Raw genomic sequence first — 1,153,433 nt, forward strand, 5'->3', positions numbered from 1 at the left:
ACCACTACCTCCCCCTATCTTTTATTTCTTCCAAGCAATGTTGGGGAACAATTGCAACATTATTCAGGGGGCCATGAGGACCTAATTTGACAGGTTACTAAAACCCTCTTCCTCAAGGTAGCAGAATTTCTCAAATATGACATATTTGCAACATATTTAATACAGAGGGCCATGCACTTATACAGGCTCGATGGGTTTCCCAGAGTGCAGGGGGATATCGATGGAACGCACAGATCCTGAGCTGTGTGTGCCAGAGGTAAAGAGTAGTGCATGTTCATATGGCTATTACTTAGAGAAGGCAGGGTTGTCAGAGGGCAGCTTGTGGAGAAGGTGTTGACTGAGCAAGAGCCCCCATAAAGTCTGAGCCTTTCTGTAGAGCCACTCATAATTGGGCTTGGTGAAAAATAATCACACATCTCTCAATTTAAGTGCAAATACAGTATTCAGGAGCTGCTCCCACCGTTCCTCGATTTTATCCAGGCAAAATTACTTGCTCCGGTCCTGATAGTCATCTGTGAAAAGGGAAATGCCGTTTGTTTATTAAAATCTTACTTAAAATCTGACAGTTACAACTTTCTAAGACATGTCTTTTTATATTTGTTCATGGGATATGAACATCACTGACAAGGCCAGTATTTGTTGCCACCCCTAATTGCCCTTGAGAAGGTGGCGCTGAGCCACTTTCATGAATCACTGCAGTCCATGTGGTACAGGTACACCCGCAGTGCTGTTAGGAAAGGAAAGGAATTGATGCAGTGACAGTGAAGAAATGATGCGGTAATTCCAAGTCAGGATGGTGTGTGGCCTGGAGGTGCTGCGCTTGTCCTTATAGGTGGTAGAGGTCATGGTAGAAGGTATCTTGGTGAGTTGCTGCAGTGCATCTTTCAGATGATGTACACTACTGTCATGGTGGACTGGTGGTGGAGAAAATGAATGCTTAAGATGGTGGATGGGGTGCTGATCAAGTGGACTGCTTTGTCCTGGATGGTTTCGAGCTTCTTGAGTGTTGATGGAGCTGCACTCATCCAGGCAAATGGAAAGTATTCCATCAGACTCCTGACTTGTGCCTTGGAAATGGTGGACAGGCTTTAGAGGTTAGTTACTTGCTGCAGAAGCTTCTGACCTACTCCTGTAGCCACAGTATTTAAATGACTGGTCTAGTTAAGTTTCTGGTGAATGGTGACGCCCAGGATGTTAATAGAGGAGGATTCAGCAATGGCAATGCCGTTGAATGTCAAGGGGAGATGGTTAGATCCTCTCTTGTTGGAGGTGGTCATTGTCTGGCACTTGTGTGGCGCAAATGTTACTTGCCACTTATCAGCCTAAGCCTGACTGTTGTCCAGGTCTTGCTGCATGCAGGCATGGATTGCTTCAGTATCTGAGGAATCACGAATGGTACTGAACACTGTATAATTATCAATGAACGTTCCCACTTCTGACCTTATGATGGAGGGAAGGTCATTGAAGAAGCAGCTGAAGATGGTTGTGCCTAGGACACTACCGTGAGGAGCTCCTGCAGTTTTTCCTGGGGTTGAGATGATTGGCCTCCAACAACCATAACTATCCTCCCTTGTGCTATGTATTTTCTGTTTTCATTTCAGAGTTTCAGCATTTGCAGTATTTTGCTTTGATAAATTCAGAAATAACTTGCTGTTTCATGAAATTTCATGCCTGAATTCAGAGTGCTGGATTGGTGCTCCTCAGAACTGAATAGTGCCAGTTCAACATTCATTACAGTGATACAATTTCCCTTGGAAAGAAAACACGCTTCAGTATTGCCCAAACCAGCACCTTTCCAACACCAGTCACACACGGAAAACTGCCTAACTCAATCATGACATATATTGTCATGTCCAGGTTTTTCTCCTTTCCATACTGTAGCAATTTCACAACAAAGCTTTCTTCAGCAGCATAGATGTACAATGCATATGGAAAGTCAGATGCAAGAATTAAAGTGCATTATTTAGTATAAAAAATAAGCTTAAATTTTAATCACACATCTCTGTATATTATTTGCTCCTTAAATTTGTTGTTTATCCCAAAATAAATTAAATACTATAGAGGTCAAAACAAATAAAATTCAATTGTTTAAAAAAAGAAATTAAGGCCTACATTGCATGTATTAATAATTGTACTAACATTTAGTACATCAGATGAACAATGAAATATAATTTTTTTTCTAGTTCCAAATAAATCCTTAATATTTGTATTGCTTCCTGAGTTTTGGCATTTAGTTTTATTGACTTTTTATTTAACATGTTCATTTTTTAAAGATGGTTTGCTCAAACACCGTTAAATTCAGTCTTCAAATAGTTTCTAGCATAGGCAACTTTTGATAAACATAAATCTAATAGTAAAGCAAAGTATGAAGCAATATAAAACTGTGAAGAGTAAAACAGTAACTCTGCATAAATAGCGCACAGAGGAATGTTATGCAAACTTTTAAGGTTTCATGCACTAATATTGCAAACAGTACTTTCTGGCTATATATCAAATTTGTAATAAATCATATTGTCCATAAGTGCTTCCTTTGATAGAAAATAGGAACATAGGACTAGCCTGTTTAACCTTTCTTCATAAGCTAAGCCCTTCGTCCCTGGAATGAATTGAGTGAATCTTTTCTGAACTGCTTTTAATGCAATTATATCCATTTTCAAATAAGGAGACCAAAACTGTACACAGTATACCAGATGTGGTCTCACCAGGCCCTGTGCAACTGCAGTAACACTTCTCTACTTCTATATTCTATTCCTTTGTAATAAATGCCAACATTCCATTTGCCTTCCTAATCACTTGCTGTATCTGCATGCTTTTGTGATTCATGTACCAGGATACCCAAATTCCTCCGCACAACCAAGTTCTGCCTTCAGTCTGCATTTAAATAGTATACTGCTTTTCTATTCTTCCTGCCAAATTGGGCAAGTTCACATTTTCCCACATTATATTCCACCTGCCAAATATTTGCCTATTCACTTAATCTATCTATATCCACTTGTAGACTCTTAACCTCCTCTTACTTTCCCACCCATCTTGGTCACATGAGCAAATTTAGCTACCATACATTTGGTCCCTTCATCCAAGTCATTGATATAAATTGAAAATAATTGAGGCCACAGCACTGACCCCTGTGGCACTCCATTAGTTACAGCTTGCCAACCTGAAAAAGGCTCATTAATCCCACTCTCTTCTTCCTGTTAGCTAGCTAATCCTTTATCCATGCTAATATGTCACCCACTACACCATGAAGTCTTATCTTGTGTAGTAACCTTTGATGTGGCACCTTATCAATTGCCTTTGGAAATCCAAGTACACTGCACCTACAGGTTCCCTTTTGCCCATCTTGCTTGTTCTTTCCTCAAAGAGCTCTAATAAATTATTTAAACACAATTTCCCTTTAACAAAGCCATGCCAACTCTACATAATCACATTATGATTTTCTAATCATTCTACTATAACTTCCTTAATAACTGATTCTAGCAATTTCCCTAAGACCAGTGCTGGCTAACTGACCTATAGTTCCCTGTTTTCTGTCTCCCTCCTTTCTTGAATAAAAGTGTCACATTTGTTATTTTCCAATTTGCTGGGACCATTTCAGAACCTAAGGAATTTCTCTACTATCTCTGCAGCCACTTCTTTTGAAATCCTAGGATGCAGGCCATCAGGTCCTGGTGATTGTTTTAAGTTCCTCCCTTCATTTCACCTCTTGTTTTTCAAGTATCTTTGGGAATTTTTCTGTCTTCTACAATGAAGACAGAAACAAAATACACGTTCAATGCTTGCACCATTTCCTTGTTTGCCATTATTAATTCTCCAGACATCCAGTTCTGAATGAGCAGAAATTTTCTCCGACCAAATATCGGGAAGACCAAAACCTGCCATGATCTCCACTTTCTTGCCACTGATCCTTTCTCTATCCCTGTCCACTGTGGATGAACCAGACTGTTTGCAACCTTGGCATCCCATGTAATCCTGAGATAAACTTGCAACCACAGATCTATTCCATTACCAAAATCACCTACTTCCCCCTCTGTAACATGGACCATCTCCCAACCTGCCTCAGCTGATCTACTGCTTAAACCTCATCCCTGCCTTTGTTACCTCTAGACTTGACTATTCTAATGGAATCCTGGCCAGTTTTCCATTTTCCACCCTTCATAAACAGAGCTCACCCATAAGTCTGATGCTCGTTTCCTAACTTGCATCAAGTCCCACTGATTCATCATTCCAGTGTTCTGATCTGGTAACACCTCAATTAAAAAACTCTTATCCTTGTTTTCAAATCCCTCCATGGCCTTGCTCCTTCCCAATCTCTGTAGCCTCCATCAGCCCTACAATCCCCTGAGATCGCTGCATTCTTGCAATTCAGGCTTCTTTCGCATCCTCAATGTTGATTGTTTCGCCTTTGGAAACCATGTTTTCAGCAGCCCGAGGCTGAAGCTCTGGATTTTCCTACCTAAACCACTCTGCTTTTCTCTGCTCCCATAAGACATTCCTTAAAACCTGCCACCTGTCCAAATAGGTTTTTATGTGAGTTAGTGTCAAACTTTGTTCGATAATGTACCTGTGAAGCTCCGGAATATATTATAGTCACTATTAAAATACAAATTGTTATTATTGTTGTCTCAGCATTAGCTAAGTTTTGCATATAATACCTAAAATTGCAATACAGTCTTGGGGAGTTTATTTTCAAAGCCTATATTCAAAGCCCATATTCATTCTATCAGCAGTAGGCCTTCAGTATTAATGCTGTACCTTAGTGACATGAATATAAAGAATTCATACAACCTCTTACTGAATGGAAAGTGAATATGTTGTTGAACAGTGTTGCTGTCTTTAAGGATGCTCTAGCATCACCTCTGTGATCTGCTGCAATGCAACACCATTCTTGTTCCAGTTTTTGTGTCTTTCCAGTTCCGAAGTGCACTGTGACAAATAAACAATTTCTTTCTTACCTCCAAGTTACAATTCCTATGCTGTACAGTACTCGCAAGGAGATCTCTAATGCAGATGATTCTGTTGTAGGAGGCTGAGCAACTCACTTTGTACATAGACAGCAAGCAAAAATAAGGGCAAGAATTTTACACAGCTTGAGTGGGCGGCCGCCTGACCCGAACTTGTGTGAAATCGCGCAAGAAGAAGTCGGACACACATCCTGATGTCATGGCACCCTCGCGTGATATTAGGGTCAGCGGGCACACGTGAGAGTCGGAAGCACGCCCACCAACAATTAAAAGGGCAATTAAGCCCATTAAACATGCAATTGTCATGAATTTTACGTGGCCTGTTCACTTTTTTGCTTGATGCATGGGCCAATTGGCCAGGCGGCGTTCACGTTTTTTCACCATTCTCAATCCAGGGTGGGATAAGAGATTCTATAATTCACTGCTGTCAGTTGTTTGCTGTGTCATTATAGATAGTTTGGGGCATTTTTTTTGTGTGCTGATATCCCTCCAACTATCTTGCAGCTCCCTGAGGCATCTTCACAACAGTTGTCAGCCTTTAGGGAGATTGTGTGATAGTGCCCGCCTGCATGTTCACTTGTCTCAGCACCTGCCCTTCCCGCAGCCCTCTATACCCCCCACTGCTGAGTGCCTTTCATGCTGACCAGCAGTTAATTGGCCAGCCAGCGTGAAATCGCTGTCGGGAGACGACGAAGGGTGGGAACAGATTTCACATCCGCTTCCGGTCCTGCCAATTGTGCTCCCACGCCAAGCATAAAATTCAAGCCAAGGAGTCTTTTCAACCCGCCTTCCTATTTAGCTTGACAAATTAAAAAGTAACTCAGCAGTTTTTGATTGACCATGTGTGGTGATTTCAAATTTACGCACATGTGACTAGCCCAGCCAATCAAAACTAGCTGAACAGATATGAAATTAACATCAGACTAGCTCTTCAGATGGGAACATACAGATACAGTGAGTGACTCAGTAAGGCACAGAGCTGTACAAGCATATGTTGCATGTTGAATCTAGGCCTCTCCCAGTGATAAGATTTTTGATATGTATGCTGCCACATCAACTGTGGTTCAGCATAGAACAGGGATTGAACGTGTAATCTTCCTGGTCTGCCTAAACTAAGTGAAGTGCATTTTTAACGCTGTCACTGTCAGGTCACAGATGAAGCATGGTAGAAGATATGCAACTGATCTTGCTTTTGAACAAACTAAAATATACACAACTCCTGGATAAGTTCTATGATATACTGATTGCATTAAAGCATATATAGGAACTTTTACCCTTGACTGTTGGAAAGAATGCAGTGAATGTTGATCTATCATTTATTTGGATCCTACTTCAAGATTATTCCCTTCTGGGAAAAGACCTCAGGAATGATTAACTGAATTTAGAGACAAAAGAATTCTATGTGAGCTTCTTCATTGCCTCCTTGCTGTCCCCACGGAGACAGTTTGACAGATTGTACCTGTAAACTGCCGCAATTAGTGCAGATCCATACAATCAAGTGGAGGTCTCCCAAAGTCAGCATGTTTTATGGAAAGGTTCCTTTGCTTACTTAGTCAGGGGTAACATTATATGACTGTACTTATAATAATTTTAAAATATTGTGGATTCTGTAGGTGTATGATTATTCTTCTAACTAATGTATACAGCATTAATTAGAAAGGGAAAAATCATAGGGGCCATGTTGCAAATTGGTAATTTCCATTTTCCGTTGCAACCCGATGCACTGTTTTTTTATGTTTATTATTCCCTTGATATGCCGGAGAGGAAGGATTTCAGCACCTTCATTTTCCCACCCTTGTAGTAATTTCAGTTGCAAGCTAAACACCCACTGGAGTTAAAAACGGAAAATGCTGGAAATACTCAGCAGGTCAGGCAGCACCTATTGAGAAAGAAACAGAGTCAAACGTTCTAAGTCTGTGACCTTTCCTTACCAGTTCTGTTGAAAGGTCACAGACCTGAAACATCAACTCGCAACTGAATTTTGTGAGGTCCTGCCATCGGGACCAGAAGCGGAAGCCACTAGAGGTTGAGCAGGGATTGACCAGCCAAACATGACCTTCCAGCAGCCGGCCAATTAAAATTCAGCAGTCGCAAGGACTGACCACTGAGGGAGCAGAGGTGGGCAGAGATGGAATTGGGTCACACCGCAGCAAATGTCATGTTTAAGGGGCTGCCAGCTCTCAATATAATGGGTACTGCTAGGACCTGTTTAGAGGAAGGAAAGCAGCAACAGAGAAAATGGCAGCGGGAAATCCCCAAATGACCCCATAGTTCAGTGGGTTCAGTGATGCCTTCCTGCAGGTTCTCCTGCCAGGGCAAAGGAAGTGGTCTTGTTAACAGTTGTGCTATCTTTACCCCCCCAACAAGATTAACCTACCAGTCAAACGTATTGTTAGAATATTCCCCCCATTGGGGGGCTTGTGCGGGGGCAGGCACGGACCCGATCGACGCCCCAATTGGGTCTGCGCTGCCATTTTACGTGGGCGGGCCAATTAAAGCCCACCCAGCGTGACGCGCATCCGGAAGTTCCTTGCGCTCTGTGTGCGGGCGGGACGGGAGTTTCCTGAGTCGGGAGTGCCTCAGAGGTGCCTCAGGGACATTAGTTTAAAGTTTCTAAAGTTTAATAAAGGAGAAAAGAGAAGTAAATATTCAACTGAATATTCAATTTAAATAAAGCTACATATATTCCCCATGCTTCTGTGTAGTGTATTTTTTCTCAATTCCATTCATTTAATTAACACCTTAATTTCTCCATTAAATAGATCACTTCCTTTAAAGTCTTCCCAGGAATAGGAGGAAGAGACCAGTCCGACTGATCAAGCAAGCCTGGGCGGATGATCCAGCAGGGGGGTGAGTCTGGTGGGCTGGCCTTCTAATGATATGCTGATGTATTACAGTGAGGTTCCTAATGTCCGATGGCAGGAAATGCGGCCTGCCATTGGCGGGTGGAGCAGACGATCACTAACTGGTTTCATTATGTCATGAAACCGATTTTTGACCTCCTCGGCTTATTGTCCACTCACGCCACCGATCACGCCCGACACTAGCGGGCACGGAAAATCCCAGCCTAGGTGACCTTAGCAAAAATATGCCAAGAAAAGCAAAGGCTAGAGTTTCAGGCAAGAAAGGAGGACGAGAAAGGCAGGAGGGAAGGGAAGAAGAGGAATGGAAGACAGAATTCCAGGAAAAAAAGAGAGGTTATGGTAAAAAGAGAGAGTATTCCAGAGGGAAAACTTTAAGAAGGAATTACAAGCACAAAAAGACAGTGAAATGAGACAGATTGAATTAGTTAGGGAAAAACTGTCGTTACATATTTCAGAAGCCACTGGTATTTCAAATGACCCAATTCAGAGACAAGCTTTTATTTTTTAACCTATTCCCAGTTAGCACCAAAATTTAAAGGGGGTGACATTGAAACCTCTTCACAACCTTTGAGAAGATTGCAGACAAGTTAATGTGGCCTGATAAAATTTGGACTTTCCTAATGCAGGGTCAGCTAAAAGGAAAAGCCCGCAAGGTTTATTCCATGTTGCCTGCAGAGAGCTCTTCAAACTCTGAACAAATGAAAAATGCTACCCTGAGTGCTTATGAGTTAGTACCAGAGAGTCAGGTTGTATAAACGGACCACCACTATGCTTCAGGGACTTAGAAGTCTATCAATTTCTTAACCCGTAACTCTGTAATATGCAAACAAATATTTCCATGTATTGTAAATAGTTATTGTTCTTTGTAAAGGGGGGTTATTTATTTGAAAAAAAGGTCATGTTGTGGTACATCTTTAAGTGGGCGTGTTTATGTTTTTTGTATATGTTACTGGAGAGGAAATGATGCAATGTATCATGTGATTCAGACTTAGTTGTAGTTTATTCTGAGGAAGCTACCAACTCAAACTTGTATACAAGTTTTCCAACCATGTAATACTGCTACCGACTTCTCAAATCCTTAATGAATGAACTTACATATTTATTTGTTAACCAATCCCTTATGCCTGTTTGGTGCCTTGATGTTTATCCAATAAGCAAACACAAGGAGAAGAAAAACACCACAGATGTGATCTGAAATTGTTGAATTCAATGTTTAGTCCAGCAGGTTGTGAAGTGCCTATTTGAAAAATTAGGTGCAGTTCCTTGGGCTTCCGTTGATCTTCATTGTAACAGTGCTACAGATCGAGGACAGAGTGACCAAAGTGGGAGTAGAAAGGAGAATTAAAATGGCAAGTGACTAGAAAGTCAAGGTCATGCATGCCAAGCAATCATCCAACCTGTATTTCACCTTCCCTATGTAGAGGGCACTACATCGTGAACAATGAGTATACTACACTAAAATAAGTACAAGTAAATTGTTATTTCACACAAAAAGAGTGTTTGGATAATGGGAAGGTAGGAGATGAAAGGGCACATATGACATCTCCTACGCTTGCATAAGAAGGTATTGGGGGAAGGGGAATAGGTGTTGGGAATGATTAAAGAGTGGATAAGGACATTGTGAAGGGAGCAGTCCATTCAGAATACTGAATTGGAGGTCGTAGGCACATGATAACTGGATTTCTGTATAGAACCAATTAGGGACAGACTCTGTGATGGATAGCTTTCCCTGTTTCTCCAGTTTCATTGGTGATTGCCAACATCGACTATGAAAGATGCAATTTATTTTCCTTTATTTCTGCATCATCCTCAAAGATTGTAACTTCTCAGACAACCTTGTGGAAGTTCTTCTTCAGAGGCCTTTGAGATAAGGCTAGAAACACTATGGTTTGAATTTTCAGATTCCTCCAGGGGTGGGAGCGGAAGCAGAAGGGGGCCTAGATGACTGGCATTAGTCGATGTGCAGGTTTTCTGAAGTCATTTTTGACACCAGACATTTTCACCAGGGCAGCATGAGGGCAATTTTGCGATCCTGCCCAATCCCTGATTAAGGTCAATTAAACTGGTTGAAGAGCTCATTAAGAGCATATTAATGAGGGATGTTGTCACTTTCATAGGGGTGCATGGGCTGCACATGCTGTCTGGGGCAGTCCAGGTGGATGGAGCTGGTACACAATGGGGAACTGTCATTGCCACTCCAGGGAAGTATCTGGGCCCCCTAAAAAGGTCAATGGCACAGAGGGGGTCTTGGCCATTCACAAACAGATGCCTTTGGTGCAGCACAGGTGGCAGGGAGCTTGGACAGTAATGTCTGGGCAATGCAAGGTGTTGTCAACCTCTAGCATCATGGGGGTATAAGAGCGGGGGCGAGACTACAAAGGACATTTGTGTGGCCACTTGAAGGTTGCAACTGACAATGGGGGTTTGACTGACAGATTTTGGGCCCAGTGGTGATGAGGAGCAACAACGTTTGCAGATAGGGAAGTTTTTCAGACAGTCATCAAAGTTATTGTGGCCTTGAAACTCTTTGCTTCTGGCTACGGCCAAGGATCAGCTGTGGACCTTGGCGCAGCCTGTAAATGGCTGCACACCATGCTTCTCGCAGGTGCCTGCTTCCACTCCCTCAGTGTTCAACTGGTTTGAAACCACGACAAGAGCTTCCTCCTTATATGCACATGCTTTCCTGGCAGCTGCCATGACTCCTTCATTCTCTTCTGATCCAGGCTGCTGCAGTTCTTCACGTCACCTGCCCAAAGTCCTTGGATTGATTCTAGAGTGCAGGGGATATCCAATGAAGAGATGGCCTATCACCCCTCTACAGGAGCCCCAGGCTGAGGGCCAGAGGCGCTACAACTAAAGCCACTTGCTCACCAGGGACCACCATTGAGCTGGGCACTGGGCTTCTCAAGATGTGGCTCGGTGCCTGGACCAGTTAGGTGAACGGTGCCTTGTAAGGGGTGACAGTGCTTCTTTGGTTCCGTTGTGGTCATCTTGGGCTGCTGATGGGGACAGAGAAGGCCTTGTGGGTTAGACCTTGGCACCTGTGTGAGACACAAGAAGAGATCATGAGAGCTTGTCTTGGAGATCGCAAACCCCTGTAGTGTTGAGGTTTCCCAGTGCACTTCAATGTTCAGAATGCTGCTGAATGGCATGGAGTGCATTGCACCAGCTTAATGACTACATTGTAATCGCCATCACCACCACGAGTGCCCATTTCACCAAGATCCACTCTCTCAATGTCCATGATTCCTGGCTATTTCCATCACCTGCTCCTCCATTGTCATGATGATTTGCAGATTGGGTACCTTTCTGCCCGTTTGGTCCTTTTCTCAGGCATTATGTGCCTGTTTCTCCTGCAAGGATGAAAGTGAGTGTGATACTGCTGTCCTCTATAGCCAATTTCATCATGCAGGTTATTAACAACACTATGGCTGGGATTTTCCAGCCTCATCATAGTGGGACTCACTGCAGGAGGTTTGGCAGCCCAACCAAAAGTCCATTGACTTTCAGTGTGACTGGACGATCCCGGTGGTGGGCGGGGCCAGAAAATTCCACTCTATGGCTCATTGCAATTCTGAAGGATCAGTAAGTAATGGCATGTGCACACACCCCTCCTATGTTCAGGAATAACATGAGCACTGAAGCTCCTCAGCTGTTGTGTCTATTGGAAGGTGAATGCTCAGAGACCTGACCTGAGGGTCAAAGCATATAAATTCATTATACCTAATCCTGCACTGAATCCATCTTCTTTTCACTGTGCTTTTGCTGCTTAAAGTGACAATGATTTTCTACCTGATCTGTGTGGATGCCCACCAGCAGCCCCCCCGAGGCATTGTTGCAATGAAGTTTATTGTGAGACTTCAATGTCCATTCTGGTCGCCAAACTCACCTCTATATCAATTAACATGTTGCCTCTGTGAAACTCAGAGCTCATTCTGCTTCCTCCCCTGCTGGGGGATTTGGGACTGGGATACAGTCTCGATTTCTTTTTCCTGCCACTACAGTGAAAATCCAGATGTTGTAGGGTGACCGAGTTCTACTATGAATGATAGAGTTGATCTGCAGACACTTCTTGGGTGGAAACTTTAAGTTTACTTACAATATACTCAGCAGCAATTACACGGGTGCTTTCAACTCCAACTCTAACTCTAACTCTAACTCTAACTCTACACTGACTCTGAGGTAGCCCGCGCTACTCTCCTATTGGTGACTACAGATCATGTGATCTTCCCTAACAAATATTATTGTTAAAGGTATATTACACACAAAATAAAACCATAATTACTACATTCCTCCCCCTTTAACTCAGCTATACATGTTATATTTACAAGTACATATTTTTCAAGACAACATAATATTTACACTGGGTAAGGAACTTACAAGTTCAGTCTTTCAGCTCATTTCCTGGTACGTGTGGCTCCACAGCTTCAGATTCTTTGTCAGGAACCTCCTTTTCCGGAGTTGCCTGAACATCAGGTGCTTCGGTGGGCACTTGCAGTTCTGTAGCCTCAACTCTTACAGGAACATCAGACATGTCAGTCCTGGGTTGAGTATCCTCAACAGAAAACGCAGACACGGTCATGATCACTGGTGGAAACAAATTTTGGTGATTTGTCTCTGTCTTTCTTAAATGGTCCGCATGTTTCCAGATGATCCAGCCTTCCACCTCTACGTGGTAAGATAGAGGTCCAGTCACTGCACTTATTTCACCCAGTAACCACTTTGGTCCTTCCCTGAAGTTCTTCATGTATATCGGCTCTCCCACGGTAAATTTCCTCTCATGACTATGCCAGTCATGTCTTGTTTACTGGCTTCCCTGACTCCTTTCAACCTTCCCCTCTAAATTCGGCATTATTAAGCTCAATCTCATCCTGAGACAACGTTTCAATAATAACTCCGCAGGTATGACACCTGTTGTTGTATGAGGGGTAGTCCTGTAATGAAAAAGAAAGCGTGCTAGCTTGGTTGCTATGGAATCACCAGTTAGCTTTTTCATGCCTGCCTTGAACGTCTGAACAGCCCTTTCAGCCAGTCTATTCAAGGAAGGGTGGTAGAGTGCTGTTTTGGTTTGAGTAATACCATTGAGGCTGATAAACCATTGAAACTCAGCACTCGTAAATGCCTTTATTGGAAACGACTAGTTCTGGTAGTCTGTGAATGGCAAAACTCTGACGTAGTTTCCAAATTGTAGCAGCCGACGTTGGTGACTTCACCTCACATATGTCCAATCATTTTGAATGGGCATCGACAATGAGCAGAAAATTGTTCCCTGGAAAGGTCCAATATAGTAATGTGTAACCACATCCAGGGTCTACCTGGCCACTCCCATGGGTATAACGGAGCTGTTGCTGGCAACTTTTACAGTTGTTGACATTGCACACAGTGCTTTACTAAACTCTCGATTTCACCATCCATCCCAGGCCACCATAGATAGCTGCATGCTATGGTCTTCATTTGGAAAATTTCTGGATGGGCACTGTGTAGTTCAATTAAAAGTGGCTCCCTTCCCTTTGGAGGAACTATCACTCGTGCTCCCCACAGTAAGATGCCATCCTGGCTTGTTATTTCATGTCTTCTGTTGAAGTACAGTTTCACTGGTGAGATAAGGGCTCCTGTGACCAACCATGTAGCACTTGTTCTCATACCTGAGAAAGGACTGGGTCCCGACTTGTTCAGTCTCTGATCTGTTGAGCACATACCGATGAGGAACTGAAGAAATTTAACAGTAAAACAAGTTCTTGTGGAACTGGGACGTGCTCATCATTTTCTTGTAAAGGCAAATGACTAAGGACGTCAGCTTTTGTGATTTGATTGCCAGGCCTATGTATGAAAGTGTATTCATATACTGCCAGAATTAAAGCCCATCATTGTATTCTTGCTGAGGCTTTGGGTGGTATAGCCTTGTCCTCACTAAACAATCCTAACAATGGTTTGTGGTCTGAAACGATTGTAAAATGGCAACCGTGTACATACTGGTGAAATTTCTTGACACCAAAGATGTTCTTGATATGGAACCTATTGGCCCTTTCATGCCGTCGTCCATCTGATGAGAGGGCACTGCTCCCACTCCGTAGGAAGATGCGTCACATGTCAGCGCCAACTCTTTTGTCTGGTCATAGTGCATTAATAGATTGGATGAGTGCAATAATTGTTTCACCTTAATGAAAGCTTCTTTCTGGAGTGCCTCCCAAGACCAGCATTGGTTCTTTTTGAGTAGAGAATGCAGGGGGGCCAGCTCTGTAGACAAATTGGGTAAGAACTGCCCATAATAGTTGATCATTCCCAGGAATGATGTGAGATCTGAAGCGTTCTTTGGCGCAGGTGCCTCTCTTATGGCTCTCATTTTCTCCTCAACTGAGTGGAAGCCCTGCAAATCTATCTGGTGACCCAAATAGGTTACTTCCCTTACTGGGAATGTGCACTTTTCTTTTTTTAAAAGCACTCCAGCATGCAAGAAACATTTTAAGACTTCTTCTAAGCTCACCAAATGCTCTTTTTCAGTGAATCCTGCCACCATTACATCATCTAAATAGACTACAACCTGGGGCAGTCCCTGCAGTAAGCATTCCATCATTCTCCGAAAGATGGTACAAATGGAGGAGACACCGAAAAGCAATTGTGTATTAATTGTGACAAATTCGCGGGAGGCATTAACGAACTCTAGGGGGAGAACCCGGGTTGTTGGGCAGGAGCGGGTGCGGGCAGGCGCGCAGCCGATCGCCGCACGCAATCGGCTGCATGCTGCCATTTTACGTGTGACACGCACCCGGAAGCGCTGAGCGCTCCCTGTGTGGGCGGGGGGAGTAGGCTGAGTCAGGGCCTGCGCTCTTTCACGCATGCGCACGAAAGAGCACAGAAATCACCCTGAGGCAAAGAGCTGTCTCGGAGATCAGTTTGATTTTTAAAAATTTTAATAAAGACAAATTTTTTTTAAGACATTCCCTCATGTGGCAGTGTCACATGAGCTGGGACATGTCAATGAATTATATGAAAAAGTTTTATTAAACTTTAAAAACCTTCATGAAACCTCATCCCGCCCATCGATGAGGTTTCATGATAAATGAGAAGGCCGCCTGGGCTCTTCGCCTGCCCGCCAACCTTAAGATTAGATGGGCAGCTCAGTTAAATATTTTAATTAATATTTAAATGGCCTTAATTGGCCTTTGACAGTTTGGCAGGCGTACAGCCGACTCCGGTGCACGCCCACCGAACTGAATATCTAAATGACGTGTGGTGACGTGGGGACACATGCCCGACGTCACAGCGGGTCATTTTGCGCCTCGGCGAGCAGGGCCTGCCCCTGCTTGCTGACCTGAAGATTCTGCCCTAGTTCTTGATAAACATGATTCATGTCAAGCTTTGTGTACATTGTCCCTCCTCCAGCTTGGCATACAGGTCTTCGATTTTTGGAATGGGATGTCTGTCTAGCTTAGCTGTTTTATTAACCATCAGTTTGTAGTCTCCGCAAATTCGGATGCTTTGGCTGGGTTTAAAGATGGGGACTATGGGTGCTGCCCATTTTCAGAACAGAACAGGTTGTATAATGCCTAGTTTCTCTAGTCTGTTCAGTTCAATGTCAACTTTTACCCGCAGGGCATACGGCACTGGTCTCGCCTTCATGAAGCGAGGAGTTGCTTCCGGATCCACATGAATCTTGGCCTGCAGGCCCTGGATTTTCCCTCGTTTGTCCTTAAAGATGGCGGTGTACTTTCTAATTAGCTCTGGTAACCCACTTGTTCTCAACTGGAAATTTTCAGCCCATTCTAACTTAAACTCCTTTAACCAATTTCGCCTCAGGAGGCTTGGCCCTTCACCTGCTACCCATCATCAAGGGTAGCTTTGCCGATTGGCTTCCATAATAGACAGTTACTCTGTTTATGCATTTTACTTGAATGCCTTCACCTGTATATGTTTGGGTTTGGCAACTGTTTCTTCTAAACTTAATTGATGTTCACCATTATTCAAATATCTGAAGGTATGTTCCCCAATTACTGTAGTGGAAGCTCCCGTGTCCACTTCCATTCAAACAGGTTTGCCTTTTACTTTCATTGTGACAAATCTTGGTTCTGTCTTTCCAACTTTCATATTAAACGACGAGTAAATGTCTGAATTTGTTGTTTCAGGCTCTCCTACTTTGTAGATTTCATTCAGCATCTTCTTTTGTTTGCAAGCCGACTTGAATCTTTCCTTGCATTGTCTCATCGCATGTCCATTTCTATGACAATAGTAGCATTTGATTTTTTTAAACTGCCAATCACTAAAAGACTGATTGTTTCCACCTCTATCAAAATTATTCTTTATTTACTATGTACTCAGCAGCAACTACACGTGTGCTTTCAACTTCTGCTCTAACACTGCACTGACTCTGAGGCAGCTTGAGCTACTCCCCTATTGGTTACTACAGATCATGTGATCTTACCTAACCAGCATTATTCTTAAAGGTACATTACATACTAAATAAAACCATAATTACTACACCAGCCCTATGGTTCTGACATAGCTTCACATATAAGTTGTGTTATCAATCTTGATCCACTCTAGTATGTTGTCAGAATGAGCAAAATGTTGCACTGTTTGTTACTTTTATATAGATCAGTTATAGGTAAAATTCTAATATACTGTCTGTTGCTACAACTTATCCATTACTTTTATTAGAGTAGTTCTTCAGCTTACAACTTAAGTCATGATCTGAGAAAGTGTACTATCACTTTTCGAAGTCAAAGGATTCCAAGGAGGTAAAATACAGGAAAAAGGATTCCTGTTGACTCCTGGTAATACTAGGTAGTATGCATGGAAGGTCAAACTTCATTTCCTTGGTAGTAAGCTCACTTCCAATAGTCCTTGATGCTGAGCATGATAGAGGTATTTGAGTAAAACACAAAAATTAAATACATGATCTACTAAAGCTTTACATGATTTCCAATTACACTGTCATTATAAAAAGTCAACTGTGCTTTGAGGGAAATGAAGTTTTCCATAGGATCTAATATTACTTCTGAGATTTTTCAAATGCATTTATGGCCTTTAAAGTTCCTTTTCCCATCACTCATGTCCTTGCTTGATCAAATCTTATGTCATAAACTGCGAAAATCAATAGCATTTCCAAACATTCATATGCAGCTGCATTTTGCAAGCCTACATACTCTCACATACCTTAATAATCAAAAGCTGGAACCTGCCTTAACAATAATATGATTTCTGCAAAATTATCTCTTTAAGACATTTATATTAATAACCTAATTAACTGTAAACTGAATAAAAATATTTTCTTTGACATGAATGCAAATTTTATTCTGAATTTCGTTAGTAAATCTGGAGAATGGGCTTAGACTGAGAAGAGTCTGGATTTCCCTGTCCTGTATGTGTGGTTATTAAGTGAGGGATGACGTTGCTGAGAATGAAACTTTTATCCACATTACTCCTAGCAGAAGGAACCAACATCTCCAGATGAAAAGATCTTGCCTTCTAACTTGACCCGTTTCCTCATCCTACCATGTATCTTTAAACAGGCAGGACTAACTTTCACTTCTGTTTCACAGTCCACTGCACAAGTAGAGCATGGTCATATTTCAAATACATTGTAAACTTTGTAGTGAACTTGTACATTCTGGTGAACTATATTTGTAAAATAGATGGCACATTTTATTGGAGGAGAACCGCAATGTTCATATTTCAAATCCAATATTAACCTTGTGGTGAATTTATATTCAGCTTGCTTGTAAGAGAGGTGGTGCCCTTCATTTGAGAGATGCAAGACAAGTCATATTTCAAACACAATTTAGATTTGACAGTGTATGATATATTCTTCTAGCACATGCCTGTGGTAGACATATGAGGTAGACTATGTAGGCGATTTGCATCTTTCATATTTCATATATATTGTAAACTCTGTAGAGAATTACATATACAGCTGGTCTGAATATTTATAACTTCTGCTGAATCCAATGTGCATGTGGCACATCAAATTTAATAGTAAATTTAATAATTAGACTTTAATAGATGTAGCATTGACCTTTGTACATTTAAATAATTGTTAGACAATGACGCAGTCCATAGTTCTACTTAACCAAACATGGCAAGTAAATGTGATTTTCAGTAGGTTAAATAATTGACCTTTATCTTATTAAACAAGTTGAAGACATTGACAGATATTTAACTTCCAGTACAGCTTCTGCATGCAGTTCAACTGGAGATGTGAAACACTTCCTTTTTAGCTACATCACCCAAACAGATTGCATGACATTCACTGACATACTTTTTCCTCTCTCTTGCAGGACAAGTTGGCGCATAACTGGAGGCAGCATGAGCTAATCGGAGGTGGACAAATGTACATGCATGTCCTAACCCCCTTGGTGGTGCTGGCCATTATTGGGGAGGTCACTGCTGAAGACATGGTTAGCACCAGGGCTGAAACCATTGAAGACAATGATATTCTCACACTTAATCCTCCTTCTCACATCCCACTTCTCTCTCATCCCACACTCTTTTTTTTTAAATTTACAAGCTGTAACTGAGATCTGCTGCTGCTGACCCTCAGGCAGCTTCATGCTTTTACCCCCTATCCCACCCCTCCTCACATGCCCACAGCGCTTCCTTACCCTCATGCCTTTCTCCTTTGAGATATCCAGGAAGTGTGATCTGACCAGGCAGTGGAGGAAAATCAAGAAGACATCAATGAATGAGGAGCGCTCTGTCACTCAATTTCACACTTGCAGCCACCAGCTCAGGTACTGACACTGCATGTAATCTAGAGGATAGCAGAGAGGTGGGATGACACACCAATCATGAGTGGTCTATAGCCAGGGCAAAGGGGCAAGGATATGCAGGTGCAAGCTTGCTGGAGAGTTAGGTTGCACACATGTTCTGCTGCAGAGGACCCAGATCAGTGCTTTGATAGAGCAGCCTATTGAAAAATACTGATGGGTATGAGCAATAAAATATGTGCCTTGGGAAGCTTGCCAGAAATCCTGTGGTCAATGTAAAGGAGCGCAGAGCAACTTGGCACCAACTTAGCACCGGGCTTGGTGCAGATCCTGCAGTCCATCTTTCCAGTGTGGAAGTGGTGGCCAAACCTATTTGCCCACATGTGGGCTCAATCATAATGCAGCATCTGATGGCCGCTGCCACACCCAGGCTCCTAGGCTTTGCACTGCTTGAGGTTATCCAGCAAAGTTATCTGCAGTCTCCTCCACTAAGTCAGCACACTTCCACAAGCCATGCTGCAGCCACTGGGGTCGGGCTGCATAGGGGCACTAAGGCAGGCCAAGGCACAATGAAGACAGAACTAAGGGATGGGCGATTATTGACTTTTATATGCAATTTGATAATATTTTAATTAACCAAAAAGTTTTGTTTGGTATGTTTATTTATTGGTGGCTTTTACTTCTGTTCTGTGGCTAAGTGAACGCTGTGTTGGCCATTGACAGAGGGAAGGTCAGGTGTGGGACTATTCATGAATGGGGTTTTGGTGATATGGTTACTGTTATCGCACTTGGATTAGTTCTTCATGATCAGTGCAACCAGGAATGGGCTGTCTAGATTGATACCTCCCTGCCTTTTCCCTCTCCTCCCCCTGTTCCCCCACTGCTAGCTGTATAGCTAGTGGCAAGAGCGGTCCCCTCGTAATGGCAGGGTTATGCAGCACACAGTAGGCTACCATGATTCTTGATACATGCTCAGTTCCACTGAAAGTTTACCACGGGCTGGTTGGCATACAGCCTCACCCCACACCACCCCTACTACCCACCCCCCAGCCTCCTCACCCCTCCAAAAGCCTGAAACCTTCCCCCACCCTACCAACAGCTCCTAACCTCCCCCATCCCACTAACAGGCCCTAACCTTCCCCTATCCCTCCAACAGCCCCCAACCTCCTCCCATCCCTCCAACACCTCCAACCCCCCCACCCCTCCAACAACCCCTAACCTACCCCCACCTCTCCAACAACCCCTAACCTACCTCCAACCTCTCCCACCACCCCTCCAATACTTCCCATCCTCCCCTGACCATCTTCCTTCACCTCCCTCCCCCACCCCAGCATCAAAAATAAATATTTGACTTACCGTTTTTCAAGCAAGAACTCTCTCAGTTGCTGAACTGCTGCTGCTGACCCTTGGGCAGCTTCGTGGTTTTCTGGCAGGATTTTTAAAAAAATCAGAATCACAAAGCTGCCCAAAAAGTTGGAAGCAGCAGCACAGCAAATATTCAAACTGACCAGCTTTATAAAAAATCAGAGCTCTGCCTGAAGGTGCCAATTTTTTAAAAAGCCAGTCTTTCAGGCCTGAAACTCTGCCTCTGGTTGCTCAGGCTGGGGTATAACAAGAAATTTCATTTAGAGCAGCAACCCAGGGCCCCGGTGTCTGGCACCATCTGCATCCCCCTCTCCCGGGCCCTATTGGAATAAATGGGGGCTTGACATAGTCTTTAGCATTAGAACCATGTCCTTCAATACATTGACTATTAGCCACGTGTATCTAATTTGGAAATCTAATTTGCTGCTAGTGGCTACTCCTACCAGGAGATCTACCGTCATGGTTATGTCGCGCTCATCTGTTTTGTGCCACCCTCACACATCCACTGTCTTTTGTCTGCAACCACTCAGTGACGTCAGTCATCCAACTATGCCTTGGTCGGCCCCTCTTTCTGCTTCCTTCCACTTTGCCCTCTAGAAGAGATCTCTGCGGTTTTTTTTAGCTCTGGTCAAATGGTCAAAATGCTGACATTTTCTTTTCTGGATGTCACTTTTTGGAGTTCCTTTGGTTCTTGCAATTTCAAGTATCACTTCATTGGTCTAATGGTCTGTATATGGAATGCTTAGCATATGTCTTAGCATCCACATTTCAAAGGCCTCTATTTTCTTCCACAGATCTTGATTTATTGTCTAGATTTCTGAGGCATAAAGGGAAGTGGATAGAATGTAGCATTTTGTAAGTTTTTTCCTTGTTACAAGCGTAAGTTTCTTGTTATTAACATGTCTTTCATCTTTACAAAATTACTTTTGTCAATCTCTATCCTTCTTCTAATTTTGGCTTCACATCTGCCACCTTCTGATATCATTTGTCCTAAATAGACAAACTTACCTACTTGTTCCAGTGTGACACCATCCACTTCAACCTTCACTTTAGTTTCTTCTAATGTATTCCTTCTAATTACCATCGTTTTCTTTGTCTTTTTGGTGTTCATATTCAGTCCATATTCCAAGCTTCTAGATTTTACTTGATCTACAATATTTTGTAGAGCTTCTTCTGATTCTGCAAGTAATGCTGTGTAGTCAGTGTACCGCAAATTTGTTTTTTTCTTGCCTCCAATCCCTGGAAGTTCATCTAATTCTCTAAATATTTGTTCTGTGTACAAATTGAATAAGTTTTTTTTAATTCATTCATGGGATGTGGGCTCCGCTGGCTGGGCCAGCATTTATTGCCTATCCCTAGTTGCCCTTGAGAAGGGGGTGGTGAGCTGCCTTCTTGAACTGCTGCAGTCCATGTGGTGTAGGTACACCTACAGTTAGGAAGGGAGTTCCAGGATTTTGACCCAGCGACAGTGAAGGAACGGCGATATATTTCCAAGTCAGGATGGTGAGTGACTTGGAGGGGAACTTCCAGGTGGCGATGTTCCCAACTACCTGCTGCCCTTGTCTATCTAGATGGCACTGGTTGTGGGTTTGGAAGGTGCTGTCTAAGGAACCTTGGTGAATTCCTGCAGTGCATCATGTAGAATGTTACACACTGCTGCTACTGTGCGTCGGTGGTGGAGGGAATGAATGTTTGTGGATGTGGTGCCAGTCAAGCAGGCTGCTTTGTTCTGGATGGTGTCAAGCTTCTTGTGTGTTGTGGGAGCTGCGCTCATCCAGGCATCACACTCCTGACTTGTGCCTTGTAGGCGGTGGACAGAATTTGGGGAGTCAGGAGGTGAGTTACTCTCTGCAGAATTTCCAGCCTCTGACCTACTCTTGTAGCCACAATATTTATATGGCTATTCCAGTTTAGCTACTGGTCAATGGTAGCCGCCAGGTTGTTAATAGTGGGGGATTTAGTGATGGTAATGCCATTGAATGTCACTGGGCAATGCCACTTGGCAGCCCGGATATTGTCCAGGTCTTGCTGCATTTGAACATTGACTGCTTCAGTATATGAGGAGTTGCAAATGGCACTGAACATTGTGCAATCATCAGCAAACATTCCCATTTCTGACCTTAAGATGGAAGGAAGGTCATTGATGAAGCAGCTGAAGGTGGTTGGGCCTAGGACACTACCCTGAGGAACTCCTGCAGCTGTCCTGGAGCTGAGATGACTGACCTCCACCAACGATAACCATCCTCCTTTGTGTTAGGTATGACTCCAATCAGTGGAGAGTTTTCTCCCTGATTCCCACTGACTCCAGTTTTGCTAGGGCTCCTCGATACCACACTCGGTCAAATGCGGCCTCGATGTCAAGGGCAGTCATTCTCACCTCACCTCTGGAGTTCAACTTTTTTGTCTATGTTTGAACAAAGGCTGTAATGAGGTCAAGAGCTGAGTGACCCTGGTGGAATCTAAACTGAGCGTCAGTGAGGTTATTGCTAAGCAAGTGCCGCTTTGGCGACAGCCTCATCATACTCCCCTATTCACTTGAAACATACTTGATTGTCCATCTTCGAGCCTGATGGATATCAGATAGCGCTAATTTCATTTTTGACTAGTAGATAAAAAAATGAGTAAAAGATACTGTCATTAAGCATGAGATCTCAATAATCATATTTGCATGGCATTTGTATTCATGTATTTTAACTTCTTTGTGTATTTGTTAACAAAATGGCAAAGTGAAAAAGCAGAGTGTATGAGTTTTTTTTAAATTGTTTTGTGTGCTTTGCTTCCTTGGCTAATGCTTATTTGTTATTTGCTAAAATGGTGTGTAATGCAGGTAAAAATGTCAGGCTTCAGCATCATGGAAACATCAGCAATATTGTATAGAGTGGGGAGCTGACATGGTCAGCTTAATGTGAGTTTGTTTCAATCGAATTGACCATTATTTCTAATTGTTTTCAAAGCAATGTACCTCTTGTGCTGCTTAAATAAGCTGTTTTTTTGGATAACTTGAATTTTCCAAGTTAAAGTGACTTTGAATTAACAGGTTCACTGTATAGTTCATCCACTCTGCTCTTAGAGATTTTTTGTTCTGAAACATCATTTTCTATTTAATATTAAGCAGAACTATTTTCCTGCAAAGGGAATGAACAGAGAACACTTCTTGAAAATAATATTAATTCAAGTGCAAATATCAGCCTCGTTATGTTTTTTATTTTCTGTACTATATTGTTGGTGAAGGATCATGTTATAAAATTAGTTACATAAGGGGTCTGGTGAATGGAAGAATACCATCACAGGAACCTTCTCTTAACAATCCAGGAGAAAGACAGCTGTATTTGCTACTTTATTGTTTCCATTCATGCATCTCCCTACAAGTATCTCTTACCATTCAACCAACAGTACTGCAAATGTCTTAATATAACTACAAATAAAGCAGTGTCTAAAATTTTATATAACAAAGCCACAGTATCAACAAATACACATCAAGTCATGATAGTATTTTATTTTTGTATTACTCAATAATAACGCGCAAGGTAACCTACTGAAGTCTTTGTAACTCCAAATTATTATACCAGGTAACTCAGTCATCTAAAAATTTCCACCTTCTAAGTGTAACCTCTGTGTAATCTTTAGAATTTCAATACAAGACTGTGTTTGGGAAGGGTGGAAGAAGGGGAATAATATAACATTAGCAATTGATTTGCTCTTTTTATCGACTATATTTGATTTGGTAATAACAGAAAATAAAATACCTTTTCTTAAAAGCTTTTGTACAAACCATTTATATTCTACATATTTACAAATGTAAAACTGGCATTAGCAAAGATGTAAAGAACAGGCTTTATCATTAGAATGAGAAATTTTGTTGCTTATTGAAAGCTTTGAATGTTCTGCAAGATTCAAGTCTCTCAGCTTTTGGCCACATGATGGCATACTTGCAACTGTTTAGGAGATGGAATGCCTCAACTCATTATGGACGTCTTATTGTTATCATCGGTTCCCTTTGGATAAGTTCTCACATTAACTTGTAGATATGTGACTAGAAAAAATTGAATTACTCTGCAGGACTGGAATATAACATAAGAAAGATTCCTCAGGAATTATTTCGATCCATACCAGGGCGCTCTGGCAAGGCTGAAATTTATAGTTATAATGACACTAGTTTTTTTGCAGATATATGCCAATGATACTGCTCCTTGTTTCAGTACATTGTGTGCAGTTCCATGAGTGTGTATCTAATTGTTGCCTGAAGAATGAATGTTGGAAGATGCAACAATAATGGAGTTTAAAAGAGATTTTAACCATAAGTCATTGAAAAGTCTTGTATGTGAATGTTTTTTCCTTTGGGGAAATCAAATTGAAAGAGGGCATTAATGTATTATGATTTTTTTTGCATTGTAAAACAGGATGTGGTAAATGTAACCCTGATTTATAACAACCTTGTTGCAGAGAAGAGATTCACTCAAGCCCAAATGTTATTTGAGGTTGTGGCAATTTGCCAATAAAAGACTTGTTATGTCCGAGCTTTTATTGCCTGATGATGCATGCCTGATCTCTGCTAAATTGTGAATCATTATATTGTCAGCTAAAATTAAAATATATCTATTGCAAAAGCAAGGTTCTCTTGATGCAGGGAGTTAAGCTAATGTGCAACACATGATAAATTGTGATAGATAACACCACAGATGTTTTGCAAACACATTCTACTTTTGAAAAGACTTGTAAAAATTTGGTTTATTTAATTGATGTAATATAATGCGATGTCAGAGAAGCTGGATGGTTTTAAATTTGCAAACTACAGTGCCTGATTTCTGACATAAAGGATGTACATCATAATATATATATATGCCATCACCTTTGTGCAAGTGACAATACAAAAGTAAAAATAAAATAAATGTGTGCACTTTAAATGTCTGTTACCATCTCATCAAGTATTAACATATATAGCAGTGGAGCTAAATGAAACACACATGCATAAAGCTGTGGATGACAAATGCACAATTGGAATTTTGATTTTTTTTAAAGTGGGTACTAACAGGTCGATGTACTCCCAAAACAGTTTACTGTTCCTTTGAAAATAATCTTGGACCTGGCACATGAATTTCAAGTCCTTTTTGCCAGTCATCAGATTCATAATCGCTAATGTGCTGTTCCTGTAGATTTCTTGCAGCTGCCCTGGTACTTCTGTACTTCCACAACAGTGGTATTTAATGCTGGGTTCTGAGAGTTCTGGACTATTAGTTTTGTCTTTATCAAGGTATTTTGAGTTTTCTTTCTTTTTTCTTTTATTTTAAATGGTTCCCGATTCTATTCATCCTCCTCTGGTTCTTTCTGTAATATAGGCATTTCTTGCTTGAGGCACTCTCTGAAAAAGTTGAGGACAGCACTGTACATATGTCGCTTGCTTTTTTCAGCTGTAATAAAATGGCCTTCATCTGGGTAAATCTGTCTCATCAACAAAATAAAAGGTTAGTGAGACATGTGATGAAATGCTACTAAGTACATATTAGTTAGCTTTAACCATGACAATATATTTGAACTGAACCGACAGTTATGGGCATTCCAATTATTGGTACTTATTTAGACAATCGTATGTCAGTTTAACACATTTCAGATATATCATAATTACATAAATGACACTCAGTGGTAACAGCAGTTGTTGATTTACAAAGGCTTTATTATCATCAGCCAGCATATAAGAACTGCATTGCCTTTTAAAAACTATTCAATGGAACCCATTTTGTGCTCCACACAAGGTGAGAATTGAGAATGTTGTTCTTTCTGCCAGTCCAAAGGGGGTGAATTTATCGTTCGAAAATTGGGCGCGCTGCCCCCGTGCTAACATAAAATCCAGCGTGATGGTGTCGGGTCGCCAACTCAACGTTACCACGCTGGTCTCCGATAATATGGAAATCAGGCCGTTGTTGAAATTGGCAGCCTGCCCGCCATTTTTAAAAAAGCTAATTAAAAGCTAATTACAACCCAAGTGCCTGCAGTTTTACATTGCCTGTTGGATTTTTCGGGCGTTGGATCAAAAGGTGTTTAACGACAGCAATGATCAGGCAGCACAAGGATGGCAGACGAGGCCTGCCACTGGGGACCATGGTTGAATGTACCAGAAGGTTTTGCTGGGGAAATTGGTATGTATGATCTTTAATGGCACTTTTAAAAGTATTTTTGTGCCTTCAAAATGATTAATAAAGACTGATTCTGAGAGCCGGGGGACTTTACAATTCTAGCCGTGACCACAGCATTACCCTTTTTTTTATTCGTTCATGGGATGTGCGCATCACTGGCTCAGCCAGCATTTATTGCCCATCCCCAATTGCCCTTGTTCAGGGGGCATTTAAGAGTCAACCACTCTGCTGTGGCTCTGGGGTCACATGTCGGCCAGATCAGGCTGATTTCCTTCCCTAATGGACATTAGCGAACCAGATGAGTTTTTATGACAATCAGCAATGGTCTGTCATCATTAGACTTTTTTAATTCCAGATTTTTGATGGATTCAAATTCTACCATCTGCCGTGGTGGGATTTGATTGCCAGAGGATTACTGGGTCTCTGGATTACCAGTCCAGTGACAAGTCCACTACACCACTGCCTCCCTACGCCTTCTGCCATGTGATGTACTGGCCTGCAGTGCGATTCTCAGAATGCACACAACAGGGTGTTCACACTACAATGTAAATGTAGTCGCAACAAAAATTCAACAATACATTACTCATTATATTAACTCAAGTCACGATGGTTCAGCATTTAAAAACAGGCAAGAGAAACTGGTGTACTAACTGCAAGCTTAGGAGGGAGCAAGGGGACGGGTTTGTGGTCAGGAAACAAGCTCTATGCAGCTTTAATTGGCTGGTTTCCTGCTGAGTGGCTGCTAATTGGTCACAACAGACTTTATTCAACGTCTATAAAGGGCAGGGCTGGGAGTGGCGGACCGTGAACTTCCAGGTCAGCATTTCGCACCTCACCATAAAATGTAAAATTCACCTCATTGTTTTATAAAATATTACATCAATTAAACATTTATGAGATAGCATAGATGCAATGCAGAGTTCTTTCTGCATTTGTTTCATAGAGTCATAGATTGTACAGCACAGAACCAGGCTCTTTGGCCCGTCGTGTCTGTGCTGGCTATCAAGCACCTATCTATTCTAATCCCATTTTCCAGCACTTGGCTCATAGCCCTGTATGCTATAGCGTTTCAAATGCTCATCTAAATACTTTGTAAATGTTGTGAGGGTTCCTGCCTCTACCACCCCCTCAGGCGGTGTGTTCCAGGTTCCAACCGTCCTCTGGGTGAAAACATTTTTCCTCAAATCCCCTCTAAACCTCCTGCCCCTTACCTTAAATCTATGCCCCCTAGTTATTGACATCTCCGCTAAGGGGAAAAATTTCAATCCCTGAAGTTTCAATCAAAACATAAAAGAGTGCTCCCTTTTGGACCAGTTTAATATTTCAGGCTTCTTGTCATCTGGTCTGATTACATCTTTAAAAAAAACTAAAATAGCAGTAAATTATGAGAGATGCTTTGTGCTCTAGTTTCTAACCACTGGAAACTCGATACAGGTTGTCAAATTCCACTGTTATTATTTGTCAGACATCATCGTCATTCAAATATCACCAAAGTTCAGGTGCTCTTTCACTGATTTGTTAAGTACTGAAGCTGCGTAACCACTTTCAGGATGTGGACACCATTCAGGGATTAGTCCATCTTCTTTTTGATGGCGTTTCTATCAAGGGTTCCATTACCTTCCTCCTGGTGCTCATTCGCCCAAGGCTGTGAACACTTTCTGGACATGGCTAGGTTGATTAACTGCTACCTGACACTCAGTGTTGATGCATCACAGGTAGTACGATCTACTGTTATTACCATGGTAGATCTTAAAACCTGACACCATTGTCAAACATAGGTAATTTTGATCTTACTCCAGAATTGGAACAAAATGAGGTGCGAGTATCACCATGACATGAAATGGATAACCACCAGTGTTCCAAGGGGGATATGGTGGGGCTTTGAAGCAATGCTCAAAAGCATTAATTCATTCAGTTACCTCAACTTCTAGGTTTGTTGCACTGCCAGGTCAAATATACATTAATTATAAATTAAGTACCTGTATACTGTAGTTTCTTTCAGCTTTCACCAGGTGTTGTATCAGCTCTGCTGTGTGCTGAAAATGTACATTCGCTGCAAAAAAGCAGTTAAACGGGTGATAATTGAAAATGAAAACTGGCCTTTATTCGATGTTCGTCAAGGCAGATTGCACCAAATCTAATAAAAGATACTTCAAAATTGATTTTAATTAATTCTACACCTGATTTATTGTTATCAAGGTCAGCCCGAGATAGACAAAATTCTACTGGATGCTCGTAAAATGTATTAAAAGTCACAAGTCTGTCAGTCACCCAGCTACCTTCTTAAGTCAAATCAAGAAGTATGGAACATCAGCATCCTGGTCTACCCCAAATTCAGTTTCCTCTGCCAATATCTGCTCTCAAAACAAACATCTTTCATTAATACTCAAAATTCATCACTGGCCTCTCTCTTTAAATTATCATCTACAAGTTTCAACTCATCCACATTGCTGTGGCTTCCATCCCTATCTGCTCTAATTCATACACACTCCCACCTCTCCAATCTCTACAGGTTTTTTATGTTGGTTTCAAGAATTTCATCCTTGTTTTGCAATCACTTCAAGACCTTGCTCCATCCTTCATTGAGACTGAAGATTGTGCTGGAAGAAAACTGCAGTTCATCTGGGCAATCTCAAAAATACACTTCAATCACCCATCTTTTCTATTTTGGGCCTTCGTTATGGTACCACACGGTAGGCGCATGACAAAGGTTGGGGAAAATGGAGTCAGCTGAATGAATAGCAAAGTGAATAGAAAGCAGAGAGTTGTGGTGAAAGTTAGTTATTCGGATTAGAGGAAGATAGAAAACAATGCACTACAAGAAAAACTGGAACCATTGTGCTTCATAATTTACACTAATGATTTGGATTAACATTGAGGAAGAATGTAATAGCAATCAAGATGAAATTGGAAAACTTGTAGACAAGGTAGTTAAATGGCAAATGAACTTTAACATAAATAAATGTGGGGTATTCACTTTGGTAGGGAAAACAAGAACATCGGGCAGAATTTTTCACTGAGCAGGTGGGCACATGGCCGACCTGCTCAAGTGTAAAATGACACATGATGATGTCGGGCAAGCGTCCAGACATCATCGCGCACTTGCACTTGATTTTGCTCGGCGGGCGCGCACGATAGTCGGAGCCGCGCCCGCCATTAATTAACGAGCCAGTTAAGGTCCTTGCCAGCCCAATTGACGGTGAATTAACATTACCCATGCAATTTTTCGCTCATTGCATTAGCAAAAAGGGCAGGCGAGCAGGCCACAATTTGCAAATCTTCATCCACGGGTGGGATAAGAAGGGTGAGCAGCGTTGTCACTGTGAATAGTGAGGAGTTTTGGAGATAACTTGCTGCTGATGGCTTATTGATACTTGTCAGCTTAATCTCTGATTGGGGCTTTTTTTTTAGAATTTTCATACTTCATTTCTGGACTCATTGGTGTCTTCCAGGCCCCCTGAGGATTCAGACTGCATGGATCCTTCCAACTATCAGACAGCATTCCCTTACCATGGTAATGGGGATTGTGATCTCCGCTGGAGGCACCTCCTCTGAGGAGGAACAAAGGGGCAGAAGGGAGAGGAGGCCAGGTGTCCCAATGCAGCTTCCAAGGAGAGGGGCCTGTGGGAGGAGAGCCACAGGCACAAGGGGCGCAGGGCCAGCAGGAATTCCATGGTGGAAGGGGCCGCAGAAGACGCCACTATTCTGCTCCCAAGGTTACAGACGGTGATGCAGCTGCCTCAATATGTTTGAGGTGCAATGCCAAAGGAGGCTCCGCCTCTCAAGGAGACCGTGACCCTCATTTGTCAGATGATTGGGCCTGAGATCAGCTCCGACTGTGTAGGTGGGCATCCCATGCCTGTGGCTCTGAAGGTCACAGTGGCCCTCAACTTCTATGCCTCCGGCTCTTTCCAGGGGACAGTGGGGGATCTTTATGCAGTCTCCCAATCAGCTGTCCACAGTTGCGTCAAGCTGGTGACAGAAGCTCTGTTCAGGTGGGAATTGACTTTCATTCATTCCCATACGGATGAGGCCAGCCAGGCTGAGCAAGCCAGAGGGTTTGAAGCGATTGTTGGGTTCCCCTCCGTCCAGGATGCCATTGACTGCACACATGTGGCCATCAAGGCGCCAGCAAGTCAGCCAGGTGCCTTCGTCAACAGGAAGGGCTTCCACTCCATGAACGTGCAGATAGTGTATGACCACAGGATGCAGATTCTGCAAGTCTGTGCAAGGTACCCTGGCAGCTCTCATGACTCTTACATCCTCAGACACTCCCAGATGCTGAGGCTCTTCAGTGCTCCAGCCCGGCTATATGGATGACTTCTGGGTGACAAGGGCTATCCCTTGAAAAGGTGACTCATGATGCCTCTCCGCCACCCAAGAACAAAGGCGGAGCAGCGGTACAACAAGAGCCATGCCTCCACAAGGGCAGTGGTAGGGAGAATCATAGGTCTTCTCAAGATGTGCTTCCAATGCCTGGACCATTCAGGGGGTGCACTGCAATATTCCCCAGAATGGATGTCACTGATAGTGCATGCTGCGCTCTCCACAATCTGGCACTGGCAAGGGGGGACCCACTGGAGGAAGAGGTCCATGACGCAACTGCACAGGCCACAAAGGATGAATCTCGTAGTGAATCAGAGGAGGAGCACGGTGAGGGGAAAGCTGAGGGTGTGGAGCCAGACCTTAGTAACCTGCAGGGAGGCAGGGACACCTTGATCAAACACTCCTTCAGCTAGGCTGACAAATAAGAACTACCACCTCATGACAGGGCTGCTGCCTCCATCGTGGATCGCAGAAGTGACCCTTTCCTTGGCCCCCAAGATACACTCAGTGCCTGTGCAATATAGGTTCGATCCACCCACGTCCAGCATTACATACTGGCCTACCCTGCACCCACAAAATAAATGAAGCATACTCAGGCCAATAACACAAAAGCAAATGTAATTTTATGTTGGAACTCACATAGTATTGAACGGAAAAAAAACGGTGTTGGTAGTCACACCATTAAAAGGAGAAAAAAAATGGGGGAACAAAAGATCACTTGAGATCAGTCCCTCTTGTGCTTAAGGTGCTTTAAACTTACGTTTACAGGTGCTATGTCTAGGTGCTGCCCCTTCGTTGGCACTGGCATCGGAGGCAGCCTGCTGACTCTGCTGCCTTGTTGGCCTTGATGACCTTGGTGGCGTCCTCAAACCAGTGGAGCCTGTGCTGGCCCCGCCTGGGAGGGAGCGGCCAGGGCCATGGCTGGCATCTCCCCAGTCGTCACAGCCTCATCAGATGTGACGGTCACTGGCAGAGCGGCGGAGGAGCTGCTGCCATCATCCAGAGTACCCTGAGAGGAGCCTGCAGAGATGGCAAGCAGCTCATGCGCCAACGTGAGTTCGCTGTGGACCTCCCTGCTCGCCACTGATGGACAGGCACCTTACTGGGATACTGCGTGCCCCATCCATCTCACACATGGACACTGACCAGCTGAGGTCAGTGCCTGTGTGAGGGCTTGCAGGTCGGAGCGCAACCCCAAGGGCCCCAGATTCTGTCCCTGGAGCTGCCTCTCCATGAGAGTCGCCACTCTCTCCATGGAGGAGGCAGTGCGCTCGGCCATGAAGGTCAACGGAGTGCTCACACTCTGCAGGGACTCCTCCATAACGGAGATCATGGCACGCATACCCTCTTGGGTCTCCGCTAGATCCTCCCGCACACCCTGCTGGACGTCCAGCACCTGCTGCTTAATGGACAACTCCAGAGGCCCATTATCAACCTTCGACTGAGCATTGTCCTGGTCTCCAGCTGTTCTCTGACTGACAGCGCCCTGGGTATTCTCTACCTCCGTCTGCACCTCAAGCGAGTGTAAAGTGCCCTCACCAATGTGCACCAAGATACTAGCCGCTGAACTAATGCCCACCGAGGTGCTGGTATCTGCGCTGGTGCCTGGTTCAGAGAGCTGGTGTGATGCAGGTGCTTGGGGAGCATGGTGGTCCTCCGGTGTCAGGGGCGGCCCTTCAGGATCTGGAAAGCGAACGCCTGCTGGTGAACCTAAAAGGGAGAAGGAGCACATGTCATTAGCTAAAGTCATCACACTGTCACTGTGCATGCCAGGCACCCTGGTGAGTCAACAGAGATCTGCATCATGGTGCACTCGCCTTTCAATGGTCAATGGGGACTCCAGATTCAAGGCTCACATCAATGAAGAGACTACACTAGAATAGTTACACAAGCTGAAATTCTCACCTCAATGTACTGAACTCTTACCTCCGTCCAACACCCCAGCCTCACCGCGGCTGCTTGATGAAGGTGCATGGCGCCTCTCGAGCTCCAAGGCCTCCTGCTCGTACCGGGAGAGGATGAGAAGGTTTGGGGGTCCTCTGCCAGTCTGCGACCTCTCAATATTGTTATGGGATGTCTTCTCCTGAAAGGACAGAAGAGCATTGATTAGTCCACTCTGTACCTGTAGTGCCGTTGCAGCCTGGCCAACCCCAGATGAGGAGCACTTTGCAGGGCAGATCTAAGTCCTGGCCCTTGAGCCGCAAGGCACTCACTCAGTCAAAGCAGCCCGGGCTCAGCCCCTTGGCTAGCACCTGCATGATTGACAGTTGGCACTCACAGTCTAACACCCCTGATCTCCACGGGGGGATGGCCAGCCTAAAACAATTGAACACACTAACCCATGCCAAGACGATACTCACCCTTCCTGAACACAGCAGGTCATTAAAGCGCTTCTGGCACTGCACCCAGGTGCGCCGCACCATGTCGTGGCTGCTCACCCTCTGTGAGGTGCGGCAACCTCCTCCTCCCATCTCTGGTGACAAGGGTGGCCCTTCTGGCAGTCACCTCCTCCAGCAGGGCAGCAAGGCACTCGTTGGAAAAACCCGACTTGCTCTTCCGCCTGGCATTTGCTGCCACACTCAATTCCACCTTTGCAACAGCAGACAGATGTCCTTCCCTGGCAGCCTTTCTGGGGCTGCCTGGATCGTTTTTAAACAGGCCGCAGGGTCGTCATTGGACCTGGTGGCCGACAGGCCCCTGCCCCCGCTCGGCCCTTCCCGGCCAGTGACTAGCCGCATTTCACACTGGATGGGCCTTAATTGGCCCACCAGCGTGAAATCGCGGTGGGGCCCTGATCATGGGCAGTGGTTGGATTCTTGGCTGCTCCCGCCCATCCCCTGCCGAGCCCGCCCAAAGAGGGCAAAATTCTACCCATCACTTTCACCTTAGAAAATAAGAAACCAAGTGGGATAGAAAAGCAAAGTGATCTATGGATACAGGTAAACAAATCATTACAAACAACATATCAGGTTAGCATCCAATTCAAAGTGCTAACAAAGCACTGGGATTTATTTCTAGGGGTATGGAAGTCAAAAGTAGTGAAGTTATCCTAAGCCTGTGTAAGACCCTAGTCATGCCACCCTTAAGGTACTGTGCAGTTCTACTCTCCATACTACAAACAGATCATAGAAGAATTGAGAAAGTGCAAAAATCATTTGCAGGGATAGTATCAGAAAATAAGAGATTAAGGTATCAAGACAGATTGAACAGATTGGGGATGTTTTCTGGAGAAAATAGAAGACTTAAAGGGGATATGATAAAGATCTTTAAAACTAGGAATGGGTTGGATAGTGTACAGGTGGACAGATTATTCCACTTGTGGGAGAATCCAAAACTAGGAGTCATAGATATAAGATAGTGACCAATATGGAAATAAGGAAAAAAATTCTTTACTCAGAGGTTGGAACACAGAACTCACTCCGATAGGAATTAGTTGAGGTAAAGAGCTTCAATGCTTTCGAAAGACAACTTTACGAGTACATGAGAGAAAATGTAGAAAGTTATACTAAAGGCTGAGGTGAGGTAGATAGAATGGGAGGAAACTCATGGAATATAATTACCAGCACAGACGAATTGGAACATCAGGCCTGCCTCTGTGCTTGATAGTCTGTGTAATTAACATTCAAAATTTTGCTTAACCTTTTCCACTCCAGCTACCCCCATGAATAGTCCATTCCTCACTAAATAAAGCTAAAATCTTTCCGCACATTCTCTCTTATAAGCAGAACCCCATGTTTCCTGGCTCCAGAATTTGTGGAAATTACAAGCATATTAATGGAGTTCAATTTTTCTACCTTCTGAAGATTTGGAATACTTGAATAACATCTTCCTTGAGCCTGCTCTTCTCCAGAGTAAACAATCTGAGGTGCTTAAACTTCTCCTCACAGCTCAAATGCCCTAAGTTTGGTTTAGTTTAAAATGCAGTGTCTGAAGATTTTTTTAAAGCAATCCAATCAACATCGTTTTCATGCAGGTCAGAAATTCCCTTTAATTGATGGGTTTACAGCAGAGTGGGAATATTGCGCAACAATTTTAATCAACTGCTAATCCACTGCAAATTTCCATGCAGGGCTCTCCTTTGTTATGCGGCTGAAATTTAAAGTGATAATGTCACCCCTGATAGATTTCCTATGCTGGGAATGACAGGAATGCAGCTTTTAAAAGGCTGCAGCAGTTAAAGAATGACAACACTTTTCTGCAAGCATTGTAAATGGTGAGATTTCTTCAGGGGTCTTAGCAGCTAAACAGGCTCCTGAGTTCTCAGGTATATTTATAGAGGTATTTTTTTTTAACAGAAATGAATGAGATTGTTTATCACTAATTGTAGGGTGGGGCATGTAGAGTAAAGGCTTAACATCAGTAGCACCTGATACTGGTGTAACTACTGATGCAACTATGATACAATGACACATGACTAAGAGACTGAGGTCTGGTGGGTAGCAGAAATTCAACTGTTCTGTAGAGTACTGAGATGTATATAGATCTGTAAATAAACAAGAATTTTTTTATGAGTAACAGTCTATAGTAGCATTCTTAGGGTAATAGGCAAATCCTAAAGAAACCTCATAAAGACAAAACATGGTGGCAGCGGACAGAGCCAGCAAAAACTCAAAGAGAAGGCTGTAGACCTGAAAGACCTACAAACCCTTCGAAACAGGACAAGAAGAAAAAAGTTTGAAGACTCACCTGAGAACAGAGCATTGTAGGTGTTGCAGATGCAAGCAGACACACAAACCTGGAGTCCAGTGAGTACAGACCACAATCTACAAGCTGAACTACTGAAGCAGCAGGTCCAGAGCTTAGGATAAGCAAGAGTCTACATTGCCACTCCCAGAATCTTTCCAAAGTGCTGAAAGCTTGCAACAGACTTAATGCTGGGACAGTTGGAGGAAGAGATTCCCCAGACACAGGACAGCTTCAGGTTTGCATGAGAAAGATCAGAAGGACCAGGTCAGTACTCTATGCAGTAGGAACCATAGAAACAATGTTACTGCAAGAAAGAGTGTTGATGAGATTTCGAGCTCATGTGAGGAATTGTATCAGACATTCAATTCAAACTTCAGTGCTCGCAAAAAATTTGATCATTGAGCATGCAAAATTTAATAAAAGGAAGCAAAAACTGGGTGAATGCATGGATTCATTTACTAATGACCTATAGTGACTCACGGAGAATTGCAACTCTGGGATCCCTCAGAGATGGATTAATATATGATCGTATAATAGCTAGGGTCTTAGATGAAACCCTTTCAGGTCTTTTGCAAATGAGGGCCGATTTAACTCTCACAAAGGCGATAAAAATTGTGTGACAGGCCAAGCTTAGGAAGCTAAACAGGATGGTTGTTCATGGGGAAAGTGATGTCCCTTGGAAAAAATGAGTGAAACCATTCAATTTGTCAGACAAAAAATTGAAAGCGCAGTGAAGCAAAGGTTCACAAAATTGAGAAGAAGTGCATTAGCTACCATCTTGAGATGCTCTTGGTGTGGCAAGAAAGCCCTCCACAAATGGGAAGAATGCCCAGCACAGGGAACTGAGTGGCACAACTGTGGGAAGTTCGGACACTTTAAAACACTCTGCAGATCCAAAGTTCCTATAGCTCATGGGAACAAAGAGATGGTAACAAAACAAATAAAATCCAAAAAGTGGAAGAGCCACAGAAAAAAAGAACAAGTAACCTTCTTAGGAGAAGTTAATGAAACAGAAAATAATTATTGGAGCATTATTTTCTGTTGATGGTTACTCCGCAGAATTCAAGCCAGATACTGGGGCAGATAGACTCATAGACATTTGCAGCACAGGAGGAGGCATTCGGCCCATCGTGTCCACGCTGGCCAACAAAGATCTGACTAACTAATCCCATTTTCCAGCACTTGGCCCATAGCCCTGGAGGCTATGGCAACGCAAGTGAATATCTAAATACTTCTTAAATATTATGAGAGTTTATGACTCAACCAGATGTTTCAGTATCATCTGATGAAGTTAAATGATTTAAAATAACTTTACAGCCATCCTCCATTCATTTGCAAGGTCCAGGAAGGACTACATTGAAATTAATAGGTCAACACTTGGCAAGATTAAAAGGCAAGGACAAAGATATTGAGGAATCCCAGTATGTGATAAAGAACCAGGAGTCATCATTACTGAGTAGAAAAGCATGTTTGCAGCTGAGGCTCATTTACAAAGATGATGAAATTGCTGATAAGCAGCCCAGTAATGTACTCAGAAAGGAATTTCCATCTATATTTTCAGGCTTAGGAAAGTTGAAGACAGAATATCATCTAACCCTAACGGCAGATGCTAAGCCTATATGTCTCTTCACAGTGAGGAAGGTCCCTCACCCACTCTTAGACAAAGCTGAGAGTGAGATTGAACACGTTACAAGGGGGCCATCTCTCCAGTAACCATACCGATGAAGTGGTGTCCTGGAATGGTCACAGAACCAAAGCTTAATGGCTCAATTAGAATCTGCGTGGGCTTGATTCAATTAAACAAGTCAGTAGAGTGTAAGAACCACCTGATGCCATCAGTAATTAGCAAAAAGCACCCTCTTCACAAAACTGGGTGCAAACAGTAGCTTTTGGAAGCTTCCTCTGGACAAAGAATCCAGATTGCCATCTACTTTTATCACCCAATTTGGTGATTATTATTTTAACAGGTTATCATTTGGAATTGCTTCTGCACCTAAGATATTCCAAAGAAAGGTGTCTCAGACCCTGGAAGGCATGGAAGGTGTAATATGCCATAGGGACAACATTCTCATATATTGTTCATTGAGGGAAGAACATGACCATTGAGAGCCACAGGCACTGACTCCTTGTTCAACCTCCATACTCCTGCCCTCTAGAATTGTCGACCCTGTTCCCTCTGCTTTGCTTTCTCCTGCTGTGCTTTCAAAATTCTCCTTCAAGCCTTCTTGTTCAATTGTACTTCCAGTTACCACATTCTAACTTCTTAATTCCCCTCCCCTTTCCCTAAACTCGATGTCTATTTGATCCCTTTCTTTCTTATTTAAAGAACTCAGATGCCTTCCTGCCTATGAGAAGGACGACATAAATGCAAGTTTCTCTTAAGCGTTATTTATCTTGTTTAAAATGCACAAGCAATAAGATAATAAGGGGAAACCCATGAAATCTTTTATTTTCAACAGCACTGACTGTATGTAGTTAAGTTATTAAGTTAAGTTATTAAGTTATTAACTTAAGTTATTAAGTTAAGTATGTAGTTAAGTATTGAGTTTACATTAATGCTTTCAAATCTTCAAAGGCAATTATATCTCAGTAGGTGAAATTGTCAAATGCTAGGATTTCATCCATGATCAAATATAAATTAGCACCCACCTAAGAGATTGCCACGTAAGAATAGTCAATAGGCTGAATTTTCAGCTCGGTGGACGGACGCGATCGGCGAGCCAGGGAGCGGCTGAGAAACAAGTTCCTGACTGTGATCGGCCAATTAAGGCCCGCCCCTGTGAAATGCGGCTTCCCACTGGTCAGGAAGGGCCGGGCGGGGGCGGAGATCTGTTGGCCACTGGGTCCAATGGTGACCTGGTGGCCAGTTTAAAAACAGTACAGGCAGCCTCTTGAAGCACACAATCTGCGTTGCAGAGATGGTACCTATGGCCTCGGCAGTGGCTGCAGATGTCAGGTGGGAGGGAAGGTGGGGTGGGCAATCAGTAATCGCTTTTTGGATGAGTGCTTTGTGGTCCTCTTGGAGGAGATGGCTGCCAGGAGGGACACTCTTGTACCAAGGGATGGAAGGAGGAGGCCACCGCAACTAACAAAAAGATCTTGGGAGGAGGTGGCAGTGCAGGTCAGCAGCCATGATGTTGTGCGGTGCACACGGAAGCAGTGCCGCAAGAGGTTCAATGACCTGCTGCGCTCAGGAAGGGTGAATACCATATTGGCGTAGATCAGTGTGGAGAAGTGTTAAGGGCTGGCTGTCCCCCCATGGAGCTCAGGAGTGTTAGAACCTGAGTGCCAACTGTCAATGACGCTAGAGCTGGCCAAGGGGGTGAGCCCTGGCAGCTGGGATTGATTGCCTTGCGACTCGAGGGCCACAACTTGGATGTGCCCTGCAAGGTGTTCCTAAGGTGGGGTCGGCCAGGATGCAATGGCGCTGCAGGTAGAGAGTGGACTAATCAATGCTCCTCTGTCCTTTCAGAAGACAAGCCATAGCCAATTGGAGAGGTCGGGTGGAGACCCATCCAAGCTGCCGCTGACCAGGTTTGAGCAGGACGCCATGGAGGTGGAGTGCCGGCACACTCCCCGTGCAACTGGTCGTGGAGAGGCAAGGGTGTCAGACGAAGATAAGAGCACACTGTACAAAGGTTAAAGTTTTGACTTGTGCAACTATTCTAGTGTAGTCTCTTAATTGATGGGAGCCTCAAACCTGGAGTCCCCATTGATCATTGAAAGATGATGGCACTGTGATGTGGAGCTCCATCGTGCATGCCAGGTGAGACATGACAGAGTGATGACTTTAACTAATGACATGTCCTGTTCTCCCTTAGATTCGTCAGCACATAGTCTTTCTCAGGACCCAGAAGGGCCACCCATGCCGCCAGAGGACCACCGGGCTTTATCTGCACCGATGTCACACCCGCTTTCTGGGTCGAAGGTAGATGATGAGTCTCTGGAGCCATCCATTAGGCAGCAGATGCTGGATGTCTAGTGGGATGTGTGGGATCCATGAGGGTATGCGTACCATTGTCTCTGTTGTGAAGGAATCCATGCGGAGTATAAGCACTGCGTTGACCCTCATGGCTGAGCGCACCGACTCCTCCATTGAGAGAGTGGCAATTCTCATGGAGAGGCAGCTCCAGGGACAGAATCAGGGGTTCCTGGGGTTGCGCTCAGACCTGCAAGCACTCACACAGGCAATGACCTCAGGTGGTCAGTGCATGTGTGGGAGATGGGTGAGGAACTCAGTTTCCCAGTTAGGTGCTGGTCCATCAATGGCGAGCAGGGAGGTCCAGAGCAACCTCATGTTGGCTCACGACCTGCTTGTCATCTTTGCGGGCTCTTCTCAGGGAGCTCCGGATGACGGGCAGTAGGTCCTCCGTCCCTCTGCCAGCGACCACGGCATCTGATGAGGCTGCGATGGCTGGGGAGATGCCAGCTGTGGCACTGTCTGCTCCCTCCTGAACAGGGCCAACACAGGCTGCAATTGCCAGAGGATGACTGCCAAGGTCATCAAGGCCAACAAGTCACCAGAGTCAGCAGGCTGTCTCCAATGCCGCTGCTAGTGAGGCGGGGTGGGGGGAGGTGGTAGGGGGGCACCAAGGCACAGCTTTCGCGAAGTAAGTTTAAGGCACCATGAGCACAAGAGGGACTGTTCACAGATGATCTTCTGTTCAGTTGTGTTTGGTTTATCTGTCTTACCTGTGTGAACATCAACACCAGTAATGGTCACGTCAATGTGATTTGAACGTGACAATAACATTAAATTTGCTTTTGCACGGCATCTGATGAGGCTGCGATGGCTGGGGAGATGCCAGCTGTAGCACTGTCTGCTCCCATTGGCTTCTTGTCCCACCCCCCACCTTAAACCAACTTATATTTCACCTCTTTTCTATTTTTCCTTAGTTCTGTTGAAGGGTCATTCGGACTCGAAACGTTAACTGTGCTCCTCTCCACAGATGCTGCCAGACCTGCTGAGTTTTTCCAGGTATTTTTGTTTTTGTATTAAATTTGCTTTTGTTGTGATGGGCTGAGTATGCTTCACCTTTTATTTTTGGTGCAGGGTATGCCAGTGTGTAATGCTGGACGCGAGTAGCTCCAAACTTTATTGCTTAAGCAATGAATGGGCTTAGGTTCACATGACAGGGGTATTTTGGACATCCTGGATGGAGGCAGAAGCCCTGGCATGAGGTGGGCGCGGTTATTTGGCACCCTAGCGTTGGATCAAGGCGTCCCTGCCTCCCTGAAGGTTACAGAAGTCTGCCTCCACACCCTCAGTGTTCTTCTCACTGTGCTCCTCTTCCGACTCACTACTGGATTCATCCTCTGTGGCCTGTGGAGGTGTCTCAAGATCCTCTTCCTCCAGTGGGTCCCCCCTTGCCAGAGCCAGATTGTGGAGAGCGCAGCATGTAACCACGATCAGTGACACCCGCTCTGGGGGGTATTGTAGTGCTTCCCCCTGAATGGTCCAGGCATCAGAAGTGCATCTTCAGAAGGCCTATGGTCCTTTCTATCACTGCCCTTCTAGAGGCATGACTCCTATTATTATGCTGCTCTACCTCTGTTCCTGGGTGGTGGAGAAGTGTCATAAGCCACCTTTTCAACAGATAGCCCTTGTCACCCAGCAGCCATGCATCCAGTCGGGCTGGAGCACTGAAGAGCTTGTGCACCTGGGAGTGTCTGAGGATGTAAGTGTCATGGGACCTGCCAGCGTACCTTGCACAGACTTGCAGAATATATGTCTTGTGATCACCAACTATCTGTATGTTAATGGAATGGAATCTCTTCCTGTTGACAAAGGCACCTGGAAAGAACCGGAAGCATAGAGGTTGAGGATCATTGTGACCTTCAGAGCCACTGGGATGGGGTGTCCACTCACACAGTCAGGAATAATCTCAAGCCCAATAATCTGACAAATGGAGGTCACAGTCTCCCTTGAGAGGTGGAGTCTCCTTTGGCATTGCACCTCGGACATGTTGAGGTAGCTGCATTGCTGCCTGTAAACCTTGGCAGCAGGATACTGGCTTCTCCTGCGGCCCCTTCCACCTTGGACTGCCAGCTGGGCCTGTGCCCCCTCTGCTTGAGCCTCTCCTCCCACAGGTTGCTCCACTGGAAGCCTCATAGGGACACCTGGCCTCCTCTCCCTTCTGCCCCTCACTTTCTTCTCAGAGGAGGTGTCTCCAATGGAGATCACAATCTCCATTACCAGGGTAACAGAAGGTTGTCTGGTGTCTGGAAGGGTCCATATGGTCAAAATCCTTGGAGACACCAATCAGTCCTCACATGCTGTCTGGAAATGCTAACAATGAAGCCCTGAACAGAGAAGAAACTGCCAAGAACTAATAAGCAACCAGCAGCAAACTATCTCCAAAACTCCTCACTACTCACACTAGCAATGCTGCAGTCCCTTTTTATCCCACCCTTGGATAAGGTTTTGCAAATTGTTGGCTGCCTGTCTGCCTGTTTTGTCCATGTGACAAGCGCAAAATTGCCTGGGCAATGGGAAATCTTGGTCAATTGTATTTTTAATGGCCTTTTAATTGATAGTGGGTGCAACTCCAACACCTGCGCATGCCTGCAGACCGAAATTTCACGCCCGATCGGGTGGGGGGGTGTGCCTGCCCGATCAGCGTAAAATTCAGCCCAATGTGAATAGTCTAGTGGTGGGAAACGTAGACCAGAAGGTCAGAGATTCTAGTTCCAGGGATGCTTTGCTCTACCAGCCCGTCTTTGGATAAGCTTTGTGTTCAGCCAGAGTGGTAAAATATAAAGTGCTACAGTGCAGCAACCAGTTCATTTTCACTGTCATTAGACATAGCTCGGCTTTTCAACCATTGGAAATATAGTCCAGATCGATTCTGCCCTGGCTACATTTCAACAGAATTTTTGATATGGGTTAATAGAAAGAGGCTCTGGGAGGGGTTTTCCGGCCGCCTGCAGCAGGGATTGTCTGGTCCCACCACAATGGAACCGGGAAATCCCAGTCACTGTCTGAATTCTGAAGGCCCATTGTAACCCCTGAATACAATCCCAGGTGAGCTCAACTAGCTCACAACAGTTTGGCAATCAAAACTGGAACCGTGTTTAGTTTGTATTGTTTAGTTTTGCACATTTTCCAACAGAACAACTGGGAAGCTCTATTCAGTATTCCTGCGGGTGTTGTTTATACCTGCTCATCCCTTTGTGTACCAATGCAAAATTTTTACATCATTGAAGAAAGGCAGGGATTCTCCTGATCTGTGCTAACTTTGGTGGGAGACCAGCAGGGCCCCCAAAGAAATGGTATGAATGGCTGAAAATATTTCTTTATGTTGCTTCACTTGGTGTTCCGGTTTTCAATTGGGAGATTGGCAAAACTCCAAAGGAATTTCCAGGTCAAAATCTCTTTTTTATGCTGATTAAAACAATGAAGTAACAATTAATTGATTTTTCCTGCTCCAAGTCCTTCTTACAGGGGGCACAGCTTAGAGACAGGGCTACATTGCCTGTGAATATGGCCCTCCATTTGAAACTTGGGGAAGGATTCTCCTCCCGTCGGGGGGCGGGTTGTGCAGGGGTGGGCAGGAGCAAGCGCAAACCCGATCAGGTGCGTGCCGCCAAATCTTTCCTTGAAGTTCCAGCCCACACCCCCTCCATCTTGTTTCACTCAGTGTATCTTCTGCCATACTGGCCCCCATCTGCTTCCAAGCTAAGTATGTGGGAGCCTCTGTCATTGAGAGTATTTTCCCTGACTCTACCCATCTTGTATTGATGGTCTTGTTTGGCGGGGGGGTTCTCAATGTTCAAAAGAGCTTTTGGAATCTTTAATGTAAGGCCAGGAACCGGGCCTATATTGGCCTGTTTTGTCATAGAATTATACTCTCATAAAAGCACAGAAAGAGGGCATTCTGCCCATTGTGTCAATGCGAGCTCTCTGTAGAGCAGTCCAGTCAGCCCCATTCCCCCTCTCTATCCCCGTAGCCCTGCAAGTTTATTTTCCTCAAGTGCTTATGCAGTTTCCTTTTGAAATCATCGATCATCTTTGCTTCCACCATCTTCGTAGGCAGTGGGTTCATTATAATTCACTGCGTAAAATGTTCTTCCTCACGTCTCCAGAATCTCTTACCCAAAACCTTAAAGGTACATCCCCTAGTCCTTGTGTTATGATCCCCATAGAGACCAGTAACTTTTAAAAAGAAATTTAAACTTCCAGTTAATAGCTGAAAGGATGGCATGACAATATTTCATGTTTTAAGATGTTTACTATAATAAGCAAACCAGGAGCAATATGACTAAATATTATTCATGTAGGTAACGTATACTTTAAACTACCAAACAGAATTTTCCCCTTTTTTTAAACACAAATAAAAATTCCACTTCACAATTATACTTTACACTTTCCCTTAGGTAGATATCCAATCCTCCCAGGACCAGTCTGAAGTGATTCTTAGCTCCAAATTTCTGTTTTTTTTCTTTTCCAGCCTGGTAACTTCTAACACCAGAACTGTGTTTTACGGTGAGGGTTTTTCCAGGAGATACTCCCTCTAGCGTATGCTGGGTGAATCTTCCAGCTCAATTTCAAATCCTCCCGAATTTGGTCTTTTCAATCGAAGTGTGAGCTCCCACCCATGTTCCTGCATGGTGAACGTTAAAGACTTTCAGCCTCTAGCTGCGCTCTCTCTCTCTTTCTCTCTCTCTCTCCTGGATCCTGGCAGACTGCCTGTGTTTGAGATTCAGGGATATCTTAGAAACTTCCCCTCTTAAAGCCATCTCCATGGCAACATGAATCACATAGGCTTTGTATTCAGGCAGAAATGCTGATTAGCTATCCTTCAAACCCCAACTATCTTTTATCTTGGAAGTACATCAACAGTTTAAAGCATAATTGTTTACAACCTGACATTCTCAACACCTTCCTGGGACTTTGGAGACTTACTGTTGAACCATTGTAAGCATAGATGCTGTTGCCATTGTCTCATTCATTCCAGCAAAACAACCTGGGTCTCCACTTAATCTTTGACAGCCACGTCACTCAGGCCTGTAGTTAGGCAGAATTCAGAAAAGGTCACATGACCCCTTCATTTTATCCTGAACTAAAGTCACGGTCACAAAACATAATAATCATATAAACTTCATATTTGTAACACTTATACCATCAGATAATGTGTGCATCTTTTCTTTGCCTACCTTATCCAAACCTAACGTAATCTTGTGCAGCTCTATCAAATCTCCCCTCAACTTTCTTTTGTTCCAAGGAGAACAACAGTTGTAAATTTTGCTATTTATGCTGTGGCGGAGAGGTGAAAAGTGAACAACCTTTGCACAATTGACCCCTAAGAGAACCAACATAGTAGGAGACAGTAACAGAGAGAAGCAAGCAGAGTAACAGAGAGATAGAAACAGAGAGAGTAAAGGAGGGAAAGTTGTATCCATTCCGGAGTTCTGGCAGACATGCCATGGATTTACTTTAGGCCACAATAAAGAAAAGTTTTCAACTTTAACCAAAAACTTGGATACAAAAGTAACTATAACTCTAATAGCAGCATTTTGAAACTACTATTGAAAAACAGTTTAAAGTACTTTGGGGGAATAGCAAACAGCATTATGCTCGAATTTGAGAGGTATGGTAAAGTAAGTCTTACCATCAGCAGTCCCATGTACAATCAGAAAACTCTCATCTTTAATTTCATCAACGTTTTGTAGCACACTAGATTCCTATAAGCAATCAAAAATTGAGTTACTAATATGAATTTTAAACACACTATTCTTTGGTTATTTATATTAAAACATAATTAGCACATCTAAAGGCACAGCATAAAAATGGGACTAGAGGGAAATTAGTTGTGAAACGTAAGTGTTAAGGGAGGATTCTCCTTTGTGGGTGGAGTTTCAGCAGGACAGGGCTTTTGTCTGCCCCTCTATCCCCGTTCTGACTTATTTTCCTGGATTGAGGTTCATTGTATAACTACACTGGGCTCCTGGTGGGGCTTCCACCATTAAGAGGAAACTTGCTTGTGTGAGTGAAGAAATCCCAATGTTGGTGCAGCAATGATATTACAAAGAGACTGTGGCCTGCAACATGTAAGACTTTGGGGAAGAATACAATGCAAGGAGGCACAATAATACCCTTTCCTTCCATATAGGGAGCTCTGGGTCTTTATCACTGCTTCAAGGAATCTATTAGCACCTTCTAAGTGGCAGCATTGGGAGACAGTGATAACTGTGGCAGAGAAGAGAGAGATCTGCTGGGTCTATGCCTCATGGCTATTTGCATGCATAGGTGGGGATGAATTGGCCAGACCAATCTGGTGGAAGCAGGGTAGGGACATCCTGGTTGGGATAGTGAGACAGTGGTAGGTTGTTCAGCCATCATCCTTCAGACATTCTCATCTATAATACCTTCTGATTTTCGGTGGGATTGTGCTGAGCATTTCTGCCCTAAATTTCAAAACATTGAATTGGTACTTAGCCATTGTGCCTTTTGAGTGCTTTTAAAGAACTCACTTGATAAATATTTTCATCTCGTGATGGTAATCCGAGGTATCGCTCTGTGAATGCTGAAGCTGTAAGAAGAAAAATCAATTTAATCCACTTTTTCATGGTGTCTTCATTCTTGTGAATGAACTATTGCTAAACAACCAACAATAACTGACCCAAACCCTCAGCCTTTTTCCATGAAGTGGTCAGTCCTCTTAGGTGCCAGCTCTTCTACTTAATAATTAATTTGTGGCTAACAACATGACCGAATAGCAAGATAAAAGCAAAATGCTTTGAAGAAGGTGCTCTGAAGAAGGGTCATACGGATTCAAAACGTTAACTCTGTTTCCCTCTCCACAGATGCTGTCAGACCTGCTGAGCTTTTCCAGCATTTTCTGTTTGCGTTTACAACCGAATACCAAACTTGATTTAACATAAAATGGAAATCAGTGAACTGATTTCTCAAGAGGCAGTATTAGCCAATCACCTTGCCTCGTGTTTATCAAGACACCTTGAATACCACTTGGGCACAATGTCATACTGGAATAGCAACAGGGCAATGACAATGTAATCAAGGTTTCATGAAGGGTCATTCAGACTCGAAACGTTAACTGTGTTCCTCTCCGCAGATGCTGCCAGACCTGCTGAGTTTTTCCAGGTGTTTTTGTTTTTGTTTTGGATTTCCAGCATCCGCAGTTTTTTGCTTTTATTTCATTGAAAGACTCTATTGTTTGCCAAATTCCCCAACCATTCTAACTGCAGTTATTAGTATGGTATGGAACTTTAATTTTACTTCCTATCGTCGATATGAACTGAATAATGAATACTAAAAATTCCAGCAAAAAATTGAGAAGTTCATTTTAATCTAGCTTTAAAATTTTAAAGATGCCTCTGACATGCCATTTAAATTCAAAATCTAGGAAGAAAGCTGACAGACTAGCTAAGTCTGGGAGAAAGCTTTTCATGAAACCGAATTTCCTTTCTAATTTTGCTCATTCGCTTTTAGTTTATATCTATAGGTGAGATTTTAATTCATTTAAAACCCACCCACTTGCAAAAGGTTAAACAAGGCCCTTTATGTCAGCAGTCAAGAGGTGTGGCAGACAGCAGCAGAGCCTGAGTTAACCTGTCAAGATTAGAGTGATGAGTGTCTGGCTGAGAAATTAGCTGGTCTTCATTTCAATAAATAACGTGTGACTGAATCTATAGAGAAATGTTAAGCATGTCATCAATTGCAATGGCAGCTCAACAATTACTGTCCAAATAGAAAGGCGTTGAAGTCAATAGGAGAAGATAAATGACTGACACTCAGAATTTCTCAAGAGAACCATGAATATGCACTCTTTTCTGGAAGTAGAATCTATAGTCCAAGGACAGATATTTGTCATTATTAAGAAAATATATTATTAGTGACCAGTATGGCTTTTAAAAACTCAAACTTATTTGACCTTCATCTGGCTTCTCAACTACAATTTATTTAATTATCTCAAATATTCTTCAACTCATAAACAAAACAAATCAAGGAATTTGATAATCTGATAAGTTATATATACTGTCCATATAACATTACACAATTGCACCTCCATAAAATTCCCATGCACGTTTCCTCTCTGAACACTTCTATAAGACTTAATATCCTGTGCTTTGGTCGCCAGCAAAGTAAAAGAAAACCACTGTATTAAGAAGCAAATGTCTGTGAATTATTTTTTCTCAGCATTGACTTCATTTTTGGCAACAAGATCCAAAAATGTAGATAATCAGAAAGCCAAACTGATATTTCTGCAGTATCATAATACAATGTAAGGGATGTTATTGCAGCCTCTCCAATAGAGCTTTGGGGAAAAAGTTGAAGACCTGTATCTCCCCAAGAGTGAATATAAAGTTACTCGGCAAGGCCACGGACAACAGATGATTATTTCATCATTAGATACCCTGAGATTGACCCCTCTGAGTCAGTGCACACTACACTAGCTGAACAAAATAAATACATTGCTTGGAAAAGCCTTTCCTTGTTGGCTTCGATCCCTGCATTTAAACAAATGGTCCCAAGGCTTACCTGACATTTAAATTTAAATTATTCAAATTATGCCAATGAGCTGTAGCCACCTAATAGACATCAGACAGCTCACCAGTCAAGACAATTGAAAAATTGAGCTACTGTGATGCCAGTAGCAGTCCTCATGTAAGTGGATAAAGTTGGAAGTTGGGTGATTAGGAAGAGGGGAGACAGAAGCAGGAAGAAGTGTGGTTGAGTTGGAAAGGGATATGATCATATCAGGAGGAAGGCTATCAGATCGGAAGAGAGGCTCATGGTCGGCGGAGATCATGGAAGGCTGAAGCCAGGATAAAGGGGGAGCACTCCTGTTCCATCCAGCTCCAGGTTCAGCTGTATTTAAAAAAACAGAATTACCTTTGTGATAGCACACTTTAAGGACCACCTGCTGGGCCACAAGACAAACTGATCTTGCACAGGCACCTTCAGGTGTCAGGCCCGTTATTTGCATATGCAATGAAATTTTAACTAAGAATACACGTTCAATACTAATGGGGTTGACATACATATTGGGTGGGAGTGCAAAATGGATGAGGGTGCATTGGCCACTTGTTCTACACCAATGAAACTAATCAATGGATGTGGTGTCTGACAGATACCAATATAACACTGTTCCTTTTGCACTATTGCCTAAGTTGAATTTGTACCCCAATGTATTGTTTGCAATCGTAAAGTTCAAACATTGACTGGAGATATCTCTTTTTTGGCACAGACTGTAAGGAAAATATTTGAACTTGCAGCATTGAATTAGTTACATTTAATGATTTATGATTTTTATTGTTTACTTACCATACAACTTCCAGTCAGTAATTGGTGCTACGGCGACTCCACATTTGAAGATTCTGTCAGTGGAACTAAGAATCATGGATGTGACATAGCCTCCATATGCCTGTCAAAGTGAGACAAAATCTTAACACTTTATAAAAATTCTGTTTTTAAAATGTTTAAGAATAAATAACTAATTCAGGTATAACATCTTTTTACATTGTTACTACTGAAAGTTCACTTTAAGTTAGATCTAAAAATGCAGATTTATTTTGAAGTAATTGAAAATTTCATAAACGATAGAGTCTAATGGAAGTAAATTGGGTAAATTTTCAACTTTGATGAAATGGAAAACTGACAGAAGAAGATTGCCAGCCATTATACACCCCAGCCAATTATCCTTTCCAGTGACTTAATGGGTGGCTAATCTAATACTGTCAATTTTCTGCCCTCTTTCATGGTACAAATGACCTCCAGAATGTGTATAGTTGAATGTTTATACAAACGTTTTCCTAACCATTCAGAGGGTGGAAAATTTAATGATCATGGCAGTGGGATTGTCCATTGGCTAGAGAGCCAATGGCAATCTGCTGAGGCTGTTTCTGGGAGACCTGTTGGGATTAAGTCCCAATCAGGCAACCCATGGGTGTTGTCAGAGTTCCTGGATCCATGGGGGGCCGCTTACCACCAGACCCTGGTGGGGGGTAGATATCCCACCCCAGAGACCTGTTGGCCACTCAGAGGATAGCAGCTGTCCATCACTGGCACACAGCAGGAAGTGGAGGCCATTGCCTGCATTGCAGTGAGCTCTAGGAGCAGGATCATCACAGGAAGCTTGGGTGAGTTGGGATCATCGGGACCAATCAAGGAGGCCTGGCAAGGGTAGGGAGGGTGTTTGGGTTAAAGGACAGGTGGGGGTCTTCCTGCATGTGTGGTGCTTTCTGCCAGTGGGTCTCTCTGTTGGGCATGGGTTGCTCAAGTAAGAGGGAGGCCCCACTAGGTTGCATGTATAGTTGCCAGGGATTATCTGGTGGGGTGCGCACATGGTCTGGTCATGGACCCTTGGGCCTCAATTGGGCCAAGATTTTTGCAGAGTCATGGAGACTCTGCACCTTAACAAAATGCTGCCGGATCACCGGATCAGGAAGTCCTGCCCCCATTTGGGATAGATCCTTTTTTTCACTTGAGGGGCTGGGGTTGGGGGGGTGGCGGGGAATGTGGGGAGAGGGAGGTGATTCATATATATGGGAAACTCAAACCCAGCAGGGCAATTTGAACTCAGTGCTGAGTTCAAACAGACCAATTTTTGTTGGAGTGAGGTCTATGTCCCACAGTGTGTGTCTTACAATTTTTAAGAGTAGAAGTGAACATGTATAAAAGGTGGATAAGATATGTAGAACTATAAAGCTGTCAAGTTATTTAAATCCCCTGTTCTTTAAATTTTGTATACAAAACAGCCTAATGTGTCTCAGAGTTAAAAAAAGCCAGTGCTTGCAACTTTAATAGCTGTTTGTTGACAAAAGCCTGAGGGCTACCATTATAGTATTATTACTGTTTGACTGCTTCCACAACCTATCAGTATCACAGTGGGGGGCCTGTAAATTCACAGTTTGATTGACAGCTCCAAGAGGTTATTAAGGGATTAGCTATGATAATAAATGTTTGTTTTTAATCAGGGATTAAGTACCTGAAGGGATTTAAATGCATTGAATGGATTTTTAATCAAAGAGTGGTTTTTTTTATATATAGTGAAGTTTATAATAGAAACCTAAAACTTTGTTTTAATCATCTCAACATGGCTCCTGAGGCCTGCCCATGATGGATACTGGGTGAATTGACATGGAGGGTATAAGGGCAAAGGGTGGGGGACGTGGATAGGCATAAATTGGAACTGTTGGCATAGGGGCTATAAGGGTCCATGGGGGTGAGTGGGGGATCATGAGTTGCACGAATTGGCACTAAGTTAGCAAAGAGGCTATAAGGGCCCATGGGAATGGGTAGAGGGGCATGGGTTGGCATGGAGGCTATGAGAGGCCATGGAGGATGGACAAAAGGGCATAAAGGGGGTCATGGTTGTGGGCGGGGGCATCGGTTGGCATGGGTAGGGGTAGGAGGTGAGGGGGTGTGAAGGGTGAGGGTTTAACTACTTTTATTACCACTGGGACAAGGTCCAGATCTTCGAGGCAGGCTTTATTAACTAGCCCGCCTTGGCACTCAGAAGCCCCTGGGGCTGCCTCCAAACTTTTACTGGGGTTGGCAGGCCTGACTCCAGCATGCACCTGCCACCCAGCCCCACCTCCGGAACGAAAATCCAGCTGTTTAGGGCTGTTTTCCTGAGGCTGGTGCAAGGTATTTTCCTGACTCTGTGCACCTGCCTAAGGAGCGAAAATCTAGCCGTGGTCTCTGGGCAGAAAAGCCATCCTCGAACCTTCCCATTATACAGGCCCCCACCACTTCCCCACCTTCCATCCTTCCTGAGCAACTGTACATTCTCTAGGGGACTTCAATTGGCAAGACATGAAAATGGACAGAGGTTGTTGGGGTTATGCTGTTACCAAGGACTCTGTGTGATGATCAGCTACTTCCAACCTAAGCTGTATGACAAGGTGTCCTGGAGACATTGGAGATCACACCACTGGCACCAGCTAGATCTCATCATCACAAGACGTACCACCCTCAACAGTGCCCTCATCACTCGTAAGTACCACAGCGCTGACTGTGACACTGACCACTCCCTGGTGTGTAGCAAGGTCAGATTTCAGCCAAGGAAACTATATCAATCCAAGAAGAAAGGTCATCCTCAGATCAACACTTGCCATAACACTGACACTGAAAGGACTCAGGAGTTCCCCAACATCGTTGATCAAGCTATTTTGGACAACAACTCCCAAGGCAAGAGTGCGGTGTCAATGTAGGATCATCTGAATTTCCTGTCCTGGAGGAACCCAACATAGTAAAGCTCAACAAGCCCATTGACCATCGTGCCAGTGATCAAGCCCCAGGAAATGATAGCATTCTACTTTAGATTTCAAAAGTGGACAATCAGCATTGCTGTAGCGCCTACATGAACTTTTGTGTCTCTGCTGGAAAGAACAATATGTGCCTCAACAAAGGGGATCGCAGTGACTGCAATACTTTCCGAGGCATCTCCTTGTTAAGCACTATGTGGAAGGTCTTTGCTCGGGTTGCTCTGACCAGACTGCAGACCTTGGTATCACACATCTATCCCAAGTCTCAGTGAGGCTTCAGCGCTGGTAGATCGATAGCGGACATGATTTTCTCACTTTGGCAGGTACAGGAGAAGAGCTGTGAACAGTGCAGACCACTGCCTTGATTGACCTCACCAAGGCCTTCAGCAAGAGATGGAATTTTTAAACTGCTGTGGAAAATAGACTGGACTCCTGGGCAGGAACGTGCAGTTTGGTCAGTAACAATGGAGCATCAATAGAGGCTTTCAAGATTAGCAGCACGGTAAAGCAGGGCTGCATCCTGGAGTCAAATCTCTTAGGCATATTTTTCCCCTTGCTTCTATTGTATGTTTTTGGTGATTCAAACGAGGGTGTCTACCTGCATGATAGAGCCAATGGCAAGCTGTTCGATTTGGCAAGATGCATGCCAAGACCCAAGTGCATAATGCCCTAGTTCATGACTTGCTGTTTGCTGATGACACCATGCTGGAATCCCATACTGAAATTCACTTGCAACAGCTTGTAGGTCGATTCTCCTGGGCCTGCAAGGACTTCAGACTGACAATCTAAGTCAGGAAGCCCAAAGTTTGGGCCTGGATGTAGAGACTCCACCTTCAATTAACATCGAGAACTTCACTCTGGAGGTCGTCGACAGCTTCACGGACCTTGGATTAACAATTACTTGAAGCTGGAATCAGCACTAGGATGCCCAAGGCCACGGTTGTCATGTCAAAGTTGAGAAGTCAAGTGTGGGACCAACATCAGAAAACTAACTGAAAATACCAAGTTCCACGTGTACCAGGCTTGTGTTCTCATCACCCTCCTTTATACTAGTGAGGCATGGTCAACTTATGCAAGTCAAGAAAGGTAACTGAAAGGCTTCCAACTCCGCTGCCTCAGGCAAATATTGGGCATCTCTTAGCAAGACAGAGTGCTGAATATGGAAGTACACTAGCACGCTGGGATCCCCAGCATGTTTGCCCTCTTGAGTCAGCAGCGACCCTGTTAGCTGGATCCTGTGGGCCGAATGGATGAGAGCCGCATCCCCAAAGGCATGGTCTGTGACGAGCTTGCTATTAGCATGAGACCAACAGGCCTACGTCTGTGATATAAAGATGTCTGCAAGCGAGAGTTCAAGTTGATCAGGATCGGAGTTGATGCAAGTAAAGTCCTTGCTGCTGATCAGAGTGCCTAGAGACAAACAGCCAGGAAGGGCATGGAAAAAGCAGAGGACAAAAGGAATGATTGCTGGAAGGAAAAAAAAAAATCAGTCAACCTCAGGCCAACGCTATTGATTTGTGCCAGCTGCGGAAAGGACTGCCACCTATAAATTGGTCTCGACAGGCACAACAGATGATGTTCAATACAGAAGTGACATGCACCCTGGGCACAGTCCATCGTTTCCTGAAATGGACGATGCCAAAGTCAAAAAAAGATTAAGCACTTGAGATTTTGTTGATTGTACCTGATTGATTTTAGTATATGGTGATCACAGAGAATTGAAGCAGATGCTGCGAAAATGATAAAAATTATTATATTATAAATCGCTAAGTCAGGTAACCAAAAAAGGGCTTTTGCACTTTATCTTGAATGTAATTGATTCTCTGCTTTCAGCCCAAGGAAGAAATAGCTTGTGATGCTGAAATATACTGTAAGAAACAAATTCCTTTGCAGAATTATCATGAAATACTAGTGTACCAGTGTGAAAGTACACTCAAATAGATTTAAATTAATAATTATTTTTTGGGTAAGTAGTCTTGTGCACTGCCAAACAAAATAGACCAAACAATGCTGTAAGGCATAGAGCACTGTGTAAAATTCATCTCAACTTGTTGAGAGCTATAATTTGTTACAGCTGAAGTTTACCTTCCCGTAAACACCTATTCTGTTTGCATCAATAAATGGTAATTTCAACAATGATCTGAAATAAAAAAAAGAAAAAAATGAATTAAAATATTTAAGTTAAAACTTTTCCCATCTTAAAATAATAAATATTTAAGTTATCACAACTGCGACAAAGCTTGGTTTGTAATATGGACCCCATTAAATTAACATTAATAACTATGTGAAATGAGATATGAAGTGAACTGAAAATCTCTAGTTGCATCGAATGCTTGTATTATGCTCAATGCGGATCATTTCAGGTTGGGGAGGTTTTTTCTAATCAAAAAAAAGACATCAAGTTTGGTACATGTTACATGTAGCACTATAAGCTTCCCTACCACGACTAGTGCTACAGCAAAACAGTCTTTTCAATAACTTGTTTGCTGCTTGGCAATCAGATGTCATTCTTGGTGGAGAATATGTGAACTTGTGCAGTCTGAACAACTTCTCATCCACAGTAAATCCAAGCTCCATCTGGGCTTCCTTTGACCTCTCTCCTCAATTCACTGTGCTCTTGTCATTCCCTAACCTTCTTCTCCATATTCCCATATTCCTGGCTAGCACCTCAACTTTACAATCTGATGTGACTCCACTAGTTTCATTGTCCCATTCACAGGTGAGGTCATCTTAATTCCTTATTTCCCTCATTATCCATGTTCCTCTATAGCAGGCACGATGCTTTTGCAGCCACCCTAGCAAAATCTCTTCTCCAAGTTAATTAAAACTGCATTTTCAAATGCGTTACCCACTAGAATTTGGTCCTTTGTTTACCATAGTTTAGCCATTCATTGGCTCTCTGAGTTCATCTTGTACAATAGAACCAGTTCTTGCTCTTGTGACCCCATTAAACTGCTGACCATCCAAATTCCCTTCTCGATCTTCATGTAAGCTGATATTGTAAATAGTTCCTTCCCTTTTCTCAGATAGTGCCCCCTCCCATTGAAAATCTTCATCATCGCCCCACCTCCTCATAAAATTCATCCTTCACCTCTCTGTCCTTGCAAACTACAATACCATCCTCTCCAAAGTCCTCGAACACATTGACACTGCCCAACTGTAAGCACACAACTCCATCAGTTAATCTTGTTAATCATCTCTGCCACAGCTGTAAAATGGCCCTAATAAAAATCACAAATTACATTTTTTGTGACTCTGACCACAGTGTGCAATCCCTGCCCAACCTTTCAGGAGCCTTTGACATGACTATTCACTTGTAACACATTTCCTCATTGCCTAACTCAGTGGGATTGCTATTGTTTGGTTCTGCCCTTACCTTCAATTGAAGTAAAATAAGCTCCAACAATGGCTCCTCTGGAGATCCCAAAGGGACCATTATTGGATCCGTCCTCTTCCTTAACTACATGCTGTCCCTTGGAAACATAATTTAAAGATATAAGATCAGCTTCCGCCCATACACTGATGATGCCCAGCATTACCTCTTCGCTACCTCTCCACTGCCTCCATGTTAGCAGATTGCTTGTGCATCATCCAGTCCAGCTTGAACACAGTTAAACATAGCAAAGGCTGAAGTCACCATCCTTGAGCTTGTCACAAACTTCATACCCTTGCCACCGGTTCAATTGCCCCTCCATGGTCACTGTCACCAAACTGTTTGCAAGCTTAACAATTGACTTGTTCACAAGCTGAACTTTTTAGCCCACATCCCCTCCAATGCTAAGGCTGCATTAATTCCACCTCTGTAATATCACCCATCTCTGCCACTGCCTCAGCCCATTTAATTCCAAAACTCTCATCCATGTCATTAGGATAGCTGACTAAAAGTGTATAAATGTAAATTGTTGTTGTAGTGAAGGATGGTTACACGCTACTGGTGAACGGTATAATTTCAGCAGCCAGGGAAAATGGTGGCCGTGGCCTTATAGTAGTAGTTCACTCATCGGATCCCTGGTAGTCTTAGAGGCACCACTGTTAGTAATATCATTAGCAAAGTTATGCAACTCAAAATAGCAGCTTAACTTTGGACACTGGGGATGGAATCGTCCCAGATTTGCACTATGTGCAGTAGCGGGTGGGAAAAAGGATGTTTTACCCGCTGGCCACAATGGCGGGTTTTCATGCCGCATTGTCCCATTCCCACCTCATTAATTATGCATTCCCAGGAAACACGCTGGGTCGCTGGTCCTCTGATTCACCGTCCCGCATTCACCTCAGTCCTTCACCAAAACGGGTTGCCATATTTAAAGGCTGCTCCTGCAAAGAGCGAGCGCTCTTTGAGGGATAGGAAGCTGCTGGGAATTGATGGCTGCCAAAGGGAGGAAACATGCTGCCCCCAAGATTTAGCGATGCCTCCCTGAAGTGGCTACTGGATGCCGTAGAGGCCCACGGTGAAGTCCTCTACCCCTGCTCTGGGCGAAAGCCAACAAACAAGGTCACCAATCCAGCATGGGAGGTGCTGGCAGCGGTGATCAGCACCAATGCCCTGCAAAAGAGGTCAGTCATCCAGTGCAGAAAGAGGACAAATTCTTTCATCCATTCCGCCAGGATAAGTCACTCTTCTCACCACTATCAACTCACACACTCACAAACCCATCATGCATCCACAGGGATGTCACACCTCAATGGACAACACCACTAATTCCCATACACACCCTCACATTTCCATCAGGCTCATATCCTCTGGAGTTCGTGATCTCATCCTGTCCATGGTTCCACTCACCACACAAACATTCCATGCAGCACCATGCATCCTGCTCACACTCTCTCCATCTGTTTTCATGTAGGAGAAGCTGGCTCAAAGCAGCAGGGAGAGGGCCCAGACTGGGTGCAGTGGCCCACATTAGGCCCCTCACTCACTTTGAGGGGCATTCCATCACGCTGACTGGTGAGGATGTGGCATGCCTATGGCGACGGTGAGGTCAGTGGCAAACACCCACATGAGGATCCTGCACCACATCAGCCCTCTCTCAACGCAACTGTGAGTGCTCTCTCTCCTGCTTTTGACTTTGCTGCCATGCACTAATTATCTCTACTTTGATTCACAGGGAGCTCTGCCAAGCGACCAACATCCTCAGCCAGCCAGTCCCTCAGCTCCATCCAAGTCCTCACCTCTAGCCAAGAGGACAACTCCTCCATTGAAGAGCTGGGAATAAGCAGCCTGGAAGACCGGTCACAGCACTTACCCACACCCTCCACCAGCGCAGAGGCACACACCTCAGTGGGACCTGGACCTAGAGCAGGCTTGGGTTCACAATCTGGTGGTCACCATACGTGTCCGCAGCAGGAGGAGGCAGGTATAACTAAGCTATCCGGCACCCAGAGGGCTGCTGGGGAAGAGGCATCTGTAAGGTCTGAGTCAGATGACGAGCCTCTAGATTCAGCCTTCCAACTTATCGTGGAGAGTCAGCAGAAGGCGGGGCAACATCACGCAGAGCTGTTGGAAGCCCTCAACAGAGTGGCATGCAAGTTGGAGGAGTACGTCCACCTGCTCTCTGATGAAATGGTGCACACATGTGTACGTATGGAGGTCTTCACTGGAAGGATGGTGGCTGCCATGGAGACCTGGTCCAGCAGAATGCGGAGATGCGCGCACTCCATCAAGGTAGCCACGGTTGAGTTCCGGCAGCGACAATGCGAGAGGGAATCAGGCCACCTCGATGTCCTTGAGGTGCTCTTCCCCTCAAGCAGTCAGGTCGGAGCCTTCAAGAGGAGGGGGAGCAGCAGCTAGACACCCCTGGGTCATCCACTCAGGAATCTCAGAGGCTGTCCTCTCCCTCTGAGTCCCCTTTGCCTGTTACCCCCTCAATTTTTTCTCTGTCATCATAGAGGGAGCAGCTGGCCCACAGGAGGACAGTCAAAGCAAGCTGGGGCTTTCAAAGCTTGGACTCTCCAGAGGACCCACACCAAAGTTATCAGAGTTAACAGGGCCAACCATTGCATAGCCTGTCTAACCATTGCACAGGCTGTCATCACCCCTGCTGCGGATGTCAGGGCAGCACCTAGAAGAAGTGGTAGGCCTAGAAAAGTTAAGAATTTCTGATCACAAGTGGTTGCACGGGTGAACACATTTTGTCACTTTATAATTTGAAAAGATATTCACTTTCACTGAATAATGTGTAATGGTCTCTTTCAGCTTCATTTACAGGCTTCGTGAGTCCTCCCCCTGCATACCCACCCACCAGTACTAACAGTTCAGCTGCATGCAGGCAGCCCACGGGTGACTCTGGAGGCAGAAGTGTGTGCGCGACAGGGCCTTTCGAAGCCTTGTGCAAGCACTCTCCCATGCCCACGGAGCCTTCATCCATCACCTTCATCTCAATGTCCAGAGCATTTTTTATTCTGCCTGCTTGGGTTCTCTTTCAGTTGTCCATCTGAGCTCAACTGTATCTCTACCCATCCACTGAACACACTCCCATGCAGCACCTGTGCCCACCCAACACGAGGCTTCTTTCACTTTTGATTTTAAAAGAAGGTTGTTGTAAAGTATGTCTTCCGCACCCCCATCCTTTCGCCCCCACCCCCCCAGTCACTTAACTCCTTTACTCCATCACTGTTGACACCCCCTGCATCACCTTCCACCTCCCCACTGTCACCTACCAGCCGGAACTCTTCTTTCTGGGATGTCCAGGTGGATGTGCAAGTTCCCTATCTTCCCGAGAATCCCATCCCCATCCACATTGACCCTGACCTCCTCCTTCCCACTCCAAGGGTCTGTGTCTGCCTCTGAGTCCCCACCAACCACCCTCGCAGTCCCTTCTACCGCTAGTGTTGCACCCTCACCTTCCCACCCTACTGGCTCCTCTGCCCTCTCTCATTCTTGCCATTCTCTCCTACCATGACCATCCTAATTTCGCTCCCCAGGAGGCAGTCATCGACTCCACAGACCCCTCCCTTGCACATTCACCTGGACATCCCTCCCTTTACTCCTTCCTCGCTCCTTGCTCCTTCCTCCACCCTTACCTCTTCCTTCCCTCTAATTCCCTCCTCCCTCCCTCCCCCTGAACTCCTTTCTCCTCAGTTGCCGTACTCTCCCGTTACACCCTCCTCTCCCGTACTCCCTCCCCACCATACCCTCACCGCCCAGCACTTTCATTCCCCCCTCCCAACCTCACCCTGCCCTCACACCATCGTTCCCACCTTCCCAACCTCACAACCCCCCACCCCCGACCCCCGTACACCTTCCTCTCCAAGTCAAACATAGACCATCCTCTCCATCCCCTCGACCATTGTCTATGGCAGACCATGGCTAAGACACTGATGTCCCGAAGCAGACCCCAGATGCCAGTGGTGACCTTCCACCTTCCGTGAGCCATGTCCATCGGAATCCACCCAGCGTGCGATGAATGTGTTCCTCCAGGGTCCGGTAGCTGTAGGGCTCCAGCATCTTCTGCTCCTTGGATGTCCACAATGTGAGCAAGGCCCTAATGGTAAGTTGCAACTTCTGCACATCACACTTGTCAAGATGTGTTCTGGGCTGACGTGTTTTGCTGCCGATGTGGGTGCTAAATTTGACATGGCGGGGATGATTCCAGCGAGCAGGGCTTATAATGAGATGCAGGTGTATTAAAATGACATTCCTGGCGTGTGGCGGTGGGAAAGGTGGCCTGTCATTAACGGTTGAAGCGGACGATCGCAAACTGGTTTTACAACATCATGAAAACGATTTTTGGCCTTCCTGCCATATTGTTCACTCATGCCCGCCATGACGCCTGACACCAATGGGGATGGAAAATTCTGGCCTAGGGGTTTGATTTTGTAAAGAGGCAAACATTGTCATTCAGAAAAGATAAAACTGAAATCAACTTTCAGTCTCAGTAACAATGGGTTTGTTCATTTCTTTTAGTAAAATTAAAAGCAAATATGCATTGATTCCAAAATAAAACTTTGTTTTAAACCAGGCAAAACCGGGCCTGGCCTATTTCTGAAGCATAATTATCCAAAGTGACATTTGCAGTCCTTGAGGATACATTTTGCCAGTGCGATGTTAATTGTAAGACTGGCAGCAAGAGAAAATTCTCTGCAGTGACAATTCCTGACTTCTCTCAATTAAGGGCACTCATGTTGGGATGATGAGATGGGATGGAAAAGTCAAAAGAGATCATAGACCGCAAAGAACTTATTATCAAAATGAGTAGCTCAAAATTACACTTCATGCAACATTAATAATATGCATTTTTCATAGACTTAAGCAACTTCCTTTTTGATGAGAAATCACAATTAAAGCTAGAGTGGGAGTCAATCTATTGAACCAAAAAAAAAATTATGCAAATGCATTTTGGTTGAAATGAGCACTGAACTTAAGAAAAAGTGTAAATAAAAAGAAAATGCTTTGTAAAGCAGGCAATGCAATGATATAAATTGTACCAAATCACATAATCCCTTCACACCATCAGAGGAAAAAAATGACATTCACTCCTTTTATACATCCCCATGCTTCAACAGATAAAATTTTGCTTATTTTTTTTTTTATTGAAGACAGTGAACCTTGATTGAAAGGCAGAAAAACAATCCAACAAAATTTTAAATACATACTGCACTGCTGTAATTTGGTCTTTGACTTCCACTGTCCCCAACCTTCGATGGATGTCCTGCAGAATTTTAAGCCCTTGAAAACCACTCCCACGGCCATCAAAACGAGCAAGGATGACATTATCAGAGCTGACAAGTACTGAATCCCAGTCAATCCAAAACTTATCAGTAACCAGCTGGCTCCCTGGGGCTCCGTCACTGCAAATACCAATACAAGAATGGTAATTATTATCGACATTCCTTTAGCTTGTTATGTAAAGCATTAGGATTTAAAACCCCGGAAAGATGTCATAAAGAAACTGCATTATTGTTTTCTTATTAGCAACTTAGATCATTATCTAATTTAGGTCGTACAAAGCTCTATGGCAAAACTTTGATAGCCAGGCAAGGAATATGTCTATCTATCTTAACCACAACTGGTTTAGCATGTGTCTTGGCAGAATAAACTACTTTCTACCGGAGATCACTGTTCAGGTCAAACTGTAGCTCTGTTTACATTACAGCCATAAATTTTGATTTGCCTACAGTTTAGGATTGTTCTATGAACACACCACAGAAATGGAGGAAAGGTATCAGCTTTTATTGATGTCAGCTACCTTCACATCTACCAGCCAAGAGAAAGTGTTCCCAAAAAGTTAGGTCTAAAATATTTTTGTGAGGCCCAAACAAATCTCTGGGCTCCACAAGAATAATCTGGCCCAGGTCACTCTGGGCTCCCCCTAACTCCACTGACCTCATCATCCCTCTTCTTAAATGGAGTCTGGAAGTACCTTTTTGCTGGCCTGATACTGTGCAGTCCTGAGGCCTGCTTGAGGACATGCAGCTCACCTGTGGACTGTTGATGAAGCTTGACCCTTGAGATGGACCAGGCCATCTGCTGGAGGGAATGGGTGGCCGTCCACCTGATACTAAAAGCCCTTCATCCTGGGTTAAATTTTAACTTTCACCAGTGGGATGAATCCCGTGGACAGTTGTCAGACGCAGCTCAATGCAATCACTCTCTCCTCAGAGTCAAAAGGTTGTGGCTTCAAATTCTACTCCAGTGTCAGGAACACAAAATCTAGGTTGATACTCCAATGCAGTACTGAGGGAGAGCTGCACTGTTGGTAGGGCTGTCTCTCGGATTAAACTATAAACCTAGGATCTGTTCTCTTTCTCTCTGGTGAGCATAAAAGAAGAGCAGTGAAGTCCTGGGTGGCCTGGACAATATTTATCCCTCAGCCAACACTCACTAAAAACACAAATTATCTGGTCATTATCTCATTACAGCTTGTGGGATCTGGTCATGTGCAAATTTGCTTTTCTACTTCCCTTTATTACTACAGTGAATACACTTCAAAAGTTGGCTATGAAGCACTTTAGGAAATCACAAGGTTGTAAACGTGCTATATTATTGCACGTCCTTTCTTCCCTTCATTACATATTCCACTCGATTTAGTCATAGCCTGAGGTTCTTCAAGTACTATTTCTTCACTGGCCAGTTAGTGGACTGATGTGAGATAGCAAATGGGGAACACTTGCTTAGAATATTTTTCATTTGTGCTTCTGTATTCCTCGTTTGTCCTCTTCACCTCCTACTCCTCTTTGTTTAAATATACCAATAAATGACCACAACACTTTGCTTTTTGACAGGAAACTTTTCTATACTATTTATCTTCATAATATTCCAATTACAATGTCAGGTCTCAACTGGAGAAAAATACCTTTTGTTGTGACTCTGTAACTACATGATGCAACTTGAATAAAAGGAAAACAATGTGAATGCTGGAGATCTGAAATAAAAACAATAAGTGCTAGAAAAAGTGAGCAGCACCTCTGGACAGAACAGTTCTGAAGAAGTATTGGCCTCAAAACGTTAACTCCGTTTCTCTCTCCGCAGATGCTGCCAGGCCTGCTGAGTTTTTCCAGCACGTTCTGTTTTTATTTATAATGCAACTCGAGTTTATCATTGATGACTAAGGTTAGAAATTTACCTAAAAATTATGAGACAGTTTTATCTAATGTTGAGAAAAAAATTGTGAATTTGAAAATAGCTAATTGTATTGGTAGAAACCTGGTATAATGATTTGAATGGAATTTTCTGTTTTTTTTTAACTTCAATCAAAACAAGTAGTACATTTTGAGATAGTTTGAAATCAAGGATCAAAGGCTGAAACATCCGTTGTACTGGGTCTGCGAGTACTTTACCATGATGGCTGCAGATAGCTATAATGGCTATGCTACAACTTTCTTTAATTCGTTCTTGGGATATGAGCACTGCTGGCAAGTCAGCATTTATTGCCCATTGCTAATTGCCCTTGAATTGAGTGGCTTGCTAGTCCATTTCAGAGGGCAGTTCAGAGTCAACCACATTGCTGTGGGTCTGGAGTCACATGTAGGCCAGAATGGGAAAGGACAGCAGATTTCCTCCCATGACGGGCATTAGTGAACCAGATGGTTTTTATGACAATCTGGCAGTTTCATGATTATTATTAATGAGACCAGCATTCTACTGCAGATTTATTAATTAATTGAATTTATTAAGTAAATATATTTAAATTGCTCCACTGCTTTGGTGGGATTTGAAATCATGTTTCCGAAGGATTAGTCTGGGCCTCTGGATTGCTCATCCAGTAACAATGCCACTCTGCCAGCACCACATACACAATGGGAAGTGCAGGAGTGGGTGCGGGCAGGTGCACCTCCGATTGGCACACTCGATCGGGGGCGCGCCACCATTTTACGTGGGCGGGCCAATTAAGGCCCACCCAGCGTGACGTCCGCCAGGAAGCGCTATGCGCTCCCTGTGCAGGCAGGGGGATTCCCTCAGCCGGGAGTGCGCCCTTCTGCATCTCCCTGAGGCTAAGTGCTGCCTCAGGAAGATCGGCTCAGAATTAAAACTTTTAAGGTAAATGTTTAAAAAATTTCCCTGACATGTCCCTTCATGTGACACTGTCACATGAGTTGGGACATGTCCATCACTTTAACTCAAACCTTTATTAAAATTTTAAAAACCCTCATGAAACCTCATCCCTCCCATGGATGAGGTTTCATGCTTTCTCGAAGCCCACCAGGGCTCACGGCCTGCCCGCCAACCTTAAGGTTGGATGGACATCCCTGTCAATTACCTAAATCGTTTTATTAATGGCCTCAATAGGCCATTGACAGGTTGGCAGTCGCACAGCTGACTAGGCTGCGGCCCTGCCGACCTGTCAACGGAAATGACGCAGAGTGACGTCGGGAGTTTCGCCCAATGTCATCCCGCGTCATTTTACACGTCGACGAGCGGGCCCCACCTCGCGCTCACCAACCTATAGATCCTGCCCTATACCAGCTGATCTTCATGATAACGTTTTGATTTTACATTATCATTAATAACACAATGCCCTTAGATTTTGTGATCAGCAGTGAATGAACAGTGCCCTCCACAAGGTACCATGAACAGAGCAAGCAATGCTGTGTCTCCTCACCAAATCCGACTGGGCCCTGATGATGCAGTGGCAATGGTGCTAGAACAGTCAGCGTTCAGCACTGTTATTCCACTGAAACTGACAGCAACTTCGGGAGTCCACAGAATAATGCGGAGATCCAGAAGTTGCTGTCAGTAATTCTATGCTCCTCCAGAGGATCCTGTCAAGATTCACCCATAAATGCAATCTCTAAACAATCAGTGAATTGACAAAAACTTTCATATTTACACTGCTGGTTTTGGTGTAAAAACACTTGGGCCTGAATCTTCGGCTTGGATGGTGGGGGTGGGGCCTCTCGCTGAGGCATAAAATGACACGTAGTGACATCAGGCGTGCGTCCCGACGTCACCGTGTGTCGTTTAGATTTTCAGTTCGACAGGCGCGCAGCTGACTCGGTTGCGCACCCGCTGAACTGTCAAAGGCCTATTCAGGCCATTTAAATACCAATTAAATGAATAAACTGAGCTGCCCGTCCAACCTTAAGGTTGGCAGGCAGGTGAAGAGCCCAGGCGGCCTTCGCAATTATCATGGGCGGGATGAGGTTTCATGAAGTTTTAAAACATTAATAGAAATTTTTAATAAAATTCCTAGACATGTCCCAGCTCATGTGACACTGTCACAGGAGTGGACATGTCTTTAAATTTTTTTTTCATTTATTAAAATTTTTAAAAATCAAAGTAATCTCCATGAGGCAGCTCTGTGCCTCAGGGAGATTTCTGCGCTCTTTCGCGCGAATGCACGAAAGAGCGCAGGCCCCGACTCAGCCTACTCCCTCCGTCTGCACAGGCCCGTGTAAAATGGCGGCATGCAGCCAGTCAAGGGCAGCGATAGGCTGCATGCCCACCCACGGCCACCCAAACCCACCCCCACCGACAGGGAGAAAATTCTCCCCTAGATCTTTGTCCGCAGCTTTCTATAAGGTCAGCGGTGAGCATCCTTGTTTTGCTGTTGACTGCAAAATCCAGACTATTGAAGAATCCATACTAAATCATAAAGTGTAATTAGAATGTAAAATCGTATACAGAAAACAAAATGAAGGATGGGATTCAGAGAGAAATATAAAAGAAACAAAAATAAAAAGTTAAAAAAAGTTTTTGTTTTCACATTTTAAGTTTTTAAAATATCCAACAATGATTAAAATCTGAAGGGATGAGACATTAGGCTTGCCAATGGCCGACAGGTTGTTTGGCAGTAATTAATGCATACCATACCATTAAAATTTCATTTTCACTTAAATGGAAAAGCCCTAACTTTTTCTGGTGTGTTTAGCAGCTTTGTGGTGGGTAAGTACCCTTACTTTGAAAAAACTTTTTCATACGAGTGGTTCGGGTCTGGAATGCACTGCCTGGAAGTGTGGCGGAGGCAGGTTCAATTGAGGCATTCAAGAGGGCATTAGATAATTATTTGAACAGAAACAATGTGCTAATATATCTCGAGCAGCAGATTTTTAAAGATAATCCCATAAAAAGCTATATTTAAAATAATCATGCTACATAGAAGCCAATCAGGTAAAATTACAAAATCATGGAATGCCATGCTGTGACAAATCACTAGCTTTATGAATGATCTTGAACAGGTCCATAACTCATTAAATTGCCTTTTTTTTCTGCCTTTCAGTAATTCCTTATTCACTTTGTTGATGGTAGGATTGTCCAAAGCAATCAGCACTTCCTTCCAACATTTCAGCTGTCTTTATACATATCAACTATTTCACTAAGTTTAGCAAACATTGGGATGCCAAGCTCATTGGGCTGGATTTTACATTGGGGGTGGTGGTCCTCCACCCCAAGTGTAAAATCTGGAGGCAGGTCCCCCTCCAATTGGCAGGCTCGTCCTATAGGCATTTATTGGCCAAATGGCCGTTAATTGGCTTGGGAAGGGACTTCTGCCCCTCGGCACCAGGAAGTTTTGCCTCGGAGAGCTGCCGGCCAATCAGAGGCTGACAGCTGTCCAGCACTGGCAGTGCCACAGGGGATGGTGGCCACTGCCAGTTTTGCAGCAAGGTCTGCAGGAAGTCACCTACATTGGAGCCAGGATCGGAGGTAGCTCTGGGGATCTCACAGGGACCAGGTTGGGAGGCCTCAGCAAGGGAACCGAGTGGGTTGGGGACCAGGGTAAACAGGCCAGGGGTGGAAGGCATGGTGGATGGAGTGTCCACTGATGGGCCCAGGCAGCCCATTAAGGATGGACTCCCCTTGCCCATCACCAGTCCACTCATAGAATGCTGGATGCATGGCGTGGGCCTAGGGGCTGTGGATGAGGCACATTAAATGGACATTAATTGGCCACTTAGGGGCCTCAGTTGGCCCACAGGTGGGTTGGCTGCCCCACACCACCCTCCACCCCTGGTGAAATAGTGATGCGGGCAGGATGGCCGTGTATCATGGCACTCATGATATTTTACGGGCCTCTCCTCTGGCAAACCCGCCACAGGGGCTTGGGGGAAAATAAAATCCAACCCATAGTATTTAAGAGTGAAATAAGCATTGTGTGCCTATAACTTAATGATGTATTTGTCAGCAGCGATTTTGAATCTTAAGTGACAGGATTACTTACACAACCAGCAGAACAGGATATTGATTGTTTTCATCAAAGCCCTCAGGATACAACAATTGCAGAGTGAGTTCTGAGAACAAAAGGTACAAGCAGTGTTCAGAGTTATTGTTTCAGAGGAAATCGCACATAAACATCACATTTATGTTTGGCTAATATTCATGAAATCTGAAACAAGTTTCCTCACGATGCGCGTAGCTTAACAACAGTTTACAATTACAGACAATGTGATAGGAGGAATTGGCAATGAAAAAAACAGTTTAAAACAGACATTAGTATTCGTCATAAAATAACTATGTATTTCACAATGTTATATTTTTTCCAGGCTTTTCCTTGTCATGGCAAGTGAAAATTAAATGAGAGCCATCTGTTACTGAGGTCACAGTAATGGAAAGACGTTATTGGGGAAAATCGGGATACTTTTCCCTGTTGGGTTCAGGAAAAGGAATGTGTGTTTCCTGTTATCCAAGGGGCGTTTCCTGTTATCCAAGGTGCATTTCCTGGTCAGCAAGCGTGAATGTGGCTTAGATCTCTGGCTAATATTTTGCACATATGATAAGGTCCTATGTTCCATTTGGCTTCATGTCAAGTATTATTTGTTAATGCAGATATTATTTACTGCTGTCATTAGTCATTTTGGAAACCTTCTCCCCCCCCCCCCCTCCTTGAGTAGTGTCAGTATGACGCATTTTGCAGAGAGGAAATTACATCCTAGATTTGATTTGTTAGTGATCACCAAACTCTGCATCTAACATTCCTTTTTTACTAAAGTAAAACTACATTGAGAAGTCCATTATGCACCATAAATTCATTTTTAATGTTTCAACTCAAGAATAAATGCAACCCACAAGAAAGAAGAACACAAGAAAAAGGAGTAAACCATATGGCCCTTGAGCCTGCTCTGCCATTCAATACAACCATGGCTGATCTTGGGCTTCAACTCTATTTTCCCACCTGCTCCCCATATCCCTCAATTCCCTGAGACACCAAAAATCTGTCTATCCCAGCCTTAAATGTATTCAATGATGGAGCATCCAAAAGCCTCTGAGGTAGAGAATTCCTAAGATTCACAATCCTTTGAGCTAAGTAATTTCTCCTAATCTTAGTCGTAAATGGTCAGACCCTTATCCTGAAACTGTGCCCCTGTGTTTTAGACTCCCTGACTAGCAGAAACAATCTCTTAGCATCTACCCTATCAAGCCCCTTCAGAATTTTGCAGGTTTCAATGAGATTGCCTCTCATTCTTCTAAACTCCAGAGAATATAAACCCAATTTACTTAGCCTTTCATCATAAGACAACCCACTCATCCCAGGGACCAATTTAGTGAACCTTTGCTGTTCTGCCTCCAATGCAAGTATGTGCTTTCTTAAATGCGGAGACTAAAACTGCACAGTGTTCCAGATGTGGTCTCACCAAAGCCCTGTACAATTGTAGCAAGACTTATTTATTCTAGTATTCTAATCCTCTTGCAATAAAACAGCACACCATTTGCCTTCCTATTTGCTTGCTGCACCTCCATGCTAACATTCTGCATTTCTATGATCACACCCAAGTCTCTTGGAACATCAACACTTAGAAGTTTCACAGCAATTAAAGAATATTTTGCTTTTCTATTCTTCTGGCTGAAGTGAATAACTTCACATTTCCTGATATTATACTTCATCTGTCATCTTGTTGCCCACTCAATTAACCTGTATATATTGCTTTGCAGCCTCTCTGTGTTCTCCCCACAGCTTACCTTCTCACCTAGCTTGGAATCATCAGCAAACACTGATACATGATGCTCTGTCTCTTCATCTAAATCATTAATATATATTGTAAAAGCTGAGGCCCCTGCACTGATCCTTGTGATACACCACTATTCACTCCCTGCCAACTTGAAAAAGACCCATGTATGCCCACTCTCTGCTTTCCATCCATTAACCAATCCTCTACCATTGCTAAAATTTTACCCCAACTCCATGAGCTCTTATCTTGCTCATTAATCTCTTATGTGGCATCTTATCGAAAGCCATTTGCAAATCCAAGCGTATTACATCTACTGGTTCCCCTTTATCTGCCTCACTAGTTACATCCTCAAAAAAACACCAATAAATTTGTCAAATAGGATTTCCCTGTAGTAAAATCATGTTGACTTGTTCTGATAATACTTTGCTTTTCTAAGTGCATTGTTAAGGCCTCCTTAATAATAGGTTCTAGCATTTTCCCAACAACTGATGTTAGACTGACTGGCCTGTAGTTCATTGTTTTCTCTCCCCTTTTTTTGAGAAGTGGCATAACATTTGCTAACTTCCAATCTAGTGGGACCATTCCTGTATCTAGGGAATTTTGGAAAATCATAGCCAGCACATTCACTATCTCTCTGCCTAATGGTTGGCAGGCAGGCAAAAAGGCCAAGCAGCCTTTACGTTTTTTAGGAAATCTCATCCATGAGCAGGATGAGGATTCCTAAAGCTTTAACAAATTGAATAAAAAAGTTTTCTGAAATAAAAAAAATGTCCCATCTCATGTGACACAGTCACATGAGGAGACATGTTTCATTAAATTTTTATTCCATTTATTTATTTATTTTAAAAGCACTTCAATCTCCCTGAGGCAGCTCTGTGAAAGAGCGCTGGCCCCTCCTCTCCAGGTAGCGTTGAACTCTACCGCTCGCGTATTATGCTGGGTGGGCCTTAATTTGCCCACCTGCGTAAAATGGCGGTGCGGAGCCAATCGCGGGTGGCGGTCAGCTCCACCACCGCCCCCGGCCCGCTCCCGTTCAACGCGGGGAAAATTCAGGCCATAGATCATTACAGCAAAGAAGGCCATTCGGCCCATCATGTCTCTGCTGGTTCTCCTAAGAAATAATTCACATACTGCCAATCTCCCTCCCTCTCCCCACATCCCTGCACATTCCTCCTTTTCAGATATTTAGAAAATTTAGAAAATGTAGAAAACTTATGGCACAGAAGGAGGCATAATGATGATTATAATAAAAAGATAAATGGTAACTTTAAATCTGATGAGAGTACAATAAGACTGGAGAAATTGCATACTGTACTGTCAAGCAAGCTAAGGTTTCACATATATTAAAGTATTTTGAAATGCAATGGTCAATTCTGCATTTCAAATAGTGCATCATGGAGACAGAGTGACAAAGAATATTTGGAAAAAACACCAAAGTGGGGTGGGGGGAGGCAGCAATTTGTGCTGTTTTGCGACTAGCATCCTGAGTGGGCATTCTTACATTCCTGTCTGATGAAAATAGCTATAGCAAGACAGCACTTATTTCCTGGTAAAAATATATTGATTTGGCTGAAGCAGCAATCTCATTTTGAATAAAAGCAATATACTGTGGATGCTGGAGATTTGAAATAAAAACAGAAAGTGCTGGAAAGCACAGTAGGCCTGGCAGCATCTGTGATGAGAGAAAGAGTTGACATTTTGTGTCTAATATGACACTTCTTTGGAACTCTCATTTTGGAAATTGCTTTGGTCACAGCTTTAAACAATTGAGGGTGCAAGGTTGCAAACGTTTTTTTTAATGTTACATGGGAAAATATCCATTCTGTGATCATGCTTAGGCTTTATAACAGTGCAGTGCAGGACAATCTGACCTGTCAGTCATCCCAGAATTATACAATTCTAAACAAATGAATGAATTGCTGAATTGTGGTAAGGAAACCTAAAATGCAAAAAATATCACAGCAGAATAGAAATGAAAACTAAACTACACCAATTTAACAAAACAAATGCAATAAAACTAAGTACTGTGCAAAGTGAGCTAATATCTATGTGAGAAATACTATAAATGCTGGGTGTGAAACAAGATAATCTATAATTACCAATAAGTGACAATTAATCCAATTTAAATATAGATGCTCACAAGGCAAGCAGACATGTGAAGTCTTTCAAAATGGTGAGAATGATAGAGTGATCAACAAGAAAATTATTTAAAAATAATCTACAGAACTAACTGATTTATCTGGCCCTCCAGTCAATTTTTCTGGTTGCTGTAGACTTCTATTTTCATTTGTTGACTGTGTCTGTCTTATCACATACTTAAAGTGTTATAATGAGACATCTGCTGTGAATTGATTTCTGCTCTGGCTCTCCATTTTATTTCTTTGAAATTAATTTTTGCTTCCTCTTTTATTTAAGGTCACAGCAATGAATAGAACATTTTATGAGTATTATCACAAGCAATCTAAGGTCATGCTTAACGCATGCTGCCTGGAGGATAAACCTCACTCTATCCCAACAATGTGCCCCAACCTCATCCTCAAAGGAGAAACCTGTGTTGATAGATTTTCGTTTCATATGCAAACCAGCCTTATGGCCTTTCTGAATGATCTTGCTAATTTATGGATAAATTTAGCAAGATGCGGCTCGGGGAGTGGAGCACCATTCCATGTGAATACAAATTGGGATATTGTTCCTGGAGGTCAATGTGCCTGATTCATGGTACTACAGACGTCCAAGCACTGTAACTTTAGTAAAAACCCCAGAGAAATAGTGCTTCTGGCTAATAATGCTGTTTTTCTGGGGGTTCTGCCGATCTTCTGCCAAAGCCATGGGAAGAGATCAGTAGAACCTCCATGGAAATTCCAGGCAAAGATACCTTGTTCAGATAAGGAGGTACCTTTGTTCTGCCCCTTAGACACAGAAACATAGGTAATGCTAGATGAAGAAAAGACTAAAGTCCATCTAGTTCACCTTCTACAGTCCTGTTAGTTGCATGATACAAATGATAATGGATATGTTTAACTAATCATAGAAGTCAATCTCCTTCAATTAGTCTATAACAGACGCAGAAATGTTACAATGCAAGCCCCAGCAGTAGGGAGCTTTAGGGGCCAAAGGTCTAAAGTAATCTTTTTCTCCCAGCATACAATGCTTAACGCATGTCACAGCTCAAATTATTAGTATACTATATGTTCTAGTGCATGAATCCCAAGTGGTGAAGGATAGAACTCGAACCTAATCATTACACACTTTTATCACATTTTATTTTAAGTGATACACATTACAAACAAGCATCCCCTAACCTAGCCTTCACAGTTTCAGTTACTTCATTTCTATAGGAGCACACCACCTGCATACAATTAAACATACCAAACCTAAAGCAAGTTGTATTTTTACATTCCTTAACCTTGTGTTGAACCTCACCACATGGTGAGTCAACACATCAATCAATCAGTTCCACATACTGTGGAATTATAAGCACCAACTGATACAAAAAAGGACTTGCATTTATAAATCACTTTTCATAACCACTGGATGTCTCAAAGTGTTTTACAGCCAATTAAGTACTTTTGAAGTGTCGTCATAATTGTGACGTAGGAAATTACATAATTAAAGTCCAGGACTAGCACTTTCATCACAAGACTAAATCGCTTTTTGAGCAGTACAATTTGTTCAGATTAAACTATATCTTCATCATCTTCTTCAGAATTTTCTTCACCCTGTGTCATTTCTTAGACCTTGCCCCTTCACTTTTGGCATTTCACAGCATCGTGACACTTTAAGTCACATCTGGAGCACTTATTAACTGTTCCTTGGACATTCCTAGGATTCATTCACCATTTATTGTTGTTCAGATTCTCTCTTCTGCTCTAACAGCCAGATCTGCTAAAGGCATTTCCATGCTTATTCTGTCTGTCTTTAAGTCTTCTGTTCTATTGACGCTTGTATCTGGAGCATTTCAAAATCTGGAAATCATTGAGTCTTCTGTTCTTTGTGTAACTGCAGAATGTCTCATTTGTCCCATGAAGGCTGAAGGTAATGACTGTTTCTCCGGGAATATTTTAAGGCAGCAGGTATTTATTCCAAAAGAGTATCCTTCTCCGAGAACTGCACACCAGTTAGAACCAGGAGCCTGTACATCTGAGACACCTTAGAACAATTCACTAATTTAAGCCCTAGTACTGATCCAAAGATCTAAAATTGAACTTTGTCAACCTTTTATATAATCTGTTAAAATTCATGACATATTCTTTCGCGGAATCGGTTTTCTGAAATCTATCAAATTCTGACCATGCTTCCCAGGCATTTACAAGATCATTTTTCTTGAGGGTTTCATCCAGAAGCTTGAATAGAAGGTCCAAACCTTTATCACTATTCAACGAAACGGCATCCATTTCGCAAAATATTTTCTCTCTCTCACTCTTCATGTAACATTCTCATTGTCCAAGGGTTGCCAATCATTACTCAATGATGCCATGACATCACAATGGGGCAAGTAGAAGAGGCAGGCCCAAGAACTACAGCTGGTTACAGGGACTGAACCTGTACCTTCATTGAGCATCACATTCTAACCAACTGAGCTAATTGGTCCTACCCACAAAATGCTTTAGTTCTGATTTTATTTGTTGTAGAAAGTGACAATGTCAAGACGAAGACTTGTTTCTTCTTTGGTAGAGTTGTAACTTGTGTCCACATATGGCCAGTGAAAGAATGAAGTGGGTATGGTTCAGACTCCGAGAACTTTGGAGGGTAATAATGCCCTGACAATTTAAACTTGTTTTCTGTTTTTTTTTCTCAACGGCAATTGGAAGTTTAGCTTTTTTTTAAACCTGAATTTTGTCTCTTAGTTTTTACCTTTCACCTTTAGGCAAACATTATCTGCTACCACGTTCTAATCTATGAAGTCAGGCGATGAAGGGTAGAATTGGAGCCTATCTTTACACACTTTTATAAGCATTTATTTACAGGCTTGCACTACAAACTTGCACCTCCTAAACAACCACTAACAGTTTCAGTCTGTCCCTTTTTATAGGAGCACAAGTGAGTCCCCAGTTAATGCCCACCATCTCCACACAATTAAACACTCAATTCATATACAACATACACAATATCCCTTCAAATTAGTGTTAAAATGAAATACCCATCTGCTTCAGGTAGGCATATCATTTGCCAATGGTCCTGCCCACTTTAAAATGCATTACTGCGAAGTGGGAAATTTCCACCTTCCAAAATATTTGAAGTAAAATCTACAATTATGCATTTCTATGAGAAAAATTAAGATTTCATTAGGGCCTAATAGAATTTCATGCTGAATGTACTTTATTGTGGATTTTGGTAACTCACATATACTTATTGTTCTGTGCTCAACAATACTGAATTTTGATGTGTGTTTTTTCGGATTACATGGAACCTTGTCGGTTTCGTTTTTAATTTTTATCTTCATTGGACACTTCTTAGTAGCCACAAGAGCAACAAATCGTAGAAGCTAGATTGTGCAACCCATTGCTACATAATTAAATGAGATAAAATAAACATAATGAACGCACCATAATCAGCAATATGAACAGTCTTGTATTCTGGTTTGTGGATCCTTTTTCCTTTGATACATTCATGCAGGGCAGCATTATTTTCCAGTATGTAGGAGTCTATATAATAAAAATGAAATAAATAAGTTTGTTTATGCATCATAAAAAGCATGACAGTTTTTGTACCAATCTAGAAGGTTACTAAACATTGCAACACCATTACCAAGTACATCACATTTATTACAGCACTCAGGATACAGCACTTTTATGACTGACAGTAAAATATCACAATAGAAACTCACTTACTAGGCCCATGCAACTGTAACCACAAGGTTAATAAAATTATGAGAACAATTCACAACAGAATTGAACCTTTTATATTATTTTATTTACTAATGCATTATCTAGTGATAGAAATTTGTTAATTTGGTTTCACTTTACATTAATCTTATTTTATGACCCAATCTTGCTCTCATTATTCAGGGCAATACATTTCATTTGAAGATGACAAGGAAACCAGCCCTGTCACTTTTATCTGAGTGACAGTAATGCTACGCTAACATTATTGATTCTGAATTTAATGATAAACTTCAAGAGGCGTGAAACTAACAATGTTTCATCTGAAAGATGGCACCTCTAACAGTACTGCAGTCCCTCAGTACTGCACTGAAGTGCCAACCTAGGTTATGCACTCAGTTTTTGGCCTGAGGCTTAAAACTCACACAGCTTTCTGACACAAAAATCAAACATGCTACCAACTGAACCGAGACTGATGAGACTGAGGTACTTAAATTAAAAACAAATTAAAGATTTAGTTTGCACTTCTAATGGACAATTAATAACTTTGTGGCTGGCAACAGAAAGCTAACATCCTATACCATCAAAAAGAACATTTCCACTTGATTTTTTTCCTCCACTCCACTCATGGCTTCATGTAAATAACTTCAACTCTGAGATCAAGGCAATCATTTGTAAATTTTAAAATGAAGAAAGTTAAGATCACTAAAAATTGATCACACCTACTCTGCTGCTTCTACAGTTTTCAACAGAAAACTGGGTTACATTCTTGACATCTATGGGGATAATCTTCAACAAAAAGCTACTTTGCAAATCTTTCCTCATTTGTTTACAAACACAGCTGGCAGTGAGGCAAATCCAATCCAAACACCACATCTCACCAGCCATATTGAAAAACAATGTTCCTCCAGAACAAAGTTGAGGGACAAAGGAGATGGCCTGACATCTTTTATGATGCAGTGACATTTCTCCACTGCATACCAACAAGAACTACACATAACGTAAGCTCTTCAGCTCTGCTTTTACTATATAATAATTGGGTTTCACTTGCTCTTTTTGGATTCAGTGGGTTTATTTGCATTGAAAAGTGTTTATGAGTTTATGATCAAATGAGTAATGTACTAAATGCCCATTAGCAAAGAATTCTTAAATGGTTCTAAGTAAATTAATTTTATAGATGAGAAGTTATATACTTACTGTTTGGATTGCTTATGCTATGGACAGAGACCATTGGTATATTTGGACCTGCATGAAACATAGAATATAAGAAAATATTATTCTAATATTCTACAGTATTGGTTTAATTCTTTTACATGCTCCTCTGCTTTGTAAGGTGGAATTGATAGAATCCTGATAGTCCTCACAAAACATTTTATCTTCTGATTGGAAGTAATATCAAGGAGACAAAGAAGGTCATAATTTATGGGTGTACATTTCATTTTACAAGGTTTACAAGCATAACCATACTAATATGATCCTTATGTTAATTTATGTAATCACACGATTCATAACATAACACTCCTGTATTTTGGAAACAAAGGTAGAAACACAACTATTTTCAAACTTTATCTTTTTACGGTGCAAACTTTAGAAGTTAAAGTTGAAGAAAAAACAAACTTCAACCAGTACCAACCTAAAATGCATTTGGGGTCCTTTATACATCATGTGCATATTACAAAGGCCTACCAACTGAAGCTGGCAGCTGCAATGGACTTCTGACATTGACCCTTTTCAAAGTGGAGGTGGCTACAGAGTTACGGTTAAGGGGAAGTAAGGATACTGACCCCATTTTGAGATAATTACTGCCTCATTAATGTCAGTCAGAGCAAGTGGAAAACAAGTAGAAAATATCACTACTGGTATGAGATAGTTGACAGAAATATTTGCTTGCATCTAAAATTGGGATGATCCCTGCACCTGAATGGATAGGCCTGAGATATACCTAATATTGGACCTCGATCTGGACATTGCAGGCAGTTCGCTGAAGAAGAGGCCTTGAAGATTGGGCCTCTGTGTCACCAGGTAAGCCCTTAACAGGACTGGGAGAACTGGGAAACCAGGAAGGGGGTCAATTGGTAGATAGGGTCAACTGGCTATGAGAGGAGTGGATGTTCAGGACAGGGAGCTACTGGGAGTTGGAAGGTACAACCAGGAGAGGGGGCGCAGCCAGGAGAGTGGCGATGGCCAGGGAAGCAGTGTTTGGAAAAGAGGACGATCTGGAAGGAGGGTAGCAGGATCACGAAGGGGAGCAGTGGCTATGATGAGGGCGGATGGCAGCAGTGATCAGGGTAGAGGGGAAATTCGGTTTGCAATTGGTGGAAGGGAAAGTCGTGACCAGCAGCAGTCTGTGTAGTTAGCATACAGAGCCAGAAGGAACACTCCTGTGGGTGACTAACCTGCTGTCCAGAGGTGTGTCAGTTATTTAAATATATTAAAGAGGCTGTGTGCCTCAAATCTTAACTGACATTTACATTTAATGTCTGCAGGAAGGGAATCAAGGGAGGCAAGAAGGGCAAAATTCAACAGGTAAGTGCTTGTTCAGCACTGCTTGTGAACTAGGGAGAGCCAGAACTGCTTCCCCACAGTGGCCCCAAGCAGACCTGCCATGATCAGCATGAACTGAAGCTTCTGGAACATACTTTTTTAAAGCTTTTATTGCAAGCATCACTGGCAAAGTCAGCATTTGCTGCCTAGAATATGTTCCCTTCAGAAGGTGGTGGTGAGTCGGCTTCTTGAACCACTGCAGTCCATGTGGTGTAGGTTCACCTACAGTGCTGTTAGGAAGGAATTTCCAGGTTTTGACCCAGCAACAGTGAAGGAATGGTGATATAGTTCCAAGACAGGATGATATGTGGCATGGAGGGAAACTTGCAGGTGGTGGTGTTTTCATGCATCTTCTGCCCATGTTCTTGTACGTGGTAGAAGTTGCAGGTTTGGGAGGTGCTGTTGAAGGAGGTTTGGCAAATCGCTGCAGTGGGGATGGTACACACTGCTGCCATTGTGCATTGGTGGTGGGGGAGTGAATACTTTTAATGGTGAATGGGGTGCCAATCAAGTAGGCTGCTTTATCTTGGATGGTGTTGAGCTTTTTGAATGTTGTTGTATCTGCACTCATCTGGGCAAGTGGAGATTATTCCATCACACTCCTCAACTGTGCACAGTAGATAATGGACAGGCTTTGGGGTGTCAGGAGGTGAGTTTTGCACCACAGGACTCCCAGCCTCTGACCTGCTCTTGTAGCCACAGGTCCAGTTCAGTTCCTGGTCAATGGTAACCCCCAAGGATGTTGATAGTGGAGCATTCAATGATGGTAATGCCATTGACTGTCAAGGGGAGATGGCTAGATACTCTCTTGTTAGAGATGGTCATTGCCTGACACTTGTGTGGCACAAATGTTATTTACCACTTATTAGCCCAAGGCTGATTGTTGTTCATGTCTTATTGCATATGGACATGGAATGCTTCGGTATCTTAGGAGCTGTGAACGGTGCTGAACATTGTGTAATCATCAGTGAACAGCCACACTTTTAACCTTATGATGGAGGGAGGGTCATTGATGAAGCAGCTGAAGGTGGTTGGGCCTAGGACACTACTCTGAGGAAGTCCTGCAGCAATAGCCTGGGACTGAGATCTTTGGCCCCCAACAACCACAACCACTCTCCTTGTGCTCGGTATGGCACCAACCAGTGGAGAGTTTTTGTCCCGATTCCCACTGACTTCAATTTTGCCAGGGTTCCTTGATTCCACACTTGGTCAAATGCTGCCTTGTTATCAAGGGCAGTCACTCTCACCACACCTCTTGAATTCTGCTCTTTTTTCCACCTTGCATTCTCTTAACTGCAGCCCCACCTCGCAGACCCACAATATTCCAGCTACAACCTTCGAGCGCAGGCCTTCCCATTTGATAGCCAGCCAGCATCTCAAACTGGTAGTCTGCTGCTGGGAGATGGAGAGAATAATGAAATAAGGTCCTGCTGCTAAATATGGAATGACTTGGGTGTTACCTGAATTTTGAGGTTTCCCGGTCATTACAACCCCACCCTGTTAGCTCCTTGCAATTATTGTAGCCAATGATTCAGCTGAAGCATTAAACGAAACAATGTGGGTTTGTGCAAAAAGCAGGATGAAAAATGATCAGCTTGAGTTATAAAGTAAATCCTGGAAGATGGAATTAAAATAAAAACATTTTAAATGTATGATTAAATAACAAATAATATAGTTCTATCCTGCGGAATTAAGCATTAGTTGGCCAGCTTGAGGACTTGATTTGTTATCCTACTCATTGGGCAGAATTTTGCCGTTGGCGAGCAGCGGGCGGGGCCCGCTAGCCGATGCATCAAATGACGCAGGATGACATTGGGTGGAACCCCCGACGTCACCCCGCCCCATTTAAATTTTCAGGAAGGCGGGGGCGCAGCAAAATCAGCAGCGGGCCTGCCAACCTGTCAATGGCCAATTGAGGCCATTGACAGGATCATTTAAACAATTAAAGGACCTGCCCATCCAACCTTAAGGTTGGCGGGCAGGCCAGGAGCCCTGGCGGCAAATAGATAAAACATGAAACCTCATCCACCGGCGGGATGAGGTTTCATGCAGGGTGTTAAAAATTTTAATAAAGTTATTCTGCAAATTATGAACAGGTCCCATCTCATGTGACATTGGGGGACATGTTAGGGAACTTCTTTTTTCTATTTTTAATATTTTTCAAAGTTGAAGCGATCTCCCTGAGACTAAGCGCAGCCTCAGGGAGATGTGCGCTCTTGCGTGCGCATGCGCGAAAGAGCGCACTCTCGCTTTTAGGGAATCCCCCCTGCCTGCATAGGAAGTGCATATCGCTTCCCACCGGACGTCACGCTGAGCGGGCTTTAACTGGCCCGCCCACGTAAAATGGCGATGTGGTCCGCTTCGCTGGCGGCGATTGGCTCCCCACCTGTCGGAGATTGGGTTGGGCCCGCCGACAGGCAGAAAATTCTGCCCATTAAATAGCTTGTCCTGTATTGTTGAAAGTAGTATCAGCTCTGCTATCTTATTCAATGAAATGTATATGATACATGTTCTGTAACAGGCATTTCAACACACCACCCTGCTCTCATGTCCACATGTCCGTCCTTGGCCTGCTGCAATGTTCCAGTGAAGCTCAACGCAAACTGGAGGAACAGCACCTCATCTTCTGACTAGGCACTTTACAGCCTTCCGAACTTAACATTGAGTTCAACAACTTCAGATCATGAACTCTCTCCTTCATCCTCACCCCCTTTTTTATCCCCTCTTTTCTAATAATTATTATATATTTTAAATATATTTTTCTTTGCCCACCTATTTCTATTATTATTTTAAAATTTATTTCCATCCATTGTTTTATCTCCACCTTTTAGCCTATTTTGATTTCTTCCCCCCCACCCCACCCAACCCAGGTCATCTGTCACTTGCTCATCCTGCTTTCTACCCTTAATGTCACCATTAGCACATCCTTTAGCTAATATCACCACCGTCAACACCCTTTTGTCTATGACATCTTTGGTAATCTCTCCTTTGCCCCCACCTATCATTGGCCCTCTATCCAGCTCCACCTGTCCCACCCCCCTTAAACAGCTTATATTTCACCTCATTTCTATTTCTCTTTAGTTCTGATGAAGAGTCATATGGACTCGAAACGTTAACTCTGTCTTCCATCTATTTTTGTTTTTGTCTAACTTAAGAGATGATCAGGCACTCTTACTGAATAATGTTACACAATATCAGTGAAGAACATGTTAGGTGTTTTTACAACACGGATCCCTCCACTATTGAAATTAATTGAAAACAAATTGGTTTATGGCTTTCTAAACATAGCAAAGGGATTTTACAGAACATGTAGAGACATTCATTAAGAGTAATGCACTGCATGATTTCAACCCCTGCATTTTCCCATTGGTTTGTCTTTTGTCTAGGCTGTATTTTTAAAAATTGATCCATATTACAGCTGTGAGATAGAAGTTAATTAAGCTTGCATGCTGCAAATTACAAAGCCCTATTATAAAGCATGGATTTTATTCTGTTACTTTGCAATTAATGTGTTCAAATAATTTCCATCCTATAAAGTCACTGACAGAAGGATGCATGATTGATTCAAAAAGAAACAATGTAATTTTGAAAATCAAAAGATTTTTGCTGCACAACGAACGAGCTGCAATATCTGATATTCAGTCTTTGCTTTCTCAAAACAAAAAAACTTTTTGATGGTGAGTTTGTGCTATGAGAATCTGGAAAATGCTAAGTAAGGCCAGAATTTACCTCATCACATTTGGGCGTGTCACTACCCAGATTAGCAGTTCTCTTGCTGGAGTGTGTCTCCATTTCATTGCCAGGTTGAGTAACTATAAGGGGAGTAATGTCTTGCTTTATTGTCACTTCCAGCCTGATGGCACATAGAAGTTGTTTCACTTTTGGAGTGTGGTCAATTAATAATTCAGTTTTCAGTCTCATTCAGAAAGCAGGGATGGAATACGACTTTCCAAGCTATGCAGTCACTTCATTCACTGGAATGCATTATAGCACCCTCTCTCCTAGTGAATATATTGAATTTTATCTAGTGGCTGAATCTTACCTGTGTCGGGCAGGCTGGGCAGGAGAGGGCGGGGACGGAGCCAATCGCCGTCCGCGATCGGCTGCGCGCCGCGATTTTATGCGGGCAGGCTAATTAAGGCCCGACCAGCGTAATACGCGTTCCGTAGCATTCAGCGCTACCTGTGCGGGCAGGGGGAGGAGAGAGTATGCGTGCGAAAGAGCGCAGCAATCTCCCTGAGGCACAGAGCTGTCTCAGGGAAATTAAGTTGATAATGAAACTTCTTAATAAACAAAGTAAAAAATTATTTAAACATGTCCCATTATGTGACAGTGTCACATGAGCTGGGACATGTTTGCGAATTTTGCAAAATTTAATTAATTATTTTATACAACTTTCAGGAAACCTCATCCTGCCCGTGGATGAGGTTTCCTGAAAAACGTAAAGGCCGCTTGGGCTCTTCACCTGCCTGCCAACCTTAAGGTTGGGTGGCCAGCGTGGTTAACAGCTTTAATTGTTTTTTTAATGGCCTTAATAGGCCGTTGACAGTTTGGCGGGTGCACAGCAGCCACTGGCGCATGCCAGCCTAATGAAATATTGAAACGACGCGCGATGGTGTCGAGACGCATGCCCGATGTCACTGCGCGTCATTTTACGTGTCGGTGTGTCAGGCCCGCCCCCGCACGCCAACAGCAATATTCTGCCTTAGGATACTGACTAGCTAATTTTTTCTTTCATTTTGACTGTTCTCTGTAAACGTCTGAATTGGCCACAAAGAGACATGTTAGAGTGGTCCCAAAACCTTCTCTAGTTTCCTCCCATTCCTTTGGTGTAGTACCTAGATTCTTTTTGCCACCTCCCACAGCAATATAGCTCAAACCAGAAGCTGGGCAATGCAGGAGGTAGTTTCCGCACCTACCCCTCCACCAACCCCAAACAGGAGTGACGATGTGCACAATGCTACGTTCCACCACTTGTAAATTTGCAAATTCTGCAAATATATGGCTAAGTTCAGCAAGACCGCATTTCCAATGTAATATAAACAGAGCACAGGTTGGAGAATCAGTACTGTACTGTAATGGCCTCATCCATGACCTTCATTCCCATGTGGTGAAGCTCTGTGCTGGAGTGTAATCTGATGAATTTACTCTTAAGGAGTATGCAGGTTTTTAGTGCAAGTCAGTGACTGATGACCAAGTCCTCAGATTCTCTTCTGCTGGTTTACCTGATTTTGTATCTAACCACTAAAATACATCAAGTTATAGGTTAAATTTGCTGTGCATTTTAAGGTCAGTCACTAAATTTACCGCATCAAGTGCTGATTTGTGCAGACAAACAGGCATTATGAAGTGACTCAGAAAGCATAATGGTAAGCATTCCTTAAAGGGCAAGAAAATCTAATTTTTTTTTTGTTTGAAGTGTTCTACCATTTTATGAAATTCTGTTTGTGTGTTTTTAAAAAAAAACGTTAATCACTTTGCCTGACCAGAAACCCAACAGGTTTCGTCACCTCCTCGTTGCTGGACGTTGCTGTCATATCATTACTGTCGGATAGTATTTCCATTAAAAGACATGGGGGCATGATTTCAGACTGGTTTGAGAACTGAACTAGATGTGCCCAACCCTATAATAAAAAAGTACTTGCTCGATATACATATCCCCATTAATTCCACGTAACCAACAGCTCCAAATTGCAATGAAATACGAATATGGAGGTATCCAGCTAGTTTGATTACCGCTAGCAACAAGAGTGCTCAGTGTTTCACTTGAGGGGAGCATGGATCAGAAAATTGTTGTTCTGCAACCAGTCATGCTGATTTTGTAGTCCCATTCGTACAGCTATTCCTATTTGTATTGCTTTTTAAAAATTTTTACTGAGCAGTAAAGGGAGATGCTTTTAAAAGCTGCAAGATGGGAATCATAATGCAAAGCATAACTTAACTCATAAATGTTTGCAGTTGACAGGGAAGATGAAAAATTCCAATCACTGTCATTAGGAAATAGTAGCTTTGTTTCAGGAAGGAACAATCTAAATTACTCTGCTTAACATTGTAAAAGAATAAAGCATAATTAGTGTGATACAATAGTCCAGCATCTTCTCGGACTTTAACAAACAACCATCAAGTAATTTAAAAATGCAGAGAACATCTTCTGACAGGCTCTTTTACTTTCAGACAGTGAACACTTTATTAATAATAACAGGGCGGAAACATTTGGAAAAAGAAAATCTCTTCCAAAACAAATCATTAACCTGTTTATAAAGAGGGTGGACAAAGCACTCGGAGAAAATCTTATATCACGGATTTAAATACCAGTGTAATTTAACTTCACCATTTAAAACCTAGGCATTCTACATAATAACCTGATAAAATAGTTTGCCACATCATTAATTTACATCAGAAAGGACATCACTACAATACACTACAGCCTATAACCATTGGTTTCCCTCTTTAAACTATTGTTTAAAACCTCCCACCCTGGCTTCAATGACATGATATTGTTAGACATTGAAATATGTGACTTTACTGCATATTTCCTGGTGTCACTGGTGCACATTGAACTAATCAATTGTAAGGTAAAGATAATTACTATATTGACATGCTGCAATTTTAGCAATGTGAGCAAAAATGCTTCAACAAGTATTTTCTTTGCCTTGATTAACCTGCTTCAGATGTCTTACACTTTATTTTTCAATAGCATACATGCCAACCGACAAAACCTGAAAGGCTGATGAGTAGCTTCAAAAAGGTTCACATTAACCCACAAAAAACAATGCACAACTGGAAAAAAAGGTCATAAAAAAGATCCAGGAGACTGAATAGATTAAATAGATTGAGATTGGTATTTAGTGGAGGTTATAGGGGTCTTGCCTGCCAGCTAGAGAGTTGGTAAGGTCCCTGCGTTGTCTCCATTGGGGAAGGCCCATCACACTAAGTGCTTCTCAGACACTTAACTGAGCAGCAGTGGGCTTTCCCGAAATCAAGGACCTGGGGGCAGAAATCCCACCCTCCTAGAGTTGCCAGCTAATCAGAGGCCAGCAGCTGTCACTACAGGCAGCGCCACAGGGGGAGCAGTGGTAGCTGCTGACAATGCACCCAGAGAGAGGCCTAGGATCAGGGAAGGAGGCAGGCCACAGCTGAGTGATGGTAGGATGGGGTTCGCGGGGTGGGTGTTGTGGGGGCAGGGTGTTGTCAACAGCAAGAGCTTGGGGGGGGGGGCATTGAACAAGGGACCCTGTCCCCACCCCATTCCGGAAGCCCATGAGCAACCCCAACAGGATTTGCTTCCAGGGCATGATGAGTCCCTTGTCCACCATTGGATGAATACCAGCTGCGGCAGGATGAGGCCCTTAAGTGGACATTAATTGTCCACTTAAGGGACTCAGTTGGTAATGGTGCAGGAAGGCTGCCCACGAACCTCCTGCCCTGGTCTTAATTGGGGCAGGAAGGCAGCGAGGTTCCCACCCACCACCCTCCCGCCCAATTAAGTGTCCCCCCCATAACCCAATTCACCTCAGGAAGGGCATTAAATTCCATCCTAAATTTCTGGATTTTTATAAGTATTTATGGATTACATCGCACAATTTTTTTCGATGAAAAGTCCCAAGTATGACACCTGAAAAGAGGCAATAATAATCGAAGAACAGTGGGACACAAAGTTGTCATGACTTGAGGTGTAGCTGTACCCATTATTTCATCAGTTGTATCATAGAGAAAAAAAATCTTAAGTTCACACATCCATTTTTTGCAGCGTTGGAGTTAGAAATGGTGGAAGGACAAGTGCATTCTAACAGTAAAAATATATATATTTCTGGGTTTTCCTGTGTTGGAACTTTTGATTTTGACACTTTTTATTGTTGTGTTTTCCAGTCTTGAAGCGGACTGTGATTTGGCATTTGAAGCCAAACATAGTTTATTTATTATATACAACAAAATTGCAGAATATTGCTGAAAAAAAGAGACTATTTTTGTCAAAGCTTTTTGTCTTGCACTCATCAGGACTGATGAGTGCAAGATGAAAAGGTTTGATGAAAAAATATCTCTTTTTTCAGCAATACTCAAGCTCTGTACTACTAAACAACTAATTGTAGAATATATTAATTATGGCTTCAAATGCTGAATCTGAGTCCACTTCAATCTTGTGTGCCTCCATATTTTTGGCTTTTTTATAATCATGGCGCCAAAACACAGGAACAAACAGCAATATTCTATATGTAACAAAAGAAGAAATAGCAAAATAGCAATCATTTGGGAAGAAGTTGCCCGAAGCATTGAAACACAATCCATAACATAGTGTAAAAGTCGCAGTCCGACTGATACTTTATCTCATATGGTGATACTCTTAAACCTGAAACCTTTCTTCTTCTGTCAGTCGATATACTGGTCATCATGTTCAATTATCTGAATGAAAACACCAGTCATCCCTTGATATTTCAGACTGAAGTGAGGCAGAGCATTAAATGGAGTATAGGACTGAAATGGTAATTCCTGCAGCAAACATGATCTGAATAAATGCAGAAACTCAAGCAGAAAAACCTGCATGTCTTTTCAAATTTTAATATGAAGAAGTAATGAATATCATAACCTTATAAAAATCCAATGACACAGTGATGTAAACGTTATAAATCCTTGCGCAATATTACAATTGAACTTAGTATGCAAATTGTAAAGGTTTCATAGTCATGCTCCACAAGAACACTCCTAGAGTTAATTGTTTTTATCGTCATTCACATTTGCATTTGTAACCATAATTAAATGGTTGCCATCATCCCTGATTCACCAATGTAAAACAATCAATCAGAGGCACACACAGGCTTTGTAGCTTTCCCCCACCCAAACCATCAGTGGTGCCATATGGTGGTGAGAGAGATTTTTCAGGGTTAGCACCAACCCTGAAAAGGCTGACCTTAGGGGCACAAGCAGAATGATCAGTGACTGCATGGAATTGCTAATCACTTCAACAGAAAGTGGACAATTGGCAACAATGTGATAGATGCATGAATAAATGCTAAATCAATACACGTGAGACCTTACATTTGATCTGTAGCAAGTAGACTTGCCCTGGATAAACCATAACTGGTTTTTCCTACTTACAGCAGCAGAATGTTTTAATTATGGAAGAACAGCTAATCAATTGTATTTATTGTATCTCTCAATTGACTCAGAGCCTACCTTCACAGTGCAGTATGAAGTGTTCGTTACTGGGGCTGAAGTGGGCACTGAAGTAAGTACAATTATCCCTATGGAAAGTGCAGGAAAGACACTGGCGGTGAAATGACCCCACAGTGTGTACACTGTAAATAGAGCAAGCATAAGGAAGCAGGTTAGAACATTGAACAGAGAATTTTCTACCACTGTGCTGTTACTGATATGCCAGTGCAGCCAAAATGCAAATGTAATATGTTTTCACCAACAAATTAACCAAACATTTGCCCAAAAACTAAAGCAAAGACTGTCAATGTTGGGAATCTGAAATAACAACAGAAAATGCTGAAAGTCAGGTGGCATCAGAGGAGGTAGAGATAACATTTCAGGTCGATAACCTTTCATTAGAACCAAGAGGTGTTATAGATGAACAGTTTATGAGGAGGTACAAAGCAAAAGAAAAAGGTGACAGGGAAATTGGTCTGTGATTAGGCAGAGGGCAGGAGATGATTAAGTGACAGGAGTGATAATGGTGTGACAAAATGAGGCAATGATGAGGTAATGAGGAGACAAATTAGAGAAATAAAAGATGTATCCATAGCCCAACGGATGTGTCAATTGTAAAGAACATATCCTTATATTTCTGTTGGACTGTGGGTTAAATTATAATGGCTGCAGTTTGAAAGACATGTCTACTAGAACAGTGTGAGGGATATATACAATGTTGCTGTCCTGAAACGGTGTGCGCCATGAAAGACAGGTGCTAAGGAGGAGTCTGGTCTAATGGGGAACTGCCTGGCAACAACATTTTAACTGCTCCTAATCAGGTGACCAGGGTTTGTGTGAGATCAGTGCAGCAGAGAAAGAAAGCTCCTAGTCTGAAAAGAGAAAAGCCTTAAAGCCTCTTTCTCCTGTGTGTGTAAGGTCCCAGTAATTCTACAATAATAGCTAGTTGTTTTCTTTTCTCATATCTCTATAACCTGCTCTCTCTGAAAATCCCCTGTCAAGAGGAAAAGGGGGAAATCACCATTAGAGACATTGAAAAGCAAATGCTCAACCAGTGAATTAAAGACTGAAAGTGCTGTGAATACCATCTTGTGTCATCAACAAAGAACAGAAAGGAATTTAGAAGACATTGATCAAAATCAACCCATTGATTCCTGTACTCCAGGATTGGTGCTATTAAACTGTTTTATCCCACCCTTAAAATCCATATTTTTGTGTGTCTTATGTGTCTTGTATATAGGGATTTAAGAAGGAGTAGAGTTTAGGCTGTAGAGTTAGAAATTAGCAGCCCATATTTCTTTCTTTTGCCACTGGTTAAAGACAATTTGTTCAATAAACAAATATTTACTTATTAAGCTTACAAACCTGGTGCTCGTATTCTGTTAACCTAAATTAAATAATTAGGCAGTTTGATCAAACTTTACACATTTGTCGCAGCTCAGGGGGCAGTGGGGCTTGATATTGCAGCGCACTACCCCCAGTGATTTATGACACAATGGTATAGAATAGGAAAATCTGGCTCATGTGGTCTGGGAGTATGGTGGAAGATAAAGGCAGGTGAGTGCAGAGCATGGAGACCATCCTGCTCCTGCCTGCCATGTACTGATGGGGTATTGCCCTCTTTTCGCTTGCTCTGTTCCTCCATATAAACTACTGATCTGTAACATCTCCATTTTTTTACCCTAACTTTAAGGATACTGCATTCTGAACTGGTGGCCTTATTCATCTCACACTGGAGGAAACTAAGATAACGGCAGACTGTAAAAGATAGATTGTAAATATCTGCAATTTTTCATTTCAACTTTAAATTTGTGCTACCAAACTGATAGCAATTTAAAAGAATTACCCATCTCAACTTCTGCTGTGTCAGAGATAGTAGTCCACATATCTCTGACATGGAGTTTTACAGTTATTGAATTGTTAGTGCCCAGCTCTTGGTCTCAGCTGGGGTTCAGACAACAAGCTTTGTGCTTCATTAATTGTGGATGAAATAAGTGGCAGCTTAATCTCCTGACCGATTTGACCTTTTATGTAAACTGAATTCTCACTCGCACAGCAAACTCCCTGTCAATTCCGGCATTGGATTAAAAAACAAACTTGAACTCCACAAACACAATTTTGTATTCTCCACAAGGTGAACAATTTTGCTCAAGATATGAAATATTTGCTAAAATAGTATAGTTTTATTTGATATTACTCATAGAAATATGCAACACAAAGTTGTATTTTTTCATATTGTTAATTCATTATAACGAGTCCCTGCAGAAAGATATCTCTTCAACTCAAAATTCTTTCAGCCATCTTATTTATTTTAATGTATTTGTAAAGTGCAACTTTGGGTCACTTGCTAAATAATCCGACTTTACGACAACTCACTCAGCACAGCATGCAGATTTTTATCTTGGATTTGTCTGTTTGGCAAATATCATTGATGAAAAAGGACAATACATTTTTCCTATCAAAATTACTTTTCAACCTTTCATGCTGATTGTGATTGTGAAAGAAATATAATTAACTTTCAGCATGAACCACTGGCGTACTTGTGTATCTGTCTTGATGTTCACATCAGCATGCAGTAAAATGCCGTGGGTTTAATTCTGATCAATACTGGGCAGATCAAATTTGGTGATAGTGCATGTCCCACTACAAAAATGAATGAAGCAAATCAGATAAGGACAACTGCACATTGACTAGAATCGAGGCCCAGACAGGGATGGAATTTCATTGGAAAGCTGATTGAGTGCAAATCCTTTATACTCCAGTTGAAACTAATATCCCTTCACACTCGATTAATCACAACTCTTATTTTTAAATAGGGATGTTTTGACCTGATTCTGCTTACCTGTACAAGTGCCTTCCTCTTGGTGAATCTTCTGTGCTCAAAAAATATCTAATAAATGAGATTAGATTGGCAAACCATTAGGTTACCTTCTCATACTAAATTATTTTTATGAAAACTAGAAATTGTGAGCAGCTATTTATAGAAACGGTTAATGTAGTAATGTTTTGTGGCAGAAAATAATATGTTGAGTTGTCTGTAGTAGCCCAAGTTAAAAATATTTTAATGAATATGTCTTGCAACATTACATAGCTTTTTAAAATTCTTTCACGGGATGTGGGTGTTGCTGGCTAGGCCAGCATTTATTACCCATCTCCAATTGCCCTTGAGAGGCTGGTGATGAACTGTCTTCTTGAACCGCTGCAGTCCATGTGGTGTAGGTACACCCATGGCGCTATTAGGAAGGGAATTCCAGGATTTTGACACAACAACGGTGAAGGAACAGCGATATAATTCCAAGTCAGAATGGTGAGTGGCTTGGAGGGGATCTTCCTGGTGGTGATGTTGCCATGCATCTGCTGCCCTTGTCCTTCTCGGTGGTAGAGGTTGTGAGTTTGGAAGGAGAATATTTGAAGTCTTATAAAGTTAAGAACATGAATTTATATTGTGGTTTTCATGACCTCAGGACATCCCAAATCATATCACACAAATTAATTACTTTTGAAATGTGGTCACATTTGTGATAATACATATTGCAAGATCCCATAACATTATTTCAAGCTGGCTGCTAGGTGGACAACCATGACCCCACATTTCCTTCCCTCACTGTTGAAACACAAGTATCTACTCATAGCTTATAGGTGAGATCATGAGTTCAGCACAGTGGAGGACCTGAGCTTGTGTCACTACAAGTGGGCAGTCAGTCAGCTTTTTGTTATCTGCCCAGTGTTCACAGGTTTCAGTCCCAACACAGTCAACCTCTTGTGAGCCGATCATGTAACAGCAGTGATGGAGCTGAAGGGGAAAGTTGAAGGCAAATACAATGTCCATTGACACTGCACTGCACTTCTCATTTTCTTGATGCGACACCAGGAAGATTTGGCTCTGCCTTGAAAATCCCACAAACTGGGTTGGGATTAATTAAAGAGACTGAATGCCAGCTAGGTTCCTACAACTGTCATCTTAATTTTTTAGTGGGGTAGTTTAAATGTTAATCTGACCGCCTTATTACTAACCACTGGGCTGACACATTTATAATTGTTCTATTATTATAACTGGTGTCATCATTCAAAGACGCAGTTTGACTGTGTAGAATGGACTCACATCTTCTGATGGACTTCGTCATATCCAAGGATTTCAGTGACCTCCCAGTTTCCTGATGTCAGGTGGCGCACGCTGCTCAGTTCACTTTTAGGCTGCAAATTTCAAGTGGAGACATTAATAATACAAAGACCATGAGTGGAAGGACCAAAACCACAGATACATCGGTATAGCAGACTAATCTCTGGCACTTTAGACACTGTGGAATCAAAAGGAAAACAGACTTTAATTGTGAAATGCATTTACCAAATTGGATGATGGATTTACAATATTCTGTCTTTAATAATGCTGAGAAAATAAAGTCTTTTGCCCATTTAATTTTATATTTCTGATTATAAGGCATTTTTTTATGCTTTGCACTTCAGTGATATCCATGTACCAAGTTGAAGTCATGTACAGATGCAAAAAAACATTTTTCTCCAGTATGCTGATCATGTGCCAAACTCCAGATTCACACACTATGGGAATGTGAATTTTCTGTATAGTAAAGGGTTAATGGTTATGTTAATGAGACAATGAGGTTGATGATGTAAGCATGACATCAAGGGTAGAATTTTACATTCCACGGGTGGTTGGGCGCTCGACCTGAATGGGTGTAAAATTGCGCGAGATGATGTCGGGCAAACGTCCCGATGTCATCGTGCACTCGCGCGATATTTCGCTCTGCGGGCATGCACAAAAGTCAGAACAGCGCCCACTGACAATTAAGTGGGCAAATAAGTTTATTAACGGCAATTTAATTGTGAAATGCATTTACCAAATTGGATGATGGATTTATAATATTCTGTCTTTAATAATGCTGAGAAAATAAAGTCTTTTGCCCATTTAATTTTATATTTCTGCTTATTATAAGGCATTTTTTTCTGCTTTGCACTTCAGTGATATCCATGTACCAAGTTGAAGTCATGTACAGATGCAAAAAAAAAACATTTTTCTCCAGTATGCTGATTATTAATTAAATTAGTAATTAAACGACAATTTAAAACAATTTTTCATGGCCCGTCCAACCTTATGGTTGGCGGATGGGCCAATTGGCCAGGAGGCCTTTACATTTTTGATGAAACCTCATCCAAGGGTGGGATGAAATCTTTGTCAGGATATAAAATAAAAATAAATATCTGGCGACACCATTTTTATGAACTATGCTTTCAGTTGCTTGATTGTGCTACATAGACATTTTTTGCAGCATATTTGTGCTTTCTTTTATTCTATATAGGTCTGCAGCTCCATGAGGCATCTGTCTGCCTTCAGGGAGCTCAGTGGAAGCGTTCACCCATGCCTGCGGTGACGTCGGCACCCGCCCTCTTCCCATCCCCACTGGCAGTGCTGAGCCTTTCTCAGTACGCGTTTCATGTTGGCTGGCCGTTAATTGGCCAGCCAGTGTGAAATCATGGTCGGGGGACCGTTTCCTGTCCGCTTCTAGGCTTGCCAACCGATGAGCGCAAAACTCAATCCCAAGATTCAAATGACCAAGAGGCTCCAAGAGAGCAAGACGCAGAACTGTCTGTGTCCTGAAGGCCATGTACTCATCATGAGGTCTTAGTAAATAGCTCTTACTGAATAGCTTCAGGAAGACCATCTCAAGTTTCTCATAGAATAAACAAAACCTCATCAAGACATGGCAACACACCAAAACATGGTGACAGATTGAAACATTTTCCACTTCTTATTTTGCCTGAAAAGCATATGTAAACTACATTGCCACGTGTGTTCCATTTGAAGGTAGCTTTATGACGTGGATCCAAACTTGCTAAAGCTTTCACTCAAGTTTTGTCAGATATAATTGTACAAACTTTCATTCCATCAAGCTGGGTTCAAATTCAGTTTTGGGAAGTAGTGAAGATGATGTATCTCTAACAGCTTCTAAGGGCCTGAAATGACTTCTGTTATTATGCATGTGTATGTACATGTATTACACTTGCATGCACACATTCAATAAGCTGGACTTAATGCTCACCACTGGCAGCTTTGATGACGGGAGGTGCACATTAAATCCAGTGTGTGGCTTGTCCTTCCCTCATCCCTACCCCCATCACAATTAGACCAGCGGTGAGAATTATGTCAGGTGGCTGACCATCAGTGGGCCGACTGAGGCCCTTAAGTGGGCAAATAATGCGCACTTAAGGGTCTCATCCCATCGCTATTTAACAGGCAGTGGGAAAAGGCCATATCAAGTGGTCAGCCCGGTAGCTTTCCCTGCCGGTGGGTGGCGGGGTCCCTCCTTAGCTGATCCCCTGGGACCATCGGAGGACCCCCCCACCCCCACCAAGGTGTAATTCCCCAAGCCCACACCCCCTACCCCTGCCAAGTTGTCCTCCTCCTGTGGCCTCTCAAACCCCAGCCACCACTTGCTGACACCCTTTGCTGACCCCAAAACACCTGCAAAGTTCTCATCCATCACAGATCGCCTCCTCATTGCCCAACTGCAGTACCATCAGTGGCCACCACTCTCACTGGTGCTGCCTTAATTGAGAGCTGCCAGCCTCTGATCAGCTGACAGCTCTCTTAGGTGGAATTTCCTGTTCCTGAGGGCGGAAATCCAGCCTCTAGCCTATTACCAGCTTTTGTTACAAGAGTATAATAATTTTCAAAATATTTTTCAGGTTTATTGTAAAGTAGGATTATGGGTGTGAGTATAGTTGGTCCTGTCTGTGAGAGTTAATTACATTTGGAGTCAGGTAGACTGCAAGCTTGGGATTATCAAAAGAAGCTAGGTGTAGAAATGTGCTTGAAATGCTAATGAGTAAACATGGATGCTGGCTTAGCATGTAAGGTGTGGATGGAATTTGCAATTTTAGATAAATGAAGGGATTGTTTGGATTTCAAAGGGTTGTTAGTCTTCTTACAACTAACCAGATAAGCAAGGCAAAGGAGTGTGTTTATTTCTCCCAAAGGTTACTGACAATATTGGCAACACGCAAGTTTTTATATTTTGAGAAAGACACAGGCCATAATTTTCCCATCGGCGATTTGGGGGCGGGGCCCGCTCGCTGACGGGAAAATGACACAGGATGACGTTGGGAGGAACCCCCGACGTCATCCCGGTCCCTTTAAGTTTTCAAGAAGGCGGGCGGACAGCGAAATCAGCTGTCCACCCGCCGACCTGTCAATAGCCAATTGAGGCTATTGACAGGGTACTTAAAGCCATTAAAGGGCCTGCCTGTCCAACCTTAAGGCTGGCAGGCAGGCCAGGAGCTCCAGTGGGCTTCTGATAATACATGAAACCTCATCCACTGGCGGGATGAGGTTTCCTGTTCCTTTTTAAAAACTTTAATAAATGTAATGTGATATTTATTAACATGTCCCATCTTGTGTGACATTGTCACATGAGGGGGACATGTTAATAATATTTTTATTTTTCTATTTTTTAAGATTTTTAGACTATCACTAATCTCCCTGAGACAGCACTTAGTCTCAGGGAGCAGTGCGCTCTTTCGCCTAGCACTTCCTGTTGGACAGGCTGCTGGGTGGACCATAATTGGCCCGCCCACTCAAAATGGCGTCGGGCCCCGTTTCGGAGGCGGGGGTCAGCTGTCCGCCCGCTGCCGAGCCGGTGGGGCCCACACGCCCACCAAGGGCAAAATTCTGCCCACAGTTTCAAAGGCATATGAACCAATAGAATTTACATATTAGAGAAAGTGAAATATATATAAAGGAGAATGAAAGGCTATGTGAGGAGAGGGCCATGTAAGATCTAACAAGGGTATGTGAAACAGCCTTCAAGAAGCCTCCAGCTATTTGTGCATAAGTCTGCTATGTAAAGTAACTGAAGTTGGGGAAAGCCATTTCAAATTCCACTGTCAAGTGGGTACTGTGTTAACTTTCTGGTTTTGTTTTAAATCTAAAATCTATTTTGGGCTGTTGCCTTAAAGCGTGTGTGTAATGTGGAGTCGGGTTAAGTAGGAATTTTAGGAGTTGTTATAATAGTAAGTAATTGTAGTTTTATTTATGTACTTGAAATCTTTTATTTTGTTAATAAATATTTTAATTAAATTTTTCAAATCTCTAACGGTCTTGGTGGACTTATTACTTCTGAATTCAGTGCACTCATCTTCTCGTAAAAAAATACAAATTGCAAAACCATTCTGATAACGCGACCAAGTTTCCCCTGTGGATTTGGTCCATTTGGCACACATCATCTGCCAAATCATAACACTTGAGTGACTGTGGGACTGCTGTTCTTCCCTGGGGTGGGATCCTCCCAGACTTTTTAGCCGGAGAGACGGGGACCATGACTCCCTATATTATCAGCCCAATGGAAAAGAAAATTCAAGAAGGACCTAAGACAAATGGTTGTTCCACTATGGCAAATTATGTGCCCAGTGATTAAAGTTAAAATTACTTAACTCACACACAATAAATATACTGATAAGTGAATTGTCACTTTGTTCATCAATCACCCTTGTTCTCACTGACATATATTGGTTCCCGGTTAAGAAACAGCTGAATTTTCAAATCCCTCCATTTACTTTCCCCTCCCTTTCTCTGCAATCTGCTTCAGATTTACAACCACTGTGTTCAATACAAGAGTCACTTTCAAGGAAAGCATGCATGGTTTTTAACACTTGTTTAATATCTTTAATACATATGACTGAACATATTCAGTTTATTGTGCCTAGACAAAAATATATTAAAAATGAGAAACATTATAAATCTTGTTTAGTTATTATAGCAATCATGGAGTGGAAGGGGAGGGGGGTGGCGGGGGAAGTAAAAAGAGAATGCAATTTGTGGTGTTCAGAGTTTATGTAAATCTCTAAGAGTTCGACTTCTATCTAGGTGACCTCAAATTCTAATGTTGGTTCACAATTCCACTCACACTATCCTTGAAGGATTAACTTTTCTCACTACAACTGGGCAGCCTGAAAGTTGAATCTTCAAAATATATAATTGGTAGAAAAATAAAAATTAAAAGGGGTAATGGTTGAATTACTGAATGGCTATTTTCCAGAGGTATTTACTTATTATTGTGTTAAAATGAAACAGTGTGATGGAATGGTTGAAGATTAACAAGTACCCCTGGGTAACTGGCATACATTCAAGGATGCTAAAAGCTTGGGAGGAAATTTTCAGAGCATTGACTTCAGTCATGAAATATGCCAATTTGCCTCCAAAATGGTGTCACCTGGTGCAAGCTGTTCTGGACCACATTTTGAGGAGTGGGTTCATGCGTGTACAAGAAGTGTCCGCTGGAAGTATGCAGCGTAATCAGACTATGATGTTATTCAGCTTGCTTTTGACACCTGCGCTGCCATTTTAGAGCTCAACGCTCTAGCTAAGGTCTTCTTTTAAACTTGCGCAGCTGAATATGTGTTCAGGAACAAGAAGGAACCATGACGATCCCCATAGGGAAGCCATAAACCAAAATAACCGATTTTACTGAATGACTCTCAAATGAAGAAATTACCAACAAGATTCCACTTTTTGTAGCTTTTACTTTAACATGAATCCAAACCAACACAAAGTATGCATAAATTGACAGGCAAATGATAGTTCATATAAAAAGATAAATTTCACTTTGAATAGTTGATACAATAAACATACAGCTTATACAACCACAAACGTCTGCATTCTTCCCTGCACTAATGTTTTTTTTTATTCATCCATTCATGGGATGTGGGCTTTGCTGGATGTGGGTCAGCATTTATTGCCCATCCCGAGTTGCCCTTGAGAAGGTGGTGGTGAGCTGCCTTCTTGAACTGTTGCAGTCCATGTGGTGCAGGTACACCCACAGTGCTGTTAGAAAGGGAGTTCCAGGATATTGACCCAGCAACAGTGAAGGAACGGCGATATATTTCCAAGTCAGGATGGTAAGTGACTTGGAGGGGAACTTCCAGGTGGTGATGCTCCCATGTGTCTGCTGCCCTTGTCCTTCTAGATGGTAGTGGTCATGGGTTTGGAGGGTGCTGTCTAAGGAGCCTTGGTGAATTCCTGCAGTGCATCTTGTAGATGGTAAACACTACTGCTACTGTGCGTCAGTGGTGGAGAGAGTGAATGTTTGTGGATGGGGTGCCAATCAAGTGGGCTGCTTTGTGCTGGATGGTGTCAAGCTTCTTGAGTGTTGTGGGAGCTGCACTCATCCAGGCAAGTGGGGAGTATTCCATCACACTCCTGACTTGTGTCTTGTAGATAGTGGACAGGCGTTGGGCATCAGATTACTCATCGCAGGATTCCTAGACTCTGACCTGCTCTTGTAAGCCACAGTATTTATATGGCTAGTCCAGTTCAGTTTCTGGTCAATGGTAATAACCAGGATGTTGATAGTGGGGAATTCAGTGATAGTAATGCCATTGAACATCAAGGAGCGATGGTTAGATCTCTCTTATCGGAGATGATCATTGTCCGGCATTGTGTGGCATGAATGTTACTTGCCTTTTGCCAGCCCAAACCTGGATATTGTCCAGTTCTCGCTGCATTTAGACATGGGCTGCTTCAGTATCTGAGGAGTCATGCATGGTGCTGAAGATTATGCAATCATCAGCAACATTCCCATTTCTGACCTTATGATGGAAGGAAGGTCATTGATGAGGCAGCTGAAGATGGTTGGGCCGAGGACACTACCCTGAGGAACTCCTGCAGTGATGTCCTGGAACTGAGATGACTGACCTCCAACAGCCACAACCACCTTCCTTTATGCTAGGTATGACTTCAACCAGTGGAGAGTTTTCCCCCCGATTCTCATTGACTCCAGTTTTGCTGGGGCTCCTTGATGCCACACTCGGTCAAATGCTGCCTTGATGTCAAGGGCAGTCACTCTCACCTCACCTCGGGAGTTCAGCTCTTTTGTCCATGTTTGAACCAAGGCTATAATGAGGTCAGGAGCTGAGTGTTCCTGGCAGAACCCAAACTGGGCATCAGTGAGCAGGTTATTGTTAAGCAAGTGCCGCTTAATAGCACTGTTGATGACCCCTTCAATTAATTTACTAATGATCAAGAGTAGACTGATGGGGTGATAATTGGCCGGGTTGGATTTGTCCTGCTTTTGGTGTACAGGACATACCTGGGCAATTTTCCACATAGCTGGGTAAATGCCAGTGTTGTAGCTGTACTGGAACAGCTTAGCTAGGGGCGTGGCAAGTTCTGGAGCACAAGTCTTAAGTACTATTGCTGGAATATTGTCAGGGCTCATAGCCTTTGCAGTATCCAATGCCTTCCACCATTTCTTGATATGTGGAGTGAATTGAATTGGTTGAAGACTGGCATCTGTGATGCTGGGGACCTCCAGAGGAAGTCGAGATGGATCATCCACTCAACACTTCCGGCTGAAGATTGAAGCAAATGCTTCAGCCTTATCTTTTGCACTGATGGCACCACGTGCAATCTCACAGTATCTCTAACTCAGCCTTTTGTACTTCAGATCTTTCACTTTCCCACTCAATCAATTCAACCCTCGAGTCACGTTCATCAGCAGCTGTATTCCATCAGAGGTCAGCAAATATGGTTAATGTCAACAAGGCACACGTCTACGAACCCTCTGTCACTCCAATCATGTCAGTCTTCATGGCATGGCTTTCCAGAGTTCCTTTTCAACCGATCAATCAACATACCCAGTTCATGATCTGGTCCTCTTTCGCATGCTGGAGCCATTCACACTGCTTTTAGGATTCAGTCCCTTTTAGCTCAGTGGTACATCGCTTGCCCATGAGCTTCTGGAATTTTATGTTTTCATCTTACTGCAAAACAGAAAACTGACCTTTCTTTTGAGAGCTGCGCTTGTTCCTAAACACACCAGGAGTTTTATAACTGTGTCTTGACTGCAACAATTCTTTGTGTCTGAATCTGTGCGCTGATTGCCTTCTGCTTCCAGCTCTCCTTTGTGTCTGCAGCCACGTGGCTTCTCATCTTATCTTCCTCCCTGTTGGTACTGCTTCCAGGTTAAGATTTACCAGGTCACCTGGACTAGTGTTTCTGATTATCGAAGAAAATTACAATTGATCCTTTTTGAGCGAACTCTTAAAAGCCCTTTTCAAACATCCTTAAAAACAGTTACAGATTCCACAGTTTTAGAAATGAAAAAAATTACCTTAATGTCTTGCTTCTGAGTCAAAAGTCATCACAAGGCCCACCTGTTCTATGTAAAGGAATCATCAGCTACTTTTTGATTAGTTGCTGCCTGATTTCTACTGCCTGTTGCTGTGATTGTAGAAGTGTTTGGGAGTTTACAGATTTGTTTAAAGTTGCTGAAATCTACAGGTGGTGGTGTGGCATGTGCTATGGATAGAGTGGTATGGATACCCCTTTGGCTACAGCATGAATGGGAAAATGAGCAGAGGTGATGCAGAACAGGACAAGCTATGGGAAGAGGCAGGCGGAGGAGGGGGAAAAAGGCACTGAGTTGGATCCACATCCACTTAGGGCATGGATAGAACAATTCTGCTACCTCAGATCAGTGAGAAATAGTGGGGCAGAATTTAATGTTATTGATGTGGGTTCAGCCCACTGGCTAGGGAGCCAGTAGGACACTCTCATCACATCTGAGGGGGAGGCCCGACCAGATGAAGTGCCTGCCAGGCACTTAACTGGCCAGCATTAGGCCTTCCCTCAGGTTCTGCAGCCCAGGGGTGAAAATCCTGCCCGCCAAGAGCTGCTGGCCAGAGGCTGGCAGCTCTCCATAACAGGCAGTGCCACCAAGAGAGGTGGCTACTGTCGGTAGTGCACCCAGGAGAAGCCTGGGATTGATGAGGGACCCAGGCAATAGGTGAGGGCTGGATAGGGATCCCAGGGTAGAAGTTGCAGAAGGGGTGAGTGGGGGGGTTGAAGGCAAGAGCCGGGGAGTGCCTTTCAATGGCCACCTCCCACCCCCCCGTCCGATACCAGTCAATTGAGCACTATGTAACTTTGAAAGGGGCACCCCCTCCCCTTCCTGGCAGACGACTATGGGCAAACCCAACCTGCCAACCTTCTGGAGGCACTGGAAAGCCATGCCACTCACTTTTAAGTCCTGAGCCACACTAAATTCCGGTGGGTGGTGTAAATTGGCTCACTGATGAGCCTAACGACGCAGGCAGGGGAGTTTCCCTCATTGCCGTTTCTGCCTCCAACTTAATTGCGGGAGGTTTTCTCACTGATAGGAAACTGACATGCAGCCTTTACCGCCATTAAATGTGCCCGGCTGCCATGTTTTCCAACATGACGGGCTGCAATGTGTTAGATGTCTCTGCTTCAATAAGAATATTCTCACTGAAACCTGCCACCCACTCCAGCCAAACTGCAGGCTTATAAGGGGGTGCAGATGGCATTGCCAGTGGCTGAAAAATTGGACTCCTTTTGGGCTAAAGCAGGTGATATTTGTAAGATCTCCCTGTTTGCTGCTGATTGTTGCAATAGGGAGGCCAGTGAGGTGCTGAATTCCAAAAGAAAGGAACATATTTTATTCTTTCTAGCCAGAGAGAAGCAGGCAGAGTGAGCATTTGGCCTTGTGAGGACTGCATGCATTGCCCCTAGTGCATCGTGCCATTGACTGCATGCATGTCACATTTATATGACGCATGTCAACCCTGAGATGTACCACAACTGAAACAAATGCCATTCCTTCAACATCCAGCTGGTGTGCAGCCATGCAGAGTATATTTTGCAGATCAATGCCTGAAATCCTGATAGCAGTCATGATGTTTTCATTGTGCAGCAACTTTGAGGCACCATTACAAAACAGAGGGCAGTGACTAGATGACAAGGTTTTTCCTTTAACCCTCTAACAATGTGGCTGATGCTTCTGGAAGTCAATTCCAACACAATGTAGGCGGCAAACATACAAGAGCTTTGTTGCCATATGAAATGGGATTCAGCAGACCATTGGGCTGTAAAAACATTTCTACTGTTTAGACTCCTCTGGAGAAGCCCTGCAGTATTCGGCTGAGCACATATCAAGTCTTGTGGTGGGCTGTTGAATTCTGCATATGTTTGCAACCATGAATGGTCAGCCCTTGCCACCAACTATACAGTTACCAGCTGAGAGGAGGAGGAAGAGAAAGAGGAGGAGGATGACGAAGATGGGAGGAGGCAACCAACACATCCCTTTCCTGGACGCTCTGTTCATGATTAGCTCACCTGATTGCGATACCAGTAAACACAACTCCAGTTTTCCATTCATTAACAGTTCCACAACCCATTATCCCTCATTTACTAACTGCCACAGCATCCGCTCGGCCAAAAAGTAAAAAATAGCCATTCCAAATCAATTTTTTTAAGTCAGACCATTGTATATTGCAAGCAACCATCATCTAATCACCCTTTCACACTCCCTTCTTGGCTGTCTCTCACGTGCCTTTGCCCGGCCTAGTGCTCTTTTGCAGCGGGTCCAGCATGGCTAGTGGGCTGCTGACTGTCAGTGGACGAGACTGCAGATGGCCTTGCAGGATTACCTTGAGCAGTTCAGGCCCTAGAAAGCCAAACTTTATATCTGCACCATTTTAACTTGGGTGGCTACAATCTGGGCTGGTCAGCTGACAGACAACTGGCAGTGGTGGGAGGACAAATGGTGTCATTCTTAGAGAGGACAGCAGGTTTGTGCACTCTGGAGCCACTGCCACTCTCCCCCGGGGGCTGCCTCAGCAACCCTTGTAATCTATTGGAGGACAGATTGTGGGACTGCTGCAAGTCCATTTGAACACTGGTATCTGCAGTTATGATGGCAACAGTCAGGGTTTGCAGGGCAGCAAACTGATCCGCACAATGGCAGTCTGAGCTTCCACTGCAGCAACCAGATGTTGCTTGTGCTGCTATGGAAGCTGAGACATCAGATGCCACATCATGGATGGGCCTATTTTTGTCCTCAATTATTGCCACCACTTCCATGCTGGAAAGGATGGGCCCCAAGTTCTGCACAAAATTCTTCCATGTTCCTTGAAATTTGTGGAAGACCTGCTAATGCAGCAGCATTTCACTGTGCATACCCATCAGTGTTCTTCTGCCCCATCAAAGTGCTTATCTGAATCCTCTGCAGCAGAAGCTGTATGCGACCTCACCCTCTGGAGAGATGACACCTGTAACACTCGTTCCCTCTGCCTTGGTCTACAATTGTGTTTCGAGGAAAATCCTGCCTCTAAGCTACCCTCTGAATTATGTGTGGTGTCAGTAGCTGAGTTGTTGGCCAAAAGTGTAATGCTGTTTTATCTTCATCACTGTCTTCCTGCTCTTCCACCAGGTTGCAGTTCTTGGGTATCTGAAAGGAGAAAGGCCCAAGGATAGCGTTGTGGTGAGGTATGGCAGGGAGGCAGGGGCCGGGAGCAAGATGCGCATGCTTACACCATCTGCAGCTTGTAAATCAAAAGAGATTGTGGGTTGAGGGGCAAGTGAGATGTGAGAACCAAGTATTAGGTATGAGGATACGGTCATCTTCGATCAACATGGCCTCAGTTATCGCTGCTGCAATGATGGCAACCATCTTCTCTGTTGGATTAAGGATATGCAACAGTGCCTGTCCCTTGCTGATTAGGTGTAGCTTCCTCTGGTTGTGCATCACCTTGTCCTGCAAGAGAGAGGAATGTGTGTCAGTGAGTGTTGTGCAATGCATCTGAGTGATGTGGCATCCATGGTTGTACAGCTGTAAACAAGTTGTGAGATGTGGGTGTGAGGTTTGCAGCAGTGCTAATTGTGTGAGGGTGAGGTGAAGCATATGAATGTTAGGTATGAGTTGTGATTGATAGAGGTTTGTAGGTGAGTAGGCAAGTGAAATGGGTGTTGTGCATTTAGTAGTGTGTGAGGCTAGTGGTGCGGTTGGTAGGATATGGTCTTAAAGAAGAATTCACTAACCCTGACTATGTGTGTATAGTCATTGAACATTTTGCAGCACTGCATCCAGGTCCTTGGGGCTAGACGCTTGGAAATGACTGCTACTGCTATCTGGTCCCCCTGTGCTCACAATGTTTGTCCGGAGGGCTGCCTGCAGATGGTGTTCAACCTCTTCTGTGCAGCATTGGCACTGACCACCGCTGCCTCCGCCTGCCATGCTGGAATGGTGATGCCACTGCCCATCTTACAGCCAGAGCTGGGGTAGAGGACATCACATGGGCCTTCACGGCATCCAAGTGGCATTCCAGTGACGTGCCATTAAACCTGGGGGCTGCAGTCTTTTTGCCTTTCGTGGGTATCTTCCCTGCAGTGGTTGTGGGCTGAAAGTACGAGATGTGTACGCGGCTGGACTTTAAATATGGCGCCCAGCGTGATGATGCAGCGAGATGATGGCGGGTGGGTCAATGAGAGCCCACCTGCCATCAAAATGGTGTGTTTCCTGGGAATGCATAAATGATGTGGTAGGATTGGGATGATACAGCGTGAAACCCCGCCATTGCGGCCGGCGGGTAAAATGTCTTAGTGCAAATCTGGGATGATTCCGCCCTTTGAATCCAATATGACTCTTCTTTGGAACTAGAGACAGGTAGAAATGTGCTGTTGAAAAAGGTGGGAGGAGCAGGCAGAACAAAATGGAAGGTCAAGGGTAGGTTAGAGGGCAGGAGAGATTAAACGACAATGATGTCATGGAACACAAGACAAAGGATGATAGTATAAAGATGAAAGTTTTGGTCCAGAATGATAGCAGAATAAAGGTCAGCAATGACTGAAAGCGAAATAGAAGAATGTGTAAATGTTTTATTAGCAGAAAAAGGGTCAGCACTGTCTGAAAGCAAAACATGAGAACAAGATACAGGCTGGGACTTGGGGGAAAAATTCAAAATGGAAGACAGAGTTCATGGTCTGAAGATGTTGAACTCAATGTTGAGTCCAGAGGCTGTGAAGTGCCTAATCAGAAGATGGGGTGCTGCTTCCAATATTGCCATGGGGAATGAACTAAGGAATGGTGGTCCCCCCAATCTTATGTTAGTTAGAAAAGGCGTAATGCATGGATATGCTCCTTATGTTTGCAAAGGACAATGCACTGTCTGTGAATATATGTGGCTTTTAACATGCGTAAATGAGCCCAACTGATAATCTTAAATTAGTTTGCAGTGTAATTCTTAACACAATCAGGATTGCTTAACAATGTTGTCCAATGGTGGAATCACATATAATGTTGGCCACTATGTTTTGAGTTTTGCAAGGGCGGGCTGGTTGGGTACGGCCAGTACTTTGACTGTTATGAACAGCGGAATGGATGTGCTATTCGATACGATCTGCCAGTCATTGAGACATACGATCTACATACCCGATATCACACTGACACTGAAATTCACTCATTAGTGTGATAGGCAAAACATTTTTTTGGCTCAACAGCAGCTTCCAGGGTAATCTGAAGTAGACTGGGCACTTTTCAGGGCCGAAAGTGGTGGCCTTAAGCCCATTCATGAGCTTGCATAATATACAGCGAACAATGATCTAATCAGGGCAGCTGTTATCCACCAGGGTGGCTTTGATGCGCCCTATTTCAGCATCAAGTTTGCTCGGTGGGCAGGTAGCTTGGGCCGTATTTACAAGTTGCCGACAAGGAGTCTCAATGTACATATTGACCTGTGAAGGGTAGGCTTGTCGTAGACAGTAGTAGAGAACCCATTGACAGATTTCTCAACTAGCATGTCATGGACAGGGAGCTCATTTGACTGCTCCATTTCAAAGGTGAATTTGAGCGTAAGATGGGACATATTAAGGTGTGTAAAGTAGTTCTTACATATAGCTGCAGATTCAAATATAGAAACATATCATCTACATATCAGAAATATGCAAGGGGCAAGAGGTTAGGTGTCATTACATTGAAGATGTGTTTCTCATGGAAATTGACAAAGATGTTTGCAAGAGCTGGGCCTAGAGGGGATGACATGGCAACACCATCTATTTGGGCACACATGGTGTTGTTAAAACTGAACTCAGCTGCACGAGTTGCTGAGTTCATAAGTTCAATGGATACAGGTTAAGACGTTGGTTGTGGACCTATATCACCATGATATGGTAATATGGTGCAAATGTCTATGGCTTCCCTGAGTAGTACATTGGTGAATAGGGTAGTAATGTGGAACAACACATGGGGCAGAATTTTGCCCTTGATGAGCGGGCGGGCCCCACCGGCACGGCGGCAGGCAGGTAGCCGATTGCCGCCACCGAAACGGGCCCCACCGCCATTTTAAGTGGGCTGGCCAATTAAGGGGGGATTCCCCAACTGTCAGAGTGTGCTCCATGCATGCGCGTGAAAGAGCGCACATCTCCCTGAGACTAAGTGCTGTCTCTGGGAGAGCGCTGAAAGTTTTTGAAAGTGTAAAAATAAAAAAATAATTAACATGTCCCCCTCATGTGACAATGGCTCACTTGCAACATGTTAGAAGCCACATATATTCACACACAGGGCCCTGTCCTTTGCAAACAGAAGGAGCATGTCCACATATTATTTCTTTTTCAGCTAAACAAATGTTTGGGGGACCGCCATTCCCTGGTTCATTCCCCATGGCAATGCCTCGATCAATCAGAGTGGACCTGCCTTTTTGAATTTGAAACAAAGGTGTGGCAGTTAGTAATTCTCTGCTGCATTCCCCATGGCAACACCTCTACCAGAGCCCACTTGCCAACCAATCAGCACTCCTCTCATGCAATATAAATTTATTACTGTCGATTTATCTTGTGTAGATGTCCTGATGAGTGTAAGACAAAAGCTTTAATAGCTTGTCTCTTTTAGGCAAGTTCTGTACTACCAAACAACTATTGGAGCTATATGTTCTTTCAGAGAGTGCTGTCATCCATTAACAACACAAGAACTTGTACATAAATGGTGCCTTTAACGTAGAAAGAAGTCCCGTGGTGTCTCCAGAAGCAGGAGGAAAAATGAATTGACGTTGAACCAAAGAAAGAGATATCGAGGGGTTGACCAAAAGTTTTCCCAATGGATTTTAAGGAAACTCTTAAAGGGAGAGTTGGAAAATTCAACGGAGTTAGGAAAATGCATGGGGCTTAGGTAGCTGAAAGTACAGATACCAATGGGGCAAGAGGCAGAAGTCAGACACAGAAGGATGAAACCATGGAGTGATTTAAACACAAGGAAGAGAATTTTAAACTTGAGCCCTCAGGGGACTGGGAACCAGCATAGGTCAGTGAAGGCAGGAATGATTGGTAAACAGGACTTCATGGGCAAATAGGATATAGGTAAGGTGAAACCACGTATGTTGGAATGTCAGCTAAGAGCATTGGAATTGTCGACTCTGGAAATGACAAAATATGGATTTGTCTACATCTGCCAACCATAGTAAACTGACATGTCAAACTATGGTAATAACAGTCACTTCATCTGATTTAAAGTTTATTTTACTCAGTCGAACTCATTACCAATAAACTTTAGCTTTTTTAGCATTGCACTTGAAGAAGTACTGTAATGGCAAAACAAAATAGCTATATTATCACACTAATGCCCTTAACTGCCTTCTGAAATGGTCTAGCAAGACGTTTAGTTAAGGGCAATTAGGTATCGATAATAAATGATAGCCTTGGCAGCTTTACCAACATCATGAATAAAAAATCTTAACATTAAGGGTCAACCACTAAGATATATTCATATTTTTGTTTGTTGAACAAGTGTAAACATTATTAAATATGTCTATACCACTGGATTAGAAAAATGTACAGAAAGGTAAAACGTTTCTCAAATCGGTCCTAGACCAACCTACTGAATGAATTGTAACCTGTCTCAATTTCTTATTTTGATGCAGGAATGTTACTTTTAAAAGAGGAAGTGGAAGCATATTAAAGCAGGCTGTAACAACTGATCTGCAATGTTCAATTCTGTCACTGGCTAATTGTGGTGTTGCAGGATCTCTCAGCATTGTTCCCGTTACGAAGTTGTCCTTGAATTGTGCTATTTCAGCCTTGGTAATTCTGCTAAAATTGTCATTAAGTGCATCTGATTTACATGCTTTTTTATTCACAGGATCTTCTCCAAAAAATATGCTATTCCCAAAAGCAAAAATGAATTTTGCAGCATAAGCAGAAATATTAATTCTACATAGAATGCAATTTCTTTGTGATTCCTTTGAAGGTGATGCCACTGAAAGGGTCACCACTTGAGATGGAATAAAATACATCAGCATCTATGTTCTGCCATAATCTGCATAGCTCATCAACTGGCAGCTCAAACAAGAGTTTAGTTGACAAATGATATATATATATATCCTCTCCTGGGAACCTACAGCTACAGGCCAAATTTTCTAATCCTGGTACTTAAACTGTTATGTTATGTTGTGAGTTTTGTGCTTTTGTGTTTCAGTAATGATTGACAATGCAGATCTTCAAAGGCTACCTTAACTGCATATTTAATATAGAGAAATTTGATACAGTTGCGGATTTAAGTGTTTTTTTTTCTGCAAGAAGAGGCAGAAAATGAATGCAACTGCTGAAGACAGTACAGCTCCTACAAAGAGTACTTTCAATCACTGATGCAGAAAAAGGCGATTTTTAAAATAATTTTGGTAAGGTGGGTGTCACTGGCAAGTTGCCATCCCAAGTTGTCCTAAGAAGGGCTACCTTCTTACAACCGAATGGTTTGTTGGCCACTTTTGTGGGCAATTAAGACTCAGCCACACTGGTAATTGCACAATAATTGCACATTAAGCACGTTCCTTGTGTTTTTTTTCTACACAAGCTGTAGGGCTGTCTTTGAGATATCTGGAGATTGATAAGGATGAGTGTAGACTGAAGTTACAGAATTAGGGAGGCCAGTGGTGCTAGATACTGTGCTCATTAACTCTCTTCCAAAGTGCGCTCTTAACACATCGTAGTAGAATCCAGTGTCAGCTTGGATCGAGGCAGGAGCCTTGTAGACACAGTTTGGGCTATTTACTCAAGCATGGTTTCAATTATTCTGTCCAGATGTGTAAACCACCATTTTACATTAATATATATATTTCAACTTAAATGGGCTTCTGCTACACTTTAGCATTACTGTGACAGCACTACAGAGATGAAAAAGGAAGTAACCTTGTGTCATGCAATATAGTTTCTCCCAATCTTTTTGGAATACAATACATTGCCATCTGGAAACAGGGAAAAGATGTTTTAAATTAGGTTGTTTTACTAGCTGCATTGTCAATATTCTGCTTTGTATAAAATGGGTTAAATGATGCCTTTTCAAGGTATTCAACCTTTCACAATAAACACCATGGAAAGACAACTGGGAAGAATAATTCAAAATAGTTGACTTGCAGCAAAATGTATTTCTTGGGATCAATGTATGAAACAAAATAAAACAGAAGTTACCCTTTAGGGCAGCTTTTACACACTATGTTACAAATGATCAGTCATGTCATCACTTAATCTTGGTTTCTCCAATGACAATATGTTCATTTCTGGAAATCTCTTGTCATAGCCTAGAGCTCCATGTCCTCAAATCATTTATGTTATTCATTTCTGAACTCTCTCCTATAAGCAGTGCATTTTGGAGGTAGATTGCCCCAAATTGCAGATATTGGCTGGGAATTTGCAGCTGTAATAATGGCAAGGCTGTCAGTGTTTGTCATTATGAATGGGTAAATCTGACACCAACTCCTGGGCCAGAAATTTCCACCCCGTCGCGGGGGTTGCGCAGGGGCGGGTGCGAACCCGATCAGCGCCGCCGATCGGGGTCGCGCCGCCATTTTACACGGGCGGACCAATTAAGGCCTGGCTGAGTGCTCCCTGTTGTTGGGGGGGGGATGAATTTGCATGCGCGCGAAAGAGCACAGAGATCTCCCCGAAGAACGGAGGTGCCTCAGGGAGATTTGTTTCAGTGCTAAAGTTTTAAATAAAGGTTTTTAACACTTTTAAAACGTGTCCCCTCATGTGACACTATCACATGAGCTGGGACATGTCAAAGAATAAAAGTATAAGTTTTTATTACATTTTAAAACACTTCATGAAATCTCATCCCGCCCGTGGATGAGGTTTCATGAAAAACGCAAAGGCCGCCTGGGCTCTTCGCCTGCCCGCCAATCTTAAGGTTGGATGGGCAGCTCATTGAATTGAATTAATTAGGTTTTAAATGGCCTTAATAGGCCTTTGACAGTTCGGTGGGAGCACAGCCGACTCAGCTGCGCGCCTGCCGAACTAAAAATCTAAATGACACATGGTGACATCGGGATGCCCGCTCAACGTCACCGTGTGTCATTTTACGCATCGGCAAGCGGGCCCTGCCCCTGCTCATCGACGAGAAAATTATTTTCCTGATGTTTGCACGTGCACTGCTAAATCCTGAAATGTGGAACTTGCTGTCTGCTATACCCTGCTCCTCCACAGGGTGTCCTGTTGGAGTCTTCACCAATGAAATCAACACAGAGCCTGTGAAATTGGACAGGTCTCGAAAAGGAACAGAGATATCGCCCACATAATTAACACAGGCCTGTTGCTTCTGATGCAGGCAGTATGTTAGTGGGTCATTTCACTTGATTGTAACAAATGACTTTCAACCTCTTAGTCTTAGCAAAGGTCCCTGCAGTTTCTTCTCTAGAAATATGACTAACTGTGTCCCTGTCTCTGTGTCTTAACTCCCACTGCTCACAGCATAAAAAGGATCAAAGACTTTAAAACACAATGAATATGAAATGTTTTACTAATGCAGAGACAATCTAATAAATTCATTTACAGTTCATAGGGAATGAGCATCAAGCTAGCTTGTGTAACCTGTTAATTTACATGATAGCTGTATGCAGCCGGTGCCAAACTGGTGATCAACTTCATTCACATATTTATGAACCCAAAGGTTATGCAGCATTTAATAGCGGGCCTTGTAGCGGGGCTATATAGGCTCAGAGCTGCTTGAGGTTGTCCCCCTTGGCCATCTGCAATCACCCCCACCAAATGTGAGCAGCCTTTCACCAGCCATGCTGCTGCCGTGGGGCAGAATTTTACCGTCGGTGAGCAGGGGGGTGGGGCCCGCTCACCGACGTGTAAAATGATGCGGGATGATGTCGGGCAGAACCCCCGACCTCATCCCGCCCCATTTAAATTTTCAGGAAGGCGGGGGCACAGCAAAATCAGCTGCGGGCCCGCCGACCTGTCAATGGCCAATTGAGGCCATTGACAGGATCATTTAACTAATTAAAGGACCTGCCCATCCAACATTAAAGTTGGCGGGCAGGCCAGGAGTCCCGGCGGCAAATAGAGAAAACATGAAACCTCATCCAGCGGCGAGATGAGGTTTGATGCAGGGTTTTAAACATTTTAATAAAGTTATTATGTAAATTATGAACATGTCCCATCTCATGTGACGTTGTCACATGAGGAGGAAACGTTAGGGAATTCTTTTTCTATTTTTCATATTTTTCAATGTGGAAGCGATCTCCCTGAGGCAGCACTTAGCCTCAGGGAGATGTACGCTCTTTCATGCGCATGCGCGAAAGAGCGCACTCTCGCTTTTGGGGAATCCCCCCGCCCGCACAGGAAGCACATAGCGCTTCCCGCTGGACGTCACGCTGTGTGGGCCTTAATTGGCCCGCCCACATAAAATGGCGGCACGGCCCGCTTCTCCAGCGGAGATCAGCTCCCCGCCCGCCGGAGATTGGGTCGGGCCTGCCCACCCGACAGGCAGAAAATTCTGCCCACGGACTTGGGTAGAACTGCATACAATGCTAGGACAAAACTACATGGACACAGGCACAAAGGGAATGCACGAGGATGAATAGTTGATGGTTATATGCAACATGGAGTGATTTGATTTCTAAATCTGGATTGGAATATTTATTTTGTAGTGGTTTTTATTTTTACCCTTTGGCCAAGTAGACACTAATAATCCCTAACTGAGGGGAGGAAAGATGTGGACTGTTGGTGAATGGGGAATTGGGGTTGTGTTTACATGTATCTCAGTTGAATGAGTTGATTACGGACAGCCTGTCCAGAAAGGGACGAAGTTGGTTGTCTCATTTCTTCCTGTTATTCCTCTTTCAGTGTAGTTCAGGGACAAAATTCTCCCCCAAAAAGCTGGTATAAAGCTTCCAGAGTTGCTGGTTTGGTGAAATCTATACTAAGAGACAAGCTGCTCTAGTGAAAGAAGCCTATTGAATAAAAATGCTTTTGTTGCTTCAGTTCTTGTGAAAAATTCTGTTAGTCCTTTACACTCATTACTGTGCCCCTTTCTTGTACAAATTGAGGATTCCAACTACCTCTGTAGTTTTCAAAATCATTTGTCGATGGGCCAGTGTGTACAAAGTAAGAATCTCTCATTTAACTGATGATATAACTGTTCCACGTCACCAGCAATAAAATAAGAAGCCTCACAGAGGAATCTGCACCCTCCTGTTTTTCCTGTGATTGTATTTTAGTTATGAATTTGAATCTGTCGCAGAGATTTTCTTGAAGGAAGTGCTGTTAGTAACTTTCTAAGTGATCTGACCATTTTACTTTTATTGAAGTTTTCTCCACTGCCCTATATTTACTTGTATAATAGCATTACTGGGTTGGTGAGGGAATATAACCTATATACCTATTTAACCGGCTGACCTGAACTGGATATTCATGACTTTCACAAGTACACTCATTCACCTCTCCAATCTTGACAAAAGCAGGCTTAAACAAACATTGTGTAAAATGAGCCCTGATTCCAGTTGCTTTATTCCACAATGAGATGAACATAGTTATCAAAGTTAGGATCAAACACAATCAGTACAACTTGTCCTTACATAATAAAACAAACTGAAGAGCACACCTCACTTCTCGACACCAGCCAGTCATTTTACTTGACTTTAACAACTGATTTTCAACCTCTTAACCACAGTGAAGTTCTCTTCTCTGCAGTTTCTTCATAATAAAATTCACTGATTTTTCTCTGTGTCTTAACTTACACTGCTCACACTATGAAAAGGATCAAAGACTCTGAAACACAATGAGGGGTTTTACTATTGCAGAGGCAGTCTAAAGTATTTATTATTTACAGTTCATAGGGAAAGAACATGAAGCTAACTCATTACCATTTTAACTACTTACCATTTTAGTTCTTTTTTCATTTGTGTGAATACACAGTGCTTTCAGAGCCCCAACATTAAAAGTAAATTTCCCCCCAAATTCTTCCTGTGAACAAATGTTCAACAAGTCTGAAAAGTTACAAATCTTATTAATGCACAATTGCGTTTCCAGTCCTTCCACCCCTCTCTCGGCATAATGGAGCTATACCTTTTTACCAGCTCCCTGTAAGATTGCAAAGGTGGCCAGGCTGTTGCTTGGGGTATCACTGTAATCGCAGCTATGGCACAGCAGCTGAAGTTCATTTAAACTAACAAATAGATCACCGGCATGTAAATCACATCTTCTGGCTGTTACCACAAGTCGTCAGAAGCTACCAATAAATCCCACCCAATTATTTTTTAAAAATCTTTTGCTCTCTCGAGGTTTGCTCAGTCTACCTGCTCCTTTAATCATAGTTAAATTTAAAGCATAGATTGCTCCTGATCTTCCTGTCATCACTGGCCCACCATCCAATCCAGTGCCTCCAGCTGTGCCTGACATTCCCCTTTTCAATATAACGAGAGTCAGTTAGAAATCCTGGTGTTCCATTGCTTCCTTATAACACTAACACCTTGTATCTATACACAACAACTGCACAAAATGGACTTTTAATGTACTACAGACATGTTACCATCCAAACAGCGTGTACTTGAAAACTCTCCTGTCATGCCATGACCATGTTTCCTCTCAATCCTCAAACAAGCATTGTAAAATCCAGCTATCCCATGGGCTGTAAATGAAATTGCCAATTTAGTGCCAATTAATACCAAATTAGAGGCATTTCAATTCAATGCATATCAAACCTGGATTGAGGCTGTCCAATCTCTTTCCACATAGATGCCCCACGATCAGCACTCACCCCATTCATTTGACTAGATTTGTTTTTTTTTAAGAAGAAAAAGGTCCGTGATATTTTGGGTCACTTTTATTGAGCAATGTTTAATGAACCTTCAATGACAGGTATAAACACATTTTCCATTATTACATGAAGAGAGTGATATTTAAAAGACAAAGGGCAGAATTTAACAGGTGATGGGGTTTCCCACCCTGCAGAAACAGCAGGCCAGCTGCCCCACAGCCATTTAAAGCTCTGAGGAGTGTTCATTTCCTGGAAGTGAGACTTCTGCCCCTCACTCAGCAAAAATCCCACCTCAGGGAGCTGTGTGCCAATCTGGTTGGCCAGCAACTCTAGTAGTCCACAGATTCTAAGTCCAGGAGTCAGGATGGAGACAAGTGTTGGAGTCTTGTGGCTGGGATGGAAGGGGAAGCTGAGGGGGTCAGGGGGTGGTGGAGTAGGGGTATAGAGAGACTGTGGTTCATGTTGGAAAGACCAAGGGGAGGGCTGGGACGGAGGAAGATTTGGGTGGTGGGGGGGGGGCACCCTATGTGGAAATGGGGCTGGTGAGGGAAGCATGCTGAGGCTCGAGCATGGTTACCTTCCAGGCTTCTCCCCTACCCCTGATCTCCTCCTGCTGGCCTCAAAGTTGTTTTTTTTTGTAAAAATATACTTTATTCATAAAAAATCTTCAATCACATTCAAAACCATTTCAAAAACAACATTACAAGGGTACAATCCAGGTTAAACTTTTACAAAATGTATCACCAGGTGCATCAGTACAAACAATATTACAATCATTTACAGCCTTTCATTTTGATCTGTACAGCCCGAGGGGCTCTAAACAGTTCCCAGTCTCTCGGTGCGCTGTGGTAGAAAGGTCTTAGACAGCGACCCTTCCCCATTGCGCCTTTGCGGCAGCTGCCCCAAGCTTTAGTGCGTCCCTCAGCACGTAGTCCTGGACTTTGGATTGTGCCAGTCCGCAACAATCGGTCGGGGACAACTCTTTGTGCTGGAAGACCAACAAGTTTCGGGCAGACCAAAGCGCGTCTTTCACCGAGTTGATGATCCTCCAGCTGCAGTCGATGTTTGTCTCGGTGTGTGTCCCTGGGAACAGCCCGTAGAGCACAGAGTCCTGTGTCACAGAACTGCTCGGGATGAACCTCGACAGCAACCACTGCATCTCTCTCCAGACTTTCTTTGCAAAGGCACAATCCACAAGGAGGTGAACAACGGTCTCTTCCCCACCACAGCCACCTCGAGGGCATCGTGCAGAGGGGGTGAGACTCCTGGCGTGTAGGAAGGATCTGACGGGGAGGGCCTTTCTCACCACCAGCCAAGCTACGTCTTGGTGCTTGTTGGAAAGTTCTGGCGATGAGGCATTCTGCCAAATGACTTTGACAGTCTGCTCGGGGAACCATCCCACAGGGTCCACCCTCTCCTTATCCCTCAGGGCCTCTAGGACGTTACGTGCTGACCACTGCCTGATGGACTTGTGGTCAAAGGTGTTTTTCTGCATAAATTTTTCCACCAGGGACAGGTGGTACGGCACGGTCCAACTACTTGGAGCGTTCCGCGGCAGCGTGGCCAGACCCATCCTTCGCAACACCGGGGACAGGTAGAACCTCAGCACGTAGTGACACTTGGTGTTTGCGTACTGAGGGTCTACGCACCGCTTGATGCAGCCACACACAAAGGTGGCCATCAGTATGAGGGCGATGTTGGGCACGTTTTTTCCCCCTTTATCTAGAGGCTTGTACATCGCGTCCCTGCAGACACGATCCATTTTCGACCTCCAGATAAAGCGGAAGATGGCTCGAGTGATCGCCATCGCGCAGGAGTGTGGAATGGGCCAGACCTGCGCCACGTACAGCAACAGCGAGAGTACCTCACACCTGATGACCAGGTTCTTACCCGCAATGGAGAGGGAGCGTCGCTCCCACATGCCCAGTTTCCTTTTCACCATAGCCACTCGCTCCTTCCAGTTTCTAACGCATGCCCCGGTCCCTCCGAACCATATCCCCAGCACCTTCAGTCCGTCAGCCCTGACAGTGAAGGGGACAAAGGATCGGTCAGCCCAGTTCCCAAAGAACATGGCCTCGCTCTTCCCACGATTTACCTTGGCTCCCGAGGCCAGTTCGAACTGGTCGCAGACGTGCATCAGTCTGCGCACCGACAGCGGATCCGAGCAGAAGACGGCGACGTCGTCCATGTACAGGGAGGCTTTTACCTGAGTGCCTCCACTGCCTGGGATCGTCACTCCTCTTATGCCCGGATCCTTCCTGATGGACTCGGCAAAGGGTTCTATGCAGCACACGAAAAGGACAGGCGAGAGAGGGCAGCCCTGCCTGACTCCAGATTTAATCGGAAAGCTATCTGTTTCCCACCCATTGATTGAGACTGCGCTACTGATGTTAGTGTAGAGCAGTTGGATCCAATTTCGAATTCCCTCCCCAAAGCCCATTTTGGAGAGCACATCCCCCATGTAGGTGTGCGATATTCTGTCAAAGGCCTTCTCCTGATCCAAGCTGATGAGGCAGGTATCCACACCCCTGTCCTGTACATAGGCAATCGTATCCCTGAGCAGCGCCAGGCTGTCAGAGATCTTCCTGCCTGGCACAGAGCAGGTCTGGTCAGGGTGAATCACCAATTCCAGAGCGGATTTGACCCGGTTGGCGATGACCTTGGACAGAATCTTATAGTCCACATTCAACAGTGAAATGGGTCGCCAATTTCTAATTTCCTCCCTTTCCCCCTTGTGCTTGTAGATGAGGGTGATGATGCCTTTCCTCATGGATTCTGACATGCTGCCGGCCAGGAGCATACTCTCGTACACTTCTAGCAGGTCTGGGCCGATCAAGTCCCACAGAGCCGAATACAACTCCGCCGGCAGGCCGTCGCTTCCGGGGGTTTTACTCTTCTCGAAGGACTCGAGGGCCTTAGTCAGTTCGTCAGGAGTTAGCGGTTTGTCTAGGCTCTCCCGCGTACTGTGGTCTAAGACCTCCGTGATAGAGGACAGGAAGGACTGGGAGGCCGTGCTGTCCGTGGGCTTCACGTCATACAGACCGGCATAAAAGGATTTGCTGATCCTCAGAATGTCGGACCGTGATGACTTTACTGAGCCGTCTTCTTCCTTCAGGCTGCTGATCACAGAGCGCTCTCTGTGTACCTTTTGGCTGGCCTCAAAGTTTAGGCTGGGCAGGAAGTGGCCCTTAAGTGGTCATGAATTGGCCACTTAAGAGCATCAATTAGGGTGAGGCCTCTCCACCCCCTATATAGTTGAGGGCAGGTTGGGTTGGATGAGAGGGAGAGGAATTTTACGGGCTTCCCCATCTCCAAATCTGCCGGTAGGGACCCATAAAATTCTCCCAATGGCTTTTAAAGTCAGTGACTTTGAAGTCATGGACTGACTTTCCTGCATAATAGTTCAACTGAGTATCAATTTTTCTAAGAGTAAATTTGAATTAGTCTTAAAATAGACCAATAATATGGAAATTGATCATTCTAGCTTCATTATTCTAGTTGATCATTTTAGTTATGAAAGAAGTCCGTATATGTTAAGTAAGGGAGTTAAGATTAGATTTCTTTCAGCTACAATGTTGAACCATCGGGGTCGAAATTCATCACCAGTGGTAGCTCAAAATGGGTAGTATTGGATCAGCCGCCCGCTATACACAAGCTTGATACTTAATTCCACTTAATGGCACTGAATATCAGGTGATGCATATAACATGCAGTTGTTGTGATACTACTCCCTTTGAGCCACTACCCAAGTCGAATTTCTACCCCAGTATGTTAATAGTGCACTAATCAAAAATTCGGTATTGCAGTAATAGCTTAAGTAAAATCCTACTGCAGCCTATTACGCAAAGCGACAATAAAACTTTATAAAAGTTTGATGAAGCAGAAAATGAGATCAATTCTAATAATAATTTTCCTATAATCAAATGACTGGTCAACTGTAGGAATTTTCATGTGTTGGCCAACAATTGTTCTTTTTCATCTTTCATCACTTAACCAACACTAATCAAAACTTGGAGCAGTTAACAATAACAAGTGTGAAAATGATTGGTATTTCAAGGCTGTAATGTTTCTTGATGTTAATTAATGAAGATGCAGTTGGTTTGACAGAGAAAAAGCAATACCATCTGGAGTCTTGTGATCTGTATTAAGTGCTGTCATCTGAATAACTATGAAGCACAATTCACAGTGTCTCACCTGAAGCGTGAACATAGCAATATGATGGAATTCTCCACGACCACCTTGTTTTACAGGCACAGTCATAAAAAACTTGCTGCCATCCTTTGAGAACACTGGTTCCTCATTCTAAAAATATAGAGAAGTGCCACAATATTATTGAAAAATATAAAAAAATTAAAAACAAGATCCATGAAATCCAATTAATTTTCCTTTCTAAAATGTGTAATTCATTATTCTGGAACCATCAGCTGTTGTGCTTTTAGTTCTCATAGATCAGATTAATAATGTTCTAGATGTTAGATTTCTCAAGAAAATGCATGAAAGTTACTCATTTTATTGCACAGAATCATGCAGCACAGAAATAGACCATTTTGTCCATTGTGCCTAGGCCGGCCCTTTGAAAGAGCTGTTCAATTAGTCTTACAACCCTGCTCTCTCTCAAAATCCTGCAATTTTTTCCTTTTCCAATATATATCAAAGAGCGTTACTATTGATCCTGCTTCACCACCTTTTAGGGCAGTGCATTTTAGTTTATAACAACTCACTGCATAAAACAAGTCTTCTCATCTTGCCCAGTTTTTTTGGCCAATTATCTTAAATCTTTGTCTTCTGGTCACTGATCCTTTTGTCAGAGGAAACAGTTTCTTCGTATTTACTCCTCATAATTTTGAACAACTCTATTAAATCTCCCATTAATCTTCTTTGCTTTTAAGGAGATGAATCACAGCTTCCCTAGTCTCCTACATAACTGAAACATAACTAAATCTCCTCTGCACCCTTTTCAAATCCTTCTTAATGTGCAGTGCCAGAATTGGATACATTACTCAACTGGGGCCTAACCAGTGATTTATTAAGAAGGCTTGCCATAGCCTCCTTGCTGTGCCTCTGTTTATCAAGGAACCATCCCACATGCTTTTAACAGCCTTATCGACTTGACAAGCCACCTTCAAAGATTTGTGTTTGTGAGCTTCCAGGTTGTTCTGTTCCTGAACCTCCTTTAAAATTGGACCATTGAGTTTATCCTCATTTCTGCTTGCAAATTATAAAACTTTACATTTCTCTGCAATAAATTTAATCTGCCATGTGTCTGCCCATTTCACCAGCCTGTTTGTGTCCTCCTGAAGCCTGCTACTATTCTCTTTACTGTATATTTGAATATCCTCTTCCTCCTTCAGCAGACTTCAATAACCAATTTATAGCTGGTCCTTCAGCAAGAATACATTCAACTTCAAAGAAGCCAGCAATTTAAAAGCCAGAAAAAGAAGGTACTGCTAAAAAGGCTGTTTGCGATGGACAATTTCCAGAAATTAGCCAAACCCTGCCCCCGAGTATTCCATGGGACCTTGAAAACCTGCCATAGACACGATGAGCGACATTTTTCAAAATACTAGTCACGAGACAGCTAACAAAACCATCAGACCATACAATGGGTAAGCGTCTACAAACTGTAGAACTGTAAATAATACCTACAGATTTGGAGTCACTGCATCTGAATGTGCTCCCACACTCTTTGAAAATGCTAATCCCAGAGAACTTTTTGATCGAAGCACAACCTACTGGATATCTTAACTAGGGTCTTACGATTGAAACTACCTTCATATGTTTGAGGACTATTCATGAACCAGGATATGGGATTGTTACAATATGCAAGACGACACAGATCTGGGGAGGGATTTTGCGACAATCTTTGTCACAGGTGTGATATTTTGGTGGTTTTAAGAAACATGTATTTTTCGCGGGAAGGGCAGTAGTGGTAGTAGCAGATAACAGTAACAGCTGAAGTAAACGAGAAAAAGCAGCTGCTGACAGCATTAGCAGCACTGCATAGTATACAGCTCTCAGAAAATACATTTAGGGAATTGGATGAACTAAAACAGGACATCTAAGCTAAAGGAATAGCTGGAACAGAAGCAGTAACTTTTCAGAAGCAGCAATTCAAGGGTTAACAGAGAGGGTGCAGCTCAGAAGTTACAGGAATAATACTTGTGAGTATGATATTGATTTAACTTAAAAGGGGAACAGGGTACTGATGTTTGCAAGTTTATCAATGTTTCAATAAACTATTTAAACGGGAAGCTGTGAGCATTAACCGTTTTCTTCACTTAGGCACTTCAGGCTGAACCTTAGAGTTAGGGGTAGAAGAGGAGAGGTGTGGGTTCATCCACCTACAAATTGTTTGTATTTACTGAATTCACAGGTTTAATGTATTATTAAACACAGAATGCTTCCCCAATGATGCCCAACACTACACTAAAGAAAGTACATAAGGTCAAAGCATAACTCAACACAAAAGCACAATTTGAAAGAAATCGTGAACTGGTCTTATACAAGTTGTTCACTGGATTACAACTTTAGATTTTCATCAATATTCCAGTTTTATAAGAGCTGTTATCGACAATATGATTTTCTTTCTCCAGGACCTTTCTCAAGTATCTAATGGACATAATAAATGGAATAAAGATAATCTGAAAGTGTTTTCATCATCCAGGGCCTGAAACACTCCTTTCAGGTGAAACAACAATTCACTTGTACTTCTTCTAATTTAGTACGCTGTATTTGCTGCTCCCAATGCAGTCTCCTCCTAAATTGGGGAATCCAAGGGCCGACTGGGCAATAGCTTTACTGAATACCACGTTTCAGTTCACCAGTGTGACTCTGAGCTTGCCATTTTAATTCTTCATCTCACTCCCACTCTGACCTCTCAGTCCTTGGTGTCCTACATTGTTATAGAGTCAGAGGGCGGAATCGACCATTCCTGCTGCCGTCGGGCGTGTTCGGTGGCGTGAGCGGACAATATGGTGAGAAGGCCAAAAATCGGTTTCACGACACTGTGAAGACAGTTTTCGATCATCCGCTCCGCCCGCTGATGGCGGGCCGTGTTTCCCACCATCATATGTAGAGAACCTCATTGTAATACATCTGCATATCATTATAAGTCCAGCCCACTGGAATCATTTCCACTCCTACCCCCACCGCCGCTGGATTGTCCACCCACGTTAGTGTGATTGCACACCAACATGTTTCACATCAACATGTAAAAGATGTGCACCTGGTAGGCTGCATTTTGAGAGGAACTCGGAGGTGAGTGTTATGTTGTTACAGTTACGTTGTGGAGCCCGGGTCGCTTGTTGGTTCAAGGTTGAGGTGCAATGGGGAGGGGGGGATGGTGGGCTGCTCTGTGGGTGAGGCGACTTGGGAGGGGGGGTGGCAAGGGCTGCCCTGCAGTTGAGGTGACTTGGGGACGTGGTGGGTGGGGTGTGGGGGTGGGGGGCAAGGGCTGCCCTGCAGTTGAAGGTAGCGCGCACAAGCACGTGCAGAGTGGGATGGGTGGTGGGCAAGGAAAGTGGCCACGCATTAGGGAAACTTTGTATAAAGTGACCATTCCTCCGCAGCTGAGAGAGTTCAGGCGCAGCCACATTGATATGATTGGAGTCGGGACTCTAGCTTCTCTGCCCACTCAAGCAACCCAGAGACATCAAAGTGCCACCAAGTACCCCAGAGCTTTTCACCCCCTCAGTCACAGACTGCAAACTAATGAGCATTTTAGTGGACTGCAGAACTGTTGGATGACTGGGCACATTGTACAATCTCCTTGCTCAAGCTGGCCATGGAGCAGTCACTGGTGGAGACACTCATAGCCCCTTGCAATATCATCATCCCGGCTTGGACCAGTCTCTCCCATGGTTCAAGCTAACAGTGCAACCTTGCAGTGCAGGTTAGGAGAATGTCTGCGCCTGAGCTGAGAGCACAGCATGCAGTCTAATGGGCAAGGCTACCACCAATTGGTTGGGTGGAGTGGGGCGGAGATGGGCGGGTTTTCAGGTAGTCATGCAGCATACTAATTTCTGGCCAACCAAGTGGTTTACAGACAGCAAAGATGACAGGGAAGAGAGCAACTGAGGTGCCTGGCAGTGCAGAGGGAGGAGCAGCACTCTCTGGAAGAAGAGGCGGCTGGGGCTCCAGCAAATGCTGCTGAAGAGCCACAGCGAGCTGTGCTAGTCAGTGTCTAGCTACATCAAGGGTATATAGACACTGCCTTTCATTCCTGCAGATGACCAAGAACCAGTGTCATCGAAGACTGCGCATACCTAGGGAACTGGTTGGCCACATCTTCCACCTGCTGCAGGATTTGGCTTCACAGAGATGGCATCCACTGCCAGTGGCTGTGAAAGTGACCGCAGCGCTCAATTTCTACACCAGTGGCTCATTTCAGGGCTCCACAGGTGACCTCTGTGGGATATCACAAGCCTCCATGCACAATTGCATCCATGAGGTCACGGATGCCATCTTCTCCATGGCACACAACTTTGTGCATTTTGCCCAAGTCTAGGACAGCCAGGATGCAAGAGTGATTGGATTCGCCCAGATCTTGAGTTTCCCATAAGTACAGGATGCCATCGACTGCATTCACATGGTGCTCAGATCTCCGTCACAACACGTGGTCAACTATATCAACCACAAGGGATTCCATTCGGTGAATGTGTAGCTGGTGTGCGACCACCAGAAACTCATCCTGCAGATCTGCGCACGGTTTTCAGGCAATGTACACAACTCCTATGTTCTCAGTTGGTCAAGATCCCCGAAGTCTTATAGGGTCCACAGAGGCTGCAGGGATGGCTCCTTGGGAACAAGGGCTACCCACAGAGGATTTGGCTAATGACACCCGTGCAGCAGCCTCAGACTGCAGCAGAGTGAAGTGATAATGAGGCTCATGCTGCAACTCGCAACTTGGTGGAGCAGACCATCGGATGCTGAAGGTGAGGTTCTGGTGCCTGGACCAGTCTGGTGGAGCCCTGCAATACAGTCCAAAGAGGGTGTCACGCATTGTCATCACCTGCTGTGCCCTTTACAACTTGGCGCTGGAACAGGGAGAGGGGCTGGCTGAGGAGGAGATGCAGGAGCTGGAGGTCTCCTCCGATGAGGAGGACACCGATGGGGATGAGGGTGAGGAGGTCCTTGGAGGTGACGATGACGGGGTTGAGGCCCTTGCACTGGCCATATGAGGCAGGCGTGCTCAGAAGGCCCTCTTAGCTGCTAGATTTGTGAAGGATGATGGCGACATGAAGTGAAGAGACACCATAGATCCTCACATTGCATCTGTGAACGTTTGACTCCAGTCTGGCTTATGGCAGTGCACATACCCTCTGTGATAAGGCTGCTGTCATGGAGATGTAGTGAAGGCCCTAAAAGTCGCTCAGTTGCAGGATGATGACGACATGCAATGAGGACACTTCATAAATCTTCACATGGCCTCTGAGAATGTCTGACTCCTGTCTAGCCAAGGACAGCTCGCTTGCGATCTGTGAGCAAGGTCATATCATAGAGACGCAGCCATGAAACTTTAAAAGCTTCTGATCCTTTGTCCACCTTCAGATCCTGACCCCTTCGGGAGCACAGCGTCACTGGTTACAGATGCTGGAGAGATGGGGGTCAGCCTCACTTAAAGGTGCTGAGAGCACACGGAGAGAATGACAGAACTCTCTGACGCCTGCCCATGACATCCTGGCATCAATGACAAGCACCATCGAGGTACAGGCATCTGTAATATGTCCAGTGAGTGTGAGGCCAAGCCATCACTTTTGTCCGAAGGCTGCACAAAGCACAGACCTGAGGCCCTGGACTGAGACACCTGCCTTTTATCTTGTGCAGAAAGGTTTCACATCTGAGTGACATGAACACTGCTCATCAGAAAAAGGAGCCATAGGCAGGGAGACATTCTTGGGAATTTATTGACAATAGGCAACAGTATGTACAAGTGATTAATATACATGCCCAGGCTGTGCAACTAATTCTTATTAACTTTCCTAACACTGCTGCTATGTCTTGGTGCTCCCTGGCCATCCACAGTGGAGGTGGAGGCAGCCTGCTGACTGCTACACCCTTTCTGTGATCAACTTGGTGGGCGTCCTCTGGAGGGCTGAGACCTAGAGGACCCCAGCCTGCTTTTGGGGTCGTGCCGTGTGGCAGTGGCACCCTCCTCAGCCTGTGAAGCTGGAGCTGCTGAGGTCAAAGGAAGAAGTGATTCAGATGGGCCGGGCACTCCCAGAGTCACCTGGATGGATGGCCCCGGGGAGTACACCTGTTGATCCTCCTCCCTATGGGTGCCCAGGGGCCCCTGGCTGACTCCTTGTGGAGAAGGGGCAGCTGGAGTGAGATCGAGCTGCCCTGCGCCCCTCTTGTGTACACACTGTTGGAGGCCAACTCAGTGATGGAGTTGAGTCTGCACGGCAGTGTGGGACCGATGTCCTGGACAAAGGTCTCCATGGCGGCTGCCATCCTACCGGTGTTGACCTCGGTGTGGTGGCATGCTGGTGCTGTTACTTCAGAGTGAAGATGAACAGACTCCTCCATCGTGCCTTGCAATCTGAGGAGAACAGCGGACATCCCTTCCTGATGTTCCCTTTGCAGCTCCAGCAACTGTGACATGACAGAGTCCAGAGGCTTGTCATCCGACTCGGACTCAGCAAATTTCTGGCCTCCAGCAGTCCTCCGAGTGCCGGACATCTGGGAAGTCCCTGCCACTGCCTGCTGCAGATCAGACAGTGTGATGTGCTCACCAGATTGTGACCCCCAGGCTACTGTAAAGCTAGCTCTCACCAAGGTGTGTGTCTCTGTGCTGATGGATCGTGTGGGTGAGCGCTGTGATGGAACTTCAAGGAGGGTGCCTTCAGATTCCTCTTCAGAGGTTTCTTCGGGGCTTGATTGGAGGCTCTGGCTCTTGGACTCTGTCGGCTGTTTCCCAGATGTGCCTGCGAAAGCAAGGGGAGATAATTGGTGCATGGCAGTGGCCTGTGAAACAGGACACACCACTCACAGCATGGTTGTCTGATGGATGTTGCACAGCTGGAACCTCACTTGGTAGAGCAGTGCCCAACTCACCGTCAGCACAGGGACGGTCTAGATCCTCGCTGGCCAGCTGGCTCTGTTTTCAAAGTCCGTAAGGACCTTGATTTCAGGAATTCCTTCACTAGCCTGTGACCTCTCCCTCTTGTTGCGTGCCAGCTTGTCCTGCATGAAAAGAGATGGAGAGAATGTGAGCAGGACCCCTGCCAGGCCAGATGATAAATACACCTGGCATGAGTGGGTGGTGAGTGGTCCCATGGACAGGATGAGGCCAATGAAGGTGTGTGAGAGAGAGTGAATGTCCCATGAGCCAGCAGTGATTGAGGGCCCTGTGAGTGTGTGATGGGTTTGTGAGTGTTTGAGTTGAGAGTGTGAGAAGAGTGACTTACCCTGGCAGAACGGAGGAGATCATTCATCCTCTTGCGGCACTGGGTGGCTGTCCTATTTTGAAGGGCATTGGCGCTGACCACCGCAACCACCAAGCCAGATTAGTGAGGTTGCTGCCTATCCTGCGGACAGGGTGGGTGTAGAGGACATCACGGCAAGCCTCCACTGCGTCCAAAAGGCGCTTGAGGGATGAGTCATTGAACCTGGGGGCCGCAGTCTTTTTGCCTTTCAGGACCATGTCTTCTTTGCAGTAGTTGTGGGCTGGAAGCACTGAGATGTGTGCGCGCGGCTGGACTTTAAAGATGGTGCCAGGTGTGCTGAAGCGGCGAGGTGATGGTGTGGCAGGTGAATAAGAGCCTGCCGCCATGGAAACAGCATGTTTGCTGGGAATGCAAAATGAATGTGGTGGGTTTGGGACGATACGGCGTGAAAAGCCGCCGCTGCAGCCGGCGGGTAAAATGTCGCTTTACCCGCCTGCTACCGCATCTGGGTCAATTCCACCCATAGAGTCATTTACGGCACAGGAAGAGGCCACTCAACCCACCAGTCAACGTCAGCTCCCCATGGAGCAATCCAGTCAGCCCAATGACCCAATTGGTCCCAGTAGCCCTGCAAGTTTACTTCCTTAAAGCACATACAGTTTCTTTTTGAAATCGTTGATTATTTCTGCATCCACCTCTTCTAATGAAGCTCTGTGCAACCTTGAGGAACAACAACTCATCTTTTAATTAGGCACTTTATAGTCTTCTGGACTCAACACTGAGTTCAACAGTTACAGATCATAACTACTGCTCCCATATTTTTGGACAACTGGTGCTGCCAATAGTTCTGCCGTTGCTATATACAACTCCGCTAGGCCCCTCTTTTGTTCCTTTATTTGTCTCATTATCACCCCATTTTTGCCTTGCACCATCATCCCTTTTATCTTTTAATCACTCTTGCTTTCCAACCCATCCCAGATCTTCCCTTTTTTCCTTCTCCCCCTCCACCCCTCTAGCTCCTTTTCCTGTCCTTACTCTTGTTTAAAACCTCTTACACCTCTAAATTTTCCCAGTTCTGATGACCGATCACCAACCTGAAATGTTAAGTTTCTTTCTCACTCCAAGGGTGCTGAGTACTGCCAACATTTTCTGTTTTCATTTCAGATTTCCAGCATTCCAATATTTTGCTTTTGTTTTGTGGTCCTAGAATGCTTTCAGACTACATTATATGGAAGTCGCTATATAATATGCAAAGCCAAAATAAAGAAAGGATTTTTGTTTATCTATGATGTTTTCTTATGTATACAAATGCCTTCAATGCACAAATAAAATCCTTTCAAATTCTTTTCAGGTGAGGGACTGAAAATGGAATATGTTGTGTCTAAAGGGCCACTTGGCTTTGGTCCTTTGCAGAAATTAGATCAATTAGCATAATTGTAAAGTGCTAAATGTAATGTTCTTTTGTGTACTATCCCCTCCAGTTCAACTGTCTGGACAGCACATAATAAATGATGTCACTGTATCATGTTAGATAATAGCACAATTTTATTTGTGATTAAATAGTTTTGCTACTCTGCTTGAGAGCTTTGAATGATGAATACTGTTTTCTAAGATGACAGGGCTACTAAATTTGTTTGATTTACTTCTCAGGAATCAGACATATAAATATTACAGATATGGCTGTTAGTTTTCGATTCCTATTGGTGCAGCGCAAGTGCTCCGTAAATGTTTGACCTATGTACCAAATCGAAGAAATGGTGACAATTCAAGGTCTTGTAGATTTACCTGTACCTGGAGGTACAACAGAAAGGAGATTTGGAATATTTCATGGACATGAAGTCAAAAGGCTGAAGTGGGCAAACTGGGCTAATTGTTATACCCAGAAAGAAGGGAAAGACATAGGGTTAATTTTAACTTTTATCTCTGGGTGGAAATAGGATGCCCATTTTAGACGTTGCTCGAATTTGCTTTACATTAAGTGCAAGGAAAAGAAACCAATAAACTGACAGCTGATTTGCTACTGCATTTTTTTGCCCAGCAATTGAAAGTTCAAATTACTCCACATGGACTGCAGGTTGCTAGGGACACAATCTAATTACAGAATCTCTCATCAGACTGATGGAGAAAAAGGTGCTCCAAAAGACTTGAATTGTACCTGTTGTGTACGTAGCTATCACTTTTGGAGTCTTTTTTATGTTGTTTACTCTTCCTGCTATTGCAACAGTGTATGAAGGTGATGGGCACTGTTCATTTAGCTTGGGAGGTTCTAGTGTGTGTCTGAGGAGCTGGTTGGGGGTTATCTTTTTGGCTCCTAGTAAACTGTCTTTGAAGCCACCCACAATCTGTGTCCTGTGTCTTTCTTGGAAAGGTACAAACCCAAAAATTTGGCGACGAATGGGATTCAAAATAGATGTATAATGAATTGAACAAAATGTCGGACACGGCAGGTTCGAATCTGATTCAAATCCATCAATTTTTGCCATCATTTTTGCCAAATTACGATGATAATTAGGAATGGGATCGTTAGATTGAATGGTTTGCATTGTATGCCATCACAAATGGCTTGAAGGTGCCTAATGCAGACAATATTCCAAACAACGCACAGGTAGTGGCTATTCTGCTGAATTCAATAATAGCACACTACTTTGGAGGAGTGCAAGACTTGGTCTTGCTAGGCAAACCCATCAGTAAATGATATGAAACTGTAAAGGTGGGACACCGGAAATGCATGGCAAAAATTTGCGAGTGACAGAGGCAGAGAGATAAAAATTTATTCCTCGAGATCAAAGACAGACAGAGTCTACCAGTGATTATGTTATGCAGTTAAAACACATCGCTAAATTGCAACGAAGGGAAAAGTTGGATGGATACCTGTGGGATTATTTCATTGGTGGTCTACGAAGTGAATCCACACCAATCAAGCTTGTGGAGAGAATGAGTGCAGTCCCGAGGCTGACAATTCAAGGGGCAGCTGACCACACATTCACACGCAAAGAAATAATGGGGAAACATGAGTGATGAGAACTGAACCATCACAGATGGGAGTTGTGCTCATGCAAGGAGGATCAGATGCCATGGTACATGCCGTGTATGGAAAGTTATGGAGGAATTCGCAGGACAAAGAGAAGAGCGGTGACAGGCAAAAATCATTCTTTCAATATGGAAAGAGTCACCACTCTGATACGTGTTGGTTTAAATCAGCTACTTGCAGATGGTATTCAGAAACATTTAGAGGAGATGTCGAAGGCCAAGAAAGGTTTCACAGGCACAGCAGAACCACACAAGTAATCAGAGGATAAGACAGAGTAAACAAAGACACAGTACAAATAAAGACATTCACAAACTGGATGAAAGTATGGTATTGAGAGTGAGAATAATAGTAAAGATTAATATGACTTTACTAGTTGTGCGATGATGCAAGTTTTAGCTAAAAGGGCAGTAGTAGCTCCAATTGAGAGGGTAAGCTTGTTGCTATGGAATTTAATTCTGTGTCCAGTGTAATAATGGTACTTTTGGTTTTGTTTGAAGCCAACTTAGCTCATTTACCAATGTTAGAAGCAAACAAATCATTTGTCTGTTTCACAGGGGAAAGTATCTAGCCACTGGAAAGGTAAAGATGAAGTTTAGATATGCTAACTTCAAAGGTGAGCTGAGTTTTTAATATTGTAGATTGTACAATGTGCACTTTACTGTGTTGGGATTGGTTGGAAGTAATTCCTTTAAAGTGGGAGTCTCTAGGCAGGTCAGTAGATCAGAGGTCTACAATGATGGGAGAAGTACATAGAAGTCAGAGTTTTTTGACAGGAAGTTAGGTAAGCTCTTGCATGTCAAGGCAAAGGTGACTGTGAAAGAGGGTGCTCAACCAGTCAGACTGAAGCCAGGGCAACCCAGGAAATCGGGAAGAACTGAGGAGGCTGCCGGTTATGGAGATGAGCTGAGCGGAAGGCCTACCTCGGGACTCCAGAACTGCGTCCAAAGTTGAAAAATAAAGAATAAAACATGAAACATCCCTCCAGCCCTCACCCTTCAACCCCCCTCACCTCCTATACACTTCCCATGCTCCATCCATGCTAACCATGTCACCTCATGGCCCCCACCCATCCCACAACCCCTCATACCCTCCATGCCAGCCTATGCCCCCCACCCAGCCCCCATGGCCCTTTATAGCTCCTATGCCAGCTTAGTGCCAACTCATGTCAACCCATGCCCCCATCCGCCCTTACACTTATCATGTCAACTCGCCTAATATCCACCTTGGGCAGACCTCAGGACCCATGCAGGAATGAGACAAAATAAAGTTCAATAAAGTTCTAAGTGTCTCTTTCATTCTTCAGCGTATTGAAAAAACACTCTCTTTCATAGAAACCTATTTACTACATTTACATTCCTTCAACTAAATAAAGCCTTATAAAAGCAAATATTTAAATCGATGTGCACATCCCCTCATAACAACAAGAATTCACATTCTCATATCAAAAAGAATCTTTAACCACTTGTGGGTGTCAATCAAACTGTGAAATGGCAGGCACTCTACTGTGTTAATGAATGGGTTGTGAAAACAGTCATGCAGCAGTAATCCAGTAATGGAAGCCCTCAGGCTTATGTCAACAGAGTGAAAAGGCAAGCAATTATTTTTTTAACACTCCAGACATTTTTTAAGAGCTTTAAAGGATGGGACATTTAAATGCCTTGACAGCTGCTTGTGGCAGGTGCTTTTGACAGTCCTTCTTGACACTTTTGAAAGGTTCCTTCGACAGTGCTTCTGAAGTTTTGACAGTTGATTTTGACAGTACTGTTGTAGTTTCAATAAGTTTGACAGTTAATGCGTTTATGCACTTTGTAGTATATTTATGCCTACTTTTAACAATTCCAAAGGGCATTTGACCTTGGCTATCCAAATGAACCCACAAAGTTCAGGCTCTCTCTTACCGGTCTAATCTACACACCGGGTTTCATTTTCCAAATTTACCAAAATGCCATTTCAGTGGAGGCAGCTGATGATTTAATTGGTCAGCTGCCTTTGAAAGACATGCATGTGCGAAATGCCTCCCCCCGTGAAATTGGGAAGTGCTGTGTTAGTTTTATGACTTTCAGCCACTTTTACTATTTTTGCCACAAAAATTTGGGCCATAATGTCAAGTTTGAGTGGAGGAGCAATATTTTCTAAATTAGAGCTAGTGCATGCCTACAGTGAGTTAGAGTTAGATGAAGAGTTAAAGAAGTACTGGGTCCTTTCCGCCCAGGAGAACGGATTAGTATATGGAATTATTGCTGCATCAGCTATTTGGCAGAATGCAATACAACAGGTTTCTTCAAAACTGCCTGAGGTTCAGGCATACCCGGGGAGTTGTGGCATAGTGGTAATGTCACTGGACGAGTAATCCAGATCCCAGGCTAATACCTGAATGATTATTTTTTCAAAAAATCTGGAATTAAAAGCTGGTGTCATGGTGCCATGAGAATATTAATTGCCATAAAAACCCATCTCATACACTAAGGTCCTTTAGGGAAGGAAAATCTGCCATCTTTACCTGGTCGGGCCTACATGTGACTCCAGACTCACAGCAATGTGGTTGACTCTAACTGCCCTCAGAAATGGCCTAGCAAGCCACTCAGCTCAAGAGTAGTTAGGGATAGGCAACAAATGCTGGCTTTGCCAGCGATACCCACATCCCATGAAAGAATAAAAAAAAACTGGATAACACTTTGGTCACAGGTTATTCACAAGAGGAGCACATGACAAACCTAGACGGAGTGCTAACGCTCAAAGAGGAGCAAGGTCTGATGCTCAAGAAAGAGAAGTATGAATGTAGTTGATGTGGCTTGGTTGAGTTCTTAGGACTCAGGATAGATGAGCAAGGGGTACACAATTCAGAAGAGAAGGTTGAAAAAATTTAAAACGTGCCTAGATCCCCAAGTGTGTCTCGGTTGAGATCATACCTGGGTTTGTGTAATTATTATTGGAAATATGTACTGGATCTAGCACACAAAATTGCACCATTGGCTACACTGTTAGAAAAGACTCGGAAAAAGAGTGGTCACAAGAAGTAGAAGATACATTTTGTGATTGAAGCAATTAAAGCTGGGATTTTTGAGACACTTTGACCCAGAGCTGTCGATAACGATTGCTACAAATGTACGTCCTAGTGGGGTAGTAGTGGTTCTTTCACATGACTTTCAATGGAGATGGGAATGCCGATACAGCTTCCGTCAAAAGTGTTTTCAAAGTGGAAATATCCTCAGATAAAATGCAAAGCTTTGGCCATTGTGTTTGCATTGAAAAAGTTTTACATGCCTGTATACTGATGCAAGTTCACACTCATAGATAATAAACTGTTAGCTTTGCTAGGCTCACAAAAAGGGTTACCATACTTGCAGCTGAGAGATTGCAAAGATGGGCAATGTGATTAACAGGGTTCAAAAGAAAAAGCCAATGTGGATTACTGGTCAAGGTTGCCTGATATTAACACAGATCTGCTAATGTGCAAATCAAATGTGTTGTTATGCCTCTTGTTAAATATATTTCCCCACAGAAGTGTGTGCAATAGTAATTAAAAAGGTGTCTGTAAAGGTTATCCATGCCTTATGGCACTCGAATGTCTGAAGCTTAGTGCAAGCGGCTCTCAGGTTCAGAAGGTTTGGCCACCCCTTTTTTAGTGTCTGACAATAGGACTCAATTCACATCAGAAGAATTTCAATAGTTCATGCTCGTGAAAGATATAAAGCACATGTTCAGTGTGCCAAATCACTCAAACACAAATGTACAAGCAGACCATTTTGTTCAAACATTCAGGCAGGCATTTCAAGTAGCTAGTCAGGACTGAGGTTCAATCCAGACCAAGCTAGACAAGTTCTTGCTAGCATACAGAAACACTACTTATTCTGTTACAAGGGGATCACCATCCACCTTGCTCACGGGCAGATCTCTATTCATACACTTAGATAAAATGTGTCCAAAAATTGAAATTCGGTATTGTTACGATTAGGTGAGGAGGGGTTGAATGGCTCCCCTCTTTTCCTACTCTTTGTCTGATTGGAAGAGGTTCTTTTAAAAATGGATATGCTTGCTAATTCAGTTAATATTTAATTGTTTACATGCTGTGACAATAAAAGACAAAAATAGACAGGTTTTGTTGAGTCTTAAAAAAGAAAAGAGAATAGTATTTATTGTACTTAACCCAGTCTAATAAAAATAACATAAATACTCCGTCTTTCTCACAGACACACACACACTAACATAAATACTCCGTCTTTCTCACAGACACACACACACTAACATAAATACTCCGTCTTTCTCACAGACACACACACATACACACTCAAAGTTCACACAAACACAAATAGGTTACAAAGTGGGAGAATAAATTAAGCAATTTAAACTCCAGTAGAGTTAAAAGGGTGGACGATTCTTGAAGGTTGGTGACTTGGATGGCTTCAGGCTAAACTCAGTGGTTATTCTGTGTCATTGCGAGGCAGTTTAAAGATGTAGTTGGATGATTTATCTTTTCTTTTGAAGATAGCAGATGCGGGATTGAGTTCTTTTTTAAAATCTCTGCCTGTGGCACATGTCAAAAAACAGCGGACAGGGTTAGAAACTTGCAAGTTATCTGGAGAGAGAGAGAGAGAGAGAGAGAGAGAGGGAGAGAGAGAGAGACCTGCACAGGGATTTTGCTTCTTTAGCATCTCGTGTGTCTAAACACACAAAGAATTAGCTTGCTGGTCATATGACTCTCTCTCTCCAACTGCCCAGTGACTCAAATATAGTCATGGCTAATGTATTCCAGTTATAATTTGATTAGATTATAGCTGGGAATTCCTCTCAGTCAGGATCCTTTGTCTGAAGTGATTATGGCTAATGTTGGTTTGGCTCCACCTAGTTCAGTATGTAGGTGTCCTGTGAATGGGGACAGGAAATGTGGTTCATTCACATTCACCTAAAGTAATTGTCTTTGATGGGCTCTTACAGATAGATAGGCTTCACTTGCAATGTGCAGCCATCTTTGACTGTGATTTCAAGTCCCTGGAATGTGGCTTTAGTCTTTCTCAAAAATTCAATTAATGGCTTCCAGCCAGGGAATTCATAAAGTCATTTTCTTTTTATAAAGCATGGTTCACAACCAATACAAAGAGCCATTGTACAAACAGATATGTGATTGAGATAAGCATTGCAGGGTTTGCAAACTGAAAGAGTTCTAATGAGGAGAGTTGGTGCTTGTTAGAAATTAGATAGGCAAACAGAAATGAATCTCTGGAACCCGAGCAGAGCAGAAAGGTTCACTCAATTATCAGATCCAAGTGCAAACAAGTCTTTTTCTTGGTTCATGTTAATATTTTAGAGGTAATGTTTAGTTCTGGGAAGATTATTGTTGTAAAGGTAAGGTAACTAAAATGTTGGGCTTTAGTGAATGCCAGAAAACGTAAAAAAGGCAGCTCAGATTGTTACCTCTACGTTTGTTTAAACGAGTCAGAATAGACGTGATGGAGTTATAAAACAGTAGGAGGGCTTAATGAGCTGGAAAAATTGTAAATAAGGGATAATTGATTTGGAGGTCAGTTTGAGGATAGCAGGTTATGTCGTCATGGAGATGGATAGATTTTAGGAAGTCTTCAATTTATCTGGGTGTTTGCTGGGAGACATTTTTAATTGCAGTTTGAACCTTGTGTAGTTTGCAGCTCACTGAGAGAAGTTAGCCAAAATAAATTACAGTTAGATACATCTGCACTGTAAGGAGTGTTAAACACTCATCATTGACCGTGTGGAAGAGGGTGAGGCTTGATCTCAGTTTGAATTTTGAGAGGTACAGAAACTGGAAGATTGTTTTTCTTGCCTCATTTTACATTTGTTACAGATTAATTGATGGAGATTGATTGTTATTATTAGTCAACAACTCTGTTATCATTATATCATATGACTACAGGGTGGTAGAAGATACACTAGATGGACCTTGGTGTTTTTTGTCTTGTAATTCCTATCAGCAGAATATAACTATGTTAACTGTAGGTGACCCTGAACTTCCAGTTACCTGCTATTTTAATTCTATCTACCACACTTCCACTCTAACGCCTCTGTCCTCGGCCTACTACACTGTTCCAATGAAGCTCAATGTAAGCTCGAGGGACAGCACCTCATCTTTCGATCAGGCACTTTGAAGTCTTCCAGACTCAACAATGAGTTCAACATATTCAGATCATAATCTCTGTCCCCATGTTCTCAGATGGCAGCTATTTCTGCTATTTCTCATTTACTCCTCCTCCAATCATTCATTTCGTTACTTGTCTCATTACCATCTCCATTGTCATACATTTTGTCATTTAATCTCTCCAGACTTCCACCCTATCATAGACTTCCCCTTTTATTCTTTCCCCCCTCCCCTCTTTCACTACCTCTCCAATTGACCAAACCCAATTGCATCTCTAGCTTTTTCAGTTCTAACGAAAGGTCATTGACCTCTGTATCTTTCTCCATAGATCCTGTATGATCTGCTGAGTATTTACGAGATAGCAACACAGCTGTAATAAAAACAGAGAACGCTGGAAATACTCAGCAGATATATGTATCCTTAATATCAATTAGATGAATTAATTCACATTAACTATGATTTTATGATGAATTCATTTTAGTCAGTAGTTTTTCTTACCTGTTTAGAAAGCCAGAGTTCAGACACTGTCTCATGTTTCTAAAATGGTCACAAAAAAGGAATAGAATGAAAATGCATGCAAAACACAAGTAATAATCTATCTGGAAGAATTTATTTCCATATCAGTCACTGAGCCTTGTAAAATACTTAATATAAGATGCGCATATGTTTATACCTTTATTTTAAACTGCAACACGAGTAACCACACATAATTTACAAGGATACTGTACAGTAACAGTTCAGATAGGTTCTGTTCACTGCGTCAGAATTGTCACACAGGATTCACTAACAATTTGGTGCCAGTCCAGATCATGAATCCATTTTTAATATGATTGATGGTTCATGTGGCTATGGCATGCAAAAATGTAACAGAGAATAAAAGAACTGCTTTATGAAAAGGTTTCCTGATCTGAGCCAAATTGAGCAGGGAGGTACTGAACAGTGACTGCAGTAGCCACCAGCAATGTGAAGGAACAAGGAGCTGAGTGTACTACTCAGCAGGTGAGCATAAGCAGTATTGGCAGTGGTTTAGTAGCAGTGTCCACCCTTGATGCTACATCAGGCAGAGAAAGAAAATGAGATAAAAATGCAATCAAGTAATAAAAATGTTCAGTGGGAGACATGAATTCTGCTTTTGACAGTGCCAGAGGATGTAAATATGGTTCAGTATATTTGACCAATTACTACGTTTTGCTGAACCTTATCTATTTATTTTAGCTTCAAGTTAATTTCCTACTGAAGGCGTTTTTTCCCATCTATTTTGGACTAGTTTTTTTTTCTGAACGAGTCACATGTTAACCCTGAAAAAACCAGATTTCCTATTCCTAGCATGTACCGATGGTGAATCCATAATCTTCCACTTGTTATACATATTCTTTTAGTAGACCTGTCACTTATCACAAAACATTGTTCAGCTCTTCTTACGGGTAAGCACAAAATTTCATTCTGCTTTGGGTCCTAAAGAAAGCAAAATTAGCTGAGATAAAAACTGTGACTTGCTTAACCAGAGGGAAAGCTGGACTTTGTTATGTAAGTAGAATTATTAAGTTAGGATCTTAGACTTAGTAGAGAAAATTTTCCCATACAGTCTCCCTGCCCCCACCTCAACAGCCACAACCCCAACAATCTCATTCACAGTGCTAGCACTGAACAGGAGAAACACACCCAAAATCCCAGAATTTTCTGTACCAGTCCATTAACATGGCCCAGGGTAATCCCAGCAGAGGGCCACCCCCTCGAGATCAGTAGACATAAAGTGGATCCGACTTTGACTCTGTAAATGAATGGGTTTTGAGTCAGTTAAAGTCCAGCCTAAAGCTTTGATTACACGCAGACAATAAACTGGGCTGGAAGGGTTTAAATCTTGGCTATTTTACTTTTCCTTGTATCCTTGGCCTGCCCCCAGGGCCCTTGCCAACCTATTGAGGACATAACAGAACCATTTTTATCTGAATACTTCTGTGCGAGAGTGCTCGGTGAGTTATCACCCAGAAAAATGAGGAGAAATGCAGGAAAATTTCTTTGCACCTGAACACTGTGCTTACCCCAAATGCAGACACTGCCCAGCTCTTCTTCTACTGATTCCATTGAGAAATTCCAGAAATCTGGCACAAAGTAAAAGATGCAAGAGAACCAGCATCTTGTGTTGGAGAAATGGGTGTTTCTGGGATTATTGGTAAGCAAAGTGAGCCCTATTTAGTTTGTGTCTAATGAATAGCACTCACTCACTAGTCAGCATACATAACTAAGTTAAACACTTAATGAAGGAAAGGGGTATGCCTCCATGTTTAAATAAACACATCAGTTTAGAATTTTAACTTAATTGGAAATGCCAGGCTGCAGCAGTTAGCTAACTCTGCACTATTTTGACAGATAAAAGAGAAAGCTTGATAAAGGTAAGGTTGAACTCAATTTACTTGTAGGATTAGAAATCATTTATTGGCAGGTGTGATCAACTTCAATTCGTTTAAAATTTACTAGTTGATTACAAGTCTTTTGACAAATGATCTCTGCATTTAGCAGCATTCAATAACACCACAGTTCATGAAAATGCTTCACATGAACAGAATGTCCTACCTTAGAACAAGCCCCAGTTGTAATTTCGCATGTAGTAAGAATGGAGACATTTTGAGGTCTGTTCAGCCAGTTTACGACAGTCTTTGTGCTGCTGACCCACTTTACCATTGTGATATAATATTCCCTTGTTGAAAAGAAATCCAATCTCAGAATTGATAAACAAAAGCTCTGTTAAAACTGCACATTAATATTGTTAACCGTGGTGCTGTAAAGCACATCTAACAAATTTGACTCTCAAATAACAAAGAGCCGAAATCAAACAAAAATATAAAAAAGTCCTTCATCAGAAATAAACTATCAAGCTTGATTTTTAGGTGCATTTCCTCCATACTGTTTTGCAACATGCTAATGTTTTCATTGTGCAGACTGTTGTACATCTCTATTTTGATAAAACTAATTATCAATAACTCGACATGCAACTGACTTTTTCGCACAGGCACTGCTTACAGCTTGTGGATACAAACTGGGTCTAGGCAACAAACCAGATTACTTCTTAATCAATAGTACTGAATAGTATTGAAACAAGAAATAAGATTGTAGAAAGAAATATTCATAGTAGTGTTCACCAGCCTAAGATTTTATTAAAATGATTGGGGAAGATTGAAGGTTGCTGAGTACAGAGCAGTAAACTTTGGCCTCACTGTCTAGGCTGGCTTATGGGCAAGAAATCAAGGAGCCTGGCAACTGTGCCAATCTAATTTTGAGGGAAGACAGTGAGGCCAGAGTCAATTCAGCCATCAAAAGAGGTCTTGATTTTCCTTTTATCCCCTCACAGCTAGCACACACTGCTGTCTAGTTTCCTGAAGCTGAGAAGCAGAATGATCTTGGCAGCTAAAACTTCCAGTATAGCCTCATGATTGACTGACAAGTATCATTATAACTACTATGTTGAATGCAGCGATGGAAAGGATCACCTGCTGTTGTGTATCTATCACTTGTCAAGGCTTGCAAGTTGTAAAAGCGCAACTTGTGTTAAGGTGCAACGTATAGTTGGAACTTACCATATTTGCAGAAGAAGAATAGGACTTTGTTAATTTTCCCATCAACTGGAATGGTAGTAGTTATGGTTATGGTGGTCAGTATCCTCAAAATTCTCCCTCTGTGTAGGCAGACATTGTAGCCTGTTGGGGCAGTAGCAGATTGCTGTGCTGATCCACTGCACCACAGAGGGGCAGAGCTGTGCTTGAGATTCCTCTTCATTTGTTTCCTACTTATCCCAGCTCAGTTACTAGGAATGTATGAGCTTTACTGGTGCCAGAGATTTCTTTGCATAGTTGGGGAAGGGATTGGTTTAACTTGGGTTCCTTTAATGAACTGCCTAACCGACAGTCACAAGTAGCATTGACAGAGATGGATTCACCATCTTAACGATTGTAGTGTGTATTACAGACAAAAATGTGAATGGGAAATTTGAGAAAGAACAATGGAAAGTTGACTCATTAGATGGTAGGTTCTAGGTTGGAGCCTAAATCTCAAAATTATCATTCAGTTGTAGTCAAGATGCACATGTCGTATGTGCTTTACTACCTCTGTAACCAGACTCCCAGAAATCATTATTTTTAAAGTTATAAAATCAGGGTGACTGTGAACCCAGTCTTACTTGGACTTGAAGCTCTCTGGTGGCATCAGTTCAAGGGTATGAGTTGGTCCATAAAGGTTCACCACAAACAGCTTCACTATTGGATTGACTTGTCCTGCCTGATTAAAAAATAAGACAATTAGTAAAATATGCTGAATGACAGATGATCACATAATGGGCTGGATTTTTATCCTCGAGGTGGCTTTCGGAGTTGGGAACATTCCCACTCGGTCCGCCCGCCTCAGGAGGAAGTGCCCGCAAAGGGGGGATTTTCATTGTGGTGGGGTGTGGTTGGGGGATGGGGGTTGGTGGGCATGGGGGTGGTAGGCTGCAGTTGGGCCAGCAACCTGAGAAAAAGTTCTGAGGCAGCCCAGGGGCTGTCTGATTTGGAGGCGGACTGTTTAAAAGGCCCGTCTCAGTGCTGTGGGACTTTGCCCCAGTTATAATAAAAACAGAAAGGCTCTCCAGCCTTCACCCCACACACTCCTCATGCCCCATCCATGCCACTTCCTGCCCCCCACCACCCTCCATGGTTCATGCCCCCATGCCAAAGGATGCCCCCCAAAAAGCCATATTGCCTCTCATGCCCCTATGCTAAGATATGCACCCCCAGCAACTCACAAGGCCACTTATGCCCCCCAATCCAAGGTATGCCACCCAAACAACCCTTCTGGCCCCACATGGCACCATGACAAGGTATGCCCCCACGCACCCCCATGGCCCATCATGCCCCATGTCAAGGTATGCCCTCCAAACAACCCCTATGGTTCCTCATGGCCCCATGCCAAGCTATGGCATTTTCTTCCCCTTTTGCCCACTGTGGACTATATAGAACCAATGAGCCCTATAATGACAGTGGGATGTGTAAAAAAAAAACTGGAAAGAACAGTCATTCATTGATAACTTCCAATTCTCTTTAAAAAAACTCCTTTTAACTACAGGCCAATGAAAGTATCAATTATCCAGACCCTTTAATGTATCAGTATCAGAAACTGCAAGCCTTTGAAACTTCTTCATCTTGCGTAAATAAATATTGTGGCATTAACAACACAGATCAGATAGCCAGAGCTGCTAATCAAACAATGTTTTCCTGGGGCTCAGGTGTTTTAGTACACTATTGTATGTCTGAGCTCCCAGCCAAGAATACTTAATGAGGCTTGGTTGAGAGCTCAGAAATCCATTAGCCTGTTGAAACACCTGAGTCCCAGAGGAAACATGGGGATGGCTCTGAATCTCTGATCTATGCATCAATTGTCAAGAGGGAGACAGAAAGCGGGACAGTCTAACATCTGACATTGGGGAAATGTTAGAATCTATTATTAAGGAGATAGTAGCAGGACATTTAGAAAATCATAACACAATCAGGCAGAGTCAACATGGTTTTTTTGAAAGGAAATTTTGATTGCCAAATTTAAATGACTTTTTTGAGGATGTAACAAGCAGGGTGCATAAAGGAGAACAAGTAGATGTAGTATATTTGGATTTCCAAAAAGCATATATGTTGCCACATAAAAGGTTACCATGCAAGATAAAATCTCATGATGTTGGGGGTAATACATTAGCATGGATGGAGGATTGGCTAATAGGAAACAGAAAGTCAGGATAAATGGATAATTTTCAGGTTAGCAAACTGTAACTGGTGGAGCATAGTGATCAGTTACTGGGGCCTCAACTATATAGCATAATGACTTGGATGAAGGGACTGACTGTATTGTAGCCAAGTTTGCTGATGGCAAAGATAGTTATAGGAAAGCAAGCTGTGAGGAGGATACAAAGAATCTGCAAAAGGATATAGATAGGTTAAGTGAGTGGGTAAAAATTGGCACTGGAGTATAATATGGGATAATGTTATGTCATCCATTTTGGCAAGAAGAATAGAAAACCAGAATTTTAATTAAGTGGAGAGAGACTGCAGAATTCTGCAATACAGAGGGATTTGGGTATCCTTGTACATGAATCACAAAAAGTTAGCATGCAGGTACAGCAAAAAAATTAGGCAGGCAAATGCAATGTTGGCCTTAATTGCAGGAGGATGGAGTATATAAGTAGAGAGGTCTTGCTACTGTATGGGGCATTGGTGAGACCGCACCTGGAGTAGTGTTCAATTTTTACCTCCTTCCTTAAGCAAGGAAGTTCTTGCACTGAAATCAGTTCAGAGAACGTTCACTAGGCTGATTTCTGGGATGAAGCGGTTGTTTTATGAGGAAAGTTTGAGTAGGTTGGGCCTATATTTTTTTGAAGAATGATAGGTGATGTTATTGAAATATATAAGATTCTGAGGGGGCTTAACAGGATTGATGGTGAGTGTTTCCCCTCGCGGGGAATCTGGAATTAGTTGACATATTTTCAGAAAAAGGGCTTGCTAATTTAAGACAGAGCTGAGGAGGAATTTCTTCTCTCATGGGGTTGTTACTCTTTGGAATTCTCTTCCCCAGAGAGAAGTGGAGGCTAGGTCATTGACTATATTCAAGGCTGAGTTAGACAGATATTTCAATTATTGAATGGTTGAGCAGGCTTGGTGGGCCAAATGGCCTACTTCTGTTCCTATTCCTTATGACCTTATGTAACTTTTTCCAGGGTTTTTATTGTGGAACTAAGTATTTGGGTTTCACTGATTGCTTAAGGATTGCACTCCAAGGGTTGCCTCTACAGCACACACTCTGGAGGACCATAGAATCCCTCTGCTCCTCTATCCCATTTAGACTCTTATTTTCAAAGGTGAATGCAGCCTCATTACTCTGCTTAACATCTACCAACTCACAATTATTTTCATTGACATTAATTTGCCAATTATATGCACATTCTGGACCTTTATTAGCGTCTTCTTGAATTTTGTTGCAATCCTCCTCAATATTAACTACACTCCCCAATTTTGTGCCATCATCAAATTTTGCAGTTGTATTATTGATTCCCGAAACAATTCATTAATATAAATAATGAACAACAATGGTCCCAGCATTAATGATGGATAATGGAGGCTTCCATGATTTTCAGATCGTAGATTTTTAAAATTACATCTTTAAGTAAGAAACCATTATCTTTCTTACTACTGATGTTAAGCTAATTGGTCTATCACTTTTAGACTTGTGGTACCGTCCTTTTGGAATATAGGAATCACATTAGCTCTCCTTCAGTCCTCTGGCACTATTCATTTTTCTAATGCATTTTGATATATACTGCTGCCTTTTCCCTAACATCTTTTAATATGCATAAATGGAATCCAGCCAGACCAGCGGTGTTGTCCTCTACAAGTTCAATTAGTTTATTAATTATCTCACCACTTTTTATCTAAGAGTCTTTGTATTTTTTTAATCCCTTTATCTAATGTCATGTCCACCATGTTAATCTTCCTGGTAAGTGCTGAAACAAAGAAATTAGGTAATATTTCTGCCATTTTGCTTACATGCGAGTTTATTGTTCGTGTCAATTAGTGGCCCTATTCCTATCCTAATTTTTATTTTCTTATTGATGTGTCTGTAAAATACCTTACTATTTATTTTTATATTGCTTGGCAATTTAATTTTGTAGTTCATATTTGCCTTTCTAATGGTTTTTTAAAATCTTTTTCCTCATTCCCTTTTGCCCCCTATAAATTTCAGTTGACAACATAACCTATGAGATGGTATGGTATCAAAAATCTGTGAAGAGCTTGATCACTGAAGAGTAATGAACTGTTAAAGGAAAATAAGGAACCTGTATTTATATAGTGCCATTTACATCCTCACATTGTACCAAAGGGTTTCACAGCCAATGAATTACTTTTGTGTAGTCACTATTATTATGTAAGCAACTGTGGCAGTCAATTTGGTGCACAGTATGTTCCATGGACAACACATGAGATGAATGACCAATTAGTCTGTTTTTTTGGTGGTATTGGTTGAGGGAAGAATATTTTTCAGGGCACTTGGAGAACTCATGCTGTCCCTCAAATAGTACGCAAGGATCGTTTAAATTTACATGAATCGGGCAATAGGGCTATGGTTTCCACCACATCCAATAAATGGAAGAGAAAAATTGGTCTTGCAATTCTATATCAATAAACAAAATAACTGATGTAAAATAAGAAACAAACAGTAACTGTATATCATTCTCCAAAATGCATATATTGTTTATTTATTCTGCCGCCTTAAAAATAGTGTATATTCATTTTCAAGCCAAAAGAGAAAATGACTCTTTAAATTGAATCTTGTTAGCAACTACTAATAAGACTGAATTTTAGTCCGACATTTCCTAATTACATTATATCCCCCTTAAGATAAAGGGCCAGTAATAATGTGCTAAAATTATTGATCCAGATCTCTTCAAACAGCAGTGACTTCAGGAAATCTTTAGAGCTGTGTGATTCTCATTTATAGGTTATTTTACTGAGTAGCTTATCACTTGGACTTATTCTATTAGCAACAGTCAAAGGTGCAGGTCAGATACATGTCATTAATACTCCATCAAGATGGAATTGAATTGGAAAAGAAGTATCGTTGATGTGATTTTTCTACTTATCTACATATCTTTCTATCATTTATATCATTTATACCATTTTCTTCATGTTTCTTCAAATACTTAACAACAGTTATTGTTGCCAGTTTAAACTTTTATTCACAGATGATACATTCAATAATATTCAGCTGCATGAATGCTGCTTGAATGTGCTGACACCCCTTACACTCATCATAATTACAAAGGGAGCAGCCAATTCCTGACATGCTAATTCAAGTTATTTTAAGTTAAAAACAATCTGTACAAAACAGTGGATCACAAAATTTAGTCCAGGGAAGGAAGTCCTGATAATTTCAAACTGCTAGTAGTTATAAGTACCAGTATAAAATTATTTGAATCTACTTTATTCCTTTACAAGGAATTAAATTCCCAAGACCATATCCATCCAATATAAAATACGTTGTAGCAGTGAGCCACAGAACTGAAGTGTAGTGTCAATTTGTGACTTAATAACAAATCGGTCACTGGGAGGTTTGTAAAATGACTCAAATACATTTTAGCAGTGCTGTCCAAGTTGTGACCCACATGGCAAATATGGGGTCTTACACAATGGTGCGACTATAACTCATCGATTTTGACATATTTTTCTAGTTAACACTCCTTGAAGCTGTTCATCTCTGCACTTTGGTTAATTTTATGACTCCATACCTCCTGAGAAGAACCTCATGGTCAGCAGTATGGACTAGTTAAAGTACCACCTATATTCTGGGTGGAAGTAATTCCAAAATTTTCATTCTAAAATTTAATTTTTCAAGTTAGCCATTTGTCAGGAAAGGAAATAGAATATCACAATAATGAGTAATGATTGCTTGCAGTGTATAATATAAGATGAAGGTTTATCTGTTTGTGGTTCATGGAAAATCCCATGGCTCTTTTGGAGAAAGAGTAGGAAGTTTTACCAATCACCTAATCGTTATTCATCCCTCCTCCAAAATCAGATTAATTTTCGATCATTCCATTATCGTTTGTGGGATCTTACTTCAAATAAGGTGGCTCCAGAGCTTTCATTCATAACAGCCATCCCTACACTTCAAAAAATCCTTCCTATTGTAATTGGGAAAGAGCTTTGTCATGTTCCTGTGTAATGTGATTAGGTGCCGTAGTAGGAATGCAGAATTTTCTTTGATCAGTCTTTGTCTAGCTTCAGGTCAGTTCAGGTGAATTTAAGAATACCGGCCCCCAATTTATACACTGTTTTTCAATGAGTGTTTAGATTAGAATCAGTGTACTGGCAGTTTAGTAGGTAGGTTTTGGGATGGGATCCATTTTCACCAGCTTTCTGTCTTGCGACTCCTGACCGATCTGAGACCTTCCAGCCTGCAATGCTGCTGGGAACTCATTATCTGCTAAGAACTTGAATTTATGTAGGACTTTTCATGACCTCAGGATATTCCAAAGCATTTCATAGCTAATGAATTTTTTTTGAAATCTTTTTGAAATTTATAATATAAAGAAATGCAGCAGCTTGTGTGAGGCAAGGTTTCACAAACAGTAATGAGATAATGACCAAATAATCTATTTTAATGATGTGAGGGATAAATTTTGGCCCAAACGCCAAGAACATCATGCTAGTCTTCAAAATAGTTCCATGGGATCCTTTACATTCACCTGAGAGAACAACAACAGGATTGGAGTCCCCAGATCCAGTGCACTGCATTCAAATTGCAGCAAGCATAACTTAGAACAAAATAAAGGAGCCAATACTGGCTTTATAGCACTTTAAAGTGCTTTATATTGGAGCATGCAGACTGAGGAAACTTTCAAAGGAGATTGCTGGAGGTACAGGAGAGATTTAAAGCCTCTTTTTCTCCTTGCACCTTGTTTGAGCTGCACATGCCTCTGAAAATGAGACTTCCGGGAAACCTTTGCTCTGACTGACAGTGAAAGGCTCTAATTATTAGATATAGAGGGGCTAAAAATTTGCGTGTGTTTTTACTTCAAAGCAGTGCTACATAGGCTACATTGAATTGTCATGGACAGACAGTGCCATGTGCTGCTACCTGCGTGACATGCACAGGACTTCTCATTGACATAATTCAAGAAACCAGCATGAGCTGCAGCCTGTGTGGCCCACGGATCCCTCTGCCCCTGGGGAAATCAACGTAGTTTACAAAGAATCACCTTGAAGCGGTGCTAATTTTTAACCCAGAATTCCTAATAAACATTCCCTTCCATGCAATTATAATGGGGGACAGGAGCAGTGTAGAAGAATGGAGCAACATTTGATAAAGTCTGTGGCCTGCAAAATATTACACCATCCCCCCTAAAAAAATTGCAGACCATGCAGACAAATCCATGATGAGCAGCTCTGTGCTACAAGAGCGGCATACTTTACCACGGAAGGCAGCTGTGCCAGCTACTACATAGAGAGGTTGTGCTCATGGTCATCGGCCTGAAAAGCTATGTCCTCGCCTTTTCATGCCACAGGCTCATTTGAAGCAGCCATGGGAAATCTGTGCACTATCAACCAGGGAACAATCTGGACATGTATCGCTAAAGAAACTGATACATTTTTCAGTAGAGCTAGGGAATATATTCAGTTTAGCATGACAACAGGGCAACATCATGATAGGATCATACAGTTTTATTGTGTTTCTGGCACCCCCGAAGCAGGGTGCCCGAGGCCTCACCCACCCCTCATAAAATTGCAGACAGGTCGGGGTCAGATGGGAGGGCCACCCTGCAAACCTGCAAGAAGTGGGTTGTGAAATCCTGCCTTTGGGAAAAGTACCAGATGGATGCTGGTTCCCTTGGAATGGTCTGTCATCAAAGGCAGTGTCATCAAGAGGAAAAGGAAGAAAATGGTATTGCACCTGTAATACACAGTGAACCAGGTGGAAAGAGCGTTTGGGTAATTTCCACTGGAGTTTTTCCGATTATCCACTGTAGCAGTGACGGGAGTGCTGCTTAAATGCAGGAAAAATGGTGGAAGCAGCATTTATGCTGTTTTTCCAGTTTGAACAGCTTTTCTGCCTGTTACTGTGGAGATGCAGGAGAACGCATGGAGGATCACCTCCATTGTGTCTAGTGTCGGAGCTCTGTAAAACTTTTGCTGTAACTTTCAGCTAATAATGCTGATTGGGTTCAGAATCAGTGAGTGAGCTGTCAGGTCACTGCTTTTGTGTATCACCCTCATGTGACGAGGCAATCTGTTTTCATGTTTGTATGACAAATGAAACAATGCAAATAAAATAGAAAAACATACTGATCACACACACCTGACCTGCACTGTGCTTATGAGAGCTTAAATAATTTATTTTATTAGACACATTCTATAATTCCTGAGTTGACAGGCTGCTCCATTACAAACATGAAACAATATAGAGATTAATGGATACTTGGGAGTGATTACAAGGAATTAATCAAATTGAAGAACCCATGGGACATTATAACCAATCCCAGGAACACTAGAGCAGCTTGCAATGATTGCCTGAACCCTAAGTTTATTGTGTTGAAATCATGCCAGGGTATCTGTTTTCATTATTGTTATACTGTGAACTAGGAGTGGATTTTTCATATTTTGTTTCATCTTAATATGCAGATGTTTTGTCTTGATTCCTCATGCCCTTAACACTTGCTGTTTTCAATGAAGTTTGATGAGTCTGATATCATTAGGCCACATGTATTGAATCATTGTTAGCGATTAGCAGGAAATCCAATAGCCAATTAATATGCTATGAGAGTGGTGAATGCACCTTTATAACATGGAAATGGATGAAAGAGTCATTTCAAATATATCTTGAACTTTTGAATGACTGGACTCTAGATTTTAATTACAGATTGATATTGTTGCTGTGAAATAGCTCAATTTACTTCATTCCTTCCCAGGTATTATGCAGTCATTGAAGTTCACCACTAGATGGCAAATGATGAATGGTTCACAAAATTGTTTTCTAGTAACAGCATTTAAAGTTCATTGCAGTTTAAATCTCATATGCTAAACTTGCATTGACCTGGTTGCTAAAATACAATCATGTCATTTTAATAACAAGATCCACCTTGTATTCATGAATAATGGATTAATTTACAAATCTACGAGTTCAGTGTGGTAAACTGCAGTACAATCTGCCATACTTTGACTTTAATTGTCATCTGACCTGTATGTTCAAACTGATGTATATTTTACAGCCACTACTCAGTAGTCATTCGTCCTTGCTGGATGCAAGACACAAAAAAATGCAGCCTGCTTCAATCTCTCTTAGAACTTGGCTACTCTGAGACAAGGGCCACCATTATCACAAAAAGGCTCTAGAACACAGCAGCTTCACACACTCAAATTACCCTGGAAACACCAAGGTTTGAAAAGGCAAAGAACAGATACCGATGGGATGGATGTTGTGAAGAATTAGTAAAGCTGCACTATGAACAGACTTTCATCAAAATTATTGGTTGCACTAAAGTTAATATTTGAAAGGTCAGGTCACTGCTTTTGGAGAGCCTCCTGCTCCATCTAGACTTACAAAAATATTTAAAGGAAAATCCCACAAATTCTTATCTTGTCAAGAAGCCTCCGACAGTCCTTTGGATCACCTCAAAACAGGAGCAATGGGACTGACATACAGTGTACATGGTTCTTCCATCTCTCGCTGAAAGATGTACCACTGGGGGTTCGACAGCAGGAGGGGGACTCCAACTTGCGTATCTGAATAGTCTCCCACCTGTTTTGAGCAGGAGTGTTGGAAGCCCATTTGAAGGTCTGTCTGAAAATTAATTCAATTGGACAAATTGATGGACAGGTTCCCTGACAGATTTTCAACAGCTGTTCCTCCCTCCCACCTTCTCTTACTGGTGAGAAACAGACAGTCAGCTGTTGAAAGTCTCTCTTCATGTTTTCATAGGTGAAAATGCTGCATTACATATCCTTGGGCACCCGAGAATCAGTTGAAAAAATGACTGATAGCCTGTGGGAAATCTTGGCCACATTGCACTAAACAGAGAGTGATTATTTTTAAATGCAGGAGATGGTCCCACCAGCATTGGTGAAGCAGGCAGAAACTTAAAATAGTTTCTTTAACATGTTGCTAGGTACCTGCTCTAACTACTCAATTTTCCTTTCAGTCTTTCTCACTGCTGCATAGTGAGACATTTATTCCCCTCTATTTTCTGAGTTTTGGTTGGAAAGTCAGAGAGTATTAAGGGCTAACCATGCTCTTGGATGTAGGGAAGGGAGATCTTAAAAGGAAATTTTTATTCAAGGCAATTTTCCAATAATGATAGGGTTTGCTTTTAAAGTGTCCCAATCATGGGTTTTCATGCTTGAATTGCTGCAAGGTGAACAAACTCATGCCAGAGAGATCAACTGGCAGCACAGCTGATCTGCTTGTGTTCACCATTATGCTACAAATTGCATCTACAGGTCCTGGCACACTTACCTGATAATGACTGAAGGCAACTGTTTCTGTAGACACTAAATCAGCACAGAGAAAGTTGCAGAGATATGATATTTGCTATAAGAATGTTTGCTGAAAATCTGAACCACAGGCATCACTACCAGTGGCAGTCAAGATTGAATCCTCCCTTAATTGTTAAGCCTCCTTCCTCCTTTCCGGTTAACTTACATATTATCTGCAAAATGAGCCATTTTGCTACTATAGATGCATCAACCGAGTGATCTATGCATTGTTCAACAGGGCCGGCACTGACAGCTCCATTGAGCAACAACAGTCCAATGGATGTCCCATATCACACAAAATGTAGCAGCCAGCAATATCATCTTTGTTTCTCTGTTCCTCTGAATCCCTTTACCTTTCCACTGGTGGCAACGTCATCAGCACCTGGTTTCTAATCCCTGAAATTCCTTGCCTAAATCTCCCTGCCTCTTCACCTTTAAAAACTTCCTAAAGACCCATCTGTTGGCCTAGTTTTTAGTCACCCCACCTAGTCTTTTCTTTCCAGGCTTGGTGCCTGTTTTCCATATCTTCATCCGTGAAAAGCCTCGGGGCATTTTCACATTAAAGACATTAGATAAATACATATTCTACTGGGCATGGCTTATACAAACTGAAAAGAATTCCATAGCATCAATGCCAGTGATTAACAATATCAGATCCTGAAATGCCTGTTTCTCAGGTAATGATCACCATGTTTCTTTCCCTAGGATGGCTCCTTAGAAACTAAGGTTACTCTTTTCAGTCCCAGCTAATAATATTTTTGTGTCAGGCACAGACAGAAGTATAGTGCAGATATAGCCCCCATGTAATTTCTAGGATAACAATAATGTATTTTGTCCCAGATGCTTTGACAGATCGGGAGCATCTTACAGTGCAACCCAACCAAGGTTGCCTAGATCATAGTGTTTGCTGCATATTCTTCAATTTGCCAACAAATAATCCTAACTAAAGAGAGCCAAGAGGCAGCACAGCACCCCACAATTAATTGAGCAATTCATCAATTCATTAATCAATTGTGACAAAGGGGATATTGCTACATAAATGCTCAAACTGTTAAAATGGCCATGCTCACAGAAGAGACATTCAGCTGCTCTAACCCAAAATACATCACCAACATTATAACTTCTGCCAATTCAACAATGGATGTTCATGCTTTATTATGATAACAGCATATTCTGCAACATTGCAAAGAAACTCCCTGGATAAAGTTAACCTGAAGTGCAAACAATTTATTCGCCTATTTGTGAAATGTTTATGGCCAGAATTTTTACGTTGATAGTCGTGCGGGTCCCACCGGCTCAGCGGCGGGCGGGCAGCCGAACTCTGCCACTGAAACGGGGCCCGCCGCCATTTTGAGTGGGTGGCCTGCCCGACATGAAGTGCTATGCACTTCCTGTGCGGGGGGTGGAGGGAATCCCCATCTGTCAAAGTGCGCTCTTTCGCACATGCGCGTGAAAGAGCGCACATCTCCCTGAGACTAAGCGCTGTCTCAGGGAGATTACTGACAGTATAAAAATCTTTAAAAATAGAAAAATATTAAAATTATTAACATGTCCCCCTCATGTGACAATGTCACACGAGATGGGATATGTTCATAAGAAGCACACAAACTTTATTGAAGTTTTTAAAAACGGACATGAAACCACATCCCGCCAGTGGATGAGGTTTCATGTATTATCAGAAGCCCGCTGGGGCTCCTGGCCTGCCCGCCTTCCTCAATATTTAAATAGACCAGGATGACGTCGGGGTACCTCCCGACGTCATCCCGTGTCATTTTCCCGTCGGTGAGCGGGCCCCGCTCCCAAATCGCCAACGGGAAAATTCTGTCCTATGTGTCTATTGAGTTTCTTGCTCTAGTGCATCCACAGCTGATTGTCTAAGCTGTATGGTGTACTTATCCATCTTAAACTGCTTACCTCTCAAATGGAAGGAATATCTGTGGTGGATCAGTGAATCCGCCTGGGATTAAGATGGCCCTGTATCTCACTCTAAGCATATAATCAAGGCGGTTTGGCAAGGGGTGATGATAAGTGGTGTTCTTGGCCTTCTGCCTCATTTTTATATCCATTTGTTTAGTGGTCATCCAATTCCAGTGATGGCTGAAGAAACCAATGTTTGTTATCATTCTCCCCTTTTTGGTTTTAATTCAAGTGTCAGACATGCTTGACTGTACAATGTGAAGGCCCATTTCCTTAATAGACAAACCATAAGGACCAGTTTCATTTATTTACTTTCCTGAAAGTACATTAGTTAATTCAAAACATGATTATGGATCCACATTTTTGTGGTTCTAATATATCATTGGTCCAATTAATGTGCTGATATTTATATAGTTGAATACACAATGAATCATTAGACTATAAGTCTTGAGGCTATCATAAGTGCTCTGGTCAGACCATATCTTAAATACTGGGGCCTTAATTCATGTAATCCAGCATGATCCATGCAACCAGGGCATATGGAAAAGTCTGAGGACCATCCTAATTTGGTACTTGTATCTCATCATGATAATTCAGGTAGTCCTTTGGTAGTACAGAACTTGAGTATTGCTGAAAAGAAGACTTTTTTGTCAAAGTTTTCATCTTGTACTCATCAGGACAATTCACAAGAATACCAAATGTAAAGGGAACAACAATTTATGCTACATGAGAAGAGAGTGCTGATTAGTTGGGCAAGTGGACTCGAATTAGTAGACGCATTGCCACGGAGAATGTACCAGTTGATGGTGACTGACCAAGCATTGTTTGGAATTTAAACCAGCTTGACTCTGATCAAGGCATTGCCCTGAGGAACGAACCAGTGAATGGCTGTCACTTATTTTGCTTAGCTGAAACAGGTGCAACATTCTTTCTGTCTGTTCTGTGTATTAATGTATGTACACGCAAATGCGCCAACTGCGAGCCTGACCGACAATCTTAAATTGGTTGTCAGCGTAATTCAGGCAAAACAAAACAAGTAACAGCCATTTACTGGTTCATTCCACAGGGCAATGCCTTGACCAATCGTAGTCAAGCTGCCTGGTTTAAATTTCAAATAAGCTCGGCAGTTAACTATCAGTAACCATCAACTGGTGCATTCTCCATGGCAATGCCGCTATCAGAGTCCACTTGCCAACCACTACCAATCAGAGTCCACTTGTCAACCAGTTAGCACTCTCTTCTCATATAGCATAAATTGTTGTTTCCTTTACATTTGGTATTCTTGCAAATTGTCCTGATAATTGCAAGACAAAAAGCTTCAACAAAAATTGTCCCTTTTTTCAGCTATAATTCAGGTATGCGATCCAGTTTCTGGTTAGGGTCTGACTACATTCAAGGGGCTGGGGAGGTGGGAAGGTTATTGAGGGAGGGGTGAATATGGGCCATCACTGGTCAGAGTCTTAACATGAAGCATTGGTGTTTCTCTTGTTTCTCATTAAGATTGCCAGTAGTTAAAAAATAATACCTGCAGGCTTCTTCTGCAGCCTCCAGTCATCTTTAAGGGCTGCAGCAGAGCCTAAATAAGTAGTTGGAGCTCTCTTCAATTTCATGAATAGCTCTGGGAAAGGGTACAGGGGCCTTATTTCAAATTTGAAATGAGACTTGGCCTTCAGAGGACAAATCAGACAAGGGCCATCTCATTGCTGAATTTGTATTGTTGCACCCTTTCCTGCACAACAGAGTTTAACTTTCTCCTTTCTTTTGGGTCCTGGTTATTGAGGCACAAAGTAAAAATCCAAGTGCTGACAGTGTTGAGGAGGAGGGCCATTAGGCAGATTCACAATATTAAATAAGTGAGTTATAAGGAAAAGTTTGGAAAAACTGGGGAGTCTATGTTTTTGTAAAGAGGAGAATGAGAGGGGACCACATAGCTGTATATAAAATCTTATACAAATACAAAATGTTAATCTTCAGCACTATTTTGAGCAAAACCATGACACAGGACAAGGTGACATTAGTTTATGCTGTAAAAGGCAACACCTGGGCTAACGTCAGGACAGACTTAACATAAAAGCGTGATCAATACTTGGAATGGTCTTCCAGCTAGAGTATCACTCAAGACACAGTTAAATGCTGTAATAGGGAAATCATAGAATTCTATGGAAGAATAAGCAGATGGACTAGTTAGTCTCCATCACTTGTAATTCTTTTAGCGTAGCAGGACAAATCCAACCCGGTCAATTACCGCCCCATCAGTCTACTCTCCATCATCAGTAAAGTAATGGAAAGGGTCAACAACAGTGCTATCAAGCGGCACTAGCTTAGCAATAACCTGCTCACTGATGCCCAGTTTGGGTTCCACCAGGGCCACTCAGCTCCTGACCTCATTACAGCCTTGGTTCAAACATGGACAAAAGAGCTGAGCTCCTGAAGTGAGGGGAGAGTGACTGCCCTTGACATGAAGACCGCATTTGACCAAGTATAGCATCAAGGAGCCCTATCAAAACAAGTCAATGGGAATCAAGGGGAAAGCTCTCCGCTGGTTGGAGTCATACCTAGCACAAAGGAAGATGGTTGGGGTTGTTGGAGGTCAGTCATCTCAGCTCCAGAACATCACTGCAGGTGTTCCTCAGGGTAGTGTCCTCGGCCCAACCATCTTCAGCTGCTTCATCAATGACCTCCCTTCCATCATAAGGTCAGAAGTAGGGATGTTCATTGGTGATTGCACAATGTTCAGCACCATTCACGACTCCTCAGATACTGAAGCATTCAATGTCCAATGCAGCAAGACCTGGAAACATCCAGGCTTGGGCTGACAAGTGGCACGTAACATTTGCGCCACACAAGTGCCAGGCAATGACCACTTCCAACAAGAGAGAATCCAACCATCGGCCCTTGATGTTCAATGGCATTACCATCACTGAATCCCCCACTATCAACATCCTGGGTGTTACCATTGACCGGAAATTGAACTGGACTAGTCATATAAATACTGTGGCTACAGGGGCAGGTCAGAGGCTAGGAATCGTGCGACAAGTAACTCACCTCCTGACTCCCCAAAGCCTGTCCACCATCGACAAGGCATAAGTCAGGAATGTGATGGAATACTCCCCACTTGCCTGGATAAGTGCAGCTCCCGCAACACTCAAGAGGTTTGACACTGTCCAGGACAGAACATCCCGTTTGATTGGCACCACACCCACAAACATTCACTCCCTCCACCAGTGACGCACAATAGCAGCAGTGTGTACCATCTACAAGATGCATTGCAGGAATTCGCCAAGGCTCCTTCGACAGCACCTTCCAAACCCACAACCACTACCATCTGGAAGGGCAAGGGCAGCAGATAGATGGGAACACCACCACCTGGAGGTTCCCCTCCAAGCCACTCACCATCCTGACTTGGAAATATATCACCATTCCTTCACTGTCGCTGGGTCAATATCCTGGAACTCCCTTCCTAACAGCACTGTGGGTGTACCTACACCATATGGACTTAAGCGGTTCAAGAAGGCAGCTCACCACCATCTTCTCAAGGGGCAACTAGGGATGGGCAATAAATGCTGGTCCAGCCAGTGGATGAATAAAAAAAAACACGTCAACTGCACTTCTATAATATAAGTTTACCTTTGATAGAATTTGATGCAGGCCATCGACCATGATATATCTGGCAGAATCTAGACAGCTTACTACATGATTGCTGGGAACATTTTCACTGGCAACAGGGAACCAGATTATGTAGGAAAATGCAAAACTCACTAGGATCCAATGGCTACATAGATGGGCTTTTTATGCACATCTTCTGTAAGAGGTATTGGAGCTTTCAGATTTTCTATTCAACATGGATCAGAAATTAACTGCATTTGAACCACAAAAGTCACTGTAACTTGAATATTAAGCATCTGTCCATTAAAAAAAGGTGTTGTTATGGTCTACCTGCCATTTCATGGACAAGATGATACATTCTTTGTTCCAGTCCTGCTCAGATCCCCTCCCTTACCTCTTTTTTCCAGTACACTGTTGATTGTATTGGCGCCATTTCCTGCTCTTGCGCTGAATTGGAAAATTTCATGAATTTTGCTTCAATTTTCCACCCTTCTAATACCTTCAGATTGTTCATCTCTGACTCTTCCCTTCCTCGACTTCTCTGTCTCCATTTCCGGGAATAGTCTATCAACGAATAATCACTCTAAGACTCTCAAAGCTATCTAGACTACAATTCCTCCCACCCCACTTCCTAAGGGCTCTATTTCATTCCCCTGTTTCTTCATCTCTGTCACATCAGTTTTAATGATTACGTCTTCCTTTTTCCTCAATCAAGGATTGCCCCGTACCTTGGTTGACAGTGCTCTTAACCGTGTCCATCCCACTCTTGCACTTCTGCTCTTACCTCTTCTCCTCCCTCCCAGAACCACGATAGGCTTCTCTTTGTCCTCACCTTCCACACCACTAGCCTCCACAATGATCATACCCTGCCATTTCCGTTACCTCCAGCATGATACCATAACCAAAGACGTCTTCCCCTGCATTCACCTTTAAGCATTCCAAAGGCACTGTTTCCTCCACAACACCCTGGTTGGGGGTTGGTTATCTCAGTTGGCTGGATGGCTGGTTTGTGATGCAGAGTGATGCTAACAGCGCGGGTTCGATTCCTGTACCCGGCGGAGGTCATCCATGAAGGCCCTGCCTTCTCAACCTCATCTCTTGCCTGAGGTGTGCTGACCTTCAGGTTAAACTCACCACCAGTTGTCTCTCTCTAATGAGAGAGCAGCCTATGATCCACTGGGACTATGGCAACTTCCTTCCTTTGATCACCTAATACCCATTCCCCTTCCCTCAGCACCTTCCCATGCAAATGTAAGAGATGCAACACCAGCCATTTTACTATCGAACCCTCTTTCTAGATGAGCCATTGATTTACTTGCACTATATTCAATTTAATATACTGTATTCACTACTAAAGATGGGATCTCCTCTACATTGGGGACACCAAAACTCAGATTATGTGTCTACTTCGTGAAATACCTTTGTTCGGTCTGCAAATGTGGCCTTGAGCTTCTAGTTATCAATCTTTTTAATTATCCACACTATTCCCATTCTGAACCACCGCACACCCACACCACCCCTCACCCCGTCCTCGGCACCCTACACTGTTTTAATAAAGCTTAATGTAAGCTTGAAGAACAGCACCTCATCTGTCAGTTAGACTCTTTACAGCCATCTAGACTCAATGCTGAGTTCAACAATTTCAGATCATAATCTTTGCCCGCATTCTTTTTCTCTTGAAAAGCAGCTTCTTCCCATTTGCAGCTCCTCTACGCCTATCTTTTGTTTCTTTACTCGTCCCCTAACCATCACCTTTTGCCTTGCACTATCTTCCCTTTGTAACTTAATCTCCCCTGCCCTCCATTCCATCACATACCTTTTCTTTTGTTCCTTCTCCCCTGCCTCTGTACTTGTTTAAAACCTGTTACCTCGCTATTTCTAGTTCTGACGAGGGGTCACTTACCTGAAATGTTGACTCTCTTTCACTCCACAGATACTACCTATCCCACTGAGTGTTTCCAGCTTTTTCAGATTTTATTCTAGATTTCCAGCATCTGCATTATTTTGCTTTAGTAAATAAAAGTGTTTAATTTCTGACTGGATGATTCATTGTTATTTTCTTCTATAACATGGTTTGATGGGCTAAGACAGTTTTCAGCAATCTCTGTAGGGTGCTTTAAATATACAGGGAAGTGAAAATTGATCATCTGCCACAGCCCAGTTTTCTTTCTGTATCAAAATAAGCAGGTTGTCACATTTCATACATGGGCCTGTATCATATGGAGTACAGCACTGACTCCAATAATGTAAAAGACAGGTTCCCTATAACATCATGTAAGTTACAATTAGCGCCCTATATGGTATATTTCGCACGGACCTGATGGGAATATTTACTTTCTTTTGGTGAGAGAATATTTGAAGACTCTGACCTACTTCACTCCACCTGCTTGTCAAACCCATTGAAATTTGCTGCCTCTGCTTTATGCAGATAGCTTAAATATGTGTAAACAGATTCAAAGGGCAAGGTACATTTTCGATGCACACTCAGTTTACTTATGCTCCTTTGGTACAACTGCAGTATTCATGGAATAATTCAAAACATGGAATAATTCAAAATATGAAAAAAAGCATCCACTTTTAACCATTTCTCAAAATGCACAAAGACCAACATTTACTTTTCTTCTTATTCAAGGCAAATATTTCAGTATAATTAGATCCCACTGGACTAAATCGATTACGCTTCATACAGCAACAACAACTCTGATTACATAATTATTTATTGCTCAGTAAGTATTTGTTTTAAGATTTGAGTTTCTGTTTCTTACCTTAGGATATGGGTATTGCTTTCCTTTTGGGTACAGATTACCAGTAAAGCGTGGAATCACCATATTTGGTACCAAAGTATCATTTATCATCAGGAATGCCAGTCGCTCTCCATTTGGGGACCACCAATGAGTAACATGGGAATGCATCAACTCCTCTGCAACCAAAGCATTATTATCAAAGTAAGAGAATCAATAAAAGCAATTAACCCATCGAATGTAAGAGGCTCCGGAGCAATTTGCAGCTAACAGATGGCTATGAATGTTGGAAGGTTTAAGTGCAGAATGAAATATTTAATACTCAAATATATTTTATACATTGCTTCTGAGAAAAATAATGAAACAGAATGTAAGATAATAACCTTACTGTAATTTGTAAGTGAACGGTACACACCACCAGTCAGATTGATTTCTGATGCAGTTTTGCCTCTTGTGCATTATTAAGCAGTCTTTTTGGAAGTGAATAATTTTGATGTAAGGTACAACTGAACCCAGTTCCCCGACTGTTTTCAAGTACAAACTTCTTATTTTTTTAAAAACACATTCCTGAATGAACATAAAGTGTCATGACACTGGTGTACCTAATCAACTTATCCCTGATGAATTCTCAATTTCATTGTTTAATTCATTCAATATTTATCATCCATTCCTAAGTACCTAGGGCATTAAGGTTTGACCATATAATGTAGGATTAAAGTCACAATGCAGAGTCGACCATTTGGCCCCTTACACCTGTTCAGCCACTCAGTATAATCATGGCTTATCATCAGCCTTAACTCTACTTTCCCACCTGCTTGATTCCTCGATTCCTTGAGACACCAAAAAACTGTCTATCTCAGCCTTAAATACATTCAACAATGGAACATCCACAGCCCACTGGAACAGAGAATTCCAAAGATTCACAATCCTTTGAGTGAAGAAATTTCTCCTCATCGCAGTCCTGAATGATCAGCCCATTATTCTGAGACTACCGAGAGCCGACACAGACTTGATGGGCTGAATGGCCTCCTTCTGTGCTGTAATACTTCTATGATTCTGTGAATATTTTTGTGCAAACTTGTTGTCACAGATTGGTTTTGTTGACAGGGTGATCACAATAGTGGCCCAGTGGTGATACATTGCCTGAAATGCTAAATGCTTGCTGAGGAAGATGGCCACTCAAATCAAAAAAGGACATTTGCCACCCTCAAGAAGTTAGCTAAATTAGCTGAAGTAAATTAATTCAGCGTTTAGCTGCATCTGGTAAAATCATCCTCAAACAGACGCATCTTCATACGCATGCACTGCTCATTTGGTATACCCAGCCTTACTAGCACCTTATATTAATGTGTGACTCATCTTGTGCTTTCTTTAAAACCTTGCAAAATTTGGGTTTCTTAATGTCTTCACCAACAACAACCTATAAGCTGCGTAATCATAGGCAGAATCTAGTGAAGCACTCAGGAGCAGGAAACGAGGCGGGCGGGGGCACTTAAATGTGTTTGAGGTGAAATGTCAGTTTCCCAATGGTGGCATGAAAGTTGGGAAGTGAGGTGGTGGGTTAAAGGTGGATCGTGGTTCCCAATGCCAAGTGGCAAGAACCTATTTTTAATGCATTAACATGACATGCAAACTCATCAAAACACATCAGCCCATAAGTTCTGATCTCCGGGGTGTTGTACCCAGGGGGTACCCCAAAGATGCACTGGGGCATGGCACCCCCCCCCCCCCCCCCCCCCCCCCCAATATTAGATGGCAATTGCCCGAGAAGTTCAAGCTTCTGCTGGGCAATTGCCCAGCACTGGAAACCATCCAATACTCAAATTTAAATCATAGTCTTTGGATGGTTCCTGTCTTACAGGAATAGTTACCTAGGAAAGGTTAGAAGAATTAAAACCACTTCTAACTCCTGGCTAACCATAGTACTAACAACCCCTCAACCCCCCCCATGAACTAGTGCTGTAAAAAGCGGGTGTAGCTTCCTTCGCCCCCCCCCCCAACTCTCTGGCACTCGACTGAAGGTGTCGGGAACCTGCTGCACTGCACTTTTCTCACCCAGCCTGACTTGGAAGGTCAGGCAAGAAAGGTGCTGCTGCATTTTAGTGTAAGTAAATAGGAGCAGAGTGGCAACTTGACTGTAATTTCCACTGCACAGAAGTTATGGCCCATCATTGCCAGGTTAAATTATACCTTTGTGATTAAGTCAACAGCAAATGAGAAACATGTGCCTTCAGATTCACGATGGTTAAAAGTGGCCTGCAGCAGATTAGATAGTCTTCCTGGTAGATGTGAAGTTTGTAGGGGCTGATTTTCTTGTATGGGGTCCTTTGTTGGATCAGCGGAGAGGAGACTGAGCTGTTGCATAGAACCGGGGTGGCAGCTTTCCAGAGAGAGCAGGGCATGGCTGTCCGTGGAAGGGAGGTTGGTTCGTGATGGCCCCAAGGAGGGTCGTGGCGGACACAGGGAGTAAATTGGATGGCAGAGGGGAGGTCAATCTGTGCTAAAGGCAGCTCAAGCATGATAGAAGGAAGATCAAAGGGTGATTAAGGGCAGGTTAATGGTGAGGCTGGTAGAATTGAGGGTAGGTTAAGGTGCCAGGGGCAGCTTGATGGTGACAGTGGCAACTCTAGGTTGGCAGGCAGATGATCAAGGGTGATAGTGGGTGGCTTGAGTGTCCTAGAAGGCAGGGCTAGGGTGATGAAGGGAGGGTTGAGGGTGATGCAGGGAAGGTCAAAGGCTGTAGAGGGAGGCTGCAGAGTGATGGCTTACAGCACCAGTGATCCAAGTGTGGCAGGTGGGGAGAGGTTGGCACCTTCCTGCCCACCGCCACCAGACAATTGGCTGTGATCATTGACTGTACATAGCTAACTGGCTGGCCGCCATGTGATTGTGCATGGTTAGCCATCCCACCTCCAAACGGAAGTCCCACTCACTTCCGGTCCTGCCATCGGGGCAATAACCACTGCAAAAAGATTCTGTCCATGGTCTTCGATATGTTTTTGGTAAAAGAATAGCCACATTCGTACTATGTCAGACCTCTTCAACTTGGCAGCGCTTCACCAAGTTGTCCTTGATAGTGGGAAAAAGCAGCTCATAATGGGTGAGAAATATGAGCAGCTGAAGACAGCTCATCCAATTTGATGCCATTAACTAAGTTTGAAGAAATAACCTTGCAAATATTGGATCTGGAATGTAAGAACATTTGGCAAGAGGGTGTCAGGCTCTTGCAAGCCAACATCCATTATTGATGCTTATTTGACCTTTCACATACTCAAGGTGATCTTTCTATTCACTAACTCCCATCATGCATTGGGAAATCACAATTTTTTTTTACAAGGAATGTGTTACTCATTCTGCAATAAAATTTGGTTATCTTCCGTTTCTATCGGTGTTGGCAAGGAACCAGCAGTGTGCTGCCCCTAAAGAAGCAGAACCTACCACCTCACAGCACACAGTGCACTCAATCCACATGTAGGCAGTACTAGAAATGGTACATATATTCCAGGGGAACCAGATTTGCCTTTGTGGAGGGAGCAATAATTGAAGCAAAGAATGTAAGTGAGGATGATGGTAGTGGTAATGGTAGCAGTGGAGCAGAAGGGAAATTCTGGCCTGCTTCGACTAGCCCTCACATGTGGGTTCCAACATTGACTCCATCCAGGCACAACACAGAAAACAATATTGCTTTTTGAACATTGTCTATTCATTGATTTATTTAACATCATCAGAAGTGCTCCGTAAGATATGATGCACTGTATGGAGAAGTCCTCAAGATTTATCTATGAAGTTGCATGTTCTTTGACTCCTCCTGGAGAAGCATAGGTTATGGATGTAGGTCTCTTTAACATGGCCAAGCTCTAATGGATTCTACAGATTTACCTCCTTGAAATCATGGCTATCTATCTCAGATGCAGGAAGGCTTGTCCCTGGACATTCCTTTAGAAGCCTTCCCCATTCTGAGTTCCCTAAAGGAATATTTCTCCTCCAAACTAAGGTTGCTGAAATAGAAACTTAAACTCCCTGCAATAATGGGAGGTGAAAAAGGAAGAAACTAAAAATGGCTGAATACAAATACTGAAGCAAGATTGACAAAGAAAACAATGTAACCAACTAAATGGTTTGAAAATGACTTAAATAACTAAAACTAAACAGTGAAAATCTGTAATTCTAAAACAAATCAAAAGTTTACTATGAAATCCTAGGCAAATCTAGTTTTAACTCCTGTAGATCAAAACAGACAAAATGAGCGTAAGTGATTTCTGAACTTCTGATTGAGTTCATGCCTCTAATGGAAGCAACATGGACCCAAAGCAAATATTCAATTGGAGTGCTGAGCAACTTTTCAGCTAGTGGATGGTCTGTCCCTAACATTGTAAAGCTTCCTCTAATATTCTACTCACAGGATCACCGAATATTCAGAAATGATTTTAAAAATAATTTATTTATAAAAAAACATACTTTATTTTAATTCTTATGGATGCAGTTACGCGGTGTTTTCATATCAATGCATTGACGCAGAAACAGCAACATAACGCAAGAATCAACCCTTGACCTGACTCCTGAGCATAATATAACTGATGGTTTGTAAGACCCTTTCCAGGTGGCCATGGAACACCGGTTAGAATTTGCACCGAGCCCATTACAACTCCTAGTCTTTGTAACCAAGTTTAATTCTAAACATGGCACTTCATAAACTTAAAATGCTGGAAATACTCAGCAGGTCAGTCAGCATCTGTGGAGAGAGAAATAGACTTTCAGAACTGTTCTGATGAAAGATTATCAATGGGAAACGTTAGCTCTGTTTCTCTTGTGATATGACGTATATGCACCTTTAGGGAAGTATCTTAAACTACTGTCAAACACTGTCATCGAGGCAGGATGTGATGTAGCAGTCCCATAGCTCTGTACTCAGGATACATTAGCAGTACTCAAAGGCAGATGTGTCTTCTCAGCCTCCCAGTTAAAACTATGTATCTAGTCCTATCTTTAAATAAATAACCCACGTTATTGTTTTGCCAATCCTTGTCATGTGATGGGTAAGTTTGCGACAAATAGAAGAATATAACATGGTGGCAGAGTGGTTTTGAACATTTGGCTGAAAAGTATACAGTCATTACTTGTCGACACTGCCAGAAGGACAAGGTGCATTAATCGAAAAACAGGGTAAGACGAATGGTGCCCACAACTGGCACGCAAGTAACAAATTACCCAACCTGAAACACTGGACAAAAGTTTGAGTACAACACCAGGCTGATGACACCTGGAATCCAGCATAAATCACCAGCATATGCCCAGAACCAAGATCATATCAAATATGATCAACACCAAATGGGATGACAATGCAACAAAACAGATGCCAAATCAGAAAAACACCACAATCAGAAATACCGAGTATTCCTATTGCAAACAGAACATAGTCTAAGATGCAGCACAAACACTGCAACCCTGTAACAATGCATTCTGAAACTATGCAGCAGACTCCAGCAAAGATCATTGTGACTAAGTCTGGATGGATAAGGAAACCCCTGATACATTTCAGAGACCGGTAAATTTATTGCTTTGTATCAGGGTATTTTCAGGCATAATGTTATCTTCTTTTGCTGTCATATAAATAGTTTGATTCTAGTTCAGAAAAAAGGGGATTTTGTGATATTGGGCAGAATTTTCCCAGAATTGCACTAAGTGCGGTAGTGGGCGGGTAAAATGGAGTCCTACCTGCCAATGAAAATGGCAGGTTTTCATGCCGTATCTTCCCGAGCCCGTCACATTTTATATTCACTCCTGTGAAACACGCCGTTTCCATGGTGGGCAGGCTCTCATTCGCCTGCTTGCCACCACTCTGCTGTTGCATCACGCTGGCTGCCATCTTTAAAAGGCAGCCACCAGCAAAGCACTCATCACCATCAGCTCACCACCGCTGCCCAGGAGACATGGCCAGCAAAGGCAAAAAGACTGTAGCCCCCCCGCTTCAAAGATGGGTCCCTCGAGTGACTGCTGGATGCCGTGGAGGCCCGAAGGATGGATGGATGCCGGAATTCAAAGCTCTGACAGAATTTGAAAACAGAGCCATCCAGCTGGCTGGTGATGACCGGGACCAATCCTGTGCTGACGGTGAGGTCAGTGCTGCTGTACTAAGTGAGGATCCAGCAGTGCAACATCCATCAGGCAACCATGCCGTGAGTGATGTGCCCTCTTTCACAGGCCACTGCCATGCACTAATTATCTCCCCTTGCTTTCACAGGCACATCTGCCAAACAGCCGACAGAGTCCAAGAGCCAGAGCCTCCAATCAAGCTCCAAAGAAACCTCTGAAGAGGAATCTGAAGGCACCCTCCCTGACATCCTGTCACAGTGCTAGCCCACACCCTCCACCAGTGCAGAGACACACACCTCAGTGGGACCTAGCTTTAGATTAGCCTCCTTCTGGGTGAGCACTTCGCACTTTCTGATCCACAGCACTTTGCACTTTCTGATCCACAGCACTTTGCACTTTCTGATCCACAGCAGGCAGCTGCATATGCTTCCCAGGTCCCCGACACTCGGAAGACTGCTTGAGGCCAGAACGCTGCTGAGTCAAGTCAGATGACGAGCCTCTGGACTCGGTCATGTCACAGTTGCTGGAGCTGCAAAGACAAGCTAGGGAACAACAGGAAGGGATGTCCGCTGCACTCCTCATATTTGAAGGCACGATGGACTCCATCCGTCTTGAGGCTGAGGTGATAGTGCCGGCATTGCAACACACTGAGCTCAACACTGCAGGATGGTGACTGCCATGCAGACCTTGGTCCAGGACGTCACTCCTGCACTGCTGCACAGGCTCAACTCCATCACTGACACCATAGTAGGCCTCCAACAGTCTATACGTGAGAGGGGTGCTGGGCAGCTCGACCTCACTCCAGCTACCCCTGCCGCCCAGAGTCAGCCAGGGGGCCTCAAGCACCCATAGGGAGGAGGATCAGCAGGTGCACACTCCGGGGCCATCTACCCAGGTGACTCTGGGAGTGACCGGCCCATCGAAATCCTATTTTCCTGTGACCTCTGCAGATCCAGCTTCACAGGCTGAGGAGGGTGCCACAGCCACACAGCAGGACCTCGAAAGCAGGCCGGGGCCCTCCAAGTCTCAGCCCTCCAGAGGACGCTCGTCAAAGTCATCACAGACAGGGTGTCACAGTCAGCAGACTGCCTCCACCTCCACTGTGGATGCCCAGGGAGCACCAAGTGTAGCGGCAGGGTTAGGAAATTTAGGTAAAAGTAGTTGCACAGCCTGGCCACAGGTGTTGATCACTTGCACATACTGTTCACTATTGTCAATAAACTCCTAAGAATGTCACCCTGCCTATGGCTCCTTGTTCTGATGAGCAGTGTTCTTGTCACTCAGATGTGAAATCATTCCACACAAGATAAAAGGCAGGTGTCTCAGTCCAGGGCCTCTTCCCTGTGCTCTGTGCAGCCTTCAGACCACAGTGATGGTCCAGCCTCACACTCTCTGGAAACATTACTGATGCCTACACCTCGGCAGAGCTGGTCATTGCTGCCAGAATGTAGTGGGCAAGCGCCACAGAGTTCTCTTATTCTCTCTGTGTGCTCTCAGCACCTTTAAGGTGGGGCTGGCCCCCATCACACCAGCATCTGTGACCAGTGATGCTGTGCACCAGCTCCTTAAGAGCTGAGGTGCTGAAGGCACCACACAGCATCAGATGCTTCTAAAGTTTCATGGCTGCGTCTCTGAGATGGCCCTGATCACAGGTCGCAAGTGAGCTGCCCTCGGCCGGACAGGAGTCAGTCATTCTCAGGGGCTATGTGAAGATGTAAGGAGTGTCCTACCTGCATGTTGTAATCATCCTCCTGTGCATCTCAAAGACAGGAGCATTCTCACAGAGGGTATTGGCGCTGCTATAAGTCAGACTGGAGTCAAATGTTCACAACTGTGATGTGAGGATCTACGAGGACACCTCACTGCATGTCGTCATCATCCTCCACAAATCTGGCAGCTATGAGGGCCTCCCGAGTGCACCTGCCTTGTCTAGCCAGTGCGGGAGCCTCATCCCCATCGTAGTCACCACCAAGAACCCCCTCACCCTCATCCCCGTCAGCGTCCTCCTCATCGGAGGAGATATGCAACTCCTCCATCTCTTCAGCCAGCACCTCACCCCATTGCAGCAGCGCCAGGTTGTAAAGGGCGCAGCAGATGATGACAATGCGTGACACCCTCTGCGGACTGCATTGCAGGGCTTCACCAGACTGGTGCCGGCACCGGAACCGCATCTTCAGCATCCCGATGGTCTGCTCCACCAAGTTGCGAGCTGCTGCATGAGCCTCATTTTACTGTTGCTCTACGGCAGTCTGAGGCCTCCACAAGGGTATCATCAGTCATGGCCTCTACAGGTAGCCCTTGTCCCTGAGGAGCCAACCCTGCAGCCTCTATGGACCCTGGAAGACTGCAGGGATCTGCGAGCGACTCAGGATGTAGGCATCGTGCACACTCCCTGGAAACCGTGCGCAACCTGCAGGATGCATTTCTGGTGGTCACATACCAGCTGCATGTTCAGTGAGTGGAAGCCCTTGCGGTTGATGAAGTCCACTGAGTGTAGCGATGGAGACCTGAGTTCCACATGAGTGCAGTCAATCGCACCCTGCACCTGTGGGAATCCCGAGATCAGGGTGAATCCAATGGCCCTTGCATCCTGGCTGTCCCGGTCCCGGGCGAAATGCACAAAGTTATGTGCCATGGAGAAGATGGTATCTGTGACGTCATGGATGCATTTGTGGGTGACGGATTGTGAAATCCCACAGAGGGCACCTGTGGAGCCCTGAAAGGAGCCACTGGCACAGAAATTGAGCGCCGTAGTCACTTTCACAGCCACTGGCAGTGGATACCCTCCATGTCCCCTTGGCACCAAGTCCTGCAGCAAGTGACAGATGTGAGCCACCAGGTCCCTAGACATGCACAGTCGTCGGTGCCACTGGTTCTCAGTCAACTGCAGGAATGGCAGGCGGCGTCTATAGGTCCTGAGTGTCACTAGGCGCCGACCAGCCACGGCTCACTGTCGCTCCTGGGCAGCGTGTGCGGGAACCGCTGCTGCCCCTTCTTCCTAAGGTTGCTGCTCCTGCTTTTGCACGGCCAGGAGCCTCAGTCACTCTCTCATCCGTCTTCTATGGTCTTTGTAGGCCATCAGGCATACAGCTAGGTCACCAGGATCCATGATCCTGATGTGGTCCTCCTGCAGCATAAAAGAGAGAGAGAGAGACGTGGTTATCATGGCTGTACTTAGCACCTTTCCTGGCCCTGTGTGACTGCCCCTTAATGCTTTGCAGAGAGTACTGGTCACCCCTCGGATGGCCAGAGATGAGTGCGCTGCATGGCTGCCCAGTCAACCTGTGACATGGGGGACACTGGTTCAAACCAGGATGTTGAGATTTCAAAGGACTGTGAGTGTCTCCAGCAGTGACTGCTACATGGCCAGTGTTGGAGTGTACAACATGTGCAGTCCAAGTGCTCTGCAGACTCAAAGTCTGTGCCAGAGGCGTGGTGGGGGGGGGGCGTCAGGGGCCGTGGGAGGGGGCCGGCATCGGGGGTGTGGAGGGTGGCCGGCGTCGGGGGCGTGGGGGGGGGGGGGGGGGGGGGGCCGGCGTCGGGGGCCTGATGTCGGGTCGTGGGGGGGGGGGCCGGCGTTGGGGCATGGGGGGGGGGGGGCGACGTCGGGTCGTTGGTGGGGGCCGGCGTCGGGGGCCTGATGTCGGGTCGTGGTGGGGGGGGGCCGACGTCGGGTCGTGGGGGGGGGGCGGCGTCAGGGGCGTGGGGCATGGGGGGGCCCGACGTCGGGTCGTGGGTGGGGGGCCGGCATCGGGGCATGGGGGGGGGGCCAGCGTTGGGGCGTGGGGGGGGCCGGTGTCGGAGGTGGGGTTGGGGGAGGGTAAGGTATGGAGCACTTGGTGGCTCTTTGGTGCCTCTGCATTGCTTGCATGGATGGGCAGGCTAGGAGCCCGAACCCAATCATATCACTGTGGCTGAGCCTGATCTGTCTCCGTTGCAGAGGCTCGGTCAGTTTATACAGGTCCCTACTGCGTGGCCACTCCCCTTGTTTACCCTGCCCCCCCCCCCACCTCGATTGTCTGTGCGCGGGTGCAGTGCCAGGGCAGCACTTGATCACCCCCCCCTTTCAGGAGTTGCCTCCGAGGCTGGCCAGCACTAGCCACCGGATACCATCCCGCCTTTCTCAGCAGTCGCCTCCGGGGCCAGGCATCAGTTGCCCCCGCCCCCCTGAGGCCTGTAAACAATGGGCTAGCTGTGTAGAACGCTGCTGCTCACTCACCTCAGTTTCCCCAAGTGCATGTCGCCTGTGCGCTGTTGAGAAACACATCGGTGTGCTTTCCCGCTGATGTGGACGGACGACATAGAGGGGCTACAAGAGCCTGGTGGGATGGCCTTTTAATCGTATGTTAACGTGTTACAATGAGCTCCCCACCGACTGATGGAGGGAAACGTGGCCCGGCGTTGGCGGGCTGAGCTGGAGATCGCGACCTGCATTCACACCGTCATGAAGCAGCTCGCGCCATATTTTCCGCGCACACCACCTATTACACCTGCCACCAGCGGGCTTGGAAAATTCCATCCATTATGTTCATGTGCTCTTAAAGGTCCATATCTTACACTGCTGTCCATCACTACCACAGAGACATGATGTGATGTACTAGTCCCATGACTCAGCATACATTGACAGCACTCCAAGGTACATGTGCCTGCTCAGCCTCCCAGTTAACACTAATGTATCTAGTCTTATTTTTAAATAAAGAACCCACATTACTGATTTACTAATCCTTGTCATATGACTGGTACAATTGTGACAAATACAAGAACATAACATCCCTCTCCACAGATGCTGCCTGACCTGCTGAGTATTTACAGTATTTTCTGTTTTTATTTCAGATTTCCAACATCTGCAGTATTTTGCTTTTGTACTTTATAAACTTACTTTTTTACATTTTTAATATTAGGAAAGGTTGGTCGCTTGCATTAATGCTTTCCGAGCATTCAACATGAGCTGATGGGGTACTAAAATTCTGCATGTTCACCCGAGCAACCACACACTGAGGTTTTGTGTCATTCATCTCAGTGCGCCCCACAATGATCCACTGCTGGCAACTTGTCACCACTCTGCCACAGATACCAGTCTGAGGCTGGTCACTGCCATATTAATATAGTTTTAGATGTTATCCTGTGGTATGCTATCTGTGAAAGGCTAATAAAGAGGACATTGATATAGCAGGTGGAATTATTGTGTCCTGAATGATCAATACTATATGAACACTATTTTATTCTCCAGCAGAATATAGGAAAACGTACTATAAACCATGTATAACTAATATTACGGGTGGTATGGTGAAACTATGTGGGATAATTCTATTGTGAAAGTAATATTCATATCATGGAGTAAAATTAGCTGAAGCATAAATAAGATTTAGTGATCTAACAGATATAATGAACTGTGATGGTAAAAAGATATCAACGCACATATGGTAAAGATTTGTGTATCACTGCTGTAAATGTGGTTCAGAATATGTTACATACTCAAAACAAAAATGGGGATTTATTGGTTAAAATCCCAACACTCTACCTGTGATCCATAAAATTCAAAATCATTTTGCTTCTGAAAAATTCAATCTTTGCTGAAGCACATGGCTAACCTGTACTGACATTGAGAGCTATTTAATTAAGTAAGAGTATATTCTCTAAATACCCCTATCTGCAGCCTGGTTTATTGGATTTCAGCAATTTCAAATGCAGAGAGAATGGAATGAATGATTTCTGAGACTGATTATGAGTTTTGTACTTCATGGCCCATAAAAAACTGCCATGCCACAAAATAGAAGGTTTGAAGATCATGAATAATGGAGAAGCATCATCTGGATTACAAGAAAGGTTTTGGCTCTGCAATCGTGGATTATTGTATAAAAAAACGAGAAAAAATGTGCAAACTTTCTGTACACTTGGCAATCAAAATGAAGCTGAAATTCTGTTCTGTTCAGAAGAAATCATGTTCAATCTGTATTCATATATACTTTAAATAGAGTGGTTATATATCACTTTGATCCACCAATTAAGTAAACAGAAGACATTTAATGGTAAACTGGAACATGGAATTTATTTGTGAGGATAACCCATTGAAAGAACACTTTCCTTATTAAGTGTTGTATGCTTACAATCATTGCTGTGCATTTATCTTTATGCAAAACATGTTAGTGTACAATTAACTATTTAAAACTAATAAACTGTGTAACTTCACTTCATCATTTCACTTAAGACGACTAATGGAGTGCTATCCTTTATTATGAGAGGGATTGAACATAAAAGTAAGGATGTTATGCTTCAGTTATACAGGGCATTGGTGAGACTGCACCTCAAATACTGCGTGCAGTTTTGGTCTCCTTATTTAAGGAAGGATGCAGATGTATTGGAGGCAGTTCAAAGAAAGTTTACTAGATTGATACTTGGAATGAGTGGGTTGCCTTATGAGGAAAGGTTGGACAGACTGGGCTTCTTTCCACTGGAGTTTAGAAGATTGAGGGGTGATTAGATTGAAGTATACAAGATCCTGAATGGCCTTGACAAGGTAGACGTCAAAAGGATGTTTCCTCTTGTGGGTGAGTCCAGAATTAGGGGGCACTGTTTTAAAATTAGGGGTCGCCCTTTTAGGACAGAGATGAGGAGAAATTTTTTCTCTCAGAGGGTTGTGTGACTTTGGAACTCTCTGCCTCAGAAGGTGGTGGAGGCTGGGTCATTGAATATTTTTAAGGCAGAGGTAGATAGATCCTTGTTAGGCAAGGGAATCAAAGGTCATCTGGGTTAGATGGGAATGTGGAAAGCGAAACACAAGAAGATCAGCCATGATCTTATCGAATGGCGGAGCAGGCTCGAGGGGCCGAATGGTCTACTGTTGTTCCTATTTCTTATGTTCTTATGTTCATCACTTGTACACCCATATATTTGTGCAAACACTATTGCCTAAGAAATTAATTTTAATAATGGCGTAACAAAGTTTTATTGTTTATTTTTTGAACTTCAGACCAGATTGGTCAGTTTATTTAATTATCAAATGGCTCTTTTGATCTAAAGAAAATGTTTATTCTTCTGTGAATCTTCTATGATTGATCAGACATGTGGGGATGAAATTCGAATTTGGCAGTGGAGCTAATGGCCAATAATTAATCGTCAGTTGATTTTCTTTTGCGTTGACTTTTAAACCAAATATGGTTTTCCAATAAAGGAAGTCCTTTCAAAATACACACAGGTCAGTCAGTGAGAAAAAGAGTGGAATTTCAGGTGAGATCCTAATTTATGCTCTCCAATGTAAAGCAATCACAGGTCTTTCTCTTTCAGAGCATTTGCGCAATATTTTTCCATCACCTGAGATGCAAACTCTGTAGCACAAGCCCAGCTACTATGATAAATGCTATGACTGGAGCAGCACAGATGTGGGGATTTGGGTTCCCATCTACAGTGATCAGCCTTGTCTCCATTCACCCTGTTGGAAATCAGCTTGAGACAACCGTTACACAAGCCCAAGACTTCAAAACTTCATTACTATACAATGGTCTCTGCTCATCCAGATAGGTAGCTGTGTGCAATGTGATGTCTAACAACATATGAATAACAGGAACTTTGAAGGATGCTAAGATATCTCTCTCAGGACAACACTGTTACTAAACATTCTTGTCACCTATTTAATAACCAGAATATTAAATAACTACAATGTTGTTCCTAAACAGACCCAGGCATCTATTATGTCACTTGCTATGATACCTGGAGCAACATTGGCTGATCCAGGTCAAGTTGGTGCTGGGCCTCTTCCATCCCTAGAAGGAAATGTTAACAGCCAGAAACCATCTGCCTCCTTCTATCTCTGCGCCACTGGGTGGGGTGGTGGTGGAACACTAGCACATGACTTAGAAGTAAGAAATTCAGACCATATACTTTCTTCAAATGTAAGTACGAAGGAAAAACATATCAAATGTGTCTGCACTGTATACTGTAAGTGATAAAGGTTACCTTGGCTTGAATGTCCATTTTCTTTGGTATGAGGAACTTTCAAATTGTTGGGAGGGAAATATTGCAGCTTTCATTGGTGTTGATATACAAGTGGCCCAATGGGATGATGGGGGCTAAATTACATAGCCCCTGAAAATAGTGATGGGACTGGTGATAGGCAATTTACCCACACCCATTGATTGCAATGCAGGCAGCATGCCAACTCTGTGCTTGCCTGTTCATTTCAATGATTTTCGTGTCCAGCTAGTGCTAACCGGGTTATTAATTAGCTAGATAGAACAACAGGGGCCAATATTGTGAGTGATAGCAGCACTTAAAGCTAGCATTGCTTAAAGCTAGCATTGCTTAAAGAGGAGGTGCACTGTGGCTGGACCAGTTGCGAACAGTCATGCAGGAAGTGACTCTGACCTAGGAAACATTGAGGAAGGGCACAACATGGGGACTGTGGGCTCCAAGGTTTGTGGATACCGTACTGGAGACCATTGGTAGAGCGGGTGGAAAGGAGGAGAGATGACCTATTTCTGCAGGGGTCCAGGAAGCCCTCCAGACACATGTGCAGAAGGGCAAAGGGGAAAGATAACTGCGGAGGTCAATGGCATGAGTCTTGCCCTGGGAATCTGGAAGCAGAACCACAAGGAATTCAATAGCCTCAAACAAGTGGTCAAAGTCAGTGAATGCACCTTCAAATATCGTATTAACTCACTAACTCAACCAATGTGTCAGATACTGCTGAAATCAGCACACCAATTCAGATATCATAAGCTGAGCAGTTGGATGGGTCTCGATATGGAATCTTGAACTTAGACAAAACCTACGCACGAACATACATACTTACGAATTAGGAGCAGTAGGCCACTCGGCCCCTCGAGCTTGCTCCACCATTCAATAAGATCATGGCTAATGTGATTGTGACCTCAACCCCACATTTCCCGCCTACTCCCAATAACCTTTCACCCCCTTGTAAATCAAGAATCTATCTCGCTTTGCCTTAAAAATATTCACACTGCTTCCACCGCCTTTTGAGGAAGAGAATTCCAAAGACTCATGACCCTCTGCGAGAAAAAAATTTCTCCTCATCTCTGTGTTAAATGAGCGACCCCTTATTTTTAAAGTGACTCCTACTTCTAGATTCTCCCACAAGAGGAAACATCCTCTCCACATCCACCCTGTCAAGACCCCTCTGGATCTTAAAGCGCTTACATGGAACACTGGCCGGCATTCCTTCTTTGTTCTTCCTCCTTTGCCTCTTGAACTTAATGAGAGGTATTCCTCTATGCCTACCTTAACTGGAGTGAATAAAATTCAACATAAGCTTCATCTCTGCAGTCACAGATAAAGGATGCAGTATAGCTTTAAATAGCTTTTGGCATGGTTCCAGAAGATTCCTTAGTTCATCAAGGCTCAACTTGCTCCTACAGTTTATATCTGTTTTTGGAAAGCCTTTGACAAGAGTTTGCAGCAGAACGCCTAATAAAAATAAAAATGACTATCCTCATTTGATGAACTCCTGCGGCCAAAGTTCTAACTATTTTCTGTCTTTGCATCCTTTAATGGTGTGATGCAGCCCTTTCAGGTCTGCCGGTATGCTGTATTTTATATTTTCAGCAGCTGCAGGTTAAGCTCTTTAGGCAAGCTTTTCATATCTCAGTAGCCTGCTCAATTATATAGGAGGGAGCTGACATGGTTTGTCCATTAAGCTGCTGAGCACATAAGCCTGAGCTTGAGCTAACTCAACCATTCTCAAGTGTTTATTTTCTATTTAAAGATAAATAAAACGTATTCCATTAAAGAATTGCACACATAAACATCACAGAGCATTGCAGGCAACAATTCTTCCTTTCGTGGTGTGTCATTGGAAGTCCTTTTGCAAAAGATGATCCTCAGGAGAGCTGTCCTATTTGGGGCTTAGCATTTGTTTCAGCAGCACAGTGGCCAAGGAATACAAGTACTTAGATCTCCTGGCAATATAAAGTTTAACTTATTTTATGAATCTACAGAACCCTTATGCAAAATATGTACTATAAAAAACACATGGGGGTTGAATTTCTACGTGCACTTTTTGGATTGTATGCTATAACTTTGGTGGAGGATCCCTGTAAATCTGAAAGAAATTGGGGGCTTCATGCCCTTTTTCTGAATACAGCAGGTGATCAGGAGAACCAATTGTGGAAACTGAATTCCAAAGTTCATTTTTCCAACCTATTAGTTTTCTTTTGTTCAGCTAAGCATGACTTAACTATAGCTTTGTGGTACTGTGTGCTCATTTACTCACTTTTTTGCAGTTTGCTAACGCATTCTAAATTACTGGTTCCTGCATTCATACTGACCTTCAACTGTAATCTGCTCTTTGAAGAAATGTAATCATTTTGCAACTTGCAATACAAATAGTTGGGTACCATTAAGACAAAAACAGATTGAATTTGATGAAAGAAGAGATGGACATTGAATGTAACATATGATTCATTCTTTTTTATGGAACATCCTGTATTAATTTATGTGATTAATTTGTTAAATCAAAAGAAGCTGTGCTTTTTCAGGCTAACACCTATTTTGTGCAGTATCATAGAACAGTGCAGCACAGGACGAGAGGCCATTTGGCTTATTGCTTCTGAGTTGGTTCTTTGAGAGAAAAATCCAGTTAGCCATACTCCCCCATATCTCTTCAATTTGTTCTCCATCAAGTATTTATCCAATTATCTTTCAAAGACTGCTACTGAATCTGTATCACCCACCCTATCGGGCAGTGCAATCCAAATTCTAAGTGCTCATTGCCTACACATGTTTTTTTGCATGTTGTGTCCGATTCTTTCCCAATCACCTTAAGTCTATCCCTTCTGGTTATCAACCCTTTGCCCAATGAAAATATTTTCCCTTTATTTACATTAAATAAGCCCTTCATGATTTTAAACAACACCATTAATTCTTCTCTAGTAAACACTTCTGCACCTTATTCAAAGCTTTCACACCTTCCTAAATTGTGGTGTGTTGATTTGGGCAACATACTGGAAGTGGGGCCGAACTAGTGTTTTATATTGGTTTAGCATAAATACTTGGCTTTTGTACTCCATACCTTTACTTAAAAAGCCAAAGATCCCATTCCCTTCATGGCTACTCCTTGAACCTTCAATTAAACACATTTAAAACTCATCTTACATCTTAGTCTGAAGGCCAAAAAGGCAACAGATATGCAATTCTTCATGGATTTATTCTGAGAATGACAAAATAGCATTTCTTTGGAGTGGGAGCAATGGAGAAACGGAGATGTTATTAGTATATGACGGGAACAAAGTGAAATTTGGTTGCTAATTTACCATGCAACAAGAAGTAACTTACCCACTGCAGAGAACATACAAGGAATAATTCCACAATGCTTTTTCCACTGAGTGCCTTGTAGATTGGAGATTGGTTCACTACACTGTAACTGATTCTCCAATCTATTTCCTGAGAATGTGATATTGCTGCTACAATCTAATACATCCCGCTATTTATGAAGGGGGAAAATATCTTTAATTTGGCACTTTATGAAAACAATCACTCACTTTCTATCCTTTACAATAGATTGGGCCTTCAGTGTGGGTTATGGTGTGCAGCAAAATTTTTGACAAAATAAAAAAAAAAATCCAATGCAGAATTAGAAGCTATGAGGAAGTAGATTGTGAAGAAGAAAACAATAGATAGAAAACACTCCAGTAATGAGGAAAAAAACTCCTGGTGGCTCATTTGCTGCAGGTCCTCTATGGTGCAGAACTGAGCTATAATGATTGTAAAAATCCCCAACTTTGCACTCAAAAATGTGCTTATTAAACTGATTTCACATAGCATTGCAATATTTATACTATAATTAGCCTTAGTGCCCTAGTCTAGGGAGTGTAAAATCATCCCAATGAGCTCTGCTGGAATCTGATGAAAGGTGGTATTGGATGAAGGCAGGATTGGGTCAGCTGACTCTGTGACAAAGAAGACCCATTCCATTCCAAGTTCTAAGAATTTCCACATTCTATGAATTCGCTTGAATTTCTGACTAACCTTAGGAATTTTGAAATAGAAACAGTGCCTTCTGCTCCTGTCTGTTAAGAATTGTTGGCGGTGATCTTAGAGCATGATTACTGTGCCTCTACAAAAATACTTGTGACCTTCTGCCACACCTCCCCCTCTCTTTGATTGGTCTGGCCTCACTTTTAATGGTCTTTTTCCAGCTTAGTTAAATGTTGGGCCATTGAATTTCCCACTCTCCCAACCACTACCAGTCAGCAAGTTTATCATCAGTGTTTGGTTAGCACTGGCTTCTTGCTGCATTCATTTAAATGAGGCCCAAACATGAAAATGGTTTGGTCTCTGGTGATTCACATCAAGCAGGAACTGGGATTGTTCTGCCTATTGCCCACCTGGATGTGCAACACATCAAGTTCTCTATCCTGCCTTGAGGAAAGGGTTAACGGAATTTTAAAGGGGATGCATGGGTTTCAGGAGGTGTTTGTTGCAGATCTTCTAAAGGTAGGTAGATACAGAGTTGGTCAGTCATGGCTTCCCATGGGCATCACCCCAGCCCCAGAAGAGGATCAGTGGGGCAAAAGAGCCTTGGAATTTGATAAGGAGGTGCCCTTCACATTGTGCAAGTGGCAGGGAGAATAGGAACTCAGCGCTCAGGCACTGAGCAGGGTCATCACCCTTTCCTGGCATCGTGGAGGTGCAGAAGAGAAGGGGACAAGCCTGCCAAGGACAATTGGATGGCCATCTACAGCTAGTACTGGGGCATGCCTGTCAAATCTCGGGACCAGTGGTGATAAAGGGCAGCACCTTTTACAGGAAGGAACCCCAGAGCAATAGGAGGACATGTGAGAGAAAAGAGGGGCAGGAAAGCAATACTCTCAACAAAGACAGATCTACCTGGAGATACCAAGACCCACATATATGAATCTTCAGGCAGATGAAGACCTTGCGCCTTGCTGCCCCCTGTTTGCCATGCCCTGCCAGTGGCCGTCAAAGTTATCGTGGCCTTAACTTCTTCACTTCTGGTTCCTCCCAAGGATGAGCTATATATCTTGGTGGAATCTCATAAACTGCTGCACACCACTATATCTCGCAGGTCACTGATGTGCTTTAACCTAGAGCTGGATAGTACATTAATTTCATGAATGACAAAGCTTCACAGGAACAGGGTGCATTGAGTTGTGCTGCTATTGCTGAATTCCCCCAGAGGCAGGGCATCATCGATTGTACCTACATGGCCATCAAGGCACCCAGCTACTGCCCACTCAGATTCATCAAGCTCACTCTATTTCAGCAGGTGTACGACAACAACAAGAGCTTCTGCCGTGTGTGCTAGCTCTTCTGGTAGCTGCCATGACTCCTTTATCTTCTGCCAGTCCAGCTTGATGTAGGTCATCACTCCAACTCCATTGTGCATAGATAGATTCTAGGGGACAAGGGATATCCCTTGAAGAGATGGTTACTGTTATGTTCTACTATGGGGTCGCTTTGCTCGCGAACTGGTTGCCTGCTTATCTGTCAGCAGGTGAGTCGATTACAATATACTATAAACGCAGAGACCAATATGAAATGAAGCACATGCTATTTATTTACACAAACAACAGAGCACTAACATGGTGTGTGCTTCTCCACCAGACCCTGCTCTAGAGTAACTTTAACATGGTAGCCCACACTACACAGCCATTGGGTCTTACAGTCACATGGTCAATCTGCTCACATTCTCTTAAAGGTGTATTACACCTCAGATTACCACAGTTACTAACCCTTCTATGGGAGCACCAGACAGAGGTGCAGAGGCGATGCAACCAAAGCCACCTGCTCAGTCGGGCAATCACTGAGCGGGCCATTGGACATATGAATCTGTGATTCTGGAGCTTGGATCGTCAGGGTGCACCCTCAATACCCTCCTGCAAGGGTTTCAGTCATTATGCTGGTCTGCTGTGTTCTCCACAGCATGGTTATCCAGAGAAGTGTGGACCTTGAGAATGGTGCAAACCTGGTAGGAGGCAACTCATTGGGGAAAGAGCAGGAGCAGCAGTTGAGAAAGGGGGAGGAGAATGATACAACAGAGAAATGCCCCTGTTGCACGACAAGTTGGCTTCCTTCCACCACCCTCCAGGAAGAAGAGGCATATTGGCCTCAAAGTGTTAACTCTTATTCTCTCTCCACAGATGCTGCCAGATCTGCTGAGTTTTTCCAAGTATTTTCTGTTTTTATTTCAGATTTCCAGCATCCGAGGTATTTTGCTTGTATTTTAGAATTAATGTTGGTTATGTTGGTTACTTGGAGTTTCCACAACTATTTACTATTTAAAGCCACATATCTTAAATGGACAAGGTCATCAAAACTGTAAAAAAAAAATTCACTGCGAAAAATTATTAGTTTATTTATGGAGTCATAGGACTGTATTTTCAATGCAGGGTCAGGAACATAACACCTGAATAAATTTGAATATTGTGAAACTATTTTTACATTTAAATGGCTTAATTGGCCAGGAGGTGAGTTTGGCTTCCAATTAGAGGCACTGAGCATCTCCAGCAGGTGCGAACTGCCTGCTTAGCTCCAACGGCAAAGGCAAATGGCAGCTATTTTGGGGCTGCGGCTGCCTTGCCGATTAGAGCAGACAGTTTCTCAGAGGACCAGGAGGTCAAAAGTGCCCATGAACGATGAGGTTTGGTACAATGCTCATTAGTGAGCTCAAGGGACCGTTAGTTGGCTGCGAACCTGTTTCCTGCTCCCTCCCCACCCCAGCTGGCCCTTTGAAAATACAAAACTGTCCTGAAGGCATCAGGATCCCAAAACGACTTCCAGGACAGTGATTTTTAATTCCCGGCCGCACTGGGACCCGACCCTGTAGCCCTTCGAAATTCCGGCCCATAGACTCATAATCATTACGGCACAGAGGAAGGCCATTTGACCCATCAAGTCCATGCCAACTCTCTGTAGAGCAATCTAGTCAGTCTCATTCCTCTGCTGGGTTCGCAAAGCCCTGCAAGTTTAATGAATCGTGTAGAGTTTATTGTGGCCTATCGTCAAAATATTCTTTGACAAGAAGAAAACATTTTATTCTCACTTCTTTTATTTGTCACTTATGGAAATATTGTATTAAGGCCAATATTATTTCATGTATAAGCAATGCCTTTTGTGATTAATTTGATGATGCAACTTTCAGAATGTCAGCTGCTACCCATGCATGAAGTAAAAGTACAGCTTCCACTACATGGAATGGGAAATGTATTACCATGACTTTATTTGCTTTGAGTTTTACTTCAGACATTTGTGCTGCAATAAACTTGGTGTCTCTTACCTTCGTATAACCAGTCAGCAATGCCATTGTAGATTATCCCCTCTTTTCCCGAAGAGGTAAGGCGCAGAGCACTACTCTTTACTTCAGTTTGGTAATAGATGTTATTTTCAAAAATATAGACCTAGGAATGAAACAAGGGAACATATACTTATTGGATGAATCGAAATCTCAAAGTTTGCAGTGTAGCTCTTGATCTACCTCTACTTGCTAAGTTTGAAGTGTATTAGGAGTGCCCATTTTCTGAAAAAAGTTAAGGTCTGCTTCACTTTATAAAGTGCTTATGAGGTCCAATTAACCCCAAAGTAATGATGATGCATTGTCTGATCTTGGATTCCCTGGAGTCTTGACTATCACCATTTATAATATATTTATTTGATTATTTTACTGCACAAGGCTGTTATATTAATGCAATTATTACTTTGGTAAAAAATGAGAAAATAGTTTACATGTGATTACAGGGAGCTTGAGATCCTCTTTCTTTGGAGATCGTGAATAATAACTTGCTATACCACTCATTGTATTATTAGTTATATTTCATCATTACTTATACTTCATAATTGTTCTATTACATTTGAAGAATATTGATTGTAACAAGTAAAGTGATAACTGTTACAACTGAATCATCTAATAGATTAATTATTTTATGCCTTATCCAACCATGCATCCAAATTCCCCAGAACGATTATTATCTGGAAGGCTTACTTTTCAATGTTAAAGCACAGCATTGATCCAAGAATAACAATTTACCTCTACTGAATACTAGCGTATTAAACATATTTAGCCCTGTTCCAGATTATTACAACAATTGAGTCAACAGTGTATAATGATGGTTGGAGTACTTAGTTCATATATAATGCATTTTAAATTAATGGTATATAAAAATGAATTTGCCTGAAATGAAAAATGCATAATTGTAAAAGTAATAATTGCAGATATTCCAAGTTATTCAATTTTAGTGTTTCCTTCAATAAAGATTAATGACACGCAAGGCCCAGAATGAATAAATAATGTGCTTAGGACTGGCCTACAATTTAATGGGTGAATTATTTTATTAGACATGGGATAAAATTAAATTTTGTACATTTCATAATGTAATCTGCTCGTTTAGATTTTTCACATAGCTAACAATGTTCAACGAGAAGAATAATGTAATTAATATCTCTTTATATTTAATATATAAACTTGCATTAAAATTAATAATAGTTGTTCAATGATAAATGTAATGTAATTAATAACTATTATATATAATACATATGCCTATATCTGACCATCTATATCTCTATCAATACAGAGACAAAGAGGTGGATAGAGACATTTATATTAATGCCTAGACGAACCTAAACCATAGCCAACTTATTAAATTGTAATCAGATGTTAAACTTACACATTTAAGTTCTAAGAAAGCAGAAACGTTTTCAATAGATATTGAATGCAGGCTTAAAAGAATAGGATTCTTTACAATATTTACATACTGATGCCCTGATAATTTTCAAATACAATTTGAGAAACATTGCAATGAAAAGCTCAAAATGTCATGTAGCACATAATAATTTAATTATATAAATGAAAATTTTGGTGGCCTCACCAAATCTGACGCATAATTTAAAATGGAGATTGTCAAAAGTATATAAAATGTAATTATGGAAAACATAGTTCAGTAAATTTTCATCTTTATGTATAACTATGAAACATACAAGAAATCAGACCCATTATTCATGCACTGGCTTTGAGTGTACTTGATTACAATTATACAGGAATTGCCCTGAAATTCTTTGCCGATTTTTGCACCAACCTTACCAAAAGAAATTTCCTGTGCCATTCACTTGCCGATGCTGGAATGTTAAAAATTGGCATAAAACAACTGCTGGTACCATTAACAGACGTAATAGTGAGTGGGCTGTCGTAAGCAATGGTGCTTCACTCCCAGAGCCCCTTGCCTTTGCTGTTCCTTTTCCTCTCCATTATTATGCACAAATGGAAAGGTCATTCCAACTGCTTAGTCCCTCTAAGCATGGGTCCAAAACATTTTAATGCAATTAAATTGAAGACACTTTGGTTAAGAATAACACAGGTCTCAGTAAGAAAAACAGCAAAAATAAATGCAAAAGAAATTAATATCAAACTCCACAAATCTCAGCTACACTGATAACAGGTGTTAAAAAACTGGCATAAAACAACCACAAATACACTGCCATTAATAGGGATAATAGTGAATGAGCTGTTGTCATTGTGTGCCTATGTATTTTGGGATAAACCTAAGCCAGTGTATTGTATGTGTTAAACCAGGAAGCTCGCTTGAGCTTGCTTTTTGCATGGAGCTGTTATAAATTAAGGTTTCAGCCTATGGATCTGGGAAGTGGAGCAATGGCTGAGGAAATTTGCACGCACAAATATTTGAGTTTAAAACTGCGTAAATCAGTTACTTGTGAACTTCCTCGCAGAAAAAATATCTTGAAAGCATTGTAACAGTTTCCTCTCCTTAGCCTGCCCCTCTACTGATCTTGCTTTACTCTTCAAATCTTACGACGCTGTGTGCAAATTGGCTGCCGGGTTTTCTACATTACAACAGTGACCATATTTCAAAAGTGCTTCATTGGCTGTAAAATGCTTAGAGACGTCCGGTGGTCATGATATATATAAAAATGTTTCTTTATAATTTCTAACCTCGGCCCCCACACCATTACAGCATTACTATCATTTACAAAAAGTCTAGCAGAGTCAATAACAGAATATATTGTCTTGAGCCTATGATTGACAGAAGGTGTATTGCTTCCTGGGCAGATATAAATTGCAGTCTACCTGCAGGGTAATAGGCATCTCCTTGGTGTACAAGTAAACATTTGTTTTTGTACTTTTGTCAAACAGTAACATATGTATGACATGGTTACCAACATATGACACTGATATCCTTGCCTCTGTTGCTACTTTTCCTCTCCATTTCTGACCTTGTGTTGGAGGTATGGTCATTCATAAGGCAGCTGAAAATGGTTGGGCCTAAGGCAGTGACATGAAAGCAAAATGTTAACTCTGTTTCCCTCTCCACAGATGCTGCCAGACCTGCTGAGTTTTTCCAGCATTTTCTGTTTACATTTCAGATTCTACCAATATTCATGACAGGCCCACCGACTCCAATAGCTACCTCAACTAAAGCTCCTCACACCCAGTAAGGATTCAATCCCATTCTCCCAGTTTCTCTGCCTCTGTCACACCTGTTCAGATGATGCCACCTTCCAAAACAGCGCTTCTGACATTCCTTAACCGAGGTTTCCACCCCCAATGTGGTTGACAGGATCCTCATCCGTGCCTGACCCATCTCCGCACCTCTGCCCTCACCCCTTCATCTCCCTCCCAGAACCATGCTAGGGTCCCCCTTGTCCTCACTTTTCACCCCACTAGCCTCCACATCCAAAGGATCATCTTCTGCCAACTCCACCACTAAACCACATCTTCCCCTCACCACCCCCCACTGTCAGCATCCCTCCAGGACACCCTGGTCCACTGCTCCATCACCCCTAACTCTTCATCCACTTCCCACGGCACCTTCCCATGCAAATGCAGAAGGTGCAACACCTGTCCCTTTACCTCCTCCTTCCTCAGCATCCAAGGCCCCAAACACTTTTTTCAGGTGAAGCAGCACTTCACTTGCACCTCCTTCAATTTGGTCTACTGCATTCGCTGCTCCCAACGTGGTCTTCTCTACATTGGGGAGATGAAACACAGTCTGGGTGACCGCTTTGCAGAACACCTTCGGTCTGTCCGCAAGCATGACCGAGACCTTCTTGTCACTTGCTATTTCAACACACCATCCTGCTCTCATGCCCACATATCTGTCCTTGGCCTGCTGCAATGTTCCAGTGAAGCCCAATGCAAACTGGAGAAACAGCACCTCATGTTCCGATTAGGCACCTTACAGCCTTCCAGACTGAACACTGAGTTCAACAACTTCAGACCATGAACTCTCTCCTCCATCTCTACTCCTTTATTAATCCAATTTTTTTTGTTTTTTATTTATTTACATTTTTATTTATTTATCCACCTTTTTAATCCTTTTTCCCCAACCACCACTCCACCCCACCCCACTCCGGCCCACAGGGCCATATATCACTTGTTCCTATGTTGTGCTTTCACAGAGCGCTCACCCTTGTTCTGCTGTTAATACATTCTGCCACTATCAGCACATTCTTTAGTCCTTACCACTACCATTAACACTCCCTTTGTCTTGTCTCCATGACACCCTTGTCAAATTTCTCTTTAGCTCCCACCTATCCCTGACCTTCTGTTTTGCTTCATCTGCTCCACCCCCTCTTAAACAATATAAATGTCTACATTTCTACTTCTCCTTAGCTCTGAAGAAGACTCAACTCTGTTTTTCTCTCTCCACAGATGCTGCCAGACCTGCTGAGTTTTTCCAGCATTTTCTGTTTTTATTCCTGCAGTGATATCCTGGGCTGAGATGATTGGTCTCCAACAACTACAATTGTTTTCCTTTATGTTCCTCCGCCTGATGTGGTTTACAGCACTAAAATACTGATAAGTGCTTCATGCTAAATTTTCCATCACCATAATTTTAGCTGTACTATTGGCTGTAAAATTCTTTGATATTTAATTTCACTTCAGTGCATTCACTATTTGCATGGTATGATTCTTTCAAACATTATGAGTGCTATTGCACTGATTTGTTTTTCCAAATGTTCAATATATCTGTCACCCGCAGCATATAATCATTCCGATAATGGGATACTAAAGGAGAAACATGATTTATGAGTAAACAGCAAATCACCTGAATCAGGCAACAAAATTTCTATGACAGTTGGTTTGAATTACATATCTTTACAATTAATATTTTTGGAATCCACCTGTTTACCAACATCTCAAAAAATAAGATGAATGCTGGATTTTTTTCCCCATGTGATTAGGCGAAAATAATTCATCTTCATTTCATTGCTAATCTGAGATGCACAACCTATTAGAGAGAATGACCATTCCTTGGAACACACAAACAAGCACAGATAACATTTTTACATGTCACCATTTAGTACTGAGAGGCAAAATGTAGCCTGATTAGGCAGATTTATGGCCTAAGTAGCTCCAAGTTTCATAATCTTCAGTTTTCACTGATAGTGGGCTGCATTTCCTCTGATAAACCACCTGCTTTTCAGCAACACAGCTGATTCATTACTGCATTACCACTCTTAAAATAGGCTTTCTCTGTATCGCTTTCTCTACTATAACCCCAACACAAAGGAGGAATTTGACTGCTTTGATCACCTTGATCACCCCACTGCAGTTAAATGACAGCAAATAACTGTATCGAGAGAAAGCAACTGATCTCTCTGTCTTCCAGTGACTCATAGGGCAGGATTTTCTGTCAAATCGGCAAAGTCCAAAAGCAGGCTGGGAAATCGGTGTTTGACCCGCTAACGGCAATTGCGGCTTTTTCCACCGTATCGTGCACCACATTGTTCAAAAAATTGAGAGGCGCAGGTTTCACATCAGATCGCTGGCGGGGCAGCCTCTGATTCATCCGTCCCACCGTCACCTCAGGTCTTCTGTAATCTGGGCGCCATATTTAGTGGCCGCCCCTGCACAGAGCTAGCACTCTCTAAGGGATCGAGGAGAATCATGGCTTCCAAAGGGAGGAAATACACTGCCCCTAAACTTAGTGACGCCTCTCTCAAGTGCCTACTGGATGCAGTGGAGGCCCGCCACAAAGTCCTTTACCCACTTTCTGGGCAAAAAACCTTAACCAAGGTGACAAATCCAGCATGGGAGGCGGTGGCAGTGGTGGTGAGCGCCAGCACCCGATAAAAGGAGTCAGCCACGCAGTGCAGGAAGAGGATGAGTGAGCACCTCTGTTCCGCCAGGGTAAGTCACCCTTCTCGTCACTCTCAGCTCGCACACTCACAAACCCATCACACATCCATAGGGATATCACTCACAGCCAGCTCAAGGACGCCAACAATCACTCTCTCACACAAACCAACATCTCTGCGGATCGTGTCCTTATACCATCCATGGCACCACTCAGCACCCACACATGCCAGGCATCCTTCTCATCTGGCCCGGCAGGCATCCTGCTGACACTTTCTCCATCTGTCAGCAAAAGGGAGAGGTCCCAGACCAGGGGCGGAATGCCTCAACTGAAGGTTGAGAATAGAGCCATCCAGCTGGCTGGCGAGGATGTGGACCGTTCCTGCGCAGACAGTGAGGTCAGCGACACTCTACCCAGTGAGGATCCTGCACTTCACATCCATCAGACAACCATACTGTGAGTGATGTCTCCTGTTCCGCAGTCCCCTGCCATGCACTAATTATCCTTCCTATCTTTAGCAGGCACAATCGGGAAGCATCCAGGGACATCCACGAGCCAGGCCCTCGAGTCGAGCTCTGAACACACCTCAAAGAGGAATGTGACGACACCATTATTGAAGACCTGTCACAGTGCTCACCCACACCCTCCACCAGCACAGAGGCACATGCCTCATTGGAACCTAGTTCTTGGGTAACCTCAGGGGTCACAATCTGGTGCTCGACCAGATCCATTCGAGGCACTGGAACCTCATTTTAAGAACCCAATGGTCTGCTCCACCAAATTCTGGATGAGCCTCTTTGTCCCTTCTCTCAGCTGGAGTCTCAGGCTGCTGCACAGGCATCACCAGCCACATCATCCTTGGGTATCCCTTGTCCTCAAGGAGCCAACCCTGCATCCTGTGTGGTCTCTGGAAGATGTCAGGGATCTGAAACCTGCTGAGGATGCAAGAGTCATGGACACTTCCGGGGTATCTTGCACACACCTACATGATCTGTTTTTTATGGTCACAGACCAGCTGAACATTGAGTGAGTGGAAGCCTTAGCAGTTCACATTCTGGACTGCTTGGTATGGAGATTTTAGAGCTACATGAGTTCAGTCAATGGCACCCTGCGCCTGTGGGAACCGCAAATCTCAGTGAATCCCAATGCTTTTGCCTTCTGGTTGAAATTGACAAAGCTGTGTGCCTTGGCGAAGATGGTGTCCGTGTCCTCCTGGATACATTTGTGGGTGGCAGCTTGAGATATCCCGTACAGGTCACCACTGAAGCCCTGGAAGGAGTCACTGCCCTAGAAATTGAGCACGGTGGTCACTTTCAATGCCACTGGCAGTGGATGCCCTCTGAGTCCCCGAGGTGCCAAATCCTGCGGAGGGTGGCATATGTGAGTAACCAGTTCCCTTGATAATCGCTGTCTATGGCGACGGTGGTTCTTGCTCATCTGCAGGTAGTACAAGCGGCATCTACATACCCCTGAGTCTAGTGAGACATCTACGAACAATAGCTGTCTGTGGATCTTCCTCTACATGCAGAGGAGGCCCTGCTGCATCTAGGCCTTGAGGGTCGTGCTCCTTCCTTTGCTGAGGCAGGTGCCTCTGTCACATTCTATTCTGCCTATAAGCCATGAGGCAGACAGCGAGATCACCAGGTTCCATGCTCCTGATGGTCTCCTCATTGCAGTATCAAAGAAGAGACGTTCACTCACCCTTGCCCCAATTCAGGCCTGTAAATAGTCAATTACCGACCATAGGGCCATATTCTGCCCGGCTGCAATTTTAAAGCTGGTGGGAGGAGTTCAAGGATGGGGGGAGGCAAGCCCGGCATGTTAACCTGCTTGGGCCTCAGGTGGGAAAGGAGGGACCCCTCCATCATTCGTCCCTTTCCTGATCGGGGGCACGCCCCCACCAAGGTCTGCTCCCCCCCCAGATACTACACCCCCCTTTTACCCCGGCCTTTCCAACATTACCTTCTCCACACTTCCCCCCACCGCCAGGGCCTCCCTTCCTGTCCCCATTGTGAGCCCTCCATACTTATCTTTGCCCTGGTTGTAGTCCCAGCAGTGGCCACCACTCACAGTGGTGCTGTTGGGACTGGAGAGCTACCGGTCAATCTGATTGGCCAGCAGCACTCTGAGGCGGGACCTCCTCCTGAGTGAGGGGTGCAAGTCCTGCCTGCAACCAATTCATACTGAACTGAGTGGCAGCCGACTTGGCGGGGATGCGTTCCCTGTCGACTTTGTCGGTGACAGGGCAGGAATACCCAACATTCAAAAAATTTTGCCCATGAAGTCAACAAAGAGGAAAATCAGGCAGAGTGTATAACAAGCTGCCAGTCCAATACCGCCCATTTTGTGCCATTACCATCTGCCGTGGCCATGAATTTCCTAGATCGTACATACTCAGGAATGACACTAATATTTATGGTAGTTTGTGTATTGATCTTGCCATTGGGAATTTACAACCAAATTTGCTGCAGTGCTCATTAACCCAGGCTGGAAAGTAAAAATCAGCCTAAACCAGGGCAAGGCAGTGGCACTAATAGGGGAAGTAGGTTGATGTCTTCTGGCTCCTTACCAGAGGGTATTGGTACTGCTGCTCCTGTCCCCTATTGTCATGCAGAACAGAAATTGTCCACTGGAACAATCATTTTTGTTGGCTAGTTCTTCCAGACATGTAGAGAAGAGGTGCAGGGATCTGAAACATTTTGGTGCCCTGAGACTGACAACACTTTGGTTAAGTATGGTGAAACTTAGTAAGATATATTTTTTTAAAAGAGGTAAAGAAAATTGCTATCAAACTACAGCATTCTTAGTTACACTGATATCAGATGGGCCAGAATCTTCAGGTTGGCGTGCAGGGGTGGGCCCTGCATGCTGACGTGTAAAATGACGCGCGATGATGAGTCGGACGGGCATCCCGACGTCACCGTGCATCATTCCGATTTTCAGTTCGGCGGGCGCGCACCGGAGTCGGCTGCATGTCTGCTGGACTGTCAAAGGCCTATTAAGGCCATTTAAAAACTAATTAAAATACTCAACGGAGCTGCCCATCCAACCTTAAGGTTGGCGGGCAGGCGAAGAGCCCAGGCGGCCTTAGCATTTATCATGAAACCTCATCCACAGGCGGGATGAGGTTTCATGAAGGGTTCATAAATTGAATAAAACTTTTTATTAAAACATTATAACATTTTATTAAAGTTCATTGACATGTCCCAGCTCATGTGACACTGTCACGTGAGGGGACATGTCTCAAAAAATTTTTTCTTCATTATTACCCGCACCCGCTCCCGTTCAGCCCCTCTGACGGGGAGAAAATTCTCCCCAATATTTTGGCCTTAAAACTGCACCAGTGCATTACATCCAAGGAATTTCCATGAACTGATTTTTTGCATGTGGGATGGGACTATGGAAATGAACAGGAGAGGGTTTCGGCAAACATAGCTACAAATCTGGTCACAAGAACGCAATGCAACAATACTCTTATGCCATAGTTACACTGAAAAATATACACCAGAACACAGTTATAAACTACACAATGAGCAAAAGTTTAATATTACAACAAATTTGGGAATTAAGTCCCAATGTAGTTCAGAGAATGTAAGTCTGTGTCATGGTCAAATGATTTCCTTTACTTTTTTCAACAAGATATTCAGCGCAGTATTTTATTTCACCATTTCTGCTTAATTTGCTGTCTTGGTTACAAATTCTAAGGCAGCTGACAGTGTGCTTCCAACGTCTTCTTTCATCTTTTGATCATGTGTCCAACCTCGATCATTTCAACATAGAAAGTAGAATCCAGGAGATACTGAGACACAATTATTGCTGGAAAGAAACTGAAGTGGAACTTTGACTAGCAATTCCTGCTCAGGTTCCCGTAAATATTAAAATAGCAACAGGGAATAAAGAGCTGTGAGTTTGCAATACAATCAGTAAACAGTATAGCTTCCAAAACAAAATTCAGCCCATGGTTTGAGAGAGGCGTACAAGGTTCGGATCTGTAGTCTTTTGTGTTCACAGTGGGCTGAATTTTGCTGTCGGTGAGCAGCGGGCGGGGCCTGCTTGCCGACGCGCAAAATGACGCAGGATGACGTCGGATGGAACCCCTGACGTCATCCCGCTCCATTTAAATCTTCAGGAAGGCAGGGGCACAGCCAAATCAGCTGCGGGCCCGCCGACCTGTCAATGGCCAATTGAGGCCATTGACAGGATCATTAAAACAATTAAAGGACCTGCCCGTCCAACCTTCAGGTTGGTGGGTCGGCCAGGAGCCCCGGCGGGGAATAGAAAAAACATGAAACCTCATCCACCGGCGGGATGAGGTTTCATGTCGGGATTTAAAAAGTTGAATAAAGTTTTAATGAGATTTATTAACATGTCCCATCTCGTGTGACATTGTCACATGAGAGGGGCATGTTAAGGATTTTTTTTTTCTATTTTTAATATTTATACAGCTGTCAGCGATCTCTCTGAGGCAGCACTTAGCATTTGGGGAATCCCCCCCCCCCCACCACCAGCACAGGAAGCGCACAGCGCTTCCCGCCGGGCGTCACGCTGGGCGGGCCTTAATTGGCCCGCCCACTTAAAATGGCGGGGATCGGCTCTCCGCCCGCCAGAGATTGGGTTGGGCCCGCCCGCCTGGTAGGCAGAAAATTCTGCCCAGTCTGATTCTGTCCTTGCACTCTACTCCTTTCATAGTTTTAAAAACTTTTTATTTATAATACCTTGTGACCAGGCCAGGCCTGAACTTTAAACAGAGAAAACGCTGACCCTATCATTCACACATGGAATGGAGGTGGGAGCTCGTACCCAGTTTGAAAGTTCAGTTTAAACAGCTGGAGAGTTCACTCAGCTGAAGTTAGTGGAAGAATTCCCAGGGAAAACTCTCATGATGCAAGATAATATTGGAATAGTAAAAGAACAGAAATAAACCCTTGGAAGCAGCAAAACACTTAAATCAGTTCCAGGAGAAGGAACGTCCACTTAAGAGACTGAGTAGTGGAAACAATTGGGGTTTTCGTTTGTTGATAAAAGTAGAAAGGGGAAAACTCTGTTCAGTTATTTAAAGTATAAGTAGCCTACAAAAAGAAAATGATGTTCAAAAAATAGCATTCTGTCTTTTGTCATCAAGACAGTAAAAGTTCTCTTAAAGTGTGAAATCTTGACTTCTCATACTTCCGGCTAGTAACTGGAAGTTCAAATGTCTCTTTAAACCACCATCAGACTCTACGGAGATCGGAACAGCTTTTATATTCCGTGGACTGCATTTTCATTTTGGAGGCAAGATTCAGGATTTGGGCCATTTCCTAATGTTATGATCCCACCTCCTGTTTGCAGTGCCCAGCCACGCTATCTTCATGGTGGGGTGGTGGGAACGGGCTGGGTTCGTGGCCGCCACCTCCGGAAGCAGGTCCAAGGCAGAAATGTAGGTGGATGGATACCAAGATGGGAAGATTAAAATGCCTCCATTCATTGGGACATCATTCCAGTTCAGTAGATGAGTGTGACACCCCATGACTCTCATCCCCAACTCCTCACCCCCTCATCCCTTTCATGTACTCTCACCACTCACACCCTCCGTACCCCATCCATACACCATTCATACCCACTCATCCAGTATCTAGCGTGTACAAAACTAACAAACTTTACAATAACATTAGGAAGTCTTTGAGACGCTCATGGAACTGTCAAAATAAACAATTGGCGCTTCAAAACGCACTTGAAAAAAAAAATAATCATAAAAAAAATCATAAAACTATCAAGACAAACAAAAACTTATTCAAAAACCACTTGAAAAAATATAATCCTATTGGAACCTCATAAAACATAAGATAAATAGTCAGCCAAAGGTTACTTAAAAAAAAACATAGAAATCATAAAACTGTCAAAATAACCAAGCTCACAGCCCCATTGACAGCTGCCTCAATAACCCCTGCTGAGCTTAATCTGATAACAGGTTTGGAACTCAGCCAAACATTCATAATAAAATTCCATTGCACAACTGTATCAACAAAACCAGAGTTAAATACATTAAAACCTTTGAAGTTATTCAAAGAGCTCAGCAATCTCTTCAAGCTTTGAAACAGTGAAACTGATGGCTGAGTGGATAATGTACTGTAATGATTCTGAAGGCCTTTTCACTTTTTTAAGCTGGTCAATTTAATGGTCACTTACCTTTTATGAACAAAGTCCTATCATAAATCATTGTGCTTAAAAACATATATAGCTTATTATACAGCATTTCATTATGACATGAAGTTGGCAACACCTTTTGAACTTACCTGTCAAAAGGCTCTCAATTCAAGAACAGGGTTTTCACATGGCTCACAACACCCCTTAGCTGATCTGAACCATGTCACCTTCAGAAGCTGGGCCAACTCCATCAGAATTATGGAAGGTCTGAAATGCCCACCTCCACAATGGAGTCGACATCATCGGCACAGCTGTGTGTGGGCTCGTGACCCTTATCCTGCCCTAAACAAAATTGCCAGTCATGGGAATGGGGGTGGGAATTCTTGAAACAGGCTCCGCCGGCCATTTTTAAAGCCACATGTGGGGACAGGAAAATCCAGTCCTCTATCTTGTGTTATAAAAATCCAAACCCCCAATGTCCTTACCTTACCGCTTGTTCAACCTGAGACACTGGATGGTATTTAATAGAGGCTATTGGGCTGCAGAGCTGGCAAGAGCCCCGCGTCGCCTCTTTGAGGGAAGGCTTGCGGTGTTAAGTGCCACTCAAGCACTTAACAGGGAAGCGGCAGGCTTCCCCCAGGATAAAAACATCTCCAGAAGCAGAAGTCCCGATGAGATGAGAGCTGACAACCAATAGGCTGTCAGCTCTATCGTAAGGGAGCGTAATGGGGAGGCAATGGCTGCTAGTGGCACAACATCCATCCGAGGCCCATGTTTGTCGCTGGATCCCAGGCCACAGGTGAGTGATGGCAGGAGGGAGCTCATGTTTTGGGGTGGGAAGGGAAGAGGGATGGGAAGAGGGAGCGCTTCGGCAGCAAGGACAGCGGCAACCCCCTTCCCAATACAGGAATCTTTGATCAGGCACTGAGTGCCTTTAACGGAGGACCCCCACCTTCTCCCCAACCCAAGAGCCCTCATGCAACCCCACACAGGCCTGCTGGTCATGCTACCCCCATTTGGCAAGCCATCTGCCTGCCACTGGGTTAATACCAGCATTAGCAGAATAAGGCCCTTTAAGTGGGCATTAATTGCCCACTTAAGGGCCTCAATTGGCAGCTGAGTGGAAAGGTCATCCATGGGCCTTCCTGCCATGGACTTAATTGGGATGGAGGTGGAAAGGTGGTAGGGTCTATCCACCATCCTCCTGCCTGGTTAAATGGCCCTCCACCACCAAAGCCCCAGGAGGTAGGCATTAAATTCTAGTCAGACCCTACTCCTGGTCTAAAGTTTCCTGTGTCTCTACTCTGGATGTCAATGACATATGGCAACTTGGATGAAGTTCCACCAAATGTGATATACCTTTATTAAACCTCTAAACGATAGTACATACTCGCGATAATACCAGTTGCTTGGCTTCCCTGTGAGCTGGACTCCGTCCCGGTGGTCAATCCAATGAGGAATTCCATGCGCCTCTTCTGAGTGAGCAAGTCACTCTAACCCACTGCAGTAAAATGTGTTTGTGGACTCTTTCTTTATACCTTTTTTGGCTATAGCCATGTGGAGGACGCAGATGAGGATCAGAGTGAGGAGGTCCTCGAAGGCGACGATGACGGGGATGAGACCCTCGCACTGACTAGACAAGGCAGGCACGCTCGGGAGGCCCTCATATCTGCTAGATTTGTGGAGGATGATGATGACATGCAGTGAGGAGACAGCCATAGATCCTTGCATTGAATCTGTGAATGTTTAACTCCAGTCTGGCTTATGGCAGCGCGAATACCCTCGGTGAGAATGCTCCTACCATGGAGACGAAGCAGAGGCCCCAGTAGTCACTCGATTGCAAGAGGATGATGAAGACATGCAGTGAAGACGTTCCAGAGATCTTCATATAGCTTCTAAGAATGTCTGACTGATGTCTGGCCGAGGGCAGCTCACTTCCGTTCTTGTGATCAGCGTCATATCATAGAGATGCAGCTATGAAACTTTAGAAGCATCTGATCATTTATCTGCCCTCAGTGCCTGAGCCCTTCAGAAGCACAGCGTCACTGGTCATGGAGGGCCCCGACCTGCTTTCAGGGTACTGCAGTGTGGCAGTGGCACCCTCCTCGGCCTGTGGAACAGGAGCTGCTGAGCACACAGGAAGAGGGGATTCGGATGGGCCGGACACTCCCAGAGTCGCCCAGATGGATGTCCCTGGGGTATGTTTCTGCTGATCCTCCTCCCTATGGGTGCCCGAGGGCCCCAGGCTGACTCCTTGAGGAGAAGGGGTAGCTGGAGTAAGATCGATCTGCCTGGCACCCCTCGCGTGTACACATTGTTGGAAGCCAACTATGGCATCAGCGAAGGAGTTGAATCCGCGCAGCAGTGCAGGAATGGCATCCTGGACCAAGGTCTGCATTGCAGCCGCATCCCACCAGTGTTGACCTCGGTGCATTGGCATGCCAGCACTATCACCTCAGAGTGAAGGCGAACGGACTCCTCCATCGTACCTTGCAATCTGAGGAGTGCAGCGCACATCCCTTCCTAATGTTCCCGAGCTTGCCTTTGCAGCTCCAGCAACTGTGACATGACCAAGCCCAGAGGCTTGTCATTTGACTCAGACTCAGCAAATTTCTGGCCTCCAGCAGTTCTCTGAATGCCAGGGATCTGGGAAGTCCCTGCCTCCACTTGCTGTGGATCAGACAGTGCAATGTGCTCACCAGATTGTGATCCTGAGGCTATTCTAAAACTAGGTGCCACTGAGGTGTGTGTCCCTGCACTGGTGGAGGGTGTGGATGAGCGCTGTAACAGGACTTCAAGGAGGGTACCTCCAGATTCCTCTTCAGAGGTTTCTTTGGGACTTGATTGGAGGCCCTGGGTCATGGACTCCGTCAGCTGTTTCCCAAATGTGCCTCTGGAAGCAAGGAGGGAGAATTAGTGCATGGCAGTGGCCTGTGAAAGAGGAAACATCACTCACAGCATGGTTGCCTGATGGATGTTGCACTGCTGGACTCCACTTAGTAGAGCACCGCTGACCTCACCATCAGCACAGGACCAGTCCAAATCATCGCTGGCCAGCTGGATGGCTCTGTTTTCAAAGTCCATGAGGACCTTGATTTCAGGCACTCCTCCACCAGTCTGCGACCTCGCCCTCTTGTTGTGTGCCAGCTTGTCCTCCATGAATAGAAATGGAGAAAGAACAGAGATGGAGAAAAGTGTAAGCAGGACGCCTACTAGGCCAGATGATGAGTATACCTGGCCTGTGTGGGTAGGGGTGGCCCATGGACTGGATGAGGATAATGACGGTGTGTGTGAGAGAGAGTGAATGGTGGTGTCCCTTGAACCGACAGTGAATGAGATCCCTGTGGATGTGTAATGGGTTTGTGAGTGTGTGAGTTGAGAGTGATGAGAAGAGTGCCTTACCCTGGCGGAACGGAGGAGATTATTCATCCTCTTGTGGCACTGGGTGGCTGTCCTCTTTTGAATGGTGTTGGCGCTGACCATCACTGCCACCGCCTCCCAAGCTTGGTTGGTTGTGCCGCTGCCCATCCTGCGGCCAGAGAGGAGGAAAAGGACATTCCGGCGGGGTCTCCATGGCATCCAAAAGGTGTTGCAGCGTGTGTCGTTAAACCTGGGGGCTGCAGTCTTTTTGCTTTCGTGGGCAGCTTCCCTGCAGCAGCTGTGGGCTGGAAACACTGAGGTGTGGTGTGCATGACTGGACTTTAAATATGGCGCCCGGCGTGATGAAGTCGCGAGGTGATGGTAGGCGGGCGAATGAGAGCTGCGAATGCATAAGTAATGTGGCCGGTTTGGGACGAAACCAGCCATCTCGGCCGGCAGGTAAAACGTCATTTTACCCGCTCGCTACCGCACTTAGTGCAAGTCTGAGACGATTCCACCCACATTCTTTAATGCCCTCTGAATCTATGTCCCTAAATCCCGCTGCTCTTCGTCCGCACCAAGTCTACTTCCAATCAGTATAATTATTGTTGTTTCTCGTAACGAAAATGATCGCCTCACAATCACTAACATTGAATTCCAACTGCAACTTTTTAACCCGTTCATATCTTATTGATACCCTTTTACACATTCCTTTGGTCTTCTGAAGAATTGACCTTACTTCCTATTTTGATTTAATCTACAAATGTCAACACCATACCCACCCGACCTATACACAAATCATTCATATACACTATTCCAGTTGTTAAAGTGTCTTGAACAAGGCGCTTTTCTACAAGAGATTTAGAACTGAAAGCAGAAGACACTTCTTAACACAGTTTTAAAATCATTGAATTCACTTCCAGAATTAGTACTTCAGGCAGAAACTACGACAGCATTCAAGATTAGATAGGATGATTGGTGAAGAAATAGGGTGGGTAAGTGCGATGAGAACTTTGCTCACATGGAGGGTAAACATTAATACGGACTGGTTGAGCTAAATGCCCTGCTTCTGTGTTTCTTCTTTTATGTATTATTATATTTCACATTGGCAGAACTAGCAAATGTAAATATTGTTAAAATGTAAACACTTTAACACTTATGAATTGAGCACATATTTGATTAGTATTAATAATAATACTTTTTTAATAATAGAATCTCATTTACACAACTTTTCTTCAATTTATTACTCTTCAATATTTAATAGAACATCTTTTGTAAGGGTTTTAAGAGCTTTTGTTTTGTGGTTTTATATTTTGTCAGTCCTTATACTGCAATTTTTAATAGGCTATGTGGCAATTCCACTGGGATCCATCTCACTATATAGGTGACATTCCAAACAAGTAGAAATACACACTGGCTGGTGCTTTTACCTGAGTTAGGCATTATTGGATTAGTCAGTTTTACAACTTTATTTCTACAGGAAGAAAAACATGTTTCTCTATGGTGATAAATGTTTCAACATCAATTATTACAAAATACACTTAGTAATCTTTATGTGGTGCAGTCACAGTCTACAGTATCTGTTGTCATGGTGAATTATACGAACAACAGGCGGTATTTCCATGCCCCAGGTAAGGAGTCCCTTTTAAAAAAAATTGGGAAGTTCTTGAGCTCATGCTGTAGTTCAGGTTTAGCAATATGATCTGACCATTTTTAAAACGATTCCCTAACTTAACTCACGTGCCTCTAACTCTTGATAAATTGAGAATTGATATAAATGATTTTTGACTTTGTTTTGTTTTTGGGGAGTCAGTGTTGCTGGCAAGGCCAGCATTTATTGTCCATCCCTAATTGCCATGGCATCAGTATATCTTGCACTGTATTGCAGTTAATACCATCAGCCAAGAACTCCAAGTATAAAGGAATTATTTTTTAGTCTAACCTTAGGTTGTGGCCTGTACACCTTTAATTAGACCCTCTGGTTCACCCATTTTCCTTTTCAACAAAATACCAACTTGTATCTGAAAAATCAATTCATTTCATTATTTTAAACTTCTACATCATATTTGTCCCATCAACCTTTTTTTGTAATGTAACTGCATTTAGCTTAATTTGCTGCGTAATGTAATCTATTAGTCGGATCCTTTTTCAACTAGAAACAATACTCCTTCTCAGAATGTAAGCATTACTTTCATGGAATTAGCTTCAATCACATGGCAACTACAACCCAACCCTCGTCCTGCCTACACTAAAAAGAATGACTTGCACTTATACAATGGCTTAGCACATCTATGAGAAAGGTTTCAAAACACTTCACATAGACATTTTCAACTGTTCATTAAACTGTTACATATCTCAAGATTTTTTTCATCTTATTTATTGATAGCTCCAGGGCCTTTATTATTTAATACCAAACATGTCTTTGTTTATATATATATCAATTTTATAAATGATTATCCTTTTTATGTGAACATCCCACTTCCCAAATAACTTGAAATTGTCTGTAAAGGTAAAGTATATTGCTATTAATAGCTTTATAAACACTATTCTTCATTTTGCCACTTTATTGTCCAGTTACTCCTTCTGTCTTTATTCCAAGAGCTTTTGTTTGAGTCACATAGCTCTTGAGGGAAAACTCAATAAATGCTTTCTGAAAGTCCAGATTACAAAATCCAGAAGTGAACACCTTCCACCCATTCAATCATATCTTCAAAAGGGAACAAATATATTTGTTAGAACTCACCTGCCTTTCATATACTTATGTCAACTTTTATTACATATATTTTTGTTAAAAATGTAAGTACTTATCTATTTAAAACTTAAACATTTTCCTAAAATGATTGACAATCAACATTATTGACTGAAGGGAACAGTAGCTGTTCCCCAATATTCTGGCATGATCTCTATATTTAATGAGCTGTGAACATTTATATCCACAGCTCACTACTGTAGCCTCATTTCCTCAAGTATGCTTGGATGCAGTGCATCTAGTCCTTTTGCATTATGAATATTCAAGCACTAGATTTTACTGACTATTTCTTTCTAACTGCTGTTTTCTAAATGAATGCTAGTGTACCGCCTAAATGTTCAAACTCTGATAAACATATGTCTTTCTTTTCCATTGTGAAAATGTGTCTTTCTTTTCTCTCTCTACCTTGCCTATTTTATTGTGAGGAGCTTTAGATTCCTACAGTTAGTCTTTCAAAACCTTTCTACTAAAAATAAACTGAAAATTGTTTTTCCAACATTGGCATTTCAGTTCGGAATACCATTCTAATCAGTATTGTATTTATTTTCCGATCTCACACATTTCTGGGTCACTGTAAGAGTCAGCTTGGCTCACTGGCAGCTTTCTCTCATCTTGGTGAAAAGCTGCAGCATTCTAGTCCTGATCAAGGACTTGAGCACATTATCGAGACTAATATTTCAGTGCAGTGCAGAGGAAAGTTGCACTGTCATTTGGATAAGACTTTAAAGGTCCCGTTTGCCTGTTCTGGTGGACATAAGTGATCCCATGGCATTATTTGAAGAAGGACAGGGGCATTCTTCTGGTGGTTTGACCACCATTTATCCTTTAAACTAAGCCCCTAAAACAGTGGCTGGGATTTTCCAGTCCCAACAGCAGTGGGTTTAATGGCGGGCGGTGGGGGTGCAATGTGACAGGAGCTGAAAAATTGGTTTCCCACCAGTGTGAAATGGTGGTGCCAGGGGGATATCACACCAGTCTGGAACATGTCTGGACATGTGGGCATGTCAGGACTCACTGGAAGAAGGCCTGGGGCAGCTTTTAGAGAGTAGAAGGTGGAGGCCTGTAGTGACCATGGACCCTGGAAGACCTTGTGCAGCAGTGGGTGGGTGGAGCTTCTACCATGTTGATTTTCGCTCTGCAAGACCTTCCAGGACATGGATTGTTGCTCCGCAGGGGCTTCCAGGGACATGGTCCTTCACGCTGCAGGAGCTTCCAGGAGGTGGATCTTAGCACCGTAGGTGGCCGGCTTCATGAGGTACTGTTGGGTGGCAATGGTCTGTGCTGGGGGTGAATAGATGGGGAGGGGAGGAATGAAGAGGTGGGGCGAGTGTGGAGGCCTAGAGGGGGATGTGGGGGAGGTTGGGGTGGTAGGGGAAACAGAGAGATGCTGTGGGGCTTGTGGAAAGCGGTAAAAGCTGTGTTTGAGTGTGGGTGGGGGGGGGGTGGGCATGGGATGTGAGCAGGCATGGTGGGGTTCTGCAGGTGTGAATGGGCATGGGGTTGTGCTGATATGAACGGGCATGGGGGGGGAGGAGAGGGGAAACGGGTTCAGAGGGAGAGGTCTGTGTTGTCAATTGATGAGTCCTGGGGGGCATACTGAGGGAATTGTTGATAGGAACGGATGGTGATGGTTAAAAGTAGAAGTGGGAGCTGGTAGAGAGAGGGTAAAGGGTCCTGCGATGATGGATGAAGGGATGCTGAGGGTTGTTGGAGGGGACACAGAAGTAAATCTGGATTCTGGGGGTCAGCAGGATGAGGGGGGGAATGTCTATTGTCACAGTGGTGGGCAGCTTGGTAAGGTAGGGGTCATGGACATTCACCTGCGCATGATGGCAGGTGATGGGGAAGGATTGCAGGTCGCTGTGGATAGTCAAAGGTCACACTAGGAGGGTCATTGTTTGGGGGGGCGGTGTTGAGGGTATGGGTCATGGGGAGAAGTTGAAAGTGTTGGACTCTACCTGAAAAGTCACATGTAGCATGGCGGCTTGCAACTATCTGGAGACTTGAGGTGACGATCTGGAGATGCTGCATGGGAGTGGGGTCAGCGGGGGTGGGCGGAGCAGCAGGACTATAAATAACACACTCTGGGTGGCCTAAACATGCTGAGGGGCAGACTTCTGCCCCTTAGTTGGAGGAAATCCCGCCCTCAAGAGCTGCCAGTCAATTTGATTGGCTGCCAGCTCTAGCAGTCCCTGCAGTGTCAGGACTCAGTAATAGGTGCAGCTGGAATTGCAAGATGGAGAACGCACACAGCTAAATTCCAGGCTTTATGGGCGGGGAGGGATCGGGCACCCTAGGAAGCAGATTGGCACTTCTGATCCAAAGAATAAACTGCACCATTGGGTTTCCTATCCTGCTTGCTATTTTTTTTAGAATATTTCACAGTTACAACTCTCCTGTCTATTTATAGCTTTATTAAAACGATTAAGGCACAGCAATTACCTGGCTGAAATAATAGCAACTTCATGTGCTTAAAGAGTAAAAATACTGTGAGTAGTCAGAGGTTAAAATACATACAATTGCAATTAAATTACCAGAAGTATTGCAGGAATAGCTGTTATATTGATCTGACAGAAAAATTATATTGAAGCAGTTAGCAGAATACCTAATGAAATTATTTTAACCTTTTGCAGAAGAGTGCTGTGTTTTCCATCTTTCCCAGAACCTAAGCTGAAGGAAATCTGGTTGATGAAATGTAAGTACCCTAAGAGGCGTTTAGCATTTATTGAATTGATATGATACATGCAATAGAAACTTGGTGGGGAGAGGAGGCGGGGGTGGGGGGGCGGGGGGGCAGGGGGAGGGGCAATTTTAACCCTGAAAAACAGATGGGTTTGATTTGAGTGAGAGATTGAAATACTGAAAATCTGAAACAGGAACCCAACCCACTTCGAACAAGCCCACTTTCTGTTTAACGGAAGTGGGACAAGGGGCATGTGACCAATCTGCTTGCAAGAGATATGTTGATCATTTAATCTTTTATTGAGGCTGCATGCCTTAATTTTACCAATGATTTCTTTTGAAACCCTAGTTGGCCTGGTTTCCAGGCCTCAGAAAAGCCAGCAGGTGAAAGCAGGTGAGAAGGCTGAATCTATCAGATAAATGCCTTTAAAGCACTGCTTGTGGGGTAAGAGCTGCAGAAGTATTTCCTCCAAACCCAAGTCACCCAATAAACACCTGGTCTGTCTCCCCTATGTGCTACAACACCCCTGACCACCACTGTCCCTTATGACCAACATGTACTACCCTCCCACTCCCCAATTTGATTTCTCTCTCTGCAATCTGATACCCCTCCTGTGAAAGGATGACCCCTCACTGCAGCAATCAGATATTTCATCCCTGAAATTGTAGCCAGCCTCCTCACTACAGTTGGACAACCCATCTCTGTAATCGGTTTACACCGTTGTGATCGAATGGTGGCTATCACCTACAATGCTCGCACCCGCCCCCACCACCCCCCACCCCCCAATGCCCCTTGATCTCTCCTACCTCCCAACCCCTGTAGACCGACCTGCTCTCTGACCAACTTGGCTATGACCTTGTAATGCAGGCTTGCACAACTGGCAGCCAGACTGTCAATCTAGCTACCTGCAGGCAGGGAACCTGCAGAACAAAAAAATAAAGTTATCTGGCAGTTACAAACTCCAGGACGCTCAGGAAACCTATGCTTCTGGATTTTAATGCTTTGAAGGAGTGGAAAACCTTAATCAAAAACATAAAAATTTGGCTGTTGGTGGTTTTGCTAACGGTCTAACAAACTGAGAAATAGCAGGGCTACACACAGCAAAGCAGTCATCAAGTGAAAAGACTTCCCCAGTTTCTGAAAGTTTATACAATTCTCAAAAAAGTTCATTAAACAGTTGTGGAAAAAATTAAAGCCTTTAATTAGTAATTGGATCTGACTATGTATGATCATGGTGCATTTTATGAATGTCTACGTGGTTTGAAAACAGCTATAGGTACTTTACTACAGGGCAGTCAGAGGAAGATGAGCAGTTTTCTGCTGCCGTAAGCAGTTATGAATCAGGTGATAAATTATAAATTGAGCTGAATTTATTTGAAGAATGCAAAAACAAAATAATGTGGATGCTGGAAATCGTCATCATCATTTCTTTATTCACTCCTGCCCTCAACCTAAACACGAATTTGTTCTTTTCCTGTCCTGTTTCCTTGCCTCTATAATTAAAAGCTGTTCATCTCCAATATCTCCCAATTCTGCTCAAAATCATTGACCTGATATAGAAACACTTGGGAATTCAATGCTCATGGCCGTCCATTGGCTGGAGAGCCGGTGGCAACCTTCCCGCAGGCATTTCAAATCCTCCCCCCACCCCCGACCCCCCACTCGACCTGATTTAGTGGCAGTGGCAGTCAGGCACTTACCTGGGGTTCTTGTCGTGTTCATAGCGGATATCCCACATCTGAGAGATACCTGCCAGTCAAAGGCCGGCAGCTCCACAGTACTGCCAGCACCGCCGGGAATGATGGCTGCTGCTGGTAGTTCACTAGGCCCATGCTGCAGGGTCATCACTGGGGCCTGGAGTGAAGGTAGGTAAGATGAGCTTGCTGCGGCAAGTTGGGGAAGTCCCAGTGAGACAGAAGAGAGGGGCTGGCTTTAAGGGCAAATGGGGGTCTTCACCTGTGGCACGCAGACCTTTCAGTGGCTCCTGGGGGGGAAGGCTGTTGTTAATCCTTCTCACCGTGGGCTTAACCAGGGGAATCGTGAAGGTGACAGGGTCTCCACTCAATTCCCTTTGATAAACAAGCCCTCCCCTGCCCCACCCGCTCGCCTCCAGGTAGAGAACTAAATTCTGCCCTGGTTCTCTTTCCACAGATGCTTTCTACCTGCCAATTGCTTGCAATATTATCTTAGGTTAACGACGAGCCAGCTAAACTCTTTGGCAGAGTGTATGTTTAATGCCGATTTTATTAGGCAGTTCACATTGGTGGGGGAAAGGTGACTGTACAGGCTGCATTTGACATTAGGACTGAATTTTCGCTCCCAAGTCAGCAGCAAAGGGTTGGGAAGATTCCTGACTCTGAAAATCTGACTCAGGAGAAAGTGCCCTGACACGTTAGACTTTTGTTCTGGGGATGGGGGGAGGTGGGGACGATGGGGAGGCAGTATTAACTGGAGCTCGGCCCATCACCCCTGGAAACAGTGTGGAGGCTGCCACAGGGGATGGTTAAAAGGCCTGCCTCAGTGCTCTGGGACTTTGTCCCAGTTTAAAAAAAACAGCAAAACCAAGAACAGCCCTCAAGCCATCACGCCTCACACCCCCTCATCCCCCACACACTCCCCACACCTCATCCATGCCAACTCATGCCACCTCATGTCACTCACCCACCTTCCCATGGCACCTTCCATGCCACCTCATGCCCCTCTACCCATCCCTATGACCTCTCATACCCTCCATGGCAACTTACTGCTGACACATGGCAAACCATGATCCCTGACTTAATCCTTAATCCTTTATAGAAAGAAACATTTCCTTCAAGTACTGAATCCTTTATAAAAACAAATATTTTATTCATAACCCCACATCAAGGACAACTAATATCTTTATAACCATTTGGAGCTGTCAATCAAACTGTGAACTTACAGACCCCCCACTTTGATAATGATAGGCTGTGGAAGCAGTCAAGCAGCACAAATCCGATAATGATAACCCTCAGGCTTATGTCAGTAAACATCTAGTGAAATTGCAGGCATCATTTTTTTTCAACTGTGGGCTGGTAGCTATTTTTCAAAATGTAAAAAGTCTGAGGATTTAAATTACTTGACAGCTTGTCAGTTCCCAGAGCTTATCCACTTTATATGCACATTCATGTCTACTCTTAACAATCCCAAAGGGTACCTGAACTCTCCCAACTTACCTTTCCAAAAGGGGTACCTAACCTCTCCCAAAAGGAATCTGGCCTCTCCCAAAGAGTACCTTACCTCTCAAAAACAGTACCTTACCTCTCTAAAAGGGTAACTTTTCAAAGAACTCCAGTAGGTTTGGGCCTTTTCCTTAAACGTCTAAAGCCAAAGGCGTGCTTCTGAAACTTCAATGACCAAAATTGCTTTTGTTGATGGCAACTTCATTTCTAAAAGTGCTGCAGCCTCCGTGACATGGATGTGTCAAAAAAGTTCCGACCCCCATTCCTTCCCACCGGCAAAAATGGTGGGTGCTGGGTTTGAGGTATGGCTTCCGGAATTGAACCTCCGGCGCCATTTTGGCTAAGGCACAAAGCCCTTCCGACTTCAGGAAAGTTCAGGCCTAAGCATTCAACTCACTGTCTGCCATTGGGTTTTTTAACAGCTGTGGTATGCTCACTGGCACTTTAAACAGATGAACAATAAACTAATGAAAACGTCAAATTGCTATTGAGCTGTATGCTCCGTTGACCCACAATGGAAATTATTACAGCACAAAGAGGGGCAGAAACAATCAAAAAATTAATGCAACTTAGAATGTTTAATTCAGGCCAGGAAAATAGATGCTGCACACAATTAACTTGTATTTTACCCTGCCGTTGATTTAGAGACAAAAATGTGATTGCATACAAAGCCATGGAGCCATAAAACAGACTTTAAAATTCAAAACAGCTCTGATTGCAAATCAGGCAGTATGACTTTGCTGCTTCACTAAATTTTTTATAGTTTCTTGCTCTCAAGATCTGAATTAACGTCCTTAGCTTTTAATTGATAAAGTTAGTTGCTGCAAAACCTTTTGAAATGCACGGCATGAATATTACTGCAGACCAGCCCTGATTGGCAGCTTCTTGCTAGTAAGGCTAACAAAATTGCAAACGACGAACTCAACAAGCATACAACTGAAGTAATAAACTCAGTGACAAAAAACAAACAAGATTAAAATTAATATACTTGGTTTCGAAAAATCAGAAAACATTCCCCATCGACTGCCTTAAACACGATAGGTTACAAAGAGGTAGTTCTTATCTAGCGAAGGATACCATGATACAATGGCAATGTTTCTGCAGGCCGTTTGTGATAAAAAGAAAAACCTTTCATGACCAAGGACATTCCAAAGCACTTTACAGCCAATAAGGTATTTTGAAATATAGGGCGGAATCTTCCGGACCTGCCAGCAGCTGGAATTGTGGCGGGTGGGGGCACTTAATTTGGCGGGAGGCAAAAATCTGTATCCCGACAGCGGGATAAACGGTGTGAACTTTGTTCTCTCGACTGTCAAGGCAGGTTAAAGGCAGGTCGGGTTTCCCAACGAACAATGTCGGGAATCCCATTTACATGCATTTGCAACTCATACATGCTCATTAAAAGGCCACCTCACCAGGATTAAGTTCGCCCTCCAAATTAAATTCTCCACCAGCGAGAATGTAGAACGTTCAGTTTTACGACTGTATTTCAGCGGTGTTACCTGGTGAGCTTCACTTGTTCCATGACTTTGAGGTCAGTAGATGCTGCTTTTACCTTCTTGAGGACCACGCATAACTTCACTCATGTCAACTGTGGGTAGCAAAAGCTGCACCGAGGCTGGACACGGGAGGCAGGTGAAGGCCGGAATGGGGGATTAGAGTGGAAGGGTGAAGTGAAGGCTGGACAGGGGAGGAGGGAAAATTGGGAATAGGTGGGGAGATTGCCTGGGGAAGGGGGGTGGGGGTGTGGAAAGAGTGCCTGGAGATGGGGTGGGGGGGAAACTGCCCAGGGAAGGGAGTGGGGGGAGTGACTGGAAAAGGGGGAGAGAGAATTGCTGAGGGTGGGCGGGGAGAAGAATGACTGAGGGAGGTCATGGGAACAGTGACCGAGGAGGGGCAGGGAAAAGTGACCGAGGAAGGGGGAGGGAAGAGTGACTGAGGAAGGGGGGGAGAGAATGACTTGGGGGTGGGGGGAAGAGTGATCGAGGAAGGGGGCAGGGTGAGAGAGTGACTGAGGAGGTGTGGAAAGAGTGCCCGATAAAGCAGTGGGTGGGGAAAGAGTGGCTGAGGAAGGCGGGCGACGAGTGTCCGGGGAAGTGGGTGGGGGGTTGGGGGGGTGGTTAAGAGTGTACGGGGAAGTGGGGGGAGGAGTGTGGGAGTATCCAGGGAAGGGGAGGGGGTAGAATGTTCGGGGAAGTGGAGGGGAGAGTGTCTTGGGAAGTGCAGGTGGGTGGGCAGTGTTGGGAAGGAGGTGGAAAGAGAGTGTCCAAGAAGTCGGGATTGGCAGTGCCGATGGTGGGGTCCTGGGGTGTGAACTCAGGGTACTGGTAATGGGAAGGAACAGTCACGGTCGGGGGTAGTGGGATACGATAAGGTGGCAGGTCCAGAATGAGAGTCTGGTAGGTGAAGGTCTCACGGGTGGGTCATGGAGGCGATTAAGACGCGTGGCTCGGATAATGGGAGGGGGAAGGGTCAGGGTGGGCTTTGGGATAGTAACAGGTGTCAGCTCTGACAGGAGGGAAGGCATGTGGAGGTGGATCAAGATAGGGTCCAGGGTAATGGGGGAAGTTTCAAGTGTGACAGAGGTGAGAGAAATGGTAATAATGAGTGGGTCAAGGGTGATGGGGGCAAGTTGGTGGGTGATGGGGGAGGGTAGAAGATGGTGGACCGAGTCTGGAAGGTGACGTGCATTTTTCAAATCTGACCTTGACCACACAGTTGGTCAGTCAGCGAGATCCCTCAAAATGAGAGGAGGGTCTTTTCAGGTGGGTGGAGTTTAAGGTCAGCAGAAGTGGCCGACTAAAGGGATACCCTAATAATTATGAGACAACTGGATATCAACCATGCTCAGTTGTGTTCTCATCTCTATGGTGAAGCCCGCACAGCAGTAGGTTTGTTCTCAACTCATGGTTCTCATAACATTGTTATGACTGCAGCTGATATTAGTGCTGAGCAAGCGAGATCTCAGATTGAAATCCGTCTTGGCTGATAGTAGTTTTTTTTCTGTACTGTAGAAATAGGGAGGGAAAGCTACTGAACACAAAAGCGCAGGACTCCAGTGGTAACTTTTAAAACATGAAGAATTAAAAATGTTTATTAAAAGAATAAGAAAACAAACTTAAACACACAAGATAAAAGATACAGAGTTAGAAAACAAATTACAAAATAACCCACAAAATGCTTTATCAAAGGTATGCAATAAAACTGTATTTTTTAGCAACAGCCCTTATACATCCTTAAGCATAAAATCCAGGAAATATTACCCAAACCAAGAAATTACTTTCACTTTAAACATGAAAACAATCCACGCAAATGTTGGTTTTCCAAAGGGAGATTTAAAACAAGTTGTTTCTCAGGACAAATATTCTCCTAGCCCAAAGCTGAGTTGCTTTCTTCAATTAAAAGATTTTCACAGCTTTTCAGCACACCACACAGACAGGAGGTAGCCTTCAGTGGGACTCCCCCCACCACCCCCACCAGAGCAATTACTACAGCTAAAAGCCCATTTTCATACATTTTCACCCCTTTCATCTTAGTTCTCCATTGTCTTTAAATGTTTCTTTCAAAACGCAGGTTTCCAAATATCAAAACCTTTCATGTTTCTATTTTAACTCTATCTTGCGTCAATAAAATTTAAAACGCCTGCCCCTGTTTACTCACAAATCTCCTGTAAAATGCAAATGTCCTTTTATACCTTTGAGACTCCTTTGAAATGCAACAGCTACAAATCAATTTTAAAACTTATCCCCAAATGCTAATTTCAGATCTACTCTGTATCCTTGTAAGTTAACACCCACCATAAGGCCTCATTAAAAAACTCAAGAAGATAACACCATTAGTCTTTCATTCCTTTATTTCTACAGACAGTCTGACTCCAACAACCTCACCTTTGATTAACCCAGGACATATGCAGGCACAGCTTACCCTTACCTACACAGAATATATACATAACCACAGAAATGTAAGAAATATACACATATCATCACAACATGGAGATCCCAGCAAGGAGTGGAGCTGCTGTCCATGCTGTGCCATTTGCCATCGGCTGCAGTCAGAGGCAGGGATGAAGGGAGGGACAGAGGTGGATGCCTTGAGAGGCATGGAGAGCAGCCAACTCGCGACTCTAAACATCCTGAGTGAATGGTCATGGCTGACAAGGGCTCATTTGTTTAGTCTTTCTATGCTGCCAGAGCAATGGTCTCTCTGTAGGGTCTAGAGGATCGTTGAGTTAAGCGGAATAGTATCATCTTGCACATGGCTCTCATCACCCTGGTCAAAAAGCAATGTCTCCATGCGCAGTCATATATGAATGAGGGGAACACCTAACTCTGGTCCTCCAGGATGTCCTTCACATGAAAGGGGTAGGGTAGGGATTCCATGTCAGATGGAGGTCAGATGAAGGGCTTAGCATTGGTCTGCTGGCTTTGAGATGGAGGGAAACCTGTAAAGATGTACTGAGGCATCAATGATGCAGGCTGCAGGCAACCCTGCTTTGGTAATGGCTGTCATCCAAATGAGGAGAAGGAAGGCCCGTCGCTGGTTGGAACAGGGCCAGGAGGAGCAGGGGCCTGAACAGCAAGAGGCAGTGGGGCCTCTAGAAGGTCAAGATGCTGGTGAACATAGTCCACAGCAACGGTGAGCATTGGCCCGACCATGGATATATCACTGTTATGGCACAGCCAATGGTGAATGCCGAATTGTTCAAATCCCAGAAGGAAACTTGAGGCAACTGCCACAACTGTTTTTGTAATTTATAAGTTTTGAGATGCGGGCTTTGAATTCAGCAGTAATAAGACCACCAAGCCTTATAGGGTTTTTTTTTTACAAAACTAGATTAAACTTCTTTTAATAAGAGAAATGATCTGAAGCACATGCATATGTCTACAAATTACTACTATAATAACTTCTAAATCCCCTAATTAATCTGACTCCCAGTTACACCTCCATTAAGGCAACTGTAAGATGCATAGATTTTAAAAGACCAGGCAAAGAAACATGGTACCCTGAACAATCCAATTCAAAGTGAGTTTTCTTAACTTCAGTTCATTGTAAACAGCAGCTTGAGGTGTAGATGCAAGGTTTTTCACACTTGTTAGATGTTAAAATGCCTGCCTTCACACACAGCCTTCTCTCCTTTATACGTATTTCCCCCTTTGAATGCAAATTCCCATTGTATCACTATCTCTTTGGACTTAACCTACCTGAGCTAAAAATTTATTAGAGTACCAATTTACCAACAATCTTTGGGAAAAATAAACACACTGTTTCTTAACTCCTGCTGGTTAGATGTAATATTTCACTCCCTCTTTGGAATTCAGTTGGTTTAGTTTATTTAAAAATGCAAATATCCTTTTGCACCTTACATTCTGACCTTTACCTACTTAATATTTCAAACCTAGCTTATCTTCAAATACATCAAAGCCTTCAGACGAGCTGCCACGTACACACACACACATACACACACACACACACACAAACACAGGCCTGAATTCTTCAGGTGGTGGGCAGGCTTGGCCGTGGGCGGTCGTGGAGCCAATTGTCGCCTGCGATCGGCTCCGTGCCACCATTTTACGCGGGCAGGCCAATTAAGTCCCGCCCAGCGTGATACGTGATTGGTAGCACTCAGCACTACCTATGCAGGCGGGGGGAGGAGGGAGAGTCAGGGCCAGCGTTCTAACGTGCATGCGCATGAAAGAGCACTTCAATCTCCCTGAGGCACGGACTGTCACACATGAGATGGGACATGTTTTTACATTTCTGAAAAAAGTTTTATTTATTGAATAAAAGCTTTAGGAAACCTCATCCTGTTCATGGATGAGGTTTCCTAAAAAAACGTGAAGGCCGCTTGGCCTTTTCGCCTGCCCGCCAACCTTACGGTTAGACGGGCAGTGTTAACAATGACATTAATTACTTCCTTAATGGCCTTAATAGACCGTTCACATATCGGCGGACACTCAGCCGACTCTGGCACGCGCCCGCCAAATGAAACATCGCTACTCAGCGCGATGACGTCGGGACGCATGTCTGACCTCATCACGCATCATTTTACATGTTGGCGTGTCGGGCTTGCCCCCGCACAGCGACTGAAAAATTCTGCCCCTATAGACCCAGACACCACTATTTTACAATAAATTCCAATAACATTATTATATCTTCCTAACAATCACCAATAGTGCTCTTAGCTAGAAATGAGCGAAAGGCAATGACAAAGGCGTCTTTGTATGTCCCGGGATGTGGTTGCTCACTTCTGCCAGCTTCTCTAGTATGAGCAGCAGCCACAAGGACTCTGGAGGAGTAATGTGGAGCTCCTGGCTTGCATTAAATGAATGGCTGTCCTTGTGGCATTTAATTTGGTGCACGGACCTTGGACCCCATGAGGTATTGATGGGGCTGGCAACTTCCTGCCCGCCCCGCCACGAGATTCGCTGAGCTCCTTGTGGATGCATAATTAATGACCTGAACAGCGGAAGATCGCACGTGTTCAGCTGTCAACCAACGGTAATCACGCCGACTTTCCCGCCTGCCACCAGACTTAAGACTCCAGAATGGAAGATTCTGCCAGTCGTCTCTGTATTAACGTAAGAAATGCGACTACCAATTTATGCACAAGCTCCCAAAACAGAAATGTGACAATGACCAGATAGTCTGTTTTTGTGCTGTTTATTGAGGAATAAATATTGGCCAGGTCACTGGGATTCCTCCCCTCCCTGTACGAAACAGTGCCTTTTTACACCTGTCTGAGATGGTAGACGGGGCCTCAGTTTCACATCTCATAAGATAGATGGTATTGTAAGAAGCTGTAATATTTTTGACTAACTTATTTGTACTTTAAATGAAATTTTTGTTGAGAGTTGCAAAAGCTATTCAATAGAAGAGTAACACTGATAGTTTAAATGAAATACAGAATGTTGTTTGCTGCAGGCAGGTGTACAGAAACTGACTGAACCTTACCAGCATGCATTACAAAGGCCAAAAAGCTTTTCAAATTAAAGTAGCCTGTTAAAAGCTCAAACTGCTTTTTGTTTTACGGCTAGACAAAATCACTGATCTGTAATGAAAATTAACACTTTCGAGGCTGGGGAATGTTTAGCATGAGGCACAAAGACATAAAACAGGTTGAAACCAACAAATAGACATACTTCAAAGCTATGTTTGCTTTGAAGCCAAGTTAGAACTTTGGTGAAACTTTATGAGCTGGGTTTTCTTCCGCGAGGAGGGCAGAGGGAGTCAGGAAAATTCAGGTCTAGGTCTTGAAGCAGTCTATGTCCATATGCAGCAAGACCTGGACAACATTCAGACCTGGGCTGCTAAGTGGCAAGTTACATTCACATCACACAAGTGCCAGGAAATGACCATCTCCAACATGAGAGAATCTAACCATCTCCCCATGACATTCATTGGCATTATCATTTCTGAATTCCCCCATTATCAACATCTTGGGAGTTCCCATTGATCAGAAACTGAACTGGATCAGCCCTATAAATACTACGGCTAGAAGAGCAGGTCAGAGGCTCAGAATTCTGCATTGGCAACTCACCTCCTGACTCCCCAAAGCCTTGGAAAGAAGGGTATACAAATCATTGTAAAAAGTGATTTGGCGATTCAGCCAAGCAATCTGGTCAGTTGCTGAAGAATATGATCACTGGCAAGTGAGCGTTCATTGGATGACCATATGTCTAACGTCTTGTAATGTATTTGTGACTAACAGGTGTATTGCTAATGGGTGTATTGTATTGTTAACTGCCGTTCCTACCAAATCTCGTGAAGACATTAGTGTTAAATTTGGATTTTGATTGTTGTCTCATTATTTCTCAAAATTCTCATATCTGAATAGTAGACCAACCTGTCAAGGGTAGAAGGTTGTGTCTTACAGGATCAAAGACACTGAAGCACTCCCTTAGTATTGCATTGGAGTGTCGGCCTTGATTTTTATGCTCAGGTCTTTATTATTTTCCAACTTCAACTTGGTTAAGAGAAGAGTTCTCTCAAATACTTGGTAATGCCAGGCTTTCAAACTTTTGCATCTTAATGGTCAACTCAAAAGCTAAGAGATCTACTGGCTATTAAGTTGTGGCTAGAGGACATTATCCAAGAGCTGAGTTTATATAGTGTTGAGTGAACTGAAGAATGCATGTGAAAAAATGGATTTGACACACTTTTAAGGGTAAGTCTAAATTCAGCTTCTCTCACATTGATTCCAAAGGTTTTAAACAGTTCCATACAATGCATTGATATATAACAGTTATGACAAGTTACCACTCTAGTCGATTCACTATTTTAACAAATGGAACAAATTCACTCTGGAGACTCATGGAACGTAACATTTATCTCACAGTTCAAGCAACTATTGTCCAGCAGCTGCAGAGTAAAAATCATCACTCAGCTTACCAGTGTAATACTTGTGCAACAAAAATCATCTAATCTCATTTTGACAGTTTGAATTTATTTGGCCAGTTTGACTGGACAATTAAACAAAACAGAACCAGTTCTAAATACGGTGCCATCTCAAGGATTGCCTGAAGTGTATTATTGATATACATGACAATGTTTCATAGCTTACAATTACCACAATTTCTTTTCATAGTGTAACATTTTGAATATACAAAGTACCCACTTCTAAATTATTGTACCACTAAAAGATGAGTAAATCATACCAACGTGGAGATGAGTTAATTTTTGTACAATTGATTTTATTCATCTTTTGTAATTGTTTTTCTATTATTTCCACTCGGTAAGCATTAGGCACCATCAAATAGAGCATGCTTCAGGCATAAGCTAAAGACCTCAAGGTCATTTCAACAATATGCTTGAATACAAACCTCAGAAGACTACCCATGTTGCAGCAATGGGATAGTTCTATTTTCCACAATTTGATTATTTCTCTATGAATTAAATTGGCAAATTAGTTTACGAGGGCCAATTTATTATCTGCTTTGATGAGTTATGATGGGTTGTGTTAAGTTTGTTCAAATTAATTTCACATAAGATTCTAACAGTTTTGAGTGAGAAAACATTGCCATCGATTCAGTCTAGCCTGAATTTAGAGTCCGATCTTATAGGGAAAAGAACAGCATTCTCACTCTCAGGATATGCATGAGTTTACTCACAGATTCCAATAACGCTGTTTATGTAGTTAAACACACAATTTGCCTACCCTGTTTTTAAATGAGCAAAGTGAGAAAACCAACAGTTCTTGCCTCTACACTTGTTAAGAAAAACACAACTACTGCAAATGTTAAAGTAGCTCTTACCAGCTGCTGTCCTGCTATGCCCCATGCTGCATATTGTAATACAGAATTTGCCACCTCTGGGGGATTCAGTTCCCTCACTTCCCTTTAGTAAACAGAACATTGAAAAAAAAATTAGTGGATTTTGCATAGCTTTTAAGAAAATGGAGTTGAATCAAATTTTGCTAACATCAACTAAAAATGATATTTCTAAAAGGAAACCTGTGACATCAATAAAAATTGCATTAGTTGCAAATTAAAAGTACATTAGTAAAAAGCTATGTGTTTATCCTTAGAGAATAGAAAACAACTGAGCTAGTAAGAATTTGGATTAACTTTGCATTCAGATAATGATATGAATATAATGGAATGCAAACTCTCTGAAAAGAAAGTTAAATGTTTTGGCTCACTTCTACCCAATTTTAGCCTCAATAAGTCTTCATAAAGAACACCCTTCATTGCTCAATGTTGTTCAACCATTTTGACGGAGATAATTTTTTTTTCTCTGCCAGCTTGGCTGGAATAAATGGATAAAGTTGTTGCCTCTCAGGGTAATGTCACATTCAGCCCATAAAGTATCTTGTCAAATGGTAGGAAATGAATCAGAATGTGAGCAGGACTAGACAGTCACCACTGAATCAGTGGTACATCCACTGGCACAAAGTAGAAGAAAACCACCTCAATCACAAGAGGGTCATACAGACATGCTATGTCATTTATTCCTTCCACTGGAGAAACACCTAATAGGACCATAAAAATAGGCTCTGAAGGAAACACGCTTGTTCACATGGGGAAGCACAAGAGTACAAAACACTGACCGCACAGCAACTAATCACAAGCTTAGTGAAGAAATTAGTTGCATTTTATTTCAATTTTAAGCAAAGAGTTTCTGCCTGTTTATGCAGAATGAAGTTACTGCAGATGCAAGGATGAACTTCAATTGTAACTTAATTAGTGCAGTGGACAATGTTGGGGATGTTTTTGATTTCGCTACAAGGCTGGACCGCACTTTGGCAAGTCTATTTGTGAGATAAGGTCAACCATACAGGTCAATGTCTGGCTACATAGCTTTCTTACAGCAATGTCGTAAAGGTTAATAGCAGTATGGTCTTACAATACAGGCTAAAGTTAGGCCTTTTCAAATGGCAAAAGGTGAAACATGCAACGGACAACAATGATCTTTGTGTCCATTGTGGGCCAGTATTTTAAGTGTCTCTGAATGCTGTTTGAAGATGCTAATAGTCCCTTCTATGATTATCCAGATAAATGTATGGCACCATTGAACCTAAATCCAGTTTTTTTTCCCCAAAGCTGTCATTGGCCAGGGTCCTTAGAATAGCCTTTTGTCCCCTATGCACCGTCACTGAAGTTTGCCTTCTCTTTCAAATAATCCATGCAAAGAGGGTTACCTTAAAATAAATGATTTATAACTTCTGCCTGGAAATGGGCATTGACCTGCATGCATTCATGTTGCTGATCTTGGATCACCTGGACATTGGTGGTGTGAATGTCCTTATAGTCATGAGTGCTATACCATAATGTCGCAGAATCCAGGACACCATTTGTGCACCATCAGTAATGCTCTGGACTTTTGCAAATCTTCTGATTGGAAGAATTGCATTGTCTTGTCATTCTGCTGTTCTTTATCCTTCAAATATTTGCCCTGGTGAATAAAGTGTCAGTGACCTGTGTAATAGATAAAAGCAAAAAACTGCGGATGCTGGAAATCCAAAACAAAAACAAAAATACCTGGAAAAACTCAGCAGGTCTGGCAGCATCTGTGGAAAGGAGCACAGTTAACGTTTTGAGTCCGCATGACTCTTCAACAGAACTAAGGAAAAATAGAAAAGGGGTGAAATATAAGCTGGTTTAAGGTGGGGGGGGGTGGCAAGAAAAGCTGGATAGAGGGCCAGTGATAGGTCGAGATAACCAAAAGATGTCACAGACAAAAGGACAAAGAGGTGTTGAAAGTGGTGATGTTATCTAAGGAATGTGCTAATTAAGAGTAGAAGGCAGGACGAGCAAGGTACAGATAGCCCTAGTGGGGGTGGGGTGGGGTGAAGGAATCGAAAAAGGCTAAAAGGTAGAGATAAAACAATGGATGGAAATACATTTAAAAATAATGGAAATAGGTGGGAAAAGAAAAATCTATATAAATTATTGGAAAAAACAAAAAGGAGGGGGAAAATCGGAAAGGGGGTGGGGATGGAGGAGAGAGCTCGTGATCTAAAATTGTTGAACTCAATATTCAGTCCGGAAGGTTGTAAAGTGCCTAGTCGGAAGATGAGGTGCTGTTCCTCCAGTTTGCGTTAAGCTTCACTGGAACAATGCAGCAAGCCAAGGACAGACATGGGGGCATGAGAGCAGGGTGGAGTGTTGAAATGGCAAGCGACAGGGAGGTCTGGGTAATGCTTGCGGACAGACCGAAGGTGTTCTGCAAAGCGGTCACCTGCGTAATAGATCTTTGCATTACTGATTCACTGATACAGCAGGGTCCACTGTGGCATACCAGGAGGACCAAGAATGAGGCCAGTTATGACCTTGATTGCCATTGGTGGTGTAGTTCTATGGTTGAGGGATGTTTCCGGATCAGCTTGTAGCAGGTCGCACAACTCCATCACTGTCTCCATAATAATCCATAGCCCTCTTCCTACAGATAGTTCAGTTTCCTAATGTGCAGGTTTGAAGGGTATCAAGTGCAGTCCATGCACAGGAAGCTAGAAACAAAGGCCTCCTACTGTTGGCCAGTTTGCGGGAAATTAATTTGCTGGACCAGTTTTCCCACTAGAAATCTATTCCATGTTAAAATGCTGACAACCCTCCTGCACACTCCACACGCTCCCAACCATGCTCCACTGGAATCATTTCATTACCAAATAGGAGGCTATTATAAAAGGTATATAAGTTAAATAGAGGAAAACTACTCCTTAAATAAGTAAGGACCATATATTTAAGATGATTATCCGCAATGATGAAGTAAGAGGTTAGGACAATATTTTGTTATGCAGACAGATGCTAGGACATGGAATGCCTCAACAGAAACATTGATAAATGCAGTATCCATAAATGATTTTAAAAGAGAAGTCAATATATATTTGAAAAGCAAAATTTATATGGACAGGAGATTTTGGATAGATTTGTCAGAGTCAGCACAGGTTTGTGATTCGTGATTCTCATTGCAGAAATATCACAGATTGTCCAGGTGTCTCACCACTATACATCTGGCCATTGCCTGCCTATTAGATCCAGAAATTGGATGAATAATTCACTATCTTTAGGCTAACTTCCAAGATTAACTGCTCCTGAATTAGATGCGTCTGGATAGAATGGGGTCTTTGTGAAACAAATTTTAAAAAAGATTTACCATGTTTGCTTGACGCCTATTATGATGGTGGAGAAATGCATATATTGATGCACTTTCCCTATTTCCCTTTCTGCATGGATGCTTGTGTGTGTTTTTAGAGGAGCAGCCCATCCAATCTGACTGAGTTAGACCAAATTTTATGGGTAAATAAGTCACAATTAGTTCAGTTGCATTCACCGCCATTTATCCATAATTTTAAATAAAGCAAGAGAAACTTTGATGGAAGCAGCTTATTATTTATGATTTAGTGCAACATTATAATCCAGAATTAAAGGTGTAAGCAAGGTGGCCTAATCCTTCAATGCTCTCTTACAAAGCTTTTTCACTGGCTTGCGGCAGGGATTGATGAATACATCACTCACTGACACTTTTGCTTCTGTTAGAAGTAATAAAGAAATCTAATGATTCTTGTTCTCCCTCCCAACAATTCTTGATTGGTGGAGGATAGTATGGAGGATTGCAATTGTAAAATAATGAAAGACGAGGGGCAAATGGCAAGAAGGACTGACAAATTAATGCTATATGGAAAACCTTAAAAGCATTCAATCTGTGTTACCATCACAAAATGGAATGTTTGCCTGCAGTTAAAATCTTTAATATTTGATTCAATTCTTACAAACTATAGAGAAAATTGGAGCTTTTTGAAATAACTTCACAATGAGATATTTCACTGACCTGGTATGTATGTCGTAAATAGCATATGATGCAGTGTAAGAATGGTGATAGACCTGTAAAAGATTTAAAAAAAAAAATCATTGCATTATACAAAGTAATGGCTTTGCTGGCTTTTTGTGCTTTATCTATTTGGATTCTGCCCTATTGAGCATTCGCTTTCCTTTGAATTTAGTCACATGACAAAGAAATGAAATGCAGTGGTTATTAATTTGTTGATATTGTTGAGGAAAAGAACATTTAGCCAAAATGCAGTATATTTTCTTAATAATTCTGATACATATTATTACTACATGTATTTTTCAAAACATAAGTGTTCATATCACAATTCATACTTACATAACTAGAATTTTAGGTATTAACAAGAGCAAAAGTATTCTATTGCTAATAGCCTTGATCAATTTTAAACATTGGGACAGATTTTAACTTGGGCCATTGGGTGCAAAAGGAACTGCAGGAGCCTGAAAATAGCTCACTACCTGCTTATGTCAGCACTTCGGCTGCTGCCATCTTTAAAGGGACTTTCCTCCAAAACACCTGCCTGCTTCAGGTAGTAGCCCTTTCTAGTATTTAGGACACTGATTGCCATTTTTCCCATCAACCAGGCAGACCATATGCTGTGTTTGCTTTTCAGGACAGTACTGCAAAAGGGGCACCAAAAAGGTACATTTCCAAATCTTTGTTGGGCCTGGAGGAATGACTGCTTGCCTGCCCGCCAGAGCTTTATTCCTGCTAGTGAGGATACCCTCCGGGCCACCCTACCTGAAGCTGGTGAGCTGCAGCACGCATCCATTTGGTGCCTGCACTTGCTGGCAAGATGTTAATGAGGCCTGATGCTCGAAAGGGCCTCCTACCTGGAGGATGGGGCGTGCTCTGCTGGTCAACTGCCTGACTATTAAAATCGCTCTCATTGAGTTTCACATCAGGTCTGTAGATCTTGACATATCGCTGATGAATCATTCAATGTATTTAAATCTTAAATTTCAGGAAATAATTTCTTCCACTCAATAATGAGAGTCTCCTGAGTAAAATAAGTGAATATATTACAGCTTGCTCTCAGACAGTGTAATTAAGCTCAAAGAGTTAACTCTAATGGGAATTCTACAATCTCTAGAAGTAATTTTCAAACCACTGTTCCTATAAATATTTCACATTTCTAGCGCAGTGAGATAATGGATAGTACCCTTTCAGTGGTTACAGTAGCCTTATTACAATCAGATATTACACAAAACATAAGGTTATCAAAAATTGCACAATATTATGTTATGGAGCACCACAAACTGCAATTAAAGGATCTAGGGAAGTTTAAATGTTGAAAAACCCTAACATGCTACATCTTCTAAATGAAAGATATGTATACATATGATTTTTCATGAAAAACCTGCCAAGGGAAAATATATAAATATTCTGTAAAGAAACAGAAGTCTACAACATAGAAGGAAGCTTTCCAGTCCAGCATGTCTGTTCCATTTTTCTGCTGGCACAATATAAATTTCATCCTACTGCCCTGCTTTCTCCTTATATGATATCTTGTGCTACAAATGTTTAACTAGATTTCCTTAAAATATCTAACGGTTTCTGCCTCACTCTATTTCCTATGTACAGAAATTTTTCACAATCTGTCTACCCATGCGTATTGACAGTTTTAAATTGCCGATGCCTTGTCAGTGGCTTCACAACCAGAGGAGCTATGGTTAGATGAAAGAGGTAATTACAGAGATTATCTGAAACATCATAACTGGTGTTTTCTCTTACAAATGCTGACCAACTTGTTGTGTACTTCCAAAAATTTATGGTTTTTTTTGTAATAATTCTGTCACAGCCCATCAAAAAACTTTATTAAATCTCCTCTGAGCCAGCTCTGCTCCAGCAGAAATAGTGTTGTAAGTCTCTCCTTATAGTTATAATTTTTATCCCTTGAATCAGATGAATCCATGTCTTATTATTTCTATGGCTTTAATGTAACACCTATAGTATAGGCCCAAAACTAAACACATTTCTCTAATTGTGCCTTAACCGCTGCCTGCACAAATTTATCATTATCTCTTTACTCATACGCTCTGAGCTCCAACCATAAACCCTAATTTATACTGATTTTAGTAAGGCTAATCTACCTCAACTGTGAAGAATTACGTATTTACACTCAGAGATCCCGCTGCTCCTCCTTTCCCATCAGGAACAATTTATTGAGTGTTAAAGACCAAACTCACCCGACAACAATTGTTAAAGTTCATTTACATAATACAACTGTAACACCTGCTGCTCAATTAGGCCAATTTGGAGAGCATGGCAAAATAGTTTAAATTGTCTGGGGATACAATTGGCAATCATGATTAGTTAATTAATTGAAGTTACTCCTTGAATGGAGATTGGAATCTTGGGCAAAACAAAAATAAAAATACCTGAAAAAACTCAGCAGGTCTGACAGCATCTGCGGAGAGGAACACAGTTAACGTTTGGAGTCCGTATGACTCTTCAACAGAACTAAGGGAAAATAGAAAAGAGGTGAAATATAAGCTGGTTTAAGGGGGGTGGGACAAGTAGAGCTGGATAGAGGGCCAGTGATAGGTGGAGATAACCAAAAGATGTCACAGACAAAAGGACAAAGAGGTGTTTAAGGTGGTGATATTATCTAAGGAATGTGCTAATAGGTGACATTAAGGGTAGAAAGCAGGACGAGCAAGGTGCAGATAGCCCTGGTGGGGGTGGGGTGGGATGGGGGGAAGGGATCGAAATAGGCTAAAAGGTAGAGATAAAACAATGGATGGAAATACATTTAAAAATAATGGAAATAGGTGGGAAAAGAAAAATCTATATAAATTATTGGAAAAAAGGGGGATTGGAAAGGGGGTGGGGATGGAGGAGAGAGCTCATGATCTAAAATTGTTGAACTCAATATTCAGTCTGGAAGGCTGTAAAGTTCCTAGTCGGAAGATGAGGTGCTGTTCCTCCAGCTTGCGTTGAGCTTCATTGGAACATTGCAGCAGGCCAAGGAGGGACATGTGGGCATGAGTCCAGGGTGGTGTGTTGAAATGGCAAAGCGGTGACCCAGCCTGCGTTTGGTCTCTCCAATGTAGAGGAAACCGCATTGGGAGCAGCAAATGCATTAGACTAAATTAAGGGAAGTGCAAATGAAATGCTGCTTCACTTGAAATGAGTGTTTGGGCCCTTGGACGGTGAGGAGAGGGGAAGTAAAGGGGCAGGTGTTGCACCTTCTGCGGTTGCATGGGAAGGTGCCGTGGGAGGGGGTTGAGGTGTAGGAGGTGATGGAGGAGTGGACCAGGGTGTCCCGAGGGAACGATCCCTGTGGAATGCCGTCAGGGGGAGTGAAGGGAAGATGTGTTTGGTGGTGGCATCATGCTGGAGTTGGCGGAAATGGCGGAGGATGATCCTTTGAATGCGGAGGCTGGTGGGATGATAAGTGAAGACAAGGGGGACCCTATCATGTTTCTGGGAGGGAGAGGAAGGTGTGAGGGTGGATGCGCGGGAGATGGGCCGGACACGGTTGAGGGCTCTGTCAACCACCGTGGGTGGAAAACCTCAGTTAAGGAAAAAGGAAGACATGTCAGAGGAACTGTTTTTGAAAGTGGCAACATCAGAACAGATGCGACGGAGGCGAATGAACTGAGAGAATGGGATGGAGTCCTTACAGGAAGCAGGGTGTGAGGAGCTGTAGTCGAGGTAGCTGTGGGAGTCGGTAGGCTTGTAATGAATATTGGTGGACAGTCTATCAACAGAAATTGAGATGGAGAGGTCAAGGAAGAGAAGGGAAGTATCAGAGATGGACCATGTGAAAATGATGGAGGGGTGGAAATTGGAAGCAAAATTAATAAATTTTTCCAGGTCCAGACGAGAGCATGAAGCAGCACCAAAGCAATCATTAATGTACCAGAGAAAGAGTTGTAGGAGGGGGCCAGAGTAGGACTGGAAAAAGGAATGTTCCACATACCCCATAAAGAGACAGGCATAACTGGGGCCCATGCGGGGACCCATAGCCCCACCTTTTATTTGGAGGAAGTGAGAGGAGTTTAAGGAGAAATTGTTCAGTGAGAGAACAAGTTCAGCCAGACGGAGGAGAGTAGTGGTGGATGGGGATTGTTCAGGCCTCTGTTCGAGGAAGAAGTGGAGAGCCATCAGACCATCCCGGTGGGAATGGAGGTGTAGAGGGATTGGACATCCATGGTGAAGAGGAGGCAGTTGGGGCCAGGGAACTGGAAATTGTTCATATGATGTAGGGTGTCAGAGGAATCACGGATGTAATTGGGAAGGGACTGGACAAGGGGAGAGAGAATGGAGTCAAGATAGCAAGAAAGGCAGGAACAGGCTGACACGATTGGTCTGCCGGGACAGTCCTGTTTGTGGATTTTGGGTAGGAGGTAGAAGCGGGCCGTCCGAGGTTGGGAGACTATGAGGTTGGAAGCTGTGGGAGGAAGATCTCCAGAGGAGAAGAGGTCAGTAACAGTCCTGGAAACAATGGCTTGATGTTCAGTGGTGGGGTCATGGTCCAGGGGGAGGTAGGAGGAATTGTCTGTGAGTTGACGCTCAGCCTCTGCAAGGTAGAGGTCAGTGCCCCACCCCACCCCCACTAGGGCTATCTGTACATTGCTCATCCTGCTTTCTACCCTTAATGTCACCTATTAACACATTCCTTGGATAATATCACCACCGTCAACACCTCTTTGCCCCTTTGTCTATGACATATTTTGGCTATCTCCACCTATCACTGACCCTCTATCCAGCTCTACTTGTCCCACCCCCCCCTTAAACCGGCTTATATTTCACCTCTTTTCTATTTTTCCTTAGTTCTGTTGAAGAGTCATGCGGACTCGAAACGTTAACTGTGTTCCTCTCCGCAGATGCCGTCAGACCTGCTGAGTTTTTCCAGGAATTTTTATTTTTGTTTTGAATTTCCAGCATCCGCAGTTTTTTGCTTTTATCTTGGAATCTTGGGGTCACTCCACCAGTCTTTTCTTTATATTACTATACATGGCCACAGATAAGGGACGGTTGTATTCTTATGAATCTCCAAAAGCTTCAATAGGCATTTTAATGGATTATCTGAAATGGTGTGCAATACAAAACTCATTCAGCTGCTGTTTCCTAAGAAAGTTAAAGCTAAAAATATTGCATTGAGGACAAGTTATTATTTAACCAATAATAATTTGGAATAGAAACAATATCACTAATTAAGCAGTAAATGTATGAAACCTGCAACATAGGTAAATAGCAGAAAGAAACAGGGGCAGGGCTGGAAAATAAAGCAGTTTTAATTTTGATGAATGGTGTGCACTCAAAAAGTTAACATAATCTGTACTCTCCATAGATGCTTCCTGACTGGCTGAGTGTTCCAATAAGTTCTGTGTTTGTTTCGGGTTTCGAGCAGCTGCAGTTTTTTTCTATCTGTTTACAGTCAAATGAATCCAGCCCAATGAGAAAGCAGATTCTGTAAATCTAATTCAATCACTCAGTTCATATGGTTTTGGATGTATCCATGTGCTGGTTATAGAAGGGCAAGTAGGAAGCTTCTCTCAATCTATTCTTGAGCAAATTCATTCATTTAAAATAATAATTGAATATCAATGAGCACTAAAAATGTAAAATAAACCTAGTTTCCATTTTATGTACAACTTGTATTTATAGCACCTTTAACATAGTAAAACATCCCAAGATGCTTCACTGGAGCATTAATTAAACAAAATTTGACACTGAAGTACATTAGGTGATATTTGGGGAGATATCAAAAAAAAAACGGTTGTAGTAACTAGGTGTACTGTCCCTCCCTCCTGCCAATCACTCATCATGTGATGGAATTTCGGGGGCTTGGACCAATGAGTTTATTGCGCAGGTAATCCGGTGGGTGGGGCTTCTGGCGGAGAGAAGCTCAGTTCTAAATAGTACAGTGAGTTGGTGGAACTTGTGAAATCGCACTTTCAGCCCAAACTGTCTGTGATCATGCAACTCTTCAAGTTTAATTTGAGAGTTCATTTCCCAGGAGAGTCCATTGCGACCTTCCTGGCGAATCTGAAACAGTTAACTGAATATTCTGAGTTTGGGGAGGCCTTGAATGATATGCTGCGGGACAGACTTGTTTGCGGAGTCAAGGACGACGCCATACAATGCCGCTTGCTAGCCGAATCTGACATTGATTTTAAACGGCCTGGAACTTTCTCTCACTATGGAAAGTGCTGCAAAAGACTTGCAGGGTTTGCAGAATGTGGATAATGATGATGTACTCCATGTTGGGCAGGAACCTGCCGGTCAGCGTGGCGCGAACAGCAGATTTTATGCCCACTACACAAAGACTTAGGACACCTAATGGTAACACATCAGCTAATAAGATGCAAATTTGCTACAGATGTGGAGGAAATCATGGAGCAGCCATTTGGGGATTCAAAGGGGCAGAATGCAATTATTGCCACAGGAAAGGATACCTGGTTAGGCAGAGCAGAACAAAAGATAGGCAAACAGCAAAACAACAAACGAATCTGGCTGAGCTCACTGATACAGCAAAGTCTCAGGCTGCCACTACTGATGTATACTCTCTGTATCATACGGCTGCTGTTAAATCTGAGCCCATTACAGTGACAGTGTGGGTGAATGGCAAGCAACCGCAGATGGAGGTGGATATTGGTGCTTCAGCTGCCGTTGTCGGGGAGCACACGTTCAAGTGCCTCAGTGAAGGGAGTCAGCCACTGACATTGGAGCAGACGTCCGCCAAACTGAGAACTTACACTGGAGAATCCATTTAGGTCAAAGGCATTGCTGCTGTCCCAGTCTGCTGCAAACAACAGACAGCCCAACTGCCTGTGATAATCATAAAGTGGGAGGGGCCCAGTCTTTTGGGTTGAGATTGGCTGCAGAAAATAAAACTTGACTGGTCTGAAATATTCCATTTGATGTCCGTTGGGATTCCAGAGCTCTTGAAGAAATATGACACAGTTTTTCAAGGCGAATTGGGAAAACTGAAGGCCATGCAATCTAAAATGCCCGTTGATCCCCAAGCAACACCACGTTTCTTCAAGGCCAGACCAGTGCCTTACTCACTAAAAGAAAAAGTGGAACCAGAGTTGTGCAGTTTGGAAAACTGGGAATAATTCAACCTGTCCAGTTTTCTGAGTAGGCCATACCTGTAGTCTCAGTTGTCAAGCCAGACCAAACTATACATATATGCGGTGACTACAAACTGACAGTTAACAAAACAGCAAAGTTAAACAAACACCCCATTCCTAGAATCAATGACTTGTGCGCCAAGTTAGCAGGAGGCAAGTCATATACAAAACTAGACATGAGTCATGTCTATCAATAATTGGAATTGGATAGCATGTCAAGAGAATACGTGACAATTAATATCCATAAAGGCCTCTACCAGTACACCCGATGACCTTTTGGAGTTTCATCAGCATGTGCTATTTTTCAGCGAACCATAGAGAGTCTCCTGCAGGGACTTCCACATATGGTTGTGTACTTAGATGACATTCTCATCACTGGACTGACAGAAGCTGAACATTTAGTCAACCGCAAGGAAGCGCTGAAAACACTTATGGAAGCAGGTGTGCATTGAAGTGAGGAAAATGCAAACATTTCAAACATCAGAGGTAACTTAACTAGGTCACAGAGTGGATGCTATGTGGTTGCATCCTGTTGAAGAAAAGGTCCAAGCAATTAAAGATGCACCATCACCCTCTAATGTGACAGAGCTGAAATCTTTCCTAGTTATGATAAATTACTACAGCCGTTTTTTACCTAATCTATCCACTGTACTGGCATCATTACATTTGTTGCTGAGAAAGAACCAATGCTGGTCTTGGGGTTCACAGTAAGAAGAAGCCTTTGCAATAGTGAAGAAACTGCTTCAATCGTCATGCTTGTTGGCACATTAAGACCCACCTAAACAGCTAGTGTTGACGTGTGATGCTTCTCCTTATGGTATAGGAGCCATTCTATTACATCAAATGGAGGACGGATCAGAAAGACCCATTGGCTACATTTCAAGAACACTTTCCCAAACTGAAAAGGGCAACTGTCAGTTGAAAAAAGGATTGTCATTGTATTTGGTTTCAAGAAGTTTCACCAATACCTACACGGGTGACATTTTACAATTGTGTCTGACCATAAGCCACTGACAGGTTTGTTCAGCGAAGACAAAGCTATTCTGCCCATAGCTTCAGTGAGAATCCAATGTTGGGCTTTGATGCTATCAGCTTATGAGTACACATTCATGTACTGCCCTGGCTCGCATATAGCCAATGAGATGCACTTAGTCGTCTTCTGTTACTGGGTAGTCTTATCAATACACTGAGTAGTCTTGTCAATACAAGAGTTAGTATTATTGTTAAATTTCTTGCATTCATCACCTGTATGTGCCAAACAGATCGAGAATATGACGAACAGAGACCCAGTACTGTCAAAAATCAAATAATTGTTTTACAAGGATGGTCAAGAACACTTGTGCCTGATCACCTAGGATGATTTTATTCCAGAAACAGTGAACTGTGTTGTCCAGATAGAATTTTGCTGTGGGGTTCAAAAGTCGTGGTCCCATGAGCGAGAGTCACTCTTGGCAAAGCTCCACAGTGCAATCTCAGGCATATCGAAGATGAAGATGCTGGCATGTAGCTATGTCTGATGGCCAGGAATAGACAGTGACATGGAGAGCATGGTTAAACACTGTTCCCTTTGCCAGCAACACCAGAAACTACCTGTTTCAGTTCCTCTTCACCCATGGGAATGGCCTGGTCAACCTTGGGTTAGGTTGCATATTGACTATGTGGGTCCGTTTCTAGGCACCATGTTCCTATTAATCATCAATGCACATTCAAAATGGCTTGATGTCTATGAAATAAAAAAGCCAACTTCAGCCGCAACTATTGAAAAGCTGCGTCATTCCTTCAGTATACATGGTTTACCTGAGACTATTGTTTCTGATAATGGAACAGCTTTCAACAGCATGGAATTTCAGAGATTCACGGACCTGAATGGTGTCTGACACATAAAGACCGCTCTCTGGCATCCTTCATCCAATGGTCTCGCCAAAAGAGCTGTCCAGGTCTTTAAAGCTGGTATGAAGCAGTTATCCGGAGGTACTCTGGAGTACCGCCTTTCCAGATTTCTCCTAAGTTACTGTATAACACCACATACTACTACGGGCTCAACAGCTTCAGAGTTACTGATGAAATGCTGTTTGCTTACGTGTTTACACCCACACTTGGTGTTTCCAAATCTAGAGTGGAAAGTGACATAGAGCCAGAATAATCAAAAACTGAACCACGATCTACACAGCAAGGCTCGTACGCTCCATGTAGGCAACCCAATGTACGTGCATAATTTTGGAAGTGGACCCTGTTGGACTCCAGGAGCCATCATTTCAGAGACTGGTCCATTGTCTCTTCAAGTGCAAGTCAAAGATGTAATTGTATGTAAACATGTAGATCCTATTAGGGCTAGAGAACCATCCCAACGAATGCAAGATCAACCTGTGCTTGATGTTTCGCCGCCGACTTCTGAGGTGTGTGATCATCCTAGAGTTGACATTCCAGACATATCTAATGAGTTGCCAAATACAGAACTATCCAGTTCCAAAGATGTATCTTTTAGTGCAGCTCCAGGTCCTGTTCATCCTGTTCAGGAACCTCCTTCGGGAGAGCTATGCCGTTCTAACTGTCTCCGCCGAGCTCCTCAGTGACTTGATCTGTAATAACCAGAGGCTGTGCAAATGTTTGCTCGTTTTTTTACTGTAACTGTAAGGGGGAGAAAGCAAAGTAACTAAATGGGTCGTCCCTCCCTCCTATCAATCGATGTGATGCGATTATGGGGGCTTCGACCAATAAGCTTTTTGCACAGGTAATCCGGTGGGTCAGGCTTCTGACAGAGTAATCACGTCTAGCGTGCAAGCACTTCTACATGTCTCCTAAATAAGGTTTAGCCTTTTCTTCAGCTGCTCCAACAAGTTATTACACTAGTCAAAGAGATAGGTTTTAAGGAAAATTGTAAAGGAGTAAAATGAAGTAGAGGCGCAGAGGTTTAGGGAGAGATTTTCAGAGCTTACAGCCTAGGAATCTGAAGCAGGACTGCTAATGGTGGAGTGATGAAAGTCAGGGTTGCTAAAGATGCCAGCACTGGAGGGTGTAGAGATCTTAGAAGGTTGTAGGGTTGGAGGTAATTACAGAGATAGCAAGGGGCAAGGTCACAAGGTCCTTGAAAACAAGGATCAGAATTTTAAAATTGAGGCGCTGCTTAACTTTAAGCCAACATAGATCATGAATATAGGGCGATGAATGAACAGGACATCATGCAAGATAAGGACACAAGCAGCAGAATTTTCAATATCTGCAAGTTTACAGAGAGTCGAATTTGGAAGGCTGGCAAGGAGTGTGTTTGTAATAGCTAAGCCTCGCGCTAACAAATGTATGGAGGAGGGTTTTGGTAGCAGATGTGCTGAATCAGGGGTGAAGCTGGGCGATATTACTGAGGTGGAAATAAGTGGGTTTAGTCATGACATGGATGTGTGTTTGGAAGCTCATCTCAGTGTCAGATCGGACAACAAGGTTGCAGACAGTCTGGTTCAGCTTCACAGTTGCCAGGGAGAAGGATAAAGTCAGTAGCTAGCCAACAGAGTTTGTGGCAAGGACCCACAAAAAAGTAAATATTTTTAAACTTCTTAAAAAATTGCAATTAAAACAAATAATCTAATTTTGATACGGGGTGAAGAAAATTTCATCCCATTTGGAAAATCTAATAGTTCCACTATACCTGATCTAGTACAGTAAACTGAGCAAATTTTATTCTGTTTGATTCCAAATGAATTGAACAAATATCAGATCAATAAAAGTAAATTCCCAGTTACCTAGGTAAACATGAAAACAAAAGAAAACTACAAGTTCAGATGAGCCGGAAGTGGGTTTGTGTTACGTCTAGAATTTGAACAACTTTGATTGATGCAACAGCTAATTAAGCAACTCCTCCATTCAATCTTAATTTGGAATCACAGCAGATTAAGAGTGTCAAAGGAAACATACTCTAACTGCTGCCAGAGAGTAAACACAGCAAGTTCATTAAGATAAGAAAACAATTCTAATCTATGGAGACATATATCACAGGGTTTTAATTAGTGGGCACAACAGTTTAACTAAAACCCTATTACAGCAAGCAAATGGAATGAATATAGATCAGGTTTGATCCACATCTATTTGCTCCATTGTGTCTTAATACTCCATTTACACGGGGAAGTAGCATCTCTTAATCAGTATATTGATGCAGCTATCAATGCCTTATGCCTCCCAATACATCAAGTATGTCAACAATATAAATTGCACCTGCAACATATATAATGGACTGTGGCATAAGTAAACATATCTTGTGTTGGTTCAAGCATTCATACTGTGTCATTTCCTTGACACCATTTATTGTGATCTTGTAGAACAACTACACCTTTATTAGAATTGTGGTTGAGTTACAAGGCCACTAACCACTCTGGTTAACTTTCATTTGATCTGAACAAAGCACTGGCGTGAACAGCTGCAAATCCAGTTACTCCACATAGATTATTAATAACACCATTAGCTTTGCCTTTTCAGAAATGATGATGGTGATGACATTTCAAACATTGCTAGCATTTCATACTGTTGGCTAGAAAATAATGAGCTAACCTGGTTTTAATTATTTAATTTCATTTGACCTGAGTGGAGATGAGTGAATCAATTTATATAGTTTTTTACAACAAAAGAACAGGCCACTCGATCCAACAAGTTTATGCTCCATATGAGCCTGTGAACGTGAATGTGAATTTAGATTCACATCTCCTACTAAAATTGTGATGCGAGTTGAAACAACAAATGTTCTGACCAAGGAATTGACCTGTGCATTGGCTACTTTCAGTTGCTAAGTGGCCTCTTAAGCTTTCAAAGGTAGAAGAGACCCGTTCATTATGAGCCAGTAGTGCACCACTGTTACGTTGATAAAGGCTGAAAACTGAGCCTTAGTCCCTTTGCACATTCAAATAAGGGTCCTAAAGTCTTTTTGAGGTTCCCACAGCAAAATTGGTTTGCTCTGAAGCAGCCAGCACAGGCATCAAAAACAAAAACAGAATTACCTGGAAAAACTCAGCAGGTCTGGCAGCATCGGTGGAGAAGAAAAGAGTCGACGTTTCAGGTCCACACGACCCTTCAACAGAACTGTTTTTGTTTTGGATTTCCAGCATCCGCAGTAGTTTTTTGTTTTTATCAGCACAGGCATCAGTTGCACTCAGGAAAACCAGGTCTATATGCGACTTAATACGTTTTTAAACATACCCTTCCTGATTGTATAGCCAGAAGGAAAAGAAATGCTTCTCCAGACTCAAAGAATGTGAGTCGTTACCAGACCTCGCTCTCACCTTAATCACCACCAGCCATCACTACCTACTACCTGCTCCACCACCACCCAGATCACCCCCTCCTGACCAGATCATCCCTCTTCTCAGTCCCTGTTAATCACTGAACTGAGAGCCACTGATGGCATCACAAAATCCCAATTTTGCCAGCAAGCCGCCTGTAATTGTGCACAGCTCACTGGCTTGATAATAAAGAAGGCACATGGATCATAATCCTCACCATTTAGGCAAAGGGATTGAGCCTCATGCTCCTCTTATGTGCCAAAATTAAACATGTATGAATCTCTGGTCCTTTGTTTTGGTTCAACAAGTTTGAAGTTTCAATGTATAATCTCCATTAAGATAACTGCATTCCTGGCCCCACCAGCCATTCAACTATTTCCCATGCTGACACCAGCCAGCTGGGCCTGACTGTCCCAGCCAACACTGAGATGCTGCAGACTACAGTCACACCTTCTATTGCTAGAACTCCTTAAAGTCATCCATCATGGCCATCTGAAAAGTTTCAGTAGACGGTCAGAAGCCTTCCACCTCTCAAATTGCAGTGTAACACCTTATGGGAGCATCAGGTTTGGCAAAAGAAAGCTTTTGACAGACATTAGGGGCTTGCATAAGGGTGACCTTTACTTTTGCAACTCATTTAATCACAAGTGGAAATAAAAAGTTTTGAACCAGTTCCTTGGTGAGCACTGTTTATATAGATTGGTGTTTCTTTGACCATGGGCTAGAACTTGAGCCTCCACCGGATCCGGAAACAGAGCCAGGCAAGCACAAAAAATAGCACCACCAGCTGACTTGCCAGTTCCCTGGCTTAATCCTGCACCTTCCAGCCACTAGAGGGATTGGCGGGGAGGAAGGCAGAAGACCTATCTGCCCACATGGGGTGGGTAGCAGATCCAACTAATTAAGAACCACTTCAGGCCAATTAAAGGAGGCTGACTAGGATTTTTCAGCTGGCCTCTAGCTTCCCGGAGGCTAGTTTAGCTGCCAGGAAGTGGCTTCGTAGTGGAAGATCACAGAGGCAGTGTTACAGGCAGGGCCAGAGGCCCTCCCTGCCTGCCTGAGTGCATCGGCAGCCTTAGGCGAGCCTGTGGAGGAGCATTCTCCAAACAGCGGTGGCCTTTCTGCAAAGGCCCTTCTTAATTTAAACTTTGAAAATGTGGGAGAGAGGGCACCTCCATTTTGACGTGCCCTCTCCTTCGCTTACCAGTAAGGGCAAACTGCTGCTCCTTTCAAGTGGACGCCCTCTGATTAAACCTCCAGCTTCAAGAGCCCACGCATCATCTTTAATTGGGTGGCAAGCCTACCACCCGACCATTGATTGGCCACGCTGGAGAAAACTGAGTGATTGCTTCCCACACAATGCAGGCATTTGGCCTGTATTTGAGCCTGAAAACGGGGTTCTGAAGCTCACAGGGGAAGTCCTGCCCCATATCTAGTCAAGTGATAGCAATACCTATGCAGGTGTTGAAGTTGAAGATATTTACCTAAAGGGACTGTGTGTTGGCAGGAGTGAATGTTGGAGCACAGGGAAGAGTTGCTTCAATTCAAATATTCCTCGATGATTTACTGCAGTTATGTTCTGACAGCTACTAGCATTAGTGACCCTTGCTCTTACTCAGCATGCTGTTCACTGCTCCTGCGTCCTTATTTCTTCACTCCCAAGTAGCTCGCAACATTGTCGGTTTAGCAGGGCAACATTATAGCGCAAGCAACAAATTATGACAAATCTAGACTCTTGGGGCTATTAATTGCAGGACTCCTCCAAACCCATGACTGCTACCTTCTAGAAGGACAAGGGCAGCAGATAAATGGGAATACCACCTCCTGGAAGATCCCCTCCAAGTCACTCACCATCCTGACTTAGAAATATATCGCCGTTCCTTCACTGTCACTGCGTCAAAATCCCAGAACACCGTCCCTAACAGCACTGTGGGTATACCTACACCACATGGACTATAGCAGTTCAAGAAGGCAGCTCACCACCACCTTCCCAAGGGCAACTAGGGATGGGCAATAAATGCCGGCCCAGCCATATCCCATGAATGAATTAAAAAAAAGGCCTATCCAGGCAGCACAAACATTATTTTGAGGTGGCAATTTTCAGAGCTCTGGTAGAAGAATCTGATTGCAGTTCATCACCTCCCCTATGGTCAGATTTCTGGCAGTTGTGATGAGTCACATACTTAAGGTATTGCCTTAAGCGGCCAGATGGTTTGGGTGGAAGGGGGCGGAATTGAGGACCGATGCATGATAAAGACATGATGCTCCTCGATAATGCTCCTATGAAGCACCTTGGGATGTTTTGATACATTAAAGGCACTATATAAACATAAATTGTTGTTGTTGATGGAAACTGGGCATAGACATGCATAGGGTGCAGCTTATCGTCCCTCGCCAGCTTAAGGTTGATCAAGTGGAAGCCCTTCCTGTTGATGGTGAGATGAGAATGACTGCCCTTGACATCAAGGCAACATTTGACCGAGTGTGGCATCAAGGAGCCCTGGCAAAACTAGAGTCAATGGGAATCAGGGCGAAAACTCTCAGCTGGCTGGAGTCATATCTAGCACAAAGGAAGATGGTTGTGGTTGTTGGAGGTCAGTCATCTCAGCTCCAGGACATCAATGTAGGAGTTCCTCAGGTTAGTGTCCTCAGCACAACCATATTCAGCTGCTTCATCAATGATCTTCCTTCCATCATAAGGTCAGAAGTGGGGATGTTTGCTGATGATTGCACAATGTTCAGCACCATTTGTGACTCCTCAGCTACTGAAGCAGTCAATGTCCAAATGCAGCAAGACCTGGACAATATCCAGGCTTGGGCTGAAAAGTGGCAAGTAACATTCATGCCACACAAGTGTCAGGCAATGACCATCTCCAACAAGAAAGTATCCAACCATCGCCCCTTGATGTTCAATGGCATTATCATCACTGAATGCCCCACTGTCAACATCCTGGGGGTTACCATTGACCAGAAACTGAACTGGACTAGCCACATAAATACTGTGGCTACAAGAGCAGGTCAGAGGCTAGGAGTCGTACGAAGAGTAACTCACTTCCTGACTCCCCAAAATCTGTGCACTGTCTACAAGGCACAAGTCAGGAGTGTGATGGAATACTCCCCACTTGCCTGGATGAGTGCAGCTCCCAGAATACTCAAGAAGCTGGACACCATGCAGGACAAAGCAGCCCACTTGATTGGCACCACATGCACATACATTCACTCCCTCCACCACCGACGCATAGTAGCAGCAGTGTGTACCATCTACGAGATGCATTGCAGGAATTCACCAAGGCTCCTTCGACAGCACCTTCCAAACCCACGACCGCCACTACCTAGAAGGACAAGGGCAGCAGATAGAAGGGAACACCACCACCTGGAGGTTCCCCTCCAAGTAACTCCCCATCCTGACTTGGAAATATATCACAGTTCCTTCACTGTCGCTGAGTCAAAATCCTGGAGCTCTCTTCCTAACAGCACTGTGGGTGTAACTACACCACATGGACTGCAGCGGTTCAAGAGGGCAGCTCACCACCACCTTCACTAGGCCAGCGAAGCCCACATCCCATGAATGAATTTAAAAAAAATGTATGCTCTGTGTTTTGCAGCACTCAACGCTATGTGGGTGCTGTCAATTATGTTCTGCACCTGGTGGAAAGCCTTCTATCCTGTTGAAGCTCAGAACTCTGTCTTCCTGTTTTGTTGTTTTAATTGGAAAGAAATAAATTTGTTTTGCTGTGGTGCATCAATGCATTCCAAATTGATAAATGTTCCCAATGTTAGCTGTTAAAATCTGTAATGACCCTGAAGCATAGAAATTCAGAGCAACAATAACCTTCAGAGCAACAGGCTATGAGTTGTGAGGGCTGGTGTGGGGCTTTAATTGATTCTGTAACAGGATCATAGGGATTAGTGCTGGGGCCACAATTATTTACAATATATATTAATGACTTGGATGAGGGAAGTGAATGTACTATCGCCAAGTTTGCAGATGACACAAAAATTGGTGGGAAGGCAAGTGGTGAGGATGACACAAAGAGTCTACAGAGGGATATAGACAGGTTAAGTGAGTGGGCAAAAAGGTGGCAGATGGAATATAATGTGGGAAAGTGTGAGGTTATGCACTTTGGCAGGAAGAATAGAGGAGCTGAATATTACTTAAATTGAGAAAGACTGAAGAAAGCTGCAGCACAGAGGGATTTGGGGCTCCTCGTGCATGAATCACAAAAAGCTATATACAAGTTCAGCAGGTAATAGGTAGGGCAAATGGAATGTTGGCCTTTATTTCAAAGGGAATAGAGTATAAAAATAGGGAAGTCTTGCTAAAACTATATAAGACACACCTAGAATACTGTGAACGGTTTTGATCCCCTTATCTAAGGAATCTAAGGATTCCTTATCTAAGGAAAGATATACTGGCATTGGAGGCAGTCTAGGTTCACTAGGTTGATCCCAGAGACGGAGGGGCTTTCTTATGAGGAGAGGCTGAGTAGTTTGGGCCTATACTCATTGGAGTTTAGAAGAATGAGAGACGACCTTATTGAAACATATGAGATTCTTAGGGGACTTGACAGGGTAGATGCTGAGAGGTTGCTTCCCCTTGTGGGAGAGTCTAGGACCAGAGGGTGTAATCTCAGAGTAAGGGGGCGGCCATTTAAAACAGAGATGAGGAGGAATTTCTTCTCTCAGAGGGTAGTGAATCTGTGGAATTCTTTACCGCAGAAGGCTACAGAGGCTGGGTCGTTAAGTATATTCAAGGCTGAGATAGACAGATTTATAATCCATAAGGGAATCAAGGATTATGGGGAAAAGGGAGGAAAGTGGAGTTGAGGATTATCAAATCAGCCATGATCTCAGTGAATGGCGGAGCAGACTCGATGGACCGAATGGCCTACTTCTGCTCCTACGTCTTATGGTCTTATGGACTGTCACAGCCTCCCTGGTGAAGTAGAGTTGTTCCACAGTTTCTGTAAACCTATGCGATGTGAGGCTTCCCATACCTTCTTCTTCCAGCAGCTGGAGGTCCCTGTATGCTTCCTGAGTCAGAAAGAAGCCTAAAGGTCCGCAAGCAGCGTGAAAGAATTAACTAGAGGCTACTTTTATATAGTTAAAGAACATAGGAAGAGAAGTACGCCACTCAGCCCTTCAAACCTGTTCCATCAATCATTGAGGCCAGGATTTTACATTGGTTGGGCGGGCTCGGCGGGAGCAGTCACGGAGCCGACCGCTGCCCGCGACCGGCTCCGCACCGCGATTTCGCGCTGATGGACCAATTAAGGCCCGCCCAGCATAGATCGTGAGCGGTAGCACTGAACACTACCTGTGTGGGTGGAGGGAGGAGGGAGAGTCGGGTCCAGCGCTCTTTTGCACATGAAAGAGCGCTTCAATCTCCCTGAGGCACAGAGCATGAGATGGGACATTTTTCACTGTGAACAGAAATTTTTTTTGTTTAATTTGTCATAGTTTTAGGAAACCTCATCCTGCTCATGGAGGAGCTTTCCTAAAAAATGTACAGGTCGTTTGGCCTTTTCGCCTGCCCACCAACCGTTAGGTTGGATGGGCAGCGTAAATTTGAAGTTAATTAGTTTGTTAATGGCCTTAATAGGCCTTTCAATTATTGGCGGGTGCACAACCGATTCTGGCGTGCACCCACCGAATGAAATATCGTGAGACAGCGCGATGACGTTGGGATGCACGCCTGACATCATCGCGTGTCATATAATGTTCTGGCGTGTCGGGCGCGTGCCCGCACACCGAATGTAAAATTCTCCCTATAAATCCGATTTGTATCCTAAATCCATCCACCTACCTTGGCTCCATATCTCTTCATAACTTTGGCTAGCAAAAAAATCTATTGGTCTCAGATTTAAAATTATTACTTCAGCTATCATTCACTGTTTTTTTGCAGGAGAGAATTTCACACCTCCTGTGCATGACAAAGGGTTTCCTATTTTTTCTCTTGAATTGCTTGGCTCTCATTTAAGATAACATCACCTTGTCCTAGACTCTCCTACCATGAGAAAAAGCTTCTCTCTGTCTACTGTCAATTCCCTTCAAAATCCTAAAAACCTCAATCAAATCATCCCTTAACCTTCTATACTGCAGGGAATACAAACCTAGCTTTCATAATCTCACTTCACAATCTAATCTTTGGAGCCCTAGTAATATTCTGGTGAATCCGCACTGCACTCCTTCCAAGGCCAGAATATCTTTCTATGGTGTGGCACCCAGAGCTGTATATGGTACTCCAGGAACAGGAGTTTATGGTTCCCCATCAGCAGGTTTGCAGGCGCGGGTGGCCCTTAAAATTCCCCAGGTGGCTTCCCTGCCACTGAGCTGTCTGCAATTTTACAAGGAATGGTCCCAGCTGAGGCCCTTAAGTAGCCAGTTATTGGCCACTTAAGGCTGCAATTTTTTGGCCATCAGGAAGGGTTCAGGGACAGGCAAAGCCCATATCACCATGTAGCCAGTCAGGTAAGGTAGGGGGTGGGTACCTCCATCGCAGGCTGACTTTCTTGATTGGGCGTGCCCCCCCCCCCCACCCCTCCACCACCCCTAAGGTCTTCCCCCTCCCACATCTCCCCTTCCCTCTTCCTTCATCCCACGGCCTTCCCTTCTCATCCCTGCCATGGGACCCCGCACCTAACTGGTCCTTTGGGCTCCGAGACCTAGACCCATGCGACTGCTTGTGGTCCCAGCTGTAGGCACCACCCTTGGTAACGCTGCTGGGACTACAGAGCTGCCGGCCATTCAAATTGGCCCTTCTGAGTGAGGCGTGAAAGTTCCTTCAATCAATGAAGTCCCAGTTAATTAATGCTTCTTGGAGTGTTAAATGGTATTGGGGCAGTTGGCATTGGCAGGGATACATTCCCTGCCAACTCTCCCGGTGGGATGGGAAACTCCACCATCTGAAAAATCCTGTTCCAGATGTGGTCTAATCAATGTTTTGCATTTAATATAGCAAAACATCCTCCCGTTTATATTCTAACCCTCTAGTTATAAAGGCAAACATTCCATTAGCCTTTTGATTTTACGTCCCTGGGCAGTAAAATGATCGATCAATTGATTAATAGTAAAGGAATATGATGCAGAATCGGAATGGCCAAACAATCAATGACTGCACCAATAATATTTGCAAAGGCAAATCTGTAAGGAAAATGGCTAAGCTTAGCTTCTTAAAGCTTTGGTGTTTCCTATTGCTATTTCTGGTGCAGAATGTTGGGCCATGTGAAAGATAGTCAGGAAAAAGATAAGCTCTTTTGAACTTTGGTGTTTCTCAAGGATGCTTAGGATGCAATGGACTGAGAGACGTACAAACGAGTAGGTATTACAACATGGACAGTGTGGAGTTGACAACACAAACTGATTGTAATCAGTGGTGGACAGGCAGAAGTTGAAATACTTGGCAGGGGGCAATGGTATAGAAAAGATGATGCTGGAAGGAATAGGAGAGAGAAAATGTAGTATAGGTAGACAGGAGACCAGATAGACTGATAACATCATGGATCTTATGGGCTTGAGTTTCATTAGGGCACTGAGAGTGATATAAGGTTGATGGAGCTGGAGGGGGAGAGTGCATGTTGCCACAGCAACTCAGCTCCCTGAGTTGTCTGCACCACCACATGCAACTTAGTAATTGTGTGCATAGAACCTTAAATCTCTTTGTACCTCCACTGTTTATAGCACTTTAAATAACACAGTGCGGCCTCCGTCTCAACTGTTGCTGCCAATGGTTTGTAGAATGAATGAGTCCAAGATGATTGGCAGAAGAGTCCTTAATCAGGCACAGGACCTTTAATTATATATATTTATTTGGCTTCTGATGTGGCCAGGAAGGCGCCTGAGAAAATATGGCATCCGGTACACTTCCTGCGCAGTTTGGACATGGAAGATTACAACATAAACTTCAGAGATCTGGTGCCAATTTTAAGCGAGATATATGGATGACCATGAATTAAATAGCTTCTCCATGGTTTCTTAAATTTTAAACAACATGCTTTCTCCATCTTTTATTTACTATTTTCTCTGTGTTTGCGCTGGTTCTATTTTCTGTTGTGACTTTCACTATTTTTTACACCCAATGTTTCTTAATCCTTGTTCAGCTTAGACCAGAAACACAGAAGATCTTTTCTTTTCAAGTTCTTTTCATGTTCTTTTTCCTTCTCTAGTTTACTTAATTTAATTATTTCTACCTAATTTTTTTTTCATATATTTCTGTTTGACATGTTTCCCCATTGTTTTAATTTTTGCAATTACCTTTTGAATTTCTTATATACTTTTGATATTTTGTCTTCAGTTCTTATATTTCTCATTTTTTCCTTTAATTGTGCTGCCAAATAAGCATAATGATAGGATGCAGTGTAGTGAAATGAGGAGGCACAATATCTAAATTAATTAGTTTAGTGCGAATGCATAAAATGAGTCTATAGAGAGTGGTTTTGCACCTGCACTGAAGATGATATGTACAATGTCTGGGGATGTGTTATTTATGTTAGAAGAATCATAGAGAATATGGATGAAAATCAGTGGAAAAATCAATTACAGTTGAGTTGGAATGGGCATGCATGCAAAAGATTTCAGAGATGCTTTTTAGATTCGGTAGGCTTGTTGCTAGTTTCATTCGAATGGACCAGTCATAAAATTCAGAACAGTGTTTTATCTGCCACAACTTCCAAAGATTTAGAGTTAAGATTCAAATAAAGAATATAGTTTGGGAATTTTGTGATTTTCTAGTTTACGTGAAATTGTGACATAACTGTGCTGACAAATGCATTTTAGGCCATGACAATGACTGATTTGAGCTATTCAAAAGGTGACAACTGTAAAGCCAAACAGTCCACAAAATATTTCAGATAAAGTTGTTATAAAAAGGTGAGAATCCGACAATACTGAAAAGTAAGAAGTCACAGACCATTTTCATGCCATCATGGACTTTGAACCTCGTATTAATTCTTTAGATTCATACACAAGCCCTTGGTCTCAGATCTCATTAAATGTGATGACGCAGGTACTGTTATAAGGAAAACAAGTAGAATGAAATATTGCTATTATCTAGAAAAATTGCTATTGATTTTTACAAGGTGCCAGCCAAAGGATCAACTCACAACTATTGGTTGTTATCTTTACAGTCTTCTACTGACATAATGATTGAAAGGATGAGAGGTCCCAGTTTTCAATTTGAACACCAGTCCCTGCAGAATTATTTTAAAAAATGTTATCACTGCAGTAATATTAAAAGTGTAGAATTTAGGAAAACTTTTCAGAACTTCAAATAGAGTCAGTGTATTTTGACAAGTTTCAGACTCTAGGGGATCAGCATTGAAGGGAAAAATTGCTGAATGTCCAGTGCTGCCACAACGTATTGAAGAATGGAAAGGAGACCATTGGCCAGCTGCTCCTGGCTGGTTAGGATTCTCACACGTGGGCCGAATCAGGTTTCCTCCTCTGTGACAAATATGGTTTCAGGGTGGCATTTAATCGGACTGGAGGATGGCGGGTGGGGATCCTGCCTCCACCCCGATTAAGTCTGTGATGCGAAAGCCTGTGGACGGCCTTCCTGCCCCTCTGCCAATTGAGACCCACTTAAAGGCATCATCCCGCTGCTCTGGTATTAACCCAGTGCGGGCAGGGGACTCACCATGCAGGTAGCTTGACAAGCAAACTCGCATGGGGATATCAGGAAAGGGGAAGTCTCACTGAGAGCTGCCCCACTGAGTGCCACCCCCTGCCCTTGCTAACAGTCCCCTTCTCCCTGCCCCACAACCTGCAACCCATGACCACCCTCCCACAATCTCTCATCTCTGGCCTGGGATTCAGTGATGATACTAGGCCTCAGCTGTGTGTCATACCAGCAGTAGCCAACACCTCCCTGGTGGCGCTGCCATTCAATAGAGTTGCCGGCCTCTGATTGGCCAGCTGCTCCTGGCTGGTTCGACTTCTGCCTCTAGGGTTCTTGGTCCCAGGCGAAGGTCTGATGCTGGCCTGTCAAATGCCTGAGTAGAACAAGATGTGGCAGGTCTTCCCAAAAAGAGATGATGCAGGGCTCTTGCTGACTCTCCAGGCGGTGGCCAAGAATCAACACTCTACAGTCAGCCATGAAGCATGTCACCTACTCAATGGATATTGAGCTTTCTTGCAGGAGCCTGTGGCACTAGTAGCAGCATCTTTCAGGGATGCTCATTTTCAAAATCATTAAAACCCTCTATTCCCATGTAGAGATAATCCCAGAACGGAAGCAAGAACTTTCATTTAAATAGCATATTTCATGACCCCAGGACATTTCAGAAACTTCCCAGTCAATTAAGTACTTTTTGAAGATTAATAATGTCAGGAAATGCAGTAGCAAAGCTTCGCACTAAACTGGATGCAACACTCCAGTTGAGGCTGAACCAGGCATTTATACGGGTTTAACATAACTTCCTTGCTTTTGTACTGTATGCCCCTATTTTAAATCCAGGATGCCAAATGCTTTATTAACCACGCTCTCAACCTGTCCTGCCACCTTCAATGATTTATGCACATATACATCCAGGTTCCTCTGCATTCTTCCTACCAAAATGAGTCACTTCACACTTCTCTGCATTAAAATTCATCTGCCACTTGTCTGCCCATTCCACCAACCTGTCTATGTCTTTTGAAGTTCTATGCTCTCCTCATGATTCACTGTAAAAACATAAGAACATATTGCCATGTTGCTCCTGTCCCTATTATTCCATGAGCTCTAACTTTGCTCTCAAGTCTTTTGGGCAGCAACTTCTCAAGTGCCTTTTGGAAGTCCATGTACACCACATCAACAGCGTTATCCTCATCATCCCTCTCTTTTTATCTCATCAAAAAAATCTCAAGCAAGAGTTAAACATGATTTTCCCTGAACAAATCCATGCTGGCTTTCCTTAATTAGCTCGCATTTGCCCAAGTGACTATTAATTTTGTCCCAAATTATCGTTTCTAAAAGCTTCCCCAGCCCTGAGGTTAAACTGCCTGGCCTGTACATGCTGGGCTTATCTTTACAGCCTTTTTTGTCTTGAGCGAAGCAGAAAAATTAACTACAGTAGTCTCTCGATTAGAGAGGGAAATATGTCACATGTTTTCTAAAAACAAAAGTCAGAGTTTATTTTAAATTGTTCAGCAATGGCTGATGTCAAAGATATATTTATACTGTTTTGAATCACGAAGACAAACTACATTCCTTCAATGCATGAGTCACTTTAAACTAACAGTTGAAGTTAATTTTCATGGCAGTAATACATGTACAATTATGACTGTGAGTAAAATGTGCCTATCTGACAAATTGTTAAATGGACCAGTGATTTGCTTCTTTGACAATATAAGTGAAATTTCAAATAGCTTAAAAGGGATTTACCTTGCACATGAGTATTGAAAAAAAACCCTACTGCTCAAATACAAGAAGCTAAATTTTAACATTTTTGGTGCAATAGCAATCGGGAAGCCTGGTAGCATACAGGCAACTGAAGCTCACACTGCATATTTGCCAATGGTTTTTTCATGCAGCTAATATATTTCTATCCAACTTCTGGGTTTCCTGAGCAATTAGTGCAAGCAGGTGTGACGATGACCCACGTGAGTCAACTTCTGCTGAAGTACCTGATCAGGTCCGGAAAGGTGTGTACAATGACACGTTCAAGTATATCCTGATGTGTATATCACCCCAAACCCCTCATTCTACTTTCCCAAGGCTATTCCTGCACACCACTCCTCATACCCACTTACCTTGCACATCACTCCTCATACCCACTTACCTTGCACATCACTCCTCATACCCACTTACCTTGCACATCACTCCTCATACCCACTTATCTTGCAGGTGAGCCCGCCCTTGCTTTCTCGGCACCTCTTCACATCCCCATCTGAACCGCCACCATTGATGCTCACCCTCATCTGAATGCAATGTCACAGTTATACCTCACAGACTCTCCACAATGTTTTCCATCCATCCACTCAACACACTCCATTACTTTCAGGCATAGGTCTTTTCTTTCTTTTGTTTGAGGTGAGATTTGATAGAAGTGTGCAAGATTATGACAGGCTTAGATAAGGTAGACAAAGGAAAACTCTTCCCATTATTTGATGGTACAAGAACAAGGGGAGACAGATTTAAGATTTTGGGCAAAAGATACAGGGGGAATGTGAAGAACCTTTTAATGCAGTGAGTAGTAATGACCCGGAACTTGTGGAAATGGAGAAACTGATTTCAAAAGGATTAACACTTGAAGGAAATAAACTTGCAGGGCTAGTGAATAGAGTGGGGGAGTAGAACTGACTGGCTTGTTCCACGGGGAGCTAGGATGGACTTGTTGGGACGAAGGGCCTCCTTCTGTGCTGTACATGGCTCTACGATTCTCTTCTTTTCTTTTCCTTGCAGAAGACAACATAGAACACCCAAGAAAGGCAGCACAACAGAGGTGGCCCTCCAGCCATTTCCATACTGACAGCTGCAGAGGAGGTGGCATTGGAAATAACACAGTGTCACAGTGTGCCTGACCATTGGAGATGGAGAGATGGGAGGGTCTCCCAGCTACCTAGTGACAGAACTAAATACCAAATGTCCAAAGGTGCAGATAAGCCAGTGTGTACTGGTGCCAGTCCCCAGGCCAATTAATGGGGAGGGTAGCAACAGGAAGGTGTGCAGCTGTAAAACCACCTGCCAAACCCAAAATATGATGGTTGATCTTTAAGGTGTGATCAACCAGCATCATGGTGACCCCATGTAACGGGGGAAAAGCCAAGAGACAAAGGAAGGATCACAGCCGCATAGCAGACAACACTCACTCAAGATGACTTGCTGTCAGTGAAATATGATAATGTGCACAATGTTGACTTAACGCCTTCTTACCTTGACAGTTCAAAGTCATGCTTTCATCTCCCACATGCCCATCAAGCATCACAAAGGAATTGGTGCAGGAGGAGGATGAAGATTCCTCTTCCACTCTGAGGAAGCATTGTCACAGAACTCATGCAGTCTATCCATCAGCTCAGATACACACACCCTGGTGGGACTGGCAAGACAGGTAGGTGGGTTCTCACATGATGTCTCACACACCACAAGTAAGCAGGAACAGGTTGCAGAAACAGGGACAGCAACAGAGAGTCTCTGTTGGAGGACTCTGCTTAAACCAGCTCTACTCCCACCTTCCCAGCCCCTGACACTGTCCTAATGCTGTCTCCTGTCCTGATGCCCAAGTCTACCCCTGCACAGATGTGGGCGGGGCAATCTTTGCGGGCCCATCAAGGGCTTGAAAACACACAGTGCTCCGGCAAAGAGCGTCTCAGCAGTCAGAGCTGGGGTATGAGTAGCCTGCCTCTGGGTGAAATCGTCCCAGGTTTGCACAAAGTGTGGTAGCGGGCAGGAAAAAAAGTAGTTTTACTCGCCGGTCGAAATGGCAGATTTTCACGTCATATTGTCCCATTGCCAGTGTGTCCCACCTCATTAATAATGCATTCACAGGAAACACTTTGGATTGTTGGCGGGCGGGCTCAAATTTCCTATGCCGCCGTGACATCATCGCTTCCTCGCCCTGGGGCCAGCTCGGTGGGCAGGCGCCGTTGGCGGGCATCCGGGGGCAGTCAAGAAATGGACCGCCGGCTGCGATCGGCCCCCGACCACGATTTCACGCTGACTGGCCAATTAACGAGTTCTCCCACTGCACCTCACCCCCACTAGCAGTTCAGCTGCATGCAGCTGGACCACGAGTGATTCTGGAGGGAGAAGTATGTGTGCGGCAGGGTCTTTCAGAGCCTCGTGTAAGCACTCTCTCACGCACGCGGAGCCTTCATCCATCACACTCATCTCACTGTCCCGAGCATTTTCAATGCTGCCACCTAAGGTTCTCTTTCAGTTGCCCAGCTGAGCTGATTTGCCCACCTACTGATCACATTCCCATGCAGTACCTGTGCCCGTCCAAAATGAGGCTCCGCTCACTTTCAATTTAGACAACGGTGGTCGTAGTCAAGTTTTTGTTCTGCTCCCCCATCCTTTCCCTTCCCCACCCAATCATGTCCTTTCCCCCATCACTGTTAACCCCCCTGGCATTACCTTCCACTTCCTCACCGTCACCTGCCAACCAGGGCCCTTTTCTTTCCAGGATGTCCAGGTGGATGTGCATGTTCCCTACATTCCTGAGAATCCCATCCTGATCCACAATGACCTCCCAGACATCCTCCTTCCCACCCCCAGGGTCCATGTCTGCCTCCAAGACCCCAACAACCACCCATGTCATCCCTACCATGCCCGCCCTCAGTTGATGCCCCAGAAAGCAGTCATTGACTCCACAGATGCCTCCCTTCTCTAACCTTACTCCCTCCTCCCCCTTGAAACCTTCCCCCTTTAGAACTCCATCCTCCCCCCACCGGACACCTTCCAACCCTCCGGACTCCCTCCTCCATCCTTACTCCCTCCTCCTTGCGGACACCTTCTCCCCTCCAAACTCCTTGCCCCCTCTGAAGTCCTCTCTCCTTGAATTCCTTCCCTTACACCTTCCTCCTCCCCCTCACATCTACCACCCCCACTTGCTGCACTCTCCCCTGGTACTCTCTCCTCCTCCTTCCAAAACTCACCATTGATACCTTTGCTCCCCCCTCACAACCTCAAACCCAACACCTTTGTCCTCCCCACAACCTCACCCCCCACGACACCTTCAGCCCGACCGTTGCACCTCACACTTGTCCAGACGTGTTCCGAGTTGACAGGTTTTCCCGCTGGCGCTGGGTAAATCTGGCGTGCAGGGATGATTCTGGTCAGGCTAAGGCCATTAGTGGGATGCAAATTAGATTCATGCAGGCCTCCAGCGGGATTTGCCTTCCGCCATGGCCGACACCGTCGCATGATCCCGCTGTGCTTTCATGCTGGTGTGAAACCAATTTTTGGCCTTCTCACCATACTGTTCGCCACCACCCTGCCCCAACACCCCCCTCGTCTCGGCCCACCATGATGTCCGACGCCAACAGGGCCGGAAATTTCCAGCCTCCAGCTCTGCTGAAGCCACAGGGATTGCACTGTTTTAGTAGCAGAAAAAAGAAGATTAAAGGCTTGTAGGCGTACAAAGGTATACATGTGTGTTTAACAGCATGTTAGATTGTTACATTTCTGTTTAATATTCTTGGATGGATAAAATTATTTGTTTGGACCATTTTCTCACGTTTTGCATTTTTGCCTGCTGTCTATCAAGTGTCCTGTTCACTCATCCTGAATAGTAAGAAAAGAGCTAAAGCTGAACAATGTGTTCCTGTGACATGGCAGCTTGTTGATTGTAGGACTGCTACATCTTGGGGGTTGGAGGTGCCAAGTGGGTTCAGATTTTGGCTGCCCAATGGGTTCACTGCTTCAGTTTAACTGAAGCATGCCAGAAGTAGGGTATCCTGGGCAGCATTGTGTGGCCCTGCTGATGCCCTCATTACATCACGGGATGAATTTTTCTGCAGGGACAGGAAAATATGAGTTGGGCCATTTTCCAACATCAGAAATTCAAGCCCGTCACCTCTGCCCATACCTGTCATATTTTCATCTCCTGGAGACGTAGGCAGGCGGCGTTCCGGTTTTACAAGTCCAGGGACAGCGTTGGAGGAGTGCGGGTGCCAAGGCGAACTGGTTAGAAGGCCCATCTCAGTTCATTGGAACATTGTTTCAGCTCTCAAATATCGTTTTTATGCCCCATAACCATCAGCCCTCAACCACCAGCTGCCCCATTCCCCCTCCATGACCCCTCATAATCCCATGCTTCCTTCATGTCCTCTCATACCCCCATGCCTCCTCCATGCTCCCTATGTATCCTCCAGACCTGCTCACCCAGAATCTACTGTGGGCAGACCCCTGGAGTCATGTTATTGAAATAGACATTAAAAAAAAACTTCTGATGGTTCAATAGAGCTGTCATTCAAACACACTTCATACTGAAAGAAACTCTCATTCCAAAAAGGCATTAAAAAATTTAAATCCCCTCAAGTGGTCAACCTGTTGTAAAAACAAACATTTAATCACTTACCACATGAAAGACAGATAATTATTTACTAACATCTTAAAAATTAGAATCAAATTGTGAACATAGCCCCCACCGACCCCTGCTGTTGTGTTACGATCCCAACTGATATTACTACTGGACAAGTCAAATCCCAGTTTGGAATTCGGACCTTAATAGATCCTCACTTATGTTTTATGCTTAGAAACGCGGAGAGTGGCGACTGAACAGACTCACAGGAGTCAGCTGATGAACTTTCAACAAAAGAATGAAACATTTATTAAACAAGAAAAGATTAAATATATTACAATGCTTTTTCACCCGCAACCATACCTTTACAGCTATATACCCATTTGTAAGGATAATACAAGTTACAAAAGCTATCTTATACTCTAATATTCACAGTAAGTACACAGTCCATGTAAACCAGTAGGTGACCTGCAGTCAGACAATCCACACTCTGAAACCAAGGGCTGGGTTTTTAGCTCGGCATGTGGGTGTGCACCCGGCACGTATGAGCTTGAAATAGCGTGCGATGCCGTTGGGCAAGCATCCCGACATCATCGTGCACTTGTGCAATATTTTGGTTGGTGGGCATGCACGGGAGTTGGCAGCACGCCCGCTGACAGTTAAGAGGGCTGTTAAGCCCATTAATAAGTTAATTAAAGTGAATTTTTCCTTGCCTGTTCAACCTTATGGGCGGGAAAAAGTTTCCGATGTTAATTAAAAGTAAAATAACAATTTTTAAATCTCATTTTTAACATGTCCCTGCTCATGTGACAGAGTCACATGAGGGGACATGTTTACCTTAAATTTAAAATCTTTATCTTTAATGTTAGAAACCTTCAGCTCCCTGAGGCAGCTCTGTGCCTTCAGGGAACTTTCACTGAGTGCACCCATGCACATGCGCTGACTTCCGCTCTCGCCCTCCCCTTTGTCCCCACTCCCAGGTTTTTGGGACTTATTTCTATTGTTTTGGGAAATCTGCTCTTGGCAATTCCCGTTCCTGTTCAGCTTCCTCACACTACAGACCAACTGTTTCTGTTTCCCTCTGTCTGTCTGTGTGAGCCTCCTGTTGCTAGGCAACAGCCCAGTTTTTTCTAGTTTGTTCTAACTTCCTTAAACCACTTCAAGGATTGTAAAACTTCATTTAAAATGCAAGTATACAAATAAACCCACAGACTTCCTGACTCCACTCTAAAAATGAAACCAAAAAACCAGGCTTCACCTTTCTAACACGCAAATAAAAAAAAAATCAAACTTAAAATTAAAGCTATAGATTATTTCTAACACAGACAAATAGAAATATAAATTACTTAAAACTGTCTCTAGTTCCTAAAAATATGCATTTGAAACTTAGCCAAACATTCATAATAGCCCCAGCTATCAGTACAAACCTTTTGAAATATAAACAATGGAATCTGTTGAAACTGAAAAACAGCTGGTAGTTTTTCTAAGCTAAACCAGATGTCTGGTCAATCAAAGAGTCCAGGAACAAGCGGTTGAGTTTTTTTTCTCTAAGGGAAATCTGTTTATTTTCAATTTCAGAGGGCTCTGGGAATTTAAATCACTTACATTAGAGATCTATTACATTAGAGATCCTAAGGAGTGTTTTTTTCAGTTTTTAATGCATAAGAGCACTTTTCCCAATGATTACTCGAATGCATTTCAACACTTAGATAATGTTGATCAGTGTAATGGTGAACCTACCTTTTCATGAAAGTGCTCTATGATCACTGCAATTAAAGTACATCTACATTATAATAAAGCATCTAACTTTGATGTTTGAAGCTGTCAAAACATTTACCATTTACTGTAAGAATATTGCTGACACCTCAGCAAGCTTTCTCACAAACTTTCCAATGAGGTAACTATTTTTTAGGGCTTCCAAAGCCCACACTAGCTCACAAAAATAACAGAGGCGAGGGGAGGAAATTCAATTTCCCTTAGGGCTCACAATGATGATCCCAAGGTCAGTAGAGATGCTTGCGAGGTCATGACCCAAGGCATTCCCAACCTGCAAAAAGGCCACATAAAAATAACGCGGGTCAGGAAGGCACTGCAAATCTGAAATTACTGCAAAAATTCTAAGTTTTTGTCATCCCTTACCCCATTCGTCCCTCCAACACCAAATGAAAATCTGGCTCCAAGTCCCTCATCCTTCTGCTCCTCATGTTACACTTCCTCTTTTGAAGAGGCAGAGCACTCACCTGCTTCTCCCTCTTGGTGCTCCAGTCCTCACTGCTGTGCTATATTGTGGAAGAAACACAGTACTGTCCTTCTGGACACCCAGGATGATGCATAGTGAACGTGCCCCAAGAACTTCTCAGGCACACAAAATACATCTTCAGCATCCAGATTGCTTGCTTGATGACCGTTCTTGTGGTCAGATGGTTTGACTGTCTCTCTCCTGGGTATCATTGTTTGGGCTCCTCATGGGTGTCATCAGCCATGTCTTCAGTGGGGACCCCTTTGAGTTGTGAAGAACTCAGGGAGGCTTGAATGATGCAAGATTCAACTATAATGGCAACTCTCTGGGAATCTTGCACAAACATGCACAATGCCCTTTTTCTGTTTGTGTGCAAGCTGTATTGATGGAGTTGAGTCCTTGCGGTTAATGAAGACTCCAGGGTGATCTGGGGGTACCTTGATTGCCAAATGTGGGCAACTAATGACTCCCCAGACCTATGGGAAGCCAGGTAAAATTGCAAAGCCGAGCACCCACTCATTCTGACAGGTCTCAATGGTTGCAAAGTGCATATAAGGCCAAGCCCTGGCAAACATAGCATTGATCACCTGCGAGATGCACTTGTGAGCAGATTGCAAGGTTCTGCAAATATCTTCTGCTGATCCCTGGAAAGAACCAGAAACAAAGAAATGAAGGCCGATTGTGACTTTGACAGCCACTAGCATTGTGTACCCATCTGGTCCACTTGACCACAGGTCTTCTTCCAGGTGGCTGTGCACAGCTAATTGCGCTGAAGCTAAAGATGAGAGTTGATGGGATGTTGCCAGGTTCCTGACATGTCATCAATTTCAGCCCTTCTAACCAGTTGCCTGCTCCCAAATGCACTCACTTTTCAAGTAAAAATTCCACTCAAGGTGTCAGTGATAGCACTTTGCCTTCAAGCTCAACTCCTGAGACTTGAGCACATAACATGGATCAACACTGCAATGCAGCACTGAAAAGTCCAGAAGTGTTGAAGGAGCCATCTTTCAGATGAGTTGTTAAACTGAGTCTTCCCTTTCAGAAGGATGTGAAAATCCCATGGCACTGTTCAATGAAGGTGAGAGGACTTCTTCCTGTGTCCTGGCTAACGTTTATCCCTCAATCAACACTTTAAAAACAGTTCATCTGGTCGTTGAATTCATAATTGTTTGTGGGACCTTATTATGTACAAAATGGCTGTGCATTTACTCCATTTCACAGTAGTGACTACACTGTAAAAGTGCAGTTCATTGGGTGGAAATAATTTTGGGATGTCTTGAGATTGTGAAAGGCCCTGTAAAATACATATTTTCTTCACCTTTTTATAATGCTAGAGACCTACTGGAATCATTCCATCACTTTGGTAACACTCTATACTCTCACTTAATTATAAAACTCTTCACAATAAATTCAATGTCAAAAAACTGCTATACCATAATGGAAGTTATCAAGGAGGTAAAACCACTAAATGAATCAGCTCCAAAAATTAATCCATCATGTGATGCCTGGCTAAGCTTATAGTTGAAATTATAACACAAATTCTTTACATCTTCATGTCCTGTAAAAGAAATTACTAGGGTAAATTTCAGGAGGAATTATGAAAAATTATCTGAAAACACTCTCCTCAAGGAAGTATGATTATCTAGCAAAATTCATCCATTTGTCACACATACTTTGTTTGGTATTATAACAACAGGAGTGCCTTGGGCACAGTCATATGAAGAGTGTGAATGAAGATGGAAACCTAAGGGTTCAAATTCATAATATATGATATACTATATCATGACTGCAAATAGATAAAGGTATTAAAAAAATAACATTTTGGGTTTATAAGCAGCAGCCTTGAGTAAAAGAATATAACAGTTGATGATAAATGTGTGTATAGCAACAATTAAACAGAAAATATATGCGTAGTATTTGGTTCCCCCATTAGAGAATTTAAATTAAAGCCATAGATTACGCTAAGTGTTGATTCACCAGATTGATGCCAGGAATGAGGAACCTGAGTTGTGAAGAAATATGTGAAATGCTGGCACTATTACCACTGGGGCAGAGAAGGCTCAAAGAAAATTAAATAGAGGATTTCAAAATTATGTGGTTTCAACTGGTTAGGAATCAGTGATGAGGGATCATCAATTTAATTAATAGTGTCACCAAGAACACGAGGAGAGAGGATGAGATTTTTTTTTCTATATAAGGACCTTTTTGGAGCATGAATATTTGCCAAAGGCTGAGGCAGAGACCACTGCATCTTTTAAATGAAAAATGGATATAAAGTTGAACCAGTGAAATACAGTTCTCTAACAGAGAACCAGACAGACATAATGCGCTAAATGGCCTCCTTCTGTACCGTCAATCTCTAAGATTCTTAATACCATATTTCAAGGTTTCTGCACATATACGGCAGTGGGATTGTACGTTCCCGATGTCGTCAACGGGATTTATAATGGCTCGCCGCATTTTATGGCCCCGTCTTCGCCGAAACGGGGCCGTAAAATTCTACCCATAGATTTCAGAAAAATTAGAGTCTGGAAAACATTGATTCAAAATGGTTGTCGCATAATTAAGACGTTTAGTTTTTTTCACTCATTCATGGGATGTGGGTATTGCTGGCTTGGCCAGCATTTATTGCCCATCCCCAATGGCCCTTGAGAAGGTTGTGGTGAGCTACCTTCTTCGAATGCTGCAGTTTATGGTCAGAATTTTTACCTTGTTGGGCGGGCATGGTGGGCAAGCCCAGGAGTGGTCACAAAACTGATCGCCATCCGGGATCAGGCCCTAACATCAATTTCAGGCTGGCTGGCCAATTAACAGCCAGCCAGTGTGAAAGGCACAGTGCAGCACAGAGCTGCCTCAGGGAGCTGAAGATTTATTACATTAAAAATAAAGAAGTTAGCAATGTTAAAAACATGTCCCCTCATGTGACTCTGTCACATGAACAGGGACTTGTTATGGATGAATTTAAAAAAAAATTATTCAATTTTTAATTACTGTTGGAAACCTCATCCCGCCCGTGAATGAGGGTTCCTAAAAAATCCAAAGATTGCTTGGCCTTTTTGCCTGCCCGCCAACCATAAGGTTGGGCAGGCAGTGAAAAATTTCATTCAATTAGAACTTTAATGGTCTTAATATGCCTATTAATTGTCAACGGGCGCGCTGCCGACTTTCACGCACGCCTGTCGACCAAAATATCTCGTGTCGTTTTACGCCCGCTCAGTGCAAATTTCTGCCCTATGTGGTGTAGATACACCCACAGTGCTGTTTATGAGGAAGTTCCAGGATCTTGACCCAGGGGCAGTGAAGAAATAGCAATACATTTCCAAGTCATGATGGTATGTGGCTTGGAGGGGAACTTCGAGGCGATGGTGTTCTCATGTGCTGCTGCCCTTCTCTTTCTAGATGGTAACATTTGTGAGTTTGGAAAGTGCTGTCTAAGGAGCCTTGGTGAGTTCCTGCCGTGCATCTTGTAGATGGTACACAATGCTGCCACTATGCTTCAGTGGTGGAGGGAGTGACTGTTTGTGGATGGGGTGCCAATCAAGCGGGCTGCTTTGCCCTGGCTGGTGTCAAGCTCCTTGTGCATTGCTGAAGTTGTACTCATCCAGGCAAGTGGAAAGTACTTCAGCACACTGCGGACTTGTGCTTTGTAGTTGCTGGACAGGCTTTGGGGAGTTTTAGGGTGAGTTAGTCCAGTTCAGTTTCTGGTCAATGATAACCCCCAGGACGTTGATAGTGGGAGATTCAGCGATGTTAATGCCATTGAATGTCAAGGGCCAATGGTTCGATACTTGTTTGTTGGAGATAGTCATAGCCTGGCACTTGTGTGGCCTGAATGTTACTTGCCACTTGTCAGCCCAAGCATGAATATTGTCCAGGTCTTGCTGCATTTGGACATGGACTGCTTCAGTATCTGAGGAGTCTCAAATGGTGCTGAACTTTGCACAATCATCAGTGAACATTCTCACTTCTGACTTTATGATGGAAGGAAGGTCATTGATGAAGTAGCTGAAGATGGTTGGGCCAAGGACACTACCCCGAGGAATTCCTGGAATGATGGCCTGGAAATGAGATGATTGACCTCCAACAACTACAACCATCTTCCTTTGTGCTAGGCATGACTCCAACTAGAGGAGAGTTTTCCCTCTTATTCTCATTGACTCCAATTTGCTAGGGCTCCTCAATGCCACACTCAGTCAAATGCTGCCTTGATGTCAAAGGCAGTCATTTTCATCTCACCTCTGGAGTTCAGCTCTTTTGTCCATGTTTGAACCAAGGCTGTAATATTTTCAAAAACCCATTACAGTTTTTAACATTTTGGTTTGGCATTTAATGGCGCTAGAAATCAATTCTTGTGTCCAGAAACCATAATTTTTCTTAAATAGTTGTAATGAATAAAATATATTCGTGGAGTATTGGTGGAAAATGTTGGCAGATAAGACGGCTTTAAGGTTGTCTATATCTTCCAGAACTGACTCACAAACATCTGTAAATATGAGAAGGGAAACAAATTTGAACTCCTGAATCGTTCTGAAGGTCATTATTCGCAGGAAAGGATGGTCTAAAAGTACGGGACCTAGTTCAAGACTGGTTTAACCCGAGGTAGTGAATTTACAGTCAGTTACTGGCTATGTCTGAAGCCAATGCATAGGAGAAGGCTTATTTCCTCTGGGAAACTGCCATGGTGCCTGGCCCTTGCAGACTGGCAGTTAACGTTACCATTAGATGCAGATCCAGGTCAAAAGAATGGCCTGTTCTTCAAATTATACCAAGTGTTTAATTTATAAAATTGTACACAGCGGAGTGGGACCAGCAATTTTCAACATTTATCTTCTGCTGTGTCTGTCAACATTGTTTATTTATTGGTAGTAAAAAAGTCCCCCATAAAAGCCTGTAATGAAATAAGAAACTGCACTGTAAGTGGAGTGACACAGAGGCTTGCAATTTAATCTATATGTATCTCATCATTCTCTCACTTGTCTGGAAGAAAAAAGAAAGTTAATGAAAGGCTGAAGAGGAATACAGATTTTCATGGCACAGGATTTATTTTATATGTTCATATGTGATTTTCCTTGGCTTCAGAATATGGTAGGCTGAACACCCTGCAAAGCCACTAGTCTGGGTCCTCCAAGTGTTGATCCCTTTGTCAAACATGGTTGCTTGTCATATATGCTGAAAATATGCTTCCACAAGTTCTCACTGTTCTTCAATATCTTGCCCAATTATCCAGTCTTTATAGACAGTGAGTAGGATAAATTTCTCATGGAATTATCCTGCCTATCTGCTGTAACTTTGACAGAGAGGCATACAAATCCTGGGAGAATGACATGAACAATATATACACTGTTTTTCTGGTGTTTCCACAGCTCCTGTGCTGAAGTTACAGCAGACAAGCAAGTGGGAGAAGTCCTACAGAAATTCATCTCTGTAGGCCAGCAGGCTATGAAATCACGGGAAGGGGGCATGAAAGCTTGGGCAATTGTAATTTTTTTAAAGGTAGTCATTCAGTCACTTATTTTTCACTTTCTTAGCCTGGAAGTTCATAACCAAGTAAGGCTCTGATGATTGCACTAGCTGATGTCAGCTAATCAGCACAGAATTAGAATCTGGAACTCTTCAGTGCCTGTGTGACTCAATTGATACATTCATTAATTGAACTACATTTAGCATATTTCTTATATGCTGTGAAATAGGGAGAGATTGTTTCTTCTGATTTTATGGTGAGAGTGAGCAGGATTTTTCAGTTATATACATGTGGGAGAATGCAATTTTCACAGAGGAATTTTTTCTAGGTTAGCCTCACCTTTTAGGAAGAAGCAATTAGTTTTCTACACCATTATTTGAGTTTAAATATTTTCCTTCTCATGTCATTCAAAGCCCTAATCTTGCAAAATAATTCAAAAACAGACACTTTGCTGATAGCTCCTTCATGATGATAATCTTTGTGAAACCTGCTTTCGCAAATCCGTCAGCCTCATCAAATCAATATTAGAAATCATGAGGTGCAACATACTGTGGATTTTAGACATGTCATAAAGAGTGCCTCTTATGAATAGTTGTATCTTATCTCCACCAAAATCCACTGATGCATCAACTTTAAAAAAAGTACAATTTATAATTGAAAACAAGTTCTACCAGCAGAACTGAGAGGCTTTTGCATCCAATCATCCTCTGTCGCTTGAGGCTGTCAAATTTCAACAAGGACGCAAGAGTACTGGCTCACACACCGGGTAAGATGGAGCGCTGCTAATAACATAATAATACCGAATTTTATGAGTAGTGGTACAATGGGTTAGATAATGTCCTTTCACCTCTGGGACTTGGATTTGAATTCAGCCCAGACAGATGGAATGAGAAGTCTCTTCTAGTTACACCTCTTTACTCAATTATTTTTATTCAGTTCCCGGCAGGCACTGGTTCAGAATACAAAGCTGCCCATAATTTGTAACTAATTGGACAGATTGACTCAGGAAGATCATGACTTGTTTGATGCAAGAATTGTCATGATGGAGGTAAGGGGGTGGAACAGAAGCTCTTCTGAAGTTCGGCAGGACTTTCAAGGCCAGACAATGGGGTTTTTGAAAAAAAAATTGCCAAAGCTTGCAAATATACTGAAATGAACAGAGCTGGAATAGATTTAATTTGCAGAGACACCCAGCAATGGGCACCATTATAAATAAATGCAACTTGTCAGGCACTGCACTATTCTTGTCCTAATGAAGTTTTAAACCATTTAGCTTGTGGCATTTTAAAGGGGATACAGAGTTTATAATGATTAATTTCCTTCCTCTCCTCATTTCTGAAAACAATTTTTAAAAAAAATATATATAACTACCTAGAATTTACAGCACAGAAATAGGTTACCCAATTGGTCTCTGGCAGTGTTCATGCTCTGCATGAGCCACCTTCTACCCTTCTTCATCTAACCTTATCACCATATCTTTCTACATTTCCATGCTTTGGGCAAACTACTGGCTTAAAGATAAAAACAAAAAGCTAAAAGCTACTGCGGATGCTGGAAATCCAAAACAAAATAAAAACAGAATTACCTGGAAAAACTCAGCAAGTCTGGCAGCATCGGCGGAGAAGAAATCAGTCAACGTTTCGTTCCGTTTCTTTTCCCCCCCCACCCGCCTTTTTTTTCAATAATTTATATAGATTCTTCTTTCCCCACCTATTTCCATTATTTTTAAATCTAAAACTAAAACCTTTAGTCCTTCCACCCCACCCCCACTAGAGCTGTACTTTGAATATCCTGTCTTGCATTCTTAATTAGCACTTTTCTCAGACAAAGACCGCCACCTTCAACACCTCTTTGACCCTTTTGTCTCTGACATCTTTTGATTATCTGCTCACACCACACCCTCAATGTGTCTCTTCCCCCCCACCCACCTTAAACCAATTTATATTTCTCCCTTGTTGAAACTATGCTTCAGTTCTGCTGAAGGGCCATGAGGGCTCGAAACGTTGACTGATTTCTTCTCCGCCGATGCTGCCAGACTTGCTGAGTTTTTCCAGGTAATTCTGTTTTTATTTTGTACTGGCTTAAATGTCTTATTTCTGTTTGAATTACAGAGCCTGGGGGGGTTTGTTCTTCATGCTGCTGTCTCATTAATGGATAGTTCCTAAATCAGAACACCAAGATCTACCCATGCTTGTGGCATTATATGGAGGTATTTTTTTGAAGCAGAATAAAAACATAAAATCTCAAATGGAAGTTTTAATGCATTTAAGATAGGTTTGTGGTGTGTGCTTATTAAAAAATGAATTTACAATACCTATACCTTTGGTAAATTGTCTATGTCTAAGTACAGCTGTCTGTAAATGACCTGTGAGCTCAGTGACTTGCTTTAAGTACCTACACACTTCACAAACATCTGAGCAGCTGGCTGCTAATTGAGAGATGTAAATTCATCAAACAGCTTCATTTTCATTGCTATATTTATCTCTGTATCTATCTATACTTCTATTTTTTTAATTAATATATTATTTCATTATTCCTTTTGCTAACCCTAAACTCTGCATCCATTTACTAGGTCTATTAATAGAATAATAAATTACATTTTTCATATCAGAAAATTCAGTCCACATTTTAAACATGCAACTTCCATTAAAGATCCTTTAGAGCTGTCATAAGTTTAACTGCAATTTGCAAGAAAAAGATGATATTGAGTACTACATGATCTTATCAAAAATTACCCATTGGAATGCATGAAGCTTTTAAACTGTGCCCAGCAGCCACATGCTATTCCTTTTACAGTGCTTAGACAAAAAAATGTGCATCTCATAAACGTCTGATGCAGCTTTGTCATTTGGCATTCCAGTGTTTTAACCTGTTTATTACTTACTTATTCTCTGCTGTGGCTCTTGCCTCATATAGACACAGAAGGTGGAAGGGTTGTGGCTGCCTAACATCATAAGGAGTTATTATATTATAAAATTCTTGCACCTAGAATTAAGTGGTCCATTTATCTTAATATATTATCTATCAATTAAAACAACGTTGTTGGTATTGAAGGAAGTACACTTGTTCACGCAGCACAAATCAAAACTAAGTGCTCTGGGCAACTGATGAAAGTGACATTACCACTTGTATAATTCCAGGCAAAAAAAAAGCCTCACGGCTACAAAAATGTAAATATTTGTACTGTATTAAATCTTGAAGTCATTGGTCAAACATTGCAAAATTTATTATCTATTCTTGGTATAGAGTGACACTTAAGACAGTTACAAACAGTTTATTGCATCCATGATGCTTCCAAAATCAATTAAAAACATGCCCTTAAAATGATTGACACTGCTCTTAAAGCTGTTGCATGATGTTCTTGATGTTTAAATAGAAGATCAAGAAGTCAAATGGTTGAACCATTTCTTTTCTAGTACTGTCCTATTATGAAAATATTCAAAATTTTGTAGTGGACGTCAATTTCATAATGTGACTGGTAATGTGGTTACATGATTGACCTTTTTACCTTGCTCCAGGCTCTTGTCAACCACAGAGCCATAAACAATAGCCACACGAACAGCAGCTGAAGTAACCATGCAGTACTGCACTGAAAATGATTACCTCGAGGAAAGCGGAATGTCTTTGAATGTTGTAGTAGTAAACTTTGTTACCAATGTGAGAGGGTATGTTTTGTGGTTATCTATAGCATAGAAATTGTTGTTGTTGTCCTATTCAAGAGGGATTGAACAAGTAAGGCAGTGTAGTGGTTATAAAAACAAAAAGCTAAAAGCTACTGCGGATGCTGGAAATCCAAAACAAAATAAAAACAGAATTACCTGGAAAAACTCAGCAAGTCTGGCAGCATCGGCGGAGAAGAAATCAGTCAACGTTTCGAGCCCTCATGGCCCTTCAGCAGAACTGAAGCATAGTTTCAACAAGGGAGAAATATAAATTGGTTTAAGGTTGGTGGGGGGGAAGAGACACATTGAGGGTGTGGTGTGAGCAGATAATCAAAAGATGTCAGAGACAAAAGGGTCAAAGAGGTGTTGAAGGTGGTGGTCTTTGTCTGAGAAAAGTGCTAATTAAGAATGGAAGACAGGATATTCAAAGTACAGCTCTAGTGGGGGTGGGGTGGAAAGACTAAAGGTTTTAGTTTTAGATTTAAAAATAATGGAAATAGGTGGGGAAAGAAGAATCTATATAAATTATTGAAAAAAAAGGCGGGTGGGGGGGGAAAAGAAACGGGGTGGGGATGGGGGGAGGGGGAGTTTAAGATCTAAAGTTGTTGAATTCAATATTCAGCCCAGAAGGCTGTAAAGTGCCTAGTCGGAAGATGAGGTGCTGTTCCTCCAGTTTGCGTTGGGCTTCACTGGAACAATGCAGCAAGCCAAGGACAGACATGTGGGCAAGAGAACAGGGTGGAGTGTTAAAATGGCAAGCGACAGGGAGGTTTGGGTCTTTCTTGCGGACAGACCGCAGGTGTTCCGCAAAACGGTCGCCCAGTTTGCGTTTGGTCTCTCCAATGTAGAGGAGACCGCATTGGGAGCAACGAATGCAGTAGACTAAGTTAGGGGAAATGCAAGTGAAATGCTGCTTCACTTGAAAGGAGTGTTTGGGCCCTTGGACGGTGAGGAGAGAGGAAGTGAAGGGGCAGGTGTTGCATCTTCTGCGTGGGCATGGGGAGGTGCCATAAGTGGGGGTTGAGGAGTAGGGGGTGATGGAGGAGTGGACCAGGGTGTCCCGGAGGGAACGATCCCTACGGAATGCCGTCAAGGGGGGTGAAGGGAAGATGTGTTTGGTGGTGGCATCATGCTGGAGTTGGCGGAAATGGCGGAGGATGATCCTTTGAATGCGGAGGCTGGTGGGGTGATAAGTGAGGACAAGGGGGACCCTATCATGTTTCTGGGAAGGAGGAGAAGGCGTGAGGAAGGATGCGCGGGATATGGGCCGGACACGGTTGAGGGCCCTGTCAACGACCGTGGATGGAAAACCTCGGTTAAGGAAGAAGGAGGACATGTCAGAGGAGCTGTTTTTGAAGGTAGCGTCATCAGAACAGATGCGACGGAGGCGAAGGAACTGAGAGAATGGGATGGAGTCTTTACAGGAAGCGGGGTGTGAGGAGCTGTAGTCGAGGTAGCTGTGGGAGTCGGTAGGCTTGTAATGGATATTGGTGGACAGTCTATCATCAGAAATTGAGACAGAGAGGTCAAGGAAGGGAAGAGAAGTGTCAGAGATGGACCATGTGAAGATGATGGAGGGGTGGAGATTGGAAGCAAAATTAATAAATTTTTCCAGGTCCCGACGAGAGCATGAAGCAGTACCGAAGTAATCATCGATGTACCGGAGAAAGAGTTGTGGGAGGGGGCCAGAGTAGGACTGGAACAAGGAATGTTCCACATACCCCATAAAGAGACAGGCATAGCTGGGGCCCATGCGGGTACCCATAGCCACACCTTTTATTTGGAGGAAGTGAGAGGAGTTAAAGGAGAAATTGTTCAGCGTGAGAACAAGTTCAGCCAGACGGAGGAGAGTAGTGGTGGATGGGGATTGTTGGGGCCTCTGTTCAAGGAAGAAGCTAAGGGCCCTCAGACCATCCTGGTGGGGGATGGAGGTGTAGAGGGATTGGACATCCATGGTGAAGAGGAAGCGGTTGGGGCCAGGGAACTGGAAATTGTTGATGTGACGTAAGGTGTCAGAGGAATCACGGATGTAGGTGGGAAGGGACTGGACAAGGGGAGAGAGAAGGGAGTCAAGATAACGAGAAATGAGTTCCGTGGGGCAGGAACAGGCTGACACGATCGGTCTGCCAGGACAGTTCTGTTTGTGGATTTTGGGTAGGAGGTAGAAGCGGGCCGTCCGAGGTTGGGCGACTATCAAGTTGGAAGCTGTGGGAGGAAGATCTCCAGAGGAGATGAGGTCAGTGACAGTCCTGGAAACAATGGCTTGATGTTCTGTGGTGGGGTCATGGTCCAGGGAGAGGTAGGAGGAACCGTCTGGGCAAACTGGGCGACCGTTTTGCGGAACACCTGCGGTCTGTCCGCAAGAAAGACCCAAACCTCCCTGTCGCTTGCCATTTTAACACTCCACCCTGTTCTCTTGCCCACATGTCTGTCCTTGGCTTGCTGCATTGTTCCAGTGAAGCCCAACGCAAACTGGAGGAACAGCACCTCATCTTCCGACTAGGCACTTTACAGCCTTCTGGGCTGAATATTGAATTCAACAACTTTAGATCTTAAACTCCCCCTCCCCCCATCCCCACCCCGTTTCTTTTCCCCCCCCACCCGCCTTTTTTTTCAATAATTTATATAGATTCTTCTTTCCCCACCTATTTCCATTATTTTTAAATCTAAAACTAAAACCTTTAGTCTTTCCACCCCACCCCCACTAGAGCTGTACTTTGAATATCCTGTCTTCCATTCTTAATTAGCACTTTTCTCAGACAAAGACCACCACCTTCAACACCTCTTTGACCCTTTTGTCTCTGACATCTTTTGATTATCTGCTCACACCACACCCTCAATGTGTCTCTTCCCCCCCACCCACCTTAAACCAATTTATATTTCTCCCTTGTTGAAACTATGCTTCAGTTCTGCCGAAGGGCCATGAGGGCTCGAAACGTTGACTGATTTCTTCTCCGCCGATGCTGCCAGACTTGCTGAGTGTAGTGGTTATGTTGCTGGGCTAACAATGCCTGGACCAATAACCCAAGGAAGCCAAGTTCAAATCTCACCATGGCAGTTTGAGCATTTGAATTTAGTTCAAAAGAAATCTGGAAATAAAAATTTGGTATCAATAAAATTTTGAAATTTGATAAAACCTCAGTTGGTTCACCAGAATCACAGAATGGTTACAGCACAGAAGGAAGCCATTCAGCCCATCATGTCAGTGCTCTGTAAGAGCAATGCACCTAGTCACTTTCCTCCACCTTTTCACCAAAGCCCTACAATTTTTTTCTCTTCAGATAATCATCCAATCCTCTTTTGAAAGCCATGACTGAATCTGTCTCCACCACACTCTCAGCGGGTGTGCTTCCTCATGTCGCTTATGTTGCTTCTTTTGCTAATCACCTTAAATCAGTGTCCTCTGGTTCTCAATCCTTAAGTCTTCCCCCAATCCCACTACTCAGAAGTACCTTGTGCTCCTTTCAGAGATAGAAAATGTGGCTGACAACACCAGCATCAGTCAGCCAACACAGTCCTGCTGACTCACATTCAAGGCTCTTAAATCCACAGCCTAAAGAGATCCAGATGCACCAGTGTCCCAGCTCATTATTCAAATCTTTCAATCAGACTGCAGAGTTATGTGCTCGAGAAGATAATCACTCAGGAGTGTTAGGTCACATTAGAAACAAAGTGCAAGCAATAAATCTGCTATCAATTAATTCAGATGTGTGAACTGATATTTTAAAATGCTAAAGGATCCTTGATAATCAGCCTCACTGCTTCTTTTGTTTGCTACTGTCCAGGGTTGGTGCCTGAGTGTTAAGATCCAAGGTTGCATGTAGTAGGTTTAGTATCCCTGAAGTCATTCTTCCACTCTTAATTTTCATTCAAATGCGAAAGACATATAAAATAAAAACAGATAGTGCTGAAAATACTTAGTAGGCCAGTTTTGAAGAAAAGTCATATTCGACTTGAAACATAACTCAGTTTCTCTCTCCACAGATGTTGTACTGGTAACGTCACTGGACTAATAATCCAGAGGCTCAGGCTAATACTCTGGGGACATGGGTTCAAATTCCACAACAGCTGGTGGAATTTAAATTCAATTAATAAAATCTGGCATTAAAAGCTAGTCTCAGTATTAGTGATGATGAAGCCGCTGTCGATTGTTGTAAAATCCCATCTGGCTCACTAATGTCCTTTAGGAAAAGAAATCTGCTGCCCTTACCTGGTCTAGCACACATGTGATTCCAGACCCACAACAATGTGCTTGACTCTTAAATGCTCTTTCAAATGACCTAGCAAGCCACTCAGTTGTAACAAACCATGAAGAGTCTAAAAGGAATGAAACTGGACAGACCACCCAGCATCAGCCTAGGCACCAGAAACGACCATGGCACATCTGCCCTGTCAACCCTGCGAGGTCCTCTTTACTAACATCAGGAGGCTTGTGCCAAAATTGGGAGAACTGTCCCACAGACTAGTCAAGTAACAGCCTAACACAATCATACTGACCAAATTAGACCTTACAATCAATATCCCAGACACCACAAACACTATTCCTGGATATGTCCTGCCCCACCGGCAGAACCAGCAGAGGTGGCGGCACAGTGGTATACAGAAAGAAGGGAGTTGCCCTGGAGTCCTCAACATTGAATCTGGACCCCATGAAGTCTCATGGCCGCAAGTCAAAAAGGGGGAAGGAAACCTCCTGCTGATTGCCACCTGCTATGCCACCCCACCCCCCTCCCCCACCGCCCCCCAAACTGAGCTGATGAATCAGTACTCCTCCATGTTGAACACCACTTGGAAGAAGCACTGAGGGTGACAAGGGCACAGAATGTACTCTGGGTGGGGAACGTCAATGTCCATCACCAAGAGTGGCTTGGTAGCACCACTACAGACCGAGCTGGCTGAGTCCTAAAGGACATAGCTACTAGACTGGGTCTGCAGCATGTGGTGATGGAACCAACAAGAGGGAAAAACCTACTCAACCTCGTCCTGACCAATTTACCTGTTGCAGGTGCATCAGTCCATGGAGCACTGATAGGAATGATCACTGCACAGTCCTTGTGGAGGCGAAACCCCAACTTCACAGTAAGGATACCTTTCATCGTATTGTATGGCACTACCACCATGCTAAATGGGATAGATTTCACATATATCTAACAGGTATAGCAACTCAAAACTGGGCATTCATGAAGCATTGTGGATATTGGAAGCAGAAGAAATGTATTCAACCACAATCTGTAACCTCATGGCCCAGCATATCCCCACTCTACCATTACTATCAAGCCGGGGGATCAGCCCTGGTTCAATGAAGAGTGCAGGCGGGCATGCCAGGAGCAGCACCAGGCATACCTAAAAATGAGGTGTCCACCTGGGGAAGCTACAACACAGGACTACTTGTATGCCAAAGACCAAAAGCAGCATGTGATAGACAAAGCTAAGTGATATCACAACCAATGGATCTGCAGTCCTGCCACATCCAGTCATGAATGGAGGTGGATAATTAAGCAACCAACCAGAGGAGGAGGAGGCTCCACAAATATTCCTATCCTCAACACATCAGTGCAAAAGACAAGGCTGAAGCACTTGCAACCATCTTCAGTCAGAAGTGCGAGTGGAAGTGCAGGTCAGAAGGTTAGGAAGAACATAAAGAACAGCAAGGAATGACAAAAATATTAATAAGGAGGGAAAAATTAGAATATGAGAGAAAGCTAGCTATTAATATAAAGACGGATAGTAAGAGTTTCTTTAGATATTTAAATAAGAAAAGTTAACAAAGTGAGTGTTGGTCCTATAGAGGGTGTGTCTGGGGAATTGATAATGGAAAGTAGGGAGATGGCGGATGAATTAAACAGGTATTTTGCTTCAGTCTTCACTATAGACAACCCAAGTAACATCCCGGAAATAGCTGTAAATCGGGAAATGGAAGGGAGGGAGGAACCCGGGAAAATTACAATCACCGGGAGGTGGTATTGAGCAAATTGTTGGGCTGCGGGCTGACAAATCTCCAGGTCCGGATGGACTTCACCCTAAAGTCTTGAAAGAAGTGGCTAGTGAGATAGGTGATGCACTGGTTTAATTTTCCAAAATTACCTAGATTCAGGGAAGGTTCCATTAGATTGGAAAGTAGCAAATGTAAATCCTTTATTCAAAAAGGGAGGGAGACAGAAAGCAGGAAACTATAGGCCAGTTAGCCTAACGTCTGTCATAGGGAAAATGTTAGAAGCTATTATTAAAGATGTTACAGCAGGGCACTTTGAAAAATTCAAGACAATCAGGCAGAGTCAATGTGGTTTTGTAAAAGGGAAATCATGTTTAACCAATTTATTGGAGTTCTTTGAAGGAGCCACATGTGCTGTGAATAAAGGAGAACTAGTGGATGTACTGTACTTAGATTTCCAGAAGGCATTTGATAAGGTGCCACAGCAAAGGTTATTGCAGAAAATAAAAGCTCATGGTGTAGGGGGTAACATTTGGCATGGATAGAAGATTGGCTAGCTAACAGGAAGCAGAGAATTGGCATAAATGGATCTTTTTCTGGTTGGCAGGATGTGATGAGTGGTGTGCCACAGGGATCAGTGCTGGGGCCTCAACTTATTACAATTTATAGAAATGACTTGGGTGAAGGGACTGAAGGAATGGTGGCTAAATTTGCTGATGACACAAAGATAGGTGGGAAAGTAAATTGTGATGAGGACTTAAGGAGGGTACAAAGTGACATAGATGGGTTAAGTGAACGGGCAATGATCTGGCAAATGGAGTATAATGTGGGAAAATGTGAAATCGTTCATTTTGGCAGGAAGAATAAAAAAGCTTATTATCTAAATGGTGAGAGATTTCAGAGCTCTGAAATTCAGAGGGATCTGGGTGTCCTAGTGCATGAATCACAAAAGGTTAGTAGGTAATTAGGAATACTAATAGAATGTTATCATTTATTGTGGGGGGAATTGATTACAAAAGTAGGGAGGTTATGCTTCAGTTGTACTTCAGTTGGTGAGACCACATCTGGAGTATTATGTACAGTACTGGTCTCCTTATTTAAAGAAGGATGTAAATGCGTTAGAAGCAGCTCAGAGGAGGTTTACTAGACTAACACCAGGAATGGGTGGGTTGTTCTATGAGGAAAGGCTAGACAGGTTAGGATTGTATCCACTGGAATTTAGAAGAGTAAGAGGCGACTTAATTGAAACCTTTAAGATCCTGAGGGGTCTTGACAGGGTGGATGTGGAGAGGATGTTTCCTCTTGTGGGAGAATCTAGAACAAGAGGTCACTGTTTAAAAATAAGGGGTCGCCCATTTAAGACAAAGATTAGGTGAATTTTTATTTTCTCTCAGGGCGTTGCAAATCTTTGGAATTCTCTTCCCTAAAAAGCGGTAGAAGCAGAGTCTTTGAATATTTTTAAAGCAGAGCTAGATAGATTCTTGATTAACATGAGGGTGAAAGGTTATCGGGGGTAAGCAGGAATGTGGGGTTGAAGTTACATTCAGATCAGCCATGATCTTATTGAATGGCAGAGCAGGCTCGAAGGGCCGAGTGGCCTACTCCTGCTCCTAATTCAAAAGATCGTATGTATGTTCACATGGATGATCCATCTCAGCCTCCTCCAAAGGTCCCCAGCATCACAAATGCCAGTCTTCAGTGAATTTGATTCACTCCACCTGATATCAAGAAATGGCTGAGGGTATTGGACATTGCAGAGGCTATGGGCCATGGCAACATTCTGGGAACAGTACCAAAGACTTGTACTCCAGAAATAGCCACCCCCTAAGCTGTTCCAGTACAGTTACAGCACTGGCATTTACTTGGCAATGTGGGAAATTGCGTAGGTATGTCCTGTCCTAAAAAAGCAAGACAAATTCAATCTGCCAATTACTGTCCTATCAGTCTATTCTCAATCAGCAGCAAAGTGATGGAAGATGTCATTGACAGTGCTTTCAAACAGCACTTACTCAGCAATAATCTGCTCACTGGTAATCAATCTGAGAGGCCAGAATCTTCGGGTTGGTGAGCTGTGACTGTCACATGAGGGGACATGTCTTAAATATTTTTTTCTTTCTTAAAACTTTCAAAAATCAAACTAATCTCTTAGGAGATTAGGAGATTTCTGCGCTCTACCGCATGCATGCACAAAAGAGCGCAGACTTCGGCTCAGCCTACTCCCCCCACCCACACAGGGAGCGCACAGTGCTTCTAGGTGTGCGTCACGCTGGATGGGCCTTAATTGGCCCGCCCATGTAAAATGGCGGCGCGCAGCCAATTGCGGATAGTGATTGGCTATATGCCCGCCCTCGCCCACTCCTGTCCAACCCCTCCCGACGGGGAGAAAATTCTCCGCAGAGAAAAGTTATAGCTCACGGAATAAAGGGACAGTAGAAACGTGGATACAAAATTGGCTGAGCAATAGGAAACATATGGTAATTGTCAATGGATATTTTTCGGGCTCGAAGAAGGTTTATAGTGGAGTTCCCCAAAGGTTGGTATTGGGACCCTTGTTTTTCCTGATATATATTAACATTCTAGATCTTGGTGTCAGGGGACAATTTCAAAGTTTGCGGATGATACGAAACTTGGAAGCATTGTAAACTGTGAGGAGGACATTATAGAACTTCAAAAGGACATCGACAAGTTGGTACAGTGGATAGATAGGTAGCAGATGAAGTTCAATATAGAGAAGTGTGAGGTGATGCATTTTGATATGAAGAACATGAAGAACATGAAGAAACAATATAAAATAAGGGGTGCAGGAGCAGAGGGACCTGAGTGTATATGTGCATCGATCATTGAAAGTGGCAGGACAGGCAGGACAGGTAGAGAGAGCATTTAATAAAGCATACAGCATCCTGGGCTTTATTAATAGGGGCATAGAGTACAAGAGCAAGGAGATTATGCTGAGCTTATATAAGACACAAGTTAGACATCAGCTGGAGTTTTGTGCACAGTTCTGGGCACCACACAATAGGGGCAATGTGAACACGTTGGAGAAAGTGCAGAAGAGGTTTACAAGAATGGTTCCAGCAATGAGAAACTTATGAAACTTACTGCCATTATCCTGTTTGGATAATGGAGAGTTTGGGACTGTTATCCTTGGAGAGGAAAAGAATAAGAGGAGATTTTATAGAGATGTATAAAATCATGAGAGGGCTGGATAGAATAGATAGGGAGAAACTGTTCCTGCTCATAAAAGGATCGAGAAAGAATGGGCATAAATTTAAAGTGATTTGCAAAAGAAGCAAATGTGATGTGAGAAAAAATTTTTTCACATGGCGAGTGCTTCGAGTTTGGAATGCACTGCCTGGAAGTATGGTGGAGGCAGGTTCAATTGAGGCATTTAAGAGGCCATTAGATGATTATTTGAATAGATACAATGTGCAAGGGTATGGGGAAAAGGCAGGATACTGGCACTAAGCCATAATGCTAATTCGAAGAGCCAGTGCAGACATGATGGGCCGAATAGCCTCCTTCTGCACTGTAACATTCTGTGATTCCGCCAGGGCCACCCAGCTTCTGATGCCATTACAGCCTTGGTCCAAACATGGACAAAAGAGCTGAACTCAAGAGGTGAGGTGAGAGTGGCTGCCCTTGACACCAAGGCAGCATTTAACCGAGTGTGGCATCAGGGAACCCTAGCAAAACTGGGGTCAATAGGGGAAAACTCTCCACTGGTTGCAGTCATACCTAGCACAAAGGAAGATGGTTGTGGTTGTTGGAGGTCAATCATCTCAGTCCGGGGACTTCGCTGCAGGAGTTCCTCAGGGTAGTGTCCTCCGCCCAACCATCTTCAGCTGCTTCCCTCTTCCCTCCATCATGAGTTCAGAAGTGGGGATGTTTGCTGATGTTTGCACAATGTTCAGCATCATTTGTGACTCCTCAGATACTGAAGCAGTCTTTGTCTATACATAGCAAGACCTGGACAACATTCAGAGTCCATATGATTCTTCTTCAGAGCTAAAGATAAGTAGAAATGTGATGGATTTTATACTGTTGTAGAGAGGGGGTGGAACAGGGAGCAAAATAGAAGGTTGGGGATAGTTGGGAGCCAAGGAGAGATTGACAAAGATGTCATGGATACAAGACAAAGGCAGTGTTAAAAGTAGTGGCAAAGACTAAAGAGGGTGTTGATAGTGGCATAACGGTAAGAGCAGAATGTGTTAATAGCAGAATAAGGGTCAGCGCTACATAGAAACCAGTGACAATTGTCCCTGTGGGGGGGGGGGGAGGGGAGCATAAAGAGGTCACCCAGTCTGCGTTTAGTCTCCCCAGTGTAGAGGAAACCGCATTGGGAGCAGTGAATATAGTAGACCAAATTGAAGGAGGTGCAAGTGAAGCGCTGCTTGATCTGAAAGAAGTGTTTGGGCCCTTGAATAGTGAGGAGGGAGGAGGTAAGGGTCAGGTGTTGCACAATCTGTAATTGCATGGGAAGGTGCCGTGGAGAGGAGTTAGGGGTGAAGGAGTAGTAGACCAGGGTGTCACGAGGGGAACGGTCCCTATGCAATGCTGACAGGGAGTGAGGGGAAGATGTGTTTGGTGGTGGCATCACGCTGGAGCTGGCAGAAATGGCAGAGGATGATCCTTTGAATGCTGGTGCAGTAAAAAGTGAGGACAAGAGGGGCCCTATCATGGTTCCAGGAGGGAGGGGAAGGTGTGAGGGCAGAGGCATGGGAGATGGGTCGGACACGGTTAATGGCCCTGTCAACCACAGTTGGGGGGGAAACCTCGGTTAAGGAAAAAGGAAGACATGTCAGAAGTGCTGTTTTGCAAGGTGACATCATCTGAACAGATGCAACGGAGGTGGAGGAACTGAGAGAATGGGATGGAGTTCTTACAGGAAGCAGGATATGAGGAGTTGTAGCTGAGGTGGCTGTGGAAGTCAGTGGGCTTGTAATGAATATTGGCAGACAGTCTATCACCAGAAATAGAGACAGAGAGGTGAAGGAAGGGAAGGCAAGTGTCGGAGATAGACCATGTGACGGTGAGGGAGGGGTGGAAATTAGAAGCAAAATCAATAAATTTTCCAGGTTGAGTCAAGAGCATGAAGCGGAACAGGCTGACATGATGGGTCTACTGGGACAGTCCTGTTTGTGGATTTTGGTCTGAAGTTGTTGAACTTAAATGTTAAATACGAAAAACTGTAAAGTGCTAATTGGAAGATGAGGTATTGTTCCTCCAGTTTGTGTTGGGCTTCACACCTTTGCTCAGTCCACAAGAATGACCCAGACATTCTTGTCACTGGTCATTTCAGCTGACCATCTTTCTCTCATGCCCTCATGTCCATCCTTGGCCTGCTGCAATGTTCCAGTGAAGCCCAACACAAACTGGGGGAACAGCACCTCATCTTCCGATTAGGCACTTTACAGCCTTCTGGACTTAACCTTGAACTCAACAACTTCAAACCATGAATTCTCTCCTCCATCTTTACCCCTTTTTTAATCCAATTGTTCTTTTTAAATTTAACTTGCATTTATTTTTATTTATTTATCCATTTTTTATCCTTTTTCCCCAACACCATCACCCCTCCAAACCCGCAACCCACCAACCCAAAGGGCCAGCTGCCACTGGTTTCTATGTAGTGCTTTCCCAGAGCGCTGATCTTTGTTCTGCTGTTAACACATTCTGCTCTTACCTTTATGCCACTATCAGAGCCTTCTTTAGTCTTTACCTTTGCCATGAACGCTCCCTTTGTCTTATGTCCATGACATCTTTGTCGATCTCTCCTTAGCTCCCACCTATCTCTGACCTTCTAACTTTCTCTACCTGCTCCACCCCCTCTCAAACAATATAAAATCCGGCACATTTCTACTTCTCTTTAGCTCTGAAGAAGAGTCACACGGACCCAAAACGTTAACTCTGTTTCTCTCCTCACAAATGCTGCCAGACCTGCTGAGTTTTTCCAGCATTTTTTGTTTTTATTTCAGATTTCCAGCATCCGCAATATTTTGCTTTCACTGGGACAGCATTCAGTCTTGCATTGTTAAGTGGCCAATAACATTCGCATGATACAAGTGCCAGGCTATGACCATCTCCAACAGGAGAGCATTAAACTATCTCCCATTGACATTCAATAGCATTACAATCGCTGAATCCCTGACTATCAACATCCTGGGAGTTACCGCTGACCAGAAACTGAACTAGCTATATAAATACTGTAGCTACAAGAGCAGGTCAGAGGCTGGGAATTTTGCAATGAGTAACTCATCTCCTGACTCCCCAAAGCCTGTCTACCATCCACAAGACACAAGTCAGGAGTGTGATGGAATACTCTCCGCTTGCCTGGATGAGTACAGCTCCAAAAACACCCAAGAGGCCCAACACCTAGGACAAAGCAGCTGCTTGATTGGCACCCCATCCACCATCTTCAACATTCACTCCCTCCACCAGTGATGCACAGTGGCAGCAGTGGGTATTATCTACAAGATGCATTGCAACAACTCACTAAGGTTCCTTCAACAGTGCCTTCCAAACCAACGACCTCTACACCTAGAAGGACAGGGGTAGCAGATTCATGGGAACACCACCACCTGAAAGTTTTGTTCTAAGCCACACACTATCCTGACTTGGAACTAAAGCACTGTTCCTTCACGATCACTGGGTCAGAATCCTGAAACTCCCTTCCAAACAGCACTGTTGATGTCCTTACACCACATGGCAACTCACCACCACCTTCTCAAAGGTAATTAGGAATGGGCAAGAAATACTAATCAGTGTCATCCACATCCTGTGAATGGATACAATTAAAAGTTCCAGCATCTGCAGTGTTTAGCTTGAAGGAGGGACATATGATAGTGTTAACATGAAGGTATTATAAGGACTTCCAGAGAAGCAAGCATTGGCTGACCTAATTCTCGCCTGCTGATTGTGTATTGAAATTTTTAAAATCCCTTTTAATCCATATAGGGCACAGGATTGTGCACAGGAGTTTGAATGATAACTTTGGATATAGGTAATCATCTTTTGAAATCAAGGAGCCAACAGTTCTGTAGAAGTGTGCTGCTGTCTCATGTCGCTGCCGTTGGTTAGTGATTAAAGTGATGAAGTCATTGGCCTGTTGAATTATACATCTGTAAGCTCTTTGATAATACTGTGGATAGAAAACTGACTGACACTGCAGAGGTCCCCAGTGCAAATCTAGAAGGAGCCTGACGCATAAAAATTGAGCACAACTTTGACCTTGGATACCAACAGTGTCTATGGTTGCTCCAAGACATAGATGATCTTGAATGGAGTGTATAATCAAGCAGGGTATAAAATGGATGTCTTACCTGACCCCACCCTATTCCTGCCTGGCAATTAGATTAAAATCAGGTCAAGAGATTGTGAGACCCCATGGCTGGCATCACAAAATAGTTGATTTCATCTTCTTTGTTCATTTTTACTTACCTGCCTTTTAGAAGAGCAACAACTTACAAATACTTATTTCTTCAAAAAGCACATATCCCTTGTCTCACTCAAGGCACAATCTCACTCCAGAACTCTAAAGAATTAACAAGCAGACATGGGACTTACTTATATTTCATGAAAACCATTTTTAAAGGTTTTCACTTTATTTACTTCAGCACATTCCAATAGTCAAATGCATCTGAGGAAATCTTATAGTAACGCTAGAGCATGGACTGGTTGATATACAGTCTAAGTCAGTTTAAAATACATTTAAGCCTACATATACTTATGCTACAAATATTTCAACATTAGGAAATATGTCAGTAGATATGAACATTTGAATGTATTCATAGTTTGATGTGGTAATACAGTTGATAAAAATCTGAACAGGTTGAAATATTTATTGGCAGTGGCCAATTCATGAAAATTGCAACATTCTGAGATGATTAAAATTCTACAGTTCTGTGTGTGCAATACAGAATAGCTGATACCTCAGAGTGACTTTATAACTTATGCACTGAACATTTTACTGTAATTATTTCAAGTAATCCATTGTAACTTAATCTGCCCTATTTAAAAAATAGTTGATTTGAATAAAAATAATAAAAGTTATCTCTCTGTAACTGTCTTCCAGCTTGAACCCAAATTTCCAGTGCTCCCTGTCTTTCTTTCTGCTCTTCCTGGAGCTGTCTTTCTGTCTGCCTGTTTCTGTGGGTTTCACAAAATTTGTGTCATTAAGCTGTATCCCTTTGCCTCAGAATATTTTTCTTATCGTTCTCTCTTCCCTTTTCTGTCAGTCATTTCATTTTGTTCTTCTGTGGTTGCCATCTGCACTGTTTATATGCCTCTCACACATTTTCTGTTTCTATGCTTTTTCTTTCTGTGAATCTCTGCTTTTCCTCAAATGTTCCACCTACTTTTGAGTCAGAACTTAGTGCTCGGTCCTTCATTTAGTTGTAAAGATGATGTTGGGCGTAATCTTCCCAGAAATCGACAAAGTCCGATATTGGACAGGGAAAGTGGCCCGCCGATGCTTTTTCCACTTTATAGTCCAGCACTTTGTTTCGAAAATGCAGAGGTCACAGGTTTCTCGTTGAATTGCTGGTGGGGTGGCCTCTGATTCACCCGCCCCACCGTGACCTCAGTCCTTCAGTAATCCTGGCACCATATTTACAGTGCACAGGGCTAGCACTCTCTAAGGGATTAAAAGCTACTAGAGTGTCATGGCTGTCAAAGGCAGGAAACCTGTGGCCCCCAAATTTAGTGACGCCTCACTCATGTGCCTACTGGAAGCAGCGCAGGCCCGCCGTGAAGTCCTCTACCCCAGCTCTGGGCGAAGGCCAGCAAGCAAGGTGAAAAATCCAGCATGGGATGTGGTGGCAGTGGTGGTCAACACTAATGCCCTGCAACGAAGACAGCCACCCAGTGCCAAAAGAGGATGAATGAACTCCTCCATTCTGCCAGGGTAAGTCACTCTTTTCATCGTTCTCAACTCTCACAATCACAAACCCATCACACATCCACAGGGATCTCGCTCACTGCCAGTTGAAGGGACATCACCATTCACTCCCTCACACACACCGTCATCTGCCCTACAGACCATGTCCTCTTTCCGTCCATGGCACCACTCAGCATTCACCCACACATGCCAGGCATCCTTCTCCTCTGGCCTGGCAGACATCCTGCTTACACTCTCTCCATCTGTATTCATGCAGGACAGGCTGGCACACAACAAGAGGGAGAGGTTGCAGACTGGTGGAGGAATGCCTGACATCAAGGTCCTCACAGACTTTGAAAATAAAGCCATCCAGTTGATCGACGATGATCTGGACCATACCTGTGCTGACGTTGAGGCCAGCAGCACCCAACGGTCATGAAGATCTGGTTGCACAACATGGGCATGGGTGTTAATCACTTGTATCTAACGTTAACCATTGTAAATACACTCCCAGGAATGTCTCCTTGTCTATGGCTCCTTGTTATGATGAGCAGTGTTCATGTGAATCAGGTGTGAAACCTTGTTTCCTGCACAAAACAAAGGCTACTGTTGCAGTCCAGGGTCTCTCACCTGTGCAGTGTGCAACCTTTTGGACAGTGATTGTCCATCTTCAAAGTCACTCTCCAGATTAGTGATGTGTGCACTTCCACGTGGCTTGTATTAGCTGAAAGAATCTTGTACCCAAGCATCACTGGACTCTGTGATGTTCTCTGTGTGTTCTCAGCACCTTGGAGGCAGTGCTGTTCCCCCTCTCATCGCCATTCCTGACAGGTGAATGTGTGGTGCTGAAGGGAACAGATGATGAAGCCTGACAAAGGATCAAGTTGTCTTAACGTCCATGTGGCCACAGTTTCTCAGCAATGTCTCGATGATATGAGTCTCTTCAAAAAGTGTATGTGCACTGCCCTCAGTCAAACTGGTGTCAAACATTCCCAGATGCAATGTGAAGACCTCAGGAATGTCCTCACTACATTTCGTCATCATGCTCCTGGAATCTTGTGGCAATGAGGGCCTCACAACTACACCTGCCTAGTCTGGCCAGTACAGTGGCTTCCTCGCCTTAACCCTCGCCTTCCAGGACCTCATCACCCTCATCCCCTTCAACTTCCTCCTCATTGGAGGAGACATGCAGCTCTTGCATCTCCCCGTCATCCAGCTCATCCCCCTTTTGCATCGCCCGGTTGGGTTCTGCTCCTCCCTTTGGCGATTCAGGCGCCTCCGTCACTTTCTTCTCTCCTGTCTATACACAATCAGGCAGACAGTGTGATCACCAGACTCTGTAAGCAGAATTTTTCCCTTGTCAGGTGGGTGCGCATCCGACTTGAACTGGAGAAAAATAATGCATGATGACATCAGGCAAACATCCCAACGTCATCGCGCACTTACAAGATTCTTTCAGCTGCCACCTCTTGTGGGTGCCCGCTAACAATTAAGAAGCCTATTAAGGCCCTTAATCAATTAATTGAATTTAATTTTTCACTGCCCATCCAACCCTATGGTTGGTGGGTGGGCGAAAAGGCCAAGCAGCCTTTGCATTTTTTGCGAAACCTCATCCGATATGAGGTTTTGACCATTGATTAAAAAAAAAATAAAAACTTTAAGAACTCGTTTTTGACATGTCCTTGCTCATGTGACAGAGTCACATGAAGGGACATGTTTTCCTTAATTTTAAAATCTTTATTTGTGAAGTTAGAAACCTTCAGCTCCCTGAGGCAGCTCTGTGCCTTTAGGGAGCTTTCTGTGAGTGCACCCACGTGAATGTCCTGACTTCCACGCTCGCCCTCCTCCCCACCCCACCACCCACCCACTCGGGCAGTGCTGAGCGTTTCAGTGCGCGATTCATGCTGGCTGGTCGTTAATTGGCCAGATAGTGTGAAATCGCTGTTGGGGCCCGATCGCGGTTGGTTTCGTGGCCGCTCCCCGGCCCGCCTGCTGCACCCGCGCCATGAGGGGATAATCCTCCCCCATGTTCCTGATGGCCACTTCACTGCAGTATCAAAGAGAGAGATGCAAGGGTCAGCAATTGTCTCCTGAGGACCACCCTTGGTCAAGTCATTGCCTGTGGCTGCCACTCAAGGCCCCCTAACGCATGCCAAAGAGTCTAGTCCACCACATAATGCCCAGCATTTAGGGCACAGGATGGCTCACCATGCCCACACCCAGCACCACCCCACACCACATGACCAAGTGGCGGCAACTTTGGCCACTGAACTGCATCCTGAACTCTCATCTCAGGCGGAGACATTGTCCTAACCTTGGCTCCAAGGCTTTGCGCTTTGCTTGGACCAGGAGGACTACTTTTCAATGTCAACTGAAACATGATGAAAGGGACGAAGAGTGCATCCCTTCATTAGTGTTCGATGGCCAACTTTCCCAACAGGATCCTCAGGCTTGCCCAGGCACACGATGGTTCTGCAGCACCATAGCACTCATTCTAGTTTGAAGTGTGTGCGTGAAGGGTTAAGAGTAGAGGAGCAATCATTGGCACTGTCAGGGATTAGTGCTGCTTGAGTGGGCACAGTTGCTCAATTAGGCTTACTCCAAGCATGTAAATTAAGCTCAAGCTAACCGCTCTCAGTGCTCATCTTTGACATGTTTTGCCATTAGCCGGGTCAGTTTCTTACCTGCCCGCCGCCACCCCCCCGCCCCCCACCCCTCCCCCCCTCCCCCCACCCCTCCCCCCTCCCCCCACCCAACATATGTTTGCGCTCAAATTTCAGTTGGTGTTGCTATGACCACCTCCACCCCCCCACCCCCGGCACTTTTGCACTTGCCCCAAGTTTGCCTTATCCCCCTTCCAAGTTTGCACTGTTGCCCTTACCCCGGCACCGCAAGCCAGCCATGAAGAAGACACTGTAATGACTTGCCTGTGCCCCACCAAATTCACGGAGCCACTGGGACCCTCGTAAGCACTGCACAAAGCTGTATGCACACACCTCCAAGTTCCCCTTGAAGTTGAGGTCGCCAGGTTCACGCCTTATAAAGGTACTTGTAAATCATGCCTACGTGAAATCACGCCAACGTGGGATTTAAATCTGACGTGGGAGATGATTCTGGTGTGTGACACAATAATTAGATGCTAACTTCTTCCAATTAAGTTCCCGACATTCGACGGTGGGTCAATTGACGGTTCCTGGGTGGCCAATGATGGGGAGGAGGGGATAATCGTGTCCTGGATTTACATAATTGCCCATAGTCAATCAGATGGTCAATCGGATCAGATGGCCAATTAGTGGCCACTCAGCGGGAAGAAGGCCAATTAGAGATGTAAATGGGGTCTCTGCACCCAATCTGGAGTCTAGGCTGGGAAGTCATGCCGCAGAGGGGTTATGTCATGGCGACAAATTTCAAGGCCCCCACTCTCTGAACCTGCCATTTTAAAAATATTTCAGGCTCAATAAAGTCAATAAATTAACTCAAAAGTCATACAGACCCTGCCACCTTCACCCACAGAATCTGCTGCTACATTCAGCCATGGTCGCGATGGCAAGCCTTTTCTTCCACCCTTGTGCTACCTTATCATATCAGCCTGAAAGCATTCCCAAACTTTTTCCTGTCTGATGTCTGAAAAATGCATCAAGCCATGAAAAATTGCATTCAAATAGCTCTTTAACAAGCTCAATAGCTTGTTTATCAAAATGGCTGGTGCGCGGGCTTCCAAGTTGAGCGCCCACTCACCTAATGTACTATCAGAGACTGGCTTGAAGACATTGTATTGTTAACTCAATGTTATTACGCTTTATTTTAACTTCACATGGGGTGGGGAAGGGGTGGTCTGCCTGATTTTGGCTGTAAACTCCAGCCTTTGTTTCTACCTGGCTCTACTGCCTTCTGTGGAAAGAAGTTATCTGTTATCCTACAATCAACCTGCAACCTACTCAGCGCGAACAAAGTGGGCAAGAGGTCACTGCAAAGATATGTGGCAAGTTAACATCTAATGCTTTCAGTTCACTTGCATTTGGTGCCATAGCTGGAGCTGTTTAATAATAATCAACCATAATTGGTTTATGTAATCCCACTTTTACTGTGGTCAGTACTGTAATCCAGTATCTAATTTCAACAACATATTGTTTACACTCAACAATTGCTTAAGGTCTGATTCCACAACTGAATGATCCAAAGAGAAGTAGCACTCTCAGGGAATATTAGTTAGGAAATTATGAAATCTAACTTGATTTCCAGCCCATTATTTTTCAGCAAGCCCCATTCATCACTGCCAGTGCGCAATCATCAAATCAGGCCAGCCTCAGTATTTTCCTTGCACATCCAACAGAGTTGGTGTGGGTTTTTGAGAGCTCTGCTGCATGGAAAATCCTCCCTTTCCTGCCCATCAGTGAAAGGGGCAAATTGAGTTTCATGACTGAAATTCCCTTATAAAATGTTTGATCTGAGTCAATCTTCCTAGGCCCCGACCACTGGCTGTTATCGTGGAGCAAAAATTTCTCAAATTTGTCTTCTAGCTGGTACGTCATGTTACAATGTATTACTAAGTATTTACAGCACAGAAACAGGCCATTCAGCCCAACAGGCCCATGCCGGATCTGGTTTCTGGGGGTCTTATTGTAAAACAATGAAAATTGATCTACATATTATAATATATCTATGTGATTGCTATAAGCACTTATCACTGCAACCAGAATAGCTTTCCAAGCTTGAACAATGGTACAACTGTCCATAATTTGCTGCTTGTATTTTCTTTGATTTCCATTTTGATACACAAATAAAATAAATATAACCATTGGAACTATTTGTAAATGTAAATAATAAAGGTTCATTTATTGCCTTGTTTGGTATTTTATACAATGAAAAAATCCAATTGCTAGCACTACTTTTCAAAATAGTCTCCCTGGATGATAATGCCATCAGGTCTTCACCATCGCAGTGCAAGGGTCACAGCTCTCCGAGGCTCTTGTGCATCCCTGATTTTACTTGCTCCACCATTGGTCGCAGCACCTTCAATGCCTAGAGCCCAAGCTCTGGACTTCCCTCGGCTCCCTACCTCGCTTTCCTCCTTTAAGACACTCCTTAAACCTACCTCTTTGATGAAGCTCATCTGACCTAATATCTCCTTATGTGGCTCAGCGTCATTCTTGATTTATAATGCTCCTGTGAAGTGCCTCGGGATTTTCTATTTTGTTAAAGGCGCTATATAAATACATTGTTGGTGTGTTGATGTATCCTGTTAAGCAGGTGGCCAATTGTTCAAAAGTTAAAGTTTAAAAGTTTCAGTGAGGAAAGAGATGGAAGGAGAGAGGAAAAAAAAGGATTTTTGATTAAGATAGCTTTGGGAAACACTTTTAAATTCTTTAAGAAGCTCAAAATAGAACAACTGATTTTATTGGAGAGGAAACAGTTAACAGAATGGACCGCTGAGATGTTAAAGAAAGTGACTTGCTTTTCTTTCTCTCAAAATCCTGGAAAATGCTTGAGCAGAGATGAATTGGAATGTAATGTTATGTAAAGCATATTCCATAACTTTGCAACTAAACTCCAATATAAAAGATGATTAGTAATGGCAGCAGACTACAATGTTGTGTAGTCTACATAATTTATTATTTTTTTAAATGCAGCTGCAGTTGCCCAGTAGCAATATGAATAACAATAGGGACAGAGGAGATCCCTAAACAATTAAAGCAACTGCTTGATAATTATAGAATACGCTGTAATTCATAGAGAAGATTGAGGTTGAATCGAACTGTTAGAACAAAAGCTGCTACATTTGGAAAGTCTTCTAGTATCATTCTAAGATATGTTACTGTGTGAAAAATTTAAAGTAGTTTTTAAACAGTGTTGCTAGAAATGTTTCTGACACATTTAACAATTTCTATAAGCGAGACATTGATTACTAACCCTGGTATTTGGAGGAATCCTGGCTTATTTTGGAAGCAAAGTCAAACTAAAATCACTGAAGGCATAGGAAATTTCTGTTAAGACATCAAGGTACAGTATTAATGTAATGAGCCTCAGTCAACCACAAAATGTTAAGCATCTGATTATACAGTGCTGTGCACTAGAACAGGGTGTAAAGGGATCGTGGACCATGCATTGCAACTTGTTTCCTTCAAGGCTGACATTCTGCAGTTAGCTGTATTTTATGTACCGGATTAGAATACTTGTACTCTATTCATACTTCAGCCTCATTAAGGCTCTAGAATTATGCAAACAAGTTTAACTGAACACCTAGCACAATACTAAACATTTTTCCTTAGAATTGTTCTTTTTTTCTTTATGTGCAATTTTCTTAGAATCATTGAATTACAGAATAGACTATTCTGCCCATTGTGCCTATACCAACTCTTTGAGAGAGCTATCCAATTCATCCCACTCCCAAGCTCTTTCAGCATAGCTCCGTAATTTTTTTCCTTTTTCAAATATATATTCAATTCAATCACCCTTTCAGGCCATGCACTTCAGATGATAACACTCACTCTGTAAAAATAATTCTTCCTGTCTCCTTGATTCCTTTGACAATTATTTTAAATCCATGTACTCTGGTCATTGACTCTCCTGGTGGTGGAAATACAATCTCCCCATTTACCCCATCCAAATCCTTCATAATTTTTAATTCCTCTCTTAATTCTTCTTTGCTCTAAATTGGATTGGAGTAAGCAAAGCTCCAGTGAATGAAGGTGCCCTTTTTAATATGATACTGTTTTATTTGACACTTTTTAAAACATTTTTTGATTTTTTAATAAATATTTATGTAAAAGGATGGTCCTTTTGTCATTTCCTTATTATAAGTTTCATTTTAAAGTGCTTTGAATCTAAAATGCTAATGGGCAGGATTTTGCCCTTGTCGGGTGGGCACGGCGGCCGGGCCCGGGAGTGGTCACGAAGCTGATCACCGCCCGAGATCAGGCCCCGACATCGATTTCACCAATAAACGGCCAGCCAGCATAAAACGCGCGCTGCAGCGCTGCCGGGGGGAGGCGGGAGGAGCACGAGCATGCAAGTGTGCGCATGCGCGGAGGTGCATGCAGTAAAAGCTCCCTGAGGCACAGAGCTGCCTCAGGGAGTAGGGACTATGGGCAATTGCTGCGTCTCCATGACAGGAGCCTTATCACAGGGGGTATGTGCACTGCTATCAGCCAGATAGGAGTCAAACATTCACAGAGCTGCCTCAGGGAGCTGAAGATTTATAATAATAAAAATAAAGATATTAAAAATAATGTAAACATGTCCCCTCATGTGACACAAACAGGGACATGTTATATATGAGTGTTAAAAGTTTTTAACTTTTGTTTTAAATCACTGGTCGAAACCTCATCCCACCTGCGGATGAGGTTTCGCCAATAACGCAAAGGCCGTTTAGCCTTATCGTCCACCCACCAACCAAACGGTTGGATGGGCAGAGAGAAATTCGAGTCAATTAATTAATTAAGGGCCTTAATAGGCCACTTAATTGTCGGCGGGCATGCTGCCGCCTCTCGTGCATGCCCGCCGAGCAAAATATCACGAGAATGTGCGCTGATGTCGGGATGCTCGTCCGACGTCATCACGCACTATTTTACTCTCGTTCGGGTCGGGTGCATGCCCACCTGACGAGGGAAAAATTCAGCATGAAACAACACAAAATGAAATTAAGTGCTCCAGGATATTGGCAAGCTCTAGATCTACAGAGTGTGACACATCTATTTACTAATAAGTAGGACAATTGTTTCATCTTTCTTCAGGTTCAGCAGGGCCTTACCAGTAAAGAAACAAACAATCAAGTTGCAGTATGGAACTGGTACTGCCAATGTTTGCCAAGATAATTACTACTATCTACTATTATGCCAGCGGCCCATTCAGCTAACACTGCAATATAAACGCACAGATCGACTAAGAGACTGATCCATCCAGTACTTTCACTAATCTTATGACTGATAGCATGGCACAGCTGCCCAATGCCACCACAATGATACAAATGCAAGGATTCATTGACGTTTGCCAGATTCCCATCTTAAAGCCCATCCTAGTACACACCAATGTAGGATCCCACCCTGAAAGTTTGTTGCTTCTGTGGTTCATGAAAGTTGAAAGACTTGGCAGGGTGTGAGCAGTAAATTTAAAAGAAGATGACAAAGTATTTTGTGACATGCAATGTAAATTGAGCCATTTACATGGCACTATTGGGCAGCCTTAACCATATTCTGTAACATATGCTGTTCCCACTGCATCAATGTCTATATCCCACCTGTACTTCATAAGATCACTATGGCTTCTCCCTCCGGCTGGGCATATTGCACTGCCATCCTTTGGGAAGGTGTCCTGGTGTCACTTCACGGAGCAGTACATCTTGCCAGCCATCAATATTAGGTCAGATGTAGTGCCACTGTGCCACATGTCCACAGAATCCATTTTGTGCCTCAGCACTAGTTTTGTCTTCCCTGGCCTTTAGACTGCCAATTCTTTTCTTCTCATAAAGCCTTTGGAAAGGCTTAATTTTGAAAATTATTTTCAGGCTTTCTAAAGACTGGAAGAATTTCTACTCCATTCCCACAGCAAAAAACACCACTTAGTTTAAATTAACTTTAATAATATAAGATACGCTGATGGCAATGTTCTTATGGCTGACTCTGAAGAGAAACTGCAAAAGCTCGCAGTGTTCAAAAAGAAAATCGTACCAGAATGCAAGATCACAGTGAAGAATGAAAAGATCAAGCAGGTAGACAAATGTTGTTCCCTAGAAAGTATGTTAACATCAGATAGAAAGTGCAGCCAAGAAATAAGGTAAAGGATTGGAATGCCAAAGATGTATTTCAAAAAATGAAAAAGACTGATATCCACTCAAAATTAGCCATGGAAACAAAGCTGAGAATTCTGGAATGTCACATCACACCAATTTTGACACATAGTAGTGTGTTGGATGATCAGTGAAGCAATGCAGAGAAAATTTGAGGCTGCAGAGTCCAGGTTTTTGAGGCGAATAATGAAGATATCTTACACAAGTCACACTACCAATAAAGAGATGCTAGTAAAATCTGAGACCAAAAGAACTCTGCTGACCAAGATTAGGAAGAGACAGTTGGAATTTCTTGGTCACATATTAAGAAATCATGATTTAGAAATACTGATGCTCATGGGAAAGATCAATGATAAAAGAGATTGAGGTAGACAAAGGACAATCTCTTTAAAGAGCCTCACAAACTGGATGAATGTACCACCAGTGAAGGTGATCCACACCACTCCAGCAAGATTAACATGAAGGTCCATGGTCGCCAACATCTCTGAGGGCATAGTACTTGAAGAGAGGGAGAGTTTTAAATTGTGAGAGATGTTCCAATTCCTCCATTTGCGTTTTTTAATCATTTAAATGACATTACTTCAAGCTCCGATGAGGACAGGGAAGCATGTGTTGCATGAGAAGAGCAGCATTGGATCAGGAGAAGTTAAAGTTTCTCCGCTGCATCTCCGTATATGACCCTGTTCACAGAGCGCAAGTGAGGTGCTATCAGCCAGACAGAAGTCATATCGCCTATAATGTCGGGACTATGGGAAATTGCTGCATCTCCATGACAGGAGCCTTACCACAGGGAATATGTGCACTGCCATCAGCCAGAGAGGAGTCAAACATTCACAGATGCAATGTGAGAATCTATAATGTCTAAGCTTATGTGAGGATCTATGGAGTGTCCCCACTGCATGTCGTCATCATCCTCCATGAATCTATCAGCTATGAGGGTCTCCTGAGAGCAACTGCTTCATCTGGCCAGAGCAATGGCCTCGTCACCGTCATCCTTGCCTTCAAGGAGCTCTTCACCCTCATCCTCATTGACGTCCTCCTCATCGGAGGAGATGTGCAGCTCCTCCAACTCCTCCTCAGTCAGCTCCTTTTCCCTTGGCAGCACCAGGTTGTGAAGGGTGCAGAAAGCAACGACGATGCATGACACCCTCTATGGACTGTATTTCAGGGCTCCACCAGACTGGCCCAGGCACCAAAACCTTATTTCTACACTCCAATGGTTTGCTCCACCAAGGTACGAATTGCAGCATGAGCTTTGCTGTACCTTCTCTCTGCTGCAGTCTGAAGCCGCCGCACACATGTCATCAGCCATGTCCTCTGTGGGTAGTCCTTGTCCCCAAGGAGCCAACCCTGCAGCCTCTTTGGACCCTGGAAGACATTAGGGATCTGAGACTTACTGAAAATGTAGGATTCGTGGATACTCCCTGGGAACCGTGCGCATGTTTGTGGTAGTCACACACCAGTTGAAAATTCAGTGAGCAGAAGCCCTTGCGGTTGATGTAGTTGACCACTTGTTACAACGGAGATCGGGGCACCACATGACTGCAGTCGATGGCACCCTGCACCTGTGGAAAACCTGAGATCTGGGCAAATTCCAGCGCTCTTGCAACCTGGCTTTCCTGCTCCTGGGCGAAATGCACAAAGTTGTGTGCTTTTGTGAAGATGGCGTCCGTGACCTTATGGATGCATTTGTGGGTGGAGGCTTGCGATATCCCACAGAGGTCACCTATGGAGCCCTGAAAGGCGACACTTGTGTAAAAATTGAGCGCCGCGGTCACTTCAACAGCCACTGGCAGTGGATGCCCTCCATGTCCGTGTAGTGCCAAATCCTGCAACAGGTGGCAGATGTGACCGACCAGTTCCCTAGACTTGTGCAGTTTTCAGCAACGATGGTTCTCAGTCATCTGCAGGAATGACTAATGCTGTGTATTGACCCTGGGTTTAGCTAGGAGCCGACCAGTGACAGCTCGCGGAGGCTCTTCAGTGGCATGCGCTCTTCCTGAGGTTGCTGCTCCTCCTGAGGGTGCTGCTCCTTCCTCTGCCCAGCCAGGTGTCTTTTCCCCTTCATTTCCACTTTCTGTAAGCATTAGGCATACAGCTAGTTCACCAGGCTCCATGCTGCTGATATACTCCTCCTGCAGGATGAAAGAGAGAGATGTGTGAGTTAGCTTGGCTGTATTAAGAACCTCTCTTGGTTAAGTCTGAAGGCCCCTTAACGCATCCCAGAGAGTGCTGGCCACCATATGGATGGCCAGAGATTAGTGCGCTGCATGGCTGCCCGAAACCCCACCCACCTTCACCCCACTCCACCTGACAGATTGGCGACAGCTTTGTCCATTGGACTGCATGCTGTGCTCTCAGCTCAGGCACAGGCATTCTCCTAACACGCACTGCAAGGCTTGTTAGCTTGAGCCAGGGGGGAGGCTGGTCCAAACCTGAATGATGACATTTCCAGGGGCTGTGAGTGCCTCAGCCAGTGACTGCTCCATTGCCAGCTTTCGCAACGAGAGTGTACAACTTGCCCAGTCGTCCAATTGTTCTGCAATCCACTAGTTCATTAGTTTGGAGTCTGTGCCCAAGAGGTGAAAACCTTTCGAGCATTTTTGTGGCACTTTCATGCCTCTGCATTGCTTGAGTGGACAGATAAGCTAGAGGTTCGACTCCAAGCATGTCAATGTGGCTGTGCCTGAACTGTCTCAGCTGCGGGGGAATGGCCACTTTATACAAGGTTTCCCTAATGTGTGGCTGCTTCCGTCCCGCCCACCACCCCACACGTGTTTGTGCACTACCATCAACCGCAGTGCAGCCCTTGCCACTCCCCCAACTCGCCTCAACCGCAGGGCAGTCCTTGCCCTGACACTGCACTGTCAGCCAACTGGGAAAATGCGGCTTTCCTGTGCCCTCGCCTGAATGCACAATACCTCAAACTTGAGATCCAACAGGTAACCCTCGTGAGCTCTGCACAATGTTACTATGCACGCAATTCTGAGTTCCCCTCAAAGTGCACGCCATATAAATGCTATTGTAAAACATGTCGGTGTGCAATCACGCCGACGTGCTTGGACTATCCAGCATGGGGGCATGATTCCGGCAAGCTGGGCTTATAATGGTATGCAGGTGTATTACAATGAAGTTCCCAATGTGTGGCGGTGGGAAACGTGGCTCAGCATTGAAGGGTGGAATGGATGATTGCAAACTGGTTTCACAATGTTGTGAAACCAATTTTTGGCCTTCCTGCCATACTGTCCACTCACACCCTCCATGACGCCTGACGCAAGTGGGCACAGAAAATTCCATCCTATAAGTAATCACACAAACAGATCTAACCAGTCACTATTTAAAGACTGTCTAAAGTAATAATCCTTAGAAATCGCTAATGGAAGACGTATTCTTCAAAGGTCAACAAATTGCTGAATCCAGTTTGGATGGGCTACAAATGCCAATGGAAGGCACAGAAAAGAATTTAGCTCATAGTATCCAGAGATAAAAAGAGATTACATTGATACACTTACACATTTGTAGGCTGATTTTATTAAATAAGTGGAGCAGCTGATGTCAATGGAGAATTGAACACTGAAACTACTTAAGCACAGTTGAACAATGCAATGATCTCAATATCTTCAATAACAGTGCCGTAATTAAGTGCAAAATGTTGAGTGTTACTGTTTCCTTTACAAGATTAACTCATCTTAAATTAATCTTTCTAATTCAGTAGAACATCTTACACTACTTTTCCTTCTTCGCATAGAAGTCTATTTTCACTTGAAAAAAAAACAATAATAAATAAATTTTGTTTAATAGTTGTAGCATTTTTCATACAATGGGTGGAAACTTGTTGAGGCATCAGTGGTCTACCCTGTCAGACAGCCAGCGACAGACCAACGCTTCATCTTTTTGGGAAGGCTTGTCGAACCACAGGCCAATCAGGCAGTGGCTAGGCCAACGGTGGGCCTTCCCCTGGAATCAAGGCCCCGGGGGTGGAAGTCTCACCTACCGAGTTGCTGGCCAATCAGGGGCTGGCAGCTCTTGTGCTCAGTCGTGCTACTGGGGAGGCCACAGCTGCTACCAGAAGAATAGACACCAGTGTCCCAGGATCGCAGTGCGACCCAGGCCGTAGGCAAGGAATGTGGGGAGGGAGGTTTTGTGGGGTAAGGGTTGCAGGGAGAAGGGTGTAGGAGGGTCAGCAGCAAAGGTGGGGGCTGGCTCTCAGCAGGCCCCCCTCCACCTCCTTCCCGATGTCCAGTCCCTTGATCAGGCATCGAGTGCCTTTAATAGAGGGAACCCGCTCCCTCACCCGGAGGTGGCAAGCTGCCCACACAGGTTTATCTGCCATACATGCCATATGGCAACAGGCCATCCTGCAGCTGGGTTAATACCAGCAGCGGCAGGATGAGACTCATGTGGTCATTAATTGGGGCAGGAAGATTGATCTATTGGCCTTCCCACCGAGAATTTAATTCGGATGGAGGAGGGAAGGTGGCAGGGTTCCGGTACATCACCATCCCACCTAAGTCCCTTCAGGCCTTCAAGCTCACCACCAGTGAGAGCATAAGATTCTGCCCAATGTCTTTGCTCACTTATACAAGACATTCCAACACTTCAGAAACAGACATTTTTGACAGCGAAATTTGGTTTAAATTATAGAACAGAATCATAGAAATTTATGGCACAGAAGGAGGCCATTCAGCCCTCCATGTGTGTGCCAGCTAGAAAAGAGCTATCCAGCCTAATCCCACTTTGCAGATCTTGGTCCATAGCCTTGTAGGTTATGACATTTCGAGTGCATTTCCAAGTACTTTTTGTATGCAGTGAGGGTTTCCACCCTTCAGGTGGTGTTCCAGATCCCAAATATCCTCTGGGTGAAAACATTTCTTCACAATGCCACACTAATGCTTTTACCAATTACTTTAAATCCCTGGTTATGGACCTATCTGTTGGTGAACATAAGAACATAAGAAATGGGAGCAGGATTACGCCATTCGACACACAAGCCCACTCTGTCATTCAGTGAGATCATGGCTGATCGGATTGTGGCCTTATTTCCACTTTCCTGCCTGTCCCCCATAACCTTTGGCTCCCTTGTCAATCAAAGATCTGTCTAACTCCGCCTTGAATACGTTCAATGACCAGCCTCTGCTGCTCGCTGGAGAAGAGAATTCCAAAGACTAACAACCCTCTGAGAGAAAAAAATTCCTCTTAATCTTAAATAGGAGACTCCTTATTGTTAAACTGTGCCCCCCAGTTTTAGATTTATCCTTGAGAGGAAACATCCTCTCAGCATCTACCCTGTCAAGCTCCCTCAGAATCTTATCTGTTTCGATAAAATCACCTCTCATTCTTCTAAACTCCAATGAACAAAGGTTCAACCTGTTCAACCTTCGCTCATAAGGCCAATCCCTCATCACAGGAATCAGCCTAGTGAATCTTTTTTGAATTGCTTCCAATGCAAGTATGTGCTTCCTCAATTAAGGTGACCAAAACTGTACACAGTACTCTAGGTGTGGTAATAAAAAGAAAATCTTTTTATTCATTCTATCTACAGACTTCATAATCAAAAATAATCACAGCAATATATTAAACTGCCTAACCAGCAGTATATTTGTAATGGCTATTAAATAAATAGTAAATTGCTCTTTGTAATAAAACAAGAAATTACTTTAAAAAATCATTCCCAAGGGTATTACTGGCTCGGCCAATATTTATGTCAATGTTAATATTCTAACAGTTTTGATGCAACTGAATGGCTGGTAGGTCAATTCAGAGGGCAGTTGAGGGATCATCATTTGGTGTAGGACTAGAACCATAAATAAACCACATCAGGCAAAATGCCTTCCCTAAAGGGTTGGGCTTTTACAACAATTAATAGCTTTGGGCTCATTTTTTAAAACTGGTATTGGCTTTATATTTCCAGGTTTCTTTTAACTGAACTCAATTTCTCAAACTGCCATAGTGGAATTTAAACTCTCCAGCCTTCTGGGTTACTAGTCTAGTAATATAACCATTGTATTACCATAATCTCATTATTCCACAACAACTAATCCAACAGAGGTTGATTGACAGTAGCATCAATATGGTGTTAATTTTTTTACTAAAGGAATCAGTTTATTTCAGAAGATAAACTCAACTTCCCATAGTGTTTTGCTTGGATGTTCTGTCACTTCACTACATAGCATAAAACAGGATACATTTCTTTACTATTATATATATGATGCTAATTTTATATCCTCAGCAAATTCTCTTAATGTTAAGGAGATGCATAGGGGAACCATACAGAGCAGGAAGGTCTCAGGTTCAATCTACAGTAATTTCTGAATTATCTGGGACAGAGGTGAGGGGCAGGTGGAGCACAATGATCCTTGATCCCTTTGGTTTGCAACGGGGGTGAAATCTATCAGTATGGCTACTCCTGATCGTTAGCCAACTCTCCTGATGGATGTGCACGTGAACTGGTGCTAGATTTGAGCAATATTAGACTCAGCTCTGATGTCTCCTGCAGCAACTGCCCTGCCACACACACTGCCAATTTTCATACTTGCTCTAGGTTCAGTAGTTTGACTGGGTCCTGTACCTCAGCATTGAATCAACATCTTTAGTTCAGCAAAGAAAGCAAGAGGGGATAAATGGTTATAAATAAAGATTAGGAAAAATATTACATTATGGAGGTCATTATCCAATTGCAAGCTACTGGGACGGTCCTTTGTTTGCAGTGCAAAATCAGATAATTGTCATTATAAATGTAGCTGCAAACATAACAATCTAAAAAGCTTTATCTGTAAAACACTTCCTAATAAATAAAGGCAAAATCTACAAATAAGTTAGGCGGGTGCTTTATTAAAATGAAATGGAATACTTGAATTCCTGGATGAACTTACCGTAGCACAGCAGGGCTGTTTGTCATGACTCTTTCTTATTGGCATGGGATACTTGCCTTTATTAGCCAAGTCATAGAATATAAGAGCAGGGAGGTTATGCTGGAACTGTATAAAACACTGGTTAGGCCACAGCTAGAGTATTGCATGCAGTTCTGGAATCCGTATTATAGGAAGGATGTGATTGCACTAGAGAGGGTGCAGAGGAGATTTACCAGGATGTTGCCTGGGCTAGAGAGTTTTAGTTATGAGGAGAGATTGGAAAGACTGGGCAAAAACAGAATTACCTGGAAAAACTCAGCAGGTCTGGCAGCATCGGTGGAGAAGAAACCAGTTGACGTTTCGAGTCCTCACGACCCTTCGGCAGAACTGAGAATAGTTAGGAGAGAGGTGAAATATAAGCTGGTCTAAGCTGGGGGGCGGGGGGGAGACCGCCCCCCACCTTAGACCAGCTTATATTTCACCTCTCTCCTAACTATACTCAGTTCTGCTGAAGGGTCGTGAGGACTCGAAACGTTAACTGATTTCTTCTCCACTGATGCTGCCAGACCTGCTGAGTTTTTTCAGGTAATTCTGTTTTTGTTTTGGATTTCCAGCATCCGCAGTAGCTTTTAGCTTTTTGTTTTTATCTTGGAAAGACTGGGGTTATTTTCACTGGAGCAGAGGAGATTGAGGGGGGACATGATTGACGTGTATAAAATTATGAGGGGCACAGATAGGGTGGACAGGAAGGAACTTTTCCCCTTGGTGCAGGGACCAATAACCAGGGAGCATAGATTTAAGGTAAGGGGTAGGAGGTTTAGAGGGGATGTGAGGAAGAATTTTTTCACCCAGAGGATGGTGGGAATCTGGAACTCACTGCCTGAAAGGGTGGTAGAGGCAGAAACCCTCATAGCATTTAAGTATTTGGATGTGCACTTGCGATGCCATGGCATACAAGGCTATGGGCCTAGTGCTGGAAAATAGGATTAGAATAGTTAGGTACTTGTTTGACCGGCGCAGACTCGATGGGCCGAAGGGCCCTTTTCTAGACCTCTATGACTCTATGACTATGACTCTATTGCATTATATTTAAGGTTTGTTTTTCCTCAAACTATGCAAATTGAACTTTTATTTACCTACTCCACAAAATTATCACCAAAATTCTTCGCATGTAATGATGGGAGTAGCTCATATTGAATTTATGTTGTAACATCGACCCTGAAAATTAATAACTGAATTAATATTTTATTACTGTATTAATCCTGATGAACTACTGATATATTACAAAGTTTATGATTCAGCATTGTTGATCAGAAATGAGAAGTGATCATCAAGAGTTTTATCTGGAAGAATCACGTAGTGATTGAGTTTTTCAATGCCAAGTAGTGTCACATTGAGATAGGTGCTGCCAAAACTAATATTTATTAAGTGCCATCACACACACTAGAAGTAATGGGCAATGGCAAAGAAAATACTTCAGTATGTCTTTTTAAGGGGTGCCCATTTGTCTGGGCTGTATGACTTGTCAATTAGAGATTCGATACAATAGACAGAGCAGCACAGCCATCAGTCTGAAAGAGCAGAAAGCCACTGTTTTCATCAGCACATTGACAAACCAGTCAATAATATGCAGATTTGCCCGTAAGTTAGTCAATGGCCTGAATCTCCCGAGGAGTGGCACTCACAGTTGGGTAGCCACTCCGTTCCTACTTTTCTCAGCCACGCCAGAGATCCGCATTTCTGGCCGGGTCATCAATCCTGGGCTCTATAGAAATGCGGAGCATACCTGAAATGGAGTTGCTTCTTCGTAGCGTTGGATTGTCGGGAGAAGACAAGCCACTCCCTCTTTTTATGGCACTAGCTGGCGTATTCTGTGAGTATTCTGTAAGTAAAGAGTTTAAATGACCCAAAGCTTCTTTGAAAAGCTATGGAGAGAAAGTAAGTGCGTAAGGGGGTAGGATGGGTCAGGTAAGTGGGTAAGGTGGCAGGCAGGTCGGTAGGGTGGCAGATGGGTGAGGTGGTAGGGTAGTTGGTCGGTAGGGTGGTAGGTGATGAGGGGGAGGATGGCAGTTGGATAGGGTGGTTGGCGGGTAAGATGGCAGGTGGGTAGGGGAGCAGGGTGGCAGATGGGTGAGGTTATAAATGGTGAGGGGGAGGATGGCAACTGGGTAGGTTGGTTGGTGAGTAAGGTGGATAGGGTAGCAGGGTGGCAGTTGGGTGAGGTGGGTAGAGTGGCAGGTGGGTAGGATGGCAGAATGGCAGGTGGGTGAGGTGGGCAGATGGCTAAGGTGGCAGGTGGGTGAATGAGTAGGTGGGTCTAGGGCATTCGGGTTAGTCGGGAGGGGTTGTCAGGTCAGGGGATAGTCAGGTTAGGTCAGGAGTAAGTTGGGGGGGTCAGGAGGGGAATCGCATTGAAGGCAGAGTCGGGTCAGGTCAGATGGTGGGGGAATTGGGTGATGGGGGCTAGTCTGGTTGGGTCGGGTGAAGTTAAGGGTGTCAGGGGGAGTTGGGGGCTTGAAGGGGAAGTCGGGGGAGGGGTCAGTGTGAGTGATTGCAGAGTCAGTTGCATAGTTATCCAGGTGTTAGACCAGATGTTTCTCTATTAAACATTTCTTGGGTAACTAGGTAAGTAAATAGGAATTGTCAGAAGTCTCCAGCTTTACTACACTAGTGGTATTCTGCAGGGATCAGTGCTGGGACCTTTGCTGTTTGTAGTATACGTAAATGATTTGGAGGAAAATGTAACTGGGCTAATTAGTAAGTTTGCAGACGACACTAAGGTTGGAGGAGTTACAGATAACGAAGAGGATTGTCAAAGGATACAACGGGATATAGATCGTTTGGAGACTTGGGCGGAGAAATGGCAGATGGTGTTTAATCCGGACAAATGCGAGGTAATGCATTTTGGAAGGTCTAAAATACAGGTAGGAATTATACAGTAAATGGCAGAACCCTTAAGTGCATTGACGGGCAGAGGGATCTGGGTGTACAGGTCCACAGGTCACTGAAAGTGGCAACGCAGGTGGATAAGGTAGTCAGGAAGGCATATGGCATGCTTGCTTTCATCGGCAGGGGTATTGAGTTTAAAAGCTGGGAAGTCATGATGCAGCTGTATAGAACCTTGGTTAGGCCACACTTGGAATATTGCGTTGAATCTGGTCGCCACATTACCAGAAGGATATTGAGGCGTTGGAGAGGGTGCAGAGGAGGTTTACCAGGATGCTGCCTGGTCTGGATGTAATTAGCTATGAGGAGAGGTTGGAGAAACTCGGATTGTTCTCACTAGAGCGACGGAGATTGAGGGGCGACTTGATAGAAGTTTACAAAATTATGAGTGGCATGGACAGAGTAGATAGTCAGACGCTTTTTCCCAGGGTGGAAGAGTCAATTACTAGGGTACATAGATTTAAGGTAAGAGAAGAAAACTTTAGAGGAGATGTGTGGGGCAAGTTTTTTATGCAGAGGGTAGTGAATGTCTGGAATTCGCTGCCAGAGGAGGTGGTGGAAGCAGGTACGATAGTGGTGTTTAAGAGGCAGCTTGACAAATACATGAATAGGATGGGAATAGAGGGATACGGACCCCGGAAGTGCAAAATGTTTTAGTTTGACAGGCAATACGATCGGCGCAGGCTTGGAGAGCCGAAGGGCCTGTTCCTGTGCTGTACTTTACTTTGTTCTAACTCAGAGTTGGAGACGTTTTTGGAGTGTCCCAGGGAGCAGAGGAGTAGCCCATTGGAAGCTCAAACTTGCTGGGGACTTCCCATGGAGTCACTGCATTGGGACTGTCGAGGGGTCCTGTAGCGCATTGTCTGGGGTACATCTGGTGTCCGACCATCCGGATACTGGAAGATCTGGTCCAATATTTAATCATTTTCACAGATTTCTCCTTAGCTAATTCAAATAAGTTAATAAGTTGTTTGAAAAATCTATCTTTATATTTTTATATTCACATCATAAACAAAAGGGCAGAATTTTACAAAAAGATAGTGAACATATTATTAACCGTGATTCCAGCTGGGATCATGCCCAAAAGTACCGGCCAGGGACTGTGTGAGTGTACTTCATTTGCTTGAGTCAAGCAGGTATAGATGTCACTTCTGGAATAACTCCAGTATATGTCTGTCCATAACCCTGCTAACAACCACATCACCCATGGAGGGGTGGGTTTGCTCAGACATCCTTTCCACCAATTCAGACACTAATTCTGTCAGCTCCCTGAGTAAGGGAGTCAATCTATAATCTTTTTTGAAAGAAGTGAAATACTTGCTTGGACCAAATCACAGAGTTTGTATTTAAAAAAAATATCTTTCATGGACGTTGTTGGCAAGGCCAGCATTTGTTGCCTATCCTTAATTGCTTTTGGAGCTGAATGGCTTGCCGCACCATTTCAGAGGGCAGTTAGAGTCAACCACATTGCTGTAGGTCTGGAGTCACATGTAGGCCAGACCAGGTAAGGATGACAGATTTCCTGCCCTAAAGGCCATTAGTGAACCAGATGCATTTTCACAACACTTAATGATAGTTTCAAGGTCACCATCACTGAGACTAGTTCTCAATTCCAGAATTGTTAATTGAATTCAAATTGCACCATGGTGGGATTTGAATCCATGTGCCCCAGAGCATTAGCCTGAGCCTCTGGTTAGCTCATTGACATTACCTTTAAGCCACCATCTCCCGCTACTCCTACATGGGTCTCCTCCATTCACTTGGTGTACCAGCCCCACTACTATATCAGATTTCTTTCCAGGTCTAGAAGTTGGACTTTCTGACTTGAGAAGTGTTTACTCTAGCCAGTATTTGCTTTTTAAAAGTAAATGGAAGGCTGGCCAGCCACAAGGCAATTTGAAAACTACTGGAAATGGTGAGCATCTTGAACAACTGGGTCTCTCAGCTTATCTTGGGGTCTTCCACTGGTCTCCTATTGGAGTGGGTTTGGGATACCAGTGGAATCCTCAGAATTTCTTCTAATTCTGAAATAACTCACATCCATATAAGCCAATAAATTATTTGATGAATAGATAAATGACAATTTTCTTAGTATTTCAAATAGTAGAAAAAAAATCTTTAGGTTAAATCCATGTATTAAACAAGAAGAAATGCTGAGGATATTATTTTGGTTTGGCTATCAACAAGAAGTTAAGTGGTAGTCAGAGATGTTATAAAATTTCACCCTCCCATTTGAGAGCAGTGTTTGGTTTAATGGACACGGATTATGGAGCAGAAGAGCAGGTGACAAAACAAGAAGGAAAAAGGCCAGAGATGCAACAGAAAGATTTACCTTGAATTGTAAAGATCAAAGTGTGCATTAATGATAAAGATAAATAATTCAGCACTGGGCCTGCTGTTCCTTCAGCGCTGCAATTGGCCTGTGATGATCTAATGCTGTGAAGCACAGCTAGTTTTAAAAAAAAAAGTCAGCTGTTGAAATGGAAATGGAAAGAATGGCATAAGGCAAATACAAATGCTGTACCACCAACAGGAGAAATATACTCGGGCTACTGTCCGTTACCACTGGCACCTCTTTCTCAGAACCTCTTACCTCTGCTGCTCCTTTTGATTTTCATTATTGTGCAGAACAGCGCTACGCCCATTGGGAATGATATTCAAACTGCTTCTGAACATGTACAAAACAGTTTGGTTGCAATGAGACAGATGGCACTTTGGCTAAGTGTGGCACAATCCTCAGTGAGAAAAAATTCAAAAACACCACAAAGAAACTCACTATCGAGCTCCAGAAATATTCATTATGTCAATACTAGATGACTTTGGGCCATGCTGCATTTACATTCTTATGTGAAAATTTTTGCCAGTGATACTCTGCATGAATCCAAGAAATTCATGGGAGGTGCTATTTTGCATGGGGTCGGGGAGGAGGTCTTGGGATGGTGGGTAGAGCTATGTAAGTGAGAGTTTTGGTGGATCAATCCTGCAGGGGCACAAATAATTGTAGCAATTTATGTATCTGTCATGAAAATATAGTACTTTTCATAATATTATTGTAATTTATTGTAAAGGTAAGTTAATAGTGGGGTATGGGTTAGTTTATCTGTGTGTAAGTGTGTGCGTGTGGGTTTTAATTGAATTACAGACAGATGGTCTGGGTGCTTTGGTGTATCAGGAGGGAAACTAGATTTGAAATGCTAAATACATAAACATAGCTGAAGCTTTAGAATGTGAGGTGTGAAGAACATTTGAATTTTTAGATAAACCAGAGTTGTGAATTTCATAGATGGTAAGGTATTACAGCTAGCCAACAGAGGCTAAGCCAAACAGTGTGTTTATTTTTCCCAAAGATTACTGATAATATGAGCACTATGAAATATTTATATTATGGAAAAAGTAAAGTTGCAAAGCCATATTGGAACAATGGGATTTATATTAAAAAGGAACTGAGAAAACTTGAACTGGAGGCAAAGGAAAAGGAAAAAGAATTGGAAATGAAAAAATTGGAACGAGAGGCAGCAGGAAAAGAAAGGGAAAAAGAGAGATTATTTCCAAAGGAAATGGAAATGCGAAAACTTCATCTCCAGAGGGAAAAGTTAGCAATGGAAGAGAGAATGAAGGAAAGAGACAGAGAGTTATCGGCTTAAAAAGCTGGATTTTAAAAGGAGACATCAGATGCTGAGGAAAGTTCTGATGATGAGAAAACTTTTAACCTAAAACCCAGTGGGGAGTTATTTAAATTTGTACAAGCACTTCTGAAGTTTGAGGAAAGAGATGTTGAAGCATTCTTTATTTCATTTGAGAAGATAGCTAAATAGATGAAAAGGCCACAGGAAAACTGGACATTGTTGTTACAATCAGGTTGATGGATAGAGCACATGAGTTTATGCTTCACTGTCAGAAGAAATGTCAGTGAGCTATGATGTGATAAAAACGGCTATTTTGAGTGCATATGAATTGGTTCCTGAGGCGTACAGGCAGAAATTTAGGAATATGAGAAAACAGCCTGGGCAAATTTATATTGACTTTGAAAGAGTAAAACAAAGTAATTTTCCTTTGAGACAAGTAATTCTTTTGGAAGAATTTAAAGATTCATGAGAACTCATGTGGAGAAACAGAGGATTAAAATGGTAAGACAAACAGCAGAGATAGCTGATGATTTAGTTCGTGGAGCTTAAACCTTTCCTGCATCACCCTTTTAAATCAGAGAAGGATATAAAGTGGGAAGATGAACAGATGGTGGATAGTCAGGGAAGAGGAGTAGGTGGAAATTCCCAGGAAGTTTTTTCTCGGAATAAAAAGGAAGGTGATGAGGGTAGAAGTAACAGTCGAAAATTGCGGTGTTTTCATTGTAATAAAGTTGAACACACAAAGTCAATGGGCAGAATTTTTCCGTCAGCGAGCTGGGGGCGGGGCCCACTCGCCGACACGAAAATGACGTGGGGTGACGTCGGGGGGAACTCTCAACGTCATCCCACCCTATTTAAATATTCAGGAAGGCGGGGGGACAGTGCGATCAGCTGTCCACCCGCCGACCTGTCAATGGCCAATTGAGGCCATTGATAGGGTAGTTAAATCAATTAAAGGCCCTGCGCATCATATTGTTATACAATTTGAATATAGAAATGAGATTCTGAGGATAGCTCATGAAATTCCAATGGGGGAACATTTAGGAATTAGAAAGACACAGGCAAAAATACAAAAGCATTCTTATTGGCCTGGATTGCATAAAGATGTAGTCAAATTCTGTGGAACATGTCACATATCAGGTGATAGGGAAACCACAAGCAGTGATTAAGCCAGCACCTTTAATACCAATTCCAGCATTTGAAGAACGTTTTAGTAGGGTCATGATTGATTGTGTAGGATCGCTCCCTAAGACTAAAAGTGGAAATCAGTACATACTGACAATAATGGATGTGTCTACAAGGTTTCCTAAAGCGATACCTTTGAGAAATATTACAACAAAGAGAACTGTGGAAGAGTTGACTAATTTTTTTTTACAAGATATGGTTTACCAAAAGAAATACAATCAGATCAGGGTTCAAATTTCATGTCACAACTGTTTAAGGAAGTAATGAACAGTTTGGGGATAAAACAGCTTAAGTCAACATCTTGAGCCACAAGGGACTTTGGAAAGATGGCATCAAACTTTAAAAACTATGATGACAGCATATAGTCATGATTATCTATGGGATTGGGTTGGGGAATCCATTCCTGTTATTTGCTATTAGGGATGCTCCTAATGCATCGACTGGTTTTAGATCTTTAGAACTAGTTTATGGTCATGAGGTAAGAAGACCACTGAAATTGATTCATGAGAAATTCATGAAAAATTCAGAAATTATTCTCCTGGGTTATGTATTAAACTACAGAGAAAGATTGGACAGAGAATGTGAGTTAGCTAGGGAACATTTAAAGATATCACAGAAAGTGATGAAATTGTGGGCAGGCAGGAAAGCTATAGCTCGTAGTTGTGTTGCTGGGGAAAAAGTGCTATTACTGGATGACTCGTTAAAGGCAAGGTTCAGTGGGCCTTACAAGATTGAAAAGAAACAGAGTGAAGTAAATTATTAATAAATACTCCAGATAGAAGAAAGAAGCAGAGGGTGTGCCATGTAAATGTGCTTAAAAAGTACTTTGATAGGGAAGAGTACCAAAAGGAGGTGTTAGTGGTGGTAGATAAAGAGAAAGGGGTAGAAATGCAGGATTCTGAAATTGATTTTCCTCTAATCAAGTTGGATAATGAGGGGTACTTGAAAATTTAAAGGTAATATTGAGTTACCTTCCAGACAAGTGTCAAAGTGATTTGGAAAAGCTATTGCAGTCACACAAATCTATTTGTGGGAATAAGATGGGGAGGACATATTTAGCTTTACATGATGCATGTGTAGAAGTTTCATCTTCAATACAGTAACATCCTTGTAGATTAAATCCGGCAAAGTTATCACAAGTGCAGAAAGAAATTGAATTCATGCTTCAAATTGACATCATTAAGTCTAGTTGCAGTAACTGGAGTTTGTCTATTACACTGGTACTAAAACCAGATAGAACACAAAGACTGTGTGTGGACTATCAAAAGGTGAATGCAGTGACAAAAGCGGGTTCCTATCCTATACCATGGTTGGAAGATTGTATTGAGAAAGTGGGACAATCAAAATTTATCACAAAAATTGACTTGCTAAGAGGGTATTGGCAAGTACCATTATCGGAGAGAGCAATGGAGATATTGGCTTTAGTGACACCAGATGGACTATATCAGTTTAAAGTGATGCCATTTGGTGTGAAAAATGCACCTGCAACATTTCAAAGACTGACAAAGTAATTGCAGGTCTGAGCAATTGTGCTGTTTATATTGATGACTTGATAATTTTCAGTCAAACTTAGGAGGAGCATTTATAACATCTGGAATAATTATTTAATCGATTACAATAAGCTAATTTGGTGATGAACTTGGCTAAAAGTGAAATTGCAAAAGCGCAAGTTACATATTTAGGCTATACCACTGGACATGGTAAGGTGACTCCGAGAGATGCGAAAGTCAAAGCTATTGTGGATTTCCCCGTGCCTACAACAAAACAAGAGGCTTTGAGATTTCTGGGCATGAGTGGATTTCATTGGAAATTTGTACCAAATTCCAGGTTTGTCGTAACTGTTCAAATGACTATCAGAAGAGTCATTTGTAAGCTGTACTGAAGCAGAGACACATAATTGTATAGCTCTGTACCCATCATAAGCATAAAGTCACTTAACTACTCTTATTACTACCATATATATTACTATGACCAATAAGTACCAGTATTGTAGAAAACATAATTGGGTTAGGACAGATCTGGGTAATGGCATTGGTTTGCTCTGGTGAAATAAGCAAATTAAATGAGTGAAACATATTTGACATACAACACACACACGCGCACGCACACACGCGCACACACATGCACACATGCACACAGGCACACACGCACATACAAACACACACACTCCAGCTTCCAGCTCTGTTTGAATCTTATATCCAGCACTGCAGTGTTTAGGATCTCAGAATATAGTCCGGAATCGTAGGACACAATTAATGATAGTTGCTAAGAGATGGGGATAAATGTTTGCTGCAGGGGAGCCAGAGTTCAACCTTCATGTGGAATTCACTGAAGAATGTAGCTCTTTCCTCCACACCCTCATCTATCAATATCCCCTCAGGGTAGTGTCCTAGGCCCAACCATCTTCAGCTGCTTCATCAATGATCTTACCTCCATCATAAAGTCAGAAGTGGGAATGCTCGCTGATAATTGCACAACGATCAGTGCCATTCGCAACTCCTCCGATAATGAAGCAGTCCGTGTCCATACGCTTGGACTGATAAATGGAACATTCACGCCACACAAGTGCCAAACAATGACCATCTCCAACAAGAGAGAACCTAACCATCTCCCCTTGACATTCAGTGGCATTACCATTGCTAATCCCCAACTATCAAATCCTGGGGATTACCATTGACCGGAATCTGAACTGGACCAGCCATATAAATACTGTGGCTACAAGGGGAGGTCAGAGACTGGGAATTCTGAGGTGAGTATCTCATCTCCTGACTCCCCAACATCCACTCACTATCTACAAGACACAGGTCTGGAGTGTGATGGAACACTCTCCACTTGCCTGGATGAGTGCAGCTCCAATAACATTCAAGAAGTTCGACACCATCCAAGGCAAAGCAGCCCGCTTGATCAGCATTCCTCCACCCACTCAAGCATTCACTCCCTCCACCATTGATGCACAGTGGCAGCAGTGTGAACTATACACAAGATGCAATGCAGCAACTCACCAAGGGTCTTTTGACATCACACTCCAAACCTGTGACCTCAACCAACTGGAAGGACAAGAGCAGCATCACTGTTACTGGATCAAAATCCTGGGACTCCTTTCCTAACAGCACTGTGGGAGTACTGGCACTAGATGGACTGCAGCGGTTTAAGAAGGCAGCTCACCGCCACCTTCTCTAGGGCATTTAGTGATGGGCAACAAGTGCTAGCCTTACCAGCGATGCTAACATCCCATAAAAGAATAAAAAAAAGGGACAAAATCGCTGCCACATTCCCAAAGCTACAGTTTTCCTGGTGCATATTAAGGTAAGAAAAGGAGCAGGAGCCATGAAGGTAGCATCAGCCCTGCCAGTACAGTTACAATGCATGGATCACCTGCAGAACGGGAGTGCACACATGCAGGGGCATGAAGAGCAGCACAAAGTAAGTGTGTATTCAAGATTACTTACTAGATTACTGCAGTTTTGATTTGCATTTTGGTTTTCCAAGTACATAGACTGGAATTTCAAAACTTCACCTTACTTTTCACTTAGGTTTCAAAAATCTTTTTGAAAAGTCAAGTCAACTGCTTTACATCATTTGTTTCCCCATTTTCTCATCTGAATATGCTAATTCTTGATGATGTCTGGTGCCATGGGCACTGACAGGTTATGGGTATTTAACTATTCTAGTGGGAAAAGACACCTTTGAGTATATTATGATGCTAATGCAGAACTGAGGGTCCCAGGTCTTCATAGGACTGCAGAGTTAATGTTGTTACAAGTTTGAAGTTTGTAAGATTGATACGTTTTTGGACACTGTTTTTAATTTAGGGGGAAAATGGAGGAATGAAGAGTCAAGTGACCTGTTTTGAATTCTGCCCAACAACAGTGGCTTTTTTGTTAAAAGTTACAGGTGGGGGGTTAGGTTGTCTACAGGGAAGAAGATACAAGATATTCACACCTGCAAACAATGAACAGGGCAGCAGTGTTGATAGTATATAGACTGTTAGTCTCCAACGTCCACGAAGGTATAGGAATATCAGATTTTATAAACTATCATACTCTAAACTGTCCATTTAATTCCAAGATAGAATGAATGTGGGATTCTAGAGGATAGCTAATTAGCATTTTTACCTGGACTATGTGATTCATGTTGCCAAGGAGATGGGCTTTGAGATGGGAAGAAGCCACTGTCGAATCTAGTTGCAGCTTTTCCTAAAAATATCAATGAACCTCACAGGCAGGGTCAGGCTACAATAATCCAAGAGAGAGAGAGAGAGAGAGAGACACACAGAGAGTGTGTGCACAAAGAGATAAAGGCAGCCACTCTCTATTGTTCACCACACAGAATGCAGGTGGGAGCTTGTGCTCAGATTGAAGAGACAAAGTTTATGAGGGTTTAAACAAAGTTGGAAGATTCAGCTAGCTTTGGCTAGAGGGGAGGTTCTCCAATTCATTCCTCACCATGAAAGTTAGTTCAGGGAGTAGAAGTTATCTGGCTTGTAAAGGAAAAGGAGATGAGAATAGCTTTGGTCTGGTTCCTAGAGAATGAAGTCACGGAATCTTTACAGTGCAGAAGGAGGCCATTTGGCCCATTGAGTCTGCACTGGCTCTCTGAAAGAGCATTCCACCTAGTCCTAGTGTATATTAAGGGTCAGAGTGAAGTATAGCCATGGCAGGGGCATTTTCAGCCATTGTAAAAGTTAAATAGGTGATTTTATCTGTAGTTTAGAGTATGAGTTGCCTACTGAAATAGTGTTTAGTCAATGTAGCTTTCAGTTTGTTTGTTGCAGTAAAAGTATTAACATTTGAAATCTTGTCATTCATTGAAAGTTTGAACTTCTTTTTAAAAGTTATTGGTTTCTACAGGGATTCTAACAATGTTGGTTGGCTATTTCGTACTGTAGCCAACCCCTGTTCTATCCAGAACCGATGCACACTTCCGAGCAGGTACAACCACCATTCCTTTCTTCCCTGTCCCTCTCTTGCTGCTGAGGAAGGCAGGACAACACAAGCTGCTGTCCTGGTTTAGATCAGCTAACTATCAGTACAGACCAGGATTTGAACCTGAAACCCTCAGTTCTGCATTGGCATAGTAATACATTGAAGGGTGTCTTTCCCCACGAGAGTGATTATATATCTATAACTGATTACAAGACCTTGCATCTGTTTGTACATCCTGCCAACTTTTACATTATAAATTCCTATAGCCACATTTATAATGGTACCAGGGGTGAGGAACTTCAGTCAAGTGGGGGGATGAGAGAGCTGGGGTTGTTCTCCTTAGAAAATACTAAGTTAATGGTGGTGTTACTGGGATGGGGTTGGTGGGGGGGGGGGGGGGGGGTGGTTTGGTGAGGGTGGGTGTTGAGATCAAATATTAAATTTCAATTTCATTTGCTAGACTCACATATGGAACTCTTTTTAAAACGGGAGTTTTGACTGTTAAAACAAAGACGCTGCAAGAGGTCTCTTGACATGTCTGCAACTGCAAGCTGCTTAATTTTCCGATGGAGATGACAATTAGGACATGTCCAGGTAGCCCTCCTGTTGAATTTCACACCTGCTGCCGTCAAGGATTACTTCAAAGATGGATCAAATATTAAAATGGCTGCCACAACTTGCATCAATATAGAAGCCACATTTCATTCCATTCAGCTGGAGAGTCTACAGAGACAATGGCTACCTTGGAGGTGTTGATATGATCTTCCTAGCTCATTACATGGAAGACTGAATCACTCGGAAGTGATGCTTTGACATCAAAAATTAATCACCTAGGCTGCAACTTAATAGCCAAGGTCTCTCCAGACATGAGCTGATCAATTACCTTCTGTGGAATATGCAATCATGTGATTGAGGTCTCTATTTTGAAATGTCTTTTATTACAACAACCTGCTTGCTTTTGGGGCAATCTAGAGAAGGAACATCTGAATGCAACAACAAAGCTGCATGTTTCTCTCTCTTTCAGCTAAGCTGGATCCTGCCTGCTTATAAAATATCATACTGTGAACAGCAGATATAGAAATTCTAAAGATAACTTCAAATTCCAAAGCAACGTTTCCAGGAAAAAAAAAATGACTACCACTTTAATAACTGTCATAGCCATAAACAACAGTGAAGGACTATTAATCAGTGAACTATTTGACTTTTATATTTGTCTTTTATCATTGAATCTTAATTTGGTCAAAGGTTAACCTCCTCTACTTTGTAACTTGCATTTTTGCATGTGTGTGTGTGCTGCGATAGTCAGAATGTGTGTCTACCTTTATAAATATTTTTACCTGATGGGTTTTTAGCACAATAAAAACTAACCCCTTACATTTTTAAACTGAAGAAAGCCTGTCTGACTGAGTTTTTTGTAATCAATATGTAAACAGTTAAGTGCATATACTGAATTGGCACATTCATCCTTATGAATTTCAGAAAACCCTGTTATGTATGATCAACCAAGGAATGGGAAAAAGTGAGGAATCCTTGCACCCTTCCTCACCTGATCGTAACAGTAAATTTAATCGAGGAGTTCAAAATCATGAAGGATATTGATTATGCAAATAAGGAGAAGCTGTTTATGGTAGCAGAAGGGTCGGTAACCAAAGGACACCGATTTGCAGTATTTGGTAAAAGAACCAGAGGGTAGCAGATTCGTAGACCCAGCAAGAATGAGATCTACAATTCTCCGGCTGGATAAGGGAGAAATATAGAAGCATAAATGCTGCACTACCCGCAGCAAGTCCTAGGATCTGTGTGACTGAAGGTCCTAACAAGCAATCTCGGTGATCTGTCAACAAGTCCTTCCACCTTGATGGATGGATCCTGGAAAATTGTACATTTTAAACGCTGGTGCGCATTTTCAGGGATGAATGGAAAACCAGAAATCCCGAGACAGTTGTGGCTCTGTTGATGGCATTCTTGCCTCTGAAACAGACAGTTCTGAATTCACGTCCTACAGCAGGACATGAGCACAAAAATAAAGGCTGATGCCCCAGTGCAGTACTGAGAGGTTATGTAGATTCAAATCTATGATTAGTTCAGAACATCAAATACTATTTTGGCTGTCACATAGAGACCTGACTGTATCTCTCTGCATCAATTTTCTGGTTTCATTTTTTGCTTCATTCAACCTTCTCTGGCCGCAATCCACTGTTCACTTAACCTCTCTAATCATAAAAAAATAAGAGAATGTTTCTTGTTTCCCATAAACTGCTTCTCAGGATAGTGCTGCAAGCATGCTGGAGGGCCAGAAAATGCAAGAAATTAACAGAAAGGGCTAGCATAACAAAACATTTCTAAAATTAAGATACCAGCTTCAAGGAAAAACACAATACAGAAAAACTGGATGACTTTATGCTTTACTGAATGAATCTAACTTCTCAAATAGCCGCAAGGTGGCATAGAAAATCCTTGCTTTGTTCGGCTCCATTTGTGTGTGAGCAAACATTTTCCCTGCTGAAATACAACAAATCTCACGACAGATCCCAGTTAACTGACCAGCACCCTGCTCCTTATTGCAGATTTCCACAACAAGAATAACACCGGACTTAAGATTCATAGACACTTACAGCATAGAAGGAAGCCATTTGGCCCATCGTGTGTGCACCGACGAACAAAGATCTGACTACACTAATCCCACTTTCCAGCGCTTGGTCCATAGCCCTGGAGGCTATGGCAACGCAAATGAATTTCTAAATGCTTCATAAATGTTACAAGAGTTTCTGTCTCAACTACACATTCAGGCAGTAAGATCCTGACTCCCACCACCCTCTGGGTGAAAAGAATTTCTCCTCAACTCCCCTCTTAAGCCTTCTACCTCTTACCTTAAATCTATGCCCCCTGGTTATTGACCCCTCTACTAATGGAAAAAGTGCCTTCCTACCAACCCTATTTGTGCCCCTCATAATCTTTTACATGTCAATCAGGTCACCTCTCACCCTTCGCTGCTCCAAGGAAAACAACCCCAGCCTATCCAATCTTTCCTCATAGCTCAGACCCTCCAGCCCAGGCAGCATCCTGGCAAATCTCCTCTGTACCCTCTCTAGTGCAATCACATCCTTCCTATAATGGGGTGAATTCCATTTGCTACTGCTCTGCCCACCTGACCAGTCCACTGATAGCCTCCTGCAGTTTATAGCTATCCTCCTCACTATTTACCGCCCTACCAATTTTCGTGTCATCCGCGAACTTCGTGATCATGCCCCCTACATTTAAGTCCAAATCATTTATTTATACCACAAACAGCAAGGGCCCCAGCACCGAGCCCTGCAGAACCCCATTGGAAACAGACTTCCTGTCACAGAAACATCCCTCTACCAGCACCCTCTGCTTCCTCCCACTCAGCCAATTTTGGATTCAATGTGCCACTTTGCCTTGGATCCAATGGGCTCTTACTTTCTTGACCAGTCTGCCATGGGGGACCATTTCAACAGCCTTGGTAAAGTCCATGTAGATCACATCAAATGCATCAACATTCCTGGTGACCTCCTCAAAAAATTCAATCAAATTTGTCAAACACGACCTTCACTTAACAAATCCATGCTGACTATCGATGATTAATCCGTGTTTCTCCAAGTGCAGATATATTCAGTCCCTCAGGATTCTTTCTAGTAACTTCCCCACCACCGAGGTTAGACTGACTGGCTTGTAATTTCTGGTCAATCCCATCCTCCCTTTTTTAATAAACAGACAATGTTAGCAATCCTCCAGGCCTCTGGCACCTCATCTGTGGCCAGAGAGGATTTCAAAATTACTGCCAGGACCCCTGATATCTCTTCCCTTGCCTCCCTCAACAGCCTGGGATACATCTCATCCGGGTCTGTGGAATTATCGACTTTTAAGGCCGCTAAACCCGCTAGTATCTCTTCTCTCTCTATGTTAATTTCCTCTAATATTTCACAGTCCTCCACCCTGATGTCTATACCTGCGTCGTCCTTTTCCATTGTGAAGACCGACGCAAAGTATTCATTAAGGACTGCACCCACGTCTTCCGGGTCCACACACAGATTATCTTTATGGTCTCTAATTGACCCTACTCTTTCCCTAGTTATTCTCTTGCTCCTTATATATTTAAGAAACCCTTTGGGTTTTCCTTTATTCTACCCATCAATGCTTTCACATGCACTCTCTTAGTTTTCCTAATTTTCTTTTTAAGTTCATCCCTGCACTTTTTATACTCCTCTAAGGACTCGGCCGTATTGAGCCCTCAGTATCTGCCATAAATTTATCTTTCTTCCTTAATCCTAATCCTTGTCCCTTGACATCCAGGGTTTTCCAGACTTGGGCCCCCCACTTTGTCTTTATGGGAACATATTTTCCCTGTACTCTCACGATTTACTCCTTGAATGCCTCCACTGCTCTGACACAGTTTTATCTGCAAGTAGCTGCTCCCAGTCCACTTGGGCCAAATCGTATCTCATTTTAATAAAATTAGCCTTTCCCCAGTTTAGAACTTTCATACCTGGCCCAACCTTAACCTTTTCCATAACCATCCTGAATCTAACTGAGTTACGGTCACTACCTCCAAAATGTTCCCCTACTGATACGTCTTCCACCTGCCCGGGCTCATTTCCAAATATTAGGTCCAGAACTGCCCCCTCCCTTGTTGGGCTTACTGGCTAAAAACGTTCTCCTGGATGCAACTTAAGAATTTTGCTCCCTCCCTACCTTGCAAACTAAAACTATCCCAGTTAATGTTTGGGTATTTAAAATCCCATACTATTACTGCCTTATTTTTCTTACACTTCTCTGAAATTTGATCACATATTTGATCCCCTATCTCTCCCTGACTGTTTGGGGGCTTATAGTACACACCCAACAGTCCCTTTGGTGTTTTTTACTTTTACCCATATGGCCTCATTTGATGATCCTTCCAGGATATCATCCCCCCTCACTGCTGTAATTGATTCCTTGATCAATATTGCAACCCTCCTCCTCTTCTATCCCCCTCTCTATCTTTTCTGAACACTCTATAACAGGAATGTTGAGCTGCCAATTCTGCCCTTCTTTTAGCCAAGTCTCAATCATAGCTTTGATGCTATTGTAAAGAGGATGACAAACTGTTCATGTTAAGCCAAGAGGTTGTGAAAAAGAGTGTACATCTGATTCTGTAATGCGTTGCTATGATCGTATAATAATCATAATAATAAATGTTTATTTGTACCAAAATTTATCTTCATTTTAATTGGTGATGCTTGAACATTTATGGCTGGCCTCCCCAAACAATTTCCATACTAAGATGTGTCCACCTCTGGGTTGGGAAGAAATTATAGAATGGTGGAGCAAGTATTTGCCCCTACAGTGCCTCAAATTGCTCTGTTCATTAAAGACAACGTTAGCACAATAGAGAGGAATGACCTAAGTTCAAGAAACCAGGATAGAGAAGTGGTTTGGGTAGAGATGAGAAATGATAAAGGCAAGACGTTACTTGTGGGAGTGGTGTACAGGCCCCCTAACAGTAATTGCATAGTAGGACAGGGTATCAAAGAGGAAATAGTACTAGCTCGTCAGAAAAGTATGGCATTTATCATGGGTGATTTTAATTTACATGTAGACTGGAAAAATCAGATGGGCAAAGGTAGCGTAGATGACAAATTCCTAGAATGCTTTTGGGGTAATTTCTTAGATCAGCACGTTCCAGAGCCAACCAGGGAGCAGGCTATATTAGACCTTGCATAGTACAAGACAGGATTAATTAATGACCTCATACTGATGGTGCCCCTAGGTAGCAATGATCATAGTATGATTCAATTTTACAGAGAGAAGAGTGGGTCCAAGACTAGTATTTTAAACTTCAATAAGGGCAATTATGAAGGCATGAAAGTAGAGCTAGCAAAAGTGAACTGGCAATATAGATTAAAGGATAGGTCAATAGAGATGCAGTAGCAGACATTTAAAGGGATATTACAGAGTATACAGAATAGATACATTTTAATGAGAAAGAAAAATTCCAAGGGGTGGATAGTTAAAGTTAAAGATAGTATCAAATTTAAAGAAAAAGCATATAATTGCACAAAGATGGGTGTCAGGGCAGAAGTTGGACAGAATACAAAAAATAGCAATGAATGACAATATATTAATAATGAGGGAAAAAAGTAGAGTGTGAGAGAAAGCTAGCTGGAAATATAAAGACAGATAGTATGAGTTTCTATAGATATTTAAAAAAGAAAAGAGTTAACAAAGTGAGCATAGGTCCAATAGAAATCGAGTCTAGGGAATTAATAATGGAAACTAAAGAAATGGCAGATGAACTAAACAGGTATTTTGCATCGGTCTTCACTATAGAAGACACAAGTAACATCCCAGGAATAGCTGTAAATCAGGAATTGGAAGGGAGGGAGGAACTCAAGAAAATTACAATCATCGGGGAACTGGTACTTAGCAAATTGTTGGAGCTGCGGGTTGACAAGTACCCGAGTCCTGGTGGATTTCACCCTAGGTTGTTAAAAGAAGTAGCTAGTGAGATGGCTGATGCGTTGTTTTTAATTTTCCAAATTCACTAGATTCAGGGAAAGTTCCATTAGATTGGAAATTAGCTAATGTAACTCCTTTATTCAAAAAGGGAAGAAGGCAGAAAGCAAGAAACTATAGGCCAGTTAGCTTAACATCTGTCACAGGGAAAATGTTAGAAGCCATTATTAAAGATGTTATGGCAGGGCATTTAGATAAATTCAAGGTAGCCAAGGAGAGTCAACATGGTTTTGTGAAAGGGAAATCATGTTTAACCAATTTACTGGAGTTCTCTGAAGAAGCAACATATGCTGTGGATAAAGGGGAACCGGTGAATGTACTGTACTTAGATTTTCAGAAGGCATTTGAGATTATTGCAGAAAATAAAAGCTCATGGTTTAGGTGGTGATGTATTGACATGGATAGAAGATTAGCTAGCTAACAGGAAACAGAGACTAGGCAGAAATGGGTCATTTTCTGGTTGTCGGGATGGGACTTGTTGTCTGCCAAAGGGATCAGTGCTGGGGCTTCAACTCTTTACAATTTATACAAATTAATTGAATGAAGGGATCAAAGGTATGGTTCCTAAATTTTCTGATGACACAAAGATAGGTAGGAAAGTAAGTTGTGAAAAGGGCGTAAGGAGGCTACAAAAGGATATAGATAGCTTAGGTGAGTGGGCAAAGATCTGGCAAATGGAGAATCATGTGGGAAAATATGAGGCTGTCCACTTTGGCAGGAAGAATAAAAAGGAAGCTTCTTATATAAATGGTGAGAATTTGCAGAGCTCTGAGATGCAGAGGGACCTGGGAGTCCTAGTGCATGAATCGCAAAAGGCTGGTGTGCAGGTGCAGCAAGTAATTAGCAAAGCTAACATAATGTTATCGTTTATTACAAGGGGAAGAGTAGGGAGGTTATGTTTCAGTTATACAGGGCATTGCTGAGGCCATATTTGGAGTATTGTGTACAGCATTGGTCTCCTTATTTAAGGAAGAGTCTGTTCAGAGAAGGTTTACTAGATTAATACCTGGAATGGATGGGTTGTCTTATGAGGAAAGACTGGACAGGCTAGGTTTGTATCTGCTGGAATTTAGAAGAATAAGAGGCAACTTGATTGAAACATGTAAGATTCTGAGGGGACTTAACAGGGTGGATGTGGAAAGGATGTTTCCTCTTGTGGGAAAGTCTAGAACTGGGGGTCACTGTTTAAAAATAAGGGGTCGCCCATTTAATACAGAGATGGGGGAAAACTTTTTCTCTCAGAAGGTTGTGAGACTTTGGGATTGTCTTCCTCAAAATGTGGTGGAGGCAGAGTCTTTAAAGCAGAGGTAGATAGCTCCTTGATAAGTAAGAGAGCGAAAGGTTATTGGGGGTTGGCAGAAATGTGCAGTTGAGGTTACATTCAGATCAGCCATAATTTTATTGAATAGTGGAGTAAGTTCAAGGGGCCGAGTGGCCGACTCCTGCTCCTAATTCGTATGTTCATGTGTTGAGTTCTGAATCACTGAATTGCTGCGTACTTATAAGGGGATGGCTCAGTGTCTTTGACAGATGCTTGCGTACAGATTACTTTTATAGCTGCAGTTTTACCTAAGGAGAAAAAGTGAGGAGGAGAAAATAATTTGAAAAATAGGATTGTAGCTTCATTCAATACAATGGAATACAGTAAATTATAGGCTACAAAAAAAACAAAACTTCCAAAAAATAAATCTCTTCACAGCTGTTTCACACAGTGCATGAAACAGAACATATTGTACCGCAGAATATGAATGGTAAACAATAACTAATAATAACAGAATTGAATCTAACACAAGGAAATATTTGCAAGCAAGTAACACCAGCAATGCCACATCAATCACTACCAAAACCAGAAACAAAAACAAAAATTAAATTTTGCATACTAACGTGTAGACATGAAAAGGAATCCTGCAGAAAGAAATTGGTTAGAATTCTTCAGATCAAATTACTAGTATATAAATCCTAGGGACAATATTCCAGGTTTAGCGGTACATAGGGCAGGATTTTTACCTCGTTGGGGGGAGGGTGGGGCGTGGTGGGTGGACCCAGGAGCTGTTGCAAATCCGGCCACAGCCCGCGATCAGGCCCCGACGTCAATTTCACGCTGGCTGGCCAATTAACGGCCAGCTGGCGTGAAACACACACTACAACGCTGAATGCTGCCAGGGTGGGGGGCGGGAGGAGGGTGAGCACGGAAATTTGCGCATGCGCGCGTGTACGCGCAATGAAACCTCCCTGAGGCTGCTCTGTGCTGAAGATTTTTAAAATCAAAAATACAAAACTTAACAAATTTTAAAAACATGTCCCCTATGTGACTCTGTCACATGAGCAGGGATATGCTATGAAGTATATTTCGGCATTTTTTTTTTCATTTTTAATTCCTGTTGGAAACCTCATCCTACCCATGGATGAGGTTTCATAAAAAATCCAAAGGCCGCCTGGCCGATTCGCCTGCCCACCAACCGTAAGGTTAGACGGGCAGTGAAAAATTTAATTCAATTAATACTTTAATGGCCTTAATAGGCCTGTTAATTGTCGGCGGACACGCTGCTGACTCCCGCGCATGCCCGCCAACCAAAATATCGCGCATCATTTTACACTCGAGTGGGTTGGGTGCATGCCCACCTGCTCAGCAAAAAATGCAGCCCATAGATTCAGTGGACAGGCCTTATTTATACCGCTGGTATTCAGTGGGAGATCTTGACAGTCATAATTCAAAATAAAGTTGTATCATATGCTGCAATGACTGTATGCCTTGCTGTTGTATTTTATAGCACGCAGATGGACCATAGGCAATAGGAGCTTCTACTAAACTTGATTTACCACACAGGTTTCTTATTAGAAACAGTAAACTTTATTTACAGAGCTCCTGATGAAGCTACATGCTTGAACCAGGTCCACGACTAGAAAGCTCCGCCCCTGAGATCACCCGTGCTTAAGGCTGATTCGTTAACACAACCATGTGATCCCTAAAACAGTGTGAAAGCTTTTACTTACAATCACTACAGGGGCGTAAGTGTTAGCTGGGTAAGGCCTAGAGTATGCTGTTAACTGCCCAATATCCAGGAAAATTTGGTGAGCCCAGAAATTAAACAAAGAATCATCATCATTCCTTTCTGACTTAATGATTTGCCATTTGCCCTCACATGGTTTCAAATATATTGAACATCAATCAGATAAATGACCAACTAAAATAGAAACAGGGGGTGGAATTTAATGCTCCCCCTGGAGATGGGCTGGGAGGTGGGGTGGGGGTGGTGTGTAATGTGGCAGGAAGATGAGGAGTGGAGACCCCATTGCCTTCCAGAATCCATTCTCCCCACCCACAATGAAATCCTGATTAAATCTGGGCTGGGAAGGGTTGAGGATGGTCTTCCCACCTGGAGGGCAATTGAGGCCACTTAAGGGCACTGCAAAGGCCTCAACCCACCACTGCTGGTATCCTGCCAACAGCAGGCAAGGGCCAGGCCATGTTGGGGGGTGGGGGATGGTGGCAGACTGGCCATGGCGGGGTTGCCACCAGCTCTCCAACCAGTGGATAGGCTCACTGCACGGCCGTTGTTGAATTTTGCCCAGTATATTTAAGGAAATTACAAACTTTATTATTTTGCTCTTAAAGGGAAGTTGTACTAATTCACAAGATGCTGCTGCTGACTACCATTGTGGCAACTGCCAGGATATGGAATGGCAGGGCACAGTTCATGGATGCAGTGCTGGAGGCCTTCATCATGGAGGTGGAGAGAGGGAAGAAGGCGAAAGTTCCACAGGGTGACCTCAAGGAACGCCCTAGGAAGGGAATGGGAGCCAAGGATTGGCAGCAGTGCTGCAAGACGTTGAATGACTTCATGGGTGCTCAAGATCAGTGTATGCATCTGCACATGATATCTCACATCTGCCACAGCACAAATTTCTCATGCTGCTCATTGCACCGCTCCCCCATTCCTCATACTGCAGAAGTCTCTAGCACTCAGACCACATGCGTAATATTCAGATACTGCATCTCACACTCACACACATCTTCCACTGAACTCAGCCTTACATGCACCTTGCACTGACTCCACATATCTCCAACTATTCAGCTATGGGAGGCAAATCATTCAAACACGGTGCTGCACAATCACTGACATTCTCACCTCTCTCTTCCAGGACTAGGCACAAAATACAATGGTATGGCAGAGAAGCAGTGGGGTCCAGGCCTGCATTCATACACTCAGCCTGATGGAAGAGATGGTGTTCCACATCATGGGACAACTGCAGCATCACCAAGATCATTCATGTTGACGGTACGTGACCGCCATATTGCCCTTCTCAACTCTCTCATTCCACCTCATCCAATTTTCTGCCATGACGTGGAAGCTGCAGATCGTGTGACCACGGACCTCTTACTTACACCTCAACACCAAGCACACCACCCCAACACTCCCCCACTGATTTTATGATTCCAGATACCCAAAGAAGAGATAAAGCAACCCCACACAAGTAATGATGAAGCAAAATGACTTGAACTGACACCACTGCACGTACCTTTGAGGCTGGTGTAGGGTTGGCCTTAGCAACATGGTAAATCGTTGGGCAGGAGTGGACTGCACCGGGGGAAAGGGTAGTGTGTGTGTTTGCTCCTTGGAGGGCGAGGCCATGAGTTCTGCTATGGAGGGCTCCAATGTGCACTTGGATGGGGTGGTGTACAGGTGTATGCTGATCACCATTTGGAGCAAGATGCTTGGTACATTGAAAGGGCTGTTAATCAGCCACCTGTCATTGTTCAGGAGCTTGGAGGAGTCCAGCTCTAACATGGCAGAGGGCAGCACGCAGAGATTGGAGCTCTCCACCATGGAAATGGTGGCCAACTCATGGGACACCAGAATTGGTGAGGAGCACAGGTGGTATTGTAGACCCCATGTTGCACTATTATCTGGTCACTTATTTAATTGTTGTCTTTGTTGCATGCAAATTGACTGCTGCATTTCCCTATGTCACAACAGTGACTATACTTCAAAAAGTATTGCATTGGCTATAAAGCACATGGGGATGTGTTGAGGTTATTAAATGCACTATATAAATGCAATTTTTAAAAATCTTTTGCTTTGGTTTCTTTAATTGTGAATGGCTATAAATCTCCTCCAGGAGGCTGCTTTCTGCATAGGTTTGGAATGATCATTTTAAAAAATTTTCTATTCATTAAATGTAAATGGTATTGAATAGGTCGTGACCAACTGTCAAAATCACCTACATCAGGAACAAACATTGTGAAGAAGTTCCCATCAACAAATGAAAAAGCCTTGTTTGCTTTGGCAAAATACTTAAAATTTAAATACTTAAAATTTAACCAAAAGTACAAACCAACACTGGAAAATCTACTAGGTTCAGTCATTTTCCATCCTAACTATTTCATGACTTTTGGCAATTGTGGTCACACCAATTGCATTATTCATTGCTTAGCAAAGAAGTCAAATTTAAACTTATGAATAATAGTGGAGCTATCAGTAAAACAAATCTTTCACAAGACAACACAGAAGAATAGTTGCCAATAGGTAGCACAATAGGATACCACATCACTTTTTCACCTATTTAGAGAAAAGCAGACAAACAATATGTAGTATTGCACCTGCTGCGTTTACATTTCAGTTGAAAGATATATCAGATATATGCTTTGATAAGAATTCACTTTTTTTTTCCAGACACAGAGCCTGTAGGTGCACTTTAGATGTGAATGGTTAGTGACAGACTTTAGTTCAATGGAAAGAAACACTGAAGCTGCAGTTATACCAAAAGCAAACTACTGCAGATGCAGGCAATCTGAAATAAAAACTGAAAATATTGGAGATACTAAGCAGACCAAGCAACATCTGTGAGAGAGAAACAGGGTTAAGAGCTGGATTTTGTGGTCAGCACTGTGTTTAAGGACTGCAATCAATTCCCCTCACAACAAATGATAACATTCTGTTATCTATTAGCTTTCCTAATTACCTGCTGTACTTGCATACTAATCTTTTGTGATTTATGCACAAGGACACCCAGATCCCACTGAATCTCAGAGCTCTGTAATCTCTCACCATTTAGATAATAAGCTTCTTTTTTATTCTTCCTGCCAAAATGAACGATTTCACATTTGCCCACATTTATTCCATTTGCCAGGTCTTTGCCCGCTCACTTAAGCTACCTATGTCACTTTGTAGCCTCTTTACGTCCTCTTCACAACTTACTTCCCTACCTATCTTTGTGTCGTCAGTAAATTCAGCAACCACTCCTTCGGTCCCTTCATCCAAGTCATTTATATAAATTGTAAAATGTTGAGGCCCCAGCACTGATCCCTGTGGCACACCACTCGTCACAGAAAAAGACCCATTTATGCCAACTCTCTGCTTCCTGTTAGCTAGCCAATCTTCTATCCATGCCAATGTGTTACCCCCTACACCATCAGCTTTTATTTACTGCAATAATCTTTGATGTGGCACTTTGTAAAATGCATTCTGGAAATCTAAGTACAGTACATCCACTGGTTCCCCTTTATCTACAGTACATGTGACTCCTTCTTTCTAGCCAAACACATGTGTATGAAATGATTCAGCTTCTTGCAGTTAAAACACTGCTTTCCCCAGGCTGGGAAATCCTTCCTTTCCTTTGTATTTGCATCCTGCACTTTGTCTGCAATTGCTCTGCTATTTCGGCCTGAAATGGCTCTCAGCATAATGTATCTCCTGGTTTGCTCTGCCATACATATGCTGATGTTTCACAACTTCTGTATTTCTATCCATGTCTATCACTTTCTTAAGCATCAGTTTCTCATCTTTCAGTAGACTTGCTCTCACCACGGGGTGGTGAATGCCTAAGACTAATCTATTTTTAATTAGGTCATCTTTTAGTTGTACAAATTCACATGAATACTGCAATCATGTACTGTTCAATGGTTTTCTGTTCACCTTGAGCTCTAGTATTGAATACACAGTGTTCAGAAGTAACACTCACTCGGGGTTCAAAACATTTGATCAAGGCTTTCAAAATCTCTGTTGTCTGTTTTCTTTGTTCTTCAGTTAGATTTAGAGTGGTATACACTTTATAGCAGTCCTCCCCAACAGTGTTAGAAGTGTGGCTACTCTTATTGGTTCTGACTTGTTAATTAAATCTGTTGCCATTGCAAGTGGAAAAACTGCCAATTCTTCCACATATAACCTTTCATTTCGACAGGAGCTGAGAGAAGGAACTGTACAGCAGCCATGTTACTCACTCAGTATTTTACTTGCAGTTTTTGGTATGTGCTTTTCCTTGTCCTTTTTTTTAGCAGCTTTTAGTAGATTTTAACATCACTGTGTGCTTTTCTGAGCTCTGCCTTCTCTGGAGCCTGTATTTCACTTGTAGCTTCAGTTTGTTTCCTTTTCCTTGTCCTTTTTTCAGCAGATTTTAACATTGCTGTGTACCTGGGTTCACAGTGTCTTCTCTGCAGCATTTCTAGAATTTTAAATCTCTGATTTATGTCCACTTCCTGACGCCATGTTAAATGTAAAGATACACAGGGGCTGTAGTTATACCAAAAATAAACTACTGCAGATGCTAGTAACCTGAAATAGGAACAGAAAATGCTGGAAATACTAAGCAGGTCAAGCAGCATCTGTATAGAGAGAAACTGAGTTCAAGAGCTGGATTTTGTGGTCAATGTTATTTCGTGTTTAAGGACTGCAGAGCTTCTCAGTGTCTGTCTCAGAGAGAGGTCTTTACTGAACTGACCTCAAGGTGGCTGCTTACAGAGACTGCCTCATGGCAGAGGTCACCTGACTCTGGAAAGCCATATGAGACAGGTAGAACTGATTTCATTTCAAACCCAAACAAGTGTTGAAGCCACGAAGAGTTAGCATGGACTTTCCCTTCTCCAATGTCAGAGTGAACTTGGTGCCACCACAGGGGGATCAAGCAGGGTAAGCAACCAACCACACTGACCTATTCTCACAGCTAACTAAATAAAATCCACGGAATTCCTTCTTTTTTAATTTTTAAAGAAATGAAAAATACATGGATTTTTTTTATCATAATGGAGAAATTTGATATTCAGCAAATACAAAATTACTCTTGCAGAGCCAATAAGACTATGTTGCAATAATTATGAAATCAGGATGTGGTTAAAAGCCCAGTTGCATCTTGTTCAACAAGATGTAACTTTTTCAAAGGTTTTTACAGCAGGACTAAAAGCATATGGGTGGATGTTCTCATCAGTTCAATGATTTTGAATTGATTGTATTCTGGAGGACCCCAACAGTGTACCTCTGGAGAAGTCTGGAATCACTGACAGCAACTTCTGGACTTCCACCGTATTCTGCATACATCGGGTCCAGAAGATGCTGTCAGTTTCATAGAAGTAGTGACAGGGAATTCTGACAGTTTCACCATCATTACTGCTGCAGTATCTGAGCCAATTTTCAGGTTGATGATCTTCCATCAGAATTGGAAGAAGTTAGAGATACAACAGTTTACAATCAAGTACAGAACCAAGGAAGACGGTTATGTGGGAGAAGGGAAAGAACAAATGGAAAGGCCTGTAATAGGGTGGAAGGCAGGAGTGTTTAGTTAACAAAAAAGGATGATGGTGCAAGGCAGAAAGTGGTAACAGAACAAGAAGTCAAAAATGGATTTAGAAGGTGTGTAAATGGCAGCAACAGAATCATTACTGGCATTTTTTCTACAGAAAAGTTGCTACAGTGGTTATCATCTGATATTGCTGAACTCAATGTTGAATCTGGATGGATGCAAAGTGCCTAATCAAAAGATGAGTTACTGTTCCTCAGAGCTTCATTGGAACAGTGTATGTGGCCAAGGGCAGAGAGGTCAGAGTGGGAGTTAGACGGAGTATTAAAATGGCAAGCAACTAGAAGATCAGGATCAGGCTTGCAGATAGAACAAATGTATTCAGGAAAGCTACCACCCATTCTGTGTTTGGTGTGTCAGCAGTGAATACAGCATACTAAACCAAAAGTTTTAAATCACTGTTTAATTTGGAAAGAGGCTTGGGGCTCTGAAGGTGGAATCAGTCTCATTCATGGAGGACCCTATTTCTAATGCTCATATGCTTGAAGTTATTTTCTTGAGCAGAATGTTCTTTTTGTAAAGATAATACTGTCTTATATTGTATTCTTCCTTTCATCTCTATCCAGAGTTCAAACCCATAACAAAAGGCTGAAACTTTGCTGTAAAGGAACTATGTTTGGAAAATAGAGCAGTGCAGCACAGAAAAGCTCTGAGCATAGAAATTCCAAACCTGGGGCACAGGAAATGCTAGCAAGTTGTCGTAGGAGGGTTGAAATTTGGGGTAGATTTCTGCACATTCAAGAAGAGAAATAATATTTTGATCCTGTGTGGGCAGGCACTTCATTTGGTTGCCATACTAATATCCTGGTAACATTAGAGGTTTGTCTGGGCTGTTCCTGAATTACTCCCTTAGGTCTATTCTGTATCATTCTGTACCAGTGAGTAACAATCCTAAACTAATCCTATTCTGCTGTTTTCTCTCCATAGCCCTGTATTGTATTCAAAATATGTTTTACCTTAATAAAGGACCAATATACATCACTATGGAGAAAGAGCTTCATGTACCAAATAAAAGACCCATTGTCGATAAAAGTCACAGATAACGTAAAATTAAAGAGTCAAAGAATTGCATAAATCCACGGGACTTCAGGAGATATGAGAGCATATGAGTCACAAGTAGACCCCACCACACATATATTATACAATGAATCAATTTCCTTTCAAATTAAGTCTCCCAAATTGTGCCCTCATAAAAAATCTTTATCACTGCCTATGTTCGTTACACCTACAGGCCTCTGTTATACAGAGTGGCAAGATGCTGATCCAATTTTCCTTTGGGCTGGGAGGGTGGGAATTCCTGTTGCACCACTGCAATGTGGACACACAACTTTTTTTTATTCATTCACGGGATGTAGGCTTTGCCGGCTGGGTCAGCATTTATTGCCCATCCCTAGTTACCCTTGAGAAGGTGGTGTTGAGCTACCTTCTTGAACCGCTGCAGTCCACGTGGTGCAGGTACACCCACAGTGCTGTTAGGGAGGGAGTTCCAGGATTTTGACCCAGCGACAATGAAGGAACAGCGATATATTTCCAAGTCAGGATGGTGAGTGACTTGGAGGAGAATTTCCAGGTGGTGGTGTTCCCATCTATCTGCTGCCCTTGTCCTTCTAGGTGGTAGTAGTAGTGGGTTTGTAAGGTGCTGTCTAAGGAGCCTTGGTGAATTCCTGCAGTTCATCTTGTAGAGGGTACACACCGCTGCTACTGTACATCAGTGGTGGAAGGAGTGAATGTTTGTGGATGGGGTGCCAATCAAGTGGCTGCTTTGTCCTGGACGGTGTCAATCTTCTTGAGTGTTGTGGGAGTTGCACTCATCCAGGAAAGTGGGGAGTATTTCATCACACTCCTGACTTGTGCCTTGTAGATGGTGGACAGGTTTTGGGGAGTCAGGAGGTGAGTTATTCATTGCAGGATTCCTATCCTCTGTTTATTTTGAATGCCACTGTTTCTTTAATTTGGAACTCCTTCAGGTTAAAGTAGTGAATGTAAATTCTGTTCCATTCCACTTTTGTGCAGCACAAAAGTGCCAAGGGTATTTCTTCCCCTATCTTAAATACATGACACAGAATATTTCATCCTCAAATGCTGAATGTTCACAAGCAGTTCTTAATGGCAGTAGCATGAGTTAGAAGAAAGAAAAACCCTGAAAATATTCAGACCACAAACGTGACACTTAAAAATGGTAGGACTCAGGAGTTATCATCAAGGAGAATATGAAAAATTGAATGTCAGATGTAACAAAAAGACATTTCAAAACTAGTTAGTGCCAACTGAATTGTGAAGAGCATGATGTATACATTTTCATTTTATTCATTGAAGTTAAACCTCTGAAACATTGACACTGCAGATTGGTTGTATATTTCCAACCTATGATATCTAACTCCTCTATTTGCAGAAAAAATAATTCTATGCCAAGGAATTTGTCCTAAGGGAACTTGGAAAAAAAATGGAAAATCTGCAGAAAAGGTTATGAACACACATTGATGTTCAAGGTTATTAGAGTGCAGTCTCTTACCTCTAATGATATTCTGAATATTGATTTTAAATGTAGTCAAAGCTGAATAGGTTGACGTTGTGAGAAATAGTATCAAGGTGGCAGAATAGCAGGGGAGGATGTATTATTGATTACCGTGCCATACAGCCGCTTTATTTAGTAACCAATTTTGTTGAAGGTGAAGAAATCTTCATTGTACTTTAGTGCTCATCAAGACAATTTATCTTTCCCATAAATAATAACGTCACATTTCAAAATGTGCCTGCTATATTGTGAGCACAACACTAGTCAGAATTATATTGCCCTCAATATTTAGAATAATTGCTCCCTTTATTACTCACAACAATTGCACATTCTCCTGCTACATACTGCCAAACGGAAAGCTAGTTAGTTTTGTTTGTTAATCTAGGAGCTACATATATTCACCTTAAAAACAAATGTTAAACAAAGAAAGTAGATGACCAATACTAATACTGAGATACAAACACTAAAGATATTCTGTAGCTCAAGAAAACAGATGCTAATCGTGCAGGATTTGATTTGTATGTCCTTCTACCTTTTCAGCAGTGAGAACTCATCTGCATTCTCCCTCAACATACTGATCTATTCCATTAATACCACTGACTACCTTCATCTGTGTTCATCTCCACCCCAGTTATCATCAACTGCTTTAAATGTTTACAAATGTCATCCGCCTTTTCTTCAGTATCAATTATTTCTGCTTCAAGGCCATCATATGTTTGGATCTCACATACCTGATTCACTAAGATATTTGCAATTCTATCGATTTATTTAAATGTTGGGTTGTTTATTGTTAGTTTGAGCATATATGTAGATAAAATATTCCATTCTGCATAGATAGCAATATATCAACAAATAGAACCGTTTTCCTTGTGACTCCTAAATAAATTGATAGATTGTCCTTTCACCTGTAGCAATGACATTCAAGTTAGTGTAAAATTCTGAATGATAAGCCAGTTAACATTTTAGCATCTTAGAGCAACTGAACATTCTCATCTGATAAACTGATTTGTACCAGATAGGCATGTAATAAATTAACATATTTATTAACATATATGATAAATTATTGAAATCTCATGATTGGGCGCATGCACCGTCAACTTGCTCCATTGTAAATTCCCGTGCCACATTTAGAATGAAGACTGCCCATGGAAATGCATCAAATGGTAATTACACCCTCCTTCCAGCAGAGGTGCTGCAATAGCATGACAAGCAGGAGGGTGTAATTACACCATGACAATTAGAAATAACATCCTGCAATGTGGACATAGGAATTTATAACTGCAATATAAAAGTAACCACTAAAGAATGATTTTCAAATGGTACTGAATTAGACTGTACATCTTAGCCCATTAATTTTCCTGTCCAATAATCCTACTTCACCTGAAGATGATTCTGGGTCTTGACTCTCTGAGTGCAATGGCATGGGACTAGTATAAATATTAGAAATCTTCCATCTGGTGCTGTGTCACATCTTGAAGTATCGTTTTTGAAAATATCACATGTGTACTCCTATGTTATAAGCATGCACAGTGTTCAATGATATAATAAAACAGTGAACTGGCCATCTTTGTGTCTGTCTTTTGGAAAAATGACTCTCAATTTGCAACATATTTTGGCGAGGAGATGGAATGACAACACAAAAATGTTGGCAGCAAACAGCTGCAGGGACTATGATTAGCTTGTTCCCAGTGACCCAACTGCTCAGATGGTGGAGGTTTTGACTGGATTGCATTGAGCCTCACTGTTCCGAACATCGCGTGGCCACACTCAGTTGAATGGGCTGCTGCAAGGTCCTAGTGTCCATCTTTATCAATTAATGACTAGGCTGGCTTTGATGAGTCTGTTCCGAATAGAAAACTTAGAATCCGTATCACAGTACTGGGTCACAGTTACATTTGGAACAGGACAATTGATTGCGTTCACGAGACAGGTAAGAATATTTAAGAAATAGGAGCAGGAGTAGGCCATTTGGCCCCTCAAGCCTGCTCCGCCATTCAATAAGGTCGTGGCTGATCTGATTGTGGCCTTAAGTCTACTTTTCTGACTGGCCACCTCAGGCCTTGACTCCCTTGTAGATACACCAGAAGGCTAGGAATATATGGGAGAGCTTGAGAACCATTCAGCTCATGTATTGAAAGAATGGATATGTTATTCAGGGCTAACAACATTTTAGAACTCTAAAATGAAAGTGAAGTGAAGTGCAGAATATGATATGGCAAATCTTGAGTGTAAGGAATCAATTTTGCAAACAGAAATTGGCCCGAAAGTGTATGGCACGTCAACAAATCTTCTTCCTCCCAATATGTGAAAAGACGCACTATTGAAAATAATCATCCACAATTTGGATTACCATTTCAATCCTAAACCATTGGGGATAATGGAACGCTATAAATTTGGAACCAGAAACTAGAAAAGTGGCAAAACAGTTAGTGAGTGCATTGTGACACTGAATAATTTATCATGACTTTTCAACTTTGGCATATCCTTAGACTGTGCATTACGAGACAGATGTGTATGTGGATTGGTGCACTGAAGAGTCCAATCGAAGTTACGGAACCCACAAATCTTATATTTGAGCTAGCATGTTTTTTACCATGGTAATGGCATCAAAGGATGCTCGGAAATTTCAAGCTAATTTTCAACTTCTCAAGGTTTGTGTGTGAAGTTAACAGGATCCAAGCTATTCATGAAGCTGCATTTGTCTTACATTTCTGCAAAGCTCAACCTGGAATAAGAGCCAACAATACCTCACAATGCACACTCAAATGGGGCATATACCTAGACAAAGTTGCCTTATGTTGTGAAGTCTGCTCCAAAAATCTTCCAAGCTACAATGGATTTGGCAAGGACTGCCCCATTTTTTGCCTAATCAGAATGATATGTTGATTGCAACGACAGCATAGGAGGAGAATCTTAAAGTGTTGCATGAAGAGTTACAAAGGCTCTATGATCACAATGTGAATTTGCAAAGAGGTTAACAGTGCTTTTGTGCAATCTGAGTACCTTGACCTAAAAATTAATGGAAAGGGGCGACAGCCATTGAAAGAGAAGGTGAAGTCTAAAGTCAATGCCCAAAGCCAAAAAATGCGCTTGAGCTTAGAGCTTTTCCAGGCATGGTCCAATATTACTCACGATTTCTGTCTGAGCTTGCTTCTGTATTAGCTACATGACATCAGTTGTTGAAGAAAGATGTGTAATGGGAATAGCCTAAAACACAGGATACTTTTTTTAATTAATTCATTCACAGGATGTAGGTGTAGCTGACTGGGTCAACATTTATTGCCCATCCCTATTTGCCCTTGAGAAGGTGGTGATGAGCTGCCTTCTTGAACTGCTGCAGTCAATGTGGTGCAGGTACACCTAAAGTGCTGTTAGGGAGGGAGTTCCAGGATTTTGATCCAGCGACAGTGAAGGAATGGTAATATATTTCCAAGTCAGGATGGTGAGTGACTTGGAGGGGAACTTCCAGATGGTGGTGTTCCCATGTGCCTGTTGCCCTTCTCCTTCTAGATGGTAGTGGTCATGGGTTTCGAAAGTGCTGTCTGAGGAACCTTGGTGAGTTCCTGCATTGCATCTTGTAGATGGTACACACTGCTGCTACTGTGCGTCAGTGGTGGAGGGAGTAACTATTTGTGGATGATATGCTTTTTCCTGGATGGTGTCAAGCTTCTTGAGTGTTGTTGGAGCTGCACTCATCCAAGCAAATGTAGAGTATTCCATCATGCTCCTGACCTGCGCTTGTGGCCACAGTATTTATATGGCTAGTCCAGTTCAGTTTCTGGTAACCCCTAGAATGTTGATAGTGGGGTTTCAGTGATGGTTAAGCCATTGAATGTCAAAGGGTGATGGTTGGATTCTCTCTTGTTGGAGATGGTCATTGCCTGGCACTTGTGTGCCTCAAATGTTAATTGCCACTTGTCAGCAGCAGCGTGGATATTGTCCAGGTCTTGCTGGATTTGCACATGGACTGCTTCAGTATCTGAGGAGTCATGCATGGTGCTGAACATTGTGCAATCATCAGCGAACATCCCCACTTTTGGCCTTATGTTGGAAGGGAGGTCATTGATACAGCAGCTGAAGATGGTTGGGCCGAGGACACTACCCTGAGGAACTCCTGCAGTGATGTCCTGGATCTGAGATAATTGACCTCCAACAACCACAAACATCTTCCTTTGTGCTAGGTTTGACTCCAATCAGTGGAGAGTTTTCCCCTAATTCCCATTGACTCCAGTTTTGCTAGGGCTCCTTGATGCCACAGTTGGTCAAATGCTGCCTTGATGTCAAGGGCAGTCACTCTCACCTCACCTCAGGAGTTCAGCTCTTTTGTCCATGTTTGAACCAAGACTGTAATGAGGGCAGGAGCTGAGTGGCCCTGGCGAAACCCCAACTGACTTGCTCAAGTTGAGCAAGTTATTGCTAAGCAGGTGCCGCTTGACAGCAATGTTGATGACCCCTTCCATCATTTTACTGATGATGGAGAGTAAACTAATGGGGCAGTAATTGGCTGGGTTGGATTTGTCCTGCTTTTCATGTACAGGACATACCGGGCAATCTCCATATTGCCGGGTAGATGCCAGTGTTGTAACTGTACTGGAACAGCTTGGCTGGGGGTGCGGCAAGTTCTGGAGCACAAGTCTTCAGTACTAATGCTGCAGTATTGTAGGGGTCCATAACCTTTGCCGTATCTGGTGCCTTCAGCTGTTTCTCGATATCGTGTGGAGTGTATCAAATTGGCTGAAGGCTGGCATCTGTGATGCTGGGGAACTCTGGAGGAGGCCGAGATGGATCATCCACTCGGCACTTCTGGCTAAAAATTTTTGCAAATGCTTCAGCCTTAACTTTTGCACTGATGTGCTGTGCTCCCACATCACTGAGGTTTGGGATATTTGTGGAGCCTCTTCCTCCAGTGATTTTTTTAATTGTCCACCACCATTCACAACTGGATGTGGCAGGACTGCAGAACTCAGATCTGATCTGTTGGTTGTGGATTCGCTCAGCTCTGTCTCTTACTTGCTGCTTATGCTGGTTAGCACACAAGTATATATGAACATATGAATTAGGAGCAGGAGTGGGCCACTCGGCCCTTCGAGCCTGCTCCATCATTCAATAAGATCATGGCTGATCTGAATGTAACCTCAACCCCACATTCCTGCCTACCCTTGGTAACCTTTCACTCCTTTGTTAATCAAGAATCTATCTAGCTCTGCCTTTAAAATATTCAAAGACTGCTTCCACCGCCTTCTTTTGAGGAAGAGAGTCCTAAAGACTCACAGTGCTCTGAGAGAAAAAAATTCTCCTCATCTCTGTCTTAAATGAGCGACCCCTTATTTTTAAACAGTGACCCCTAGTTCTAGATTCTCCCACAAGAGGAAATATCCTCTCCACATCCACCCTGTTAAGACCCCTCAGGATCTTAAAGGTTTCAATTAAGTCACCTCTTACTCTTCTAAATTCCAGTGGATACAAGCCTAACCTGTCCAGCCTTCCCGCATAAGACAACCCACCCATTCCTGGCATTAGTCCAGTGAACCTTCTCTGAACTGCTTCTAATACATTTACATATTTCTTTAAATAAGGAGATCAATACTATACACAGTACTCCAGATGTGGTCTCATCAATGCCCTGTACAACTGAAGCATAAACTCATAGACTCATAGACGTCTACAGCACAGAAGGAGGCCATTTGGCCCATTGTGTCTGTGCCGGTCAACAAAGTTCTGACTGCACTAATCCCATATATCAGCGCTTGGCCCATAGCCCTAGAGGCTACGGTAATGGAAGTGAATATCTAAATACTTCTTAAATGTTACAAGAGTTTCTGACTCAACCACCCTTTCAGGCACTGAGTTCCAGACCCCCACCACCCTCTGGGTGAAAAAATTTATCCTCAACTATGCTCTTAGCCTTCTTACTTCTTATCTTAAATCTATGCCCCCTAGTTATTGGCCTCTCTACTAATGGAAAAAGTGCCTTCCTATCCACCCTAACTATGCCCCTCATAATCTTATACACCTCTATCAGGTCCCCTGTCAGCCTTCGCTGCTCCGAGGAAAACAACCCCAGCCAGTCCAATCCTTCTTCTTAGCTCAGATCCTCCAGCCCTGGCAGCATCTTGGTAGATCTCCTCTGCACCCTCTCCAGTGCAGAGTGGAGTAATGTGGTGACCAGAACTGCACGCAGTACCCCAGTTGTGGCCTAACCAGCGTTTTATACAGTTCCAGCATAACCTCCCTGCTCTTGTATTCTATGCCTTGGCTAATAAAGGCAAGCATCGCATTTGCCTTCTTAACCACCTTATCTACCTGCCCTGCTACCTTCAGGGATCTATGGATATGCACATCAAGGTCCCTCTGATCTTCAGTACTTTCCAAGGTCCTACCATTCATAATGTAATCCCTTGCCTTGTTAGCCTTCCCCAAGTGCATTACCTCGCCATTTTCTGGGTTAAATTCCATTTTCCACTGCTCTGCCCACCTGACCAGCCCGTTGATATCCTCCTGCAGTTTACGGCTATCCTCCTCACAATTCACCACCCTACTAATTTTCGGGTCATCCGCGAATTTTTTGATCATACCCCCTACATTTAAGTCCAAACCATTTATGTATACCACAAACAGCAAGGGCCCCAGCACCAAGCCCTGCGGAACCCCATTGGAAACAGAATTCCAGTCACAGAAACATCCCTCTACCATCACCCCCTGTTTCCTGTCTCTCAGCCAATTTTGGGTCCAACATGCCACTTTCCCTTGGATCCCATGGGCTCTTACTTTCTTGACTAGTCTGCCAATGAGGGACCTTATCAAAAGCCTTGCTAAAGTCCATATAGGCCACAACAAATGCATTACCTTCATCAACACTCCTGGTTACCTCCTCAAAAAAATTCGATTAAATTTGTCAAACACGACCTTCCCTTAACAAATATATGCTGACTATTCCTGATTAATCTGTGTTTCTCCAAGTGCAGATATATTCTGTCCCTCAGAAATCTTTCTAGTAACCTCCCCCACACCGAGGTTAGAGTGACTGGCTTGTAATTTCCTGGTCTATCCTTTCCTCCCTTTTTTAATAATGGGACAACACTAGCAGTCCTCCAGTCCTCTGGCACCTCACCCTGTGGCCAGAGAGGATTTGAAAATTACTGCCAGTGCCCCGATTCTTCTTCCCTTGCCTCCCTCAACAGCCTGGGATATATCTCATCTGGGCTTGCAGATTTATCCACTTTTAAGGCCGCTGAACCAGCTAGTATCTCCTCTCCCTCTATGTTAATTTCCTCTAATATTTCACAGTCCTCCACCCCAGTGTCTATATCCGCATCAACCTTTTCCGTTGTGAAGACCGACACAAAATATTCATTGAGGACTGCACCCACGTCTTCCGGGTCTACACACAGATTTCCTCTATAGTCCCTAATTGGCCCTATTCTTTCCCTAGTTATTCTCTTGCTGTTTATATATTTAAAAGAAAAACCCTTTGGGTTTTCCTTTATTCTACCCACCAATGCTTTCTCATGCACTTTCTTAGCTTTCCTAATTTGTCTTTATGGGAACACATTTATCCTGTACTACTTTTGTAATCAATTCCCCTCACAATAAATGATAACATTCTATTAGCTTTCCTAATTACCTGCTGTACCTGCATACTAATCTTTTGTGATTCATACACGAGGACACCCAGATCCCTGTGAATCTCAGAGCTTTGAAATCTCTCACCATTTAGGTAATAAGCTTCTTTTTTATTCTTCCTGCCAAAATGATGAACGATTTTGCTTTTGCCCACATTATATTCCATTTGCCAGATCTTTGCCCACTCACTTAACCTACCTATGTCACATTGTAGCCTCCTTACATCCTCTTCACAATTTACTTTCCTACCTATCTTTGTGTCATCAGCAAATTTGCAACCATTCCTTTGGTCCCTTCATCCAAGTCATTTATATAAGATTGTAAAAAGTTGAGGTCCCAGCACTGCTCCCTGTGGCACACCACTCATCACATCCTGCCAACCAGAAAAAGATCCATTTATGCCAACTCCCTCCTTCCTGTTAGCTAGCCAATCTTCTATCCGTGCCAATATATGTTACCCCCTACACCATAAGCTTTTATTTTCTGCAATAACGTTTGATATGGCACTTTATCAAATGCCTTCTGGAAATCTAAGTACAGTACATCCACTGTGACTCCTTCAAAGAACTCCAGTAATTGGTTTAGCATGATTTACCTTTTACAAAACCATGTTGACTCTGCCTGATTGCCTTGAATTTTTCTAAGTGCCCTGCTATATAACATCTTTAATAAGTAGTCTTGTGCTGTAGCCTCACCAAGTTGACACCTCATTTTTAGCTATGCCTGGTGCTGTTCCTGGCATGACCTCCTGCACTCTTCATTGAATCAGAGTTGATCCCCTGGATTGATGGTAATGGTAGAGTGTGGGAAATGCCAGGCCATGAGGTTGCAGATTGTGTTTGAGTACAATTCTGCTACTGCTGATGGCCCTCAGTGCCTCATTGTTGCCCAGCCTTGCTTTGCTAGGTGTTTTAATATCCCAATTTGCACTGTGGCAGTGCCACACAACATTGTGGAGGGTATCCTGAATATGAAGACGGGACTTCATCTCCACAAGGACTGTGTGGTGGTTACTGTCATGGACAGATGCATCTGCGGCAGGCAGGTGAAGATAAGGTCAAGTATGTTCTTCCCTCATCATCTGCTGCAGACCTAATCTAGCAGCTGTATCCTTCAGGGCTCAGCCAGCTCTGTCTTTGGTGATGCTACCAAGCCACTCTTGGTGATGGACATTGAAGTCCTCATCCAGAGTACATTCTGCATCATTGATACCCTCAGTGCTTCCTCCAAATGCCGTTCAGCATGGTGTACTGATTCATCAGCAGAGGTGGTGGGGGTGGGGATGCATGGTACATGGTAATCAGCAGGAGGTTTCCTTGCCCATGTTTGACTTGATGCCATGAGGCTTCATGGGGTTCAGAGTCTATGTTGAGGATTCCCAGGACAACTCCCTCCCGACTGTATGCCACTGTACTGCCATCTCTGTTGGGTGTGTACTCCCAGTGGGACAGGACATACCCAGGGATGGTGATGGTGGTGCCTGGTACATTATCTGTATGGTATGATTCCATGAGTATGACTACATAAGGCTGTCATTTGAATAGTCTGTGAGATAGCTCTCCCAATTTTGGGCACAAGCCCCCAGATGTTAGTAAGGAGAACTTCACAGGGTCGACAGGGTTAAGTTTGCCCTTGTCGTTTCCAGTGCCTAGGTTGATACCGGGTGGTCTGTCCGGTTTCATTCCTTTTTATTGACTTTGAGATATTTGTTACAACTGACTGGCTTGCCAGACTGTTTCAGAAGGCATTTAAGAGTCAACCACAATTGCTGTGGATCTGGAGTCATATGTAGGCCAGACCAGGTAAGATCGGCAGATTTTCTTCCCTAAAGGACATTTGGATTTTTACGACAATTATTTCATGATCATCATTAGATATTTAGTTCCAGATTTTTATTGAATTCAGATTCAAATTTGGCATTCAAACTCACCACCAGAGCATTACCCTGGATCTCTGGATTACTAGTCCAGTGACAATACCACTGTGCCACCGCCTCCCCTAATGCTTATGCTTACATGCTTATGATGCACGTAAGAGAAGGTTGACCAGTGATGCACTACTCATTCATTACATCACAACTCATGAACTGAAGCTAGCATGTGGTGTTTCAAATTATAGAGTTGGAGCAGTGATCAGCCATGTCATGGATCAGGGCCAAGAGGTGCCTATAGCATTCACATCGTACTAAGAGTGAACACACAAATAAAAAAGAAAGCACTTGGAATCATCTTCAGAATCAAAAATTTTCACTAGTTTTTGCTGAGCAGAAACTTCACGCTGGTAACAGATCATAAACCGCTAGTAACTATTCTGAGACCAAAATTTGCAATACTGATGAGGGCAACATCAGGAATGCACCCACAAATTGTATTTCTCTCACACACAACTATGACATTGAAAACTGCAGTTCAAAAGAGAATGCTATCGCTGTTGCATTTTTGTGTTTGCCACATGAGGATTTGGATCTCGGCTTTGAATGTGCAATCTTCACAGTAGCAATAGGTAAGGACTTTTCAATCACAGCAACTGAAATTGCAGCTGGAATTCAGAAAGGCTCAGTGTTGAAAAAGTGTCCATGAAGAGACATTGAAGGGATGGACAAAATTTGACCAGTCTACAGAGCAGGAACTGAAACTGTTCTGCAATCATTGTAATGAGTTGTCATGTGAACAGGGCTGCGTCAAGTCAGGTCACTGAGTGTTGATACCTAGTTCTTTGAGAGATAGGATTCTGGCAGAACTCCAAACTGAACACACAGGAATAGTCAGTATGAAATAAGAGGCTTTGTTTATAGGCCTGGTCTAGACAGAGTTCCATAATCAACGGTTATCAAATATACTATCTGCAAAAACAAGTTGCCATGTCATGGCATGGTCGAGTTGTCCATTTCGGAGTGTTCATGTAGACTTTTATGAAAAGGAAAACAAAAGATGCAACTGGAATTGAACCAAGAGAGGGAGGAAGACTTAAACAGCATGAAAGCTAATTATAAAAAGATAATTAACTAACACAATGATGTCATAAACATGTAAACTGGCCATCTTTGTTTGTATATTTCTTTCAAAGTGCCTTTCAATATGTAATATGTTTTACTTTATTTATTCTTTCACAGGGTGTGGGCGTCGCTGACTAGACCAGTATTTATTGCCTATTCCAAATTGCCCTTGAGAAGGTGGTGGTGAACTGCCTTCTTGAACCGCTGCAGTCCATGTGGTAGGTGCACCCACAGTGCTGTTAGGAAGGGAGTTCCAGGATTTTGCCTCAGCGACAGTGAAGGAACAGCGATATATTTCCAAGTCAGGATGGTTTGTGGTCTGGAGGGGAACTTGTAAGTGTTCGTATTCCCATGCAACTGCTGACCTTGTCCTTTGAGGTGGTAGGGGTTGTGGGTTTGGAAGGTGCTATCGATGCCTCGGTGAGTTGCTGCTGTGCATCTTGTAGATTGTACATACTGCTGCCACTGTGCACCAGTAGTGCAGGGAGATAATGTTTAAGGTGGTGGATGGGGTGCCAATCAAGCAGGCTGCTTTTTCCTGGATGGTGTCCAGCTTCTTGAGTGTTGTTGGAGCTGCACTCATTCAGGCAAGATGCTGGAAAGGGTTTGGGGAGTCAAGAGGTGAGTTACTTGCTGCAGAATTCCCAGCAACTGACCTGCTCTTCTAGAACAAAAACAGAATTACCTGGAAAAACTCAGCAGGTCTGGCAGCATCAGTGGAGAAGAAAAGAGTCGACGTTTCGAGTCCTCACGACCCTCCAACAGAACTGAGTATAGTTAGGAGAGGGGTGAAATATAAGCTGGTTTAAGGTGGGGGTTGGTGGGGGGGAGGGAGAGAGAGAAGTTGAGGGGGAGGGGTGGTTGTAGGGACAAGCAAGCAGTGATAGGAGCAGATAATCAAAAGATGTCACAGACAAAAGGATCAAAGAGGTGTTGAAGGTGGTGATATTATCTAAGAAAATGTGCTAATTAAGAATGGATGGTAGGACACTCAAGGTACAGCTCTAGTGGGGGTGGGGTGGAAAGACTGACAAGGTATTAGTTGTAGATTTAAAAATAATGGAAATAGCTGGGAAAAGAAATGGTCCAGTTAAGTTTCTGGTTAATAGGTCTGCTTATAACACCTCTTTGCAAGGAGCACTTGTGCAGGAAGAAGATTGGGAGTCTGATTTTCAGACTGCTCCTGATTGAGGTGTGCCCACCATAAGGTATTCCCTAGATTCTGGGCATAATTTTGGATGAAGGATTTCTTCCATATTGTTAGTGGGCTCCAAAGCCTCAGTTAGCGGATATGCTGAAATTACAATGACACGCCTAAGAGGTCTGCTGCACTGAGGGTAGTAACGACCTCTGAGATGTCTGTAAAATAGCAATATATAAAAAAGCATTTGCTCTCCTGTTTAGCCTGTGTGAAGTCATAATCAGTGAGTGCTTGCACAGACCCCAGCTGCTGAAAGGATTTATATAAACCCTCAGCCATCTACAGTACTTTAGATGCTTTGGCTATAAAATGCAGCTCTTGTGTTCAATGTCAAGAAGTGCATCAGAGGATATAGATCTCTTACCACGTGCCTATCCACACATGGATGCTTGTGTTTTACACAGCCAGGACCTTTTTATTCTTTCATGGGATGTGGGCATTGCTGGCAAGACCAGCATTTGTTGCCCATCCCTAATTGCTCTTGAGAAGGTGGCAGTGAGCTGCCAATAAGGGTACTCCCACAGGCACAGAAGGAAAATACAGTAAAAACTGGGAAATAAGAACTGGTCTCCTATACCTTAAAATGGTGCGAGGGTCAAGGATGTCTCAGAGCAGATACAGGACATCCTGAAGGGGGAGGGTGAACAGCCAGTGGTCGTGATACACATTGGTACAAATGACATAGGTAAAAAAAAGGGATGAGGTTCTAAAAGCAGAATATAGGGAGCTAGGAAGTAAGTTGAAAGTAGGACCTCAAAGGTGGTGATGTCAGGATTGCTACCAGTACCACGTGCTAGTCAGAGTAGAAATAGCAGGATATATCGGATGAATATGTGGCTGAAGTGAAGGTGTGAGGGGGAGGGTTTCAGATTCCTAGGACATTGGGACTGGTTCTAGGGGAGGTGGGTCCAGTACAAACTGGACGGGTTACACCTGGGCAGGACTGGGACTGATGTCCAAGGGAGATATTTGCTAGAGTGGCTGGGGAGGGTTTAAACTAAAATAGCAGGGGGATGGGAATCTATGCAAGGAGTCAGAGGAGGGGGAATCAAGGACAAGAACAAAAGACAGAGAGGGGAATAAGAAAAGTGATAGCCAGAGAAATCAAGGGCAAGAATCAAACAGGGCCTCAGTGAAAAATAATGGGAACGGGACAAGTAATGTTAAAAATACAAGCCTTAAGGCTTTGAGCCTTAACGCGAGGAGCATTCTTAATAGAGTGGATAAATTAACCGCACAAATAGATGTAAGCATTTATGATATAATCGGGATTACAGAGACATGGCTGCAGGGTGACCAGGATGGGAACTGAACATACAGGGGCATTCAGTATTTAGGAAGGACAGACAAAAAGGAAAAGGCTGTGGAATTGCAATGCTGGTTAAAGAGCAAATTAACGTAATAGTGAGGAAAGGTATTAGCTCCAACGATGTGGAATATGGGTAGAGCTGAGAAACACTAAGGCCAGGATATTGAGGTCAGTGAGAGGGGGGTGGGGCCTGCTCACCGACGCGCAAAATGATGCGAGTAGAACTCCCGACGTCACCCCGCCTCATTTCAATTTTTAGGTTGGTGGGGGCGCAGCTGAATCATCTGTGCACCCGGCGACCTGTCAATGGCCTATTGAGGCCATTTAAAAGCTAATTGAACTAGTTAAAGGACCTGCCTGTCCAACCTTAAGGTTGGCGGGCAGGCTGGGAGCCCTGGCAGGCTTCAGAAAAAGCATAGAACCTCATCCACGGACGGGATAAGGTTTCATGTAGGTTTTTAAAAATTTAATAAAAGTTTAATTAAAAGCGATGGACATGTCCCAACTCATGTGACAGTGTCACATGAGGGGACATGTCAGGGAAATTCTATTTTTCTACATTGAACATTTTTAAATTTGGCGCCGATCTTCCTGAGGCAGCACTTAGCCTCAGGGAGATGAGTGCACTCTTTCGCACACTCTCGGCTTAGGGAATCCACCCCCCGGCGTGCACAGGGAGCGCTCAGCTGGCGGACATCACACTGGGTGGGCCTTAATTGGTCCAGCCACATAAAATGGCGGCGCGCCCCCAATTTGGGGTGCCGATTGCAGGCGCGCCCACACGCACCCGCTCCTGAACTTCCCCCCCAATGAGGGGAGAAAATTCTGCCCTAAGGGGCAAAAAACATTAGTGGGGGCTGTATATAGACCCCCAAACTGTAGTGGTGATGTCGGTAATGCCATTAAACAGGAAATTAGAGGTGCATGCAATAAAGGAACATCTGTAATTATGGGTGACTTTATTCTGCCTATAGATTGGGCAAATCAAATTAGTAACAATACCATGGAGGAGGAATTCCTGAAGCGTATACGGGATGTGTTTCTGGACCAATACGTTGAGGAACCAACTAGAGAACAGGCCATCCTAGATTGGGTAATGTGTAATGAGAAAGGAATAATTGGCAATCTAATTGTGCAAGGCCCCTTGGGAATGAACGACCATAATATGATAGAATTCTACATCAAGATGGAGAGTGACGTAGTTGATTCTGAGACTTGGGTCCTGAATCTTAATAAAGGAAACTACGATGGTATGAGGCGCGAGCTGGCTATGATGGATTGGGAAACGTTGCTTAAAGGGATGACGGTGGATAGGCAATGGCAAACATTCAAAGAGCGCATGGGTGAACTGCAACAATTGTTTATTCCCGTTTGGCACAAAAGTAAAACAGGAAAGGTGGCCAAACCAGGGCATACAAGGGAAATTAGAGATAGTATTAGATCCAAGGAAGAGGCATAAAAATTGGACAGAAAAAAACAACAGACCTGAGGAATGGGAGCAGATTAGAACTCAGCAAAGGAGGACCAAGGGATTGATTAAGAAGGGGAAATTAGAATACGAGAGTAAGCTTGCAGGGAACATAAAAACTGACTGTAAAAGTTTCTATCGGTACGTGAAGGGAAAAAGATTGGTGAAGACAAATGTAGGTCCTTTACAGTCAGAAACAGGGGAATTATAATGGGAACAAAGAAATGGCTGACCAACTAAATACGTACTTTGGTTCTGTCTTCACAAAGGAGGACACAAATAACATACCAAAAATGTTGAGGAACACAGGGTTTAGTGAGAGGGAGGAGCTGAAAGAAATCAGCATTAGTAGGGAAATGGTGTTGGGGAAACTGATGGGATTGAAGGCTGATAAATCCCCGGGGTCTGATAATCTACATCCCAGAGTACTTAAGGAAGTGGCCCTAGAAATAGTGGATGCATTGCTGGTCATCTTCCGAGATTCTGTAGACTCTGGAACAGTTCCTACAGATTGGAGGGTAGCTAATGTAACCCCACTATTTAAAAAGGGAGGCTGAGAGAAAACAGGGAATTATAGACCAGTCAGCCTGAGATTGGTAGTGGGGAAAATTCTAGAGTCCATTATAAAAGATTTAATAGCTGAGCACTTGGAAAACAGTGGCAGAATCAAGCAGAGTCAGGATGGATTTATGAAAGGGAAATCATGCTTGACAAATCTACTGGAATTTTTTGAGAATGTAACTAGTAGAGTTGATGAAGGGGAGACAGTGGATGTGGTTTATTTGGACTTTAAGAAGGCTTTCGGCAAAGTCCCACATAAGAGAATAGCGTGTAAAATTAAAGCGCATGGGTTTGGGGGTAGTGTATTGAGATGGATAGCAAACTGGTTGGCAGACAGGAAACAAAGAGTAGGAATAAACGGGTCTTTTTCCGAATGGCAGGCAGTGACTGGTGGGGTACCGCAGGGATCGGTGCTGGGGCCCCAGCTATTCACAATATATATATTAATGATTTAGATGAAGGAACTAAATGTAATATCTCCAACTTTGCAGGTGACGCAAAGCTGGGTGGGAGGGTGAGCTGTGAGGAGGATGCAGAGATGCTTCAGTGTGATTTGGGTAAGCTGAGTGAGTGGGAAAATGCATGGCAGATGCAGTGTAATGTGGATAAATGTGAGGTTATCCATTTTAGTAGCAAAAACAGAAAGGGAGATTATTATCTGAACGGCTATAAGTTGAGAGAGGGGAATGTGCAATGAGACCTGGGTGTCCTTGTACACCAGTCACTGAAGGTAAGCATGCAGGTGCAGCAGGCGGTAAAGAAGGCAAATGGTTTGTTGGCCTTCATAGTGAGAGGATTCGAGTACAGGAGCAGGGATGTCTTGCTGCAATTATACAGGGCCTTGGTGAGACCACACTTGGAATAATGTGTGCAGTTTTGGTCTCCTTATCTGAGGAAGGATGTTCTTGCTATGGAGGGAGTGCAGCAAAGGTTTACCAGGCTGATTCCTGGGATGGCGGGACTGACATATGAGGAGAGATTGAGTCAGTTAGGATTATATTCGCTGGAGTTCAGAAGAATGAGGGGGGATCTCATAGAAACCTATAAAATTCTAACAGGACTAGACAGGGTAGATGCAGGAAGGATGTTCCTGATGGTGGGGGAGTCCAGAACCAGGGGTCACAGTCTGAATTTATGGGGTAGACCACTTAGGACTGAGATGAGGAGAAATTTCTTCACCCAGACAATGGGGAGCCTGTGGAATTCGCTACCACAGAAAATAATTGAGGCCAAAAGATCGCATGTTTTCAAGATGGAGTTAGATATAGCTCTTGGGGCGAAAGGGATCAAAGGGTTTGGGGAGAAAGTGGGAGCAGGCTATTGAGTTGGATGATCAGCCATGATCATAATGAATGGTGCAGCAGGCTTGAAGGGCCGAATGGCCTACTCCTGCTCCTATTTTCTATGTTTCTATGTTTCACCCAGTAAAAACTGGGAAATAAGAGTACTGGTCTGAACTGTTTTTTCCTTCTGGGAGAGTGTTGTTAGGGAGTTCCAGGGTTTTGATCCAGCGAAAGTGAAAGAACAGCGATAAAGTTCCAGGTCAGGATGGTGTGTGACTTGGGGGGATATTTGCAAGTGGTGGTGTTCCCATTTGTCCTTCCAGGTGGGGGGTTGTTTCTGCTGGCGGGTTTGGAAGGTGCTGTCAAAGGACACCTGGTGTGTTGCTGTATTGCTTCACGTATGTATACACACTGCTGCCACTATGCACAGTGGTGGAGGGAGTGAATGATTTGGTTAATGGATGGTGTGCTGATTAAGTGTCCTTGTCCTGGTTGGTGTTGAACTTCTTGTGTGTTACTGGAACCCCTCTCATCCAGGCAAGTGGGGAGTTTTCCTTCACACTCCTGACTTGTGCCTTGTAGATGGTGGACAGGCTTTGGGGAGTCAGGAGGTGAGTTACTCACCACAAAATTCCCAGTTTTTGACCTGCTCTTGTAGCCACAGTATTTATATGGCTGGTCCAGTTCAGTTTCTGAACAATGGTTACCCCCAGGATGTTGATTGCAGGGGATTCAGCAATGGTAATGCCATTGAATGTAAAGGGGAGATGGTTAGATTCTCTCTTGTTGGAGATGGGCATTGCCTGGCACTTTTGTGGCATGTATGTTACTTACCACTTATACGCCCAAGCCTCAGTGTTGTCCAGGTCTTGATGCATATCTAAAATGGACTGCTTCAGTGTCTGAGGAGTTGCAGATCGTAGTAAACGTTTTACAATCATCAGCGAACGTCTTCACTTCTGACCTTATGGTAGAGGGAAAGTCATTGATGAGGCAGCTGAAGATGATTGGCCTTAGGCCATTACCTGAGGAACTCCTGCAGTGATGTACTGGGACTGAGATGACAAGCACAACTATTTTCTTTTGTGCTAGGTACGACTCCAACCAATGGAGTTTTTCCTTCTGGTTTCCAATTTCCTTCAACTTTCCAAGGGTTCCTTGATGTCATGCTTGGTCTTGATGCTTGATGTAAAGGGAAGTTATTCTCACCTCCCCCTCAAGTTCAGCTCTTTTGTCTCTGTTTGGACCAAGACGATAATGATGTCAGGATCTGAGTGGCCCTGGCAGAACCCAAACAGCTTCAGTGAACAGGTTATTATTGCTATGCACATGCTGCTTGGTTGTACCTTCGACAACACGTTTCATCATATTGCTGACGATTGAGAGGTGTGGCTGTAATTGGTCGGGTTGGATTTGTCTTGCTTTTTGTAGATAAGACATACCTAGGAAATTTTCCACATTGCTGAGTAGACATCAGTGTTGTAGCTATACACAGCTTGGTTAGAAGTGTGGTTAGTTCTGGAGCACAAGACTTCAGTATTATTGCTGGAATGTCATCAGGGCCCATAGCCTTTGCAGTATCTGGTACGTTCAACTATTTCTTGATATCACGTGGAGTAAATTGAACTGGCTTACGGCTAATATCTGTGATGCTGGGGTCCTAAGGAGGAGCTTGAGATGATCATCCACTCACCAATGGGAAATAGTGCACAGAGGTCACATTTGGGTGTGGTCCCAACCATTTTCTGCCTTTAAGTCAACTGAAAAATGGGCTGGAAGGGGGTTGGAAAATCTATGCCTCATGTTCTTCTCTCATCCATTCAGATCTAATGATATCAAAAGGTAAGCTAATTTAAATACAGCTCCAACTAAATATCAGATAGCTTTCCTCCAGGCCATTCCTTTACAGAAAGCACTGACTACTTTTAATTAAGACATTGCATTTTTCATAACACTGTTGTCATTATAAAACAGCTCATTCTCTGACTACTGTGAAGAATGCCTTATGAGGGCCATTAGCTTTACACGAAATTTTAGTATGCTTTCTTCCCTAACTCTCTTATTTTTTCCCTTTCACACTGAAATTTAGGCCAGCATCTTCAGTTCAGCAAGCGGGGGCGGGCCCCGCTCGCCGACGTGTAAAGTGACACGTGGTGACGTCGGGTGTGCGTCCCGACGTCACCGCGCGTCATTCGGATCTTCAGTTCGACGGACGCGCAGCAGAGTTGGCTGCACGCCCGCCAAACTGTCAAAGGCTCACTAAGGCCACTCAGATTCCAATTAAGATAATTAACTGAGCTGCCCGTCCAACGTTAAGCTTGAGGGGCAGGCGAAGAGCCTAGGCGGCCTTTGCGTTTACCATGAAACCTCATCTACGTGCGGGATGAGGTTTCATGAAGGGTTTATAAATTAAATATATTTTTTAATTAAAATTCGTTGACCGGTCCCACTGTCACTGACACTCACATGAGGGGACATGTCTTAAATTTTTTTTTTCTTTATTAAAATTTTTAAAAATCAAAATAATCTCCCTGAGGTAGTTCTGTGCCTCAAGGAGATTTCTGCGCTCTTTTGCACGCATGCACGAAAGAGCGCAGGCCCTGGCTCAGCCTACTCCCCCCGCCCACACAGGGAGTGCTCAGTGCTTTTGGGTGCACGTCATGCTGTGCGGGCCCTAATTGGCCCACCCACGCAAAATGGTGATTGGCCGCGCGCCCGCTCCTGCCCAACCTCCCTGACGGGGAGGAAATTCTCCCCTTAGGTCTATTATAGTCATGAAACTGGAACACAATTCTCCAAGTTTCAAGTCAAAATTCCCAGTGTAGTGCATCTATTGGTTTTCTAGTGGCTTTTTTTTTAACCTTTTTTAAGCGTTTTGAAGAAGGGTAATTGAAGTTAACTTTATTTGGAAGATTGTAATTTTAGATTACTATGAATCTATGAAATTCATATTTTTGTGATTAAACATAAATTTGATAATATGTAGGCTTTGGAGCCAAGTAATAATGAATCAGTGCTATCTACATTGTAAATGTCTGTGAAAAATAAACAGATGACTAATTTTCCTGATGGATAATAAATCAAAACTGCCCTCTAAAACAAAATGATTGCTAAACAGAAGAACAAGGTGTTGAAATTCCACAAGGTCAACTCCAGTGGCAGAAATGTGATGGAGCAAAATCCCTGATCACACATGGGACAGTGATGCAGATCCTAACCCAAATTTCTGGGACGGGGTCATGCAAATATTCAGGCTATGTGGCATACCTGTAAGGATCATCAGAGGTTCAACCCCCAATCCATTAGCCGTGTTGGAGTGGTTCACTGGCAGATCAGAGGCCCCAAAAGGATAAAAAGGAAGACAAAGCATTGCATAGGTGCTGCTAAAAATGCAAAGGCCTTTGTTGTAAAGGTAATTAATCTCCTCCAGAATCAACTACTTTTACACTTTAGTAGCTACTGGAGTCGTTCCAAGGACTTCAAGACTACCCGCCCCAGATTTTAGCTTTATTTTGTGGAACTTTCCTCCCCCAACTGGAGTTTGGCTCAAAGTTAAACAGGGCATAAACAGAGTAAGCATGCTCTGCTCCAAATTACCCACGTCGTCAGTTATTTGTCCACTCTCCAGCCTTTCTGTCTCCAAGGCTTTTAGAGAAATCATGGTTATGGAAGAGGGCGGAGATTATCTGCCAAAAAGAGTTTTAAAGATGAATCTGACAGTCAGCCTGTGAATTGAAAGATAACCTGGAACTCCATGAAGATAAAGAAAATCTTAGATGGAATCAAAGGAAGTTGTGCATAAAAACAGGGTGCATTTATACTACAAATTAAGCATTGGCACCAATCAATTTCAGCTTTCAATTAATGCTAAACCTGTGTAGTAAAGATGGTGTAAAACAAAAGCACTTAAACCAGCACTGCAGTCACAGCGTAAGTGCAATCTGAGATGAATTCACTGACTAAGAATGAAAGTAAACATAAAACAGAGGAAACGATTTTAACTCCAAGTGGGTTTTGGGCAGTTCTGTGGCAAACTAAGTTAGAAACTAGGCACTTTACAGCCTTCCGGACTGAATATTGAGTTCAACAATTTTAGATCTTGAACTCTCTCCTCCATCCCCACCCCCTTCCCGTTTCTTCCCCCTCCTTTTTGTTTTTTCCAATAATTTATATAGATTTTTCTTTTCCCACCTATTTCCATTATTTTTAAATGTATTTCCACCCATTGTTTATTTCTACCTTTTAGTATTCCCCCACCCCCACTAGAGCTATCTGTACCTTATCTGTCCTGTCTTCTACTCTTAATTAGCACATTCCTTTAGATAATATCACCACCTTCAACACCTCTTTGTTCTTTTGTCTGTGACAGCTTTTGGTTATCTCCACCTATTACTGGCTGCTTGTCCCAACAAACCCCTCCCTCCCCCCCCTTAAACCAGCTTATATTTCACCCCTTTCCTATTTTTACTTAGTTCTGTTGAAGGGTCATGAGAACTCGAAACGTCAACTGTGCTCTCCTCCGCCGATGCTGCCAGACCTGCTGAGTTTTTCCAGGTGTTTCTGTTTCTGTTTTTGTTTTGTTTTTAAGTTAGAAACTTCCTTACTGCAGCAAAAAACAAGATCGGGCTAATTTAACTTGTGAGTTTTATTAACATATGCCAGCCCCTCTCCCACAGAATGCCAAGGAGGTTTTAAAAATTGCATTGTTTTGGAATTGATTCAGGTGTGTTTAATCACTTTGGGTGAGAAATGGTAGAAAGAAATGTTATTTGGTCTTGTTAGTTCAAAGCAAAAATACTAATTAGATCAAGCAGTGGAAAGAATCAAAGTGCATCATATTCAGGGAAAAATGACAGACTAAATCTATAAATAATGGAAATTGGCCGTTTTTCTATGACGGCTGGAGAAATCTTGTCTAAGCATGATATAAATATTCCTTGGCAAACTAGCTAACAGTGCATTAGGAATTGAGACTATGGGCTGAATCTTGACAAGGGTGGGCTGCAAAGGTAGTGATGGCAGAATTCCCTGTCAGGAAATCCGGAACTGGGTTTTCTCATACACTGTGGAGTTTTGACTCAACAGCAATGCCATTTTGGTTTGACAGGAACACAAGAACACAAGAATTATGAGCAGGAGTAGACCATACAACCCATCGAGTCTTCTCCGTCATTCAATATGATCGTCACTGATCTTGGGCTTCAACTCCACTTTCCTGCATGCTCCCCATATCCCTTGATTCCCTGATAGACCAAAAATGTATCTTGCCCAGCTTTAAATATAGATATATACAATAGTGCACCCACACCCTTCTGGGCAGAGAACTCCAAAGATTCACAACCCATTGAAGAATTTTCTCCTCGTCTTAGTCCTAAATGATTGGCCTCTCATCCTGAGGCTGTGTCCCCATACTCTAGATTCCCCAGTTAGCAGAAACAACCTCTCAGTGTCTAGTTGTCAAGCACCTTCAGAATTTTGTGTGCATCAATGAGATTACCTCTCATTCTTCTAAACTCCTGAGAATATAAGCCCAATTTACTCATCTTCTCATTATACATCAACTCTCTTATCCCATGTACCAAACTAATGAACCTTCTTTGGACTGCCTCCAGAGCAGGAGGAGAGACTTAGGTATGCCGTACAAAGAACTCAAAGTTAGCATCCAGGTACAGCAAGCAATTGGGAAGGCAAATAGCAAAAATAAGAAGTCTTGCTACAATTGTCCAGGGATCTGGTGAGATCACACTTGGAGTACTGTGTGCAGTTTGATTTCCATATTTAAGGAAGGTTATCGTTGCAAGTTTCTACTGTAAAGACAGATTCAAAATATTTGTCTCCGATATTGCTTCATTCCCCATAATAATTTCTCCTGTCTCTGCTTCCAAGTGACTGATATTTAGCTATTCTCTTTTGAGTTTCTGAGACTAGGGGCCAGATTTTCCCCTTTGAGGTTGAAATTGCTAGTCAGGAGATTTTCCACCTCCTACCTGGCAGTACCCGTCCATTGTAGTTTTCTGTAGATTGTTGGCAGTGGGCTGGTGTTGGGGCTGCCATCTCCCCCAGCATGCCTGAGGTAGGATGTAGTGGGGAGCATGACAAGTTTGGCAGTTTAGAAGACCCACCTCTGTTCACTGGAACATCAACCTAGTTCTGTACAAGAGTGTTAGGCACCCTAGTTCCCATTCCTCACCCTCTCACACCCTTCATCCTGACCTGCATCATTCTCCCAGACCCCTCGATATCCCCCAGTGCTCCCTTCATATCCCCTTATTCCCATGCCCAGTAGTCATTATCAAAATAACTCATGAGTTCTATTGGGAAGTCTTTGAAGCTGATAAAAATAAACACACAGCAATTCAATCTCCACTTGGAAAAATCATTAATCCTACTGTGGTCATAAATCTGTCAAAAAAAACCAAATAGACATTCAAAAACCACTTCATAAACATAATCTACTTAGGAGTTCATAAAACTGTCGATCAAAACAAAGCTCACCATCCCCTTGACAGCTGTATCAGCAACAACTACAGAGCTGAATCCATTAGTAAGATTTGGAGTTCATTCAAACATTCACAATGAGATTCTATTGCATATGTGTGTTAGCAAAACCTCTAGAAGCAGAATACATTAAAACTTTTGAAGTAACATGAATAGATGGACATCTGCTTCATTGCTTCAAAGGCTGAACGGAGGCTGGGACGTCAATCAAAGATATTATCCATATCTTCAGCCATTTCAAAGGTTCAACAGAGGGCTTGACAGGCAATCAATATAAAGATCAAAGGACAGGATACAACTGACACGTTAAAATCTAAATCTCAATACTGTTAAATGCAGGAGAGCACTTTACCCACTGGATAAAATACTCTAATGCATTTGAACACTTTCACAATGCTGGTCAATTTAATGATTACTTATCATTTAAGAACAAAACCCATCAATCACTGCATTAAAACATACTTAAATTATCACACAACATCTAATTATGATATGTGAAATTGGCAACACAGTTTAAACTTCTTGACCTGGCATGAACCATGTCACCTTTATTTTCTGAAGCTGGCAGAGTACAATAAAAACTGTGAAGGTTCTGAAATCACCAGCCCCGCAATGGAGCCACTGGCATTGGGGCTGTTGAGTGTGAAACCATGAGCGTGAGCTCACGCTCTGTGGCCTTGAAAATAGCAGAGTGTGGGAATGAGCTTAGGAATCCTGGAATCAGGTTCAAACTGCCTCCTTTCCCCCTTACCTGACGTGGGCAACATCCAGCCCTAGGAGTGTTCAAGTACTTTTGGTGGGCTTACTGGTGTGTATCCAGGAGCCCATCTAGAAACAGACAAAGAATACCTCAGAGACCTGCTTCAGTCCAGGTTAAGCAGTGGATTTGATGCAAGCAAAGAAGGGAAACTTTTTTTTTTCTATGTTTCACTCGTGGGCTGGGGAGTCAAACTGATTGCCCCGTGATTGATTCAAAACCTTTCAACAGATTTACAATTTCAATATCTTCTCTCTGCTGTTCAAAGAATAGAAATAAGAATTGAAGAGGTGTCTTTGGTACCCAGTGCTGCCAAGTGCAAATGACGGAAAATACATCATACTTGCTCCCATTATACTTGTTTAATTATATGTCGACCTGTCCACATATGATCAAATATTTCTTAAATTGCAACATTCTGCCTGATGAAACTTATGGTTGAAAATGCTGGAATGGCTGGGTGAACAGGAAACAGGCTGAGTGGTTGCAAGGCATTTCCTGAAGTGACCGCACCTGGGAGTAGGAGTGGGTTGAGCAGAAAATTTAGCCCTAAACATTTTTTCTCAGTCTTCAAGATGGAAACCATCAAAATTGCTTGAATATTTCTATGCTGATTAGTATAAAGTCGCACTACAGAAATTCCTAGAACAAAAGCATATGTCTTAACTTACAATATTTTTACATTTTTAATATTGTGTAGAAATATTAGGGTTATCTTCAGAGAGATAATGTTAGGATGACTATTTGTCAGACATATTCCAAAGATAGGAAAATGTTAAAGGGAACTCAGAATGCTGCATTATTCGCAAAGATATAATGCACAATTCAGCTTCTGATGGGATAAAATGTGATGACAAATGATCGGATGAAACCTGAAGTTATAAATAGTTAAGTGCCTAGGAGGTGATGACCATAATGGTCCTGGGAGTGAGGCAGATAAAAGTTCTATTTGAAAGCTAATCTGTGAAAGAAGTAATGTGGTGTGGCATTTTGGGTGACAGATAAAGATCCACAATGAAGCTGGAATAAAAGCAAAAATAGAAAAAAAAATACTTGGACAAGAAATAGGAAGACAATCTGCCCTTCAAATTTAGGTCAGGGTGACAGCATAATGAATAGAAATGACATAGAGGCAAGCAGGGATTTAAAGGAAATGACACATTTAGAGTATTGAGTAAATACATCTCCTGGTGTTGCAATGTTTAATGTACTTAGCTGCACACCCTACAATAGTTAACTAGGCTAACAATATGAGAAAGGTGATTGAATGGCAGTGTTCTGGGAACATGATACTCAGAGAGGAGTAGTATTTTTATATAGTGTGAAGTGGAATATATTTGTCTTTGATTAACCAGAATTTTTAAAAATTAATTCATGGGATGTGGGCTTCGCTGGCTGGGTCAGCATTTATTACCCATCCTTAGCTGCTCTTGAGAAGGGGGTGGTGAGCTGCCTTCTTGAACCGCTGCAGTCCACGTGGTGTAGGTACACCCACAGTGCTGTTAGGTAGGGAGTTCCAGGATTTTGACCCAGCTACAGTGAAGGAACGGCAATATATTTCCAAGTCAGGATGGTGAGTGACTTGGAGGGGAATTTCCAGGTGGTGGTGCTCCCATCTATCTGCTGCTCTTGTCCTTCTAGAAGGTAGTGGTCATGGGTTTGGAAGGTGCTGTCGAAGAAGCCTTGGTGAATTCCTGCAATACCTCTTGTAGATGGTACACACTGCTGCTACTGTGCGTCGGTGATGGAGGGGGTGAATGTTTGTGGATGTGGTGCCAATCAAGCGGGCTGCTTTGTCCTGGATGGTGTCAACCTTCTTGAGTGTTGTGGGAGCTGCACTCATCCAGGCAAGTGGGGAGTTTTCCATTACACCCCTGACTTGTGCCTTGTAGATGGTGGACAGGCTTTGGGGAGTCAGGAGTTGGGTTACTCATCACAGGATTCTGAGCCTCTGACCTGCTCTTATAGCCACAGTATTTACATGGTTAGTCCAGTTCAGTTTCTCATCAATGGTTACCCCCAGGATGTTGATAGTGGGGGATTCAGTAATGGTAATGCCATTGAACATCAAGGGGCGATGGTTGGATTCTCTCTTGTTGGAGATGGTCATTGCTTGACACTTGTGTGGCGTGAATGTTACTTGCCACTTGTCAGCCCAAGCCTGGATATTGTCCAGGTCTTTCTGCATTTGGACATGGACTGCTTCAGTACCTGAGGAGTTGCGAATGGTGCTGTCATCAGCGAACATCCCCACTTTTGACTTTATGATGGAAGGAAGGTCATTGATGAAGCAGCTGAAGATGGTTGGGCCGAGGACACTATCCTGAAAACTCCTGCGGTGATGTCCTGGAGCTGAGATGACCAACCTCCAATAAGTACAACTATCTTCCTTTGTGCTAGGTATGACTCAAACTAATGGAGAGTTTCCCCCCTAATTCCCATTGACTCCAGTTTTGCTAGGGTCACACTCCATCAAATGCAGCCTTGATGTCAAAGGCAGTCACTCTCACCTCAGCTCCTTTGTCCATGATTGGACTAAGACTGTAATGAGGTCAGGAGCTGAATGGCCTTGGCAAAACCCAAACTGAGCGTCAGTGAGCAGGTTCTTGCTAAGCAAGTGCCGCTTGATAGCACTGTTGATGACCCCTTCCATTACTTTACTGATGATGGAGAGTAGACTGATGGAGCGGTAATTGGCCGGATTGGATTTGTACTGCTTTTTGTTTACAGGACACATCTGGGCAATCTTCCACATAGCTGGGTAGATGCCAGCATTCTAGCTGTATTGGAACAGCTTGGCTGGGGGTGCGCAAGTTCTGGAGCGCGCAAGTTCTGGAGCGCATGTCTTCAGTACTATTGCCGGAATATTGTCAGGGCCCTTAGTCTTTGAAGTATCCAGTGCCTTGAACTGTTTTTTGATATAACGTGGAATGAATTGAATTGGCTGACGGCTGGCATCTATGATGCTGGGGACCTCTGGAGGAGGCCAAGATAGATCATCTACTTGGCTCTTCTGGCTGAATATTATAGATTCCCTGAGGATGCCTTATCTTTTGCACTGATGTGCTGGGCTCCCCCATCATTGAGGATGGGGATATTTGTGGAGCCTTCCCCTCCAGTGAGTTGTTTAATTATCCACCACCATTCATGACTGGATGTGGCAGGACTGCAGAGCTTACATCTGATCTTGGGTTTGCATAGCCCTGTCTAGCGCTTGTTGCTTATGCTGTTTGGCACGAAAATAGTCTTATGTTATAGCTTCACCAGGTTGACACCTCATTTTTAGGTATGCCTGGTGCTACTCCTAGCATGCCGTCCTGCACTCTTCATTGAATCATGGTTTTTCCCCTGGCTTGGTTGTAATGGTAGAGTGTGGGATATGCCAGGCCATGGGGTTACAGATAGTGTTCGAGTACAATTCTGCTGCTGCTGATGGACCACAGTGCCTCATGGATGCCCAGTCTTGAGTTGCTAGATCTGTTTGAAATCTATCCCATTTAGCACGGTGGTAGTGCCACACAACACAATGGAGGGTATCCTCAATGTAAAGGCGGGACTTAGTCTCCACAATGACTGTGCGGTGGTCACTCCTACCAATACTGTCATGGACAGATGCATCTGTGGCAGTATGTTTTTCCCTTTTGTTGGCTCCCTCACCACCAGCCACAGACCTAGTCTAGCAGCATTTAGGACTCAGCCAGCTCGGTCAGTAGTGGTGCTATCGAGCCACTTTTGGCGATGGACATTGAAGTCCCCCACCCAGTGTACATTCTGCACCCTTGCCACCCTCAGTGCTTCCTCCAAGTGGTGTTCAACATGGAGGAGCACTGATTCATCAGCAGAGGGAGGGTGTTACATGGTAATCAGCAGGAGGTTTCCTTGCCCATGCTTGACCTGATGCCATGAGACTTCACTGGGTCCGGGGTCAATGTTGAGGACTCCCAGGGCAACTCCCTTCAGACTGTATACCACTGTGCTGTCACCTTTGCTGGGCCTGTCCTGCTGGTGGGACAGGGCATACCCAGGGATGGTGATGGTGGTGTCTGGGACATTAGCTGTAAGATATGGTTCCATGAGGATGACTATGTCAGGCTGTTGCTTGACTAGTCTGTGAGACAGCGCTCCCAAATTTGGTACTCACCCCAGACGTTAATAAAGATGACTTTACTGGGACTCAATGAAGTTTCATGGCAACAGTTGCAGTTGTCGTTTCCGGTGCCTAGGTTGGTGCCGGGTGGCCCGTCTGGTTTTATGCCTTTCTTGTGATTTTGTAGCAGCTTATTACAACAGAGTGGCTTGCTAGGCCATTCCAGAGGGCATGTAAGAGTCAACCACGTTGCTGTGGTCTGGAGTCATGTGTCTGCCAGACCAGGTAACAACGACAGATTTCATTCCCTAAAGGACATTCGTGAACCAGATGTGTTTTTACAACAATCAACAGTGGCACCATGGTCATCATTAGACTTTTAATTCCAGGTTTCTATTGAATTCAAATTCTGCCATCTGCTGTGGTGGGATTCAAACCCGGGTCCCCAGAGCATTACCCTGGGTCTCTGGATTACTAGTCAGTGAAAATACCACTACGCCATTGTCTCCCCCAATGTATAATCAAACTGCTATAATTAAAATTAGCAAAGACATTAGAATTAATTGTGTGAAGCTTGTGGAAGGGAAGCCATTGGATCAGATGAATAGATTGAAAGTGTGCTAAGCACTGAATAATTTAAATAAAATACTTTAGGCCGGAAGAACAAAGATTAATGTTGTCCTCTGGGACTTTTCCAGAATCGAAGGATTCTTGGAAGATTACTACCAGTGCTTCCACTATCTCTGTAGCTACTTCCTTTAATATCCTAGGATGCAACCCATCAGGTCCAGGGGACTTAACAGCCTTTAGCCCCATTAGTTTCCCCAGTACTTTTCCTCTAGTGATAGTTATTGTATTTATTTCCTCCCCCACATTTGCCCCTTGATTATTTAGTATTTTTGGAAGCAAAATATTTATTTAACTCCTCTGCCATTTCCTGATCCCCCATTGTTATTTCCCCAGCCTCATTCTCTAAGGGGCTGATGTTCACTTTGACCTCTCTCTTTCTTTTTATATATTTAAAGAAGCACTTACTGTCTGTTTTTATATTACTTGCTAGTTTACTCTCAAAGTTTGTTTTCTCCCTTTTTATTATTTTTTTGGTCAACATTTGTTGGTTTTTAAAACTTTCCCAATCCTTTGGCTTACCACCAATCTTTGCCACATTGTATGCTTTTTTCTTTCTATTTGATACTGTCCTTAACTTCCTTGAATCCTTCCTCACTGGGATATATCTTTGTTGTGAGTCATGATCTATTTTCTTAAATGTCTGCTATCATCAACCGTCTTTTCTGCTAAACTCTTTTCCCAATCCACTCTAGCCAACTCTACCCTCATTCCTTTGTAATTACCCTTATTTAAGCTTAGCACAGTTGTTTCCAACCCAAATTTCTCACTCTCAAACTGAATGCCATATTCTACCATGTTATGGTCACTGTTTCCTAGGGGATCTTTTGCTCTGAGATCATTTATTAAACCTGCCTCATTACACGTTACCAGATCCAAAATAGCCTGATCCCTGGTTGGATCCAAAACATATTGTTCTAGGAAACTGTCCCGAAAACAATCTATGAATTCTTGCTCATGGCTACTTCTGCCAATTTGATTTTCCCAATCTACATGAAGGTAAAGTCACCCATGATTAATGTACTACTTTTTTTTACATGCCCTCATTATCTCCTGATTTATTCTCTGTCCTACAGTCCTACAGTTAGAGGGCCTATAGACTGCTCCTGGCAGTGACTTCTTCCCCTTGCTATTTCTTACCTCCACCCATATGGATTCTACATCTTCCGATCCAAAATCATTTCTTGCTATTGTACTTATTCCATCTCGTACTAACAAAGCTACCCCGCTATCCTTTCCTTCCCACCTGTCCTTTCGAAAAGTCACATACCCCTGAATGTTTAGTTCCCAGCTTTGATTTCCTTGTAACCATGGCCGGGATTTTCTGGCCCCGTCGCGGGTGGGACCCGCCGCAGACGAGGCGGTGCCCCAGCCAGAAGTCCATTGACTTGTGGCGGGACTGGAAGATCCAGGCAGCGAGCAGATGTGGAAAATCCCACTGTATGTCTCTGTAATGACTATAAGATCATACCACATCTATTTGTGCCGTTAATTCATTTATTTTGTTCCCAGCACTACGTACATTTAAGAAAAGAGCCATTAATTTTGTCTTTTTACCATTTTTTCCCTATTTGGCCCAATTTGGTGCTTTTTAAAAAATGTTTATACACTCTCTCCCTTCCTGTCACACTCTGAGTATCATTACCTAAATAGCTGCCCTGCAATGCTGCCATATCCTTTTGCTTTGTAAGCCTACGTACCCCCCTCTCCAGAACTCTCCCCCTCTCTATTTAGTTTAATGCCCTCTCTCCAGCCCTAGTTATTCGATTTGCCAGGACACTGGTCCCAGCAAGGTTCAAGTGAAGCCCATCCTACCGGAACAACTCCCTTCTACCCTAGCACTGGTGCCAGTGCACCATGAACTGAAAGCTTTAACTTGTTCAATAACTACATTGTAATGCTGATATTCATGATTTAATATTCCAATATCCAACAACAACTTGAATTTATACAGCACTTTTAACATTGTAAAATGTGCCAAGGTGCTTTATCGGACCATTATTAATGAAAATTTGACACTAAGCCACATAAGAAGGTTTTAGGATTGATGACAAAAAGATTGGCCAAAGACGTAGAGTTAAAGCAACATCATAAAGGAAGAGAGAGAAGTAGAGAAGTGGAAAGGCTTAGGCAGAGAATTCTAGAGTTTGGAGTCTCAGGCAGTTGCTGCCCAGGCCATGGTGACAGAGGAGGAAACTCAGTCACTGGAAGGATTTAAAATTGATAAGGAGGAGGTATTGGATAAGCTGTCGGCACTTAAAGTTGATAAGGCACCGGGACCATATGAGATGCATCTAAGAATATTGAAGTAAGTGAGAGTGGAAACTGCAGAGGCAGTGGCAATAATCTTTCAATGTTCCCAGGATTCTGGGGAGTGCGGAAGGACTGGAGAATTGCAAACATTACTCCCTTGTTCAAAAAAGGTTGTGAAGATCTACCCTGCAAGTACAGACCAGTCAGTTTAACTTTGGTGGTGGGGAAACTTCTAGAAACAATTATTCGGGATAGAATTAATAGTCACATGGAAAAATGTGCATTGATTCGGAAGAGTCAGCATGGATTTGTTAAAGGAAAATTATGTCTAACTAACTTGCTGGAGTTTTTTGAAGAGGTAACAGAGATGGTTGATGAGGGCAAGGCCGTTGATGTGGTGTTTATGGACTCTCAAAAGGTGTTTGATACAGTGCCACAGAACAGACTTGTGAGGAAAGCTATAGGTCATAGATTAAAAGGGACAGTAGCAACGTGGATACAAAACTGGCTGAGGGATAGGAAACAGAGAGTAATGGTTAATGGGTATTTTTCAGCCTGGAAGTAGGTTTGTAATGGAGTTCCCCTGGGGTCGGTATTGGGACTCTTGCTTTTCCTGACATATATAAATGATCTAGATCTTGGTGTGCAGGGGACAATTTCAAAGTTTGCGGACTTGGGAGAATTGTAAACTGTGAGGAGGACAGTGTAGAACTTCAAAAGGACATTGACGCATTGGTGGAGTGGGCAGATGGGTGACAGATGAAGTTCAATGTGGAAAAGTGTGAGGTGATACACTTTGGTACAAAGAACATGGAGCGACAGTATAAAATAAAGAATACTATTCTAAAAGGTGTGCAGGAACAGAGAGAACTGGCTGTATATGTACATAAGTCATTAAAGGTGGCAGGGCAGATAGAGAGAGCTGTTTCTAAAGCATTAAGTGTTCTAGGCTTCATTAATAGGAGCATAGAGTACAAGAGCAAGGAGATTATGATGAATTTATATAAAACACTGGTTAGACTTCAGCTTGAGTATTGTGTACAGTTCTGGGTGCCACACTATGGGAAGGATGTGAATGCATTGTAGAGAGTGCAGAAGAGGTTTACGAGAATGGTTCCAGGGATGAGACACTTCAGTTGTGAGGACTGTTTTTTTTGGAGAGGAGAAGGCTAAGAGGAGACTTGATAGAAGTTTTCAAAATCATGAGAGGTCTGGACAGAGTAGATGGGGAGAAATTGTTCCCATTCGTAAACGGATTGAGAGCCAGAGGGCACAGTTTAAAAGCATTTTGCAAAAGAAGCAAATGCGAGGTGAGAAAAAACTTTTTCACACAGTGAGTAGTTAGGGTTGAGAATGCACTGCCTGCAATTGTGGTGGAGGCAGGTTCAATTGAGGCACTAAAGAGGGCATTGGATGATTATTTAAATAGAAACAATGCGCAGGCCTATAGGGAAAAGGCAGGAGATTGGAACTAAGTTAAAATGCTCAGAGAGTCAGTGCAGGCACAATGGGCCGAATGGCCTCCTTCTACACCGTAACAATTCTGTGATTCTGTGAAGTCATGGCCATTAATGGTGGAATGCTTAAAACCATGGATCTGCAAGAGGTTACAGTTTCATGAGTGTAGAATCTCTGAAGGTTATAGTGCTGGACGAGGTTACAGAGATAAGGAAAGGGCCAGGTCATTGGGGGATTTTGAAATAAGGATAAGAGTTTTAAAACTAAGGTGCTGCTGAACCAGGAGCTAATTTAGGTCAGTGAGCACAAGGATCTTGGGTAAATGGAATTTGGTGTGATTTAGTACAAGGACAGCAGAATTTTGGATGAGTTTAAGTTTACGTCGAGTGAAAGGTAGGTTACTTGCCAGGAAAGCATTGGAACAGTCAAGTCTAATGGTAAGAAAGGTATGGATGAGCGTTTCAGCAGATGAGCTGAGGTAGGAATGGAATTGGGCGATGCTGCAGAGGTGGAGACAAGTTGTTCTAGTGAAGAAGCGGATATGTGGTCAGAAGCTCACCTTGAGATCAAATACAACACCAAGGTTGTGAACGGTCCTGTTCAGTTTCAGACATTTGCCAGCGAGTGAGATTGAGGTGGTAGCTAGGGAACAGAGTTCGTGTGGTTCAGTCTTCCCAATATTTAACTGGAGAACTTTCTGCTTATCCAGTACTGGATGTCAGACAAGTAGTTTGTGTGATAAAACAGAGACAGTGGAAGGACTGGGAGAGGAGGTAGTGAGGTAGAGCTGAGTGTATATCCATGCCTTCAATAATGTTACCAAGGGGCAGCATGATGAGAAACACAAGTAGGTCAAGGATAGATCCTTAGGGGAATCCAGCGTAATGTTATTGGAATTGGAAGAGAAAACGGCGAATTCTTTGGCCATGACTGGAAATATAAGAATAAAACGAGGCAAAGGAATACCAATCAGCTGGATGATAGAGGAGAGACATTGTTAGACAGATTTTTGATCCTCAAGGGAGTCAAGGGTTATGGAGGACAGGCAGGAAAGTGGAGTTAAGGACACAATCAGATCAGCCGTGAACTTATTGAATGGTGGAGCAGGTTTGAGGGGCCAAATGATCTACTTCTGCTCCTATTTTACATGTTCTCGTGTTGTGTTAAAGGTTGCAGGCAGTTTACTATGCTCACAGTCACATAGGATGCCATTTGTGACTTTGATAAGGACTATTTTTTAGTGCTGTGGAGGAGCAGATGCAAACATGGAGCTGCAGGAAAGATGGGCATCGATTTGGGAGACACCAGCATATTCAAGGATTTTGGAGAGGAAAGGAAGGTCAGAGATGTGACAGTTTGCAAGAGCACATAAGTTGAGGGTAGGCTTGTTCGAAGAGAGATGATGGCAAATTTGAATAGGAGGGAAGCAGTACCTGAGGAGAGCAAATCATTAACAATATCAGCTAATGTGGGCGCCAGGAAGCAAAGTTGGATAACTTGAGGTCCAAAGGAGCAGAGGTATGTCTCATGGATAGGATGAGCTCAGAGAGGGCATGAGAGAAAATAGGAGAGAAAATAAGAAATATGGGAGTTCAGAGTTAAGGCAGCTTTAGGGGAGGTTTAGTCGAGTGGGCTAGAGGAACGGAGTGAATTAGCAGAAGCACCTGAACAGGTAGCCTCAATCTTAATGATAACGAAATCCATTAGCTCCTCACACTTGTTGTTGGATGTAAGGGTGCAGGAAGAAAGGGGGAAAGGTTGAAGAAGATAACTTTTAGTGGAGAAGAGAGTCTCTCAGGATGATTCTAAAATAGTGAGTAATTATGGCAATGGAGAGCAGGACCTAACGGTGCTTCACTTGCTTCAGCCACGTCTTGTGATGAGCGGCTAAACTAATTGCCCAGCATTAATTTTCAAGTCTGCATCCCTTAGTCTTAAGGTAGCAGAGCTGAGGGCCGTAACAGGGAGAATGACCAGACAGTGAGAGAGTAACAGTTTTAATAGGTATAGGGCATTAAATATGGAGGTAAGGCAATGATTGAACAGATTGTTAGCTGCAGAAATGTTTTGGTAAATGGAGAACCAATGGCTAGACTGTTAGAAATGTGAAAGTACAGTCGTAAGTGACTTGGGTGGGAATTTCTTTTAGGGGTAGTAGCAGACAAAAGTGGGTTTGGGCGGGAGATATGGGTGAAAAGCAATCTGAGCAAGTGATCAGAGATGGTGTTATCTGTGATTGACATGATGGAAGGCCACTTGAAATGGGAAGGTCGAGGCAGTGGATATGAATATGAGTAGACGAGTTTATATGGGCAGTGAACTCAAAGGTGAGAGAGAGAGAGACCAATAACTTGAGATGGAGGTTGGAATCACTGAGACTGAAAACTCGCAAGGTGCAGAGGCTGAGGGAGGAAAACAGCTAGAAGATACATTGATGAAAATCTTATGGTAATTGGGTGGGTAGTAGAGAATGAAGATTTTAAATAAAGGGGCGGTGAGAGGATGGAAGAAGTTGAGATGCTCAAAGGAGAGAAGGTGTCAGAGGAGAAGGAGGATAGCCCAGGTTGTGATTTGGTGATAAGAACTACATCATCACTGTTGCGGTTTGAGTGGGGCTATTGGTGGAAACTATAGTCAGGAAGGGAAGCTTCATTCAGAGGGAAGGTGTCATCATCCACCAACCAGATTTCTGTCCTGGCCATAATGTCAATGCAATCACCCGCAGTAAGTTCATGGATGTCAAGGGTTTGATTCATAAGTGAATGGACATTCTAAAGATAGCTGCAGAGACTTAATTGTACTGATTTATTTCTCATTTACAGAAGTAAGGCCTAAATGTGTAAGAAAAATATTTTTTGACTACTTTTATGCAATCTCAATGAAACCATTGGAAATCTGTGGCTTCAATCATGCAATTTGAGAGAATGCTTCTTTTTAATGGCAAAGGACAAGTAACAGCCAATCACAAGGCAACTACAATAATGATCTGTACATATTTAAGAAGCTAACAAGCTGGTAGCTGCTATAAATTTTGAACACTGAATAATCCAGCTGTTGTGTGCACAATTAGTAAAGGAAATGTTTTAACACCAGCAGAGAAATGTCTGATTTAGCAATCAGGCACCCTAGTGGTGGTAAACACAGTAATGGAAGAACAGATGCTCAATTTTGATTCAAGACAAAAAAGAGCAGCCCTTCATAGGATAGATTACTGCCTTTATGAGTCAGAGTATCGGAAAGGAGTGTTTTTTCGAATGTTTAAGGAATTTTATCTTAACTTCAGGCACCAGTGATGTAATAGATCATAAGTTGCTCCAACACAATCCATTACTGAGCATGTGGCAATACGGATATTATCTTTAGCAGTGCTCTGAGTCGTGTACTCATGCATAAGTTATATTGGGTGCTGCCGCAGAAAGCATTGTACACACATTGGCTGCACTATCAGAGTCCCCGGCATGTCCATCAGAAATAATTGTAAATACAGCCACTGACCCTCTGCATCCCCTGCAGCTTGAGAGTTGGCTTTGCAGCCACCCACAAGTGACACTGCTTCAACTAAATGAGTTTGCAACACCTGAGGGGCAAGGATAGCAGCAACACACACACATATACATCATTAGCACGATACAGCTTAATAAAAGTGCTTTTTAATACTCCCTGCACCAGTCTTCCAAAAGCCATGGAGAAAAAGCATGTGCAGACTGCGCATAAAACTAAACATAGCTGCAACTGGCAATTCTGTAAATTCTATATTCAACTACCAATTCTGTTAAAATATGATCTAAAGAAAATAACAATGACAAATAGCGGAGTTCAAGATATGGACACTGAGACTCTCACTCATTGGACAGAATTTTCTCACCTTAGTCCCTGCCAAAACGATAGGACCATTGGCAGATTGGGAACCCTGTGAACTCTACAGTGGGCTTTGCCAAGGCTCTTTAACTGAGCCTTGAGGTTCCCCAGTCAATCAAGGGAGGATGGCTGCGATGACACATTGGGCGGAATCGTCCCAGATTTGCATTAAGTGTGGTAGTGGGTGGGTAAAACGGTGTTTTACAATGGCGGGTTTTCACACCGTGTCATCCCAAACTCACCGCATTAGTTATGCATTCCCAGGAAACACTCCGTTTCGATGGTGGGTGCATTGTCATTTGTCCACCACGCCACCACCTCACCACTTCATCACACCGGGCGCCACATTTAAAGTCCAGACGTGGGCACACCTCTCAGTGCTTCTAGCCCAGGGCTACTGCAGGGACGATGTCCATGAAAGGCAAAAAAACTGCAGCCCCCAGGTTTAGTGACACAGCACTGGAACGCCTTTTGGATGCCATGGAAGCCCACCGTGGTGTCCTCTACCTCCACTCTGGCTGCAGGATGGGCAGCGGTGTGACCTGCCAGGCTTGGGAGGTGGTGGCAATGGTGACCAGTGCCAATGCTGCACAGAAGAGATTGGCCATCCAATGCAGATAGAGGATGAATGATCTCATTCGTGCAACCAGAGTATGGCAACTATCTCATTCACTGGCATCTCACTGACAACCAGCTCAAGGGGCATCACCACCCATTCTCTCACACATACTCTGAAATGCCCATCTGCCATCATCTCCTCTGGAGACTTCTTCCTCAGCCCTCACCATATTGAGCCATTTGCACAGATCAACAAGTGCCCCCACACGCATCCTGGGCTACCCTCCTTCCCCAGTACAGCCCTCGTTCTGCAGCGCCTTCCCTTGCCTGAGGCTACTTCTTGTCCATCACCAAGCAAGCCCTAGCCCTGCAGCCATTGAAAAGCCACCTAAATATGGCTGATCTAGTAGGTAAAGACCTGCCATGAGCCCCCTAAAAGTGATGTGGTGCTGTCTGTGAAGCCTGGCACTGATGACTGCGAGTGCTGACTAAAGCAAGGTAGGCAAACAAACCTTGAAGTCCTGAGTGAAGTGCAGCCCGCCAAGTGCACGTTGCTTATGTAATGTTGTGAAACACGTCAGTGTGTTTTCCGGCGGGTGGGGTGATGAGTCCTGCGGCCTGGCCTTATAATGATCTGCTGATGTATTACAATGAGGTTCCCGACATCTGATGGTAGGAAACACAGCCCGCCATCGGAAAATCTCGGGCATTGATTCTGCCAAAGGAAAGATTTCTAATTATAGAGACCTTAGTATGGGTTAGAATGGCTCATCTGTACATGGGGTTCTCTGAGGTTGCAGCAACCAGAGGAGACCTGGGAAGGCTATTCACGGGTCTGTCATACTTACCTGGAGGTCCTGCTATGGGATCTGATGAACAAACTTGACTACAATACAGTCGTTCATGCAAACATATGGGGCAGAGGTTTGTCCTTGTCGGGCAGGCTTGGTGGGGGTGGCCAGGAAGCCGACTGCTGCCCGTGATCGAGGCCGGAAGGCAATTTCACGCTGGCAGCGCTGCCTGTGTGACAAGACGGGGGGTGTGGGGGAGGAGGATGAGCGGGGCGAGAGCAAACTTCGCGCATGCACATGAGTGTGCACTTGAGAATCTCCTTGAGGCACAGAACTGCCTCATGGAGACCAAGAGTTTTAAAAAAAGGAATAGATTAGAAAAATGTTATAAAACGTGTCCCCTCATGTGGCTCTGTCACATGCGTAGGGACATGTATAAGTGAAATTTAAAAGATTTTATTTCATTTTTATTTGATGTTGGAAATCTCATCCTGCCCGTGGATAAGGTTCCCAAAAAACTGCAAAGGCCACTTGGTTTTTCACCTGCCCGTCAAGTATAAGGTTGGACAGGCAGCAAAAATTTAAGTTCATTGTTCCTTTAGTGGCCTTACTAGGCCTTTTAATTGGTGGCGCGCACCTGCTGACTAAAATATCGCGCGACTGCGCGTTGACATCGGGGCGGTTTAAGAGAGTCGGGGGGCAGAGGTGAGTATGGTGGCCATTACCAAGGAGAAGGTGCTAGGAAAACTGAAAGGTCTGAAGGTGGATAAATCACCTGGGCCAGATGATTTACACCCCAGAGTTCTGAAGGAGATAGCTGAAGAGATAGTGGAGGCGTTAGTGGTGATCTTTCAGGAATCACTGGAGTCAGGGAGGGTCCCAGAGGACTGGAAAATCATTAATGTAACCCCCCTGTTTAAGAAGGGAGTGAGGCAAAAGACAGGAAATTACAGGCTGATTAGCCTGACGTCGGTCGTTGGTAAGATTTTAGAGTCCATTATTAAGGATGAGATTTCAGAATACTTGGAAGTGCATGGTAAAATCGGGCAAAGTCAGCATGGTTTCATCAAGGGGAGGTCATGCCTGACAAATCTGTTAGAATTCTTTGAGGAGGTAACAAGTAGGTTAGACAAAGGAGAGCCAATGGATGTTATCTGCTTGAACTTCCAGAAGGCCTTTGACAAGGTGCCGCACAGGAGGCTGCTCAGTAAGATAAGAGCCCATGGCGTTAGAGGCAAGGTATTAGCATGGATAGAAGATTGGCTGTCTGGCAGGAGGCAGAGAGTGGACATAAGGGGGTCCTTCTCAGGATGGCGGCCAGTGACTAGTGGAGTTCCGCAGGGATCAGTGTTGGAAACACAACTTTTCACTTTATACATTAATGATCTAGATGAAGGAACTGAGGGCATCCTGGCTAAGTTTGCAGCTGATACAAAGATAGGTGGAGGGACAGGTAGTATTGAGGAGGTGGGGAGGCTGCAGAAGGATTTGGACAGGTTAGGAGAATGGGCAAAGAAGTGGCAGATGGAACGTGGGGAAGTGTGAGGTCATGCACTTTGGTAGGAAGAATAGAGGCATGGACTATTTTCTAAATGGGGAGAGAATTCAGAAATCTGGAGTGCAAAGGGACTTGGGAGTCCTAGTCCAGGATTCTCTTAAGGTTAACTTGCAGGTTGAGTCGGTAGTTAGGAAGACAAATGCAATGTTGGCATTTATTTCGAGAGGACTAGACTATAAAAGCAGGGATGTGCTGCTGAGGCTTTATAAGGCTCTGGTCAGACCACATTTAGAATATTGTGAGCAATTTTGGGCCCCGTATCTCAGGAAGGATGTGCTGGCCCTGGAGAGGGTCCAGAGGAGGTTCACGAGAATGATCCCAGGAATGAAAGGCTTAACATATGAGTAACGTTTGAGGACTCTGGGTCTATACTTGATGGAGTTTAGAAGGATGAAGGGGGATCTGATTGAAACTTGCAGAATACTGAAAGGCCTGGATAGAGTTGACGTGGGAAAGATGTTTCCATTAGTAGGAGAGACTAGGACCCGAGGGCACAGCCTCAGAGTAAAGGGAAGACCTTTTAGAACAGAGATGAGGAGAAACTTCTTTAGCCAGAGAGTGGTGAATCTATGGAACTCATTGCCACAGAAAGCTGTGGAGGCCAGGTCATTGAGTGTATTTAAGACCGAGATAGATAGGTTCTTGATTGGTAAGGGGATCAAAGGTTACGGGGAGAAGGCGGGAGAATGAGGTTGAGAATCTTATCAGCCATGATTGAATGGCGGAGCAGACTCGATGGGCCAAATGGCCTAATTTCTGCTCCTTTGTCTTATGGTCGCCTGACATCAATGCGCGTCATTTTACGCTTGAGTGGGTCGGGTGCGCGCCCCCCGCTTGTTCAGGAGCAGCAAGAAGCCACTTGGTCCTTCTAGCATGCTCTGCTATTCAATAAGATCATGGCTGATCTGATTGTAACCTCCCGCCTATCCCTGATAACCTTTCACCCCCTTGTTAATCAAGAATCTATCTAGCTCTGCCTTAAAAATATTCAAAGACTCTCCTTCCACCGTCTTTTGAGGGAGATTTCCAAGCACTTAGAACCCACTGAGAGAAAAAATTTCTCCTCATCTCTGTCTTAAATGAGCGACCCCTTATTTTTAATCAGTGACCCCTAGTTCTAGATTCTCCCAGAAGAGGAAACATCCTCTCCACATTCACCCTGTCAAGGCCCCTCAGAATCTTAAGTGTTTCAACCAAGTCACCTCTTATTCTTCTAAACTCCAGTGGATACAAGCCCCACCTGTCCAACCTTTCTCATAAGACAACCTGCCCATTCCTGGTATTAGTCTAGTAAACCTTCTCTGTAGTGCTTCGAACACATTTGCATCTTTCTGTAAATAAAGAGATTAATACTGTACACAGTACTCCAGATATGGGGCAGCATTTTCCAGTCGGTGAGCGGGGGCGGGACTCGCTCGCCGACGCGTAAAATGATGCGGGGTGACGTCAGGCTTGCGTCTAGATGTCACCCCGCGTCATTTAGATTCTCAGTTTGGCGGGCGCGCAGCCGGCTCCGCTGCGCACCCACAGGCGAACAGCCCAGGTGGCCTTCAGAAAAAACATGAAACCTCATCCACGGGCGGGATGAGGTTTCATGAGGGATTTAAAATTTGTGTTACATTTTTAATAAAAGTATTTGACATGTCCCAGCTCATGTGACAGTGTCTCAAGAGGGGACATGTCAATAAAATTTTTCTCATCATTTATTATCTTTTTAAAAGTAACACTGATCTCCCTGAGGTAGCACTTTGCCTCAGGGAGATCTGTGAGCTCTTTCGCGCGCGTGCGGCACACTCCCGGCTCAGGGAATCCACCCCCCCCTCCTGCCCGCAAAGGGAAGCGCTCCCTGGCGCACGTCATGCTGGCCCGCCCATGTAAAATGGCGGCGCGCCCACAACCGGGGGCACCGATCGGGAACCCGTCTGCTCCTGCACAACCCCCCCGAAAAGGGGAAAATGCTGCCCATGGTCTCACCAATGCCCTGTACAACTGAAGTATATGCTCCCTACTTTTATATTTAATTCCCCTCACAATACGCAATAATATTCTATTAGCTTCCCTAATTACTTGCTGTACCTGAACACTAGCCCTTTGTGACTCATGCAGTAGGATACCCAGATCCCTTTGAATCTTAGAGCTCTGCAGTCTCTCACCATGTAGATAATATGCTTCCTTTTTATTCTTCCTGCCAGAAAGAACAACTTCACATTTGCCCACATAATACTCTACTTGCCAGGTCTTTGCCCACTCACTTAACCTGTCTATGTAACTTTGTAGCCTCCTTATGTCCTGCTCACAGCTTACTTTCCTATCTTTGTGTTGTAAGCAAATTTTGCAACCATACCATCTGTCGTTTCATCCAAGTCATTTATATAAATTGTAAAATGCTCCCTTTAATCATCCATTAATATAGATTGTAATTAGCCAAGGCTCCAGCACTGATCCCTGTGGTACTCTGCTACTTACAGTTTGCCAACCTCAAAATGATCCATTTATTCCGACTCTCTGTTTCCTGTCAGTGAGTCAATCTTCTATCCACGCTAATATATCATCCCCAAAACCATGAGCTCTTATTTTATGAAGTAATATTTATGTGGCACCTCATTTTGGAAATTCTATTACACCACATCTATTGGTTTCCCTTTATCTACCCTGCTTGTTACATTCTCAAAGAAGTCTAATAAATTCATCAAACATGATTTCCCTTTCACAAAAGTATGTTAAATCTGCATGATTGTATTATTTTCCAAATGTCCTGCTCCTACATCCTTAACAATGGATTCTAGCCTTTTTCCAATGACAGATATAAGGCTAACTGGCCTTCCTGCTTTCTGTCTCCCTCCTTTCTTGAAAAGCGGTGATAGATTTGCAGTTTTCCAATCTGCCGGGACCTTTCCAGATCTGAGGGATTTTGAAAGATTACAACCAATTCATTCACTATCACTTGTGGCCGTTTACTTTAAGACCTTTGGGATGCAGGCCATGAGGTCCAGGGGGCTTGTCAGCCTTTAATCCCATTAGTTTGCCTAGTACTTTTTCTCGTTTTAAGTTCCTCACCAATCTGTGGAAATGCATTTTGATCAATGAGAAATAAGTTGTGTGCAACTTAAGTTGTGTTACTTTAAAATGCTTCTTATTCTGGAACAAATTTACATGGGGGATAACAAGAGTCCATTGTATAAACTAAAGGAAAACTGGCTTAATACCCATTTTCTACACTTGAGCAGCGACTAGGCTTCAAAAGTACTTCATTGGCTGTAAAGTGCTTTGGGACGTCCTGTGTTATTAGAGGTGTTATATAAATCCAAGTTTTACACATGGCACTACAAAGTAATGCAAATACTTGTTTGATAAAGACTGAAGAATAAGAAGCATTTTAAAGTAACCTAATAGTGTCTTGTATTTCATTGCACAAGACTCATTAGCTGCATATAATTAGAAGAAGAGTTGCTTCCAATTGGGCTGCACTGCTGTATTATCTAATCTACCTACTGATAGAGGGCAAATATATTAAAACCTTGTAATTATGTCATTATGCTACTTTAGCATTAACCCATTTATTGTAAGCAGATTAAATTCTCTGCTAATGGAGGGAAGAATTTTTTCAGTTGAGTGCATTAATGATTTGTACGTGACTATATGGTACTGTAATTTCAAAGCCTTCATTTTTTAGATTTTTTTTGTTCTTTCACTGGATATGGGTGTCGCTGGCTAGACCAGAATTTATTGCCCATTCCTAATTGCCCTTCTTGAACCACTGCAGTCCATGTAATGTAGGTACATCCACAGTGCTGTTAGGAAGGGAGTTCCAGGATTTTCACCCAGCTACAGCGAAGGAACGGCAATATCGTTCCAAGTCAGGATGGTGTGTGGCTTGGAGCAGAACTTGCAGGAGGTGCTGCCTAAGTCATTCTAGGAGGTAGAGATCACGGGTTTGGAAGGAAGATTGGTAAATTGCTACAGTGCATCTTGTAGATGTACACATTGCTGCCACTGTTCATCGGTGATAGAGGGAGTGAATGTTGGAGGTGGTAAATGGGGTGCCAATCAAGCAGGCTGCTTTGTCCTAGATGGTGTTGGGCTCCTTAAATGTTGTTGGAGCTACACTCATCCAGGCAAGTGGAGAGTATTCCATCACACTCTTGACCTGTGCCTTGTAGATGGTTGACAGGCTTTCAGGAGTCAGGATGTGAGTTATTTACCGCAAAATTCCCAGCCTCTGACCTGCTCTTGTAGCCACAGTATTTATATGACTGGTCCAGTTCAGGTTGTGGTCAATGGTAACCCCCAGGATATTGATAGTGAGGGATTCAGCAATGGTAATGCCATTGAATGTCAAGGGGAGATGGTTGGATTCTCTCTTGCTGGAGATAGTCATTGCCTGGCACTTGTGTGGTGTGAATGCTACTTGCCAGTTATGAGCCCAAGCCTGAATGTTGTCCAGGTCTTGCTGCATATGGGCTACTGCTTCAGTGTCTGAGGAATCACGAATGGTCCTGAACATTGTGCGGTCATCAGCAAACTTCTCCATTTCTGAACTTATGATGGAGGAAAGATCACTTTTGAAGCTGTTGGATGGTTGGGCCTAGGAGACCATTGTGAGGAACTCTTGCAGTGATGTCCTGGGATTGATTGACCTCAAACAACCACAACATCTTCCTTTGTGCTAGGTATGACTCCAACCAGTGGAGAATTTTCCCACTGATTCCCATTGTCTTCAATTTTGCTAGGGCTCCTTGATCCACACTCCATTAAATGCTGTCTTGATGTCAAGGGCAGTGACTCTCACATCACCTGTTGAGTTCAGCTCTTTTGGCCACGTTTGGGCTAAGGCTATAATGAGGTCAGGCGTTGAGTGGCCCTGGCAAAACCCAAACTGAGCGCCTGTAAGCAGGTTATTGCTGAGTAAGTGCCACTTGATAGCTCTGTTGACAACACCTTCCAACACTTTGCTGATGATCGAGAGTAGACTGATGGGGCGGTACTTGGCCAGGTTGGATTTGTCCTGCTTTTTGTGGATAGGACATACCTGGGCAATTTTCTACATTTTTGGGCAGATGCCAGTGTTGTAGCTCTACTGGAACAGCTTGTCTAGGGGCATGGTTAGTTCTGGAGCACAAGTATTCAGTACTTTTGCTTATTGTCAGTGTTATTCAGTATTCAGTCCTTTCAGCCATTTCACATGGGGTGAATTGAGTTAGCTGAAGACTGACATCTGGGATGCTGGGAACCTCAAGAGGAGGCCATAATGGATCATCCACTCAATAGCCCTTTAGCTGAAGATGGTGTAGTGGTACTGTTGCTGGGCTAGTAATCCAGGGACCTAGGGTAATGCTCTGGGGACCCAGGTTCTTATCCCACCATGGCAGATGGTGTAATTTGAATTCAATAAAAATCTGGAATCGACCATGAAATCTTTGCCGATTGTCATAGAAACCTGGTTTGCTAATGTCCTTTAGGGAAGGAAATCTGCTGTCCTTACCTGGTCTGGCCTACATGTGACTCCAGACCCACAGCAATGTGGTTGGCTCTTAAATGCCCTCTAAACAAGGACAATTAGGGATAGCTAGTGATGCCCACATCCCGTGAATAAATTTTAAAAATGCTTTAGCATTGATGTGTTGGGTATCTATATCTATAAATAATGAAAATATCAGTTCTTAGGAGAGATTTTGATTCAAATAGAGAATGCATTAAGTCTGAAAAATCTTCCAAATCTCCCCGGCCCCAACATTCTGCCACTCTTATCAAGTAGTCAGAAATGTTTCAGAAAATTAACTTCTTTATAAATTAACTTCTTCACTTACATAATTATATCCCAGGGGGCCTTGCACTGCATTACACAAGATAACTAAGGAAATTAATGAATTACTATTTATAAATTAACTGTGTGCTGCTTACAAAATTTCACTGCAGGGGTATTTGTACAACATTAACAATAGACAAAAGCAATTGATGTTGTAATCTACTTGAATAATTTTTCAGGTTGATTCTTTTTTCATCCTGGAAGAGTTTATACCATTGTAAGGACATTTTCAAGGAGGAAAACTAATAGAGGTCGAATCTGTGATGGTGAGAAGTAGTCAGTCTTTCATGAGCGTGCACGACACATTGTTTGTACAAGTGAAACAATTGGGGAAACTTATTGATGCCACAGGAAAAATTAGTGCATGCATAAGTTTATTATTTTATTCCTAAATTATAATTATGTAATTTAAGAATATATAATTCAATCTCTATTTACAACTCAAATAGGCAGAGGAATTGCCCAAAGTAATTTCAAATGACAACATTGTGTCCAGCATTTAAATTTTCCTGATTATCCATCGGCATTTTATATAGTAAATGAAAAAGGGTTTTTTTTGTCAAAAATGCAGTATAAAATAGCAATTGTCTTGGGCCAACATGACCAACAAATGGATGTTTTAATCTTGAGCCCTTTTCCAAGTTCTTATCTTTTCTATTCCTCCTCTTTTTTCCTGTCCCCCGCCCCCAACATGTCCACCAGGAGTTACGAAGTATTAAGGGACCATGATGGATTAGAGCATGAAATGCGGTACAGGCAGAAAGACGTATATGGATACTAAATTCAGTCATATATCATTTTTGAAACAAAGAGCATAACAATCAATAATCTAAAGTACACTGTGCATGAAAGAGTTTTATTTGACTCACATTGCCTTTTTAACTGTATGCACATTAAACAATGCTATAAGAATCGGATTATGTACCCTATCTATTTTATTTCCAGTTTAGTGCCATACGCAATCCATGGTTACACTGAGTGATAACAATGTTCCTCTTGTTTCAATAAATTATTTTAGTTTTCTTTATAGATCCAGTACTTCATCTAAACTTGATAATAAATATATAGTTACAATTACAATTTTGAACAGGATAAAGATGTAGGCAGTGGGTGCATGGGTGGGTGGAAGTCCCACTCTGTAGCAGATCGAGGTTCCAAGGCCTCTGCAGGGATTTTTTGCTCTATATCTCTCGTTACAAAACCAAAGATTCCTAAGTCATATTTTCGCATCTATTACCCTTTACTGACAACTGAGTGCCCCCTATCTTATCAATTTTTAGAACTAAAAGCAAGAGCGATTTAGTTATTTTTCACCCCAAATTACTTCCAAGAAACAGAGTCTAAAGAATTTAAATCAAAATTTGACATTCTCTGAAATAACCCCAAAATACAAATATAGAATTCCGTATCTCAGAAAGCTCAGAGAAGAACTGGATATCCTGCAAGTGTTATTTTAAGGGTAATATAAACAAATCATTCCTGGATAAATCTGAGTTCAGGCAAATGAAAATAAAAGAAAAAAGGAAGACAATCAGAGGACCTGTAGTCTTAGAGGGATGGCAGTCCCATCGGCAGAGGTGGGCGCTGAGGTTTGAACTTTTCAAAAAATAAACTATATCCACAGCTGCCAGCTAGTCTGTTGTTGTAGCCTGTTGTCGTAGTCATGAGCAACTGATTCTGGCACCTCTTGAGGAGATGGAAGGGGAGCTAACAAGGGCCTTGTGGGCCCACAGCATGCCGAATCCAGCCACTGACTAGGCTTTGGCTCTGGCAGGGAGCTGTAGGCTGCCAGGAGTATGCTGGTAGCATCCCCAATCTTCCCCTGCCCTGGAGTATGCCGATTGGCTACCCACCCCTGCTGCATAGGTAGCGTTGCCGGCTTCACCCCGCCAGAGACAGGAATGTGACATCCATCACCCTTAACGCTCTTCTAGTGTGGCCGTCAAAGCTGCCTTGGCAGGAACAGCAATATTCCACCCCATGATTCTGGTGCTGTGAAGGTAGTATTGGCCGGAGGATAGCAAAGGATTGAACAGTGGAGATGAAGGACAGATGGATATTTTGTAGTTAGGTTTGATTACATTAGAAATTGGGGAAACTTCTGCAGAATTTTCTCAGAAGTAAAAGAAAGAACTTGCATTTATTTAATGCTTCTTACATCTCAGTATGTCAATAGTCCCAAAGAACTTCACAATCGATGAATTACTTTTGAAGTGCAGTAATTACTCTGATGCATCAATCAATAGTCACACATAAGAACATAAGAACTAGGAGCAGGAGTAGGCAATTCAGCCCCTCGAGCCTGCCCCGCCATTCAATACGATCATGGCTGATCTCATTTCGGCCTCAACTCCAATTTCCCGCCCTCTCCCCATAACCTTTCAACCCATTATTAATTAAAAATCTCTCTATCTCTTCCTTAAATTTATTCATGTCCCGGCATCCACTGCATTCTGAAGCAGTGAATTCCACAGATTCACGACCCTTTGAGAAAAGTAATCCCTCCTCATATAAGATAAAAGCAAAAAACTGTGGATGCTGGAAATCCAAAACAAAAATAAAAATACCTGGAAATACTCAGCAGGTCTGGCAGCATCTGCGGAGAGGAACACAGTTAACGTTTCGAGTCCGTATGACTCTTCAACAGAACTAAGTAAAAATAGAAAAGAGGTGAAATATAAGCTGGTTTAAGGGGTGGGGGAAGGGGGGGGGGGGTTGGTGGGACAGGTACAGCTGGATAGAGGGCCAGTGATAGGTGGAGATAGCCAAAACATGTCATAGACAAAAGGACAAAGAGGTGTTGAAGGTGGTGATATTATCTAAGGAATGTGCTAATTCAGGGTAGAAAGCAGGACAAGCAAGGTACAGATAGCTCTAGTGGGGATGGGGTGGGATGAAGGGAAGAGATTGAAATAGGCTAAAAGGTAGAGATAAAACAATGGATGGAAATACATTTAAAAATAATGGAAATAGGTGGGAAAAGAAAAATCTATATAAATTATTGTGAAAAAAAAGGGGGGGGTATTGGAAAGGGGGTGGGGATGGAGGAAAGAGTTCATGATCTAAAATTGTTGAACTCAAAATTCAGTCCGGAAGGCTGTAAAGTGCCTAGTCGGAAGATGTTCCTCCTGTTTGTGTTGAGCTTCACTGGAACAATGCAGCAGGCCAAGGACGGACATGTGGGCATGAGAGCAGGGTGGAGTGTTGAAATGGCAAGCGACAGGGAGGTCTGGGTCATGCTTGCAGACAGACCAAAGATGTTCTGCAAAGCGGTCACCCAGTCTGCGTTTGGTCTCTCCAATGTAGAGGAAACTGCATTGGGGGCAACGAATGCAGTAGACTAAATTGAGGGAAGTGCAAGTGAAATGCTGCTTCACTTGAAAGGAGTGTTTGAGCCCTTGGACGGTGAGGAGAGGGGAAGTAAAGGGGCAGGTGTTGCACCTTCTGCGGTTGCATGGGAAGGTGCCGTGGGAGGGGGTTGAGGTGTAGGAGGTGATGGAGGAGTGGACCAGGGTGTCCCGAGGGAACGATCCCTGTGGAATGCCGTCAGGGGGAGTGAAGGGAAGATGTGTTTGGTGGTGGCATCATGCTGGAGTTGGCGGAAATGGTGGAGGATGATCCTTTGAATGCAGAGGCTGGTGGGGTGATAAGTGAGGACAAGGGGGACCCTAGCATGGTTCTGGGAGGGAGAGGAAGGTGTGAGGGCGGATGCGCAGGAGATGGGCCGGACACAATTGAGGGCCCTGTCAACCACTGTGGGTGGAAAACCTCGGTAAAGGAAGAAGGTAGACAATCCCTCCTCATTTCTGATATAAATCTACCACCCCTTAGCCTAAAACTATTGCCTCTCATTCTAGAATGCCCCACAAGGGGAAACATCTGCTCCATGTCTACTTTGTCTATCCCCTTTAGCATCTTATATACCACAATTAGATCTCCTCTCTTCCTTCTAAACTCTAGCGAGTATAGGCCTAAACTGCTCAATCTCTCCTCATAAGACAAGCCCTGCATATCTGGAATCAATCTAGTGAACCTCCTCTGAACTACCTCCAATGCAACTACATCCTTCCTCAAGTAAGGGGACCAAAACTGTGCACAGTACTCCAGGTGCAGTCTCACCAATGCCTTGTACAGTTGCAACGACACTTCTCTATTTTTATACTCTACTCCTTTAGCAATAAATGCCAAAATTACATTTGCCTTCCTTATTACTTGCTGTACCTGCGTACTAGCTTTCAGCAATTCATGTACAAGGACACCCAGATCCCTTTGCACTGAAGCATTCTGAAGTTTCTCTCCATTTAAATAATAAGTCGCCTTTTTATTCACTCTGGCATTGCAACATTTCTTCAATACTACAAAGAAGTAGCAACCTCGGTTAAGTGCTGGAGGTCTGGAGTGGGCCTTGAACTCACAACCTCCTGAACCAAAAGCATCAAGTGCTACTGAGTTAAACCAAAACCTGGTTAAGTGGCTGGAATGATATCCATGACAGAATCTATGGAAGGAACAGGTTTGCTACAGCGGATGGCCTTGTCTTGTCCCCTGCTATCTTATGTTCTATTGTTTTAGTTCTTAAGTTTGATAGTCTAGATTGCTATAATGTGTAAATACATACAAAAAGAGAATTCAAGTTATTTTCCCTATCATGTTATGTGAATGGCAAATAAGTATTATCCCTGTTTATGGTACAACATTGCATCAGACATAGTCATATATGGATGTGCACAAAGAAAGTGCTTAATTTATATGATTCATGTTTGGCTAGGCAATAATCTTTGTGATAACTAATGCTACGTGTAAGAAATCAAGGTTGATCTGCTCCAACTTGTAGAAATATTGAATTTAAAAAAAAGATTAATTGTATAGCTATGAACAAACACTTCTGATTTAAACATAAATGGGACTGATTGGGTTCTCAACAAATTATGATTGATGTCATAGGGTTAGCAGATTTGATTAGCAAAGGCTGTTTTCTATATGATATCTCTTTCAGTATTCATCTCTTGTAGATGTTTAGTTGACAAACATATCTAAAAACTGGCTATGTAGTCAGTTGATATTCAAGAATGTGAAATCTCAGTACTTCAGAATTTTCACAGGCATTCAGATAATTTGAATAGGTCCTTTTCAAATTTGTTTGTGTAAAAAGGATAAAATAGCAACATGGAGCAGACAAGAAAGTGAAAAGAGAAACCAAGAGTGGAAAGATTCGAAAGACTAAATAGAAAAGAGAAGAAAATATTGGCAGGAAGACTTTGTACGATGAAAGTGACCTCTTGACTAGTGTATTATATCTCATGGGGCAATGTTCTTGGTTACGCACCATAGCAACAGCATATTTTTCATTAAAGCTACTGCTTTGCATCAGTGGCAGTCACTACCCACACTTCATCTAAATTCCTTCCCTGAAATTTATTAGGAATAGCTCTTAAATACAATGACTGTGCTGAGACTACACAGCATTTTAACCATATGAAAAGGATAGCTGATACTTTTCTTCATTGTCAGTAACTCAATTGAATTACACATCAGCACTGAAATTTATCCTCTATTCAAACAGACTGAAGGCTACCACAGACTGGAGGCTACATTATAGAGATATTGGTGGCAAAATTAGTCTTTGGCAAATTTCCAAAACGTTCAATAGCAAAGAGGCAGGTTTTAAACCACGCTCGATTTTCTCTCTAATTGATCTCAATGGAAGGAAAAATCAGGTATGGAGTAAACTGGGTCCCAATTTTATTGCATGTTTTGCATTTTTGAAAGGTCAATTTCAGCACCAATGATCAGTGAGCAGAAGCTAAGAAACTAGGTGAACTCAATAATTGTTTAGTTCCATGATTGGCGTCATTTCTTTTGAGTATACAGACATTGGAGTTGATTTTAACTGCTGGGTAGGAATGCAGCCTATAGAATGGCCATGAAGCATTGATGGGTATGCCCAATCGATTTTAGCAACTGACCCTAAGTAACGCACACTGCTGGCTAAGGTCTTGATCACGATGGACCAGGAAATTGGAGGTAAGTTGTTGCCTGGCACCTAAAATCAGGCAGAAAACTACCATCATGGACCAGCAGAAATGTTCCCTGTTACTAAGGCAGCTGGTAAAGAGAAGGAAGGTGGCCTGGGGATACAACGTTTCCTTGGTAGGCCCAAAGGAACAATCCTGCTCTTCCTGGTCCACAAGTTGATTACAAAACTTTTAAACAAATCCACTTTGCTGAGCCTTTTCTTACCGGAGCTTCTGCTTCTCTGACCTTAAATCGCAGAGTCTTTACAGTACAGGAGGGGGCCGCTTGGCCCATCGAATTTGCACTGGCTCTCTGAAAGAGCATTCTACCTAGGCCCAAACCCCTGCCTTATCCCTGTAACCTTGCACATTCTCTCGTTTCAAAAAGCAACCCATTTCCCCTTTGAATACCTCCGTCGAACTTGCCTCCACCGCTCTCTCAGGAAGTTAGTTCCAGACTCCAACCACCCTCTGTGTGAAAAAAAATTTCCTCACATCAGTTGAAATTTCAGTTGGGTCCCAATGGCATCATTGGGATCCAGTTTGCATGTCTAAACAAAGGTCCTGCTGATTTTGGGCAGGTGTCTTTATGGCACTTAAAACTGCAGTTGGCAGGATTGGACTGAGAAGCTAGTGGGTAAATCTGATGCTCCATTTTAACTGCCTATCGTCATGTTTTCACCAAGTGGGAATGTGGGGTGGTGAAAACTCCCCCTCTTCCCCCCCACTCTCCCCATTATCTTTGAATAAAAGTTACTTGCTCCAAACTGTCATTACTGCTTCCTTATGGTGGAGATCTGACTCACTGACCTTGCTGTACAATACATTAGCACATTACTTTATGCCTTGTGCACAATTACACGATGACAGTTTTCAGATATAATGAATAGGAAATGATTCAATGAAATTCCACATAATGAAACTTAGAGAATAATATTCTGTGTTAAGGGCAAAACCTGGATGAAAGAGTCATGAATAATTATAACTCAAAATTAATAGAATCTGTACATGACAGGGCTTAAGTGTGGTGCAGAATAAATTACATTGCTGCCTTCTATTCCTAAAGTACTAATGGGCTTTAATTTAAACTTCACCACCACTTCATTGCAATTTATGGACAATGTCTTCATTGCATGCAATATTTAGTTTTTTTTTAAGCCTCAACTGCATTCTTGAACTTGTAGCAATTTCTTTCTACAGCAAAATGGACAATATTATCATCTGGGATTGTGGTAAATGCTGATACAAAAACATAACTAAGGCCAAAGTATTTTTCAAGGGGTGTCAGCTGGGTCAAGAAAATAATAAAAAAAAGTTATAATAACCCTGTAATTTTAATACACCAATGAAGTGAAGCTTTTAAAAAAATAATTACTCCTTTTGCTACCTGTCACATGTTATAGTCCTCTGTTTAAGTCACATTTTATTTAAAAAAAGAAACAGCACACTTAAAATGTCAAGGTTGAATCTAATCAAATTTGTCCTTTGACTTTCTATCAAAACTTTTTGCCTTTGCCAAGCTGCATTCCAATCAAAGCAAAGCTGAGAAGGTGTTTATAATGAAATTGTGTAAAAAATATAGACAGTCAGGTGCAAAGCACAGGTTACTCTTGAAATTTGAGAAAGCAATTCATACTTCTATCCTCCATTTATGTTTTCTTTCCTTGAGTTTTCCTTTTGACTGTTTGAAAGCTAGAGCATGTATATCTCAATGTAATAATTTATTGACATTTATATTCAATTGTACCATTTATCACGTAAAGCTATGTCACCCTAGGAAATTTCTTTCTAAACAAATGCCTTGGAGTGTTTTGGCATGTTGAAGACACTGTATAAATGCAAGTTGCTGCTCTCCTGCTGCTATTGATGTATATTTCCACAGTCTGTCAAAGGGCAAAGCAATGATAATTGATTTATCAAAGAGTTCAAGAGTAGACTTTCAGTGGCGCTTACCCAGGCAAAACGTTTATGAGTGAAAACTATATTGATGTCGTGAATTAGACTAGAACATTCAATGGGATGGAAAATTGGAACTGGGAATAAAATATGATTCTATTATAATGGTCAAACTAAATGGGACAATGAAGATAAACTCTTGACCAACATAATTAAATTTAGAGCTGCCAGAGAAAAGTGAGGCTAAAAAAAAGTTTCTTTTTAGACTAGGTAGAAACTGTACTATCAGGACAGGGGGTAGGACAAAAGGAGGTTTCACAGAAATCATGAGAGATGGCTTTAGTAACAGGCCAGAAGGATTGGCTACTGGAGGGACAGAAAGAGACCCTTCAGCACTTCTGTTCAACAAAGTTCCAAGTTGTACTGCTAAACTCACAAAAGTTGCAAGAGATTTAAAGTTGATTTAAAATGCTTTAGGTTGATCAAGGTGCTAGGTTCAACAGATAAAATCTTTGCAAAACACAGAAAAATGGGCATGATTGAACCAAAGTATAACATCACACTGATAGAAGAGCAAGATACAAAAACTTTGATGTTGGATAAAAGAAAACCAACTACTTCATTAGCATAAATCGATGGGCTGGGAGAATACAAGCAGAATTTAGATCAATGAAAGGCAGCAAAGCATGCTCAAACTTCATTCCAGTTGTCTGATTTATGTGGCAATTTTATGAGTTCGTGGGCGTCTCATTTGCCGGCAACAGATAAGTTCAGGCAAGCAGTAACAACAATTTTCCAACCATTTGGCACTGTAGAGATAATGAAATTCCTCCTTTAACGAGAAAGGACTGTTACATAACGTGATTTGCTGTAGGGATCTCATGAGAGGCAGAAGTGAGACAGCGGTCAGAAAAGTTCTAGGGTGAGGAGTCAGAGACTGTATTAATGGATTGAAGCTGAGGAAAATGGGTAGGAGATCAGCTTAATTAAGGAGAGACTGATAGGCTGAATGAGCTATTGTAGAACTTTCAGGATAGCAAATGTTCCAGGTCATTCAGAGTGCATGATACCAGCCTGTTCAGTTGAAGATATTAAGCAGAGATGAAATTTAGGTTTCAGTGAAAAAGGAAAGACAAGGGTTGGACAATGAGTTACGTGAATAGGCAGAATCAAAATATAAGTTGCCATGAATATTATAGAAGCACAAATTAGAATAAGCAATAGCAGAGGATACTTAGTAAAAAGTATCATTGCATCCAGGAAAATACAAATGTATATAAATCTGTCACATGGTTTGCTTGAATGGCCTCCTGCTGCTATTTGATGTCTATCACAAATCATTTCTAACCACTGTACATTAATGTTGTTAGCTAATAAAGGAGAAAAACCAATTCGATTCACTCCATGGCATTTGAAGAAATGGCTGAAGGCACTGGATAAAGTAAAAACTATGGGCCCTAACAACATCCTGGTTGTAGTACTGAAACCTGTGCTCCAAAATTAGCCGTACCCTTAGCCAAGCTATTTCAGTATAATACTTGCAACAACACTTGCATCTGCCCAACAATGTGGAAAATTGCCCGTGTATATCCTGTCCACAAAAAGCAGGACAAATCCAATTGGGCCAATTATCGCCCCATCAGTCTACTCTCAATCATCAGCAAAGTGATGAATGTGTCATTGGGCAGAATCATCCCAAATTTGCACGAGGGTATGAAAAAAGACGTTTTACCTGCTGTGGGGTTTCACACTGTATCATCCCCTTCCTGGCGCATTAATAATGCTTTCACGGGAAACACATTGGATCACTGGTAGGCGGGCTTGGATTTGTGCTTCTATAATATTCACTCTGGGAGCCTTATTTAAAGCACACCAGAGTGCTACCTGCTTTATGTCTACAGACCAGGACTGCTCCGGGTGACAGATGGCCCCGAAAGCAAACACAACGGCGCAACACCCCCACCCCACCCCCCAACCCCCCACTTCCCCCTGAATTTAGTGACGTCTCTCTGGGGCAATTGCTGGGCGTAGTGGAAGGCTGCCGCAATGTCCTCTACCCCCGTTCTGGCCACAGAGGTCCATTAGAGTCACCATACCGGCCTAGGAAGTGGTGGCAGTGGCGGAACATAGAGGGGGCCAGCCAGCCAGTGGAGGAAGAGGATGAATGTTCTCATCCGTTCCGCCAGGGTAAGTCAACCACCTCGTCACTCTCAACTCACATGCTCACAAATCATCACATGTCCACACCCCAAGGGACAACACCGCTAACTCTCTCACACACTATCACATCATCATCAGGCTCATATTCTTTGGACCTTGCATCCTCACCCTCTCCATGGCTTTGCTCACCACACAAACATTCCATGCAGTGCCGTGCATCCTGCTCACAATCTTTCCATATGTTTTCATGCAGGAAAAGCTGGCTCACAGCAGCAGCAGGGAGAGGTCCCAGACTGGGGATGGCGTGACCCACATTAAGCCTCCACTCACTTTGAGGAGTGTGCCATCACGCTGACTGGTGAGGACATGGGCCCTGCCTGTGGCAGCGGTGAGGTTGGCAGTGAATACCCAGGTGAAGATCCTGCACCAGATGATTCCTCTCTCAATGCAACTGTTAGTGCTCTCTCTCCTGCTTTTGACTCTGCTGACATGTACTAATTATCTCTACTTTGATTCACAGGGAGCTCTTCAAAACTACCGACGCCCTCAGCCAGCCAATCCCTCAGCTCCTTCCACATCCTCAACCCCAGCCAAGAGAACACCTACTCCAGTGCAGAGCTGGATATAAACAACCAGGAAGACCCATAACAGTGCTTACCCACACCCTCCAACAGCTCAGCGACACACACTTTGGTGGGACTTGAATCTACAGCAGGCTTGGGTTCACAATCTGGTGGCTACCAAACAGACACGTGTCCGCAGCAGGAGGAGGCAGGTTCAGCCAAGCTCCCTGGCACTCGGAGGACTCCTGGGGAAGAAGCATCTGTGAGGTCCGATTCAGATGACGAGCCTCTGGCTTCGGCCTTCCAACTCATCGTAGAGAGCAGAATGTGGGGGAACATCACATGAAGCTGTTGGAAATATTGAACAGAGTGGTATGTGAGTAGGAGGAGTGCGTCTGCCTGCTCTCTGATGAAGTTGTGCCCACATGTGCGCGTGTAGAGGTCTCCACAGGAAGAATAGCAGATGTCATGGAGACCCTGGTCCAGCACAACATGGAGATGCACGCAGACCTGCACTCCATCGCTGTGGCCATGGGCCAGTCCCTGCAGTGGCAACACGAGAGGGAAACAAGGTACCTTGATGTCCCTCCAGGTGTTCCTTCCCCTCAAGGAGTCAGGGCAGCACCCTTGGGCACCTGAAGGGAGGAGGAGCAGCAGCTGGACACCCCTGGGTCATCCACTCAGGAATCTCAGGAGTTGTCCTCTCCCTCCGAGTCCATGTTGCTTGTGACACCCTCAACATCTGTCACCGCAGAGGGAACAGCTGGCCCACAGGAAGACAGCCAAAACAAGCTGGGACCCCCCCAAGGCCTCAGCTCTCCAGAGGACCCATGCCGAAGTTATCAGAGGCAACAGGGCCAACCATTGCACATGCTGTCTCCACCCCTGCTGCGGATGTCAGGGCAGCACCTAGAAGAAGTGGTAGGCCTAGAAAAATTAAGAAATTCTGATCACAAGTGGTTGCACGGGTGAACACATTTTGTCACTTTGTAATCTGAAAATATATTCATTTTCACTGAATAATGTGTAATGTTGTCTTTTAGCTACATTGACAGGCTTCACGAGTCCTCCCCCTGCATCCCATTTCCGCCCCCACCCCCACCAGTTCAGCTGTACGCAGCTGGGCCACGAGTGATTCTGGAGGGAGAAATGTGTGTGGCAGGGCCTTTCGGAGCCTCATGTAAGCACTCTCCCACGCAGGCCAAGCCTTCATCCAACATACTCATTTTACTGTCTTGAGCATTTTCAGGGCTGCTTGCTCGGGCTCTCTTTAGGGCTCCTGCATCTTCTTCTCCTTGGATGTACGCTATCTGAGCAAGGCCCTGAAGATAAGTCCTGACTTCTGCACATCACACTTGTCCAGACGTGTTCTGGGCTGGCGAGTTTTCCTGCCTGCGTCAAGGTATATTGGGCAAGGGGGCTTGATTCCAGTCAGGCCTTAATTTGCATCCAATTACCAGGATTCGCATTCCACCATGGCAGACACAATCAGATGATCCTGCTGTGATTTCACACTGATGTGAAGCCAATTTCTGCCCCTCACATCGAATTCCCACCTGTCACATGAGTTGGGACATGTCCATAACTTTTACTGAAATCTTTATTAAATATTTAAAAACCCTAATAAAACCTCATTCCTCCCGTGGATGAGGTTTCATGCTTTTTCTTAAGCCTGCCAGGGCTCCTGGCCTGCCCACCAACCTTAAGGTTGGATGGGCAGGTCCATTAATGATGTCAATTACTTTTTCAATGGCCTGAATAAGCCATTGACAGGTCAGCGGGCGCACAGCTGATTTGGCTGTGCCCCCATCGACCTGAAAATGGAAATGACACGGGGTGATGTCGGGAGTTCCACCCAATGTCATCCCGCGTCATTTTATGCATCGGCCAGCGGGCCCCGCCCCCGCTCGCCGTCTGGAACATCCTGCCCCATGAGTTAAAATTGCCTAGAGCCTCAGGTTGCTGAGGATGGGTTAAGTTGGCATTTATTTCACTCCCCATGTGTCCAAATCCCATTTCAGGTTAAAATCAAGGTTATAGTTTTGAATCTGAACTCAGCCTTGCATCATCTGTTACATGAATAATCCCATGGTGCGAGGCAGTATATTCGAGCTGCTGATCAAGCGGCACCTCCATGACATGTGATAAAAGGTTTGTTTAGAGCATGAACAGTCAAGTACCTTTGGGCTCTTAGGTTGCACTTAAAAGAAGCACTGAAATAGGTGAAAGAAAGGCACATGTAGACACCCAGGGGAAGCTGATGTTAAGAAAGAATAGGTTGGCTTGTGCTCACTGCATCCTGACATGGTGCTTTGTTATTCATGAAGCGAACAATCATACCACAAAGGAAGAGGAAAAAAGACTTTCATTTATATATAGTACCATTTATGACCATTGGGCGACTCAAAGCTCTTTAAAACCAATGGAGTACTTTTGAAGTGTAGACACTATTGTATTGTGAGAAACATAGCAGCTAATATGAGCACAGAAAACTCCTACAAAGAGCAATGTGATAATATTATTGGCCAGGACACAGGGGAAAACTCCCCTGCTTTTCTAAATAGTTGCTGTGGGATCTTTTATGTCCTCATGAGAGGGCAGACAGGGCCTCAGTTTGATATCTCATCTGAAAGACAGCACCTCCGACAGTGCAGAATTCCCTTATTACTGCACCAGAGTGCCAGTATTGATTTTTCTCTTCATGTCCTAGAGAGGGACTTTAACCCACTATCTTCCGGACTCAAGCGGTGTACGACCAAGACATAGCTGACACCAGAGTGGACATCTTTTATGCTGATAGAATCATAGAGCCATTACAAAACAGAAATAGGTCATTTGGCCCATCGAATCCATGCTGGTTGAGAAATCCAGTCAGTCCCATTTGCCCTGCTCTATCCTCATAGTCCTGCAAGTTTATTTCTCTCCAGTGCCCATCCAATTTCCTCTAGAAATCATTAATCTTCCCTGCTTCCACCACTTGTAGGCAGCAATTTCCAGATCATTACCACTCGCAGCATAAAAGTGTTCTTCCTCATATCCTTCTGCATCTCTTGCCCAAAACCTTAAATCTCTGTCCCCATGGCCTTGTACCATCAGCTACTGGGAACAGCTTTTCTTTGCCTACCTTAACTAAACTTGTCGTAATCTTGTACATCGCTATCAAATCTCTCCTCAGTCTCCTTTGGTACAATGAGAATAACCCTAGCTTCTGCCAACTAACTTTGTAAGTAAAATCCCTTAGCCCTTGATCCAACCTGGTAAATCTCCTCTGCACCCTCTCAAAGCTCCTCATATCCTTTCTAAATTCTGGTGACCAATGCTGGATGCAGTACTCTAGTTGTGACCCAACCAGAGCCTTATAAAAGGTTCAGCATTACTTCCTTGTTTTTGTATTCAGCACCTCTATTTATGAAACTCAAAATCCCATATGCGTTGCTAACACCTCTCTCAATATGTCCTGCCACCTTCAAGGATGGGTGCACATAGACCTCAACGCTCCTCTTCCCTGTACATTCTTTAGATTGTGTCATTTAATCTATAGGTCCCTATCCCTTCTGCCAAAATGTAGCACCTCACACTTCTCTGCATTAAATTCCATCTGCTACTTGTCTGCCCATTCTGCTAGCCTATCCTTTTGCATGTCCTTCTGCAGTAAATTTTGTATCATCCTCAGTGTTTGCCACACCTCCAAATTTGATAGCATTGGCAAATTATGAAATTTTACTGTGTATTCCAATATACAAGTCATATCAAAAAACAGTTACCACTTTTTGTTCTTAAGCCAATTTTTTGTCCAAGTTGACACCGACCTTTCATTCCATGAGCCTCAATTTTGTTAACCAGCCTTTTAAGTGATATTTTGTCAAATGCTTTCTTATAATCCATACAGACAACATCCATTGCATTTCCTTCAACAACCTGCTCTATTACTTCAATTAGATTAGTCAAACACAATCTGCCTTTTACAAATTCATGCTGACTATCCTTAATTAACTTGAACCTCTCCAAGTGCCTGTTGATTTTGTTCATGCTTATTGTTGCTAAAATCTTACCCACCACTGATGTTAAACTGACTGGTCTGTAGTTGCTAGGAATGTCCTTATATCCTTTCTTGAATAAGGATGTCACATTTGCCACTTGCCAGTCCTCTGGCACCTCCCCTGTATCTAGAGAAGATTGAAAGATTATGGAAAGCCCTTCTGCTGTCTCCACTCCTACTTCCTTTAACAACCTGGGATGCAAGCCATCTGGACCACACAAGTTATCCACTCCAAGGGCAGGATTTTCCCAGAATTGCACCAAGTGCGGTAGCGGGCTCAGATTTACTCGCCACGCCATGACCTCAGCGCTTCCTCGCTGGGGGAACCATATTTAAAGCACAGCCCCCCCAGCATCACTTTCCACCTCCCACCATCACCTACCAACCGGAACCCTTTTCTTTCCAGGATGTCCAGGTGAATGTGCATGTTTCCTACCTTCCTGAGAATCCCAACCCCATCCACATTGGCCTCCCCGACTCCCTCCTTCCCACCCACAGGGTCCATGTCTGCCTCCGAGTCCCCACCAACCACCCTCGCCATCCCTTCTACCGCTACCGTTGCACCCTCACTCTCCCACTTTCCGGGTGCCTATGCCCCCTTTCATACTCACCATTCCCTTCTATCATGCCCACCCTCAGTTCGCTCCCCAGGAGGCAGTCATTGCATGTTCTCCTGGACATCCCATCCCCTTACTCCCTCCCTCCTCCACCCTTACTCCTTCCTCCCCCCCTCACATCTTCCACCCCTCCAAACTCATTCCTTTCCCCGGACACCTTCCCTACTCTGAACTCCTTCCTCCCCCAGGCACCTTCTCCCCTTCAGATTCCTTTCGCTCCCACCCACCCTGGGTCCTTCCTCCACCTGGATCCTTCCCCCATCTGAACTCCTTTCTCCTGCTCCAAACTCATTCCCTCACACCTTCCTCCTCCCTTACACCTACATCCCCACTTGCTGCATTCTCCCCTGTACTCCCTCCTCTCCCCTCCAGCCTCAACCCCCTGATACCTTAGTCCATCCGCAACCTCACCCCCCTCGCTGACATCTTTGTGCCCCCCCACAACCTCACAGCCCCCTGACATTTTTGTCCCACTCCCCTCCAACCTCACACCCCCGGTATACCTTCCTCTCCCACTCACAGCTGGACCTTCCTCTCCCCTCCTCGCCAATCATCTGTAGCAGCCCATGGCCAAGACCGTGATGTTCTGAAGCCGACCCTAGACATTAACGGAGACCTCTCACCTTCCATGAGCTGCTTCGTGGCAAAGCCATGTTCATAAGAATCCACCCAGCATGCAATGCACGTGTTTCTCCAGGGTCCAGTAGCTGTAGGGCTCCAGCATCTTCTGCACTTCAGATGCCTGTGATCTGAGCAAGGCTCTAATGGCGAGTCCCAACTTCTACATATCACAGTTGTCCAGATGTGTTCTGTGCTGGTGTGTTTTCCCACCGGCGTAACGGTAAATCTGGCATGGGGTGGCAATTCCGGTCGGGCCTTACTTTGCATCCATTAGCGGGATGGAAGCCGGGTTCATACCGGCCTTCAGCAGGATTGGCATTCCGCCATGGCGAACACCATCAGATGATCCAGCAGTGCTTTCATGGTGGCATAAAACCAATTTTTGGCCTTCTCGCCATATTGTTTCCCCCCACCCTCGCCTGACATGACGTCCGATGCCAATGGGGCTGGAAAATTCTAGCCAGAATGTCTCTTTTTTCAGCCATGTTCAAATTCCATGCTACCAAGAGACTGTAAATATATTTCCCTCGTGCAGCAGATAAAGGACAAAGTACGTGCTCTTGTTCAAAAATAAAATCTATAATATATTGACTAAGTTTCCTCTTATGCAATCTCATGTTGCATTTGCCCCAGTTCCTTTCCACCTCAGTTTGACATGAGTTCTGTAACTACTATTCCCTTCCTGGGTTCCATCCTTTTTGTACAATCGTCTGCACAATTGTTAATATACCTATCTTATAGAAGAGGATAGGTCTATTGAACACACAGAAAGGATTTGCATAATTATATTACACACATTAAACAGCGGGATTTGCAGCAGATTATTGAAGAGCACAAATTACATTGTTGACATTATTTTCTTTCGTTCCCTAAAGTCCATTTCTAGCCAACACTAGGGGCAGAATTTTCTGGTCGACATGCGGGAACGGGCCCGACATGCCGACGCATAAAATGACGTGTGATGATGTCGGCATTTCGACATCATCGCACGCCATCGCGATATTTTGTTAGGTGGGCACGCACCTGAGTTGGCTGCGTGCCCACTGAAATGTAAACGGCCTATCAAGGCCAATAAGAAATCAACTGAGCCATTGAGAACACTGCCCATCCAACCTTAAGGTTGGCGGGCAGACAGAAAGCCCAAGCGGCCTTTGTGTTTTTCAGTAAAGCTCATCCACGAGCAGGATGAGGTTTCCTGAAGCTTTTACTAAATAAATAAATTAATTTTCATAAATATCAAAACATGTCCCCACTCATGTGACACAGTCACATGAGGGGACATGTTTAAATAAATTTTTTAATTGATTCTTTGATTATTTTCATATCCATTCTATCTCCCTGAGGCAGCTCCGTGCCTCAGGGAGATTTCTGCGCTCTTTCGTGCACATGCGCGAAAGAGTGCTGGCCCTGACTCTCCCTCCTCCCCCCATTCCCACAGGTAGCACTGAGCGCTACCAGCTGTGTATTACGCTGGGCAGGCCTCAATTGGCCTGCCTGCGAAAAATGGTGGCAATCGGCTCCACGCCTGCCCACACCTGCTCCCGCCCAGCCCACCCGCCATAAGAAAAATCCTGGCCTAGGAGAAACGCAGGCAATGCATTGTAAAAGTTGAATTAAGAACCCACCTTTTTTCAAAGTAGGAAGTTTTGAACGAACAAATTCACAGTACTTTTGAAACATCTGAGGATGAATCCCAATTTAAAAGTAGAAAGAAAACTTTGGATAATGATTGATAGATCTCCCTCAAAAAAAAATGCCATAAAGTTTCATTTTTAATCATCCTTGAACTGCCTTGAACAGCAAAGGACAAAATCAATATCATGGATTGTCGGAAGGGCTTACTAAATATGCACAATACTTTAACAAAAAAACGTCACCCCAAATTGGAACATTTTCTCATATCCAGTACAATGCAGGTATTCCAAGGTGAGAAGGTACAACTGACACATGCTTTAAATATGAGATTCAGCATAGACAATGTGAACAGGACTCATGGGGCTGGATTCAATGCTCCCACGCTGTTGGATTTGAAGGTGTAGGCAGCATATTAAATCCAGTGGGCAGCCTGCCTGCCCCTGCCCCCAATGCAATTATATCAGTGGCAGGGACGGTGTTGGATTGTCCATCCACCAAAGGGCCAATGGAGGCCCATAAGTGGGCAATTTAACTGGCAACAGGAGAGACCCATGCCCAGCGGGCAGCCTGGCGGGTTTCCCAGGGCAGGGGGTTGATCTCTCCTTATCTGATCCCCAGGGCCCATCAGAGGTCCCCCCCAAGGTATAACCGCCACCCTCCCAGCCCAGATTCCTCCACATGTTGCCCCGCCCCATGACTGACCTTTTATCTGGGGAGGGCGGGGACCACAGCACCCCGTGTAATTCAGCCCATGGTTACTACCTTTGTCCCTAATTGGAATAAAGCTCATAAAATAACCTAGAGAATTGTGGTTTCAAATAGCATCTACAATAAACATTTCAGGATTGGTCAGCTAACAGGCAGGAAACTCTGGAATTCTTTATGCATATTTAACAATATTCCTGAATAATTCAAAATTTAGTTGAAAGAAAATGAAAAAGGATTATCTTCAAAACACATATACCCACACTGTAATCTATTGCCCTCGGAGACAGCCAAATACCACATTGTAGCAAGATACTTAATACTTGGAAGGCCTGAGTGATTCTCAGTATCAGGAAGACTCTGTTAGACTTAAAAAGCTGATTTTCCTTATTGTTTTATTTGCTGCCAGAAGTGCATTAGAACTATTCTTAATCCTGACGATATTATTCCATTTAGATATATCCAATTTGCCTTAGTGCACCTCAGATATCAATAGATTTATAGCTATTAAAGATATTAAGGGATATGGGAAAGTGTGGGACAATGGCGTTGAGGTAGAAGATCAGCCATGATCTAGTTGAATGGTGGAGCAGGCTCGAGGGGCCAAATAGCCTACTCTTGCTCCTATTTCCTACGTTTCCGATGTTTCTTTGTTATATATTCATGGTGGACTGTAGGCATTATTACCCTCTGCAGGCAGCCCACTTCTGGGTGTGAGAAGGAAAAGCCAATGGCTATTTTGTGCCTGCAATCAATGGTGCAATCCAATATCTATACCTGGTGCTTCTTCAGGGCACTGAGCACACACATTTAACTCTTCAGTTAGGGTGTTACTGTCTGCAATCCAACAAAGAAGATCCTCGTGGAAGAAGACTATCAAATGGCTTCACCCTCAGCCATTAAAGAAGTTGGCAGTGGCAGTAAATGTCATCTCGTCCCTGGGAGGGAATGTCTTCTGAAACCTGGGCAGTGTTCCAAATAGTGTGCATGTATTTTCACATTTTCTCCCTTTTTCTTAAAGGAGAAATGACCAACAACCAAAGACACTAAGCACCACATCAATCCCCTGAGGTTCCAACTGCAAATAAACAGTCAGCTAACTCAGAATCCCCAATCACCAGAGAAGAAGGAAGCAATGATTAGAGACAAGAGTATTAAGAAAAACCAGAGCAATCTTAAACAGTAAGAAGGTTATCAGATTTGCATCAGTGAGACATTTTTTAATCATTGGCAGGACATCGATAGGATGATTTGAGGGAAGAGGTGGGGAAATGTTTGCACAAATAAATAGCAAAATCATCTCCAAATAGGAGCCTTGGCAGTTGTGGAGAAACATTTAAAGTCATCAAATGTTGAGGTGTAATTGCCAAGAGGGAACCACATGGCAGGGCTCATTTGTAGTGGCATTGAAAATTAGTTAGCTAAAGGCTTCCAATTATAACCATGTTCATAGTTGACTGGCAGTTATTGTTTCACAGGGATAGCACAACCATTGTGAGCATTGCCAAGTGTCATGGTGAAGGAACCTATTTTCACCCACAGTGGGGGAGATGTTGGTACCAGTGATTAGGGCCAAAGGTTATCTATTTCCCATGTTATGCTTGGTATCCTGACAGCTGGCTTCTTGATTCTCATCAATGTGTACTTTGTACTGTAACAGCAATCAACCTTTTTGGCATCTGTGAACTCGCCTTCACAGTAAAGTAGAAGTAATCAAACCTAATCTAAAAAGATTATGGCCTGGATTTTTTGGTTGTAATAACAAAAAACTGGTAGTGTTCACTTCTATTACCTCGTGAAACTGACAGCAATTTCTGGCATTGGTATTTATGCTGTTAAACTTGGAAATCCACAAGTTGCTGTCAATGATTGCCTGCCCCTCCACAGGCACCCACTAACAACAATCTTTTGAAGTCACTGAGCTAATGAGAATTTCCCCTTTCTGCTTTAATAATTCTTTTTAAACAATGACCCCTAAAAGTTATGTGGTGTTAATGAGCTACTAGAGCTGCAAAACCTCTCTGACTGTGAAAACCAATTTTATATTTGTGGAATGTCAATTTTTCCCATTATGATTAAAATTCCTTTGCTTAACATTGCTTAACAGTTTTTTTTAAAAATTACGACATTTCAGTTTATCTTGTGTGCATCCAATTTCTATTTCACAGTGTAAAATTTATTTTTTAATAGTTGAAGGAGAATCAGTGCATTTTACTTCTTGATTTGCTGTCTGTGTGAATTCTGCAATGTGGTTGGCTGCTTATCCTACTTGATGACATCACAACTGCTCAATGCCTGAAAATCCCTTGACTTGGTGCCAGTTTTAAACTAAGGTCAGGAAAGGTGAAATCCATGCCACAGAGATCGCTAGACCTTTATGGGAAACTTTCTTTGAGGCCTGGGCCAAACATTGCGCTTCACTGCTGATCCCAAAGTTCTAGACAAAAACTCAAGAAGTATGGGCTGAATTTTCCCCCCGTCGTGGGGGAAGTTGATGGGCAGGCGCATAGGGGCGCGCTTCCGATCGGCGCCCCCAATCGGAGGTGTGGCGCCATTTTACGTGGACGGGCCAATTAAGGCCCACCCAGCGTGATGTCCGCAGGGAAGCACTGCACGCTTCCTGTGTGGGTGGGGGGGGGGATTCCTAAAATCGCGAGTGCGCTCTTTCACGCATGCGCATGAAAGAGCGCACTGATCTCCCTGAGGCTAAGTGCAGCCTCAGGGAGATCGGCTCTACATGTAAAAAAGATAAAAGTAGAAAAATAAAATTTCCCTTACATGTCCCCTCATATGACAATGGCCTGGATTTTCCCGTCGGCGATTTGGGGGCGGGGCACGCTCACCAATGGGAAAATGACGCGTGATGACATCGGGAGGAACCCCCGATGTCATCCCAGTCCATTTAAATTTTTAGGAAGTTGGGCGGACAGCGAAATCAGCTGTCCGCCTGCCGACCTGTTAATGGCCAATTGAGGCCATTGACAGAGTCATTAAGATAATTAAAGACCTGCCCGTCCAACCTTAAGGCTGGCGGGCAGGTCAGGAACCCCAGTGGGCTTCATCCACTGGCAGGATGAGGTTTCATGTCTGTTTCTAAAAATTGAATAAATTTTATGTGATATTTATTAACATGTCCCATCTCGTGTGACATTGGGGGACATGTTAATAATTTTATTTTTCTATTTTTTAACTTTGTAACACTTTCACTGATCTCCCTGAGACAGCACTTAGTCTCCAGGGGATGTGCGCTCTTTTGCGCCCATGCGTGAAACAGCGCACTTTGACAAATGGGGAATCCCTCCCCCCCCGGCACAGGAAGCGCATAGTCCTCATCCTGCCTGTCGATGAGGTTTCATGTTTTTTCTAGTTCCCGCCGGGGCTCCTGGCCTGCCCACCAACCTTAAGGTTGGATGGGCAGGTCCTTTAATTGCTTAACTGATCCTGTCAATGGCCTCAATTGGCCATTGACAGGTCGGTGGCCGCGCAGCTGATTTTGCAGGTGTGGTGACGTCGGGAGTTCCCCCCGACTTCACTGCGCATCATTTTACGCGTTGTGCGAGCGGGCCCTGCCCCCGCTCGCCAACTCGTAAAATTCAGCCCTATGTGTTACCTTAATTGGGGAAAAGCATTATTTTTAAAATTTCACCAGTTTCTGCTGTAATTCAGAAAGGGCACAACTGTAACTATCAAGAAAATGTCACCATTAATTGCAGGCAGGAATGGAACTAAAGGCAGGAACTTCCTAAGTTGGGAGGTTCCACTGCTACATCTTAATCAGTACCCGCCTTTTGTGTGAGAGGAACGCCAAGCATGTGCTGGCATACACACTTGTACAAGGGATCCTGACAAGCAAGTAATGTCGACTCCCAAACATTCAGAATGTTTTTAAATGTAGCCAGATTGGCCTGCCTAACTTACCTGGGCATCCTACCAACATGGATGGACAATTCACAGCAGTAATGCACTGGTGGGCACCAGAAATGTACTCACATGCATACCTCCAGATCATTCAGTGAAGCATCTACTTCCAGCGTATTGTCTCCCTAGGATTGTAGAATTGTACTGTCGATGCTTCTGATAATGACTGTTTCAGTGTTTCAAAGAGGTATTGGTGGTCTTTGTACTACAGGGACGGCACATCCTTTGTCAACAATTCCCTTAGAGATGAAATTGGGAATGTATGGAGACAAGGAATTAAAGAGACCTAGACATCTTTGAAGATCGTCCTTATCTTGAGGATTTGGCATGGCCTGATTTACTTGGTTCGGGACATATGCCAACATTGGAATAAATAGAACCAGAGAAAGGGGGATTGACACTGTTCCCTGTAGCAAAGAGTGAGAGTCCAGATGGCTGTGTCGCCTGCCCGGTGCCAGGATTCGGGACATCTGCTCAGGGCTGGAGAGGAACTTGGAGTGGTGGGGTGGGGCAGGAGGGGGGGATTCGGTCGTCGTGGTCCACATAGGTACCAATGACATAGGCAGGACAAGGAAAGAGGTGCTGCATAGTCGGAATGAGGAGCTAGGCACCAAATTAAGAATCAGAACCACAAAGATAATAATCTCAGGATTACCTGAGCCAGTGCAAATTGGCATAGGGCAAATGAGGTTAGAGAAATGACTGTGCGGCTCAAAGACTGGTGTGCTAGAAATGTGTTCTGATTCGTGGGGCACTGGCACCATCACTGAGGAAAGTAGGGGTTGTACAGCTGGGACGGTCTGCACTTGAACCATTCTGGGACCAGTGTTCCAGTGAGCTGCATAACAAGGGAAGTAGAGAGGACTTTAAGCTAAACAGTGGGGGCAAGGGATAAAATTTGAAAAGATGTGGTAAGTCAAAGAGACAAGGAAAGATAGAAAGATACTAAAATGAGAAATGATAAACATACTCTGACAGGAAGGGATAGAGACTAAAAACCTAATTACTCAGTTGATAAGGCTAGAGGTTACAAAAATAATAAAAGGACAAAACTAAAGGCTCTGTATCTGAATGCATGTAGCATTCAAAACTAAACAGATGAACTGATAGCACAAACAGAAATATATAAGTACAATCTGATAGCCATCGCAGAGACATGGCTGCAGGATGGCATAGATTGGACCTGAATAAGAAGGACAGGAAGCTAGGAAAAGGTGGAGGGGTGGCTCTGTTAATTAATGATGGTATTAGCACAATAGAGAGACATGACCTAAGTTCAGGAAACCAGGATATAAAAGTGGTTTGGGTGAGAGGCAAAATTATAAAGGCAAGAATTCATTTGTGGGAGGGGTGTACAAGCCCCCTAATGGTACCCACATGGTAGGACGGAGTATAAAGCAAGAAATAATGGGAGCTTGTCAGAAAGATACGGTCATAATCATGGGGGATTTTAATCTACAAATAGACTGGAAAAGTCAGATGCGCAAAGGCAGTCTAGATGAAGAATTCATAGAATGGTTTTGCGATAGGTTCTTAGAACAGCACGTTCTGGAGTCAACCAGAGAGTAGGCTATACTAGACCTGGCATTGTGCAACGAGATAAGATTAATTAATGCCCTCATAGTGAAAATGCCCCTAGATAGCAGTAATCATAATATGATTGTATTTGTCATTCAGTTTGAGGGGAGAAGAATAGTTCTAAGCTTGGTATTTTATACTTAAATAAGGGCAATTATGAGGGAATGAAAGCAGAGCTAGCTAAAGTGAACTGGCAAATTAGGTTAATGGATAGGTCAATAGAGATGCAGTGGCAGACATTTACAGGGATATTTCAGAATATACAAAACAGATACATTCCAATGAGAATGAAAAATTCCAAGGGGAGGAACTACCATCTGTGGCTAACTAAAAAAGTTAAAGATGCTATCAAACTTAAAGAAAAAGCATATAATTGCACAAGGATGGGTGGCAGGTCAGAAGATTGGACAGAATATAAAAAAAAATCAAAGAATGACTAAAATACTAATAAGGAGGGAAAGAATTAGAATATGAGCGAAAGCTAGCTAGAAATATGAAAACAGATAGTAAGAGTTTCTATAAATATTTAAAAAAGAAAGCGAGTCCAGGGGATTAATAATGGAAATTAAGGAGAAGGCAGATGAATTAACAGTTATTTTGCATCGGCCTTCACTATAGAGGATACAAGTGACATCCCAGAAATAGCTGTAAATAAGGAAATGGGAGGGAGGGAGGAACTCAGGATAATTAGAATCACCAGGGAAATGGTATTGAGCAAATTATTGGAGCTGCCGGCTGAGAAGTCCCTGGGTCCTGATGGTCTTCATCCTTGGGTCTTAAAAGAAGTGGCTGGTGAGATAGTTGGTGTGTTGGTTTTAATTTTCTAAAATTCCCTAGATTCAGGGACAGTTCCATTAGGTTGGAAAATCGCAAATGTAACTCCTTTATTCACAAAAGGACGAGACATAGAGCGGGAAACTATAGGCCAGTTAGCTTAACATCTGTAATGGAGAAATTGTTAAAAGCTATTATTAAATGTGTTATAGCACAGTACTTAGATAAATGCCAGGTAATCAGGAAGAGTGAACATGGTTTTGAGAGAGAGAAATCATGTTTAGCCAATTTACTGGAGTTCTTTGAAGAACTATCATGTGTTGTAGGTAAAGGGGAACGTGTACTTAGATTTCTCGAAGGCATTTGATAAGTTGCCACATCAAAGGTTACTGCGGGATATAAAAGCTCAGTGTAGGGGGTAACATACTAGTATGGATAGAAGATTGGCTAGCTACCAGGAAACAGAGGGTAGGCATAAATAGGTTATTTTCTGGTTGACAAGATGTAACGAGTAGTGTGCCACAGGATCAGTGCTGGGACCTCAATTTTTTACAATTTATATAAATGACTTGGATGAAGGGACAGAAGGTATGCTTGGTAAATTTGCTGATGACACAAAGATAGGTAGGAAAGTAAGTTATGAAGAGGACACAAGGCAGCTACAAAGGGATATAGGTAGGTTAAGTGAGTGGGCAAATGTCTGAAAAATGGAGTACAATGTGGGAAAATGAAAAACTGCCCATTTTGGCAGGAAAAATAAAAAAAGCATATTTTCTAAATGGTGAGAGATTGCCGAGCTCTGAGACACAGGGGGATTTGGGTGTCCTAATGCATGAATTGCAAAGGGTTAGTGTGCAGGTACAGCAAGAAATTAAGAAAACTAATAGAATGTTATTGTTTATTGTGAGGGGAATTGAATAAAAAAGTAGAGAGGTTATTCTCCAGTTATACAGGGCATTGGTGAGACCATATCTGGGGTACTATGTATTATGTAAGGAAGGATATAAATGCTTTGGAAGCAGTTCAGAGAAGGTTTACTAGACTGGAATAGGAGGTTTGTCTTATGAGGAAAGGTTGGAAAGGCTAGGCTTATATCCATTGGAGTTTAGAAGAGTAAGAGGTGACTTGATTGAAACATAAGATCCTGAGGAGTTTTGGCAGGGTGGATGTAGAGAGTATGTTTCCTCTTGTGGGAGAATCTAGAACTAGGGGTCAAGGTTTAAAAATAAGACGTGGCTCATTCAAGACAGAGATGAGGAGAATTTTTTTTCTCTCAGAGGGTCGTGTGCCTTTAGAACTCTTTTCCTCAAAGATTGGTGGGAGCAGAGTCACTCACGGACCTGACAGGCTATGCACTGCAAACTCACCAGGAGGGATTCACCTGCTTACCAGTTCTTTACTTGAGTACCAGCTCAGTGCTGCATCTTCAAAGCTTTTCTTCGCAGTCAGCACACTGCGTTTTCAACACTCTCTGATGCTGCGACTTCATTATGGTGTGACCAAAATGTTGAGGGTCTTCTAATGCCATGTAGCATGCAGTAAGGTTGCTCACCATGTTGTACCTGTACTTAATCTTGCTGCCACCTGTCTTACCACCACTGGTCACCATTTCTGTTATAATGATATACCTTGGGCTTATTTACTGTAAAAGACTCAAGGCACCAATTGTTCAATAGGGATTGGGTAAGCACATTGTGGATTCATTTATTAAGATGGGGCACATGAGAACAGTTATACATAGGTATCAAGCTCTCAATGCAAAAATGAAACTAAGACCAGATCACATGACACATTTCCCTTCTCTCCTTAAAGGCATAATACAACAAAATACACAAAGTAGCATTTGTAACTACTTGGCCTGTGCAAGCAAGGTCTCCTCCCACTAACCCTACAAACTCTGATGGGCCCAGTGCTGGAGAGTACCACTGGACATGATTCCAGCATAACCCAAAGAATTCACAGCCCCAAACTTGAGTCTCTCAAACCAATAGTGAAAATTTCTCATGCCAATTTACAGAATATCAATGTTCAGTTCATTTACTGGGAGGAAATGTGTTAACATTTCTCGTTCCTTAATATTTTGTTTGGGTTACAGCTATCTACCAATGGCCGCCAAAATGTTAGTGCCCTTTGATGCATTATGGGGGGTGAAGTGGGAGATGTGTGCAAAGTGTGTTTCACTCAGAGATGAACAAGTAGAGAATAATAAGGATCAAGGAGGTTGTTTCAGGTGTTACTTTGAAAAAAAAGTCATCCATAGCTGTGAGTGAAATCAAATTTCCTGAAGTTTAACTACAAACAGGACATTAAGTTATAGAAGTGGATCCAAAAAGTGCAAGTTTGAATTTGTGACACGGTTATTCTAGAAAGCACTGGTGAGACCAGATTAAATTATTGCATTCAATTCAAGCCATGAACCTATGAAAAGATAAGAGGATATTGAAGATGGTCAAAAATGGCAATAAGGATGATTTCAGGTCTTGGTTTGTTGAGTTGTGAGTAAAGGCTTACGGAGTTCAACACAATTACTAAAAAATGATTGAAGAAGGAATTTCATTTAAATGAATAAATCGTGTTGGGCATTGATAAGGTGGAGTGGAAAAGTGCTTTAGACGGAACCAGAAGAAAAAAGGAAGGCAACATGATTATAAGTTTAGGATATTGTGGGTTTAAAGCATCTTAAGGTGCAACTTCTTCAGGCTTAAAAGATGTGAACTTGTGGCGTGAACTGTGCTGTTGGAAAACAATATTTTGTTATCTCAGTACTTGGGACTTAAAAAAAAATACATTCTGTATTTTTTTCCCCCAAATTATTTTCAGTCAAAGTGACTCAGTCAAGCTCTGGGAAATCTCCATAACTGCTTTCAAGCTAATTTACCAAAGAAACAATTGCCTTATGGGTCAGTTTCCTTTTTACTGCCTAGGGTATGGCAGAATAGTGGTTATGTTACTGGACCAGTAATTCAGAAGCTTGGACTAATGATCTGAAGAGTTTAAATCCTACTCAGCAGTAGGAGAATTTAAACTCAGTTAATAAAATTTTAAAAAACTGCAATAACGTCAGTAATGGTGGCAATGAAATTACAGTATTGTTGTAAAAATATCTGCTGCTCTCACCCAGTCTGACCTGCACGTGACTCCAGACCCACAGCAATGTGGCTTCCTAATAGCACTGTAGGTATACGTTCGCCACATGGACTGTTACAATTTAAGAAGGTGGCTCACCAACAATTTCTCAAGGACAATTAGGAATGGGCAATAAATGCAGGCCTTGTCAGATACGTCCAACACCATGATCGAATAAAACAAACAGTTTACTGGATCTAGGCCTATATGGTATTTGACGAGGGAATTTGAATTTTCTTCTCCCATCTGAGACTTCGGCCCTGATCTTTACTGGGGCGGGATTTCTGAATGGTGGGGGAGGGAGTTACGGTTTTGGTTTCCCAAATTTCATTGAGATTTAGCCACACAATATGTATGTTGTTTTTTGAACAGGTGCCCCACCCAAGAGGTAGTCTCATTGACAGACTCAGCTCCCTGTTGGACAAAGAGCACTGCAGATGAGGCCGCAGCAGCGGAATAGATACATTTAGTGCTGTTGTGGGTAGAGATTGGGGGCTGCGGGAGGGGTAGGGGTGATCTTGGTGGAGCCAATGAGAGATTAGAAGCAGGGGTACATGAGAGGGGCCGAGGAGAGATGGGAATTTAGGGGGAGATTAAGCGGGACGGGGTATTGGGGAGAGATGAGGAGGCAATATCAGAGATTGGCGGAAGAGATGGGGGGATCGGTGAGAGAGTCAGCAGACCTGGAGATCAGTGGGGTGGTGGGGTGATCATGGAGGTGGAAGGGTTGAAGGTTGTAGGTTTGCTTGTTGGGCCTGGTGGAAACAATCCCACTCCTCCTGGCTCACAAGCAGTGTTATAAAGGCACTTACTTAATGGATATTGGGAAATCCAGCCAATAGTGTTTAAAAAGAGAAACACTGTTGATATGAAGACATGCCACTTCTTCAAAAGATTTCAATGACCAATTCATTTCCTGGATTAAAATTAGTGTGCTGGAAAAACTCAGCACGTCTGGCAGCATTTGTGGAGAAAGAGACAGAGTTAATGTTTCGAGTCCAATATTGGACTCATAGATGCATAGAAACAGAGAAACTAGGAGCAAGAGTAGGCCATTCGGCCCTTTGAGCCTGCTGCACCATTCATTATGATCATGGCTGATCATCCAACTCAATAGCCTGCTCCCGCTTTCTCCCCATACCGTTTGATCCCTTTCGCCCCAAGAGCTCTATCTAACTCCTTGAAAACATACAATGTTTTGGCCTCAATTATTTTCTGTGGTAGCGAATTCCACAGGCTCACCACTCTCTGGGTGAAGAAATTTCTCCTCATCTCAGTCCTAAATGGTCTACCCCGTATCCTCAGACTGTGACCCCTGGTTCTGGACTCCCCCACCATCAGGAACATCCTTCCTGCATCTACCCTGTCTAGTCCTGTTAGAATTTTATAGGTTTCTATGAGATCCCCCCTCATTCTTCTGAACTCCAGCGAATATAATCCTAACTGACTCAATCTCTCCTCATATGTCAGTCCCGCCATCCCAGGAATCAGCGGGTAAAGCTTCGCTGCACTCCCTCTATAGCAAGTACATCCTTCCTCAGAAAAGGAGACCAAAACTGCACACAATGTTCCATGTGTGGTCTCACAGTACAATTGCAGCAAGATATCCCTGTTCCTGTATTCGAATCCTCTGGTTATGAAGGCCAACATACCATTTGCCTTCTTTACTGCCTGCTGCACCTGCATGCTTACCTTCAGCAACTGGTGTACAAGGACACCAAGGTCTCGTTGCACATTCCACTCTCTCAATTTATAACCATTCCGATAATAATGTGCCTTCCTGTTTTTGTTATCAAAATGGATAACCTCACATTTATCCACATTATACTGCATCTCCCATGCATTTGCCCATTCACTCAGCTTGTCCAAATCACACTGAAGCATCTCTGCATCCTCACTGCTCACCCTCCCACCCAGCTTTGTGTCATCTGCAAATTTGGAGATATATTTAATTCCCTCATCTAAATCATTAATATATATTGTGAATAGCTGGGGTCCCAGCACCGATCCCTGTGGTACCTCACCAGTCACTGCCTGCCTTTCGGAAAAAGACCCGTTTATTTCTACTCTTTGTTTCCTGTCTGCCAACCAGTTTTCTATCCATCTCAATACACTACCCCCAATCCCATGCGCTTTAATTTTACACGCCAATCTCTTATGTGGGACTTTGTCGAAAGCCTTCTGAAAGTCCAAATAAACCACATCCACTACCTCCCCCTCATCAACTTTACTAGTTACATCCTCAAAAAATTCCAGTAGATTTGTCAAGCATGATTCCCTTTCATAAATCCATGCTGACTCTGTCCGATTCTGCTACTGTTTTCCACGTGCTCAGCTATTAAATCTTTTATAATGGACTCTAGAATTTTCCCCACTACCGACGTCAGGCTGACTGGTCTACAATTCCCTGTTTTCTCTTTGCCTCCCTTTTTAAATAGTGGGGTTACATTATCTACCCTCCAATCTGTAGGAACTGTTCCAGAGTCTATAGAATCTCGGAAGATGACCACCAGTGCATCCACTATTTCTAGGACCACTTCCTTAAGTACTCTGTGATGTAGATTATCAGGCCCCGGGATTTTATCAGCCTTCAATCCCATCAATTTCCCCAACACCATTTCCCTACCAGTACTGATTTCTTTCAGCTCTTCCCTCTCATTAAACCCTGTGTTCCCCAACATTTCTGGTGTGTTATTTGTGTCCTCCTTTGTGAAGACAGAAGCAAAGCATGAATTTAGTTGGCCAGCCATTTCTTTGTTCCCCATTATAAATTCCCCTGTTTCTGACTGTAAGGGACCTATATTTGTCTTCACCAATCTTTTTCTCTTCACATACCTATAGAAACTTTTACAGTCAGTTTTTATGTTCTCTGCAAGCTTACTCTTGTACTCTATTTTCCCCTTCTTAATCAATTACTTGGTCCTCCTTTGCTGAATTCTAAAGTGCTCCCAATCCTCAGGTCTGTTGTTTTTTCTGGCCAATTTGTATGCCTCTTCCTTGCATCTATTACTATCTCTAATTTTCCTTGTAAGCCATGGTTTGGCCACCTTTCCTGTTTTACTTTTGCGCCAGACAGGGATAAACAATTGTTGCAGTTCATCCATGCGCTCTTTGAATGTTTGCCATTGTTTATCCACTGTCATCCCTTTAAGTAACGTTTCCCAATCCATCATAGCCAACTCGTGCCTCATACCATCATAGTTTCCTTTATTAAGATTCAGGACCCAAGTCTCAGAATCAACTACGTCACTCTCCATCTTGATGAAGAATTCTATCATATTATGGTCGCTCATCCCCAAGGGGCCTCACACAACTAGATTGCCAATTATTCCTTTCTCATTACACAATACCCAGTCAAGGATAGCCTGTTCTGTCATTGGTTCCTCAGTTTATTGGTCCAGAAAACCATCCTGTATACACTCCAGGAATTCTTCCTCTCTGGTATTATAACTAATTTGATTTGCCCAATCTATATGCATATTAAAGTCACCCATAATTACGGATGTTCCTTTATTACATGCATCTCTAATTTCCTGTTTAATGCCATTACCAACATCACCACTACAGTTTGGGGGTCTATATACAACCCCCACTAATGTTTTTTGCCTCTTAGTGCTTCTCAGTTCTACCCATACAGATTTCACATCGTTGGAGCTAATTTCTTTCCTCACTATTGCGTTAATTTCCTCTTTAACCAGCAATGCAACTCCACTGCCTTTTCCTTTTTGTCTGTCCTTCTTAAATACTGAATACCCCTGGATGTTCAGTTCCCATCCCTGGTCACCCTGCAGCCATGTCGCCATAATCCCGACTATATCATATCTGTTTACGTCTATTTGTACGGTTAATTCATCCACTTTGTTGCGAATGCTCCTCGCGTTAAGGTACAAAACCTTAAGGCTTGTCTTTTACCAATGTGTACCACGACCACTGGCTATTCACCCTCCCCTTTCAGAATGTCCTCTAGCCGCTCTGAGACATCCTTGACTCTAGCACCAGGGAGGCAACATACCATCCTGGAGTCTCGTTTGCGGCCACAGAAATGCCTATCTATTACCCTTACAATGGAATCCCCTAGAAATATTGCATTCCCACATTTTTTACTCCTCTCCTGTGCAGCAGAGCCAACCATGGTGCAGCGAGTTTGGCTATTGCTGCTTTCTCCTGAGAGGCCATTCCCCCTAACAGTATCCAAAGTGGTATATCTGTTTTGCAGGGGAATAGCCACAGGAGATTCCTGCATTGCCTGCCTAGTCCTCTTGCTTTGCCTGGTGGTCACCCATTCACTTCCTGCCTACAGACTCTCAGCCTGCGGTGTGACCACCTCTCTATACGTGCTATCCACGATACTCTCCACCTCACGGATGCTCCACAGTGTCCCCAGCCGCCACTCCAACTCCAAAACCCGGGCTTCCAGGAGCTGCAGCTGGAGACACTTCCCACACACATGCTGGCCCTGGGCACTGGAAATGTGCCCGGCTTCCCACATAGAGCAGGAGGAGCACGCCACAGCTTTGTGCTCTCCTGCCATGACTTACCCCTTTAAATTAAATTAAATATTTTGAAAGATACTTAATATCAATTATTCTCGGGCCCTTCTTCCCTGCTCCTCGTTGTTACAGAATATAGCTCCTACAAACGATGAACCACAAAATAAGACCTTAAAAACTATAAGCAATATAAGTAGTAAATGCTTACCCGGCCACACTTACGGTACTCAAAGGATCACCTCATTCCCTCCTCACCGAACTCCCTCATTCAACCCTGCTCTCCCAGCTTCTCTTCAACTCCTGGCTCATCTCGCGCTCCTCTTCAACTCCCGGCTCCTCTCGCGCTCCTTTTTAACTCTCGACTCCTCTAGGCGCTGCTGACTGCCTGTCCCAGAGTCCTCCTCTCGCACTCTCCTCTAGGTGCTGCTGACTGCCTGTCCCAGAATCCTCCTCTCGCTCTCTCCTCTAGGTGCTGCTGACTACCTGTCCCAGAGTCATCCTCTCGCACTCTCAAAAACTTAACTCAGTTTCTCTCTCCACAGATGTTGCCAGACCTGCTGAGCTTTTCCAGCACTTTCTAATTTTATTTCAGATCACCAGCGTCTGCAGTATTTTGCTATCATCTCCTGGCTTGGTCACCCACCCCTCATCCTGTATCCATTAGAACTGGAAGTGGGTGGGTTAGAGATAGGCTGGGTTCCTGTTTCAAAGTTTTAACATTTTAACCACCTACCTAAACCAAACTCATCCATTTTTGGAGATTAAATTTACCCATCTCCCATGACTGTGGTGTTAATAGTTAAGTAGTATCACACCTACAGGACATTTCAATATCTTGTTTGGCAAAATAGACATACTTTATTTAGATTAGAATGTAGCATTATTTATTTTTAGGGAAAATCAGTTATCACAGCATAGAATATAATGCTTCTGCATATTTAATAACACTAAAAATAATCAAAACATATGACAGCTGATGCTTTTACACGGAGACTTAAAATTCTCTCAAAAATTACATTAAAAGTTATTCATAAATTCTGAGTGCAGTGGCATAACATGGACTGCAATCTTTCAAAATAGTTTATACAATGGTACTCAAACACCACAGAGAATCTAAGATTTATTTGAAAAGTTTAAATTCTCAGAATATTATGGGCAGTAATTTTTCAATTTTCTGAAATTTCCATTTTTTGATATTTTCAGTAAATTGATTATATGACATTATTTCTCAATTGCTGATACAAGCACAATTTTCAGCATGAAAAACACGGGATACATCCATATTAAGCAGGCTTACTAGCAAATTCTCAAGTAATTCCAGTTCTAGCAAGAAGAGGTGTGGTATTTGGAGTTGGCAGTTTTCTTTTACAGAGCAATCATAGTGCATATTCTTGCATATTTTTGGTGCTTTTAATCTTGATAAATGCAATGAATGGCTACCTTCCACTGATTTCTACTTAAATCCAGCTATTGCCTACCCATACTTTAAACAGGAGTAAAAGCAAGGAAATTCAGGGATACTAAACAGTTTACACAATGACCAATATTATATGCTTGCACTTGGTATAAAGGAACAGAAGATAGAGGACCTAAATGGAGCACAAACAGGATAGAATCCTTTCAGCTCAGCATCGAATACCCATAGGAACAGGCCACACAATGCTCATGGTTCCCAGAGAGATGGTTTCTGAATTGTGCCAGGTGATGAATTGACAGGAGCAAGCCTTGGGGTACCAAAATGTCACTGGTTCTTTGCAAAGGCATGGACACCATTTTCTGTATTTGAGCACTTAGCTGCAGAAGCAATTATCCCCTGTAATATTAAAAGGAATAATTGTGCAATTGCACAACCGTGTCCTTTAAGGCACTACACTTGGGCGAGATGGTGGTGTAGTGTAATGTCACTGGACTGGTAATCCAGAGGCCCAGGCTAATGCCAAATTTGAACAGTGTAAGGACTGAAGGATGAAAGAAAAGTCTAGCTTTGTCTGTCCACAAACAATACAGAAGATCTTACACTGGATCCAGAACAAGTATAGGATGTTATTGCTACCACCACCTCCCCCTTACCCTGCCTTGCAAGGATTCAAGGTTGTGCAAACTGCATAGTTGCTCAGAGCTCAATGGCTGAACAGGAGACTTCCAAGTGAAAGCATCAATTGTGATAATTTCTACTAAACTGCAGGGCAGGGGCCAAGTCAATTTACAGAAGCAGGTCATTGAGACTTTATAATCGCAAAAGGTCCTGTGTTTCATATTCTCCACAGAAAGTCAAAGCCAGCATTGACAATTTCTTGTACTCTCGCAAATAATACATCCATCAAAATACCTTCTGAATGTCCTTATAAACTGCATCCATAGAGATTCCTCCTGTCAGCTACTTCAGTTACTTCTTCAAAAATACCATTTCACTTGTTAGATATGATCTACTCCATACAAAAACCATGTTAGTTGGCCCTCATCAGCTCAAATTCCTCCAAGTATTCAGTGGGACTTACCCTGTAGCAAACCGACATGGGTTCTTCTGAGGCTTACAGAGTGTGCCTGATGGACAAAACTCCACAGATAGACTTGCTTGATGTTGGGCATGGACAAAAGAGCTGCCTATGTGTGTTCCTCCCCCCACTCCACCAACTCTGCCGTGTAATTTAAAGAGCAGGGGCAAATGGGGAAAAATCCCACTGTAACCAGGGTTCCACCTCAAGTTCATGGCTCCCCCACCACCCACCCCCTCCAAATCTCCAGGATAGAAATCAGGATTTCTGCTTTCACCAGCCCCATGAATTTTGAAGTTGTTACTTTTAGCCACACTTGAATCACTTGTGTTTCTAATTAAGGTAGAGAAGGGAGAGGGGGTGAAGAATAAAAGAAAGAAAGATAACGAGAATCCCTTATAATTAGCTAGATTTAATAGTGGAAAGTAGAAATACCTTATACCTCCTCTGACACATGTAAGAACTATGATCTCCTCCCGTTCCTCTCTCTCCAAAGACTTAAGTGGATGTAACAAATTTATCACAATTATTAGAACTGTAGTGGTACCTAATAGCTCTTTGTAGTGAATGGTAAATTTTCTTGCTAACCTGAGTAGCCCAGAGAGATTATTTTCATGCTGATATCTCAGAGCTGCATTGCTAATTATTTGCTTTATTAGCAGCATCATTGCCAAAAAATTTGGAAAAATATTTATCATAAAGTTGATTTGATTTGAACCGTGCAAAAACTTTTAATGCTTAGTGATACAAAATTGTCATACTGTTTTGGACTAAGACTTATTATAGCATTAGAAAAACGTTTAATGATGCCAACTTCATTACCCATTACCACAATGCCAACTCTTTCAAAGTAGGATAGTTACTAAGTTGATTAATTGATAATAGTGTTGATATTTTTTCCCCAATTACCTATGATTCTATAAGTAAAGGTGAAAGAGTAATTGTTAATTAATGACCAATGACTACTATTTTAAAAATGTGTTAATTATTTAATGCATTCAGAATATTAGATGAAAGGTGATTACATGGTTGAGAGGTTAGCAATTTAGGTGATATTTTGTCATATAAAATTAAATACGAATTGTAAAGAAGATAATTAAGAACAACTTGCACTGCCAATGTGAGCACCTGAATTAATTTATAATTAATCTTTACAGCATTAGTCAAACAAATTTTATTTTAACTGTATACAATCCTTTATTTGGCAGGACAAGAACTATTAATCATATTCAGATTGGTGTTATTTCTGTAAAATGACACTGACGAGAGTGGAAAAACAACATCCATGGAATAATTTAACAACTGACACGTTGTAAACAACAGATGGTATTAAGGCTCTAGAAGCCCCAGTGAAATGTTGGACAATCACATCAGAAGGCTTGTTTTTATGAAGCAGCCAACAACCTCAACAACATCTTAGTTTTTGAAGTATTTTGCTGTACATGTTGCATAAGAGTTGAAAGTGTATCCACAGTAGGTTACTGACAACCATCTGAAAAAGGTCAAATTGAAAGATTGACCGTGATGTTGACTACTGACATTTGTAGCTGAAGAGAAAAAGTAAGTTCTAACACGTTTGATTTGGTTACCAGCATTGCTCCTGATTGCTCCAGCCAGGGTCAAAACTTTACATCAAAATTCAACCAGCAAAATTGAAGGACAATTACTAAAAAACAACGTTGTATGATGTGCTTTCAAATTTACAAGAAACATCTTTTACCAAAATACTGTGAACAACATAATATAATTTTGTTTTAGGATACATATTGTAAAGAATTTCATAAACAAAAGTTTGCAACTATATTTTATAAAGATAAAGGGTGAGAAATTAGGCTCTTAGCATCTGTTTATTTGGATGCTATGGAGTGCCCTTAGAGCTCCAAAATGGTGCCTCTGGCATGCACACGAATTTCATTGGGCATCATATTGGTGCCGGCTTTAACATGTGCGCAGTGAATGTAAATCAGGTGTATGCAGAACAGGCAGATCATGATGTCAATTGATGTGTAAGCCAGTGGTATTATTTTCAACCTAAATGCTTCAGCTAACACCCTCTCAAAACCTTGCATAACTGAACACAGCAGGATGGGCCATCCCCTACCAGCAGTATTTAAAAGGGTCATTAACTACTTCTAGGTTATTTGCTGGTTGATTTATGTCTGGCTATTGCCTCAATTCTATGAGTGTTTGGTGCTTTCTATAACTATTTCAAGTTGCTAAAGCCTACAGGGAGTGGTGTGGCAGATACTGAAGGAATTTATGGCGACTTCAAGGTTTCTGCACAAACCAGTTGCTCCCAGACATGGGTGCACAAGTAGGCATTTATCTTGGAATACAGCATGACTTGAAGAATTAACAGAGGTCACCCAGAGCAGGACAAGCTCCTGGAAGAGGTGGGGGGGACGGTGGTGGGGAGCAAGGCAGGGTGGGTGGGTGGGGATGGGTGTCGGGGAGAGTGGGAGAAGAGTTCTCAGCAGGAGACTATATCCACAGGTTATTCAGGAAGTTATTATCCTCCCTGAACCTCAGCAAGAGTTCTACACTTCAGCAAGGGTATTCTCATTGAAAGCTGTCACATGCTGCAGCCACAACTGCAACCTCACAGTAGTGTAAAGACAGTATTGCCACTATCTGTGAAGGTGACTGCAGCAATGTACTTTTATATATCTGGTATGTTCCAGGTTGGAACTGAAGATATTTGCAACATCTTGCAGTTTGTCATCCACTGTTGCATAAGGGAGGTCATTGAGGCTCTCTATTCAAAGAGATCTGCCTCCATTTCATTTGCTCATGCCAGAGTCAAGTAGGCACAGTGAACATATGGCTTTGCAAGGACTGCACACTTCCCCATGGTGAACAGTGCCATTTGCTGTATGTATGTCAACTCTGCCCTACAATGGAACCAAAAGAAATTCCACTCCCTCAACATCCAGCAGTATGTGACCATAGGCAACAAATCCTGCAGCAGTCATGATGCTTTCATTCTGCACGCAGCCTGCTGTACCAGCTACATTTCACCACAACAAAGCAAGGGGAGGCTATTTGGTGATAAGGGCTATCCACTGATGACATGGCTGATGATGTGCTCAACATGCATACAATGAAAACCATGCTGCCACTCGAGATGTGATAGAGCAGACCGACGACATGCGGAAATGACATTTCTGCTGCATGAACCATTCTGCAAGTGCCTGCAGCACTTGCCAGAGTGGGAATCAAGATATGTGGCACCTTTTGCATGCTACACAACCTCGCCATCAGGAGGAGAAAGGCTTCGCCACCAACGAGACAGTGAGCAGCTCAGGAGAGGGAAGAGGAGGAAGAGTAGAAAGTAAATAGAGTGGGAGACTAGGAAGGGAGCAGTCAATCTATAGAGCCCATTTCTACCTGGCTGTCCATGAAGAACTGATGTATGTGCGGTAGCAGGAACTGAAACCACAATTCGCCATTCACCAAATATCCCATACCTTACCTTCCCTCTGTCACAGACCATCACAAATGGCCATAATGAAAAATAAAAGCCACTACACAATAAACATTCCAAACCACATTTGTAAATGAAATTATGCCATATTGAATGCAAAAATCAATTAATCATCCTTAAGCAATCCCTTAATTCCTAACTACATGAAAGCCTGGCTGCGGACTGCATCACCTTGGCATAAGAAGCAGACTGGCTGACTGGAAATGATAAGGGCGTTGGCAAGTGGCAGGCTTGGAGATTGAATGCTGTCTTCCTGAGAGAGGACAGCAGGTTTGTGCTCCATGGAGCCACTGCCACACACACAGGCACAATCTGAGGACAGATTGTTAGCCTACTGTAAAACCCTGTGAGTCCCTCTGCAAACTCCACAGATATGGTAGCTGAAAATTTATGCTCTCTCCAGGGAAGAGTTGGCAGTCAGGGGTGGGGGTGGGGGGTGGTGGTGGTGCCTACTCACCACCGCCAATCACTGGGTATTTTACCCATGGTGGTGGAGGTGTTGGTCGGCCCGATTACCTGTGGGCCAATTGATGGCCTTGATTAAAGGATGATGGTTGTAGTTGTTGATCAATCATCTGAGTCCCAGGACATCACTCAGGTTGGAGTTTCTCAGGATGGCCCAACCATCTTCATCAATGATCTTCCCTCCATCATAAGGTCAAAAGTGGAGATATTCGCTGATGTTTGCACAATTTTCAGCACCATTCGTGACTCCTCAGATACGGAAGCATGTCTATGTCCATATGCACCAAGACCTAAATAATATTCAGGATTGGGTTGACAAGTAACATTTACACCATACAAGTGCCAGGCAATGACTATCTCCAACAAGAAAGAATCTAACCACTTCCCCTTGACATTCAATGGCATTATATTCGCTGAATTCTCCACTATCAGCACCCGGGGGCTTACTATTGACCAGAAACTTAAATGGACCAGCCATATAAATACTCACCTCCTGACTCCCCTGATCCTGTCCACCATCTACAAATCAGGAATGTGATGCAATACTCTCCACTCACCTGGATGAGCGTGGCTCCAACGACACTCAAGAATCTCAACACCATCCAGGACAAAGCAGTTCGCTTGATCGGCACCCCATCCATCAACTTAATTATTCACCACCACCCCCAAACCATCAATGCACTGTGGCAGCAGTGTGCACTACATACAAGGTGCACTACAGCGGCTCACCAAGGCTCCTTCAACAGCACTGTCCAAGGGCAGAAGATACAAGGGAACATTTTCACCTGCAAGTTCCCATCCAAGCCATACACCATCCTGACTTGGAACTATATCACCTTTCCTTCACTGTTGCTGGATCAAAATCCTAGAACTCCATTCCTAACAGCATTGTGGGAGTGCCTGCGCCAGATGGACTACAGTGGTTCCAGAAGTTATCTCACTGCCACCTTTCAAAGGCAACTAGAGATGGGCAACAAATACTGGCCTAGCCAGTGATGCCACATTGCATGAAAGAATTTTTTTAAAAAGTGGCTAAATAATGGCCACTTAAGGGCCTCCTCCCAATACTGCTGGGATTTTTCCTATGGCGAGGGAAGCCAGCACTAAGTGTCCAAGTGGCCAGGCTAGTGTGGGTGCCTCCTGGTCAGGCACCCTATGCCCGGAGGCGCTCCCTCCGAGGTATTTCTCAACCCCGTGCTTCCCCTGCGCACCCCCCCCCGCCCGCCACCCCCATCGATCCTGGCCCCCATTCCCCTCACTGGGGCCTGCCAGCCTGGCCCCAATGTGAACCTGTACTTACTTGTAAGTCCGGGCTGCTGGCTCCTCTTCTTTAGGTCTGCATGCAGTCCCAGCCATGGCCCTGTTCCCGGTGGCACTGCTGGGACAAGAGAGCTGCCGGCCATTTGATTGGAACAATTCAAATTATTATCCACTATCTTCTCACAGTGTCGAGGGAACATAACCGTGGCCAACAGTTTGTGGAAGGATCAAAGTCTGGCTGAGTAAATAAGTAGATGATGGATTGCAGCACAACACATTGCTGTTGATCTCTCCAGTGTGCACAATCCATGAAGCCTAATGAAATGAAACTTGAGCTAAGCACAGCACCTTGCTAAGATAGAGTTCATTGGACAACGTTTAAAATAATCTCATTAGATCATTTACTGGAATATTGAGGGATCCTACTTCTGACATTAAAAATCTGTTGCTTTATTCTGCCTCTTGGGAATAAACTTTTTTAGAAATTTGTTCATGGGCTGTGAAGGAAGCTGACAAGGCCTGCATTTTTTGCCCTTCTGAATTGCTTTGGGAAGGTGGTGGTGAGCTGTGTATTTGAACTACTGCAGTCCGTGTGACGAAGGGACTCCCACAGTGCTGCTGGCAAAATCCAGGATTTTGACCCAAGTGATGATGAAAGAATAGCAATAAAGTTCCAAGTCAGAGCGATGTATAGCTTGGAGGGAAACTTGCAGGTGATAGTGCTCACGTTCACCAGCTGCCACACTCTTTTCAGGTGGTAGAAGTTGCAGGTTTGGGAGGTGCTGTTGAAGAAGCCTTGCAGATGATACACATTGCAGCTATAGTGTAGCAGTGGTGGAAGGAGTGAATATTCAAGATGCTGAATGGGTTATCAGTTAAGAAGGCTGTTTTTCCCTGGATGGTGTTGAGCTTCCTGAGTGTTGTTAGAGTTCCACTCGTCCAGATAAGAGGGGCTTATTCCACCCAGCTCCTGACTTGTGCATTTTAGATGGTGGAAAGACTTTGGGAAATCAGACTCACTCATGGCAGAATTCACAGCCTTTACCCTGATCATTTAGCCACAGTTTTCCTGTTGCCTTTTCACTTGAGTTTCTGGTCAAACGTGAGCTTGGGATGTTGATGGTGGGCCATAAGAATGCCACGGGAGGGGTGGTTAGACCGGCTTTTGGAAATGGTCATTGCTTGACACGGTGTGAATATTACTTGCCAGTTAGCCCAAGCTTGAATGCTGCCAAGGTCTTGCTGCTTGCAGGTACAGACTGCTTCATTATAAAAGGAGGTGTGAATGAAACTGAACACCATACATGCATTTGCCAACTTGCCAACATATGACTTTATGATGGAAGGTAGATCCTTCATGAAGCAGATGAAGTTGTTTGGGTTTAGGACACTACCCTAAGGAACTCCTGCAGCAGTCATGGGCCTGAGGTGATTGGCCACCAACAACACAACTATCTTTGTTTGTGCTACTTATGACTCCAGTCAGTGGAGATTTTTCCCTCCAATTCCCATTTAACTTTACTAGGGCTCCTTGATGCTATATGTAGTAAGCTGATATGTAATATACCTTTAAGACAAGTATTGTAATGTAAGGTCACATGATCTTAATACCCAGTCGCAGAGTAGTGTGGGCTATCTCTATGTGAGGGAGTCTTGAGTTAGTCACCGATGAGTGAAGACAGAGTTTTATGTTGTGAGCGTACAAGTGTAGCTGTTGAGTTCAGTTCGTAAATAAACAGCATGTGTTTATACTAACAACAATCTCGTGATGTTCTCTGTCTCTGTACCAACTCGGTCACCCCAAAACAGGCGTGCATCCTGGATCCTTTAGCCCCAACAGAAAAGGGCACTGGATCCAACACTATACTTGCTCAAATGCTGCTGTGATGTCAAGGACAGTCACTCATCTCACCTCTGGAATTCAGCTCTTTTCTTCATGTTTTGGACCAAGACTGTAATGCAGTCTGAAGTCGAGTGGCTCTGGGGGAACCAAACTGACTGTTGGTGAGCAGATTATTGCTGAGTAAATAACATGTGACAGGCACTGTCCTCAGCAACTTGCATCACTTTGCTAATGATTGAGAGTAGACGGGTGGGGCAGTAATTGGTTGTATTGGATTTGTCTTGCTTTTTGTGGACAAGACATCTGGCAGTTTTCAGCTTTGGCAAGTAGATGCCAGAATTGTAGCTGTACTGGAACAGCTTGGCTAGGGGCATAGCTGGAATATTGTTAGGGTTCGTGTTTTTTGCTGTATTCAGTGCACTCAGCCATTTCTTGCAAACAGGTGGAGTGAACCAAATAAACTGAAGAGTGTTTTTTTTTATTATGTTAGGGACCTCAGGAAAAGGTTGAGGTGAGTTTTCCATTTGGCACTTATGGCTGAAGATGGTTCAGGCTTTCTTTTGCACTCAAATGCTGGGCTACATTATCATTGAAGGCAGGAATGTTCAGGGACCCTCTTCCACCCATTAGTTGTTTAATTGCCCACCACCATTCAAGACTGGATGCAACAAAAATGGAGAGCTTTGATCCACTCCGTTGGTTTGCAATTGCATTGCTCTGTCTATATAATGCTGATTCCACTAGTTAGCATGCATGTATTCCTGACTTTTATCTTCACCAGGTTCGCACCTCATTTTTACGTACATGTGCTGTGTCTGACATGCTCTTCTACACTCCTTGTAAGGCCAGGGCTGGTCTTCTGGATGGATGGTAGAGTGAGGAATTTGCTTAGTCATTAGGTTACGGATTGTGGTGGAATATAATTCTGCTGCTGATGGTTAATAGTGTCACATGGATGCCCAGTTTTAAAATGCTACATCTGTTCTGAATCTATCCCATTTAGCATGGCGGTGGTACCACACAATAATATGGAAGGTGTCCTCAGTGTGACTTGGTCTGCACAAAGTTTGTGCAGTGGTCACTGCTACCAATACTACCATGGACAGATATATTTGCAATAGACAGGTTAGCAAAAATGAGGTCAAGCAGGTTTTTCCCTCATGCTGATTCTCTCACCACTTATCACAAGCCCAGCCTAGTAGCAATATCACCTAGATCTGGCCAGCTTGATCTGTAGTGGTGATGGACATTGAATTGCCCAGCCAGTGCCCTTGCTGTCCTTGATGATTCTTCCATGTGGTGCTCAAAATGGAGGAGAAATGATTCCTTAACTGAAGGAGGGCCTTGTGTGGTAATCAGTAGTATGTTTCCTTGCCTTTGTTACTATAATTGCTAAGGTGAATGATAATATTATTTCACCTGGAGCTAGACAAAAGTGAGTTTTTGATGCCTGTTCAAGTAATAAAATCAACATTCAGAAATAGAAATAATGCTAAATCACACCTGCCTTTGTCATAGTTCTCAATTTCTGCAGAAGAGGGGGGATAGATTTATCTTTCTTTTCTCGAAAACAATTTATTGGGAGTGTTGGATTTTTCATTGAAAAACTTCCTCCGAAGCTGACATTTCTTTTTAATTGCCGCTGACTTTTTTAAAATGAAAAGCTCAAGAAGTTGGTTTAAAATAACTTTCATCATGAATTTTACCAACGTACATTTTGTATTATCTGTCTGCAGCATACAACATTTAGCCATTTTTTGTTGTCTTGGAAACTGAGCAGCTCACTTGGTCAGAGAACTGCACCCTTACCTTTGGGGAATGGCTTTCAATCTGGCCAGGACAGATGAGATGAATGCCTCTTCTCTCTCACAGTTGCATTTTTTCTCTGCTAAATGTATTTGGAGAGTCTCAACTAAATTTCTAGTGAATATTTTCAATTGAAGGTTTGGAATTCTTAGCGTCATTGAGGTTGTGGTAAAGTCCATTTTTGGAGCTGGAGTAGAAGGAGATTTACTCTCCTTCTGGCATGCATAATGCATAACTTGGGGATGTTAAATACTCAAACTGAATGGAAAAGTTGGAAACTATTCCAGTCATAATATTGCTTTCCGTTGCCTTGATGACAGGAACAATCAACAGAGATTTTTAATGAGACAAGGAGAAATTAAATGACAGAAAATGTTCGTTTGGATTTTCAATACGACTATCAGCAGTTAATTATCAGACTTGGAACGGTTACATATTTTTCTCACACTTAAGATTCTATTAGCCTGCACAGGAAGCACTCTGAGAATCATTGGCTGGCTCTAGATTTTCAACTACAGGTGGGATACAAATATTTCCCATGTTTATTATTTTTAGCAACAGCAAACATATTTACATGCTTATTAGACATATTGATCAGAGAAAATTTTCCTGCTATAGTTATGATGTTATTAGTACATACCAACCAGAAGAAATTTTCACCCCAAATTTGTTAAAAGGGTGCTCATGATTTGTTAGATGTTTGAAGACATTTCTTGACCTTAATTGACAGTCTTGGTTTTGTAGCAGTTAGCTCCAGACTTCTTAGGCAGCTCCTTGGGATTAAGGATGGCTTGCTTGCACTCAGGTTCAATGGATTTCGAGATGGCTGATAAAGTCTAATGCGCAATCTGGAGACTCTGGCACATGTGGGAAGGTGGTGCTTGGAGTGTAGGATAGATGAGATGTTTGGAGGTTTGTATGCTCTCCGATGCCTCAACTTCACCTCTGTGTGTTCACGATCGTAATGACTTGACGGACCGGACAGGTTTCAACAATAAACAGATAAACTTTATTACAGACAGCTTTTTAGATGCTACATGTTCAGTCAGGACTCTCATCAGGAAGCTCGCTCCTCCCCACCCCCTGATTACCCGCGCTTAGGGCTCATTGGTCGGAGCCTCCAAGAACATTATGTGACCCCTGATAGACAGCAGGGGAGGTGATACTTTCAGCTACTACATTTCCTCCCCCTTTAGTTTATTTTTACAGTTTCTATTTACAGAGAACATTAGAATATCCAAAAACATATACATATATACAACTTCAGATGATTAAAGATGAAGTCCACAAGGTGTTTTCCTTATTTGGCTGGTTGGAGTGGCGTAGCCCTACCACTTGAGGTTCCCCACAGGTTTGACATGATCAGGAACTGCAGCACGAGATACATCATTAGAAAGTGGCAGTTCTGGGTTAGGCAGCTCTACAAAGACATCAGGCATGTCTATTCTAGGTCGATCTGTCATCTCAGGCATTGGTGGTTCAATGTTAATCACAGGCGGAATAGTTGGTTGTTGGAATGTCTCTCTATCATGAATATGATCCACATGTTTTCGAACAATTCTGTCTTCTACTCCCACCTGGAAGGATAAGGGAGCAGCCTCTGAGACAATGGCTCCAGGAACCTCACAAGGTCCACTTCTGAAATTCTGCACAAATACTGTGTCTTCTACAGCGAATGTACGAGCTTTGCTATGAATATCGTGATTCAATTTTTGATTACTCTGATTCCTCTCTACCTTCCCGTCTAAGTTTGGAAACACCAGACTTAATCTTGTACGTAGGCAGCATTTCATAATAATTCAGACAGTGTTGAACCCATAGTCGAATGTGGCGTTGCATGATATCTAAGAAGAAAATAGCAAATCGAGTTTCTAGAGTACCTTCTGATAACCTATTTATTCCAGATTTGAAAGTTTGCACAGGCTAAACCATTTGATGAGAGAGGGACGGGGCTGTTTTAATATGCCTGTCTCCATTTAAATTCATGAATCTCTGAAATTCTGTATTGGTAAAGACTGTACCATTATCAGAAACAACAATTTCTGATAGGCCATGTATGCTAAAATACTGACACAGCTTCTCAATAGATGCGCTTGATGTTGGTGATCTGACTTTGTATACATCCATCCATTTAGAATGTGCATCTATGATCAAAAAAAAACATGGTATCTAAGAATGGTCTTTGTTTTGACATGGCAGATGTGTGCCAGGTTGATCAAACCCACGAGAGAAACTTGATCACATGGTCACAACGGTTTTGCAATTTGTATTTTATTTTGAGATGCGTGCTCTGAATTCAGTAGTAATAAGTTCACTAAGACTTCAGAGATATTTTAGAAAACTAAATTAAACATTTATTAACAAAAGAAAACATTTCAAGCACATACACGGGTCTACAGATTACTACTAAAATAACTCCTAAAACCCCTAATTATTCTGGCTTCTAGTCACACCCCCATTAAGGCAACAGTAAAAACAAATAGATTTAAACATATCCAGGCAAGTCAATACAATACCCTGGACAGTTGAATTCAAAGTGGCTTTTCCCAGCTTCAGTTTCTATAGACAGCAGGTTTGATGCAGAAATACTGGAGGCTTTTCACACTTCTGGTGGATCTTGCAATGCCTTCCCTGACACACAGCTTCAATCTCCTTTATACATGTTTCTCCCTTTTAATGTAAATCCCATTGTTCCCATTTGTCTTTGAAATTTTACCTTTCCCATAATATAAATCTTTTCATGGTGCTAATATTATAACATTAATTGGTGTTAATGGGGAAAATAAATACACTGCTTAGCCTAGCTTCTCTGGCTAGGTGTAACATCTTACCACCTCCTTGATATTCAAACTACCCTGATTTATCTAAAAATGCAAATTATCCTCACCTCACATTCTAAGACTTCAGCCATGTTTGTGTATTTAGCGTTTCAAACCTAGCTTCTTTTGTTCAGTCAAAGCCTCCAGACTAGCTGTCTCCAATTCAATTAAATCCCACACACACACATATACACACACACACACACACACAGAAACTATCTAAACCCTGCTATCAACCTACTTTCATAATAAATCACAATAATATTATGAGGACTATGCATGACATCCTACATAATTAATATGTAGACTAACCCAGGGTCAACCAGGCCACTCCCATGGATGCACTGGAGCTGAAACAGGCAACTTCTGTTGTTGATGACAATGGAGACAGTGCTTGACCATGGTTTCAATGTCACTGTTAATGCCTTGCCGCCAGACATAGTTTTACTCAAGCATTCTCATCTTTGATCTGCCTGGATGTGCCCTGTAAGACTCTGTCAAGAATGGTTCTCTTCCTTGCCAAGGGATAACAATCCTTGATCTCCACAACAAAATTCCATCTTGACAACTTAACTTTGTTTTTCAGGCAGAGAACAGTCTCATCTCTTCAGATACAGGTGAATTTGACGACTTTTGCAAGACAAGGTCTCTAACATTCGACAAAACTGCGTCTCTGTTCATCCAATTTCTAATTCACTTCACACATGCAAGCGAAGAACCCAAGAAATTCAGTATTAGCACAACTTTCTGTAGCACTGGAGCACATACAATTCTATCTGGTAACGGGAGATGACTGTGTGTGTCCGCATTTGCAATATGTAAGCCAGGGTGATACATAAACGTATACTCGTACACAGATAATATCAAAGCCCAATGTTTATTCTTGCTGATGCTATTGGTTGAATGGCTTTATCCTCACTGAATAAACCCATTAATGGTTCACGTCCAACACAATGGTGAAATGTAGTCCATACAGTTACTGGTAGAATTTCTTCACTCCGAATACCACCGATAAACCTTCCTTTTATAGCTAGGAATAAGCCTTTTCGGCTATGGAGAGGGTTCTTGAGACACAACCAATGGGCCTTTCTGATCCATTTTCCATTGTATGTGATAAATGGCTTCTACATCACAAGGAGAGGCATGAGATGTTAATACCAACTCTTTTGATGGATCATAGTGTACCAATAAACACGAAAAATGCAACAGTTTCTTTACTTTCACAAAGGCTTCTTCCTGTTGTGAATTGCACGACCAACGGTGATTCTTTTTTAACAAGTGTAATGGTGCTAACACAGTTGATCAGTTTGGCAAAAAACAGCTATAGTAGTTGATCATTCTCAGGAAAGATTTAAGTTCGGTTACTGTAATAAACTTGGAGTGCAGGGCTGGTTTCTTGTAAGAAACAGTAACCTTTATTTACAAACTCCTGGTGAGGCTACATGCTTGTTCAAAGACCAAAGCTAAAAAAGCTCCGGCCCTGAGATTCCCTACGCTTAGGGCTCATTCGTCTGTACAGTCACATGATCTCCATAACAGTAAGAAAAGGTTTAACTTACAATTACTACATTCCTCCCCCTTTAATTTTGTTTTACCTCTTTTATTTACAAGAATACCTTAACCTATATTATATACAATTATATACAGTTCATGCCGTTATAAAGTTAGTCTTTGAGGAGGTTTTTGGATTCGGGTAGAGTGATGCAACTCTACAACTGGGGCTTCTCCTATTAGATCGACTTGTACAGGAACTGTAGCATCAGGGACATTCTTAGATGATGGCAGTTCAGAATTATTTACTTCAACAAAGACATCAGGTATGTCTATTCTTTGTTGATCTAGTACTTCAGGGGTCGAAGGTTAGGCTTCACTGGTTGTTGGAGGGTTTCTTGACTTCTGAGGTGATCCACGTGTTGCCTAATAATCCTGTTTTCCACTTCTACTTGATAAGATAAAGGTCCGGTTTCAGAGACGATTGTACCAGGAAGTCATCACGGTCCAGTTGCAAAATTTCATACAACAATTGTGTCTCCTACAGTAAATTCTCTTTACTGTGAACACCATGGGCGGAATCATCCTAGATTTGCACTAAGTGGGCGGGTAAAACAATGTTTGGAGTATTTTCACGCTGTATCGTCCCAAACCCGCCACATTATTTATGAATTCTCAGGAACACGCCATTTCCATGGCGGGCGGGCGGGCTCCAATTCACCTGCCACAGCATCACCTCGCTGTTTCATCACACCAGGCACCACATTTAAAGTACAGCCACGTTCAATGATTCCAGCCCAGGACTGCAGCAAAGAAGACATGGCCCTGAAAGGCAAGAATACTGCAGCCCTCAAGCGCCCTTTGGATGCCATGGAGGCCCACCATGATGTCCTCTACCCCTGCTCTGGCCGCAGGAGGGGCAGCTACATTACCACTCCGGCTTGGTAGGTGATAGCAGTGGTGATCAAGGCCAATACTGCACAGCAGCCAGGGTATGGCAATCTTCTGAGCACTCTAAACTCACACACTCAAGCCTATCACCCATTCACTGGCATCTCACTCACTGCCAGCTCAAGGAACACCACCACCCATTCTCGCACACATACCCTCACATATCCATCTGGCCTAATCTCCTCTGGAGACTGTCTCACCAGGCATCACCATCTTGGGGCCACTTGTATAGATCAACATGTACCCACATACACATCCTGGGATACCCTCCTTCCCCAGGGCAGCCCTCGTCCAGCAGCTTCTTCCCTTGCCTGAGGCTGCTTTTCCCCCTTTGCCAAGCAAGCCCTAGCCTTCCAGCCATTGAAAAATGACCCACATATGGCTGATCTGGTAGGTAGAGTCCTACCCATGAATCCCCCTAAAAGTGATGTGGTGCTGCCTGCGATGCCTGGTGCTGATGACTGCGTGTGCTGCTGAAGCAAGGTAGGCAAACAAACCTTGAAGTCCCGAGAGAAGAGCAGCCCACCAAGTGCATGTCACTTATGTGCTGTTGTGAAACATGTCGGTGTGTTTTCCTGCCAACGTGGACGGATGATCCAGCTGGGGAAGCGGGGGGGGAATGATTCCGGCAGGCAGGCCTAATAATAATATGCTGATCTATTACAATTAGGTTCCTGATGTCCGAGAATGCGGCCCACCATCGGCAGGCTGAGCGGACAATCGCGAACTGGTTTCATGACATTGTGAAACCAATCACGCCATATTGTTTGCTTGCACCACCAAACCCAGCCAATGCCGACGGACACGGAAAATCTCGGCCACTGACTCACTTTCTAACTACTCTGGTTTCTCTCCAACTTTCCCTCTAAATTAGGGAATACTAGAATCAATCTTGTACAAAGTCAGTGCTTCATTAGCAATTCAGAAGATTTTGAATCAGTGGTCACAGCAGGAGTTGAGCAATAGCTAAACAGAAATCTTGAAATTTGTGTTTCCAACGTTCCCTCTGATATGAACATACATATGAACATACAATCGTTTCTTCACGCCTGTTTTAAAGGTCTGTAATGCTCTTTCTGCTAACCCATTGGATGAGGGATGATACGGGCTGTTCTGATGTATTTAATCCCATTTAGGTTCACGAATCTTTGGAATTCAGTACTAGTAAAAGCCATACCATTATCAGACACAATATCTTCAGGTAAACCATGAACACTGAAACTCTGGCGCAGTTTTTCAATGGTTGCAGACGAAGTAGGTGATCTCACATCAAACACATCCATCCACTTTGTGCGTCGATAATCACAGGAAACATGGAACCTAGAAATGGACCTACATTGTCTATATGTAGTCTAACCCAGGGTCGACCAGGCCACTGCCACAGATGCAGTGGAGCTGAAATAGGCAACTTCTGCTGTTGCTGTCACTGGAGACAGTGTTTCACCATTTTTTCTATATCATGGGCCACCAGATATAACTTTGTGCGAGCATCTTCATTTTTGAAAAACCAGGATGCACACTATGAAGCTCTTCCAATAATGGTTCTCTTCCTTGCAAAACGATAACGACTCTTGCTCCCCATAACAAGATACCGTCTTAATAATTCAGTTCAGATCTATGTACAAAGAATGGTTTTAATTCTTCAGGGACTTGTGCATTTGACTATCCTTGCAATACCTTTTCACAGACTCTTGCTAAAATTGGATCCAATTTGTCCAATTCTTTATCTGTCGCGCACAGACCGGTGAGGAGTCCAGGAAATTCCGGTTAGGTTTTTACAGCGGTGATGCTATACAGGAAATACATGTCGATATCGGCAACTTCAGGTTCTGCTGTATTTTTCAATTCAGTCATGTTGGTTTGCTGCTTTATGGGCTGTTTTGACTTCATTCTCCATTGCCTTACTATGTGACCTTTCTCATGGCAGTAATGCCATTCTGCTTCCTTGAATCTGCAGGGGTCTGATCCATGGTCACCCCCACATCTATAACAAATTAACCTTGGAATCGCTGCTGAAGTATTTCTACAGGCCTTTTCATGTTTCTAACAGCGGACATTGCCTCTTGCTTTGATGATGCGTCTATGGTTTTCGCACCACGCCTGACAGTAGGTCCACGTCCCATATGAAGAACTGTGCCATGTTGTATGTGTTACAAAGCCTGAGAGTCTCTCGCAGCACATTCATGGCGAGAGAGATTTCTAGGGCGCACTTCAAGTCGATATTGACCTCTGTGAGTAAACAGTGCTATGTGGCATCGTCGTGAACTCCACAAACTAATCGGTCCTGCAGCGTATCATTTAATCTGTCCCTGAAGATGCAGTGTTCTGTCAACTGCTTCAGCTTCGCTACATAGGTTGCAATGGACACTCCTGGGGCCCTAACTCTGGAATTAAACTTAAACCGTTGCATTATTATGGATGGCTTTGGCTGGATGTGCATTTTCAGGAGGTCCATTAATTTGTTAAAGGACTTAGAATTGTGCGTATTCAGGGCCGTCAGAGTGCAGATGAGACAGTCTGTCTTGCTACCACATACACTCCAAAGGATTGCTTTCTGCTTTTCCTCGCAGTAATTTCATTCACTATGAAATAAAAACCAAAGCATTCTATGTTCTGGCTCCAGTCTTCCATAGTCACATCTAAGGATCGATTCTGCTGAAGAGTGGGATGACTGGTAAATAGTCTTTCCTTTTTTCTTAAGATTCGAAGTACTCATGAAAACAAAGTGAGGTGCAGTGTCGGAACTATATTACCCTCGTTGCCAAATGTAATGACTTGACGGGCCGGACAGGTTTCAAGAAGAAACAGATAAACTTCATTACAGGGAGCTTTTCAGATGCTACATGTTTGATCAGGATTCTTGTCAGGAAGCCTCACCCCGCCCCCCCACCCCCCACCCCGGATTAACGGCACTTAGGGCTCATTTGTTGGAGCCCCTATTGACATTTAAGCCTTTAATTAAGGTTGCTCTCTATGTATGAAGTGGCATGCAATAATGAAATAAATGTCAGAAAAACAATATGCAAGACAGATCTAACTTCTTTTTGATAAAGCTTCAACAGAGCTGACAATTTAGAAAGGGAATGCACTTTATGTTTATGAATAAAAGTTTCAGTTGGAAAAAAGTACATTTTTTCATCTGCAATTTATATTACCTTTGCCCAACTCTGGAAAAGATGGCTATTCATACTACAGTGCAGTTCTGTACACAGCAAATATTCTCCATTGCCATGGCTAAGTGACTATTTTTTTATGTCATGGTATCACAGGAATACCATAACCAGGGTTAAAGTAATTCAAGAATATGGCCCTTCTCAAGACAACTTGAGGTGGCACTGTGATCATAATGTTACTTGACTAATTGGGAACAGTGCCATTAATTAATGTCATGTACTCCTTTCTTAAAAGATTCCTGGCAAATCCTGGCAAGATTGAAAAACAGTTCCATTTGATACCTATTAATTCAGTCTGAGATTAACACTGGTGAAACAAGTGCATGTGCCTGAGTATGTCTGTGAATTTTATGAAGAAAGTCTTTCCAGTGAGAGATAACGTAAGAAGAAATAACGTCTGCAGAAAATATAACTATGGCCCACATGAAACATGAGTGACGCTGAAAGTCCAGTCAGAAGCATTAAAAATTGAAGAGTCTATCATACAAATCGAAGTAGCTGTCGAGTGACTTTCAAGCTGAAGTAAGTGGTCATTACAGAGAAATACCCCCAGGCAGCTGAGGAGCTATAGTAAAGGGTCTTTATGGAGAAGTACTCCCTCTCCAACAATTAGTCTAAATTCACTCACAACACTCCTGGAATTTGAGAAAAAAAACAAGCAGGAGCCCCCGTTCCTGCCCTCCCCACCCACTGCCATGCAGAGCAAAAAATTCATGAATCCCTTAACAAATTGATATATGGCATCACCTCACCACTGAGCATTCAGTACAGAGGCATATAGCAAAGTAATATTAAACCTTCACCATAATAGTAGCTATCAACTAACAGAAATAACCACTAAGCAATAATTCCCAGTCTACCGTGCCTGTCAACCCAAAGCTTTCCCTCCACCAACTGATCAATAATGCCATAATTGCAGATCAAACTACCAATCAATCTGAATGCTTCCCTCAACTGAGGAAAAATGCAGGATCACATATCACTAATAAACTCTCAATACCCCCATAATAATTTTTGATTTGGACATCGAACTCCCATTGGTCCCCCAGTATCCCCATGTCTCATGAAACAGAAGCGGTTAGAGTGGATCAGGAAACTTGCTCCTCAGTGAGCAGCAATTCAGGCACAGGATCATAAAACGGCACTTAATAGCTCTCCTTTTCCCATCACTCCCTAACCAGCCAAGCAGAGATCACTGTATCAGACAGCAGGCATTCCTCCATCTCCTCTGGCATGGATTTGCTTCACCAACTAGGAAGGAAGAAAAGTTATGTTGAATGGGGAAATGGTGGAACTGAAGCTCAGTGACAGAAGTTCTAATGTTGGAAATGCTGCGCAATGGGGAAGTGAGATAGGTAAAATAGTGGTTGGCTGGAGTTGGGGAGGGGTATTATCTTAAGAATCTCTGTGCAAGTCTAGAGAGGGGACAATTGAGGAGCAGAATGCTGCTGGGCAAATGTTGATCAGCCCCGAGAGATGGTATAGTGGCTGTTCTTTGTGGAAATGCATAGGCAGACATTCAGGGTTCTAGAGCCTCATTACTGGGATGATGTATCCAACTCAGATTTCTCTGCTTTTGTATGGGATCGCTTTCTTCACTGTCTGACCTCTCTGGTTTGCTACATGGCTGCTGGAGTTAGCAGTGCCATGGAGAAATCAATGTCAGGGATACAAGAATTTGGGCCATGATGGTGGGGTGGTGGGGGGGGTAAGAAATTCTAAACTTACGCTGCTTACAATATGCTGCAAGTTTCATAGATACACCACTATTTGTTTACTGGGGAGCTATCATAAGATCTTAAATACCACTTAATGTTAGACTAAGGTAGGCTTTACCTCACCACATCTCTCTCGATTCCTTCACCGTTGGTAAATTTTCAGAATCCTTGTCCGATATCCAGTTATTGATGAGCAAAAATGTCCTCCATTATTAAATCCTGAGAGGACCAAACCATTGTCTTCAGTTCCCACTACAAGCTCTGTTCCCTGGCTACCAACTCAATTTCTTTCCTTGGAAATTGTTTGAGGCTGAACCAGACTGTTTGCAAACTTGGGGTCTACCATATTGAATCCTGAGATGAATATCCGGCCACATATCTGAGCCATCACTAAGATCATCTATTTCCACCTCTGTAACATCATTTGACTCTGTAGCTGCCTCAGCTCATTTACTGCTGAAACCCTCATCCATGCCCTTGTTACCTCTAGACTCGACTATTCCAGTGTACTCCTGGCTGGTCTCCCATAATTTACCCTTTATAATCTTGAGGTCATCCAAAATTCTGCTGCCTGTGTCCTTATTCACACAAAGTCATGCTCACCATTCAACCCTGTGCTCGCTAACCTAAATTGACTCCTGGTCAAGCAATGCCTCGATTTTAACATGTTCAAATTTTTATTCAAGTCCCTCGCCCTCCCTACCCGGTTAATCTCCTCCAGCACCTCAATCCACCAACATATTTGTACTCAGAAGTTCTGGTCTTTTGAGCATCCCTGATTTCCTTTAGTTGCTGTGCCTTCAGCTTTCAAGACATTAAGCTCTTGAATTCTCTCCTTAAACTCCATCTCTTTTCCTTTTTTACCGTAAAGTCACTCTTTAAAACCAACCTCTTTGGCCTAGCTTTTGGTCATTTGCCCTAACATCTACTTATGTTGCTCAGTGTCGTATTATGTTATATACTGCTCCTGTGAAGCACCTTGGGGCAATTTATTATATCAAAAGTGCTATATAAATACAAGTTCTTGCTGTAAGAGTGGATGAATGAGATGGGAAGGCTCACATCTGAGTTCTAAAAGACTGTTTTAAATGAATGACCATTGATAAATGAAAATGCGCTTGCAGAAAAATAACAGGTTAATTAACTAATTTTTGGAAGAGTGATGATAGCTTAGGCAAGGTTAAAAGAAAATGGTAGCTGTTGCCTCTTGAAATTTCTGAGAGGGTTCACAAACTGGGCTGAAATTCACTATGCGGCCATTATGTATAATTGCATGTTGACAAGTTTGCACGGACAAAACCAATCATAAATGAAAACGTGATAAAAAGAAAGCAGCACCATAAAGTAAAAAGGTTACTATATTGACCCAATCTTCATTTCTTTCTCATGAAAAAAAATATAATTTGGACTTCTTAGTTCTAAGCTTCAAAAATCATAGGAACAAAGCAACAGGAGAAGGCCATTCAGCCCGTCGAGCCTGCTCTGCCATTCAATATGATCATGGCTGATCGAACACTTCAATACCTTTTACCCACACTATCCCCATAACCCTTTATGTTATTGTTAATCAGAAATCTATCAATCTCTGCCTTAAACATACTCAATGACTGAACTTCCACAGCCCTCTGAGGTAGAGAATTCCAAAGATTCACCAACCCTCTGAGTAACGACATTTCTCCTCATCTCGGACCTAAGTGGCTTCCCCCTTCTTTTGAAATTGTGTCCCCTGGTTCTAGACTCCCCAACCAGGGGAAACATCTTACTTGCATCTACCCAGTCTATTCCTTTAAGTATTTTGCAGGTTTCAATGAGATCACCTCACTTTCTTCGAAACTCTAGAGAATACAGGCCCAGTTTGCCCAATCTCTCTTCCAAAGATAGTCCTGCCATTCCTGGAACAAGTCTCGTGAACCTTTGTTGCACTCCCCCTATTGCAATAATATCCTTTCTGAGGTAAGGGGATCAAAACTGCACACAGTACTCCAGGTGCAGTCTAACCAAGCTTCTATACAATTGAAGCAAGACTTCATTACTCCTGTACTTAAATCATCTTGCAATAAAGGCTAACATTCCATTAGCCTTCCTAATTGCTTGCTGCACCTGCATGTTAGCTTTCAGTGACTTATGGGCAAGGACACCCAGGTCCCTTTGTACATCTACACTTTCTGCTCTCTTACCAGTTAGGAAATACTCTGCACATTCATTCCTTCTACCAAAGTGGATAACCTCACATTTCTCCGCCTTATATTCCATCTGCTATGTTCCTTCCCACTCACCAAGTCTGTCCAAATCCTACTTTAACCACTTTACATCTTCCTCACAGCACACATTCCCGCCTAGCTTTGTACCATCCGCAAATTTGGAAACATTACATTTGGTCCCCACATCCAAATCATTGATATACATTGTGAACAGCTGGGGCCCAAGTACTGATCCTTGTGATACCCCACTAGTCACAGCCTGTCAATGTGAGAATGACCTGTTTATTCCTACTCTCTGTTTTCTGTCTGTTAGCCAATTCTTAATCCATGCTTTTATCCCATGTGCTTTTATTTTGCTAATCAACCTCCTATGGGGACTTTATCAAAAGCCTTCTGAAAATCAAAATAAACTACGTCCACCGACTCTCCTTTGTTAATTTTGTTAGTAACATCCTCAAGACTTGGGGGGCAGAACTGGGGGGAGAGGGGCGGTTTCCCTAAACCGAGAGTTTAGCCGAGAGGCTGAGTGCTGCCTCAGGGAGATCAGCTCCACATTAAAAAATGTTAAAAACAGAAAAAAAAAAAATTCCCTGACATGTCCCCTCATGTGACACTGTCACATGAGTTGGGACATGTCCATCACTTTTAGTTACACTTTTATTAAATTTTAAAAAACCTACATGAAACCTCATCCCGCCTGTGGATGAGGTTTCATGATTTTTCCAATGCCCGCTAGGGCTCCTGGCCTGCCCGCCAACCTTATGGTTGGACAGGCAGGTCCACTAATTACTTTAATGACTTTGTCAATGGCCTCAATAGGACATTGACAGGTTGCTGGGTGCACAGCTGATTTGGCTGAGCCCTCGCCGACCTGAAAATTGAAATGAGGTGGGTGACGTCGGGAGTTCCGCCCGACATCATCCCGCGTCATTTTATGGGTTGGCCCTGCCCCCGCTTGCCGACCGGGAAATCCTGGCCGGGGTCTTTCCCGGAGGTGTCATCGTGAAGATGGTGGAGGCGGCGGGGCGGTTGGTGCAGAAAGTGGTGACCGGCGGCCCCAAGCTCACCCTGACGGCTGCTAATTACCCTAAACCACGTCTGGTTACCTTCTGGAAATATGCTTGGGTGGAGCTGACTCCTCCAACCCCTGGAGAAATCCCGCTGGCTGTTGAAAGCTTCAAGGGCCTGGGAGTTACAAACAAATAACTGTAAGGGATGCCCTGAGGAACAATAACTGTAAAGGATGCCCTGAGGAACATGCTTGTGGCCACTGAAATTGTGATGTGGTTTTACATTGGTGAAGTCATTGGCTGCAGAAGCCTGATTGGATATAACGTCCGAACTCTACCTTGTGTTGGACCAGCATGTCATTGTAAATGAATGAATAATATTTCAAATTAAATAAAGCCATTATTAGGACTTTAAAAAACTCCCAACGAGTTCATCAAACATGATTTCCCATTTGCAAATCCATGCTGACTATGCCCAATCAGATCATGATTATCCAAGTATCCATTTATCTCATTTCCTTGCCCAATAAAACCTCTGTGGTCGAGAATGTTGATACTTACTTAAAGTTGCATACAACATTTATGAAATCTTTAATCTGAAAGATTCCATTGATTATTTTGACAAATGCCATACAGACATCTAGTAAATTTTTGTGATCCATATATTTGACATCAAGTCAGTGCAAATAACTTAAAGATCCTCTATATACTTCTGTACAATATTAATAACTTGTACATTCTCTTTATTCTTACATAACATGACTTGTTAAATTATATTCTGTCCCATGTACATAAAGTGATTCTTGCAATTCTGACATGAAAGGTTGACAAGGACTCAGATCTGATCTGGTTATGCTGTCATGGAAACAAGATAACCTTTCAATGTCATGCAGAAGGTATAGAAATGTGATCTTGATTAATCAAGAAGCTATGTTGTGCAGATTTAGAATTGTCCTTGAATTAAGGTGAAACTATTAAACAGAATAGAAAAGCTAGATAATTAACTTAAATATATCACTGCTTACTGGTTTAGTAACCCAAGTGTTTTAGGAATGTCCCTTACTTCAAAAGGGAATAGAGAATGCCTTTGACCTGGGGAGAGGATTTTAAAATGAGTTTTCAGAAATGTAGCCTTTTTTGCATCTTAATAGACTATTAAAAGGTACTGTAATCTACTATTAACAATATGTTGGAATTAAAGCTGTTGTGCTATTTTATTATACTGATGATTTATTGAAGGCATATAACAGCAGCTATAATTAAATAATTCTCACTGTCAATTAGGAAAATGTATTCTCCTCACAGCAGCAACTTTGCATACAAGCAACCATTACCATGTGGCCATTGGGAATGATGGAGAAAGTGCCGGAAGTTCTTTGTACCCAGTCCTGACTGTCGGCACCATTTTGCCACTGACTATAGTAAACGAAGAAAGACTCATTTTATAATGTGAATTTTAAGTTTTTGATCAAAAAAAGTGTTTAGCTTCTGATAAAAAAAATAAAGTAATGCATGAACGGTTAAAGTGAGGTTGAATTGAACCTCAAAGCCAAGGGAATGGCAACTGTCAGAATCATAGTATTTTATGAGATGCTGTAAAACACCTCACGAAGAGGAATGTTGATGTATGAAGAAAAAGATAAGGTGTGTTTTCAGGCAAATATTCAAATTAGTAAGAAGATAGCTCATGGATTGCAATAAAAAGTTACCAGCATTATAGAATTTGTGCACTATTGTGAAAATAAATCTGAACAAGAAAAGTAGAGGCACGAGATCTGAACGATAATTTTAGCGCAGAAAATAAATCTAGTTTTAGTCTTAAGTGCTAAATTCCTGACTGGCTGTTGGACAGAACCGGGGCAGTTTCCCTCAAATGGGACCATGGAACGGGATGGAATTTAGTTCTGCTGAGATCCCACTGTTTTCTGATGGGGTAGCTATATGCAAAGGGGGAAGTTTCAGGGAGTTCTTAAGCTATTCCAGGAATTCTGCTCTTTAAGCATCCTGTGGGCCTCAGTGAAACTAATGCCAGCTGGAAGTTGATGTAGGATCCATTGAAGCCAGTAAGAAGGTCCCGAGGAGTTTAAAAGCAAAGGTTATCGAAACTAGAGGGGATTGATTGCCTTCTCCCAGAGGCTCATGTGCTCTTTGAGAGCAGAACAACCAAAAATAACACATTTTTCCGGGCCTAATTGAGCCTCCTGTCCATTGTTGTGTCTTGGGGGTGTGCCACTCCAACATACTAACAATTGGTAAGGCCAAACCTAGCTGATGCCAAGGTCCATTTCTGCTGCTCTTGTGCAGACAAAGCAGACCCCAGGAACTTTAGACCCCAATTCTGTAAGTGTTTTTTTAGAAGATATTTATGTCAGCTGTTTTTCTGTAAGTATACATGCACTCAAGGGTTCTAGTGCTCTCATGAGAAGCAACATGTGTAATGGAGTGTTGGTTAGGATCTCATGGCCTGCAGCACCTTATCTTCTGTACATTCGTAAGTAAATAACAATTCACCTCACCTGCCTTATTCATAATTTAAGAGGCCTTTCAATGATAGCAGCCACTTGGAAGGGGAGACAGAATAGCCCACAAACGAGATGAAAGATCACTTTTTATTATATCATATTAGCAACTTAATGTTTATTACATTTGTGTGACATTCCTTTGTTCTATATTTTAAAGCCAGCACTCGTCTGTTTATTTTAAATATGTTATTGCTTCAGAGGAATGGTATAACAGTGATTCGCTGAAATTTAGAATTGCCATTTCTAACTTAACATTGCAAATTTAACACATTTTTGAAAATGTTATATTTAGTAAGCCATGATTAACCCTTTGGTTTCAACATATTTATTGCTGGTCAAATGTTGAACTTTACCATCACCTGTAGTTCTAGTTAATGTTTAATTAATTACAAAATCTGATTACTATAGAAGTCTTAATTAAAGTCTACATCTGATGTTAAGTAGATGTTTTAATCTCTAATCTGCCAAATCAGTTTGTCTTAATTTTGTTTAGCTGTATTTTTTCTTTTTATGACTACTTCATTTTTCCATTTTTTATTAGTTGTGTTTAGCTTTAGTTTCATCCAGTCATCATTTTATTTCACCATTTTCATTTCAATTTTATAGGATTATTTTGCTTTTACTCTTTTCTGCTGTTACTCATTGCATGTTTCCCATTAGTACGTCTCTTCTTTCCTTTATGTTTCATGCCATATATTTGCCTTTCATTTGTTTTCTTAGTTTCTTTCCTTGTTTTCAATTTTATTTGAATTTTTCCCCTTTCTTGCTTCTGTATTTTCTCAATCCTTTCTTCCTTCATTTTTTGCAACAGTATTTATTGTGACTTTATTCTGTCCTGCACTAAGTACTGCTCACCAGTAGTGAGTCCCTCTCAGCCAACCTATTCAATTTAAAATTTTATCTTGAAGTTTCTTCATGGCCTTGCTCCTCCACTTTCTTCAATGTCTGCCAACCTTACATCCCTTTCAGCTCCTTTGATCCTATCTTTGTATATTTCTTCAATCTTGTTGCCCCACCATTGGTAACAGAGCTGTCAGCTGCCTTGTTCCCAGAATCTGGAATATAATCACACTCATGCAATGGTTCAAAGTGAAATGGAATGAGTTTGAACACTGTAATATAATGCCAACTTCAGTTAAACAGTGTTTTTAACATTAAAAATGTCTCAAGGTTTCTCCAATTTTCTCTCAACCTCTACAAACTTGTATTACCTGTAGCAGAGTTGGTTCTAAATCTGAGAACTGTGAGTTCAAGCCCCACTCTATGATCTGAGCACAAAAATTAAGGCTGACACTCTGGTATAGCACTAAGGGAATGCTGCAGGTCAGAGGTGTTGCCTTTTGAATGAACTGAGGCCCTGAGTGCTCTTTCAGGTGGATGTAAAATGATCCCATGGCACTACTTGAAGAGCAGGCAACTTATCGCAATTGTAACAAAAATGGAAAATGCCGGAAAAACTCAGCAGGTCTAACAGCATCTGTGGAGAGAAAAACAGTTAACATTTCGAGTCCACATGACTTTTCTTCAGAGCTAAAGAGAAGTAAAAATATGATGAAATTTATACTGTTTAAGGGGTGTGGAGCAAGTGAAGCTGGATGGAAGGCCAACGATAGGTGGGGGCAAAGGAGAGATTGACAAAGATGTCAATCTGTCCATAACATGACCCAGACCTTCCTGTCGCTTGCCATTTCAACGCACCATCCTGCTTTCATGCCCACATGTCCGTCCTTGGCCTGCTGCAATGTTCTAGTGAAGCCCAACGCAAACTGGAGGAACAGCACCTCATCTTCTGATTAGGCACTTTACAGCCTTTCGGATTTAATATTGAGTTCAACAACTTCAAACCATGAACTCTCTCCTACATCCTCACCCCGTTTTTTATCCAATTTTTCAGTATTCAATTTTATTTTTTAATTTTTATTTTTCATCCACATTTTTATTTTTATTTATTTTCATTTTTATTCATTGTTTTATCCCCACCTTTTATCCTATTTTCAATCTTATTTCCCACCACTGTCCCCACTCCCCACCCCACCCCCACAAGGGCCATCTGTCATGTTCATGTTGTTCTTTCCAGAGTTCTTACCCTTGTCCTGCTATTATCACATTCTGCTTTTTTACCTTAATGCCACCATCAACACCTCCTTTAGCCCTTACCAATACCATTAGCACCCACTTTGTCCTTTTGTTCATGACACCTTTGTCAATCTCTCCTTTGCCCCCACCTATCGCTGGCCTTCTATCCAGCGTCACTTGCTCCACCCCGCCTTAAGCAGTATAAATTTCATTACATTTTTACTTCTCTTTAGCTCTGAAGAAGAGTTATACGAGCTCAAAACGTTAACTGTTTTTCCCTTCACAGGTGCTGTTAAACTTGATGCGTTTTTCCAGCATTTTCTGCTTTTGTTTCAGATTTCCAGCATCCACAGTATTTTGCTTTTAGTTATCGCTATTGGCCTGGCCAATATTTATTTCCAGACTATGTTAACACATATTGAAGATTATTTATTAGTACAGAGAATACTGCAAGTTACTAGGCTGTCACCAATTCAAGGAAACATCTTGGTGCGCAGTGGCAGTGATGTCAGAAAGAAGGCAAGGAACCAATCACATCGAAGTATTCACATAGAGTAATGTTAAAAGAACTTAATATCTTCATTTTTTATTTAAATTTTCAACTAGCAAAATAACAGCCTATTTTTTCTGACATTCTCTCTCACTCTCTCTCTGTTTCATTTTCCCTTGTTAGCATTTTTCAATATGTTTTTGGCAGTGGGCGTGAACCCAGGAAATTCGTGCTTTCATATCTTTAAGTTGGTTCTTCCCCATCTCTTATTTCTCTCTATTTTAGCTTCTATCTTAATCCAATAAAAAATAATATATTTTTCTTTTTCAAAATCTTTGTTAAGTGTGTGGATTTTGTATCATTATGGAGAAAATGGACAATTTACAAATATAAAATTAGCTTTTCAGGGCCAGTGAACAGTTTAGCAGTATTTCTGAAGTTATTACCATTAAAAACTCAATTACTCCTCATTCAGAAAGGTGTAACTTTTTCAAGGCTTTTTTTAAGTGAGATTAAGAGTGTAGAAGTGGAGGTTTTGGTCAAATCATGATTGCAATGGAGACTGCAGTCTTTGGAAAACTCTACAATATACCCTATGGGGCAGCATAGACTCACTGGCACTAACTTCATGGTTTCCGCATTATTTTATACATGTGCAGATTACTGAAATTGTTGTCAGTTTAAGTGGAATAATGACGGCAAAATCTGACAGTTTCATTATTATTACTGTGAAGTCCTTGGAAAGAAACAAGATTCAGCAATATGCATTCAGAATCAGAACTGCATGTTGTGTTAAAACATGGATCACGTTATTCTCCTTGTAGACTTGCTCTTCTGACGTGTGTGTGTGGTAGCCTTAAGTGGACAGAATGCCCAATGCAGTTTTCAATACACTACATCCCCCCACTTCTTAATTAAGAGGCACAGCATGAACATTCAACTTCACCAGTAACACTATGACATATTCTAACTTTTCAATTAATTTAATGTTATGGATAGGAGGGAGGTTTAATTTAAAACAGCCTTGATTTCGCCATTCACTACCCATCTATAAACAGAAAGGTTTTTTAAAAGTTATTTTTGATTTCCCCCTTTATAAGTGGTGGCGTATTTTCCCCAACCCTTCAGTTCTGGAGTTATCAATCCTCTATTAATAAACCTAGCAAACTTGAGATAGGGTAAAATGAGAGAATTTGCTTCATTTACATAAATTTAAAATGTGGGAAGAAGGTTTGCAATGACCCCAATTCTGCATTCATACAATAAAAGAGAGATAAGGGAAAGGCAGAGGTACAGGGCAAGACCACAGAAAAGATAAGATTGTGGTTTCACATGAGTCCAGAATCAAAAAGTCCAAGGAAGGTTCTTTCAGTTGGCTTTGTCAGGCAAAGGTTCTGGTCTTTTCCCTAGGAGTTCTGTTGAAGGCTGAGGCAGGTGAAGATGCAGCAAAGTATTCTTGTATTCTGGGAATTAGTTCACTTTGTAAGTGAAATGCAGGATTCTTTCTGGAGACCAGGTTTTGAGAGAGATGGAGGTCAGAGGCAGGCTGCTATAGCCTGGAGTCCTGTTATGTCTTCTGAGGTTAAACAATAACTGATCATAAAACCCAAAAGCTGTATAATTAAAGCAATTCAAACAGCACAAGTCTAGGTTATGTAACAGGGTGGTTTTTGGGTTGAGCCATTCAGTTGATGAGGCCTCTTGTTTGAACCCATTGGCCAGAATTTTTCCATCGGCGAGTTGGGGGCGGGGCCCACTCACCGACGCGAAAATGACGCGGGATGATGTCGGGCGGAACCCCCGACATCATCCCGCACCATTTAAATATTCAGGAAGGCGGGCAGACAGCCAAATCAGCTGTCCACCCACCGACCTGTCAATGGCCAATTGAGGCCATTGACAGGATAATTAAGACAATTAAAGGCCCTGCCCATCCAACCTTAAGGCTGGCGGGCATGCCAGGAGCCCCAGTGGGCTTCTGAAAAAACATGAAACCTCATCCATTGGCCGGATGAGGTTTCATGTCTGTTTTTAAAAAGTTTATTAAAGTTTAAGTCATATTTATTAACATGTCCCATCTCGTGTGACATTGACACGAGGGGACATGTGAATAATTTTTTTACTATTCTATTTTTAAACTTTGAGGCACTGTCAGTGATCTCCCTAAGAAAGCACTTAGTCTCAGGGAGCAGTGTGCTCTTTTGCGTGCATGCACGAAAGAGCACACTTTGACAGTTGGGGAATCCCTCCCCCCCCCACACAGGAAGTGCTTAATTGGCCCACCCACTTAAAATGGCGGCAGGGCCCGCTTCGGTGGCGGCGATCAGCTGCCTGCCCACCGCCAAGTCGGTGGGGCCTGCCCGCCCACCAAGGGCAAAATTCTGCCCATTGTGTTTTGAGAGGTAACTGTAGAACCATTAGCACAACATTGGGGATGAGGAGTGACAAATATCTCTGCCTTTGTCCATAGCTGGCTGATGCAGACATCTCATTGACTGTCCTTTGTGTTGGTTTGGCTGGAATGTTTCTACAATGCAAGGAGTGTTACATTCCAGGGGTTTGATGTCTTAGCCTTGGTCCATTTATAAACTGCTCAGAAACATCCAGAACTATCATCATGTGGTCAGCAGTGGTCATTTTAACAGTCCTGCCATTTGTCCATTTAAAAAAAATAGAACTTAATCCAGAGAATATGGAAGAGAAACAAATGTATTTTAGGTTATTTTCTTTGTGCCATCTCAACAGGACATTAACAATGCCCTCAGAAATATACAATGAGATGAAAGATTTGCTCATCAATTGAAAATATTTCACTTTATAATATAATCACTTAAGTATGGTGGACATCTTCCTTCATGCGTAGGATATCGTCTGACATCAGTTGTGGTCTCATTTAACTCCTGTTCGTCATCTAAGATGTCGATATCTAAATTGAATTCAATGCTTATGAATGATGTTTTCAGTGCTTTGAAGAATGACATGTTTTGTGTAATGATTTGCAAACCACATTCAGCAATGGTCATTGATCCTCTTGTGTTGGTCCCAAAAAGTGACTGGATGTCATAAGGGCTTTCCAACATGACCATCATGTTTCACAAGCATTTTAACGTCCTGGCTTTAGCAGTGTTGCACAATTCCATGTTTTGCTCTTTCATTTGATCATTCTGTTCTTGATTGTGTTTGCATGCATGTTGACCATTAGCTCCATGGAATAGACAGGAAGACGTGAGCATAGGATGTGCAAAAATGAGTGTAGCTGGAGGCTTTCCATTCATTGAATGAGGAGTCGCTCTGCAATTGTGAAGAAAGCGGTACAGTCCTTGCTTCTATGATTTACACTCAGATGTAGCTGTACATATAATTTTTTCCAAAAGTCTCCCAACTTCTCCATTTTCTCTTGGCCAACGAAGTGTGATTTTTTGATGAGTGAAGCCCAGGTAGTTCACAAAATTACTGAACTAATCATTGTCACTTCTCATCATTTGAAGGACTCCAAACAAAGCAAAAATCTGCTGTGCATATCAAACTTTGCAATGACTGCTTTTGTTGAGTTAGATGGAACTATTTCTATGACTGGGAATCTGCTGCAGACATCAATGACAACAAGCAGGTGTTTACCAGTAGGAAAATCTGCAAAGTCAATGCTAACTCCAACCCATGGTCCTGGAGGTAGTTCAGACATTTTGAGAGGATCGAAGATTTGACATTGTGGTTGTTGCACATGGCAAACACTGATTGATTTTGTGCTCTACCATGCGGCCAATACCTGGGAACTAGGCCTTGACTCAAAGGAGTTGTTTGCTTTTGAAAATTCTATAGTGATCTTCATGTGCTATATCTACAAGACATTCCCTCAATGATTGTGGAATGGCAATACAGTTGCTGCATAGCATGAGATCAGATGTGGTTGTAACAGTGCGCTCATTTCGAACACTGTGTACACCTTGTAGTGTGTGAGTGATTTTGTTTGTAGACGCTCTCTCAACCACATCTTTCCAGTTTCCTCCCCATGCAACCGCAGAAGATACAATACCTGCCCCTTCACTTCCCCTCTCCTCACCATCCAAGGGCCCAAGCAGCATTTCACTTGCACTTCCCTCAACTTAGTCTACTGCATTCATTGCTCCCAATGCGGTTTCCTCTACATTGGAGAGACCAAACGCAGACTGGGTGACCGCTTTGCAGAACACCTTCGGTCTGTCCGCAAGCATTACCCAGACCTCCCTGACGCTTACCATTTCAACAGTCCACCTTGCTGTCATGCCCACATGTCCGTCCTTGGCCTGCTGCAATGTTCCAGTGAAGCTCAACGCAAACTGGAGGAACAGCACCTCATCTTCCGACTAGGCACTTTACAGCCTTCCGGACTGAATATTGAGTTCAACAATTTTAGATCATGAACTCTCTCCTCCATCCCCACCCCCTTTCCGATTTTCCCCCTCCTTTTTGTTTTTTCCAATAATTTATATAGATTTTTCTTTTCCCACCTGTTTCCATCTATTGTTTTATCTCTACCTTTTAGCCATTTTCGATCCCTTCACCCCACCCCACCCCCGTTAGGGCTATCTGTACCTTGCTCGTCCTGCTTTCTACCCTTAATTAGCACATTCCTTTAGATAATATCACCACCTTCAACACCTCTTTGTCCTTTTGTCTGTGACATCTTTTGGTTATCTCCACCTATCACTGGCCCTCTATCCAGCTCTTCTTGTCCCACCCCTCCTTAAACCAGCTTATATTTCACCCCTTTTCTATTTTTCCTCAGTTCTGTTGAAGAGTCATTCGGACTTGAAACGTTAACTGTGCTCCTCTCCACAGATGCTGCCAGACTTGCTGAGTTTTTCCAGGTATTTTTGTTTTGGATTTCCAGCATCGCAGTTTTTTGCTTTTTTCCAGTTTCCTTAGCTGTTATACACAGTGTGCCTCATCATGTTTTGTTGCTGCTTTGATGTCAGCTAGTTTTAACGATTTTGGCACAGTGCTTCTGCTTCAGATATTGTGTGGCAACCTTTTCTTCATGACTAGTAGAACTGACTGTCGGTAAAAGATGTCATGAAAGATAGTCTGCTGGGTTGAGCTTGTCTGCTGGTATTCAACATGGAACTCATACCCTTGTAGTTAAAATATCCAACATTCTGTTCGAGTGGGTGGTTTGCTATGTAGATTGTTGAACAAGCTTACTAGTGATCTAGGATTGGTTATTACTTCAAACTTGCTTCCATACAAGTAAGTATGAAAGTGTAAGATCCAAGTGATTGAGAGCGCTTTTTCTGTTTGAGAATAATGTTGCTGTACAGGCATTTGCTACCTGCTTGCAATCAAAACGATTGGTAAGTCGCCTGCCTTGTCTTTCTGCATGAGAACTGCACCTAAGTCAACCGGGCTTGCATCCACAACTAGCTGGGTAGTTTTCTTAGGGTCGAAATAGGCATTTGTCCAACATCCTGACAACCGTTGTTTGACCTGGTGTACAGCCTGTGTGAGATTTAGTCCACTCCTGCCTGGTCATCTCTTTAGTCAGTTCACGTAGGGGGACAGATAATGTAGCGAAGTCAGGAATGAAGTAACTACAATATGTGATGAGTCCTAGAAGACTCCCAGCTTCCTGCAAGTTTATCAGATCTGCAGTGTTTGCAATGACTTCAACTTTCTATGGATCAGGCGATATTCCTTCAATGAATACATGATCAAAGAGTTTGATTCTACTTTCATTAAAGAGACACTTGTCCTTGTTCAAGGCGAGGCTACATTCTCTAAGGTATTGTAGGCATGCATGTAGGTGTCTTTTGAATTCACTTTCAGTGTGACCTTACATGAGAAGGTCATCATTGATGTTCAGCTTGCCTTCAAGTCCTGTCCAGTGTGGATAAGCACTGCTAAAGTGGAAACATCGTTTGGACAAGTTGCAACTCTGTGAGACTGCTGTTGTTGCTCTGCAGGTGGTTTCCTGGGATATGAGTAATGAACAGTGTTCACAGAAGTTGAACTTGGAGTGTGGTCATTACTGTTGGCGGCTTCAACTTCAGTAGCCCTGGGCACTGAAAGCAATAGCAATCTTGCTAACTCTAACACCTCTGACAACGTTATCATTCTTGAGTGCTTTGCAGTATAGTTGACTGGAGAGACAACCTTTCATTCCCGCTTGACATGTTCAGCACCACCAAAGTCACATTTGATTGCTAGCTGTCTCAATCACATGCAATATTGATCCATTAGCCTGTTTGCTTTTTGCTTAGTTTGTCAGAAGATGGTTGTTTTGTATATTGAATTTTCTTGGGTGTGCAATAGATTGTCAGAACATGTTTTGTGGAGTCATAGTCATTTTCATCTTGTGCAGGCATTAGTGTCTGAAAAATATCTTTCAACTCTTCACCTTCACAGTGATGAAGTAAGGCCTTTTATCTTTTGCTATCTGTGATTGTAAAACCTGTCATTGTGCCTTTGAAACATTGCAGCCACTTTTGCCAATGTGGGAATACAGATGATGGCTGGAGAAACATGGTAGATTGGTGTTATGATGTGGCAGATGATGTGTGCCAGACGGATCAAATCCACGAGGGAAGCTTGATCATGCGGTCACAACTGTTTTGCAATTTGTATTTTATTTTGAAATGTGTGCCTTAAATTCAGAAGTAATAAGACTACCACAACTTCAGAGATTTTTTAGAAAACTAAATGAAACATTTATTAACAAAAAGAAAAGATGTCAAGCAGATACATAGGTCTACAAATTACTACCATAATAACTCCTAAAACTCCTAATTAATCTGGCTCCCAGTTACACCTCTATTAAGGCAACAGGGCAAAACAACTAGATTTAAACAGATCCAGGCAAAACCACATACCACCCTGGACAGTTGCACTCAAAACGAGTTTTCTCAGCTTCAGTTTCTGTAGACAGCAACTTGATGCACAGAGGCTGGGGGCTTTTCCTGCTGTGTCAGGTCTTAGAATGCCTTCGCCTCTTACACATAGCCTCATCTCCTTTATACATGTTTCTTCCTTTTTTAATGCAAATTCCATTGTTCCAAAATGTCTTTGGGACTCTATGTTTCTCATAAAATTAGTACTATGAAAAATTTATTTTATCAGTAACCTTTGGGAAAATAAACACACTGTTTGGCTTAGCTTCTTCTGGCTAGGTGTAACATCTTACCATCTCTTTGAAATTCAAACTAACCTAGTTTATCTAAAAATACAAATGCTCCTTGCACCTCACATTCTAAAACTACAGCCATGTTTGCGTATTTAACATTTCAAACCTAGTTTCCGTTTTGATGACTCAAAGCCTCCTGACCAGCTGCCTCCAATTCCATTAAATTCCACACGCACAGACACACTATCCAAACCTCACTATGAACCCACTTTTACAGTAAGTCACAACAATATTATGGAAATTATTATGTTTTCATGATAATTGGACATAGACAATATCAGTGTAGTGATAGTGTATGATCAAGAATCCATGGTCAAGGATCCGAGACTGCACTCCTTTCAAAGAAAAATTCTCTGTAATGATGAAAGATTTTTTTTTTTGGATGGTTATTTTGGCAAGGTCAGTTTGTGTGAAAGCTTTCCTGTTGCAAATTCTGAGCTGGAGTGTCTCTTGTGTGTCTAACAACGGGCTATAGCCTCAATGTGTTCCCTAAATCTCCAACTTAAAATGCTGTCTACAGGAAATAGACAAACGCCTTCCAAAAGTTTCACACCTGAAAGTAATGTTTCCTGTTTTTCATCCTTTTTGTTACCATTGTGAAGCTCTTGGGAGAAAACAGTAAAATTCAGCAAAATGCATTCAGAATCAGAATTGCACATGGTGTTACATGGATTATGTTATTCTCCTTCTAGACTCCCTCTATTGGTATATGTATAAAGTAGCCTTAAGTGGATAAAATGCACAATACAATTTTCAATACACTACAATTGCCACAGTAAAATCCAGGCCAATGTAAATACATCACAGCATGCATAGTCACCAATCAGAAGCAGCATACCTTCACTATTATTTATCCATGCATTGAAGAGTGAATACATTTCTTGCAATTTAAAAAAGAATCATATTCTGTAGTGATAAGAATGTCTTCTCCAAGCTTTCTATCTTCCTTGATGGCATTGGAAAAGCAGGTTCCATCCAGTGGGTACTGACAGAGTAGATAATTTCAAACAAAATGTTTAAAACTCTTACACTGTGCAAATGTGAAGGAAATGGATGGAACACTGAAGGTAACAGGAATATCCCATGTGCTCATCTTCCTATTGGTTTCTTTTTTGCAATCCTTATTTAAATATTTTTGAACACTTTACTAACAAACAAGTGTTTGAGGGGTTAGTTATATTAAATATTTTATTTTTATGCAGCTTACAAAACAGTCATCAATGCAAAAGGAAGTTTTAAGATTAATTTTTAATGTGGACATTTTCCTGAGTGGGAAGTTCTGTGCATTTTTAATGTTTTAGTTTCTCCTGTTGCCTAACAGATGTTAGTCTTCCATACTGGCCATAAATAATTAACTTAAATCATGGCCAACAAATTCAGGATATGCCTATATAGATTTTTCTCTAATAATACTATCAAATAAACATAAATGTTTGAAATAGGAATATTCAGCAGAATTTTAAATAGAGAAAGAAAAGAAGGAACAATGGCATTTGTATGCCTCGCCTGTCAGCAAGGATCTAGTGATCTCGAGATCACCAAATGGTTTATCTTTAATTTATTTAAATATTGATAGAAATACAATATAATTTAAGCAGCTTAGAATGTCTAAAGACATCCCCCCACCCCCCACAACAAGACAAAATGTGTTTGCATGAGTTTGAATGAATTTTGTGGCAGTATTAACATAAGACCACCAACACCACCATTCTTAACAACGTAAATGGTAGTGGCAAACAAAGTAGACATTTGTAACTGCCGTTGATTTCACCTGGTGGCGGGGGGTGGTGGAGGAGTGAGGTAGAGATATTGACTATTTTGGTGAGCATCTTGAAGAAATATTGCAAAGGTTTGAGGGAATTATGGTGAAGCATAAGTAATGATATATGGCACTTACACCATAATTTTCCTGGAATTACTGCATCAGAATAATGGTGTACACCATTGATGCACTCCAGTGATTTCTGGCCCATTTATGCACTTGATTTTCCAACTGTCACCAGGATTACAATACATTACATCTAACCTTCACTGCAATTATGCTGTAGATACCAATTGGCATTGGTACTTGCTTTATGAGCAGTGCATCTAGTATTTATTGTATGTTGTAATAATATCACACTGTCTTTCATTATTAACATTGCCCAGTCCATATTTCTCTCTAGTCAGTGGACAACAGAGATTTCTGTGTACATTTAAATATATGTGGGTAGATTTTTGTTCGCTAAGTATTCATGAAATTTCCATAAACGTAATAGGACAGTTAACTCTTTTAACATCAAAAGGAAGCTCAATAAAATGTGTATTTTTTTTAAACAATACAGTGCAATTTAATGATAGGTATGCTGGGCAGACTGTATGATTATCTTCAAGTAAACCCTTTTGTTATTTAATAGTTAAGCATAAAGGTGTCTGCCAAAACTTCAGTGTAACAGCTAGTAGGAAATGTTTAATAGTGAGCCAACTCTCCCTGTGCTCAATGCATTCCCCTTATGACATGGCTTGCTTACTCTGTGGATGTGAATGGGTAAAAGCTTGGGTCTTACCTATCTAGTATTGGGAATAATGTATGTTTATAGAGTTTATCAGAATTGTCTTATCCAGCCTTCATCTGACTAATGTATTCCAGGATATCCACCATACAATGACTATGAGCCTTACAGATATGCATTTGAAAATGACAATGAAGGTCACTACAATGCTAAAGCCCAATAAAGATCATCACATCCCTACTATGTTGAACAATATAGAGATTATAAAATTATCATTGTTAAAACTATTTAAGTTGCTTTGAGAATTGCCCAATTTTAAAAGAAAACAATGAGCTGAATTTTCCTGCTTGAGTGTCGAGCCCGATTTCTGGGTCACGAACCCAGATGTTTGCGGGGTGGGACATCTGGCATGATCTTCCTGGAAGAGACAAATTAACGAAGCCATCTCTGGGGGTACTGTCCAATTAGGGATGGTAGGTGCCCTGTGGATGCAGGAGGGCAATGTGCTTTAAGTGAGGTGCATCCAGCAAACCTACTGTGAATACTGTATGCTCTGAGGTTAATTGAGAGGGAGCGGGTGGTATAAGATGAAGTGCCATATTGCTGATGGGACCATAGCCATTTCATTATGCCCAGCACTATCTGGAGGATCCACTTGCAGGTGACAAGCATGCAGTTGTCTTTTGCCTATCTCCTGAGGATCGTCAGTTTTGTCCTTTAAAGTGACCACTGCATATCTCATGGCACTCTGACCTCCTGCTCTGCTCTCTCCTGTGAATAGATGAGCTGTAGGCACAGTGTGATTACCCATGCATTGCCAGGAAAATTCGACAGCCTTCCAAAAAATGCCTGCTAAGTGCATCCATAATTACCTTAATTGGCCTCCCACTGCTAATTGCTCTGAAGACACCTCCGGTCAAAGTGCGAGGAGACAGAAACACATTGGGAAGCTGAACAGATGCATTTTTTTGCCATTTTCTCAGTGCCCTCAAGATGCTGAGAAAACTCACCCATTGTTTCAGGAAAATAGAAGTTTTCAACTTTAAGGCTTTGCAGCCATGCACTTACAAATCCAGCAAGTTGGAAACCAGGCAAACGTTTTCACATCCTCATTACCAATTCAATAAAAGGCAGTATCACATTCTGTAACTGTATCTTTAATAAACCAATGAAAAGGGAAGACACTTCTGAAAATCCCAAGTCCTATTTAATCTAATGAACACTGAAAATATATTTTTGAAATGTAGCTTACTTTTAATTTAAAATAATTTCATATTTTAATTTGACTCTGGAATTTTGAAGATGCCAAGAAAGTGAATGCACAAGAGTGTGTAATTAAAACAGTTTCTTGAAAGGAAATATTGGGGAGAATTTTCTTCCCGTCGGGGAGGTTGGGCGGGAGTGGGCGCGGGCGAATGCGCAGCCGATCGCTGCCTGCGATCGGCTGGGAGCTGCCATTTTGCGTGGGCGGGCCAATTAAGGCCCACCCAAACGTGACGTGCACCCGGAAACGCTGAGCACTCGCTGTGCGGGTGGGTGGAGGAGGGAGAGTCGGGGCCTGCGCTCTTTCATGCATGTGCGCGAAAGAGCGCAGAAATCTCCCTGAGGCACAGAGCTGCCTCAGGGAGATTAGTGTGATATTTTAAAAAATTAATAAAGATAAGAAAATTTTTTAAGACATGTCCCCTCATGTGACAGTGTCATATGAGCTGGGTCATGTCAATGAACTTCAATAAAAAAATGTATTTAATTTATAAACCCTTCATGAAACCACATCCCGCCCGTGGATGAGGTCTCATGATAAATGCGAAGGCCGCCTTGGCTCTTGGCTTGCCCGCCAACCTTAAGGTTGGACGGGCAGCTTAATTAATTACTTTAGTCAGTTTTTAAATGGCTTTAATAGGCCTTTGACAGTTTGGCGGGTGCACAGCCGACTCCAGTGCACGCCCACCAAACTGAGGATCAGAATGACGCGCGGTGACGTTGGGACGCACGCCTGATGTTGCTGCTCGTCATTTTACGCGTCAGCCCCTGCTCGCCGACCCGAATATTCTGCCCATTAAGATATAAAAGAAAGAATTGAACAAACAAACATTACAATTTATTTGCAGAATAGTCTGCAGATGTTCTGCCAAATTTGCAGTGAATGATCAGGAGAATCCCAGCAGAAATTTAACCCCCTGGTGTCAGTTAAAGAGTTGAAGAAATTAACTATATATTGGATCATGGACTATATTTGTTAAAGCATCACTTTGTTAAATTCTTCGTTGGAACATTCAGGAGTGTGAAATGCTTAAGTATTATTACATTATTAAATCTTGTAGTTGGGTCTTAACCACTTAAAATACACAGCAGCAAGAAGACTACAGGCTGTCCAGAAAAAGCAATGATAAAACAGGCTGTTACATCTCAAAAGAAAGTTTATATCTATTGTATCACCATGAATCATAGAGGTTTCTTTACACTTTCTGCCTTATAGTTGAGAATTCTGAAATACTTTTGAGTGATATAATTGTACATAATAGATAATTAACTTAAAGCAATGTTTAATATATATGTAATGTTTAACATATGTAAAAAGCAAGAGGGTAGCCAGGGAAAGGGTAGGCCCACTCAGGGACAGAGGTGGGAATCTGTGTGTGGAGCCAGAAGAAATGGGAGAGATACTAAATGAATACTTCTCATCAGTATTCACCAAAGAGGACTTAGCGGTCGATTTGTCTAGGGAAGAGTGTGTAGATAGCCTGGATCATGTTGAGATCAAAAAAGAGGAGGTATTAGGCGTCTTGAAGAATATTAAGGTGGATAAGTCCCCCAGGGCCAGATGGGATCTACCCCAGAGTACTGAGGGAGGCAAAGGAGGAGATTGCTGGGACCTTGACAGAAATCTTTGTATCCTCACTGGCTACGGGTAAGGTCCCAGAGGACTGGAGAATGGCCAATGTTGTTCCATTGTTTAAGAAGGGTAGCAGGGATAATCCAGGAAATTACAGGCCGGTGAGCCTTACGTCAGTGGTAGGGAAATTATTGGAGAAGATTCTTCGTGACAGGATTTACTACCATTTGGAAGCAAATGGGTGTATTAGTGAGAGACAGCATGCTTTTGTGAAGGGGAGGTCTCACTAACTTGATCGAGTTTTTCGAGGAAGTGACAAAGATGATCGATGGTGGAAGGGCAGTGGATGTTATCTACATGGATTTCAGTAAGGCCTTTGACAAGGTCCCTCATGGCAGACTGGTACAGAAGGTAAAGTCGCACGGGATCAGAGGTGAGCTGGCAAGATGGATACAGAATTGGCTTGGTCATAGAAGAGGGTAGCAGTGGAAGGGTGCTTTTCTGAATGGAGAGCTGTGACTAGTGGTGTTCCGCAGGGATCAGTGCTGGGACCTTTGCTGTTTGTAGTATACATAGATGATTTGGAGGAAAATGTAACTGGGCTAATTAGTAAGTTTGCAGACGACACTAAGGTTGGAGGAGTTGCAGTTAGTGAAGAGGATTGTCAAAGGATACAACGGGATATCGATCGGTTGGAGACTTGGGCGGAGAAATGGCAGATGGAGTTTAATCTGGACAAATGCAAGGTAATGCATTTTGGAAGGTCTAATACAGGCAGGAATTATACAATAAATGGCAGAACCCTTAAGTGCATCGACGGGCAGAGGGATCTGGGTGTACAGGTCCACAGGTCACTGAAAGTGGCAACGCAGGTGGATAAGGTAGTCAGGAAGGCATATGGCATGCTTGCCTTCATCGGCAGGGGTATTGAGTATAAAAGCTGGGAAGTCATGCTGCAGCTGTATAGAACCTTGGTTAGGCCACACTTGGAATATTGCGTGCAATTCTGGTCGCCACATTACCAGAAGGATATGGAGGTGTTGGAGAGGGTGCAGAGGAGGTTTACCAGGATGCTGCCTGGTCTGGAGTTTATTAGCTATGAGGAGAGGTTGGAGAAACTCGGATTGTTCTCACTCGAGCAACGGAGATTGAGGGGCAACTTGATAGAAGTTTACAAAATTATGAGTGGCATGGACAGAGTAGATAGTCAGAAGCTTTTTCCCAGGGTGGAAGAGTCAATTACTAGGGGACATAGATTTAAGGTGAGAGAACAAAACATTAGAGGAGATGTGCGGGGCAAGTTTTTTACGCAGAGGGTAGTGAGTGCCTGGAATTCGCTGCCAGAGGAGGTGGTGAAAGCAGGTACGATAGTGGTGTTTAAGAGGCAGCTTGACAAATACATGAATAGGATGGGAATAGAGGGATACAGAACCCGGAAGTGCAAAATGTTTTAGTTGACGGGCAATATGATCGGTGCAGGCTTGGAGGGCCGAAGGGCCTGTTCCTGTGCTGTACTTTTCTTTGTTCTTTATTCAACCATTCAGTTCTCTCAATTGGCTGGATACATGTGGTGACATAACTATTTTGGTTGTAGTTTACAAGAAATGCAGGAAGTTCTCACTTAACAATGCCCCACACAACGTTATGTCATGTTAGCATCGCTCTCCAATTAGAACCCTGCATTCACATTATGCTGGTGCTGTTTCACGTTAACGTCCTGCGTAACTCCCATGTTGAGCCTGTGAGAGCTGGGTCTCGGGTCTCAGGTAAGGTAGGAGGCAGGCAATCTTGGGGGGCGTAATGAGCTTCAGGCAGACTGTTTTGCTAAGCGCCACTTTGCATAATGTCGTGTTTACCAGGAACCAATTAACAATGTTAAGTGAGGACTTCCTGTAATTCATGCATTAAAAAAACATAGATGATGGCTTAAAACTAATTTGAATCCTCCCTAAGAACAGATTACTGAAATCAACATTGGGAAGTTTTCAAGTTTATTTTGGGACTCATTCCCATGAAGGGAAATAATTTCTGAATTTCTTTTCCCCTAACTTTGGACTCTGGACATTTTTCTTCACTTGACTGATTTGGGTGGAATTTAATGCCCTCCACAGTTGCGAGTTTGTTGGTGGATGGTTGGGGGGGTGCATTTAATCAGGTGGGAGGGTAGCAGGTGGGGACCCTGACACCTTCCTACCACTGCTCCGATTAAGTCCATGGCAGGAAGGCCCATGGACGGCCTTCCCGCCCCCTAAATCAATTAAGACCCTTAAGGGGAATTAAGGCCCCTTGAAAGGCCTTCTCCCACCACCACTGGTAATCATCTAATGGTGGGTGGGGGACTCGCTGTGCAGGATCCCAAAAAGCAAATCCTGTTAGGGTTGCCTGCGGGCTCCTGGGGGGAGGTGGGGCCCTTGTTCATGGGAAGTCAATGCCTGATCAAGGGACCTGGCCTCGGAAAGTGGGGGTGCTGGGGCCAAAGACGGGGGGCACTGAGAACCACTCCCCTGCCCTTGCTTCCAACCCCCTCCCTCTCCACCACACAGGATCTCCACCCCGCAACCCTCTGTTGACACTCATCTGTGCCTGGATCCATCAGAGGTCCTCAGCTTAGGATGGTTGTAATATCAGCAGCAGCCACTACCTCCCTGGTGGCACTATTGAATAACGAAAAGCAGCTCGCCTCTGATTGGCCAGCAGCTCTTGGCAGACAGGACATCCCCTGGGTAAAGGCTGCCCTGTTAACTACTTAGATGGCACTTAATTTGGTGAGCCTTCATGAAAAAAGGCAACATGAGGCTCTTGCTGATTCTCCAGCTGGAGGTCAGGCCTCCAGCACCTCAATTAGATACTGCCCATCGTGTCACTGTGCAAGTTAATGCATATTTTGACATGGAAATTGTACACTTTCTATGATTGATGCTGCAGAATACATTACAAAGAGCAGAGCTTTAGTGTTCTGTAGTCCCAGCAGCGCCAGGTTCGAGTGGTGGCCTCTTTTGGGACTACAGGCAGTTCTGAAAAAGAGGAGTTACGACAGGCTTGAAATAAATCCGGGATATTGGTGGGGCTTGGCCTAGCAAGTCCCAACAAGGGGTTGAGGGGTCACGTTTGAGGAGCAGGAAGTAAAAACTGCTGGCCTATGCACCTGGCCTGGGCCTCCCCTGCCACAAATTGGCCACTTGAGGGCCTTAATAGGCCCAAGGGCCGCTTGATGCCTCCACCACCCCCCATACAATAGGAGACAGGTTGGGGCAGATGGGTAGGCCACATGCTGCATTTCATGAGCCCCCTGCTTTCAAAACCTTTGGCGAGGGACTATAAAATTCTGCCCCAGGGTTCCAAAGTTTCTTTCTGTTCTTGTCCCATTTGATAAAAATGAGGCACAAAAATCAATGTTGCACCAGAGCTTTTGATAATGGAAAGTGGTCAGAAGATCTGGACAACATTCAGGCTTTGGCTGATAAGTGACAAGTAACATTTGTGTCACCCAAGTGCAGGAAATGATCATCTCCACAGAGAGAATCTAACCATCTCCCCTTGATGTTCAATGGCATTACCATTGCTATACCTCCCACTATCAACATGTTTGGGGCTACCGTTGATCAGAAACTGAACTGGACTAGCCATATAAATACTGTGGCTGCAAGAGCAGGTCAGAGGCTGGGAAACTTGCGGCAAGTAACACACCTCCTGACTCCCCAAAGCCTGTCCACTATTGACAAGGCACAAGTAAGGAGTATAATGAAATACTCTCCACTTGTGTGGATCAGTGCAGTTCCAATAACACTTAAGAAGGTTGACACCATCCAGGACAAAGCAGCCTGCTTGATTGGCACCCCATTTTAAACAATTACTCCCTCCACCATCGACCCACATGGCAGCAGTGTGTACCATCTACAAGATGCACTGTAGTAACTCACCAAGGCTCCTTGGGCAGCGTCTTCCAAACCCATGACCTCTACCACCATACGGGACAAAGGCAGCAGATGCATGGGAACACCACCACCTGGAAACTCTGCTCCAAGCTACACTCCATCCTTACTTGGAAATACATCGCTGTTCCTTCACTGCCATGGGTCAAAATCCTGGAACTCCCTTCCTAATAGTACTGTGGGTGTACCTATGCCACATGGACGACAGCGGTTCAAGAAGGCGACCCACCACAACCTTCTCAAGGGCAATTAGGGATGGCAAAAATGTTGGTCTAGCCAGCGACACCCACATCCTGTGAACAGATTTTTTAAAATTCCAGGATTTTAAGACACTGTCAACTTGGAGCTAGTTACGAATTCTGTTAAAGATATTTGGCAGTGAGATTTGGCCCAAAATGAAAGCTGAAATCCCAACTCAGAGGCTGTCTACTTCCCTCCAAAATTAATCCATTGATTGTGAAGGTTTTGAGGAATCCTGAGGGCATTATAAGGCATTATAGAGATTATGTATTTCTTTCCCTGTGAGTTATATATGCTATGGCATTATGTGAAAGGCATAGATCTAAATATAGGTACAGTCCACCACACCATGAAAATCCCGCAATTGCGTAAAATTATTGCTGTGCAGCTACTTGCTGCTCATCAGATTTCAGAAAAGATAGAAGCCTGAAAACCATCGTTATCGATTCACCCCAATCCCCTGGATGCAGTTTGACATGGTAGCCTGAGATACCAATGTAATCACTCCCTGGTGACCGGAAGGAGCCCTTGCCATGATAGGAATTCACAGCTGCTGTTAACTTTATGGCCACAGGTGATAGAGGGCTGTCAAAGAGGACTACTCAAGGTCAGGATTTAACAAATGACATACATCAGTAACTTTGTCTCCGCTGAGCCAAAAACAATGCTTACACCACTCATGTTTTAATGCTAAACAGTTGAATCTTGAACTGTAAATTTTCTGGGAAGGTCGATTTATCCTCCTGTGGCAGTTCCTTCATTTTCCCCTGCTGCTTTAAAATTCAACAGCCAAAGCATATTTTAATGCTTGTGTGTGTCATTGATAATTTAAACCTACCTCAATTCTAACGTATCAAGCAAGAAGAGTGGGAATGAATTCCATTTAGAAAATTGCAAATAATTTAGTTGGGCCCACCATAATAAATGCTTCAAGTGATGTTTCACTAGTGTCACATTTAATTTATTATGCATTGACAAAAGATACAAGCCAATATAACCAGAAAACATTTCGGGCAGGATTTTGCATTTTGGGTCGGGGCCCTGGCTTTGGGGTCAAACGAGGCCCCTGATCCTGCACTGTACTGGCAGCAAGCACCTGGCACTGATGCTGCCTGAATTGGCCAATTAGTGGTCAGTGGGTGCGCTCGCTGCCCAACATTACGGACGGCGGGTAGGCTCTGGAAACTGGAGTGGCAATAGTATGTCCTCCAGCAGGGAAGGAGCTGGAGCCTGCTGTTGCAGACCAGGGAGAGCGAGAGGATGCCTTCATTTTGAGCTGCCTTCTTCGCACTTTTAAAATTTTTGAAGTGGGGGGAAAAAAAAGCCATAGCTGCCAGGCCACCATTGTGAAGGAGAAACGGGGGGTTTACCTGTGGGGGAATCCTTCCACAGGGGCGGCCTGTGGCTGTGGATGTGGATGTGGCCAGGTTGGTGAGGGAAGGCCTCAAAGCCTTCTTTGAACACTGGACCCCCTGGTCGGCTGCCAGCATGCCAGCTCTGGGTAACTGCCGTGCTTCTCACACCGCAGGGGTCCCACAGACAACTGCAGGATTCCAACTGGCCTCTGATCAATGGCCTTAATCGGCCCTTTAATGACCTTAACAAAATACCTACCATTTGCAGGCAGATAGCCATTCTGGCCCTGATGTGGCCTCTAGGAAAATAGCTCAAAGACAGGATGGTGCCAGCAAACTGTCGCACTGGCTGGCGGCATGAAATTACGCACCCCGCCCCCATCCATTTCCACTCCTACATCAGGATGAAAATCTTGCCCTTAGTAACATTACTGCAAATAAGATGGATCTAACAGATATTACAAAACACTTCAGCGACTTGACACAAAATTATACTTAAGTGACTTCTTTATTGTGAGTGCAAATAATTGCCTTATTTGTCTAACATTTGAGTCCAAAGGTTTTTTAAACAGAATCAATTAGAAGTTGCTGCCAATTTTCATGGTCACTTTTTTTGAGTATACCTTCCGCTTAAATAATGTTGTACTACTGCATACGCCTTATTATCATGGCACAAGATGGACAGTTGCTAAGACATGAGGTAAAAACTTTTACACACTAAGTGGTAAGAATCTGGAATGCACTGTCTGAGAGTGAGGTTTCGTTTACTCCGTGTTCCTGAACATAACCCAAACTTGTGGTGTTTGGTGCTGATGGTTGTTTAGCTATTTTCAGTTTTCAGGATCTGAGAGGAACAGGCAGCAAAGCCAACAGACCAAAATATATAACCAATATATTTAATGGTTTCCAGTGGACCCTTAAGCCTGGAGGACTGCTTGCTCGACCATAGTCAGAGGAGGTTGCAGCTGCTGGCCATTTTTCCTTCTCAGGCCTGCAGCAGCACTCAGGTTTCTAACCCCTTATAGTGGCTATAGATTTCTGCCAAGAGTTGGACATACCATAAGACATGTCAGGCCAATGCTAAAACATGAAAATACAGGTTATGTCTAGTGATGTACACTTCAGATGTGCTCCACCTGACTTCCTGTGGACTTAGGGATGGAGTGGGGTGAAGGGGAAACATTGAGGCCCTCTGCCATGCACCCATCATATATTTCCAAGGCACCCCATCTCAGAGCTATCATACCTCATTAGCGTCATGCAATCCTAGGAGAATAAAACATGACTGGCTCAAGAAACCATTATACGTTAAGCTAATATCACCGATTTGTTCAAATATTCCACTGGTCAGTTCAAAAGACTGTTCACTAGGCAAGTCAGAAACAATCGGCAATAATCAAATACCAATCATACCACATACTTTGCTTTTTTAAACCCACCAAGCTGGGATAGGAAAATAAAACAAAATTAATCCAATTACTCCAATCATTTATTTGCACTATACTTGGCCACAGTTTTTTTTCAGGTCAGCATAAAAATAATAGGTCTGATATTTCTCTTCAGTGCTTGAGTGTAAAGCATCACCTGAGCAGAGCAAATAGAGGAAAACCAAATGGGAACAATTGCACACATTCATAACAGTCAATCCAATTCTATATCTAACAAAATTATTGCTCACTTATCAATTTTGTGTGCTTGGTTTTGTTACTCTTCTCTACATCCAGACTAATGCAGTTACACTCTGGAAATGTGGCAATACAGGATTTCTAGTGTGGCTTGACCAATGCATTATGAAGCCTCAGCACAAACTTTGTTCACTAATGAGGAATTTTCCTCTGTAAACCTGCCTTAAGTTGCTCTGACAAGGATTTCCCACCCCTTCCCACTCATCGGGGTGACTGCTGGATGACTACTTCTTCCTTGTGTGCCACATGTGAATGGTGGTGGATGTGGGGGGGCCTAGGTGTCATGCAGTTTCTTCTCTTTCTTCATGAAAGGAGGGTGTTGATTGATACATAGTTTAGGGACAAACAGGGCACTGTGGTTAGTACAGGAACAAAGGAAGTGGTCAGAGTTGGCCTTGTCAGTGATCAGTTGTGGCTCAGTTGGTAGCACTCTAATCTCTGAGTCAGAAGGTTGTGGGTTCAAGTTCTACTTCAGAGTCAGGCAGTATCTACTTAGACTGGCACTCCAGTGCATTACTGAGGGTGCAGCATTGTTGGAGGGGCAGTCTTTCAGATGAAAATTTTAATCCACATCTCTGTCTGTCCCCTCAGGCGAGCATAAAAATAACTCTTGGCACTATTAAAGGGAGACCAGTGGAGTTCTCCTCGGTATCCTGGTCAATACGTATCCCACATCCAGTATCACTAGAAACAGATTATCTGGCCATCATCACATTGCTGTTTATGGGAGCTTGCTGTGCTCAATTGGCTGGCACATTTTCTATGTTACACTTCCCAGGAACTTCAATGGCTGCAAAGTGAATTGGGGCTTCCTGAGGTCATGAAGTGTGCTATATAAATGCAGGGTTTTTTTTGTTTTATCAGCTCAAAAATGGCAAAGCCTCGTATAAGTGTCCAAAGGGTTGACTGTGGATATATACGGAAGAGCTGATGCATATGCTGAGGTTGAGTTAAGGCAGGTGAGCAGAGAAGCTGCATGAGAGAGTATTCAATGTAAAATATCTCAATCTCCCTGAAACATTATTTGGGTTTGGCTTTGATGATAGCAGATGCTGAGCTTTAGTACTATGCAGATTGATCAGGCACCCAAATAGTTGTACAAAGACTGGGACTTCTGCATTCAGAAATAAAGCAATTGTTGCTTTTGATATTGAGCTGGTGGGGAATGATGTACATTAAAATACTTTCATACATCAGATGACTTCAAGATAAAAAAAGAGGGAAACTAAATGACAGCTGTCAGCAGAATTGTTGATAAACTCACACATTTATGAAAAGAAGCATGTCTTGTGAACAGGTATGACATTTCTGATATGAGAAATGAAGAGAATTGTGATTCTTCCATAAACAATGGTAAACATACCTGACCTTTTTGATCAAATTTTGTCACTTTGAAATTGGGCATCCAAGGGTCAGAATCTATTTTGATATCTGCTGCTTATTTTCATGGGTCTTCAAGCCAGATATTGATTTCCACTCCAGTTTGATTTGAATCTTATTCTAACTAGCTGGACTTAGTAGACACACCGGCACCCAAAATGATAATATAGTAAAGACCATACTGCACAAATGAGTGATCACAAATAATGGCAAGTGACAAAAAATATATTTAAGCTTCAATTCACATAATTTGTATTTATCGTCTCAAATGTTTGCCTTTCAAATGTATTGCAAACAGATGACACCATATATTTAGACTAATCAAGGCAAGTTGGTTTATATCATTAACACGGGGTTTAATTGGGTAACTTCCGAAAAAGGGTGCAGGGATCATGAAGTGCAATTAACAACAACAACAATAAAAGCTTGTGTTTGTATAGCATTTTTAACATAATAAAACATTCCAAGGCATTTCACAAGAGCATTATAAAGCAAAGTAAGACATGAACCTCATAAAGAGCTATTAGGGCAGATGAACATAAGCTTTGCCAAAGAGGTCCTTTCATGGCCTTTTCAGAGGAAAGTGAGGTAGGTTCACTCTAAGCTGTCTGATTGCATGGTGTGCTGGAATCCATAGTTTTAAACTTTGTATTTTTTGAGACAGACCCCAATTGAAAACGGAAGCTGAAAACAAAAACTGACGCACCCAGTTGCCAAGGAAACTAAGACTGAAACTGAGATTGGAAACCAAAAACTTCTGGTTGAAACTATATAAAAGGAGACAGAGCCATCAGAGCTCAGTAGATGATGCTGTATTAGTGCAGTACAAGCAGGCAGAAGAAGACAGAGGTTAGGCCCAGAGGCAGAGGATAAGCAAAGATATAATTGCTGCAGCAGTTACTGTTACTTGAAGATAACATTGGTGGATCTACACCATCCAGACTTCATAAGTAGAGCTGAGGAGGTTCTGCTGATGTCTGCTATTTGTGGTGAAGACTGTGCCTGTGGAACTCGGATTAGTTGTGCACTGCTCTCAGCTGAGGATCAAATTACATCTAGAAGAAGAGAAGCTGAAATTCTTTATGGACTGCTGAGCCAATTTGCAAGATCTCTCTTAGTTGTATCTGTCATTTAATGTGTAATTTCTAGTTTATAATTGACCACAATTTGCATGTTAATTCATGTTTAACTTACGTCATTCTGGATTTTAGAGTATAGGTGGTTATCAAAGACAATATTTAGTGTTCGCTTTGTTTGACACTTGTATAATAAAAATTCTTCTGTTTTAAACTGTGGAATCTTGTGGCTTCATTCTTTCAATAAATAACTGGGATTTCGGATTTCTTCTTTCCTGAAAAAAAAGTAATTGCTCTTGTCCAGAATCACAACAGTGGCTATACAGTAGTCCAGAACTTTCTATGCGGTAAACAAACAAGGCACGCACAAGAAATGGTCCCTTTAAAATGTGCATACATGCAGCTATGTGGCAATGCAGCAGTTCAGAACTTAACATGCAGTGCAACAATTGGGCTGAACTAAGTGCAGAGAAATTCAAAGGGATATTGGTAGAGAGGTGGAGTGGTTTAGGGAGAGCTTAGAACCTTTGCAGCAGATGGCATGGCCACCAATGGCGGAATAATTAAAATCGCGGGTGCTAAAGAGGCCAGAATTGGAGGAGCACAGATATCTTGAAGGGTTATGATGATGAAGGAGATTACAAAGACCAGGATGGGTGAGACCATGAAAGTACTTGAAAACAAGGATGAGAACAGAGGTGTTGCTTGACTGGGAGCCAATGTAGATTGTTAAGCACAGGTGTAATAGGTGAACGGGACTTGTGAGTTAAGATATACGTAGCAGAGTTTTGGATGATGTCAAGTTTAGGGAGAGTAACAAGTGGGAGGCCAGCCAGGAGTGTGTTGGAATAGTCAACTCTAGAGGTAACAAAGGCATGGATGAGGATTAAACCACATTTGGATTTACACATGCCCATTTACTTATTTGTTCAGTGTGTTCATAGTCACAGAGCCAAGCAATAGCCTTGTCAGTGGCTAGATGGAGTTCTTTAAGCCCGTCTTTAAATTTGGTCAGTGGACACTCCTCAACAATGTGAGTCATTGTTTGCACTGCACCACAGCTGCAGACTAGATGGTATTGGTGATCCCACTGATGTTGGTTGGCTGCGCAGAGGCCTTGGCCAGCCCAGAAACAGTTTAAAAGACCCATTGTCATCGTGGGAAATCATGGGCTGCAGTATTCTGCAGTTGAGTATGTGATAGTAAGAGCAGGGGTCCTTAGGATCTTGGCCTGTGATCCCCATGAGGTATTGGCAAGTTTAAGGAGCAGATTAAAATTGCAGGTTTTAATTTTTTTACTGCAGTTTCGATGAGATGTTGTCAGTACATGAGGGTTCAGTCAAGGGTGACATCTAGATAAACAGGGAGTGGATTGTCCTTCAGTCTGCGGCATCATTCCAGGGTGATGTTCAGCTTCCTCTTAGCGCTGGGATTGTGAAGGTGGAATTTGCTAGAGACTGTTTTATTGGTGCTCGGGTTTAGGCATCATGTATTGCAGTAGTCGGCCAACTTTGCAATATTGTCATTTAATGTGTCTTCCAGCTCAGGAAAAGTCTGAGCCTGTATGCCACAGCAGTTGTCATCTGTATAGATAAACTTCTGGGACCAGGTTGGGGGTAGGTCTTTGGTGTATGTTGGACAGGGTTAGGGCTAAAGCAGACCCCTAGGGTAGCCAATTTGTCTGTTTCCTCCAGGTGCTAGAATTGTCACCCAATTGCACCCTGAACTGACGTCGAGGAGTAGCAGCTCAATGGTGCCAGTCATCCAGCGAGGGAGAACCCTTGATATTTTGAAAAATAGGCCATTGTGCCAGACTATCAGGTGCTGCAGTGAGGTCAATGAAAATTGCCCCCGTTTTAAGATTTCTGTGAAAGTCATTTTCAATTAAAGAGGTTAATGTGAGGACCTGATCACATGTGCTTCTTCCTTGTTGAGAGCCTGCTTGGTCCACACTCATGAGGTTCTCCAATTCTGGCTTGATCTGCCACTGTAGTATTAGGTGCCCTATTACCTTGAAGTTTACTGACAGCAAGTGTTAGGGACAGGATGGGCTATGAATTTAAACAGCCCTGATTTCTCCTCTCACCACCCATCTGTAAACAGAAAAGTGTTTTTCATTTTGATTTCCACCTTTTTAAGTGGTGGCATATTTTCCCAACCCCTCAATTATGGTGTGATCCAATTGCTATTAACAACTCCACAGCAAATTCAAGATAGCATAAAATCAGAGGGGTAGTTTACTTTAAGCACAATCAAGTTGCAGTGTCTCTCCCCCTCCCTTTTTGCATTCATACAGTAAAAGAGGAATAAAGAAAAGAAAGAGGTACAGGGCAAAGACCACAGAGAAAACAGGAATTATTGTTTCACCTGAATAGAAAGTCCAGAAACAAAGTCCAATGATATATTCTTTCACGGAGTCAGCAGGTAGAATACTGATGCTGGATAATTCACTTTTCCAGTAAGAATAACTTCCACAATGGGCTAGGCATGTAGAGATAAATTAGTCTTGTAGGCGCTGGTACAGAAGTTCAGAAGTTCCAGTAGGAACAGTGTGGATTGGATCTAAACATTCACCTGGACCAAGCCCTTATTCTAAGCCGCTGCTCAGTTGATGGAAGATGGCAGTCTGAGTTGTGCAGCTCCACAAGGCAATATCACAGGCCCTAGCAGCTTGAGGGGTTTGGGGTTTGGGGGTGGGGGAGGGGGGTGGGGCGGGGGTTGGGGGGTTGGGTGGGGGGGCATGGGGGGTGGGGGGGGCGGCCGTCAGGTGACTACCACCTCTCTACTGTGGCTTGGACAAAGGATGTATATTTCTTAGTCTGGATTCTTGATATTGGTAATGTTTCAAACATTAATTTCAAAAGAGGTTTCAGGGGCCCTTTGTCCTCGCAGATGGGTCATCTCTGTTGGCCAGACTTTTGTCTTAGAAATGTAAATGGTCTTTGTACAATCCCCTTGGATTTGATCTCTTCAGGGTTAAATTCCATCTGCCACTTATCTGCCCATTTGACCATCCTGTCTATATCTTCCTGTAGCCCAAGACACTCAACCTCACTGTTAACCACCCGGCCAATCTTTGTGTCATCTGCAAACTTACCAATCCTATCCCCCACATAGTCATCTATGTCATTTATATAAATGACAAATAATAGGGGACCCAGCACAGATCCCTGTGGTACGCCACTGGACACTGGCTTCCAGTCACTAAAGCATCCTTCTGTCATCACCCTCTGCCTCCTACAACTAAGCTAATTTTGAATCCACCTTATCAAACTACCATGCATCCCATGTGCATTTGCCTTCTTTGCAAGCCTCCCATGTGGGACCTTATCAAATGCTTTGCTGAAATCCATGTAAACTACAGCAACTGCACTACCCTCAACTACACACCTGGTCGCCTCCTCAAAAAATTCAATCAAATTTGTTAGGCATGACCTCCCTCTGACAAAGCCATGCTGACTATCCCTGATAAAACCTTGCATCTCCAAGTGGAGTTAGATTCTCTCCTTCAGAATTTTCTCCAATAGTTTCCCTACCACTGGCGTGAGACTCACTGGTCAGTAGTTCCCTGGCTTATCTCTACAACCCTTCTTAAATAGCGGAACCACATTAGCTGTTCTCCAGTCCTCTGGCACCTTCCCCGTGGCCAGAGAGGAATTAAAAATTTGGATCAGAGCCCCTGCAATCTCCTCCCTTGTCACCCTCAGCAGTCTGGGACACAAATCATCCAGACCTGGAGATTTGTCCACTTTTAAGCTGGCCAACACCTCCAATACCTTGCACGAACTGGTTAACACACAACTTGTAATCTGGAAGTGTAACTATTTATCCCCTTTAAAATACTTCCACATGCGCACGCGCGCACACACACACACACGCGCACACACACACAAAGGAAAAATAAATAGGGTCTCTGCAGAGATTGGTGGGTAAATAAAAATATTATGGAAAGAACAAAGTTTGTAGGGTTTTACCACTGTCGATGTGGTGCTCCCTCGTGTGAAAATGGAATGCTAGTCCTAGTAGAGGTCTGGAGGTTCTCACCAAAGGACACTCAGCGTGGAGGAGAATAGAGGCAGATCAGTCCTTGGGATCCCCCTCTCATCTCAGATTCTTGGGTTTCCAAACACAGATAAGTTCACAGAGATGATGATTCCTAGCTGGATAGTGATAACCACATAGTGTTTCAGGCAAGGCAAGGAGAGCACGAGTTGGGCAGCTTTCCCCCTTCCCAGTTAATTCCCAACTGAGTTAAAAAAAAACAAGTTCAAAACATAAAGCTTATCTTCACCAGATGATTTCCAGTAAATCACCAGGGCTTTTGCCTTCAAAACAGTATTTATTTCCAGCCGTTAAAGTAATTACAGTTCAGGAAAGCAAATAGCTCTCCTCCCCAAGTGCCACGCTGGTCAGCTGATTTCTTGGAAAAGACATGCTTGCCCACCAGTACAAGGTGAACTTATGACTGTTTTTAAAAAAAAATCTAAGTCCTCCCAAATATGCAAACAATGCAATGTCCTTCCAAATTCTTAAAGGAAATATAGTTCTTGAAGATATGGTTTCCCGACAGTATTCCCTTGGAATGGTTCCAGTGGCTGCTTTGTAGCCGGCTCTGCAGTGGTGGCTGTATGCCAGTTCCATGGGAATACTTTGGGATGGTATCATTATAACACTTTGTTCCAATATCTTGATGTCTTCCTCCCAGTTGGCATTTCAAATGTTCTGCCACTTCTTTGAGCTGGTGACGATCGGTAGGTGAAGTCTAATATGGATCAGAGATGGTCTGTGCTAGCTGTGTGGAAAGTTGGGCAACATTTGGCATGACGCAGGAAGTGGATTACTGTGTATTGACCCAGCACAAATCAGGAGATTAGTCATGTTTTCATCCAGCAGAATGGAAAGTTCCAGGCTGTTTGGAATCATGGATGAGGGAAAGGTCATGCTGTGAGATTCAGTTTGCAAGTTTTTCACCATCTGCATCAACCCCTTGGTAGCCCAGTGTGGTGGCTATTAAAGTCCCCATTATAGACAGTTGGGCGTGGTAGGACTGGGAGCACCTGTTGGTCCCAGCTAGTGGTAGGGGACTTGTAGACATTTGCTATCTGGAAGGCACCAACCTTGATGATTGGATTGCAGGCAGGATGTCAACTTCATGTTGTCTGCTCATTTCCATGATTTCTGTATGCAGCCATCTCTCCCCATACTATGCATTGGCTGCACGCATTAGCAGGGATCAGATATTGCTAGTGTCTAGCACTACTTAAAGCTAGCCTGCACCTTTTAAACGAGTTTTGCACTGTAGTTGATGGTGCTGCTGAGGCCATTCTGAATATTGTGCTGTGGAAGAATCGGCAATGGCGGACCATGGGAGAGAGGATGCACCAGGGTTTTCAGATGCTGCATTGCAGTCTTGGTGGAAGAGATCAAAAGGAGAGATATCCTATATCCTCAGGGGCATCCGGAGGCCCTCTGGATATTTGTTCATAAGGCAGTGGGAATAGATAACAGTAGAGGCCAATGCCAGAAGTGTAACCTTGAGAATGTGAATGAAGTACAGAAAGACGACTAATGATCTCATGAGTTATCAAGGTCAGTGGATGCATTTTTAAATGGCATATCCCATCAGCTGCACCATCAGCCTCATAATTCACGACAACTCTATCACTCACTGTCACAAAACTACAGTAATTTTCATAATATTATTGTGGTTTATTGTAAAGTAGGTTTATGCAGTGAGTGTAGATGGTTCTGTCTGTGAGTTTTAATTAAATTAGAGTTAGATAGGCTGTAAGCTTGAAATTATCAAAAGAAGTTCAGAGTAAAAGGCATTTGAAATACTCATGTGTAAACATGGATGAGGTCTTAGCATGTAGGGTGTGAAGGAAATTTGCATTTTTAAATAAGTGAAGCAATTGTTTGGGTTTCAAAGGGATGGTAGGATGTTCACTGCTAACAAGATCAATAGGGCAAGGTTATTATTATGTTTATTTTTCCCAAAAGGCACTAGCCATATTGGCAACATGGAAGTTTTTTATACTATGGGAAGAGTACATTTCCAAAGACATATAGAACAATGAAATTTACAGATTAAAGATAGAGAAATATATATATAAAGAGCAATAAAAGAGTATGTTGGGGAGCCATGTAAGATCTAACAGGAACGTGTGAAACAACCTTGGGGAAGCCTCCAGCCACTTTTGCAAAGGTCTGCTGTGTCCAGTTGCTAAAGTTGGAGAAAAGCCTTTGGAATCCCACTATCGAGTGCGCGCTGTGATAAACCTGCTGGCTTGTAATTTAAATACTTTGGACTGTTGCCTTAAAGGGGGTGTATTATTGGGAGTCAGGTTAATTAGAAATTTTGAGATTTGTTATAGTATTAAGTAACTGTAATCTTATGTACATGCTTGAAATCTTTGCTTTTGTTCATAAATGTTTTAATTTAGTTTTTTTTAACTCTTAAACCTTTCTTAAAACGTATTAGTGGACTCATTGCTTCTGAATTCAGTGCCCAAATCTTCTCATAATAAGTACAAATTGCAAAACCGTTGTGATAGTATGGCCAAGTTTCCCTTGTGGATTCGGTCTGCCTGGCACACATCACCTACCACATCATAACATCACTTACCAAGATTCTCTATCAATCACAACTCATACCCACATACCCAACATTCATATGCCTTACCTCGCCCTCACACACTTGGCACTGTTGCAAACTTTGCAGCCACATCTCTCAGTCTGTACATACATGCAGGTTTTTTTTACGAGTTCATGGGATGTGAGCATCACTGGCAAGGCCAGTATTTGTTTCCCATTCTTGACTGACCTTGAGAAGGCGGTGTTGGGCCACCTTTCTGAACTGCTGCAGTCCATGTGGTTTAGAGGTTGCTGGTTTAGGAGGTGCTGTTGAAAGAGCATTGTTGAGTTGCTGCAGTCCATCTTGTAGATGATACACACGGAGAATGTCAATATACTGGCCTATAAGATACCTTGTGGCAGCATGACAGTTACATCTGCCATTCACATGTGTGTGGATTCTAGACAGGATTACAAGCCATTTCATGAGCGCATAACCCTTGTCACCCAGTAGCCAGCCTTTGATTTGTTATAGGGTTGAAATACAGCTGGTACAGAAGACTACTGCAGAATGAATGAATTGTGACTTCTGTCAAGATAATGTGCATTGACCTGCATGATACGCTGCCTGGGATCACACAACAACAGCACTTTGATGGGGAATCCCTTATGGTTCAGGTAATTAGATAAGTTCACATGAGGCTTATGCAAAACAATGTGCATGCAGTCAATGACACCCTGCACCACAGGGAAGCATGCAATCCTTGCAATCCCTCATGCTCAATCCACCTGCTTGTCTCTGGTAAGTGGGAAACAGATGACATGACTATCGTTGTACATTGAAACCCTCAGTGACTCCCTTTATGAAGCAGTGTGCTACAAATTGAGACATGTTGCTATATCTGCAGCAGCAGATAAGAAGGAGGCCAATGCATAAAAGCTTAGTGCCACAGCCACCTTCACAGGCACAGTAAATGCAGGACATGTCCTGCTCTAAGGTTGAAGTTATGGTTACAACTGTTGGCAGATTTCAGTCACTATCTCTTTAGTGAAGTACAGACATTGCAAACATTGGTTATCACTGAAGTTCAGGTAAGAGAATTGCTCCCTAGACTCACTGTATTAATGGCCTCTTGCTAAGAACCCTTTTCCCCTTTCTTTTCTAGCAGCTTGTTCTGCTCTGTGTGACTTATTCTCCCAGTCATACTCAGTGCCAAGAGGAACCCCACCAGGACACCCATGTCTGGAAGCACCTCATTTGAGTACAACCGTTTAGTCATTAAAAAGCACCAGCCGACCACTCCCAGCAGACTATTGAAGCTTTAAACAGGTATGGAAAAGCACACAAAAGTCGAATTATAGCAAGAGCTAGAAGAAATCAATTATCACCTAACTTGTAAGTAGTTGATGATCCCTTTAAATAGGGGCGCTGGGTGAGGGCAGGGGGATCCTGCACGCTGCTTAACCTGTGCAAGGTTACGAAATAGTGTAGGCTGGGGTGTGGAGCCCCAAAATGACTGCTATTGTCAAACACATCATGATCAGTCTGCTTTGCATACTGTTGGTGGTCATTAGGTTCATGCGTGCACATTTGGTACACTGTGCACTTCCGATTGGAACTATGAGTGCATATCACAGATGTCTTTTTCATAGTTTAAAAGTCCTCATAATATCCAAAACAAAAGCGCTACAAAGCCCAAGTTTTTCACATGGCAGCCGATCTTTTGCCACAATTTAAAATGGAGTTAAATATTATGAAACTTAATTTACTTTTAAAAAATTATGAAATTAATTCAGTACTGAGATTTAACAAACTGTGTTAAATTTGAACAAAGGAAATTATGAAGGTATGAGAGGCAAACTGGCTGAGGTGGATTGGGGAAAATACAGTAAAAGGTATGACAGTGCACAGACAATGGATAGTCTTTAAATGATTATTTCATAGTTTACAGCAATTATACATTCCTTCAAGGCACAAAAACCCCAAAAGAAAAGTCAGTCAACCGTGGCTAACAAAGGAAGTTAAGGATTGTATAAGATTAAAAGAAAAGGCCTAAAAAGATGCCAGAAATAGTAGTAAACCTGAAGATTGTGAGCATTTTAGAATACAGAGAAGGAGTCCCAGGAAATTGAAATAGGGAGAATAGATTATTAATGTAAACCAGCAAAAAACATAAAAATGGACTATGGGTATGTAGAAAGGAAACATTTGGCTAAGACAAATGTGGGCCAACTACAGGCAGAGCCAGAAGGATTTATAATGGGGAATAGAGAAATGACAGAGAAGCTAAATGATTACTTTGTGTCAGTCTTCACCGAGGAAGGTACAAGAAATTGCCCAGAATTAGAGATCCAAGGGACTAGGGAGAATGAGGAATTGAAGGAAATTGGTATTAGTAAGAAGCTTGCATTGGAGAAATTAGTGGGACTGAAGGTTGATAAGCCCCCGGGAGCTGATATTCCACATCCTAGAGCGTTGAAAGAGGTAACTATGGCGGTAGTGGATGCATTGGTGATCGTCTTCCAAAATTCTATAGATTCTGGAACGATTCCCGCGGATTGGGAGGTAGCAAATTTCACCCCACTATTTCAGAAGGGAGGGAGAGAGAAAACAGGGAACAACAGACCTATTAGCCTTACATCAGTAGTAGTGAAAATGCTGGTAACTGTTATAAAGGATGTGATAGATGGATACTTAGATAATAATAATCTGATTGGGCATAGTCAGCATGTATTTATGAAAGGGAAATCATGTTTGACGAACCTGTTGGAGTTTCTCGAGGATGTTACTAATAGAATTGATAATGGGAAGTCAGTGCTTGGATTTTTAGAAGGCTTTCGATAAAGTCCCCCATAGGAGGTTAGTTAGCAAAATTAAAGCACGTGGGATAGGAGGTAATGTACTGGCATGGATTAAGGATTAGTTAATAGGCAGAAAACAGAGAGTAGGAATAAACAGATCATTCTTGTGTTGGCAGGCTGTGACTAGTGGTGTATCAAAAGGATCAATACTTGGGCACCAGCTATTCACAATATATATCATTGATTTGGATGTGGGGGTCAAATGTATTATTTCCAAGTTCACAGATGACAAAAAGCTAGGTGGGAATGTGTGTTGTGAAGAAGATGCAACGCAGTTTCGAGGGGGTTTGGACAGACTTAGTGGGCTGAATTTTCCCCTCGTCAAGGGGGTTGTGCGGGGGCAGGCGGGAGTGAGCACAAACCCGATCGGTGCCCCTTATTGGGTGCATGCCGCCATTTTACGTGGGCCAGCATGACACTCGCCCAGAAGCGCTGAACGCTCCCTGTACGGGCGGGGGGGATTCCCTGAGTCCAGACCTTCGCTGTTTCATGCAGGGAGATTTGTTTAAGGTTCAAACATTTAAATAAAGAATTGAAAATATTTTAAGACATGTCTCCTCATGTGGCAGTGTCAAATGAGCTGGGACATGTCAAGGGACATTAATTAAAAAATTTATTTAATTTATAAACACTTCATGAAACCTTGACCCGCCTGTGAATGAGGTTCAATGAAAAATGCGAAGGCCACCTGGGCTCTTCGCCTGCCCGCCACCCTTAAGGTTGGATAGCCAGCTCATTTAATTGATTTAATTAGCCTTAAACAGGTCTTAATGGGCCTTTGACAGTTAGTCCGCTGCGCACCTGCCGAACTGAAAATTTAAATGGCGCGCGGTGACGTCGGGACGCCCATCCGACGTCACTGTGCGTGCGTCATTTTACGCGTCGGTAAGCGGGCCCCACCCCTGCTCGCCAACCGGAAAATTCTCCCCAGTGGGTGGGCAAGAACATGGCAGATGTAATATAATGTGGAAAAATGAGAGGTTATCCACTTTCATAGGTGGCATAGATGTGCAGAAGCATCAATGTACAAAGGGGCAAAAACAAAAACAAAAATAGCTGGAAAAACTCAGCAGGTCTGACAGCATCTATGGAGAAGAAGATAGAGTTAACATTTTGAGCCCATATGACTCTTCATCAGAACTAAAGAAAAATAGAAATAAGGTGAAATAAGCTGTTAGAGGGGCATGGGACAGGTGGAGCCAGATAGAGAGCCAGTGATAGGTGGAGGCAAAGAAGAGATTGCCAAAGATGTCATAGACAAAAGGACAAAGGGGTGTTGATGGTGGTGATATTAGCTAAAGAGTGTGCTAATGGTGACATTAAGGGTGGAAAGCAGGACGAGCAAGATGCTGTCAGACCTACTGAGTTTTTCCAGCTATTTTTGTTTTTGTTTCAGATTTCCAGCATCTGCAGTATTTTGCTTTTATTTAATGTACAAAGGGACCTGGGTGTCCTCATCAATAAATCACAAAGCTAACATGCAGGTGCAGTAAGCAATTAGGAAGGCTAATGGGATGTTAGCCTTTACCACAAGAGAATTTAAGTACAGGAGTAGTGAAGTCTTGCTTCAGTTGTATAGAAGCTTAGTTAGACCGCACCTGGAGTAGTGTCTGCAGTTTTGGTTCCTTAGCTTAGGAAGGATATTATTTCCATAGAGGCAGTACAACAAAGGTTCACCAGACTTGTTCTCGGGGTGGCTGGCCTGTCCTATGAGGAGAAGTTGGGGAAACTGAGCCTGTTTTCTCTAGAGTTTTGAAGAATGAGAGGTGATCTCATTGAAACCTCCAAAATACTTAAAGGGATAGACAAGATAGATGTGGGTAAGATGTTTGCCCTGACTGGGGAGTCCAGAATCAGGGGACACAATTTCAAAATAAAGGGTGAAGCCACTTAGGACTGAGATGAGGAGATTTTATTTTTTACCCAGAGGATTGTGAATCTTTGGAATTCTCTACCCCAATAGGCTGTGGAAGCTCAATTGTTGAATATATTTAAGGCAGTGATTGACAGATTTCTAAATGCCAATGACATAAAGGGATATGGGGATAGTGTGAGGAAAAGGCATTGAAGTGGGTGATCAGCCACAATCATTTTGAATGTGGAGCAGGTTGGGTGGGCTGAATGGCCTACTCCTACTCCTATGTTCCGGTAGCCATGTCACAAATTTAACATGTAAAATCTCTATAGTAACAGGAACTGCACTTGCTGAAGGTGCACTTGTTCTTACTGATATGCTGCTTAGATTGTCAAATACACCACAAATTTCTGTCTAATGCAAACAATCTTATTAGCTAAGTTATTTTAATTGGTATAAACAGAAAAATTTATTCCTGTCAATTAAGATGAATCTCTGGTTCCTTGCTTACTAGTTTTCACATTGTTCCTTAGCGCTTTGCCCCACATTTGGAATCAATACTAAGTCAGCCATTTTACCTACCATGCATATTCTCCTTGGGTGTGAGTACATCACATGCTAGCTTAAATGCTTCTATTTATCTAATCACTCCTCATCTCGTCCCCCAGGCTCATTCAGCTTTATTAAGTACTCTGGATCAATGAATGAAACTGTTCTGACTAATGTAGTGAATGCATGCATGTACATATATCATGTCATGAATGACAATAGTTATTGCTTGAGGAAACATATCAAACTTAGAAATTGAACACCACTGAGAGGCCCATTTCAGAAACCATTTTTTCTATTTCTTACATTCATGCTGTGCTGAAATAATTTGACTGGGATACAATTTGCCACGGTGAAAATTACAACCAACATGACAGTTACTACAGTTGACACCATCTACAGGCACATTAAGGCAACACTTTGAACTCATTGTTTCCAAGCAACTCTGTAGTTAGGGCTAGCAGGGTGAAAGACTGATGGGTGAAGTGAAAAATCCAGCAATACACAAGAAAGCAGTCCAGAAGCTCACTAGATCACAACCACAGGCGGGGAATACATCACACATGTTTATAACTATTGCTATCTGCCATGGATTTGGTCACCTATTCTACCACAATAGCATTAAACTAAGGCCAGTCAGTGTATGACTTATAGTTCTGGTCATTACCATCACATAAATGAGCCAAGAATTTCTGTAAGCCTCAAAACCCACATCATCCTCAATAATATTATGATTTCTTAGTATTTTAATGCAAATGTATTGATGGGTTATTTTAACCTAACCTCCTCAGTGGGAAACTGATGGAATCAGATTCTGATATCCATTTTACACCTCGCCCAATTTAACTTCAATCCCAAAATATAATACAGAAATTGTTTATTTTTTGCACAATGGAGAATAATGAATGAGAAATATGAATAAAGATGGGAAACTAATACAAATGAAATCTCAAAAGAGATACTCTGCATATTTTAATTAAACTGAGGGTAATATGGATGAAAACCTGTCACAGAAATGGGAAAGTAAAGGTTGTGTGAGATAAATATCTATGAGCCTGTGCAGTTGATGGGAAGCCTCATTGACTGGCAGCATGTGGTTAAGTGAGGCAGCAAGCTGCCCATGCCAAATTCCCGATACGAGCTTCTGGTGGAAGCATCATCTCTCTGGCAAATTAGGCTCATAAATTTACTTCTGCTGCCCAAATTCAAAGCGGAGGAAACTGTCAATGTATACGTGATAATAATCAGTCAGGACTGTTGTGCAACTGAGTGTAGAATGCAACCATCAAAAGGAGATGAGAATCATTGCATCATGAGCACCATTGCCATGTAAAAGGCATTCTAATAATAGTTCAATCCCTGGCTGATTCTTATTCCTGTGTGGTGCATTTACCTTTGAAGCAAACAACCTGCATTTCTGTGAGCACCAGTTTTATTTACTTGGATTATTTCATACCATTTCAATAGAGTGTATTTTATTAGAGTATATGAGCTCTATCCACTGTCAGTGAAGACAGGGGGCTGGATTTTAATTTTGCATACATGCTGGGAATGGCTAATCCAGAAGCCTTGACAAAGGTTCCAGAGGCAGCTAGGGGAATTTAAGCTTGGTTACTTAATACTTTTGGAACACTTTTCTCAACAGTGATTATGAAACTATTAGATAGCCATAAAAACTCATCTGATTTACTGATGTCCTTCAGAGAAGGAAATCTGACAAGCTTTATTCTTTGGAAGTGAACATCGCTGGAAAGGCCAGCATCCCTATTTGCAGATGGCTGTTTCCTAGCTTTCTTCCTTTAAGACATTCTTAAAACCTTTCTCTTTGACCAAGCTTTTGGTCATCTGAACTGATATCTTCTTCTGTGGCTCAGTGTCATAATTCGTTTAAGTAAGCTGCTGTGAAGTGCTGTACAAATAGAAGTTTTTGCGGTTTGTTGTTTTTGGCAGAGGTTGTGTGTTTGCGAGATGCTGTTGAAGAAACCTTGTTAAGTTGCTGCAGTGCACCTCATAGACGGCACACACCGGACACATGATGCATCAGTGATGGAGGGAGTGAATGTTTAGTGTGGCTTCAATTGCTGCTGTGTTCTCACCTTGTTTTCACTGACAAGTTCCAGGAAGCCCTGGAAACTCATGGAACCACAAGTAGAAATTCATGTCAATATCGCTCTAATTGAGTGATTTTGATTGGCATCTTGCTTCTCCCAAGGAGGTTGCTTGCAGGCAGCCTAATACGCTGTAATAAAATATGGAAGTTAGTGGGTTGGAGCTGGCTTTCTGACACGCTGCCAATTTCACCATTTTTGACACCCCACTTGCACCCATACACACATACTCCTGCAGATTAAAATTCATCTGAGGAAGTATAGCACTGCATATTGCTAATTTGTTGCTATTATAATTAATAGATATCAGTCTGAGGAGAGAGTGGGATAAATTAGCAGTCATGTAAAAGTGTGATTAACATTACAAAAATACCGTGGAGGTCAGTTTCATACCAAAACAAGAGACTGATAACAGTGCAAAATATCAAGTGGAGTTGCTAATCGAGACTGAAATATTTCTTCAAATGGAGGGAAGTATAAATTGGAGTACAAATTAACATGCTCAAGAGTTGGCTTGCAGTGCAGGTTTGCCCAATATTCTGATTGGGCAGTGGTATCCAGTATATTGAGTCCTGACAAAACACTTCATCTAGTATTCCCTTCGTGCCTGTAATGAATTAAGTGACTTCACCCAGTTGCTTCCCTACAAGATCCATCAGATAACATGAGTCTAATGGCTTGTAGTCATCACACTACTGTGCATTTTTGTAATAGATATCAAAATAATGATTATTTGAAAACTATTGTTACAATCTCAGTAGAGACTATTTAAAAAAAAATCCCAGTTATTATCTGAAAGAATTACATCATAATATTTCATGTTTTAAACCAGGACTTTCACTGTATTGGAGTTTAACAAAATAAGTATTATTAACTAAACACTATGGCCCAGAATTTCAACGTTCTTGGGTCAGGCGTGCAGAGTCAGGAGGTTTCTGGGTTTAGCGAACCTGACCTTAAAAATATCCGTCTGCAGGTCAGATTTTTGGCTGGGCTGTAGGGGTGGGGTGGGCCGTGGTGAGGGTGGGCTGAAACAGAAGCCGCGTGACCCCAAAACAAATGTGCAGGCTGCCAGATACAGAGGAGGGCTGAGTGCACTGTGTTTCAATAAATAAGAAATATTAATAAGAGAAAAAAAATCCCTCCAGCCCTCAGTCCTTACCCCTCCCCCAACACACCACCCACACGCTCCTTACGCCCCATCTGTGCCAATCTATGCCAACACATCTCCCCACCCTCCCCCATGGCCCCCATATCCCTGTCAACAGTGCCAATTCATGCCAACCAATGCCTCCCACTTACCATCCTTTACCTTTACCTTCTCCATGCCAACTCATCTAGTATTCCTGGACAGTTTCTTGACAGCTTTGATGCTTCCTTCATAGCTTTGACAGGTTTGACAGCTGGACAGCCCTTTAACAGTTTCTTGACAGTTGGACAGCTCTTTTAACAGTTCCTTTATAGCTGAATAGCTCTTTGACAGCTCAACAGTTTCAATAATTTTGTGTGTAAAAAGTACATAATCACGTTCACTTTTAACAATCCCAAAGGGTGCCTTCCCTCTCCCAAAGATATCCTGGGACCCTATGCTCCCAAAGATATCCTGGGACCCTATGCAAAGGGGCACTCTACCTTTCCAAAGGGGTAGCCTGACTATCCAAATGAATCTGCCAAGTTCAGACCTTCTCTTACCTGTCTTGATCTGCACGCTCCAGATTCCACACTCCTGTTCTTCCAAAACCCCACTCCAGTGGAAGCAGCTGGTGATTTAAATAGCCAGCTGCCTCCACAAATCACGCATGCAGGAACCCGAGTCCTGTCCTGACCCGGTGAAGATGGGAAATGATGTGTTTGGGGGCAGAACTTAAAAATTTCAGCCTTTTTCGGGATTTTCGCCAAGAGGGTGAGCCTCGCCATTGTGGCTAAAATCCAGGCCTATATTTCATAAGCACTTATCCTTTAAATCGGAAAACCTTAACCTGACATTTCCTGTTCTTTTTTTAATTCCACTCGAAAGTTCCCCTGTACTTTATAGGTTTTGGGGGGCTTCTTCACTTTTCCTGGGACCAAATCAAGGTGTGCCACAGCTCTTGGAATTCACTTTGATTCTCCTCAGTGTTCCTGCTATTCTCTGAGCATGAGATTTCTTGGGGTTCTTGTCCTAGCATCTGATTAAGCGACTCTCCAACTCTCTTTCAGCCATTCACAACTGTGCGCTCCCCAGCATAAGCATGGGCCTCACTGCATTCTTATTTAGTGACTTCAAATCAGAAAACACCCTTGCTTTTTGATGGCCATCTACTACTGCCCTCCAGCTCCTGGACGATTATCTCTCTCTCTCTGCTTGTCTCAAAGCTATGTCAGACCCAGACTTCAACTGACTGTCCCTGCGAGAGATCATGAAGATAAAAACCGAAAACAATAAAGCCTCCCTACAATCTATCCCTACAGCAATGTGGCACACCTGGGATGTCCCAGATAGAGATTTATGCTAATTATCCCCAATTCCAAAAACTTCCCTTGCTCTGGGAAACCAAATGAACAGTTTAAACCCCTTATTCAGACAGCTGCTGATTCTCTGTCTTCATCGCATAGCTCAGATATGGGTTGTTCAGTGTTTTCCCACTTCCAACTTTGACCTTATTAAATAAACATAGGTCACCCATTGAATTGCATTACTATAGATTTGCTTACCAGCTTCTCAAACCAGGTGTTTTCAGTTAGCTTACGTTTAAAAAATATCAATTCCTAAACTAAAAGTTATACTCCTAAAACATATGAACTGTAAAATAAAATATTCATAACACTATGGTCCTCTTGATAATTTTTTGTGCCTTACAAGTGCATTATATTAGCACCTTAGAAATACTTGCAGCATATGGGCCCAAATATGGATCCAAACATGGTGGATAAAAGTATCGCTTCTGACAGAACTGATTACGCCAATGATGCTTAATCAAAACTATTTTTTGAAATTACTAGTTGATGTAATCATATATCATCAGAACCAATAGAAAGTATCAATATTTAAGTGACCTGGTGAACAATATCAATGAGCCACAACTTTATTCTCGCAACACAGTTCCGAAATTAACCTGTGTTGAGTTAACTGGCCGGAGCATTCGCTTTGTATTAGTTTCATTGTAAGATTACATTTATGGAGTAAAATGGGCAGATGATAGCAATATTTAAGGACCTTTGCACTATCAATAATCAAGTAAGGTGATAAAACTCTAGAGTGTCAGGCAACAACCCCCATTTTATAAATGAAGAATAACACAAAGGGATTTTAAGAAATTCTTTTATGGGATGTGGGCAATGCTGGCAAGGTCAGCATTTGTTGCCTATCCCTTATTGGCCTGAACTGAGTGGCTTGCTAGGCCATTTCAGAAGGCAGTCAAAAGTCAACCACATTGCTGTGAGTCTGGAGTCACATGGAGGCCAGACTGGGTAAGAATGGCAGATTTCCTTCCCTAAAGGGGCATCAGTTGAACCGGATGGTTTTTTTGACAACAATGATAATTGTCGTGGTCTCCATTACTGAGACTGGCTTTATATTTCAGATTTATTAATTGAATTTAAATTCATCCAGCTGCCATGGTGGGATTTGAGCCCATGTCGCCAGAGCATTAGCCTCAGCCTCTGGACTACTAATCCAGTCACATTGCCACTACATCATCATCTCTCACATAACTTTACCATCTTGATTGGGACAGAACAGAGATGGGATGGCAAAAAAATGGCACTGGTGACATGTGTGCCAGTCTGTCACCTCCATTCCTGACTCTGCTGACCTTCCCTAGGATGGAAGAAGAGTGGGGGAGGGCAGGAAAGTGAAGTCGGATGCCTCATAAATTAGGCAGATTGAGGTCATTTAGCAGCTTGTTAAGAGCTCGCCTTCTGATCTCCTGAGACTTTCATGGGGGGGCGAGTGGGCATTAGGAGTTCCCTAATGCCGACCAGCTGCAACCTGGGGGGAATGAAGCAGCAGCGCTGAAACAGACTTTTTAAAGGCAAAAAAGTGAAAGTTTGAGCAAAAAAATTGCTGAGCAGTAATAAAATTTTACTAAGCAACCTTTCCCTATCCTATCCCAAGTCCCAGTTCTCCATTTTCCCTGGCCACTTTGAAGATGAAGATCCTCTCACTTTTTTAAGGCCATGCATAGACAGCAATGGCTGCTGATTTGAGGTAGAATGTGGCCCACTTCTCTGATGTCCCACCTCCATCCCTGCCCTCTTGGCCGCTAATTGGGTGACAGACTATGTCTCTAGGGTCATAAAGAACCTGACTCGCTGGAGACAAAGACCGAATTTGCAACTGGAATTGTACCTGCCTCATCATTCCTACCTCCAAAAGGAAAATTCGGCCCAAAGAGTACATTTTTGACAATCCAGATTACTAGTTTTGAAGCATTATACATATATGTTAATAGGAGCATCATGGTGTTACAATTAGAACCATTTTTCTTCCTTACTGACACATTCACACCCATCATAATTTATACAGCAATCCTCCTCTTGACTCTAGTTTCAACATGTTGGCTTCAATCTATTATGCATAGTGATCAACTGGAGAGTTCAATGGTTATTAAAGATGCTTAGCATGGTTTTAGGAAATCAAAGTAATGAAGATAATTATTTAAGGAAGTGACACGGCTTCAGCCCCTGCCTATTACCACTGTATAGTCGCCTTGTTTACACTGGTGAGTTTTAGGAAGTGTAGAAAACCCTTGGAGTCAAGTTGAAGCAGATAAAGGTGACTTTTGAGAAGTTGCATAATGGTATTGTGACTGGACTAGTATTCTAGAGACCCAAGGTAATGCTCTGGGTACCTGGCTTCAAATCCACCATGGCAGATAAAAATCTGGAATTAAAGGTTTGATGATGACCACGAAAAAATTGCTGATTGTTGTAAAAAACCATCTTGTTCACTAATGTCCTTTAGTGAAGGAGTTCGGTCATCCTTACCTGGTCTGACTTACATGTGACTCCAGACTCACAGCAATGTGGTTGACTCTTAAATGCTCTCTGGACAAGGGCAATCTGGGATGGGCAATAAATGCTGGCCTAGCCAGCGACACTCCTGAGCGAATGAAACAAAAAAATTGTCAGGCGAACATTTGTGGGCCCTACTGTTATGCAATATCAACATGATAATGATGTTGGAGGCCTATAATCCTGGGTTCCTCAGAAATCCCCACTTGACTGCAGCTGTTAGCACCCTGCGGGTAAGGTGCCCAAAAATGGAAGTCACTGAGCTTCAAGGTCTCAATCTCATAGTGTTAAGGAACTGTTATGTTATTAGACAGGTAACTAGATCAAATTACAAATAGCAGGTGGTTCTTATTTATGGTGGCTGAACTCCCTGAGACAGAGGAACTTAGACATGAGCAGGTGACCACAAGGTCACAGACAGCTGCTGGGAGAAGGCTGCAAGACGAACTAATCAAAGACTTTCAATAGTGTTTCAACATCTGTAATAAACCAAATGTTCACGTTATTTAAATGTACAACTCCACAGAACAACCTGTTCATTGTTAAAAGTAAAAGCCCCACAAAGGTCCAAAAGTCAACAAACATCTTTTCCTGTTCCACTGCAATGTTAATTTTTAAGCAGAAAGAATCATGAATGTCAGCAAAATATTATAATCAACAAAAAAGCATTTAAAGTTTGTGGAACTTTATAACTGAACAATCACTTAGTTTAATCACTGTGCATTCCGCTGATGCCCTTTTTACCATTCTTTAGCCCCACTGGAGTCATGTCTTCACTTTTCTTTATATTGCTTGTGTTTTAAGAGTAGTCTAACTTGAAATCCTGCAGTTGCGCCCAAAGAACAATTTACTACCAAGCCCCCCATCAAAACTTTTCTGGGATTCCCAGGCACATTTCACTAATGAATAGGACTCATGCCTTTGTCTATCCAGCAATATTATGAGCCCACCCTGATATTTTAGTGTAATAAAGGCAAAATACTGCGGATGCTGGAAATCTGAAACGAAAACAAAAAATGCTGGAAAATCTCAGCAGGTCTGACAGCATCTGTGGAGAGAAAGACAGAAATAGCGTTTCAAGTCCGTATGACTCTTCTTCAGATCTGAAGAAGAGTCAAATGGACTTGAAAAGTTATCTCTGTCTCTCCCTCCACAGATGCTGTCAGACCTGCTGATATTTTAGTGACTGGGTAATAGGGCAGGGGCAAAAAGCAGACAGGAGTCACATCCCATTGCTCTTCCAGTGGTAAATAACATGTTATGATCTTGATAGACATGATTAACATGTTTAGTTTCTTTTTAAGAATCTGAAAACCCACATATGAGAATGAAGCCACAAGGTTCACAATATAACACGACATCAAAGAACATGAATACTAATAACTACATTTGATTCCTTCTGCACCCATTTGACTTACACCCCCAATAACTCAAGTCAGATACTTAGCAGAAATTGGAAGATTAACCACTTGGTATTATTTCAAAGGTTCATGTAAGGGTTGAGATTTTTTGGCCTTTTGCTCACTTCCAGCAGGGTTGTCCCTTCAAATCTCCTCCAACTGTCCTATGGTTGTTTACTCTCCATTCAACATCCCTATCACTGGCATCTAAAGCATAACCACCATAACTGTCCTGGTTCTAATATTCTTTAATTCTGGAGTTTTGCATTTAAAACATAAATACACCCATACACAAACTCTCTCTCTCTTCCTCAGCATGGCTATTCCAGAGTTTCAACTCACTGTTAGAAATCCTTCAGTTAACAAAAGTTTAAAACATTTTTAGCTAAGACACAATTATGTTTGAAAGAGATGTTCCCTCTTTTGCAGTCAGCATGTTCTAAACTGCTTGAACACAGAACCACATCTTTCATCCATTCACTCCTATAATTAACCTATGGTTAATCCTTTGCTATTCTATTGTTCATTTCCCAGGCAACTTGTTCACATGATCATTTACTGGAAGCAAGTGGATGTTTACAATAAAGCACCTTTCAGTTCTTAAAGGGACCATCACCCCAACATAAAATATATGAGTTTTTTCACAAAAGCACATGGACCATCACACATAGAAGTCAAGGGCCATATATGCTGAAGTTCACAGCAGGGAATGGTGGTTCTGGAGAATGTTATTTTTTTGATGTTGAAATGATATATTCTGATTTTGCTTCACAATTGACAGATTGGTAGCCTTCAAGAAAATGAATAAAACAAAGTGACATTTGAATTTTTAACAGACTAACCAGGTCATCAATTATTCAACTTTCACTCACATCACTATCCATACATCAGTTTATGGATCCAGTTCACAGTTTTAGTATACCACATATAATTCTGTTCTGTTTAGCTGAGGGTCAATCACTCTATTCCTTCTTCTTCCATCAATTCAACTTGGTACCTTCTCTCCAAGTTTCAACTACCTCCCTTCATCTACTGTCTCCCTGCCCCAGCCCATAGCTCAGGCTGGAACTCTCTGTCCTAATTAATCTTTGTCTCCCATCCCAAAATGCTGCTACCAGGTATCCCCTCTTTTCCTTAAACTGTTGCTCTGAGTTACCCTTTATTACATTAATTTTTATTATTTTAGTCTTGTGGGTGGGTAGCCATACCGCCCTTAATCTCTTCTCTGGGAAAATGGCCTGGGGGCAGGATAGAGTGGGCAAATTGGCATGCCAGCTGGTGGCACAAATTTTCATGTCCCTCACTGGGGGCTAAAAATCTTGCCCATGGTCTTGTTTCATGAACTTGATCAAGGCCCAAATGAATCCTTTAATATTGTATATATTTTGAAAAGGTACCTCATAGGCAGTTGTTAGTACAAAATAAATCTCAAGCAATTATAAAACATTAAAATCACATAAACAAGATGATTTTGATTGGTGCCCCAATTATCAGTATACTGGGGTCATGTTGTTCACTTGATGGAAAAAGCTTTCAATTGCAGTAGGGGAGTAAGATGGACGATAGTGATCGACTGTTGTTTATAAACCCTATTGAAATGGGGGCAACATATTAGCATAGATAGAGCATTCTTCAGCTCCCTGAGGCAACTCCGTGCTCTCAGGGAGCTGTCAACGTGCCCTCCCTAGCGCACATGCAGACTGCCGCGCTTGCCCTCCGCCCAACCCCACCCTGGCAGCGCTGAGGGTTTCAGGGCGCCTTTCATGCTGGCTAGCCATTAATTGGCCAGCCAGTGTGAATTTGCGGTCAGGGCCCGATCGTGGGCGGCGGTCCGTTTCGCGGCCGGCCCCGGTCCCGCCCGCCGCACTCGTCTGACGAAGAGAAAATCCTGCCCTAGGCTTTAGGATACATTGTGTACTTGCTATTGAATGATAGAATTTTGCATTACAATGGGCTGTGCTGACTCTTTACAGTATCAAACCACTTAGTCTCCTGTGAGTGCTACTTGCGACGTGATAGGTACATCTTTACAGACTTCCAATATCTACACATCCCATGACTTCCTGAATGTGGAAATTTATTCATAATGCCATTTAAAAAAATTAGTGTGAAAAAAATCAGACACTCTAGTCTCTGAGTCAGATGGTCACAGCTTCAGGCCCCACTCCAGAGATTTGAGTACATAATATAGTTTGGCAACCAAGAGCAGTACTAATGGAGAGCTGCATTTTTGGACCCGCCAGCTTTTGGATGAGATGTTAAACCTAGGCCTCATCTGCCCTCTAAGAGGGATTTACATGATCCTAGTATTATTCAAAGAAGAGCAGGACAAATCTTCCAGTGTCATTGCTGTTTATTGGACCTTGCTGTGCACAAAAGTACCTCTTATAATAATGACCACGCTTGCAAAATAGTTGTGGCTGTTATTGCTTTAAAAAATCCCAAGTACATTAAAAACACTATATATAAATGCAAGTTTGTTCTTTCTTTATTTCTTAGTGCCAATACTAATCAATACTTAGTTTCAATAACCAATGCATTCTTGTTGCAAATATTGGAAGTTTTATTACAGAATACCTGTTTTATGACAAATAACACTGTCGCTTTCCTGCCTTCAATGTATGTATAATTCAATGCTGAGAACAAAGCTTAAAACATTGGCTGAACAATAGCACTGACATGCATTTTACAATTACATTGTTAATTAATTATAAGTTAATGTAATGCTCGTCATATTTGGTCTAATTACTGTATCACGTTTTTGAAAACTATATCCTAATTCCTTCCAAAAATGTATTTAAAAGGAATTATGTAGTAATTATCCAAGTAAAATAGTCTTAGAGGTTGTTACAGCATGTTATTATCAGAGTAACATTATTGAGATGGCATTTTCAATTATTTTTAAAACAATGTGCATTATTTTAGACATTACAAAATATAAATGATTATAAGGGGTAGCTATGAAATAAGCTGAAGCAACATTTAAATTCCACTTTCATCAAAAGATAGTAAAATTAAAATATATTGAACCCAATATTTAATATGTAGCCTAATCATCTTTGCAAGTGAAATCATATAGAAAAATGTAAAAACACTAAACATTTCTGAAAGTAAATACAAAGCAGGCTTTAATTGGAAATATTCTTATAAATATCCCTTTATCAACTGAACATTTTATGCATCTCTTATTCTGAATCATGTGCAAGCTATAGTTCCAAATTTAATACAGAATAATTGAATAATTGAATGTCCCTTTATTAGGAAAATGGAAACAGAAGCTACACATCTGTCCATGCAGCTAAACATACATCAAAAGAATGAATCAACAATCTGAAGTCTAACAATAAGATACGTACTACAATCAGCCAAATCGTATCTAATATTTTTTTGGAGTTCGTTTAACTATCCCTGATGAAAACTTACAGGTAAAAGTAATATTAGTAATCTGAACTCACAGAAAATTTTATCATTTTTTGAGCTGGCTGTTTGTAAATTCCTCAAATAAACTTTCTCAGAAGGCTGCAAACCTGAAACTGAATTTGGACAAGCTGGCTGGAGCTTTCCTGGGGAAGGCTTTGGCTCAATTTCTTCATGTGCATGTCAATCATAGCAATCCCCTTCTCTCTTCATTTTAGTTCCAGAATATAGTTATACTTGAAAGTATTACAATTGAAAAACTATTCAGCTGATTGAGGTGAATATTTTATTTACAAAATAACAACAAATCATAATAAGAAAAACGTTCAAAAAATAGTCGGTTCCATAATTTTCTCTGATCTTCAAAACAAAGCCTCTCTGCGATGGGTGAAGGGAAGGTGTACAAACAGCTGCCACTCAGCAGCAATTAGCTAGTAATTAACTGAATAATATGGCAACTTCAAACATGTCCCCACTTTAAAGCCTTAAGAGGGCAATCAAAGTTAAACAGCATTAGCAGCTGCCAGCATCCATTCAAAATAGACTAAGAATAAATTAGCACTCACCTGGTTAATATATAATAATGCACTGAAGGAAATTTTATTTCCCTGTGCCTGGTTGAAACAAGGTGGCAGTTGAATTACACTGGAGTTGATACTGTCTTGTTTCTTTTCTGCTATCATTTTTTTTGGGCCGTTGCCTAGCTGTTGACTCCAGCACTCCCTCTGAGGCAGGGCTCGACTGTTCACAACCATCTTGTCAGATTTGACTCAAAGATGAGCTTCCAAACAAATATTCCATCATCAGCAAGACTGTCTGTTTCCAGCTCTGTAACAACTTCCTCCTCGCCTCGGTTCATTCTATTGCTGAAATTCTCATCAATGCATTTGTTAACTCTACACTTGACTATTCCAATTCACTCCTAGCCAGTCTCCCACAACTTTGCTGTCCGTGCCCTATCTCACACTCACTCCTGTTCACTCAGTACCCTGTGCTCACTGGCCTACCTTTGACTCCTGCAAGGAACACCTCAATTTTAACATTCTTATTCTTGTTTTCAAATTCCTCCATGGCCTCACCACTCCCTATTTTGGTAATCTCCTCCGCTGTCCAAGATATCTGCGCTCTTCCAATTTTAATCTCTTGAGCGTCCACCATTTTAATCACACCACCATTGCCAAGGTTCTTAAACCTCTTCATCACTAATGGGGAGAAAATGGTTAAAGCTTTGTCCCTGGATGGACGTAAACCACCAACCTTTTGGTGAAAGGTTGGGCGTAAGAGAGGGAAAGCATTGCTCACAGGCAGGCTCACCCCACTCTTTGGAATGGCTCATCCTATATTGGTCTGCACCTTCACCCAGCTCTCACCTGTGGCTCCAAGTAGTTAGCATGTGACAGCAACCATTCTAGTAAACCACTTAGATGGGTGGGCCAAACCAAGTGAGGATAACCATCAGGTGCCCTGCCTATCTTGGCATGCAAAGACTGATTTCTGCGGACTGGGCAGATGAGACCAATCTAAAGTCCAACGGTCTTGAAGGTGGGTCAGCACTGTGTGGAATGTATAGAGCTCGATAAGATACAGAAAATGTCCTGGTCACCCACTGCATCCGGATCTATCCCCACCCGTTTAGATTTGTCTTACCACTGGACCAAGATAGATCACTAACTACTGGTTAAGAGCTGGACATGCAATGTAACATGGACTTGTTCTCCAATGCATGTGACAACATTGGCCTTATGGTCAACATGAAGAAAACTGAAGTAATGTACCAGTTTGCTCCAGGAAAGCCCCATCTTGAGCCCAAGGTTTCAGTCCATGACCAGAACCTGTCAGCAGTGGATAAGTTCACTTATCTCAGAAGCATACTCTCTCTCGAGCTCTCTATATTGATGATGAGACACATGCAAGAATTGCCAAAACAAGTGTAGCCTTTGGTAGACTTTGAAAAACAGTCTAGGAACGAAGGGGAGTAAGTCCACCTATCAAACTGAAAGTCTATAGAGCAACAGTCCTGCCCAGTTTGTTCTAGAAAGCTCATCCAGGATTGCTGCACCTGGTGCAATCACATAAAACATGGTGCAGCCTCCTTCAAAAGTAAGCGCATATCAGAGGCTGAGATAAAACACAAGGAAAGGAAATCCTGCACCAGCAACTTGTCCAAAACTCAATTTACAGCAGAAACCTCCAGGTGCAAATTGGCCTCAGCAGTCACCCTCACACCCACTGGACCCCTACCAAACACCCCAGATGATGAACATTCAACAATGCCTCAAAGGACAAAAAGCAAGAAGCCCCTTCTCCACTCTCCATCTTCTTTAAGATGCTCCATAAGACCGACCTCTTTGACCAAGCTTTTGGTCAATTGCCCAAATATCTCTTTATGTGGCCTGCTGTCAAATTTTGTTTGAAAATGCTCTTGTGAAGCACCTTGGGACTCTCTACTGCTTTAAAAGCACGAGATGAACACAAATTGTTATCAAAATATGAACACACGAATTAGGGGCAGGAATAGGCTACTGGACCCCGTGAGCCTGCTCTGCCATTCAATGGCCAGAATTTTGACCTTGATGGGCGGGTGGGCCCCACCGGCTCGGCGGCGGGCGGGCAGCTGAACTCTGCCGCCAAAATGGGGCTGGCCGCCATTTTACGTTGGTGGGCCAATTAAGGCCTGCCCAGCGGCCTGCCCGACAGGAAGCACTATGCGCTTCCTGTGCGGGGTGGGGGGGGGGGGGGGGGGGTGAAGGGACTCCCCATCTGTCAATGTGCGCTCTTTCGCGCATGCGCGAAAGAGCACACTGCTCCCTGAGACTAAGTGCTGTCTCAGTGAGAGCGCTGAATATTTAACTTTAAAAATAGAGAAAGAAAAACATTATTAAAATGTCCCCCTCATGTGATACTGTCACACGAGGTGGGACATGTTAATAAATATGAGTGAAACATTAATAAACTTTTTAAAAACTGAGATGAAACCTCATCCCGCCAGTGGATGAGGTTTTATCTTTTTTCAGAAGCCCGCTGGGGCTCCTGGCCTGCCCGCCAGCCTTAAGGTTGGACGGGCAGACCTTTCAATGAGCTTAATGATCCTGCCAATGGCCTCAATTGGCTATTGACAGGTCGGTGGGCGAACAGCTGATTTCACTGTCCGCTCACCTTCCTAAAAATTTAAATGGACTGGGATGACGTCGGGGGTTCCTCCCGACATCATTCCACATCATTTTCCTGTCAGCGAGTGGGCCCCGCCCTCAAATCACCGACGGGAAAATTCTGGCCAATAAGATCACGACTGATCTGATTGTAACCTCAACTCCATATTCCCACCTATGCCTGATAACCTTTCTCCCTCTTATCAAGAATCTATCTATTTTGCCTTAAAAATATTCAAAGACTCTGCTTCCACCGTATTTTGAGGAAGAGTTCTCAAGACTTACGACCTCTGAGAGAAAAAAAATTCTCCTCATCTCTGTCTTAAATGAGTGACCCCTTATTTTTAAATAAACCTGACTAGCTTGAATTCAAAAGAGGGGGTGAAAAGTTACACCTAGCCAGAATAAGTTAAGAAACAGTGCTCAGTAAAACCTGGCAGTACAGCAGATGAGACCCCAAAAAGGTCATTCTAATAATTTTTTGGTGGCGGGGGGGTGGGGAGTGTGGGGGGAGAGGTGGGGTTCGCCGAGATGGTAGGACCATTCTTCAGGACAGCACAAGAATAAAAGCAAAAAACTGCGGATGCTGGAAATCCAAAACAAAAACAAAAATACGTGGAAAAGCTCAGCAGGTCTGACAGCATCTGCAGAGAGGAATACAGTTAACGTTTCGAGTCCGAATGACTCTTCACCAGAACTAAGGCAAAATAGGAAAGAGGTAAAACATCAGCTGGTTTAAGGGAGGTGGGACAGGTAGAGCTGGATAGAGGGCCAGTGATAGGTGGAGATAGCCAAAAGATGTCAAAGACAAAAGGAAAAGAGGTGTTGACTGTAGTGATATTAGCTAAGAATATGGGCTACTGCTGCACTGTGCATCTCTCTCATTACAATTAAAACTGCCCTTTCCAGACCCATCTTTTGCTCAACCAGGTCTGTCTTTGGGCCGCCCAATGTTGCAATGGTGTGGATAAAACAACAGATTTTTAAACCTATTGTTAGCAATGCCAAGGGTAATCAGCTGGTATGCTGAAAAGCTATTAATCAGTTTAATCTAGATAAATGTAAGAAACCACAATAATTTTTATAATTCCAGCGTCTTAAGCTAGATGGGTTGTTATATTACAATTCTACAGCATAAAATGAATACTTCACAGCTTGCATTGTGCTGGATCAAATGAAGTCATTTTCACATACACCACTTGACTGGTAAACTGGTGCAGCACATCATCCACTCATTATGGATCTTGCTGATTTCTATTTCAAACTTAGCAATGCTTATAAAAAGCTCAGTTAAAAAAAAAAACTGCTGTAGAACTAATGTTGATCTGCTTTGATTAGTAATATTGTTACATTCCCAGCTGATATTATTACTGGCAAGCCTGATCCCAGTGTGGAACCCGACTTGATAGATCCTAACTTTTACTTTTTGTTTAGATACGTGGAGAGTAGCTACTGAACAGAGTCACAGGAGTCAGCTGATGAACTTTTAACAAAAGAATAAAACATTTATTAAACAAGAAAAAATGAACTATATTGCAAAACTCCTTCACCCACAACTATACCTTTACAGATATATACAGATTTGTAAGGATAACACAAGTTACAAAAGCTATCTTATACTCTAATATTCACAATAAGTACATAATCCATGTAAAACAATAGACGACCTGTGGTCAGACACATCACTCTCTGAAACTAAGTGACAGATGCCACCCCAAACAGATGCTATGGATCTCTCCTCAACTACCCCGAGTCACTTGTCACATTGACAACCAGTCTCATTGAACTCCGTCTTTCCAATCTCCACTCTCCAACAACTCACGATGGAATCTTCTCGCAAACTGATGTTTTCTCTCAGGTGCCTTCAACAAGGGTCCACCTCCAGGGTTTTGAACTCTCCTTCCGATGTTCCTCTCCCCTGGGTCACCACATGCTTTCAAGCTTTCTTCCATGTATGGGTAGCATTTCCCTTTTCTCGGCACCTCTCCCAAGGGACTACCATCGATGAGGAAGTCCAACACTGAGCCAACTGTGCCAGTGCTGCCTTCTTCAAGCTGCACCAACATGTCTTTGACAACAGGGACCTTCGCAAGTCAACAATGGTACTTATTTCTAAGGCCATTGTATTGGCCACCCACCTCTACGGCTGTTATCTGAAGCCACATTAAGATCCTTGAGTGCTTCCATCAGCGGTCCATGCGTCGAATCCTGGGGATCAAATGGAAGGACCGCCGGACTAATGCGAGCGTCCTCCATGAAGCTGCGTCTACCAGCACTGAAGCCCTGCTCCTGTGGAACCAACTCTGCTGGATGGCCCATTGCATCCAGAATCCGGAAAACTATCTCACTCGGCAGGTTTTCTTCTCACAGCACTCCATTAGCCAACGCTCAAAGGGCGGGCTAAGCAAAATGTATAAGGATATGCTGAAGGTCGCCCTAAAGCACGGAGGCATTAACACCACTGACTGGGAGGAGAATGCTGCTCGGCATTGCTCGGCATGACACCACCTGGTCCATCAAGGCACAAGCCACTTCGAGGCTCAGCGACTCGACAGCGAGGCAGAATGGTGGAGGCAGAGGACGGAGAAGGAAGCCAACCCGGGGCTGCACTTTCCGCTCCCCTGCGCAACAATGTGCTCCCACTGCGGAGGAACATGTGGATCCAGAATTGGGCTCCTCAGTCATCTGAAGTCTCACCAAGCTTGACGGACCTCATCCTTGTTTTCGAGGGACCACTGCTGCCGACCAGACACAAAAAGAATAATTGCAACACAAAACTATTTCAATATATCAGCAAAGATACAAGCATTTTGTTTTCAGGAGCATTGCTTTTACTTTCTGAAATGTCATCTTAGTAATTTTGCAAACAGTTCCCGCCTTGTATGACCAGTGTATGTAGAATAACAAACAAACTGTTCAACATGCAACAGAGTTACTTTTTAAACAGGATGTTGCCTTCATGAAAGGGTGTTTTGCAGTCTGTCTGGGGAGAAGGAAGGATAGATTATACTTAGAATTATATTCAATGACTCCCATAGTTTCAAAGTTACGGAAACCTGCATAGGTAAACACTGTTATGAATGTTCAATCCATCTTTTGAAAGATAATTAACACTTCAAAACTTTGAAGACTCCATCCATTGACTAATGTGTGCTGGGTAATAGTAAATCAATAAAATGTCATATTTCCCTGGGAATTAACTCCTTGTAAACTGAATTTAACCTATAGCAATCTCATAATATAAATCTTAAAAACTCTTATTGGTCATAATGGTAAAACTTATACAATGTTACACAAACATAACAACATTCTTTTTTTACAATGTCATTGATGATTCACTAATTGCTGAATTCGGCAAGATTTACAAAAGCCCAAGTGCTTTTCCACTCTGTTTTCAAATCATAAATATGTCCATTTATCCTTTTGGAAATTGTAGAGACTTTTCACCTTTGTTCAGAATTTTAAAGTCAACAGATCGAGCATATGAACCACAGGAATATTCTATTGAGACTTTTATGAATTCACTGCATCAGGACACACTGGGAAAGGCTATTTTAAACCGAGGAACCTATGGATTTAAATAAGGTACTTTTTCAAGCAGAATTATCATCCAGACCAGTAAAAAATACAGGCTGGATTTTACTCTTGACTAGGATCCCCGCCCCCAGTGCAAATGTCGTGGGCAATCATGCTCCCGCGCTAGAGGCTTGCCTCACAGCAATTTAATGACTGGTTAATTGGCTCAGGGCAAGACTTCAACCCTCACCTGAGGAGGAAGTCATGACTGCAAGAGGTGCCCGCTAATCAAATGGCCAAATGTTCACTGGTCCCAGCAGCACCACCGAAAACGGTGGCCCATGCTGGGACTGCATTTAGTCCCCAACAGAAATCAACACTGGAGCCAGACACTGAGGAAAACCATTGAATCCATTTTGGTTGGGAAGAGCTTTTCTAGTTTCCTGACACTAATCATGCACCAAAAACTAAATCACCTCCTTGAAGCAATTGCCTAAAAAGCCACATACAGCATCACGCATCTGCATGTGTTTTACATGCATAGAAAACCACCGCCAATATAACAAACTAAGCTACTGAGAAATCCGCACAAATAGTGTTCATTTTTTCCTAATATGGGATTGATCCTCTGTCTCCAATGGGACATATCTTACATTCGTCCAAGCTTAATTGTGTCATGAAGAGATATTAATGTCTATAATGTTACTGGAAATTATTTTTAAATTGGAATTGTAGTGGGTTCTCTGTCTATGCGTTTGGCTGCGTGTGTCTTAATTGGATTAAAGACAGCTAGTCTGGGTGCTTTGATGTATAGTAGATGTTGATTGGGATTTTGAGATGTTAATTGGGTAAACAGTAAGGAGGATAGAAGATAAAGTGTAAATTTGCATTTGTTGAATAACGCATTCAAGAGTGGGAGTAAAATCTTGCACCTAGCTGGGAGACGTCAAGCAATATGTTTATATTACTAATAAAATTAGTGGGATGAAAATGTTATTGTCAGTAGATGCGATGTTAATAGCCTAGTGATACAATGGAAAATTTACATTCAAAGGAAAAGCTGGGCATAAACAGAAAGGAGTTTGCGTGTATAAGTCAGAGGCATTTAAGATCTAACCAACCTGTAAGCCTATGACTGTGTCTGCAAAGGAGCCAAATTGCAAGGAACCTCATTTTGAATTTGTAAGGTCAAATGTGCTTTGCCTGGTGTCTATTTAAAATCCATGGGTTATTATTGCCTTGGTGAAAATTTACCTGGGAGTGATTAATTTGGGGGTTTGTTTAAAAGTTATTATGGTAGTAATTTGTAGACACGTGTATGTGTTTAGTTTGTCATAAATTAATAAATGTTTAATTTAGTTTCATATAAAATACCTCTCGAGGCTCAGTGGTCTTATTCTTGAATTCAGAGCTGCATCTCAAACATATCATTTGAAAATATAGTTTATGACAGTTGTACAAGTTTCCCTCTGGGATTTAAACACTCAGCCTTCACCAACTGCTGTGCCATAACAAATTACAAATTACAGTTAGGATCCTCCAAGTGTTATCAGAGGTGCTACTGATATTCAAATAGAGAGTTTGGTGGAGAGACTTCTCGGACTAGAGGAGGTTCTCAGGTGGGGATGGGAAAGATGAAGAGATTTAAATATAGGGATGCAAATTTGAAATTTATGACATTGGTAGAGAGACCCCAGGGACGATGGCATGTGAAATTTGGTATGGCACAGGATATGGACAGCAGATTTTTGAATGGGCGGACAATTAGGGAGGGTGGAGATAGGAGGTTGGCTGGGAAAGTATTGAAGCAATTGAGTCTGGAGGTGACAAAGGTATGTTTTCAGGTTTTGAGGACAGTTGGCTGAGGTAGGGGAAGCAGCAAGACTTGTTAAAGATGGTATCTTTGTGAAAGAGAGATCAGGCCAGATTTGCAAAAAAATGAATGCATTGCCACCTGACAAGATTGGATACTCCATATTCCACTGAATGGTTTGGTTTCGCCAACGGAAAGTGCAAAGATTCAGCAGCAACCGCTTGCCTCTTTGTGACCCAATCATGCGGGATGCTAAATTCAGCCTCTACAAATAAGTATTATCTCATTTAGCCACCTACTAATGACTTTTGGCAAATGTAAACTTTCTGGGGAAGCTATTTCCTATTTGGCTTTCAATTGTCAGATTAGTACAAACTGGATTGTTTTATTTATTGCAAGGAATCTCCACACAGTTGAAATATCTTTTTTCTGAGGAGGAGATTGATGGAATTCCTAAAGGGATTACTCCTCAATACCATCTGCCTTAAATATCCTTTCAATTATAATAGCTTTAATAATAGTGAATAGTGATATCCAATGAGTTGGAGGTGGCGGTGAGAATTTGAACAGAGACAGCTGAAATATAGAAAAAAAAATCACTGAAAACAAAGTAATATTCTTTGGAATAGGATTTTCACTGTTTATCCAGTTTCTCTAGAGTGTTTACCAATCTTCCATTGAAGGTACAGAGAGATATTGGAAGAACTTTACATAAATTTTCAGGTATTTACTCCTGGGACTTCTGTAATTTGCTGTTATTTAAACACACACGACGGGATTCCGCACCCACCCGCTGCTGTGATCTTCCGGTCCCGCCGCAAGCCCATGGGCTTCTGAGTGGGACATCACCTCGCCCACGGCGGGTCCCGCCCGCGACAGGGCGGGAAAATCCCGGCCACAGTATTACAGCTTATATTGCCAATAATCAACAGGCTTTGACCTTTAAGATGTTACAGCAGAACACTTAAAGAAATTCAAGGCAATCAGGCAGAGTTAACTTGGTTTTGTGAAAGGGAAATCGCATTTGACCAATTTATTGGAGTTCTCTGAAGGAGTCACATGTGCTGTGGATAAAGGGGAGCCGGTGGATGTACTGCACTTAGATTTCCAGAAGGCATTTGATAAAGTGCCACATCAAACGTTATTGCAGAAAATAAAAGCTCATGGTGTAGGGGGTAACATGTTGACATGGATAGAAGATTGGCTAGCTAACAGGAAGCAGAGAGTTGGCATAAGTGGGTCTTTTTCTGGTTGGCAGGGTGTGACGAGTGCTGTGCCACAGCGATCAGTGCCGGGGCCTCAAATTTTTACAATTTGTATAACTGACTTGGATGAAGGGACCAAAGGAATGGTTGCTAAATTTGCTGATGACACAAAGATAGGTAGGGAAGTAAATTGTGAAGAGGACGAAAGGAGGCTACAAAGTGACAGGGATAGGTTAAGTGAGTGGCAAAGATCTGGTAAATGGAATGTAATGTGGGCAAATGTGAAATCGTTTGTTTTGGAAGGAAGAATAAAAAGTAAAATTATTATCTAAACGGTGAGAGATTGCAGAGCTCTGAGATTCAGAGGGATCTGGGTGTCCTGGTTCATGAATCAGAAAAGGTTAATATGCAGGTATAACTGGTAATTAGGAAAGCTAATAGAATGTTATCGTTTGTTGTGAGGGGAATTGATTGCAAAAGTAGGGAGGTTATGCTTCAGTTGTACAGGGCGTTGGTGAGACCACATCTGGAGTATTGTGTAAAGTACTGGTCTTCTTATTTAAAGAAAGATGTAAATGCATTATAAGCAGTTCAGAGAAAGTTTACTAGACTAATACCAGGACAGGTGCGTTGTCTCATGAGGAAAGGCTGGACAGGTTAGGCTTGCATCCACTTGAATTTAGAAGAGTAACAGGTGACTTAATTGAAACCTTTAAGATCCTGAGGGGTCTTGACAGGGTGGATGTGGAGAGGATGTTTCCCGTTGTGGGAGAATCTAGAACTTGGGGTCACTGTTTAAAAATAAGGGGTCGCTCATTTAAGACAAGAGATGAGGAGAAATTTTTTTCTCTCAGAGTCTTTGGAATTCTCTTCCTCAAAAGACGGTGGAAGCAGAATCTTTGAATATTTTTAAGGCAGAGCTAGACAGATTCTTGATTAACAAGGGGGTGAAAGGTTATCGGGTGTAAGTAGGAATGTGGGGTTGAGGTTATATTCAGATCAGCCATGATCTTATTGAATAGCGGAGCAGGCTCGAGAGGCTTAGTGGCCTGCTCCTAATTCGTATTTTCATATGTTCGATGTATGTTCGTATGCACGTATGTCAAAGCCCTCTCTACTTCCCTAGTTATGCGGCTCACTAGAACACCAGCTCCAGGATGGTTCAGGTGTAGACCGTCCCAATGGTACAACCCCAGTTTCCCCAGTACCGGTGCCAGTGCCCCACAAACTGGAACCCACTTCTCCTACATCAGTCTTTGAGCCACGCATTCATCTCTCTAATCTTATTTGCCCTATGCCAATTTGCATGTAGCTCAGGTAATGAGATTATTACCCTTAAGGTTCAGCTTCTTAATTTGGTGCCTAACTCCTGATAGTGGCTATGCAGAACCTCCTTCCTCATCCTGCCTATGTCCTTGGTACCTACATGGACCACGACCACTGGATCCTCCCCCTTCCACTTTAAGTCTTCTCCAGCCCTGAGCAAATGTCTTGAACGCCGGCACCGGGCAGGTAACATAGCCTTCTGGACCCTCACTTCTTGCTACAGAGAGTAGTGTCAATCTCCCTTACTATACTGTCCCCCACCACCACTACACAATTTTGCACAACTTGAACATTTACTCTTTTATCAACCGCTCACAGTGGGTACTAAATGAAACTAAATCAAAGTTCAAAACAGAAAAAAATGTAGAAACAGAACATTATTAGAGAGAGAAAGTCTTTAAATACCTTCTAAGCCAATGGAGAAAGGATATGTCATCAGCATAAGCACACACTTTTACACTGGAGTATAAAATCGATATGTTTGTTAATAATTTCTATTTTCTCTATTTCAACCACATTTGTTTTCTGAGCTGTTACTATTTATACAGAGGTTGAAAAACATGACAAATTGATTTGGAGCTGGAGCAAGCACTCCATTTACTGTAGCAGCAGGGGGCAAAATAGGTTTTCACCAAAGAAAATATCCACACAGTAAAATTCAAGTCCCTGTTTTTACGACAACAGCCCAAATAATCAAACCAGAATCTGGAAATATTCCAATAAGTATACTGATTTCTCGATATTATAAAATGCACTTGTGAGATCCGCAGATAAGACGCTTTCCTGGTATTTACAAAAAATATCTATTTTGTATAATTGTTAGTTTACCTGTTTGACGTCATATGCAAGAAGAACAAATCTGAGATCTGGAGAGACAGAGTATTTTGTCGCTTTAAAAGTCACCTAGGAAATGAAAAAAATAGAAGATATATTTAAGAAGGTTAACATAGGAATGCACTTTAAAAAAATCGCCTTAATTTTATCCTTATGGCACTCATTCATTTGATGTTAGGCTTAATTTTCTGCTGGAACTGGAGTAAACCTGTCATAACTTAAACCATTTGCACACCATTGCAAGTCCCTAAATAAAAACTTGAAGATTGGTCACCCAAGGTGAAACTTTGAGAATTACAGCTACTTGAGGTGTCTTATGAACTGACAAAATATTTTTTATTGTCCCCTGCCTCTCGCACATAGTAATTTTAGAATCTTCCCCGATATCATTTGAACTCTTTTGTTTTTGAGTTGTTGATGCCATGTAGGCCACCCGAATTTATTTCGTACATATACTTGATTGTATCCTTGCTCATTCCACAGAGAAAGAGGCATAAAAATACATCTGAAATGCCCTGCACTGCAGTAAAATTTAACACCCATGGGAATCCTAGTCTGAATAATAATGTTTTTTACATCAGTAGCGCTGAACTGTTTGTATGAACATTCTAGTTTAGTTTCATTATTTTCAATACCTACTTTCCCTCAGTGCTGAGAAACTTCAAATCCATGGGGTTATTCATGAGTAATGAATGTCTCAGCTGTCAAACACTATGGCTCATCTAACATTTCTGAGAACGTGAAGGTATCTATTTATATCAGGTATTCTCAGTGGCATCTGCAACAGCATGAAAATGCATTTCAATGCATTTCAATGGAAATTACATTGCTTCTGAAAGTGTTGTTCTTTTAAGACAGTATTGTCAAGAAAAGAAATATTCCTGATAAGAGTCAGATTTTATTTAAATAATATACAGAAATATAGAACAACAGCTCTTTTAACATTAGAGCACTGCAAAGGATAAAGGGATACTTTAAGAAATATCATGGGTGTGATTTTTTTTTCCTGAATGGGGGCAACAAGATATGTTTGTTTTTAGAAGAGTGGACAATCAGTTTCCCTGCCCTGTTGTGCACCAAAGCAAAGGTTATTCAGGTAGCAGATATCCTTGGGGTATGTCGGGGCGGATGGGGTGTGGGGGGAAGGGTGGTGGTCAGGGGGAGTTAACTTTTGGTGCCAATAGAAATAATAACTTACATATTTTCAATTCTGTCTCTCAAGGACAATTAGGGATGGGCAACAAATGTTGGTCTTGCCAGCAATGCTTACATCACATAAATGAATAAAATAAACCCTGACTGGGATTGAAAACTCATTACATGAGGAATAAAGTTGCCAACCCATGTCATTGCCACTTAGTTGCCCAACTTGTTGGTAAGCCAATGCACTGTTCCACTGGGTTCCTATGATATGCTTCTTCTGTATTTGTCCTTGTAACTTCCAGGGATTAATTTTAGCCTCCGCTTTCATCACCTACACATAATTTCTGACTTGAATAACCACTAACTTCTTGACATAAATTAAGCTTTGCTTCTTCTTAAATGGATTAGCATATTTTAGGATGTGATTTGTCCTGCATAGTGTTTCTTGGCAAAATTGTGAACTTTATATTACATCAGTTCCACATGTTTAATCATCTTCTACCTCTTTTTAGACAGGATAGAAAGCATGTGTCACAGAAATTCCAATTGAGCTGTTGTTGTATTTTACATGCTGCATTCACAGTGTGGTTGCAATGGAGGGGCGGCATAATGAGCCCAGTGACAGGGCACCACTAAAGTGAACACCTCTGTGTAGATCATGTTGAGCTTCTTGTGTATTAACACAGCTGCACTAAACCAGGTGGACAGTGGGTATTCCACCACACCTTGACATGTGGTTGAGCAGGTTTAAGGGATCAGATGAGCTACTCATTGTAAAGGTACTCTGCCCCAGTGTTGACATGAATGGTCCTGGTCAGGTTCTGGTCAATATTTAAGATGTTGATGGTCAGGGTTCTTGCTAATGATGATCACATTGAAGGTTAAAGGGAGATGGCTGAGCTTTCTCTTGCTTGAGGTGGTCATTCCCTGGAACTTTTGTAGCATAAATGTTGTCAAATAATTGTCAGACCAAACAAGGATGTCATCCAAGATGTTTCAGGTAGCGAGTGCTGCTTTATTATTGGAGGAGGTGTGAAGGGAGTTTTTACACTGTGGAATAATCAGCAAACATTTCCATTCCTAACTTCATCATGAAGGGAAGGACATGGATAAAATGGCTGAAGATGTTTGGGCCAAGCATGCTTTCTTGAGGAACTCTTGCAATGATGCCTTGGTTCTGAGATGACTGGTTTTCAGCAACTACAATTCTACAATTATCTTCTGTTGTGTCAGCTGTGACTCCCTTTAATTACTACTGACTTCAGTTTCATTGGTGGCATTCACAGTCAAGTTCTGAGGTAATGTCAAGGGCAACAACTCTACCTTTAGCCTTGATCAAGACTGTGATGCAGAGTGGAGACAAATGGTACCAGGAGGATCAAATTGAATGGGTGAGCACGGTATTGGTGAATAGGTAACACCAATGGTGAGGCGCCACTAGGGTTTTAATTGGCTGATCTGTCTTTGTGTAATTTGCATAATTGTTGATTCTCCCCCTCCGACATTTTTGTTCTGTTTTTCATAATGTTAATAAAATGTTGCATCATCTTTCAACCTTCAGTTCTGATAAAGCGTTATACACCCCAAATATTTGTCCTTTCAGTTTACCGAAGCCTGTTAATCTGCAGTGTGTTTCTAGTTTTTCTGTATTTAGTTCATACCAGCTGCTCCTGATAAAATGTATGACAATGAAGCCATTATTAACCAAAATCTATCGCACACACTGTGCACAGTTGTGGCTGAAAGCTTTTATTCATTATCTTGTTGCCATGTGGCCCAAGAATACTGTATAAAAGCATGTTTTATATCAAAAATGACTTTATTTATTGAGTGGGCTGAAACTACCGGATAGGTTTAAAATGACTGATCAACTGCATTTCAAGTGACTTAAACAGCAACTCCTAACAATGGCCGAACATTTATATTGCTGTGCCCTACAAATTACAAAGCCATCAGAAAGGGGCTGGGATATCTAGAAGTAGCCCGCTAGAGAGTTAATCAACTTAGACAAGTGTGAATGACCCATCTCCTGAACTATTCACAAAACTTCCAGACATAACTCGTCTGGGTGTGGAAGAAGCCATGAGACTCAAACACTTTGGACAATGGATCCCGGCTGAAAAGGAAACTCCATCTGCCATAATCTAATCATTTTTAAACAATGGACCTGGAACCAACCTATTATGACCATATTTGAGTAACTGGCCAGTTGGTGAAAGGAGGTCATGTAAAGAGCCAGCTATGCCTCTTTGTGTTTTAAGAAACTGTTTTTTTACCATGCCAGTCAGGGTGAAACTAGAACTATCCACAGTGGGCACACTCTATCTCCAGCCACCCTGCAAGCGTGTTCCCGGCCACATACCACAGACAGCATCTTAAACATCAACATAGCAGCTGCTGATTCTTGAAGAAAAGACAGAAATAATCCATCAACATCTTTAAATCATCTCGACTCAGAATCTGGAAAGACCATTGGGCCCGGTCTGAAACCACCTAAGTCATCAATTTACAGGATCCGTATTCAATTGACTTTTTTGGATTCTTAAGTAATTTAACCTACCCTCCCACTTTGTCACTTACTTCTGCACATGTGTGTGTGTGAATTCTTGAATGCATGTACATGTGCAAGTGACAGTTAGAGCATTTTTATTATTTTTTTGGATTGCATGTTAAATACAATAAATACTACTCCCTTTTCTTTTAAAACTTACAAGGAAACATGTCTGTGTGTGTCTTTTGCAGTCACAGCACTTAAACAATTCAATACTCACTGAATTGGCAAGCAACATTTAAAAAAAAACACCTGTTGCCGTTAATTTGAGGGGTGGAATGAGAGGGGAGCCATTCTGCTGATTATCTCCTGATTGGAACAACATTTTGAGACCGACAGGCTATGTTCATACCAGATACTCCTTGCTCCAGCACTTTTAACTGTTTTGCAACTAGAGCTTTCTTTGTTGATGAATGCTGGTTGTTCCATTACACCGTACTCCTCAACTCTTAGCCTTACTATAATGCAGCACAACTGCTTCTCCTTGGAGAACTTTATGCTGCATGCAGTACCACCTGCACTTTTCTCTAATTGAAGATTCACAACAACTCTACACACGCTAAGATAGATGGAGCTGATCCATAGTTTCAAAATGAACTTACAGTTCCCTGGGAAACAGAGAGCCTAAGAAGCACCTTGATTCTAAGCCCATGACATAAGAAAGCAAGTAGTTACACAATGTTATTACTTAAGCTGTAAATGTATCTATCGTGGCTTTGTTTCAAGCAAGGAAATAGCATAATATTTCCACAAGATAATGTTGTCATGGTCCCTTCCTTATCACTTCAAAGCATCCTTTCTGTTTCTCTATTCTTCCACTGACCCCTCCCCACTAACTAAAGGGAGTCCTCCTGGTATCTTCCCTCCCAAAGCTCCATTCATGACTTCTCCCACTTCAGTCCCCCTCCCTAAAAGTGCCGCTCTCAGTTTCTTCTCCCCTGAACCAACAAACTTCTCCTCTCCTCATTTTTCCCTTTGCTTCTTCCCTTTTGCCTGTCCCTTTCCTCATCTCACCATGATGGGAAGTAATCACAGCCACTTCATACTGTGAGGAGCAGCTCTCGTTCTCATGAGAATTCTTATCTATCATATTCAGTGTTCAGGAACATTGCTAGTAACAACAGAATTTGGATAGGAGTCACATTAAAGTTACTGGTAAAGTAACTTCATTCCTGGTCTCTGCTGGGAAGGTAGAATATCTTTACTCTTCCCATTCTTCCAGTTCCACCTTGCTCTGTGAATCATTTGGTGTTACATCCTCACTGACACTATCTCACCTCTCATGTGAAAGTTATCTGGACCTGTGCATGGAAGTGGTCTGCATTTCTGGCAGTAAATTAACAATTCCGGTATCATCTCCACTTCAGTCTCTTTCCTCTTCCCCGAGAGTTATGAGGTTGTGTAATTTACTAACCAGGTTGGTGTTTGAGACAGAAATTATGTCGACATTCAAGATTAGGTTGGGTAGGTGGATGAGGAAAAGTCAGTAGATGAGATATTGGAACATGATAAGTCAAAATGAATTGGACTATTGTTCACGTGGAGGCTAAATACCAATACAGACTGGTTGCATCCTATGGTCTGTTTCAGTATTGTTACTCCTATCTATGTTTTTCCACCAGTGCTAAATCTTCACCAATTCACAACGGAGAAGCAGCCCATGGTGTATCCTGAAATCGGCGTTTATCTTTTACTCAACAATCTCAACTCCAGTAAATGAAACATCATACACTGACTAGTCACAAAACTGGAAATCAACTTAATCTGACAGGAGCACACTTTCCATTTTCTGTCAAGCCAGACACATTAATGGTCATTAGACCTTGCTCCACTTCACACTGTGTTCTCAAATCTTATTGTGATCTGACAAAAAAAAAGGTACATTACACTTCCTACCAAGGTTCTCAGCTTTTAGAATTGGATTATATCCCCAGGGATATCAAAACATATAGTTAAGTTCAAATGTCGATTGCAGCAGGAATATACACTGAGGACCTTAACAGAGATACGTGCTCTGTTACCTGATTGAACAAGCTGTGATAAAAAAGAAAAATCTTTGTGCAAGGTGTTTAATCATCTTTCTGAGTACAATTTCTAGTTTTTATTCTTAATCCACATATTAATTTATTTCCTGGGAGAAATCAGACTCAAAGTATTCACATATATTACTCAAGCTGGCCTAACAATAGGTGTCAGCCTTGGTTCAATGGTAGAACAGAGCTCTGAGTCAGGCGGTAGTGAGTTCAAGCCCCACACCAGACTGTGCACATAATGAAGGCTGACAATCCAAAACAGTCCTGATGGAGTGCTGCATTAACAGAGGTGCCATTGTTTGATGAGATGTTAAACTGTAGCCCTTTCTTCCCTCTCCAATGGATGTAAAACATCTCATGGCACGTTTCAAAGAATAGCAGAGTAGTTCTGCAACTGTTCTAGTAATTTCTCAAGCAACATCATTAGAGCATATTATCCAGCCATTTATCTCATTGCTGTTTGGGAGTCCTTACTATGCATAAATTGGCTGTTGGGTGTCCCTACATTACACTACACTTCAAATTATTACATTGGTTGTGCATATAATAAAGACTTGAAATGTGCTATTTTTATTGTAAGTTATTTCTTTCTAACATAAAAAGTTAATTCTAGGCAAAGCATTAGAATGCATACTGATTTACACAGGTATACATTGCAGTGAAGGTTTACTAAAAAGTGAATTAAATTCCGTTTTAGTTCATCTAGGAGTGTTATCCTGACTTTTCCAAAGCTTGTACTCAATGTGAAATTTCTTGTGTTACTTGAATATTTTATTCTATTGGCGTATGTAATGGCTGGACCAGGGTCTCCATGGTGTCTGCCATCCCCCGCATGGAGACTTCCATACGTGCACATGTGGGCACCATTTCATCAGAGAGCAGGCGGACACACTCTTCCGACTTGCATGCCACTCTGTGTGATGTTCCCATGCCTTCTGCTGATACTCCAGGATGAGCTGGAAGGCCAAATCTAGAGGCTCGTCATCCGACTCAGACTTCACAGATGCCTGATCCCCAGTAGTACTCTGAGTGCTGGGGAGCTTGCATGAACCTGCCTCCTGCTGATGTAGACATTTGTCTGTGCGGTGATCACCAGATTGTGGACCAGAGCCTGCTCTAGATCTAGGCCCCACCGAGGTGTGTATCACTGCGCTGGTGGAGGGTGTGGTTAAGTGCTGTGACAGGTCTTCCAGGCTTCTTGTTTCCTGTTCTTCAGTGGAGGAGGTGTCCTCTTGGCTGGAGGTTAGGATGTGGATGGAGCTGAGGGAATGGCTGGCTGAGGGTGTCAGTCACTTGGCAGAGCTCCATGTGAATCAAAGTAGAGATAAGTAGTGCACGGCAGCAGAGTCAAATGCAAGAGAGAGCACACACATTTGTGATGATGTGGTGCAGGATCCTTACGAGGGTGTTTGCTGCCGAACTCACTGTCATCACAGGCACTGTCCATATCCTCACCAGTCAGCACGATGGCACACTCCTCAAAGTGAGTGAGGGACCTAATGTGGGCCACTCCAGCCCCCGTCCGAGACCTCTCTCTGCTGATGTGAGCCTGGACAGAGTGTGAGCAGGACACATGGCACTGTGTGAAATGTTTGTGTGGTGAGCGGAACCATGGACAGGATGAGGACGCGAGTTTGAGAGGGCATGAGCCTGATGGAGGTGTGAAAGCGTGTGTGAGGGTTAGTGGTGTTGTGCCTTGAGGTGTGAGATCCCTGTGGATGTGTGATGGGTTTGTGAGTGTGTGAGGTGGGAGTGGTGTGAAGAGTGAATTACCTTGGTGGAACGGATGAGACCATTCATCCTGTCGTGGCACTGAGTTCCTGTACTCTTTTGGCGCTGACCATCGCCGCTATTGCTTCCCAAGCCAGATTAGTGATGCTGCTGCCTGTCTTGTGGCTGGAGCAGGAGTAGAGTACATCATAGCGAGCCTCCACTGCGTCCAAAAGACACTCGAGGGGTGTGTCATTGAACCTTGAAGCTGTAGGACCATGTCTTCTTTGCAGCAGTCGTGGGCTGGAAGCACTGAGAGGTGTGCATGGCTGGTCTTTAAATATGGCGCCTGGCGTGATGAAATGGTGAGGTGATGGTGTGGCCATGGTGTGTTTCCCGGGAATGCATAATTAATAAGGCAGGTTTGGGACAATGCAGTGTGAAAAGTCACCATTGCAGCCAACGGGTAAAACTTAGTTTTACCTGTCCGCTACCGCGCTTAGTGCAAATCTGGGGCAACTTCGCCCTCAATCTAAAACATTGAATTCTAGGCAGCATTTTTGCAATTTCCTTTGGGTTAAGAAGAGTAACTAAAGTAGTCCAATTTTAAACCTTATTCAGATGATTATAATCAGAGAACATCTCACAGGTCCATGTGGCTGATAATGCTTCTTTCTAAATGGTTGCATGTCTCTTCTCTGTGTCCATGAGAGATCTTGAGGTGTAATAAACTGGTCTTCTTTGTCCATCTTTTTGAACTTGTAAAAACACTGCGCCCTAGCCAGTAGATGATATATCTGCTGCTACAATTATTCTCAACTCTGGATTGTAGTGAGCTAGAATTTCTCATGAAATTAGATGGTTTTTGATCTTGTCAAAAACATTTTGCTGGTCCATGTTCCAGCACCACTGTTGATCTTGTCTCAACAGCTGTCCTGATGGTTTGTTGATTTCTGCCAAGTTTGGTAGGAACATGCCTACTTAGTTGACTATTCCAAGGAATCTTTATAATTCTGTAATGTTTTTAGGCTGTGTGAACTCTCCAATGAACTTGGTTTTCCATGGGTTGACCATAATTGCCAAAGCTTGCACAGTGTGGGCTAAGAATTTTACATTAGGCTTTGCAAATTTAAATTTGTTGTTTAATGTCAAACCTGCTTCTTATAGAACTTTGAGGACTTCTCTCACTCCATGGTCATGTTCTTTCATCGATGAACCGTGTACAAGAATGTCACCCATATTACACCCTCCATGTCTTCTAGGGTCTGAGACATCTTTCTTTGGAATATCTCAGGTGCAGAAGCAATTCCAAATGGTAACCTGTTAAAAAAGTAATGGCCACATGGGGTGATAAAAGCAGTGTGCAATCTGGGTTCTTTGTCCAGAGGCAACTGCCAAAAGCTGCTGTTAGCATCCAATTTTGTGAAGGGGGTGCTTTTTGCTAATTTGGCGAGACTTTCATTTACCGATGGCATTGGGTGGATCCCGCGCTCTACTGACTTGTTTAATTGAGTCAAGTCCACGCAGATTCTAATTGAACCATTAAGCTTTGGTACTATGACCATTCCAGGAAACCACTTTGTCGGTATGGTTACTGGAGAAATGACCCCTTGTTGTAACATGTGTTCAATCTTGCTCTTGACTTTGTCTATGAGTTGGCAAGGGACCTTCCTTGCTGTGAAGAGACATGTAGGCTTAGCATCCGCCCTTAGGGATGTGTGATATTCTGTTTTCAGCTTTCCCAAGCCTGAAAATAGGGATGGGAATTCATTCCTGAATGCCTCACTGGACTACTCGACAGCATTTTCATCAACATTGTAAATGAGCCTCAGCTGCAAACATGCTTTTCTGCTCAGTAATGATGACTCTTGGTTCTGTATCACATGCAGGAGTTCCACAATTTCTTTATCCTCGTACCTTAATCTTGCCAAGTGTTGGCCTATTAGTTTTAGTGTAGCCCTCCCTGGACCTTGCAACTGGTAGGAGGGTGGCTGTAAGGTGATACTTTTAAGCCATTTAACTTCATCAGGTAATACTGAAACACCTGCCCCTGTATCTAGCTTGAACTCTGTGGGGTGATCATGAACTTTTAATTTAATGCTCTGATAATTATTTCTGTTTCATTGACTTCTAAGAAGGTTATTTGTATTTTTCTGTGACTATCCACTTCTTGGGTTTTATTTGGTGTTCTTGTTATCTCATTCTTCCTATAGCTATAGGAACTTTAGGTTTGCGGCCTATTTTAAAATGTCCTTACTTCCCACAGTTGTGGCACTCAGCTCCCCCTGCTGGGCATTCTTCCCACTCATGCATGGTTTTCCCGCCACACTAAGAACGTCTCAAGATGGCTGTTGGAGTGCTTTTTCCCAATTTCGCAGGCTTTGCTCCACTGTGCTTTCTCTTTTTGTCTGACATACTGAATGGCTTCACTCATTTTTCTCCAAGGGACATTAGTTTCCCCATGAACAACCATTCTGTTTAGCTTCCTAAGCTCGGTCTGTCGCCCTATTTATATTGCCTTTGTGAGAGTTAAATCTTCCATCGTTTGCAAGAGATCTGATAGGGTTTCAGCTAAGACCTCAACTACTATTGTTTATTAATTCATATCTGAGCAACCCATGAGTTTGTATAGGTCATTTATAAATGAGTCCATGGATTTTCCTAGTTTTTTCCTCTTATTAAATTTTGCTCGCATAGTAATCAAATTTTTTTGAACACTTAAGTATGAAATGAATGCCTGTAGGACTTCCTCATATGAGCCTGAAGCCTCATTGATGTCCTGCCTTACAATAACATCATCTTCTATGGCCCCTGCAGTGTAAAGTACTGACCTGATCCTTCTAGTCCATCTTATGCAGGCCTAAGACTGTTCTGTATGTGGAGAACCTACTCCTCCAATTGCCCTAGTGTTGGGCCTGTTGCAAGCCTTCAGCACTTCAGAACAGTTTTGGGATTGGCAATGTAGACTCCATGCTTACCGTAAGCTTTGGATCTGTTGCTGCTTCAGTAATTTGTTTTATAGATTGTAATCTGTACTCACTGCTGTCTGGACTCCGGGTCTGTGTGTCTGCTTGAATCTGCCGTACCCACGACGCTCCATTCTCAGGTGAGTCTTCAATGTTTTTTCCTCTTGCCCTTGTTTCAACAATTTGTAGGTCTTTCAGGTCTTCAGTCTTCTCTTGGAATTTTTCTGGGCCTTTACTCTCTGTCTGCTGCCAACAAGTTTTATGCTGAGTTTGGGGTCTACATGGGGTTTCTTTAGGGCTTGCTTATTACCTTAAGAATGCTATTGTAGACTGTTGTTCTAAAAACCATTCATGATTAGTTAAGATCTATAAACATCTCAGTACTCGACACGAGGTTGTACTTCTGCTTGCCATCAGATATCAGTCTGTTAGTCATGTGACATTACAACATAGTTACATCAGTATCAGGTACTGCTGTTAACCCTTTACTCTACAACATCCATTTTAAAATGCAAGTTAACTTCTGGTACCTTGGCTGCTGATAAGATGTTTCTATCCTCAAAATTGTAAATATTGGGTTAATGAGGGCAAAATTCCACAATTTATACCAAAGTTGCACCTGATTTAAGCTAAATCTTACTTAGGAAGTAGGATCTATGTGTTAAAGGAAGTGCAATGTAGATTTACCAGAATGATAGCAGGACTTCAGGGATTAAATTATGAGGAGAGATTATATAAACTAGGGTTGCACTCCCTGAAATTTGGAAGATTAAGGAGTGACTTATCATGGAATTATAGAATCCCTAGAGCACAGGAGGAGGCCATTCAGCAACTTGCAGCCATGTCTGTAAGAGCAACTCACCAGTCCTATTCCTTTGCCCTTTCCCTTTAGCCCTGCAATTTTTTTCTTCTTTTCTTAGATAATCTTCAAAGTTGTCCAGATGTTAAGGGGCATAGATAGGGTAGACAGAGAGAAACTATATTCTATGGTTGGGGAGTAAAGGACAAGGAGGCATATTCTAAAACAATTAGAGCCAGTTCTTTCAGGAGTGAAATTAGGAAACGTTTCCACACACAAGTGATAGTACAGGTTTGAAACTTTCTTCCATAAATGACAATTGACGGTAAATGAATTGTTAATTTCAAAGCAAGATAATTAGTTTTGCTTGTTAAAGATATAAGGCATATAAGGCAGAGGTGGCATATTGTGTTAAATCAGAGGTCAGTCATTGTTTGAGTGAATCGCAGACTCGAGGAACTAAATGGCTTACTCCTGTCCCTGTGTTCCCTACAGACAGCATTGACCAGTTTGGAGGCCTCTCAGATGGGATGAGCATAGAAATCAATGTGCTATGACCTGCCCCAAGTAGGGCTGCAATTGTGTTGAATTGTTCGGAATTGGCATTGAAGATGGCACTGGCCCTGCCCACCTGGTACGAGTCCTCCAAGATGATCCTCGATACTCTATGCGAGTATGATGAGCATTCAACATGCTATTTAGAGCAGAGCCCCACGGGCTTGGGCGCTGGGGGCTAATTTCTGCTAAGCGTCTGCTCCCCAGTGTCGCAATCCACATTGACCCATGGTTACTCTGGCACTGTAAAGTTAATAAATGAAATGGTCCAACATGTATAAGGCATCATAAAGAAGGATCGGGGGGAGTAGGTAGCATACTTTGACCATCCTGGTGAGATTGTTAAACTTCCTGCATAGCAAAGAAGTACTAGGATTTGAGACAGGCTCGTCCAACGTTTTTGCGTGGGGGGAGGTGGGGGCACATTTCAATTTTCCTCATACTTGGGGGGCTGATGCGCAAATTTCGGAAAGATAGGGTAAAAGTTTTAGTTCGGTGGGTGGGCACGTGCCCAACCTGCTCGAGTGTAAAATGACGCCCGTTGACATCGGGCGAGCGTCCTGACGTCAACGGGCAGTCGCACAATATTTCGTTCAGCAGGTGCGCGCCAGAGTCGCCAGCGTGCCTGCCAACTATTAAAAAGCCTGTTAAGGCCAGTAACAAGGTTATTAAATTAAATTTTTCGCTGCGCATCCAACCTTATGGTTGGCGGGCAGGCGAAAAGGCCAAATGGCCTTTGCACTTTTTAGGAAACCTCATCCATGGGCGGGATGCGCTTTCCTAAAGCAAATAAAAATAAAATTAAAAAATTGAAAACTTAATTAATACATGTCCCTACTCATGTGACAGAGTAAGAAATTAGCCCCCAGCGCCTGAGTCTGTGGGGTTCTGCTGTAAATAGCACGTTGAATCCTCATTATACTCGCATAGAGTATGGAGGATCATCTTGGAGAACTCGTACCAGGTGGGCAGGGCCAGTGCCATCTTCAATGCCAATTCCGAACAATTCAACACAATTGCAGCCCTACTTGGGGCAGATCATAACACGTTGGTTTCTATGTTCATCCCATCTGAGAGGCCTCAAAACCAGTCAATGCAGTTTGTAGGGAACACAGGGACAGGAGTAAGCCATTTAGTTCCTCGAGGGGGCATGTTTTATTACATTATTTATTTCTTTATATATTTTTTTGAAAATGCTTCATCTCCCTGAGACAGCTATGTACCTCAGGGAGATTATGAAGTGTGCACTCATGCGCATGCACAAAGGTCATGCTCGCCCTGCTCGTACTCCCAACCCCCGCCCACACGGGCGGTGCTGAGCGCTGCCGCTCGCATTTCACGCTGGGCGGGCCTTAATTGTCTCGCCAGCATGAAATTGTCTTCCAGCCTCGATCGCGGGCGGCAGGCAGCTTCCCAACTGCCCCTGCCCGCCCCCGCCAAGCCTGTCCAACAAGGGCAAGATTCTGCCCGTAAGGTTTGGCATAACATTAAACATGAATTTCAAAAAAAGAAGCTGATGTATGAAAAGTCAGCTGAGCACAAAAAAGTCACAACAATAATTTGATAATTAAAAATGAGTAATAAATAAAGACTATTAGAGTGTGAATGGGTGAGAGTGTGTGTGTGTGTATCCAGCTCACTCCCAGTGTTGGTGTCCACTCAATCACCCTCAATCACTGTGAGAGTGCTGTTAGTGTGTGAGGCTGAGGGTGAAAGAGAGTGAGTCAGACACACACACGCACACTCACCTTCTCCCTCACACACACACCCTCACCATCACACTCATACACATACATATTCACCCTCTCCCTCACACTCACACAAATACTCACCCTCTCCCTCACACACCCACACACATACACATACTTACACTCACACACACCCTCTGTCTCACACACTTACACAGCCTCACCCTCATACACATATTCCTTCTCGACCTCACATACACACACTACCTTTCTCTTTCTCTCACACACACATACACACTCATCCCCTCATGTCTCTCTCACACACACACTTACTCCTCTCTCTCACACATACACACACACACCCAACCACTGCCCCCTCTCAGACTCACACATACACACTCACCCTCTTTCCCACACTCACAAACCACCACCACCACCACCTCCCCCCCGCCACCCCCATTAGCCACCAGCCTCAAATTTGCAGTGAGGCACCTAACCAAAGTCTGGCCTGATCCCCCACTACGCTCCTTTGGTGCAAAGTTGCAGTTCCAAGCACCCCCTGGAGTTAATTAAACTAGGGGCTGACTGAAGTCTGGGGCCACTAGGTCTGAGAATGGGGTGAAAATTAAAAAGGAGGCAGCCTGATGCCCGGGGCTCCCAAGGTCGAGGTCTGCTGCGCAATCCCCTCTCCCCCCACCCTCTGGCCTGCTAGCTCTGAGCACCACATCCCCCCACCCTACCTCCAGGGGCCCGCTAGCTCCGAGCACCAACAGGCCCACTGCAGCTGCTCCCCGCTGAACCTACCTGTTGCTCTGCACTCCCCAGCCAGTAACTGAGATGTTAAAACTTACCTGGCAATTGATTATATGCATTTGTCCAATCACAGGCTGGTTCCTCCCTGCATTGGCTGCTGATAGGGCAACCACAGGTGAGCCACAGCAGCTAAAGCACGGAGAAACCAGCCTGTGATTGGATGAGCAGGCTCTCAGCATTTTTCAAAATCCCATTCGGGAAGTCCTGGACGGTTGAGTCTGAAGACTGGCAGGCTGGATGGAAATGCCTCGGGGGCTGCATCCGACCCGTGGGCCATACCTTGGACAAGGCTGATTTAGGAGACGACATTCTCTGCCACAGACATCTCCCTCCACAAAATGCACAAAACATGCTTGGTGGATCTCTGGCTGCAATTCTGAACAGATTTTATATCCTGCTGTCGCATCTGGTCTCTGCTTCCCTTCTAGATATTTTAAGCCCCCAACTCCACCCTTCAAGCATTTTCTGTATAAACACCATCCCTCCACCACCCACCACCCCTACCTCTCAACCCACGCCACCATCAAACTACCTCCTCCCAAAATTTAACTTCCACCTGTACTTTTCCCCTACCCCTGCACGCATTTGGGGCATTGTACAGTACATTGCTGGGTCTATTTAAATTCGTTAACCATGCAATTTACATTGGGGCTAGCGACATGATCTGAAGGAAGGCAGAAGTTTAGCTTCACCTTAGTTCTAAGGACTCTATTAGAATGTTGAGCCCTTAATGTTGAACAATATATGAGTAAATGTTTATCTTACAGTGATAATTTTATTTTTGCATAGCTGTTAGGGAACAACCTTGCATCAGAAAGTCTTATTATATGGCTACATTGATAGCTTGCATTGTAATTCAATACAGAATTGACAAAACTGAATGAGGGATGTCCCAGAGACAGCAATAAAGGAGACATTGCACATGGTCTAAAGACACACAAAATGAAAGGCACGCTCCAAAAGACTAAAAGATATAGTGAAGCTGTGTTAGAGTCATATCTTTCAAGACTGAAGTTTTCTTTTACAAAATGGAAGGATTTGGCATGATTTGGGTATGTGGATGCCAACCTGGGATTTTTTTAAAAAAGGTCATAAGTTCACCTGTGAACATGCAGGCCTCTTCCAAGACATCACCTGACCTACACGGTGCTTGAGAAGGAGTTGTTTGTTTGGGGTGAACTGCAAAGAACTTTAATTAGTGAAAAGATGGGAGACAAAAGGCAATCACATGAGAGAGAGAAAAAAAGCTTAAGTTGTGAAACTGCTCATTTTGAAGGCACTTTTGTTGGAGACCAAACTGAGGGAAGAAGGCTACCTTGACTGGCATCCTCCCTCTACCTTGCCTAAAATTGTGTGTGGCTATCTACCTGTGGCCAAAGAACTCTCATCTGAGTGTTACTAGTCTGCATTTGGACCTGCAAAGTTGAAACCAGCTGGTGAGACTTTCCATGGATCCACCAGGACCAGCAGCCCGTCTTCACATGGAGAACTCCAGGTCGACAGCATCAAGACCCTGAAGACTTTATCCTTTATTTTATAATGCCCATCCTCCAAAGCCCATCTCTGCAGAGAGGCTGCATGGGCAGAATTTTGCCCTTGTCGGGTGGGCGCTGTGGGTGGGCCCGGGAGTGGTCGCAAAGCCGACTGCCGCCCGCAAACGGGCCCCGACGTCAATTTCACACTGGCCAATTAATGGCCAGCCAGCGTGAAACATGCGCTGCAGTGCTCAGCACTGCCAGGGTGGGGGTGGGAGCAGCGTAAGCACTGAAGTGTGCACATGTGCACGGGCGCGTGCAGTGACAGCGAATATTTTGAACATAAAAATAAAGAATTGAACTCTGTCACATGAGCAGGGGCATGTTAAATATGAGGTTTTACATTTTTTAAATCACGAGCGGAAACCTCATCCCGCCCATGGATGAGGTTTCGCCAAAAATGCAAAGGCCGCTTGGCCTTTTTGCCTGCCTGCCAACTGAACGGTTGGAAAGGCAGTGAAAAATTTTAGTCAATTAATTGATTAAGGGCCTTAACAGGCCTCCTAATTGTTGGCGGGAGCGTTGCTGCCTCTTGCGCATGTCCGCCGAGCGAAATATCACGAGAGTGCCTGATGACGCCGGGGCGCTTGCCCGACATCATCGCGCATTATTTTACTCTCGTTCAGGTCGGGTGCGCGCCTACCTGATGAGAGAAAAATTCTGCCCTGTTTGTCCTTTGTTTGTCTGTGTGTATGTGCCTGGGTTTGTGCTGGGAGAATTCTTTAGGAAGAGATAGGCAGTTTTACCTCCTGATTATAATTGTGCGTTAACCAGTACTTGCAACTTGTTAAAAGAAGTTTTGTTTTTAAATAAATTAATCATTCTGAGTTTTTGAAAGAAGCCTGGTCAGTGTCTCTTTTCTTCTGGGTGTTAGGGATATAGGTACACAATTGGCCATTTCAGTGAGAAATTTAAACATTTAAATTAATGGTACAGCCTGCGGAGTAGTGGGGCTTGATAATTTGCGCACTCCTCCCAGCCCGGTCATAACAACTGCTGAAATATTACCTTATACATTAAGAGGAGGCAGGGAATTAAGCTGCCAAAAATAATGTCAAGCAGGAAAATAAAATGCTATTTACTATGCCTCATAAATGAATACAAGAATAAATCAACAATACACAAGATTAAACTGAAGGATTTATAAATGCAACTTTGCGGTTAATACAGGTAGATTCTGATAAATGCGCTACAGATTTGTCAATAAATGTTTTCTTCATATCAGGCTATGTTTGGAAAGATCATAAAAAGAACCAGTTTGCAATAACAATAATAATTACATTTGATCATTCATCTTGCAAAGGAATTAAAATGAAAACACTTCATTATACAGAATGTAGTCTATCAAATTGCACCATAGGATATCAATGTCTGAAATTTCTCTATCCATTACTTTAGCAAGGACATAAAGCCATTTAACAGAAGTGAGTCAAAATTCCACTAAAAATATTGGTGAAGAATTTTAGACAAATATGTTAATTTCCTCCTCCCAATACTCCATGGTGGAGAGGTGCAATATGACCTCTCACATAGGGCAGAATTTTCTGGTTTTGCCAGTGGCAGATTTTATGGCAGGTGGAAAATGCAGGGAGAGGCCAAAAATCAGAATCCCACTGGTGGAAAAACAATTCAGCATTTTCCCTCTTGTCACCTTCCTGGCGAGCTGATGGCACTGATCCACATTGGAAATGCCATTTGCATGCATTACTGTGTCATGAATGCTCATTAAAAATGCGACTCGCCGGAATCACGTTCCCCCTCCCAATTATGTACCATGCCAGCGGGAAATTAGACTAGTCTGACTCACGTCTGGATAGACGTGCCATATAGCTGTCAGCCCTCACTTCACTCGTGATTCCGAGGTGAGAGCAACATTCAAAGCCCTACCCACAGCCAGTGCTGCTCCGGTTCCTCAGCGATGCCAGTGAGGCGCCAACAGTGGGGGTGTAGGGTTGGTCGGTCACTGGGTTCCTCTGTACTCTGGGAGGTTGTGTTCTGTGGGTCTCAAACAGGGCTACAGTCTGAAACAGAGACCAGCACTGCAGCCAGGGAGGGGGTGGGGGGCTAGGGAAAAGGGTGATGGAGACATGGAGGTCAATGCACTATGGCGGGGTTAGAAAGGGGGGAATGAGAAAGGAGACATGGGGTGGAGTGGGCTATGGTGGGGTTGGAGGGGGTCAGGACAACGGCAGGCAGAGGGGAGACTGAGGGTGGGGAAGCTGGAGCCTGATATCAAAGACTAGAATGCAGACACAGAAGGGGGTAGATGGAAATCAAACTGTGTGAATGGGGGAGGATGCACGCAGACACCAGAATAGGAAGGGGGGTGGTGTGGGGGGGTTGTGTGGATGTGTTAGTGTAGAACAAGAGGAATGGGTTGCACAGTGACTCCTGGAGGTGGGGGAGGGAAAATGTTTGCACATGAGGGATGGGTTGCACAGAGAGTCATGACGGGGGTAGGGGGGAATGGAGACTGTTTTGTGATCAGTAAAGAAGGAACAGGAAAGCTTATTGAAAGACAGTCATAGTCCCTGGTCTGGGGCCAAGAGGTCAGGGTGAGATATTAAAGGCAGTCCTGGGGATTTGTGCTACTCATAATCAGGGTGAGAGATTAAAGGCAGTCCTAGGGCTTTGTGGGCCATGCTATAGGGCTATGCATGGTATGCATGTTGTAATCCCACTCCAGGGAGGAACAAGCCCTTTGTGCTCAATAGACGTAAGGCACAGCTTGGTGTGCAAGGTGTGTTCATGATCTTACAGTTGATGGCGATGGGATTGTTTGGCTCGGTACTCAGCTGCAGATGGGATGGTCATGGTTAGGGAAGGCACTTGCAGCCTGTAAATGGGAAAATGTAATAAAGGGGGGTTCTCCTCTGTATGTCACCATGTACACAGCCTCATGATGGAGAAGGGTGAAGTCCACATGGGGCACGGGGACATCAACAGTAATGGGTTCAGCGGGGAGGGCTGGAATATCCACCTCAATGATAATGGGATCCAGGCTTACTGGGGGAGGTTGGAGAATAACCGGAGGGAGGTCTAACTGCACATCGAGGGGTTCCACGAAGATTGGAGGGACCCGAACAGGGGTGGGGTTTGAAGCTGATCTCAAAATAAAAATGCAGCACCACCATCTTGCAAGCCCAAAAACTATTGCGCAGTTCGAAATTGAAACTGGAAAAGAATCTGCAGGAGAGGGGTCGGAGGCAGTGTGGGAGGAGCCCACGACTGGACTAAGGGGCCCTTTCATGCGGCACCCTCAAACTGTTTAGAGTCACAACGTGGAAATGGAGTCAGAGCTGAGAGAAAAGAGGAAGACTTCCTTGAGAAGGTGCAATGGAGTCACTGTGTTTTGATGCGCTTTAACGAGAGACTGCAGGAGTCATTGGCTTCACAATGCATTTGCTCTATTTGAGCATTAATAGAGAGGTATGTGCGAATGGAAAATGCAGGCAACCATTAAGGAAGCATAGCTGCTGCATGTCTGCCAGATCATCAATGAAAACTTCTAATGTGCTTTCTCCAATTGGCCTGGATAATGGGCCAAAGGGCATCCAATCATTGCTGAAGTGTAAGTTGAGTTTGGTCAGTAAACCAGATTAGAGATTGCAGCAGTGCTTTTAGTAAGGTGGGACATTTCATGAATGCACCCAAACCTCTTCCAGCCTCTGTGGGATTGAGATGTCCAGCATCAGGGTTGGCATCTTGGTCACTTAGATGCGTTAGTGCCTCAGCTACAAGACTGTTTCAGCGAAAAGCTAGTTGTGCAGATGCAGCTCCAGAGCATAATATTGGCTTTCTGTTTGAAATTGGAAGGTCTACTACATTTGCCCAGTATTCAATACTCTTGTTGCATCTATCAGCCCACAGAGAAGGGAGGCTTGAATAATGGAGCCTGCGCATAATGCTGCCTTCTTGATGGCAGTGATCCGATTGAGGAGGAGAAGAGCCTGGCGCTGCCTGGCACAGCTTTAAGAGGAAGCCTAGTCTGAGGTCCACGGTCCAGGGGAGCCCCAGCTACACCCAGAGGATGAGGAGGTTAGACCCACCCCACGGAGGTGACTCACCTGACCAAGGGTCTACCGAAGAAGACTTTCCTATCTGGAGATGAGCAAAAAAACAATGCCATGCACATCTGTGCTTGTCAAGAGATCTGCTGGATCATATCTGCCACATTCTGTGGGAGGATCTAACACCCGATGGATTGGGAGGACACCCCCTGCCAGTGCCCCTGAAGGTCACTGCCACGCTCAAATTTTTTTTTTGCCACAGGATTGTTCCAGGGTTCCACAGGGGATCTATGCGGCATCTCACAGTCTCCATCACATAAATGTATCAGGAGGTGACAGATGCCCTCTATTATAAGGCTCATCATTATGTGAAGTTCACACTCAATGAAGTTGGCCAGGCTGCTAGATTTCTGGGGTTTGCAGCTATCCCAGGCTTCCCAGAGTACATGGTGTGATTGATTGCACACATGTGGCTTTGAGAGCTCCATGGCAGCAGACCCTGATGTTCATTAACAGGAAAGGGTCCCACTCCCTGAGCATTCAACTGATGTGTGATCATCAGAAGCACATCATACACATTTGTGCCAGGTACCCTGGGAGATCCCATGACTCATACATCCTGAGTCACCCTCAGGTGGCTCATTCGAAGGGCCGCAGCGATTACAGAGCTGGCTGCTTGGGGATCAGGGTTACCCACATAAATGATGGCTCATGGTACCCCTGCATTGTCCTCAGGTGCCTCAGGGGAGAGATACATGGTGCATAGCTCGACACGATCCATCATAGAGCAGGCCACTGATGTCCTGAAGATGCACTTCCGATGTTTGGACCGCTCAGGTGGGGGCTCTGCAATACTTTCCACAGAGAGTGTCCTGTATAATCGTGGTCTGTTGCACCCTTCACTACCTGGCTCTTCAGGGGGCGAACCCTTGCCAGAGGGAGACATGTAGAAAGCTGAGAGCTCCTCAGACGATGAAGAGCAAGAGGGGCAGGAACCTGAATAGGGAGATGAGAGTCAACTTCCAATGAGGACGCCATCGAAGAAGTGCGATGTGGAAGACGTGTCTGTGTCACCTTGATAGCCACAAGATACCAGGAGGAGTAAGGTGCAGGCAACGGGACATTCCTTCAGTCCATTAGTGCCTTTCCAGTGAACTGAAAGGCCTTTACAACCAGTAACATCAAGAGCAAGTTCAGCATTTGGACTTGCACCTTCAACCCTGATCATTCACCGGGCCCTAATCTTTGAAAAGGTCAGCAGTGAACCCTGTACCCACGCGCTCTGGGGAGTGAAGCTCGCCACAACAGCACAAACGCTGCATCAAGGGACTTGATGCTGTCATCGCCACCTTAATGAGAAACGTTTAGCGGGCACTGAGATCTGTGCATGGTTGGAGAGACCATCATGGATGCAGGTCTTGCGCTTTGACACAAACAATGAAGGCAGCCATCTCATTTTGAGAAACAATTAGAGCTAACCCACCCGAGGCTACTGAGCACGCTTAACTCCATATTGTCTTGTAAGGAGTAGAGGTTACTAACACACGTATAAACACTTCCAGTAAAGAGTTTGACACATCTCCCTGACATAACACAAGGGATGAGTAACTATCATGACTCAGCTACACATCACATGAATGTGAGGCTCACAAAGAGAGGTGAACCCTGAGTGAGAGCATGGCTCACCCTCGCAATGAGAGGGCACATAGGCACATATGCATGATGCCTTCAAAAGGTGAGACCATTCTCATGAGCAGCAAATGCATTTAAAAAGATGCATGATATATACAGTGACTGAAAACCCGTGACCCAGAAGTGATGTTAAAGTTTCTTAATTTTTTTAACCCTACCACTACGTCTTGGTTCATCCCTGACATCCACAGCAGAGCTGGGGGCAGCCTGCTGACTGCTATGTCCTGTTGCCTTTGATAATTTTGGCGGGTGTCCTCTGGAGGGCCAAGAGCTGGAGGAGCCCAGCCTGCTTTGGGTCTCCTGCTGTGGGGCAGGAGCATCCTCCTTGGCCTGTACAGCTGGAGGTGATGGGGTCACAGACAGAGGGGATTGGGATTGGCTGGACACTCTTGGAGTCACCTAGGTGGATAGCCCCGGGTTCTCCAGCTGCTGGTCCTCCTCCCTATGGGTGCTAGAGTGCCCCTGCCTGACTCACTGTGGAGTAGGGGCTATTGGCAGGAGGGCAAGGTGCCCCCCACCCACCTTGTCTAGCCACTGATGGATCCCACCAATGCCTATAGTGATGGAGTGCAGCTCCGAGTGCAAATCCAGTAGGATTTGCTGGAGACCTTGAGGCACTGGCATATTGGAGCCACGACATCAGACAGAACGCAGATGGGCTCCTCCATCCTTTGCTCTAGTCTGTTGACTGCCTCTCGCAATCCTACTTGATTTTCTGCCACCTGCCGTTGCATCTAGATGATGTCAGAGACAGCTTCTTACTCAGAGTCAGCACGTGCCTGATCTCCAGCTGTCCTCTGAGTGCCAGAGACCTGGGCTGTCATTGCCTCTGACTGCTGCGGAGACGTGTCCATGAGGTGTTCACCTGAGTGCGACCCTGAGCCTAATCTACATCTGTGACCCAATGGGGTGTGTGTCTCTGCACTGGTGGAGGATGCAGGTGAATGCCGTGACGGTTCTTCCTCTGATACATCCTCAGCATCCTCCTCTGAGGTGGCCGGGGGTGCTGGGGCTTATGGTAGCTCTGGTGCTCTGTCTGGGCCTGCTGCTGCCTGTAAGAGAGAAGATAGTTTCAGCTCATAAGCAAGCAGAATACAACTTTGCACGTCCCTCACTGTGATTATCAGGATGATCAACTCACGGAGGGCTCATCGTACTGGCTTGTTGGGAAAGGCCAATCTTGCCTCCCCACAGGAATGATCTCTGTCCTTATCTACCAACTCAGGGGCATCCTCCTCAAAGTGTGTCAGCTCCCGGACATCTGCCGTCCCTCCTCCTGGCTGGGATGTGGCACTATGGCTGTGGGCGAGCTTGGCTGCATGAAGGTAAATGGAATGGAACGTAATAAGAGATGGAGGAGAGGTTGAGAAGAATGCATGCCTTCTGTGTGTGCTGAGCCCTCTCCAGTAAGGGCTGAGGATGGCGTTTTTCAGCTTGATAGATGAGATGCTGGTGATATTAAAGTGTCCATAAGACAATCAGTGGTGATGTCACCCCATGCTAACATTGTATGAGATCCCTGGGAAGTTTAACTCTGATGCCATTCTGAGAGTGTGAGATTGGAGTGAACTAAAGGTTGACTTACCCTGGTGGAGCAGATGTAATCATTCATCCTCTTCCTACACTAGATTGCGTTTCTCGGGCAGATGCCCAGCAAGGTGACCTCCCTTGCAACTGTCTCCCAGGCTAGCAAGGTGAGCCTGGTGGGCCTCCTGGAGCCATCCTTTGAATAGAGGACATCCCGGTGCTGACAGACTCCACAGATGAAGGCCTCAAGGGAGTCATTTCTGAACCTTGGTGCAACTTCCTTCTTCGATGCAGACATTCCAAGACGTTTCCTGACAGCCAGCTAGCCTGCTGAGAGTAATGTGTGTTTGGGTGGTGTTTAAATATGGGGTCTGGACCTTCGACCTAATCAGGTAACAGTAGGGCGGACAAACCAAGGCCATGTGATTCAGAGAGATACTCGCTGATGCATAATTAATGAGCTTCCGAGCGTGAACTCAGGTTTGAGTTCCCACCCCGCTGCCCAGCAGGGAGCGCACCGCGAAGCCAGCCATTGCACTTAGTGTCCGGAAGGGAAAATACCGCCCATAATGTCAGAAAGTAAAATATGATAAGATGCACTGATCTAACAATCTCCTAAAAATACTGAGCAATGAAATCATGAATAATTAGTAGTAGTCAATGAATACTTAAAGATTATTATAAATGTTTTCTTTTTTCCCTAGATCAGGAATTCCACATAATTATTTGGCACATTGAAGTTCTAGCTTTTAATTACATGCATTTATCTCTGGCAACTGCAATGCTTCAGAATAATTAATATTATTGTCTTTCCGTGTAACGTTAAACAAGAATAAATACAATGTTAGCGGGTGTGCATAACAGGAGTATGAAGTGGTTGATTTATTCTAATTATAGCAACATAAGGGATTACTGGAAATGCAAGATATTGGGAAATTTTTGGCCCCGAATGCTAACTGGGAGTTAACTAAATCTTAGAAATTCAGCACTGAAAACGAACCCCTGTTTATGCAAAGATATATCATAGTTCCTTCATTCATACTAGGTCAATATCCTGGAATTTCCTACCTAATGTAGGAAATCTGAACCTTTTTATACCTTTTGTGTCTTTTTAAATTTTTTTTATACTTTATGTGTTATGAATTCCTTTCTATGTGCATTTTGTATTTTGTATGAGCTCCTGATAGATGAATTCTAAATGCATGCTTGATTGAGAACATATGACCTGTGTGGCTTGAGTTAAATCAAAGTCACACTGTAACAGGGATTGATGGTTGTGAACTGATAGCGTAAGTAGGAAAAGGAAATTAGGGACAGACATCAGAACTATGTTACCAGTTGTGATCAAAGGATAAGGTTGAAATATATAGATCAATGGACTTTGAAGCTATAACTAAATGTGTGTAAGGGTTATTAGGTCTGGAAAATGGTTATATAGGAAAAAGCTAATGATGGGGTGTTTAGGTATTGAGGATATCCTGTTTGATTTGTAACAACAGGTCAATGACCATCGCAAAATGGAATAACAAGATCAAAGTATGACAGCAATATTACAACACAGCAAAAACCCTGGCTGCAAAGGATGAAAAAGGACAGAGAAAAGAGATTTGGTGCACAAATTTCAAGAAGACAGAGGGAGAGAAAAAGGAGAACAGGGGTCACGAGCTGGTTATGTCGCAATAGATCAGCGAAAAGCAAGGACTATTAAATGGATCCAAACAAGATGGCAAAGTGTGAAATAAGACACAGATCTCTTTCTTGGTGCTAGGTTTATTCTCAAATGCAGCATTACAAATCTCTGCCTCGTAACTATAAACCCAGTGTCTCAGCAGACTCGTTTTATATGTGCTCACAGTCCTTAATCAAATAATGCCCATCACCTGTGTCTTTAACAATATTGTCAATCAACCATTAATGGATTCTCTTTTCTTTCATGAAACAAAAACTTTATAGCATACTTAAATAATCACAAAGCAAACAAAAAGATGGTTTTCCATATTTCTTACAACTCATCATAACGCAAGACATCCCTCTTCTATGATCTCAAACAATTTCTTGGAGCAAGCATTCCTCTTTGCAAAACTGAAAATTGGTGCTTTGCATCAACCCATTTTATTTTAGAGATCTCTTTTCTTTTCCACATTTCCTTTATACCAGCAAAGTCAATCCTCAAACTTTTATCGATGACTCTTTGTCAAATGAACATTATCCCAAAGAGAACGGCTATTTGCATAGCTTTCAATGGGCAAACCTTTCTCAGAAAGTCCCTTGTATAGAATTTCCTTCAGAATGTTAGATAAGGACAATACCATGTCTATCACCTCTACTAGCACAAGTATTTCTACAGCTAGGGCACTTTTAGCCACCCTTTTTATTTTCTTGGCTTCCCAGGCCAAGGGACAACACTTTCCACATTTTCCCACCAAGAATATGACAAACCCACCTCTAATTGAATATGCACCTGGGCGATTAGCGTGGGAAGCATCACAGAAAGAGACTAACTTCATATTGTTTGGATCACTCAAGGCTGGAAACTTGAGAGCACATTTCTCTGAATTTAATTTCTTTAATGTTTTATTTACCCTGAAAACCTTCTCAACTGTAACATGTTTCATCATAGTACTATGTTCCAATATGTCATAACAGGCATTGGGTCTTGTCTGAGTGCATAGCCAGTTTAACTGTCCAATTAAGCTCTTAACTGCTCTATTTTTTTTTGGGTGCAAAATCATCTTTCTGTGAGGAGTGGCCCGATTTATTGGGAAACAACTAACACTTTCCAGGCATGATTGTTGATTCAAGGTTACTCCTGACCTAGTCTGATTGATGTCTGACCCTATATATCTAAAAGGAGCTTGACTTGCAATTTTAAATTCCCCTTTTATCTTATCCATAAGAAATTTCTCAAATTCCACAGAACCTCCCGATAGAAAAATCGTCGACACACATCATAACAATGCCTGTGAGTTTCTCTTTGTGATACCAGTAGAATATTCCTGGGTTTGCTTTCAGATGAATATAACCTACTTCAGCTAGATTGACCTAATTGAGAAATATCATTCCCCTACGCATCATTGAATCCATGAACGCATTTGTTTAATTTCCACAGCTTCCCTTTCACACCACTTCCTCCTTTAGGTGGTATCAAAAATACTTCTCTGAAATTTTTCCACCTGCAAAATGCATCTTTTAGAGTGATCGACCTACATTCCCGTGAATATGGGGCTAAGAGAGGTAAGAAAAAGATAACTTTCCCTGCAGTGGAGAGTCCATTATAACATCTTGATCACCAAGTCTCTCTTCGAAACCCCAAGCCGCTAATCTCACTTTAGCTCTATATGTCCCATCAGGAAGTATTATTTTCGTACATATCCATCAAAGTGACAAGGCTAGCTGTCCCCTAACTGGCGCATCAGAGTATATTTCAAATTCTTTGCAACTCTTTTTGTTCTACCTCTCTCATTAATTTATCTTCCAATTTTTTTATAGCCACCAAAACTCCTGATCATTACTTCTAATAATATTCCTAGATTGTTCTGTAATCTTTATTCTAGTCAAACTATGCCTCTGCTTGCACTTCTATCTTTTTCTGGACTACTGCTAAATAACCTTTCCCCCTCACGATCAGAGGTTCTGTTGTAGCATGTGGTTATTTCCGAGGGCTAGAGTCATTTCCAGATATGCTATGGGAACTTGCACTGTGTTTGCTAGCTTTCCAGTTTCACCTCATTCTGCCAGTCTATATATCTTACCTCTTGCCCATCATCTTGAACATTTAGCCAATGTTTGAATTTGCCAGTGGCTTTCCCTGCTCTCCCTATAATGATCACATCCTCCCATTCATTGGATCCTTCTGGTATGTAACTAGTACCAACTTTCAGCAGCTATCATTTGGGTAAAATAGCCCTTTCCTGTGCATCGGAATCACTTTGTCTACCGTCAGCCAGACCATTATCAATTGTCTTCTGCTCCTCATTACTGTCAAACATATGAATATGTGAGGTGCCTCATTACCTTCTATTAATTGCACAAATTCTGCAAGTTTATAATCTAGATGAATGGACCCAATAGTTTGACTAGCATGTTGGAGAATTACTGTCTTCCCATCACACTCTATCACTTTACTCGAACCTTTCCACTCTCACTGACCCTCTATTTTATAGTATATTAAATCCCCAAGTTTATCTCTAATAGTCTTATGCGATGCCATAAGGCCTGCCAAATTTTCTCTGAGACTTCTGCCTAAATTAATGCCCTTCTCCCCTCATGTTGGGCATTCATGTGCGCAGAAAAGTTGGAATTAATTGCAGCCACTTCCAAGGCCGGACGATGATCACACATCACAGAAGGCATTTTTTGGATTTCTCCCACAGACCAGTTGATACAGACTGTATCCCCAACCATTTGACGTGAATACGTTGCAAGGACTGCCCATGCTAGGGCCGATATTAGCATACAATTTGGTTGGTCAGCTAAGATCTTATGGAGCATCTCATCAATCACCATTTGACTTCTTTCACAAAGCCTGTTACCGAAGAAACTTTCAGCTGCAGTACTCTTCACTACAATGTTCATATTTTCACACATATCTCTAAATTCATCATTGGCAAATACTTCTCCCAACCCTCCACTCCGCCAGCTGCACTCATTATCAGTTAAAAAATTCAGCCAGTGCCTCCAGTCTGGTCCCTGTCCATTTTTCCATGATTTTATCCTTTTATCCACAATCACTCTTATATCTTTACCATTCATTACTGTAGAAAGACTGAGTCGTGTTGTCATGTTTATGAAATGAAAAATGAAAATGTTTCTATCCTTATCCCACAGCTTTAAATCCATAGCTGCAATTTCATTTAAGTCTTGTGCTAATGGGAGACCTACAATAGGCCGTGATGGTGTCCTCCGATACTTTTTGCATATATCACATTTTTCATTAATCTCTTCAACAAGCTTTCTGATTTCATCATCAACTACTCTGCATCCTTTAGTAGGATTTTTAATCTGTGACAAGAGGGATGAGTGAATTGTTGATGTAATTTGAAGACAATTTTTTTTCTCTCAAATTCCTATCACTTAATGTCCTTAACACCCCTTTAACATTTTGATTGGAGTTGCTAGGTTTTATTAATGGGATGGAATAATGTCCTGATTGGAAAGTCAGTAGATGTGCAATTTATCCAAAGACAATTGCTTTATCATGTTCCATGTCCAATTTCATTTGTGACCTTTTCACGGATGGCTTGTTCAGCAGCAAGAGTATCTCACTAGATACTATGGCCAGGATTTTCCAGTCACTGGGTGGGCTCAGCGGGGACGGCTGCGAAACAGACTGCCGCCCGCGATCTGGCCCCGACTGCAAGGAGCTCAGCGCTTCCGACGTGGGGGCGGGAGCACTCGAGCGCTGAAGTTTGTGTATGCGCACGAGTGTGCGCAGTAAAAGCTCCCTGAGGCACAGAGCTGCCTCAGGGGGCTGAAGATTTTTTAAATAAAAAATAAAGAAATTAGAAATGTTAAAAACATGTCACCTCATTTGACTCTGTCACATGAGCAGGGATATGTTAAAGATGAGTTTGAAAAGTTTGAAAAATGTTTTTAAACACTGGTCGAAACCTCATCCCGCCTGTGGATCAGGTTTCGCCAAAAATGCAAAGGCCGCTTCGACTTTTCGTCTGCCCGCCCGCCAACCGAATGGTTGGACGGGCAGCGAAAATTTTCAATCAATTAGTTCATTAAGGGCCCTAATAGGCCACTTAATTGACGGCGGGTGTGCTGCTGACTCCAACTTGCGTCCGCCGACCGAAATGGCGTGAAAGTGCGCGATGATGGCAGGACGCTCGCCTGATGTCATCGCGCGTCACTTTACGCTCGTTCGGGCCGGGTGCATGCCTGCCCGACAAGCCAAAAATTCTGCCCTATATCTGTACTAATAAAGTGGCTTACCCCAGCTTTCTACATGGAATCACCACTCTTTTCAGTGATATTAAAGTGTTGTCACCCACAAAAATAAAACAAGTAGAGTTTTCATATCCCTTGACCTTGCTTCAATCCTTACTACTGAGTGAATCTAAATAAAATTTCAGCCAATCCGTTCCACAAACTGGATATGTAATCACCGTCCAACACTTCGCAATTAAACAAATCCATGATGAGTACACTCATTACCAGACTGAAGTTTCTTGTGACCAGTACAATTCTCGCAGACTGATCAGTACCACGTTCCGCTTTCAAACATACGAACATACGAAATATGAATATACAAAATAGGAGTAGAAGTAGGCCATTTGACCTCTCGAGTCTGCTCCCCCATTCAATAAGATCATGGCTGATCCGTTTGTGTTTCCAATTCTATATTCCCATCTTCCACTGATAACCTTTGTTGTCAAAGTTCTTGCCTACCAAGAATATCTCTACCTCTGCATTAAAACTATTCAATGACCCTGCCTCCACTCCCTCCTGAGGCAGAGCATTCCTCTGCCTCAGAAGGCAGTGGAGGCAGGGTCATTGGATAGTTGCACAACCCTCGGAGAGAAAAAAAAAAATCCTCACCTCTGTCCTAAAAGAGCAACCCCTAATTTTAAAATAGTGCCCCCTAGTTCTGGGTTCATTCATGAGAGGAAACATTCTTTCCAATTCCACCTTGTCAAGACCATTCAGGATCTTAAATACTTCAATCAAGTCCCAACTCACTCTTCAAACTCCAGTGGAAACAAGCCCATCCTGTCCACTCTATCCTCATAAGACAATCTGCTCATTCCAGGTATCAATCTAGTAAACCTCCTCTGAACAACCTCCAATGCATCTAAATCCTTCCTCAAATGAGAAGACCAAAACTGCACACAGAATTCGAGATGCGGTCTCACCAATGCCCTGTATAACTGAAGCATAATGTCCTTATTTTTATGTTTAATTCCTCTTGTAATAAAGGATATCATTCCACGAGCCTTCTTGATTTTGTGCTGCACCTGAATACTAACTTTTTGTGACTCATGTACTAGAACACCTAGATCCCTCTGCATCTCAGAGTTATGCAGCCATTCTCCATTGAAGTAATTCTCTGCTTTTTTATTCTTCCTGCTAAAGTGAACAGCATCACATTTTCCCACATTATACTCCATCTGCCAGATGTTTGTGCACTCTCTCAATCTATCTTTGTCCTTCTGCAAAATCCTTATGTCTTCTTCACAACATACTTTCCTACCTATCTTTGTGTCATCTGAAAATTTAGTTACCATGCCTTTGTTCCCCTTATCTAAGTCATTGATGTAAATTTTAAAAACGTTGAGGCCTGTGCACAGACCCCTGCGGGAGTCCACTCAGCACATCCTGTCAATCAGAAAATGATTCTCTGTTTTCTGTCAACCAGCCAATCTTCTATCCATGCTAACATGTTACCCCTTACACCATGAACTTTTATTTTCCGTAATAACCCTTGATGTGGTGCCTTATTAAATGCTATCTGGAAATCCAAGTATAGTATGTCTGCAGACTCCCCTTTATCCACAGCACATGCTACTCCTTCAAACAACTCTAATAAATTGATAAATATGATTTCCCTTTCACAAAAACAAGCTGAATCTTCCTGATTCCCTTGAATTTTCCTAAGTGCCCAACTATAACCCCTTTAATGATCTATTCTAACACATTCCCCACGACAGACATCAAGCTAACTGACCTATGGTTTCCTGTTTTCTGCCTCCCTCCCTTCTTAAATCAAGAGGTTATATTTGCTACTTTCCAGTCTGATGGAGTCTTTCCAGAATCCAGGGAATTTTGGAAAATTAATATCAACATATCTACTATCTCATTAGGCACCCCTTTTCAGACCCTAGGATAAAGTCCGTCTTGACCTGGGGACTTGTCAGCCCACAGCTCCAATTTCATCAAGTTTCTCACTCCCTTCCACCTTCTGATTGTTTATTTATTTGTTCAAGGGATGTGGGCATCGGTGGCTAGGCCAGCATTTATAGCGCACCCCTAATCGCCATTGAGAAGGTGGCAGTGAGCTGACTTCTTGAGCCTCTGTAGTCCATGTGGTGCGGGTACACCCGCAGTGCTGTGAGGGAGGGAGTTCCAGGATTTTGACACAGCCACAGTGAAGGAACGGCGATATCATTCCAAGTCAGGATATTGAGTGTCTTAGAGGAGAACTTACAGGTGGTGGTGTTCCCATCTGTCTGCCCTGTCCTTGTAGATGGCAGTGGTAGTGGGTTTGGAAGGTGCTGTCTAAAGTGGCTAGGTGAATTCCTGCAGTGTATCTTGTAGATGGCACACTCCTGCCACTGTGCATTGGTGGTGGGGCGAATGAATGTTTGTGGATGGGGTGCCAATCAAGCAGGCTGCTTTGTCCTGGGTGGTTTCAAGCTTCTTGAGTGTTGTGGGAGCTGCACTTATCCAGGCAAATGGGGAGTATTCCATAATACTCTAACCTGTGCCTTGTAGATAGTGGACAGGCTTTTAGGAGTTAGGAGGTAAGTTACTTGCTGCAGGATTCCTAGCCTCTGACCTGCTCTTCTAGCTACAGTATTTATATGGCTAGTCCAGTTCAGTTTCTGGTCAATGGTAACCTCCAGGATGTTGAGAGTGGGGGATTCAACGATAGTACTGCCGTTGAATTACAACGGAAGATGTTTAAATTCTCTCCTGATGGAGATGGTCATGGTCTGCCACTTGTGTGGTGTGAATGTTCCTTGCCACTTGTCAGCCAGATATTGTCCAGGTCTTGCTGCATTTGGACATGGACTGCTTCAGTATCTGAGGAGTCGCGAATGGTGCTGCATATTGTGCAATCATCAGCAAACATGCCGCTTCTGACCTTATGATGGAAGGAAGGTAATTGATGAAGCAGTTGAAGATGGTTGGGCCTAGGACACTACCCTGAGGAACTCCTGCAGTGATGTCCTGGAATTGAAATGATTGACCTCCAACAACCACAATAATCTTCCTTTGTGTTAGGTATGACTCCAACCAGCAGAGAGTTTTCCCCCTGATTCCCATTAACCCAAGTTTTGCTGGGGCTCCTTGATGCCATACTAGGTCAAATGCTGCCTTGACGTCAAGGGCAGTCACTCTCACCTCACCAAACCATGTTTGAACAAGGCTGTAATGAGGTCAGAAGATGAGTATCCCTGGCAGAACCCAAAATGATTGTCAGTGACTCAGTTATTGCTAAGCAAGTGCCTCTTGATAGCACTGTTGATGATCCCTTCCATCACTTTACTGTTGACTGAGAGTAGACTGATGGGGTGGTAATTGGCCGGCTTGGATTTGTCTGGCTTTTTGTGTACAGGACATACCTGCGGCAAGTTCTAGAGCACAGGTCTTCAGTACTATTGTTGGAATATTGTCAGGGTCCATAGCCTTTGCAGAATTCACTGCCTTCAGCTGTTTTCTGATATCATGTGGAGTGAATTGAATTGGCTGAAGACTGGCATCTGTGATACTGGGGACCTGTATAGGAGGCTGAGGTGGATCATGCACTCAGCACTTCTGGCTGAAGATTGTAGCAAATGCTTCAGCCTTATCTTTTGCACTGCTGTGCTGGGCTCCCCCATCATTGAGGATGGGGATATATGTGGCAGGACTGCAGAGCTTGGAGCTAATCTGTTGGTTGTGGAATTGCTTAGCTCTATCTATCACTTGCTGCTTTTGCTGTTTGGCATGCAAGTAGTCATGTGTTGTAGCTTTACCAGGTTGATGCCTCATTTTTAGGTATGCCTGGTGCAGCTCCTGGCATGCCCTTCTGCACTCTTCATTGAACCAGGTCGATCCCCTGGCTTAGTGGTAATGGTAGAGTGGGGGATGTGCTGGTATGAGGTTACATGTTGTGGTTGAGTACGATTGTGCTATTGCTGATGGCCCACGGTGTCTCATGGTTGTCCAGTCCTGAGTTAATAGATCTGTTTGAAATCTATCCCATTCAGCACAGTGGTAGTGCCACACAACACACAACATGATGGAGGGTATCCTCAATGTGAAGATGGGTCTCCGTCTCCACAAGCACTGTGCGGTAGTCATTCCTACCGATACTGTCATGGACAGCTGCATCTGCAGCAGGCAGGTTGATGAAGACGAGGTAAAGTATGTTTTTCCCTCTTGTTGGTTCCCTCACCACCTGCTGCAGTCCCAGTTTACCAGCTATGTCCTATTACTGGAATGTTTTTTGCATCCCCACAGTGAAGACAGAAGCAAAATATTTGTTCATTTCATCCTTCATTTCCTTATTATCTACTATTCCCCATTGTCACTCTCTAAAGGACCAACACTCACTTTACTTATTCTTTTTTGTTAAATACCTATAGAAACTCTTGCTATCCATTTTTACATTTATAGCTAGCTGCCTCTCATCCTCTAATTTCTTTTTCCTGATGAAACTTTTAGTCATTCTCTGCCTTTCTTTATATTCTAAGCAATCATTTGACCTGTCACTCATCTTTGCGCAGTTATATGCTTTTTTCTTATGTTTGATGCTTTCCCTAACTTCTTCAGTTCTCCATGGATGGTGGGTCCTCCCTTTAGAATTTTTCTTTATATTAGGATATTAGGAATATACTTATTCTGAGTGTTCTGAAATATCCCCTTAAATGTTTGCCATTGCTTCTCTATTGATCTATCCCCTAGCCTAGTATCCCAGTTCACTTCAGCTAGCTCAGCTTTCTTGCCCACATATTACTCTTATTTAAGTTTAAAATACTAATCTTAGACCTATCCATCTCCCTTTCAAACTGGAAGTAAAATTCAATCATATTGTGCCGCTACCTTGGGGTGCCTTCACTCTGAGGTCATTAATTAATCCTTTCATATTACACAACACTAAGTCTAATATAACCTTCTCTCTGGTTGGTTCCAGAGCGTACTGTTCTAAGAAACTATCTCGAAAGCATTCTATGAATTCCTTATTCAGGCTACAGCTGCCAATCTGATTGTCCAGTTTATACGTAGATTAAAGTCAACCATGACTTTTGTTGTCCCTTTATCGCAAGCACCCAACATTTCCTCTTGTAAACTTTATCCTACACTGTGGCTATTGTTAGGGGGCCTGTAGACCACTCCCATTAGTGACTTCTTTCCCCTACTATTCTTCATCTCCACCCAAACCAATTCTACATCCTGATCTCCTGAACCAAGGTCATCTCTAACCATTGCACAAATGCCACCCTTGAACAACAGCACTACCTTCCATGCCATGCATCACCTTGAAAACCCTGTTGTTCTGTTTGGACAATTTACCACATAATAATATTTGGAATCACATCTGAAATACTTGTTAATAATTCCCTGGACATTCCTGGGGTTCATTCTTCTGTTATTATTACTCCATTCCTGTTGTCTGCCAGATCCGCCAAAATGCTCACCATCCTCATTTATGTCTGTGACTCTTCTGTTGTATTGATGGCTGTGGCCCATAACTGAACAGTCTTGAAATGCTGTGAGTATTGAATCCTCCATCTTATGTGAAACCATGAAGTATCCCATTTGTGTCACGAAGGCTGCTGGAAATAACTGCTTTCCTAGGAATTACATATGAACATACGTACGAACATACAAAATAGGAGCAGAAGTAGGCCATTTGGCCTATCTGAGACAGAATCACGGTGAAGATGACTCACTCTCTGACCTCCTACAGACTAAATATGATTTTACCCTAGACATGGCAATCTAGCTAGTTAGACTGAGCTACATGAACAACACAGGAAAATCCTAAGAGGAGAGAATACAGCATGGTGTAAAAGCCAACTCTCAGCCCAGCTTATCAGGTCAAAAAGATGCAGGGACAATCCGAGCCAGGGAAAATAATTCCTGAACCACCTGGCAGAGCAACCTTGCCGGCGCTGCAGTGTGAAGTGCCCTCACAGGAGAGGTCAGTACCCTGCAAGTACAGTTCAATACTTCCTCTGCAACAGGCAGGGACACTTTGGTAAACTGTGCAAGTCTAAATCCCAGCACTGCACAGATAGCCCAAAGGTAATGAGGTTGAGACAGAAAACTGAGAAGCCATGCTTCTTGGGTGAGATCAAAGATTGCGGTTCTTCATTTTGGAATGCTGGCATCCTGGTAAATGGTCATAACAAATGTTAACTTAGATTCGGATGTGAGTGTCACAGTCCTGTCAGACATGGAACTATGACTCAAAGGCCTCTGACTTCGAATAATGGACACTCCACTTTATGGAGCAGGGGGATTCCAACTGCTGGTTATCTGTATGATTCTGGAACCACTGAGGTATGGCGGCAAACAAATCTTTGAGCTGATGTATGTCATCCGTAACCAGCCTTTTTCTCTTCTGAGCAGGGATGTATGCATAGCCCTGGATCTCCTTCAGACAGCAGAGGTTGTAAAGACTACTGCTGTCATTAGCCACCCAGAACAGCACAGTCCTGAGTGCTCAAACACTAAAGAGTATTCAGACTCGGATTTCACCTTCCACCTCTTGTTAGGAAATAGAGAAACTTTAAGTGAGTCATATTTGTATTTGTAGATGTTAGGAACGAGTTTTAGCTTTATTGATTTGTATTTCTGTATCTGTCTGTTAAGAAAAGGTCAAATTGAGTTTTAGTTTCACTTTAAAAAGATGCCTGCATTTCCAATGAGGGTTTCTATGACTGTTGCTGTAAGGTTAATCAAACAAGAGTAGAAGAATTGGGTTATTGCCAAGCAACAGTGGGTCAGAGAGGCAGGTCCCTCCCACAAACACCTACAGAAAAACAAAAAAAAATCAGCAGTTTGTTTTGGAAGCTGTTGGAGTTCAGTTGGTTTGAAGATAGCTGTCAAGCTGTCAGGCAAAAGCAACCTAGAAGGAGACAGATAGCCAGTCCCAAGCTCAAGAAAAGACCCCAAAATCTAGGACAATGGAATAGGAGAAAGTCCCAAGCTGACCTTCTCGTCAAAGGATGGACAGGAGCCTGGAAAAGGTCCTGTTAAGTAAAAATAAGAGTGAGGGGCAGAGAGAAAGGCTCCAAGCTTCAGATTTAAAAAGGCAAAATGTGTAGAAAGCAGATTTAAAGCAAGAACAGCTTGTAAGAGGCAAGAAGGTCCGAAGAGACAACTGACGGCCTGAAACTCTTTGCTATGGGCATGTGAAGCAGTAGTGGTACTGTTGATGGTTGAGTCAGCGAGAGAGGGTGCATGGAAGACAGCTTGAATGCATGTGGTGACCCAGGGAAGAGGAACATCGGAAGGAGAGTTCCGAACCCTGAAGGTGAACCCTTGTGGAAGGCGTCTCAGAAAAAGCATCAGTTTGGGAGAAGATTCCAAGGCGAGTTCTTGTGAAATGGAGACTGTAAACCTTTGTGTGAAAGACAGAATGCGGTGAGACGAGTTGGCCCACGATATGACAAGTGTCTGGGGGAGTTGGGGAGAGATCCATAGCATCTGGTTAAGGTGGCATCTGTCACTTGGTTTCAGAGTATGGTGTGTCTGACAGGGTGCTCTAGATTTACATGGATGATGTACTTACTGTGGGCATTAGAGTATAAGATAGCTTTTGTAACTTGTGTTATCCTTACAAATCTGTATATATCTGTAAAGGTAGTTGTGGGTGAAGGGGTATTGTAATGTAGTTCTTCTTTTCTTGATTAATAATTGTTTTATTCTTTTCTTAAAAGTTCATCAGCTGACTCCTATGACTCTGTTCAGCAGCTACTCTTCACATATCTAAACAGGCAAATAAAACATCAAGCTGTTTTCCACCCTGGCATCAAGCTTGTCCAGGGGTACCCTCAGCTGGGATCATAACACTCTCTTCTATCTTTGCGGAGCAGGGTTGCCATTGTCATTCCAGGTCCTGGAAAGTTCCCAATGGTCAGACCAACCTACTGCCCACAAGATTACCATGGCACCTCCAGTGGAAGTGCTACCAGAGAATGATCACCAGTATGAGGAGCTTCTACCTCTAACTATGATGATGGTACAGCTAGTCAGCACATCAACCACTGTACACACACTGCATCTTCCAGCCAGCATGCCACAACCACACGGGATGCTGCGTGTAACTGCCTATCACAATCAACAACAAAAAGCACAGGTGAGCATACCACTCAACCTTATTCTCCCCAGAGGAGGGCTCTTCCTTACCCTCAGGGGGCTTCCAGATGGCCCATTTAGAAAAAGAAGAAAAAGCCGTGCCAAGGATCTTCATCGACCATCTTCGTCCACCTCGCAAGAAATGATCAAGGGTCACAGCAACCATGCATCGACATAGCAGCCAGTATTATCAAGTTTTATCAATGTAAAGCAATGAAAGAAAAGAATGAAAGCATAGCCAACAAGAACCAGAACCAACAAAACATACCACTTTCCCAACAGAATGGTGAATGAGATTTGGAAGGGTTATAAGGCCTCCAGACCACCTGATCCTCTAACTTCAGGGACTTGAAGGGGGAGACGGGATAGTGAAAATATTGTTAATAGTGATAATGTTGGAATAGCATTAAGGTTGTAATAGTAGTGTAAATGCATAAGACTTATAACAATGTAAAACTTGAAGTAAACTAAAATAACACCATATCCATGGGATAAAGACTTGGGGGGGAAGTGTAGTAAAAGAGTCTGGCACATACAGAGTTAATGCAGTACTGAGTACAGTAACACCCTCAGTGATATATGGAGCACGTGACCTAGACCTTGAATCAGTCTGGCGTTGGCCAGAGACGTGTTAAGACCTAAGATGGAAGTAGCTCTGTGCCTGTACCCTTTATTGTATATTTGCATTTGATTACAAGTAGTTAATAAACACTTGCTTTTAATATACAGAAGACTATGAAGACTTATTTAACAGGCATGTTCTGCAACCAACATCATCACAACAGCTGCTTCCTATCAATCAACTCAGTGTCTCACCAGACTCTCTTTATATGTGCTCTCAGTCCTTAATCAAACAGCACCCATCACCTAGGTATCTTTAACAACACAATCAACCAATCATTAACAAGAACCATCTAATTGAGGACATCAACTGCCTTGGTTCGTTCAGTATAACTTTTGTTGGTTAATAAATTGTCCTATAACTCACCAAGTATCTCCTTGTCTATAACTTAGTCTGGTCTCTGAACATCTTACACTAAAATTATTGTAAGGTGCCACAAGCACTACAGCAGATCAAGCAGACGCATCATTATCATCTTCTCAAGGCAACTAGAGATGAGTAGTAAATGCGGCCATCATTTACATCCCAAGAGTATTCTTAAAATTAATTGGATGATATGGCACGAGTTTTTTCTGGAAGAATGATCCAAAAGGTCTTTTCAGTCATTTTTATTTTATGGACACTTTCCCATTGATTTATCTAAATGATAATAATACTTTATAAAAGTGAAGTACTTGAAGATTCCAATGTTTCAAGGGTGGACTGTCATTTGAAAGATTTTTTTTAAATTAAGGACTAAGGTGATTGGCCAAAGTGCAGAACATTGCCAAGGTTGAAAGAGAAGACATGGCAAATCAAGATGTGGTGATTGGATGATATATATATATACATATATATATATATTTAAAGTATAAATCTGATAATTGCTAGAGCAAGAGGAAAGAGGGGCTTAAGGATTTTGCACAATTTTGAACTGCGTGGAAAAAATTTCAAATTCAATATATTGGAGATTTAGGATGATGGAAGGATGGTGTATTTAGAGCTTTGAAAGATAAAGAGAGGAATGTTTCAGAAAAAAACATTAACCATTGCCAGACTAACAAAATGATGAAAGAAATGTTGTAACACGGAGCAAAATATTGGAAGCTAGGGGCTAGAAAGGAATAGCGAAACAGACAACATGTTTCCAGGCGTATTGGAGAGGTACTGCAAGAGCTTCCCAGGTATTGGAATCTTGTATTGTCTTGAACCTTAAAGGGATGGAAAAATGACCAAGGGGTACTAAATGCATTTTTCCTCTCAAGAAGGTTATCATTAGGCAACCAAATCGGGTGATTGCTGTTTCTCAAAAAACTTAGTTCTTTTGTACAATCTAAAATGCCAGGTTAGACAACAGCAATTGGAACCATTCCCAAAAAATTTTCATCCGGTAGTAATAAGTATAATGCGGAACTGTCATATTCCTACTGTCAGGAAGATATAATAACTGTCATAATGTTATTGGAATGTATTATAAAATACTGGTATCTGTGTCTATATGTGTGTGTGTGTGTGAGAGAGAGAGATGCAACTGGATTAAAGGCAGTTGGTCTGAAGGGTTTGATGTGGTAGAAGATGAGCTAGGTTTGAAGTGTTAAGTAGGTAAACATAGGTGTCAAGGGAACATTTGTATTTTTAAATAAACCACGCTAGATTATTTTTAAAGAAGGGGTGAAATGTATCACCTAGCCAGGTGAAGTTTAGATACAGTGGGCAGGATTTTGCCCTTGGCGAGGGTGCTCGGCGGGGGCGGGCAGGAGCAGAGGGGAAGCCAACCGCCATCGGCTAACGGCTCCCCACCGTGATTTCATGCAGGCGGGCCAATTAAGGCCCGTCCTGATGGATCACAAGCAGCAGCACGGAGCTGCCTCAGGGAGATTGAAGCAATGTGTAAAAAAAAAATGAAGAGAATAAAAATTTAATAAAACATGTCCCCTCATGTGACTCTGTCACATGAGCTGGGACATGTTTTTAATTCAAAAATAAAGTTTTTATTCAATGTTTATTTGCTTTAGGAAACCTCGTCCTGCTCGTAGATGAAGTTTCCAAAAAAAATGTAAAGGCTGCTTGGCCTTCTCGCCTGCCCGCCAACTGTAAGGTTGGATGGGCAGTGTAAATTTGAATTTAATTAGATTGTTAATGGCCTTAATAGGCCTTTAATTATCAGCAGATGCACAGCCGACTCCGTCATGTGGCCGCCGAATGAAATATTCGAGACTGCGTGATGATGTTAGGACACACACCCGGCGTCACTGCGCCCCATTTTACGCTAGGGCATGTTGGACGCGCGCCCGCACGCCGAGCGTAATATTCTGCCCAGTGTGTTTATTTTTCCCAAAGACTACTGGTAAAACTTAGTAAGATGAGAGATTTTTATTGTCAGAATGTTAAAGTCCAAAGACATAGTAAAGCAATGGGTATTTGCATTCAAATGGGAAAATATGTATAAAGGAGCAAAGGCTTTGTATAAGTGTAGGTATTTTAAGATCTAACAAGGGTGAAAAGCCTTCAGCACCTATATCTCAAGCTGCTATCTTCAAAGAACTGAAGTTAAGAAAACTCACTTTGAATTCAACTGGTTCGAGGTATTGTGTGTTACTTTGCCTGGGTCCTTTAAAATCTGTGTGTCTTACTATTGCCATAACGAAAGTGTAACTGGGAGTCAGATTACGTCAGGGATTTAGAAGTTATCATAGTAGTAATTTGTAGATCTATGTATGTGCTTAAAAATAATTTTTCTTGTTAATAAATGTTTAATCTAGTTTTGTAAAAACCCATAAGACTCGGTGGTCTTATTGGTATTGAATTCAAGGCATGCATCTCGAAATTTATACAAATTGCAAAACAAGTTGTGGCAGTTGTTTCAGGTTTCCCTTTGGGATATGAACAACTCAGCATTTACTATCAGCTGTGCCATAACACTACCACAAGTACACTGGGCAGCGTTCCTTTTTTTTGGTAAATACAAATTACATTGAGTGCGAATCTTTTTGCAGGTTTAAAAAATACGCTGATCCTGTCTACAAAATTGAGCACACATTCAATATGAATTAATCACTATTAGGAGTTTCCACTAATGTGTTTGTTTGCTAAATCTAAAAATTAAAGTTTCTTTTCAGCACAAAAACACTAATAGGCACATTTTAAAGTTTCTGGATGTATATTTTTAAGAAATGGACTACTGTACCCCAATACAATTAACAAATGGTTCTATATATTTTTAAGAAGGTCATTTTCAATAATTTAAAATTAGATAATTCAAAGGTGGTGAATTGACATTGACTAAAGTGTTTATTTTTTGTCTCAACTAATTTTCAGCTGTATTAATCAAATTTCACCCAGTTTTCACTCTTAAATGTATCAATGAATAATCTTCAAAGCAGAATTAAAAAAAACACTGTCCAACTGCCCTGGTGCATGGCAGGTTTTGCATGCAGAAATACACAAATGAGTTTAAGCAGGACCACAAGAGGGGAAAAAATAAACTTCTCAAAACTAGTACTCAAAATTGTATCTGGCTTGTCAAATGCACCTAAAGTGGAAACTTTACCCCAACGGGATTGATCATAGACAGGATTGTCGAGTGAACATATGAGTACAAAAGCTATTGAATTCTTTCATGACTCTGAAATTAAGAATTATTTTATTATAATTCCTTTCATTCGATTTTGAAGACTGCTTTAAAAATGCTCTTCAATTTGATGAAATACTTTGGGATATATTCTCCTTTCATTGCATATAAAACGTTAATTCCCCTGTTATTGCAAATTAAAATTGCAGGTGTCAGCATTTTGTCTGTGAATGATTTCATTACAAATCCATTAACAGCAATAGATGTAAGCTGGCCAATCATGACACACCTGCAAAAACCCACTTTTCATAGTTGCCAAGAAGCTAAATTGTCGGTTAGTCAGATTCACTATTTACACTGGTTATGAAGTGCAGTCATTTTTTCAGTAATGGCAGTACAAAGATTTTCAGAAGCACCTTAAGCCAGCTGGGAATTGACAATATGCCTGAAAAGTATGCAGCACAAGCCATTAACTGCACTCAGAGAAGTATAAAATTCATAGACAATAAGAGGTACTAGTGTAAAAGAACTTGGGGCGGAAAATTGATAAGGTCTGAACATGGGCATACGGTTTACAATGTGCAACTAGCTTGTGCCTGTTCCTTCTAATGCAGGCAGCATGCAAACTTTGTGCTGTCTGCTAATTTAAATAATAATAGTATGTAGCTCAGCACTAAACACACTGTGAGTGGCTGTATACTTCAGTATACTTCATGTGAGCCTCGCAGGATTTAAAGCTAGGCTTCACTGCCTAGAAACAACCTACACTTCTTAAAGGGGACTGATAAAGTTGTTTTGTAATGGATGTTTTATGGTGGCTTTTATTTCAGCATTGTGGTCAAGAGGATGATGTGATGGTCAGTGGCAGAGGGAAGGTAAGGTTGTGGGGCTATTGTAGAATGGGAAATTGGATGTGTTCACTGGTGCTGCAGATGAATGAATTGATCAAGGAAGCCCTGCCACAAGGCAGATGTGCTGGTTGCCTCTTCTCTCTCTCTCGCTCTCTTCCTCCTCCTCTTCTTCTCACTGTATATCTGGTGACAAGTGCTATGCCTTCAATATAGCGAGGTTGTGCAGCATACAGCAGCCTACCACAAGTCATGACATATGCTCTGCTGAAGTGTTTCAGGGCTTCTCCAGGATGGTCCAGACAGCATAAGCATTGCTTGAGCTCCTCAGTGGTCTGCTTGATGATGTGTTTTGTGGCAGTATGACTTTCATTGTATGCATACTGTCTATATGTGGTTGTGTTGTGCACCAGAGTCGTGATCAATTTGGTTAGTGGTGCGCCCTTGTCATCCAACAGCAACCTTCTGGTGTGAAGTGGTGACTCAAATATTGATAGTCCAGTAGACAGTTGCAGAATAAAGGCATCATGATTGCAGCCACTTCTTTTAAGGCCCTAGGATGCAGCCAATCAGGTCCATCAGACTTGTCAGCATTTAGTCCTATTAGTTTTCTTTATACCTTCTCTCTAGTGATAGTTTTAAGTTCCTCCCTCTTTTTTGCCCCTCGATTTTCTATTATTCTTGGGATGCTTTTAGTGTCTTCTAACATGAAGACAGATACAAAATACTTATTCAAATTTTCTGTCATTTTCTTATTTCCCATTATTAATTCCCCAGTCTCATCCTCGAAGGATCAATGTTTACATTAGCTACTTTTTTTTTATACTTGTAGAAGCTCTTACTATCTGTTTTTATATTTCTTGCTAGGTCACTCTCCTAATCTATTTCCCCCTTTTTTTTATTCATCCTTTGGTGGTTTCTAAAATTCTCCCAATCTTCTGGCCTACCATTAATCTGGGCAGCATAGTATGACATGACATTTCTTTCAATGTGATACCATTTTTAACTTCCTTTGTTAGCCATAGTTGGTTCATAATTCTTCTAGAAAATTACTTTCTCAATGGAATATATTTTTCTTTAGAGTTAAGAAATATCTCCTTAAACATCTGCTCCCTTACCTTTTACCTGTTGTTCTGAATCTACTTTAGCCAAATCTGTCTTCATACTCTTGTAATTACTTTTATATTTAAGTTTAAGGCACTAGTTTCACACCCAGGTTTCTCACCCTCAAACTGAATATGAAATTCTACCATTTTATGATCACTCTTCTCTACAGAGTTCTTTCTAATGAAATCATTAATTAATCGTGTCTCATTTTACTTTACCAGGTCTAAAACAGCTTGTTCCCTGGTTGGTTTCACAATGTATTGTTCTATGAAACTATCTTGGATGCATGTTATGAACTTGTCCACAAGGTTAACTTTGCCAATTCGATTTGTCCAATCCTTCTGAAAATTAATTCATCTGTTGCTGAAATCCTCATCCACACTTTTGTTACCTTTGGACTCAACTATTCCAATTCATTCCTGGCTGGCCTCCCACCTTGCATCCTCCCTAAACTTGAGCCCCTCCAAAACCCTGCTGTCTGAACCCTAACTCGCACAAAGACACATTCATGCATCACACCCCTGTTCACCGACTCTCAGTCTGTCAACACCTTAATTTTAAAATTCTCATCCTTATTTTAAAATCTTCCAAGCCCTCACATGTTCCGATCTCTACAACCTCCTCCAGCCCCACAACCCTCTGGCATTTCTGCGCTCCCCAAATTGTGACCTCTTGCGCATCCTCAATTTTCTACGCTCAACTTTTGTGGTCCAGGAAAAAAAATATGGCCAAGACTTCCAAGAGGACTCCGATTCATATCTTTTATTCCCTCTTCCCAGGCTTGCATGTTGCTCACTATCAATTCTTCCCCTCCCCATTTCACAAGCCTCTCAAATCAGCACAGCAGGGTGTTTGAGCATTTTCTTTTCCTTTTCTATTTTCTCATTATCTCTCTCACACTCTCACCATGCCTCCAGAAATACAAATAGGCCAGACTGACCCAGTGGCCACTACACTGATGCCACCAATAGTCAAACCTTCTTAGACCCAAACTCCTTGAGCAATCTAGCTCAAGCATCTCATGAGCCCTAGGCTTATCCAGAGCAGCTTTCCACCTCCCATGCAGAAGCCACCGGTGGTCATGGCGTAGCAGCTCAAAGAATAGGTTTGGGAGAGCTTGAGGTGGCACTTGGAACTTACAGCAGGATGGTAGTTACTGTGGGGTTTTACGATCACTGTCGAGACTGACAACTTTTAGAAAGATATTCGAATTTCCAGTGGCTGACTGAAAGGACCACATGAGAAGATTTCAAGTTAAAGCTTTTATTGTAATAAACAGATTAAAAGCAACATTGTCTAAACATTATTCAGTAGAAATTTATATGCTAAACTACAGAAAAGATCTGCCATTTAACTTTAAAACAACAGAAAGCCCCTGCACCCCCCCCCCCCCCCCCCCAACAGTTATACTTTACTCTGTCCCTTAAATGGACACTTAATTTTCCAGGAACTAGTCTATTTCTTTTCCAGCTGGAAAACTTCTATTCCATGAACTGGCTTTGATGGTGAGGGACAAATTGGGGATTATTTCCTCTAGCCAAATCTTCCAATCTCTTTCATACGCTCACGAACTAGGTCTCTTCAATTAGACTGCAAGTTCCCACCTATGTTTCACATGGTGATGGACAGGGCCAGCATTTACTCTGCTTAAGGTGAAGGACTAGCACCTCCACCTTTCTGCTCTTCCGCTCTCTTCTAGATTCTTGCAGACCACCCTATCTGTGAGATTTAGTGATGTTTCACAGCAAGAACAGCGGGGGCTGAAAGAAAGAGAGAGAGAGTCCAGTCTGAGAGTTGGCAAGAACAGCAGGGGCTGAACGCTTGCCAGTTTCCACATCCTAAAGCAAAAATAAAGGTTGGACATCACAGGGGAGCAGGTAGGTGATTGGCTGGTGAGTTTACATCACCTTTGCTTTCAATGTCTTTCAAATTGGTCATTTATTTGTAATTGTAAGGTTTTAATAGTATCAGTAAGGTTTATAAATAGTAGTAAGTTTATCCTGAGTAGTAGGATTTGTTAATTATAAAATAAATTAAGAAAAATAATTAAACTAATTAATACATAATAAAAGAGTGCGAGAGGATCCAAGAGTTCAAAAGGAGTGTGAGAGAAGCTGGGAGTTCAAAATGAGCTAGCTCTGGTGCTGGTGGTGGGTCTCAGTGGACCGACCAGGTTGGGAGAAAATCAAGTGTGAAGTCATAAGGAACTAGAGAGGAGCTTAGGAAATAAGAAGAGTGCAAGAGGGAGAGAGGAGGAGATGATTGGTGAGTGCAGGTGAGTAAACACTTTATATAAAGCTTAAGGTATGTTAGTGTAGCTTGGCCATATGGAATGTGCATCTTGTGAGATGTGGGAAGTCGTGCAGGCACAAAGTGTCCTCAATGAAGACAGCGGCAGGAAGTGTCACCAGCTGCAGGAGTTTTGGGTTGTGGAACTTCAGCAGTGGCTGAGTCACTGTGGTGCATCTGCAAGGCTGAGGATTATGCGGATAGCACATTTAGAGAGGTGGTCATACCGCAGCTAAGAAGTACACAGACAGAGAGGGAATGGGTGGCTGCCAGAGTATCTAAGAGGAACAGGCAAGTAGCGCAGGAATCTCCTGAGGCTTTCTTGCTCTCTAACTGCTTTTTCATTTTGGCTACTGGTGAGCAAGATGGTTCCATGGAAGACTGTAGCAAGAGCCAAGTTCATGGCACCACGGGTGGTTCAGCTGCACAGGAGTGGAGGGGGAAGAGTGGGAGTGCTATAGCAGTAGGGATTCCATAGTTAGAGGAGCAAACAGGCATTTCTGCTGTCGTAGATATGACTCCAGGGCGGTATGTTGCCTCCTTGGTACCAGGGTCAAGGATGTCACAGAGCGGCTGCAGGACATTCTCTTGGGGGAGGTCGAGCAGCCAGAGGTCAATGTCCACATTGGGGCCAATGACATAGGTAGGAAAAGGGACAAGGTCCTGAAAGCAGATTTTAAGGAGTTAGGAAGGGAATTAAAAAGCAGGATCTCAAGAGCAGTAATCTCAGGATTACTCCCGGTGCCACATGCTCGTGAGCATAAGAATAGGAAGATTGAGCAGTTCAACACATGGCTGGAGAAATGGAGCAGGAGGGATGGCTTTAGATTTCTGAGGCATTGGGACCAGTTCTGGGGCAGGTGGGACCTGTACAAGAAGGACGGGTTGCACCTTAACAGGACTGGGACTAGTGTCCTCGTGAGGAGGTTTGCTGGTGCTGTTGGGGATTGCCAGGGGAAGGGGGGCCTGAGGGGATATTCAAAGTGCAGAGGAGAAAAACTGGCAGTGGGAAGGAATGAAGCATCAACTGATAACGAGGGTATATCAGAGCGTAGTATCAAAGCAGATAGAATACTTGAAGAGTTTGATAGAATTAGAATAGTAAGTCATTAGATGGGGTCAGGGTAAAGGGGAAAGTTAAAAAGCATAAATCACGGTTAATGTGCATATATGTGAATGCACAGAGTGTGGTTAATAAAATTGGTGAACTGCAGGCACAGGTTGACAAATGGAATTATGATGTTATTGCTGCCACAGAGACCTGGCTCAAAGAATGGCAGGACTGGGCATTAATATTTCTGGGCACAAAGTGTTTAGGAGAGATAGGAAAGGAAGAGAAGTGGGCGGAAGCGGTGTGGGGATGGTGTGGGCAGGGAGTGCCAATATTGATTAAGGATGTTATTACAGTACTGGAGAGAAAGGCTGTTCCAGAGGGGCCAAGGACAGAATCTCTGGCTAGAGGTAAGGAATGAAAAAGGTGCAATAACATTGATTGGTGTAGTATATAGACCAACAACTAGTGAAAGGGATGTGGAGAAACAAATTTGCAAAGAAATTACGTAGAGGTGCAAGAATTATAGAGTAATCACATTGGGGAGTTCAATTATCCAAATATAGCCTGGGATAAGAATAGTACAAAAGGACAAAAGTGGGGAGAGTTCCTGGAATGTGGTCAAGATAATTTTCTGCAGCAGTATGTTTCTAGTCAAATGAGAGGACATGCACTTTTGGACCTGGTTCTTGGGAATGAGTTGGCCCAAGTGGATCAAATATCAGTGGGAGAGCCTCTAGGGCACAGTGACCATTGTATCAAATGGTTCAGGTTAATCATGAAAAAGAACAGGGAACAATCCAGATCAGGGATAATCAATTGGGGGAAAGCCAACTTCAATGGATGAGAATGTACCTAAGTCAAGTGAGTTGGAATTAAATGTTGGCAGAAAAAAACAGTGGCTGAACAATGGTCCACCTTCAAAGAAAAAGTATTGCAGGCAATGTCAAGGTATATTCCCCTGAAGGGGACAGGTAGGACAAATAAATCCAGAGTATCCTGGATGATGAGAAAGATATAGGTAAAGGTGAAAAGGAAGAAGTGCACATTCGACAGATGTCAGATAGAAAATACAATGTAGAATCAGGCTGAATATAGAAGGACCAGAGGGGAAGTGAAGAAACTAATAAGAAAAGCAAGGAGAGAGCATGAAAAGAGGCTGGCAATGAACATAAAAGTGAATCCCAAGGTCTTCTATAGGCATGTAAATAATAAATATATATATGCATAATAATAATAAATAGTTAAAGAAAGCGTAAGGCCGATTAAATTAAAAGGCACAATTAAAAGGACTTGCATGTGAAGGCAGGTGAAGTAGCAGAGGTCTTGAACAAGTACTTTGCATCTGTCTTTACAGAGGAAGAAGATGCTACCCAGGCCAAGATGAGAGAGGAAGTAACTGGTATAATAGAAGAACTTACAATCAAGAGGAAGGAAGTGTTGGAAAGGAAATTGTTAGTTAAAATATATAAGGTACCAGGACCGGATGAGAAACATCCAAGGGTACTGAGGGAAGTGAGAGTGGAAATTTCAGAGGCACTAGTGATAATCTTCCAGTCTTCCTTAGACACAGGGAAGGTGCCAGAGGATTGGAGAATTGTGAATGCTACACCCTTGTTCAAAATGGGATGCAAGGATAAAGCCAGCAACTACAAATCCATCAGTTTGACCTCAGTGGTAGGGAAGCTTCTGGAAACTATAGTTCGAGACAAAATCAACAGTCACTGAGACAAGTGCAGGATAATTAAGAAAAGCCAGCATGGGTTCATTAAGGGGAAATTATGTTTAACTAACTTGCTGGAGCTTTTTGAGGAGGTAACAGAGAAGGTTGATAAGGGAAACACTGTTGATGTGGTGTATATGGATTTTCAAAACGCATTTGATACAGTGCCACACAACAAACTTGTGAGCAAAATTCTAGCTCATGGAATAAAAGGGAAAATGGGCACTTCGATAAGAAATTAGCTGAGTGACAGGAAACAGAGAGTAGTGATAAATGGTTGTTTTTCAGATTGGAGGAAGATTTGTAGTGAAGTTCCCCAGGGGTCAGTGTTGGGATGCTAGCTTTTCTTAATATATATTAATGACCTAGACTATGGTGTCCAGGGCATGATTTCAAAATTTGCAGTTGATGCGAAGACTGGAAATGTCAACTGTGATGGGGATAGTCTTGAACTTCAAAGGACATAGACATGTTAGTGGATTGGGCAGACAAGTGGCTGATGAAGTTCAATGCAGAGAAGTGTGAGGTGATTCATTTTGGCAGGAGGAATGTTGAAAAACAGTACAAAATAAAGTGAGAAACTCTAAAGGAGGTATAGGAACAGAGGGACCTTGGTATATATGTACATAGGTCATTGAAGATGGCAGGGCATGTTGAGAGAGCAGGTACTAAAGCATATAGTATCTCAGGCTTTATTAATAGGGGCATTGAAGGCTAACATTCAAGGCTATGGGTCAAGTGCTGGTAAATGGGATTAGGTAGGTAGGTCAGATGTTTCTCACGTGTCGGTGCAGGCTCGATGGGTCGAAGGGCCTCTTCTGCACCGTGTGATTCTGTGATTCAGTACAAGAGTAAGGAGGTCATGTTGAACTTGTATAAGATACGAGCTAGGCTTCACCTGGAGTACTGCATCCAGTTCTGGGTGCCATACTTGAGAAAGGATGTGAAGGCATTGGAGAGAGTACAGAGGAGATTCACAAGAAAGATTCCAGTTATAAAGAACAGTAGTTATGAGGATAGAGTGGAAAGGTTGGAACTCTTTTCCTTGGAGAAAAGAAGGCTCAGAGGAGACTTGATAGAGGTATTCAAGTTCCTGAGGGGTATGGACGGGGTGAGTAGTGAGAAACTGTTCCCACTCAAGAGAACATCAAGCACTAGAGGGCACAGATTCAAAATAATTGGCAAAAGGAGTAAATGTGATGTGAGGGAAAATTCTTTCACCCAGAGGGTGGTTGGGGTCTGGAACAAACCACCTGAAAGGGTGGTGGAGGCAGGTTCAATCAAGGTATTCAAAAGAGAATTGGATAGTTATCTGAAGGGAGAGTGTGTGCAAGGTTATGGGGATAAGGCAAGGGAGTAGGACTAAGTGGAATGCTCTTTCAGAGAGCCAGTGCAGACTCGATGGGCCGAATGGCCCCCTTCTATACCGTAAAGCTACTGTGATCTTAAGAAAAACCCTGTAACCCGATACTACAATGGCTTGTGATGGACTCATTCCCTCTCAAATGTGAATAACATGGGCCTTGTATCCATGCAGAAATGCTAATTAGCTATCCCCTGGACCCCAACTTCATTCTATATTGGAATAAATAGACAGTTTAAAGTGAATATGTCACTCCTTCTTCCCAGTAAGACAACCTGGAACCCTTCCCCCACCCCCCGCTTTAACCTTTAACAACCAAGCCACCCACATTTGCTGTTGGGCAGAATTCAGAACAGGTCACATGATTCCCTCCATTCCTCCATCTTATCCTAATTTAAAGAGACAGTGACAGCCCCAAAACATAATGGTCTTACAAACTTAATATTTGGCATTTGTTCGAGCCTGTAAAATGATAAAGATTTCAAAACTAATTATGGGTGTACAGTTTTCTATAGCAGCTGATAACATTGACTATCTTTGTTGGTATTTGAACAAATGGAATTTATTTGAAAGGACTGAGACTGATATTGGACAGTAGGTGCAGGGCAGCAGTGACTGTTCATATGAAGTGCTCTTCAATGAGCTCCCCCACCTCTTGACCATCCTCCAAGTCAGTTGTATCCTATCGCTTATCATGCTAAAGGTCGTTTAATGGTGGCTTCATGTGGTGTCCTCATTGTACACACCACATTTTTCAGCAACCCGGCTCAGAAGCCCAGGCAAGAAATGCGGGGCTCCAGTCCAAGGTAGGAAAATAGGAGCGTAGTGGCAATCCGACAGTGATTACCACTCCATGGAAGATTTGACCCCTTGTCTCCAAGTAGTCAGCTGTGCAGGGAAAAAAGACGGGTATGGAGGATTGCTACAAACTAAAAGCATCATGAAGGTTGCCAGGAAAACAGGCACAGACAGGCATGTAATGCTGCTGGTCATTACGCAGTAGAATTGCATATTAATCAAGTTGAAGCCCTTACTGTTTATGAGGCAGTGCACTCATGCGAAGGTGCCAGCATGGGAAGATGGGTGCAGTTAATGATATTTTGGAAAAGAGAGAATTCGGCAAACAGTGTGAACCTCAAAGGCCTTTCTTGGTACTTCCACGGAAAAACTGGATAAAGTGCTTGCACTAGCAATCGTGCAATCAACCACCTGCTTAATGCATACATGAGTTGCAGACTAACTCATGTTACTAATATCCTCTCTGACAGCCTGAGTAGAGGAAAAATGTAGGGCTGTCGTGTCCGACTGCAATAAGCAGTGCTATGCTCGCTCTGACAATTAGTTGCAGATTTTGTTGTAGAAGGTGACACAGTTCTGTGACTGCCTCCCCAGAAAAACAAAGTCTCCTTACACACTGCCCCTCAGGCACATTTTTGTCCCAATTCTCTACCCAACCCTTCAGTACTCCTCAACCTTCCAGCTATCCTGCTGCCAACCCAAGCTTGACTCCCTGTCAGATAAGTCCACTGCTTCCCTCTGTACCTTTCTTGGCATCCTTCAACAGGTTCATGGAGACACTCAGTGCAGGCTCATTATGAGCAGTAACCCCAATTGCTCCATGCCACTCCCTTGTCAACCTTTCTGCCCAATGCACCCACTGGGCTAACCTTGCCAATCTTCTTCTGGTCCAACTCACCCCTTCCATTGCTGACACTGTAGACTCTGCCAGTGGATCAGCTCCCACCTCACCACATCTCCCCTCAGAATGTCCATTCACTTGTGAACAAGGGCCTTGTCATCTGTGAACTTATTGTGGATGATGGCATTGATGTTATGCTCTTAGTGGAAAGCTGGCTAAAGTGTGATGACCGCTTCCTCCTTAATGAAGCCTCTCCACCTGGCTATATCTTCTACCACTCATCCCATCATGCCCAATGTGGAGGCGGTGTGGCGTTTATCACAAGATCACACCTTGGTCTGACCCACTGCTCCTCAGACACTATCTCCTCCTTTGAGTATCTCACTTTGTACTACCCTTCTCATTTCTCTTTCAAAATTATCGTCCTGTACTGGCTTTCCAATTACGATAAAAATTTTATCACTGAGGTTTCTGCATTGTTTTCTTCCCTCAGCCTTTGCATCAAATAACTTCTAATTGTCAGTGAATTCAATCTCCATCTTAGCTCATCATGCTCTCTCTTCTCTGAGTTCACTGTCCTCTTATCCTCCCTAAACCTCTCTCTCAATGTAAACTTTCCAACCTATATTAACAGCCGTCCCCTTGACCGTGCCATCTCTCATGGTCTTTCTAGTCCCATTGTATCATTACTGAAAACTGTACCATTAACCGCTCACATTCCCCTTCCACAGCCCAACCTCATTTCCATCTGTATCCGTCCCTGTAAAAAAACTACCCCCACCCCCCCACAATTTACTTACAACTGTACTTTCAAAACTCCAACTATTTAGCCTTTGGCTCTGCATTTGCCATAACATTTCTCAACCGTACCTTCACCTCTATGTTTGATGTCCTAATCCCCAGTAAAGTCATTACTCTTTGTCATCCTGGCCATTAGCCTGCTATGGCCCTCATCTCTGCTCCCTTAAGTCTAAGGATATGATGGATAACTGGTTCAGCCACCCATCATCAGATCTAGTTGGACCACTTAAAACACTATCGGGTCAGCTCTCATCTACTAAAACTACTAATTTTTCAATGATAATCCTGCATTGCAGGTAACCCTGGAACACTGCATTTTTTTCTTTACCAAAAACTGCCTTCTTAATAACCTTCCTTCCCTGTCCCCTGCATGCTCACCTCCAATAACAAATGTGAGGAGCTCATGGATTTCTTTGTCATTAAGACCAAGAAAATCCATTCAGCTGCCTCTGTCTCATCCCTCCCTTCCACTAGCCCAACAGGCCAAATTTCCTTTAATGCTCCCCTGCTTTAGCCCTGAACTCACACCTTTCTCTAGTTTCTCTCCAATCTCCCCTCATGCCCTCGCTGAGCTCAGGCGATGGTGTAGTGGTTTTGTCGCTAGACCTAGTAATCCAGAGACCCAGGGTAATGCTCTGGGAACCGGGTTCGAATCCCAGCACAGCAGATGGTGGAATTTGAATTCAATAAAAATCTGGATTTAAAAGTCTAATGATTTCCCTTTATGGAAGACAATCGGCTGTTTTTACCTAGTCTGGCCTAGATGTGACTCCAGACCCACAGCAATGTGATTGATTGACTCTGAAATGGCCTAGTAAGCCACTCAGTTGTATCAAACCACTACAAAGCCTCAAAAATGGAATGAAACTGGACAGACCACCCGGCATTGACCTGGGCACTGGAAATGACAACGGCAAACTCAGCCCTGTCGACCCTGCAAAGTCATCCTTACTAACATCTGGGGGTTAGTGCCAAAATTGAGAGAGCTAGTCAAACAACAGCCTGACATAATTATGCTCACAGAATCATACCTTACAGATAATGTCCCATACACCAACATCATCAGCATCCCTGGGTATGTCCTGTCCCACCGGCAGGACAGACCCAGAACAGGTGGCGCCACAGTGGTATAATTTCGGGAGGGAGTTGCCCTACAAGTCTGCGACATTGACTCCGGACCCCATGAAGTCTCGTGCCATCAGGTCAAATATGGGCAAGGAAACCTCCTGCTGATTACCACGTACCGCCCTCCCTGAACCGATGAATCACTACTCCTCCATGCTGAACACCACTTAGAGGAAGCACTGAGGGTGGCATTGGTGCAGAATGTATTCTGGGTGGGGGGCTTCAATGTCCACCACCAAGATTGTCTCAGTAGCATGACCACGAACCGAGCTGGCTGAGTTCTAAAGGACATAGCTGCTAGACTGGGTCTGCGGCAGGTATTGAGTGAACCAACAAGAGGGAAAAACATACTTGACCTCATCTTCACCAACCTGCTTGCTGCACATACATATGCCCATGACAGTATCGGTAGGAGTGACCACCACACAGTCATTGAGGATACCCTCCATCGTGTTGTGTGGCACTAGCACCGTGTTAAATGGGGTAGATTTCGAACAGATCTAGCAGCTCAAGACTGGTCATCCATGAGGCACCGTGGGCCATCGGCAGCAGCAGAATTGTACTCGAACACAATCTGTAACCTCATGGCCCTGCATATTCCCCACTCTACCATTACCATAGAGCCAGGGGATCAACCCTGGTTCAATGAAGAGTGTAGGAGGGCATGCCAGGAGCAGCACCAGGCACACCTAAAAACGAGGTGTCAACTTGGCAAAGCTATAACACAGGACTACTTGTGTGCCAAACAGCATAAGCAACAAGTGCTAGACAGAGCTAAGTGATATCACAAACAACAAATCTGATCTAAGCTCTGCAGACCTGCCATAACCAGTCGTGAATGGTGGAGGACAATTAAACAACTTACTGGAAGAGGAGGCTCCACAAATATCCCCATCCTCAATGATGGGAGAGCCCAGCACCTCAATGCTAAAGATAAGGCTGAAGCATTTGCTACAATTTTCAGCCAGAAGTGCCAAGTGGATGATACATCTCAGTCTCCTCCAGAGGTCCCCAGCACCACCAGGAGCCAGTCTTCAGCCAATTCAATTCACTCCGCATGATATCAAGAAATGGTGGAAGGCACTGGATACTGCAAAGGCTATGGGCCCTGACAATATTCCAGCTATAGCACTGAAGGCTTGTGCTCCAGAACTTGCTGTACCACTAGCCAAGCTGTTCCAGTACTGCTACAACACTGGTATCTACCCGGCTGTGAGGAAAATTGCCCAGCTATGTCCTGCACACAAAAATGACAAATCCAACCTGGCCAATTGCCGTCCCATCAGTCTACTCTCGACCATCAGTAAAGTAATGGAAGGGGTCATCAACAGTGCTATCAAGTGGCACTTGCTTAGCAATAACTTGCTCACTGATTCCCAGTTTGGGTTCTGCCAGGGCCACTCAGCTCCTAGCCTCATCACAGCCTTGGTTCAAACATGGACAAAAGACAGGAACTCCCAAGGTGAGGTGAGAGTGACTGCCCTTGACATCAAGGCCATTTTTGACCGAGTGTGGCGTCAGGGAACCCTAGCAAAATTGGAGTCAATGGTAATCAGGGGGAAAACTCTCCACTGGTTGGAGTTATATCTAGCACGAATGAAGCTGGTTGTTGGAGGTCAGTCATCTCAGCTCCAGGTTATCACTGCAGGAGTTCCTCAAGGCAGTGCTCTTGGCTCAACCATCTTCAGCTGCTTCACCAGTGACCTTTCGTCCATTAGGAGGTCAGAAGTGGGGATGTTTGCTGATGATTGCACAAAGTTCAGCACCATTCGCGACTCTTGAGATACTGAAACAGTCCATGTCCAAATGCAGCAAGACCTGGACAATATCCAGGCTTGGGCTGACAAGTGGTAAGTAATGTTTATTCCACACGAGTGCCAGGCAATGACCATCTCTATCAAAAGAGAATCTAACCATCATCCTTTGACATTCAATGACATTACTATCACTGAATCCCCTGCTATCAACATCCTGGGGGTTACCGTTGACCAGAAACTGAACTGAACTAGCCACATAAAAACTGTGGCTACAAGAGCAGGTCAGAGGCTAGGCATCCTGTGACGAGTAACTTACCTCCTGACTCCCCAAAACCTGTCCACCATCTACAAGGCACAAGTCAAGAGTGTAATGGAATTGTCCCCACTTGCCTGGATCAGTGCAGCTCCCACAACACTCAAGAAGCTTGGCACCATCCAGGACAAAGCAGCCTGCTTGACTGGCACTACATCCACAAACATTCACTCCCTCCACCACTGACGCACAGTAGCAGCAATGTGTACCATCTAAAAGATGCACTGCAGGAATTCACCAAACCTCCTGTGACAACACCTTCCAAATCCACGACCACTACCATCTAGAAGGACGAGGGTAGCAGATAGATGGGAACACCACCAACTGCAAGTTCCGCTCCAAGTCACTCACCATCCTGACTTGGAAATATATTGCCGTTCCTTCACTGTTGCTGAATCAAAACCCGGGCACTCCCTTCCTAACAGCACTATGGGTGTACCTACACCACATGGACTGCAGCGGTTCAAGAAGGAAGCTCACCACCACCTTCTCAAGGGAAACTAGGGATGGACAATAAATGCTGGCCCAGCCAATGAAGCCCACATGTCATGAATGAATAAAAAATATATCTGTCCATGAGACCCACCTGCTGTTCCCTCAATCATACTCCCATGAAACTGCTGACCATCCAACTTCCCCTTCTGGTCCCATGTTAGCCGATATTGTAAATGGTTCTCTCTTTTCAGGTGTTGTCTCTCTCTCCTTTAAATCTGCCATCATCACCCCTCTTCGCAAAAAACAACCAACCCATACTAAAACAGCTTTTATCAAAGTTACAAATGACAGCCTAGGTGACTGTGACAAAGGTAAACTTTCCCTCCTTGTTCTTCTCAACCTGTCTGCAGCCTTTGACATGGTTGACCACACCATCCTCCTCCAATGCCTTTCCACTGTCATCCAGCTGGGTGGGACTGCTCTCACTTAATTTTATTCTTACCTATCTAACTATCTAGCTAGACAATCGCTTGCAATGGCTGCTCCTGCACCATTACCTCTGGTGTCCCTTGAGGATCTATCCTTGGCCCCCCTCCTATTTCTCAGCTACATGCTGCTTATTGGCAACATCATTCAAAGGCATAGCATTAGTTTTCACACTTAGGCTGACAACACCCAGCTCTACCTCACCACCACCACTCATGGTCTTTCACCATTGCTAAATAATCAGACAGATTATCCGACATCCTGTACTAGTTGAGCAGAAATTTCCTGCAAATAAATATTGGAAAGACTAAAGCCGTTGTTTTCAGTCCCCACTCCAAACTCTGTTCCCTAGCAATAGGCTTCATTCCTCTCATTGGCAGCAGTCTGAAATTAAGCCAATCTGTTCAAAATCTTGGTGTTGCAGTTGGTCCCAAGAAGAGTTTTCAAACCCATATTCATGCCATTATTAAGGCCACCCATTTCCATTCCGTAACATCACCCTGACTTTGTCCCTGTCACAGCTCATTTGCTACTGAAACCCCCTTCTCTGCCTTTGTTACTTCTAGACTCGACTATTCCAATGCAATCCTAACTGGTCTTTCACATTCTGCCCTCTATAAACTTGAGGGGTGGGATTTTCCCCTCCACGCACTAAGTGCAGTAGCGGGCAGGAAAAGCGGCTGTTTTCTTGCCGGCCGCAATGGCGCATTTTCCCATCCTATTGTTCACTTCCCACCTCATTAAAATGCATCAGCAGGAAACACATTGAATTGTGGGCAGGCGGCCTCTGATTTGCCCGCGCCGCCGTGACCTCAGCGGATCATTGCTCCAGGCACCATATTTAAAGTGCACCCGCACACAATGTCTTCATTCCAGGACTGCTACAGAAGAGAGATGGCCCCAAAAGGGTTCAGTGACGCCTCCCTGGGCTGCCTTCTGGATGACTTGGAGGCCTGTTGGTAGGTCCTCTCTCCCTGTGATGGCCGGAGGAGGTCCACAAACCTCTCAGCTACATCTTGGGAGGTGGTGACCACGATGATGAGCGCCAATGCTGCACAGAAGAGGTCAGCCATCCAATACAGAAAGAGGATGAGTGATTTCATTCATTCCGCCAGGGTAAGTCAATCAGCTCATGGCTCTCAACTCACACACTCACAAGCCGATCAGACACAGGGATCTCACTCGCTGCCAGCTCAAGGGACCTCACCACTCACTCTCTCACTCACACCTTCACATCTCCATCTGGGCTCATATCCTGTGTAGCTCGTGGCTCCAATCACCATCCACACAAGGCAGACATCCTTATCCTGTGCCTTGGCATGCATCCTGCTCACACTCTCTCCATCTGTCTTTATGCAGGACAAGCTCACCCACAATAGGAGGGCTGAGCTGTTGGGCTGGCCAGAGAGGAACAGGATCGTTCATGTGGTAACAGTGGGAAATGCCATTGAGGTCTGGAGCAGACAATCACAACCTGACTTTATGCCGACGGCAAAGTGGCGTTTTCTGCTCCCATGATATTTGCTGCTCCCGCCCGTCTTGATGCCCACCGCAGGACAGTGAGGAAAATTATGCCTGAGGTCATCCGAAACCCTGATTCCCATGTCTTAACTTGCAGAAGCCCTGTTCATCTATCACCCCACTGTTCACTGACCTACACTGGCTCCCAGCTAAGCCATGCCTTGATTTTAAAATTCTCATGCTTGTTTCCAAATTCCTCCATGGCCGTACCCCTCTCTATCTTTAATCTCCTCCAGTCCCACAATCTTCCAAGATATCTGTGCTCCTCTAATTCTGGCCTCTTGTGCATCCCCAGTTTTGATTGCTCCAGCATTGGTGGTTGTCCCTTCAGTCGCCCAGGCCTCAAGATCTGGAATTCTGTCTCTACTCCTTTTAGCCTCACTACCTCACTTTCTTCCTTTAAGGCATTCCTTAAAACCTACCTCTGTGACCAAGTATTTGGTTATTTGACCTAATATCTCCTCAGGTGGCTCGATGTCATACTTTGTTTTATATTGCTCCTATGAAAGCAGCTTAGGGTGTTTCATTACATTAAAGGTGCTTTATAAATATAAGTTGTTATAAAACTTTTAAACCCTGCTGGGAAGATAAGGATTTTGGTGAGTCACCTCCTTCCACTGGTTCTCTACTCAGCTGCAGCCCTGTTTACTACTTCCTCTTGTTTCTACCACTTCTCCTCCTGCCATTGTATCATTCTCAGATGACTCCTATGAAACAATAAGTGTGACAGCAGAAGCTGTTTAAGCGTCCTGAAAGTCCAACCACAATTGCAAGTGCTTTGGAGCTATATAAACAACAAAGAAAAATCACATTGTAATTTAATCAAAAAGCCTCTCAAAACGATACAATTTTACACGAGAACACCTTTGGATCCCATTAAATACAAATGGAAATGGCTGCCTTGCAGCTTGTCTCTCTCAATGTTTGTTGTCAGCAGCAGGAACTGACAATAGGAACATGGATAGAGATGGAAATGGCAGAGATGGTAACATTGTCATCACACCCTGACTTACATTTATTAATGAGGCTCTGATACATCATCAAAAAAGTGGTATAGTCTGTGGAGTTTGGTGAAGAAGTGCATTCTCACTGTGCTTCTCCTTTGCTGTACACTTACCTTGATGGAATTTCCGGGAAGCCTGCTTTTGCCCTCATTGTCCTGCCATTTTCATTCATTCATCTTTTTGGGTGTAGGCATATAGTTCTACCAGGACTTAGGGGAGAATGTTCTCCCCGTCGGGCAGGCTGGCTGGGAGGGGGCGCCATCAGGCGTGGAGCCAATCGCCACACATGATCGTCTGCGTGCCGCCATTTTACATGGGCAGGCCAATTAAGGCCCTCCCAGCGTGACGCACACCCAGAAGCGCTCAGTGCTATCTCTGCAGGTGGGGGGAGGAGGGAGAGTCGGGGCATGCACGTGAAAGAGTGCAGGAATCGCAGAGTTTGAGTTAAGTGCAAAAGATGTTAAAAAAAAAACTATTTTCAGACATGTCCCCACATGTTTATGAATTTTAATAAAATTTTTAATTTAAGTTATAAACCCTTTATTAAACCTCATTGCTCCCATGGATGAGGTTTCATGAGAAATGCGAAGGCCGCCTGGGCTCTTCGCCTGCCCACCAACCTTAAGGTTGGACGAGCAGCTCTGACAATTGGTTTAATTAGGTTATTAATGGCCTTAACAGGCCTTTGACAGTTTGGTGGGCGTGCAGCCGACTCTGGTGTGCACCCACCGAACGGAAGATCAGAATGACGCGCAGTGACATTGGGACGCACGCCCGGCGTCATTGTACATGTTGGCGTGTGGGGCCCGCCCCCGCACACCAGCCAGAAGAGTCTGCCCTCAGTGTCTATTTTAGAAGGGTGTAACTCTCACATCAATGTTCCAGCCTCCTGTGACACAAATACCCCACTTTTATTCCTTAAAAATTCCCAAAACCGATAATGATGCTGGAAAACTAGCACACTTATAGGTATCTGCAAAAATGGTTATGAAGGTTCTCCTTGGTAATGCTCTTATTTTTGAAACTTGTACAGTTATACCTGAAATGTAATAATCACTTTTGTGTATAAACAAAGCTAAAAACATCTTGAAATGAAAAGATAAATACAAAAATGCAAATTAATTTACTTACGAATGTGCTGTTTTCCAGCAATACGGTTGTTTCATTTGTTACTATATTCAGTTTGATCACATGCCCATCCCTGGTCCGATATACCACCTCCGCATCTGTCAGGGAAAAAATGAAGCAATTTAGATATATTTTTCTAACAACACATCTTAATTACAACTTGAAATGGTGCATCAGTTTTGGATAGAAAGAAGGGAATTACAAACAGCATGCTGCAAATACACAACAGACTATTAGCATCTGAAAAGAGAAAGGACAGATCATTCAGCTGCAGACCCTTCTTCAGGATAACAAATGATTTCCACTTGAAACTTTAACCCATCTTTTCTCTTTGCAAATGTTGATTAGATCAGCTGCACTTTTACAGCATTTCCTGTTTTTAATGACCAATTTTAAATTGGGATGAATCAATTTGAAGCTTGAGTTCTTTAAAAAAAATAAACAATAGAGCATCTGCGCACTAACTCTAACCCATCTGTGGATAATATTCAACTTGCATAATGAAGTCTACACAACTAACCTGATCTCGTAAAAAGTAAATAACCGATGGTGAGTTCAAAATTTTGTGAAATATCTACTTTAACTTCCTACTGCAATCCAGAAAAATAGTAAGACATCAATTTAACACTACAACTTACATTATTTATCACTGACCAACAGGTGAGATGGTTTCATCTTTGTTGATATATGCACATAACTTTTAATTTATTTTAACTAAATATTTGTTTCTTTTCAAAGGAATTGATTACCATTTGGTGGTAACCCGTCTGATAAATCTACAGTTCTGTGCACAAGATAAAGACAACCAAATTCCCTGTCCTCAATATCTTTCCATGATTTCAGTGGATACACAACGCCACTGAAACATAACATAATATGAAGTAATAATGTTGCTCAGATGCCATTATTAGTTTTATCAGTATGTTAAGCCAATATTATTAAAATATATTAACATTCTATGCCCTAACATTTCTATCCCTGTTTTGCATGACTGTAGACTTACGTCAACGTTTTCTAATTACTTCAATGTTCCTTTTGTAAAAAGCTACCAATTACATATTACTGAAACAATTTCCTTACATTTCCGATTGTTTCAGTGTTTCTATCGTATAAAACAGGCAAACAGGCACTAGGGGAAAGAAGTCCACTGCTGCTGCCGTGACATTAACACAAGGAAGTACAAACAGCTTCCTACAGTTGTACAATTGAATCTTTCCCTCACAGTCCCGACATTTTTCCAATTCCATTGCCACAACCAATGCCTCTAGTTGTAACCCGTGACTCCTTCACTTTCTGCACCTCGTAATCTACTATGGGGCATGGGCCTTGCATGCTTCTCACTTTCTTTTGGATGCATTCTTCTGCTTATTCCTGGGTGTCCATTCATTGGATACAGATAGCACCACAAGGTATGCTCTGTGTTAAACCAAAATGTGCTCTGCTCATTCATTTCTCTTTCTCCAATATTTATTATATTAAATTCTATTGACTTCAGCTGGGAGGGGGAGGAGTTACCCAATGCTGGCAGCCCAATTGTTGATGCGTTATTTCACTTTAGGGGCAACACATTTGCCGAATTCTCTTCACACACAGCACCCACATTTTAACACTTTCCAACAGGAGTCATTAGCAAGAAATCTGGAGCAGGAATCTTGGTTGATATTTTCCTCCGTAACCCACAGATGCTGTGGTGCTCGAAATGCTGTGCTTACTGAGGGTGGTCATCTAAGGTAATAATTCCTATTAATGAGCACAAGAGCCAGTCAGAGTAATCAGTCTTACTGAAAGCCAGGAAAGAAAATATTAATCATTTTTGTAGGACTTAAGAAATTTATTCATTTGCATTGGGGACAGAAACAAGAATCTTGCAACACAAAGTAACTGTAAATTGGTGAGAATATTTTGTTCTAACTTTCCTGTGAAAATCTGCACAAGGTTGACAAGGTGTACATGAATCTCAAAAAGTTAGCATGCAGGTACAGCAAGTAATTAGGAAGGTAAGTGGAATGTTAATCTTTATTGCAAGGGGCATCAAGTATAAAAGTAGGGAAATCTTACTACAAATGTACAGGACATTGGTGAGTCCCCACCTAGAGTACTTGCACAGTTTTGGTTTCCTTACTTAAGGAAGGACGTATTTGCATAGGAAGCAGTTCAAAGAATGTTTACTAGGCTGACTCCTGTGGTAAAAGAGTTGTTTTATGAAGTGAGGTTGAGCAGGTTGGGCCTGTACTCATTGGAGTTTAGAAGAATGAGAGGTGATCCTATTGAAACATGTGATTTTGAGGGAGCTTAACAGGGTAGATGAGAAGAAGGCAGGGAAGTGGGGTTAAGGACATAATCAGATCAGCCATGATCTTATTGAATGGCAGAGCAGGCTCAAGGAGCCAAGCAACCTACTCCTATTCCTATTTCTTGTGATCTTAAAATGCAAATTTGACTATTCGTTTCAGTATATTTTGTGTTTCGGAGCTCAAAAACATTTGAATGTTTAAATCTTTCAGGGGATCTTGTAAAATTTAATTCATTGTTGCATTCGCTGGTACTAATAAAAAAATAATGGAAATTACTGGGGTATGGGGAGGCATTTTCTGGCCCGTTGCCGGTGGGCGTGATAGGTGGCGTGCATGGAAAATATGGCGCGACCTGCTTCACAACGGCATGAAGGCAGGTTGCGATCATCCGCTCAGCCTGCCAACGGCGGGCCGCATTTCCCACCATCGGTCGGCGGGGAGCTAATTGTAATACATCAGCATATAATTAAAAAGCCATCCCGCCAGGCCCTTGGAACCCCGCCGTATCATCCATCCTTCCTGCCGACGTGTTTCACAACAGCATGCAGGCAATGTGCATTTGGCGGCCTTCACCTTGGTGAAACTGAGGTGAATGAGCAGCAGCGTTCTTCACAGCTTGCCCATTATTTACAGGCCTCAGGGGTGCCAGGGGGTAGGGGCAACTGATGCCTGGCCCTGGAGGCAACTGCTAAGCGGGAAGGGTGGGGGTGTCTGGGGGCCAGTGCTGGCCAGCCTCCAAGGTGACTGCTGGGGGTGGGCGGTTTCTGGGGGCAAGTGTTGGCCAGCCTCGGAGGCGACCATTGTCAGTGGAGGGGGTGTTCAAGTGCTGGCCTGGCGCTGCATTCCACGCACAGGCAATCAAGGTGGGGGGCAGGGGAGGCGAGGGAGGTGGCCACATATTAGGGACACCTGTATAAACTGACCGAGCCTCTGCAACTGAGACAGATCAGGCGCAGCCACAGTGATATGATTGGGGTCGGGCTCCTCGCCTGCCCGCCCATGCAAGCAACATGGTGGCACCAAAGGGCCACCAAGCACGCCATACCTTGCCACCACCCCCCCCCCCCACCCCCCCCACTGCCACCCCCCCACCCCCGGCACAGATTTCAAGTCCACCACCACTTTATTGGACCGTGGAGCAGTTGGACTGCACACGTTGTACAATATCCTAGCCAACGCTGGCCATTTAGCAGTCAGTGCTAAAGGCGCTCACAGCCCCTTGCAATCACAGCAGCCCGGTTTGGACCAGTGTCCCCAATGTCGCAGGTTGACAGGGCAGCCATGCAGCGCACTCATCTCTGGTCATCCGAGGGTTGACCAGCACTCTCCGGGAAGATTAGATCCTGGTGACCTAACTGTAGGCCTGATGGCCAATAGAGGCCTTAGATTCAGAAGAGAGAGCGACTGAGGCTCCTGGCCATGCCAAGGCAAGAGCAGCAACCTCACTAAGAAGGGGCAGCAGGGGCTCCCGCATAAGCTGCCCAGGAGCGACAGTGAGCAGCAGCTGGTTGGCGCCTAGCGACACCCAGGGCCTATAGATGGTGCCTGCCATTTCGGCAGATGACTGAGAACCAGTTTCGCCAATGACTGTGCATTTCTAAGGACCTGGTGGCTCACATCTGCCACTTATTGCAGGACTTGGTGCCAAGGGGACATGGAGGGCATCTACTGCTAGTGGCTGTGAAAGTGACCACAGCGTTCAATTTCTATGCCAGTGGCTCCTTTCAGGGCTCCACAGGTGGCCTCTGTGGGATTTCACAATCCGCCACCCACAAATGCATCCATGAGGTCATGGATGCCATCTTCTCCATGGCACACAACTTTGTGCATTTTGTCCGGGACTGGGACAGCCAGGATGCAAGGGCCGTTGGATTCGCCCTGATCTCGGGGTTTCCACAGGTACAGGGTGTGATTGACTGCATTTATGTGGCGCTCAGGTCTCCATCACTATACTTGGTGGACTTCATCAATGGAAGGGCTTCCACTCACTGAACATGCAGCTGGTATGTAACCATCAGAAACACATTCTGCAGGTTGCGCATGGTTTCCAGGGAGTGTGCACGATGCCTACATCCTGAGTCACTTGCAGATCCCTGGATCTTCCAGGTTTCACAGAAGCTGCAGGGTTGGCTCCTTGGGGACAAGGGCCACCCACAGAGGCCATGGCTGATGACACCCGTGCAGCGGCCTCAGACTGCAGTAGAGCGACGCTACAATGAGAATGCAGATGGTTGCAACTTGGTTGAGCAGACCATTGGGATGCTGAAGATGAGGTTCTGGTGGAGCCCTGCAATACAGTCTGCAGAGGATGTCACGCATTGTCGTCATCTGCTGCCCCCTTTATACCCTGACGCTGCTGCAATGTGGTGAGGAGCTGGCTGAGGAGGAGATGGTGGAGCTGGAGGTCTCCTCGGATGAGGAGGACACCGATGGGGATGAGAGTGAGGGTGTCCTCGGTGGTGACGATGACGTGGATGAGGCTCCCGCACTGGCTGGATGAGGCAAGCGTGCTCGGGAGGCCCTCATAGCTGCTAGATTTGTGGAGGATGATGACAACATGCAGCGAGGTGTCTCCGTAGATCCTCACATCGTATTTGCGAACATTTGACTCCAGTCTGGCTAATGGCAGCATGAATACCCTCTATGAGAATGCTCCTGTCATGGAGATGCAGTGGAGGCCCTATAGTCGCTCGATCGCAGGAGAATGATGAGAACCTACAGTGAGGACACTCCTTAGATCTTCACATAGACTCTGAGAATGACTGACTCCTGTCTGGCTGAGGGTAGCTCGCTTGTGCTCCATGATCAGGGCCATCTCAGAGACGTAGCCATGAAACTTTAATCGCATCTGATGCTGTATCTGCCTTTAGCACCTCAGCCCTTCAGGAGCTGGTGCACAGCATCACTGGTCGCAGATGCTGGTGTGATGGGGGCCTGCCCCACCTTAAAGGTGCTGAGAACACACAGAGAGAATGAGAGAACTCTGTGGCGCCTGCACACCACATTCTGGCAGTAATGACCAGCACTGCCGAGGTGTAGGCATCAGTAATGTTTCCAGGGAGTGTGAGGCTGGACCATCACTGTGGTCTGAAGGCTGTACAGAGCACAGGGAAGAGGCCCTGGACTGAGACCCCTGCCTTTTAACTTGTGCAAAAGGGTTTCACACCCGAGTGACAAGAACACTGCTCATCAGAACAAGGAGCCACAGGCAGCGAGACATTCTTAGGAGTTTATTGACAATAGTGAACAATATGCACAAGTGATCACCACCCGGGCCCAGGGCAAATACTTTTACTTAACTTTCCTAACCCTGCCGCTACATCTTGGTGCTCTTCGGACATCCACAGCGGAGGTGGAGGCAGCCTGCTGACTGTAGCGCCCTATCTGTGATGACTTTGGTGGGCGTCCTCTGGAGGGCTGAGTTTTGGAGGGCCCCGGCCTACAGTCGGGTTCCTGCTGTGTGGCAGAGTCACCCTCCTCAGCCCGTGAAGTTGGAGCTGTGGAGGTCACAGGAAGATAGGATTCGGATGGGCCGGTCACTCCCAGAGACACCTGGGTGCAGAATGTGCACCTGCTGATCCTCCTCCCTATGGGTGCCCGAGGGCCTGTGGCTGACTCCGTGAGCTGAAGGAGTAGTTGGGGTGAGATCGAGCTGTCCAGCACCTCTCTCACGTACACACTGTTGGAGACCAACTATGGCATCAGCGATGGAGTTAAGCCCGCACAGCCGTGCAGGAATGACGTCCTGGACCAAGATCTCCATGGCAACTGCCATACTGCCAGTGTTGACCTCAATGCGTTGCAATGCCGGCGCTATTACCTCAGCCTGAAGACTGATGGGCTCCTCCATCGTGCCTTGCAATCTGAGGAGTGCAGTGGCCATCCCTTCCTGATGTTCCCGAGCTTGTCTTTGCAGCTACAGCAACTATGACATCACCGAGTCCAGAGGCTCATCATCTGACTCGGACTCAGCAATGTTCTGGCCTCCAGCAGTCCTCTGGGTGCTGGGGACCTGGGAAATCCTTGCCTCCACCTGTTGTTGATCAGACAGTGTGATGTGCTCACCAGGTTGTGATCCTGAGGCTACGTTAAAGCTAGGTCCCACTGAGGTGTGCGTCTCTACACTGGTGGAGGGTGTGGGTGAGCGCTGTGATGGGACTTCAGGGAGGGTGCATCCAGGTTCCTCTTCGGAGGTTTCTTCGGGGCTTGATTGGAGGCCCTGGGTTATGGACTCTGTCGGCTGTTTGGCAGATGTGCCTGTGAAAGCAAGGGAAGATAATTAGTGCATGACAGTGGCCTGTGAAAGAGGATACATCACTCACAGTATGGTTATCTGATGGATGTTGCACTGCTGGATCCTCCCTTGGTAGAGCAGCGCCAACCTCACTGTCAGCACATGACTGGTCCTGGTCATCGTCGGCCAGCTGGATGGCTCTGTTTTCGAATTCTGTCAGAACTTTGATCTCTGGCATCCCTCCATCTGTCTGCAACCTTTCCCTCCTGTTGTGGGCCAGTTTGTCCTGCATGGATAGAGATGTGGAGAGTGTATCAGGACGCCTGCTGGGTCAGATGATAAGTATGCCTGGCCTGTGTGGGTGGCGAGTGGTCCCATGGACGGGATGAGGTCAATGACGGTGTGTGTGAAAGAGTGAATGGTGATGCCCCTTGCACTGCCAGTGTATGAGGGCCCTGTGGATGTGTGCTGGGTTTGTGAGTGTGTGAGTTGGGAGTGATGAAACAGTGACTTACCATGGTGGAATGGAGGAGATCATTTATCCTTTTGTGGCACTGGGTGTCTATCCTCTTCTTCAGGGTGTTTGCACTGACCACCGCTGCCATGGCTTCCCAAGCCAGGTTGGTGACTTTGCTGCCCATCCTGCGGCCACAGCAGGGGTAGAGCACATCCCGGCGGGGCTCCACTACATCCAGCAGTCGCTCGAGGGACCCATCGTTGAAACGGGGAGCTGCAGTCTTTTCGCCTTTGCTGGCCATGTCACCCAGACAGTGGTGGCGAGCTGGTGGCGATGAGTACTTTGCTGGTGGCTGCCTTTTAAAGATGGTGGCCGGCATGATGCAACAGCAGGGTGATGACAGGAGGACGAATAAGAGCCCGCCCACCATGGAAATGGCATGTTTCATGCGAGTGAATAAGTAATGAGGCAGGCTCAGTACGATACGGCATGAAAAACCGCCATTTTCATCAATGGGTGGGGCTCCATTTTACCCGCCCGCTATTGCACTTAGTGCAATTCTGGGAAAATTCCACCCATAATGCAGGTTTTGAATTAGTAGATTTAGTTTGTAGAGTGATATAAATGCAAGCAACAACATTGATAATGATGTGTACATAATAATTGGAAGTGGGATGGAGGTTGAGTGACTTAATCACACTCATGAATTTCTGAATTTACCTCATCCTACTTTGCTGCAATTTTCACGTCAATCACGTGAATACTACAGAATGATAAAAACAAAGAAAGGCTCCTTTTATACAACATTTTCAATGAAGGGAGCTTAAATTGATTCATTTTATATTTTCATTAAACGAGTTATTCCTAGCCTATAGAACACATGTAAATATCTATTTAACAGTGGTATAATGCCAGCACATCTCATTTAATGAAGGAAATTATTGTCTAATAAGTGGCACAGGTATTACTATTTTCATCTGATAGTTTTCCAATTTAAATGCTCAAATACTTAATAGCATAAAGCAATCATCTAGCGTTCATACTAATGAATTTTTCATCTCTTTTCAACTGGTTGCATTTTCACTGAATCCATTATGAAAACTGGCAGCCAAATTCTTGATTTTTTTCTTCGTCACATTTAACATAATTTCAAAAAGTTATTCCAGGTAGCTGAACATATTGAGAACAAAAGATTTTTCTATTTGCTAGGTATTTTTCAGCCTTCTGGAATGCTTGCTCAAGGAAAAAAATAATAAAATTATTGCTGAAGAACAGAAGGACCTGTTAGCTTGGCCAGATTGGATTTGTTTCCTAGAAGCAGGTATACAGTTTCCATTCAAAACCTATTTTACTGTAGAGCTTTCCTCAGGTTTTTAGCCTTTTCTTCTGAGGTAGGCAACTTTGTTGATGCAAAAATGTTGCCTAATGCAAGTATGTCAATATAGCATGTTGGAACACCAAAGCAATCATCACAGGATAGTGGTGTTCATCCAAGATTCTCTTGTGTAGTAAGTTTCTGATCTCAGGCCAGGGGGTAGTGGGGCTACACCAACACTGAAGGGAGTGAGACTACCTGAGGGCCAGAGGGGCAAGAGTGAGGTTACACTGAGGCTGGAGCGAGTGGGGTTACACTGAGGCTGGGGTGAGTGGGGTTACACTGAGGCTGGGGGGAGTGGGGTTACACTGAGACTGCGGGGAATGGGGTTACACTGAGGCTAGGGTGAGTGGGGTTACACTGAGGCTGGGGTGACTGGGGTTACACTGAGGCTGCGGGGATCGGGGTTACACTGAGGCTAGGGTGAGTGGGGTTATACTGAGACTGCGGGGAGTGGGGTTACACTGAGGCTGGGGTGAGTGGGGTTACACTGAGGCTGGGGGGAGTGGGGTTACACTGAGACTGCGGGGAGTGGGGTTACACTGAGACTGCGGGGAGTGGGGTTACACTGAGACTGCGGGGAGTGGGGTTACACTGAGACTGCGGGGAGTGGGGTTACACTGAGACTGCGGGGAGTGGGGTTACACTGAGGCTGGGGTGACTGGGGTTACACTGAGGCTGCGGGGTACGGGGTTACACTGAAGCTAGGGTGAGTGGGGTTACATTGAGGCTGGGGGGAGTGGGGTTACACTGAGACTGCGGGGAGTGGGGTTACACTCAGGCTGGGGCGAACGGGGTTACATTGAGGCTGGGGTGACTGGGGTTACACTGAGGCTGTGGGTGAGCAGGGTTACACTCATGCTGGGGCGAACGGGGTTACACTGAGGCCACAGAGAGCAAGCCCAGGTAGAGGCAGAGCTTAATGAGGCTGAAGGGGAGGGTAGCTGCCAAGGTCAAGCACAGTCAGAGGGAAACAAGGCCACCGAGGATGTGAATGAGTGAAGCTGCCTGCCATTACATTACGATTTGATGGCCAGGTTCTGCTTGAACTCGCAGGTTGGTAAGAAATAAGATTGATGAGGTTCAGACCTGCATGAGATTTTTGTCAGAACTCAGGGAGTCAAGAATCTTCTGCTTCACTGAAACCTGGTTAACTTTGGACAGTGCAGACAATGCAATTGTTATTGATAGGTTTGACCTACTATGCCAGGATAGATCCACTACTGCTACAAATAAACTTTGATGAGGGAGCTTACATATGTATGTGAATAAACGCTGGTGCTGAAATTTTCAGGTTAAGAAATGTATCGGCCTCGCTAACATTGAATTGTTGTGTGTGGCTTTTAGACCCTTCCTTCTGCCCCATGAATTCAATAAATTACACATTATTTTGGTAAATATTCCACTTGATGCTAATACAGAAGAGGCAGAGTTGTTTATGAAATAGTCCAAGAAAACTGAAAACAGTAAAACCCGGCAGGGAGCTGGTTAATGTCTGAGATAATGTGACCATTGAAGGTCTGCAAATTTCTTTTGATAACATGAATGGGATTTTTTTTGGTGGAAGAACCATAGAAAGTTTAGCACAGAAAGAGGCCACTTGGCCCATCATGTATGTGCCAGCCGAAAAACGAGCCATGCAGCCTTATCCCACCGTAGCCCTGCAGGTTAGGCACTTGACGTGCGTATCCAGACACCTTTAAGTGTGTTGATGGTTTCTACCTCTACTACCAAATTCCAGACCTTCGCAATCCTCTGGGTGAAAAAGTTTTTCCTCATCTCCCCTCTAATCTTTCTATCAATCACCTTAAATCTATGCCCCCTAGTCACTGACCTCTCTGCTAAGGTAATTAGGCCCTTCTCATCCACTCTATCCAGGCCCCTCACAACTTTGTACATCTCAATCAAATCTCCTTTCAGCCTCCTTGTTCCAAGGAAAACAACCCCAGCCTACCCACTCTTTCCTCCTAGCTGCAATTTTCCAGTCCTGGCAACATCCTTGTAAATCTCCTCTGTACCCTCTCTAATGCAATTACATCCTTTCTGTAATGAACTGCACACAGTACTCAAGTTGTGACCTAACTAATGTTTTATATAGTTCCAGCTTAACCTCCCTGCTCTTATATTCGATGCCTCAGCTAATAAATGAAAGGATTCCATATGCCTTCTTAACCACAATCAACTTGTCCTGCTACCTTCATGGATCTGTGGGCTTTCTCACCCAGAGGGTTGTGAAGGTCTTGAACTCACTGCCTGAAAAGGTAGTAGAGGCAGAAGCCATCAACTCACTTAAAAGGTGCCTGGGTATGCACCTCAAGTGCCGTAACCTTCAAGGCTACGGACAAAGTGCTGGAAAGTGGGATCTTCCTGCAGTCTACAACATTCCTCCTTGCTACCTATCATGCAGCCAATTTTTGTGACATCTGCAAACTTCTTTATATTCAAATATCCATTTATATCCAAATTATTAATAAATACCACAAAAAGCAGGAGACTTAGTACTGAGCCCTGCGGAACCCCACTGGAAACAACCTTCCAATCACAAAAACATCCATCAACAATTCCCCTTTTGTATCGTGCCACTGAGCTAATACTGTTTCCAACTTGCTACATTCTCCTGGATCCCATGACCTTCTTTAAAAATCAGTCTGCCATTTGGGCTCTTGCCAAAAGCCTTGCTAAAATCCATGTAGATCACATCAACTGTACTACCCTCATCAATCCTCCTTGTTACTTCCTCAAAAAATTAAATCAAATTCTTCAGGTTCAGCCTTCCCTTAACAAATTCATGCTAATTTTCCTGGATTGATCCGTACCTTTCTAAGTGACAGTTTATCCTGTCCCTCAGAATTGATTCCAATAATTTGTTAATACTGAGGTCAGACTGACTGGCCTGTAATTATTCGGTCTATCCCTTGCTCCCTTTTTAAACAAAGGTACAACGTTAGCAGACCTCCAATCATCCGGCACCTCAACTGCATTTAGTGAAGATTGGAAAATGATGGTGAGACTCTCCACAATTTCCTCCCTGGCTTCTGTTAACAGCCTGGGGTACATTTCAACCGACCCTAGTGATTTATCCACTTTCAATGATGCTAAACCCCTTAATACTTCTCTCCCTATGTTTATCACATTCAATACTTCACACTCCTCCTCCTTAACTAACATGTCTGCATTGTCCCCTTCTTTTGTGATGACATAAATAAGAGCGCAGGTATCATAAAAGCTTATATCATCTTTTGTGAACAGCTTCATGTTCAAGCTAAAACAATTAGGATCTATCTAAACAAGAAACCCTGGATCATGAAGGACTTAAAAACAATAATGAAGGAAAGACAAACTGCATTCAGTGTAGGGGATCAAGACAAACTTGATGAACTAAAAATCAATGTGAGAAAGGAAATTTAGAATTCAAAATACGGATACAGAGATAAGCTGCATAATTGTTTCAGGGCAAATAATCCCAGAGATGCATGGAAATGTATGCATAAAACATCAGGTTTCACAATGAAAAAGAATTGACCCCTATTTGTTCACAGACAATCCTCATGATGTTGTGAATGAGCTGAACAGATTTTTTAGCCAGTTTGAAGATTATGAATTTGAGGAACATGTGAGTCTGCATCACTTCATGAACTAGAAGGAGCTCATGTTACTATCAGCAAATGAGAGGTAGAGAAACAATTCAAGCCAGTGAATCCACAGGAAGCATGCGACCCAGACCAAATCAGCTGAAAAATTCTTAAGGGATGTGCTCATCAGCTGGCAGTTCCTTTCTCCCTGGTCTTTCAGAAATTGTTTGACACGCATACTTGCTGTTGGAAATAAGCTATTATTGTTCTGGTTGCAGAGAAGTCACTGAGCTGAGCTGAATGAATTCCGACCAGTTGCTCTTACATCGATAGTCATGAAGTGTTTCGAGTGCATTGCAACAAACAGTCTTTTAGATCCTCTTGTTCCACACATTGATTAGTTGCAGTTTGCTGATCAACCTCATAAGTCAGTGGGTGATGCTGTTCTGACCTTGGTCCATCTGATCCAATAACACACAGATAGATTAGAACGCAAGAAGTAGGAGGAGTAGACCACATGGCCCATCGAGCCTGCTCCGCCATTCAATACGATCATGGCTGATCCTGGGCTTTAACTCCATTGTCCTGCCCACTCCTCATATCCCTTAATTCCCTGAGAGGCCAAAAATCTGTCTATCCCAGCCTTAAATGTATTCAACGATGGAGCATCCACAACCTTCTGGGGTAGAGAATTCCAAAGATTCACAACCCTTTTCATGAAGTAATTTCTCCTCGTCTCAGTCCTAAATGATCATCCCCTTATCCTGATACTGTGCCCCCATGTTTTGGACTCCCCGACCAGCAGAAACAATCTCTCAGCATCTACTCTATCAAGCCCCTTCAGAATTTTGTACATTTCAACGAAATCACCTTTCATTCCTCTAAACTCCAGAAAATATATGCCCAATTTTCTCAGCCTCTCACCATAGCACAACCTGCTCATCCCAGGGACCAATTTAGTGAATCTTCACTGTATTGCCTCCAATGCGAGTATATCCTTTCTTAAATATGGAGACCATAACTGTACACTGTGTTAGGCAACTATGCTCGTGCTACCATCATTGATTTCTCTCTAGCTTTTAGTACCATGCAGCCATTTAAGCTTACTGAGAAATTGAAAAACCTTGATGTCAATCCTACTCTCCCACTTTGGATCCTATACAAGAACCAACGGGTGTTAGTTTCCAGGAATTATAGTGTTATAGAGGTCTACAGCATGGAAAAAGGTCTCTCAGCCCATCGAGTCTGTGCTGGTCAAACAAGTACCGAACTATTCTAATCCCATTTTCCAGCACTAGGCCCATAGCCTTGTGTGCCATGGTATTGCAAGTGCACATCCAAATACTTCTTAAATGTTATGAGGGTTTCTGCCTCTACCACCCTTTCAGGCAGTAAGTTCCAGATTCCCACCACCCTCTGGGTGAAAAAATTCTTCCTCACATCCCCTCTAAACCTGCTGCTCCTTACCTTAAATCTATGCCCCCTGGTTACTGATCCCTCCACCAAAGGCAAAAGTTCCTTCCTGTCTACCCTATCTATGCCCCTCATAATTTTATACACCTCAATCATGTCCCCCCTGAATCTCCTTTGCTCCAGGGAAAATAACCCCAGTCTATACAATCTCTCCTCATAACTAAAACTCTCCAGCCCAGACTGGAGAAATTTCCTCTGCACTCTCTAGTGCAATCACACCCTTCTTATAATGTGGATTCCAGAACTGCACGCAATACTCTAGCTATGGCCGAATCAGCATTTTACACAGTTCCAGCATAACTACCCTGCTCTTATATTCTATGCCTTAGCTAATAAAGGCAAGTATCCCATATGCCTCCTTAACCACCTTATCTACCTGTCCCACTACTTTAAGGGACCAGTGGACATACACACCAAGGTCCCTCTGATCCTCGGTACTTCCCAGGGTCCTACCATTCATCGTGTATTCCCGTGCCTTGATTGTCCTGCCCAAGTGCATCACCTCACACTTATCCAGTTTAAATTCCATTTGCCATTAATCAGCCCATCTGACCAGCCCATCTATATCCTCCTTGAATCTAAGGTTATCCTCCTCACTATTTACCACCCCACTAATTTTCATGTCATCCATGAACTTACTGATCAACCCTCCTACATTCAAGTCTAAATTATTTTTATATTCCACAAACAGCAAGGGACCAAACACCAATCCCTGTGGAACCCCACTGGACATAGGCATCCAGTCACAAAAACACCCCTCAACAATCACCCTCTGTTTCCTGCCACTCAGCCAATTCTGGATCCAATTTGCCAAATTGCCTTGGATCCCATGGGCTCTTACCTTCGTTATCAGTCTCCCATGTGGGACCTTATCAAAAGCCTTACTGAAGTCCAAGTAGACTACGTCAAATGCATTGCCCTCATCTACACACCTGGTCACCTCTTCGAAAAATTCAATCAAATTGGTCAGACATGACCTCCCCTTAACAAAACCATGCTGACTGTCCTTGATTAATCCCTGCCTCTCCAAGTGTAGATTAATTCTGTCCCTCAGAATCACTTCCAGTGGTTTCCCCACCACTGAGGTTAGACTGACTGGCCTGTAATTCTCTGGTTTATCCCTTCCTCCCTTCTTGGGCTGCATCTTCCGGTCGGCGAGCGGGGGTGTGGGCTCGCTTGCTGACGCGTAAAATGATGCGGGGTGACATCGGGCATGCATCCCGATGTCACCCCGTGTCATTTGGATTTTCAGTTTGGCGGGTGTGCAGCTGGCTCCGCTGCGCACCCGCCGAACTATTAATGACCACTTAAGGCCGCTGAAAAACTAATTAAGCCAATTAATGGACCTGCCCATCCAACCTTAAGGCTGGCAGGCAGGCTGGGAGCCCAGGTGAGCTTCTGACCAAACATGAAACCTCATCCACGGGCGGGGTGAGGTTTCATGAGGGATTTAAAAATTTCAGAATATTTTATAATAAAATTTATGGACATGTCCCAACTCATGTGACAGTGTCACATGAGGTGACATGTCAGTAAATTATTTCTATTCTTTAAACTGCTTTTCACATTTGAGCCGATCTCCCTGAAGCAGCACTTTGCCTCAGGGAGATCTGTGCGCTCTTTTGTGCGCATGCTCAGCTCAGGGAATTCCACCCCCCCCCCCCACCCCGCCCGCACAGCACCTCTGAGTGGACATCACGCTGGGAGGGCCTTAAATGGTGGCGCGCCCCCAACCAGAAGCGCTAATCGGGAGCTTGCCCGCCCATGCCCACTCCCACACATCCCCCCCGACGGGAGGAAAACTGTTGCCCTAAGGGTACCGAGATTATCGAAGCAGGCAGGCAGGGTATTTGAAGAGCAGATCTTTCTTGATGAAATCTGCTTCAAAGAATTTTGATGAAAGCAGTGTTATGAACAATGAGAATCACCCCTTGTCTCAGTATTACTGTTGGATGCATTCAGGAAAAGGACATAATCCCTCAGGTGCGCAAACTTATTTTTGCCCTTCTCTTTAAGAACTTTTAATGGGAGCCTAATGAATGGGTGAAGATATGCATTCATGATGGGTCTCACTAATTATTTTAATGGACTGTAATAATTTTTAATAGATGTTAATTAAAGTTAGATCTCTGTGATAGTGTAATTTTCTTCTTTTTATTGTTATTATTCATTTCTATGTAATTTTTGAATGAATGAGCAATGTATCTGAAATGAGTTTTGTATGGACAATGAAGTCAAGTCCCTCCATTGCCTTGCCCCTCCCTATCTGTGTAATCTCCTCCAGCCCCACAACCCTCAGAGATACCGGTTTCCTCAAAGTCTGGCCTCTTATGCATTCCCAATTATAATTGTTCCACCATTGGTGGTTGTGCCTTCCGTTGTCAAGGCCTCAAGCTCTGGAATTCTCTCCTGACACATCTCTTGACCTCATTTTCCTCCTTTAAGATACTTCTTGAAACCTACCACTTTGACTAAGCTTTTGGTCATCTGACCTAATAGGTCCTTTTGTGGCTTGATGCCATACTTTGTTTCATAATGCTCCTGTGAAGTGCCTAGGGATGTTTAATTACGTTAAAGGCACTAGATAAATGTAAGTTGTTGTTGTTTCAGATTCCTCATTCAGTTTATGACACCTTTCTGCCTGATACTGGCATTTTCTACATATATCAATGTCTATGAGATGTAATAGAAAAATGGTATGTAATCCCTTAGATAGTTCATATTATTGTGAACTCTTTACAATAAAGGCATAGTCCCCACTAGAAAATTTTGATACAACATGATCTAGGAATTTCATTGCTTATGTCTTTCTTGGAAACATAGACACATAGAAAACAGAAGCAGAAGTAGCCAATTGGCCCCTCCAGCTTGCTTCACCATTCAATGTGATCATGGCTGGGATCCCCTATCTCAATGCCACACTCCCACCCTCTACCCATACTTCTTGACACTTTTAGTGTCTAGAAATCTACCAATTTCTTTCTTTATTTTATAAGTGACTTAGCCTCCACAGCCTTCTCTGTTGGAGAATTCCATAGATTCACCACTCTCTGAGCGAAGACATTTTTCCTCATCTTAGTCCTAATTGGCCTACTCCATATCCTGAGATTATGACCCCTTGTTCTAGACCCCCCCTAGCCGGCGGAAACATCATCCCTGAATCCAACCTGACCAGCCCTGTCAGAATTTTATATGTTTTAATGAGATCCACTCTCATTCTTCTAAATTTCAGTGAATGCAGGCCAAGTCAACCCAATCTTTCCTCATACAACAATCCTGCTATCTCAGGAATCAGTCTGGCAAATGTTTGCTACACTCTATGGCAATTATATCCTTTCTTAGGTAAGGAGACCAACACTGCACATACTACTCCAGGTGTGGTCTCACCAAGGCCCTGTACAGTTGCAGTAAAACATCCTTGCTCCTATACTCAAATCCCCTTGTGATGAAGGCCAACTTACCATTTGTCTTCCTAACTGCTTGCTGCACCAACATGTTTGCTTTCAGTAACTGGTGGACAAGGAAACCCAGGTCCCTTTGTACATCAACATTTCCCAATCTATCACCATTTAAATAATACTCTGCCATTCTTTTTTCCCTACCGAAGTGGATAACTTCACGCTTATACAAGTTATACTGCATTTGCCATCTATTTGCCCACTCACTCAACTTGTCTAAATTTCCTTGAAGCCTCTTTACAGCCTCCCCACCACTCACATTCCCACCTAGTTTTGTATCATCAGCAAACTTGGAATATTACATATAGTTCCTTCATCCAAATCATTGATATATATTGTGGATAGCTAGGGCCCAAGCACTGACCCCTGTGGTACCCCACAAGTTGGCACCTGCCACTCTAAAAAAGATCCATTTATTCCTACTCTCTGTTTTTTGTTTGCTAACCAATTCGCAATCCATACCAATATATTCCTCCCAATCCCATGTGCTTTAATTTTGCACACTCTCCGCTTATGTGGGACTTTATCAAAAGCCTTCTGAAAATCCAAATATGCCACATCCACTGGTTCTCCCTTATCTATTCTACTAGTTGCGTCCTTAGTAATTAGTCATTTCAAGTAAAATAACTACTTAAAATCTCTATCAATGCATTATAGCAAGGATTTTTGACATGGTTCCCAAAGGCAAGAATCATTTAGCAAATGTTTAATTGGAAGGAGATTATCTGGATGGAAAATTTAATTGATTGGCAACACTAGTTTTATGCACAGGTAGAAAGTTGAAAATCTACCCAAATGCATCTTGAGCTCTCTAATGTGTTATATATCTCCATAAATAAACCTACCAGAATACTCATGGAGACAAAGTCCTGAGTTTATGTTGTTCCAAACAATTTCACGTAAGGCCCAACCACCTTCAGCTGCTTCATCAATGACCTTCCCTTTACCATAAAGTTCAAAGTGGGGATGCCCGCTGATGGTTGCACAATGTTTAGCACCATCCATGACTCCTCAGGTACTGAAGCAGTCCGTGTCCATATGCAACGAGACTTGGACAATATTCAGGCTTGGGCTGATAAGCGACAAGTAACATTCACCCCATACAAGTGCCAGGCAAATATCATCTCCAACAAGAGAGAATCTAACCATCTCTCCTTGACATTCAATTGCGTAACCATCACTGAGTTCCCCTACTATTAACATGCTGGGGGTTACTACTGACCACAAACTTAACTGGAACAGCCGTATAAATACTATGGCTACAATGGCAGGTCAGAGGCTGGGAACTCTGCTGAGAGTAACTCATCTCCTGACAAATCCCGTCCACCATCTATAAGGCACAAGTCAGGAGTGTGATGGAATACTGTCCACTTGCCTGGATACGTGCAGCTCCAACAACACCCAAGAAGCTCAACACCATCCAGGACAAAGCAACCTGCTTGCCTGGTGCCCTATCCACCACTGTCAACGTTCACTCCCTTCACCAGCGATGCACAGTGGCAGCAGTGTGTACCATGCACAAAATGCACTGCAGCAATTTACCTAGCCTCCGTCGACAGCACCTTCCAAACCTGCAACCTCTACCGCCGAGAAAGACAAGGGCAGCAAATGCATGGGAACACCACCACCCGCAAGTTCCCTCCAAGTCACACAACATCCTGACTTAGAAATATATCACCGCTCCTTCACTCCCTGAGCCAAAATCCTGGAACCCCCTTCCTAACAGCACCGTGGGTGTTGCTGTAGCACATGGACTGCAGCAGTTCAAGAAGGCAGGTCACCATCACCTTCTCTAGGGCAATTAGAGATGGGCAATAAATGCTGGCCTAGCTAGCCCGCATCCCATAAACGAATGAAAAAAGGCTATCAGACACAAACATTTCTACTTATCTAATACATATAGTGAACTGCTCTGATCCTTCAGTGCACCTAATGGTGCAATAGTCAGTCATATAGTCCCATTTGCATTTTGCTGAGATCAGCCTGTTGGTCTAGTCCGATACTTACCTTAACTTTAAATTGAAGTCGGAGATCAGGAGTTCAGAGGCAAGAAACTCCAGTTCCCAGTGGGCCTCGGGCCTCCTGTGCATCCGCCGGCCAGGAGATGGCCACACATGCACAATTCATTGATTTCACCATCTTCAGGCCAGGAAGCAGCCCTGCACACATGTGCAGAAGGAGAAGAAGGAAAGAAGTGAAACAGTGCTGAACTGCAGGTCAGGTGACCTGTACCAGAATGTCGCTAGACAGAAGGTGTCCCAGGGAGCAGGGCACAGAAAGGAGGACAGGGAGAAGGTCCCAAACCAAGAAGAAGGTCCCAAACCAGGGAGTGGGACAGAAAGGGTGCAGGAGAAAGTCCCAGGCAGGGACAAAGACAGGGATCAGAGATCGATCCCATTGAGACAAGATAAATGTCAGGAGCAGAAAAAAAAGCTCCAAATTAAACAAAGAGCTGTGAGGAGCAGACTTGAAGCAAAGTGGGCTCCAGAGAAGCCCAGTATATCCAAGAGGGCAGCTGAAGGTTGGTGACTCCATGCTGTGGGCTGTAAGGGCAAAAGTACCCTTTTGGAGCAGTGATGTGCTGCTTGGCATGGCAGAAGATCTGAAAATGTGCTTGGAAGGTGAAGCATGAGTGTACTCAGAGATCCAGAGGAAAGGAGTCTCAGAAGGTGAGATTGCGGCCCTGGAAGTGGATCCTTGTTGAAGCCGTCTGAGTGGGAACGACCTTTGAAGAGAATCCCAAGGCGAGTTCTTCAAATGTGGAGATGAGAAACCCTTGTGAGAAAGATAGAGCTTTCAGAGCAGTGAGACCAGTTGGCTCACAGTGTGACAAGTGTCTGGGTGGGTTGTTGAGAAATGTATGGAATCTGCTTTGGTTACATCTTTCATTTATTTTGGAGTGTGGTGTGTCTGACCACAGTTTATCAGCTGGTTCACATGCACCACATACTTACCCTGAATATTAGAGTATAAAATAGATATGGTAAATTGTTTTAACTTTCTGAATTTGTATGTGTCTGTAAAGGTATATCTGGGGTTAAGGAATAGTGAATATTTGAATCATTTCTTTTTGCACTTGTATTGAGATCTTTCCAACCTTTTTGCCTGGTGTGGTATAGTTCATTTTCTTGTTTAATAAATATTTTATTCTTTGTGTTAGAAGTTCAATAGTAGACTCATGTGAATTTGTTCAGTAACTTTCCTCCACGGTTCCCATTTGGAATCTGACTTGTCCAGTAGTAAGATCAGCTGGGATCATAACAAGTCAAAGCAGGAAAGTCATAGTTTGTCTAATGTTTTTAAGCTAAGGAAGTGGAAAATCAACCAACCACTGATCCTTAATCATTATCCAAAAATCCTTGCTGCAAATACAAAAGCTGGGTTGCCTGTAATAACATCATTGTTGAATGGCTGACAAAAGCTCACTGTCCATTCATAGATGCAAGATAAGGCATTGAAGAGAAAGTCCCATCAGTGAAATTGCACCCCTGTATGAATCATCTCCTTCATGAAAGGAAGAATAAAAGAAGAAGCGTGTAGGGGAAATTATGTTTCCAATGGAACAAAATTAACCTTAATGACTAGTTTAATATGCTTTACAGCACAGAAATGTAATCAAAATCTTTCTGTAGTACCACTTTATTATTACTATGCCATGTCATTGATAATATGAGTTTGAGCATTTCTCCACATAATTGTGATAAACTTCAATTCATTCACAGACAACTAGGATAGAAAACAGGGAACACTGGTGCTTTGAATAGGGTACTTTTACCTCTTCAGTACCAGTAAATAGGAACATAACAATCTATAAGTGGTTCCAAAGTAGTAATATTTTGTATTTAAAAAGCACTTAAGCTTCATTCCAATGATTAGTTATCACATTTATAACCTTTTCAGTAAAAATTGCTCAATTATCTTCTTTATATAGACTTTCATCAGTGCAGTGCATATGGGAAACCTTATTTTAATAATGTGCATTCAATCCTCAGCAGCAGTTGAGTCATCATTTATCTGTTGTCAAACATAGATATGAAGAACAAACAAAACCAATGAAAAATTATATTAGAGTAGTCACAGTAGATTCTCATAAAATATTGTTTTTATTGGATATTCCCCTCAAGAGGAATCTAGTCTAATAAGTTACATCCCTGCCTCCCATCACTGCAAGCACACCCTGTTCAAAAATAAATTTATCCCATACTGGAGTAGAGCTGTGACCAATATTGTTAACACTTTGGTAAATACGTCTTGAGGAATCCATCTAAAAGATTTCTACTGATGACATGACTAAAGCTTAATTGCTGTTTTCATTGGTTTTGAAGACACACTAAGCTCATCCAGGTTAGACTAAGAGGTTGGTAGCCTTCCATTTGAATAGCAAGGTAAATCTTTGTTCATTGATATTATATTGAATGGCACTAAGCTTGGTTGTTATTTATGTGAAAATTATCAGCTGTCACAATATCCAGCATCAACAACAAATACTGTCACCTGCACGAGCTACCTTCATAATCAATAAAATAAGTGATATTTAGCTTTCCACAAAATTTTGAATTTACAAAATATTTGCTACTAATTCATAAAATCAAAAGCTGTAACCTTGCATTGTCATTGTTAAATGTTCCTTTGATTAAACACATTACACAGCACCTAAAAAGATCCTCCGCATACATTTATAACATGCTTTGTAGTTGGCCTACCTATGTTCGAGCAAATGTAAATCACCAGGTTAATAAAGATGGAATATTTTGGGTCAATTTTCACCTTCAGGCCTAAGGCTGTTCTCATTTGATTAGGACTGTTTTAAGATGAAGCTGAATCCCAGGTGTAAATTGCATTAAATTTTCTGGCCTAACTTTGAATAATTATTCAGAACTTCAGGTGGATTTAGGGATAACAACCACTAGTAAGAGAGGAATTTAATGGGAGTGTCACTAAGAGGAGGGGGAAAAAAAATTGGAAGCCTCCTGAAGAGGACTGAAAGACATTTCAATGCAATAGCAGCCTCTGCCGAGGCTGAAGAACAGGGTATTCCAAAGTGACAAGGCAAAGATATAGGTTCACAACTGCCACAAATACTAAGTGGCTTCTGGAATATAACTAAAAACAGGGGCTGAAGGTTTGCCTGAGCCCACATTCCCATTGGGTTTTGCGGGATGTGTTTGGGACTTAGCATCCCTTATGCCTTCAGGTATAGCCTCTAAAGCTACTTCACTCAGGAACTTCCTATCCCTATCCCAGGCCCAGCAGAAGAATCAGGGGCATAAAACCAATAGGACGCTGATGGACCTTATCCTGTTAGTGCCTCAAATTTGGCATTGATAAAAAAAAGTTGGATAAGGAGCAAATAGAATTAGCCAACATGATTTCACAAAGGGCAGCTGTGTATTACACAGCTCACATAATTCTCTGAAGAAATAAGTAATAAGCATGGTAGATGAGAGAAAGACAGTGGACATAGACTCTAGGAAAACCTTTTACAGGATACCACATGGGAGATTAGAAGAGAAGAATAAAATGTAAGGAATTACGGATAGGACAGCAAACTGTATTCAAACTGGTTGGAAGTGAGAAGCAGTTGAGGACAGTTTTGCTGGATGGTTGGAAGTGGGTACTGGTGTTGCATGGGGTTCGGTTCTGGGGCCATTCTGTTCCCTGTTTATATCAATGATTTGGTTATAGGTCCAGGAAGGGCGGTGTTGAAATTTGCAGATGATACCAAAACATAAGATATAAAACTCAATTTTAACAAGGGGTTTTTTTCAGTGCAGGTGGGGGTGGATCATGAGAGAAAACCCCTTGGAGAATTGTGCATGAGACCAAGGCCAATTTAATACCTGGGACTCATTAAAATATCAGGCTGCCGTCTCAGTTGCTTCCAGAAATTAATAACCCATCCCCTATCTCATGTACAGTTTCCAGTTCAATTCTTGACTGTACTTAAAACAGGATGTGATTTTTAAAGTGAGGCTTTATTCCCTGCTTTCATCCCGGCAACGTAATTGCTTTTCAAGCGTTGCAAATGGCTGAAACATGTTACCTGGAAGCCAGTATGAGCAGAAAGGTTGGCCCTAATTTCTTGATACTTCTCGGGAGGTTTTAATTGGAGAAGTGAGAGAAAGAGTGGAGCAACTCTTTCACAGAAGCCACAATGCTCAAAGGCCACAGTGAATCAGCCATGGACAGAAATAGCAGAAAGGGTCAGTGCCTTCAGCATCACCCCCAGAAAAAGTTGGATAAGGAGCAAATAGAAATAGCTCGCATGATTTCACAAAGGACAGCTTTGTGTTACACAGGTCACAGAATTCTCTGAGGAAATAAGTAATAAGCATGGTAGATGAGAGAAGGACAGTGGACATAGGCTCTAGGAAAACCTTTTACAGGATATCACATGGGAGATTAGAAGAGAGGAATAAAATAACCCAGAATCTAGTTTCAATGTGTGGTGGTTCCATAACCTCACAAGAGTAGCAAAAGTAAAATAAGCACTATATTCTCAAATCTGTCTGCTTATTAGCAAGTATTCATCTTATACTGCCCTGGCAAACATATGCTTCATCTATTTAATTGCTTTTGTATTTTTCTCATAATAGGGTGCCCAAAACTGTACATGTATCCTTAACTGCGTCCTTGTAGAAGTTCAACATTATATCCCACCTTATGTATTCAATACATTTCCATACAGAAGGAATTATCCCATATCCTATTATTTTCATCGCCTCATTTACTTGTACTGTCACCTTTAGTTATCTCTGTATCAGTGTACCAAGGTCCCTTTGCTTCTCTACTCCTTTATTCATTACTGAAGTTTCATGAAGTCCTCATTTGTTAACTCTAAACCACAGCCTAGACTGTAAAATGCAGGTTTGCTACTTTCCTCTTCTCTAACATTCTCTAACAATAGAATTACAATGTTATTTAATTAATTTTCAATATCAATTATTACATTTTCAATAAAACTGCCAACTTAGGTAATATTATTCTTGCATCCTAATCTTTCTTGAAATAGTATGACATAACATTGAGATCAAAGACTATAAATTTCTGAAATCGTCTTCTTTTGCTCTATAATAGAATGTTACAACATAGTATCAGCAATATCATAACACCCTCTGCTATGGGTAAATAAAAATGCCTCCCACACATCCCACTTCCATCCTGGTATGTAAATGTTTAATTTAGTATTCAACTATAACTGTAAATTGATATAATTGGTGTAGGTTGAACAGTTTCCCATCTGTTCTTTAGATTATCTTCATGTCTGTGAGTAATTTGCTGGAGATGAGGTGCAGTATCACAGTAAGGAAAATTGAGAAGGTTGGTACAATGAATCACCTTTGTTTGACCCCAATCTTCACTGAGATAAGGTATGTGGTGGTTTTGTTGGTGAGGACCATGGGTTGCATGTCATCATGGGATAGGTAGAGGTTAGTGATAAATTTCTGAGGGCAGCTAAACTTGAGGAGGATACTGCATAAGCCTTCGCAGCTGACAGATTCAACGGCTTTCATGAGATTGAAAAAGTTTGTGTACAGTGGCTGGTGCTGTTCCTGGCATTCCTCTTTAATCTGCCAGGCAATGAAGATCATATTTGTGGTGCTATCAATGGGCAAGAACTGCACTGTGACTCAGAAGGAGCTCCTTGGCCACTGGAAGGAGGCAGTTCAGGCGAACCCTTTCAGTGATCTTTCCTGTGGCAGACAGTTACTGCAATCAGACTTGTCTCACTTCTTGAAAATAGTCACGATCACAGCATTCCTGAGATTCCCTGGCATGCACGCCACTTCCCAGATGAGGGATATGAAGTTGTGCAGATGTGCTAGTAGTGTATCTCCGCCATGTTTCATTATTTTGGCAGGGATTCCATCTGCTCCAGAGTGCTTGTTGTTTTTCAGCTATTGAATGGCTTTTTCAACTTTGCTCATGACTGGTAGCACCAAGATTGAGCAGGACTGGGTATTGAGGAACAGAGTTGAGGGTGTTCATATCAAAAACAGTCTCAGTTGAGGAGTCCTTCACAATGTTCTCTCCAGCGAGCACTGACTGCCTCCCTATCCTTGATGAGCTTCCTTCCATGCTTGTCTCTCATCGGGGTGGGCCCTTGATTGCTTGGGCCATAGATCATCTTGACAGTGCTGAACAAACCATGCATGTTGTTGATGTCTATGAATTGCTGAATCCCCGCGTTCTTTCTACCCACTATCTGTTCTTTATGTAGCGAGCTTTATGCTGCCTGTAGGACTGCAGCTTTTCTCTTGAGGTGTGAAGAAGTTTCCATTCTGTGAAAGCTCTACGCTTAAGCTCCATTAGGTCCTGTATCTCTTGGTCATTTTTGTCAAACCAGTCATGGAAGGGAGATCATGGACCAAGCAGATGCTTGTTATGGTTGTTAAAGCAAAATCACAACAACCTCAGTCTTGTGTGTGTGCTCACTCAGAAACTGACCTCCAGGTCATTGTCAACTCCTTCCCCAAAGCATATGAGAAAATGGGCCTTTCATTAAATGTGTGGAAAACTAAGGTCCTCTTCCAAACAGCTTCCAAACAGCTTCCCCACAGCACAACACCTCCCCAACGTCAGTTGAGATCCTGGAAAATGTGAACAATTTTCTGTACGTTGGAAGCCCCCACTCAACAAAGGTAGACATAGATCATGAAATTCATCATTGCCTCCAATTTGTTAGTTCAGCCATCAGTTGACTAAGGAAAAGAGGACTACGATCTCAAACCTGAGACTAAGGTCACTGCTTACTAGGCAGCAGTGATTCCTGCACTCCCGTATGCTTCAGAGACTTGGACAGCCGACAGCAGGCACCTCAAAACACTGGAGAAGTACCACCAGCAGTGCCTTTGCAAGATCCTTCAAATCCGGTGGCAACAAAGGCAGCCTAACACCAACATCCAGTCCCAAGCCAATATGTCCAGCACTGAGGCGTTAATCACTCAAAACCAGTTCTGCCTGGAGGGACATGTCACCTGTATGCCTGACGCCAGACTCCAGAAGCAACTGTTTACTCATAAATCATAGTGGCAGGACACTCCAAAGAGGACAGTGGAAATGCTTTAAGATTATCCTTAAAGCAGCTCTGAAGCGATCAAACATCCCAACCAACTCATGGGGGTTCCTGGTTTGTGACTGACCAAAATATGGAAAGTTTATTAGGGAAGTCATTAATAACATTGAGAGACTTCATTGTAAGTACGCAAAGAGCAAAGTTAAGGTGTTAGAGATAGTGCACAAACCTGCAAAAACCTCATCTGCCTGACCCTTCAAGCATCACCTATCCAACATGTCTGCAGGTCACACATTGGACTTATCAACCACGTCAGAATCCCAATCGATCTGCAGTGGAGGCAAGTCATTCTCGATTCTGAGGAATGGCCTAAGAGAGGGGATATTGATAAAACTGTTTGGTACTAGTTAAAGTTTAGAGTTATTTATCAAAGCCCTCAACTTTTGACAAGAATCGAAAGTAGAGCTATAATTTTTGGAAATGCAATTGATGATTGTAAAATTTTGATACAATATTATTCACCCTTTATGACAACCTTATTAAACGCAACATGTCACCAGTCTTATGTTTTAGGATTATTTCAAGATCACAGGCACTAATCCTAATCTTGAAATTGTAATGTTAAAAAACATTGTGCAACAATATAGATCTACCAAAGTAATTTTCATGCTTCCAGTTCAGTCCAAATTGTACATCTACAATGTATCTCTCAAAAGTGTGTTTTCCATCAATTCCAAGAAATAAAACCTTGAAATCAATGTTTTTTTGAGGAGGATAACAAGCCAGCAGTACATGTATCTTTCATCATACTACATCATTTTACTTTTGTAAGGAACTGGCCAAACGGAAATAAGAGATGGTAGTAACATGATTGGAGTATATCCTATGATAAATGATAAGGTACACGAGGTCACTCTCAATAGTCTTCAGGGCACATCACTGTCATCAGTAACAGGATCTGAATGTCAAGGGAACTGAAATAACATTCTACTATGCTTTATCTGAGAAGTATCATATTAAATGAAAAAGTAGAATTTGATACTGAATACAATACATTACGGTGTCTACACGTATCTTAAATGCTATTGAGTAATGAGAGTTCCCAGCCTTCGATGACCCAGTAAGAGATATGCAGAAATAGTGAATACCAGTTCAATAGTAATCTCTTTTTACACCTTAACCACCAGAGTATTCTGTTGATGCTGTATTAGCTGTCTAGAAATATTGATCCATCACATGTATGTAAAACATAATTCCTGCCAATCTCCTGAAGATGTTGGTTTCTTGCAGGGATATGCTTTCACAGATATTGATTTTTTTAGAATAAACATTATCCAGACTTAGTGAGTGTTGGTAGATTATTAAATTGTGCAAGGGTAAGGGAGCTTGACATCCTCCTCCAGTGCTCACACAGCCACACTTCCAATAGAACTTAAGAAGAATGCTATTAAGGAAGATCACATGATCTTAGTATCCAATAGGAGAGTAGCATGGGCTACCTCAGTAGTTAGTAGTGTCGAGATAGAGTTTGACGTGTAAGCATATGTTTATTAGCTGCTGAGTACCTTTGTAAATAAACTAAGAGTTTCCACCTATGAAGTCTCTGCTGATCAACTCTATCAATAGTACCAACTCAGCCACAAGTGTGCGAAGAAGATCCACAGGTTCCAACACCCATCTTATACTTCTCTCCTTAATCTGGTGTGGTGAGGGCAGTGAGGAGCACCAATAACTTAACCTGACAGATCAGTTAGCTCTGCACAGAGCAGCGTTTACACCTGCCACTTCCCTGCTTTGTATGGCTCAGCTGTTCTGTCGATAGGCTTATTGAGCTGGCACGGAAACATTCTCATGTTCTCATGAATAGCTTAAATTCAGGTGAAGCTAACAATTTTACTTCTCCATCAGCATTATCAGTGCATATTTTCTTACATCTGAATTTCTATCAAATTTTGTTTTTTGTTTACTTTCACTTAATTGAATCAGGTTTTCCATTACTTTCTCTCTAATACTTTTTGTGCAGCTTTTTACTTTCACCACCTGTTTTCATACCAATCTTGCTTGTTCTCTGCTTCCTCCTGTCTTCTATCTTTTAGTTTCCTAATATATTAATTCACTTGCACAGTAGGTCTGAAACATCTTGGATAAACAAACTCTTTCCCCGAAGAATTCACATGCTGTGCAATCTCTTCAAACCACAATCATTAACTTACAGTGTAGTTTCAACTATTTTTATTCTGATTAGGCTCAACAGAGACCACAAACAAATACTGGCATCACTGTTGTGATACAACCCAGCCTGAAGAGCTACTCTCTGGCCAGGTTTGAGGTTTTTTGCAAGCTGGAGTCGTAAGTTTTTAAATATACAAAGCAATTAAAGTTTTCGGGAAGCAGGGATTAATATCAAATTTGAGGGAAGAGTACAGTACTGTGATGTGCATGACAGTCATTGTCTGTGGTAAAAATAGTACACCATGAATCTCAAACCTCCTTCTGCCTCCTCCCATGTTAATGCCTGAATTAGATTGTCTACTGTATTACAACTTAGGTTTTGTTTTATCAAATTTTAGCATTCAATTGTGACTAACGCCGATAAGAAAGCAATCAAAGTCTCTGTTGTGCTGAAGAAAATCTACTAACCAAGACCAACCTAATAAGCGAAGGAACTTAATAAGATTTGAGTAACTGAAAGGCCATTGGCTAGCTTGCCTATTTCCAGTTTGGATGATGTCAAAAGAGATAGTTTTCAAGTTTTCTTTTATTTGTGTCATTAATCATATGCTTTTGTAGACCTCGAGGTCTTTTATGCTGCATTTATACTGATGTTAGCAGTACATCCTACTTATACTGCCTGGCCTCTTCTAGCTGAAAATCTAACTCTTTAATGCATGCATAGTTGATCCATATACAGAGAGCCTCATTGAACAGATAAATGCTCAGGTTAAGAAATTAGTCTGCACATATTTTGGTTAATTAGTGTCACAATTTTTGACTTGGCCAAGCATTCAAATGTCTGGAAAAAAGGATCTAATTTTAGCACTCTCCAGAGGAGGAAGACTTTCGCACATCACAGAAGGCAATTTGCAATTTTGCCCATAGATTAATTGATAGGGGCCAGTTCCTACAACCATCTGGAATGAATTATTTACATGAAGCATCTGTGTCAGGGTGGTTGTCAACTTGCAGTCTGGCTGATCAGCTAAAAGTTTATGCAGCATTTCATCGAACATTGCATGATTCCTTTTACAAGTCCATTGCTAAGGGGCTCATGTGCCTATTTTCACATATGCCTCTGAAGTCACCATTGATAATGGACTGGAATTTGCCAGTCAGAAACTTTGTTCGTGTCCCAAGTGCAGTCCCAATCCATTTCTCCATGAATTTGTCTATAATACAAGTTTGTTTTTAACTTAGTATTATTGTAAAAGGACTAAATTTGGTTGGCAGGTCTACAAAATGTAGGATGAAAATATTTCTTTGTCCCATCCCTTTAGATCCTTAACAACTACTTCATTAAAGTCACATGCCAATGGAAAGTTTACAATAGAACGTGACAGCATCCTTCGATACATTGTACAGATTTCACATTTCTCATTAATCTCTTCTATTAGCCTTGCATACCTTCATCAACCACATCTGCATCTTTCAGCAGGGTTTTTAACCTTTGACAAGTAGGGTGAACAAATTGTCTACTGAAACTTTAAGAAATTTTCTTTTCTCACTGATTCTCAACACCTGATCCATTAATACTTGTCTAATGCACTGATTGAGAAACATCTGGTTTTGTTAAGTGGACACAATAATTTCCTGACTGGGTCAGCTGCCAATCATCTGACTTTGCAAAAGTAATTGCCTTATCATGATCCTTGTCATTTCCTTTGCACCTTTTTAATAGCAGGTTTACACATTAGTATAGGTATCTCACTAGACATTAAGCCAATCTTGTAAAGTGGCTTACTCCAGCTATTTTACATGGAATTATAACTCTATTCAGTGATTTCAATGTCTTGTCATCCTCAATATTAAAGCAAGTGGCACTTCTACATGTCTTAACCTTGCATTGATCCTCACTACTTAATGAATCAAGATAACATTTTAACCAATCTGTTGCACATACTGTGGAAGTACAAGCAATATCTAGTACTGCGCAATCACAGGAGTCTGCAATTAATCTATTTATCACAGGACTAAAGCTCTTTGTGACCAGTAGGATTTGTTCAGATTCATCATTATGTCCATCGCCTTCCTCAGAATTCTCTTCATTGTGTGTCATTTTGAGAACCTTTCCTCTTTGCTTTGGGCATAGTGATATATCTAAAGCGCCTATTAACTACTCCTTGGGCAATGTGGAGATTAATTTGCCAGGATTATTGTTCCAATTTTGTCTTCTACTGTATTAGCCAGATCTTCTAAAGATGCTTTCATCCTCATTCTGCCTGTATTTAATTCTTCCATAGTTTGATACCTACGTCCAGTATCTGGTCTATTTTATAATCTGACAATCATTGAGTTTTCTATTCTTTGTGTCACAACAGAATGTCTCATTTGCTCCATGGTGGCTAGAGTAAATAATTGATTCCACAATGATTGTTTGTTATTGGATGATTGACAAGAGCATGTGGTGATGGGGTGTCACAGATGGATGTGACGATTGTGAATGATGGGTCCATGATGGTCAGGGGAAGCAGTTTCATTGAAAATGGATCTGAGAAGACACTCTCTGACAGCACATCCAGAGCGAAGGGGTCCAGGATGGACCACCCCAGCTTCCTCCTCTTCCAACCCCCCAACCCTTCTTCTCCTCCGATGTTGCCTCCAGGATTTTGGAGGAATAGCCGTGCCCTCACGGTAGGATGCTGTGCAAGACAAAGCAGGCTACCACAAAGTTCAAAACCTGCTCTGACATGTACTAAACGGTTTCCCCGAGTGGTCAAGGCAGTGGAAGCATTTTTTGAGCAGGCCAATTATCTGCTCCATGATGTTTTTTGTAGCTTCTTATGTGGTCAGGTGGTGAAGACAGGGAATGGTGGTGGGGATCATCTGTTGGGTGTACAGGGGCTAGCATATGTCCCAGAGCAGCCATCATCTGGTTCTCTGTGAAAAACCAAAGGTGGGAGTCACAGTGACTGGAGCAGAATGAATGTATCATGGCTGTCAGGATAGCAGGCGTTCACTGACATGATGTTGGCTTGCTCACACATCTACTGTATGTTTGTAGAATGGTAGCCTTTGTAGTTCCTGTACCTCTTCCCATTATACGGGGGCCAACCAAGCCGTATGTGTAAAACAAATCCTGCTATCCTGGCAAAGCCACATACAGTCTCATCCTGCAAGATCATGCTAGGGAAGAAGGTGTTTTACTCTCCTCTTCTGGAATAGATGCCTCCGTGACCTCCCGGATGCTTTGAAGGATGGCGTATTGGAAAATGTTCGAGATATCACCCAAATTCATCTGGAAGAATCAGGACACGTAAAGATTCAATGCCCCAGTGACCTTCATGGCCACCGGCAATGCTGTCCTCACCCTGTTACAAGGTTCCAGGTCAGGTTGTAGGAGGTGACATGGTTCAGTGACCACCTTCTTGTTAAACCTGAGACACTTCAGGCATTGTTCCTGGTGAGGTGGAGGAAGGAGAAGTGCTCCCAAAAAGCCCTTGATGGCTGGAACATTCTATAGAAAGCTCTCCTCCTCCTCCCTCTTCACAGACTTTCCCCTCTCTGTAACCATTTCATGATCATGTGGCAGACACAGAGATATTGCAACCACAGCCCCCATATCTCCATCCCCAAATCCTGTGTCCTCCCTGAGCACCAGGTCTCCAAAAGACCTCTAAAAAATGCTGCACAGTACTTCCACAAACTCAAGATAAGCAGAAGTATGTCACAGAATCACACAGTGCAGAAGAGGCCCTTCGGCCCATCGAGTCTGCACCGGCACATGAGAAACACCTGACCAGCTACCTAATCCCATTTACCAGTACTTGGCCCATAGCCTTTAATGTTATGACGTGCCAAGTGCTCATCCAGGTACTTTTTAAAGGATGTGAGGCAACCCGCCTCCACCACCCTCCCAGGCAGCGCATTTCAGACCATCACCACCCTCTGGGTAAAAAAGGTGTCAAAAATACCTCACCTGCGAGTTGGGTGTCTAGTCCTTTAAATACCACTGTAAGCAGGGTGAATGGAACGTGATGGAAGGTGCTGTTGGCATTCTTATAAAGCAACTCTGACTCATTAATAACCTGCTCACTAACATTCAGTTTGGGTTCTGCCAGGGCCACTCAGCTCCTGACCTCATTACAGTCTTGATCCAAACATGGACAAAATAGCTGAATTCCAGCGGTGAGGTGAGAATGACTGCCCTTGACATCAAAGCAGCAAATGGCCAAGTGTGGCATCAAGGAGCTCTGGCAACATTGAAGTCAATTGGAATCGAGGGAAAACACTCCACTGGTTGCAGTCATACCTAGCACAAAGGAAGATGTTTGCAGCTGTTGAAGGCCAATCATTTCATCCAGGGGTTCCTGAGGGTAGTGTCCTAGGACCAGTTATCTTCAGCTGCTTCATCAATGGCCTTCTCTCCATCAAAAGGTCAGAAGTAGGGACGTTTGCAGATGATTGTACAATACCTAGCACCAATCGCGACTCCTCAGATACTGAAGCAGTCTGTGCATTCATGCAGCAAGACCTGGACAACATTCAGGCTTGGGCTGATGAGTGGCAAGTAACACTTGTACCACACAAGTTCCAGGAAATTACCATCTCCAACAAGAGAGAACCTAACCATCACCCTTAATATTCAAAAGTATTACCTCACTGAATCCTCCACTGGCATCCTCCCATGGGGGTCAGCATTGACCAGAAATGTAACTCGATCAGTCATATTAATGCTCTAGCTACAAGAGCAGGTCAGAGGCCAGGAAATTTGCGGTGACTAACTCATTTCCTGACTTCCCAAACCCTATCCCTCATCATCAAGGCACAAGTTAGGAGTGGGATGGAATACTCTCCAATTGCCTGGATGAGTGCAGCTCCCACATAACTCAAGAAGCTCAACAACATCCAGGTCAAAACAGCCTGCTTGAACAACACCCCATCCATCACCTTAAATATTAACACCCTCCATCACCAATGCACAGTAGCAGCAGAGAGTACCATATACAAGATGCACTGCAGTAACTCACCATGACCCCTTTGACAGCACCTTCCAAACCTGTGACTTCTACCACCAAGAACACCAGCACCTGCAAGTTACGCTCCAAGGCACACACCATTCTCACTTGGGACCATATCACAATTCCTTCACTGCCACCGGGCCAAAAACCTGGAACTCCCTTCTTAACAGCATTGTTGGCGTACCTATACCACATTCACTGTAACAGGTGAAGAAGGTGGCTCTCCACAACCTTCTCAAGTGCAATTATGGATGTTTCATCATGGCTGGAATTTCCTGCAATGTTTACATCCCATGAAAGAATAAAAAAGAGAAGACAAAAGGGTTGTTATATTGCCAAATATCTTTTTGGCTGGGATTAATTAGTACAGGTGTTATTGAGTCCTGCCCAGACCAAGTTCCTGAAACTAATGTCAAAGCAGCTGAAATGATTACTTCCAATACATGCATGGTATTCCAAACACGCACTTGCCAGCAAGGAGCCACGTGGGCTGCACTGGAATTGGTCAGAAGTGTGGACGGCATCACTTTTTTTGTCTCAGGGCTTCCAGAGCACCAGCATGATGGGTGCAAAGGACCCCAATTTCATGTCTCAAATGTTGAGATATCGTACATGACCAATTCTGCACACTAATCACTTAATTATTGTCAGGCTCTTAAACATTTGCAGGATGCCTAAGGGAGGCAGAAACTGTTTCACGCTAATGCTGAAGTTGCAGAATAAATGCATAGGCATGCTGCCAGTGATCTAGAATAGAAGCTTGTCCTAAAATGACAACACCAGACACTATAACAACATAACTCAAATGAGAGGTCAATTACACATCTTTTACTTTAATGGCAATCATCAATTAATATCAGCTAATGCCTACAAAGGAAACAATACATAGTTTTGATAAGTGTCACAACTAATGTTACACCTCACTGAATACCTTGTATGATAATGTGCAGAGTTATCTAGCAAGAATTACCAAGCAGCATAATATCATTAAGCATTGCCTCAGTAAAGTGTATGTGCAGTCAGTCAAATGACATTTTTTAAATTGGATAATCTAAAAGATCTAACAGAATTTTATCAGCTATTTAAATAAGCTAATTTTAAAGATTTGCTCTGCATGGCAAATTGTAAGATCTTTCCAAACATTTTAGTGCAGAATTCCTGAAAGATTTCAGGTTACATATGGCATAAGAGCAGAGACAAGTGGCATATTCTGAGGCAATTTGGACATATCTAATTTAGACTGAATAGCAAAAGAATAAAATATTTTATCATAATGTGTGCCTTAGAGTAGAAACCACAAATCAGGTTTGCTGAAAGTAAAAATTAAACAGTTGCAGAAGTAGATTTCAAATCCAAATAAACCTTTTATCCTAATACTTCTCAGTTAAAAAAAATGCAATGCTTGAAGCTCTCCTAACAATATTGAACTTGAACTATTGTGCACTTCTGAACAGACAATCAGAACAGGAAGAACTGAGGACTCGCTGCGGGTTTGGGTGGATTGTGCCATTTTACAAGACATCTTTGGCAATTAAATAAAGCTGTCAATCTTTCACATTATTTAAACCACAGAGATAACTTTCTGCCCTGGAGGCATTTGCCCAGTTGTGCCAGCAAACTTTTGTATGGTGATAGCTTAGAGGCTATCACTTTGGTGGTTATGGAATGGCTGCCCATTCCATTTCCCTTTCCATTGGCTTCAGAATACAGATGTTTTATAATGTAGATAATTGCAGGGTTGTTCACAAATCTCTGATGATGTATGACAAGTAACAAGAAACTACGACTGAGCCAAATAGAGAACCGGGATGCATAGCAGGGACAATTCAGTATAAATATAAAATAACTATAGTGTCCTTGTACAGGATCCTGATTAGGGCCTATCTGGTATATGGTGCTCAATTACATGGTTCCCTTATATGATGGGTGATATTTAGGCCCTGGAAAAGGTCCAAATCTACATGATCCCTAATTTAAACCCTTTAATTATTATAAAGACCACAAGGGGTTTTCGCTCTAAAAAAGTGTAGACTTTGGGAGATTTACTTCAAGTATTTAAAATAATGAATGGACTAGACTGCATCAGGATGCACCAGCTATGCGATTAAATTATCAAGGAACATAAACCAAAATAGTAAAATATTTTACAGGCACATCAATAAAAAAATAAAGGTTGTAATGGAAATAAGACCATTAAGGGATAGGTTGGATAATACCACAGCTATTAATAAAGAGGTGGCAGATGTATTAAATAATTATTTTGCTTCAGTATTTATCAGGGAGATATAACATGACATTGAATGAAGAGATGAGTAATGAGATATATGCATTTAAAGTAAAAAGGGGGATGTATTGAGTAAACTAAACAAGCTCAGAGGATAAAACCCATGGTCCAGATGGATTGCATCCACATATTTTAAAAGAATCTAGGGCAGAGATAGCAGAGACTACTACTCATATTTAATAAAACATTAGGAAAAGGTGTAGTGTCAGAGGACTGGTGGATAGCTAATGTAGTTGCTATATTTAAGGAGGGAGAGAGGACATATTCAGGGAATTACAGACCAGTCAGCTTAACATCAGTAGTAAGAAAAGTAATGGAATCATTACTAAAGGCGAGAACAGAAGAACATCTAGAAATCAGAAATATAATAATGAATAGTCAGCATGAATTTCAAAAGGGAAAATCTTGCTTGACCAACCTTATTAAATTTTTTGAGAGGGTAACAGGAGAATAGACAATGGTAATGGAGCAGATGTAATTTATCTGGATTTTCAAAAAGCTTTGATAAGGTGTTCCAAAATAGATTAATGAATAAGGCCAGACACTTCAGCTCTTCAATATGGTTTTGTAGTAGAGGGATGAGAAATGCTATTTTTATGGTACGCGTGCTATCAGAAAGAGCCATGCAATGAAAGAAGATGTACTCATGTGTTTTATTGATTATAGTAATGCATTTGATAAAGTGAAACATGAAGAACTGATTAGCATGTCTGAGTCTCTTGACCTTGATGACAAAGGTCTTAGAGTGATAAGAAATCTTAAATGGGAACAAGCTGCAGCTGTAAAAGTTGAGAACAATCTAAGTGATTTTGTGAAAATTAAAAGAGGGTCAGACAGGGGTGTGTTTTCTCCCTAGATTTATTCAATTTGTTTAGTGAAAATATTCTCAGAGCGATTGAAGACCTTCCTGGATTATTATCTGGGGGTTACAAGTTTAATAATATAAGATATGCCCATGACATCATTCTTATTGAAGACTCTGAAGAATTGAGGCTGCAGAGTTATGGTTTTTGAGATAAATAATGAAGTTATCTTGGACAAGTCACATTACCAATGAAGAGGTGCTAGAAAAATCTGAGACAAAAAAAACTCTTCTGACCAAGATCAGGAAGAGACAGCTGGAATTTCTTGGGAACGTAATAAGAAATCATAATTTAGAAAGACTGATTCTCTTAGGAAACATCAATGGTAAAAGAGATTGAGGTAAACAAAGAATGATCTTTCTGAAGTTCCTTGCAAACTGGTTGAATGAGCCATCAATGGAGATGATCCATGCCTTTAGAGCAAGATTAACATGGGGGTCCATGGTCACAAATGCCCTCTTGGGGCATGGTACTTGAAAAGGGATATAGAGGCACTGGAGAAGGTGCAGCGAAAATTTACAAGGATGATACCAGAAACATGTGGGCATACAAATCAGGAAAGATTCACAGACTGTGTCTCCCCAGTCTTGAAAAAAAGGCTGAGGGTTACCTAATAGAGGTCTTTAAAATTATGAAAGGTTTTGATGGAGTGGATACAGGGAGAATGTTTCATTTTGTGGGGAAGAACATAACTAGAGGCCATCAATATAAAATAGTCACCAAGAAATCCAATACAGAATTCAGAAGAAACTTCTTCACCCAAAAAATGATGAGAATATGGAAATTGCCACCACATGGAGAGGTTAAAGTGAATAATATAGATGCATTTAAGACCTGCTGAGTATTTCTACTGCCTTTAATATTGTTTAAACTAGAGAAAGTAAAAGTAAAGGGAGTAATTTAAGAATAAGTCATGGCAGGGTTGCTTTGGCATGTAGAATGCTCCTCCTGTGCAATGTGGGAAGTCAGGGACACTTCCAGTGTCCAGGATGACCACGCATGTGGGAAGTGTCTCCAACTGCAGCTACTCCAAATACGCATTTTGGAACTGGAGCTATAGCTGGAGTCACTGTGGAGCATCTGCAATGTTGAGATCTTTATGGATAGCATGTACAGTGAGGTGGTCACACTGCAGGTAAAGAGTGCACTGGAAGAAAGGGAATGGGTGACTGCCAGACAGAGTAAAAGCACTCGGCAGGTCGTGCAGGAGTCCCCGGGTCCATCTCCCTCTCTAACAGAGTATCCATTTTGGATACTGCTGGGGATGATCGTTTCTCAGGGGCTAAGTCTGTGACACCACAAGTGGCTCAGCTGCACGTAGGTGTGGGGGTCGGGGGAGAAAAAAGTATGGCAGAGCAATAGTATACCTATTTATTTCTGATAAATCAGTTAGGGGATTCTATCATAAGGGGAACACATAGACATTTCTGCAGCCGCAGACTTGACACCAGGATGGTATGTTGCCTTCCTGGTGCCAGGGTTAAGGATAGCATTGAACGGCTGCAGGAAATTCTGAAGGGGAGGGTGAACAGCCAGAGGCCATGGTCCATATCGGTACCAATGACATGGGTAAAAAGAGGGATGAAGTCCTAAAAACAGAATATAGAGGGCTAGGAAATAAATTAGAAAGCAGGATCTCAATGCGGATGACACAAAGATTGGCCGGGTGGTTAACAGTGAGGTTGAGTGTCTTGGACTACAGGAAGATATAGACGGGATGGTCAAACGGGCAGATAAGTGGCAGATGGAATTTAACCCTGAAAAATGTGAGGTGATATACTTTGGAAGCAGTAATTTGACAAGGAAGTATTTAATGAATGACATGGCACTAGGAAGTTCTGAGGAACAAAGGGACCTTGGCGTGTGTGTCCATAGATCTCTGAAGGCAGAGGGGCATGTTAGTGGGGTGGTGAAAAAGGCATATGGGACACTTGCCTTTATCAATCGAGGCATAGATTACAAAAGTAGGGAGGTCATGTTGGAGTTGTATGGAACATTGGTGAGGCCACAGCTGGAGTACTGTGTGCAGTTCTGGTCGCCACATTATAGGAAGGATGTGATTGCACAGGAGGGGATGCAGAGGAGATTCACCAGGATGTTGCCTGGGATGAAACATTTAAGTTATGAAGAGAGGTTGGATAACCTTGGGTTGTTTTCATTGGAGTAGAGAAGACTGCGGGGCGACCTGATCGAGGTGTACAAGATTATGAGGGGCATGGGCAGGGTGGATAGGGAGCAGCTGTTCCCCTTAGTTGAAGGGTCAGTCACAAGGGGGCATAAGTTCAAGGTGAGGGGCAGGAGGTTTAGGGGGGATGTGAGGAAAAACTTTTTTACCCAGGGGGTGGTGACAGACTGGAATGCGCTGCCTGGGAGGGTGGTGGAGGCGGGTTGCCTCATATCCTTTAAAAAGCACCTGGATGAGCACTTGGCACGCCATAACATTGAAGGCTATGGGCCAAGTGCTGGTAAATGGGATTAGGTAGGTAGGTCAGGTGTTTCTCACGTGTTGGTGCAGATTCGATGGGCCAAAGGGCCTCTTCTGCACTGGGATTCTGTGATTCAAAAGTAGTAATCTCGGGATAACTCCCAGTGTCACATGCAAGTGAGATCAGGAATAGGAGAATTGACCAAATGAAAGTGTGGCTGGAGAGAAGGCGCAGGAGGGAGGACTTTGGATTCCTGAGGCATTGGGACCAATTCTAGAGGAGATGGGATTTGTGCAAGCTGGATGGCTTGCACCCCAGCAGGATCGGGACCAATATCCTTGCAGGGGTAGTACTGTGGGGGAGGGTTTAAACTAGAGTGGCAGGGGGATGGGAACCTAAGTGATGAGACACTAGAGAGGAAAACAAATAATATGAATGTAAGACAGAAAAGTTGAAAGCCAAATGGACAGCAGAGGAAACAAGGGCTAGCAGCAAATAGGGCCTTAGTACAAGAAAAGATGTGTAAAAATGTTAAAAAGACAAGTCTAAGGCACTGTATCTGAATGCATGGAGCATTTGCGATAGTGTAGAAGAATTAACAGCTCAAATAGGTGTAATTGGATATGATATGCTTGTGATTATGGAGACATGGCAGCAGGGTGACCAAGGCTGGGAACTGAATATCCAAGGGTACTCAATATTTAGGAAGGATAGGCAAAAAGGGAAAGGAGCTGGGATGACATTGTTAGTTAAGGAACAAATCAGTGCAATAGAGAGAGAGGATATTGGCTCAGAAAATCTAGATGTAGAATCAATCTGGTTGGAGCTAAGAAGCAACAAGCGGTGAAAAACATTAGTGGGAGTTGTCTTTGGTCTCCAAACAGTAGTTGTAAGGTAGGGGATGGCATTAAACAGGAAATTAGAGATGCATGTAACAAGGGTGCTGCAATAATCATGGGTGATTTTAATCTACATAGAGACTGGGCAAACCAAATTAACATTAATACAGTGGCGGGTGAATTCCTGGAGTGCGTATGAGATGGCTTTTTAGACCAGCTCGTTGAGGGACCAACTAGGGAACAGGCTATCCTAGATTTGGTATCCCTTGCAGTCCGAAACAGGAGAATTTATAATGAACAAGGAAATGGCAAAGAAATTAAACAACTACTTTAGTTTTGTTTTCAAGGAGGAAACCACAAATAACTTCCCAGAAGTACCAGGGAACCAAGGGTCTAGTGAGAAGGAGGAATTGAAGGAAATTAGTATTACTAAAAAAGATAGTGCTGGAGAAATTAATGGGACTGAAAGCCGATAAATCTCCAGGACCTGATAATCTACATCCCAGGATACTAAAGGAGGTGGCCATGGAAATAGTGGATGTGTTGGTTGCCATCTTCCAAAATTCTGTGGATTCTGGAGCAGTCCTGGCAAATTGAAGGGTGGTAAATGCAACTCCACTATTTAAAAAGAAGGGAGGGAGAAAACAGGGAATTACAGACCAGCTAACCTAACATCAGTAGTAGGAAAATGCTAGAATTTATTATAAAGGGTGTGATAACAGGACATTTAGAAAATATCAACAGGGTTAAACAAATTCAACATGGATTTATGAAAGGGAAATCATGTTTGACAACCCTACTGGGGTTTTTTGAAGATGTAACTAGCAGAATAGATAAGGGAGAACCAGTGAATTTGGTGTATTTGGATTTTCAGAAAGCTTTTGATAAAGTTCCACATGAGAGGTTAGTGTACAAAATTGAAACACATGGCATTTGGGGGTAACATATTGTAATGCGTTGAAAATTGGTTAGCAGGCAGGAAACAGAGAGTGGGAATAAATGCATCTTTTTCGGAGAGGTAGGTGGCGACTTATGGTGTACCACAGGGGTCAGTGCTTGGACCCCAGCTATTCACAATACATATCAATTATTTGGATGAGGGAACCATATATAATATTTCCAAGCTTATTGGCAACACAAAACTTGGTGGGAATGTGAGTGGTGAGGAGGATGTTAAGAGGCTTCAAGGTGATTTAGACAGGGTGAGCGAGTGGGAAAATATATGACAGATGCAGTATAACATGGATAAGTGTGAAGTTATCCACTTCGGCCAGAAAAGCAGAATGGCAGAGTGTTATTTAAATGGTGATAGATTGGGAAATGTTGATGTACAAAGGGACCTGGGTGCCCTTGTACACCAATCACTGAAAGCAAGCATGCAGGTGCAGCAAGCAGTTAAGAAGGTAAATGGTATGCTGGCCTTCATTGCAAGAGGACTTGAGTACAGGGGCAAGGATGTCTTACTGCATCTGTACAGGGCCTTGGTGCGACCACACCTAGAGTATTGTGTGCAGTTTTGGTCTCTTTATCTAAGAAAGGATATACTTGCCATAGAGGGAGTGCAGCGAAGGTTCAGCAGACTGATTCCCGGGGTGGCAGGATTGTCATATGAGTAGGGATTGGGGTGACTAGGCCTGTATTCACTGGAATTTAGAAGAATGAAAGGGGATCTCATTGAAACATATAAAATTCTGACAGGGCTGGGCAGACTGGATGCAGGGATGATGTTTCCTCTGGCTGAGGTGCTAGAACAAGGGGTCACAGTCTCAGGAAAAGGAGTAGACCATTTAGCACTGAAATAAGGAGAAACGTCTTCACTCAGAGGGTGTTGAATCTGTGGAATTATCTACCACAGAAGGCTGTGGAGGCCAAGTAACTGAGTATATTTAAGAAGGATATAGGTAGATTTCTACACTCTAAAGGCATCAAGGGGCATGGGGAGAGGATGGGAGTATGGCATTGAGATGGAGGATCAGCCATGATCATATTGAATAGAGGTGCGGGCTTGAAGGGCCAAATGGCCTACTCCTGTTCCTATTTTCTATGGGCAGAATTTTGCCATCAGCGAGCAGGGGAGCGGGGCCCACTCACCGACGCGTAAAATGATGCGGGATGACATCGGGCAGAATCCCCGACATCACCCCGCCCATTTAAATTTTCAGGAAGGCGGGGCTCAGCAAAATCAGCTGCGGGCCTGGCGACCTGTCATTGGACACTTGAGGCCATTGACAGGATCATTTAACCAATTAAAGGACCTGCCCATCCAACCTTAAGGTTGGTGGATCGGCCAGGAGCCCCAGCGGCAAATAGAGAAAACATGAAACCTCATCCACCGGCGGGATGGGGTTTCATGCAGGGTTTTAAAAATTGTAATAAAGTTGTTCTGTAAATTATGACATTGTCACATGAGGGGACATGTAAGGGATTTTTCTTTTCTCTATTTTTAATAGTTTTATAAGTCGAAGCGATCTCCCTGAGGTTGCGCTTAGCCTCAGGGAGATGTGCGCTCTTTCGTGCACATGCGTGAAAGAGCGCACTCTCGATTTCAGGGATTCCCCCCTGCCCACACAGGGAGCGCATAGTGCTTCCCAGCGGATGTAACGCTGGGTGGGCCTTAATTGGCCCGACCATGTAAAATGGCGGCGCTGCCCACTTCACTGGCGACGATCGGCTCCACGCCCGCCGGCAATTGGGTCGGGCCTGCCTGCCCACAGGCAGAAAATTCTGCCCTATGTTTCTATGAAATCTTCTGCATGTAATTCTAAATTAGGAAAAATAAGGGAACATACTGATAAACTGTGCAAGCACAGGACTAGGTGAGATATGAAGCTTTTCCTTATGCAGCAAGTGATTGATGCCTGGAAAAATTTCCTGAGTCAAACGATGAGAGTAATTTGTTACAACAGTCCAAAAAGGAACAGGATAAGTTCCTCGTAGTAGTTAATATCACTGTATGCAGAATGTAAGTGGAATGTGATTTCTGGAACTTGCTACGATCGTCTTAAGGTGTTCAAGAGGAATTTACCAGATTTCCTTTCAGAACAGGCTTGATGAACCAATTGGTTACTTTGCTTTCCATATTTTCCAATATTTCTCATGACATATTTTAGATGTTGGGATTAAAAAATGTTGATTAAAAATAAAGAAATTAGTGTAAACAAGAGTGAATGGTGGAGAGATATGTTATAAAACTTAAATTAGAAAATAGGATGCAATTGCACAACTGAAACTTCTTATATAATTATAGATGTTTAAATATAGAAAAATATATCCTTTTTGAAATATCTGAAGGGGAGGATTGTGAAGCAGGTCAACATCATTGTGAAGAGACTGGGAAGAGTGTGAAGCAGGTTAGCATCATTGTGAAGAGACCAGGAGGAGTGTGAAGCAGGTCAGCATCATCCTGAAGTGAGAAAGAAAACAAAACTGTGACACCACTGAAAAGCTGTGAGTTGACTGGCTGGTGAGCATTGCCGCTGCTTTTCCTTTCTCCAAAGTTAAGCCTGGTGAACAGCAGGAAATAGTGAGAGCTGAGCAGAGCATAAAACAGCATGGAGAACGTGAGACTTTACTTGGTGAGTGGCAGGAAACAGCGAGTGCTGAACAGGGTAATCGCCACCACCAAAAGCCAGCTTGTGACACCACAGGGTAGGTGGTTGGTTGATGAGTATTTCCTATTCATCTTTAATAAATGAGGGAATAAACTGATGAGTCTTATCGTTCTTTTTTAATGCAAGATTTACTACTACTAGTAAGGTGTATTAAGTATTATTTGCATTTATCAGTATTAGTAAAGTTTATTAGTATTGGTAAAGGTTTATTAGCAGTAGCAAGGTTATTACCTAGCAGATAGAGGAATGGCAGGGCTGCTCCAACCTCTATATTACATATCCTGTCCCATGTGGGAACTCCAGGGTGCTTCCCATGTCCTGGATAACCATTTGTGCGGAAAGTGTTACCTGTTGCAGCAGCTTAAGCTCAAGTTTTCATAACTTGAACAGCAGTTGGCATCACAGCGGTGCATATATGAGGTTGAGAGCTTTGTGGATAGCACGTTTATAGATGGAATCACTCCACAGCTTAAGAACATGCAGGGAGAGAGGGAATGGGTGACCACCAGACAGTCAAGACGAAACAGGTGGAGGAGTCCCTTGAGTGCACCCTTTGAGGCAAAAATAGGGATGTGGTCCTGCAGTCAGAATTTATAGAGCTAGGTAGGAAATTCACAAGCAAGACCTCAAAAGTATAATCTCCAGATTACTCCTAGTGCCACATGCAAGTGAATATAGAAATAGGAGGATAAAGCAGATGAATGCATGGCTGGGAAGATGGTGCAGGAGGGAAGGCTTTATATCCTTGAGTCATTGGGACCAGCTCAGGGGGAGATGGGACCTGTACAGGCCAGATGGGTTGCACCTAAATAGACTCAAGGCTCAGTTCCTTGTGGGGAATTTTGTTAGTGCTGTTGGGACGGGTTTAAACTAACTTGGCAAGGGTTTGGGAACCAGGAGGAATTATCAGAGAGGAATACTAGGGTGCAGAGAATACTGGGAGAGATAGATAGCACTAGGGTGGGGAATAGTAAGCTATAAAATGGGATTAGAGTAAGGGGAAAAATAATAAATCAGGGTTCCTGTGCATGTATGTGAATGCACAGAGTGTGGTAAATAAGATTGGTTAGTTACAGGTGCAGATTGACATGTGGAAATATGATGTTGTGACAATAACAGAGACCTGGCTCAAAGAAGGGCATAATCGTATGTTAAATATTCCTGGATACAAGGTGTTCAGGAAAGATAGCAAAGGAAAAAAAGGAGGAGTGGCGGTATTAATTAAGGGGAATATTAGAGTGCTGAAGAGAGAGGATATGCCAGAATGTTCAAGGACAGAGTACATTTGGCTCAAGCTGAGGAACAGAAAAGGTGCAATTACGTTGCTCGGTGTGGTCCAAAGGCCTCCAATTAGTCGAAAGAATGCAGAGGAATAAATTTACAAGGAAATTACAGGGAGATGCAAGAATTATAGAACAGTTACAATGGAAATAAAGACTGGGATTGTAGTAGTGTAAAGGGGACAGAGGGGCAAAAGTTCCTAGAGTGTATTCAGTAAAATTTTCTACAGAGGTATGCTTCCAGTCCAGTGAGAGGGGAGGCACTCCTAGACCTGGTTCTTGGGAATGAGATGGGCCAATGTCAGTAGGAGAACATTGATCACTGTATCATAAAGTTTAGGCTGGCTATGGAAAAAGAACAATCTAGAGTAAGAATGATTAACCTGAGGGAAAGTCAACTTCAATGGAGTAAGAATGGATCTGAGCTGAAAAAATTGGAACCAAAGGTTGGCAGGAAAAACGTTAGCTGAACAATGGGCTACCTTCAAAGAAGAGGTAGTTCAGGTATGTTCCCTCGAAGGGGGAAGGTAGGGTAAACAAATCCAGAACGCCCTGGATGACAAAAGGGATAAAGTTTAAGATGAAGAAGAAAAAGTGTGCTTATGACATGTGTCAGGTGGATAATACAACCAAGAACCAGGCTGAATACAGAAGGTTCCAAGGGTAAGTGAAAATGCAAATAAGAGAAGCACTGAAGGAACATGAAAAGAGACTCACAGCTAAAATAAAAGGAGGAGTAGGGCTGATTAGGGACAAAAAGGCGGTTTATGCATGGGAGGCTGAAGGAATAACTGAGGTATTAAATGAATACTTTGCATCAGTCTTTCCCAAGGCCAGAATCTCTGGATCGGCAAGCAGGGGTGGCCCCTGCTCGCCGATGCATAAAATGATGAGCGGTGACGTTGGGTGTGTGTCCCAACGTCACCGCGCACCATTCAGAGCTTCAATTCGGCGGGAGCGCACTGGCGTCGGCTGCGCGCCCGCCGAACTGTTGACGGCCTATTAAGGCCATTTAAATTCCAATTAAAATAATTAACTGAGCTTCCCGTGCAAACTTAAGGTTGTCGGGCAGGCAAAGAGCCCAGGCGGCCTTTGCATTTATCATGAAACCTCATCCATTGGCGGGATGAGGTTTCATGAAGGTTTTTAAACGTTAATAAAATTTTAAAATAAAACTCATAGACATGTCCCAGCTCATGTGACACTGTCACATGAGGGGACATCTTAATTGTTTTTTCCCTCTATTTAAATTTTTAAAAATCAAACTAATCTCCCTGAGGCAGCTCTGTGCCTCAGGGAGATTTCTGCGCTCTTTCGCGCACATGCGCTCAGCACTTCCGGGTGCACATCACACAATGTGGGCCTTAATTGGCCCGGCCATGTAAAATAGCAGCGCATGGCTGATCGCGGGCGGCAATCAGCCCCTCCCGCCCAAACACCCCAACGGGGAGAAAATTCTCCCCCAAGGAAATGCTGAAAGAGGTGGTAATGCACGAGAAGGATTTAAAATTGATAAGGAGGAGGTGTTAGGTAAGCTGTCTATACTTGAAGTTGATAAAGCATCAGGACTGGATGAAATGTATCCAAGCATACTGAGGGAAGTGAAAGTGGAATTTGTGGAGGCACAGGCTATGATTTTCCAGTCTTCCTTAGATTCAGGGGTGGTTCCAGAAGAATGGAGAATCACAAATGTTACACCGTTGTTCAAAAAGGGTGTAGCAATAAGCCCAGCAACTACAGGCCAGTCAGTTTAACTTTGGTGGTAGGGAAACATCTGGAAATAATAATTTGGGACAAAAGTAATAGTCACATGGACAAATGTGGGTTAATTAAGGAAAGCCAACAAGGATTTGTTAAGGAAAAAAATCATATGTAACTAACTTGCTGGAGTTTTTTGAATAGGTAACACAGAAGGTTGATGAGGGCAATGCTGTTGATGTGGTGTATATGGATTTTCAAAAGGCTTTATATACAGTACTGCATAACAGGCTTGTGAGCAAAGGTATAGCTCAGGGAATAAAAGGAAATTACAACATGGATACAAGATTAGCTGAGTGACAAGAGTAGAGGTTAATGCATGTTTTTTGGGCTGGAGGAAGGTTTGTAGTGGAGATCCCCTGGGGTCAGTCTTGGAACCCTTGCTCTTCCTGATAAATATTAATGACCTAGACCTTGGTGTACAGGGCACAATTTCAAAACTTGCAGATGATACAAAACTTGGAGGTATTGTGAACTGTGAGGAGGATATTGTAGAACTTCAAAAGAACATAGACAATTTGGTGAAATGGGTGGACAAGTAGTTGAAGTTCAATGCAAAGAAATATGAAGTGATTTATTTTGGCGGGAAGAGACAATACAAAATAAAGATACAACTCTGAAGGGAATGCAGGAGTAGGGAGACCTGGGTGTGTATGTGCATAAGTCATTGAAGGCGGCAGGACAGTTTGAGAGAGTAATTAATAAAGCATACAGTATCTTAGGCTTTATTAATGGAGGCATAGAGTACAAGAGCAAGGAGGTTATGTTGAACTTGTATGAGACAATAGTTCACTCTCAGCTGGAGTTTTGCATCTAGTTCTGGGCACTGCACTTTAGGAAAGATGTGGAGGCATTGTAGAGAAGGTAGGAAGGATTCACAAGAATGGTTCCAGGGATGAGGAACTTCAGTTATGAAGATAGATTGGAGAAGTTGGGACTGTTTTTCTTGGAGAAAAGAAGGCTGAGAGGGGACTTGATAGAGGCATTCAAAATCAGTGAGGGATCTGGACAGAGTTCAGAGAGTGAGGGAGAAACTGTTCCTACTCATGAAAGGGTTGAGAATGAGAGACTACAGGTTTAGAGTAATTGGCAAAAGAAGCAAAAGCAACACGAAGAAAAACTTTTTCACTCAGCAAGTGGTTGGGGTCTGGAATGCACATCCTGAGAGTGTGGTGGAGGCAAGTCTAATGAAAGCATTCAAAAGGGAATTAGACTGTTATCTGACGAGGAAGAATGTGCAGGGTTACAGGGAATGGCATTAGTTGAAGTGCTCATTCAGAGAGCTGGCAGACATGATGGGCCGAATGGCTTACTTCAGCTCTGTAACAATTCTACGCTTCTTAACTATTGCTAAGAAGCAGGAGTCACAGTTTCAGAGATTTACAAAACTGGGCTGCCCTTTATCAGCTCAGGGGAGAGTCCTGAAATTTAGCAGTATGGTGGAGATGGGGTTTTGGGATGGGGGGGAGCAATGGTAGGGGAGAGCCATGCTGCAATTTAGAAACACTAAAGGTGGCAGGAAAGGTGCTGACCTAAAGCTTGCCAGCAATAATGCAGCTTCTGGTGTTTGTAAATACTTGGAGTGAGATCCTAAATTTGTAGCAGCAAATTGAGCGAGGAGGACATGGAATTGGACAGCATTTAAGGGCATGTCCTGGAGATTGGCATTTTTTCATGTAGAAACAACTGGAGTAAGTTAGTAACACAGAGTAGATAGCTCTCTACAGCATTTTGGAGCCATCATCTTATCTCCTGTTGAACTGCGGGTTGGAGTGTTGAGAGATGGAATGGGGAGGTTTGGTTCACGTGATAGTTCCTGGGATTCACCAGCATTGACTGGGGAGATTACAGGGTTTACCGGCAGAAAGGAGTAGCGTCTGGGCTGTCACAGCACTGTGGAGGGGTATCTGAGGACTAAAAGGGAAGGAGGATCCTGGATTCTGAGAATGTTAACACCAGCAGCATGAAAAAGTTAAGTCCTACCTTAACCTGGAGGGAATTTGTTAAGGGCTCAGGTATAGACATGTGATCCTCACTGGCCAATTTTTTCTCTCTGTAGTCCATCCAGTATTACAGGAAAAACAAATACACCCCATAAATATAATGAATGAACACTAGCACCAATTTCTGTAGCAATGCTGCAGCTGCTACTCTCAATAGAAACCAGCAAGAACCCAGGATGTCCAGAAATGTTAAAAGGAAACTTCAAATATAGCTGAAACTTCTTTAGTGCTCCTCCTGGCAGTTTCAATTTGACAGCTATTTACAGATGTCATCCAAATAGAGTGTTAAACTGCAAACACTTTAGTGAGGTCTGAGCAATTCAATCATCTACTCCTTTACATATGCCTATAATAGCATGCAATACATTACATACTAAATTCACTGGCATTCTCACAAGGAGAAAAAGAAAACAGTGTGCACTCAAGATGTTTGCAACACTCTTATACTGTAGTTCCTCCACAGTTGAAATGTGTTATGATCCCACCTGATGTTACTGCTGGACAAGCCAGATCTCAGGGTGAACCTGGCTTGATAGATCCTAGCTTTTATTTTTTTGTTTAGATACGTGAAGAGTGGCTACTGAACAGAGTCACAGGAGTCTGCTGATGAACTTTTAACAAAAGAATAAAACATTTATTAAACAAGATAAGATGAATTATTTTACAATACTCCTTCACCCACAACTATGCCTTGACAGTGCAGTGTCAGTGCAGATTCGATGGGCTGAAGGGCCTCTTCTGCACTGTGTGATTCTGTGACAGATATATACAGATTTGTAAGGCTAACACAAGTTACAAAAGCTATCTTATACTCTAATGTTCACAGTAAGTACACAGTCCATGTAAACCAATAGGCAACCTGTGGTCAGGCACGCCAAGCTCTGAAACCAAGTGACAGATGCCATCCCAGCCAGATGCTATGGATATTTCCTCAACTCCCCCCAGACGCTTGTCACACTGACTTCAACTTTAGTTTGGGACTTGCTGTCTGTCTCTCTGCTGTCCAGCCTCCCTGGAGTCCTCGCTTCAACTGAGCTTTAGTTTGGGACTTGCTATCTGCCACTTCTATGCTGCAACTGCTTCCAACTGAACTGAAACCACCCTTCTACCTCTGTGGGGCCTCCTGTTGCTAGGCAACAGCACAATTTTTTTCTAACCTTGTTTTAACTTTCCTAAAATAATACCCCCCTCCCACCCCACTACTTGGAAACACAGCTCTTCACGTCAAGGGTCATAAAACTCATTAGAAATGCAGGTATACAAACAGAGTTTTAGACCTGCTATCTCCATTCACAAATGAAACTAGATCCCAGGTTTCAACTTATAATCAACAAATAAAAAATAAATAAATTGAACTTAAACTTAAAGATATACCCTATTCCTAACACACCCAAATACACTTATAACTTACTTAAACTATCCCTATTTCCTAACAAATGAAAGAACCAAAGACTTGCTTCTTGTGACCTCAGGTAATTTTCAACCAATTAAATACTTTTTGAAATGTAGCTACTGTTGGAGAGAATACAGTAACACATTTATGTGAAGCATGTTCCCACAAACAGCAGTGCAAGAGATTACCAGATAATCTGTTTTAGTGATGTTGGTTGAACATTGGCCAGGGCACCAGAATATCTCTCCCGCTCTTCAGATAGTGCCAAGGGATTTTTCTGTCCACCTGATATGACAGAGTTTAATCTTTCACCTGAAAGACAGCACATTTGATACTGCAGTATTGCATCAGTATTACACTCAAGTGTTGAGCTGGATTATGTGCTCATGTCTTGGGAATGGAAAAAGCATATGGCCTAAAAAGATATATTAAAAAATGTTGTTTAAGGAGATGGGGCCTATAAACTGATATGAAATTTGCAAGAAATGCAAAAGAAAATCAAAGTCTGAAAGCATACTACATCATGACTGGAGAATTGATAGCACTTAGTTGATTGTTACGTAAATACACTCTAAAATATAGGACAGGATACGTGCAGGGCAAGAATTGAGCCAAACATGTTGAGAATGAGTTATGAAAAGCATTTGCCAGCCAGGCTTGAGTAAACCATTTTAACAAGTAAGTCTCCTTAGTGTGCAGAGAACAAACACCTAAACCTGTGATTCCTTATGTTCTACTAGTGTGTCTGTGGTGGAAAATTAGAACTGACATGTTTGAATTATTTTCTTAAACAGGAAGCCTTCTAGTAACTGCTTGGTTTAAATTTCAAACAATGTTTGGCAGTTAACTGTCAGTTACCATCACTGGTGTGTTCTCCATGGCAACACCTCTACTAATTAGAGTTCACTTGCCTACCAATCAGCAGTCTCTTCTCATACAGTATAAATTGTTAGTTTCTCCTTATATTGGTATTCTTGCAAAGTGTCCTGGTGAGTGCAAGATGAAAAGCTTTGACATGTCTCTTTTTTCAGCCATACTCAAGTTCTGCACTACCAAATGACTATTTAACCAACACCACTTCACAAGCTGTGATGATGCACAAGAAATACAAATCTAACCACCATGGATTATCGGAAAAAGTACTGGATAATGGATCACAGTTCTCAGCAGAAGATTTTGTGAAATTTCACAAAGAACATAAGTTTGCTTATCTTATAAGTATTTCTAAACATCCATAAAACAGTGGAAAAATAGAGAGAAGGGTAAAAACCATAAAAAGTTCTAATGAACAAATCAATACTTGGTATTGATTTTATAGAATGCAGTGCCACTGGCAAATAGCTATAACCCAGCAGAATTTTTTCATGGAGAAGCCTTGCTTGAATTGATGGAAAAACTCACTCCTCAGTGACTATTTGTCCAGCCGCTTGGATAAGGAGTATGAATCCTCTCTGGGGAGGGTTGGGGGTGGAGTGGTGGCAGGAATTATAATTTCAGATACAGATTTAGCCTGTAGAAGATCACCAAATCTGAGTGAAAGATTCAAATATGGGAGAAATAATGCAACAAGTAGCCTTGTCTAATTAATGCAAAGACCAAATGGCTCTATAAAAATAAACAAGCCAACAGAACAGCAAAGAACACTCCATAGACAACTTCACTCTAGCAACGTGGAGGACAGGAATAGCCGAAGGAAAGAAGGGAAACCATTTTCTTTTATGATCTTGGGGAATAGGAATATTGAGTTTTAAGAACCAAGAACCTCTCCAAAATGACTGAATTTATTACAGTAGTTCTATCAAACTGAACATTTATGTGAAGACTGTTGTTTGAATTAATTTAAGGGAAATATGCATATATGAATGAATCCAAAAGTTTATTAATTATTCTGAAATTTATTGTAGAAAGATTAACATTATTGTCAATTCATTTTCAGAGAGGTGGAGGAGATTTAGGTGTAATGTAAATGAAGACCAGCAGAGGGAGCGTAAAGTCACTGTATAGATACTGGAGTAGGTACAAAATGGATATGTATCAGTGATAAATGAAGAATTTCCATGGTATAGCTTGAAGCCAGAATGCTTTTGAAAAACATGTAAATCAAATTAAGTTTAGGAGGCCATCTGCATCAGGGTCAATTTCTAGGAGAATTCATTGTACACTAAAGTGAAGTGCCCATTGGGCATTATGAATTGAAGCAGTATTGAGGTGGTCTGATTGGAGCTATGCTATATGGTTATGTTCTTATTTGCATTTTTTATGGAACTTAATGAGTCCACTGCACAACATGCATTTAGGTTCTCAACACTACAACGCATTACTAAGTGACATATCCAGTGAGCACTCAGCCAACCTCTGCACCTAATTAAGAGGCAGCAATACTACTGAAAAATCACATTACTGATCCCTTTAAACATTAATTCAGTTCAGTGGCTTTAACTTACATTTAGGCTTCATGGAGTGAAACAAAAATCACTTCATTCAGTTAGTATATTGTCTATGGGGGAGAGATCCACAAAAGAGTACTTCATCCAAACGTCCTAATATGTATCAAACAGCATCAGCTATGCAGTCTAGAAAAGGGCATTTTAAACCTTTGTGAGCTTTTGGACTTGGGTCTATCTTTACTATTTATTTTTAATTATGTGTATCATCAGTGTCCTGTCTCTTTTGTGAGTTACCTTACTTGTAAATAAGTTGATTAGTTTTAGCCTGAATCTGATAGAGTGGTACTTATTGCTCTTCAGAGCAGTTGGGGAACTTAGTGAACATCACACATTGTCTCCAATTCATTATATTATGATTAAAATTAATTTGTTAGTTTCATGGCATCAGTTATAATGTAAGTATCGACTGATGGGAACTTTAATCTGCCTGTAGAAGTTACTATTTTACTGTGAGCAGTTTACAAAAGTGTTGGGAGAAAGCCTGATCTGTAACAAAGGTAACAGTGGCAAAACACATTGAGTTATTCATTAGAGAAAAAATACCATAATGGGAGAGCTAAGACACTGGAGGTATAAATTTTGAATGACCAAACAACTTTGTCTCAGCAGGATTTTTCTCATGTTTTTATATTTTAAAGAATTGACTGCAGGGAACATAGGAATATTGAAACGGGAGTAGGCCATTCAGCCCATCAAGCTAGTTCCATTATTTTGTCAGTCATGAGATCTCTACCTTTTTGAGTTTCAGTTCAATTCTCTTTCTCCATGTTATTTACATACTTCCCAATTAGGTGATAGGAAGTATCTTAAGCAAGTGGCTACTCCTTCAGATGAGGGCTAAGAATGTTTCAGAAAGTTAATTCCCTCTGGTGTGTCTTACAACCAAGACTAATCTTGCCCTCACTTGTGTCTGCACTCACACACCCTTCAGCTGGAGTCATTAGGCACCATTAGAAGGAGAAACTATGGTTAATATTTCCTCTCTCTAGCTCAGGGGCTAATCCCCCCAGTTTGCTCTCCTGAAATGAGCAAACTAAGCAAAACTAGTGATCATACTTGGAACAGTGCTGGTTGGTATAGTTCAGTCCTGTAACAAATGATAAGTTACCAACTGAGCCATCAGGATGCCAAAAATAAACTTTTTACCAGGCTATAACTTTTTGGGGATCTCAATTACAAATATATAAAATAAAATAAAAACAGGAAATGCTGAAAATCCATAGTAGCTCCATCAGTGCCTATGAAGAGAAAAGGCAAATTATCATTACGGTATAGGATTTTGCCAGGATCTGGATGCCTTGGCCCAGAATTTGCAGCAGTGATAACAGCAAAGCTGTCAGCACTCACTGTTATTATTGTGGAAAACTGAGAACAGCTTCTGCTGCTTGCTCATGCACAGTTAAAAATAGAAATCCAGAAGCTGTTGTCAGAGATCCCCAGCTCCCTCGCAGGGTGTAATGTTGCAGTCTTTGCAGATGGAGTCATTTAAAAATCACTTATTTGTTGTGAACTTACATGCTATTCTTGCTGTAGGGAGTAATGATAAAGTTAGGCCTTCTTCAATAATGAGTAACTGAACTTTTAACAGTGTACTCAGTCATAATTATTGCCGAAAACCCTCTCTAGCCCTGAAAAAACGAATTTATAAGTGTGGGGTCTCATTCCCTCAGAAGAAAATTTTAAATATGTTGGTTTAATAAAGTAAAAATTATTTTTTAAGTTTTTGTTTTGATATTTACATTTTCCCTTAACTTCATATGTCTCAATCTGTATTTTGCTTTTGATATAATGATTTAAATGTAGTTTTTATTCCCTGCTTTTAACTTACTGATTTGCTGTCTGTGAGAATTCTTAAATCTTATTATATGATCAGCCTGCCTGCTGCCTGCCCTGTTGCTGAATGCCATAGATCCCCTATAGGATATGCCAAATTGAAAATGACGTGGGAAAAAAATGAAGTTTATGTTCTATCGCCTGCCAAATCCTAATGGGCAACTTTTTTTCCAAGGTCAGTGGCAAACACTGTCACATCCGTCGCTGATCCCAAAATCCAGGTCATTAAGTGAGTTTTTTTTCCCCAGTCTCTAGTCCATATGCTATGTATTTTCAGTATTGTTTGCTTATAATTCAGTTTTCAGCATTTTCAGAATTTTTTTCAAATTCATATTCCAAATAAACTTGTAGCAGTGATAGGCCAAATAACAGCTGCTTTTGGGACAACATTGAGAGTCCTCCTTTTCTCTTTACCAAAAAGGAAAGGATATCTAAAAATAGGGAGAAAATAGGATCCATCTACAGAGGCAGGCTTCATTATATTCAGTTTCCATCAATGAACTTGAATAGCTATCCTTACGACAGTATTAATGGAATGATATGAGTTAGCGGTCATGTTTATTATACTTTGGGTACCAGTATATCAGAAAGCTTGATGCGCCACTAACATTATAATGGCAGCATCCATTACAGTCAGTCTTCAATAAAGCACTGCATTTCCCCTCACTGAGCAATCCCATACTGTGCACTTCTTAATTCAGAGAAGAAAGTGACTGAATTTTAAAGACTATACAAATGATAGTGCCACATTAAAAAAAAACAACTTCTTGTTCCGAAGATTACAGTTCAAAAGTTATGTATCACTTCAAGATATATCCACATTGCCTCAATTGTAAATATACATTTTTCCCTTGTTAAAGGTATCAGAAATTGCATATTGGAATTGAGATTTGGCTCTTTGGCTTCACAATGTCATAGTCTGTCTATATATTACACTGGTCTCACCCTTGCCTCCTCAGTTCCCCTTTGCAACTCTGCATTTGGATTCAGGGGTAAATTTTAACCTATTCTGCCCAGTGGGAAATGGGGGAGTTTGGATCAGCCATCAATTTTACAATACGTAATTTTATCCTCCATTGAAGTCAATGGAGAGGCCTGTAAGTCAAATCTACTCATCTTCACTGAAACGTCAGATTGAAATTACCCACATTGTTATATGCAGGTGTCTGAAGACAAAAGTACTGCACAAATATTATATCAGTTTTCTTACTTTCACTATTTTTACTCGAATGTAGAGGAATCTTCACTTTAAAACCAAGAGCTGATTCTTTTCTGACTTTGTGAATTTGTTCAAATGCAGTTCTTGTAAAATTTTGAGAGTCCTTATCATTTTCACATGGGTAGCCATGCCTGCAGCTGCTGGGTTCTATGGTCTGGAATTTCCTCCCTAAACAATCTTTCTGCTCTACCTTGCTTTCCTTTTTTAAGACACTCCTTAAATCCAACTTCTAACCTTTCTTAATATCTCCTTATGTAGCTCAGTGTCATATTTTGTTTTATAATACCCATTTGAAGCATCTTGAGACATTTTATTATATTAAAAGCTATATAAATACAAGTTATTGCTATTGTTTTGACCATTGAGCTCTCTACCAAAGAGGGCTAAGGCCAGGAGCTCACTGGAGATGGGGGTTGGGTAATCTGTGCAAAGGTAAAGAGATTGAAGATGCGGTTGGAGGATGGAAAGCTGAACAGGAGAGGATTGGGATAGTTAGCTCTGAAGGTGACAAAGGCCTGAATTAGGGTTTCAGCCACAGGTTAGGTGAGGCAGTGATGGAGGTAGGCAATGTAATGGAGGTGGAAGTAGATTGTTTATGTGATGGAAAAGGATACAGGTTCAAAAAGCTAAACTTGACTTTGAATATGCCAAGGTTCCAAACAGTCTATTCCATCCTGAATCAATGACCAGGGAAGAAGATTGAGTCAGCGATAAGGGTTTGGACTTTGTGGCAATAGTGCTTTCCCTTCTCCCAATATCTAGCTGGAGGACAAACTGATATCAGAGGCAGCAGATGGGTCAAGATTGGTGGTTAAGAGGTAGAGTTGGAAGTTAGTAGCTGGCACTGGGCAGCCACTGCTAGAGACAGGCTAACTACGGTTAGATAGATAAGAGGGGAACCAAAGCAATGGCAGTCCACCAAGCACAAAAATAGAGGAAATTGGCAGAGAATTTTTTAGTCAACACTGTCAAAGGCTATAGAGAGGTTGAGGAATTTGAGGGGTAAAATGTATTAGAGTCACAAGGAATGCTATGTCATTTTTGCTAGGCTTGTTTTGGTGCTTTGGGAGGGCAGAAACCTGGCTGGAGGGTTTCAAAGGTTTAAAGGAACAATAGGCATGAAGCCAGGAAAGGAAGGTGAGCAGTCAGCAGTTTTGTGGGAATGGGTTCAAAGGAGCAACACAAGATGAACTTGAAGAGAACAAGGAAAGAGGTAGGAGACAATGGGTTCAGGACAAAAGTAGGGGATGGGCTGGGGTAAATTTGATTTGTTGGGCTGGAGGGAAGTGGGAATGAAACAGAGGTAGCAAAGCAAAGGTAGAGTGGCCTCTATTTTAGTGATAAAGAAATTTGCAAGCTTTTCACACATAGAAACATAGAAACTAGAAGCAGGAGTAGGCCATTCGGCCCTTCGAGCCTGCTCCACCATTCATTACAATCATGGCTGATCATCCAACTCAATAGCCTGCTCCTGCTTTCTACCCATACCCTTTGATCCCTTTTGCCCCAAGAACTATATCTAACTCCTTCTTGAAAACATACAATGTTGTGGTCTCAACTACTTTTTGTGGTAACGAATTCCACAGGCTCACCACTCTCTGAGTGAAGAAATTTCTCCTCATCTCAGTCCTCAATGGTCTACCCCATATCCTCAGACTGTGGCCCCTGGTTCTGGACTCCCCCACCATCAGGAACATCCTTCCTGCATCTACCCTGTCTAGTCCTGTTAGAATTTTATAGGTTTCTATGAGATCCCCCCTCATTCTTCTGAACTCCAGCGAATATAATCCTAACTGACTCAATCTCTCCTCATATATCAGTCCCGCCATCCCAGGAATCTGTCGGGTAAACCTTCGCTGCACTCCCTCTATAGCAAGTACATCCTTCCTCAGATAAGGAGACAAAAACTGCACACAATATTCCAGGTGTGGTCTCACCAAGGCCCTGTACAATTGCAGCAAGACAAGTTCCTGTACTCGAATCCTCTGGCTATGAAGGCCAACATATCATTTGCCTTCTTTACCGTCTGCTGCACCTGCATGCTTACCTTCAGAGACTGGTGTACAAGAACACCCAGGTCTCGTTGCACATTTCCCTCTCTCAATTTATAGCCATTCAGACAATAATCTGCCTTCCTGTTTTTGCTACCAAAATGGATAACCTCACATTTATCCACATTATACTGCATCTGCCATGCATTTGCCCACTCACTCAGCTTGTCCAAATCACACTGAAGCATCTCTGCATCCTCCTCGCAGCTCACCCTCCCACCCAGCTTTGTGTCATCTGCAAATTTGGAGATATTACATCTAATTCCCTCATCTGAATCATTAATATATATTGTAAATAACGGGTCCCAGCACCGATCCCTGCGGTACCCCACTAGTCACTGCCTGCCATTCCCCACTACCAATCTCGGGCTGACTGGTCTATAATTCCCTGTTTTCTCTCTGCCTCCCTCTTTAAATAGTGGGGTTACATTAGCTACCCTCCAATCTGTAGGAACTGTTCCAGAGTCTATAGAATCTTGGAAGATGACCACCAATGCATCCACTATTTCTAGAGCCACTTCCACTTCCCTAAGTACCCTGGGATATAGATTATCAGGTCCCGGGGATTTATCGACCTTCAATCCCATCAATTTCCCCAACACCATTTCCCTACTGATACTGATTTCTTTCAGCTCTTCCCTCTCACCATACCCTGTGTTCACCAACATTTCTGGTGTGTTATTTGTGTCCTCCTTTGTGAAGACAGAACCAAAGTATGTATTTAGTTGGTCAGCCATTTCTTTGTTCCCCATTATAAATTCCCCTGTTTCTGACTGTAAGGGACCTACATTTGTCTTCACCAATCTTTTTCTCTTCACATACCTATAGAAACTTTTACAGTCAGTTTTAATATTCCCTGCAAGCTTACTCTCGTACTCTATTTTCCCCTTCTTAATCAATCCATTGGTCCTCCTTTGCTGAATTCTAAATTGCTCCCAATCCTCAGGTCTGTTGTTTTTTCTGGCTAATTTGTATGCCTCTTCCTTGCATCTAATACTATCTCTAATTTCCCTTGTAAGCCATGGTTTGGCCACCTTTCCTGTTTTACTTTTGCGCCAGACAGGAATAAACAATTTTTGCAGTTCACCCATGTACTCTTTGAATGTTTGCCATTGCCTATCCACCATCATCCCTTTAAGCAACATTTCCCAATCTATCATACCTAACTTGCGCCTCATACCACTGTACACAATGCCCTTCAGAATGATACTAGCATAATACTAGCACAGATACTAATAGACAGATACCCTTTGACAGAGGAAAGTGAAGCCCAGTCAAGCTTAATGTGTTTAAACACATCTTCATGCTTGGTGATAGGATGCTCAGCCAGTTGTGTGTTAGAAATGCACTGGATTTTGCCCCTTGGACCTGAGGGACAGAAGATTGAGTTGTGTAGGGGGAGGTCCCTGGAAAGCTAAATACAGTCTCCCATGTTTACAGGTCATGGGAATAGATAAAAAGAAATAAGTTTGCCAATTTCCAGAAGATTGCAAAGGTAAGCAATTCCCCAGTATTTGCTCAACTAAAGCATATGGACATAGATTGAATGCCACAAAGGGTTTTGTCTCAACATTGAGCATTTTGACTGAGGTCACAAAGTATTCAGACAAATTTTCCCTTCTTTCACACATTCACATGCAGATCCAGATTTTGAGGCTAGCAGTGAAATATGCAACTATTGTTGCTCTTTAAAATCTTTGAAGCTGCTTCCACAAACAATACTTCCAATGAACAGTATGCACGATGCATGAGAGATACACAACAATTTCAGTGCGAACAACTGGCTTATAATGACTCGATCGACCGGACAGGTTTCAACAAGAAACAGATAAACATTATTACAGAGAGCTTTTCAGGTGCTACATGTTTGATCAGGACTCTCGTCAGGAAGCCCCGCCCCTGGATTGCCCGCGCTTCAGGCTCATTGGTTGCAGCTTCCCTGAACATCACGTGACACCTGATAGACAGCAGGAGAGACTATACCTTCAGTTACTACATGGATATTAAAGTTAAACTTCCAATAATCCAACACATTTGTAACTGTTTTGCAGGAGAAGGTTATTCACAACAGGAGGGTGGTGCTCTGGTGTATTCTTTCTCCTTTTCTTCCTTCATGGTAAATGCAAGTTTAAAACTGGTAACTACTAGCTGATATTTTTTCAAGTTGTAAGTAATATACATGATAGTCTGATACCCTAAAGACATTAGTATGTGTCTAGTTGGTTCCTGTTGAGAAAAAAAAGGGTTTAATGTGATTTTATCTGTTCATTACAGAGCCATTAATGCCATTTAGTGTCCTGGATAGCTGGCTGGACAAAATGTTAATTAGAATATGTAATTGACTTATTGTGAATCTGTTTAAAATACTAACTGGTACCAATAGCTGAGTCAGGGAAATAATGTTTTACTGGCATTTAATCTGGTTCATCTTCAGAGAAATTTGGCATCTATCTTGTTAGAAGTGCAATTGCTCAACAGTCAATCTGCGGTCTTCAGGGTTATGAAGCTAATCAGAGGTCTTGGGATAGTTGTGATAGCACTTAAACGGGAAGTGAGTGACCTTGTTTCAGAATCACTTTTATAACAAAAAGATAAAGCAAAGCATCTTTCCCTTGAAGTTTTGAGAATAATGGCAAAGTTTGTATTTTGTGGTGTGCACTAAAATTCTTAATAGTAGATTCTGGGGAGGAACCTGTTTCTGTTGGATTTTTGCCCTTTAATGGTTGCACTAGTTTGCAAGGTTTTGGGACCTTCCAAGTCTACATTTGCTGATACTGTTGGAAGCACGTTAGCATATTTAATAAACAAGAGGAAATGAGTTTGAATACCCAAATCACATGCTTATTATTCCCAATATACCAGTGCTAACTGAAAATATAACAAAGGAGGTCTAACTGTTGCTAGCTTCATATCAACAGAACTGTTTTGGAATATGCAGCCTGAAGTTTTTTTTTAATGTAGGAAATGTCAGGGCCTTATGCAAATCCCCCAGCCTGTGTTGCAATACCAAACATTCTTGTCTTCATAAAGGCTGCACTCCTAAATTTCAAGTCCCTCCAATGCACTGCTCCTATATTAAGTGGGAATTGCACTAAAAACTAAAATTTTGGAAGGGGTCAACTCAACATTACCAGCAGAAATCTGGCATTTGGGATACAATGCTGAAATAAAATTACCCTGTGGATTTTGGGGGGGGTGGTCTCTGATAGTATTGGATACTTCTAGTTACCGGTTTAATGTTCAATAAATGTGTTTAATTAGGTTGTAGCTTAAGTCACAGTTTGATGGTTTAATATTCCTCTATTATTTTTTACTCAAGGCTCTTTCAACCTCCAGCTCTTACTTAATTTACCGATAGGCTTAATCAGGATTAAAGAGGGTGCTTAAGGGATTGGCCATTGACAGTGAACACAGAGAATATCAAATATAAAAACTCCAAAATATATTAAGGTTACCCTTGAAATCATGAACCATAGAAAGAGTGCAGACGTTGCTTCCACGTTCAGTGCTAAGAAACATAGGTGCCACATACACTGCCCATTTGTTGTGAAACAATGTGGTTGTGTATTATTTGAATCTTATCTGGAGAGTTCACTTCTAAAAGCTAGAAAGCTAAAAGTTAGCAGCAAATATGAGCATCCATGAAAGTATGGATGGCAGCCTATAATGAACATGATGCTTTTTGGGCCACAGCATTGTGCACTTTTGTGCATTAGGTAGCTAACTAAATGCCAATTAGACATTGGCATGCTTCTCTTGCTGGCTGGAACTGGAGTTTAGTTATTTTAGGTTATTCCTTTAGCCTCAGTACCATTATTCTCCCCTGCCAAACAGCTGATTTGCAGCTGATCCTCACTGCAACAAAACAGTCATAAATGAGAAATGTGTGATTTCATTACAAGCAACTTTATAACATTTGGGCTGCTTTAGCTTCTAACTCCAGGCCAATATTTGTAGAATTAATTGCTTCAGTGGAGGGAGAATATCTTACACATGCTCTGCAAGTGAAGACTTGGATCATCTTACTGATTGATTTAGATCCAAGGTTGATATTGCTGCATAATTTGCAATGTGATTTAAACAAAAGACTAAAGTTGATTATAAATGGCATTAGAACACCAATGATATAGATCAAGTCACTGGCTATTAGTGTTGTATAATGAGCACTGGTTCTGACTGAAGCTGTCACATATTGACGGTGATATTGCTAAGTCTTGCAGTGAAAGGAGTATGTAAAAAGATTAAAGTAATTGAGGAAAAAATAATTAAAATTGCTTCATTTATTAGTTTTCAATCAAAACAGAATAATGTAGCACTGAGATGATAACATTTTAGAAACTACTAGGGAAGCAAAATGCAACAAAGGGAACAATATTAATTCTTAGCATATCAAATACTATCTTGACAGCATATTTGGTATTCATGCAGTGTTACAAAGTATGTAATATAAATGATTTTATTTTCACAATCATACCAACCCTTTATAAAAATTGAAAATCTAATGTATTTTTTGACACAGATTTAACTTCCTGAGCTTGCAGTGGTGTTTAACCCCTTTCTTTTGTGCTTTGAGTCTGTTTGTTGTCATTAAACACTATTATTAGATCTTGAGATTTGAAAGCTACATTAACGGTTTGATCATGTGTTTTTTTTCTAATAGCTTGTTAGAATTTATCAGATCCATATTTGCAGTTAGTCCTTGTTATTGCCTTCTTAACTTTATTAGACTTACTTCCAACCATTTATCTGAGAAGCTACTCTACTCGCTAATTCTTAGCTAACACTCTTAAGACCAACATCTCCTGCAAACACTTGGAATGATTTTCAATCACTGTTGGAGCCAGTGGCAGAGAGTAATGGCATCAAGAGCATCCAGCCTGACCAACAAGTATTGAAGACTCATACTTGAATGCAACCTCCCATGCTACTCATATCACCTCACTGATTGTAACTATCCATTCACCTACGCTTTAAGATGAACTCTAAATCCTACATTCACACAATCAAATTCAATGTCAGCCAAGTCACCTCAATATGAATTTGCCTGTCAATTGGAGAGAGATTAGAATTGCACAACATTCTCTAAATAAAAGAAAAACAGACCTTTGAGACTTTGTTCGCTTTCTCCGTGTTTCTCATTTCTTTTCTGATTCGCTTTTTCTCTATCATTCTCCACTCATTCTCTTATCCCCTTTGTTCCCCTCTCTCGTGTACTGTCTCCTTGAAGTGCTGATTCAATCCCTGACTCCTTGACATGGAGAATTCCTTTCTAAGCTTGTTGAGAAACTGAGTGTTTGCAATTCTTTTGTCCTCTCTCAGTTCCATCATTTATTAGTTAGCATCTGTACTCTGTTCACTTGCTTGCAACATTCTCAGGATCTGCTTGCTATTGCTGCACTATTCAATTAAAAACTTTTCAATGCCTTTGATCACGTAATCACAAATGATTTCTCTCACTCTCAATTATTCTGTTTTGGTTTGACTCTCCCCTTCTCCTTGCCTCTAACTTCCTCCCTTTTTGCCTCTCATTTCGTTACCTTCTTACCTATCACTCACATTAACTCTCTTCTTCTTTCCTTCCCTCCCACTCCCATTGGGCAGGATTTTATGGCCGCTGGGAGTGAATTGGGAGGCTTGGGAACCCATAAATGCCAAGGGCACCATGTCTGCCTCCTGCCTGCCCATCCCTTCCCTACAGCAAATTTAGCAGTGGCAGTGGAGGCATCAGGTGGCCCACCTGCCCATGGTCCAATTGAGCCAATGGCCACTTAAGGGATTTAACCACTGGCAGGAGAGGTCCACACAAAGCATTCAGCCTGGCAGCTTTTGCTGTGTGGGCTGGTGTCGGCTGAGGGAGGGTGCTTGATTTATGGGTCCTGTGGGCCCAATGGTGGCTCACCTCCAAGGTCTTTTTAAAAAATCTTTCACAAGATGTGGGCATTGTTGGCTAGATCAGTCCTTGAGGAGCTATTGGTGAGCCACCTTCTTGAAACGCTGCAGTCCATGTGGTGTAGGCACAGCACAAGGAAGGCAGTATCAGGACTTTGACCCAGGGCAAGATTTTCCACTCCCGCCTGCTGCCAGGAGCATCTGGTCCCGCAGAAGCGAATGGACATTTGGCTGACCCACCGTATTCCCCGCGGTGGGTCCGGACATGGCAGAGCCGAAAATCTTGGCCCCAACAACAGTGAAGGAATGACGATATAGTTCCAAGTCAGGGTGGTATGTGGCTTGGAGGAGAACTTGGAGGGAGGTGGTGTTCCCATGCTGCTCTTCTGTGTGGTAGAGGTCATGGGTTTGGAAGGTGCTGTTGAAGGTGCCTTGGTGAGCTGCTGCAGTGCATCTTGTAGATGGTGCACACTGTGAATCGGTGGTAGTGGGAGTGAATGTTGAAGGTGGTGGGTAGGGTGCTAGTCAAGCGGGCTGCTTTGTACTGGATAGTGTCAAGCTCCTGGAATATTGTTGGACCTGAACTCATCTAAGCAAGTGGAGGATATTCCATCACACTCCTGGCTTGTGCCTTGTAGATGGTGGACAAGCTTTGGGTTGTCAGGAGGTGAGTTGCTTACCTCAGGATTCCCAGCCTTTGACGTGCTTTTATAGACCTGCTCTAAAAAAGCATTTATATGGCTAGTCCAGTTCAATTTCTGATCAACAGTACCCTCCAGGATGTTGATAGTGGGGGATTCAGTGATGGTAATGCCATTGAACGTCAAGGGGCGATGGTTAAATTCTGTCTTGTTGGAGATGGTTATTGCCTGGCACTTGTGTGACATGAATATTACTTGCCACTTACCAGCCCAAGCCTGAATGTTGTCCAGGTCTTGCTGCATATGGAGACAGCCTGCTTCTGTGTCTGAGGAGTTGCGAATGGTGCTGAACATTGTCCAATCATCAACAAACATTCCTACCTCTGGCCTTATGATGGAGGGAAAATCATTGATGAAGCAGCTGAAGATGATTGGGCCTAGGACACTACCCTGAGGAACTCCTGCAGCGATGTCCAGGGACTGAGATGACTGACCTCCAACAAACACCACCAACTCCCTTTGACTCCGCCAGTGGAGAATTTTCCTCCTGATTCCCATTGACTCCAGGTTTGCTCAGGTTCCCTGATGCCACACTGATCAAATGTTGCCTTGATGTCAAGGACAGTCACTCTCGCCTCCCCTTTTAAGTTCAACTCTTTTGCCCATGTTTGGACCAAAGCTGTAATGAGGTCAGGAGCTGAGTAGCCCCATTGTAACCAAAACTGAACATCAGTGATGAGGTTCTTGCTGAATAAAGTGCTGCTTCATTGGACTGTTGATAAAAGAGGTTTGTTGAAATTACATGAACACTAGAACATTAGAAATAGGAGCAGCAGTATCCCACATGGCCCATCGAGCCTGCTCCATCATTCATCATGATCATGGCTGATCTTGGGCTTCAACTCCAATTCCCTGCCCATTTCCTATATCCCTCGATTCCCTGAGAGACCAAAAATCTGTCTATCCAAGTCTTAAATGTATTCAATGAGGGAACATCCACAACTCTCTGAGGCAGGGAATACCAAAGATTAATAATCCTTTGAGTGAAGTCATTTCTCCTTATCTCAGTCCTAAATGATCGGCCCCTTATCCTGAGACTGTGTCCCTTCATTTTCAATTCCTGACCAGTGGCAACAATCTCTTAGCATCTACCCATCAAGCCCCTTCAGAATCTTATACATTTCAATGAGATTGCCTCTCATCCTTCTAAACTCCAGAGAAAATAGACCCAATTTGCTCAGCCTCTCATCATAGGACAACCCAATCATCCCAGCAACCAGTTCAGTGAACCTTTGCTGTACCGCCTCCACTGCAAGTATATCGCTTTTTAAAATATGGAGACCAAAACTGCACACAGTATTCCAGATGTGGTTGAAGTGAAGTGAATCAAATTGGCTGGAGACTGGCATCTGTGATGCTGGGGACCTCAGGATGAGGCCGTGATGGATGATACACTCAGCACTTCGGGTTGAAGGTGGTTGCAAATGCTTCAGTCTTGTCTTTTGCACTGATGCGCTGGGCTCCCAAACATTGAGGATGGGGATATTTGTGGAACTTACTCCATCTCGATCCCCTGCGATTCCCCTCCCCCCAGCTCTGTCAGCCTGGGCACCACCGCTCTCATCAGGGCTTGCCACCCTGGTCCTAGCTAGAAACCCCACTTACCTTTAACTTCAGTTCTATGGCTCCTCACTGTTGGGTTGAGATGCAGTGCCAGCAGTGGCCACCGCTCCCAGTGGCACTGATCAGATCAGGGTGCTGCCAGCCATTTGATTGGCTGGCAGCTCACAGAGGCGGAAATTCTTCACCAATTGAAGAAGGAGCTGGAAGTCCCACCTTAAACCAATTAACAGTCTGATGGCCGTTAATTCATCTCACGGCAAGCCTTCAGAGCATGTGGGCATGCCCCTCTCTTTTTCACAAAAAGGTGCGGGCAACTGAACAAGGTCAGATCACTGGAACTGATCCAGAAGAACGTCAAGAAGATAATGTCATTAATGCTCCATTGATACCTAAAAGGAAACCTTCCAACTCTCCTGCCTTGGACTAACCTCCCTTCCCTAATCCAAGGTCACCTCTGACCTACCCTAATCAGTTATTTGACATCTGGTTATTGTTAGTGCAGGTCCTCGCTGGTGTTTTCCTGCCACGCTCTGGCTGGCCAGCCTCCATCACTCCCATCACTATGGGTGAAATTCTGACTTGGAGGTTGTTAATGAGTGACAAGTGTTCAAATGGCCAGGGTATCATTCAATTGAGATGTGGTGAGCCTACCACACAACTCACTGGCCCCATGCTCACCTCATGCTGCCGGTAAAAATTGGGGCTTATGTTCGGTCCTTCAGTTCCTTCACTTCTGATTCAATGTCTATACTGTTCACATTGCATTGATTCCTAGGATGCATTGGCATAACGATGGACATCTTGAAATTGTGCAACCTCAATGGAGCCCATGTTATTACAGATTTGTACGCTGATGACTGTATCAGTGGTGCTTCCTGCTCTCACCCTGAACTCTTTTTAAATTCATTTATGGGGTGTGGGAATCGCTGGTTAGGCCAGCATTAATGCCCATCCCTAATTGCCCTTGAGAAGGTTGTGGTGAGCTGCCTTCTTCAACCACTGCAGTCCCTGTGGTGAGGGACACCCAACATGCTGTTAGGGAAGGGGTTCCAGGATTTTGACCCAGCAACAGTAAAGGAACATCGATATATTTCCAAGTCAGGATGGTGAGTGGCTTGGAGGGGAACTTCCAGGTGGTGTTGTTACCATGTCTCTGCTGCCCTTGTCCTTCTAGATGGTAGCGATCGTGCATTTGGAATGTGTTGCCTAAGGAAAATTTAATCACCTATGCTTTTAATTACCACCCCTCTTGCACCTTCTCATGGTCCATTTCCAATCCTTTCCTTCCCTTCCTTGACCTCTTTAACTCAATTTCTGAGGATAGGCTGTCAACCAATGTCCTCTATAAGCCTAACGACCCCCACAGCTATCTTGGTTACTATTCCTGCAACCCTGCTTCCTGTAAGGACTCTATTCATACTCTGTGGTCCAGGCTTTCATGTCCCAAAAAAGTCAGGAATGGGTGCAGGAATAAGTAAAATTTGAGGTTTCTGGGACCGTAAGTTTGAATTTCCCCCTCAATAAGAGCCTCACACAAACTTCTCATAGATAGGAAGAGGTTTGGTTTAGGTTTGGGTTGCAATCCCTCACACATGACCTGTGATGTCAGAATCACCACTGACAGGGGAAATTTGTATTTCATGTCCCATAGTATGGATTGGGCAGATTTTGGAAGCCTTTGGAAAACCCACCAGTTATAAGAGGTTGAGAACACTTGGCAAAAGCCTGCTGAGGAATCAGGAACATTCTGACAGGTAAGCATTTAATATTTTGACAACTTCAAATGTCATTATTAAATGCTGTTGTTTTAAGTCAGATGTGTCTTTACTGCATTGGTTGATCACAGGACTCTGAACTGCAATGATAATTTGACCATTATATTATAGTGACCAGCACTGCATAAGTGTTGAGGCACAGTAGGGTTTTTTTTCCATTGGAAAAAGTGCTATGTGCATTCAAAACTAAAGAAAACAGTACCTGGGAACTGAACAGTCATGATATGAACAGTGTTTTAAATGTCCAGAGTGCTTTAACTTAAAAAAAAAATTGACCTGCTGCTTAAACTTAGAGAGGAAAAAAAAACAATCACCTACTCCACTCCTTTGAATCATGGCTCTTCTGCTTTGAAATAGAACAAAAAACATCTGGCCTTTCGGTTTTATAGGCTCCATTGTCTGGCGCTGAAATGTTTTGACAGCCGAGCCTATTTGAAAGCTTGGCTGAGTTTCAACATCTGGTGAAGCACTTAGCTCAGCAGGGATTTCACTCCCTCCCTAACCACTTTTCCATTTTAGATACTGGTGAATGAGATGCTTCCTCAGAAAACTGTAGCAAGAGCCACGTTAGTGGCACCACGGGTGGCTCAGCTGCACAGGAGGAGAGGTAGAAGCGTGGAAGTGCTATATTGGTATGGGATTCCATAGTTCAGGGAGCAGGCAGGCATTTCTGTGGCCGTGGACGTCACTCCAGGATGGTGTGTTGCCTCCCTGGTACCAGGGTCAAGGATGTCACAGAGCAGCTGCAGGACATTCTTTTGGGGGAGGGCAAGCAGCCAGAGGTCATGGTCCACACTGAGACCAATGATGTTGACAGGAAAAGGGATGAGATCCTGAAAGTAGATTTTAAGGAGTTAGGAAGGAAATTGAAAAGCAGGACATCAAGAGCAGTAATCACAGGATTACTCCCAGTACCACATGCTAGTGAGCATAAGAACAGGAAGATTGGCAGGAGAAGTGGAGTACGAAGGGAGGACTTTAGATTCCTGAGGCATTAGGATCTGTTCTGGGGCAGGTGGGACCTGTACAAGAAGGACAGTTTACACCTTGACAGGACTGGGACTAATGTCCTCACAGGGACGTTTGCTAGTGCTGCTGGGGAGGGTTTAAACAAGATTGACAGGGGTTTAAGAACCTGAGGGGAAATTTAGAGGGGAGAGGAGAAAAACTGGCAGTGGAAAGTGAAGATGTATTAATTGATAAGGCGGATATATCAGAGAGTAATTTCAAGATAAATAGAATATAAATGGAGAGTTTGACAGAACTAGAGTAGGCTATAATAAGTCATTAGATGGGGTCAGAGCAAGGGGGAAAGTTAAAAAGCCAAAATCAGGATTAATGTATGTGAATGCACAGAGTGTGGCTAATAAGATTGGTGAACTATAGGCCCAGGTTGACAAATGAAACTATGATAATGTTGCTGTAACAGAGACTTGGCACAAAGAAGGGCTGGACTGAGCATTAAATATTCCTGGGTACAAGGTATTTAGGAGAGACAGGAAAGGAAGAAAAGTTGGGGGGAGTGACAGTATTGATTAAATTTGGCATTACAGTGCTGAAGAGAGGGCATTCCAGAGGGGTCAAAGACAGAACCTCTCTGGCTGGAGGTAAGGGATGAAAATATGATTGGTGTAGTATATAGACTACCAATTAGTGGAAGGGATGTAGAGAAACAAATTTGCAAAGAAATTACAGAGGCATGCAAGAATTATAGAATGATTATAATGGGGGACTTCAATTATTCAAATATAGACTGGGAGAGGAATAATGCAAAGGGACATGAAGGGTGAGAGTTCCTTGAGTGTGTTCAAGATAATTATCTACAGCAGCATGTTTCCATGCAGGGCAGTCAGTGTTGGACCTGGTTCTGGGGAATGAGATGGCCCACCTGGATCAAATAACAGTGGGAGAGCATTTAGGGGACAGTGACCATTGTATCATAAGTTTAAGGTTGGCCATGCAGAAAGACACAGAGCAATCCAGAGCAGGGGTATCTAATTGGGGAAGAGCCAACTTTGATGGGATGTGAATGTATCTGAATTGAGTGAGTTGGAATCAAACATTAGCGGAAAAGACGGTGGCTGAACAATGGGCTACCTTCAAAGGGATAGTATTGCAAGCAATGTGAAAGTATATTACCTTGAAGGGGAAAAGTAGGACAAATAATTCTAGAACACCCTGGATGACAAGAGTGATAGAGGTGAAGATGAAAAGGAAGAAGTACGAGCATGACAAATGTCAGGTAGAAAATACAATGGAGAATTAGGCTGAATATAGAAAGACCAGAGGGGAAGTGAAAAAACTGATCAGAAAACCAAGGAGGGAGCATGAAAAGAGACTAGCAGCTAACATAAAAAGGGTATCCCAAGGTCTTCTATAAGCATATAAATAATAGATGGGTGGTAAAAGAAAGGGTAGGGCCAATTAGGGATAAAAAAGGAGACTTGCATGTGGAGGCAGGAGAAGTAGTGGAGGTATTAAACGAGTACTTTGCATCTGTCTTTACAAAGGAAGAGGATGCTTTCCAGGCTGAGGTGAGAGAGGAGGAAACTGGTACACTTGAGAAATTTGCAATTGAGAAGGAGGAGGTGTTGGAAAGGCTATCTTTACGTAAAATTGATAAGGTACCAGGACCTGATGAGATGCAGCCAAGGATACCAAGAGAGGTGAGAGTGGAAATTTCAGAAACACAGATGATAATCCTCCAGTCTTCCTTAGACACGGGGTGGTGCCGGAGGACTGCAGAATTGCGAATGTTACACCCTTGCTCAAAAAGAGGTGTAAGGATAATGCCGGCAACTACTGACAAGTCAGTTTGATTTCAGTGGTAGGGAATCTTCTGGAAACTATAGTTTGGGACAAATGCAATAGTCACTTAGACAGGTGCAGGATAATTAAAGAAAGCCAGTGTGGATGCATTAGGAAAAATCACATTTAACTAACTTGCAGGAGTTTTTTGAGGAGGTAACAGAGGTATGTTGATAAGGGCAATGCTGTTGATGTGGTGTATATGGATTTTCAAAAGGCATTTGATACAGTGCCACACAATAGGCTTGTGAGCAAAATTCTAGCTCATGAAATAAAAGAAAAAGTAGACACTTGGACGAGAAATTGGCTGAGTGATGGGAAACCGAGAATAGTGATAAATGATTGTTTTTCAGATTGGATGAAGGTCTGTAGTGAAGTTCCTCAGGGGTCAGTGTTGGGACCTTTGCTCTTCTTGATATATATTAATGACCTATGTTGTGGTGTGTAGGGCATGATTTCAAAATTTGCTGATGATGCCAAGATTGGAAGCATTGTCAACTGTGATAAGGATAGTCTTGAACTTCAAAAGGACATAGACATATTGGTGGATTGGGTTGACAAATGACAGATGGAGTTCAATGCAGAGAAGTATGAGGTGATTCATTCTGGTAGGAAGATGTGGAGAGACAGTATAAAATAAAGGGAGAAATTCTTAAGGAGGTACAGGAACAAAGGGACTTCACTGTCCATGTACATAAGTCATTGAAGGTGGCAGGGCATGTTGAGAGAGCAGTTAATAAAGCATAAGGTACCCTAGGTGTTATTAATAGGGGCTTTGAGTACAAGAGTAAGGAGGTCATATTAAACTTGTATAAGACACTAGTTAGATCTCATCTGGAGTACTGCATCCAGTTCTGAGCGCCATACTTGAGGAAGGTTGTGAAGGCATTGTAAAGAGTACAGAGGAGATTCATAAGAATGATCCCAGGGATAAAAAAAACTGCAGCTATGAGGATAGATTGGAGAGGTTGGGACTGTTTTCCTTGGAGAAAAGAAGGTTGAGAGGAGACGTGAGAGAGGTATTCAAGATCCTGAGGAGTATGGACCTGGTAAATAATGAGAAACTGTTCCCTCTCAAGACAACATCAAGTACTAGAGGGCACAGATTCAAAATAATTGGCAAAAGAAGTAAACGTGATGTAAGGAATTTTTTTTTTCACCCAGTGTGTGGTTGGATTCTGGAATGAACTTCCTGAGAGAGTGGTGGAGGCAGGTTCGATCAAGGTATTCAAAAAGGAATTGGGTTGCTATTTGAAAAGAAAGAATGTGCAATGTTACAGGGATAAGGCAGGGGAGTGGGATTAAGTACATTGCTCTTTCAACAAGCCAGTGCAGACTCAATGAGCCTCCTTCTGCACTGTAAATATTCTGAGTTTCTGAGATACTTGTACTTCTTTCAATTTAGCATACTGTATTTGTTGCTCACAACTTGGACTCCTCTACTTTGGAGGAGAACAAATGCAGATTGGATGTTCACTTTGCTAAACATCTCCATTCAGTCTGTAAATGTGACCATGAGCTGTGGTCCCTTGCCATTTTAATTCTTCTTGCACTACCACTCTAATCTCTCTGTGCTTGGCTTCCTACACTGTTCCAATGAAGCTCAATAGAAACTCAGGGAACAGCACCTCATCTTTTGCTTAAGTACTTTACAGGCTTCTGGACTCAACATTGGGTTCAACAATTCCAGGCCAAAACCACTGTTGTCATTTTTTTCAGACAGCAGGTACTGGTAATGATTCTACTGTTCATTAAATCACAGCTGCCTCCCCACCATATCATAAATTATCCCCTTTTGTTCTTTCCTCCTACTACCTTTCCCCACCTCCATAGATGCTTAAAACCTGTTACATTTGTAACATTTTCCAGTTCTAATGAAAAGTCACAGAACTGAGGCATTAACTCAGTTTCTCTCTCCACAGATGCTGCCTGGCCTGCTGAGTATTTCCAGCATTTTCTGTCTAAATTATCGCAAACCTCTAATGATTCCTCCTCTCCATCAGCCTTGTTTTCTGCTGTACATTAATCTATGGCAATATACTGAAGGTTTTTGCCTTCATTGGCACCATCACTTTCAGTTTGCTCCTCTGTTGCAATGAGTCCGTAGACATCTAAGCAAAGATTCATGTTTCTATTACAAAAGAGCTGAATGCAGCTCTAGAGGCATCAGCTGCAAAGCTCTGCTTCTCTGAACCTACAGAAGTGTTCCCATTTGGTCTGTATTTCCGTTCTCTCTTCTAAAATGTACTGGGCATTAATGTACAATGAACAACATTTACCACTAACTGCCCACTCTATTTTTTATGTCTTGCTACATTTTTCTTCATAGTTCAATATGCCCTCTAAATTGATATCAGAAAAAAATGATAATTACTTTATGCATTTAATGTATTTGGAGAACATGAAAGATTCCAATACGGGCAGCTCAAAATCAACAAGCTCCACTTTGCTAATCCAATCAATTCACTTATTCCTACCTTCTACTTTTTATCCTTCAGCTAGAACTACAGCTATTTCACTTTCCATGCCATGAGCCTTAATGTTTGAAAGTCTCTTATGTGACTTCTTAGAAAATATTTTCATAAGTCCAAACATAACATAACTTGTCTATGTTTTTATTTATTGCCTCAATAATATTCAATTTAATTAGCGAAGCATGGCCTGCCTTTTAGAAACTCATGATGACACTTCCTTATTAGCTCATTCTGTTCTCTAGTATTGACCTTCATTAAGCTATCTAGCAGCTTCTCCAATACCAAAGTGAGACTAACTGATTTACAAATAACTGGCATATTCATTTTGCCTTTATTGAAGAGTTGTAGATTTCATCACTCTCTGGAATTTTAGAAATCTCTGATTAGTTCAGGTTATTATTAATCTCCCTCAGTTTTCTGGAGTGTAGACAACCTGGGCCTGCTTATTGATTAACTCCTTTAACACTATTTCCCATTGATTATTCATATTAACTGATATTTACTCAACACCCTCCTCTGATAGTCCTGCAGCCCTTCAATTCACCTTTCTTTGTAGATCAATTTGTCAGATCTTGAAATAACTGCTGGCATATTACTGGCATAGGTAAAGTTACCAATATTCTTCAGTTCTGTACAATAAAATTGTACTTTTCAATTCATTACTGGTCCTTTCCTATCTTTGGCTATCCTTTTCCTTTAGATGCCATCTGCACTGGATGAGAAACATCAAGCAGAAATCCGGGAGGCTGTATTTAATATTTTTAGAGTTGAGGAACTAAAGAAGCTATACTGGAAAACTGATCAATAGTTAATATATCCTGGTATTTTTTTTTCTAATTAAGTTATGAATCTGGAAAGTATAAACCACTTAATCTTACATCATTGGTGAAAAGATTTAAGGCTATAAAGGGACAGTCAATGTGGATTTAAAATAGTCAATTCTCACAAACCTATTGGAATCCTCTGAGGAGGTAACCAAGCTGGTAGATAAGGTTAATATAAAAACACCTGGAAAAACTCAGCAGGTCTTGCAGCATCTGCGGAAAGGAACAATTAACGTTTCGAGTCCGTATGACTCTTCAACAGAACTAAGGAAAAATAGAAGAGAGGTGAAATATAAGCTGGTTTAAGGTGGGGTGGGACAAGTAGAGCTGGATAGAGGGCCAGTGATAGGTGGAGATAGCCAAAAGATGTCATAGACAAAAGAACAAAGAGGTGTTGACGGTGGTGATATTAGCTAAGAAATGTGCTAATAGGTGACATTAAGGGTATAAAGCAAGACAAACAAGGGACAGATAGCCCTAGTGGGGGTGGGGTGGGAGGAAGGGATCGAAATAGGCTAAAAGGTAGATAAGGTTGATTACACTTTACTGAGATTTTCAGAAGACATTTGAAAATGTTTCATATGTGAGTACTTTAATGATTTCATTCTACTGAATTTATATATTTATAAGATGTGAAACCATGGGCAAAATTTTCACCTCAGTGGGCGGTCACGCGCCCGACCCACTCGAGTGTAAAATGACACGCGTTGATGTCGGGCGAGCGTCCCAATGTCAACGCGCAGTCGCGCGATATTTCAGTTGGCGGGCGCGCGCAGGAATCGGCAGCTCGCCCGCCGACAATTAAAAGGCCTGTTAAGGCCATTAAAGTCTTAATTAACTTACATTTTTTGCTGTCCATCCGACCTTACGGCTGGCGGGCAGGCAAAAAGGCCAAGCAGCCTTTGCACTTTTTAGGAAACCGCATCCACAGGCGGGATGAGGTTTCCAAAAGCAAGTAAAAATAAAATAAACATTTTAAAACTTAATTAATAACATGACCCTGCTCATGTGGCAGAGTCACATGACGGGACATGTTTTATAATATTTTATGAGCCTTTATTTATTTTTCTGAAAACTCTTCATCTCCCTGAGGCAGCTCTGTGCCTCAGGGAGATTTGCAAATGCACACCCATGCACATACATGAAGTTTGTGTTCACACTCCCCCCTCCCCACCCCCAAGGCTGCACAGGCAGTGCTGAGCGCTGCCACTCACGTTTCATGCTGGGTGAGCCTTAATTGGCCTGCCAGTGTGAAACCGCGGTCCGGTCTTGCTCGCGGGCAGCGGTGGGCTCCCCAACCACTCCCACCGAGCCTGCCAGACAAGGGCTAAATTGTGCCCCGTAGAATCATAGGAAGCTTATAGCACAGAAGGTGGCCAATTGGCCCATCAAGCCTGTACCGGCCAAGAAAGAGCTCTCCAGTTTACCCCCCACTGCATATCGATGCTACCATTTAAATGTGATGGGAAATTAAAGGATAGAAAATTAACTTGGAAACAGAAGATGTTGATTCTGTGTCTGGGGAGGAAATTCCACAGGGTCTCTCCTGAACTTTCTGTTGTTTATACTTACCATTAACAAGGAAAAATAGGAAAGTGCATTTATGTAACAGTTGTTGCTCAGCATAGTGATATCATTCAAACAATGGGCAGAATTTTGCCGTCAGTAAGCAGGGGGCGGGTCCCGCCTGTCGACACATAAAATGATGCAGGATGATGTCAGGGGAAACTCCCGATGTCATCCCGCCCCGTTTAAATTTTCAGGAAGGCGGGGGCGCAGCAAAATCAGCTGCGGGCCCGCCAACCTGTCAATGGCCAATTGAGGCCATTGACAGGATCATTTAAACAATTAAAGGACCTGCCCGTCCAACCATAAGGTTAGCGTGCAGGCTAGGAGCCCCAGCGGCAACTAGAGAAAACATGAAACCTCATCCAGCGGCGGGATGAAGTTTCATGCAGGGTTTTAAAAAATTTAATAAAGTTATTCTGTAAATTTTGAACATGTCCCAACTCATGTGACATTGTCACATGAGGGGGACATGTAAGGGATTTTTTTTTTTCTATTTTTAATAGTTTTCAAAGTCCAGGCGATCTCCCTGAGGCTGCACTTAGCCTCAGGGAGACGTGCGCTCTTTCGTGCGCATGCGCAAAAGAGCGCATTATCGCTTTTAGGGAATCCCCCCCGCCTGCACAGGGAGCGGACGTCATGCTGGGCAGTCCTTAATTGGCTCGCCCACGTAAAATGATGTTGCGGCTCGATTCGCTGGTGGGGATTGGTTCCCCGCCCACCAGAGATTGGGTCGGGCCCGCCTGTCCGACAGGCAGAAAATTCTGCCCAATGTGTTCCAGCTTCTAAAGGATGACAGTGTATTGGAGAGAACTCATAGGAGTGATGATTCTGGGCATTTAGGCACAAAATTATAAAGAAAGACGCACAGAATGAAACTTGTTACCACTGGAGATAAGGATGTTCATGGGGTATGTGATCCAAATCTTTAAATTCTGAGCAGAGCGGATCATGGAGATTCACTTAGGTCATTTCAATTAAACAAGGAGCTAGAACTCATTGGAGTAGACTTCCGAAAAGCAGGTAGTACTTTGCAGCTTAACTCTTTTAAAAGCAGTTGATTGAAGATCTAGCCGAGAACAGGACTGCAGTTTTACTGATTAGAATAAATACAGTGTTCAGATGCTCTACGAAAGATTATGACTTCAGTCCTATTGAGACTTTGGAAATGTCAGGGGAATGTCATCTGTGAAAACAACCAGTCAGGACCGAATAATGTAGATTATTGCTTTAGATTGCTATCTTGACATTCTCACTTGATTACTTTCAGGGGTCAAAGATAATTTATTTTTGGATGTTTATCCATGGTTATTCACCTTCCTCAAGAAGTGAAATAAATTGAGGAGAGTCCATTACAAGGCAAACTATAGTGGATCTTTGAAAACAACAGGCTTTGTGAGTAGAGTGAGTTTTTTTTCATTTTCTTTATAGGTTTACATATTTTGAAGGCTCTTTATGTGCAATTATGGGTTATATTCTGAACAATTTCTCTAGGAAGATGCATTGTTGGGCTTGCAAGCAACTTCATATGCAGAATAACTACAGAAAACTAATCATCTTACTTTCTTCTTTCAGATTAGCGAGGCCATTGTCAAGGTCACATAACATTTAACTAACTGTCTGTGCTGAACCAATGGACCTGAAACTGCCTTTTGCTTCTTCCAATGTAATTATCCCAATATAAAACTTAATAATATGCTTCTGTATTGTATGAATTCTTTCAGCGATGATACTTATAATAAATCATTCAAAATACAGCCACAGTAGTTACAGTAATTATTGACAAGCCTGTCATGCAAAGCTTAAAAATTATCCCATGCTAGTCGATTACAAAGGACAATTTTTGCACCTATTAACCAGCTCCTCATGTGGTGCAGCCTTTTAACAGCAATGAGCTCAAAATTATTCATTGAATAAAATTCTTTCAAAAGATTCCCTGGGCTATTTCACACCTCATTTCCGTTAAGAACTGATCTGTAACAAAGAACTTCAAAGATGTGCTACTTCAATGGCTAAGTACCAAACATATTAAATATCCCATTGCGTCTTTTGGATAGCATAAACTGAGCAAGAAAATAAACGGCATCTTGTAGGGCAGTTATCAACTTTAGCAAAGTAACAGATCCAAGTAGTTTTCTTTGCAAACATACCATTCTGGCAAAGCCCAATATCATTCACCTCCATCTCTGCAGATCTGCTCTGATTCTAACTCAGAGATAAATACCACAAAATTACTTCTTACTGATTGCTCTTGAGGGCAACAGCTGAAGTATACGGTGATCTCAGTCTAATCCGATTGCACATGGGAACATAGCACAGGATAACTACAACTGCAATACACTGTAAAAACCATGGACAATTGGTTTCCATGCCTACATTTTACATGCAGTGATCATGAAGCTATCAGATCATTGGAAAAACTCAACTAGTTCACTAATGTATTTCAGGAGAGGAAAACTACCATCCTTACCCGTCATGTGACTCCAGACCCACAGCAATGTGGCTGACTTTTACTTGCCCTACAACATGGCAAGAAGGCAATTGAGTTGATTGGGAAAGTAGTTTTGGACTCATTTACATGCAATTATGTGCAGAGTTTGAAATTTAATGAGTGTTGCACAGGGATCACAAGCCGACAGATCCCCCACTTTTTAAAGTTCACAGTGCTGGGGCAAGGCCTCAGTTCTGCCTGTGGAAGTCAGCTATCTTGATATCATGGCTTGCCTACATTTGTCTTTGACATCAGGTGAAAGAGAAAGAAGGGGAGAAAATTGATGGACTGTGATGGTAGGTCTTTAAGTGGGGACATTAGTCTACAGGTGGGCTCACAAGAGCATTATAAAATTAGTCTGTTGATGGGCTTGCAGGAGCAGTGGGACATATTCCTGCTGTTGGACTCACTGAAGCATGTGGCATTAGTCTACTGGTAGATTCACAATCGCAGTGGGAGCAGATTGTGGTGGTGGCCTCTCAGCAAGGGATGCAGAGGGATATTACCACTGGTTAAAGGGGAATTAACAAGGACCAATTCCCAAGGGCAGCACACGAGAAAGGGAGAGACCGATGGCCATGGGTCTCATACATACAGTCTTCTTGGACCTTCCTGTGGAGGAGAAGGGATGCAGAGCGAGGGATGGCCAGGTGCTGGAGGTACTGCTGCAACAACAAGGCCAGTATCTGGTTGGGCAAACCACAGAGGACAGGCAGAAGGTGGCTGTGCTAAGAAGGATCCAACCATGGCCAAAAGTGTACCGGACTCACCTCAACTACCTGCAAATGCCCGATTGACAGTACCAACAAAAGGTGCAGGTCTCAAGGAAGGCTTTCATTAACCTATGCACCATGATGCAGGGTGAGCTGCAATCCATGGGCCTCAGTGGACATCCAATGCCTGTGCTGCTGAAGGTCACTGTTGCACTGAAGTTTTATTCACCTGGCTTTTTCCAGGGATCCACTGGAGACATATGTGGGGTCTTATGGGCAGTAGCTCATCGCTGCATCAGAGAGGTGACTAAAGCATTGTTTCAGAGGGCTGGCAACAAGTGTGCTATCAGACCCACCCTGACAGCCAAGCAGAAAGGTCCATCAGCTTCAGGGCCATTGCTGGATTCTTCCAGGTGCAGGGTGTTATTAACTGCAGCCATGTGGCTAACAAGACTCCCAAGGGCCAGCCAACAACCTTTAGAATAGGATTTTCGAGCACATCACCTCCGAGGCTTTGCACCTCATTAACTACAACAAGCGCCACATCATCTCGGCCAGAGAGATCCAGAGCGCCGTCCGCCTCATGCTGCCAGGGGACCTGGCCAAACACGCCATCTCTGAAGGCATGAAAGTGGTTACCAAATATACCAACTCCGTTTAGGTCAATCATTCTAAAGATTACACAAAACAGCATAGGACAGGGCCCCTTTTCCAGGCCGTTAACTGGCCGGCTACTGCATGATCGCAATTGGCCACTGGCATTCGCAATATGTGACGATGACGTCCACTTCCAGGGCCACTACTGAGACCCACGCCACGCACAGTAAATTCAGCAGGGGGCGGTGGTGTGGTTAACAGAGGGAACTGCAGTCTCATCACAGTGGGAGGATATAATTAGAGCGTGACAAGTTTCCATTATAAAACTGGATAGAGGGATTTAAAGTGGAAACATAAAGCTAAAGACATGTTTTATTTTTTTATGGAAATTGAAGTTTGGTCGTGTTCCTGGGTTTATTTATCTCAGTCTCTAGCGCTGGTTCACCTGAAGACTACTATTTTGTCAATCTTCTCTATCTTTCCAATTTGTAATTGTGAGATTTGATTGCATGTTGTCTTTCACTGGAATAATTCTGTTTCAAATTTATATAGCTGATGCGGAGCTGATTTTGTATGTGTGCACATACCCCCTTAAGATGGCTCACAATGTCAGAAAAAACTTGATAAAACTGGCTGACAGAATATAATTGAAGGATCTGCCAACTCCTCACAAAGTCACAATTTTGAATTAATGCACAAATTATTTTAATAGAATGTTATAAATGTACTTGTAGCATTGAGATTAGTTTCTGGGTTAGGGTAAGGGTTAACTTTACAGCATGGATGTCCCATTATTTTGCCATGAAGGCCCCCACAAAATGATAGATGTGAGTATATGGATGTATAGGTCTGTGTGTGTGTCTGCTCTATTTGTTGGCTCAGTAGGGTCAATTTAGGATAAATGAACAAAGAAATTCATATAGGAGCAGGTGGTTTCATTCCATACCAATAATGGGAAAGAATACATCACTAACAAAGTGTATGTCAGCATCAGTTTTGATACACAGAGTTAAACGAATGAATAAATACATTTACAGGCAAAAAGCTGTTGCTTGAGAAGCAGAATTGTAAAACAGCTGGTTAATTTAGTGTATAGCTGTGCTGTACTTACAAATAGCTTTATGTCTCAGTGACTTTGAGGCCTGAAATACTAATTTACACAAACAAGCTTGAAGCTTACCACTCATGACTGCTCAACTGCACATATCTCATTCCTACTCCATCAGCCATGTTAGTACTAAATTTTAAAATTTACATAAACAGTTTCAGATTTTCTCTTTTGTATTTAAAATCCTCTTAGAGATCTTCGATGGTAGAGGGATTTGGATTAACTGAGCAATGTTTCTTTATATAATTTGATTCGAATTGTACTTCCACATACCCCTAATAATTTGACAAATAGTGTGCTTCATTTTGAAGCAAAATTAGAAGGCAAACCAGACCGGAATGCAACCTAATAGAAAGAGTGATCATGTAGGCTAAACATCTCCTTACATTGTCTAAACATTTATTTTTCTGGGGTGGTTAAATTCTCCTGAAATAACTCATCTATTTAATACATATGAGATCATTAAAATGTCCTTAATGCAAGTGAATACATTCTACTCATGGAAATATCTCTGTGGTACACAGAAGTCAGCAAGAACAATAACAACATTTAAGTGTTTGCAAATGTCTTTAGTATTCACTCCATCAACCCCCTCAACCACCAATGAACTGTGGTTACAGTATGCATGATCTACAGGATACACTGCAGCAACTCACAAAAATCACTTTGACAGCACTTTCCTTCTCACCAGCCTCTAACAGTAAGAAGGACAACAGTGTCACTGTTTTGATACACCATCCTGACATGAGCATGTATCACCGTTCCCTCACTGTCACTAGATCAGTAGTCAAGTATGCCCTATATGACACCATTGAGGAGATGCCATCGTCACAAGTGCTGCAGTGGTACATGCAGAAGGGATGGTACTCCTTTCTCAGGGCAACCGGGTATAGGCAACAAAATGTGGCCTTGCTTCCTGATAACAAATTTTTAAAAAACGCACAGTAGTTTTATAACTTTGTTGATGTTGGTGACTTAAAAGTTCATGCTATATTCACAATACAATTAATTAAATCAAGAAGTAACAATGAGAGGTGAAGAGTGGGTTAGTTTTGGGATGGAATTATAAAGAGCGGGACCAAGGTGGATATTGGTATGACTGTCAATGGTTGATAAAAAATTGGGAGATGCACAAAAATCCAGAAAAAGAGGAGTTTGAAAGGGGAGGCTGGGGGTGAGAGGGTGTACTGTAGGACCTTATAGAGATAGCGAAGGATTAGACTGTGGAGGATTTGTGTGCAAGATTAAGTATTTAAAATTTGGGGCATTAAGAGGAAGTGGGATCCCGTGTTAGTGATAGGTATTTTGTTTTTTTTTTCCACACTTTTGCCTGATATGAACTTATGTGAATTTCTCAGTGGTTTGTCGTAGAGACTCTTAAATTATGGTGATATGTTCTTGAGTGTGTTAGTCATTTAGCTGGCCAGAAAAATTCTGGTTGTCCTAAATATTAAGGATTTTCAAAAATGCCATAGAAGTTGCTAGGCTTCCCCCCCCCCAACTATTGTTCCAAGTCACATTTAACTTTTGGAATGTAATGCCCTGAGACAAGTGGAAACAGCTGTCTAGTAATGGATTATTCTTAATTTAGACAATGTAAAGCCTGATGTGCTCAGTCTACTGGAGCAACAACATTAGTTGTAAGTTATCAATGCTATAGTGGGGGTGTTGGAAATTTTTGCATTTATCAAAAGATGAGCTAGATGGGCTGAATGGCCTATGTCATCTTAAATTAATATTGTGATCTTTGAGCTGTATAATAATGTTGTGTATTTTTAAATGCTGTGATGTATGTCTCTTTTTATACTTAACTCAGATTGTTTTGCAGTAGACCATTTTTAAACTGAACCCAAGTTTTTTTCTTTCTGAAAGACAATAATGTCTCCTTTAAATATTTGAGACGTATGGAACCTAACATCACATAACTTAGAGCATGTGTGTGTGAATATGGCAGCAATCCAAGTAATGGTCCAAGTCAGATGTACATTAAAGTTTTTATTTCACTAATAGTCTCATCATCATTGTTTTATTGCCTCACTGTAACAACTTGCATTCCATAAGGCCTAGGTACAGTCATGCTATCATTTATCCCACAAAAGTGGCATATCTTCAAGAACTGTTTAATGTAAATGGTTGTGATGCACCCTGCTAATTATTCCAAATGTGTCATAAATTCAGAGCTGCCTTAAAATAGCAATGAGAGAAAACAATGATCTTAAAACAATTATATTGAATAGTCACTTGGTAATACAGAATTTGAGGAGAGCTGAAAAAATACACATATTGCCGAAGCTCTTCATCTTGCACTCATCAGGACAATTTGTAAGAATACCAAATGTATAAGGAACAACAATTTATACAGTCATCAGTTAACTGGTGCATTCTTCATGGCAACACCTCTACCAATCAGAGTCTATTTGTCAACCAATCAGCACACTTTTCTCATGAAGTATAAATTGTTGTTCCCTTCAATATCATGTGTCTTTTTTCATCAATATTCAAATATATTGAAAGTAAAAAACAGAATTTAAAGTGTTTCCAGTCCAGTCACATCTCAGCATATTGGAAATAATGGAGGTGAAATTGGTTAATGCCAGTAATGCGAAACAGCAGCCAACATTTTACTGTCCCATTTTTATTTTCCATTGACCTGAAAATGTTGCCAGGATTTTTCATTTCAAAACATGTTTGAAGTGAGTGAAAATAGGAAATAAGTCTCCAAAAGAGTTTGAATGATTGTTCTATGAGCTACAGAGGAAAAAAAATCAAGTGCAATACAATATAGGTTGCTAATTCACAACAAGCCCATTTCAAGCTACTAGCGGGGACCAATTTCACCTTATTTATTTGATTTGTTCATGCCAGGCTGAACGGCAAGTAAACTGTAAATGCTTAGTATATGCCTTACCTGCACAGTAATCATTTGGAATCTCAAATAATATTTTGGTAATAGATATAGAAAATAAATAACATCTCAATTGATTCAAACTCCTTGCAGAAATATATAGTACATTACATTTACTGCTGTTCAGCCTTTTGCGAAAAGTGTTTTGTCCACCATCCTTCCTTTCTTTTTTGGCTTTTCCCATGTTACACAGAGTCACCACAACACTGGTTGATCAACTTCATATCAACCATCATTATTCTGGATTTGGCAGGTGGTTCTACAGCCAGATAACCTTCCTGCCACCAACCCTCCTCATTTAGCTGAGCTGCGGACCGGCACCAATGCACACTGGCCTGCTTGTGCCAATGACTGGATTGTTTTGTAGCCAACAAGACCTGGAGTGGGACTTGAGCCTGGGGCCTTCTGGCTGAGAGGCAGGAGTGCTACCCTCTGAGCCACTCCATCTTCCATTTAGGACACTGGAACAAAGAAATTAATTCATACAATTAAGTGACCTACAATAGGTCTGCTGTTAGCTTGGCAAAGGGTTCGATATTTAGCAGTGTTCAATGTGTGAGCTGTCTGTGCAGGCAAACATGTGGAAGCTCACTGGAAATATTAAGATGAGGGTCAAGTGTGAATTTTCAGCTATTGTCAGGTTGACCTCTCCTGGTGTGTGGACTGTGTACACAGCCTGCAACCCAGTTAACAATCACTTTATTCCTAATACCTTTAGGAAAGGTGTCGAAAAGAAAGCTGGTAAAATCAAACCTGCTTCGAGGAAGATGCTGATTGGCTTGTGAATGAAGGCGGACACTCCTTTTAACTCGGCCGGAGTTAATAATAATATTGACATTGATCACTGGGTAAAAATTCTGGAACTCCCTTCCTAACAGCACTGTGGGTGTTCCTACAACATGTGGACTGTAGCGGTTCAAGAAGGCAGCTCACCACCACCTTCTCAAGGGCAATTAGGGATGGGCAATAAATGCTGTCCAATAAATGCTGGGATGTAGCCAGCAATGAATGAATCCCATGAGTGAATAAAAAAAGAAATGAGTGTTGCACTTTTAATATCTTAAAACTATGCAGAGATAACACTAGTTTCTATGTGTGTTACAGATTTTATTTACAGTGCTTTAAAATGTCTCCTCCATGCTTCTAGCTCTAGCTTCCAGCTCTTTCTACAGTTTGTTTACTTTTCTCTGTGCCCACACCCAGGCTTAACTAATCAAGTACAGTGAGCATAAATAGTAGACAGACTCACATAATCAAACACAGAAAATTGAACACTACAATGAGTAATGTGAAATGAAAGTAAGAAAATAACTCCATGAATTGGGTAAACACACTGCTTCTGAGTTACAGTATTGTTTAAATATTTATAATGTCAGTGAGTAACAGGTTTTAAAACATTTTCTTTTCCTCAGTTTAGCATGTCACATGTTCATTGTGTTCATGAATTCAATTAGTGGTAAATATGGTTCATTGTTCAGTGTGCATTTCTATAAAAGTACTAAAATATTAATACATTCATGTGTATGTGTCAAACAAAGAGAAAGACTGTAAAGTTAGGATATTGTCCCTCAAGAATGGAGGATGGTGCAATGAATTAGAATACTATCTTTCATCTCTGGCACATTAATTCAATTTATCACAGCATCTGAATGGCTGTCTCTTCTCTGTGATGACTGTAAGGGATTTTAATTCAATGTGTTTGGGCATTTTCAACTTAGTTTCCAACAGACATAAATTTAGAGTACAAAACTGCTATCATTTGACACTAATTGGGCAGGTTTACTTGAAGACACCATAAGGAATTCAGATGTAAATGACAAATGAAACACGGGTACAACATGGAGTATCCTTCTGAGAATGTGATTAAGGCAGATTAAGATGATGTACAAAAAGTCTTACATTGCATAAAACCAATGGCAGATTGAACTTGAAAATTCAAATACTAACATAGGCTGCGTGAAGTAGAAGAAATTCCACTCGGAACGAAAAACCAGTAACAATTGGGAAATAAGAATACTGGTCCGAACTGGTCTTGTATGCCTTAAAATGGAACACCAGTAAAAACTGAGAAATATCAGTACTGGTTTTTCCTTCTGGGTAAACTTTCTTCACTCTAACAAACACATGGGCCTTGATATAATAGTGGGTTGGGCAAGGTGTGGGGAAGTGTCCCCAGTCCCACTCCCACCGTTGTTGGGTGGGGGAGGGGGGCCAGAGTAGGCAGCAGGGGGAAGTTTCTATTGATGTCATATTTTCATGGGGCAATTTTTGGATGACTGATTCCTTTGGGCATGAGGTGAGCAGTGCAAGCCTGACCAATTTTAATAATAGAAACAAATGACCCCCCAAGTTCTTGGTAGTCCACTGTACCGATCCAAGTGCAGTGAAGCAGGATTTCTATCCATTCATTCTATTGGCCATAGATTATATCTCAAATTGTGAGGTCAGAATAATTTGCACCGTCAGGATGCTTTAGTGATGCATATCTCAATTTATCTTTGAAAAGTAGAATGGACCACAGCTACTCTACCTGAGATTCTGCAGGCTACTCTACACCACTCATGTTTTTAAGAAGATAATTCTATTTGCCATTCGGGCAGAATTCCCAAGGGAACACCCCCAGACATGTTGGAGGTTAAATTGGCTCACCTTGAAAATGGACGTAGGGATTGTACATTGCAATGCAGGGAGCCTCTTGTTCTCATTGGTTTTGGGCTACATTGGCTGTTCATTGGCTGCACAGATTATCAAGGTGCCTGATATTGTGAGTGGATAGTGCTACTTAAATGCAGACTGTAGCTCCAAAGTTGGGCAATGTATTGTAGTGTCAGTGGCCCCATAGTTCCTCTTACAATGCTTTTACTATTTATATGTCTATAAAAACTTTCCTGCCCATCGGGAGCTGCTGACTAATCAGAGGCTAATAGCCCCTCATTGCTATCAGCGTTACCGGGAGTGGTGGAAGTCACTAGCAATGTACCTATTGGAGGATCAGAATTGCCAAGGGACCACAAGCCAAAGGTGATTGAGGGTGGGATGGAGATTATGGGATGGGGGTTGTGGGATGGAGCAGTTGAAGGTAAGGGCACAGGGTTTTCAGCGGTCCCCTCCTTCCCAATGACAGGCCCCTCAACCTGGTACCCAGTGCCTGATAACAAAGGAACTCCCTGGGAGGCTGCCGGCAAACCTGACAATGTTTGCTGGTAGCCTTAGGCAGGCACAAGGAAGCCGTGAAACTCTCATTTAAACTCTTAGCCACTCCTGAACTGCAGTCGGCTCAGGGATAATTGGTGTCAATTGGCTGATTGATCAGCCTAATTGACAGCCCACCAGCAGCAGCGGGAATCCCTTCTGCATCAACCCCTTCTGTCCTCCAACTTAATTGGAGTTGGTTTTGCTGCCATTGTGAGGCTGACACTGGGCCTCTCCCAAGATTGAGCAGTCCAGCCACCATGGTTCTCACCACAAATCCAACCCACTGTCTTTGGGAGCGATACAAAAAAGTATTTTGTAGTAATTATGAGACTCTAGAAACTGCTTTCTTTGGTTTCTCTACAAGTAATAGGCTAAACTTACATCTTAAATATTGCTTATACAATATAGAAGTGTTTCACCTTTGCTTAGAACTTTCCACTTTGATAAGACTAATAAGGAGAATTCATCAAACAGAGAACTGTAGTGGAGAATCCACTCCTTTTGTTCTGTACTTTGTATTGGTTCATTAATACAAAGAAGCATCATCCAGCTATCAGACAAGTACATTGCTCATTTTTGAAAAAAAATATTGCTGACCAATTTTGTTTTTCATTAAAGGATGCTGGAATAAGTCTCTTGGGACAAGACAATGCTTTACACAAATTTATTTCTTCAATATTTCTTAGCAACTACAATAAACAACCATCTGTCAGCTGATTCTGTGTGCATAGCCTAATTTACTAAAAAGAGAAGTGATAATAAAAATAAAACTCAGATGAAAGAATGTGGAAGGGATCACTGATTGTGATTGTTTCAATATGTGACAGCTCTTGGGAGAAAGGTCAAAAAATATATTTGTGAAGAGGCAAATAAATAGTTGGATTAAAACATAGCTCAATAGGTGTCATAGAGAGGAGTCAATAACTTCTAATATATGCATCAAAATTCATCAAGGCTATTAAAAATCATTGAGCAAATCAGCAATTCCATTAATCACTCAATGCTACAAACCTAAATGTATATTGGACAAATTTTGTGTCAGATGGCGTTAATCCATATTTTTCTATATGCTATTTAAATTATCAATGGCATTTTACAAAGTGAAATATGCATAAAACTTATTCAATTTGGGAAATAAAAACCTTGTATGATTACAACAGAACAATGTTTACCAAGGAAATAAAATGTTCCAATACAAATTAACATAACCTGAATGTAGAGCTACATTGACAGTTTCAGCACATTGACAACATAATTAAAACATGACAAATTGCAATATAAGCTGACTAGATTTAAATGACTTGCCCTGATACCAAAAGATAAGGAATTCAGTGTTGTTACAATCTCCATAGACACTGATGACTTTTAGACAGAGATTTGAATATCCAGTTCCTAGCTGAAAGAATGACACATCAAGATTTCACATTTTAGGATTTTTACGATAACATATGACTAAAAATATTATTGACTAAACACAAGCCTGAATTTTGCAGTTGTCGTGCGCCGTGATCGATGGGCCCAGAAGCGGATGTGATATGCAGTTCCAACCACGACCGCAACTGACACACGATTTCATGCTGGCTGGCCAATTAACTGCCGGCCAGAATGAAACATGCCCTGAGGCTCAGCGCTATCGAGGTGGGAGGGGAATGGAGGGGGGGGGGGGGGGGGGGTTGGTGGTTGGTGGAAGAGGGCAAGTCAGGATGCAGGCAAGCAGATGGTTTAAAATGAGCTCCCTGAAGACTGACATCTGCTGTGGAGCTGCCTGGAGCTGCAGTACTGTTCAAAGGATATTTGCACACAGAAAATGCCACAAACTATCTCTAATGCAAATACAAAACTCTGACAGCTGTATTCATAACTCCTCAACCTTCTAACATCTTCTGGGCATTTCATCTCACCCTGGATCAAAAATGATGGAAAACTGTGAAAGCCGCCTAGCCAATTGGCCTGTGCACCAACGTAAAAGTGCACAGGCCATTCAAAACCACAGTCGTTTGGGGCTTTAATTAGCTTAATTGGAACTTTGATTGTCAACGGGCATGCTTCCGACTCCATAAAAGGCTGCAGGATGCAGCTCTTCGACTAGAGACCATCTTCCACCCGCATCCAGCTGTAATAGCTTGTAAAGTCAAGCAGCCTTTTATTTCTGCTGTGATATCCATTGATTTGTAAGGGAGCCTGTAACCGTATCTCAAAAGTAGCTTCCTCTGCCCTCTTCCCATGGCAATATGAAACACATTAGCCTTGTATCTAGGTAGAAATGCAAATTATCTATTCCTAACCCCAAATTCCTTTCATCTGAGAAGTAAATTGTCAACGCAATACTAAAAAAACATTTCAGGGACTTTGGGAGACTAGGAGTCTACGCACAATAAACTCAAAGACTGCTGTCATTGTTGTCAAGCGTAAATACCTTGCCCCTTCACCTCAGTAAAACAATCTAAGCCTCCCTTTGATCTCTAGCAATAAAACCAGCCAGGTTTACTGTCAGGCAGACTGTAGAAAAGGTCACAGTGCTGAGTTCAAACAAACTCCATTTCGGCTGCTGCGAGGGCCTTAATTTAGCGTAGGAGTCATAAATGTATGCAGTAGACATAAGTACTCTTGAAGAGCAGTTATTTCTGTTTAACTGTCATTACCTAAAGTTATTTAAATACCCAGCTCTTTTAAAATGAAAAAAGAACAGGCTACAGGTGTCAGTGAGAGTTAAAAGAACTCTGCTGTATTGCTTTAATTGACAGGCCAGGTGACGTAGCATCTGTTCTAGCAGTTCAATAGTTGTTTGTTGACATTTTGCGAAAGGATTTTTAATGAATTTTTGGCTGATTTCCAAAAGCTAAAATCATCTCAGCAGGGGGGATTCTGATTTCACAGTTTGACTGACAGGTTAAAGAGTCTATTAAAGAATTACTTGTCTTTGTGGGAAATGAATAGAAGTTTGTTTGTTTTTATAAGAGATTAAGCACTTGAAATTTTTTTTAAACATCTTTGAATGGGCTTTCATGAATGGAAGCTTTTTTTCACTGTATAGTGAGAGCTGTATTAGGTTTTTAGAACTTCATTTTATTTCATATTCCCATGGCTCTTGAGTTCTGCCCAGGGTGTATACTGGATAATTAGGAATGAATTGGCTTAGAGGTATAAAGGGCCGTGGATGGATGGGGGCATGAGTTGTCAGTGTGGGTACAATTGGCCGTGGGGGGTGTGTGGGGGCATGAGTTGGAAGAATTGGCATGAAGGGCATAAGAGAACATGGGGGTTTGGGTGGGGCATGAGGCGGTGTGATGTGTGAGGGCTAGAGTGCCTAAAATCTTATAAGTCCCAGAGAACTGAGGTGGGCCTTCTAACCAGTCTGCCTCTGTACTCAGCTGCCTCCATGGCCACCTGCATTCTGCTTCCTGGGTTGGCAGGCCCAATTCTAACCTAAACCTGGCTCCCTGGGACCGAAGATTGTGACATTTGGAGGCCTTTTGTCCAAGGTGGGCAAGGCAAGTTGGGAAGTTTCCTGACTCAAGTTACCCACCTTTGTAGCGAAAATCCATGCCAAAGTATTCATCAAACAAATCTGTAATTTCCTTCTTTTCACAATAGTCATACCTGGATCTGTCTTTAAGGTGTCCACATTCCTCTTTATCATTGTTTTTCGCTTAATATATTTTGAAAAAATGTTTACTACTATATTTTGTATCCATTGCAATTTTTTCAATATCCCTTGTTGAATCTTTTATATTTTCTTTGTTTCCTTGTGTAACTTAGCTCTTCCAGTCTGCCAGATTGTCTGTTTAATTGCATTTGTGTAAGCCTTTTCTTTTAGTTGATATTAACTCATTTATTGACCCATGGTTGCTTAATCACACTAGTGGGGCATTTTCTCTTGGGGAAAGTATTGGTTTTATATCATGGACAACTGTCATTTTTCAGATTCCTGTATAATATCATATTGGTGTCAAATGCCAAGCAGGCAGCTGCCAGTTGTGTTTTAAGTCACAGTGACAAAGGTCGTTTTATTGCTTGACTCATGGAAGGGAGGGGTTATGAGTTCAAATAAGTGGCTGATGTTTAAGTCCAGTGAATTGAGAGATACTTTTGATTTACAACAGTATTATAGTGGATATGTCTGCATGTCTCTGGCAGTACAATTCTAAACATTTAGTCTAATCAAGCACATGTCAGACAATGTACTAGTGGTTGAGCCGACTCTTGAGTTGTGAAGACAGAGTAACAGAGATCAAAGCTGGATTGGCTAACAACAGGATTAGTTGTGAATTTGCTATTTTAGACTTAAATGAATGCAAAACGCTTTTCTGGCAACACTGGACTCATCATCCGCTGAGCCATATTTTTTGTAATACAGTTTCACCATCATTTTAGATAGATTCATAAGTGCAAGATTGGTCAAGCTGGGGTCTAGATGAACATTGAGCTAGTCAAGCAGAGGGGGCTAATGATGACGATTCGAATTAGGAATAACGTTCAACCATGTGGCAGATGATATCAACATTCTGCCTTCTAGGCTTCCAGCAGTCTTACCTGTTGTGTTGGTCTGTTTAACTTTTTAAATTTCTGGAACAAAACTTAAGAAGCAATGTCTTAACATTGCTAACATTTACGCTAGCTACAGTTTGCACACCTATAATACTGGCTATCTCCCAACTGATATTCAGATTAGATCACAGAGCTATGCCCCTAATGATCCTTGCTTGGAGGAAGTGCATATCGGAGGATTGCACCTGTCATCTTCTGATATCTCCTCCTCGCCTCCACATTTTGAAAATTAGCCGAAATAGATTTTGAAATTACTAAGTGTGAGCTTGAATTTTAGATTAAATTCTTTAGTCTTGAAATACACTGGAAAAAAGGACAACTGCAACTGCAGAGCTCAACCAGTGCTTTTGGTATGTTTCAAAATGCACCACAACCCATTGGAAACATTTACGAAGGCAAAGGATAAAAAATATAACCAACTGAAATAAAGCAAAAGGAAACCCAATATGGATCAAAAATTAAGTAGCGAAGCAGCTGAGCACCAGGTCCTTCCCAACATTGTCTGATTACACCTGTACGGCTAGTAGTACTACCAGAGGTGATTCCAGGGATTTTGGCTCTGTTTGCCAATCAAGACCACATCCTCACAAGACAGTATTGAAACAGGCATTTAAACAATCAGTGGCAGATATGAGACCAACGTTAAATGTTGCCATCAAGCCAGACCAATTCAATAGATTCTTTGGTAAATAACTAAAGAGGCCTACAGGGACCATAATGTTCATATGGTTTAGTTGAATTTTTAATAAAACATTTGATAAGGTATTTGATGGAAAACTAACTGAGAACAGTCAAAGGCATAGTATCAATAGCAGAGTACATGAAAAACAAATTATAGGTGGGCAATAGGAAACAAGACTCTACATAAATAATAAGAATTCTGGGTGAAGGAACATGAAGGGCTGGGTTTTCGCCTTCCTGGCAGGTAGCGGAAGTAAGGAAATTTCCTGGCTCAGTCTGCCCACCTCGGAAGAAAATGCTCACAAGGATATGAGTTTCATTGTTGGTGGGGGCGGATGTGGGCTGCAGTGAGGGCAGCTGGCCTGGGAAAAAGTGCGGGGGCAACCACAGGGGCTGCCAGGTGTGGAGGCGAGCTACCTAAATGGCCAACCTTGGTATTGTGGGACTTTGTCCCAATTATAATAACAGAAAGGACCTCCAACCCTCAGGCTTCACACCCCCTGAGCACCCATGCACTCCCCATATCCTGTCCATGCCACGCCATTCCCCCCACCCACCCACAATGGCCCTTCATGTCCCCCATGCCAAGGTGTGCCCTGCCAAACAACAGCTATGGGATTATTTGGCATGGGGAATACATAATGAGGCTTGGCTGAGAGCCCAGTAATCCATTAGAGTACTGAAACATCTGAGCCCCAGAGAAAATATTTCTTGATTGACAGCTTTGGCTCTCTCCTGTCAATTTCGCAATGCTTATTTACACAAGATAACAGGATTTCTAGTGCTTCAAGTTTCAGCTATTGATACTTTAAAGGCTCTGGATGATTGACACTTTTATTCACCTGTAATAAAAAGTTGCTTTCTTTTACGAAAGTGGAAAGTTATTTATTTACACATCCTATTGTCACTATAATGTTAATTTGTTCTATACGGTGTATAGCGGGTGAATGGGTATGCATCTTGGCATGGGGAATATGAAAGGCCATGGGGTTTTTTAGAGGGATGGATCTTGGCATAGGTGGAATGAAGGGCCACAGGGGTGAGTGGGGGGCATAGGCTGGGTGGCACCATAGACGGTGGGGGGGTCATGGGTTGGCAGGCGGGTCATGAGGAGGACCTTTTGAACTTACCTTCCAAAAGGTCCTCCTCATGCAGGCTACGGTTCATGACACCTCCGATGTTCGTTGAAAAGCTGATCTGACTCCGGGAATGGGATCAGGAAACCTGGAACGGGAAACCCCGCCTCATGATTTTTAAAGTGGTCCCAAGCCATCGCAACTCAGTGAAAATCCAGCCTGAAGAGTGGGTTTGCATAGGGTTTAGTATTGGATTTTGTGATACAATAGAGATGTCAGGAATGACACAAGATAGCAGGAGCAATTAAGATTTTGAAAGAGGTAACAGGCTATGGTGAGACTTAAACTAGAGAGCTGACAGAAAATTGACAGATGCATTTTACTGTAGGCAAGTGTAAAGTTGTGCAGTTGGAACAACAAATTAACAGATGAATTATAGGATTAATTGGAGAATACTGACAAAAATTAATGAACAAAAGGGATTTTGGGAGTTTTATTGGACCAGTCCCTCAAGAAATCAAGGTAATGTCTGGCTGCTGTCAAAAAGCAAATGAGATGGTAGGTTACATAAAAATAGTAATGGATTGCACATTGTGGTAAGTTATGTTTCTGTATAGAGTATTGATTAATCTGAAGTAGTGCAGAAATCATTGGATAGGGTGAGGTGAACTCATTAAGTTGGAGTGATTTGGAACTCATTATTTGGGAATAAGTGGAGCTCACTTTATAAAAGGTGGACAAATGATTTGCTGTCATTCCTCTGCCAAGGCTGCTCTATTTCTGGTTCCTAAATGGTGCCTCTGAGAAACCCAAGTTAACTTTGACATTTTCCTCTCTCCTCATGGGGAGAGTATCTTGCATCCTGCAGATGATTTGCTTGCAAACGGGAACTCATTGTTTAGAGAACAGTAACAAAGAAGCTGCATCCTACTACACTGTAGTACAACATTTCGGTGTATTAATAAATTATACTTCAAGGTTCAGTGTTCAATTAATCACCAGATCCCTCATCTTCCTTTAAATGGAAGCAGTGTGACCACATTCTTCCATGGAAACCTACTCAGTGTTTTAACTGGATATGTTAATGACATGTTTACAATAATGGGAGTTCAAAAAGTGTTGTATATAAAACTTCAAAATTTCAAACAGCAAACATTCTGTAACATAATGAAAACATAGGAATTTATTATTCAGAAATTTTAAATGCACTTAACATAAACTGACTAAATTTCAGCTTTCTTAGTGCTTCAGGATAAAAGTTGCATTAAAGAGGAATCATGATCGATAATTCCTGATTTGTAAACCAGAGAATTGTACATGCATACAATGACTGATTATCCTCAACAAAAATAAAAATACCTGGAAAAACTTAGCTGGTTTGGCAGCATCTGCGGAGAGGAGCACAATTAACGTTTCGAGTCTGTATGACACTTCAACAGAACTAAGTAAAAATAGAAGAGAGGTGAAATATAAGCTGGTTTAAGGGGGGGTGGGACAAGTAGAGCTGGATAGAGGGCCAGTGATAGGTGGAGATAACCAAAAGATGTCACAGACAAAAGGACAGAGGTGTTGAAGGTGGTGATATTATCTAAGAAATGTGCTAATTAAGGGTAGAAAGCAGGACAAGCAAGGTACAGATAGCCCTAGAGGGGGTGGGGTGGGGTGACGGAATCAAAAAAGACTAAAAGGTAGAGATAAAACAATGGATGGAAATACATTTAAAAATAAAGGAAGTAGGTGGGAAAAGAAAAATCTATATAAATTATTGGGAAAAAAAGGGTGGGGGGGGAATCGGAAAGGGGGTGGGGATGGAGGAGAGAGTTCATGATCTAAAATTGTTGAACTCAATATTCAGTCCAGAAGGCTGTAAAGTGCCTAGTCGGAAGATGAGGTGCTGTTCCTCCAGTTTGCATTGAGCTCCACTGGAACAATGCAGCAAGCCAAGGATGGACGTGTGGGCATGAGAGCAGGGTGGAGTGTTGAAATGGCAAGCGATAGGGAGGTCTGGGTAATGCTTGCGGACAGACCGAAGGTGTTTTGCAAAGTGGTCACCTAGTCTGCATTTGCCCTCTCCAATGTAGAGGAACCGCATTGGGAGCAACAAATGCAGTAGACTAAATTGAGGGAAGTGCAAGTGAAATGCTGCTTAACTTAAAAGGAGTGTTTGGGCCCTTGGACGGTGAGGAGAGGGGAAGTGAAGGGGCAGGTGTTGCACCTGCGGTTGCATGGGAAGGTGCCGTGGGAGGGGGTTGAGTTGTAGGGGGCGATGGAGGAGTGGACCAGGGTGTCCTGGAGGGAACGATTCCTGCGGAATGCCGCCAGGGGGGGTGAAGGGAAGATGTGTTTGGTGGTGGCATCATGCTGGAGTTGGCGGAAATGGCGGAGGATGATCCTTTGAATGTGGAGGCTGGTGGGGTGATAAGTGAGGACAAGGGGGACCCTATCATGTTTCTGGGAGGGAGAAGAAGGTGTGAGGGCGGATGCGCGGGAGATGGGCCAGACACGGTTGAGGGCCCTGTCAACCACCGTGGGTGGAAAACCTCGGTTAAGGAAGAAGGAGGACATGTCAGAGAAACTGTTTTTGAAAGTGGCATCATCAGAACAGATGCGACGGAGGCGAAGGAACTGAGAGAATGGGATGGAGTCCCTACAGGAAGCGGGGTGTGAGGAGCTGTAGTCGAGGTAGCTGATTATCAGGCAACTGATTATCCTCATTGCCTTTTTCTGGGAGGCCAGGCAGCCTGGTAGGCCACTGGCAAATCTGACAGCGTTTGTTGGGCAGGTTTCTGGAGGCAAGGGAGACTCTCACGTATATTGTTTAATTCCTGAGCCACCAATAAGTTCTGGTGGGCTCAGTGATAATTGGATTTAAGTGTCTCCCTAACAAGCCTAATTAGCTGCCTCCCACTAGTGGGTGACTTTCCTGTATCAGTCCCTTCCCGCCGCACACTTAATGCAGGACAGTTTACTCACCGTCAGGAGTTGTACTTGGATCCTCCCACCTGATTCTCTGGGCCCACCCGCCATATTGCCCACTCCAACAGGCTCCACAAAAGTTTGTCCTCAGTCCCAAGTGGGACTCTCACACACCAGCTTCTAACTCCAAGATGTCAAATATTAGAGGTTGCATATGGCATTGATACAATATTAACTCCATGTTATATACAGGTATAGCTGGCAAATTAACTGAAAATTTCAACGGTATAATCCATCTGAGGGTTTATGAAGTTATGCCAAATATACAAGTGATTTCATCATTTATAAAACTAGTTACTTGTAACATTAATTATCACAAGATCTATGAGTGCAGTTAGCTGTCTATTATCAAAGCTGTCATTATATGAAAGATCTTTGAGGTGCCTCTCACATTATGCCTGTGACTTTAGCTGAACAATACTGGAGCTGCTCTGATGAACCACCCTGTTAGTAAATTGTGTCTCCGTGAGCAACACTGTGAAGGTGACCGTCAATGCTAATGAGGCATCTCACCTAAACTTTCGCAGGCTACAGATGGTAGAAAAGATGCTGTTGTTGAAAGCTTGTAGAAAAAGGGCAATTCTCAGAGAAGAAAAAAGCCCATTTGGTTCCTTGGGAATAATTTGTCTTTCCTTTCAGATTGAATATGTTGCATCATTCATCAGAGACACGCAATAGTTGGTTCAATTAGGGCTAGATGCATCCCTATTAGTCATTTAACTTCCCTCTTCTGCACTTGACAAAATAGGTTAAAGAAAAAATCTGACCTTCATGTCAAAATATCAGAAAACAACAGTTTCAAAAGATATTACTGAGAAAAAGCAGCAAAAAATTTAATGGAACCTACAATTACCATGCAGTGTCCAATAGCAATTAAATTTTGTGTTGATTATGCACTTTTGAACATTAAAAGCTTGAATCTCATGGGAGATGAATGAGACTTAGCTGAAAGTCTGTGGAAAGAAATAACGCATCTAATGAAGGCAGCTGGCTGGCTCCCCAGAAGGGATCAAAACCCATAATGTTTATCATTTTCTGTAGTTAAAAATGTCATTTTGTAGTGGCTGTTTCTTTGCTCTGAATCTTTCTTAATCACTCAACCAACACAGTTCCATAAATTATGCACACAGAACAGGATATTGCTAAATCTAAAGAGACTCGAGCCTCCCTGTGCTAAAATTCAGCCAGATCCATTTGGTAACTTGCACTATAACTGGAAAATGCTAGGCGAAGGCATCTCCTGATGCATGTTTGGTCAAACAGGGTACAGGAATGATAATTTCCAAAGGCAAAGGGCAGAATCTTACCGACCTGTCGAGGCGGGGGTGGGGCCGGGCCCATAAAAAGCGGCAAGCCTTTCAAAAGTCAACTGACTTTGGTGGACCATAAAATCCCACCCGCGTAAAATTTGGCCCACAATTATTAAATGGGGTAAATAGGTTTTCCTGAAAAATGCATTAACATTGAACAAATCACACTTACAGCAATGCTTTGTGTTAAAATCACTGCCAACTCCTATTTTCCTCAAGTAACAGCAAGCTGTCCTAGAAATAGTTTGTTGAAATTTTCCTCATGTTTACTCAACATCCATTTCCTAATTGTAGCAAATCAGAGATTTCAGTAATAGCCATTTGTATTATATCTTAAAGACATGAAAATACGCAATGAAGCAATTTATGCATTAAAGGATCTTCAAACAGCATATGGTCAATTTTATGAGTATAGAGTCGAGTCATCAAACATTCTGCCTAGTTTGACAGCATTCTAATATCAGTGTTTCATCTTAAATGAGTTATGAAAATGAATTCATACCAATGGAAGTATAACAGAGTTCTATTTGTAATCTTGAGTGGCCAAAGCTAATACTAACAGCAAATTTACATTTATATCAAGTGAATAATTATTAAATATCAAGTGAATGTTTATTAAATATCAAGTGGATATTTATTATCTACAAATTGATAACATGTCATATTGTTTACGGTAAGTCATAAGCTATGAGGGTATATTTTAATTTTTGCTACCATGTGGTGAACTCAACATTGCAAACTGACTCCCATTAAACACGCCGCCTGATTTTCCTTCACATTGACTTCAAGTTTGTTAACCATGGGAAAAGATTTGCTCACGTACTGCTGCTAGCAGACTGAGGTTAATTCCCTGTTGTGTGTGTTATAATCATATAAAGGGCACCAGTCACTCATAAGGGATTGACCAAACATGTTGTGGGTTCCCTCATTAATTCTAGGCACATGTGAACATATACACATGGACAGAAAATTTGAGGACATCATCAGCAGGGCTGTGTGTCTGTATTCTGCTCCAGGCCAAAGTGAAACTGAAACAAAACAAAAACAGAATTACCTGGAAAAACTCAGCAAGTCTGGCAGCATCGGCGGAGAAGAAATCAGTCAACGTTTCGAGCCTTCATGGCCCTTCGGCAGAACTGCAGCATAGTTTCAACAAGGGAGAAATATAAATTGGTTTAAGGTGGGTGGGGGAGGGGGGAAGAGACACATTGAGGGTGTGGTGTGAGCAGATAATAATCAAAAGATGTCACAGACAAAAGGGTCAAAGAGGTGTTGAAGGTGGTGGTCTTTGTCTGAGAAAAGTGCTAATTAAGAATGGAAAACAGGATATTCAAAGTACAGCTCTAGTGGGGGTGGGGTGGAAAGACTAAAGGTTTTAGTTTTAGATTTAAAAATAATGGAAATAGGTGGGGAAAGAAGAATCTATATAAATTATTGAAAAAAAAGCGGGTGGGGGGGGAAAAGAAACGGGGTGGGGATGGGGGGAGGGGGAGTTTAAGATCTAAAGTTGTTGAATTCAACTGAGACTGGATCACATGACACACTTCCCTTAAAGTGATGGCATGCTGCTATTTCTTAAAGGCATATTACAACATTCCCCTTTCTTTTTAAAGATACTTTCCCTCCTTTGAAGCTCTATTTACCATGCATGTTTGTGCTGAGTTACCATTACATAACGTATTGGACTGGTGAATCCATGAGTCTCTAAATTGTAGAGGTATGTAAAAAGGAAAATAAGCAAAAACAAATGTGGGTCTATTACAAGTGGAGTCAAGAGAATTTATAATGGGGATTAAGGAAATGGCAGAGAAACTAAACAAATACTTTGTGTCTATCGTCACGGAGGCAATACTAAAAAAATCCCAGAAATAATAGAGAATCAAGGGACTGCTGCAAACAAGGAACTGCGAGATAATATTAGTTTAAAAAAGTACTAGAGAAATGAATGGTACTTACGGTAGATAAATCCCCCTGACCTGATGATTTACATCCCAGAGTGAAAGAGGTGGCTGTAGAAATAGTAGATGAATCTTTAAAAATTCTATAGACTCTGAAATCGTTCCTGCAGGTTAGAAGGTGGCAAATATAACCCCACTATTTAAGAAAGCAGGGAGAGAGAAAACAGGGAACCACAGACCGGTTAGCCTGACATCAATAGTTGGGATAATGGTAGAATCTATAATAAAGGATGTGATAACAGGATGCTTAGAAAATAATGGTAGGATTGGGCACAGTCAACAAGGATTTATAAAAGGGAAACCTTGTTTAACAAGCCTTTTGGAGGGTTTTGAAGATGTAACTAGCAGAATAGATAAAGGGGGACCAGTAGATGTGGTATTTTTAGATTTTCAGAAAGCTTTTGATAAGGTTCTACAAAGGAGGTTAGGAAACAGAATTAGAGTACATAGGATTGGTGGGAATATATTGACATGGATTGAGAACTGGGTAATGGACAGAAAACAGAGAGTAGGAACAAATGGATCATTTCAGGTTTGCAAAGGTATCGCAATGATCAGTTCTTGGGCTCCAGCTATTTACAATCTATATTAATGATTTGGATGTGGGAATTAAAGGTAATATTTCAAAGTTTGCAGATTACACAAAACTAGGTGGAGGTGTGAGTTGTGTGGAGGATGCAAAGACTCGTCAAGGTGATTTGGAGAGTCTAAGCGAGTGGGCACAAATTTGACAGATGGAATAGAATGTGGAGAAATGTGAGGTTATCCACTTTGGTAGGAAGAACAAAAAGGAAGAGTCTAAAATGGTGAAAGACTGGGAAGTGTTCAATTTCAAAGGGATTGGGTGTCCTTGTTCACAGGTCACTGAAAACTAACATGTAGATACAGCAAGCAATTAAGGCGGCAAATGAAATGTTGGGCTTTATTGCAAGAGGATTTGGTACAGGAGTAAAGATGTCTTACTGCAATTATATACAGTCTTGGCGAGGCCTCAACTGGAGTATTGTGTGCAGTTTTGGTCCCCTTACCTAAGGAAAGATATACTTACCATAGAGGGACTGCAACAAAAGTTCACTAAATTATTTCCTGAGATGTAGGGATTTTCCTATGAAGAATGACTGAAAAGACTGAGCCTCTATGTTCTGGAGTTTAGAAGAATGAGAGGTGATTTCATTCAAACATACAAAATTCCTACAGGGCTTGACAGGGTAGATGCAGGAAAGATGTTTGCCCTGGCTGGGCTGTCTAGAGCCAAGGGACACAGTCTAAGAATAAGGAGCAGGTCATTTAGGATGGAGATGAGGGGAAATTTCCTCACTCAGGGAATGGAGAATTTTTGGAATTCTCTGCTCCCAAGGACTGTGGAGGTTCAGACTGAGATGGATAGGTTTCTACATATTAAAAACACCTAGGGATATGGAGATAGTGCAGGAGAATGGTGTTGAAGTAGCTGTGATCTCATTGAATAGTGGAGCAGGCTTGAAGGGCTGAATGGCCTACTCCTGCTCCTATTTCTTATGTTTATATGTTAGATCTAAGGTAATGACGAGAAGAAGTAGTGCGATCAACATTCCAGTCCTCACACATATCCTGAAATGGGTTACCGCTAAATTGCGGACTGTTACCCGTAATGATCTCTCTAGGTATACTGAATAGGCTGAAAATAGCACTTAGCACAACAGTTGTGCTTGACGTATTGTGCAATTGTCGAATAATGGGTTACTTGGTAAAGTAGTCGGCAATGACTATAAGTCATCGCCATGGGCCATGGACATGAAAGAGTTCAGATGTGTTTTTGGAGAAAGGATGGGAAGGAATGACATATGGAATGAGTGGTTCTTTGTGCTGACTTGGCGTATGCTCTTGACATGTCTCGCACTTCTTGACGATGACTCCAATGGCACTGTTCATACCCGGCCAACAGACTGTCTCTCTTGAGAGGCTTCTCGTCCAACATCTGTCCACATGTGAGTGATGAAGTAGTTAAAGAATATCAGGTCGCAAAGATTCCGGTATGGTGACCTGCCTGCCTTTAAAAATGACTCCCTGAGAGATGCCTAGCTCATCCTGAGCAGGTCAAAATGGTCTCACTTGTTCGTGGGCATGCTGAATTGAATCAGGCTATCCTTTGATGGTTTTCTACAGTTTCTGTGATGCGGAATCTTTTGTTGTTTCTTTTTAAAGCTGCTGGTATTTGCATTGTGCAAAATGTATCAGATCAATTCGGAGAACATTTTCAAATTCGATGTCAATGAAGTCAACTTGTAGATCCCAGGATACATCTTCTGTTTTCGCTGGGTTAGGCAATCTGCTAACTGTATCTGACGTGACCATCAAGTTTCCTGGCTTGCAACTAATCTCACAATTGTAACCTGAATTTTTATCAAGAAATTGATGGTGCACCAGTCAATGGTTTTTGCCAAATCATCTCTGATGGCTTGTGGTCAGTCTCTACTGCAAATCTTTTGCTAGATAGACAGGTATGAAAAGACATGATTCCAAACAATAAAGTTAATGGTTTCTGCTGAATGTTGGAGTAGCTGGATTGCATTATGATCAGCAATTTTGAAGCAAATGCAATCAGTTTGCCTTTTTGTAGCATGCAAGGGCCGAGACCTCTCTGTGAGACATCTATCTCTAGGGTAGTTGTCTCCCACATATCGTAAAATCGCGAAGTGGATGTTTCTGATAATGACTGTTTCAGTGCTTCTGGGGGTCTTTGTGCCACAGGAAAGGCACATCCTTTCTCAACAATTCCCTTAGCAGTGAAGATTTTTGAGCGAAATTGAGAATGAACGGAGACAGGAAATTAAAGAGACCTAGGCATCTTTGAACATCGCCCTTATCTTGAGGTGTTGGTATGGTTTTAATAACCTCTATTTTACTCGGATCGGGACGTATGCCAGCACTGGAATAAATAGAACAAAAGACATTGATCTGCTACATGTTGATGGCACACTTCAGACTGTTGACCACCAATCCTTCATCATGTGCTGCTTGCATCAATAAATGCATATTACAGTTATGTCCTTGTTTTGTTCTTCCCACAATGGCAATGTGTGTGCCCTTTTCTCTGCACCAGCTGATGAAGTGGTCTATGGATTCTGTAAGCTGTTGTCGAAATGACATGAACTCTACTCATTGAATAAAGAAGTTTAACCCGATTCTGTACCGGCCTTCCAATGTAGTTCCTATCTTTTGGGGATCCTTTAGCTCTTCTGCTGTTAATCCTGATGTGCCCAGCCTGTGTAGACGTTCATTTTCAATTGCTAGGCAAATTTTGATGGCTTGCTTTTCTGGTTCAGATACACCTGATCAAGAAACCATAGCTCTGTATGTTGTTAAAAAATTTTGAATTTGGATATTGGGTCAGCTGCTTCCCAATTCAGACTGGGAGATTCTGTGGGCATTTTGACAATATCCCTTTGACCTTCCTTCTGCTATAGTACCTGGGATGAGTGTCCCTGTAGGTCACTTTTGAGCACTTTTCTGAAGCTCCTCCCATTTTAATTGTAACCTTCCCTGGCCCGATTTTATGGCTTTTCTTGTTTGTTTTTTTGTTTTGTTGGGCTCTCCCTCGATCGCTATCGATCCGGCCCACACCCTGGTCACTTGCCTTTCCTGACTGAGCGAACCCGGTGCTGGCCCTCTCGATGCACTGTCCTACTCACCACCAGGGATCTGTCTGCTTACCAGCTTTTCACTTGAGCACTATCTTAGCGCTGTGTCTTCAAAGCTTTTTTGTGAAGTCACCATACTGCCTTTTCAACACTCAGATGTCGCAAACTCATTTCGGTCTGACCAAAAGGTTGAGGGTCGTCTCATACCACGTAGCACAATCTAAAATTGTTCACCTTGTCATACCTGTACTTAATTTTGCTGCCAGGCAGTTTTATCACCAGTGAACACCATGTCATGTATTTTTATAATGATAGAAAGAGCACCAATCACTCAAAAGGGATTGTGCAAACAAATTGTGAGTTAATGTATTAATTCTAGGCACATGGGAGCATATATACATGGGCAGAAAGCTTGAGGACATCAGCTGTTGGGCTGTGTCTGCTGTGTCCTGCTCCAGGCCTAAGTGAAACTGAGGCTGGACCACATGACACACTTCCCTTAAAGTGATGGCATGCTGCTATCCCTTAAAGGCATATTATAACATGCCCCAGGGGTAGGCAGTTCCTTGGGCCACAACCGGCATGTTATGATCCCCGTAGAGACTGATAATGATCAAAAAGAAATTTCAACTTCCAGTCAATACCTGAAAGAATGACATGTCAAGATTTCCCGTTTTACACTTCTACTATAACAAGTTATTAAAATCACTATTGACTTAACACTATTTTCTTTTTATAGGCAACTTGTACTTTAAACTACAGAGAGGAATATTTCCTTTTTATATTTATCACACATTGCACTCTACACAGAATTAGTCCTTTTAGCAAACAGTCCACAGTTGCTCCCAGCTTCCAAAGGGTTCCGGTATTCCTGTTTCACCGAGTAGTAACGTCGAGTGACCATCTCCAGTTCTCAGAGAACTCCTTACATCCAACACCAACAATAAAGCCTGTTCCAATGACTCTTCTTCCCCAGCCATGCCAGGACAAATCTCCCAGAATCCTTAGATGGTTGCAGGATGCATCTCTTTGTCTAGAGGCTGTCTCCCTCGCATATCAGGCTGTGGTAGCTCACAAACCCAACAAGCCTTTTCTCTCTGCTAACATGACAGAACCTCTGCTGTGATATTCACTGATTTGTAGGGAAGCCTGTAGCTTGACCTCAAAAATAGCTTCCTCTACCCTCTTCTCCATGGCAACATGAAACACATTAACCTTGTATCTAGGTAGAAATGTTAATTATCTATCCTTGATCCCAACTTCTTTTCATCTTAGAAGTAAACGGACAGTTTACAACCATTTACAACCTGATATAAACACACCTTACTAGAAGTTTGGGAGACCTAGGCCGGGATTTTCCGTGAAATGCACTAAGTGTGTTAGCAGGCGTAAAAAACAGCATTCCCCCGCCAGCCGCAATGGTAGGTTTTTGCACTGTATCATGTGCTTCAGACTGCATTAATTATTCATCCACGGGGAACATGCTGTTTTGCTCATTCTGATTTGCCTGCCCCACCGTGACCTCCCTAACTCCAGGTGCCATATTTAAATGGTGCCCCTGCTCAGCGTTTGCATTTTCTGCCACCTAAGACACCTCCAGTGAAGACATGGCTTTCAAAGACAGAAAGTATGCTGCACACAAATTCAGGGACACCTCACTGGTGTGCCTGTTTGATGCAGTTCGCTGCAATGTTCTCTACCTCCGCTCTGGCCACATGATTTCCACCAAAGTGACCACTCTGGCTTGGAACATGGTTGCAGCGGTGCTCAGTGCAAACGTCCTGCAGAAGAGGTCAACCACCCAGGATCTCCTCCATTCCACCAGGATAAGTCAACCATCTCATAACTCTCAACTCTCACACTCAAAAGTGCATCACACATTTGCAAGGATCTTGCTTGCTACCACCTCAAGGGACATTGTCACTCACGGTCACACACCCTGACATCTCCATCTGGCCTCTTCTCTGGAGTTTGCATCCTAATCCTGTCCAGGGCTCCACTTGCCACCCACACATGCTTGGCATCCTTATCACCTGCCCTTGCATGCCTTTTACTCACATGGGTGTTAACCACATGTATATAATGTTCAGAAATGTAAATAGACTCGCAATAATTTAATATCTCCTCTTGTCCATGCCTCCTCCTTATGATGAGCTGTGTTACTGTCAATTCATGTGATACCTTGGTTTTTACACCCAGTTATGGCAATGGCCTCTATCCTGGGCCTCTCTTCTGTGCAGTGTGTCACCATCTCACCACAGTGATGGTCCCGTTTCAACATAATGCTCCATATCAGTAATACCTGCACATTCATGTGGAATGAACCACGTTCCCACATCTCCTGGGTCCTGTCATGTGCTTTCTTGATTGAGACAGTGGTGTGCCCCTATCTGATCTGCGTTCTTGGAAGGTGAAGGTGTTGTGTTCAAGGAGAGATGTGTTCATGCATGGAGAAGGCTCATGTACCATCCAACACCATCTGCCTGCTGTCTCTCAGCAGGGTTTTTATTATATGAGCCTTTACTCAGAGCTTATGAGCGCTCTCCTCAGCCAAACAGGCTTCCAACTTTCCCAGTGTCAATCTGCTGAGCTCAACAGAATGTGGGAGCAACTTGCCATCTCAAGCTGATGAAGCAATGGCGCTTTTGTGTGCAAGCACTGAGACGTCCAGCTTTAAGCATCTCTCACCCTGTAGTTGTGACTATTGCGGGGAGAAAGATCTGATCACAAAGTTGGAAGATAGCGCTATGTGCCCCATTGCCTTGACACTCCAAGAAGTTACTGATTCTACTTCCAAATGGTGATATCTGGAGGCCAAAACAGCCTTTCAACATGCTCTGGAATTGCACATCATTGCTTCAGACAATGTGGAGGGGAGCAATGGGATCGGAGCGAGTATGTGATGAAGCAGAACAGTGATCCTCATAAGCAATGACGTATGCCCTTTATGACAATGTCACATGAGTTGGGACATGTTCAGAATTTCCAAAAAAACTTTATTAAAATTTTTAAAACCCTACATGAAACCTCATCCCGCCCATGGATGAGGTTTCATGTTTTTTCTACTTCCCGCCGGGGCTCCTGGCCTGCCCGCCAACCTTAAGGGTGGACGGGCAGGTCCACTAATTACTTTAATTGCTCTGTCAATGGCCTCAATTGGCCATTGACAGGTCGGCGGGTGCACAGCTGATTTTGCTGCGCCCCTGCCTATCAGAAAATTTAAATGGGGCGCGGTAACGTCAGGAGTTCCACCCGGCATAACCGTGCGTCATTTTACGTGTTGGCAAGCGGGCCCCAACCCCGCTCGCTGACTGTAAAATCTAGCCCTAGGGTTTGGAGAAATGCAGCTCAGGATCCCTAACTTAAACTGCTGGATGTCAGTGTCACTTTGGGGAGTGTACCACAGTCAACTGAGTCAACTCTAAGAGCAGTCACAGCAGTGGTACTTCATTGGCTGCCTTGTTCCAAGTGTAGTATTTCTGTTTCACCATTGATGTAACACTTTGTGCGTGGCTGCATTGGTTCTGATGCATCTCCTTGAGGAGCCTTGCCAGATTGAAGGCATGCAGCCACTAGCCCACTGAGGATTGTACAAGTGCCCCTGCATCTTGTAGGGTGCTGTTGTGACTGGGCTGCTGGATGGATGTGTGAACAGGCAGCACTTTCTGATGTCTGATGCCGGGATGCCCTTCTCCAGGTAGCATCTCATCTCAGCATGGACAGGAGGGTTACCCACCTTTCAAAGTATCAGGGCTGTGTGAGCGTTCTGTGCTACAAGCACTGTCATCTGGAAGGTCATGGGTGAAATTAGAGGAGTAGCTGTGCTGGTGGTCATGCTGGCCCATGATAGAGGAGAGCTGTCCAGGAGGATCCTCAGTGCATCTCATCATCATCCTCCTGGAATCTGCTGGCAACAAGGGCTTCGCAAGCACACATGTCTTGTCTGGCTCGTGCAATGGCCTCTTCACCTGCATCCTCGGCTTCCACAACCTCATCACCATCATCCCCTTCGAGGTCTTCCTCATTGGAGGGTATGTGCAGCCCCTCCATCTCGACACCTGCCAAGTCCTCACCCCATTGTAGCGCCAGGTTGTGTAGTGCACAGTAAGCCATGGTGATACATGAAACCCTCTGGGGAGTGTACCACAGCTTCCTGCCAGGTCTGTCTTGGTATCGGAATTGCATTTTCAGGATTCCTATGCTGTGTTCCACCAATATCTAGGTTGTAGCATGAGCCTTGTTATACCTTCTTTCAGCAGGAGATTGAGGCCACCACATGGGTGCCATCAGCCACATCCTTTGCGGGTAATCTTTGTCCCCGAGGAGAGAACCACGCATCCTGCATGGTCCCTTGAAGATGTCAGGGATCTGAGACCTACTAGGGGTGTATAAGTCATGGATGCTTCCTGGGTATCTGGTGCAAACCTGCATGATAAGTTCATTATGGTCACACACCAGCTGCACATTGAGCGAGTGGTAGCCTTTTCAGTTGACATACCGTACTGCCTGTTGCCAGGGAGCTTTTAAAGCCACATGAGGGCAGTCAATGGCACCCTGCACCTGTGGGAGACCGGCAATCTCTGCAAAGCCCTGCGCTCTTGCGTCTTGGCTTGCTTGATCTCTGTCGACGATGAAACAAATTATGGGGCCTTTGCAAACATGCTGTCTGTGACTTCCTGGAAGCATTTGTAGGTGGACGCTTAGCAGAGCCCACAGAGATCCCCAGTGGAGCCCTGGAAGGAGCTACTGGCGTAGAAATTGACTGCAGCAGTTACTTTCACAGCCGCTGGCAATAGATTCCCCCCAGTCCCTGTGGCACCAAATCTGCAGAACGTGGCAAATATGAGTCATCAAATCCCTTACCTTGCAGAGGCATCTGCAACACTGATTCTCGTTCATCTGCATATAACATATGCAATGTCTATATACTCTGGGTCTAGTGAGGCACCTACGAATGACGGCGTCTGCAGGAGGACCTGCTACCCCTTGGTCTTGAAGGTTCTGCTCCTCCCTTTGACGAGCCAGGCACCTCCATTGCATTTTTCTTATTTTTCTCTCCCGCCTATAAGCAATAATGCAGGCAGCAATAACACCAGACTCCATCTTCCTGATGGTCTCCTCACAGCAGTATCAATGAGAAACATGCAAGAGTCAGCACTTTTTTCCAAAGGTCTACTTTCTGTCTTTGATTGTGGGCTCAAAGCCTTTTTACGTATGCCGGAGAGTACTGGCCCCTGAAATGATGCCCGGTGCAGGGTGTGCATTAATGTTCACTACAAACCACGCCCCCCAGCTGACTGGCAGCTGCTTCAGCCAAGCGAATGGATGTTCTGCTTTCATCCCAAGCACTGGAATCATCATTACCTGCACTCGAAGACTACACTGTTTGTACTAAACAGGAGGGTGAATGTTCAGTGACTACGTGAGATTAATTTAGGGAGTCTGGAGGCTTCTGCTCTGTGAGTGATGCATAGCCACATTTCCAAGGAGGTTCTCAAGCTTGCCCAGTCACCCAATAGTTCTGCAGATTCATAATACTCTGGTGAATTTGAAGGCTGCAAACGAGGGGTTAAAACTAGGGGAATAATCATTGCCACTTTGAGGGAGCAGTATTGCATGAGTGGACCTTATTGCTTCACTTTCTTGACTCCCTGTGTGTCAATTGAACAGCTGCTAACCTGTCTCAGCTGTGCCTCTGTCCTCATTTTGGAACTATCATTACAGTTGGGTGGCCCTTTCGTGCCCCACCCCCCCAGTCATGTGTCTCAGTGCAACCTTCCCCACTCGTTGCCCCCAGTAGGGCCCTTGCCCTGCAGCCCCTTCCCTTCCCCAAGTCCTGTCTGGCCCCTTTCTGTAATGAAGCCATTGCTCTGCAACACAGTAAAAGCCACCCCTGCCTTAACCCTGGTGTGGTAGCTATAGAGGCTTGCCTGTGAGACACCTCTGAAATTGATGAGGTGCAGCCTCTGAAGCCTGGCACTGACTCCCATGAGTGCTGCACAATGCAAGGTATGCAAACTAACCTCAGAGTCTCGAGTGAAGTGCAGGTCGCTAGGTGGACATCATTTAAATCTGGTTGTGAAACACATTGTTCTAATTGCACGCCGACATGGGCTCTTAATCCAGTGTAGAGGGATGATTCTGGCGAGCAGAGAGGCGTCATAATGAGATGCTGATTGATGCTAATGATATTTGCAACGTTTGGCGGGGAGGAATGCAGTCCACCATTGACGGCTGAAGTCCACAATCACTTTCTCATTTTACGTTGTCATAAACTAAACGCAGCTTCTCATGAGATTTAGCTCTTGTGCCCGCCATGATCCCTATCATAATCAGGAGCGGAAAATCATTGAAAACTCAGAGATGGCTACCATTGTCTCCAAGCATAAACACCTTGCATCTTCTTCTCAGTAAAACAATCTAAGGCTTCCTTTGATCTCTAACAATTAAATAATGTCCCCTTGAGCTCCTAATCCTTCTATCCCCTCCTTATTTTTAAAATTAATTTCAAAGAACATGCACCGCTCCAATGGGCGGCGGAAGCAGACTTAATAGTAACATTCCAAAGTGAACTAGATAAATATTTAATGGAATAAAAAATATATAAGGCTATGGGGGAAGAGCAAGTGATTGGGATTAATTGAATAGGTCTGCCAAAGAGTCAGCAGAGGCATGATAGGCTGATTGGCCTCCTCCTGTGCTGCATCACAAAATGATCCTAACATATTTTGAAATGACTGCATATTAAAGTTCCCTCATACAAGTGTACACGATTGATTTTTGATTTCCAAGTATGGGATGACCCAAGCTTTCATGGACAGGTGGATTTGCCTGCATCCACTGACATGGGAGATTGTGCAGCCACAGCTCAATGGTATTTTGCCTGAATTTCATGAATACTGGATGGTAATTTAGAACAGTTTTCAGTTGGTGCACCATCACTGACATTTGGAACCTTAGATAATCAACATGTTGTTGCCGATTAAATCTGAATCCAAATGTCAGCAACGTAAGTTCCTTCAGCTATGAATTACAAATTTAATTAACATATGGTTGAAAAACCATACATTAAATCCAAGAATTTAGAGAAAAACAATTGCTTGGCTTTGACACGACAAAATGTTTTTAATGCTAATCGTTCTATGTCGAGTGTGCCATATGTAAAAGGATGAGTTCCAATGTAGAAACTGGCAAGAGAGAAAATGATAATTTCCTTGCAGTGTGAATTTGACATTTCAAATTGATTAGAATGATGAAAATGGAAAGCTTATATACATGGTTTAAATCTGCAAGTTTATGTACTTTACACCAAATGCACTTACAATAGACAGTGACGTACTGAATTTTGTTTACATCTGAAGAGCAAATAATACTAACAACAATATTAGTGTTTGTGGTTATCAACTGCTTTCTATAAATGGAAATATATAAATTATGAAATTGAGCTATTGAGCATAATAGTTATCTATATTTAGTGTATTAAAAACCCTAATTGACTTTCTGGCACAAAGGCAAGGAGATAAAAAATATTTATATGGTTCTGGATTTTGCCCTTTGCTCCCATCAGCTCACAAGTCAAAACGAGATATATTTTGGATAAAATGACACAGCTCATAAAGGATTCACAATTAATTCCGCCATATTAGGTGGGCATGACTAGTGCTGATGGGGCGGGGGGGGAGGGGGGGGCGTTGGTGGGTGCTGGTGGCGAGTTCCTCATGGGATGAAGCATCATCTCCCATCATTTCCTGATGTGAACCCATCATGGTTGCCTGGCCAATGTCTCTCGCCTACATTGCTGACTATGGCTGATTGTGGTGCCGAAAAAGATTTATATTATACTTTATTCAGTTACTAATTGCTTAAGATTATAATTTATGTAAGTCAAAAATTAAAAATCCTGCTCATATTGATTAGTCTTTTTTGAATATTTATATACAATTAAAGGAAAATATATTGCATAAATATTTAAAATATACATCTTCAAAATATGTCTTTCATTGTGAAACAGTTGGGGGTCATTTTAACTTTTATCATCTGACATAAAATGGGCAATAGCGATTCAGCTGCTTTTTTTTTAACAACATGCTGTATTTTATTTTACATTGTAGCTGATCGGAAAGAAAATCAGACTGCGTATAAAAATGACTGATTTGCAATTGTCCTTTATTATTGCCCCATGATAAAAGTTACTATTACACCTATTATCTTTAAATTTGCTTTGGGTAGGAAAGAGTTAAGTGCGATAGTGATTTTTATATTATAGCATGAGCAATGTAGGCCAACTGTTGTTGAGAGTTGGACTGCAGACCCCTATAAAGAACGTCTCAATTACTTGTAAATGGTTAACTGCAGTTTAAGAAATATCATATTTCATGATCAAGAGCAGCTTAATATATACAAAAAAGTAGTGGGAGACAAAGCTTTGTGAGTGAGGTCTAAGGGGTTTTCAAAGTAGTTACATTAAGGTCAAATGTCAAGAGCCATCTCTGCCCCAAAGAGGCATTGGATTTGACAGCATTGGGAATTTGACGTTAATTTGCTAAGTCACAAATATGATGAAATAGTTACCACATTAAGCACTATCTTCTTCACCCTATTCTTTAAGACTATAGGATAACAAATTATATTTTCCATATAGATTAATTGCAAAATATCCTTACAATGACAGAATAGGAAGCAAAATCTTCCTTTTGCGGCAAAGCTGTTTAAAATAAATCTGAGCCTGAAATAATCTCTTCTGAACACCATAATAAAGACTGGATAGTTAGAATATAAAGCATTGCTCAATATTTCATATATTAGAAGAAAACATTAAATGTAATAATTTGTAGCTTTGTTTAGATATATTGGCTGCAAAATCCGATAAGGAGCAAAAACCGGTGAGGGGATTGTGATGCACGATTAACCTGTGCCCGTTGCTCTCAATGCAAACAGCACTTCACTTTGTGCTGCCTGCACATTTAAATGATTCTGGCATGCAGCCAGCACCAAGTGTGCTGCTGAGTGGCTACATGCCTCAGCAGGGGTGTAAATTCATGAGTGACTTGCACCACTTTGAAGCAGGTGATGGAACTGGTTGCAGAAGAGAGTGTGATTTAGTCATGCACTGAATAAAGGTACCGCATGGCAGAAAGCGAGCTCCAAGATATTCTGGCACTGTACGGGAGGCTTGGTCAAAGAGGTACAGTGGAAGTGAGATGACATCCAACTGCAGGAGGCCAGGATGCCCTCCAGAGAAGCTCTCAGAAGACAATGAGAACAGATAGCTATGGCGGTCAGTAGCAAGTGGTTGGTCCTGAGGACCTGGATGCAGTGCCAAACAAAGTTCAATGATCTCATATCAATAGTCAAAATCAGTAACTGCATCTTCAAATGTCATTTCCCAACAGTTGCCTCACTAGCCTCACACCCCCAACACTCAGGTACTAAAAACCTCAATCAATCATGACTCAAACCTAACATTCACATACCTCACTTTCACGCACTTCATACTGCTGCAAGACTCATGCCCACATCTCATAAGACCATAAGATGTAGGAGCAGATGTAGGCCATTCGGCCCATCGAGTCTGCTCCGCTATTCAATGAGATCATGGCTGATTTGATGATCCACATCTCCATTTTCCTGCCTTCTCCCCATAACCTTAGATTCCCACAGCTTACACACTGTCAGCTATTCAATCATGACAGCCACATCGCTTTAATGTAATGCAGCACACTCACTAATACATCTAGCTCCCTTTCACTTGCAGGACAAGGTGGTGGATAACTTGAGGCAGCAGGAACTAACCAGTGGGGGAACAGCTGTACCTTCATGTCCTCACAGCGATGGAGGAGATGATCCTCAACACCAATGGAGGGGCAATGACTAGGCCATGACTAGAGGCAGTTCTGAAGGTGCTGGTATGCTTATACTAATCCTCCTCTGACTCACAAGGCCATTTGCAGTCTCCTCCACTGAAAGTCAGCAACCTCTCACCAGCCATGGTGCAGCATTGTTTTGAAATGTTTGCTTTTTTTTGTCGGTTTTTATTTCAGGATTGTGTCCTAGAGGACACTGTGATAGTCAGTAGCTGAGGGACAGTAAGATGTGCGATTGGAGAATGGGAAATTGGGTACCACAGTCAGATGAGCTAATCATGGACAGCTTCACCAGAAAGGGGGTGTATTTGTTGCCTTCTCCCTGCCTTCCAAGCCTCTTATTCCTGTTTGTCCTCCTTAGCTTCTCACTGTATAACTGGAGGCAAAGGCTGTGTCCAGATTGCTGAGGTTGTGACGGATGCACAAATCATGATGAGCACCCTGGTGAGTACTGCAGAGCACCCCAAATGCAATGTAGATAGCAAAATCATTAATAAGCACTCCAGTGGTCCACTCAATGACATTTTGTGTAGCTGCATGACTTTTGTATATGTATGCTGGCCACAGGTGCATGGGTTGCACTCTGGAGTCATGAACCACCTGGCCAGTGAATAGCCCTCGTCGCCCACCAGTCACCCTCTTGTTTGTCATGGTGACTCAAATGCAGTTGGCAAAGCTGCAGAATGTCTACTGCCAGGATACTGGACACCAACCTGCAAAATGCATTGAGTATATCTGCACACCAGCTGGACATTGACAGCTGTGGTATGACTCAGAATTTACATGTAGCACCTGCAAAGTGATATGCGTGCAGTCAATGGCACCCTGCATCATAGAGAAGCACCATATGCTCCCACCTGCTTCTCTGATAAAATAGAATGAAACATAATCAGCTCTCCTAGCATAAAGAGGTTCCCTTATGTAACAGTAGATGGCAAACTGGGACATATTACAAATAACATTGGATCCAACTTGGAAGGAGCTCAACTTATAAAAGTTCATGTCTACAGTTATCTTCACAGCCATTGACAATGCCTCTGCTGAGGCTTCAGTTTGGACTACAAAAAATGGCAGGTTTCAGTGAGCAGCTCCTTGGTGAAGTGGAAACATTTAATGTCCCGCACAACCTCCCAGTGGTTGTGATAGAATAATTGCTCCCTGAAGACCCTGGGCAGAAATGGCCACCTGCTGAGGGTCCTTCCACCCCCTCCTCCTCCTTCCTTTTCTGGTAGCTTGCCCTCTTTGTGTTGTTTCTGCTGACTCTCCCTGTCATGTTGCAAGCTAAGGGGGTTAGAAATGACTGCACCCAGATCAAGGAGCAAATGGTCTAAGCAGAACTCTTGAAGTCAGAACCAAGGCCTTCATCACGTGGAACATCACTCCCTGTAGAATTCAGCAACTTTAAAATGCAGTACAAACAACCAAACACTTCTAACAACTCAGCAGCAGCCAGTTGAAATCAATCAGCAACTAACTTGAAAGTAGTTCAAGATCCCTTTAAATAATGCTGGTGATGGATCCTCCCTGCTGTTGAATGCATGTTCAACAGCTGTGCAAGGACAGTGAGCCCTGGAACAGTGAGATTGAAAATGGCACCGCTAGAATCAAATCAGCTTCACACGCTGACTGTCATAATTACCTGTAAGCTTCCGGCATATGCTTCCTATGCCATAAGACCATAAGATGTAGGAGCTGAAGCAGGCCATTTGGCCCATCGGGTCTGCTCCGCCATTCAATGAGATCATGGCTGATCTGATAACCCTCAACTCCACTTTCCTGCCTTTTCCCCGTAATCCTTGATTCCCTTACTGATTAAAAATCTGTCTATCTCAGTCTTGAATATACTTAACGACCCAGCCTCTGTAGCCCTCTGCAGTAAAGAATTCCACAGATTGACTACCCTCAGAGAAGAAATTCCTCCTCATCTCTGTTTTAAATGGGTGACCCCCATACTCTGAGATTATGCCCTCTGGTCCTAGACTCCCACAAAAGGAAACAACCTCTCAACACCTACCCTATCAAGCCCCCTAAGAATTTTATGGCCAGAATTTTTAGCTCACCCGGTGGGTGCGTGCCTCACCCGACCGACCATGAAATGATGTGCGTTGACGTTGGTCGAGTGAGCCGGTGTCAACGCGTAGTCGCGCGATAGTTCGGTCGGCCAGCGCGCGCCGGAGCCAGCAGCGTGCCCACTAACAATTAAAAGGCCATTAAGTCCTGAATTTTTCACTGCCCATTCAACCTGACGGTTGATGGGCAGGCGAAAAGGCCAAGTGGCCTTTGCATTTTTTTGGAAACCCCATCCATGGGTGGGATGAGGTTTCCAAAAGCAAATCCCATGAAATAAAAACTTTAATTTTTAATTAAAAACATGTCCCTGCTCATGAGACAGAGTCATGTGAGGGAACATGTTTTATTAAATTTTTCTGATGTTTAATAATGTTTTCAATATTTTCTTCGACTCCTTGAGGCAGCTCTGTGCCTCAGGGAGATTATTCAGCACTCTTTCGCACGCATGCGCGAAGTGCGCACTAGGCCAGCTCGCACTCCTCCCCCCGCCTGCACAGGCAGTGCTCAGTGCTGCCACTCGCATATCGCACTGGGCAGGCCTTACTTGGCCCAACAGCAGGACATCGTGGTGCGCTGTGGATCGGGGGAGGCGGTCGGCTTCCCCACCGTCCCCGTCGATCCTGCACATCAAGGGCAAAATTCTGCCCTAGGTGTTTCAATAAGGTCGCCTTTCATTCTTCTAAACTCCAATGAGCACAGGCCCAACCTACTCAACCTCTCTTCATAAAAAATCGCTCCATACCCGGGATCAACCTAGTGAACCTTCTCCAGACTACCTCCAATGCCATTATATCTTTCCTTAGATAAGGGGACCAAAATTGTTCCTGGTATTCTAGGTGTGGTTTAACTAATGCCTTGTATAGTTTTGCAAAATTTTTATATTACATTCCCTTTGAAATAAAGGCCAACATTCCATTTGCCTTCCCTATTACCTGCTGAACTTGTACGCTAGCTTTTTGTGATTCATACACGAGGACCCCCAAATCCTTTGTGCTGCAGCTTTCTGCAGTCTTTCTCCATTTAAATAATATTCAGCTCCTCTATTCTTCCTGCCAAAGTGTGTAACCTCACATTTTACCACGTTATATTCCATCTGCCAAGTTTTTGCCCACTCACATAACCTGTCTATATCCTCTGTAGACTCTTTGTGTCATCCTCACCACTTGCCTTCCCACCTATTTTGTGTCATTCACAAACTTGGCGACAGGACATTCATTTCCCTCATCCAAGTCATTAATATATATTGTAAATAATTGTGGCTCCAGCACTCACTGTGGTACTCCACTAGTTACAGGTTGCCATCCTGAAAATGTCCCCCTTATCCTAACTCTCTATCTTTTATTAGTTAGCCAATCCTCTATCCTTGCTAATATACTACCACCAATACCATGAGCTCTCATCTTATTAAGTAGCCTATGTGTGGTACCTTATCAAACACCTTTTGGAAATCCAAATATATTACATCTACTGGCCCCCCTTTATCTATCCTGCTTGTTACCTCCTCAAAGAATTCTAATACATTTGTCAAGCCTGATTTCCCCTTTACGAAGCCATGCTGACTCTGCTTGATTATACTATGTATTTCTAAATGCTCTGCATTACATCCTTTATAATAGACGCCAACATTTTCCCAATGATGGATGTTAAGCTAATTGGCTTATTGTTACCTGTTTTTTGTCTCCCTCCTTTTTTGAATAAGGATGTTACATTGGCAGTTTTCCAATCCTCTGGGGCTATTCCAGAATCTTAGAATTCTTGGACGATTACTACCAGTGCATCCACTATGTCTGTAGCTATTTCCTTTAATATCCTAGGGCGCAACCTATCAGGTACAGGGGAATTATCGGCCTTTAGCCCTATTAGTTTCCCTAGTACTTTTTCTCTAGTGATAATTATTGTATTTATTTCCTCCCCTCATTTTACCCCTTGATTATTTAGTATTTTTGGAATGCTATTAGTGTCTTCTACCATGAAGACTGATGCAAAGTATTTATTCAACTCCTCCATTTTCTGGTTCCCCATTATTGTTCCCCAGCCTCGTTCTCTAAGGGGCCTATGTACACTTTGGCCTCTCTTCCTTTTCATAATTTTAAAGAAGCTCTTACTGTCTGTTTTTACATTACTTGCTAGTTTAACCTCAAAGTTTATTTTCTCCCTCTTTATTTTCATTTTGGTCATATTTTGTTGGTTTTTAAAACTTTCCCTGTCCTCTGGCTTACCACTAATCTTTGCCTCATTGTATGTTTTTTCTTTAAATTTGATACTATCGTTAACTTCCTTGGTTAACCATGGTTGGTTTATCACCTTCCTAGAATCCTTCTTCCTCGCTGGGATATATCTTTGTTGTGAGTCATGAATTATTTTCGTAAATGTCTGCCATTGTTCATCAACCATCTTTTCTGCTAAAATCCTTTTGCAGTCTACTCCAGCCAACTGTGCCCTTGTTCCTTTGTAATTACCCTTATTTAAGGCCATTGCCAAAATGCTGTCCAGTGAGGCCAATAGCAGAAATATGTGCACAAGGAGTTGATGCCATTTGGACCCTAAGGGTACTTGTAGCACCGAAAATATAGGCATTACACAGCCAAATTTTGCAATATTTTTGTGTAGACATTTTGAACCAGGCTCAAGCAAATACTTTCAGCTTCATTACGTTTTTACAGGAGAACCATCCAGGTCATCTCAGCTACTCAGGCGATCGATGCTAACAGGTTACCCTGTGAAGAAACATTTTTCAGTATCAGTAAATCTGAACATGAACAATGCTTTTTTTTCCCATCAATTTTAGCTCAGGAGGTTTAGAAAGTCAATAAGTAGTCCCTTCATGTTGTCCTGCTGAGCATCAGGGACACTACAGGGCATCATCATTATTGATGATAAGAACCTATAGCCCAAGTGGAAAAAAGTATATTAAGATCATATTATACAATATTATTTATTGCCTGTTGATGAACCCAAAACCAGAATTTGATCAACAACCACAAACACTTGTGCACAGATTCAGGTATTTAATGTTGCAAGACAGAGAAATAGTTGAGGGGCATACCAAATTAAGTATTTTAACCATTCACATAGAAAAACATCCAAGGTACTGTACAGTTTTCTTCACTACTCGGTGACAAAGGAAGAGAAATGAAAATGACAGACTAAAATCTTGGTCAATGAGGAAGGCTTTAAGGAAAACCTTAAAGGAGAGTAAGTGTAAGTTTAAGATAATTAATTGGCCTTAGGCAATTTAAAGCAGGACAAGTAATTATGGGAAAAAGTGAGGGGGAATGCACAAGAACCTAAGTTGAAGAAACAAGTGGTTTGGGGGCAATACTAGCACTGGAGGGGGTTACACGGATAGGAAGGTTGATGAAGGATTTGAACAGAAGGCTATAGATATTCAATTTGAAACATTCATGACTCAGGAGCCTAAATAGGTCAGAGTGGAGAGAAGTGATGGCTGGTGGAGTTTTGGACAGGTTAAGATATGGGTTGTGAATGTGAATAAGTTGTGGTTCATGGAGGTTGAAGGATGTGACCTGCCAGGAGAGTATTGGAGTAACTGAGTCTGAAGGTGAAAAGGGTATGTACAAGAACAGTTTGGGGCTGAGGTGGGTAATGTTTTGGAAGTGGAACATGGTGGTTTTTGTGACAGGGAGAATGTGAATCAGAAGTTCAATCCATAATCAAAACAAAATGATGAGGTTGCAGCCAGTCTGGTTAAACCTGAAGAGGCCAGAAAGGGAGTTCAAGTTGTTAGCATGGACCGTGGATAATAATTTTAGTCTTCCCAAGATTTAGCTGGAAGAAATTACAGCTCATCTAAGACAGAATATCCTATAAGTAGTTTGCCAGTACAAAGGTAAAGGATGGGTTGAGAGACAGTGGGGAAGTGGAGCTCGGTGTAATTAGCATACAAATAGAAGTTAACACCATGGGTGGACATTTACGGCCCCTTCGCGACAGGGATGGGGCCGTAAAATACAGCGAGCCGTTCAACGGTTCACTGACTTCGGCAGGGCCAGAAAATCCCGCTGACGGGAGGGGCAGTAAAATTCCGCCCCATGGTGTGACCTAGCTTGTAAAAGAAGAAGAGGGGCCAAGTATAGATTTTTTGGGAGATTCCTGAGATGGGATGAGAAACTATTTCCAGGAACGCTTTGGCTATGATTGGATAAAAGAAGAGTCGAACCAAGTGAGGACAATCACACTCAGCTGGACAATAGAGAGAAGACTCTGGAAAAAATCAGTATGGTCAGTGGTGCTGAAAGCTGCAGAGAAGATGAGGAGGGAAATATTTTAAAGTCACCCACAGCCACACAGAATGTTATTTGTCACTGTGGTCACTTGTATGTCATGTTTGAAGAGATCCAAAGAGGGAGTAAAGGAAGGATGTAACGGTGTTGGAAGCAGTTTAGAAAAAGGTTTACTGGACTAATATCTGGAATGGGAGGGTTGTCTTATGAGAAAAGGTTGGACTGGCTAGACTTGTACCTGCTGGGACTTAGAAGAGTAAGATATGACTTGATTGAAACATATAAGATCCTGAGGGGTCTTGACATGGTGCATGTGGAGAGGATGTTTCTTCTTGTGGGAGACTTTAGAACTAGGGGTCACTGGATGGCCTCTTCTTTTTAAAGACAGAGATGAGGAGAATTTTTTTCTCTGAGAGTCATGAGTCCTTGGAACTCTCTTCCTCAAAAGGCAGTGGAAGCTGAGTCTTTGAATATTTTTAAGGCAGAGCTAGACAGATTTTTGATAAGTAAGGGGGTGAAAGGTTATTGTGGGGGTAGGTGGGAATGTGGAGATGAGGTGACAATCAGACCAGCCATGACCTTATTGAATGGCATAGCAGGCTCGAGGGGCCGAGTGGCCTACTCCTGCTCCTAATTTGTATGTTCATAAGTAGCGGGAGAGATGACTATAGCTTTGGGAGGCAGCAACATGTCCAAGGACTTTGAAGATGATTAGGAGGTTTCAGATGGAATGCTAGTGAGCAAAGCCAGAGAGGACAAGGGCAGGATTTGATGGCAGTGGTGATGTCAGTGGTATTGAAAGGTAGTGGGACAGTACCCGAGGACAGGGAGCCATTTACAATGTTAGCTGGAGTGAAATCCAAAGCAATAATTGACTTATTTTCTATTAGAAATAATTACTAATCAGATCACACATGCTCTATTTCAGCAATACTCCAGAGAAATATAAGCATCAACACAAGCTCCAAATTGTCATTAGCTGAGCTTTGATTGAGGTGTTTTACTTCCTTTTTAAGTTGATTTTTCTCCTTAGCAGGGTAAGTGATGGTAATTCTGACAAACAAAGAACATTTCCATCTTTTGCAGCCAGTGTTAATGTTAAGGAGTTGACTTTTATCCTGAGTGGATTTCAGCTGAGCAAAGTGCAGGGCAAGAGTGGAACATCCATATTGGACTACGTTTCAGACCAAGAATATTTTAATTCCCAAGACTCATTGAAATGGTCCACTTCCCATGTGGAATGGGTTATTCAACTGCAGGAAGTTCTGCAAGGAGGCCTTGTAAAAATCAGCATTGAGTTTAATTTCAGTAGGCCCCTTTAAGACCAGGTGCTCTGAGCATTTTCACCCTTTAAGAAAACATAAATTTAGACTATTTACCACTGTCAGAAAATACTGGCACCTGGAACTAAAATCCAGTCTTTACAACTAAGGCAGAATTTCACCCATGCCGGGTGGGCTCAGCAGGGGCGGGTAGGGGCAGTTGGGAAGCCGACCTCCACCCACAATCGGGGCTGGAAGGCGATTTCACGCTGGCAGGACAAATAAGGCTCGCCCAGCATGAAACGCTCAGCGCTGCCTATGCGGGCGGGGGGAGGAAGGCGAGCGGGGCGAGCACGACCTTCGCTCATGCATGCGAGTGCGCGCTCCAGAATCTCCCTGAGGCACAGAGCTGCCTTCGAGAGGTGAGGGGTTATAAAATTACATCAGCAGGGACATGTTATTAATTAAGTTTTAAAATTTTTAAAAATTTTTACTTGCTTTAGGAAACCTCATCCCGTACATGAATGAGGTTTCCTAAGAAGTGCAAAGGCCGCTTGGCCTTTTCCCTTGCCCGCAACCATAAGGTTGGATGGGCAGTGAGAAATTCAACTTAATTGATAATTTAATGGCCTTAACAGGCCTTTTTATTGCTGATGGGTGCACAGCTGACTCCGGCTTGCGCCCGCCAAACGAAATATCGCGCGACTGCACGTTGGTGTCGGGATGCTCGCCTGACGTCAACGCGTGTCATTTTACGCTAGAGCGGGTCGGGCGTGTGTCCCCCCACCGAGCTAAAACTTTTATCCCTAGTGTTGGAAACTCACAAGTTGTGAGGCACATACCGGAGGATATATTTCACTGTTCGACATATCATCAGCATCCCTCCACCCATTAATAGCCGAGTGTACTGCTATCTATGAGTGCAGGTACCTCGATGAAGCAGAAATGTTGTGGAGTGTCCTTCTATTATAGTCCACAGCAGATCTACCAATATATTTTTGGTGGGGTGAAGTGGAGAAGGAGAGATTTTTGGGAGGTGAGGTTTCATGGAAAACCTGAACCTCTATGTTATAAATTTATTGTGGGAGTTACTTTCACCCCCAATTCCCAACTCTGGACTTTAGTGCAGGGCAGAATGCAAGACTCTGTCTTCTGCAAGGCATTGTCCTCTGGCTTCTAAGGAGTTCTATTGGCCAGGCCTCCACTGGCAGGTGGTGATGAGGAAGAACAGCATCCTTGAGGGGCGAGCTCATTAAAATTGGTTGATCTTGAAATTGCCAATCTAGGGATAACAAAATTACTGAGGTTTCAGATTGCTTTTTTGCAGCTATAAAGGTGGTAGTACACTGAATAACAACATGGTTCAGATCTCTCTGTCACGTCCACATGACAGAATGGTGAGAAATGTCATTTCCTAAACTTCTCCAGATTCAGGATTGCAGATTCGAGAGCTGCAAAAGTCACTCCTGGAATCTAGCATGAAAGACAGAGGCCCTAATAGTAATTGAGAGGTGGCAGGGTATGGGGGCGGACAGAGAAACCCTGCAAGACTGGGAATATCTACCAATCTTAATGGCATGGCTGTTATTACATAAAGTGCTGCAGTCTCCCACCTGGCAGCCAGCTAGGTTCACAGCATAGTCAAAGGGTGGGAACGCAAATAAGCAACAGGAAGTCACAACTGGGACATGTGGTAATGGTCCCTAGCAATTACTTGCTGTAGGGAAGTTCAGGACTTCAAATGGGTGAGGTGGAGTGGATGCTTTGAATAGAGTTGCAATTAGCGGCGGGGTTCGTGGGGGTGGGGGGTTCGTGGCAATGGGGGGGGTTCATGGGGGTGGAGGGTTGGCAGGTGGGGATGCAAGTGGGTAGTTCAGTGCAAGGGAGGTTCAAAGCCTCCTTTTATGACTGGAGAGCACCACTCCTGCCCTACAAGAAAAACTTAAAATGTGTTTTTCAAGTTATCATTAAGCTTCTTCTATCCTTGGATTCAGCTTTCGGCAAGCTTTGCCTGATTGGCAAAATGACGCTGCCCGCAGCACCCACTACACCCACCCCTACCTCCTCCCACCCTATGTATATCTTATTAAAAAGTGGATGTTAATATAGGGCCATGCTGGCAAGGAAGCGGGGTCAGTCATGGATATCAAGGGCGGTGTTTAATGTCCTCCCCTCTGGCGGGTGACGAAGAAGCATTTAATCAGGCAGGAGGGTGGCAGCTGGGGGCCCTCTCACCTTCTCACCTCCACCCCGATTAAGTCTGTGGCAGGAAGGCCTGTGTACAGCCTTCCTGCCTACTGCCAAGTAAGACCCTTAAATGGACAATTGATGCCCACTTAAGGGCCTCATGCTGCTGCTGTTAGTATTAAGCCAGCGGCGGGTGGGGAGGTGGGGGGCTGGTGGTGCCTGCCATGCGGGGAGCAAAACAAGCAAACCATGTTTTGTTGCTTGTGGGCTCTGATGGTGGGGTGGGGGTGTCCCTCATTCAAAGATACTCACTGTCTGATTGAGGAACCCAACATGGGAAGAGGGGATGGCCCACTGGAGCTATCCCTTTGCCCTTGTTGCTGACAATCCCCTCACCCTCTCCCTCCCACTGCCCCTGCCACCCCCACCATGCAGCGCCATCCTATCAGCAACAGTGGCCTGGCGATGATACTAGGCCTCCGGCAAGCGTCATACTGGCAGCAGCACCGCCTCCCTGGTGGCTCTGCTATTCAATAGATCTTGTCAGCCCCTGATTGGCCGGCAGCTCTCACATGAGAGGAGTTTCAATAAACTCAAAGATGCAGAATGCAAGGAGACAAATCTTTCATACTACAACAGACAGAAACCTATCACTCTGCATGTAAATGCTTCTATAGAAGGTCTGGGAGCATCCTTTGTACAAGAGGGAAAGCTAATAGCATTTGTATCCAAGGCTGCAATATCAGCTCTCATAGGTTGGCTGTATGTTCTGACTTGTGAGGTATGAAAGAACAGCACCATCGGTCTCCCAATCATTATGAGCTGAAGCTATGCATTCATTGTTGAGCTGGTGCCCAATTTTGTTTTTGCACAGCTCATTCAGTTTCTTTTTCCTCTCTCTGGCACTAATTTGGGTTGATGTTTCTCAATCTAATTCTACATTTGTTTTGTTTACAATGTTTGTGTTTTACTCATAAACACTGCTGCCACCATGTAATGTCTTGTGGTTCCCTGAAGTTTGAAATAATCACACTTTAAGGAAAATACTGGAGCTTCCATTGGGTATATTTCTCACATCTTCCCATGTGAGGCAGAACAATGCATTGCGGCTTTGGTACATTGACTGTAATGCAGTCATGAGTGATGTGGCACCCTGGATATACATGTATACCTACACATTAAAGTATAGTTCCTAAATCATTTTGGAATAATATCACAATATAACAGATAGATTACATGTGGCTAATCCAGTAAAATTATTTTGAGAAGGTCACTGGTATGGTGGATATGGAATTACCTATGGATGTCGTCAATACAAATTTTCAAAGAATATATTTATAAGGTTCCACAAAAGAGAAGATCATCAAAATTGAAAGCACATAGAATAAGAGGTATTTGTGATGTAAATTGATAATTGGTTGGGAGATAGAAAACAGACTACAGGGAAAAGAAGGTTCTCTGGTTGGAAGTATGTGACAAATAGTGTTAATTTGTAATGAATATCAAAAATACCAGTGAACAACAAGCAATTAGTGATCGTTGGAATTTTTGCAAAGTTGCCATTCATATCCTAGCGTGTACTATAAAATCAACCATATCCCTGAAAAATCCCTGAATTCCTCAAGTGGGCATTGCTGCTTTTCAAGCTATTGACTATGTAGCCCTGATGTTTACTTGGGGCCGTGAAGAGAAGGGAGAGGGAAGATTTTCTCCATTCTCCAGACTAACTGTGCCTGTCAGAGACCAAACACCTGATAAGTAGGAAATCATGGGGTGTGGATGAGGCGATGATTATGGGAAGAGTCAGAGATCATGGAGGGTGCGAGCAGTTGGAACTCATGGGGATGGGTGGGGGCATTTGGGAAACACATGACCTGTGAAGACATTAGCTCGAGGGACTGAGTGACTCCTCATGATCCACAAATAGTGCTGTAAATGCACTTACCACATGGATGCTATCCTCCTTGCTTCCTTGTACCTGCTGGGATTCCTGATTTGGAGGAAACCTGGTCTCCATGAGTTAAAAATAAAATATCAATTAAAATGGAGGCTCCCATAACCTTTAAAAGGTTTTACTTGACTGACAGGCTTCTTGAGACTATTAAAACCAGAAGTGGGCAGGTTGGGGTCCGGCTTCAGAATTTTGAAATCTTTAATTTCCATCGGACCCCTGGGTTAAAAATCTAGCCATATGCTGAAAAAATAAATTTATCACACGATAAACCTTGAAAATATCATTCTTAAATAAATCATAATGATAAACATACCTACTTTGTTTTAGAAATTGGGTGACAACTTTACACTGTATCAACCCCTCTACCACATCTCTCCCCTTCCCAAAATCCTGGCGCTGCAGTGCTATTAGATTCCCAGTGAGATAAGAATGCTTATTTGTGCCTTCCTGCTAATATATCCTAGGCTCGGAGTGTGCTCCACATCAATTTATAATCTATGATAATTAGAAGGCTGTCGTTTATCTACCTGCCAAATTCTAACTTGCTGCTTTTGCAATAAATAAAGTTAGGAATCTGTTCAATCCAAATGTATTTACTTCTGAGACTCCAATGCCCAAAGGGATGAAATCAGATTGAACTGTTGTTAAGTGCATTAGAAGGCCGTGTTTAGCCTACTAATATGGCTGCTGCTTGGGGGTTCTTTGGAGCATAATGGGTAATAACTACAATCATAGAGCCTTTGGAAGCTTGACTGTGATATAAATAGTGATTTTTTCTCACATCTCTTGGAGTTATAGCAATTGTTTTAAAGTTAATAGTCACTAGAAGGAGAAATAAAACAAGTACATGATCCTAACTTCTTTTTGGGCAACAATCTGCCTTTAGAGCACATTTCAATGTCTTGGCTCTTGACTTTTAGTACTCTGCTTATCTTCCTGGTCTATCAGTGCCCAGACCCAAGTAATTCCATGTTAAACAAATGGATTAAAACCTGCATATAAACAGAACATACAGGAATGTAGGAGGATTGTGTTCAATATTTGTATGTGAGCTTCAATGATTGGAAGTTTAGCCCTGTCATATCTCCAAGATTAGGTTAGATTGCTGACAATGTGACTGAAAACTATAGTGCAGCAACAGGTTTGTGCTTTACAATGGCTGAGATTGGGACTAAGGACAATATAATAAATAAAAAATAAATTATAAAATAATCCTAAAAAAAATATCGGCCAGGATTTTCCCCCTGTCGGGGGGGAAGTTGAAGAGCCGGCGCGCAGAGGTGCGCCTCCGATCGGCGCCCCCCAATCGGGGGCATGCTGCTATTTTACATGGGCTGGCCAATTAAGGCCCGCCCAGCGTGATGTCCACAATGAGGCGCTATGCCCTCCTTGTGCGGGCGGGAGGGATCCGTAAATTTCACGCATGCGCATGAGAGGGGCACTCATCTTCCTGAGGCTAAGTGCTGCCTTAGGGAGATTGGCTTTACTGTAAAAAGTATTAGAAATAGAAAAAAAAATTCCCTGACATGTCCCCTTATGTGACACTGTCACATGAGTTGGGACATGTCCGTAACTTTTTAAAAAACTTTAACTAAATTTTTAAAAACCTACACGAAACTTCATCCCGTCCATGGATGAGGTTTCATGCTTTTTCTAATGCCCGTCAGGGTTCCCGGCCTGCCCGCCAACCTTAAGGTTGGACGGGCAGGTCCACTAATTACTTCAATGACTCTGTCAATGGCCTCAATTGGCCATTGACAGGTCGGCGGGTGCACAGCTGATTTTGCTGAGCCCCTGCCTACCGGAAAATTTAAATGGGGCGTGGTGACGTCAGGAGTTCCGCCCGACGTCACCGCGCGTCATTTTATGCGTCAGCCAGCAGGCCCCCCCCACCCCCCCCCTCCACCCCCCTGCCCTCCAATAGGAAAATCCCGTCCATAATGTAAATTTTGCCCAAATTTTGTTGAAAATCATTTAGCAAGTGAGGTGTGGACATTTGTTTTATACGGGAGAGGTGTGTGCTAATTAAGTGTGAACAAAATGAGTTACCCATTCATCACTATATCCAATTTCCATTAATCATACATTCAGCCTGAGGTGTAAAAATTCCACGTATGCTAGCTTAGCTTTTTATCTATGGCTGCTCCCCCCGCTAAAAACCCAGGACTATTAATTCATATTAAAGCGGTTTACAGATGATGTGAACTATTTCATTAAGGGACAAAGTATATTTTCCTAGTTAAGAAATCAATCTTCAGATAGATCTGTTGAAATCCAGAGGATACTGTGAAGAGGTGTCATTATGTTTATTTTTAAAAATGAAGCGTAACCCTGGTCAATCAAATCCCTGGCAAATGTGAACATTATCAGTTTATTTTTAGTCCAAAAAAAATGCGTCAGGCTCCATGGATCCAATTAAACTGATCAAAATGCTCTCATCTGGCAATAAATTTCAATCATATTGCAGTCTGTAGGCTGATGATTAGAAAATGTGTTAACATTATTGTTGAAAATATAAATGTTCACAAAGAACTGGTTTTCTCAATTTATACATGAGCTTGAAATTTAAAATGAAATTTGTCTTAATTAATAGTTTATTTTGCTCTGTTTCTGCTTGAATTAAAATGAAAATAAATAGTTGTTAATTCTTAATAATATGGGTTTCTTTCTACTGTTAGGATACATTGAAGTATAAATGGCTAAGCATTCAACCCATTTACCAGGTTTAGACTAGGCGCACAGCATACCAATGTAGCTGTGGGATGATTTGCATTCAATCTGTTTTGGCACTGGCTCTTAAATTTGTGCAGCCCTTTCTTGCCTGGATGGTTTAAAACAGGTATTAGGACTCAAGTGTACCTATTTAAGGGGCCTAATGTTTGTTGAAGGAACCAATCAAGAAATTTGTCATTAATAAGTGGATCAGGCTTCATTCAAATTCTTCAGCAGTCCCTGTGGCCACCAACAACGGGTAAGTTTGATACAACATTTTCTTTAAAAAAAACAGTTCCTTTAGAGTCATAGAAGCACGATTGTTCCTCCAGCTCCTCAGAAGTTGCAACACCTCCTCACAATTCTCATCCCTGTACCTCACTCTAACAGCCCCACTCCACTCAAGCATCCTGGAATTTACATGAGGATGAGGCAGGCAATCCAACCCAACCTTGATCTTTTTCCCTGTGTAAGTTGCCTGTAGAGGCATGATCAGTGCTCACAGCTCATGCTGAGTATGGTAATGAGAACTGAGGAACAATGGAAATTGGCCGGGTGCATGCTGGTCACACAATACCAGATCTGGCATACAATTAACCTTGATTTGAGAACAATCATCTTAAAATGACAGGTGGGTGGGCTTTGTTTTGTAACCATTTTCCATGAATGGGCAGCCCACCTTTATGAGTTAATTTAGATAACAATAGCCATCTTTCATGTTAATGCAACACACACTGTAAAATTTTAGAAACCAGCAAAGGGTGGCTAAAAAAATGAGGGACAAATTAGAGCATCCTTTATTCTTTCCTGGGATGTGGGCGTCACTGGCAAGGCCAGGATTTGTTGCCCATCCCTAGTTGTCCTTGAACTCAGTAATTTGCTAAACCATGATACAGGGCAGTTAAGAGTCAACCACAATTCTTTGGGTCCAGAGTCACTTGTAGGCCAGATCAGGTAAGGATTGCAGATTCCCTTCCTTAAAGGATGTTATTGAAGCTGATGGGTTTTTACAACAATCAATGATAGCTTTTTAATTGCCATTACTGAGATTAGCTTGATATTCTAGATGTATTAATTGAATTTAAATTACACCAGCTGCAGTGGTGGGATTTGAACTCGTGTCCTCAAAGGGTAAGCCTGGGTCTCTAGATTACCAGTCCAGTAACATTGCCACTACACCACCATAATGTATGATAGAAAACAAGCAAGAAATACAAAAACAGGAAGCAAAAGATTCTACAAGTATATAAAAAGGAAACGAGTAGCTAAAATGAGAATTGTCCATTCGAGAGTGAGACTGGAGAATTGATAAGGGAAAACAATGAAATGGCAGAGACTTTGAAAAAGTATTTTGTGTCTGCCTTCACAGTAAAAGACACAAAAAGCATCCCAAGAATAGAAGTAAATAAAGAGGCGAAAGGGAGGGTGGAACTCAAAACAATCACGATCACCAGAGAAAATGTATGAAAAGCTAATAGGAATAAAGGTTGACAATTCCCTGATGGCCTGCATCCTAGGATCTTAAAAGAGGTGGCCGCGGAGATAGTGGATGCATTGGTTGTAATCTTCCGAAATCCATTAGATTCTGGAAAGGTTCCAGCAGATTAGAAAACTGCAATTGGAACACCTCTATTCAACAAAGGAAGGAGACAGAAAACAGGAAATTATTGGCAAATTAGCCTAACATCTGTCATTGGGAAAATGATAGAATTTGTTATTTCGGAGGTAGAAGGCGAACATTTAGAAAATCATAATACTATCAGGCAGAGTCAATACGGTTTTGTGAAAGAAAAATCGTATTGGACAAATTTATTAGAGTTCACATTGGAGTAAACACATAAGATTCTGAAAAGGTTTGATAGGGTAGATGCTGAGAGATGGTTCCCGCTGATCAGGGAATCTAAAACACAGGGGCACAGGCTCAGAATAACGCGCCGACCGTTTAGGTCTGAAATGAGGAGAAACTACTTCACTCAAAGGGTTATGAATCTTTGGCCAGAATTTTCAGCCTGTCCGGGGGGGTTGTGCGGGCGCGTTTGTGGGCGGGTTCCCAATCGGCGCCTCCAATTGGGGGCACGCCGCCATTTTACGTGGGTGGGCCAATTAAGGCCCACCCAGTGTGACGTCCACCCTGAAGCGCCAGCTCCACAGCTGGCATCTCCCCAGTCGTCATTTTGGGCACGGCGGTCACTGGCAAAGGGGCGGAGGAGCTGCTGCCCCCATCCGGAGCGCCCTGAGAGGCACCAGCAGAGACGACAGGCAGTTGCTCCGCCGACGTGAGGTCCGTTCAGCCCTCCCTGCTCACCGTAGTTGGATGGGCACCAAGGTGAGATACATGGTGCCCAAACTCCGCCCACAAGGCACTGACCACATGAGGTCAATGCCTCTGTGAGGGATTGCAGGTCCGAGCGCAACCCCTGGAAACCCTGATCCTGTACCTGGAGCTGCCTCTCCATGAAAGTCGCCACTCTCTCCATGGAGGAGGCTTGGTGCTCAGCCATGAGGCTCAATGCATCGACTACAGCCAACGTAGATTCCTCCACCGCTGACACCAAGCCAAGCACAGACTCATGTATCTCCACCAGATGGTCCCACACACCCAGCCGCATCTCATCAGTTGGCTGCATCGCCGACGACTCCAGAGGCTCATCATCAGTGACAGACTGAGCATGTGCCTGGGCCCCTGCAGTCCTCCCTCTCTGTCTCCGCCAGCTCCTCCAGCGACTGTGAAGTGCCCTCACCGCTGTGACCCGGGACACTAGCCGAAGATATGCCCACCGAGGTGCCTGTTTTTGCGCTGGTGCCTGCCTGGCAGAGATGGTGTGACGCTTCCAATGGTGCAACTTCATACCCCTCAGGTGTCAGAGGGGGCCCCTGCTGCTCCGGGTCCCGGCCGTGCGCTGATGATGCTGAAAGGAAGAGTAAGGACATTCGATCAGTTAGCCTGTGGGCAATGTCAATGTACATGCCTGTCCCCAGGGTCATCATGCACTCATCATTCCACACGCACTGGGCAAGCCATGTTGGTTACGTCACTCACTCAACAATTAGCACTGCCATGGATGTTGGTAGGCTACTGGTGATGTGAGTGCTGGCCATACATACCTGCTCGTGGAACCCCAGCCTCTCCAGCTCCAGTGGACCTGGGCGTGTGGCGCCTCTCCAGGTCGAGGGCCTCCTGCTCAAATTGGCTAAGTAGCAAAATCTGGCCTGGCCCACCACCAGTCCTCAGCTGCTTGGCGTTGTTATGAGAATTCTTCTGGAAATTAAAAAATAGCATTGATAAGTGATACTTGTACCGTCAATCTCCTGGCAGCCGGCCCACCCCAAGCCCAGTTGCCCATTGCAGGGGTGCAGTGCATCCTTCCCCTGCTGCTGGCTGGTACTCACACAAAAATTCCAGGTGTGTTCACCCCCCTCCTCCTTGGCCACATGCTGCCTTCATCACAGTTGGGAGCACACAGTTGTACCTGCCATTGCAAGGGGGTACAATGACATGGAGCACAGAGGGCAGCAGATCCATCTGTGCCACGCCACCTTGAACATCCCCTCCCACCATGTCATCACCCTGACTTCAACATGTCCTGGAGTTCGAGCACTGCGCCTGGGTGCAGATCCTCCAAGTTGCCCCCACCACAGTCATGTGGGTGTCAGTCCACCACATGCTGCGGGTGCAGAACCCATCTCATCACAACCCTCTCAGGCTGACGAATGCATAGGGAATATCTGGTGGGTCACCCAGCTAAGGACACATGCCGTCAATGACTCATTGCACTCAGGCCACTCAGACATGGGTGGGGCACCAGTGGGGGAGAAGCTTACATGATGGGTGAATTGAACGACGCCAACATGCTACTCACCGTTTCCATGTGTAGCAGGTCATTGAAGCACTTGCTGTACTGGGTCCATGAGCGCTGCTCCATGTCGTGGGAGCTCACAACTTTCGCTACCTCCTCCCACGCACGCTTGGTCAAGTGGGGTGGTCTCCTCCTCCCGTCCTCGGGACGAGCACCTCCTGCCGTGCTGTCACCTCCTCGAGGGGGGCAACAAGGCACTCGTCTGAAAACCTGGGCGCACTGCGACCACCCACCCTACCCTCCTGCATGGCTAGCCTCGATGTGCCTTGGCCCCGACCTCTGGCCTTGGAGCGGCTGCAGCTTGGCCTTTAAACAGGCTGCCGGCGGCGATCGGGTCTGCGACCACCCGTGCCTGCTCCCGCACGCCCCGCCCGACATGGGGAAAATTCTCCCCTATGTTTTATTCTTTAAAGTTTGCTCAAACTCCCCAGCTAATTCATTGTGATCACTGCTGTCATTAGGCAGAAGTGAGAAAACACAAACATGGTATAGAATATACAGAACTAGGTTACCTCCAATTATTCAGTGAAAATTCAAAAACAACTGGATTAAAGTACATCGAATTTACAGCATAGGCCAGACAACCCAACTGGTTTATGCTGGTGTTTATGTTCCACATGAGCCATTCCCCCCCACCACCGACTTCAATTAACCCTATCAGCTCATCTTTCTGTTCCTTTCTCCCTCATGCACTTGATTGTTTCCATTAGTTGGACTATAAGAGTTAGAAAATCCCATAATTCATCTTAGAATGCTAGCATTGACAGTGGTATATTTGGGCACTCAAGATTTCACTTTCAATCAGAGGAATTGGCCAACTCGCTTTGATTTGGAGATGATCAGGCATTATGATTCCTATAGAAACTTAATTTTTAAAGGGAAATTCGAATACTCAGTAATTAACTGAAAGAATGAAGGCACAAGATTCCGCTGTTTAAAACAAACTGAATTTTACTGTATAAAACAAGCACTACTGAATAAACACTGTATTAATAATTACTTATCCCATTGAAAAGACAAAACACAATCACATATACCTTAGACTAAAATTCTCAACTGAACCTTCTTTTATTTCACTATGACTTCCCATACAAAGTCTTTCGCTACTCATCGGGTTCTTGAAGGTTGTCCACTCTCTTGGAACTAATTCCTAAACTTTTCCACAGCTGTCTTATAAGGTCTCGAACTTTTGAGCTCAAACATGAATGTCACTCACATTTCCGACATAGTGGGTAGAACTTTCCCCCAGTCGGAGGGGGGGGGTTCTGTGGGGATGGGCGCGGACCCGATCGGCACCCCTGACCGGGTCTGCACCGCCATTTTACGTGCGCCCGGCGTGATGGGTTCCCGGAAGCGCTGAGTGCTCCCTGTGTGGGCAGGGGCAGGGTTCCCTGAGTCAGGGCCTGCACTCTTTCACGTATGCGCACGGAAGAGTGAAGAAATCTCCCTGAGGCACAGAACTGCCTCAGGGAGATTAGTTTAAGTTACAAAAATTTTAATAAAGAAGAAAAAAAAATTTAAGACATGTCCCTTCATGTGACAGTGTCATATGAGCTGGGACATGTCAATGGACTTTAATGAAAAAATGTATTTAATTTATAAACCCTTCATGAAACCTCATCCCGCCCGTGAATGAGGTTCCATGAAAAATGTGAAGGCCGCCTGAGCTCTTCGTCTGCCCGCCAACCTTAAGCTTGGATGGGCAGAATTCTCAATAGGCCTAATTAGTTCATTAATGGCCTTAACAGGCCCTTGATAGTTCAACGGGCACGCAGCCAACTCGGCTGCGCACCAGCCAAACTGAAAATCTAAATGATGCGCGGTAACGTCGGGATGCATGCCCGACGTCACCCTGCGTCATTTTACGCCTCAGCGAGCAGGGGCGGTGCCAAGCCGAAGATTCAACCGAGTGAATTTGATAGAAAAGTAGAAACACCCTTGGTTTCTCATAGCCTCTATAGTCCTTGTACTGGCTTTTGACAGATGCAGTTTGCTTCCTACCAGTCCGCTCCCAGGCTAACTGCCCTTCATTGTGAGGGTTACTGTAGATTTCTTCCTCCAGGTTTAAGATGGGAAATCTTCCAGCCTCTTTTCCTTTCATGAATTCTGTCTCTAAACTGAGCACAAACTCCCACACGCCTCTTGCACGGTGAACAATAAAGTTAGTACGTGCCCTGCTTAAGGTGCAGGCTTGGCTAACATTGATATATTTTGCTTCCTTGACTCAACACAAGACTAAAGCTGCAATTGTCTCTGCCTATGATATTTCTGAGTTTATAGGAAAGCCTGCAACTTGATCTCAAAAATGGCTTCTTCTATCCCCTTCTCCATAGCGAAGGAAACACCTCAGTCCAGTCTCCGAGTAGAAATGTTATTTAGCTATCTCTGACCAGAACAGCCTTTCACCTTAGAAACAAAAGGCTAGATTTCAGCACAACTAAATGCAAGCTTGATACCGGTAACATTTTTAAGTGTTTCAGGAGACATAAGGGCCTGAATTTTTGCACAGATGGAGAGGCCTGAACCAGAAGTCCTGCTGCAGTCTCCGTCATTTTCATAGGGAGGGGAATGGGGGCAGGTTATAAATCACACATCTGTGGCTTTTGGAGGCAGCTGCCTAGATATATCAGCAATCTCATGGTGTCCTTTCAAGGCTGTGGTTATAGATCAAATCTGACATGGTATCATCTTAGGAGGGCAGCAGTTGCTTCTTCCATTGGTCTAATAAACAAAATAAAATCATTAACTCAACTCTTGAAGAAACACACTTGAATGAAAAGCATTTAGAATGAAGGCCGAAGGTAATCCACAGAGACTTTCTCAGAAACCATCAATGTTAGCATCAGGGAGAAGTCCAGCTCCAACTTCTGCTGCCTTCATGCATGGCATCAAGACCATGTGATCAAATGTGGAATGAGTGCTCAGCTCAGTGACCACTGCAGGAGTGCCCACAGCATTGGAGACTGTGGAGACAAATTTAATGAAAGCTCAAACTACTGCTGCCACCATCTTGGGGATCCAGCATCTCCTCTGGCTCACAAAGCCTGAAGAAGAGTCTTTGAGAGCCTCCATCATGCCTGCGCTGTGTTTTCATGCTGAGGCTCATTTTCTTGTAAGTGGCATTAGACCAATGGGAGAGGCAACTGCTGCCCCCTTAGGATGATACCATGTCTGATTTTCCTTAAACCTTTCAACCATGGCCACTGTTGGTACCACACAGACAGCTGGGCCACTTCGCCCAACTAAGGAAGTAATGTTCCAGGCTCACACTGATACAAACTTAACAAAAGGGCACTTATTCCTGTGCAGGATCCATATTATCATATTTAACTGACATACTGACATGTTGTAAGTAACTGCCATGGACACCAATGGAGTGCCCAGCCCTACAGGACGTTGTGCGCATTTGTTTCTGGTGTGGATAATGGCACTGTTTAATTTGACTTTCTCTTCCCCATTTCATAACCTAAAAACATGTGACAGGCATCTTCACTTGTGCATCACATTTGTCAAAGAGCAGGCACATACTTTCTGAATGAAATTGATCGTCCTTTCCCTTTAACAAGCTTCTGCTACTTATCAGAAAGAGCTTAAAACATGCTTGCACTCATCTGTTCCCACACTTTGACCTCCTTCGAGATGAAATTGGTGACTTGTGACCAGGCACATTTCCTTTGGGAATGAGACAGCCAATTATCCTGGGCTCATTCACACTTACAAGCAGCTGGTTATACAGCAGTTCTGGCACAAGACCATGAGGATGGTTTCCTTCTGTTTTCTTCTGACTATATTTTGGGCCACTGCCTTCCTCTTTGCTCATATTCATGACTTCTCAGTTAGTGAAGTGCTGCCAATCTATTTAGCACTATTCCCTTTCTATCCTTTAAAAAGGTAAACCAGGAAAATACTAAGAGGAGTTTGGGTTAGTTCAGCACACACGGCAGAAATGAAAGGTTTCTACTAAAGTTGTAGTACTTGTAAATTTAACTATCCATTTCACTGTGCCATGGGTGATTGTGGTAGCCCTCATCAAAACAATGATCTTTCCTTCCACAAAGAGTGGTAAATGCTGGCACAAGGAACACCCTATAGACAAATGGCCAGGAGAAGAGGCAAAATGACGTGTGGATTTGAACCATTCCTTATAATTACTACAGAGTAAATTTTAGCTTCCAGGATATGTTCTAAGGTCACCCGTCAATAATGAAGAAAGCAATCATTATAGATACAATATGGAAGAAAGAAGAGGTTTTGGTAATATTTGATCATTCACATTAATTGTATTTCTAGAAAACGCCAGAGCGCAATAACAGGCAGATGATACATTCCCATTACTGCAGTTTTTTCATTCATTCATGGGACGGTGGAGTTTCTGACGAAGTCAATGTTTATTGCCCGTCAGAGTTGTCCCGAGAAGACAGAGCTGAGTCACCTTCTCAGGGGATTTTAACTCAGTAATAAATGAAAGGATTTTAACTCACTAATCTCACTAATAATGAAAAAATGGCAACATATTTTCAAGTTAAGGTGATGTGTGACCTGGGGGAGAATTTGTAGATGGTAATGTTCCCTTGTTCTTCTAGGCAATAGAGACAGCAACCTTGAAGGTGCTTTTGAAGAAGCCTTGGCAAGTTGCTGCAGTGCATCTTGTAAATTCTTTTTATTCATTCATGGATTTGGGCATCTCTGGCAAGGCTAGCATTTATTGCTTATCCCGAATTGCCCTTGAGAAGTGGTGATGATCCACGTTCTTGAACCACTGCAATCTATGTGATGTAGGTTCACCCATAGTGCAGTTAGGAAGGGGAAGGTTCCAGAAAATTGACACAGCAACCGTGAAGGAATGATGGTATATTTCAAAGTTAGGATGGTGTATGACTTGCAGTAGAATTTGCTGGTGTTCCCATGCATGTCTTGCCCTTGTTCTTCTTGGTGGTGGAGGCCGTGGATTTGGAGGGTGCTGTTGAAGAAGCCTTCATTCAAAACTGTTAAGTGGCCATACAATAATATCTCAGTGTCCTTTCAAGGCTACGGTAACAGATAAATTGCAGACATAAATACAGCCATCAAGTTCAAATGTTAAACTCTTGAAAAAACAAGCTTGAATGAAACACATTTAGAATGAAGGCCGAAGGTAATCCACAGAGACTGTCTCAGAGGCCATCAATATTAACATAAGGGAGAGTTCCAGCTCCAGCTTCTGCTGCCTTCATGCACAACATCAAGACCATGTGATCAAATGTGGAGTGAGTGCTCAGCTCAGTGACCACTGCAGGAGTGCCCACAGCATTGGAGACTGTGGAGACAAATTTAATGAAAGCTCAGACTGCTGCTGCCGCCATCTTGGGAATCCAGCATCTCCTCTGGCTTACAAAGCCTGAAGAAGAGTCTGGAAAGAGACTTTGAGAGCCTCCATCATGCCTGCACTCTGTTTTCATGCTGAGGCTCACTTTCCTGCAAGTGGCATTAGACCAATGGGAGAGATGACTGCTGTCCCTCTTAGGATGATACCATGTCTGATTTTCCTTAAACCTTTCAACCATGGCCACTGTTAGTACCACACAGACAGCTGGGCCACTTCGCCCAACTAAGGAAGTAATGTTCCAGGCTCACACTGATACAAACTTAACAAAAGGGCACTTATTCCTGTGCAGGATCCATATTATTATATTTAACTGACATACTGACATGTTGTAAGTAACTGCCATGGACACCAATGGAGTGCCCAGCCCTACAGGACGTTGTGTGCATTTGTTTCTGGTGTGGATAATGGCACTGTCTAATTGGACTTTCTCATCCCCATTTCATAACCTAAAAACATGTGACAGGCATCTTCACTTGTGCATCACATTTGTCAAAGAGAAGGCACATACTTTCTGAATGAAATTGCTTGTCTTTTCCCTTTAACAAGCTTCCGCTATTTATCAGATATAGCTTAAAACATGCTTACACTCATCTGTTCCCACACTTTGACCTCTTTCCAGATGAAATTGGTGACTTGTGACCAGGCACATTTCCTTTGGGAATGAGACAGCCAATTATCCTGGGCTCATTCACACTTACAAGCAGCTGGTTATACAGCAGTTCTGGCACAAGACCATGAGGATGGTTTCCTTCTGTTTTCTTCTGACTATACTTGTGGCATCTTTGCTCTTTCTCTTTGCTCATATTCATGACTTCTCAGTTAGTGAAGTGCTGCCAATCTATTTAGCACTATTCCCTTTCTATCCTTTAAAAAGGTAAACCAGGAAAATACTAAGAGGAGTTTGGGTTAGTTCAGCACTCACAGCAGAAATGAAAGGTTTCTACTAAAGTTGTAGCACTTGTAAATTTAATTATCCATTTCACTGCACCATGGGTGATTGTGGTAGTCCTAATCAAAACAATGATCTTTCCTTCCACAAAGAGTGGTAAATGCTGGCACGAGTAACACACTATAGACAAATAATCCAGGAAAAGAGACAAAATGACATCTGTGAACTTGAACCATTCCTTCTAATTACTATAGAGTAAATTTTAGCCCCCAGGATACATTCAAATATCACCTGTATATAATGAATGAAGCAATCATTACCTACACAATCAAAAACATTAAGTTTTGGCAATATTTGATCATTCACAGAATCACAGAATCTTTACAGTGCGGAAGGAGGGTAATCAGCCCATTGAGTCTCCAGTGGCTTACTGGAAAAGCATTCTAATCCCACTGCCCTGCCTTATCCCCGTAACCTTCCACATTCTTTTTTTTCAGATTGCAATCCAATTCCCTTTCGAATATCTCAATCGAATCTGTCTCCAACATTCTTTCAGGAAATTCGTTCCAGACTCTAACCACCCTCTGGGTAAAAAAAATTTCCTATATCACATTTACCCCTTCTGCCAATTACCTTGAATCTGTGCCCTCTGGTTCTTGATGTTAACTTGTCCATTATTTACCCTGTCCATACCTTTCAGATTTTTGAATACTTCTATCAAGTCTCCTCTCAGCCTTCTTTTCTCCAAGGAAAACAGACCCAACCTCTCCAATCTATCCTCACAGCTATATTTCTTCATCCCGGGAATCATTCTTGTGAATCTCTTCTGTAATCTCTCCAATGCCTTCACATCCTTCCTCAAGTATGCTGCCCAGAGCTGGACGCAGTACTCCAGATGAGGCCCAACTAGTGTCTTATACAAGTTTAACATGACCTCCTTACTCTTGTACTCAATGCCCCTATTAATAAAAGCTATGATACCATATACTTTATAACTGCTCTCTTAACATGCCCTGCCACCTTCAATGACTTATGTACATATACACCGAGATCCCTCTGTTCCTACACCTCCTTTAGAGTTTCTCCCTTTATTTTATACTATCTCTCCATATTCTTCCTGCCAAAATGAATCATCTCACACTTCTTTGCATTGAACTTCATCTGCCATTTGTCTGCCCAATCCACCAATATGTCTATGTCTGTTTGAAGCTCGGGATTATCCTCAGCACAGTTGACAATGCTTCCAATCTCTGTATCATCCGCAAATTTTGAAATCATGCCCTGCACTCCACAGTCTAAGTCATTAATGTATATCAAGAAGAGCAAGGGTCCCAAAACTGATTCCTGGGGAACTCCACTACAGACCTTGCTCCAATCTGAAAAACAACCATTTATTATTACTCTTTGTTTCCTGTCACTCAGCCAATTTCTTATCCAAGTGTCAACTTTCCCTTTTATTCCATGAGATAGAATTTTGCTTACAAGTCTATTGTATTGCACTGTATCAAATGTTTTTTGAAAATCCATATACACCACATCAACAGCATTGCCCTTATCAACCTTCTCTGCTACCTCCTCAAAATACTCCAACAAGTTAATAAAACATGATTTTTCCTTAATGAATCTATGCTGGCTCTCCATAATTATTCCACACCTGTCTGAGTGACTATTTATTTTGTCCCGAACTATAGTTTACAGAAGTTTCCCTACCACTTAAGTCAAACTGACTTGTCTGTAATTGCCAGCATTATCCTTGCACCCCTTTTTGAGCAAGGGCGTAACATTCACAATTCTCCAGTCCTTCTCCAGCACCACCCATGTGTCTGAAGAAGACTGGAAGATTATCGCCAGTGCCTCTGAAATTTCCACTCTTGCCTCCCTCAGTATCCTCAGATGAATATCATCCAGTCCTGGTACCTTATCGATTTAAATTAAAGATAGCCTTTCTAATACCTCCACCTTCTCAATTGTAAATTTCTCGAGTGTACCAATTACTTCCTGTCTCACCTCAGCCTGGGTAGCGTCCTCTTCCTTTACAAAGACAGATGCACTCTCGTTTAATACCTCCGCTGCTTCTCGTGCTTCCACTGCAAGTCTCCTCTTTTATCCCTAATTGGCCCTAACCTTTCTTTTATCACTCTTTTATTATTTATATGCTTATAGAAGATCTTAGGATTCCCTTTTATGTTAGCTGCTAGACTCTTTTTATGCTCCCTCCTTGGTTTTCTGATCAGTTTTTCATTTCCCCTCTGGTCCTTCTATATTCAGCCTGATTCTTCGTTGTAATTTCTACCTGACATCTGTCATACGCGTTCTTTTTCCTTTTCATCTTCACTTCTATCGCGCTCATCTTCCAGGGTGTTCTAGACTTATTTGTCCTACCTTTACCCTTCGAGGGAATATACCTTCACATTGCTTGCAATACTATCTCTTTGAAGGTAACCCATTGTTCAGCCACTGTCTTTTCCGTCAACATTTGATTCCAACTCACTCAACTCATATGCATTCTCATCCAATTAAAGTTGGCTTTCTCCCAATTAATTATCCCTGCTCTGGATTGCTCCTAGTCCTTCTCCATGGCCAACCTAAACCTTATGATACAATGGTATCTGTCCCCTAAATGCTCTCCCACTGTTATTTGATCCAGGTGGGCCATCTCATTCCCCAGAACCAGGTCCAACAGTGACTGCTCTGTCGTTGGACCGGAAACATTCTGCTGCAGAAAATGATCTTGAACACATTCAAGGAACTCTCGCCCTTCATGTCCCTTTGCATTATTCCTCTCCCAGTCTATATTTGGATAATTGAAGTCCCCCATTATAATTGTTCTATAATTCTTGCATGACTCTGTAATTTCTTTGCAAATTTGTTTCTCTACATCCCTTCCATTTGGTGGTGGTCTATATACTACACCGATCAATGTTATTGTACCTTTTTCATTCCTTACCTCTAGCCAGAGAGATTCCCTCCTTGACTCTGCTGGAACACCCTCTCTCTCCAGCACTGCAATACCATCTTTAATCAATACTGCCACTCCACCACCACACCCCCACTTTTCTTCCTTTCCTGTCTCTCCTAAACACCTTGTACCCAGGAATATTTAATGCCCAGTCCTGCCCTTCTTTGAGCCAGGTCTCTGTTATAGCAAAAATATCACATTTCCATCTGTGCCTGTAGTTCACCAATCTTATTAGCTACACTCTGTGCATTCACATACATTAATCCTGATTTAGGCTTTTTAACTTTCCCCTTGCTCTGACCCCATCTAATGACTTATTATAGCCTACTCTGGTTCCATCAAACTCTCCAAGTATTCTATTTATTTTGACATTACTCTCTGATGTATCCTCCTTATCAGTTAATACTTCTCTACTTCCCACTGCAATTTTTCCCCTCTCGTCTCTGAATTTCCCCAGGTTCCCATCCACCTGCCAATCCAATTTAACTCCTCCCCAACAGCATTCGTAAAACTCCCCGCGAGAACATTAGTCCCAATCCTCTCTGCCTGTGTACTTATTAGCTGTGGTGTGACCACCACTTTAAACATGCTATCCACATCATCCTAAGCCTTGTGGATGCACCACAGTGACTCCAGTTGCCACCAAAGTTCTGCAACCTGGAGCTCAAGTTTCTGCAACTGGTTCCTGCAGATGTAGTCATCAAGGGCACTTTGTGCCTGCACAACTTCCCACATCCCACAGGATGTACATTCCACATGGCCGAGCTGCACTGACACACCATAAACTTTATATAAAGTGCGTACTCACCTGTCACTCACCAATCATCTCCTCCCCTCCCTCTTGTGCTCTGTGTGAAGTCTCGTTGCTCATTCCTTCTCACACCTCTTCATGAAGTTTCGCTGCCCTCTTCCTCTCACGCTCTTTATGAAGTCTCCCCACACTCTGCTCGCTTTTTTTAAAAATGAAGTCTCCTTGCTCTCTGCGCTCTTTTTATAAATGAAGTCTCCTCGCTCTTGGCGCTCTATTTTAAAATGAAATCTCCTCGCTCTCTGTGCTCTTTATAAATGAAGTCCCCTCGTTCTCCTTTTGAAATGACACATTAACTATATATCTACAAAACACCAGAGTGTAATAATAGGCAGATGATATATTCCCAACGCTGTAGTTATTTTCTTTCATTCATTCAAGGGATGCTGGTGTTACATTTATTGCCCATCCTTAATTGCCCTTGAGAAGATGGTGGTGAGCCACCATCTTGAACCACTGCAGTCCACGTGATGTAGGTACACAGATAGTGCTGTTAGGAAGGGGAATGTTCCAAAAAATTGACATAGCAACAGTGAAGGAACATCAATATATTTCCAAGTCAGGGTGCTGTATGACTTGAAAGGGAACGTGCAGATGCTGGTGTTCCCATGCATGTGTTGCTCATGTCCTTCTTGGTAGTAGAGGTCATGGGTTTGGAAGGTGCTGTTGAAGAAGCCTTGGTGACTTGCTGCAATTCATCTTGTATGTACCGTGCACTGGTGATGGAGAGAATGAATGCATGAAGGTGGTGGATAGGGTGCCAATAAAGCAGATTGCTTTATCTTGGATGACTTCAAGTTTCTTGTGTTTTTGGAGTTGTATTATGTATTCCATTACACTGCTGGCTCACGCTTTATTGATGGTGGACAGGCTCTGTGGAATCAGGAGGTGAGCTACTCATCACAGAATTCCCAGCCTATAACCTGCTCCTGTAGCCACAGTAATTATACGGTGGCCCAGTTAAATTTCTGGTCAATAGTAACCCCCAGTATGTTGAAGTTTGGGGATTCAGCGATGATAATGCCATGTCAAGGGAGATGGTTAGGTTCACTCTTGTTGGAAGTGGTCATTGCCTGGCACAAATGTTACTTGCCACTTATCAGACCAAGCCAGGATATTCTCCAAGTCTTGCTGCACACAGACAAGGGCTGCTTCAGCATGGTACACACTTCAGCCATAGTGTGCCAGTGATGGAGCGAGTGAAAGTTTAAGGTGGTGGAATGGGTGCCAATCAAGCGGACATGTTTGCCTTGGATGATGTTGAACTGTCCAAGTGTTGTTGGAACCTCACTTATCCAGGAGGGTGGACAGTATTCCATCGTACTCCTGGTTTGTGCTTTGCAGATGGTGGCAGGACCAGCACTACCATTAGCAAGATTTGGGTGGGGTGGGAAGGGGACCAGCAAAAGACTGCCGGCTTTAAAAAAAACATCAGAACTGAAAACCAGCCAGAAACCCAGGAAGCTGCCAGAAGGTCAGAAGCAGCTGTTCTCGCTCTGCCAATTTCTGAGAATGGGAAATGATTGCAAAGTGGTGATTGGAGGAGCTGCTCCGTGACTCTATGAGAAGTGGAGAGTGACAGACCCAACTCATTTGTTGAAAAGCGTCTGACTTTGTGAGGTCTGACTTGGTTGAGCCTGTGGGTGACACCTGCTAGAAGGACTGATAGAACTCACAGTGCCCAAAGCTCGTACTTAGTTTCTTTTACCGGTTTCATAACCAATATCATGCTTGTCTATACCATTCTGTGCAGAATCATGAATGTCATGTTGTTGAAAACATGAAAACCCCTTTGAGTCCAGCCTGGCAATGCCTATAGAGAGGAAAGGAGAAGGCACTGGGGACCCCAACACATGCATCCTTTTAAACCAGCAAAGGGGCTGGATGCTATTCATATACAGAAAATGAGAATGTTCCATCTGAACATTCTGAATTACGCAGTCATTTCATATCACTTCAGAGAGCATTCAGCAATTAAATTAAATGTTAGATTGCATAATTTCCACATTGTGCAGTCTTGATAAACTAACATGCTTAAAATTAAAAACAATTTACTTTGATTTCTCAGTGTCTTCCACTTTATGCATTATGTAATTAAAGTGATGTCCAAGGAGTTCCCCATTTACACCAATTTCTTGCAGCATTGTCTACGTCTAGACAATAAATCATGATATTGAATAAACAATTTCATTAGAGGCATTTACTTAGCAGGCTGCATACATATATAATATGATATAGTACACTATATATGTCTGCAGTTATTTCATTTGATTCCTTTTATCAAAGTAACTGATCTTTAAATTTCACATTTTAACCTGAAGAATAATAGAGCGGTCTGGGCTTCTGAAGCTACAATAATTTCTTCAATTTATGAGGAAAATTTAAATTTAATGCAATAAACTTGATGTTGGATATTTTATTTTTGGCACTTTAATCTTATTATTCCAGAGTGACAATTACATCAACAACGCTTCTGTCCCTGTTAAAGTCACAACTGAAAATTGTTGAAAAAAATACATATGCTGCCCTGTGCCTGCATACAGTATCAGAATGACGCTGTCCATTTTCTCCCCTCAGAATTATTCACTAACATCGCATCTTAGTCTCTTCCATCTCAATTATGAAAAAAAATCATTTTGAAATGATAAGTTTGTTACAGGTATACAGCCGCCAAGGAAATTAAATAATGTCCACAAGACTTTTTTGTAAAAAATCTTGTGCACTATTATATTAGAGGGTTTACTATTGAAATCTCTGTCATGGCTGTGGGAAAATTGCTGGGAATAAATTGATGTGCCATCCTTTACGGAAATGATCATTTGCTCTCTGAAAGTTTCTATGAACCAATTGGAAAATAATTATTATTATTTGTGATAAATGGTGTCAAATTATTTTCTCAGCACAACAATAGAAGCACAGCGATAAAAGCATCAATGTAGAAATATACAGACTCTCGAAAGTGTTTTAAAGAGTCATTACAGTCCGGGTAATCTAATTAGAATGTCTGCTTTACTTTATCAAGGCATCAGCAGACTGCAATCCATTGAATCATTAAAAGTGAATGCTCCATATATATTTACATCTAACAAAGCATTCATATATTAATACAAGGAGGTGGATACCATGTATCTGTTGGTTTTGCTTTCAAATGAGACTCAGACACCACACAAGGGAGAAAGTTTGGGACACATTGCCAGTGGCAAGAGGAAAATATTGAAAGGAAAAGGAACCAAAGAATAAAACCCAGTATCCCGGATTTGAGAAATGGTTGTCAGATTCTCTTTGGAAAATTGATTCAGTACGCAAGATATGATTTAAGCGATGATTATCAAAAATGGCAGTTCCACATTTTCAACCAATCAGAAAGCTCCTGGTTATGAGAGTTTTGAAGTCCCATGGGCAGGATTTTCTGCTGAGCCGGGATGGGGAGATTGCGGGGGTGGGGGGGGAGGTGGGGGGGCGGGTGGGTTGGGTGGAAACGTGGTGCTGCAGAGAAATGGGACACTGAGACCAGAATGAGGGCAGGCCACAGATTGCAATAACCCATGAGAAATTCATTTTTGAAAATTAGGGATGTGTGTGTGTGTGTGTGCATGCACGCGTGCATCCGTGTGCCTGTGGTGGGGGTTGGTGTGGTGGTGGGGGAAGGTTGAAGGTTTGCCAAGGGTGGTACGTACCTTGCACTGGCCCTGGATGGTGGACAGGCTTTGGGGGTTCAGAAGCTGAGTTACCTGCTGAAGAATATTTAGGATTTGACATGCTTTTGTACCCACATTATTTATGTGGCTAGTTTAAGCTTCTACTTAATGGTAACTCCCCGTGTTGATGCTGGGGGTTTTGGCAATAGTAACGCCAATGAATGTCAAGGGGGCATGGTGAGATATTCTATCTTGTTTCTGATGATCATCGCCTGGCACTTGCATAGCACCAATGGCAGTGTTGGGTTTGTCCTGTATTTTGAGGACAAGGTATACTTTATCCGGTAGAAGCCAGTGTTGCAGCTGAACTGGAACAGCTTGGAAAGAGGTGCAGCTAGTTCTAGAGCAAAAGTCTTCAGTAATACAGCTGGGATATTGCAAGGGCCCGTAGCCTTTGCAATATCCAGTGCATTCAGACGATTCTTGATATCATATGGAGTGAATTGAATTGGCGAAGACTGGCACCTGTGAGACTGGGGAAGCTCAGGAGACCAAGATGAATTATCCACTCGGCACTTCTGGCTGCAAATGGTTGCAAATGTTTCAACCTTGTCTCTTGCCCTCACACTTTGAGCTGTGGCATCATTGAAAATGTGAAACTCTCTCCCTGTATGTTGTTTAATGTTCCACTATCATTGATGAATGGATATGTCAGGACTACAGAGCTTTGATCTGATCCATTGTTTCTGGAATCACTTTGTTCTGGCTGTAGCATGCTGCTTCTGCTGCTTAGCATGCATTCAGCCTTGGGTTGCAGCTTCATCAGGTTGATATCTCATTTTTAGGTATAGCCACTCCTTACATGCTTTCCTGCACTCCTCCTTTTACCAGGAGTGGTCCCCTGGATAATATTTTCCTCAGTTTCCATGGGAAACATGTTTTTGATGGAATGAGCCCGAAACTCCTACCTCATGCAAATTTCTGATACGTAGGTGTGTGATGAAAGTATGATAATTTTCATAATATTTTTCTGGTTTATTGTGAAGTAGGTTTGTGGGGGTAAGTATTGTTGGGTCTGTGCGTGATGTAATTACATTTGGAGTCAAGTAGACTGCAAGTTTGAAATCAGAAAAAGAAGCTAGGTGCTTGACATGCTAATGAGTAAACATGAATGCTGAATTAGCATGTAAGGTGTGAAAGGAATTTGCATGTTTAGATAAATGAAGAGACTTGGATTTCAAATGGATCTTAGTCTGTTTACAACTAGCCAGATAAGCAAGGCTAAGGAATGTGTTTATTTTTCCCAAAGGTTAATGACAATATATTGGCAACATGAAAGTTTTTATATTATGAGGAAGATATAGTTTCAAGGGCATGTGGGACAATAAATTTACTTATTAAAAGAGAGAGAAACATATAAAAAGGAGAATTAAAGGCTGTGTGTCAGAAGGCCATATAATATCTAACAGGTGTGTGTGAAATAGCCTTGCTGAAGCCTCCAGCATTTGTGCATAAGTTTGCTCTATAACGAAGCTGAAGTTGGAGAAAAGCCACTTGTAATTCTACTGTCAAGTGGGTATTGTGTTAACTTGCTACTTCTGTTTTAAATCTAAAATCTATTTTGGACCATTGCCTTAATGGAAGTGTAACTGAGGGTCAGGGTAATTAGGAATTTTAGGAGTTATTATAGTAGTAAGTAATTTGTAATCTTATGTATGTGTTTGAAAGCTTTTATATTTTGTTAATAAATAACTATTTTAATTTAATTTTTAAAATCTCTAAAGATTTCTAAAGATAAAGATCTCCAAAGATAAAAATCTCTTGGTGGACTTATTACTTCTGAATTCAGTGCACACATCTCATAATAAATACAAATTACAAAACCATTCTGATAGCACGACCAAGTTTCCCTCGTCAATTTGGTCCTCCTGGCACACATCATCTGCCACGTCATAACATGTACTCTTTGAATCTGTAGCCATGTGTAAGGCACACCTCAATATGCTCTATCCTGTGTCCAAATTCACTTTTGAAATGGAGCAGTCTACCTCATTCCCTTTCCTCGATGTGCTAGTTGAGAAATCCATTAATAGGTTCTCCACCAATGTCTCCCACGAACCTACCTTCACTGGTCAATGTACAAGTTGGGATTCATATAGCTCCATGTGCTATAAGATTGGCCTTATCAGAATTCTTGTAAATAGGGCCGTAGACATTTTCTTACTTTGCAAGCTTGCCGGTGAAATTGAGCGCATCAAAGCACTCCTGCAGGAGAATGACTATCCTGGTCAGATTATTGTTCACAGAGTATCACACAACCTCACAATGGGCCAAAGGCCACCACTTTTGGACCTGAAAAGTGCATGGTCTACCTCAAAATTGCCACAGTAAAGCAGAGTACCTCAAAATTTGAGCAAAGGTTAAACAAGCTGTTTCAGGCTGCTACTATCCCATGGCTATACAAGTCATATTTGCTGCTGTCAGTCCAAAAGGACGTTCTGCCTACCACACAATTGAACAATGTTGTGCATGAATTTCAGTAGCAGTGCAATGCCATGTACCTAGGCCATACCTGCCGATGATTGTCTGATCAAATCAAACAGCTGTTTGGAACAGAGAGCATACAGATCGTATTCAACCAGTCTGCGCTTGTAAAACCCAAAACAAAAAGTCTACTGTTACATGTGATTCTGTGATTGGGCAGCACTTGCTGAACAATCCTGAGTGTGCTAATAGCTACTCTAACAACTGATTTAAGATAATTAGTCGAGCTCATAATGTGGCTCATTACCGCTTGCTAGAAGTAACGTACATTCATATGCAGGGACTCGTTCTCTGCAAATTAACAGAATCAGCTCAAGCCTTGTGTCTTTTTTGAATGACTCGGGAGCTTGGGGAGCCTATAGTTCCCTGTTGCATTCTCCGTGGCAATGCTTCGGCCAATCAGAGTCAATTTTCCAACCAATCAGCACCCTTTTGCTCCTATAGTGTAAATTGTTGTGATTGTTTAAAATTTAGCTTTGGCAATATGTCTCTCCTTTCAGCAATACAAAGATACTTATAAAATCCCAAAAGGATAAATCATGTGTCATGTAGCGAGCACTGAGCCTTGCAGACCAAACCCAATCTCTGTTCTGTATGAAGTAAGCTGATCACAGCTGAACTAATAGTGGGGGTACTCAATTTGATCTAAGTGCCTAATTGTAATCCAATGACCACTAATGGAAAGCGCTCATTTGCTATTATCCTGTGTGCCTCAGCTATGAAGAACTACATGGCCAATAACTTATTATATTGACGCTCACTATCCAGGCTCTAAATGAACTATAGTCACTTTGCTGAAATTTTAGAATATAGTTGATATTCATAGGATATGCTACAGAAACACCATCTTCTAGAGAGGAGGGATAAAAAAACTGAAGGTAGTATCTGTAAGCCAATATAGATCATATTAAAAGCACAATATAAGATTGTTAAAGTGCTCTGACCAAGTGCTTGATGTGAAGTCCTGTTTGCCAATGACTATACTCTCCTAACATACACTCCGGGTGACATTCAGCTACTTGTTGACTGCTTTGCTCAAGCCTCAGAACTTTTCAGCCTTCTAATAAAGCTGAAAAAGAGAGATTATATGCCCCTGGCCAGAGACTCCAAGACCCCATAGTCACAATCAACAATACTCCTCTCACCTCAGTTCAGAAGTTCTGCTACCGAGGGATATCTTCTCCAGCCACGTTGGATGATGAATCACCCATCACCTGTGAAGGGTTACTGATTAGGATGGACATGTTTTAACAGTTTTAGAATAGACAAATGTAGTTATTAGTGCTCTTTCTAAGCATGATGGAAAATATAGCCAACACATAGGCATGATGGGAATGGTACTATGGGAACCCAACTAACAATCACAAGTCATAAAACTTAATGACCTTCACAGGACGGGGAAACAAACATTAGGGCGATAAGAGCACAGGCTGGGAGGCTTTTCCCAGCCTCCCAGTGATATAACACAGACATCTGCAGCCTGAATAATTCTGCTCATTAGGTATGTAACTGGAGATTGTACTAGGCAGTATAGTGAAATATGATAACTAAAAGATATAAATATGCTATGCAGCCTTTGTGTCAGGGAGACACACTGTGGAACCAGGCTGTGTCCTCCCAGCATATGTTTGAATAAAGCCTTTGCTTCCAGGAAACTCACAGACTTGAGTGGTCTCATCTTTATACCACAACATCTGGCAACAACAAGCTCAATATTTGGCAACCTTGCTCACAGCCTTTGGAGAAAGCATGAGATTTGTCTCAAAACAAGGATCAAAGTCTACCAGGCAGTGGTTCTCACATCACTTCTCTATGGCTATGAGACATGAACAACTTACTGGCGTCACAAAGAAATTAGATGCATTCCATCTACGCTGGTTAAGATCTATCTGCAGCATCAAGTGGCAGGACAAGATCCCTAACATCAAAGTTTTTGTAAGGTGCCACATACCTGGTATTGATAGCATACTCATCAGATCTCAGCCTTAACGGGTTGGCCATGTGATTCACATGGAGGATTCCCATATACCAAAGCTGGTATTCTACAGCCAGCTGAGCACAGGAATCTGCACCATAAGACGTCCCAAACTTAGCAACAAAGACATCCTGAAAGCCAACCTCAGAGCCTGTAAGTTGGATCCCATTACATGGGAAAAGCAATCTTGGACCAATCCAAATGGAGAAGTCTCTGTTATCAAGTAATCTCAACATTTGAGGAGAACAGAGTTCGGTTCCTGCAGGACAAGTGAGCTTGCTGCAAGGCCATCCTTCACTCATTCCTCGAACAGTGAATTAATACGCAATATTTGCAATCAGATCTGCAAATCAGGATTTGATTTAACATCGCATGTGAGGCGACACCAACCTAGACAGTGAACAATTTATCTCCTTCCTGAACACACATTCATTAAAAGAGACAGGGGAATCCATCAGAAGTAAATTCTTTTATAACCACACCTTATTTGTTGTAACATTTCAGTCTACCAGGAGCCAGGTGACTAAACATTACTGAGATAAAAGGAAGAAAGTAGAAAACTCAAAGACTGATGGTAATAGCTCAGCATAACCTTTTTGAATGCTCAATACCAACTCAAAAGAAATATGCAGAATCTCTAGGGCAGAAACATGATGGTGCTATCAGAGCATAATTACCTGCTGTTACTTTCACCATCTTATCACTCCACCTCAAATCCTGGGCTGGGTTTATTGACTTACTTGGGGTGGGTATCCCAGACAGTATTGATGTAATAAGTACCGACTCAGAAGAGTAACTCTTTCGAGTTATCAACAGATCTCATGTAACTCTTTCGAGTACATTCACAGTTCTTGATTTCCGGGAGTGGGACATGAACCCACAACCCTCTGATTCAAAGGCGAGGGTGCTATGAACTGAACCACAGCTGAAGTGGAATACCAGAGGGAGTCGGGCCAACAGCTTCAGGTGCAGTAACAAATTTTTGGCCCTATGTTGGATGACCCTGAATTAAATGCCAATTGATCCCACTGGAATTTTTATCCAATCAATTATTTCTTGTTGGGATCCATTCATTACTTAAAGGGGTGACTACATCTGCTTACTATAGGCATTGGAAACACTTATGCTAGGCATCTCTGCTGATGCTTTTGGGTTAGTATGACACACCGCCAAACTTCAGTCAGTGAATGCAACACATTAGGCAGAAGAAGCACCTCTCCCTTGTAATTTAACAACAAACACCTCACGTGGTAGAAATCGAGTGCTGCCAAGCTTCAATTGGCCCAAGATTTGGTTCTAATTAATTCTATCCCAGATATCTTATTATATTCTATACTATATTTTAATGCAGGACCAAATCAAAACTGAACACATGCTCGATAAAAGGAATAGTTGAATTTTTGCAAACATTCTCTTCAAACCAGAAGCTATAATGCAAATACACATTTATAGGCTTATACTGCATCAGAATCACAGATGGAATTTATATTATTTTGTGCCATTACACAGATAAAATGATCTGCTTAAAAAACAATACATGAAAATCTTCAAAAGAAATCTCCTAGGTGCTGTGTTGTGTCAGTTTCATAGTACGGACAGTATTTAATTGAGGTGAGCAGGCATACCTGCTGGATGGAGAGCAGACGAGAACCCCAAATCAGCTCGTTTGCGGAAGGCCTGCTGAAATTAACCCCGAATGGCAGGCCTTCCCCAGGGTCAAGCGCCCCGGGCACGGAAATCCCACGTCTGAGGGCTGCGCGTCAATCAGAAGCTAGCACCTATGCATTGCAGGCATGCAAGTGGGAACAGAGGCAGTTGCCTGTAATGCATCCAGGCCTAGGACCGCCGAGGGATCCAGGCCACGGGTGAGGGTGGGATGGTGGTCACGAGGGTGCAGTTATTGGCAGCAAGGGCACGGACCTAGTTCTCAGCAGGCCCCCGCCCCCTCCTTTCTGATGTGGGACTCTTGATCAGGCACAGAGTAGCTTTTAACAAGGGTCACCCCACCTTGGAACCACCAAGCAACCATAACAAGGTTGAATTCTAGTGGCATCAGGATGAGGTCCTTAAAAGGACATTAATTACCAACTTAAGGGCCTCAATTGGCACGAAGTGGGAAGGCCATCTATGAACCTTCCTATCCCAGACCGAATTGGGACAGAGGGACAAAGTCAGCAGGGTCCCCGCCTGCTCCTCTCCCATCTGACTAAACACCCTCCCACCTCAAACTTGCCTCAGTGAAGGACGTTAAATCGTGCCCTACAAATGCATCTTTTGCACATGCAAGGAAATGTAGCTGTTAATTTGGGTGTTTGCCTCAGAACATTGGACTCCATTTGACAGCCTGAACACATGAATGTCAGAACATTTAGGTTAAGTTTGTCATCTATGGTGAGGTATTGGTGATTATCTTCTTCCTTGTTGGTAAATGCTATATATTTTTTTGTTCCTTAGAAACACTCAAAATCTCAACACCATCCAGAACAAAGCAGTCTGCTTGATTGGCATCCCATCCACAAACTTAAACATGCGCTCCCTCCATCATTGCCACACAGTGGCGGCAGTGTGTACCATCTATAAGATGATAAGATGCACTTCAGCAATTCACTATGCCTCATTAGGTAACACCTTCCAAATCTGTGACCTCTGCCTCCTAGAAGACAAGACAACAGACACATGGGAACACCATCATCTGCCAGTGCCCTCCATGCCACAAACCCTCCTGACTTCTGTTTCTGCTGAAACTATATTGCTGTTCTTTCACTGTCATTAGTTTAAAAACATGGTACTCCTTTCCTAATAACACTGTGGGCGTACACCAGATGGACTGACCCGGCTCAAGAAGGCAGCTCATCATTACCTTTTCAAGGGCAATTAAGGATGGGCAACACATGTTGGCCTTGACAGCAAGGCTGACACTCCATGAAGAATAAAAAAACAAAGCATTATAATTCTATCTTTGTAGCAAAGTTAATTTAAGCATAATATTTCTACCAGATAATAGATTTCTTAATATTTCAGATAGAAAGAGACAAGCAGTAGAAAATAAACTAAATTAGGTAATATAATTGAAGCTATATAGTTGGGACTTCAAAGTACTGTACTTTAAATATTAACATGAGATTCATTATTTATCAGGAAACAAAATGCCTTTGGTAGTTATGGGTGAAAATGTGCCCTAACAATAAAATGTTGCTCAGGTTAAATATCTTGAAAGCCTACAGGAGCTAATTTTCCAAATGCATGTGCCTACAAAGTGTGCAGATTGCAAAACTGCAGGCATGTTCACCATTATTTTCACTATACTATGCTGCTTCTATTATAACATTTAAATATTAATGAAGCGATGGAATTATACACCAGTTAATTTTAAGGATAGAAGATCACGAGGAGCATGCCTGGTAACTTTGGATAAATAGTTCTAGTGGGTGCACATAGAAAATTAGCCCAACAGTCACTGTAGCTAGATTCTCCCAACTATTGTACTTTACATTTTACAACCGTGTAAGTCACCAATATGGAGGTCTTGTGGCACAGTGGTTAGCATCCCTGCCTCTGAGCCAGAAGCTCTGGACTCGAGCCCCGGTGTAGGACTTGATGGCTGAGGAGGGTGCATTCAGAATGTGATCAAGCAGGTTGAGTATCAACTTGCAAATCCTTCCAATACACATTAATGGCAGGTGACAAGAGTGGGAGAGATTCCTGATCAAACATGTGATGCGAAGAACGTTGGAGCCCCTACCATCACTATGCATGTCACCAGACAAGCATATTGCCACAGTGACTTGGATTCCCTGAGTGAACTATAACATACCATTACCAAATAACAATAGCATTTCACTATGAAGGCAGGCTAAAATGTATTTGTAACGTGAATGTAGGTAACATACAGACTCCTTCCAAACAACAGCCTGAACCAATGATCTGCATGCAGAGGTAAGGGAATTGGCAGCAAGCAGCTGGAATGAAAATATTTTGGTGCTTTCTGGTTAACATCGGAATACTTTTTTAAAAAAAAATCATATAGGAGAAAAAAACTAGTTTATATTTATGCCCTCTAATTTCAGGTTCTGCACATGTGGAAACATTTATTTTCTAGATGTCTACCCTATCAAACCCTTCATTATCTAAAGATCTTTATCAATTCACCCTTCAGCCTTCTTTATCATGGAAAATAGCCCCAACTTCTTCAGCTTTCCTTGAACTTTCTTCACAATCTCTACATCCTTTTATATAATATGGAAAACAGAACTGTTCAAGGTACTCTAAGTGTGGTCTAACCAAGATTCAATACAAGCTTAACTTTAACCTCAATGTCATGCCCTGTATATTATGAACTTTCAGCCAATACTTTTAAAAATTGATGCAAACAAACTGCTAAAATGGCTGCCGCACATCATGTGTCCTTTGGCATTTGAGCTATAGACAGTGCCAAGTCTCAAGCAAATACCTAATTGAATATGGGCATTCACAGCCATCCAGTGAATTCACACATCTCTTGGTTTAAAGATGGGCCAATACAAAGGACTATGGAATTTCCAGACTACTTGTTTCCATGAACAAAGGGGAAGATCGAAAATCAATTGGTGGCAGAAGGAAGTGAATGTCCCCTATCATTGTCCCATTGTATCATGATGATTGTTGCAAACGCTCAGGGGCGTTAACCCACAACACAAAATGTGGAAACATGAACACAACAGCTTTTTACTTGAACTTGTGAAAAGTCACATGGTGAGACAGCCATGTTGTCTTTGTCTGTTGAAAGGATCAGCTGGGAGCTGTTTGCAGTGAGTTCCACCAAAGCCATCGCACGATCAGTTCAACCAGTTTGTAAACCTTACTTGGAAAAAGCTGTGAGACATCAGGCAGCCACAGCACATTACCTGTCCCAGTTTAAAGTTCGCCTGAGAACCAACCTTCCAGAAATTTGACTACAAGAAATCTCTTAAGAAAAGGCACACCTCTTTCTATACAAACCATACTGATCATGGGAAGTAACAGAGCACATACATCTGTCCATGGCACTCAATGTTACTCTGAATTTAAAAGAGCCCATAATCTGCTAGCAATCAATATCTGCATTCATTTTAATAAATCATTCTAATCAATAGTTCACTGAGAAATCCTCGGTGTGACCACTCAATTTGTGCTTTGTGAACAATTGTGGTCACCCTTACACATAAAAATTCACTCAATGCGAGTTAAAACGCATGTAAACCAAGCAGATTATTTTCTTTCCTCTTTTAGGGGCAATTCTGCTGCATTAAAGCTTCAATTCTGTGCGATTTTTCTTCTGCTGGGAAAGTGCTGAAAATGACATGCCTTGTATGTCTGATTGAGCCTCATGAGCGATGAGTGCACTAGCAGCTGGCAGCACACAATGTAATAACCCCACGACTGATCTGCCTCTGGCAAATTGAGCCCAGCATGAAGCATTCCCTGTCAAAATAAATGCTTGAATAAATTAGGCTTTTGCCCAAATAAAATTGTTTGAATCATAACCTTTAATCTAAAACTAAGAGGTCATCCCCAAAATAAAATTGCTAATTCAATGAAGTGGCTTCAGTCCACCTACAGATTTATTCATGCACGTTAGGGCATGGGCCAAAGACATGGGGCTGAGTATGTTCCTCTGGGCTCAGGAAAGTCCAGCCTATGCACTTCTGTGGCACAGAAACAACTATGTGTGACTTCACCTGCTATGTGTGACTTCACCTGCTCTGTGTGACTTCACCTGCTATGTGCGACTTCACCTGCTATGTGTGACTTCACATGTCATTTTAGTCTTTTCACACCAGGGTCGGGTTAACAGTGCAGTTTGCGAGCCATGCTGGAGTGAGTGAGGAGTGTGGGTACGAAGGCAGATTAGTTGGAAGGCCCTCATTGCCTCTCCAGCTCAGTGTTCCAGTTCCCAACAGAGTTTAAAGGTCCCCTAAAACCTCACCTCTCACCATTTTCACCCACCATGCCCTTCAGATCACCTCTGCCGCCTCTATGCTCCTCATGTATCCTCCATAGCCACTCACCCAGTATACAGTCCTCAGATTCCATGAAATACCAATGGATAATATTTTACATTCCTGGGGGTGTGAGGGGGGATGGGGGTGGTGGCGGGGGGGGGACCTCTCACCATCTAATGACAGCTTCTGTAGCATTGGGCAGGATTCTGCCCTTGGCGGGGGTGCTCGGTGGGGGCAGGTCCCGGCCACAGCCTGTGATCGGCTCCACACCGCGATTTCATGTGGGTAGGCCACTTAAGGTCCACCCTGTGTGGATCGCGAGTGGCAGCACTGAACACTGCCTGTGCGGACAGGGGGAGAAGGGCCTAGTGCAATTGGCATGCGTGAGCAAGAGCAAGGAGCTGCCTCAGGGAGATTGAAGCGCTGTGTAAAAAAAAATGAAGAGAATAAAAATTTAATAAAACATGTTCCTCAAGTGACTCTGTCACATGAACTGGGACATGTTTTTAATTCAAAAATAAAGTTTTTATTTAATGTTTATTTGCTTTAGGAAACCTCATCCTGTTCGTGTATGAGGTTTCCTCAAAAATGTAAAGGCCGCTTGGCCTTTTCACTTGCCCACCAACCATTAGGTTGGAAGGGCAGCGTAAATTTGAATTTAATTAGATTGTTGATGGCCTTAATAGGCCTTTTAATTACTGGTGGTCGCACAGCCGACTCCGGCGTCCACCCACCCAATGAAATAGCGCGTGTCATTTTACGCTCGGATGTGCTGGGCATGCGCCCGCATGCCGAGTGTAATATTCTGCCCATTGATTCTGATAAAAAAAATGCATTCTGCCATATGAAACAATAACATTGTAATACTTGTAATCCTATTAGCTTGTGTCAACAAACTAGGGTCCAAATCTTCTGATCAGCATCGGGACAGTTGCATCTGACACTGGTCAGTCAGAAAACTGTGTACTTGCTTGGTGGAGTAGTTAGATTGGTGGGGTAGTCAGGTCAGGGGATCACCCACCTATCTCCCATTCCACCTCACCCACATACACCCCAAACCCACTTTAACCACTTACCCACTTAACTCACCCACTTGCCCCTCACCCATTTCACCCACTTATCCCCCCACCCCACCTCACCCACTTACCCACCTTACCCACATATCCACCTCACCCCCTACCCAATTACCCAATCCTACACAGGCATTTCCCACATAGGTTCACATGTCAGGACTTCCATAGGGTCCTGGTGAGCATAACCAGTTGTATGCCTGGTCTCTGGCAATCCAGAGGCTAGAAGGCTTGGCCCCAGAAATCACAAAGGGATAATCTGTTATTACAATTTCTTGAAACTGTCATTCATTCTCGGTTGAATGTAGCATGGGCTGTGATGAAACCCATTAGCACTTGAAACTCAGTCAAGCATTGGTAATATCCACAGCTGTCCAAATAATAGAATGCTCTCTGGGAAAGAAAGAACAGCAGGTTCTCAATTCAATTCCATAGCAGAGTGCCTGTCAATCAATGTAAGTGAGCAGGTTGCTAGGTTTTTACCAAGTGTCAAAACTAGATTTTGTTCATCAGCTACAGCCATTTAAATCACAGGAGAAAGGTTGACAGCACAGGCTGATGGGACATTTTGCAATATTTTTGACTACATTATGGTGCTTTTTCCATTGGAAAAGCATTGTAATGGATGTGCACAAATACACAAGGTCAATGTTCGGGTGTGCTTACCTTTAAAGGGCAGATGTTGACAATGAATGATTGCACTAAAAACATATCTACATTACAATGCAGCACGTAATAGTGACATTTGAAGGCGTGAAAGCACTTTACACTTACATAACGAAAACTTGCTGGCTGATTAAAAACATAGGGCAGGATGTCGCCATTGGCAGAGGGTGGGCAGGGGCGGTTGGGAACCCGACCGCCGCCCGCGATTGGCTCTGCATCGCCCAATTAAGGCCTGCCTTAAGACGCGGCTGCAGAATGAGTGCAAAGGGGCGGGTGGGGGGGGGGTCCTCAGTGTCCGCCAGGTTTAATGGCGACCCAGTGGCCGATTCAAATGCGGCCGCACCTGCCCCTGGAAGGCTGCCAGCGAAGGACGTTGAACTCGTGATGGACAGCATAGCGGGTGGATGCGGCAGACTTGAGGGCAGTTTTGTGGGGCATTCGGCCCCGTGTTTCTCTGATGAGTGACTCGCTGCCCTCCTGGAGGAGGTGACAGTGCGAAGAGATATCCCCCCAAGGGCAGCAGGAGGAGGTCCCCCGATCTCTCCACAAAAGCCTGGGAGGTGACGGCTTCCAGGATCAGCGGCCAAGATGTGATGAGGCGCACATGAGTGCAGTGCCGGAAGCGCTTCAATGATCCCCTGCATTCGGGAAGGGTGAGCACTGAGTGGGCATGGGTCATTTTGCAGAGCAGTTAAGAGCTGCCCATCCCCCCCTTAGACCTCATAGGTCTTAGATTCTGACTGGCAAATGTCAATGAGGCAACATCCGCCCAAGTGGGTGAGCCCTGGCTGCTTGGACTTAGTGCCTTGCGGCTCCAGGGTCATGAATCGGCTGAGCCCTGCGAGGTGTTCCTGAGGTTGGGTTGGCCAGGCTGCAATGGGGCTGCAGGTAGAGAGTTAACTAAACAATGCTGCTCTGTCCTTTCAGGAGAAAACATCCCATAACAATGCAGAGAGGCCGCCGACTGGCGGGGAACCACCCCACCTACTCATCCTCACTCGGAATGAGCAGGAGGCCCTGGAGCTGGAGAGGTACCATGTGCCTAGGTCAACTGGCCGCGGTGAGGTTGGGGTACCAGAGGAAGGTAAGAGTGCAGTGCTCTGAAGTGAGAATGTTTGTAATTGCAACCATTCCATTGTAGTCTCTATATTGGTATGAGCCTCGTACATGGAATCCCCATTAATAATCGAAAGACAATGGCACCCTGATACATATCTCTGTCTCATCAAGGGGCCAGGCATGCACAGTAACTGTGTAATGACTTCAACTAATGACATGTCCTTGTTCTTCTTTTTAGGTTCACCAGCAGCCCTTCGGGACGAGGGGCCTGAAGCCCCACCCCTGACCTCTGAGGACAACACCCATCACAACGCACCTGCATCACACCCTCTCTGCAAAGAAGGCACCAATGCAGATACCATCACCTTGGTGGGCATTAGATCGTTGGCTACTATCTTGGTGCACAGCGGTGAGGGCACTTCTTGAGTTGCAGGCGGAGGCAGAGAGTGCTCAGGGCGCCGACAGTCGGAGGACGGATGGGGACCAGGACAATGCTTAGTCGGTGGCTGATGATGTGTCTCATGTGTTGTCCATGAGGCAGCAGGTGCTGGACATCAAGCAGAGTGTGCGGGACAATCTGGCGGAGATACATGAGGGAATGCGTGCCTTGGTCTCCATTGTGGAGGAGTCCTTGCCAGGTATGTGCAATGCATTGACCTTCATGGCTGAGCATAATGCCTCCTCCATGGAGAGAGTGGCAACTCTCATGGAGAGGCTCCTCTCAGTGTCAGTGTAGGAGATGGATTGGGCACTCAGTATCCCAGCCAAGTGCCCGACCATCAATGGTGAGGTCCAGAGCAACCTCACATTGGTGCATAAGGTGCCTGTCGTCTCTGCGGGCTCCTCTCAGGGCGCTCCGGGTGAGGGCAGCTCCGACACCCCTCTGCCAGTGACCGTGGCATCCGATGAGGCTGTGGTGACTGGGGAGATGCCAGCCATTGCACTGGCCACTCCCTCCCAGGCGGAGCCAGCACAGGCTCCACGGGCCAGAGGATGCCCGCCAAGGTCATCAAGGCCAACAGGACAGCAGAGTGAACAGGCTGTCTCCAATGCCGGTGCCAGTGAGGGGAGAGCACCTAGACGTAGCACTCGCAAGTGCAAACTTAAAGCACCTTAATCACAACATGGTCTGATCATGGGTGATATTTGTTTTCCCCACTTTTAAGTTCATTGTTTATTGGTGTGATGGATAGCACCTGTCAATGTTAATTTGTAGAATGTATGCCAGGCACCATTTCATTAAATGTGTTTTCATACAATATGCCTCTGGGTGCTTCATTTATTCTGCAGGTGCAGGGTAAGCTATGATGTTATGATTGACTTGTTTCTCATTAAGCTTTATTGAAATGGCATGTAGTGCATGTTATTGACCAAGCAAATGGTCCTGTCAGGGATTGAGTCTGGAGCCTGCAGCCCTGGCATGTGGTGGTGGTTCTTATTTGGTAGGCTAGCTGAAGGAGCATTGGATCAAAGCCTCCCGGGTGTCACTGCCTCCCTGGAATTTGCCCAGGTCAGCGTCTATACCCTCAGCATTCTCCTCACCGTGCTTGTCCTCAGACTTGCTGCTGGACTCATCATCTGTTGCCTGTGCAGCTGCATCAACATCTTCTTCCTCCACTGCATTCCCCCTTTCCAGTGCCAGATTGTGGAGAGCACAGCACGCAACCACTATCAGTGACACACAATCTGGGGGGGTATTGGAGTGCGACCTCTGAACAGTCCAGGCATCGGAAGCATATCTTGAGAAGAACTATGGCTCTCTCTACCACCGCCCTTGTGGAGGTGTGGCTCCTGTTGTACCACTGCTTGGCCTCTGTTCTTGGATGGCAGAGAGGCGCCATGAGCCACTTTTTGAGGGGATAGCCTTTGTCACCCAGCAGCCATCCATCCAGTCGAGCTAGAGCACTGAATAGCCTCGGCACCTGGGAGTGTCTCAGGATGTAAGCGTAATGGGAGCTGCCAGGGTACCTTGCGCAGACTTGCAGAATCTGCATCGTGTGGTCACACACTATCTGCACATTCAAGGAGTGGAATCCCTTCCTGTTGACAAAGGCACCGGGCTCACCCACTGGCACCTTGATGGCCAGATGTGTGCAGTCAGTTGCACCCTGGATGCAGGGGAACCCAACAATCGCTGCAAAGCCTCTGGCTTGCTCTGCCTGGCTGGCCTCGTCCATACGGTAGTGAATGAAAGTCAATACACGTCTGAACATAGCATCTGTCACCAACTTGACGTAATTGTGGACAGCTGATTGGGAGACTCCACACATATCACCCACTGACCCCTGGAAAGAGCATAGAAGTTGATGGCCACCGTGACCATCAGAGCCACTGGCATGGGGTGTCCACCCACACAGTCAGAGCTGATCTCAGGGCTGATCATCTGACAGATGGAAGTCATGGCCTCCCTTGAGAGACAGAGACTCCTTCTGCATTGCACTTCAGGCATATTGAGGTAGCTGCATCGCCACCTATAAACCCTGGCAGCAGGATAGTGGCATCTTCTGTGGCCCCTTCCACCTTGGACTTCCTGTTGGCCCTGTGCCCGTGCCTCTCCTCCCACAGATCATTCCCCTGGAAGCTGTATTGCGACACCTGGCCTCCTCCACCTTCTTGCCCTCTCTTCCTCCTCAGAAGAGGTACCTCCAACAGACATCATAAGCCCCATTACCAGGGTAAGGGAAGGCAGTCTCATACCTGGAAGGCCCCAAGTTGTATGAATCCTCCGAGGGCCTGGAAAACAACACTGAGTCCTGAACTGAAGCCTTTTATTTCTGTCAAAGCAGCTTTGAAGCAAAATGAGGATGCTCTGTTCACACAAACAAGCAGCAGCAAGTTATATTCTAAACTACAAACTATTCGCATTTATAAACCACTGACCCCTCTTATCCCGCCCGTGGATGAGGTTTTTGAAATTGTGACCTGCCTGCCTGCCCATTTAGCCTGTGCGATGGCCTGAAAATCGCAAGGGCTACGTAAATTCCGAGACAATTATGTCTCAAGGGTCTTAACCGGCCACTTAATTAATGGCGGGCACGCCTCTGTCTCCATCGCGCGGCCGCCTAGCGAAATATTGCGAGAATACGCGTTGACGTCGGCACGCTCAGCCGACATCACTGCGCTTTATTTCTCGCTCGGACATGTGCCCAAACGCCGACCTAAAAATTCTGCCCATAGGGATTGAAAGGAAACATAAAAAGCAATCTTATGAAAAATGCAATATTCATAATACAGTAGAAAACCAAGATGAATACAGAAAATAGCAAGGAAATCAAAAAATGTTATAGGAGAAGATAAGTAGCTAACATTAGGGAACCAAACAGCCTTCCATTAGCATATCAATAATGAAAGGGTAGTCAAAGCAAAAGTGGGGCTGGACAGGGATGAAAAGTAAAATCTTCTTGTGGAGGCAGAGGCAATGGCTGAGGTATTAAATGACTGTTTTTGCATCTGCCTCACTACAGAAGAGGATGATGCCACAGTTTCAGTAAAGGACGAGGTATCGCAGCGCTGGATAAGATAAAAGTAGAGTCGCTACTTAAAAGGTTGGCAGCACTCAAAAGTAGAAATGTTACTTGTTCTCTTGGATGTCTCATAGATTAGTGAATAAAGTAAGGGTGGAAAGTGCAAGAGACTCAATCTTCCAACTTTCATGGGATATGACTGGAGGGTTGCAAATGTTAAATCCATGTTCAAAAAAGGATGAGAGCTAAACCTGACAATTGCAGGCTAGGTCAGCCAAACATTGGTGGTGGGAATGCTTTTGGAGACGGAAATCAGGAACAAAAATAATTGGCACTTGGAAAAGTATAGGCTAATAAATGAGTCAGCACTGATTTGTTAAACATAAATACTGTTTGACTAACTTGACTGAGTTCCTTAATTAATGAAAGGATTGATGAATTTGTTTGATGATGTGTATATGAATTTTCAAAGGCATTTGACAAAGCACTACAGAATAGGTCCATAAGCAAAATTAAAGCTCATGAAATTAAAGGGATAGGTACAACATGGACATAAGGTTGGCTTAAAGGACAGGAAGCAGAGTTTTGGTGAAGAGTTTATTTTTCATAATGGAGGAACGTATACAATGATACTCCCTCGAGTGGGTATCATGACGGATGCTCTTTTTGATATACCGTATATACTCACATAAAAGTCAATTTTTTAGACCAGATTTTTAGGCCAAAAGTCATGGGGTCATCTTTTGCATGGTAATATTTTTGTGAAGTGGACATGCATGCTTGATTTAGGCCAAAATGAAATCTAAAAAAGACGACCATGGCAATGAAATAAAGTAGAAGCCAATAACGCTAAGTAATTAATAATCACAACATGGTTTATCATTCATAATCTGATCAGTTTAATAACCTGAATAAATAAAAACAAAACTTAAACATACCAATGCTAATTTTTATTCATATTTGTACATTTACAATGAAATTGAATCATTAACATCTCCAGGATTATACTTTGGCTCTGAAATATTTGAGCTTTGATCTCCGAAAAACAGCAGGTGACTTTTATGGTCAACACATTGTAGAAAGGGTGTGATTGCACTGAAGAGGTTGCAGAAGAGGTTTACCAGGATGTTGCATGGGCTGGGGGGTCTGTGCTATGAGGAAAGATTGGATAGGCTGGGGTTGTTTTCCTTGGAGCAGCGAAGGTTGATGGGGACCTGATAGAGGTATGTAAGATTATGAGGGGCATAGTTAGGGTGGATAGGGAAGCTCTTTTTCCATTAGTAGAGGGGTCAATAACCATAGATTTAAAATAAGAGGTAGAAGGCTAAGAGGGGAGATGAGGAGAAATGTTTTCACCCAGACGGTGGTGGGAGTCTGGGACTCACTGCCTGAAAGGATGGTTTAGTCAGAAACTCTCGTAACATTTAAGAAGTAATTAGATATTCACTTGCGTTGCCATGGCCTCCAGGGCTATGGGCCAAGCACCGGAAAAAGGGATTAGTGTAGTTAGATCTTTGATGGCCAGTGCAGACACGATGGGCCGAATAGCCTTCTTCTGTGCTGTAAACGTCTATCAGCCTATGAGTTATATGAGGTATATGAAAAGTTATGGCTTTTTCGCCAAAAATCATGGGGTCCACCTTTACATGAGATTGACTTTTACACAAGTATATACACTTTATTAATAACTAAGAATTGGGTATAAAGGGCATAATTTCAAAGTCTGCAGGTGACATGAAACTCAGAAATGCAATAAACAATGAGGAGGATAGTAAAAGACTTTAGGGGGATATAGACAGACTGATGAGATGAACAGGCACATGGTAGATGAAATTTAACACAGAGAAATAAGAAGTGATATGTTTTGGTGTGCAGAATGAGGAATGACAGTACAAACTTTATGGTACAATTTTAAAGGAAGTGCAGGAACAGAGGTACGTGCGGTTTACGTGCACAAATTTGGAAGGTAGAAGGCTGTTAAAAAGCAAATTGGATACTTGACTTCATTAATAACAGAGGCACAGAGTACAAAAGCAAGGACGTTATACTATGTCTTTATAAAAGGCATGTTGGCCTAAGCTGGATTAATGGGCAGAATTTTCTGGCTGGCGGAAGGAGGGGGGGAGGTGGCGGAACGGGAGCGGGCATGGACCCGATTGCCGCCCGCGATCGAGGGGTCCGCGCTACCATTTTATGCGGGTGGGCCAACTAAGGTCCGTCCAGTGTGAATCTCGGCTCCCGAGGCAGCGGTGGGACTGCAATGAGAGCCAGGTCCAATGGCAACCCTGCGGCCTGTTTTAAAAAGTTGCTGCAGCCTTTCCAAGGCTGCGAATCATGGCCAGTGGAAGAGCTCCCCAAAGTGCTGCTGGTGAGCAGGCCAGGCAGGATGGTAGGGCAGGGGGGCTCTGTGTCCCTCGTTTTTCGGATGTTTGCCCTGCTGCCCTCCTCGAGGAGGTGGCAGCGCGGCGGGAGGCCCTGGTATCCCAGGACGGGAGGAGAAGACCTCCCCACATGACCAAACGTGCCTAGGAGGAGGTGGAAGAGATGGTGAGCTCCCGTAATGTGGTGCCGCTCGAGAAGGGTGAGTACCATGTTGGCACTGGTCACTTAACCCAGCAAGTAGGCTTTCCCCACCTGATAACCACAACCCCCCCCCCACCCCCAAGCCTGAGTGTAGTGACTGCATTGAATCATTGACGGCATGTGTCCTTCACTGGGTGGGCCAGCAGATATTGCCCATGCCGAGGTCACCCTGAGAGGGTGGTGAAGAGATGGGTTCTGCTCCCACAGCATGTGGTACACTGAGACCCAGTGAGACCCAAAACTGAGTTTTGGGGAACAACCTGGTGGAGCTGCACCTTGGCGCAGTGCTGGAACTCCAGGACATGTCAAAATCAGGGTGATGACATGCTGGGAGGGGAGCTTCAAGGTGGCGTTGGCACCGATCGATCTGCTCTCCTCGGCGCTTCACATGCTTGCGCCTCCTTGCTATGGAAGGTTAGACCGTGTGGTGCCTAATGTAATGCAGGCAGCATTTGGCCAAGGGGGTGGGGGGAGGGGGTGCAGGCCTAGCATCTTTGTGTGAGTGTTCGGCAGCAGCGGGAATGCACATAATGCCGCTGAGCGGGTGAGGACTGGCGGCGGCCTGGCACAGTTGGCGATTCTCAGCCGCTTCGAACAAGATGCCCTAGATCTGGAGAGGCGCCATGAGCCCAGGTCCACCGGTGTTGATGAGGCTCTGGTGCCATGGGCAGGTATGTTTGCCCAGCAGTGAGGTCACCATTATTCTCCCAGCAGCCCTGGCAGTGCTGAATGTTCAGTGATTGAAGTTTGCAACGTGGCTTGACCATTGCTTATGGAAGGATGAGCGCATAATAATCCGGGGGACAGGGATGCACATTGACATTGTCTCCACGTTAACTGATACAATGTCCTTGTTCTTCCTTTCACCATCAGTGGAGCAGGGCCGGGAGGAGGAGCAGCAGAGGCCCCCTCTCACACCTGAGGGCCTTGAAGTCTCTCCAGTGTCACACCATCTCTGCCAGGCAGGCACCAGTGCAGATACTAGCGCCTCAGTGGGAATTGGAACATCGGTTGGTGTCCCAGGGCACAGGGGTGAGGGCACTTCACAGTCGCTGGAGGAGCTGGCAAAGATAGAGAATGCCCACGGCACCAGCAGTTGGAGGACTGCAGGGGACCAGGCACATGCTCAGTCGGTGCCTGATGATGTGCCTTTGGAGTCGTCCGCAACGCAGCAAGCGCTGGAAATGCGGCCGGGTGTGCGGGAGCATCTGGGGGAGATACACGAGGCTATACTTGGCTTGGTGTCCATGGTGGAGGAGTCTACACAGACTATCGCCGAAGCAATGAGCCCATTGGCCAAGAACCATGCATCCTCCATGGAGAGAGTGGCGACTCTTGTGGAGAGGCTCCTCCAGGAGACCCGTCAGGGCTTCCTTGGGCTGCGCTCGGACCAGCAAGCCCTCACATCGGCATTGACCTCAGCTGGTCATTGCCAATGTGGGAAATGGTCTGGGCACCAAGTTTCCCAGCTCGGTGCCCATCCATCCACAGTAAGCAGGGAGGTCTGAAGCTACTTCACAATGGTGCAGCAGCTGCCTGTCATATCTACGGGCTCTTGTCAGGGCGCTCTGGGTGAGGGCGGCAGCTCCTCCACCCCTCTGCCAGTGACCATTGCATCTGGAGAGGCTGCGATGACTGGGGAGATCCCAGCTGTAGAACGGGCAGCTCCCTCCCAGGCGGGGCCAGCACAGGCTCCACTGGCCAGAGGACGGCCTCCAAGGTCATTGAGGCCAACAGGACAGCAGAGTCAGCAGGCTGGCTCAGATGCCACTTCCAGCGAGGGGGCAGCACCAAGACGTAGCACCCAAAAACGTAAAGATAAGGCACCTTAGGCACACCATGGGTTTATCACTGGTGCTTTTGTGTTGGCCCGCAATGAGGTCTTTATGAGTTGGTGTGATTTTTAACACCTTTGTCATTTTGTTTCATTAATTTTCTTTGATTGTAATATTAAATTCAGACACATCACCATGGCTGAGGGTGCCTCTTTTCTTCTGCAGGTGGATGGTTTCCATAAACATAATAACTATTTTGTGGAACATTCAGCTTTATTAACAAGGACCTAAGTTAATGCTCCTATTCAGGCAAATTTTGCACATAGGTATCGAGTATGGAGCCTACAGCCCAGGCTTGTCCTGCAGGTCCATATTTGGTGTGCTAGCTGAAGGTTCATTGGATTAAAGCCTCCTGGGTGTCCCTGCCTCCCTGGAGTATGCCCGGGTCATCATCTACCTCCTCAGCATTTCCCTGTGCCTGCTCATCCTCGGACTCACTGCTGGAGTCATCGTGTGCAGCCGCAGCCAATGCGTCTACGTTTTCATCGTCCACAGCATCCCTCCTTTCCAGCGCAAGATTGTGCAGGGCACAACATGCAACCACTATCAGTGACACATGATCTGGGGGGTACTGGAGTGCGCTCCCTGAGTGGCCCAGGCATCGGAAGCGCATCTTGAGAAGACCAATGGCTCTCTCCACCGCAGCCCTTGTGGAGGCGTGGCTCTTATTGTACCGCTGCTCAGCTTCTGTTCTTGGATAGTGGAGAGGCGTCATGAGCCACCTTCCGAGGGTAGCCCTTGTCACCCAGCAGCCATCCATCCAGCCGGGCCGGAGCACTGAAGAGCCTCGGCACCTGGGAGTGTATGAGGATGCCGGTGTCGTGGGAGCTGCCTGGGTACCTTGCACAGACTTGTAGAATCAGCATCCTGTGGTCACACACTATGTGCAAGTTCATGGAGTGGAAGCCCTTCCTGTTGATGAAGGCACCGGGCTCACCTGCTGGTACCTTGATGGCCACGTGTGTGCAGTCTATTGCACCCTGGATGTGGGGGAAGCCAGCAATGGCCGTGAAGCCTCTGGCTTACTGTGTCTGGCTTGCCTGGTCCCAACGGTAGTCAATGCCTGCCTGAACAGAGTGTCTGTAGCCTGCTTGACATAAGTATAGACAGCTGATTGGGAGACACCGCAAAGATCACCCACCTGGAAGGAACCAGAGGCATAAAAGTTGAGGGCAGCTGTGACCTTTAGAGCCACTGGCATGGGGTGTCTGCCTACACAGTTCGCGGAGGCCTCAGGCCCAATTAGATAGAGTTGACTGTCTCCTTTGAGAGATGGAGCCTCCTTTGGCACTGCACTTCAGACGTATTGTGGCAGCTGCTTCACCGCCTGTATATACTGGTGGCAGGATAGTGGCGCCTTCTGCGGCCTCTTCCAACTTGGACTACCTCTTGGGCCTGCACCCCTTGTGCCTGCGCCTGACCTCCCAAAGGTGGCTCCCCTGGAGGCTGAATGTGCATTCCTGGCCTCCTCCCCCTTCTAGCCCTCTCTTCCTCCTCAGAGGAGGTGCCTCCAGTGGAGAGATCAGCTCCCATTCCCAGGCTAAGGGAAGGCTTCCTGAAACATGCAGGCCCAAAAAAGATTCCTCACTGCAGAGTGCTGACTGAAGGCTGTGAGTCCAGACCAAGCAGCTGGTATGCGTTTTGAAGTATTGCAGATCACACAGGTAAGTAACAGTAACTTTGAAAAATCAATATTTGACAGAGCACACTCGCGACCCCACTGAGCCCTCTTATCCCGCCCGCGGATGAGATTTATACAAATGTGTCCTACCCGCCTGCCCGTTGTGCCCATGCGCCGACCCGAAGATTGCACGGGCGCTGAAAAATCGCCGTCAATTGGTGCCTCAAGGGTCTTAAGTGGCCGGTTCATTAAAGGCGGGCGCACATTGGATATCATCGTGCGCCCGTCCAACGAAATATTGTGATGGCACGCGGTGACGTCGGGATGCTTGCCCGATGTCACCGCACGTCATTTTAAGCATATGCGTGCAGGACCCACCTCCTCACACCAATGGGAAAATTCTGCCCAATGTTTTCAATACTGGGCACCAACTTTAGAAAGAATGTCAAGACCTTGGAAATGGTGCAGAAGAGATTTACTAATTATGATACCAAGGATAAGGGACTTCTGTTATCTGTGGAGTCTAGAGTAGGCTGGAATTGTTCTCCTTAGAGCAGGGAAGGATAAGAGGAGGTTTGATATAGATGTTCAAAATCATGAACAACTTTGTTAGGGTAAATGAGGAGAAACTCCTTCCAGTGTAACCAGGGGACACATTTTAAGTTAAAGAAACAACAGAGGAATCAGTTTTTTACTCAGTAAGCTGTTGTGATCTGAAATGCATTGTCTGAAATAGTCGTAGGATAAGTTTGAATAGTAACTTTCAAAAGTAAATTGGATAAATATTTGAAGGGAAAATATCAGAACATTATGGTGAAAGAACAGAACTAACTAGATAGGTCTACAAATTAAGGAGCCAGCAAAGGGCTGATCAGTTGAATGGTTTCCTTCTGTGCTGTATTATTCTGTTATTCTATGATACAAGATGCTCTATTGCTCAGGGAAGTGACAAGCACTTCCCTTGCTTATATAGACCTGATACTTGTAGCAGCATAGTCACATTGTTGGAAAAAGTGTTTGAAATTTGACAACTGGTTCTACTAAATTTGTTCTGAGATGCTTAATGGTAAAAATATTCTATCCTCAGTATAAAAATATTTCACCCTGATGATGATGAAACTCCATAGAAGTGTATTTTTAAAAAAGCAACTCTCTTGTGAAAAAAAGTACCTTTGTGAAAAAGCTGGATAGTATTTGGAGTTTTTGAACAAAGCCTACCATGTTGGGAGCTCAGTCCTAATGCCAAAAAAATAGTTTTTAATAATTATTGAAACAGTAATACATTGTCAATCCTCAAACGGTGCACTAGTCAACAACTTCTCATTAGTGGATTGCATATTTACAATGATCACTTGGCTGAAAACGTGTGCATTAATGTGTGATAAAATCCTGCATTCCTAAAATAAGTTTAAGAAATTAAAAGTAATGTTATGTAAGTTTGCAACAATCGCTTTTGATTCATATTTGCCTTTGTTCCATTTACCAAATAATTGCAGCGTGTCTGTCTACTTCAATAGGGAACTTTTAGTTTAAAAGGCATTTGGCTATGCTAAACTCTGATCATCTCTGTTATCGATTCCAATATAAATATGCTGGAACATACATTATAACCATATTAAGCCACAAGTCAATAAGGGTCATATCAGATAATAGTTACATTTGATTAAGTCAAACTTAATATTCATTACTGATTAATGTCTTGGCCAAGAGAAAAGATCAGTTGGAGAGCCTAAAGATACACTTTTGAATTTAGTAAAGATCAACTAAATCCTGCTTAAGATGAAAATGAGCAAACTATTTCAACCCAAAGGAAAATAAATCTCTTAAGATGAATGCATTCATGTCAACGAATGAATTCAAATCAATTTAGGACTTTTTTTTAGTCTATACATTTTTCAAAACTCTTTCCCAAAACATAGTAATCAATTTGCCTAAATAATATTTTTCAGTGGAAAAGTCAGGACCTTGACATTGAAAACATTTATTAATTTTGGGGATAAAATTTGTGTTCACTGAAGAATGCCCAGGATTAGATGATTTTCCTACTTCTAGACTCAATAAAGTGTATCAGTTCCCAGAACATGGTATGGGTTATTTGCAGATTAAAATACTTTTACCACTCTCACTCTCCTGGCAATATATCTTGATGATAACCTCAAGAACAGGACTTGAAACACATTCATGGTTTATTTTCCCATCCCCCCGAGTCTGTGGATGTGAGGCATTACTTCTCATGTTGAAAATCATGGAATTACGGAATCATAAAAATTTACAGCCTAGAAGGAGACCATTCTGCTCATTGTGTCCACACCAGCAAGAAGTCATTTAGTATTATCCCACTTTCCATGTCGTGATCTTTTTCTTTTTAAGTTACTGCACTTCAAATGCACATCCAAGTATTTTTAAATGTTAAGAGCATTTCTGCTTCTAGCCAGTGTGTTCCAAATCCTTACCACCCGTTGGATGAAACAATTTCTCCTCAAATCCCTTGCAAACCACCTACCTCTTAACCTAAGTTTATGCCCACTGGTTATAGACTCCCTGAAACAAGAGGAATAGAGGCTTTCTATCCACTTTATCTAGACTTCTCACAAGTTTATACAATTCAATTAGGTCTCCCCTTAGCCTCCTCTGTTTCAAAGAAACAACCCTAGCCTATCCAATCTTTCCTCATAATTAAAATTCTCCAGCCCAGACGCCATTGCCTTGTAAATCTCCATTGTACCCTCTCTAGTGTAATCACATCTTTCCTATAATTCACTGACCAGAAATGCATGCAATACTCCAGCTGTGACCCAAGCAGTCAGTTCCAGCATAACCTCCCTGTTCTTATATTCTATGCCATGGCTAATAAACGTATACCTTCTTGATTACCTTATCTACCTGTCCAGCCACCATCCCAGATCTGTGGACATGCACTCCAAGACCCCCCTGTTCCTCTACTCCTCTCAGTATCCTATCACTTGTTGAGCATTTCCTTTCTTTGTTAGCCTTCCCCAAATACATTACCTTACACTTCTCCAGACTAAACTCTATTTGTCGCTGTTCAGACTACCTGACTAGTCCATTGACATCCTCCTGCAGTCTACAACTTTCTTCCTCATTATCAACCACTCAGCCAATTGTTTATATTGTCTGCAAAATACTTAACCATACCCCATAGATTAAAGTCAAAATCATTGACATATACCACAAAATCAATGGACCTAGTGCTTGAAGCACTCCGGAAAACCATTGGTAGCAGCCTTCCAGTCACAAGTTAGGTTAGCTAGCTCACCACGGATCAGGGATCAAACTGGGCAGCTATGTGGACTCCCCTACATTTATGACACTGCGCTAAAGGAGCAACAAGGAGAACTATTCTAAAAAAAATACAGGAAGCTACTCTAACACACTTAGAAACAATAATAAATCATAAATGCCAATGGTAGACATACATAGAAACATAGAAACTAGGAGTAGGAGTAGGCCATTTGGCCTTTTGAGCCTGCTCCGCCATTCATTATGATCATGGCTGATCATCCAACTCAATAACCTGCTCCCGCTTTCTCCCCATACCCTTTGATCCCTTCCACCCCAAGAGATACATCTAACTCCTTCTTGAAAGCAATAAAATGTTTTGGTCTCAACTACTTTCTGTGGTAACGAATTCCACAGGCTCACCACTTTCTGGGTGAAGAAATTTCTCCTCATCTCAGTCCTAAATGGTCTACCCCATATCCTCAGACTGTGACCCCTAGTTCTGGATTCCCCCACCATCGGGAACATCCTTCCTGCATCTACCCTGCCTACTCCTGTTAGAATTTTATAGGTTTCTACGAGGTCCCCCCTCATTCTTCTTGCACCCTATATAAGAAAAAAATCAGGTTCCAAAATCAGTCTAAATGAACATTCCTATTCAGATTCCTCTTACAGGAAGCAGCAACTCACTGAAACATACTGTACTTCTAGGATTATCCTTGTAGTAATTATGGGACATAATTTTGACCTTGGTGTGCAGGCTCAGCGAGGCCAGGCGGAGGTGGTCGGGGAGCTAAATGCCGCCCGTGATCAGGACCGGACCACAATTTCATGCAGGCGGGCCAATTAAGGCCCGCCCAGCGTGAAACGCAGACGGCAGCACTCAGCGCTGCCTGTGTCGATGGGGGGAGGATGGCAAGAGGGCTGAGCATGAATTTGCGCATGCGCGCGAGTGAGTGCTTCATCATCTCCCTGAGGCACAGAGCTGCCTCAGGGAAATGAAGCGTTTTTAAAACAGAAAATATAGAAAATAAAAATGTAATAAAACAAGTCCCCTCATGTGACTCTGTCACATGCACAGGGACATGTTATTAATTAAATTTTAAAACTTTTATTTTGTTTTTATTTGCTTTTGGAAACCTCATCCCGCCCGTGATGAGGTTTCCAAAAAAATGCAAAGGCCGCTTAGCCTTTTCACCTGCCCGCCAACCATAAGGCGGGGAGGGCAGTGAAAAATTTAAGTTAATTGATTATTTAATGACTTTAACAGGCCTTTTAACTATCGCGTGACTGCACGTTGACGTTGGCATGCTCGGCTGACATAAACGCATGTCATTTCACGCTCGAGCTGGTCGGGGCACATGCCCACCCGCTGAGCAAAAAATTCTGCACATGATTTTATTTAGTGTGTAATGTATCTTTAAGAATAATATGTTAGAGAAGATCACATGATCTGTAGTAACCAATAGGAGAGTAGCGCAGGCTACCTCTGCAGTCAGTGTAGAGATAGAGTTGGTGTTGAAAGTGCATGTGTAGTTGTTCCTGAGTAAACTTAAACTGTAAATAAACTTAATGTTTCCATTCAAGAAGTGTCTACAGGTGATTTCTATTACAAAAAGGCAACCCAGCCACTCTACAACAATCCTTAAACCAAAGCCTTGAGACAGGGCAAAGGGAATTTTACTCTCGATCTGGTCCATTATATATGTAACTTGAGAGTGCTTGATACAATTCTGAACAATAAAGATAGAAATCTACAGGACCAGAAAAGGCCATTTCAGTCCATCTAAAAAACCCCAGAAGTTCAAAAATAGAATAAACAGTGCACTACCCATACCCCTCAACTGATTTCTTTTGTAAGATAACTATTTATTTCCCTCTTCAATTACTGATGATATCAGCCTTCACTGCCTAACTTCGTATTCCAAACATTCACCATTTTATGTTCAAAACAATGAGACTCAATTAGTCTATTCACCTCTTTTCTGAGCTTTATCCTATGCCCTTTAAGTGTCATCGTCAGGGATATGGTAAAGTTTCTCTGGGTTCAGCTGTTTTTTTTAATTCATTCATGAGATGTGGGCATTACAGCCAAGGCCAGCATTTATTGCTTATCCCTAACTTTCCAATATCCTGAAAGGTCTTGACTATCATAGTAAGATTTCCTCTGTGTCTTCTTTCATTGAGTAAACAAATTCTCTAATCTCTCCTTGTAGCTTAAGAATCTGATAGACCCTTTCCCAATGGCACAATATTCATCTTGTATTATGGTGACCAGAAAAACATACAATATTCTACATCAGAATGAATCAATTTCTTTTAAAGGATCTATAGCACATCTATGATCTATTCTGTGTGCCACACAACCCAAGAGCCCATTTGTCTTATTTACCTCAGGCAATTTTAAAGTCCCGCCCACTGACAACCCCACATCATTTTACTGTGCTCTTTCTTTTAGATTATCATTTAATTTATTGTTTCAGTGTTTATTCTCTATCCCTAGTGTTATCACTTTGCACTTGTAATCATTCCATTTCAATTCAATTTCTCAAACCAGTTTCCTAATGTATCTAAATCCTTCTGCATCCGATTAACTTGATCTTGATTTTTTTTGAAACCATACACTTTGTTGTCTTTGACAAATTTTGACAGTTTGATGTCTATCCCCACACTGACACAACTCCATGCAAATTACCCTCTATTTTAAAAAGAGACAAATTTCCCAAACATCCAATGGAAATAACTGAAGGACAAAATCACTTGTTTTAAGACTTTTACTGTAACAAACAAACTAACATCAACTAGAGCAAAGATTAATTAATAGACAATTTATACATCAAACTAAAGAAAGGGTACTTTTGCATTAACTAACATAATTGAGATACACCTTACAAAACCTCTTTGCTGTGCGCCGCACATCTGGCAGATATGTAGCATTACAGGAACCGTTCCACAGCAACTCCTAACTGTCTAGCAGGCTCACTTTTCCCTGCTATGCTGGGTTGAAACCTCCAGTGTCATTTGAAAATTGTTTCACTCATCCTGAGCTTTCCAGATCTGATTTTCTCCAGCAAGGCCCACCTTAGCGATTCCTTGTTCCTTATATCTTCAAAAGTCCTGTCTGTTTTGTCCCCATCCTTTCAAACAGAAAACTAACTCTCACCAGCATCCTGATTGTTCATTATCACAAAAACAGTCTACCTGCTTCCTCAAAGCAGTAGTTTCTTTGCTTCCCCACTCCTTAAAAAGCAATTGTTCTTTTTCTGTGAGATATCGTGTAAAGGTGTGAAAAATGTCACTTGACATTTCAATAGGTTCCTGTTTGAGTTTCTCCCCGCCATGGCAACCAGATCACATGGGCACAGAATGGAGCTGGCCACAAGGCCTGTCTCAGTCCTCTGAGACTTTGTCTCAGTTATTTTTTTTTATATTAGGCACTCTAGCCCTCATCCCTCACATCCCCTCACCCTCACACCCACTCCCCCATCCATGCCAGCTCAAGTCATTTCCACCCACCCTCATACTGTTCAAGCTGCTCATAGCTACCACCCATGCTCCATGGCCCCTTATAGGCTTCCTGCCAACTTAGTGCCAACTCATGCCAACCTATGACCCCCACCAAACTATCCTTTGCCCTTACACAATCCATGCAAACTCTTCCAGTATCCAAAATGGGTGGACATCAGGAACCATGTTGAGATGAAATAAAATAAAGACCTAAATATCTATTACAGCCTTTACTATAGTTAATTTCCATTTAAAAAAAGTGCATTCATGAAAGCCCATTTAAATCTTTAAAAACCATTTAAGGACTTAATCCTTTCCCAGGACAAATAGAATTATATTCATAATCCCACATCAAAAACAGCTAATCTTTCATAATCTCTTCGACCTGTCAATCAAACTGTGAATTTACAAAACCCCTTCTGGGATAATTGTAGGTTGTGGAAAGAACCAGCCATTAATAATGATATAATTATAGCCCTTGGGGTAATGAAAACAAATAGCCATTATAACTACAGATGTTTTTCAACTCTCACTGACATAGGCAGACCATTTTTTTCAATTTTATTAAAGGGTGGGGGTAACTTCGACATCTTGACAGTTCTATAGATTTTATCCACCCTTCAAGAGCATTTATGACTACTCTAAAAATTCATAACTCCCACACTGCAGTGAAGACCCTTGATACAGTGAAAATGGGGTCTGTTTGAACTCAGCGCCCAGTGCAAATGGCCCAGCTGAGTTCAGGTTTTTCTCATGTGTGTGTCATGTCCCGCTCCCTTTCCCCTATCGGCAAAAATGGGATCTGTCAGAAATGGGGACAGGACATCCAGATCCAGGACCCATCCTCCATCTTTAAAGGTCCACAGAGTTTCTACAACTCTGCAAAAGTGTGGGCTTAAATATGTTGATTGAACAAGTTTTAAGCAAGTATAGATGCAGGGAAAGGGGCAGGGCTGGGGCAGAACCAAAGGGAAGGTTTGCGATAGGGCAGAAGGCAGGAGAGCTTAAATGGCAAAATTAATCATAATACAAGGCAAATGGGTGTGGTAATGGGAAAAGTGAAAAAAAGAATACCATAGAGAAAATATAAATAACGTTGACAAAATCACTACCAACGCTTGTGATTCAAAAAATGGGAACAATAGTTATGATTGGAAATAATTGAACTCAGTGTTGATTCTGGACTTGACCAGTCTCATTGACTATTTCCTTAAGCACCCCTTGTGTTTAAGCGATCTTGACCTACAGCCTTTTCCTCTTTTTGTGCCTTCAACATTTCCATCACTTTCTATCACTATGATTGCAGCCCTTATAATTTCCGTTTAACCTCTCAGAACATCAATAATCTTTTATAATAGCGAGCATTTTCTTCCATGAACACCAGTTCAAAAAAATCAAAGTTTGCTGAACACAATTCACTCAAAATATATATATATAAGTTTAAAACATCTCATGATATCTACAGGCAGATTGAAATACCTTCTTTTTATATGGTGAAACAATACCACAGCAAATATTTCAAATAGTTTGTATTGATTTCTTTGTACCTGTGATAGCAGATTTAAGCCAATGTTGTGACATTTTGCTGATATTTGGCCCTTTAGTAGATAAAACTTTAAAGTTGTTGGTGTTGGCTCCTAGATTAAAAAATGGATGGGATTCACTGAATGAAAAGGCAGAAAAGCCTACATGCTATATATGAAGAAATGTAAGGTGAGAAATTGACTTGTGTAGCAACGCTACAGAGGCTTGTTGCTGCTCCACTGGTCTTCCCCACATAGCTGATCACTTTCTCCGTGGCCCACTAAGCATTTTGCCAGATTCGGGCACATGCAGGATCACTTGCTGCATGCACTAGAAGGCTCTGATTTGGTGCTCTGATGAGACACTGCCCAGCACTGCTACCAGGTCCTCAGGTACTGACTCGGGAGTTAATCTTCCTGGCCACCTGCTCCCTCTCCCTTCTGAGCTTGGTCCTTGATGGGCATGAGACCTCCATCACCATCCCCTGCAGATCCTTGGTAGTTCTCTTCCTGTCACCTGCACCACTAATACCTCTAGCGCTGCATCCGTCATGAAGGATCCCACTGTTTTCCCAGGTGTTCACTTTGTGACTTACATTGCAGCAATGATTTTGTGCACCCTCCCTTTAAGATACAGCCTGCCTTTAAGAAAAGCAGACTGGCTGCACCTTGTGTTCTGCCAACTACAATGACAGCTGGGCACTCCTGCTATGTGCAGGAGCCACAAACAGAGTTCAGGAGTAGAGAGTAGCACGGGAGCTGCTCAGGTCAACGGTACCATCATTTGGATGAGGCTGTCAACCTTGATCTGAATGGGCACATTGAGCACCTTAATTCCCGTACACAAGAAACAGGGCCAATTTCAAGACCATGAAGCTTTCCTTTTCCTTTCCTTTAGCAGCAATCAGAACAAGTTATTATATGATCTTTTAGTATCTTTACCAAACAGCTTCTTAACCAGAGATATTTATGCTTTGAAGTGAAATCCAATGCATTAGTTAACTGAAATTAAATATATGTTCCACTGAAATAAACAAATGATAAGTAAATATATGTATTCCTCTTGTATTTCAATAGTCAAATAATATCTGGCATTAAATTAAGATTTATTTTTTCTTCATTACATATTTTTTAGCTGGCTTTAGCAAAGTGTACCTTGGGTTAGTTATTACTGTAATTGATCACTTTTTCTTGATGGTTGCTGAGAGATAAATTGCTTTAAACAGCATTCCAAGTTGAAAGTACAGCATGTTAACTTTCTGAAGCTACAACAAAACTCATTAGAGGGTTTGTAGCCAGTTGGCTTAGTCACTGTGAATTTGAATCTAAATCAGGCCTGTTGCAAAACTAATACGTTGCAAGACAAGGCCAGTTTCTGATGCTCTCAAAACCCAGGTTGAAGAGGAACTAAAGAAGCCAGGGATAAATGGTATGCTATTGGAAAAGGATGACAGTGATTGGGTATACCTAACTGTAGCAGTGCCCAAATCAGACAAAACAGTGATGCTATGTGGGGACAACAAAGTCACATTCAAGCAGGAAGTGGATGCTGGGCAATATCCATTACCAACCTCTCAAGATTTGTGTGCAGAGTTAGCAGGATCTGAGCGATGCACAAAGTTGGATTTGTCTCGTGCTTACGCACAGCTCTATGTGGATCAAGATAGCAGTATCTCACAATAAACACACACATGGGCCAGGATTTTTCCTGAAATTGGGAAAGTCCAATATTGGGGGGAGGGGGAAATCGACATTTGAGCCACTGACAGCATGGTGGAATTTCACCCTGTATCATAGAGTCATAGAGGTCTACAGCACAGCAAAAAGACCCTTTGGCCCATCGAGTCTGTGCTGGTCAAACAAGTACCTAACTATTCTAATCCCATTTTCCAGCACTAGGCCCATAGTCTTTTATGCCATGACATCACAAGTGCACATCCAAATACTTCTTAAACGTTATGAGGGTTTCTGCCTCTACCACCCTTTCAGGCAGTAAGTTCCAGATTTCCACCACCCTCTGGGTGAAAACATTCTTCCTCACATCCCCTCTAAACCTCCTGCCCTTTACCTTAAATCTATGCCCCCCGGTTAATGATCCCTTCATCAAGGGGAAAAGTTCCTTCCTGTCTACTCTATCTATACCCCTCATAATTTTATACACCTCAATCATGTCCGCCTTCAATCTCCTCTACTCCATGGAAAAAAACCCCAGTCTATACAATCTCTCCTCATAACTAAAACTCTCCAGCCCAGGCAACATTCTGGTAAATCTCCTCTGCACTTTCTCCAGTGCAATCACATCCTTCCTATACTGCCGATTCCAGAACTGCATGTAATACTCTTGCTGTGGCCTAACCAGCATTTTATACAGTTCCAGCATAACCTTCCTGCTCTTATACTCTATGCCTCGGCTAATAAAGACAAGTATCCCATATGCCTTCTTAACCACCTTAGCTACCTGTCCCGCTACCTTAAGGGACCGGTGGACGTGCACACCAAGGTCCCTCTGATCCTCGGTACTTTCTAGGGTCCTACCATTCGTTGTGTATTCCCATGCCTTGTTTGCCCTGCCCAAGTGCATCACCTCACACTTATCTGGATTAAATTCCATTTGCCACTGATCAGCCCATCTGACCAGCCCATCTATATCCTCCTGTAATCTAAGGCTATCCTCCTCACTATTTACCACCCCACCAATTTTCATGTCATCCGCAAAATGACTGATCAACCCTCCTACATTCAAGTCTAAATTGTTTATATATACCGCAAACAGCAACGGACCCAACACCAATCCCTGTGGAACCCCACTGGACACAGTCATCCAGTCACAAAAACACCCCTCGACCATCACCCTCTGTTTCCTGCCACTCAGCCAATTCTGAATCAAATTTGCCCAATTGCCTTGGATCCCATGGGCTCTTACCTTCGTTATCAGTCTCCCATGCGGGACCTTATCAAAAGCCTTGCTGAAGTCCAAGTAGACTACATCAAATGCATTGCCCTCATCTACACACCTGGTCACCTCTTTGAAAAGTTCAATCAAATTGGTCAGACATGACCTCCCCTTAACAAACTTGTGTTCATATCATGTAGAACATTGTGAAAAACAAATCAGAGGCACCGCTTTTATGTTGGAGCACCGGCGGGGTGGCCCCAGATTCGCCTACCCGACCGTCACCTCAGGCCTTCAGTAATACGGGTGCCAGATTTAAAGGGCGCCCCTGCACAGAGCTAGCACTCTCTAAGGCATCGGAAGGTGCTGCAAGGTCATGGCTGCCAAAGGGAGGAAGCATGTTGCCCCCAAATTTAGCGATGCGTCCCTCAAGCACCTACCAGACGCAGTGGAGGCCCATCATGAAGTCCTCTACCTCCACTCTGGGCAAAGACCAGCGAGCATGGTCACCAATCCAGCATGAGAGGCCAATGCCCTCCAAAAGATGATAGCCACCCAATGCTGAAAAAGGATGAATGATCTCCCGCCAGGGTAAGTCACTCTTCTCATCACCCTCAACTCACTCACTCAAAAACCTATCACACATCCACAGGGATCTCACTCACTGCCAGCTCAGAGGACATCACCATTCACTCTCTCACACACACACCTACATTGTACTCATGCCGTCCAAGGGAACACTCACCATCCACACATGCCAGGCATCCTGCTCATCTGGCCTGGCAGGCGTCCTGCTTACAGGCTCTCCATCTGTCTTCATGCAGGACAAGTTGGCACATAACAAAAGGGAGAGCAGACTGATGGAGGGATGCCCGACCTCGAGGTCCTGACTGACTTTGAAAATAGAGCAAATGAGTTGGCCGTCAAGAATGTGGACTATTCCAGTGTTGACAGTGAGATCAGGAGTGCTCAACCAAGTGAGGATCCAGCACAGCAACATCCAGCAGACAACCATTCTGTGAATGATGTCTGCTGTTTCACAGGCCACTGCCATGCACTAATTATGTCTCCTTTCTTTTACAGGCACAACTGGGAAGTAGCCGAAGGGTCCACAAGACAGATCCTCGACTCCAGCCCCAAGGGCACCACAGGAGAGGAATCCGCAGACAGCGACATTGAAGACCCGTCACAGCGCTCACCCACATCCTCCGCCAGCACAGAGACACATAGCTCGGTGGGACCTAGTTCTAGAGTAGCCTCGGGGTCATAATCTGGTCAGCACATCGTACTGTCTGATCCACAGCAGGCAGAGGTATGGGCTTACCAGGGTGCCGGCACCCGGAGGGTTGCTGGGGGCCAGGAATCTGCTGATGCGAGTTAGATGAGGAACTTCTGGACTCGATCATTCCTCAGTTGCTGGAGTTGCAAAGACGAGTTTGGGAACATTGAGTAGGGATGTCCGCTGCACACCTCAGATTGCAAGGTACAATGGAGCAATCCAACCGCCTTCAGACTGAGGTGATAGTGACAGCATGCCAATGCACTGAGGTCAACACTGCTCGAGTGGTAGCTGCCATGGAGACCTTGGTCCAGGACATCAGCCCTGCACTGCTGCAGGAGCTGCACTCCATCGCTGAGGCATGTGCTGGCATCCATCAGTGTCAACGTGAGAGGGGGGCAGGGCATCTCGAACTCACTCCAGCTACCCCTTCCTCTCAAGGAATCAGCCAGGGACCCTTGGGCACCCATAGTGAGGAGGATCAGCAGGTGCACACCCCGGGGCCATCCACCCAGGTGACGCTGGGAGTGACCGGCCCATCCGAATCCGCTCTTCCTGTGACCCCAGCAGCTCCAGCTCTGCAGGTTGAGGAGGGTAGCACTGTCACACAGTAGGACCCAGAAAGCAAGCCAGGGCCATCCAGCTCCTGGCCCTCCAGAGGATGCTCGCCAAAGTCATCAGGTCAGCAGGCGGTCTTCACCTCCGCTGTGGATGTCAGGGGTGCACCAAGACATAGCGGCAGGGTTAGAAAAGTCAAGAAGATGTAGTTGCATAAGGTGGGCACAGGTGTTAATCACTTGTACTTAATGTTCACTACTGTAAATAAACTCCCAAGTCCATCTCCTTGTTATGTTGAGCAGTGTTCCTTTCAATCAGATGTGAAACCTTGGTGCAGGCTACCTGTCTCAGCCCAGAGCCTCTTCCCTGTGCAGTATGTAACCTTCTGAGCACAATGATTATTCGGTTTCAAAGTCCCTCTCCCGGTCAGTGATGCCTGCACCTCTATGTGTCTTGTGCTTGCTCCAAGAATCTCATACCTAAGCATCACTAGGTTCGGTGATGCTCTCTGTGTGTTCTCAGCACCTAAGAGGTGGGGCTGCCCTCCATCTCATCACCATTTCTAACAGGTGAAGGGGGGTGCTGAAGGGAACAGGTGATGAAGCCTGTCAAAGGATCAAGTGCTGTTAAAGTCCATGTGCCGCTGTATCTCAGCAAGCATCTCCATGATATGAGCCCCTTCACAGGACAAATGTGCACTGCCCTCAGCCAGACAGCTGTCAGACATTCCCAGATGCAATGTGAAGATCTCAGGTGTGTCCTCACTGCATTTCATCGTCATCCTCCTGGAATCTTGTGGCAATGAATGCCTCACGAGTACACCTGCCTTGTCTGGCCAGTGCAACGGCCTCATCGCCTGCACCGTTGCCTTTCAGGACCTCATCACCCTCATCCCCTTCGACTTTCTCCTCATCAGTGGAGGTGTGCAGCTCTTCCATCTTTTCATCATCCAGCTCATTCCCCCCTTCACATCTCCAGGTTGTGTAGCACGCAGCAAGCCACGATGATGTATAACACCCTCTAGGGAGTGTAATGCAGTGCTCTGCCAGATCTTTTGAGATACTGGAACATCATTTTCAGGATCCCTATGGTGTGTTCCACCAAACTCCGGTTTGTGGCATGAGCCTCGTTCTACCTTCTCTCAGCAGCTTTCTGAAGCCACCGCCCTTGTCCACAAGAAGCCGACCCTGCAGCCTGTGTGGTCCCTGGAATATGTCATGGATCTGAGACCTGCTGAGGGTGTACGAGTCACGGACACTTCCAGAGTATCTTGCACAAACATGCATGATCCGTTTGTTCTGGTCGTAGATCAGCTGAACATTGAGAGAGTGCAAGCCTTTACGGTTGACATACTAGGCTGCTTGTTGCTAGGGAGATTTAAGAGCTACTTGAGTGCAGTCATGGCGCCCTGCACCTGCGAGAATCTGGAAATCTCAGCAAATCCCAGTGCTCTTGCTTCCTGCCTTGCTTGCTTGACCTCTGCCGGAGTTGACAAAGTTGTGTGCCTTGGCAAAAATGGTGTGCGTGACATCCTGCATAGATTTGTGGGTGGGGACTTGTGAGATTCCGTAAATGTCCACAGCGGAGCCTTGGAAGGAGCCACTGCCTTGGAATAGAGCACGGCGGTCACCTTCACTGCCACTGGCAGCGGATGCCCTCCAAGTTCCGTGGCAGCAAATCCTGCAAAAGGTGGCATTTGTGAGTGATCAGTTCCCATGACATGTGCAGTTGTCAGTGACACTGGTTCTCGCTCATCTGCAGGTAGCACATGTACCATCCATAGGCCCTGGGTCTAGTGAGGCACCTCCAAACGATGGCTCTCTGAAATTTGCATGCGGAGGAGGCCCTGCCACCACCACCCCCTTGGTCTTGAGGGTTCTGCTCCTCCCTTTGGTGAGGCACATGGCTCCGTCACATTCTTCTCCATCTTCTCTCCTGCCTATAAGTAATGAGGCAGACAGCGAGATCACCAGGCTCCATGTTTCTGATGGTCTCCTCATTGCAATGTCAAACAGAGAGATGCAAAAGTCAACAATTGTCTCTTTAGGACCACTCTTGGTCAAGTAATTACCTACGGCTGCCTCTCAAGGCCCATCTCAATGCCGGAGAACCCTGGCCACCGCATCGATTCCCAATGTTTATTATGCATGATGGTTGGCCAAAAACCCATGCACCACTGCCCCACACTCACATGGCGACAGCTTTCGTCACTCACCTGTATCCTGAGCTCTCATCTCAGGCACTGTCCTAACCTGCACTCCAAGGCTTTGCGGATTGCTTGGACCATTAGGGTGACTTTTCAATGTCAACTTATACATTATGAAAGGGATTAGGAGTGCACCTTCTATTAGTGTTCGATGGCTGCCTTTTCCAAGGGGATCCTCAAGCTTGCCCAGCTGTGCAATGGTTCTGCAGCAACATAGCACTCATTTGATTTTGAAGTCTGCACACAAGGGGTTAAAAGTAGAGGAATTAGTGCAGCTTGAGTGAGCACAGTTGCTTGACTAGCCTGACCCCAAGCACATCAATTGAGCTCATGCTAGACAGTCTCAGTTGTGGAAGAGTGCTCATCTTTGACATGTTTTTTCCATTTGCCTGGCCATTTTCTTCCCTCCCCCCCCAACACCCCCCTCCACCAACACACAATGTGTTCATGTGCAACCTTCAGTCTGAGCTACCATGACTCCCCCTTGCTGCACTGTTGCCCTAGCCCTGAGGTTCCTTTCTTTCTGGCACTGTTGTGCTAGCCCTGATGTCCCCTTCTCTCTGTACTGTTGCCTAGCTCTGGCACCACAAGCCAGCCATGAAGAAGCTGCTGTGGAGATTTGCCTGTGACCAGCCTCTCTCCGAACCCACAGAGCCACTTCCATGCAATAGGATCCTCACGAACACTGCGCTAACTTGTGTGCACTCACCTCCAAGTTCCCCTCAAAGTTCAGGTCGCCAGTTGCATGCCTTTTAAAAGCAGTTGTAAATCACGCTGCTCTAAAATTATGCTGATATGGGATTTAAATTTCTCGTGGGGTGATGATTCTGGTATGTGACCACAATAATGATATGCAAATATATTCAAACTAAGTTTTCGATGTGCGACGGTGGGAAACACGGCCCACCATTGCTGGGGGGAGGGTACAATCTCTTCCCAGATTTACATCATGGGGGGAACGTGTCTAGGGCCTTCTCGTGAGATTTTCCGATCTTGCTTCCAAACACGCCCGTCCGGATCTGGCGTGGAAAATCCTGGCCATGGGATTATACTCCTATATGAAGATGCCCTGTGGTGTGAAGTCTTCTCCAAAAATCTTTCAAGCTACAATGGTTAAGATTTTGCAAGTTGTGCTGCATTGCTCTAGCCAACAGGATGATATGTTGATTGCAACCACAACAGAGGAGGAGAATCGTCAATCATTATGAAGTGTTAAGAACGCTCCATGATCACAACATGAAGTTAAAAATGAATTAGAAATCACCTGTACAGCAGTGAAAGCACACTTCAGAATAAATCCTATGAGCACAAGCCTTCCACAGAGACCGGGAAACAGCTGTGCAGATTCACTCTTTAAGGACTTCCCAGCCTATCAGTTTTACTAAAGAAGACTATTGCAGTAACAAACAAATGAATTAATTTCCCGAAATTAAACAATAAATGCTGGAGTTCCACATCCGGCTGATTAATATCTATAATAGAAAGAATGCCAAATGTTATGGTTGAGATCTTTCACTGTTGGGCTTTATTTACATATGGCTGTACTCTCTCCAGTTTGAAGCAATTTTTCACTTTCTATCTCCCTTTTATATTTCAAATCCCTGTATGTTTTTGCTTAAAGTGATCCTTGTATAGAATGTGTTGTTTATACCTCTTACAATTTGTTGTTGTAACCTATTTTGTAACCTATGATGAACTCAATTACAGACATGCTTACTTGAGCAGTAGGCTAACCAGAGGAATGTGTGCTCCCAAGTGTGTTATAATGGCGGTGCAAGACATAAGGGAAGACCTTAATTGTCTTTAATTGGAAGGCACAATGGCTGTCTGACTCAATAATTGATTGACAACAGTACCTGATTGGTATAGATTGGTAAATGCCAACTTAGACACCTCTTCAGGACCACATTGAGAAGGAAAAGAATGTATTAATCCTTTTAGCTCCACTTCACTGACAGCAAATACCAATGCAAGTTAAGCTTGTGGCATGTGAAATGTGTCCAAAGAATATTCCTTTAAGTTGCAGAGCTAATGATCATGCAGCAGCAAGGCTCTCTTTGGCTGATGTATGAAATCCAAGAACAGTGTGTGAGGTGGATTTATGACAAAAGGATGAAATGGTCTCAGGGCGGGAGGGCTCTGGTGTTGAAATGACCTGGAAGAATCTTGTGATGTGCATTAGTATCACCAAAGCCCCTAACAAAAATATATCAATTGATTATTTAATAAGTAAGTAAACATTCTAATCGGCATTAGACTTCAAAACTTAAATTGTCAAGGTGACTGATACATCATGAGCCGTCCTGCATATGCAATCTTCCTTCACAGAAAGCAGATTCCCACTAAATAGGATCAAATTGGCTCCAGGATGACAATGCTGATGATGAGACAATGGCCCTGATATTTGTCTGGGAAAGCAGCGAGGGAGTGAAGTCAAGTAAGTCTGACATCGCTGTGGTGGGGGTCAGACATTGTGGGATAGGCTTAGACTTTGCTTGGCGGGGTGGGGGGGGTGGGGGGTGGGGGGGGGGTGGAGTTGGTGGTGGGTGAGGGGTGGTTGGGTATCTCAGGGGTGGGTGGTTGGGCTGAACCGTACATCCCATGAGAGGATTTGGACATTGTCATTGTGGAGGCTGGGGTAATTCAGCCCAACGCAAGAGGATTATGGGTCAGCTGATCTCAGGACTCCAACTGCATGGAGGTAAAGCTTATTGGGCCTGCAGGAAGCACTCCCACTCTTCCGGGGATACAAAAAATGCAATAAAGGCATTTACCTCATGAACCCAATCACCTCATTTTACCTGCTGTGATTTCTGAGGCACAGTCTCCATTTTATAGAAATAAAAATTGGAACCATATTGTCACCTTAAAATATTTTAGTGGCCCATCACTTCTTGAGTGTAAATTGGTCACTCACCTCCCAACATGCCTTTGTTAAAGGCAGAACTGGGTGAATTGGAGAAAGGTTGGGGTCTGGTTTGGGAATTTTAACCAACCAATTACCAGTAATAACCCTGGACACATTTGAACATCCATATCCTTGCCGCTTTGCTGAACTGTACCTAATCATTGGTCTTAGGTGAGTACATTTTATCCCGATAGTAGAAACTGTGTTGTCCACATCAGAAAGATGGAAACTTCATTACGTGGATTCCTCAGTTTGATTGGTTTGGGAACCCTTAAAATGTGATAATGGGTTTCTACTCTGACCAGTATAAACTGTCTCTTCCTGAAAGGAACTACTGGATGTGAACTCTTAACCTATAGTCTGCGTTCTCCCCTCATTTTCTTTTCTTGGACATTTCCTAACTTCCCATTGGCAGTCTTAAAAAAGGGGTTTAACCACGAATTAGCATTAACATGAACAATAACCATAACATTTTTCTTTCTGCTGTTGTGGGGTTCCAACATCCCTTTCTTTTCAGATATCCAGACTTCTTGATTTGCATTTTACCTGTATTAATTGGTTTGACTTATTCCTGTCTTCCGCATTCTGTGGCAAAGTGGAAAACTGCAATTGAGCATCCAAGGATCAATTTCCATGAACGACTGACTAAATCTCCATGGAAACTAACCCATACCCCCTAAACTCAATGGTTTGAACCCTAAGCAAACCCTGAAGACTGAAAACAATAGGAATTAGGCTTATTTGCTTATTTTTTTTCAGGCACACAATATTTTCATTTAATCCTAATACCAAGAAATTCTTGATAGTTATTTCACTTCCTTTAGATCGTTCCTATAATAGTTCTGTACAGATCCTTTTTTGCAAACATTCCATTACTAAACATGAGTGAACTCTGAAAGAGAAAGAAGCCAACGTTAACAAGGTTAAGAAAGAATAAAGATACTGAGAGAATTCTGGAGGAAGTACTACAAACGCTCCATTGCAAGCACCCTATTTAGCTATGCAGCCTAATCTTTGACAACCTTGGGACGTCTAAAAGGACAGCAGTGTTTTGCTTCATGTACCAAAAAGTTAATTTAATCCATTAATATATTATATTCAAAGTTTACATATTAACATTTCTGATTTTAAATGTATTGGATTGTAAACACAGGTGAACACTTGAATGGATACAGTGCTCTCTAATGGTTATCAGAAATGCAGCCCACATGAGTACATGAAAGGTATTCTATAAGTAGTACCACAATGTCATTTTGTGTTTCTTTTCAGTTTAATAATCTGGCCTTCTTATTTTCAACGTTTCAATTTTTATTCTGAATACTTTTACATCCAACAATTGCTAATACTGATTATATCGGTCCTGTTTCCTGAGTTCACAACCCTCAACAATGTGAAAATTGTGGGTGTGCTGCATTTGGTTTCTCTATCCATTTATCTTAATTGATGGAATTTCTGAGGAGCATGCCCATGATTTCCTGCTGTGAGATGGGTCACAAAGTCATCCTAATGTCAATGCAAGCTCGGAAATTCATCTCTTTTATCGAAACATAGAGATCATATTTCAAAGGCACAGGTTCACATTTACTTCTTGTTAAATTGAGAGAAGCTATGGAAATTATTTTTGTGAATATGAGAAAAAAAAAGTAGACTATGTAGTTCATTGTTACATGTGTTGAATAGCAAGATACACTGTCTGAGGTATCATAGTATGATGATCAGAAGTAAGTGAGCTCCAATACCAGATAAAAGAAATTGGGATGATGCCCCAAACGCTCAGTCACTTATTCTGTAAATCAAAGAATTTACTGTCAACAACAATGGACAACTTTTCAATTTGACCTATAATGACTCATCATTCAGCATCTTTAGAACAACTGACTCACATAAGAATAATGAATGCAAGTGGCTGACGCATCATTTGTTATACGTCATATGAATTAGCAGCTCACCAGGAAGTGATGTACAGACATATCAAAATGAACATAGTACCTAAAAATAGACAGCAGTTATTTAGGCATAATAGAAGATATCAGACAATGAAGTAGGTTCTAAATTTTAGAGCTGGGCTGAGAACTAGTGGTAGGAGTTTGCCCACCCCATCAAGATTTCCTTCTCCAATGGATGGGCAGCTGATCCATGATCGCTAGTTTCCCACCTGAGGCTGAAATTTAAAATCTACCCAATATATAATCCGGCAAAACTCATGTTACTTTACCCAAATTAGGTCGATATTCTAAAATATCACATATTTTGCATCGATCAGAAACAGTTCAGCTTTCCCTTTAGTTTAAATTGAGTAGTGTGCTTCAAAATGTGCATCAGCAGTATAACAGTGTCAAAACTCTAGCTTTGTGACACTGTTGAGATGGTTTAACAGCTATATTGTTTAAATATGGATGAGGCAATGGGGAAAATATCATGGATGGTGATGTTTTGTATGGCTTATTCACAATTTTTCAAAATGCCTTTATGTAATCTGCAACTATTTACAATATTGGCAGCATATAGTGCCTAGAGACGAAGCTGTTGAAAATCAATAATAATTCTAAATTTTGATGGAAGGCATTTCATAGAATCATGGAAATGTTACAGTGTAGAAGGAGGCCATTCGACTCATCATGTCTGTACCGACTCTTCGAATGAGGAGCATTATGACTCAGTGCCATTCTCCCGCCTTTTCCCATAACACTGCACATTGGCTAAGATTTTCCATGCCCACTGGCGTCGGACATGTTCGGTGGCATGAGTGGACAATATGGCAAGAAGGCCAAAAATCAGTTCATGATGTCATAAAGCCAGTTTGCGATCGTCCACTCAGCCTGCTGATGGTGAGCCGTGCTCCCCGCCATTGGACGTCGGGAACCTCATTGTAATATATCAGCATGTGATTACAAGGCTAGACTGCCGGACTCATCCCCCCAACTGGATCGTTCGCCCACATCATCGGGAAAACATGCTGGTGCAAAGCACGTCTTGACAACTGTGATGTACAAAAGTTGGGACTTATTGCCTGAACTTTGCTCATATCGTGGGTGTCTGAGGAGCAGAAGATGCTGTAGCCAGAAAGCAACGGGATCCTAGAGGAACATCCATGGATTCTCATGGACATGGCTCTGCTGCGAAGCAGCTCACTGAAGTTAGAAAGTCACTGTTGAAGCTCACAACAGGTGGTGGTCGAGGGGGTGGGAGACAAATGTCTACACTTGACCAGGAGAGGAAAAGGTGTCGGGAGGGTGAGGTTGGGAGGGGGGAAATTAAGGTGTCAGGGACGCGAGGTAGGCGGGGGGGGGGAAAAGAAGGTGTCAGGGGTGAGAGGTTTGGACGGTGAAATTAAGGTGTCAGGAGGGTGAGGTTGAGAAAGGAATGAAGGTGTTGGGGGGGTGAGGTTGGGGGGAAGGGAGCAATGGCGGAGAAGATGGCAACAGGGGACTTAGGTGTAAGGGGAGGGGTGGGAGGTATAAAGGGAAGAAGTTTGAGTGGGGAAGGAGTCCACGGGAAAGGAAGGAGTGCAGAGAGGAAGGCAAGTCTGGTGGGGAGGAAGGAGTGCAGAGAGGGGAGGGAGTCCGGGGAGAGAAAGGATTGCGGAGAGGGGAAGAAGTGTGGAGTGGGGACGGATCCAGGGGGAGGAAGTAGTGTGGCTACGGGAGGGAGTAAGGGTGGAGGAAGGAGTCAGGAAGGGGGAAAGAGTAAAGCTGGAGGAAGAAGTGAGGGTGTCTGAGGGACTCAGGAAGGAGAAAGGAGTAAGGCTGGAGAAAGAAGTGAGACTGGAGGAGGAGGTAAGGCTGGAAGATGGAATCAGGAGGGGGGAAGGAATAAGAGTGGTGGAGGAAGTAAGGGTGTCTGAGGGAGTTAGGAAGTGAGAGGGACTAGGTGGAGGGGGTCAGGTTTCTGGAGTGGGGGGGGGTGGGGGGGCGGGGAAGGTGTTCTGGGGCAGAAGGACATCCGGGGGTGGGAAAGGGTCCGGAAGGGGGAATGTCCAGGTGAATATGTGAGGGATGGACCTGATGGGTCCATGACTGCCTCCTGGGGAGCGAAATGAGGATGGGTGTGGTATGAGAGAATGGTAAGAATGACTGAGGGCAGAGTAAGGCGGTAGGGTGGGAGGGTGAGGGTTTGACAGCAGCGGTAGAAGGGACGGAGAGGATGGTTAGCAGGGGCTCGGAAGCAGACACGGACTCTGAGGGTGGGAAGGAGGAGGTTGAGGAGGTGAATATGAATGGGGGTGGGATTTTCGGGAAGGAAGGGAAAGTGCATGTTCACCTGGACATCCTCGAAGGAAAAGCATTGTGGCTGGTAGGTCACAGAGGGGAGGTGGAAGGTGATGCTGGGGTGTCAACTGTGATGGTGGAAAGGAAATGGGGGAGGGGAAAAGACAGGAGAGAGCACGAAAAATCGAACCCAGACCATGCTGTCCAAATCAAAAGTGAAACGATAGTCATGATGGGTGAGATCAGGTGCTGTGTGGGTGTGTGATCATTGGATGGGCGGAGATGCAGGTCAACTCGGATGGACAACTGAAAATGAACCCCAGCAGGCAGCATTCAAAATGCTCAGGACATTGAAGTGAGTGTAATACGTGAAGGACCCTGTGCATGGTAGAGTGCTTGCACGAGGCTCCAAAAGGCCCTACCACACACACACACACACACATACACACTTCTCCCTCCAGAATCACTCGTTGACCAGCTACTCCCTCCTTGGTGACAGAGGATGAAATTGAGGGGCTCACAGGCAAAGGGGGCTTGGAAGGAGAGGTGAGTCTCTGAGGTTCCTGAGTGGATGACCCAGGGGTGCTCAGCTTCAACTCTGCCTTCCTTTGGGTGCCCGGGGGCCCTGGCCTGGCTCCTTGAAGGGGAGGAGCACCTGGAGGGACGTCGAGGTGCCCTGTCTCCCTCTCCCGTTGCCACTGCAGGAACTCACCCATGGTTCCCACGATGGAGTACAGGTCTGCACACATCTCTGCATTCTGCTAGACCAGGGTCTCCATGGCATCTGCCATCCTCCCTATGGAGACCTCCATACACGTACATGTGGGCACCACTTCATCAGAGAGAAGGTGGACGCACTCCTCCAACTTGCATGCCACTCTCCAACAGCTCTGCGTGATGTTCCCACACCTTCTGCTGACTCTCCAGGATAAGTTGGAAAGCCAAATCTAGAGTCTTGTCATCTGATTCAGACGTCACAGGTGCCTGATCCCCTGCAGTCCCCCAAGTGCCAGGGAGTTCGCATGAACTTGCCTCTTGCTGCTGCAGACATGTGTCTGTACAGTAACCACCAGACTGTGAACCCCAAGCCTGCTCTAGATCTAGGTGTGTGCCTCAGTGATGGTGCAGGGTGTGGGTAAGCGCTGTGATGGGTCTTCCGGGCTGCTTATTTCCAGCTCTTCGGTGGAGGAAGTGTCCTCTTGGCTGGAGGTGAAGACATGGATGGAGCTGAGGTAATGGCTGGCTAAGGGTGTCATTTGGCAGAGCTCCCAGTGAGCCAAGGTTGAGATAAGTAGTGCATGGCAACAGAGTCAAAAGCAAGAGAGAGAGTGCTCACAGTTGAGTTGAGAGAGGGATGGTGTGGTGCAGGATCCTTACAAGGACGTTTGCCACCGACTTCACCGTCACCACAGGCATGGTCTACATCCTCACCATTCAGCATGATGGCACATTCCTCAAAGTGAGTGACAGGCCTAATGTGGGCCACTCCACCTCTGATCTGGGACCTCTCCCTGCTGATGTGAGCCAGCTTCTCCTGCATGGGAACAGATAGAAAGAGTGTGAGCAGGACATATGGCACTGCGTGGAATGTTTGTGTGGTGAGCGGAGCCATGGACAGGATGAAGACGCGCGCTCGAGAGGGTATGAGCCTGATGTAGATGTGAGGGTGTGGGTGAGAGTTGGTGGTGTTGCCCCTTGAGGTGTGAGATCCCTGTGGATGTGTGATGGTTTGTGAGTGTGTGAGTTGAGAGTGATGAGAAGAGTGAATTATCGTGGCAGAATGGATGACACCATTCGTCCTTTATCAGCACTGGGCAGCTGTCCTCTTTTTCATGGCATTGGCACTGACCGCCGCTGCCACTGCTTCCCAAGCTGGATTAGTGCTGCCAGAGCAGGGGTAGAGGACATCACAATGAGCCTCCACTGCATCCAAAAGGCACTGGAGGGTCGTGCCATTGAACCTGGGGGCTGCAGTATTTTGCCTTTTGGGCCATCCTGTCTTCTTTGCAGCAGTCGTGGGCTGGAAGAACTGAGCTTAAATATGGCGCCCGGTTGAAGATGTAGCAGGTGAATGAAACCCCACCTGCCATGGAAATGGTGTGTTTCCCGGGAATGCATAATTAATGTGGCAGGTTTGGGACGATATGGCGTGAAAAGCCGTTATTGCGGCTGGCGGGTGAAACGTTGTTTTACCTACTCGCTACTGCATTTACTGCAAATATGGGATGATTCTGCCTGTTGTTTCTAATTAAATAATCATCTGGTTCCATCTTGAATGCCTCAATTGAACCTGCCTCCACCACATATCCAGGCAGTTCATTCCAGACCCAAGCCACTTGCTGTGTGAAAAAGTTTTTTCTCACATCAGATTTGCTTCTTTTGGAAACCAGTTTAAATCTGTGCCCTCTCGTTCTCGATCCTTTTACGAGGGGAACAGGTTCTCCACATCTACTCTGTCCAGTCTCCTCATAATTTTGAACACCTGTATCAAATCTCCTCTTAGTCTTTTCCTCTCCAAGGAGAGCAGTCCCAGCTTGTCCAATCTATCTTCACAGCTGAAGTTTATCATCCCTGGAACCATTTTTGTAAACCTCTTCTGCCCTCTCTCCAATGGATTCACATCCTTCCAAAAGTGTGGTTCCCAGAACTATACACAATACTCCAGCTGAGGTCTAACTTGTGTCCTATACAAGTTCAACATAACCACCTTGCTCTTGTACTCTATGCCCTTATTAATAAAGCCTAGGATACTGTATGCTTTATTAACTGCTCTCTCCACCTGTCCTGCCACCTTTAATGACTTATGCACATAAACACCAAGTCTCTGCTCCTTCACACCTTCATTTATATTGTCTTTCCATGTTCTTCCTACCAAAATGAATCACCTCACACTTCTCTGCATTGAATTTCATCTGCCACTTATCTTCCTACTCCACCAACATGTCTATGTCCTATTGAAGATCTACACTGTCCTCCTCACAGTTTACAATGCTTCCAAGTTTTGTACCTTCCGCAAACTTTGAAATTGTCCCCTGCACACCAAGATCTAGATCATTAATATATATCAGGAAAAGCAAGGGTCCCAATACCGACCCCTGAGGAACCCCACTACAAACCTTCCTCCAGCCCGAAAAATATCCATTTACCATTACTCGCTGTTTCCTATTACTCAGCCAATTTTGTATCCATGTTGTTACTGTCCTTTTTATTCAGTGAGCTATAACTTTTCTCACAAGTCTCTGGTGTGGCACTGTATCGACTGCCTTTTAGAAGTCCATGTACGCTACATCAACAGTATTACCTCCATCAAGTTAGTTAAACATGACTTTCCCTTAAGAAATTCATGTTGGCTCTTCCTAATCAATCCACATTTTTCCATGTGATTTTTAATTCTATCCTGAATAATTGTTTCTAGAAGCTTCCCACCACTAAAGTTAAACTGACTAGTCTGTCATTGCTGGGCTTATCCTTACAGCCTTTTTTGAACTAGGACGTAATGTTTGCAATTCTCCAGTCCTCTGGCACCTCCCCTGAATCTAGGGAAGACTGAAAGATTATGGCAAGTGCCCCTGCAATTTCTACTCACACTTCCTTTAATATCTTTGGATGCATATCACCCGGTCCCAGTGCCTTGTCAACTTTAAGTACTGACAGTTTATCCAATACCTCCTTCTTATCAATTTTGATTCTAGTGACAGAGTTTCTTCCTCTGTCACTGTGACCTGGGCAGCATCTGCTTCCTTGGTAAAGACACCTATCATAAGCACACTTTTTTCTTCTTTATCTTAATTTCTAACTCCTTTTTCATCCAGGGAGATCTGAATTTGTTTGCCCTACCTTTTCCTTTTCAGGGAATATATCACGACTGTGTCAGAACCACTTCTTCTTTGAAAGTAACCCATTGTTCAGCCACAGTTTTTCCTGCCAATCTTTGGTTCCAGTCTACCCAGCCCAGCTCTGTTCTTGCCCTATTGAAGTCGGCTCTCCCCTAGTTAATTATTCTTACTCTGGATTGTCCATTGTCCTTTTCTACTGTCATCCTAAATCTTATGATACAATGATCGCTGTCTCCTAAATGTTCCCCCCACTGACACTTGATCTACTTGGCTCACCTATTTCCAAGAACCAGGTCTAGCAGTGCCTCCTTTCTTGTTGGACTGGACACGTACTGCTGTAGAAAATCCCCTCGAACACACTCTAGGAACTCATGTGCCTCTCTGCCCTTACACTGCCACTGTCCCAGTCTACTTTCATCTGGAATGTTTCATTCCCATTTCAGGAAAAAAAAGAATGGAAATTATTCTCTTTAGAACAGGGAAGGCTAAGGGGAAATTAGAAAAGTTCAAAATTATGATGGGTTTTGCGAGAGTAGATCAGGAGAAATTGGCAGCAGTGGGGGGGCAGGGGTCAGTAACCAGAGGGGACAGGTTTACGGTAATTGGCAAAAGAACAAGAGGGGCGATGAGGAGAAATTTATTTAAGTAGTGAGTTGTTATAATTTGGAGTGCACTGCTTAAATGGTGATGGAAGAAGATTCAATGCAAGCTTCAAATAGGTATTTGATGTATACCTGAAAAGGAAAAAATGTGAGGCTGTGGGAATGGAACAGCAGTGTGCAACTCAACAGACTTCAAAGAGCTGGCACAAGCACCATGGATCAAATGGTGTCCTTCTTTGATGTATGATTCCATGATATATCAGATTGGTCAACCATCCTGCCAGACTTCCCTTTCCATGGAAGTTAAGGAATGTATAATGCTCAGCCAACCAGATGTCAAAACTTTTACAGAAACTGTTGCTCTTCCAACTATCATTTTACAGCAGTTAATTAAATTTGAATACAGTAGGTTGGATTAAGATCTGACTATGCTCTAGTGTAAAATTTCAGCAGAATATTGGCATAAATGGTGTTCACTGTCCTTTACCTTCATTTTGTGGAGTTTCTGCTGATTTTCCATCTAAGTAGGGAGGTGAAAGTGTCAAAGATAGATCCTTGGAGAATCCAGAGGTAATTTTACAGGCTGAGGAAGAGAGCCATTGCTGGAGGTGCTCTGATTAGGATTAAATTGATAAGAGTGATAGATAAGAAAAGTCATACTGAGATGGAGAGTGGAGGAGAAACATAAAGGAAGCTCGTGTCACCAGTGTTGTCAGAAGCTGCAGAAAGGTTAAGGATTGAGAGGAAAAGTCCAGATGATGCCATTTGTAACATTGAGTAGGGCTGTGAAATGACTGGAAAACTATGTTGGAGAGACTTGTCCTTATCTACATGCTGTCCTTTTGTGCCATGATCTGAACACGAGGGGTAAATTTAACCAAATCCGCCAGTGGGAAACTGACACAATCAGATGAACTTCCTATTTTCATGCTGCCAAATTTTACTTACTATTGAATTCAGCTCAGAGTCAATTATTACACCTTGGGATGTTTTTCTACATTGAAGGCATTTTATATGTTTCTATTGTAGTTATAGTACTGATAATGGGAGAAGTTATGGCAGGAGATCAAAATAAACCCACAGAAATTTCAGGTGATACTGTTTAAATCTTCAGTTTCAGTAAAAACTTGGCCTTTGATGCATGAAATTCCTTCTCTCCAAATAAAAATAACAGACTTTTCAGCTTATTGAGTAGCCTCATATAAAAACACCGTTCTTTGGAATCGCTTTTCCGATTGTTATTGCATTGCTAAGCACCTAAAATGATACATAATCAAACCTCGATAAACTATTACTACAAGAAACCTGGTTAGAAATGTATTGTCCATTATACAAGCACAGTTTCCTGAGGTGTGAAATAATGGTTCCAGGAAACAGAATGAAGGAATGATCTTCAAAAGCAGCACAATTTGAAGCTGTTAAGCACATTAAGTACAAATGTTGCTCTTTCATTGATCGCACAAAATCAACTTAATTATACCGAAGAAAATAACACAATTGTATCCATAGGGTTTTTTGCAAGAGTCAGAATTGAGTTTTGTATTCATCAACTGAAACATAATTAGGTATTTTTATTAATTATTTTATGGGCAAGGTACTTGATCAAGCAGGATAAATAGTTAACTGAATGCCCAGTATTTGGTAAAATGCATTTTCCATTTAGCTTCAAAAGTGAAGACTAGCAGCGGTCAGATTATTGCGTCCAGGACTCTGGCTGTAGTCATTTTTTTCCCCCCAAAACATCTCATTTATAACCAAAAAATGCAGTCCTTATCTGTACATGCTGTGAATATGATTGGTATGTTTAGATTACCCATGGAGAAACTAAAAGCTTGCTGTGACATGCTAATTCAGGAAACTCTCCAATATCTGAACAAAGTGTGGGAAATATCCCCTTCATTATGGTAGACAATCATGATTCCATTAACTCATAAACAAGGCAGCTCCCCAAGGATTCACTGGGCAAATGCAACTCATAATTTGATACTGCATCCTAGCAGTAAAAGCAATGTGTTCATTCCCTGTTTATACTGATTTAGCTGATATCTGATCGGCTGTCAAAGGATAATACAAATCCTTGAGCTAGTGCAGAGGGAACTATTTAGGGATAAGGTTATTCCTGAATATTATCTGCTGATCTGTAGTGAACAGTATATTAGGGTGGAGGTTAGCCGGAGACAGAATTGGGTTTAGCTGTGATTTCAATTCTCTGTTTAACTTGTTGTCATTGACTATGGTGAATGTTCCCATACATCATTTTGGCAATCTTCTGGCAAGATGTCCAGTTGAGGTGGTGGTGGTGGCGAGGCAGGGTGTCAGTGAAAATGGCCAATGCTGTTGTTTAGTACCTGCAGCATGAAGCTAGGCTCAATTTCTACTGGGAAATTGAAAATAAAGGGGTGGATAGACATGGGGTGGAGTTTAATCCAGCCCATGGCAGTGGAGACATGGTGGCCAGCCTACTTAATCACAGGAGATGCCACGCCCCAGTCTCCAATTTAATCACAGGGAAAACCACCTGTGATTAAGTTGGTGGCATGAAGCGGCTCATGTGGGAAACCTGCCCGTTCGTGGCAGAATGGGGGCACATTTCAATTTTTCTTACACGCTAATGAGCAAACTTCGGAAAGATAAGGTTTGGCACAACATTAAACATGATTTTTTTTGAAAAGCTGACATGAAAAGGAGCAACTTGCTGAGCTAAACAAGTCACAACAATAAATTGATAATTTTGAAGAAATAATGAATAAAGTCGACCAATAGAGCGTGAAAGGGTGAAAGTGTGTGTGCCCAGCTCACTCCCAGCCTCAGGATACTCACTCACTCACCCTTACCCACTGTGGGAGTGTGTGAGAGTGCCTGTTGGTGTGTAGAGGTGAGGGTGAAAAAGAACCCTGAGATTGGGAGTGAGTCAGACACACTCTCCCCTCCCTCTCACCCCATAACTCACAATTCTCTCACTCATACACACGCACAAACTCACCCTCCCTCTCTCTCTCACACACACACTCACCCTCTCTCACACACACCTCTCTCTCTCACACACCCAACCCTTGCGTACACACACACACAGACACACACAATCACCCCTCACATACACACTCAGACCCACACACTCACACTCACCCTTCTCACACACACACTCACTCCTCAGACACACACCACCCCCCCCCCTCCAACACACACACACTCACTTGGCCACCCTCGCACTCGCTTGCTCACCCTTACTATTTAAATTGGCTGGAATGTTGGGTGGGGGTGGTAGGTGAGATGAAGGTTGAAGAGAGACCTGGAGTGAGGCCCGAGGCCTAGTGGCATCCAAACGCGGGTACCCACCAAGGGGAGCGGACAGAGCCTGGTGAACATGGGGAGAGCTGGGGCAAAACAGGAAGAATCGGGGGGGTGGGGGGTGTCGGGAGGACTGGGGGAAAGCGGGGAGAACTGTGGAGGGAGGGAAATTGAGGAGAACTGGGGGAAAGTAGGGAGCACTGGGGCAAAGTGGGAAGAATCAGGGAAAAACACTTGGAGCCAGGGGAAAGTGGGAGAACCGGCGGAAAGCAAGGAGCACTGGGGCAAAGTGGGAAGAATCAGGGAAAAGTGGGAGAACCGGGGGAAAGTGGGGAGAACCGGGAGAAAGTGGGGAGAACCGGGGGAAAGTGGGGAGAACCGGGGGAAAGTGGGGAGAACCGGGGGAAAGTGGGGAGAACCGGGGGAAAGTGGGGAGAACCGGGGGAAAGCGGGGAGAACTGGGGCAAAGTGGGAAGAATCAGGGAAAAGTGGGAGAACCGGGGCAAAGTGGGGATCACTGGGGCAAAGTGGGGAGAACCGGGGCAAAGTGGGGAGAACCGGGGGATAGTGGGGAGAACCGGGGGAAAGTGGGGAGAACCGGGGGAAAGTGGGGAGAATCAGGTGAAAGCGGAGAGAACTGGGGCAAGGTGGGGAGAACCGGGGGAAAGTGGGGAGAACCGAGGGAAAGTGGGGAGAATCAGGTGAAAGAGGAGAGAACTGGGGCAAAGTGGGGAGAACTGGGGGAAAGTGGGGAGAACCGGGGGAAAGTGGGGAGAATCAGGTGAAAGCGGAGAGAACTGGGGGAAAGTGGGGAGAACTAGAGGAAAGCACCACTAGCTGGGGGAAAGAAGCCAGAGCCAGGCCAAAACACCGGGAGGGGGGAAACGTAGCCAGAGGTGGGCCAGGAGAAAGTGGCCGGAGCCATAGGAAAGTGTGGTGAGCGGAGGCCCAGCATGCTCCAGAGTCTCTCTCTATTTCCACATAATCACTGTTGCTGGTGTTTGTGGATCCTCCAATCACAGCCTGGTTCTCTTCCATGTCCCAAGAGCCTATCAGCAGCAAACATGGGAGAGAAGCAGTCTGTGATTGGAGGAGCAGTCACCTGCAGAAATCTTCAAACTCACTGACCTGTTTTACCGGCATTTTCAACAATCGCTCTGCGGGCCACATAGTGGGGGCTTCGCCAGCTGCAATGCAGCCCATGGGCCGTGGGTTGGATAAGCCTGTATTATGCTGATTTCCCTCATCCAAACTAGGCCGGGTGAACCTCAAGGTGTCAAATGACAACACAGGATGATTGGAAACAACATACACACCACTCTTTTTTAGAAGAAGGCTTTTGAACTTGGGGCTGTCCCATGATGAGGGAACTATTTTTGGCAGTCTGATTTTAAATAATCTAGAAGCAGCTTGAATAGAAAGAGTTCCACTGAAAGCTATTGAATTACCTGCAAGTCATCCAGGCGTCCAAGGTAACAAGCAGCAATACTTTGAATGTGGGAGATCCTAACAGAGAGGAGGACTCCCTAACTTGTTCTAGCTTCGAGTTCACCTGAGATCTAACCTCCCAGAAATTTGACAACAAGAAATGTCACACCTTACTGAGAATTGATCACTTTACCAGGCCTTAACTTCAATGTTAAAGCATCAACTGTACCTAAGAAACTACAGGCCAGTCATGAAAGAGACTGAGATAATTATAAGCTGTAATAGTATATTACATTTATCTGTATCTAGTCTTTGTGTGTATGAGAGTGTGCGGTGTGATGAGTAAGTGAAATGTTGCATTAAATTTGGGAAACGTATGTGATAATAAATAACCTTGTTTATTTTTAAACTCACAAAAACATTGCTGCTGGAATGATTTAATTGGGACACTCTGAGTGTGTATGTGTGTGACTTAATTGAATTAGTCTGGGTGCTTTGATCTAAGAAGAGGTTAGGTTTGAAATGCAAATTAGGTAAACATGGGGAAGTTTAAAAACATAGGTGTCAAGGAAACATTTGCATTTTGAAATAAACCAGACTAGGTTGTTTTCAAAGGAGGGGTGAAATGTGTCACCTAGCCAGGTAAAGTTTACAGTGAAAGATTACTAGTAAAACTTAGTGCTATGAGAGGGTTTTATTATCAGGGAGATAAAGTCCAAAGACATAGTGAAACAAATGGGTATTTGCATTCAAAGAGGAAGATATGTATAAAGAAGAGAAGACTGTAAGGGAAGGCATTTTTTTTTAAGATCTTACAGGTGTGTGAAAAGCCTTTAGCATCTATGCCTCAAGCTGCTGTCCTCAAAGGACTGTTCTTAAGAAAACTCACTTGGAATTCGCCTTGTTCAGGGTATGATGTTTCTTTGCCTGGGTCTTTTAAAGTCCATGTGTCTTACTGTTGCCTTAATGAAAGTGTAACTGGAAGTTAGATTGATTAAGGGAATTAAAAGTTATCATAGTAGTAATTTGTAGATCTATGTATGTATTTAAAATCATTGCTCTTATCAATAAATGTTTAATCTAGTTTTATGAAAACCTATAAGACTTGGTGGTGTTATTACTATTGAATTCAAGGCAAGCATCTCGATATTTATAGAAATTGAAAATTAGTAGTGACAGTTACTTCAAGTGGCAGGTTATTATGCACACCCCCAAAGATCTGCCTCTCACCCTCCTCCCCCAGGTTCTCCCTCCCGATCACAACCTCCACGCCCCCAAGGCCTCCCCACCCATCTCCACCGTGTGTCCCCAGATTTACTTGCTCCTGTTGGCTCCAGCATGTAGACAGGTGGGACTGCTTGTGGTCTCAGCAATGGCACTGCTCCGAATGGACTACAGAGCAGCTGGGCAATCTGATTATCCAGTAGCTCTCTGAGGAAGGACTGCCTTCTGAATAAAGGTTAGAAATTCCATCTCCAGCCAATTAATGCTCCATGAGCATTGGTGGGGATGCGTTCCCTGTTGACTCTTCAGGTGACAGGATAGGAAACCATGCTATCTGAAAATCTTGTCCACGTTGCTGTCCCTTGCATTTAGTGTTGCTGTGGCAGCAATGACAAAAGTTACAACGTCTAACATCACTTGATCATTATTGCTTGAATACATACACCCATATTTGCATATTTGGCAGATATACTGAGCAGCCACTGTAACTTCCAGAAGAAACTCTCAGAACTCTCAGAAGCTTGTGGAATCAGCTCCTCAATGTCCCACTCCCTGTCAGAAAACGAGTGAATGTCCAAGGTCAAATTCCCAGCTATATTGTCTGGGTGCACATATAAAGAATGGTCACTTGGATGAATTACTGGTCCCCATGGAGTCCAACCCAAGCCTTCAAGAGTCAAAGGGGAGGAAATTGCAAATAATCAATAGTGAAACAATATTATTCAATAGGTTTAGTTTGTCAAAAAGTAGCTGGCTATAAGAATGTTAACCAAATATTGCTGTAAAAGTTTCAGGATATTAGGAGAGATTACAACAGGAATATATGTATTCCAGAATTGCATGGAAGTGAATGTTTATATAGCTTAAACACTTCTGATATATCAATGCAGGGTTTTTATGGAGTGTAATATAACATTCTTTTAGCACTCGTAGAGAATTCATCTCAACGTTTTACAAAGTAGAAGAAAAAACTGGTTGTGGACCTGGAGGGTAACAAGTAAAAGATGTCACAGGAGGGGCCCAGTGTTGATAAAGACTCCCAGAGTGTCACATTACTCCTGCACTCTGTCCTTGTACAGGGTTACAGGAGTTCGCAGGTGTAGTCCCAGCAGGACGACCTAAGTTCCCCTCTTTCCCTTTCCACCTTCACTCTCCTCTATCCTTACTCTTATTCCATCTCTCCCTTTATATCTGTCCGCATCTCCACTCATGAGCCTCCTTCTCCATTCATCCCCTCCACCCCACATTTGAGTCCAATTATCCTGCCACCTTCTAATTGTTGTGATGACCCATGTGCTTTGGGAAGCATGCATTTTTTTGTGCAATGTCCGTTTAAGACAAAAGTGTTCTGGGGAATATCCTGAAAGAGGCTTAATTGGTTTCCTGATTTTGACATCATTAAGCTCCAAGAAATGTTTATGTGACCTAGGATTGGCATAAGGATAAACAGACAAGAAGCAAAGGATAAGTAGAAAGCTAACTGCAGTGTGGTTAGATCAGCCAGTGTTTTCCATTTGGCAGTGCAGAACTCACTGAGAATTTGTGTAAAAAGGAACCAAGCAAGATTCTCTCTGAATGGAACAGCTTTCTGTTTGGCAGTCTTCGAACAGATCCTGGTGTTAAAGCAGGCCTCCGAGACTAGAGCAGAGACTGTGTTATTATGAGTGTTATACAATTGGAAAGAGAAGACTGCTGAAGACTGTAAGTGCAAAGAATTGTGGATTGGACAAGGCACATTGCTGCTGTTTCAACTACCAGACCGCCAGACCATTTAAAGGGTATGGAGAAGGGAGTCTCTGGGGATTCTTTGATATCAGGGCACTTGTGACTTAAGTGGAAGAACTTTCGTAGACACACGCCATGTCAGTGTGACTTCAAATGGAATACAGCTGCTGGCGAATGTGACTCAAGGGCTGAAACGACTGAATGAGAAGTGTGAAAGACCAAGTTGGAAAGACTGAGATTACACATTTGTGCAAAAAGTGATGCATGTGCTTGTAACTAAGTGAGCCGCATCTTTGTTGTATTTAAAGTGAAATGTACATTTTTATTTGAAATATCCTTCACCTGTTCATTAGTGTTTTAATTATGTTGATTATAGTTGGTTTGTAACAGTAAAAATCATGTTCAGCGGTTTTCTTTCCATTAATGGGGACTCCTTTCATTTTAAAAAGTTATTAGTCTCGACAGGGATCATAACACATCATTTGACTAGAACACAGCACATGAAATCGACTCTTCATTTATAAACCTAGAGGAGATCAACTCGCCATGCTTTGATTTGAGAAATTAACAAATTACTGTAAAGGTGGGGTTTATTATTTAATTTCTTAATGGAGGACTGTCAAAGTAATAGGCCATTGTCCGAACCACAGCAGAAATGCTAAATTTGGCAAATACTGTAGCCAGAAACTCTATGCTTCCTGAAGGATTAAGGTGAGAGAGAAACTTGACATTGCCTGTTGTGAACGCTTCTTCTACCCCACCCAACCAAGTTGGAACAGTATTTACAGCTGAGCAAACTGTAACAATGGCCCAGATCTTCTGGTCTCCAGATGATTGGAGACCAGACGTACCACCCAAGATACATATAGGTACCGCGTGGAAGTCTCAAAGTGCTGACCTCCGTGAGAATTGCCCAGGAAGTTTGAACTTCCAGCGGGTAATTCCTTGGGACCCTCCACAAACGTGTGGACAGTTCTGATTTACTTAACTGAATAGTAACCCAGAAAATGTCAGAGAGAAAACTCATAGCTTAACTCCTGGGTAACTACAGAACTGACCCCCCCAATCACTCTCACTGACCCTTCTCTTTCTCTCCCCTCAGCCCCCAGGCTAACCTCTTGGACCCACCGACCCACCCTGACCCCCTGACTACCCCCAATCCCCCCAACCAAACCCCGACCCAACCTGACTACATTTCCTGACCACGCTAACCCCCAACCACCCAACTACCTCACCCCCGACCAAACCCAACTATCCCCCACCATCCAGCTACACCCCCTCGACACAACCTGACTAGCCCCCCAACCTGACTATCCCTCCTGACCTGATCCTACCTATTCATTCACCCACCTACTACCCTACACACCTGCACCTTACCCACCTGCCACCTGACCCACCTGCTCCCTACCCACCTGCCACCCCACCCACTTTCCACCTCACCCACCTGCCACTTCATACGCCTGCTACCTCACCAATCTGGCCCCACCCACCCGCCATCCTACCCACTCACCACCTCACCCATCTTCCACCTCCCATTGTACCCACCTGCCACCCCACCCACCTAACACCTAATCCACTTGCCACCCTTTCCACTTCCCCACTTACCTCACAAACCTATTGACCTTACCATTCTGCCTATTCACTTAGCCATTCACTCACTCACTAAAATTCACATTTTTAATGGTTTGCTTACATGTTGTAAAATGGGGGCGTAGCTTGTCTTCCTTCCGACACTCCAGCACTACAACAAAGCTCTTTGTGGGACTGTAAGCTTTGCATTTCTGAAGAGGTTGGGTTCAGAAGACCTAGCCAGAAATGCAGAGCAGAGTTGGGGCGCAGAAAAGTATTAGTGGAGAAGCAATATGACATTGATTGCTGCTTCACAGAAGATCCGGGCCAATGAATTCACTACAACACATGTGTGGGTGTGTGATCTGTGACCAGCAATGACATTCCTATGTTAGTAGTTATATTCATACTGGATGATATATTAAATATGCCTATAAGTCTAATTTATTTAATGAGGAACACAACAAGATGAAAACAATGCAGGTGGCTGAAAATACCATGTTAATTCACGAAGGGGTCAGCTAGCCTGAGAATATAAATAATCATCAGTTGAAATCATTAAGAATAACACTGCACACAGAATTCAGGAGAAATATCTCATTAATCATTCAACTAATGATTCATTAATCATGTAACTATCAAATAGTCGATCCATTTGCAAAATTTAGATTGACAATATAACTGTAAATATGCAATGTGCACATGGTTGTGCTATTACATTTTCTTTCATTCTTAATCAATCTGAACTGCAGGGGCGTTTATAAAATTTATGTAGTGGTAAAATTATTGAAGCAATCTTCAGCTGTCATAAGATGCTAGTATCAACATTATGATAGGGTGGTGATCCCCATGCTCTGCTTTGCACAGCATTCACACATTTAATCACTGACCTCACAAGATGCTTCCCTTTGGTTTGCTTACATCAGCTCAGTCAGCAATTATTTTGATGGCATTTGATATGTATTTGGTAATAATGCAAAATATTTAAAGGTACAGTACTCCCAAATGATTTTAGTTATCTAAAAGATTTTACATGAACTTTAGAAAACCACGATCCAAACTGTGGTCAGTATATCAAGCCTGCAACTATGAAATCACAGTTCCAAAAAGATTTTTTTTAAAAGTGCAATTACTATATATTAAAGAAACCAATAAACTGATATATTCTAGTTAGGAACATTAACCAGACAAAGATTATATAAAAGCAAAATAGTACAAATGCTGAAAATCTAAAGCAAAAACAGAAAACCGTGGAGTGCTCTGCAGGTCTGGCCGCATCGCTGAAAAGATAAACATTAATATTTCAGACCCCTGATCTTTTATCAGAAGTGGAAGCAGTGAGGGATGTAACAGGTTTGATGCAAGTGCAAGAGATAGGGAAAGAGTGGGTGAGGGATAAAAGAACCAAAGGCAAGGCCTGTAATAGGATGGAGGGTAGGAGAGTTAACTTTTGTATTTTTTATCATTCACAGGATGTGGGCTTCACTGGCTAGGCCAGCATTTATTGCCCATCCCTAATTGCCCTTGAGAAGGTGGTGGTGAGCTGCCTTCTTGAACTGCTGCAGTCCGTGTGGTGTAGGTACACCCACAATGCTGTTAGGGAGGAAGTTCCAGGATTTTGACCCAGCAACAGTGAAGAATGGCAATATCTTTCCAAGTCAGGGTGGTGAGTGGCTTGGAGTGGAACTTCCAGGTGGTGATTTTCCCATGTATGTGCTCCCCTTGTCCTTTGAGAGGTAGTAGTCATGGATTTGGGAAGTGCTGTCTAAGGAGCCTTGGTGAGTAAATGGTACACACTGCTGCTACTGTAAGCTGCTACTGGTGGAGGGAGTGAATATTTGTAGATGGGGTGCCAATCAAGTGGGCCGTTTTGTCCTGGATTGTGTCAATCTCCTTGAGTGTTGCTGGAGCTGCACTCATCCAGGCAAGGGGAGAGTATTCCATCACATTCCTGAATTGTGCCTTGTAGATTGTGAACAGGCTTTGGGGAGTCAGAAGGTGAGTTACTTGCAGCAAGATTCCTAGCCTCTGTTCTTGTAGCCACTGTATTTATATGACTAGTCCAGTTCAGTTTCTGGTCAATGGTAACCTCCAGGATGTTGATAGTGGGGGATTCAGCAATGGTAATGCCATTGAACGTCAAAGGGTAATGGTTAGATTTCTCTCGTTGGAAATGGTTATTGCCTGACACTTGTGTGGCCCGAATGTTACTTGCCAATCATCAGCCCAAACCTGGATATTGTCCAGGTCTTGCTGCATTTGGACATGGACTGTTTCAGTATCTGAGGAGTCATGAATGGTGCTGAACATTGTGCAATCATCAGTGAATATCCCCACGTCTGACCTTATGATGGAAGAAGGTCATTGATGAAGCAGCTGAAGATGGTTGGGCCTAGAACACTACCCTGAGGAACTCCTGCAGTGATGTCCTGTTACTGAGATGATTGACCTCCAACAACCATAGCCATCTTCCTTTGTGCTAGGCATGCCTCCAACCAGCAGAGAGATTTGAATTGATTAATGGGATAATAGTGCAACACAAAAGATGATAATAATGGGACGTGTAATTAAACAATAGATGGACCCAGGCAAATTATTCTAATGTTCACTATATCAAATATAGGAATGTTTTGATAAGAAATCCTTTTAGTTTTATTCTATACCTAGAACAATACTGACTTCTTACAGTATCTATTGTGATTAAGAATCTGTGTGACAATGGCTTACATGAAACTGAGCTGCTCTTTTTAATCTCATTTTATGAGGTTCCTCATCCTCCGAGTACTAACTGTTCCTTCAGCTCTAAAAATGTTTTTTATTATTACATTGTTTTGTTTAATTGGAAATGTTTTGAACACCAAATTAGAGATTGAACTGTGTTGACAAGCCTTTTAAATTAACTTTGATTTTGTCTATTCCATATATTTTAAATTGTGCGACATTACTTTTAATGAATTCTATTAGGTTTTAACAACAGGTTTTACATTTCATCACGAACAAGCTATTACCTTTCAATTTCAGTTTTAAATGGATATTTGTAGACTATGCTTTCACATGCACACTTCATTTTGCAGAATTTGTGCCTATTGGATGGGCAGTAAAACATGCTGCAGGGAGGGGGCAATCCCCTCCTCCAGTCTTGCAAAATTTCCCAGCACTTCCTTTGCCTAAGCCATTAAAAATTCATGAAAAATAAACAGCTTAGCAAAAAAAAACTCAAAATGCACCATAAACAATATGTACATGGATTGGGACCTGAATATTAAAGGGTGTAGGGTGTTTAGGAAGGACCGGAAGTGAGGAAAAGGTGGAATGGTGGCTCAACTAGTTAATGATGGTATTAGCACAATAAAGAGGGATGACCTAAGTTCAGGAAACCAGGATGTGGAAATGGGTTGGGTAGAGATGAGAAATGGTGAAGGCAAGAAGTCACTTGTGAAAATTGTGTACAGACTCCCTAATAATAACCACATGGTAGGAGGGAGTATAAAGGAAGAAAAAAATGGGAGCTTGTCAGAAAGCCACGGCGATAATCATGGGAGATTTTAATCTGCATATAGACTGGAAAATTCAGATGGGCAAAAGTAGCCTGGAGGAGGAGTTCATAGAATGTTTCTGGGATAGTTTCTTGAAACAGCATGTTTTGGAGCCAACCAGAGAGCAGGCTATACTAGACCTAGTATTGTGCAATGAGATGGGATTAATTGATGACTTCATAGTGAAGGTGTTCCTAGGTAGCAGCGACCATAATATGATTTAATTTTACATTCAGTTTGAGGGAGAGAGGAGTGGATCCGAGACTATGTTTTTAAACTTCAATAAGGGCTATTATGAGGGCATGAAAGCAGAGCTGACTAAAGTGAATTGGCAAGTTAGGTTAAAGCGTACAAGAGAAAGCTGGCTAGAAATATAAACTTAGATAGTAAGAGTTTCTGTAAATATTTTAAAAAGAAACAAGTTAACAAAGTGAGCATTGGTTCTATAGAAAAGAGTCTATAATGGAAAACAAGAAGATGGCAGATGAATTGAACAGGTATTTTGCATCAATATTTACTATAGAGGATACAAGTAACATCCCAGAAGCAGATATAAATCAGTAAATGGAAGGGGGGAAACTTGGGAAAATTACAATCACCAGAGAAATGGTACTGAGTAAACTGTTGGAGCTGCAGGCTGACAAGTGCCTAGATCCTGATGGACTTCATCCTATGTTTTAAAAGAAGTGGCTATTGAGATAGTTGATGCATAGATTTTAATTTTCCAAAACTCCCCAGATTTGAGGAAGGTCCCATTAGATTGGAAGATAGCAAATGTAACTCCGTTATTCAAAAAAGGGAGACAGAAAGTGGGAAACTATAGGCCAGTTAACTTAACATTTGTTATAGGGAAAATGTTAGAAGCTATTATGAAAGAAGCAATAGCAGGGCACTTGGATAAGTTTATGGTAATCAAGCAGAGTCAACATAGTTTTGTGAAAGGGAAATCATGTTTAACCGACTTATTGGAGTTCTTTGAGGAAGTAACGTGTGCTGTGGATAAAGGAGAACCGGTGGATGCACAGTACTTAGATTTCCAGAAGGTGTTTGATAAAGTGCCACATCAAAGGTTCTTGCAGAAAATAAAAGCTCATGGTATGGTGTTAAAATGTTGGCATGGCTAACAGGAAGCAGAGAGGAGGCATAAATGGGTTTTTTTCAGGCTGGTAAGATGTAACAAGTGGTGTCACAGGGATCAGTGCTCAGACCTAAACTGTTTACAAATTATATAAGTGACTTGGATGAATGGATGGATGGGATGGTTGCCCATTTTTCTGATGACACAAAGATAGGTAGGAAAGTAAGTTGTGAAGAGGACATAAGGAGGCTACAAAAATATATACATAGGATAAGTGAGTGGGCAAGGATCTGGCAAATGGAGCATAATGTGGGAAAATTGAAATTGTCCATTTTGGCAGGAAGAATAAAAGAAAAGCATATTATCTAAATGGTGAGAGATTACAGAGCTCTGAGATGCAGGTGGATCTGGGTGTCTAGTGCATGAATCACAAAACGCTAGTTTGCAGGTATAGCAAGTCATTAGGAAAGCTAATAGAATGTTATAATTTATTGCAAGGGGAATTGAATAGAAAAGTAGGGAAGTTATGCTTCAGTTATACAGTGCACTAGTGAGACCACAGCTGGAGTACTGTGTACAGTATTGGTCACCTAATTTAAGGAAGGATGTAAATGCATTGGAAGCAGTTCGGAGAAGGTTTACCAGACTAATACCTGGAATGGGCAGGTTGTCTTAAGAGGAGAAGTTGGACGGGCTATGCTTATATCCACTGGAGCTTAGATGGGTAAGAGGCGATTGATTGAAACATATAAGATCCTGAGGGGACTTGATAGATTGGATGTGGAGAGGATGTTAACTCTTGTGGGAGAATCTGGACCTCGGCGAAACTGTTTAAAAATAATGGGCCACTTATTTAAAACGGAGATGAGGTGAATTTTTTTCTCTCAGAGGGTCATGAGTCTTTGGAGCTTTCTTCCTGAAAAGGCAAAGGAAGCAGAGTCTTTGAATATTTTTAAGGCAGAGGTGGATAAATTCTTGATACGTAAGGGGGTGATAGGTTATCAGGAGTAGACGGGATGCAGATTTGAGGTTACTATCAGATCAGCCATGATCTTATTAAACGGCGGAGCAGGCTTGAGGGGCTGAATAGCCTAGTCCTGCTCCTTGTTCATATGTTTGAATATATACACATGAGGCTGGATTTTACAAGACATCGTAGTCACCGTGCCCATGGCTAAAAGGTTAGTGGTGAGCCCATCCAGGGAAGAACGGCTGCCCTACTGTTAATAGGCTGAAGTTGAGATTTCCACCCCTCAGGGACAGAAAGCCCTGTCTCAAAGAGCTGGTGGCAAATCATGGTCAGGCCTTGACATGCCGGTGGTTCCATAGGGACAGCAGTGGCCACTGCCGGTATGCGCTATGGCGATGAGGACGTGAGCTGCGATGGATCAGATCTTTGTAGGTGTTTTTGGTGTTGGCGGGAAGTGTGGGGCCAAGGTTGAGGAGACCATTGGTGCGGTAACCTGGGAGGTGGTTACACTTTTAGGGTCCTCCCATGGGCCCAGAAGGCAGATAGGGAGGGACATCAAATGCCGGCAGCGGCAGGCTTAGGCCCTTAAGTGGGCATTAATAATTATTGTTGTAATAATTAAAATTATTGTAATAAAAATTGTTGTGTTTCTCTTTATTAACAACTCATCTGCTTTTCGCGAGCCCTGTGGTTTTGTCCTGTTCCTTCCGAAGTGAATGCGTGCTCCGCTCATTTCTAGAGTGGACTGGAATTTTCTATTTCCGTGGTGTCCACCATGTTCTTGCTGGACATAGATATTTCGCAAATGGAGCCGTCAAATCCACTGATTTCACAATTTCAGCCAAACATTTGTTTGCTGTTCTATTTTCGTATCATTTTGCAAACTTATTAATCCTTTCATTCAGCTCAGTGCTTCTCAGCAGGTCTGAGATATACAGTACAATTTCTTCTTCTAGTTCCTTGCGCTTCAGTGTTGGATTCACATTTTCCGATCACATTTCTGTCTTTTCTTTTTTTGTCTGTAGCAGAACTTTGTCCTGGTCTTTCATTTTGCATTCAAAATGATGGTCAGGTCTGTCTCCAGCCAAGTCTTAATTTGTGCCAGTTCTGTAATTGTGCAATTTGTGGCTTCATTATCTGCTCAACAGCTTTTCCTTTCAAGGCCTCCTCTTTTCCATTCAACTGGTTCTTCAGTTCTTCAGTCTGTTTCTTGTAGCTTTTGGCTTCTGTCTGGAATATAGAACATTGCTGAGTCTTATCTGCCAACTGGTTCTTCATTTTGTTCAAAGTGACGTTTCCTTCTCTTCGCAAGTTTCCAGGGGAATAAACATTGACCTAAGGGATTCTTGTAGCATGTGATGGTCTTTCAACAGCTTTCCTTTTCTTTGCGAAGCTCGCTTGCTTCATCTTTAGCTTTCCTATAATTCAGCATGGGCTGGAATTTTCCGACCCCGCTGGCATGGGTATGATAGATGGCATGCGTAGAAAATATGATGTGGCCTGCTTCACGATGGCATGAAGGCAGGTCGCAATCGTACACTCAACCCGCCGACGGTGGGCCGCATTTCCTGCCAGCGGTCAGCGGAAAGCTAATTGTAATACGTCAGCATATAATTAAAAATCCATCCCGCCAGGCTCTTGGAACCCCGCCATGTCGTCTGTCCACGTTGGCGGGAAAACACGCCAACTTGCTTCACAACAGCACGCAGGCGATGTGCACTTGGTGACCTTCATTTTGGGGGAACTGAGGTGAGTGAGCACCAGCGTTCTCCACAGCTCACCTGTTGTTTACAAGCCTCAGGGACACTGTGGAGCAGGGGCAACTGATGCCTGGCCCTGGAAGCGACTGCTGGGGGGGGGGAGGGGGGGGCAGTGCCCAGGGGCAAGTGCTGGACAGCCTCGGAGGCAACTGCTGAACTGGTTGGGGTGTCTGGGGGCAAGAGCTGGCCAGCCTTGGAGGCAACTGTTGTCGGCTAGGGGGCGGAGGGGTCTAGTGCTGCCCTGGCGCTGCATCCCACGCACAGGCAATCAAGGTGGGGAGCAGGGTAAGCAACGGACTTAGCCACACATTAGGGACACCTGCATAAACTGACCGAGCCTTAGCAATTGAGACAAATCAGGCGCAGACACAGTGATATGATCGGGGTCAGGCTCCTAGCCTGTCCACCCATGCAAGCAACGTGGAGGCACCAAATGGCCACCAAGCGCTCCATACCTTACCCTCCCCCACCCCGCCCCCAACACAGACTTCGAGTCCAACAGCACTTTAGTGGATCACGGAGGGTTGGAATGCACACGTTGTACAATCTCCTCACCAATGCTGGCCATGTAGCAGTCACTGCTGGAAGTGCTCACAGCCCCTTGCAATCTCAGCATCCTGGTTTGGACCAGTGCCCCCCATGTCGCAGGTTGACAGGGCAGCCATGCAGCACACTCATCTCTGGCCATCCGAGGGGTGACCAGCACTCTCTGCAAAGCATTAAGGGGCGATCACACAGGGCCAGGAAAGGTGCTAAGTACAGCCATGATAACCACGTCTCTCTCTCTCTCTCTTTCATGCTGCAGGAGGACCATGTCAGGATCATGATGGATCCTGGTGACCTAGCTGTATGCCTGATGGCCTACAGGGACCGTAAAAGATTGAGGAGAGAGCGACAGGGGCTCCTGGCTGTGCAAAGGCAGGAGCAGCAACCTCATGAAGAAGGTGCATCAGGGGCTTCTGCACACGCTGCCCAGGAGCGACAGTGAGCCGTGGCTGCTCGGCACCTAGTGACACCCAGGGTCTATAGATGTCGCCTGCCATTCCTGCAGTTGACTGAGAACCAGTGTTGCCAACGACTGCGCATGTTTAGGGACCTGATGTCTCACATCTGCCACTTACTGCAGGACTTGGCACCAAGGGAACATGGAGGGCATCCACTGCCAGTGGCTGTGACAGTGGCTGCGATACTCAATTTCTATGCCAGTGGCCCATTTCAGGGCTCCACAGGTGCCCTCTGTGGGATTTCACAATCTGCCACCCACAAATGCATCCATGAGGTCATGGATGCCATATTCTCCATGGCACACAATTTTGTGCATTTTGTCCAGGATCGGAACAGCCAGGATGCAAGGGCCATTGGATTCGCCCAGGTCTCGGGATTCCCACAGGTGCAGGGCACGATTGACTGCACTCATGTGGTGCTCAGGTCTCCATCGCTACACTCAGTGAACTTCATCAACCGCAAGGGCTTCCACTCACTGAACGTGCAGTTGGTAGGCGGCCTCCAGAAACACATCCTGTGCGCACAGTTTCCAGGGAGTGTGCACGATGCCTACATCCTGAGTTGCTCGCAGATCCCTGCAGTCTTCCAGGGTCCATAAAGGCTGCAAGGTTGGCTCCTTGTGGACAAGGGCTATCTGCAGAGGCCGTGGCTAATGACACCCGTGCGGTGGCCTCAGACTGCAGCAGAGCGACGCTATAATGAGGCTCATGCAGCAGCTCGCCACTTGGTTGAGCAGACCATCAGGATGCTGAAGATGCAGTTCCGGTGCCTGGACAGGTCCGGTGGAGCCCTGCAATCGTCGTCGTCTGCTGCACCCTTTACAACCTGGCGCTGCAACGGGGCGAGGAGCTGGCTGAGGAGAAAATGGAGGAGATGCACGTCTCCTCGGATGAGGAGGATGCCGATGGGGATGAGGATAAGGGGGTCCCCGGTGGTGACGATGACGGGGATGAGGTTCTCGCACTGGCTGGATGAGGCAGGCGCACTCGGGAGGCCCTCATAGCTGCCAGATTTGTGGTGGATGATGACGACATGCAGTGAGGTGTCCCCATAGATACTCACATCGCAGTTGTGAACGTTTGGCTCCAGTTTGGATTGTGGCAGCGCCAATACCTTCTGTGAGAATGCTCTCGTCATGGAGATGCAGTGGAGGCCTTAATAGTCACTCGATTGCAGGGGATGATGACAACACGCACTGAGGACACACCTTACATCGTCACATAGCCTCTGAGAATGTCTGACTCCTGCCTGGCCAAGGGCAGCTCGCTTGGGATCCATGATCAGGGCCATCTCAGAGATGCAGCCATAAAACTTTAGACGTATCTGATGCTGTATCCGCCTTCAGCACCTCAGCCCTACTGAAGCTGCACCGCTGAGGTGCAGGCATCAGTAATGTTTCTAGGGAGTGTGAGGCTGGATTATCACTGTAGTCTGAAGGCTGCAGAGAGCACAGGGAAGCGGCCCTAGACTGATATACCTGCCTTTTATCTTGTGCAGAAAGGTTTCACATCTGAGTTACAAGAACACTGCTCATCAGAACAATGAGCCACAGGTAGGGTGACATTCTTAGGAATTTATTGACAATAGTGAACAGTATGTACAAGTGATCAACATCCATGCCCACTACCCGTGCAACTACTTTTACCTAACTTTCCTAACGCTGCCACTACGTCTTGGTGCCCCCCGGACATCCACAGCAGAGGTGAAGGCAGCCTGCTGACTGTGACGTCCTGTCTGTGATGACTTTGGCGGGCATCCTCTGGAGGTCCGAGACTTGGAGGGCCTTGGCCTGCTTTTGGGGTCCTGCTTTGTGGCAGTGACAGCCTCCTCTGTCTGTGAAGCTGGAGCTGTGGAGGTCACAGGAAGAGGGGATTCGGATGAGCCGGTCACTCCCAGAGACATCTGTATGGATGGCCCCGGAGTGCGCACCTGTTGATCCCCCTCCCTATGGGTACCTGAAGGCCCCTGGCTGACTCCATGAGCGGAAGGGGTAGCTGAAGTGAGATTGAGCTGCTCAGCACCCCTCTCATGTTCACACTGTTGGAGACCAACTAAAGCATCAGCGATGGAGTTAAGCCTGCGCAGCAGTGCAGGAGTGACATCCTGAACCAAGGTCTCCATGGTGGCCCCTATCCTGCCAGTGTTGACCTTGGTGTGTTGCAATGCTGGCACTATCGCCTTAGCCTGAAGTCGGACGGGGTCCTCCATCGTGCCTTACAATCTGAGGAGTGCAGCGGAAATCCCTTCCTGATGTTCCCGAGCTTGCCTTTACAGCTCCAGCAACTGTGACATGACCGAGTCCAGAGGCTCATCATCTGACTCGGACTCAGCAATGTTCTCCCTCCAGCAGTCCTCCGAGTGCTAGGGACCTGGGAAGTCCCTGCCCCCGCTTGCTGTGGATCAGAAAGTACAATGTGCTCACCAGATTGTGATCCCAAGGCTACTCTAAAGCTAGGTCCCACTGAGGTGTGTGTCTCTGTGCTGGTGGAGGGTGTTGGCGAGCACTGTGATGGGACTTCAGGGAGGGTGCCTTCAGATTCCTCTTCAGAGGTTTCTTTGGAGCTTGATTGGTGGCTCTGGATCATGGACTCCGTCGGCTGTCTGGCAGATGTGCCTACGAAAGCAAGGAGAGATAATTAATGAATAGCAGTGGCCTGTGAAAGAGAAAAAATCACTCACAGCATGGTTATCTGATGGATGTTGCATTGCTGGATCCTCACTTGGTAGAGCAGCGCCAACCTCCCCGTCAGCACAGGACCGGTCCCGGTCATCGCCAGCCAGCTGGATGGCTCTGTTTTCGAATTCTGTAAGAATTTTGATCTCCGGCATCCCTCCACCTGTCTGCGATCTTTCACTCCTGTTGTGTGCCAGTTTGTCCTGCATGGATAGAGATGGGGAGAGTGTATCAGGACACCTGCTGGGCCAGATGATAAGTATGCCTGGCCTATGTGGGCGGTGAGTGGTCCCATGGATGGGATGAGGTCAATGACGGTGTGTGTGAAAGAGTGAATGGTGATGAAAGGAGTGGCTTACCCTGGCAGAACGCAGGAGATCATCCTTTTGCGGCACTGGGTGGCTGTCCTACTCTGCAGGGCATTTACGCTGACCACAGCTGCCACCGCCTCCCAAGCCGGATTGGTGATTTTGCTGCCCATCCTGCAGCCAGAGCGGGGGTAGAGCACATCCTGGTGGGTCTCCATGGCATCCAGCAGTCACTCGAGGGACCTGTCGTTGAAGCGGGGGGCTGCAGTCATTTTTCCTTTGCTGGCCATGTTTCCCGGGCATCAGTGCTGAGCTGGTGGTGATGAGTGCTTTGCTGGCGGCTGTCTTATAAAGATGGCGGTCGGCGTGACGCAATGGCAGGGTGATGGCAAGCGGGCAAATGAGAGCCTACTCACCATGGAAATGGCGTGTTTTGCAGGAGTGAATAAATAATGAGGTGTGCTAGGGACAATACGGCATGAAAACCCACCATTTCCATCGGCGGGTAGGGCTCCATTTTACCCACCCACCACCGCACTTAGTACAATTTTTGGAAAATTCCACACATAGCCTCCTTGATTTTCTTCTGCTGTGCTTCCATTCTGCTGTTTAAGACAGTCTCCATTTCTTCTTGTTGCTGAATGGTTACGCATTCCTTTGGCATTTGATCATGAAGAACAATCAACTATTTTTTCAACTGTTTATTTTCTCGTTGCCCTCTTGCCAACTCAGTTCATTGTTTCATTGCTACTGATGGTTTCAATGCAGCCTTTTCTGAAGTAATATTCAGGGTTTGAGGGTTGTTATTTCCTCCTGATACCCTTGTGTCATCTCTGAAATGTGTTTGTTCAGATCTCAAACAGCTTGGTTTATTGAAGACTTTGGTTTATCGCACATCTTCAATGGTATATACTCAGCTTGAATCTTGTGCTTCAAATCTTCCAGTTCAGCTCTAATGTGAACATTTTGTTGTAGAACAGCTTCATTGACTTTTTTCATGTTTTGCTTCTTTTGAGTTACCTCAGATAGTTTTTTTTAAATTCACAGCCATCTGCTCACTCTACACTATCTGTTTCCCTTGCTCTGGAGTCTTTTGTTGCCCTCGCTCTGGGGTCTCTTGTTGCCTTTGGTGCTTTATTGGGGGTGTGCTAGACCTTCTCCTATGATCTGTACTCTCCACAACTTGGAGTTTAGGATATCTGTCAAAGCCTTTTAATATCTCACCAAATGTTGTCAAGTATTGATCTGTACGTTGGCTGTCGAGTACTTCATCAGCAAATGAACCAAAGACAAATAAAAACCCATCAACTTGTACTTCTTCTGGTTATTTATTCAATCTTGTAGTTCTTCTATAAACTAAAAATTGTCATCACCAAGACTCCCACTCTTGGGTCTGGTTTAGCCCTTCCCATAGCACAAATGTGTCTGCTAATTTTGCATCCATGGCTGGTTTTTCCTATGATAGTTACTGCTTTAAATATTGTTACTGCTCTAACAGCTGTCAGTGCACAGTTATAATGATGTGAGCATTAAACTCATCATTATTTTGCTAATAAAATCTGGCCAAATATGTTTGCATAGAGAGGTAATTTACAGTGCATATGTTGATTTGATTGATAAGTAAGTATTATGAAGCTAGAGAAGAAAATATTTCTATTATTCAGATGATGGACTATAAAGAATCTTTTGATGTGCTCAATTGTAAAATTCAAAGCTTTTAAATGACAATGAGGTAGATTTTCAACTTGCAGCCCAGGCATAAAACTAACACTCTGGATTGACCACCCATTATAAAGGTCACCCGATTTTAATGCCCATCTATAAAGGTCCAACTTGCAATGCCAATTTGATACCTAGATGACAAGTTGAAAATCTACCCAACTGTTTCCTCCAGATGAAATTCCAAAATGAATCACAGTGAAGGACAACCTTGTTCATTATATTCCAAAAGGTGAATAGGCTGGTTCTTCTTGGAAAATGGCCATAATTCTCAATATCTTTTCCAGTACGTGTGATTCATGCACATTCCAAGGTGAATGACTTTGAATAGCACCAATGTTCACAAAATCTTTCCTGCTTGAGGAGAGCCATGCTTCAATAGCTCAATGACATTCATAGATTTCCACATTTATCAATAATCATGGGGACACTACAAAATGTACACAAACAAAACGATTAAATAAGATGATTAATGAAAACTTCAACCTGATTTGGGCCAAAATTCAGATATGGGAAAATTTCCACATTTTGATGCAAGTTGATAATGTGTATATATACGGTTTCACAATTGATTAATATTTAAGTCGTTACAAAGATTAAAAGAGAAAACTGAAAATGTGCAAGAATATCTGAAAAGCTGGAACTGTACATCAATATAACTGGAAATCCTGATTAAGACAAGCAAAATTTTCCCTGACTTTTTGCTTTTAAATCCTTTCTGTTTTTCTCCCAAATAATTCCACATGTCAATATTCCAAAGGCAGGTATCAGTTGCTACTAGTAAGTGACTGCCTGTATCTGTTCTCAATACATGGGTAATTTTAACTTTCAGCAATGCTGTAAAATGGGGAATATCAGATCGGCCAACCATTATACATCTCATCCAATATTCCATTTCACTGAAGTTGATGAAGAGAAAAATTGGGCTGTTGTATAATCTGTGGCCAAACCTATATCCTCTCATATAACTGCCAAATTTACATTAGATCCAATCCATTTTTATGCAAGAAGTGCAGAGGTTATTGTATAATTCAAAAGAAAAGTGGACGGACATTTTGAAGTGGAATAAAAGAGAGTAAAAAAAAGTTATTTTTAGTTTTGATGGGGATTATTACAGATACAAAAGTCACTTTACTATTCATTGACCCAAGTAAGTTGCCATTTGATACTAGTTGCCTTGCCATGAGTCCTCTAATACCCTAGACAAGGCTAAACATAAATTCATGGGACAGTTTCACGTTGAAAACTATTACTTCCACCATTAATTGTGCAAGCTTAATAAATACAAAGATCAAAGTCTTGATATCAACTTTATTAAAAAGCTTAAACTATTCACAAAGTTGGTATTATATAGCAAGTAGAAAGTAAAAATTGTTTGGCATTAGTGCAGTAGAACAGCTCATGAGCGAATTGATATTGTCTGGATCTGAAGCTGATAACGTTACTGCAGCAATAAGACATAGAGGAAGTAGCTCCAGTCACAATGTTGTCAAATTCACAGAAATCTTTTTATTCATTGATGCGTGATGATGAGCCCAAAATGGGCTTGCAATATTCAATGAGCTTATTGCAGAGGCCGAGTTTGCAACCATTAAGCTGAAATGTTTTGGATGGGAAGCAATCAATAGACTATTACAGATGGTTTGCATTAAATTGTCATTTATCTTCAGGTTTAAAATTTGGAGAAGCTTGTAAAACTAAAGCAGTCAAGTGCACTTGATCAAATGGGATTGCTAGCTACAAGGAGAGCCATCATTGCACACTGGAAAAATGACAATCACAATACATGCTAAAACTTACATGCATTGAACATTGACCTTCTAATTATATCAAAGAGAATCTTCAGGTTAAGGCTGCCAATCATTTTATGTTTGTGTCTTTTGAAAATTTAAACAGCAGATATGCTGCTACTCTTTCAGACTCCAATGTCCTTACATATTAAAGTGTGTGGATATATAATGGGGGTTTTCCATGTGCCAGATTTGGGTTTTATGTATCAAATTAGAAAAATAACTTGCATTATGTGGCAACCTTTGCAACTTCAGGACATTCTAAAGCTCACAGTCACTGCAGTACCTTTGAAATGTTATCACATGGTAATGTAGGGAACATGGGATTCAATTTGCACACAAGGTTCCGCAAACGTATGACCAGATAACAATTTTAGTGATATTTGTTGAGGGATGAATGTTAGCTAGGACACCATAGGAAATCTCCTGCTCTTCTATGAATAGTATTATAGCATCTTATATGCCCACTTGAGAGGCTCTCGTGTGACATCTTACCTGAAAGATGGCACTGTGCAGCATTCTCTCAATACCAAGCTAAATGTGTCAGCTAGATTATGTGCTGAAATCTCTGAAGTGGGACTTGAACTCACACCTTTTGATTCAGAGGCAAGAGAAGAAATGCTAAAATAAAGGTAATAATTGCAAATGGGTGCACAAAAATCAAATTTGATAATAAATTCTTTCCCTGTTCTGCAACAACATAACTTGGGCATAAAAATACTTCAACATTCTTCTTTCAAATAGCTGTTTGTATGTACAAAGTTAGATATCAGGATAGAACTTTGTTCTGTTGTAAACCAAACCTACTCTTAAATAAATGTCATGAAAGCTAATGGACTTTTATTGCATAAACATTGCCATCTTTATGCAATTCATAGCATTGGTTTTTAGTTGTTAGAGTTAAAATTTATGAGTTATCACTTTACCTTTGATCCACTTTACTTCTGGGTCATGTATAGTGAACTCTATTCTGAACAGGTCATCCAGAGATAGTCGAGCATCTGCTGCTTTTGAAGTATCTTCTGAAGTAAAACAAATACCATGAGCAGCAGGTTAAATTTCTATAGTATATATATATCATAGAACTGACCAAGAAAACAAGATATGTCATTATGAGGTTTCTCTTTTGTAGCTTCATGATTTTTACCTGGAATAATATTCTACATTATCTACAATATTTATGTGAAATTAAAATGGAAGACTGAATAGTAAATATGTATTACATTTTACCTGCAAATTTCCTCAAATTATTCCAAAGGACGTAAATTGTGATAGTGGCATGATATTCTTAAAGACAAATTCTTCCATTATTCCCAGTGTATAAACATTAATTACAAGGAAGCTAGATACACTGGAGTGAGATGTGTAATTAGTTAATAGATTTGACTTTCAATCGTTGGAAGGTTGCTCTGTTGTGTTCCCACAGAGAAAACACTCCTGCTTAAGACTGCAATTTTCATGTACTTCCTCAAATCTACTATGCTCTATTTATTTCTCATAGTACATTCTCCTCTATGCTGGGGAGACTGGAAATAAATTTGGTAACACTTCATGGAACCTGTTTGGCCAAAGATTTAAACCTCTCTATGTATGATCATTTAAACTATCACTCACATTCCTACTCTAACTTTTTCAACTTTTGCCTCCTATACTGGTCCAACTCAGATAAATTTGAGGAACAGGGTCTGACCTTTAACATTTGTTATAAACATTTATTATAAACATTTATTTATAAAGTTATAAATGAACAACTGCTTTCATTTTTTTAGTGCAGGATGCTGGAGATGATTGAGATAGAGGGGAGGTGGCATCTGCAGGGAAGGGAAGGTGTGTAGGCAGTGCTGACTTGCTGGTCTATCTTTTTTTTTTACTTTCAACTATTTCTGCTTTTATTTCAGATTTCCTGCATTTGCAGTTTTTTTTTTAATTTTCAGTGTATTTCGCACGTTTTTCAATGGCTTCACTTAATTATTCTCATGTCCTTTGTGTTCTTTAATGCCTTTTTATTATCTTACAGAGATAATCATTATCCACCAATTTTAACTTCTTTACAGTTTTGGTCCATTCCATTAAATGGTTATTTATCTCTCAGTTTCCAGTTCAAACTAATGGTGCATTTTGGAAATATTAACCTGTCTTTTCCCTTCAGCGATGCTGATGGGCTTACTGTATATTTCCAATTTTTCTGATTTTAATTTGTATCTCCATTTCTAGGTTCTAATATCAGGTAATAACAACAGGAAGATTAATTTCTGGTTTAAAAATGTGGAGTTTTGGGGAGAGAGGAATAAGCAATAGTATGGGAAACTGGCAGAATTACTACGACGGCACCTGAACTTCATGACCTCTAAAACCAAGAAGGATAAGAGCAGTAATGTCTCCACATCAAACACCATCCTGACTTGGACATAAGCTGCCATTCTTTCATAATCTCTGTGCCAAAATCCTGGGTATCCTTACCTAAGACTGTCATGGGAACACCTTCACTTCAAGAAGTGAAGCGAAGTTCAAGAAGAATGTGTAGATGTGTAGAGAAACCAAAGTTAATAATGAGAGCAGCCTAGCAGAGTCCAGAGAGGAACACACCCCTGTGAGCCTGAGGGCAGCTGGAAGGGAATAAACGTGTTGACAACAATCAGAGAAGGAGAGCAGTTAAAAAGAGAAAGGTCTTAGCATAAGTACAAGGGGGCCACTCTGAACAGCCCCACCAGATGCATTTAAGGAAGACTCCAACAACTGAACAGTTATTTGGTCAATGATAGGTACAGACCATCCAGATACTCAAGACCTATAGGTGCCAAAGTGAGCTAGCATGAGCTAGAAGTTACTAAGTTAGGAGAGATAATAAGTAGTATGCAGATAGGTGGAAGAGTTTGCAAAGGGGCATAAAACTGATTAAATGAGTGGGTAAAACTATGTCAAATAGCATTCAAGTATAATGTCATTCACTTCGAACCAAAGACATTTTTAAAAATGTATTCACGGGATGTGGGCTTCGCTGGCTAGGCCAGCATTTATTGCCCATCCTTAATTGCCCTTGAGAAGGTGGTGGTGAGCTGCCTTCTTGAACCGCTGCAGTCCATGTGGTGTAGTACACCCACAGTGCTGTTAGGGAGGGAGTGACAGTGAAGGAACGGCGATATATTTCCAAGTTAGGATGGTGAGTGACTTGGAGGGGAACTTCCAGGTAGTGGTGCCCCCATGTGTCTGCTGCCCATGTCCTTCGAGATGATAGTGGTCGTGGGTTTGAAAGGTGCTGTCTAAGGAGCCTTGGTGAGTTACTGCAGTGCATCTTGTAGATGGTACACACTGATGCCATTGTACATCAGTGGAGGCAGTGAATGTTTGTGGATAGGGTGCCAATCAAGTGGGCTACTTTGTCCTGGATGGTGTCAAGCTTCCTGAGTGTTGTTGGAGATCCACTCATCCAGGCAAGTGGAGAGTATTCCATCACACTCCTGACTTGTGCCTTGAACTTTTCTTCACTTCTTGTAGTGATGGTGTTCCCATGATGGTGTTCAGTAAGGATACCCAAGATTTTAATGCAGAGATTATGAAAAAACATGGGAGTTTATGTCCAAGTCAGGATGATATTTGATGTGGAGACATTACTGCTCTTGGTTTTAGAGGTCATGAGGTTCAGGTGCTGCCAAAATAAACCAGAATATTCTTTAAATGGTTAAAAATAAACCTCAAGAATTGCAGAGAAGCAAATAGATTTAGGGGTTTAAGTACACAAATCATTAAAAGCTGGTAGGCAGGTGCAAAAAGTAATGAAACTGCCTCATGGCATGTTGGCCTTTATTTCAAAGGGGTGGAATAAAAAGGGGAGAAGTTATATTTTAGTTATATTGAGCCTTGGCCAGGCCCAATCTAGAGCTGCCCTTGGACTTGAGCAATGCACCTCAGGAATGATATGTTGGCCTTGGACAGAGTACAGTGCAGATTCACAAGAATGATAGGGCAGGATTTTGTGAATTGAGTTGGGGGTCCCAACAGCAGCCATAAATATGTGTTGGTAGAAATGACGGCTGGCTGGCTGGTGGGACTTCCACCTTGATTTTACCGGCAGCGGCTCATTAATAAGCTGCTGCCGGGTTGCTGTCCTGCTCCCTAGAGATGGCGGCCCAATCAGAAGGCTAGCAGCTGAGTAGCCTTAGCAGTGCCACTAGGTGTGGTGGCCACTGCTGAGGCACGCAGGGGCCCTGGGGCCTACACGAGGTAGATCCAAAAGCATTTAAATTTTAATAAAATTCAAGTGATGAGAGGGAAACCCCTCTGATCAAGGCATTAGGGAGGCAGGGACTTCCTTTCTTGCCCGTCGCCCTCTTTTAGAAGCTCTAAGATGCAGAGGGATCTGGATGTCATAGCACATGAATCGTAAAAGGCAGGTACAGCAAACAATTAGGAAAGCTAATAGAATGTTATAATTTATTGTGCAAGGAGTTGGATAGAAAAGTAGGGAGGTTATGCTTCAGTTATACAGAGCACTAGTGAGACCACATCTGGAGTACTGTGTACAGTATTGGACCTTATTTAAGGAAGGATGTTGAAAGCAGTTCCGAGAAAGTTTACCAGACTAATACCTGGAATGGGCAGGTTGTCTTATGAGGAAAGGTTGGACAGGCTAGACTTGTATCTGCTGAAGTTCAGAAGAGTAAGAGGCAATTTGATTGAAACATATAAGATCTTGAGGGGACTTGACAGGGTAGAAGTGGACAGGATGTTTCCTGTTATGGGAGAATCTAGGATTAGGGCTCACTGTTTAAAAATAGGGGGTCACCTGTTTAAAATGGAGATAAGGCATTTTTTTTTCTCTCAGGGGGTTGTGAGTCTTTGGAACTCTCTTCCTGAAAAGGCGGTGGAAGCAAAGTCTTTGAATATTTTTAAGGCAGAGGTTGATAGATTCATGGTAAGCAAGGGGGTGATATCGGGGGTAGGCAGGATGCAGATTTGAGGTTACTATCAGATCAGTTATGATCTTATTAAATGGCGGCGTAGACTCAAGGGGCTGAATGACCTACTCCTGCTCCTTGTTCGTATGTTTGTATGAAATAAATACTTCCCCCACTGCCACTGGGAGGCCATCTGTATTGAGCTGGCAGCCTCCTCACCTGGCAGGTGGAGTCGGTCTGCCATCAGCAAAATGCCTGGTAACATGGCCCCTGTAATTTTACCATCCACCCCTCCCACCCTGATTATGCCTTTTCGGGGTTGGTAAAATTTTCCCCATAGGCTTAGTGGGTTCAGTCTGAGAACAGGTTGCAAAAACTTGGGTTCATCATTAGAGAAGACTGACGGGTGAAAAACTCAAGGTGATTAAAATGTTTAAAGCACTTCATCGGATTCATACTGATAAACTAATTCTTCTGCTGGTGGAATCAGAAACAAAGGGCCATGATATTAGGGCAGGATTTTACCCTTGGCGTGCGGGCTCAGCGGGGGTGGGCGGGGGCGGTTGGGAAGCCGACTGTTACCCGTGATCCAGCCCGGAAGGCAATTTCACACTGGTGGGCCTTAGCGTGAAACGCGAGCGGCAGCACTCAGCGCTGCCTGTGCGGGCGGGGGTAGGAGGGCGAGCAGGCCTAGCGTGACCTTTGCGCATGTGTGCGAGTGCGTGCTACGTAATCCCCCTGAGCACAGAGCTGCCTCAGGAAGAGGAAGATATATAAAAAGAAATAAATAAAATAATAAAAATGTAATGAAACATGTCCCCCTCATGTGACTCTGTCACATGAGCACAGACGTGTTATTAATGAAAAATGAAAGCTTTGATTTTATTTTTATTTGCATTTGGAAACCTCATCCTGCCCATGGATGAGGTTCCCAAAAATGTGCAAAGGCCACTTTAACAAAATTAACTTTTTAAAGGCCTTACCAGGCCTTTTAATTGTTAGCGGGTGTGCAGCCGACCCCGGCGCGCGCCCGCCAACCGAAATATCGCGCGACCGTGCGATGACGTTGAGACGCACACCTGACGTCATTTTTCGCTCGGTTGGGTCGAGCGCACGCCCACCTGCCCAGCTAAAAATTTTACCCTTAAAATAAGAGCTAGGTTATTCAGGAGCAAAACCAGGAACCATGGCTTAAATTTTTTGGATGGCAGGGGTCTCGCTTCCAGCCATCTGAAGAGTTGGGGGGGGGAACACATCCCCGCCAACTCTGAGTGCCCCACAGTCATTTCATACTTGAATGAGCGTTAAGTGGTTGCAGGCAGGACTTCCGCCCCTCACTCAGAAGGAAGCCCCATCTTACAGTGCTGCTGGTCAGTCTGATTGGTTGGGGTTTCAGGGAGAGGCTGGGTGAGTGGAGGAAGGTCCGGAGGGCACCGGACTTTAAGCGGGGACGTGCCCGACTTCAGAAGGGGCTGTCTGATGGAGGTGCCCCCTCCTCCCTTCCCACCCGAGATGTAACTCTGTTGATTTTTGGCCTTTCCCTGTGCAAGTCCAATCCTCCCACCGGCCTAAAAATTGAGGCTGATGGGAAACAGTCCTTAAGTGACCAATAATTGGCCATTTAAGGGCCTCAACTGGGGCAAGGGCAGACTCCCTGTGCGAGGCCCTGCCCGCCCCAGTGTAAAATTGCTGTATGGTTGGGGCAGGCGGGAACCCAGAGGAAATCCCATCGCTTCAATTTCATGCTCCCCACTACCTAAAAATCTGCCAGTAGGGGAATGTAAAATTCTGGCCCATATTTCACTCAAAAGGTGATTGAAATTTTGAACTTCCTTCACCAAAGACAATGGATGACAGGACAATTGAGGCTTTCAAGACTGGGGAGTAGAGTTTTATTAGATAGTGGTATCAACGGATGGAGCGGGAAATGGAGTAGAGGTGCTGATCTACCATGACCTATTTTAAGGGTGGATCAGAATCTAGGAGCTGAATGGCCTACTGCTGTTCTTAATGTTGCTATGAAACCAACAGACTGAAGGTTACAAAGCCATGCTAACTTTTAAATGGTATATGACATCCACTGGAGTGTCATAGTCGAAAGATAAATCAACTTGTCCTTGTCGTAACTGTAATTTGAAATTAGATAATCAAATCCCACTTCCAGGCTGCTTTTAAATTGTCATTTTCTTTGACAATACTGCTGTGTAGCCTGGACCAGTGGGCATTTAAGAGCACTGATAAATCAGCACAGCAGTTAAGCGCATCACTGTGACAATCTGCCAAAAAAGTGTGACTGCTTATTAGAATTGTGGCTCCTCTTGTTAACTATAGAGCTCTATACAAAGGAGGGTCACATAATTTTCGAACTATATACATGCTAGTTACTTTACCAGTACACTGTGTACACAAAACATAATGGTGCATGCATAATTTTAAAAATAAGATTAAATGCTATTTTTTCTTGCACTCAACGTATAGTATAAATCTACTATCAGACATATTTTGATACATCCTAAAGTGTTAATTAAATATGTTTTCAACTACAAATTGCTGGATGGCTTAACGTACTGTCAGTAATTAGTTAAGAAACAGTGAGTTGGAAAATTATGTTTTTCACTTCAGTGATACTTGCTGCTTGAAGAGTTTTAATAACCACTGCCTGAAAGTGGAATATTTAATTCCTATAAATTTTAAGTTAATTGCTTAGTGATCAGTGGTGATGTTAATGCATCTGTTATTAACTTTTATTTTCCCATGGCATTTTGATCCCCTTCTTTTTTTTTCCCTCCTGTCTATTTGTATTACATTCCTTTGGCAGATTTCTTTTCCCCTGATTAACTCATGTAATGAAGGTGCCATGTTAAACGTTTCTTTCATCTTCATGCAGTTGAAGGATGGTTTCTTCAGGATATTTTCCACACATTTATTAACTGCAACAAAATCTAACGCTCAAGAGTGAGTAGGGACCTTTGTATACATCTCACTGTGTAATCACAGTCCTGAGGGCTGCGTATTAATCTTTTGACTGAAAAGTGAAGGTTTCTCTCAGTTGACAGATTAATGTTGTTAAATATGCAATAATAAAAATATCTATCAACAAACAGGTAAAGCTGGGTCAGGAATAGTTATGGGAGGTTCAAGTTCTGCTAAAAAAATATAAATCTGGGCAGACAAAATTGCTCCAATTTAATTTGACTCATGCCTTCTAATTGCAGATTAGTATAAAATTTTATGTAGATAGCATATACAAATCAGTTAGACACTGAAACTTTGCGTAACAGCCATGTATCAATTATTCTCTAAATGGCGTGTTCTGTCAGCTAGTAAGTGATGCTATCTTCAACCATCTCCCTAAAGTAAAATAATAATCAATTTAAACAAAAATATAAATTTAGTGCTTTAAAATTGTTTTTCTGTTTCTTCCATTTTTATTCAACATTTCCTTTAATGACATAGCCAGAGTGATGAAAAAGGTGTATTAACCTCTGACACACCTATAGGTATATGACACAAAGCCTCACAACCATTAAAATACAAGTGTAACGTTTTCCAATGCTTCAATGCAATTTAATATCATGTTTCTTAAGGTTTCCATTGCCGATGAGACTTGAATGATGGATGGATTGGAAGTGATCCAGTCACCTTATCAAGAATATAATATAATTGGGCAATTAAGTAGAAGTTCCATTTATATTTATGGGTAGCAGAACCAAAGAGACAACTCCTTCCATCATGGATACTTCCTGCAGCAAAATTCACAAAAATAGCTGGAGGAGCCACTGTCAAAAATACAATTTAAAACATAAGGGAACAAATTAAGGCAATGAAAATTGGTATAATCGTTCGTCCATGGGAATGAACAATACATATTATCTTGCATTGACTGTCCAAAAGTGAATTTTAGAGCAGTAGTTTTAGTTTAGATCACAAGATATACGTGTCCATGAGAGGGAACTGTCTTATGTCAAAGACCTGGACAATATCCAGGCTTGGGCTGACAAGTGGCAAGCAACATTCACACCACATAAGTGCCAGGCAATGACCATCTCCAACAAGAGAGAACCTAACTTTCACCCCTTGGGAGTTCAATAGCATTACCATCGCCAAATCCCTGACTTTCAATTTCCTGGGATTTACCATTGACCAGAAACTGAACCAGGCTAGTTATATAAATACTGTGGCTACAAGAGTAGATCAGAGACTGTGGCAAGTGATTCATCTCCTGACTCCTCAAAGCCTGTGCACCATCTACAATACACAAGTCAGGAGTGCGATGGAATACTCTCCACTCGCCTGGATGATAGAAACTCCAACAACACTCAAGAAACTTGACACTATCCAGGTCAAAGCAGTCCAATTGTTTGGCACCCCATCCACAAATAATCGATCCCTTCACCACCAATGCACAGTGGCAGCAGTATGTACCATCTACAAGATGCACTGCAGGAACTCACCAAGGCTCCTTAGACAGCACCTTCCAAACCCATGACCTCTACCAACTAAAAGGACAAGGGCAGCAGACATATAGGAACATGGAAGTTCCCCTCCAAGCCGCTCACCATCCTTGCTTGGAAATATATTGCCATTCCTTCATGTTGCTGGGTCAAAATCCTAGAACAAACTCCCTAACAGCATTGTGGGTGTATCTACACCACATGAACTGCAGTGGTTCGGGAAGGCTGCACACCACCACCTTCTCAAGGGCAATTAGGGATGGGCAATAAATGCTGGCCTAGCCAGCAAAGTCCACATATCATGAATGAGTAAAAAAAAATCGAGAATGGTTGTGATGATGCTTTTAAGTCCATATATTTCCTATATTCTTCAGCCAATTAACAGTGGACACATATTCTATGATAAGCCCTGATGAACACCAAAAATAGGCAGTCTGTTCAAACAAAAACTTGTTACCAAGCCAACCAGCTTTTGGACTGATTCCTATAATTAGGGCTAGTAATGTGTTTCAGAAAGTGATTTATTACTAAGCTCCATTCAGAACCTAACATTTTCACTGGCTCCAGGATAATTTTTAATCCTAAATGTGGTCATTAGATAGCAAGTGATACATAAATGTTAGGTGTAGATTTTCAAAAAAGATATGTCATAATTTGCCAAATTAGTTTTCATACTTAGAATGTTGTCTGGAAATATGGTTACATCATATTGGATATGGTCAGAAGTTGATAGAGTAGAGAGGATTAGGTTTATGGTATGGGGCAGAGCAGACATAGATGACCTCCAAATGTCAGAACCTGGGGACTGATGACTGGTTTATATTCAGTTTATATTTGCCCCACATCATGTTCTGTCAGTGTACTAAATACAGGAGCTAGTGTAGTTATTCTCCTGAAGTAACTCTTCTAGGAATCCAAAGGATTACAAAGCGACATAAATGTCAGCTTTTGTGATAAGGGTCACGATTTTAAGATCTTTGCTTTAGTGATATTGCAATGGCAATACCATGTAGCAGTTATTATGAGCTATATCTTATTTCTAATTACTAAAATGAAATTCTTTATTTTTAATATTGTTTATGTTCATCTAATATTCCAACCTTAACTATACATTGTTTGTCATTCTTACAACACTTTCAAAACTGCCATTCATATTAAACTAATATTCATATTAATGTGGCAGGTTAGACCTGCCAGAGGTGGAAGCACGGCTTTATATGTTTAGGTTGGAGTCCTCAACATTGAACCCAGGCCCAATTCTCAGTTTCAGATCAAACAAGATCAACGAAACCTCCTTGCTGATCACCACCGACTCAACTTTCCAGTGCATACTCCTCAAAGTTGAATGTCACTTGGAAGAAGCTCTGTGGGAAGAAACCTCCCTATTCTGGACATGGAAATTCAATGTCTACCACTTGGAATGATGCGGAGGTACTATGACTAACTGCATTGGTAAAATCCTCAAAGACAAGAACTGTCAGACTGGATCTACATCAGATGGTGAGGAAAAAGTATGAGGAGGTAACCTACATGACCTTGTCTTCAGCAATCTACCTGCCACAAGAATATCTCACCACAATAGCTTTGGTAGGAATGACCACAGCACAGTTTTTGTGAATACAAAAACTCATCTTCCCCATGAGAACTGTATGGGTCTTGTGAAAACACAGGCTTGTCTCCACCATAAGACATTCCCCATTCTGTAGTGTGGGGCACACTAAAGATAGATATAGCAACTGAAAACTGGGTATTCATGAGGCTGTGGGTCATCAGCAGAAACAAGATTGCATATATCACAATAAAATGCATCCCTATGGCCAACCATATGCCTCACACTTCAATTGCCATCAAGAGAAGAACAAACGCTGAGTCAATGTAGCTTATAGAAGGATCTGCCAAAAACAGCATCAGCATAACTCACAAACAAGCTTAATGAAACTGCTAGACTACTATCTTATTGCTTTAACATCAGAAACATCAGGCTGTCAAACAAGTTAAGCAGTCCTGTAATCAATGGATCAGAAATAGGCTGAGTAGACCTATTACATTCAGTCAAGGATGACAGTGTATGATGAGGTAATTAACAGCAGAAGGAGGCTGCCCCAAACCTATCAAAAATCTGACATGGGATAGGCAAGATATAGGGTGGCCCACCCACCCTTGTCCCAGTCGAGGCCCTTAAATAGTTAACTATTGGCTACTTAAGGGCGACTTCCTGCCCAGCCGCAATTTGGAAGCTGGTGGGAGGAGGTCAGGGACAAGGGTGGGAAGGGGAGGGGGAGGCCAGCAGGTTAGCCTGGTCAGGACTCGGGAGGGAAAGAGGATGCTTCTGGCCTTCTTTCCCAATCAGAGTTCCCCAAGGTCTGTCCCCTCCAGAGGCCCATTTTCCCACCCTCCAATCTTTCCAGCATGAACCCCCCGACTCACCTGCCCAACTACACCTCCTCCCACCCAAGGGCCTCCATTCCTGTCCCTGTCATGAGGACCCCCCACGTTTACCTGGTCCTGGGGTCCAGGTACTTAGAATCTGAGGATTGCTTACAGTCCCAGCAGTGGCCACTAATCCTGAAGGCGCTGCTGAGTCTACAGAGCTACTAGCCAATCAAAGTGCCCAGCAACTCTCTGAAGCGGGTCTCTCTCCTGAGAGAGGGACAAATATAAACTGAAACCTGAAACCAATCATCAATCCCCAGATTCTGACATTTGGAGTCCTGTCTCCAGCCAATTAAGCTCCACGGAGCCAACATTGGCAAGAATTCATGCACTGCTGATGTTTTCAGGGCAGGAAACACTGCCTTCCGAAAAATCCTGCCCATTGAACCAGGAGCAATGCTCAACCCCTTAGCAAGACTGCACAGCACCAAGTGCCAAGAAGACAAGCGTTGAGTAATTTTTTTTAACCAATATGAAATCTGCAGATGGTGCCCTTCAACTGCGTTTTCACCTGGTTACCACCACCTAGCAATCAACAACTGCTATTTTATGTCCATTTACATTTTGGGAGGCAGACTACAGGTGCCAAAGAAGGAAATTTGAATGTTTTATATCATAAAGTCACTTCTATATAATTTGCATGGTGAAGGCTGGATAACAGCAAATGCAGGTGATGCACCTTCAACACTCCTGGAAGAAAGTAGTGCAGATTTTTTTTACAGGTGGTAATTCAATATTATAATTCCCTGAACTACTTCCTTCTTTCATCAACCCTAAATCAACCATAAAATAGACGGTAAAATAAACAGTAAAATAAAGGAAATCTAGCACTAACCTTCCAAGATTCCACAAATGGAGGATTTGCCTGAATATTAATTTAAAAGCTCTCTCTTACTGTAACTGTTGGCATGTGCATTTATGCTGAAGAGCTTGAATAAAGTCTATGCTTGCTGCTTGTAGATGTATACATTTAAAATTTACACTCCACATTATTAGTATAGTACTGAACTTTGTTAACACTAAACTGTTTGCCAATGATATGTCACATTTTAGAAGATCCACTGGAGAATATTCATCCAGTAAAGGCTCCAATTTACTTACACAACCACCAGGTTCATGTTGGGTAGGACATCCCAGAGGTAAAATTTAATTACAATTTCAGAAATAGTCATTTTCCATTGCGTTGTAAGAAAAGTAGTTTATTGTGAATTCATTTATTTTCTTTACAATTAGTGCCAAAACCCACTTCTGGAAGGGTATATCTTTTGTATTGGAAACTGTCAGGGATTCATTAATATTGCAGCATTATTTATTTTTATAGTCCACTTAGCTTGTTATCTCCTTTTTTTCTACCATGAATAAATTGAATAATAAATATAAACCTCCTGATATAAAGCGCACTGTAAAAAAAGCAAATAAACAAATCTGCTGTTTATCAGTAGCAGTTCTAATTGAGTTCCTTTAAAATGTTGCTTTTATTAGCTCTTTGGACTCCACAGGCAACTGCATTGATCACTGCATCTCGTTCCCGCTGTTTCTTATGATTACTGCCTCTATATATAGAATGTTTTTAAGACAAAATAAAGTTTAGTTTTCCTCACATTTATCAGAGATTATTCCACTTGCTCCTCCTAGGTATTGTGTGACTTCAAGTAACATTGGGCAGAATTCTCCCCCCGTTGGGTGGGGGGGGGGAACGTTCAAGAGCGGGCATGTGGGGGCGCGCCTACGATCGGCGCCCCTGATTGGGGGCACGCCACCATTTTACGTGGGCAGGCCAATTAAGGCACGCCCAGCGTGACATCCGCAAGGCGGGCGGGGGGGGCGGATTCCCTGAGCCAAGTGTGAGCTCTTTCCCGCATGCGCACAAAAGAGCGCACTCATCTCCCTGAGGCTAAGTACCGCCTCAGGGAGATCGGCTACACCTTAAAAAATATTGAAAACAAAAAAGAAATTCCCTGACACTGTCACATGAATTGAGACATGTCCATCACTTTCAGTTTCACTGTTATTATTATTAAAAACTTATAAACATACATGAAACCTCATCCTGCCCGTGGATGAGGTTTCATGCTTTTTCTAACGCCCGCCAGGGCAGGCTCCCAGCCTGCCCGCCAACCTTAAGGTAAACATTAATAACTTTGTCAATGGCCTCAATAGGAAATTGACAGGCCGGCAGGCGCACAGCTGATTCGGCTGAGCCCCCGCCGACCTGGAAATTGAAATGAGGCGGGGTGACGTTGGGAGTTCCGCCTGACGTCATCCCACGTCATTTTACACGTCGGCAAGTGGGCCCCGCCCCCCCCCCCCCTACTCGCCAACCGGGAAATCCTGGCCATTATGTTTTGTATCTTCTGGCATTAGTTTATGAAATTTTTTTTGTTCATGTGGTTCTGATTTGTTGCACTTTATGCAGGGAAATGTCCAAATTAAATTAACTATCCAAAAGATTTTCCAAATGTTTAGTAATGTAACAATTTTGTGGGGACGGAAAGATGAATTTCAGGTAAGTTGAACCAATTGCATTCCATATTAATATCATTACACAAATCAAAAATCTAAAGGAGTGTTTTCATAACAAAGTTGAGCTTTAGTTATAAACCTGTGCCTTAATTAATATGAGGTACACATATGTCTGGCAGATGAAGTGTTACATGTGGCTCAGAGTATCAGATATAAGTAAAATAGATAACCCTCCTTTGAACTTATTTCCATGTCTCAATATCACCCACCAAATACAGGGACCAAAATTTGACACCGTATTCCCAGATGTGGTTGGACCAAGAAAGGATTACAGTATACTTCTACTTTTATTTTTTTTTTAATATAATTTAATTGTCCTGGTTATCTATTTTAACATCCTGTTCGCTTTTGCAATATCACTGGTTATGGACCGTCAACAATTCTTGAACTATATCCACATCTCCATCTCCCATTTAACAGCCTTAACCTTTGCAATCCTGCATGGAGTACAGATCCTTGGAACTGCCGCTGCCCAAGTGCAACATGCTACTTTTGTCTATATTGAAATCAGGCTGCCAGACATCGGCACAATTCTCTATTGTGCCCAGATCCACCTGCATACGATTGTTATCAACTAAGGTCCTAACTCCAACAAATATTTGTTGTGTTTACTACAAATATTCACCCCTCCCATCTCACCACCCAATGTCTTCATCCAAACAATGAATAAACATGGTGTGAGACAACAACTCTTCCACAGATCCCTGTTGGACTCCACGGGCTGAATTTTACATCCCGCAGGCAGGCACGCGGCTGACCAGATTGGGCATAAAATCACACAAAAAGACATTGGGCAAGCGTCCCAATGTCATCGTGCACTCGCATGATCTTTTGCTTGGTGGGCGCACACAAATGTCGGAAGCGCGCCCGCCAACAATTAAGAGGCCAATTAAGCTCATTGACAGCAAAATTATCTCCAATTTTTCACAGCCCGTCCAACCTTACGGTTGGCGGACGGGCAAACCGGCCATGTGGCCTTTTCATTTTTCATCAAACCTCATCCAAGGGCGGGATGAAATTTCTGTTATGAAATAAAATCAAAATAAATACCTGTGGACAGCATTTTTATCAGCTATATTTTCAGATGATTGATTGTGATGCATCTCCATTTTTTTTCAGCTTTTAAAATCTTTATTTGATCATTTGAAGGCTTGCAGCTGTCTGCCTTCAGGGAGCTCTCTTGCAGTGCTCACCCATGCTCGCGGTGATGTCATCAGCCGCCCTCCTCCCACGCCCATTCCGGCAGCGCTGAGCATTTCAGTGCACATTTCACATTGGCTGGATGTCCAGTCAGCGTGAAATTGCGGTTGGGGGCTAATTGCGGTTGGCGGTCCGTTTTGCAACTGCTCCTGGGCCCGCCAATCACATGCGCCCACCACAGGTAAATTCAAGCCCATGGATGGCTGGGTAAATGCAGAGGGGAAAGGAAGGGGGTTGGTGGGGGTGATCCTTTCTCACATGCACCATATGCCGGATTGAGGGACCTGGCCTTAAGAAGGGGTGGGTCCCTGCAGGAAACCGGTTGACCCTCTCACCATGACCCATCCCGCCCACACTGTGGAATCCATTTGCAATCCTCATGGTAGGTCCCACTATAATACAGGCTGTGGCCGCTGCTTTCGATGGTGCTGCTAGTACTGCGGAGCTGGCAGCCTCTGATTGGCCAATAGCTCCCAGGGCAGGGATTTCTGACCTACTGGGAGCTTAATTAGATGGGAAGCTAACTGCTACCCAAGTAAATGCCTGATTGGAATTAAGTAGCATTGGATCTCCTGGAGAAAAGTGTGTGGTGCTCCCACCAGTTTCAAACTAGTGGGCTATACCCCCCTCACCCACATTAAATTCTGATCTACATCTCTTTTTCCAGAAACTATTCTGATTCTTTAATAGTTCCTTCTCTTTAAAGATGAGCACATAACAGATCTGTTATGATTCTTTCTTGCAGCTTGAAGTTAAGCTCATGAGCCTATATTTTTACTGGTTCTGAGTAACTGCCCTTTGTAAATATAGGCACAACATTTAATATAACTCTATCAGGATGCATAATATAACTAGAGAGTTTATCTATTTTACTTATGTCAGATTCTCTGATACACTGTACAACACTATCTGCCAGGCATAATATATACTCATATTAGGTAATGCACAAGTTTATAATCTATACTCAATTTGGATATGAAATGCTTCTTTAGATTTTTTATTTACATAAATGATGTTAATGTGAATGCAATTTGTTAAACATATCTGAAATTCATCTTTCCATTCCCATGAAATTACTTACATTTTTTTTAAATCCATGGAAAAATCTTTTGGCTCATTAGAAACCTGATTCAGAGAAAGTTAATTTCTGCTCTGTTGTAGTTTATACATTAAATTAATTTGTACCTTTGGACTCATGAATTATTTATGACATTACAGTGCTTTATTTTTGGAGAAATCCCTAGGTTACATGAATATGCTTATAAGTATATTTATTTAATTTAGCTATTTCCCTGCTTTAAGTTCAGCATATGAGACCAACAAGAACGAAACTTTACAAATTGCAAAAACTAATGCCAATAGATACAAAACATGACATTGCTTACTTTTCTGGAGATTATATGAAGTCAGATGATACATGGAAGGCATAAGGGAACTAACCTCTGATAAAACACCTGGTCTATGGATCATTATTTATTAGAGAATAGGCTTATAGAACTGGGGCTTGTTTTTTACTTTGGAAATCTGTAGACTTTTAGGGAGTTTCGGTGAGGTATTAGATTTTGTCTAAGTGGAAAGATGCCAGAAGTACAATGCAGATTAACCTGAATGATAAGTCTTAAATTATGAGGACAGGTTGCACATGAGGCAGAGTTTTCCCTGAATTGTACTAAGCACAGTGGCCGGCATAAAAACAACATTTTTCCTGACGACCGCAGTTTTTGTGCCGTATTGTTCACTTCTCAACGTGTCCTACCTCATTAATAATAAACGCACGGGAAACGCGATGGATTGCTGGTTGATGGTCTCAGATTTGCCCGCCACGTCATCAGCTCAGAGCTTCTTTGTTCCGGGCGCCATATTTAAAATGCACCAGGGAACAACCTATTTAATTTCTACAGACCACGGCTATTCCAGGCAATGGGTGGCCCCAAAAGTCAGGAAGTGGCAGCCCCCAAATGTAGTGACGCCTCACTGGAGTGCCTTTTAGACGCCGCTGAGGACCGCCGAGATGTCCTCTACCACCCCCCCACCCCACCTGTCCACTGGAGGTCCACCGGAGTCACCAATCCGGCCTGGGAGGCGGTGGCAGTGGGGTCAGCGCCAATGGTGCACAGAGGAGGTCAGCCATCCAGTGCAAGGAGGATGAATGATCTCATCCGTTCCGCCAGGGTAAGTCAACCACCTCACCACTCTCAACACACTCCCAAACCCATCAAACATCCACAGGGATCTCACACCTCTCTCACACACACTCACATGTCCGTCAGGCTCATATCCTCGGACCTCACGTCCTCATCCCGTCCATGCCTACGCTCACCACAAAAACATTCCACGCATCCTTATCATCTGCCATGGCATGTGTCCTGCTCACACTCTCTCCATCTGTTTTCATGCAGGAGAAGCTGGTTCACAACACAGGGGAGAGGTCCCAGACTGGAGGGGGTGGAGTGGCCGATATTAGGCCCCTCATTCATTTTGAGGAGCATGCCATGGAATGATTGAGATCATTCATGCTGGTTGGTGAGGATGTGGACCGTTCCTGTGGCAATAGTGAGGTTGGTAGCAAACATCCATGTGAGGATCCTGCACCAAATCATTTCTCTCTCAACACAACTGTGAATGCTCTCTCTCCTATTTTTGACTCTGCTGCCATGCACTAATTATCTCTACTTTGGTTCACAAGGAGCTCTGCCAAGTGACTGGCGCCTTCTGCCAACCAGTCCCTTAGCTCCACCCAGGTCCTCACCTCCAGCCAACAGGACACCTCCTCCATTGAAGAGCTGGAAATAAGCAGCCTGGAAGACCCATCACATCACTTACCCACACCCTCCACCAGCGCAGAGACACACATTTCAGCCAGACCGAGATGTAGAGCAGTCTCGGGTTCACAATCTGGTGGTCGCCGCGTGGACACGAGGCCGCAGCAGGAAGAGGCAGGTCCAGCCGAGCTCCCCGGCACTCGGAAGACTGCGGGGGAAGAAGCATCTGTGAGGTCTGATTCAGATGAGGAGTCTCTGGATTCGGCCTTCCAACTCGTTGTGGAGAGTCAGCAGAAGGTGGAGGGACACAAAGCAGAGCTGTTGGAAACCCATAACAGAGTGGCACCCGAGTCAGAGGAGTGCATCCGCCTGCTTGTTGATGAAGTGGTGACCATATGTGTGTGCATAGAGGTCTCCATGGGAAGGATGGCGGGCACCATGAAGGCCCTGGTCCAGCAGTGCGCAGAGATGCACACAGACGTGTACTCCATCACAGTAGCCAATGGTGAGTTCCTACAGTGGATACGCGAGAGGGAAATGGGGCATTTCGACATCCCTCCAGGTGCTCCGCCCTCTCAAGGAATCAGGACAGGGTCCTCAGACACACAAAGGGTGGAGGAGTGGCAGCTGGACACCCTGGGCCATCGACTCGGGAATCTCAGAGAGTGTCCGCTCCCCTTTGCATGTGACCCCCCTCAACCTCGTCCTCTGTCACCGCAGAGGGAGTAGCTGGCCCACTGGAGGACAGCCAAAGCAAGCAGGAGCCCTCGAGGCCTCAGCTCTCCAGAGGATGCATACCAAAGTCATCAGAGGCAACCAGTGCACAGGTTGTCATCACCCTGCTATGAATGTCAGGGCAGCACCTAAAAAAAGTGGTAGGCCTAGAAAAGTTAAGAAATTTTGATCACAAGTGGTTCCACGGGTGAACAATATTTTGTCACTTTATAATCTGAAAATATTTTCACTTTCACTGAATAATGCATAATGTTGTCTTTCAGCTTCATTTACAAGCTTTGCGAATCCTCCCCCGCCCCACATGATCAGTTCAGTTGCACAAAGCTGGACCAAGGTGAATATCTGGATGGAGAAGAGTGTGTGGTGGGGCCTTTTGAAACCTCATGCAAGCACTCTCCCACACATGCAGAACCTTCATCCATCACACTGATCTCACTGTCCTGAGCATTTTCAATGCTGCCCGCTGGGTTCTCTGTCAGCTGTCCATCTGAGCTGACCTGCATCTCCATCCACTCACGGGTTGCACTCCCATGCAGCACCTGTGCCCGTCCAACACCAGGCTCTGCTCACTTTTGATTTCTGCGAAATGGTAGTCATTAAGTTTCTGATAAGCTCCCCCATCCTTTCCCCTCCCCCGGCCACCCATGTCCTTTCCCCCATCACAGTGGACCTCCTGGCACCACCTTCTACCTCCCCACCATTACCCTACAGCCCGAATCCTTCTCCTTCAGGAATGTCCAGGTGAACATGCACATTCCCTACCTTTGTGAAAATCCCACCTCCATTGACATTGACCTCCCCGACGTCCTCCTTCCCATCCCCAAGGCCCATGTTTATCTTCATGTCCCCAACAACCACCCTCATCGCCCCTTATACCAGTACTGATGAACCCTCACCCTCCCACCCTACCCTCTCCCTCTGCCCCCTCTTACACTCACAATTCCATCCTACCACGCCCACCCTGAGTTCGCTCCCCAGGAGGCTCACATTGGCTCCACAGACCCCTTCGCTTGCATGTTCACCTGGACATTCCACCCACCCCCTTACACCTTCCCTCCTGCATACACTTTCCCCCCTCCGTACACCTTTCTCCCCCCCCTTACACTTCCCTGCCCCTCCCAACTTCACCCCCCAAACACCTTTACCCCTTCACGTCCCAACTTCACCCCCAGCACCTTCACCACCCCCCTCTGAATTTCACCCATCCCTCCCTAACACCTTCTCCCTCCCCCGCCCCCCTACCACTCCCAATCTCAGCCCCCCGGAACACTTTCCTCTCATACTCACACCTAGATCTTCCTCTTTCCCAACCCCCCCCTTCACTGCTCATCCATACCTACCCATGGCAAAGTCCCTAGCAGATGGCACGAGCCCATGGCGAGGGCCCTGGAGGATGGCACAAGCCCATGGCAAATTCCTTGGAAGATGCTGCAAGCCCATGGCGAAAGCCCTGAAGTCCCAAAGTAAGTCCAAAGCATCAACGAAGTCCATGAAGATCTGAAGCCTCAGCGAAGTCAAAGCTGCCACATGGGGACATCCCACCTTCAGAGAGCTTCTTTGCAGCGGATCCATGTGCATAAGGATCCACCCAACATGCAGTCCACATGTTCCTCCAGGGTCTGGTAGCTGTAGGTCGCCTGCATCATTTTCCCTTTGGATGCTTGCGATCTGAGTGAGGCCCTAAAGGTAAGTCCTGACTTTTGCATGTCACACTTGTCCAGACGTGTTCTGGACTGGCGTGTTTATCCGGCCAGTTTAACGGTAAATCGGGTGTGGGGGAAGGATTTCAGTCAGGCCTTACTTTGCATCCTGCCCATCAGCGGGATGCAAATTGGTTTCATGCTAGCCTCTAGCATGATCTGCGATCTGTCATGGTGGAAACCATCGGCTGATCCTGCTGTGATTTCATGCTGGCATGAAACCAATTTTTGTTCCTCCCACCGAGTGTAGGCCTGATCATCGGCTTAAGGATCAGCATGGATTGGAAAAAGAAATTATACATAACCTATTTTATAAATTATACCAGACTGTCTGCAGAAACAATTATTATAGTTTACTCTTTATATGTTAACTCTTTTTGTATTGTATCCATTCTGATTAATTAACATCTATTGGGGTTTGGTTTAATATAACAATAATCAAAATGAGTTGGAATGCTTTTTTATTCATTATTGGGATGTGGACATTGCTGGCATGGTCCACAATTATTGCCCATCCCTAAACGACATTAAGAAGGTGGTACAGAAAAGTTCAGATTTGATAATTAGTTTGTAGTTTGGTTATGGTAATGGTCAAGTAATCAAACTATATTAATCAATTAACTCAACCCGATATTTTGCTGAACTGTACTCAAAACAGGACGCTAGTAAGTCACATGACTAGGCCCCTGTTAAAATTGTGTAAAGTAAAACAACTGCAAAATTTTATACAATTAGTCAGAACTAGTTTAGTCTTTTTAACTCATACTATTGTAAATATGTAACCATCTTTGTCTTTGTAAGTATAGAGTTGAGTTCTGTAATCAGTTTTCATAGCTATATAGTTTTTGTGACTTGTATTCTTTATGAACCTGTAATGTATTAGGCTACATCTTGTATCTGTAATTCAGTACCTTAAGTTTAACACACCAGTCATCTTTAGGCACTGATTTTTGTAAGTATTTATGTAGACTTTATGTTACCTCCGTAACTTTGTAATTTCTATTAGACTGTGCACCACTCTGCACTCTTTTACTATATTTTAATTAAGTTGTACAAAGCACAGGGAGATAAGAGCTCTACAAGACACCTACGCATCAATTAAGCATCTGGGTTACTGAGCCTAAATGCTAATCAGTTGTGCCAGACACCACACTCTCTTATCTCGAATAAGCAAATGGTGAAACTAAAAGAAAATGTAGAAGCTACCTTTAAGGCCTGTTATCTCAGTGGGAATTCACAAAATTTAATAAGACAACAGGAGAGGTTACAGTGAGAGAGATGGTCCTATGAATAATTAATACAATAGATAATCATCCACCACCTAAACGAATCAGAATCCAAAAACAGGAGAAGCCATCCACATATAGTTTCGAAAGAACTAAAAAGCACAAGGTTTGAGCTATCAAACATGCTGAATTTGAAGACTGAACTGAAGACTGCTTTCCAGCTGGAGCAGAAGATCATAACATTCAAGAGACAGAGAAAAAGAGAAGATCATGTGTCACCTCATGCCCTAAACTGAATTGGGGAGCAAGAACTGCGTTAAGCCAGTAAAGTCACTGCCTAGCTTTGTTAAATATCACTTTGGTTGCTTTGTAAATGTTTCCTGAGTTACTCCACTAGATTATCTCTTATTGCCTGTATGGTCAAAGTCTCAAAAGAACAAATTAATATTGAGTAAGAGGATTTGGAGGTAACACCCTTATAGCGGTGGTAAGCTGACTTCTTGAACCACTGCAGTTTGAAAGTACACCCATAGTGCTCTTCAGGAAGCAGTTCCAGGAGCTAAAATATTTCCAAGTCAGGATGGTGCACAATATTGAGGGAAACTTGCTGTTATTGTTATCCCTGTGCACCAGCTGCCCTTGTCCTTCTAGGTGGTGAAGGTCACAAATTTGTGAGGTGCTATCGAAGAAGCATTGACAAGTTGCTTCAGTGCATCATATAGATGGCACACACTGCCAGTGGTGAAGGGAGTGAATGAGCTTCTTGAGTGTTGGTGTAGCAACAGTCATCCAAGCAAGTGGAGGGTATTCCATCACATTCCTGACTTGTGATGGAAAGACTTCGGAGAATCTGGAAATGTGTTACTCATCACAGAATACTCAACCTTTGAATTGACATGGAGGATGCAAGGACAAAGAGTTGCGGGCGGGGGAATAACTTGGCACTAAGTTGACATAGGTGCTATAAAGGTCCATGGAGATGGATGTGGGTCATGAGCTGGCATTAAGGTTGGCATAATGGCTGTAAAGGGCCTTGAGGATGGGTTTGGCGCTTGAGTTGGCATGGAATATATGAGGCAATATAGGGGGTGAATGGGGGCATTGGTTAGCATGGAGAGTACAAGAGACAATTGGGGGTGGGGGCCTTGGTTTGACATGAGTTGACATGTATGGCATGGGTGGGGATGAGGGCTAGAGGGCCTAATGTTTAACTGGGATGAAGTTCCAGAGAACTGAAGCGGGCCTTTTAAACAGTCCTCCTCGGCACTCGGCAGCCCACATGGTCACTTCCAATCTGTGTCTGGGGGCGTTGGGGCAGGTTCCAACTCATATCCGCTCCCCCAGAAAGAAGACTCTGACGTTCAGGGCACTTTTTCCTGAGGCAGGTGCCGCAAACCGGGAAGTTTCTCAACTCGTGCTACCCGACTTAGGAGTAAAAATCCAGACCGAAGACTCATCTACTTTGCTGTAGGTTTGGAGTCACATATAGGTCAGACAAGGTAAAGACACCAAATATCCTTCACTAAAGACGGATTTTTAACAACAATCCTGTAATTTCATGGTCCCCATTATGATACTAGCTTTTTTTTTTCAAATACAGGTTTATATTTTATTAACTGAGTTTAAATTCCCCAGGCTGCTGATGTGGGATATGAACTCAGATCTGCAATCATTAGCCTAAGCCTCTGGATTTAATTTGTAACCTTGTATGCTATCATATCATAGATAATATGTTGGTGTGGGTGTTTTTCTTGAATGGACTTTGGGCATCTGGCTAATGGAACATGCCATTGAGGAACCTGCTAATCCTGCAAGGAGACTTAATCCATTCGAAGGGCTTGGCCCCATTAGTATTTGGACAGTTACTTGCACCTGGAGTTTGAGCACCTGGGGGCAAGCTCACTAGGGGAATGTACTCAGTTCTAACGAAGGGTCATGAGGACTCGAAACGTTAACTGATTTCTTCTCCGCCGATGCTGCCAGACTTGCTGAGTTTTTCCAGGTAATTCTGTTTTTGTTCACTAGGGGAATTACTGGGCAGCACAGGTGGCCTCTAGGCTGCAAGAAGGTAGGAAAGAAGTGAGAGGAGGTGGGGGGAAATCCTTTTGTCTTGAGCGGAGGATTGGGGAAGCGCCCAATTAGTGGAGCCCAGAAAATTTATCCTGGCTCCACAAAAACAAGGAAGAAAGTGTACGAATGCTGTATGGCAAGGCTAGTGTTGGTCAGAACATGAGCTGTGCATGCTTTGACCAGTTTGGTCTGAAAATGGCATCAGGGTTCTACATGTCATAGGACCTCATCAAACATTTTGAATGGGTCTACTGCCTGACTGAGGGGTCTGCAGTCAGCTGTGGAGACCTTTGCTAAGATCACACTGAGGGCGACAATGATTTTTGCCTGTCTCCGTCTCACCTCACGTGGATTCCAACTGAAGTTCCATCCCTCATGTTTCGAACCCACCCAGGATTACAGGTATCTCCGGGGCATACAACGCTCCTCAGACTGCTGTTCTCGTCACATCCTGAGACCCGCACTCAGTGCCATGCACCACTATATGAACACACTTGACCTCTCCCTCCAGTAGCACCGACTCACTCTATCTCTAAGCTGTCCTTGTCCCCAGTTTCATTTTATTATTCATCTCATCCGATGCCTCAACAAGAAACGTTGTCTCTTTCTTTCAGATGCTAAGGAATGCAAGCTCCAACAACTCATCGACACCAACATCCATCCAGGACCCTCCATCATGGCCAACCCCTCCGACCCCATCCCGGGCTCCGGCTGTGTATTCACCATACCCACTGACCTTCCCGTCTCTGATGCTGAACGTTCAGTGCTCAGCAAAGGACTCAGTTTCATACCCTTGCGCCCTCATCTCAATGAATTTCGGGCTCGGCACAATGCTGAACTCTTCTTCCACCGCCTTCGTCTCCATGTTCACTTCTTTGGGCAGGAGTCCTCTCCTTGTCCAACGGATCCTTTCAACCACCTCCAATATTCTCCCTCCACCTGGACCCCTCCCTCTGGATTCTTACCTGCTCTTGATCTTTTCATTGAGAACTGTCGGTGTGGCATCAGTCGTCTCAATTTCTCTGCTCCTCTCACCCACTCTAACTTGTCTCCTTCTGAACTTGCCGCACTCCGTTCTCTCAGGTCCAACCCTGACTTTGTTATCAAATCTGTTGACAAGGGTGGCGCTGTTGTTGTCTGGCGTACTGACCTCTACCTCGCAGAGGCTGAGCACCAACTCGCAGACACTTCCTCCTGCCTCCCCCTGGACCATGACTCCACCATCGAACATCAAGCCATTATTTTCAGGACTGTCACTGACCTCATCTCTTCTGGAGATCTTCCCTCCACAGCTTCCAACTTCATAGTCTCCCAAACTCAGACGGCCCGCTCCTACCTCCTACCCAAAATCCACAAACAGGACTGTACTGGCAGACCAATCATGTCAGCCTGTTCCTGCCCCATGGAACTCATTTCTTGCTATCTTGACTCCACTCTTTCTCCCCTTGTCCAGTCTCTTCCCACCTACATCCGTGATTCCTCTGACACCCTACATCATATCAACAATTTCCAGTTCCCTGGCCCCAACCGCCTCCTCTTCACCATAGCTGTCCAATCCCTCTAGACCTCCATCCCCCACTGGGATGGTCTGAGGGCTCACTGTTTCTTCCTTGAACAGAGGCCCGAACAATCCCCATCCACCAACTCTCTCCTCGGTCTGGCTGAACTTGTTCTCTCACTGAACAATTTCTCCTTAAACTTGTCTCACTTCTTCCAAATAAAAGGTGTGGCCATGGGTGCCCGCATGGGCCCCAGTTATGCCTGTCTCTTTATGGAGTATGTGGAACATTCCTTGTTCCAGTCCTACTCAGGCCCCCTCCCACAACTCTTCCTCCTGTACATCGATGACTGCTTCGGTGCTGCTTCATGCTCTCATCTGGACCTGGAAAAAATTATTAATTTTGCTTCCAATTTCCACCCCTCCATCACTTTCACATGGTTCATCTCTGACACTTCCCTTCCCTTCCTTGGCCTCTCTGTCTCAATTTCTGGTGATAGACTATCCACCAATATTCATTACAAGCCCACCACTACTCCCACAGCTACTTCAACTACAGCTCCTCACCTCCCGCTTCCTGTAAGGTCTCCATCCCATTCTTTCAGTTCCTTCGCCTCCATCGCATCTGTTCCGATGATGCCACTTTCCAAAACAGTTCCTCTGACATGTCTTCCTCCTCCCGTAACTGAGGTTTTCCACCCAAGGTGGTTGACAGGGCCCTCAACCCTGTCCAACCCATCTCCTGCGCATCTGCCCTCACACCTTCCTCTCCCTCCCAGAACCATGATAGGATCCCCTTTATCCCCCTTGTCCTCACTTATCACTCCACCAGCCTCCGCATTCAAAGGATCATCCTCCGCCATTTCCGCCAACTCCAGCATGATGCCACCACCAAACACATCTTCCCTTCACCCCCTCTGTCAACATTCCGTATGGACCGTTCCTTCCGGTACACCCTGGTCCACTCCTCCATCACCCCCAACACCTAAACCCCCTCCCACGGCACCTTCCTATGCAACCGCAGAAGGTGCAACACCTGCCCCTTTATATCCCCCCTCCTCACCGTCCAAGGGCCCAAATGCTCCTTTCAAGTGAAGTAGCGCTTCACTAGCACTTCCCTCAATTTAGTCTACTGCATTCGTTGCTCCCAATGCCGTCTCCTCTACATTGGAGAGACCAAACGCAGACTGGGTGACCGCTTTGCGGAACACTTTCAGTCTGTCCACAAGCATGACCCAGACCTTCCTGTCACTTGCCATTTCAACACACCACCCTGCTCTCATGCCCACATGTCCATCCTTGGCCTGCTGCATTGTTCCAGTGAAGCTCAACGCAAACTGGAGGAACAGCACCTCAACTCCCAATTAAGCACTTTACAGCCTTCCAGACTTAATATTGAGTTCAACAACTGCAGATCATGAACTCTGTCCTCCATCCTCACCCCTTTTTTATCCCCTTTTCTAATAATTATTATATATTTTTTATATATATTTTTTTCTTTTCCCACCTATTTCTATTAATATTTTTACAATTTATTTCCATATTGTTTACCACCTTTTAACCTATTTTGATCCCGTCCCCCCACCCCATGCCCGCTAGGAACATCAGTCACTTGCTCATCCTGCTTTCTACCCTTAATGTCACCATTAGCACACTTTAGCTAATATCACCACCATCAACCTCTTTGACCTTTTGTCTATGACATCTTTGGCAATCTCTCCTTTGCCCCCACCTATCACTGGCTCTCTATCCAGCTTCACCTGTCCAACCCCCCTTAAACAGCTTATATTTCACCACATTTCTATTTCTCTTTAGTTCTGATGAAGAGTTATTCGAACTCGAAACGTTAACCCTGTCTTCCTCTCCACAGATGCTGTCGGACCTGATGAGATTTTCCAGCAATTTTTGTTTTTGTTTCAGATTTCCAGCATCCGCAGTATTCTGCTTTTACCTTAATGATTTTTGCCTTCCATTTTTGGGGTGCTATCTCCTGTTTCTGCTGGGCAGGAGGCTTGAAAATTCAGTCTGTTACTTCAACTCCAAGGGCAGAATTTTCTGCCTGTCGGGCGGGCAGGCCCGACCCAATCTCCGGCGGGCAGGGAGCCGATCCCCACCGGAGAATGGGACCCTGCCGCCATTTTACGTGAGCGGGCCAATTAAGGCCCACCCAGCGTGATGTCTGGTGGGAAGCGCTATGCGCTTCCTGTGCAGGTAGGGGGGAATTCCCTAAAAGCAAGAGTGCGCTCTTTCACGCATGCACGTGAAAGAGCACACATCTCCCTGAGGCTAAGTGCTGCCTCAGGGAGATCGCTTACACTTCTAAAAATATGAAAATTAGAGAAAAAAAATCCCTAACCTGTCCCCCTCATGTGACAATGTCACATGAGATGGGAGATGTTCATAATGTAAATTATAAGTTTATTAAACTTTTTAAATCCCTACATGAAACCTCATCCCGCCAGTGGATGAGGTTTCATGTTTTTTCTATTCCCCGCCGGGGCTCCTGGCCTGCCCACCGACCTTAAGGTTGGACGAGCGGGTCCTTTAATTGTTTAAATGACTCTGTCAATGGCCTCAATTGGCCATTGACAGGTCGGTGGGCCGGCAGCTGATTTTGCTGCACCCCCGCCTTCCTGAAAATTTAAATGGGGCGGGATGACGTCGGGGGTTCCCACCAACGTCATCCCGCGTCATTTTATACGTTGGCGAGCGGGCCCCACCCCCCTGCTCGCCAACGGCAAATTTCAGCCCCAAGTCTTAGCTGACATTTGTACTTCGTAATAATGCTGTATTAAGTTTAGAAACGCAGAGTTTATGCTGATAATAACACACTCTTTAAAGCCATATAAGTGAGGATGTCAGCAAATACGACAATGCCTAACAAAGGTGAGCATAGATTTGGGCCCAATTAAGCTTGGCCAAAAGAAAACTCAGTTCTTGCAACTGAGGAACATATCAATTTTCCTTCCAGCAGCCAAGGCTATTGAGCAATGATAAAAACAAAAAACTACTGCGGATGCTGGAAATCCAAAACAAAAACAGAATTACCTGGACAAACTCAGCAGGTCTGGCAGCATCGGCGGAGAAGAAAAGAGTTGATGTTTCGAGTCCTCATGACCCTTCAGCAGAACTGAGTAAAGTTAAGAGAGGGTGAATTATAAGCTGGTTTAAGGTGGGGGGTGGGGTGGGGGGAGAGAAGTTGGGGGGTGCTGGTAGTAGGGACAAGCAAGCAGTGATAGGAGCAGATAATCAAAAGATGTCACAGACAAAGGAACAAAGACGTGTTAAAGGTGGTGATATTATCTAAGAGAATGTGCTAATTAAGAATGGATGGCAGGACACTCAAGGTACAGCTCTAGTGGGGGTGGGGTGGAAAGACTGACAGGGCATTACAGGTATAGATTTAAAAATAATGGAAATAGGTGGGAAAAGAAAAATCTATATAAATTATTGGAAAAAACAAAAGGGAGGGGGAAGAAACGGAAAGGGGGTGGGGATGGGGGAGGGAGTTCAAGATCTAAAGTTGTTGAATTCAATATTCAGTCCGGAAGGCTGTAAAGTGCCTAGTTGGAAGATGAGGTGCTGTTCCACCAGTTTGCGTTGGGCTTCACTGGAACAATGCAGCAAGCCAAGGACAGACATGTGGGCAAGAGAGCAGTGTGGAGTGTTAAAATGGCAAGCGACAGAGAGGTTTGGGTCTTTCTTGCGGACAGACCGCAGGTGTTCTGCAAAGTGGTCACCCAGTTTACGTTTGGTCTCTCCAATGTAGAGGAGACCACATTCGGAGCAACGAATGCAGTAGATTAAGTTAGGGGAAATGCAAGTGAAATGCTGCTTCACTTGAAAGGAGTGTTTGGGCCCTTGGACGGTGAGGGGAGAGGAAGTGAAGGGGCAGGTGTTGCATCTTCTGCGTGGGCATGGGGAGGTGCCATAGGTGGTGGTTGAGGAATACAGGGTGATGGAGGAGTGGACCAGGGTGTCCCGGAGGGAACGATCCCTACGGAATGCCGCCAGGGGGGGTGAAGGGAAGATGTGTTTGGTGGTGGCGTCATGCTGGATTGGCGGAAATGGCGGAGGATGATCCTTTGAATGCGGAGGCTGGTGGGGTGATAAGTGAGGACAAGGGGGACCCTATCATGTTTCTGGAGGGAGGAGAAGGCGTGAAGGTGGATGCGCGGGAGATGGGCCGGACACAGTTGAGGGCCCTGTCAACGACCGTGGGTGGAATACCTCGGTTACGGAAGAAGGAGGACATGTCAGAGGAACTGTTTTTGAAGGTAGCATCATCAGAACAGATGCGACGGAGGCGAAGGAACTGAGAGAATGGGATGGAGTCCTTACAGGAAGCGGGGTGTGAAGAGCTGTAGTCGAGGTAGCTGTGGGAGTTGGTAGGCTTGTAATGGATATAGGTGGACAGTCTATCACTAGAAATTGAGACAGAGGTCAAGGAAGGGAAGGGAAGTGTCAGAGATGGACCATGTGAAAATGATGGAGGGGTGGAGATTGGAAGCAAAATTAATAAATTTTTCCAGGTCCCGACGAGAGCATGAAGCAGCACCAAAGTAATCATCGATGTACCGGAGAAAGAGTTGTGGGAGGGGGCCGGAGTAGGACTGGAACAAGGAATGTTCCACATACCCCATAAAGAGACAGGCATAGCTGGGGCCCTCACCGTCCAAGGGCCCAAACACTCCTTTCAAGTGAAGCAGCATTTCACTTGCATTTCCCTTAACTTAGTCTACTGCATTCATTGCTCCCAATGCGGTCTCCTCTACATTGGAGAGACCAAACGTAAACTGGGCGACCGCTTTGCAGAACACTTGCGGTCTGTCCGCAAGAAAGACCCAAACCTCCCTGTCGCTTGCCATTTTAACACTCCACACTGCTCTCTTGCCCACATGTCTGTCCTTGGCTTGCTGCATTGTTCCAGTGAAGCCCAACGCAAACTGGAGGAACAGCACCTCATCTTCCGACTAGGCACTTTACAGCCTTCCAGACTGAATATTGAATTCAACAACTTTAGATCTTGAACTCCCTCCCCCATTCCCACCCCCTTTCCGTTTCTTCCCCCTCCCTTTTGTTTTTTCCAATAATTTATATAGATTTTTCTTTTCCCACCTATTTCCATTATTTTTAAATCTATACTTGTAATGCCCTGTCAGTCTTTCCACCCCACCCCCACTAGAGCTGTACCTTGAGTGTCCTGCCATCCATTCTTAATTAGCACATTCTCTTAGATAATATCACCACCTTTAACACGTCTTTGTTCCTTTGTGACATATTTTGACTATCTGCTCCTATCACTGCTTGCTTGTCCCTACTACCACCACCCCCCTCCCAACTTCTCTCCCCCCACCCCACCCCCCACCTTAAACCAGCTTATATTTCACCCCTCTCCTAACTTTACTCAGTTCTGCTGAAGGGTCATCAGGACTCGTAACGTCAACTCTTTTCTTCTCCGCCGATGCTGCCAGACCTGCTGAGTTTGTCCAGGTAATTCTGTTTTTGTATTGATCAGTGATCTGGATGCACTGTAAATTTGATGGAACACATTTTATTTAAATTGAGAGGTTTTTTTTTATAACTAAAAGAGTTAAAAGCAAAATACAGCACATCATAGAATTTGGAACTGCTCTGGTAAAGCTAATTGTATATCCACAGGCGATTGCACTCCCACCAGAAAGGCCACATACCAAATCAAGTGAGACTTATTTGTCTGTAATGCTGAGAAAGAATGTTAGCTTGCTGGAGAAATAGTGACAATGCTGTGAAAAGATTTTACGAGTGATACAGCAGAGCTAATGGTGTGGCCTCAGGGGACTACAACAAGTACAATCTGTAACAGTATCAAAGTAGCTGCAAAAGCCCTACTGTAAGGTCCCTACTGTGAAACATTGCAGATGTGGGTGCTGAAATGTACAACGTGTATTGAAAACATTAGAAAAGTGTCTTTCGAGGTCAGTTCAGTTTTTCACTAGGGATACATCATATTACATGTCAAGTACTTCTGTTAATGGAACCTCACTCCAATATTATTGCTATGAAGGCAACTGGTACAACGTACAATGAAGCAACCAGGAACTTTATTTCCCCCCCGCACCCCCCCCCAAAGAGTCTTAAATATTACTAGTAGAATTAAATGGATCAAATTATCTATTTAGCACTTTCAGCTAGGATGATATATGAGTGGATGTGTTGTTTACCTGGGGTTAAGAGGATGACCGAGATGGTGATGAGAGAGCAGACAGCAAGGATCACCAGCAGGGCAATGGCAATTCCCTTCCAGTTTCTTTGGGGAGGGCTTGCACCTCCTATCTCCTACAAAAGGTAGAAATAATAGGTTTTATCACTGAAATTTCATAATCATAACATATTATTCATAATGTGAATAACACAGGCATTAAGAACTCATTGCAGAGTTGATCATCATAATGATTTTCATACTTTATTTAATTATTCAAATTGCACACACACTTCAGGGCAAGCTAAGATTGAAATGTCTTCTTGCTTTTCACAACTGTTTGATTTCTTTAAGCACTAAATTTATAACAATGATTAGATTTTTCTTGCCTTTAAGTTATTTGTGCTTATTAATGGTGATGGATCCAATCTAACAGAAACAAGGCTATTTAATCCATCCAGTACTGATACACTGGCTCACTCTGCAGGACGGGACTGGTCCTGAAAACCTTTCCTAAGTTATTGATAAGGAGCACTTTTCTGAGAGCCATTCAAACTCTATACACTGAGGAGTTCAATCACAATATAAAGGGTTGTTTTCTTTGATTTTGGAGAAATGTGCGTTTACAGACCACTTTGACTGTAAAGGGAAATTCAGTGGAACAAAGCAACATTTCTAAGAAAACGGGTAGCAAGAAAAACAGAGCAAAGTTTCAACAGAAACCTCAATCGCAATTTTAAGGATGTTTCCTTCAACATAATTTGAGTCACATTTTCATAAGCCACAAGTTTTAATATCCTATACTGGCTTTATCAGTTCCAAATTATACACGCTTTATATATCTTTTAGAAAGTAACTTGGTAAAATACAACACTGAATGACCTTTATCTAATCCCTATGAATAACATGGATACCATGCAATACCAGTTCTGAATAATTCCGTTCATTATAAACAGGGGACTGATTCAGTCTTCTTGCAGTCTTAGATTATTCCTGTTCTCAGTAGCACTACATGTTTCATTAATTGGCATATATGCTTTGAAGTAATACCACCACAATAACTGAGAGGAACTAGAAGAACATTCAAAAATTAAATTTCTAAACATATATTTCTATAGCATCTTTAACGCAGTGAAACATCCCAAGGTGCTTCACAGGGGCATTATCAAACTAAATTTGACACTGAGTCACATTAACAGTTATGTGTCATAAAGCTGCCCAAATATAATCAGGTCACCTCTATCTATAAATCTGTAGTCACTGTTAATTTATTTCTATGCACTTAAAAACAATAAACTACACATATAGGGTTACATTTATCATCCATGAGTGGTCAGTGGGTGAATAATATAACTTGTGCCCCTATAGATTTATGAAAGGAATCAATACCACTAGAAGCACACTGAAACATGTGATCTTGTCATATTGCAGAGGGTGCAGAAAAAAATTGCTTTGGTCAGCTGTGTACCTCAAATACATAGAAGTCTGTTGGCATACTGAATAAACTTTAAACTGAGCTACTGAGAAATTCACAGGTTGATGTACAATTTAATCAATATGGGATTTACACTCAATTCAACTACTTAAGTAGAAGGTACAAAAATAAACTGAAATTGATGAGTGAAGGTACCACTTTGCATACAATGCAATGGAGCTGTACATGGATGAAATGCAGTCGACAGGGAGTGGGATTAGCATATAGAGAATATATGGACCAGGTCACACATGCATGATCCAGACAGTGTATTAAAATCATGCATTTTGCATTCACTTTTATATTCCAAACATTCCAAGCTCCTGTGTCCACATCTACTGTCACACTGTATTTATTGCCTCCTGCTGTACTGCCACACTGGTGGAAAGATATAATTACAGCATTACAAATTTACATTGATGGTTACCATTTAAAAATATGGAATGAGAAATTAATGATACAAAAAGTTGGTAGGAAAGTTTTTAATACATAAATCAATATTAGGTCAAGTAATTTGGTACAGCATAACATCATATGACACTTTCCATGAATTTCAACAATTATTCCATGTAATGTGATTTGTCAGAGTACAATTTTGCATAAAGGGTTCCAGGAGTATTAAATGCAAGTTATGGAGAACGAACAAGGGAGTGGGACTAATTGGATAACTCTTTCAAAGAGCTGGCACAATGGGATGAATTACTCCTTCTGTGCTTCTGAAACTTTGATTCAAAAAATGACTGTTTTTGAGTGGATTTCAGTGATAACAAATCACTTGCCTCAATCATTTTTACATAATTGCTGGAACTATTTTCTTTCTTTTGTAAATTCACTTGGAAGAAAATGATCAAAATGCAAACATTGCTAATGTACATTATACAAGCCTACTCTAATAACTATGCTGCCTTCAACATCACTAGAACTAATTACATTAAGCATCATTAAATCCATCTTTTCAATTGATTAATGTTATCCAACATTCTTCACTGACTTAGTTTTAAAGCATGATGAACAGAATAAGTTATGACGACCAGTGAAGATTTATATTTCAAATTATAGTTACAGGTCATTATAATGTATCTCAGATTTATTCTTCCAAGCCTTGAGGTTTATAAAGGTATTTTTCAAAACTATATAGAAATTTTATAATGTATAATTCGGCATAATTAAGTATATATGTATTTCTTATTTTTTTGTTGGAGTAAATTAAATACTAGGTAACAAAATTTTTCAGTGTTTTTGTTTGTCTCCCATTGCAATTCTGCTGAATTACTAGAATAGCTTCTCAGAAAAGCTAAAACTCATTTGCTTTTGGGATTTTTGCAAGTCCTCTCAGAAAAGCTAAAACTCATTTGCTTTTGAGATTTTTGCAAGTCCTGTACAAGGCATGTGTCATTGGGTGTAGTGTCAGGAGTATGGATTTTGTACATTAGGAGTTCTTGCTCCACTGACTCGCTCGTGAAACAGTGTATCTCTGAGCCAAGTGAGTTGGGGGCATAGCAGCCTCCAGTTAGGCCCAAAATGATGGGTTCCAGGCTAGTGAAACAACCAAGGTTCCCAAAGAAATGGCTGTACTTTTTGTTTAGGACACAGCCACATAAGATGCCAAAAAGGGTAGGGTTAATGGTGGGGGCTTTTCCAGAAAAATGCTGGAGTATTTAGCCACATCTGCCAGTCAGATACCAGAGGTGCCATAAGGCTAAAATGCTGGGAGGGCACTGCTGTGTCCCGAGGAATTTCAGGACCTACTTTTAGAATTATTTTGGTTGATACTACGTCACTAAGTGGAGGTTACAAATTCAGCTTAAAAAAAATTCCACCAAGTGAATAATTTAGATTACTACAAGGCTTTATCAGATATTCACAGAAACCCTAAAAACAATATACTGTACTGTGGCTCTGGCCTGTGGAGCAATGTGATATTGCTTTGTTTACCATGGTGCCATAGATGAAACATAAGCCCACCTAGATGGTTCCAAAACATTGTTGTAACTTATAAATCATAGTGGAGGATTTTTCCCTCATCGGGCAGGCTTGGCGGGGGCCAGAGGAAGGGCGTTTGGGAGGGCGACCGCCACCTGCAATAGGGGCCGGACCGCAATTTCACACTAGCGGGCCAATTAAGGCCCACCCAGCATGAAACGTGAGCAGCAGCACTCAGCGCTGCCTGTGTTGGGGGGGGGTGGCGGGGGGAAGGAGGACGAACACGAACTTTGTGCATGCTTGCAGGTGTGCGCTGGAAAAGCTCCCTGAGGCACAGAGCTGCCTCAGGGAGATGAACATTTTTCAAAATAAAAAATAAAGATTTCTAAAATGTTATAAAACATGTCCCGTCATGTGACTCTGCCACTTTAGCAGGGGCATGTTATTAGTTAAATTTTAAAGTTTTTATTTTATTTTTATTTGCTGTTGGAAACCTCATCCCGCCCGTGGATGAGTTTTCCTGAAGGATGCAGAGGCCGCTTGGCCTTTTTGCCTGCCCGCCAACCGCAAGGTTGGACAGGCAGCGAAAAATTTCATTTAATTACCCTTTTAATGACCTTAATAGGACTTTTAATTGTCAGTGGCCGTGCTGCCAACTCCGGCACGGGCTCGCTGAGCGAAATATCGCACACGTGCATGATGACATCGGGACGGTCGCCTGACGTCCTCTTATGCTCAGTCAGGTCGGGTGCGTGCTCGCCCGATGAGCGAAAAATTCTGCCCATAATATAAATTTTAGCCCTCAACCAACATCACCAAAGAAATTGATTAGTCACTATCTTAATGCTGCTTATGGGACCTTGGTGTATGCAAAATAGCTGCCACACCTGCCTACTTAACAATAGAGACTTTATTTAAAAAGTAATTTGTTTTTTGCGAAACTCTTGGGGCCATCCTAGGGAAGTGTACAATGTCTCCTATTAATTTGGGTCCACTGTAGATACCTTCTTGAGTCCAGTGGCATCAATCACTCTCACAAAATCAGCCTAAGCTTTTATCATAGTTACACTGCCTAATAATTACTTTCTGAATATTGGGGCTTGGGTTACAACAGAACCTCTGTGACCTGAATCGTATTTCCATGTCTTTTCTCTAAATGCAACACAAGTAATGCAAAACTTGATTCAAACCGTTAAGTTGCTTTATTCCTCAATAAGGAGAACATGAGGAGGAATTGTTATGGTCAGACTCACCCAGTTCACTCAATAAAATTTATTTCCTCATAATAACAAAAATGTTGAACATGTTACACTAACACACTTCAATGGACTGTCTAGTTTGAATTAAACAGACCTGGTAGGAAAATCATTTGGGTCCATTTTCTGCTGAGTTGCCATTATCGGTCACAACATCTCTTTTGTTCCAAAGCAAAGATTGATTTTGCGTAATATTAACTTATATTTTAATTGGCAGCCACTGGGCTCACTGATGAAACCTAAGCATAACAATCAGCCAATTTTAGTAAGGGGGCATTACATATATATGGTGTGCTTTGGAATGCCCCAAAACTGTCTTTACCAATATGGCAAAGCCCATAATGCAGGCGCAAATGGGTGTTGTGCCTCTACATTGGTGCTTATTGACCCCATTTTCTGCTTGGGAAATAGACACAATGAAAACCAGTTTCGACCCGTACATTGTTGTCATTCTGAACTCCCATCCAGGAAGAACCTCCTCCTTTTTCAAAATCCATTTCCTTTTGCAGCATTCTAGTCCCAAAAGTCAGATTGTGGGTTTTTTTTGGCGTTTGTGTCTCTCAACCCCAGCATCTCACACTGATAGAGCAAAGACTTTTTCCAACATAATAGGCAAAATTTATTTTTTGATTATGTAGACAAATTAATGGATCTTTTATTTGGAGAAAAACTAAATTAATGGATCTTATATTTGGAGTGCATTAATCAGCATTCCTCTGGGTGCCCTTATTAAAAACTAGAGAGTACACATTGCCTTTCAAAACACGGCATTAAAAGCAACACTTCCTCCAAAATCCTTCTCTGGAAAAATTATGAAGCATGACAGCATTATATAAATGAGTTTGAAGTACAAGGAATCTCACGTTACTTGGGTCTAGTATCAGCTCAAGCCCTGATTCTGAATTTATGCTGCACTTATACTCCAATCGCAGAGTTAGTCTAAAGCCAGGCTATTTCACACTGACACTACAACCATGGTATAAATGCATCCTGTAACTAAATCTATCCATATATTTATTTCCTTTACTTTTGCAGTCTCATTTGTGCCTAGTCTGTCCCCAATACTCATTCAAGCCATGACTGACCAGTGACATGTGAAAATGGATACATATTCGGAAATTTAATTTGATTACATTTTAGGTTCATTAGGATGTACTGGTGAGTTATAGGTGCAGAACAGTCAGCCAATTCAGACAGCGGACAAGGGTTTCAAAAGAGTCTAGGAGATGGGGAGGTGATCAGGGTGGGGGCTGAGCAATGGCCAGCAGTGCAATAAAGTAAGTTTTAAACAACCTGAAACTTACCTTTTGGGTGGCAGTCTCCACCAGTCACTTATTCATCCACAGAAAAACATGCAATGAGCATAACGCTATTGGGAAGTCTGTACTCTGGATATTTATGGAGCAGCTCAATCCAATGTGGCAATGGCGCAATTTTGGTGTGGGATAAACGCACAGTCAGACGGCAAATATTAGATCCTTATGCCTGTAAAATGAGTGCAGCATGATCAAATTTGTAAGCCCCCTTGTTCTTTCTCTTTCTCTAATAGTGAAAGGTCTCAAAAGAAGTGGCTAGTGAGATAATTGATGCATTGGTTTTAATTTTCCAAAATTCCCTAGATTTGGGGAAGGTTCCATTAGATTATAAAATAGCAAATGTAACTCCTTTATTTAAAAAGGGAGGGAGACAGAAAGCAGGAAACTACAGGCCAGTCAGCCTAACATCTGTCATAGGGAAAATGTTAGAAGTTATCATTAAAGATGTTATAGCAGGGCACTTAGATAAAATCAAGGTAATCAGGCAGAGTCAACATGGTTTTATGAAAAGGAAACATGTTTAACCAATTTATTGGAGTTCTTTGATGCAGTCACATGTGCTGTGGATAATGGAGAACCGGTGGATGTACTGTACTTAGATTTCCAGAAGGCATTTGATAAAGTGCCACATCAAAAGATATTGCAGAAAATAAAAGCTCATGGTGTAAGGGGTAACATATTGGCATGGATAGAAGATTGGTTAGCTAGAGGAAGCAGGGAGTTGGCATAAATAGGTCTTTTTTCTGGTTGGCAGAAAATGATGAGTGGTGTGCCACAGGGATCAGTGCTGGGGCCTCAAATTTTTACATGACTTGGATGAAGGGACCGAAGAAATGGTGACTAAATTTGCTGACCACACAAAGATACGTAGGAAAGTAAATTGTGAAGAGGACATAAGGAGGCTACAAAGGGACATTGATAGGCTAAGTGAGTGTGCAAAGATCTGGCCAATGGAGCATAATGTGGGCAAATGTGAAATTGTCCATTTTGGCAGAGAGAATAAAAAAGCTTATTATCTAAGTGGTGAGAGATTACAGAGCTCTGAGATTCAGAGGGATCTGGGTGTCCCCGTGCATGAATCACGAAAGACTAGTAGCAAGTAGAGCAAGTAATTAGGAAAATCATCATTTATTGTGAGGGGAATACAAAAGTAGGGAGGTTAGGCTTCAGTTGTACAAGGCACTGGGCAGACCATATCTGAAGTATTATGTACAGTACTGGTCTCCTTATTTAAGGAATGATAGAAATGTATTAGAAGCAGTTCAGAGAAGGTTTACTTGACTAATAACAGGAATGGGCAGGTTGTCTAATGAGGAAAGGTTGGACAGGTTAGGCTTGCATCCACTGGGGTTTAGAAGAGTCAGTGGTGGCTTGATTGAAACACTTAAGATCCTGAGTGGTCTTGACAGGGCAGATGTGGAGAAGATGTTTCCTCTTGTAGAAGAATCTAGAACTGGGAGTCACTGTTTAAAAATAAGGGGTCACTCATTTAAGACAGAGATGAGGAGAATTTTTTTTTTTCTCAGAGGGTTATGAATCTTTGGAACTCTCTTCCTCAAAAGGCAGTGGAAGCAGAGTCTTTGAATATTTTCAAGGCAGAGCTTGATAGATTCTTGACTAACAAGGTGGTGAAAGGTTATCGGGGGTAGGCAGGAATGTGGGGTTGAGGTTACAAGCAGATCAGCCATGATCTTATTGAATGATGGAGCAAGCTTGAGGGGCCGAGTGGCCTACTCCTGCTCATAATTCGTATGTTTATATGAAAATCACTGAGTCACATTCACAAGTGAATTTAATGCGCTCCTCCCTCCTTCTCAGGCTAATTTTCTGTTTGACTGAAATGGAACTATGTTAATCATGATGTGGTGTGAAATGAAACACATCTTCTATTCAATGGCTGTGTAAAACACTCTCAAATTCAGGAATTGCATGAATTGGGCTTTCAAAGTGAGATTTCCAATTAATGAGAAATTGTGCATTATTCCGTGCTGTGACCTTCTGTATGATAGAGCTTAGTTTGGACTTAATTTTTCAAGTATGGACAAGGCGGGTGGGGGGTTGGTGGCAGGGTGGTGGCGGTGTGTGGAGAATGTCCCAGGCATGGGGTTGTCAGGTTTGGGTGCATTCAGGGAGCTAAATTCCCTGAAAGTGATGTCATGCTGTGATCCCAGCATCATCCTGCCCTCTTCCGGCTTTAACCTGGGGGGTTTTGAAGGCAAGAGCGGAACCCTGTGCAATGCCATCAGGTAAGGCATTTAAATATTATAGTAAGCAATTAGGTTCTGCTGTAACCAAGGATTCTGCATTTTACAGACAGCAGATCTATTTTCCGAGCTGTCTGGAACTCTCCAGCAGCACTGAGGCATGTGCACAGTGGGTAGTGAAACTGAAGAGCTGCCGCCATGGCCAGGTGAGAGGCTGCTGTTCACAGCACTTTCACTGCTTGACAGGCTGCCAACTTCTTGGAAGTCACTTCACTTGCCTAGCACTTCACTCACCTTCAGCTGTACTTCCCAGATGCCAGCCTTCATCATGGCATGGGAGCAACATATTCATTTTGCACTTCTGATGAAGAACAAGAGGAGCAGCAACACAGACACAGGAAGCACGAGCACCAGCAGGAACAACATCCACACCAGCTGCCTTCTCTCAGCCACATACTAATCCACAGGGCAGAGGGGATGGACACAGAGATCCAGCCCAAAGGAGGCAAGACACAGCACAGGGTCTACAGGCAGAGGATCGTCTCTCTCAGCATATCTGTGCACCAATGCCTCAGGAAGAAGGTGTCCACAACAGCTCATTGCTGACATTTGCAGCCTTCTGAAACAAGACTCCCTTCCCACTGGGCCAGGTGGGCACACGTTGTTATTGGCCATCAAGTTTCCTGCCACTTCCTGGTCTCTGTCTCTCCCTAAGGTTATGTACTCTTCTCTCCTTCTAGGAGAAAAAGCAGAAAGCTCGGAGTGCTAGCATTGGCTTGTGTGGATGACAGGGAAGGACAACATTTGTGGATGGTGACTGTGAAGCTCTGGATGCGAAAGGCGATCAGGATGAGGGTGAGTATATGGGTTGGCTGCTCAGATGGAGATGAGAGGTATCTAGAGAGAGAGGAATGTTCTGAGGATTACTGTGCAGGATACTGCTAAGAAAGTCAGAGTGTGTGGGGACATGGCACCTAAAAGTGTTATGCCAATCACCTTTCCACTCTCCTGATGTCCTGGATCCTCTTGGTGCACCGTTTCCAGGTTGGAGGGACCACACTTCTGCTGATGTCTTCCTCAGCCACTTCCATCCATGCCTGCTAGGTTGGAGAGGTAGTCCTCTTCCTTCCATTCTTGGGAAAGTTCATTTCATTACAATCTCCCAGCTCCCACAATGGGATGTCCAGGTAAGAGTGAGGGACTGGGGACAGCAGCATTCATGGGTCCCCTCCATTACTGTGGCTACTACAGATTCAAAAATCCATGTGAAAGCGGGCCATTCTAACCCATGCCAGGGTCCCTTTAATTAGAAATTCTTCCTTTGAAAGAATCAACATATCACTCTGCCTGCCTTCCCGAATCAGCCGGGAACAAGGAGTTGGGATGCTAATGCCATAGCTTACTTAAAGAGCTGAAGTGTTCCCCAACCCATGAATACTCCCGCCATTTCAGCAGGGATGTAAGTGAGATAATTTCTCCCAAGTCTCAAAGATATAAATGGGCACCACAGGTACCGATCAAAGTTCATTTCCAATTCATTTCTCTAGGTTGGTTCATGTCTGATATTATTTCTTTTACTTCTCACATTAGCATAATCTCTCCTTCCCAGCTGTCTAATGATCTTTCAATTTGCTCTGTATTCTGATTACTTGCCTATTTCCATTACTTTACCTCAAACTGCAGTGACACTGGTTTGAATCTCAAGTACCACAGTGATCACACAGCTTCAGCAGCCTCTCTGCATACTAAGCAAATGGTCCACAAAAATGAATAAAGCATGTTAAACCTTTTATTAGAATTAAGGCAACTTTAATACAGAGTAACTATGGGCAGAATCTTCTGTTTGGCGTGCGGGGGCGGGGCCTCGCATGCCGACACGTAAAATGACGCGCGGTGACATCGGGCATGCATCCCGTGCGTCATTCTGATCTTCCATTCTGCGGGCGCGCACCGGAGCCGGCTGCACGCCTGCCAAACTGTCAGAGGCATGTTAAGGCGATTAATAAGCTAACTAAAGCAATTGTCAGGGCTGCCCGTCCAACCTTGGCGGGCAGGTGAAGAGCCCAGGCGGCCTTCGCATTTATCATGAAACCTCATCCACCGGCGGGATAAGGTTTCATGAAGGGCTTATTAATTAAATAAAATTTTTCATGAAAATTCATAAACATGTCCCAGCTCATGTGGCACGGTCACATGAGGTGACATGTCTGAATAATTTTTATTTTTTCCATCTTTATAACTGAACTTAATCTCCCTGAGACAGCTCCATGCCTCAGGGAGATTTCTGTGCTCTTCCTCCATTACGCTCATCCTACTGTCCCGAGCATTTTCAATGCTGCCTGCTGGAGTTCTCTTTCAGTTGTCCATCTGAGCTGACCTACATCTCTGCCCACCCACGGATTACACTCCCATGCCCATCCAACACGAGGCTCCACTCACTTATGATTCGAAAACAATGGTCATAGTGAAGTTTTTGATGAACTCCCCCATCCTTCCCCCTCCCCCAGTTACCCATGTCCCCCCACCCCATCACTGTCGACCCTGCTGACATTACATTCCACCTCCCCACCATCACCGACCAACCCAAATCCTTGTCTTTCTGGGATATCCAGGTGAACATACATTGTCCCTGCCTTCCTAAGAATCCCACCCCCATCCGCATTGACCTCCCTGATCTCCTCCTCCCCATCCACACTGTCCGTGTCTGCCTCCGATTCCCCACCAACCACCCTCCCCATACCTTCTATCACTACTGATGCACCCTCACCCTCTCACCCATCTGGCTCCCTCTGCCACCTCTCACACTCATCATTCCCTCCTACTATGCACACCCTCAGCTCGCTCCCCAGGAGGCAGTCATTGTCTCCATTGACACCTCTGTTGCACATTCACCTAGACATCACCCCACCTTACTCCCTCCTCCACCCTTGCTCCCTCCTCCTCCTGGACATCTTCTTCCCCCAGGACACCACCCCCTCTCTAAACCCCTTCCGAGCTCCTTCCCCCCTCTGAACTCTCTCCTCCACCCCCCCAGACACCTTCCCACCTCTGAATTCCCTCCCGTCCTTAGACAACTTTCCCCCTCACACCTTCCTCCCCCTTACAACTACCTCCCCACTTGCCGCATTCTCCCCCATTACACCCTCATCCCCCTGTACTCCCTCCACCCCCTCCTAACCTCACCCCCCTGATATCTTTGTCCCCCCACTCCCCCCACTGCTGGTCAAACCTAGACCTTCCTCTCCCAGTCAAACCTAGACCTTCCTCTCCCACCCTCCTGATACACCTTCTTCTCCCACTCCCAGCTGGAACTTCCTTTCTCCACCCTTGCTAATCATTCATAGCAGCCCATGGCCAAGACCGCAATGTTCCGAAGCAGACCCCAGACATTAACAGGGACCTCCCATCTTCCGTGAGCTGCTTCGCGGTGGAACCATGTCCATACGAATCCACCCAGCATGTGATGTACGTGTTTCCTCCAGAGTCCGGGAGCTGCAGGGCTCCAGCATCTTATTCTCCTCGGATGTCCACGATGTGAGCAAGGCCCTAATGGTAAGTCCCGACTACTGCACGTCACACTTGTCCAGACGTGTTCTGGGCCGGTGTGTTTTCCTGCCGGCGTAACGGTAAATCTGGCGGGGGGACGATTCCGGCCTTACTTTGTGTCTCATTACTGGGATGCAAGTCGGTTTCATGCCAGCCTCCAGCAGACACCATTGGATGATCATGCTGGCGTGAAACTAATTTCTGACCCTCATGCCGAATGGCACCCTTCCTCCCCGCCTATGACGCCTACCGCCAAAGGGGCCGGATATTCTGCCCTATATCATGTGCCCTTCCTACAACTGCATCGCCTGGACTTCTCTTCATTCTTTTTTTCATCATTTTTTCATCAATGAAAGTAACTTCAACACTTTGCATATTTCCTTGTAATTTAAATTCCACAGCATCTCACTTTCATCTGGTTTCTGTCACAAGTAAATAACATAGCGATGCATTGCAATATGTGATTTATATCACTGCACCAAGTCCTCGTAAATCAACCAAAACCTTTATCTAATACTTCTGGACAGTTCTGCTTTGATCCATAGATCACCATTCCAGCAGCCATTCTCAAACGTCATGAAAACAGATTTTTGACTTCTCCAATTAGGTAATAACCTGGCCAAAATTAAGGAAATTATTGAAAATCAGGCAGGTTCTATGAAGGACAGATGATCTGCTCTACCTAGGCAGTGAAGATGAAAATCTACCCCCTTACTTCACTATAATTGTAACCATAAAGTTCAAATAAGTTTTAACACAGATGTTGTACATTTACTGACAGCATCTAGTATTTGCTGAAGTTTTTTTTTAGACTATCCTTTTATTTGCTTGCCACAATTTGGGCCGGATTTTATGGGCACCATAGTTCCCTCACACACCAGCTAAAAAAGCTGAGGGGAGCCTGCCCATGATCCCAATAGCTACCCCATCACAACTTGACCCTGGGAACAGCATCAATTGCTATAAGGTGAGACTTCTGTACTTTTTCTCTGGAGAAAGTCTTGCCTTAGAGAAAGGTCGGCCAATCCGAGTAGCCGGCAGCTCTTTCATCCCACCAGGGATGCAGGCGCATTAGCAATTGTTGGGACTACAAGCAGTCCCAACAGACTGAGGAACCCAGGTAAGTCTGGGTTCTGGGGTCAGGGTTCTTGGCGAGGAGGCTGGAGGGGTTGGAGGCCAAGTTCAAAAGGCCAGGGGGAGGGTTAAAGGGGGAGACAATCTTTGGGGGAATGCGCCCCGAAAAGGAGATCCCCCATCTCTTGCCTGTCACCACCCCGCGCAGCTAAAGCTGTCAGGCTTCCCACGTGGCATATGCCTCCCAGAGCTATTAATTGGCCACTGAAAGATCACAATAGGCCCAAGGGAGGGTGGCCCACCCAACACCTCTCCGGTCCCCTGTAAAATTTCAGACAAGTCAGGTAGACGGTAGGAAGGCCACCTGGTAGAATTTACATATCCCATTGACTTCAAACCCACCAGCCAGGGAGCAAAAAATCCAACCCTTTGAATTGGAACTGAAGAATTCTGTATTCCTTAAATTCCTTTACCAGACTGAGTTACACAGAAAAATAAACCATATATTGTTTAATCACTAGAAGAAAGCTCCTCATATGAAACTTACTAAATAGTCTTTACTTTGCTGGGCTTTTCTACCTATTTCTCTACCTGTACAACCCATTCAATTTACATATCTTGATAAGTCAAATTTAATTTTATTGCTCAATATAGTGTCAAGTAAACACGATCCCAAAATAAAGATCATGAAATAAGCTTTGTATATACGTTAACCTTATTTGTCTTGTTCTCAAACTGCAGATAGGGTCAAAATCCTGGAACTCCCTTCCTAACAGCACTGTGGGTGTGCCTACACCACATGAAGGCAACTCATCACCACCTTCTCAAGGGTAACTAGGAATGGGAAATAAATGCTGGCCCAGCCAGCGAAACCCACATCCTGTGACTGAATAGAAAAAAAATCACAATTGTGCTGTAAGTTTGGGATGACTAAAGAATTTGTACTGTTTGTATTTTTTGCTTGAAAATAAATATAATAATGACCATTTTGGCACAGGTCCAGCTACAACCAAGAAATGGGAACTGATAAATAAGGGTGGAGTTAGGTTAAGACTGAAATTATTTTTTTTTTGCAGATCTTAGGAAGTAACTAAGCAAAACACACTTCCTAAATTTTGACAAAAATGCAATGCCTCAAAAAGAATATTTATCCTGAGATAAAATATCCAGTATAAACTAAAAATCGATTGCAAAACATATATAAAGGATAATACTCTCTCCAACACTTTTTTCATTTACCTGTCATTTCTAGGCATTATTTCACAATGATTTGCCAATTTGTTTACTTATTTTCCTTTAAGAACTATATGTGGTTGAAGGGTTTTTTTAGATTTCAGTGTCAGGTAATTAGACAAAGATTTCAATGACACTATTACAAAATCAAAACATTGCAGATGCTTGAAATCAGAAATACAAGAAGATAATGCTGGAAATATGCTGCAGCTCAGGTAGCATCTGGCCCAGATTTTTGCCATGACGGAGAGCCTCTCTGTTGTGGCGAAAATCCCGGAAATGGACAAAATTTCTCATCCCCGAACCTGGCATTCCCCACCTTCTCGGGAGCAGGACTGGAGTAAGGCCAAGGTTCACGCATACGTGATTCACAGAGGCAGCTGGCCATTAAAATCATCAGCTGCCTCCCCTGAAGTGGGGTTTTGGAAGAACAGTGTTCTTCCAGGTTCGAATCCCGGGTTCCAATTCCACCACAGCAGATGGTGAAATTTGAATTCAAGAAAAATTTAGAATTAAAAGTCTGATTATGACCATGAAACCATTGCCGATTGTTGTAAAAACCCATCTGGTTCACTAATGTCCTTTAGGGAAGGAAACCTGCTGTCTTTACCTGGTCTGGCCTACATGTGACTCCAGACCCACAGCAATGTGGTTGACTCTTAAATGCCCGTTGAACAAGGACAATTAGGGATGGGCAATAAATGTTGGCCTAGCCAGCGATGCACACATCCCATGAATGAATAAAAAAAGTGTGCAGAATCCAGAGTGTGCAGATTAGAACAGTAAGAGGAGGTCTGAACTTGGATGATTCATTTGGATAGTCAGGCTACTCCTTTGGAGAGGTAAGGTACTCCTTTGGATGGGGTCCCGGGACACCTTTGAAAGAGGTAAGGAACCCGTTGAAAGAGATAAGGCATCTTTTGGGATTGTTAAAAGTGAACATGATTATGCACTTTTTATGCACAAACTTATTGGAACTATCAAAGTGTTAAAGAGCTGTCCAGCTGTCAAGGAACTGTCAAAAAGCTGCTCAGCTGTCAAAACGGTCAAAGCTGCCCAACAAATGCTCAAGGAAGGTGAGTTGGCATGGAGAAGTAAGGGCAAAGGGTTGTGGGTGGGGGGCATGGGTTGGCACTAAATTGAACATGGAGGTATGGGGTGGGTAGAGAGGCATAGGTTGGCATAGGGGGCATGGAGGGTAGGTGGGGGCATCAATTGGCATAGGTTGGTATGGATGTTACATAGGGTGGGATGATTGTTGTTTTATTATTATTTTTATTTATTTAAACGCAGTTCTGGAGTACAGAGACATGCCTTACGTCCAGCCTGCCTGGATATCCAGTGCACAGTCATTCCTGGGTCGGTCGCCCCAACTCGTTTTTCATCCTGCTCCCCCACCACAACCCGACTGACAATCTGACCTGTGGCCGGACACTTTTAAAGGTTGGGTTCATCGAGCCGGGAAATCATCCAACTTGGTGAATCTGACCTAGGGACGAAAACCTGGGCCAGAGTTAATGTCAGGTCTGTGACATTTCATCAGAACCAAGGAAAGTTAGAAATGTCATAGAGTTTGGGCTCAGGTTAGCACTGAACTACCAATAGCTTTGACATGGGATTGAGATTGAGAAGCAGGCTGCTCACTCACTACTTTGTCTTTGAGATTTATGAGGCCAGAGAAAGCTGTGATAGGTGAAAAAGATGTCCAGATATTATTTAATTATTGATGACTCCTTGTTCATCTTGACCTGCAATCTTCATCTCTTGTTATTGTTAGAATACAGTTGATGCTTGAGAGTTGTATGGTTACACGCTCTCTGTGCGTGTAGAGTGGTACAAGCAGTTTACTTTTATTAGGCGGTCAGTCAAGCAATGCCAAGAATAGTTAGATATGATTCTGCTATGAATGCTATAGATCAATCTTCCCATAGTTAAACAATGTTTATTAAACAAGTTAAGCAGAATGCCCCCGCACACTACGGTTCATGGAACAAGCTGTAACTTACTGCAAGATCATCGTAGATCACTTCAAGATTGCAATTTTGTTGAGGTCAAAAGTTATTCAGTATGCAGAAGGACACCACTTTCAGTGATGGTGGTTCAGTTATCACTGGAGAAGCATGTTACACTTGGGCATCAATCAATGCTCTTAGTAGGTGCTGTCATTTTCTCTCGCCAGCCTTTATGAAACAACCAATGCCTAAAGTTTATCATTTTATTACCAATGACAAGATTGAAAACAAGTTGTGAAGATACAAAGTGCTAGAAAAAATGGTAAAAGTTCAAACAGCAATGAATATTTTGTCATAATTTTATGATAACTTTAGTATTTCTTTTTGGGTAAACCTTGAATAGGATGAACTGGAGGATAATTCAGGGAGAAGAAGGAATTTAGAGATGTTTATATTTTTGCAATGAATATACCAAAATGCATGAGCCTGCGTTTATGGCAGGGGCAGGATTGTGTGTGTGTGTTTGTGTGTGGGAGCGGGGGGTGTGGGGGGTGGTGGTGGCGGGAGGGGCAGAAAGCTGTAAGTGTTTGTCATCTTACCCCTCCCAAACAGGCTGCCACTTCAAGGTGTTGGGCTTGTGCAGATTAGCGTGGAAATCCTCACATTGTGCTCTCTCGCACACAGTGTTCCACCACAGCTTCAATGTGCCCTCTCCCAAGAGTTGGTGATCACGTGATCACTGGAATCAGCAAGACCTTCAATTTTCCCACTCCCACACTGTTGTTAGAAACTTCATTAAAATTTTCAATGTATTCACTGTATTTTTAATAGCAATGTGATTAATAAAATTTGATGAACAACAAAAGAAGCCTTGAAAAGATAATTTTATATTCATGGAGTGCTGTTATATTATTAATTGGTAGATTTAATTTAATTTAATCTTGAAAAGGTTTTTTCAAAAAACTTTAGCTTCTATCTTCACCCCATGTGTATGACTCAATTTTTAATTTGCTCTATGTAAACATTTTTTTAAATAATTTTATTTCACTGCATTTTGTTTCTCGTTTGTTTGTCTGTGAAAATCCTTTAGTGTGATTGATTGCTTGCACAATCTAATAACATCAGTCCAGCTTCACACTGCAAATGCCCCAATAAAGAACACTACAATATCACTGACATCAATCAAAGTGATATTCATGGACCCTCAGCGAGACTTGCTTCGGGTTCACTGGCGAGCACCCTTGCTTTGCCACTAACCACAAACTCCAGATCACTGTCTTTTCCTTTCTGGATAATTCAGAATCTAACTATAATTAAAAGTGAACTTTAGATTGTGATTTATTTTCAAAATAATGGCTAATATATTTCAGTAGACTGCTGTAATGATTAATATAATTGTACACTGTAAGTGAAACTAACCAACAAGAACATTACGCATGAAGTTATCCCAATTTTGGAAGACTTCTGAAGTCAGTCGATTTCTATTTTTTCTTTAGATTAGGCAACTAAACCTATAATTATACTATTCAGTTTTTGTCTGCCCAGGCTGTTTTGATTGGTCAGTTTAAGAGATGATGGGTTTATTTGGTGTTGGGGGTGCTGGCTTGGGGGGGTGGGAGGGGCGGGAGGGCAGTGCCTGTCACACGTGGGGGCATGTGGGACATGTGGAGGACTAGAGCATGTAAGTACATGTGGCTGCCAATAGTTGGTGGTGGTAGTGGCAGGTTTGGGGATTATTGGTGGAGATCAGTGAAAAGTCAGAGGAGCCCAGTGTCACAAACTTGTAATTGTGATATTATAGATTTTGTAAAGAAACTAATCTTTCTTTAAAATGGACTCAAGGAACCTTAAAGATAACTGTGAAAAGTCATCTGACCTTTTACAATTGCATTGTCTGCCAGGCTTCCAGAAGGCTCCAAGTGGATTGCAAATAGACATACCTAGACATGTGATGATATTTGGGGAAGAATTTTCCCACCATTGGGAGGGTTGTGCGGGGGCGGGTGGGAGCGAGCGCAAATCTGACCAGTGCCCCCGATTTTACGTGGGCGGGCCAATTAAGGCCCGCCCAGCGTGACGGACACCCGGAAGCGCTGAGTGCTCCCTGTGCGGGAGGGGGGGCGGATTCCCTGAGTCGGGTTCTGCGCTTTTTCGCGCATGCGCGTGAAAGAATGCAGAAATCGGTGCCTCAGGGAAATTAGTTTAAGTTGTGGAAAGTTTAATAAAGGTGGAAGAAAATTTTAAGGACATGTCCCCTCATGTGAAACTGTCACATGAGCTGGGACATATCCATTAATTTTTTCAAAATTTTTTATTTAATTAACAAACCCTTCATGAAACCTCATCCCAGTCGTGGATGAGGTTTCATGAAAAATGCGAAGGCTGCCTGGGCTCTTCACCTGCCCGCTAACCTTAAGGTTGGACAGGCAGCATTCTTAGCAACTTTAATTAGTTCAATAATGGCTTTAAAAGGCCTTTGACAGTTCAGCCTGCCAGCACACAGCCGAAGCAGCTGCGCACCTGCCAAACTGACAATCTAAATGACGCGCGGTGACATCAGGGCACACGCCCGATGTCACCGCGCGTCTTTTCACGTGTTGGCGAGTGGGCCCTGCCCCCGCTCGCCGGCGGTAAAATTCACCCCTTGAAATCCAACACGTATTTCCCCAAGGATACACAGAAACTCATTGACAATGGCTTCTCTGGAACTGGGAATAGCTCCTTCTTATCTCACAAAGCATGGGAGAATGGGAATCATTCAAGTTAATGGCTGAGACATTGAAACGATTAATTATCTTGGCTGAAAGATAATTGGTGGGGCTATTTCCAGACCTGGTCCAATGCAATTCCTAATATGGAAGCATGATTTGACAGTTTGGAATTGCAACCATTTTGATTTTTGATCTGCATGAAGTCTGGCTGAGGACAGCCATTTTGGGTAGAACTCTGAGACACAACATCAGAGAGGGTTCTCAGCCAAGGCACAGAAAGAGGAAAGTATCCAGAAATCAATTGTAGTTCTGCTGAAAAAGGCTCTAAACCATATTCAAGTGTCGTAACTGCAGAATGAGTGAGGAACAAGAAATCTCTCTCTCCCAAAACCTGCTGATCTGCTGAGTCCACCTGAAAATGCAAAACTGACCAATCAACTATGGAAGCCATCACACTGGCTGAACACAACACTTCAACTTCAAACCGCACTCCAGACAACCAACACTTCAGTTGCTAGCTGAAGGCCTGCAATCATATCTTAAAGGACTGAACTAAATTTCATCTTTATAAGTATTTTCTATCCTTATTTACAATCTTTGTATGTATTTGCTCAGTAACTTTATTAATTTTACTTAAGTAAATTACAGCAGTGTTTATTTTAATAAACTAACCTTTATCTTTTTAAGACTATGGGGGAATTTTCTGTGCCCACTGGCAGCAGGCGTGATAGGTGACAGGCACGGACAAAATGGGGTGATCTGGTTAATGACGGTGGGAAGGCAGGTCGCGATCATCCACTCAGCCCACCGATGGCGGGCCACATTTTCTGCCAAGGGATAGTGAGGAGTTCATTGTAATACATCAGCATCTCATTAAAAGGGCATCCCACCAGGTTCTGGACCCGCGTTGGATCGTCCATCCACGTCGGCAGGAAAGCACGTCGACGTGTTTCACAACAGCACACAGGCGACGTGCACTTGGCAGTCTTCACTTGGGGGAACTGAGGTGGGTGAACAGCATCATTTTCCACAGCTTGCCAGGGTCGCCTGTTGCTTTGAAAGCTTCAAGGGCACTGGAGGGCCTGGGTGAAGTGCTGCCCTGCCACTGTTTTTGAGGTGGGGGTGTTGGCATCCGGGGGCAGCTGCTACCTGGCCCCAGAGGTGACTGTACTCGGGGTGGGGGTGCCCGGGGGCAACAGCTGCCCTGGCGTTGGATCCCACGCACAAGTAATCGAGGTGGGGGGGGCAGGGTAGGCGAGGGAAGTGGCCGTGCAATAGGGATGCCTGTATAAACTGACTATTCCTCTGCAACTGAGACGGTTCAGGCACAGCCACAATTGGAGTTGGGCTCCTAGACTGCCCACCTGAACAATCAATGCGGGGGCACCAATGTGCCCCCAAACCCTCCAGACCTTGCCTCCCATCACCCGGCACAGATTGCAAGTTTGCAACCACTTTACGGGACTGCGGAGCAGTTGCACTGTACATGTTGTACAATCTCCTCGCCAACACTGGCCATGTAGCAGTCACTGCTGGAGGTGCTCACAGTCCCTTACAATCTCAGCATCCCAGTTTGGACCAGTGTCCCTCATGTCGCAGGTTGACAGGGCAGCCATGCAGCGCACTCATCTCTGGCCATCCGAGGGGTGACCAGCACTCTCTGGGAAGCATTAAGGGGCGATCAGACAGGGCCAGGAAAGGATGCTAAGTACACCCATGCTAACCACGTCTCTCTCTCTCTCTCTCTCTCTGTCTTTCATGCTGCAGGAAGAACACGTCAGGATCATGGATCCTGGTGACCTAGCTGTATGCCTGATGGCCTACAGAGACCATAGAAGATGGAGGAGAGAGTGACTGAGGCTCCTGGCCATGCAAAGGCAGGAGCAGCAACCTTAGGAAGAAGGGGCTGCTGGGGCTCCCGCACATGCTGCCCAGGAGCGACAACGAGCTGTGGCTGGTTGGCGCCTAGTGACACCCAGGATCTATAGAGGTCGCCTGTCATTCCTGCAGATGACTGAGAACCAGTGTCGCCGAAGACTGCGCATGTCTCGGGACCTGGTTGCTCACATCTGCCACTTACTGCAGGAGTTGGCACCAAGGGAACATGGAGGGCATCCACTGCCAGTTGCTGTGCAAGTGACTGCGGCGCTCAATTTCTATACTAGTGACTCCTTTCAGGGCTCCCCAGGTGACCTCTGTGGGTTCTCAAAAGCCGTCAACCACAAATGCATCCATGAGGTCACGGATGCCATTTTCTCGAGGGTACACAATTTTTTGCATTTCGCCCTGGACTGGGACTGCCAGGATGCAAGGGCCATTGGATTCACCCTGATCTCAGGATTCCCACAGGTGCAGGATGTGATCAGCTGCACCTATGTGGCGCTCAGGTCACCATCGCTACACACAGTGGAGTACATCAAATGCAAGGCCTTCCACTCACTGAACGTGCAGCTGGTATGCGACCACCAGGAATGCATCCTGCAGGTTGCGCACGGTTTCCAGGGAGTGTGCACGACGCCTACATCCTCAGTCGGTCACAGATCCCTGGAGTCTTCCAAGATCCACAGAGGCTGCAGGGTTGGCTTCTAGGGGACAAGGGCTACACTCAGAGGCCGTGGCTGATGACACCTGTGGGCGGCCTCAGGCTGCAGTAGACCGACAGTATAACGTGGATCATGCTGCAACTGGCAACTTGGTGGAATAGACCATCGGGATGCTGAAGGTGCGGTTCTGGTGCCTGGACCAGTCTGGTGGAGCCCTGCAATACAGTCTGCAGAGGGTGTCACGCATCGTCACTGTCTGCTGCGCCCTTTACAACCTGGTACTGCAACGGGGAGATGAGCTGGCTGAGGAGGAGATGGAGGAACTCCAAGTCTCTTCTGATGAGAAGGACGCTGACAGGGTTGAGGGTTAGGAGATCCTCGGAGGTGACAATAATGGGGATGAGGCCCTCGCACTGGCTAGACAAGGCAGGCATTATCAGGAGGCCCTCATAGCTGCCAGATTTGTGGAAGATGATGACGACATGCAGTGAGTTGACCCCATAGATCCTCACATCGCATTTGTGAATGTTTGACTCCAGTCTGGCTTATGGCAGCGTGAATATCCTCTGTGAGAATGCTCCTGTCATGGAGATGCAGTGGAAGCCCTAATAGTCGCTCGATTGCAGGAGGATGATGATGACATGCAGTGAGGACACTCCATAAATCTTCACATAGCCTCTGAGAATGTCTGACTCCTGTCTAGCCGAGGGCCTGTGCTCTGTGATCAGGGTCATTTCATAGAGATGCAGCCATGGAACTTTAGAAGCATCTGATGCTTTGCCTGCCTTCAGCACCTGAGCCCTTCAGGAGCTGGAGCACAGCATCAGTGGTCACAGATGCTGAAAAGATGGGGGCCAGCCCCTCCTTAAAGGTGCTGAGAGCACATCAAGAGAAAGAGAGAACTCTGTAGCTCCTGCCCACTACATCTTGGCAGCAATCACATGCGCTGCCGAGGTGCAGGCATCAGTAATGTTTTCAGGGAGTGTGAGGCTGGACCATGACTTTGGCCTGAAGGCTGCACAGAGCACAGGGAAGAGGCCCTGGACTGAGGCACCTGCCTTTATCTTGTGCAGAAAGGTTTCACATCTGAGTGACAAGAAAACTGCTCATCAGAACAAGGAGCCATAGGCAGGGAGACATTCTTGAGAGACTATTGACAATAGTGAACAGTGTGTACAAGTGATTAACAACCATGCACAGGCTGTACAACTAATTCTCCGTAACTTTCCTAACCCTGCCGCTCCAACGCGTTGGTGCTCCCCGGACATCTACAGTGGAGGTGGAGGCAGCCTGCTGACTGCTACGCCCTGTTTGTGATGACATTAGTCTCCCACCTCTGGAGGACCGAGGCTTGGAAGGCCCCAGACGGCTTTTGGGGCCCTGCTGCATGGCAGTGGCTCCCTTTTCAGCCTGTGAAGTTGGAGCTGCTGAGGTCACAGGAAGAGGGGAGTCAGATGGGCCGGTCACTCCTGGAGTCACCTGCATGGATGGACCCGGAGTGTGCACCTGCTGATCCTCCTCCCTATGGGTGCCCGCGGGCCCCTGGCTGACTCCTTGAGGGGAAGGGGTAGCTTGAGTGAGACCAAACTGCCCCGCAGCTCTCTCTCATGCACACTGTTGGAGGCCAAATATGGCATCAGCGATGGAGTTGAGCTCACACAGCAATGCAGGAGCGACGTCCTGGATCAAGGTCTCCATGGCAGCTGCCCCCCTACCAGTGTTGACCTCCAAGCTTTGGCACGCCAGGGCTATCACTGCAGACTGAATGTGGATTCCTCTATCGCACCTTGCAATCTGAGGGGTGCAGCGGACATCCCTTCCTGATGTTCCCGAGCTTGCCTTTACAGCTCCAGCAACTGTGATATGACCGAGTCCAGAGGCTCATCATCTGACTTGGGCTCAGCAAACTTCTGGCCTCCAGCAATCCTCCGAGTGCCGGGGACTTGGGAAGTCCCTGCTACCGCCTGCTGTAGGTCAGACAGTGTAATGTGCTCACCAGATTGTGATCCCATGTTTACTCCAAAGCTAGGTCCCACCGAGGTGTGTGTCTCTGCGCTGGTGGAGGGTATAGGTGAGCGCTGTGATGGGACTTCAGGGAGGGTGCTCAGATTCTCCTTTGGAGGTTTCTTTGGGGCTTGATTGGAGGCCCTGTGTCATGGACTCTATCGGCTGTTTAGCAGATATGCCTGCAAAAGCAAGGGGAGATAATTAGTGCATGGCAGTGGCCTGTGAAAGAGGGCACATCACTCATGGTTGTCTGATGGATATTGCACCGCCGACCTCATCGTCAGCACAGGACTGGTCCAGATCATCGCCAGCCAACTGGATTGCTCTTTTCAAAGTCCATGAGGACCTTGAATTCAGGCCTTCGCCACCGGTCTGCGACCTCGCTCTCTTGTTGTGTGCCAACTTGGCATGCATGGATAGAGATGGCAAAAGTGTATCAGGACCCTTGCCTGGCCAGTGTGGTTGGTGAGTGTTCACAAGGACGGGCTGAGGACAATGAAGGTGTTTGTGAGGGAGTGAATGGTGATGTCCCTTGAACTGACAGTGAACAAAGGCCCTGTGGATGTGTGGTGTGTTTGTGAGTGTGTGAGTTGAGAGCGATGAAAAGAGTGACATACCCTCACGGAACGGAGGAGATAATTCATCTTCTTGTGGCACTGGAAGGCTGTCCTCTTCTGAAGGGCGTTGGCGCTGACCACTGCTGCCACCGCCTCCCAAGCCGGACTGGTCATGTTGCTGCCCATCCTGCAGCCAGGGCGGGGTACAGGACATCCCAGCGGGCACCACGGCATCCAGCAGTCGCTCAAGGGTCCCATCATTAAACCGGGGGTGCTGTGGTCTTTTTTCCTTTGCTGGCCATGTCTCCCAGGCAGCGGTGGTCAGTTGCTAGTGAAGAGTGGTGTGCTGGCGGCTGCCTTTTAAACTGGGTATTTATTCCTTGAATAGTATTGACTCCACCAAATTTCAACTCAGGAAAAAAACAGTTCCAAAATATTCTCTCATGTTCTATGATTATAAGCAAGTCACAGACCAGACTCCTGACAAAATTTTATTTATATTCCTGTTTTTACACATGGAGAGCTTTATGTAACTTTTTCCAGAATTAAAGTTTTGATTCTGATGAGGTATTTGGTGAAAGTATCTAGAAATATGGTATTTAACAAAGTACTGTTGCAATAATGATACTAATTTGACTACAAGTGTTTGGCTGGTCTCTGCTAGTTAAATATTAAATCTTTCTCAAAAAATAATACAGGTGGTTGCTTGAAAACCACATTGTTTTATCCATGCTTTTCTGCAGCAAATACCTAGTGGTAAATTCTGTATTATTAATACATTTATTATTAAGAATTTGAAGAACTAAAATTAACTGAAATACTTTAATTTAAAGCTAAATGGTAGAAAAACAGCATTGAATAAAAATATGTACAGAAAAAAAAACACATTCAACTAGGATTTACTGAAATACAAATTCCTTCCTGACATTGAATCCATATAATCTATACACACACTTTCATCTGCTGGTGTTTTTGCTCCATAGGTGCAGTAATTCTAAGCCCATCCACCTACCCTGTTCCCATATTCTTTATCCACCTTTCCTTCAACCAGCTATCTAACCTATTCTTTAAAGTTGACAAGGTCTCTGCTTCAATTACCAATATTCCACAGCCTCAATGCCCTCTGAGTAAAGAGGTTTCTCCTGTATTCTGTCTTAAATCTTTTTTTTTTAATCTTATATCTATGTACCCTCATTCTGGACCACTCAGTAACTGGAAAGCTTATTTCTATCTATGCTGTTCCATCAAATCCAAAATTATCACATAAAAATAGAAAATGTTGCAAGTGTTCAGCAGGTCTGGCAGCATCTTAGTGAGAGAAACAGAGTTCTGATGGAAGGTCATTCACCCGAAACATTAATGCTGCCAGATCTGCTAAGGATTTCCAACATTTTTTGCTTTATTTCAGATTCCCAGCATATGCAATATTTTGCTTTTTGTACCAAAATTCTCAATCTTGTTTTTAAATCTGTTCATGACCTCACCCTCACTATATCTGCAACCTTCTTCAGTCCTACTGCTCCCTTTGCCCAAGAGATCCGTGAACGTTCAACTGTGTTCACTTGCTCAACCTCACCCCTGAGTATCCATGCCTTTAGCCATCTAGGAATTCTGGAATTCCTTCCACAAATCTCTCTACTTCTCCACCTCCTTCTCTCCCTCTCCATTAACCCACCCCTTTAACCAAGCTTTTAGTCATCCTTCCTAATATCTCTCTTTGGTTTGACATTGATTTTAGTTTAATTTTATGAACTGCTGTATAAATGCTACATAAATGCAAGTTGTTTCTGTTTGTTTTATCAGTTCTTTATTTTGTATGGCTCTATCAAAATGACTTTGTAATTTCTAATGAGAAAAAAAATCAACTTTTCTTTGTTTGGTAAGGAAAATGCTGCCAAGCACTTTGAACAAAAATGTTCCAAAACTTAGGATAAGCACCAACAAAATTTACATTTTAACAGACTAGAAAATAGTAAGTGAATATTTTGAACAAATTGTTCACCTCATTGATGTCCTTTCAATGATTTATTTCCTTTTGAAGGGTACAATCTCTGTTATAAATTCATCATCTATAAGGATTGCAAATTATTTAATGCATGTTATTTTACTGAGAATTACCAAAGGTGAGAAACTATAGTAAGAAATAAATAAAATGAATAATGAAATATTGTACTTTAGGCATATTTGAATAACGTGATGTTTTTCATCTTACTCATTTTTTGTTAACGTTGAACATATCTTGAAGGCATGCTGAGGTGAGCAGAAACATCAGCATACATAGATTGTGAACATGTATAATATATGGGAAAATAACTATTCACTTAATGTTTATGTTTTACATTAATTTGATTTCAGTTTTGTTAAATTCAGAATTAAGAAAGGATAATTTAGCTTATACCTCTCATATAGTATTATTGAACTAGTGGAATCATTGAACAAATCAATAAAAATTCAGTTACTTAAGGAGATTTGCTACAGTATGTGGTATTCATCCATTTCACAGATGTGAGATTAGTAAGATGTAACAGGTTTATTATTCTCATTTTTAACACCTTCGACAAAGCCCTTGACCACTCCATACATCACAATTAGATCTTGTTTCTCCAATGGGCGACTTCTTTGAGGATCAAAGTTCAAGTCTCTAAGCTGTTTTCAACAGATTTAATCAGCATGTCTATCGATGCACATAAGCCAATTGAACAAAGCCCCTAAACTAAACTCATGTTATTGGAAAACAATGAAAACAGCCAACAAAGAACAGTGTGAATAAGAGCCATAACAATGTGGTTCTTTCTGCTTTTACTTCAACATCAGGAGAACATTTAATTTTCTAACTTGGTAGAATAAAAAATATTTTTCAGTGTACTCTTCAGAAATTTAATGTCCTCCAAATGTTTTTCTCTTTATATTACAGCTTTAGTTGGTTCTAAATTAGAGCTTAAAGTCTAATCAGAGAGCTGATTTTTCTTGGCTTTGCTTTATTCCCTGAAAGCAAACATCAAGAAACATGGGAAAGAGACCCATTACTCTGGATCATGGTGCCTTTCCATTGACTTGGGATTTCCTTGGGTTCCGAAGAAGATGATGATGTGGTCCGGAGAATTTCTGTACAAGGGTTTCTCAAGAAACTAATGGTAGATTTGCATTGGGATCCCCCTCAGGCTAGAGGTCCAGGAAGGTAGAAATGGTATGAAGAAGGAAATGCTGAGGGACGGAGTTCTGCAGGTTAAAGGCAAGATGGCTGAAGCAGTAGCCTCCAGCAAAGAAGCAGGGATCGAGGATTCTGAGGAAATGGCCAGAGTTGAGAGAGGGTAATGTGTGAGAGGTTATGTGTGCAAGGGTTCTTCAGAAAGAAAAGAAAATGATAGAGGTGTTAGAAAAGGGCAGGCAATGGATTATAGAGGAGAAACACAGATATAAATGCTATTGGAGAGAGACCTTAAAGGTCTTGAGGCCACATTCAATGACAGAGTCATGGAGGTTGTTCTGTATGGGAGTACAGGAGTTAATGGAGTGATTGAGGTTGGAGGATGCAAGGAAGGGAACAAAACTAGCTGTGACGTGTGAGGGAAAGGTCAGGCAGATTTTGAAATCACTGAGCATGAGAAGTTTCTCAGTGCAAGGACAAGGGGATAGGAAGATAGAGAAATTGGTGAGGAAGACACAATAGGATTTAGTGAATGGTTGAGTAAATAAAGAGTATCGTACGGGAAGGGTGGAAAAGATTCAGATGTTCAAATGTGGAGAAGGAGCAAGATTAAGGGAAGAAATTGAATTAGCACTTGGAGCTGAGTGTTATGCTGCCATCATGACTTTTACCATGGAGGATATGGTGCAATTAGAAAAGGGAGCAAAACTCAGTGGCAGGGGTGCGGGGGGCAGGGGTGGGATTTGAAATAATTACCTTTTTGAAACTTTTCATCTTGCACTCATTAGGAAATTTCACAAGAATACCAATATAAGCCAAAATAAGGGGAAAACAACAATTTATACTGTGTGAAGAGAGAGTGCTGATTGGTTGCCAAGTAGACTCTGATTGGTAGAGGCATTGCCATGGAAAATGCACGGGTGATGGTGAATGACGGTTAACTGCCAAGCTTTGTTTGAAATTTAAACCAGACAGCTTAACTCTGATTGGTCAAAGCATTACCCTGAGGAACAAGTCTGGAAATAGCCGTCATTTATTTTATTTATCTGAAACAGGTACAATGTGTGTACATGGTCCTTTTGTCGGCAAAGAACAGGGCCCTGTGTATTAATATATGTAGTTTCCAGTTCATGCAACTACACCACACTGTGAGTCTGACTGACTGAGTAAGAGGCGTGTGGTCAGTGAGGGGAGACTTCGGCCTGAGTGAGACTGAGACCAAGTGAATATATTTTGGCATTTGGCTCAAAGTGGGAATTTGGTGCTTAGGGGGAAAGGGGTGCTTTAGGTAAGGCTTACTGCAAGTAGTAAAGTGTGCTGAGTGGGGAGTTCGGTGAACATACGGACATACGAACAAAGACAGGGAGTAGGCCATTCAGCCCCTCAAGCCTGCTCTGCCATTTAAAACGAGTATGGCTGAAAAGATAGTAACCTGAAATCTGCATCCCACCTACCCCCAATAACCTATCACCCCCTTGCTTACCAAGAATCTATCCACCTCTGCCTTAAAAATATTCAAAGACTCTGCTTCCACCACCTTTGATGAAGAGTGTTCCAAAGACTCACGGCCCCCAGAGAAATAATTTCGCCTCATCTCTGTTTTAAATGGGCAACCCCTTATTTTTAAACAGTGACCCCTAGTTCCAGATTCTCCCACAAGAGGAAACATCCTCTCCACATCCACCCTGCCAAGACCCTTCAGGGTCTTAATGGTTTCAATCAAGTCACCTCTTATTCTTCTAAACTCCAGTGGATACAAGCCTGGTCTGTTCAACCTTTCCTCATGAGACAATCCACCCATTCCAGGCATTAGTCTGGTAAACCTTCTCTGAAGGGTGGGAAGGAGATGCTTTTTCTTCTACTCCTTTCTGCCTCCAGTATTTGATTTCCAATTTGCATCAGGAGGAGCAGGTAAACCAGTTGCTGGTATTATTAGTTTAATCAGTACTGTAAATACTGAATTGTTTTATCAGTATTGTAAAGTTCACTGGCAGTGCCAAAACTTATTGGGAGGTGTAGGCTTTATTAATTATAATTCATTAGCAATCATTAATTAATTAATACATATTGGAGATGGCAGGGCAGGTGATGTGCTGTGATTGCAGGATGTGGGGGCTTCTGGATAGCGGTGTGATCCAGGGCAAACACATCTGCAGTAACTGTTTGTGGCTACAGGAACTTCGGTTCCGAGATACTTAGCTGGAGCTGAGGGAGGGGGAAAGTTACCTGGACACTTTATTCCAGGAGGGGAAAGTTACCTGGACACTTTATTCCAGGAGGGGAAAGTTACCTGGACACTTTATTCCAGGAGGGGAAAGTTACCTGGACACCCCTTAGGATAGGGTCTTCTGATTTGGACAGTGGTTAGGGACAGGAGGGTGTGACTGCAAGTGAGGCAGGTAAGGGGACCCAGACGGCAGGAGAGCAGGAGCTTCAACCCTTGCAATTGTCCAACAGGTTTGAGGTTCTTTCAGCTTGTTTGGGTGAGAGTGGAGGCTGCAGGGTGGATGAGCTAACTGGCCATGGCACTGTGGTAAAGGAAGCCATTCAAGCGAGGGGAGTTACAAGGAATGTAGTGGTAGTAGGGGACAGTATAGTCAGAGGGATTGACACCATTCTCTGCAGCAAAGAGCATGAGTCCAGGTGGCTGTGTTGCCTGCCCGGTGTCAGGGTTCGGGACATCTGCTCGGGGTTGGAGAGAAACTTGCCATGGGAGGGGGATGACCCAGTCATCATAGTCCATGTTGATGCCAATAACATAGGCAGGGCAAAGAAGGAGGTTTTGCATAGTCAGTATGAGGAGCTTGGCACCAAATTAAGAAACAAAATCTCAAAGGTCATAATCTCTGTATTATTACCTGAGCTACATGCAGACTGGTATAGGACAAATCAGATTAGGGAGATGAATGCGTGGCTCAAAGCCTGATGTGGGAGAAGTTGATTCCAGTTTGTAGGGCAGTGGCACCAATTCTGGGGCAAGTGGGATCTGTACCGTTGGGATGGTCTACACCTGAACTGTGCTGGGATCGGTGTTCTTGCGAGTCGCATAACTAGGGAAGTAGAGAGGGTTTTAAACCAAGTAATGGTGACAAGGGTACAAATTTGGGAAGATATGGTAAATCAAAGATTACAGACAAGGCAAAAGTGAAAGGTATTATTACGGGAAATAAAAAACAGGCTGTGACAGAAAGGGATAGAGGGTACAAATCTAACAGTAAATCAACAGAACAGACCAGAGGTTATAAAATGAATGTAAGGAACAAACTAAAGGCTCTGTATCTGAATGCATGAATCATTCAAAACAAAAGAGGAACTGAGAGTGCACATAGAAATAAATAAGTACAAATTAATAGCCGTCACAGAGACATAACTGCAGGAGGACATGGAATTGGGACCTCAATATTAAAGGGTATAAGGCATTTGGGAAGGACATGAAGCGTGGAAAAGGTGGAGGGGTGGCTCTATTATTTAATGATGGTATTAGTACAATAGAGAGGGATGACCTAAGTCCAGGAAACCAGGGTGTGGAAATGGTTTACATAGAGATGAGAAATGGTAAAGTCAAGAAGTCACTTGTGGGAGTTGTGTGCAGGCCCCCTGATAATAACCGTATGGTAGAATGGAGCATAAAGGAAGAAATAATGGGAGCTTGTCAGAATGGCACAGTGATAATCATGGGAGATTTTAATCTACATTGAGACTGCAAATGTCAGATGATCAAAGGTAGCCTGGAGGAGGAGTTCATAGAATGTTTCTGGGATAGTTTCTAGAATAGCACGTTCTGGAGAGCAGGCTATACTAGACCTGGTTTGTGCAACTAGATGGGATTAATTAATGATCTCATGAAGGCACCCCTAGGTAGCAGTGACCAAAATATTATTGAATTTTACATTCAGTTTGAGGGAGAGAGGAGTGGGTCCAAGACTATGTTTTTAAACTTCAAGGTCAATTGTGTGGGCATGAAAGCAGAGCTGACTAAAATGAAGTGGCAAATTAGGTTAAAGAGTTCAAGAGAAAGCTAGCCAGGAATATAAAGACAGATTGTAAGTGTTTCTATAAATATTTTAAAAAGAAACAAGTTAGCAAAGTGAGTGTCAGTCCTATAGAAAATGAGTCTGGAGAACTGATAATGGAAAACAAGAAAATGGCAGATGAATTAAACAGATGTTTTGCATCAGTCTTTACTGTAGAGGATACAAGTAACACCTCAGAGGCAGCTGTAAATCAGGAAATGGAAGGTTGGAGGAACTCAAGAAAATTACAATCACCAGAGAAGTTGTACTGAGTAAATTGTTGGAGCTGTAGGCTGACAAGTGCCCAGGTCCTGATGGACCTCATCCTAGGGTCTTAAAAGAAGTGGCTAGTGAGATAGTTCATGCGTTGGTTTTAATTTTCCTGAAACTGCCTAGATTCAGGGACGGTCCCATTAGATTGGAAGATAGCAAATGTAACTCTGTTATTCAAAAAGTGAAGGCTGTTATAGGGAAAATGTTAGAAGCTATTATGAAAGAAGCTGTAGCAGGGCACTTGCATAAGTTCAAGGTAATCAAGCAGAGTCAACATGGTTTTGTGAAAGGGAATCATGTCTAACCAACTTACTGGAGTTCTTTGAGGAAGTAATATGTGCTGTGGATAAAGAAGAACTAGTTGATGTACTGTGCTTAGATTACTGGAAAGCATTTGATAAAGTGCCACATCAAAGGTTATTGTGGAAAATAAAAGTTCACAGTTTGGGGGTAACATAATGGCATGGACAGATGATTGGCTGGCTAACAGGAAGCGGAGAGTATGCATAAATAAGTCTTCTCCAGGTTGGCAAGATGTAACAAGTGGTGTGCCACAGGGATCAGTGCTGAGACCTACTGTTTACAATTATATAAATGACTTGGATGAAGAGATAGATGGGATGGTTACCAAATTTGCTGATGACACTTTGATAGGTAGGAAAGTAAGTTGTAAAAAGGACATCAGGAGCCTACAAAAAGATAAATATAGGATAAGTGAGTTGGCAAGGATCTGGCAAATGGAGCATAATGTGGGAAAATGTGAAATTGTCCATTTTGGCAGGAAGAATAAAAGAGAAGCATATTATCTAAATGGTGAGAGATTACAGAGCTCTGAGATGCAGATGGAGTTGGATAGAAAAGTAGGGAAGTTATGCTTCAGTTATACAGAGCTCTAGTGAGACCACAGGTCACCTTATTCAAGGAAGGATATAAATTCATTGGAAGCAGTTCGGAGCAGTCATATACCATATTACTCATTTGTGTGATAGGCAGAACGTCCTTCTTGATGGCAGCATCCTGTCAACGGTGAATACCACTCGCGTTGCTACTCCATAGTGACAGCGTGAAACAGATAGCCTTACCTGTTGCCCAGACTAATACCTGGGATGGGCAGGTTGTCTTATGAGGAAAGGTTGGACAGACTAGGCTTGTATCCGTTGGATTTTAGAAGGGTAATAGGCAATTTGATTGAAACATATAAGATCCTGAAAGATCTTGACAGGGTGGATGTGGAGAGAATGTTTCCCCTTGCGGGAAAAACTAGAACTAGGGGTCATTGTTTAAAAATAAGGGGTCGCCCATTTAAAATGGGGATGAGGTGAAATTGTTTCTCTCAAGGGGTCGTGAGTCTTTGGAACTCTCTTCCTGAAAAGGTGGAGGAAGCGGAGTCTTTGAATATTTTTAAGGCAGAGGTGGATAGATTCCTGGTAAGCAAGGGGGTGATAGGTTATCAGAGGTGGGCTGGATGCAGGTTTGAGGTTACTATCAGATCAGTCATGATCTTATTAAATGGCAGAGCAGGCTTGAGGGGCTAAATGGCCTACTCCTGCTCCTTGTTCTTATGTTCGTATGACAATCTTAAATTGGTTGTCAGCATAATTCTTAGCACACCGTGGATTATTTAGCAAATGTCCAATTACAGAATCACATTTAATGTTGGACACTGTTTTTAGTTTTGCAAGCACGGTACTGGTTGGGTATGTACTGTACCTTGCCTGTTGCAAATAGCAGCTGGGACATGCGGTTTGATATGATCCACCAGTCTTTAGGACGTACAGTCTACATACCTAGCATCACACTGGCACTGAAATTCATATACCATATTACTCATTTGTGTGATAGGCAGAACGTCCTTCTTGATGGCAGCATCCTGTCAACGGTGAATACCACTCGCGTTGCTACTCCATAGTGACAGCGTGAAACAGATAGCCTTACCTGTTGCCCAGTCTACCTCAGGTTACCCTGGAAGAGCAAGGTACCTGAAAAATTTGAACAACAGGTGCAGCTAATAAAATAGGTGCCAGCCATTTTCAGACTCATTCCTCAGGGCAATGCCTTGACCAATCAGAATCAAGCTGCCTGGACTTAAATTTTAAACAATATTTGGCAGATAACTGTCATTCACCATCACTGGTACATTCTCCATGGCAACACTTCTACCAATCAGTGCCCACTTGCCAACCAATCAGCACTCTCTTCTCATGTAGTACCAATAGTTGTTTCCCCTTATATTGATATACTTGTGAAGTGTCCTGATGAGTGCAAGATGGAAAGCTTCGACATTTCTCTTTTTTCAGCAATACTCAAGTTCTGTACTACCAAATGACTAGAATTACCTTTAATAAAACACAGAAAGAGTTGTTAACATTAAGTTACTTCCTCGGTCAGGGAAATTGCAAAGATTCTGGTGTCAAAAGTGCCAAAGAATTCTATAGACTTAATACGGGAACTTTTTTGAGGTTGTAGTAAGAAAAAGTGTTGAAGTAGGTTAGAGGGAGATGTATGCTCCACGAGCAAATCTGCTGTTGCAGATCAGGGAGTGTTTAATGGTAATACTGTGGTATGACTATAATCGATTTGTTGCTGGATAAGTGAAAGCAATCATTTGAAAAGTGCAGGAATAGGTTGGTGTTTGAAGTAAGCAAAGTATCAGCTGATGAAATGGAAGCTCAGTCTGGAGTGTGCAAATCAGCTGTTTGTGGAATATGTTTGCCTGATCTGGCAATTAAATGTGTACAATGAAGGGAAAAATGAAATAAGGGGTGGAATCTTGCTGCATTAGTTTTTGCACCAGCGGCAGACATTTTCACGTCAGAAACCTGGATGTGACAATAGGGGGCCTCCCAGTTCAATCTTCTGGAAGACATCCAATTAGGAAGCTGCCTCTGGGATAGCAGATGGGGTGATGAGTCGGGAGTGTGAGTGAGTGCATAAAATCTAAAGGCCCACCAACAGTCTTTGCTGTGGCTGCAGTGAGATTGCTGCTGAACTAATTTGGATAGTGACTTGTGTAGGAAATGGGAGTGAGATGGAGAAAGACTGCACTACATTTCACTAATGCCTCCCTGGAGGTTATGTGAGAGGTGATAAGGGCACAGAGGCAGGTGCTGAGGATAGGAGGGGGAAGCTAGCCAGCATAGCAAAGCATGTCCGTACTTAGCCGAGGAAGGCAGCAGCGAGAGGGAGATGAACAGGACCTGGATACAGTGCAGGAAGCCCTTCAATGACCTCTTGAGCCTTCGCAAAGTGAGTACCCTGCAATTCTGAGCTAGCAGCCATGATTGTCTCACCCCCTCAGCTGTCATGTGTACAGAAAGGCCCTAAGGAATGCCATTTAAAGCATTATCTCACATGGTCTCTTCGATACGCTTCATATACGCAGACAGCACTCACACTCAGCCCTAAAATGGTGACCTTACACACCCAATTCCTTCGTGAAGTCCATCAAATTTTACATCATCTGATGATCCACACACTCCACTGCTCATATTCCGAACACACTTGTTCTCATTGTAAGAGGTGAGAGCGCCTAACTCCTGGAAGGGATTTCAGGCCTGGGTTGGCGTGCCCTTACTGGCAATCCTGATGCCAATAGAGAAGGAAGATTTGCAGGGAGGCAACAAGACCAGGCCATTGCTCAAGGAGAGATGAGGGTGGAGCAGAGGCCGGGTGCAAGTATTGTGTATTTATCATGAAATTGGATCTGAGTAGCTTCTTCACTTGTGCGTTCATTTGTATCGAGTCAATTTAGAAACAACGGATTGTGACTAGTGTATGAGATGCTTTTCCTACAAACAATCATAGTATTTAGGTTCACTATCGCTGGAATTTCAAATCACTGAAGCTTTGTGTAATATTGATGGTGCAGAAATTATACTGATTAATTCTACTTACCTTTAGTTGGATAAAAGGATAGTTGATCCTAGTTGGGCAGACTTTGGCATCTTCTGAAATTTGCAGAACTATCCAAATTTGGGTCACTTTATGATGTACAGGCACTTAACAAGCTCCATAGTCTGTACACCAGCATGAATATGGTAAGGGCTGGTCACACAAAGTGACCACTGTTTAATACCTAAACATTAATCAGCAACTTTCCTGATAGACGTACTGAACAGATGTAATTTTTACTCCAGATGTTGATTAGCCATAGTCCAGGAAGGACCATAAACATCTGTCTCCATTGGAGAGAAACAATTGATTATCTAGCTTGAGGGACATCACTACACATCAATCATCGGGCAAGTCAAGGAGAGAGGCCTCCATGAACTACCACAGCCAGTACGGGGATTGAGCCTGCACCGTTGACATCATTCTGCACCACACTCTAACCATCTAAGCTAACTGATTCCCAATTATTAACATTATACAATTTAGTAAATACTTAAATATAATGGGTTTTGTCTCTAAGCTCTTCTGGCTGTGCACTCGGTTTGGTGACCCCGGCAAGTTCCTGACAGGTCATGGAACAAGTATCCTGGCTGGGAAATCCATAAATGAGAGTTAAACCAGGTCTTATTGATATTTTAATTACTTTAAAATCTATCCAACAGATCTGAGGGGGTTTCCCAGTTGTCTTCAATCTCCCCTTGCAGTAACCCAGGAGGTGGCGGCAGGATGTCATGATCCTCATCTTACATTAGTTTCGGGGGATTTAACTCCTGCACACAAGCAAACCCGCCATCTCTTGCTTGTTTCAATGACATAATTTTAAGGTAAATTTTGACATTTAAAAATCAACAAACTAGTAGCCTTTAAACTGATGAACTGATTCATGAATAGGGACTGTCAGTAAATAGATTAGTGCAATAAAATATTTATGAGTTTTTTTTTCAGAAAGGCAGAAATAATTAAAGAAGTCACAGAAGGGCAATCTAATTGGAATGGATACAGATTTTCAATGTAAGCCTGTAAAATATCCTGGAAAATGAATACCACATACCCTTAATAGGAAACAGATATTTCATTAGACAAACAAATTAAAGATTAACCTCTATGATCTGATTCATCCTTTACCTGAGCAATAACATATGCTACCTTTAAGGCTCACTTTGTAAACAGATAATCAGCTACTTTTTCCTGTATCTTTATTAAACATATGTAAATCATGCTCTAAAACATCTTTATCTTGCTTACATCATGGCAAATATGATATATATTTCATTTGGATGTTCTCTCTCACCAACAGTGAAGAGCCATCTCCTTTTATTCTACACATTAAGAATAAACTGACCCAATATGTTATAATGAAAACCGGAAACATCTTAGCAGCTATTATATGACAAAATGTGCCACTACTCCATTCGTTGGGAGACAGATAACAAAACTAGATATGGGTGTGTTGCAGATACCTATTATGTATAAATTACTGAACTGTCTTGTTGAAATTTGTTCGAAGGTTTTCATGATGAGAGCAGTAACATGGAATAAGATGATTTTATGGCTATACCTGTCAGGGACAGAATGTATTTTGCTCTCTTACTGCCATAATCAGTATATTTTGTATGAAAAAGGTTGCCTTTCCTTATCCTAGGAATGTGTATTCAAATTAAACAATTCAGCAGCAATATTTTGTGAGTTTAACATATAGGACATTATTTATTCTCACAAGCATAACCTGAATTAATACAATGTCACAAACTCAGTCTCTCTCTCTCTCTCTCTCTCACACACACACACAGACACACACACAAAACAACTAGATATAAATATAGTGCACATTTGGCCTATGGTTTATTGAATAGATTTGATGACTTAAAGTTGAAGTTTTCTTCTTGTAAAGTGAAAGGTTCACTGCAGATTGTGAGGTTTCTTGTAGTCAACTATCTAGGAGGTTGGTTCCCAGATGAACTTTGAAACTGGAACAGGTTAAGTACTTTGGATGCTTAATGACTTGCAGCTATTTTCAGAGTCTGGTTCTCAGACTTGCTGATGGCTGATGAGTCTGATGAATCTGCTGGGTCCTGGAAAAATAAAGGTGCAGTACCTGAAACCAGTTGCAATAACTGAACTGCTGGGTTAACACTTCTTAGGCCCACCCAGTCTAATTTGGATAGGGGAGGCCATCATGATACAATGAGAAGTTGATAGTGGCCATTGAGCTTTGATTTCCCCTTTTGCCCAGTATGAAACCTGGAGGCAGGCAGTCTGGAAACTCTACAGTCTTTAACTCCATCCTTAAACAATAAGATGTGTGAATTCAATAGATGGCTGTGAAGTATGCTCACCAATGCCAATATCTAATTAGATATTCACAACAGACTAGATACTGCCTGGAGTCCAAATGCTAAAAGTCACATAATTTGAGGCAGCCATCTTAACTGCTTGCTTGTGCCCAATTTCTAAAAGCATTGGCTGTAAGTTCATTATATGACATGCCTGTATTGAGCATGACATGCTTCTATTGCATGGGAGAAAAATTGAATTTTGATTAATTTTTCTCATATTGCTTTCCTGGGAAGGCAAGGGAAATAGTACCATGCATTCTGCACTCACTCTGCCATCTACACATTACTCTTTGTAGTGATCATAGTTTTGAGAAGTGGTGACTGTAGCTTTAAGAATAATCCTGTGTTGTAATATCACACGACCTGTGTAAACCAATGTGTTAACAAAGTGGGGAACCTCTTCAGGGGAGTTCTTCTTTAGTTATGGAATTTGATGCACATGTGTAGTTGCTGCTGCTTGTTGTAAATAAAGTTAAATGTTTATACTAAGAAAAGTTGTCTGAAGATCAATTCTATAACAAACTAGCGATGAGGATAAATCAGATTTGGTGTTGTACCTCACCTAGCAATTGTGAGTATCTAAGTTTGTTAAAAATAACAGAAGACATCCAAAATGCCACAGTTTAGCAGAATTTTTGAGCCAACCACAGATGATTGGCCTCAATATATAGAACATCTTGCATTCTTCTTTCAAGCAAACAAAACCATGGGGAGGAAAAGAGGAGAGCGATTCTCCTAAGTATTTGTAGGAGCAAGACCTACAGTTTAATTCCAAGCTTGATGGCCCTCAGTGAATTAGTAGACCTCATTAAGGGGCATTTTCAACTCAAGCCCTCAGTCACAATGCAGAGGTTCGGGTTCAATTCACAGAATAGAGCCCCGGTGGAGACAATTGATACCCGCATGATGAAATTAAAACAACCATCAGAATATTGTGATTTCAGTGAAACCCTGAATGACATGCTCAGAGATCATTTAGTATGTGGTGTGCAAGAAGACACTATTCAGTGAAGTTTGCTGGCTGAAGTGAATTTTGATTTTAAGAAAGCGTTAGAAATAGCGCTGGCGATGGAAAGCACTGTAAGGGATTCAAAAGCCATTCAAGGGGTGCAAAATGGTGCTGTTCTCCTAGCCGGGCAGGAGCAGTCAGCTGAAAGTGGCACGAAAAGCAGGGACTCTGCCGCAAAGCGGGAAATAGCCCCGGCTAACCGAAAAATGAGAGGAAGCAGCTCTAAATCAAAAAATAACTTTCATCAACATAGAAACAATCAGACTTCTAGCAATTGGCAAATTAAAAAAGTAGAATGTTATTTTTGTCACAGAAGTGGACACATAATGAGACAGTGCAAAGTGAGATATAAACAGGCTTCCAAACTGCAAACAAAGTCCAATGAAGCCTATGGTGTAGAAGAGCCAGAAACAACCAATTCAGACATTTATTCATTATTCACCCTGAAAGTTGGGAAGACAGAGCCAATATTTGTTACAGTGCAAGCGAATGGTAAACCCTTAGAAATGGAAGTAGACACGGGTGCTTCTACCACTGTAATAGGAGAACACACTTTCAGATATTTAAATAAAGGTGATCAACAGTTAAATTTGGAACAAACATGTGCCAAGTTCAAAATGTACATAGGTGAAGAAATCCAAGTAAAAGGTATCACCAGAGCAACTGTTCATTATAGACATCAATCGGCACAGCTACCAGTGATGGTATTATAAGGCAGAAGACCAAGCCTTCTTAGTTGACATTGGTTGAAGGAAATTAACCTTGATTGGCCAGTGAGATTTCAGAAGGAAGCTGGGAGAGTTCCTGAGTTGAAAAAGGAACAAGGCAAGGTGTTTCAGAAAGAGCCTGGAGAGCTCAAGGACCGCAACAGGAGTGTGTAAGCATTCAGCAACCTGAAGAAATGAAGTCCATCTTAGCAATGAAATGGGAGAACAGCAGAAGAAACTCAAGGAGACTCAAGTAAATGAGAGAGTTCAAGACAAAGTGAGTGAGCTTCACAAAGAAAAGGAAAACCTGTTGAAAGACCTTCAAATTCTCCATCGTGTTGTGTGGCACGACCATCTTGTTAAATGGGATAGATTTTGAACAGATCTAACAACTCAAGACTGGGCATCCATGAGGCACTGTGGGCCATCAGCAGCAGCAGAACTGTACTCGAACGCAATCTGTAACATCATGGCCCAGCAAATCCCCCACTCTACCAGTACCATCAATCCAGGTGATCAACCCTGGTTCAATGAAGAGTGCAGGAGGAGGTGCCAGGAGCAGCACCAGGCATACCTAAAAATTAGGTGTCAACCTGGTGAAGCTATAACACAGGACTACTTATGTGCCAAACAGCATAAGCAACAAATGATAGACAGGGCTAAGTAATCCCACAACCAATGAATCAGTTCTAAGCTCTGCAGTTCTGCCACATCCAGCCATGAGTGGTGGTGTACAATTAAATAACTCACTGGAGGAGGAGGCTCCACAAATATCCCCATCCTCAATGATGGAGGAGCCCAGCACATCAGTACAAAAGATAAGGCTGAAGCATTTGCAACAATCTTCATCCAGAAGCGCAGATGATCCATCTCAGCCTCCTCCGGAGGTCCCTAGCATCACAGATGCCAGTCTTCAGCCAATTCAATTCACTCCATGTTATATCAAGAAATGGCTGAAGGCACTGGATACTGCAAAGGCTAGGGCACTGACAATATTCCGGCAATAGTAGTGAAGATTTGTGCTCTAGAACTTGCTGCGCCCCTAGCCAAGCTATTCCAGTACAGCTACAACACTGGCATCCAGCCGGCTATGTGGAAAATTGCCCAGGTATGCCCTGTACACAAAAAGCAGGACAAATCCAACATGGCCAATTACCGCCCCATCAGTCTACTCTCCATCATCAGTAAAGTAATGGAAGGGATCATCAACTGTGCTATCAAGCTGCACTTGCTTAGCAATAACCTGCTCACTTACACCCAGTTTGGGTTCCGCCAGGCCCCTCAGCTCCTGACCTCAATACAACCTTGGTTCAAAAATGGACAAAAGAGCTGAACTCCCGAGGTGAGGTAAGAGTGACTGCTCTTGACACCAAGGCCACATTTGACCAAGTGTGGCATCAAGGAGCCCTGGCAAAACTGGAGTCAATGGGAAACAGGGGGAAAACTCTCCGCTGGTTGGAGTCATACCTAGCACAAAGAAAGATGGTTGTGGTTGTTGGAGGTCAGTCATCTCAGCTCCAGGACATCACTTCAGAGTTCCTCAGGGTAGTGTTCTCAGCCCAAACATCTTCAGCTGTTTCATCAATGACCTTCCTTCCATCATAAGGTCAGAAGTGGGGATGTTGGCTGATGATTGCACAATGTTCAGCACCATTTGCAACTCGTCAGATACTGAAGCAGTCCATGTCCAAATGCAGCAAGACTTGGACAATATCCAGGCTTGGGCTGACAAGTGGCAAATAACATTCACACCACACAAGTGTCAGGCAATGACCATTTCCAACAAGAGAGAATTCAACCATCGCCCCTTGATGTTCAAAGGCATTAACATCACTGAATTCCCCACTATCACCATTATGGAGGTTACCATTGACCAGAAACTGAACCGGACTAGCCACATAAATACTATGGCTACAAGAGCAAGTCAGAGGCTAGGAATCATGCGACAAGTAACTCGCCTCTTGACTCCCCAAAGCCTGTTCACCATCTACAAGGCACAAGTCAGGAGTGTGATGGAATACTCCCCACTTGCCTAGATGAGTGCAACTCCCACAACACTGAAGAAGCTTGACACCATCCAGGACAAAGCAGCCCACTTGATTGGCACTACATGCACAAACATTCATTCCTTCCACCACTGACGCACAGTAGCAGCAGTGTGTACCACTGCAGGAATTCACCAAGGCTCCTTCAATAACACCTTCCAAACCCATGGCCACTACCATCTGGAAGGACAAAGCAGCAGATAGATGGGAATACCACCAACTGAAAGTTCCCCTCAAAGTCACTCACCATCCTGACTTGGAAATATATCGCTGTTTCTTCACTGTCACTGGGTCAAAATCCTGGAACTCCCTTCCCAACAGCACTTTGGGTGTATCCACACCACATGGACTGCAGCGGTTCAAGGAGGCAGCTCATTATCACCTTCTCAAGGGTAACTAGGGATGGGTAATAAATGCTGGCCCAGCCAGTGAAGCCCATATCCTGTGAATGAATGAAAAAAAAAGGGTAATTCTCAGGAGAGCTTTGAAACTGGAATTGGTTAAGTCACTTGACTGCTTGATGACTTGCAGTTAGTTTCAGAGTCTGGTTCTCAGATGGGCTGATGATTGATTTTTCTAATGGATCTTCTGGGTCCTCGGGTAATAACAGTGCAGTCCTTGAAACCAGTTTCAATCACAATATTCAATATTGCTGCTGATTTGTTGACTGTGCAGAATTGATAGTGATGTGTTTCTTGAGTCAGGGCAGCCAAATGTCACTAATGAGAAGACCACTATCTTGGGAGACAGTGTGGTCCAGGTGGATCTCCAAGGCCTCCCTGATGCATTTTGTACGCTACTGCATGATGGATGAAACAAGTCTAGAGTTGGACCATTTGAGATGGTAGTTTTGATGGTGTATTATTATTCATTATGAAGTGTAGGATAATTTACAGGCTACAAGTTTTTATACACTAACCAAAAAACAATAGTACTTTCTATTAATAGGACTACTCAAATGTCAAGGGTGGATTTCTTGTTAATATGTCCTCATGTAACTAAACAAAACATTAAAAACAATTTTTTGCTTAGCAATTAAACACGAGTATAAATCTGCTTGTCCTTCATCTTTTTTTCCATCATTTGATTCTTTTTCAAGAACTTGAAGCCTTCTATTTCCTACTAAATGTATTACTTATCTCTTTGTAAGATATGTACTCATTTTCTTTTTGCTTTTTATCTTTTTTAAGTTATTCTCACCCAATAGGGGGGGAAAAACAGTTCGGAGTAGTACTCTTATTCCCAGTTTTTACTGACGTTCCATTTTAAGGTAGACAAGACCAGTTCGGACCAGTATCCTTATATCCCCGTTTTTACTGATTTTTTTCATGTGCAGTTGATGATGGCAGGGTCATACTTATTGCCTTGCCTTCCTGTCCAACTGTTTTTACAACTGAGTAGGTTGCTAGATCTTGGGGTATTAAGAACTGAACTGTAACAAGACTTGGACTGAAGTGGCACTTGGCGAGACATGACTATCTGGTTCCCTTCCCTGACGGACATTAGATTTTTATTAACAATTCCATAGTTTTACAGTCACTTAATTCTTGTGCCCGCCCACAAATTCCAATTTCTTACATTTTAATTTCCTAATTTGCTATGCTTGCATTTGAACTCATGACGACTAGGTTACTAGCCCAGCACAACAACCAAAGGAATAATCCTGCTGGTTTAGCCATCTGTGATAGGGAATGCCCACCCAAACATCTCTTTCTTTAGCTATTTGTCATTTTTGGTGTAATTATGCTCCTGTGAAGCACCATGGGACACTTTATTACATTAAAGGCATTGTATAAATGCTAGTTGTTGAAGTTTGAGTGGCTGAAAGAAACAGCTTTTCAAGTTTTATTGCCAATTAAAGGCTAGGAGAGTATCAATCTCTATTGTGCAAACATGTCAAAATATTACGTAGCACATACTCCAATGATCACAGAAAACTCATACCATCCAAAATATTGACTTTATTAAACAATGTAGCAACATATTTTACAGTGCACTAATATAATTCTCTCATAAATAACTCAGAGTATAACCCAGGAACAATGATATACACAACTCTCAATCATATACACAGAAATTCTATAACAATTAATACAATGGGGGGAAAAAACTTTTGCTAGTGACGCTATGCAGACTACGTCAATTACCTAAGGGTAGGCCAGCCAGCAGGCCATGCAGATAGCAGCCTGCAGCGTTGTCTGCCCCTGGGGAACCAATGTAAGTCTGGACAATGGTGTTTGAAGTGATGCTGTGCAAACAAATGTTTCCCCTAATGTTGCCTACTTTGACAAGGAAAGTGTCACATTGCATCAAAACAAGAGCAGTGCAAATAGGGTGGAAGTGTTAATGTTGCAAATAATGTGCTTAATTGTCACATGCTCTAGTTGTAATTAAGAGCAGCTGATACTAACTGGGGAAAGATTTGGGCACATTTATAAGAACCAGTTTTCGCCTATGTGAGGGAACTATGTGTAGGTAAAAAGGGGTCTGCACTTTTGTCACGCTGAGTTTTATGAATAAACATATGTTGAAGACAAAAACAAAAATACCTGGAAAAACTCAGCAGGTCTGACAGCATCTGCGGAGAGGAACACAGTTAACGTTTTGAGTCTGTATGACTCTTCACCAGAATGTTGAAGACAGACTAGCTCCAGCTTCTTCCTTTGCCAGGCGGATGTTTACTGGAGTAACGGGGTGATTAATAAATCAGGAGACCCACACAATCTAATCTAAGTTAAGGGATAAAGTCATCAAATTTTATTTCCAAACATTGTGACCAACTCAAATGGTAGTTGATCCCAATCTTATGAGAAGACAAATCAATCTGAAGAATTTAAGAAAAATGGCCTGACACCTTTTTTCTCAAGCAGTGCTAATTATCAACCCTTTGATCTCACCAAGTCAACACTTGCCTCAAAAAAACCCTACAAGACCAAAGTTATATTGATTAGATTCAAATTGTATCAATTGAATTGCTATTTAATGTTCTGAAATAGTAGTCATCAATGGTCAGAGATATATAAGAAAAAACAAAATACTGCCAGCAATACTGCTTTCCTTCCAATCATTTTTGAACTTTTCTCTTTAAAACAACTGTTGAAAATATTGACTGTGTCATTAAAGCTTTGACATATTGTTAATCTGCCTGGCAACTCCAAAGACACTAGGAGAGCTGCAATAAACTACACTAGAAACTGGTTAACGTTTCAAGTCCGTATGACTCTTCATCAGATAGTTCTGATGAAGAGTCATACGGACTCGAAACGTTAACTCTGTCTTCCTCTCCGCAGATGCTGTCAGACCTGATGAGTTTTTCCAGCAATTTTTGTTTTTGTTTCAGATTTCCAGCATCCGTAGTATTTTGCTTTTACCAGAAACTGGTTGCTCTCCCAAGGGAAAACCTATTTTTAAACTCATAATTTAGTACTTGCTTTCAAAGTCTATTTCTAATTTAACACTGTGGATAACTAAGTTACCAAACATTGAGCACTAAGTGGTTTAGGATTCATTACAATTCAGAGATTAAATGTAGTTTCAACATGCCACATCCCTAATCTAAAGTAAATTTGTGATGTGTCCCAGAGCACCAGATGATGAATGCCAGAACCCAGTGCACTTATGATATTAACTGGAAATGAGCAGTAAGCTTCACCTTGTATTCAAAGCCAGTTGTATATATACATATTTTATATATACACGTATATATGTAAAATATATGTGTGAGAGAGAAAAAGAAATTAAAATGTGCTGACTCCATCACCTATCTCTTACTTACAGGAAAAAAAAATCATTACTTTACTGCACTCCATTTAGGCTAAATGACCCTTAAAGCATCAGCGGAGTTCATATTCAAGGCTATTTATTGTGATTTGATGCTTAGTAAAGCACAAGCTGCTACATAGACAAGAGAGGAAGGTTGGATGAAAGGGAAAGGGCCATGATGGATTTTCTGTTTAAGCCTGACTTGCTTGGAACAGAGAGGTGCTAAGCATCACAATTGTTGGTATGTAGGAACCTCAGAAGTTATGAGATCTTTGATTCCAATCATTTATTATAGGGTGGAAGTCATCAACAACCATCTGCACGTTGTTTAAGGGATTAAACAAATTCAGCACAAGATATAAAGTACGTGCAGGATTCATCATACTGCTAGAGACTCTAAGGTATCAGAGTCTCATTTGACAAGGATCAGCAGCTCAGTTAAATGCTTATGAAAAAATTCTGCAGTGTCTGCAGCCCATTTGAATTATAATTGGGCCATATACCAGTTTGTCAAATTTACTTAACTTTCACTGCTGTGGCTATATAAATTGATCCTTTATTGTTATATGACACATTCTGCAAATTGGTTCCTCCTGTCTCATTTAACTGCTGTTTTTTTAAAAAAACGTTATATTCAGAACTGCAGCCTAGCCTAATCTGACATGAAGAATGCAACTCAATGCAGTAAATTTTAAATTTGTGAATAGAATTTCCCAACATGAATAATATAGACAATGCTGACTTCATCAACAGTCCTTGTAAAGAAATGAAATATACAAAAACACTGGAAACTCTTTCCTGTACAACGAATGTAACCAGTGTCATGCAAAATGTGTCAGTATTATTTACAGTTTCTGTGAGAATGCCAATTTTTTTTTCAATTAGCTGCTGTGCAAGGTGTAAAGACATTACAATGTCAAATGTATATTTGAAGTTTTAAAAGATTTTCCACTTCTAGCTTCCCACTATACTGCTGTGCCAGACCAGGGGAGCTTTCTTCCAAGTTCTGGCCAATACTTGTCCTTTCACCAAAAAAATAGATGATCCAGTCGTTAATGGTTATTTTACATATGAACATATGAATTATGAGCAGGAGTAGGCCACTCTGTCCCTCGAGCCTGCTCCGCCGTTCAATAAGATCATGGCTGATCTGATTGCAACCTCAACCCCACATTCCTGCTTACCTCAATATCTTTTCACCCCTTTGTAAATTATGGGCAGATTTTTCCGGTCGGCAAGCAGGGGACAGGGTCCGCTGGCTGACGCGGGGTGAACGTCGGTCGTGCGTCCCTACGTCAGCCCGTGTCACTTAGATTCTCAGTTCGGGGGACGCGAAGCTGCATGCCCACCGGCCTGTCAACGGCCTATTACGGCCATTAAAAAAGTAATTGAAATGATTAGTGGACCTGCCTGTCCAACCTTAAGGATTGCGGGCAGGCGAAGAGCCCAGGCGGCCTTCAGCAAAAACATGAAACCTCATCCACAGGCGGGATGAGGTTTCATGAGGGTTTTAAAATTTGTATAAAATGTTTAAATCAAAGAAATTGACATGTCCCAGCTCACATGACAGTGCCACATGAGGGGACATGTCAGGAATATTTTTTTCTGCCTTTGATGAACTTTTGAACCTTGAGCTGAACTCCCTGAGGCAGCACTTTGCCTCAGGGAGATCTGCACTCTCATGCGCAAAAGAGCGCACTCCTGGCTCAGGGGATTCCCCCCTGCCCCCTCGCACAGGGAGCACACAGCGCTTCCTGGTGCACGTCACACTGGGCGGGCCTTAATGAGCCCACCCATGTAAAACGGCGGCACGCCCCCAATTGGGGGCGCTGATCAGGAACCCGCCCGCTCATGCCTGCTCCCGCACAACCCCCTCAATGGGAGGAAAATGCTGCCCCACAAATCTATCTAGCTCTGCCTTAAAAATATTCAAAGGGCAGGTATTTTGCCCTTGGCGGGGGTGATCAGCGGGGATGGGCGGGGGCAGTCGGGAAGCCGACTGATGCCCGTGATCGCCCCTGCACTGTGATTTCACGCGGGTGGGCCAATTAAGGCCTGCCCTGCATGGATCGAGAGTGGCAGTGCTGGGCCCTGCCTGTGCAGGCAGGGGGAGAAGGGAGAGCCAGGCCTAGTGCGCAGTTCGCGCATGGTCAAGAATGAGTGCTTAAATCTCCCTGAGGCACGGAGCTGCCTCAGGGGGATTGAAGCACTGTGTAAAAAAAATGAAGAGAATAAAAATTTAATAAAACATATCCCCTCGTGTGACTGGGATGAGCTGGGACATGTTTTTAATTCAAAAATAAAGTTCTTATTTAATGTTTATTTGCTTTCGGAAACCTCATCCCGCTTGTGGATGAGGTTTCCTAAAAACTGTAAAGGCAGCTTGGCCTTTCCACCTGCCTGCCAACCGTTAGGTTGGATGGGCAGCGTAAATTTGAATTTAATTAGATTGTTAATGGCCTTAATAGGCCTTTTAATTATCGGCGGGCATGCAGCCGATTCTGGCGCACGCCCGCCGAATGAAATATCGCGAGACTGCGCGATGATGTCGGGACGCATGCCCAAAGTCATCACGCATCATTTTATGCTTGGGCGTGTCGGACGTGCGCTTGCATACCAAGCGTAATATTCTGCCCAAAGACTCTGTTTACATCACCTTTTGAGGAAGAGTTCCAAAGACACTCTACCCTGCGAGAGAGAAAAGATTCTCCTCCTCTCTGGGCAGAATCATCCCAGATTTGCACTAAGTGATCTAGTGGGCGGGTAAATGATGGGTTTTCACGCCGTATCGTCCTAAACCTGTTGCATTAGTTATGCATTCCCGGGAACCACACCGTTTCAATGGTGGACAGGCTCTCATATGCTCGCCACGCCATCACCTTGCTGCTTCATCAAGCTGGATACCATATTTAAAGTACAGCCGTGCGCACACATCACAGTGCTTACAACCCATGACGACTGCAGGGAAGATGTCCACAAAAGGCAAAATGACTGCAGCACCCAGGTTTAGTGACGTGTCATTGGAACTCTTGGATGCCGTGGAGGCCCGCTGCTCTACACCCACTCTGGCTGCAGGATGGGCAATGGTGTGACCAACCAGTCTTGGGAGGAGATGGCAGTAATGATCAGTGCCAATGCTGCACAGAAGAGGTTGGCCATCCAATGCAGATAGAGGATGAATGATCTCATCTGTGCAGCCAGGGTATGGCAACCATCTCATCACTCTAAACTCACACACTCAAGCCCATCACACATTCACTGGCACTTCACTCACAGGCAGCTCAAGGGACATCATCACCCATTCTGTCACACATAACCTCACATGTCCACCTGGCCTCATCTCCTTTGGAGACTGCCTCCTCAGCCCTCACCATCTTGAGGCCACTTGCACAGATCAACACGTGCCCCCACACACACGCCCTGGGTTACCCTCCTCCCCCAGTACAGTCCTTGTCCTGCAGCCTCTTCCCTTGCCTGAGGCCACTTCCCCCCTTCACCTAGTAAGCCCTTGCCCTGTTGGTGTGCTTTCCTGCCAATGTGGGCGGATAATAATGATATGCTGCTGTATTACAGTGAGGTTCCTGATGTCCGATGGCAGAGAACATGGCCCGCCATCGGTGGGCTGTATGGACGATTGCAAACTGGTTTTGCACCGTCATGAAACCGATCGGCATATATTGTCCACTCACACCACTGAACACGCCCAACGCTGGTGGGCAAAGAAAATCTCAGCCTCTGTCTTAAATGAGCGACCCCTTATTTTAAACAGTGACTCCTAGTGCTAGATTGTCCCACAAGGGGGAACATCCTCTCTACATCCACCTTGTCAAGACCCCTCAGGATCTTAAAGATTTGAATCAAGTCACCTCTTACTCTTCTAAATTCCAGTGAATGCAACACTAACCTGTCCAACCTTTTCTCATAAGAACCTGCCCATTCCTGGTATTAGTCTAGTAAACCTTCTCTAAACGGCTTCTAATACATTTACATCTTTCCTTAAATAAGGAAACCAGTACTGTATACAATACTCCAGATGTGGTCTCACCTGTGCCCTGTATAACTGAAGCATAACCTCCCTACTTTTGTAATCAATTCCCCTCACAATAAATTATAACTTCTATTAGCTTTCCTAATTGCCTGCTGTACCTGTATACTAGCCTTTTAAGATTCATGTACTGGGACACCCAGATTCCTCTGAATCTCAGAGATCTGCAATCTCTCACCATTTAGATAATAAGCTTCTTTTTGATTCATTCTGTCAAAATGAGCAATTTCACGTTTGCTCACATTATACTCTATTTGCCTGATCTTTACCCACGCATTTAACCTATCTATGTTCTCCTCACAATTTACTTTCCTACCTATCTTTGTGCCATCAGCAAATTTAGCAGCTATTCCTTTGGACCCTTCATCCAAGTCATTTATAAACATTGTAAAATGTTGAGGCTCCAGCACTGATCCCTGTGGCAAACCACTCGTCACATTCTGCCAACAAGAAAAAAGACCCATTTATGCCAACTCTGCTTCCTGTTAGCTAGCCAATCTTCTATCCATGCCAATATGTTATGTCCTATACCATGAGTTTTTATTTTCCACATTAACCTTTGATGTGGCACTTTGTCTAATGCCTTCTGGAAATCTAAGTACAGCACATCCACTGGTTCCCCTTTATCCACAGCACATGTGACTCCTCCAAAGAACTCCAATAAATTGGTTAAATATGATTTCCCTTTCACAGAACCATGTTGACTCTGCCTGATTTCCATGAATTTTTCTAAGTGCCTTGCTATAACATCTCTAATAATAGCTTCTAACATTTTCCCTATAGCCCCCTAAAAATGGATAGGTTTGGGTTGGATAAGAAGTTAAAATTTTAAATATTTCAAAAAGGACCATTCGCATCTTGAACCCACCCACTCCTGGTTTTAATGGAGGTGGGCGATCAATTTGCTCTCAGGAGGTAAGTCAGCTGGTAATAGCTTTTAAGGAGGCTTTGTGCCTCCATTTCCTCAGGCTTTCTATTTTTATTACATTACCTGCAGGTTTCCCAGGCCCCAGGACACCTGACAGGTAAAAGAAAGAAAGAAGCTCACCAGCTTCCAGCTTCATAATCATTCCTAATAGGGCTACAGACTAAGAGCTGGAAGGAGGGATTATATTGGATAGCTCTTCCTTAGCCAGCACAGAAACAATGGGCTAAATGGCTTCCTACTGTGCCATCAATCTTCCTATGGGCAGAATTTTACGCCGGAGGGATTTTACAGTCCCATCAAAGTCAATGGACTTTTGAATGGATTGCCACATTTTACGGTCCTACCCCTGTTGTGATGGGGCCATAAAATTCTGCCTTATGTTTTGAAGGGAAAGATCCATAAAATAAGCACAATTCCAGCACTACTTGTGCTCCAGAATGAGCAGGAATGCTTCCCCAAGCCAAACAAGCACACCTCCTTCCCCATCCACCATTTAAACTTCCTGCAATCTCTGCCCATCTTCACAGTCTCCCCCCCTCCCTACGACATCTCCCCACAACCACCACTTTTCCCTCTCATACCTCGCCACAATTTCCACCCCCTTGCCATCTCTCTCCTCCCCTCATCCACCACTGAGTCCAATCACCCCTTGCCTCTCTACTTGTTTTCTGCTCTTTAGCTGCAGCCTAGTGCCACAGGCAGCTGGTTGTCAAACAGAAAATTTGCAGAAAATATTTAAAATGCATCATGCTGTTAATATCTTGCCTTTCTGCGTTGTGCAAAACTCCTCCCCCACATTGACTAGATATTATATAGTTTGCAACTAATACACTAAGCTACAGAAAAGGGTATTCCCTATTAACTTCCTAACACAACTGAAAACCCATGCCACGTTTATACATTACACCGCACTCTCAGTAGAAATGTAGTCTGGTCCTCAAGTTTCTCCCAGCTTTAACAAGATCTGTACTCCCTGCCCCACCATCGGAATCTTCCAGTGTCCTTTTAAACAAAATCCACTTCACTAAATCTTTTTGAGCATACTCGAATGTACTTCCAGTAGCAGAGCAGCCATTGGTAACTCTGAGTACTCAACTATCCAAAAATTTGTTTCTTTGAACAGGAAATCCATCCTCACCAGCACGCTGCATGGAGGTTAACCTGAAAACCGCACTTTTTTCCTGCTTGGAAGAACACACCTGTAGTGGGTCATCTTCCACAGAGCTCTCTGACTGATTTTGCATGTCTGTGAATCTGTACACAGCATGAACAGCTGCCTGAAGCTCTGAAGAAGGGTTATACAGACTTGAAACGTTAACTCTGTTTCTCTCTCCACAGGTGCTGCTAGACCTACTGAGTTTTTCCAGCATTTTCTGTTTTTGTTATCAGATTTCCAGTATTTTGCTTTTATCTTAAGAACAGTTACTTCCTTTTTTCTGTCCAGGTATTAAAACTTGTACCTTACTTTCAACAAGTTTTGACCTAAGCACTTGCCCTCACAGCAACCAGGTCACGTGGGCTTGTCTCTAGCCAGATTTAGTATGAGGTCAAACCCCTCTCTCCAAACTATTCCATTTTACCTTGAATTAAAGGAGATGGTATAAAGTCCAGAGGTCATAAACCAAGCTTTTGGACATCTGTCCTAATATTAATTTTCATGGCTTAATATCTAATTATGTTTAATAACGCTTCTATGGAATTCTTTAAAATGTTTTACTATTTTAAGGGTGCTATCTAAATACAAGTTGTTTTTGGATGTTATAGACATGTTTCTTCACCTCGTCCAGAACAGTAGAACCAGAGGATATCAGCTTCACGGGAAGGGGGCAGGGAGTAAATTCAAAACTAATCTGTTTGAGCAAGTGGTCATTCTAACAAACTGATTGCCTTGGAGGGTTAGTGTTGATTAATTAATATGCAAATTAGTTATATTTCTTTCATTTGATTTACAGTATATAAGTAAGTTGAGAAATTACTTGGTGAATGCAGGAAGAAAAAGGTGATGTGGGCCTATAGTTTCCAAAGCTCTCCATTACTGGGGTATTCTTTCCATTCACCTCTGGATCTGTTGAGGACTAATTGAAAGAGATGGATTGGTATTATTAGTCATCAATTCCATTATTGTACTATGCAACAATCAGGATGGCAGAAGACAATCTTAGTTGCCAATTAAGCAATGTTTAGTCAATGTTGTTTTTAGTTTGTTTATTACAGTATAAGTCTTAAAAAATGAAAATTTTTTGCATGATTCTTCGCATTGCTCACAGGGAAATTCATAACCCATTTTAAAATAATCAATCTCTAAAGGGGTCGTAGCACTTGGACAAAGTAGTAGGTTTTAAGGGGCATTTTAAAGGAGGGGAGAGAGGTAAAGGGGTGATGTTTAGGAAGATAATTCCAGAGCTTAATGTCTAGGCAGCTGAAGGCATGGCCATCAATATTAGAGCAATTAAAATCAGAGCTGCATAAGAGGCCAGCATTAGCAGCCTACTCAGAAGGTTGTAGGGCCGAAGGAGGCTACTTGTTTAAGGAAGGAGGAGTGCAGCCATGAAAGGTTTTGTAATCAAGGATGAGAATATGAAAATTAAGGCATTGGTGGAGCAGGAACCAAGTAGGTCAGCCAGAACAGGAATTTACATTATTAAGCTGTTTTAGAATATTAAAACTAATCATATACTACCTCTCAACCTTCTCTTTTCCAGTGAGAGCATGCCTGATTTAAATAAGCGCTCCTCATAATCTAATCTCTATTTTCCTTTCTTGGTTACTTTCTTCTGCATCCTTTCGATAGTTATCCTGTGGTGACCAGGGCTGTACACAGTTTACTAAGTTCAGTTGCACCAATGATTTATAAAGTAGCAGGATTACAATACTATTTCAGTTTAAAATTGACATTTCAATACATTGCAACATTGATTTTGCTTTACTTGCTGCTACTGTGCATTGTTGCGCTGGTTTCAATTTCTTGTCTTCAGATTTCTTTCATTTTCCATGCGCATTGTTTCTTTCCATTTAATTACTGGTCCTTCCTGCATTTTCTTTCCTCGTATGCACATTTCTCTACATTGAATTTTGTAGTATTAAGGGTTAACAGATGGGAAATGCTAATATATGACATGGATGATGATGTACCACTGACGTCAGTCAATTGTGTTAGACTTTCTCTCTCTCTCATCGTGCCTAGCAGCAACACACCTACTCTGTAACCTGCTTAGATGTAGTACTAATGGACAAGTGTTAAGTAGATACCAGAGTAGGACTACAGTCTGTCTACTAACCAGGCCTAGAGTCCAAGATAGAAGGGCCATTTCAGAACATGATGGGAGCAGTGGAGACATTGATGTAAAAAATACACATCGGTATTACCGAAGGAAGCAGAAGTGAAGACAATGTTAATAGTAGCTCGTAAAAAATATCAGGGCAAGAAGAAGGCACATTGAAGAGAGGCTCTGCCTCAGGACAGGGACTGCTCACCAGGTATGGTCATTATTACCTCTCTTCATTTGACTGCCTCAAGCATCTGCAAAGAGGCGAGCAGTGGGAAACACCATTTTCTCCAGTACTGAGCAGCATCAGGTCTTAACAAAAAGGAGCCAAAGCTTCAAGTCAGTTCCTTTCTTTATGCAGTAGGTCCAGTAGCAGATGATGTTCTCCTAAGGCAAGGGGTTCAGGAGTCCACCATGGACTTTGAGACCATGCTTAAAGCCTTTGACACTTATTTTAGCCCAAAGAAAAAGTCAGTAATTTAACGAGCGTGTTTTAATCAGCAGTTGCAACGACCCGGGAAATCAATTGAATTATTTCTAACTGACCAATATTGCCTAGCTAGTTCTTGCAGATACAGGGCACTGAAGGATGAACTAATCCATGATTGCATAGTTATGGGTGTCTGAGATGAAAAACTGACTTTCTGCAGACCAAAGATGATCTTACTTTGGATCAAGCAAGGCTTCACATGACACCAGAGATTGGGTAGGCCCACGAGCAGTGGCCCCATCCATATGAAAGCCTGCCAAACCAACCATAATGGCAGGAAACTCCACACCAGCAGCCATTTTGAGATGCTTGCATTATGGCACAAAAACCCAGCAGAGATGCCAGGGCTGCCCAGCAGGGGTGCAGGATGCTTCCACTGGGGCAAAACTAGACACTTCAAGTGTTTCTGAAAATCCAACGATTCTAACCAATGTTGAAGACAAGTAAGTATTTGTGAAACACATTCCATCCAGTAATGGAAAGTACAGAAAAAAAACAAAATTACAGAGTTCCTAAGGGAAGTTGATAGTCTTAATCCAGACTATTGGTCAATTATAGTCCAAGTTCAAAGCTTTGATACTACTTTTAAAATTGATGCTGGAGCTGCTGTGAACAGATTAGCAGATGAGCTTGACTGTCTTCAGCCAATGACCCTTTATCCATTAGACATCAAACTACAAGGTCCAAGCAGCATAGCCCTTCCAATAAAAGGCAGGATTATTGCTCCTCTTAGCTACAAGGCGTGACAGATCGTTAATTCTCTCTATGTTCTTCATATTCAACGTACATCCCTATTGAATGGTGATGTAGGCATACTTCCAAGCATCCTAGAAAAAACAGATGGTGCCTGCCACCTAAACAACTCACTGTCAATTATGCAACCATCTTCAACCTTTTATTTAGAAGCAGCGGAAATTCAGCTTTCGGAAGCTGAGGAAGTTTATACAATCAACAGTAAGTTCCTTTATTTCACAGAGACACCCCCCCACTAGACCCTGGGTAAAGAGTGGAGTTATGATTCTCTCAGTTCTTTATGGAGTAAGGCCAGAGGTGGTGAATACTGAAGGCACTGCAACAAACAGTGACCATCTGTGAAGGAATGCAGCTATAAATATAAAGTTATAAGAGAATCCAGCTTTAAATAAGGAGTTATAAGATTAATAAGAGTGATTCTCCTGTGAGGTAGGGATTAAAAATTAAAAACAAAGTTCAAATTGAAAGCAGAGTTCACCTGCTGGACCAAAGAAAAAGGTTTAAAAAGTTTGTAAACATACCTCGGTATAACTGTACAACAAAAATAAACACACGGCGTTTAAACTTCATAAGGAGCAGCTCCAAGTGCAGATCCCCTGGTGGCTGAGTGTGGTAGCCAGGCCTTGAGCTGCTGTACGGGGAATAGGCTGCAGTGTTGTGACTAACAAACCTGGCCCAAGATTGCAGTGGATGGCTTTAACCCTGGACTGACAGCCTCCAGGAAATCCCTGGTTTCCCTCGGCCAACTGGTACATGAACATATGAATTAGGAGCAGTGGTAGGCCAAGATTGCACCTTGGAATTGCACAAAGGGCCTTCACAGTCAATGGCTTATGTTGGCTATTGTGCCCATCAATGGCATCCTGGTGAATCAAGATTTAATAAATTTTCCACCCAGAGAAAAAAAAAAATCCTGTGAGATATCCTTTAACACAATGCAGTTTTGTAAAACAGGAATCTGGCTTTACATCACCTCAGCAAAGCATTGATAATTTGTAAAACACTGTAATCTAACAATGGATAACCTTGAGAGTCACCTTAAATAACTTGTTAACTGAATCTTGGAAACTGGGTGTTGCAAGGAAGTGATCATTTTCTGTACCTTTCAATATCCTATTTGTTTGAAGGATATTGACGTGAACGAGCATGAGTGCTCAGCTGGTTTTGCTCTATAATTCTAAATTTTGGAAGTACACAGTAGGATATTTAGATTTGTTGGATTCAATCCAGTGTCTCTCAATGTAAAGGTATGCTGCTGTATTGTAATGATGATAGCTTTCCCTTTAATTGGGATAACGGTATCCTTGCTAGACTCAATAGCTTTCTACTCGGTGGTTTAAGGTAAATTAATACTTTAAATGTTGATGGATATCTTAAATATCTCTCTGAAATATTAATAAGACCTGGATTCTCTATTATATATAAATATAAGATTATTTACTTTTCCTAGAACTGTCAATGTTGTATTGAATCACCATCAGACATAAATTTCATGTTTGGTTCTTTAATAAACCTTTATATAATTTAGAAAAAATATTGTCTCATATAGTCTTCTGTATGCAAACTTAAAACCCATCTCCATACACTCTTTATTGGAGAGGTACATTGTTGAAGAGAGGTGTCTGGACCCTTATAATATCCGAGTTGTTGTAATCTGGCAAAAACTTGTTAAAAACGCTTTCTAGAGAATGGTAATAATCTGTAGTGGTCCTTTCCTTTGGGAAGAGCTAGATCAGTTCTTCAGATCCATTTAAGTGTCTGTGGGACCTGTCTTTCTCAACCTCAAGTGAGAGTGATCATCCAAGGAGTATGCCTGATCCAGAATAATCCTAAAAAGGGGATAGGATTATAATCCATTTAACATCCCCATGAAGACCTCCTGGACCTGAGTTGGCTCTTCCTAGACCGTGATGAGGAAGAATCCATTGCAGTACTGAGCGTTCTCTTGGAGGTCGAGGTCCTTTAGGGTGATTTAGTTTTTAGTCCCAGAGGGTCCAAAGGTCGATTATCTTCAGTCTTCTCTTTTGGATCAGTCTTTCATTGTTGTCCTTGCAGTTCTGTCAGCCTGCAACCTACACTCTGCTTCCCTGAAATGCTGACAGCAATGCTGTTAAATCGTTGTCCTGTTCTAGAGATGATGGTATCCTACCAGAAGCAGAAGAGAGCCCTCATGTCTCCAAGACATTTTCCCTAAGGGCTGAAAATATTGTGGGAGATTAAATCCCTCAGGATTGTGACTTGGGGAGGGAAAGATTAGGGGTTGGAGTTGGGTAGAATCTGTAGCTGTAAAAAGGGAGTTACAGAAATGCAAGGTAAATAGTTAAAGATATAGTTAATACTTTATCTTTTTATCTTTTCAGTTAATGGATGCAGCATATGACTTCTCTGTTGTCTTTTTAGAGGAGTCAGATGTGTTTTTAGTGGCTGTACAGCATTCAGATCTTAGATCCACTAAACCTACCAATGTGTTGCCTAGCCTATCTCCTGTTGTCCATGAAGATTCTTCCACAGAGAACACCTTGCCTGAGTCCAAGTCAGAGTCCATAGAGGATCACACTGCTAAAGAACTGTTATGTTCCAGGGGTCAATGTCAATTGACACCCACACTTCAGTCCCAACTGAAAGTTTTCTTCCCTCCTGAGCTGGAGGTCAGCACAAAAGATGCAGCAGAATTTTTAGCACTTCAGAAGCTGCAGAATCCTGTACAGCAATCTTGTCCCTGAGTCAATTGTCTACAGGAAATTATCTCATTACAGAACATGAGGCTGTCTTGTCTCCATATCCTCAGCAATTCTTCCCATTGCAATAATGGAGCAACGTCACACAGAGAAAAATGTGGCTCTCTTACCACTGCCAATAGAATGTAGACAGTCCTCTCGAGCTATCATTGGAAATCAAGTCTCATTCTTTTCCTGACAGTCTTACAGGAATTGGGTTGATTTTTTTCTTTATCATCTAAGTTCATTAAAATCTCGGATCTTCAATGTCTCTTCAGTCATCGATACAGCTGTCAATGATACAGCTGTGACAGTCTTCCCTGGAATTGAAGATCATTCCTCTTCTGAAGGCCTTTCCCTGTGTGCTTTGAAGGAGCAACAAGGTCCTCAGAGTCTCCTGGGTACTTCTCTTTTAGTCCCAGAGGGTCCAAAGGTCGATTATCTTCAGTCTTCTCTTTTGGATCAGTCTTTCATTGTTGTCCTTGCAGTTCTGTCAGCCTGCAACCTACACTCTGCTTCCCTGAAATGCTGACAGCAATGCTGTTAAATCGTTGTCCTGTTCTAGAGATGATGGTATCCTACCAGAAGCAGAAGAGAGCCCTCATGTCTCCAAGACATTTTCCCTAAGGGCTGAAAATATTGTGGGAGATTAAATCCCTCAGGATTGTGACTTGGGGAGGGAAAGATTAGGGGTTGGAGTTGGGTAGAATCTGTAGCTGTAAAAAGGGAGTTACAGAAATGCAAGGTAAATAGTTAAAGATATAGTTTCAAGTTGTTGTTGAAAATAGGATAATGGGGGGGAGGTGTGGTATAAAGGGTTAGCAGGTGGGATATGCTGATGTATGACGTAGATGATGTACCACTGCTATCATTCAGTCATGTGTTAGACTCTCAAAAGAGAGGCAGGTTGGAATCATGCCTAGGGGCAATGTACCTACTCTATAACCTGTTCAGATGTAGAACTAATAAGTAGGTGTTAAGCAGATACCAGAATATGATCACAGTCTGTCTACTAACCAAGTCCCACACCTAGAGTCTAAGATAGAAGGACCACCTTAGAACAAATTTCATCTACTTAATTCCCATATCCCTCCTGTAATGTATCCCATTCTGCTTTGGGGATTGTCACTTTCATTATCTGCAAATTTAGCTTCTCTGCTTGGATCTCCCAATTTGAGATCATTTATAAAGATATTAAGTAAAAGAACTTCAAAGATACTTAATTGGTGGAAAGCGAACCCAGACATTGTGACATCAAGAAAGGCACTTATATAAGTGCAAGTTGTTTCTCTACTTTTTCCCTAGCGAGTTTTATAATTTTAGGCACTAAAGGAAGTCGCCTCACACTGCCCACAAAAAACAAACTCCTCAGTCAACAATAAAATATTTATACTTTTTATACCTTACAATTGTTTATTTTTACAGATGCAACACAGGGTGAATAATGTTGGTTCCCAATTGTTTTAGGTGAGAATAGCTTTTCCAATCCTGATGTTTGAAGGTGCTGGCAATCAAACATTAAGGCACTAAACAGTGTTCACAAAGTTAATAGATACATTAGCCTAGCTCAGTTGGTAGCACTCGTACTTCAGAGTCATAAGGTTATGGGTTCAAATTCCATGTCAGAGAGCGGAGTAAAAAATCTAGGATTGCACTTAAGTGCAGGAGTGCTGCACTGTTGGAGGTTCTGCCTTTCCAACGAAGAAATAAACTGAGGTCCCAACAGCCCTCATTAGCGGAAGTGAAAGCACTATTTAAAGTAAGGGAATTTTTCCATTGCCCTGGTCAACATTTATTCTGAAACTAACATTAGTAAAAATTGATTATCAGGTCATTGATTCTTGTGGTTCCTTATATTACTATATTAAAAAGCTATGAAACACTCAGAGTGGTTGTGAAAACTACTAGATAAATGCCAATTCTTTCATTCTTTAGCTATTACAATGTGATATAAACTAAAATTAAAATATTAAAATATGGTATTAACAATGGCCCGTAACTTCCGAGCTCCCCAATGTCGGATTTGGGGGCTATGCCAAAGATGCTCTGGGGAATCCCTTTGCAAAATTCCCAGGTAAGGGTTTACACGACAATTGCCCAGAAGTGCACACTTTTTCTGGACAATTGTGCTGCGCTGGGAACCATCTGAAAATGCGGTTTAAATCGTTACCTTCGGATGGTTCCACCAGAGTTATACCAATAGTTACTCAGACAAAGTTAGAAGAATTAAAACCTCTACTAACTTCTGAGTAACTATTGTAAAGACCCAGACTAACTCCACGGGACACCCCAGCTCCCAACCTCCAAACTCCCCAAACCTCCAACACCACCCCGCACCCCGCCACACCCCCAGCACCGCGGACCTCTGACTGACACCCCCCTACCCACCTTGGACCTCCAACCAATGCTCCCACTCCCCCGGAGAACCCCTGGATACCCCCATCCCACAAATCCTATGCACTTACCTTAGACATTTATCTTCCCCTCACCTGTCAATTTCCCTGGCCCTTTAAACTTACCTGCTTTATGGCAGCAAGTGCGGTAACAAAGGGGGCATTGCCTCCTTGAATACACTGGAGCTACACTTCGCTGGGGCCTGCAAAGAGTCTTTCAATGCATGCTCCAAGCAGCTCCGCAAACCAAGTGGCAACATAATTTTCAAGACCAGCTATGTAGGTATTTATTTCTTCTAATTCCTGCGGGCCAGCACTTTCTGATGCTAGTCGGTGGTTATGGCCCAATGAAAATAAAATTCTGCCCAAAATAGTTTCAACTGCATTTCTGAAATGTATTTACCATTACAATACAAAAGTTAGATGAACTAAATTCCTCCATTTATTTTGCAAAAAGATACTAGAATCTGCAAATACCAAACACCCAGTTTAATCAGAGCTGGCATTGGTTTGCCCACTCCGAGCAGGTAACAAATGTTATGTTGTAGCTTTTGGCCAATGATCCCATTACACACAGAGACAATAAATAGTATTGCACCTGCCCTCACCCTCCTCCTGTTCTTAGTCAAATCTGCTTGGCTGTATTCTTTCTTTTTTTCCAAACCACAGAAGCATAAGCTTTTAGCTCCCTTGTGTATAGCTGGTGCTGAATAATTCATGACATCCAGGCCTCCGCTGTATACATTTTTCATTAGCTATTTGGCAGCAGATACATTTTGCAATCCATCAGGCTGTGACTCTGGACAGCACTGGGCTCCCCTATGGGTTCAGGGATAGTAATGTCACAATAAAACAAGGCCAAAGACTTTTGTTTCTTTGGCAGTGAATTGACAACTTCCACTCATACATTCTGAGGTACACACTGAATATATCTTTATGTGCTATAGACTTGCACCACATGGCTATCAGTAGTAAGAAATAAAATATTTGTAGCATTTTTATTAGCCTATTAAAGCTACTTGATATAATAATAATTTTGGAGCACTCAAAGAGATGAAAAGGACGATCAAGGTTGTTATTGTAGTCACATGCTATATTGTTAAGTTTAACATAAAATCATTGTGCCACTTTTTTTTTGCAAATGCATTGCTACAATATGTCACCATCAATGTAACATCACTAATGTAGAAATTTTAAGAGTCCATCACCCATAAATAGTAGCGATGAGGAAGAATGAAAAAAATATGATATATATGTAGGAAGGGCTGATTGAGAATTCATATCATTGGCCTTGTGGGTTTGTCATACCAGGATTAAGAGTATAGTTGACAAAAAATTCATTAAGTAGTACCTGAAATAAGACCATTGATTCTTTGGCCTGGATCTTCGCTTCCAGCTGGAAAGTCCAGTCGGGAAATTTTCCGACTCGCTGGACCTGCCTCGGTAAAATGTACCCCAAATTGCACCTCTGAGGGTAGGGGAGCAGGATAGAGTCAGGCCTGTCAACTACAGAAGCAGAGCATAGGTGGCCCGGGGGCATGCAAGTGCAGAGGCAGGCTGCTTATAAGGGCTGCCTCAGTTCCCTGGGACTTCATCCTAGTTGTTTTAGAAGATATCATGCCCTCATACCCCCTCACTCCCCACCCACCCCCATGACCCCTCATACCTCCATGCAACTCAATGCCAACTCATGACCCCCACCAATCCTCACACCCCCTCATACCCTCCACACTACCTCTGTAACCAACTATCCAGTATGCACCAAGGGCAAACTTCATGTGAAGACGAAAACAAATTCTTAAAAATATACATGGCTCTCACTCATACACACTTGTTAGTGGAAAAATCCATTCAAAGATTTCAAATCTCAAGTGGTTGATCTCTTATAAAAAAAAACTTCCATTCAGACACCACATCAAAGACAGTTAATCCTTTAATAGCCTCTTTAAACAGTCAATCAAACTGTGAACTCAGAAACCGCTGATGAGATAATTTTAGTTTTTGAAACTCAGCCAAGCTTTTACAATAACATAATAATAGTCCTTGGAGAAATGTCAAAAAAGAACTCTGTTGAAACTATACCAGCAGATGCTATTGTTTTCTTCTAAGCTGCAACAGATGGCCTGTCAATCAAAGCAGTCCAGAAGAGGGTTTAAAAAAAAACACTCAGTGGCAGTTTTTGCTTTTCTTTAAGTTTAAAGAGCAGAAAAAAAAACTTCACATCATGACAATTACAGTATGGATTTTATCCACCCTACATGAGAGTTTATGTCTATTCTATCAATTTATGACTCCCACACTGTGGGTTAAGGCGCTTTCAACAACCAAAACGGGGCCTGTTTGAACCATCACTGAGTTCAAGTGGCCCCACTTAGTTTGGTTTCCCATGAATCACACCCCACCTCTTGCACCTACCAGCAACAGTTGGACCTGATGGTAATAGGTTTCGGACTTCTGCATTCGGATCCCAACTGCTATTTTTAAAGGTCCATAGAGGTCTCCACAACTCTGCAAAAATCCATCCCTTTGACTCCAAGAAGGTTATGGGGCTAGCGATATGCAAGGCCATGACTGATTGAGATTGGAGCATGGCCACTGAATTACTTTTTAACTACAATTTGGAATGTGTGTCCACTAGACATTTGGCTAATTTGTCAAAAGGTACTAAGAATATTTTTGGGAAACTCTTTATTTGTTCATGGGCCCTGCCAATATTCGCATTTAGTGACCATCTCTCACAACCCTTGAAACAGTGGCAGTGCACCACCTTCTTGAACTGCTGCAGTTGGTGTGGTGTAGTCACACTCATGGTGTTGTTAGGAAAGGGGTTCCAGGATTTTGGCCCCATGACGATGAAGGAACAGTGATATATTTCTAAGTCAGGATGGTGGTAATTTGGAGGAGAGCTTGAAAATGGTGCTGTTACCATGCATCTACTGCTCTTGTCCTTCTAGGCAGTCGATGATAGATATGAGTTTGAAAGATGCCCTTGAAGAAGCTTTGGTGAATTGTTGCACTGCATCTTGTAGATGGTACACATTGCTGTCATGTTACAATTGTGGTGGATAGGGTTAATGTTGAAGGTGGTGGATGAGTTGCCAATCAAATGGACTGCTTTGTCATGGATGGTGTTGAACTTCTTGAGAGTTGTTGGAGCTGCACTCATCCACGCAGGTGGATGAGTGACCTTAGCCTTGCAGATGGTGGACAGGCTTTGGGAAGGAGGTGAGTTACTCACCACAGAATTCCATCTCTGACCTGCTCTTGTGACCATATTATGTATACAGCTGGTCCAGTTAAGTTTCTGGTCAATGGTAACCCTCAGATGTTGCTGGTGAAGTATTCAGTGATGGTAATGCCATTGAACGTTCAGACAAAGTAGCTAGACTCTCTCTTGTTGGAGATAGTTTTTGTCTGACACTTGCATGGTGCCAATGTTACTTTCCACTTATTTGCCCAAGCCTGAATTCTAAATCGTGCTGCATGTGGGAATGCTACAGTATCCGAGGAGTCTTGAATGATACTCTTTTCGAGTTATCAACAGTCACAGATTGCAACTCTTTTGAGTACAATCACAGTTCTTGGTTTCCAGGAGTGGGACATGAACCCACAACCCTCTGATTCAAAGGCGAGGGTGCTATGAACTGAGCCACAGCTGACACCTGAACACTGTGCAATCATTGGCAAACATCCCCACTTGTGACATTATGATGAAGTGAAGTTCATTGATGATGCAGCTAAAGGTGGTTTGGGCCTAGGATGCTACCATAAGGAACTCCTGCAGCAAATTCCTGGGATTGAGATGATTGGCCTTCGAAAACCATAACCATTTTCCTTTGTGCTAGGTATAACTCTAGCCAGAGGGGAGTTTAACCCTCGAGACCCATTCACTTCAATTTATCCAGGACTTCTGGATGCCACACTCAATCAAATGCTGCCTTGATGTCGTTCCCTTCTTACCTCTGGAATTCAGCTCTTTTTTTTAAGTTTGGACCAAGGCTGTAATGAGGTCTGGAGTTAAGTCATGACAGAACCCAGACTGAACATTGATAAGCAGGTTTTGAAAAGTAAGTGCCAGTTAAATTAAATCAAAAAAAAGAGATTGGCTAAATTCAGAGTTCACCTGTGTTCACTAGGGGAGAAATTCAACTTATGTAGCCTATTTTGCACTTACAAAATGTATTTAAGGCCTATAAAGTTTGTATTATGATCTTTCATGCCCAATCAGAACCAGAAATTCATGAATGTCATACCGTCTTGAGAACATTTAGTCATTCAGGCTGAGCACATGAAACAGCTTATTTTTAACGGCTTAGTTTTAAAAATGGGATGGTCCTACACTGGTTATAGGACACTGAATGTAAAACTCTGGACCAAATAGGTGGAACTTGTACTGTGCAAGTTCCACCATAATTGTACCAGGTACTGAGTAGGCTAATCAGCAGTTCTTAAAAGGAGCCATTGGAGGGTGCTTAACAGAAGGCCCCGAAAAATATCCAATTCTAGGAGGATCAAGAATATTCCTCCATAGTGCAAAAATAAACACTGGGCGGATGCCAGCGCATCATGATTTCCCCTCTGCACTGGGATTGCCTATCCCTACCTCAGGTTTGACTTGCCAGCCAACTGACTTTTGAGCACAAGTTGAATTTCTACCCTCACATCTCCTTTTCAATAGGTACAATAGTTTCTTCAGAATCCACACAGTGAAACCTCGCTGTAGTTGATGATATTCCTGCAACATATATTCTTTCTGTATCATAAATCACTATAAGTAAAATAACTATGCCACATCTTGCTCATGGAGCCTGCTTCTTGAACAAAAACATCAGAATGCTTTCTTGAGTAATACATTCTTTTTAAGACCAAATGCTGTCACATCAGAACCTTGATATCACCATATTGGAATGATGATATGCACCCAAAGGCAATCAAACGTACTTCAGAGCAAATCTAAAAAGATTGTAAACTTGTCATTCTGAAGCATGTTCATCCTGACCCGAGGTCGGAACTTGTAAGTAACCTGAAAGATCATATAAACATACCAGTAAGAAGATTAAGAGAGCTAAAGTTGCTGACTACAGTGAGTTTTTTTGTACTGTCATGAAAAATGTATTGGGTTACTTAAATTGTTTTACTAAGAATGGAGAGTACTGAATATATATAAAAAATGTAGTTAAAAAACATTGCTCATTTTTCATAGGTAATTATTTAAATTTTATTTTTCATTTTAATTCTTCACTGGTGTTATAATAACTTGGTTATACAAATGTTCTAATTACATTGCATCAGAATTTATATATGCTTCTTTATGTAACTATTAATGTTTCATATCAATTTGGGTACATAGTTAATACAGAAATACATAGATTTTAATTTAGAAACATTGCTGAAAAGCAAGGCCTGTCACGGAAGCTTTTCATCAAACACAAGAATGCCAAATTTCAAAAGTTTTCAAAATAATTTCAAAGCGAGAACCAGGCTGAATGTAGAAGGTACAGAGGGGAAGTGAAAAAGCAAATAAGAGAAGCTAAGAGAAAGTATGAAAAAAGACTGGCAGCAAACATAAAATGGAATCCCAGAATCTTCTATCGGCATATAATAGTAAATGGGTGGCAAAAAGGAGGAGTGGGGCTGAGTAGGGACCAAAAAGGGGATTTATGCATGAAGGCATGAATAGCTGAGGTATTAAATGAATGCTTTGTCTCTAGGTCATGGTGAAATAGGATGTAATTCAGACACTTGAAGGGTTTAAAGCTGATATGGAGGAGGGATTGGATAGGTTGTCTGTACTTAAAGTTGATAGGGAACCAGGACCAGATGAGATGCAATCAAGCATACTGAGGGAAGTGAGAGTGGAATTGTGGAGTCACTGGCCATAATTTTCCAGTCTTCCCTAGACTCAGGGGCGGTACCAGAGGACTGGAGAATTGCAAATGTTACACCCTTGCTCACAAAAGGGTGTAAAGATACACCCAGCAACCACAGGTCAGTTAGTTTAACTTTGGTGTTGGGGAAGCTTCTAGAAACAATAATTCGGGACATAATTAATAGTCACTAGGGCAAATGTAGATTAACAGCGGAAAACCAGCGTGATTATTTTTAGGGCAAATTGTGTTTAACTAACTTACCTGAGTTGTTTGAAGAGATAACAGAGGGTTGATGAAGGTAATGCTGTTGATGTTGTATGCATGGAGTCCCAAAAAAGCATTTGATGCAGTGTCACACAACAGGCTTGTGAGCAAAGTTCTCACTCATGGAATAAAAGGAACCATGGCAACATGGATATAGAATTGGCTAAGTGACAGGAAGCAGAGGAGTGATTAATGGATGTTACTCGTGCTGGAGGAAGGTTTGTAGTGGAGTTCCCCGGGGATTGGTGTTGAGACCCTTGCTGTTCCTGATAATACAATAATGCCCAGACCTTGGCATAGAGGGCACAATTTTAACATTTGTAGAAGATACAAAACTTGGAAGCATTATAAAGCATGAGGAGGATAGTGTACAACTTCAAAAGGACAGGGACAATTTGGTGGATGGGTGGACAAGTGGCAGATGAAATTCAATTCAGACAAGTGTGAAGTGACTCATTTTGATAGGAAAAGCATAGGGAGACAATGTAAAATAAAGGGTATAATTCTATAGGTAAGTGCAGGAGCAGTGGGATCTAGTTGTATATGTGCATAAATCATTGATGGTGGCAGGTGAGAGAATGGTTAATGAAGCATATTAATGGCTTTATTAATGGGGTACAAGAGCATGGAGGTTTATGTTCAACTTTTATAAACCATTGCTTCAGCCTCAACTGGAGAACTGCAGTTCTGGGTGCCATACTTTAGGAAAGACATGAAGGCATTAGAGAAAGTGCAGAAAATATTCACAAGAATGGTTCCAGGGATGAGGAACTTCAGATACATTGATATATAGGAGAAGTTGGGACTGTTTTCCTTGGAGAAGGGAGGTTGAAAGGAGATTTGATAGAGGTATTCAAATTATGGGGTGGGGGGTGGGTATGGACAGAGCAGATAGGGAGAAATTGTTTTCACTTGTGGAAGGACTGATAACAAGAAGGCACAGGTTTAAGCTAATTGGCAAAGGAAGCAATGAAGGCATGAGGAAAAACTTTTCATGCAGTGAGTGGGTAAGATCGAGATTGTGCTGTCTGAGAGTGTGGTGGAGGCAGGTTCAATTGAGGCATTCAAGGGAGAATTGGATTATTATCTGAAAAGGAAGAAAGTGCAGGGTTCCAAGGAGAAGGCAGGGGAATGTCACTAGGTGCATTGCTCATTCGTATGCTGGTGAACACACTTCAGGCCAAATGACCTCCTTCTGTGCTCTAACAATTCTGAGATTCTGTGACCATGAAACTAGCCCTGATAGATGTACACTTTTTTTTCATTTAACTCCATAAATGGTAAATACCATGGCACAAACCAGGGCATTGAAACTAAGCCGAATCATCAGATTTATTTGCTGTTCACAAAAGCAGAAAGACATAAAGAATTGCATCAAGTACATTATTTCAAAAATAACAAAAATAGAGCGAGTTCACAAGGGTTAGAATGCCTTCCTATATTACAATTACAACACTTCAAAAGAACTTCATTGGTTGTGAAATGCTTTGGGTATCTGAAGTCATGAAATGTGTTCTTTAAATGCAAATCTTTATTTCTTGCTTTATTTAAAAGATGTTTAATAATTAGCAGGATTTTTGATGTAGTAATCTGGCGTGATATCGGGCTGCATTTTATGGCGCACACAGGGCCCTGCTGCAAGAGTCTGCCGACAGCTGACGCACCGAAAGTAAGTCAGCCCCGCGGCCATAACATGCTAACAGCAGACGAAACAGGCCCAGCATGGGATTTCAGCCCTCAGTGGGAGGATGCGCTGCCTTCGAGAGCTGCCAGCCAATCTAATCGGCCAGCAGCTCCAGCAGTCCTGGCAGCACCAGCACAGAGCAGTGGGTGCTGCTGGGACTGCAAGCAGGTCCATGTGGAAAGCAGCCATGGTGTCCAGACTGTGTCCATACAGGAAGATAGCTCTACTCCATATTGGGCAAATCAAAAACTCTACCATGCTGATTTTTCAGTAGCACTGTTTGGAGATTCTTAGCTGGTGGGTTTCCACGTGTATCAGACAACTGTTTGATCAGAAGAGAAATCAATGTCTGTCAATGTTCCAATTAGCAAACAGTTTGAAACAGATTGCTGCAGGCAGGTAGAATTCTATTCACAGAGACTGAATACTACTCTATATAAAATTATTCTGAACCTGAATGAAGTTATGCTTTTTCATCAATCTTAAATTACAAGGACTCTGAGATAAGTTCTCCCAAATAACAATGTTATTTTCATGATTTTAAAAAAATTATTTGTTCATGGGATGCAGGCATCGTTGGCTAGACCAGCAGTTATTATCCATCCCTGTGTAGGAAGTAAGCAAACTACAACAAACAAAAGAACTTAAATTGGGACTAAAGTTTTATGTAACTGAGATCTTCAATTCTTTACAAAAGGGGAAGGTTCGGAATGTTGCTTTTATCTAAAAAAAAACAATGTATTTTTATATAGCATCTTTCATAAGTTCGGGTCATCCTAAACTGCTTCACAACTAATGAATGATATTTGTCGGGTAGTCATTGTTAAACAGGCCAACAAGGCAGCCAATATGATGCACTGCAAGGCCTCAAAAACAGCAATGGCCAGTTAATCTGTTTTGATGGGACAAACGTTGGTCTGGATGCTTGAAGAGCTGGCTCGCTCTTTGATTAATGTTATAAGAACATTTATGTTCACTGAAACAAACAGATCACACTTCTGACAATGCAGCACCTCCTCATAGTACCACATTAAAATGTCAGCCTACATGTTATGCTCAAATCCTGGAATGGGACTTTAGTCCCATAACTTTCTGACTCGATCGGCGGGACTTTCCGCATCCGCCCGCCGCCCTGATCTTCCGCAAATCAATGGACTTCTGGCTGGGACGTCGCCTCGCCCAAGGTGGGCCCGCCCATGACGGGGCCGGAAAATCCTGGCCGATAAATGGAGTCCTACCATTAAATCAAATTGAGACTAATCTGTTATATCTTGTGAGGAGTGCTTGGGAAAAGGGCATCTCCAATCCAGACATTTAATACCGATATGATGTGACCTTCTGGCTGATATCTGCAGAACCGTTTAAAGTTCAAACTTTTATGTTCAAAATATTATAATTTTGAACCGTCTAAGCCTAACTTCAAAACATACAATTCTATGTTAACTTTATTGTAAATCTAACATATTCTAGTGAACTCTTTTGGTGCAGTTTGATGAAGCACCAACACATTCAGAGTGAAATGAAAATAGATAGAATCATTGCATGATTGTGCATAGATTGGTCCAAATCTTCTGGTTTCTGGATGGTTGTGCCCCTGAAGATGCACTGGGAAACCCCTTGGAAGTCCCCATGCACTGACTACATGGGAACTGCTCGGGAAGTTTCAACTTCCGTTGAGCAATTACCCTGCGTCTGCATCCCTCAGAAACTCTGATTTAAAGCCGGAGATTTCAGATGGTTCCAACTTACTTAGCAGAATAGTTATCCAGGAAAAGTTAGAAAGATTAAAACCAGTTCTAACTCCTCGGTAACTGCAGCACTGGCCCCCTGACACTCCCCCACCAATGGATCCTCTGACCATCCAATAACCACCCCACCAATCCCCTGACTACCACCGCCTCACCCCTCGACTACCCTCCCGAATCTCCGGCTAACCTCCCCCAGCCCCTGACTAATTAAATAAGAGTGGCAATCGAATGGTGATTGCCACATTACTCTGTGGAAGATTCAGTCCATTGAGTTCATAATCTTATCCAAGGCTGGCACAGCGAAGTACTTAGAGAGGGAGGAAAGGAAGGAAAATAAGGCACTCGTGTCCCTTCTATTATCAGGCTGAAGAGCAGCAGAGGGTCTGATAATCACTTCCACCTTTATAGTTAATGAATAGTATACATTTCTGATAAAAAGCCATCAGCATGAAACAATAACTTTGTTTTTTTTTCTACACAGATGCTGCCAGACCGACTGCGTCTTTCCAGTATTTTCTGTTTTCATTTCAGAGCTGCAGCATCCACAGAATTTTGCCTTAAAGATATGTTTTCTTTGGGAAAATAATACCCTGCCTATCTGAACTGTCAGATCAGGGTTCAAATGTCCAATTCTACAGGGCTCAGTAGCAGCCATGTTATCTTTGTGGTATATGTTTAAATCCAAGTGGCAACTGCGTTCACCTTCGAGTCATATGCATTATAATCTGCAGATTTCTTTTCCAAAATTTCTTACAACTATGCGATAAAGCCCCAAAGGCACAAAACTGAATAAATTGCAATGCAGTCACTCGTGAAGATGATCAAAGTGACCACAGGCCACAAGGAAGCCTGACTGCCAAATTAGCATTAGGAGAGGCATCCATGTGGATCAATGGGTGCCTGCAGTTATTCCCCCTCAACAAAGAAGTATTTTGTTCCTTACCCTTTTCCTTTGATACCGCTTCAATATTGGTTTCTAAGTAATATATGGTTCAAAGAATTTCAAAATATTTCAGTTAAACTTACAAATAACAGTGTCAGTTACTGCTCAATAAAGGAGGTTATTCAATACACAAATAAACTCTGCAAATACCCAAAATGTTTTAAAACAAGGAAATTAAGTTAAATTTGCCTGCTCTACAATGCTATACATTTCAACAAAATCTTAAAAAGCCTTTCACAACTACAAACTCTCATTTGGCTCCAATTATGTCACTAGGAAAACACCAGTTTTAAGCCTAAGCCTACATAGGGAAGTCATGTGGCCTCCTCACCAGACTAACCTGGCAGTTAATAGCTGGAGCCAGAAGAGGCACTGAAAAGTAGGTTAATTTTATTTTGGAAGGGTGAGTGTGAGGGGTTTCCTTGTGAGCCTTCAGGAGCAGGGATGATTCTCTCTCTTCACAGGAAAGCCTTGGACCTATTCTATGTGTCCTTCCTTGTGCTCTGACCACAATGCTCTCCTGACTCCTTGACACTTACAACAACAACTTGTACTTACTTAACATCTTTAACATAATGAACTTCACCAGGTGCTTTAGAGGTGTACTCAAAGGTGAAACTAAAATTCAGCATCAAGCCACTTAAAGGTGTATTCAGCAGATGATCAAAAGCTTGGTTAAAGAGATAGGCTTTAAGGAGCGTCTTCAAGGGGCAGTGAGATGCGGAAAGGTTTAGAGAGGGTATCCCAGAGCTTCAGCTCTTAGTAGCTGAAAGCATGACCATCAAATGGAGCGATGAAAAACTGGGGAAGCTCAAGAGGCCAAAATTGAAGGAGCGCAGATATCTCAGAGGGTTGCAGAAGTAGACAGCAGTACAAAAATAAGAAGGGGCAATTCAACCCTGGAAGGATTTGAAAACAAGATTGAGAATTTTAAAATCAAGGTGTTGCTTCACTGAGAGTCAGTGTCAGTCAGCGAGCACTGGGGGCGATGGGTGAAAGAAGCTTGGTGCCACTAGGAACTATTCTTCAGGACCCTAGTGATTGCTTCCTGACTCCCTAATTTCTCCACCCACTGGCTTGTCAGGTTTTGTGGCCTCTGCAGATGATGTCTGAAAGTTAAAATCTCCTCAGTCTCACGCTGGTGAAGTTTGCCATCCACCTCAGCCCCTGCCCACACTGAACTAAAATCGGAGCCTATCTTTTCAGTTGATCACTTAAGTGCCCCAGCTCACTCCTGCCACTACTTTACCTATAGCAGAGGGAGGCCCAGCCAAGCTGGTGGCCCAGCAGCATTCACTGGGCAAGCTGGTGTCAGGCAAGAGGGAGCTGAGATTCCTTGGGGGATCCCCGGTGCCCATTAGAATTACCCACCCCAAGGTCATACCCTGTTAAGCCCGCACCCTGGACTCCCAAACCCAGCTCCTCACTCTCCTTGGCCCACTTGCTGGGGTGTGCCAGCCAGGCTCTGCCAATACCGTGGACTTACCTGAAGTCTGGTTTCCATAGTTTCTTCTTTGGGGACTGGCTGTGGTCCGAGCAGTGGCCACCACTCAAAACTGGCTGGGACTACAGAGCTGCTGGCCAATTGGGTTGGCTGGCAGTTCTCTTAAGGCGGGATGTCCTTCCCAGATCGGGGCGGAAATCTTGTTCTGAGCCAATTAATGCACCATCAAGCATATAATGGCTTAGAGGCAGCCAACTTTTTGGTAGGCAGGCTCCTGACTGACCTGTTGTTGGCCAGGTTGGGGGGTGGTGTAGGTGCCCTGTGATTTGCAGGGAACATGGCAGCCCATAAAATCCAGCCCCTTATCTTTTTACAATGACGATGCAGCTGTAATGTTAAATAGTGCTTGCTATCATTCTAACTCACCAGCCCACAGCTGTTATCTAAAGCTCTATGATCAGAAGAAAATAAAGTATCTGTTGATGTAATGTAAGGTATTAGATTCATGGTAATCTGTATTTAATTCCCTGCTGATCCAGTGCTTTGTTTATGTCTGTGTTTCCTATTAGTATTGCTGAGAGAAATTTTTGTGTCCGCTTCCAGTTTACAGTGGTTTATGAATTAGCCTCTGGCAAGTTAGGCTCAAGTCTGGTTTTGCTATGACCTCAGTTTTACAGGCCAAAGCCAGAAGCAAACATGCAACTCTATTTGAAAAATAATTAAAGGAACCTCTCAGAAATCCTGCCTTGGAAGAATGTATGAGCTGTTAGGAAATAGAGATTATTTAAGTAAGTTATATTGGTATTTGTAGATGTTAGGAATGAGTTTTAGCTTTAAAGTTTAAGTTTGATTAAATTTGATTTGTATTTCTGTGCCTGCGTGTTAAGGAAGGTCAAATGGAATTTTAGTTTTACTTTAAAAGGGTGCTTGCATTTCTAATGAGGTCTTTTATGACGGTTGCAGCTAAGTTAAATAAACAAGGGTAGAGGAATTGAACTGTTGCCCAGCAACAGGGGGCCAGAGAGGCAGGTCCCTCCCACAGACACACACACAAAAGAAGAGATAAGGCAGTTTTTATTTGGAAGCTGTGGCGCTCAGTTGGTTTATTTGAAAGTTGCTGCCAGGAGAGACTGGAGCAAAGGGGAGAGATAGCCAATCCCAAGCTAAGGAAAAGACCCCAAAATCCAGGGGAGTGGAAGAGGGGAAAGTCCAGAGAAGACCTAGTCAAAGGAAGGACAGGAACCTGGAAAAGATCCTGTTAAGTGAAGTTAAGAGTGAGGGCAGAGAGAAAGGCTCCAAGCTTCAGATTTAAAGAGACAAAAGCTACAGAAAGCAGATTTAAAGCGAGAATTTGTTTGTAAGAGACAAGAAAGTCCAAAGAGATGGCTGAAGGTCTGTAACTGTTTGCTATGGGCATGTGAAACAGTGGTGTACTGTTGATGGCCGAGTTGGTGAGAGAGGGTGTGTGGAAGACAACTTGAATGCACGTGGTGACCTAGGGAAGAGGAACATTGGACGGAGAGTTTGAAACCCTGAAGGTGAACCCTTGCGGAAGGTGTCTGAGAGACAGTGTTGGTTTGGGAGAAGATTCCAAAGCGAGTTCTTGGAGAGTGGAGATTAGAAACCCTCATGTGAAAGACGGAATTCAGTGAGACTGTTTGGCTCACAGTGTGATAAACATCTAGTGGAGGAGTTGAGGAGAGATCCATAGCATCTGGTTGAGGTGGCATCTGTCACTTCATTTCAGAGTATGGTGTGTCTGACCAAAGGTTGCTACATGGACTGTGTACTTACTGTTAACGTTAAAGTATAAGATAGTTGTTGTAACTTGTGTTATCCTTACAGATCTGTATATTTCTGTAAAGGTATAGTTGGGTGAAGGAGTATTGTAATAAAGTTCATTTTTTCTTGTTGAATGAATGTTTTATTTTTTCATTAAAAGTTCATCAACTGACTTCATGACTCTGTTCAGTAGCCACTCTCCGCCTCATATCTAAACAAACAAATAAAAGTTAGGAACTATAAAGCTGGGTTCACCCTGGGATCAGGCTTGTCCAGTGGTAACCTCAGCTGGGGATCATAACAGGGGGCAGAAAACTTAAGCTTGGCTTATGAATGAAATAGGAGTAATTAAGTTGTAGTGTTGGTAGGGAACAACGCATCCTGTGACAATTTTGAGTCAATCTGTGAAAAGCAGCCAAGGAGAGAATCAGTTTGGGAAGTCTTTAGAACGTTTCAAATTGAAATATTATTAGCATGACACATATAGGCCAATTTTCTGCAGAAAAGGATGTGGCATAGGGAATATTGTAACTGATGATAATTCATGTATTCTAAAAATGAACCTGCCCAGTATGTCTCTGGAGACAAAGTTGTAAGCTGCACATGAGCAGTAACAATTGTTTAAACACTTTAATGCATATTCCATGCATGGCCACTTTTATGTTGAAAATTAGAAGTATAATTATTTTTTTGTGACACCATCTAATGTGATTCAGAGGCAAAGGATTTCACGTCATTTTGTGTGGATGACAAGAATTTAATCTCTCCAAGGAACATCTCTGACATTGCAAAATAATATGAAGTGCTACAGATGTTCTAACAGGACTGGTGATTTCATAACAAATAGCTGCATTTTATATGGCTGCTCAGAAAAAAGGATAAGATTCCACATTCTGGGGCTGAGTTTCTGCGTTGGGCACAATGAGTGATCCAGGTGCAAATTTTGACATAAAATGTGCAATTTTGAGAAGTGCTTCTCTCTCCTTTGGGTTTTCGCTCAACTTTATTTGCATATTTCCAAATACAAAACATACAAGATTCTGAAGGGGCTTTACACAGTAGACGCGAAGACATTGTTACCCCTGGCCGGGGAATCTAGAATATGGGAGCACGGTCTCAAGATAAGGAGCCAATCATTTAGGACTGAGATGAGGAGAAATTTCTTCACTCAAAGGGTTGTGAATCTTTGGAATTCCCTACCCTAAAGGTTTGTGTATGCATCAACATTGATTATATTTAAGGCTGAGATAGACAGATTTTCGGTCTAGCAGCTGGAACAAAGAGATATAGGGAGTGGGCAGGAAAGTGATGTTGAAGCCCAAGATCAGCCATGATCATATTAAATGATGGAACAGGCTCAACTGGCTTATGGTGCAATCTTGCTCCTATTTCTTATATTATATTCTGCTGTAAACCAGTACAATTGGATAGTGTTTTAGAACCAAAAAAGAATCTTGCTTTAAAGATTACTCTGCGATATGCTAAAGAGTGGTAAGCTGATGCAGTTTGATTAACAAAGCTGAAAATATGCTCATCGCAAAAACGAAGTATCTTTAAACATAATGTCTAATCAACACGTGTGTAATCCAATTTTGAATAACTGTAAATTACGTTTGCTACTTATATTGATGCACAGTAGTCAGTTTCATAACAAACCAAAAAATTCAAAAACTTTTAAAGTGTACCCATTAGTGTCTTAGCACCCAAAAATGAGTTTAATTTTACAGCCTCCTCAAAGGCCTCCAAGAAGAGAAATTGATGAAAACTTGCAATGGTGGCCAATTCAGTCTGCAGGCATGGCGGTTTTGTTGGTGGGGCCATTTTCTTTTGTGATGTTTTTATAAATTAATGCAAAAGATCAGGGAAACTTTAATGTACTGACAAATATTTGTGCTGGTTTTGCTGATTTTAGGTGAGTTGTTCTGGCAAACATTCTGGATCAGAGCTAAGAGTGCTATCACTGACTTGCTGTCCAATATTTATCATCACTGGTAAGAATTCCTTGGCAGCTTGGTGGTGTCGAACAGTCAGGGTGAGAAAAGATACACTCAGAATCTAACTTATCATTCAAAGCCAAGGACTAATATAAAGCAATTGATTTTTAAGAAATAGAATTAGTAGTCACATGGAAAAATATGGGTTGATAAGGAAGAACCAGCATGGATTTCTAAAGGGGAAATCATGTTTAACTAACTTGCTAAATAGGTAACAGAAAAGATTGATGAGGGTAATGCTGTTGATATGGTGTACATGGACTTTCAAAAGGCATTTGATACAGTGCCACACAACAGACTTGTGAGAAAAGTTATTGCTCATGGAATAAAAAGGACAGTAGTAACATGGATACAAAATTGGCTGAAAAATAGGAAGCAAAGAGTAATGGTCAATGGATATTTTTCAGGGCTGGAGGAAGGTTTGTAGTGGAGTTCCCCAGGGGTTGGTATTGGGACCCTTGCTTTTTCTGATATATATTAATGATGTAGATCTCTGTGTGCAGGGGCCAATTTCAAAGTTTGCGGATGATACAAAGCTTGGGAGTGTCGTGAACTGCGAGAAGGATGGTGTGGAACTTCAAAAGGACATAGGCAAGTTGGTGGAGTGGACAGATAGGTGGCAGATGGAGTTCAATGCAGAGAAGTGTGAGGTGATGCATTTTGGTAGGAAGAACATGGACAGACAATATAAAATAAGGGGTGAAATCTTGAAGGGTGTGCAGGAGCAGAAAGATTTGGGTGTACATGTGCACGGATCATTGAAGGTGGCAGATCAGGTGGAGAGAGCAGTTAATAAAACATATAGTATCCTGGGCTTTATTAATAGGGGCACAGAGTACAAGAGCAGGGAGATTGTGCTGAATTTATATAAGACACTCGTTAGACCTCAGCTGGAGTATTGTGTACAGTACTGGGTGCTACATTATAGGAAGGATGTGAACACATTGGAGAGAGTACAGAAGAAGTTTACAAGAATGGTTCCAGGGATAAGAAACTTCAGCTATGAGGATAGATCGGAGAAGTTTGGACTTGTTCTCCTTGGAGAGAAGAAGGCTAAGAGGAGATTTGATAGAGATCTTCAAAATCATGTGGGGGCTGGACAGAGTAGAGAGGGAGAAGCTGTTCTCGCTCATAAAACGATCAAGAATGAGAGGGCACAGATTTAAAGTGATTTGCAAAAGAAACAAATGTGACATGAGAAAAAACTTTTTCACACAACAAGTGGTTCAGGTCTAGAATGCACTGCCTGGAAGTGTGGTGGAGGCAGGTTCAATCGAGGCATTCAAGAGGGCATTAGATGATTATTTGAATAGAAACAATGTGCAGGGGTGCTGGGAAGAGGCAGGGCAATGGCATTAGATCATCATGCTCATTTGGAGAGCCGGTGCTGACACAATGGGCCAAATAACCTCCTTCAGTGCTATTAATATTCTGTGATTCTGTGATAATTTTAACAAAGCAAACTAGAAAATATGCAAAATAGGAATGAAGCTTTGGGTAGAACCTTTGATTGTTATTCTTCTACATCTGTGGATGTCTTTGCTCACTTCTCCAAGCTTCAATGAAAACATTTATGGCAACCAATAAATTCATTCCAGACTCAATGACAAAAATATAATTGGGAATTTCACACCATTTTCATGGTTAAATAATCCATTTCTTCCCCAAGTTGATGTACTGTCAATTGTTTGGAAAAAGGGACTCCTTTTTCTCCTCTTACCAGTTCATGTTTTTTTTATACTAATTCTCATGTGCTGAGATGTTCAAGAAAATTAAAAGTAAATAGCAGCTGCTTTTCGTGACACTGGTTCCAGTTTGTTGGATTCCAACATATGTATCCGTAGTTGTTTACTGAATTTTTTTGAATGCCACAGGGATCAGTTTAATCAAAACCATTATGCCTACGTAAATATGAATAGACAGGCCTTGTGACTATCACTATGGCTACATCTCTGCGGGACTTAATCTCCTTTCAGTAAAGTGCATCCAAATTGCTTTTTTCTTCCTTTTAGGTCAGAAACAACAGCAAAGTATAAATACAGTTTTGAACCTTATAGAGAAAATTTTAATTTAACTCTATAAATTATCAACAACATGCTTTCTGTCACTTCATAGATAAACTTAGTTTAGCTACTAAAATATTTTAAATCATTCATATCAGCACTATAAATGGTTGACATGGTTATAAGATAACACCATTAAATAAGGTTATGCATCAACTAATGTATGAATGGTAACCATTAAAAATTGTCAAGGACAACTGTGCTCCATCAATCAGAATGGTTTCTTCAAGCCCAAAGATCTGGCTTTAAACTGTGTGATATCACCACATCTGAGACATACAGAATAATTCACATGAATATAGGTTTAGTTATGATCAGACTGTTCTTTGCTTAATCAAAACATAAATCAAAGATGACTTCATCTCAAAGCAATATCAGGACATTCAACCATATGATGCTAATTCATAACCAGGTTGTTAAAATGTAATAATTATTAAAAACTTATGACAGATAAGTATATTTAGAAATAATGTAATTGTCAACAACTCTCCATCTTAAACAGGACAATTTAAAGGGAAGTAGAATAAGGGAGCAAAAGTTAAAACATGTTAAATTGTTTATACCCACAGGGAGTTGAGATCTTTCTGGAGATAATGCTTCCATTGTATTAGAAAAATTCTTCTATTTAACTAAAATTACTTAATAATAGTAAACACGACCACACACACCATTCTTCATCTGAAAAGGGAAATATGGGGCAGAGTTTTACCCTTGGCGGGGGTGCTCGGCAGGGACGGGTGAGGGTGGCTGGGAAGACATCTGCTGTCTGTGACCTGCAGCATACCGCGATTTTACGCGGGCAGGCCAATTAAGGCCCGCCCAGCATGAGACACGGCCTTTGAGACACGGCCAAGGGGCGGGCAGGGGTATGGGCATGGTGGCCGATTCAAATGCGGCCTCGGCAGCCCCTGGAAGACTGCCACCAAAGGATGCGGAAGTCCTGTGCATGGACACCATAGAGGGTGGACACGGCAGGCAGTGGGGCAGATCAGCGGGGCAGTCGGCCCCACGTTTCTCAGATGAATGCCTCGCTGCCCTCCTGGAGGAAGTGGCAGCACAGAGAGAAACATTTGTCCCCAGGGATGGGAGGAGGAGGCCCCCCCAACCTCACCAAAAAGGCCTGGGTGGAGGTGGCATCCAGGGTCAGCAGCCACGACGTGGTGAGGCGCACATGGGTGCAGTGCTGGAAGCGTTTTAACCTGTGATCGGGAAGGGTGAATACCGTATTGTCATGGGTCACTTTGCAGAACAGTTAAGAGCTGCCCATCCCCGACCGTGGACCTCAGAGGTGTTACAGGGTGAATGGCAAATGTCAATGAGGCAGGATCTGGCCAAGGGGGTGAGCCCTGGCTGCTTGCGCTGAGCGCCTTGCGGCTCCACGGTCACGAATGTGCTGAGCCCTGTGAGATGTCCCTCAGGTGGGATTGGCCAAGCTGCAATGGCGTTGCAGGTAGAGAGTGGACTAATCAATGTTCCCCTATCCTTCCAGGAGAAAACATCCCATAACAATGCAGAGAGGTCACGAACTGGCGGGGGACCCCCACACCTCCTCATCCTCAGTAGATATGAGCAGGAGGCCCTGGAGCTGGAGAGGCGCCATGCGCCTCGGTCAAGCAGCCACTGTGAGGTTGGGGTGCCAGAGAGAGGTAAGAGTGCAGTGCGTTGAGGTGAGAATGTGGCTTTTGCAACCATTCCAGCGTAGTCTGGAAATTGATGTGTGCCTTGAACCTGGAATGCCCATTGGTAATGGAAAGATGAGGGCACCATAATGTAGATCTCTGTCTCATCATGGTGCCAGGCATGCACACTGACAGCCTAATGACTCAAACTAATGACATGTCCTTCTTCTCCCTTTTAGGCTCACCAGCAGTCCTTTGTTGTGAAGAGCCTGAAGGCCCAGCCCTGACCCCTGAGGACCAGCATGCCAAGCATGCACTAGCATCACATCCTCTCTGTCAAGCATGCACCAGCGTAGATACCAGCACCTCAGTGTGCATAAGATCAGCATCTAGTATCTCAATGAGGGCACTTCGCACTCACTTGAGGTGCAGGCACAGGTAGAGAGTGCCCAGGGCGCCAGCAGTTGGAGGGCACTGATGCTCAGTCGATGGCTGATGATGGGCCTCTGGAGTTGTCCAGGAGGCAGCAGATACTGGATGTCCAGCAGGGTGTGTGGGAAGATTTGGCAGAGATACATGAGGGAATGTGTGACTTGGTGTCTGTTGTGGAGGAGCCCCCATAAGACCATAAGACATAGGAGCAGAAATTAGGCCATTTGGCCCATCGAGTCTGCTCCGTCATTCAATCATGGCTGATAAGTTTCTCAACCCCATTCTCCCGCCTTCTCCCCGTAACCTTTGATCCCCTTACCAATCAAGAATCTATCCATCTCGGTCTTAAATACACTCAATGACCTGGCCTCCACAGCCTTCAGTGGCAATGAATTCCATAGATTCACCACTCTCTGACTAAAGAAGTTTCTCCTTATCTCTGTTCTAAAAGGTCTTCCCTTTACTCTGAGGCTGTGCCCTCGGGTCCTAGTCTCTCCTACTAATGGAAACATCTTCCCCACATCCACTCTATCCAAGCCTTTCAGTATTCTGTAAGTTTCAATCAGATCCCCCCTCATCCTTCTAAACTCCATCGAGTATAGACCCAGAGTCCTCAAACGTTCCTCATATACCCCGTGGACTATAAGCACTGCGTTGACCCTCATGGCCGAGTGCAATGCCTCCTCCATGGAGAGAGTGGCGATTCTTATGGAGAGATTCCTCCAGGGACAGAATCAGGGGCTCCTGGGGATGCGCTCAGACCTGCAAGCCCTCACACTGACAATGACCTCAGCTGGCCAGTGTCAGCATGGGAGATGGATTGGGCACTCAGTATCCCAGCAAGGTGCCCATCCATCAATGGTGAGCAGTGAGGGCCAAAGCAACCTGACGTTGGTGTACAAGCTGCCTATCGTCTTTGCGAGCTCCTCTCAGGGCGTTCTGGATAACAGCAGCAGCTCCTCCAGCCCTCTGCCAGTGACCGTAGCATCTGATGAGGCTGCAGTGACTGGGAAGATGCCAGTCATGGCACTGGCCGCTCCCTCCCAGGCGGGGCCAGCACAGGCTCCATGGGCCAGAGGACGCCGACCAAGGTTATCAAGGCCAACAAGACAGCAGAGTCAGCAGGCTGTCACCAATGCTGTTGCTAGCGAGGGGAGAGCACCTAGACATAGCACTCGCAAGCAAAAACTTAAAGCACCTTAAACACATCACAGGTGATATTTATTTCTCCCATTTTTCTGTTTTTTTTTTAAATGGTGTGATGTAAAACACCAGCGAATGTTAATTTCTGCAATGTTTGTCGCTCAGAAGTAAATGAGATTTTTCTTTTGCAACTGGTCTCTGGATGGTTCATTTGCTCTGTAGGTGCAGGGTAAGCCATGATGCTATGATGGACGTGTGACTCCTTAAACTTTATTGCACTGGCACACAGTGTATGTTGTTGACCAAGGAACTGGTCCTGTCAGGGATCGAATATGAAGCCTGCAGCCCTGACATGTGGTGGTGGTTTTTATTTGGTGGGCTAGCCAAAGGAGCATTGGTTCTAAGCTTCCTGTGTATCCCTGCCTCCCTAGGGGTTACCCAGGACTGAATCTATACCCTCAGCGTTCTCCTCACCATGCTCATCCTCGAACGCATCACCTGTTGCCTGTGCAACTGTGTCAAGATGATCTTTTTCCACTGCTCAGTCGATGGCTGATGATGGGCCTCTGGAGTTGTCTATGAGGCAGCAGATGCTGGATGTCCAACAGGGTGTGTGGGAAGATTTGGCGGAGATACATGAGGGAATGTGTGACTTGGTGTCTGTTCCCCCCTTTCCATTGCCAGATTGTGGACAGTGCAGTATGCAAACACTATCAGTGACACACGATCCGGGGGTATTGCAGTCCTACCCTGAATGGTCCAGGCATCAGAAGCACATCTTGAGAAGATCGATGGTTCTCCCCACCACCACCCTTGTGGGGCCATGGCTCTTGTTGTACTGCTGCTCAGCCTCTGTTCTTGGGTGGTGGAGAGACATCATGAGCCACATTTTGAGCGGATAGCCCTTGTCACCCAGCAGTCATCCACCCAGCCAGGCTGGGGCACTGAACAGCCTCGGCACCTGGGAGTATCTCAGGATGTAAGCGTCATGGGAGCTGCCAGAGTACCTTGCACAGACTTGCAGAATCAGTATTCTGTGATCACACACTATCTGCACGTTCATGGAGTGGAATCCCTTCCTGTTGACTAAGGCTCCTGGCTCACCCGCTGGCGCCTTGATGGGTGCATGTGTGCAGTCGATGGCACCCTGGATACGGGGGAACCCAGCAATCACTGCAAAGCCTCTGGCTTGTTCTGCCTGGCTTGACTTGTCCGTATGGTAATGAACACAAGTCAATGCACGCCTGAACAGAGCTTCTGTCGCTAATTTGAGCTGAAGCGAAACAAAGCTGTCCTGTTCACAGAAGCAATCAGCGGCAAGTGATATCCAAAACTACTCACTATTCGCTTTGTCATGCCCACTGAGCCCTCTTATCCCACCCGTGGATGAGGTTTTGCAAATTGTGGCCTGCCCACCTTGCCTGTGCGACGGCCTGAAAATTGCACGGGCTATGTAAACTCGGAGTCAATTGGTCTCTCAAAGGCTTAACTGGCCACTTAACTAATCCCGGGTGCGCCTCCATCTTCATCGCGTGCCCACCTAGCAAAATATCGCGGGAGTGCGGGTTGATGTCGGGACGCTCGTCCGTGTCAACGAGCTTTATTCCACGCATGGGCAGTCGGGCACGCGCCTGCATGCCAAGGGTAAAATTCTGCCCATGCTTCCTCAATGTAATCTTATGAGATTAATCTCACCAACATTACATACACAAAGGTTAGTTCTAATCCCCCGAAACAGGTGGGTTCAGGCTGGCTGAGAAGTTAAAATTTTACAAAATTTTAAAGTTGCCCGGTCAAATTTCAGTTTTGATGGAGACTGATGGTAGGGTTGTTTGGGGGGTGGCCAGGCAACCAATCCATTCTTGGGAGATGGATCAGTCAGCAAGAGCTTTTAAGGAGGTTACGTGCCTCCATTATAACGAACTTTTTTAAAAAACAGACAATTTCAACCAGGTCTCCAGGTAAAAGGTGAGAAGGCTAGCACCTTTTGGCAGCAATACCCCTCAGAGGGTAGTGAGTCTTTGGAACTCTCTTCCTCAAAAGGCCGTGGAAGCAGAGCCTTTGACCATTTTTAAGGCAGAGCCAGATAGATTCTTGAATAATGAGGGGGTGAAAAGTAGGCAGGAATGTGCGGCTGGGGTTACAATCAGGTCAGCAATGATCTTATTGAATGGTGGAGCAGGCTCGAGGAGCCGAGTGGCCTACTCCTGCTATTAATTCGTACGTTCTTATGTAACTATCGGCAGGGTGTCCGGGAAACCTGTACTGCCAATTTCTCATCCGGAGCGGAATTTTACACTCCCCTGTGGTGAGTATGAAGGTGGAGGGGCTCATAAAATCCAGCACATTGCCTTCCTGCTGCCTACCCGCTTGCCCACAACCTATGGGACATTTTTTGAGATGCATGAGAGACGTCGGGTGGCCCGTCCACCTTGGGTCAATTAAGGGTTTCATCCCGTCTCTGCCACTATTTTACCTATGGTAGGCACCCGCACCATGTAAGAAGCCTGGCAGCTTTAGCTGTGCGGGTTAGTGTCAGGCAAGGGATGGGAACCTCCTTTCTGGGTTCTCCATGTCCTTTGGGAGGTACATCCCATCTTCCCACACTTTCCCCTTTATCCTCCCCTGCTGCTTTCTCAAAACCAGCTCCCTACCCCCTCACCTTCCTCGCTGGGTCTGCCAGCCTGACCCTGGAAAAATCCCCACAACTTACCTGGCGTATGGCTCCAGTGACAATCTCCATTGGGGACCACCTATAGTCCCAGCACTGGCCACTGTTCCCCTGTGGTGCTGCTGGAAGCACAGAGCTGCTGGCCAGTCAATTGGCCAACAACTCTCTGAGGCCGGACTTCCTATCCTTGAAGGAAGAACATTCCACTTCCAGACTATCAACAGTCAACTGATCTTTAAATGACAGTAGGGCAGCTGTTCTTTTCCTGGGTAGGCATCCCACTGACATTTTAGCTTGTGGGGGGAGGGGGGCAGTGGGTGGGGGCAGTGGGGTTAGAGTCCACCAAGCCCTGTAAAATCCAACCCAGGACTCCCTCCCCCTGCTGACACCAAAAGTGTCTCCCCATAAATATTGAGACAATAGGCTCTTCATCATCTATGATTTTACAAGGACAAATGTTCCCATAGCAATTCTAACATAGAAAAAACATACCAAGGCATTTCACACAAATCTATTCATACAAAAATGTGGCTTAGCCACAGAAGATGATGTTAGGAGGAGTAATTAATAGCTTGGTTAAAGAGGTAGGTTATAAGGAGGTCTTAAAGAATCAGAGAGAGTGAGATGGAGAGATTGAGAGGGCATTCAAGAGCTTGGGACCTAAATGGCTGAAAACACGTCCACCAATGATGGGAAAAGGGATTAGGGATGCACAAGGGCCCAGAATTGGAGGAACACAGTTAGCCAAGGGTTTCAGGGCTGGAGGAGGTTACAGAGATCCGATGAGAACAGGATATGGATTTTAAACTGCTGCTTTCGGGGGACTGAGAGATAATATTGATAAATGAGCACATGAGTGGTGAGCAGATTTTGATTTTGTGCTGGAACTTGAAGATGATGGCTTTAGTCTCCCAATGCCTAACTGGGCAAAACTGCCACTCATTCATGAATGGATATCAGACAGGAAGATTGACAATGCAAAGGCAGTGAAAGGGCCAAGAGAACTGGTGCAGATGAAGAGGAGTTTGTCATCAGTGTATGTGTGGAACCTGATCCCAGGCTTTCAAACGGGATTGCCAAGATCAGTATGTAGATGAAATAGGAAAGGATCAAGGATAGATAGTAGGGGGATCTCAGATGCAAAAGTTCAGGGACAGGAGGATGAGCCAATACAGGAGATACTCTGGCTATAATTGGACAGATACAAATGGAGCCATGCAAGGAGTGTCCCATCCACACAGCTGAATAATTGATGATGAGTTTTGGAAGAGAATAGTTCAGTGAAGTCAAGAACGGTGAGAAAGGGAATGTGCCATGGTTACAATCACAGGGAATATCATGTGTGACTTTGATTAGGGCTATATCAGTTAAGTGACGGGGGCAGATATATGACTGAGGAGGTATAAACATGAAGTTATGGAAAAGATAGGCACAGATTTAGGTGGAAACGTATTCGAGGATTTTCAAGAGGTGGGAGATGATGGGCAGTAGTTTAAAGATACAAGGGAGGGATTATGATGCTGATTTTGAAACTGATCAGGATAATGATGAGGGGAAATCATTTACAACGTAGACTAACATGAAGGGTGGTCAGCAGTTTGTGAACTTGACAGCAAGATATGGGTCTCACGGATAAAAAATGTTCAGAAAGAGGATGCAAGGAGATAGGAATAAAGCTGGAGAAATATGTAAATTCAAGGTTAGAAGGAACCCTTAGGGAAAGTTTGACTTGGTGGGAAAGGTGAAGTGGGTATGTCATAGAGGCAGCTTAAAGTGAGATCACAATCTAAGTGACAAAGCAATCTACTTATTGGAGATGAAGGTGGAGGGGGTGGGATGTGGTATTTAAGGAGACAGTTGGTTATATACTGAGGCTACTTAGTCAAAGAACAAGTTAAAGATTATTCCTCAATGCAGGCTTTTTTTTAATGAATATAATATCTTACAAAAGACATTAGGGGCTAAATTCAATAATACTCAAAAAGGCATAGGGATCACGATCACCATGTGCCCAAAGTGATGTCGGCAGCACACAATCTTGGTGCTGTCTGTTCATTATAATGATTGTGGCATGTAACTCAGTGCTAAATGCACTGCAGAGTGGCTGCACACCTCAGCAGGGTGCTCAAGTTCATGTGAGACCAGTCAAAGCTAGCCTGCACTATACCTAAAGCCAAACTTCACCTCTTTAAAACAGTGTACCTTCTGGCTGCTGTAGGGGCTGAAACTGCTTTAAGAAGAGTAGAAGGCCTGCAGGAAACAACTGAACTAGTGCAACAGGCTAGAGACCATGCCCAAAGCCCCTTGAATGCCATGCTGGAGGCCTTGATGCAGGAGGAAAAAGGTTCTATTCCCTCAGGGGGCTAGAAGGCCCTCACACAAGTACTGTGAAAGCAGTAGGAGCAGCTAGTTGTTGTGGTCAATGACAGTAGTCTAGTCCTGAGGACCTGGATACACTGCCAGAAGATGTTTGAAGACCTCAGGCTAGTGATCAAGACCAGTGAATGTATTGCCACATGTCATATACCAACTTCCCCACTAGCCCCACACACTGCTCCATTCACCACAATCCTTCACTCGCCAACTGACATTCTATATTAACCATGACTCAAACCTCACACTCATATGCTTCACCTTACCTTCATACTCTTAGCATTGCTGCAAGCTGCACACTCACATCTCACAGATTGCACACACTGCAAACTATTCAACTACGATAAGGGGAGGCAATGGCATTGTGGTATTGTCACTGGGCCAGTCATTCAGAGACCCAGGGTAATGTTCTGAGGACCTGGGTTCAAATCCTGCCATGGTAGATAGTGGAATTTGAATTCAATAAAATCTGGAAATAAAAGTCTAATGATGACCATGAAATCATTGTTGATTTTTGTAAAAACCCATCTGGTTCACTAATGTCCTTTAGGGGAGGAAATCTGCCTTCCTTAACTGGTCTGACCTACATGTGACTCCAGACTCACAGCAATGTGGTTGACTCTTAGCTGATCTCTGAACAAGGGCAATTAGGGATGGCCAGCGACACCCACATCCTATGAATGAATTAAAAAAAACACATTAAAATATACTCACTGATACAGATTCCTCTCTTTGGCAGGACAAGTTGGCCCATAATAGAAGGCAGTAACAGCTGACTGGCAGGGACAGGCAGAGCCGCATGTGCTCATCCCACAGTGCTGAAAATAATTGGAGCAGCTGTCTGAGACTAGTGCGAACGGCAATGCTGCAACCTGTCAAGAATGACAGTGTGTTCCTGTTGTAGGGTGTTGGATATTGTATGCTAAGTCTCAATGAAGTCTTCGCAGTCTTAAGTAGATTAATTGCATGTATTTATTAACTACAAGAACCAAGTACATATATACCCTAAAGAGGTCAAACCAGGGGCTGTCTTCATGCTTGCTAATGCACATGGCTCTGTCCAACACTAGTGGGACAGTGCAGGTCATGTGCTCTCTTACATCACTCTGTGTGTGGTACTACACTTAGTCCCACATTAACCCTATATGTGCCAGGCCCTTACACTACAGTTCCTAAGCAAGATGCCTTCTCAAATCCCATTTCATCTTCATCCTGCAATCTATTACAACGCACAAGCTGCAAATGGGTTGCTTTGTCTTCCTTTCCCTTAGCCAAACTTTTCTTTATGCGTTGACGCTTTCAGATACCCAAGAACTGCTGTCTGGCCAGGCAGTGGTGTGAGAAGCTGAAGGTCTAGAAGGAGTACAGACTGAGGATGGAGAAACATCATCACATAATCTAACACCAACAGCTACCTGCTCAGACACTGACACTGTACGAACTTTACAGAGTAGCAAAGAGGCAGGTTCTGCATTTTTTTAAAAATCATTTATGGGATGTGGACATTGTTGGCTAGGCCAGCATTTATTGCCCACTCTTAATTGCCCTTGAGAAGGGGGTGGTGAGCTGCCTTCTTGAACCACTGCAGTCCATATGGTGTGGGTACACTCACAGTGCTGTTAGGATGGGAGTTCCAGGATTTTGACCCAGTGACAGTGAAGGAACAGCGATATATTTCCAAGTCAGGATGGTGAGCGACTTGAAGGGGAACATCCAGGTGGTGGTGTTCCCATGTGTCTGCTGCCCTTCTTCTAGATGGTAGCAGTCGTGGGTTTGGAAGGTGCTGTTCAAGGAGTCTTGGTGATTTCCTGCATTTGGTGATCATTGGGCATGAGTGGGCTAGAACCAAGCTCTGGGAAAGGATTGTGTGTGTGACAGCTCCCCAGAGGGTAAGGTCACAAATGGGTTTGCTGCAGAGGACTCAGATGAGATAGTGTATAGAAAAAAGCTGATAGGCATGCACACAAAAATACTTGATGCATTAACAGGCCTATCAGAGAGCGTTTTGTCACTGTCATGGAGTGTGGAGAAATCCAGCTCTAAGTTGGCACAGGAGCACATCCTTTCCAGCAGGTGGCCAACCCCATGAGAAGGCTTGTGGATCCAAACATCATGCAGTGTCTGACAGCTGATACATGTCTCAGGTTCCATTGCAGCACAAGCAGAAACCACTCAATGTCTGAGTGCTGAAGGTCAGACTAGGGTCAGGAAATCATGTAGGCTCAGGCTGCTGCCATCATGGTAGTGGATACCAGTGCTTAAAGGGACTTGCAGGTCCACACAGAAGTCAAACAAAGGAGCGGCAGTGACCCAATTCAGCCCAAACTGGCTGTCCTTTTTCAGGATGACAGCATTCGTGCTCCCACCACTGCCACTATGCCAGTGCCCCGCCAGTCCAGATTGTAGCCACCCATATCAAGCCACTGCAGTCCAAAGTTGAGCCTTCTAGGCCCAGAGCTGCTCAAGGTAATCGCTAAGGCTATCTGCACTCTTGCCCACTGACCATCAGCAACCTTCCAGCAGCTACGCAGCAGCTAATAGGGTAGCACTGTGCAGGAGCAATAGACCAGGCAAAGTAACATGCAAGATATATGCTAAGGGAATGGGAAAGCCTGCTATCCCCACACAACCATGTGCATGTTCCTCCTACTTCAGAGAGAAGATAATGAAGTTCCCCCTCCTGGCAGAAAGAGCCTCTGTCACCTCCCAGATACAGTGATGGATGGTGAATTATGACATGTTTGCTATGTCACCTGTTGTAGTCTGGAGGGGTAACCTCACAAAAATATCAGGACCGCGTCACCTTAATAACCCCTATCAACACCATTCCTCCCCTGCCATGTGTTTTTGGCCTGATTCCAAGAGGTGGTATAGTTGTATGACCACCTCCTTGGTGAAATTGCAACCCCCAAGCACACTGCTCCTGACTTACGTGCTGGCAAGAGAGGTGCTGTCTGAACATCCTAGGTGGGTAAGGCCTCCTGGTCGGCAATCTTTTGCCCCTCTCCTCCACCCTCAGTGAGCAGCTTTTCTTATTTGCTGCCTCTGTTCTATCTCATTCTGATGCTGCAACTGAAGGGGGACTGCAGTCAAAGACCCCGTGACAGGGAGCAAGTGATGTGATCCGGGCCCTTGCAATATGCCTAAATATTTACCAATGTTTAAAATTCCCTTCACTCAGTGCTTTAGCAAACTCAACAACAGCCAATAGAAAGTAATAAGCAACAGACATGCAAGTTGAATGATAATCCCCGTAAATATCACTGGTGGGTAGTGGCAGGGGAGGGATCCCTCGTGCTGCTCAATGCATGTTGAGCTGTCTGGGTTTTGTTTGAGAGAGAGCATTAACTGGAACAGCAGGGTTGAAAATGGCTGGTCAGACAAAAGTAAATCTGCCTAGTCTTTATATTTCCAGTGTCACACATAATGCCCACATTAATACCCCTCACAATTTGGTGGTCGATGGGCGCCATATTGGAAATGGATGGGAGCGTCATGTGTGCCACTCTTCTATTCCCTGCCACCTGTAGCCCCAAAGCTACTGGAACTATTCAGCCAAATTTTGTGGCCAAGCAATTTAGTGTAATATAATGGCATAGTACACTTCACTATAACAAGAAAGAAATGTAAACTTTTTTAAAATAGCAGATTGGTAATAATTGTACATAATTACTAGGTACACATTCATGCAGAGATAGCTTAAAATTAGAAAAGGTTCGCTGTAGTTACTGATTTGCTTTCTTTGCACCAGAACACAATCCCCTAAGTGGCGCAAAGATTTTCTGATGAGCGACTTTATTTTCTATTTATAGAACTCCTGATTGAGTGCAACATTGCTTGTCGAATTGGTTATATATCAGAATTCAGCTACACTAAACTACTACCCTGAACACTATTCGGTTTTCACAGCAAAGTTCTGCAAAGCTGCTGGTTTTACATTATTCACTCTCTTGTGTACGATATTTTTGTTCCATAACAGCTGACCTACAGTGCATGACACTGTAACACAATCCTCAAGAGTTTTAACAACCGTGTAAATATTTTATGCTATTAGAATTTCTCTTTTTTGTTTATATTCCTGGAGCACACACCCAGTCAGCTATCGTCCACAGCAAATTGATGTTGGAATAGAAGGTTTTCTCCAAAACAGTATCATGTTTCCAGTGTTCCATTGATATGAATGACTGAAGGGAACATTTTGCTCATTACCAAACAAAAAGAACCTTTAATTATGAAGCATAATAATTGACAAAGTGTGCAGTAAATAAATACAGAATATTCCCAGTTAAAATGTGTTACATGCAAAATAGCTGACTGGAAGGAGGTTTTAAGAGGGCTCAAGCCCAAAATTAAAATCGTACATGAGGCCCAACAGTGTCAATGAACCCAAATCTGCCTAGTTAAAGAAGGACTCCACTCATTTTGGGTGGACAGCTTAGCCATTTCTTCAGAAGCCTGAACAAGAATCATGGTTGGTCGAATCTGGGCACTACTATGGCAAGTAAGTAACTCTGTTATTTAACTGCCCACCCTGCCCAATGGGTCAGGTTAAAGTCACCCTTACAGGCTTTGATTTTCCCAAACTCTCTCCTTTGTTTGAACTTGGGAATCTAAAACAGAATCCTTGAACATTTCAGTTTGTGCTAGCTATTTATGTATACAGCTGCACTGTGAAAAGTAAATCAAGAGCAGAAAAAATAATATTGCAGCTCCCAGCCCTGGTGTTACTACAAGTTAGGAGAGTGAATTTCTGTGTAGGGGTGGAGGTGAGTGGAGTGGGAGGGTTCTCCTGATCACCTGCCATGTAAACTGTGTTTATATTTTTTCTTTGTGGTTCTATGGTTTCTAAGCAAAAGTTACAGTAAACAATAGGGAGAACCTCCAGAAATTCATCCTTTCAGTATAAACGAATTGCCCACATCTTGTTCTTCACAGAGAGTGAAAGAAATAAATTTAAGCACCTATGAAAACATCATACAATAGTAATGAAAACCAATGAGTTACAGTTTTCAGATGAAAAAGTGTCATAAATATGAGCCCTGAAAATATTGGTAAGAATCTTGTAATAAACCACAATTTGATTTATTTAATCCTCACAAATCAGGAACCCAATAGTAATATCGTACGCTCTGTGAGACAGCACACGTGCGTTGTAAAGCAACATTTTCCCCAACTTACTGCAAGCAATAATATAGGTGATTACTTGCTGTATGTAAACAAAAATCACAGCATGTCAGTTCAACACTCATTACAAGAGAACTAGGTAGAAAAAACTGGAGAGTTGTGGCTCAAGTGGATAAATTCTGATTGTGTGAGAAAGATGCAGTTTTGACCCTGCTGAGTGAAAAAAAAAACATTTTTAAACAGTAGCACAAAGAGCAGAGAATAATGAAAAAAATCATTTTTTTCAACTTATACTGTTTAAACCATTAAATAGGATTTAATGTAACAAAATTTAAGATGAGCTTTTTTTGTATTTCTGATATTTGCACGTGGGCTAGAGAGGGATATTTTTGAGAGATATTGTCTGGGGCCAGATCTGCCGGTATCAGGAGCAGCAGTGCACTGAATTTACACTGCTGGTGCACATCAGGACCCTGAGGAAGTCCTGACATGCACACATGCACTGCCATCACCCACAAAGTTTAAACTTCTAATGGGAGATTGGTGCTGCCCAGGACACTCTGTGAATGTCTCTTACACTGATCTAACTGTCAGAGACTTGGACTAGATATGCGCTACTTATCCAGATATATTTACTAGAACTGTTACACTGTTTAATCTCTGGTGTAACTCAGTGATTAACCCAGCCCACCATCCCTGACCTTACACCCCAACACTATCCCCCCAATCCAATAACCCACTCCCCTGACGCGACTACCCACCCTCCCTGATCCAACTACCCATCCTCCCGCTTTGACTACCCACTCCCATTCCACCACCCGTTCACTCACACACCCACTCCCTCACTAACCCCACTGAAAGACTTGAGATCTTCAAAGATTTGCCTGAATACAGCAGCTGATGTCATTAAAAAGGTGGCGTGCCCTCCACACTGCTCTTCTTCACTAGTCTTTACCATCGATACCTGTGCTTCATTATTTCAGCCAGGACCTCAAGTCCTGGCTGGAAGGACACAAAAAGATAAGCAGGCAATGATCTCCGAAGTCAGCAGCAATGTACGCAGCAGCGCCACTGATCAAAAGAGCTAGTCCATTGTTTTGGCTATGGCAATTGTAACCAGGTTCAGTAAGCTAGGCTTGGACCATAAAATGTGATTACCAGGTCTGGTGCTGATCAGTGACAGACCAATAACAAGAAATACAACTCAACCATCAAATCATAGAAGAATACAACATAGAAGGCGTCCATTTGATGCCAGCTCTTTGGAAGTGCTATCTCATTAATACCACTCCCTTGCTCTTTCCTTATAGCCTTGCAAATTTGTTGCCCTCAGGGGGATTTATCTAATTCCCTTTGAAAGTTGCTCTGGAATCTGCTTCCATCACCTTTCAGGCAATGCATTCCAGATCACAACAATTCACTATGGAAAAAAAATCCTTCATGTTGTCTCTGGTTCTTTTGCCAATTAATCTTAAACCTGTTTCCTTTGATTATTGACCCCTATACCACTTGAACCAATGTCCACTTTATTGCTTAGTAAAACAATTCATAATTTTGAACACCTCTATCAAATGTTCTCTTCATCTTCTCTGCTCCAAGGAGAACAGCCACAGCTTCTGTAGTCGCTCCACATACTAGAGTCCCTCATCTGTCATGCCATTCTAGTAAATCTTCTCTGCACTCTGTGATCTTGGCATTCTTCCTCACAGGCTGTATTTTCACCACCAAGGCAGGTAGCTTGAGTTGAAAAATTCCCCCATTACACCCATTTGGAGTACCATCGGGCCTGATAACACCAGAAGCGGATTGTACATGGCCACGGAGGTGGGTGAGTGCCAGGTGGGCTGGTTAGAAGACCCATTTGGGTTCTCTGGGACTTTGTCCCAATTGTTAAGCTGTTAGACCCGCTAACCTTCACCCCCATGCACCCCCATGGCCCCTCGTACCCCCATCACCCCAGTGTCCTCTCCATGCCAATGAATGTCCCTAACCCACACCCATGCCTCATACTGCCTTGTCTGGTCTATGCTAACTCACGTTCCCCAGGTGCTCCATGCCACTCCATACCACCTGCATATGCACTCACTCAATATCCATGAGGAGCAGACCTCAGGAACCAATTGGAGATGGAAAAGAAAAGATTAATTCCTAGCAATCTAATTGAACTCTGACTCATACACATTTCATACTGAAAAACCTCCCATTCATGAAACCCATTCAAAAATTTTAACTCCCTCAAGTGTTCAAAAAATAAACAGTTCTATCCAGTAACCACATCAAAGGCAGCAAATCCTTTAATAACCTCTTTAAACAGTCAATCAAAATTGAACACATCTCAGGGGATGGGGAAGGGGAGCTAAGTGCTTTGTAGTTTTGGAAACTTAGCAAAGCATTCATAATGACCTTGGTTGTAATAACAGCCTTTGGGAAATGTTAATAATGACTCTATTAAAACTGCAGGAACAGATGGTAATTTTTTTCTACACCAGATGAGCTGTCAATCAAAGCAGTCCAGCAATGGATTTCTTTTCAACTCCGACAACTTCAGCCTGTATTTTTATTTTCATTTTTAAAGGGCTGGGGATTTAAAAAAAAACCTCAAATCAACACACTTGTAAGTCTTTCACAAGCGTTTACATCTACTCCATGAATTTGTAACTTCCACATAACAGGTTAAGGCCCTTGGAATAGCGAAAATGGGGTCTGTTTGAACTCAGCATGAATTTCAAATGGCTCAGCTGAGTTTGGGTTTCCCGCCTGTGTGATTCAAGCCCTGCCCCGTTCCCCTGCCAGCAAAAAGAGAATGTCTGAAACGAGGGCAGGACTCCTGCATCCGGATCCCACTTGCCATTTCTAAAGGCTGCTGGAGTTGGCTCGACTCTGCGAACATCTAGCCCTAAGTGTGGTGTTCCAAATTGAACACAATACTCTAGCTGAGGCTAACCAGTGCTTTAAGAAGGTTTCACATAACTTCCTTGCTTTTGTTCTCTATCCCCCTATTAATAAAGCCAATGATGCCATGTGCTTTTTGACCAGCCTCATCATCTTATCCTGTCACTTTCGAAGATTTGCATAGGTATACTGCCAGGACACACTGTTCCTGCAACCTCGTTCAAATTATACCATAATGCTCATATTGCCCCTCCTCATTCTTTGTACCAAAGTGTATCATTTCACACTTCTCTGCATTAAATTTTATCTGTCAAGTCTCTTCCCATTTCACCAGGCTGTCATCCTGAATTCTGTTACCACCCTCCTCACTGTTTACTACTTTTCTGTATTTCATAGCATCTGCAAACTTTAAAATTATGTCCTGAATAGTCAAGTCCAAGTCATTCATATACATGAAAAAGAGCAGTGGCCCGAATTCCAACCACTGGGGAACCCGGCTGTATACTTCCCTTGAGTCTGAAGAACAAGCATTCACCATCCCTTATCCAATTTTGTGTCCTTGCTGCCACTATCCCTTACATCTGTTATGATCCCAGTGATGTTATTACTGGCCAGCTAATCCCAGGGTGGAACCCGGCTTGATAGATCCTAACTTTTAATTTCTTGTATAAATATGTGGAGAATAGCTACTGAACAGTCACAGAAGTCAGATGATGAACTTTTAACAAAAGGATTAAACATTTATTTAACAAGAAAGAATGAACTATATTGCAACACTCCTTCACCCACAATGATACCTTTACAGATATATAGAGATTTGTAAGGATAACACAAGTTACAAAAGCTATCTTATACTCTAATGTTCACAGTAAGTACACAGTCCATGTAAACCAATAGGCGATCTGTGGTCAGGCACGCCAAGCTCTGAAACCAAGTGACATGCCATCCCAGCCAGATGCTATGGATCTCTCCTCAGCTCCCACCAGACGCTTGTCACAACGTGAGCCAACCAGTCTCACTGAACTCTGTCTTTCACATGAGGGTTTCCAATCTCCACTCTCCAAGGATTCGCTTTGGAATTGTCTCCCAAACTAACATTTTCTCTCAGACGCCTTCCACAAGGGCTCACCTCCAGGGTTTCGAACTCTCCTTGGTGATGTTCCTCTCCCCTGGGTCACCATGTGCATTCAAGCTTTCTTCCACACACTCTCCCTCATTGACTCAGCCATCAACAGTGCTTCACATGCCCACAACAAAGAGTTACAGATCTTCAGTTGTCTCTTTGGAACTTCTGACTTCTCAAAAGCCTTTATATTGCTTTAAAGTTAAAACCCATTCCTAACACCCACAAATACAAATATAACTTCCTTAAACTGTCTCTATTTACTAACACATCCCATAGGCTTTAATTTCTCTAGGAAGTCTATTGTGTGGCATATTGTCAACATTGGAACTAATGGGAACATAAAATATATTTTATAAGCATGTTAATAACTCTTAAAAAAAATAGATGTAAAGGATGTCAAAAAAAATGTCAAAGAGGGAAAATGAATAAAAAGGAAATGCATTTGCATCTTAACCAAATACCTTGAATCCACTTGGAGAGGCAATGCAAGCAAAAATTAGAAACATAAATCATAGAAAATAAGAGCATGAGTAGGTCATTCGCCCCTTCGAGCCTGCTCCACCATTCAAAATGATCATGGCTGATCCTGTACCTCAACGTCATTATCCCGCTCTCTCCCCATATCCCTTAATGCCTATAAAGTCTAGACATCTATCTATTTCCTTCTTAAATATATTCAGTGACTTGGCCTCCACAACCCTCTGTGGTAGAGAATTCCACAGGTTTACCACTCTCATTGAAGAAGTTTCTCCTCATCTCAGTCCTAAATGGCCTATTCTGTATCCTGAGACTGTGACCTCTTGTTCTAGATCCCCTCAGCCATCATCTCTGCACCCAGTCTGTCCATTCCTGTTGAATTTTATATGTTTTAATGAGATCCCCTCTCATTCTTCTAAGCTCCAGTGAGTACTGGTCTAGTCGGCCCAATCTCTCTTCATACGCCAATCCTGCCACCCCAGGAATCAGTCTGGTGAACCTTAGCTACACTACCTCTATGCCAAGTATATCCTTTATAGGTAAGGATACCAAAACTGCACACAATACTCCAGTTGTGGTCTCACCAAGGCCCTGTATGACATCCTTGCTCAACTCCTCTTGCAATGAAGGCCAACATACCATTTGCCTTCTTAACTGCTTGCTGCACCTGGATGCTTACTTTCAGTGATTGGTGTATAGGGCACTCAGGTCCCTTTGACATTAACATTTCCCAATCTATCACCATTTAAATAATACTCTGCCATTCTGTTTTTCCTACTAAAGTGGAATCATCCATGTTATTCTGCATCTGCCATATATTTGCCCACTCAGTCAACTTGTCTAAATCGGCTTGAAGCCTCTTAACATCCTCCTCACCACTTACATTCCCACCTAGTTCTGTGTCATCAGCAAACTTGGAACTATTACATTTGGTTCCCTCATCCAAATATTTGCTATATATTGTGAATGGCTGGGGTCCAAGCACTGATCCCTTCGGTACCCCACTAGTCACTGCCTGCCATTCCGAAAAAGACCCATTTGTTCCTACTCTCTGTTTCCAGTGTGCTAACCAATTCTCAATCCATACCAATACATTACCCCCAATCCCATGTGCTTTAATTTTGCACACTAACCCCTTATGTGGGACTTTATCAAAAGCATTCTGAAAGTCCAAATACACCACATCCACTGGTTCAGCCTTATCCATTCTGCTATTTACATCCTCAAAAAACTCTGGTAGGTTTGTCAAATATGATTTCTCTTCCATACATTCATATTGATTTTGTCTAATCCCATTGATATTTTATAAGTGTCCTGTTATCACATCCTTTATAATAGACCCTAACATTTGATGTTAGGCTAACTGGTCTGTAATTCCCTGTTTTGTCCCTCCCTCCTTTTTAAATAGCGGGGTCACATTTGCCACCCTCCAATCTGCCGGGACTGTTCCAGAATCAGCAGAATTTTGGAGGATGACAACCAATGCATCCACTATTTCCATGGCACCTCCTTTAGTACCCTTTGATGTAGATTATCAGGCCGTGGGGATTTATCGGCTTCCAGTCCCATTAATTTCTCCAGCATTATTATTTTAGTAATACTAATTTCCTTCAATTCCTCCTTCTCACTGGACCCTTGGTTCCCTAGTACTTCTGGGAAGTTATTTGTGTCTTCCTCTGTGAAGACAGCACTAAAGTAGTTGTTTAATTGCTCCGCCATTTCCTTGTTTTCTATTATAAATTCTCCCATTTCAGACTGTAAGGGACTTATATTTATCTTCACCAATCTTTTTCTTCTTATATATTTATGGAAGCTTTTATGATCATCTTTAATGTTCCTTGCAAGTTTATGCTCATACCCTATTTTTCTCCTCTTAATGAATTTCTTGGTCCTCCATTGCTGAATTCTAAACTGCTCCCAATCCTCAGATTTGCTACTTTTTCTAACAACTTTAAATATCTCCTCTTTGGATCTAATAGTGTCTTTAATTCCTTTTGTTAGCCATGGTTGGGCCACTTTTCCTGTTGTGTTTTTATGGCAGAAAGGAATATATAACTGTTGCAATGCATACATTTGTTCCTTAAACATTAGCCATTGCTTATCCACCATCATGCCTTTTAATGAAGTTTCCCATTCTATCTTAGCCAACTCACACCTCATACCTTCGTAGTTTCCTTTGTCTAAATTTAGGACCCTAGTTTAGGATTGGACTACTTCACTTCCCAACCTTAGGAAGAATTCTACCATGTTATGGCCACTGTTCCCTAAAGGACCCCTCACAATAAGATTATTAATTAACCCCTTCTTATTGCACAAAGCCAAATCTAGGATAGCCTGTTCCCTAGTCGGTTTCTTGACATTCTGGTCTAATAAACATCTCATACACACTCAGGAATTCATCCGCCACAGTATTATTGCTAATTTGTTTGCCCAGTCTATATGTAAAGTCACCCAGGATTACTGTAGCACCCTCGTTACATGCATCTCTAACTTCCTGTTTAATATCATCCCCTACCTAACCACTTTTGTTTGGGGGCCTATAGATAACTCCCACTAATGTTTTATGCCCCCTGTTCCTTCTTAGCTCCACCCAGACTGATTCTACATTTAGATTTCTGAGCCAATATCCTTTCTCAACATTGCACTGATTTCATCCTTAACTAACAATGCCAAGCCACCTCCTTTTCCTTTTTGACTGTCCTTCCTCAATATCGAACATCCTTGGATATTCATTTCTCAGCCTTGGACACCCTGCAGCCATGTCTCCATAATCGCAGTCATATCATACCCATTTACATCTATTTGCACTGTTAATTTGTCTACCTTATTGAGAGTGCTCTGTGCGTTCATATGCAGTGCCTTCAGACTTGTCTTTTTACACATTTTTTTTGTACTATGGCCCTATTTGCTGCTAAGCCCTTGTTTCATCTGCCTTCCACTTTTGCTTTTTACTTTTCTGTCTTTCATTTCTACCTTTGCTTCCCTCTCTTGTGTCTCCCCATTTAGGTTCCCATGCCCCTGCCATTCTAGTTTAAACCCTCCCCCACAGTACTAATGAATACCCCTGCTAGGACATTGGTCCCAGACCTGCTGGGGTGCAAACCATCCAGCTTGTACAGGTCCTATCTTCCCCAGAATCAGTCCCAATGCCTCAGGAATCCAAATCCCTCCCTCCTACACCATCTCCCCAGGCACACATTCATCAGGTATATTCTTCTATTCCTGATCTCGCTAGCATGTGGCACTTGGAGTAATCCTGAGATTACTCCCTTTGAGGTCCTGCTTTTTAATTTATTTTCTAGCTCCCTATATTTTGCTTGCAGGACCTCATCCCTCTGGATGTTCACCCACCCCCTTCAGAATCTCCTGCAGCCACTGAGTCACATATTTGACCTTGGCGCCAGGAAGGCAATATACCATCCTGGTGTTACATCTGTGGCTGCAGAAACTTCTATCTGTTCTCCTTATGATAGGATCCCCTATCACTATTGCTCTCTCACTCTTTTTTCTCCCCCCTATGCAGCTAAGCCACTCATGATGCCATGGACTTCGCTCTTGCTGCATTCCCCTGAGAAACCATCTCCCCCAGCAGTATCCAAAACAGAAAATCTGTTAAAAAGGGAGATGGACAGAGGGGACTCCTGCACTGCCAACCTAGTGACTTTACTCTGTCTTATGGCCACCCATTCCCTTTCTGCCTGTGCACTCTTTATCTCTGGTGTGACCACCTCACTGTATGTGCTATCCATGAAGATCTCAGCCCTGTGGATCCTCCGCAGTGACTCCAGCTGCTGCTCCAGATCTGAAATGTGGATTTCAAGCAGCTGAAGCTGGAGATACTTCCTGCACACATGGTCATCATTGACACTGGAAGTCTCCCTGACTTCCCACATCGCACAGGTGGAGCATTTCATGTGACCGAGCTGCCCTACCACGACCTACCCTTAAATTACTCCCTTTACTTTTACTTCCATTAGTTTTGAGAATATTAAGGATAGTAAACTTACTCACCAAGTCCTACTTACCAGGGTGGCTGCTCTTCTTTCTGAGGAAAGGTAGAACATGAAAGGATTAACTCCTTCCCTCTTCACCGAACTCCCTCACTCACCAAATTCCAACTGAAGCACTCAAATGCAGCCCAAGACAGCACTCAGTGAATTTAACTGGCTCCAGGGAAGAAGGCTGCAGGGTGGGGTGAGGTGCAGGCAGTATAATCGGAGAGCTGGGTCAGATCCGCTTCCTTCGATGCATTTAACCATGGCGGGGCCATTTTATGGTGCTGTTGGCATTTTTCCAACAGTTGATCAATACTGCCCACCTCACCCCACTGTGTGAAGAGGCTGCTAAATGGATGTGACTTCCCAGTGGCAGTCCATGGAGAAAGCATTTATGCAGCAGAGAGAGCCATGGGCAGAGAATTCAACCCCCATGGCACCAATGATGCCACTGAAGGGGTTTCCCCTCCAGCAGTTGGCCAGCAGCTCTTTGGAGCAGGTCACAACCTTAATAGGGTGGCAGATGTGGTGGCAGCCAGTTAATTGGCTGCTGCCCATAAAATTCAGGGGGAAGTCCCATTGCCTAACCGTGCGTGCTGGACAAACACATTTACTCCGGACATTAGGACCTCGTGCAAATGGTAAAATCCCGGTCATAATATCAGCAACAAGCAATAGGTCTGCATCTTTTCAGTGTGTGTCAGTAAGGTATACTAAACCTCAAGTCCACTGACGATAATTTTCTTCATCAACTCAAAGGGAAAATAATGTTTAGGTTGCAGTGGGATTGGAGCAAACATCAGAATCTTCGTGGCAAATCACTGACGGCCCTTAAGCAATGCCAACAAAGATCAACAAATGTTTAGAGAAAGTATTTGCAGCAAAAATGTGCATCTGAATGCATAGAGCAATCAATGATTTGAATCTGTACATGAATATCACTTTTTCCATATCTTAGTGAAGGAGAAAAGATATTTAAAAGGTAGTGAACCACTTTATGAACCACAAGGTAGTGTACTCGTAGGTGAAGAAATGTCTTTATGTTTCATGGATGGCCAAACCATTGGACAGGATTTTTCTGTGGGCTTCAGGAACTTGATGTCAGGACCAAATGGGAGTCCCAAGCCGACACTTGCTAGGATTGAGATGGGCCAAAGAATATTCCAGAGGTGGCCTCCTAATTGGCTGCCTCCAAGCTTGCTATTCTCTTAAGGACAACTGGTGGGCTTCCGATGCTGCTGGCCCAATCAGAAGGCCAGCAACTCTAATGCCTCAGCAGCCCCAACTTATAAGGCGCTGGTGGTTTTCCCCCCTCCACCCACCACCCAGGCCTGCAGCAGGAAGGCCACTGGAGCTGACAGTTTTTATACTTGGCGGAGGACCACTACAGTGGTGTTGCAAAATTTTCAATGTGAAATCCTCCCGCTAAAAGGAATGCTTTGGGGAGCCATTCTGACATGGCTCCCCAACCTCTAAGTCTTCCACTGTGGAGCTGGGAAAATACAGCCCATCTTTTTGGCAAAAAGATCAATGGCCCAATTGGAATTTACAGAGTTTAGACTTAAGAACAATGGATTGACACGTGGCTGACGCCTGCCTGGTGGGCTTTTGAAATGGTGGGCAGGACCCAAATCTGCGATTCGTACCCCCATTTCCAGTGCTGGCAATTTTCAGTGGTCATGGATAAGGGGGTGGGTCATGAACCCACATGTTGATGTTCCAATTTTGCCAGCTCCATTGTGGAAGTGGCATTTCAAACCTGCTGCAATTTTCAAAGAGTGGGGCTGCTTTGGAAGGCAAAGCAGTGCACTCCAGGACAGAACTGGGATAAACTATGGGAGGACCATGGTTTTGAGTCGGAATCTATATGACAGGTAAATATAAAAGATGTTGCCAATTTCATGTTATAATGATATGCCATACCATAAGTTATATGTGTTTTTGATACAGTGAGTGATGATGGGACTTCATTTTGAAAGGTTAAGTGACCATTAAATAATATGTTTGCCGGGTTGTTACTTCTGACATCTGGCAAGCAGTCAATACAATGAAACAGCATTATGAAAGTGGATACGTCTTGAAATGCATTAAAATACATTATTCATTCGATAAAGAACTACATGTGTTATACCATGGTGAAACTCAGAATTGGTGGTGTGAAATGTGCCCAAAGCTTTGTTTGGCTTTCACTTGAAGTTTAACTCAGGCATCTCTTTGGCTGTTTCAAAGCTTTGACAGCTAGCTGAGCATCTGGCTGTCTTCAAAGGCTTTAACATAGTTGCCTCAAGGGGTTTTATTGACAGTTGCTCAGTTGTTCAATTGAATCTCATTATAAATCCTTGCCAAGTTCAAAACCCATTAAAGGATTCTGCTCAGCAGGGCTTGTTGATACAACTCTCAAGCGGAATGTGAACTTAATTATTTTGATAGGTTTGTGAGCTATTAAGGGGATTATGTTTTTGAGTGGATATTCAAGTAATGATTATTTATTTTGAAAGATGTGTGTGTTTCCCAAAGACTTCCCAATGTTTTATAGGTCTTGTGAGTTCAGTTTATAGTGGATACTGGGTGAGTGGATTGGGGGAAGGGCAGTGGTGAAGGGTATTGGATCTATGGGGAGGTGAGGGAGGTATTGGGGGTGAGAGTTAGGAGACCTCACGCTCATCTCCAGAAATGGGGCAACGTCTCAATGAACAGGTTTGGGCCTTTTAACTTGGCCGCCTTGGCATCGGCCAGCCTCTGTCTCTGCCTCCAGCCTGCTGCCAGCAGTGACAGGCTGACTCCAGCCCTTCCCCACTCCCTGCCGCAAAAACCTGGCACTGCCGGTGAGGAGGCAGGGTCACAACATTGACAAATCTCCCAAATCCCGTTCCCAAGATTAAAATACAGCCCAACATCCTTTACTTACTGCTAAGGCAAACTAACTGATATGGAAAGTTAGGAACCATTAAATGATAAAAAAAATTCTGAAGTTTGAACCCTAAAGAAATAAGTTGCATTTATATCAAACGTGCAATGTAGTAAAACATGCCTAAGCACTTCAAAGGAGCTAGACCCTGGACCAATAAAGGTGCAAAAGGTAAGCTTTATATCAGTTTTCAGGTTTCCTTGTATCCAGGAGAGGCCCCTTTGGGCTTCATAAGGAAAGCTTTCCCACCAGTATCCCCCCACCCTCCCCTCCCCACATCCACCACCGCCCCTCCTCAACAAATTACAGCCAGGCCCCAGACAAAACTGCAGCAAGTGTGGGCCATTATCCCCTGTCAATAAATCAATATAAAAAATTGCCAAAGGAACAAAAGCGAATGCTACCTTCAACAGCCCTTTCCCATTTTAGGGTGCATGGTAAAGTTGAAATTTTGCAAACTTTACTAGAATTAATTTTCCTTAAATTGCAGAGGTTCCAATGTTACTACTTTCAAGTCCCAATTTTAATCTCTATACCTGAACAGAACATGTCGAATGTGAAGTTAAAAATAGAGGTGGAACTCTCATCTCTCCATTCACACCACATGCCAACCCACTGCCTTTTAACTCTCGGGTTCCAAGGGGCGCGAAAGTGCTGTCGCAGGTAGGCAGATGCCTTACAGCTTCATAAATACATAAATATTGAGGTTGTATGATACAATTAGAATGCCAATGTGATTTTCACCCTGGTTAGTGATTGGCAGGCAGGTGAAGCAGGCAGCAAGCAGGATTGGGGCAGCAGAAGGCCAGGAAGCTAAGTTGTTTTTTATTCAAAACAAGTTTTACCTGTGAGCCAGAAGCAACAGTTCCCCACAGGGAAACATTGGGCTCCCCATTTTCTGGGCAACCCTTCCTCCCCCAACTGTGATGGTATTCATGATCAATCCTTAACTACTTACCTTAATTCAGGGTGATTTCCTCAGGTCCATTGCAGTGCTCCTTGGCCACCTAAAATCTTTCTCCTGCCTGCCAGTGATCTAATCATTCCTGCAGCATTTGGGGGAGTCTGACCTCAAATCATGGAAATAAGGTCAGGAAGTTAAAGTCTCCCTGGGCCTCACACAGCGCTTGACACAAGCTTGCCTTTCACTCTGGCCCCTGAACACCAGACCCACACCCAGAGTTAAAATCAGAGCTCTCGTTTTAGTCCCAATAAATATTGCTTTCCAAGTGTGTCAGTGGCATTTTGGAAAATTGCTTTCTGAAAGATCAGTGCTAAAGCATTTGAAGACTTAAAGCATCCCTTTTGTATCACTTTCCTTACTTAATTCTCATTCCTTGGGATGGTCAAAGATTGAATTACTGTTCTACTGGGCAGTCCTTTATGTTGGATGTTATGCACATTATATTTCATTTTGTTTGTTGCTGCTCTCCTTCACCAGTAATGACTGATCACACTAAGTACTATAGATTACATTTACAAAACCATATCTTCCTAGATGGACTTTCCAAAACTCTTGAAATGTTATCGTTCAAAAATACTTGCTCAGTAGAATTTTCTGTTTAAATCACCTTTATATTGAAAGCCATTCTGACAATTCTTGGGTTTTTTTCACTTTAAGAGTTTTGTGGAATAAAAATGTGTTTGCACTGGTAACACACTTGACACAGAGATTGTTGGAAATGAGACTGATGTTTGTCCTGCTGCTAGTAGTTTGGACACACTAACAGAAAGCTACAGGACATTTGCTTATGCTGTGAAACCATGCTTTAAATCAAATAATGATGTTTACATTTACTGTCTGGAAACCCCTTATTGATTTTTTTTTAAAAAAGACTAAAGCCACATTCCATTGACTGGGATAATAGTCAAAGTCATAGTCAAAGATGACTGAACATTTACATCACTGTACCTTCTACATTCCAAAATCCCTGAAATCGGGACAACCTGTCTGCAAAGCCACACCAGGAAGAATGGACTTGGAAGAGTACGAACAGGATGTGTGGTACAAATGTTATTTGTCACTTGTCTTCCCAAGACAGATAGTTGTCCACGTCTTGCTACATGTGGCCTCCTATCCCCTTAGCAAAGTGCCCAGACAATCACCTGGGTAATTAATTGGGTAAAGGCAAACCATTACACATAATTACTTGGACAATGGGACCCTGACTGAAAGAGGAACTCCCATGTCATGCCAAGATCTAATCGAGTCACAACTAGAATACACTAGTCATGACCATATTTGGATCACTGGGCATTTGGAGAGAGAAGTTCATGTGACAAGCTAACCCTTTGAGTGTTTAAACACCTGTTCTCTCTGCAGAACAGGAAAAGCAACTGAGACACTGAAGGAGCAAGACCCTGAGTGTATTCCCTCTCTCTCCATCCAGCTTGCAAGTTTGGAACCCTGTCTGCTGTTATTTGGCTCTCCATGTACCGTAGACAGAGAATTTTTAAAAAATAATTCAACCCTGTAATTGGTATCTTCAGAAGAACAGATGAATAATTCATCTACATCTTTAAACCACCTCAACACTGATCTAGAAGGAGTACTATGTTCAGCCTGAAGCCAGCCAAGTCACCAACCTTCAAGAACCATATACCCCTTTAATTTTACTAGACATTAAATTACTTAATCTATTTTCCTAATTTGTAATCCATTTGTGTGTGTATGAAATTTGAGAGTGTGTGTGTGCACAGTTTTCAGTTACATTCACAACTTATCAGATAATGAAGCAGTCTGTGATCATATGCAGCAAGATCTGGACAACCATCAGTCTTGGGCTGACAAATGACAAGCAACATTTGCACACACAAGTGCCAGGTAATGACTATTACCAACAAGAGATAATCTAACCATCTCCCCTTGACAATCAATGTCATTACCATTGCTGGATCCCTCACCATTCTGGATTTACCATTGACCAAATACTGACCTGGGCCAGAAACATAAATACTGTGACTACAAGAATGGGTCAGAGGCTGGGAATCCTATGACAAGTAACTCACCTCCTGACTCCCCAAAACTTTTCAACCATCTATAAGGCACAAGTCAGGATTGTGACGGAATACTCTCCACTTGCCTGGTTGAGTGCAACTCTAACAATACCCTAGAAGCTCAACACCATCCTGTTCAAAGCAACCTACCACCTGAAAAGTTCATTCTTTCCACCACTGGCACTTTGTTGTTGCAGTCTGTACTATCTACAAGATGCAATGCAGCAACTCACCCAATTCTCTTCAAATGCATCTCCCAAAATCACAACCTCTTTCACCTAGCAGGACAAGGGCAGCAATTGTGTGGGAAAACCATCATCTGCAGGTTCCCCTCCATGCCACACACCAGCCTGACTTGCAAGATTGTTGTCATTTCTTTATTGTTGCTGGGTCAAAATCCTGGAACTCCCTACCTGGCAGCTGTGGGAATACCTGCGCCACGTGGACTGCAGTGATTAACGAGGGCAGCTCAACAGCACCATCTCAGGGGCAATTAGGGATGGGCAACCAGAATTTAAATTTTTTGGAGAATGCAAGAACTTTAAAATATAATTAAAATCCATTATGAGAAAGGGAGGGATAAAAAATACATTAAAATCACGTGACTTGAACATAAACCTTATACAAAATAACTGCAGTATGATATAAAAATAGATAATAAAAAGAAACAGTAGTAAGCAGAAGATTTTTTAAGAAAGAAGGCAGTGTTAAAGGGAGAAGCTATCACATCATTACATTGATGATTAGAATTGACTTCCTAGTATTGGATTAATAGTAATCAAGGGCATAATAGAGAGAAAATTGGAAATGTCAGAGATTAGGATGGACAGCCTTGTAATTCCCTTGGGACAGGAAGAGGAGGATTCACTTCTCACTTATTAATGACATTAGTGAAGAAAAGAGAGAAAATACTCCTGCTTTATCAGCTAGTTAGAGCAAACCCTCACTTGTGCTGCAGTATTTATTTAAAAATCACCAATGTGCTGTTTGTGGTTTTCAGATGTATGCCCACAATAGACTTACTAAAGGTTAGGATTTGGCAAATCTAGCTTCATTTGTACACTTATGGGAGATATAAAATCAGTTTCCAGTAGTGCAAGTATTTTTCATGATCTCACCTACAGCATACTGTCTGGCATACTTGTAAAGCAAATGTGACACACTCAAAAAGTAAATGATGAAATAGGCCTTAGTTGAAGTGGCTTAACAAAAATGTTGGTGCAACAAGACCAATAGGTGCAATAACTTTGAGGTCAATAACATAATACCAACATTACCAGACATGAAATCTGAAGGGCTAAACAATGACAGGTGTGCTTTGAACTGGCTGGGACCAGTATGCAAACTGATCTCAAGGTTAATTATGGCTATGCATAGATTGAAAATAGATAATACAACTAGAGAACCTTGATGCCATGTAAAACTCTGCTTACAAAGGTAATCCAATATCAAAGAACCTCCAAACCAAGCTTTTGATAAATTGCCAATAGCTTTCTGTATGACTGAGGCAGTGCCCACTTTCTCCCCATACAGATCCAAGTCACTTACTAAAGCCCAGAAAGCTTAGGCACAAATGGGCAGAACTAAGATTTGAGTTTCTTCAGAGATACTCTTGGGAGTTTTACCAGCAAAACAGCACAAATTACCAATACCAGATTTCCCACATAATCAGTATTTTGCCTCTGCATTACCAATTCAGAACATTGGTTATTCCAGCTTTCTTCTCCATCTGACACCACTCTGTTAGGTATTGACTTGCAACATTACTTGAAACAACAACAACATGCACTTAACTTAACTAGTGCCTTTAATGTAGTAAAATGTCCCATGGCATATCGCAAGAAATGTAAGTACTACAATGGAGTGATCTAGATTAGAGTGTAAATAATCCGAGCCACAGGTTTATCTCCCAGGTTTCCTTAGTGAGCCCAGCTGGCTGGTCAATCATCAACAATGTCCAGGAGTACTATACACCTGCCTAGTTCAGACAAACAACTGTTAACAGACTAGCTGGGTTCCAACGTTACATTATCATCCATGTTTTCTTGGAATCATTTCAAACTAAGGGGTCTTTATTACCCAGAAGGGAAAAACAGTAAAAACTGGGAAATAAGAATATGGGTCTTGTGTACTTTAAAATGGAACACCAGTAAAACTGGGAAATAAGAGTACTAGTCTGAACAGTTTTTTTTCCTTCTGGTTAGCTCCTTCCTTCCAAGGAGAATAGTCACATGTTGGTAGACAACAGACAGGTACAGATTTGAACCCATGCTAGGCTAACAATAGGCAGCAGAAGGCTCTGATGAATGGTATTGTGAGCAGTAAAGCTGATCATAAAACACATGAGTGAGCTTCCACCATTTTCCTGATCACAGCTAGGAAATATACCATAACCCATTGAATGGTGGCTCCATCAGTTGGAGATGTAGGGCAACATCTATTGCCTTTGTGCAAATCAATCATTGTTTACTTTTGAATCCTCGTCACTGGCTTCCATATTACATCCTCCAGCAACCATTATCCCAAGCTTCAGAGTTTCCTCATCAACCATGTGTCATGCCTTTAACACGTGGGAAGGCCCATCCTATGCAGTTGCCTTGCATCATCCCAGTCGCCTTGATGATCTAAATACCCAAATCCAATGCCATTTATTAGGCTTATTCATCACATCACCAAGTGCTTAATCCAAGTCCTTATATCACGGGTCGTGCCAAAGAGACATGCTTGGCGTCAGGCCGATTTGACCTCATTGGTGCTCAGTTATATGTCAGGTGTGCACCAGAATTTACCCTAACACTCCTTCCCTTTTTATTGTAAATCCATCTCATAGCTTGGTCTTTGAGTGCATTTTCCTACTGTTGCTTACTTAGGAGCTCTATGAAGGAGAGCAAAATGCCATGAGTTTAAACTGCCTTGGAAACTTGCTGCCAGAGAATTGAAGTTAAAACAAAATACCCTTTACTGTTGGCCAGTCTGTATCAAGGTCAAAGTTGGCATCAGCCAGGTCTTGTAGATACAAATGCCAATCAAGATTTGTACCTTCCTTCCTTCAGTCAATAACTTTGAGATTACGTCAGAATAGTGAAAACCATAAAAGAGAAGATAGCAGCCACCATATTGTATCAATGAGCTACTCGTTTGTTTGATATGGCGAGTAGAGCATACTAGAGCTGCCATTTTACAAGCCAGCCAGTTCATCAGGTTCACTGCCAGGTGTGAAAAATGTAATAGTATTGTCTGCCTCTCTCAAGGAGAGTCTATCAACAGCACAATATCATCTGTGAAAAAAAGAGCACTGTGGCACAACAACAGTAGGTTGCATTTATATAGTGCCTTGATGTACATGCATATGGAAATAGATGCTAAGACATGAAATGAACAAATCAGGATAGCTGACCAAACAACCTGGCCAAAGGCTGTAGGGCTTAGGGAAGGAGATTGAGAAAGTAAGGCCCTGTTGACTGATGGCTTTGTCACTAATAGTGGAAGGAAGTGGAGGGAAAGGGATTGTTTGGGTATTGAAATGTAATCAGTCTGATTGTCACATCTGGCTTTCTGTAGTCATGTGTCTATACCATGAGGCTGCCTCTGGAGGCAGACATATTAAACTAGTTCAATAAAGCCTTTCACAGAGACTGACACTGATGAAGACTGCTGTCCTTATACATGAAACAGGGATGCTCAAACATCAGAGCAACAAAGCATGAGAAAGAGGATACAGGTCTGGAGAAAATTACGGAGATAGTGAGAAGATGAGAAATAATTCCAAATTGTCTGGAACAGGCGCCAATTACATTCCTTACAATGCCTTTCATCTGATTTTTTGAGAGTGAGTTTTGTTCAGGGTGTGATTGGTCTGATTGTGCATAATGAACTCAGAGTTAATTTTCAGAAAAAAGAGCAAGATTTGCAAGTTTTGATACAGAATTAATAGAATGAATAGCCTGGGACTGTAGAGGGCATAGGAAACAAACCACAGGCAGGAACATCTGCCCTAGGGAGAGAAGCTACTACAATAAATGCAGCTACCCAGTATTTGTGGCAGAGTTGTGCCAGACACAAGGGACTTTCCAAGAATTAGTCAATGTGCTATTCAGTGATGCATTAAAAAGGTAACTGAAGCTCCTTTTCATCATGCAATCATTTATTTGACAGCAACTCCCAAACCTGTGACCTCTACCTCCGAGAAGGACAAGGACAGCAGGTGTGTGGGAACATCGCCACTACATTCATGTTCCCCTCCAAGTTGCACACAATCCTGACTTATACCACCATTCCTTCGTCATCACTGGGTCAAAGTCCTGGGGCTCCATACCTAACAGCACTATGGGAATGCAAAGGCTATTGTGCTTTAAGAACATGGCTTATTACCCCCTTCTCAAGGGCAATTAGGGATGGAAAATAAGTGATGGCCTAGCCAGTCTTGCCACATCCATGAATGAATAAAAAGAGAGCTTACATATATTTCAGCAGGGACCTGTAGCATGGGCAGCAATAGTTTGTTAGGCACTTCATCTGTTTTATTTCTGCCTCAGAACTGCATATATTCTCCTTGGTCTACTTTTGTAAATTATACTTCCTTTTTCATGAATAAATGCATGACAGACTACAAGATATGTTATATGCAAATAATTTGATTTAGTGAATAAGTGCATGTAGTGTTAGCCTTCAAGGTATTTTAAAGTTCCTTTGCTGATTTGTGAATTATTATGTATGAGTTGTCTGTGTGCCCTGCTCCTGTGGGATCTCATAGCTGAGTGAATTGCAGTAGTGGTTGACTCCTGAGCCAACTGGTGAGCTAAGTGGGATTCAGAAGGCCAGATGTATGCATCTGTGATTGCAACCAAATCTGATCCATCTGCAGTAGTTTTGAGGAGTGTCCAGTGCTGTTGAAGCTATTAGCCTATAAGGCCATCTTTCAATACCTGTTCAGGGCTATGCTTTTGGAACACAAACTCTGAATTAATGAACATTCAACAGCTCCCAAGTTTCTGCAAGTATCGCACAGCTGTGAGCCAAATACTTCTTCAGACCTAATGATTAGTCTTTGTGTGAAATGCTGATTCCCAGTAAGATCCCCCCCCCTAATGGATGTCCTTGAGTCAAGGGTGGCCTTAATTACATCTTGAAGCTTGGACACCAAAACATCTATGGCAGCATTTGATAAAGATGCTTTTCATTTGTCCATGGTCTGCAAAACTATTGTACTGCTACAGTTCCCACACCCATTTCTCCCCGCTCAATGTCAAACTGTACAGCAATATAGCCATTACTGCATCTTTTGCAGCGCCATTGATGCACAAACAAGTGCCTGCTCAACAATATGCAAAATAATCTAAGGTAATTGACAAATAAGATCTTCAGTTGCTCCTTGGCAGTCATTTTCTTTACCACCCTTCATTACTTTTGATCTGTTTCTCATCAAACGATGCCTCACTCTATAATAGTTGTGAAGTGTATGTATCTGGGATGTTGATTACATGATGTATTGATAATCCTTGGTTCTATTCTGAATATTATCGTCCAATTACTGTGAAAAGAGCAAACAGGGTATACATACTATTCTGGTGCATGAATCCTGATTAAACACTCACTGTATTTCATATGAATTAAAGCACTTATGAGCAATCTGACTGGAAGTGTTGATTTAACATCTAGTTCAAATCATACAATATGTAATTAATATGATGCATGCCAGGTGGCTATGTAGTCCTCATATCTCCTGAGAGTAAGAATTGTCCAATGTGTCCCTTCCAATGAATTGCCTTATTCAATGTAAAAGGCTTCTCCAGGGAGAGAACACAACCTGATCCACTCTTGCCCTTTGTAACTTTGGCTTTTAAATTTGGAATTCTCGGACATAAGCTGTTGTTGAAGCCTTCTTCATAAATGTTTTTTTTTAAAAAAAGGCAATAAATACTTGCTTGAAAAAGTAGAATATTCAAGGAATAATGGGAAGCAAGCAGAAGAAATTGAATTAGATTAAGTGGTCCATATGGAGAAAACACACAAACCATTGTTGGGCGAGATTATTAATTTCCGTGCTGTAATACAGGGCAGCCTCTTGGCTCACATGTGTTTTAGGGACAGTTTTATGGATTTGTGCTCCCAGTGTGGAGTTTCAGTGGCAGGAGCACACATTTATAATTTGAGTGTGTAGGATGGTGGGCCCTGGGAATTTACCATATATGAATGAATGTCAAATCCTTTCGATCACATTGACCACTATGCCCAGATTCCAGATATCCTAATACAGCAAGTGGAGCTCTGCCCCTAGAGCATAAATTTGTAACATTTACCCTTATTTTCATTAGTTTGACTACGCAAAGATTTCTCTGCTTCACATTGTTAAATAAGTCAAAGCCCAAAGCATCATCAATTTATATTCTTGAAACCTATTTGAAGCCAGGTTGTTATTGCCTTACCCAAGTGCTCTTCTTAAATTCACCAAGCTTAGTGTGGATTTCTCCTAGATAATTGCAATGATTATCCCCAAGTTGATTTGATCCTTAATGTACTACCTAACTGTTTAATCTCTTTTTCAGGCTTGAGTCTTTTCTTCTGTCAAAATTTTAGTAAATCAAGACACCAAAATCCCAGTCTCTGAAATGGGCTTTGAGATTTTTTGCTCCATTTTGTCAACGCTTTGTATTCCCCACAGAGGGAAAGAGAAAATATAAACTATTTATACCTTTAACTGGCAATACTGTTGCTCCAGATTTTTAAAAACAACATTATTACAGATACTTCATGATTGCCCCCCCAACAATAAATTATTTAGAAGCAAAAGTAATCCTACCACCCACTTAATTCTGATTCAATATCAAACTCTTTTTTCAAGAAGAGAGAAAACAATCGGAGTAAAGGATTAATTTTTATTTATGAAAGGGAAAGAAATAGTCAAATAATTTATTGTTTTTTTAAATTTGGAAAGCACAATACCATGGCTGGGAGTCTGCTCTTCGGGATGGAGTTTTGGCTGCAGTACTAGAAGAGATGGTGAGAGAGAATAAGGGGGCAAAAGGTCCTGATTCTGTGTTGGGCTCCCACCTGAATGCTTTGGTCAAGATTGAGGCCTTCACAGTTAAGTGCTGGGTCTGAGTTAGAGCTCTTCGGACATTTATTCCTATATTAACAAACAGCATTTCTTTCATCACAACAGTCACTACTTTTAAAAAGAACTTCATTGGCTCTAAAATTCTTCGGGATCATCCTGAGGTTATAAAAGGCACAATATAAATGCAAGTCATTTTTTTCCCATTTTTTTGTATCGTTGCATCCTTGGACTAACCACCACCTTTCACCTGTTGGCCCCAAGCAACAGCAGTAAGTGGAAGGACAAGCCCCACCACTTTTTGCATATGGTCAGCAGCATAAATTGGTCAGTGACAGTCCTTGCTGCAGAAGGGGGTGGGGGAGGGGGGGGAAATGGTGGAATGGGTTGGGGGAAATACAGTTCAAGTATGTGGCGGGACAGTGCAATCTGCAGATATTTCAGGCAGAATCACAGAGAAGAATCCAGTCCTACAGCTTTCAAATTTCCACCCCATGTTGCTGTAGCCAATAGAAATGGAAATTCTTATAAATACATTTCAAACCTGATATAGATACGCCTGGCTTTTCGAAAGATCCATGCAAATTCTAGAATTATATTCAACATAAATTTCTAGAAATTGATCATCTAGATAAATATATTATGGCCAACTTAAGCATTCATTAAAACCTGGATTGTATAAAGTCAAATCCAAACACACAAAACATATTTTACATCAGATTAAAGAACCCTGAAAGAAATTAGATATGCAGATTGTGCTGCTGGCTCAGTGAAATTAGATTAAGTGAATTTACTTTTAAGAACTAGATAACTGGAGAAATTTGATGCTTTCTTCAAAATTGATGCATCGGAAGAGTCAATACAAAGTGACTTAACTTTGGATATTGGAATTGTGTACTTGAATCAGAGATTTAATGACATCTATTTGTATGGAATTGTCTGTTTCTATAGTTTGCTATGACTATTGCTTCATTTAATTGGCAGCATTCTGAGCTAACCCAATCATAAAACTGATAGTATATTTTCCTCTTATAGAGCCAATTCACTGTTATCACAATTGGAATGTGTTATTATGGGCAGAATGGATGAATATGCTCTGGAAATTTTAGAGTTGACGTGGCTGACTACAGATAATTGCATTATTACCATGAAATACCTGGATGAAAGTGGCTATGAGAAAAATACAGTACTTTACACATAGATTAAGCCTTGTTGAAAAGCACAAATTAAAACTTGTATATTGCAATAGCTGTGTAGAGTGAGCCTTCTAATTTGTACAATTGCTCTTCTGTTTTTCTATTCAAATGTACAGTATTCTGCATTTTACATGCCTCCCTGGATGCTTCTAAATCTGATACAAAACTGGTTTTCAGTCATGCCACTCATTCATCTAATTATTAGCACTAGTATCTATGGTGAAAGGAAGTAATTTCACTAAATTCACAGGACATATAATGGACATAGCATTGAAAAGCACATCATTACTTTTCAATTAGAATACTGCATGAAACATGTCAATGGATTGCGAGTTTGTAGCTGTTGCATATATTGTTTCATGCTTTAAAAATTCTGAAAAATGTAAATGCAAGATAATTTTGGATATAATTAGTATAGTTTTATTTATGATAACATAACATCCCATATATTCAAGAGCTAAGCAGAAATTGAATTTGTTTCCCTCAGGTAATATGCTCTTACCCTGGAGCAAACACCTAACTGATAATTGCCCTGGGAAAATACTCAGGAACTAGAAACAATCAGGCAAAATACAATATTTACAGTAAATATGTAGTTTTCCATTCTGTCTCTCTTTTATAGTTGAGGTGCCTCTCAACCTCTTTCTCATGTTTTTTTTTAAGTTACAGTGAGATGATCAGCTCAGTACATTAAACATTGGCCCAGATCTTCAAAGCAGGACCAGAAACCCTATTTTCGACCCTGATCAGACAAAAAGATGCACACTGACCTTCCGCCAATATTTCAGGGCAGTCTTCCTGTCCAACCCAGTGCATAAAGCCTCATGGGGGCGGGGCAGATAATCCGCGCAGAAACCACCCCCCTTTATATGGCACCAGCTGCTGTACTCTCCGGTGGGTAATGACTTTAAATGTCCCAAAACTGCTTTGAAAACAGCTATGGCAAGAAGGTAAGCATGTAAGGTAAGTAGGTAAGGGATAGGGTGGCAGATGGGTGGGTGGATGAGTGGGTAGGTGGGTTGCTGACTGCATTCAGAACTGCAAAGCAGATGAGGACACTATGATCATTATCCTATGACAACAAAATCCAGTGCAAATTGAACATGTTTTTTTAAAATTCATTTACAGGATGTGGGCATCGCTGGCTGATCCAGTATTTATTGCCCTTCCTTAAGTGCCTTAGATAAGGTAGTGGTGAGCTGCCTTCTTGAATTGCTGCAGTCCCTGTAGTGTAGGTACACCCACAGTGCTGTTAGTGAGGGAGTTCCAGGAGTTTGACCCAGTGACAGTGAAGGAACGGCAATATATTTCCAAGTCAGGATGGTGAGTAGCTTGGAGGGGAACTTCCAGGTGGTGGTGTTCCCATGCATCTGCTGCCCTTGTCCTTCTAGAGAATAGTGCTCGTGGGTTTGGAAGATGCCACCAAAAGGAGCCTTGATGAGTTTCTGCAGTGCATCTTGGTAGACGGTACAAAATGCTGCCACTGTTCGTTGGCGGTGGAGAGAGTGAATGTTTGTGGAAGGGGTGCCAATCAAGTGGGCTGCTTTGTCCTGGATGGTGGCAAGCTTCTTGAATGTTGTGGGAGCTGCACGCATCCAGATCAGTGGGGAGTATTCCATCACTCTCCTGACTTGTGCCTTGTAGATGGTGGACAGGCTTTGGGGAGTGAGGAGGTGAGTTACTTGCCGCAGGATTCCTAGACTCTGGCCTGCTCTTGTAGCCACAGTATTTATATGGCTAGTCAGTTCAGTTTCTGGTTAACGGTAATGCCCAGGATGTTGCTAGTGGGGGATTCAGTGAGGGTAATGCCATTGAATGTCAAGGGGTGATGGTTAGATTTTCTCTTGTTGGAGATGGTCATTGCCTGACACTTGCATGGTGCAAATGTTACTTGCCACTTGTCAGCCCATGCCTGGATATTGTCCAGATCTTACTGCATTTGGACATTGACTGCTTCAGTATCTGACAAGTCGCGAATGGTACTGAACATTGTGAAATCATCAGCGAACACCCCCACTTATAACCTTATGGTGGAAAGGAGGTCATTAATGAAGCAGCTGAAGATGGTTGGGCTGAGGACACTAGCCTGAGGAACTCCTGCAGTGATGTTCTGGAAGTGAGAAGATTGACCTCCAACAATCACAACCATCTTCCTCTGTGGTAGGTATGACTCCAAACAGCAGAGAGATTTCCCCCAGATTCCCATTGACTCCAGTTTTGCTAGGGCTCCTTGATGCCACACTCTGTCAAATGCTGCCTTGATGTCAAGGGCAGTCATTCTCACCTCACCTCTGGAGTTCAGCTCTTTTGTCCATGTTTATACCAAGGCTGTAATGAAGTCAGAAGCTGAGTAACCCTGGCAGAACCCAAACTGAGTGCCAGTGAGCAGGTTATTGCTTAAGCAAATGCCGCTTGATAGCATTGTTGATTACACCTTCCATCACTTTACTGATGATTGAGAGTAGACTGACAGGGTAGTAGTTGGCTGGCTTGGATTTGTTCTGCTTTTTGTGTACAGGACATACCTGGACAATTTTCCACATTGCCAGGTAGATGCCAGTGTTGTAGCTGTACTGGAACAGCTTGCTAGGGGCATGGCAAGTTCTGGAGCACAAGTCTTCAGTACTATTGTCAGGGCCCATAGGCTTTGCAGTATCCAGTGCCTTCAGCTATTTCTTGATATCATGTGGAGTGAATGGAATTGGCTGAAGACTGCCATCTGTGATGCTGGGGAACTCCGGAGGCTGAGATCGATCATCCACTCGACACTTCTGGCTGAAGATTGTTACGAATGCTTCAGCTTTATCTTTTGAACTTGTGCTGGGCTCCTCCATCATTAAAGATGGGGCTATTTGTGGAGCCTCCTCCTCCTCCAGGGAGTTGTTTAATTGTCCACCACCATTCACGTCTGGATGTGGCAGGACTGCAGAGCTTAGATCTTATGCGTTGGTTGTGAATCAATTAGTTCTCTATCTCTTGCTGCTTATGCTGTTTGGCATGCAAGTAGTCCTGTGTTGTTGCTTCACCAGGTTTACACCTCATTTTTAGATATGCCTGGTGCTGCTCCTGGCATGCCGTCCTGCATTCTTCATTGAACCAGGGCTGATCTCTGGCTTTGTGGTAATGGTAGAGTGGGGGACCTTTTTTTATTCGTTCATGGGATGTGGGTGTCACTGGCTAGGCCAGCATTTATTGCCCATCCCTAATTGCCCTTGTTCAGAGGGCATTTAAGAGTCAACTACATTGCTGTGGGCCTGGAGTCACATGTAGGCCAGACCAGGTAAGGATGGCAAATGGGTTTTTATGGCAATCAACAATGGTTGTGTGGTCATCATCAGACTTTTAATTCCAGATTTTTATTGAATTCAAATTTTACCATCTGCCACGGTGGGATTCCAGCCTGAGTCCTCAAGAGCATTACCCTAGGACTCTGGAATACCAGTCCAGTGACAATACCAACCATCGCTTCTTGATGTTCAATGCCATTACCATCACTGAATCCCCCACTATCAACATCCTGGGGGTTACCATTGACCAGAAACTGAACTGGACTAGCCATCTAAATACTGTGGCTACAAGAGCAGGTCAGAGGCTAGGAATCGTGCAACGAGTAACTCGCCTCCTGACTCCCCAAAGCCTGTCCACCATCTACAAGGCACAAATCGGGAATGTGATGGAATACTCCCTGCTTGCCTGGATGAGTGCAGCTCCTACAACACTCAAGAAACTTGACACCACCTAGAAGGACAAGGGCAGCTGCTAAATTGGAACACCACCACCTGAAAGTTCCCCTCCAAGTCACCCACCATCCTGGCTTGGAAATATATCGCCGTTCCTTTACTGTCACTGGGTCAAAATCTTGGGACTCCCTTCCTAACAGTGCTGTGGATGTACCTACACCACATGGAGTGCAGCAGTTCAAGAAGGCAGCTCACCACCACCTTCTCAAGGGCAACTAGGGATGGGCAATAAATGCTGGCCCAGCCAGCAAAGCGCACATCCCATGCATGAATGAATTAAAAAAAAAAAAATTAGCACGGTGGTAGTGCCACACAACACAATGAAGTGTATCGGAAGAAGGAACTTCGTCTCCACAAGGACTGTGTGCTGGTCACCAGATTCAAGCAGTGGCCATTACTGGGATGACAAGCAGTTCCAAGGAGAAGCAGTGATGGAGCCCAGACCTCAAGGTAAGTCCAGGGTTTTGGATGAGCCTGGCTAACAGGCTCCAGCGATGGGGATGATGGACCAGATTTGAGAGGCCAGGAGGAGAGGAGAGTTAAAGAGAGGGTGTAATCTTGGGGAGATGCCTCTGATGGGCACAAGGGACCCTTCCCCCCTCTAAAAGGAGGTTCCCCCCTTCTTGCCCAACACAGCAGCCCATGCAGTGAAAGCTGCTGGGTTACCCGTCTGGCCTCCGCCTTCCACTGCCGCAAGTAAAATAGCAGTGAGGGTGGAATGAGGTCTTTAAGGGGCCATTGACTGGCCACTTAAAGGCCTCAATTGGTCCAGTGGTCGAGGGAGTTGGGGGTTGGAGGGCTGCCTGATGCCTTCCTAACCTACTGTAATATAGGAGGTAGGTTGGGGCTAAACAAGAAGGCAGTGGGAAAGCCACACGCTTTATTTTATAAGCCCTCCCGCCTTAAAATACACCTGCGGAGTGCTGTAAAATCCAGCCCATAATGTCCACAAGTTCCAATTGAACTACCTCATTTCATAATCCCATCATGTTCAGTTCATCAAACACAGTTGGGAAATGCTTGCTCCAAAGCATAAGAAATAAATAATACAGAAATGCGAAGGGCAATTATAATGGGAATGCTAGAACATGTACAGAATAGATAAGGAATTTCACATATTTGCAAGGGTTACTTTGTTCACCAAGTCACAGAAGACATTGCAGCTTCTCAAGCTACATGGTGCTCCAAATCTCACTTCCCACCATGTTTCCGGCCAAGCTGTAATAATCACAATGTCTGTTTTGTCTTTGAATGGTGCTGCACAAAATGTTCGATTATTGGAAAAAATACTTTTCTCATTTGGAGCTGTAATACTGTCAAGAGAAGCTGCAAAACAGAAAATGTGTAAAGAGCTCAAGACCCTGGCAATCTTTAATAATGCAACAAACCACGTCTTAAAATGCCAATGAACTCTCAACCTATCACACAAGGTATCACCAGAATTTCTGAATATTTTCCAGGCATTTGGAGTCTTCCAATAGCTGCACTTATTAATATTACTTTCCTTCAGCCATGCATCCTGATCACAGATGTGTCAGTAGTGCAATTAAAATATACACGATAAGACAGCTATAAAACACGTCATTTTCCATACCATTGGCAGAGACAATGAGCAGGTTTGTCGTGGAGAGAACAGAGCCAGTCCACTTGGGAATCTTAAATTAAAAGGGAGTCTGGGACAGGGCACTTTCTATTCAAGGTGGTTCCACAGATTTTCTTTCCTTTTTAAAGGGTGTACAGAAATGATATGTAATTATATTTTAAACTAATTAAAAATATTCTTCTGATGGACTAAGCAATATATTATGGAAGTTTTTCTTAAATACCAGGCAGCATTGTGTTTAATACATACATGATCTTCTGAGGAATGTTAGGACATATGTTAAAATGTATTCTTCTCGTATCTTCCATCTTCTATACAAGACAAGCTTATCATCTTGACTGCACTGTGATGGACCGATATCAAACAAATGCTTCAAGCTTCACCAAAGGGAGGAAATGAAAATTGAAAAGCCAATCTTGCTGGGATGTCCTTCTCTAATGGCCCAACTAGAATGGAATTGGCAGCGATTCGGTAGCAGATTTCTGGGCATCACTTCAACCATGTAAAGATGTGTAGTCCAGGAAGAATGAAAGAAATAATACATACTATAAAGGTCTGACCTTAAAATCGGTAAATCCAAAAATGTTACAAAGTTCTTTTATCCAAAAAAGGCATGTTTATGGTGTAGCATGCAAGATGAAGACTACATGGCTGATAAGAGCTTAAACATAACACAACATCATGAATCTCCACAATAACACCATGAATCTCCACAATAAAAGTAAGTCATATAGAATATCTGAAAATCTTCCCTCTCTAATCCATAACACTTGCAAAAAGTACATGGTTCTTAATACTGGCAAACAACAGAGACAGCTCTTGGATGATTAATATCTTTGTACTCGGATCACTATGGCATTTTTTTTTCTGTTTATTCCTTCATGGGATGTGGATGTCACTGGCTAAGCCAGCATTTGTCACCCATCAATTTCTTGAGGAAAGTTTGGGATTGTGAGCTGTCTTCTTGAACCGCTGCAGTCCATATGCTGTAGATACACTCACAGTGCTGTTAGGAAAGGGTGTTTCAGGATTTTGACCCAGTGACAGTGAAGGAACAGCAATATAGTTCCAAGTCAAGATGGTATGTGGCTTGGAGGGGAACTCACAGGTGGTGGTGTCCCCATGCATCTGCTGCCATGCCTTTTAAAGTATGAGAGGTCATGGATTTGGAAGGTGCTGTCGAAGGAGGCTTAACAGATTGCTGCAATGAATCTTATAGATGGTACACACTTCTGCCACAGTGTGTTGGCGGTAGAGGGATTGAATGTTTAACACGGTGAATAGGTTGCCAAACAAGCAGGCTGCTTTTTCCTGGATGGTGTTGAACTTTGAATGTTGTTGGAAATGCACTCATCCAGGCAAGTGGAGAGTATTCCAACATCCCTGACTTGTACCTTGTGGATGGTGGACAGGCTTTGAGGAGTTAGGAGGTGAGTTACTTATTACAGAATTCTCAGCCTGTGACCTGTTCTTGTTACCACATTATTTATATGGTGGGTCCAGTTCAGTTCCTGATCATCATATATCATGGACCACAACATTTCGACCAGCAACAAGACAGAGGCTAAATGGAATTGGAAAGGCACAATAAACAGATAAAGAAAATGTTAAAATTAGGTAATACTGAAAAAATGTATTGTCAGAATGTAATAATCTCATCCTAAAGCAATACTTGGAGCAATGAAGACATCTCAGTGTTGTGGATGACCTGCTGATTTATGATGGGAGATTGGTCATACTAAGAGTCCTGAGACTTGAGATCCTTCAGAGAATACACCTGGGACACCTGGGTATTACAAAGTATCATGCTAGAGCATGAGATTCTGGTTAGTGGCTAGAGATCTCAAAACAATTATAGGAATTGATTTCAAGCTGCATCACCTGTAGAATCCATTGCCAGGAGAAAAGGGAATGGCTGATGGTATCCTCATTTCCATCCAGACTATGGGAATATCTCAGAATGGTTTTTCTTAAGCTCAAGGGGAAGACGTTCTTCACAGTTGTCAACTATTACTCCAGATGGATTGAGGTTAAACGTCTTCATGGTCCGACCTCAGAAGCAGGCGTTAAAATCACTAAAAGAAATTTTTGCCACACGTGGCATTCCAGATCTAGTCATTTCAGACAATGCCCCACAGTTTGCAAACAAGTGTTTTAAGCAGTTCACAGAAGACTATGGATTTGTCAACATGACTAGTTCATCCTGGTACCCACAAGCTAATGGAGAGGCCAAAAAAAGGAATAAGAACGGTGAGAGCTTTGTTGATGAAAAATGACGGTATCAACTTGGCACTGTTGAGCTACCATTCTACACCATGCCAGAATCTTTTGGCTCTGCCAGAACTTCTGTTGGGAAGATGACTATGAATTCAACTCCCTGTTCTTCCAAACACACTTATGCCATGTCTTAAAGCAGTAGATATAGAGATAGTAAGGGAGAAGGAGGATGAGTATCATGCAAAACAAACCAGAAAATATCATCAGTGCCAGAGTGCAGGATTTACCAGAACTCCAACCAGGTGAATCAGTCTGGATTCGTGACTAGAATTGCAAAGACCAAGTATTGGAAAAAAAAACTACATCTGCGATCTTACCTTGTAGAGACTAAAAATGAAATAGTGAGAAGAAACAGAAGGGTGCTTATATCTACAAGAAGAAGACTATCAATGGAATGGACCAACTATCCAGACAGTCATGAAGGTAACATAAGCAGAAAGCCAATAGTCTCTGAAGATTCACATATTACTCTACAGAGTTAGAGAAAGCACACCGAGAACTTGAATCCTATGCAGTCTCCGAGTGAGCTGAGAACAAGGTCAGGGAAATTGGTGAAACCACCATAACGGTTATCTCTGTGAAACAGGGATGAAGGTAGAGACATCAGGGAGGGGGGATGTAGGATGATGTAAATAATGTATTTAATAGAGTCAGGGACTTGTAGAGAAATGTAGTATAAAAGGTTAATGTTAAATATGCAAATAGAATCTACATCATCAGTGATCTAAGATCACATGCCAGAGTCTGCTGCGATAGTTCTTTGTGAAGCCTCGTGCTAAGCCTTGAACTGTATATGATTAGTAGAATGTTCAGTAAAAGCATGGTTTAGAAACAGCCTAGCCTTCAGCAGTCTCAATCAATCCAGACCAAGGCCAACCTCATCTAAGACCCACAATGATGATAACAGAGTCTCTATTTGTAAATTCGGTAGAAGGAAATAAGTTTCTTAATACTTAATCAGAGCAAAACAAGAGAGATCTTAATTGACTTAAAATCAGGAAGTGTAAAAGATAAACGAACTGGACACAGATGAGGAAACAAGCTACAACATAACTTTTAAACATGAAAGTCAAGCATGTTTAATTTTCAAGTATTCAACAAAATCCTTACTTTGTGCCTCTATTTTTCAGTTAATTCCTAAAATATATAAATTGCAGTGGAATACAACTTGCTACATGTGGGTAATAAAGGCAAAATACTGAGGATGCTGGAAATCTGAAATAAAAACAAAAAAATGCTGCAAAAACTCAGAAGCATCTGTGGAGAGAGAAACAGAGTTAACATTTCAAGTCCATATGACTCCTCTTCAGAGCCTCACTCTAGCGATGCTGTCAGAGTTTTTCCAGCATTTTCTATTTTTCTACATGTGGGCTCTGGATCAAGGAAATGATTCACATAATAACAGAACCATTACATGTGTTCCTTAATGATATGCGGCCTAGGAAGTAGGAACACTCTTTTGGAAGTCCATATGTAATATTTATGTGTCCATCAGAATTACGGGACTAATTTTCTACTTTTAATTTTTTGCATGAAAACAACTAGGACTAACTTAATCTATAGGCTGAAACATTTTAATTTTTAAACTTGGCATTTCGTTAGGAATAGAGCCATAATATTAGGAAATTTATCATTAATAAATGCAGCTCAAGGCATATTGATGCTTTAAAAGCAATTAACCTTTTCAATATCTGGAGATATTAAAATTCCATTATATTGAAATTATGCTCCAGATAAAATGTCACATGTGCCTAACTGTGCACTTTCAATTGGGACCAACCAGGCTTTACATATTTCAGTGACTTAACATTATCACACACATCCTAATTCTGTGCTGCACTGGAAAGTTCTGCCATAATGAATTGAATTATGAACTCACATCAAGTAGAGGTTAATCAGCAAAATCCAATCGCCAGTACAGCATTCTCATCACTTAACATGTAAACTATCACAATGCAGACTCAAACTTTCTAATTAACAAAAGCATGTACAAAAAGGTAGACCTGCACCACCCACCTTCCCTTTCCATACTCCACATGATCTCTGAGGGCTGCTGTCAGCATGGCAGTCGGCCTAAACTGGAGCTCTTCAGGATCTCCAGGAGGCCCAACAGGCACCCACAACTCACTGAATTTTTTTTAGTTATTCGTTAATGGTATGTGGGAGTCACTGGCTAGGCCAACATTTATCGCCCATCCATAATTGCCCTTAAGAAGGTGGTAGTGAGCCACCTTCTTCAATCGTTGCAGGCTGACGTGATCTAGGTACACCCACAGTGCTGTTAGGAAGGGAGTTCCAGGATTTTGACCCAGCAACAGTGAAGGAACTTGTTCCAAGTCAGGATGGTGTACAGCTAGGAATGGAACTTGAAGATGGTGTTCCCTTGCTGTATTTTGCTGCCCTTGTCCTTTTAGGCGGTAGAGATCACAGCTTTGGAAGGTGCTGTTGAAGGAGCCTTGGCGAGTTACTACAGCACATCTTGTAGATGGTACAACTGCTGCCACTGTGTGTTGGTGGCGAAGGGAGTGAATGCTTAAGCTTGTGGATAGGGTGCCAATCAAGCTGGCTGCTTTGTTCTGGATAGTGTCAAGCTTCTTGAGTGTTGTTGGAGCTGCACTCATCCAGACAAGTGAAGAGTCTTCCATCCCACTCCTGACTTGTGGCTTGTAGATGGTGAAAAGGCTTTGGGGAGTCAAGAGGTAAGTTACTCGCCACAGGATCCCTAGCCTCTGACAAGCTCTTATAGCCACCATATTTATATGACTAGACAAGTTCAGTTTCTGGTCAATGGCAACCCCCAGGATGTTGATAGTGGGAGATTCAGCCATTTTAAGCCATTGAATGTTAAGGGGAGATGGTCAGATTCTCTCTTGTCAGAGATAGGCATTGCCTGGCACTTGTGCGGTGCGAATTTTACTTTCCACTCATCAGTCCAAGCCTGAATATTATCCTGGTCTTGCTGCATATGGACTTGGTCAAATGCTGTTTTGAAGTCTAGGGCAGTTACTAACCTCATCTCTTCAGAATTCAGCTCTTTTGGCTTCTGCATGTGTACAATTTGGGCGATTGATTTTTTTCTGCCAAGGAAGCTCAAAGATAACCTAAGTATTGTCCTTTGAGGTGCTCGTTTAAGACTCAGTAAGAATAACATAAAAGCTGAAGAGTAGCAAAACAGCAGCTCATGTGTTCCCTAATACAGGTGAAAGAAAAGTGAATCAGAAAGTGATTGGTGGTAGAGTCTGCAGGAATAACCAGTTGGTATTTGTGGTCCCAAAGATTGGAATCTGCAAAGATATCAATTTTATGTTGTACTTATTGTCCTGCTATTCTACATTTATGGCAGTCTTGCAGTTATCCTCTATAAAATGTACTACCATTTTATTAATTTTTTTTAAAAAACACAAAGCTAATGGACAGGTTAAAGTTTTCTAGAAGGCACATGCGAGTACCAAAAATTCTGACTCAGTAAGTGATAAATTAAATGTTCTTTCAAACTTGTATACGCATGCAAGATGAAGACTATGCAGCACATCATCTGAAGCTAACAAGTGATTGAACATAACGCAACATCATGACACAATAATAATAAGTTTTGCATTTATATGGCGCCTTTCATGGCATGATAAAATGTCCCAAAGCACTTTACAACCAATGAAATACTTCTGAAGTGTAGTCACTGCTGTAATGTAGAAAACATGGCAGCCAGTTTACGCATAGCAAGCTCCCACAAACAGCAATGTGATAACAACCAGCTAAGCTGTTTTTTTGTGATGTTGATTGAGGGATAACTCTCCTGTTCTCCTTCAAAATAGTGCCTTGGATTCCTGTACGTCCACCTAAGGTGGCAGTCAGGGCCTCAATTCAACATATCATTCAAAAGACAGCACCTCCAACATCCAGCAGTCCCTCAGTACTACATAGGACCTCAACCTTGAATTTTGTGCTCCAGTGGGCATTGAACCTGTGGGTGTACCCACACCACATGGACTGCAGTGATTCAAGAAGGCAGCTCACCACCACCTTCCCAAGGGCAACTGTGGATGGACAATAAATGTTGGCCCAGCCAGCGAAGCCCACATTCCGTGAATGAATAAAAAAAAAAGAACTCACAACCTTCTGATTCAGAGGTGAGAGTTTACCAGCTGAGCCACATCTGACATAAGTTCTACAGTAAGATCTGTAAAACCTTTCTCCAATCCTTCAGAATACATGCAGAAACACTTGGTACTTAATTGGAAAGCAATGAGGATAGCACTTGGATTCTTCAAATCTTTTTACCAAGACCACCATGGCATATTATTTGAACTTTAAACAGCATCAGATCCACACTAACCACAGAGTTCCAGCAAATGATATTGATTGGGAGAGAGCACAACAAGCAAGAAAAGCAGTATATGAACTTCACTATTAATACTTAGGATGAATATTTCAGAAAAGTTGATGTGCACCTGCTGCAGATCTTGTATTCTTGGTATAATTATCAAAAGTTGCCATACGAGTCTCAGTTGTGAGGAACGGGACCATTTGTTTTGGATTAATGTGTTCAGTACATTTCAAATACATTTGTTTTTTGGGCTAATGATCTGAATGTTTTCACTTTATCCATTGGAAACAAAAGGCTTGCAGGTTCTCCAAAGTAAATTTAAATTTGAATTTGATGACCTCCAGTAAAAGGAATTTGCATGAATATTGTGTCTTTTATGTCCTCGGGATGTCCCTTAGTGCTTCACACTCAATTCATTAATTTTGATTGCAGTAACTCTGGTCATGAAAGCAAATGTCAATTTTCGCACAGAAGGCCCCACAAGCAACAATGTAATGGATGGTCAGTTAATCTTCTTTTGGTGATGTCCGACAAATGCTAAGAGACCTTCCATCAACCTTTTCAAATATTGTCATGGGATCTTTTGCATCTATTGAAGTAGGCAAAAAGGGCCCCAATTTAACTCGTCAATAACAACGCAATACTCAGTGTACCAAAGTGTCAAGTCAAGATTTTGTGTTCAAATCTCTGGAGTGGATGCTTGCTCTTGGCCTTCTAACTGATCCAAACTGTTAAAATGACATCAATTCAAGGCCTCCAAGCCAACTGTCATGATTAAGACAAAGAAACAACACCTTTTTACATCTTATATGGCATACACAACGTTGTAATCATTTATTTTGCAGTATAATAAAAACAATATTATTGAGATGAAACCATTTAAAAATGGATTATTTGATTTCTAGAACCAATTACATTGAACAGCAGTGAAGAAGAATATACCTACAAGATTCAGCTGTTCTCAAGAGACTTGTAAAAAGATTAGTTGGCTAAAATTCATACCAACAGCATTTGGAGAAATTCTTATTCGATTACATTTTTTTTTGCAATGGATCAATCTAGAATTGCTTTATACTGTAATGAGCCCACAACAGCTGAGCAGCACCTCCTTTTATCTGCAAATTTATCTCTACTATATACACAGAGATAAAAACAAAAAACTGCGGATGCTGGAAATCCAAAACAAAAACAGAAATACCTGGAAAAACTCAGCAGGTCTGGCAGCATCTGCGGAGAAGAAAAAAGTTGACGTTTTGAGTCCGACTCCCTCCTCCATCCCCACCCCCTTTCCGTTTCTTCCCCCTTCCTTTTGTTTTTTCCAATAATTTATATAGATTTTACTTTTCCCACCTATTTCCATTATTTTTAAATCTATACCTTTTATGCCCTGTTAGTCTTTCCACCCCACCCCCACTAGAGCTGTACCTTGTGTGTTCTGCCATCCATTCTTAATTAGCACATTCATTTAGATAATATCACCACCTTCAACACCTCTTTGTCCTTTTATCTGTGACATCTTTTGATTATCTGCTCCTATCACTGCTTGCTTGCCCCTACAACCACTCCCTCCCCCCTCCCCCACTTCTCTTCCCCCAACCCCCCCCCCAACCTTAAACCAGCTTATATTTCACCCCTCTCTAAACATTACTCAGTTTTGCTGAAGGGTCATGAGGACTCGAAACATCAACTTTTTTCTTCTCCGCCGATGCTGCCAGACCTGCTGCGTTTTTCCAGGTAATTCTGTTTTTGTCTACTATATACAGCCTTACTTTCTCCAAAGAGAGTTACTGAAGCTCACTTTCCTGTCTTTTGAAATAAGTGAGTCCTGTAAAATAGGGGTCAAGCAATAGACAGAATTGCAGACATAAATTATTGGAATGGTAACAAGATTCACACAGAAACTGGGAATACTCTGAATTTTAAATTTTAAATAATAAAGTGCAAGAATCCCTCAAATTACAAAGACATGGCAACAATCAAAACTAGGCTAATACCAGGAATGGGCAGGTTGTCCTATGAGGAAAGGCTGGGCAGGCTAGGCTTGTATCACTGGAATTTAGAAGAATAAGAGGCGACTTAATTGAAACCTTTAAGATCCTGAGAGGTCTTGACAAGGTGGATGTGGAGAGGATGTTTTCTCTTGTGGGAAAATCTATAACTAGGGGTCACTCTTTAAAAAATAAGGGGTCGCTCATTTAAGACAGAGAGAAGGAGAATTTTTTTTCACTCAGGGTGTTGAGAGTCTTTGGAACTCTCTTCCTCAAAAGGTGGTGGAAGGAGAGTCTTTGAATAATTTTAAAGGCAGATCTAGATAGACTCTTGATTAACAAGGAGGTGAAAGGTTATCTGGGTTAAGCAGGAATGTGGGGTTGAGGTTACAAGCGGATCAGCCACGATCTTATTGAATGGCGGAACAGGCTCGAGGGGCTGGGTGGCCTTCTCCTGCTCCTAATTTGTGTGTTTGTGTCATTAGAGTAAATGAAGATCTCAGCTTCATCTACAGACTTTTTTTTCCCCATGTAAATGTGAATTTTTTTTACCATGAAAGCAATTGAAAGATGTTATATGTGGAGAATAAATCGTTGAAAATAAATTTTGGTCTGGTAAAAGTTGTTATTATTGTGTCTGTGGTTACTATTCTTTTCTAAAACTTGCATCACTTTTCTGTGAGAAACTGCTCTTGAATCTGGAATATTATAAGCGGAAAGTTAAGGGCACAAATTTGAATGGGATGCATTGTATATGCAAAAAGAAAAAAAAATGAAGTCAAGTTATTTCTTCAACAAACCATGTATAATTTAATTGTTTCAGATTAAAAGCAAAATACTGCAGATGCTGAAGGTCTGAAATATAAACAGAAAGTGCCAGAAAATCTCAGCAGTTCTGACAGCATCTGTGGAGACAGAATTAACATTTTGTGTCCAATCGAAGAAGAGTCATATTGCATTGAAACGTTGGGCAGGATTTTCCTGCCCCTCCCACTGGTGGGGCCTTTTGGCCCCGCCGAAGTCAACGGCAATTGGAATGGTTCACCCGCTGCGGCAGGACTGGAAAATCCCAGCTGTTAACTCTGCTTGCTCCCCACAGAGTTAGTCGTGAAGAATCTAAGTTAAGTCAATAACCAAAAGTAAAAGTAACAGGACAAAGCTATGTAATCATTCCCTCCCAACATCTTATAGTAAAGCACCAAAAACATCTAAATATCAATCGAATGTTACAACCTACATTATATAACTTCGGCCAGATATGTGGTCCTGAGAATGCAGTTATGAACATACTCTATAGGACCACTTGACTCTTTTATTTATCAATCTCATTCTTAATCAGACATACATTCAGCATCTTTGAAAAAAAGTTAATCAGGTAGCAGTGACTGGTATGAAGAGAGCCTATTCCACATAACTGGTGTAACAGAGGTGGAGAGAAGGGTCCAATTCTATTTAAGGCCTAAGTTGTGTCCCTAAGTTCTTCTTCAAATTATATTCACAATTTAAATTACCTACTTTGGCTCACATGAATTGTATCCTTCAGTCTTATAAGAATTTGTTCTCCAGTGAAAACAACTTAATTCACTCTTCGTAATTTAAAGCTTCAGGTCCCAGAATCATCCACAACACTCTTCTCTGAAGTACTTTTGAATAATAGCGTTACCTGCATCAATTAGTAATGCAGGGTTAAGAAAACTGATCTTGATTTGTGCCCCCAAGATTACGCTACTTAATTGATTAGTCTTCTTGTTAATCGTTTTACATTGACTGGATACTTTGAGTGGGTGGTTGATAATCAGCCCCAAATCCTCTCCCATTCTTTGTATTAGACAGCCATTAAAGGAGCGCATTTCATATTTCCTGTACCTTTGTATATGATCTTACATTTATTCACATTGAAATCCATCTGGCATTTCATAGCCCATCCACTTAATTGATCCAAATCCTTCTAAATGCAATAAATCTCCCTTAAACTAGTCACTTGGTCACAAAGTTTGACGCCATCTGCATATTTTATAATACTTTAATAATTATATTATACTAGGAAATTACCCATTATATTGTTCACGGGTGACAGTGAGCCAGAGGATTCAGGGTTAGATTCTGGGATAAAAAACAGAACATTTTTAATTATATGAGCTGAATTCGCCAGCTGCCAAGTAGGCTCTTTGCTGTGCCCGGAGCTATGCACAATATATACAGATAATGCAGAGAAATATCCTGAAAAGCAAATAATAGTTATGTGACAGGTAATTTTACTTTCTGATTTTAGGAAATCCTTTCTTCAGCAAGATTGAATAAACATTGCTTTATGAATGCTAAGGTCATAATTTTACCAGCATCTTGCGACAGGCTGGGTAATGGAATAGCATGGAAAAGCACCGGGTGGGGCGTGGCCGTCTTCCTTCCACCTTGGCATTTTGCCAATGCTGGAAAGCTGTCAAATCGGTCTCTCGTCTGGAGCCCAACTGAGCCACTTAACTTCCAATTATGTGCCTCTTCCTGCCTCAACAGGCATTTTCCCACTGTCAGGAGAGCGCCATCATGTGGGGACACTGTCCGGAACCGGGCAATCTCTCAGCTGACTCCTAGAGGGGCCCTCCTTTTTGGGCACTCCATGGTCCATGGATGGGCCTCCCAGGCAGCATTGACCAGCCCTGTGGCAATTGTACCACATGCACATGGCAACTCACCCATCCCATTGCTGGCTTGCCTGCCTGGCATCTTCCAGCCCCATTTATCCCTCTTTGAGTGTGCCACGACCATTGAGGTGCCGCCTCCTCACTGCTGAGGCTGCTGATCTGCTGGACCTCTAATTGGGGTAGGACCGCCATCCTTAATTGGAAAGATATCCCAGGAGTGTCCACTTAATTGTTCACCACCAGGAATATGCCTTTACAGATCCTACTACTAGCCTAAGCGGGACTGCCTCCCACTTTTGGCCCTGGGAGCAGGACTTTGTAGTAAGATTCTTGCCTACATAAAGCAAAATAATAGCGAAGTAAGGGTAGCATAGCAATAGCAGTATATAGGAAGATAAAAGAACTCAGTTCTGATCCCAATCTACAAAAAGTATTCAAATTTAAACTTCTGGGGTTAAATTTCTTCAACCATTGGCAGGTCTTTTGACAGGGAGGAAAACCAACATGAAGGAGGGTATTTATTTCTGCACTGGCAAACACTGCCTGAAAAAGCAACCAAGCAGTACTGCCTGTGTCCATAGAGAGACCTAAGAGATGGCCAACCAAGGAGGATAATATTGTGTGCATGATTGATGGGGATGGGGGTGGGGTGAAAAATATCCAGATAATAAATAAATGAAGAGCAATTTTAAAATTTTACATATGGAACTTGCAGCAGTTGCACATAACCAGGATCACAATGCTGGTGTACACGGCACATGCATGTCAAATGCAAATTATTTAACTTGACAGCAACAGCAAGTTGTAAAAATATGATACCGGTCACACTTGAAGTATAAATATTAATACATCACTGTGATACACTATCAATACAGCAGTGCTTTTGTCATATACTGTTTAAGCAAAGCAATTATGCTCTCCCCTTGTGGTTTAATTGTCATCTGAATTTTTGACAATAGAATGGCCATTGTAAATTTTGCAGAAGTAAATTTTTTTCTATTTATTTAAAATGAGGTCAGTTTGCAATTCCTTCAAATTGTGAAGTTTCAGCAAATAGTAAATCATGTGTCACCTCCAGAATACATACATAACATTGCAAAATACTGTGGATGCTGGAAATATGAAATAAGAACAGGAAATTCTGGAAATTCTCAGCAGGCCAGAAATGTTAACTCTGTTTCTCTCTCCGCTGGTGCTGCTGGACTTAGAGTATTTCCAGCATTTTCTGTTTTTATTTAGGATTTGCAAATATAATATTTCTTGCTTAAAGCAAGATATACCTTTAGAAAAAAGCTACTGAGACAAGTTTACGTAAAGCAAAGAATGTCTATTGTGATGTCTTACAGTGCATGGTCTGGAAATTCCTCAATGGGTGTAACCCAGATGTGAGATCTGAAACTGCACCCAATTATACTCCTAATCTCATTAGAGAACACCCCAACATAGAATGGACAGGAATCAGTGCAAACTATTGAGACACAAGGGAGGTGCTAAACTCACAATATATATGCTCATACTTAAAGAAAACATAAATGTTTCAACTCATTTAACCACCATCCATGCACCTAAGACACGGCATGTTTAGGAACAGCAATCGGGAAATCTTTTCAATTTATAATGTGATTTATGAACACCATCAAAATGCATGAAAAAGGAACAGAAAATACAAAGGGTCTCAATGAGAATCATTCAAAAAATCTTTGAAAGTTACATTAAAAAAATGACTTTCTCTCAATGTGCCTGAAAACCTGGTCATAATGTCAAAAAAGCCTCCAAGCGAGCACTATTCAAGAATTGGGGGCCTAAGCAGCTTTGTGTGTGAAGGTCAGTTTGTGTGGAGGATTGGGTGGATAGCCATAAAAGATCAAGGAGACTTGGGCATATTGTAAATACTTACCCCAAAATTCTGCAATCTTTTGAGCCTCCCAGTTGGCTTACAGCCAGACTATGCATGTCTTTAGCCACAGATGTAGAGGAAACTCCAGGCCTGACCCATATGTCATTGGAATCCAAATGACAAAATGCAGATATCTAATTCAGGACTAGTGACGCAGTGACATGCTGGTAAATGTATAACTAATTCTGTGTAGATCAGCATTTCCAAACAACAGGAGACTGTGGCAATGACTCCTGAATCAGTCATGTGTTAGAAGTATTGGGATAAAATAGTCAAGGTCGAAATATTAAGTAAATCAATTGAAATCAAGCCATGTTTCTTTCTCATGCCAATGTTTCTCCCTTGCTACCATTTGGGAAATGCTGATCATTGCTGGAGCACAAGTCCACAGGTCCCAGGTGCCCTTTGATACCTGTGCAATATTCACATGTAATTTCTAACATTGAATGCTGTGGACTATCCTACAGTGGAGCATATCATTGCTGAGTCTTAGCTCAGCACATTCACACATGCACAATTCCAGTTAGCATTGCTGGATAGTAACTAGCTGCAGCAATCTGACTGAATTCCTTTCCTCTGTGCTCCTGCCACCCTCCCGACAGCAGACATCTACATCAGCACAGATGTGAGATCAAATCTGGTATCTTCCTTACTTGTGTGACTAAGCTATTCTCTGGGTATACTGGCTGAGCCATTAGAAAGGTCATCTTTTTCCCTCCACTGTATAGTTGCTAAATACAATATACAATGCAGCCATTGAAACATATGAAAGATCTAAAAAATATACATTGACTGTGTCTTGTTTAACTGAATGCTGTCATTATAAATAAATAATAGAGGCACAGAGTACAAAAGACAGGAAGTTATGCTTGGCCTATATAAAATATTAGTTTGGTTCCACCTAGAATTTTATGCCAATTCTGGACACTGCACTTTTGAAAGGATGTGAAGGAATTGGAGTAGGGATAGAAGAGATTTACTAGAAAAGGTTCCAGAGTTGAGGGATTACAGTTAAATGGATAAACTGGGGAATCTGGGATAGCTCTCCTTAGAGCAGAGAAGGCTAAGAAAGATTTAATTGAGCTATTTAAAACTATGAAGATTGAGAAAAGTAAGTACTGGGAAAGTGTTTCCAAAGTCTGAAAGGTCGATAACCAGAGGGCACAGAGTTAATGGGTGGTAATCAGTGGAGGCAACAGGGGGTCTCGCCGGCCAGCTGGACAGACAGCAAGAGCCTCACATTGCCTTTTTTAGAGATAGCCCACTGAATTAAGTGCCACTCAGGCACATAACTGGGCAGAGGTGGGCCTTTTCCAGGGAGCAGAAGTTCCACCCGCCGAGAGCTGCCAGCCAATCAGAGCTCAACAGCTCTATTGAAAGGCAGTGCTACCAGGCAGGTGATGGCTACTGCTCATACGACATCCATCTGATGTCTAGTATCGTTGCTGGTTCCAGACCACAGGTGAGTGATGGCAGGAGGGGGGTGGTTGCAGGCTTGGGGTTTTGAAGGGAGAAAGCAGCAATGGCAGTGGGGTGGCTGCCAGTAGGCACTGTGCCTTTGAACAAAACCACACTTCCGCCCTGCACTTCCTCAGAGCTACAAGCAAACCCCCACAAGCTCTCTGCCCAGAGCAGGGTTAGTTAGCAGCTGGGTGGGAAGGCTGCCCACAGACCTTCCCACCAGAAGGCAGCAGGGTCCCCACAAGCCACCAAGACACCTGATTAAATGCCCCCATCATCAAAGTTGCCACAGGGGTGGGCATTAAATTCCACACAAAGTGATTAGAAAAAGAACCAGTTAATGTACAGACAAACTTCTTCCTGCAACAAGTGGATAAGATTTGGACTGCGCTGTCTGATAGAATGCCAACAGTAGTTTATAAATGGGAATTCGATAAATGCTTGAAGAAGGAGAAGAAGAAAAATCCTAGGATTATGGGGAAAGAGCAGTGGAGTGGACTAACTGGAAAGAGCCGCACAGACTTGGTGGGATGAATAACCTCCATCTGTGCTGTATTATTCAATGCTTTCATAAGTGCCCAAGTTTCTTTCATGCATCTGGTTGGCAATGCTCAATGTCAAAATACACACTGCACACTAAATTAACAACGAGAAGAGAACAGATTCACATCATGTGAAGGGTGCTATAAGGAATTGGATTGAATGTGATGGACGCTATTTCACTTTCCACTCTGAATAAACATGAGAGGAGAGATCTTTATCACAGCTGTTTGAGCTGTTTTTCAAGTCAGGTTCTACATGCAATAACTTAACAGTTTGCTGAATGTATACGCCAAAAAAGCAACTTCATAGTTAACGTCTTGCTTTCTCCAATGAAACATTTCCCATGTAAGAAAACTAGATTTTGGCAGTGAGATCTCTCCAAAATGGAGAACGAAAATCACATCTACAAACATCACTAGGGATTTTGTATTTTACACAAATCCATAAATCCTATAAGCATCTTACTATAACTATCAAATCTTTGATTAATTTATTTTGTATTCATTGTACAATAATGTATAAATCCCAAGTAATCTGTCTCTTTTATGGTCCAATAAAATTAAAATGGTCCATGTAAAATTCAGTTTAAAACATTGTTTTGTCTTTTTCTGACTCAACCATTAATTGTTGACCATAACTCTCTCAGTCAGAGAATATTTTGTTTGTCCTCTGACTAGATTTCTGTTACCCATTCAAAGCCTTGGTCTATGCACTCGATACCTCCCTCTGAAATATACTTCTACTGTCCTTTTAGATGTCACTGTGGAGGCTAGTAACAGCGAACTGGTTTTATTCCAACAAATCAGAAAATAATGAAAAATACACCAGTGCATAAGATATATGATATTAATAAAACAGTCTGGGTAGTAACTCTGGTGGAGAGAGCAGGGGTTTTCATAGAGATCATGCACTGTGGTGTGGCCTGACAATATGCAATAATGATAGAAATACAATGTATAAGGAAAGATTTTTTTGCAGAGCAAGGTCACCTTAAAGAATAAAATACAATAAAAGTGCTTCCAGAGCAATATATTATTTTAACAGCTTTATCACTATACTGATTTAATTGGTAATTTTGCTATCCAGGTAAGTTCCTAAATATGGATTTTATAATGATCAACAACAGTGCAGAGTTCAGGAGTAATTTCAAGAGATATTTTGATCACAGATTTAAATCCTATGCCATATATCAGTGAAATGCTGGGTATAAATTCTCCACTTTTAGCTGCTCCTTCACACTGATTATCATGGAAATTTCTGCTATCTCAGAATTCTAACTCAAAAGCAAGCTGGTTTACCAAACTTGCAAAGATGGAGCAAAGTGCAAACCCAAATATAGCAAACTCCAGTATATGACAAAAGCAAGATAATGCAGATTCTGGAAACCTGAAACAAAAACAGAAAATGCTGGAAAAACTCAGCAGGTCTAACAGCATCTGTAGAGAGAGAGAAACGTTTTGAGTCCATATGACCCTTCTTCAGAATTCCATTGCATTTAAGAAGGCCTGGTGACTGTCCTAGGAAGGATAAGGGGAGACAAGACAGAGAAAACTATTTTTTAAATAAATGACATGTATAGTTTCCAAAATATATAGTTACACAGGACAGGAGGATAGATAGTTCAGCATTAGCTTTGTGTAGGTCTTGCCTTTCAGCTCCTTGTTATCCATAATTGTCCTGAGGTATATTGCACTTTTAAGAATAATGTGTTGAGCAGGGCTACCCAAACTTGGGGTCATGGACCCCAGTGGGGTCACGGGATGAGACTGGGATTGCAAGCTCTGACTGAATGTTAAGAGCTGTGCTGCCCCTTTAAATCCTCGCTATTTAAGTGGCCTAAGTGACCAATTCTTGAGGCCTGATTCCTGCTCTGAAAACCCACTGAAAAGGTAAGCTTTTAAAAATCCAGGAAGATTAAAAACTCTGCCGCCACCCCACCCCATCGCTGTCACCCCTGCTTCAAGCTAGTCTGCAACACAGCATTATAGTCCTTCCCCACAACCATGTTTCTTTTGAACAATGGCAAAATTACCCCTATGCCCCAGTGTTGAGCAATATTCAAGTTTGAACTAAATTAGCTCTATCTATAATTCCTCATTCCTTCCAAGGCAATTTTCGGATGGTGTTATTTCCAAGAAGGTCAAAAGAGTATACATGTGCTTTTCAGAAGCATTAAATTTATCTGTACAGTTGTAATTATCTTTATGATAAATGTGTTTAAAATGGATTATAAAATTCAGAGCTTCCCAGTGGCCCTCCTAGGTTTATTCCTGGCCTGAATTAAGTTGGCTCTCAGCTGAAACACCGGTGGCCTTTGGGGCCTAAATTCACCTTACTGTCTCTGGGCAACTGGCCAGGTGGGGTAGGGGGGGGGTGGGGGGGGGGGGGTGGGGGTTGAAGGCGAAGAACGTTGGCTAGAATTTCCATTTCCATTCTTAATTACTATATAATGAGCCAATAGAAGGGGTGTATGTGTTAATGTTCAGTGAAGGTTGGATTGGACTGTGATATCCCCATGGTATAATAGTCTGCCAACAATTATTTCTTGGGTCAGAATAATGACCGCTGGTGAAGTACAGGAAGATACTTGCCATCAGTGTTATATAGCAGTACAGTGATTATGGTACTGCACTAGCAAAGCATTGGAGCTGCTTTCTTCACACACTTAGAAGACAAGGTCACACCTATGTCTGTAGCGATCTGGGCCCTGCCGGTCAGTGCCTTTCAACATTAACAACATCATAAAGAGCTAATGCCAAAATATGGAGTGGAGTCCCATTAAGTGTTTGATGTTTTCCTTCAGGTACTCCTGCAACTGGCTAGGCCCCAGGCATACAGGCTTTTGTCTTTTCTCTGAATACCAACCTAGAAGTCGAGACGGGGGTACAGATGCTAGGCAAGTTTGCACCTCCTAAAACCATGCCTAGGCTACCCAGCAAACAAAGGTAACCTTTTGGCTTGGAAGCTGGAATGGAAATCTGCCCTGGTATGAACAACGGCCCACACTCCACAATGTGTGTACACCACCCTGATTGACCATGAGCTACACAAGCTTGGTGTTGACGTTGCGTCACTACAAGAAAACAGATTAGCTGATACAGGTTCTATCCCTGAGCCTAATTACGCCTCCAGCTGGCATAGAAGAAGCACTGAAGACTACCATGAGAGTAGTATAGGCTCACAGTGAGCAACCAACTGACACAGTCAACTGATCTCCCAGTGGCAACCTTGGATCATCTTGAATTCCTACGGCTATCATCTGATGGAGCGCAAGCAACATCATTTGCACCTACGCACCAACGCTGTATTCCAGCATTTCAGACAAAGAACATGTATATGGCTCCCTAGGTGACATACTGAGGAATATTCCAAATGGTGAGAGGCTATTCATCCTGACTGATTTTAACGCACGTGTTGGGCAGACAGTGATTCATGGCCAACATGCCACAGTCGTCATGGATGGGCAAGATCAATGTTAATGGACAACACCTCCTTGAGCTTTGTGCCCTGAATGAACTCTGCATCACCAACACTTTCTTCCAGGGCAGACAGTGCCACAAGGTTTTTTTAAAAATTTGTTCATGGGATGTGGGCATCGCTGGCTATACCAACATTTATTGCCCATCCCTAATTGCTCTTGACAAGGTGATGGTGAGCTGCCTTCTTAAACTGCTGCAGTCCATGTGGTGTAGGTACACGCACAGAGCTGTTCAGAATCATGGCATCGCCCAAGGCCTGGACATTGGCACCGACTAAGACCTGGTGCGATATTCCCAGTGTTCTCCACACACACATCTAACAGCACAGATTGTGACACCAGCCATTCTCTTGTCAGCAGCAGAGTGAAGGTGCAACACTGAAATTTTCACAGCTCCAAACAAGACTGTCCACCACTCATCAACATCCCTTGCACAAGCAATGTTGCCAAATACAGAACTTCACACTGTTGCTAGAATGATTGCTACCCACTAAAGGTTTACCAGGAAGTACTGATGCTGGTATCAATGAAAATTGAAGTCATTAAGCTCAATCATCTATGAAACAGCAGAAGCATCATTTGGTAAATGCAGAACCGGCAACAAGGACTGGTCGGAGACCTCCTCAGCTGGGATGATATCTATCATTGATGCGAAAAACAAAGGCAACATGATTCACCACAACATAAACTCAACACTTAAAACAGTGCACGACCTGAAAGTAGCCAAGAGAGCCATGCAAAAGATAGGGAGATACTGCGCAAATAAACATTGGATCAGGTTGTCAAGAAATCCAAACTGCCTGTGACAATGGGATCTACAAGCTATGTATGAAGGGATCAAGGGGGTGCTTGGCCCTGCCATTACTAAAGTTGCTCACCTGAAGTTGGCAGGTGGTGAAATACTGACTGACAGAAGTAAACAGATGTCCTGCTGGGCTGAACACTACTGAGAGCTGTACTATTGTGAGTTGGACATCACTCAGTCTGTGCTTGATATTCTCCTGGAGCTTCCTGTCATGGATGAGATAGATGAAGTACCCTCATCACTTGAGCTCAAAAAGGCCATAGACTCCTGAGCAAGCAGAAAAGCACCCAGCAAGGATGGATTTCTAGTTGAACTGCTCAAGCAGGGCAAGTCTTATCTATTGCCACGCCTTTATGACCTTCTCCTCCTCTGCTGGAAGGTAGGCTTCATTTTACAGGAGAGGCATGACGCCAAAATTATCACACTATACAAAACAAAGATGACAGAGGAGACTGCAACAACTACAGGGCATCTCACAGTAACCCAGCTACAAAGACTCATGGACTGCCCCTTCCATGCCTGTAACTTGTTCTCCTTTACCATAAGCATCACAGAACCGTGGTCATGGGACAATGTGTTGCATCTCTGCCCCTGACCACATCAAAAACACTGCACTGGAAGTGGTTAGTGTTAGAGTGTACAAAGGATAGGGCTTAATTAGCAAAGGGTAACACAGAAGAGCAGTAGTTGTTTTAGCTCTGAAAAATATCAGAAATGAGCTTGCAAAGCAAAGGCTTCTGGGGTACTTGATATATATTAGCTTAGACAAGGACACAGCAAAAACTAAATCAGACTAGCTTGAAGCAGATGTGAGCCCAGCAATTACAGATAACTAGGTCAGCGATTACAGATAACTAGGTGTCAGTCACTGGAATGCTAGATACGCAGCACAATGAGATAGTTGGTGTATGACATAGCATCCAATGTGATAGATTGTGAGCCTACATGACCAAGAGTCATCTTCAGTCATGAAATGACAGGGACTGAATGTATAAAAGACAATGTAATAACCCAGAGTGTAGAGCTCTGACTTAGATTGGATTGATTAAACAGACTCTCCTTTCGTATGCATGAATAAATGATTGAGAAAGCCGTAGCTGAGATTCTGAGGTGTCTGTCAATTTCACCACAACAGTCGGTGCAGTCAGCAGGATATTCGCATCGGGTTTTCAGGACGGCACAGTAAGATGGGTGAGTACATTTGAATTTACCATCCATAGATCGGGCAGTTAGCCTGACCAGATTGACATGGGTAAGTCTCAAAGGAATCGAGTTGGCGAACTCAGGGCAGTAAAGGCGCCAGGGAAAGGGTTAGAACCTCACTGGCAAACCACCCAGGGAGGTCAGAACTCAGGGTCGAACTGCGCTGATAGTGATTAAAAGCCATGCAGGGAGGTCAGAGCCCAGGGTTGGAACTGCGCTGGGAGGAATAATGAACTGCACATGGAGGTCAGAACCCCAAATAGGGATGGCTACTGTGGAGCCGTCTAAAAGCAAGGACCTGGATTGGGCGCCAGAAGGCTCCATAACCAGATTCACAGCAGACCAGGAGAAGATGATAATTAAGAAAATGCAGAAAGAAGGTTGGGACCCTGATAGGTCCACTGAGGTGTAGAAAGCCTGTTGCAAGGGGCAAAAGAAAGATAAAGAGCAGTAGGGACTAGTAATATTAACAAATTTGTATTTGGGATTATGTAGGACAGTAAGTGCCAGAGTATAGAAAACCAAAGAGAAAGACCAGGAAGTGGTGGCGAGTGTCGCCCCTCTCAAGTAGTGATAGCGACGACAATTTTGACTGGGGAAGGATAGGAGAGGAGGCAGCTGAATATAGGGAGAAATGTCCATCCCCCTTACAACAAGGCTGAAGTAATACCCAAGGTACTGCTGTGTCCATTTAAGTTAGCCCCAATGACAACATTTACAAGGAAAGCTAAGAAAAAGCTACAGGATGAACAGGGGAATGAGAAGGACGTAAAACTCATCATAGAGGAGGTTACACATGTACCCTACAGCTCCAGTCAAAAACAAATGCAACTCAAAGAGCTACTCCGTCTCAAGCCCCATAACCATACCCCAGAGTTTTGGACAAAGCTCAAGGAAATGCAAGAGTTCCACTCCTGATCCCAAAGACACTCGCATTTTGGTAAAAACGAAGTGTCCGGGTGATATCTGGGAGGACTCAGCCAATGAATATAAGTCAGGGGAATAGAATGAGAAAAGGGAGAATACAGTTGGGGAATTACATATAACTTTTGAAACTCGAGTTTGTGAGGACTTGAGAGGAAGGGAAACATCTGTCACCCAGTAAAAGGGACAATCAATAATAGATATGCGGACCGGAAATGGGAGGCAATATTACCACCGATGGACAAATTGGCTGTGATAGTGCATGACAATAGGGTAAACCTAGCAGAAAGCATACTCAGATGGGAAGGAACATAACTGCCTATAGGAAATAGAGGAAGAGACCCCAGGGGTAATAAAGGAAGAAGAAATAGAGAGAATAAACATGACCTTATTTGTGGATGGATCCCGGAGATATGTGGATGGAGCTCCACACACCGGGTGGTCGTGAATGGGGAAGGAGAGTTAGTGGATAGAGGGAAACTACCATGAAAACTCTCTGCCCAGGTAGTGGAACTAGTGGCCTTAACTGAGGCCCTGCAACAGGCAGAGGGAAAAAGGGCCAACATGTACACGATTAGTAGGTATGCCTTTGGTGTAATGCACAACTACATGATCGCAGGGGATCATAGTGGGTATATCAACTCAGGGGAGGACAGATACAACATGAAGCAATGGTTAGATACTTGGTAGAGGCTGCAAAGCTGCCACTGGAGGCAGCAGTTGTAGAAACATGCTCTGGGAGGCTTCTTAGTCAAACAAAATGAACTTTATTTACATGAGAGCTTGCTTGGCTGCTTGTATCCAGCCAGCCCCTCAGAGCCATCTTTTCCCTAGGGAACCCCTCCCTAGAATTTATTCCACTGCGCTAGCCACATATTGGTTGAACAAATCATGTGACCCCTACTCAGTTGAATTGATCTTAAAGTGAAAATCATCACAAAAGTGGTGAAAGTTTAAAGCTCACCAGAAATTTATAGGTCCTATTCAGTGAGGTAACCTGCAGGCAGATGAGGCCACCAAGGAGGCAGCCGTAAATGGCCCAGAATATCGGATAGCAGTAGCAGCAATCAGGCCAGAGGAAGTAAACATGGTAGAGCTGCAAAGAATCACAGAATCAGAGTGCAGAAGAGGCCCTTTGGCCTATCTGTCAGTCTGCACCGACAGGTGAGAAAAACCTGACCTACCTACCTAATCCCATTTACCAGCACTTGGCCCATAGCCTTGAATGTTATGACATGCCAAGTGCTCATCCACGTACTTTTTAAAGGATGTGAGGCAACCCACCTGCACCACCCTCCCAGGCAGCGCATTCCAGACCGTCACCACCCTCTGAGTAAAAAAGGTTTTCCTCACATTCCCCCTAAACATCTTGCCCCTCACCTTGAACTCATGTCCCCTTGTGACTGACCCTTCAACTAAGAGGAACAGCTGCTCCCTATCCACCCTGCCAATGCCCCTCATAATCTTGTACACCTTGATCAGGTCGCACCTCAGTCTTCTCTGCTCCAACGAAAACAACCCAACTCTATCCAACCTCTCTTCATAACTTAAATGTTTCATCCCAGGCAACATCCTGGTGAATCTCCTCTGCACCCCCTCCAGTGCAATCACATCCTTCCTATAATGTGGTGACCAGAACTGCGCACAGTACTCCAGCTGTGGCCTCACCAAAGTTCTATACAACTCCAACATGGCCTCCCTACTTTTGTAATCTATGCCTTGATTGACAAAGGCAAGTGTCCCATATGCCTTTTTCACCACCCCACTAACATGCCCCTCCGCCTTCAGAGATCTATGGACACACACAAAGTCCCTTTGTTCCTCAGAACTTCCTAGTGTCATACCGTTCATTGAACACTTCCTTGTCAAATTACCCCTTCCATCAGGGTATCAGGGAAGAGAAGAAAGCACAGTGAGAAAAGCATAGAGCAGTTAGGGGCACTAATGGCATCTGGCGGTGTGGTAATTAAAGGTATAACCTTTCCTACTGTCTATCAGGGAGCATGTGATTGTTCTTGGGGACTTTGAACAGTGAGCCCTAATCGCAGGTATCTGGCGGGGGTGGGTTGGGAGGGGGGGGGCGGGAAACATGGCTTTCTCGTCAAGTGCATAGTTTAAGAACATGGTTTCTGAAGAGCTCTCTGTAACAAAGTTATCTGTTTCAAGTAGAAACCTGTCCGGTACGTCAAGTTATTACATTTTGCAACGAGGGTAAAATAGTTCTGCGCTGCACCTCGCCTTGTGAATGTGAGTACATCAGATCTTAAGAAAAAGGAAAAGTATACTTACCAGTCATTCCACTCATCTGCAGAATCGATCCTTACGATGCAACTATGGAAGACTGGAGCGAGTATGTAGAGTGCCTTGGTTTTTATTTTGTGGCGAACAAAATTACCACGGAGGAAAAGCAGAAAGCAATCGTTTTGAGTGTATGTGGTAGCAGGACATACAATCTCATCCGCAGTCTGATTGCCCCGAACACGCCCAATTCTAAGTCCTTTAATGAATTGGTAGATCTCGGGAAGATGCATTTTCAGCCGAAGCTGAAGTAATTATGCAGAGATTTAAGTTTAACTCCAGAGTAAGGTACACGGGTCAGTCCATCACAACTTATATTGCGAAGTTGTAACAGTTGTCTGAGCACCGCGACTTCGGAAACACACTGACTGATTAGCTTGTGGAGTTCATAACGACGCCATTCAATGCATTTTACTCACAGAAGTCAACATCGATTTGAAGTGCGCCATGGAAAAAGCACTAGCCATGGAAAGTGCTGCGAGAGACTCACAGGCTTTATAAAATGCGTAACATGGCGCTTTTCTTCATGTGGGCGGGAACCTACCACCAGGCGTGGCGCGAAAACCAGAGACAGAGCAGTGAAGTGAGAGGCAATCTCTGCTGCTAGAAAAACAAAAAGGCCTAGTGGAAACACTTCAACAGCAGAGGATGTTGTAACTGGGAGTGAGGAAGTTGGACCCACGAGGGAAAAGGTTAAGCAGTTTGTGAGGGAACTGTGCAAGCAATTGCATGAGTTGAGGCAGGAGGCCAAAGATCAGCAGATCGTTTGAGATATGGAGATGGAAGCAGGCATGGAGAGGGCGGAAGTGCCCAACATAGTAGAAACAGTGATGGTAGCGGTAACACCCAAAAAGACAGGGTTTGCACCCGAGTGGGTGGGGCCATATGAGGCAATAATGACAAGTGAGACTTGCGCTTGCATGGACATGAAGGGAAAGGGGCGGTGGAAGCACTGGATCAGGTAAGGCCGTTCAATAATTGAATCTGTTTGTCTTACAGGGATACGACAGAATAGACCATTAACACAATCTTGAAACCCGCAGTTAACCAATAAGGCCAAAAAGCCGATTATGTGCTTGTGTCCTGCTACAGATAAGAACTTACTACTCAGCAGTCTAGTGATCTTTATAGCCTCCATTGCAGGGACTAAGAGCATCACTCTCCGGCAGCTGACATGGCTCTGGTATAGCGGCACCAGTTCTGACAGTTGTAGCCAAGAGAAGGGCATATTGAATCTCATGCTAGGATCATGCCTAAGTTATAGCCAAGGGATCCTGCAGGTCAATGGGATCCAGGCAGTAGGGGTGTCAGGCAGCATGCACAGCGTGACCTTTACCACCTGGCCACAGCATGCACTGGACCTGGGGGTGTGGAACAAGCATGCAAGATACAACTGACTGAGAATTGTATAAAGGCTCAATGCATTAAGAGCCCTAAACCCACCTTCTTCCCAAGTGTCAACCTACAAGACTGGGAGATACGTGCAAGCACAGGACAACAGGTCAGGCCAGCAAGGTATGGTGGATTTTCCCCACAGGCTGCCAGACAACAACACCACCAAATCCTACCACTGTTTCAGGTACATCTGCAACTCCTGAGCTAAAGACTGAACAAACTGTATTACCCTGTCCAGAATTAAGTCCCGGACCTGAAAACGGACTTGTGTTAACCAAAGAAGATAAGTTATTGTATGGCAATATACACCATGAGCTGGTACCCGTGGTCCTAAATATATCAGATATAGGCTTACCCAGTGGTGATTGGCTAAAACCCAGGCATTGCACACATCACTGTTAAAGTGAGTTTTAAAGCAAGCAGCCCAGTATAACAGAAGCGATGCACAGGGTCTCCCTCCAAGGAAAGGACAGAGGAAGCATGGCCCATTGAACACCACCACCACAATATTTAATACAGGAACCTCAGTAGTAAACTCAATTGATTTGGCCTCAATGGGTCACATGGTCTGCAAATGAAGCACCCAACTCAAGAAAATACTAGAGAAGGAACAGGGACTCCAAGACAGACAACTTGGTATGGATCAAGATCTGGCCTCGGCAGTGCAGGCCTTGTCAACCATATTGGAAAGTCACGCACACACTATTAATGAATTAATTAATGAAGGGCATAATGTCTCACAGAAAGCAACCTTAAATGATGTCTGCAGTACCTATGGATCATGGGTGCTCAAGCAGAAGCGAGAAAAGCTAAGGCAGATAGATGGTACCCCTGTGGATCACAAATGAACAACTGACTAACCTGTCTAGTAGGACAGGGGTGTGCATGACCAGTTGCCTGTTCAGATGTTTATTACATGTGTATCCAATTAATAATGCAGAATGTGTTGTGAAAATGGTATGTTGCTTGGTATGTTGCATGGCATTCCCTGTGTTAACAGAACTGACACCAGGAAGAACATTATGTAGAGAACACATGGGTAATTAGAGGGGATTATTGCCATCATACACAGTCAAAATAGAGGGGAACATGATAGGTACCACCTTAGACGAATGTAGTGTAGAATCCTCCTCAGTCATGTGCCCCCATCCAACATATGTGACGGAAGAGGCCAGGCGTGGATTTAATGCAACAGCCAATTGTACAATGGAAACCATATGGGTTACAATGGCACCAACTCATGTCGCATACTGAGGAAAAGGAAGATATTGCATTACCACATCACAGCAAGGATACTCCTATGGGAATTGCTAGGCCGACTGACCGGTCACACAGTGTGTTTGCGCTCACAGGTGCCAGCCCAGGTGGGGAGGGTGGAACTAATAGATATCCACAAGTGGGAGATGGTTAACATGCACGTCAAAGAAGGTATTATAAAGGATAACCTGACACAATACATTAAGCATTTCCCCTACCCAATTCCACCTCTGACTAAACATCTTACTGCAATACGGAAGTTGAGAGGATGCACAGGGCTTACTACACACTGCAACAGAGGAGCAATAGATAACAATATTGAGCAAATAGACAATACCAATTGGTGGGAGGACTCTGGAACTCAGGCCTCAATGTACAGATCCACCTATGGACCAGGATTATCTCCCACATTTTGGTAGCAGCCCAGCTAGTATTGCTGTTGTACTTGGTATGGTTCACACGTAGCTTGAGGAGGCAATGGAAGGCCAAAAAACTGACTAAGACTCTGAAGTGTAGGGAGGAGGAGGTACTTCTGAAAAAGGGGAGCCACTGCTTAAGAGGAAAATTCAGCCTTCAGCCGAGGAGGATCGGCTGCAGAAGGGGAAAGATATATAGAGTTTAGTGCAGTCCAAATGGTATAGCCAGCTCTCTGCAAATCCAGGTCAGTGTCTCAGCAGCACAAGAATGGTGAGGGGCAGGGGCAGGGAGATATCGCTGGCCATTTTGGGCTTGGCCAAAGGATAAAAGGGGGGACTGTTAGAGTGTATATGGGATACAGCTTAATTAGCAAGAGGTAACTCAGAACAGTCATTTTTAGCCATGAAAATGATCAGGAATGAGATCACAAGGCAAAGGCTGCTGGGGCACTTGACATATATTAGCTCAGACAAGGACACAGCAAAAACTAAATCAGACCAGCTTGAAGCAGGTGTGAACCCAGCAATTACAGATAACTAGGTCAGTGATTACAGCCAACTAGGTGTCAGTCACTGGAATGCTAGATACACAGCTCAGTGAGATAGTTGGTCTGAAACATAGCATCCATTGTGATAAATTGTGAGCCAATGTGACCAAGAGCCATCTTCAGTCATGAAAGGGCAGAGACCTAATGTAGAAAAGACAATGTAATAACCCAGAGGGTAGAGCTCTGAATTTTATTGGATTGACTAAGTCAGTCTCTTTTTTTATTATTCGTTCATGGGATGTGAGTATCACTGGCTAGGTGCTGGGTCTCCCTATGTATTCTTGAATAAACGATCGAGAAAACTGTACCCGAGTCTCTGAGGTGTTGGTCAATTTCACCACAACAGTTAGCAAATTCTGCTACCTCAGGTCCACGGTAACAGACAATCTGTCCCTTGATGCAAAACTTGATATATGCATAGGGAAAGCAACCACCACCTTTGGTTGACTTCTGAAACATGGAAGGGATAACACCAAGCTGACCCTTAGGACCTAGCTGATCAGTTCATAAAACCTGTGTTCTCAGCACCTGGCTCTATGGAAGTGAAACATGGGCAACTTACAGCCACCAGGAAAAGCTCAATAATTTCCACCTTCTCTGTCTGCAGCACATTCTGGGTATATCCTAGCAGGACAAAATCATGAATGAGGCAGTCCTCTCAAAGGCAGAGCTCCCAAGTTTGTTAGCACTAATTAAACAGAGGCAGCTTTGGTGGATCAGGCACATCCACAGGATGGAAGACAGTTGCATACCCAAAGACCTTTCATGTGGTGAGGTAGCCAGAGCCAGACCACCAGTGGGATGCCCAAGGCTCCACTTCAAGGACGCTTGCAAATCTGACATGAAGGAGCTAAACATCGACTATCGCACCTGTGAGTCACTAGCTGGCAAAAGAGAGAAATGGTGTCACCTCCCCTGGGCTGGCGTGCATTACCATGACCTAACCACTGGCTCCAGCAGCCACAGATGTCAACTCCTAAAACATTGACCCACAACGTCACTCAACAGGTTCATGTGTGGCGCTTGTGGCAGAATCTGCCTGTCAGGGATTAGCCTTCACAGCCATCAGCAAAGCTGCACCAAATGAAGACCTCCCACATAAATTAATTGTTTGCTGCATGTCCATCATCTCTCGTAGATAGAAAGATACCAGCAACTAGCAATGAAATATTCACTAAGTGAAGAATTGGGTTGTGTACTGAAAATTCTATTGTATTCAGCTCCATTCACAACTTCTCTATTACCAGAGCAACTCATGCCATCCCTTAGCAAAGCTTGGGCATCAATTCAGAGTTGGGCTGATAAGTGGCACATAATATTTGTGCTGCATAAGCGCCAGGCAATTATCCAACAAAGGTCCAATCACCTCCTCCTGGCTTCCAACCGCACCATGGTGGTTGAGTACTTCATTAACTTTAGGAGTCAACATTGGCCAGAAATGAACTCGACTAGCTACATCAACTCCATGGATACACAAGTAGGCTAGAGGAACAGGCTAGGCAATCCATGGCAAGTGGCTCACCTACTGCACTTCAATGGCCCTACAGCTTCAAAAAACATTGTGATAGAATACTCTCAAGTTAACTAAAAAGTTTCAACCAAAACAAAATGCAAGAAGTTAAAAGCTATCCGGAGAAAAGCAACTAGTTGGTTCTTGGCACTGAACACAATTTCTACCTTAAACACCATTGGTGCACGGTGGCTGCAGTGTATACTAACCACAAGTTGTATTTCAGCAACTTAACAAACTTACATTTACAACAGCACAACCTCCATCACCAAGGAGGACAAGAGGAACAGCATCACAGGAACAAGATCTTCTCCGAGTCTAATTTGCACAGCTCTTTCAAAGCGACATTATGAGCATGACGGGCCAAACAGCTGCTTCTGTGCTGTAAGATTCTATGAAAGTCATACACTATCCTAATTGGAACATGTAATCACTCTCATCATCTCTGGATCAAAATCTTGTTACCACCCATTGTGGAATGCCATCACCACAAGGACTGTAGTGGCTTAAGGAGAAGATCAATTATCATTCCTGAGAAAAACTGAGAATGTGTGATAAATGAAGCCTTTCAGGCATCACCCATATTCTGAGAATAATCTTTTTTTAAAAAGTCAACAGCTTTGAGAGAGAAAGGGAGAAAAAGGAGGCGTGGTAGGTAGAAAGTACTCCATGTGGAACTGAGGAATACAGAAATGATTTCTGAGAACCGTATAAAGTTTTCAGGTCTTCCCTTGGATTAAACAAATTCAATATTCCACAGTTTCCCACAGAGTTCTTCATACAACTCACCCCTACTTCAAACAGGTCACTGAATGGCAGTTTCAGTTTTCCAGCAGAGATGACATATTATGACATCCATTGAACAATTAAGATTGCATAATGAATTGCTGTTTGAGCAGTTAGGTTTCTGCTGATTTTGTATTTTATATTTTAGGCTCTGTTGCATTCTTCAATTAATTCCTGTTTACTTATTTTTCATACTTGTTGGCTGTGATACCTTGTTGACTTTTATTCTTGTTTATCATGTTTCTCTTCTCTGCTTTGTTAAACTTAAAAAGCTAATTATGACCAAAATCCATCCATCTGACAATGAAGTTTTATTATTTGAAGGGTGATTGCAGCAGCAGACTGACCAACAAGATGCTTTGACAATGTTTCAGTCCCAGACCAGCTGGTAGTTAATGAGAGGTCTGAATCGGTGTCAAAGCTGTCCATCTGAGTTCTCAAAACTTGCCTGAATGCCATATGGTTCCTTCTCATTCCATCCAGTATCACTTTCAATCTGCACTCTTAGGGCAAGCTATAATACTGTTGGTCAGGTTACACGATTACCTACATCTGATAGAGCTTGGCAAAAATGAGAATTGATCGTTCCCATTGAATTTAATTTTTTTTTACCCTAAAACAAATTTGATTTCTGATTCACTGTTAATGTTCTTTAAAGCAGAAGTTATCATGCTGCAATGGTATTTTCACAACAGCATTTTTCATTCAATTTAAACCTGGAAAACCTGTCTGATCTCATGAATTTGCCAGAGATATTATAAAATACTGTAATGATTATGAGACTCTCAATATCTCCTGCGCTCCAGTTTAATGGCCAGGCTTCTGACTTGATAAATGCTACAATGCATTTCAAAATGCTGATGTCACTATAATTGTAGTTATACATCCATCCTAAAATTCAAAAGTGCAATTATTGCCGGACACTTTTATTATGGTTTAACAATAATGCCTAGCTACAGAAAGCTAATAGAAGTGCAGAATTCTAATACATTTCTACATACATTGCAACAAGCCATGAGATCCCAGAGGTCTTGTGAGACTTAATTACTTCCATTCCCATTTCACTTTTCTTTTGTGCCACTATTGTTCATCAGATTAAGTGTACATATGTCAAACACAATATTAGATAACAACCGACAAAGTTCTTATACTGGCAGTATATTTCAGTTTCTTTTGTGTGGTGAACAAAGCAAAAATATTCTTAACCTTAATAAATTGATTTATTTTTATTACGGTTCTGTTAGAGAAGTATTAAGAATGGATTCAAATATTTAGCCACTCTTGCTGTGAAAACTGCAACTAAAATCTTTGACTGAAAGCGTAAATGAAAATGAAACAATTAATGATGCTGACTGACACTGCTCCAGCGTAATAGTGGCCTGAATGTGATGAGTTTATGATCCCAAGTAGGCCAAGGGGGGAGGTGTCAAGCAGAGGCTAGATATTTACTCACATAAGGTAGGGAATTTTAGAGGCCAATTCACCCAGGCTAAGTTCATACATGTCCTAGCAGTCTGTTAAAACATTGGCGAGCTTGGAAGTAGGTTGCCTGCTTGCGCTCAGCTTAGATAATGATATGGAAATACTCAAACAGATGTAAATGTTTTACATGGAAAATGGAAACAAAAGGCAGAATTTTTAGCTCAGCAAACGGATGTCTGCCCGACCGGACCGAGCGTGAAATGACGCAAAACAAAAATAAAAATACCTGGGAAAACTCAGCAGGTCTGACAGCATCTACGGAGAAGAACACAGTTAACGTTTCGAGTCCGTATGACTCTTCAACAGAAGATCCTCTCCGCAGATGCTGTCAGACCTGCTGAGTTTTTCCAGGTATTTTTATTTTTGTTTTGGATTTCCAGCATCCACAGTTTTTTGCTTTTATCTTAGTGAAATGACGCATGTTGACGTCGGCCGAACATGCCGACATCAACGAGTAGTCACGCAATAGTTCAGTCGGTGGGCACGCGCCAGAGCCAGTTTCCCGCCCTCCAACAATTAAAAGGCCTGTTAAGGCCATTAGGTTATCAATTGTACTGAATTTTCACTGCCCATTCAACCTAATGGTTGACGGGCAGGCGAAAAGGCCAAGCATCCTTTGCATTTTTTTGGAAACCTCATTCAGGGACAGGATGAGGTTTCCAAAAGCAAATACAAACGAAATAAAAACTTTAATTTTTAATTAAAAACATGTCCCTGCTCATGTGACAGAGTCACATGAGGTGACATGTTTTATTAATTTTTTCAGTTGTTTAATCATTTTTTCAATATATTCTTCATCTCAGTGCCTTAGGGAGATTATTCAGCGCTCTTTCACGCACATGCATGAAGCACGCGTTAGGCCTGCTCGCCCTCCTTCCCCGCCCACACAGCCAGAGCTTGGCACTGCTGCACACATATCACGCTTGGCGGGCCTTAATTGGCCCGCCAGCGTGAAATCGCGGTGAGCTGTCAATTGCAGGCGGTGGTCGGCCTCCCGACAGGCCACCGTCCGCCCCCGCCAATCCCACATGCCAAGGGCAAAATTCTGCCCAAAGATCTAATTTAAATAGATATATTTAAAATCACACAAGTAGAAGACAGCAAAATAACAAAAATTCAAAACTGATAGGTTCAAGCAGCTACCCTTTTAGGTTAATGCTGGCATCCCGACCGGCTCGCCCGACAGGTAGAAAATTCTCCCCTTAATTTTTATTTCACAACAATCTATTTGGCAAGCATGATATACATGGAATATCAACTCGCACAACGAATATTAAAACAACCTAAAGATCATACACATGAAATCTTCACCTGCTCTTTGCAATTCCATGCGTGTGAAAGAGCGCAGAAATCTGCCTGAGGCAGCTCCGTGCCTCGGAGATTAAGTTCAGTGCAAAAGAATGGTTAAAAATCAAAAAAATAAAATTATTCAGTTATGTCCCCGTGAGCTAGGACATGTTTATGAATTTTAATATAACATTTTAATTAATTAATAAACCCTTCATGAAACCTCATCCCACCCATGGACGAGGTTTCATGAGAAATGTGAAGGCTGCCTGGGTTCTTCGCCTAAGCGCCAGCCATAAGATTGGACAGGCAGCTTTCTCAACAGGGTCAATTGTATAATTAATGGCCTTAACAGGCCTTTGACAGTTCAGCGGTTGTGCAGCCGACTCTGGTGCGCGCCCACCGAATGGAAGGTCAAAATGATGTGTGGTGACATCACGACGCACACCCAACGTCACCGCACGTCATTTTACACATCGGCATGAGGGCCCCGCCCCTGCACGCCGAGCAGAAGAGTCTGGCCTATGAATTGTGGAGCATTTTTAAAAATTGTGTTTTTAAAATAATGGCCAGTTTAGCAACTTCCGTGAAAGGTAAAACATTGCTCATATACAATATATGTCAGTCAGGTACTGACTGAGGAATATGAAGCCAAAAACGTTGCCCAAAAGAAGATTAGGAGACTCAACTTTGCTTCAGCAAATATGATATAACAGGTGCTAAGGAAATAATTGAGATGGTAGTATCGTGGTAATGTTCCTGGATTAGTAATCCAGAAGCACAGGCTTAATACTCTGGGGGCACAGGTTCAAATCGCAACACGGCAGCTGGTGGAATTTAAATTCAATTAATTAATAAATCTGGAATTAAAAGCTAATCCCAGTAACGGTGACCATGAAACTATCTTTGATTGTTGTAAAGACCCATCTGTTTCACTAATGTCCTTCAGGGAGGGAAATCTGCCATCCATACTCAGACTGGCCTACATGTGGGTCCAAATCCATAATAATGTAGTTTACTCTTAACTGCCCTCTGAAATGGTCTGGCAAGCCACTCACTTCAAGGGAAATTAGGAATGGGCAACAAATGCTGTCCTTCTGAGCAATACCCACATCCCGTGAAAAAATAAAGAAAAATAATATCCAATGCAATAGAGAAGGCAGAATTTGTAGGACATGAACTGCTGCTTTGGATAGATATAGGTTATCATCTCAGTGTACAGCAAACCTGAAAGGATAAACGGTATGCTTACTCATACTGATGAAAATCTTCAGCTTGTAATAAAATGAGCTTCTATGACTTTATACGCTGAGCATGGCATTCTTTTGCAAAGCTCCTCTACAATGCTCAAACATTATTATTTATATACTGTGATTGAAGTGGTTTATAATACTGAAACCTTCTAAAATAAATATTTGGTTTTGTTGATCCTTCCAACAGGAACTAAAAATGGAAGTCCTGTAGATAGACCTCAGTCATAAAGGTGATACAACCTATTAAGATGCTGACGTTTCATTGATAAAAGAAATCAGGTATGGCTTTAAAAGAAAGATATTCCAAAGTCTGGAGGAAAACGACACAGTGCAATTCCTATTGATTTTTGTTTTAAATTCATATTTTTGGTGGATTATTTTGTACTTGTCAAGGTGAGGGATGTTAGTGGTGGAGATTGAATAACTTTCCCATCTTTGGTTTTCAGTGGCAGCACCAAACACTCAGATGCCAGCAGTCATATGATACATATACAGGGGATAGATTTATTTACTGCATCCAAACTGCTTGCTGAAAAAATTGGCTTGAAAAGAGCAATCCCTACATCCCAACTTCCCATCTCAGCCAACCTTGAGGTGTCTGAATAAGACTGCTAAATTAGTGCCAAATTATGCCTCCTTTTGTATTATTGATTTACAGCTCCTGAGAATGGGATCTATATTGCTAAACTCAATTTAGGAAAGCCTTGAAGCCAGTCAAGAGAGGAGGAGACATACATCCCATAAATCTGAGCTAGATTCAATTTTACAGGACAACGGGTCAACTCACATTGTCCCATCCCCATCATTTCTTTTTCGAAGTTGCATTCAGAATTGTGCTTGTGGTTTTGCCTCATTGTTAATTGCTGAATGAGCTTCAGCTCTATAATTGTTTTCCCTTCAAGTATTTACCTAATTCCATTTTGAAAGTAACTATTGAATCTCCTTGCACCTTTCTTTCAAGCAGTGCATTTCGCATCACAACAACTTACGGCATATAAAATTGTTTGCTAATGCCGTCTCTGGTTCTTTTGCTAATCACTTTAACTCTGTGTTTTCTGGTTACACAAACCTAATGCCATTTGGAACAGTTTCTCCTTATTCCCTCTATTAAAACTGTTCATGATTTTGAACACCTCCATCAAATCTCCTCTTCACCTTCTCCACTCTATGGAAAACAACCCTAACTTCTCTAGTCTACACAAAACTGAACTCCGTCATTTCTGATACCATTCTAGTAAATCTCTTTTGCACCATTTCTACTGTCTTACATTCTTCCTAAAGTGTGGTACCCAAATTGCAATATTCCAGCTGAGGCCTAATAAGCATTTTATAAATTTATGACACAAACTCCTTGCTTTTGTATTCCATTTTTCTATTAATAAAGCTAAGGATTTCATATGCTTTCTTTAAGAGTCTCCTCAACTTGTCCTGCCACCTCTATAAATTTGTGTACATACACTCTCAGGTCTCTGTGTGCTTGCACCTCTTTAAAATTTTACCATTTAGGTTATATTATCCTTCCTTATTCTTACTACCAAAATTAATTCAATTCCACTTCTCTGCATTAAATTTCACTAGTCTGCCTATGTCCCACTGAAGTCTGTGACTATCTTCCTCATTGTTCAATCCATTTATGTGTATTGTGTTAGCTGCAATTATGAATTTGTTGTATACTCAAGTTCAGGTCACTAAAATATCTCAAAAAAAGGAGCAATGGTGCTAATATGAATGCCAGGGAACACCATTGTGTACTTCCCTCCAATCTCAAAGACAAATGTTTACCACTACTCTATTCTTTCTGTGTCTTACTGTTGTGACCACTGTCCCTTTAATCCTGTGTTTTGTAATTTTGTGAATAAGATTATTAAGTAGAAGTTTGTGAAATACCTTTTGAAAGTCCATAAACATAACATTAACTGCACCATCCTCATCAACCCTCCCTGTTACTTCAAAATAACTCAATCAAGTTAGGCAAACAATTTACCTTTAACAAATCTGTGCTGATTTTCATTTATTAGCCCAAGTACCAATTAATTTTGTCCTGAATTATTGTCTCACAATCTCGCTACCACTGATATTAGGCTGCTTGGTGTGTAATTGCTGTGTTTATTCCTCACCCCTTTTTTCAATCCTCCAGTCCTTGGACATCATCCCCATAACCAAGGAGTACTGGAAGATTGTGTCTAGAGCCTTTTGCAATTTCCACCTTTAATTTTCTCAGTAAAATAAGATGCATCGCCTCTGGACAGACTGGTTTCTCTACTTTGAGAACCAACAATGTTTTAAGTACATCCTCTATTTTTATCATATCCAATGTCAATTATCTCATCCTTTACAGCGCTATTGGCAGCATCCTCTTCTCTAATAAAGAATGATGCAAAAAAGTAATTTAGTACCTCAGGTTTGCCCTTTATCATTACAAGAAAATCTTAGTTTTTGTCTCTAATTTGCCCCACCCTTCCTTTGACTATCCTTTTATCATGTATATGATTATAAAAGTTTGTTGTGATCCTATTAGTTGGCTACTAATCTATTCTTATATTTCCTTGGCCCTTCGTATTCTCTTTTTTAATCTTCCTAAACCCCTTGAGATCCTTTTTAGCGTCAGCTAAAGTTAAAGTCCTTGGAACTGAAGGCAAATTATTGACCTGGTTAGGAAATTGACTGAGCAGCAGGAGGCAGAGTAGGGATAATAGGCTTGTACTCTAATTGGTAGGATGTGAGCACTGGCATCCCACAAGAATCTATGATGGGGCCTCAACTGCTCACTGTATTTATGAATGACTTAAATGATGGGATAGAAAGTCACATATCTAAATTTGCCGATGCCAAAATATAGGAGCCATTGGAAGTAGTGTGGATGGAAGCATAAAATTACAGATATATTAATGGATTAAGTGAATGGGCAAGACTGGGGTAAATGTGAGGTCATCCACTTTGGACAAGGATAGACCATGGCATTTTCTAAATGGTGAAGTTCCAAAGAGTCTTGGGGGCTGGGGTGGGTGGTGTTGGTCAGGGGTCCAGGACATTATGAACAGGTACAGAAAATAATCAATGCTCTTCTTTATATCTAACAAAGTAGGATACAAGGGGGAACATTTTCCCCGTTTGGGGGGAGGTGGGGGGGGCAGGGGTGGGGTGGAGGGAAGTGCGGGAGCGGACACTGGTGGCCGGCCTTCCGATTGGCACCCCCAGTCGGGGGGCCCTGCCATTTTACATGGGCAGGCCAATTAAGGCCCGCCCAGCTTGACGTCTGACAGGAAGCGCTATGCGGGCGGGGGGACTCCCTCAGCTGGGAGTGCGCTCTTTCCTGCACACGCACAAAAGAGCACACAGATCTCCCTGAGGCAAAGTGCTGCCTCAGGGAGATTGGCTCCGAATAAAAAGTTGACAGAAAGGTAATAAAAAAATTTCCCTGACATGTCCCCTCATATGACACTGACATATGAGTTGGCACATGTCCTTAACTTGGCATGCACCCCACCACCACCACCCCACCACCACCACCACCCCCCACCCCCCCCCCCACCGCCCCCACCACCCCCACCGCCAGATAAGTGGTTCTAGAGCTTTTGAAACTCAGTCAAACATTTATGAAGGTCCCTGCTATTGAAACAAATCCTGGGAAAATATAAACTATGGTGTCCATTTACATTGAAAACCAGGTGGCCTTTTTTCCCAAGCTACTGTTACTCACAATAAGAGGTTGTGGTGGAAGAATTAATCCAGGCTAGTCTCTTGGTTAAAGCTGGTTTATTTCCAAGACAACTCCTCAGTGCTACTAACTTCCAAGTAGCTTCCACAAAAAGTGTTGCAGCTGTACCTTTTTATTCTATTTAGATGGGCTTGTTAATGCCATCACCTGTTTAACTAGCAATTAATTTTTACAAGATGATTGCCATATTAATAGCTACATCAGATGTCCTGTCAATCAAAACAATGCAGGAGTAGGTGGCTGTGTGTTTTCTCTCTGAGCGAAAGCTGCTGAACACTTTTTTTTCCAATTTAAAAGGGCCCTGGCATTTAAATCACTAGAAATCCCAAGCATTGTTTTCTTCAGTATTGAATGCATAAAAGCATTTTATCTAATAGGAAAAGTATTCTAATCCATGACAATAATTACATGATGCTTGTCAATGTAATGATTGACTTATCTTACAGGGCAGAGCCCTGTAATGAATGACCACAGTTAAACCCATCTACATTACGATACAGCATCTAATAGTGACATTTAACACTTAGCTGTCAGAATGTTTCTGACTACTCAGCAGGCTTTCCTCATTGGTCACAAACTCTCAAATGAGAGTTTTTTTTTAGGACTTCAAAAATACCCACTAAGCACACAAAAATAGTGGGGGGAGGGAATTTAAATATTCTATTGGGCTCACAATGATGACCTCAACCTCAGAAGAGGCAGGTAGGACTGCAATCCAAGGCCTTCACAACCCAAGAAAAGACCACACAAAAATAGTGTGGTGTTGGGAAGGCACTGCAAATTTGAAAGTCTTGCAAATAATTCAAAGTTTTTGTTATTCACGGCTTCATTTTCACCTCCATCACCAGATGAAAATCTGGCCTAACTAGATGATAGGTCATTGACCTGAAATGCTAACTCTGTTCTCTCTCTACAGATACTGCTTGACCTGCTGAGTACTTCTAAGATTTTATGTTTTATGTTTTATTTCAGAATTCCAGCATCTTTAGTATTTTGCTTTTGTATTAATGATCTGACTTTAGCGGATTGTACCGGGTTGTAACCAAACCACATTTCCGAGGAACATTTTGGAGGCATCTAATCCCTAATTAGAGTTGCAGGTTTAAGTTTTGAGCACGTTAAAATATTATTAATTTTTCCTTTAATTTGACTTCCTGCCCTGGATGAGTGATGGCTCTTGTTTTTGTACGTCCTGCTGCATTCAAATTGTGTTATTTTTGTATGAACTCAAAGGGTCGCTTTGGCAGTTACAATGGTTTATTGTCTGCACTGAACTTCAATGAGTTGCTGATAACAAAAATTATAAACAGTTCAATGCACAAATGCTTTCTGACATCTTTGCCTTTCTTATTTCTGATTCTATTCCCAAATAATAAGTTTTAGATTAATTGTCATTTGGCAGTGCAGAACTTGAGTATTGTTGAAAGAAGAGATATGATATTGAAACTGTTTGTCTTGCACTCATCAGGACAATATAAACCAACAATTTACGCTGCAAGAGAAGAGAGTGCTGATTGATTGGCAAGTGGGCTCTGATTGTTAGAGGTGTTGCCATAGAGAAAGCAGCATGGAACAGTTAACTGTTAACAGTCAAGCTTTTGTTTCAAATTTAAATCAGGCAGGTATACTCTTGATGGGTCAAGGCATTACCATAAGGAATGAACCAGGGAATTGGGGTCGTCCAGTATTTTGTTTAGTTGAAAAAAGCATAATGCATAGACATCATACTTCCGTCTGCAAAGGACAGGACCCTGTGTGTGAATATATGTAGCATCTAGCATGCGTGAGCTGCACTGCGAGCTTGATTGATAATCTTAAATTGGTTTTCAGTGTAATTCTTAGCACAATCAGGATTATTTAGAAAGCGTTGTCTAATCGTGGAATCACATCTAATGTCGGACACTATGTTTTGAGTTTTGCATGCAATCGCTGGTTGAGTACAGTCAATACTTTGCCTATTGCGAACAGCCAAAGGGACATGCTGTTTGATATGACCTGCCAGTTGTTGGGACATACGTCCTACATACCTGGCATCACATCGCTCTGCAATTCACATTACTCATTCGTGCGATAGGCAGAATGTCTTTATGGCTTGACAGCAGCATTCTGTTAATGGAGAATATCACTCATGTTGCTACTGCACAGTAACAGAATGCAACAGCTAGCTTTACCTGTCGTTCAAATTTTTGAGACAACTTACTCTTGCAGGGTAATCTGAGGTAGACTGGGCACTTTTCAGGGCTGAAAATGGCTGCCTTAGGCCCATTTGTGAGTTTGCATGATATACAACAAGCAATGATCTGACCAGGGCAGCCATTATCATGCAGGATGGCTTTGATGCACCCTATTTCAGCATCAAGCTTGCAAGTGAGAAAAAGGCTCAGGCCCTATTTACGAGGTTGCAGATGAGACCAATCTTATAGCTTGTGGAACTGTAGAAGGTTAGGTGTCATTCCATCAAAGGTGTGTTTCTCAAGGAAACCAATAAAGATGTTTGCAAGAGCTAGGCCTAATGGGGATCCCATGGGATCACCATCTATTATGTAAACATAGTGTTGTTAAAACTGAACTCAACTGCACGGCTTGCTGAGTTCATAAGTTCAATGAATACAGATTCAGACAATGGGGGGGATTCTAGATCGCCATGATATGGTGACATGGTGCAAATACTATGGCTTCCTTGAGTGGTACATTGGTGAACATGCTAGTGATGTTGAATGAGCACATGGACATAGCATTGCTATCGATATGGAAGTCCTGTATGGCTTTCACAAAGGTGAAGGAATCCCTCACAGTGTATGGAGAAAACCTGCTCAGAACTGGTTGTAGCAACTTGCTGTACAGAACCAGTGATAGATAAGATAGAGCATAAAGGGATATCACTTTTGTGTGTCATGAGCAGCCCATACATACGCAGACACAGTGAGCTATGAGGATGAATCCTATCGTATATACCAGCTGGCAACTCCTTACTCTTACACAAGTCCAACAAGCATTTTTGTAACTTGCTTTCAAGCAGGGCTGTCCGATCGTGCTTAGTGACAGATCCAATGGATATGAATTTGGACCTGTCATTAAGAATGGTTTGCATTTTGTTGATATAGTCACACTTTTTGAGGATGACTATTCCAGCCCCTTTGTCAGGTTTACAGGTATGTATGTCTGGGTTGGCCTTGTGACCTTATAATGCTGCCAGGCATTCATGTTGCAAGTGAAAATCAGCCACGTCATTCAGATTCCACAATATGTGTGTGCTAGATTAGCTAGACTTTCAAGAATTCAGTGGCCAGGATTTTCCCCTTGGCGATTTGGGGGTCGGGCCCGCTCGCCGAGTGGAAAATGACGTGGGATGACGTCGGGAGGAATCCCCGACATGATCCCGGTCCCTTTAAATTTTTAGGAAGGCAGGCGGACAGCGAAATCAGCTGTCTGCCCGCCGACCTGTCAATGGCCAATTGAGGCCAATGACAGGCTAGTTAAGATAATTAAAGACCTGCCCGGCTAACCTTAAGGCTGGCGGGCAGGCCAGGAGCCCCAGCGGGCTCCAGATTATTCATGAAACTTCATCCACTGGCGGGATGAAGTTGTATGTCCGTTTTGTAAAAAAGTAATAAAGTTTATGTGTTTTTTATTAACATGCCCCATCTCGTGTGACATTGTCACATGAGGGGGACATGTTAATAAGTTTTTAATGTTTCTATTTGTACACTTAATTTACCTGTCACGAATCTCTCTGAGGCAGCACTTTGCTTCAGGGAGAAGCGCACTCTTTCGCAGATGGGGAATCCCTCCCCTTCCGGAACAGGAAGCGAATAGCGCTTCCTGTCGGGGCTGCCGCTGGGCGGGCCTTAATTGGCTCACCCTCTTAAAATGGTGACGGGCCCCGTTTCAGTGGCGGGGGTCAGCTGGCCGCCCGCCGCCGAGCTGGTGGGGCCCGCACGCCATCCGAGGGCAAGATTCTGCCCAGTATCTTCAGTGGATGCTGGTTTGTGTCGGGATAGCTGGGAATAGAGGAGTTCAAACTCAGCAAATACCTTTTCCCGTTTGATGTGGGACAAGGGCACACCAAAATTGAAGCTATGCACAAAAACAAACTCCTCGCTTCCAGAGAGCTCATGGTCAGAGAGATTAACTACGTGTTTTTTGGCATTTTTAATTGTGCTGCCAAACCAATTAACCGAGTTTGCAGTGTGGGTGTGTTTCAAACGGGTATTGTTTATGGTGTGGTTATCTATTGAGGCAATGTAGCTGCACAAGCAGATCAAATAGGGCGCATTAAAACCATCCTGCGGGATAATGGCTACCCTGCTCAGATCATTGTTCAATGTATATGGTGTAAACACATGGATGGGCCTAAGGCTGCCACTTTTGGCCCTGAATTGTTCCTAGTTTACCTCATATTACCCTCGAAGAGCAAGCTGTCTCAAATATTTGAGCGACAGGTGAAGCCAGCCATTGCACGCTGTTACTATTCAGTAGCAACACAAGTGATATTCTCCACTAACAGGATGCTGCTGCAAGCCAAAAACACATTCTGCCGATCACACAAATGAGTAATGTGGTTTATGAATTTCAGTGCTGGTGTAATGCCAGCTATGTAGGACATATGACCCAATGACTGATGGATCATATCAAACAGCATGTCCCTTCGGCTATTCACAATGAGCAAAGTACTGACTGTACTCAACCAGCCCGTGCTGGCAAAACTCAAAATATAGGATGGGATTTTCTGGCCTCGCCCACTGCTGGGGATGGTCCAGTCCCGCCGAAAGGTATTGGACTTTTGGCTTGGACACTGCATTGCCCACGGTGGGTCTGACCATGGCACGGCCAGAAAATCCCAGCTATAGTGTCCAACATTAGATGTAATTCTGTGATTGGACACACTTGCTAAAGAATCCTGGTTGTGCTAATTTAAGCTTATCAGTTGAGCTCACAGCGTGGCTCACTTATACATGCTTAAAGCCACATATATTCACACACAGGGCCCTGCCCTTTGCAGACAGAAGGAGTACGTCCATGCCTTTTCCAACTAAACAAAAACTTAGGGGACCACCTGGTGAATTCCCCATGGCAATACCTTGACCAATCAGAGTCAACATGCTAGGTTTGAATTTGAAACAAAAGCTTGGCAGTTAACAGTTAACTGTTCCCTGATGGACTCTCCATGGCAATACCTCTACCAATCAGAATCAACTTGCCAACCACTCAGCACTCTCTTCTCATGCAGTACAAATTGTTGTTCCCTTTATTGTTGGTTTATTTTACTTAGCTGTCCTGATGAGTACAAGATGAAAAGCTTTGATAGCATGTCTTTTTTCAGCAATATTCAAGTTTTAGATTACTTCTTCCCTGGTAAATAAGTAAAACAAAATCAGGTAGCTATGAGCAATAATTCATAGAGTGTATTTGGGACAGTTTCCTAGAACAACATGTTGTTGATCCAACCAGGGATCAGGCTATTTTGGATCTGGTAATATGTAATGAGGCAAGTTTAATAAATGATCTCAGAGTAAAAAATCCCATATGAAACAGTGACCATAATATGGTAGAATTTAGCATTCAGTTTGAGAATCAGGAACTTGGGTCAGAAACAACTGTGCTGAACTTAAATAAGGGTAATTACAAAGGAATGAGAGCAGATTTGGCTGGAGTGGACTGGCAAAGGAGTTCAGCAGAAAAGATGGTTGATGAACAATGGCAGACGTTCAAGAAAATAATTCATGACTCACAACAAAGATATATCCCAGTTAGAAAGAAGGACTCTAGGAAGGGGTTAAACCAACCATGGTTGACCAAGGAAGTTAAGGATAGTATCAAATTGAAAGAAAAAACATACAATGTGGCAAAGATTAGTGGTAAGCCAGAAGATTGGGAACATTTTAAAAACTAACAAAAGGTGACCAAAAAATAATAAAGAGGGAGAAAATAAACTTTGAGGGTAAACTAGCAAATAATGTAAAAATGGACAGTAAGAGCTTCTTTAAATATATAAGGAAGAGAAAGGCCAAAGTGAATATAGGCCCCTTAGAGAATGAGGCTGGGGAAATAATTAAAGGCAGTTGGTCTGAAGGCTGTGATATATTAGAAGATACGTTAGGTTTGAAATGTTAAGTAGGTATACATAGGTGTAAAGGGAACTTTTGCATGAATCACAAAAAGCTAGCATACAAGTTCAGCAGGTAATAGGGAAGGCAAGTGGAATGTTGGCCTTTATTTCAAAGGGAACGAGGTTTAAAAATAGGGAAGTCTTGCTAAAACTGTACAAGGCACTAGTTCGATCACGCCCAGAATACTGTGAACAGTTTTGGTCCCCTTATCTAAGGAAAGATATACTGACATTGAAGGCAGTACAGAGAAGGTTCACTAGGTTGATCCCAGGTTTGGAGGGTTTTTCTTATGAGGAGAGGTTGAGTAAGTTGGGCCTGTACTCATTGGAGTTTAGAAGAATAAGAGGTGACCTTATTGAAACATACAAGATTCTTAGGGGGCTTGACAGGGTAGATGCTGAGAGGTTGTTTTCCCTTGTGGGACAGTCTAGGACCAGAGGGCATAATCTCAGAGTAAGGGGTCACCAATTTAAGACAGAGATGAGGAGGGATTTCTTCTCTCAGAGGGTAGTGAATCTGTGGAATTCTTTGCTGCAGAGGACTGTAGAGGCTGGGTCATTAAATATACTCAAGGCTGAGATAGACAGATTATTAATCAGTAAGGGAAACAAGGGTTATGGAAAAAGGCAGGAAAGTGGAGTTGAGGATTATCAGATCCACCGTGATCTCATTGAATGGTGGAGCAGGCTCGATGGGCTGAATGGCCTACTTCTGCTCCTATGTCTTATGGTCGTTTTAGTTATGCATCTGGGGATTTTTGATTTCTTTTTAAACAACCGTGTACATTACATTTTAATATTGGAAAAAATATTCCTATAACACAAGAAAAAAATATTCAAATCTGGTTATAATTTGAAGGTCACAAGCATTCCAATTTTCTGTTGCATCAGAAAATTATGGATTAGTTGTGTAAAGTTTGGCAGACACAAACAAATTTTGCAATAACATGACCTTTCTATTTATTAATCTACACTGGTGATTGCCTCTCACGTTGTAAAGGTTTGGCATCAGGAGGTTTGTAGGGTAGCAGGGCTTAAGAGCAACAGGCCTGAGGCCAACTTAAGAGTCACGCTACAAAAGCAAAATACTGCGGATGCTGGAACATTGAATTGGAAACAGTAAATGCTGGCAACACTCAAGCAGCTCTGGCAGCATCTGTTGAGAAAGAAATCGAGTTAGCGTTTCAGGTTGATGACCTTCCATCAGATCTCCAATGAAAGGACATCGACCTGAAACATTAATTTAATTTGTTTCTCCACAGATGCTGCCAGACCCACTGAGTGTTACCCATTTTCTGTTTTTAGTTCATGCTCTTTAAGCCGACAGCAAATCATGAAGGCAGGCAGACATGTGGCGCAGCACGCCTGAAGCCTAGTATTCAGCTATATGATCGTTGGAGGGTTTTTTAAAAAATTCTTTCATGAGATGTGGGCACTGTGGACAAGGCCAGCATTTGTTGCCCATCCCTGATTTCCCTTGAACTGAGGGCAGTTAAGAGGCCAGACCAGATAAGGGAATCAGATTTCGTCCCCTGAAGGACATCAGTGAACCAGGTGGGTTTTTACAACAATCGACAATAGTTGTCATGGTCACCATTATGAGGACTAGCTTTATATTCCAGATTACTGATTGAATTTAAATTCCACCATCTGGGCCTCTGGGTTACTAGTTGGGTGACATTACTACTGAGGATAACCAGTTTCTGATGATAACCAGTGGAGCAGCAGTCCCAGGGACAGAATATGTGCCTGCATTTCAGTGGGGTGTAGAAAACAAAATGCCCAGTTTTGAGGATATTAAGCAGGTGAAAGGTAGACCATTAAAAATATGCTACAAATGACAGAAACCCTCAGATTAAAAAAAAAAAATTGGATATACACTTGAGATGCCATAAGCTACTGGGCTATGGACCAAGAGTTGGAAGGTGGGATCAACCTGCACAGCTCTTTTTTGGCAGGCACAGACATGATGGGCCTAATGGCTTCCTTCTGTGTTGTAAATCTTCCTATCTTTCTATAACTTTACTCCCAGCTGAAATGGAATGCCTCTGTGACCTGTGAACACCAAGGGATATTGGTTGTATCAGTGTTCATAAAGATCAACTTATAATTTAACCCACATACAAGTTTAGTTTGGATGCTCAACTAACATTAATGGTGCCCTTCTCTTGGGAAGGCCATATATGTAGATTTTAGTTTTTGTACAGAACTGGACCAGTGTTGCTCCATTGGTATATTTGAAATGTACTTGAAATTGTGTCTAAAACAAAATGGTATCTGGATCGAGGTATATTCATCACAGCACCACCAAGCAACTGGGGGCTTCCTGGTAAATTGGGACTGTCCACCGCTGAAGCTGCTGCTGCTTCAGCACCACAACTTCATTCAAGGTGTGGTGAAACAATGTTTATGTGCATTTTGGTCAGGAAAATAAGGAGGTCAGATACACCTTGGATAATAAAATCTGAATGGGACGGCAGAGAAAATAGATCTAGGAGATACAGATGCATGAATCACTAAAAGTAGCGACACTGCATAATAAGACCATTAAAGAAACACAAACCTGAGATTAATTTCCATCGAGATAGAACTGATAATTAGAGAAGCTATGTTAAACTTGTATCAAACCTTGGTTAGGCCATACTTGGAGTACTGTGCACAGTTCTAGTCTCCATATTAATAAAGCATATAAAGGCATTGGAGAAGATCCAAAGAAAATTTACAAGAATCAGGTCATAGCTGAGAGAATATATTTATCATCATGAAAGGCTAGTGCTTTTGTCCAGAAATGAGAAGACTGGGGAATGACCTACTAGAAAGAGGCCCTTAAGATAATGAAAGGGTTTGATAGGATGGATAAAAATAAAATGTTTCCACTTGTGGTGAAGTCCAAAAGTAGTGATTATAAATGTAAGATAGTCACTAATAACACCAATAGGGAATGCAGGAGCAACCTCTTTACCCATAGATTGGTAAGAATGTGCTTCCACAAATAGTCATTGATACTTGATTTTTAGCATTGACACATTCAGGGGGAAGTTAGATAAGTAATGAGGGAAAAAGGAACAAACGGGTATGCTGACAGGGATAGATGAAGTAGGCTGGGTGGAGGCTTGTGTGGTGCATAAACATTGGCTTAGACCAGCTGGGCCAAACTACTGCCTGCTCCTGTTCTGAGCTTCTATTTAGAGAGGGCTTTGAATTAAATAGTGGAATGGGGGAAGATTCACATGAGGGAGGATTTAGAAAGTTAATGAGAAAGGACAAGGCAATATTGCAGAGCAACGATACGGGTTATGATGACAAGAGTGTGACAGGAAGGGGTAAAGAGTGCACCAGCAAATAGGGTTAGAGTGGGAAAAAATGATTAAAGCGCAGAATTAAATGCTAATTATCTGAATGTGCACCAGAAAATGTAACAAGATAGCTGAATTGATGGAATAAATGCATATGATCTGATAGCCATTATAGAGATGTGATTGCAAGGTGACAAAGGCTAGGAACTGAACATTCAAGGGTATTTGACCTTCTGAAAGGGTAGGGAAAAAAAGGAAAAAGAGATTGAGTAACGCTGTCAATAAAGGATATGATCAGTGAAGTAGTGAGGAATGATCTTGGCTCAGAAGATCAAGACGTTATTTCTCTATCCAAATTCCAGAAGTGAAATAAGCCACCGGATGGAATAGTTTATCGGCCCTTAACCCATAGCTACATTGTAGGACAGAATATAAATCAAGAAGATAACGGGGGCTATAAGAAAGGTACTGCAATAATTGTGGGTTTAATCTTCATATAGATTGAACAAATCAAATTGGAAAAGGTAGCCTTGAGGATGAGTTCATAGAGTGTATTCAGGGCAGTTTCTTCGAGCAATACGTTGTGCATCCATTCAGGGAACAGGTTATTTTGGATGTGCTAATATAATGAGACAGAATTAATTATTGATCCCATAGCAAAGGATCCTTCTAGGGAAGAGTAATTATAACATGATGGAATTTCACATTCAATTTCATGGTTAAAAACTTGGATCTGAAACTAGTGTCTTAAAGTTAAACAAAGACAAGTACAAGGTATTAAGAAAGAGCTGGCTAAAGTAGTTTGGAAAAATATGTTAAAAAGTAAGACAGTAGAGAATCAGTGACAAATATTTAAGGAAATATTTCATAACCCTCAACAAAGATATATCCCAATGAGAAATAAATTTTCTCAAGAAGTATGAACCATGCATGGCTAACTAAAGAGGTTAATGATGGTATCAAATTGAAAGAAAAGGTATGCAATGCTGCAAAAATTATTGAGAGGCCAGGAGAATGGGAACATTTTAGAAACCAGCAAAGGATGACTAAAATATATAAAGGGGGAGAAATTGGACTATGAGAGAAAACTATCAAGAAATATAAAAACAGTCAGCCAAAGTTTCTACAGGTATGTAAAAAAGTTAAAGCATATACATAATGTAAATTTTGGTTCCTTAAAGGACGAGACTGGGAATTAATAATGGGAAATAAGGAAATGGTGGAGACTTTGAACAAGTACTTTGTATCGCTTTTCACAGTAGAACATAGCATCCCAAGAATAGTAGAAAATCAAGGGGCAAAAGGGAGATAAGAACTTAAAACAATCACCACCACTAGAGAAAATGTACTGGGAAAACTAATGGGATGAAAGGTTGACAAGTGCCCTATAGTCTTAAAAGAAGTATTTTCAGAGATAATGGATACTTTAGTTGCAATCTTCCAAAGTTTCCCACATTCTGAAAAGGTCCCACGTATTAGAAAACTGCAAATGTAACACTTCAGGAAGGGATGGAGGAAGAAAACAGGAAACTATAGGCCAGTTAACTTAACACCAGTCATTGAGAAAATGCCAGAAACCACTGTTATGGAAGAGTAGTGACAGCACATTTAGAAAATCATCATACAATCAAGCAGAGTCAACACAGTTTTGTGAAAGGGAAATTATGTTTGACATCCTTTGAGGATCTAACCAGCAGGGTGGATAAATGGGACCAGTAAATGTAGTGTATTTAGATTTCCAAAAGCTATTCAACAATGTGCCACACAAAAGGTTACTACACAAGATAAGATCTCATGGTGTTGGCCTTAATATATTAGTGTGAATAGAGAATTAGCTGACGGACAAGAAAAATAGAACTGAGATGAACTGGGTCCTTTTCAGGTTGACAAACGGCAACTAGTGGAGTGCCACAGGGATCAGTTCTGGTGCCTCAGCTATTTTCAGTCTATATTAGTGAATTGGATGAAGATATAATGTGTACTGTAGCCAAATTTGCTGATGATACAAAGATAGATAGGAAAACAAGCTGCAACGAGGGGCATAACAAGTCAGCAAAGGGATATAAATCGGTTAAAATGAGTAGGCTAAAATTTGGCAGCTGAGGTATAATTTGGGAAAATGTGAGTTTATCCACTTTGGTGGGAATAATAGAAAAGCAGATTATTTAAATGGAAAGAAACTACAGAATGCTGCAGTACAGAGGGATTTGGGTACCCTTGTACATGAATCACAAAAGGTTAGCATGGAGGCACAGCAAGTAATTAGGAAGACAAATGAAATGCTGGCCTGAATTGTAAGGAGGATGGATGGAGTTTTAAAGGAGAGAAGTCTTGTTACAGCTATACAAGGTGTTAGTGATACCGCACCTAGAGTACTGAATATAGTTTTGGTCTCTTTATCTAAAGGATGGATATACTTAATTTGGAGGCAGTTCAGAGAAGGTTCACTAAGTTGATTTCTGGTTAAGCAGGTTAGGCCTAGGCCTTGGCCACCTGGGTAAATGCTGAGGGGAAGTTTCTCCTTACGGGGATGTCTAGAATTAGGGGGCACAGACTCTGAATAAGAGATCACCCATTTTAGCCAGAGATGAGAACTTTCTTCTCTCAGAGGGAATCTTTTGCAAATGGAATGTTGTCATTTATTGCAAGGAGAGTGGAATATAAAAGAAGAGAAGTCTTGCTACAAATGAATAGGACATTGATGAGGCAACATCTGGAGTACTGTGTGGAGTTTTGATCCCTTTATTTGAGAAACAGCATTAGAACGAGTTCAGCGAAGGTTCACCCAAATGATTCCTGGGATGAGGGGGTTATCCCATGATGAAAGGTTGGACATGTTGAGCCTGTAACCTTTGGAATTTAGAAGAATGAGAGGTAATCGTATTGAAACATATAAGATCCTGAGGGGAATTGCCAGTATGAATGCCAAGAGGATTTTTCCCCTTCTGGGAGAGATTAGAAGTAGGAAGCACAGTTAAAAATAAGGGGTCTCCCATTTAAGATGGAGATGAGGAGAATTTTTTTTCTCTCTCAGAGAGTGTCAGCCTGTAGAACTCTCTTCCCCATGAAGCAATGAAGGCAGGGTCATTGAATATTATAAGGCTGAGTTAGAAAGATTCTTGACTGATAGGGAGTCAAAGGGTATAGGAGATAGTTGGGAAGTAGAGTTGAGGTCACAATCAGATCAACCATGATCTTATCAAATGGCGGAGCAGGCTCAAGGGGCTGAATGGCCTACTCCTGTTCCTAATTCATATGTTCATATTGAATTCTCTACCCCAGAGAGCAGTGGAGGCTGGGTCATTTAATATACTTATGGCTGAGTTTGACAGGTTTTTGATCTTCAAGGGAGTCAAGCGTTGTGGGTTGTGGGGGAAGATGGGGCAGGCAAGAAACTGGACTTGAGGCCACGTTCAGGTCAGCCATGATCTCATTGAATGAAGGAGCAGGCTCGAAGGGCCAAATGGCCTACTTCGCTTCAGATTTCTTGTGCTGTAATGTTCACTCATTGTAAAGTGATGTAAACCAAGTTTTTGCCTCACTTCCAACAAGTTTACAATGGTTTGAGTGGGAACAGTTCTGAAGGAATTCCAAGACAATTTTTTTGGATACAGGAATTATATTGGAAATATTTACATTCCACTCTAAATGTTAATATGGAAAGGGTTACAGGAAGTAAGGCTTTATAGACAGGAAGTGAGTGTCAGATGCAAGATGTTTTCTAATATAGATGTAGAATAGCTATCTTTATTAACTAATTAAAAACTTTATTTAACAACTGACATACAGTAATGTATTTTTAACATTTATTAAGTAATGAAAAAATATAAACATAATTATCCACTTGTCCCTAAATAAAAGCTATTCAGATATGAAAATACAGCTGATAGTTACTGCACTTATTTCCTTTATTGCCTCTAGCAATTCTATACAAATATTTCCTGCTAGATTACCATAGCAACTCCTTTTTTCCTAAATATAACAGATCTTTGCATCTACTTAACATCCAAACATTCAGTTTTTGTTTTTCTGTTTTACCTTAGCGGCAGGAATAAAAAGCATTATCAGGAAATGAATTTATCAGCGTGTTTTAAAAAGTCCATCAATAGTGCCACATGGCCATACTGTAGCATTATAGGTGTGGATGGTGTAAGAATCACTATTAATATGTCAAGATAAGCGTTGTTGATACAATTGTAAATATTCAACAGCCATTACCTTAGAGACACATTAATGCTTTTCCTCACTCTCAACACCAAACTACATGTGCTGGACTGCATCAAGAGGTAAACTTAATGGGGTAGAAATTGGAAGGTGTCTTTTCAGATGTAAAATGGACATGAAGCATACAAATTTGGTCGTGGAATGACCTGCCCCCAAACTGCCCAGGCTTTAATCTGATTGCTATGGAGATTTATTTTGTTTGGCATCCCAGACGGATGCTTGAAATATGCGTTAGGCCTATTAACTGTGTAAATTATGTAAATTAGAGGCCCAACACTTGTAGAAGGGTCTTTGGGGAAATTTGTTCTCTTTGATGGCTCCCAATGCAAGGTGGCTGATTTCTTTTAAAAAAAGTCCCTGGAACTGAAGGAGCAGGTGTGTTCCCTTGACACAACAGAAGTTGTGATCACGCCATCTCCCACAAACTCACATCCCACCACACTCTTCAACACTCCCATACTGGGACTTACCTCAAAGCCGCTGCCAGCTAGTTAGGCAATCTGATACCGATCTGTTTGCTCAGGCAAGCCACTCGTGGAGGTGCGCTCAGTGATCATGGCTCATATCTTGCATGCTCACGAGGCCCAAATTTCCATCAATCCTTTGGCCACCCAGCTTGGATGTACACTGGTTGTGCAACATTAAGGCTGTGCCTGAAAACTGGTCCACACTAAAATCTACCCAACTCTCCAGTGAATAGCATCATAGTATTTATATATATTCAAAATACAAACATACAAATTAGGAGCAGGAGTAAGCCATTCATCCCCTCAATAAGATTTGACAAGATCATGGATGATCTGACTGTGGCCTCAACCTGATGCCTTTGACTCCTATATTGCACATTATTGCACAAAATTAATGGTCTTTTTCAAGGGGTCAAATATGCCTTTGAGAAATGGAAATAGTTAAGGCACTCAGAGCTTCAGCAGGGACTTAAAACTGTTGTATTCGATTGTCCATTCATCAGACACCCAGATTTATTTTAATTTCCATTGATTTTAAAGGAAAGGTAACCATGCAGGGTGTGCAACAAAGAGGTGATCCAATATCACCAAAGTTGAAAGTTACCCCCTGTGCTTCTGGCTACACATGGCCTGGGTGTTTGCATGGACAATGAATCTCAAAAGAGGGAAAATTTCAATTTTGCATCAGTGATAACTTTCAGCTTTAGGAGCATAAGAGTTCATAATTAAAAGAAAAATTAAGAAAACTATGTAAGGACACAACTATCATAATGGTTTAAGGCAACATTGAACTGGATAAACAGAAGGCACTTGAACTCATCAGATGGGAAATCTTTAAGAAACTTCAAAATGGCATTGCATGTGCATAGATGTTTCCAAACCTCCTTTGAATGAAGTCAGCAAATAATAAGTAGCCCAACTATAGCTCAACTCGAAGCAACTCACTTTCACATTAGAATCTAGTATTCATCTTTGATGCTGCAATAATAATGAACCAGTTATATTCTCTAATAAGGGACTTCACACTCATTAAAATACTCATTTCAGCTGGTAGCACTCTTGCTTCTGAGTCATAAGATTCTGGGGTTAAGTCCCACTTCAGGACCTAACCACAAAATCAAACTTGGCAATCCAGCACAGTATTGTGGAGACGCTGCACTGTTGGAGGTGCCGGTTTTTGTGTGAAACATTAACAGAATCCCCACCTGCCCTCTCAGGTGGACATCAAAGATCCCATGGCACTATTTTGAATAAGGGTAGGTCAGGTTATGCCTAGTACCCTGGTCAATATTTATCCCTCAATAAACATAATACAAAGAGATTATCTAGTCATTATCACATTGTTGTTTATGGGAAATAGCTGTGCACAAATTGGCTGCTACACTTTCTACATTACAGCAATGACTGCTCTTCAAAAGTAATTCACTGGTGTAAATGTTTTCGGACATCTGCTGGTTGTAAAAGGCGCTAGATAAATGCAAGTCTCGCTTCCAGATTTTTAAAAATTAATCTATTTCCTTTCTAATGTAGAATTAGGAATTATATTGTGTTGCTTTGAAAGCATAGGAGAATTTCAGAAGTTGAATCTGAATACTAAACTTAGCCAGTGCTGTAAATTGTACATAAACCATTTCACAAGCTCTTGAGTGTCATATCATTCATAATTGCCTGTTGCTATTATTTCTGGTATTTGGGGTAGTCATCAGAGTATAGCAGCAGAAAGAACCTAAATATAGTTCCTGCTAAGGAATGATAATTAGTCTGGTGTTCCCATGGCCAATATTTAGGTTTATTCGAAAATAAGATCGAAAGTTCACAAACACAACTTAAGAAGAGAAAAAAGGAATGGCTTCAAGCTATAATCCTGTGACAATGATGCCCATTTATGATCAAATTATTATAAACAATAACCTGACCATAATATTCCAAATCATCAAGCATAATCCTATTCCTTTCTACATATCAGATCACAGCAAATATCCTGCTGGGTCCCATGACATATTACATTTTCTTTTGCTGTACTGAAGCACTTCAGGTAAAGTTAAGTCTTCTTTTGCTGTGCAAAGACATCTAAACTTAATTAAATTTCATCTACAGGAGAATCGAGACTGCAATTATACCGCACTATTGATAGGAGGCTGGCAGCAATGAGCACAAATTACAGCAAGATCAGAGTTATACTGCAAGCTATTATTACCAGCACATGTACAGAGCTTTGCTGCTCCAAGGGCTACTTTAGAGTGTTAGGAGACTGCATGTGATGGTTTCATGACATTAAAAATGTTGAATGCTAAATGTATTGTTGGGTTCCTACGACATGAAAATAAATCCAACACTGTACGTTCAAAACTTTATTCTTATTGCCATTTTTTAAAATGGATTTTCTGCTGAAACTAAAAGGATGGCTGCTAAAAGTCACATGACCACAAGGTTGCCCCTTTGTTCTGAGAGCTTCCACCATGCGTTACAAGCGCAAAAAAAACTCCTTGCTCAGCCTGGGAAATCACACACCTCATCGAACATCCTTGTAATCACAGAAAGCCCAGGAAATGCAGACAAACTGGCTCCCCAACTGGAACTATCACAAAAGAGAGATATTGAAACTCATTATGCTGGAGGATATGCTAATAGCCCCCTCGTCTCTCTCCTAAGGAGGAACAATGGAATTCTGGCCAGAAGCACATAAACTGATTGTTATGCTGCAACTAACCATTAATGTGACATGTCACATGACCCAAGCCACTGGAATTTTTGGATAGTTATAACATTACATCTTTAGCCTCACCAGCAGTCTGCTGTTTAACATCCAACTGGTGGACCACCAAGAAGCAGCCCTCCAGGCAGAACAACAGCCTGCTCCTCGCAGCCTGTCTTTGTTGAAAGATTTCCTACCATTGCCTGAAGAACTGACCCAGACTCTGTGTACGGACTTCATCGTGTGGTATCAGCACCAACTGTAAACTGAATTCTACATCTCTGGTTTTCAGCCAGCTGAACTTGAAATTCTACATGAAAGAATTCCTCATTGGACTCTGGAAATCACATGAACTGATGTTCATTTTTGTGGTTCTTGTACTGTTACTATTCATAATTGTAAAACTCTTTTTTTCTATACCTCCTACCCTTTACTATGTGTGAATGTGTGTGTCTAATGGAGTGGGAAGTCGCGAACACTCCTGCCCCAGGTTTTGAGTGCGAAATAGACTAAATTTCTGAGTTTGCTGTAGGTTATTAGTAAATTAGATCACACAAATCGAGAGTTTGGGAAGGCATGCCACATACTTTAAAAAATAATTCAAAACACCTTCTGCTTACAAACAGGTGGTGAGAGAAAATAAGTAACATTTGTCTGTCTCTCTCCTGTATATAATATCTATTGTTGCCTGGAAATCCAATGGTAAACCCAGTTTCAGATCGGATTGAAGTTATAGTGTCCTTAACGTGCAGCACAAATGAGATGAGACTGTCTCCTGAAGCCAAGTTGGGCCCAGTCTGCCAATTTGTGCTGCTACTTTTTCACTGCTGCACACCGAATACCATTTCACATGGAAACAATCGTAGCGGTATAATTACAGCTTTAGTTCCTATCAGACTGCTGAATGCACGAACATGTGGAAACCCCTCACCATTGAACTACTCTGATACAGTCTAAAATGGCTTAAAATCATACCAAGTTAATTGTTTAATGAAAGTTTGTCAACTTGAAACATTACAATTGACCTGATTTTAAACTCTGTACAAAGGAATGGGTTTTGGGTGAGTTAAAATCAACTTGAAATGTTAATTCTGTTTCTCTAACTACAGATCCTGCCTGACCTACTGAGTGTTTTCAGCATTTTCTGTTTAAAATTCAAAACTTATTGCATTGGAAATATAAAAAGACAATAATGACTTTCCATGAATTGTATTTCTGTAAATTATCATCATGCAAAACATATACATGATGGGGTAGCTGTTAAACAAGGTATTCTCTTCATAAGAAAATTATGCAAGAGAATTTCAATAGCTCTGAACTTCAGAAGTTGCAATTACTAACTATGTAAGATCAAATTTGACAGTGTGATGTCCCCAAGAAGCATCACGGAGGCACAAGGGATTCCCATTAAATAAGTTAAGGTGGCTAAGGTAGACAATTCATTAATATGCAATTGTATTCACATGTGATATAGCCTTACAGCAGACTGAAGCAGTTGTAATGGATTATCTCCAAATTAAGACACAAGAAGTTCTCGAGGGGGATTCAAGGATAATGGAATTTGGTGCATCTCTGCTTTAATGCAGGAATGCCACAAATCCCTTATGATCTTGCAGCCACTGCAGAACCCAGGCCTCAGATGAAAATATGTAGCATTGCTGATTTGCAAGATATTTGCGGGTCCCAAATGGTCATGCAGCATCATGAAGAAAATGCTCTCTTAATCAGATCACGTAGATAAAACAGTTTCACTGCACTGTATTTCTCACTTCCTTAACTTACCTTCTTACAAAACAGATTTCTTCTATATTCTTTGATTTCCTTATTATTTTAGTTCAATTTCTATTATGTCATTTTCAATAAGCATAACAAGTTTACAGTCTGGTTAACTTCATCAATTTAGATGATAGGTTGGATGTAATAACAAAAGGACTGTTATCAATAGAAAGTAATTGAACAATACCTTGATCTATAAATAGCTGTATGCTAATACTTCAACCTGCCTGGGTAGTCAAATAACTGGGGCAAAGTACTGCTTGGTCATCATTGTACTGTAAATTGGTTAAATCTTAGAAGATTATTAAAATAGAAAACACAATGGACTGAAAGTAATAACAAGATGGGAGATCAAAACGTGCTATTGATTAGTTCACTGCTTTATTGCACTAATTACAATAAGCCAGAACTAGAGAAAGTACTAAGAAATCTTTGCATTTTAACCTTGACAAAATCCATTGAAATCTGGTTTAAATCCCTACTGTTTTAGTAATCTCATGGCAAAAGATAGTACATTAGAAATACAAATGCTCAGCACAGCCATACCTTTTAGCAATCCTTTTCCTTCTTTTCCAGGAGGGTTTTAAGATTAAAAATGAATTGTTCTAGTAAGCAACATGACAAGAACAATAAAACAACATCAAGATATGCAGCCTTTAATGTTAGTATAAATCATATGCTGATTAACATCCCAGTGACGAGGTCTGAGCTAGCTTGAAAACTTTATTCTATACCATCTAAAATAATGGCATTTGATTTAGCTATCAACTAATGAACAATAATATCTCGGAGGTGAATAATTCCAATGGTGAACTTTGCACCATAGATTCATGTGCTATTGCATACAAGCCACTATGCCCCATTTTCATTGTTAACAATGTTTTCTTGATATTAAAGCACTCACTTATATTCTTGCCTGAATTCCAAATGGCAAACAACAGGGGCACAAGAAGTTAATAAAAATGCATCTTGCCTTTGGGCAGGATGAGTTTCGTGTCCACACTTATGCGCATATTGGTTTTTGTGGTATAAGAACGCATAGACTGGAGCTCTCTGCTGCCACTTCTTTTATACAGGACACACCATGATTTTCATACATTCCAATTTCAGACTAAAACTCAGCCTATTTTACTCTGTGTGCAAAATAACATAATCCTACACTATGCACTGTTTTGTACTCTTGTAGACTATGAAAAGAGTTTATTATGCCTATTGTTAACCCCAGATTTGCCTCAGTCTCAAAATTGAACAGTATTACTTTTTTTATCTTTAGCAATCTGGCTTCTGAAGAAATCATTAAAAGCAATGCAAAATTTGCCTGATTCAATAATTTGCATATTGAAGACTAGCATTCATTAAATGGAGGTTTTTTAGCAACTAATACTGTAGTGTGTACCTTTACATCTGGCAGAGTGGGCTAAACTAAAATAAATGGTTTGAATCAAAAGCTGCTGGATACTAACATTTCCAAAGAACAATCATTGAAATGGTAATGATTTTTCTAGAAATGTTTGTCACATAAATACTAATGGGCAAGTATTGGTGTAATCTATTATTAAAAAATGACCACTGTGGGGCAGAGTAGCTTTAAACATCTCCAAAATAAATCATTTTACAGGATTTGTCCTCAAAGAGCATGAGCTGCAGATATTAATATTTTAACATTCTTTCCACCAGAGCTTGTTTTAATAACTGAATATCATATCACATAACCCATTTAATTACTGTGCAGAGATTGTGCCATCTAATCCTCTATTCCCTAAAATAACTGAATATCATGTCATATAACCCACTTAATTACTGTGCAGAGATTGTACCATCTAATTCTTTATTCCCTAAAATCCCCAGATATAGTGTATCATTTTACCATTGCAATACCATGGTTTTCTACCAGTATCCTCGATACAGTGCCTAGTTCAGTTCACTAAGCTCTCTGTGCAATACTGTACAATCCATGCTAGTTTATAGCTAGCACTGCAGTGCAGACATCCAAGAGAACTTGTACAGAAATGAGGCAAATGCTGAAGAGTGGTGCTGGAGATATAGAGGGAAATAACTGAGCTGCTCTTTAGGTATTTCAGGAATCACTTCAGATTCTTAATGCAATAATATTAATGCAATTCTGTGTACTACCAGAGAGTCAGTGAATCAAACACTAAGTAACACAGAATTGCAAAATAATTGGATTATTTTAACTCATACAGTACTGAATGTTACTCTGTACAATACTGCATTTCTTCAGATATTAGTGAGATCATTTGATAAATCTACACCGTGGTTATTACAAAATGCAGTGAGAGGGAAGAACAGATCTTACCTAATTTTGGAAAATACATATATGGAAACATTTAGTTAGCACTTTCATTAATACATAAATGAATGACTATCAAACCTGAAAATGAAATTAAAATCCCAGAGCAGTGGTAGCATGTGTTATTCAGACCAGAGAAAATAAATAAATATTATTTAAACTTCTAATATATCTAACAGATTGCAAAGATTGTGTTATTGTCAACATTTGTTTCATTCACTAGTAACTACCTCAAGTGAAGCACACCACCTAGCTAAGCCTAAATCAATGACCACTCCACTGTTATGGAGTGAAAGCAACAAGAAAAATGCTTAGATTAAAAAAAAAACTGAGCATCATTACGGAAATATTAACTTAGAGCAAATCAGTATTGAATTACTATGACTTGGATTGATTTAGTGTTGATTGGTGCACTTTTAAAAATAAGAATGGTTAGAAACTACATAACTGCTTTCTTCCTGCTACAATGGATTCAACCTACCCCTAAAAACAAGTCCTGTAGTGGCTAGAGTTTATCTGTAGAGCACAGATGCTCAGCGCACCTGTGTGAACTATTACAGAAAAGAATATATTTATAGAAACCTGCATTTCTAATTTTTATTAATATTGCAAAGGTCTCATCTAGTAAACTTTTCAATTCCTCCTTGGCTATTTTTGTTTTACACTAAAAGATAACCTGCATCTCTCGAATAGTAGATTTCAGTATTGCTTTCAACAACATTTTGCCACAATTTTCTATCGAAAGAATGCAATTATATGGTACTGACAATTGAAAAGGACTAAATGGTAAATGATATTTATGGTGGTTGCCATAATCTCAAACTTGAATGTGTTAGGCTTAAAAAAAAATTGTCCAGAATAAACCATAATCAGATAATACTCCTCATGGTGTTCATTGGACATCAAGATATTAAATGGCATTTTCCACTCAAATAAATGACTGAATGATTCACTATTCTTCATTTCAATAAAGCCTGCTAATATTCAGCTTATGTTAAAATAATGTTATGATGTGTTCATATAAGTGTATTAAATACCAGTATAGAGCAAGTTATTAAAAGAACACAATGAAATATACTTATGATTCTCTATGACCTACATGTTGGATTTCCCTTCCTCAATAATGAGCGTGCTGCAACATGTTTATTCTATGGCTTCTATTTAAGTAGTCTTGGAAACAGAATGCGCTTCCATTAAAGTATTAATCCTTCTATCATCTTAAGTCTGCATTTAGGTTGCAACAAAATGTACTGCGTAGAGTATTAACTTATATTTCCTCTAGCACTGCTAAATTAACTTTTTGTTTGAGCGATATGTCACAAACATGCAACATCCTATGAATAGACTGGGTGTAATTAACTGAAGTATTCAACAAAATAATTATATTACTGTGTTTAACAATTTGAGATCACTTCATGAAAACTAAACTTCATGTTCTTCTGGTATCTTTGAATTGGATGTGATAGATTGCCATTTATCTCTACATATTTACTCTCGCTTTAGGGTACCTCATATTTCAACATCATAACTGTAACCTAATTCAGATTTATGATGACTACATTGTTCTGAATGTAGTTATGATCTAGAATAATTCTGTAAATATAGCTGCCCCAACCAATTACTGTATATTTGTTAACATCAAATTACTGTGAAACGTCAGTCTTATTACAATTCAGTCGATAGGAGTCAAATTTGGCATTAGAAAGATTTGTATGGCAAGAAGTTAGTTTCCCCATCCTCAACCATTAGAAATCATATAGCTTTGGTGAAGCATTCTGTAATCTCAGCCAATCCACTTCTAGATTGTGGTAAATCCCATGATAAACTGAATGACAAGAAATGAATTACAGCATAACATACGCTGAATACAGAGCATTCCTACAGCAGTGAGACTCTGTCCTCCTTCCGGTTTCACTAGTTACACAGAGAGTTGACAATGTATATTTACAATCATTAATTGTTATAACACTACCAGATACTAATTCAGGGAATCATTCCATCCTATTCATAAGCAGATTTTTTAAAAATGTGTGGTATACCCCAATGTAACCTTGACAAGCAAGCAAATAAAGGAAGGTTCTTACACTGTAGCTCTGTCTACTGCAGTTTATGCCTCAGCTGACAGTTGCTGAAAGCACAGTCTCAGGATCGTAAATAACCAGTTTTATCTCACAAAGCAATTCAAAAAAGGTACAGAATAAGACAATGCTGAAGCTTAGAGTTAAGCAACTGGCTTGTACACTCTGAATAAAAACTGTTAGGAAACTTCTAGAGTTAAACCTGCTTATTCCAAACTCCAAATAAAAAATATAGCATGAAACCAGTAATATTGTTAACAAATCAGCTTTTAGTTTGTTCACATTTTCAAGAAAAATGCTTTCACATTTCTATGATGCAAGAAAAGATAACTGGAATTCTGCTGTGACATATATATTTAAAAAACTCACTGTAAAATATCAGCTTATATGGATCAACACATTTAAAATTATTCCGTTACAACTGAATGTGGAAAAATTAAAAAAAAAATGTCTTAAGAGACCAATACCTGGTCTTGTTGCTGTTGGCTTCCCCTCCCCATGTTAGACTGCTCCTTCATGGCTGTCATTGTAGATTTTGGGCACACTTACTCACTCGCAGTTCAGTATTAGGCTCCTAACTTGGCAGCTGATGCATGACAGGTCTCTTTCTTGAAAGCCTGGAAACTGCAGCTGAAGATAACAGTAAAGCAGCAGCCCTGAAGTTCCCACTGCCTGGCCTGCCAACCTGCTGCAAGTCCCTTAATCAGGGCCAATGATATAATGAAGCAGCAAATGTGAAGAGGCGGATAAAAATTAAACTGTCAAAACACTAGGCACTCGGCAGTCCGGGTGACAAGGTGCCAACACACCTGTGTGCTGTAATTCACATTCTCAAGGAACTTGGGAACAAAAAGACAAGGCCAAGGGCAAACCTCAAAGCTCAACTGCAAGCATTTAAAACCTTACTGTCATGTCAGTAAATGACAGAGTCTGACAGGTAAGCTCTCGCTGCTCTCTGCTCTTCTCTTCTGCAGTGTTCACTGCCACTGATTAGCACATCTGGAGGAAAATCAAATGTCAAATTCAGTTTCCCTCCCTCAGTTGGAAGAAACCATTTCAAAAGAAAAAAAGAGGGGGGAATTATCCTGTGAACAGCGATGATGAAACAGCAGCAATAAGCAGGCCACTTAGTGATTAGTCAGGTCCTTCCTAGCAACCTCGACTGTTAGTAAGGATGCAAGTGCTGCCTCACGCAAATTAGCAGCGTTAATAAATAGTGACCCACCATGCTGCAATGTGTATTCTTTAATTATGCCTGCTTGTGAGAAATAATGAAACCTTAAAGCAGTGAGTGCATAGAGATAGCTTGCTGCATTAAAATATCAATTAACTCATCTCCATGGAAATACATGAGAGTTGTTAGTGCAGCCTTAGAGGGCAGTCAATATGCTGTGACTAAAGACAAATCAAACCAGGTCTGTTGTGTTTTTAAAAATCTGTATTAAAAATGGATGACTTTAAAATAATTAATTGTCTTGATATCTTTGCAATGTTTGATAAGGCAATACTTCAGAAATTTTTGCTTATATTGAAAAACAACTGATAACCACAAATATTCCAAATTTTAAATTCAAATTGCTGTGTTTAAGATTGTGAAAATGTGTAGATTTCAACTGATGTAAACGTGATATTAATGTTATATTAAATGTGATATTAATGTGATGTAAATGTGATATTCATGTCTGCATAAATACTAATCATTTTCAAAACCAGATTATAAAATCAGCTGTACAAAATGCAAATAAAATGAATAGAACATTCTATTCATGTTTTTGTAAAGTAATTAATTCAAATGAACTTAATAGAGTATCAGTTTATTTCTGCAGTGCCAGTTTCTCATGTCTGAATAATTGATAAGGCAGAAGGGATGTTATTTTCTCCTGTGCTGCAATATTATCTAATCACTTAAAATGAATTCTTCCCTATTTAAAATGTGAGACCTTATGTTAGTTACCACACAAAAAAAAACAAACAAATTGTCCAGCCGTGCTGTGCAATTCATTATTTGTTTGTGAACAATTCCAGCGATTCTCTTGGCAGGATGGAAGGAGGTAAACTTAAAGTGAATAGTAATGTCAGTCTTTGGGAATAGGATACCAGTTTGGCCCAAATTTTGTCCTCCATTTCAAACAATCACAAGTAATGCACAATGCAAACTAATCCAGAGCAAAGCTCTTGTTCCTTGGGGCTGATTTTCATCACGGTGGTAGGAAACAGGAACATTGGGCAGAATTTTTAGCTCAGCGTGCGGGCGCGTGTCTGACCTGCTTGAGCGTAAAATAACACGTGATGATGTCGGGCGAGCGTCCTGTCGTTATCCTACACTCGCGCAATATTTCCGTCAGCGCGCTTGCGTGGAAGTCGGAAGCACGCCGGCCGAAAATTAAGAGTGCAACCTTACGGTTGGTGGATAGGCGAATCTGCCAGGCAACTCTGCATTTTTTGATGAAACCTCATCCAAGGGCGGGATGAGGTTTCTATTACTAAATTAAAAAAAAAATGTTTGGGCAGAATTTTCATCATCTATATGATCAGGTGACTGAGTCTGATGCGATGACATTTTTTTCTGGATCTTAAAATCTTTATTGATTGCTTTTAAATTCTTCAGCTCCCTGAGGCAGCTCTTTATCTTCAGGGAGCTTTCATTCCGCGCCCCCCCCCGTGCCCGCGCTTACGCTGATGCCCGCCCTCGTTCCGCCCCCCACCCCCTGCCCCGGCAGTTTTGGGCATTCCAGCCTGTGTTTCATGCTGGCTGGCTGTTAATAAGCCAGCCAGCATGAAATTGCAGTCGGGGGCCAATCGCGGTCGGCGGTCGGTTCCCCAGCCATTCCTGGGCCCACTGATCATTCTTGCCCGCCAAACTGAAAATCCTGCCCATTATTTCTGTATCAGAAACCTGCCACCAGTGGGAAACTTGCTGAAGTTCAGATTTTCGCGAGCATGAGACCTTAGCTGATAACAGCCCGAATCTTCAGTGGAATGGTAGTCAGTCAGATTCTTGCTCTCCTCGAAATTTTCAGTGCCTCGGTGCTGCTGCATTTCTTGCATGGTCTTCTGAGCCCGGTTTCTCCAGAAATGCAGAACACAGCATTCCTCGGAGAGCTCCAGTGCAGCGCTGCAGCATTTGGGGAAGAAAGGACACACCCCTTTTTTATAGCACTGGCAGCCATATGTCAAGGTTAAAGGTCCAATTTGAGTGTTGGTCCTCTAGAGAGAGATTTCCTCTGGGAAATTGATAATGAAAACAAGGAAATGACGGAGGCATTGAACATATTTTTACAGTGTCTGTCTTCACTGTAGAGGATTTAGAAAAATTCCAAAAGATACTTGAAATTCAAGAGGTGAGAAGAAGGGAGGAACATAAAACAATAAACATAATTTGTTAAAAGGTGCTGGGAAACTATTAGGCCTAAAGGCTGACAAGTCCCCAGGACCTGATGGCCTGCATGCCTTCCTCCAAGGGTCTTAAAAGGAGTGGCTGCAGAGATAGTAGAGGTATTGGTTATAATCCTCCAAAATTCCTTAGTTTCTGGAAGGGTCCAAGTGAATCAGAAAATAGCCAATGTAACACCTTAATTCAAGGAAGGAGGGAAACAGAAAGCAAGAAACTATAGGCCAGTTATTCTCACATCTGTCATAGGGAAATTGCTAGAAACCTTTAATAAAGAGTACATTGAAGGGTGCAATTGCAGGGTACATAGAAAATCCTAATGGTTTCAGGCAGAGGCAACATAATTTTAAGAAAGAGAAATTGTGGCCCGGAATTTTGCTCCCAGGTTGGGTGTGCAGAGATGGGACAATTCCCTGCACTGGGAACCAAACATTAAAAATGGCTGTCCACAGTTCCAAATTTTGTTTTGGGGAGGTGGGCTGGATTGGAAGCGGGGCCCGCCACCCCCAGAATGAGTGCAGAGGCTGCCTGGTGCAGAGGTGGGCTGGGCAGAAGTTCTGCCTGTGTGCTCCAGCACTTTGTTGAATTTGATTTTTAAAAAAGGTATTAAAACAAAAAATCCCTCCAGCCCTCACCCTTCATTGCCCCTACCCCCACACACTCCCTATGCCCCATCCATGCCAACCTATGCCAACTACGTCCCTCTACCCACCCCGCATGGTGCCTTATAGCCCCTATGCCAACCCATGCTCCCCCATTCACCCCCATGGCCCTTTATGGCCCCATGCCAAATTAGTTCCAACTCAATTCCCCCCCACCCACCACCCTTTATCCTTAGCCCCTGCAGGCCAGCCCACCGAGTATCCACCATGGGCAAAAAGGGGCCATGCTGACATAAAATGAAGTTATGTGTCTATTGATAACATTACTATTTTTTAAAAAAAACTCTCATTGATTAAAAAAACTATTCAGAACATTGAAAATCCTTCAGCTAATCTCTTATGAGAATTAACATTTCTATTCTATAACCTCTTGGAATCATCAATCAATTTGCTCACTTAACATGCACCCTGCTGTGATAATGTTAAGTTGTAAAATCAGTCATGCAGCACAAATCCTATAATGACAACCCTCAGGGTTATATCAGAGTGAAATGTCAAACACTGATTTTTAAAACATTTTTTTAAAATTTAAAGTCCAACAGAGTTAAATTCCTTGGCAAGTTTGACAGTTCCAATTAGTTTGACTATTCCAGTTGATTTTGACAGTTCTTTGACAGCTTAACAATTCTTTGGCAGCTTTGACAGTTCTTTAGCAGTTTTGACAATTCCAATGCCTTTATGCACTTTTTACACACAATCATGTCTAATTGTAACAATCCCAAAGGGTACCTTAGCTCTCCAAAAGTGTGCCTTACCTCTCCCAAATTGGTGCTTTACCTATTCCAAAGGGTGCCTTATTTATCCAAAAGGGTGCCTTAACTATCCCAAAGGTGTCCTGGGACAATATCCAAAGGGGTACACTGGCTAGCCAAATGAATCTAACAAGTTCAGGCCAGCTCTTACCTGGTCTAATCCGCACATGTCGGGTTTTGCACACCTGGCCTACCAAAATCCCACTTCAGTGAAGGCAGCAGATGAATTAAATGGCCAGCTGCCTCCATACACCACACACACGCAAACCCTGGCCCAACTCTAGTCTGCCACGTGAAAATAGGAGGTGCCACATTCGGGGGCAGAATTTGGAATTCCGAGTTCATCTGCCATTTCGTTATAACAGAGAGCTTTTCTGTTGTGGCGAAAATTCAGGCCTCTGTTTAACTAATTTAGTAGAGCTCTTTGAGGCAATAACAAACAAGGTGGATCAAGGGGAACCTGTGGATGTGCCGTACTTGGATTTCTAAAAGGCATTTTATAAGGTTAAAGGTTAAGCATCAAAGGTTACTACACAACAAAAGAGCACATGGTGCGGGGTAACACATTTGCATGGATAAAGGATTGGTTATCTAACAGAAAACAGAGACTAAGGATAAATAGGTATTTTCTCAGGTTGGAAAACTGTAACTACTGGAGTGCCACAGGAGTCAAAAAAGGGCCTCAGCTTTTTAAAATCTATATCAATGACTTAAAAGAAGGGACTGAATGTAGGGTAGCTAAATTTGATGATGACATCAAGATAGGTCAGAACGTAAGTTGTCAAGGGATATAGATAAGGTTAAATGAGTGGACAAAAAAATTGGCAGATCAAGTATAATATGGGAAAATGTGAATTTGTCAACTTTGATAGGAAAAATAAAAATAGAGAGAGATTGCAGAACCCCATGGTACAGAGGGATTTGGATGTCCTGGTACACAAATCTCAAAATTGAGTATGCAGGTACAGCAAGTGATTAGGAATGTTATTGTTTATTGGAAGGGGAATGGAATATAAAAGTGTGGAAGTTTTATTGCAGCTGTACAGGGCCTTTAGAGACCACATCTGGAGTACTGTGTACAACAGTTCAGAGTAGGTTCACCCGACTCATTCCTGGGATGAAGGGCTTATCTTATGAAGAAAGTTTGAACAGGTTGGGCCTATACCCATTGGGCCTATACTCATTAGAAGAATCAAAAGTGACTTTACTGAAACATACCAGATCCTGAGGGACTTGACAGGATGGATGTGAAAAGGTTACCCTTTATGAGGGAGACTAGAACTAGGGGACATAGTTTAAGCATAAATGGTCGCCCTTTTAAGACAGAGATGAGGAGAATTTTTTTCCCTGAAAGGGTCATTAGTCTGTAAAACTGTCTTTCCCAAAAAGCAGAGGCAGAGTCATCAAATTTATTCAAGGTTGAGTTAGGTTTGAGATTTTTTTGTATTTGGCCAGCATTTATTACCCATCCCCAATTGCCCTTGAGAAGGTGGTGGTGAGCTGCCTTCTTGAACTGCTGCAGTCCATGTGGTCTAGGGACGACCAACAATGCCTTTTAGACTTCGTAGCGGTTTGATACAACTGAATGGCTGGCTAGGCTATCTCAGGGGACATTTAAGAGTCAACCACATTGGATAGACAAGAGAGTCAAGGGTTATGGGGTCAGATAGGAAAATGGGGTTGAGACCACAACCAGGCCGGCCATGATCTTATTGAATGATAGAGCAGGCTCAAAGGACCGAATGGCCTACTCTTACTCCTAAGTCCTACGTTCCTATGTTCCTATGTTAGTGAATATGTGAATGGATGAATGTTAGTGAATGGTTGGTTGGATGAATGAGTGAATGGGTAGGCTGGTAGAATAGATATCAGTGTGAAGTAAGTAGGTAGGTGGGTGAGGTGATAGGGTGGGTAAGTAGGGTGGTAGGTCAGTAGCCTGGTTGGTAGGTGGAGTGGAAGGTGGCTGGAGTGGCAGGTTGGTAGGGTGGTAGGTAGGTAGGATGGAGGATAGGTAGGGTGGAAGGTGGGTCAAATGGGAGGTGGGAGACCAGAAGATCTGGGCCATAGAGACAGGTTTCCTATACAATTAGAACTAATTTGGGCCAGGACTGGGTTAGAAGAAGTGTGGGACTCATTTAGCCAGCTATGGCAGTCATCACTGAGGCTGCTAGTTGTCCTGAGGGAGAGATCTGCAGTTTGGGCCAAAGCCTCCCACTGCAGCAGATGGAAGCAAGATGTCACAGGAGAGCCGGAGACCTGGCACCCAAGAGAAAGAGGAGGCCGTCCTCTTCCTGGAAAGTGGCAGGAAGCCGCCTTGTTTTGCAGCAGGGGCATTTCTCTGTGCAGCGTCATCTGTCTCTACCTCCACCTCTTTTACCTCCTGCTCCTCCCCCGATGAGCTGTCTCAAGAACAAAGAACAAAGAAAAGTACAGCACAGGAACAGGCCCTTCGGCCCTCTAAGCCTGCACCGATCATATTGCCCGTCAACTAAAACATTTTGCACTTCCGGGGTCCGTATCCCTCTATCCCCATCCTATTCATGAATTTGTCAAGCTGCCTCTTAAACACCGCTATCGTACCTGCTTCCACCACCTCCTCTGGCAGCGAATTCCAGACACTCAATACCCGCTGCGTAAAAAACTTGCCTGCACATCTCCTCTATAGTTTTCTCCTCTCACCTTAAATCTATGTCCCCTAGTGACTCTTCCACACTGGGAAAAAAGCCTCTGACTATCTACTCTGTCCATGCCACTCATAATTTCATAAACTTCTATCAAGTCGCCCCTCAATCTCCTTCGCTCCTGTCAGGGCCTCACCATCTTCAGGATCCACACATTCCTGGACAGCTATTTTATGGAGAGTACAGCAGACCAACATAATGATCAAGACTCCTGCAGGAAGATATTGCAGGACACCACTTGCCTGGTATAGGCACTGGACATGAGCTTGCAATGCCCTATCAGCTCTGAATCTGATGTGTTACCCAGCCTTAGTGAAGAGGCTATCAGTCACCTTGATAATGCATCACTGTGTAGGCCCCTGTGAAATGCTGCAGAGGTCTGCAGCTGACCCTTGAAAGGATCCAGTGATGAAATTCAAGGCCATAGTTATCTTGACTATTATTGGCTTGGGCTGTCTATCAATGGTGTGAGGTCTATACTGGTGGGGACACAGGTGTCTGTCATCTTCCTAGAAAGTCGCAGTCTTCTTTAGCACTGGTTCTCAGTCATGTCAAAGTACCTTCGCCTCTGCCTGTAGATCCAGAGCTCAGGATAGTGTCTCCTTCTCCTTCATGCCTCTTGTCCCTGTCCGCTGGCCGCCTGATGCCCAGGGTTCCATTCTTCCTGTGGGGGCTGCTGCTCTTCGTCTCCACTGGCCTAGATTTCTGCACCACTCATTTCCAGCTGCAACCCTCCTGGTTTCAGGTGGAGTCCAAACAGCCTTTTCCATTGCTTTGATGCTCACATGTTGCCAGGAAGGTGCTGACCCCAGAACTGGTGAAGCACATAATGCTGACTCCTCCCCTGACCTGTGATGGGCTAGTACAACTTTCACTTCAAAGGCGTAATCCCTTTCATCTGTGATCAGCCATTAAATTACCTTTGGAAGCATTTCTGGCCTCCATTACTTGCCCCCGACTTTGCCCATGCCTGCCTTCAGTCCTTTCAACATGTCTTAACGATCTTAATCAGCCTCAACAGGAGTGCCAGCAATTTTACAGGCCAGTGCTCCTCTCCCCCAGGCTACCAAAATGTCGCCAACAGTTTTTCCAACCATTTGCCTCCTTTCCAGCCTGATTCTGACCTTGAAAATACTACCTCTTGTCTCTTAATGCTGATTTCAGAAAAGCTCACTTTCTTTACATTGGTGTAGATATTTTAACTCCTCTACACCCTTTGGGCTGAGTGACATTACCTACTTAATACCAATTTATTGGCAGTTTTGCTCTTCTGACCTATTCCTAGCAACTCACCAAGGCTCCTCGGACAGCACCTTCCAAACCCATGGCCTCTACCATCTAGAAGGACAAGGGCAGCAGATAGATGAGAATATGACCACCTGGAAGTTCCCCTCCAAACCACTCACCATGCTGACTTGCAAATATATTGCCGTTCCTTCACTGTCGCTGGGTCAAAATCCTGCAGCTCCCTTTCTAACAGCACACTGGGTGTACCTACACCTCATGGACTGCAGCCGTTCAAGAGGGCAGCTCAAGGGCAATTAGGGATGGGCAATAAATGCTGGCCTAGCCAATGACATCCACATCCCATGAATGACTAAAAAATGTTTCTGAGATTTTTGAAACTCCATATAGGACCCTTACCAGCAGCATTGTGAGAAGACTTTATCCCAGTGGTCTGGCCTGGATTTGAACTGAGATTCCAGGGATGAAAGGATAGTGTGAAATCCAACTTTTCGCATTACAACCTTTAACCACTGGGAGTGTCATTGTTATTTTTTCCTGCTGTGTATTTAAAGCAATATATTACTGAGACCACCATGTGTTGAGCAGCTGTACTACATTCAAAGCTTTGATCCACACACGCTAAAAATAATTATTATGTGTCTTGAATAAATTATTGATATTCATAAAGGGTAAATAGCTGTTAGTTCCTCAGAGCCTCCTTTAGCCCCTTGGCCTAGGATAGTGTGCATGATCAAACACTTATATAATTGCTTATTCATTATACATGATATCAGGATACATTGGCAAAAATGATTTGGAAAGATAAAACAATATATACAAACTGAAACATTAATTTATGGGCTACACTGGTCGACAGGAGTAAGAAGACAATAAAAAACAGAGAAAAGGGAGAAAATGAAACAGTTCAAAGAAAAAACTGACATAAAAGTTTAATTTTAATTAATGTAAACACTTACTGATTTAGCAATTAGACAACAATGGTAGAATTGGGACGATAATTTTAACATGCCTATCATTGGAATATTTTGAGGATCATTTTATTGACAAATTGCAATTACTGTACTTAATTTAACACAGGTACAAGTCATTCTGGGCTCGTCAACCATAATAAAACATTCTACTAACAAAACTATTTTAGTCATGTTCATCCATTCGGAAACAGATTAGAGAGATTGGTGGTGAAAGAATTCAGTACGTGTTAGATTCTCATCATAGGTAGCCGAACTCCATTTGACCTCATTCAGTATATAACCTTGCCTGGGTTTAATCCATTTAAAAACAGTAGTGCACAGTATGCTAACAGAATTGTTCTTTCATTTCTGAAAACTAGGATCAACATCAGTCTAGATGGATGGAAAAGAATGGAAAGTTGGTTTTGTCTCCTAGCCTATAAATCAATGTTGAGGTTTAGGGTCTCAAATGAAATGAACTTAGATGACAAAAGTCAGCATAAGAAAGCTATAAAGTACACATTGGGCATTTTATGGGGAGGTGGGGTAGGGTTCATACTGCTCACTCCCCACTGCCCCTCCAGAAGAAAAACTCAGACCCAAATCCACCAACTTTAAACAAGGCTGCCCCGCAGTCATACTGTGCGGTGGGCGGCCTTAACGAGGTCACATTGAGCTTCCACTCCTCATTGGAAAGAAGTCGCAGCCTTGAGAGCTGCCAGCCAATCAGATAGCAGTCCCAGAAGCACCAGAACTAATTAATGAGCGCTGTAGGGGCTGCAAGCAGTCCCCAGGAAGAGGACATGACCACTGGACAAAGGTAAGTCTGAGGTTTTGGATGAGATGGGATCAGGGAGCCTATAGAGGGGTATGAGGAGGGATGGGGTAGTGGGTTTTGAAGACCGGATGAGAAAATAAAAAGGGGGGAGTGGTAAAGATCGTAGTGGGGGGTGGGTGCCCCTGCTTCTCCTCAAAGGAAGTAACTACCTTCCTTCCCGCCCTCTTACCTAATCTGGTGAAAAAAACTCTAGTCTGTCTTCTGCCGTCCAGCTTACTATCACAGTGGAGGTGTATTGAGGATGTTAAGTGGGCAATAATTGGCCACTTAAGGACCTCAATAGGCCTAAAGGTGGGCAGCCTAGTGGGCACCTTACTCAAACACTCCCCCACCTCCATATTATGGGGACTGGGTTGGGGGTGCATGGGAAGGTGATGGCTAGACATATTCTACCTGCCACCACCACCGTCACCCCAGCAAAAAATACACCCAGTGCATTGATTTGGTATAATAATTTAAAGATAAAATTTCATCCCCTCTAAACAAAGTATTCTTCAGACAGGCATGATGCAAAAAAGGCTGCAAAATTTGACTAAAATTCCTTTTTACCTTCAGTACCTGGAGGCATGGTGGCATAGCATATCATTCCAATGACCTATTATGGGGTTCTGCTCACAATTTCTTGAGCTCCATTTTGGGCAGGTGATGAGTAGAAGTGAGGTACTTCCATATAGAAATCATAACAGTATCATGGCATGATCCAACGCAGAAGACCATTCACCCCTTTGTGTCTGTGTCAGCTCTTTGCCGTCCCCTGTCCTTTGCCTATAGCCCTGTAAAGCTTTTACATTCAAGCCTTTATCAACTTCCATGTTAAAGGTTACTTTCGAATTCACTAGATTCAATGCAGATAACGCTGGATTGAGTCATAGAGAATAAAATGGACAATAACATAAAGGTAGGAGAACATCTAGAAAACAACAACCATAATTAGATTTGATATAAAAAATGAAAAGGAAATGGCAAAAGGTACTCGATTGAGGAAAAAAAAGCAAATTCAACTGAAAAGAAAGGGAATTTGACCAAAATACAGATGGATAAGAAGCGGGAGCAGTGGTGACAGTAAACCAGAATGGGGAAAGAGGGACCTAACTGGAGGGACAGCTGCAGCAGCAATGGGTGAATCAGAACAAGGGGAGAGTGCGAACCTTCCACAGTGCTTTCTAAAATAGCAATGGACGGAATTTAATGAGTGCAGTGGGTGTCTTGCCCTCCAGTTGGAGAACTAGTGGGAACCCTGTGTTGCTTCTTTCCAGGAGGCCCTAAGCGATTACCAGGGAATCAGGGTCCCCATCTCCTATTCAATTGAGGCTCCAGCAGGGCGGAATGGTATGCCACCCTACCACCCTACCACCCCACCCTCCACAAGAGGTGCTAATAAGAGGGCAACAGCCCTGCAGTACTGGCACTGCCACCGAGAATGGTGGCCATTGCCTCTATTACACTCGAGCCTGCAGGAAGGATCAGCAATTGATCTCCAGACAGAGGTGAATGTTGGCGGGATAGAGATTGGGGGGAGAGGGTCGCCAGCTGACAGGGGGGCAAAGGGTTGACAGCGAGGCCAGCTGGTGACTTCCTGTGAGGTGCCCCCTTCCTGATGATGTCCCTGAACAAAGGGACCAGTCCCCCTCACCCCCGGCCTGGTAAGCTACAGGCAAACCTGACAGGGTTTGCTTGATGGCCTCCCCGGATGACGAGTCTCCCATTGGTCATGGATTGAATACCAGCAGCTATTTAGGGGCCTCAATTAGCCTCCGGGCAAGAAGGCCACCCTCCACCCTTTCTGACCAGAGCTTTATTGGGGGGAGTCGGGAAGTGGTGGGGTCCCCACTTCGCAGCTGATCAAATGGCCCCCCTACCACTGAACTCACTGAGGGGGCAGGAAGCAGTGAACATTAAATTCTTCCCAGTGAATGATATTCCAGGGTAGCAGGTAAATGATTAATTGGTGAGTTTTAAGGTTTGTTTTCCCTCTGTAAGCTAGGGAAGTGGTTTAACCTAGGATCAGGAAATTATAAAGAACTGTATTAAATTTACAGTTTAGCCTAATTAATTAAGTATAGCAGTAAGTGAATTAGAGTATTAGCACAGAGCATGTCTACAGGTATTAATTAAAATTAATAGTTTATACACAATAGTCTATTAGGGGATCCGTTAGCTCAGTTGGCCGGATGGCTGGTTTGTAATGCAGAGTGACAACAACAGTGCAGGTTCAATTCCCGTACCAGCCCAGGTCATCCATGCATTCTTAACCCTGCCCCTCACCTAAGGTGTGGTGACCCTCAGGTTAAACACACCACCAGCCATCTCTCTCTAATGAGAGAGCAACCTATGGTCCTCTGGGACTACAGTGATTTACACTTCAACTAGATCATAAAAGAGGGAACAGAGATATTCTTAGATCACGTATAGGCAACTGAGTGGTGTTACTTGCAATTCCTGCATCATGTTGGAACTTCAGACAAATCATATGTCTTGAGGGATCACATGTGCAGGAAGTGTCTCCAGCTGCTTGAGCTCGAGCTCAGGATTTCTGAGCTTGACGGGATCATCAGTGGGGATGAGAGTTTCCTGAATCAAACATTTCAGCAGGCGGTCACCCAAAGGCAGTGAAAGTTCAGGATAGTAGATGGGTGGCCATCTGGAAGATTAGGAGGAGGCAGGAGATACATGAATCTTCAGGGTGTATGCCACAGGTACTTTGCATTGGAGACTGCTGGGAGTGCAAACACCTTGAAGGAGTGCAGTCTGGACCATGGCCTCAGTGGGGCTAAGAGACTGCACAGAAGGGAACAGCAAAGCTTAGAAATGCATTTGTTATAGGAGATTTCATAGTTAGGGGAACAGACAGGTATTTCCCTAACTGTCTTCATTAGTCCTGCATGATGTATTGCCTCCCTGGTGCCAGGATAAAGGACATCACGGAGAGGGTGAAGAATATTCTGCAGGAAAAAAGGAATGCACTAGAATTGGTGGTACACGTAAGTATTAACAACATAGAGAGAGCAGATTTTGAGATCCCACAGTCAATTTTCAGGAGCTGAGGAAGTTAAAAAGTAAGTCCTCAAAGGTAGTAGTAGCCTTTGGATTACTCCCAGTGCATTCTAGAAATGTGAAGCTAGTGTCATGTCTGTTAGACATTATAGTGATCATAAGTGTTTTAAATCAAACCTTACTTTCTGCTTATTTAAAAATGAACTTTGGTGGACCAAAAAACATGGCTGCTACAGGTCGCATGATTTGCAAGTTGGCTACAGTTCTGTAAACTTCCAACAGTAATTACAGGGCAAAGCTCAACCCTCATCCTTGTGGAATCTCACACCTATCATTGCGTGGATCCATTACAATCAACAAAACAAAGGAGCAACAGAAGGTCTGTCTCCCCAGCCTGGACTTAAAACAAAGAGACTCGTTATACCTGCGGAGGTGGATAATATCCACCATCCATCTCCTAAGGTGAAAAATAGATTTTGAGCGGAGACATAAAAGCTGATTGAACCTGAAACTGACTTGTCAATGGGCAACACCTAAGCTACTCTGGCCTTTGGAAAGTTTTAATGTTACCTTCCTGGACTCCCGGGGCAACTACTGTTTAACATACAGCCTGTCAATACCAAAGCAGGACTCCAGGCTGACAGCAAAACCTGCCTTAAGTCTAAGCCTCCTTGATGCCTGGTCCTCTGGAAGGTCCCTGCCATCATCTGTAGAACGGACCAAGTCTCTGTATACCAACCTCATCTTGCTGTGCCAGTACCAACTCTAAAGGAATTCTGCAACTCCTGTTTTCAGCTAGTTGAACCTGCCTGAACTTTAACTCTTATGTGAAGGAAACCTCACTTGACTCTGACATTCATGTGAATTCATATCCATACCTTTGGTTTCTTTTCATTTTAATTTATTCTTAGTTGTAAAACTCTTCTCTTTCCTATCTCCTTCTTGTTTGATTGTGTACTTGTATGTAGTTGCAACACCAGGTTTGAATGTATGAATAAACAATACTTCTGATTTAACCCAAAAGAGAGTATGCTGTGAGTCACTTTAAAATTGACTTCACAGTTAGAGGGTTTGGGGAAACACGCCATAGTCTATTTCAAAAATTAAAACATCTCTAATTATGGACAGATGGCGGGAAAAGTAAAAGAGTTCAGTTTGCCTCTCTCCCCTGTCTGTAGCACTAAGGAGGGCCAATATGTGGCTTGAGGCATGGTGGAGGAGGGAAGGCTTCATATTCTTTGGGCATTGGGACCAGTTCTGGGGCAGGAAGTGCCTATTCAAAAGGAACAGGGACCAATGTGCTTCTGACAAGGTTTGTTCAGGTGGTTAGGAAGGGTTTAAACTAAATTGGCAGGGGATGGGTACTAGCGCATAGAAGTAGAAAAGAGGACTAAGGCGCACAAAAGATTAAGTGTTGGATAGCACTACAGAATGAAATAATACCAGATTATATGGAGCACACTAAGAAGGACCACAAGAACTACAAAATATAGGTTTACAATGCATGCATATCAACACTCAAAGGGTGGTGAATGAAGTTTGTGAGCTATAGGCACAAATAGCCATGTGGGAACATCTTGCAGTGGCAATAATATAAATGTGGCTTAAAAATGGTGGGGACTGGGTGTTTAATATTCAAAAGTTACAGAAAAAAAGATAGGGAAGGAAAAAAGCAAGGTTGGATGGCAGTACTGATTAGGCAAGACATTGTGTTGGGAAGAGAAGATGTTCTTGAGGGGTAAGGACAGAACCCATTTGGTTAGAGCTGAGGAGCAAAAAAGCTAAGATCACACTACTGGGGGTACTCTATAGGCCTCCAACTAGTGAGAGAGAGGGATAGAGGAGTACTTATGCAGGGAAATTAGAGATGTACAAGAATAATAGAGTGGTGATAACAGGGGGCTTTAATTACCCAAACATCAATTGGGATAATGTTAGAGTACAGGGTAATGTGGTGGAGGAATTTTTGAAACGTGTTCAGGAGAACTTCTTGACCAGTATTTTCTCAATTCAACTAGGAAGGAGGTATTCCTGAACCTAATGCTGGGAAATTAATTGGGTCAAGTGGACCAAGTGTCTGTGGGAGAACATTTGGGTAAGAGTGATCATTGTATCATAAGGTTGGATTAGTAATGAAGAAGAGCAAGGAACAATCTAAAGTAGGACTTCTAAATTGGAAAAGGGCTAACTTCAATGGGATGAAAAGGGATCAAACCAAAATAAAATGGAACCAAAGATTGCCAGGAAAAGCTGTAATGGGACAATGGGTGATCTTTAATAGGGAGGTGATTCAGGTACAGGCTTGGTACATTCCAACAAGGGTGAAATGTAAGGGAACCAAAGTCAGGGCTCCTTAGATGATGAGGGAAATGGAGAATATGATGAAACAAAAAAAGAGGGTGCATGATGCATGTCAGGTGAATTCTTTAAGTGAGAGCCAGGCCAAGTATTTTAAGTTGAGAGGAGAAGTGAAGAGGAAAATAATACAAGCAAAGAGAAAATATGAGAATTGAATGACGGTTAAGATAAAAAGGAGCCCCAAATTCAACTATACTCAGTTCTGTTGAAGGGTCGTGTGGACTCGAAACGTCGACTCTTTTCTTCTCCACCGATGCTGCCAGACCTGCTGAGTTTTTCCAGGTAATTCTGTTTTTGCCCAAAATCTTCTACTGGCTTGTAAATAGTAGGTGGGTAGTAAAAGGTGGGGAGGGGCCTATTTGGGGTGATATATGCTTAGATACAAAGGGCAAGGCTAGGATACTTAAATGAGTACCTTTGTTGGTGTTTACTAAGAAAAGGAGACTGCTGATAAAATGTTGGTTGAGTTGGAGTTGGTAGAGGGAACGAATGGGGTGAAAATTGATAGGCACGATGTACTGGAAAGACTGGCTATGCCAAGAGTGGATAAGTCATATGGTCCAGATGACTTGCATTCCAGGTTAATAAAGGAAGTTGGTGTGGAGATAATGGAAGGGCTGATCACGATCTTTCAATCTCCCCTGGATATGCAGGAGGTGACAGAGGATTGGAAAGTGGTACTTGTGGCACCCTTATTCAAGAAAGGGTGTAAGGACATTCCAAGTAACTACTGGCCAGTTAGTTTAACATCACTGGTGGGTGAAATTTTAGAAACAATAATCAGGGAGAAACACCAACAGGCGCTCGCAGAGGTTTGAGTTCACTCTAAAAAACCAGCTTGGATTTGGAAAAGACAGATTGTATTTAACTAACTTAATTGAATTTTTTGATGAAGTAACATAGAAGATTGATGAAGAAAGGCAATGGGCATTGTCAATATGGATTTTTTTAAAAGAGCTTGGAAAAGGAGGTGAGGTGATGATGTAGTGGCATTGTCACTGGAGTAGTAACCCAGAGACCCAGGGTAATGCTCTTGGGATTCCCACCATGGCAGATGTGGAATTTGAATTCAATAAAAATCTGGAATCAAAAGTCTAATGATGACCATGAAACCATTGTTGATTGTGGTAAAACCCATCTGGTTCACTAATGCCTTTTAGGCAAGGAAATATGCTGTCCTTACCTAGTCTGGCCTACATGTGACTCCAGCCCCACAGCAATGTGGTTGAAGTGAACTGAAATAGCTTAGCAAGCCACTCAGTTGTATCAAACTTTATTGAGATAAAAAATCTCAAAGGAATGAAACCCGATGGAACAGTCAGCATCGACCTAAGCACCAGAAACAACAATGGCAAACTCAGCCCTGACAACCCTGAAAAATCCTCCTTAATAACATCTTTTGTGCCAAAATTGAGAGAGCTGTCTCACAGACTAGTCAAGCGACAGCCTGACATAATCATACTCACAGAATCATACCTTACAGATCATGTCCCAGGCACCACCATCACCATCCTTGGGTATGTCCTGTCCCAGCAGAGGTGGCAGCACAGTGGTATACACAGGAGGGAGTTGCCCATGGGTAGTTGCCCTGAGTGGGCCCTGAGAAACTCAACATCGACCCTGGACCCCATGAAGTCTCATGTTATTAGGTCAAACATGGGCAAGGAAACCTCCTGCTGATTACCACGTATTGCCCTCCCTCAAATGATGAATCAGCACTCCTACATGTTGAAAAACACTTGGAGGAAGCACTGAGTGTTGAAAGAATGTACTCTGGGTGGGGTACTTCAATGCTCATCGCCAAGAATAGCCCAGTAGCATCACCACAGATCGAGCCCTAAAGGATATAGCTGCTGGACTGCGGTCTGCGGTAGGTGGTGACGGAACCAACAAGAGGGAAAAACATACTTGACCTCACCAACCTGCTGGCTGCAGATGCATCTGTCCATGACCGTATCGGTAGGAGTGACCACTGCAGAGTCATTGTGCAGACGAAGTCCCAACTTCACATTAAGGATACCCTCCATTGTGTTGTGTGGCACACGCACCGTGCTAAATGGGATAGATTTCGAACAGATCTAGCAACTCAAGACTGGGAATCCATGAGGTGCTGTGGGCCATCAGCAGCAGCAGCAGAATTGTACTCAACCACAACTTGTAACCTCATGGCCCTGCATATCCCTACTCTACCATTACCACCAAGCCAGAGGATGAATCATGGAGCAATGAAGAGTGCAGGAGGACATGTCAGGAGCAGCACCAGGCATACCTAGAAATGAGGTGTCAACCTGGTGAAGCTACAACATGGGACTACATGTGTGTCAAATAGCATAAGAAGCAAGTGATAGACAGAGCTAAGTGATTCCACAACAAACAGATCAGATCTAAGCTCTGCAGTCCTATCACATCCAGTTGCAAATGGTGGTGGACAATTAAACAACTCACTGGAGGAGGAGGCTCCACAAATATCCTCATCCTCATTGATAGAGAAGCCCAGCACATCATTGCAAAAGATAACGCTGAAGCATTTACAACAATCTTAGGCCAGAAGTGCCAATTGGATGACTCATCTCGGCCTCCTCTGGAGGTTCCCAGAATCACAAATTCAATTCACTCCATTTGATATCAAGAAACAGCTGAAGACACTGGATACTGCAAAGGCTATGGGTCCTGACAATATTCCAGCAATAGTCCTGAAGATTTGTGCTCAGAACTTGCCGCACCCCTAGACAAATTGTTCCAGTACAGCTAGGACACTGGCATCTACCCGGCTATGTGGAAAATTGCCCAGGTATATCCTGTACAGAAAAAATACAGGACAAATCCAACCCAGCCAATTACTGCCCCATCAATCTACTCTCCATCATCAGTAAAGTGATGGAAGGGGTCATCAACAGTGCTATCAAGTGGCACTTGCTTAGCACTAACCTGTTAACTGAAGCTCAGCTTGGGATCTGCTAGGATCATTTAGCTTCTGACCTCATTACAGCTTGGTTCAACCATGAAAAAAAGAGCTGAACTCCAGAGGTGAGGTGAGAGTGACTGCCCTTGACATCAAGGCAGCATTTGACCAAGTGTAGCATCAAGGAGTCCTAGCAAAACTGGAGTCAATGGGAATTAGGGGAAAATCTCTCCACTGGTTGGAGTCATACCTAGCACAAAGGAAGATTGTTGTGGTTGTTGGAGGTCAGTCATCTCAGCACCAAGACATCACTGCAGGAGTTCCTCAGGGTAGTGTCCTCCGCCCAACCATCTTCAGCTGCTTCATCAATGACCTTCCTTTCATCATAAGACCGGAAGAGGGGATGTTTGCCGATGATTGCAGATTGCAATGATTGCGTAATCCAAAAGAGCTGAACTCTGAAGAGATGAGGTGAGTGACTGCCCGAGACATCAAAACAGCATTTGACCGAGTCCTTATGCAGCAAGACCTGGATAATATTCAGGCTTGGGCTGATAAGTGGAAAGTAACATTTACACCACACAAGTGCCAGGCAATGACCATCTCCAACAAGAGAGAATCTAACCATCTCCCCTTGACATTCAATGGCTTTTAACATTGCTGAATCTCCCACTATCAACATCCTGGGGGTTACCATTGACCAGAAACTGAAGTGGACTAGCCATATAAATACTGTGGCCACAAGAGCAGGTCAGGGGCTAGTAATCTTGCAGTGAGTAATTCACCTCCTAATTCCCTAAAGCTCATCCACCATCCACAAAGCACAAGTCAGGAGTTTAATGGAATACTCTCCCGTTGCCTGGATGAGTGCAACTCCAACAACATTCATGAAGCTTGACACCATCCAGGACAAAGCAGCCCATTTGATTGGCACCCCTTCCACAAACATTCACTCCCTCCAAATCCGACACACAGTGGCAGCAGTGTGTACCATCTCCAAGATGCACTGCAGAAACTCACCAAGGCTCCTTAGGCAGCACCTTCCATACCCAGGACTGCTATCATCTCAAAGGACAAGGGTAGCAGATACATGGGAACACGGCCACCTGGAAGTTCCCCTCCAAACCACTCACCATCCTAGCTTGCAGAAAATCACCGTTCCTTCACTGTTGCTGGGTCAAAATTGTGGAAGTCCCCCCCTAACAGCACTGTGGGTGTACCTACATCACAGGGACTGCAGTGGTTCAAGGAGGCAGCTCACCACCACCTTTTCAAGGGTAATTAGGAATGGGCAATAAATGTTGGTCTCGCCAGCGACGCGCACATCCCGTAAATGAAGAAAAAAAACACTGAAGCTCATGGGTTAGGAGGGTCAGTGTCAGATTCGGTAAAAAATTGACTTAAGGACAGAAAGCAGTGAATAATGGTACATGGTTGTTTTTCAGAGTGGAGGATGGTAGTCAGTGGTGTTCCCTTTTGTTCAGCATATGACTTGGATATTGGACTACAGAGTAAAATTTCAGAATTTGCCAATTATACAAAATTTAGAGGTGTGGCAGTGTTGATGGTACCAATTGACTGCAACAAGTGAGCAGAATGGGCAGAGAATTGGCAAATGGAATTTACTACAGAGAAGTGTGATATGGGCTTCATAAATAGAAATATAGGGCTGGTTGTATGTCCCTGTGGAGGCAGGGATTGGCTCATAAAACACAGAACATGGGTTTTTTTTGCTAGAAAAACGATTTTCCCATGCCTTCCTTACCCCATGCCATTTTTGTGCAGCCTTTCTGTGGGTCGCAAAGTCCTTGGGAACAAAACGAGGTCAGGGTGCTCAATATGAGCACCACAGGAAAATTGTATTTTCTCCCGTACACTATTTTCATGTGCTAGTGCATGTTTTTTAAGTCACAAATAAGCTACTCCTTGGATAGTTTGTGACCACTGGGGGAATACTGCTGAGGAGTCGGCAACATACTGAAAGGTAAGTACCATACCTTTAAATATCACTATTAGTTGCTGTATTATGATGTGGATGTGTTTTTAATGCAATGATTCATCATAGGGATCTGCCCTATAACAGGAAGTTGACCATTACATTGTCCAGCATTGTTTATGTGTTCCTGCATTACAGCACCATTGCCATTGGAGAAAGTGCCATGATACTTTCAAAAATGTAGAAAAATGTGTTGGTAAATTCTTCTTGCCATGTTTAAAACTGAATTTAAATTATAGACAGCTGACTTGGGAAAAAAGTACCCCCACTTTTGAAAGTTAAAAAAAAATCTAAACACCTGCTTTCGTCCAGTTATAGGCAATCTCTGTTGGAATGGAGACAGCACCGTCTTTTTTTTTCAATTTCAGGGTCTGTGGCCATTATGAATGCTTGGTTGAGTTCCAAAAACTATTGGAGTACTCAGCTCAGTCTGTTGACACAGCTGTTCAAGGAATGACAGTTTTACAAGATTGTAATAATATACTCTGCCTGTGATGTGGTTTCAAAGTACATGGTTGTTATTTTTACAGAATTTAATGGCCACTTAAGGATTAACTATTTTTTTTCCTGTGCAGAACAGGATTTTTTGCAGTATCAATGACAGACTTTTGAATGAGAGTTTTATTAGATTGTCACTTTTTTTTACCCTTCCACTTAAAATAATTCCCATTGTTATTGCATGACTCCTGATGACTATATATAGTGGATACTTGGTAAGTGGCTATGGAGGATACATGGCAGGGGGAGGGGGTTGCATGCAGGGTACATGGTGGTGATTTGAAGGGGAATAGGGTGGCCTGGCAAATCTGAGGGAGTATAGGGAGCTGAGGGAGCATTTGTAAGCTGAGGTGGCATGGGTGGTATGGGATGGATGGGAAAGGCGAGGAGGGTGAAGGTGACATCTGGTGGGTCCTTAAATAATATTGGGAGCTGGCCTGCTCTCTCCAAGACACAAGGCGGATCTTGTAACGAGTCCGCCTCTGCAACTACATTCCTCATGCATTCCATCACAGCTTGCAAACTGCACCACACACCAAACCCTGAATAAGAAAGAATAATCCCAGGTAAAGTCATACATAAATTGGGTATGTATTTCAGAAGCCACAAAAAAGTGCACAACTCATGTTTTCCTGTCCCTACAGGAAAATTCAGGCCATTAAGTACAAAAGCAGGGAAACTATGCTGAACCTTTGTGGTTATCCCACAACTGAAGTATTACATTCAGTTCTGGTCACTACACATTCAGAAGAAGGTGAAGGTCCTTGAGATAGTTCAGAGGAAATTTACCAGAATAATCCCTGGGTTGAGATATTTTAGCTACAAGATTAGGTTGAAGAAACTGGGCTTGTTCTCCTTGGACCAAAGGAGATTGGTAGGAGATTTGCTTGACGTGTACAAGATTGTGACAGGTTTAGATAAGGTAGACAAAGAAAATATGTTTTTATTAGCTGATGGTACAAGGACCATTGTTTAAAAGTTTGGGCAAGTAATGCAAGATTTTTTTTTACTCAGTGAGTGGTAATAACCCAGAACTTGCTGCCAATCATGGTGGTGGAAATGGAGATGATGAATGATTTCAAAAGGAAATTGGATGGACACTAGAGGGAAATAAATCTGCAGGATTGCAGGATTGGAATGGAGGAATCGGATGGATTGGATTGCTCCACAGGGATGGACTCAATGGGGGACTGAATGGCCTCCATCTGTGTGTAATTACTCTAAGACATTTTAATGGGGAAATTTCAAACAAGAGATGTTTAGGGAACAATCTAGTCATATTCATACATAAAATAAAGGTAATGTAGCAAAACTGGATTTTTTTTGAATGACTAGAGAAATTTCAAATGCAATTAGACCTTACAAAGAGCCACAGAACAAACTTACAGCGAATTATAAAAAAGAAGTGCTACAGCATTACACAGGAAGCCTTTCTGGCCTGGGCACAATTTCCATATCTTATGATTTTAAAAAATTAGTTCAAGTCTCTGATATTTCCTCACTGACTTCCAACAGCAATCTAGGATGCATAACATAGCAACAGCTTTGGGTCAATCATTTTTAAGGAGAGGGTAATGACGGTGGTTCTGAAAGGAAATGGCAGGGCCAGAATCTAGGGAAAGGGAACTATTTATAATGCCTACCAGAATAGAGCCATGAAGGAAAGGTAAGTAAAGGAGCAGAAACTGAGTGTCATGTACTAAGGCATGGGTGATTCTTAAGGAAGGTTTGGGGAAGGATAACCTGCAAAGGTTATCTGAATCAATGGTGCCAAAGAAAATCATTAAACTACTTAGTTGAGGTTGGAAGGATTGGGGAGATGGGTTTATAGATGTGGCAGGTAGTGGAAAATCTTTGGTCTGCAGGGTGATCCTAAAGTAGTGGGCATTTTTGTCAGAGGAGCCCTTGATGTGGTCCTGCCAGATCTTGCCTTATTTGTGCACAGTTTTGCACACTTAAACTTAGGGAGCAAGGATGAGGATGAGGAGGAGATGATAACGAGCTTGTACGTATACGGTGCCTTTAATATCATAAAACATTCCAAAGTGCTTCACAGTGTTGTAATACAAAATTTAATACCAAGCCACAAAAGGAGATGTTAGGGCAGATGACCCAAAGCTTGGTCACAGACGTGGATTTTAAGAAGCATTTTAAAGGAGGAAACAGGGAGTAATTATTTTAATGTGGACTATGGAATCAAAGTGGAGGTTAGGGTGTGATTGAGCAGATCCAGTGGCTGCAGTAATGTTATGCTGAATGAAGGGCCAAAGGCCAGACAGTTCAAATTCTGAAATTGCAGTTGTAAGCGAATTGGGATAGACTTATTTTTTTTCTGGGAACAGGAGAAGGGTTGGAATGGGGAAGGGGGCAATATGGATGGACAGTGAACCAAGGAAGTGTTCAGAGATGGCCCTAATTGTAACGGATACTATGGGAGTAACATGGGCATGTGACATGCCAAGGTCAGGGAGTGACCATGAATATGGGTTGAGGCGTTTACCTGGAGGTAGAGATTAAGTGATCATAGGAGGACAATGAACTCCAAGGACAGGGAACATGCTGAATTGAGATGGAGGTTGCAATCACCCAAGATAAATTGGTCAGGGCTGAGGCAGAGGGCGGAAAACAGTACAGATATCTTCTTGAGAAAAAAAAATTCTGGTGCTTTGTTGGCCAGTAAACAATGAAGGTTTTAAAGTGGAGGTTTGGGAGTGGAACAAGGGACAAAAGAAAATGGTAAAGCTTTAGGTATAATAGAAGAGCACAAAGGCCTAGCGGATCAGGTACACAATGGTTTAAAAGTGGGAAGACTTCCTAAAAGCATTTAAAAAGTAAATGGGATGGTAGATTTAATAATTAGGAGCACACAGTACAAATGTAATTAATAGCTAGGCCGCAGTTAGAATCATGTGTCCTTACATTATGAAGAATGTGAAAGCCATGCAGATGTCTACAAGAGATGCATTAAGGTGATTCAGGGGTTGAGAGCTTTTAATTATGAAGAAAAGAATTGGCGCTCTTTTTACTAGAATAAAGAAAAACAAGGGATCACGGATAGAGGTGTTTAAATTTATGAAGGCTTTTGATCAATTGAATAAGGAAATAATATTTTGGCTAGCCAATAAGTCAGCAACTAGGAGACACCAGATTAATAGCATCGCTAAAGAACTTCCTAAGTGGCTGGGGAAAGTTTTTATATGAATGGTGATTTAGATATAGAACACCCTATCAGAAACAGTAATGGAAAGAAAATCTATAATATAGCTTTTAAAAAGGGAAGTGGATAAGTACTTCAAAAGAAATACTTAAAAGGGTATAGAAAAAGGCAGTGGAATAGGACTAAGTGGAGAACTCCTACAGTGAATCTGCTAAACAGGATGAGCTTAATAGCCTCTTTCTGCACTGTGCAATTTTATGATTTGATAATTCTAAATCCACCTTGACATAATTATAGTAAAAATTAAAATGAACCTAATAGATTAAGTTCTAAATCAAGTCCTTGCAAAATGAATAAAATTCATTTTTGTGGAAGCCATCAAACGTTCTTACAAAAGCCATTAATTAACATTTCAACCTAAGAAGAGCATCCCCTAAATTTAGATTTTGAATCATTAAGTACTTCAGCATTCTAGACCTACTGTTGAAAAGCTACAGCTCTCTGCAGAATTTTATTGCAGAATCCATCATTGACAATTAGGAAGATAGGAACTGGAATAGGCCACTCTGCCCTTTGAGCCTGATAACCCATTCAATTAGATTGCGATTGATCTGTACCTCAATCCATTACTGCTTTTGCTCCATATTTGTCAATACTTTTACATAACAAATCAATCTCCAGCCTTTGGGCGGGGAAACAGAGTTACAGATTTCCATTACACTTTGTGTTAAAAGTTCTCCATAATTTCCCCCCTAGACGCATAGTTATAATTTTAAGACAATGATCCAGGTTTTCATCCGCGGTTCAGGTTCACAGAGTCGGGTGATTTCACAGCTCAATGAACCCAACCTTCAAAAATGGCCGTCCGCAGGTCAGGTTTTCAGTCAGGGGCTGGGGGTGATTGGGGGGTGGGGGAGTGCACGGCGGGCTGAAATAGGAGTCCGGGTGGGCTACCCCGGAACAGGTGCGGAGGATGCCAGGTGCAGAGGCAGACTGGGCGCAAGGCCTGCCTCTGTGTTCTCGCACTGTGTTTAATTTTTTAAAAGGTAATAAAACAAAAAAAAATCCCTCCAGCCCTCACCCCTTCACATGCCACATAATCCCTATGCCCCACCCTTGCCAACTAATCCCAACCCATACTACCTGACCTCCATGCCCCTCTACCCAATCCCCATGGCTCCCTGATACCTCCTATGCCAGCCCATTCCCCTCTAACCCACCCCATGGCCCTTCATACCCCTATGCCAACCTAATGCCAACACATGCCATCCCATACCCCCACCCACCTTTGTCCTTACCCTCTTCATTTCAACTCACCTAATACCCTTTGACACTTCCTGGACAGCTTGACAGTTCCAATGAATTTGTGCGTAAAAATGCATAATCATGTTTAATTCTAACAATCTCAAAGGGTGCCTTACCGCTCCCAAATTGCCCCTTACCCATCCCAAAGGGGTCACGGGACCCTGTAAAGGGGTAACCTAGCTATCCAAAGAGTCCACCAAGTTCAGACCTCTTGCTGGGTCTGCTCTACACACTCCGGGATTCATGCAGCAATGGTTCAAAAATCCCACTTCAGTGGATGCAGCTGGTGATTTAAACGGACAGCTGCCTCTGCGATTCGCATATGTGTGAACCCTGGCTCGACTCCAGTCCCGCTCCTGCGAACATGGGAAATTCCTGGTTTGGTGGTGGGACTTAGAAATTTCATCCATTTCTGGGATTTTGGCCATGACGGAGAGGGTCTCTGTCGTGTTGAAAATCCGGGCCAATGCCTTTGTTCTGGATGCCCCCATCAGAGGAAATAGTTTCTCTCTATCTATCCTATCAAATCCCTTTAACATTGGAATTTTGGATGATCAAAGGTAGCAATAAATGAATGCTTATCAGTATGGTAGTATCAAAAATAGAAACAGAAGTAGGCCATTTAGCCCCTAAAACCTGTCCCATCATTCAATGAAATCATGGCTGATATGTGACCCAACTCCATATACCTGCCTTTGCCCCATATCCTTCAATATGTTTGGTTACCAAAAATTCATCAATCTCAGATTTAAAATTAGCAATTTAAAATCATTAACGCTTTCCAAACCTCGATTAGATTACCTCTCACACTTTTAAATTTGAGGTAATATGGATCAAATTTGTGCAATCTAGTATAAATCTGGTGAATCTGCATTTTTTGTGCAGTCTAGTGCCTAAAACCAAAAGCAGCACTCCAGATGCGATATTGCCAAGACTCTGTACAACTGAAGTGTCACTATCCATCTTTGTTTTCCAACCCTCTTGAGATAAAGTTTCTTATTCCTTCTGTTTTTTTTAATTTACTTTCTGTACTTGTACACTAGCTTTCATTGATTTGTCTTCATGGAAACCTAAATCCCTTTGTTTTTCTAAAGCTCCTAGTTTCTCATCATTAAGAAAACAGTCAGATTTGTTTTTTTGATACCTAAAGTGGATATTGTGCAGAATGTTGAAAGTAACACCATCTGTATTGATTTCAGTTATTCAATGATGCTTGGGTTATGATAATGTCAACTACGATAAATTGTACCAGAATCATTTGTTTGCTTATATTGTTAATTTTGCAACAAAATATTGTGCCAAAGTCTATTCTTTTGGTTGCTGATACCAGAACAGAATCTGATGATGAAACATGCTCCCCCACCATAAATATGATTACATATAAGCACTTGTCCTGCAAAGGTAAGTTGACTATTACATTGACCAACAAGTGTTGACATGCATTACATGGGGGCATAGAGGGTACAAGGGGTGGCATGGAGCATGAGGTATGAGGGGTCATGAGTGTGGGTGGGGTTGAGGAGTTAGTTTAAGTAGGTATAAGGATGATGTTGAGAGCTGGGCTGCTGTCCCTGAGAACTGAGGCGGGCCTTCTAAACAGCCCGCCTCCACACGCATACTCCTCCCACTCTGCATTGAGGCTCACAAACTGTACATGGAACCCAACACTTTCTTGAAAATACGAAAATCCCGGGCAAAGTCAGTCATGAGTCAGTGTGTGTGAAGCGGCAAAAGGCCCAATTCAAATTTTGTGAGCCCAAGAGGAAAATCAGGGCCCAGATGTTTTAATCAAACAATAATTATGTCCACACGGTGCCAAAATATAATTCTCTCAAAGTGAATGTCTACTGCTGTTGTGCTTTCCTTCTTTATTTCTGTATTAGTTATTCAGAAAAGTTCAAAAACAATCCCTGGCAGTTTTCTTTCCTCTCCTTTGGTTAAAGAAATAAATCAAGAAAATCAAGAACTGCCACCATTAACAGTACAGTGTCTGAGTAAATTTGATAGATAAATCTTATTGGTAGTCCTCAGTCGCTTGGTATGCACCCTACAATTTGAACAAAGAGCATGAAATGACCTATTTTAATCCCAAGGCAGAGCTTATGTGAAATTAATGTTTTGCCAATGACAGGAAAGGTGGTGTATGGCTTGACCACCTGGAGCCCAAATGAACCACTGAAAATGCCAGTTAAGGACCTCTTCCTACCTCCGCTGGCATATTACCAGCAGCAGGTGGGTTCCATCTTTTATAGCACTCTTTGGCCCCATGGAAGGTCCTCCCACAGCATCAGTGCCAACTATAGTATAAAAAGTTAACAGATGAGACATGCTAATATAGACCACTGACATCAGTCAGTCATGTGTTAGATCCTTGAGAGAGAGGTTGGAATCATGCCTAGGAGCTACGTGCCTATTCGATAACCCATTTAGATGTAATACTAATAAGCAGGTGTTAAGCAGATGCTAGAGTATGTCTACAGTCTAAGAACCAAGTTCCACACCTAGAGTTCGAGGCAGAAGGATCCAATCACAGAACATGCTGGCAGCAATGGGGACATTGGTGTAAAAGACACATTGGTGCTATCGAAGGAACCACAGAGGGAAGAAACCTTTGAAAGCAGCTCGAGAAATTTTGGCAGTAGAATGAGGCACACGGGAGAGAGCCAACAATGATGTATCTAGTGAATAGAACCTGCCTTGTCCTATCAATTTGACTATCTCAATGGCTCATAGAGAGGCCAGCAATGGGAGTTATGGAAATGCCATTTTCTCTGGTACCGTGCAGCATCAGGTCTTCATGAAAACAAACCAAAGCTTCAAGTTAGTTCCTTTCTTTATGCAGTAGGTCCAGTAGCAGACAACGTTCTCCTAAGGCAGGGTGTGCAGGAGTCCAACACAGACTTTGATTCCATTATTAAAGCCTTTGATACTTTTTAAATCCCCCACGGAACCCTACTATCGAACAAGCAGTTCAGTGCAAGATATGGCCCCAATTCTGAGCGCCGAATCAGGCTATAATTCGTGGTGACACCAAGGCTTCACATGATTCCATAGATTGGATAGGCCCACGGGCAGTAGCTGCAACCATTCCAAAGCCCACCAAACCAACCAAAATCGCAGGAAACTCCACACCAGCAGCCATTTTGAGGCGCTTGCATTGTGGCATGAAAACCCATCATAGATGCCAAGAATGCCCAGGAGGTGGCGTGGAATGCTTCCAGAGTGGCAAAACTGGACCTTTCAAGCGTTTCTGCAAATCCAGTTATTTTAATTAAAATTGCAGACCAGCTAACATTTATGAAACAAATTCCTTCCAAGAAATGGAAAGTCAAGAATGAGATGAATCTACAGAGTTCCCAGGAGAAGTAGATAGTCTTCAACTAGATACTGGTCAGTTACAGTCCAAGTTCAAGACTTCAATACTACTTTGAAAAATTGATACTGGGCTTCTGTTAACATATTAGCAACCCTTTATCCATCAAACATCAAGTTACAAGGTCCACGTGGCATAGACGTTCCAATCAAAGGCAGGATTATTGCTCCCCTTAGCTACAAGGGACAACAAATCATTGAAACTCCATCTTCTTCACAATCAACGTACATCCCTGTTGAGTGGTGATGTTGGCGTACTTCTAGGAATCCTAGAAAAACAGATGATGCTCATCATTTGAATGACTCACTGTCTTTCATGCAACAATCCTCATCTTTTTACTTAGAAGCAGTGGAAATTCAACCTTCAGAAGCTGAGGAAGTTTATACACTCAGCAGTAAGCTCCTTTCTTCACAGAGACACCATCCACTAGACCCAGGGCAGAGACTGAAGTTATAAATCTCTCAGATCTTCACAAAGTAAGGCCGGGGCAGATACAGAGGCACAGCGGCAGACAGTAATCATCCCCATGAAGACCTGCTGGACCTGAATTGGCTCTTTCTAGAGGGTGATGATGAAGAATCCCTTGCAGTATTGAATGATCTCATGGGGGTTGCGGTCCCAAAGAATGATTAGTCTTTCTCATTGATGGATACATCTTATGGAGTCTCTTGTTGCCTTTTTAGAAGAATCAGCTTGCTTTTAGTGGCTAAGCAGCATTCAGCTCTTAGTTCTGCTGAATCTACCAATGTATTGCCTACTTTATCTCCTGTCATTCATGAAGAATCTTTCACAGAGGGTGCTTTGCCTGAATCCAGGTCAGAGTCCATAGAGGATCACGCTAAAGAGCTGGTGTTTTCCCAGGGTGAAAGTCAATTAGCGCTCCTACTTCAGTCCCAGCTAAAAGTTTTCCTCTCTTCAGAGCCTGAGGTCAGCACAGAAGGTGACACAGAATCTTTAGCACTTCTGAAGCTGTAGAATCTTGTACAGCAATTTTGTCCCTGAGTTGATTGTTTGCAGGAAATTCCTTTCAGTACCGAAGATGAGGCTGTCTTGTCTCCATATTCTCAGCAATCCCTCCCAGTGCCCATTGTGGACCACTCGTAGAGAGAGAAGTGTAGCTCTCTTACCACTGCCTACAGAAAGTAGACAGCCCTCCAGGAAAATTATTGGGCAATCATCTCTTCTTCTTTTCCTGACAGTCTTACAGGGGGTTGGTCATCTTTTCCTTTGTTGTCTAAGTTAATTGAAGTCTCAGATCTTCAATGCCTTTTCAGTCTTCGATACATCAGTGGGTGATACAGCTGTGACAGTCTTTCTTGAAGCTGAAGATCATTCCTCTTCTGAAGCTTCTTCCCAGGGTCCTTCGAGAGGGCAACAAGTTCTTCAGAGTGTCCTGAGTTCTTCTCTTCTAGTCCTGGGGGTCCAAAGGCTTATTCTCTTCAGTCTTCTCCTTTGAATCAGTTTTTCATTCCAAAGTCTTTGTTGTCCTTGCAGTTTAGTCATTGTGTAATCTACATTTTGCTTTTCAGCAATGCTGACAAATATGCAGTTAAAGTGTTATCCAATTCTACAGATGATGTCCCACTAGATGTAGAAGAAAGCTTTCATGTCTCCAAGATGTCTTCACTAAGTGCTGAAAATATTGAGGGAGATTGAATCCCAGGACTCTGACTTGGGGAGGGGAAGAGTAAGAGTTGAAGCTGGCTAGAATCTTTCGTTTAGAAAGAGAGTTACAGAAATGTAATGTAACTAGATAAAGAAATAGTTTCATGTTGTCGTTAAAAAGTGGGACATATTATTTTGGTTCAGTTTATCTATTCTCTTAAGCATCCTGAATACTTGAATTATATCTAGCCTGAGAATTCGCTTTCCCCAGCTGAAACAATCTTGGGCTCTTTAACCTCTCCTCATAGGCCAGATGCGTTAAACTATTAATCCTGTTGTCCTGTTATTGCATTCCTCCAATGCTTGGGTATCATCACTGCAATATAGCAACCAGCATTGCACATACCAGTTCTTATTCATTGTCTCCTAAGATTGGTGCTCCATTTCTCAGTTCTATATTTCAAGATGTGATTAACTTTCTTTACTTGACCCATACACTATGGTTTTGGTTCCAGTGAACTATCACCAAAATCTCACTGCTCAGCTGTGCCAAGTTGTCTAGAATCATCTGGAATATAGTCCCGCTTTCTTTTCCTTTCTTAATGACTTGCACGTGTCCCTATTGAATAACATCTTCTACCTTCCCAAGCTATACAGGTGGTTGCTTTGTATTTGGTTTCTCTGTTCCCTATTATTTAAAGACACATTCTCAGTTCGATGTCATATGCAAACATAGTTCTGAGATTGTTGCATTTGTGTAAATAAATAGCCCTTTGCTCAAGAAAAGAAAGTATTCAGGGGTGATCTGAAAGAGGCTTTTTAGATGTGGAGAAGGAGTTTACGCTTGTGGGGAAGTCCAAAATTAGAGGCCATGAGTATAATATAGTCACCAGTAAATCAAGTAAGGAATTCCAGAGAATCTACTTTACTCAGAGTGGTGAGAATGTGGAACTCACTACCACACAGAGTGGCTGAGGTGAGTAGCTCAGGTATATTTTAAAAGGAAGCAAGGTAAGCACATGAGGGGGGAAAAGAATAAAATGATGTGTCATTAGGTGAGATAAAGTAAATAGACTGAAAGGAAGCTCATGTGGAACATGAGGATAAATCTTAAAGCCCCCCACCGACATATTTGAAAGCATGTAAAATAAAGCAGGTTGCCAGGCCACCACCTTCCTGCCGACCCCCGACCTATCCCCCATGTGAGGGTTAGGGGTGGTGGGTAAAGCGTCAGGCAGTCCACCTGCCTTTAGGTCGACTGAGATCCTTAAGTGGATAATTAACTGACACTTATGGGCCTCATACTACCTCCGCCACAATTTTTCAGTATGCAGGGGATGGCAGGGGTATGGCAAACAGCGAACAGCTTTGGGTTGCTGCCTGGTATGAATGGGGGACCCTCCTTTGTGGGGTCCCCTGAGCCCATCAGGGGCATGCCTCCCCCCACCCCCAAGATGGTACCCCCCTCTGACCTTCCCTGGCCTCTCTAACCTGACCCCACAGCCCCTTCCCTCCCATCGCCGGGGTCCCCCCATCATGCCTGCCCAAAATCCCCAAACTTACCTGAAGTCCAGTATCCATCTTCATTTCTTCCTCAGGACCAGGACTGTTTGAAGTCCCAGCAATGGCCGCTACTCTTTTCTGACGCTGCTGAGACTACAGAGCTGCTGGGCAATCAGAGTGGTTGGCAGCTCTAGAGGGCAGGACTTCCTATCCCCGAGGGGTGGAAGTCCCACTCTGATCCAATTCAGGCCACGCCCAGTGCATGATAGCTGCAGGACAGCCAGGCTTCATGTCAGAAAGGTGCTAACTGACTTTTAGCTTGGGGATGGGCGGGCTGGTAATCTGTTACCCTGTAAAAACCACCCCTAAAAATCAGTTGGACTGAATGACCTGTTTCTGTGCTGCAAATTCTATCCAGATGATTTGAAGCTGGGAAAAAAAAAACGAAATTGCCTGAACTCTATGCTACCCTCTAAGCAATCTCTTGCTATGTCAATGCAGCTCTGTTCACAGCCACACATTGCTTGCTCTAGATAAAGCGATTTTCAGTTAACCTTAGATGCTTAGCTGCTTTTCCATGCCTTCCTAACTGTGAAGTAATCAATTGTTCAACAAATTATCAAAGCCTTGCTGATATCTAAATACATCACATTCATAGAATTTCAATTCTTACCCAGCTTTGTCATTTCCACAAAGAACTCTTAATCATATTAATAGGAAACACCTTCCTTCCTTAAATCAATGCCAACTCCCTTTTACCATAATACATCTATCTCGATGTTTCATCATCCTTTCTTTCAAAATGACGCAAAGAAAAACATCAAGCTCACTGGTCTGCAGTTCCTGGGTTGTCACTGTGCCCCTTTTAAAGATTACAATTATTTTGGCTGCTTTCTAATCTTCAGCCATTGCTCCAGATTCAAATGATTCCCTGGAATCAGTGGCAATGACGAAACGGATTTCACTTCTTTAAAATATCCTTGTATGATGTCTTTTCAGACATAGAGCCTTGCCTGGCTTTAACATCCTCAGCCTATCATTGATCGCCTTATTTAAAATTTCTATTCATTTTATTACTTATTCCATCCCATCTCCCTGGAAATTCAATTTCCTTGCTGGGCAGACTGCTCATGGCCTTCTCTGCGAATAAAGAAAAGAAGGATTCATTTTATATAAGCTGCACAGTATTAGATAATATTTACAGCCCAGGAGCAAACCATTCAGCCCAACAGCTCCATGATGGTGTTCATGCTCCACATGAGCCCCCTCCACCGTCCTTCATTTACGTTTTGCTGGTGTTATAATAATTCACTGGTTTCTGGCGAGACCCAAATAGATTCATATCATACAGACAATTTTCAGAATATCGCATTTCATTTTAAGAATGGGATCCTAGAAAAGATGTCATGAGTACATTTTTAAGTATCTCACTTTTATCTACATAATCATTAATGCAAAGTCTAATTACTCACGTACTAAATTATCTTAAAGTTCATCAGACAGGCTGTTACGTCCCTCAGAGTCAAATTGGTGGCTGACATAGAACAAGGTAGGTTTTCCTACATATCCTATTTTTCTAGATCTCGGAGGGATGTAATTGTCTGCTAGCCAGACATTTGACAGGCACCTAAGAATTATGAATCATTATGACAAATATCAGTAAGTTTAAAAGGGCAGCATATTCATCTGAATTTTAACACAATCATAAATGTTGCCCAAAAGAGGAATTCTTATAACCCAAAGAATTTTGCAATTCTCCCTCTTTTTCACTTGTAATTCCTTGCAAATGATAGTATGGATCTTGAATGTCACCTAAGGGGTGAAATTTAATGCTCTCCCCTGTGCCGATTTTGGGGGCTGGAGGTGCATGTAATCAGGTGGGAAGGTGGCTGTTGGAAACCCCATTGCCTTCCCACCTCCACCCTGATAAGATATGGGAGATGTTTGTCCCACCAATAATTGAGGCCCTTAAATAGGCCTTTAAGTGATACCCACTTAAAGGCTGCATCCCACCATCGCTGGTATCAACCCAATGGCAAGTGAGGGACTTGCCATATGGGCAGCATGGCAAACAAACCCATGTGAGGTTGCTTGTAGGCTCCCAGTGGGGGGCCCTCATTCAAAGGCACTCGGTGCCTGATCAAGGAAGACCAGGTATTGGAAGAAGGGGAGGCCCACTGAGAGAAAACCCCCTGACCTTGCTGCCAACACTCCAAGAACCCCACTCACCATCACTCACCTCTGGCCTGGGAACCAGTGACGATCCTAGACCTCAGGTGGGTGTTGTACTGGCAGCAGATGCCAGCTCCATGCTGCCATTCTGCAGAGCTGCTGGCGCTGATTGTCTGGCAGCTCTTGGCAGGTGTGACTTCTGTCACTGGGGTCCTTGATCCAGTGGAAGGCCACCACTGTCCAGTTAAGTGCCTGAGCAGCACTTAACACGGCGAGCCTTCCCTAAAAGAGGATCTCCAGCCAACATGCGAAACCCTTGTCACCTCCATTAGATACCGCCCAAGGTCTTCTGGTGTATTTTTATTTACTGTGAGATTTCTTCATGTCACTGTCTCCTAAATCCATGTCTATTTTCCCATAATTTAAACCCTCCAATCAGATTTCTGTCCCTGCCACAGCTGTGAAACAACTCTCATCAAAGTCACAGAAAACATCTTATGTCATTGTAACCATGGGGCATTAATCCCCCCTTATCCTTCAAAACCAGTTGAACACACCATCCTGTCCCAATGCCTCTTTGTTCCTGTCCAGTAGAGTTGGGCTGCCTGGTTCCATTATTATTGATCCAGTTTTAGGCATAGAATCTTCTGAAATGGCTTCCATTACCACTCTTGAACCGCTGGCTTTGGAGTCCCTCAAGGGCAAAGTGATTGCTTGCTATCCTGACCACAATGTTCTGAGATGGCATTCATTGCGATGTGAATACAGGTTCTTTCTAATGTGTTAAGAACAATAAGGGCAGGATTTTTACAACTGAGGTGGGTAGCTCAAGTTGGGAAATTTCCCGACTCGGCAGACCCACCTCAGTTTAAAGGGCCCCATTAAATTTTTGCTCTGGAGTCTGGACTGCCGACCCTGGAAGCAGATTGTAGGCAGCCATGCGGATGGGCAAAACCCCGACGTGGTCTGGTTAGAATACCTGCTTCGGTTCTCTGGGACTTCATCCCAGTTATTTTAGAAGCTGTTCGGTCCTCCAGCCCTCACCCCGCACATGACTCAGTCCCCCCGTGGCTCCTCCAAGTCAACTCATACCCCTGCACCCACCTCCCTGCCCCATCAAACCACATGGACCCTCCATGCCAATTCATGCCCCCACATCCACACCCATGCCCCTCATACCCCCTCATGGACCCTCATACCTGCATGCCAGCTCCAAAGCCATTGACCCTCTATCCACCATGGGAAGACTTCAGGAGCCAGGTGGGTTTGAAAAAAAAAAACTTCTAACAAGCTAATAGAGCTCCCACTCATACACACTTAATAGTGAAAACAATTCCCATTCACGAAACCTATCTAAAGCTTTCAAATCTCAATTAGTTAATCTCTTATAAAAACAAATTTCTAGCCAGACCCTACATCAAAGACAGCAAGTGCTTTAATAGCCTCTTTAACTTCAATTAAACTGTGAACTCAAAACACACTGCTGAGGAATTTGTAAATTTTGAAACTCAGCCATGCATTCATAATGACATAACAATAGCCCTTGAGAAATTTCAGCAAAGAAGTCTACCGAAACTGTACAAACAGATGGTAATCTTTTCCTAACCTACACCAGGTGACTTGTCAATCAAATCAGTCCAGCAGATGGTGTGTTTTTTTACTGACAGCTTAAACCTGTTTTTTTTTCAAGTTTAAAGAGCAGAGGATTTTAAAAAAAACTTCAAATCAGAACACTTAAACATAACTTATTCACCCTTCAAGAATGTTTGTGCCTACTCCATTAATTCATGACTCCCACACTGTATGATAAGTCCTTGGAACAACCAAAATTGGGTTTGTTTGAGCTCAGCACAAAGTTCAAATGGCCATGTTGAGCTCAGGTTTTCTACCTGGCTGAATCACACCCCATTCGTTTTCCCTGTTCCCTTTCCCTGCCGGCAAAAATTGCGGCTGTTGGAGATGTGGATGGGATTTCCGCTTCCAGATCCCGACTACCATTTTTAAAGGTCCATGGAATCTGCCCAACTCCTCCAAAATTTGGCCCTGAATGTCTTCAGTAGTAGTCAAAAGGAAATATTTATCATATATTTGCACTAAGCTGAAAAGGAGTTTTTAAATAGTGGGGTGTGCCTTTTGTTAATGACAAAGTTAAACAGATATAGGAATCCATTTTATAACCCTACATGTTCACGACAAATAGGCAAATATCGCCAGAAACAAACATAAATCAGTAGTTCATTAATAGGCTAAGTATGAATATGGGTTGCAAATTTGTATTCAAGATACCACTAAACTTGATAAGTCTAGCTAATTAATTGGCCCTGTGAGGTTTGTTTAATGTCTGTCTCATATCCTATCAGCCATGTTTCAGCTGTTCACCACAGCTCACCCGAACCAGAATTTTACATGTGTACATCTTTGACCGTTCTGCTGCAACAACCAAGATATCCATTTCAAAGCTATGGTGAAATGTAGCTTTTCAGCGTCACAAGTAAAACTAGCAACTATATTGAAAGAACAATATTAAATATTGTTTTTTTTTTAAAGGAGTAACATTAGAGATTACTGTTAGAGCAAATGAATGTCAGTTTATGTGAAATTTACATGCATTATGATATATCGATGTGTGCAAACCTGGGATGCATGCCGTGCAGTCAAAGATTGACATCAGCTACACCATTTTTTAATGGAAATAAAGAGCAGAGCTTGGAAAAGATTCTGATTTTAAAAAGTAAAAATAAAATGAAATAGCATTTAGTAAAGGGAAATGAGTTTGTCAAGGATCAGATACTATCACCCAACTTCTTCCAGATGCAGGACTTAGAATATTTTGCGAATGCCTCTTTGAAGTGGCACCCAATTCCTTTCATGCATGGTGAAAAACTTCTAAATCACAGGTCAAAGTTTGCAGCATTTTTTTTTCAATACATAATTGTTACTTCTTGCAAACCAGAGATAAGCCATATCTCTGTAAGCCATATATAGGTTTTCCATCCTACATATCAAAGTTTTCTAAAATAGGATGAGCTGAGAAGACAAGAAAAATAAAGTATTTCAAGTCTGATCCATTTAATGCATTGATCAGTTTTTGGAAGGTGGAAGGGAGGGGGTGATGGTGATGTAATGGCCTAGTCATCCAGAGGCCCACGCTAATGCTCCTGGGAAATGGTTCAAATCCCACCAGACTGGATGGTGGAATTTAAAATCAATTAATCAAAAATCTGGAATTGAAAGCTAGTCGATAATGGTGTCCATGAAAGCATCAATTGTCTTTAAAAACCCATCGACTAATGTCCTTTAGGGAAGGAAAACTGCCATCCCTTATCTAGCCAGGCCTACATGTGACTTCAGACCCAGCAATACGGTTGACCCTTAACTGCCCTCTGCAATAGGCCAGTGAACCACTCAGTTCAAGGGGTGGACGACAAATACTGGCCTTACCAGCAATACCAACATCCCATGAAAGAATAAAAAGAACACTTTAACTGGTCATCAATCCTTACCTAAAGTAACTTTATGGATGTGATTCTCGGTGTACTAACGTGGAGTGGATGCCCCAGTTTGAGTCAACTGGCAATAATGTGAGATTTTCAGCTTTAATTACTACCATTCTAACTTTTTAGCAAAACATTATTTTAATATAGGAGATGTAAAGAAGGCTTATAGCAGCCCATATTACATTAATCTAGAACTGAACATGTAGAAAAATAGGGCATGCAAATTTTTTCACAACAGCCAGTAGTTTCAACTAGAATGAAAATAAATGAGGAAGAACTATTTCATGATTTATCCAACGGATGGCTGCACTGTAAGGTCATATATGATTTTTGAAATGTAATGATGGTGCAGACAGAACAACCTAACTCAGACACATGTGATCATGTAGTGGCTATGACGGTATGGTTTTCAGGAAGAGAAACATTGACATACTTTTGTAAAACCCATCATTGTGACCAGATATCATTCTCTTGCTGCCACTATGTCCTTTTCCAACAATTGCTTGAATTAAATTGAATATTTTCAGCCTCAAAAGTTGAAAATGTTGTTTTTGGCATTGAAAAAAATTCGGAATATTTTTCAAAAAACAAATTTTCACAGAGAAAGTAAAGATGAGCTGGAAACAACTGGAGTCCTTGATAAGGGTACAACAGCTGGGGACCTTGTTCAATATAATGCTGTTGGATACACTTACTTGCCATGCAAGAGCAGATGGAATTATTTAGAAAACATGCGCCTGACAAATTTTGACCACTGGTTACCAGAACCTAAGGACTGAGTTGGTTCTGCCTCCAACTGCATTTTTTTCTTGTTATACTGAATATATTATAGTATCCTCACTTTTATTCTGAAGGTGATTTGTGCAGATGACTAATTAAATAGACTTAAAAAAACAAAAATATAATCTTTGATTCCAGTACTTTTCTAAAATCTGTAATCTAAAGTTAATCATTATTCTATCAAAACATATATTATGAATCTTCTAATCGCTCATTATTCCAGGAATTACAGTTGACCAGAAGCTTAATTGGGCCAACCAGATCAAGGTGGCTACAAGAGTATCAATGTTTTGATGAGTGGCCCACCTCAATTACACACTACCAGCTAGAAGGTGCAAGTTAGAGGTAAAATAGGATACTTGCTATTTATCTGGATGGGTGAAGCTGTATCAACACTCAAAGAAGCTGACAGCATTCAGATCAGAGCAGCCCAACTGATAAGCAACCTTGTTACTGAACTTGAATACCCATCACTTCCACTGCTTCATTATCACTCTAGTATGTAGTATCTGCAGGAGGCAGTGCACCAACTCAAAGATATTTCAAAAGCACTTCTCGGACTCATGGCCACTACTATCAAAAAAGACAAGGGCAAACTTATTATGGAGTTTCATCACCTCTGGGCTCCACTTCAAGTTACATACTATCCTGGCTTGAACATATAACATCATCCCTTCACTGTTTCTGTGCCAGAATCCTGGAATTCCATAGCTTTCAGCATAATATAGAACTCAATTATAATAAAGGACTACAATGATTCAAAGAGAAGATCCACTACCATCTTCTCAGGACAAGTGGGAATAGGCAATAAGTGCATCTTCTCAGCATCAATTACATCCCGAGGACCAAAAAAAAAATTATTATACATTTGCTACAAATGCATCTTAAACTAAATCTTTAAACTGCAAACACATGTAAACAAAATATAGTGTAGGAATGCTATTTGTAAACAATTTAGAAGAGTTAAGTTTCATGTTTTGCAATTCCTTCTGGCAGCCGTGGCCTGATGAAGTTAAAATATATATTTTACCTTTGACACTATTCCTTGTGTATTAGGAAGAATAGGACTGTTCCTCTGAGCCTAGCAAAGAATCTCTGGGCAACACTAACCCCTCTCCCTTTCTCTTCCACCACCAGCAGCAGGAGACCTGTCTCCCAGCACTAACATTAGGCTCAGGACTATTCCTTTGGGTTCCCGGTAGTGTCAGCCTCCTGGCCAATTCCCAATTCTTGCTGACCTTGGAGAAACATTTAAATAAAGCCTTGGAGTTAAATTGCCGGGAATTTTTGGGGAGTTTCTAATCCCCTCACGCCCTGTCTTGTCCGGATTAAGATCACAAGTGAAAAGTGACAAGTAGCACAACTGAAAATTAGGCTTACTTCCATATGGTGCTTTACGTTATGAGTCAGAGATAGAATTCTTGAAATATATTTTCATCTGTTATTCTGTAGTTCTGGATAAGTTAGGATATGGGGGAGGTGGTGGTGTAGTGGTATTGTCACTGGACTAGTGCTCCAAAAGACCCAGGGTAATGCTCTGGGGACCTGGGTATGAATTCCACCACGGCAGATGGTGAAATTTGCATTCAATAAAAGTTAAAAGTCTGACGATGACCACAAAACCATTGCCAATTGTCGTAAAAAACCGTCTGGTTCACTAATGCCCTATAGGGAAGGAGATCTGCTGCCCTTACCTGATCTGGCCTACATGTGACAACCAGCAATGTGGTTGATTCTTAAATGCCCTCTGAACAGGGCAATTAGAGATGGATAATAAATGCTGGCCTAGCTAGCGACACCCACATCCCATGAACGAATGAAAAAACCCTTTGGAACCATTTAATCTAGCCCAGAATTAAAAGGGTGAAAATCTGTTCCAAGACTACTGAATGAATTTAGCCTCAACTATATTCCTAGAAAGCACAAAAACACAGGAAAAAGAATCCCTAGAATTTGGCATTCAATAGCAAAATTGACTAAATTGGCAGTCTCACAGAGTACATAGACTGATGTGTGAAATTGAAATTGCATGAAGGCACAGTAGGTACTGCTCTGTTGAGGATGAATTAAACATTACTGAGGTAGATTTATTTTTCACACAACTTGCACAATACATGACCCTGAGAGTACTTAATACTCGGCAAAAATTAAAATATTGTCCAGCAATTAGATTGGCAACTATTCCATCATCTTGTGTTGTGTTGGATATGGATATGGATTCCCACTTCAAATCACACAAACCTGAGTCAGTTCCTGATATCTTGACACATACTGGTGTCCAGAAGTGTCAAATGAATTTGCATACAAGGAAGAAGCATTGTTTCTGAATTGCTCTTACACATATTCTAGTGACCAGTTTTTGGACATGTCAGTGGGAGCTGGTGAGTAGGCCATCAAAATCTCCCTTCTTGGCCAAGGAATTGTGTGTCTGCATGTGTGTGCTACAGGATGTGCATCCATAGAAAAGGAAGAGGGCTGTCTAGTAAGTGAGAGAATGTGGTGGAATGTCTTTAGGATATGTTTAACCTTGCAGAATTGTGTAATTGAGTTTCTAGAAAGATTAACTAATTTTCCCCTGCTTAAAAAGTAAAGATTCATTTATTGACTTTTTTCTATTCTTCTCAGTATAGCAGGCAACTTTCAATACTCAGAATAAGGCAACTCCATAAAATGTTAAATTACAATCATAGATTTGTAGTGCATCGTTTTATTAATATTTGGAATACCCATGATCCAGCAGACAGAGTATCCAGTATGTTTGTGCAAAGCCATAAAACTTGAATGAACATTTGTTTTTCTTTACAAAGGGATGTAACAACAATTTCCGGCTGGGGGGTAGCATCTATAAAGAGAATAAATGTTGCACTCATTTGGCGAGGAGCACAGCAAGAACTGGAGAAACTACAGTAGGATGTGAAAGATCAAGCTGAAGATTTCCTGAGGCTTATTGCACACTCCATCAGCTCTACTTCAGCAGGTGATGAATAATTCTGCATTGGAGCTTTTGCATGCAAAGGGACAGAGCTCCAAGTTACAACATTCTAGCAGAGATTGCCAGAGGATGGAGAAGCTTTTGCTGAAATTTAAATGTACAAGTCTGAGGACGGCACACTGAAAGACAAAGTGGGTGACATGTGTAACATAGGTATAATTCTAGCTAAGGGGGTATCTGAAAGACATCTCAGGCATTAAGAGGTTTAGACAGACAGGGTGGAGCAACAACTAATGAATGCAAGAATGCTACATTATATTGCCAAATCAGTAAAGCATAAGTCGGAGGATTGAATGCTAAAACTACAATTCTCTGGCCAGACCAAATATTGAATACTACAACCAATTTTGCTCACTGAGACACAAAGGGAGACATTTAAAATGGTACAAGGAGGAACAAGGTAAATGCCTCGTGTCAAAGACTGGACAGTTTGGAAAGACTGAAGAAACTCAAGCTGTTTAGTTTGAACAGAGATGGCTGAGAAAGGATATTAAGCTACTTCAGAAGGTTAAATCTTGAGCACTATATCAGGAATGCCATGAAAATAAGAAAAGGTGACAAAAGTCCAAGCTAATAAAAGGGAGATTTATGAACTGGGAAGGGGAGTTGATGCAAGAATCTTTGAGTCACGTGGAGATAGTTGGATAACATGATGCTCACTCAGGTGCCCTTCCTCATCCATTGTCTGTCTCATCCAACTGAAAAGTAGGATCTGGCTACCACCACATTTTTAATTGGTGAAACCACCTGTTAAAGCAAGTTGCAATTCTATTCAGTTCACTTCAGTGCTGCTACCAGGAGGTTTATACACCTTACTTCTCTAATACAGTAGTGGAGGTGCGAGTGCTGCTGCTAAGGCCACAGAGGCATCTGCTTAGATGGCAGGAAGGTTCTTAAACAGACATGCTAGTAAATATGGAGGCAGGTAATAAATAATGTCATCGTCTTCACCATTGCACTCAGAACATGTGTTGAGCATTGAAGCACTTTAATGACTTGATTCACCCAACAATGATGAGCAGGAGGTCTTCCTGCTTCTATTTGTTGGCATTACACCTGGCTGCAGCTCCTCCCTGTGGCCCCTAACACTCTAAACATTTCTCTCCTTGCACATTCTTCTCCATCAATTACAAGGGGAACCTCCTGATTCGAATTACACACTCAGCCATTAATGCTTCCCTCAACCAGGACACAGCAATATTCTGGGTGGAATCATGCGTGGCCGCTGGCATTGGGCGTGCTCGGTGGCGTTAGCAGACAACATGGCGACAAGGCCAAAAATCGGTTTCACAACGTTGTGAAACCAGATTGCGATCGTCTGCTCAGCCCATCGATGGCTGGTTGTCTTCCCCACCATTGGATGTAGGGAAGCTCATTGTAACACATCAGCATATCATTATTAGGCCAGCCTGCTGGACTCATCCCACCGTCCCCCCACATGCACGCTGAATCGCGTACCCATGTTGGTGGGAAAACACGCCGGTGCAGAACACTTTTTCACATGTGTGACGTGCAGAAGTCTGGACTTATCGCCAGGACCTTGCTTACCTTGCAGACATCTGAGGAGCAGAAGATACTGGAGCCCGACACTGGCACACTGGAGGAACATCCATGGTGTGCTGGGTGGATTTTCATGGACATGACTCTGCTGCAAAGCAGCTCATGAAAGTTGGAAGGACACCGTTGATGCTCACAATGGATGATGGTCAAGGGAGTAGGAGGGGAAGACCTAGGATGAACTGGGAGAGGGATAGATGTCAGTGGGTGAGGTTGGGAGGGGGGTGATGAGGGTGTTTGGAGGGGGGAGGTTCGGAGAGGGGTAAGGGAGTACAGGGGGAGGAGGGGGTAACGGGCGAGAAGTTTGCAACTGGGGAGGTGGGTGTAAGAGGGGCTGGAAGGTGTAACGGAAGGAGTTCGGAGGGGGGAGGAGTGTGGAGAGGGGAGGGAGTCTAGGGGGAGAAAGGAGCGTGGAGAGGGGATGGAGGCCATGGGTGTGGGGGGAGGAAGCATTGCAGAGTGGGGAGGGAGTAAGGATGGAGGAAGAAGTAAGGGTTGAGGAAGGAATTGAGAAGGGGGAAGGAGTAAAGCTGAAGAAATAATTAAGCGTGTCTGAGAGAGTCAGGAAGGGGAAGGGGTAAGGCTGGAGGAAGAAGTGAGGCCGGAGGAAGAAGTGAGGCTGAGGTAAAGCTGGAGGAAGGAGTCGGTGGGGGAGGACTAAGGGTTATAGAAGAAGTAAGGGTGTCTGAGGGAGTCAGGAAAGGGGAGGGGGTAAGGGGGTGCGGGGAGACCGGAAGGGGTGGGAGGTCTAAGGGGTGTAAGAGTTCCAGTGGGGGTAGGGGTCCAGAGGGTGAGGAAGGGATCCGGAGTCGGAAGGGGCACTGAGGGCATGGGGGCTGGGTCCAGAGTGGGGGAAGTGGTCCGGAATGGGAAGGGGCCCTGGCGGGGCGGTGGAGAAGGGGTCTGAAATGGAGGATATCCAGGTGAACGTGCGAGGGAGGGGTCTGATGGACATGTTTCCCAGGAATGCATAATTAAAGCGGCGGGTTTGGGGCAATACGGCATGAAAAGCCACCCTTGCGGCCGACTGGTAAAATGTCATTCTACCCACCCGCTACCGCACAGTGCAAATCTAGGATGATTCTGCCCACTGATTTTACCCGCTAGCAACTGCTAAAGATTCAATTCACACTTCACAGTGGAACTAGGTTCTTACACATGGCCATCCCCCTCAGCATGCATAATTTATAAAGATGACACACGTATCTGCAATATCCTTTCCATAACCCAACCATTCGCTAGTTTTCTCCCCGGATTACTGCTGGTTCACAATAATGCAGAGAGGATCAGAACTGGGGCAGGGTCTGCAGCACTCCTCCTTTCATCCAGACAGAGAGTGTCAGTGGGGCGTCCAGAGCAATTCATATTTGATGAGGTGAGGCTGAAGTCCATGTTCAGTAGGATAACTCCAGAAAGTCTAATAGTGAAGGACAGAATGCTAGGTGGGACTTAGCTTTATAGTAGCCTTGGGATCACACTCTGGTGAGCACATTGCACTGTCTGATCCACAGCAAGTGGCAGGGACTTCCCAGGTGTCCGGCGCTCAGAGGACTGCTGAAGGTCAGAAGTTTGCTGAGTCCGAGTCAGATGATGAGCCTCTGGACTCTGTCATGTCACAGTTGCTGGAGCTGCAAAAGCAAGCTAGGGAACATCAGGAAGGGATGTCTGCTGCACTCCTCAGGTTGCAAAGCATGATGGAGGAGTCTGTTCGTCTTCAGGCTGAGTTGATAGTGCCGGCATGCCAAGGTCATCACTGGTAGGGTGGCGGCCGCAATGGAGACCTTGGTCCAGGATTTCGTTGCTGCACTGCTGCGTGGGCTCAGTTTCATCGCTGACGCCATAGTTGGCCTCTAACAGTGTGTACACGAGAGGGGTGTGGGGCAGCTTGATCTCACTTCAGCTACCCCTTCTCCTCAAGGAGTCAGTCAGGGGCCCTTGAGCACCCAGAGGGAGGAGGATCAGTAGGTGTACACCCCGGGGGCATCCTTCCAGGTGACTCCGGGTGTGTCTAGCCCATCTGAATCCGAATTCCTGTGATCTCAGCAGCTCCAGCTTCACAGGCTGAGGAGGGTGCCACTGCCATACAGCAGGACCCTGAAAGCAGGCCAGGGCCCACCAGGTCTCGGCCCTCCAGAGGACGCCTGCTAAGATAATCACAGACAGGGTGTAGCAGTCAGCACCTCCACCTCCGCTGTGGTTGTCCGGGAAGCACCAAGACGTAATGGCAGGATTAGGGAGGTTAAGAAGATGTAATTCTTTTGAGTCAACCAATTAAACTAAATCAACAAAATAAGGGATAAAGCAAACACAGCCCCTAAGTCAGGTCAGCTGTAAAACTAAGGACAAAGTTTAAAGGAAACTTACAAACATTAAACCAAAATGTGATTAAAGGGGTCGATAAAACACTTCAGTTCCCACGGTGCTCACCGGGCACGGAGTTAAGAAGATGTAACTTTTATTGAGTTACAAAATAAGGGATAAATCAAGCACAGCCCCTAAGTCAGGTCAGCTGTAAAATCAAGGAAAAACTTTAAAGGAAACTTACAAACATTAAACCAAAATGTGATTAAAGGGGTCGATAAAACAGCTCAGTTCCCGCGGTGCCCATCGGGCACGGAGTTAAGAAGATGTATCTCTTGTAGAGTTAAAACAATAAACTAAATTAACACAATAAGGGATAAATCAGGCACAGCCCCTAAGTCAGGTCAGCTGTAAAACCAAGGACAAAGTTTAAAGGAACCTTACAAACATTAAACCAAAATGTGATTAAAGGGGTCAACAAAACACCTCAGTTCCCGCGGTGCCCATCGGGCACGGAGTTAAGAAGATGTAGTTGCACAGCCTGGGCATGCATGTTAATTACTTGTACAGACTGTTCACATTGTCAATAAACTCCCAAGAATGTCTCCCTGCCTATGGCTTCTTGTTCTGATGAGCAATATTCATGTCACTCAGATGTGAACCTTTTCAGCACAAGATAAAGGCAGGTGTCTCAGTCCAGGGCCTCTTCCCTGTGCTCTGCATAGCGTTCAGACCAAAGTGATGGCCCGGCCTCACACTCCATGGACACATTACTGATGCCTGCACCTCGGTGGTGCTGGTCATTGCTGCCAGAATGTTTTGGCAGGTGTCACAGAGTTCCGTCATTCTCTCTGTGTGCCCTCAGCACCTTTAAGGTGGGGCTGGTCCCCATCTCTTCAGCATCTGTGACCAGTGATGCTGTGCTCTTGAAGGGCTCAGATGCTGAAGGTGGACAAAGGATCAGATGCTTTTAAAGTTTCTTGGCTGCGTCTCTATGATATGACCCTGATCATGGAGCGCAAGCGAGCTGCCCTCGGCCAGACAGGAGTCAGGCATTCTCAGAGGCTATGTGAAGGCCTATGGAGTGTCCTCACTGCATGTCATCATCATCCTCCAATCAAGCGACTATAAGGGCCTCCATTACATCTCCATGACAGGAGCATTCTCACAGAGGGTATTCGCGTTGCCACAAGCCAGGCTGGAGTCAGACATTCACAGATGCAGTGTGAGGATCTATGGTGTCTCCTCACTGCACGTTGTCATCATCCTCCACAAATCTCGCAGCTATGAGGGCCTCCTGAGCACGCCTACCTCATCTGGCCAGTGCAAGGGCCTCATCCCCGTCATCGTCTACTTCGAGGACCTCCTCATCCTCATCCCTGTTGGCGTCCTCCTCATTGGAGGAGACCTCCAGCTCCTCCATCTCCTCATCAGCCAACTCCTCTCCCCATTGCAGTGCCAGGTTGTGAAGGGCGCAGCAGGTAACAACGATAAGTGACACCCTCTGTGGACTGTATTGCAGGGCTCCACCAGACCGGTCCAGGCACCGCAGCCTCATTTTCAGCATCCCGATGGTTTGCTCCACCAAGTTGCAAGTTGCAGTATGAGCCTCGTTATAGCTTCGCTCTGATGCAGTCTGAGGCCTCCACATGGGTGTCATGAGCCCCATCCTCTGTGGGTAGCCCTTGTCCTTGAGAAGCCATCCCTGCAGTTTCTGTGGACTCTGAAAGACATCAGGGATCTGTGACCAACTGAGACTGTAGGTGTCGTGCACACTCCTTGGAAACCATGTGCAGACCTGCAGGATGCATTTGTGGTGGTCGGACACCAGCTACACATTCAGCGAATGGAATCCCTTGCAGTTGACATAGTTGACCGTATGTTGTGACAGAGATCTAAGCGCCACGTGAGTGCAGTCGATGGCACCCTGCACCGGTGGGAAACCTGAGATCTGGGAAAACCTAATCGCTGTTGTATCCTGGCCGATCTGGTCCTGGGCGAAATATACAAAGTTGTGTGCCCTCACAAAATGGCATCTGTGACCTCATGGGTGCATTTGTGGGTGGACGCTTGTGAGACCCCCCCAGAGATCACCTGTGAAGCCCTGAAAGGAGCCACTGGCGTAAAAATTGAGCGCTGCTGTCACTTTCACAGCCACTGGCAGTGGATGCCCTCCATGTCCCCAAATCCTGCAGTAGCTAGCAGATGTAATCGACCAGCTCCCTAGACATGTGCAGTCTACGATGACACTGGTTCTCGGTCATCTGCAGGAATGAAAGGTGGTGCCTATAGACCCTGAGACTAGCTAGGCACTGACCAGCAACGGCTCACTGTGGTGCTTTGGTGCTGTGTGTGGGAGCCCCAGCAGATCCTTCTTCCAGAGGGTGCTGCTCCTCCCTCTCCACCTCAGTCACTGTCTTCTCCATTGTCTTCGCTCTGTGTAAGCCACGAGGCACACAGCTAGAACACCAGGCTCCGTCATCCTGATGTTCTCCTCCTGAAGGATGAAAGCGTGGAACGTGTAAGTTAGCATGGGTGTACTAAGAACCTGCCATGGTTATGTGTGAAGACCCCTTAATGCACCCTGGAGAGTGTTAGCCGCCACTTGGATGGCAAGAGATTAGTGTGCTTCATGACTGTCCGAAACCCCACCCACTTCCACCCCACTCCACCCGACCGATTGACAGCAACTTTGCCCATTGGACTGCATGCTGTGCTCTCAGCTCAGGCACAGGCATTCTCCTAACCCACACTGCAAGGCTGCACTGTTAGCTTGAAACATGGGGAAGACTGGTCCAAACCGGGATGATGACATTGCAAGGGGCTGTTAATGCCTCCACCAGTGGCTGCTCCATGGCCAGCTTTAGCAAGAAGATTGTACAACTTGCCCAGTCATCCAACTCTTCTTCAGTCCACTAAAACGTTCATTAGTTTGCAGTTTGTGTCCGAGGAGTGAAAATCTCTGGAGCACTTGATGGGACTTTGATACTCCTGCATTGCTTGAGTGGGCAGAGAAGCTAGAGGCCTGACTCCAATCATATCAATGTGGCTGTGCATGAACTGCCTCAGCTGCAGAGGAATGGTCGCTTTATACAAAGCTTCCCTAATGCGTGGCCAATTCCCTCGCCCACAACTCCCCCATGCCCCGCATGTGCTAGTGCGCTACCTTCAACTGCAGGGCAAGCCTTTCCCCCCACACCCCCCAATGAACCTCAACCTTGAAGCCCAATAGGCGACCCGGGCGAGCGCTCCACAATGTTACTGTGTACTCACCTCCAAGTTCCCCTCAAAGTGCAGCCCGCCCAGTGCACACATTTTATATGCTGTTGTGAAACACGTCGGTATGCAATCACGGCCATGTGGGCGGATGATCCAATGGGGGGATGATTCTGGTGGGCTGACCTTATAATAATATGCAGGTGTATTGCAATGAGGTTCTCGCCATCTGATGCCAGGGAACGCAGGCCACCATCAGCAGATGGGGCGGACGATCGCAAACTGGTTTCACGATGTCGTGAAACCAATTTTTGGCCTTCTCCCGATATTATCTACTCACGCCACCAGATACGCCTAACGCCAGCGGGCACAGAAAAACCCGGCCTTAGGGTGGGAAAAGCCACAACGCAGGGTGTTTATTGGTCTAACCCACCACCTTATTTGGAAATGGGCTTTGGAGTTGCTATGGATCACATGGGTAAGGCAGCCATGTTTGCTACCTGCTTTCAAAATCATAACAGCAGAAGCTATTCTGAAACAGATACTATCAGAAACATTATCTAAACAGCTACAAGACAAACTATGCAGCCAAGGCAATATACAGCTATACCTTGAAAGTGGGAGAAGGACTCTCCCCCAACCTGTTTCAGCCTCAGGCTCACCTGAGACCCAAACTTCTGTCAATTCAACCACAAGATACCTCACAGCTTACTGAGATTGATCTGCTTTTGCACGGTTTCCACTTCAGCTAAAGCATCAATTCATCCAAGAAATTACAGGCCAGATACAAAAGAGACTGAAATAATTCCAAGTTGTAATTGTATTTTTTTTCATTTGCATCAAACCTTTTTGTGTGATAGTGTGGAAGAAGTCATATTTAAATCTCTGGTGCAAGGATGTGCCAACAAATAATTGTCTTTATTTTAAAATTCACAAAATCTTCCTGCTGAAAATCACTTAAATTGGGACAAACCACTCTGAGGGAAAGAAAACACACTAACCTCACACATTAAAACACTTTGAACATGGACAGCGAGAAAGTACATACAGTCTGTCCATGACAAATTGGTTGCTGCAGTCCAGGATCAATCCATTACAAATTAGCTAAATTTGGCTTTAAAGGAACTGGAGTTTAAAGAGAAAGGTAACAATGCCAAAATTGGTGAGACAGAAATGCAAGGGAATACAGCAGTAATCTTTGTAAGTGCTAAAAATATAAAATAAGATTGCTACTTTTGAAGAGAACACATTTCTACAGGAGGAGGACTTAACTTGGCAAAAACTAACATCCCTAAACATAGGACAGCTAAAAACCATAGCCAAGCAGATAGAACTTAGTGTACAAAATAAAGCATGGGACCTGAGTTACTAAAACTGCTGCCTAAGCATTTGGGCCCCACTCCAGATTCGGAACTGGTAGAAGAAACAGAACCTGAAATGAAACAGGTTACCAAAATTCACCTAGAAGAGTGAGGGCTAGAGTCAGAGTTCCAGGCAAAAGAAAAAGAGAGAAACTCAGACAGAAAGGGAGGCAAGGGAATTCCAAGAGAGACAGGAGGAACATGCTTTTCAGCTCAAAAAGCTTGAGAGAGAGAGTTACAAGCACAGGAAGGTAGGGAATTGAGACTGATTGCAGCAGCTGGGAGAACCTGAATTTACTAGCGGTAATTTAAATACCATTAGCCCACAGACAAATTTTGATTTCCTGAAGTATTCCAGATTTGTCCCCATGTTTGAAGTGGAGGATGTGGAAAATTTCATTGCAGTGCTTGAAAACTGGCAGCTCCATTACAATGGCCAACAGAGTTTTGGATCCTCCTTATACAAGGTCAGCCAATCAGAAAAGCCCACAAGCTTTATTCCATGCTGCCTGGTGACAGCTCTGCTAGTTATGGCCGGACAAAGGCTGCTACTCTCAGCAACTATGAATTTGTACTGAAGGCATACTGCTAACAATTCTGGAATTCCCATTAAAAACCCACGCAGACCTTTGTAGAATTTGATAGAATTGAACAGCTAGCTTTTGACCGATGGGTCCAAACCCTAAAGATTGACCACACCTATGAAGGTGTACGAGAAATAGTGCTGCTAGAGGAGTTTAGAAAGTCTCTTATACAGCATCTCTAAAACTCACACAGAAGAACAAAAGGTTTGCAGAGCCAGAGATGCAGCTATCATGGCTGATGACTATGATTTAAACCATAAACCTCTAAACTAAAGCAAATTCGGATCTAGTAGCTGTTGCTAACAAGGGAGAGATAAAAATGAGGCAGAGGGAACAGAAATAGACTCCAGAGGAAAGGAGAGTAGAGAGGACCGTGCAGATTAATGCCCAATTTTAAAAAGGAAGAACTGGTAAGTAAATCAGCAGGACCACACTCTGCTGCTTGCTTCCTCTGTGGCAAGCGAGGCCATATAAAAGAGAACTGTTGGTTCACTAAGAAACTATCATGGGACTGCAATTAGAACTATGTCCATAGTCTTAAAAAATAGTAAACCCAGACTAAAATCGGATGGGGGTAGGGCAACATTCCTACAAAGGTTTCTTGCCAAAAGGGACAATTACTTATCTTGCATCACAAGCACCCAGAAAAAAAAATACAATTTTTTGAGATATGCTCGCAGCGACATTTGCTGATTTGCCTCCTAAAAGCAGAACAAATACGACTGTGCTAGTAAAGTGGCTTATTGGCACATGTTTAGAGGTTCCCCTTGTAAAAGTTCACCTACAGGGTAAGTAGGTCCCTGGGTTAGTGACAGTCAGGGTTATTCTGAGCTTACCTATAGGGGGAAATAGATTTATTGTTGGGAAATGACTTGGTGAGGCATCATGTTCTATGCCCAGATGGTCAAAGATAGTCCACAGGGCCAGGTGAAATAGCAGGGAACTAGAAAAGTGCTGTTCAGCTGCAGAAAGCTGAAGAAGACCCTAGCATCTTTCAGGGGGCAATAGAGGCAAAAAGGATTCGGGGTCTTTCTGGAGGACAAGAGAAAATCTTCTGAGGTAAAAGGGTCAGGATGGAACCCAGAAAAGTTAAAGAGCCCAGAAGCAGGCCGTAGAGTTTAAGGACGCCAAGGAAGGGCCTATAGAATTTAAAAAGAATCAAGAGTCTGAATTGGATATCAAGTTAGCAGACATTTTCTTCCCTGATTTAAATAGGAATAGAGGAAGTTCCTAAACCAGGAGATGGACAATGAGGGCAACCCCTCATCCAGTCGAAAAGCCTCAGGGAAGTGCAGCAGAAGCTGTGGGCAGTAGTGTCCCAAAGGATATGGGGCAGATTTGGGACCATCCCATCCCCAAAGTAACAGAAATGGGGAAGTCAATACCTCTTAAGATAAACCACACTTGTGAAAGCCACAAGGGGAGCATAAGTGCAGCTAACCCAGGATTAACCACAGAACTATCAAAAAAAACAGGTACAAAACTTAAATCCATCCAAACTTAGGAGTTCAACTTCCAAGGCCACTGACAACAGAATACAAGGGGAGAGCCCAGGCACCTCACAGGAGTCAAAAAACATTACGTCCCACACCATTGCCTTCGAAATATGAATTGTAAGTGGATAGAACCTATATTAACAGATTCAAGGATCATAGAAGCAGCCATGAAAGGGTTAAGAACATTGCAAGCTTCACGGCAAAGCCATCAGAATAATTTGTATATTATAAGCTTCCAAACAAGGTACAGCTTGGTGAAACCTGACCTTTCCCTAGGAACCAACATGGGGTCTGAACCTTCCTCAAACTGCATGAGACTCAAATGTCGAGTAAAGTCACCATCCCTGAAACCTCTTGTACCGACCTTAATAAACAATCCCTAGCTAAAATGTAATGGGAATTTGTAAGAAAGGGGAATGCAATAGATAAACTGTAACAGTTGTGAATTGTTGTGTATGATTGTCTGAGTGGTATGTGGAGAGTGCATGTGTATGTTTTTTTCTTGTTTCACATGAAAACCATGCAAAAAAATTAACAGAATTCATTTTTTTTTCATGTAAGATGGAGGCGTGTCATGCTCATTATAGGCATGAAGATATTACAATCATTAAAGCTATATTTTTAAAAGTGGACACTTAAAGTTGTTTAAGATGGCTGTAGTTTAAGATGGCTGTAGCATATCATGTGACTTGGTAGTATTCAGCTCCAGACACTCCTGAAACTCATGCAAATACCTCATTAAGATACGGATAATCATAACCACTTGTGAGATTCAATCATCTCATCGTCAAAGGATGGACCAAAAACTACAGACAATGGGATTTGCAGACAAGTCGGCTCCATGTTTCATGAGGGCGTTGAAACTCAGTGTGTGTTAGATATATGCAAAATGCATCTCATCAACCTTTCATTGTATTGTGATGGCTCCTGATCCCAAACACAAAGACCATAGCCAGAGTCTGAAAAGCCACAACATGGGATGTTTTCCAGTCTAATCCACCACCTTATTTGGAAAATTATTTTGGATTTGTCACAGGTCATATGGCAGCTATGTTTGCTACCTGCTTTGAAAAATATAATAGCAGAAGTTGTTCTGAAACAGACACCATCAGAAACACCATCTAAGGCATCGAACCAGCTGGAAGGCAAACTGCGCAGCCAAGGTTTACTCGAAAGTGGGAGAAGGTCGATCCCCCCTACCCAACCTGTTCAAACCTCAAGTTCACCTGAGAACCAACTTCCTGGCAATTGAACTACAAGATGCCTTGGAGCTTACTGAGATTCTTCTGCTTTTACAAGATCTTCAATCCAGCTGAAGCATCAATTCATTCAAGAAACTATAGGCCTGCTACAAAAGAGACTGAAATAATTCTAAATTGTAATTATATATTTTTTCTTCATCTGTATTTAATCTCTGTATGTGTGTGATAGAATGTGTAAGACATTGAGTTTAAACCTCTGGGGTAAGTGTGTATTAATAAATACTCTTTATTTTTAAATTCACAAAAGCTTGCTGCTAGGAATCATGTATATGGGTACAAATCACTCTGAGGGTAAGAGATAGCTCACTGGAATGCAAATCCAGTTCCTAGCTCTGCTAAGGAGAGCAGAAATGCCAATTTCAGGGGCCCAGCCTTCAATAGAAAGCTGCTTTCTACACATGTGCAACTGCACAAGGTTGGAAAATCTTCCAATGTGGTCATAGCATAGCTAAAAGTATGGAGGAATCTACTTCCAGCATGTAGGGTATTCAATTGCAGGGCATCAGTACTCTGCAGTGTATCATAGATCGTATAATCATCTTACTGTGCAAGCTCAATGTGTATCTGTAATCTAGCAAGGTTGTCAAAAACACAGCACAAAACAAAATTGCAAAAGACTATCTGAGGGCTCCATTGTGAAGACCCCCGCAATACAGTCTTACAATAAGAGTTGAAGCTCATTCTTCCAACTGGTCATGCAATGCCTGAGGCAGCCAAAGTGACTATAGCCATTTATATATTTTTGTCTTGTGCTTATGCCAGGTTGAAGTAGGTGATATCAGTCATATGATTTGGCCTTCTGCCCTTATCTACATCTAGCAGGACAGATGATGCGTTCTTTTCCAGGGCCATCAATTACCTTATATTCCCCATGGACGCTAGCAGGCAGCCGGAAATGGTGGTGGATTTTGCTGTCATATCCAGCCTTCTGCAAGTGACAGCCTGTTTGATGGAGTGTGGCCTCCTGATGCACTGATCCTTGAAAAATTGTAGTTAAGTGACTCTGGTCCTATAAATACCAAGGGCTTTGGAAAAATACATGTGAAGAAAACTCCTCAATAATGGTGTGCTGAGAGTCCACTTGCAGTTCCATGCAGTTCTCTCTCCTACTGTTTTTGTTGATTCTCTTCCCCCTCCTACAAGAACTTTCCCCTTGAACTGACACCAATAAATGAATTCTTAGGCCAGAATCTTCTGTTCGGCATGCGGGGGCAGGCCCTGTTTGCTGACACGTAAAATGATGCGGCGGGTGTCCCGACGTCACCGCGCATCATTCCGGTCTTTCATTCGGCAGGCGCGCACTGGAGTTGGCTGCACGCCTGCTGAACTGTCAAAGGCTTCTTAAGGCCATTAATAAACTAATTAACATCATTGTCAGGGCTGCCCGTCCAAACATAAGGTTGGCGGGCAGGTGAAGAGCCCAGGCGGCCTTCGCATTTTTCATGAAACCTCATCCACGGGCGGGATGAGGTTTCATGAAGGTTTTCTTAATTAAATAAAATTTTTAATCAAAATTCATAAACATGTCCCAGCTCACGTGACACTGTCACATGAAGGGACACGTCTGAATAATTTTATTTTTATTTTTTTCACAGCTTTACAACTGCACTTAATCTCTCTGAGGCAGCTCCGTGCCTCAGGGAGATTTCTGCACTCTTTTGCGTGCCTTAATTGGCCCGGCCACATAAAATGGCGGCGCGCAGCCGATCGCGTGCGGCGATTAGCTCCGCGCCCACCTGCACCTGTTCCCAACCGGCCTGCCTGACGGGGGAGAAAATTCTCCGCTTAGTGAACTTGATATTCTTCTCTTTGCTATTTTAGCCAAGGCATTAATTTATGCTCAATGGCTAACATTCCTTCTAGAATAATGGAGCAGGAATTTCAAGTTTCTATGTTCTAATTCCAGGACCTTAGAAATGGGTTCAGAAAGCACTGCAGAAATAAATCCTGGAGCAGTTTGGAGTAATAAAGCATAGTCTACTGATTTGATATAATGCATATTAAAACACACCATTGATTCCACTCATATCAAATTGTATGATTTCAGTAGTGGTGGGATGTTTGAAGCTCCTACAGCATTCCTGTGTTCATGGAGAAAATGTTTTTCAGCCCAAGGAATACAGCATGTTTCTATTAATAGACAACTATATTGAGAAAATTGTTCTCCATTCCACAAGGGGAACATGCCAAAATCTGACAAGCATGCATAAATAATCATAATTAAGGAGTTAAGGTAAAGACATGTGGGGCTCATCTGTCATTAATGGTCAATTAGGATTACGCCTGTCAAATGATGGAGGTTTGAGATCGAGAAATTGTGTAAGTGCACAGCTTCTCCTATACCACCGAGTCGAGTTTTAAAAAAAGTTGACCAATGATATTTGATTAACTTTACTCTGTTGCTAATTGAGAAATGTGGCCTTATGCCTGCACCATTTGTTTTTATTTCTGCTAGTTTATTAAATCGCACAACTGTGTTTACAATTGTATCATATAATTATGCTCTAGTTACAATAAAAGTTCACTTTTATTCATTTTACAGCAATTTAAAATATAATATCTTTATTGAACTGCAATTGGTTAATCTTTATTCCTTCTATAGAATCCCACACAGATTTAGAGGATTATTAGTTCTACCAAAAATATGGTCATTAAATGTTTGAAAGAAATATAGATAGCTCATCCTGATTACTGCAATTCTGAGGGTGGATCCTATGTTAATTACTAAGAGTAGTTCAGTATTTATAGATTTTTAATTTACCTCAATGTAAGTCTCCACTGCCACAAGATAGAAAAATATTTATATAGTTTGATTATTCCTAGTCATAAGATTGACATATTCTGACAAGATGATGCACCATAGGTTTCAATGAGAAATTACTGTCTGTGTTATTAGCATCTAATAATAGTCCATAAATTTAACTGAGGCTTTAACATTATTAAAATATATATGCCATCATTAAAATAACAAACACATATAATAGAATCAGATGAAGGATTTCCATGGTAATGTAACAAAGAAAAGATTCTCGGCAATACTTTTTCTACAGTTTAATAAATATCACAATATTCTGAGTACCTCTGAGCTAATATCAGGGCCTCTGTTGCTGATGCTAGATTTAAGAAATGAATGTTAAATAGAGAGATCTGTAACTACTTGATTTCTCCTCCCGCCTTCTTAAATAATCGAGTGTCGTTTGGAATATTCCAATCCAAGAGCTTAATTCCTGAATCTAGACAGTTAATTTTGTCAAATGTATCAGTAATTTCTTCACTTATTTATTTTAATACCCAACCATTTGGTCCTGAATGTTAGTCTGCCTCAAGTCCCATTATTTTCTCATAAATGTTCTCATTTTTCCTTGCTTGCACTAAATTCACTGAGTTCCTCCCCTTGGCTTATCTTTAACTTTATTTGTACCACTTATATTTTGTCTCTTTCTTCCACTGTGAAAACAGATAAAAAAAAGTACTTACTTAACAAGTCTGTCAATTATAAATTATCCATTATAGTCTTGTTTGCATCCATTTTTAATCAGCCTACATTTTCCTTTACCATTCTTTTTTTTAAAGCATTTATTTTTGCTGTCAGCTTAGATATCTGTTATAACATTATTATTTTATTGAACCTCCTATTACTTAGTATCCTTTCTCATTTAAGAGTATGTACAGGTTTTGGATTATACCAAATATTTTTCATATTTGTCTGTGGTTTTTCCACTAACAGTTCAACATAATTTATGCAGCTAATTTATTTTGCACACAAGTGAAGTTTCCTTAACTTAGATATAATTTGAAGACTGCCTATCAAACCTTATATCAAATTCAATTATATTTGCAATCTTTTTAAAGCATATTTTCACACACACCTGCTTTCCTCCCTTTGGGGATAGTTGGGAAGCGGTGGAAGGATTCCTGGGCAAATTATCCACCCGCTGAACCATGTCATGAAGGCTCCTCCATAATCAACGGCAGGCTCAAACCCAGACCTTCAAGACCAGGGGTAGGTGCACTGTAACTGTGCCACAAGACTTCCATTGTTTGTAGTGAATGTAATGTGCGCATACGCGGACTTCCTGGGCAGTACCTCTTAAAGTAATGACATTTACACTTAATTGGGAGCTAAATCCATGAATGCCATCACCTAGACAACTAGGCAGCAGGTGCCTGGGAACAGCAAAAGAATGCTCATGTTATTACGATTTTCAAATCTTCTTTAAATGGTCTTTTGGATTGAATGGTGCTAATCACTTCCATAAGTGATCCTTATACCTTACGATCAAGAATGTGCCCATAATGCCTCATATCTAATCATACAGTAACATAACCTAGAGGTGATAAAATAGTACAGTTATTATCCAAACTGGATAATGTATTTCTTGTGCACTTCACCAACTCTTTTCAGTAATCAGATTGAAAACACTTCATTGAGACAATGCATAATGCTTCATTTTGCACTCTTGGCTGAGAGCCCAGACATCCATTAGTTGTTGAAATAGGTGCACAGAAGGGAAAACATTGCTTGGTTGACAGCTTTTTTTCTGAGATCTATTTTGTCAATTGCTCAATGATGATTTTCACAAGATAAAGAAGTGTAGTTTCTGCTGTTCATATTTTAAAGGTCTGGTTGACGGACACTTTTATAGGGCTGTAGTGGCAGTAGGTATTTAAAGATAGTTATAACTGTATATTTTTAAGCTATTCCACACATGTTATTGTTTCTTTCGACTTCATTGGTTCTGTACAGAGTGAATACTGGGTGAATAGGCATGAAATTACTATGAGTTGGCATGGAGGGTATGAGTGGCATGGATGGGCATGGAGGGTATGAGAGGCTATACTGACATGTGGGAGGTGAGGGGATGTGAGGAGTATGGTCTAGAGGGCCTAAAATCAAATAAAATAACTAGGATGAAGTCCCACAGAACTGAGGCAGAGAAGTTTTGACCAGCCCGCCTCAGCACTTGGCAGCCTCTGTGGCTGCGTCTGGGGGAGTGAGGCAGGCCCAACTCCATTCTATATCCAACCACCACCCACCACCCCCTGCCTCAACCCCTCGTGGAATAAAAGTAGTGCCTTTCGAGAAGCTTTTTCCCAAGGCAGGTGCACCGAGGTGGGAAATTTCCCAACTCCCAGAATCCACCAACATAGAGATGAAGCCCAGTGTGTTACAATCCCAGTAGGGACCAATAACTTTTGGTTAATAGCTGAAAGAATGTCACTTCAAGTTTTCACATTTTAAAACTTTTATTGTAAGGAATGACTAAAAACTCTATTGATTAAACACCATTTTCTTTTTCTGGGCAGCTTATACTTTAAACCACAGAGAGGAATATTCCCCTTTTACACTCATAACTCATTGAATTCTCCATGTAATAACACTCCTTGGGTTCCCATATCCATGTTTTGCTTAATAATTTCAGTGGTGACCATCTCCAGGTGTTTTCGGAGAGTTTCTTAAATCCATTGCCAGCATTAAAACCTGTTCTAGTGATTCTTCTTCCCTCTGGTCATGCAAGGACAAATCTCCTGGAATCCTTTGAAGGATACAGGATGCATCTCTTCAACTTGAGTCCGTCTCCCTCCCGCATCTGACGATGGTAGCTCACAAAGCGAAGCAGCCTCTTCTCTCTGCTGACCACATAGAAACTGCTGTCTGCCTGTAATATTCATTCATTTGTAGGAAGGCCTGTAATCTGATCCTAAAAATGGCTTCCTCTGTCCTCTTTCCAATGGCAACGCAAAACACATTAACTTCGCATTCAGGTAGAAATGCTAATTAGCCATCCTTGGCCTCAGCTTGCTTTCATCCTAGAAGTAAATGGACAGTTTACAGCACAACTGTTTCCAAATCCAACATCTACGACACTGTCCTGAGACATTGTGAAACTCAGTCTAATCGTAGTAAATGCAGATAAAAGCAAAATACTGCGGATGCTGGAAATCTGAAACAAAAACAAAAATAGCTGGAAAAACTTAGCAGATCTGACAGCATCTGCGGAGAGGAATACAGTTAACATCTCGAGTCCCGATGACTCTTCATCAGGCTCTTCTGATGAAGAGTCATCCGGACTCGAAACGTTATCTGTATTCCCCTCCGCAGACATAGTAAATACAGAAACTGCTGCCATTGTATCCAGGCATAAATGCCTTGCATCTTCATTTCAGTAAAACAATCTAATTCTTCTTTTGATCTCTAATAATTAAACCACCTAGGTTTACTGGAAGGCAGACTTGAAAAAAGGCCACATGATGGCCTTCATTTACCCTAAATTTAAAACTACAGTCCCAAAATATAATAATCTTCTAAATTTATAACTGTAACAAGTGACAGTTACAATCAAAACTCAATTACTTCATTTAACATTGAACAGCTTCCCTTTAATAAGAAAAATAATAAACCAAACTGCTTTGATCAGTTTAGCACTTAAAGAGAACAATAACAGCTTGCATTGGTATGCAATACTTAATGCAGAAAGATGTCCCAAGATAGTCCAGAGAAGCATGATCAGATTAAAGTTGCTGCCAATCTAAAACATTTATACTGTTGTTTCCAAAGAAATCTTGGACAGCAGATCAACTCAGTTATGTGAATGCCTGAATAATCATAATATTGGATGCTACCTAAAAAACACTCCAAGCTCCATATGTCAAAGTTTCAGTAGTACTGCAAGGAAGGCGGCAATCCAGAATCATCAAAAGGCAATTTTGCCCGATAGGCTTGATAGTATCTTACTGGATGTAGCCATTCTGTAAGCGTTGGCACATCTACCTGGCAATGGCCATTAGGAACTCTCTTGCCAGGGTTTGGGACAGCAGAAACACAGATTCAGAGTTGTACCATTTGTTGCACGGACATCAGCTACCTTGCAGCATATGGATAGCACATGCAGTGACTTTAATCATTAACAGTGGCTTGAAACTTGGCTGCATCTCCTTCCACAGCCAAAAAAATGGGAGTTGTGTGTGGGCCATGCTGTCATTCATTTGCAGCCTACATCTTGGATTTACACTTGGGTTTTCTTTTCCTTCATTTTTGCCTGTTTTTAATCCCAGGCTTTTTAGCCTTAGCACAGACTGGCAATGGGTTGAGATACTTTCTTAAATTTGTCCAAAGTCTTTTAGAAAGTTTGGCCTGTTATTGTGATGTCCATCTATAATTGCCACCCTGCCTCAAAATTTGATTGACAGCCAATTTTTTTCTCCCATTTGGATCTAATAAAGAAAACCGGTCAAAAGTGGCAGCTCAGTCAAAAGAGGAAAATCTAGGCTTGGATGTTTGAGAGACAAGAAGTTATGAATGCTCAGGTTGTACTTTCATAACACTTATGATGTTAGCAGAAAGATGAAAAGAAAGAAGATAAAGCCTTTGCCACCTGGGTAACGCAAGAAGACCTAGTCGATACATTGTGGGATAGTCTTATTGCTGTACTTGCTCCCTGAGTAAACTATGCAATCCAGTTTTGAAACTTCATTTTCATCAATTGATGATATTGCATTCACAAAATTATACTTTAGGTCAAAAATAATTAGTTATATTCCAAATTATCAGGCAAGAATATTTGAAGTATTTGCATCAAATGTAACAATGGATGGAATTTTCAAAGGTAGTCCCATCTGAAATGGAGATTGTGGATCGGGAACCCGCTTGTTAAAGGAGCAGGCTTTGCCATGGCTGTTTAACTCAGCCATAGCGTTAGTTTCCCTCTTCTGGGTTTTCTAACCAATTAGAGAAGACAGGGAGGATGATTATGTGCTGAATCTGTCAATGAAGTCTCTCTATTTAAAGAGACCCTGGCAGGGGTCTGAATGACAGCAGGAAACCTTGCTGGTAAAGCATTCAGAATGGAGGGGAATGGAAGGAAGATTTAGGAAGGCTGCCCACTGGTTCTCTGGAGGTAATTCCGTGATAAGGGCCAAGAGAGAAGTCCTCTTCTCTGAGGACAGGAGAAAAAGGCCAGGAGGCCCAATGAAGCAGGCAAGGCTGGAGGTAGCAGAGGCCGTCAGCAACAGGAGTGTGGTTCCATGAGCAAGGACACAGTGCCAGAAAAAATTTTTAACGACCTCATTAGTGCTTCACAGCGCTCTCGGCAAATGTTCTTATTCTATTCTCACCAGACATTACACTTCTCAAACTCATAACTCTTTGCCTTCTCTCGTTTCAGAAGGAAAGTGCACAGCTCCAGCAAAAGGCAGAGAACTGGAGTTGGACCGACAGTCATTGTCACCCTGACCAGCATGGAAGAGGATGCCGTGGAGATCAGCAGGGTCACACACACGGACACGCATACGCATGTGTTGGCAATGGAGAGAAGGGGTGGCCCAGAGACCTGGTGACAGCATATGATACACTTCCACTTGGCACTTAGTTGTCACTCATGTTGAATTAATGTCAGCACTAACTGAACAGTCATGATCTGCACCATGCTATGTTTGTAGCCTTTTCCAATGTTAGCACTAACACATCGAAAACATGTCTTCCATCTCCCACAGGTTCTTAATGGGTGATGGAGGAATTGACGAGGGATCATGCATGTAACAGGAACCTATGGAGCATCAGTGGAAAATGTGTGTGCTGCCTCCAACATTTTTAGAGGTTGTGAACACCCTTGGTGAGAAACTGGAGGAGTCTATTTCCAGCTAAGTGCCATGATGTGTCAGACAATTACGCTGATGTCCACTGCCATGGAAAAAGTGGCCACCATCATGGAGAATCAAACACAGCAGACCACCAAGTGCATGCTGGCCTAGACCCATGGCCTGCACACGCTGACTGCCACTTTACAGTGGATCGATCAAAGCCTTGTCTTGTTGACTTTACTCCCCACTGACATACAGCCATGCTCTTCCTTTTTTCACTAGCAGTGAAATGCAAATGGACCTGAGAGGGAGGATGGAGAAATGGCATTTGGCAGTAGTAATTCTTCTCATGGTGCCCCCATTCTCAGCCCTTGCCCTCCCCACCTTCAGACAGAGTCGCAAAAGCTGCCTCTTGCCCTGTTTAGGCAGGGACCTCACAGGTTCCAAAACCCAGAGGAAGTCCACCACAAGCATCTCATCTGTCAGAGCAAGGGAACAAACAGCCTGCCTCCAGCTCTGCTGGAACCACAGAGGTAGCGCCACACAGGAGTAAGAGGAAGCAGATGAGAAACACATCTTAGTTGCAGTGAGTATTTATATTAATGTTAATGGAGGTATAATGGCCCGGATCTTCCAAGCAGGGCAATGATCATCGAAAGTTCCCCCAACATGATGCTGCTGTGCATTTCTACTGGGACCTTCCGAGCCCGGCTTCCACAGAGCTGTGCAGTGCAGCATCATTCAGGGAACTCCATCCGAAGCGGAGTTGTGTTGGGTGAAGACAGGATATGCCACCTTTTCACAGCACCAGCTGCCATGTGGTAAATTTGAAGGTCCAATCTGCATGTTAGTGAATGGGTGAGCAGATGAAAGAGTGGGTAGGTGGATGAGGTGGGGAGGTGGGTGAGCTGGTAGATGATTGAGGTGGGTACATGGGTAGATGGTATGTGTGTAGGTGGGAAGGGTGGGTAAGATCGGTAGGTGGGCAAATGGATAGGTGGGTAGGGTGGTAGGTGAGTTGGGGGGCTAGTCAGGGCTAGTCAAGGGGGTAATCGGATGGTCAGGGGTATTTGAGTTTAGTCAGGGGGTAGTCAGGTCAGGTCGGGTTGGGGGGAAGTCAAGTAGTTGGAGGGGTTAGTTGTGTAGTGTCAGCAGGGTAGTTGGGTGGTCGGTGGGAGGGTAGTCAAGTCAGGTCAGTGGGGTAGTGGGGGGTGGTCATGGGGCGGTGATTGGGGCGGTCGATTGTGTAGTTACCTAGGTGTTAGGCTAGGTTTTAATCTGGGTAACTATTCAGAAAGTACATCAGAACTATCCCAAGCCTCTGACTTTAGCTCAGAGTCGGAAACATTTGCAATGGTCCCGGGGAGCAGGGGAATTGCCCATTGGAAGCTGAAACCTCCCAGGTAATTACAACAGAGGTCAGTATATCAGGGTCTCCATGCACATCCTCATTTTATATTCCGTCATGGGGGTATCGTATTTTTTTTGAGCTGGATCTGTTCATCATCTCTGTCATACGGACGAGCATGTGGCTACAGAGAAGGCAGCAGCTCCTAGTGCCGCTGTTACCCTTGTTGCTGCTGATGTGGCTGACTATTGTTTCTGCACAGTGGTATGGGTTACTGTTTGCTCCCATGTTGCAGTGAAGGCTGACAGCAAGGAAGTAGAGATGCAGTTGAGTATACTCCAAGGTACTTGAGAGTCACTCCAAAAATTTGTAATTGACACTCAAAATAGTGGTTTCAGTGTGACATAACTAACCCTGCAACCGCAAGCATTTCATTGTAGCTAACAACAAGCTTAGTGATTTCAGTTTTTAAGGAGTCTTCGCAGCACGTCAATTTAATTAAACATTCACTCTCCACTGTGCTCTCACCTTGTTGACCCTAGTGAGATATAGAGAGCTCAGGGAACCTGTGCACTGGCTGTTAAAGCCAGGATGCAGGGTTAATATGAGAGCTCATAACCTAGTTGAATATGGTATTTAGATTCTCCGCTTGCCTCCGAACCCACCCAGGCCAAATCCTGTAGTGGGCGGGATGACATCGGGTTCTCGACCTGATGACGTTTTGGGGATTTCACCCCTCACCCACACTCGTATCTGCCTCCCCTTGATAATTAAAATGCTGCCCATATAATGATTCAATAATCAGCCTAAGTTCGTCAACATCGAAAAAAGAAATCCACAATTGTTTTTATAGCCTTGTATTCTCTTACTTTTCATTTTTCTATTTATGAATTGATATACAATACGAATCTTTACAAAAAAGGATTATGAATGCAAGCTGAATCATAGGTCTCATAAGTTCTTAATAATATGCTTATCCATAAGGTAAATTGCTGTTAATTTATTAACTGCTTCAATGCAATTAAATAGAATATGAAGACAAGGCTTAGATGCTCTGTTGCTTTATTTGTTAACCATTAAATATAACCAACGAGGAAATCACATGATGTTGCATACCATCTCAGAATAAGAGGTAGGCCATTTAGGACTGGGAAGGAATTTCTTCTCTCAGAGGGTGGTGAATCTTTGGAAATCTCTACTCAGTGGGCAGTGGAGGTTCAGTCATTGAGTATATTCAAGACAGAGATTGATAGATTTCTAGATATTAAAAATATCAAGGGATATGGAGATAGTGCAGGAAAATAGCATTGAGATAGACAATTAACCATGATCAAGTTGAATGGTGGAGCAGGTTTGAAGGGCAGAATGGCCTACTTCTGCTCCTTTTTCCCATGTTCCTATGCATACAGTAAGGAGACACAAGTTAGAGTTCTGAGGGCACGTTTTAGAAAATATGAGGTGAAAATAGGCAGGCATTCTTTTATGTAGCATCCAAGTGTGCCTTCTAGTGAATTAACCCAGTTGTGGTTCTGACAGTGACTATGGAGTGCTACAGAACCCCTCTCCACTAAGTGGAATAGTACAGTTGTTGATCTGAGTGGAAGGAGGATTGTATCACTCAAATCTGAATTTTAACTGGGAAGAAACATGGTAGATAAACAGTAAATCTAATGAAATTAATTAATTGTGTTGAACTATGACGTGCATTCTGCTGAAAAATGAGCTTAACATGCTGCCTAATTCAAATGCATTCTAAATGCTTTTTCTTCTGATTTATGTGATTAACTTATTTAATGAGGTAGAAAGAAGGAATAATACATTGTGTTAGTCACACGACACAGCCCTGGATAAACAAGAATTGCCTATATATCTTTCTGACTTCTCAATATACAGGAGTAATAGAAACAAATTAATGTCTTTTCATCCCCTCCCCGCCATTAAATTTTGTCACCCTTAACTAATTGCGTGTTGTATTCAGATAGAAAATATTGTTTGTAATTACTATGCTGGTTTCTTTTGTAAAATGACTGTTATTAAAAGTATTTTTCACTATTTATGCCTGCAGTACATGAGAACAATGAAACAACTGCATTAGATATTTTAAACGCTCTAAGATTTAAAAGTAAGTCAGTGGTTTATAGAACACTGAATGGAAAATATAGCATTACAATGTGTCTGGTACCTCAGTCCTTTTTTATTATTTGGTTACCTCTTTAGTGCATTCAATTCTTACACAAAGCTTATCACATTGACACTACAAATTTAAATTAATCTTATTTGTTCGACCACTTTACACATCTTGAAAGATCTATATTAAATGAGTCAGAAACTCAAATGCCTTTCTTGAGTGTGTTTGACATTAAAATCATTTAGATGTTCTGCTACTTCATGAGTCTGCACTGCTTACATTTTGAGTCCAGATGGATCATGTGCCTCTAGGTCCTAGTTAAATGAACCAGAAACACAAGAGCCACGTTGGTTTAATGTGTAAGTATTATGTGATGAGTTGTACATCGCCAGTCCTGACAGCAAAATGTGCGTAAAATAGAATGTTTTGAAATTAAGGGTTTGGTTTAATATTGTAATGTAAAACTATTGTAGCTTAATACATTTACTAAAGGGGTTACTAATGCAAATTTAATGGAGAAAATAGGTGTTCCAATAAAAGAATTAAACTTACTTGGTTAATAAATTAACGAAAGAAAGAATGATTATAAGCTTAAAAGAAAGGAGGGAAGATGAGAAACAGGAGAGCAAGATTGTAAAATGATACCAAGCTTCCAATGGCTCAACAACACCATTAAATGAATAGCTATGGCAAACAACTCAGGAGGTCCCAGATTCCATTCCCGGGTTGTGCTGAGTTTGCTTATTTCAACTGAAGTGGCAATAGGGTTAGATTTAGCATCCCCAAGTCAGATAAGCGCCCATACCCAATAGTTTTCCAGTGATAAAAACAAAAAACTACTGCGGATGCTGGAAATCCAAAATAAAAACAGAATTACCTGGAAAAACTCAGCAGGTCTGGCAGCATCGACGGAGAAGAAAAGAGTTGACGTTTCGAGTCCTCATGACCCTTCAACAGAACCGATCCCTATTGGAAAGTGCATGTTGGGTCCTAAAAGGATTAAGTTCCAGTTCTGATGCCTCCCACAAGTAAGGAGTTTGCCAGTCACTGTCAAGGTTCAAACATAAATAATGACCAACTTGCTCAAGGTGACAAAAAGTGAATTTCAGGAAAGCCAATGGGCCGAATTTTTGTCAGGATTTGGAGGCACATTTCAAAGCGCGAATGGCTACACTTCAGTTATTTTTTTGGAGGAAGTGCAATTTTTCTCCACTTCCCCGACCCATGCCATTTTCCTTTGGCTTTTTTGTGGGTTGTGAATGTCTAGTCTGCAAAACACACACCCACCCCTGCTGAGGTTGGGTTCCCCATTTTAAATGAGGGGTAAAAATTGGGTTTCTTCATGCACAGTCTTTTCATCTGGCAGTGTGGGATTTTGGAAGCCCTTTAAAAGCACACATCAGGTTTTGAGAGTTTGTGAAGAAAATGGAAAGCCTGCTGAGGAGCCTAGAACACTCTGAAAGCTAAGTGTAAGGTGTTTTCACACCTTCCAATCTCACTATTAAGTGCTGTAATAAATGTGAATGTGTTTTTAATGTATTTAATGACAGTTTCCATTTTTATCCTATTTTCAATTTTTTTCCCCACCACCGACCCCTCTCCCCACCCCATCCCCACAAGGGCCATCTGTCACTTGTTCATGTTGTTCTTTCCAGAGTGCTTACCTGTGTCCTGCCATTATCACATTCTGCTTTCTGACCTGAATGCCACCATCAGCATCTCCTTTAGCCAGTATTACTATCATTAACACCCCTTTATCCTTTTGTCCATGTCATCTCTGGCAATCCCTCCTTTGCCTCCACCTATCACTGGCCTTCTATCCAGCTTCACCTACTCCACTACCCTTAAACAGTATAAATTTCATCACATTTTTACTTCTCTTTAGCTCTGAAAGAAGAGTCATAAGGACTCTTAATGTCATGACAGATGCTGCTAGACCTGCTAAGTTTTTCCAGCATTTTCTGATTTTGTTTCAGATTTCCAACATCTGCAGTATTTTGCTTGTGTCTTTGTGTTTTTAATGCAGTGATTCATGAGGGGGATTTGTCTTTTAAAACTAAATTCACCCTTATATTGACCAATCTTGTCTATTTGTTCATAAGAAGTTATAATAACAGATCGTGCCTTTGATGTGGATTCTGATTTGTTGACATAAGCTAAGATTACAGGTGTTTCAAGTTTTTTTCCCCATGTGCCTGAATGATTATTTTTTCTCTCATTATCAATGATATGGAGATGAGAGGTTCCTTTCTTTTCCTCCAAGGAATGCAAAAGGACATAGACAAGTTGGAGTGGGCAGATGGGTGGCAGATGAAGTTCAATCTGGAGAAGTGTGAGGTGATGCATTTTAGTAGGAAGAACATAGAGAGACAATATAAAATAAGAGGTACAATTCTTAATGGTGTGTAGGAGCAGAGGGACCTGGGTGCATATGTGCATAGAAAATTGAAGGTGCCAGGACAGGTGGCAAGAGCAGTTAATAAAGCATACTGTATCCTGAGCTTTATTAATAGAGGCATAGAGTACAAGAGAAAAGAAGTTATGCTGAGCTTATATAAGACACTAGTTAGACCTCAGCTGGAGTATTGTGTACAGTTCTGGGTGCCACACTATAGGAAGGGTGAACGCATTGGAGAAAGTGCAGAAGAGGTTTACAAGTATGGTTCCAGGAATGAGAAACTTCAGTTATGAAGATAGATTGAAGAGGTTGGGCTGCTCTCCTTGGAGATTTGATAGAGGTGTTCAAAATCATGAGGGGGATGAATAGAGTTGATAGGGAGAAACTGTTCCTGGTCATAAGAGGATCAAGAACAAGAGGGCACAGATTTAAAATGATTTGCAAATGAAGCAAATGTGATGTGAGGAAAAGACCTTTTTAAGTCTGGAAGGCACCGCCTGGAAGTGTGGTGGAGGAAGGTTCAATCGAGGCATTCAAGAAGGCATTAGATGATTAGTTGAATAGAAACAATGGGCAAAGGTATGGGGAAAAAGCAAGAGAATGGCACTAAGCCATAATGCTGATTTGGAAAGCCGGTGCAGACACAATGGGCCAAATGGCCTCCTTCTGCACTGTAACAATTCTGTGATATTACATGGAAGCGGAGGACACATCGTGCATACTACATGAGTGGCTATGGAGGATACATGGGAGGCAAAGAGGTGGCATATGTGATCTGAAGGAGCATGGAGGATACATGGGCCATAGAGGTGGCACTGAGTGGCAGAGGTGATCTAAGCAGGTATGGGCTGGCATGGGGAATAGATGGGGGGGGGGGGGGTGAATGAGGTGAGGGCTGAGGTTTAGGGGACCTTGAAACACTGTCAGAAACTGGGATAATGTGTTGAAGAACTGAGGCGAGCCTTCAAACCATGTCACCTCCACACCCACACTCCTCACACATTTCAGGGCAGGTCGGGAATTGCACTGCAAACCCAATCCCAGTGTGAAAATACAAAAAGTGGCATAAAAAGTCACACATGGGTCACGTGTGCAGTTTGCGATCCATGAAAGTGCGCAGGTCACATTTTCCTGGAGTCCAGTAGAAGATGTGGTTCAACATTTTAGGTTGATGGCTTTGCATCATTTCCCTTTGATTCCCTTTTTTCTTTTCATTCCTTTTCTTAAAATTTTAGATTTCCAGCACCCACAGTATTTTGCTTTTGTAAGTAGTTTGGCTGCCTGACAAACAATATTTTTAGACCCTCTACCACTGCAATACTTGTAGCTGCAGGATGATCATAATCCATGCATTATTTAGTGGCAAGTATACATCATTTCAATTTGCTTTTGCTATTTCAATACACTAAGTCTGGATTTGATGGAGAAGTGGGGAGGTGCTTAATTAACAAAATATAAGAACAGTGGCACAGGGCAAATCATTCCTGCTTCTGAAAGATGAGCTATGCAGTTTGTTTGCCTTGTGAAAGTATATCAGTTAACATATTAGATATTGCAATGGCGAAAGTTTGGCAATACATTTAACTCATTAACTTGATGTTTAACTAATGGTGTCAAAAATCTCTTTTACTAATTTTAAGTGCTGTTCTGAAGAATCATTATTTGACTAACCCCTTGTTGGCTGTAGAGCCTCATTTTTTTTGTTAAGCAAAGATAAAAACAGAGATCAGTCTATGTGAAAATAATTCTAAGATTTGTCAGCATCAATATAATAAGCTATTGGGCACACACAGGACTTTGTGTTGCAACTTCATACTTTCAGAAGGATTTAATGTATTCTTAATGTCACAGGTGGCTTCAGGCAATCCTAACCATGTTCTGTTCTTTAGTCAAACCTTTATGTTTGCTAAAATATTTATTGATTTCTTAATCTTTTAGCTCTCCTTATGCTTAGAACAATGATTTTTTTTATGAATACAAATAGATGTTACATTAAAGATTGTTTTCTTAAGGTCTAGTGAAGCTTTAGATAGAAACCGATATTCCCTATACTTGCCTCAATTTTTTCGACTCTAATTTAAAAAAAAAAATATTCATTCATAGGATGTGGGGGTCACTAGCTAGGCCAGCATTTATTACCCACCTCTAATTGCTCTTGAGAGGGTGGTGGTGAGCTGCCTTCTTGAACTGCTGGAGTCCATGTGATGCAGGTACACCCACAGTGCTGTTAGGAAGGGAGTTCCAGGATTAAAACACAGTGACAGTGAAGGAACAGTGATATTGTTCCAAGCCAGGATTGTGTGTAGCTTGGAGGAGAACCTGCAGATTGTTCTTCTAAGTGGTAGAGGTCGTGGGTTTGGAAGGTGCTGTTCAAGGAACCGTGGGGGCGGAGTTTTCCATCCCTGCTGGCGTCGGGCGTCAAGGCAGGCGTGAGCGGAAAATATGGCGGGAAGGTCAAAAATCGGTTTCACGACGTTATGAAACCAGGTTGCGAACGTCCGCTCTGCCCATCAATGGCAGGCCAGCTTTCCTGCCATCAGATGTCAGGAACTTCATTTTAATACATCTGCATCTCATTACAAGCCCTGCTCGCTGAAATCATCCCCCACCCCCCCACCCCATTCCTGGATTATCTTGGTACGTTGGCACGCCTGAACATAAATGACATGCACCTGGCAGGCTGCACTTCATTCGGGACTTTGAGGCTTGTTTGTCTATCTTACTTTGGGCAACACTCACGGTCATCAGCACCAGGCTTCACAGGCAGCACCACAGCACTTTTAGGGGAGCTCACGGGCAGATCCCTACTTACAAGACCAACCGGGAGGCGGGGGGAGTGGGGGTGGGGGTGGCTTTTCAACAACTGCAGGGCTATGGCTTGCTTGGGAAAGGGGGAACTGTGGCCTCTGGCAAGGGAAGAAGCTTCAGGGCTAGGGCATTATTGGGAACGGGGTATCCCAGGGTGTGTGTGGGGGCACATGTTGATCTGTACAAATGGCCTCAAGAGGGTGAAGGCTGAAGAGGCAGCCTCCAGAGTGGATGAGGCCAGATGGAGATGTGAGGGTGTGTGTGAGGGAGAGTGAGTGATGATGTCTCTTGAGCTGGCAGTGAGTGAGATGCCAGTGAATGTGTGAGTGTGTGAGGTTAGAGTGATGAGATGGTTGCCTTACCCTGGTGGCAAGGATGAGATCACCCATCCTCTTTCTGCACTGGATGGTGAATCTCTCCTGCACAACATTGGCACTGACACCACTGCCGCTGCCTCCCAAGCCGGATTGGTGAGACCTCATGGGCCTCCTGTGGCCAGAGCGGGGGTAGAGGACTTCGCGGCGGGCTCCAATGGTGTCTAGAATGTGTCCCAGGGATGCATCATTGAATCAGGGGGCAGGGAGGGCTGCAGTCTCCTTGCCTTGTGAGGCTATGTCTTCTGCGCAGCAGTCCTGGACTGGAAGCACTGAGAGGTGTGTGCATAGCTACACTTTAAATATGGTGCCTGGTGTGAGGAAGTGGCGAGGTGACAACGTGGCAGGCAAATCGGGGGCCACCTGCCAGCGAAATGCTGTGTTTCCTGGGAATGCGTGATTAATGTAAGCCTGCCATTGTGGCCAGTGGGTAAAACGTATTTCTTCCCACCTGTTACCGCACTGAGTGCAAATCTGGGATGATTCTGCCCTTGGTTAGTTGCTGCAGTGCATCTTGTAGATAGCATACGCTGCTGCCATTGTGCACATGGTGGAGGAAGTGAATGTTTAAGGTGAGGGATGGAGTGCCAATCAAATAGGCTGCTTGGATGGTATCAAGTTTCTCGAGTGTTGTTGGAGCTGCACTCATCCAGGCAAGTGAAGAGTATTCCAGCACACTGCTGACTTGTGTCTCTTGGGAGTCAGGAGGTGAGTTACTCACTGCAGGATTCCTAGCCCCTGATCTGCTTTTGTAGCCATATGGCTGGTTTAGTTCTGATTCAGGTCAATGGCAACCTACAGGATGTTGATAGTGGAGATTCAGCAACGATAATGCCATTGAATGGGGAGGTTTTAGATTACCTCATGCTGGAGATGGTCATTACCTGGCACTTGTGTGTCATGAATGTTACTTGCCACTTAGCAGCCCAAGTCTGAATATTGTCCAGGTCTTGCTGCATACGGGCAGGAACTGTTTCAGCATCTGAGTAGTCATGAATAGTGCTAAACATTGTACAATCATCAGGGAACATTTCTGTTGTGGTGTCTTTGATGAACGGACCACAGGAGTCTCAGGTACAGGTTACAATCGTTTATTCGAGCAATTGCAAGGAAGGCACCATCTCAATGCAGCTTGAGACAGTACTCTGCTAAACTACAACTGTTCATCATATTTATACATTATTGGACACGTACAAGAACAGTTTCCAGATTTCGATCTCGTGAACATATAGGTTTACATTAAACAGGCAAGTCTCTGGTACAAAGGTAAATACATCATCTGACCCCACCTTCACCCAGGCAGAGACCTGCCTTCCTATCTAAGCTGAGACCGTCTGTCCTTCCCCTATCTGTTGAAGAGCACACTTAATCTGTGTTATTGCCATCCTCTGACTCCAGTTTAACTCCCAAAACCCCCAATCTATCATATTTACATTCTTCTTCGTCCAATATGGCCTTGCTGATGCTCGCAAGCCCTGAGAATGTGCAAGGTTCAGCATTGTCTCTGTCCCAGCCTGAACTTTAAATGTTAACTACTTAGCAATTGTGGTTTTGCATGCTGGGATATTTTAAGTCAAGTCCCTTGACCATTACTGTATTCCTTTATTTCCCCCTAACAATCTCCACTTCTGATATTATGATGGAGGGAAAGTCATTGATGAAGCAGCTGAAGATGGTTGGGCCTAGGACACTACCCTGAGGAACTCCTGTAGTGATGTCCTAGAATTGAGATGACTGCCCTCCAATAACCACAACCATCTTCCTTTGTGCTAAGGATGACTCAAACCAGTGTTGAGTTTTCCCCCTGATTCCCAATGATTTCAATTTTGCTGGGGCCCTTTGACGCCACACTTGGTCAAATGCTGCCTTGATGTCACCTCACCTCCTGACTTCAGCTCTTTTATGCATGTTCACATATTCCTAGCTATATCTATCCCCAATTTTTGTTACTGAAAATAAAATCTGAAAAACAACTGAAATACCTAGTGAGTTTCTGGCAGAAAATGGGGGAAAATGCAAAACGATTTTTCTTCTCATGCCAGAGTTAAATACGATTGGAGACTTTGTTGATCTAAGGGCGTCCCAGTTTTCTTCAAGTTGAGGCTCCTACCAGCTTCCAGTGGGCATCTCAGCCAATGAGCTGCAGTGAGCAGTTAAAATGGTGGCCAGCAGGATTCCAGGGAGAACAGATGAATATTCAATTTTGATACCACCGCCACTCTATTCAAAATAGGTGGGGTGAGTTAAAATTCAATCCTGGCATTTTAAATTGGCAACAAAAAACTGACTTTAAATCTTAGATAATGAGCACAAAACTTTGATTATTCTAGAATTTTCAATAAGATACAGCTTCATTATTGACCTGGCCTACTGTGGCATATCAAATAAGCTCTTAAAATGGTTTGATCATTTTGCTGGAGGACACAGAGTCATCCATGAAAAATGCACAGCTCACATCTTTTTTGGAATAACTATGCAGGAGTGCCTAAAGCAAGGATGCTTGGTCCCACATGATTTCTCATCTTTGCTGATCTTATGGATGCAGGGATGAAAAAGTGCTTCTTGCAAGGATCCCATTATATGTATACAGCCTCAGATCAGGAGCAGTGGGCTAAATTTATCCTGAAGTAGGATTCCTGAATCTGAATTTTACACAATTTCCTTCTGTAACTAGGACATGGGATTGGTTGGATAGCTAAGCAGCTTAGCAAGCAAACAGTGGATATTTCAAATGAGTGCACTTGGAAAGCTGCCTAAGGCAGTGTCCTTCATATTTGCACATGGCTGAGCATCTCAGGGTTTTGATTAACCTTGCAGAAAAGTCTCATAGAACTACCATTTACTGATAAGAGATTATTTGGTTATGGTAAAGTGAACCTTCTGGAATAAAATCAGGAAATTAGTAGATCTTTTGCTGTTTAGTAATTCCCTTAACTTACTTTTTAAATTATTTACTTCTTTACTGCAGCTGTTCACCAACAACTAGAGTAGACAATAAATCCTCTCTTGCCAGTCTTGGTCACATACTGAGAACAAATAAATTCACAAAATCCTTGGTTCCATTGAAGTTCCCTTTATTTAATTGTTTTATAATTTAATACTTACTTTGATAATTTCTGTCCTCTTTTCCTGAAGAAAGGATGGGCTGACTCTACCACTGAGCTCAGGAAAACCTGACCTGTGCACATTTGCAACTTGCAAACTGCACACCTGACCCATGTGTGATCTCACAAGCCGTTTTTTGTCTTTTCACACCAGGGTCAAGTTTGCAGTGCAGTTTGCAAGCTGAGGACCAGTTTGGGAGGAGAGTGGGCGTGGAGGCAGGCTGGTTAGGCAGCCTTGCCTTGGTTCTTCAACACAATATCCCAGCTCCCAACAGTGTTTAAATGCCCTTAAATCTCAACCCTCACTTCCATCTCCACCATACATTCCCCACGCCAGCCCATGCCACCACATGCCACCTTTAGGCCCAATGCATCTTCCATGCCTCCCAGATAATCCACGCCATCCCAATACCTCCCTATATCCTCCATGCCCCCTCAGATTTCCTCTTTCCAGCTTTATGCTCCCCATTTATCCTCCAACCCCTCAGGTCACCCATGCCACTTCTATGCACTCCGACCCCCAAGGTCCTCCATAGCCACCCACATAGCATGCACTATGCACAATCCTCAAATTCTATGCAATTTTACATTCCTTGGGGAAAAAATTAACTCTCACCATCTGAAAAAGGTCTCCATCAAACATACTATTATTGATACTAAGAAAAAAAATGCATTCAGCCATGTGAACTTCTTGACATTGTCATTCATTCTCAGATGAACAGAACACCTATGGCTGAAACCCATTAGCACTCAAAACTCTGTCAAGCATTGATAATGGCCACAGCTGCCAAAACAATAGATTACCCTCTGGGAAGGAAAGAGCAGCAGTTGGTCATTTCGATTTCAAAGAAGAATGCGTTTCAATCAATGTGGGGAAGCATATGGTTAGATATTTTCAAGTATCAGAATCAGGTTTTTAAATAAAAAAATCAGCCAGAGCCATTTAAATCACAGCAGAAAATATGACAATACAGGCTGACAGGACATTTTGCAATATTTTTCACTGCATTATGTTTTTTCCTTTGGAAAAGCATTGTAATGCATGTGAACAAGTATGCAAGGCTGGTCAAGGGGAGGATGAACTTACCTTTAAAGGGCAGGTCTCTATGATGAATCACTGCACTGTTACAATTACAATGCATCACCTAATAGTGACATTTGAAGGTGTGAATGTTCCAGACTCCACAGGGGTTTTCCATTTTCATGAGCTGTCAAATCTGCTGTGCGTTTACAAGGGATTCCAAAACCCTACACCACCAGGTGAAAATAGTCTGCAGGAGGAAATCCAATTTTTATCCCTCGTTTAAAATGTGCATCTCGACTTCGTTGCGGGCAGGTGTGTGTGTTTTGTACATAGGCATTCCCAGCTGCAAAAAGGCCAGAGGAAAATGGCAGGAGGTCGGGAATGCAGAGGAAAATTATATTTTCTCAAAAAAAAAATCGGGGGAGGGCGGTGATTCTATGGAACCTGCAAGAATGGGAAGCGTGGTGGGTGGAGTGATTGAATTAGGCAGGAGCCAAAATTTCAATTTTCTGGGGGGGCTTAGGTGCAGAGATTAAGTCAGCAGCATGTTTGTGGCACGCTTGGTCTCACTGCTGTCCTGTGTCAGGTTCCCACTTATAATAAATTTGCATACCATGAATACTCATTAGTATAAAACTCTTCTAAATTAAGCCATACCTTCACGATAAAGTCAGTGGCGCATGTGAATTGCATGTCACACAGTTCATTTTCCTTTGAAGATGGCGTGCAACAGTTGGCTTTGTGTAGTTGTGTCTGAGGTCAATGGCTTTCCTTGTTGAACTGGGCAGCACAAGGGAGGGGAGCAGGAGAACAGAAGCTTGCATGGAGGCTCAGGCCTGGCAAGAGTGAGTCAGTGGTGAGGGGATTGTGGAGTGGGATTGGGGGCATGGAGGAGTGGAAGAAGGGATCAATGGGAGTGCAGAAGGTGGGTCAGGGGCATGCAAGAGAGGAAGGGGGAAAGGCCTGGCATCCTGGGTGTGGTGGGAACAGTCAGTCAAGATAACAAAATGAAGGATCTAAAAAGAGTGGTGCCAGTACTGTCCACAAGTGCATTCATCTCAGGATGTTCTCTGGCAGAGTCCTTTCAGGCTGAGTTCACCTACAAAATTTCAATTATCCCCACTGAGAGTGATCTTGGACAATGTCGTTTACAATGCAGAGAAGGGCGCCAGCCAAGCCTGCAAGTTCAGCCATGTCCCAGATGGTGTCAAGTGCAACAAAGGACACTGACATGAACATCCAATAATGAGTGAATGTAAAAACATATCATTTCTTCCACATTAAAGAAATGTTCCTAACTCCCCTGTAAACATCAATGTATGTAAACCATGAGGTATGTCACTATATTTATCTCTCTGATTATGCGAGACTCAACAAATGATGATGATGCGCACATGAATAAAAAGAGTGAAAGCAATGTAATGTGAAATATTTACAAGTGAAATTGACATTTGAAGAATACCCGCACCACCTTTTTGTTCTCGCTAAGTTATACGCAAATGGAAATGAAGTTGGGCAGCAAAGTTGTGGTTGTGATGAAGAGCCTCCCTGTTGGTCCAGGAAGCTATTTTATAGTTCACCCATACCTGCAGCATTGTCAGCTGATGGCAGTTATCACTACTGAAAATCTTTCCCACCACATGATCACGTGCGTCTCCCATGGACACTGCCAGCACTTTAAGTTTCAATTGTACTCATGTGGGAACCAGGAATAAGCAAGAGAGAGGAAATGGCACCCACTCCCTGTTCTGCCATTGGGAATGGCACACTACAGTTAAAATTCCACCCCAAGTGTGGCCATTCATGTACTGAAACGCACCTCCAAACCCTGACCAAAAATTTGGCCTGTTAACACTGGGCAGAATTTTCTCTTTGGCATGCGGGTGCGGGTTCTGCACGTCGAGGTGTAAAGTGACGTGCAGTGACACGGGCGTGCTTCCTGACGTCATCGCGTGTCATTCCGATCTCCTGTTCAGCGGGAGCGCACCGGAGGTGGCTCCGTGCCTTTGGGAAATTTCTGTACTCTTATGCGCACGTGCGTGAAAGAGCGCAGGCCCCGACTCTCCCTCCTCCCCACACCCGCACAGGTAGCGCCAAGCGCTATCGGGCGCGCATCACGCTGGGCTGCCTTAACTGGCCCGCCCACGTAAAATGGCGGCACGCAGCCGATCGCGGGAGGCAATCAGTTCCATGCCCACCTGCACCCACTCCCGACCGGCCCACCCGACCGGCCCACCCAACAGGCAGAAGATTCTGCCCACTGTTTCTCTCTCCACAGCGATTATGCTGCCAGACCTGCTGAGCATTTCCAGTATTTTCCATTTTTAAGCCAATGTGATTTTAAATAACGGTTGTATTGTAAAATGATGAGGTTAGGAAATGAATTATGACATTACGTGACATAGCTCTGATGCAATTACTATTGTAGAATTATAACCATAAATTTAGATGGATTTCATAATTCCCTTGAAAAAATACACTCTAAAGAAGAGCTATATGCTTTTTTAGAAGACATATGTGTAAATGCAATGCATAGTTGCAACCTTACACTACTGTGCTGACTTGGCTATATACACACACATTAATACATTCTCAAGAATACGGAGTTAGTTGTTTTTATTCAATATCCCCAGAGAGAATGTATAATAGTTAGTAAAGTTTCATATATACCATGCCAAAATTAATATATTTCTAGACCTTCTTCAGTGGCCTCCTCTCTGCATACTGAATTAGGCTCGAAAGTTCACATCATATACCTAATATATTACAGAAGCTACACAAGTGCCAGAGATTATAGTCACTCATTTTATCCAGAGTTAAGAGCTGCAAAGATGTAACAATAAAATCAGTGTTTTTGACTATATTTTATAAAATTGATTTGAAAATGGCTCCATTTTAACCTGACATTCTTTCTGCTCTGCAAATTAATAATAATTTGAGTAAAGGTTTCTTAGTATCTCTCGTGATCAGTCTCTTTCTTTTTTGCAGTATTCCCCTCTCAGCAGTACTGTGGGGAGCCCTCAGAACAAGCCATCCTTAGATCATCAATTGGTGCCAATGCAAGTAGAGACTACTTAACTTCTCATCTTTTCTGTACTGACAATTACACACAGAAAAGATATTAGATTAAATATTACAGCTGAAAACTTATTTCTTGAACTGCTATAACAGAAACTTTAACCCTATCCAAATCATTACATTTAGAAGTAGTGACTACAAATCCATGGATCACAACCTACAATTGTATCCACTTCTGTATCTAGCACTGAACCCATTAGAGCTTACAGTGTCAACAGGAGGACACAATTACAATGGGGCAATTAGGAACAAGAGCGAAATTGAATAAATGCCGAGGTCTGACTTGCACAGAACAAGTTGCGCCCCCACACAAACCCGGGGAAACCCCCCTTTCTCAGTACTGCCCTCACCCTGCAGCCTCTTCCCTTGCCTGAGGCCACTTCTCCCCCTTCCCCAAGCAAGTCCTAGCCCTGCAGCCGTACGACGCCATCCTCACCTTATGGCTGGTCTGGTAGGTAGGGAAATGCCTGTGCGCCTCCCTAAGAATGCTGTGGTGCTGTCTGTGAAGCTTGGCGCTGATGTCTGCGGGTGCTGCCCGAAGCAAGGTGGGCAAACAAACTGCAAAGTTCCAAGCGAAATGCAGCTCGCCATGTGCACGTCACTTATGTGCAGTCGTGAAACACGTCGGTGTGCAATCACGCTAACGTGGGCGGATGATCCAGCGTTGGGGTGGATGAGTCCGGCTGGCTAGCCTTATAATGATATGCAGATGTATTACAATGAGGTTCCCGACGTCCGATGGCGAGGAACGCTGCCTGCCGTCGATCGGCTGAGTGGACAATTACAAATTGGTTTCACGACCTCGTGAAACCGATTTTTAGCTTTCTCGCCATATTGTCCGCTCATGTCGCCGATGCCAGCGGGCACGGACGATTCTGCCCACAACCTTACGACAAATTAATCTGTTAACTACAAGGAAATCAGAACCAGTCCATCACGAGTTTTATGAATTCTAATTCTCCACATAATTACCTTGTACAAAAATGAATGTTTAAACTTCTTTGTTATTAAATACAATGGTGAACCATTTCAATTATCCTGCAGAAAGCATACATCAACCAGGTTAGCTAAGATTCCATTTTCCAATTTGCCAAACACAGAAGTATAATATTCACATGTCATTAAGAGGCCAGACTTAAAACATATATTCAAAAGCAAACTACTATGATGCTGGAAATCTGAAAAAAGACAGAAAATGTTGGAAATAGTCAGTAGGCCTGGCAACATCTGTGGAGAGAGAGAAACAGTTATGTTTCAGGCTGATTATCTTTTGTCATAACTGATAAATATCAGAGAGATATAAGAGGTTTTAAACAAATCAGAGGTGGGGTAAGGCGGCGGGGAGGGGGGGTGCAAAGAACAAAAAAGGGAAGATTTGTGGTAAGATGGAAGGCAGGCAAGGTCGAATGACAAAAGGCCCTTGGGAAGGTAGTCATGAGAGACCTTCATGAACTGTTTCTGGAGGGGAAGTTTGGGGGAAGGATCTAGTTGTCATTGTGCACATGGGTGCCATCAGTATAGGTTCTGCTGAGGGAGTATGAGCAGCTTGGGTCTAAATTAACAAGCAGAACCAAAAATGTAACAAACTCTGTATTACTGCCTGAGCCATAAGCAAATTGGCATAGGATACATAAGATCAGAGAGTTGCATGATTGGTTCAAAGATTGGTGTGCGAGAAATGGATTTCGATTCATGGGGCACTGGCGCCAGTACTGAGGAAAGAGGGATGTCAGAGTAGGGAAAATGGCTTTAAATTAACAGAGGGGAAGGCAGGTTCAAGTGATGAGGGATTTAGGAATCCAAAGATAAAAGTTGAAGCAATAGAAAAGTATATTGATGTGGGCAAAGATGAGCTGAGTGGGGACAGGAAGGGTCAGAGTTTAACAGTAATGGTGCATCAGAGAATAAGGTCCAAACAAGGAATAGTAGTAAAAGGTGAAAATTGGAGTCACTTTATCTGAATACATGGACCATCTGCAATAAGGTAGATGAACTAATGGCACAAACAGAGATAAATGGTTCAGATCTAATCACTATTACAGAGACATGGGGCTGGATTTTATGGCTCCCATCCCACTGGTGTATTTCAAGGTGGGGGCATATAAAATGCAGGGCGTGGCCTTTCCACTGTCTCTCCGCCCACCCGCAACCTGCCTCCCATTCAATGGTGGGAGGGGAGGCCACCCGCCTGTCTGCCTTTGGGCAAATTGAGCTCATTTAAGTGCTCATTCTGCTTCTGCTGCTATTTTACCCAGGGCAGGGGGAGGCCCAGGCCAGGTGGGTAGCCCGGCAGCATTTTTGCATAGCCTGATGTAAGCATGGGGTGGTGGGTGGAATCCTTCCCTGGAGGACGCCTGTACTATTGGAGGCACCCACCCCCCACCCCACTCCTTCCCCTCAGTGGGGTCTGCCAGCCAGGTTCCATCGATACCCTAGACTTACCTCAAAGTCTGGCTCCATTACCTTCTCTTCTTTGGGGACTGCCCCAGCAGTGGCCACCACTTGAACCTGGCCATGCTGGGACTACAGAGCGCTGCTGGCAGATCAGATTCGCCATCAGCTAAGGTGGGACTTTGTCCCCAAATGGGTGTGGAAGTCTTGACCTTAGGCAATTAACACTGCTCCCAGTGTAAAATAGATTTGGGGCTGCCGGCCTTTTGGTGGGTGGGCTCCCTGCTGACTTTTTAGTTGGAGGAATGGAGAATACGGCATCTGGCAAAATCCAGCTTATGGTTACAAGGTGACCAAGGTCAGGAGGTAAATATTCTAGGCTACACAACATTTCAAAAAGGACAGGCAGAAATGAAAAGGAGGGGGGCTAGTCCTGATAATAAATGATGGCATAAGTAGATTAGCGGGAAACAATCTTGGCTCAGAAAAATCAGGACGCAGAATCAGTACGGGTAGAGATTAGGATAGCAAAGGTCAGAAAATATTAGTGGGAGTAGTTTATAGACCCCCTAACAGTAGTTATACCATTGGATAGTACATTAAACAAGAAATTATTGGAGCTTATAGCAAAGGCTTAATAGTTGTGGGTGACTTCAATCTTCTTATATAATGGACCAATCAAATTGGCAAAAGTGTCTGAAAGACGAGTTTGTAGAATACTTTAGTGCCAGTTTCCTGGAGCAATATCTTGTGGGACCAACTAGGTATAAAGCTATTTTAGATATAGTATTATGCAATGAGGCAGGGTTAATTAATGTCATAGTAAAAGGTTCACTGGGAAATAGTGATCATAATGCAGTTGAATTCCACATTAAGTTTGAAAATGACATACTCTGATCAAGAATCTTAGACTTAAAGAAAGCCAAGCACAGAGGTATGAGGGGAGAACTAGTTAGGGTTGATTGTGTAAACAGGCTAAAATTTAAATATACAATTGGAAAGCATTTAAATAAACAATTTAAAATGTTCAAACACAAGAAGGACCCATCTGTGGCTATCTAAGGAGGTTAAAAACAGTATGGGATTAAAAAAGGGGTTTATAATGTTGCAAAGAATGATGGTAAGCCTGAGGATTGAGAGTATTTTAGAAACCAGCAAAGAGCCACCAAAAAGCTGATAAAAAGAGGAAAAATAAAATTTGAGTGTAGATTAGCCAGGAATATAAAAAACAGAGAGTACGAACTTTTGTGTGTATATAAAAGAAGTAGCTAAAGCAAACATTGGTACCTTAGAAGCAGAAACTGGAGAAATTATCATGGGGAATAAAGAAATGGCAGAGACACTGAACAAATATTTTGTGTCTGTCTTCACAATAGAAGACACAAGTTACATACCAGAAATTAAGGGTAACTGAGGGGTTAATAAAAGGGATCAACTAAGGCAATTAATATTAGCAGAGAAAAAAAAAGTGTTGGAAAAATTAAAGGCATTAAAATCTGACAAATTCCCTGGGCCTGAAGGTCTATGTCCTACGGTTCTAAGAAAGATCGTTGTGGAGATAGTGGCTGCATTAACTATGGTTTTCCAAAATTCCTTTGATTTTGTAACTCCCCCAGCAGATTTGAGGTAAGTAAACATAACTCCGCTATTCAAGAAAGGAAGGAGAGAGAAAACAGGGAGCTACAGACCAGTCACCAGGGAAGTGCTGTTATGTATTATTAAGGAAGTCTTAACAATTCACTTAGAAATGTATAGTATGATTAGAACATGTCAACACGGTTTCACAAAAGAGAAATCCTGTTTATCAAATTTATAGAACTTTTTGAGGATGTTACTAATAAGGTAGATAAAGAAGAATCATTAGATAAAGTATTTCTAAACAAAAACACCTTTGATAAGCCCACAAAAGGTTAATGCATAAGATTAAGTCTCATGGAGTTGGTGTGATATATTAGCATGGATAGAGGATTGGTTAATGTACAGAAAGCAGAGGGTGGGGTAAAATGGGGCATTTTCAAGTTGGCAGGCTGTGACTAGTGGAGTGCAACAAGCATCATTGCCGGGCCCTCAGCTATCTAAAATCTATATAAATGACTTAGGCAAAGAGGCAGAGGGTAATGCATCTAATTTTGCTGACAATAATATAATTAAGTGGAAATGTAAGCTGTGAGGAAGACACAAAGCGGCTGCAAAGAGATACAGACAAGTTAAATGAGTGGGCAACAAGATTGAGATGGAGTATAATGTGGGGAAGTGTGTGACTCTTCACTTTGGCTGTAAGAATAGAAAGGCAGAGCATTATTTAAATGGCATGAAGCTTGTAAATGTTGATGTTCAAAGAGATGTGGGTGTACTTGTACAAGGAACACAAAGTTAGTATACAGGTACAGCAAGCAATTAGGTAAAGCAAATGGCATGTTAGCCTCTATTGCAAGGGACTTGGAGTACAAAAATAAATAAGTCTTGCTACAATTGTGCAGGGTTTTCCTGAGACCACACCTGGAACACTGTGTGCAATTTTGATATCCATATTCAAAGAATAATATATATGCATTGGAGGCAATAGAGCAAAGGTTCACTAAGCTAGTCCTTGCGATGAGAGGGTTGTCCTATGATGAGAGGCTGAGTAAAGCGGGTCTATATCTCTGGAGTTTAGAAGAATGAAAGGCAATCTAACTGAAACATTCAAGATTTTGAAGGGGCTTGACGGGGTAGATACTGAGATGTTGTTGCCTCTGGCTGGGGAATCTAGGGGGGCAAAGTTTCAAGATAGGGGGCTAATCATTTAGGACTGAGATGAGTAGAAATTTCTTGACTCAAAGGGTTTTAAATCTTTGGAATTCCTTACCCCAGAGGGTTGTGGATGTCTTATCATTGAATATACTTAAGGCTGAGATAAACAGATTTTTGGTCTCTGAGAATCAAGGGATATGGGGAGTGGGCAGGAAAGCAGAGTTGAAGACCAGGGTCAGCCATGATCATATTGAATGGCAAAGCAGGCCATATGGTCTTCTCCTCCTCCTATTTCATCTGTTCTTATGCTGTCTGAGTGGTGAGTGCAAGATAGCAAGTCCCAGGATCTTGTCCCAGGAAGAACAATATATTTCCAAGTCAAATAGACTAAATAAAAGACAATCAACATTTGTTGACTTACTTTGAAATATTGGTTGCCGAAAAAGGAGGATTGTTTGTTCTTTCTTTCCTGCTGTGCATAAACTTAATTTGAAATACCTTGGAGCTCCGGCCTACATTCAGCTGGTATTACATGTATATTTCGTGATAATCCCTTAGTGCGGAAAACTGCCTGCAATATTTGCTAGCAGTAATTACAGAAGTTAATTTCCTGCAGGCTGTTCAAATTTCTTCCACAGTTCAGGGCCGTAAACTCTCCTCCAGACTTCTAATTCTCAATTCCTTTCCTATCGGTCTTCCAACATCAACAATTTCTAATTCCTAGAGTTAAAATTGCAAATCTTTTTATTTGTACCCCAGCCATCCAAGTCTTAACTTTTTTTTCGCTTACTCCCTTCACATCCCACAGCCCTAAGGCCCCCACCTTTCCTTTTACCCTGTTTGCTGTCTGCTATTCATGAATGGGATTATAGGTGAAGAGGGTTTAGTACCTAACCGCTGGCGATTGAGGATGGCCTCTGGTAAATGGTTGTTTTCTTGTGCCTGCATGGTTGCTAGTGGATGGGTGCTAGTTGTGGATTAGTGATTCCTGTTGGCTGGTGGCTCAAGGGCTGGCTGACCTTCCTAATTGGTGTGGTCCAATTACTCCCTTAATGGACTCATTAAGCTGTCATGGACTATGGTTTGCATGATGTATCTTTATACGTAACAAAGTGAGAGAAAAATCATTTGGAAAGGGAGGGAGAGCAGCCAAAAGTCATGGTTCATATAAAAATCAATGATGTAGGAAAGAGTAGCATGGAGTTCACAAAGTCTGAAGAGTTAGGGTTGAGGCTGAAGAGGAAAACATCAAAAGGTAGTAATTTCAGGATAAATTCCTGTGCTGGTCACAGGGAAAAACAGGCAAGTATAGGTTAGATCTATTAGCGTGTGACTTGAGACGTTGCAGAATGGAAGGTTTCAGATTCCTATGGCATTTTTCTACAGCCAAGGCATAATATTTAAGGCCTTGTTGAAATCTAAATGTCACATGTACATAATTTCCATCATCACCAAGGTCCTTCATTTCTTCATCGAATTTGTTAGAAAGACAGACTTGCATTTATCTATTGCTTTTCACTGTTCATGATCATCAGATGTCTCAAAGCACTTTACAGCCAAAGAAGTAGTTTGCATGCAGCAAATTTCCACAGACAGTATTGTGATAATTACCAGATAAACTGTTTTTTGTGATGTTGACTGAGGGATGGCCAGGACACCAAGAGTTAACTCCCTGCTCTTGTACAAAATAGTGCCACAGGATCTTTTGCACCCATCCAAACAGGCAAATGGGGCTTCAATTTAACATCTCATCTAAAGGTCAGCAATTCCAAAAGTGCAATGCTTCCTCGGTACTGCACTAGAGTGTCAGCTTTGATTTTTGTGTTGAGGCACTGGAGTTGAACTTGAACCTAGAGATTCAGAGATAAGTGTGCTACCAACTGAGCCATAGCTGACAATCAAAGAACGCAAGAACTCTCAATCTGAAATCTATGCAGAATCCCTCTTCCCATACCACTACCCCTCCTTCCAGGATGCTTTTAGGGAAGGGCAACAAACTCTGGCCTGCCAGTGATGCCCATAATCCCATGAAGGAATTTTTAAAAATTCAAAAACCAATGCTTCAATATTTCCAGAAATGCTTTAGAACAAGAACTTAATTAAATAAAAGTTTAGCGTGACATAATAAAAACCGAGTACTGATTCTCAGTTGGAATCTGCCCAATGACACCATATGGTCATGGCAGAGAAAGGGGTTTAGGGAAGGTCTTATGTTAAGGGAAGACGAAGTACTGTTGGAGAAAACCTAAATTGTCCTTGCAATAGGCCCGAAGGAACACTTCTGCCCTACAAATGAAAGTTTAAAATGTTAGATACAGGACCAATTCACTTCCCCAATCCTCTTCCCATCTGCTTCAGACTGGCAGGAAAACCACCGAGGCTTCCCCACTCAAGCCTGAATTAAACTTACAGTTAGGGCGTATGTAAATCATTGGACCAAATCTGCCTTTGCCTCCTGTTCAGAACAGCAAGGTTGACCCAGAATTATCTGAAAAATGATGGGAAATCTGCTGGGAAATCACTTGGGACATTTTAGTTGCCTGCCCACTCAGTCTTTCCTCAGTGGGTAGACTCAAAATGACCTCTAAATGTTGTCTCTGCTGATATTTCTACACACATGCTGGCAATACTCATTCACTCCTTTGAGAGGCAAAACCAGCATCATGTGAAATGATGCGTATATTCTCAAGCTTTAAAGGCATTTCCAAATATTTAGTAGCAAAACTCCATTTCCCCAGGCATTATTAGAGAAATGAACCCCATCACATTTGGAATACCATTAGAAACGTATATGTTTATGATGGTGCTTTTATCTCAAATTTGCAATAATCCAGGGGATAATTTTTACCTTCACTGCCTGAGCAGTAATCTGGCAGAGCAGATCGACTGCCTGTTGTAGAATCCATCAGACTTTCAATACGTTGGGAGCGATGGATTCTGCAATGGCTGGAGCTGCATTCTGCCAAATTATCACCCAAACATTGCAATGGGAACAGAAAATGATGGAAATATTTGCAGGTCTATTAGCATCTGAACAGATGGATGTAGTTTTTAGATTAAAAGTGTCTCCTTGCCTGTATGTGTGATTTATAAACAAGAAGAAATTTCAAGTGTTAATGCACAGGGGATTAATTGTTATTTTCCAATACAGCACTTTAAAACTAAGTAGATTCTATCCTCACAGAGAAGCAATTGAAAGACGACATGAATAAATTTAAACATATTTGATGATGTTTTAAACTGAAACAGATTTTGATTTTTAAAACATTATAATTTAGTTTAAATAAAACAAATCTGACCCATTGACCAGTTCTTTTTTCTCAGCGCCTCTATGTCTCGACTTGTTTAACATCCAGTCCTAAACGTACAACAATTTCCCGCAACCAAAGATTTTGAAGGACCTAAGCCATTGGGTGGAATTTTCCAACCATTGCAGGCAGGTTTGGGGCATCCAAGGCGGGAATGTCTGGAAATTGAAGTCAGGTCAAACGTGATCCCGCACTCTTTCAGCTTTCCCTGGGGAAATTTTGAAGGTGAATGCCCCTTGGATCTTTTGGGTAAGTAATTAAGTAATTATTGAGTTTGCTAAGCAACCAATTATGAAGTGCTTTAACCCTGAATCCTGGATTTCCCAGCCATGAAACCCGTTGACTGACCTGACAGCAGCTCGCCAGGGTCCCTGAAGCGAGTGCAGAGTGGGAAAAACTGCTTCAGTGAAACTGACAAGCTGGAATGGCTTTGATCAATTACACCAAAGAGTTCCAGCCATGACCATTGAGAGGCTGCTCTTCAAATCACTTCTTCTCTCAAAGAGTGCTTTCACTGCTTGACAGGTGATTGCCAACTTCTTGGAAGACACTTCAGTTGTCAAGCACTTCACTCAGTGCAGCATAACTTCTCTGCTGCCAGCCTTCATCAGGCCTGGGAACAGCTTAGGCAGCCCCAACTTCTATCTCTTCTGAGGGCCAAGAGTAGAGGCCACACCATTGCCAACTGCTTCAGCAGCAACACCAGCAGTAGCACCACTTGACTTCTCTTCAGTTTTATGCCCTTTCATAGGACAAATGGGATGAATACCAATATCCGTCTGGAAGGAGGCTACACCCCCAACACAGGGTCTACAGTTCTCTCGACATGACCTTCTTCCTAGTGAATCAGGTGGGCATGCTTTGCCCATGACCCCTCCCCCCCCACATTTCCCCCGGTCTCCATCTCCTTCCAAGTTGTGTGCCCTCGCAAGGAGAGAAAAGAGAGTTATGAGTGTTCATAATGGCTTATATGCAGAGGAGGGAATGAAACCATTTGTGGATGGGAAATGTGAGGCATAGCTGCAAAAGGGCGATAGACTGAGGGTGAATGTGGATATAGACTGCTCAAATTAATATGTGACATTCCTGCTGAGAGGGGAATGAGCAGAGCTGCAAGGTGTGTTGTCCTGAGGAGTTCTGTGCAGAGGAATGCTGGGCAGATCAGAATGTGGGTCTAGGCACTGAAAACTATCATGGCCTCCTGAGGGCCTAGAGACTCAGTGTGCTGTCTCCAGTTTGGAGGGATCACACATCTGTTGCTGACTTCTTCAGTCACTTACATCCACACCAGCTTGGTTGGAGAGGTTTGCCTTTTAGTCCCCCTTCTTCATTGCATTCCCCCAGTTCCCTCAGCAGGATCTCCAAGTAAGACCGAGATACCATGGGGACAGGTGGCCTTCCCTAGTCTCTTCTCCATTCCTGCGCTTGCAGCAGCCTGAAAAATCCATGTCCTGGTGAACTCCACTGAAAAATGCCATTGTCTCTTTAAATTTGAAAACCTTCCTTTAACAAAATGGACATGTTATCCTACCACCCCCCACTAATTGGTGGGGGAACCCAGAGGCGGGTTATCAATTAGTTAAGAGCAACTGCAGGACATGCTGTGTAGAGCTGGGTTCTGTAAGCTGCTCTAGACTTTAGATATTATTTTAATAGGATTTAGTGTGCTTACTTAACTTGGCTTCTTGTTAGAATAAAATGGCCATGTTGATGTTGTTAACCTTTTACAACAAACTAACCCAAAACAGTATTACGTAGTACTCACTGACCAGCAACAGATGATTTCATTAGGAGGAAGTACCTCAATTACTCTGGCAATTGAAAAATAATTGCTTAATAACCAGGAGTTAATGAGAAGTCATTTTATGTTATTTCTGTATTTCTCTGTTAACATTTCTTATGAGAGAATTAAAGTGCTGTAACAGCTGGGAAATAAATGGGATGAGCATTGGACTCCCTCCCTATCAGGAATACACACTGTCCTTGACTGCTGGCTCTGTCTTAATGAATGGGGCACCTGCAAAGACATCAAGATAAGAGGGACAGCTTAAAGGAAGTCTTTTTTCTATGTTTAAGATAATGTGTGTAATTAGCTAGAACCAACCTTATGACATTATTGACAAATTATAGTCAAATTACCCATTTCCAACAACTTGGCTAAGGTGTACTTACAGTACAGCTCAAGTTTAAAGATAAGGGTTACAGGAACCACTTTTATATATATCAGATATAGAAGAACCAATTGGGGTAGTTAAGCGCCTTCCTATCAGCATGAAAGTCATTTCCAACAAACCTCAGGGGCAGATGAATGTCGAGTGTGGTTAGTACTGGGACTGGTTCGATGATGGCTTCCCTGCCAGTCAAAATCCCATGAAGATGTAGAAGATGTAATGTTTCTCAGAGGCAGTGGAGGTTTCCCTGTCGGCGCATGAAGTTGATTCCACTCCTCTTGCATTGATCACCCATTGGTAGAGTTTCATTGATAAGTTTACTTTTCCAGTATTCTTCCTCCATTAGTTAGTTGATAAGTTTTAGTTCACTGAGTAAGTTGATTAATTAGTCTATAATTGATTTAAGCTTTTGATTGATTGATGATTGTGCTGTTGTTTAATATTTGCTTATAATCAATAAATTTTGATATTATTTGCTAATTCAATATATGAGTCTTTGCCTGATGATTATACCTCTGTCAAACTCAAACAGTTTAAAAGGACAATTTGGGTTCCAGTAACTAGATTGTGCAAGGATAATTTTTTAAAAAAAGTCTAATTTATCGAAACACCCCTTTTAAAGCTTACAGTTCCAAATCCAAAAACAATCTTGCTGTTGTAGCAGGGACTAAGGTGGTAAGGTACCAGCTATCATTTTTGATCCCTACCACAATCTCTGTTTCCTAACCACTGGCTCTATCTTTGTCCCTAGTCACTGTCTGAGGCTCAACCAGATGGTTTACACCTTGGCATTGTATTTGACCCTGAGATCAGCTGCTGATCACATATCTGAGCCATCACCACAACTGCCCACTTCAATTTCTGTAACTTCACCCATCTGATACTGAAACCCACAACCATCCCTTTGTTAACTCTAGACTAGACCACCTCAACAGCTCCCACCCCCCACCCTGCATACAGTTGAACTCATCCTAAACTCTGTTGCTTATGTTTTGGGGTAGAGTTTCACTTTGGATTTGATCCATGATTCAGGCACACATTACACCATAAGGCGCACTAGTATTAAGAAAAGTTTTTTCTCTTCAAGCTTTTCCACAGACTCATTTGCATATCACCAAATGTAAAATTTGCCATGAGCCAGTGCAAATTGGGGAGTGTTTTATGATGCAAATTTTGTTTTTTATAAAATATTACTTGGCCTATTTAGGAGTGACAACTTGATGCAATTTGATTACGATAAACCCATTTCCAGTTATATTTAAAAGGTAAGTATTTTTTTCCTAGATTGATTAGTCCACCATCCATCAGTAAACCGATTTTAAATAACTGAAAATAACTTTAAAAGGAACTACACAGGACCGTATGTTAATTATATTGGGGTAAAATATTCAGTTTCTTAGTAACTGAAAAACAAAATCAAAGTTTTTAAAAGCTTAGTGTCCAAAAGCCCAAAAGAACCAGCTTAAATTTTAAGAGCCTTCTCGAAGGCTCGCAAATGGTCACAATTAGCGAAAACCAGTAACAGTGATTAATTTGATCCGTGGTTAATTTTGAGGGTGGGTCCAGCTTCTAACATTATGTTTTTTAAACTACTGCAAAAGATTGTGGAAATTTGATTTGCACTAGAGGTTATTTTTGGTTGAAATTCCATTATCTTCTGCGCAATCTTGGGTGATTTTGGGTTAAATTGAGTTGAAAGAAACAGTACAGCCTAGAGAAACTCCAGGATCCTAAGTCAACCAAGCGCAGGATACCATATCCCGTGCGCTTTGACTTACATTGGCTTCTAGTCCTGCAATGCCTTGATATTAAAATTGTCATCCTTGTTTCAAATCCCTCCATGGCCTCACCCCTCCCTATCTCTGTAAACTCTTCCAACTCTACAACCCTCCAAGATCTCTGTGCTCCTCCAGATCTGGCCTCTTGCACATTCTTGATTTTAATCACTCCACTGCTGGCAGCTGTGCCTTCCATTGCCTGGGGCCTAAGCTCTGAAATTCTCTCCCTAAATTGCTATTCTGCTTCTTCTTCTTGATAATGCTGCTTAAAACTTATCTTTTTGACCAAGTTCCCTTTCTGTGTCTTGGCATCAAATTTTGCTCGACGATATTCTTGTAAAGCACTTGAGGTTTTATAACATTAAAGGCCCTTATACAAATGGAAATTTTTGGTGTTTTTGTAATAATAAAGGCCAAGAAATAAGAAATATGCTTTTTATTCTGAAGTAAGACTTGGCTCAATGGTAGCGTTCTTGTGTGCCTGAATGTCAGGTTCAAGCCCCACACAGACTTGAGCACATCTCCAGACTGGCACTTGAGTACAGTAGTAAGGGAATGCTGCAGTGCCGGAAGTTCTGTTTTTTTAAGATAAGACATTAATCTGAAGCCCTATTAATGAATGTAAAAGATTTTGCGACATTATTCATAGCAAAGCAGGAGAGTCCCTCAAGGTGAAACGTGCTAGATGATACATAAAGAGAATCCTGAATCAGACTATGATAAGAAAAAGTGGTAAAACAGATTTCAGTATTGAATATGACAGAAGAGAATAGGTAAATCAAGTAGACAACTAAGATCTGAAGTTTCTAAAGTCAAAATTCAGTCTATTGACTTGCAGAATACCAAAAAAGAAAAGTAATATTCTATATTGAGTTTGGTTGAAGTAAAACAAAAGGCTAAAGATGGGATTATAGTGAGAATTACAGTTTAATTTCTCTTCCATTCTTTCACACAGGTGGAAGGCTAAATGTGCACAACTTTTCTATGTTAATTGTATGCAGGTCAGTATCAAGAAAAATGTTTAATAAAGTGATCACTTAATCTGTTTGATTGCTCGAATATTGAGGATACTATATACCCCAGCAGGGGCTGCTTTTTCCCAGGCATATTCCCACGTGTGGTATAGTGGCATTGGAAAGAAGACTAGGCATTCTTAACACAGTTCCTAGTGGTTATCCACCCATATTATAAAACTACCCCTAGCTTGGCACAAGAATGGATACGAAAAATCAAAATGTCAAATTAGTGCAATCAGAGAAAGTCTTCTGAGGTTGGAACAATATAGAGGAAACTTTACTCTGCAACTGGCTGTGTGCTTGCAAACCTTCAAACGCTTGATGCTGAAACTAAGTCATAAAATTAGTAAGTGATGAAAACCCGAGCCTTGATTATGAAAATGCTACTGTTGCTTTAGCCTATGAATAAGGTCAGTTTCTGAAACTGCATTCCTCATTTGAATCCTCTAATCTGTACACTTAAAAACATTGTGTGCAGAGCTTCATCACAATGCACAGTATTACTGGGCTTGATTAAAAACGTGCACTATTATGGATACATCAAGATGTGGATTGTATATCATTTATTTTCAGCAAGTGACATACATTAATAATGGCATGAGAACAGTTAGGTTTGTGCTTAATAACTTAAAAACTTATTGAAAAAGACAGTTAAATACACAATTTATTATTGAAGCTGATGGTTTTTTGAAATAATTATTCAAAGATATTCTATGCTGCCATTGCCAATGTCAGACAGATAGCTCAACGAAACAGTTGGAACAGGACCACCTGCTCTACTGGCACATTTTCAATGATAGTCAAAAAGGATTCAGAAGTTATTCTTGACATATTTAACAATGGAAAACTGCACTTTCATCTGCACCTTAATATGGAAAGAAAAATAGATCTGCAATACCAGGAGGCAAAGAAATATTGAACTCCAGGGGATGGATTTTCCCCTTAGGCTTCAGAACCCCACTATCAGAGTCAAATGGGGGTCCAGAAGACTACAATATGAGGGGGACAGTCACCCAGCTGTGATTTTCTGTGAATTAGGCAATTGATGACCGGGGGTGGGCTCACTGTTCAATAAGGACAGCGAGTGGACTCTCTGAAGGACCAAAAGGAGGGCCTCTAGCTCAGAAGTAATGGGCTACATTCTTAGGTAACCGAGAGGGCGCCCCAAGATGGAGGTACCCTCCATCCAACTTTTTAAACTTTAAAATAAATAAAGCCTAGAGCAGCTGGGCTGACGTTGTAAAGGGGGCATCTCTGCAGAGGGCTGCCAGCAGCTGCAGCTGAAGCCAGGCAGATGGGGATGGCCAATAAGCATGCCTGGGGCACTGGCTTCCCAGTCTGTCACCTGCAGCCAGCTTCCAGGCAGCTGCACCATTCCCTGACGTCTCCAGGAACTGGAGGTCAACTGGAAAATTTCAGGTCCCACCTCTGGGGAAAATAGCCTGGGGGCAGAATGGTGCCAGAAAGCCAGCATACTGGCTGGCTGCACAAAGTTTTGTGCACGACTGCCTCCATGTTCACGCCCAACAGGTAAAACTTTTGCCGCATCAGAGTCGATATTGATAGCTTAATTAATCAGACAATTACCAAGTATTACCAGAACTGTCAGTGAATAGATCTACAAGCTACGTCAACAAGGTGGCACAGAACAAGTTTACAAAAGTTAAGACTTACGATAACACAAATATTTTTAAAATTGAAGATGGAGAACATCTGAGGGCACGAAAGTTACAACAATGTAAACACACTTGATTTGATATAGAAAAATGCCCAGTCGCCTGTTCAATTCACAAGATTCCATTGTTACAGCCCTGGGTAACACAATCATAGTTATATATTGGGCAATAGAAACTCACCCTGAAATAAGATGCTAGGAATACCTATGGGAACGAGCAGCATGCTGCACCCAAGAGAATATGTATGGCAGAGCAAAAACAAATCACGCTCAAGATTGCAGACCACAGAACCAAAAGCATAAATGGCATTTTGCTGTCCTTCAGGATTGCTTGGAAAAAGTGTACATTTTTACATACTGCACAGAATTTTAGATTTATAACTGCACATTATATTTAACAGTGACTGTACTTCATCAAGTCCTGAATAAAATCTGTTTAATCTATACTGCTTGACCAATTTATTCCAGTGCTCAACCCAATCAGCAACAATTTAAAAAGTACTGAACATTTTTAAGAAACATTTTCTGCTTTCTCACATCCAGACAACCTGCTTCCCCCAGTAAATAATATTTTTGCCTCCCTATGAACATAATTGGACATTGCATATCCTCGTTCTTCAAGAAACCTTTGAATTACCTTTTATAATTTTGTCATTTATCCCAGTCTCTACAATTTAATGAGAGGGGGAGAAAGAGAACGTGTGCTCATGCAGCACCTTCATTTCCTCAATTTGCCTTAAAATGCTTCAATGCTTTAAGGAGGGCTTTGAAATTTAATCATTGTTGTTCAGCAAATGAAGCAGCCAATTTGCACACAGCGATCCAGAGTTCAAGTTGGTCGGCAACTCTTGGTAGGCAGGACCTCCGTTCCCAGGGTCCTGATCCCAGGTTATGGCACACCGCTGGCCTGAAAACTGCCTGATTTGCACACACTATGGGCTGAATTTTCCCCCCGTTGTGGGGGGGGGGTGGGGGTGGGGGGGGGGGGGTGGAGGGGAGGGGAGTTGATGGCCGGGTGCATGTGGGTGTGCTTCCAATTGGAGGCGTGGCGCCATTTTACCTGGGCGGGCCAATTAAGGCCTGCCCAGCGTGACGTCTGCAGGGAAGCGCTATACGCTTTCTGTGCAGGCAGGGGAATCCCAAAATCGAGAGTGCGCTCATTCGCGCATGCTCCCAAAAGAGCGCACTCATCTCGCTGAGGCTAAGTGCTGCCTCAGGGAGATTGCCACTGCTTTCAAAAATATTAAAAATAGAACAAAAAAAATTCCCTTACATGTCCCCTCATGTGATAATTAATTAAAATTTTTAAAACCCTACATGAAACCTCATCCTGCCTATGGATGAGGTTTCATTTTTTTTTCCACTTCCCGCCGGGGCTCCTGGCCTGCCCACCAACCTTAAGGTTAGACAGGCAGGTCCACTAATTACTTTAATTAGTTAATGGCCTCAATTGGCCATTGCTAGGTCGGCGGGTGCGCAGCTGATTTTTCTGCGCCCCCACCTTCCTGAAAATTTAAATGGAGTGCGGTGACGTTGGGAGTTCCGCCCAACGTCACAGCGTGTCATTTTACGCGTCAGCGAATTTTACACCCTGGCCCCTCTCGCCAATGGCAAAATCCAGTCTATGGGTGGAAAGATACAAAACCAGGGTCTTGCCGGCTCAAGAGCCTGCGGCCAAGACTCCTGTTGCCAGCACAAGACTCCACCCTGTGTTCTCAAATCTTTGAGGCTTAAATCCTCAAATGAAATCTAAGTGTTTATGACTCAGAGACAAGAGTGCCAACAGTAAGCCAAGGGTAACACCTAAATATGACTTCCTTAAAACTTTATTTTAAACAGTTGTAAGTGATTTAAAATTGCAGCATATGAAAGATAATAGTTTATCCGAGGCAATGCTGTATCTGTTAATTTACTGGTAAATCTTTCCTTGACTAGCGGTGCATTAATTAAAATGTACACAAGTATTTTGGGCCTGAAAAATTCAGGTTGGATAGTATCTTGTGCTGTTGTGTATACATGCTTGATACTTTTATAAACTAATTCTACTTCTGGAGGGAGGTCATTACTCACTGCATAAATCACAGCTATTGTTAAATTAAAATCACATCTCCAGGAAGTATATTTTCCTTTTGGCTTTTCAAAGATACTGTTTGACATCACCAACAAGACCATTTCTTTGAGTTTACATGGTTTGGATGTGAGCCACGTCTAACAAAAACAAAACTCACAGGCACCTATTATTTTATAATAGGGAGTGAAATCAAGAACATCAATATAGGTAATCAATCTGCATCACCCTTATTTCTTTTACAGCCAACAGCTGTGAAGGTTAAAGGAAGAGATTTTACTGTCATCTAAAGCTGTCCCTGAACAGTACCTCTTTTCAGGGTTTGCCTTCACTCAATTAGACACATATTTTCAAAGATTCTTGTATTACTTCTGATAATCAAAAATTTGACGTAGCATTGTATTAGTATGTTTGACGAGTAGCATTCCCATGGCACTTCTCATGGTTAATTTGGGCCCTTGCATGTGATAGAATCATAGTCATAAAGGTCTACAGCACAGAAAAGGGCCCTTCAGCCCATTGAATCTGTGCCGATCAAACAAGTACCTAACTATTCTAATCCCATTTTCCAGCACCAGGCCCATAGCCCTGTGTGCCATGGCAGCACAAGTGTACATTCAAATACTTCTTAAATGTTATGAGCGTTTCTGCCTCTACCAGCCTTTTAGGAATTGAGTTCCAGATTCCCACCACCCTCTGGGTAAAAAAACTTCCTCACATCCCCTCTAAACCTCCTGCCCCTTACCTTAAATCTATGCCCCCTGGTTATTGATCCCTCCACCGAGGGGAAAAGTTCCTTTCTGTCTACTCTATTTATGCCCCTCATAATTTTATACACCTCAATCATATCCCCCTCAATCTCCTCTGCTCCAGGGAAAATAACCCCAGTCTATCCAATCTCTCCTCATAACTAAAACCTCCAGCCCAGGAAACATCCTGGTAAATCTCCTCTGCACTCCCTCTAGTGCAATCACATCCTTCCTATAATGCGGATTCCAGAACTGCCCATAATATTCTAGCTGTGGCCTAACCAGTGTTTTATACAGTTCCAGCATAACCTCCCTGCGTTTATATTCTATGCCTCGGCTAATAAAGGCAAGATTCCCATATGCCTTCTTAACAACCTTATCTACCTGTCTCGCTATCTCAAGGGACCGGTGGACATGTACACCAAGGTCCCTCTGATCCTCGGTACTTCCCAGGGTCCTACCATTCATCATGTATTCCCAAGTCTTGTTTGTCCTGCCTAACTGCATCACCTCACACTTATCCAAATTAAATTCCATTTGCCACTGCTCAGCCCATCTGACCAGCCCGTCTATATCCTCCTGTAATCTAACGCTATCCTCCTCACTATTTACCACCCCACCAATTTTCATGTCATCCGCGAACTTACTAATCGACCATCCTACATTCAAGTCTAAATTGTTTATATATACCACAAACAGCAAGGGACTCAACACCGATCCCTGTAGAACCCCACTGGACACAGGCATCCAGTCACAAAAACACCACTCGACCATCACCCTCTGCTTTCTGCCACTTAGCCAATTCTGGATCCAATTTGCCAAATTGCCTTGGATCCCATGGGCTCTTACCTTCGTTATCAGTTTCCCAAGCAGGACTTTATCAAAAGTCTTGCTGAAGTCCAAGTAGACCAGGTCAAATGCATTTCCCTCATCTACACACCTGGTCACCTCTTCGAAAAATTCAATCAAATTGGTCAGACATGATTTTCCCTTAACAAAGCCATGCTAACTATCCTTGATTAATCCCTGCCTCTCCATGTGTAGATTAACTCTGTCCCTCATTATTGCTTCCAATAGTTTCCCCACCACTGAGTTTAGGCTGACTGGCCTGTAGTTCCCTGGTTTATCCCTTCCTCCCTTCTTGAATAATGGTACCACATTGGCTGTCCTCCAATCCTCTGTCACCTGTCCTGTGGCCAGAGATGTATTGAAAATTATTGCCAGTGCCTCTGCTATCTCCTCCCTTGCCTCACTCAACAGCCTGGGATGCATTTGATCTGTGCCTGGGGATTTATCTACTTTTAAGCCTGCCAGACCACTTAGAACTTCCTCCTGTTCTATGCTAATTTATTTAATTATATCACAGTCCTTCTGCCTGATTTCCATACCCATGTCATCCCTCTCACTTGTGAACACCGACACAAAGTATTTATTTAGAACCCTACCTACATCTTCTGGCTCCACACACAAATTACCACTATGGTCCTTAATGGGCCCTACTCTTTCCCTAGTTATTCTCTTACTCTGAATGTACTTGTAAAATAACTTTGGATTTCCCTTTATTGTACCTGCTAATGTTTTTTCATATCCCATTTTTGCTCTCCTAATTTCATTTTTAAGTCCCCCCCTACACATTCTATACCCCTCTAGGGCTTCCACTGTTTTGAGCCCTCGGTATCTGTCATAAGTCTCCCTTTTTCTCTTTATTCAGTCCTGTATATCCTTCAACATCCAGGGTTCCCTGGATTTATTGGTCCCACCCTTTGTCTTTACTGGAATAATTTGGCCCTGTACTCTCCCTATTTCCTTCTTGAATGAGTTCCACTGCTCTGACACAGATTTACCTAAAAGTAATGTTGTTTCAAAAGCTTTGCATGGACCCACTATATTTTGCAAAAATTACACTGTAACAACAAATTTACTGAAGTAACATATTACAGGCTCACAGCAAAAAAAAACTCAATGGGCAGGATTCTCCCCCCCCCGTCGGGGTGGAAGTTGAAGTGCGGGCACGCAGAGGCGCGCCTCCGATCGGCGCCCCCAATTGGGGGTGTGCCGCCATTTTACGTGGGCGGGCCAATTAAGGCCCGCCCAACTTGACGTCTGTACGGAAGTGCTATGTGCTCCTTGTGCGGGCGAGGGAGATTCCTTAAACCTGACGGTGTGCTCTTTCGCGCATGTGCACAAAAGAGCGCACTCATCTCCCTGAGGCTAAGTGCCGTCTCAAAGAGATCGACTCTACTGTCAAAAATGTTAAAAAGTAGAAAAAAAAAAAATCACTAGCATGCCCCTCATGTGACACTGTCACATGAGTTGGGACATGTCCATAATTTAAAAAAAACTTTAATTAAATTTTTTAAACCTACATGAAACCTCATCCTGCCCGTGGATGAGGTTTCATGTTTTTTCTAATTCCCGCTTGGGCTCCTGGCCTGCCCGCCAGCCTTAAGGTTGGATGGGCAGGTTCATTAATTAGTTTAATGACTCTGTCAATGGTCTCATTTGGTCATTGACAGGTCGGTGGGTGGACAGCTGATTTTGCTGAGCCCCCGCCTACCTGAAAATGTAAATGGGGCGCGGTGACGTTGGGAGTTCTGCCCAACGTCACCATGCGTCATTTTACATGTTAGCGAGTGGGCCCTGCCTCCTGCTCGCCAACGGGAAAACCCTACTCTATCGAATCATCTTGTACTCATCAGGACAATTCACGAGAGTACCAAATGTGAAGGGAACAACAATTTCTATTGAATTGTCGTTCTCTTTACAATTTGGTATTCTTGCAAGTTGTCCTGATGAGTGCAAGATGGAAAGCTTCAACAACATTTCTTGTTTTTTCAGCAATGTCCATGTTCTGTTCTCCCAAACGACTATTAATATTTGTAACACTGTAATTTCATCCCTGGGTCAGTATCCTGAAATCCCCGACTAACACTCACAATTCAAAGATTGCAGCAGCTCAAGGAGAACCATCTTCTCAGGGCAACTAGGGACGAATGATAATGCAGCCTTGACAGCATCACCCCAAAATTGGAAGAAAACCTGCATTCTTTTCAGGTAAGTTTCTTTCATCTTGCCTCCCTAAAACCTTTCATTCTCAGTTGCTTACATTGTTGGGAAGATGTTTCTGGTTCTATACCTGGTCATATTGGATTGTATGGGCACAGTGGACACTGGGAAATCAGTTGGAGATGTATGTTCTTCTGAAGGAACTGACCCAATTCCATCAATGTAAATTAATGCATGGAAAATTGAGCAGGTTCCCTTAGGAGTGTGTGTTCCTTCCCACCTGATTTTCTTCTATTCACAATGATCATCAAGCCAATCCACCTGGGCCACAAAACTTAGTTCTTCCATTCTTCCTTCAATGAATTTATGGCATTTAAGATGTAAATACTATTTTTGTAATTTTTTTCAGTTAAATACTTTGTTTAAAATGTATTTTATCTTGCCCTTCCTCTAATAGACAATCTATAGTTCCAGTAGAGGCCATCGTTGGAGCACTGCATCAGGGAGGAGTTTACAAACGGGTGCTGATTGCCTTTGCTCAGGGCTTGACTAGATGACTATCCAGTCACTGCCTATAATTCCCAACTTGGAGCCTCAAATATACTCCTCTAACTTGAGTACAATCATTAAAAATAGTATTTAATATATTAAACTTGGTGGGGGGTGGGGGGGTTGCACCAGGGAGTGAATTTCTGATTTATTCTTCCACTTGTGCCTTAGTTTGTTCATTTTCTGTCTGGTTGTCATGTTTATGGATTTAATGGTTCATTATGCCTATTGTAGTTTTGAACCTCCTGTAGAACTACAACTTCTATTATACCTTTCACCCTATAGAAGATTTTAAAAATGAAATCTACAGCATCACAGGTCTAGAGGAAATTTAGAATTCACGGAGTAAAAGGAGGAAATGACAGCCATAAATAGATGAAGTAATGTTTTGAGCTTGTTTGGTGAGATTGTCGTCATTGAACAAAAAGGAATAATTTGATTGGCTGGTTTTGCACTGCTTGCTCATTATTCATTTATTACATTCCTATATGTGGATTTTATTTATTTGTTTCAGATTAACTGGTTAGTCATCTCAATGCATTTTATGAGGTCTTATGTTTTTTCCTGGGTATGCCTACAAAATAACAATGACTGCACTTCAAAGTTAATCATTTTATGTCAGCTGCTTCGAGATAGTGCTTGGAGATGTGGCAAGGCAATATATAAAGGCAAGACTTCACAGGTTTTAATTGAGCCAATCACTATGTTTGACTTATGTTCACTTTAGAGCCAGAGACCTGTTTACATCTAAATGTTTTTCAAGACAGGGTTGTCTTTAGAGTCAACACCATAGTATACATTAAATGAAGTATTACAAACAGAACAAATATTGCTTAGCATTGGTATTCAAGCCTTGCATTTACTACTCTACTATCAAAATAATGACTAATTTACAGTGAAAAGCTTTCTGTAGAGTTGCGCACATTTTCTATCTGGCTTTTAGCAAGTAAGAGATTGCACTCACTGAAAATTATAGATGTATTTTAAATAAAGAATGTCCACTTGTATGCCCACAACGTTGTTGACATTGTATCAGGATTACCGTATGACTAAACATTTATGTTAATTTTCTATCAAATCACAGCATGTGTCATCTAACACAGGGAACTGACTCAATCTTTAGCCACAGGAGGCAGTCAACAAAATAGAACGCTAAGTTACTATCTGAAAAATATTTTTTTTTTTTGGTAATTAAACATGTTTGGTTCTTTAAGTTATTATTTTAACAGAATTCCTGAGGACAATTGTGGTTCAGTAGCATAATGGTTATGTTACTGGACTAGTAATCTAAGGGCTTGGATGAATGATCTGGAGACATAAATTCAAATCCCTCCACTATGGCTGGGGAATTTAAATTCAGTTAATTAAATAAATTGGGAATAAAATGTTAGTATCTGTAATGCTGATGAAACTACTGAATTGTCATAAAAATGCATCTGGTTCACTGATGTCCTTTAGGAGAGGAAATATTTCATCCCTATCCAGTAGCATATGGATGACTCCACATCCACAGCAATGTGATTGAGTGCTAAATCTCTCTGAAATAGCCTAGCAAGCAAGTCAGTTGAACCAAACTTCCACAAAAAGATATAAGTAAAAATGCACTGGCCAACCAAAAATCTTAGCACCAGATTCACACATGAAAAATACACACCCAGCATAGTTGACCTGGCAAAGCCCTCCTCATTAACATCTGGGTACTTGTGCCAAAATTGGAAGAGCAGTCCTACATATTTGTCAAGCAATAGTCTGACATAGTCGTACTCAGACAATCACACCTTTCAGCTGACGTGCCAAACACTCTAACACCATCCCTGGTTATAGAAACATAGAAAATAGGAGCAGGAATAGGCCATTCAGCCCTTCGAGCCTGCTCCGCCATTCATTATGATCATGGCTGATCATCCAACTCAATAACTCAGCAGGTCTGGCAGCATTGGCGGAGAAGAAAAGAGTCGACGTTTCGCGTCCACATGACCCTTCAACAGAACTGAGTATAGTTAGGAGGGGGATGAATTATAAGCTGGTTTAAGGTGGGGGGCGGGGGGAGAGAAGTTGAGGGTGGGGTGGTTGTAGGGACAAGCAAGCAGTGATAGGAGCAGACAATCAAAAGATGTCACAGACAAAAGGATCAAAGAGGTGTTGAAGGTGGTGATATTGTCTAAGAAAATGTGCTAATTAGAATGGATGGCAGGACACTCAAGGTACAGCTCTAGTGGGGTTGGGGTGGAAAGACTGACAAGGTATTAGTTGTAGATTTAAAAATAATGGAAATAGGTGGGAAAAGAAAAATCTATATAAATTATTGAAAAAAAAAACAAAAGGGAGGGGGAAGAAACTGGGTGGGGATGGGGGGAGGGAGTTTAAGAGTTTTAGCCGTCTCAATTTCTCTGCTCCTCTCACCCATTCTAATCTGTCTCTCTCTGAACTTACTGCACTCCATTCTCTCAGGTCCAACCCCAACATTGTCATCAAACCCGCTGACAAGGGTGGTGCTGTTGTTGTCTGGCGCACTGACCTCTACCTCGCGGAGTCTGAGCGTCAACTCGCAGACACTTCCTCCTACCTCTCCCTGGACCATAACCCCACCACTGAACATCAAGCCATCGTTTCCAGGACTGTCACTGACCTCATCTCCTCTGGAGATCTTCCTCCCACAGCTTCCAACCTGATAATTGCCCAACCTCGGATGGCTCGCTTCTACCTCCTACCCAAAATCCACAAACAGAACTGTCCCGGCAGACCGATCGTGTCAGCCTGTTCCTGCCCCACGGAACTAATTTCTCATTATCTTGACTCCCTTCTCTCTCCCCTTGTCCAGTCCCTTCCCACCTACATCAGTGATTCCTCTGACACCTTACGTCACATCAACAATTTCCAGTTCCCTGGCCCCAACCGCTTCCTCTTCACCATGGACGTCCAATCCCTCTACACCTCCATCCCCCACCAGGATGGTCTGAGGGCCCTTAGCTTCTTCCTTGAACAGAGGCCCGAACAATCCCCATCCACCACTACTCTCCTCCGTCTGGCTGAACTTGTTCTCACACCGAACAATTTCTCCTTTAACTCCTCTCACTTCCTCCAAATAAAAGGTGTGGCTATGGGTAGCCGCATGGGCCCCAGCAATGCCTGTCTCTTTATGGGGTATGTGGAACATTCCTTGTTCCAGTCCTACTCCGGCCCCCTCCCACAACTCTTTCTTCGGTACATCGATGATTACTTCGGTGCGGCTTCATGCTCTCGTCTGGACTTGGAAAAATTTATTAATTTTGCTTCCAATCTCCACCCCTCCATCATTTTCACATGGTCCATCTCTGACACTTCCCTTCCCTTCCTTGACCTCTCTGTCTCAATTTCTGATGATAGACTGTCCACCAATATCCATTACAAGCCTACCGACTCCCACAGCTACCTCAACTACAGCTCCTCTCACCCCGCTTCCTGTAAGGACTCCATCCCATTCTCTCAGTTCCTTCGCCTCCGTCGCATCTGTTCTGATGACGCTACATTCAAAAACAGTTCCTCTGACATGTCCTCCTTCTTCCTTAACCGAGGTTTTCCACCCACGGTCGTTGACAGGGCCCTCAACCGTGCCCGGCCCATCTCCCGCGCATCCGCCCTCATTCCTCCTCCTCCCTCCCAGAAACATGATAGGGTCCCCCTTGTCCTCACTTATCACCCCACCAGCCTCCGCATTCAAAGGATCATCCTCCGCCATTTCCGCCAACTCCAGCATGATGCCACCACCAAACACATCTTCCCTTCACCCCCCCTGGCGGCATTCTGTAGGGATCGTTCCCTCCGGGACACCCTGGTCCACTCCTCCATCACCCCCTACTCCTCAACCCCCACCTATAGCACCTCCCCATGCCCACGCAGAAGATGCAACACCTGCCCCTTCACTTCCTCTCTCCTCACCGTCCAAGGGCCCAAACACTCCTTTCAAGTGAAGCAGCATTTCACTTGCATTTCCCCTAACTTAGTCTACTGCATTCGTTGCTCCCAATGCGGTCTCCTCTACATTGGAGAGATCAAAAGCAAACTGGGCGACCGCTTTGCAGAACACCTGCGGTCTGTCCACAAGAAAGACCCAAACCTCCCTGTCGCTTGCCATTTTAACACTCCACCCTGTTCTCTTGCCCACATGTCTGTCCTTGGCTTGCTGCATTGTTCCAGTGAAGCCCAACGCAAACTGGAGGAACAGCACCTCATCTTCCGACTAGGCACTTTACAGCCTTCCGGGCTGAATATTGAGTTCAACAACTTTAGATCTTAAACTCCCCCTCCCCCCATCCTCACCCCATTTCTTCCCCCTCCCTTTTGTTTTTTTTTCAATAATTTATATAGATTTTTCTTTTCCCACCTATTTCCATTATTTTTAAATCTACAACTAATACCTTGTCAGTCTTTCCACCCCAACCCCACTAGAGCTGTACCTTGAGTGTCCTGCCATCCATTCTTAATTAGCACATTTTCTTAGACAATATCACCACCTTCAACACCTCTTTGATCCTTTTGTCTGTGACATCTTTTGATTGTCTGCTCCTATCACTGCTTGCTTGTCCCTACAACCACCCCACCCTCAACTTCTCTCCCCCCGCCCCCCACCTTAAACCAGCTTATATTTCATCCCTCTCCTAACTATACTCAGTTCTGTTGAAGGGTCATGTGGACTCGAAACGTCGACTATTTTCTTCTCCGCCGACGCTGCCAGACCTGTTGAGTTTTTCCAGGTAATTCTGTTTTTGTTTTGGATTTCCAGCATCCGCAGTAGTTTTTTGCTTTTATCCAACTCAATAGCCTGCTTTCTCCCAATATCCTTTGATCCCTTTCACCCCAAGAGCTATACCTAACTCCTTGAAAACATACAATGTATTGGTAAAAGCAAAATACTGCGGATGCTGGAAATCTGAAACAAAAACAAAAATAGCTGGAAAAACTCAGGAGGTCTGACAGCATCTGCGGAGAGGGATACAGTTGACATTTTGAGTCCATATGACTCTTCATCAGAACTAAGGAAATAGAGAAATGAGATGAAATATAAGCTAGTAGAGGGGGGTGGGACAGGTAGAGCTGGATAGAGGGCCAGTGATAGGCGGAGGCAAAGAAGAGATTGCCAACGATGTCATAGACAAAAGGACAAAGGGGTTTTGACGGTGGCGATATTATCTAAGGAATGTGCTAAGGGTAGCAAGCAGTACAAGCAAGGGGCAGATGGCCCTGGTGGGGGTGGGGTGGGGGATTGAAATGGGCTAAAAGGTGGAGATAAAACAATAAATTGAAATAAATTTTAAAAATAGGTGGGAAAAGAAAACTTTTTATTTTTTAAATTATAAATTATTGGAAAAAGGGGGATCATAAAGGGGGTGGGAATGGAGAAGAGAGTTCATGATCTGAAGTTGTTCAACTCAACATTCAGTCCAGAAGACTGTAAAGTGCCTAGTCGGAAGATGAGGTGCTGTTCCTCCAGTTTGTGTTGAGCTTCACTGGAACAATGCAGCAAGCCAAGGATGGACATGAAGGCATGAGAGCAGGGTGGTGTGTTGAAATGGCAAGCGACAGGGAGGTCTGGGTCATGCTTGCGGACAGACCAAAGGTGTTCCACAAAGCGGTCACCCAGTCTGCGTTTGGTCTCTCCAATGTAGAGGAAACTGCATTGGGAGCAGCGAATGCAGTAGACTAAATTGAGGGAGGTGCAAGTGAAGTGCTGCTTCACTTGAAAGGAGTGTTTGGGCCTTTGGACGGTGAGGAGGGTGGAAGTAAAGGGGCAGGTGTTGCACCTTCTGCGGTTGCATGGGAAGGGGCCGTGGGAGGGGGTTGAGGTGTAGGGGGTAATGGAGGAGTGGACCAGGGTGTCACGGAGGGAACGATCCCTATGGAATGCCGTCGGGGGGGTGAAGGGAAGATGTGTTTGGTGGTGGCATCATGCTGGGGCTGGTGGAAATGGCGGAGGATGATCCTTTGAACGTGGAGACTGGTTGGGTGATAAGTGAGGACAAGGGGGACCCTATCATGGTTCTGGGAGGGAGAGGAATGTGTGAGGGCAGATGCGCAGGAGGTGGGCCGGACACGGTTGAGGGCCCTGTCAACGACCGTGGGTGGAAACCCTCGGTTAAGGAAGAAGGAAGGCATGTCAGAGGAACTGTTTTGGAAAGTGGCATCATCAGAACAGATGTGTCGGAGGCGAAGGAACTGAGAGAATGGGATGGAGTCCTTACAGGAAGCGGAGTGTGAGGAACTGTAGTCGAGGTAGCCCACTGTCAACACCCCTTTGTCCTTTTGTCTATGACATCTTTGGCAATCACTTCTTTGCCTCCACCTATCACTGGCCCTCTATCCAGCTCTACCTGTCCCACCCCCCTCTACCAGCTTATATTTCACCTAATTTCTCTATTTCCTTAGTTCTGATGAAGAATCATGCAGATTCAAAACATCAACTGTGTTCCTCTCTGCAGATGCTGTCAGACCTGTTGAGTTTTTCCAGCTATTTTTGTTTTTGTTTCAGATTTCCAGCATCCGCAGTATTTTGCTTTTATCTTAGTGTTTAATTGACTGCCACGTCTCTTCCAGGAATGCCTACCTTGAAGAAGTACTGGTCTTCTCTCTGACAGGATTTCTGTTTGTTTCTTTTGCCCTGTTCACCTTCATTGCTTTCCATTTCTCTCCTGGTGTTTGACAAGGTGTTTACTAAAACTTGCTTTCACAGCCATATTTCTTCCCTCAGTGACTGTCTCCGTCTCCGACTTACCCCACATGGATTCCAACTGAAGTTCCATCCCTCATGTTTCGAACCCACCCAGGATTACAGGTATCTCGGGGACATACAACGCTCCTCGGACTGCTGTTCTCGTCGCATCCTGAGAACCACACTCAGTGCCATGTGCCGCCATATGAACACACTCGACCTCTCCCTCCAGCAGCACCAACTCACCCTATCTCTAAGCTGTCCTTGCCCCCAGTTTCATTTTATCCTTCGCCTCATCCGATGCCTCAACAAGAAACTTTGTCTCTTTCTTTCAGGTGCAAAGGATTGCAAGCTCCAACAACTCATCGACACCAACACTTTTCCAGGACACTCCACCACTGCCCATTCCCCTGACCTCATCCCGTCTTCCAATCCCAGCCCCGGCAGTGTATTCACCATACCCCCGACCTTCTCCTCTCTGATGCTGAACGTTCAGTGCTCAGCAAAGGACTCAGTTTCATACCCTTGTGCCCTCACCTCAATGAATTCCGGGCTTGGCACGATGCTGAACTCTTCTTCCGCCGTCTTCGTCTCCGTGCTCACTTCTTTGGGCAGGAGTCCTCTCCCCATTCAACAGATCTTTTTACCCACCTCCAATATTCTCCCTCGACCTGGACCCCTCCCTCTGGATTCTTACCTGCTCTTGTTCTTTTCATTGAGAACTGTCGGCGTGACATCAGTCGTCTCAATTTCTCTGCTCCTCTCACTCACTCTACCCTGTCTCTCTCTGAACTTGCCGCACTCTGTTCTCTCAGATCCAACCCTGACTTTGTCATCAAATCTGCTGACAAGGGTGGTGCTGTTGTTGTCTGGTGCACTGACCTCTACCTTGCAGATGCTGAGTGTCAACTCGCAGACACTTCCTCCTACCTCCCCCTGGACCATGACCCCACCACTGAACATCAAGCCATTGTTTCCAGGACTGTCGCTGACCTCATCTCCTCTGGAGATCTTCCCTCCACAGCTTCCAACCTCATAGCCTCCCAATCTCAGACGGCTTGCTTCTACCTCCTACCCAAAATCCACAAACAGGACTGTCCCGGCAGACCGATCATGTCAGCCTGTTCCTGCCCCACGGAACTCATTTCTTGCTATCTTGACTCCATTCTCTCTCTCCTTGTCCAGTCTCTTCCCACCTACATCCACGATTCCTCTCACGGCCTACATCATATCAACAATTTCCAGTTCCCTGGCCCCAACCGCCTCCTCTTAACCATGGACGTCCAATCCCTCTACACCTCCATCCCCCACCAGGCTGGGCTGAGGGCTCTCTGCTTCTTCCTCGAAAAGAGGCCCGAACAATCCCCATCCACACTGCTCTCCTCCGTCTGGCTGAACTTGTTCTCTCACTTAACAATTTCTCCTTAGACTCGTCTCACTTCCTCCAAATAAAAGGTGTGGCTATGGGTACCCGCATGGGCCCCAGTTATGCCTGTCTCTTTATGGGGTATGTGGAACATTCCTTGTTCTAGTCCTACTCAGGCCCCCTCCTACAACTCTTTCTCCGGTACATCGATGACTGCTTCGGTGCCGGTTCTTGCTCTCGTCTGGATCTGGAAAAATTTATTAATTTTGCTCCAATTTCCACCCCTCCATCATTTTCACATGGTCCATCTCTGACACTTCCCTTCCCTTCCTTGACCTCTCTGTCTCAATTTCTGGTGATAGACTGTCCACCAATATTCATTACAAGTCTACCGACCCCCACAGCTACCTCGACTACAGCTCTTCACACCCAGCTTCCTGTAAGGACTCCATCCCATTCTTTCAGTTCCTTCACCTCTTTCACATCTGTTCTGATGATGCCACTTTCCAAAACAGTTCCTCAGACATGCCTTCCTTCTTCCTTAACCGTGGTTTTCCACCCATGGTGGTTGACAGGGCCCTCAACCGTGTCCGGCCCATCTCCCGCGCATCTGCCCTCACACCTTCCTCTCCCTTCCAGAACCATGATAGGGTCCCCCTTGTCCTCACTTATCACCCCACCAGTCTCCGCGTTTAAAGGATAATCCTCCGCCATTTCCACCAGCCCCAGCATGATGCCACCACCAAACACATCTTCCCTTCACCCTCCCTGGCGGCTTTCCACAGGGATTGCTCCCTCCGGGCCACCCTGGTCCACTCCTCCATCACCCCCTACACCTCGACCCCCTCCCACAGCACCTTCCCATGCAACCGCAGAAGGTGCAACACCTGCCCCTTTACTTCCACCCTCCTCACCGTCCAACGGCCCAAACACTCCTTTCAAGTGAAGCAGCACTTCACTTGCACTTCCCTCAATTTAGTCTACTGCATTCGCTGCTCCCAATGCGGTTTCCTCCTCAATGGGGAGACCAAACGCAGACTGGGTGACCACTTTGCAGAACACCCTTGGTCTGTCCGCAAGCATGACCCAGACCTCCCTGTCGCTTGCCATTTCAACACACCTCCCTGTTCTCATGTCCACATGTCCGTCCTTGGCTTGCTGCATTATTCCAGTGAAGCTCAACGCAAATTGGAGGAACAGCACCTCATCTTCCGACTAGGCACTTTACAGCCTTCCGGACTTAACATTGAGTTCAACAACTTCAGATCATGAACTCTCTTCTCCATCCCCACCCACTTTCCAATCCCTCTTTTTAAAATAATTTATAATTTTTAAAAAATAGTTTTCTTTTTCCACCTATTTTAAAATTTATTTTGATCTATTGTTTTATCTCCAACTTTTAGCCCATTTCGATCCCCCACCCCACCCCCACAAGGGCCAGCTGCCCCTTGCTTGTACTGCTTGCTACCCTTAATGTCCCCATTAGCACATACCTTAGATAATATCACCACCGTCAACACCCCTTTGTCCTTTTGTCAATGACATCATTGGCAATCTCTTCTTTGCCTCCACTTATCCCTGGCCCTCTATCCAGCTCTACCTGTCCCATCCCCCTCTACCAGCTTATATTTCAACTCATTTCTCTATTTCCTTAGTTCTGATGAAGAGTCATACGGACTCGAAACGTCAGCTGTGTTCCTCTCCGCAGATGCTGTCAGACCTGCTGAGTTTTATCCAGCTATTTTTGTTTTTGATACAATGTTTTGGCCTCAGCTACTTTCAGTTGTAGCCAATTCCACAGGCTCACCACTCTCTGGGTGAAGAAAATTCTCCTAATCTCAGTCCTAAATGGTCTACCCCGTATCCTCAGACTGTGACCCCTGGTTCTGGACTCCCCCACGATCGGGAACATCCTTCCTGCATCTACCCTGTCTAGTCCTGTTAGAATTTTATAGGTTTCTATGTGATCCCCCCTCATTCTTCTGAACTCCAGCGAATCTAATTCTAACCGATTCAATCTCTCCTCATATGTCAGTCGCTCCATCCCAGGAATCAGTCTGGTAAACCTTCACTACGTTCCCTCTATAGCAAGAACATCCTTCCTCAGATAAGGAGACCAAAACCGTGCATAATATTCCAGGTGTGGTCTCACCAAGGCCCAAGTTATGTCTAGTTATGTCTGCCTCACTGGCAGGACAGACCCGCCAGAGGTGATGGCACAGTGGTATGCAGTCAGGGGCAAGTAGCCCTTGGTGCCCTTAACATTAACTCTGAACTCATGAAGTCTCATGGTTTAACATCCAAATGGGCAAGGAAACTTCCTGCTGATTACTATCTACTGCTTTCCCTCAGCCTGTGAACAAGCACCCCTCCACTTGGAAGAAGCACTGGGAATAACAAGGGCACAGAGTGTGCTCTGGGTGAGGAACTTCAATATACATTGGTAGCACTGCAACTGAACAATCTGGCCAAGTTCTCAAAGGCATAGTTGATAGACTGAGCCAGTGCAGGTGGTAAGAGAACCAACACAAGGGAAAAACCCAAACTACCTGTTACAGATGCATCTGTCCATTACAGTATTGATAAAAATTAACACAGCAGATGAAGTTTCTTCTTTAAATTGAGGACATTCACCATTGTCCTATGTAGCGCTACCACCATGCTAAATGGGATAGATTCAGAATAGATCCAGCAACTCAAAGCTAGGTATCCATGTGGCACTATGGGCCATCAGCAGCTGCAGAATTAACTTCCACCGCATCCTGCACCTCATGGCCTGGAATATTCCTCAATTGGCCAGTACAGTCAAGCCAGGGGACCAGCCCTAGTGCAATAAGGGGTGTCGGGGAGCATGCCAGGAGAAGCATCAGGCAGACCTACAAATGAGAAACAAACCTGGTGAAGCTACAACACAGGACTACATGAATGCTAAATATGCATCCCCACCATCATTGATACAAGACTTCAGCCAATTATATTCACTCTACATAATATCTAGAAATCATTGAGCGCAATGGATGCAGCAAGGGATAGAGATCCTGTCAAAATCCATTCTGCGGTGCTGAAGACTTGTGTTCCAGAGCTAGCTACATCTCTAGCCAAGCCAACAATGTGGAAAATTCTCCAATGTGGAAAATTCTCCAATGTGGAAAATTCTCCAGGTGTGGCCTATCCACACAAATCCAATCTGATGAATTAATGGCCCATCAATCTACTCTCGATCATCAGCAAAGTGATGGAAGGGAATATTGAGCAGCACCTAATCACCAATAACCTGCTAAGTGACACTCAGTTTGGGTTCCATCAGCACCATGGCTCTTGACCTCATTTCAGTCTTGGTCCAAAAATGGACAAAAGAGCTCAATTCCAGATGTGAGGTGAGAGTGACTGCCCTTGTCATTGAGGTAGCATTTGATCAACTGTACCATTAAGGAGGCCTAGTCAAATTGCCCATCTCTGCTCTGTCCACAAAAAGCAGGATTAATCCAATCCAACCAATTACTGCCACATCGGTCTGCTCTCAATTATCAGCAAAGTGCTGGAATTTGTCATCGACGGTGTTATCAAGCTGCACTCGGACAGGAATAACCTACACAATGATGCTCAGTTTCGGCTCCTGACTTCATTACAGCTGTTAGAATCAAATTTCTCAAGGCTGAAGTTTTCTTTCACAAAATGGAAGGATTTGGCATGATCTGGACATATAGATGCCAACCTGGTTTTTTTTTTAAAGATCATAAGTTCACCTCGGAACTGTAAACAATCAAGCATCTTCCAAGAAATCACCTGACCTATATGGTACCTGAGCAGTAGTTTGTTTGTTTGAACTGCAAAGCGCTTTACTTAATGAAAAGCTGAGGTACAAAAAAGGCAGTCACATGGGAGAATGGTGAAAAACTTAAGTTGTGAACCTGCTTGTTTTGAGGGCAGCCTTGTTGGAGAATAAGCTGAGGGATGAGGCTACCTTAACTGGCTCCCTCTCTCTCTACCTTGCCTAAAATTGTGTGTAGCTATCAACCTATAGCCAGAGAACCCTCATCGGAGTGTAACCAGTCTGCATTTGGACCTGCAAAGCTGAGACCAGTGATGAGAAGGTCCAGGCATCTACTGGGTCCAGTGGCTTCACACAAGAGAACTCTAGGTTGAAGGCATCGAGACCCTGCACACTTAATCCTTTAGTTAATGACACCCATCCTCCAAAGTCCATCTCCGCAGAGAGACTCTATGGGCAAGATCTTACCAGTGTCGGGCGGGCTGGACGGGAGCGGGTGGGGCGGGTGCGGAGCTGATTGCCACCCGTGATTGGCTGTGTGCCGCCATTTTACGTGGGTGGGCCAATTAAGGCACGCCCAGTGTGACGCACAGCCGGTAGTGCTCAGCGCTACATGTGCGGGCGGGGAGAGGAGGGAGAGTCAGGGCCTGCTTTCTTTCGCGCATGCCCCATCACGTGGCAGTGTCACATGAGCTGGGACATGTTTGTGAATTGTACAAAATTTAATTAATTATTTTATAAAACCTTCTGGAAATCTCATCCCGCCCGTGGATGAGGTTTCCTGAAAAACGTGAAGGCTTCTTGGGCTCTTCGCCTGCCCGTCAACCTTAAGGTTGGATGGGCAGCATCGCTAACAGCTTTAATTAGCTTTTCAATGGCCTTAATAGGCCATTGACAGTTCGGTGGGCGTGTGCCTGCCGAATGAAATATCTAAATGACGTCGGGATGCACGTGTGTCATTTTGCACATTGGCATGTCGGGCCCGCCCCCGCACGCCGACGGCAATATTCTGGCCTATCTGTTTATCTTTTCTTTGTCGGTGTGTGTATGTCTGTGTATGTGCTGGGGGAATTCTTTAGGAAGAGATAAATAGTTATACCTCCCGATTACAATTGTGTGTTAACCAATATTTGCAACTTGTTAAAAGAAGTTTAAAAAAAAGAAATCAATCATTCTGAGTTTTTGAAAGAAGCCTGGTCAGAGCCTCTTTACTTCTGGGTGCTAGAAGTACAGGTACACAATTGGCCATTTTGGTGAGAAAATTAAACATTTAAATTAATTACAGCCTGTGGAGTAGTGGTGTTTGATAATTCGCACACTCCTCCCATCCCAGCCATAACATAGCCTTGGGTTCAAAACATGGACAAAAGAGCTGAGAGTGACTGCCTTTGATGGAGTGTTGCATCAAGGAGCCCGAGTAAAATAGAAGTCAATGGAAATTAGGAGAAAAACTCTTCGCAGGCTTGAAACAAAACGAGTACAATGGAAGATGGTGTGGTTTTTGGAGGCCAATCAGCTGCAGGAGTTCCTCAGGGTAGTGACCTCGACCCAACTATCTTCAGCTGCTCCATCAATGACCTTCCCTCCACCATAAAGTCAGAAGTAGGGATGTTCACTGATGATTGCACATTGTTCAGTACCATTGGCAACTCATCAAATAATGAGGCAGTCCCTGTCTGCATGCAGCAAGTCCTGGATAACATTCTAGCTTGGGATGATAAGTGGCAAATAACATTTGTGCCGCACAAGTGACAGTAATGACTATTGTTGAATCACCCACCATCAATGTCCTGGGGGCTATCATTGACCAGAAATTTAATTTGACCAGCCATATATATAACTTGGGAACGAGAGGAGCTCAGAGGCTGGAAATTCTGCAGTGAGCCTCCTGACTCCCCAAAGCCTGTCCACCATCAAATTTTTGGTTTCCCCTGGCTGGTGAGTCTAAAAACAGGGGATTATAACCTCAGAATAAGAGGCAGCCATTTAAGGCAGAGATGAAGAGGAATTTCTTCACTTAGGAGGTTGGTGAATCTCTGGAATTCTCTACCCCGGAGAGCTGTGGAAGCTCAATCATTGAGCATGTTCAGGACAGAAATCAATAGATTTCTGGAGACAAACAACATCAAGGGATATGGAGATAGCATGGGAAAGTGGCTTTGAGATAGATGATCTGCCATGATTTAATTGAATAGCCGAACAAGCTCAAGAGGCTGAATGGCTTAATCCTGTTCCTATATTTAAAAGTTTTTGGTCTCTATAGAAATCATAACATTCCCATTGTCTGACAAGTAATTCATGGGCGTTATTTGCCTCTTGAGTTGATGCTTTTAAATTTTTCCATTTGTTAAGTGTACTACTGTCAGGTCAGTCTTGGAGTAAAATAATCACTTCATTATTGGTTTGAGCAGCTTCAGAATTTTCCCCAGGGTTCTCAATAATAACCTTAAAAAGACCTCAGAAGCAAGATTTGCCTATTTTTTCTCATTTTTGATTCCAATTACCAAATCAAAATCAGGTTGATTTTTAAGTAGTATAATTGTATTTGCAGGCAGCTTCGAAGACCCAGGAAGCAAGTGAAATAGTTATTTATTTATTGGTGTATTCTGGGCTTGTGTGAAGTAATGAGACCACTCCACAAACCACAATCTGGTCAGAACTCAGCAACATCTGAAAGGATTGTTTCATAGCATGTGCAGAACAACTGTAATGAATGCAAAATGGTCCCATGTTGTTTGTACTAGAAAATAAAGCATCAAAGCAGGCAGAACTGCAATGGGCTGGCTGTTGTCCCAATCGGGAGCCCCATCAATTTTTTTTTGTTTGGTGTTAATTAATCACACTGAAAATATATATAAAATATTTCAATATTATAATCCACCATTGCTTCGAAAGGTGGATCAAAAACCTGGAACTCCCACCCTAACAGCACTGTGAGGGTAATGCCACCACATGGACTGCGGTGGTTCAAGAAGGCCATCACCTTCTCAAAGACAATTAGGGATGGCCAACTTTTACAATCCCCATAGAGACCAGTAACTTTTAAACACAGATACAGAAGAGAATTTTCTCCCCGTCGTGCGGGCTGGGCGGGAACGGGAGCTGGTGGGCGCACAGCCGATCGCTGCCCGTGATCGGCTGCACGCCACCATTTTGCATGGGCGGGTCAATTAAGGGCTGCCCAGCATGACGTGCACCTGGAAGCGCTGAGTGCTCCCTGTGCGGGCGGGGGGAGGAGGGAGAGTCGGGCCGGTGCTCTTTTGTTCATGCGCGCGAAAGAGTGCAGAAATCTCCGAGGCACGGAGCTGCCTCAGGGAGATTACTTTGAATTTGAAAAATTAAAATAAAAGAAAAAAAAATACTCAGACATGTCCCCTCATGTGACAGTGACACATGAGCTGGGACATGTCAATGAATTTTAATAAAAATGTTTCTTACATTTATAAACCCTTCATGAAACCTCGTCCTGCCCATGGATGAGGTTCCATGAAAAATGCAAAGGTCGCCTGGGCTCTTCACTTGCCCGCCAGCTTTAAGGTTGGACGGGCAGCCCAGTTAATTATTTCAATTGGTTTTTAAATGACTTTAATAGGTCTTTGACAGTTCGGCGGGCGCGCAGCCAACTCCGGTGCGTGCCAGACAAGCTGAAGATCGGAATGACACGCGGTGATGTTGGGATGCATCGGGACATTTTATGCAGCGGCCAGTAGGGCCCGCCCCCACACGCCGACCAGAAGATTCAGGCCATAAATTTCCTAGTAGCTGAAGCAAAGGATCACATGACAAAATTTCACATTTTAAGACTTTTACTGTAACAAAAAAAAACAAAATTAACATTGACTAAATACTACTGATTGGGCAACTAATATATTAAACTACAGGAAAGGGATTCCCTAGTAACTTATAAACAAATACAACCAAAACCCCCACACCACGTTTATACATAACACTACACTCTGAGCAGAGATGTAGACCGGGATTTTCTCGGCCCACCAGTGTCGGGCATGTTCGGTAGCATGAGTGGACAATATGGTGCAATCGGTTTCACGACAGTGTGAAGCCAGTTTGCGATCGTCCGCTCAGCCTGCCGATGGTGGGCCTCATTCCCCGCCCTCAGGTGTCAGGAAACTCATTGCAATACAATAAGTATGTCATTATTAGGTCAGCCTGTCGGAATCTTTCCTCCCCCCCACCGCTGGATCGTCCATCCACGTCGGTGGGAAAACACGCTGACATGTTTCACAACAGCATACGCACTTGGCGGGTTGCACTTCATTTGCGACTTAACGATTTGTTTGCTGACCTTGATTCAGTCAGCACTCGTAGTCATCAGCGCCAGGCTTCACAGACAGCACCACATCACTTTTAGGGGGGCTTGTGGGCAGATCTCTACCTACCAGATCAGCCATATGTGGGTGTCTTTTCAATGGCTGCAGGGCTAGGGCTTTCTTGGTGATGGGGGAGAAGTGGCCTCAGGCAAGGGAAGAGGCTACAAGACGAGGACTGTATTGGTGAAGGAGGGTATCCCAGGGTGTGTCGGGGGGGGGCACATGATGATCTGTGCAAGTGATCTCAAGATGGTGATGCCTGAAGAGGCAGTTTCCAGAGGAGATGAGGCCAGGTGGACATGGGAGGGTATGAGAATAGATGGTGATGTCCCTTGAGCTGGTAGTGAGATGCAATGAATTTGTGAGTTTAGAGGGATGAGTAAGTTGCCATACCCTGGCTGCACAGATGAGATCATTCATCCTCTATCTGTATTGGAGGGCCAACATCTTCTGTGCACCATTGGCACTGATCACCACTGCCATCGCCTACCAAGCTGTAGTGGGAATGTAGTCGCTCCTGCTGCAGCCAGTGCAGGGGTAGAGGACATACAGCAGGCCTCCACAGCGTCCAAAAAGCACTCGAGGGCTGCAGGCTTCTTGCCTTTCGGGGCCATGTCTTCTTTGCTGCTGTCCTGGGCTGGAAGCACAGAGTGCGGCTGTACTTTAAATGTGGTGCCTGGCATGAAGAAGTGGTGAGGTGACAGCATGGTGGGCGAATCAAAGCCCACCTGCCATGGAAAAGACATGTTTCCCAGGAATGTATAATTAATGCGGGGGGTTTGGGACGATACAGCATGAAAAGCTTCCATTGCGGCTGGTAGGTAAAGCATCATTTTTCCTGCCTGCTAGTGCATTTAGTGCAAATCTGGGACGATTCCGCCCGTAGTCTTATATTTAAAGTCCCTAAGCTTCTCTTGAAGAGGCTACTAGGCGAGGGACCTCTTCTCAGGACCTCTTCATTCTCTCCCACCAGGGCGAATCTTCCAATGTCCCTTTAAACAAGTCCACTTCACTAAATCTTCTGATCATACTTGAACATACTTCCAGTAAAAAGGTGACTCTTTTTTTACTTTAACTCTCCACAAGCTTAATTTCTTTAAACATGGGATCCATCCTCATCAGCACTCTGCTTGGTGGTTAACCCAAAAACAGTTTTTACCCTGTTTGGTGTAGCAGCACCGTCGTGAGTTCCCCAGATCTCTCCAGCTGACTCAAAGTCTGTGAGTCTGTATGCAGCTGCTTCCTCTTGTGTGTCCTGGTGTTAAAACTTGTACCTTAATTTCATTAAGTTTTGAACTGGCCCCTGTCCCCATGGTAAGCAGGTCACATGGGCTTGTCATTGAGCAGATTTAGTATGAAGTCACATGAGTTTGTCCCTGGGCATATTTCAGAGGATGTCACATCTCCCTCTCCAAGCTACTCCATTTTACCTTGAATTAAAGGCGATGATTTAAAACATAACTGTCTTATAAAGTCCAACATTTGTAACACAACAAATATCGTCCTTGCCAGTGATGCACTCATCTTATGAATGAAAATAAAAAAGTGATTCTTGTGAAATAATGCTGCAAAATGTGATAATCGAGTAATACAGTGTACAGCATCTCAACCTGGAAACTACCACTTAATTGTCCCATTTCACCTGCTTTGACTTGGCTACTGCAGCATTTCCATTTATCTACCCCTCATTCTCATTTTAAAAACAGTGAAAATGGTGAAAACACTCAGGTGAGGCTGCATATGTGGGAAGAAAAAGAGAGTTAATATTTCAGGTCAATGACCTACCATCAGAACTGGAAGATGTTAAAGATTAGCAGCTTTCAACCAATTACAAAGCAAGGGAAGAGGGAGGGAGGGCAAGAAGAATCAAGTCTGTGAAATTTTACTACATTACGTGAGCTATATATGAATACATGCTGTTCTGCGTGCTAAGAATTGTTCTGCAAAGCAGTGAAAGTTATTTGAAGAAAATGCAGGCACCTTAATGTGGAGCCACACAGCAGCTGTACATCTTGTTTAGCCAAACCTGACAGGTACATTGAATTATAACCATTCCAGCATAACATTAAAGTAATCTTCGCATAGACATTAAGTTAGGCTATTTTCTCCACTAGTTGGACTCATACCTAGCACAAAGGGAGACGATTGTAGTTATTGAAGGCCAAAGATCTCAAACCCAAGACATTACTGCAGGAACTCCTCAGGGTAGCGTCCTAGGCCCAAGCACCTTCAGCTGCTTCATCAATGATCTTCCCTCAGACACAAGGTCAGCAGTGGGGAGATTTGCTAAATATTCTACAGTGCTCAGTTCCATTTGCAACTCCTCAGATACTGAAGCAGTCTGTGCCCGTATGCAGCAGGACCTGGACAATATTCAGGTTTTGGGTGATAAGTGGCAAGAAACAATTTCACTTCACCTCATTTCCAATAAAAGAGAATGTTATCATCTCTGCTTAACATTTGATGGCATTACCATCATGAGTCCCCCATTGTCAACATCCTGGCAGATCACCATTAAACAGAAACTTAACTAGGCTAGCCACATAAATATTGAGGTTACAAGTGGTCAGAAACTTGAATTGAAATGTTGTAGCAAGTGATTCCCCAAAGCCTTTCTACCCTCTACAAGGTATAAGTCAAGAATGTGGTGGAATACTCTCCACTTGCATGGATATGTGCAGCTCTAACATCACTCAAGAGGTTCAGCAGCACTTGGGCATAGCACTTTCTCTACCACCACCTTTAACATTCATTCCCTCCATCATCAGTGCACCATATCTACAATGCATGCAAGCTACAAGCTACAATGCAGCAAATCCATGACTGCTATTAACTTGAAGAACAAGGGCAGTAGGCACATGGGAATACCAATGCTGAAAGTTGCCTCCAAATCAACACAACATCCCAACTTGGAAATCTTGGAAATTCCTGGTCAAAATCTTGGGACTCCCTAACTAAAATCACTGTGGGAATAGCTTCACCACACAGACTGCAGCTGTTCAAAAGAACAGTTCACCACCAGCTTCTTAAGGGCAGTAAATGCTGCCAGCAATGTTAACATCCTATTAATGATTGTAAAAGGTGAAGATGAGAATTGTAGCAAAAGGATGATCAAAAAATTTAGCAGGTGCTAAAGGATTCTGCATTGTCTTTATTATCTATGATTATCCTAGGACAGTAGGAAGACTCGGCATCAGAAAGGTGGTCAAGAAAATGAAAATTGCAAAGCATAAAATATAGCGTGTTATATTTTTGACAAGAAAATGGGGGAGCCAGTAGACAATAAAGATCATAAAACAGAGTTGGATATGGCGGAAACAGTGAGGCATTTATATGGTGTAAAATGTCTGAAGGAGTGTGAATATAAACTAAAGGAGGGCTTGAGGACAAGAGTACTACACTTCCTCAATGCAGGGTGAGATAGAATGTGTAATTAGGTAAGGTATCCTAAATAAGATGGAAGGAGTTGCTGCCAGTGAGCCAGGTTTAAGCCAAGCTCAGGAAATTGATGTGCTCATCCAGGATAATAAAGTTATAAAAGAAAAAGGCCCTGTTGTAAAGACAATAGACAATTGTAGTGTTATATCAAGAGGATGAGCAGTTAGGGTTTTATTTTCAAGAATTTATTCAATGGGGTTAAACTTGCATTTAAATGGTTCTTTATCGTGTCGATCAGAAAGATCTCAGAACACCACAACCATTTTCCACACATCAAGATCCCACATGTAGAGATGAAACCAGTGCTGCTTGGGGGAAGATATCTTGCAGATGACATCAGGAAGGAGATGACATTCTGCTATTCCTTGAATAGTCCCAAGGGACCTTTCACAACAACCTGAATCGCAGGAACAGGCAAATTGAGAGTGGGATCCTGGTTTAACATTTCATCTGAAAGACTGTAGTGAAGTATCAACATGGCAGAGTTGGCTTGAAATGAGTTATGTGGATGAGATTTGAAAACAAGTGACTTGGACCCAGTTGTCTGTTAAGTGTTACTGGTTAAATAGTCAATTTATCTCTCAGTGGGGCTCAAATCATTTCTGTTCCAGGCTTGCTGTGAGGAAACAGTTGACCTCTATTGAGCATCATCCAGATGAGTTAAGCTTAAGCACTTGCAGTTGACCTTGGGAATCCATATATGATATTTTTAAAACAATTTGTTAAGTATATATACATTTGCTTTCCTTAAATATATTTGAATCAGCATTTCACACACAATTTTTTTTAGTGAATTTTTGTTAGTTGTACACCAAGACAAGGCCAATAGATTTTGTGAAGCTGGAAAAGACAACAGTCAACATGGCTGAGGGAACAGCAAAAGTGACAAATGATTGTAAATGGAGAGAAGCACACGGATTATGCCCATCAACATGAGCTGCTTTAATTTTTTAAGGAAATTCACCACAAATTAATTGTGGTTTCACAAGGCACATGTCTTTGAAAATACATTGGTCTACCAAGATTTTACACCACTAGATTCTCTCAGAAGGCCAATATTTTTCTACGTAAAAATCAGTAAAAACCGACAGATTACAAAATAATTAAGACCAGAAAACATTAATCTATCTTAATCAACAAAATATAAAATTTAGATGCCTTTAACCTCAAGAGAATATGCAACTTTCCATAAAGTTTACAGAACTAAAGACTTAAGTTCAGAAGGAATTCAGATTGACCTTGTGCCAGAGGATGCAGACATTTTGGTGGAAATCAATGCAGTTTTCAATGCAATTTTCAAGCCAGCCACCACTGTAGAAGAATGATTAAATATTGACTATTTTATAATACTTTTCTTTCACTCACCAAAAGGCCATGAAACCATGAAGGACATTATGTCAGTAATGCTTTTCAGTATCTGCACAAACTATCAGTTTAAAAGACAGGCATTATGTGGTCAAACAAGCTGCTCACTAAAGTATTCCTGGGCCAAATCTTCTGAGGAGTGGCACTCACCGTCAGATTGCCACTTACTTACTTTGCATTTCTCATCCGCACTTCCGAACTGGGCCTCCTCAGAAATGCAGAGTCTACCTGTTCCTTGCAGGGGAGGATGGTAACATAGTGGTAATGTTGCTGGGCTTGTAATCCAGGCACCCAGGCCAATGTGCTGGGGAAATGGATTCAAACTCCACCATGGCAGCTGCAACTCCCACATTGTAAGAAAGGATAAAAGAAAAAAAAAATGCAGGAGTGTCGGGGGAAGTCAAGCCATGCTCCCTTTTGACAGTACTAGATGTCAAATTCTAATAAGTTTAAAAGTCTCAAAACCACTTTGAGAAGATAGGGAAAGAAGGTAAGTGTTGGATCCAGTGCCCTGGTTTGTTGGGGCTAAAGGATCTGGGTTACACGCTTGTTTCAGGGTGGCCGAGTTGGTACCAAGACAGAGATGATCAGTAGACCTTTCTTAGAAGAAATACATTCAGTTTATTTACAAAAGGAACTCAGCAGCTACACTTGTGTACTTACAACTCAAAACTCTGTCTTTACACTTCGGACACTAACTCAAGACTACTGACTACAGAGGTAGCCCTTGCTAGTCTGCTATTGGGTACCATGATCATGTGATCTTACATAACAACATTTGTCTTAAAGGTATATTGCACATCAGATGATTACAGTAAGTGTTTAAAGTAAATGGGTGAGGAGGTAAGGTGGCAGAAGTGAGTGAGGGGATAGGGTGTGCTGGGCGTTTTTGGGGGTAGTCAGGAGATTCTGGGGGGTAGTTGGGGGAGGGGTGATAGTCAGATGGTCAATAGTGTAGCTTCCTAGGAGTTAGAACTGGTTTTAATCCTTCCAACCTTTCCTGTGTAACTATTCTGGTAAGTGAGTCAGAACCATCCAAAGTCTCTGACTTTAATTCAGAGCTTTGGAGTTCCAGATGCTGGGGAATTGCCCATCAGAAGTCCAAACTTCCAAGGGGTCCTCCAGTGCATCTTCCACCTGGAGATGGCAAGTTCTGGGCTTTGTTCAAACAGAAGTTTTCAATCAGATCAGAACTTCTAAAGCATTCATAAATTGCATTTACATTAAAAGACAAGCAATTTTGCAACACTTGTCTCCTTAGCAATGGAAATAGCTTCATAGATAAATTCATGTAAAGGAGCATAAATATTTATTCTCGTTTTTGTATGAGTATTATATTTTTTTTTAATCTGTTCAGATTTTAAACCTTGCTTTATATATCAGAGCATCAAAAATTCAATTCAGTTTTGAAAAAAAACTAGATGTTTACTCCAGTTCGACAGTTAGTTCATAGATAAGTGATCTCTGTGCTTTTTCACTTTCTATCGTTTGGAACTTCCAAGTTGTTTTCAAGTTGTCACTGCTCATCTTTGGAACCTATTTTGTTTTCATATTCTTTAGTGAAATTCTTTTGTTACTTCCATATTTTCTAGGATGAAAGTAGATACTGTTTTGGCAGATACAGAAAAGGAAAGATGTATTATGAGAAGTAGTTGCAGTCAAAAGTGTACAAAACAGTGTGATATTTTAAGTGTGTTGTCTCTATAAAGTAGCACCGATCACATAAAAGCTTACAGTTACACCATTACTCTTTTGTCAATGTGAAATGGTTTTTGGTGCACAGAAATGTGGAACTATCAACATTTCTGATCTGATTACTAAGCATACTAAAGCTAGAGCTTTGAGATTATAAGAACAAAAAGGGGCAGAATTTTACATTTGGCGTGCGGGTGCGCGCCTGACACGCCGGAACGTAAAATGACGCGCGATGACGTTGGGCTTGTGTCCCAACGTCATCGCGAAGTTGCGCAATATTTCATTCAGTGGGTGCACGGAGTCAACTGCGCGCCCGCCAATAATTGATAGGCCTATTAAGGCCATTAACCAGGTAATTAACCTGGATTTTACACTGCCCGTCTAACCTAACAGTTGGCGGGCAGGCGAAAAGGCAAGCGGCCTTTAAATTTTTTAGGAAACCTCATCCACGAGCGGGATGAGGTTTCCTAAAGCTTTTACAAATTAAATTAAAAAATTCTTTGAAAAATGAAAACACGTCCCATCTCATGTGATATAGTCACAGGAGGGGATGTGTCATTATATTTTTAATGTGTTTATTTTTTTAAAAGCGCTTCAATCTCTCTGAGGCAGCTTTGTGCCTCAGGGAGATTGAAGTGCTCTTTTGCGCTGGACCCTCCTCCCCCTCCTCCCTCCGCCCGCACAGGTAGCGCTCAATGCTACTGCTCGCGATCCACGCAGGGCGGGCCTTAATTGGCCCTCCTGCGTGAAATTGCAGTTCAGAGTCAATCGCGGGTGGCGGGCAGCTCCACAACCGCCCCTGTCCGCTCCCGCCGAGCCTGCCTGACGAATGGGAAATCCTGGCCAAGGAATATGAGCAGAAGATCATCATATGACCCACTGAGCCTGCTCTGCCATTCAATACCTTCATAGCTGACCCTGGGCTTGAACTGCACTTTTCCACCCACTCCCCATGTCCCTGAACTTGCCGAGACCAAAAATCTGTCTTTCCTCCTATATTCAATGGTGGAGCCTTCACAACCCTCTGGGGTAGAATTGCAAAGATTCGCAACCCTTTCAGTGAGGTAATTTCTCCTTATCTCAGTCCTGAATGATCGGCCCTTTACCCTGAGACTGTGGCCTCATGTTTTATATTTCCCGACCAGCGGAAACAATCTCCCATGTCTACCCCATCAAGCCTCTTCACTGAATTCATAGATATAGTGAGTAATCTCACAACTCTTTACTTTGCACAAGGTGAAATACAAAAAGAAGTGCAGATGCAGCCACAGGGACTGTCGGGTCTGGAGGTGGGCTGTTTAAAAGGCCTGCCTCGGTGTCATGGGACTTTGTCCCTGTGAAAAAATACAAAGGCCCTCCAGCCCTCACTGCCCCCATACACTCCCCATGCCCCATCCATGCCATCTCATGCTCCCCACTCACACTCCATGTTTCCTCATGCCCCTATGTCAAGTTCTGCCCTTCCACCAAACCCTCAGGCTCCTCATCCCCCTATATCAAGCTCTTTCATGCCCATTGACCTCATACACTTTCTAGAACCAATGAACACCATAGTGTATAATGGTGTGTGTAAAATACAAAAGCTTCGAAAAAATGTAATCCATTGATAACTTTTTCCTATGCTCGAAAAGAGAAGTCTGGACCAAACTAGTAAAAAAGAGTCAATCATCCAGGCTGTATGAATTTTCAAAAACACAAACCCTTGAAACCACTTAACTTATATCAACAAACATCACAAAATTGACCACGGAGATCAGAAAGCCTGAGCTGTCAATCAAACAATGTTTCCTCTGGGGAGCAGCTGTTGTGGTACTCTAATAGCTGTTTGAACTCTCAGCCAAGCCTCATTATGTATGCTTGGCTGAGGGAGTGGGTGGAAGGGCAGAGCTTGGCGATAGGGTATATGAGGGGACACAGGCATTGGTAGGGTGGCATAACTTTGCATGGGGGCATGAGGGGGAACTTTTGAGCTTATTTTTTTTTTTAAAAAAGGCCCTCTCATGCACATTAGGGTTCATGCTCCTCTTAAAGGGCTGTGAAACATGACTATTTAAAAACCTGGTCCAAATCCATGAAAATTGCGGAAGGAGTAGAATATGACTATCCACGCAATGGAGCTAGCCAGGTCAGGAGTGCCGGGTGCGGGCTTCTGACAGGAATCAGCCTACATCCTTTAAAGGCACTCCCGAAAATTAGACAGCCCAAGGATGGTGTCGAGAATGTTGGAATCAGAGCCCACCTGCCATTTTTAAAGGGCTCCTGAATCAACCTGACTCGGTGAAAATCCAGGCCTAGGACTCAAAAATTGGTTGTGACTGCACCCTGGTCTAAATGCTAGGATGTTGGGGGCTATAAGGTTGACCCTGACATACTTCACAGGCTCAGGAAAAAGTTCCCTTATCTGCATTCCAATGGACCAAGAATCAGCCAATCACTGGTGGTCTGGCAGCAGTGGGTCAGAGTGAATAATTAAGTGCCCTAAGCGCACACATACCCAATCTTATAAGAGGGCTGAATTTAAAAATCTTTGCCAAACTGACTGGGTCTCAATTTAAGGTGCCACTTCCAGTTGTACAACACTCCTTCAGTACTCACTGAAATGTTAGTTTAGATTCTGTGCTAAAAGTTTTGAGTCAACTGGTTGTATGTTCAAGACTCTATTGTAAAAGTGAGAGTGCTAACTTAACCAAGGCTCACAATTGGAATTGCAAATGTAGGTTGAAAGTAAGGACGTAAGTGTACTAAGGAAGGATATGGAGCAATTCTAAGAGTATCGTAAGAAATAGAGATGGCTCTGATAAAAAAGCATAACTTGAAGATGGGAAGTCACCTGATACTTTGGACCCTAAGCTGGTGCACGAAGTCAGACAGGACATAGCAAATATCCTTATCAGTTTTTCAGCCCTCCTTAGATAAACAAATTGTGCAATTTGGATTGGAAAGTATGCAATATCTCAGTGCAAAAATGGAAAGAAGGACAATTGGAGTAACTATTAGCCTAATGCCAGTTGAGCGCACACTTGGATAAATCAAGATCAAATTAGCATCTAGGGAGCATAGATACAAAAGTTGGGGCAAGCAAACAGTTAGGAAGATCAAAGTTTTAAAGGAGGCCATACAGGCTAATGGAATTGACAAACATGTGGTGGGTGAAATAAAGTGGAGAAATGTAAGGTCATGTATTTTGGGAGATAAACAGTGGATGGGAGGATAACCTCAAATGACATACAGTAATAGGAGTGGAGGAAGAGAAATCCAAGGGGGTAAATACATAAGTTCTGGAAGGTATGAGCCCAGATAGATTAAGATAAAAGTAATAAAAAAAGTGCAACAACATTTCACATTCTGTAACCAGGGGCAGAGAAAAATTAAAGAGGTCATTATAAATTTGTGAAAGGTGAGTGCTTAGACTACAGAAGACCTTTGGGCACCGAATCAGAGCAAAGACATCAGAGGCATAGGAAGCATACAATTTAGATTCACCAGGATGACAAACAACAGCTACAAAGAGAGACATGAGATTGTGGGACTAATTCTATTAGAACAGAGAATGGACTGAGATGAAACTTAATAAGGTTTTTAAAATTATGAAGGATCTTAATGGAGAATTTTAAAACATTTTTTGCGTATGGCCGATGCTGACAAAGCAATACTTATTGCTCAGCCCTAGCTGCAACAAAAGAACATGGTGGACTTCATCCTCGAGTTGCTGGATTCCTTGTTACGATAGATGTGAGATATCTGTTTTCTTTTAATTCTAGCTTCTCAATTATAATTTTTCCACCATTGGTTGCCGGGCCTTAAGTTGCCTAGGACCTAAGCTCTGCAATTCCCTCCTTACAGCTCTCAGCCTCTACCTTGTTTTCTTCCTTTAAGACTCTTCTTAGAACCTATCTCTTTGACCAAGCTTTTGGTCATCTGACTTAAAATCTCCTTATGTGGCTTAATGTCATATTTTGTTCTATAATGCTCCTGTGTAGTGCCTAGAGACATTTCATTATCTTATATAAGTTGCTGTTGTTATACCCACAATGGTGTCACTAGGAATTTTAGGATTTTGATCCAGTGACAACATATGGCAAATTAAGATGGCTTGTGACTTGGAAGAAAAAAAATTGAGATACTGGTGTACCTGGATCTTGCCCTTCTTGGGGTTGGATATCACAGAGTAGAATCCCAGCATATGGTCATCTATTAGCACCAGATTATCAGGACAAAGAAGTCAAATTTATAGATTTCAATTTCCATATTCATAATGCTGTCTCTAGAAAATTGAGATGTGGTGCCAATGATCTTTGATACAATGGAAATCCAAACTATGGACCACATAGAAGAGCTGCCTAGTTGGTGCTAAAAGCTGGCTTTGAACATAGCCAATTTTACATTGATCATCAATGGCGGTATGACTGAGCTGATAAATAAACCATATGAAATATTACACCAGTAGCTTCATCACTGACCTTCCCTACATTAGCGTCAGAAATGGAGATGTTCGCTGATGATTGAACAGTATTCAGTTCCATCTGCAACTCCTCAAATGCTGGCACAGTCCTTGTCTGCATGCAGCAAGACCTGGACAACATTCAGACTTACGCTGAAAAGTAACATTTGCGTTACCCAGTTGCCAGGCAATGACCACCTCAACAAGAAACTTTCAACAGCATTACCATCACTAAAACATCCACCATCAACATCTTATTTCGGTGAGTGGGTGGGAAAAGAGTGTGTCACTATTTACAGAAACTTCAATGGACTTGTCACATGGATACTGTGTCTCCAAATAGGCAGATCAGAGGCCATGTTTTCTGCAGCATGTCACTCATCTCCTGACACCACAAAGCCTTTTAACCCTCTACAAGGCACATCAGCAGTGGGATGGAATATTATTTACTAGCCTGGATTATTGCATTTCCAACAGCACTCAAGGGGCTCAACACCATCCAGGAATAAGAAGCCTGCCTGATTGGCAATCCATTCACCACCTTAAATATTCATTTCCTCCATTGCCTGCTCATAGAGGCAACGGCATGCACCATCCACAAGATGTACTTTTTCAAAAGGTATTATTTCATGGGATGTGTGCATTGCTACTAGGCCAGCATTTGTTGCCCATCCCTAATGGGGGAGATGGTGGCTAAGTACAATGTCACTGGACTAATAATCCAGAGGCCCAGGCTAATGTTTTGTGGATAAGGGTTCAAATCCCACCACGGCAGCTGTGGAGTTTAAATTCAGTTAATAAATCTAGAATATAAAACTAGTCTCAGTAATGGTAGCCATGACAACTATTAACTGTTGTTGTAAAAATCCATCAGGTTCACTAATGTCCTTTAGGGAAGGAAATCTGCCATCCTTACCTGGTCTGGCCTACATGTGGCTCCAGATACACAGCAGTATGGTTGACTGTCAACTGCCCTCTGAAATGGCCTAGCAAGCCACTCAGTTCAAGGACAATTAGGGATAGGCAACAAATATTGACCTTGCCAGCAATACCCACATCCCATGAAAAATTAAAAAAATTGTTCTTGAGCTTGTGGTGGTGAGCCACCTTCTTGATCTGGTGCAGTCCAATTTGCATAAGCACATCCACAGTGCTGTTAGGAAGGGAGTTCCAGGATTTTGATCCAGTGACAGTGAACGGTGATATAGTTCCAAGTCAGAGTGATGTGCGACTTGGAAGGGAACTTGCAGACGGTGATCCTCCCATCCATTTTCTGCCTGTTCTTCTATGTGGTAAAGATTTGGGGCTTGGATGGTGTTCTGAGAGGAGCCTTGGAAAGATGTTGTAGTGCATCTTGTAGATTGTACACATCGCTGTTACCGTGTGCCAATGGTGGAAGGAATGAAAGCTTAAGATGGTGGATGAGGTACCCATCAAAAAGACTAGTTTTGTCTTGGGTCATGTCGAGCTTCTTGAGTGCTTTTGAAGCTGCACTTATTCAGGCAAGTGTAGAGTATTCTGTCACACTCCTGACTTGTGCCTTGGAGATGGTGGACAGGCTTTATGAGGGGGTGGGAAGGGGGGGTGGGGGTGGTGGGTGGTACCAGGAGACCAGTTACTCACCGCAGAATTCCCAGCTTCTGTCATGTTTTTGTTGCCACAATATATATGTGGCTAGACCATGTAAGCTTCTGGTTAATGCTGTTGAATGTCGAGGAAAGATGGTTACATTCTCTCTTTTTGGAGTTGTCATTGCCTGGCATTTGTGTGGCATGAAAGTTACTTGACACATATCAGCCCAAGCTTGAATGTTGTCCAGGTCTTTCTGCATGTGGACATAGACTGTTTCAGTATCTGAGGAGTTGTGAATAGTTCTGGACTTTGTGCAATTATCAACAAGCTGACCACAGCTGACCTTATTTTGGAGGGACAGGCATTGATGAAGCAATTAAATATGGTTAGGTCTAGACACTATGTTGAGGAACTCTTGAAACATTATACTGGGGTTTGGAGATATGACTTCAAGCAATAGAGAGTTTTCTGCGAATCCCATTGACGTCAGCTTTGCTAAGGCTTCTTGATGCTATTCTCGGTCAAACACTGCCTTGATGTCAAGAACAATCATTCTCATCTCATCTCTGGAATTCAGCACTTTTGTCCATGTTTGAACCAAGACTGTAATAGAGGTCAGGAGCTGAATGGCCCTGGCAGAACTCAAACTGAGCATCAGCGAGCAGGCTGTTGCTGAGTAAGTGACGCTTGATAGCATTGTCAACAACATCTACCATCACTTTACAGATTATTGGAGAGTAGACTGATGGGGTGGCAATTGGTCAGATTCGATCTGTCCTGCCCTTTGTGGGCAGGACATACTTGGGAGTTATCCCACATTGGCAGACAGATGCCTGTGTTGTAGCTATACTGGATCAGTTTGGCTAAAGGCATGGCTGGTTCTAGGGCACAGATATTCAATGTTACAACTGGGATGTTGTTCAAGTCTATAGGCTTTGCTGTTTCCAGTGTCTTCATCCCTTTCTTGATGTCACATGGAGTGAATTGAATTGTTTGAAGGCATCTGTGATGGTAAGGACATCAGTAGGAGGCCAAGATGGATCACTCACTTGACACTTCTGCCTGAATATCATTGCAAATGCCTGATTTTTGTACTGGACATGCTGGATACTGCCATCATTAATGATGGGGATGTTTTAGAGCCTCTTCTTTCAGTTAGTTGTTTTATTGTCGACCACCATTCTTGGCTGAAAGTGGCTGAGCTGCAGAACCTTTATGTAACCCGGGTTGGTTGTGGAGTCATTTAGCTCTGGGTAAGGGATGGGAACAGGACCTAGGGCAGTAGGAGTCTGCTGCTGGGGAACCAATGGTCCCTTGAGTGTGCGTGTGTGCATGTTGCCACAGCCAGACTATTTGTTGGAACTTTGGGCCTGCTGTGGATACCTTCTAAATTTCAGTGATATGAGTGACTCCCAAAAGCAAATCCCATGCTGCTGTATAGTTGGATGTGTTCATGCTTCAGAAGTGTCCCATTAAATACTGTGAGGGAGTTTGTATTCCCAGGTTGTTTTGGTGGGTTTTCCAGATGGAAGCCAAGGAATACAATTCCCAGCATGCCTGGGAGTTCCAGCACAAGTACAGAGTGCAGCAGGGAGATAGGCCATGCACGCTTGGTTTCTGACATCCTCTGCGACTACAGGGATTGGGCAGTGCATGGGTGGTGTGGCACGAAACAATGGTCACAGGACTGGGGTGTGATGCTAAAGTGAGCCCACATGACAGGAAATCGGGAGCAGACGGAAAGGAAATGTGGCTCCATGTGGCTGAAGTGTTGCCATTAGCTCTATGCTGCTAGGAGGGCTGAGGCTCAGAGAAATCCCAGGAGCCATTGGTAGTTCCATGCTGCTAAGAGTTGGGGCTCAGGGAAGCCCAGGTGTATTATTTATTGGCACAGCTGGGGAGATTGAAGTTCAGAGAAATCCAAGGGCAGTGCCAGCTCAGTGAAATGGGTTGTTGGGGCAAAGGGAGGCCCAAGAGAGGAGGTGCTCTGCTCCAAACAGCTAAAGAATTGGAGTCATGCTGTTAATTAGATGCTGGGATGCAATCTTGGGAATACAGTGAGGGATGCAGTCTCAGGAGAAGAGATTGAGCAACTGGGAAGCAAGCAGTCTTTGGGTTGGGCCAAGTTCAAAAGTGAAAGTGATCAACATTGCTATGATTTACAACATCTGGATTTATAGCAGCCTCTATACAAAGTTACAAGATACTGAGAGCAAGCAAAGCAGTGCACAGTTTGTGTAGGAGCTACTCCAGGTCACATTGAAGCCTTAAACAGTTTATTTTTAAATAAAGTCCAGTCAATAATTATTGAACATTTTGAACCTTGGTAATCTTATGGGGCAGGGCAGAAGATGGCATTATGTTTTCTCCAAGATATGCTAGATTTGGCCAAGTTGTCTAGGTTCAGATTTTAGCTTAATTATATTTTCTCTTGCCAATTTTCTTCCCTCCCTTTTTCCTGAAAGTGTTGATTCATTGCTAGAGATCAGTTCTATGGGCACATGGTTCCTTCTTGTCCTACTGAGTCTCGATAGTTTCTATCTATTTTTGTCCATTTAACCGCACAAGCATTGGAACAAATGGGGCGGGTTGAATAAAAAAGGGGAGCCACATCAGCCCTCCTCACAGGGAGCATAACAATTTGGAGGGACCTTACCCGAGGACCAGTTGTAACACAGTCCAACAACCAAGTTCTCGCCTAAGAAAATGAAAGGTAACAGAACAAGGTATTTTTGGTGAGAACAGAAAGGAATTGAGTCTTCCATAAACTGTGAGATTAATAGAATGTTACATTAATAGGTCTGGATCCAGATGACAGCCATTTATCTGGCATGATAAAGATGATTGATCAGGGTCAGTCACCATAAGCATTTCATGATTTCAATAGAAGTGAATTGTACAATAAAAGTTAGTTAAAAAAAATATACTAAAAGCTCCAAAGCAATCCAAGGCTGTCAGTGGCATTGAGCCAGGGAAGCTTCAAGATGCTGGAGAATATAGAGTGATAGCAGGTGAGAAAGCCAACAAGAAGCTGTGCAGCAAATGAGCCAGTTCATGACAGCCAAGCAAATTAGAACAAAGTACGCACCTGTAATTGCTTTGCCACTCAGTGAGTATGAGGCAGCAGGAAACAATTGAGTGCAATTCCCACATATATGCAACAGTTGAAAAAGGGAAGGAGCGGGTAAGTCGTATGAGAATGTTGAATTGAGAGCTGAAAGGCAGCATAGCTCTGGTCTCAATTAAAACAACTGGACATGCAGCAGAGGTTTGACAGCGCTGTGATAAAATGTACAGGTTGAATCTTGCTGAAATAATAACAGCATGTGACTGATGCACACCGTTATTAAGCTGCTTGAGCACCCGGTTTGTACCTGCTAAATAGATGTGGTGCCCTTAAATTTCTAGCTCTAGAAATGTTCAGGTAGATACATTTTAACTAACTGTTCATTTTAACAAAGTTTCACCAGACAGATTTCTAACTATTCTATTAGTTTCCAGAATAATTGCTAACTATGGAAGATCAGATTGTTCCTAAGAAACAAAACCCAAGACTTTAAGAACTGTCTTAAACTGTGTTGAGCAATACACAGGCTCAAAATGTAAAAAAAATCAAAGTGTTTGTTGCACTGCCAATAGTAAACTTCCAGAGGTTTATGGTTGGATGAACAGTGGTGATACTTGTGTTAATTCCCTAAGCATATCCTATCTGCAGAGTAATTTCTTATTAGATCTTCAGCCATGTATAGAACTTATAAATATCATTTGGCTACATGAGCAATAACACTTAGTTCACCTTTGTTTAAAAGCTTTAACGACCAGCAGAGTAAACAGTACAGTAAATATTTGGAAGTCAGGTATGCTAAAGTCTACAAGCAATGCATGCAGGTCTAGTAATATCCCTGACAGTGTTCTGAATAGAATAGCCATAGAATGTATTATAGAGCTATCAGTAACATCATATGCACTTTTTGAGGATTTTGTTTATTTCAACCTATTGAGAATCACAGGGGATGCAAAATTGCTTTGAATAGCTCTGCTATGAAGATCTTACACCCCTTTGTCTGCCTGATGCTGTGAGCTGTCTCCTGCCCAGTCTATATGACTTTGCTGGAGGAGAAGGGCACACTCATCTGCATCACCTGTGTGCACTGAATACCTTCAATGGGTGCTATTGTTGTCAGAAAGCCCAATGGTTGATGTGATGGCAGGACCCAAATTTGTCAATGAAGGTACAGGCAGCCACCTTGCTGTTCACTCTTCAAACAAGTGCAAAGTTGCAAAATAAGCCCTAGATTAGCAATTATTTAAAGAGCCAGACATCCAACTTGCAGGTAAGGTATTTTTTTGGAATTTTTTTCTATTGAAAGGTGTCTGGAAGTATTCTGGAGCGTTTTTGGAGATGTTTTGGTGAGGTCCTGGACTTGTTGTACATTCTCACTCCAGAGAGGTGGTGGTGGGGAAAGCAGGCACATAGGGATGTTGATGACTTGCCCACAAAGGCTACAACAGGTATGGGGGCAGCAGTGACAGTGCCACTAGGTCTGTAGCATGACAGCGAGATGGAGTATAAGCTGCAGGAAGGGAAAGCACTGCACCATGCTCTCTGCCAAGTTGGTGCCAGAGTTCTTCATGTCCTTTGATAGTGGTCTCTGTGTACGTGATCATTGGCACAGTCCTGTATGCTGTACCATGGAGGTCCTAATCTTAATCTTCTGCAACTGTACTCATCTGCCATCTCATCCTGGTGAGCTGACAAATGAATCACCCATTAACCCCTGGCCTAGTTGCAACCCACTCATGCCTGGTGACTCACCATGTGCTGATCCCAACTCTACACTATCCTTCAAGATAAGTGCAGTGCCCAAGCTGGTGGCTGCAAGAGGTCAAATGATGAGACCTCCTTATTAATGGTGTGATGTTGCTCTCTTTCCTCCTCCTGGGGCTGCTGTGGCTAGAAAGGTGGTAGCTCCTAGGTGCCCAGAAGCAGGAACTCAAAAGGCAAAGGTTGGTCTGAGGGAAGAGGGATGGGGTGGGAAGCAAGAGATCCATTGCCACACGATCAGCAACTTGTTCATCATGCCAGATAGCAGATTCAGGGTGAGTTGGGAGTACAGAAGGTCCAAAGGCAGGAACTTTCCACCATCCTCAATGTCCTCAGCAATGTGGACGTCACAGGTCCCACTGCAGCCAGCCCATGACGTGCAGAACCATCTCCTCCATAGGGTTCAGGAGCTACAGATGTCCTTATCCCCCCAACCATCCTGCTCTTCTCCCTTCCGCTGTCTGTCACTTTGTCCTGCAAGAGAGAGGGAGGAGTGTCAATTATTGTGTTGCACTGTGTTTTTATGACATGCCTGCTCTATCTGAGTAGCTGGAAGTATGTAGAGACAGTCAGACGTTGGTGTAGGTGGAATATCTGGACATTAAGCGTGAGTCCTGAGTGCTAGGGAGTGCTGCTGAGTGGTGCATTGAGCAGCGTGAGATGCTGGTGGTGTGGTTCATGGGAGAAGTCTTGTGAAGATGAATTCACTGACATTGACCACCCACGCAAAGTCATTAGACTTCCTGTGACACTACTGCCAGGTAGGGTCCAGACACTGGGGGCAGAATTTTGCCCTCGATTGGCAGGCGGGCCTCACCGGCTCGGTGGCGGGCGGACAGCCGAACTCCGCCGCCGAAACGGGGCCTGCTGCCTTTTTGAGTAGGCGGGCCAATTAAGGCCCGCCCAGCGACCTGCCCAACAGGAAGCGCTATGCTATGCACTTCCTGTGCAGGGGGGTGAAGGGATTCCCCATCTGTCAAAGTGCGCTCTTTCGCGCACTGCTCCCTGAGACTAAATGCTGTCTCAGGGAGATTAGTGACAGTCTAAAATTACTTTAAAAATAGAAAAATTAAAAAATTATTAACATGTCCCCCTCATGTGACAATGTCACACAAGATGGGACATGTTAATAAATATCACATAAACTTTATTAAACTTTTTAAAAATGGACATGAAACCTCATCCCGCCAGTGGATGAGGTTTCATGTATTATCAGAAGCCCACTGGGGCTCCTGGCCTGCTCGCCAACCTTAAGGTTGGATGGGCAGGGTCTTTAATTATCTTAATTACTCTGTCAATGGCCTCAATTGGCCATTGACAGGTCGGCGGGCGGACAGCTGATTTTGCTGACCGCCCGCCTTCCTAAAAATTTAAATGGACCGGGATGACGTCGGGGGTTCCTCCCGATGTCATCCCGTGTCATTTTCCCGTCAACGAGCAGGCCCCGCCCCCAAATCGCCGAGGGGAAAATTCTGGCCTGGGAATTAGCTTTCCTAAGCACGTGGTCCCACTGCCTTCTGAGCATGATCCTTGAGGGTACACTGGTTCCCATAAGGACCTAGCTGTCTCTCCTCTACCCACCTCCAGTGCCTCCATTGTCAGCCACTATGTAGACTGTCTCTCTCCTGGTGTGCACTTTGCAATAGTGTACCTATAGTAGCAATTATGTTGAGTGCAGAAGCTACCTTTAAGAGTGCAGGTTGACTGTATCACATAGTCTGTTAACAATCCTATCAGCACCCCCTGCAGTGCACAGAGACCACAGGCAATGTTGTGGAGTAGAAAGCAGTGCAGGAGTTGCTCAGGCCAATGTTACAATCATAGAGATGTTTTGGATCCACCAAGTTTTCAGTTTGTCCATCTCGATCTGAATGGGTGCGGGTCAGTTGCAAGCTACAACTCCTGTACCAAAAAAATGAGAGGTCCACATTCCAGTCCACAACCTTTTACCCAGAAACCTTAAAAGCCTAGATCTTGTGATTGGCCTGTGCACTCTAGTAGGGTTCTCCACTTTTTTGCTTCTGAACTGCCCCCCTGATGTTATAAAAATCCCACAGGTCCTTGTAACACAAAACAGCATTTAACAAAAATAATAGTTCCTGTCATGTGGTTAAGATTATCTGTAAATGGATACACATCAAGATCCCAAAATAAAAAAAAAATCAGATGGATCAGCATACATGATGTGCACCTAGGCTCCAGGCTCATTTTCCAATATAAAAAAGGTCAGCTTTCATGATTATCTGCATCTCGTGCGAATGACCAATGTTCAATATGTTCCTAATGCTCCTGGGACTCAGACTTGGGGCAGCGAGCTCCCTGCAGCAATGGCAACTGGCAGTATGATCAGCAGCCTGCGCTGCACTCAGCTCTGTAACTAGCTGTTATGGACAAGCAGGAAGAGCAAAAGGTGAAGTTAGCTGAATGTTTGGAGACACTCTAAGGCATATTGTTGGCCAATTAGTTCGCAAAAGGGACATCACACCTCACTGACCTGTTGCTCCACTTACCCGATTTAAACATGGTGGGTAGGAGTGGGTGCACCACGTGGTCTGCTGGAAAATAAACCCATTGCTAACGGTCATGATGGGATCTGGGGGAGGCAGGGTCTCGCCTTCTCCAGTATCAGCAGTGGCACTACTTCGGCCCAACCTGGCAACTGAAAATTAAACTCAAACAGAATTACCTAGAAAAACTCAGCAGGTCTGGCAGCATCGGCGGAGAAGAAAAGAGTTGCCTTTTCGAGTCCTCATGACCCTCCATTGGACCTCTACATTGGAGAGACCAAACGCAAACTGGGCGACCGCTTTGCAGAACACCTGCGGTCTGTCCGCAAGAAAGACCCAAACCTCCCTGTCGCTTGCCATTTTAACACTCCACCCTGCTCTCTTGCCCACATGTCTGTCCTTGGCTTGCTGCATTGTTCTAGTGAAGCCCAACGCAAACTGGAGGAACAGCACCTCATCTTCCGACTAGGCACTTTACAGCCTTCTAGACTGAATATTGAATTCAACAACTTTAGATCTTAAACTCCCTCCCCCATCCCCACCCCCTTTCCGTTTCTTCCCCCTCTCTTTTGTTTTTTCCAATAATTTATATAGATTTTTCTTTTCCCACCTATTTCCATTATTTTTAACTCTATAACTGTAATACCCTGTCAATCTTTCCACCCCACCCCCACTAGAGCTGTACCTTGATTGTCCTGCCATCCATTCTTAATTAGCACATTTTCTTAGATAAGATCACCACCTTCAACACCTCTTTGATCCTTTTGTCTGTAACATCTTTTGATTATCTGCTCCTATCACTGCTTGCTTGTCCCTACAACCACCCCCACCCTCAACTTCTCTCTCCCCCCACCTTAAACCAGCTTATATTTCACCTCTCTACTAACTTTACTCAGTTCTGCTGAAGGGTCATGAGGACTCGAAACGTCAACTCTTTTCTTCTCCGCCGATGCTGCCAGACCTGCTGAGTTTTTCCAGGTAATTCTGTTTTTGTTTTGGATTTCCAGCATTCGCAGTAGTTCTTTGTTTTTATATTTATGAAAATTAAACTCCTTTTTTGGACATCTTATTTTTAGCCATAGTGGGGCAATCACTGACATTGGTCATGATCAGAGATAAAAACAAAAAGCTACTGCGGATGCTGGAAATCCAAAACAAAAACAGAATTACCTGGAAAAACTCAGCAGGTCTGGCAGCATCGGCGGAGAAGAAAAGAGCTGACGTTCCCATCCCCACCTCGTTTCTTCCCCCTCCCTTTTGTTTTCTTTTCAATAATTTATACAGATTCTTCTTTTCCCACCTATTTCCATTATTTTTAAATCTACAACTAATACCTTGTTAGTCTTTCCACCCCATCCCCACTAGAGCTGCACCTTGAGTATCCTGCTATCCATTCTTAATTAGCACTTTTCTTAGATAATATCACCACCTTCAACACCTCTTTGACCCTTTTGTCTGTGACATCTTTTGATTGTCTGCTCCTATCACTGCTTGCTTGTCCCTACAACCACCCCACCCTCAACTTCTCTCTCCCCCCGCCCCCCACCTTAAACCAGCTTATATTTCACCCCTCTCCTAACTACACTTCAGTTCTGTTGAAGGGTCATGTGGACCCGAAACGTCAGCTCTTTTCTTCTCCACCGATGCTGCCAGACCTGCTGAGTTTTTCCAGGTAATTCTGTTTTTGTTTTGGTCATGATCAGTCTCTTTTTCAGTTGGACCTACTCACAGAATGAGGCTTTAAAAATATATATATTCTTAAAATATGCTGATTTGGTGAAGCCTTTGAAACATTCCCATTGACCCCTTGGAAGCAGTGACCCTCGGGCTGAAAAAAGTTTAGTACCCTGGCCTTATGCATGTTTTCAGCAACAAACTCATTATAACAAAAAGTGTATTTGAACACTTGGCCTTGACCTGAAAATCTTTATAAGCATTCAGCTGAAAATAATCTTACAATCTCATGTGGCTTCATGCACATGTCTTGAATTGGGACTTTTCACTATTTTGCCTTGGTAGCAAAAGTTGACCCATAGCAAAGGGAAATTAAGAACGACTCAAACTTATCCAACCCTGAGCTGAGCATCCCACCGGATATCATCATCATACCAAGACCGCTTACATCCATCTCCTTCATAGCACCCTTCTCTACCCTTACCTCAGTCTATCTGCTGCTTAAAGCCTCATCCACATGTTTGTTATCTCTAGATTTGACAATTCTAATGCCATTTAGGCTATCTTCACATCATCCAAACACAAGCAGCTGAAGCTCCTCCAAAACTCTGTAACTCTTATCCTAATTCACACTAAGGCCCAATCATGCATCACACCTCTGCTCGCTGACCTACATTGCCACCCCACCTCCCCCCACCGAGTCCATTAATGTTTTGAATGTAAAATTCTCATCCTGGTGTTCAAATACCTTCTGTGGCCTTGTCTCTCCCCATCTCTGTAATCTTCTCTAGCTCTACAACTCTCCAAGAGCTCTATGTTCCTTTACTTTCAGCGTGTCGTGGATCTCCAATTTCCTATAATCCATCTGTAGGGAATCCATGGTGGGTAACAGAGATGATAATGTTGAAAAATTGCTGCCATTACTGGGCTGTTAACATTTCTCTTTTGAATTCCTCATTCACTTCTTATTTTTGTTCTTGGATGTAGGCAAGACCAGCAAGATAGTATTTACTACTCATCCCACATTGTTCTGAGGGCATCAATAGTCAACCACGTGGTGTGCGACTGAAATCATTAAGGTCAAACCAAGTAGGCATAGCAGGTTTCCTTCTGTGAGCCGCATTAATAATCCTGTTGGGTTTATGATAATCCAGCAGTCCACAAATGACCAGATTTTTAAAATTTTATTTCTACAGCTCAGAAAAAAGAAAGACATTCATATAGCATGAGGAACCAGCATCTTATTTTCTGATTAAGGGCTTTACAGCCTCTGGACTCAATACTGAGCAAAACAACCTCAGATCATCCACCCTGTACTCCGTTTGATTCATATTTTTAACCAAGTGTCAGTCTGCATCTTGATTTCATGTTTTGCTTTCACACACAGCTGTCTTTTATTCTGTCATTAACACTTACTCTGGACTGATGCTTTGTTTCTTTACTGCAGCCATTATCTCTCCTTTTGCTTTTTGTTCCAGTCATTTAATCTCTCCCACCCTCTAACCTATCCCTGACCTTCCTACTGTTCTACCTGACCCTCCTACACTTTTCCAACAGCATAAAACTTATCACATTTCTATGTCTCTTCAGTTCTGAAGAAGGGTCACATTCGACTGGAAACGTTAACTCTGTTTCTGTCTCCACAGATGCTGCCAGACCTGCTGGGTTTTTCCAGTATTTGTGTTTTTATTCCAGCCTCCAATGCTATTTTGTTTCAGTTACTATATTACTATACTACTTTACCTACTGAATCAGTGGAGTGAATTTCATCCCAAGACGCCCATTGGAAACCATCCCTCTAAGAATTTGAAATGCTCTGATTTGCTTACCCACATGAAACTCTCAAGAACCCTTAAATTGGGACAATTTTCCATGCTGAGGCTTTGTTCACACTACTGGGGAGGTGGTGGTGTAGCGGCAATGCCTATATGTGAAGAGTACTCATGAAGAGTACTCATGAGGAAAAAGGGTACAATAGTATCCTTTTCAGTTATTCTAGGTGTTCCACGAGAAGGACAATCAAGGCCCTATGCTGCTGGCTACGTCATCACTCTCCATTCTTCCACTGGTCCAGATTTACACACAATTTAGAAATTGAGTTGGAGGGATGTTTGCAAGGTGAAGAACTTGCTTTCTGGAGGACCAACTTAAATCCCATCTCAGCAAATGTACCCAAGGAATGCTGATCTCACAGACCCTTAAAAGACGATATTCCAGACATTGAATTTTGGTGCAGTCACGAGGGACCATATGAAAAAGCATACTGAAGTAACTGTTCAGGTGCAACAATCCTGTAGCAACACTTCAACAGCCTTGCTACACTCTACACCACTCTGCCTCTCTAACTCGCTTCCTCCTTAAGAAACATCTTAAAACCTCTCTCTTTGACCAAGCTTTTGGTCACCTGAGCTAATAAATCCTTATGTGGCTCTGTGATTTATTTTGTTTTATAATGCTCCTGCTGTGCCTTGGGATGTTTCATCACATTAAAGGCACCTTATAAATATAAATTGTTGTTGTTTTTATTGTTGCACAGTGGCTATGTGATATTGCCGTCCATCAAATAATAATTAGGGACATCTGGAATGAAACCCATGATAAAAGCCCTAAGGGGACCACTGTATTTCCTATGGCCATGGACCTTGGGTTCCAGAATTGAATGAATGATCTCTTATAGCTTTGACAGTTATGGAAGATTGCTTAAAGAGAACTATGAGACAAGGCTATACACATCTTTGTCACAAGTCATTTTTAATCCAATGTCCTTGGATGCCACAAATAGTACACAGCCTTGATCACTCAGGAGATATCCTCACAGTTGTTTTTGTGGTCAAATATTGGTGTAAAAGGTAGGCTGCTTTAAAATGGGATGTAAGCATTGACTTGCAATATGTGTTGCTGTTGCTCACAAATAAACTGCAAATTCATTAGTTGAGTTCTTTCTGATTCACATAGACAGTGATATTGCGTAGACATTGCTCATTTGCTGATTGACCTTTGCGGATGATGCCTTCAATGGCAATTTGAAATGAGCCTAAAATTTAAGGGCAGTTCTGACCTTGACAGACACTAGCAATTCTGTGTCTGGATTATGTGAAACAACTCTAACACCATCCCTTACAAATCGGTAGGTTCATACAGAAGAGGTATGAGGCAGAAAGTGGTGTATCCGGCCTTACACATCTATTTTCCGGCCATGGGTTTATGTTTAGACCTTCTTCAGATGAGAGAGAAGTGAAGAGGACCATTATCATCAAAAATGTATTTCCAATTTAGGCCAATCTGCTCATTGGATTGTGGGCCGCAGCCAAAAACCCCAGAACCTGGTTGTCAAGCCCTCTCAGGCCTGGAGCTGTGTTCTTCTTTCTGTTCCTGTTTTCTGATGCAAGGGGCGTGTTGGGGAAGGACTGTCCTGGGGTAGACTGGGTCAGGTTAAAATATTTTATAGAACAAATTTGGCTGCAGCTTGGTTTGGGCAGCTACAGTACACATTAAAGAAGCTGTACATGTCCAACAGCAGGGCAGAAAGAGGTCAGAAATATCAGCCCCGTAATCTCTTTCCATCCACCCATCATTACACTGCTTCTCCCGGTGAGGGTCGCAGTGGCAGTAAACTGAGCAGGGCCGACCAGACTTCCCTTTCCTCCGTCACAGATTCCAGCTCCGCCTGGGGGGGTTCTAAGGCCAGCCAGGAAATACAACCCCTCCAGCGTGCCCTGGGTCAGCCTCAAGGTCTCCACCCAGTGGGGCGTGCCAGGTACAGTTCCAGCAGGAGCCTACAAATGGTCATCCTTATCAGATGCCCAGACCACATCAACTGGCTTCTCTCAATCCGGAGGAGCAGTGACTCTACTCTGAGGCTCTCCCGGATTTCCAAACTCCTCACCCTGTTCTGGAGAGTACGCCCAGCAACCCTGCAGAGAAACCTCAGGTCTGCCGTTTGTGCCCGCAATCTTATCCTTTCGGTCATTACCGACGGTTCATGACCATAGGCGAGGATGGGGAATGTAGATCAACTGGTAAACCGAGCACTTCGTCCTAAAACTCAGCTCCCGCTTCACCACCATGGACAGGTAGAGTGCCTTTTTAGGAAATAGAGACAGTTTAAGCAAGTTATATTTGTATTTGTGGGTGTTAGGAATTAGTTTTAGCTTTAAAGTTTAAGTTTGATTTGGATTTCTGTATGTGTGTGTTAAGGAAGGGTCAAATTGAGTTTGTTTCACTTTAAAAGGCAACTGCATTTCGAATGAGTTTTATGACTCTAAACAGAGCAAAGCAAACACTAGAGTGGAAAAAAAACTGTGCTGTTGCTTAGCAACAAGGGTCCAGAGATGCAGGCCCCAACCGCAGACACACACACACACAAACTAAAGAAACAGCAGTTCTGAGTTCAGCTGGGAGCAGCTGCCAAGCAGAAGTAGCCTAGAAGACACAGAAAGCCAGTTCTAAGCTAAGGTTAGGTTGAAGACAGCTGCCGGGAGAGATTGGATACTGGGAGAGGGAACTACACAGAGAGTAGGTTTCCCAAAAGAACCAAAAAGGTCCCAAGGCTAGAAACAGGAGAAAGTCCCAAGAAGACCTTCTAGTCAAAGGAAGGTCAGGAACTTGGAAAAGGTCCTATTAAGTGGAGTGAAAAGTGCAGAGCAGAGAAAGGCTCCAACCTTCAAGAGATAAAGGCCTGCGAGAAGTCAGCAGGTTCAAAGAGACGGCTGAAGGTCTATAACTCTTTGATATGGGCATGTGAAGCAGTGGTGTCCTGTTGATGGCTGAGTCAGTGAGAGAAAATACGTGGAAGAAAGCTTGAATGAATGTGGTGACCCGGGGAGAGGAGCAGTGGAAAGAGAGTTAAAAACCCTGGAGGTGAACCCTTGCGGAAGGCATCTGAGAGAAAGCATCGGTTTCGGAGAAAATTCCCAAATCGAGTTCTTGGAGACTGGAGATTGGAAACCCTCATGTGAAAGGCGGAGTTCAGTGAGATCAGTTGGCTCATGGTGTAACAAGTGTCCGGGGGGAGTTGAGGAGAGATCCATAGCATCTGGTTGAAGTGGCATCTGTCACTTGGTTTCAGAGTATGGTATGCCTGACCACAGGTCGCCTATTGGTTTACATGGACTGTGTACTTACTGTGAACATTAGAGTATAAGATAGCTTTTGTAACTTGTGTTGTATATACCTGTAAAGGTATAGTTGTGGGTGAAGGAGTATTGTAATATAGTTCCTATTTTCTTGTTAAATAAATGTTTTATTCTTTTGTTTAAAGTTCATTAGCTGACTCCTGTGACTCTGCTCAGTGGCTACTCTCCACATATCTAAACAAAAAATAAGAGTCAGGATCTATCAAGCCGGGTTCCACCTGGATCAGGCTTGTTCAGTTATAACATCAGCTGGGATGTTAACAGTCCGCAGAACTGCAGCCGCCGCACCAATCCACTGGTCAATCCCACACTCCCCCTGCCATCACTTGTGAACAAGATCCCAAGATACTTGAACTACTCCACTAAGGGAAGCTGTCCCACCTGTGCCTGGAGAGAACAGCCTACTCTTTGCCAGGAGAGAACCATGACCTCAGATTTGGAGGTGCTGATACACATCCCAGCCGCATCACACTTGGCAGCAAAACGTTCGAGTGCACGCTGGAGATCACAGTTGGATGAGGCCAGAAGTACAATATCATCTGCAAACAGCAGAGATGCCATCCTCAAGCCCCCAAACTGGATACACTCTGTAACTCGGCTGCACCATGATACCCTGTCCATGAAAATCATGAACAGGAGTGGAGACAAGACGTACCCTTGGTGGAGTCCAACATCCACGTTGAACGAATTTGACTTAACGCCGAGAATACAGACACAATCTCTTTCCATATAGTTCAAATGGAATGAAATTTCAGGGAGTTTTTAGATTTTCATTAGGATTGTGATTTTTGAACATTCAGGTGAAACCTAATATCATAATCACATAAATGAATGGAATGGAATTGAGAGAAACTTATGCTGTACTTTTAGTGAGACACAACTTATATTGAAATCACAAGTTTATGTTAATTCCTGATTTGCAGCTCTTCTATTATGATCATGTTTACTGAGCCATGGCTTGTTTACCTCCATGAAATATGAAAAATATTTAATGGAAGTGATGTTGTAGAGATTGACGACATTACAATGACAAATCACAATGTCATTGCCACCAACATTCCAAGCATCAATGTACTTCATATTAATAATATTTACCTTTAACAACTTAATTTAATTTTATTTGCCTAGTCTATGTGGTTGAAACAGAATATGTGATGAGGATCGTGGAATTTAAATTAGATCCCATTTATAATGTGCAAGCAAGAGTCACTTGTGAATTATCAAGTCAGACCAATCGCAGAATGTAAATCATAACCAAAGGCAGATTGTCACGGATTCTTCATTTCAATTCCTAATGCAGAGTAAACATTCCTGCCTTCTGAATGCTTGTTTAAAGCTGGCTGCAAATCAATGAGATTCAGAAAAGACTGAAGTAAACAGCCTAGTTCAAATCCATGGTTACTTTCTGCCTGAAGGAAAACCACAACACATGTATCAGCTTGGTAATCCAATAACAGCCAACAAATGAACAGGGTAAACATGATCTGAAGTAAATGTAATCTCCCCAATGTACAAAGGGTTTCATGCTATCTGGTTGCTGCCATCACATTGCCTGAATATCCTACCCATGACCTCCAATGCAGTCTAATAATCTCTTTAAGCTATCACGGTCGTATAGATTTCATTTCCAGGTACTAATGACCTCAGGTGCTGCAGACTAATGTGTAAGAATAGTTAATCACTACCATTTACAGAAATCACTAAACAGAAACTTTGATTTTTTTTAAAAATCCAGATTATAAATGCAACTTATTTGCCAGAGATGTTCTTATATATGCCAGAATGATGTACACTGTACCTGCCAAAGCTAAGCAAATTAGCTTTTCAGTATTCATCACACACCAAATGTCACCTCAACTGTATGACAGATCCAGCAGAGGTGGCAGCACAATGGTATACAGTCATGAGGAAAATGCCCTGGGAGTCCTCCACATCAACTCCGGACCCCATGAAGTCTCATGACATCAGGTCAAATATGGGCAAGGAAACCTCCTGCTGATTACCACGTACCGCCCTCCCTTAGCTGATGAATCAATACTCCTCCATGTTGAACATCACTTGGAGGAAGCACTGAGGGTGGCAAGGGTGCAGAATGTACTCTGGGTGGGGGACTTCAATGCCCACCACCAAGAGTGGCTCGGTAGCACCACTATTGACCAAGCCGGCCAATTCCTAAAAGATATAGCCGCTAGACTAGGTCTGTGGCAGGTGGTGAGGGAACCAATAAAAGGGAAAAACATACTTGACCTCATCCTCACAAACCTATCTGCAGCAGATACATCTGTCTATGACAGTATCGGTAGGAGTGACCACCACACAGTTGTTGTGGAGACAAAGTCCTGGCTTCACATTGAGGATACCCTCCATCGTGTTCTGTGGCACTACGACTGTGCTAAATGGGACTGATTTTGAACAGATCTAGCAACTCAAGACTGGGCATCCATGAGGCACTGTGGGCCTTCAGCAGCAGCAGAATTGTACTTGAACACAATCTGTAACCTCATGGCCTGGCATATTCCTCACACTACCATTACCATCAAGCTAGGGGATGGTTCAATTAAGAGTGCAGGAGGGCATGCCTGGAGCAGCACCAGGCATACCTAAAAATGAGGTGTCAACCTGGTGAAGATATAGCACAGGACTACTTGTGTGCCAAACAGCATAAGCAGCAAGTGATAGACAGAGCTAAGCAATCCCACAACCAACGGATCAGATCTAAGCTCTGCAGTCCTGCCACATCCAGCCGTGAATGGTGGTGGACAATTTAACAACTCATTGGAGGAGGAGGCTCCTCAAATATCCCTATCCTCAATGGTGGAGGAGCTCAACACATCAGTGCAAAAGATAAGGCTGAAGCATCTGCTACAATCTTCAGCCAGAAATGCCAAGTGGATGATTCATCTTGGCCTCCTCCAGAGATCCCCAGCATCACAGATGCCAGCCTTGAGCCAATTCAATTCACTCCACATTATATCAAGAAATGGCTGAAGGCACTGGATACTGCAAAGGCTATGGGCCCTGACAATATTCCGGCAATAGTACTGAAGACTTGTGCTCCGGAACTTGCACCCCTAGCCAAGCTGTTCCAGTACATCTACCCGGCTATATGGAAAATTGCCCAGGCTGTACACAAAAAGCAGGACAAATCTAACCCGGCCAATTACTGCTCCATCAGTCTACTCTCGATCATCAGTAAAGTAATGGAAGGGGTCATCAACAGTGCTATCATCCGGCACTTGCTTAGCAATAACCTGCTCATCGATGTCCAGTTTGGGTTCCGTCAGGGCAACTCAGCTCCTGACCTCATTACAGCCTTGGTTCAAGCATGGACAAAGTAGCTGAAATCCCGTGGCAAGGTGAGAGTCACTGCCCTTGACATCAAGGCAGCATTTGACAGAGTGTGGCATCAAGGAGCCATGGCAAAACTGAAGTCAATGGGAATCAGGGGGAAAACTCTCTGCTGGTTGGAGTCATACCTAGTACAAAGAAAGATGGTTGTGATTGTTGGAGGTCAGTCACCTCAGCTCCAGGACATCACTGCAGGAGTTCCTCAGGGTAGTGTCCTAGGCCCAGTCTGCTTCATCAATGACCTTCCTTCCATCATAAAGTCAGAATTGGGGGCGTTAGCTGATGATTACACAATGTTCAGCACCATTCGCAACTCCTCAGATACTGAAGCAGCCAATGTCCAAATTCAGCAAGAACTGGACAATATCCAGGTTTGGGCTGACAAGTGGCAAGTAACATTCACACCATACAAGTGTCAGGCAACGTCTATCTCCAACAAGAGAGAATCCAACCATCACCCCTTGATGTCCAATGGCATTACCATCAGTGAATTCCCCACTATCAATATTCTGGGGGTTACCATTGACCAGAAACTGAACTGGACTAGCCATATAAATACTGTGTCTACAAGAGCAGGCCAGAGGCTAGGAATAGAATGACGAGTAACCAACCTCCTGACTCCCCAAAGCCTGTCCACCATCTACAAGGCACAAATCAGGAGTGTGATGGAATACTCCCCACTTACCTGGATGAGTGCAGCACCCACAACACTCAAGAAGCTTGACACCATCCAGGACAAAGCAGCCCGCTTGATTGGCACCACATCCACAAACATTCACTCCCTCCACTACCGACGCACAGTAGCAGTAGTGTTTACCATCTACAAGATGCACTGCAGAAATTCACCAAGGCTCCTTCGGCAACACCTTCCAAACCCAAGAGAAGTACCATCTAGAAGGACAAGGGCAGCAGATAGATGGGAACACCACCATCTAGAAGTTCCCCCCCAAGTCACTCACCATCCTGACTTGGAAATATATCACTCTTCCTTCACTGTCGGTGGGTCAAAACCCTGGAACTCCCTTCCTAACAGCACTGTGGGTGTACCCACACCACATGGACTGCAGCGGTTCAAGAAGGCAGCTCACCACTACCTTCTCGAGGGCAACTATGAATGGGCAATAAATGCTGGTCCAGCCAGTGAAGCCCACATTCCATGAATGAAAAGAAAAATCACCTGGTAAGAATTTTAACAATTTTATTTGACTGTTGTGGTCAAGATGACTGCCATCCGCATATGCATAATTTCCACCTGACAATCACTGTTTATTAATCAGGAATGGAGGAGGTCAAATTGTAATTTTCTAATTGTATTAATTGTCGTATATCAACTATGCACTGCTAAGAACAATTAACTCAGCATAGAGCAGTGATCAACCTGAGGCTTTCACCCTGTTCTTGATCAGCACAAAATAGAATGGGATATTTACTTACAGGGTCAACATGGCAGTTACATTACTGCATGAGAGAATTACACGTGGTATCTCTCTGGTTATTCTATTAAAATGACATAGTGTGGTTAACAACACTGTGTCAATGTACCCATTTGGGTTACAGGTTGTTTTCTTCATTGCTTCATCTGTTGGAGGAGGAAAAACATGAAAAATAGGCTGTGTGGCATAGTTAGGACCTTGCAATGCCATTAGTGCGGTCTGCACACTTCTGAAGCCTGAGAGACCTACCATTCTTTTTACTATATAGGGCTGCAGACCTCTCCAGGTTACAGGGCATTCACAAGCAAATGGCCATCACCTATTTTTCCTTACAATTTCTTGGCTTTGTTCTCTGGCATTGCTTGCAATTTTCACCTGCATCAAGCAGAATGACAGCAATACCCCAATAAGTGCACATTACACTTTGGATATATTTATAGTCACCTTGACTATCATTCAACTGTGTGCATAATTCTTTTTTGCCGCTTACAAATACACATATGTCATAAAGCTAGTTGTTCTTCATCAATTTTAGCATTGTTCTCCCATATATTGCTCATTCTTCTTAGCTTAGGCAATAGAGTGGACTTGTCAGCTATGGATATAATGCTGTAACAGTGCAGCCAGTGCAATCACTTACTTTGTTGCTTTATTAATGCCACTATATTTCTTCTTTGATGTTGCTTCTGGTTTCCAATACTGCATTGGAACACTACATCACCTCTTCTAACATACATCTTCAGCAAGTCTTAGTAGTTGTATAATCCCCTGAGCAAGTATTTAATGCTGGCAAATCAGTATTTCATCCATAAATGTAAATGCAGCATAGTAACTCACATGCCTGGAATGGGTGGCAGCTGTCATTGTAATCGGTCCCGTCCCATTCCCAGTTTCAATAGCCAGCTGTTTTTATTTCCAGTTATTAAGTTATTATTAGGGTTGTTAAGTCATGTAATGGGTATCTAACAATCCGTCTGCTGATTAGCATTTTTGCCTCTAACCTAAACCACAGGGAGGACTCTGGTTGCATTTAAGTTGTGCCTTTAGTTGCTAATTAATTGCCTTGTTGGTGGAATTTACTGGGAACAACTGGGAGTGTAAAGATTACCTCCAAAACCTCCTATTTCACCATAAGTGATTTTTTTTACTTAACACTGAATAGATCTTAGTAGGCATGCTCAATGCTTTTTGAAATTCAGCTTTGCTTCTTTAGTGCGTACTACATGCTGCTACAGTACGCAATTTTGTAAGTTGGTACTGATTTATACCTCTTCTGTCCTCAAAGACACTGATCTTGGTATCTGTTATGTGACAAACCTCTTTTTGAATTTGACATTCAAAATGTCTTGCCATTCTTGAAGATTACTGTTGTCATTATCTTTTTACACTCAGTATTGGTTCAGAAATGTATGATTACTATATTCTCTGGCTCTGCACCAGAATAGGTGAATAAATCATCATGTTCCATTGACAGAATATAGTATCCTGGTGTTAAATTCCAAATTCCAGACATTTGTCAAGGCCAAACATCTCTCCGTCACGTAACTTTTCTCCCTTAGAATGATTTTTTGCATTAATTTGTCTCCTTCTCATTTTGGTTAATTTCTGACTGCCTGAGAACTTTAAAAATTCTATGTTATTCCAATGGTTTTCACTGAGTATCAAGTACCGAATTTAAAAACTATTATAATGCTTTTTTGTTGCAAATACCTAAAAACTTACCTTGTAGTTCTCTTTGCTGTTTGCTTCTCTCACTTTCCCTTCTCTCATCTTGGGTCATTCTCATTCAGTACTAGAAATGTAAAGGGAAATGGTGGAATTTTTTTTTCCACACAAAGGACATAAGGATATGAAATACGTTAGAAGTATTGAAAAAACAAATTGGATAAATCTTTGAAGAAGAAAAGAGGAAGGAATAGGGGATAGCTCTGATGAGGGAATTAGCACTGATAGTGTCTTTCAACATTTCTTTTACTTTCTCTCTGTAAATAGGACATAATTCTTCTCTAAACTTCTGAAGATATCACAAGATCACTGAGTCTTCCATAATCTAAAACAATCCTATTAATACATTAGTCCACAGCTTTCACTGTTGTATGCAGTGCTTGATACACTAACTGCAAAAATTACATTTAATAGTTCTAACATCATTAGTTCTCAACTGCAGACAAAGTGACCTAGAAATTTAATTGGACGTTGCCCATTGTATGGAAATAGGCATTGAGGATTCCAATGTTGCACATAGCATGCATCTGCCCAGTATGTGATATAAGTATATTGCATACCACATTGGCTGTAGTTATCCAGGATGGCTGCCCATTGTCTAGGCAAATCAAGGCCTACACTTTGCTACATTGATTGCAGAAAGGACTTCTAAAAACTATGAATGTGAAATCAGGAGGAACACACCCCACAATTTTTATTTCCACTGAACACAGTAGGGGGGATGTAAGCAGGCTGCTGATTTTAAAAATTATTTCATTTGATATGGGCATCACTGGCTAGGCCACGTTTATTGCCCATCCCTAATTGCCCTTGAAGAGGCGGTGAGCCACCTTCTTGAACTGCTGCAGTCCATATTGTATAGGTACACTCACGGTCCTGTTGGGAAGAGAGTTCTAGGATTTTGACTGAGCGACAGTGAAGGAACGGCAATGTATTTCCAAGTCAGGATGATGTATGGCTTGAAGGGGAACTTGCAGGTGGTGGTGTTCCCATGCATATGCTACCCTTGTCCTTCCAGCTGGTAGAGGTTTTGGGTTTGGAAGGTGCAGTTGAAGGAGCCTTGGGGAGTTGCTGCAGTGCATCTTGTAGGTGGTACAAACTGGTGCCATTGTGTTTCAGTGACGGAGGGACTGAATGTTGAAGGTGGTGCATGGGGTGCTGATCAAGCAGGCTGCTTTGTACTGAATGATGGCGAGCTTCTTGAGCATCATTGGAGCTGCACTCATCCAGGCAAGTGGAGATTATTCCACTCCTGACTTGTGTCTTATGTTAGGCAGACTTTGGGGGATCAGGTGGTGAGTTACTTGTTGCAGCATTCCCAGCCTCTGACCTTCTCTTGTAGCTACAGTATTTATATGGCTTGTCCAGTTTTGTTTCTGGTCAATGGTAACCCCCAAGATGTTAATGTTGATTCATTATCACTCAAAGTCAAAACGACCCCAATGAATGCAACATTTCAACTCATAATACTATAGTTTATAGAATGAAACATTGGGCCTGATCATAATTCATCATGGGCAGAATTTTTACCTCATCAGGCGGGTGCGTCTGGGAGTGGCCACACAACAGACCGGCCCCTGCAATTGGGCCCCGAGCGGATTTCACGCAGACTGGCCAGCTAATGGCCAGCCAGCATGAAATGCATGCTGATAACCTCAGCACTGCCTGGGTGGGGGCGGGAAGAGTGCGAGAGATGAAGTGTGTGCATGCACAGGGGTACGCTCAGTGAAAACTCCCTGAAGGCGTAGAGCTGCCTCAGGGAGCTGTAGATTTTTAACATTAAAAATAAAGGTTTTAAAAATAATAAAAACATGTCCCCTCATAAGACTTTGTCACACGAGCAGGGACATGTTAAAAATTCGTTTTAAAATTTTTAATTTTTTTAAATCACTGTTCGAAACCCCATCCCGCCCACAGATGAGGTTTCCCAAAAAATGCAAAGGCTGCCTGCCCGCCGACCATAAGGGAAAATTTCACTTTAATTAATTGCTTAATGGGCTTAACAGCCCTCTTATTTGTTGGAGGATGCACTGCTGACTCCCGCCCGTGCCTGCCGACCGAATTATCGCTCAAGCGCGTGATGACGTCAGGACGCTTGCCCGATGACATCGTGTGCTATTTCATGCTCGTGCCTATCGGGCGCACGTCCGCACACCAAACTGAAAACCCTGTCCCATGAATCATTTTAAAGACCTTTAACTAAAATTATATTCATTCTTTATGATGTTTGAACCATTAAACTCATGGTGGAGGGGTGAACTCGGATATGATCCAAAAATATACGTGGTCCAAGGGATCAGTGTGTGTGGTTAACTGGTGCCCTTTCATTGTTGCCTGCTATGTTAAATCATTGCTGCATGCAGCCATGTTATTCATTAGCTGCACACATCAGCAGAGATCCTGATAATGCAGGTGGCTAGCACTAAAGAAAGGCTGTCTTTATCTCTAAAGGGGGGGGATGTATTGTCGCTGTGGGAAGTGGTGGCAGTCCTTTTTGAGCTGAATCCGTGCATCACAGATTGGAGAATAACAGAACATGGCAGGGAGCATGCACCAAGGTTTTCTGATAATGTGTTAGAAGCCTTGGTGGAGAGGTGGAATGGAGGAAAGATATTGTTTATCTGCAAAGGCTTAGCAGACCCTCCAGCAACATGCTCAGAAGGCTGTGGGAAGTCAATGCCAAAAGGGTTTCTTGTTGAACATGGATGCTGTTCAGGAAGAAGTTTAATGAGACCCCATGAGCTTTCAAGGTAAATGGCTTCTTATTCAAAGGCATATCCTACCAACTGCACAAATAGCCTTATCCACTGTGCAATACCTCACACGCCCATCACGCACCTATCAACAATATCTTTCCATCAGAAACTCAAACCTGACATTCATATGTTTTACCTCATCATCACATGCTTAGCATGTTGCAAGCCTCATGCTCACAACTCACAGCTAGCTCACACAAGCAGCTATTCAACCATGACAGCCACATCACCCAAACAGATTGTACTAGACTCACTGACTCACTATCTTCTTTCTTACAGAGGTAAGAAGTTGTAATAATTTTGGCTAAATTAATCATACTTTAAGTGAAATTTGTGTTGGAGATTTGTGAAAGCTGTTCATCCCTGAGGTAGGCAGCAGGGATGGTGGAGCGGGGATTATCAATAATGTAAATGAAGTACAGAATGCTGCTTTCAGCTTTTTGAGCTAAAGTAACCTGTTAAAAGCTGAAGGTTGTGCTTTGGGTTATAGATAAACAGAGTCTCTAGGCTGTGATACAAAGAAAACTTTCAGGCCATGGAAGGTTTAGCAAGAATGTTTAACAATCAAATTGAAACCAATAGACAGGGTGTACATCAAAGCTATGTTTTCTTTTGATGCCAAATTAGAACTTTGGTGAAAACTCATGTTTCGATAAGTATGCAAAGAATGTGGAGATGTGGGGTCAGATTTTCTCCTTTGAGGTGGGAATCAAGAATTGTGAGGTTTCCTGACAGACGATCCAGCCTCTGACCTGGCAGCATCTGCTGATGCTATTGCCGTGGTGGGGAGGTGAAGACTGGCTGGAATTGTGCCTGCCACCTCCTGCAGTAAGCCTGAGGTAGAGACAGAGACGGGCTGATGGCAAGGCAGCGAGGTTAAAAGGCCTGCCTCCATTGGCTGAGACGTTGGCCCCATTCTGGAGATGAGGGCAAAGTCCCCTAACCCTCAGCCCAAGCCCCCTGCTCCTACCTCTCCCCTCAACTCCCATACTCTCCACACCCCCTCACCACCAAATCCCTCCATACCCTTCAACCCACCACTCCCCTTAATATCTCCAAAACCATTCACCCAGTATCCACTATAAACAGAACTCATGAGCCTTAATATATTTTGAATTCTTTGAAAAGCTCATAATTCTGTCAAATCTGTCAAAACAACCAACATTACTTGACTATCCACTTACACAACTATTATCCTCTTAGAAGCTCATAAATTTTTCACAATGAACGAGTTCATATTCCCCTTGACAGCCATGTCAACAGCCCTTGCTGAACAGAATTCATCAGTGGTTTGGAAGTCAGCCAAGCATTTATAATGAGATTCCATTGAACAACTATGTCAGCAAACCTCCTGAAAAGAATATATTAAAGCCTTTGAACACAGCGAGAAGCTGATTTTTTCCAGTGGCTAATCTACTATAAGGCATCTGAAGATGTTTGCACTTTCTCAAAGCTGTTCATTCCCTTGACAGCGTGTCTGTTGTCAGAAGTAATAACCTTGTCAATCACATTATTTAATGGTCACTTACCTTTTCAAAACAAAGCCCTATCATCATTCACGGTACTAAAATCATATGTAACTTAGGCTACGATATTTCACTTTGCACTTTTGCACTTACATTTCATATGGCTCCCACCTCCAAACCATAGTTCCCTCATGGGTCATGACATTTCAGTTCTGTTATGATTCACGTTGCCTACCAAAACTGGTCCGAGAGGGCAGTAGTGAGAAGTGACTGAGAAGCATTCTGGGAGAAGTCAGCGCAGTCACCACAACTCAGAAGGGGATCGAGAAGAAGGACCCTTGCACTCAACAGAAGGAAGAGCATCCTACAGAGGGTGGTAGTGAGAAGTGACAGAGAAGCATTCTGGGAGAAGTCAACGCAGTCACCACAACTCAGAAGGGGATCGAGGAGAAGGACCCTTGCACTCAACAGAAGGAAGAGCGTCCTACAGAGGGCAGTAGTGAGAAGTGACAGAGAAGCATTCTGGGAGAAGTCAGCGCAGTCACTGCAACACAGAAGGGGATCGAGGAGTACCCACTGTCAAAGAATGGAATAGCCCCAAACATTACATTGCTGTAGTGTTTCCATCCCTCCCTCCTCCTCAAACCAAAAAAAAGAGAGAGGCAGCACCTTCAGGAGAGCACCAGACCTGCGAGGGACACTCTTCAGAAAGGGGATTTTAAAAAAAACCAGCTGATTGGTGAGTAAATCCTGGTGAGTTTTTTTTTCAATCTATTAAAGTAATTCATTGCTTAATACTGAGGTAGGAGCTACAAAAAAAAGTATAGAGTAGTAATGTACAAGTATAATTAGTCAAGAAACAAGGTTCCTAGCTAACATAAATAAACCCCAAGCTAGGGTATTTTTTAAGGGAGTAACTAGCTTAATCGAGAGGGATGTCATGGCAGGAGAACTCAGACCCATGATATGCTCCTCCTGTAGGATGTGGGAAATGAGGGATGCTTTCAGCGTCCGTGGTGACCATGTGTGTGGAAGGTGTGTCCAAATGCAGCTTCTAGCTAAACGGATTTCGGAGCTGGAACTGTGGGTGGACTCATTGTGGGGAATCCACGATGCTGAGCAAGTCGTGGATAGCACGTTTAGCGAGGTGGTCACACCGCAGGTGAAGATTACACAGGCAGAAAGGGAATGGGTGACCATCAGGAACAGTAAAAGACTCAGGAAGGTAGTGCAGGAGTCCCCTGTGGTCATCCCCCTCTCTAACAGATATACCGCTTTGGATACTGTTGGGGGGGGGGTGGCCTCTCAGGGGAAAGCAGCAACAGCCAAGTTCACGGCACCGTGGGTGGCTCTGCTGCTCAGAGGGGTGGGAGGAAAACAAGTGGCAGGGCTATAGTGATAGGGGATTCAATAGTTAGGGGCACAAACAGATGCTTCTGTGGCCGCAAACGTGAATCAAGGATGGTATGTTGCCTCCCTGGTGCCAGGGTCCTGGATGTCACGGAGCGGCTGCAGGACATTCTGGGGAGGGAAGGTAAACAGCCAGTGGTCGTGGTACACATTGGTACCAATGGCATAGGTAAACTAAGGGATGAGGACCTGCAAGCTCAGTACAGGAAGTTAGGAGATAAATTAAAATGCAGGACCTCAAGTGTAGTAATCTCAGGATTACTCTCAGTTCCACGTGCTAGCGAGAGCAGAAATAAGAGGATAGACCAAATGAACACGTGGCTGGAGAGATGGTGTAGCCGGGAGGGATTCAGATTCCATCAACACTTATGTGGAACCTAACATGATACAAAGTTTTGTGGCTGATGTCTCAGCTTTCATTGCAGCACAAGCAGCAGCCACCAAAGTTCTGAGTGCTATATTACCAATGTCAAACATTAGAAAATGTTGCTACGCATACTCTGACTTTTGTCATCATGTTTCAGGAGACCAGTGTTCAAAAGAGTTTCTAAAGAGTCACATCAGTCCATCAATTTGTTCTCTAATAGATTACTAAGAGTGCTGAAGCACTGCTCCGGTTGAGTGGCAGGGGCTCCATGGAATACGAACCTGCTTATCCTGACTAAGGATGACAACATTTGTTCTCCTGAACCTGCTGCTCTGCCAATGCTTTTGTTATTGCCTGCCAGCCAGCCAGCTTGGATTGCTGCAGCACAAGCCGCTATAGTGAAGTCTGAATTTGGGCCTTCTAAGCCTTGAGCTGCTTGAGGTCAACTGCTAAGTTCACCTCCAGTCTCGTCAATTGAAGGGCAGTAGTCTTCTGCCACCACCAATGGTTCTAATGATAGAGAAGTACGTCGTAGGAGCACCAAGAGAGTCAAAGACCCATGAAAGAGGCATTAAGTGAATGATTGGTCTTAAGTATAATGCCACTATTTACATTATAGAATGTACATTTTCTGATGGATTTTTTTTTTGCAAGAAATGTAATGGTCAGTGATAGAAGACTGGTAATTAATTTAAAACTGTTGGTGAGTGGAGGATTTTGGTTGAGAGTGCTGATATCACTCACTAATTATTTAATCTTGAAGTGCCTAGGCAGATCGGGTCTGTGTACATTGTATCCTCCTTTACTCTTGGTGTTCTTCCACTTTTTGTTGCATTTCCTCCTTCTCCTTGTCCTCCTGCTCCTCAGCTTCATGCGATAAGTAGCAAAGGCTGTTCCCACATAATGGCAGATTATGAAGCATGCAGCATACTACTGCAAATCATAATACCTCTTCAACTGAGAACCATAGAACTCTTCCAGAACAGTTCAGGCAGCAGAAGAAGCATTTGAGGACATAACTTGCAAACTCTATAATTTTACTTGTGGCGGCATGGTTCCCATTGTGTGACTACTGTTCAAGTGCAAATTGGTTCTGGACCAGAGTCCTGAGCCATGTTGAAAGTGGATAACCCTTGCACCCAATAGCCAGCCTTTGAATTGCCATGGTGGGTCAATTGCAGCTGGGAAAGAGGACTACCACAGAATGAAGAAATCATGACTATCACCAGGATAACAGGCATTCTCCCATGTGATGCATTATCTGTAATCACACACTAACTGCACATTGAGGAACTGAAATCCATTTTGATTCAGGAAAATAAGAGAGTTCATAAGGCACACGCAAAGCAATGCGCATACAGTCAATGGCACCCTACAGTTGGGCACCCTGCACGATGGGGAACATTGCAATCCAAGCAAACCCTCGTGCTTGGTCCATCTGCTTGTCTTGGAAAGATGGACTGAGATGGAATTGTCTTTGCATTGGGAGTCTCAGTGATTTCCTTTTTAGAGTAGTGTTCTAAAAAGTTGAGAGCTTGTTTATATTTGTTTAATTCAAAAATGGTCCAATAACCTAGATGTGTTCATATGCAGGGACCTGTCCTCTGCAGGCAAAAGGAACATGTCCAGGCTTTGTGCCTTTTTTGAATTAAACAAAAGTATGGGGGACAATAGTTCCCTGGTGCATTCTTCATGGCAATGCCTCGACCAGAGCCAACTTGCCAACCAAATCAGCATCCTTTTCTCTTATAGTATAAATGTTTGGTCCCCTTGAAATTTTACATTCTTCCATCTGTCCTGATGAGTGCAAGACAAAAAGCTTCAACAGCATGTTTCTTTTTTTCAGCCATACTTATAAAATGTTAAAGCCACCGCCAGCTTGACAGCCAGAGGCAATGTGGTCCAAGCCCTGCTTTGAAGTTGCAGTTAGGGCTGCAGCAGTTAGCCGATTTCAATTACAACTTCTTTATTGAAGCTAAGACAGCTCGTGCATTGATGCCCACTGCACATCAGGTAAGACAATTATTCCCTAAAGATCCTGGGTGGATATGGCATCTTTCTTCCCCTCCTCCTCATCATCCATCTCTTTAGAAATGTGTTCTGCTCCACGTGGGCTCTCTTCATTCTCTCAGTCATGCACAATTCCAAGTGAAAGGCTTAACAGGCCACCCGTTTCTGGAAACAATTTGTTTCAGCACAGACCTTTAAACTACTAAAAATTAATTCACCACCAGTCAGAGCTCTCCCTGAAGGCATTGAAACTTTAGACAATGATAGGAAATTTCCAAAACGGATAGCATTGTGCCACCCACTCGAAGAACTAGTTCAGCAGCTAACCAGCAAGTAGTTCTGGATCCTATTAAGTTGTGCTGGTGGTGGTAGTGGTTGGGGGTGCGGGGGGTGTTTGTGGGGGTGGTGGGGATGGGTGGGGATGGTGGTGGAGTCTTTCAAGTGATTGAACATAGTGCAATGATCCTTGTAAAGACAGATAACTTTTAAAAATAAATTGGAACATCTAATTAATAACTGAAAGGATGACACAATAAAATTTCACATTTTTAGACCTTTACTGCAACAAAAGACTAAAAGCTCTATTGACTGAATACTGTTTTTGTAGGCAACTCATACTTTGAACAACAGACCAGAATACCACCACCTCTCCACCTTTATATTTCAGCACAATGGGAGAAACACACTTCACAGGTATATGTTACACTGTCCTTTAAGTAGACATTCAATTCTCCCGAAATCAGTCCAAGATGATGCTTAGCTCTTGAGGATTTACTTCTGTTCTTTTCCTTTCCCAGCCCGGTAACTTCTAAACCTAGAACTGTTCTCTCTGGTGTGAGTATCACTGAAGAGCCTCCTCTAGATGAATCTTCCAGCTTTGTTTTAAATCCTAATGAACTTGTCTTTTCAATCTGAGTGCACGGTGAACCTTAGAGGCCTTTAGCCTCTAGCTGCTCTCTCTCTCTTCTGAACTCTAGCAGTCTAACCTCTCCTTGATATTCAGTGATATTTTAGGAAAGCCTGTAACCTGACATCGCAATGGCTTCTTCCGTGTCCTTTCCACCTCAAAGCCCATCATCATGGCAACATGCAACATATGGGCCTTGTATCCAGGTAAATATTCTGATTAGCTATCCTTAAGAGCCCAACTCTCTTTCAGCTTGGAACTAAATGGACAGTTTAAAGCACAAATGTTTACAACCTGATATTCTCAACACTTTTCTGGGACCTTGGAGACTCACAGTCTATCACTATTAGCATGCCTTCTATTGTTATTGTCTCCAAGCATAAGCACCTTGCTCCTTCTTCCTAGTGTTACGATCCTTGTTAGTCTTTCCACCCCACCCCCACTAGAGCTGTACTTTGAATATCCTGTCTTCCATTCTTAATTAGCACTTTTCTTAGACAAATATCACCACCTTCAACACCTCTTTGACCCTTTTGTCTGTGACATCTTTTGATTATCTGCTTATCTCCACAATCACCACACCCTCAACGTCTCTCTCCCCACACCCACCCCCCCCCCACCTTAAACCAGTTTATATTTCTCCCTTCTCCTAACTATGCTTCAGTTCTGCTGAAGGGCCATGAAGGCTCGAAACGTTAACTGATTTCTTCTCCGCCGATGCTGCCAGACCTACTGAGTTTTTCCAGGTAATTCTGTTTTTGTTTTGGATTTCCAGCATCCGCAGTAGCTTTTAGCTTTTTGTTTTTAACCAGTTGATGTTAATACTGGACAAGTCTGATGCCAGAGTGAAACCTGGCTTGATAGATCTTAACTTTTTCTTTAGAAATGTTGAGGGCAGTTACTGAACACATTGACAGGAGTTTGCTAGTGTACTTTTAAGACAAGGAATCAAATATTTATTAAGCAAGATAAATGATCTACATTGCACCAAACAAAAAGGTTGGAAATATTTCAGTCCAAACACCAGTAAATGATTCAAATCACATTATTCCTTAATCCCACATATACATTTACAGATACAAACAAATTTGTGAAGATAACACAATTTACAATATCTATCTTATACTTTAATATTCAGGGTAAGTATGCGGTTCTTGTAAACTAATAGGCGAACTGTGTCCGGACATACCACACACCCACACGAGTGACAGATGCCACAAAAGCAGATTTCTCAACAACATCGCCACCCCCCCCTCCCCAAACACCACCCCAGATTCTTGTTACACCGTGAGCTAACCTGTCTCACTCAAACTCTGTCCTTCTCATGAGTATTTCCTATCTCCACACTTGTAGAACTCGTCTTGGAATTCTCTCCCAAATGTTGTTCTCACTTGGATGGCTTCAACCAGGATTTCACCTCCAGAGTTTCAATCTCACATTCCAATGTTCCTTTCCCTTGGATCTCCGTGTACTTTCCAGCTTCACCTTCCAAGTACACTTACAGATGTACACTTGCAGATATTTGGCCTTGCCCAGCAGAACACCGCTGTTCCAAAGGTCCGCAGTAAGGAGTCACCAACCTTCAGCTGCCTCCTCGGATCTTCTGGCTTCTCTCAAGCCCGCTTTGCTTCAAGTCTGCTCCCTGCAGCTTTCTATCTTTAACTAAAAGCCAATTGCTCTGCTCCTTTCTCTCATCTTTGTTCAACAGGATCTATTTCTGATCTCTGTCCTTATCCATTACCTGGGATTGTCTTCTATGATGTTTCAGATCCCTGTCTTTGTCCGTACCTGGGACCTTCTTCTGGGAACCATCTCCCTGTCCCCTTCCGTGTGTCCTGCTCCATGGGTCACCTTCTCTGGAATGGTGCTCCTCTTTGGGTCACCTGACCTCCAGTTTTCACGCTGTTTCACTTCTCCTTTTTTTCTTTCGCGCATGTGTGCAGGTCAGTTCCTGGTGAAGAAATAAAAAAAAACTGTGCATGTACACAGACCCATTTACAGGCCTGAAGAGGATGAAATCCACCAACTATGCATTCTTTGGCCGGCACATGAGCAGAAGACCCAAGATTGTAAGAAAACCCAAACTGCGTATGTGCGGCCATTTCCTGGCCAGTGCATGCATAGGAGGCCCTAAGCTTCAACTGCAATTTAAAATTAAGGTAAGTTTTATCTTTCTTTTTCTTGGGGCTTGGGTCACACCAGTAAAATAACCTTTAGCAATCAGGCTTGTTGTCAGGCAGACTTCAGCATAGGACTCACAGCCCCGCACTTTACCCCACATTTAAAGATACAGTCCCAAAACATAATAATCTTATAACACAAGCTCAGCTGTTCGATGTTAAGGGAAGGCAAAGGCTGAAGAACGATATCTGAAAATGGCAACTGGCATCAAATCAGCATTACACATCAATAGACACCATAATCTAACTGCTCTGCATGTAGGCGCGTGCAGGCAAACTGCTATACCAAGGTGGTATTCTGCCCACTTGCCCAATGGAACTCTGCATCTGGGACTTGATTTTTGCCCTTTAGGAGGTGAATTAGCATCTAAAAATGGATGCTATAGAACCAAATTTCTCTCCCATGATTTACATGCTCTGTACTGTAAAAACTATAGTTCATCAGCTGACATTTCAGGCATGCCCATTTGCGGAGTATACCCTAGTGAGGTTCTTCAAAATTAAATTAAAGGTGGCAAGTTGCTTGCCCCTTGGGCTTTTCAGCTGTCAGTTAAACTCAGGCAATTCCTCGCCACCAAGCAATTAAAATGTAATCGCACATAACTTCCAACCAGCCCACAGTCTCTATCATGATTTAAAGCTGTGACTACAGAGATGAATGCTCACCACCAAGCAATTAAAACATCACTGGATGGCTGCGCTATAGCCCAAATTGCTGCTGCGATTTAAACCCGAGAATTCAGATATGTGAATTATTATACCTCTGAGCTACTGAGAAGCTAACATTGTCAGCTAGAAACTCAAAAGGAATATACTTAATTAAACAATGACCAAAGTTTAACCTCAAATGTTGAACCTATTTCTGTTAATTGAAAGCATATCATTTATCATTTATATTTAAAATTAAGAATGCTCATCAGGATTAATACAGCAATTTTAAATATAAGAGCCATATTGCAACCATTATAATGACAGGGTTGATTTTCTAATTGATCTTGCATATCAAGTTAACATCAACCTGTTGTCCATGTCATTCTCCAATTTAAATGCCTGAGTCTAGCTTTTTCTGACTGAATGTATACTGAAGCTGAAGTCAGGTGGTGTGGGAAGAACACCTGCTTAATATTCAGTGCATTGACCCTAAAAGTATTTCTGGAACAGTCCCATTATCATAACTTTGGAAGTTCCTGGCATAGAAAAGAACTGTGATTGGGAGTGCATCTGTTGGTGGGCAGCAGCTTGAAAGGGAACACCCTTAGCTTGAAAATAATTTGATCAAAAATGTTAGCAAGGGATATAAAAAGGAAGAGAAAGGCACATTACTGTGTTTGGGGGGGGGGTCAGAAAAATTATCATGCAGGAAGTCAAATGGAAGAAGGGGCCTTCCTCAACCATCACGTGATTTCAAAAAGATTAGGAATAGGAGGAAGTGACAATTCATGTGGATGCTACCTCCTCATTCCATGCACATTGGACCAGTGCTACATGAAGGTTAATGACCTTTCCAGGACATTTAGGATAGGATAATGCATCATTTACTTACAACAATGCAGAATATTAAGCAGAAACAGTTGGTCATGGGAAATGGAGTTTGGTTCCAGGCTACATTGGAGAATGTGGGATAATTTAGTCACTCAGTCCTTTTGAGCCTCCTCAGAGATTGCTACTCTGATGAGTGTAGGTATGTGTACCTCTTTCTGTAGATGTAGTTTCAAGGTTATGATTGGGTGAGTGCAGAGAACCTCCAGTCCTCCTTGTGTTAATCCTCCACTGTATACAGACGTATTTTGTTTTTGTTTTGAAAACTTCATTTTTGGGATGTACACATCACTGGCAAGACCAGCATTTATTGCACATCCCTAATTGCCATTTTTTTGAATATAATTGAGTGGCTTGCTAGGCCACTTCAGAGAGCAGTTAAGAGTCAACCACATTGCTGTGGGTCTGGAGTCACATATAGGCTAGACCAAGTAAAGAGAGCAGGTTTCCTTTGCTAAAAGATACTGGTGAACCAGGTTGATTTTTAGTGACAATCCGATGGTTTCATGGCGGCCATTACTGATGCTAGCCTGATGCTAGCTTTTTATTAATTTGCAATTTATTTAATTAACTGAATTTAAATTTCTCTTTTGCAATTTGAATTCATATATCCAAATTATTAGCCCATGTCTCTGAATTATTTGCCCAGTTACATAATCACTAAGCTACCATTCCCATCAGCATTGTACCAATAATTGGCACAAATGATATCTTAAAAGCTAGAACTTAAAAAGTACTAGAAAGACCAGAAAACAAGAATTCAAAATTAGGCTCAAAATGTTCTCAAAACTTTTTCATATAAGATTGTTTAAATCTACTTTAGCAAACAACAGTGATAACCTGACAAGGATATGAAGAAAATACATGAGAGATGTCATTTCATTCCTTAAAACATCATACTGACAGGCGCTTTCAGTAACAATGTGCAATTTGAGTGATGTGCTGTTAAATAGGCAAAGAAGCATTGTAATGATTCTAGTCCTCTTTTCCAATTGTTTGTGCCAACTTAGTGATCATTTATCAGGTTCTTCTAGCTATATTGCAAACTGGTAACCTCTGCTTAACCTGCAGTGATCAGAAAGTACCATTGGTGGACATGTCGGATCTTATGATAAAGTAAATATTTAAATACCATTTCCCAAAGCAGCACAGTGTTGAAGAAGCATTGAAGATAATTCAGCACTTCACAAAAATCTGCTTCAAGCCAAGAATTGGAGCTGCCAATTAGTAAGAGATACAGAATGGCAACTCTTTCAATTAGATGACTGTGTGCTGGAGTCGCAGGATATCTGCCACTCAAATGTTCAGTCACCATTATGACAATATAACATGGCTTATTATGGTTTCAGCCCATTCAATAGATTGAGTTCTATGCTATGGTGAAGCACTGTAGCTTAGCAGGATGGAGGAAAATAATAAGTCTTTACTGACTATCTATTGACATGACAGAGTGATAATAAAGTGTTGACTAATCATAGCAATAAATTTCTGGCAATTGAACTACATAGGCCCAGATGTGATGGGTGCAGTGCTTTGGCAACCTTAGGTCCACAGTCTCCATTTTCTTCTCAAGCATACTACACTGATCACATCATGTCTAAAATTATTCATATATTAATATCATAATGATTCATATCATTAATTTTCTGAAATAAATCTATCCAATTTGTATTTGAATGACTCAAAACCAATTGCTTGGATCATCTCTCTAAGATAGATTGTTTACTTGCTTAATGCTCCTGAAGGACAAGAAAGGGATTAAAGTTTTAAAATTCCAGCTCTTGACTCCTGCCCATCGCATTTCTGTATTTTTAAGGACCTCAACTATAGTATCAATAAGGCTCCCACTACAGACATTCTGGACAGACTGCCTGCTTAAGCCCATTCCCATCCCCTCTTTTAATACTGGGGCCATTGTTCTGATACATTTGGTTTGGATTTACCCCACCCTCCCCTTTCAAGCATAGGCCACGTACTCTGGTTCTAACGTTCTAACAAGGTGAAATAACTGGTCATGGTCTATATTATCAAGTCTCTTTAAAGTGGTCAATATTTTAATTCTTGAAGGAAATGACTGTTCACAATGAAGGATCTTTAGTGTTACCAAGTCATTGATAGTCAGTGGTAATATATAAATCATTTTTGCTGTGTTAAATATAAGATTGAGTCAGCTTAATAACATCATTTTAGATTATTTAACAGTGTGTATCAAATAAAAAGGTCTTAAAACAATGTGAATATTGGACAATAGTTGCTCTGCATGAGATTCAAAATTGATGAGCTTGGATTTTTATTAAGCTGTCACATTTTGTTCACTACTGTGATATACTCCCTGTCTGTATTTCATGACTGTTGTCAATTATCAGGTATTGATATGCTGCCAGAGCCAGTTACAACCATCAGGTCTCTCATTTTAATAAAAATTTAAGGCAATCATTAAGGTGGAACCCTTTTTTCCTATGCCTGTACAAACACAGCAAACTGTTGAAGTTGATGAGTTATAAATGTCCTTCATCTGAAATGCATGCCCCTGGCATACCATAAGACCATAAGACATAGGAGCAGAAATTAGGCCATTCGGCCCATCGAGTCTGCTCCGCCATTCAATCATGGCTGATAAGTTTCTCAACCCCATTCTCCCACCTTACGTCCACTCTATCCAGGCCTTTCAGTATTCTGTAAGTTTCAATCAGATCCCTCCTCATCCTTCTAAACTCCATCAAGTATAGACCCAGAGTCCTCAAACGTTCCTCATATGTTAAGCCTTTCATTCCTGGGATCGTTCTCGTGAACCTCCTCTGGACCCTCTCCAGGGCCAGCACATCCTTCCTGAGATAAGGGGCCCAAAATTGCTCACAATATTCTAAATGTGGTCTGACCAGAGCCTTATAAAGCCTCAGCAGCACATCCCTGCTTTTATATTCTAGTCCTCTCCAAATAAATGCCAACATTGCATTTGCCTTCCTAACTACCGACTCAACCTGCAAGTTAACCTTAAGCATACTAGCTCTGAGTTGTGACTACACCTGGCAGTTACAGCTCACTTCCTCATATTTCATCACGGCAAATAATGTGCATTGTACAAACAGGCAGAACAATCAGCTGCACCATGGAACAAATGCTGAAAGTCAAAGGGAAAAAGGCAGCATGAATGAAAATGGGAACTTCAGTTCCTGTCAAACATGTGCAAACCTGAATTAAATACACATGTTTATGCGTTTGTATTGTCCTTTTTACGAATTCAATGCCTTTTATTAAACATTTATTAAACATCTTATTCCACTTGAAATCCTTGGCTTTTATTTTAGATGTAACTAATACTTTCTGGCTTTCAATTTCTTATAACTGTGTTTAATTTCATTTTAAGAAGCTATGGAACATTGCCTGCTCACTTTGTTGTCGACCTGCAGGTGAGGGTAATGATCTTGGAAATGCCAGTCTGCTCCAAATCCAATCTGTGCCTCAAAAGAGAAGTAATTCAATTCTCTTAGGGTAACCCTCTGAACCTGGCTCTTATTTGCAAACCCTGTTTATATAAGATGTGACTTTTGTAATATCACACATAAGAAAACAAAATCAATTTAGTAATGTGAGGCTGAATAAAGTACTCCATTTGGATCCTGAATTGCTGCCATTCCTGACTTGCTACAGACCATGAAGAATGTGTTGTATTTCATTGTAGCCTGTCTAAAATTTTAAAATGAATCATCTTTCGTGTGGAGCGCTTTTATTAAGATTCATTCAACATACAACATGGGTCAAAGTGTCTCATTCGGTGCATTTGAAAAAATACAATAAAATTAAATGTTCAATCATATTGTTCACATGCTCCAGTTAGAGACTTTCAGATTTAAACAGTAAATAAATAAACGGAGATCAAGCAAATATACATTTTTTAAAATCATACAACGAACAGCAGTAAAGGACTAGCGATTACATAAATTAAATGATTCTTTTCAAAACAAAAATACCATTTAGAATAATGAATTGTTTTCATTTAAAGTGATTTGTACTTCTGTGTTTAATCCTATATCTTCACAAAGTAATGAATAGAAAAAAAATCTGAGGAGGTGGACAACACAATGCCATATTAAAATCCATGTGAGGGCGAAGACAGATAAGTTGTATCTGTCTGTTTAGGTGTAAAAAAGTAATGGATCAATGGTTGATTTTAAACAAGCTTGTGTAGATATAAGTGAATAGGTGGCATGATATAGGGAATTCATGGATAGGTTGCGTGTTGCTTCACCTCCCCAATATATTACCTCTATCACTAAGTAGAGCCACAATGTCATGGAAATTTACTTTTCCAAAGGGCACTTTTTCCCAATACTAAATGTATCTTTAGCGTGTACAGAGAGAGTGGGCAGAATTTTCCAGTCCTGCCAGCTCCAGTTTCGTGACGGGCGAGATCGGAAAATCCATAAGTTGGATTTCCACCAGTGGGAAAAGAAGTCAGAGTTTTTCCCTCACCACTTTCATGGCGGGCTGATGGCAGGTCAGGTTTCCAGCTGACCCATTTAAGGAGGCCCATCTGCATGCATTAGCAAGTCATGAATACACATTAGAAATGCAAACCCTGGAATCAAATTGCCCCTCCCAATTACATGCCACACCAGTGGGAAATTAGACTGGTCTGAATCATGACCACTTATAAGAAGCATGCAGCTGCCCGCCTTCACTTCACTTGTAACTTTATGGTGAGTGCAGCTTTCAAAGCCTACCTGCAGCAGCACTGCTCCGGTTGTCAGTGATGCCAAAGCTGCAGTGTTAGGCCAGGCTGGTGGTAGGGGTGCCTGGTTGAGCTCCTCGGGTGCCTTGGGTGTGCAGTAGGGCTGCTCATAGTGGATGTTGCATTTCTCCTGGAGGAGAGCATTCATGGTGTACTTTAGGTTTTGGGCAGGACTGCACTCTAAAACAGAGACCGGCATGGCGACCAGTTGTAGGGGAGCGTTGGTTGTGGTGGTGGGAAATAACAGAGACATGAGAGTGAAGGATGCAAGGGAGGGTTGTCTTGTTTGGGTGGGGGTGGGTGGCTTGGGGAACGATGGCAGGCAGAGGGAACATTGGGGGTGAGAAAGCTGGAGCCTGATATGAAAGACTAGAACGCAGGCACAGAAGGGGGGACGGGTCGGATTTGATTGGCAGGAATAGGAGGAGATGAATGCAGACTCTAGAGTAGGAAAGGGGGGTGGTTAGTCTGGCACAAGAGGGAAGGTTTTCACAAAGACTCATGGGTAAGATGGGGAGGGAAGGCTTGCACATGAGGTGCGGGTTGCAGAGACTCATGGAGGTGGAGAGGGAGACAGTGCTGTGGTCAATCCTGAAGGAACCATGGAGCTGAGTGACAGACAATCATAGCCCCGGGACTCAGTTTGAGAGATTAAAGGCAGTCCTGGGCTCTAAGAACAGGCGAAAGGACATCCACTCATTCCAAAAGTGTAAATTTGGCATCATCAGTATATCAAATTAAATTAAATTTAATATTTAAAATCTCCAAAAATGGTAGTGAAATCTTTACTTCTGACTTTAGTACGTATACCTTCTTGTAATAAATATAGCTGCCAAATCATTGTGATAGCTTGACCAAGTTTCCCTTTGGGATTTGGTCAGACCAGCAATTACCACCTGCCATGTCATAACGCTGTTCCAACCTTGTAACTGAGGTGCTACCTCACAGATCTAGGTACCTAAGAAGCCACCCCAGCAACTACACATCTCAATCCATTGAGCCTGGAAAGGCTTGAGCACTTGCTATGTTCACTCTCACTGAAGGCACTCACACGATGCCTGGTTTGTTATACTGAGGATGCCAAATTTGCACTTTTGGAATGAGTGGGTGTCCTTTGGCCCGTGAAACATGCCAATTGGACAATGCACTTTCCAGGGTTTCAGTGATCATCTTGCAGATATGCTCCATTGATTGTTGTTTGCATCTTTCCTTCTCACATTCCTCTCTTTAAATGTTTACATTGATTACCTCAAATATAACCCCAAAGACTCTTGCAGTCTTGCGTTAAAGTGTGCCCTAAATCAGTGGCCCCAAACCTAACTTCTCAATAAAGTGTTCTGTCAGGTGAGATTTCACCTCAATGTTGGGAATCTAAGAAGTATGAGGTTGCCCCTTGCAAGGGCTCCTGAGTCCAGCCATGGGTTCCTCCCACACTGCCTTAGGCCCCTCCTGTGGAGCATTTTTTTCCAGTTTTGATTTCAAACTGTATCGTTACTTTCAGGCCTCAACATGGTGGTGCTGAATTTCTACTTTGGGACCAGCTTCAACCCTCCCCTGATTGCCGTTCATGTCCCCTCGATCATCCTGGAACCCCACGATGTGCACGTAGACCTCCCTCTGGTTATTCTGCAACCTCCACCGTAACCCTCGATTCCACAGTCATTGCTGTGGACATTCTTGCCCTCCCCCTTGAGCCCATCACTGTTGATGTGACCATACCCCATATGGACCTTATCCCACTCCATCTTGAGGCTGTGGTAAAGGTAATATACAGGAGCAATTCCCCCACCCCAAGAAGGCTTTCAGCACACCCCCCCCTATTATCTTTTCTCCATTTACATGCTGAAGATGCCTCCCCTGATCATGACCATTCCACCTGCAGCCCAGTACTGAGCCAGACACCCCCATCACGATCGAGTGTGAGACAATGACCATGTCCTGCACACCAAGCTGTGCCAGATCCCCATTGAGTACACTGGCCTTGCCCCTCCCTGTGTTCCATCTGTAGCCCATAACATAGCCCATGGAGGCCCAGGACTGCCTTCAATCTCTCAGCCCATCTACGTGGTCAACAGAGCCCAGGACTGCCTTTAATCTCTCAACTTGACTATCTGGTCCTCAGAACCCAGGACTGCCTTTAATCTCTCAAACTGACCTTTTGGCCTCAGTCCCTGGGCTATGATTATCTATTACACAGCTCTATGGTTCCTTCAAGATTAACCACAATGCTGTCTCCCTCCCCATCTCCATGAGTCTCTGCAACCACCCTTCATGTGCAAGCCTTCCCTCCCCACCTCACTCGTGAGTCTTTGTGCAAACTTTCCCTCTTGTGCCACACTAACCCCCACTGTCCCACTCTAGATTCCGCATTCATCCTATTTCATTCCTGCCAATCGAATCTGACCTACCCCCTCTTCTGTGTCTGCATTCTAGTCTTTCATGTCGGGCTCCAGCTTTCTCACCCCCAATGTTCCCCCTGCCTGCTATTGTTCCCCAAGCCATCCTAAGCCCCCGCCACTCCACCTAATCAAGATAACCCTCCCCTGAACCCTTCACCCTCATGTCTCTGTCATTTTCCACCACCCACAACCAACCCCCACCGCTGCCCCCACCCCCACCCACCTCCCACAGCCAGTCGCCATGCTCTTCTCTGTTTTAGGGTGCAATCCGGCCTGAAATCAGCCTCTAGCCACCCCAGAAACAAAGGGCAGAATTTTGCCCTCGGATTGCTCGGCAGCGGGCGGACAGCCGACACCCGCCACTGAAATGGGGCCTGCCGCCATTTTGAGTGGACAGGCCAATTAAGGCCCGCCCAGCAGCCTTCCCAACAGGAAGCGCTATGTGCTTCCTGTGCAGGGGGAGGAGGGAATCCCCAGCTGTCAAAGTGCGCTCTTTCGCGAATTTACAAATTCCTATTCATGCTATATCTACTGGTACCCCATCTTAGCTTGTTCATCTCTGCTCCAAAATGCCTGCTTTTACACCTAACCCTTTGATGATTTAAACCTCACAGTCTGACTGTCTTCAGTTTAATTAAATTATTAATTCACACGCACAACATACACATACTCCTACAAGCCTGCTTCACAGTATCCCACAGTAATATTGGAAAAAAATTATATTTTCTTTGCTATAGGGAAAGGTGAATAGCGCAGTCACATCGCTAGGGCATGACAGTGGCTTTCTGGTTGAGAGTGGGAGATCTACTATAGTTGGACATTCCTCAATAACCAGTTGGATCTCTCTGTACACAGGAAGAAGGAGGATTGCAGGATGGAGGCTGCATTCAATGCTGCATTCTTGATGGTAGTGCTCCGATTGAGGAGGAGAATAAGGGCCTGGCACCAACTGGCTCAGCTTCAAGAGGAGTCCTGGCCTGAGGACCTTGATCAAGGGGAGCCCCAAGCAGAACCAGAGAATGAGGGGGGTCAGACACCTTGGCATGATGTAGGGTCTACCAAAGACGCTTTTCCTAAATGAGCCCAAGATAGTGCCACACACATTTACGCTTGTCAAGAGATGTGGTGGCTCACACCTGCCACATTCTGCAAGAGGTTCTAATGCCACATGGGCTGGGAGGCCATTCTCTGCCAGTGCCCCTGAACGTCACTATTGCACTCAATTTTTTTTGCCAGTGGGTCGTTCCAGGGACCACAAGCGGCCTCTATGGCATTTCTAAGTCTGGAAAACATAAATGTATCAGGGGGTGACAGATGCCCTCTACAGTAAGGCTCATCATTATGTGAAGTTCACAATGGATACGCTAGCTAGGCTGCTAGATTTCTTGGATTTGTGGCTATCTCAGGCTTCCCTAGAGTGCAGGGTGCAACCAATTGCACACATGCAGCTTTGAGAGCTCCATGGCAGCAGCCTCTGATGTTCATTAACAGGAAAGGGTTCCAATCCCAATGTTCAGCTGGTGTGTGATCATCGGAAGCACATCATGCACGTTTACGCCTGGACTGCTCAGGTGGGGCTCTGCAGTATTCTCCCCAGAGGGTGTCCCACATCATCATGGTCTGTTATGCCCTGCATAACCTGGAACTTCAAAGGGGAGATCACTTGCTACAGGGAGACATGGAGGAGGCATGGACGCCCATGACATACTGATAGTCACAAGGCTCCAGTCGGAGTAAGATCCAGGGAAGGGGACTCGAGCGCATATCTCCTGTCCCTTAATACCATGCCAGTGCCTGAAAGGCCTTTACAAACAGTGACATCGAGAGCAATGTCTGCATAAAGCCTTGGACCTACAACCCTCATGTATCACCAGGCCCTACTCCTTGGAAAGGTCAGCAGCCAAAGCTGCATGTAGCCACTCTGTGAAGTTGAAGGCAGCACACCAGCGCAAACCTTGCGTCCACTGGACTTGGTTGTTGTGGCCACCTGGATGAGACACTTCTTGCAGTGATAGAGAAGCGCACATGGTTGGAGATACCATCATGGCTGCAAGTCTTGTGCTTTGACACAAACAACTATGACAGCTCATTGTCAATGAGACACCATTACTGGTAACAGTCCAAGGCACATGAGCATGCATACCTCCATGGTGTCTTGTGAGAAATGAAAGTTTCACACTCAAAGTACAGACACTTTCAGGAAAGAGTTGGACTCATCTCCCTCACATTACACAAGGGTTGAGTAACGAACATGAGCCAACGAAACATCACATGAATCTGAGGCACAGAAAGGCAGTCATTCACGGAGTGGGAGCTTGGGTCACCCTCGCAATAAGAGGGCACATAGAGGCATATGCATAACACATTCAAATGATGAGATTATTGTCATGAGCAACAAATATATTTACAAAGATGCATTATATATACAGTGAGTGAACACCCAAGCCTCTATAGTGAGATCAACATTTCTTAATTTTTCTAACCCAACCGCTATGTCTTGGTTCATCCCTGACATCTGAAACAGAGATAGAGGCAGGCTGCTGACTGTGACGCCCTGTTGTCTGTGATGACTTTAACAGGTATCCTCTGGAGTGCCGACGCCTGAAGGGCTCCGGCCTGCTTTGGGTCTCCTGCTGTGAGGCAGGTGCACCCTCCTCGGCCTGTGGAGCTAGAGTCACAGGTATAGGGCATTGGGATTGGCTACATACTCTGGAGTCACCTGGGTGGGTGGCCCTGGGGTGCCCAGCTCATGGTCCTCCCCCAAGTGGGTGCCTGAGGGCCCCTGCCTGATACCTTGAGAAGGGCACTGGGAGTGAGGTCGAGGTGCCCAGCCCCTCTCTTGCCTAGCCACTGATGGATCCCACCTGATCCTTTAGTGATGGAGTGCAGGTCTGAGCACAAATCCGGCAGAACTTGCTAGACCTAGGTCTCCAAGGCAGCCACCACCCTTCCCATGGAGACCTTGAGGCGCTCGCATGTCGGAGCCACGACATCAGACAGAATGCGTACTGACACCTCCATTCTTCACTCTAGTCTGTTGACTGCCTCTTGTAACTCTGCTTGATGTACCACCGCCTATCTTTGCATTCCAACATGTTTGTGACGGCCATTTCCAGAGGCTCATCATCTGACTCAGACTCAGTGGGTGCCTGTTCTCCAGCAGTCCTCCAAGTGCCAGAGACCTGGGCTGTCACTGCCTCCAACTGCTGCAGAGACGTGTCCTTGAGGTGTTCCCCAGGATGTGACCCCAAGCCTAATCTAGATGTATGACCCACCAGCGTGTTGTCTCTGTGCTGGTGGAGGGTGTAGGGCAATGCAGTGATGGGTATTCTTGAAATGGCTCCTCAGCATCCTCCTCTGAGGTGGCCTGGGGCTGGGACTTATGTTGCCTGAGCTGGTCTGTCTGGACCTGCTGCTGCCTGTAAGGGAGGGAAGATAGATTTAGTTCATGAATAGGCTGAACACAGCATTGCATGTCACTCACTGAGAATGTCAGGATGTGATCAACTCAAGGAGAGCTCATCTGTACTGGTTTGCTGAGAGAGGCCGATCTCACCTTCCCCACAGGAATGATCTCTGTCCTATCCCACCAACTCAATGGCATCCTCTTCGAATTTGGAGAGCTCCTGGATATTGGCCATCCCTCCTCCAGTCTAGAAACTCTCCCTCATGTTGTGGGCTACTGTGGCCTGCATGAAGACAAATGTATGGGATGTGATGAGAACAGATGGAGCAGAGGTTGGGAAGCATGCATGCCTGCTGTCTGTGCTGAAAAAAACCCCCAGTAAGGGCTGAAGATGCTGTTTATGCAGGATAATAGATGAGATGCTGGTGGATAGGCATCCAATAGGCTTACAATGCTGATATCTCCTGCATTAATATTGTATGAGATCTCTGAGCTGTGTGACACTTTGAGTGCATAATGCCATTGTGAGAGTGAGAGTTGAGTGAGCCGATGTTGATTTATCCTGGTGGTGCGGATGAGATCATTTATCCTGTTCCTACACTGGACAGAATTTCCCTGGTGGTTGCCCTCAGAGCTGAACCCCTCGCGACCGCCTACCAGGCTGGCAAGGTGAGGTTGGTGGACCTCTTAGATCCATCCCTGGGAAAAAGGACCTCCTGGTGCTGGCGGACTCCTCTAATTAAAGCCTCCAGGGAACAGTGGCTAAACTTTGGCGGACTCTTCTTGTTCCCTGGAGCCATCTCCGGAACTTCCAACCACACAGCTGGGCTGAAGAGGGTAATGTGTGTGTTTGGGTGGTATTCTGCCCAGTATTTCCTTTTCCAACTGGTTGATGCTCAATTTACTCCAATGGATAGGTTCTTCAGCTTCAACCAGAGGTTCTGTTAATGTATTCCAATCATGATAGCACCAGTTATTTCTTTGAGGAAATGTAAGAATGATGCTGTGCATGGTTTTCACTCATAGTGGATCGCTGCCATACTCAAGAACATGAGAGATCTGTACTCTGCTGATGGGTATCAGATACAGATACATTCCTTGTTAATGAATAGTTCTATAACCACAGAGCATTTTACCAGTAGTGGGTGGGTCTTCTGCAACACGGGAAGACCACCAATTAAACCCTGGCAGTCTCCAGTGGACTTGGAGGGCCCAAATATTCAGGCACCTTTTGGCTCAGGGAGGGTTCTTTATTAACAATGGCTGCCCCAGTAACAACGACGCTGTCCGCCCACTTGCCAGGGCCTGCCTGATTGGCCCCGGTGATCCAAGACCCTACTTAACTGGTTGGAAGGGCAACAAGCTTCCATGGCTTCCTCTTCCAAGGTGCATTCCCAACAGTGGCCACTTGTCCTGGCAGCGCTGCTGAGACTGCTGAGCTACTGGCCTTCTGATAGCTGTCTGACCTCTGTCAAATGCGACCAGGGGGCCCGCAAAAGGCCAAGGCAGGGTTGCCCCTAGCTTTTCAGGCTGTCATCGGGACCCCCTGGCAGGCCCTGGCAATGATAAAATTAAATCCAATGTATTATTTTATTGCTAAGTTGGCCAGTCCTTTTCTGCAGGATCCAATGAATACAAATAAGCACACAATGAGATCATAAGAGGTTAATTCTTTTTAGACATATCCTAATACCAATTAAATTATAATTGTTTCTTTGTAGTTTGCCACCAGCAAGAATTGATTAGCTTTCTTTCTCATTTTCTCTTTCGCTTTTAAAGATAATTCTGTATCTGTAATAAATATTCGTATAATTATAAATATAAAATCGTCCATGAACCAGGTTAATTTTTTAAAATTCATTCATGGGATGTGGGCGTCACTGGCCTCGGACAGCATATATTGCCCATCTCCAATTGCCCTTGTTCAGAGGGCATTTAAGAGTCAACCACATTGCTGTGGGTCTGGAGTCACAGGTAGGCCAGACCAGGTAAGGACAGCAGGTTTCCCCTCCCTAAAGGGCATTAGTGAACCAGATGGGTTTTTACAACAATCCATAATAAAGCCATATTGACCCGAAACTTCTGAGCGACGGCAATGCTGCGTGCCAATGATCTCCCGGCCCAACCCTGCTGTGTAATTCTTCTGCTATCTTCTGATCCAGGCTGAGGAAGAAAAGCGCAGTACAACATCCCTTTGGGAACTCCGTCAAAGTGGAATAGAGCTAGGCAGGAGAGGACAGGCCTCCTTTTTTATAGCACTCACTGCTGTACACTGTCTGGTAAGTTCGAAGGTCTAGGGCAGGATTTTTCGCCAAGTGAGTGGGCGTGAGCCCGGCCCGCTTGAGCATAAAATGACACGCGACGACGTCGGGCGAGCATCTTGACATCATCACTCACTCGTGCGATATTTTGGTCGGCGGGCGCGCACAGGAGTCAGCAGCGCCCCCGCTGACAATTCAAAGATCTATTAAGGTCATTAAAGGTTTCACTAAATGTTATTTTCCGCTGCCCCTAAACCTTATGGTTGGCGGGCAGGCAAAAAGGCCAAGAGGCCTTTGCACATTTTAGGAAACCCCATCCGCAGGCATGATATGGTTTCCAACAGCAATCAAAAATAAAATATAAATTTTCACATTTCATTAGAACATGTCCCTGCTCAGGTGACAGAGTCACATGAGGGGACATGTTTTTATTAACAATTTAAAGTTGTTTAATTTTAATTCTTAAATTCTTCATCTCCCTGCGCCTCAGGGAGCTTTTCCTGCGCACACACGGGTGAAGTTGCGCTCTTGCCCTCTTCCCCCCCACCCTCAACACACAGGCAGCACTGAGTGTTGCCATGCACATTTCACACTTGGCAGGCCAATTCGTGAAATTTCGGCCTGGCCCCAAATGCCCGTGGCGGTCAGCTTCCCAACCGCTCCTGCCCATCCCCGCCAAGCTCGTCTGACGAGGGAAAAATCCTGGCCCTAGTCTTCCAATGTGGGTGAGTGAATGGGTGAACATTTGAGTGGGTGAATGGGTTAGTGAGTGGGTGGGGAGTGGATAGAAATTAAAATAAAGAAGAAAAAGTGTGTTTATGACAGGTGTCAGGTAGAAGATACAACTGAGATCCAAGCGGAATACAGAAAGTTGAGAGGAGATGTGAAAAAACAAATAAGAAAAGCAAAGAGAGATCATGAGAACAGACTGGCAACCAACATAAAAGGGAGTCCCAAAGTCTCTTATCAGCACATAAATAGCAAGAGGGACCATAAAGCGGATTTACACATGGAGGCAGGGGTCATGGCTGAGATGTTAAGTGAATACTTTGCATCTATCTTTACCAATCAAGCAGATCCTACTGAGGCCAGGGTGACAGAGGAAGAAACTCTATCACTAGAAAGGCTCAAAATTGGTAAGGAGGAAGTGTTGGATAAACTGTTGGTACTTAAAGTTGACAAGTACCAGTTGACAGGACCAGATGAGATGCATCCAAGGATATTGAAGGAAGTAAGAGTGGAAATTGCAGGGGCACTGACCATAATCTCAGTCTACCCTAGACTCAGGAGAGGTGCCAGAGGACTGGAGAATTGCAAACATTACGCCCTTGTTCAAAAACAGCTGTAAGGATAATCCCAGCAATCACAGACCTGTCAGTTTAACTTTCATGGTGGAGAAGCTTCTGGAGACAATTATTCGGGATAGAATTAGTAGTCACATGGAAAAATATGGGTTGCTAAGGAAGAGCCGGCATGGATTCCTAAAGGGGAAATCATGTTTAACTAAATTGCTGGAATTTTTGAAGAAGTAACAGAGAGGGTAGATGAGAGTAACATTGTTGATATGGTATGCATGGGCTTTCAAAAGGCATTCGATACAGTGCCACACAACAGACTCGTGAGAAAAGTTATAGTTCATGGAATAAAAGGTGCAGTAGTAACACAGATACAAAATTGGTTGAAACAGGGGGTAATGGTCAATGGATATTTTTGGGGCTGGAGAAAGGTTTGTAGTGGAGTTCCCCAGGGTCGGTATTGTATATTAATGATCTAGATCTTGGTGTGTAGGGGACAGTTTCAAAGTTTGTGGATGATGCAAAACTTGGATGCATTGTAAACTGTGAGGAGGACAGTGTAGAACTTCAAAGGACATAGACACATTGGTGTGGACAGATAGGTGGCAGGTGAAGTACAATGCAGAGAAGTATGAGGTGTTGCATTTGGGTAGGAAGAACATGGATAGACAATATAAAATAAGGGGTACAATTCTTAATGGTGTGCAGGAGCAGAGGGACCTGGGTCTATATGTGCATAGATCATTGAGGGTGGCAGGAGAGGTGGAGAGAACAGTTATTAAGGAAACAGTATCCTGGGCTTTATTAATAGGGGCATAGAGTACAAGAGCAGGGAGGTTATGCTGAACTTATATAAGACACTATTTAGACCTCAGCTGGGAGTATTGTGTACAGTTTTGGATGCTACATTATAGGAAGGATGTGATTGCATTGGAGAGAATATGGAAGAGGTTTACAAGAATGGTTCCATGGATGAGAAACTTCAGTTATGAGGATAGATTGGAGAGGTTGGGACTGTTCTCCTTGGAGAGGAGAAGGCTAAGAGGAGACTTGATGGAGGTGTTCAATATCATGAGGGGGCTGGACAGAGTAGATATGGAGAACCTGCTCCTGCTTGTAAAAGGATCAAGAATGAGAGGGCACAGATTTAAAGTGATTTGCAAAAGAAGCAAATGTGACATGAGAAAAAACTTTTTCATTCAGCGAGTGGCTCGAGTCTGGAATCCACTGCCTGGAAGTGTGGTGGAGGCAGGTTCAATCAAAGCATTCAAGACGGCATTAAATGATTATCTGAATAGAAGCAATGTACAAGGGTATGGAGAGAAGGCAGGAGAATGGCACAAAGTCATAATGCTCATTTGGAGAGCCGGTGTGGACAGGATGGGCCAAATGACATCCCTCTGCGCCGTAAAAATTCTGTGATTCTGGATAGATGTGTTAGTTGGTGAGCTGCGTAGGTGTGCAAATGAGTAGATTGGTAAGTGGATGAGCGGGTAGGTTGGTTGAGGTGAATGAGGGGGTAAATGGGTGAGCAGGTAGTTGGGTTGGGGGCAGTTAGGTGGTCAATGGGGGTAGTCATGTCAGGGGGGTAGTTGGATCAGGTGGTACTCAGGTCTGGTCAAGGGGTCAGACGGGTGATCGGGGGTAGTTGAGTCAGGGGGCAGTTGGCTCAGGGGTTTGTCAGGTCCTGTTGGGGGTTGGCGGGTGATTTGGGGGATAATCAGGTGGTTGGGGGGTTTGTTAGTCGGGGGTGGGTGTAGTCATGTCTGGCCAGGGTGGTTAGTCGGGTGGTCAGAGATGTAGTCGGAACAGGCCTTGGGGGATGGTTATAATCGGATGGTCAGGTGGTAATCGGAAGGGTCAGGGGCATGATTGGGGGCTAAGTTGTGGAGTTACCCAGATGTTAGACCAGGTTTTCATCTATCTAATATTTCCTAGGTAACTATCCTAGTAAGTACATCAGAACAGTCCCAAACCTCTGACTCTAACAGCCAGAGACATTCTCGGGGGCATCCCGGGCAGCAAGGGATTGCCCATCGGAAGTTTAAACTTTCCAGGCAATTCCCATGTAGGCCCACATGCCAGGACCTCCTGACCACAGGGTCCCAACGGCATCTTCAGTCGTATTTCCGGTCTCCAATGATCCAGAGACCGGAAGATTTGGGGCACAATTCTTTTCTTTGCACTACAAAATATTCATTGATACATTTGAGAGTGATAACCTGGTTCAGTTGTATTACTACGGTTGAAAATGAGTTTGCCACAAAAAAAATAAGCATTTTTAATCAGACTTTCTACTCCACCACCCGTGAGAAACCTGGTTTTAAAGCACTGAAAACAACGTAAAAATGTTCACAGAATCATTTAATAGCTTAATTCAAGTCAGGTTCTTAGTAAATTAAATCAGTTAGATATCTAAGAAACCTTTGAAATGTGCCTTTGTGGCCAAAGAACAGCTTAGTTTGATGAACCTCCTTGAACGGATGTCATCAGCGGAAACATGCCATGCTCATTATTTTTATCAGGGAGTATCACCAGTTTTGTGGGAGGGACCATATTCCAGCATTAAAGGCAATAGAAGCTCTATTTATGCTTGGTGTAAACTACACTTAAAATTCCTTGATCATTTACGCTGGTTTGGTGATTCCAGGCAAGCACGTAAGAGTGCAAAGTCTAGGGCCGGGATTTTCCAGCTCCGCTGTGGTGGGACCTGCCACGGGAGATGCAGCGGGCCAGCCAAACGCCCATTGACTTTCAGTGAGACCGGACGATCCCGGTGGTGGGCGGGGGCCGGAAAACACTGCCCTAGGTCAAATGACGTGTATTTTTGGGCCTACATTGTGGCAAGGACATTAAAGCTTTGGATAACATTCAGCATGTTTTGGATATTATGGGAAACAATTGTTATGAGGAGATACTCAGGCTATTTCCACAGCCCTAGAGAACTGAATGCACCAGAATTTCATACATCACCTCATTTGCTTTTTTGGTGAAGGATTGACAATGCAAATAGATGTCACAGAGGAATAATATACTGAGGGTACTTGGAAAATAACATGAAAGACATGACTACTCAATTCAGACTATCAAGCAGTACTGTTACACCCCAGGTTATACAATCATATGGGTAGATACCATGCAATATGGGCACTCCCCAAAACCCCCCAAACATGAGATGCTCAGAGCCTTTATGAAATTGACCAGCACTGCAGATCCCGAGGGAAAATCTAACCTGACTACACTTTTAACGGTGCACTTCAGGTTTACCTCCTGATTTTAGCTGCTACATTTTGAAGTTTCATCCTTGGTTTCGAAACTGTCAGGTCATTTGAAGTTATTATTGATCGATATTATCAGCGTGATCAGCAAGTCAGTGCAAAATCCACAAAATTGAAATAAAATCTGTGGAAAACATGCAGCTCTATACCTATCCATAAAATCTCCTTCTTCCTTCAAATTCAGTTACATTTTCAAAGAATTTTAGCAGGTTAATGAGGAATGGCTCATTGCTTTGAATTCCATGTTAAGTATTCCTTGCAGCCTCTGTATTCTTTAATGAGATTCAATAAAGTCTTGCAAAATGTTTTCAACTATTTTCCTTATTATACATCTGCAATTTGCAGATTTGTATCTCAGTCTATTTTAATAATCAGGATAACAATTGTTATGCTGCAGTCCCCAGTTACCATTCCATTATTTACGAGTTCCTAAAAATATTCACCAGAGCCTCACTTGTTTCTTCCCTCATTTCTTTTTTTAGATTTGAAGGAACATCCCAGTTGGTCTCTTTACCACTATTTTCATCTCCTTGACAGCCGCTATATCCTCCCCTACAAGTGCAGCTATCCATTGTCTAGTTTTACAGATCTATCTTTGTAAAACTTACCAACTCTTAGCTTCATCCCATGTTCAGCTTCCACTAACCTGGATATTTCTGTGATGCCAATCCAGTCATTATTTTCAATATATATGCCTTATAACCTGTAAATGTATTTTCAATACTCTTGACATTGATATAAAATTTTTAAGTATACACTTCAACACATTTCTTTTGCTGGTTGATACATCTGTTATTTTTGCTGCATTTGTTTTCTGTCTTTGCCCAGAGCACAGCCATCTTAATAAACCACTTTCTTTGCTTAGCTATGCTTACCAAAGTATTTTTACAATCTAATGTTGCATTAGTCATATGCCTGTGAAATTGTGCACTGGAAATTTAGCTACTTCCTCACAACATTTAAGAAGTATTTGGGTGTGCACTCGTGATGCCATGGCATACAAGGCTATGGGCCTAGTGCTGAGAAATGGGATTAGAATAGTTAAATACTTGTTTGACCGGCACAGACACGATGGGCCGAAAGGACCTATTTCTGTGCTGTAGACCTCTATGACTATACTTTCAATAACCTACACTGTATGGAATTAAGAAAGGCCTATATCCCTCCAAATTAAAGACTGGTCGGGTAGAAAGTGGATTTTATTAATGCCATTTTATTTTAGAGGTGTAAAATAGGTGCAATGTGGCTCAATTTCTGGGCCAATGTTCTGTGCTCCAAAACTGCTTCGATCCATGTTTCTGGCACCCCTAGAGGTTTCCTAAAACAAGTACAATACATCAATACATCTTATCTGTATTGCTGAAAAAAGAGACATGTTTTGTTTTGTTTTGCACTCGCCAGCATACTCGCAAGAATACCAGTATAAGGAGAACACAATTTATACTGTATGTGAAGAGAGTGCTGACTGGTTGACAAGTGGCGTTGCCATGGGGATTGCACCACTGATGGTGACTGACAATTAGCTGCCAAGCACTGTTTGAAATTTAAACCAGACCAGAGCTTGACCCTTATTGGTCAAGGCATTGCCCTGAGGAATGAGTCAGCGAATGGCTGTCACCTATTTTCTTTAGCTGAAACAGGCACAATGTATGTAAATGTTCTTTCTATCTGCAAAGAACAGGGCCTTGTGTATTAATATATGTAGCTTCCAGTACATGCAAATGTGCCACACTGCCAGCCCAACTGAAAATCTGAAATTGCTTGTCAGCATAATTCTTAGCACATTGAGGATTATTCGGCAAATGTTGTTAAATCACAGATTCACATTTCATGTTGGACATTGTGGGTGTAATTTTCCCAAATTTGCACTAAGTGCGGTAGTGGGCAGGCAAAGTGGTGTCCTACCCGCTGACGGCGATGGCGGGTTTTCACACTGTATCCTCCCAAACCCACCACATTATTTACGCATTCTCCGGAAATACGCTGATTCCATGGTAGGCGGACTTTCATTTGCCCTCCCGCCGTCACCCCACCGTTGTATCACGCCGGCTGCCATGTTTAAAAGGCAGCCCCCAGCACACCGCTCATCCCCAGCTGCCCGGGAGACTTGGTCAGCAAAGGAAAAAAGACCACAGCCCCCGGTTTAATGACAGGTCCCTCGAATGACTGCTGGAAGCCGTGGAGGACTGCTGGATGTCCTGTAACCCCACTCTGGCTGCAGGATGGGCAGCAACGTGACCAATCCGGCTTGGGAGGTGGTGGCAGCAGTGGTCAGCACCAATGCCCTTCAGAAGAGGGCAGCCACCCTGTGCCATAAGAGGATGAATGATTTCCTCTGTTCAGCCAGGGTAAGTCACTCTTTTCATCGCTCTCAACTCACACACTCACAAACTCAGCACACATCCACAGGGCGCTCACTGCCAGATCAAGGGACATCACTCTTCATTCTCTCACACACACCTTCATTGTCCTCAGCCTGTCCATGGGACCACTCACCACCCGCCCAGGCCCGGCACATCTATCATCTGGCCTGGCAGGCGTCCTGCTCACACTTTCTCCATCTCTATCCATGCAGGACAAGCTAGCACACAACAAGAGAGAGAGTTCACAGACCAGTGGTGGAATGTCCAAAATTAAGGTCCTCATGGACTTTGAAAACAAAGCCATCCAGCTGGCCGGCCACGATCTGGACCAACGTTGTGCTGATGGTGAGGTTGGCGGTGCTCTACCAAGTGAGGATCCAGCAGTGCAACATCCATCAGGCCACCATGCTGTGAGTGATGTGTCCTCTTTCACAGGCCACTGCCATGTACTGCTTACCTCTCCTTGCTCTTGCAGACACATCTGCCAAACAGTCGACGGAGCCCATGGCCCAGGGCCTCCAATAAGCCTCGTCTAAATCTCCAAAGGGAAATCTGAAGGCACCCTCCTTGAAGTTCCATCACAGCGTTCACCCACACCCTCCACCAGTGCAGAGACACACACCTGGGTGGGGCCGAGCTTTAGAATAGACATGGGATCACAACCTGGTGAGCACATCACACTGTCTGATCCACAGCAGGCGGAGGTAGGGACGCCCCAGGCGTCTGGCACTTGGAGGATTACTAGAGGCCAGAACGTTGCTGAGACCGAGTCAGATGATGAACCTCTGGACTCGGTCATACCTCAATTTCTGGAGCTGCAAATGCAAGCTCGGGAACATCAGGAAGGGATGTCCGCTGCACTCCTCAGATTGCAAGGCACAATGGAAGAGTCAGTCCGTCTTCAGGCTGAGGTGATAGCGCCGGCATTGCAATGCAACGAGGTTAGCACTGGCAGGATGGTGGCTGCCATGGAGACCTTGGTCCAAGATGTTGCTCCTGCACTGCTGCGTGGGCCCAACTCCATCGCTGACGCCATAAGGGCAGCTCGGTCTCATTCCAGCTACCCCTTCCCCTCAAGGAGTCAGCCAAGGGCCTGCGGGCACCCAGAGGGAGGAGGATCAGCAGGTGCATACTCCAGGCCCATCCACCCAGGTGACTCCAGGGGTGACCGGCCCATCTGAATCCCCTCTTCCTGTGACCTCCGCAGCTCCAGCTTCACAGGCCGAGGAGGGTGCCACTGCCACACAGCTGGATCCCGAAAGCAGTCCGGGGCTCTCCAAGTCTCAGCCCTCCGGAGAAAGCCCGCCAAAGGCATCACAGACAGGGCGTCACAGTTAGCGGGCTGCCTCCAACTCCGCTGTGGATGGCCGGAAAGACGAAGAGGTAGGGTTAGGACAGTTAAGGACAATTAGTTGCACAGCCTGTGGACGGGTGTTAATCACTTGTACATATTGTTCACTATTGTTAATAAACTCTCAGGAATGTCTCCCTCCCTATGACTCCTTGTTTTGATGAGCAGTGCTCTTGTCGCTCAGACTTCCTGCACAAGATAAAGGCAGGTGTCTCAGTCCAGGGCCTCTTCCCTTTGTTCTGTGAAGCCTTCAGACCAAAGTGATGGTCTGGTCGCACGCTCCCTGGAAACATTATTGATGCCTGCACCTTGGCAGTGCTTGTCATTACTGCCAAAATGTAGTGGGCAGGCACCTCAGAGTTCCCTCATACTCTCTGTGTGCTCTCAGCACCTTTAACGAGGGCCTGGCCCTCCTTGCTTCAGCATCTGTGACCAGTGTTGCTGTGCACCAGCTCCTGAAGGGCTTAGGTGCTGAAGGTAGACAAAGCATCAGATGCTTCTAAAGTTTCTTGCCTGCGTCTCTATGATATGACCCTGATCACGGAGCACAAGCGAGCTGCCCTTGGCCAGACAGGAGTCAGACATTCTTGGAAGCTATGTGAAAATCTATGGAGTGTCCTCACTGCATGTCATCATCATCCTCCTGCAATTGAGCGACTATTAGGGCCTCCACTGCATCTCCATGACAGGAGCATTCTCACAGAGGGTATCAACACTGCCATAAACCAGATTGGAGTCAAACATTCACAAATGTGCAATGAGGATCTATGGGGACACCTCATTGCATGTCAGCATCATCCTTTACAAATCTAGCAGCTATGAGGGCCTCTCGAGCATGCCTGCCTTGTCTAGCCAGTGTGAGGGCTTCCTCACCCTCATCCCCATCGGTGTCCTCCTCATCAGAGGAGAGCTCCAGCTCCTCCATCTCCTCCTCAGCCAGCTCGTTTTCCCATTGGGGTGCCAGGTTGTAAAGGGCGCAGCAGACGACGATGATACGTGATACCCTCTGCTGACTGTTTTGCAGGGCTCCACCAGACCGGTCCAGCACCAGAACCTCATCTTCAGCATCCCGATGGTTTGCTTCACCAAGTTGTGAGTTGCAGCATGAGCCTCATTATACCGTCACTCTGCTCCAGTCTGAGGCCACCGCACGGGTGTCTTCAGCCACGGCCTCCGCGGGTAGCCCTTGTCCACAAGGAGTCAACCCTGCAGCTTCTGTGGACCCTGGAAGACTCCAGGGATCTGTGACTGAGGAGACTCAATAGTAAGGGGAACAGACAGATATTTCTGTGGCCATTGACGTGACTCCAGGATGGTATGTTGCCTCCCTGGTGCCAGGGTCAAGGATGTCACTGAATGGCTGCAGGGCATTCTAAAGGGGGAGGACAAACAGAAGGAGATCGTGGTACATATTGGTACCAACGACATAGGTAGAAAAAGGGATGAGGTCCTGCAAACAGAATTTAGGGAGCTAGGAAACAGATTCAAAAAGAGGACCTCAAAGATAGTAATCTCTGAATTACTTCCGGTGTCAGGCGCTAGTGAGTATAGAAATAGAAGGTTAGTCCAGATGAATGTGTGACTGGAGAGATGGTGCAGGATGGAAGGCTTTAGATTTCTGGGACATTGGGACCATTTCTGGGGGTGGGGAGACCTGTATAAAGCGGACAGGTTGCACCTGAATCAGAATGGGACCAACAACTTTGCAGGGAGATTTGCTAGAGCTGTTGAGGAGGGTTTAAACTAACTTGGCAGGGGGATGGGATCCTGAGAAGAGGTTCAGCAGGGGAGATGCACAGCCAAAATTAGAAGAGAGAGCAAGTAAGTCTGGAAGGCATAGAAATTATAGTTAAAGCACAAGGCAGTTTGGCAAGGTTGAAAGGTATTTATTTTAATGCATGGAGTCTGATGAATAAGGCAGATGAGTTGAGGGCACAAATTAACACATGGACTATTATGTCATTGCTGTCACAGAGACATGGTTGAGTGAGGGGCAGGATTGGCAGCTCAATATTCCAGGATATGAGGTATTCAGGCGAGACAGGGAAAGAGGTAAAAGAGGAGGGGGTATCGCAATATTGATCAAGGAATCAATTACAGCAGTAAGGTGGGATGACATCTTAGAAGGCTCCTCAAATGAAGCCACACTGAAAAACAAAAAAAAGAGCAAACAAATTGCTGGGAGTGTACTATAGGCCCCCGAATAGTCAGAGAGAAATAGAAGAGCAGATATGTAGGCAAATTTCAGAGAAGTGTAAAAATAATAGGGTAGTAATAGTGGGGTATCTCAACTTCCCCAACATTAACTGGGTTAGTCATAGTGTGATAGGTTTAGAGGGAGCGGAATTCTTAAAATGCATCCAGGAGAGCTTTTTAAGCCAGTACGTAGAAGGTCCCACAAGAGAGGGGGTGGTCCTGGACTTAATTTTAGGGAATGAAGCCGGGCAAGTGGTAGAGGTATCAGTGGGGGAGCATTTTGTAGATAGTGATCATGATGCCGTTAGATTAAAGGTTGTTATGGAAAAGGACAAGGATGGGCCAGAAACCAGAGTTCTACATTGGGGGAAGGCCGATTTTGATAAGGTCAGATATGATCTGGCCAGAGTGGATTGGGAGCAGCTACTTTTGGGTAAATCTGCGTCAGAGCAGTGGGACTCATTCAGGAAGGAAATAGGGAGAGTACAGGGCCAACATATTCCAGTAAAGACAATGGGTGGGACCAACAAATCCAGGGAACCCTGGATGTCGAGGAATATACAGGATTGGATAAAGAGAAAAAGGGAGGCTTATGGCAGATACCAAGGCATCAAAACAGCAGAAGCCCTAGAGGAGTAAAGAGGAAATTAGGAGAACAAAAAGGGGGCATGAAAAGACATTGACAGGTAAAATAAAGGGAATCCAAAGTTATTTTACAAGTACATTAAGAGTAAGAGGATAACGAGGGAAAGAATAGGGCCCATTAAGGACCATAATGATAATTTGTGTGTGGAGGCGGAAGACGATGATCGGGTTCTAAATGAATACTTTGTGTTGGTGTTCACAAGTGAGAGGGACGACATGGGTATGGAAATCAGGCAGAAGGACTGTGTTTTAATTAAAGAAATTAGCATAGAAAGGGAGGAGGTTCTAAGAGGTCTGGCAGGATTAAAAGTAGATAAATCTCCAGACCCGGATGAAATATATCTCAGGCTGTTGAGTGAGGCAAAGAAGGAGATGGCAGGGGCGCTGGCAATAATTTTCAATACCTCTCTGGCCACAGGAGAGGTGTCAGAGGACTGGAGGACAGCCAATGTGGTACCATTATTCAAGAAGGGAGGAAGGGATAAACCAGGGAACTACAGGCCAGTCAGTCTAACCTAAATGGTGGGGAAACTATTGGAAGCAATTCTGAGGGACAGAATTAATATCTACACTTGGAGAGGCAGGGATTAATCAAGAATAGTCAGCATGGTTTTGTTAAGGGCAGATCATGTCTGACCACTTTGATTGAATTTTCCGAAGAGGTGACCAGGTGTGTAGATGAGGGAAATGCATTTGACGTAGTCTACCTGGTCTTCAGCAAGGCTTTTGATAAAGTCTTGCATGGGAAACTGATAACAAAGGTAAGTGCCCATGGGATCCAAGGCAATTTGGCAAATTGGATTCAAAATTGGCTGAGTGGCAGGAAGCAGAGGGTGATGGTCGAAGGATGGTTTTGTGACTAGATGCTTGTGTCCATTGGGGTTCCACAGGGATCGGTGTCAGGTCCCTTGCTGTTTGTGGGGTATATAAACGATTTAGGCTTAAATGTAGGAATGTTGATCAGTAAGTTCGCAGATGGCACCAAGATTGGTGGGGTGGTAAATAGTGAAGAGGATAGCCTTAGATTGCAGGAGGATATAGATAGGCCGGTCAGATGGACTGATCAGTGGCAAATGGAATTTAATCCAGATAAGTATGAGGTGATGCACCTGGGCAGGACAAACAAGGCACGGAAATACACGATGAATGGTAGGACCCTGAGAAGTATCGAGGATCAGAGGACCTTGGTGTGCATGTCCACCGGTCCATTAAGGTAGCAGGGCAGGTAGATAAGGTGGTTAAGAAGGCATATGGAATACTTGCCTTTATTAGCCGAGGCATAGAATATAGGAGCAGAGAGGTTATGGTGGAGCTGTATAAAACACTGGTTAGGCCACAGCTAGAGTATTGCATGCAGTTCTGGAATCTGCAGTACTGGAAGGATATGATTGCACTAGAGAGAGTACAGAGGAGATTTACCAGGATGTTGTCTGGGCTGGAGAGTTTTAGTTATGAGGAGAGATTGGATAGACTGGGGTTATTTTCCCTGGAGCAGAGGAGATTGAGGGGGGACATGATTGAGGTGTATAAAATTATGAGGAGCATAGACAGGGTAGACAGGAAGGAACTTTTCCCCTTGGTGGAGGGATCAATAACCAGGGGGCATAGATTTAAGGTAAGGGGCAGGAGGTTTAGAGGGGTTGTGGGGGAAAATTTTTTCACCCAGAGGGTGGTGGGAATCTGGAACTCGCTGCCTGAAAGGGTGCTAGAGGCAGAAACCCTCATAACATTTAAGAAATATTTGGATGTGCACTTACGAAGCCATGGCATACAAGGCTATGGGCCTAGTGCTGGAAACTGGACTTAGAATAGTTAGGTACTTGTTTGACCGGCGCAGACTCGATCGGTTGAAGGGCCTTTTTCTGTCCTGTAGATGTCTATGACTCTATGACTCTACGTAGGCATCGTGCGCACTCCCTGGAAATCGTGTGCGCACCTGCAGGATGTGATTCTGGTGGTTGCATACAAGCTGCACATTCAGTGAGTGGAATCCCTTGCGGTTGATGAAGTCCACTGAGTCTAGCGATGGAGACCTGAGTGCCACACGAGTGATGTCAATCGCACATTGACCTGTGGGAATCCTGAGATCAGGGTGAATCCAATGGCCTTTGCATCCTGGCTGTTCCGGTCCGGGGCGAAATGCATGAAGTTGTGCCCTAGAGAAAATGGCATCCGTGGCCTCATGGATGCATTTGTGGGTGGTGGCTTGTGATATTGCAGAGTTCACCTCTGGAACCCTGAAAGGAGCCACTGGTGTAGAAATTGAGCGCCACAGTCACTTTCACGGCCACTGGATGCCCTCCATGCCCCCTTGGCGCCAAGTCCTGCAGTAAGTGGCAGATGTGAGCAACCAGGTCCCTAGACATGCACAGTCATCAGTGACACTGCTTCTCAGTCATCTGCAAGAAAGGCAGACGGCATCTATAGACCCCGGGTGTCGCTAGGCGCCAACCAGCCATGGCTCGCTGTCGCTCCTGGGCAGCATATGCAGGAGCTCCAGCTGCCCTTTCTTCCTGAAGTTGCCGCTTCTGCCTTTACATGGCCAGGAGCTTCAGTCGCGCTTTCCTCTGTCTTCTTCACTTTCTGTAGGCCATCAGGCATACAGCTAAATCACCAGGCTCCATGCTTCTGATGTGGTCCTTCTGTGGGGGTTTGGGGTGGTTGGAGGTAGCAGGGGGTAAGGTCTGGAGTGCTTGGTGGCACTTTGGTGTCTCCCTGTTGCTTCCGTGGGCGAGCAGCATAGAAGCACGACCCTAATCATATCACTGTGGCTGTGCCTGAACTGTCTCAGTTGCAGAGGAATGGTCAGTTAATACAGGTGTCTCTGTTGCATGGCCACTTTGCTTGCCTACCCTGCCCCCAGC

At 43.0% G+C, this 1,153,433-nt stretch overlaps 1 protein-coding gene across 1 annotated transcript; it reads right to left on the reverse strand.

Moving 5' to 3' along the window:
* Nucleotides 1-23,214: 23,214 nt before the first annotated feature.
* On the reverse strand, nt 23,215-965,967 carry dpp10 (dipeptidyl peptidase like 10). The gene is made up of 26 exons (XM_078552405.1): nt 965,450-965,967; nt 785,843-785,957; nt 755,070-755,165; nt 536,889-536,983; nt 477,077-477,151; nt 212,307-212,359; nt 208,292-208,373; nt 175,114-175,234; nt 153,795-153,949; nt 135,642-135,739; nt 134,042-134,165; nt 131,966-132,004; nt 115,135-115,242; nt 89,208-89,299; nt 87,948-87,995; nt 85,127-85,248; nt 74,609-74,656; nt 73,136-73,234; nt 65,864-65,933; nt 59,862-60,056; nt 53,355-53,409; nt 48,325-48,424; nt 45,510-45,568; nt 44,648-44,720; nt 28,004-28,077; nt 23,215-25,332 (listed from the first exon to the last, which is right to left on the reverse strand). The coding sequence occupies exons 1-26, from the start codon at nt 965,507-965,509 to the stop codon at nt 25,195-25,197; spliced, it is 2,394 nt and encodes a 797-aa protein (XP_078408531.1). The 5' UTR covers nt 965,510-965,967; the 3' UTR covers nt 23,215-25,194.
* Nucleotides 965,968-1,153,433: the final 187,466 nt, after the last annotated feature.

This window comes from Cetorhinus maximus, chromosome 11 (assembly GCF_964194155.1).
Source record: "Cetorhinus maximus chromosome 11, sCetMax3.hap1.1, whole genome shotgun sequence".
Taxonomy (NCBI): domain Eukaryota; kingdom Metazoa; phylum Chordata; class Chondrichthyes; order Lamniformes; family Cetorhinidae; genus Cetorhinus; species Cetorhinus maximus.

Bases quoted from the DNA above. Each gene is read 5' to 3' on its own strand.
- dpp10 (XM_078552405.1), bottom strand. From the start codon at position 965,509: ATGACAGCCATGAAGGAGCAGTCTAACATGGGGAGGGGAAGCCAACAG. The intron at 785,958-965,449 runs GTATTGGTCTCT...TACCTTTTGTAG, and splicing joins GCCAACAGCAACAAGACCAG to GAGATAGGAGGTGCAAGCCC. The intron at 73,235-74,608 runs GTAAGTATATAA...TTTATTATATAG, and splicing joins TAGCATAAGCAATCCAAACA to ACTCCTACATACTGGAAAAT.